At 37.3% G+C, this 1,062,747-nt stretch overlaps 9 protein-coding genes, 1 long non-coding RNA gene, 5 other non-coding genes and 4 pseudogenes across 23 annotated transcripts; 13 read left to right on the top strand and 6 right to left on the bottom strand.

Annotated features, from left to right (window-relative positions):
* Positions 1-25,297: 25,297 nt before the first annotated feature.
* On the bottom strand, positions 25,298-50,838 carry CRYZ (crystallin zeta). Its single transcript, XM_026497800.4, has 9 exons — positions 50,686-50,838; positions 45,735-45,851; positions 44,172-44,324; positions 40,224-40,387; positions 35,339-35,390; positions 31,459-31,608; positions 27,040-27,141; positions 26,842-26,937; positions 25,298-26,415 (listed from the first exon to the last, which is right to left on the bottom strand). Exons 2-9 carry the CDS (start codon positions 45,843-45,845, stop codon positions 26,251-26,253), a joined length of 993 nt encoding a protein of 330 aa, XP_026353585.1. The 5' UTR covers positions 45,846-45,851; positions 50,686-50,838; the 3' UTR covers positions 25,298-26,250.
* A 34-nt stretch (positions 50,839-50,872) lies between these two features.
* TYW3 (tRNA-yW synthesizing protein 3 homolog) lies at positions 50,873-66,784 on the top strand. Its single transcript, XM_026497801.4, has 6 exons — positions 50,873-51,122; positions 53,840-53,920; positions 55,591-55,689; positions 55,906-55,977; positions 59,182-59,315; positions 65,343-66,784. Exons 1-6 carry the CDS (start codon positions 50,949-50,951, stop codon positions 65,560-65,562), a joined length of 780 nt encoding a protein of 259 aa, XP_026353586.1. The 5' UTR covers positions 50,873-50,948; the 3' UTR covers positions 65,563-66,784.
* A 111,207-nt stretch (positions 66,785-177,991) lies between these two features.
* LOC113254248 (nuclear nucleic acid-binding protein C1D-like) lies at positions 177,992-178,631 on the top strand (annotated as a pseudogene).
* Positions 178,632-195,204: 16,573 nt separating this feature from the next.
* LOC113254247 (14-3-3 protein zeta/delta-like) lies at positions 195,205-196,239 on the top strand (annotated as a pseudogene).
* Positions 196,240-350,968: 154,729 nt separating this feature from the next.
* LHX8 (LIM homeobox 8) lies at positions 350,969-373,747 on the top strand. The gene is made up of 8 exons (XM_057310258.1): positions 350,969-351,049; positions 351,457-351,618; positions 355,458-355,579; positions 357,596-357,816; positions 358,319-358,422; positions 362,997-363,092; positions 369,034-369,217; positions 373,449-373,747. The coding sequence occupies exons 1-8, from the start codon at positions 350,975-350,977 to the stop codon at positions 373,523-373,525; spliced, it is 1,041 nt and encodes a 346-aa protein (XP_057166241.1). The 5' UTR covers positions 350,969-350,974; the 3' UTR covers positions 373,526-373,747.
* Positions 373,748-421,092: 47,345 nt separating this feature from the next.
* On the bottom strand, positions 421,093-795,783 carry SLC44A5 (solute carrier family 44 member 5). Of its 7 annotated transcripts, XM_048220289.2 has the most exons (25): positions 795,535-795,783; positions 746,361-746,505; positions 686,086-686,162; positions 588,138-588,173; positions 566,739-566,787; positions 525,109-525,182; positions 500,537-500,621; positions 475,031-475,115; positions 468,222-468,350; positions 467,329-467,389; positions 463,762-463,885; positions 462,311-462,394; positions 459,712-459,824; positions 451,939-452,070; positions 448,739-448,838; positions 446,547-446,639; positions 446,006-446,093; positions 445,025-445,287; positions 444,407-444,501; positions 431,826-431,929; positions 430,710-430,783; positions 430,026-430,096; positions 429,819-429,907; positions 428,437-428,521; positions 421,093-422,729 (listed from the first exon to the last, which is right to left on the bottom strand). In XM_048220289.2, exons 3-25 carry the CDS (start codon positions 686,096-686,098, stop codon positions 422,623-422,625), a joined length of 2,154 nt encoding a protein of 717 aa, XP_048076246.1. In that variant the 5' UTR covers positions 686,099-686,162; positions 746,361-746,505; positions 795,535-795,783; the 3' UTR covers positions 421,093-422,622. The 7 variants fall into 7 exon arrangements, with proteins under 7 accessions (XP_048076246.1, XP_057166537.1, XP_057166533.1 ...); XM_057310554.1 differs by lacking the exon at positions 588,138-588,173; XM_057310550.1 differs by lacking the exon at positions 686,086-686,162.
* Positions 670,545-670,648, top strand: LOC113254855 (U6 spliceosomal RNA). Its single transcript, XR_003315978.1, has one exon. It is a non-coding gene; the product is annotated as a U6 spliceosomal RNA (small nuclear RNA).
* On the top strand, positions 718,216-718,288 carry TRNAK-UUU (transfer RNA lysine (anticodon UUU)). The gene has a single exon. It is a non-coding gene; the product is annotated as a tRNA-Lys (tRNA).
* LOC130543442 (40S ribosomal protein S21-like) lies at positions 786,596-789,543 on the bottom strand (annotated as a pseudogene).
* On the top strand, positions 795,782-818,222 carry ACADM (acyl-CoA dehydrogenase medium chain). Its single transcript, XM_026497798.4, has 12 exons — positions 795,782-796,284; positions 799,469-799,556; positions 801,719-801,816; positions 801,945-802,014; positions 802,616-802,716; positions 803,469-803,549; positions 805,638-805,768; positions 808,165-808,273; positions 812,016-812,156; positions 812,720-812,815; positions 815,885-816,133; positions 817,398-818,222. The coding sequence occupies exons 1-12, from the start codon at positions 796,255-796,257 to the stop codon at positions 817,467-817,469; spliced, it is 1,266 nt and encodes a 421-aa protein (XP_026353583.1). The 5' UTR covers positions 795,782-796,254; the 3' UTR covers positions 817,470-818,222.
* Positions 818,223-828,405: 10,183 nt separating this feature from the next.
* Positions 828,406-836,971, top strand: RABGGTB (Rab geranylgeranyltransferase subunit beta). 3 transcript variants are annotated; one of them, XM_026497790.4, is made up of 9 exons: positions 828,406-828,506; positions 829,559-829,666; positions 830,763-830,960; positions 831,555-831,660; positions 832,502-832,554; positions 832,638-832,748; positions 833,651-833,776; positions 835,572-835,721; positions 836,101-836,970. In XM_026497790.4, exons 1-9 carry the CDS (start codon positions 828,438-828,440, stop codon positions 836,239-836,241), a joined length of 1,062 nt encoding a protein of 353 aa, XP_026353575.1. In that variant the 5' UTR covers positions 828,406-828,437; the 3' UTR covers positions 836,242-836,970. The 3 variants fall into 3 exon arrangements, with proteins under 3 accessions (XP_026353575.1, XP_044239664.1, XP_044239665.1); XM_044383729.3 differs by lacking the exon at positions 828,406-828,506 and adding an exon at positions 830,576-830,671 and having other exon boundaries at positions 829,560-829,666; positions 836,101-836,971; XM_044383730.3 differs by lacking the exons at positions 828,406-828,506; positions 829,559-829,666 and adding an exon at positions 829,674-829,811 and having other exon boundaries at positions 836,101-836,971.
* On the top strand, positions 829,284-829,362 carry LOC113254831 (small nucleolar RNA SNORD45). The gene has a single exon (XR_003315957.1). It is a non-coding gene; the product is annotated as a small nucleolar RNA SNORD45 (small nucleolar RNA).
* On the top strand, positions 829,972-830,055 carry LOC113254830 (small nucleolar RNA SNORD45). The gene has a single exon (XR_003315956.1). It is a non-coding gene; the product is annotated as a small nucleolar RNA SNORD45 (small nucleolar RNA).
* On the top strand, positions 831,112-831,183 carry LOC113254832 (small nucleolar RNA SNORD45). The gene has a single exon (XR_003315958.1). It is a non-coding gene; the product is annotated as a small nucleolar RNA SNORD45 (small nucleolar RNA).
* Positions 836,972-837,092: 121 nt separating the features above from the next.
* MSH4 (mutS homolog 4) lies at positions 837,093-955,677 on the top strand. Its single transcript, XM_057310549.1, has 21 exons — positions 837,093-838,825; positions 842,159-842,341; positions 847,703-847,863; positions 849,426-849,536; positions 852,464-852,579; positions 853,603-853,776; positions 858,539-858,711; positions 871,458-871,525; positions 884,435-884,509; positions 890,806-890,870; positions 892,015-892,184; positions 893,968-894,104; positions 895,109-895,212; positions 896,735-896,859; positions 898,958-899,158; positions 902,115-902,233; positions 903,600-903,728; positions 910,576-910,750; positions 912,100-912,188; positions 954,138-954,251; positions 955,551-955,677. The coding sequence occupies exons 1-20, from the start codon at positions 838,594-838,596 to the stop codon at positions 954,168-954,170; spliced, it is 2,640 nt and encodes an 879-aa protein (XP_057166532.1). The 5' UTR covers positions 837,093-838,593; the 3' UTR covers positions 954,171-954,251; positions 955,551-955,677.
* On the bottom strand, positions 905,974-908,142 carry LOC113254514 (endoplasmic reticulum membrane-associated RNA degradation protein-like; annotated as a pseudogene).
* On the bottom strand, positions 909,180-909,419 carry LOC113254516 (reactive oxygen species modulator 1-like). Its single transcript, XM_026497788.2, has one exon. The coding sequence runs from the start codon at positions 909,417-909,419 to the stop codon at positions 909,180-909,182; it is 240 nt and encodes a 79-aa protein (XP_026353573.1).
* On the bottom strand, positions 920,933-937,096 carry ASB17 (ankyrin repeat and SOCS box containing 17). Its single transcript, XM_026497787.1, has 3 exons — positions 936,696-937,096; positions 922,443-922,722; positions 920,933-921,139 (listed from the first exon to the last, which is right to left on the bottom strand). Exons 1-3 carry the CDS (start codon positions 937,094-937,096, stop codon positions 920,933-920,935), a joined length of 888 nt encoding a protein of 295 aa, XP_026353572.1.
* Positions 955,678-977,307: 21,630 nt separating the features above from the next.
* LOC113254246 (uncharacterized) lies at positions 977,308-1,062,090 on the top strand. Its single transcript, XR_003315726.3, has 6 exons — positions 977,308-977,440; positions 977,615-977,651; positions 987,238-988,702; positions 990,386-990,582; positions 1,001,661-1,001,809; positions 1,061,942-1,062,090. It is a non-coding gene; the product is annotated as an uncharacterized LOC113254246 (long non-coding RNA).
* Positions 1,062,091-1,062,747: the final 657 nt, after the last annotated feature.

The following is a 1,062,747-nucleotide window of genomic DNA, read 5'->3' as shown; positions in this document are numbered from 1 at the left end:
GACGTGGTGTCACCCAGGGCTACTTTCTTTTATCAACCCCATATAAAACCACAGTAAGTAAGGTAAGCACTTCAACAGGTCACAATCGTGCAGATGGCTCAGTTTCTAAGAGAGCTCCCTGATACCTTACAGCTTCCGGCATTAGCGTAGGTCACTCGAAGGTATAGCACTGAGGAGCTGGAGAATGAAAAACACCTGTACAAGGATTTAACTTCAAACCTGAATTGTTTTCCAGCCTTCCCTAATAAGCTTCCCTAATTAGCCTAATTCCAGTGAGACACTTAGTGAAGCATGGTGTTAGGGATAGGAAAGGCTGAGAGGGCATGTACGACAAATAGAGTGATGGACTTAAAGGGATATCCCTAATTCAGAGTTCTGAGTAACCCAGACAGGCAAGATGTCTCCAGATCCTTCTATCCCTATCTGTGAGTTGGACTGAGTCTGCAGACACATCAGTTGAATTGCAGTGAATGAACTTATTTGGTGGCCATGGGAAATCAGCGGTATTTTTTACACCCGAGGTCTCAAAGATGATCAGAACCCCTGTCTGCCCTCAAGCTTGAAGGCTATCGGCTCGATAGACATGTGAGCAGAGAATGGCAAAGTGCTAAGTGCTATGACGGAAGTATGCAGAAGTGCGGTAACGGTGCCTTCTGACTAATGCTCCTGCCCTATCCTCGTTCCCACCACTTCCAGTCATGTTCCCATGCTTTGTGATGCTGAATATCACTTCTCAGGAGTCACATTATTATTCGCTCTAGCCTGGACACCCTGATTCTTCCTCACCACCCTCTCCCAAGTCTTCTATACCAGGAGAGGGAAAAGATTGGCCTTGATGGAGTAGAGAAAAAAAAGAGAGAAACATAAAGCCTATTGGGGAGGCATAATCACAAAGAAATCTGCAAGAAAAATAAAGGATTTTCATTATTTTTCGTGTTTTCAAGTAATTATATTACTGATAAATACATTCTCCATCCCTACCCTAAAAAGTTTCTCTAGGGAAGTCAGAGAAAAACTCACGGAGGAGACGGTTCTTACGGTGAGCCTTAAAAGCTGTGTAGGAGTTGGCCAGGTGGATGGGGCCTGGGGAGAAGAGGTATGCCTTCCCCAAGCTAACACCTCCCCGCTTAAGCTTCTCGAGCCAACAGTGGACTCAGTCAGTGTCTACAGACCCTGTTCTCATTTCTGTAGCCCAAACATTAATGGAGGTTGTGACTTGGAATTGAAAATAGGAAGAGGATGAAAAGAAGAAAAGGTAGGAAGGTAATGGCTTCATCAAGGAAATGGGACTTGAACAGGGCTCAAGTGTGTCAAGACACAGCCGTGGGGTCACCTCCCCTTCTGACGAGTATTGTCTATAGGGATCATGCCACATATTCATACACAGTATTGTCTGCATGTGTGTCTTAATCTCCTGTGCCCCCAAACTAAGTTCCTGCTCTCTCCTTTAGTGCCAATCACATTGCCATGATTTTCAGAAATACTTCATACACATTTGTTGAATAAATGATATAAGAAGTGTAATCCACATTTTCCTGGACACTCCAGTTGGAGGAAAAGATGAGAAGAAGTTGACATACTAAGAGTCATAATCAATGATTTCCCGGCATGAGTGAATGTGTCAGATGTTAAGGAGCTCCCCATATCTATGCATTTGAAACCAAAGGCATGATTTGGGGACAGGAACCGAGCAGAGCCATGTCAATGGCCTGATGAAATGGAAGACTGGGTTTGGTTACTGTAGCATCGAAGCAGCTACAGATGACTGACACCACTGTCAAGAGAGCCGGGAGCATTATTGGAGGACACAGAACTCTACTTCGGCCTCACTTGGCCTAAGATCAGAGAATATCCACTGACGTTACTGTTATCAGGCTCAACGCTTAGTGCTTCACTCACTGAATCCTCGTAACTGTAAGGCAGGTGTTATTTTAATCCCTGTTTTACAGATGAGAAAGCTGAGGCTCAGAGAAGTTAAATACCAGCTGGCAAGTGTCCCAGCTGAGATTTAAATCCCATTCTCCGTGACTCCAGAACCCGCACTCTTAAACACTTTGCTCGATTCCTTCCCCCGTCCCAGAGGCAAGGAAGCATGACCACACAATGGGGAGGGCAATAACTATAAGGTCACTGATCCCAAAGGAAAACTGTTCTCAGTTGTACCAACTGTTCTTCCAACTTTCTCTAAGAATAGCAGCTCAATAACCTGACTGGCGAAAAGAAACCAAAGAGCAGGAATTTCATTTATTACCGCACATCTGTTTTCCGACAGAGCAAACAGAACATTCCAGATTCTCTAGCCTTTAAGAGCACCCATCTCTAAAAAACTTTACAGCTTCATTTGGTTTAAATGACAATGGACTTGGCTTTTCCGCGGAAGCAGTACGCACTGGTCTTCCAGAATGCCTGCGTCACAAACTGCTGACTGAATTATCTTGTCCTCCTCCCCTCTACAGCTAGAGGGAGAGGGGGAACTGTAACTCCTTGCACCGGGTCGTATAAACAAAGCTGCACTTTTTTTTTTTTTTTTTAAGATTTTATTTATTTATTTGACAGAGAGAGAGACAGCCAGTGAGAGAGGGAACACAAGCAGGGGGAGTGGGAGAGGAAGAAGCAGGCTCCCAGTGGAGGAGCCCAATGTGGGTCTCGATCCCAGAACCCCGGGATCACGCCCTGAGCCGAAGGCAGATGCTTAACGACTGCGCCGCCCAGGCGCCCCAAAGCTGCACTTCTTAAACTCAGGTTAGAAGTACATTCGCGGCTTTGAGCAGATGACTGGGACTGTTCACATGGGTGGTAGGTGATAGTCAAGGTCACAGAACAAATCATCTGAACGAGAGTAACTGTTTTAAAATAAAAACATAACTTTATTACTTACAAATTCATACTGTAACTCAGACTAAGAAAGTGCTACCTGATAGGGTCCTGAAGAAATATTGACTAGATAAAGATTTTTTTTTGGTAATTAATGTATTAGTTTCATGGAAATAAACACCCCTAAAGGAGTTTGAGTATGCTTTCACTAATGATTGCTCAAGCCAACAGTTTCTCCCTAAGAGTACAAAAGTAAAAAAAAAGGTTTCATCATTGTTGGAGTGATCACAAATTCTGAATTAATTAGACTTCCCTCTGGTGACAAAAGAAATGGAAGTATGGATGAAGCATCAAAGAACAGGCAAACAGGAAAGCCATTCTGGAGAGGGGGCTGGAGACAAAGATTATCCACCAGTTAACTGCAGGAAAACCCAATGCGGTGAAAAACAGCTCCTGAGCTGTAGAAATGCATTCGGAAAGAAACACTTGGTGATTCCTTGGGAGAGGTACAGTTTGGTAACACAGCCCCCACAGCTGCCCCAAGATCAGAATTGTGCGATTCCTCCCTTCCTTCAAGTTTCTTTCTTTCTTTTTTTTTTTAATAAGTTTTTCTCTCATTCAATAAAGGCCACTTCAGATTCCACATTTTGGTTGAGGAGGAGGAATCAGAACTGCAGGGTTGATTGTGGGCACCTGAGCAGGGCTGTCTCCACGGGGAGCTTTTATCCCTGAGCTACATGGCCAGTCGGGCAGGCATGCGGGAGAATGCTCTTTTGAGCCCAAGTTCCACAACGCTGGAAACAGAAGCACAAAATGTCATGGCCTTGTCCCTCTGATGTGCTCTATAGTCATACACAGCAACTGAGGCTATTGCCTCAGCTATAGGTCGACGGGTGGGGGGAGGGGAAGCAAAGTTGCTAACACTGGGGTCTGCCGTATGTAGGGAAGCATTAGCGAGCGGGGACAGGAAGTCAAGAGGAGGAAATGCAGCTTTACCGACTTAAAAGGCAAATAAATGACAAAGAAAGAGGCAAAGTCTTAAGTGGAAGGTACTACTTAGTTCCAGTTATCCATAATCACAAAAGGAGAAAACCCATAAACCCCCTTCAGTCTGCTCGGCATCATGCCTTTCACTTGGACTTGAATAGTCACACCTAGGTGATATTGCAAATTGTGAGAATTTTCTTTAGATGTACCAGTATGGCCATGTTATAAAGAACAGGTAAGAGGTTTCAGCTCCCCTATTTTGTCCATATTTAAGCCAGGGACCTGGCTTTGAATTGGGAATCTGTCACTGTGGAAGCTGTTCTTATTCACCAATGTCTGGTTCTTGTCCACTTCAGAATACAGGAGAGGCTGACATGTCTCCATCACCTTGAAGTTAGGCAGGACCACAGGACTTGTTCTGGCTAATGAAATGTGAGTGAAAAATGATGTGTCACTTCTGGGCAGAATATTTTAAGAGCTTGTGCCAGATTCTCTTTCTGCCCCTGGGCCCAGCAACCAGCAACCTTCCAGATGGTCTCAAGTGAGGACAGCATGGAGAAAAGCTACCCCCTCAAGCCCCAGGCGGGCAGGAACACAGATGAGCAACAAACCCTTGCTATTTAAAGCCACTGAGATCTGGGGGTTATTGGTTATCACAGCAAAGCCGGCCTGTATGATTAATAAGCTATATAATAGTTACGTGACTTTGGGAAATCTGCTGATAGTTGCTATTCCTCGGTTTTCTCATCAGAAAATGAGGGAGGCCTGGGATATGGTCAGTACTGAGAATATGGTAACTTGTTCATCCTCATAATAACCTACACTTCAAGAACTGCCTACACCGAGCCAGTCACTATCTTCTCTGCACATACATCCTCTCTCATCCTCAAACCAATCTTATAAGTTGGGTGTTACTGATCTTTTTATAAATCGTGAAACCAGGCCTCAAAGAGGTTTACTAGCTCAATGAGTGTTAACCAACTTGTAAGTGGAACCAGATCTTTCTGATCCAGAGCTCTTGCTTCCTCCCCTAAAAGTAGTTATTTCACTTCTAAATAAGTGAAAACTTATTAGTATATTAGTAATTAAGATAAACATCTTAGATGTAAAGAAACAAATAAGAAAGGAATAAACCATTTAGAGTTTAAAATCATCATTTTCTTCAATACACATAACATCTTTCCTGCTGAATGATTCGGTTTTAATGATCCCGGCTAAAGCCATACCTGGCAATTCCTAATCTGGGGTTCCCAACTCCTATGGGTTTATTAAGGTAATAATATGGGTTTGCAAGCTATTCTCGGGATTTCCACAGGTCTAGAAGAAATAATATATTTACAGTGGGCAAGAGGACCAAAGCTAAATAAAAATAAGTTTTCCCTTTTTTTTCTTTTTTATCAGAATTTATAATGGGTCATTTCATTGTGGTACATTTGTACATTGGTACAATCTATAATATGCTTTTGCCCATTTATGATGACCTACAAGGGCCACTATTGATGTTTATGAATCAATGAGAAAAAAAAGTAAAGAGAGCTAAAAAACGTTATGGTGTTAAGCCATAAACTCAAATCTTTGGATAATTTGGGAAAATAATTTCAAATAAAATATTTTTGTATTTATGACATTAATAAACTGCATTTTATATAGATTTCTGAATCTGTATCAATAAATATTTCTACCAGTACAAAGTGGGAAAAAAAAGTGTACAAGAAACTCTTGGTTATATAAAGGTTGTTAAATACTGCTACATCCCAAATTTTGAACTGTGGCCAGGACAAGCCCAAATTAACCCTTTTCTCTCTCTTTGCAACTTAGCTCCTAATAACCCAGGCTATCCTCTACAGTTCAGAGAGGTTCTGGGAAGCAGCACAGCAGAAACACAGATGACTTTTTAGTTAATTCAGTAAAAGAAAGAGCTGATGAATGAAGTAAAAGTGATTGAATCAAAGTAACCTTGTTACTTTGGGGGACATAGCACACCTCGAATTTTGGGGAGGATACATCTCAGAGGACTGGCAAGAGATTTTAGTAAAAAGCATGGGTCAAAATGAATGAGAAACCAGCAAAATGGCATTCTGTGGGCGTTCCTCCCTTTACCTCCCTCTGCTGGAAATCAACCAATCATTTTCAGACTAAATTAAAGGCACTCAGTTGTCCTCAGAGCAAGCTCAGTGGTCAAGGGTGTTTCAAAGAGACTTTTTGTTCACATTTCTGGAGGACAGTTATAGGCCTTGTCATCAAAGAAAATAAGAAACCCTTATAGTTGCAGCAGTAGTGACAATTTTAAAAGTTACTGGACACGTGCCATGTTCCAGGCTCTGTGCTAAAATACTTTAAATGTCATGTCTCATCTTATACTCAAATACTATTATTTCCCCCTTTTTACAGAGAAAATTTCTGAGAAGCAAAGGATTGAAGTAATTTGCCCAGAGTCACCTGCTTGTTAAGTGGAGGCACCTCCCTAGCAATGGCTCTCAGCCCCTGTGTTATACTGTCCCCTGCAGGGTGTCTGGAAATGATACAAACTGAGGGTGTCATCTTGGAGGCAGAAGGGAACCATCTATGGAGTACTTCCAGAGTGCTAACAATACATTCACATGACTTCATTAAATTCTCATAATTCGGGGGGGGGGGAGGTGAGGAGGTACCGTTACTCTCATGGCACAGATAAGAAAAACAAGGCTCAAAGAGATTAAGGGGTTCTCCAACAAAGAAGACAGTAAGATATAAACCAAGGCATTCTAAATCCACATTGAATGATCTGCCTCCGTAGCAAGCTGGTTCTGATTTAACCTCAAAAAATTATTTGCATATCTAAAATATCAAGATACCTAACTGAATTACAGTCCGCATGAGAAATACCTGGATGGTTGCTTGGAAACTCAATATAAGGCAATTTGGAGATCAAGGTGATCTCAAAACTAAAAAGATCAATGTGATACTGGTTTACACGCTCAGATGTGCAAGTTCTTCTATATTTTGCTTTGATAGGATCACATCTGGAACACTGAGCTTCCATGAGTCATAGCTCAAGATATATATCATTCCCTGCATTTTCCAAATTCAGAAGCGAAGTCAAAGCTCTCTGAGGTGCGCTCTGAAAGCCTTTCTCATCTGGTAAGGTAAGGCATTTGGTAAGGCATCTGGTAAGGCATTTCTCATATCCATGATAGGTAGTTGTGGGAACAGGGAGAAATCAACACACTTACAGCTCTCTCCAATGAAATCCTCACCACCAGCTTCTTCCTTCTTGCAGTGAATCGTCTTTCTTACACTCTGGTAGTAAGTGATGGGCTAATGCATACGTGCGTGTCCAGCCCTTCTCTCTGGGAAGCATCTAGAACTTTCATGCTGAGTCGCACAGGGTATACTTGCAGAACTCCAGGGTATACTGCTCACGTAGACCATGACGTGAATGGTGCCCCCTGCAGTTGTCCAACTTGGCAGCCCTACCGACACCTGCTGTTTTATTCTCTGCTTATGGAACCTCTGCTGAAACTAAGAGAGAAAAAGCCTGTTTCACTTACTCCTGGGTATTACAGTCAACATTTCAAAATAAAAGAGTTACATTTTTAAAAATGCAATTATCAGGAAACAACAGTTGTTGGCGAGGATGCGGAGAAAGGGGAACCCTCTTACGATGTTGGTGGGAATGCAAACTGGTGCAGCGACTCTGAGAAACAGTATGGAGGTTCCTCAAAAAGTTAAAAATAGAGCTACCCTACTAGCCAGCAATTGCACTACTAGGTATTTACCCAAAGGATACAAAAATACTGATTCAAAGGAGCACATGGATGGAGCTAGAGTGCGTTATGCTAAGTGAAGCAAGTTAGCCAGAGAAAGACAAATACCACATGATTTCACTCATATGTGGAATTTAAGAAATGAAACAGAAATGAACAGCAGAAACAGAAGGGGAAAGGAAAAAAACAAGAGAGGGAGGCAAACTGTAAGAGACTCTTAACTATAGAGATCAAACTGAGGGTCGCTGGAGGGGAGGTGGGCAGGGGGATGGACTAAATGGGTGATGGGGTAGTAAGGAGGGCACCTGTCGTGATGAGCATCAGGCACTGTATGTGATGAATCACTAAATTCTACTCTGAAATTAACACTGTATGTTAACTAACTAGAATTTAAATAAAAACTTGAAACATTAAAAAAATAAATTAAAAAGCTTAAATATTTGCAGAAGGTAAAAAAATAAAAATGCACTTTTCAAGTATAAGTTTATTAAAATGGGGAACACCCCATAAGTCATTTTATAGAAGAAATCATTGAAATAACTGGTGACATCTAAATTAAGCATGATACGAATATGGAAAGCATCAGCGCCATCAAATGTTTAAAAGAGCTTGATGCAGAAGAGAGAAGAGACTGAGAAGTTTCATGGGAGATAATTAGGGGAAATTGTAAGATGATTTTTGGCTCAGTAAAAGAACTTTCTAAAAGCAAGCAACAGAAACTCTATTCCAACAACCCTATGAGTAAGGGCATACTTTACACCCATGTTAATAGAGAATGTTTCCAAAAATGGAATGCGCAATGTTTGATGGTAGGCAGTTTCTTATCCTGAGAAATGAGCAAGAAGGGGAATCAAACGTCGTAGACGAGACCTTCACATAGAGTTATATTGAACTAAATGGATTACAAGGTTTCTTCTAGGATAGAGACTGTGACAATTCACTATGAAGCTCAACCAGTCCCGGAAGAAGGAAACCCCTTCACCCTCCCCCTGAAGGAGGCTGAGGCCTTATATAAGGTGCTTGATCCAACCCTTACCATGTGAAAATTTCAAATCTCCTGTCAGGTCTTGTGTAGCTAAGCAAATAGCCACAGAGAGTATATGGTACAGTAAAGGACCTGTTTTGTTTTTTATTCCTTCATGATCCAAGAACCACAATTTAAAAAGGGAGCGAGAATAGATATTAAAAAACCCCTAGCACTGCTCTGTATATTAATGAGTGCTGCCAATTCCACTGTGAAAGAGATGTTCAACCTAGAATGCTTTTGTTCCTCCTTATGGTTTTAAACCATGAGTCCAAAACTCAAAAAGAGAAAGAAAAGGGAGTGACAGGCCTGTGCAGATGAGACTGCATGGCAAGTCTAAGAGTCCAGTCTTACAAGGCAGCTGCTCCCGGACTCAGCTGCTCATTGCCTTCTAGAAATGCTTTCTAGAATTGCCATATCTGATTTTTCTAAAGAAGCTAAAAAGCCAGATGTTTTTTGGTGGAATTTCCTAATTTTCAGAACATTATCAGGCTGGACAAAACTTATCTGTGGGTAGAAATCTGCCCACTGGCTCCTAGCTTCTGGCTGCAGGAAGGCTGATCCTTCACCGAAAGGTGGTAGGAAGGCTGTGCTTGCATTTATGTCTCCACGTGAGCCAGCGGACATCGACTGCACAACTGAAGATAAAGAAAGTACGGACAACTATGCTGGTGGGAAGATCTAAGGGAGACTGGATGAAGCTTTCTGCCCCCGCATGAGGCTGCTCAGCAGGGCCTGAAGGGTGAGAGGCTGCCCCTCTCTGTCCTGCTGGAGTTCCTGGGTGTCCCTTTCTCGGCATCATCACAGACCTGGGAAGGCCACTGGATCCTCAGGCAACTCCAGCCCCAGTAGAAGGGAGAAGATTTTTCCCAAAGGGTAAACAAAAATTCTCAAAGCCAAAGAGGAAAGAGAGAGAGGCATTCTTAGAAAGGAGCAGAGATCTACGAAGTTCAGCAAAGACAGAGATGGGAAGACCACCTGAAGACCCTCATGAATGCTTTCAAGCCTCGGATTTTTCCCCTCAAACTGGGGGCAAGTCTTGTCGACTGTATACTTTTCTGTCTTTTCCTGACTAAGGTAGGAACCTTCAGTACACAGTGCATCTGACAGCAGCCCTGTTTTTAGATGCAAGCCCCGACAGCTTGTTCATACAGATTTTAGTTTTGATATAAGTTTGGTGAAACAACAGAGCATTAGAAGCACCAGAAAAAGTGACAGGCACAGAATGATTGTTTCACTGTGTGGGGCAGTGTGTTTAAAAAGAATAAATGGACAAAGAACAGAGTTTGAGATATGGTTGGATTGTAAAGGTGATGGGTGTAATATATAGATATCATAGCAATATATTTTATAATCATGTGTGTTTCCTAAAATTACAGACAAGTCACAGACAGGCAGCCTTTACAATTCTCTTAGGTGGAGAAGACATGTGATGAGGAACAGCAGGGTTTATACAGTGTGTTTTCCTTACTTAGCTAATGCCTGACACACTCTGCTGTTCAGAGAAATCCATCAAAGGGGAGAACAGCCACATGATGAAACGGCCGGCCGAATCAGGCCAGATGGCGCCCAGCCTGAACCACCCCTGCACACAAATGGGTGTCAGACAAGGTCACCAATAGGCCCTAAGCCATCCAGCTTTTCCTGCGCTGAGATGGTCAGTGATGCAACAAGAATGGTGAACACGTGGGTGAGGAAGTGCTGCTGAGCCTCCCCAGAGCTCTCTGGTCTCATCAGACGACTGGCCTCCACTAATGTCTTTGGGGGCAGGCCAGCCCTGAGTGACTGAGTGCTAATGACTGTGAACCGGAAGGTCATATACCGGAGGACGTAGACCCAGCTGTCAATCATTTCTCAAATGTGGCACCTCTGTACAGGCTGACAATTAGCCTGAATAAAGCTCAGGTGATGTTTTTAGTTGCCCCAGGCAAATCAGGCAAGCAACCAAAAATTACCATCGATGGCATGGAGTTAAAAGCCATATCCAATTCCCACTGCCTATGTAGTCCGCTCTCTAATGACAGGTCTTCTGCTCTGCTTTTCTGTGGTTCTTTGAGCAACCACCAGTAGTGCAGCTCATTATCGGAACAAGAAGTAACAACCCGTATTAATAAATCCAGCTTATTTGGGGGAACTTGACAGACAGGATTTTTGGAGATAAAGCATCTGATTACAGATAAAGACCAAAGTGCAAAGACTGCCCTGCTGTCCGGTCTCCTCGGTGGATGTGAAGTTTAGTTCATTACCATTGCCTCCTGGAAGAACATTAATTCCACTGTGCAGAAAACATCAAATAGCAACACTGGTAAACTTGTCAAGGAGTAGAGCTACTAATCAGCAATTGACATAATATTTGCCCTGCCTTTTAGTAACTGGCGATAGTTTCAGTTCAACAGTCACGGAAATAATGAAATTTTGCAGAAGTGAACAAGAAAATCTGTGGGAGTTATAATCCGTTGCATAGATTGCTAATATTCCAACAGTGTTTATGTGATACTGATCCAAACTCCTACGATTTTTTTAGGATGTAAGTTTAATTTCTTGCATTATTCGGTTTCTTTTAGCAGCAAATACCTCAAATATAACCTATTTATATAGGTTATAAAGGCTAAGGACAAATAAAAGGGTCGAGTTGAGGACACATACTGCTGTAGGGTTCGCTTTCTCCACCTTAAGCTGAGTAAGATCTTGGAATTTCCTTACTCTTTCACTATTTTATTTATTTTTTTGCTACTTCTTTTTTACCCAGGCTACATGATATTCATTAGAATAATAACCCTCTTGACTCCAGTGCATCCAAAAATACGTACAGGCAAGAAAACCTATTTTGCCTGTCCAAATCCAATTATTTCTGGAATGGAAATCACAAACTACTAAACAAGTTATAATTCTGTCCATGTATTGAAACCAATAACCTTAGAAATACAGATTGCTAATATTGTCAGGTATCGGGGCTAATCTTAATTTATTTGGTAAACATTTATTGAGAGCACATCCAGGGCAAGGTTATTCCTGCTGTATCAAAGTGCTATCTTCCAAAATTGGTTTTACCCTGTAATAGAAGAAACCTTTTCAGGAAAAACAGTCTCATCTATTCACCCGATAAGGTCTAAAAGGCATATGCATTCTTGATCTGATGGGACATTCTTTTACGTCTTTTTCCTTCAAAAGAAAGCTTCCACCAGGCATTTGTTGGCAAACACAGCTAGAGCTTTCTTAGAAGCACCAATTCTAACTCAGCACTACCACAACACCTGGAAGCCAAAAACTACCAGTTCTAATAAAACTCAGCCCTTGTGAAGATGCTTCAATGTTTAGGGACGGGTAACAATAGCCATGATTTCCCTACCTAAGGGATATTTCCTGGAACAGGGTGACAGGGCCAAGAAAGAAAGGGGACATGGGCAGGAGAGGGCTGTGGCTGCAGCTCCTTGACTGGGAGAGTCTCGCTCCACTGGAAGAAATCAAAGGCGTGTTTATGTGTGTGCCCAGCACTCACCTGCCACAGGGAAACGCTCAATACACGTTACCTTCACTTCTCTCCCGTAAGCCTGCTTTACGTTAATGTAGCATTTTAAAGAACACGAATTGTGTTCACAGGCGTTATCTTATTTGACACTCACAGTGGAGATAAGCTTTATGTTTGGAAACACGGGTGGCCTGAGAGGTCAGACCTACGGGGCCCTCGGTCACACGGCTAGTACATCTTACAACCCGGATCTGCCGATTCCAATGACTCTCTACCTCTCTTATTGCTCTGAGCTGCAAGTATTCAGTGACGTAGACTTGGGCACCTTCTATCTTATTTTTAAAAAAACCTCTCTTCACTTAACGTCTTCGTACCCTCAAGAGCATTTATCACGTCCTCACGTTTCCTCTCCTGTTCGCTTCTCCGGCTCCTCCGGTTCTGGGTGTAAAAGCGCTGCGTGTGTAATGTTCACGGATCCATGATTAAGAGTCCCTTACGCAGGATCTTGAGCTCTTCAAAGTTAGAGAAGCCCTACAAACAAGGCACATTTCATTCCGGGCCTTGTTTTTCCTTTCAGCACTTTTGCTCAAATACCGAACACAATTTGCGTTTTGCTTGAGATGGAAAGAAACAGTCGTGTAGCTGTAGCTATTATCGGGCCATTACCATCCCGAGGTGTTGATTTTGTGCTTCGCATTTTTCCTGTGTTCTTCCCTTGATGCCCTATCTTGAATTTTTATTTCACTCTCATCATTTTTTAAATTTGAAGTCTTCCCTTTTACTTTGGCAATTTCAGTTGGAACGCTGGGTTTGGAAAAAAACGTTCACAGAAAAACTGAAGGTTAAATCAGTTTTATTCTGTAAACAGTGCCTAAATTATCATCTCCTTCCCATAACAACCCAATTAATATGTTAGAGCAAAGCTGGAAAGCCAAAAACGGTGCTGAAAACGTAGAGTTAGTGTGACACCTTCTGGTGAGGAACGAACTGCATATCGTCAACAGCAGCAAAAAACGGATTCAGACAAGGGCCCTCCAGAGAGCTTTTATTCCAACAAACCCATCTTTTGTGAATACCTGGTGTTGCCCCAGGCTCTGCCACAGGTCCTGGGGCTACTGACGCGGGGGGGGGGGGGGGGGGGGTCCTGATTCTTACATTCAACAATCTAACCACCTCCTGGGGACGAAATCTCTCTTATCTTCACACCTATTTATAGAGATTACAATCAAGGATGTCAGCACTTCAGAGTGAGGTTGGGTGTTCCTGAAGATTCCAACCCACCCTCGTGGATCAAGGACGGCCTCACAGAGGCAGGGATGCTGAAGTCTTGAAGGCTGAGCAGTTTTTGTGAGGCAACAAGGTAGGAAGTGGGCATGCAGTGGAGACGGTGCCGCACATGGGAAAGGAAGGGGACAGCAGGTGTGCAAGGCTGAATGCGTGTTTCCTGAGCAGGGACCTGGAGAAGACAGCACAGAGAGAGCTGTGGCTAGAGACCACATGGGACCTCAACCCAAAAGGGCTTTGGAAGCTCAGCTTAAGGTGTGGGTTCGATGATCCCGGCTGCAGTTACCCACTGGAAGATGTAAGCATGACGTATGTGATAGGATCAGATTTTCCCACTAGAAAAATCAGCCTGGCTCCAGGGTGGAGGGAGGGAGGAAGACTAGTTAAAAGTTCTGGTCAAGTAGGAAGCTGTTAAAATTGAAGAGCACCTGAACTGGGCAGGGAATGTGGACGGGTGGAGTACAAAGTGTTTAGGTGAGGGCACCAGCCAGTAGGAGAGCACGTTTAAATGTGGACTCTGAAAAAAAGAGAAGGATTATGTTTTATGCTTATATGGCCCAAAATAAAAGGAATATTTCTTTTCCTTAAACAAAGAGAGAAAGCCTCACCTTTTAATGTAGATGTCTTCCTTCTCTTGGTATGTGGTCTTAGGAAAGAGTTAAAATATTTCTCAACATAGGAGAGGATAATTGCTCCACAATCCAAGCATGCAATTTTACAAACTACATTTGGAGACTTTCAAAAAATATTGATCGCACCTGAAAACATTTAATGAATGCAATTTGGAAACAAGGGCCCAGAGACACCAATTTGTATCAACAGTGCTTAAATACTCCCATAAAAACACACCCAGGGCCTTGGGAAATCTGGATCACTATAATGTGTTTTCAAAGGAAGGTTTGAAATTTTTAGATGAACAGCTATAATTATAAATTGAAATTAAATATAATGCCAAAGAGGCCATGATTTCCCTTGCTGTCAAAATAAATCTAAGGAATGCACTGTGTCCACTGACTATCAGACAAGGGCATATACTTACTCCCTGTATAAACTACATTCTGCTTTAGGTAGCAGAGCGTTTTTACTTCTGTATCCAAATGCTAATGGATACATTTTTTTCCATCTAACTCAGATTTCCATCTAAACACATCCACTGATCTGCAAGGCTCCCTGTTACCTTGCTGGTGTTAACCTCTGTTACCCTCCTACTTCCTCATTCCACCGCAGTCAGAGCACCTTGCTCTTCCTGAAACACACTCCAGATGTTCCTTCCTCAAGGCTTTTGCACCTGCTACTCCTTCTGCCCGGAAAGCTGTGTCCAGATATCTATCTGCCCCACTGACTCCCTCATTTCCTTTAGGTCCCTCGTTCAAATATCACCTTCCTAGGAAGGTTTCCCTGACCACACTACATAAAATAGCACCTGCTCTCAATATTCTCTTGCCCTTTACTCTGCATTAGTTCTCTGCATAGCTCTTATCATCACTCAACAGTCCATGTACTTAACCTGTTTATCATTGCCTCTCTCCACTAAAATCCAAATGCTATGAAACCACAGGCTGTCACTGACGTAGAAGCAGGCCGTGGAACAGTACCTGGTTCAGAGTAGGGGCTTAACAAATATGTTAAATGAATGATGTTTATTTGAAGTATTTATTAGGTTTTTAGTCAGATGGGCAAGCTAGAGGTTTCTAATCAATTTACCAACCACATACTACGTGGCAGGTACTGTTCTCTACCTTTCAAGAACAGAAGACCACCCATGGATCCCTGGATAAACAGAGCAGTGGGAGTCAGACAAGTCAGTTGATAATTATTGTCAATTATAGTTCAATAAAGCTGGAAAAAACCCACAAAACTGTAATCCATCCGTTCATTCAACATATATTTATTGAGTATTTAATGGAAGGGAGCTAGGTTTCTTTGCAGGCTTTTTATATGCCAGCATCATGCAAAGCACAGAAAGATGCATCTAATATATTTTTTAGAACGACCAGTAAGGTAACTATTATCCCTGATTTAGAACCATGAAACTTGAAGCTATGAAGGCCCAAGGTTGTCATACTAGTGAAAGAGGAAGACTAGACCAGGTCTAGGTCTGTCTAACTCTGTATTACTTATTCTGCTAAAGGAACTCAGAGAAAAGCCATCTAACCTATTAGTGGGGTCAGCACAGTCTTCCAAGTAGAAGTAATGTGTTAGAATTGGGCAAGAGTGGAGGGTAGGGCGTGCTAAGCTGGATGGATAGCATGACATTGTACTTTCCATAAAGAAGGAAACTTCTGGGCCTTTCTTTTTGTTAATAAAGTAGGTTAAATTTTGGCTCTCTGGATTACTGAAATATAATAAAAAATACAAACACACACATATACACCCCACTATGAACAATAGCAAAATCAATTTAATAGGTGATATAACTCAATCATGCAATGCAAATAATCAGCATGAAGAAATAATATAAACACAAGATAGAGGGAGATCTAGTATTCCAGATTTTAACAAAAGAGATGTGATTGCCTATAAACAACATTTTCCATTTATAGCATATAATTAAATAACTTACGTGGCAATTAAATTACATGCCAATTAAACAGAATTGCAAGCTTTAATAAAACAAGTTAAAAACAAGTGGAAGTTATTACTGAAGCACATCAATTGCTTTTTTCCTACTAAGTTGAACTGACATTTAAAAATTAATACTTACCTGTGTTATGTACTTTCTATATTTAAAATATAAGTTTAAGAATTAGGCTGTTAAAGGTTTTTAAGCTAAAATCAAGTAAGGTTTAGAGGGTTGGATGCTTGTTTCATTCAAATAAAATAATAAAGGTAAACAAACGTTTTAATTGATCGGTTTTACTTTTATTTTCTTTAAAATTCCATGTTTTTTTCCTCTTAACCATCCAAAGTGAGATTTTCTTTGAAGCAAGATGGCAGGTGCCAGAGCTGAGCTTTGACAGTGTATAAAGCTTATATCAAGTTGTACGGATCCAAATGTTAAATCTGCAATTTACAGTTAACGCACCAAGATGTTTACGTATCTCTGTGCGTTCTTCCGCGATACAGTTTAAACTTCAAATTAAATAGATATCCATAATATACATTATATATATATATCTGTGTGTGTGTGTGTGTGTGTGTGTGATATGTGGGACACAGCATTATTTGTAATAATACTTGATAAACAAGTATTATATCTGGGAGATGTGCTCCAGTCTTGTTTGTGGTTGCCCAGGGTTATGTTGCATAACTGGGACTTCACACGCCTCAAAGAGTTTAGATAAACACTGGCCAGGATTACTGGAAGTTAAATACACACACACACACACACACACACGCACACACATTCATATGTATGTGTGTGTATACATAAATGTATATGTGTATGTGTACGTGTGTGTGTGGTATGGAAAAGCAGGCACACAGAGCACTTGAACTCCTTTGTACCTGTCTCGAGAAAAAATATAAATAGTATACTAAACCTAAGTAAGGCTATTATAGTCAGGTTGTTTGAAGTACCATTTCCCCCTCCTCCTGTCTTTTTTCCCACTTCCCAATGTACTCAGGAAACAGAAAAACTGTAATGGATCAATTTAAAATATTTTATTTTCTAAAAGCCTTTTTTGCCTGTTTTAAGGTGCAGAACCCTTCTCCTTTGATAGGAGAGACAGGTAGTTATCTGAATCCAGTTTGAAAAGGTTATGTAAAAAGAAATTGTAATGAAAGGGATACTCTGCTTTCCAAATCCTCATTTTCTCTTAATCTATATGTAAGGTATATCCAAAATAGATACGTAAAGAAAAAAAATAAAAGTTGTCTTTATGGGAAAAATAAAAACGTTAAAAAAATATTCATAATCAATATAAATGGCACTATCAGTAGACCCTGATATAGCCAAGTTTACAGGTAGGAAAACCTAACCTGCCACTACAATCCTTCACACCTCAGACACTTGAATGTCTGTCCTCTACAGCATTGCGTTAGGTTTTAATTCCCCACCTCAACCTAAATTCAAGCAAAAAAGTTAAATCAAAAGATGAAAACATTCACTCCTCCTGATTAGCAACTTCTTATCACACTAAGCTTCAGCCACTCCACGTTCCTCCCCATCATGTGGTTTATAGCAATTTGCTTTCATTAATGGTTTGAGTGACATCTGATTCATTGCTGCTCCCACATTCTACCCACCTTCCAGAGGGAAAAATGCCTTGCTCATCTTCCAAATACTTCACCGGGGATATATAAAGATCATCTTATAATTAATCAAACGCTTAATTTCTGAGTGTATCTGCAGAAAGGGTAATAAATGGGGCATATATGGCATGGAGGAGTACAGGAAGAAAGTTCTGGGTTTGAAGGGCAAATGAGAGAATGCTCGGCCGCAAATGCTACATTTGACAGGCTAGAGCTTGGGTAGATGAAGTGAAGTGGTGCCTGTAAGGTTGGAAACTGGGGGCTGAGTACAGGTTTGATGCGGGGTTAGGCTTCGCTGAGTGATTCTGTACAAGGACGGTGGTTCCCACCAGTTCAGGGTATTCCAGTGACCACCTAGGCCTGGTGCAATGTGAGGCCTGCTTCAGGCGAAGGGCCTGAGCAACAAGGGATCAAATGAACGGAAGGACTGAATGCAGTCACAGAGCAGTATAATCAAAATTTTTACCAAAAGGACTTTAAACTACCTCTGATCACTTGAGAAAGGTGTGTTAACTTAAATGTCCCCAGTCCTCATCGTAAGGGGCTGGGGGTAAAGCAAATGAGGTCACAGTAATAGTAATAACACATATTCGATTATTTCAGTGAGTCTAATGTCTGGTCTAGGGCATCCAGCTCCCTGAAAACTCTTCCCCAATATTGCTGGGGGATCCAGAGCTGTCTAGACCATGGCTCTTTCTCTGGTCTTGTGGCTGCCACTTTTCTTCTGAGCACCCCTGTCCCCCAGTCAGCTTCTGACAGGCCTCTAGCAAAAATGGGCACAGAGCTAGGACCCACTGGTTGCAAATTCCCCATTCCTTGGTAAAACCTCAGAATTTTTACTTTACAAATGCATTCTGAATACACTGTCATGCAGAAGTTAAGGTACATTCCACAAATCAGTGCATAATAAATATTTATTAACTTAGTCAATAAATGTTTGCTAAGTTCCCTCCACCAGTGAGGCACAAAGACAGGTTTAGGAAATGAAAGACAGAGTCCCTTCACTCAACAAATACACACCACTCTAGTCAGGAAAGCAGGCAAATAAATAGTAAATTGCAACAGTGTGAGGTGTGCTTTTTTGTTTCTATGTTTGAGTGCTGTGTGTGTGTGTAACCCGTCTTCTTCTAAAAAGAATTTAATACCCTAAGCAGGGTGGCAAGCGTTCAGATTTATTCTAGGGGCGGAGAGGAAGGGTGCCTAACTCTGATTAGGGTGGTCAAGGAAGACTTTACTCTGGGGGGTTATCGTATTTAGTAGGGCCTGAAATTCCATGTGCTGTCTTCACACGTTTGAGACTCACGAGATCCTGAAGGCTTAGCTCTGAGCTCCCTACTCTTGGCATATATGCCCTCCCCCCCACCCCCCTCCCCCAGTGGGAAAGGCTCCCCCTGCCGCCCCCCCCCCCCCAGCTAGTTCCTCTGCCAGCTGGACTAGCTGCAACCCATTCTGTCCTCAACTTAATCCCACACATTAGGAGATTTTAATCAGACATTTCACAAAGATCACTCTGGTACTGTGTGGCCACTTTGAATGGCCCAATGGATTCAAAGTAGGGCAAGAATAAAGGATAAGCAGCCAGTAAGAATGCCATGACGGAGACCAAGCAGGAAGCAATGAGGGCCGAGACCCAGGCACTGACATCGAGTCAGGTTCTGTAGGTACACAGACTAGATGCCATTCAAGTTTGTGGCCAACAGGTTGCAGTACTGGGGATAACGGAGACGGAAGAATCGAAAATGACCGCTGGACTTGCGTATCCAGGTCCAAGCCGTCATCATTCACTGAGCTAGGGAAGAATTCAATTCTGGACATACCGACTCTGAGATGTTTGTGGAACATGCAAGCACTGTCCAGTGGACGGTCCATATATGGGCCTCAGAACAGGTGGAGAAAAAGGTTTGAGGATACAAAGGAGATATTGATGCCTGGGCTCTGATGCCAGTCAAGAGTAATGTACAGAGATAATGCTAAGTGAAATAAGTCAAACAGAGAAAGACAATTATCATATGGTTTCTCTCATCTATGGAACATAAGAACTAGGAAGATCGGTAGGGGAAGAAAGGGATAAAGAAAGGGGGGGTAATCAGAAGGGGGAATGAAGCATGAGAGACTATGGACTATGAGAAACAAACTGAGGGCTTCAGAGGGGAGGGGGGTGGGGGAATGGGATAGGCTGGTGATGGGTAGTAAGGAGGGCACGTATTGCATGGTGCACTGGGTGTTATACTCAACTAATGAATCACCGAACTTTACATCAGAAACCAGGGATGTACTGTATGGTGACTAACAAAATATAATAAAAAATATTATTATAAAAAAAAGAGTAATGTACAGAGAAAACAAGACCAAAAGTAAGGCATGCCGACATTTTAAAGGTGAGTGGAAGAAGAGAGGTTTACATAGGAAACTAAGAAGGGAGCAGGGGTATCAGGAGAACATTGTTTTTAGAAGTCAGGATAGGAAAGAATTTGAGGTGTTTACATGTGTAGGGAGAGGATGAAGCTCCAGGATTCGGGGAATACTTGATGGAGCAAAGCTCATGAAGAGCCCAGAGCCAAGCGACCCAGAGAAAACACAGAGGAATGAACGCTTAATAAGCAGGTGGTCATCACGTCCAATGAAACAGGAGATGAAGACAAAGGATTCAAATAAATTTGTAAGTATAAACAGCTTAGTGTTTTCTTCATTGTGAAATAAAAATTCCAGAGAAATTGCCTACCACTGGGTGGAACAAAGCTGGAAAACAGGGCTCCTCATTTAGTTAACCAGCAGGCTGACGATAAACAGGCAAAGAATTCTAGCAACTTCAGAGTTTTCATTTATGTGGAAATGTAGTTTGACAGACATAAAAAAGGAACATAATCTGAGAAGCACTTAGAAGTGATAGTGATAGGTCTATAAACAAGACTATGTGAAACCAGCTAATAAACTCAAACCTACTTTAGGATAAAAGGAACTGCAAGACATGTAAAAACCCAAATTACATGGATAAACTGTGAAACAGAATTGCAGTGTTAATTCCTAAGCAAAATAATATTTCGCCAAGTAATACATGGGTACAATTTTGTTAAAATGCATTTGTCACACCTACTAAAAGTGCTTTGATTACGAGTGATGCTTCCAATTGGATTTCAAATGTGATGCTGCAAATCAAAATAAACATCCAAGACACACTGATAAGCCAAGTTCATCTTGGGTTTTTTATTAACCGTAAGTTAGATACAAGGGTTCATTACCAGACATGTACAGAGCTTTAGCAGGATCAGATAGTTCTCATCTGAAGAATAATTTTTAAAACAAAATGGAGTATTTTCTGAAGACAATTTATTACTTCAAAAACAAGAACAAAACAAATCATTACGATCCACTTAGTACAAATTTAAACACATGCACTGCCATAATTTTTTACAGAGCATGTCATAAGAATAAATCATAAATTACCAACACAGATTAAAAACTAATTCTGAATATGCAGACATACAATTGCAGAAGATTCAAGATAAGATATATATATGTACTCTGAAACTTAATTAAGTCATTTATTTTTATTTTTGATATTAAACTCTTTAGATCCTAATATTATTTAAGGAAGCATGTCTTTTAAATAAAATTTTGCTGCCGATTCCCTAGAAATAACTTTTGCTAAAAAAATTTGAAAATGTTGAAAAAATGCAAGTGTTGGGGGAAATCTTTATAACTCTACTAAATCAAAACCTCTTGGTAAGTATTTAACAGGCATCTCTTGAAAGGCACAGGTAAACACAATGAAATAGAACTGGAATTATACGTATTTTGTATCTGCTTCTCAAAGTTAATATTCTTAATACTGTGCCCTGAACATCTTCCCATGTTAGTAGCTATGTATCTACATGATATCTAATAGCTACATCATGTTGCACTGTACAAATATATCAGCTTTTTAATCACTTCATTGATGAAAATCTGGGTTGTTTCCAATATTTTACTATGATTAGCTAGGCTGCACTGAAAGCAATCTTGACATACGCCTCCACAGACATGTCCATCCCATTAGGATAAATTGCTTCAGTGGAATTAATGTGTCAAAGGGGATCCACATTTCAAACTTAAAGACATTGTCTATCTGCTCACCAGAAGAGAAGCAATTGTATACTTCCACCAAAGTCCATGGGTGCCCATTTCTTGTATTACTAATGAGGGTGAACAACCCTTTCCCTAAGTTTGTTGGCTGTATGGATATACTCTTTTTTTTTAAAGATTTTATTTATTATTTGTCAGAATGAGAGAGCGAGCATAAGCAGGGGGAGCAGCAGGCAGAGGGAGAAGCAGGCTCCCCACTGAGCTGGGAGCCCGATGTGGGACTTGATCCCAGGACTCTGGGATCATGACCCAAGAGCTGAAGGCAGACACTTAACCAACTGAGCCACGCAGGTGCGCCTGTATGCATCCATTCTTGCATGGATTATCCACTCATTTTCACGTCTCTGGTGGGGTGTTTATCATTTACTAATTCTAAGAATTCTTTTAAGATTATTAATCTTTATCTGTTACTACAGATCTTTTTCTACTTTTCCTATTTTGCTCTTTCTTTGGGCTTCTGAGTATTGATATCAGGGGCTGTATACCTTTCAAGATTATAAAAAAAATATTCTACCATGTTTGTGTTTTATATAATTTATTATACTTAAAATTTTGAACCACCTCAAAGTCTATTGATATTATATGTGAAGTAAGATTCCAGCTTTATTTCTTTTTTACAAACGGGCAGCCAGGTCCCTTAATAATTAACTTTTTTCCCCACTTAAAAGCCATATTTATCCCCCCCACCAAAGTGAGAAACATTTCTAGACTCTCTTTTGTCCCATTGATCTTGGACTAATATTTCAATAACTCTAACTTGGGAAAAAAATTTTCATATCTGCTGAGACTCATTCCAACCCTTTTTTTTTCCCTTTCTGAATTGTCTGGCGGTTTGTCCATTTTTATCCCACAAAAAAAGCTTTAGAAATATTTTTTCAAGTTTCTAAAAAGTCCTATTGAGATTTTGGTATAAATTACTTTGAATTTCCGGAGTATGAGGGGAAAATCTGTACATGAACCTGACCAAGGAATCTTTGAGTACTCCATTATATCCCCCAGGAGTTTCGCAGTTCTTTTTAAGGGTCCTGCATGTTTCTTGTAAATTTGGTCACTTATATTTCACTGCTTTTTAAATTGGTAATAGTAGCACTTCTACTGTGAATAGATTGGTTTTCCATTTTATTTTCTAACTGATCAACAGGTTTATATTAATCTTTGTGTATTTCTTATGCAATTAGCTATCTTTCTAAACCCATTAGTCTTCCCATTTGTTCTCTTGAATTCTCCAGGTCTTGAATAATGTAACTGCAAATAATGATTCTTCTGTATACTCCCTTCCAACATCTGTGTGACTCTTAAAAATTTTAAAGGATATGTCTTATTACTAGTTTTCATTAATTTTGCATAGACCTAATAAAAACCATCAGTAAATAAACTTAGCTCTTTGGGGTAGTTCAGGAAAGTTTTAATTATTGCTTCTTTCATTTTTCTGTTTTCTTTGGGGTGGCACAGATATAATTCAAAAATTGTATTTTTCTTTCTTTTGTTTACTATATCTTAATTTTTTTTTGAGAGTGATCAAATTTATCCCTATGACCTATGAAGTTTTCAGTAGTGTCAGTTATGCTGATTTGTTCCTCCTATGGGAATTTGCTTGGGAGTTTTCTTTTATTTTTTTCATATTTCAGGATGCTCCCTTTTCATTCCTTCTCTTTATCTCAATTTCTTCCTTCTTTATGGCTAATAAAAATGAAAGTAATTATTTAAACACTTCTTTGTGCAAGACAGAGCACTAAGTACTTCACAGACTTTAACCTGCTTACTTTCTACAGACACCAAGGCAGATACCACTCCCATCGTGTGTGCGAGGAAACTGAAGCTCTGGATGACTAGGTAATTTGCCCAGGACTCTCCAGCTGGTCAGGAGGAGAGCCAGGATTTAAAGCCAGGCCTTCTGCCTCCATAACCCATGCTTTTAACAATCCTGTGAGGAGGTTTCACATGCCCTTGGGCCTCCTCCCTGTTCACAGGAGAGTTCAGTTCCTTCCAGATCTGTATCTGGAATGAGGTGGCCTCCTAAGGGCCTGGGTCAATTCCAGTGCCTGCTGGACTAAGGAGCATCTTCTGCTCCAATTCTTAGATAATGTGCTTAGATAATTGCTGCAGTCAGACAAATGTTCTTTGAACAAGTGTTAAACACTCTCACCATTTGCTACAATCTAGGGATCCTCTACCCTCCATCCACTTGCAAGACTTCTTTGTGGTGACTGTATACCCAGGGGTGCAAAGTGCCCCTCACTTCTGAATCTCACGTTGTACCAAAAATTGAAATCTGTAGTTTCTATCATGCAGGTGAAAGAAAGGGGCTGAGGAATATTGAGGGGGTGGGCACAGATCTCAATTCTAGCTAGCTCAGAGGATGTCCAGGCAACAGGGACTTGATTTTCTAGGTTGCCCTGCGTTAGTGATTGAGTTGGGGCTTTTTCTTAACTTCTCTCCAGCTAATTTGGATCAACTAATCAAATGATGGCACTGGAGTTAATTCCCAGTGGATTTTGGCACAGGGTTCCCTCTTCAGTTTGTAGTACTGTTACAATCTTTGTGGGTATTTTTGCATGAAGCTGGGAAAGGATAACCAGGGGTTGCCAACCTCTGGCACGTTTAACAAGTTTGACAAGCATTTGTATCACACAGTGGGTTTGGGATTTAGACTCACTCTTAAGAGCATACATAAGCTGTCCCCATCAACACCTAGCAGTCTGACTCTAGGCCAAAGTGAATCTAGATTCCTTTTTATGACATAACATTTCTGGGCTCTTTTCTTGGATGGAGGAAGTTCCCAAAATACGAGCTATTCCTAAAGCCCTATGGATTAGTAAAATTATCCTATGACAATTTTCAAATGATATATTTTTAAAAAGTCACTATGCTAAAAAATGGTAGTGTTGGAAAAAGAATTCAGGCTTGAGCTGAGGTGTCTTCCTGTCGGTGAGATGTAGCTGAGGAGGCAGAGAGAGCCAGGTCAAAGCGACCTGACTGGTTTTACTATTCTTGAGTGTTATCTTGCACAGAACAAATGCTCTTGACACTGTGGATTGTGGAAGCCGCTTGGCACGCATAGAATTTCTTGCCTCAGGAAAGCTAACCTGAAGACATTATAAAATGTTACCCCCCCCCTTTTTTTCCCTCTTCAGAAGCATGCATGTTATTTTGTACTTGCATGGCCGAAGCTACTCTGGATGGAGGCACCTAACAAATGCATCAAAAATACTGAATGTGTAATTGGAAATCCCAAGCTACACTAAGTGTCCCTCCTCTGTGTCCCTATGTCAGCTTCTTGTGATGACTGGTTTTATGTATGAACATAACAACACCGTGTTTTGTTTATGTATTTGCAAAGATCACCGGGTGACTTTAGGCAGATTATCCTCAGTAATGCAGGTGGGCCTCAATCAATGGGTTGAAAGCCTTCGGAATGAAAGCTGAGGTTTCCCAGAGAAAGAATTCTGCAATATAGAAACCCTGCTGGCCCACCCTATAGATTGAGGCTTATCAGCCCCCATAACTATGAGAAAATTCCTTAAATCTCTTTATACCTACATGTGTGTATGTGGGTGTATGTTTGTACATACACAGCGGCGATACGCATTCGAAGAAAGACAAGAACAAAAATAACAATCAAACTTGATTCCCTTGCACATAACACTGATCGCAAGATTTCTAAGCAATCATCCCTTTATTCAGTTTCGATGAGGACTTCCAGCACAGGACCCTGTTAGAAATTAGCCAGAGGAACTATGTGCAGGAGATGTAAGGCGCGGGCTACATAAAGACCAGACAGATACACACAGGTGTTATTTTCCTACAGGATTTACTGCAGGTGACCACGTAATGAAGACAAAACCAGATCACTCTTTATGTGTCAAATGTGTTTAGTAATTTAAATAAAAGCACAGGACTCCCACCACACAGATAATTCTAAATCTACTTCGAAAATCAAATCAATCAAGAAGCATCTACTGGGAGACTACGTACCTACCTATCATATTACACCAAAAGTAAGGCTGCTCTCTTCACAGAATAAGTACATGGATAATGAGTAATCAACCATCAACACAGATGTTCTAATATTTGGGGAAATAGTGGAAAACCATTTGTTAAAAAACAAATTTCTCTGGACACTGTTTATCTTGCCCTTGCAAGGGACTTGTAGATTCAGATGAGATTAGCTTAGAAAAGGGGCCATATTTAGTCCAGAAAATCTTTAGAGTCCAAAACAGTTCTGAGCTAATCAGATGCTAAAGAACCTTTACAAGGACAGGTGGGCTTAGAAATCACACAGCCTTATTTCGTATTAGTTTGCTTTAGTCAAAGGTATAGAATTAATGATCACGTACCAGGAATTTCTGTAATGCACCCAATGCCAAATGACTACTGACATTCTATTTCCTACTATGATGACTCCTTGATTGGAGGTGGGTGGGAGGCGTAAAGACTACTGTGAGCTATAGAATAAATTGTACTCCAGTGCCCAGATCTCTAAAGATAAATCTTGTTTTTTAATATAAGAAACTCACTGAATCACATGAATGCTGATTAAAGCAAAGGTAGTGTAGGTAAAACTGGGGCAGGAAACTTCTAATTGCAGAGGAAATACATGAAAGAATCAATCATTCTAAGAGAAGAATCATTTTCCCACTAGTCCCACTGTTATGGATGATATCTTTGTGAGCCTGGGCCACCTTCTCCAGTGAATACTGAGAACCTATTACAGGTCGCAACCAACCAACTTCCATTCCAGCTTGAATGGCCGCTGCAAATTGCTTAAATTCCTCCTAAGGGAAAGAAAAGGGTCTTTTTGTAGAACACATGACTTAATTTTCAGAAGCATTAAAAATTTTCAGATTCTAAGAGCACACAGTTCCTTACAAATACGCGGCTTTTGTCACTCGTCCAGAACTATGGAAAAAGCTGTTTTCTATAGAGTAACCATAAGGCCAATTTGTCTGAGGCAGTGTTGGTTTACAAAAAACCCACTGACCTGAAGTAAATACTAATAGTATGTCCTTTCTCTCTCAAAAGTGTCTTGCCTTGGAAAATAAATGACATCATCCCCCTAGTTATCTTGTAGTGACTAATCCTTAACATACCCATCCAGTCAGATAACTAAGTTTAACATCTCCTGGAACTTTTAGCCTGCCTGACTAGGCAAATTTTATCAACGTTTAAGTTATCAAAATCAGAGTCACTTCTTTTCCTACCTTAGTTGATGAATAGAGAGCAACTCCAATTATACTACATTCCTTTGGTATGGTGTCCCGGGGGTCTATTTCAATAGGACCTCTGCTGCCAACAACCTAGGATGAAAAACAACTTGACTGTAGTTATAGATTACTGCAAAACAGTATTAAATTATGGTATAAAGCTTCAAAGTGGTAAGAAGAAACCAAAATACTTACTATTACTCGTCCTCCATATGACAGAAGATTCAAATCATTACTAAGATTTACATTAGCCAACATTTCAATGATCACATCAATTCCTTTTTCACCAACAGATTTCTATGTAATAAAAAAGAATGCAGAGTAAGATAAGAAAACAAGTAAAAAAACTGTAAAACAGTTATCACAGTCCCATATATTACAGAAATGTGTTTCAAATGACATAAAATGCTACATTTTTAAGACTAATACTACAAATTTTTAAATGATCTAATTATACAGTGTTGATGTAATTCCAAGGTACCAGTTACAACATCTAAAGTGATAAAGATTTATACTAAATAAATTTCAAGTGCTTTGACTCAACTTGACTATAAAATACTTTTTCCTCAGTTGAAAATTTTCTGTCTTCAAAATGTATTTTCACAGAGACGCAAACAACAAATCCCAAATCCCAAAAAAGCTTCCACTTTTGTTTAAAAAACAAAAAACAAAAGAAGAAAATCATTGGCTGTTTGGTATTGCAGATTTTTTTTTTTTTTTTTTTTTGGACACTCAGTTTTGTCCCAGGTGGTTTACAGTCAGCTTGGCATACTACTTCTTTTCTTTTGGGTTTTCAGAGATGTTGGTTTGCAACATCCAAAACTGGCTCTTCTCTTAAATAATACCCATTTTATTTAACAACAACAAAAACGAACACCTGTGACAGGCATTGTTAAGTACTGGGAATTCAAAGATGGACACAGCGAGCTCAACACAAAGCTAAGCAGAAAGACGGAAACATACCTCAGTCAAAGCTGTGATGGGATGGGCTAGGGGCTGCGCTAGTGGAAACAAACTCTAGGTTATAGAGAAAAGCAAAGCTATAACTCTGATCACCTGTGATGATCAGAGGAAGTTCCACAGAGATGAGGACCCGGGCCCTGAGGAATGAACAAGAGCTCTTTAGGCAGAAAGAAAGGAAGAGCGGCCAGCAGAAGCTACACATGAGGCGGAAGAAAGAGAAAACAGAAGAGCTATGGAATGCGAGTCCGAGTCGGGATTAGAAAGTAGCCCAGTGGAGCTGAGGCATGTGTTTGGGAAGCTGGGGTCGGGGGGGAGTGGGAAGAGGTAGAGAGGCGACTGTCCACCGCTATGGACTGGGCACATGCATTGAATACCATGTTAAATATCTCAACTTTTGGGGGGCAGGTGTTCATTAACAAATTTTCACGCCAAACCCTGTTTTAGACACTGAAGGTGCAGCAAAGAACAAGAAAGACAAAAATTCCTACCCTCACGGAGCTTCCATTTTAGTTATTTCTGGAGATTTTTTTTTTTTTTAAGGATAAACAAATAACTTTGGAAACTGAAGACAGAAGGGGCTACTAGGTCAGTTATAGATAACAGACAAAGCTGGAGAAGATGAGACAAACTAAGTCACAGCAGAGATGAGAACAAAGAGGGAGACATATTTGAAAGGCATGTCAGAGTCGAAACTGACAGAGGGAGGTGACTGACCTGACGGGCAGGGAGAAGAGCAGTGATTAAAAGACACGAATAAAGAATGAAACGTGGGTCTGTCTCGGGTGAGCAGATGAGTGACCACATCCAGCAGGATGACGGCATGAAGCAAGGGAACACAGGCCAGGGACAGATCAGCAGGATGCGGGCACAGACCGAAGCCGTGGGCGTAGACGAGATTGACCAGGAGGAAGGTCTAGCACCAGGGAAGGTACGACCCAAGGGGAAAGCCTAAGGCACAGCAACCTTTAAGTAATATGAGGAGGCAGGGGAGTGAAAATGAAGTCAGAGAAGTAAGAAGAGAACCAGCTTCTAGGAGATGTGGTCAGGGTCAGCTGCTGCCCCAAAATCACACAGATAGCTAATTAGGAGCTCACCAGTGACCTCCCAGAAGCAAAATGCAGTGGACGCTGATGGGAGGTAAGGAAGTAAAAGGAGTGAGTACTCACTGCTTTTTCAAGAAGTGTGGTAGTAGAGGGGGTGACGGGTTTGATAAGCGGTTAAGGTAATGATTTGGAGAATGAGAGAGACTTAAGCAGAGGAGCTAGGAGAAGAGAAAGCAGCCACAAGACCTCAGGGTCTTAAAGTTAGATTTCTGGAAACAAAAACATATTCTTAAAACAACTGGCTGGGGCGCCTGGGTGGCATAGTGGTTAAGCGTCTGCCTTCGGCTCAGGGCGTGATCCCGGCGTTATGGGATCGAGCCCCACATCAGGCTCCTCCGCTATGAGCCTGCTTCTTCCTCTCCCACTCCCTCTGCTTGTGTTCCCTCTCTCGCTGGCTGTCTCTATCTCTGTCGAATAAATAAATAAAATCTTTAAAAAAATAAATAAATAAAACAACTAGCCATTTTTCATCTTTGTAAATACTTCCAGATGATGGTATCAGGAGTGAATATTCAATTAATTCTAGGTTTCCTAGACATACACAAAGGAGTAGCTTTATCAGTTTTTTGGCAAGATGATTAAGTGCTAATAAACTCACTCATATGTTCCTCAATTTGTAATGGCTGAGGTTACACAGTAATCAGTACCTGGAAAATCCTAAGTCCTTCTCAACATAAGCAAGTGATTTGAGGTTTAGCAAACTAATCAGTGTTTAATAAATTGCTACTACAGTACGAACAGAGAACTTCAGAATCTGCTTGAATTCTGCTCTAGCAAAGGAATATATGCAACAACTAACTAAAGCCTACCTCACTGCTCTGGAAGAGGTAACGATTATTCCTCCATGGCATCCAATTAACAAATAAACTGTCTTCCCTAGGCTAGACAGATCCAGTTTGTAATCTATAGGTACCTCACCTTCCACTGAAAAATTACACCAACAGAAATTACATTAAGAAAACCTTGTGGGGGGCGCCTGGGTGGCACAGCGGTTAAGTGTCTGCCTTCGGCTCAGGGCGTGATCCCGGCGTTATGGGATCGAGCCCCACATCAGGCTCCTCCGCTATGAGCCTGCTTCTTCCTCTCCCACTCCCCCTGCTTGTGTTCCCTCTTTCGCTGGCTGTCTCTATCTCTGTCGAATAAATAAATAAAATCTTTAAAAAAAAAAAAAAGAAAACCTCGTGGGTGTCAGAGGCAGGCGGTTGGAACTGGGTGAAATGGGTAAATATAGTCAAAAGGTACAAACTTCCAGTTATAAAAAAAATACGTCATGGGGATGAAAAGTACAGCATGGCGACCATAGTTAATAATACCGTATCATAGATCTAAAAGTTGCGGAGTAGATTAAAAGTTCTTATCAGAAGGAAAAAATTTTTGTAACTATGTATAGTGATGGATGTTAATGAGACTTATTGTGGTGATCATTTCACAATGTCTACCAATATCAAAAAGAGGTGGGGGCGCCTGGATGGTACAGTCGGTTAAATGTCTGACTCTTGTCAGCTCAGGTCATGATCTCAGGGTCATGAGATCGAGCCCCATGTCCGGCTCCATGCTCAGCATGTAGTCTGCTTGAGTTTCTCTGTCCCTCTCCCTCTGCCCCTCTCACTCCTCCGCCATACTCGCTCTACCTCTAAAATAAATAAATCCATCAACAGATGAATGGATAAAGAAAATGTGGTGTATATATATACAATGGAGTATTACTCAGCCATCAAAAAAAAGAAATCTTGCCATCTGCAACGACGTGGATAGAGATAGAGGGTATTATGCTAAGCAAAATAAGTCAGAGAAAGACAATTATCATATGATCTCACTCATATGTAGAATTTAAGAACAAAACAGAGGATCATAGCAGAAGAAAGGAAAAAATAAAACGACGAAACCAGAGAGGGAGACAAACCATAAGAGACTCTTAATCATAGGAAACAAACTGAGGGTTGCTGCAGGGGAGAGGGGTGGAGGGATGGGGTAACTGGGTGATGGACATTAAGGAGGGCAAGTGATGTAATGAGCACTGATACTTAAGTATTATATAAGACGGATGAATCACAAACCTATACCTCTGAAACCAATAACACATTATATGTTATTGAATTTAAATAATTAAAAAAAGCAAAAAGCAAAAAATAAATAAATCTAAAAAAAGAAGGAACACCTCAGGACTCCAAATACAAAGCTGTGACTTTAATTAAAATGTGACTACATTAAAGAGTATCAATTTTTATAGCTGTAGGACTCTGGAAAGGCTAGGTTTTATTTGATACATATAAATATATGTAATAAACTTAAGGTTCTTCTAGGTCCTACCCTATCCTTTAAGAATTTTGAGTCTAAATGAATAGCTAACTTTCATTGAACAGATGAGGGTAAAGTTCTGAAAATTAGACATCTCTGCTTTTCAATTTATTAAAACTGTAAAACCCACATAAGCATAAAAAAAAGAAGAAAACTTTAAGAGAGTGGTTGATAAGAAAAAAGAACTTACAAAAAAGTAAGTCTCCAAAGCAATAAAATCTACTTTTATAAAACTGTAGAATAATTTTACCTTAATTTTATCAATATAATTAAGTTCTCTGTGATTGAAGACTTCATGGGCTCCATTTTGCAAAACAAGGTTTTGTCCTTCCTCCGTACCAGCTGTGCCCAAAACCTTTAAGCCATAAGCTCTGGCAATCTGGCATGCCGCCAGTCCAACCTGAAAAACAGAATATAAACGCCTAGTTCTAGATTCTTTGCATCCCTGCAAATATTTATTAAATATATGTAATAAACTTAAGGTTCTTCTAGGTCCTACCCTATCCTTTAAGAATTTTGAGTCTAAATGAAGAAATAAGAACAATAACTTTCATTGAACATTTATAATGTGTCGAGTACCACACAAAATACTTTCTATGCATTGCTTTATTTTATCCTCACAATAAACCTAGGAGGTAGATATTATTATTGTCCATATTCCGTAGATGAGAAAACTGAAGCTTATAAAATACAAGTAACTTGCCCAGGTCACAGAGATGGGAACACAGCCAAATCACAGAGCTGGACCAATTCAGTCTGTAAAGCTTGAGCTTTTAACCACTGTATCAAAATGCTTACTTAGCATCTACTTTGAGCAGAAGGGAGAGGGTTTAAAGATATTCAAAACTTGCTCACTGATTTCATATTTTAACAGTATATATAAAATACTAAATGAAAAATGTGACACTATTTAGGCGGGATAGGTATATGAGCAAATTAATTCATTCACCTTTAGGATGACCATTTATTGAGTGTTTACTATGTGCTAGACATGGTACTTCATGTAGGAAACTTATATTCTGAGAAAGGGGGAAAATAATAAACACACAAACAAATTAAATGAATAAAGTAAGTTCTGAAAAGAAAAAGTGCTATGAAAAAAAACCCTAGCCTATTGGAGATAGGGAGAGGGACTAGTGAGGTCACCAAGAAAGGCCACTCTGAAGAGCTGAGACCTGAGCGAGTGAGGGGCGAGCCGTGTGAGGATCTGGAAAGGCTGCTGGAGAATGCTGTAGGTAGAATGGCCATGGCTCACCTGGCGACATGTGAATGAGCCTGGGGCATTCAGAGGACAGACAGAAGGTCAATGCGGCTTGAGGGCAGGGCACATGGGAGATGGTGCAATATGTGGGCAAAGGGGCGTGCAGGGCCTTGCAGGAGCTCACTCTGAAAATGCTGAGCTGTATCGCTCACTTAACTGAGCATGTGCGGCAATTAGCTGAATATGCACGTAGACTTGGGAGCGTCCAGAGTTGGAAATATAAATTTGAGATTCATCACTTTATAAATGGTATTTAAAGCCACAGATTACATGAAATCACTAGATCACTACATACACATGCTTAGGATAAAGGAGAAATAAAAGCATATAAGGAATATAGATAAAAGCAGTTATTGAAATTGCAATACTAGGAAATCTATGTTTGATCACATGCCACATGAATGGTACTGTAAGTGTCACATACATTCAGAGCAGGGCTTCTCAAACTTAGCCCTGACACTTGGGGCTGGACAATTCTATGTTGTGGGCGCTATCCTGTGCTTTGAAGGGTGTTTAGCAGCATGTCTGATATCTACCCACTAGACCCCAGAACCCCTCCACCTAGTGACAACCAAAAATGTCCCCAGACACTGCCCCAAATGTTCAAGGGGGAGGAGGGATGATGCCAAAACACCACTCATTGATAACCAATGATTTAGAGGAAGGTAAAATCATTATGGATTGGGAATGATAGAAAAGAATTAAAATGAAAAATGATAGAAACTGATTAAAATTGTAACAGAGTCACAGACTCCCAGGCCTGAAATAGACTTTAAAGATTGTATGGCATATGGGAGCGATGAGCCTGAACTCAGCTGGGTTTTGGCAGGGATTTGTTTGATTTAACCAAAACAAACAAACAAACGCCTGGGACTCACTGTCTCATGAGTCAGAGAGACATTCAATTCCAGGAAATACAATATACTCCATAATATAGCACTATTGATTTTTGCTACTTTAAATTGAAAAAAAAAAAAACAGGCCTCTAATAAAACTACATCTAAACTAAAGATTTAATGTAAGTATAGCTCCTTCTGCTCTACGTTAAAGAGGCACTTAATAGCTATTCCGAAGGTACTGTCTATGCTATTCTTGTCAACAATTATGCCGGCAACAGTGCTTCAATAGATTATATACCATTATGTGTCAACTATTTTTCTTCTATTTACTTTGCTGACACTAAAATAGGGCACTCCTCACCAACATATCTGGCTAACAGCTGTGTTCATAAATTCCACACCATTTTAAATACACAACATAATCCCAGAGGAATCTGAATTAAATGAGGACAGAAACTACAAACAGAAGCAAGACAAAACCCAGTGCTATTTCCCTCTGGTAGGGAAGGAAGGATCAGAAGCGCTTCACACACCAGGCCGCCAGCCTATCCCTGCCAGCCGAGGATTTAACAAACTCAGCCAGCTCAGAGCACAGTGTGGATTTTACCTTAAAAAAAGAAAAAGAAATTTAAAAAATCATGGTGAAGTGACTGGGCTTTTTACAAGAGGGTAAAGGGAATAGAGAGAGATTTTCTTTAAATTCTTCTCTCCCCTTCCTACTGAAACCTCTCCCTTTTATACAGAGCACCAGGTTAGCTCTCTGAAAGCCAAAGCAATTTAAATAAATGCAAGCTTGACAGATCCTTTAGTTATTTTGGGTTAAATTTAGTTTAACCCAAAAATAGCCTCTTTGGTGAAGCTAGCAATGGAATTTTTGACAAGGTATATCTGTCATATTTTCTCAAGCCCCAAAAAGACAGTCTCAGCCTTTTTAGTACAGACTCTGATCTGTGAAACCCTTCAGAAACGATCTGTCTGAGGTAGAGGGGAGGCGAAGTGCGGAACCTTGTGCTTCATCTATTTGAAGTAACGGAAACACAATGGGCCGAATGCTCTGTATTACCTGGCCACCTTTAGAGGTAAATTCACATTTTCAGGATGCCACTCATTATTCCAGGAACAATGTGCCATTTAATAGGCTACTTCTTTCAACTGCTGGGCGGAATACACGATGCTCTGAAAGGGTTAACCAGCTTCCTCAAGGTGAGCCATCTCGCCCCAGGCCCTGTATTTTAAAAATGTGAAATCTCATCTCCAAAATTTCTAAAGCCTCTACATGTAGGATAGAGGTCATGCGGATTTCTTGTTAAATTCCAACCTCCGAGCTCTAACTTTGCCTCTAAGCTCCTCAGAGGCAGATTGACAGCCGGTTTCTTGAAGAAGCTTCTGACAGCCCTGTGTTGGGTTATTTCACCGAAGGGCTTATATTAAAGTTCCCAGCACCCCCCCCACCCCCATTAGCATTTTAAGCCATGGGTTGTGGTGCTAAGGACACAGCTATACACTGTGCATCCCATGAATGCCATCAAAGCGCAGCAGGCAAGCCGTGGAAGGGAGATAGAAGGGTCTGAGAATTCAGTGCGGCTTTGCAGCGCTGTCTGGGGCAACACAGGTAAAGCTTTAATGAGCCTTCGTCTCCTTATCTAAGGGAATACGGAATTAATATTAACTTTAAAAAACTGTTTAAAATTCTAAATAAATACTCTTACGACATATGCTACTTGAAGGCAAAAACAAAGCCAGTTTATTTTGGTCCGCACCCGACACAAGTGGAACACCTAATACATGCATTTTTAATGGGGTGATCTGTTGAATTTATTATCCAAGAAATGCTAAACTAATGACAAGGCATCACCTTCACAAGATAGCATTTAAAGAAGATTTACTACAGAAAGGAATATATTTACTGAATACAAATACTGACTATATTTATTAACTTGGCTTTTAAAAATGACTGAAAAGAAATATAATGTGAAGCCCCCACACATAAGCTCCTTTAAACATAAACTTAAAAATAAAGCAATACTTACTCCTCCGCTAGCCCCATGAACCAGGACACTTTCTCCAGCCTTCACACGGGCACTGCAAAAGAAGGCAAGGTTCGTCACGTCACTCTGAAGGTAATGAAGCACGGTGTGTGTCATTCTTCTTCAGGAAATTCTACCCTGAGGGCAGCTAACACTTCCCCAAACAGGAAACTCATTCTGCTCTACAGCCCAAAATACTCTCCAAGCTTCACAGGATCAAAGGAGGGTTCTTCAGGACCACAGACAAAAGAAAACATGAAAGTCGTCTGTTCGTTCAACAAACGTTTAATGGGACCCTATTATGTGCCAGGCACAGTGCTGGATGCTGGTAGCACATCTGGGAGGCTACAGAATTTGGAGGTACGGGAAGCGAAACAGCTGGACCTAGAGAACTGGAGTCTCTCATTCCTTCCCAGGGAGAGTGTGTCAAAACAGGCTTATGATGGCCCAGTCTTGATTCTGTGACCCAGGGTAACGCCCAAGGAAACACAGAAGTTAGATGATTTAAGAACACGTTTCCTTCTCCATGCCTTTGAACATCAGGCCGCGCAGCCTCGAAGCCCCCATTTCAGAGGGCAGTGCTGAGTCCGCAGTGGTACGAGAGCAAAAAATACAGTCAATCCTGTCACAAAGGTTTCCCCGCCACACCAAAATATGTCTAGATTCTTCGGTGAGACGACATACTCTTTCTACTTCTGGTTCATCTGACTACTTTTCCATTATACTGAAAGTAAGGCATACGCAACAAGACAGACAGGAAATGCTTGATTATTCCAGATGGACAAGTGCTAATGTCCCAATCTGCAGCTCTTCTGTGATCCAGACCTGACTCTCAGGGAGGGTCTCTTACTTCCCAGAACAACAGGGGTGGACACACAGTACAGACATGATGTTCAATCTGGGAGTAAGAACACAAGGACCCAGACTCGTGCTCAAGGCTGTGTACCGACAGCGGACAAATGGCAATTATGAGCAGTAAATGAAGCTCCTTCCAATACTCGTGTGTAGAGATAAGAGGACCGAGGGCAGTGAGTTAAATGGAGAGTCTGAAATGATAAACTAAGGTAACTATTACCACAACACTTTGACATTTTAAAAAGTAAAATACAAATGTAAGGGAGTAGGATTACTAATGTCATACTACGGGGTATGAAATACTTTCCCCAATAACGGTTCTTTTGTTTTTTTTTTTAAAGATTTTTTATTTACTTATTCGACAGAGAGAGAGACAGGCAGCGAGAGAGGGAACACAAGCAGGGGAGTGGGAGAGGAAGAAGCAGGCTCACAGCGGAGGAGCCTGATGTGGGGCTCGATCCCACAATGCTGGGATCACGCCCTGAGCCGAAGGCAGACGCCTAACCGCTGTGCCACCCAGGCGCCCCCCAATAACGGTTCTTTTAAGAATCTTACAAACAACCCCTCGAACACTAAGAGCACATTCTCCTAAACCACTGGGCCTGGGGTGGGTGGTGAAAAATCAAGCCAATCCTCTCCCAGACCCCACTGCTCTGATCCTTCTACCCTTGCACAGAGTCATTGTGATGGTTAAATTTTATGTGTCGACTTGGCTGGGCCATGGGGCCAGGATTTGGTGAAACATTATTCTGGATGTCTCTGTGAAGGGCCTCATCCAATCAGTTGAAGGCCTTAAGAGAACAAAAACTACTTCTGGAGAAAAGAAGGGATTCTGCCAGTAGATTGGCTTTGAACTTGAACTACAACTCTTTCCTGGGTCTCCAGCCTGCCAGTTTACCCTATCAGACTTCAAACTCACCAAGCCTCCACAAATCAATCTCTCTCTCTCTCTCCCTGTACATATGTATGTATGTATGTATGTAATACGTACATAAGTACGTACACAGTCTCTTGTTCCGTTCCTCTGGACAACCCTGACTAATACAGTCATCTACCCCTGGGGCTCACGGCAGGGGCTCGAGCCTTGGCCTGGCCTTCCATGCTGCTGTTCCATACTTCTTCCCAATCACTGAAGATTAGTATCTGGCACACAGGCTTTCTCTTCCACCCCAAAGCTAGCCCTAATCTAAAATATTTCAATATTCCCTGGTTAGAAAACCTTGAATCACAACTCCTGAATTCTCCCTTTTAGCCACTCTCTCCCGAGGTGGAACCTGGTTACCACCCCCAACCACTCTCCTTGAGAAATGTCAGACCCTAATAACCAGTGCTATGACAGTAATCTCCTATCCTCATTCTGTAAGCCCATATTCTCTCAAAATTGTTCCTTCAACCTCCCACAGATTGCTGTCTCTGGATTGCTCAATTTCTGCCCACTTGTTGCTGCTGGCCCCGTTTCCTACACTAACCAGCCTAGACCCCATGGTAGGTTACCCCAGCTCCTCTCTCTTCCTCTTCTGTGCTCTCATTTCCTTCACGCTACTCCATTCTGCCACTAACACTCCAGCCCTGGATTAATGTAACATCTAACTGCCTTGATAATCTACCCAAATGGCAAAGTACTAAAAAAAATAATAATAAATAAATCACGTGACCATGCATTTTGGTGCCACTTCAGTTCTCTCAAAAGATCACTTTGCCTCCCATTTAAATTATGAAAGGTGAGGCAATCTCATACGTGTTCCTTCAACACTCCACCTCACTCTACCCACAAACTTCTTCATAGTTATACCATCTTTACCTCTCCTAGGTTTAGCAGATGAGCTGTCCTTTTGATATCTGAAGCCAGTCTCTCCACATATGTCCTAAGTCTTTCCATCCCGCCATTGCCACTCCATCCTCTCTTCTAAACCTTCCATTGCTCCCTCTGCTAGATCTTTTCCTCAGCTATAAACATATTCAACTCCCGTCCAACCTTTTGTCCCCACAAACTCCTCAAGTACTCTTCTACTCCCTCCTCCCTAACTACCCCATTCGAGGAACCAAATTCTACCTCCTTCCTCAGCCCACTCCAATCAAGCTTCTGCGTCACCACTCTACTGAAAGTGACCTGACTCAAGTTACCAATCGCCTCCTAATTGCTAAGCCCAACTGTTCTTTTTCTTTCCAAACACACCTCACTGCTGCATTTGACAGCTAGCTTCCCTTCTTAGAAGCAACATCAGCTACTGCCCCTAACACTGCCAACGCCAATGCAGTACTTACTCTGCACCAGACTCTGCACTGAGCTTCACAGGTACGACCTCACTGAATTCTCACCACACCCTAGGAAGGAGGTGCTATAAGCATTCACGTTTTTCAAACCAGTAAACTACAGCTGACACAGGGAAGTAACTGGACCATGGTTATACGGCTGGTAGTAGGAGACGACAGTACTGTAACCCAAGTCTTCCTGTCCTCAAAGACCATGAACTTAACAGGGGTTTAACAAACACCATGACCTCTAGATGCCCTTGGCCTTGACAAATGCTGCCTTTGGTCTCTTAGGACTCTGTCCCCTACCTCTGACTACACTCCTACATGGTGATGTTCTCTAACATTCTATTCTCGCTCCACTGTTCTTCACTCCCTGATGGCTTTTAGTCACTTTCATCCAGTCAACTCCCACGCCCAGGCTAATAGCCCCATGTTGACATCTTTAGCCTTTAGGCTTCAGATTCTTTCACCCAACAGGTTGCTGGTCTTCTCCATCATGATGCCTATCTTGGGTTCAACTCCAAAACTGGACTAAGCTTCCCTTTGAAACTTTTTCCTTCTTTTCTTTGTCACAGTTAAACGTTATCCAACCTAAAGAGCATAGAAGTCTCCATAAGTTTGTCTTCTCTCTCATTCTCCACATGCAAACAGTCACCAAACAGACCTGATTTTACCCTCTAATACCTGTCCTTCCCTTTCCGCTTTTCTACCATGGCCCTTGCTCTGGCCCTTAAGTATTTTGCCTAAAAGATACTCGTTTAAGATCTCTTTCTCCATTCCTGTCATCAAATCCATCATAGCTGATAGGTGATCTTAATAAAACACTCATATGACAGTATCACTCTGCTGAATAAAACATTTCATGACCCCAGTCCCTTAAGGAACAGTGTGAGAGCTCTATCATCTTGCTTTTTACAATCTGAAACCTACCTATTTCATGTGACAGCTAATATTTATTAAAGGATTACTATATTCCAACCTAATTCTATGCAACTCTTTGCCTTGAAATCCTCTATTCAACAAAACCAAATTGCTACAGCTCTCCTTAAATATCATGATTTTCCCCCCTCTGATACCAGGCTATTCCCATTGTCTAGAATTTCCTCTCCCCTTCCAGCTATCCCCCCCAGGATAACTCCCTCATTAAAATATAGATTCTCAGGGGGGCGCCTGGAGGGCTCAGTTGGTGGAGCATGTGACTCTTGATCTTGGGGTTGTAAGTTCAAGCCCCATGTTCGGTGCAGTCATTACTTAAAAATAAAACCTTTAAAAAAAAAATATACAGATATATAAATTCTCAGATCCCAGCCATGGAAACTGACCAGTGGGTCTAGGGCAGGGCCATACATGGTATTTTTGAATTGCAGCAATTAGTTTCTAGGGCTGGATAACAAGATTTTTGAACCATGACTTTAAAATAATCCAAGCCTTACATCTTGGCAGGAAGCCCTATCTCAGCACCACTGTTACATCCCTTATGATGCCATAAATCCCTACGTGCATCTACACCACTGTACTTTCCACATTATGCATCAATTATGATCATTCTTATGTCTGTCTCTCTTACTAGACTGTCAGAATCTTAAAGACAAAGACAGTGTTTTGCTCTTCTTTGTATCCCCAGTGATTAGAATAATCTTCCAAATTAGCACAGTTTCCGCTCTATAAATGCTTAATGGTAACTAAACAGTAACCCAGTATGAGAGACATGGACGCATGTTAGGAAGGCAGGCAATACTGGCTGTATGTATGACTGACCGACCGTGTGTGTCATTACCTGTGGAGCAGAGCTCGATAAGCAGTAAAGTACGGGATACCGATGGCAGCCCCTTGCTTAAAGTCCAGTTTTCCCGGCAGTGCGTAAACAGTGTGATCTGCTGCGAGAGCGTACTCAGCATAGCCCCCAGAGATGGTGCTCGTAGTGAAAACTCTGTCGCCTTTCTGGGGAAAGCAATCAATTGACAAATGCACCAGGGATTAAAAATGATGCCAAATGGGTATAATCCTATATAATGCAACTTTTATAACAACAAATGAGTATTTATATATTGTTTTCTACATCTTAGGGTCTCATAAAAATATCTTCAGCATACTGAACTTTTTTTTTTTTTAAAGATTTATTTATTTATTTATTTATTAGAGAGAGACAGCCAGAGAGAGAGGGAACACAAGCAGGGGAGAGGAAGAAGCAGGCTCCCAGAGGAGGAGCCTGATGTGGGGCTCGATCCCGGAACACTGGGATCACGCCCTGAGCCAAAGGCAGACGCTTAACGACTGCGCCACCCAGGCGCCCCAACATACTGAACGTTTTTAAATATTTTATTAATAGAAACCAAGAAGAAAACTTAAGGAAAATAGAAAAAAAAAAAAGGAAAGGAAAGAGAACCTCCAGAATGGTATAATGAGAAGACAACACACCTTTATTGAGAGAGCTTACTGTGCAAGACGCTGTATTAGGTGTCTAATGAGTATTGTCTAATTTGATCTTCTCAAGAGCCTATGAGGTAACTACATTTATTATCACCACTTTAGATTAATTCCACTACACAAATGAAGAAACTGAGGGACAAAGAAGTTCAATAATTTGCTCAGATTAAGCAGTTAGTAAATGGCAGTTAATACAACTATTTTTCTCTCCGAAATACTAGGAAGAAGAAACACATAATATGTAAGGTTTCTTGCACATGTCAAATACCTGTTCTAAATCCTTCCTCTAAGTTTCTTCACCCCTGCATTCTCTCCCTCATTTTTTATGCATACACCAAGAGCAGGTAACTATGCCTGGATCCTGACAGCAAGATGAACAGGGACAGGCTTCTTCACTTGTTACAGCACCAGAAACACAATAAACTCTCAGTAAACTCTGCTGGGTCCTTGCTAGTGAAAAGCAGATGCATGACTGAGGGTGAGGTAAGGCACGAAGCAAGAGTTAGAGCCTGCCTGATACGACCTGCACGCCAGGGAAGTCAGACTGTCTACTACGAACACCTGCCCGAACTCTTCTTTCTTGAAAAAAATGTAAATATTCCTTGGAATAAGCAAAACATTAAGGCAGTAACTCTCAGGATACTTAAATATGTCCTATAAAAATATCTAAAAAAAGTAATAGCACTATATGGTGGGACAGAAACTAAAAAGATTCAAAAGGCATCCAGCAGTCCAAGACAAGCATCACTGCTAAACAGTGCCACTCGCAAATGGTCAAATATGACTGTGTTAAGATTAGTCCAGTTTTTACAGCTTAAAAAGATGTTGCACAGATTGAAATATAATTCAAACATGTTCTAAGAATTCACTATGGAAAGCAGGACTTTCAGGTCTGTGATGGATATTAATAACAAAACAACTTCCCCCATCAAAAGCACCTTAAACTCTAGAAGAGAGAAAAGGAAAGGATAGGAATAACTACAATGCAAGAAAACATGACAAACCATCAAAGATAAGTACCAGGAAGAGAAAGGAATTATTGCTAAGTTGAAGGAATCAAAAATAGCTTCATTGAGAAGCTAATATTTAAGGTAGGTCTTGAGGCATTGGACAAGATTTTGAAAACTAGAACTGAGAAAAGTCGTTATGAGTGAAGGAGACAAAGCAAACAAAGGAAGAGTGGCAGGAATAATGCTGAGGAACCACTAGCATTTGTGCCCAATGATGAAGTAGTCTGATGTGTTGAAGGTAACAGTTTCAGAGATAAAATGAAAAGGAACTAAAAGCTGGAGGGTAAAAGTCCCCGCACCTATGCTTCTAAGTTTCAGTTGAATTCTGCCGAGCAGAAGAAGCAATATGAGCAAAGACAGAGAAGGAAGTGCATGCGGTATGCAGGAAGAACAGCATTACTAAAAAATGAACTACAGGGAGAGCAGGAACGGAGATGAGAATGGAAGGACAGTAGAAAAGAGCAGGAAAGCGTCTTCTCTCACCACATAAGCACTCTCAGCAACCCTCCGACAACTAATGTGACAATTAAACTATACAACAATCAATTACATTTTAGAAAACACCCCTTCTGGAGCAAGGATAGATTTGGGGAGGAAGGAGGGCAGGGTAAGTTAAGTACCCGTTACAGACACCCAGGTAAGGGACCAGGCAGAATAACCTGAACTCCAGGCAGTGGGCACAGAACGAGAGAGAAAACCATCCTAGCGAGGGAAAGCTGAGCGAGGGGGAGTGAAACCTCAGACGTCACCAAGACAGTCACATAAGAGAGGAGCAGATCTGATATGACAAAAGGTAAGCTCGGTTTTAGACACACTGAGTATGAGGTTACCAAGCGTTGACTATGTGGGTCCCACACAACTTTCTGTGATGATGTAAATGTTCTCTATCAGCACTGTCCGGTAGGGAAGTCACTAGAAACAGGGGGCCTAGTAAGCATCTGAAATGTTGCTGGTGTGACTGAGGAACTGACTTCTTTATTTTACTTCAAGTTAATATGAATTTTAAGTAGCCACACACGACTAGTGGCCACCTTATTAGACACACAGGTCCACAGCTATGTAGATAATTCTAAGCTGAAGGTATCACGTGATCACGGAAACCATGGGGGTGCATGAGAGCATCATGAAGAAGGCACAGAATACCAAAAGCAGAGGTCTAAAGAGGGTCTGAGAACACTGGCCAACATGGAAATTTGAGGCGCATTCTGAGAAAAAGAAGTTTGTAAAACAACGCCCAGGAGGAAGTGGGGAAGAGGACAGGAGAAAATGATGTCATAGAAGCTGAAGAAAAAAAATTTTTTTTAAGAAAAAGTAAGTGGCTGAGAGTGTCAAATGTCACCAAGAAGTCAAGAGAGATAATGACATAAAAGGGCCCATTAACTCCAGCAATAGAGAGGCCATTAGTGACATTAGCAAGAATCATTTCAGTGGAGCGATGGGGGCAGAAGCCAGACCGCCGGGGGCTGAGGAGAGCAGAGCTGTAGGAGTCTGACTGTCTTCCCGCGCAGAGGCTACGTTAATCTTCTGTCTCAGTCCAATTTTGGTAAATGTGCTGTCAAAGTGGAGCAGGTCAAGGAATTATGAGGAAAGATGCTAGAACATGAATACGCTATGTTTTAGATTTCTTTTGGCATATAAATAGCAAAAGCCCCGATCATAACATTTGCATTGACTCAATCACCTTGATCCGAGTCAGAGCTTTAAAAATGTATAGTTGACCTTGCGTTTTCATCTTTTACTTATTATTCAAAAGGATTGGCCTTCCCTTTATCTTATGAAACCAAATTTATAAAAGGAATTAAACATTATGTTGGCTTATGTATTACTGAGAGTTAGGAAAGAGTATAATTTCCTTGCCTATTTTCTGTTCTTACATATTTTTGCTACATCAAAAGGATCACAGTTGAAATCTGTGAGGATGTGAAGATACGGAATTTACCCAGTGCTTGTGCCCAACAATGGAAAGGAGGAAGGCCTCTAGATAAAAGGCAATCTCTTTTTTGAATAGAGGAGTCCCCCAAGTGGCAGAAATTGTGTAATGGGGCCTTTCATTTTCTTTTTAAGTTTTTATTTAAATTCCAGTTAGTTAACGGACAGTGTAATATTAGTTTCAGGTTTACAATGCAGTAATTCGACACATATGCAACAGCCAGTGTTCATCACAGCAAGGGCACTCCTATCTGTAACGGGGCCTTTTAAAGACTTAAATAACGACACATTTTAAAGCTATGTTACAATATTTTAAGAAAAATATTAAGCCAAAACGGAAATAATTTAAAATGTAATACCTTGAAAGTAGATACATTATCTCCAACAGCTTCTATTACCCCAGCCACATCTGATCCAGGAGTATAGGGGAGGGCTGGTTTTCTTCTGTAAGTACCAGAACGAATGTATGTTTCCACTGGATTTACACCACATGCGTGGACTTTGATCAGAACCTGCAGTGACAACGTATTTTAGTTCACAGAGAACATTTAGGCATTTATTCAGCATTATGCTAGGACTCTACTGATTATGGGAATTATAAAAATGGAAGGGAAAACCTCGCCTTAAACGGACTCACATTATAGTTTTGCAAACCAACATACACATAAAAAAGATAAGACAGAAAGGCTTATTACGTGCTATATTAAAAACATTTTAGGAAAACAGTAGCGGAAATACTTAAGAGGATGTGGGACACAAACCTGTATGTAATGCCTCCCCCTCCCGCTACATGGGAAGAGCATTACTTCTTGGCGCCTTAGGATTGAGCCTTTGCCAACAGAATGGGAACAGAAGTGATCAGAGCCACTTTCAGGGCCCACAAAGATGTTGCAGGCTATCCACACCGTGCCTCCACCCTTTCATAGATGTGACCTCAGAAGACAGAGGCGTTGAACGTGGCCGAGCCACACGATGGAAGAAGGCTGGGTCCATAAATCACTCTTAGAGAGTTACCCACAGATGTTTTAGAATTTTGGAATTTAGTGAATGAGAAAGAGTTTTCTATTGTTGAACCATTGAGATTTTGAGGTTACATCTACCACAGAAGCTAATTTTACCTTACATAATACATAATGATTACTTTTGCTGTTAGAGTCAAAGAAGGCCTTACAAAGAAAGTGGCATTTGAGCTAGGCCCTAAAAGAAGAAGAGATGCTCTTTCAGAATGGGAGAAAAGGATATTTCAGGTAGAAGGAATAGTCTGTGCAAAAACAGAAGGAATAAAAGGGCCTCTTGTGGAAACCATATAATACTGCTTGTTACAGCACAGACGATTGAGAAGGAGCAGTAAGAAATGAATCTCTAAAGTTAGGTTATGGCCAAATTGTAAAAACTCTCAGAAGGTTGAAGGTTCGTTAAGGAAATGAGACTTGGGAGTCATGGAAGGTGCAGTAATAAAAATACATAATTTTTAATGAGAAAGTATATTGTTAAAGTCACTGGAAATGATTAAACTCTTCATTTAAATTCTCTTAAATCATATATAGAAGGGCATGTATGCAGAAGAAAATGATTTTCCTACTGTGCACAAAATAGAAATCATGAAAGTTTGTAATAGAATAACTTGTTCAAAACAACTTATGACTCCATGCAGAAAAATTCAATTATTGCACTGCACAGACGAATGTCAAGCTCAAAAATGTTCTTATAGCAAGATATTTTTCGTTCTCATAGATCTACCTCACTGTTATAATTATGCTGGCTCTCTTTGTCAGAGCTCACATATATCATCAGTATAAACTTTGTCCTAATTCAGTGTCTCTACAAATTATTGTGAGTCTGCCTCTTTTGAACAGTAACCTGATGTCCTGGAGACTCACACTCAGTGTAATTATTATCTGTTTTTAGGTAATTATTTCCACCTGATGGTCTTTCGGAATTGGTACTGCAATATCTGAGTGGAGTGTCAGCACTTCTGGTCCACCAAATTGAAAAACTCGAATTGCTCTCATCAACTTCTGTCCAGTCGCCATGATGATCTAGACACCAAGAAAAAAAAAAAATACTGTCATATGGTATCTAGGCTGTATCACTATGCTTTTTCCCCTGGAGGGGGCAGATCAAACAATTTTTCAAACAACAATTTAAATCATGAGCTTACACAGATCTCATTTCATGTTTAAGGACCTTTCATCTTACAAATCCTTCAGCTACAAAGCAAAATACTTGATATTACTTCCTGCAGGGATTCAGTGTCCTTCCACAAGGGAATCAAACATGCAAACAAAAACATCTGGCTAGACATAGCATGATACAGTATCTTAGGTTTCTTTTTGTGAAAGCTTGTGCTGCCACATCTTAGAAATTTGTTAAGTTTTATTAACATCAGAGAAATAGACCTTCTGTTAGATTATGAAATATTTCATATATAGAAAGAAACATTAAGAAGATAATGAACACATTTACCTGCCACCCTGCTTTAATAAATCTTAACATTTTAAAAACCTAGAACATTACAGGTATCATTGAAGCTTTCTGTACCCACCCTCAAACCCATCCCTGGCCCACCCTTTTAAGAGGTGATTATTACCATAACTCAGTGCTCATCATTCCCAGGCACGATGTCTTACCACTACTTCACCCAACAATGTGTGCTATTGTGTTGCATATTCTCGAACTCTATTTAGATTGGATCATACTGTACTTAATTCTGCAACTTGCTTTTTCTTTTCAACATTAAGTTTTTGAGATTTATCAACGGTGAAACTCTTAGCTTTATGAAGTTCATTCATTTTAAGAAAGGAGGAAAATATTAAAAACTAAAAACACTGCTTTGTATGTCATCTTTTATAAATTACAAGGGTCATTTACAATTAATTGACTTTTCTGTCCTACCATTGTTGTTGTTGTTTTACCACTGTTATCGCTGAAATGAAAACTCAGAGTTAAAATAAACTCTAGGAAAAGATAAAGAACATTTGAATATAAAAATAGCTAATTATGGAAATGTTCCATACCTACAGTGATGTAACAAAACGGTTTTGGCTGTTATCTCCATAATTCTGCTTGTGGGTTATCACAATTTCTTGAAATTAACCACACCAAATAGTTAGCTAGACTCTTCCACCATCCAGAACATCCTTGCTAACTTCTGGAATAATCATATTCATCAACCATGAGTAGGAGAAAGATCAAAAAGAGTTGCAGAAACTAGGACTTGAGATGAAAGAATTCAGACTTTTACTATACTGAAGCTCAACACAGGGCTACTCAGAACAGAGCATGTGCGAACTATAAAATGGCACTCCAAGTACAGGGGGTAATCGAAAGCATTTTGACAGTGTTTTTAGTGGAAAGTTCCTGATATAATTAATCAAAAGTTGTATCATTTTAAAACCCTTTATTTTAAGCGATGCCATGTAGTACCTAGCACAGAGGAGAAAGTAAATTGTCCATTGCTAGAAGGTTGTTTAGCAATGACATGTCCTGAAGGGCAGACCTCAAATACAAGGGGCAGAAGCAGGCAGAAGACATAAACCTAAGGTCACTTAGAGCAGCTGGGCAGTCCGTGAGGGTGACAGCTGTGTGGCATGAGGACCAGGAAAAGGCAGTTACTCCATACCTACCAGCAGTCTCACTACTGAATTTCTATCTAACTCTTCACTTAGGCTGGGTATTTTTCTTAGACAATAAAGTGAAACTATAAAGACAATAAAACAGAAAAAAATGCAGCAACAACAACAACCACAACAAAACAAGGTTGCCCAGCTCAGACTTTTCCATTCTGGAAATAAGAACACAGCTTTCTTTTCCCTTTTTGTTGTCAGCACGTTGTTATGGAAAGAGTATGGGTTTTGGAATCTGATAGCTTTCAGTATGAATTCCAGCTCTATTATTTACTAGCCAGATGGCCTTGGGCAAGGCAGTCAACTTTGTTGAGCTTCTCCATCTGAAAACTGGGCTCCCACTCAGGGCTACAGTGCTAGAGACACAGCAAGCATCGAGCACTGAACCTGACGAACGTTTACTCCTATATATAGTAGGTACCATGATTCCTTCCCCCTCTCTTTTCTCCTTTCCAATTTCTTATTCATTAAAATACTCTTGATTCTATAATTCCATAATCACTTTTGATTTTATGTAACAATATTTACAGGATTCAGATTATAAAAACAAGACCTTGGGCTCAAAGAATTCAGTATGGAGAATCATTTAAACCAAACATTACTATCAAACTTTGGTTGTTATTCACTCAGCATGTATTTTTTTAACATTAACTGTAAGTGAGGTGCTGTGCCAACCCCAGAGAACACAAAGGGCAAAGAGTAATGCCCCAGCCCCTCTCCTAGCTCCTGTTCACTCCGTGCTCTCATTCCCCTACACAGCTACACACATCAGGTAAGATCTGTAGCTCCTTTTCCACTTTCTGCCTATTTGCTACTTATTTATTTCCTCCAAGCACTTGCATCTATCTTTTCACCAGCAGACAGCATTATTATCCTCAAAGAACTGTAGCAGTAAGACAAGCAAAATTACCCTGAAATAGGATCTGTCAAAATTATCTAACACATACACCCCCCCCCATATTTTGATATCCGCTAAGCTGGGAGAAAAGAACAAAGGAGGATTCTCATCCTTAATACTGGATTTAGAAGACCCTGCTGCCTTGCCTAGTACTACCATCTTATCCTACAGAGCGTGTGAGGAAAATGGGCATAATCTTGACAGCGCTGTCTTCTACTTTGCTTCTGTCCATCTCATTTCCCACTGAGCCTTTACCACTAGATCGATCAGGCTCCAGTCTGCACAAATGGTCTTTGAAAACCCCTTCAACTACCCACAAGATCATCATCTGCTTCATAATACATAATATATAAGGTGATATGTCAAAAGGAATAATAAAAAGAATAAAATAATACAACACACTAATAGTAATTATAATTCTTAAGCCCCTAATACCTTGATTTCTTCTAGAAAGCACATCTTTTATGTCCATTGGTATAATTATTTTCACAATAGGTAGAAAAGCAACCGTTTAATCGTATGCAGAAATGGAAATAAAATCGCCATCCATTTTATGGATGCGAAAACATTCCCAGAGGTCAAGAGACTCACCAGGGTCACACAGCAGCAGAGCTAGAACCCAAGCCCTCTATCTTAAATGTTGATCGGTGATTTTTTTCCCTTACTATACAATCCTTTTCATCTTACCCTTTGAAAGGTTGGCATAGAAGACCCTTAACTTCTTAAAAATATACCTTATAATGATGATAGTGAGAGAGGCTGAGCTAGAAATATGAAATTCAACTGAACTGCAGGTAGGATTACATATTTTATGATTAATGCATCTCCTCAGAGTGTGAAATTTTCCAAATGTCTGTAAGTTAGGAGGATCCAGTAGTGATACACAGGACATGACTCTATTAGGAAAACTAGTAATTTCCTTATCTGTAAAATGGGGCCAGTACTCCCAAGCACAGGATCCTTGGGAAGATTAACCGCAACACAGGGTGGGAGTGCTTCCCAGCATGGCCAGCATGCAATACCCTCTATTATTCAGGCTAAATCTTTGCCTGTCAGCAGGCCTGCCACCTTGCTAGTGTTTTTAAACAGATTTTTCTATTCGTCAAGTATAAACTTTAAATTAGAGGCCCTGGATTAATTTTTGGTTATACTTTTGACCTATAAAAAGTTGCCAAGCATACTTTGGAAATGTAGGAAATACAGAATTTAAAATTCCTTCTCAAACAGTGATCTTTTCTATGCTTTGTTTCAATCTGTTTGGTTTAAATAAAAACTAAAGGGATAGGGAAAATGTTAGAACTATATTTTAATATAGAATGAAGAAATCAAGTCACAAAGCCAAAGCAAGGGCACCTATGAGAGAAGAGCATAAATAAAATTAAATAAGAATTTCTGGAAAGACATAAAAAAAAAAACGTGGAAAGAGAATCATCATTACGAAATGTGCTGCTGTTGATCAAGAATGACTCCTGTAAGCCTTTTTTTTTAGCCTTAAGCCACAAATGGGGAAAAAAGAAAAAAAAAAAAAAACTAAAAGTAGCCTAAAAAAGTCTCTTCCTGGCTGTGTGACCTTGTCAGGTTATTTCCCTGGTCTGGACCTCAGTGCCCACTTCTGATAAAAGGGGGTGGTGGAGGAGTAGTTGAATAGATAATTCTAAACCCCTCCAGGTTCTTGGATGTAAAGATTGGATGGAATTAGGCCGGCAGCTCTCCACTGCTCAGGAAGAGCTCAGAGGGATTTGCTGCTGCTGACCAGACACACGGTGCGTGCCAGCGGCTTTAGTGGGAATCGCACAAACTTTCCACTAGCAGTCCAAACTTCAGCCTTTAAATCGTTCAATCATTAACGCATTCTCTGGTCGCTGAGATAAGCTTCGTCTTGGAACTAAGTGAACAGCTAACGTGTTTACGCAGTGTTTTGTAATTTTTTTTCCTTTGAAAATTATTCTAGGTGGGGGTCCCCGGGGTAGTTGTGGGGGGGGGGGGCGGTCAAAGAAACTAGGCCTTTCTCTCCAAAAGTAAGACAGCAACTCTGATGGCAGAGGCGACCTAAGACCGGGCGGGTGGAGCTCCGGAGCAGGCATGCCCCAGCCCAGGCTCGGCCAGCAGCCGAAACCCAGACCTCACTGGAGACCAGGCCTGGGAGCTCGCGGCGGGCAAGTGAAGTCCCTGCGTGATTTACGGATGAGGAATTAGCAGCCCCTAGAGGGAAAGGTCTGCGGCCACGAGCTCCTTTTTCAGATTCTCCAGGACCGAACGCGACCACAATCAAACGCAGCTGCTGTGTAGACAAGCGGCGGGGAGATCCGCTGCCTGAACAACTAAAGGGGACTTTTTAAAACCACTTACCCGGTTCTGGAGTGGAGAAGCAAAACCTGCAAGGGCTCACTCAGATTCCACAAAAAAGGGGACGGACCTGGGCCTCTTCTACATTTGCTGGCTCCGCCTCGCCTTCGCATTTCTCACCACCCTCAGGGGAGGGCACAACACACTCCCAAACGCGGAACTTAGAGGAAGTTTGGGCCTTTCCGGCCACCACCCGCTCCAAAATGGCTTCCCCCAGGGAAAGGCGAGGGCTAACGTCAAAGTATAGACTCTGAATTCTTCCTCGCATGGATCATACCGCAGAGTTCAGGAGATGGAAGGCGCAGTGTCTGAGCAAAGCGGACCTCAGCCGGAAGGGTAGTGTGGACGAGGATGTGGTAGAATTTGTGCAGCTCCTGAATGAGCGAGAACAGTACTTCACCACCAGTTCCTGCGCTGGGCGCATCATCCTCCTGGACGGGGTGAGGCCCTTTTGTTTCAGCGCTGGCCCTGTGGTGTGCAACACCAGGAGCCCTGTACCCACCCGGTGCAGCATCCCAATCCAGCCTGTGTTTGTCCTTCTGATGGGTGGTCTCGGCTTCTTTATGAAACTTAGAGGATGAATTAGACCAGTGCTTCTAAAACTTTAATGTGTCTATTAATCACCGGGTGCTCTTTTATAATACAAATTCTGATTCAGGAATTCTAGGATGGAGCTGATACCATGTATTTCTAACAAGCCCTCAAGTGATGGCGAAACTGCTGGTCTGAGAATACTCTTGAGTTGCAAGGATTAGAAAATTGGATTCTGAATACTAGGGGGATTTAAAGACTTCCCAGCAGGGCGAGGCAGCTTTTCTCTCCAATCGCCCTACGAAATCAACTACTTGACAGAATGTCTCCAGGGTTAGGGCGTTTACTGCCTCCTAGTGGCCCACTCCGTTATTACAGCTCTGGTAATTTTTACATTACGCTAAGTACAATAGAATGTGATGTACGGATTAGTCTGAGATAGTGGTCAAGCCCTCAGGCTTTGGAGTGATACTGCTTAGATTCTAAGCTAATTATGGGACTTACTGGCTATGTGATTTTAGGAGGGTTATCTAAACTCAGCCCCTCCCTGTTCCGTGAACTGAGGATAATAAGAGTATTGACTTCATAGGGATTTTGTATAGTAGAAATGGGATAATTTGGAACATTTAGCATCACGCCTGGCCCATATTAAGTGCGCTATAAAAGTTAGCTGCATGTCAATTTTAACATTAGGATTGGATTCAGAGCATGAAAGAGCACACTCATAAGCTCATTTTTTAGATTCCTCATTGACTGGTAATTTGCTGGTCCCCCAGGTTAGCAGGGCCTGCATATTTTTATATTGCCACCATTGCCTCCTGAGCAGTGACACTCTAGCTGGGCTTACTCTCTCTCTTCCCCCATTTCTACTGCCCTATTTTACCTGGATTTCTGCAGCGTTTTCCTAACAGATCACTGATCTACCATTCTCTCTACCCAAACCATGTTACATACTGTTAACAGGTTCACCCTCCTAAAGACAACTCTGCACATGTCACTCATCCATGCTGAAATCTTTTATTACACATTTTTCCAACATCAGAAAATCCAGACCCCTTCTCTAGTATTCCAACCCTTCTGCTGCTCCCATATTTTCTATTTCTCTTCATGTTTATCTCTTTACTAAAACAGAACTATTCTCTTTTTCATCTTATATTTACCTGCCTTTGTCTTTGTTCGTATTTGTTTTTCCTAAAATGTTTACCCCCATCTCTGTATATTTGAGACTCTCCAAACTCCCCTCTCCCATATGAACACAAACATACACACCCACTTATAAGTAATGACTGCTCCTTCTGAACTGCCTTAGGACTTTTTGAGAACCTCTTTTCATTTTATGTATATTATTTATTTTCATTTAGCCTTATTTCAGGAAGGATTTGCATCAACTTACAGAGAAACAATACAAGAAGAAAAACTAAAAGTGGAAAAATCTGAATGAAGGGAATATAGATCAGATGAAGCTAGAGATGGCATTAGTTCTCACACAGGCCCCTAGATTCTGTAAATTTGCTAGAGGTGAGGCACACCTTTGGCTCTAACATTTAGAGCAGCCAGCATAAGATCAGATAAATGTCACTGAGGTCATTCAATGAAAGCAAGCCAGTTATTTAGGACAGGCACAGCTCTTCCTCTTTCCAAAGCTAGACAGCCAAGTCTCCTGTGAATTCATTATAAAAATAGTTACTTTGTAGAAGTATAGTGATTTAAAAGTAAGTGTGGTTTCCTGCATCCTCTTTCCAGCCTCTTTGAGGGTAGGATCTGTTTATACCCAAAAAATCTAATAGAACTTTACAAATAAACATTTTTCCAGTTAATAAAGAAAATAAAACAAAACCCTGATGTTAAGTTACTAGCTTCTTAAAGCTTTGACCTTGCAGTCCTAGCTCTACCCTTTGGGACTGTATATAAAGTCTAATCCAGATGTTACAAATGCATTAGAGATGTAGAGATATTAGAAACTAGAGATGTATTATAAGGGTGTGAACAGCCCACCTGTCGGTGAAAAGTAATAGGTCCTGTGTGGGACTGGGACAGTGCTTTTTTACAAAGGGAATTCCAAGTTGTTTTGTTTGCTTGTATGCTTTCTTAATATTGTGCAAACCAAGGGGCACCTGGGTGGCTTAATAGGTTAAGCATCCGACTCTTGATTTCAGCTTAGGTCATGATCTCAGGGTTGTGGAGCCCGCTTTAGATTCTCTCTCCCTCTCCCTCTGCCCCCTCCACTACCACCCCCCATCACTTAGGCTTTCTCCCCTCTCTCTCTCCCTCAAAAAAACAATATTGTACAAGCCAAGTAAAACAACTAGAGTTCAACTCAGGGCTGCTAGCATAGAACCCCTTACAATAATCCCTTTTCTCCTGACAAAATCATGACCATATTTCAGAAAATATTAAGTTTTCATATCTTAATAAACAATTTGTTTTCTTTCTATCTCAAGTAATTTGGTTTCACTTCTGTTTTGGGTTAACTTTACCCAAAGCCTAGTGAATTGTTCTCAGCAAACTAAAATTAGCACTTGGGATTATTAATCTAAGAAAGCTTACAATTATGCTATGTAATGTACTTATTATTTGTCTAAATATTATATGATTAAATTAAATTATGTTTATTTTTTTATTTTAGGGTATAAATGGTTTTGAGGTTCAAAAGCAAAACCGTTGCTGGCTACTGGTTACACACAAACCTTGTGTAAAGGATGATGTGGTAAGTTTTTATATGTAAACTTAGAAATAAACTTGTAATTCACGGTCACATTAAATACATAAGAAAAGAATAGAACATTCAAGGTGGATTTATCTCCTTAGTTATAATGACTGAAGATTAGAAAGCCTGAGGAGAATTTATTACAGTGGCTTTTTTGATTTGGGAGCTAAAATTGTAAATATGAATATAAGCATTACTTATTGCTCAATGAAACACGTCCTCTTGGACATAGAGAGTTCATGGATATTAGACACATAGTAAATCGAAAACTTGAATTTCAGTTCTACCATTTGATAATTCTGTAACCTGCAATAAATTATACAAGGAAAACGGAGCTTGTTGAAAGGGATTAGTACTGTCTATATATTACCAGCATACTGATATAAATAAGTTATACATTATTTGTCTGGATTGCTTCTTGGAAATCTTCCTGTCTGTCCTGGATTATTTCGTTTCGGAAATCAAAATGTTTAGGTGAGTTCCTATAAGTTTGTATTAGTCAGGCACTTTACATTACTTGTTCAAGTGCTCAAATGTTGTCTTAGGGTACTCACTCATTCTTCATCTCCTTCTTTGGGTAGTGGTTCTTTCTGCATATTGGCCCTAATTCTCTTATGCTGCAGACAGTCTTTGTGGCAGGAAAAATAGCTGCCAGCAGCCCCAGCAGAAAAGGACTTCTTGCTAATATCCAGGTAATATTCCCAGAGGAGTCTGAGTCATCCTGCTTGGGTTAGATGTTCTCCCCCTGAGATCACTTACTTTTTCCAGTAGAATGGAATATTGTCCTTGATCAGACCTAGGCACTTGGCATCCCTGAGATTATGATAGCAGGAGTCATGAGTGATAGGGTCATGATTGACAGTCCCACCGAAATCAAATGGTGTGAAAAAGGGAGGATACTGCCCAACGATACTTGATGGACAGAAGTAACAACCACCGTGTATAAATTCTAGCACAGACATACATGCATCTCAAACTTCAATCTAGTAACAAAGCATTTAAACAGACCTTTCTTTTTTTAAAGATGTTTTATTTATTTTTGTGCGTGTGTATGCAAGCGAGAGAGAGAAGGGGGGGGAGAGAGAGTGCAAGCTTGCTAGTGGCGCGGAGGGGCAGAGGAAGAAGCAGACTCCCCACTGAGCAGGGAGCCCATCTGGGACTGGATCCCAGGCCCCAGGATTATGAGCTGAAGGCAGATGCTTAACTGACTGAGCCACCTAGGCGCCCTAAACAGAACTTTCATACCATATTCCTTTATTTGTTTTTTAAAGTATGCTCTATGCCCAGCATGGGGCTTGAACTCATGTCCTCAGAATCGAGAGTCACGTGCTCTATGGACTGAGCAAGCCAGACACCCACATACCATATTCCTTAATGAAAATCTGTTATGAGTTAAATAGAGTGGTAGTTTACTTTCCAAGGTAGGGCTGGAAAGAATGACAAAAGAGGTTTATGGGAGAATTAGAAATTAGGTCTTTTAAAAGAATAAGCAGATTAATCAGTTTTTGGAGAAAGAGGACCAAGAAAGCAGAGTGGAAAGTTATTGCAGAAAAAAGATGCTGGATGATTGTGAATGTTTCTGGGAAAAACTGAAGTTGTATATGGTAAAGAGTCACCAGAGAAAAGGATCATATATTGGTGTCTGATACTAACGTTTCTCCTTTATTTAGATGGCAGCTCTGAAGAAAGCAACTGGTGATGCCATTTTGAAATTTGAACCACTTGTTCTTCATGTGCAGTGTCGACAGTTGCTGGATGCACAGATTCTGGTAACATTTTATGATTATCCTTGAATTTATAGGTATATAGGTAGATTTAATTCTAAGCTTTAAATCTACCAAAAAATAATGTGATGTAAGTTCAGTTAACTAGTTTTTTAATTTAATTATAGATTTGGGGTTATATATGTTTCTACAATTTTTAGAGCTAACCAGTGTATTTGATTAGCCAGATTATCAGAATTTAACCAATTTATTTTTTTACAGCATTCAGTGGCAATAGATTCTGGTTTCAGGAACTCCGGCATCACCGTGGGAAAGAGAGGAAAGACTATGTTGGTAAGATAACTTTTGGCAAAAAGCAATTCTTTGGTCATGAAGTGATTCAAATTATTGAAAAACCTCATTAGAGGTTTTTAGTCTTTAGTCTTTAGTCTCTTCCTACTTAAATCTTGCCATTCTGTTGCTCAGAAATCTTCAGTACTTTACTCTTTCCTACAAAGCAAAGTCTAGATTTCTTAGATTAGTCTTTGAGCTCTTATTTTATAGTATCTTCCTCTACTTACTTTCAACTGGATTCTCTGCGCCCTCCTCGTCCTAAATAGTCAAAGCTCAGTTTCATCAGCACCATGATATAGTAGAGAGACTCACAGGCAGGGGGTCTCAAGTCCTCCGCACGGACACTGGCTGCACCACAGCTGTGCTGTGTGAACTTGGGCAAGCTCCTAATCCCTCAGGGTCTCAATTTTCTTGGCCATATCAGGGGTCCAGCAAACTACTGCCCTGGGACCAAATCCAGTCCACAGGAGGTCAGATCCCACTACTCCCACTTGATAAATTCCTGTCTCAGGTTGCTTTTGTGCTACAATGGCAAAACCGAGTAGTTAGGACAGATACTATATGGCCACAAAGTCAGAAATATTTATTATCTATCCTTTTACAGAAAAAGTTTGCCAGCCCTGGACTAGATGATCTTTAAAGCCCTTTCTAAGCCTCCATCCTCTCTCAGTGCTTTCCTGGCTAAGTCAACTCCTAGTGATTTTGCCCTGTTCTGATCTTCTATAGTATTTATTATTTGTAATGGTATGTATTCTTTGCTTTTGAACTATTTCAGGTTTTCTTCCATTTTAGCTTCCTAGACTTTCCTATTTTCTATCTATTTTTCACAAATTGCCCATTTCCCAGATAGAGATGGCTTACAAAAGAAGACACCTATAAAGAAAAATGCCTAAATAGAAAGTCAAAGCCCACCATATTGGTTTGTGTCCCTGTCTCCTTCCCATACACTCCATCTGGTAGCCCAAGCAAGAACAGAACTGTTCATTCACTTTCCATTCCTTTGTCTTCCATATTCAGTTAGTTATAAGTCCTATCACATCTGCCTCTAATTTCATATGCCCAACTCCACCTTTCCAAGCCCTCTGTCACTGTCCCTACTTAAGCCATCATGATCCCCAGTTTTTGCAATGGCTTCATGACTTATCTTCCTGCTATCCATCTTCTTCAGTCCCCCCAAGCCAATACTATCAGAATCCCCCTTTTAAAAAAGTCAGAGTCTCCATATATTTCCCCTGGTAGTCAAGGCTGTACCCATTTCCCTTATTTAAGTTTCCATTTACCTTATTTAAGTTCCCTTCCTGCTAGCATACTTCAGCTCTAGCCAGATAGAAAACTATTAGCTGTTTCCCAAATGTATCATGCTGTTTCATGTCTCCATGACTATAGATAAGTCGTTCTCTTGCTGGAATGTCCCCTGCCTCCATTTTTACATCTGGTGAAATTGCACTTATCCTTAAAATCCTAACTCAAATGCTACCTTTCCCATAAAGCCGAGGCCTCAGTCTCAATTAGTTGTTCCTCTTCTCTGTTTCCTTAGCACTATGTGTGTCTGTGTCTGTGTACATGCATGGACACGTTCGCACATATGTGTGTGTCTCTCCTGGCATAGCACCTATGTTGTCTTGTCATTCTTTGTTCACTTGTTTATTTCCTGCTTTAAAGCATGAGCTCTTAAAGGCAAGGATCATATTATATTTATTCTGTGTCTTCCCACCTTTCATGGGGCCTAGAACACTGTGGACGCTCAGTAAAAGCTCACCGAAAGAATTTTTATTTCTCATACTAGTTTTTGTTGCTGTTCTTAACCAATTTCCACTGTTTGGATTGACTTGGAACACACTGACTGTTTCATCAAGAGGTTTACTAAGATTGGCAACCCTAAAGCATGGAGAAAGCAGCCACTTTGTGAGACAGAACACGATGGTTTATTCTCATAATCGCACTCTGCTCAAGCAGCACTAAGAACCTCTTCCACATCCAGTCCATTTTGATTTTCCCTTGAAGCTTCTGTTGAGATTTCATTTATTTTTTTTCTTTAAATAGTATATTAAAGCTTTCTAAGCTTTAGTGAGACTGAAACTGTTAAAGTGATTGGATTTTTGGATATTATCTGCTTTTCTGAAAGACAATGTGTAGAATGAGTTTCTTAAGAAATAACTTCATGTGATGGGAAAATCTGTTTAATCTCCTTCGATTTCAGTTGTGTTTAGCTGAAGTATATAAAAGCATAAACTTAAATCCTGTAGTGGAACCAAACTGTGTTTATTATTTTTTTTTTTTTAAAGGTTTCCATTTATTTCTAGTAGTTCTAATTCTTTTTTTTTTTTTTTTATGATTTTTTATTATATTATGTTAGTCACCATACAGTACATCCCCGGTTTCTGATGTAAGGCTCGATGATTCATTAGTTGTGTATAACACCCAGTGCACCATGCAATACGTGCCCTCCTTACTACCCATCACCGGTCTATCCCATTCCCCCACCCCCCTCCCCTCTGAAGTCCTCAGTTTGTTTCTCATAGTCCATAGTCTCTCATGTTTCATTCCCCCTTCTGATTACCCCCCCTTTCTTTATCCCTTTCTTCCCCTACTGATCATCCTAGTTCTTATGTTCCATAGATGAGAGAAATCATATGATAGTTGTCTTTCTCTGCTTGACTTATTTCACTTAGCATTATCTCCTCCAGTGCTGTCCATGTTGTAGCAAATGTTGAGAACTCGTTCTTTCTGATAGCTGAGTAATATTCCATTGTATATATGGACCACAACTTCTTAATCCAGTCATCTGTTGAAGGGCATCTCGGCTCCTTCCACGATTTAGCTATTGTGGACATTGCTGCTATGAACATTGGGGTGCATATGGCCCTTCTCTTCACTACGTCTGTATCTTTGGGGTAAATACCCAGTAGTGCAATGGCTGGATCATAGGGTAGCTCAATTTTTAACTTTTTAAGGGACCTCCACACTGTTTTCCAGAGTGGCTGTACCAACTTGCATTCCCACCAACAATGTAGGAGGGATCCCCTTTCTCCACATCCTCTCCAACAATTGTTGTTTCTTGCCTTGTCTATTTTTGCCACTCTAACTGGCGTAAGGTGGGAACCAAACTGTGTTTAAACACGGCCCTGACTGGGACTTTTCTTTACTTATCTTCAGTGTCCCTAGTACATAAGTTGTCATATCTAAATTGGTTGTTCCTTGTAGGCTGTCCGGAGCACACATGGCTTAGAAGTCCCATTAAGCAATAAGGGAAAACTGATGGTGACCGAGGAATATATTGACTTCCTGTTAAAGATAGCAAATCAGAAAATGGAAGAAAACAAGAAGAGAATTGAAAGGTATATTAATTGGATATTTCTGTGCCATTCTTTATGTCTAGGTCATCTTTGAAAATACTTCATCTTCAGTTTATACTCCCAACTGCTTTTCTATTTGTAGTCTTATCACAGATTATAAAAACATGATCAAAGTAATAGATGAGAGTAGCCCAGACAGTAAAGGGAACTAAATGGAGTGTAAAGGGGAAGCTCCATGGAGGATAGTGGGACGTGACTGCCAGCTACAGGCGTAAAGGGAGAGAAACATCATCCCTCAGGTGAGAGAGCCCAACAGCAATGGGGACCATAACTGATCAAGTTGAAGGCAGCCAGGGGAGAGGTACATACTGCCCCCTGGATGTGATCTATTGGAGATTATCTAGAATTTCCTTTTGAGGAAAGCAACCTGGTTAATTTTAGCCTAATACATATTTTACATATGTGGCTGGTTCTTACGGATTAGATCTAGAATTGCCATAATTGTCCCAGGAGGAAGGATCATGACTATCAGTTCACATCTTTATACTTTCTCTTCTTAAATTTTACCTCCTGGTGAATAAAATTCTTTCTTTTCAACTTTTTCATAAAAATAGAGTTTTTGACATAATGAAGTGACTATGATGCCATCTTTCTTCTATGAAAGGAATGCCGGTGATCTGCCGTCAGCAAGATGTACGCTTCTGAGTTCGTCAAGGAGCGATGGCCAACTTGTTGTCATTTATGGTGTCCTTTCCCCTTCTCCCCACCTCCTTGGCTACCTCACAACGAGTCACTCACTGCCTAAATAATTCTTAAATCATTCTTCTCTCCCCATGTGTACTTTCACTTTCTTATTCAATACCAGTGCAATAGCCTTGTTAGCTAGTCTCATAGTAAAATGTTTCTAGTGTGTCTCTCCCAAGCCATTCTTTACGTCACCATCAGAATCCTGTCTGTAAGTGCAAAGGAATCCTTTTGTTTAGCTTGCCTGCTTAAGGTTCTTTAATACCTACAATTTTTTGGAAGTAGCTAAGGCTGTAAGTGCCAGTGTAGCAGTGTACGACGGTGGAAAGAGGTAGAATTTGGCTCCAGAGGCAGAACTGAATTTGAATCCAGGTTCCACCACAACTTACTCAACGTTCTTGACTTCATTTTTCTTCTATCTTACGTGGGAGAAATACCTGTCTTAAAGAACAGTTTTAGTATAAATAGCATCTATATAAGGACTGGCCCGATCCCTGTCATGTCATGGATTCTCAGGGTAGGTAGCTCTTTTCCTTCTTCATTGACACATAGAAAATAAACCTATGATCACATCATTATAAACTATCCAGGCTTTCTTAACCAGGACTCCTCACTTGCACCACAGAATTCACAAACTTATTCAAGTGACTGTTTCTCAGTTCTTGCAACAATGGTATATATCTTGCATTCTAGATACATTGGAGAGAAGTTAACTCATTACAAACAGTGGATGTCTTAGGGCATTGGAGTTTAATTTGCTAGTAGAACCCTGGTTGAAAAAAGCTGAGGGGTTACCTGGCTACCAGGTGCTCTGAGCAAACATTCTAAACGAAGTGATCATTTCAACTAAGTACTGAGGAGCACCCAGCCACTTCACCAGACTACAGAGTTTGTACTCCATGTAGGTACTTATTGGTACCATTCCACAAGTTTACTACCGGTTCTTAGATTGTATTCTAGTGAGGCTCTTTGCTAAAATGTAGGAAGTAACAAATCAGTTTCTCTGTTTCCTTACTTGAATTTCAACAAGATTATAAATATAGCCCAAGAGCAACTAACTATACACCTGGTGAAGTTAATTGAGCCACGTTCACCAACTATAAAATCAAATTATACTTTAAATCCATTGACTCAAAAATATGTTTTGAGATTATAGTATGCATGCTGCTTTCAAGAGAGCCATGCTCATCGTATAAAATCAGTGAAAAATTAAAGAAGGGTAAAAAGTGTCTTAAGATACTGATTAGAAGATTACTTGTGAATTCAGAAAGGGGAACAAATTAGAGAGCTCCTTTGGGAACAGCTCTACATTCAACCAAATGCAGAGAAAAAGTTACCCTTCTTATGCGGAAAAGTGAAAAAAATAATAAATACTGGAGGTGTTAAGTTCTGCAATCAGACTTTGAGTGCTAAAATTGGTTTGTCATAGGACCAAAGTTTCACCATTCAAATAACTATAGGAGAATTTTTAAAGTCATCCTAAACTGAAACTTTGTACCCATTAAACAATAAATCCCCATTCCCCAGACTCCCAGCCTCTGGTAACTACTATTCTGTTTTCTATTACTATGAATTTGACTATTCTAGGTCCCTCACATAAGTGGAATCATAATACTTGTCCTTTTGTGTCTGGCTTATTTCACTCAGTGTACGGTCTTCAGAGTGTATCCGTGTTGTAGCATGTATCACAATCTCATTCCTTTTTAAGGCTAAATAATATTCCACTGTATGTATATGCCACATTTTATTTATCCATTCACTCATCAATGGACGTTTGGGATTTTTCCATCTTTAAGCTATGCTGCTATGCTGCTTTGAATACATACGTACAAATGTCTGAGTCCTGCATTCACTTCTTTTGGGTGTATACCCAGAAATAGAATTGCTACATCATATGGTAGTTCCATGTTTCATTCTTTGAAGGACTGCCATGCTGTTTTCCACAGGCTCCGTGACATACCTGTTTTTTAATAAAAATGCTAGAGTTTAACCAAGTTAAAATATAAATACATGTCTATGCAAATAGGCTTCTTTGTTATTTGCGAATAATGGAAGCCTAAATGGGAATGAAATTGTGGCTGGATTTCATTAATTTTACATTCCTATTTTGGAAGTTTTAGAAATATCAGCTCTTTATTGCAAGTGGTCCTCTAACTGACCTGAAAAACAAGAATTCATTTTCCTAGAGCTGGTCTGAAAAGTTCTGTCGTGAAGAGAGCTAAGTGCAAGTTGCCCCGTGGCATGATAGTCTTGACTGCAGAAGTAGAGAACCGTAAGACAATTTGATTTTCTTTGAGGGTGGGGAAGACAGTTGCCTGCGCATACATTTCCCTATTCTGAGTTCTTTTTGTTGCCTGTGAGAGCTGAGAAAATTGCACTTTGGGAATTGGGCTTCAGAGTGCTGTGTAAAGGGGCACCGTATAAGGGGAGAGCATGTAATTGCAAAACAAATTTCTGACTTACTGAGAAAGATAGTTTCCCAAAGAACTTTTTAAAAATTCCCTTTAAAAAGGAAAAGGAAAAAGTATTTGAAGTATTTATTCTTGGCTTTCAGACAACGGGGTCTTTGTTCCATTTTACCATTGTTTTTGGTACCCCGAGGATGTAGCTTTGAATTCTTAGGTTTTTAATGGAAGATTAAAGTAAAGCACCTGCACCTGTTCCTCTTTAATTACTTTTTTTATGTGATTGACAAGATATTTTACACAAGCTATGAATTCTCTGTGACCGTAAAAGAGCAATTTAATCTTATCTTTAATTTTCTAGGAATAAAGTATAATCCAGAAAAAAGACTTGGTGACCTGAGTCTAAAGTTCAGGGTTGGGTGGAGAATGGTAGAAAATGGAGTTGCACATCATGGATAGCCTCTTATGATCAGATAGGGTGATCACACCACTTTTTGGCATAAAGTTTTAGACTTATGTTTTAGATAAAAGGAGTCATTCTATTGGGTCATTTTGTTAAGCTATTCTAAATAGGCAGTGTGGAAGATGAAAGGAAAACCAGTCATGGAAGTCACCCGGGATGATGGTAAGACCTGGAGAGAAAGATGTGCCAAGTATAGAAGTTTTCATGAATGTAGGAGACTGAACAAAATATCGGTAGACGGCATGAGGGGCAGATGAAGGTGTTTAGTCTCGTGAAGTATTGGTGAGCCAGCTCAATTCGGACCTCGTCCCAACGCTGTGTTAGGTGGGATATAGAAAGAATAAGCATCTCCACTTGAGAGGAGTACAGAGCAGACAGTGTCTTTGTGGGGGAACCAGGTTTCAATGAAGTAAGGATATAAGGAAGCATTAAATTAAAAGGTTGTTACCACAGAACAGGGTCTAAAAAATTATACATCAGTATTTTTCAAAGTCTTTTGCTGTACCTCCTACTGTACTATTTTTCCTTGTACTGTACCTCCTTTTTGAGATTTATTCACCAAAGAAATATCTATTGAGTGTCTATTATTTGCCAAAGATGGTGCTGGGTATCAGGGTATCCATAACTGGTGAGTACATAAATTCTTGAAATATGGACAGGATATGTTGTAATCATGTTAGGTACATATTCGACTTGTGTGGAATATTTGGAAACAGGTGAGTATCTTGGGCTTTTTAGGGCAGTTTTAGAGCCTTTACAAGTAGAACTTAGCCTGTTCATTGAATTAAAGAAGAAAATTGATCCAAATAGCAATCTATTCCATAGGTGTCAAAAATTCCCTGCCACACTTTGCCATTATAATAGAACATAAAAGCGTGATGAGATCCCCACAGTGGTGAGGGAGTTCTCAACTTCCAGATGACTCTGCTTGGGGACCTAAGATAACACATCCATATTCACCTTTTTGTTTAGTGGTTATTTGTTCACTTATTTTTACCAAATGACTCAGCATTGTATTGCATGCTAGGAATGTAACAGAAAACAAGATAGATGGGGTCCTTGGTCTCATAGAGTTTATATTCTACATAAATGGTAATACTGAAAACGTACTTTGTGCCAGGCGCTGTGCTAGGTACTTACATGTATCTCCTGTAACCTTCTGACAACCCAGCTCGGTACAGGATAATGTCCAGTTTTGTAAATGAGGAAACCGAGACCCAGTAAGGCTGGAATTAGCCTACCTTTAGCTTTCCCAGTGGAATGCGCTTGAAGCACATGCAAGACACCATGCCACCTCGCTGCCTTCCCACACGTGCTGAAGGCTACTGTGTCAGGCAGAGGATTGTATTAGGTGTAAACATGGGATTAGAAAAGACATAAAGTCCAATTTTTGGGGAACTAACAGTTTATTGTACAAGATTAACACTAAAACTAAAACAGAAAAATGAGGAAAGAAAAAGAGTAATTTACATTTAAAAAATCAAGATAGCTGATAAACACCTGAAAAACAATTTCACTTGCAAACAAAAAATGATAATTAAAATAATAAGATACCATTGTCACTTTTCAAAGTTATTTTTAATGGTAATATTCAATGTATGGGTGAAGTGGTCTTTCAAGTACTGCTATTAGAAGCATATTTTTTTGAACATCCATTCTGGAAAACAGGTAGTATTTATCAAGAGCTTTATAATGTTTATCCCCTTTAACCAGGTAATTACATTTCTAGCGGTCTGTCCTAAATAAATAGCTAGAAACTCAGATCACTTTATTTTTAAAAATGTTTGTCACACGTTGTTTGTATTAGGGAAAGTTTGAAAATAAATTAAGGCCAACCTAGATGACATAATGTTGTACGACCATTAAAAAGTGTTATTTTGTAGTTTATTTAATGATATAGAAAATGTTTTCAATATATATTAAATTTGAGAAAACAATGTAAAACTATAATAATTCTGTAAAAGACAGTAGGTCTATGGGTACATAAATAAATACATTAATTTGGAATACATTAATAAACTGGAAAGAAAAAAAATGTTGAGAGGTTATTTCTAGGTAGTTCTGTAGAGGTAGTGTATTTTTAACCTCATATATTTGCCAAATTCTCTAAAGTGAGATTTTATTACATTTATGATTTTTTATAAAGAAAAATAATTTCTCTTCTGGTTTTTACCTTTTTTGTTTGACTCCTACATCTGAAATAGAAATTGAGGTAGAATACAAGTTGTCAAGAGGTATTTCCAACCCAGTTTTCAGGAGTGTTCTTGAAGAACCGAAAACACACTTCCTAATTAAGTGATCATATAAAAGCAAGAAGCATATTATTTCTCTGCTTCATTTTATATTTTAAGGTTAATATGGAACATTATCAAATGTATAGAATTTATAAGTTCTAGATGTATTTCAGCCATTCTGTTTGAGAACACAGATACAACAGTAGTACTTATTTCTTTACAGGTTTTACAACTGCCTACAGCGTGCTTTGGAAAAAGAAACTATTACTAACTTACATCCCAAAGAGAAAATCAAAGACAAAAATAATTCATCATATACTCGTAAGAAGAAAAGAAACCCAGAAGAAGCACATGGCAAATGTCTTACTGAAGAAAATGATAAAGAGTGTGAAAATGATGATGACCCAGGAATCAGTGTTAGTATCTTCCCTGAAGATTACTAAGATTGTGTCTTGGTAGAATAATGTTTCTAATAGATATCACAAAGCTGCTCTTTACAAGAGTATTTTAGTTTCTTGAGTGTATGAGCCATTCACAAAAGCAAGATTTATTCTTTCTCTATATTTTAGAGAAATCCTTAGCTTTTCAAAATAGCTGTGTATAATATTTGCTCATTAAATACCATCTGTTTTAGTCACATAGAGATTAAAATTGCAAAAATAAAATAGACTTTTTAACGCCTCTCTTTTTTGAGTTTCAATTTCTACTTCTGCAAAACAGAATTATAATATTCTTTCAAGAGAACCTTAACATTGGGAATATTTGAGTAAAAATCATCACATTTTCCTTTTTTTTTTACTTTGAAATCTCCAGCCTTTATAAGGGGATGAGTTTGCTTCTTGTCGCCGTGGAGTCCAGTAACAAGCCCTTCCCTTTCTTTTGACTTTGTGGAGAAAACAACTGCTACGCTTTTTATTCAGGACAAAATACCTGAACCCTCTTTTCTCATTATTTCTCACAAACCAGAGCTTGCCACTGGCATGGTCTCTGCCACACAGGTGGGCGTGGTTTTTCACTAAACCTGGTCAGAAATGATAACTTAAGACCTAGGAATCTTTATAGAATCTTTATATACTATTTTGGAAAGTTTCAAGGAATCAAAAGACTTGGGTCTGAGTTCTGACTGCTGCACAGAAATTGGGGAGGTCCTTGAACAAATCATTGTTTCCAAGGCTTTCCAATTCCTCTTCTGCATAATAGTTCTGACACCCGCTGTGTTTACATGACAGGAGTGCTGACAGCATCACGTTAAATAAAAATGAGAAAGTTATTAATAGACTTTTGCATATGTGTTCCTATTTATTTCTCATTTGTTTTCATTATAAAATGATGCTTTCATACTGTATTTTCAGAAAGTATCAAATCATAAAAGTTATACTTAAAGAGAAATTATTAGTCCTAGAACTAATAAATGCTAGGATAAAATTACCAGAATGTCAAGAAAAAAATTTTACAAGATTGTAAACATTGAGTTGTGATTATGGCATTTCCTAATATTTTTATAATTTGTCAAAGTTTTATTGTAAATTATGTATAGATTTGCATCCCAGATGCTTGCCTTCTGACATGTCATTTTGCACTCTCATTTTAAAAACAGATGGACTTCAAAAACATCTATTATCCTGTAAATAAATTCATCAGGCATGATGTCCAAGGAGTTTTAAAGTTCTTGAGATTTTTCTTCACTCCCTTTTTCTATCATATCTCCAAACTTCTCTCTTTTAGGCCTTTATTTTTTTTTAATGATTTTTTATTATATTATGTTAGTCACCATACAGTACATCCCCGGTTTCCGATGTAAAGCTCAATGATTCATTAGTTGCGTATAACACCCAGTGTCTTTTAGGCCTTTAAAATGAGATTCTAATACTTACTTTTCTAATTTCTTTTAGCATCCCCGCAACCCTTAGGAAGTCTTCCAACACAGTCTTCTCCTTCATTATTCCAGAAAGAAGCTCTTTTGAGTCCTCAATCCCCTTGCCACCAGCAGCATTTGGTGCTGTTAATCACCTTGCACCTATGAGCATCCCAAATGCTTTCTTCTAAATTGCCCTGATTATGGCGAATCCTTCTCAAATCTTTTTCTCTCGAAACTTTTAACCCTTTTCAATATTCATTGTACCTTAGAATCACTTTAGAACTTTGGAAAAATACAGAAAGGATCTGAGACTCCAGGGAGGGGCAGTAAGCATGTGTATTTTTTTTTTTTTAAAGCTACCAAATTGTTCTCTAATTGTAAACCAAAGGGCAAAAACGTGTAGGCATTCCCATATTTCTGTCTTTGGTTTTCTTGGTATTTCTCTCTTCATCCCAGCCATCTCATCCATTCCAGCAGCTCTGACCTCTGAGATAATAACTCCTGACTCCTGCCCTGACCTGCCTGTCTGCTAAGCTCCAGCCAACTGCGGGGCTTCTCCAGTACAGTTGTTAATTTCTAAGGTCTCTTGTTACACTGTTTCCTGGTTCCTCCGCTGGAGAGAGCAGGCTTTTACTGGGACCTCTTTTTTTTTGGTCTGAGCCCACTGACATTTCTGGTTCCCACTTTTCCAGTTCCCAGTCCGAGATACGTAAGGTAAGAAGAAACCCCAGAGAACTTACCACTGTGTTGTTCTTTAGGTCCTGAGATGCCTAGCCGGTCCACCTTCCCCTCTTCACCTTTCAGTCTTCTTATGTTTGCTTTATTTATAATGCCCAAAGTTTTTAGTTGCACTTAGTGGAAGGAATGGGAAAAAGCATATCTACTCCATCTTCCAGAATCCGAAGTCTAATGTATTTTTAAAATTATTGGTAACATCACATTGTCAGAATATTGTTGACACCTTTGGAACCTATCCCAATAGCCACGGTTCCCTTTATTTGGGGCTGTGCCTCATCTCCCAGCTCCAATGCTGTGCTGCTCCTGCTTTAGGCTTCTTGAGCCTCTCCACTCTAAGCGAAAGAAAAGGCTGGAAGTCTGTTTCCTACCCACCTCCCACCCTGCTGCCACATACACACCCACTGTCTTGTAGCCAATAATGACAAGTGCAGAGCTTCAAAGGCAACTCTGTTGCCCAGACATTGGATAAACTTGGACATGCAATTGCCATTTAAGCTCCCAGCAGTGTCAGGCTGAGGCTGGGACGTCACCTGAATCCTATCATGTTTTTCCCATTTCCTTACCCGTTTCTCCTGGGAGTGCCTGCTTAATAAATCCCTTGCACTAGAATGGTGTCTTCTGTAAGAACCTAACCTAAGACAGGTATTGAGATTACTTCAGATCTATTTTTTTAAGTGATGACATACATTTAATATAAAGAGTTGATGTTTTACGATGTTAGACATTATATCATTGGTAGTGATTAAAACTTATGATGTAAACATGATGCAAATAAACTTATGATGTTAAGTACATAGTTTTAAAACTTATTTTGGGGGAGTATCTGACCAACAATTTTTGAAGATCACTTCTTTTTAAAAAAATTGTTTTATTTATTTGAGAAAGAGAGAGTGAGCAGGAGGAAGGGCAGGGGCGGAGGGAGAGGAAAGAATCTTAAGCAGACTCTGCGCTCAGCAGGGCAGGGCTGGATCTCACCACCCTGAGACTGTGACCTGAGCTGAAACCAAGAGTCAGACGCTTAACCCACTGAGCCACCCACGTGCCCCAAGGATCACTTCTAGAACACAGACTGGAGACAGGAATAATTGATTCTAGGTGAGGGAGCATTAGAAATCGAATTCAGGAGGATGCCATTTTGTTTAGGTCCTAAAGGTCAAGAAACAAGTTCACTTGGCTGAAAAAAATCCAAGAAAAACTCTTGAGACAGAAAGAATGTGTAATGTAATTGAGGCACTAAAGAGCATTGTATATTCAGTGATGGTGAATATTCCAGAAAGGCTGAAATGCAATATTCGGTGTGAAATGAGTCAAGTTGGTTGAAGCCCAATTGTGAAGGGCTTCTCAGTCCACCACGGACACAGACCAGTGCTGCCTAAACATGACTATGTGTCCGAAATGCCAGCCTAGCAGTGGCTTTGCGGGGCTGCTATTTATTTATTTATTTATTTATTTATTTATTTATTTTTAAGATTTTATTTATTTATTTGACAGAGATAGAGACAGCCAGCTAGAGAGGGAACACAAGCAGGGGGAGTGGGAGAGGAAAAAGCAGGCTCATAGCAGAGGAGCCTGATGTGGGGCTCGATCCCGGAACGCCGGGATCACGCCCTGAGCCGAAGGCAGGCGCTTAACCGCTGTGCCACCCAGGCGCCCCCGGGGCTGCTTTTTAGAACACGCACTCCCAGACTTTACTTGAGACCTTTCAAACCAGAATCATCAATCTGGAGTCCAGGAATCTATTTTTTAAACCCATGTAAGTGATCGTGATAAAATCAGCCCAACACTTTCAGAATCCACTGGTAACAGACTTAATCCTAAAGGTATTGGAGAGAAATTAAAGATTTTTTTAATGAAAAAAAGTAACATGATCAGATGTTGCAATGTACCTATGTCACAGATTTTATGTGGATACATTGTAGGAGGGTAAGCAGGAAGTTCCAATATATTAATTAAGTCACCATCCTTATCCTTAGGTATAAAGCCAGGAAGAATGACAGTATGTTCAGCTGTGCCTTTGAACTCTGTTCAACTCCAGGAGGGGGCATTCCCCACAGATGACACTATGAAGAGCACCCCTTAAAGGTGTGCAGTGCACATTCTTATCTACTAACATTATATAGCAGTCCTGCCAAAGGGGAATTTGGACAGGCAAGAAGTCTTATAGTCTCAGAATGTCTGGAACATTTCTTCTAATTTAATGAATAAAATGTGGAAATACCTGCCAGCAGGTAGATGAAAAAAGAAGAGAAACAATTAAAAAATAAGCCCTAAAATAAGATCTGTAGGAAAAAGGGGGGTGCGGGGGGAGAAACGGGGAGAGGGATCTTGCGGTAGAATAACTCTGCATTCTGTTGTTAAAAAATATCTCTAAAGAACTCATAATCCATTGGTTTTCATAATCCTTCACTCATTTAAACTGAGCCCATAGGGACTTATGTATCCAAAAATTTTATAAACTGAGTAGATATCTAGAATCAGGAAGAGAGCAGCTGCCTCCTAATCCCTTTATCGAAGGTAACAGAACAATCCTGGACCTCTTAGATTAGTAGAGAGCGTCCAGGTGCTGCCCATAAGCCCAAAAGGACATTGAATCCCACTCACTCCTTAACATGGTGTATTATTTTATATTCAATTCACATGCCCGATCAAGAATATTAATAACTGCCGCCGGGAAATTAGTAATAATTTAATATGCAAGATAACCTATTGAGAATTACCTTGTGGTTTGTCTTCATTGTTATTGATCCAACCAAAACAAAGAGAATTCTTTCTCGTCCACCAGGATGGAGGCAGGCATTTATTTCTAAGGCCTGGATTCATTTCTCCTCATCCTCTACAAGTGAACCAACCTTTTGTTCTAAAAGAGAAAAAAAAATTGTTAAGTTTACTGAGAAATAGGAAGGGAATTTTAAAAACATGCTTTTGTTTTTAATATTCTGGGCCAGAGGTCATAAGCTAGTGATGCAAGTATGGCCAAACAGATGTGTTTTGGCCTACACAGAATATATTTTTTCCTCATTGAGCCAATATTTTAAAATACGATGAGGTTTTTAAAGTACATCTCTAGTTTTTCTTAAAAAATTGGAAGATCTGACTCTACTGGGCCAGTGACAACACCTAGCAGACGCAAGGGCTGGCTGCCCAAGGCTTTCTGCTCACCGCAGTTGCAGCGCCTCCTGCTGGCTCCCTTACTCACCAGCTGCAATCTTTCCCACTGGTGCTTGTCCCTGTGGGCACCAGCATTGGTAATCCCTGGTTAGAACTTCAGGGAGAATTAACCTGCATAATGATGTTAGTTATGATATTACACAATAAACAAGAGATCGGAGCAGGACTGGCTACACAATTTGCAGAAGACAGTGCAAAAATTAAGAGGGAAAGAGGAAATCTTGTTGAAAAATATTCAATGACAAAATGGCAACTACAGAGCATAAAGTCAAGCGAAGGTACTTCCAAGCATGGGGTCCCATGCAGTTGCACAGGTTGGACACCCATGAGGCTGCCCTGGATCGAGGGTGTTTCTGGAGTTGAAGAGGGCAATGAGTGTCAGGGTGTTTATCCCGCCTCTCCCCATTAGGAAAGGGGCAGAATGCTACAGATTGTGGGATGGGCCCGCTGGAGGTGCCCGCTTTCACACAACAGCCTTAAGGTGGTGGGACCACATTAGCCATTTGGGAGCATACCAGGACTGAATACTCATCACTGATGTTTTGAAAGGCAAGGCAAAGGGCTCAGTGACTAAACTCAGATCAAGTGAAACGGAGCCTTTTCCAGAGCCACCTGATTTCAAAGGCAAAGGTGGTGAGGAGCACCATGTTCTGAAAATAAAGGCTTTCCCCATTTTGACAGGAGTTGTGGAAACTCATGGGTGAGGTGCTGAAGAACCTTGAGAACTGGCTGCTGTCATGCTTCTGTGAATACCACCCCCCCAACTGCTTGAATCTGGTTGGGGGAGGGGGAGTAAATCTAACACTACTGTTTAGGCTGTGTAATAAGGAACAGCAATTTCGTTAGGATTTTTGGCCTTTAAAAATGGGCTCTGACCCTCAAGCCTCTCTTTTCCCTACTCTACCATGCTGCCCTCAACATGCAGGTTTCTCTTAGTGCAAAAAACTGTAATACCCACAAATGCTTATGTTCTTAAACTCAACCATTTAATGTACTGGGTTTTTATGCATTCGGTTCTTGCTTAGAATTTATCTCTCAGCCCTTTTTCTTTTTGCCTTTAAAACAATTTGGTTTAAACTTTAATTTTAACTCTGCACATGTACTTATTTATTTTAATAATTACTTTTAATCAATTTATTTTAATAAATTTTATTTCTTTGGAGCAGTTTTGGGTTTACAGAAAAACGAAGAAAGTACAGGGGTGCCTGGGTGACTCAGTTAAGGGACCGACTCTTGGTTTCATCATCTTGGTTGATGATCTCAGGGCTGTGAGATTGAGCCCCTGGTCAGGCTCTGCACTCAGTGTGGATTCTGCTTAGATATTCTCTTCCTCTGCCCCTTCCTCCCTCATGCTTGCATATGCGCACGCTCTCTCTCTCTCAAATAAATAAATCTTTAAAAATTAAAAAAGAAGAAAGTACGGAGAGTTCCCATACACTCCCCTCACCCCTGGCCACCCCACTTCAGTTTCCCATTTATAAAATCTTACATTTGGGTGGTGCTTTTATTACAAGTGATGTGCCAATACTGATGCGGTATTATTAACTAGACTCCATAGTTATGCCGCTCCTCATTGCTAGTCTCTCCTTTTGAAACTGAGTCATATACCGGGCCTGCTTTATCTATCCATTCTCCATATCTTTCCGTCCACCCGCCCCTCCGTCTCCTTAGATTTCTGCACTTTATTCCATGTCATTTATTCAGATTCTCTGCCCGCAAACTCATTCTCATTTCAGCTCTGTCTGATCTGTCTAGCTGGCCTGCTGAGTTTTACATTTCAAAGACTGTATTTTATTTCTAGAAATTCTGTTTGGTTCATTTTCAAGTCAGTGGCATATTATTCAAAGGTTCCAAAAGTTTATTTCCTTTTCCATACACCCTTTCCCAGATATTTCTGTCAAATGTATTAGCACAAACTTCTCATACATTTGTATAGCATAGAAATGACCTGCTTTCTTTAGCTATGCCAATGATGATTAAAAAGAAACTCCTTCTTCTAAATATAAGTCTTGCAAGAGGAAAGTGAAATCCTTCTCAATGGCCAATTGTTTACCTGCCCTTCATATGTGTATCCAACAATTGCACAATAGTTACTTGACAACTATGTAAGGAGTGCCTAACTATGTGTCAGTCACATAGAGACAAGACAAAGCCGCTACCTGGCAGAGCTTTCCACCTCATAACATTATGAAAGACTGTGTCGTGGACGCCTTCACACGGCTGCCTAAGCTCTTCTGTGCTAGGTTCTACTCATCAATCCAAGCCCAGTTCAAACGTGGCCTCTTCCCAGAAGTTTCCTGACAGCCCATTTCAGAATTAACTCCTTCCATCTCTGCTTTCCCATAGCACTTTCTGATGGTTATACTTACATAGCACTTTGTTTACAACTCTAGAATCATAGATATGAAGGAGTAGCTTGACATTTGTTAATTGCACACATATACATCCACCAGCATCACCCTATTAAACTTTGACGACTTGAGGAAGAAAGGTGTATTTCTATCATTTTTCTCTCTCCGATGCCTTGCCTATTGTTGGTTTCTTTTTTTTTTTTTTTTAAAGATTTTATTTATTTATTCGACAGAGATAGAGACAGCCAGCGAGAGAGGGAACACAAGCAGGGGGAGTGGGAGAGGAAGAAGCAGGCTCCCAGCGGAGGAGCCTGATGTGGCGCTCGATCCCAGAATGCCGGGATCACACCCTGAGCCGAAGGCAGGCGCTTAACCGCTGTGCCACCCAGGAGCCCCTATTGTTGGTTTCTAACAAGCACTTTCCTTTTTTTTTTTTTAAGATTTTATTTGAATAAGATTTATTGAATCTTATTGAATAAGAATTGTAGACTATATACTTAGGTTATATAAATTTCAGATTTCCTGATTTTTCTATTTATGTTGATATTATGTGAGACTGTCCTTGTTCTAAGGAAATATGCATTGAAGTATTTAAGGATAATAAAGCATGGATTATTATCCATAATAAAGGATAATAAATATCCTAAAAGTATTTAAGGATAAATAAGGCATTTAAGGATAATAAATACCATGCTTTATTGAAGATAAATAATATTATCTTCACCTAACCTTTGAATAGTTCAGAAAAACTGTTTATATTTATTCAAATTTCATCAATTGTCTCAATGATATGCTTTTTAGTCATTTGTTTTTCTGACCCAGGATCCAACTCAAGAACTTAAATTGCATTTAGTTTCTATATTTCTTTAGACTCTTTTAATCATTAATAATCAGTTATCAAGTCTTTATCCTTCATAACATTCACATGTTTGAGAAATACATGAAGAGGGTTTTTAAAAATAGCTATCAGTTTATATTTTTCTCATATTTATTCACGATTAGATTCAGGTTATGCATTTTTGGCAAGAAAACTACACAATGAGGAGTTCTTGTCAGTGTATAATTTTAGGAGGCCTGTGACTTCAGGTTCTCTTATTGGTGACATTAACTTTATCATTTGGTTAATGTGGTATCTACCAACTTTCTCCGTTCTTAAGGTAATATTTTTTCCTTTTATATTTAATTAGAAATTTGTAGGATGCTATAAGAGTGTGTAAACAACCTGTTCATCAAACTTTCACACGTCGTTTTAGCATGATTCTTGTTTGAATCAGTTATTACCATGATGACTGCAAAAGCGTAATTTGTCATTCCTTTATTCCTTCTACATTTACTAGCTGATATTCTTCTTCAAGAGAAAGTTTCCCCTTCACTGTGTGTGTGTGATCTCTCTCTCTCTCTGATCGATATGGATTCAAATATTTTTATTTTAGTCAATGGATTACAATCTGTTGCTATCATTCTTTATTGTCCCAGATGTGAACAATGGGAGTCACTTCAAGTCAGCTCCGGGGCTCTTTTCACATGTTTCCATCAGGTTTTAAGTATTTCCTTATTATTTTTCACAAGAAGATGTTCCAGGTTCATTGTATGCTGCCCCCAGCCATAGAATCAGCTGAAAAGCCCCAGTTCCTTGGCATTTAGAAATTACGTTCTGAACACTAGGTGTGCTCATGACAGCAAGTTTTAAAAAAAAAAAGCACACATATAATTATGGAATGATTCATCAGTGTATAATAATCAGTTGGTAAGTGATCATTATTCAAAGGCTGGATCTTGTAGTTTACATCATCCATGAGATGTATTGACAGAAATGACATCTCAAACTGTCTACTAAGTTTATTTCCCTGTAATGTAGCGGCAGGAATGTTCACAATACTACACAGAAATGTTGTCTCGTTATATTCATTTAATGAATTCTTTTGTTTCTCAGTTTTTCATGACTTACTATGTGCCTCTACCTATTTTCCAGGGTATGGTGAGCCTTAAATAAACTATTTTTAATTCCTCGCATAAAAAAGCACTGTGCAGAAATCAAGAAATTCTGGCTAATTTCATTTCACTTAACAATTGCCAATAACTCAAACCTCCTGTTAATCTTGTGGCTAATGTGTACTGATGCTTTGAAATGAGGCAAAAGAGAATTAGTAAGTCCCTTGAACTAGCCAGGGTTTTCCACAGCAACAGGCATATTGTCAAATTGAAGTTTAATTCGTTAGTTCTATAAAGGGGAGGGTAAAGAAAGAAAAAGAAACAGACCACCCAAACACACTGTCTAGCGTTTTTACAAGTAGCCACCAGGTGGCAGAACACTACACACAGTGGACAACAGCCGCTTGGGGCTCCTTTAAAACTGAAACGGGGAGCGTGGGCTTTGGTTTGTTTCCTTTTCTTTATAAAACCAATTCCAGAATATTTTGATGTTTTTATTTTTTAAGAAAAAATAACATAAAAAATAACTCTGCCACTTATTCTTCTAAAAATGAAATCATGTAATGCCAAATGATATTTGGCATTTTAATAATAAGAGCTATGTTCTCAGAAGTTTCCACCTTTGCTGTTCTGTATGCCATTAAAATTATGTCTACAGCATAATATGAAAGAAATATTGGGAACAAGTTTTACTTCAAATTTTTAGTCTGCTTGAATCTAAAATCTACATGGTTAGAATTGTAAGACCATCTTCATAACTTTAAATATTTTTCACACACACATAAATATATGTGTAAAGAATGGATAATCAACATCACTTGGTACAAATTCAAAAGATGAATCTATATATTTATAGATGACTCTATATACGCCTCAAAGGAAATTGCTGTGTCTCTCTGTATATTTGTATTAAATCTACAGATATCCTCGAGAAAGAGCGAGTAATTATAATTGCATTTATTTGGATTATAGATTTCCATGTCAATTTTTTTTTCTTAAGTCTTTTTAATGTTACTATTCCTCATGAGGTCCTGTCTATTCTTTATGTTAAATGTAAGTTCAACACTTAGACAGCAATTAGTTACAAAATTTAAATATACAATCACCAAGTCTATAAATAATCCATTGCTATTGGTTTAAAAGAATCATTGTAAAATGGAGGTTCATTGATTCCTGATGACTTACTCTAGACAACACACTCTAGATCTTGTACAACCGTTTACAAGTTTTTTTGATCCCTTTTGTTTTGAGGGGCTTTTGTGACACTTAATTTTCTCTGTGATTGCATAGGTAAAATGTAAATAGTACACTTTCAATTTAGAATGTAGTGCAGAGGGTTTCGAAATACAGCATAACTGGGTAGTTAGGACTGTAACTGTGGTTTGGTGGTAAAAAGTAGAAATAGAATCTGAAGGTAAAGCCCAGTAAGAAATAGTGTTCTTAACTCAAAGATAAAGACAATCAAGTGCTGAGAAGTCTTCAGCGATTTGTCCCCTTCCTAGTGCTATTGTTCAGAGTAGTCTCAGCAATGTCTGCTTTAACCCTGTGATCTCTAGTTTACACTTCGTATTTGAAAAAACAAAGGAGCATTTTTCTTAAATATTGCATTTGCATTTTCACTTACAAACTTCTGGAGGTACTTGGCATGTGTTCTTCTGTGAACTTACATTTTTGCTTTCTTGCCTGGATCTCTTTTTTGGATGCTACACTTAACTATTTCCCCAGACTTCTCTATACTCCACTCTAAGCGAATCAATCCTCGAAGTGGGAAAATACTATTTGAGGGGACACTCTTTCACTCAAGGAGTGAAGAATAGTTCTTTAAAAGGGTTACGTTTTATCAGCCATTTCTATAGTCACTTCTTTTTTTCTGTCTTTCCATATTTTTAAAATTGTAAAGCTACACATGATGCTTTAACTCTTGGTTGGTCGGTCAGTGGACTGCTGCCCTGTTGAAGTCGAGCAGCCTAAATATAGAAATGAGCATATAGCTTGCATCAGTTCCAGTATCATGCCTTGTTTCTATGGAAAAGACACGATTCAACTTAATGACATAATCTGTCGTTCTCTAAGACAGGGCTTCCAACAGGGCCAAACAATTCTAAAGCGAGTTTGTCTCTTTTTTAAAGAGGGCTAATCAGAAGGGATTTGTGATATTGAAATCACTAAGAGGTAATTATAAATGATTTTGTGCAATTCAGAAATGAAAAATTCCTCCCCAAAGCCCGAAATCTTTGAGTCTACTTTGTTTTAAAATAATGGAAGTTTGTTTCTTCACTTACCTGTCACGCTGGTGTTGTGCATGGATTTCTTAATGCCAAACATGAAAATATGTTCCTATAAAGAAAGATGAATGGATTCCAAGTGACAATAAGCAATGACATGTAATATACTTCTGGAAGCCGAAATTTTCACAATGATGAAAGACACGGGAATTTATTCCATGAAAATAATATTAACGATGGGTTTCAACACTGTTATTTTTCATTGTTTCTTTACAATCAGAGAAGAAAAACATTTTCCAGAAAACTTTACATAGTCTGTTGACATGCACATCAAATTTTGCTATTAAAGTAGAAACTAGTAATTACATTTTTAAAAATGACACGCTGGTAATTATATATTTTAAATATGAATCCTGATGTTTAATTAGGTCATATGACTGTAATATCAGCTTGCATTAGCAGCAGATTATCAAATCCTAGCAATTCATCCCATAGGGAAATACAAGAAGAAAAGGCTGCTATAATTGTGAGATTTAAATAGAATAAACCATAATGCAGCACAATATTCTTTAAATATTTTAATGTTTACTAATGTTATTGAGTAATGAAGTTTATCATCATGGCATATTCTTTGTAGATAATTACTATGGTAGCAATAAGCACATAGGAAGAAACTTCGTGTTTTTTTTCCTCCAAGAAAGCTTTCCAATTAAGCTCAGAGCCGAATTCAAAACATATATTTGAAAATGGTTTTATATATTTTTAATATGCATATGTATGTGGTATTAATTTTTTCTGAAATTAATTACATTGTGCTTGGATGTTAGGTTTAACAATTTTTATTTTTTAACCTATATCGTAAATCTGTATTTTATTAGCTCTTACTTTCACTTTTTTTTCTAATTGTCATTGATAAATAATGCAGTGCAGATAAACCCATTTTGAACAGAAGTATCTATCATTTACAATCAATAGTTTCTAAAACGCTTAACCATATGCCTATATTTTATATAATGTTTCATTTGCATTTATTACAATAAATGCAGGGTTTTTATTGATTTTTGTTCTAATCCCTGCTTGCTTCTCTGAACCACATTGACTGGTATTTACTAGTTTCATTTCTTTGCCACAAACACAAAAATCATAGGAAAGGTTAGTCATTCATTATCGAATCTTAATACAACCCTCTTTCGGTTGTGTTTTTCTTAGGAAAGAGATATCTTTACTACGTACATGTTGCACTTGGGAACTGTGGGAACTGTGTTCCTTAATGTTATATTTTCCCTCCAAAATTTGCTCTTCAAGATATAAAAATGAACTGTTAAGTGGCTACCACAAAATTCATTTGTGCAGGTTTAATGAAACAAGTGCTCTTAAATGCTTAGACATTTTAGCATCTCCTTATAATGTGTCTAATGATTTACACAGCTAAAGCAACTTGAGTACTTTTCCATTTAGCCCATAAAAGCTAGGATTTCCCATATATTGGTAACTTTACTATGCAAGAAGCCTGCCTTGAAATTGTTCCACACATTGTCCTATATGATGCTACCAGAATTTTTATTAAAAAGTCTTGCCTTTTTTTCTCCTTGTAGGTACCTCTGCTCTAATTCATAGCTATAAACATGCATTTCCTAATGAGATAAAAGGTCTTTTCTGAATGACAAAAATCTAAAACTGCTTCAGTGGATCTGAGGATAAGATATTCTTTATGGGCAAGAGGAAAGAGATTACCTTTATCGCACACTTTGTGTCTTTGTGTTGACTAAAGCAACACAATTGTTACTATTCCAGGCAGTGACAAAATGTGTGTGCTAAATTACTGTGTGCATAACATTATTTGGTGCTTATGATTCACCCTAAAGAATCTATTTCCTAACACTAGGGGTCATTTTAGCTTGTGTTAATATTCTAAAATATTAGTTTTAATAAAACAGAAGGTTAGGAATATGACACTTCCTAGAAGAGTGTTATCCTTGAAAAACATTTTCCTGGGCTCAGATCCTTAAGTTTTTCTCTTACTGGGACTGTGAATAGATTCTGTTACTTTATCTAACTTTAAAACTATAAAACAAAAGTATGCTTTGAGTTTCTTATCTAAAGTTCATTTTTGTTAATTCTTCAAAAATATTCAGGCTACATTGAGGGCATGGTGCTTCATCTTATGATTTTGCCTAAGGTCACTACTTTAAATTTTGTCAACTTTTGGGTTTGCTAGTCCTTTTCTTTAAGCTTTTACATTCTGATCCTACTCAGCTACAGTGAAAGTCATACTTATTTTTCACTAATTTTCAAACATCTATGAAGTATAGCAAATGCATCCATTTGAACAGGGTTTTTCCTTCCCATAACAAAATGAATACTTCCCATTATAATATCTGATTTCCCACTCTTAAAAGTTTTTAAATTCCAAGCTCCTTCCTAAAAATACTTTGCTTTTGTCTCTAGGACTTAATAATATCAATTCATTTCTTTTTTTAAAAAATCACTTTCCGGTCATGGTGGTGAACATGAGAGATGACAGGAAATTTTTTTTTCAGAGTAGCATTATATATTTTAGAATGTGCTATAGATTATGTAATATGAATTACGATCCTGTTTATATTGAATGGAGTGGGTAATTGCAAGCTATAAATCATTTCTGGGTATCTGAAAAATTTAGCCTTCTTGCTCTAGTTACACACATAAATAAAGATAGTTATATTTGTTTTTCTAAATCCAATTTTTAGATCTGCTTAAAATCTGTTGTGCTTCAAACAGCATAGCATATTATGTTTAACATTTTCAATTTAAAATAAAAATATTTCCTTTGGGATATATTTTCTATCCCTAGTATTTGCTAGACATATGAAAAATACCAAAAGAAAGTTATTTTTCCACTGAAAATGAATAAATAATAAAAAATGTTCTTTATGCTTACGTTAATTCAAATGACAGGGAGTTCTAGTCTTTCTAACTTAGATTCAGAATTACCGCCTGGTTTTCCGGACATGTCAGTTGCCTCGTGTATAGTTACAACTGCAGAGACCTACAGTCCGCCCACAGAATTCTGTTGGTTGCCCACCTGAAGAGAGAAATGAAAGAACAATACTTTGTGTTGGTTCTGCTACTCATTGTCGATTCTATTGTGGGCAACTGGTCTTAATTTGGGAAATAAAAGAGAATGAAATATATTTTCAATAGGTGACATTTTAATCTTCTCATACCCAAGGACAAAAGGGTTCTAAACTACAGAGAAGTTTCATTACAAGGTTCATGGAAAGAGGTGAAACATGCAGAAACAGTGGTATTGCTCACAAAAGCATATTCTCTTACAAAAATCAACGATGTCTATACTAGATGAGGCTAACATGTCCTGTTCCTAAAAAAAGCCCCACATAACTTAAAGCCATTTGGAAGAATGGATATAATGCAAAAGGTGTGATGGTGGGAGTAAGGATATCCAGGTTTTAATTTAATTTGTCATTTACTAGCTGTGTGACCTTCAGGAAGTTACTACCCTTACCTGGTATGTGTTTCCTCATTTGAATAATAATTAAGAGGCTGAATAGGATGGTCTCCACTATCTATTCAATATACCCTCTGTCCTAGACTCTTATCAACAAATTTTCTATTGCAGAAAGCAGCATGATCCTGACCTCTTTCATACAATATTACATTAGATATGTATGATATGTACGCTCAGCTGCTTTGTGAAGAGACTATTATATACACACACATATGTATGTGAGTGTTTTGCTCAGTAGAAAATAATTGCATTAATCTCCAAACTAGTACCTATGCTGTATATATAGATATATCTATATATATCTACATATATATATATTTCATTCTAATGTAGAAATACAAACATAAGAATGTACAAGATGACTCTATGCATTACTGTACTTTTAGTAACAGAAACCTTGCCTGAACCAAGTCCACCAACACTGCAATACTAAAGGAAAAACTCAGTGGAGCATTTAACAGTATTATTTTTTTATGAAGTCAAATTCTTCAAAAGGTCAAAATCCCTTCTAAAACAGTGATACTCAAGGCGATTCACTCAAATGTATTTGGGAATACTATAGGTAAATGCGTACAGAAGAACTGACATCTCCACTTCCACCCTTTTTCTTTGGAGACCCATAACTTTGACCATATTAAAATATGTAGCATGGCATAAAATATCCCCATTAAAAAAAATATTTCCAATATATATTCGTTGCTATTCTAGCATGGAAGCAATGGGATTTGATGTCATAAAAATGGTAGCCCGTAAGAGAAACACGTTACAAAAGCAACTCCTTTCTCCCCATCTCCCCTCCCCCTGAAATAATAACAATTTGCTAAATTGTTGGGAAGTTGTTATAATTCCTTTTCCAAATTATTACTCGCCCTTTAGATTAGAAATGAGGCCAGGGTTAGCAATCAGCTATAAATGGTAGGATTTTTCAAGTAAGAAGCACTTGTCTGATTGTGAAGTGGAGGCCATTACTGCCTTGATTGGGCCTTTTTTTTTTTTTTTCAGTTCGCTTGATTTGTGGTTGAGAGCGCATATTCACTCCTGTACTGCGAGCAATCAGAGCCTCTCCTCTCTCATTTTTGCTCAGCGATTTAGGGTCCACTACTTTGGCACAGCTGCCACCTTTTAGCCTCCATCATGCAGAATATATACTTTTAAAAAGGTGGGGGGGGGAGTGGAGGATGGGAGCAGGTAACTCACGTACATTTGGCTTCTTAATGTGCCTATTTTATATTTTCAGAGAAAACTTTTTCACTCAAAATAACAATCATGTTGGAACTTGGACCTCTACACTTCATAAATAAGTTTGGACAGAGACCTGAAGTTTGTGAGAGCATACTTCTCATTTCTTTATTTATCCCACCAGAAAAAAACAGGTGTAGGGGTACAAGCTGACACTAAGGCATTTAGCTTTATTTCGCACTAGCGTAGTCTTTGTTCTCTGGGAAATGATATAGAAACAAGAACTTTCTTCTTTGCCTTTGTTCTGGAAGGCACTTCACAAGTATTTCACCAAATTTAAGGTCTATAGGAAGATGCTATTAAAAGCTCTTGAAATTGGAATCCTGTTTTGTCAGGTTTAAAATTACTTAATACATCCTCTAATTTAAGACAATCTCTTCTTGTTGTCAACAGTCAGGAAATAGTTTTGTCAGGAGTTAAGTTCAGTGCACCTTTCTCCTTGAAACTCATTAGAGGATCCCTGGAAGAAACTGGAATTTCAAAGTTGGAATTAGCTGATCATTTTGGGCACCTTCCTGGATCCTGTCAGTCATCATCAAATAACAAGCCCATGTAAGAGCACATGTCCTATCACCCTGTTCTGCTCCTGGTTCCCCAAACCAAATGCCCAGATAACTCCCATAAAATAAATACAAAACTTGCATTTTTCTAAATACACTGACCAAGCTGGGTCTTAATAAACATGTACAATGAAGTGAAGCCCACCAAAATTAAGAATACCATCTGGTAAGTGGTCGTTTCCCTCAAGATCTGGGTCAGAACTCATAATAATTTTTTTCATCAGCTTTATTGAGATATAATTTATCAACCATAAAATTCACTCACTTTAATGTACAATTCAATGAATTTTTGTGAATTTATAGAATCTGATTTTAGAATGTTGTCACCATCCTAAAAGGAAACGTTGTGTCTGTTTACAATCACCCTCAATTTCACTCCCAGCCCCATGCAACCAATAATCTACTTTTCGTCTCTAAATGTTTGCCCTTTTTGGGGGCATTTCATAGAGATAGAACTTGTGCTCTTTTATGTCAGTCTCTTTCACTGAGATGTTTTAAGATTTAGAGGTCCATCCACGTTGTAGGGTGTTATCCCTTCTTTGATGAATAGTATTCTATTATGTAGATACACTACATTTTAACTATCCATTCATCTCATGAGAGATAATTGAGCTGTTTTGACTTTTTGGATGTTATTACTGATGCTGCTACAAAAGTGTGTACAAGTTTGTACATGGATATATGTTTTCAATTTTTGTGAGTTGGAGTAGAATTACTGAGCCAGATGGTAAATCTATGATTAACTTAAGAAACTGCCAAACTGTTTTGCAAAATCACTGTATCAGTTTACATTCCCACCAGCAATGTATGAGTTCCAACTTCACCACATTCTTGCCAACACTTGTTACTGTCTGTCTTTTTTATTATAGCCATTCTAGTGGGTGAAAAATTGGTCTCACTGTGGTTTTGACTTGTATTTCCCTAATGACTAATGATGATGATGACAGTCTTTTCATGTGCTTATAGCGATTTGCATATCTTTTGGGAGAAATGTCTATTCAAATCCTTTGCCCATTTTTTAATTAGGCTGTTTTCTATTTATCGACCCATAAGAGTTGTTTATGTATTCTGAATACAAATGCTTTATTGGATATATGATTTGCAAATATTTTCTTCCAGTCTGTGGGTTGACTTTTTATTTTCTTGATAGCATCTTTGAAACCCAAAAGTTTTTAATTTTGAGCAAATTTCTTTTGAACTCTCTTTAAAAAAAAAAAAGATTCTATTTATTTGACAGAGAGAGAGAGCACAAGCAGGGGGAGCAGTAGGCAGAGAAAGAGAGGGAGAAGCCGGCTCCCCCGATGAGCAGGGACCCCAAGAGGGGCTCCATCCCAGAACCCTGGGATCATGACCTGAGCCGAAGGCAGTCACTTAACCAACTGAGCCACGCAGGTGCCCCTCTTTTGAACTCTTAAGGGAACACAGTGTTCCATCAGTTCTGAATATAATTGCTTAAAGAGTCAGAGGAAAAGGGAAATAAAAGGTTAAAAACAAAATCCTTAATTATACTTGGGTCAGTGTAAGGAAAAGAAGACATGGCTTGCTAATCCATTTTATTTTAAAATAATCTGAAACTTTTCACTTTAAAAGAACAGGTTTGTGTGTGTGTTTGTTGTTTTTAAAACCCTTCATTGCTAACTTTATGTGGGTCATTTGAATCTTTTCTTACCTAGGGTCACAGAAATTAAAAATTCAACCCTGCGCAGGTCACAAATGAGTGGGTTTGAACAATGCACATATAAAAATGAACCTGAAGCCACAAACTCGACTCTTCGTGCTTCTACCTCTGAGTAAATAAAAGAAGAAAACTCAGGATGCAAAATCAGGATGCAAGAACATTCAGGCAGGAGACCCTGAACTCTGTGCTCTCAGGCTCACTGCATTCCTTTATTTTTGAACTGTCTTCTTCTCAGGTACACCCACAGTGGTGATTAGTGGCCACGGCAGCTTTATAACCCCGCTAAATGCCAAGTTTCCCAGACAAATTTGGGACGTGGATAAAACTTTTGGCAACAAATGTATCTGATTAGAAGTTCCTATGGGAGAGAGATAAAAAAGGAAATAAAAGAAACTTGCCTGTGAGGCGTACCCAGAACGTGCTTGTAATACACATGGCTTATCTTTAGTGTGGCAAAGGTGCACATACCGTGCTTTTAGCAGTGGAAGTGGCAAGCATTTTAATACTTTTCAGGGCCTACAATTTAAAAGTACCCAGCAGCAAATGCTTTAGAAAATCAAATACTAATCAACTGTTAATAGGCCTGCTTTGCAAGTTCAGATTTTTATCTGGCATTTGTTATGTGTGATAAACAAGATACACTCCAAATGCAGTTTGGTTGCCCCTAGATGTGTCACTTTTTCCCCCACCTTTGTACTGGTATGGATTTGGCCATAAATACTCAAAAAGTGCATACACTTGTACAAATATTGAGGAGTACCCTTATTTGACTTTATAGTAAACTTTAGAGTGTTTTTTAAAACTCAAACTCTGGATACATGCAACTAAGAATTCAGTAACTACCATTGTTACATTTTATCTAATAGATGGAAGAGTTGTTGCAAATATAGGGTTAAAAATCACACAAGGTCAGGCATCTAGGTGGCTCAGTCTGTTGAGTGTCTTGACTCTGATTTTGGCTCAGTTTATGATCTCAGGGTCGTGAGATCAGGCCCTGAATGGGGCTCCGTGCTCAGCGTGGAATCTGCTGGAGATTTTTTCTCTCTCTCTCCCCCTCCCCCTCCCCCTGCTTCTGTACACACTCTCTCTAAAATAAATAAATAAATAAAATCTAAAAAAAAAAATTGCATATGGTTCAAGGCTTAAATATTTCCAGGAGATTCCACTGCACGTAAGTAGAGGGAAGTCATTTTCTGTATTATCTTTAGACTCAGTACTATATGTCACCTCTATTACCTTTTTTTTTTTTTTTTTTTGGTATTACCTTTTTAAAAAGTGGCTTTCCATTGAGCCTCTGCTAATAATGTAACTGAGTCTTAGGGACACAGTTAATCCATTTTTGGATTGACTATTTAGCCATTATTAATCCATTTTTGACAGGGTTGCATACTTGTTCAAATCAGTATGCTGAAACCTGAACTGAAGGCTGGCTAAGTCAAAACTACTGACGGTAATCAACCTAGTGGAGTTGAAAGGCAGTGCTAATAAATTAATTAAGGTAGAAAAGATCTATTAAGTATAGGCAAGTTTCACCAGAAATAAAAACAGGTGAGCTGAGAATAAGACATTGTCTAGATAAATGTCAGGTAACTAAAACAGCTCCTAGTAGCTTTTATAAAATGAAAACAGAAAAGGCATAGCCTCACACAATAAGCTGTGCTCTGGGAAAAAAAGAATGCCAAACAAAAGGAGAGAAAGACTGTTGATTTCTCCCAAGAACAAATGGAAATGTTAGTAGAACACCTGTGGTTTAGATCAATAGGACTTATACTAAAACAAGGTGAATATTCTTTGAACTCTTAAGTAAATGTGTTATATCAACTGAGCAACTTTATATGCAGAAGGAAATAAGCTTCTTTCCCTGTCATGAAAGTTCTGGAAGAAAGGAAATTGATTTGTTATAATTTATCAAAACCTGAGTTCAAGCAGGCCTCATCAATCTCTTTTATAGCTTGCATAATATTAACAGTAATCATCCGGGTATCATTGCTTTTTGCCTCCATGTGTTCTGCAAGACCTCAGAGCCCTGCAAAGTCCTCAGTACATGCTCTTGGGAGTCCCCAAAATATACTGTATTTTTATGCATAAACTGAGTGAGTGATCTTGAGATGTTTGCTGTTCTGTTCCCATGGGGTGTTAGCACATTCGATGACCTTCACTGCTGCTTCTATTAGGCATCATAGCGTACCAAACATCACTATTTCTCCTTCTCCTTCTTTCTAACTTAATCCCTCTCTGCATGGGGATTGTTTGGGCATAAATCTAAGTGCCAAGCACAATACATACAGTACTGAGATTTGCTCCTCTATCCTAGTTGTGGCTCTATTTAATAGTTTCTATGCCTTTGCTTACATTTCTCATCTCTTCATGCATGTTTTTTACCTTTTCCATGAGATCCTTTAGTATTTGTATAATTGTTTTGTAAAGTTCTGGTGGGATAATTCCAACAGCTGGCTCATTTCTGAGTCTGCTTCTACTGACTGCTTCCTCTCTTAAGCACATTTTCTTGCTTTTGTATCTTATAAAATTCTATTTTATTCCAGATATTTTTTTTTTTTACTAAAAGAATAATAGAAAATAAATAATATTTTCCTGCCAAAATGCTTGAGTGGGGATGGGGTGCTGAGTGATTCTGAGCTGTGGTCGAGGTAGATCTGGTCTTTTTTGCAGCATCAGTTTGATTCAATTCACAACTGGCTTTAAAAGTTTTCAGGATGGGATTGAGATTTTTCCATCATTAGGAGATAGGCTCTGAGCGCTGTTGAGACTCCTGAGATCTCTTTATGCCTTACAACAATGCCTTCAGCTTTCTGAACTATGGGAGCTCTCTCTCTGCCTACAGCAAGGATGTCAGATTTTGGAATTGTTTGGAAGTTTTCTTTGTTCTCTGGTCCTGCTTCAGGATTTATGCACCTGAAATCTCTCTCCTCCCTCTTGCCCTGCTGCCAACTTCAAAGGATAGCTGCTTATACTCTCTGAAGGTCCAGAATGCCTTGGAAAGTTTTCTCTCGGCTCTCTTGCCTCACTCATCAAAACCTAACTGAAATTGTTGAATGCCTTGCATGGGTCTCTTCAGTGCTCCTGCCCTATTCCTTGTTCTCCACTGGCTGCCTGCCTTGCACGCTCCCAGCTCTCCTGCTCTGCCCTCAGGCTTTGGCACACTGCCCCCAGCACTGCCTGAAGACCTCAGAGAAGGGGAGGTGTGTGGATTCTGATTTTGTCTGAGGGTGTGGCTCCATGTAATTCCAACCTGTGATATCTGCCTATTTGTAGCCATTAAAAGTTCTTTAAAAGTTTGTTTTCTCCTTCTCCTTATCTCTGGTAAATTCTTCCTCCCCCCTGCTTTCCAAAAGGCATGAGACCAGCCATGTGTCTCTTCTCTTCTATGAAGGCATGTCATTTTCTGGAATATGGTTAATTTGGGTTTCTTTGTATTCTCAGCTCCACAGTGGTTTCTAAATCTTACCCAGTTTGTTTCTGGTAATTAGGTAGAGAGCAATGGTTTCTCACAACCTTTTATATCCAAACCAGCGATCTCCCCCCCTTGGTTTTCAGAGAACAAAAAAATGCTTTATTTTCATATTTAATAGGTTTATATAATATTCACTTAAGTTAGGTCATTGCTATAACTATATAGTTGCCATGATCAGTTTGAAGACGAAACTAAATCTGAGTAAACACAGTAGTTAACCGGTAGAAAGAGAAATGCAGGAGCACTATTAGCTTCAAGTACTTACGACATGGGCATCTGCAAATAAGTTTTAAACTGGGTTGTGGAGAACTCTCAAACAGCCAAAACAAAACAAAAAGAACAAAACTGTAACAAATTTGACTCTGTAGAATACTGACATAAAAGTAGTGCTTTAAATAAATGAAAACTCTCCATCAGGAATGCTAATTATGTATAGTACTCAAACTAGCAAACAAAGTATAAAATCTTTACTGGTTCAACTCAAATGTTAGTTTATACTGCAAACATGTTTATACTTTCTATATTGCTCAGTCGTTCTATTTGGCTTCTCTACTATTAGGAAATTGATTATCCATATGTTGGATTGTCTTTCTCTGTCTTGCATACCTATTAATTAGGTATGTAATTGCTTTAGTCTCTTTTTTATCTGTATTTTTTATCATCTTAAATAATTCTGTTATGTTAGCAATGTAATTTTCAGCAATTATTATTCTATTCATAGTCCTTTATAGTTACCCATTGATTTCACAATAATGTTTTAATTATCACTTTCTTTCTTTAGGTAATGAATGACTCTCTTTTTGCCCTTATTCTTTAAGTTCATGACAAAATCACTTAATCTCATGACACACACACATTGATATATACACAAATACACACGTGTATATTCTGATGCTTGTCAAATTTGTATCTCTAGCTCAGACCACTTCCATATGCAACTGCTTAGTTGACTTGACAACTCTACTTCAATGTCTAATAGGTGTCTCAAACATGTCCAAAACTTAGCTTCTTATCTTTCCCACACACCTACCTAAAACTACTCTCCTATAATCCTCCCTAACTCAACTATTGGCAATTCCATATTCTCAGTTCTTCACACCAAAAGAACTTGGGATTATCCTTGACTGCATTGCTTCTCTCATACATCCAATCTTGTAGGCTCTACCTTCAAATTATATCCAAAATTTAATCATCTTTCAGGCTACCATCTACCATCTTGATCCTGATCTATCTATCTATCATCCGTCTCTCCAGTTATATTTGACCATTAGCTCTTTCCTGAGACCTTATCAAATTCCTTCCATAGAGATTACTTGGAGAGGGGATTTGCCATTCCTGTGTGAGAGACACCCTCAAGCTTTGGCTGATTACGGTTTAGTTACTGAAATGGTCTTTAAACAGGGTAGGAGGGGTGTCTGGGTGGTTCAGTCGTTAATTGTCTGCCTTTGGCTCAGGGCATGATCCCAGGATCCTGGGATTGAGCCTGCATCTGGCTCCCTGCTCTGCTGGGAGCCTGCTTGTTCCTCTCCCACTCCCTCTCCTGTGTTCCCTCTCTCGCTGGCTGTCTCTCTCTCTGTCAAATAAATAAATAAAATCTTTAAAAAACAAAAACAAAAACAGGGTAGGAGGGTGGTTGTTTGGGAACCAAGGCTTTTCAGAATGCAGTTCGTATTCACAGTTTCTAGATTTTGAAATTTACTGACCATTATATTTGGTTGTATGGTGGATTTTTTTTTCCCTTAAGGGACACATTTCTCTGGTACAGCTTTAACCTACTACCCTAAACTTGTAATCTTCCTTTGCTACACACTTTGCGTGTACTATCCTTTGAAACTTCACAGCAACCTTGTGAAATAAATAGCATTATTCTCTTTTATGAATGTAAAATTAGGCTTAGAGAAGACCCAGTACTCAAAGTTAGCTCTTCTGATCCTAAACAAGAGGGTTTTTTGCTTTTGCCATTTCTCCATACTGCATGCATGTCTAAAACATCCTTTAGAGGACCAGCTGTCTTCAATGTAGTAAGATACCTGATACACAAGCTGTAGATCCCAATAATCCTTTGTTGGTCAGAAAGGGGAGAGTATGTTCCTCAGTATGGGGGTGGGTCTGAGAAAGATGACTCTTTGAGCATGTTAAAAGTTTGGTTCAGACAGAGGGTGAGATGAGGTGGAGATTGGGGGGGGGGGGGGGATGATATCCCAGTGTAACATCTTGTCATTCCTAGAGAAAAAAAAATGAGATTGTCAGAAATATGGTAGAATATAAAATTTGATACTGTATGAAATCAATAATGTATATTGAGAACCATCACTTCAGATTAAAAATGGTGCCTTGAATATACACATTTGGATTCAATTCTTCCCTGAAACCTATTGAGTTGTTTGTTTTTAAATAGACAAATTGCAAAGACAGAGAGAATGGGAAAGAAGGCAGCAACAGCAACTTCAGAAGCTAGAAAACATGCTGATGAGTGGTAACTGACCTTGCAGATTTGAGAAAACAGCCCCTTAAGTTATCGGTGGGAAAAGCTGAGAAGCAACTTGATTTATGCCCAGGAAACCTGAAGAGTCTCAGGAACTGGTTAGCACCCCTACCTCTGGAAGTGGGGATGAAGGTGGGGCTAGAATTGGGGGACATAACTGAAAGCGGTGAGTTTGTCAGATTCCCCTCCTGCCCTCCAGTCAGCTGAAGGACTTGAGGTTTATTCTCAGAACAGGGGGACACCAAGTACAGTTCAGGGATCCGGTGTATATTTACTCAATCTTGAGGTCTCTAAGCTTCTCCCATCTCTCAGCACCCCAAATGTGTACAGCTAAACATATGCCCTCCACACACATGATTGAAAGAGTCTTTTCTGGAACTGATCAGGGCAAGAAAATAGATCCCAAAATGCTAACAGTGGAAGGGGCATGAAAGCACCCAGTGAGATCATCTTACAGAGAAGAATCAGTAGCCAAATCCCACCCACACTCACAGAACAGTCACTCAGCTTTTTAATTCCATACTCTTAAATACAAGTCAATAGTTAATGATCATTAGATCTTGGAGGCAGGCACCTAATCTGGAAGAGTGAGACCCCAAAAAACAAATAAAAGAAACTTAGAAAAACCAAAGCTATGCAGGAAGGAGAAATATTGAAAAATATAACAATTGTTAAAATTCTTTGAGGTAAAAGGAGATAATATATCCATAATACATGCACAGAATTCTGTAAAAAGGAGAAGGAATATTCAAAGAAAAAAGGCCCTTGGATATTAAAAAATATGATGGAGCCTTAAAAAAAACTTTCTGCAATCATATTTTAATTTAAAAAATGCAAAAAATTAAATTTTAATTTTAATTAGAAATTAATGTAATATAATTTTTAAAAACTTCAATCATATGCGTAATAGCCAAGGCCTCTTTTTATTCTTTGAATGTCTTTTCCCTTTTTATAGAGTTCTGTACATTTGTTATTTGGAAAATATCATGGGTATTTTCTATTTGTCCTTCCACTTCCATTTTCTCTTGCCATTTATAGTGGACAGACCCTAGGTTGACCACCATCCAGTGCTTCACACTGTATAATCCCCAGCTTTGAGTGTGAGCAGGTTGTTGACCTGCTTCTAACAAATAGAATACGGCAAAGGTGATGGGATGCTACTCCCATGATTAGAATACATCATATGGCAAGGATGATGGGCTGACACTTCCTTGAGTAAGTTAAGTAATATGGTAAAGGTAATAAGATGTCACTCCTATGTTAACTCGATAATTCGATGTCACATTATGATATAAACATACATATATATCTTCATCTTGCTAGCATGCACTAGAGAGACTCTCCTGCTGACCTTGAAGAAATCAGCTTCCATGCTGTGAATTGCCTATGGAAAGATTGACACAACAAGGAATTGCAGGTAGCCTCTTGGACCAGAGAGGCTTACACCAGCCAACGCCAGCAAAAAGCCAGATCCTTCTGTCATACAGTCGCAAAGAAATTTGGCCAACAAACCTGAAAGCCCAGAAGTGAATTCTTCCCTAGTCAAGCCTCCACACCAACACCTTTATTGTAGCCTGCTGAGATCCTGAGGCAGAGAATCCCGCAGAGAATCAGCCTGACGCCTGAGCCACAGAAACTGTGAGATAATAGATAGGTATTGTTTTAAGCCATTGAGGTTTGGTAACTTTCAAGTTATTTTCAAGTTACCTCAGCATTAGAAAACTAAGGAAGTTTTACAGACCCGCCTCAGTGTTTAAGATGCTGGTCTCTGTGAACAACTGCCTGAGTTCCAGATTCAGTTCTACCACTTACTTGAACAAGTTACTGAACCTCTTTGTTCCTCAGTTCCATCCTGTATAAAATGGGGATAATAATAGTACTTTTCTCAGTGAATATCTTTAAAGATTAAATGAAGAAATATATGTAAAGCACTAGAATAGTGCCTAGCACATAATAAGAACTATGTGTTTGCTATTATAATAATTACAATGATCAACTAATAAATATAAATAAGTAATACAAATTAACATGAAATAATAAAATGAAAGTAAATAAACATAATTAAATAGTTGTGATAAATAACACAAAATAAAAAATAATTAATGCATTGCTATCATTATATCAATTAGGATGGATGAGGTTATGTAGTAAAAACAAAAATCTCTAAATCTGAATGACTATAAACACAAATATTTATTTCTTGCTCACATTAAATGTCCACCGCTGACAGCAGCAGTCTCTGTTTGCTGTATTCTCATAGACCCAGGCTAATGGAGCAGCTACCACTTTCAATGTTGCCAGGCACTGTATCAGTGAATAAAGCTCTGGAGAGTCTCACCTTCATAATTAAATGCTCCAGCCTGGAAGTGACACACCCTATTTCTGCTTACAACTCATTGGCTCCATCCATCTTCTAAAGGAACCCAACACATGCAATCCTATCATGCATTCAAAAGTGGAGAAAAAAGAAATGTTTGGCAAAAAGGCTACCACTTTTGTTATTGTCAGTGTTTGACTCTTTATGAACGTGTTTTGATATATAAAAACTAAATTTAAGAAAGAAAATAATGTGCCATCTAGACTCAAAAAGGGTTATAATTATTGTTGTCCAAAGGTTGGTTCAGAAATTGGACTCCTCTAAGCCTCATTTGGATAGAAGTTATTGGAAAACAAATCACTGACTTTCAACATATTTCAAATACACAAGATACCTTTGCATCTTAGTACTACAGACATTTTACTAAATAGACATGTTCTTTTAGAAAATTAACCTATTGCAATTCTACTTGTTCTGCTGCACACTCAAAAGCATAGATTTTTATTTCCTCAAGTTAGAGACGACAACCAGGAAAACTCCAAGGGCCATCATGTGGAAAGCTTCATCACTGCACCTGGTTGAGCTCCCCAAACTGTATAGTCATACCCTATTTCCAGAGCTTGACAACTGCTCCTCCTGCTCCAAGAAACGAGGCCTATAAACAAGGCACATACTGGCTTGAGGGAGATCCTCAGAGGCCAGGAGCAGAGCAAAGTAAGCCGAATTCATTGCACTTTTGTTGTCTTCTGTGACTAACATTGGACCTTCACAACGTGATTTTCTGAGAAAAAGCTATGTCCCTACTTTACACTGTATACTTAAATAATTCCAGACTAAATAACTCTTAAAACATATAAATAGATGAATATATATAAATAGATGATCATCAGGTGGTAAAAGCTTTTCTAAACTTGACTGTAAATAAAATAAACACATTTGACAATGTAAAAAAACTGAAAGACAAATCATAATTGAGAAGGTTTTGTTTCCTAAGAATAATGAAAACGTAGAAAAGGATACTACCACAGAAAACAAGCAAAGAAAGGAAAATTTCCAAAAGAAGAAATACAAATGAGTAATATGATGTATAATCTACTTAAAATTAAAATGAAAATTAAAATGATATTTTGTTTGGACTCTTTGCTAAAAGATAAAACGGTTTATAATAATCATCATCTGTGAGCTTATGGAAAATGGGCACTAACGTTTGTTGAGTAATGCAACTTGGTTCAACTTTTCCAGAAGATAATTTTCAATATGCTTCAAAGAACCTAAAATTATTCTTCAGCTTGGCAATTGTATTTCTATAAATTTCCACATGGAAATAACCAGAAGTGAATTGAAAACAACCTAGAAGACTCCAGGCGGAAGACTAACCTCCTTCAGGGCTCGGAGCCTAAAGTTAGTCCAACAGTGGTCCTTTGGCAGTCTTCATCCTTCAGTCTTTCTTTTAGTCAAAATGAGTGATAAGCCAGACCCTGAAGTGAAGAAGTCTGACAGATCGAAACTGAAGAAAACTAAAACTGAAGACAAAAAGTAATTTTCCCTCAAAGGAAACTATCCAGCAGAAGAAAGTGTGTTCAAACACTATAAAATGGGAATCTTCCCTCAAGAGCAAATTTCAGCATTGCCTGAGTATTTTGGTTTTTGACTTGTTTTTTGTAAACCTATGTGTTTGTAGAGATTTTAGGCACCTTCTGTTGCTTTCTCACCCATACTTCCTGGTTAGGAGGTCAGAAGGAGCCAATGTTCCCTTATGTTCATTTTTAAACTTTCCTTTGGTGCATAAACTCCACCTGGCAAATACTGTCAGTAATTTCACCCTTGATGAGTTTTGTGTGAGAAGTCCTTTAACCCCCTATAGGATAAGCCACTTAAAAAAAGGGGGGGGGGTGCCTGGGTGGCTCAGTTGTTAAGCGTCTGCCTTCGGCTCAGGGTGTGATCCCAGAGTCCTGGGATCGAGCCCCACATCAGGCTTCTCTGCTGGGAGCCTGCTTCTTCCTCTCCCACTCCCCCTGCCCGTGTTCCCTCTCTTGCTGGCTGTCTCTCTCTCTGTCAAATAAATAAAAAAAATCTTAAAAAAAAAAAAAAAAGCCCCAATGTGGGCCTTGAACTCATGACCTGGATATCAAGAGTCCCATGTTCCACCCACGGAGCCAGCCAGGTGCACCTAGGTAAGATAAGCCACTTTCTACAGTGGGGGCCACAATTGCTCCATAATCATCATGAAGTGCCATGTGTTTGCACCTTCCCACAGTTAATTTTCATTTCTACTGTAGCAATAAAATAATAAATATAATTTTAAAAAAGAAAACAACCTAAATATTCTCAAGTAAGAGACTGGTAAAATAAATTGCTATAAACCAAATAATGAAACACTAGCAGACATTTTACATTATTTACTAACAAAAACATCAACTGAAATGAGAAAATTATCATGCTCATTGTTAAGTGAAAAAGGAAAACTAAAATATTAAGAATGGTATGATTGGCTTAACTAAATAATAAATAATAAAATAATATTTAAATATATACACAATATATACATGTGTATGTATATACTATATATATATATAATAATAAACATATATAAATATAGGAACAAAAGCTGGAAAGCTATAAACCAAGGTTACCAATGGTAATACATCTCTAGATGAGGAACTATGAAGTGACTTTTGTTCTCTTCTTTTAACTTAAAAACTTGTATTTATATTGAAATAGTCTTAGATTTACAGAAAAGGTATAGGTGCTGTGCAAAAATATTTTATTTCCTGGACCATTTAAGAGTTACTTGCCAACATGTTGCCCAAATACCCAGGAATACTTTAGTGTGTATTTCCTACGAATGAGAACATTCTTTTTTTTTTTTATAAAAATTTTTTATTATGTTTTGTTAGTATTCTTATACATAGCTACAATAAAACTATCAAAATCATGAAAATAACATTGATGCTAACATCTAATCCTCAACCCCATTCAATTTCCACTAAATGTCTCCAAAATGCATACTATAGCAAAATAAATCTAGTTCAGAATCACATGTTGCATTTAATTCTCATGTCCCGTTAGTCTCCTTTGTTCTGCAATAGTTTTTTGGTCTTATCTTGACTTTCACGATCTTCACACTTTTAAAGTTTATAAGCCAGTGATTTTGTAGAGTGTCTCTCTATTAGTTTTTGTCTGGTATTCCCTCATGATTATATTCTGGCTAAGCATCAGTGGCAGGAATATCAAAAAGTGATTGTGTGTTCTCCTCATTGCATCACTATCAGGTAGCTCATTATTTTGTTTTGCCAGCATTACAAAGGTGTTCATTCTAATCATTTCATTAAATTTGTGTCGCTCAGGTTTGATCAATGTAAAGTTACTCTTTCCTTATTTGTAATTAAGAAGTACCTTTTTAAAAAAAGATTTTGTTTATTTATTTGACAGAGAGAGCCAGAGAGCACAAGCTGGGGTGGGGTGGGGGGGATGGCAGGGGGAGAGGGAGAAGCAGGCTCCCCTGTTGAGCAGGGATCCCGACATGGGGCTCCATTCCAGGACCCTAGGATCATGGCCTGAGCCCAAGGCAGACACTTAACCAACTGAGCCACCCAGGCGCCCTTAAGAAGTACTTTTATAGGGAGATACTTTGGGACTATGTAAACATCCTTCAATTTTTTAATCTATATCACTAAGGATTCATGGTTTCCTATTTTATTTTAACCATTAATAATATTTATTTGGGTGTTTAGTTTATCTCCTATTTGAGCAGTAGAACCTAATTCATGCTGGTTTCTGTGTGTGTTTTGGCATGCTCCCACGATTCACTGAGTACTTCTTTGATTTCTGTCACAATGTGCTCTGAGCTCATCTCTTATTTTCTTTGCCGCAGTCCTGGAATCAGTCATTTCTCCAAGAAGCCCTGGTTCTGGGGCACCTGGGTGGTTCAGCCGTTGGGTGTCTGCCTTCGGCTCAGGTCGTGATCCCAGGGTCCTGGAATCGAGCCCTGCATCTGGCTCCCTGCTCGGCGGGAAGCCTTCTTCTCCCTCTCACACTCTCCTTGCTTGTGTTCCCTCTCTCACTGTCTCTGTCAAATAGATAGATAGATAGATAGATAGATAGATAGATAGAGAGATAGAGAGATAGATAGATAAAAGAAGCCCTGGTTCCTTTTAATGGAGAACGGTACGTAAAAGCCAAGATCTTGGAGGTAGATGGGCTCCTTGTTACTGGTATGTCATTGTTCTCCAGCCCTCTCAGTGTACAGAGCTGCAGAAGACATGTACCTGCATCTATATCTACTAGTAGATCTATCTATAGTTATTGAAATCTATGAGTGTTATATAATACGAACCTAGAAAAGAATTCTGAGAGGGTGAGACAATGGAAAACTTTGTAGAGATCAAGCAAAAGAGTTTGGATTTTATAATAGCTAGTGGATGTTTACTAATTTAAAAATGGGACATGAGGAAGACTAATCCAGCAGTGATTCAGGGGATGAAAAAATGAACTTAAAGCTAAGAGCTAAGAAGTGTTTGCTAGGGCCTAATTAGAATAGAAATTAGATAATAGAAACAATTAGGTCTAATACAGATGAAGGAGGACGAGTCAGTGGGACTGTATCAGCAACATACAAGGAAAACATATGGTGGGGAGAAGGGTAAGGGAGAGGAGGAAAGGAAAGACAGTAAGATACAGAGATGGCTAGGGAGTGGGGTGGGATTTTGTTAGATTCATTTACATAATGAATCTCCAAAAATATTCCCTCGACAGGCTGTAGCCACTCATGCTGAAATTTTAAAAATACTTGAGCTTAAACTGAACATCACACTTTTTGTATCAAGGAAATGAAGCGGAATAGATTTGCCTAAGACTACATTAATTTACTACATTAATTTAAAAGCCTCAAAAGCTAAAGAAGGGAACACCTGAAGGTTTGGCAAGAAATGTATTTAACAAGGTATTGACGTAATAATGAACAAGTTGGTCTCTTGCTACATTATTTCCTAGGGATCTAGGAGCATTAGCCAGCCTTAACATCTCGATACTCTTCCCATTGTTTTTCCAACTTCATATGTTTGTAGACTTCGAAGCTCTTTGGCATCACTGGTCCAGGATTCTAGCTTGTTGGTGAGAATTGCTCAAGATAAAAAGTTTGTCATTTACCTTTTCAGAACTATTCTGAAAACTGTCACAAAATTCTCAATGATCCCAAAATTGGGCGAGGAATTTTTGGCTTATTAAAATAAATCTGTTGTAACAATGGCATGATTTGGTTTTTAATGTCAGCAAAAACATTAGTTGTGGATCCCAAGCAAAAATTATCATAATGTGGTGACATAACACTTTGAAAAAATAAATTGTTTGTTCTTTCTTTGCTATGGTTATCCCCTATCCCACCTGGAAGAGTATGGCCCTATGATGTAATCTATACCATGGAATCAATTGTCAAAATAGAACTATAACATGACAAAATCTTTTTAATACTTAAGAACAGTGAGCCCAGGTGTGAGAGAGAAAGTGTCAGAAGTAGCAGCAGAAGTGTTTTTTATCCTCTCCTGTTTCTAGTATTGGCTCCACTCCCTTCTTTAGGACAGGACATCTTTTCTTATTCCTGCTCTATTACAGGCATGGAGCACAGGGCCCAGCAATTGTAGCTGCTAAACAATGAACAAATATGTGACCTCAGGTAAGTCATTTACCCTATCTGGATCTATTCTCAAGTTTCTAAGTAACATTCTTACTTTAATTTGCTGGTCTTATAAAATGAATTTGGGAGTGTTCCATCCTTTTTAATTTTTTGGAGGAGTTTGAGAAGGATTGGTGTTAATTCTTTTTTAAGTGTTTGGTAAAATTCACCAGTGAAGCCATCTGGTCCTGGGCTTTTCTTCATGGAGAGATTTTTAGTTACTGGTTTAATATCCTTACTAGTAATTAGTCCATTCAGATTTTCTATTTCTTCCTTAGTCAGTATTGATAAGTTGTATGTTTCTAGGAATTTTTCCATTTTTTCTATGTTGTCCAGTTTCTTAGCCTATAGTTGTTCATAGCAGCTTATGATCTTTCGAATTTCTGTGCTACCAGTTGTAATGTCTCCTTTTTCATTTATAATTTTGTTGATTTGGGTCTTTTCTCTTTTTTTCCTGGTTAGTCTAGCTTTAAGTTTGTCAAATTTTATCTTTTCAAGTAACTAATTCTTAGTTTGGTTAATCCTTCTATTGTTTTTCTGTTCTTTATTTCATTTATATCTATTCTAATCTTCTTCTTCTTCTTCTTCTTCTTCTTCTTCTTCTTCTTCTTCTTCTTCTTCTTCTTCTTTTCCATCATGAACTTTGGGCTCAGTTTGTTCTTCTCTTCCTAGTTCCTTAAGGTGTAGAGTAAGGTTGTTTATTTGGGATCCTTTTTCCCTCTCAAGCTAGGTGTTTATTGCTACAAACTTCCTCTTTTGCTGTATCCCATAACTTCTAGTATATTGTGTTTCCATTTTCATTCAACTCAAGGAACTTTTCTATTTCCCCGCTAATTTATTTTTTGATCCATTAGTTGTTCAGAAGAGTGTTGTTTTATTTCCATGTGTTTGTGAATTTTCCAGTTTCCCTCTCTTGTTGTTGATTTATTTTATGCCATTGTGTTCAGAGAAGATATTTGGTGTGATTTCAATATTCTTGAATGCTAAGACTTGTTTTGTGACCTAATGTATTCTATTCTAGAAAATGTTCCACATGCATCTGAGAAGAATGTGTATTCTGCCATTGTTGGATAGAATCTTCTGCATGTATCTGTTAAATACATCTGGTCTATAGCATTATTCAAATTCACTGTTCTCTTCTGATTCTCTGTCTGGATATTTTTCCATTGTTGAGAGTGTGGTATTATAGTCCTCAACTCTTATTGTATTACTATTTATTTCTCTTTTTAGTTCTGTTAGTTTTTGCTCTTTATATTTAGGTGCTCCAATGTTGGATGCAAAAATATTTACAAGTGTTATAAATTTTTGATGTATTGACCTCTTTATTATTATATAATGATCTTTTTGTTTCTTTTTACTATTTTTAGCTTAATGTCTGTTTTGTCTGATGTAAGTGTAGCTACTTCTGCTTTTTTTGGGGGGGGAGTATTATTTCCATCCCTTGACTCATAATCTATGTGTGATTTTTAAGGCTAAAGTGAGTCTCTTATAGACAGCTTATTGTTGGATCTTTTTTTTTTTTTATCCATTCAACCATTCTGTGTCTTTTTATTGGAGAATTTAATGTTTATGTTTAAAATAATTATTGATAGGGAAAGATTTACTCTTACCATTTTGTTAACTGTTGTCTGGTTGTTCTGTCAATTTCTTGCTCCTTGTTTCTTATCCTGTTGTCTTTTTTTGCGTTTTGATGTCTTTTGGTAACAGTATGCTTTGCTTTCTTTATCATGTTCTCTTGTGCAATTACGACATGATTGTCCCTTATGGTTACCCTTACATAAAATATCTTAAACTTATAATACCTTGTTTTAAACTGGTAACAACTTAACTTCAATAAAATTCATATACTTAACACTTTTACCTCTTCTCCTCCTCACATTTTAAGTTACTGCTATTACAATTTACATGTTTTTTATATTGTATAATAACAGATTATTGTAGTTATGGTTATTTTCACTATCTTTTTAAAATTTTTTCAAATTAAAGCTGTAAGTGGATTATGTACTACATTACCATATCACAGAATCTAATATATACTTACCATTATCAGTGAGATTTACACTTTTTATGTTTTTATCATATTAGTGCTCTTTAACTTCTACTTAAAAAACTCTCTTTAGCATTTCTTGTAAGGCAGATCTGGTGGAAATGAACTCACTCAGCTTTTGCTTTTTGGGGAGAAAGTCTTTACCTCTCCTTTGTTTCTGAAGGACAGCTTCACTGGATATAGAATTCTTGGTTGCCAATTATTTTCTTTCAAAATTTTGAATGCATCATCCCATTCTCTCCTGGCCTGAAAAGTTTCTGTTGAGAAATCTGCAGTTGCCTTATGGTGGTTCCCTTGTACATAACTTTTCTTCTCTCTTGCTGCTCTTAAAATTCTGTTTTTGACTTTGACAGTTTAATTATAATGTGTCTTACTATAGTCCTGTTTTGGATCCTCTTGAATCATGGATCTGGATGTCCATTTTTCTCCCAGGTTCAGGAAGTTTTCAGCCATTATCTTTTAAAATATACTTTCTGTCCCTTTCTAGTTCTCTTTTGCTTCTGGAATCTTCATAATGTGAATATTGTTTCTTTTCATTGTGTGTCATACTTCCTATAGGCTTTCTCCACTCTTTATCATTTTTTTTCTTTTTACTCCCCTGACTGGGTAATTTCCAAGGTCTTACCCTCCAGGTCACTGATTATTTCTTCTGCATGGTTAAGTCTACTTTTGAAACTATTTATTGAATTCTTTAGTTCACTTATTGTATTTTTCAACTCTCAGATTTGGTTGTGTTTTTTTTTAATGTTTGCAATTCCCTTGTCAAACTTCTCATTTTGTTCACACAGCATTTTCCTAATTTTGTTTAGTTGTATATCTGTGTTTTCTTGTAGTTCACTAAACTTCCTTAAGATGGTTACTCTGCATTCTTTGTCAGACAGTTCATAGATCTCTGTTTCTTTAGGGGCAGTTATTGGAGCTTTATTTTTTTCCTTTGGTGGTGTCATATTTACCTGATTTTTCATGATCCTTGATTCCTTACATTGGTATCTGCATGTTTGAGTAATTGGGCTCCTCTTTAGACTTTACAGATTTGCTTTGGCAGAGACAGTTCTTCAGTCAGCTCCGTTTGGGTTTCTGGATGTATCTGCTAGTAATGTCCTTGGGCAAGTGGAGCCTGATATTGTTTCTTTGGGGTGAGGCAACTGGTCAAGCTCTGAGGACAGGGATGCAGATGGTGGTGCCACTGGCTGAGAATAGTTGGATAGGACTACTGGCTTGCTTCCCTACCAAAGTGAGGTTGTAGGATGGGTTCTGCAGTTGCCTAGATTCTGTGGTCAGTTTTACTAGGTTGTCAGGACTCGGTATTATATTCAGTAGCAGATGTAGCTATGAATTAGCTTCCCTGCCAACTAGGACAGCCAGGATGGGACTCAGAACCTGCACAGTTCATTGTTTGGGGACCCAAATCAGGCCACAGTGTGTACTGAATTCCCTGGTCAGGTGAGACCACCAATTTTGCTCCACAGATGGGGGAAGCCACAGGCTGTGCTTTCTTTTTAAGTGCTACTATATGTAGAGCTGTTGACTGGTCTATGCAGCTTTCCATGTGCTCTGGTTAGGTTCCCTGGTCAGACAGGCTGAAGGCTGTATTCAACAATAAACAGGGCCATGAATCAGATTCCCCGTTTGAGTACAATGGAAGAAGCAGCTCTAAAGCCAATAAGCTCTTTTTGCCTCCACTCAAGTCTACCTCCACCTCAAGTTCCCTAACTGAAAAGGGACACTAACTGCTCTGCAAACCATCAGCTCTGCCCACCCAACTCATGGCTCAAGTGTCACTGAGTCACACTGCTTATGCAGTCAGATAGGGCTAGAAGACACTTTCCACAGTGAGTGGGGTTGTGATTCTGCTTCTTGCCTGGGTGGGGGCAAACTGGTCTCTTAAGTTGGCAGAACTCCTCATTTGAGGATCCAAATCAGGCAGATCTGCATCCCACTGAATTTCCTGGTCAGAATGCATCCCCAGCTGGGTTTTGCAGATGAACTAAACTACTGGTTGGGAATACTACTTGGGCTCTGCCAGTATGAACTCAATCTGCCAAGATCTGTATGCTTGCTGTTGTAAGCCCTTCCTCTCGTCTCTGTCACAGTCAGATTCCCAGTGGTTGACCAGGAAGATTCCCTTGCAATCCCCATGGTTGGGGATCAGAATAGGGGCTCTTAGAAAGTGACCCACAATGCTGGGGTGGGGGGCATGGTGCTGGTTGTCCTCTCTGTGTTCTTCTTTCCCACTGAAGGAACCCAAGGCTCAAGGGAGACCTGTCCATATGTTGCTGCAATAGTCTTGGGGAGGGGTAAAGTGGTCAACAATAGCTGCTTCTTTTACTCTTCTAATGCAGTCTGTCTTGGTCTCTGAAGCAGGGGGGTTCCTCAGCCTCATCCCTGTGTTCTAGAATTCTCTCAGTGGTGTCTTGTTTTTGAATAGTTTTTAGCTGCTCTTCATGAAAGGGGGAGCAAAGTCAGGAATGACCTATGTAGCCATCTCCCTCTCATTTTAATTTGATACAAAGAGATAAAATGTGCTGTATCAATATTAAGTCAAGAGTGACGTTGACTTAATGTGCTGAATAGAAAATGGTATTGTGATATCCTGAGATTTCTCTGCACATTTCTTCTTTTACATAGAAAAATACGGACCCTTGGCTATCTGGAGGAAACAGAATCAAAATGTATAAAATTCTGGAAGCAAATCTTTTTCTCTAATTTAGAGAAAGAATGATGCTCAGGTCCCAAGATAATCCCAGACCCAACATTCTTCTGGATGGAGGAAAGATGAAGGACACAAAAGGAGAAGGGTTGAAACATTCAGTTTTATGTGACAGAAGAGGCCATTAAAATTCTTCAGAAAAGGTAGGGGCAAGAATGCTAATGAACTGGCTCAGACGCTTGCTTTGATGCTTAAGTATAACAAGGAAGAGAGCCCAAGTTACCCTATTCCCAGCCCTGTGCTACAACTCCTTGTCGCTTATTATACATATTTCCTTTTTAATAAAGTCTAATTCAAGTGTCTATGTCAGATGGGGATGATTTGGAAACATTTTAGGGACCTGAGGCTTATCAAAGTACTTAAATGGCCATGGAATGATTAAAAGGAATGTGTGTGTTCAAATACAAATGAAGAATGATTTGAAGGTTGGGCACAAGGGATAGCAGATGGTAACTATTAATTATTAGCCAATTACGAAGGCTTCAGTCCAGTAAGAAAGAAGGTATTCTATGTCTGACTCATCATCATCTACCCCTTGTAATGCTTTGATTTCTCATAAGAACAGTAAAGGAAGACATTTCCTCCCTCTGTTGATACCAAGAGATCTCTCTGATGTTCAAAAGAGTCAAATTGTGTGGTCATTGATAGAATAATATCACATTAAATTCCTGTACATACGTATCAAGGGCTCAATAGACAAAAAAAGTCAGAGACATTATTACTAATGCATAGTTCTTGAGAAATTATTTGGTATTTCTTATTCCTAATTAATTCAGTTCTACAAGACTGAGCTGGGCACATGGGAATCTAAGACCCCTCCCCCAGCCTTGAATACATTTAGGTAGCACATAATAAGCATGCAGTCAGTTTGTGCCCTAGTCAAGAGCTTTTAATAAATCCCTACAAGCATTTCAGATCTGAAGCCAGCAAGGGTGTGTGTGGGGTAAGGCTAGACATGAGTTGAGCCCAACTTTATGAATGAAGTGCCTACATGTCATTAATGTTTCAATAGGTCTCCTAACAGGGGTAATTGGGCCTCCAGGGAGCTTCTCCAAGCCTCCAAGTTCAATCTGCCAATGGTGAGGATGCTCAGGCCTTGAAGGTAAGCGGAACCATTCCCGTTTTACCCTGAACTCAAGGGTCAAACAGGCCTAAGGGAAATAGTTTGGAACTGTCATCTAACATTATCACCGACATACACTGTGTTTCCAAGCAGCCTGCAAAGGGAGCCAGCGGCGTGCGTGCCTGCCCCGAGCTGCAGGGTGGTAGCATGTCACATGTCTGCTAACAGAAGGGGATAACCATCCCAGTACAAACTTGACATATATAAATTGATTACATAAGTGGGCAGTGGTGGTCCTTTCAAGTACACTCCTTTTGTTTGAGCTTTACAGTAAAATTACCAGCAGCAGTTTACAATTAAGGGGAATAATAATAACTGAATATGCTTTCATCTGCACATACAATTACAATGAACTGCATGCCTTAATAGGATTGTGAAAAATCTGCGTTTGACCCATACAAAAAAGTAAACATTCTTGTTCTGGATACTATATCATTATCACAACAAAGAGAAACTCCTGAAATCTGATGATTTAAACATCTGGAGAATGTTAATCACTTCAAAATGACGGATGTTTTTTATTTCAGCTTTTGACAGACACACTCCTTTCATAGATAGATGATTATTTACATAAATTACATCATCAATGTGAAAAAAATCAGAATAACTTCAAAGGACATAATGCTTAATTAAAAAGAGACTTGTATTTCTATTTTTCTCCCTTTCTCTGTTTTTCCTTTAAAGGAGGAGTAAAATATCCACTTACTTGGAAAAGCCACCAGATCCTTCGTAGGTAAATAAAAAAGAAATTGTCTTTTTGAACTGCTTCATGTAGAAGGCAATCACCTTTGAGAATAAATTACTCTGTTTTTAGTGCCCTGAAACCTATTAATTGCTTCGAGTCCACTTCTAACTTCTAAAGTTTCCCCTTTCGTAAAAATGACAATCTGGAGTTAACTCCAGTACTCCAGTGGATGAAACCAAACAGATTCAACCTCAAGCTGAGTCTGAGACTCACCCTCATTTTCCATTCAGACTCCCCATTTAGCCTTAGTAGATGGAGGGAAATAAAGTGCTTTCAAAGCAATTCAGCTCTGAAGCATTTTATTGCTGATTGGGGTTGGGTGGGGGAGAGATAAAATCCTCGAGCAGCCCAGGGAGAACGTTTGAAAGTCTCCTCTTGAGAGAGCAGCCCGGCCGTAGGGGCTGCGGTCCCTCAGGGCGGGCCTCTGACTTGCGGCGTGCTGCCTGATGCTGGTGGGTAGAGCTGGTGCAATTTGGCTGATCCACTACAATTTCCTCCTACACTCGGAGCTGATCTGCAGGCTGACCTTAGACAATTTGTCTTCTTTCAGGGAGAAATGTCACCCGAAAGGAAGCTATTAAGTCAAGAAGGTAATTCTCTCAGAACAGTCCACTGTATAAACAGAACTTGACCTCAGGTAATTTATTGCTGGTCCCTAACAAAGAGACCTAAGATATAGGCCTGATATAGTTGAGATCTGAATCTGTCAATAAAAAGGGCAAGCCAGAACCTCAGACGGTTTCTTGTGAGTGGCCGTATTTAGAGTATAAGCCACATTAATATATTCTTCAAATAAGAATTAGAGTGGCATTTGGTCGTTTAGAATGAAAAGTTTGTTTCATTAACAAATCCGAAGTTTGTGCTTGAGCAGTCAAGCCACTGATTGTCTTGTTCTTTAATATATTCTCAATCATTCGTTTGTTAGGCTAACATCTAAACATGATATAAAGGTTGTATTTTCTTAAAAACACTGAGTTGGATTCAGCGCTCAAGATCCAGGTATGCCCCAGATGGCTAAGGCATTGATTTCCTGTTTTCATAGAGAGTGGAAAATGAAAAGCTAAATTTTTTTTTTTTTTTGAAAAGCTAAATTTCTTAATTGAGTGGAATGAATCGTGTCACTTGGTGTCTGAGAGAACAATGGGTGACAGACAGCATCTCATGGTTTAGGAACTGAGAAGGTGGGACTACTGAGCTGTCTCTTGACAATACATCATGGACCATCTTTAGTGGAGAGTGGAGAGGCTTTTGAAAAAAGTGGGAAGAAAGGAAGAGGAGAAGAACAAGGGAAGGAGGGGAAACAAAAATATCAGGAGAAGTGGTTAACTCACTTTAAAACTCCCTGCTTTGTGGTTACTAAGGTGAAATTTTCCATTTCCGATGCCCAAAAGAGATCTTCTGCCTTTTCTATTTCAACAGTAAATACCAGCACCTTAATTAATAGTTTATTTTATGCCTCCCTCTCTAAGGTCCATATTTTCCATGCTGACATCAAGTTTCATCAGGGAAAACCTTCCCTACCTCCAGCACACCATCCAAGTACCTTCTTCCCTGAGTACCTCTCTCCTTCTTCAGTCTCATCCAATTCACCAGCCAGCTCCTCCAGGGTCTGTAGCCTGGAGACCACCCACAGCCTACAAGTGGAGAAGTGCTAAAAACCTGTCAGCCACAGCTGACACAGGGGCCATCAGGTTAGATTCTAATGCTGTGAAAAATTTTCTGAAAATTTTCCACAGAGTATTGCTTGGTGTTGACATTTTAGGTCTAAGAATAGCAGCTTATACTTTGCTTCTTGACTGGCACTAACTTCCAAAACGATGGGTACAAAATTCTGAAACTCCCTGGAATCTCCATTTGTCCAGTCTATAAAATGGAGCTAATGCCACTGCTGAATTCCCTGGACTAATTTCAGTGCTTCCCTTGAATGCATGAAGTGCTTTGAGATCCTCATGGGAAAATTCTAAAGGAGGAATTGGAAAGTATAATGATGTTTTTTTAAATTGAAAGTGACAACCAGCATTTAGTGGGGGAGTCAGAAGATAGAATTGAGGCAGGAAGCCTTATATTCATTACAACAGATGGTTTAGTTTTCACTGAATGATGAGGAAGAAGCTGAGTGAATGAACAGCGGTATGTCCTTAAAAGACTGAGCAGCCATCCAATTACCCAGGAACAATCTAACAGTGACTAAAGACTTGGACTGGTCTGTATTATGCAAAATGAAGCATCCCTACTGGGTTTGACTTTAGCTGGTTGAAGTCATAGGCACAGTGTTCCACTACTAAATAACACTGGTATAATTATCACTGGCATGGCTTTAAAAAATAAGATTTCATTCAAATTCCTAGCACAAAAATAAGTCACATAGCAAATCTGTAATAAATGCTTGTTGAAAAAAATAGGGAATGATTTTCAGTTCAAGGAATTGCTTTCTTTCGCTGCTTTGTCTTTCTTTTAACTCTTGAACACCTCTGCTTTTTTTTCCCTTTTAAAAAAATTATCTAACATTCCATATGAAACACAAAACATGCAGAAAAGTACAGAATGCAATATAACAGACCTATTTTTTTTGCCACCAAGATTTAGCAGACATTAGCATTTTTCAATATGCCTTTGATCTCTCTCTCTCTTTATAGACATGCAATGTTATATAGATATATCTTCACCCTTTCATTTGCATCCTTCCTCAGAGGTAAAAACTTATCTGAAATTGTTTTGCATCACTTTTGTGCATATGTTTGTACTTTTACTATATAAGTGTGTGGCCCGAACACTATGTACTACTATTTCATTGAACTATTTTCATACATGTCATTATGTTGTATTTATCCTTTTGCAACCTTCCAATTCACACGTTTTTAAGATTTATTCATATTGATACATGTAGATTTAGTTCATTCATGTAACAGTAATATAGCATTCCTTCATGTATACCTAACGCATTCCACTTCTAAGGGATCAGTTCAAGTTCAGTAACTGTTGGCTGGCCTCATTTAATAGGATGGCAGGTTGTTTTTTTCCCTAATTGAGAATTTTTATTAGCATACATATACGTATGAGAGTTCATAGAAAAATGTGACTCCTGATGGCAGGTTTTTGTTTATTTTTAACTATTACAAACAACACTGAAATGAACTTTTTTGTACATGGAGCCTTGAGGGGAAATCTAGAAGTCAAATTGCTAGATCCTATAGAATGATCATCTTTGTCCTTACCTGGTATTGCCAAATTGTACATTACCATGCTTCTAGCAGTTTACATTGCCGTCAGCAATAAGAATTCTTTCTTTACATCATCACTAACCCTTGGTGTCATCTCACTAATTAATTTTTGTCAATTTAATGGTTGTGAAATTATGTCTCATTGAGGTTTTAATTTTAATTTCCCTGATTACTAATGATATTAAGAATATTTTTATCAACTCTTTACACTCTTTCTTCTGTGAGTTGTCTGTTTATATCCTTTACCCATTTCCTTTTGGCGTGTGTGTCTTTTTCTTCTTACTGGTTTTTAAGATACAGTTTGCAAAATATGTCCCTGTCAGTCTTTTTGCTTTATTTGTGATGTCTTTTTCATGAAAATGGCTTTCACATTTACAGTGCTCAAACTTACCGATCTTTTCTTTTATGGCTTTTGCTTTTAGTATCCTGCTAAAGAAATGCTTTAAAATGCGATAAAGGTATTTTCTAATTATTCTCGAATATTTTTTTTAAAAAAAGATCTATCTTCTCCTTTCATATTATTTTAAAAATTTATTTGTGCATAAAAATCGAATGTGGGAATCTATTTATAGCTTCCCCCTGTGCCAAGTATCAAATAATTTATCCCTTACCCTATTATTTGCAAGTCGTCTTTCTAACAGAAAGCCTAAAGCTTCCATGAAAAGCTGAAGGCCTAAGCTTCTAAATATACATGATTTTTTTTTTCTAGGTTTCTCTCCTGATAGACCTATACCAATACCATACTGTCTGATATAATGTAACTTAAAATTCAATATGTGGTGTAGTAGGCAGAAAAATGCCTTCCCAAAGATGTTCACATCCTAATCCTTGGAACCTATGAATACGTTACTTTGCATGGCAAAGGAACTTGGCAGATGTGATTAAGTGAAAGCCCTTGATATGGAGAGGTTATTCTGGATTATCTAGATGGGCCCAATCTAATGCCCAGTCCTTAAAAGGGGAGAACATTTCCCAGCTGAGATCAGAGTGAGAGAAAGATCCGACTATAGGAGAAGGGGAAGGCACAATAAACATTCTTGACTTTGAAGATGGAGGAAGAAGGCCATGAGCCAGGAATGCCAGCAGTCTCCAGAATCTGGAAAAGGCAAGGAAATTACTCCTCTAGAGCCTCCAGACATGAATACAGCCCTGCTGACACTTTAATTTTAGCCTAGTGAGACCTGTGTTGGTTCTAATCTACAGAAATGTAAGAAAATAAATACATACACATAATATGTAATATATAATATATAATATTTTATATCTGTCTATATGTATATCTGTATCTATATGTATAGATATCCTTTGCTACTGTTTCTTTGGAGCACTCTAACACACATGCTATATTTCTGTAATTATTTGGGTCATCTTTTCTAATGTTTCTCCATATAGATCCTTCGTTTACATCTTTGATTAGATTTAGTCTTGATTGCCATATAGGCTTATTGATATCATAAACAGTAGCTTTTTATTTCATTTTATAGTTTGATGTTTGAGTATAGTTATTACATAAGTGAATTTTGAATATGATCTTATTTTCGGCAATATAACTGAGCTCTGCTATGGCTGGGAATACTCTGTCACTTCTCTTGGATGTTCTACACAGACTACCACATTAGCAAAACTTAACCATTTTATTTCTGCTTTCCAATCTCTGTGTGCTACTTCTCAATGTTACAAAGTGTTGGTAGTGTGTATTTGTGAAAGTAGGCTGAATGATACAATAAGTGTAACATTTCAGTGGCCACATAGAGAAAGAGAGCATTTACAAGGTTGTATGGAAGATTTCTTTATAGCTCAGGTCTTGAGGTGATGAACATCACTTATTTCCACATTTCATTACCGAGAATTCATTCACATGAGTCTACCTAACTGCAAAGGAGACTGAGAGATATGAGCTGTGGTCCCAAGAAGAAAGATAAATAGCAGTTGTTAGTGGTATCCCAGTCTTCTTGGGTATCTGTTTGGAATGAGAACTGCTGGGCCAAAGCAATGTTTTTATACTTTGATATTATTTTAATGCTTTATTTTTGCATACAATATGATATGGGGATATGGATACAACTTCAAGTTGGCCTCAGAAACTTTATAACAATAATTAGGATTCATTTAAAAAATTAATCTAACTCCAAAACTGCTATCTTCTATGAAGTTACAGCAACAGCCTAGTATTTCTTCTATCTAGAAACAGACTTTTAAGGGAGAACATTGCTCAGGGGCTGATAAGGAGGTCATCACTAGGGAAAAAAAAAAAACAAAAAAACTGTACCACCTTCCACATTCCATTGGAGACATCTGTATATTTATTAAATCAAATGACAATAAAAATGGTGGAGAAGAAAAGTCATGAAAGAACACAGTGAAAGTCTGGGTGAAGAGGAGAATGTCTTACTGGTCACAGACATGGTAGAGGTAAGAGTGTCGGGATGCCTATGAAGTAAACAAAGGCCACCGGCTTTCTCTAGCTCCTACTGCAAGAAATTCCTCTTTCTTTTCCAACAGATGCCTCTCTGATTCTCATCCAACTCCACTGAAAGTCATCACATAAATACACAGTCTTATTTATATGAAATGTTAGTACCGAGAAGAAGAGCTCTCTCTCATTGTTTTCACTTGTGCTCTTTAAGCCCTCACTTAGGCATTTCCAAGAAAGCCTCCATACTGTTGGGCAACTAGGCACTAAGTTCTTTGTGATGGGCCTCAAACACTGTTAGGCTGTAGATTTAACAAAGGAATGCTGGGCTTATAACAAGGAAGAGTTCTAGTTTCAACTTATTCTATAGAAGAATATAAACCAGGTGTGATGATGTATTTAGAGATCAAGCATCCAGATTAGAGAGAGTTAGTTGATTAGTTACCTAGGTAACAAGTTATTAACAACAGGAAAAGTAGTGACCTGATGGTTTGTATGTGACCAAATTTAGGTTACCAACCAGGACAACTGTCTACAGCCCCTATTTCAAGTTTTTCAGGTCTTCCCTGTTATTTGAGCTCTGTGGGTTAGTCAGATTAGGAAATCTACAAAAACACCAGATGGGGGTAATTTTGTCATCCTATGGCAAAGCGCTGCAGCAAAACATCTTTCTCTGAGAAAAACTGTGGTTTAGCCAACACATTGCTAGCTGAAATTCCTACCTGTGAGAAAGGGTAGCAAATTTGCTAACTAGAATTGCAAAGAAGGTAGAAACAAAGTGAGAACTGATTCTGAAGGCTAATTTAAAAATTAGGCTGTGGGGACACCTGGGTGGCTCAGTCAGTTAAGTGGCCAGCTCTTTAATATCAGCTGGTTATGATCTCAGGGTCCTGGGATTGAGCCCCATGCCGGGCTCCACACTTAGTCTACTTGAGATTCTCTCTCCCTCTGCCCTCCACCCACTCATTCTCTCTCTCCCCCTAAAATAGATAAATGAGTCTTTAAAAAAATTTAAAAATAAATAAATAAGTAAGTAAGTAAATAAATAAATAAATAGCAGGCTATGCTAATATTCACCCTAAAATATACTTAGACCCTCCTCACATTTTTTGATTTGTCTCTGTGTAACTGTGTACCTCTTTTCCCTTTTTGCTTTCAAGTCTGCTTCCATCTTGTATTCTTATATTTCTCTCATTTTCCCCAATATTTACCTTTTCCCTCTTTTTTCTTCCTCTCCCACTCTTTCTTAACTTCTTTACCTTCTCTTTTCTCCTCCCACCTCCCACTTTCCACCTCCCACCTCCTACCTTTTTGTCATCTCCTCATAAGTAATGACTAATAAGTGGGCCTTTATCACAGGAGTAAATATATTTTTATTATTGGCCATTAATGTTAAAGACAATTCTGTTTCTTATTTCTTGGTCTTAATACAACATTCAAATTCACTGAATGTTCCAAATACAAATTCAAATTACCTGACCTCATCTGAACACTCAGTTTAGAGTGGGACCGAGTCCTCTCCATTTTTACCAAATGCCTGCAGGTGGTTCTGTGGGTGTTTTATAGATTACACTTAGTGAAATCCTGCTTTCACTCATCTTTCACTGCTCTCAATACTACCTCCCATGCTGCCATTTGAAAACCTCTGCTCTTCTTCTTAAATTCCAATGTCCTCTATTTACAGATAACCTTGCATATTACTTTACAGAGAACAAGGTAATAAGGTGAATTTTTTCAGTTTTCATCTTTTGACAATCACTAAGAATGTGTCTTTTTTCCTGAATTTGTGCAACCCTTCTTCTATCAAGGCTGACAGTGTTCCCTGCAATTCCATTGTTCAGAAGACAAGTCCCTCCATTATTCTTTCTCTTTACCTTTCTCTCTCCCCCTTTCCTCTTTTGCTCTCTCCCTTCCTCCTCTCACCCTCTCTCTGCCCTAATAATTCCTTAACTTTTTTTGTCCTGTTATTTTTACTACTACTGATATAAAGATTTATCTCTTTTACATACTTCTTGAGGATAGGGTGCACATAATCATCTTTGCATTCCTACAAAGCACCTAGTTCTATCTTTCAACAAGTATTTATTGAACAAATGATTACTTGTTCTTTTCCCTAAAACAAAACAAAATTGAATTGGTCACTTTGTCCTCATGCATATTCCTCAACTAAGTGTTTTTCTGAAACGTGGAAGTGACAGTTCCCAGCCTTGTACTAAGGAATAGCTATTCAGAAACCAGTAACATTCAGAAAATATAATAAACTTTTTATTCATAATGGCAATTAAATCTGAAAATATTTAGAAATAACTTTCTCAAGTGTGTTATTTATAGGTAGGAAACCACATTTACTGAAACAAAATGAAACTTTGAATAAATGGAAAGACATATTTATCTCTCTGGCAATTGAAGAATGAATATTGTAACAACGTCACCTTTTCTGAAATTGCTTTATATTTTTCTGGCCCATTAAACACCCAATCCAGAATATGACAATACTTTTGATTTCTTGGCCACAGGGATGGGGCAGTTTCAGAAGCTGTCATGTGGTATTTGTCACTATGCTATCCCTTATCCCACAGGCCAAGGAACCGAGGAATCCATGGGAGGGTTCTGACAATTACTAAGTATGTATATTTCAATTATACACTTGAGACCTGGAGAGCTGGCCACTGGGTTTGTGAACACAGACAGGAGAACCACTGTGAGCAAGACCAAGATTAGGATTCTATTTAATACCGGACCCCCAATGGCTCTAATGGGAGGGGCTATGGCTATACTTCCTTTATGTCAACTTGTACAATTGTGTCAAATAATCTCTCAATGTTTCAGTACTCCCCTCTCCCCAGTGTATAGTCACCTAAGGGAAGGACCTGAGTCCCTTTGGAGAAGGATAAGGGAAATCATTACCATAAACAGCTGCTGTTCTAATTCCACCCATTTTGCTTCTGATGGTTACATGCTACCATTTTGCCTCTATTACCTCAGAATTCCTTTATCCCCATTGCTATTAGGAAGCCTAATTGTGGAACAGCCCTGGACTCCAGAGGAAGCCACCATTGATCTCAATGATCCTAATGCCTCCTTCACCAGCATATTCCTCACTGCTTTGACAGAGTGTCTTCTGGATAAACATAGTTGACTGGTCCTCTAGCTGCTCACCTCTTTGAGCCTTTTAATCCCTTCTTCCATCTCCCTTTTCCCCCAAGTTTTCAACAGCCATTCTAGAAGCATAGTAGTGCTGTCTTCTGGGGTCCTTGTCAGGACATTAAATCCTATGGACTGGGAAAATGCTCTTCTACAGATAAACTCCTTTCTCCAATTTTATATTCTATCTCCTTGATACAGCATTCACAGGATCCATCCCATGTATACTTTCTTGGCTTTTATATGAAAACTGTCCCTTCAGAGAGCGTAACCTAGGGCAAGGCAGCTCTCTTTGGTAGAGGGCAATTTTAGCATCCATGGATGATTCTTGACAGAAACAATTAGCATTATGATTGCTGAAAGGATGTTTTCCACTTCCTTCATTCCTTTAGTTTGTACATCTCTAACACCCCAATAAAACAGAATAGAGAAAATAATGACAAGTACCATTTGAAAGAGAAAATATAAATGATCCCCAAAATGAAAAACATAATTACCTCTCTAATGATCAAATAAATGTGAATTATGACAAAATACAATATTACAAAGTAGTTTTATTTTTGTTTTGTTTTCTTGGTTAGTACCATACTCATTTTCTCATTTTTGGTAAGGATGCACTAAAATATGAATTCTCATTTCCTTGTACGAAAGGAGTGTAAACTTGCACAATTTAACTCTGTGTATCAAGAAACAGGTAATTTCTTCTCTAAAAACACTCAATAATTCTTTTTGCCTCATTTTAACAGTTTTCTTAGTATCATGTCATCTGTCTTAGTCAGCCCAGGCTGCCATAAAAAAATGTCATAGACTAGGTTGCTTAAACGATAGTAATTTTTTCCCCTCACAGTTGTGGAGGCTGGAAAGTCCAAAATCAGGATGCCAGTATGGTTGATCTCTGATGAGGGCTCTCTTCTGGGCTTACAGATGGCTGCCTTCTTTCTATATCCTCATATGGCAGGAGTGGGGAAAAGAAGGGTGCGGTAGGGGTAGGAGGGGGAGGAAGAAGGAGGGAGATGGATGAGAGGGATGGAGGAGAGAGAGAGAAAGGTCTGTTTCTCCTCTTATAAGGCTACATTCCTATCTGATTAGGGCCACACTGTTATGTCCTCATTTAACTTTAAATAATTTCTAAAGATCCTACCCCAGATCCAGCCACATTGGGAATTAAAGCTGTCTATAGCATCATCTCTTAAAATAATTGTCTTTAAATATCTTCAAAACATATGTCCATTTCATCTCTTCTCTTCATTTCCTCTGTTAATGTCCTTTTCTAAGCCAGCATCATCTATCAACTGGATTCCTACAGAAGCTCTCTAACAGATCTTTCTACTTCTATTCTAGCCTCGCAGCATTCTATTCTCACTGAAATTCTTTTTAATACTGTAAATAAGTAATGGTGCATTAGTGAATAAATAAATAAATGAACAACCTTAAGAGTTAGATAGGACTGATATTAATGTATACCTATTTGACAGATAAGTAAATAAAAGCACCAATCTTCATCTCAGGTTTTATACAACATTGTCTTCTTCCAAAGAAAATAGAAACAGCTTACATTACTGAGCTCTTACCAAATGCTAAGCATCCTTCTAAGCACAAAGCATATATTGTATCATTAATCCTCCCAATACTCCTATGAGGTAGGTACTATTATTTTCCTCATTTACTGATGAGGGATCTGTACAACTGAGTAACTAAGAAACTTACCCAAACTTACAAAGCTAGTAAAGAGTGGATCAGAATGTGATCTGATTTAGGAGCCTATACGCTTAAATACTACATTAAATCTATTAAGTTAATTAATAAAGGTAAACCACTTAATACAGTGTCTGGTACATAAGTGCTATGTTAACTGGATATTAGTATTATTATGTTGCTTTGTGGTGAAATGCTTGTTTAAATATTTGCCCATGTTTATTGGTTCTACCAGTTTGTGGTTTGCCTTTTTGTTTCTTAGTGAGGTTTTTCAAAGAGCAAACGTTTTACATTCTGATGAAGTACAATTTATCACATTTTTTCTTTTACGTTTTACATTTCTTTGTCTTATCTAATAAACTTTGCAATGCCAGAGCACAAAGATTTTCTATTTTATTCTAGAAATTCTAGAGATTTAAATCAATACTCATATTTTCCCTTGAAGTTATTGAGTCAATCCAGCACCATTTACTGAAAAGTTTTTCCTTTCTTCCATTGAATTGCCTTGGCTCCTTTGTGGAAAATCAGTTGACTATATTTACATTGATCTATTTCTAGACTTCTCTCTATTCAATTGATCTATAAGTCTTTCTTTCTGATAATACCAAACTGTCCTTATTAACGCAGTCTCTTACGGTATGTCTGCACTATTCAAAACAGTAGCCACTAATCTAGCTATTTAAATTTAATTAAAATAGAATGAAATTAGAATTTCAGTTTTTTAGGTTCCAAGGGCACATTTGAAATGCTTAATAGCCACATGTAACTAATGACTATTACATAGTGCAGTACACAATTATAGAGCATGCCAACTGTCATAGAAAATTTTATTAATTTTCTTGAAAGTCTTGAAATTCAATAGAAGTTTTTTTCTTTTGAAAATTGCTTTGGTTGACAATTTTATATACCTGTAACAATTGTAAATACCTATGCACCAAACACGGGAGCACCTAAATACATAAAGCAACTATTAACAAACATAAAGGAAGAAATTAGCGATAATACAATAACAGCAGGGGATTTAACACTCTGCCTGCATCAATGGATAGATCATCCAGAGAGGAAAGCACAAGGAAACAGTGGCTTTGAATGACTTATTAGACCAAATGGCCCTAACAGATATGTTCAGGACACTCCAGCCCAAAACAGCAGATTACACATTATTTTCAAATGTACATGGGACTTTCTCCAGGATAGATTTCATGTTAGGCCACAAAATAAGTCTCAGTAAATTAAAGAAGATTGAATTCATATCATGCATCTTTTCCAATCACAACATTACAAAACTAGAAATCAATCATAAGAAAAAATCTGTAAAGAACACAAATATATGGAGGCTAAATAACATGCTATTAAACAATGAATGAGTCAACCAAGAAATCAAAGAAGAAGTTAAAAAATATGTGGAAACAAATGAAAATGAAAACACAATGGACCAAAATCTTTGGGATGAAGCAAAAGCTGTTCTAAGAGGGAAGTTTATAGCAATACAGGCCCACCTCAAGAAATAAGAAAAATCTCAAACAACCTAACCTTACATCTAAAGGACCTAGAAAAAGAATAACAAAGCCCAGAAACAGTAGAAGGAAGGAAATAATAAAGAATAGAGTAGAAATAAACAAAATAGAAACAAACAAGCAAACAAAAACAATAGGACAGATCAATGAAACCAGGAGCTGGTTCTTTGAAAAGATCAACAAAATTGATAAACCTTTAGCCAGATTCATCAAGAAAAAAAGAGAGGGGACTCAAATAAATAAAATCAGAAATGAAGGAGGAGAAATAACAGCCAACACCACAGAAAATACAAAGAATTATAAGAGAATATAATTAAAAATTATATGCCAACAAATTAGACAACATAGAAGAAATGGATAAATTTCTAGAAACATATAACCTTCCAAAACTGAAGCAGGAAGAAATAATAAAATTTGAACAGACCAATTATTAGCAGTAGAATTGAATCAATAACGAAAAAGCACCCTACAAACAAAAAGTTCACAAGTGAATTTACCAAACATTTAAAGAAGAGTTAATACCCATTCTTCTCAAACTATTCCAGAAAAGGGAAGACAAAGGCAGGCTTCCAAATTCATTCCACAAGGCCAGAATTACTCTGATACCAAAAACAGATAAACAAAGACACTACAAAAAAAGAAAACTACAGGCCAATATCACTGATGAACATACATGCAAAAATCCTCAACAAAGTGGGGCACCTGGGTAGCTCAGTTGGTTAAGTGTCTGGCTCTTGATTTTGGCTCAGGTCGTGATCTCAGGATCCTGGGATCAAGCCCAGTGTTGAACTCCGTGTTCAGCAGGGAGTCTGCTTGAGGATTCTTCCTCCCTCTCCCTCTTGTGTTCTCTCTCAAATAAATAAATAAATCATTTTTTAAAGACTTTATTTATTTATTTGACAGAGATACAGAGATACATGAGTAGAGGGAGGGGCAGAGGAGGGATAAGCAGACTCCCCGCTGAATAGGGAGCCCATCGCAGGACTGGATCCCAGGAGCCCAAGATCATGATCTGAGCCGATGTCAGACACATAACCGACTGAGCCATGCAGTCACCCCAAATAAATAAATCTTCAAAAAAAAAAAAAAATCCTTAACAAAGTATTAGCAAGCAGAATCCAATAGTACATTAAAAATATCATTCAACATAGTCAAGTGGCATTTATTCTAGGGATGCAGGGGTGGTTCAATATTTACAAATGAATCAAAATCACATAAATAACAGAAAATATAAAAACCATATGATCGTCTCAAAAAAATGCTTTGGTTATTCTAGGGTCTTTGTACTTTCATATGAATTTTAGAATCAGTCGGTTGCTACAACAAAGCTACTAGAATTTGGTTTAGGATTGTTTTGAGTTTATTGATCAATTTTGGCAGATCTGCAAGGCTATTGAGTCTTCCAATTCACAAATATATCTCTCCATTTATATAGGTCTTCTTTAACTTCTCCCAGTGTGTTTTGTTGATTTTAGTATATAGGACTTGAACATCTTTTGTTAGATTTGTTACTTGATATATTGTTTTTTGGCATGATTGTAAACAAAAGTTTTAATATTTTATTTCCAATTGTTTGCTGTTAGTATATAAGAATTCATTTAAAAAATTTATGTATGTATGTATGTATGTATGTATGTATCTAAATGAGATGATGGATATTAACTAAACTTACCGGGGGTAATAACTTCACAATATATGTAAGCCAAGTCAACATGCTGTACACTTTACATTTGAACAGTACTACATGTCAATTATATCTCAATAAAGCTGGAAGAAAAAGAAAACATTTTTTGTTGTTTTGAAGTATAATTGACATACAATGTTACATTAGTTTCAAGTGTATGACATAGTGATTCGTTAACTCTATATGTATGCTATGCTCACCCTAAGTGTAGCCACCATCTGTCACCATACAATGCTATTACAATACCACTGACAACATTCGCTATTTGTATCTTTCATCCCCATTACTTATTATTACATATATTTATATGCTTATTTTATAAGCTTTTTATTTTTGCATGTCAATCTACTATCCTTTGAATTTGTTAAATTCATCTATAAGTTCTTAACTGCTCTATAGATTTCCTAGTATTTTCTACATAAATAGCCTATCAACTGTAAATAAGGAGAGTTTTATGCTTTCCTTTCTGTGCTTTATGTCTTGTAAGTCTTTTCCCTGCCTTGTTACAAATCTGATGCCTCTAGTACAATGTGGAATAGAAGTGTGGAAACTGGGTATCCTTGTTTGTTCTCAATTTCAGGGAGGAATGCCCTTTAAGGTAGTTTAAGGAAGTTCCTTACTTTCCTATTTTGCTAAGGGTTTTTACCATGAATGAGTGTTGATGCTTTTTCTGAAAATCTTGAAGTAATCATGTGGGCTTTTTCTCCTCTATTCTGTTGAAGTGATTAATTACACTGATTGATTGTTACACATAAAACCAACATTGAGTACCTTCTGAGATAATCCTACTTGATCACAGTGTATTGTCTTTTTAAAATATTGCTGAATTTGTTTTTGCTAATGTTTTGTTAAAAATTTTTACATCTTACTATTGAAAAATATTGGCCTATAACTTCCAGCTTTTTGTAATATCTTGTCAAGTTATGGTATTATGCTGACCTCATGAATGAGTTGGGTAGTGATCCTCCATCCTCTATTTCCTGAAAACACTGTGCAAGATGAGACTGGACTCATTACTTTATCTTTACAAACCTTAAATGTTTGCTAGAGTTCACCAGTTAAACAATATTAGGCCAGAATTTTCTTTTGGGGAAAGGTTTTGATAATAAGTTCATTTGGTTAAATACATAAAAGTCCATTCAAATTTCTCTATTTTTTCCTTGTGTCAATATTAGTAAGTTGATTATTCAGGAAAATATTTTATAAATTAACAAATTTGTTGCAAGAGGTTATTCATATATTCACATATTATCTTTTTAATGTCTTCAGGATTTATGGTAGTAATTTCTTTTTCATTCCTGATATTGGTAAATTACGTTCTCTTTTATCTTGGTCATGCTACGTAGAGATTTGTCAATTTTGTTGATCTTTACAAAGAATCACCTTTTGGGTCTGTTAATTTTTTCTATGCTCTGCTTTCATTTTGTTGATTATTTTTCTTTATTACTTCCTTCACTCTGCTCTTTGGGTTTACTCTGTTGATTTTCATCTGGCTTCTTATAGGGAACAATAAGTCATCAATTTTAAATCTTCTTTTTAAATATAAGCATTTAAAGTGATGTTTTCCTCTAAATACTGCTTTGGCTGCATCCAACAAATTTTAATATGTTGTATTTTCTGTTGTCATTCAGTGCAAAGCATATTGTAATTTCTCTTATGACTCTTTTTTGACTCATGAATTATTGAGAAACGTGGTTTATTTTCAACATATTTGGTGTTTTCCTAGATTCTTCTTCTTCTTATTATTATTTATAAATACTTGATTTATGGTCAGAGAATACAGTGTATGTAATTTCGATGCGTAAACTTTAGTGAGGCTTGTTTATGGCACAACATATCATTTATCTTGCATTTATCACAGGCACTTGAGAAGGATGTGTATTCTGCAGTTGTTGGATGTAGTATTCTATAAATATCAATTAGTTTGTTTCTGATTGTGTGGTTCACATCTTCTGTATCTTTACTGATATATCTTTCTTCGTGGTTTACACTTCCCTGATGGCTAAATGTATTGGTTCTTTTCATGTACTTATTGGTTAGGTACAGTCACTTTGGAAAACAGTGTGGAGGTCCCTCAAAAAGTTAAAAATAGAGCTACCCTGTAACCCAGCAATTGCACTACTGGGTATTTACCCCAAAGATACAGACATAGTGAAAAGAAAGGCCGTATGCACCCCAATGTGCATAGCAGCATTGTCCACAATAGCTAAACTGTGGAAAGAGACGGGATGCCCTTCAACAGATGAATGGATTAAGAAGATGTGGTCCATATATACAATGGAATATTACTCAGCCATCAGAAAGAACAATTACCCAACATTTGCAGCAACATGGACAGGACTGGAGGAGATTATGCTAAGTGAAATAAGTCAAGCAGAGAAAGACAATTATCATATGGTTTCACTCATTTGTGGAACATAAGAAGTAGTAGGGAGATCGGTAGGAGAAGGAAGGGAAGAATGAAGGGGTGGTAAACAGAAGGGGGAATGAACTACGACAGACTATGGACTCTGGGAAACAAACTGAGGGCTTCGGGGGGGGGATGGGCTAGCTCAGTGATGGGTATTAAGGAGGGCACGTATTGCATGGAGCACTGGGTGTTATACACAAACAAGGATTCATGGAACACTATGTCAAAAACAAATGATGTGGGGCGCCTGGGTGGCATAGCGGTTAAGTGTCTGCCTTCGGCTCAGGGCGTGATCCTGGCGTTATGGGATCGAGCCCCATATCAGGCTCCTCCACTATGAGCCTGCTTCTTCCTCTCCCACTCCCCCTGCTTGTGTTCCCTCTCTCGCTGGCTGTCTCTATCTCTGTCGAATAAATAAATAAAAATCTTAAAAACAAAAAAAAACAAATCGTGTACTATATGGTGACTAACAAAACATAATAAAAAATTAAAAAAAATAATTTTTAAATGTATGATATGAGTAAGGATTGAGGTTCTATTATTTTCCCATATACAGATTAAACTTCTCCAGCACACCGTGTTGCAAAGACTTTTCTTTCTTCGTTGAATTACACTGGCAACATGTAGAACATCAACTGATTTTATTTGGGGGTCTGGTTCTGGGTTATCCATTCTGTGCTCTTGATCTATGTTTTTTTCCTTAGGCCAATACCACACTGTTTTGAGTTGTAGCTTTACAGTATGTCTTAAGAGCAGATACTGTACATGTATCTAACTATATTCTTATTTGGTAATATTTTACATATTCTAGGTTCCTTGCATTTCTATATAGATTTAAAAAAGAAGTTTGTCAACTTCTATCAAAAACACTTGCTAGGATTTTGACTGAGATTGTGTTTAATCTATAGATGAATCTGGGGAGAAGTGACACCAATATTGAGTTCTCTAATTTACAAACAAGGTACATATTTAAATTGGCTTAGGTCTTCAATTCCATTATTATTCACTAGTTTTATTTTATAGGATTTGTACTATTTTATTAGATATAGCTCTTTATGTTTCTTATGTTTATGCTATTGTAAATGGCACTTTTTCATATTTCAATTTTAAATTCCAGGTTTTTAATCCTTGTGTATGGGAATACAATTGGTTTCTGTACGTTGACTTTGTATCCTATGGCCTTATGAAACTCATTCATAAGTTCTAGTAGCTTTTCTTTAGGTTTCTTAGGATTTTCTGTGTACCCAATCATGGTGCCTACAATAGACAGCTTTATTTCTTTCTTTCCAATCTGCATGCCTTTCCTTTCTTTTACTTGTCTTAACATACTGAGTAGGAACTCTAGTACTATGCTGAATACAACCCTGGAGGAAAGCATTCAGTCTTTCACTCTTAAGTATGATATTACCTGTAGGTATTCCATAAATACACTTTGTCAAAGTCAGAGAGTTCCTTTCTGTTTCTAGTTTGAGGAGAGCTATATTTTTTGTTTGTTTGTTTGGTTGGTTTGGTTTTTTAAGATTTTATTTATTTATTTATTTATTTATTTATTTATTTATTTATTTTTTATTTGAGAGCAAGAACACAAACGGAGCGGAGGGGCAGAGGGAGAGGGAGAACTGACTCCCCGCTTAGCAGGGAGCCCGATGCAGGGCCTGATATCAGGACTCTGAGATCACGACCTGAGCCTAAAGCAGATGCTTAACTGACTAAGCCACACAGGCACCCCCTTTTTGTTGTTAAATCAGTCATGGAAATTGGATTTTGTCAAGTGCTTTTTCTTTATTTATTAAAACTATTTTTTTTTCTTTTTAAATTCAGCTAATAGGATGAATTATATGGATTGATTTTTAAATGTTAAGCCACCTAATCATGATATAGTATTTTTTATGTATTAGTTTTTAATTTGCTTATATTTATTAAGGATTTTTGAGTCTTTGTTCACAAGAGATTATGCTTTATACTGTTCACACCTTTGCCTCCTTTCAGATTCAAGGTAATACAGGCTTCCTAAAATGAGTCAGGAAATATTCACTCCTCTTTGGTTTTCTAAGAGTTTGTGTAAGATTGGTATTACTTCTTCCTTAAATTTTTGATAGTGGGGTATTGTTTTAACAGATGTCAGAAACCAATGTAATGAAATACATACTACATAAACATGTAAATGAAAAATAACATTCCAATTATATAATACAAAGTATAGATCTTATATCTTTTAATGTAGTAAAATAATTTTTATTCTCATCAGATATTTTCTGAGATCAGAATACAACTTGTTCCAATTTCTCCTATAATTAGAGGAGGCCATTCCACTAATAGGAGATACTCTTAAAAAATTACAGAAAGAGGAAGAGAAGGAAAATCAACAGACCGCATTTACTATTCCGTGGCCCTATATACATAAACAGTTATTTTTATGTGCCATTCATACCACATTCAGGTGTGAAAGGGAAGGATATTTCAGTGAAATTGTCCTAACTCCACCTCCCCCATCATGCCTCCTATTTCAAATATATCAAGACTATATAAACAGAAAGATTATCATCTGTCAAAATTAATAATGAAAGCAGAACCAGGGATGCAAAAAAGGATGAACATATGATCAATATTTCTTATAGGTGATTCTTTTTCTATTTTATGCAGAAAATGAAGAAGTGTACAGAGCAATTAAGGAGGTTATATATTTGGGGTCATTATTCAAAGAAAGAAATTTTTATTATTCTAGTTTATTACAATAATTTCTCTGTCATAACTTAATACTTCTTTTGTTAATTTTTTAAATTAAGTATTGAACTTCTAACAAATTATGTCCAAATAACTAAGGCTGCCATTAATAGAGAATGAGTGCTGGGATAATGTGCTCTTGAAGAATATTTTATAATTCCATCCCAAAAGAACACTGGCTATTATTATTAGTAGTTTTATTTCCTTCCCTTCCTAATATCTACAAGTAAATAAAAATTTCTTGCAGGTTTTTTTTGGGGGGGGGGAGCGAATAGTGAGGCAGAGATGTAACTTTTATAAAAAAGGAAATGGCAGAACAATAAACCCAACTTCAAAATTTCCTGTCAATGTTGAGGCTTCCAGTAGGCTTCATATATTTGCTGGAAAGAAACTGACATGCTAGTTTTCAGAGCCTTAGAGCTGGCAAAGTGCTCAGATGGCAAATTTCGTGTAGAAAACTTACATCTAATTTCTGCCTGGTGTCCTGCCTCCAGGATACATTGGAGCCATACAACATTATAACACAAATGTCATGCAAATAGTTAGGCCAGCAGCTCTGGGAAACAAATCCTGTCTTATAAAACAGTACACCCTGTATGCTTTGATTGTCATTCATTAACATGGTTTCCAGTGAGAGTGACATTTCCATCTGATGCAGAGCTGAAAGCAGATCCTACATGAAATCCCCTTCCCGTTCTGCACCTGGTTTCCCCTCCCCCCATCCCTGCCAGCCCCTCCACAGTGAAGGGCAGTCCAGGCCTGGTTCCTGTCACTAGCCAGGCTACAGCCTCAAATCCCAGGTCTGTGTTCTGGTTTCCCTCTGGGTCTTACTAGAAGTTTATCGACGAAACACAGGCTCCTCATAATCTGTTTGAAAAGCCCACTGCGTTCAACAGGAAGATATGATCATCCTATAGTGGTGAAGACCGTTCTGTGTGTTGTCATTGTGGAGAAAATGTTCTACAAGTGTGTGTATGGAGAGAAGAGGAATTGGGGAGGTGGGATGTTTTCACTCTACCAGTGAAACAACCTCATCTCTGCCAAAAACCTAAGATCCGGTCCCCTTTGGGGAACTCTCTCTCTAGGTTTTACTTTGGAAACCATCTGCTCTGTCCGTGAGTATTGGCTCCCCAGGGAAATTCAGGCCTCTCAAAGTTTTGGCCTCACGTCTGGGGGAATTCCATACCCAAGCCAGCCAAGACTTGGCTTGTCCTTCTAGGAGAGAAGATTTTGTGGATCTAGCATTTGCATGTGCTTATCCTTTGGGCCAAAAATTATCCAGAGATGTAACTGAGCTTTCTAATTATGCAAATAAATACCAAATATTCTTTTTTTTCTCATGCACTCTCTCTTTTTATTCAAAGAAAGTCATTATCATAGTGTGAATAGTTCCTCAATTTGTTTCAGTTCTGCTAATTACCACATAACCTGGGACAAGTTGTAGATGAAATCTAGATACTGAATGGGCTGAATTCAATAGGATATGAGCAAAAAAAACAACAACAAACCAAATGAAATGACTTTTTCTTGTTCATTGCTCTCTTCAAACTTATTCTGTGGGCTATATCTTGGCAGAAACTTTCCAGTATACTCAGATAATGCAAGTCATTTTTATGCATAATCAGAGTCTCCTCACAGGACTAAAAATGTCATAATCACTGCTCGTTATTCTTATTACTACAACCAGACCTTATCCTACCCTGCTACCTCAGCTTGCTATTGCTCTAGGCCTGGAACAATCGTGGGAAGAAATCTTAGCTTTTCTCTTTACTGTATTTTTCTCCTCCTTTCACTATTTTTAGGACTTCTCTGGGTCCATCAGGGTTCGAGGTGGAAAGTAAGAACAGGTAAGCCAAAGGAAAGATCTTACTTCACTGGCATGGATGTAATCTGTGATGCAACTCTCCGAGTGTGGCAATGTGCCAAAACTGATTCTTCTTCTAATGGGACCTTTCTGTGTGTTCCTCAATGATATCCCCAATGGATCTCTCCAACTGCAACTTCCTTGATGCTTACTTGTTGCTTGTTGCTTGCTGGCTGCTTAAAATTCTTCCCTCAGCCTCTGAACATGTGACAGTCTTCACTTTCACTGGGCTCACATCTCCATCCATGCATTTCTGTTAGGTGGAACGTGGAATTGGAGCTATCAAAGTAGCTCCATATTGCCTCACTCCCATGTGGCCTGTATCTGATCCACAGGAAAAATTCATCCATCCTTGTCCTATCATGATGTTGGTGGAAGAGTTTTTTATTCCCAAGGTAGTCTTCTTTCACTCCGCTCTACTGTATTGGGCCAATCTACCTCCAGTTTCTCTTGCCATCCCTATGCGTCCAGACTGCATGATACTAGGTCAATCCTAGGTCGATCCCACCAAGTAATTCCCTTGAAGCCCTCTTTCTTATTTAGATTAACAGGGAGGAAAAAGTAACCCTCTTACTCCATAGGAGTGGAAATCCAAAACATGCCAACAGCTATCTCCAGAGTAATCCTCTTTCCCAGCCATTTCAGCTTCAACTCTTTATATCTTCAAGGTGGATGATGGCTCAAGATCTGAAAATCAGATCCATATAACTCCAAATCTTGTGCTCTGAATAAGCAGGTAATATATATTACATCATTAAAGATTAATAGAACTCTATAGCTCTCAGAATGGAAATTACAATTGATGGGGAACATAGCCTTATGATTAGATTCAAGTTAGGCATTTTTGGCAGGTAGGCCACAGAAGTAATACTGTATCCTTCTCATTGCATCACCTCAGGAGGCAAATGATGTCTATTTTCCCTACTATTGTGGAGGTTAACTTTGAGTCCTAAGTAATGTGGGCCAGGTTTCTTCACTATACAGTTTTATTTCTTCATCATAATTAATAAATTTCATGTGGGAGATATTCTGAAACTATGTAAATATCCAATTTCTTGTCAAACTTCACTCGCTAATTTCAGAATCTATTGACGATTCTTGCCTAAAACCATTATTTCTGTATTAGTTGCCAAATAATGATAAATTCATATGTTTTTAATAAATTAGTATATAAAGTAAAGAAGTGACAATATAAGGGGAAAAAAGGAGAAACTGAAAAAAAAATACCAGGAATATTTTAAAAAGAACCAAAGAGAATGACCAGAAATGGAAGACAGCATCATTAAAATTAACAAGTTAATGGATGTATTAAATACGTATTAAATACATATTAAATACAGCTGAAAAGAGAATTAACATGGACCTATGAATTTATTCAGAATCCACTCCATTGAGCTAAAGAGATGGAAAATTTAAAAGCAGAATAAGGAGACTTGAAGGGTAGAATGAGAAGTTACCATTTAAGTTTAGCAGATGTTTCAGAAGGAAAAAAATGTAATTTTCAAACAGACAGTGGGTGAGAATTTTCTAAAATGAGGTGAATCCTCAGATTTAGAAAATGTAAGAAGTAAAATAAATAAAATTAAACCCACACTAGATAGACCTTAGAGAAATTCAGGACATAAAAAACTAAAAGAAATTTAAAGGAAATAAACTCTTAAAAAGGGATGGATTGGCTACAAATATTGAAAATTCAACTGACAGCAGACTTATAGGCAACAACAGAAATCAGAAGACAATGGAATAGTATTTTCCACCTGAGAGAAAATTACTGTCAACATAGAATTCTATATCTACTAAACAACCATTTAAATAAGAAGTTATGTTATATAAAGTATTTAAGTAAGAAGTGAAGTTATATAAAGACTTTAAGACAAAAAATATTACAGATTTTACTGTTTATAATTTCTCCTTTAAAAAATCTTTAAGTCTATGGAAGGCAGAATTCTAAGATGGTGCCATGATACTCTCCCTGTTGTACCTTCTACTAGTTATTCAATCAAACAATAATCTAGGAACTGCTGTGAAAAGATTTTGCTGATATATTGACCTTCCAAAATCAGTTCATCTTAAAATAGGGGGATTAGTGCATAAGTCATTTAAATCTGGGCCCAGCGGGCAGAGACAGAGGAAGTCAGAGAGAGTCAAAGTATTTGAGGGTATATAGAGAAGGCCACGTGGTAAGGGACTGTGGACAGCTTCAAGAGGCTGAGAGTGACCCCTGGTCAACATTTACCAATAGAGTTGGAATCTAAGTCCTGTAACCATGAAGAACTGAAATCCAACAATATAATGAATGACCTTAGAAGCAGATTCTTTCCTAGAGCCTCCAGAAAATAGTGCAGCCCTGATTTCAACCTTGTAACAAATAGAACAGACGTCCAAACTTTGACTTATATCTGGACTCCTAATCTACTGAAATAGATAATGTATGTTGTTTTATTTTATTTTTTTTAAGATTTTATTTATTTGAGAGAGAGAGAGAGAGATAGAGAGAGAGAGAGAGCATGAGCAGGAGGGAGAGGGAGAAGCAGGTTCCCCACTGAGCAGGGACCCCAACGTGGGGCTTGATCCCAGGATCCCAGGATCATGACCTGAGGCAAAGGGAGACGTTTAACTGACTGAGCCACGTGGGCGCCCCTGTATGTTTTTTTAAACCACTAAGTTCATAGTAATCTGTTACACTTCCATGGAATAACAATCAGTATATTTTAAGAAGATGGAAACTCAAGATATAAAAAGCAGTAACTCTAAACAAGCCCTGACTGTGTTAAGAAATATAATAGTGAAATGGAACCATAAAAAGAGGTTGGAAATAAAATATTAGCAAAAATTATATTTGAAACAAAAAAATGATCAGTCAAAAGCTGGAACTTGGTTTTGGAAGAGGCCAGAGACACCAGTTAACTTCAGATTATGTAAAGTCAGGTACTCGTGTTAAAAATATAAAGCAGCCACTAAAAATCATAAATAGAATATATAACTTTTCTTTCTGCTGCATTCTAGGTAATTTCTTTCATTTATTTTTCACACTACACATTCTCTCTTTAGCTGAGTCTAATCTGCTTTTTATCCTTAAAGACGTTTATTTTGTCTTGTTCACATTTTTTCTTTGCACCATCTAATGTATTTACCAAAGAAAGATGTAGGGTGTGTTTACTATTACTCTATCATGATGTTTAATAAAGAAAACTATGGATACAGAGAAAATCACAAATAAATCAACTGCCATAATTCACCACTATTACCATTACTATATCCATGTGTTGGCATACATATATGTTTAATATGTTTATATATATTTATACACACACACACAGACACACACACATACCCTTAAATAGATATAGAAGTATTACTTTTGTTAGGTAGTATAGTGTACTAGTTAAAAACATACACTTTGAAGTCACAGAGACTTGAGTTCAAGTTCACGTCACCATTTATAAGCTATGTGTACTTGGCTAAATTATTTAACCTTCTGAGCCTCAATTTCTTTATCTGATATATGAAGAGGATGATAATAATACTTTCCTCAGAATGGTCACTAACTATTAAATTTCAATGACTATTTTTAATTCCTAAAGTGTCCTTTTTCAAATAATCTTGTTCTTATAGTGACTTGTAATTTCATAAAAATCCCTATTTCCTTATTTTGTCTCTTTAATCATTTTAAATATATTTATTTTATAGGGTCTTTTGGGTAGTTCTGACTTCTCAGGTTTTTGTGCTACAAATTCTTCTTTTTGTTGTGTTATTTCTCTACCCTCTAATGGATAGTTTCTTTGTATAGTCTGCATTTTTTTTTTCATGAGTAGATTTTAGGTCCTTTTTCTAGGTACTAGATGCTAGGTACTCCTGGTGCATGGCTTCATGGGCTCACGTGAGTATCATTATGGCTACTGTTCACTTTTTTTTTCTTTTTTAAAGATTTTATTTTTTTATTTGACACAGAGAGAGAGTGCACAAGTAGGGGGAGCTGCAGAGGGAGAGGGAGAAGCAGACTCCCCACTGAGCAAGGAGACTGGCTTGATCCCAAGACCCTGGGATCATGACCTGAGCTGAAGGCAGATGCTTAACTGACTGAGCCACCAAGATGCTCCTACTGTTCACTCTTAATTCCAGCATATGTAGGGGTTTTTTTTTTTTTTTCTTGCTTGCTTGGCTGTATATTTAAGTTATTTTATCCTTCACTTCTATGTGTTTGTGTTATCAAAACTATAGGCAGTCATCTCCATTAGTAAAATTTTAGAAATGGCTACCAAAATTAGGAAAAAATTTAGAGTAGACACTTAACTTTGCAACACTCTCATGATATCATGTAAGCACCAATTGTTTCTATCAAAGTGAAAGGCTAGCCTCGATTCACAAACATGCTAAGTGATCAGTTCCCCTTTCCTGAATCAAAAGCGTACATGTCACTATACTAGCTAAGCAATGCGTTCTCATTTATCATAGGAGCTGCAGGGAATAATAAGGAAGGGACTCAAGATGTTTGTAGAGGGCGGGAGAGAAAGTATAGAGCACGAGCCGACTATCATTATAGAGTTCTGACTAAATCAAGAACTTGTGGGTAAATGTGCCTTTGAGCTTTAACATATGACATATTTCCCCTGACTCTTCCCCAGAGAGCAATACTTAGTGAGCTGCTAAGGGAAATGATCAAAAGTATTAGAATCATTTTGTGACAACATGCAACTTTACAAGATACTTTTGTACTAGAAATGTGTACTAGTGTAATAACTGTATTACATTCTGTACTAAAGAACGACGCAACTGTTGACCAATAACAAAGCTTTCTATGATGTAGAAACAAAAAAAGTAATATAATCCACATGTACTGGACAGTTGTAATATTACAATGCAGACAAATTACTAAAAATCTTAAATCATGAATCTGAAAATTAGAGTGCAATTCAAACAGACATTTCAGGTTTACCCTGAGCCTGAAATAGTCCCTAATGGTGGTATTTTGTTCTCCAGTTTGCAAACACGCCTCATCGCATCATTACCGCATGCACATTTCAAGTTAGAAGCCCTTATCTGGAGCACAAAAATTACACTGAAGACTTTAGACAATGAATCCCAGACATCCCAGAAAGACCTTTTCTTAGGCAACATTAACATTAGACGCAATTACATAGAATCTAATTTACTTTCTAGCAAGATTGGGAAATGATCTGGCTTGGTGGAAAACTTGGCTGTTATCAGGCATACTACACTTAGTTTTATTCCCCTAAAGGGCCTTGCCAGGAGGTCAAATAGGAACAGAACGCATTTTTTACCAACATGTTAAGAGATCACTTTTTCCTCCCCTCCTGGTCTGCCAAGATTCAAACCCTAACTAATACTGGCACATTACTTAACCTCTCTATGCCTGTTTCCTCACCTAAAAATGCGAATATTACCTGTGTCATGTGCTGACTATGAGGATTCTATGAGCTAAACTATAGTTTGCTATGATCATTATACTATGATGTATATCATAGTATCATTTTATCATTTTAGAGCCTCTAGAAAATATTAAGATGATAATGGTAATAATGAAAAATTACAAGAGAGTTTCTATGAGATGCATCTATTGGGTACTTACATAGTGTCAGGCAATTTATATTCATTATATCTTGTTTTCCTAATAATACTCTAGAGGAAGTACTTTGATCTCCATTTTACATATGATGAAGGAGTGGTTCAGAGAAATTAAAGAACTTAACTCTGAGCACACAGCCAGCATGTTGATTTGAAATGAAATCCTTCTGTCACCAAAAGGCTTATGCTCTTTCTACTATTTCTACGGATCCAAGGACGACACAAACTGAATATGGAAAGGATCCTGGCCACTTCTACTGCCCTGAAAGGAAAGCAAGTCTAATTGCTTTGGAGCAGGGAACCTACATATAGCTATTTATTGGAAAGGGGACTGGAAGGAGTCTCTGCTCTGTCCCTGGCAGGCTGTGTGGTTTCTGTAGTCATCTTACCTCCTTGATCCTCATGTCCTCACCGGTGGAAAGGGGAAGTTGGACTAGACTAGTGTACCTATCCATTTCATTTCTCTGACTCTCAGTTTCCTTGTTTATGAAACAGGAATATAAGCTTGGCTGCCCAGGGAAATTTGGGAGATAAAAGTGATTTTTAAAGTGTTTTCTAGTTATCCACTGCTGCAGAAAACACACCAAAAACAATTACTTCAAACCATAACCACTAATTATTTTGATAATGAATCTGGGTTTTGATAAGACCCAGTCAGACAATTTTTTCCTCAGGGTCTGTCATGGAGTTGAAGTCAGACAGTGACCAGGGCTTCGCTCACCTCTACAGCGTCTTCACTCACAGTGCCTGGGCTGGAATGAATCCAACATCTGGTGAGTGGAGGAGATGGGGCTGTTTCTTTCTTTCCATATGTCATCACTCCATGTAGGTGCTCCACAAGGCAGCCTTGGGATAGCCGGGTTTCCTACTTGGGAGCTTAAGCTCCAACAGTTAGTATCCTAAGAAAACGACCTGGGAGCTTAAGCTCCAATGGTTAGTTTCCTAAGAAAAATTAACAGAAGAGGCACAGGCGTGTCTAACCTAAACCCCAAAGTTACATAGCATCACTTCTGCTGCATTGTATTCATTAAGCAGTTACCAAGTCCTCCCCAGGTTCCGAGGAGGGGACACAGGCTCCACCTCTTCATAGAAAGAGTGTCAAGGAATTGCAGACATCTTTTAAAACCACCACAAATTGCTATAAAGCATAGGTATTGTTATTACTAATTTTAACCAGCTGCAGCTCATTCTCTCAGGGGATTATTAACAGCAAATGTAAAACATTTCATATCGAGCGCATTCTAAAGCTGCCTTCTCCAAATGTGAAATTGTTGTGTTCTCAGGAAACATCCACCAACTTTTATATCAGCCAAAGTAAAACACAACCTGGAAAGAAAATTCTCATAAAAATACTACTAAGTGTGATGCTATTTCAAGCCAAGTGCATTTTTTAAAGCCCATCTGCTTAAAAAAGATTATTTTCTATTTTTTCCTGTCTGTTAACATGGATAATAGAGAAGTGATTGTAATAAGCATATTGGGGCATTTGGTAACTTTTGCAAATGTTAGCAGTACTTTGATCTATGCTAAGTGATATAGGCCTTTTAGCTAGGAGGTATGCAGCCTGTGGAGCAAGAAAGGTGTTGTCTGGTTTCTCCTAAGCTAACAGAGTCTTAGAAGGATAGCAGTCCCATCACTCGTTAAAGATGAAGTCCTGCTGAGAAGTCTGAATGACTCACTCAGGCTTTCAGGGAGTTATCTGTTTATCCAATACTGAAATCCAGGTCTTTTAACTATTTCAGTGTTCATTCTATTATTATGCAGTTTCTCAAGATCACTGCGAAGCTTGTGTGATTTTCTACTTGGGTATGAAATGCGTTGAGAAATTGCATAGCTCTGAATAGTGATTAATTAATAAATGCTAGGCCGATTAAGCCCATTCCTATCAAACTGACATACCTTTTCAATAGTGGCAAGTTCTTATATCTGAGAAGTAAATAAATCAATAAATATCCCCCAATTTCTTTCATTCACTACTATAATTTCCTTTATCCTAATTCATAAATTTATCTAAACCCTTCCTGAATCTATAGTTGACTCTTAAAAACATAGGGGTAAGGGGTGTCCACTCCCCACATCATTGAAAATCTGTGTATAACTTTCGATTCCCCCACAACTTAATTACTAATAGCTAATGTTGGCCGGAAGACTTGCCAATAACATAAGCTGTCCATTAATAGGTATTTTGTATGGTATATGTATTATATACTAGATTTTATAGTAAAGTGAGCTAGAGAGAAAAGGAAATGTTAAAAAAATCATAAGGAAGAGAAAATACATTTACAGTACTGTAGGTATTGAAAAAAATACATTGTTTGGGCGTCAACTGTATTTATTTTTTAAGCTTGTATAAATTCTAGGGACAATCACTAATTCTAGGACTCCATGTTCTTTAACTTAAACTATTTAAAGCTACAAGCGTACCTATAAAGTTTCTGATGGCTGACTCAGCTTCTCTCTCTCTCTAATCCATAGAGATAATATAAAAAGGTATAAGTTTCTAAATTAGAGATTCTGTGTTCTTAATTATTTTTTCAATCCATTCCAACTACAAATTTTCTTTTTACATACATCCTGTACAGAAATGTATTTTCTTTCACGTTCTACTTTTGTATACATCACGATGCATATAGAGACAGCACTACATTGCACAGGTATCACTCTTCTCCCTTCTCCCTTTCCATGCTCCATCATGTAGCCCAAACACTGTTTTACAATCCTTCTCAACACAGTGCCCTAAGTATCCACTATTAGGTGACTAGAACAAGCCCATAACGTGAAGCCCCTTTGAGACTTCTGTATTGATACTATAGAATGGCCTTGTGCTAATAGCCTCAGTCTTTGAGTCTCTGATAAAATAACAGTAAAGCAATTAAAAAAAAATACAACAGAATAATACTACAAGGATGGAGAGAAATGGTACAAAAGCCATGAACAGCTGAAACTTGTTAATAAAATTTTTGGAAAACATAAAATAGAGACGTGGTATCTGAGTATGCAGAGTAGGTGAAGTGATAGCCTAGAGTACACAGAGACAGACAGACAGTGAGAAAGCAAGTCCGTGTTCCTCCAGAACACTGGAGAGGCTCATGACTTGGGACTTGGAGCTGAAGATAAAGGGTACTGATTTAAATTCTGTGTATGATGTCTTTAACCTTCTATACCCCCATGGCACAGAACTCCCAGAAGCTAACCATTGCTCTTCTTATTCCCTTATTTTCCTTTTGTGAAATTTCAGAACACCAAGAATAAAGATCCTGAACACTTCCAGAGATAAACAAAAGAAAACTATAAACGATATGGAAAGAAACTGGCATCAGAATTCTCATCAGCAGCAACAGATACCAGAAGATATTAGATAATGCCTTTAAAAGTATATATCCAAATACAACTCAAGTCCAAAAGAACCAACACAACAAGGGGCATCTGGGTGGCTCAATCAGTTAAGCGTCTGCCTTCAGATCAGGTTATGATCCCAGGGTCCTGGGATCAAGCCCAGCATCAGGCTCCTTGTTCAGCAAGGAGTCTGCTTCTCCCTCACCTTCTCCCTCTGCTCCTTCCCCTCCCCCTGCTTGTGCATGCTCTCTTTCTCTCTTTCTCTCTCTCTCTCTCAAATAAATAAATAAAATCTTAAAAAAACCCAACACAACAAAATCATAAAACAAGAGAAGAAAAATTACTCTCAACCTAGAATTCTTTACCCGAATACATCAAGTGCTAGATTAAAATAAAACACTTGAAATTAGAAGTTCAAACTATGTACTTGCCACATACCTTATCTTAAGAAGATATAATGTTCAGTTAAGTTGCAGGATACAAAACCAATAAACAAAACTCAGTTGTGTTTCTATATGCTAACAACAAACTATCAGAAAGAGGAATTTAAAAATACCATTTACAATTGCATCAAAAAGAATTAAATACCAAGGAACAAATTTAACCAAGGAGGTGCACTGTGTACTGAAAACCATAAGACATTGATAAGAGAAATTGAGTATACAAATAAATAGAAAAATATTCTGTACTCATGGACTAGAAGAATTGATATTGTTAAAATTCCCTACTACCCAAAGCAATCCACAGATTCAATGCAATCCCTATCAAAATTCCAATGGCATTTTTCACGGAAATTTTAAAAATCCTAAAATTTGGGGCACCTGGGTGGCTCAGTCAGTTACGCATCTGCCTTTGGCTCAGGTCATGATCCTGGGGTCCTGGGATCGAGTCCCACATCAGGATCCCTGCTCGGTGGGGAGCCTGCTTTTTCCTCTGCCCTCCGCCTGCTCTGCCTGCCACTCCCCCTGCTTGTGCTCTCTCTCTCTGAAATGAATAAATAAAATCCTTAAAAAATAAAAAAATTAATAAAAAAAATGAAAATCCTAAAATTTGTATGGAATCACAAAAGACCCTGCACAGCCGAACTAACCTTTAGAACAAAACTGGAACAAAATGCTTCCTGATTTTAGACTGTATTACAAATCTGTAGTAATTAAAGCAGTATGGTATTGGCAGGGAAACAGGCACATAGATCAATGAAACAATAGAAAGACCATAAATGGGTCAGGCAGTCAAGTGTCCAACTCTTGATTTCACATCAGGTCATGATCTCAGGGTCTTGGAATAGAGCTGCACATCAGGTTCCTTGCTCAGCGGGGAGTCTGCTTCTCCCTCTCCCTCTGTCTCCTCCCCCCTGCTTGTGCTCTGTTTTTATCTGTCTCTCTCTCAAATAAATAAATAAAATCTTTTAAAAGATAAATAAATAAATAAATTGTCCTGGGAAAACTGGACAGCCACAGGCAAAAGAATGAAACCGGGCCACTATCTTACACTCTATACAAAAATCAACTCAAAAGAGATTTAATATTTGAACATAAAACCTTAAACCATAAAATGCTAGAAGAAAACATAAGCAATAAGCTCCTTGACACAGGTTTTAGTGATAAATTTTTGGCTATGACACCAAAGGCAAAGGCAAGAAAACCAAAATTAAATAAGTGGGACTACATCAAACCAAAAAGCTGTTGCACAGCAAAGGAAATCATCAACAAAATGAAAAGACAGCCTATAGAATGGGAGAAAATATTTGAAATAATAATCTGATATGAGGTTAATATCCTAAATATATAAAGAACTCATACAACTCAGTTACAAAAATAAAAACAAAAAACAAACAAAAAAACCGCACCAAACAATCTGATTAAAAATCGGCTAGAAGAACTGAATAGACCTTCTTCCACAGAAGATATACAAATGGCCAACAGATACACTAATCATTAGAGAAATGCAAATCAAAACCAGAAAATAAGATATCTACCACTCACACCTGTTAGGGTGGCTATTATTAAAAGGAAAAAAAGAAATGTTGGCAAGGATGTGCAGAAAAGAGAACTCTTGTACACTGGTGGGAATGTAAACTGATGCAGCCACTTTGGGAAACAGTATGGAGATTCCTCAAGAAATTAAAAATAGAACTACCATATGACCCAGGAATCCCACTTCTGGGTACTTATCTGAAGGAAATGAAAACAGAATATTGAAGAGATGTCTGCATTCCCAGCTTCACTGTAGCATTATTCACTACAACAAAGATAAAAACCTTTGCCTCCATCCTCCACATTAATAAACTTGATTAGCTCTTGGGCTCCAGATCATTCTGATGAATGAGGATTTCCACAGTTATGCAGAGGACTGGAAGAAACATGGATTTCATCTGGATATTGCAGAGCATTAAGTTTGATAAGGAAATAAAGGTATATAAAAGTATCTGAGAAGTCTGTCTTTTGCTATTTTGGCAATTCTATCCCAGGTGTGATCAAAAGAATCAAAATAGGATCTGTCCATACAGGGTAATTCTCTAAGTATGGCAAATCCAACAATTCACAATGAGGTAGAGAAATGAAAAGTGAAAAATTATTCATATAACCCAACAAATCTCACCAAAAAGAAAAAAAAAAATCCCCCACCAAACACCTTTTCTAGAGCAAAGAATGGGGTTTGCACTACATTCATTAAACCAGACTATCTTGCCACGCTCATTAAACCACCTAGGTTATTCTTCATTTCTCAGTGTTGAATATATAATATGTAGCGTGTGATAAGGTAATATGAGTAGAAAAGGCTTCATTCCAAGTTTTCGAAACTCTGATATCTTTTGTGGAAAGAACTAAGCAAATCATGCTCTCTTCTGTGCAGGGCAGAGGGAATAGTGGCCCTCACTCCTCATCATGTGCTGAAGGCTGAAATTAATCACTTCTTAGATCTACAAAGCTTGTCCAGCACTCAGACAGCCTTGCCCTGCACATATATGCACTTAATAAATATTTCTGGATGATGTTTAAAGCTCCTAAAATAAAGTGCTAAATAACAACAATCATAGACCTTGGCAGCATGCCCTATTAGCACATCTTCAACTGTTACATGAGGAGCGCTAAGCGAAAATTAGCTCATGGGGCCCCTCTAACTACTCTGCTAAAAATAAGCTTCATCATCTCTCATTTCAATGTTTATGAGGTCACAAGCATCTCACACACTCCATCCAAGTGCTGGTCATGTCGATTCCTTTGAGCTCAGGAAGTTGGCATCTAAAATAAAATGCCAATATTTAGATCCTAATGAATTCCAGGAAATATATTAGGTTTTCCCTTCAAGACTGAAAAACACATGGAGCTTTCAGCTTTTTATGCAAAAATCCAAGTATAAATCAATATAGTAGGAAGTGTTTAGCAATGATTTTCTCTTCTGATTTTTTTAAATCGCTTGCTGGCTACCTGCTTGAAGCCTTAGAATGGAGCCTTGTGTTTGATGGAGGTTTAACACACATTTGTTGCTATTGCTATAAATGCCAGACAGACCCCATAAGCAAAAAATTAGAAAGGATCTAAGACATGCCCATCTCCTAATATAGTTTTGAGAGTTAACAGAAGTAAAATGAGTACACAGTATAACACATTATAAAGTTCAAAATATTAGCTGCTAGTACTATGACCTGTCATATCTCCAAAACACTCATCTCTCTCTTTTTTTTTAAAGATTTTATTTATTTGTGTGACAGAGAGACAGCCAGCGAGAGAGGGAACACAGCAGGCGAGTGAGAGAGGAAGAAGCAGGCTCCCAGCAGAGGAGCCCAACGCGGGACTCGATCCCAGAACGCCGGGATCACGCCCTGAGCCGAAGGCAGACGCTTTTAACGACTGCACAACCCAGGCGCCCCAAAACACTCATCTCTTAATGATACCTTTGCAGTATTTTGGTTTCTCAAAACATTTTTTTTTCTCGCGAGTAAGTCATTTAACTTTCTCCAAGTAGGACATTTTAGCTTCCCTCCAATGTCTAAATGACCACGCCTGAATTAAACTTCCTTCCCTTTTTTCTTAGAACATGCCTCCACTGTAGGGATGGCTTGGAATATCAGCCCTCAGCAACCCCAGGCAAATGCTAACCTGATTCCTTGGATGATAAGTAGACATCACTGGCACATCAGAACTCATATATGGTCACATGTCAGCATTAAGTTCAGTGGTTTGATGCCAAAGGCTTCCCAGAAAGGGAGTTAGAGTGTCTCATCTGACTCATTCCAACCATGTCACCTTCTTTCGTTAAAGTGTCCTAAGGACTTCAGTACCTTCTTTTCCATTATTAATGACCCATGATTCATCAGTCTCCAAGACCTGTTACTAAATCAATCTGAATTAAGTTAGATGCCCTTAGTTAACAGAGGTCCCGTAGGTCCAGAGCTGGTTTGAGAAAAAGTAAAATATCAATTCCACATTCTTATAAATATTCAGGTTCACATATTTTCATCTACAGTTCATCTTGTTAATGTCAGCCTTCATAATTTATTGACCACGTAAAAATATTTTAGCATGGAAAGTGGAGAAAATGAGTGAGAATAAATCATTCAGTGCTCTTCCACAAGCCACAGTCCAGTCCAGAAGACCTTCATTTTTAATTTTGCAGTCAAGTGCCATTTGGGACAAATTGGTTAACAGTTCATCATGGGAGCAATTCCAGAGCTCATTCATTTAGACTCTAAGGACTTTTCAGCATCACTAGAGGCAGCCAGCACATAGCTGGTGACCTCAGGAAGAACACAATACTTGGAGATTTAGAAAAACTACAATATATGCTTCAGTCCTTAAAATTCATCATCTAATTTCCTCTATCTCCTTTCCACTGGGTAAGAAACATCTGTCAACACATGTGCCATTGGTCTGTTATTCTTCCTAATGTGGTTATTGAGTTTGACTCTCTACACCCCGACAGAGAGGAAAGACATTCTGACACATAGGCAGGCACATGGGGTAATGTAAAATATGCACAGGTTAAACAATCACTTACCCCTTCCCCCCATCCCTATGACTCTACCTAGAGGGAAAACTATGCCCTGTTTTAAATAGCACTACCCTTTCCCATAATCCTGTATACTAGGAATTTACATTATAAAAGTTCGCTTTATTATTTTTTCTTCCTAACAGAACAACATATGTTACGCTTACATTTGAAAGCAATCTCGGAAAATAGGCCTGCATGTGAATGCAATTGGCTGCTAGTTCACGTTTCCCTTCGACAAAACTGTGAGCAAAACACATGTTTTTCCATCTAAGTTAGAAGATGGAAAATGATGCATTGTTTTTTAGGCTTTTGTGGCATGCACTTTAAAATCAATGCATATTTCTTCATGCACATTTTCACAAATGTCAATGCTGATACATCCATCAGATCTGATGTGTTCAATCCTTTCAGCACCTGGAGAACTTGCACTCTTGAAAATATTTTTTCCTCTTAACTTTTCAATTTGCTCCTGAGAATTGTAATTCTTTTTGGCGAGTGATTAGTGAGAAACAGAATCCTCCATCTTCGTGTCCTACAAAGGTGTAAGACCATTCTTACATGCTCGCTCTTAATTTCAGGTACGTCAAAGAACGACTGTTTCGCTCACTGGTACACAAAATAATCTCACCAGGTCCTCACAAAACTCAAGAAAAAACTGAAGCTAACTTGCCACTAACATGTTATAGGTGACCCCAGATAATGTGGTACAAGCAGGAATGACCCAATCACAAATACATTGCAAATAAACCAGAAGCGATCATTATTTAGTCAGAAAAGTACTCTTTTCCCGTTGTGGTTAGTAAAAAAAAGAAAGGCTTTTTCTAAAATTCCATTTTTTTTAAAATAAAATTTAGCTAGAAGAGGGAAATTGTAGGCCCTCATTTTAGCTATACACATTTTAGAATAAGGTTACCGCGAAGCCAATCAGACACTGATTGGAAAGGAGAGAAAAAAAGGACATGCCCCACGAGTAAAGTAATCTATTCAATATTAGGAATGGCAGGATGCCAACAATAGATGTGTATAGAGTGACTTCCCCCGATTTATGAAGAAGGGATAGAGGTAAGCAGGCCGTATACTATTTGCTGTACGTAAGATGTGTGGAGTTTTATCTTTACTTTTTTCAAGTACATGATTGATTTTGAAACAGGATGGGCAGAAAAGCTATCCACTGAGCTGAGAACATAAAGAAAGTTGGAACATTTTATTCACTTACTCAATATCTGAGTAATTTAAGAAGCAGTGGCTCTTAAAATCAAGAGCAAAATTTTATTTGGTAATATGCTGTCAGAATCAATGTGCCTTTATTCAGCTCTTTCTGCATATCATTTCTCATGCCTTTGACTAAGACCAAATGTAGCATTTGTAAGTTAAATGGCATTATACACATTAGCAAGTGACTTAGCTTAGAGAGATAGGTATTATCTTGAGGCCACAGCATCAGGGTGAAGTCTCTTGACCTAAAAATATATGAAAATTTGTTCCTTCTCTACTTCAGATTAAAGGATGAATGTGCTTTCTTTTAACCACAAAATAGTATAATGCATGTAAAATAGGTAAATAAGTTAAACTTTATTTTAAAATCTATTATAACTAAAAGGAGCACTGACATAATTAAGTCTCAGTAGTGAACAGAAATAAGTAGGTTGCATAAATATAAATATTTACTCCAATGAGCAGCTTGGTCATCAGCATTTACTCCAGAGTTTTCAGAGCATGAAGTAAAATGAAGTTGGTGGTAAACTAGCATTTCAAATGATAAAGTTAATGTTAATCCTTTTTTGAGCATAAATGTAGAGACTACAAATTTCAAATAAGATCAAGTATCTTTCTTTAACAATCCCCACAGGGGTTCTTTCAGCTTGAAAAATGTGTAACAAAAACAAAAAGATTAATTCAAATGACTTGAATCCTTGCTACAGAGTGAGGAATATACAGTTCACCAACATTTAACTGAAGTATAAACAATCACAATAAATTATAAATCACACACAGGCACACATTTGGTGTACCTATCGATCAATCCTCACTAGCAATTGGTGAGGCTCCAAGTCTGGGGTGACGGTACATTCTAATTCTGTGTCTAGGAATGCTTCATTGTCCTAATGCCCTTGTTATTTTCAGAAGAGTCATGGTTTATATAACATACTTTAGAGCTACATTATCTAAGACCCAGGTGGTTGATACAGTGTCTCTTAGTAGGACTTCTCTTATTTTCTTGTTTTCTATATGTCTTGTCTCCAGCTGGGCCATAAAAGTCTGGCCCTCCGGAGTAGCAATGTTAATATACTCAATATTAATATACTCAATACACTCAACTTTAATATACTCAATAAAGAGAATGAGAATTTCTCTGTGTATAATTGCTTGAAGCCCAATCCTTCAAAAAGTCTTTATTCTTTTCCGACAAAGAGCTCACCAAGTACACGTCTTATGCTCTTACTATTTCTGTTACTAATTGCTATCACTTAGATGTGTGTAACCTAATTTCTTCCAGATGTGAAAACCTCTGCAATGCCTTGAAGCTTCCATGATTTGGGACTGCATTTACCTGCCTGCAGACTCTCCACCATCACTCAAGATATCTTTCCTCTATTTGTGCTTTTGTTTGCAATTGTACCCCATTCCAGGGCATCAGTAGCTATATAATTATATATTGTTAAAACTGAACATGAAGGGTACAGTACAAAGCTACCCATCTAGGATAAATTGCTGCATAGATGAGGCCTTTGCTATTTACTTCCTCCTGGGCATGGTGGGTTAGTTATACCTGGGTGTCAGAGAAGATATTTGGAGGCTGAAATAATCCTTTGGACACCATGATTAAGATTTTTGGGTAGAAGGAATCAATTTGAGGGCCTCAGACCCAATTCTTGGAAATGGACCCATTCAGGGACACGAAGTATGTTCGTATACAATCCTGAGTGGTGTCTTTCATACAAAATGTACCCATCCAGCCTCTGGAAACTCCTCAGTAGAGCCCTAAAATCTAGAGTTAGGATGGCCCTCTAATCACTGTAAAGAGGGAGGTTTCCCTGGCCGAGAAGATCCAGGTGGTGGAAATACCAGGAGTCATCGTGATAAAGGCAGCAGCAAGAAGTGAAGTCTTGATGACAAATGCCATCAGCAAAGCTGACAGCAATAGCACCTGAGGCATCAGAGCTGGTCATTTCTGACAGGCTCTGACAGCAGCAACAGCTGCTACAGAATGCAGTAGCCAGGGGTGGATAGAATGGAGACTCCACTAGCAAGAGTAGCCAGAAATCATCAACTTTCACTGGTGATGGGAAGATGGCAGGGGATGGAGAGTTAGGAGGATAGAGTGTGGAGTTAAAAACCAGTGTGTCAGATCCCTATACTCTGTGGTCACCAAGCATGGTGTGACCTATAGAAATAAGGATAATTGGGATAATGATCAGTTACCTATTTCACTTACAGCTCTTAGGCAGAGACAAGCTTTCGGACACTCACAGTAGCAAGGACTCCCTGCACATGGTAGCCAAGAGAATCATATGTTTCTATCTCATGATGGTTAAGCAACAACTGAAGGAAAAAATAACATCTGTTGAAAGCCTTCCCATAATTATGTAATTTAATCCTTACACCAACACTGCAAGTTCTGTAATCACAAAACCCATTTTATAGATGACTAAAATGGGTCTCGGAAAGATTTAAATGATTTGCCCAAATACATGCAAATAAGGACATAGCTGAGATGTGAACACAGACCTGACTAACTTCAAAGCCAATGCTCTTTCCATTAGACTCTGCTGCCTCCGTGGGAACCTGAGACAAACAATGGAAACAATCACCACAGACACCCAGCCCTACTCCCAGCCAGTCTACCTCCCGCCCCCTGCAGAGGGAAGCAGATGTGGAGCAAAATATCCATGGGCTCTGAAAACTTCCATTTCTGAAGCTGAAATCCAAATGCTGAGAAGTTGCTGACACTGCTGCTGCTCCCTGCCAAGTCCCTTGCTCTGAGGGCAGTTTGGTGTAAAGAATGTTGATAATCACTGTAAACGGAGGAGTATGACTCTCAACCCGGGACATGAGGGTAGTGCATAGTTTTGGCAGCAGCATCTAGACTGTGGTACTGGGAGGTACACGCTTTTCACATAGAAAATAAAAAATAAAAATAAACAGATTGTCTGGAACTTTTCCAGCAGCCCCCCATCTGACCCCCAGGGCTTATAACCCAGTGTTCTGTCCCAAATATGGTTTTCCCTGTTAAATGCTTGCAGACACCAGGTGAGGTATTCGTTGCATGGGTAGATAGTGATTATATCCCGAGAGTACTGGTGGGACACCACGAATGATGGGATTTGGGTTGTTGCGAATCCAAAGAGGGAAACGAGGTTCTTTCTGAGGCAAACAGCACCAGCAGTTTCACATGGAAGATGGATGTCCCAAAAAGAGCTAGCCTTTCGTGGAAAGGAAGATATGGTGGAAAGTCTCGCTGATGTCTAACAACGAAGGAGAATTTGGAAGAATCATGAGCATGGGGAGAGGGTCAATTTCACTCTCTAGTTGACCAATAATTCTTTTAGATATTTGAATTGGCATCACAGTGGTTTTCTCTAATGTCAACACGAACAAAGACTGATTTGTCCTTAAAATGTCATTACATTGAAACTACAGAGAATATTCCTAACAAGTGGGAATCCATTTCTCATATATATATTTTTGCATCTTTTCATAGTTGAGTCTGTGAAAACAGAAAATATTTCCATGTTGGCACTCACCTGTATGGAGCATCTATTCCTTTCTGTTCTCTATGCTGGGCTTTAAATGTATTATCTCAGTTACTTTTCATAAAATACATGCGAAGTATTTTACAGGTCATAGTCGACATATATTGAGCATCTACTCTGCATCACTATGCTATTTATATGTATTATTTAACCTAATCCTCCATAAAGTACACGTGATTTTCTCCATTTTATAGACAGCAATAGAAATTATAAGGAAGAAGTCTAGATATAATAATAACTTAGGGGCGCCTGGGTGACACAGTCAGTTGAGTGTCGTAGTCTTGGTTTCGGCTCAGGTCATGAACTCAGGATTTCGGGATCAGGCCCTGCATCAGGCTCCAGGTTCAGTGCAGAGTCTGCTTAAGACTTTTTCTCCTTCTCCCTCTGCCTCTCCAACCTGCACTTGCTCTCTCTCTCTCTCTCTAAAATAAATAAATAAATCTTTAAAAATAATAATAATAACTTAAAAATTACTCTATGACTGGCATTGTTCTAAATACTTCTGCGTTAAATTACTCTGTGAAATAAGTACTATTATTACACCCATTTCACACTTAAAGCATTTGGCTGAGAGAGTTTAAATAATTTGCCCCAAATTATGCAGCCACTGAGGCTTAAAATCCAGTCTGTTGGATTTCAATGTCCATCATTTTAACCTCTGCATAATATTTCCCCACCACTTAGTAAGGTGAGACTCAAGAGAAGTTCAATATCCTACATCAGATCATACATTTATAAAGAATAGACTGAGCCAGGTCCCAGGGTTGTATATGTTTGTTTTTGTTTTTTTACTTCAAAGCCCATATTTTTCCACTTCATCACCAGGCTGCCTTTGTAAATAGTATTTCTTTGGCAGTGAGATTCTACCACAAGGCCCACAACATAAACTCTTAATTATTAACACCCATTGAGTTCTTTTTGTGAGACATTCCTGGACGTGAAGACTTTGCCTGTTAGGCACACTGAAAGGTTGAAGACGGTACTTCAAAGTTAAACAATGAAACTGTGAAAAGGATTACAAACAGTGAAAATAAAGTCAACACTTCTGGCTTAGGCAAAGATAATATAGCTTGAAATAATTCCCTCTCTCTCTCTTTTTTTAAATCTAAAATTCACTGACAGGATATGAAAACAAAATCTGGTTATCCCTAAGAAACAGTATTTTCTAAGTCAGCTCTACATTTGAGCAGCCAAATATTTGATCCATCCTAAAGTAAATTTTCAAATGATTTATTCCAGGTATGTATTCCTAATGATGGCAAAATGAGTGATCTGTTCTTGCACGTATTAATATGCTCATATTCATAGGCCTGGGATAGATCCAGAAAAATATATCCATTTGTATTAAAACATTTGTAAATGGGACTTTTAAACCAAAGTAGGCAACATACTGTATCACTTACACATTTTGTTTTGGCATGAATCCACAAGTCATCTTTTATTAGGGGAAGCTTATTCCAAAGTTTTATTGATTATTTACATCTCTTAAAACTGATGAGAAAATTTTCAATGTAATTTATATACCTTTATCATTTTCCTTTCAATCCTTCCATATTATTATCTGTGATGAGCTGCAGTTAGATGTAAGAGTAATTTCATACAGCATACATAAGCCGTGCCCTCACCCTATTGTGAAACAGATACAACACCAAACCTCCAAATAAACGGAGTTTTATTTTATTTTAAAGATTTTTTTATTTATTTGTCAGAGAGAGAGCAAGGACAAGCAGTGGGAGCAGGGTCCCCCCTGAGTAAGGAGCCCTGTGGGACTCAATCCCAGGACCCTGGAGTCATGACCTGAGCCAAAGGCAGACACTTAACCGACTGAGCCACCCAGGTGTCCCCTAGGTTTTATTTTAAATGAAGGCAGTCTTACTAACTCTTAATTCAATCTAGGCCAGAGCCAAATGTGAAATATAATTTTATAGATGGATTTCTTCAGAACCATACTTTCTCATCACACTACCTGTAATTGACATTGGGATAGCTCAGAGGGGGAAAAACCACACTGTGAGAGAATGAATCCCATCTATATCTGTATCTGAATATCCTGTATACTTCTTACCTGCTGTATCACTCTTAATCCATTTCCCAAGGACTTACGGGCAACCACTTACCCAGGATTATCTAGGGTGAACAAATTAAAATATTTTAGTCATGCGTGCAACTAACACACACTGCACTGTATTGTAATTATATGTGTACATATACTTATATTCCTTATTAAATTTTAAGACCTTGAAAGGTAGAGGTCAACATCCTAAGCAACTTTGCATCTTACACGGTACCTAGTGCAGTGCTTTGTACACAGTTGGTCTTCAAATGCATGTTAAATTACTGGATGGTATTCATTATTTGGAATTGGATTTGACTGGATATAATAAAATTCTAAAATTAACAGTGGCCTAAAAAAAAATAAAAAATAAAAAAATAAAAAATAAAAATAACAATGACCGGAAGGAGATAGATGCATATATCTTTTTCATGTTATAAAGAGTACATAGGTAGGCAGTCCAAGAATACTATAGTAGCTCTGCAGTGTCGTTTTCCTTTGTCTTGGTCCTTTATCATTTACAGTGCATTGCCTCAAGACCTGGAGTGGTTGCCTGAACTCCAACCATCATATCTGTTTTCCAGGAAGCAGAAAGAAAGAAGGGAGAAAAGAATATCATGACCTCCTTTTTAAGGAGGCTTCCAAGTATTCCTGTACCACACTTTCATTTAGATCTTCCTGAACAGAACTTCGTTATATAACCACACCTAACTACCAGGAAGGCTGGCAAATGTAGCCCAATAGCTAGCTGTATTAGTGTCTCAAGTAAGTTTTTTTTTTTAAGATTTTATTTACTTATTTGAAAGAGAGAGAGAGAGAGAGAATGAGCACAAGCAGGGGGAGGAGCAGAGGGAGAGGGAGAAGCAAGTTCACCCGCTGAGCAGGCAGCCAGATGCAGGGCTCGATCCTGGAACTCCAGGATCATGACTTGAGCCGAAGGCAGACACTTAACTGACTGAGCCACCCAGGTGCCCTAGTGCCTCAAATAAGTTTAATTGATATATTAATGAAATGACTAAGATGGACTCTTAAGGAAGACATATATCAGTATGTCACAAGTACCCACCCAAGAAGAACAAAACCATTTCTAATGGAATATAATATTGAGATTTGGAATATGTTCTCAATATTTATATGAAAACCTCTTTCAGTTTATTGTCTTTCAGCACCAACTTATTAACCACACACTATATGACAAGCTCTCTTCTTAGCACTAGAGAGTCTTCGTTTGAGGAATTTAAAATTAGAATAGTCAAAAAATTTTCTATTGACTTTGACAGAAACCCTATTCAAATTAATGTCTGTTGACATTTTAAAAATCTATCTACCATCTATTTATCCATTCATCTAATTTATCTATATACCTCCCTATTTACTTATCTTTAAAGCAAAGAAGGGAACAGTTCCTCAGTCAAATATGCTTATGAGCTATTGAGACAAGCAAGAATGGATCACTTATTGTGCCATTTTTATGAATTTATGCTTACATACCTGGAATAAACCACTTGAAAATTTAATTCAGGATGGATAAAATATTTGGGCATTCAGTTGTGTTGTTCACTTAGAAAATAGTATTTCTTAAAGAAAACAAGATTTCATTTTCATTTCCTAGATAGAGGTAAGTAGGTAGGTAGGTAGATTGATAAGCACAGATTTTTTTAAAAAAATAGCATGCATGCGTATTATGTAAGCATAGTTCTAAGTTCTTGGTTTAAACTCACAACAACACTATCAAATAGGTAACTACTATTCTTACTTTATAACTGGGGAATTAAGAACAAAAAGATTAGTAAATAATGAACTTGACGTCAAATTCAGATAGGCTGGCTCCAGAGTTCTCCTTTGTAATAATATGCTATTCCACTTCTTGGAATGAATACCTTCTAAGCAACATACAGTTAAAGAAAAAACAATCATCAAAATAATTCTAAATATAAAATAAAATGTAAACAAAGCCTATTATCACCTTTTATATATTACCTTTTTACACATTTTTTATTAACTTGCTTCTTTTAGGCAACTATGAATGCTTGCCCAATCCTAGATTTTACTTGTTTTGATTAATCATAATTATTATTAACTTTGTGATGCTCAGATTGACTGGTGGTAGGCCCCCATTTGGCTCCTTTATATTTTTAACACTGCTTTCCGAATCATTGCACATACACTTGGTTTTTGACAAGAGGATATTCTAGACCCATCCTGAATTTTCCAACCTTTCCGTTAAATGAAATAGGAACTTGATGGCTAGAGCTTAAGCAGCCATCTTTTGCCATGAAATATAAACTGATCTTGAGGATAGGGGAAGAACAAACTAGAAATCTTAGTGTCGTTAGCAGCTACCAAACAAGTCTTAGTCTGCTTTCCATTAGACTTAATTTATTTGAAGAAAGAGAGACATTGACCTTGTTTATGCACTCTTATTCTGATTTTCCACGATTTGCAGCTTTATCTAATTCTGTTACACTGGGGCCAGAGCAGTTGGAACTCACAGTACAAATGTGGCTGCTAAGACCTGGCCCTTCTTCAGGGCTGATGGTTAGGAGCAAGTACCAGAGAAGGGGTTTTGGATGAATCCTTTGTTTCTAAAAATCTACTATGTAAAATGATGTACCCTGAAGTGTCTTATCTTGATCAAGCATCAACTAGGTTATTATCCAGGATTAAGTATATGTCAGGATAGTTCCAAGGCAAGATTTAGAAACTACTCTGATTGTTGCATGTTGTGTTCCTATTCTGGCACATATATCACATATATATATATATATATATATATATATATATATATATATATATCACATCTATCTATCTATATATTACATACATGCACCATATATATATATACACATATATATACGTATATATATACATATACATATATATATATGTATATATATACATGTATATGTATATACGTATATATATGTATATATATGTATATATATGTATATATATATGTACATGTATATGTATATACGTATATATATGTATATATATATATATATATAATAGGCAATAGACCAAGAGTTGGCTAGTTTACACTACTACTGATAGTCATTTGCTTATTCAATCATTAATTCACCAAAAATGTGTTTAGTGACTATGGTGCACCAAGCACCATTCTAAGGATGCAGCAGTAAGTATAACAGATAAAAAATTCCTGCTCTCATGGGCTTGAATTATAGTGGAAGGAGACAGAAACTATTTAATCAAAATAAGTAAAATGTATACATGTCAGAAGGTGATAAGTACAAAGAGAAAAATAATAAAGAAGGGAAGGAGAATAGGGAGTGTCAGGTGGGTGACAATTTCAGATGGCTCGAGGAGAGAGGCCTCACTAAGAAAATGGCATTTGAAGGAAGCAGGTGAAGTAGCAAGTCATTTGAAATTTGTATTAGAGCATTGTAGGTAGAGAGAAGAGCAAGTCCCCAAGTCCTTTTGGCTGCTAGGCTGTGAATAGACTAGGCACAGGGCAAGAAACACAGAGAATAGTTAATTCAGGAGAGAGGTGATGGTGGCTGGAACAGGGTGGTAACACTGTAAGTAATGAAGAGTAGCCAAATTCTGGATACCTTTCACAGACGGTACTGACAGAATTTGCTCTGAGGGGTTGGATGCAATTTATGAGTGAAAGAGAGAAATTGAGAATGACTTCAAGGTTTTTGGCCTGGACAAAACCTGGTGATATTATTTACTGAGATGGTAAAGACTTTATGAGAAAAAGGCACTGGGAAGAAGATCCCAGTGTCAGGGAAATATAGAAAATTTTCAACTTTTCTGTTGATATTGTAATTTTTTTTCTGAAGCCAACAGTCAAGTTGACCACTTAGACCCCTTCACTGTGTCCATCCTTTAGGGGGCCCTGACTTGGCCCTCCCCTGGCCATACCCCTCTTCACAGGTAAGACTTTCAAGGAACTAAGAGGATGTGTCACTCAGCCTCTTCTAGATCATTCTCCATGTAGGATTTTGGGATTCCCCATCAAATGCCTCAATCCCACTTCCACAGTCTACGTAGATGTCCATTTTCCAAGAGTGGGCCAGACTATCAAAGCATATGCACTTTTAGGCCAAATGGCTGAATGTGAGTAGGAGAGGTTGTAGCTAGAGCTTGGGGTGAGGTGCCCACTCTAGAGGGGACCCTGAGAAGTAGGGTCAGGACTGCATTGCTCTACATGACATCATAACTTTCTCTTTTGTAGTAACAGGCATGGATTTATTTTTTCAGATGAGACTTTAAAAGGAGTACTCTCTGAACATGCTCCCACAGCCCTGAGCTCGGTGTTGACAATCTGTGCCACGCGTGTTGAAAAACTGCCGACCGTCTCTATTCTCAGTTTCTACACCTGTAAAATGGGGCAAACACCTCAAAGGCTGCTGTGAGGAAAAAGTGAACAAGTGAAATGTAAAGTAAATAAGAGAAATGCTAAGCATACTGCCTCACAGATAACAAGCATTTGAATGATTGTTGTTCTTTTCTGTCAAAAGAATATCTTACATTTCCATGCACTCTTAAATTCTTGAAAAATATACGTGAGGGCAGCGGTAATGGAAGAATTTATTTAAGTGTTTTTCTAATGCCCACTGAATTTTCTTTTGCTTGAAATCATGGGACAACATTTAGATGCAGATTAGTAACTCCTGTGCTCTGTTTCAGGAGCTAGTGCTGTGCTTACTTCTTGAGTCAAATACAGAATTCCCATTAGTGTTGATGGTAATTACTCCTGCAGAACAAAGCATGATGAGTGGAGCCCCTGCTGAGGAATTACTTTAATGACTGTGAACTTTAAGAAAAAAAACTTAAGAAAGCTACACATGATGACAACCTCAGGGCCTGAACTCCTGCTGCCTCCCAAACTACTATTTTCAATTGGTGGTTCTGAGTAGGTCACTTCTGGGGCATGTTGTTCTTATGACCAAATAGTGAGAAGCATGTTATAGACAAAGTGCTTTGAATTTGTAGCTCAACGTATGATGGCTGAGAGTGGTAGAGGCTCATCACCTACCATAAAAAGTCCCAGCTATCAACTCAAAAGTCAATCTATATTATCATGTAGTATTAGTGATAGTGGTAGCAGTAGTAGTAGAAACTGTATTAACAGCATCCACCTATATTATTATCATCACTATAAATTTCTGATCACCAGCCTAAACTGGGGCCTCAACTCTACTTAGCATTTTTGGTATGATCTTACTGTTTCTGCTGTGATTTCATTCTCCTGCTCACAGTAAAAGTATTTCTATCTTTTATAACTTTTACACTCTTCATACCTTTTGTTGAACCACGTGGGGAAACAGACCATACAGGTATACAAACAAATTCCCAATACATTAAGTTAAATTATACTAAATAAAACTGCCAAAATTAAAAATAGAGTTACCATATTATCCACCAATTCTACTTCTGGGTGTGTGTCCAAAAGAATTGGAAGCAGAGTCTTGTATTTGCACAGTCATGTTCATAGCAACACCATTCACAATAGTCAACAGGTGGAAGAAACCCAAATGTCAGTCAGTAGGTAAACAGATAAACAAAATGTGGTATATACATACAATGGAATATTATTCAGCCTTCAAAAGGAGGGAATCCTTCATATGCTACAACATGGATAAACCTTGATGACATTATGCTAGGTGAAATAAGCCAGTACAAAAAGACAGATACTGTGTAATTACACTTATATGAGATCTAAAGTAGTCCAATTCATAGAAACAGAAAGTCTAATGGTGGGTAAAAGGGACAGGTGGAGGGGGGAGGAGAGTTGTTTAATTGCTAGAGAGCTTTATGTAAGCCAGATGAAAGAGTTCTGGAGATGTATTTCATAACAATGTAAATATCGTTGATACTATTCAATTATATACTTAAAAATGGTGACGATGGTAGATTTTATATATGTTTTTACCACAATAAAAAAAAAAAACTCTGAAAAACAAATAAGCAACACACATACACACACACACAAACAAACAAAAAAACCTCCACCTTTTTGTGTTGTGTTATAGTTGTTCAACAAATATGCTCATGTGCTTATTGTATACCATACCCTGTGCAGGTTCAAAATTTTGGCAGTGTGTTTTGCCTTCCTCTCTGAAAGTACAGTGTTCCTATGAAATCTTTTATAAGCTGAAATAGGGTAAAGAGTATCCCTGGTTTTCCAAAAGTGCGTTTTACCACTTTACTTTTATGAAAGACCTACATTAATTAGTATAGTAACGGCTCTTTTCGTAAAACCAAGAATTCTCTTCGAATTACTTTTGGTACTGATGTAAGTCTTTCATGAAAGCAGAGTAGCTTAAGGAAAACCTTTGAAAAGCAAGGGATATCTGTATTTATTTGGAAATCAATATTAGGGAGTTGAGAGTGTGGCAGTATAATAAAATTTAGAAATGTAGCAACATAATTCTGGGTATTTATCCCCTAAAAAATATTATGTGAATATTATGAGATGCTCTCTATTCCTGGGGAAATCTGGTGCTGATTTCTTCCCCTTTCCTTTATGCCCACCCTCAGTTTCAACACCTTTCTTGATTCTACAAGGCCAAAGCTTCTATAAGAAGCACCAATTTTTTATATAACAAGAGGGATTTTAAATCGCCTCTCAGGCATTCCTTGGCCTAAGATCACCTGGACAATTTCTATAAGGAAAAACCAGTTTGGTGTTTACCTATGTACAAGAGCAGTTGTGTTCCTGAAAAATTGCTTTAAATGCAAAATTTTGAGTAGCAAAGTTATTTTCTCGCTTATATTTAAAAATTGGAAAATTGTTTTTCTAGAAAACGTATTCATCCCAAGACATAAGTAGTGTTCTAATTACGTCAACATAGGCAGTTTTTCAAGAATGCTTCTACTCAGTTGGCGGAGCTCTTCACAGAAAGGCACAAACTTAGAAATTCTATCAGCAAATTTGTTGGAAAAGTCATAGGATGACTGGCAAAATTCCTGGCAGACCTAAAAAGTTACCAGTGAAGTCAGAGACTCAAAATTTCTTAACTTGGACTTCAAATAACCTCACCAACTTGTGTGTGTATGTGTGTGTATGTGTATGTGTGTGTGTGTGTGTGTGTGTGTGTTTAATTGCTGTTGTTTTCTTTTTTTCTTTCTTTTTTCTACTCCCAACCCCAGTACCAAGATATCACGGATCTGGGTTGGCAAACATTTTCTTAATAGGCCAGAGAGTAAATATTTTTAGGCTTTTCAGCACATACAGTCTCTGTTGCAACTATTAAATTCTGCCACTGTAGCACTAAACCAGCCATAAACAATAAGTAAATAAATGAACATGGTTGTGTTCCAATAAAACTTTATTTACAAAAACAGGTGTCAGGCTGGATTTGGCCTGTAAGCTATAGTTTGCTCACCCCTGTTTTCCGTCGTGGTCAGGAAGGTGGATTTTATTCTAATGGCAGTGAAAGCCATTGTGTAGTTTTAAAATAGAGAATGAATATGATCTTATTTACCCTTTAAAAATATCACTTTGGCTACTGAACAGAGAATGGATGGAAGAGAGTGGCAAGAATGGAAACAGGAGTTCAGGCAATATATAAGGTAGCTTGAACAGAAGTGGTGGCAGTGAAAGTGAAGTGTAATTGAGTTCAGGGGAGAGACCAGGGTTGATAATAAAATTTTGGAGTCAGCAGCATATTAATGGTATTTAAAGCATCCAGTTTCTATCACAAATAGTTAACTCTGTCATTGTAGCTCAAAAGTAGCCATAGACAATATATAGATGAGTGAATGTGGCTGAGTCCCAATAAAACTTTATTTATAAAAACAGGTGGCTGGTATTCTGGCTATAGTTTGCCAACCTCTAACTTAAAATATTAATCCTCGTTCTTCTCTTTTCTAGACTTCCTTTTATATGATCCTTCCTCTTGTTAGTCAAGTTAGTTATAACAATGAAAATTGTTATAAATGGGATGCAAAGAAAAAGAAACTGACAATATTTTTTATCTGCCAAAATGGGTTCTTGAGAATTAAAACAGAAGTTTCAAAGGGAGAAAAGCAAAGAGTTTATGCCACAATGCCAGAAATAGGAAGAGAATAGAAAAAGAGCCAGATAAGCCCACATATACCTTTTTCATCTTCCTTTTACCCTTACTCCTCAAGGAAATAGATGATAATCACTGCCACTGAGGACATTAGGGAATTGGAGATGTGTTATCACCTTGGTCAGGAGGCTGGAAATAATAAACAAGGATAAACACAAGGAGAAGACAAGAGTGAGCATTAGAAGGCTCTGAGTATAGCCCAGGGCCAGTGCCAAGGAGACCAACAAAATCTGTGCTAATATCTACAGACCATGAATCACCATTTGTGGGAGCACCATTACCTACTCATTTCATATCTGTAGGGTAAAGGACTTATGTTGACAGCTTTGGTATATTATTTGACATATTATTATTATTTACTAGGACATTTACCCATTTATAGCCTTTGCTGAGCCCTATCTGCTTCATGTGGATATTCCCTTTCTTCAACAGCCAAACACTCTTAAATTGTCATCTGTCAAAATAGACAGTGGGATCCTTGTCACTTGGTAAGGGGCTAATGATATAAGGAAAGTCTTAATGGATGGTTTGGGAGAAAACTGGAACTGTTGAGACCCACTTCTATTATATAAAACTATCCCAAATATATTCCAAATATATCCTCCAAATTTAGTAAAATAAATCTTAAAAAAAAATTTTTTTTTTGAGTGAAGTAGTACCTGACAAAGATTCAATTATGTCCCATAGATCGCCAGAATTTCAAGTTTGGATAAGGAAATACTCTTAACCAGTTGTGTGATCCACAATTGCTGATTTAGGGATTCAGTTTTCTTAAACCTTCAATGTATTTAATTTTCTGGTTGTTTAAAATGTCTTTACTATTTGCCTGAATCAGATTCTACTAGTTAGCATATTCATTTATTTATTTATTTATGATTTCTTTATTTTAGAGAGAGAGAGCATGAGCAGGGTGAAGGGCAGAGGGAGAGAGAGAATCTCAGGCATACTCCCTGCTGAACGTGAAGCCCAACTCAGGGCTCAGTCTCACGACCCTGAGATCATGACCTGAGCTAAAACCAAGAGTTGGATGCTCAACTGACTAAGCCACCCAGGCACCCCACTAGTTAGCATTTTAATTTACACAATTAATTATTATCATTTAGACATCCTGCAAAATTTTTTATTCTATGTCAACCATCTGTGATGGCACCTTGGGAGCACTATTAGTCACAGAATGATGAGATTATGGGAGCTGCAAGAGGATGGAAACTCATCTGTTCCAACGTCCACATCTTACAGGTGAGGATACTGAGGCCCCAGTGAATGAAGTAGCATATCAAACATCACATGTATGGAATAGAGACTAGGATTAAAGGTTTTTCTGACACTAGTTCATATTCTTTCCAAGATTCTATGTCACTGGTGATGTCATTTACTGCAAAAGTCTCCTGTAAAGATTGAAATACGTCTTAATAATTATTTGAGATTTCCTAGGTGTAGGAACCCCCACTTTCAACACAAAATAATTTTGCTAAATAAATATAATCAGTGACCAACTGTGACATTCAACCAACCTATTCAGATGTTGCCAAAGACAATATAACTCAACATCCTTTTTCTTCGCGGTCAGGTCCCTTGAACTGATTTAAGAAAAAACTGAGCCCCATTTAAACTGACCTTAGTAAAAAGAGATTTATTATGAAGAATCAACCATATTCTCAAAACCCTGGGGAAAGAAACTCAGCTCACACTTTATCAAGAACTCTCTAGAATGCCATGGTTTCTCACCTCTTCCATTGATCATACCTGCCTCCATTCTTCTGTTCTGTTTTTGTTGTTGTTTGTTTGTTTGTTTTAATTAAGTGGGTGTCCTCAGGACTTGCTCTTCAATATATACAGTACAAAAATTGCTGCAGAGAAATAGCAGCCTTGGTCCCCAAGTCCACATCCCTTATAGGTAAAGTACCTCTTCTAAAAAAATTTGTGGGAGCATAATAAGTTATTGAAATTTCCAATGCAACTGAGTGTAAAAATAATACTCACTGTGAAAATTCCCTATATAGGTATAAAACTAGAATTTTTTAAATGCTTCCACATTCTCTTATGTTTACCCCACCTTAATCCCATAGAGGAGGCAGCCAATTGTCATTAATCTCATTTTACAGCTGGAAAAACAAACTCAGAGACTTTCAGTCTCTTACCCAAGCAGCAAAGTCAGATCTTGAATCCAGTTTTCTTGGCTTCTAGACCATTTGCCCTCTCAATACCCACTTCCAAAGTCACTGGCTATGAAAGGAAGAAATAGTGGTGATACCATGGAGATAATGACAGGCCAAAGATGGGTGAACTGAGTAGCCACCTGACTATTTTAAATCTTGATTTAGAATTCTGTCATTCTGTAAGCTGATTATTATTCTTGGACCCAACGGTACCCTTCTTTTTTCCTGCTCTTCCATGTGACTACGCCAAATTATTTAAATCTGTGTTTTCAAATTTTGCTTAATGTTTAACTTCCTGTAGTCTGACTCCTCTTCTGATAGTGAACCAGAAGTGACCTGAAATACTGGCAGAAAATAATGTGGATGATGATAATAATGGCAATAACAACCCAAGGCCAGGCATCTATAGGATTTGAGTTTCTTCTGAAACTGAAGAACAGCACACATACACAAAAAAATGTGAAGGCAAATGTTAAATATCTGCCACTAGATTAAAGAATTCCATATTCAGTGATTGGTATGAAGTCTGAGGAACTAACTCCATGTGTTAAAACAGAGCGGAAAACATGAGTACAAAGGTATTACGCAAACAAAGCACAGCATTTCCATGTGTATGAGTTTAACCGGGTCTGGCTGCAGTAAGCTCTGGGGCACCTTCCCTAACACAGACAAGGGCATCTGCGATTTGTATCTAAAACATTTTGCATGGTTAGATCATTGTTTACATAAATGTAAGGTGGTAGTTTCCGGTAGGGTATCCTGAGTGAGAATCTGCTAGCGAAGAAAATATGGGCACAAATTTTAAATGTTTCCAAGACATATATAAATAAACACAAGGTTAATATAGGATGATAGCATCAGGCTACGACAAGGAAAGCAGATCACATCTCCATGGAAAGTTTGTTCCACCTAGAAGTGTGCCATCTGAGAACACCAGGGATCAAATCTCGAGGAATCAAGTTTACATTCTAAACTTAAAACAGAAAAATCTATTCCTATGGCTCATATACCCAGCCCAAAAGAAAACTGTCTGTAGCATTTTTATTCCAGTGGAAACTATGACTGATCCTGCTCGCTAAAATGTTCATCTACATACCTTTAATTGACCACTATAAAATGGATGTGTGCTTTGTGCTCCTTATAAAATGACTACAGTCTTGAGTGATGTCAATTACTACACAATACACAAGAAGAAAACAAAGTAATGTCTCCTTGTATGTGAAGAACACTCTTACAGCAACTGCTAAACTTCCTTTCATTTAAAACTTCCTCTTTCACTCCGCAGTATACATAACTCTTCCCGCTCCTGATCACTATTTCACCAAGTCTCTGTTCTCCCAATTCACCTCTCCCCAGGCTGACGCACTAGACTATAAGACTAGTGGGAAACAATGGATGAAACAACCAATCCAAGCTATGGGGATATAGGAAAATTGGTGGCCAACAGAAATCCAGTCCTTGAACCCTGAAATTCAAGGTTTAGAATTTGAAAAGAAACTGGAAGAAAGTAGTGAATCCTATGGAAGAAAACAGTGAATTGTGCAGGTGAGTGGCAATGAAAATAAGCATGGTCCTGTCCCTCCTTTACCATAAAGATCTCTGCAGGGCGTGACCAAATCACTTAATTTCTTTTTGAAAGCCAGTTTTGTCATTTGCAAAAATACAGATGGTCCCTGACTCACGATGTTTCAACTTTGGATTTTTCAACTTTGTCATGGTGCAAAAGTGATATGCATTCAGTAGAAACTGTACTTTGAATTCTGAGTTTTGATCTTTCCCCAGGCTAGTGATGTGGTACAATTCTGTCCCGCAGTGCTGGGCAGGGGTAGTGAGCCCCAGCTCCCAGTCAGCCATGTGGTCACCAAGGTAAAGGATTGATACATTGACAAGCATTCTGTGTCTCACTTTCAGTATTCAATAAATTATATGACATATTCAACACTTTATAATAGGCTTTGTGTTAGATGACTTTGCCTAAATGTAGGCTAAGTGTACTGAGCATGTTTAAGGTAGGCTAGGCTAAGCTATGATGTTCAGTAGATTAGGTGTATTAAATGCATTTCTGATTTACAATATTTTCAACTTACAGTGGGGTTATGAGGACATAACCCCATCGTAAGTAACGGAGGATCTATGCTTAACCCTGCCTAGTTCAAAGCGGTGTTGAAGGAATAAGTGTAAAAGTTACTTAGGAATTTATTTTGCCCTATAAAGCACTACATAAATATGAATGTAAATATAAAGGGATCATAATAAATTTTTACTGATGGGACGCCTGGGTGGCTCAGATGGTTAAGTGTCTGCCTTTGGCTCAGGTCATGATCCCAGGGTCCTGGGATCGAGTCCTAAAAGGGCTCCTTGTTCAGCGAGGAGCCTGTGGCTCCCCCTGTTTGTGCTCTCTCTCTCACTCTGACAAATAAATTAAATGTTAAAAAAAATTTGCTGTTGTTTATGCCTCTTTTCTGAATCTCACGTTTTTATTCTAACTTCTCATTAACATTGTTTCTTCTTTCTTTAGTCTGCATTTAACTCTAAAATGTGAAGGATTTTCCTTGCAGTTCATACAGAGTTGAAAGACCACTTGGCCTTACATAGTACTTCAACTCCCAGAAGTGGTGAGTTCTGCTCATGCTGGCAAGCACAGTGTCAGATCTCTGCACCAGGGGCAGGTTGAGCCTGTCTTTCACCATGTCTAGCTCATGTGCCCAGTCAAGGATAGGTAGAGTATTTTAAGCCCCTTTTCTTCTGGGTTTAGTTGGTGCTCAAAACCAACTAAAACTCCCCTGGTACTACATAAAGTACAGTTAAATCTGGAAAAAAGTGGAAATAATTATGGTTTTTGGGGTCACTTTAAAAATACAAGCATCTTTTCTATTATTTTCCTTTTCTTTTAAATAACCCAGAAGTAATGAGACTTCCCAGGGATTAACTTGCTCATCTGACCAAATCTGGCTCAACATCCTGACAATGTCTGGTTAAAAGATGTGACTACCACAAATATAGCTTCTCATCCCCTACACCATGTTTTACTCATTACCTGGCAAAGGTACAAGCCAAAATTCTTGTAAACCTCCTGATTTCCCGCTCATAATTTGGGGATGTAAACCATGGCCGAGAAACCACATGAAGCACCATTAAATGAACCTAAATAAATGATATCTCTGCAAATGAATCACTGCTTACCCAAATTCCATGCACTGCAGAGAGACAGGAATGGTCAATAAATACCAGATTCCCAATAACCACAATGCACAGACTTGATCTCAGGGACAACTCCATCCCAACTGCATATAAAGAGGAAAAAATATCCACCATTCCTGGTCACAGCTTGAAGTGTGCTGCCTTCATGGGTCTGTGAGACAACTGCCTTACGTACAGGATAAATTAGAAAAACTGAGTTGGATCATTCAAATGGATGCTGATTTTAGATACAACAAAGAAGAAAAGATTTTAAGGACTGAGGACTGCTTTGAAAAAATGCACAAAAAGCAACTTAAATTGTGCAACTTTTGCATGGTCACAATGAGGCTATTTTCTTGGCAAGGTTTATAAGATTACTCTTTATTCTTAAAACAAATGTTTCTGGAGTTCTTATTGTGTTTCAGGGGCTAGGCTACATGCTGGGGACATAACAATCAACAAGATATATTGCCTACTGTTATGGGCCAAATCCAATCCACTGCCTGTTTTTCATAAATAAAGTTGTATTAGAACACAATTATTTGATCACTTGTTGTCTACGGCTGGTTTGCTATGGCTATGCCACAATGCCAGCATCAAGTCGTTGTGACAGAAACTGTATGGCACGCAGAGCCTAAAATATTTACTATGTGTTCCTATATAGAAAATGTTTGTCAAGCCCTGGTGTGGAGGGAGAAATGGAAAAAAAATACAGGAAATTATAATACTGTTCACTAAGAGCTATGATATGGGAATTTTGCAGTTCCAAATCAGGATCTAAAGAATCAGGGAGGACTGAGGAGGTAACATTTAAACCAAGACCTAAAAATGAGCAAGTAGCTAACCAGTTGATGGGTAGAGAAAGTATCCCAAAGGAAGGTCACATGCAATGACCAGGAGGCAAAAGCGAGCATGTCTCATTCAGAGAACTGAAAGTATACTCTGTCAACTTGGCTGGAACAAGGAGAGTAAAGGGAGGAGGGAGGGAAATGATGTCAAAGAGAGAATCAGGACCCAGATCATAAATGTTCCTCTCTATCAGCCTAAAAAGTTTTGAAATTATTCTGAGGGTTTAAACTGTGAGAGGAAATAATCAAGCCATATAAATCTGTATACATTGGTATTTATGCAAGATTTATAAGTCTCCTTTCTGACATAGTCACCAGGAAAACAAAAACAATGAACTTGGAAATTGAGATTCATCAGGAAATGCTAACATTCAAATTAATCCATCCCTTCAACTGCTACCAACCCATGGCTCTGGGATTAAGTGGCTGTGTACAGTATAATACAGGCATACTTTGCTGTATGACACTTCACAGATATAGCACTTTTTACAAATTGAAGGTTTGTGGCAACTCTATATTGAGCAAGTCCATTGGCACCATTTTTCCAACAGCATTTCGTCACTTCGTGTCTCTGTACCACATTTTGATAATTCTGGCCATATTTCAAACTTTTAGATTCATTATGCTGAATCTATGATGAGTGATCTTTGATGTTACTATTGTAACTGTTTTAGGGAACCATGAACTGTACCCAGATAAGACAGCAAATTTATCGATAAGTGCTGTGTGTGTTCTGAATGCCCCAAATGCTGTTTATGTTCTGAATGCCCCACGGACTGGCTGTCCCCTGTCTCTCCTTCTCTCCTCTGACTTCCCTATCCCTGAAACACAACAATATTGAAATTAGGCCAACTAATAAAACTACAATGGCCTCCAAGTGTTCAAGTGAAAGCGTTGCACATCTCTCACTTTAAATCAAAAGCTAGAAATGATTAAGCTTAGCGAAGAAGGCACGTCAAACCTAAGATAGGCTGAAAGCTAGGCCTCTTACACCAAACAGTTAGCCAAGTTGTGAATGCAAAGGAAAAGTTCTTGAAAGAAATTTCAAGTGCTACCCCTGAACACATGAATGATAAGAAAGTAAAACAGCTTCATTGCTGATGTGGAGAAAGTTGTAGTGGTCTGGATAGAAGATCAGCATTCCCTTAAGCCAAAGCCTAAACCAGAGGAGGGCCCTAACTCTCTTCAAGTTATGAAGGCTGAGAGAGGTGAGGAAGCAGCAGAAGAAAAGTCTGAAGCTAGCAGAGTTTGGTTTATGAGGTTTAAGGAAAGAAATCATTCCCATAACATAAAAGTGCAAGGGGAGGAAGCAAGTTCTACAGGAGAAGCTATAGCAAGTTACCCAGAAGATCTAGCTAAGATAATTAATGAAGGCAGCTACACTAAACTACAGATTTTCAGTGGAGACAAAACTGTCTTATATTAGATGTCATTTAGTACTTTCATAGCTAAAGAGGAGAAGTCAGGCTTCAAAGCTTCAAGGGACAGGCTGACTATCTCATTACAGGTTAATGAACCTGGTGACTTTAAGTCATTTACCATTCTGAAAATCCCACAGCCCTTAAGAATTATGCTAAATCTACTCTGTCCATGCTCTGTAAATGGAACAATAAAGCCTGGATGACAGTGCATCTGTTTACAACATGGTTTACTGAATATTTTAAGCCCACTGTTGAGACCTATTGCTCAGAAAAAAAAGATTCCTTTTAAAATATGACTGCTGATTGACAATACAATTGGTCACCCAAGAACTCTGATGATGATGTACAATGAGGTTAGTACTTTTCCCATGCCTGCTAACGGAACATCCATTCTGCAGCCAAAGGATCAAGGAATAACTTTGATTTGTACGTCTTATTATTTAAGAAATATATCATAAGGCTATAGCTGCCATAAATAGTGATTTCTCTGATGGATCTGTGAAAGTCAGTTGAAAATCTTCTGGAAAGGATTCATCACTCTAGATGTCATTAAAAACAGTTGTGATTCATGAAAAGAGGTCAAAATAGCAACATTTACAGGAGTTTGGAAGAAGTTGATTCCAATCTTCATGGATGACTTTGAGGGGTTAAGACTTCAATAGAGGAAGTAACTACAGATGTGGCAGAAATAGCAAGAGAACTAGGATTAGAAGTGGACCCTGAATATATGACTGAACTGTTTCAATCTCATGATAAAACTTTCATGGAGAAGTAGCTCCTTATGGATAAGCAAAGAAAGTGATTTCTTAAGATGGAATCTACTCCTAGTGAAGATCCTATGAAGATTGTTGAAATGACAAGAAAGGATTTAGAATGTTACATAAATTTAGTTGATAAAACAGTGACAGGGTTTGAGAGTACTTACTTCAATTTTAAAAGAAGTTTCATTGGGGTAAAATGGTATGAAACAGCATTGTATGCTATGGAGAAATTGTTCATGAAAAGAAGAGTCAATCAATGTCGCAAACTTCATCATTGTCTGATTTTAAGAAATTGCCACAGTCACCCCAACCTTCAGCAACCACAACCTGATCAGTCAGTAGCCATAACATTGAGGCCAAATGCTAGAAGCATCAGCAAAAAGATTATGACTTGCTAAAACCTAAGATGATGGTTAGCATTTTATAGCAAATAAAGTATTTTTAAAAGATTTTATTTATTTGAGAGAGAGAGCAGGAGTGGGGAGAGAGAACCAGACTTCCTGCTGAGCAGGGAGGCCGACTCGAGAGTCCATCCCAGGACCCTGAGATCATGACCCGAGCCGAAATCAAGAGCCAGATGCTTAACCAACTAAGCCACACAGGAGCTCCAAGCATAAAGTATTTTTAAATTAAGGTATGTATATTGTTATTTTAGACACAATGCTATTGTACACTTACTAGACTATGCTATACTGTAAACATAACTTTAATATGCGCTGGGAAACCAAAAACTTCATTTGACTTGATTTTTTGCAATATTAACTATTGAGGCAGTCTGGGACAAAACCCACAATATCTCTGAGATATGCATGTACTACAAGTTCTTATAACACTTAGGTCAGTGCCTCACTCCAATTTGTGCTGACATTACAACCAAGGCACATCTGAAAAGATGGTCAGTGATGGTGCTGAAGAGGAAGCCAATCTTCCCTGCCTAAAAACTGAGGACAACTGAAGCAATTTAGGTCTGATTTCTGCCTTTCCTATAAAATGACTGTATTAATCAACCATAGTTTTCACTCTATCTCATTGGCTGCTCTCAGTCTTACTTCCTTGTTCTTCCTCTCCTCTTAGACTTCTTCACCTTGGCATGCCCCAGCACTCAATCTTTAGACCTAGTCTCTAACACCAGCTCATTTAGCGAATGAATACAGTCTGATTGCTTGAAATACCATCCATTAGCTAGTGATGCTCAAAAGTATCTTTAGCACAGGCTTTTCTCCTGAACTTCAGTCTTGGGTACCCTCCTGCCTATTTGACAACCCCATTTGGATGTCCAGAAGACATCACACACTCAATATGTCCCTCACCAAACTTCTTCCTCTCAAAATTACTCAGCCTGTAGCCATTTCCAACTTACTTGACAGTAACTACATTATTTCCACTCTCCAGCTCAAACATGTAGAATTCATCCTTGTGCTCTCTTTTTCTCACACCCCTCTTGCAATCTGTGAGGAAATCCTCTTGGTCCTGACATCAAAATATACACAAAATTTAATCTTTCTCAACACCTCCATTGTGGCCACTCACTAGCACTACCTCCTACTTGAACTACTGAAATAGCTTCTAAACTGCTTTGCCTGATTCTATCCTTTTCCCTTCAAATCTATTCTCAATGTAGGAGTCAGAGAGATTCATTTAAAATATAAGTCAAGTTTTGTCATTCTTCTGCTTATAACCTTGTATTGACCTCCCATCTTACTCAAATGGTTGTGCTCTCCCTCCCTCCCCCATTCACCATTACTTTTCCAGTCTCAACTCCTACTACTCTCCCTCTCACTCACTGCATTGTAGACCTACTTTTCTCCTTGTCGTTTCTTAAATATACCAGTGATATACCAGGGATGTTCTTGGCTTAGGATTTTTGTACTGGCTGTTTGCTCTACCTGGGATGCTATCCCCCCAGATAGGCACATGGCCAATTACTTCACCAACTGTAGTAGATTGTATTATTGACCTCAATTCTTCATCCTTCCCTACATCCACACTCTTGCCTCATGATGAGTTCAGTGTGTTTCTCTGTCCCTTGACTTTAGACCTGGTCATTTGACTTCCTTTTGCTAATGGTATATGGGCAGAAACAACGGTAGGTCAGATTTTAGCCTAGCCCTGAAGAGGTCTGCTCCCTTGAATTTTTATCGCCATGAAAAGTCTTTCCCCTACCAGGTAGAACTACACAGGTTATTCCCTAGAGTAAATATACATGGAACAGAACTGCTTCAGCCAATCTACAGACCATTAACCAACAATAAATTATTGCTATTTTAAACCAGGGATTGGCAAACTTTTTCTGTAAAGGGTCAGATAGTAAATATTTGAGGCTTTATGATCCATATAGTCTCTATTATCTTAACGACACCATTGTAGCTTGAAAGCAGCCACAGACAATATGCAAATGAACATGAAACATGTCTGTGTTCCAACAGAATTTACAGAAACAGGCAATGGTGAATTAGGATTTGAACTGGGTCTCTCTTACTGTCCACTGTATCACTATAATATCATTTAATTTTATTTAGGTCAGGTGTCTGGAGAAACCCGTGATATTTTGTTTAAGAAGTAAAAACAACAATGACCAATAAATATGGTTGGTAAAATACACATCAAGCTAGTTTAACTGTTACTTCATTTTTTTTTTTTTTTGCCTGACAATAATGTAGGATCACTCAACCCCTTGTTCCTTTATGTCTTGTATATGATTATTAATTTTGCCAAATTATCCTTAATTGAATTAGGTCTTTTTGGCTTGTTTCATACCCATGTTCCTGACTCAATCTATGCTTGCCTTGAAGCTATTAGACCAAACATCCCTAAATTAATCCAACATATGTAAACTCTAGCTGGTATTTGGACTTTCTTGGCCTGCTACTCCACTTGATTTTGCATTTGAATTACCTCAGCATGTACTCAATCATTGCCAGTACTCAAGAGTCCCATTCCTCTCTAACGCCCATTTTTTGCGCTTGTCAGCCTTAGACCATATGCAATGCATTATCAATATCTCAATTTTTGAATGTTCACTTTCACGAGATAGAATTAGAACACTGCCAGTCACTATTAGTTTCCATCCCCTTCCCATTTGCAGTAAACTAAAAAACTTTAACCTTCAGCTTCCAGGAAACACAATTTTGGGGTCACTTTTCTATTCCTTGTAGGAGGTTAGGTAGACCTAACAGAAGCCTGAATATACCATTCATACTTGGAGGCTATCAGTGTTCTTCAATGAAAGCCTATTCTATGGAGGCAGGTAGATCTGCCTTTAGATACTGGTTTCACCATTAAATAGGTGTGTACATTTGGCCAAGTTACTTAATGTCCTCAGCTTCTTTATCTCCATAATGTTTTAACAAAACTCACTTCATAGGGGTATTTTTTTTCCCTGCATTTTCTACTTTAATTTACTTTCAGGAAAGTTGATGACACCTCTACACCCATTATTGCAGGGAGGGACATGTGGTGAGGGTGAAAACAGAAAGATCTTATAAGGATGACTGGTTTTTGCTTTAAGAAAAAAACAACTTCTAAGGAAAGGGGTTCATGAGCATAGTTAGAATATCTTGAAAATACATGAAAGCAAAATGGTTTTCAGCATAAAATATAAGGATTCCCATGTGCTAGGGAAGGAGAAATAAGGAAAAAGTCTCTGAATCTCAAAGCTAAACAGGATGTATATCCTGCTTCTGGCAGTACCACTGAGATTTGGCAAGATTCCAAAATATTACATATGCCTAGTATGTCAGGTTCATGAAGGATTATAATGAGAAAAAAATCTAGGCAGGTAGCTCAGGGTCAGATTTTGCCACCTTAGAGAGTTTACACTTTAACGGAGAGTGACACGTTTTAAGATGAGGTGAGACTTCATTCAAGAGCTATTTTAGGAAGATTAATCTGAGGGAAGTCAGAATTGAATGAGAGAGAAAACTGAAGGAGAGAGAAATTGGTGGCAGAGAGATTAGAGGGAGAGATAGGAATCAGGGTTTATTGTAATAGCCGGAGCCTGAGGTGATAAAATCTTAAACTTGTATTGTTTGAACCTCCCAATTCTTGGACTTTAAAGGCTGGGTGTAGAAAGCACGTTGGCCAAGATTTCAAGATGCTCTTGGCCTTGCCAGACACAATTACAGCCACCTGTGAGCTAAGCTGGAGCTTGAAACACAAAAGTGCTCAGAATCCCATTTAACCTGGCCTCTCTATGCTAGGAATATTACGGGATGGACCTTTTGTCTTCTCTTCAGCAATTCACTTAGTATAACCTCAGGTCTGAGAGGTAGGAAATTGGATGCTACTGAAAAGGGCTACTGAGAGAAGACTGAGTAGCTCACTGATTGTAATGGCTCCAAAATCAGGCTTGCTGCACTCTTAAAGTCAAAGAGAGTATGTGTATGGTGTTTTCTTTTACACAGCACTCCAGAATCTTCTTACCTATTTGAAAGATCATTATTGCCATTTAAAATACAAATTGGACTTGCGTCGGCATTAAACAACATATAGCACTAAGCTTTGACAGATGCCAGTTAGGCTTAGAGAAGCTTTTCACTGTTATTGGAGCTGTTTTCTCTTCCCAATAAGAAAGTCAGAATTTCCCTGGTTATAGTAAAGCATTAACAGTAATACTACCTACTGAATCTGCCTAAACATTTAGTAACTGTTGAATATAGAAATAAATATCACCTGATCTGTTATCCGGTAACTATAGAAAGCAGTGCTGACCTAAAGATTATTTACCTAATCTCTATTTTACCTTGGAATAAAATCTATAGATAGGATTATAGTTGAACAATTTTTACTTAAGGAATAAAGGAAAAGAGAATCACATCTTTTGAGAGACTACTATGTTCCAAATACTTTACTAGGTCTTTGGCATACATTATTTCATTCAAATCTTATAACAACCCTATAAGCTAAATATTGCTAGTTCATTTTACAAATGAAAAAATAGAGCCTCAGAGAAGTAAGATCACATGACAAAAATAAAGCACATAAAAAATGTATAGAGGCTGGGATTCTACTCCAAGTTTGTCTCTCGAATTTTAGAAAAGAAAGTGGATTTCTAATTTCCAAATGTAATATACAAGAATTACTGATTAGCATTAAAAGAAGAAAGGAAGAAAGGCACTTCAACATGCAAGGTACGTTATATCTGCTATATCATTAATATTAGTCCCATGGTATAGGTGTAGAAATCAAAGAGCTGGAACTGAGCTCTGTAACTGCCAAACTCCTGCCATCCCACCCTGCATAGAATCATGGAATGCTGGAATAAAATTTTATCTTATCTCATCCAACATCTTCGTTGACCAGATGAGTGACTAGAGGCCAATATAACCTATTGTGATTTGTCCAAAAGCAAACAAGTTCTCAGTAATCAAGAGTTGTGTCTGCTTCTGAGGTTCTTACTGAAGCACCAAGACCCATTGTTATCCTAAATTATGAGGACTGTCACTCAAGGTCTATCTTTGTTGAACTTTCACTAAGGGTTCTGTCATCTTCAGGATTCCTCCTTTGCTACTCCGAATGCTTGTCTTTCACTACATCTTTCTTCTCAACCTCTCTAGAACAATGATCCCTAATTTCAGGTTTTTAATACTGTTTTGTTAAAACTGCTCCTGTTCCATTCTTCTCCATTTCTGTGCATCCATGTGCCTCCATCTACCTGGTTGCTCATGATAGAAAATGGAAGCCATTCTCTTTCTATCTCATCGGCTCATCCAATTCATCCCATGGTCAATATATACTGCCTTCAGAATTATGTCCCACTTCATTTTGTCTCCACTGACTGCCATTAATCTGCTCCAAATCACCATTGTCTCTCACCTAGCCCTATGTAGTAATCTTCTAATGGATATCCCCCATTGAAAAACCCCATCTCTACTTTTGTTCCTTTGTAATCTATTCTCCGCACAACCAGAAGTCAGAGAATCTTCTAAAAATACAAATCATATATATATTTTTAGATCTCTTTAAAACCCTTCAATGACTTCCAGTGTACTTACTATCAAATTTTAAAACTATAACATGGCCCTCAGGTGCTTGTACCATCGACCTGAGTCTACCTCTTGGTTTTGCCCTGTTCCACTCACTCCTTCTATCACTAATTCTTCAGACATACTGGCAAGCTCTTGTTTCTCAAGACACCTTCAGCTCATCCTTCCAGTATGTGACCAGTTCAATTGTAATTTCTAGAGAAGCTTTTCCTGTTCTCTCAAACTAAACTAGGCATTCCTTTAATTTTCAATTGTAGAAATCTATTTTTCTTCTATTGCACTTATCTCAATTTCTAAATACCTGCTTATTTTTGTGGTTAGTTGTTTACTGTTTTTCTTGCGTCTAAACTGTAAAGACTGTAAAGGCAGGAGCTAGGTCTATTTTGTTTTCTGCTAAATCCTTTCTCTGCCTTATCAAAGTGACTTATGCATAGTAGAAACTCATGAAAATTTGGTGAAAAGATGAATGCCTAAACACTCAAGAATGACCCAAACACTTTAAGTTTGTATTGGGATTCTCTCAAAATAAATTTATTTAAATGGATTTACTTTAATTTAAAAAAAAGTCAAAGTTTTTACACTGCTCTTGATAGTGGCAGGGCGAGAATGAAAGAAGTATTAAAAACACACAAGTATAGATAGAAATTAACAGATTATATATGCCTCAAATGTTAGGGAATTAACATTAAATATGTTTTGCTTCCTGAAAGGTATTTAATGAATGACCACTCTGTCTGCTTGGTCCAAGTTCAGTTTCTTTTAAAATAATGAAAAGTAAGAAAGATCTGGCCTTAATCAATTTTTCCCCCAATCTTACTATTCTCTGATTAAACTTCATCCTGGAGATGATAAAATATCCACAAAGTGAAAAAGGATTCCTGGCTTACATGAATAAGGGCAGATGTAGTAACCTAGTCAGAACAAAGGATATATGTATATACACAACAAGATGTGACATCGGACTGGTTTTATATACATAAAACAGAATGTACTGATTCATCAAAGGTATCTGACAAAGAAATACATGACAGCAAAGAAATTAGAAGTTCTGGTCAAGTATTTACTGACTGACAGACCTCATAGTTCAGTTGTGTGCTGATGGAATATCCCTGACAAAATTGCCCAACAAATTTTTTTCTGCTACTCTTCTGTCAATGAACCACTAATACTGAGCACAGTAAACAGGAAACCATGAAATTCAGGTAATTCAAGAAAAATCACATACATACATATATATATATATATATATATATATATATATATATATATATATATATATATATATATATATATATCAATGCTACTGACACAAAAAGAATAGTCCTTAACATCTTAAATTACACACATATTCTTCATGTACTTTTCCCTCTATAGACATAGCCACTATAATGTATATTATAGAAATTCGACTCAAAGAATACAACTAAATCAACACTTAGAGCTAATTTCACTATACTTTTGACAGCTTTCTAAGTAAAAGACTAGTTCTCAATCAAGTCTCCTACTTAACTTCTCCAGTTCTTTTATGGAATGAGGCAGAGTAGAAGTATTTAAATAAATAAAATAACCTGCTAACTTTATATTGTTTTATGAATGTTATAAATGGGGTCTCCACTAAAATGCATAAATCATTCTCCCTTGTGAGTCTCAACCAGGCTTCTGTTTACCAGATGGAAGTAAAAAGTGACAGTATATGCAACATGTGCTCCAAATCCTGCTGTCAAGACTTTCAAAAAATGATATGTCTCTAAACATCCCACCATAGTCCAGATGTGTTGGGCCTGATCTTAAAAAAGTAAAATAAAATAAAATAAAACAGCCACAGGTACAGGCAGGAATCTGTTCCAGCTTCTTTAAGAAAAATGCTTGGCACTTCTTAATAATAGTTAAAATAAAAGGTCATACAGAGCACAGCTAGAGAACATCAGGGCCTGCCCTATGCTTGAAAACGGCTGGTCATTCTAAGCTTCAATCATTGTGCCCTGGAAGTTAGGTTAAAGAAAAAGTACATTCATTAAGTTACAGGAAACCTCCCGGCCAGCAGAGGGCAAGATCAAGAAAATCAGAGAGATTGCCTTTACATTAATCATTAACAAAGCACTTTGATACACTTTCTGCTATGGTTTGAATGTTTGAATGTTTCCCCCCCCAAAATTCATAGCTGGAAACTGAACCCTCAAAGTGCTGGTATTAGGAGGTGGGGTCTTTGGGAGGCTGCACCCTTATGAATGGGATTTAGTGCTCTCATAATAAAAGAGGATCAAAGAATTCCCTGGCCCTTTCTCCCAATTCAGAATACAATAAGAAGTGTGTGCCTGGAAGAGGGCTCTCGCCTGACGGTGCTGGCACTCTGGTCTGGGACTTCCAGCCTTCAGAACCACGAGAAGCAAATTTCTGTTGTTTATAAGCCACCTAGTCTGTAGCACTTTCTTATAGCAGCCTCAACAGACTAAGACACTTTCTTCAATCTAATTCTTACTGCAACTCTATGATAGAGGTATGACTGTTCCATTTTGCATGAGGAAAATAAGACCTTAAAAACTTACACGATTTGCCCAATATCATCAATGCTGTTAACTGATAGAGTTGGCTTTTGCATACGGTTCTTCATACACAAATAGTGCTTTTCCCACAATATCACCAGCAAGTTCTCTCTACTAAGCTTAAACTCCTAAGGGGTGTTTGAATCTTGCCTTTGTTCACACAGATTGCATTTCTTAGTTCAGATCAAGTTCAAGCATCTCTGTTAAAACTATACAGCAGTGTGAGTGTGAGTGGTGGACAGCATGGTGCCTGATAACTAATTGAATTGTCCTTTGTAGCGTCTCCAGCCCTGAGACTCTGCCACAATGGGAATATGGCCTTGAATGAATGAATGTTATCTCCTGAACCCCTTCAGGCAGATGCAATTTTTACTTTTGTTGAATTCTCTTTTTTTTTCTTTGACTCTCCTAGTCCTGTTCTCTTATTGCTCTTTCATTATTAAAATCTGACCTGTTTTCTTAAGAGACAACACAAGAGAAAATAAAACGAAAACCCACATTTTAGCTAATAGTGACCCACATTATTTTATTTTATTCTAATGTCACAGTCTTTATTTCAATCTGTCCTTTAGGAGTCAGATACAGTCTCAGATCTGTCACAAAACCTTTTCCCAGAACTCTGATCTTCCAAGGATTAAGGAAAAAAAAAAAACCCCATCTCTGCCTAAAGGGATGGTATCAATTGAGCATAACACCATTGCGCAAGAGAAAATATTCTTTTCTCATTACCTCTTCTAACATGTTTTGCATTATATACCATTGTGTTTATGTATTATTAAGGAATTTTTCCAAAGCTTAAAATAAAGGAAAAAGAGACGACATATTCTTTCAACGTCATGTTGCAGCGTTGTCTAGCAGGTCCCCCAACGATTATTTGGCCAAAGGTGCTGTAGCATCATTTGACTGTGGGTCAAGTGGCTAAATACCAAAGTTTCATGTTACTTTGCAGATTTTTTTTCCATTCTGTAACTGGAAGTTTGCACCTCTTAATCCCCATCACCTATTTTGCACCTCTTAATCCCCCTCCCCTCTGGCCACCACCAGTTTGTTCTTTGTATTTATGATTCTGTTTCTGTTTATTTGTTTTGTTTTTTATATTCCACATATAAGTGAAATAATATGGAATTTGTCTTTCTCTGCCTGACTTATTTCACTTAGCATAATACCCTTTGGGTTCACCGGTGTGGTCATAAATGGCAAGATTTTATTCTTTTTTATGGCTGAGTAATATTGCATTACACACACACACACACACACACACACACACACCACATTTTCCTCACCCATTCATCTATTAATGGATACTTAAGTTGCTTCCATATCTTGACTTTTGTAAATAATGCTGCAATAAATGTAGGGATGTACTTATCTTTTCAAATTAATGTTTTCATTTTCCATAGGTAAATACCCAGTAGTGGAATTACTGGATCATATGGTACTCCTATTTTTAATTTTCTGAGGAACCTCCATACTGTTTTTCACAATGGTTGCACCAATTTACATTCTCATTTTCTCTGACACAGGACCAAAGAGTAGCAGAAGGGGAGTGAATATCCATAAGCAAGGTGCTCTTTGTTACTATGGGTTCATATAACATGGACTATTCATTCAAATATTCACTCAATAAATACTTATTTATTGAGCATCTACAAAGTGTCAAGTCCTTTGTTGACTGGGAGATGATAAGCAATCAGTGGTAAAATGGTAAATCAGGCACAGATTCTATTCTTAAGGAAATTATACTCATGAATAAAAATCACTTCAGAGCATCTCCTACTCTATGTGCCTTGAGGACATCTCATTATGTCTCATTATGCCCTTTATCCCTGTTTAGCTAAATCACCACAAGAAACTCAAGACTCCTAATTCATCCTGTATCCCCCAGACTTTCAATACTTTTGGCTTTGTTAATTTTTGTATCTGGCTCTATTTCATGCCTTTACCCAGCTCTGGAGAGATTTGTCCTATCAAATGTCAAAACATACACAAAGTAACAGTAATTAAGAATTGCAGTATACAAAAAAAAAAAAAAAAAAAAAAGAATTGTAGTATAATTCAAGTTAGAAAAACATTAGAAAAATTGATCAATAAAAAGTGCAGAAGCAAATCCACACGCCCATGAAAAGAGATATATTATATAGATGCCCTTGTAGATACATCATTAAGGTAGTTATTAATATTATTCAATAAATATGTCTTTATTTTCCTTCTAGGTACATGAAAGAATTGCAGTTTCCCCCACTCTTTGATGATGGGTGTGAACTTGTGACTTACGATGGTAAAAAAAAATGTGAGTATAAGTATGTCACTTCTTGAAAAAGCTTCAAAAAGCAGTCACTAATTTGTCTTTCTCTTTCTCTTTCAAAGTAATTCTAGAAGCTTATGTCAAAACAGAGCCTCCATGAGCATGGGGACCTGAGTGGCAATGATGAGCAGAGTCCATGTTGATTTGTCCCATACACATAACATGAACTGAGAAATAGACTATGACCATGTTATGTCACAGGAATTTTTGGGTTGTTTGTTATAACAACATAACTGAGTTTACCTAACTGATGCAGTGGGGACAAGATGAATTGTTTAATAACTTATTCTTGGTCAAGTGAGTATTCATATAGGAAAAAAAACGAAGTGTGTTCCTTACCCCACAGCATACACAAAAATCAATTCCATATGAATAAAAAATTTAAGTTAAAAGCTTTAAAACTTACAACAAAAATGTAAGATGACGTATTTATGACATCAGACTTGGAATTATATCTTAAACCAAACACAAAAAGTCTTAGCCATAAAAAAAACATTGGTAAATTTGACATTAAAATACATGTTATAGATATAACACCAAAATCCTGATGCATAAAAGAAAAAATAATAAATTGGACTTCATCTAAGTTAAAAACTACTTTATGAAAGAGAATAAAGACAAGCCATAGACTGGGAGAAAACATTTGCAAATCATCCACCTGATAAAGGACTTGTATCCACAACATATAAATAACTCTCAAAATTCAATTATAAGAAAACACAGAGTGGGAATGCATTATTTATAGTAGCCAAGATATGGAAGCAATCTAAGTGTTCATCAATAGATGAATGGATAAAGAAGATGTGATATACTTTATCTAATATATACATAATGGAACATTACTCAGTTGTGAAAAAGAATGAGATCTTGCCATTTGTGACAGCATGAATGGACCAAGAGGATATTATGCTAAGTGAAATGAGTCAGACAGAGAAAGACAAATTCCGTATGATTTCACTTATATGTGGAATCTAAAAAAACAAAACAAATGGACAAAAAAAAAGCAGAAACAGACCCATAAATACAGAAAACAAACTGGCGGCTGCCGGAGTGGAAGGGGGTAAGGGACAGTAAAAATGGGTGAAGGGGAGTGGGAGATACAGGTTTCCAGTCATGGAATGAATAAGTTACAGGGATGAAAGGTACAACATAGTGAATATAATCAATGGTATTGTAACAGCATTATATGGTGATAGATGGTAGCTACAATTGTGGTGAGCATAGCATAACGTATAGAGTTGTCCAATCACTATGTTGTACACTTGAAAAGAATGTAACATTGTGTATCAACCATACATCAATAAATAAATAAATAAATAAATAAATAAATAAATAAATAAATAAAATAAGGAAACAACACAACTCAATTTTTTAAATGGGCAAAGATTTTTTAAAAGATTTTATCTATTTGAGAGAGAGAGAGTGAGCAAAAGAAAGAGCACACGTGGGTGGTGGGGGGAGCAGAAGAGGGAGAAGCAGACTTCCCACTGAGCAGGGAGCCTGATGTGAGGCTTGATTCCAGGCCCCGGGGATCATAACCTGAGCTGAAGGCAGACCCTTAAGTGACTGAGCCAGCCAGGCACCCCTAAATGGGCAAAGATTTAAATTGACACTTCACCAAAGAAGATATATAGATTGCAAATAAGCTATGAAAAAGTGCTCAGCATTAATTATGATTAGTAGCAGTTTTTGTTATTACAAATTAAAACTAAATTGAGATGCCATTACACACTGTTACAATAGATAAAATAAAATAAAAACTCAGATTATACTAAGTGTTGGCAAGAATATGGGACAACTAGAACTCTCATACAATACCAGTGAGAATCTAAAATGGTATTATCAGTTTGACAGTTTGTCAGTCTTATGAAGTTAAACATATCAACCATGTGATTCAGTCATTCTATTATTAGGTATCTAACCCAAGAAAAATGAAAGCATATGTACACACAAACACCTGTACATGAATGTTAATAGCAGCTTTATTTGTAAGTGGTAAAATCTGGAAACAGTACAAATGCATCAGTATGCAAACAAATAAATAAACTGGTATATTGGTATAGAACACCACTCAGTAATAAAAAGAACAATTATTAATATGTATAATATGGTTGAGTCTCAAAATAATTATGCTGAGTGAAAGAAACCTAGAATTCTATCCCCTAAAACAGAGTATGTACTTTTTATTTCATTTATACAAAACTCTAGAAAATGCAAACTAATCTATAAAGGCAGAAAATAGATAGAAGTGGTTGCCTGGAAGTGGAAGGTGAGTGAAGGGATAGGAAGGGGAATTACAAAGTTACAAGAGGAAACATTTGGGGGTAATTAATTGTCTTAGTTGTGGAAATGTTTTGTAGGAATACATAAGTCAAAATGTATCAAATTGGGTATCTAAGTATGGGTTGTTTTCTTTATGTCAATTATACATCCACACAGGTTTTAAAAAATTAAATTATAAAGAAAGCCAGAGTCTGTCTTTGCTTGCATGTTCCTTGATACTGATAATCTAGTTCTTCCTCTGTCTGCAGAGCCACATGGCCCATGCTACTCCTGATTGCTCACCTGCTCTGGACACCATCCTCCTAATCAACTGCTACAAGGTATGTACTGATAGGGAGTCTCAATCCTTGAAAGAGTGAAGAGTGAAGCCGGAGGCCCTTGTCAGTGTTCTCCTGGATAACATCCCCAAGAGGTAAACCTTCTCATGTCAAACACACACCATACAACAGTTAGCTCAGGGTAAATCTGACTTGATGCTCCTGGAGATTTCAGGCTTCAATGAATAACTGAAATCAGAAAGTGCTGAGGATCCAAGATAGAATCCTTTGGTGGCATGGTATGAGATGCCCCTCTGCCAAGGCACTCCTGACCTGGCAGAAGGAAAACACCTGTAAACCAAAAGAATGCATATACTTTAGTGTCCATATGATGAGGCAAAACTATGGATGAAGTGAAACAGATCATAAATCTCAAAAAGTTGTAAAATATTCATCTCAGATATTGAAGCCAATGTTGCTAAAGCCAAGACAAAGTTTAGGGCAATCCTGAAAATTGTGGGCAACCCTTTGGTTCTGCCCTGGGGTAGTGGTCCTACCTACACTGTTTCCTGTCCCTGCCTCCAGTATATGTTATTAACAGACTTGAAGAAGGGATGTTGGAAGAAAGATCTCCCTGAGTGCTACAGAAAATTCCTTTTGGAGAGGAAAGAAAACAAAACTGACCTTCAAAATGATGGTGCGTGAAGGGGTAAAGCAACCTTTCTCTAATGAAAAGTTGAGAATTAACTATAACACATTTTAGGAAGTTTCTTTCATGCTGTAACTGGTGAGGAAAATAATTTATCTAGTTCCACCTCTTTCTCCCCGAAAATAATACAAGCAGCAAGACAAGGGAGAAGATATCTTTAACAACTATGATCAACAAAGGAATAAGAATTATTATATATTTAAAACAGAATCTTTCAACAATAAGAAGACACAAAACCTAATAGGTAAATGGGCCGAATACATAAACATGCATCTCATACAGAGGAAATAAAACTGGCAAATAAGTATGTAGTAAAAAGCTTAATCTCATTAGTAATTTTGGAAACTAAATTAAGACAACAATAAGATGTCATTTTATACCTACTAGATTGGCAAAACAAAACAAAACAAAAGCAAAAAACAAACAAGAAGTCTGACAATACCATATAGGTGAAGATAGGAAATAACAGGAACTTTTCCATATTATTAGCTAGAGTGTATTGATTTAATCACTTTGGAAAACAATTTGGAATTTTCTTAAGTTTGACATGAGCAATTTCACTTCTAAGTGCATTCTCTAGAGAACCCCTTGCATCTGTCTGCCAGCATTGATTCCAACAGAAAAAAAAAAAACCACAAAATAATCCGCAGCAGAATAGGATGATACATATTCCTACAATGGAACAGTATGTAACAGTGAAAATAAATGAACTATATCCTCAACAACATAGATTCACTTTAGAAACCAAACTTTAGATTTTTAGGACTAGCAAGTCCAAAAGACTTAGTATGAAGTTACCTTATAAAGTTGAAAAGTTATGTAAAACTAAAAAAATATGTAATAAAACAATTTTTTAAAGCAAGGAGAAGATGATCCAGGATGCTGGTTCTCTCAGGGAGTGGGGAGGGACAAGAGAAAGGAAGAGCAAAGCGTGATTCTGTAGCATGGGCAAAGTCTAGTTCTTAAGCAGGGTAGTATATTTACAGATGCTCATTTTTAGCATTTTAGTATGAATAAAATGCAAAAATTAGATAGGAGAAAATATTTTTAAAAAGCAATAGCTGAGAATTTTCCATAACATAAAAAAAATTTCTCAGATTAAAAAATGTACTTTCCAGAGACAGGAGTAGAAGACCCGTAAATTGGTCATAATGGCAAGTAAAGAAATTAATGAAGACTATCCAATAGAAATTCATGAGTATTGGGGTGCCTGGGTGGCTCAGTTGGTTAAGTGGCTGACTCTTGGTTTCAGCTCAGGTCATGGTCTCAGGGTCCTGGAATCAAGCCTTGTGTCAGGCTCTGCACTCAGCAGGGAGTTTGTTCAAGGATTCCCTCTCCCTCTCCCTCTGCCCCTCCTCCTGCTAAGGCTCTCCCTCTCTCTCAAATAAATAAATCTTTAAAAGAATTCATGAGTATTTATCAACATTTGAGAATTCTGTTGGTGCTATGGATGAGATGCTGAAGACCATGATGTAGGTTTCTAGAAATGAGTTGTTGCAGAAGTTTCATTTCTTTGAACAAGCAAAAGTTGATTTAGTTTCTGCTTACACATTAAATTCAATGCTTTGGGTTTATTTGGCAACTCAGGGAGTTAATCCTCAGGAACATCCAGTAAAGCAGGAATTGGAAAGAATCAGAGTGTACATGAACAGAGGCAAGGAAATAACACACAAGAAAAAGGCTGGCAAGCTGGCCAGAGGGGCAGCTTCAAGATTTGTAAAAAATGCCCTTTGGGAACCAAAACCTAAAAATGCATCCAAAGTTGCCAATAAACGAAAAAGTAAACATTAAAAAAATGCACTCTCCAAAAGTAATGCAGTATAAAAGTAAAAATAAATAAGTAAATACACACACATATGAAACTTGTAATTTTTTAGAAGCTTCCAAACAGAAAAGACAAATTTTCTAAAAGACACTCTTCAGGCGAAAGATGAAAGATGTGGGGGCACCTGGCTTCCTCAGTCAGCAAAGCACACGACTCTTGACTGCGGGTTGTTAGTTCAAGCCCATGCTGGGCATGGGGCCCACTTAAAAAAAATTTAAAAATTTAAAAATTTTATTTATTTATTTTTTAAAGATTTTATTTTATTTATTTGACAGAGAGAGACAGCCAGCAAGAGAGGGAACACAAGCAGGGGGAGTGGGAGAGGAAGAAGCAGGCTCCCAGCGGAGGAGCCTGATGTGGGGCTCGATCCCAGAACGCTGGGATCACGCCCTGAGCCGAAGGCAGATGCTTAACGACTGCGCCACCCAGGCGCCCCAAAATTTAAAAATTTTAAAAAAAGATGAAAGATGAGACATACAGGAAAGAATGAAAAATAAAGTAGTAAATACAAAGTAACTTTGCTATATAAAGCAATAATTATAATAGCATGTGGACATTTTAAAAATTGAAAATTCACCACACTAATAAACTACAACAGCAGCAAATAAGTTGAGAGTGAGATACTGAAGTTAAAGTGTCTTAAGGCCCTCAGCTCTCTAGGAGAATAATAAAAATACTGACTTTAAACACTGATTAGTTAAGAAATCATGTAATAACTTCCATGGTAACCACTAAAAGACTAGACACACTGTGTATAGGTTCTAAACTAACCAAAGGAAATACAAATTGAATTTTTAAAAATTTAATCTAAAAGACAGCAAGAAAAGAGAAAAAAAGAAACAAGAGAAGCAAATGCTGTTTACAAAAGATCTCTCTAAAATATGGAGGCACAGAAAAATTGGAAGTAAAAGTATGAAAGTATGCCATGGCAACATTCATGAATAGAAAGCTGGTATAGCTATATTACTATCAGTTAAATAGGCTTTAACTTAAAAGCCTTCCCACGGTATAAAGAAAGCTATGTAACAATTCTCAATTCTTATATACTGAACATAGCCTCAGAATAAATAAGGGGGAAAATGTGACAGAACAAAAGAAAGAACTTCATAATCATAGTGGGAGACTGTAAAACGATTTTTTCAATTATTGAAAGAATAAGCAGACAAAAAATTAGTAAAGATACAGATTTCAACAAAATAATTAGTAAAAGTGACCTAAGGGGCAAATATTGGATACTGCACAAAAGAAGTGTAAAATATACATTTTTTCCAAACATTTGCAGAAATTAACCATTTAATGGCATATAAGACATATCTCAGGTCATTTCAAAGGAATGAAATTATATAGACTGTGTAAGTAAACACAAATAAAATTTTTAAGAAGTAGAAAAAAAAACTATGTTTAGAAATTAAGGTACTTCTAAATAATGCATTATTAAAAGAAAGAATTATAAACATAAGAAAATACTTTGTATTGAGCAGTAATAAAAGTACTGGATGCCAAAATGTGTGAGATGCAGCTAATTAAATACATATATGTATCAATATGAAGTATTGATAGTTAATGAGCCAAGCATGTATTATAAGAAGTCTGAAAGATTCATCAGTATTCTGGTGCCACTATAATCCACTGTTCACTATAATACACTGTTTGAAGATACCAAAAATATAGTTACCTATTCCCTTTCAGGGAACATTTGGGATTTTTCAAGCTTTTTCTGTTATTATGTAGCTACAGACTTTACTATAAATATTTCTGCAGTGAAAGCTTGAGTTTCTCTTGGGTAAATATTTAAGAAAAGAATTGTTGAAATGTTGAGTTTATGAACAACTGAAGTTGTTATAATAATTTATATTCCAATGATGAGTAAAAGATATTCCACATCCTCTTCAACACTTAGGTTATTTGACTTGTTAGTATTTGCTGTTCAAGTGAACGTGAAATGGTATCTCACTGGGGCTTTGAATTGCAATTTCCTATCACTGCTGAGGTTTGAATACCTCTTCAAGTGTTTATCAGCCACGGTTTCTCCTGTTCATGGTTTCTATTCATTCTTCTATTGAGTGGTTTATCCTTTCCTTACAGTTCTGTTTTTTTTAAGATTTTATTTATTTATTTATTTATTTATTTATTTATTTATTTATTTGAGAGAGCGATCAAGAGCATAAGCAGGGGGAGGGGCAGAGGGAGAAGGAGAGGTAGGCTCCCCTCTGGGCAGGGAGCCCAACACGGGGCTCAATCCCGGGATCCTGAAATCATGACCTGAGCCGAAGGCAGATGGTTAACCGACTGAGTGACCCAGGCTCCCTTAGCTCTTTTATATTCTTGAGTTATAGTTGCTATAAATACTGCCTAGTTTATACCATGTATTTTTTAATATTGTGGTAAATTACACATAACAACTATTTTTAAGCATACAATTCAGTAGCATTACATATATTCACACAGTTGTGCCAGCATCACCACTATTCATCTCCAAGACTTTTTCATTATCTCAAATTGAAATTCTGAACTCATTAAACAGTAACTCCTCATGCTCTCCTCCCCTCTGCTTCTCCTAACCACTATTCTCCTTTCTGTCACTATGAATTTGCCTATAAATTTATCTCATATGAGTGGAATCACATAATGTTTTTGACTACCTTTTTTCACTTACCATGTTTTCAAGGCTCATCCACAGTGTACAGTAATATACCATTGTATGTACAGACCACATTTTGTTTATCCATTCATCTGCTGATGGCCATTTGGGTTGTTTTCCCCCTTTTAGCTATCTTGAATAATGCTGCTATAAACATTGGCATACAAATATCTGTTCAAGTCCCTACTTTCTGTAATATTTTTTTACCATATTAAAAGTTTCTTTGATGAAAAGAGATACTAATTTTATATAGTCTTAATAAAAATCATTCCCTACACCAAGATCAAGAAGGTATTCTCCCATGTTTTCTTTCCACAGTAATAAGAATGAAGTAATGCAATATTGGTTATAAGTACAAGAATATTATATATGATATAATATCTTTTATACAATTAAAAGAAATTTAAATGAAAATATTCTTTTAAAGGAATACATATGTGTGTTAAAACAATATCTTGAAACATTAAATAAATTATTAAAAACAAGACACAGGGGAGTAGCTTGAGAGGGGATGGGGCAGAGAGATGGATTAGAATAGAAAGACACAGAAAGGTACATGTTAAAGGGATTGGCATGACCTCGTAAGATAATTGAAAAAAAAATCTAAAAAAAAGTTGGAATTAATTAGCGTTTACAAGGTTAGTAAATTTAAAAAAATCCATAAACAAAAATCAGTTAGGTTTTATACTGGCAACAAAGTTAGAGAATGATATTTATAATAAATACCACTTAGCACGATACAAAAATATGACATACATAGGAAGATGTGCAAGACCTTTACATAAAAATTACAAACTTTACTGAAAAACAATAAAAAGACTCTAAATAAGTGGAAAGACATACTGTGGTCATGGATTAGAAAAACAAATTATTTTAAAGATGTCAGTTCTCTCCCAATTGATCCATAGACTCAAAGCAATCTTAGTCAAAATCTTAGACTGTGTGTGTGTGTGTGTGCACGTGTGCACGTGAATGCACAAATGCAGGACTAGAATAACATATTCAATAGTGTATGGAAATTCATAGGACCAACAATAGTCAAGATCTACCAAAAATGAAAATGTATTATAAAGCTATAAGTAAGACTGTATAGGATTATTGCTTAAGGAGTTAATTATATGTTAAGAGATGATACAAAAAATACAAGCTATTCAACTTCTGTCTTATTTCTATATGCTCTTTAATGTATCTTGATTTTTCATACGGCATTCAGCTATTTTCCTGTTCAATAATGATTAAACAAGTAAGACAAAAAGTGTTGATATCGGATATCAATTTAAAAGGAAGTTATGCTGTAGGACTCTGTCCCTGTGCTTTTTACATTTAATATTCTTTATAAAAAACATGAAATAATGAAAGTCTTAGGTTTCAAAATTATCTCAATAATTATTTTCTTTAAATTTGCATGTACTATGCATTTTATAAAACACATTTTGTAGACATTATTATATTTAATCTTCATAGCGAACCTATGAAACAGAGAATTTAATTTTGGGTGGAATAAGTTGGAACCCATTATTGCCTAAAGCCAACAGGATTTAAAGGCCTGAATTAATTTTATTTTATTTATTTATTTTTAAATACTTTATTAATCTATTTGATGGGGAAAGAGAGAGAAGAACACAAGCAGAGGAGTGGCAGGCAGAGGGAGAAGCAGGCTCCCTGCTGAGCTGGGAGCCCATTGTGGGGCTAGATCCCAGGACCCCGGGATTATGACCTGAGCTGAAGGCAGACACTTAACCAACTGAGCCACCCAGGCACCCAGGCCTGAATTAATTTTAAAAAATGACTTATGAAAATATGGATGGAGGGGATCTAGTTTAATGGCAGTTTTTAAATGGAGTTGTAAAGGAGTCTTAATATGAGAAAAGATAATACTAAACAGAACCAAAAATGTTTTAGTCTGTTTAATAGTAGCAAAATATAATTTCAAGGGAAGTGATGGCAAGTTGTACTCTGCATTGGTCAGATAATACTAGGAATCTGTGTTCAGTTCTAGGTACCATATTTTGAACAACATTAATAAACTAGAGAACATCTGCTGAGGAAAGACCAAGACAATTAAAAAATTAGAACTGTCATGAGAGCAATGGTTGAGATTTGCCTGGAACATGAAAGCTCTCATCAAATATTTTAAAAAGCATCCTGTAAAAAAAAAAAAAGAATTATTTAAAGTTGGCTCAGAGAATAGATATATGGCCAACAGATGAAAATTATAGGAGTGCATATTTCAACTAAGTATAGGAAGAACTTTTCTAATCATTCAAAATGTTCTACATAACCTCAAGGTTTGGTGTTGTGCAGATTAAATTCCAGCTAAGTGCTGATTTTTTGTTCTTATTTATTGAGGCATACATAATCTGCATAGAATCTGCATCGATCTTAGTGGGGTTTTTCAAAAAAAATTTTAAAGATTTATTTATTTATTTTAGAGGGGGGGAGGGGCAGAGGGAGAGGGAGAGAGTGTCTTAATGGCACACTCTGCACAGAGCGCAGAGCCCCAATGCAGGGCTCAACCCCACTACCCTGAGTTCACAACCTGGGCCAAAATCAAGAGTAGGGTGCTTAACCAACTGTGCTACCCAGTTAACCAACTGTGCCACCCAGGTGCCCCTTTTTAAAAATTTTTATGTAGGTAAACCACCATCCAGATCAAGACAGAGTACATTTTCCAGAACCCCAGAGATAAGAGCTATGTGGTCACGGAGTTTACAATCTAGAGAAGACAAACATTAGATAAGAACAATATAGTGTGACAATGGGGAAGTTCTGAAGCTGCTCTAAGAGCATCTAATGGGGAATGGAGCCTGATCTAGGGGTAAGGGAAGATATCTCAAGGATATGACATTTAAATTGACTAGAGATGAAGAGAAGTTAACCTGAAAAAGGATGAGTTTGTTGGGGAACTTTCTGTAAGGGGTACAGTATGTGCAAAGTTCTACCCTTCAAAAAGCAAAAGAGAGCATGGAGTATTCAAGAAACAGAGACAACTATGAAGGGAAACAATAAAAATTCAGATAAGCAAGCACCAAGCAACTGCATTATTTTCCTTTAGCTGATCCAAAATAACTTCTACCATCTTCATATAATATTGATGAGAAATAAACCAACTGACTTGAACAAACAAACAAAAAATATGGTAATTTTTCTCCTCTTGTCTGAGGTTCCCAGAGCCTTCTGTTTAGGCCAAAGGTCCCTTTCCTAAGCCTGGTCCTCTTAATTTCAGCCCAGGCTTCCTGTGTTTTATTTCTTACATTTTGTGGTCTTCTTACATCTCCTGATCTTTCCAGTTGCTTATTATATAAATGTTTCTCTTGGGATTCAGTATATTTTAAGGCAAAAGACTTGACTCTTACCTCCTCAAGGATGAGAAAAAAAATGAAAGAAGCAACTAATACTTTGTTAGGAAATATCTTTATGGAATAAAAATTACTAAATTATATCATGTGTCCCAATCTAGAAAAAAAGTCTCATTATAGTGCTACTAACTATAAAGCAAAAAAAGTCCTTATTAAGAAAAATATTAATAATTACTATAAATTAAAACATCAAAAGTTTGGGGTAGTCTTTTCAATTATGTCCATGCTTTTTGTGGCATGCCCTGATTATAATTTTCTGTGAATTGTAATAATATCTAAATTCATTGAAAGCTTACTCTATTCTAAGATCTTTACATGTATTTATTTATGTAATTCTTGCAACAACATATGAGGTAGCTACTATTATTATGACCATTTAACAGAAGAGGAAATTACCCAGAGTCACATAGCTAGTAAGAAACAGAGTCTAACCCAGGCAATCTGGCTTCAGATCCTTCAGCCCTAAAAGAGTGCTTGTTAATGATGATGATGAAAAAATTTAACTGTAAGAAATACATGGTTGGCAGAGATTCTCCTATACGTCATTGAGGCCACTCACAAAGTACTGGTAGAGTGCCATATATCTTTTCTTTCGCCTAAATAAGTCCCATGAAGAATTACTAGAAAAGGTAAAAGTCTAAATCCCCTTTCTCAACAAACCTGTATTTCTCAACATAGAAGAATGGTATTTGGAAAATATCATGGAGCCCCTTAGGAGCTGTGGCAAGAGGAGACTTACTGTTCTTATAGCCATGAGCAATCTTAAAGAGTAAGGTTGGTCATAAGATTTCTACCTCTGTTTTTGCTAACTTGCTTCCTTTTAATTGGTTCCATCTCTCTCCTCAACTCCTCCCCTACCCAACCCTGGGTGCCCAGTGTGCTTGACTGCCTCCCTCTTCACCTTGACCTAAAGCACCTTTTCAACCTCTCCCAACACTGATCCACTAGCCTGCCAAACTATCCCGTGTATTAACTAGTGAGCCAGTAGTCTGTTCTAGCCTTGCTGTAATGCAATAATAAAAACATTAGATTTGGAGTCAGAGGTTTCCACCTGCCATTAGCCATGACCCTAAGCAAGTTATATAATTTCTCTTAGCCTCAGTTCCTCATTGCTAATAGGAAAATGACAGTGGCCCACAAAATTATCTCTAAAGAACTTTGTAAATTATAAAGTATTGGGGGAAATACTAAATTATTGACATGTGAATCAAAAACTCTCTAAGGGAGTTTTATTTCTAGATATACTGTCTAAACTCATAGGGTGAATTTTTATGATAATGTCAGGTGATGCAGGTAACTCATACAGGGGTTAATTTGGGAGCTGAGAGGATCTTTCTGTGTCCTTTGAACAAACATCAAAAGCAGGTGTCTTGTCTTCCCACATAACTCCATATAGTACTCAGGTGCACAATTTAAAGTATATATATCTCCCATAATGAACATTTATCCTCCAGTCTATTAGCAGGGTGAATTATTGGGACATGCAAAGGACTAGGCTATTCGTGACTGCTTTGGTTTTGTACTATCCTAACCAGACCCCTGAATAGTAAATTGTTCTGCATGCACATCCTAATGAGCACCAAGCTTCAAAGAGGTCCCACAGACATTTCAGCAAGAGGCCTTCATTCGGTACAAACTCCAGATTACTGCTGGAAGGCTGTTTTGTGTTTTTGAATGGCTGGAAAATATACTACCTTTTAAAACTGTAATTAACTATTGTTTTCTTAAGCATAAGTCATTGAATTTGGTCATATGCCACCTCTGGATTTGTTGATATAAATTTGTATGTGGGAATATTAATAGCAAAATATAATCTACAATCCTTGTCCACACAAATTGCAGTAAATTACAGTTCACCAAATTGCTGTACTAAGAGGAAAACAGAAATGGTTGTGGATTTCATAAAGCAAACATAGTATTCCAAAAATAATTACAGAGTTGTCACCTTAAAATTTCCAGTTGTTCCTCAAAAGTGATCAGTATTAAGTAAAGACACTTTCATCCATGTTAGATTTCATTGACTTTACAGTTACCAATCCTTCCCCTTCTCCATCTATTTTTTGGTATTTATTTTAGAAAAGTTGGTCCTTTTTCTTTGTTTTTCTGAGGAGAAAAAGGTAATGTATAAAAAAGAATACAAAAACATTTACACGGATACACAAATTTCATTTGCAAAAAATTACATGCCACGGATGTTATGTGACTTATTATCTAATATTGTAATTCATTAACTATAGAGAATTTGCTGTATTTTAAAAGCCTAGAAAGCAAAGTCAGTTTTTTATTTGTTTTATTTTGCTTTTGAAGTAAAGCTCTTTAGAGCAAACTGAAGTTATTAGGAAACAGGCCTTTGCAGCTTCCACTGTCCTATGCAAACTTTGGTTTTAAATAAATTACTCCATGTATATATAAAGCATATGTAAATGCTCACATAATCACAAGTTTCTTATATATTAAGTTTATATTTGAAAAAAAAAGAAACACATCCACTTCTCAACATAAAACTAAAAAAAACAACTTTAAAATCTATGTTTAGTCCTGAATAACAATGAAAAAAAAGATGACTGAGGAGATCTTGGAACCCAACAAGTACACAAACATGGAAATTAAGAATTGTCCTCTAAAATAAAATTGTAATCAAAATGTTTATCAATAAAAGTCTACAGGTCTCTATGTTTTAATGACTTTCAGAGCTCAGAAGTGATTCAAGTTTGATTCCAAATCTTTTATAACCATTTCATACCATTATACAACCAAAATAAAAGTTCACCAAAAGCTGATGAATCCTATAGTATAAGCGATTGTTTTACGTAAGATCAACTCAGAGGGGAAAAGTCACAAGGGGTTGATTTTTAATGCTAATTTTGATTTCTAATGCTTACAATAAATTAAGTCAACCACTTTCTAAGTTCCGGACTGCCACACATGATCTAAACTGCTCTGTGGGGATAAAACACTTTAGAAGCTTATAATTCCTACAGAGTGTTTTGATTATTTTATACAAACTAAACTCAAACAGCAAAAAATTTCACAAGGGAAATTGTTGTGTGGTTTAAGGCCACATAATCTGGTTTCAACCCTTGTCTTTGCCTTGAGTTAAAGGCATACTCATTAACTTGAAACAATAAACTCAAACCTTAACATTTCTGGAAAGAATTCAATTCAGGACTTTGGCAGTATCAATGGCAAATATTACACACAGGCTCAACGTGATCTTATACAGATATACAGGACATGTAGATAATGTAGGCAATGCCAAAGTTGTAAATGAGCAACAGATATATTACATATAATTGCCTTATATGTGGGCATTGTCCCTTCACACACACGCAAAATTTTCTAGCTTTCTCATACTGAATTAGAAGCTGAGGTTATAATTTAAGTATTTATTTAGAGAGGAAATGCAGAATGGAACTGGAGTGGTATTAATTATATATCACATTAGAAAAGCTGATCAATAATAAATTTGAAAAAGAAAGAAAAGTTTGGGCCACGCAAAAATAGACTAAAAAAATAACTACCCACTTAGGGTTTATAGTCAAAAAGGAATGACATATGCTAAGTAAGCAACGTCCTAACACCTTAGCTAAATGTGATGGAATTGGATTAGGCATTAACACAGAGAAAAGAGAAAAAATGGATATTTTAAATGGGTAATAGGGTTTTTTTTCTTGTTTCTTTTTTTCTTTTTAACTCTTCGTGAGTTAAATTTAGGTGGAAGAAGTAACAGGATGCAGCACATTAAAAAGAGAAGGAAACATTGTAGGAATAAGTAGAGAAAAAAAGAAAAGACCTAGAAGGCAGAGAAGCTCAAGAAGGAAGAATTATGTACACATGTCAGAACAGTCTATATCTTAGCACATATTTCACTATGAAGTGTCTAAAACAATCAGATAGTTTAACTCACTCAAACATAAAATAAGACTCTGAACAGGCAAGAAAATAATGGAATGTGGTGGTTCCAATCAATTTTTCAAAGTCATAACTCTCCCACACTAGCTATACATTTGCCTTTGTAACAGCAAGGTTGGAAATCACCAATTCATATGGAACTAGCCACCACATATTTTTTGAAGAATTGTCCTATATATTCACCCTTTGTTTTAAAAGTTGGAGTACTATAACAAAGTAAAGCCATGACAAAGAAAATTCCATTTAATTAAAAATAGGTTTGCCGAAGAGAAGACCATCATCACTCTATCTTCCCAAATTTTACAGACTATTTTCAAAATTTTACTGGAGTGTAAACAAAATATCCACTGCTGCCTCTACCCTCCACCATGCTAGCCCCAACCCCAACACTATGAACTTTGAGAATATTTGCAGAGTAAGCTCTATCTATATTATCCAAATATGGTATACCTTATACCACATATGTACCATACGTTGCACTATCTATTCAAAGCCTTCTACCTTCTACTTCTGTACTATAGTTTCATTTACTTACTCATTTAGTTAATCAGGATTTACTGAGTTCTAGACACTGGCACTGTCCTATGTATTATGTTCCAGACACTGGCACTATAATTAAAACATTCATGAAATCCGATCTTGAGGAATCAAAAGCCTAGCAGGGTATTTCGACAAGTTTCAATATAATATGGTAAGTGCTAGGATAAGGGAAGTGCATATTATTATAGGAACACATAAGAGAAATACCCAAATGTTGTGGTATAAGACAGAGAATCAAGATAGGCTTCCTGAAAGCTGAAACCTAGAGGCTCAGCTCCACCTATGTAGAAGACAAGTGAAAGTTAATTTCTAACTTATTTCCTATACCTTTGTAAAATCTTATGTTACTAAAAGACTTTTCACATATTCCTTTTGCTTAATTAAATCTTTTCATGGTACATTCTGCTTTAAACCCTTGCTATTCTGGTCATTATCTCAATGCTCTTTATCCATCTAAAAAAGTTTACCATTGTCCTTTGTCTTTTTAATTTAATTAATTTATTTATTTATTTACTTACTTACTTAATTTTTGAAGGAAAATTATTTATTTATTTGAGAGAGAGACAGAGAAAGAGAGTGAGTGAGCTGGGAAGAGGAGCAGAGGAAGAGAAAGAATCAAAAGCAGTTTCCACCCCAGCATGGAGCCTGACTCAGGGCTTGATCTCATGATCCTAAGATAATGACCCGAGCCAAAATCAAGACTAAGTTGCTTAATGTACTGAGTCACCCAGGCACCCCCTTTTGCCTTTTTTAAAAAGTAATATCTAACATTTATTAAATGCTTACTGAGGGCTGGGCACTCATTCTATGTATTTTAACCTTTTTATCTCAATAATCTTCTTGACAACTTTATGAGACAGATAATATTACTGTCTTCATTTCACAAATGAGAAGACTGAGGCTTAGGGCATTTTAGTAATTTACTCATGGTCAGCTAGCCAGTCAGTTGTAGAGCCACAACTTCTATCTGGGTCTCATTTGAATCCTTGGCCTGCATTCTTGGCCGCTATCATCTACTGCCTTCTTCTCTTTTACTACTTCAAAGCCCAAGTTAATCCCATCTCCACTGCGCATCTCCTTTCTGCAGAAGTTGAAGTGGAATACTTCCAGGCACAGGAAGAAAATAACACTTTTCAACCAAAACAAAGTGAAAGAGCCCTACACTAGCATCACCCTCCTACCAAAACCAGACAAAAATATAAGAAAACTAAAAATACAGACCAATAGAATTAATAAGATTGATAAACCTCTGACCAGACTTATCAAAAAGAAAAAAGACCCAAAAACATAAAATCATGAATGAAAGAGGAGAGATCAAAACCAACACCGAAGAAATACAAACAATTATAAGAACATTTTATGAGCAACTATATGCCAACAAATTAGGCAATCTGGAAGAAATGGATGAATTCTTAGAGATGTATAAACTACCAAAACTGAAACAGGAAGAAACAGAAAACCTGAACAGACCCATAACCAGCAAGGAAACTGAAGCCCTAATATTGCTAGAACTCATAGAGCAGTTCAGCAAAGTGGCAGGATATAAAATCAATGCACAGAAATCAGTTGCATTTCTATACACTAACAATCAGACAGAAGAAAGAGAAATTAAGGAGTTGATCCCATTTACAACTGCACCAAACCCCATAAGATACCTAGGAATAAACCTAACCAAAGAGGCAAAGGATCTGTACTCAGAAAACTATAGAACACTCATGGAAGAAATTGAGGAAGACACAAAGAAATGGAAAAATGTTCCATGCTCATGGACTGGAAGGACAAATATTGTTAAACTATCTATGATCCCTAGAGTGATCTATACATTCAATGCAATCCCTATCAAAGTACAGTCCACTTTTTTCACAGAACTGGAACAAATAATTCTAAAATTTGTATGGAACCAGAAAAGACCTCGAAAAGCCAAAGGAATGATGAAAAAGGAAAACCAAAGCTGGTGGCATCAGAATCCCAGACTTCAAGCTATATTACACAAAGCTGTGATCATCAAGACAGCATGGTACTGGCACAAAAACAGACACACAGATCAATGGAACTGAATAGAGAGCCCAGAAATGGACCCTGAACTCTATGGTCAACTAATTTTCAACAAAACAAGAAAGAATATCTATAGGAAAAAAGACAGTCCCTTCAACAAATGGTATTGGGAAAATCAGACAACCATATGCAAAATAATGAAACTGGACCACTTCCTTACACCATACACAAAAATAGACTCAAGATGGATGAACGATATAAATGTGAGACAGGAATCCATTAAAATCCTATAGGAGAACACAGGTAGCAGCCTCTAAGACCTCGGCCACAGCAACTTCTTGCTAGACACGTCTCCAAAGGCAAGGGAAACAAAGGCAAAAATGAACTATTGGGACTTCATCAAGATAAAAAGCTTTAACACAGCAAAGGAAACAGTCAACAAAGCCAAAAGATAATCTACAGAATGGGAGAAGATATTTGCAAATGTCTCATCAGAGAAAGGGCTAGTATCCAAAACCTATAAAGAACTTATCAAACTCAACATCCAAAGAACAAATAATCTAATCAAGAAATGTGCAGAAGACAGGAACAGACATTTCTCCAAAGAAGGCATACAAATGGCCAACAGACATATGAAAAAATACTCAACATCACTTGGCATTCGGGAAATACAAATCAAAACCACAATGAGATACCACCTCACACGGGTCAGAATGGCTAAAATTAACATGTCAGGAAATCACAGATGTTGGCAAGGATGTGGAGAAAGGGGAACCCTCTTACATTGTTGGTGAGAATGCAAGCTGGTGCAGCCACTCTGGAAAACAGTATAGAGGTTCCTCAAAAGGTTGAAAGTAGAGCTACCCTATGACCCAGCAATTGCACTACTAGGTATTTAACGCAAAGATACAAATGTAGTGATCCAAAGGAGCACCTGCACCCCAATGTTTATAGCAGCAATGTCCACAATAGCCAAATTATGGAAAGAGCCCAGATGTCCATCGACAGATGAATGAATAAAGAAGATGTGGTATGTATATATACAATGTAATACTACAGCCATCAAAAAAAAAAAAAAAAAGAAAGAAATCTAGCCATTTGTAATGACATGGATGGAACTAGAGGGTATTATGCTAAGTTTAATAAGTCAATCAGAGAAAGACAGTTATCATATGATCTCACTCATATGTGGAATTGAAACAAAACAGAGGATCATAGGGGAAGAGAGGAAAAAATAAAACAAGATGAAATCAGAGAGGGAGACAAACCATAAGAGACTCTTAATCATAAAAAACAAACTGAGGGTTGCTGGAGGGAAGGGGTATGGGGGGATAGTACAACTAGGTGGTGGGCAGTAAGAAGGGCATGTGATGTAATGAGCACTGGGTACTATATAAGACTGATGAATCTCTGAACTCTATCTCTGAAACTAATAATACACTATATGGTAATCAATTGAATTTAAATAAAAAATAATAGAAAAAAATACAGACCAATATCTCCCATGCAGATAGATGCAAAAATCCTCCAATAATGTATAAAAAGAACTATATACCATGACCAAGTGGGATTTATTCTAGGCATGTAAGATTGGTTCAACATTCAAAAATTCATGTTAATACATTACCTTAACAGGCTAAGGAAGAAAAATCACATGCTCATATCTCATATGATTGTAGATGCAAACAAAACAAAACAAAACAAAACAAAACCTCTCAGCAAACTCGAGAGGGAAACTTCCTCAATTTGATAAAGAACATCTACAAAAAAAACCTCCTGCTAACATAATGCCTAATGGTGAAAAATTAGAAGCTTTCCCACTAAGACTAAGAACAGGGCAAGGATGTTCCCTCTCACCGTTGCTTTTCAACAGTACTGGAAATAATGGAAGTCCTAGCTAATGTAATTAGAGAAGAAAAAAAAAGGCATACAGATTAAGAAGAAAGAAATAAAACTGTCTTTTTTTACAGATGACATGACGGTCAGTGTGGAAAATTCCAAAGGATCAATAAAAAACTCCTGGAACTAATAAGTGATTACAACAAGGTGGCAAGATAGAAAGTTAACATACAAAAGTCATTTACTCTCCTATATACTAGCCGTGAGCAATTGGAATTTGAAATTAAAAACACTATATCATTAGCAGTTCCCAAAATGAAATACTTAGGTATAAATCTAACAAAATACATATAAAATATATATAAGGAAAATTACAAAGCTGTGATGAAATAAATCAAAGAACTAAAAATTGGATAGATATTCCATATTCATGGATAGGAAGACTCAATATTGTCACAATGTCAATTCTTCCTAAATTGATAAATAGATTAAATGCAATTCCAATAAAAATCCCAGCAAATTATTTTATAAATATCTGACTTATGACATCAAATAACCAACACAATATTGAAGGAGAAGAACAAATTCAGAGGACTGACACTGTCCAAGTTTGAGACTTACTATAAAGTTACTATAATTAGTGAAAAATAGGCAAACAAACCAGCAGAACAGAATAGAAAGCCCAGAAATACACCCTCACAAATATAGTCAACTGATCTTTGACAAAGGAGCAAATGCACAAAACAAAATGCAGCAAAAATTCTCTTTTTAACACTTGGTGCTGGAACAACTGGACAACCACATGCAAAAAATGAATCTATACACAGACCTTGCATTCTTCGAAAAAATTAACTCAAAATGGCTGATAGATTTACATGTAAAATGCAAAACTATAAAACTTCTAGAAGATAACATAGGAAAAAATCTAGATGACCTTGGGTTTGCTGATGACTTTTTAGATAAATCCCAAAGGCCAGATCCGTGAGAGAAATAATTGATGAACTAGACTTCATTAAAATTAAAAACTTCTGCTCTCTGAGAGACACTGTTAGGAAAATGAAAAGACAAGGCACAGAATGGGAAAAAATATTTGTAAACAATATGTCTGATAATGAACTGATACACAAATATAGAAAAAATTCTTAAAACTCAACAAGAAGTAAAAAAACCTATATAAAAATGGGATCTTAATAGAAACCATACCAAAGAACAAAAACAGATGCCAAATAAGCATATGAAAAGATAGTCTACATCATATGTCATCAGAGAAATGCAAATTAAAACAACAATGAGGTATTACTACACACCCATAGAACGGCCAAAACCTGAAACCCTGACAAAAGCAAATGCTGGTGAGGACGTGGAGCAATAGGAATTGTCATTCATTGCTGGTGGGAATGCAAAATGGAACAGCCACTTTGGAAGACAGTTTGGTAGTTTCTTTTAAAATTAAACATACTCTCTTACCATATATTCCATCAATGTGCTCCTTGCTATTTACCCAAATGAGTTGAAAACTTTGTACACACAAAAGCCTTCACACAGCTATTTATAGATGTTTTATTCACAACTGCCACAATTTGAAAGCAACCAAAATGTCCTTCAGTGGGTGAATGGATAAATGAATTGGTAAATCCATACAATGGGATATTATTCAACAGTGAAAAGAAATGAGCTAAGCCCTGAAAAGACATGGAAGAATCTTAAATGTATACTCTAAGTGGAAGAGCCAATCAGATACATACTGTATGATTCCAATTATATGACATTCTGGAAAAGGCAAAAATATGGAGATTACAAACATCAGTGTTTGCCAGAGGTTGGGGGGTAGAGGGTAGAATAGGCAGAGCACAGGGGATTTTTAGGGCAGTGCAAGTATTCTGTATGATACTACAGTGGTGGATACATGTCACTGTACACTTGTTAAAACCTGAAAATGTACAACTCAAGAGTGAACTCTAGTGTAAACTATGGACTTCGGGTGATAATGATGTGTCAGTGTAGATTACCAATGATAGCAAACCCACCACTCTGCTGAGTGTTGGGGAAGCTGTGAATGTGTGGGGGAAGGGGACACATGAAAACTCTGTACTTTCTGCTTAATTTTGCTGTGAACCTAAAACTACTCTAAAAAATTAAGTCTATTTTTTAAAGGTATAAACTCCTGAGAGTCTCAGCCTCATCGCTACTGCTCAGAGAATGCCAAGCCCCCATCCATCCAGCACCCTCCCCTCCAAAACAGAACATCCAGTCATGGGTAGAAAGGAGCTGGTGCAGAAGGCCAAACTGGCTGAGCGCGCTGAGCGTTATGATTACATGGCAGCCTGCATGAAGTCTGTAACTGAGCAAAAAGCTGAATTATTCAATGAGGAGAGGAATCTTCTCTCATTTGCTTATAAAAATGTTGTAGGAGCCCATAGGTCTTCTTGGAGATTTGTCTCAGGAATTTAGCAAAAGATGGAAGGTGATGAGAAAAAACAAAAGATGGCTTGAGAATACAGAGAGAAAATTGAGACCAAGCCAAAAGATGTCTGCAATGACGTACGGTCTCTTTTGGGAAGTTTTTGATCCCCAGTGCTTCACAGGTGAGCAAAGTCATCTATTTGAAAATGAATGGAGATGACTACTGTTACTTGGCCGGGGTTTCTGCTGGTGATGATAAGAAGGACATTATGGACCAGTCACCACAGCGATACCAAGAAACTCCTGAAGTCAGCAAAAAGGAAATGCAACCAATACATCCTATCAGGTTGGGTCTGGCCCTTAACTTCTCTGTGTTCTATTATAAGATTCTGAACTCCCTGAAGAAAGCCTGCTCTCTTGCAAAGACACCTTTTGATAAAGCCATTGCTGAACTTGATACATTAAGTGAAGAGTCATACCAAGACAGCCCTTTTGTAGTGTCTGGGTGGCTCAGTCGGTTAAGCAGCTGACTTTGGCTCAGGTCATGATCTTGGGGTCCTGGGCTCCATCCCTGTATCAGGCTCCCCACTCAGCAAGGAGTCTGTTGTCCCTCTCCCTCTGCCCCTCCCCCCACTTGTGCACGCGCGCATGCTCTCTCTCTCTCTCAAATAAATAAATATCTTTTAAAAAAAAGAAAAAGACAACACACTAATAATGCAATTACTCAGAGACAATGTGACATTGTGCACATCAGATACCCAAGGAGATGGAGTTGAACTGAAACAAGAGAAGGAGGGGAAAATTATCTGGCTTTCCAACTTTTGTATTCCTCATTCTAAAATTTACACGGTGGACCATTTGTCATTCATGCTGTCCCACAAATAGTTTTTTGTGTACGATTTATGACAGGTTTATGTTACTTCTTTTTGAATTCCTATTCTTCTCATGAGAAGAGATCTGTCTTGAGATCTTTCTTTTTATGTTTAATATTAGGGAAGTAGAGCTAGCTAACATTTAGGGAGTTACCTGTTTTCATCTTGGGGTGGCCAATATGGGGATGTGGAACTTTTATACTAGTTATAAATGTTTGGCATAGTAATTGTGGCTTCACAAAGGCCAGAGTTGAAACTGGTCCCATGTCTAAGCAGAGAAAACTGCCTACATATTGGTTTGTCCTGGTGGGGAATAAAAGGAATAACTGGTTGCAGACACAGGTACAGTTATTGTGGATATTATAAGTCTGGAGCACTTACAAGGCTGCAGTAGAAATGGGTATCCTGTGGATATTACAGGTTGAACCACGTGTATCTGTGGAATACTCACTCTCAATGTGCACACCTTTGACTACAGTTGCAGAAGTGTTCCTTTCATTGTGACCCAATTTCCTCTGGATAAGGGCAGAAATGGTTCATAATCCATTATTTGTAAAGTTCCCTGCTGTTTGCTTTCATTATTTTTGCAACACTCATTTTAACGTACAAGTAAAAATGCAGTAAAGATGAATTGCTTGATACCCATTACTTTATGTTTATTAAGCACAACAGCAAAACAAAAATCCCATCGATTTAACTTTTTTTTGGTTCTTTTTGTTTTTTGCTTTTGTGATTTTTTTTTTTGATACTTGCCTAACATGCATGTAGTATAAATATAGTTAACAGGGAAATAACTGGAGATGATGACTAGCTTTGTTTAATGTCTTACAAAATTTTCATGAACAAGCCAAGCATAATTGTAGAGTGCATGTATTAAGTTCATGTAAGTTGAATAAAGGCTCGTGAATGGAATTTTCAACTACTTGCTCTATAGTTTTTTATGTAAATTAGTCCTTTGGTTCTGAAACTTCTCTAAAAGAAATTGTACATTTTTAGAAATTTATTCCTTATTCTCTCTTGGCAGCTAATGGGCTCTTATCAAGTTTAAATACAAAGTTATTGTAATAACAACAACAACAACAAGGTATAAACTTCTCAGGACAAAGAGAACAGGAAAGTTTTGAAAGATAGAAAAAAGATGAAACAAATAGCAACTGGCTCAGTAAGTCAGAGAAAGTTAAAGCCCAACTACCTAGAAAGGGAAATGCCAATGAAAAACCAACACATTTGTTCTACTAAACTCTAGAAAGATTCAGGAATTAGAGGTACTAGGTGACTTTGAAGACTAAAGGGTGAGATAGGGTGAACACAAGAGGATTGATTTTTGAGTCTGTAATGGGAGCATTCAGAGTTTAGATGTCCTCTCCCAGCCTACATCCTCTGCCACCAAGAAAAAATAAGACATTACTGTAGGTGGAGATTGACTCAGAAAGGCTCCAGTTTGGGGAACATTATGAGAAAAACATGCAATCCAGGATATAGGAAGTCTAAAACAAAAGAAAGTATCACCAGGATAGGGATGAAGACAGATCTCAAGAAAACTATGGTATAGTTGATTTAGAAAGCAGTCAGTTGTATTGGATTGGGAAAATGGAGAATTCAGGAGAGATGTTTTTAAGGGAAAAAAGTGGAACTTATCTATTACCTGTGAGGTTTGACAATAACAAGAGGAGCTTCAGTGCTTGGAAAGAAAGCTTGGGCTGAATGAGCAACACGTGCAAAGAAAACTAAGCAAAAATAAACAACATGATAGCTGCCTCCAGGAGAAACAGTGAGTTGTTTTATTAAATGCAACAGATTATTATATGTGGATCAACTGTGATCAAATTTATACAGTCCTAATAATTAAATATAAAATTATGTAACCAATAAATTAGGAGAACGAAAGTAGGAAAAATTTTAGTCACAAAGTATAATAAAGTTAAAGCCTGAATTCCATAGTAAAAATCAATAGCTAATATATAAAGTCAATATATTGAGAAATTAAATCAATATAAATATCTAAATCAATATGATGGAGGTGCCTGGGTGGCACAGTAGGTTAAACATCTGCCTTCAGCTCAGGTCATGATCCCAGGATCCTGGGACTGAGCCCCATGTCAGGCTCCCTGCTCAGCTGGGAGCCGGCTTCTCCCTCTCCCTTTGCTCCTACCCCCTGTTCATGTGCTCTCTCTCTCAAATACATAAAATCTTTAAAAAATAAATCAATATGGTAAATATCAAAATCAATATAATATCTAAAATTGAAAAATAAAAAATTTACAGGATATATGCTATTTGGATAAATAGTTCTTAATACAATTCCTGAAAAAGGAGCTCACAAATACAAAATACAAAATGAAAACCAAAAAAGCAGCAAAAAGAGTAAAATTGCCTCTAAGGAGCAGGAACTGGGGAGCAAAAGATACTGAAAACAAGGAAGGAATGCTCTTTTTCATCATAAATCAGGTAACCATATATCCCATTTTTCTCAGAAATGTCCTGTTTTATTCCTGTTTTCCCAGTGTCCTATCCAGTTAGCAAGCCTTTTTCATTTTCTAAAGTGCGTGACAAATTAAATGTTCAACCTAATTACAAGATTTATAGAATTACTTTACTTCTAAACTATACACATTTATTACTATTATAAATAAAAAATTTTAAGTGCGGCTTTGAGTTGAAGTTGAAATAAGTAGGTTTATGTACTATTTATGCCTCCTAATACTTGATGATTAGTGGCTAGTTCTGTAACCTCTCTGTGCCTTCTTTTGTATCGCATCTACAAAGTAAGGATTATAAAAATTACCATCACATAGATTTGTTATAAAGATTGAATAGGCCACTTTGCACAGTGTTTTGCACTTACCTGATGCTCAATAAACATATTATTGTGTTAAATGTCTATGAAATTTGAGTTGATTCAGAATGAATCTATTTCCTCATAGTGGATTCTCATCTAGGCCTTGAATGTTATAATTGAAAATTAGTGAAAAGTTTAAAGTTACATTCCTTTTTCTTAAATCAATGGAACATATTGAATAGGCTGTCTGCATGATTGTTTGAAGAAAAGACCAAATTTGGAACTTTTGATTACAAAGTAAAGAGCCAATAAAACTACAGCCATTTAGTTCATGTTTTTTTAAATCTTCAGATCATAATTGGAAAAATAAATACGTCGCTTGTTTTCAGATCATAATTTTCCCTATATATTTGTCTATTAATTTTCATTTACTACTTGGGAGTACTTTTTGGACAAATAACTGTGTATAATCACAGACGTCTAGCTATTTTGGAAGTCTGGCTGACTTTCCACATGCTATGGGATCCTGGGAATACAGCACCATAAGGGATCTACAGTCTATGAGGTAATCAGACATGTAAACAGTCTCAAGAAAATCCATCTAAATGCCCTAGGCAATGTTTCCAACATTATTTCATGAGCCTCCTATCAAGAGCTAGCACTTTTTTATAGGTCAAATGAAGATTAAATAGGTCATTTTTGTAACGTTGGTTAGAGGACTTTTGTAACATCACCCAATATCCTTATGGTTATTTCAATAAATTGCTTAATTTAAAGATAATGTTTAATTAAGCTGCTCCTGTGCTTTAAACCTTACATTCTAATTTTTTATGTTCCAGTTTCCCAAATTTTATTCATTTGAAGTCTCACTTCCCCATAGTCTTTTGCAGGAATTCCAGTTTATACAAATCTCCCTTCCTTGAACTCAACTACCATTTTAATAGTTGGGGATTTTTTTTTTTTTTTGGTTGTATAATAGATTCTTTCAAACTTTTTCCAGTTTTATTGAAGCACAACTTACAAATAAAGTTGTAATATAACTGAAGTATACAACGTAATGATTTGATATATGTATATATTAGGAAACAACTTTCACAATCAAGTTAATTAACACATGCACCATTTCACATAGTTACCTTTTTTTTTTTGGTACAATTTTTTTTTCTTTTTTTTTAAGATTTATTTATTCATTTGAGAGAGAGAGAGAGCGAGCACGGGGCAGGGAGGGTCAAAGGGAGAGAGAGAGAGAAACTTCAGCAGACTCTGTGCTCAATGCTAACTGAAGCAGGGCTTGATCTCATGACCCTGAGATCATAACCTGAGCAGAAACCAAGAGCTGGACGCTTAACAGACTGTGCCAACCAGATGCTCCTTGGTACAAATTCTTAAGATCTATTCTCTTTTAGCAGATTTCAATGATACAAAAAGTATTATTAAATACAGTCACTACACTATCAATTGGATCCTCAGGACTTATTCATCTTATAACTGCAAGTTTGTGCCCTTTTACCAACCTCTCCCTAGTTCCCCCACCCTTCAGCCCCTGGCAACCCCAATTCTTATCCCCTGTTTCTTCAAGTTTGACTTTTTTTTTAGGTTCTACATATAAGTGACACCATGCAATATTTCTCTTGTTATAATATAATATATATAATAAACATAAATATATAGTATACATAATATAATAAACAATATTTGGTTTATTTCACTTAGCATATAATGCCCTTCAGATTCAACCATATCCCAAATGGCAGTGTTCTTTTTAGAGCCTGAATAATAACCCATTGTGACACATACACAGCACACTGACAATTTTTTTATTCTGACTTCAGTCTTTCTTTAAAAGTTTTATATATATGATTTTAATTTTAATTTTAATCTAATGTCAGTGGCCTTGTGTTCATAGCATAAACATAAAATAATGCAACTTTATTTTTGAACAAGCATTCAAAAACTTAATACTCACAGATGAAAGTTATGTTCTTTAGTCATGTTGGGATTCAGTCCCTGTTCAATATTGTTGCCATTTTTAGTACTATACAACCTATAATACATTCTTTTGTATAGTGACAGTAATAATGAATTTTCTTTCTCTGAAGATGAAATTTATTTTGCAAATCAGCAGTTATTTGTCACTGAATCTAGCACCAAAGCAAATAAGTAGAGTAGTATTCAGACTGTCTTATAACTTAAATAGTTTTGAATATAATTCCTGAAATAGGAGCTCCTCAATTTTTTTAAATGTAGTAAGCTTAAGTCTACTATTGTTTTTGACATTGTCGTAGTCCTTACTTATTTTTATATATCATTTTAGGATTGTTTATTTGGTTTTAGTCTCGTATCCCCCCCTACACTTCTCAGTATTATGTAAAATGAAGACACATGATGGGCACTCAACCAATGTCTATAATATTGAAACTTCTCTGCCCTTCGTTCTGCAGGAGGCAACCAGCAATCAGAAAGAGACATAATAAAAACCACCTGGGCAACTCCAACCAACTCAGAGCCCCCAGACTGAAATTAGTGGTTCCATTTCCATCAAAAAATTCTGTTTGTTTCTTTTCTTCCATTTTTAGAAGCAAAGACACCCATTCAAATACCTGGGGAAAAAAAATTCTAGACAGGTCTGGGTTTCCAGTTCCAGAAAACTAAGATAGAGCTGCTGGAATATTACGCCCAAATTCTCTTGGCTTTACCTCCTATACAAATAAATCCATCCACTGCTGTGCTTGGCGAGGTGACAAAAACAGCTGCAGGGGAGGCAAAACCTCTCATGGCACAGGCTCTGGGCCGATTTCCTTCGTTAAGGACTCTCATCTTTCTAGCACGTGGGCCCTCTCGGCTGACAGGACAAAGCAAGGCAGCAGTGGGTGGAAGGAGAGGAGAGTCAGGCTCACTGACCCTTGATTGAGCTTGGCTTCCTGGCTTCCAGCTGTCCCCAACTTCTGTAAGATGCTAACCTTTTCTACTCTTGCCCCAGAGATTCCTGTGGAATGGTAGAGTTCCTGAGCCACAGTCCTACAGATGAGAAGAGATGTTACAGGCTCAAATAACTCAGAGATGGGGGGGGGGGGAGGGAGGAAGAGAAGGGAAAGAGAAGAAAAAGAGGTCAAGAAAAATGAAAAGAAAAAGAATCAGATAAAAGAGGCTATAAAGGACAGATCTGAGATCAGGTAACTAGAAATGAGGTAGGTGTGTGTGTGTGTGTGTATGTGTGTGTGTGTGTGTGTGTGTGTGTGTGTGTGTGTGTGTGTTTTAATTGGGAAAATGTCTGAAAATTCTGGAGAATTCTGCCAGTCACAAGAAGATTTTTCCAACCATCTTTTATTCTCAGCTACTCTCAGGGTAATGTGTCCACACCTGTGCCTACATTAGGGCTTAAGAGCACAGACTTTGGAGCCAGATTTCCCTAGATCTACTATTTCCCAGACTTATGACAATTATTTAATACCTCTGTTTATAAGTTTCCTCCTCTGTAAAATGGGGATGCTTACAGTGCCTACCAAATAGATTATGAAAACTAAAAAGATTAATACAGGTGTTTTCTGCAGTATATGACATATAGTGCACACTCAAATTTCCTTTTGACTGTACCAATGAATAGCTTCTGACCATTAAGTCACTTGGTGGAGGCGACCCTACTCACCAGGCATATTCATTTGTTTATACATATTCATTATAAGTATTTATTTATAAGTATTGCTCACTTTTGCTATCTTGAAATACCTGGGTTTACCTCTTTATCTCAACCTATCTTTAAGCACTATCAGTTTCACAAATACTTACTGAACCTCCTCCATGTAACCATTCCTGATCTCACCTGTGAACTCTTACAACATTTAACATCTGTAAGTTTGACACTTAGTGGTTCACATACCAGCATAACATACACAGTATCTTTCGTAAAGCAGCGACAGTTCACTGGTAATAGCTACTGATTAGCTTCTCACAGCTTGCCTTGTATTAGGAAGGGAAAAAGAGAATGGTCAAAGAATATATGTAGTGACTCCACGCCAAAGTATTTCTTATGTCTTTGTCCAATGCAAATTATACAGGTCTCCAGTGCTGAAAGACCCTCCCTTTTTTGAGAATCTCTTGAGGTATGAATGAACTCTCTGAATGGTGGTGGGAAAAGGACTAAGTGATCTGGTACAAGTTGCTGAGGAAGGCAGAAATATCCAGAATAACTCAACTGTATCCTTAGTCTGTAATTATAACTTAAAAGATGTCACCAAATGGGCTTTGAAGTCAGAACAGGGGTTCTTCCTTGGCCTTCTATTTACTAGCTGCACAATTCTGGAAAATTTATGAAGCTATATATATACTTTCCTCACCTGTAAAGTTAGGGTAACAATATCTTCTTCATAAGGTAGCTGTGACTTTTGAAGAACTTACTACGGTGCCTGGTCAAGTATGCATTCTACAAATGTCATTTCCTCTTTCCAAGGGTCAGTCGAGGCAGAAAACACCAAACCATTCTTGAACCAAGTTATGTCAACTATTCTATAGTTAGTTTTTCACAGTGTGTCTTTGTAAATTCAAAGAGCCACAAAAGTCACATTAGTCATAGCTGTGACTAAATTAGATAATATTCTGAAGGATCATGGTCCCAAGAGCATATTATCTCAGCAGGCAGAATTAAAAATCACACCCACAATAGGTTGGAGGAATAAAAGAAATAGGTCACAAATAGCTTTATTTTCTCTTTTTAAGCTGTTGTCATAGTTTGTTTGCTTACTTGATTTTTAGTTGTTTGCCAAGCCTTCAATGAGTTTGGTCAATTTTCATCTGTTCCTTTTTGCTGTAAGTGTGTCTTAAGTATAATGGAAGAGAAATTAAAAATTTGAAGTTCTAAAACATATTTTTCTAATGGGAGGTTCTTTCTGAGCTGGAATTTATTTCTCACGTCATTTATTGCAAGACACTTGTGAACTAGAGAAACACAAGAAACTCTTTAAATACAGTGTTAATGTTTCCTGTGGAAATACTATTCATTATAACTTTCTGTTAGAAAGCTAATACTTTATCATCCAAAATGAGGGTGGTATATGCATGGTCTTTTCCATCTGTAGATGGACTAAGTTAATACTTGTGGTCAAACTTAGAGAAAACTGTGTTTAATAAAACTAGTAAGTTTCAAGATATGTGAAAGTCAGTGCATGGCCAGCACAGCCCTGTAATCAGACTGACAAGTATGAACCCTATAGCCAGAGTGGTCAATGCGAGCAAAATAAAATGGTTAAATGATTGAGACTGCGGCCAGGCAAAGGTCCCTTAGAAGCGACCTGTGATCTATGCTTACGGGGTATGTATCTGAAAAAGATACAACCTTGACAGTGGAAGGGAATGAAAAGGGATCTATAAACATAATGCATAAATGTGTGGATACTGAGACAAATGAAAGAAGCATAGTAAATGTGGGCCAGAAACAAGAGCAGCCACACAAGTGCTGCAGGAACAGAAAAGACTCAGAGAAGTGTTGGCCCTATAAGAAGAGAACTTTCACTCACCCATTCATTCATTCATTCATTCATTCACCAAATATGTATTGAGCACCACCCTTGTGTTAATGTAAATAAGGCTACAGAGATGAAAAGACAATCCCTCAATGATGTACTATATGGTGACTAACATAACAATAAAAAATAAAAAAAGAAAAAAGAAAAGACAATCCTTGCCTACAGTGAGGAGAGAAACACATCTAGTGTGGATTAGAAGGAAGGAACCCTAGTCTGCCTAGGCTAACGTTGTATTTTTACAGACACTAGATGTCTAAGGAGTTTTCTTGGCAGACAATAGAGAGGTGGGCTCTAGCAAGAAAGAACAATATGTTCACAGTTTCAAAAATGTAAAAACGTCATCGATTTGAGGAGAACTTAAGTTGGTACATAATGGCTAGAATATGATAGTCAGAGGAGTTATAGTAGATATTAAGGCTAGACTGAAACATAAGGGCTATAATCTGAAGAGCCTTAAAGGCCAAGCAGAGAAGTTTAGGTTTTATTCTATAGGTATTGAGGAACAATTAAAATTTTCAAGCAGAGGAGCAATAAGATCAGATTTTTATGGTAGAAATGTCATTCTGGTAGAAGTGGACATAAAAAAAGAACAAGGAGGCCAACAAGGAGGTTATAACAATAGTAGAGGGATGCTAGGTATACAAATGTTGAGTTGAACCCAATAAAAAGTAGAGGGATGAGGATGAAAAAGATAGATTTTAGGCAACAGATGATAGTGTATATGTGTAAAGGAGAGTGAAGGATCTACAAAAAAGTCCACATTTTAGGCATGGGCGAATGGTGGCAGCTGGGGCTGTTCCCCAAAGTAGGAAATACTGGAGAAAATGCAGGTTTCAGGAAAGGCAATGTACAAGTTTAATTTTCAATACACTGTATTTACATGCTTTTGTGACAACTAAGTGGAAAGGGCATATAATTAGGTCTATGCAAAAATAAATCTATAAGCCCCCTATATGATACAGAGAGGGGTGAGAATTGAAGGGAACCAGATAATGAAGATACTAAGGATTGAAAAGAGGATAGAAATAGATTTATCTATACAAAGTCAGAGTTCTTACTAAAAATGAAACAAAACAAAATGAACAAACAAAAACAAAATTCACTAAATGCACTCTGACTAGATAACACTGACGGGGGACTTTATAGGTTATTAGGTGAAGGATGCTCAAGGCTGAAGAACAAAGCCTGCCAGTTTCTCCATCAAACTCAACCACCACATGGAACTTGACTCTACTGCAATCACTGGTACCACCATTGCCAGTGCTACTCATGCCTCCGAAACACAACCCTACAAATACTAGAAAATCGTCACCACTCCTGCTCCTACCACTTCACCAGCAAAACTGGAAACTTCATTTACAGCATTTTCACCAAAGAGCCTAAATCAAAGGTAACAAGCGCAAGGGAAACTTGGAATTTGAGTTGTGACATATCCCTCGGGGAAGAGGGAAAAAAGGGGCTCAATCTGGACCAAAACGAACAATAGAATAAATGCTTCAGAGACAGAACAAAGGGATTGCATCTCCAAGACTAGAAAGCGATTTTTAACTCTATGGAGAGGAATTAGTGAATATAACAATAAAAACAATCTATTCAATCTATTCAATTTGATTCAATCTAATCAAATCTATTATTAGTTTAGCAACTATTACATGCCACACACTGTATATACACTACTTCTAAACTTCATAATAACCCTCTATGGCAGGTATTACTATCTCCATGTTATAAACGACAAAACAAGAATCCAGATGTGAAATAACCAGTCTCACAGAGCAAGTACAGGAGTTCAAGGCTTGAGTGCAAGTCAGCCTAATTCCTTACCCTCCCCATGCTCTTCTTTCAAATGCTATCAACATACAATACCTATAGTTAGGTAAGCATTTCTCTATGAGTAGTATAATAAATTTATTTATACTTTAACCATTAATTTTTGTTTTTTTTTTCTGAATAATTGCTTTGATTCTAAAAACCACAGTCAATGACATCTGTCTCAGGTACTGCTGTAAAAATGTCTAAGCCCAAGTGAATGCTAATGAACAAGAAGTCAACAAATGTTACCCTGGCTACAGGGTACAGAATGTTACACAGGTGACTCTAGACATGGAGGAACATGGAGATTTGGCCTAGGAAGGCTATGGATGTACATCCTGCAATAAATGGGAACACTGGATCAGGCCATCATCCCACCCTTTCGTTCTCCTACAACAAAGAAGGTTTTTTAATATAGGGAAGTGTTGAATACATGGTTTTTTAATACATGGAAGTGTTGAAACACTATGTTATACACCCAAATCTAATATAACACTGTATGTTAACTACCCTGGAATTAAAATTAAAAAAAATAAAAGCATACCAGAGTAATATATTTAAAAGGTAAATTGGATCATGTGACTCCCTACTTAAATCCCTTCCATTGCTTTTTTAAAAAGAATCCAAACTCCTTGCCACAGTGAAAAAGGCCCTGCATGATCTGGCTCCTGCTGACCTCCCTAACCTCTTCTGGTATCCCACCATGCTTTAGCTATATAGGTCTCCTTCTGATTTCTCAAATGCAGCAGGCCCTTCCCCACTCTAGGCTTTTATACTTATTGTCCCCCCGCTTAGAGTGCTCTTATCCACTTCTCAGCATGGCTGCCTTTTTCTTAGCCTTTGGGATTCATCTCAGATGCTGCCTGCTCAAAAAGCCCTTTCCTTATCACCTTATCCCTAATGATCTACTCCGTGTCCCTTAGACATTTCTTACACTCTCCATCACTTAGACATTTCAGCAATACCTGGATGTTTCTCCTGCAGTACATATCTCAATAGATTTATTTGTGTGTTTATCCATTTATCGTCTGTCTCACCAAGTAGAACATGGATCCATGAGGACAGGGATATCATGTGTTTCTACTGCTGTATCCTCAGTATGCCTGGCAGGTAGCTGTTACTCAATAAAGTTTAACTCATGGAATAAATGAAGCAGTGGTGGAATAGGATCAGTGTGGCCTGTGCCATCCACCCTTCCTTAAAGTTTTATAGCTTTTTCTTTAAAGATTTTATTTATTCATTTGACAGAGTCAGAGAGAGAGGGAACACAAGCAGGGGGAGTGGGAGAGGGAGAAGGAGGCTTCCTGCCGAAGCGGGGCTCGATCCCAAGGTCCTGGGATCATGACCTGAGCCGAAGGCAGACATTTAATGACTGAGCCACCCAGGCGCCCGAGTTTTATAGCTTTTTATTCCATGTCACAGCTTGTTGTCCTAGTCATATATAACAAATTCTCTTATAGATCTTGGTCGGTTTTTAAGCCCAGCTTTTCCAATCAACAAGAACATCTGTACCTGGTTTGACTCCCTTTTCTTCAAGGCTTTCACCTCAAAAGCTACTGAGTCCCTATGCCATCCTCAGTTGTTCAGAGAATTGGAAGCTTATTCTATGGCCCATCCTTTATGCCAGCTAGAATGTAATGCAATCTGTGATGTGATCTCTTACTTCAAGGTGGCTATTGTTAGTCATTAGCAAAGCAGTAAGTCTTACCCAAAGTCATGGCATACGTGGCCTTGGTGCCAGAAATATGTCTCAGGAATACTGAGGAATGATTTTAGAGGCTCCTGAAAGCCATAGATTTGGGAGTACCTTGTTTATTTATTCTGAATAAATTCGTTCCTTAGGATATGAAATTATCTAACAATGAAAATAAAGATTTATTCATATAGGTAAGGATTTTTTTTTCAATAGCTGGGCAAGGAAATTCCATTTCCTAAGTCCCACTCCCTTAAAAATTAACCACTGTGCCCACAATACCAGCTGTGAAAATTCCTATCAGGTAATTATAGCTTTAAAAACAAAAACAAAAACAAAAACAAAAACAAAAAACCTCAAATGTGATGAGAGAGTGGCTAAACAGTGCAGAGCAGAGATTGGCGAGTGTTTGAGCATTCTTGTGCATGTGCTTAAAGGCACTAGGGACCTTGCTTTTCATGTAGTATAAAGCTTATTTCCAAAATAATTTCTTTAATTGTACTTCTACGTGAAGGGATAAATTCTATTTGATAAATGATCTTCTTGTGCAAAAATCCCGGGATAGGTATTCAATATCGTATAACACTCACTCTCACTCTCATGGCACGCACTCTTTCCAAAATAGACTAAAACAGTATTTGAAGGAAACACTTCCTCATCATGGCTAAGAGTGATTTTAAAATGGCTATCAGACAACTGAAATCTCTCCTTTCCAAAGAAACTCAGGTTTTCTGCATTAATCTATATGATAAACACTAAAAGTTAATGAGAGGCTACATGTTCTTCAAATACATACAATCCACATTTTTACTGAAGTATGTTTGTAGTGGATAACAAGTGTTATATATTTTACTGTTAAAATATACAAAAATGATTTCCAGTGCTGTCACTCCAAAACATTCCTGTCCTTAGTCTAGCTTCTGTGAAAACCCAACATATACCTCGTCTAAAAACTAAAAAATCCCCTAAGGCCTTTTGTTCCTCAACCCCCACATGTCCCCAATCATTTACTGACCCCTTAATCTTCCAAATGCAGTTGCAATTCTGAGCAGAGTGTGTGTGTGTGTGTGTGTGTGTGTGTGTGTGTGTGTGTGTGTGTGTGGTGTCTGGCTGGATAATGATGAGCTAAGCTTAATTACATCATTAGGCAGGAGGCTGCAGATCTCCTGCTGCCTTAAGGGACTGATTGGAATTTTAAAATATTATTTTCACTTAGTGGAATCTAAATTAAATAAATAAGTTCCATTAAAAAGAATGGTGGTATATTTGCTGTTGATTTTTGTCCATTTACAATTGTGCTAGAGGCTGAGGTGCCCAGAGGGGTATACAGTCATCTTCTTGCAAACTCCTAATTACACCATTTAAAATATAACTGACAAGACTTTTTCTGTTGTACCAGAATATACTTATTTTTTTAAAGTATCTTCCTTTTTTTGCACCTCTAATATAGTTCCCTAACAACTATTCTATATCTCTCAAATTATTGTTTAATGTAAGTCATTACTGTATGATGAATAAGCTTATGTTTTTTTACATTTTTATATATTTATTTCATGGTGCCATTTATAGCTCCACCCAGCCAACCACTGCAATATGAGGAACAGAGACCTAATTTCTTTGCTCTGAGTTACTCCTACCTAAGCTATGAGGAAGGTGAAAAGATAGGAGAACTTAGAAATCTGATTTTTGGTCCTGAAAAGCCGAAAGCATAAGTTCCCTTAGCACTCCTATTCAGAGCCAGGCTACTTCTCCTTCATGTAAGCAAGGTTATAAGATTGTCTCTATCCTTCCTAATTAAAGACCTGAGAAACATGAATTTTAGGTTACTCAGAGTCAGGGTCGGGTTTTGAGGCACCACAGGCCACCCAAGGAAAATCCAGCTGCATCGCATTTGAAGCTGTCCTATCATAGTCTGGAAAAAATGTTCCAATCTTAAAAATATGTCTAGACCACTTTATTTCACTCCTGTGTGACTCTTAGGTGAAGTGGGAGGTGGGGTGGGGGTTGATGGGTAGGATGAGGGTGGCAAATGGGCATTCTACATGAAAAGTCTTTTCTAAAAAGAACCCATCAGGAAGCTGATTTACAGTAAAAAAACTGACATTACAGATCCTGTGTGTAAGCCCTTCATCAGTCTGCGGTAGGGAGTTTCAGGCACTGCCTACAAATAAAGAGCACGCAAACTGTCCTCCTGTATCTCATAGACTCAAGGCATGGCTCCAGGCATGTCAGGGGCTGAACGTCTTTACAATGGCCTCACTTCCTGTAGGCATGCCCCTCCTTTCCAATCCCTGTGCTCCTCTGATCCTCAGATCTTTAGATTCTACTGTGCAGCGTTTGCCTGGGTCTGGTCTCCACAGCAAAACCACCCCCAATTTAGGATACAGCCATTCTAGAACTATGATCTCTTAGGAAAACTTAACTGCATTCATTTGTGACCCTACTTAGATAAATTTTTAACATTTCTGTTTAGGGGCAAAAATGGGTCTTAGCTAAAAATACTTTAGGATCTTGGATTTTTGTGGAATAGGGCCTCCAAGGTTATTTTACAGATGATAAAGCCAAATTCCCAGAGAAATTGTCTAATTTCCCCAAGGTCACACAGCTACTTAATAATTTAGCTGGGACTAACACCTCTGTTTGTCAATTTCTGATCCACTGTTTTTAATCCATGGCACCAAGCTGCTTAATGTTTCAGCCTTCTAAAGAAATCTTATCATCTAGACAGCTTTTCTAATTCCTTGACCAAATGAATAAGTGAGATGGGAGATTTAGGCTCTGATACACACTCTTAAGAGATAATATAACCAACCCTCTGAGAATTGTCTTTCTTAAACAAATCTTCACACCCCACAGCTTACTTAAATGAATTGGTTTGCCTTCCTGCTCATTTGTGGCTGGCAATGACATCCCTTAATCACAGGAAAGGAGGGACTGCAGGAGTTTCTTCTAGAAATACTGGCAAAAGTCACTCCCCTGAAAAGAAGGAAAGAAACACTGACTCTGGTCTTTGGTTAAGTGGGTCCCTTAATGGAGGAGGTAGGGACTGCCTAGATATCCCATTAACACACAAGAGTGTGCATGAGTGCGGGAGGGTGTCATTAGGGTAAATGAACGGGGTTTGGGGATTAATGCTGTTAACACTGCTGCCTGCTGATAGTAAGAGAAGGCAATCTCAACCTGTTAAACAGCCTACCACCTGGGAAGTTGAACTGCCCACAGTCAGCAGAGACCGGCATGGCATCAAGAATGAGTTTCAAAAAAAATTCTGAGCCACAGGGATAAAGAAAGGGATGTAGAGAGATTTTAAAGGAAGAAAGAAAAGATGGGAAAACCAACAGAATTAACATGTTAAGCTATTTTATGAGATTTAGGAGTAATGTGGTGTGATTGATTTGGTCCTAAAGAAAGTTTTGGGTGCAGATGTGAAGTATTTTGGCTTTTCTATTTCTATTATATGATTTTCTAAGGTCAACCCCTTGTTTAGGGGTTTTAAGTAATTTTTAATTAGCAATTAATTCCAAAATATCTTTGTACTACCACTCTTATGAATATATTCATAAAATATACTTGTGGCTTCCCAACAAGATAATATACCAGGAGAGTGTGAGGTCCTTTCCCCAAAATCAACCCTGGAGAAACTGCAGAGCCAAACAGGGGTCAGAGCAAGTATTATAAAAACAATAAGGAAACTCCCAGGGAGAAAGCTATAGAAACTAGTGTATAGGGTTGCAGCAGCCTGGGGCAAAGGCTACTGTGTCACTGCATTAAGGACTGGTTTAGGGAGAGTTTTAAAACCGTTCTTATCTTTGGATCGTCATCATCTGCCCCGTCACCAAAGAATCCACAACAACAGTTCAGGTCACTGCCATGGGGTAATATAAGGGCAAGATAAAAGTCCTGCTGGAGTGAAACTATATTCCCACCAACCAGTCCCATGCCACGAATCACTCCTACTTCTCCCCTGTCTAAACTCCCTAAGGGGATTGTCCCTGCCCAGGAATATAAAGCAGATGCATGGTGGAGTACCAGTTAACCAAAATGATCTGTGAAAATAAATCCTAATATAATAGTGATTATAATAAATTTAAGTGGGTTTGATACTACTTGAAAGACAAGAGATTCTCATACTAGTTTTTAAATTAAAAAAAATTTAATAACGTGCTGTTTATCAGAAGTACCATTTAAACAAAATGACACATAAAGGATGGCAAAAAGTAATCTGGAAATTGTTCAAAATTCCAAAGAAAACTGGAATTGCACTCTTAACATCCAACAAGATAAAAGTTCATGGGGAAAAAAAATCATAACAAAGAGAATAATTATACCTTGATATTGGAATGATAGAGCAAGAAGATTTAGTCATCATGAACATAAATGCACCTAACAGTATAGGTAGATAGCACTGGGGGGTAAAATAGGTAAATCAAAAATTGTAGCTGAAGACTTTAACACACACCTCCTAAAACTGGTCGATCAAAAAAAAAAAAAAAAAAAAGATTAACTCCTTGCTTCTTAATCAGATTGCAATAAAACTAGAAGTTAATAAAATTTTCAATCCCATTTGTCTTAAATTTACAAGATATATACTAAATAGCCTGTGGAAATCATAAGAGAGATGACAAAGTATTTAGAATTGAACAATGAAATTCATACTATATGTCAAAATTTGTGGGGCACACCTGAAGCAGTATTTATGGAGAAATCTGTAATTCTGAATACACTTATTAGGGCACAAGAAAGATTGAAGAAAAATACAGCTAAGCAAGAAGATGAAAAAAAGAAAGAACATGTCCTCCAAAAGGAAAGAAATAATTTTCTAAAAAGTAGCAGCAGAATTCAACTAAATAGAAAATTTAAAAGAAAATAGAGTGGATTGGTGCCTGGGTGGCTCAATTGGTTAAGTGTCTGCCTTCGGCTCAGGTCATGATCCCAGGGTCCTGAGATCGAGTCCCCACATCAGGCTGTCTGCTCAATGAGGAGTCTGCTTCTCCCTCTCCCTCTGCCCCTCCCCCCTGCTTACACACACTCTCTCTCAAATAAATAAATAAAATCTTTCAACAAAATGGATAAGCATCTGAAGAAATATAAAATGCAAAAGTATATACAAGAAGAAATAGAAAATGTGAATACACAAATTGGTATTAAAGAAATGTAAGTGGTGAGCAAAGACTTTCCAAAAAAGTCTCAGGCCCATGTTTACAGTTGAGTTCTACCAAACTTGCAAAGATTAAAGTTACTCCTGTAAATAGAAAGGGAAAGAAGACTGATCAGTTCATTTTATGAGGCCAGTACAATCTTTATTCAAAAACTGGGTAAGAATAATATAAGAAAAGAAAATTATATATCATTCCACTTTTAAGTATGGATGGAAAAATTCAAAATAAAGTATTAATTCATGAATCCAACATAGTATTATTTAAGTGAAGCATTATCAGGTAGAGTTTACTCCAAGAATGCAGTGATGCTTAACAGAAAAAAAAAATCTATCAGTGATATACATAAACCACGTTAATAGACTAAAAAATACAATAATGGATTTTTAAACAAAAAAAAAAATGAAGGTTCAACACCTTGAAAAAGGAATTAGCAGAAACTTCCTTAACTAGGTAAAGGTTATGTACACAAACCCTTCAACTTTCAACACATTCCCTTGAAGTTCAGAAAAAAGACCAAAATACCTATTGTCTCTGCTACTGTTTAACATAGTACAGTAAAGTATTCAAAGGGAAGAGATAAAACTCTCACTATTTGAAGATTTTCTATATAGGAATAACAACAAAATGAACATATAGATGATACTCTTGAGGGATTTCAGCAAAGTGGCCAGATTTAAACTCAATCTACACAAAATCAATAGCATTTCTCTATATCAGCAATAAGCATCTAGAAAATATAATAAAATGAAGATACCATAAAAGTAATAAAATCTATAAAATTTATATGCATTAAAAAATATCCAAGATTTTCAGAGATAAATTTAGACTCTATTGAAAACCATTAAAAATAGAGAGATAATTCTATACACTTGGAAGAGATAATAGTTTAAGGATCCAGTTCTCTTTCATGGTAATTCAGAAATTCAGTACAACTCCAGTCAAAATTCTAAGTAGATTTTTTAAGGCAAAACATTTTAAAATTGGTTTCAAGGAATAAAAATCTTTAATTAGTTTAAGGCAACTGTGAAAAATTAGAGTAAATTAAAAAAAACAGTATGATACAGTATGGGACAAATAGACCAATGGAATATAATAGAAAACTCAAGACAGACACAGAAAGACTCAAGACAGAACGTTATACATGATAAAGTTGAGCCTACAAATTGTGGTTATAAAAATGCATAGATCAGAATTTCTATTGCAGAAACATAGCTGATTGATGATCCCAGATGCTCTCCCTCTGCATCCACAACCACATTCATACCAAGGCCACTTCCTGCAGGGTGTTCCCAGCCAATGACTGAGCACATGGGGGTATTAATTCCCACAAGATGTGATACTCCTAGGACAGACAACTTTGGTTTGAGGATTCCTCACTGGCCTGGCCAAAACTTTCTTAGAACTGCACTGTAGTTTGAGATTCTTCCTATCCAATCCACCTTCTGTCCTTCTCTCCTTCACAGGTGTCAGATGTATAGGAGTGGTCTTTTAGGCACCTCCTATATCCTTCACAGGTGTTTCCCCCAATTAATCTCTTGCGTGTCTAAATCCATTTTGACATCTGCTTATAGGATGACCTGAGTAACATACAAAAAAATGATGAAAAGATAGATTGTTGCATAGACATTATTGGGAAAATTGCCTCCAATATTAAGAAAAATATAATTGCATCCCTCTCTCATACCATAATTGCAGGTGAATTCCAGATAGATCTAAAATTGTATAAGAAACATATAACTAAAAAGTAAAAGAAGATAGTCATCCAGTGGTAGATTACTTAAACAAAACTCCAAAAGCACAAATAAGGCAAAAGTAATAATCTGAGAATATTGAAAGTTAGGATTTCTGTTCAGTGAAGGCCAACGTGGTATGATGGACTGCTGTCTCCCAAATTCACTCTATCACTACACGTAACAGAATTCCTTAATTTTTGGTGGGAGCATGGTCACCTAGGTAAAAGATTACATTGCTTAGCCTTCCTTATATCTAAATATGGCCCTGTGACTGCTTTCTAGCCAATGAAATGTGATCAAACTTCCAACAAATGCGTGTGGCATCTATGTCATGCCCTTAAAACAAAGGGACTTACTACACTCTTACCCTTTTTGTCTCCTTCACAATGGCTGACAAGAACCACCTTGCTGAGAAAGGCAATACCCTTGAAATGGTGGAATAGTAAGACAGAAGGATCACCTCCTCCAAACTGCTACTTGAGAGAGAAATAAACCTTTCTTGTTTGAACCATTGTTAATATGGTGCTCTATCACAGATGCCAAAGTTACCTCCTAATTAATATAAACACCATGAACAAATTAGTGGACAGAGGACAAATTGGGAAAATACATTGGCAATGTTTAAAATCAAAGAGGTATTTTAACTAAGATATATAAAAAAAAAAACTTCATTCAACTAAGCAAGCAAAAAATGAAAATCAGAAGTGTTCAAAGCTATTAACATGCACTAAGGGGACACTCAAAACACTAAAAAGTATATTAGGAGATAATAAATCTTATTAGTAAATAGAGAAATTAAAATTAAAATAATTACATCACTTACACTCATCAAATTGGCCAATATTGAGCAATGCCAAGGATTACGGATATAGGTAAATAATATAAGGATATAGAGATATTCCTGCACTCTTGGTAGGAATGTAAATACACCCATTCTGAAAAGCAGTTTGATAGAGGTTAGTTAAATTAGATATATACACATGTCCTTTGGTTCAGCAACCTTGCTCCTAGGTAGGTAATCAACAAATCCTTATGCAGATCCAGAAAAAAATACATAAAGGACCGGTTCATTACAGGCATTTCTGGTGGTAGAGAAATGGAGATATTGTAGCTCTCCTAAAGCCAAGAGGAACAAGGCATATCTAATACATACAGCACATAGATACTAAAAGCAGAGTGCTGAGTAAAACAAGGAAGAAACAATGAGAGTTATAGCACTAAATAAAAATGGAGGAAAATAAAAATAATCTAAATAACACACATTTATAATAAATAGATAATAAAATAAATATATATTTTATAAACACACACACACAACAAACCACATTAGAATGGATAAGGAATAAGGTTGAAGAGGAAAATAAATAAATAATATGAGAGAGTATTGGCATAGACTGGTGACAGAGCAATGGTATAGACTGGTGATGACAGTGTACCATGAACTAATATAACTAACTCGTAGTCTTCTACAATCTAAGTACCAAAAAACAATAATAAAACAATATAAAATGTATACAAATATTTTGCTACAAAATTAAGTCTGCCTTTCTTTATTACGCATATTATTGCTACCTTTGTATACTCTTCGAAGTATTTTTCTAATATAATAAGCAATCCTGTGAATCTTGTGAAAATTAATTTTCACAGGTATATAATTTAGGAAGTTGACCAGAGTAGGAATATGTGGGATATAGAAGAAGGAACTTTAAATGTTATCCACGTTACTCTGAAAATTTGAGTTATTCTAATACTAGGTCCTGGTATTATCTTCCTTCATTATCTTAGGCTCAGTAATACAAATCTTTGTTTCTAGTGAACCTCTCCCTATTCATAATTATCAAGTCAAAAAAGAAATGGAAATGAGGTTGGGAGAAGAATGAGAAGAGAACCGGAAGAGATAAAAAAAATATATGACTAGTGAAATAAGTATCTGGTTCTTCCATTCAATGTAGATTCCTTCGTGTTCAGGGTTGGGAGAATGAAAGTAAAGAACTGAGTGCAGAGCTTGATCTTTCCATCAATGAGACACCCAACCATTTAACAGAATCCCTTTATGTTCTATCACCTTAGCCAGCTAACTCTTCTGCTCTGTAAATTCTCAATGGCTCCAAGCCAAAATTGGTTGACTTCCTCCATGTTCAACAGTACTATTGCTACTTGTACTTATTTCCTATCAGAAATGAGTCCACAGTTGTATTTTCAAAAATAGATTTGGCCTTATTTGCATTTCACTTTGTTAATTCCTTACTCCAAAAAACTGAGCTTTGGCCTGTTAACAGGACACCCTCTAGGGGATCTGTGTTCTCCTACAGTGAAAATCAGTTCTCCTATAGTGAAAAGTGTTCTATCTGCCATCTTGTAAAAAGAAATTAACTAACGCATGCTTCAGGTGAGCAAGCACTAATGTTCACTCTACTACAGCAAATGTAAAAAGTAAACAACTACGACAACAACAACAACAACAACAAATGTTTAGGGAAAGAAGGTCAAGGCCACAGTGTGATATAAAGGTCTAGTATATTTTCTTTAATAAAATATATCCTACATCCAGGACCAGCTTCATGGATCTGCAACTCATGCAATCTCATAGGGTCTCATGCTCAGAAGGGCCCTGCTTGGGTTTAATATTCTGTGCTTAGGTTTAAAGCTCTGGGGTAGCTGTCTTAAAATTCTCCCAGCTCTGGCCCTCCACCACTGCCACCCTCTGTCTGGGGTACAGTTTGAGTTGGCTGAGGGAGGTCACATCCCCCTTGTCCAATCACCCTCCCTGCTCCTTTGCATGGAGTTAGGTTCAGGATGGGTCTGGATCAAGTGTGCACTTGCTGAGTCTTGGGCTGGCAGAGAGGCAGTGCCTTTAGTGGGTGACTCCGTGGGATCTCTTTCCCAATCCCACAGAAGTATCAAGGAGGCCTGGTGCTGGACCCCAACTGCAATAAATTGGGCAGCAGCAAGTCTGTGTGAGGGGGAGATTGGCTTTCCTGCCCCTGGCTGGGGCCCCGCATTTTCATTTTGCCCCCACATTTTGCCATTTTCCCTGGGTGCTGCAACTTACATAGCCAGCTCTGCCTTAATCTTTCCAGGATCAGTACTGAAAAGAAACCTTCCTGCTGGGAAAAAGCAGCTTACCAAGTAATATGACCCTGTTCCTCTGCATCTGACCTGGGTGAGGGTCTCTCACGTGGGGTCCTGGTGTCACCATCACACTGGCCTCTGGGGTGCACTTCTCACTTAACTACTCTGCAGATTCAAGTAATCCTCTTTATGCCACTTTATGCAGCTGAACCAAGCCAGAAATTTCAGATAGTATTTATTAAATAGTAAAGAAAACAAGAAGGAAAATAAACACATGGCATACAAGGAATAGAAATAACTCATCTGACAGAATAAAGAATGTGGTCACAGTAGAACAGACTTACTCTTAGGAAGCTAATGACTCAACCATCCCAGTCCTTTCTACTCCCTTTACCTCCCAAACTTTCCCTTTAAATAGTTTTTACATCTTTCAGACAGTCTTCGTTTCCTTTTAGAGAGACCTACCTCTTCCCTGGCTGACTAATACCAGGAATTAAGTCATACTTGAAAGGAAATGCTACCTTCTCCACAAAAAAGAAAAAAAAAAAAGTAGGCCTACCAGAATGGCCAAATCTTAATAAAATATATAAAATTATTTCATTCCTATGCTGGGAAATAAGTGATATAGTAGCAGGGACATCTTTTTCTTTTTCTTTCTTTCTTTTTTTTTTTGAGATTATTTATTTATCTATTTATTTGACAGAGAAAGACAGCCAGCAAGAGAGGGAACACAAGCAGGTGGAGTGGGAGAGGAAGAAGCAGGCTTCCCAGCAGAACACGGAGCCTGATGCGGGGCTAAATCCTAGGACCTTGGTATCACACCCTGGGCTGAAGGCAGATGCTTAACGACTGAGCCACCCAGGCGCCCCAGGGGACATAGTTTTCCAATGTTGAAAATGTTAGGACATTTTTTTTTTTTCACTTTAAATCTTTTCTATTCAAACACTGATGTGTTCTATAGGTTTCACTAAAAAAGTAACATGGATTATTAGTGGTGATGGAAAGAAAGTAACACGTTTAAGCTTCTCTCTAGAACTCTGACATTCACTGTTTCTAAAAGTTTCATCCTATTGTTTTAATTTCTGATTATTTTTTTTTCTAAAATGTATGACATAATTGTAAGAGCATTTGATGATTTGTTTTCTTTTGGGTGTCACAGCTTGCTAATTTCCACCCCCATATTTCTTCCTCATGTAATTGGTTGACTTACAGCTCTCATAGATTTTTTTGTACCAGTTTAGAGAATAAAAGAAAAGTTCTGCTGACTAATTTCTAAATTCTCTTAAGCTAGCAGATGCTTAACTTTTGGATCTCACGGGATACTTTTAAAATGAAAGTGAAACCCATAAATGATTGCCAATTTTTTTTGTTTTATCAAGTAAAGATCTTTAAAAGTAAAACATACTAACCGTATTATTTCATAAAAGAAAGAACATTTTGATTCTAAAGAAAGTCCTTTACCTGAACAAACTGAGCAATGAGCTCACTATATTCTCTTTTCTCCGCGGAACACTTAAGAAGAACATCAAGATCATTACCCGGTAACCTCCTGAATTAGAGGTTGGCTAAATTTTAAAATCCTTAATAAATATTTCCCTGCAAATTTTTCAACTATTTTGAGTATTTCTATGAGTTTTATGAACTTTTATGTATGACAATATATTGAGATTCAACAGTATGCACTCTGTGGCTTTTCAAAGTCACCCTAAATTTAAAAACCTTTGAAGCAAGCATTTCATCATGCTTTTTTTTATGACTAAGAAAACTAAAGAGAAACCATTGCAAAGTGCCATTGTCTTCTCTTGAATTGCTCTTTACACCCGAACTTCCATTTATAAAACAACAGAATGCCACATATACCATGGGTTATTTTTAACACCAAGGACGTTACTTTATAACTGATAGCCTGTAGGCCTACATTAGTAGTCTTGTCACTTGATATCAATATAAACATCTTTACTCTTACAAAGCTCTCTTCTGTATCTACTTCCTCTTGGAAAACACGCTTTAGATGCATTCACATAGATAAAAATGTGTTAGGAATTTAAAAAATTCTGACGAAGATCTTTGCTTAATAAATGTTGCATTCCTACATGTAGTTTAAGCATGGCTGTTTAGAATGTTTTCATTACCTGCACAGAAAGCAGAACACTATATAGAATTAATAAACTCGAACTTGACCCTCACCCTTCGTTGCATAATAATCAATGTAAGGATGTTATAAGGAAGTATTTATTATACTAAAACAAAGGACATTCTTCTGATAGCTGTTGGGTCTAAAATGTAACATTTGACTTTCAAAGCAAGTAAATCAGCAGAGCTCCAAATAGGGGGACTCAACCAACAAAGGATCATAAAGTTAAAAAGTCTCTGTTAATCAATGACAAATTTAGTACTTGTTGCTACAATTACAAAGATAATAGTTCCTTTATGTCAGTGCCTTTGGTTTTGCAGCTGTAAAATAGCTTTGAAATTCAGCATTTCAAGGAATAGAAATTAATAGGAGGTCATTTCTACCAGAGAAATTTTAGGGGCCCATCCTCTCTAATCATCATTAAAAACTAAATCCGTAGGAGAAGAGGCACTTTACTGATTGTCAAGTGGAAGCTATTATTCATTTGATGAAGCTCTTGGCACCGTGCCATTGATTCTGCACTACAGCCTGCTGCTTGTTCTCCTTCATCTCGTGCAATCAGAGTTGTTTCTGCCTGCCAGGAGCTATTTATAGAGTTGGGGGGGGGGGCAGAAAAGCTGATATGTTCTCCGTCTTGAAAAACAACTTTCAAACTTTATAAGTACAAATCTGTTTTTCTTGTCATCAGACTGTCTGCTTTTTCCGTCAATGCAGAAGATAAGGAAGCTGACTTCAAGACAACTGCCCTTCCTAATAATGACTATGAATTTGGTGGAGTCACAGGCTACAATCACACTGCGTCTGACTCCCCTGGATTAATAGTCCTCAAAATTACATATACTGTCATATGTCTATAGTGTAATTTTCTCATTTCTAGACTTCTAAGTCCATTCCAGTTCTGTATCTTAAAATATTCTAAGAGATACTCCCTGCTTTCTTATACATATTAAAAGCAAATATACCTTGCAAAAAAAAAAAAAATCCAAAAAACACTAAAAAGAAAAACTTCAAAATATAAGTATAGGAAAATATTTGGAGGGCTCAATTATTTAGGAGTTGGTTCAACAATTCACTGTTGGTGAAATTGTTTTTCTTACAATTCCAAAAGAAGTTGGATTTTCATAAATTTTACTTAAAAGATTGGTCATCCCAAGACAATAAAAATCTTTATGTTAAAAATTATCCACGTGATATGAACATGGCATTCTCAAATTTATCTGCAACTCTTAATGTCTTGAGTTGCAGCTGTGAACATATTTCAAAACCCAAACTATTCAGAATCTTTATTTTTGGAAAAATTTCAGACTTTATCTCAGTACTTGCAAAATCCACTTAAAATGTTTTATCCTCTAAAATAATAGAGAAAATAAAAATAAAATAATAGCATATATTTAAAATCTTAAGGATAGCAAGAGCAATACTTCTGGTTGCTAGAATTTAATATAATGGAAAGGAATTCTATTTGTTGGAATACAAAACAACAAAACCAAAACCTGAGCCTTAAAAAAAAAAGAAAGAAAAAAGGAAATAAAATCATATGGCTGTGAATCGCCTGCTGTAATTTTTTTTGAGAATTTTACTTCATGATCCAATCAAATGTTGTTTTAATAAAGTGCAGTTTTTTAAAAGTAACCATAGAGCTAGAGCATTGCCAATGAATGTTTGGTCATAAATAGAACATCAAAATACAACCATAATCATTTGAAAATACAATAAAGGTCAGCTAAAATAGTTACTTAACAGAACAACTTGAGTTAGCAGAGTGGAAAAAAGACCATGGATTCGTTTGTTTTGTTTTGCTTTAATTTCATAGAGGACCTACTTTTCAGCACAGCTTTTGGACTGTGGTATTTTCAGAGCCCTGGCTTGCAGCAGAAACCAGAAAGGTATACTTACTAGGGAGTCTATAGTATCTTTTCTCCTGAAAGCTACATGCCTTACCACCAAGACATTTACCTAGAAGAAGTTAAGATTAGATGAAATGCTCTGTTTCAGACAAAAGCTATAGAATACGAAGTGAAATTAAGTATCATGGATCCAGGTATTTTAGAAAGTCAAGTAAGAAAATTAAAAGTCTATTTGGTTCTGAATTGCCCAGAATAACTCTGCATAGTCTGACCTTCTAGATAATTCAGATTTTCCTCCCCTTCACTTTTAGCTTTCACAACTTTCTTCATATGGTTTTTCATTCCGAACAGTGAAAAAATTGAGGCATTTGTAGAATAGTATTTTGAAATCTCTGCCATTAATTCAACAGATTACCACTGGGCTCAGAAAGATAGGTTTGTGTAGCTTATCCCCATCTTAAACATTCACTAGTTAACTCAACAAATATTTATTGAGTACCTATTACATGCTGGCACCATCCCAGTTGTCAAGATACATTGAGGAATGAGAAACATGCCAAGTTCCTATCTTTGTTTAATTTGTATTCCAATGGAGCTTCAGCGAAAACAAAACAGAGATCAACATCAAAAAACATCTTTCTTTCATGAACATAGTCTTATATTTCTCAAAATTGCACAACATTAAATTGAAGGGCAGCAACTTCCTAAGTTACAATTTCAATGCTTGAGCACTGACCATATATGCCAGATACTGTGTTGAACACTTGTTCGTGCATTATCCCATTTAATTAGTGCCTATCAATCTTAATCTTCAAAAACATCCCCATAATACAGATAAATGCATACTTGGAAAGGTTAGGTAACTTATTAAGTTTACACAGATAAAAAGTGGCAAATTAAACATAGGTCTCTTCCAACTATAAAAACAGTAATTTCAGACAAGTCTACTGAGGACTTGGTAGCATTCATTCATTATTCATTTGGCATTTATTCAACAAATATTAAGAGTGTCTCATATGTGTCAGGCACTGTTTTAAATACATGGGATATATTAATGAGCCAAAGAGGCAAAGATCCTTGCCTTTGGGGAGCTTAAATCTCTGTGAGAGGAGACAGACAATAAAAATAAACATAATAAATAAGGAAATACATAATAAATTAGGTTAACATCAATTCATTGGAAAAAATAGAAAGTCTAACATTTTTCCTAACAATTTGAACTCTTAAGTTAGAGGAAATGCTACAGCCTAACAGTGTTGAAGAACTGACTTCATACTGGGGAAAATGACACCTGTTTGCCACCACTGTAGAGAGTTGAATTTGTTGTAAGTCTTTGTGATTTTGGTCATGAGATGCTTGGAAATAAAGGGCAGAGCAGGGCATCAGTAATTGCCCATCTGGAGTACAACAAACACACGTAAATCACTGGAAAATCACGTGCGGTTTGATGACATTTATCCACTTTGGTTTCCACTGACTGGTATGCCAAACCCCAGACACCAAAATGACTAAGGTTGGGGAATAAATACCCATCATTAAATTTCCAGTGGTTTAATAATTATCCCTCTTCCTGGGGACATGATTAAACCTCACACAGCAGCAAAACAAGAAACTAAGTTGCTGGGCATCAGAAGTGAAGAGAAAGTAAATGAGAAAAAGAAAGAGAGTGAGAGTAACAAGGGAAATGAGAGAAGAAAGGGGGAGAGGAAGAGAGAGCACAGAAGGGAAAAATCTCTTTGGTGGTTACTCTCAACCATCCTTGGGCTTAAGACAACCACCCACAGGCACTAAACAAGTGATTAAGCTGCAATCTGGATGTGTACCTCAGTCTCATAATTCCAGGGGATGGGGCAATTTGCTCCAGTGGGAGCAGAAAGTACAGTAACACAGGAAATGTAATCCCACCCAAGGCCATGCTTTTCTTCTAGCGGGATGGCTGAGCAAGATCCCTCGAACACAGAAATGGTGAGTCTTCTCTCTTTTGGGAGTACTAACTGGCTTTGGTCAATATCGCTTTCTTAAGAGGGAAAAAATGGAATCTTTCTTTTAATAACATGTTAAGTGGTCCCAGAGTTATAACTGACCTAAACCTTAGTCAAAATTCCTTGTAATGGCTGAAAAACCCAGCATACCTTCCTATCCATGGAGTTTCCAGGCGCAGCCTAAGAAAAAATTCCCAATTACTGACTGGAACTAAGGGAAGTAAATTGGCTACAAGATGATGATAAATCCCATTTGAGATATAATACCTAGGATTATATGTTAACTGAGATCAAAGTCAATATTCCTTAAGTAGTTTCCTTCCTAATTTTTCCTATTTATGAACTGAAAATATTCTAGCAGGCCAGCTCCAGAAACCGTGTCTATATTACTCACCTCGTATCTCCTGTACCTGTACAGTACTTAGTAAATAATAGCACTCAATAAACATTTTGACCAAAAAAAAAACCAAAACGAATGAATGTATTGATGAATGTATTATAAATACATGTATTAATATATTAATATTATTAAATAATATTAATGTATTATTATTTTTGATAAATGAATGTATTAATATTATTTTTTAATTGAAGTATAATTGACACACAATGTTACATTAGTTTCAGGTGTACAACAGTCATTTGATGACTCTATACATTATGCTATGCTCACAAGTGTAGCTACCATCTGTTACCATATAATGTTGTTACAATACCGTTGACTATCTTCCCTATGCTATACCTTTCATCCCTGTGAATTATTCATTCCATGACTGAAAGCCTGTACCTCCCACTCCCTTTCACCTTTTGCCCATCCTCCACCCCTCTCCCCTCTGGCAGCCATCAGTTTGTTCTCCATATTTATGGGTCTGCTTCTGCTTTTTTTGGTTTATTCATTTGTTTTTTTTTTTTTAGATTCCACATATAAGTGAAGTTATATGAATATTTGTCTTTCTCTGTCTGGTTTATTTCACTTAGCATAATATCCTCTAGGTTCATCCATATTGTTGTAAACGGCAAGACCTCATTCCTTTTTATGGCTAAGTAATATTCCATTGTATATTTAGGTACCACTTCTTCTTTATCCATTCGTCTATCAATGGACACTTGGGTTGCTTCCATAGTATAGCTATTGTAAATAATGCTGCAGTAAACACAGGAGTGTTTACACAAATATCTTTTCTAATTAAAGTTTTTTATTTCTCTGAGTAAGTATCCAGTAGTACAATTACTTTTCTTTTTTCTTTTTTTTTTTTTTTTTTAGGAATCCTCAAACTGTTTTCCACAATGGCTGCACCAAGATACATCCCCACCAAGAATGCACAAGGTTTCCTTTTTTTGCACATCCTTGCCAGCACTTGTTATTTCTTGTCTTTTTGATACTAGCCATTCTGACTGGTGTGAGGTGGTATCTCATTGTGGTTTTGATTTGCATTTCTCTAATGATTAGTGATGTTGAGCATCTTCTCCTGTGTCTGCTGGCCATCTGTATGTCTTCTTTGGAAAAAAGTCTATTTGTTCTTCAGTTTTGAGTTATATAAGTTCTTGATATAGTTTGGCTATTAACCCCTTATGAGACAAATCACTTAAAATATCTTCTTCCATTCAGTAGGCAGCCTTGTCATTTTGTTGATCATTGCCTTTGCTGTGCAGAAGATTTTTGTTTTGGCATAGTCCCAATAGTTTGATTTTGCTTTTGTTCCTATTTTTCTATCTTACAAGAACATGGTAGCAATTTATATAAAATTACTGGGTTCCCTGACTTAATTAGGTACCCTACAAAGTACAAAATTACTCTTAAAAATTATTATACTTGTATGCTTCATTATTTACTTTTATATATTATTTTATTTTATCTTATTAAACCAAAATACCAAATTACTCTCTGGCTGACATATGACAGGAAGGAAAAGTAACTAATATTTAGTAAGGATTCATTGAGATTGACCTGTGCAACATGTCTTTATTTGCATTGTCTCATGTATTTCTTATGGCAGTCTGATAAATTAGACATTATTAATCTCCTTTAGCAGTGAAAGAAGTATAGACTTAGAAATGTCAATTAATTTGCCTAAGGTCATACAACCAGTAAGCAGCAGAATGCAGATTCAAACCTAGGCCCTTTGACTTGAAAGTCTATGCTCCTTCTTTCTATTATATCAAACTGCCAAAAGAAAACATACTCAGGGGCGCCTGGGTGGCATAGCGGTTGAGCGTCTGCCTTCAGCTCAGGGCGTGATCCTGGCGTTGTGGGATCGAGCCCCACATCAGGCTCCTCCACTATGAGCCTGCTTCTTCCTCTCCCACTCCCCCTGCTTGTGTTCCCTCTCTCGCTGGCTGTCTCTATCTCTGTCAAATAAATAAAATATTAAAAAAAAAAAAAAGAAAACATACTCAAACTGCAAAAGCAAGCATCTATCTGTCAAAAGATAAAGAACATTCTCTTCAAGCTTGGGGTGTGCCCATACTAGCATGGGTGTGTTTTCATTATGATAAACAATTTTTTAAATAAAGATTTTACTTATTTATTTGTCAGGGAGAGAGAGAGAGAGCACAAGCAGGGGGAATAGCAGGCAGAGGGAGAATCAAGATCCCCACTGAGGAGGGAGCCTGACGCAAGACTCAATCCCAGGACCCTGGGATCATGACCTGAGCCAAAGGCAGTTGCTTAACCAATTGAGCCACTCAGGTGCCCCTATAAACAATTTCAATAAAGGAGAAAAGTGTCAATTGAGTCCAAACACCAAAATATCTTTTATTTAGAGATTTTATGTTACAATCATAGGTTAAGAAGTTATTCTTCTTTTTAAGGAGTTATTTCATTAAAAAATATTTATCTCCCTCATGTGTTCTAGCTTGATTTACCCTTAGTCAGATCAATCAGGAAAAATGTAATTCAAAGAAAGTCACAGATGGAAGCAAAAAACACAGAAGAGAATTGGGAGAGACCTGAGCATCCCAATAAATTCACTGATGTCCACCAGGAAAGACATGAAAAGCAAACCTTTCTTGATGGATACCAGTTTCCTGGAAGGGGGCAATTATGCTCTTCTCTTCCAGAAAGTTACTTAGAAAAGCCAGCATGACCTCTGCATAAGTCTCCTGTGAATAAGCTCTGGAAGACATCCATGAAGTGCAATCCTATATAAAGCTGAACAATCCTATGGCAATTAGATTGATAGTGAATTTGGTCTTAGGGGAAAGTGTCATACACCAGTAAGTGAAGTAAACAATGCTGGTGTCTTAACCACTCATATTACCTGTACATGTACACTGCACGCACCACTGAATTAATAATTACCAGAGTTCAAAACTAAGGACTTCAGTCTGCATATGTCTGTGTATCTCTCGAAAAGAGAAAAACAATCCTTAGGGAGGAAAAATGGCTCATTTTTCAACTGACTTAATATGGAAAACTCCCTGCAGTAAACATGTGTTGAGTTAAATAGGAAATCATTCAGCAAAATTTATAAAGAAAAAACAGTTCCAGAAACTTCTGGCAGCCTCAAATTCAAAGTACTCTGATTATCTAATCAAAGTTTCAGCACTGAGTATTGGAAATCCCTATAAGTGAGACTGTCAAAAGCAGATATTAGGCCATAAACATGAATAATCAGAATCATAGCCTACCAAAAATTGGCTTATGTTTTCATGTATTATACTAGTACCTCAGTCTGCCCTCACCCTAAAATAGAGTTTGTAACAGGTAATTCCTGTATAAAAGAGGATATAAACAGCATCAGTTTTATGCATAAGAACTGATTATGCATATCCTTATCTTGAAGGCTAGCAAAAGGTTCACATGTCCCCAAAATGTATCATCCTTTCTCACACACTATTGGTCTCAAACTAAGAAATTCACCATTAATGACACTTCTTTGGACTAGAACATAACATGTTAATTATCCATACACAAACATACCCTTTCCTTTAAGAGTAGAGTTTGAAGGAATAGATGGAAATGAGGTTTATTTTATAGGGGAAAGAGAACAATTTGGAACATCTATGGAAAAAAACCAGACCACTAAATGCCAATAAGCAAAGGTGCCAGAAGATATGACAATAGAAAGTTAGAGTGAAGGTAAATTTTTCTAACATAATAACATAATTCCTCTAGCTCACCTTACTCAGGAAGATTAAATAATGTATGCAGAGCTCTCTGAACTCCTTGAAAAAGAAGCACAGACATACGGAGAATAATTATAGCTGCATTTTCTAGTGCCTAAACAAGTCTTGGCTGAATGCCCCATTAGGTCATGCATATCATCAGACTACCATTAAGTAAGCCAAAAGAAAAACTCCTACATGCTAGTCAGGGAGCCAAAGAGTGAAATGCAGCCTTCAACAGCTCTGATTCCAACTAGAATTCAACTTGGGCTCCAAGTATAAGAATCTGGTTTACATATTTTTAATGGGCATCTTTCAGATACTTAAGGAAGAAAGAAATTAATAAATTCTCCCCAAACCTTATCCCTAACATGTAAGGAATGAAAACTGCCACCTGTCTAGGATTTGAGTTTCATAGGCATGTTCACTACATCAAAGCATCAAGGGACAGGCTTTGAGTAAAGGCAGACAAGATCAAGAGACTTGCATATTTTAAATAAGACACAAAAATTACAACATAAAAAAAGATCAGAACCCCTCTTTATTCATCCAGAAATCTGAGGGCCCTTACTGGGTTAGGCTTAAATTTACTATATGTCCTAGAAAAGGTACCCTGTTTAAAAGGAAGTTTAAGGGGGAACAAATGTATTTCATGGGGTTTTATAAATTAATGAAAGTATTCTGCAAGGTGCTTTGAGATTCAGAGATTAAAGAAAACTGTGAAGCAATATAAAGCATTCACTTTCCCCAATGCTGTGAGAATATGAGTAGCTTTTCTCAGCTGTTGTCAAAGAATTTTTCCATATTTATTCTTTCCCGATGCTATCTATACCAGTAGCTATACCAACAGCAATAACATCTTATATTTAATTAAGATTTAAAAATTGAAAAGGAACACTAAATATGGCATCTTTTTTTGATTCTTAGATATATTCTGGAGACAGTTATTTTTATCTCAATTTTACAGATAAAGCAACTAAGTTTAAAAAAGAAATTAGTGATTTACTCAAGGCTACACAAGAGCTAAGTAGTAGAACTGATTGTTAAATCCATGTCTTTCGACTCCAAATCCATGACATCTCCTCCCACCAAGCTAGATTTTCCTACCAGCTAATGATATAGACAACTCTTTTTTTTTCCACTGCTAATTTCGCAAAGAAGACCTTCTAGTCAGACCTGTTAAAATAGTTAATCTTATTATTAAGGCAATATTATGTTAATTTATATCACTGAGTATAGCGAGGGTGCAAACTACAACTCTTTTACATGACCCACTCTAAACAAATAGACTGGAGACTTCAAATTGTTCTTGGATCAACCTAAATGTGGCCATCTTGCTGATACAAGGGGATTTCTTTATTATGGACCTTAACTTGTGAAACTGAGTCTCCTAAGTGTTGATGCAATCCACATGTAGTGTTATGAAAGTCTGCCTGAGCCATGCCCCAGGGGCAGGTGGTTCGTTTGATCTTTATAGTTGTAAAGCAAACATTTGGTAATCAGACTAAAAAACTACCCTAGAGAAAAACAGGAAGGCATTTGTACAATGACATGAAATTCTTCTTTTTCTGCCTAAATCTCATTCTGCCTGCAGTAAAAGAATCTGAAGAAGAAACCTAGGAGAATAGAAAGAGCTTTAGAAGCAATTTTTCGAGTGGTTCTGGCAATAGCAATAAAAATAGAGGTAAAGGAAAAAATCAAGAGTAGCTCTTTTTTGACATTGCTTATTACAGAAAGGCTACATAATAGTGTACTTCAGTTAGACTTTGCTGGGTAACAAACCACCCCTAAACTTAATGGCTTAAAAATTTTTTTATTACTTTTCTCTATTTTTAGGTGGTTCCTATTCTGACCTCACCTGCACTTATTCATGTGCTGTATTCACCTACAGCATCAGCCATAGTCCAGGTGGGGAAAGACTCCATCTGTTGATAAGAGAAGTCACACTGCAAAAGTTTATGGACACAGGGAGGCATAATTCTTTAGGATCCATTATGACCCTAATCAATTACTCTGGGGTCTTTAATCCCAGTTGTACACAGTATCATCTGGAATATTTTTAAACAAATACAACTGACTAGGTCTCCTAGAAATTCTGATTTAAGTGGTTGGAGGTAAAGCCCGGTCACCAGCATTTCTTAAAACCTTTCCAGGTGATTAAAATTTAGCAAGATTTAAGAACGACTATTTTGGGGGCATCTGGGTGGCTCAGTCTATTAAACATCTGACTCTTGGTTTCAGCTCAGGTCATGATATCATGGGTCGTAAGATCGAGCCCTTCATAGGGCTTCACACTCTGCATGGAATCGGCTTGAGATTCTCTTCCTCTGTCCCTCCCCCAACTCACACGCACGTGTGCACTCTCTCTCATTTAAATAAATTTAAAAATCTTTCAAAAAAAGACTTTCTATTCCTATGATTGAATTATAGTAGTTGCAGAATGAGTAAGTGAGAGTACTTTGTAATAAGAATTTCATACTAAGGTAAATGATAGGGGTAATATAAAATAGAAAACAAAAATAGAAGACAAAAAAGTATTGGATCACAGTCAATAACAGAACCAGAACAAAGACACTAACTCAGTAGAAACTAGCTATGGGTTTTTCATCAATACCCTAATGAAGGGAGATTGGTAATTAACAGCAGAAAAAAAAAAAACCTTGATGAACTATTTAACTGTTTTGTATCTGTAATTTGTTGTATACATATTTATAAATATGCTTAACTATTTAAAACTCAGTACACAGTTTACTCATTGGTATTGTTTTAGTCTTCCCCAATTGACTCTTTGCATTTTTCTTCTAACACACTGCTTCTCAACACAAATTGAAGCTAGAATGGTTTTAAAGAATGATGCCCAAACCCGAGTATTCTGATTTAATTGTCCTGGAACAGGTCCAGGCATCAGATACCCAGGTGATTATAAGATGAAACCAAGCTTGAGAACTATTTCTCTAAGATTTATTTATTTATTTATTTATTTATTTATTTATTTATTTATTTAAATAAGATGTCATTTTAAACAAAACTTTACAAGTATTGTTAAGGAGAGTTTGGCATTAACTCTGAAGCAACCAGTCAATACATTAGTCTCCCTTAGGGTTGAAATTAATTCTCTGAGGGCAAGACCTACATCTTGTTCAACTCTGTATACAATCAACAGCATGGTACATGTGTGGTATAAGACATGGACTCGTAACTCTCTTACAGAATGAGCACCCCAACCTACTGTTGTGTGAATTTGGGTGAGAGCTAAATACACTATAGTTTCTAGGAACATCAAATACCTTGAATTCATTAAAAAAATATAAATACACAGTGGAAAAGCACTGTATATATATTCATTGTATTAATACCAGGCCATTGAAAAGATTTTTTAATGCAACTGGCAGTTATATCTAGGGTAAGCTAGTAACTAGAAAACCTCATATTGTTTTAATATCCCCAAGGATTATCTGAAATAGTCCTCTCTATCAGAGACAGAACTTAAAACAGAGCCAATTAACAGTCAATATTCTTACATTCCAGAGCCTCTAATACAGTAGATTGGCATCCCCAGAGACAACAGACTTGGCACCTCTACTTAATAGTGGACAATTATCTTTTAAACTTCTGATACTCCTATCTCCAATCCTTGCTCTTCACTCCCCACTCTGTTCCTGCATTTATCCAACTTCTAAATCTTCCTAGCTTAACCCTCTTTCCTGACTAAACATTTTGCCTTTGGAGTTTGACTTTTCTAGTTTCAACCCTCCATCCTCTCTAGAACACAACTTAGACTGTCTCTGACTTTTCTTATTCTTACCCAATACCAAAAAATCATGTCAGCGGAGCTTCAGCCATGGGCTATCATCCATGATGTTCCACTGGCCTATGCCACATGTAGGCTTCTCTCTCCTTCCCAATCCACATGCTTTCAGGTCAACCACACACTGGGACTGGCCCTCATTCTACTGGTTGGATGTCAAGAGTCTTCAGGATATGTGGACTGAGGGGACTTCAGAAATCAGAGATCATAAACTAATATTGGGCCCTATCTTAGAGGGAAAAAAATTATATAAATATGAGAAATGCTGGGTTTAGCAAAATCAAATAGATTTCTTTAGTATAAGTCTTCATAAAGCTTTTATGTACACTCTATTTCTAGCACTGGTAACTTGAAAAATTCTGATAATTCTCACTAACCATCCCAAATTTAGAGACAAGTAAATTGAGATGAGATGATACCACTCCTCTCTCTCTCTTTCTGTCTCTCTCACTCTCTCTCTCTTTTTTTTTCAAGATTCATTTATTTATTTAAGTAATCTCTATAACCATGTGGGGCTCAAACTCATGACCCCAAGACCAAGAGTCACATGCTGTACTAAGCCAGCCGGGCACCTCTCTTCTCTCTCTTCTGATTAGCTTGGAAGAAAGGCACGGAGAGGGATGGATTAGAGACTGGTGAAATCAGAGAAATTTTTAGGGCTATCTATTAGAAACAAAGGCTCTGGAGCTCGACACTGAATTAAGAGAGTTACTTAAAGCCCTAAGATATCTCCTCACCATGGGAATGGGATAGGTTCATAATAAGGTAAAGTGAATTTTGATACAGTATAGTTTACAATGTCTCAGGAGAGTAAAGCTCAGATTATTACAGTAAAACTTCATACAATTTTGTCTCACTTCTACCAATTCCAAACACAACCCCATACTCTTAAGCTACAGAAAAGTAGATGGAATACAAATTTCCCATCCCCAAAATTTAGCTTAGAGGGAATGATGAACCAAATCAAGGGAAATTCATCATATTATATCAAAGCAAATAGAATGTCTGGAAAAGTCATACCTATGTTAAACATAAACAACATTTTAGGGAGGAAAATGGTATAGCAACTATAGATACTATAGAAATAAAACTGGATAATAATAAGGGTGTACAAAATGGGATTCACTAGCCTGTTCTGAACAAAAATGTAAATAATGGAAAAAATTCATTATGAATGCATTGTCTAGAAGAGCATAATAAAAAGATTAAATTTAATAAAGTAAGCTCTTCATCAACCTAAAAATGAAGCAAATACAATGATCAACAAAAAGATATACCTAGTAGTTACTGAATTTCAAAAATAAAGAAAAAATTCTTCAGGAGTTCCCTGCAGGGGAGAAAAAAGTCACATTGGCTTCAGGTTTCCCCAAAACAATGATTTCCAAAAGCTGTTGGAGTAATATCTCTAACGTTTTGAGAGAAACAAAGTATGATCCAAAAATATTGTATCCAGCTAAGATATCTTTCAAAAATTCAAAAAGATAAATATTTTGAAAATGAAAAGCTCAGAGAATACAGCATCCATGAACTATTTTTTTAAAAGAAAACAAAAAATCTAGATCATTAGGATAGAAATATTAGAAAAAATATGTAAATAAATACACAGACTAACTAAATAAATAGAAATATTTATTTGAAGTTGAGGGGGCAATAACATACAGTTGTGCAGAATTTTCACAGCCCAAATTCAGGGAGCACCATTCATATTATAAATTGAACAACTGAATGTGGTGGCTCTAGAGTTTCAACTTAGATTTTCTTTCATGAAAATCAAGTAAGACCAAAGTAAATTATCTTATTTATAAAAACATGATATTTATGACCATTTTATTTACCAAATTATTTCCATCTGTCTGGCTATCTATGCCTTTATCAATAAATATGCATAAGATCTATCCTTATGTTCACCACTCTTAAAGATTATTATTAAAGAATAGTTGGATTTAACTATTCAATAATGATTAATTTAATCACCTATAGATATGTAGCAATTTACAAGTAATATTTGGTAGTAAGAAGAAATGATGTGATTGTCCTAGTCCTGGATTTCATAACATATCCTTTTTATTTTATAACATATCCTGATTATTTGTCATCCATTTTACCCTTTTAATATTCCATTCTGTCCACATCTGTCTTAATCCTGGGAATAACCCAGCCTAGATAGGTGTTCTGAAGACATCAAGTCCCACACATCTAATTCTTTTTTCTGGATTTAATTTCCCTCTGAGAGAGCCTGGAAGGATCGTCCCTATATACCATATGATCCTACCACCATGGCCACATCTTGTTAGAGAAGAATGGACACCAGTTCCAAGACCAGTGCTTTGCTCAGCCACAAGTAAATGAAGAATAAATAGAGACTATATAATTAGTGATAGGACTTGAATTAGACAATCAGGGCCAGGACAGTCATATTGGACCATATAAAAAATTAATAAGAGAAAAACTTGGTTGCTACAAAGAGGAAATAATTAATTAAACACACTTAGAGAAGCAAATAGAAGTATATGCCATTGCTCTAGAATTAAAGATTCCACCTTCAATTTGGGGGAAAGAAAATAAAAGGAATAGATAAGGATTTAGAAAATAGATGAGGACTTAAGAAAAGGCAGCAAGGGGCCTCATTTTGGCCTTAGCCTCAGCCAGGTGCCCCAGCTTGGTTCAACCTGTATTTAGGGGTACATAGTACTTACAGAGAAATCAATATATTCATACTTTATTCCTCACTGAAGTGTTATTAACTCTGTATAATTCCTTTGGAGAGAAGAATAAATAAGCAATAGGCTTCAGGTAACTGAATCCTTTAATAAGAAATAGCCATGGCCCCTGACATTTAGGGGGTCTAAAAATTGGTATGCACAAAATTAAAGCCTTCCTAAATTAAAAAAAAAAAAAAAAACAAGGGGTGCCTGGGTGGCACAGCGGTTAAGCGTCTGCCTTCGGCTCAGGGCGTGATCCCAGCGTTATGGGATCGAGCCCCACATCAGGCTCCTCTGCTATGAGCCTGCTTCTTCCTCTCCCACTCCCCCTGCTTGTGTTCCCTCTCTCGCTGGCTGTCTCTGTCTCTGTCAAATAAATAAATAAAATCTTTAAAAAAAAAAACAAACTATGGTATAAGAAAGAGGAAAAGGGGTGCCTGGATGGCTCAGTCAGTTAAGCGTCTGCCTTCGGCTCAGGTGTGACCCCAGGGTTCTGGGATCCAGCCCCCATCAGGCTCCCTGCTCAGAGGGGAGTCTGCTTCTCCTTCTGTCCCTCCTCCTGCTTGTGCTCTCTCTCTCTCACTCACTTACTCTCTCTCAAATAAATAAACAAAATCTTAAAAAAAAAAAAAGAGGAAAAGTGTAAACTGCATTTTCCCCCTATGTAAACTGAGAAACCACAAAAAAGAAAAAAAAGAGAGAGAGAATATGTGCACACAGAGATAAAAAGAATACCTCTACCAATGTTAAGACATATGAAAGCAGGCTGTTTTTCATTTCTTGTTACTAAATGTTCCTAGAATTACCTGCTATATCCTCACAACAACTCTCCTTTACTTGGGCTAGCTTGAATGGGTTTGTTTCTTTACAAACAAAAGAGTTTTGTTTGGACAAGTAAAGCATCAATCAAGAAAGTCTATTGTGGGGGCGCCTGGGTGGCACAGCGGTTAAGCGTCTGCCTTCGGCTCAGGGCGTGATCCTGGTGTTCCGGGATCGAGCCCCGCATCAGGCTCCTCTGCTATGAGCCTGCTTCTTCCTCTCCCACTCCCCCTGCTTGTGTTCCCTCTCTCGCTGGCTGTCTCTCTCTCTGTCGAATAAATAAATAAATAAAATCTTTAAAAAAAAAAAAAAAAGAAAGTCTATTGTGGTGTTTGGGTTCTAAAAAGGCCTGTGATAATTAGGATTACTACTAAAGGCAGTGAGGAATAAGTAAAACAGAGACGTGAATCCAAGCCAAAGATTTTAGGAAGTGTGAAGATTAAACCAGGAAAAACAAGATGAGTAGACAAGATTCAAGTGCAAGGACAGGCCTAAATATGAGAGGGAGTTAAAGAGCAGGACTGGGACTAGGCAGAACTGAGTTATATTTATAGCAACAGCTGACCAGGCTGCTTAGGTCAACCTTACTGCCAAGAACAGCTAGAAAAGAGGGAAACAATTTTTAATATCCATTAGAGAAGAGACATCCAGTTTCTAGTTTCAAATGTAAGGAGTGTGGAACTTACCACTCTGTCCTAACAACAATAAAGGCTGAATGGACTGAAAAATCAACAACTTCTTGGATCCCCACAGAGGGGAAAACACAGAACAAACTCTTGTCCCAAGACTGAAGAGACAGGCAAATACAGGTAATCACAGTTTACCAGAGCAGAACTCACAAGCAGAAACTGCCTCAGGAACCAGTATTAGGGTAAGAAACCTGAACTGTAATTGATGAACTATTGAAGGCTAACTATAGACAGCTCTGAGAGTTAAAAACCCAGGGGGACGCAGTCATAGGAGGGCCCCCACAATATTGTGAGATTTACCTCCAAGAGTTCAACCAGATTCCCACAGTAAATATTAGAAAAATTCCCTTGGGTTCTGGCAGGGGAAGGGGAAAAGGAACCGTTTTGGAATACACCAGAGTCCTTCGTTCTCAACAAGGCCTGCCCTCTGGAAACTAGTTAAGCAGAGCCTCACCTGATGGGGTATTATCAGAGCCTAAATGACCTGGGAGAAGGGAAATACCCAACTCCAACTTATTGTAATCATCCTGTCTTACCTAAAGGGGAAGAAAAAAGCAGAAGCATGTGGTGTTCACAGTCCAGAAGCACAGAATCACTGAAAAATTGAGACTTAATCATAAAACTGTAGAATGCTTCTCTCCCCCCACACCTCACCACTAAATTACTAACGGCCTATTTATAAAAGTTCCTTTTACCCGATACATGTCTGGCTACCCGAAAGAAATTAAAGGCCTATCAAAGGGCAGAAGACAGAGTTGCAAGAGACAGAGCAAGCATCAGAGCCAGACATGGCAGGATGCAGGAATTATCGGGCTGAGAATTTAAGCAACTATGATTAATATGCTAAAGGCTCTAATGTATAAAGTAGAGAGCATGCAAAAACAGATGGGCAATATAAACAGAGAAATAGAAATTCTAAGAAAGAACCAAAAAGAAATGCTAGACACCAAAAACACTATAACAAAAATGGAGAAGAACTCTGATGGGCTTATTAGTATACTGGACAGAGCTGAGGAAAGAATCTCTGAGCTTGAGGATGTATCATAGAAACCTCCAAAACCAAAAATCAAACAGAACAAAGACTGGAAAAAAAATAACAGAATATCCAGGGACTATGGGACTACAAAAAAGGTAAAATATTCATATAATGGAAAAACCGGGAGAAGAAATACAGAAAGAAACAGAAGAAATAACTGCAATAATAATAACTGAGAATTTCTCCAAATTAATATCAGAAACCAATATATTCAGGAAGCCCAGAGAATACCAAGCAGGATAAATGTAAAAACAAAACAAAATAAAAAAACTACACCTAGGAATATAATTTTCAAACTATACAAAACCAAAGAAAAAAAAATCCTTAAATTAGCCAGAGGAAAATAAACAATAAACACCTTACCTACAGCAGAACAAAGATAAAAATAATATCCAACCTCTCAGAAACCAAGTAAGAAGAAAGTAGAGTGGAATATTTAAAGTGTGGAGAGGAAACAAAAAAAACCCACCAGCCTAGAAATCTTCACTCTCTGAATTTATCCTTCAAAATGAAGGAGAAATAAAGGCTTTCTCAGACAGACAGAAATTGAGGAAATCTGTCACCAGTCGACCTGCCTTTCAAGAAATGTTAAAAGAAGTTCTTTAGAAAGAAGGAAAATAATATAGATCAGACACTAAGATCTACATAAAGAAAGGAAGAACATTAGAAAAGGATTGATAAGTGAAGATAAAAGAAAAACTTACTTCTCTTATTCTTAATTGATCTGACAAATGAGTTTGTTCAAAATAATAATAGCAACAGTGTATTTGATTATGTGTGCATACACACACACGCACATTAAGATATACATGTAAATATATTTATATCCTAAGATAGATATAGGTATAGATATATGCAATGATACAAATGGCAGGAGGGAGAAATTAGGATTCTTTTGTTAATAAGGTACTCACACTACCCACTAAGTGGTACACTGTTATTCAAAAATATCATTGCATTAGTCATTAATATATATTGCAAACTCTAGGGCAACCACTAAAAAAGGTTAAAAAAATAAAAGAAGTGATATGCTAAGAAATATGATAACTGATATACTAAGAAGAGAAAATGGAATCACTTTAAATTCTCAATTAAATATCAGTTAGACAGTATTAGAGACCAAGGCAGTGAGGATTTGTGGGACAATATCAAGAAGAAGAGCGAAGCCAAGAAAACGGAGCACAAATATGAGAGCTGCTTATTCTCTGAGGTGAATATTAATATCAAACAGCAGCACAGTGGCTGAAAGGCTAAGAAGCTGAGCAAAGATTTCAGCAGTTTCATGACTCACATGGCCAAGTAATAGTTCAAGGACTTTCAAAGAAGCGCAGCCCTATTAAAACACCTCTAGCGTTTGGTTAGGAATCTGAAGGGCCACATGGTAAAGAGTAAGAAGTAGATCAGTCCTCAAAAAAAGCCCAGCTTTGAATCATTTCAGTTTTTGCTGGATTATGGTGATCTTCCCAGAACTTGATTGTCTGTCAGAAGTAAAATTAAACTGTATCTGGAAGAAGATATCATCTAGAGATTAAACTATGTTTGTAATTTTTCATGCACAAACAAACAGAAAATAGAAACATACCCATAGGATATGTAGATACTGATATGTTAGATACATGCTATAAAATCACTATGATTAATATGTTCAAGTAATTTACTAATATGGTGGAGAATTCCATGAGATAAATGGAAATTATGAAAAAAGAATCAAAAAATTCTAGAACAAAAATTAAGCATTGGAAAACTTGGTGATGGGCTTCAACATAGCTGAAGAGAGTTTCAGTGAATGACATAACATGGCATAAGAAAAAAATCCAGTCTGAAACACTGAGGGGAAAAAAAGAGACATGAAATACAGTATAAAAATCTAATATACCTGTGACTGGAACCTCAGAAGAAGAGAAAGGGAGAGAATGGGAGCAAGTGAGAGAAGAGAAAGGGAAGAGATAAAAGCAATATTTCTAGACATAATGTTCAAGAATTTTTTTGAAATTGATTGAAGATATCAAGTTACTGATCAAGAAGCAATCCAAAATCTATTCAGAATAAAGAAAACCACATCCAAGTCTATCTTACTAAAAACCAAACATTAGAAGAAAATCTTAAAGGCAAATGAGAAAAAAAAAATGTTATTACTTTAAACAGCAACCATAAGACTTAAAATAGAACTTTTAAATGGAAATAATGTTCAGTTGTTTGTGTTTTCTTGTAATTCACTGGATTTCTTTAAGAGGAATATTCTGAACTCTCCGTTAGACAGTTCATATATCTCCATTTCTTTAGGGTCTGTCATCAAAACTGTATTAGATTACTTTGTTGATATCACCTTTCTTCAGTTATTCATGATCCTTGTAGCCGGAGGCCACAGGAGCCAGCCTGGAGTCTAAGTCTGTGGGGCATGCTGCTGGGGCTTGCCACAAGACTGGGGCCACAACAACTGGCTGGGTGCGAGGGTGAGGAGCTCACAATAGCTAGTTTGGAGTGTAGGTCCATGGGGGCCAGCCTGGCACTGGAGTGGGCTGGAAGCCTGGAGCCATGAGAGCTGCCTATGACTACAGGAGGCAGTCATGCATTGGTGTGGACCAATGCTGTTAGGCACTTACTTCACTCTCCAATCCCCCATGGAGAGGTCATTCCTCTCCACACTGGGCTGCCCAGGCTTGGGGGAAGTGTGATGGGGTAATAAGAAACTGTCTTTTCTACCTTCTTCAATGCATCTTGTCTTACTTCTATATTCCATCCAGCTTCTGTTAACCCTCACCTGGAATCATTAGCTCTTGTGAAGGTGTTTTCATGCCTGGAGAGTTATTCAAATTGATGTTTCTGGTAGGGGAAGAGCTCTAGAAACTCCTACACCATCATCTTGCTGATGTCACTCTCAATGACTAAATAATTTAAGAAGAACTAGGACTCAATTCTAGAGAAAGTGGCTCACTGAAACCCAATGAGGAAGTTAGAATCTCCAGCCTCCTGGCTAGGATTTAAGGTTAGACTTCGTATTCCATGAAAGAAGAAGCAAAGGGAAAGTTGGTAGAATATCCAATTACCAGAGCCCTAGCAAGGGTCAATTAAGCAGACTAGTCATAAGTGATGGAGGTTATGGAAGAGACTTCTAATGCATTAATCACTCTCCATGTCCTTACATAACTGTAAAAAAAAGGCTAGAATAATCTCTTTTCAGGTCCTATTAGTAAGTGGACAGAGAGACTCTAAATCTCATTGGACTGTGAACAGCCTGCAAATGACGTACCTAATTATAGACCATGGGTGGAAGTAGGGCAGGCAGGTCCTGACCAAAGTAGTATTTCTTCTGGGCTAAGTGCTACCTGGAAGACTTTCTCCTCAGAACTTGAAATTCTTTTTTTCTAAGGTGGTTTCTTGCCTCTTATTTTCAAGTTTTTCTTAACCACCTCATCCCCAGCTGAGCTCTCTTCTTTTTAACCACTTCATGTCCACAACTTATAGGCTACAGAATTTGTCTGTGTTAAGGCTGAGAAAGGAGGAAAAAAGAGAGCTGAACAGGCTGTAAGCATAAGAATACAGAGTCCAGAGAGAAACACAGATTAATTAGCAATCAGAATTGGATAGAAAGGAAGTGACCACAAGGGGATGAGGTGGTGGAAAGCTTGACTATGGAAAGGTGACAGATACTGGAGATATAAGTGCATATCATAAGCTCTAAGAATTTAGCAACTGGTGGTTTATTTTGGAAGAATGATCAAGAAAAGGAAAGAATGTGAAAATCGTCTGGACTTATACCAGTAAGTCTAATAAGAATCAAGAACTTTCACATACTATTTAGGAATCCATGGTTATGTGGTTAGAGAAATCTTAAAATGCTACATGTCAGTCATGTGAAATTTTGGATAATTTTTTCCTGTGGGTAGGGAATTTAAGTTCAAGCTGAACTTTTGTGAGGAGAAATTGGCTGGAATTCTTTACCCTGCAGCCAAGAGAGGAACTTCAAATATGCTACTCAGTGATATATTTGTGAAAAATATGAATCTAAGGAATTTTAGCCTATCATCATATGCTGAAGTCACAGATAGAGCTTAGCTTGAACAAAAAGGTAAGATTTTGTGTTTTACAACCTCTCACTTCTTGTATGTCTGTACCCTATCTCCCATTACATTTCTTCTCTATCCTGGAGACCCAGGCATTTCATACTTCAGTTCAAAGCTGAATTTTATAAAGGCCTGGATTCCTTTCCAAGTGTCTTATAAACTTAGGTTCTTATCTCTGCTTTTCAGGTGAAAAAGAATGCTCAGAGTAGTTAGTGACTAGCAGAAGAAAATACAGATTAAAGTTGTAGAGCTAATTTCTCAGTATTTTGACTTCTTTCCATCTTTGGTGAATCCATTATTTTGTTTATTTATTTCTTTAACAAATATTTACAGAGAGCATTCTATGCACAAAACACCTAACTTTTACACAAAATGTCATAACTTTTCATCTATACTTTTCACTTAATCTCCACCGTAACTCTCTAAGACAGGTAAGTTATTAACCCCATTTTACAGATGACATGGTTAAGGTTCAAAGAGGCCAAGTAATATGTCTTAGTTTACCAGGTTTATTAAGTGTCAGTGCTATGACTTCCATACAAAGTTCAGTGAATTTCCCCTTAAATAGTGCTAATGACATAAAGATGCTAAAAGAATATTTTTCCTACCTTCACAAATTTTATCTAGTTGAAAACGAATAACAGAATAAAGAACAACATAAAAATATAGTTACTACAAAACAGTGTATTAAGTGCCAACTAAACTACGTAGGCATTAAGTGCCAAAGATTCATAGAAGGATCACTGATAACAGGAATCCTGGAAAGCTTCACTGAGGTGGCCTTGAAAGTTTAAGAGGATTTTAGGACTCTGCAGAAATCTTCTCAGGCCACTTCAGGTCCCCTTCCACAGGGAACCAGCAAGAATCTTGCTAGTCCTATGAGCCCCGCCCCTGAACTCTCCTGTGGACTCACCTACCCCTCTAATACGCCCTTGGTGGAGCCCATCTAAAGCAGTACCACAAACCTGGCAGTGTGCCACAAGCTGTAACAGTGGCCAGCACAACTCCAAAGTGACTCCTGCCCTAAGAAGAGAGGAAGATAACCACAAGCACCAGTCTGACTATAGCCCGTACAGCATGCTGGGGGTAGACTTAGGATCTGAATGCAGGCCCTGCTCACCAACAAAAGCTTCTCAGGGGACAATATAGGGAAAATGCCCTGAAATTCCATGGTACTGCATTTTCATCAAATGCCTGTCTGATTCAACTCGAGCCCAAGGTGGCACCAGACTGGCCTACAAACCAAACCCTGCCCACAATAGGTAAAGAGAGCCATTGCAGACAACTGGACAGAAGCCAAACATGGCTCAGCCACAATAGTAGGACGTACCCAACACATATAGGAGACACCCCTGAAACACCAGGTTCTGGTGTATAGGGGACATCACATTGCAGGGCACAACAGGACCTCTTCTTCATAAGGCCATTACTTCTAAGAGCAACAGACATAGCTGACTTTCCTAATACATAGAAACAGACACAGAGAGTTACACAAAATGAGGAGACAGAAGAACTTGCTCCAAACAAAAGAATGAGACAAAATCACAGCAAGAGAGCTAACTGTAACAGAGATGAGAAATATATATTCCTGATAGAGAATTTAAACTAATGGTCATAAAAATACTTACTGGACTTGAGAAAAGACTAGAGAACTTCAGGGAGACCCTTAACAAAGAGACATAAAACATAAAAAAGAACCAGAGATGAAGAACTTAATAGCCAAAATTAAAAATACACTAGAGGGAATAAATAGTAGCCTAGAGGAGGGACACCTGGATGGCTCAGTCAGTTAAGCATCTGACTCTTGATTTCAGCTCAGGTCATGGTCTCATCATGAGATCAGGCTCATGCTCAGGCTCCATGCTTAGGAGGGAATCTACTTGAGATTCTCTCCCTCTGCCTCCACCCCACTCTCTTTCTCTCTCCCTCTCCCTCTAAAATAAATAAATAAAATTTTTTAAAAAATAGTAGACAAGAGGAAGCAAAAGAATGGATCAGTAATCTGGAACACAGAGTAATGGAAAGCAATCAAGGTGCAAATAATAAACAATGAAAATAGACTAAGGGAACTCAGTGACACCATCAAGCATAATAACATTTGCATATCAGGATCCCAGAAAGAGAAGAGAGAGAAAAAAGCACAGAAATTTTATTTGAAGAAAGAATAGCTAAAAACTTCCTGAATCTGGAGAAGAAAACAGAAATCTAGATCCAGGAGACACAAAGAGCCCTCAACAAAATCAACTCAAGGAGGTCCACACCAAGACACATAGTAATCAAAATGGCAAAAAAATAGTGATAAAGAAAGAATTTTAAAGGCTACAAGAGAAAGAAAGACACTTATATACCAGGGAAAGCCCATAAGGTTATCAGCTGATTGTTCAGCAGAGCCTCTGCAGGCCAGAAGAGAGTGGCATGATATATTCAATAGGATGAAAGAAAAAAACCTGCAACCAAAAATACCTATCTAGCAAGGGTATCATTCAGAATAGAAGGAGAGAGAGTTTCCCAGACAAACAAACGTTAAAGAACCACTAAATCAGCTGTACAAGAAATGTTAAAGGGGACTCTTTGAGTGGAAAGGAAAGACCATAAGTAGGAGTAAGAAAAGTAGGAAGCACAAAGCAGTAAAGTATATCTATAAACATCAGTCAAGGGATCCACACAATAAAAGGATGTATATAAAAAAAAACCAACAACAATCATATACCTAAAATGTGGGGAGGAGAGGAGTAAAGCATGGGTTCAAACTTAAGTGACCATCAGCTTAATATAGACTGCTATATGCATAACACATTATATACCTAGTAGTATATACCTAAAGGTAACCATACATATACAAAAAAGTTAAAACATGAAAAAAATAAAGAAAATGGAATCCAAGTGTATCCCTAAAGAAAGCCAACAAACCATAAAAGAAGAGAGCAAAAGAAGAAAGGAACAGAGAAGAACTACAAAAACAAACATAAAACAAGTGACAAAATGGCAATAATTACATACCTATCAATATTTACTTTGAATGTAAATGGACTAAATGCTCCAATCAAAAACATAGGGTAATGGAATGGATAAAAAAGGAAGATCCATTTATATACTTCCCACAAAAGACTCATTCCAGACCTAAAGACACAAGCAGATTGAAAGAGAAGGCATGGAAAAGTAGTCATCAGGCAAATGGAAATGAAAAGAAAGCCAGGGTATCAATACATGTATTATCAAAATAGACTTTCTGAGAGACTGTAAGCTAGAGACAAAGAAGGACACTATATAATCATAAAGGGAACAATTTAATAAGAAGATATAACAATTGTAAATATTTATACACCTGACATGGGAGCACCCAAATACATAAAGCAGCTAATAACAAACATACAGAAAAGAATCACTACTAATACAATAATAGTAGGGGACTTTAATACCCCAGTTACATCAATGAATAGATCATTCAAACAGAAAATCAGCAAGGAGGGGCGCCTGGGTGGCACAGCGGTTAAGCATCTGCCTTTGGCTCAGGGAGTGATCCCAGCGTTCTGGGTTCGAGCCCCACATCAGGCTCCTCTGCTATGAGCCTGCTTCTTCCTCTCCCACTCCCCCTGCTTGTGTTCCCTCTCTCGCTGGCTGTCTCTATCTCTGTTAAATAAATAAATAAAATCTTTAAAAAAAAAAAAAAAGAAAATCAGCAAGGAAACAGTGGCTTTGAATGATACATTAGACTAGATGGATCTAACAGATTTATTCAGAATGAATAAAAAACCTTAAACCAGCAGAATACATGTTCTTCTCAAGTACACATGAAACATTCTCCAGAATGGATCACATATTAGACCACAAAATAAGTCTCAACAAACTCAAAAAGATTGCAGTCATGCCATGCATCTATTCTAACCACAACACTACGAAACTGAAAATAAACCAAGAAAAAATCTGGAAAGAACACAAATACATAGAAGTTAGATAACACAACCCAACAAATGGGTCAACCAAGAAACCAAAGAGGAAATAAAAAAATACACAAAGACAACTGAAAATGAAAACACAATGGTCCAAAATCTTTGGGATACAGCAAAAGCTGTTCTAAGAGGCACATTTATAGCAATACAGGCCTACCTCCAGAAGTGAGAAAAACATCAAATAAACAACCTAAGCTTATATCTATAGGAACTAGAAAAAGAAAAACAAAGCTTAAAATAAGAAGGAAATAATAAAGATTAGATCAGAAATAAACAAAATAGAAACTAAAAACAAAACCAAAAACCAAAAAACAATAGAACAGATCAGTGAAACCAGGAGCTGGTTCTTTGAAAAGATCAACAAAATGGACTCATTTTGGACTTAGCCAGACTCATCCAAAAAAAGTGAGGGAACTCAAGAAAAATCACAAATGAAAGAGAAGAAATAACAACTGACATCACAGAAATACAAAGGATTATAAGAGAATATTATGAAAAATTATACTCCAATAAATTGGACAGCCAAAAAGATATGGATAAGTTCCTAGAAACATATAACCTCCCAAAACCAAATCAAGAAGAAATAGAAATTTTGAACAGACCAATTACCAGCAAGGAAAATGAATCAATAATCAAAAAACTCCCCAAAACCAAAAGTCCAGAAGCAGAGAGCTTCAGAGGTGAATTCTGGCAAACATTTAAAGAAGATTTAATACCTATTCTTCTCAAACTGTTCCAAAAAATAGAAGATGAAGGAAAGTTTCCAAATTCATTCTATGAAGCTAGCATTACCTGATACCAAAACAGATAAAGACACTACAAAAAGAGAGAGAGAGAGAGAGAGAGAGAGTACTACTGGCCAATATCTCTAAGGAACATATAGATGCAAGTATCCTCAACAAAATATTAGCAAATCAAATCCAACAATAAATTAAAAAACTCATTCACCATGATCAAGTAGAACTTATTCCCGGGATGCAAGGGTGGTTCAATATTTGCAAATCAATCAATGTGATACACCACATTGAGATAAAAGATCAAAACCATATCATCGTTTCAGTAGATACAGAAAAAGCATTTAACAAAGTACAACATGCACTCATGATAAAAATCCTCACTAACATAGGTTTAAAGGAAACATACCTCAACATAACAAACTCCTAGACTATGGAATTCATATAGAATATATGAAAAACCCACAGCTAACATCATACTCAATGGTAAAAAACTGAGAGCTTTTCCCCTAATATCAGGAACAAGACAAGGATGTCCACTCAGCACTTTTATTGAACATAGTATTAGAAGTCCTAGCCACAGCAACAAACAAGAAAAAGAAAAAAAAAAAACATTTGAATTGGTAAACTTTCACTATTTGCAGATGACATGATAGTATATATAGAAAACCCTAAAGACTCCACCAAAAAACGAGTAGAACTAATAAATGAATTCCATAGGTGACAGGATACACAATCAATATACAAAATCTGCTGCATTTCTATACAGTGAAGTAGCAGAAAAAGAAATTAAGAGAACAATCCCATTTTAAATTACATCAAAAATAATAAAATGCCTAGGAATAAACCTAACCAAGGAAATGAAAAACCTGTAGGGGAAGAAAAAGAAAGAAAAGATGAAGAGGACTTGGATAGAAAAGGACAAAGAACTTTCCTGGAATAGTGGATGATATGAATATTAGCAAGGAGGTAGAAATATGCATAACACGTTAAAGGACAGTAAATAGAGTATTAACACAATAGTTGCCATTTATTGAAAGGTAACATTGTTTAGTGATTCAACGTATGGCCTCCAAAGACAGACTTCCTGGGTTTGAAATACACTACCACTTATTAGCTGTTAACATGGTAAGTTAATTAATTTCCCTATATCTTAGTGATCTCTTCTCTAAAATTAAGATAATGATATTACCTATTTTGGAGGCTTGTAACAAGGATCAAATGAGCTTACAAAGTGTTTAGAACACTGTCTAAACACTATGTAAGATGTTGAATTAGCTAAGTGAAGTAATAAAAGTATTGTAAATATACTGTTCTCCAGGCACTGTACTAAGCACATTATGCTATTTCATTTAATCTTCATCATCTTATAAGGTATATATTATTATCTCTGTGTTATTGGTGAGAAAAATAGAACTAAGATAGTTAAATTTTTTAGGATCACACGTCTGGTAGTTTTTAAAGCTAGGATTCAAGCACAAATACAAAGCCTGTGCTCTTAACCACTAAACTATACTTTCTGAGTTTAGGAAGCAGTGGGAAAATAAAGAAAAGCAGGGTGAGGCCAAATTATGGAAACCTTGAAATCATCAGGCTAAAACAATTAAATCATATACTATAGGCAGTGAGAAGCTGCTGAAGGTTTTTGGGCAGTGGTGTGTTTTAGAAAAATTTATTTGACCACAGAATTCTGGGTGGATTAGAAATCTCTGGGCCATAGGAGCATCAAGTAGACACAAATATATCTCACGTGAACCTGCAGAAAGTAGGTCAATTTTTCTTGTTCTTCAAACTCATCCTTAGAGATTCATCCATATATGAACCCTATTTGATCTCTAAACTATAATCAATAATAGCTTCAGCACCAAATAATGAAAGAAAAGTTGGGACTTCTATTGGCTGATTCCCAAATCCACCCAAACCCAACAATAGTGTTCCATTCTACTGCCTAAATGTAGGTGCAGACATTCATGTATATCCATAGTCTCTTTGTAATCTACAACTGAAAGGAATTTAACAACTAGAAAATGAATCACATGTGTAATGCCTCTTGATTTAAGAGCCCAATTCAACCCCCCAGATGCTATTCCCAACTATAAAGCATTGCTGGAGAAAATCACAAAGCCAGGGGTGCTGCTACTACAAATTCATGATCTTCAACCTTCGCTGAGCCTGAAATACTGCCAGGCAGCCTTAGTCAGACATCTCTCCTATTCCCCTCAGTGGCTATTCCAAACTTTCACCACTCTTAAGCCTTTTACACCTCTCCCCCATACTACCATCACCAGCACCTTCTATTCCACACACACGCTCAACAGATGATTTTTTCTGTATTTTACTGAGAAAATAAATTTAAATGCAATCATGTAGGAATTCCTCAGTTCCTCACTTGCCACCACCATGAATTTGTCTGTAAACCCACTTATTTCTATGTCTTTCCCTCCTAGATCAGTAAAATGTGTCCTTCCCTGTGTCCAGAGCTAACTGTTTCATCTGTACTCTGGATTCCCTGACAACTCGTCGATATCATTCTGCCAACCTGTTCCTCTCATTTCTAAATGTTCAACCTCCCTTCTCTACTGGTTCTTCTCCTTTAGCACATTCCCACAAGCAGCTCTATTATTTAAAATTCTCTTTTAATCCATGTCCTCCCTCACCAAACCCTCCTTCTCTTTGTCCTTTCAAAGTCAGGCTACTTGAAAAAGGAACTATGAGTTCTTTCCTCTCTTCATCCACTCTTCTGATGTTTCTTGGACCACATGTTCATAGAATAGGATTAGTCATAACCTTTGGTTCATGACACACTCATTACTGCTTCTTGCACGGTCCACTTTTAATAATTTAGTTGGTCAGACTACCTGTTCTCTTCCCTTCTCTATACTGCTTCACACTTTCCCTTACAGGTTTTTTCTGAAGAAGAGCATTCCCTTAAAGAAACTCATGACCTGAAACATCACCGAAAACACAGCTCCTAGGAAACCTGACTGAAGACACTAAGGATCATAGATCAGAAAGATTAAAAAGAGCCTGAAGTGCCAGTGAAATCATGGAACTATCACACTAGTCCTGAACTACTTTACTCTGGACTCTTGTTACTTAAAAAAAGAACTATTTGGTTAAGTTCCTGTAGCTGAGTTTGTTAGACTTGCACTTGAGAATAGTCCCTAAATGATCCACTCCTAAACCTAGCTTCTCCAGTCCAGATCATTGTCCAAATTCCAGATACACACATCTACATACTTTAGTAACCTCTCCACTTAGTACCTAAATCCCAACCTGCCCAAAACTGGACTTCTAAATTTCTCCCAAAATAGATACTTCTTTCTGTATCTCAAACAGTGAATGTCACCTCTAACTGTTCATTTACCCCAAACAAAATTCTGAATGACAAACAGAGCCCTGCATCCCCTACCAATCTTTTCACACCTCTCCATTATCATGTTCCCCTGTACCACTGCCCCAGATTGATTTAGTCACTGAGTCCAGTCCCGTGGATTCCCTCTCTTAAATATATCTCAAATATATTCTTTTCTCACCATTCTTACCGCCAATGCCATTGCCTTACCTCAGGTCTTCAGCATTTTGCTCTCTGATAATAGCTTCCTACCTGGTCTACTTGTTTCCTATCTTGATGATTTCCAATTTATTACTTACCCACACTTCCAGCAGACAGACTTTGTTTTTGCAAGAGGCAAAAAATATTTTCCTGTCTCCTCACAAGTAGTTTTCATGGTAGAATAGGATACATTTAAAATGGTTGTTCCCTGAAAGAGAAAAAAAAAAACAAAAGGATAAAAGTAACTAAGTTCTACATCTGGTTTTACACAATAAAGATTAAGGAAATGTGCAGGATAAGAAGAGAATCCATACATTAAGCTAATTCAGCAGATGCAGACACTTTGAACCAGAAAGGGCTATGAAATCCGACAACCCCCTTCTCTTCCCTGGTCTTCAACCAAATCTATAGAGACTGAGAAGCACAGTTGTGGTTTGAACTTCAAGCAAACTTCATTTTACCCTCAAATGTCCTTGTACCTCGCTGACTGCCGAATTACTGCCCAAATCTGGTATCATTCCTCTTCTTAGAATTTTTCAATGATTTTCTACTACCATCAAGAAAAATGTGAACTTCAAAGTCAAGTCTTGTGATCTGGCTGTATTAAACTACCCAGAGTTTGCGACACCAAACTATCCAAGTGACTATTTTCATGCTTCCATGCCTTTTTGCATGCTGTTCCCTCTCCCTGTCACACCATTTTGTTCTAACCTTTCCTCTTTACTGGTAAGATCTATTTACCCTAGATGATGCAGTTCAAGCCTTTCCTAACCTACTAAGTCTAAATACCCTACAGCTGGACTTCAATATCACTCTAGGTGAACTTTTGTTGAAGCATTTCTAAAACTATATAGTAATAATGATGAATTCCTTAGGGGCAGAGACTATAACTCTGTAACCCCAGAATGAATCTGGGCCTCATACATAGTAAGAACCCCCTCTCAAAGTGTGTTTAGTGTGATATTTTGTTGTTTTGTTGTTGCCGTTGCCACCATTAACTAAGAACTTACTATTTTTAGGTTCTGTAATAGGAGATATATGTGCATTTTTAAAATCCTCCTCAAACCCTATGAATTATGTACTATTATTAATCTCTGTTTTATAGATGAGGGAAGTGCTCACATAGAGCTTTAGTGATATATCCAAGTTCACGCAGCTAGTGACTAAGCATGTGATAGCAATCTACATCTCTATTAACAATAAGCATTTGCAAATGCTTGAGGTAGAAATGGCTATATGAGAACACATACATGTAAGCTAAAAACTATGCTCATTCATTTATTCAACAAATATTTAATGAGGAAAGAGGGGTAGGAGCTGGAAAGTCATGCAACTATACTTCAGTTTCTCTAAGCAAGTGTCTTAACCTTTTAAAACAAATTCACAAAATAAGTAAAATTATTAAACTCCTTTTCCCCTCTAACATCCGTTTGATGTCTTTCTTACTTCCCCCCTCCTTCCTTTTTCTTTTTCTTTCTTCCTTTCTTTCTTTCTTTCTTTCTTTCTTTCTTTCTTTCTTTCTTTCTTTCTTTCTTTCTTCTTTTCTTCTTCTTTGCAGGGTGTATCGCCTAATTTCCTTTGGACTACCACGATTTTACCCAGTCTCTGGGCATACAGGTGAAAGATAATGCACATATCTCAACTGATGTTCTGCATAGTTTTTTTGGAAATGAGATAATCTTGTTTATTTAAAAAATATAAGATGCTTGATCAAGAAAAGGATGAAAAAGGGAAAAATACAAAAAGAATTCATCATGCATGAAATATTTGAAAAAAATAAGTAACCATGTTAGTTTACTAACAAAGAGAGCTAGAATAAATTAAAACCGAAAATAATTGTACCAAAATAAAAACCAGGTAAAATTGAAGCTTCAGGACCCTAAATCCACTACTAAAAATAGCCCGACACCAACTGAAATGGATGTCCAGTCCAAATATACGGCAAGAAGTAGGTGTATTCAAATAGCATTTAGTCTAAAGCTGAGTGTTCATTTGCCAGGCAGACAGGCCATTAAAAAACTGTGGTTTTGGGTGTTTTCGACTGAACCTGAATTTTCAGATGTATAAATTAGTTTACCTCCTTGGAAAGACATGATTTCCTGTTTTCAGGAGAAATGCAGGCTTCTAAAAGCTTATTTAAAAGGTTCAAAAGGCTACTTAGGCATCAAATAACTATTAAAAACAATATTTTGACTATTTAAGTGTAAACGAATCAGAAACATATGGATTAAATTTCCCTTAAATTGCACATGCTCCAAACTGAAGAGTATAAGCATGGGTGAAACCTGTTTTGGATTTCAGTGAGCCCAAAACATTTGAAAAATCATCTGAGATGTTCAGTGAACTCAAGAGTACAGCTGGATTCACCCATCCCTAATTCATCCCTAACCTATGCTTCTGGTCTTAATATAAGGAAAGGTGTAAGTACACAAGTAGCTTACAGGTAAAATGTCTATATCTAAATTTAGAGGTGATTAAAAAAGATCTTTATAAATCTTTTAAAATCCTGTGTTTTAAAAGAAAGTCTTCCACTTTTAAAGAAAATCTAAACTAGTCTTTAGACTCTTCGTATAATTTTCTTTTGAGTCTCTTCCTAATTAATGACAATTTATATGAGTCTAGGATTGAGAATTAAAAAAACAAAAATTTTTTGAGCTTCCACTATGTGCCAAGCACTGTGCTTGGTATTTTTACACACATTATTTCTTTATTCAATCCGCAAACCAGTTTCAGTGGCTTATGCACAAAGACAACGCATCTGTATTTCACTCAGTTTTATATTCTTCATCTTGATAAGTCAGCCTGTTTACAATAAACAGCCTGAGTCTAATAAGTCAACTAAAAAAATACTATATTTTCTCATCGAATTAAACTGATAATATTAAGAATTAAAGTCCTTAGCTACCAGATGAACTGCATAAAATTAGGAGGCAGCAGAAAAAGTGATTAAGAGCACATGTTTTTGGATAAAAAATTACTTTGTCTTTTTGTACCTTCTTTGTATAACGGGTAATAAAACCTACCTTATAACATCATTGTGAATATAAAGTACGAAGTTGTATGTAATAGGCCTGAGAGTAAAGAGTGCTCAATAAATATTACTAAGAAATATATGTATACTGTTGTATGTGCTCAAAACTTCTTTTCTCCACCAACCAGTCAGGTCCAGATTGTGACTGCCTAGAACCATTACCAAAATGAATCACTCTGATCTCTCTCCAGACTCTCTGTGATAAACACGTCACCATTCACCCAGTAGATAATGAATGGTCCCCATACATCCTGAAGAGGGTGCTTGGAAGCACCTCTGTCATGAGTTACAACTCTTCACAACATGGGTGGACTTAGAGGGTAGTGTGCTATGTGAAATAAGTCAGACAGCAAAAGATAAATACCATATGATTTCACTTATATGTGGAGTCTAAAAAACAAAACAAACAAACAAGCAAACAGAAATAGACTCACAAATACAGAGGACAAACTGGTGGTTGCCAGAAGGGAGGGGGTTGGAAGGATGGGTGAAATAGGTGAAGGGGATAAAGAGGTACTAACTTCTAGTTATAAAATAAATAAGTCACAAGAGTGAAAACACAGTACAGGGAATATAGTTGATAACACTGTGATAACTCTGTATGGTTGCAGATATAACTAAACTTATTGTGGTACATAATTGTTGAATCACTGTGTTATACACCTGAAATGAATACAATATTATATGTGAACTATACATCAATAAAAAGTGAAAAGTAAAACAAAACAAAAAAACAAATGAGTTACAGCTCTCCACCTCATAGTGCCCTGTAAAATGCCATGCCAGCTACTTGAGGATTGAGACTATCCCCACACTTATCAGAAGTTACCTGTGTCAAATAGCATGAACTGCCATGACCCAGCCCCTGCTAACTGAGGTGTATCACACCGTTACAGGAAACTCCCTTTCCCCATCAAAATCCAGGGGCTCCTCTACCATTAGTTCAGGGAGTTTACTGGGCTCCAAGAAGTCATAGTTCTTTCTTGGGTATACCTCAGCTCCAGCACTCTGGCAACCACTCTGTCACCACTGGAGAAGCTAGCACAACCCAACGTGCAGGCTCATTCAGTGTAGCTCCAATGTTCAGATACACTACCTTTGCGAAAGAGAAGATATATTGACAGTCCCCTTCCCACCCACCGCTCATGCTTTCTTATCTGCGGGTCATGCCCCTGCCTCCCTATGACTTCAATTTTTGCTCAGAGAAATGGAAATGGGGTGGCTAGGAAGAGTTCCCAGAACCATACCACAGTTCCACATAGGAAAAATGACCATAAGACATTTTTCTTTGACTGTTCCCCCCACCTCCTTGCATGCTTTTTCCCCTCCTTGGGAAAAGTCTGATTTGCCACTATGGCAGCCTATAAGGTTTTCAAAAAGTCTCTGTGAAGATTTTAAACTTCTGAGTTATATCAAACTTTGTCAGATTTGCTGGTTATTCAACTTTCCATTGTCTGTCAGCAGTGAAAACCTGACCAGAAGAGGTGTTCTGGCCAGCAGGGATCTATGAGTCACTTATCTCCATGAGGTTTTAATGAGCTGCATTAAGTCAAGCACTCTGACAAATCTGTACATAAAGTAATTGGTTTTAAATGCTCTGTGAGAGGCTGCACATGGAGCAAAGGTACTGAATGTTGTGTACTCACCACAGGTAAGAATTTTAAGAGGCAACCTAATGGCTTAAGAGCCTTCTAATTCTCATTAGGTCTCTCTTTGGTTGGGTTGCTCTTTGTTTTAAGTGTACAGGACCAAGAACTAGCTTCAGACCATAGCTAAAGTGAAAGTGATTGGTACTTAATCGAGGGCTCACCTTTCAGCTATGTGAGAGAGAGAAGGGAAATAATGGGAAAGTACAGTAATCCTCCCTTATCTGTGGTTTTGTTTTCCATGGTTTCAGTTATTCATGGCCAACTGTAGTCCAGAAGCAAATGACTCTCCTTCTGACATATCACCAGAAGGTTAATAGTAGTCTAAAGCTACATCATAACGCCTACATAATTCACCTCATTTCATCTCATCACATAGGCATTTTATCATCTCACATCTTCATCATCATAAGAAGGGTGAGTACAGTACATTAAGATATTGTGGAGAGAAACTACATTCACATAACTTTTATTACAATATATTCTTACAATTGCTCTATTTTATTATTAGCATTGCCATTAATCTCTTACCATGCCTAATTTATAAATTAAACTTTGTCATAGTTATGTATGCATAGGAAAAAAAACAATATATATAGTGTTCAGTGCCATCCATAGTTTCAAGCATTCACTGGGGGTCTTGGAATGTATCATTTGGAGATAAAGGGACTACTGTATACTCTTCCTTATTGCACCTCCAGTGATATTCCATTTTAGTTCATCTGCCAAAGGTGGGGATAAAGCTGGCAAAGTAGAATTTTGGGTGCTGCTTGAGCTTCCATGCCCCTTTATCCACAATGTTGTCACTCATGCCAGTTTGGGACAAAGCTGCAGGGTCGTTGGCAATACTAGGTTACCAAGGAAGGAAAAATTCATTACTGGAGATGCTGGCCTGCTAATAGAAGGTAACTGAGTGAAGACATAGGTCAAGGTCATGCAACATTAGGCATAAGACTGTCAGTACCAGGGGTACATTTGTCAGACTTAGCATTGCAGAAAGGTATCTCAGCAGGAATTTACACTGATGTCCTAGTGTGTTGTAACTGTGATCCAAGGAATTCTATCCATATTGGAGAGGTCTCCAGCCAATGGAGGTGGGGACTATGGGCTTGTTTCCAGGGGCACAATTCTAGCCATCAAGGAGACAAATGAGATTTTCAGAACACTGCAACAGTCTGAGTTCAGGGGGGATGTTAGATCTCTAGGAGACCTGACTGGAATACTAGGAAGGATAACCACACAGGCTACCAAGTAGGAGATGAAAGCTCCCAGACTCCTCTTTTCCCCATATTTCCCCCTCTTGTCACTGGCCCTAATATCTCACTCAAATGCCCAAGTCAGAAACCTAGGCACTATGCATGATACTTCCCTCTCCCATCTCTTCATATCCAAATCAAACACCAACCCTTTGTTCCACATTCTTAATGTCTTTTGTCACTTCTCTCTATCCCCACTGTCATTACCTTAGTTCAGGATACCATCATCTTTCCTCTAGATTACTATAGTAGCCTCCTAACTATTCTTCTTGCCTTCCTACCAATTCCCATTTCCTACCACTACATCCCTTCTACTCATGCTCTGGCCGTCCCTAATTACTTGCAGCTCCTTACATGTGCCATGCTCTCTCTGGTTTCTAAGCTTTGTATGTCTTCATTTGGCGAAGTCTTACACTTCCATTTCTCAAAGAGGATTCCCAATTCTCCAGGACTGGGCTCAGTGCCCCACCCCCATGGTACTACAGAACCCTATAAAAAGGGCTATGAATACCGTATCACAGCGCCTCTTTTCTTGCTTTGGTCTTTTTGATCACCTTTGTACTCCAGCTTTTAGTGCATTACCTAACACACAATATGCAATCAATGAATCTTTAATTAGTGGACTGGATTCTGTAACTTGGGGGCTACATTCATCACATACCTGATTGTGAATCTAAATGATATTATAAAAAAGAATTAGACAAAATATTAAAAATAGAACTACCATATGATCCAGCAATCCCTCTTCTATACATATAATATATATTATATATATTACATTCATATAATATATATTATATACATATAATTATATATATTTTTATATATCATTTATATATATATCCCAAGGAAATTAAATCACTACCTTGGAGCTCTCTGCACCCCATGTTCACTGCAGCATTATTCACTATAGCCGAGACATGAAAACAACCTGTGTCCATTGACATATGAATAGATAAGAAAAATGTGGTGTGTATGCAATGGAATATGATTTATCCATAAAAAAGAAGGGAATCCTACCTTTTGCAACAACACAGATGGCCTTTGAAGGCATTACACTAAGTAAAATAAGTCAGAAAAAGATAAATACTTCATGATATCACTTATATGTGAAATCTTAAAAAGTCAAACCCATAGAAATAAAACAGCATGATGGTTGCCAGGGGTTAGGGGTTGGGGAAAATGAGATGTTGGTCAAAGGGTATAAACTTTCATTTATAAGATAAACAAATTCTGGTCATATAAAGTACAACATGGTGACTATAGCTAACAATATAGTATTACATACTTGAAAGTTGCTAAGAGAGTAGATCTTAAATGTTCTCACCACACACACAAGAATAATTATATGAGGTGACAGATATATTAATTAATCTTATGTGGTGATCATTTCACAATATATACATGTATCAAATCATCATGTTGTATACCTTAAAGTTACATAACGTTAAACATCAATTATATCTCAATAAAACTGGGGGGGGAATTTAAAAATTTCAAACAGACATCTAAGGAACATACTAAATCCCAGGAATTGCAGCTATGTCTCCAGATTCTGAATCTGAGGAGTGTGACTATACCTAATGAAGACATTAATCTTCTATTAATTTTGGTAGAGGGGCTACATGAGTAGTTCATTGATCCGAGAATGGACAACTAAAGAAGCAAAGAAAAAAGCAAAATAAAACCAAACCACCAGGCAGAGGTAAAAATACCTCCACATCTAAAAAAGAGCTCCTTTAACTTCCTTTGGTGACAGGAAATAGTAATTTTTCAGGAAAATCCTCCTATTAGTCATTCTAACACTGAGTCTAGACCAGTATTTGCTCCAAGCTGATCATAAATTCTCTTTGCATTCCCACCTCCATACATAAATCTCACCTATCCCAAATTGAGGCTACCCCAGACACAAGGAAAACCAACACCCAACCTTGATAACAAGTATTAAGATGTTATTTTGCTAAAATGAAAGCAAACATTTCTTGCACATACCCCCTTTTGTATAGAAAGTTGAACAAGTTGAAATAAAACAGCAATTTTAAATGATAATGTGGAAAAAAAGGCAAGGATCAGGGCACAATAATGTTGCATCTAAGATTGGTCAGAAAGTAAGGCTTCCTAATTCTGTCTTCATTAGTTAGCTAATCAAAATACTTTCTCTCGATGCACTTGATACTCTCACACATTGAGATTTGCCAAAATCTGCTAATCATGGTCAATTTCATGTACTCTCTGTAAAGCCTGGGCAGTTATCCTGTATGGGTGCACAGGTTGCTCACCAGATAAAAAGGCCCACCTAAAACAATGACTAGAGTCTGAAATCAAGCCTGAACTCTGCTCAACAAGCTTTGTGCCCTCACTTGGGGCTTGTATCACCAAGAGGACAGGATACATTTTCCTAATCCATACAAAAGTACTATATGGGTAGTAGGGATCTTGCTTGAAAGGGTTAAGACTCAGCATTGTCACAGCTCTCAAGTAACCCTAGAAGATCAAACTTCTGAATTATATGTTCCAGAGATCCCAAAGGCCTTCATCAATCTCAGGATATACCATTCTGCCCTCTAATCATCATGACTTTGAGCCTGAACCATTAAATGAATCCACTCAACTTCTGCCCATCAGGACTTCTGCTTATAGTAGAAACTGCCAGACCTTTAAACCATGCAGAACAAACAAAGGCTATAAAAGTCAGCTTGAGGCTAGGGAGTAAGCAAAATCCAGCCTTCTGTTTATATTTCAGACCTGCTTGATTCCAAGTGCTTTGAGCACACTTGTGTCTTTGGCTGGTAGTACAATATGTCAACTTTCTTGGAACCCCATCTTTCCTGGGACTCAGCCCCCTAGACATCAGTCTTCTGACTGACTTCCTGGATAGGGTTTAGGCCCCTGGCTCTGCCTTTCCAATCCTACTCTCCTCTGAGGCTGACCACCCTTTCCACTAGTGATGAATGAGATCCCAGGCCCAGAATTCAGCCCAATATAGATATTGATATGGCCCAAGTGATGAGGTTAACAATATGGTATATTTCATGGGCTCCAAAATACCAAACTGCACAAAAGTGGGAGTTTTCCACATATTATTTCTTTGTCTTCCTTCACTACTCATCATAAATATCTCATCCGGTAAGACCAAAATGTCTCATCTTATCTTTATCTTTATCGGCAACAATAAAAAAACAACAAATGTCCACTCTGGTGAAGACCACAGAGCTAAATTCTAGAGCATAAAATTTTATGAAACCCAGACCATATTCTTGAATGCTGCCCATCAATACCATATTGTGTCTCAGAATAGCTCTTATCAGTGGAAAGTTCTGGTCATAACCAGGATGCCAGAGGAACTGCAGGAGGACAGCAAGATTGAGAAAGCAAGGGTAGGGTTCCTGGTACCTGTTGAGAGCAGGATAGCAGACTTAATTCTTTAGGCCCTAGTTTTTCTGAAGGCTGGCTCTGTTGCTGAATCCTCTTCTTCCCTTAGTATACCTCATCTAAAATCAACCTAATCTCTTCCTTACTGTCCGCAGTCTTCCCTCTCCCACATCTCTCTGTATTCTCCTCTAAATGCCACATTTGGTCTCTATGCATGCCTTTAAACTGACCCTTTTTTAACCACAACTCTCTTCCTTAAGACCCAGAACGATTTATTTTATTCAGGATCAGGCTCTAAAGTCTCTACAAGCTTTTCTGGGACCCTTTAACAAACCAAGAGTTTTCTAGAGATGATGACCAAAACTCACTGAATTCTTATTACAAGTATAGGCTTGCACTACTCTGGTGGGGCCCAGGAAGGTCTGAGTTTTCTGCCACTACAGCCCTGCTGTCCTTCCAGACAAACCTAGGCTGACACTGGTTGATGTGTCTCTGGAAACCAAAATCCACACTGACATGACTTACTTTTCTTGACGTCACTATTTTTGGCTGTGATCTCCATGTCAATATCATTCCTCTTCCCCTCCTGTGATTCTGTTGGTCTCATAACTCAGTTACAGGTTTTGTCATCTAAGGGAGGAGGATGAGGAAGGTAGAAATAGCTTTACAATAAAGTTGGTGCTGTGGACAGCAAAGTGAAGGAAGGGAAAAAACCTGGGTCTTTGATGACTTTTTTTTTATTATTGTGGTAAAATACACGTAACAAAAAAATTGGCCATTTTAACCATTCTTTTTTTTTAATTGGTATAGGGTCTTTATTTTTTAAAAAGATTTTATTTATTTACTTATTTGTCAGAGAGAGAGGGAGAGAGAGAGCACAAGAAGGGGGAGCAGCAAGCAGAGGGAGAGGGAGAAGCAGGCTCCTCACTGAGCAGGGAGCCCGATGAGGGACTCGATCCCAGGACCCCGGGATCATGACCTGAGCCAAAGGCAGACACCCAACTGACTGAGCCACCCAGGCACCCCAGGCACTTAACCATTCTTAAGTGTACAATTCAGTGGCATTAATTATATTCATGATGTTGTGCCACCATCACCACTATCTATTTCCAAAACTTTTTCATCACCCAAACAGGGACTTTGTAACCATTCAGCAATAGCTCCCATTCCCCAGTCTCCCCTGGCCCTGTGACCTCTAATCTACTTTCTGTCTTGATAAATTTGCCTATTCCAGATATTTCAAATAAGTAGAATCACATAATATTTGTTCTATTGTGTCTGGTTTATTTCACTTGGCATAATGTTTTCAAGGTTGAAGGTTTGTGAAGTATGGCACCCATTATCAACAGTGTACTCATGATTCAGTTCATATTTTGTGTATATGGTTATAAATTTTACACAGCATTTATCTTATTGCTTAATATAAATCCATTTGATTTGAATAAACACGCACAACTTATTTTATTGCATTTGGCTTTATTGCATTTCACAGATAATGCATTTTTTACAAATTGAAAGTTGGTGGCAACCCTGTGTCAAGCAAGTCTATTGGCACCATTTTTCTAACAGCATTTGCTCACTTTCTGTCTCTGTGTCACATTTTGATAATTCTCACAATATTTTAAACTTCTTCATTTTTATTATGTTTGAATTGCTGCAGTCTCATGATAAAACTTTAATGAATGAGGAGTTGCTTCTTATGGATGAGCAAAGAAAGTGGTTTCTTGAGATGAAATCTATTGAAGATTCTGTGAAGATTATTGAAATGACAACAAAGGATTCAGAATATTACATAAACTTAGTTGACAGAACAGTGGCGAGGTTTGGGAGGATTGATTCCAATTTTGAAAGAAGTTCTACTGTAGGTAAAAGGCTATCAAACAGCATCAAAGGCCAGAGAGAAATCATTTGTAAAAGACAATCAATGTGGCAAACTTCATTGTTGTCTTATTTCAGGAAATTGCTGCAGCCACCCCAACCTTCAGGAACCACACCCCGGTCAGTCAGCAACCATCAACACTGAGGCAAGACCTTCCACCAGCAAAAAGATTATGACTCACTGAAAACTCAGATGATAGTTAGCATTTTTTAACAATAAAGTATTTTCTAATTCAGGTATATACATATTTTTTAGACAATGCTATTGCACATTTAATGAACTATAATATAGTAAAAACAATTTTTGTATGCACTTGGAAACCAAAAAAATCATTTGACTCACTCCATTGCAACACTTGCTTTATTGTGGTGGTCTGGAACTGAATCAGCATTATCTCCAAGGTACATCTGCAATGAAGGGTAGTATGTGTATGTGGTGTGTGCAGACTTTAGTTCCATGAACCTTGGGAAACTGGTTCTACAAATGTCATAGAGAGAGAGACCTAAATGTATAGCCTTCTTTTTTTGCAAAGTGATGCTATTCCTCTTATTTATAAAATGACTGGCTTCAGTGTTATGCAGACCTATTTGCAGATCAATTTCAGAAAAGAATAAAAATATTGTGAAAATTTCAGTTTCATAAATATTTATATTAAAAACTTCAGAATTTTGTTCCTTTTTATTGCTGAATAGTATTCCATTCCAAATATACAATATTTGTTTATCCATTCATCTGTTGTTGAACACTTGGATTATTTGCACCTTTTGGCTATTGCTAATAATGTTGCAATGAATACTGACATACAAAGTATCTGAGTCCCTGTTTTCTACTCTTCTGGTTATATACTTAGGAGTAAAATTGCTGGCTACGGTAATTCTGTCAAGCTTTTGGAGGAACTGCCAAACTCTTTCACAGGGGCTGCATTTTAGATTCCCCTGGCAACACAAGAAGATTCCAATTCCTCTACATCCTTGCCAATATTAGCTATTTTTTTAAAGAAGTATATTACTATAGTCCTCCCAGGAGATACAAAGTTGTATTTCACTGTAGATTTGTAGTTTGGGTGTGCATTTCCCTAATTCCGAATGATGCTGGTATTTCCCTAATTTCTAATGATGTTGAGCATTTTTTCATGTACTTATTGGTCATTTGTATTTCTTCTTTGGAGAAATGTCCATTCAAGTCCTTGCTCATATTTTAATTAAGTTGTTTGCGTTGTTAAGTTGTAGTAGCTCTTTATATATTCTGGATATAGACTTTTATCACAGATATGATTTACAAATATTTTGTAGATTTTCTTTTCACTTTCTTAACAATGTCCTTTGACATACAAAAGTTTTTAATTTTGTTGTGGTCCAGTTTACCTATTTTTTCCTCTTATTATTCTTGCTTTTGGTGTCATACCTAAGAATCTATTGCCAAATCCAAGGTCACGAAGCATGCTCCTATGTTTTCTTCTAAAAGTTTTATGGCATCAACTCTTACGTTTAGGTTGTTGACCCAATTTAAGTTAATTTTTGTATATGTTGTGAGGTAGAGATCCAACTCATTCCTCCGCATGTGGAAATCCAGTTGTTCTAGCGTCTCTGTTGAAGAGAAAATGCTTTCTTTATTGAATGGACTTGGTACTCATGTCAAAAATCAAGAGGGCATGAATATATGGGTTTGCTTATGTAATCTCAGCTCCATTCTATTGGTCTATATGTCTATCTTCATGACTTTTTGAGTTGCTTGATTACAGAAGGTTACTTCATTATCTATTGCTGCTATAACAAATTATTACAAATTTGGTGGCTTAAACAAAAACAAATTTATTATCTTAAAGCTCTAGAGGACAGAGTTCCACAGTGGGTTTCACTGACATAAAACCAAGGTTCCAGCAAGGCTACATTTTTTTCTGGCAACTCTAGGAAAGAATCCATTTCCTTATCGTTTCAAGATTCTAGAAGCCACCCACATTCCTTAGCTTATGGCCTTCTTCCATCTTCAGAGACAGCAGTGGTAGGTTGAGTCCTTCTTACATTGAATCACTCTGACTTTTGCTTCATCATCACGTTTCTGTCTCTGTCTCTGACCCCTCTTTTGCCTACCTCTTTTACTCTTGTGATTATATCAGACCCACTCAAACAACCCAAGATAATCACCCTATTTTAAGTTCAGTTGATTAGCAAATTAAATTTCCCTTGACATGTAATATATTCACCAGTTTCAGGAATTAGGACATGGACACAGTTAGGGAACTATTGTACTGCCTTCCACAGCCATTTTAGTTCTGGACTCGTAGTCATTTGATACAATAAATTTCCCTATAGTTAAAGCCTATATAATTTGAGGCTGGGCCTGATGTACTCACTGGAGTCTCCCTATCACCACTCACCACAGTGCCTGGAATATAGTATATGATTACTATACTATTGAAAATATATTTATTGATGCTAAATATATTTATTGGGGCGCCTGGGTGGCAGAGCGGTTAGGCGTCTGCCTTCGGCTCAGGGCATGATCCCAGCGTTATGGGATCGAGGCCCACATCAGGCTCCTCCGCTGTGAGCCTGCTTCTTCCTCTCCCACTCCCCCTGCCTGTGTTCCTTCTCTCGCTGGCTGTCTCTATCTCTGTCGAATAAATAAATAAAATCTTTAAAATATATATATATATATATATATATTTATTGATATATTTAGCGCCCAGATCATTTGTGCCAGTGATTTTCAAACTACGGCCCGTAGAATTCTAAAGTTTCATTCCTGTGCTTTAGGAATCACTTGAGGTGGGAAGGAGAAACTGCTGAGGAAGGAGTTGAACCTTGCTTCAATCTAAGCAGTTTGCCTTTGTCTATTTCATATTTTGAGGTTCTATATAAAATTATATTTATAAGAAGTCTACTGATACAGGAAGTTAAAAAAGAAAACACTGGGATTAGGTCATTGACAATACAGCACAATTCCAAAATGTTTGCTTCATGAAGATGTTGATTTTATAAGATAAGCTGAACCAGCTGTCTAGGTGAGTTACCCTTGTAGAGAGAAGGACGTGCTTCACGTGGTGCCCAGCTGAAACTGGGCTGAGTAGAACTGGAGCATGAGACAGTCTCTTTACAACTCAGCATTCTAAATATAGTTTCCTGTTCAATCCCCAAATATTTTCTTCCAATTAAGCAATTCCCTTGGCCCTATAATTTCAGAAAACTCCTTGGAATTCAGTTGGAAATGAAGAACTGCCTTTTCCAAGCTACTGAGAAAAGAAAAGCAATAGTGAGCATGATTAAGTGCTTACTCACTCTGTGCCAAGCACCATGCTAAACCATTTACACACATTATTCCTCATGTGTATGCAATCTTTGCCATAATTCTGCAAAGTACACAGTATCTCCATTTTACTGATAATAAAACTAGGACAGATAAATATTAATCTGCCCAAGGCCATAAAACTTGGTAGGAGATCTTTTAATATTTCCCTCATACACTGGACTCAAAGACACCCATAAGAATAGGGGTCCTTTTTCCTTGCTGTCCTTAAATGACCCTTTCATTTACACAATGTCCAGGGCATTCACAGAGATTTCAGATGTAGAGTTATGTTTAAGTGAAAAGTAAGCTATATGCAGTGGGAAATCTGCCTAAGACCACACCTTCACTAAGACACAAATTTCTGGTTGATTTAGGAATAACTAGGAAGTTATCTGTTGAAATCTCCACAAGAAGTTTAATATGCTTCCTGAGTGAAGCACAGTAAGCAGTTGAGTAGAGGCCATTTAGCAAAGATTAACAGCCTACTCTGAAGGCAGCCAAACTTGGGTTTGGGTTTGAACCATGGCTTCAACTGACTGCATGCCTGTGCGCAATTCTTCACTCTGGTAAGCTTATGTGTTCTCATACTTTAAATGGGGGTGGTAATAGAGGCATGGAGAGGATTAAGCAAAATAATGACAATTGGAGTATTTGAAATAGTCCCAGTTATAAAGTAAACAGTAAATACTGGCTTTACGAAGCTTTTGGATATGAATTTTACATATCGGTTTTCATGTAGTAGCAATAATAATTAGCAGCAATGATAATGAATCAGTAAAATAACAATAATAACTGCTCCCTCCCTTCCCTGATGGTCTATTTTTCCCTCTACAGGAATGGTCCTGCCAACATCAAATCTGCTGTAATACATGTCATCATAAAAAACAACTCTCCTGTGTATCACATTTCCCTCTAGCTATCACCCAATTGTTATGCTCCCAATAAAACAAAAATTTTCCAAATCATGTTGATACTCACTGTCTGTACTTCCTTTTCTTCTATTCTCTTTCAAAACCACAGTAATAAGGTTTTCTTTCCAACACCTCTTTGAAAACCTCTTTTGTCAAGATCACCAATGACCTCCTCATTGCCGAATCCAATCCTTATCTTATTTGTCCTCTAAGCAGCATGTGACACAGATGATCACTTCTTCCTTTTTGAATCATTTTCTGCACTTGGCAACCATACCAGCACTGTGTTTCTTCTATTCTCTCAGTTCTTCTTTTCAGTCTTCTCTTCTGGTATCTTCCAGAATTCTTTTACTAGAATGCCCTTGGCATCAGGTCTCTCTGTCCTTTAGCTAACCCCACTTTCCAGTGATCTTATCCTGTTCCATGCTTTAAATATCATATATAGGCTAAAAGCTTTTAACTGTATCTCTCTAACTGCAGGCTCTCCTTTGAATTCCAGATTTGTATTCTAATTGCCCATTGGACATTTCCATTTGGATGCCTAATAGGTATCTCGCATATAACATTTCCCAATCTGAACTCTATTTTCCTATTTCTACTCTCCACCTCCACCCTTCCTTAACTCTATAAATGGCAACTCCATTTTTTTTTTTTTCAGTTGCTCAGGTCAAAAACTTTTTTGACAGCCTCCCCCCATGATTCTCAGCCACACCCAATCCAAGCAAGTCCTATTACCTCTACCTCCAATCTGACCCCAGTCTAATAATTTATCCTAAAATCTAAAAACAATCAGAGTGTTCCTTATTTTAAAATTTACACAGGGTAGTGTCACTCCTTTGCTTGAACATCCTATAATGGCTCCCATCTCATTCAGAATAAAATCCAAAGTTCTTACTATGGTCTACAAGGCCCTTCATGATGTTATCCCTATTATTCTGATTTCATCTTCCAGTATTTTCCTTCTGTCTCACTCCACTCTAGCCAAACAGAACCCCTTAGCATTCTTGAATATTCCAAAGCTTTGCACTAACTTTTCTTTCTACTTGAATCGTTCTTCCCACTTATTTCTATGTACCTTGTTCCTTCATTTACTTGTCTGTTCAAATGTCACCTTATCAGAGAAACCTTGAAATAGTCATCCCATCTCTATCACTCTCTATTCCTTGCCTTGCCTCATTTTTCTTCATAGCAGTCATCACTACTTAGAATATAAAATTTTTTTAATATGTGTCTTCCTCATTGTAATATAATTTTCGTAAGTCCATGGACTTTGTCTTTATTATTCATTGCTATAGCCTAAATGCATAGAACAGTACACAGCACATTGTAGAAACATTCCTAAATATTTATTGAATTAACAAATCATTTGTTAAGGCCCTACTATGTAACCATTATCTTAGTCAATCCTTACAACCCCCTGGGGTTAAATGCTTGGGTGCTATGTCAGAATGTCACAAGTCTGATGTTCTACTAGTTGTATCAAATTGGACAAGTTACTTTGCCTCCCTAAACCTGTTTCCTCATCTGTATAATAGGAAATAATATCCATTTCAAGGTATATTGTGAAGATTTAAAGGAATAATATGTGAAGAGTTTTGCATAATGCCTAAAAGATGTCTAATATTAATATAGGTAAGAAAAGTAAGAAACAGAAAGGTTAAAATCTACATATGTTATAAAATCCACAGACAGATTATAAAAATAGAGGGCTGGATAAGGAATCTAGAGCTCTGATGCTGGAAAATTTGTGTTTATTTTACTGTTCTTGAAACTAAATCTAGACAAACAGTTTTCCCCTTTCCATTTGTTGCTAAATCTAAAGAGCAAAGTGAAGCCTTTGGGTTTTTTGGGGGGGTTTTTTTGTGTTTTTTTTTTGTTTTTTAAAGATTTTATTTATTTATTTATTTGACAGAGATAGAGACAGCCAGCAAGAGAGGGAACACAAGCAGGGGGAGTGGGAGAGGAAGAAGCAGGCTCATAGCGGAGGAGCCTGACATGGGGCTCGATCCCATAACGCCGGGATCACGCCCCGAGCCAAAGGCAGACACTTAACCGCTGTGCCACCCAGGCGCCCCCAAAGTGAAGCCTTTGTTTTCAAGTTTTATGAGATCCTGCTGAGGTGTCCTGTTTTCTGTAATAAGTATTAACATTTTTCTATTTTTATTTATTCACACAACAAACATGAATCAGAATTTATAATCTACTTGGGAACATAAGCCACATGTTTTGATGACAAGGAAATTAGGAGAACTGAGGGAGTGCTAAGGAAATTCAGGGTAAGAGGCATACCTTTATTTCTTTGTAGGTGAGGACTCTCCTATTCCTTCCCTCACTCCCAATCCATAGGTCAGTTTCTTTGTAAACTCCTTGCTATGTAAACACAATACATGAGACATACATACATACTTTTCTCCTAAGTGTTAAGGATTCCTGTTTAAGTCCTAATATCAATTTCTTGAAACAAAAATGCACAGATAATTTTTGGGGGAGTTAACCAAAGTGTTTTCTATTCCTCTCATCTGGTTTGCACACATAAATGGTGCCTCTGGGTACATCATAAAAAGAGTTTTAATTAAGAGCAAACACACTTGGGTTTTACTTATCTTGGGTCCACTAATCAGATTCAAGATAAAGAGTTCCTTGCAGGGAGAGGGCTGTGGGGCAGATACTTGTTTTTCCCAAAACTTTCTGTCTACTTCTGCAGTTATATTAAAAAAAAAAAAAACCACATATATTCTGTAGGATTATTTACGACCTCTGGAGACAATGAACACGCAGCATTAGTGTGCATGGATACTGTCATGTGTTAAAAGAAACACACGTGCAGTGGGCCTGTAACTACAGAATTCTGAGGTTGAATTTCAGGGTTTATTGGGGTAAGGGAGTGATTCATAGGGATGTTGATATTTTAGCATTTTCTATTCAACATGGGAATTTAGAGATTATCCTAGGAGAAATGAAGGGGAAAGCTATATGTCTCAACTCTTATTTTTAATGAGGATGAATTTGCAGGGATGTCAAAAATTGGATAGTCTATCTGCCAAATCTCTGTTTTACATATGCACTTTTTTTTTTTTTTTTGCCATCTTATTCATGTCAAAAGGTATTGCCAAGAATCATTCCTGTCATGGTGTTTTGTGCCAGCACCGTCCGAATAAGAAGCTGTTCAATGTGAGAAAGAACTGGCTTCAGAGGCACAGATGCTGTATTAGTGTTGGAAGTATTCCTGTGTGGAAGCTTCTCCCCTTCACACTGAATAAAACTGTATGATATTTACCACCATTTAATCCAGAGACACCCCTCCCTCCTTCTACTTATAGTAACTGCACTGTGTTGTTGTTTTTTTTAACTACATCTGGACTGCAAATACAAAAAATGCATCAGCTGCAAGTAGAGTTGTGACAATAAGACAAAATTCTTGCCATTACTGCTTTCACTCAAAGCCCTGAAACTCTTGCTTATGATTCTATCTCCTAAAGTGAAACCCCTCAGCAAACCTCTCTAAGCCTCAGCATCCACACTGGAAAATTAGAAATTATAATACCCTCCACTCACAGAAAAAAGTTGCCAAGACTTAAAATTATAACCTTCATATGCCATTTAGCACACACAGCACAGGAGACATAAACAATAAATGCTATTGGAAGGGAAGTAGGGTGCAGAGTTTTGTCAGCAAACACACCTAATTTCTATCCTGCTCTACTACTTATAAACTGTGTAACCTTAACCTTAAACTGGCCGACATAATTTCTCTGAGCCTCAGTTTCTCAGAATGAATCAGAATGATATATTACCTATCTCATAGACGTGGGATAATGAAATGTGATAATACATCTAAAGTGCTTACCACAGTGCCGACACATTCTAAATGCTCTGTACATTAGCCATTATTATTAATTCATTACTTCTTGAATGTTTGGATAAATAACATATTTTAGCATACTTTCAGTAAAATCTTTGTGAAATAAGTGCATTCATAAAGACTGATATGGGACCTTCTATATATAAGTAGAGAATTATACAGCTCTAAAAAAGAGTAAATTATAGAGTACTCCTAAATTGATTAGATCATTTTAAAATCTTTCAGTCTGGATATATCCATCCTTGCATAGAGGTATACATACATTCCTGGTCCAAGTCCTATTGAGAAGTCCATAGGCTTTCTGAGCTTCCAGCTGTGTCTTCCCCTGGAACAAGCTAGATATCCAAAGGACAAGTAGCTCTTATCTGGCCCTCTGGAGTCTCGGCCTCAGCTAAACTGATCTCCTAAATCAGTTCTTTTGGCTCCTTGCTCAACAGCTCTTTGGATCCCAAATTTCATGAACTTAATCTCCTGCTAGAGCTAGGCTTTTGGTCTCTAGTTCTCCTGGAATCCAGAGTCATTTTGTCTTATATACATGCTTGTTTTCCTATTTCCAGTTAACTCTGAATAAAAAACTACAGACACACAAAAACTATCCATCATTCAATACAAATACACAGAGACACTCCCACCAAAAAGACCTAATGAATGCAGTCAAAGCAATGAGAAGTCAGTCACTGAAAATGCAGTTGGAATCACAAACCTTTCAGCACCAACAGGGTTTTATGGTTGTTCCCATGTTCAGTGAAGGATGTGACATTCTGAAATTTAAATAAATTAAATATATATATATATATATATATATGTTTTTGCATACACTACCACATGAAAATCAATCCAGAAATATTTAAGTTCTAAAAAAAAGAAATATTTAACTTCTAAAAATTTTTTAAAAGACATTTGGTTCGTTAATTCACTTTTTCAAAAAATGTATAGAAAAGTAAGAACACTGGATAACATTTATTGAGCATTTTCTGTGTCAGATACTGTTCTAAGCACTGAATAATGATAATCATAATAGGAAGTTAATAATCACAAGATCTCCTCCACCTTACTAAATAAACTGAAGCACGGAGGGGTTAAATAATTTGGCCAAAGTTCCAATGGCTAGTAAGTGATAAAACCAGGTACTTACCATGTGCAAGGCACTTTGCCAGAGGCAGAGCATACAAAAGTAATAATATCTAGTCTCTGCTTTCACGAAGTTTATGTTCAAGTGAAAAAGTCAGACAAAAAGAGTAGACAAAATAATTTCAAATAAGCACTATAAAGGGAATAGAAAGTAGGACTATGCTATGTTATGAACTGAATGGAGTCTCTCCAAAATTCCTATATTGGAATTCCCTAGTACCTCCAAATGTGACTGCATTTGGAGATGGGGCATTTAAAGAGATCTCTAAGACTAAATGAGGTCATATCATTGGGGCCCTAATCCAACATGACTGGTGTTGTTATGAGAAGAGAGGTTGGGATACAATCAGACATAGGGAAAAGAGTACGTGGAGACATCTGAAGAAGACAGCCATCTACAAACCAAGGAAAGAGGACTTCAAAAGAATCCTACCCTGCTGACACCTTGATCTCAGACTTCCAGCCTCCAGAACTGTGAGAAAATAAATTTCTGTTGTTTAAGTCACCCAGTCTGGGGTCCCTTTGCTATAGGAGCCTTAGAAAATAATATAGCAATCAAAGAAGGCCTCTCTCTGAAGTGAGAATATTTAAAATTAGGATTCGCAGAATAGAAGAAAGTCCCAGACAAAGGAAAAAGAGCAGAGGCCTTCAGGGGAGAATTAAACACTTTGAACATTCTTCTGGTCTCAGAAGTCATCATAGCCACTTCATTAAGTGATTACTCACAAAACACTTTATAATTTGGGAAGTGTTTTACAGCATTATTCTCAATTAATCATCATAACAGTCATAGGAGGCAGATATTAATAGATTCATTTTGCAGATGGAAACTAAGGCACCAGAGATGCCAAGTGACTAGAACTTGCACCTAGTTCCTTTGATGTCAAAACCAATATTCTTTTCATTATACTGAGGTTTCCTCTTAACCAAGACCATTCCAATTTTGTATAAAAGGCTCTAGTAATCGTAAGGCCATATCTCACAGGGAAAGACGGATTAAGAGTTGAGAAATTATAAACAGGGTAGAGTTCTTCTTCATCTCTTCATGTTTCGCATCCCAACCCCCACACCCTCTTCTTATTGTCCTCAATAATGATGGTGTTATATTATGGGTTTTATTGGTTTTTAAAATCTGTTTTCATGAATAAGATATTTTAATTGCTTTAATTGCCCCCTTCACTTAGACTGGGTAGACCCATGAATTCTCTTCAAAATGGCTTTGAGTTTAACTGTAGCCTTTGCAAAATGGAACCTCAACAACTACCTACAGTGCCTGCCAGCAGGACATGGGGAAGTAGTGCAGGCAAGGGAGATTTCCATATAACACATGTGTTCTAAGTACAAAATTACAATAATTAGAGATGGCAAAGACTGAGAAGTCTATCTCCAGGAAGGTCAATGAAAGATTATAAAAATGTTTAGTCTAGGCTGGTCCCATTCTCTTAATGGTACATGAAGTGAGCAAACCATATATGCTTTCTCTAGCAGACTATTACATGATCTAATCAAATGTAGTTTTAACATATTTGTACAATGTCATGACCCATAACTCTATCATATTTCACAATTAGTTTTTCCCACTGAAGCTTGTGGGAATCAGAAAGTATAAACAAAACACACTGATTATCTATTAAAAGTTATTCAATAAATATTTTTGAGGATCTATTTTGGAGAAGGCCCTCCATTGGTACTGTGAAGGTCATAAAAATAGTTAAGATTAAGACAAGCTCGCAAAATGAATGTAAAACTCTAACAGAAAGATGTCATCCTTACTTATACCTATAATTCAAAGGCGGAATTTGTAAATGGTAGAGGAAGCATTGAGAAGGGAAAGAGGAATTCACATCTAATTGTGAACATTAGGGAGCCCTTTATGGAAGAGAAAGTATTTAAACTGGGCCTTGAAAGGTGGTTGGGATTTCAACTGGTACAGATGATAAAGGGCCAACTTTCAGGTAAAGGGAAAAAAACACGAGCAGAAATAAGAAAAAGCAAAGCCAGGGGCACCTGGGTGGCTCAGTCAGTTAAGCATCGGTCTTTTAATTTCAGCTCGGGTCATGATTTCAGAGGTGTGGAGCCTGCCTAACATTCTCTCTCTCCTTCTCCCTTTCTCTTTCTCCCCACCTCCAAAAAAAAAAAAAAAAAAAAAAAAAAAAGCAAAGCCATGTCAGGGGATAATTTGATGAGAGTTGGTGTATGGGAATGATTATTTGTAAACAATATAGAGACAGCACAGGCGTTTAAGTAAGGGGGGATCTAACAGTGAATGCCTACCATGTACCAGGCCACAATCTGGACTATTACATATGAGAGTTTATACTTCAGCCCCCAAACCCAAACACAACACACTAATGTGGAGAAACCGAGGCTTAGGGGATTCAAACAGAGTCAGCAATGGGAATGACATGAATAGAACTGTGCTCCAGATGATGAGTCTTACAACCATTTAGGAAGAATACCTATTTATTATCAGAAACAAGGAAGTGAAGAAAAGATGATTTAGGATCAGGATAATGACATCCTGACTTTGAAATAAGTAAAAGACAGGTAAGTAGAGATTTCCAAATAGTAATTTTAAACTTAAGTATGGAACTGATTTGAGAGGTCAGAGCTAGATATAGATTTGAAATTCAATCTTACAGAGACAATAGTTTAAGTCATGGAAAGCGCAAGATAGCAAAAGGAAAAATTAAAGATGATGGAAGACACAACCTTGGGAAACACACTACTGGGGGCAAGAGGAAGAAGGCATGCCAGTGAAGCAGAGAAAAATGGAAAAATGAAAGAAATACTAAGGTGGAGAATAGCAAAGCTCAAATTCTCATCATATAATAATCATAAATCTCTCCACAAAATTGGAGATGAAGATGAAAGGGATGAAGGAAGAGGAAAGGAGAGTAAAGAGGCTTGAGAAAAACACAGAAGATTTTGAAAGGTGTGGGAAATGGAACAGGGAGTCAATCTGACAGGAATGAAAATATTGCCAAAAGCAGCAATGAGTTCCAGCTAATGTTAAAGCAAGGATTTGTGGTGGAGTCAAGAGAGGGGATACCGGGACTTTGTCTAGGAATACGGATAGCCTATGAACAAAAACAAGTCATGAAATAACAAGAAGTCAAGGGGAAAGGAAAATAGATGGTTGTAGAACCCATCGTGGAGCCCAGAATGAAAAGAGAGACAAGTAAATTCTGCTTTTTCCCTTTGTCTCTGACACTCCCAATTGTGGCTGAAATGATTTTTTTAAATGCAAAGATCAATGACATTCAAACTTTAAATATTCAAAATAAGCCTCTGAACCAACTTTGTTTCCTTTGGGAAAACAGGTACATCAGCCATACTAAAGGAAATAAAATATCTATACCGTTCAACAGTGTTGAATTTGACCAAATTACCCCTTGTGATTATCAAATTCTGACTTCATATAAGGCCTAGTGGCCTTCACATTTTTCTGTATGGAAGGCGGCATGATCAGGTAGAAAGAACTCAAGTTTGGAGTCAGAGAGATTCATAAGGAGATTCTTTGCATTATCATTTACTAGTAATGTAACATGAGGAAGTTATGTTTCCACTGTGAGTTCATTTACTTAGAGATAGGATTTAAAGGTGCACTCACTAGATATATACAAACTGAACAAATATGTACTCCAATGATATTGATTAAGTGCCTTTAATATGCCAGATTTATGTAAGAAACTGGGATTTAAAAAGATGAATAAGACATCAAAGAACAATTCTACATACAAGGAACTAGCAGTCTACAGAACAGGTATTTAAATAAATACAATGCAGTAACAATAAAAATATGCAGAAGATGCAGATGAAATATAGAGGTGGGAATGAATATCTATTTTAAAAGGTGTGCAGGAGGGCAGGTGTTTAGGAAAACTTACTGGAGAAAGTGACAGCTGGCATTTCCAAGTACTCCATAGATAAATGTTCCCTCCTCCTTGTATACAAATTTATAGATAGGCCTTGAAAACCTAAAGACCATTACTTCCAAAAGATTATTTTGTGTTGCTTGAAAGCTGATCATAATCTTCATGTGTTTTTCTCCTCTTTAATCTCCTCTAGACTCCTGGAATTTAATTTAATTTTATTTTTATTTTATTTTTTTTTAAGATTTTATTTATTCATTTGACAGAGATAGAGACAGCCAGCGAGAGAGGGAACACAAGCAGGGGGAGTGGGAGAGGAAGAAGCAGGCTTCCAGTGGAGGAGCCTGATGTGGGGCTCGATCCCAGAACTCCTGGATCACGCCCTGAGCCAAAGGCAGATGCTTAACGACTGAGCTACCCAGGCGCCCCTAGACTCCTGGAATTTTAAAGATGGAAAGGGCCATAGAGATCCCAATCCAAATCTCTAATTTTATAGGTGAGAAAACCAGAGCCCAGAGAGCTCCAGTGACATATTTGTCCATAATTACACAGGCGGCAGGGCTGAGCCCAAACTAAGATCTCTCTTGTTTCCACTTCATAAACCCAGAATCAAGTGCAAAAAAAATCTCTTTAGAAATGTTTTTGACACCAAATGATAATTATCTTTGGAGTAGTGATAGCACTGCTTCTCTCCCTCCTAAGGGTTGCCAGGCCTTTCTTTTACTAAAATCTTGTTATTGTCCACTCCCAATGATATCTCATCTACTCTGAACTCCTTCTTTCCTCTGTCAATTATCCCTCAGTTTTCTAAGGGATTAGGTTAAATAATACCAATAGGAAATGATGCATTATCAATCTTCGTTAATACTGATGATAACTACTGTCTTCAGATTATGTTCCCTTTTTTTCATAAATCCTAAACATGTTCTAGGCAGTACAGCAAATGGCACAAATAATACCTTGACCTGTAACTGACATGACATAAGGAGCAATGGAAGCATTTTCCGTGCAACATTCATATATTTTTAAAGCATAGGAAAGTGCTGAAGCCACTTAGATTTTGAAGCCTGACACATGGGGAAAAGAGACTGTTTCCGTCAATCATTTGATATCTGAGATACCTATCTCATTAAAATCCAGGCTTCTTTGATGATCCTATTCACTGAGTGAAAACATACCCATGGTACTCTTAGGGAATTAATATGAACCAAGAATGTTTTTCATTTGGTCTTTAAACTTTGCTTTCTAGATATGCAAAATATCTTCCTTAAAGTCTTCTTACTTTTGTCATCTTCTTCAAGCACAGTCTTTAATGAAAATAGAAAAAGGCTTATTCTGATTTTGCAAAGAGATATGAGGGAATCAGGTAAAAGAATTCTAGAATTTTAATTAAGTTAAATAAAGTGTGTGTTTTTTTACGTATTTGAATGACTGACGTTTTTGTTTTTGAACCTGGCCAACACTGGTTTTGATAGTCTGCAAAGATCCAATTTTCTAGATATTTGCCAACTCCACAATTCACTTTATGTAATAAATATTTACCTAAAATCACACATATAAGTCTTCTGAATTTGCATGACATATGTATTTTTGAACAGTGTAGATTCATGATTGAAAAAAAAAAAAGAAGAAACCACTTGTGCTCACATTGGTCAACAGCTCTCCTTCCATCTTTCTATAAGAAAGGCCTGAAAACTTGAACATCCACTTTATACTTATCTCAAGAATTATTTTAGAATAACTACTTACAAACCCCCTAGTACAAGGAATATACAAATTTATATATTTCCAAAAGGGATGGGAAGGATCAGAAAATGATCTTGCTATCCTCTTGCATGTTTGTAAATGTTCTTTCCTAACTGCATATGTCAAACAGTATTCAAAGCATTATAATAAAGTGCTCCTTTACCTATTTTATACGGAATGATAGTTGCTTACCGTATCCTAATTGTTTCCAAACATCCCACCAGTTTGCCATCCAGTAATTCACTAAAAAGAATTAATGGAGAAGAAAAAATCTGGTGCTCAGTTACTTAAAACACAAGCCACGTTATCAAGAATGATGAAAGATGGCTAAGAGAAAGTAAGACATGCAAATGTCCTCTATTAGTACAAAAGAAAAAGAATGCATATTTCCTCAATAAGGGGGACAGTCAGCTACACTCAGTACTGTCTAATTCAGGGCTATCTGAACTTTTTGGTCCTTTTTCCTACTCTCATCCCACTTCTGGAAAAGAATCTATTCATAGTGGAGGATAAAGGTTACTGAATAAGACTATTATAGAAAGTATATAATTTAGAGTCATTATATCCTACATCTGTATAATTTCTATAACTGTTTAGTATAAATAATAGAAAACACTTCAGTATGTTGGCTCTGTGTGTTTCCCCATTATACCATTTGTAAGTTACAATCATTCATTTTTAGCCTAAACTTTTCTTTGTACATGGTATTAAAAGCCACAGTCAAGTTAGATTGTTGGGATATACTTTATGCAAGGGTCATCTAGAAGATTAAGTACACAAACACAACCAACCCTCAGAAGCTAACTCATGTAATTATTACTTTTCTAGCTTCCATAACTTGTGACTGGCATGCTATTTCTTATCTCAAAATTCTGCTAAAATCACTTGTTTAGCAACAAGAAAATCTAACAGATGTTTTAAGTTCTGCAAGCGTACTGTTCACATTCCTATTCCTCAAAGACAGATCTACAGCCAATGAAATTTAAATACACTGTAAAAAGCCTAGCAATGTGGAATGTGATTTGTCACCATTACATTCCATATGACAGGCAAGCTGACTGCATGGTGAATTTTGCATCAGCCAAGCAAGAGACTAATTGAGAGAATACATCAAGTTTTAAAAGTCTACTACAAATGCATATGTTTGTCAGTCATATTCTAAGTGGAGCTTAACTCAGAGAGAATGACATGGCTATTAGGCTTTATTGGGCTGGATTACATAATGCAAAGAGAGCTGGATCTACAGCCAAAATAACTGAGTTTGAGTCCCTCACCATTGATGTGCTGTGTGGCCTAAAGTAAAACTTAACTCTTAACCTCTCTGTATCCTAATTCTTCATCTGTTTTTTTTTAATTATCAAATGAAACTAACTTACAAATAAAATAAGGTAGGTGGAGAGCACTTGGAAAATTTGGACACTCCATATACACACAGATAATTGCTATTGTTATTATCCAGACATTTCAAGAAAAGGATTCTTGGCTTGTGTTGTAGCTATTGGCTACATACATATTTATAGACAATTCAATAATTTGCTCATTTGGGATTTGGAGTTTGAATCATCTGAATAATGACAGACTTTCACTCTTCTAAGACCAGTCTGTACAACACAAAACAGCATGGAGCATTTGTGCATGGGAACCTCTAGATAGCCAAACTCAAGCCAAGCTAGAAAATCTCACTGTCAAGTAGCAATGACTCTGAAAGTTTAAGTTCTTTGATCATTGCTTCAAATATCCCATTAGTTTAAGAAACCTGGCCATAATTGTTCTGGTAATTCTCATCCTGATTCATTTATTACTGGGAAACTTGGCTATTGTCTTAGTCCACGCAAGCTGCTATAGCAAAATGCCACAGACTAAGTGGATTATAAACAATAAAAACTTATTTCTCTATAGTTCTGGAGACTGGAAGTCCAAGATCAGGGTGCCAGCATGGTTAGGTTCTGGTAAAAGAACTCTTCTGGGTTGCATATTACTGACTTCTCTCTGTATCCTCACATGGTGGAAGAGGCTAGAGAGTTCTGTGGGGTCTCTTCTTATAGCCCCATTCATGAGGGCTCCACCCTCAAGACCTAATCACTTCACAAAGTCCCTACTTCCTAATACCATCACAGTGAGTATTAGGATTTCAATGTATGAAATTTGGGGAGACACAAACATTTAGACCACAACACTTTCCAAATAAATTGTAGTCCTAATGAAAAGAAAAAAACTGAATGTCAAAATTTATAAAAATTGAGTAACTTAGAACAAGAGACATAGCTAAAGATGCTGTCCCCTCTTCTTCCTATTCCTAATATCATCTGCTAGCCAATTTTTCCAAAACTCAGTGTCTGGTCGTATTCCACCATCCAACTACCCAGCAGAGAAAACACCTGCTATGGTTTTACAAATACAATACAAAGGAAAATTAAGAGGTTGTAACTAGCCAGAATATCTTATTAGAAACAGAAAACATTTTGATATCCCAGGAGGTACTTCAGTGTTCTTCACTGCTGAATAAACCACAGTAATAGCCCCATATTATTAGTTATATATATATTTATATATATATATAAATATATATATATTTATATATATAATATATATATTTATATATATAATATATATATATATATATATATATATATATATATAAAAATACTGGTAGGTCTTCAGTGGAAGCTCCATATATGATTAAAACCCCAAGAGAAGTATGAGGCCTCAAGCCCAGTGTAATATCAAAGTACTGCTCCAAATTCTAGAATGCTAGAAGTAAGCTAACTGGCTTCTCACACAAAGCTAAAAAAAGAAGGTTACAACCTCTTCTAGAACAGCAAGCATTCTGCTTCTTCTGTTTGCCTCCTTACACCTAATCTGGAGGTATATTACAAATTTACTAAATGGCTATTGCTCTGGCCTGAATGTTTGTGTCCCCCCAACATTCACATGGTAGAATCCTAATGCCCAATGTGATGATGTTATGAGGTGTGGCCTTGGGAGGTGATAAGGTAATGAGTGCATAGCCCTTATAAAGGGATTAGTGTTCTTATAAAAGAGAACCCAGAGAGCTCTCTAGCCCCTTCCACCATGTGAAGATATATGAGAAGTCTGCAACCCAGAGAGGAGCTCCCATTGACTATGCTGGCACCCAGATCTCAAACTTCCAGCCTCCTGAACACAAGATAAATTTCTGTTTTTTATATATGATATTTTGTTACAGCAGCTGAAGTGAACTAAGATAGTTATTGTTTGACTAAAGGTTATAGTAAACAAGATTTCTATACATATTAGAATTAACGTCATCTGAAATGGAGTATTCTTTTTTTAAAATTTTTTTATTAGTATGTTCAATTAGCCAGCATATAGTACATCATTGGTTTTTGAGGTAGTGTTCAACAATTCATTAGTTGTGTATAACACCCAGTGTTCACCACTACAAGTGCCCTCCTTAATACCCATCACCCGATTACCCCATCCCTCCACCATCCTCCCTTCTGTAACCCTCAGTTTGTTTCCCAGAGTCCAGAGTCTCTTGTGTTTTGTCTCCCTTTCTGATTTCTTCCCATTCAGTTTTCCCTCCCTCCCCCTATGGTCCTCCACACTATTCCTTATGTTACACTTATGAGTGAAACCATATGACAATTGTCTTTCTCTGCTTGACTTACTTCACTTAGCATAATCCCCTCCAGTTCCATCCATGTCAATGCAGATGGTGGGTATTCCTCCTCTTGATGGCTGAGTAATATTCCATTGTGTATATGAACCACATCTTCTTTATCCACTCATCTGTTAAAGGGCATCTCAGCTCCTTCCACAGTTTGGCTATTGTGGACATTGCTGCTATGAACATTGGGGTGCAGGTGCCCCTTTTTTCACTACATCTGTATCTTTGGAGTAAATACCTATTAGTGTAATTGCGGGTCATAGGGAAGCTCTACTTTTAAGGCCTCGGGGAATCTCAAAACTGTTTTCCAGAGTGGCTGTAACAGTTTGCATTCCCACCAACAGTGTAAGAGGGTTTCCCTTCCTCCACATCCTCGCCAACACTTGTTTCCTGTCTTGTTAATTTTGCCATGGAATGGAGTATTCTGATTAATCAACAGCTTGGACACAAAGTGAGATGTATCTCATATAGTTAACACCATTTGTCAAATATTAGAATATGTTAGAACTTTCCAGAACAAATTGAATTTTTATTTGCCAGATACTATGTTAAACCCTTTATATGCATTAACTAGCTTAAACCTTTTTACAACCTGTGAGAAAGATACTACTATCCCTGTTTACAGATGAGAGAACTAGTCAATAACACTTGTAGGTATTGAAACTGGGATTCAAATCCAGATTGGCCTAACTCTGCAGCTGATAATTCTATTATACTACAACCTCCTGCTTTTATGAACCAATGTCTTTGAACACCAATTACTATTTCAATGTCTTGAAATGCACAGCAGAAAAACACCTGAAATTGACCTGAGGGAGTACACTTTACTGTTCCAGAGTCTGTCCCCAGAGTTCAAAGGCTGGTGCAACACCCACAGGAAAAATCTCTGGTTAAATCTGGCTAAATGAGGCAAAGTCTGAAGCACCTGACAAGGCTGCAATCCAGAAAAATGTTGATCCAATAACCTGCCTAACAGTCTATAGCAGCTAATCTTCCAGCAGGATTAGCAGACTGCAACTCTGATGTGAAGCAGCTGTGTAAGGTTGCTTCTGGGTAGCCAGATTTCTATTATCTCCCTTTTATGGAGGGCAGCAGTAAACCGCCCCATGCTCTAAGGTCAACAGCAGTCCTCAAAGATATTTCTAGCCACTTCCAGGCCAACTGGCTGGGGACACATGACTAAGAGCTCAAACTAAGCAACTTGAACACAGGCTTAAGAGCTAGAATTTGTTGCTAAAAGAATGCACATCCACCAGATTTCCAAAACAGATGTGTAAGCACAAGACCATAATACAAGGATTGTTTCCCTCTGTTCTGCATGGTGGCCAGGCAGAAGAGCATGGTTGCCAACAACAAGCCAGCTACCACAGGTGGAACGTCCAGTTACTCTAATCTGAAGAAATATTTCAGAACATTTCTTTCACTGTTTGGTCCCTTTCCATTAGTTATTTAGAAGCTGCTTGGCTAAATCTTCATGGATGCCTTAAAGAAAATGTTATTAATACCTTCATCCATGATAAACTGAACATGACCTTAAAATCTCTGAGTGTGATTTACCTTTCAAGTGGAAGGAAAAATAAGGACATCAACAGGATAAAAAATTTAATTCAAAATACCACTCTTTAAAATGTTAAGTACAGCTACATGATATCAATGCTCTCATTAACGAAGAGAATATAAGTTTGTTTGTTTCAAGAATATCAGTGTGTACATACATATAATAAGAAATAAAATTTGCATTCTTAAAATTTTTATTTATTTGTGAGAGAGAGAGAGCACAAGCAGGGGGAGCAGCAGGCAGTGGGAGAAGCAGGCTCCCTGCTGAGCAAGGAGCCGGATGCAGGACTCAAATTCAGATCATGACCTGAGCTGAAGGCAGACGCTTAACCAGCTGAGCCACCCAGGCATCCCTTTTTTTACTTTCTTGAGCTTGGAAAATATGTTTCAATTCAGTTCTCCAAGCTATGTAAGTTAACTTTATTTCTTTAAAATGAATAAAAACATCATATGTACATAAATATTTTTATATGGCTCCCAGAGTACAGCATTTTTACCTAAAAAATTTAAATATGATTGCATTTAACACAATAATTTCAAGCTGAGAAATCTGTGATTATAAACATCACTAAAAAAAATCATAATTTTCTCAGGGAAAATAAACAACTTAGTTATAACCATTCCAACACAAAATCCAGAAAAATATATTTACCTTGATTTTTAAAAATTGATTGTTTAAAATATAAACTCCCTATAAAACATTTCTCATTCTTTCATCCAGTATACTGTTATGTAAAAGGCATATATGTGGCATTTTAATTCTCTTTATCCAAAAATCACTATAATTATTCTACCCAATACAAATACTCTCAGCCTACAAATTCCTCTTACTTTCATCTTTACATTTAAATCTCAAAAATAACTTAATATGACATTCTGTGTTCCAGAATGTCTGCTTTCCCTCTAACTGGTTAGCTTAACAAAGCAGCTCCAATTCTCATAATTTCTCATAGTGGTACTGAATAAAGGATCAGCAAAGGTGAAGAATATACACTCACGGTGCCAAAAATGTCTCCACCAAGAAAGTCCCTCAAGATTAATTTAGTCTGCCTCCACATTCCAAACTCTTCCATTTTCTCATTCTCTGTGAGGTAGAAATGAGCAGAATGTAGTCACTGCACATGTCTCCACAGGGAGACTTCCTGGGTACCAGGTTTGCTACTTACTAGCTGAGTGACCTTGGACAAGTTGCTTGACCTTTCCAACTTCAGTTTCCTCTGCTGCAAAATAGGGCTATCAAAAGTACCAACAACATAAAGTTTTTGTGAACATCAAATAAAATAATGCAAGTTAAGCACTTAATAAAATTGCTGACTAGTAAATAGTGACAACACTTGGATTTTATTATCTCTATAAGATGGCCCAGGTGGGTTAAGCAAGGCATATTTACATTAGTGAGAACTAAAGCAGTTCTCACAAGTTCTAACGTTTCTAATGACATACAGTAAGTACTCTTGAATAATGTCATACAAATATGAATTCAAAATAAAATTCTCTGCTCACAAGAAGACAATCTGATGTTCAGATCCACAAACTTTAAAAGCATTTCTGGAAAAAAATGATGTGAGGCAAATGGAGCTAGGAATCCTCAGGGGGGTGCATTTTTCCATTAGTCTTGGTAAAACTTAACAGAAAATAATGCAAAAGCAAGCACTTCTGGAATGGTGAGGAAAGACCTCAGAAAATCCACTCCCCTGTAAAAGAAATGCAAATACTGGCAACAATTGCCAAAATCAACTTTTTCAGAACTCTGGATATTAACCAAAGTCTTGTAACAATTCGAAGAGAGTTAATTTTTTTAAAAAGACAAAACTGGATTTCCTTGACTGTTAACCCAACTGAACAGAGATGTGAGTGGCCACATATAATAAATAAAACAGATTTTAGAGAATTCTTTCCAGAAAGTCACTTAGCAAACAGAGATAACAATAACCAACAGCAACAACAAGTCCTGGAGAGGAGAGAATCTGATCTCAAGAGTTGTCAGATTGTATCATTTAAAATATCTAGTACTGAGGAAAAAAAATTATGAGATATACAAAGAAAGAAAGTATGGCCCATATAAACGGGAAAAAAGCAATCAATAGGAATTATGCCTGAGGAAGTTTAGATATTGGACTTACTGAAAAAAGACTTTTAAAAAACAATCATAAATATGTTCAAGGATCTAAAAGAATGGTGCCTAAAGAATTAAATAAAACTATGAGAACAATCCCTTACAAGTAGAGAATATCAGCAAAGAGATAGAAATGATTAAAAAGAAGCAAATAGAAATTCTGGAGTTTAAAAATATAATAACTGAAATTAAAAAATCCATTAAAGGGTCTCCGTAGAAGACCAAGCATACTAGTCACAGAAAGAATCAGCAAACTTAAAGACAAGTCAATTGAGATTATCCAGTCTGAAGAACAGAAAGAAAAAGAATGAGGAAAAATGCACAGAACCTCAGAAACATATAGGACATCATCAAGCATACCAAGATATGTATAATGTGAGGAGAAACAGAAAGCAACAGAAAGAATATTTGAAGAAAAAGTGGCCGAACTTCCCAATTTGATAAAAAACATTCATCTAAACAACCAAGAAGTTCAATGAAGTCCAATAAAATAAACTCAAGGAGATCGGGGCCTAAACACACCATGGTCAAAATGTTGAAAACTGGAAAAAAAAAAAAAAGGAGAGAGAGACTATTCAAAGCAACAAGAAAAAAAACAACTCATCATATCCAAGGGATTCTCAATAAAATTAACAGCTGACTTCTCATCAGTAACTATGTAGCCCAGGAGGGGACATATACAAGGACATATATAAGAAGGACATATACAAAGTACTGAAACAAAAGGAAAGGAATGCCAACCCAAAATTCTATAAATACCAAAGCTATCATTCAAAATGCAGAAGAAATTAAGACACACCAGATTAAGAAAAAAAAATATATTTTGTCACCAGCCCTACAAGAAATAGTAAAAAGAGTCTTTTGGGCTAAAATAAACGCATGCTAAACAGTAACTCAGATGTACACAAAGAAATAAAGTACACTAGTAAAGGCTAACTACATAGGTATATATAAAAGACCATAAAAATATATGTTTGTAACTCTCTCCTCATCTTATTCAAAGGACAACTGTATTAAGCGATAGTTATGTGCTGATGAGCTTATGTATAAAAATGCAATCTGTATGATAAATAGCACAAAGGAGCAGGAGGGAATGGAGCACTATTGGAACAAAGTTTTTGTATACTACTAAAATTAACTTGGTGTTAGTCTGAACTAGATTGTTCTACGTTAAAATGAGAATTATAATTTCCAGGGCAACAACTATGACAATAACTCAAAAATATATAAATAAAAGAAACAAGTAAATTAAATTGGAATACTAAAAAAAAAAATCTATTTAACACAAAAGAAGGTACAAATAAAAAAAATAGAGAAATAAAAGAGGACACAAAACAGAGAGCACAAATAGCAAAATGTCAGGCATAAATACTATTGTAGCATAAATTACATTAAATACATGTAATTGAATTAAACACTCCCATCAAAAGGCAGAGATCAGCATAATGGTTTTAAAAAAAATCCAAATACATGCTGCTTAGAAGACACATTCTTTAAATTTACAGACACAAATAAATTGCACCTATAATGACTGAAAATTATATAACATGCAAACAGTAACCAAAATAAAACTAGAGTGACTAAACCAAGATCAGACAAAACAAACTTTAAGATAAAAATGGGATAAACTCTACTTGCTGATTTTTAACAAAGAAATCCTCATAAATGCATCAAAAAAACTATGGAACTAAAAAGAAATTTCAGTAAGTTATTAAGTACGTGATCAATATATAAAAATCCTTAATTTCTAACAGTAAGCAATAAAAAGTCCAAACATGAAATTCAGAAAACAATTCCATTTACAATAGCATCAAAAAGAATTAAATACTTAAGAATAGATTTAATAAGAGAAGTGCAAGACTTGTATACTGAAAACTATTAAACACCGCTGAAAGAAATCAAAGAAAATCTTAAGAAATGGAAAATCATCCATGTTCATGGATCTGAGGATTTAATATTATGATGGCAATATTTGGTAAATTGATCTATAAGCTGATCTACCTATCAAATCCCCAGCTGCTTTTTTGCAGAAATTAGCAGACCCATCCTAAAATTTATATGGAAATGCAAGGGACCGAAAATAGCCCAAACAATCTTAAATAAGAACCAAGTTAGAGAATTTATACTTCTTAATTTCAAAACTTACTACAAAGCTATAGAAACTGAGACAGCATGGTACTGGCAAAAGAACAGACAATAGATTAATAAAATAGAATTGAGAGTTAAGAAATAAACCCAGACTTTATGGTCAACTGATGTTCGACAAGGGAGCCAAGACTATTCAGTGGGGGGAAAGAATGGTCTTTTCAACAAATGGTGCTGGGTCAACTGGCAATCCAGATACAAAAGAATAAAGTTGAACTCCTATCACATGCCATATACAAAAATTAACTGGAAGTGCCTGGATGGCTTAGTGGGTTAAGTGTCTGCCTTCGGCTCAGGTCATGATCTCAGGGTTCTGGGATGAAGTCCCACATCGGGTTCTGTGCTCAGCGGGGATCCTGCTTCTGCCTCTCCTGCTCCCCCTGCTTGTGCTTGCCCTCTCTCTGTGTCAAATAAATAAATAAATAAATAAATAAATAAATAAATTCTTTAAAAAAATTAACTGAAGATGGATTATAGACCTAAATGTATGATCTAAAACTATAAAATCCTTAGAAGAAAATTTAGAAGTATTTCTTCATGACTTTATGTTAGGCAATGGTTTAAGAAAAAATACATAAATTAGAAAAAACAAATCAAACACTTTTCTCTAAAGGACACTACCAAGCAAACAGTCCACAGACTGGAAGAAAATATTTGCAAAGCGTATATCTGATAAGGGACTTGTACCAAGAATATATAAAGAACTCTTACAAATCAATATAAACAACCCAAGTGAAAAAAATGGACAAAGGATTTAAATAAACATTTTTTTCAAGAAGACATGCAAATGGCAAAAAAAAAACACATGACAAGATGCTCAACATAATTTCTGTCATTAGGGAAATGAATGTCAAAACCATGAAAAACATTGCACACCAACTAGAATGGCTAGTATAAAAACTGAAAAAGACATACTAGTGTTTAGAAGGACTATAGAGAAATTGAAACCCTTGTGCATTGCTGGTGAGATTATAAAACAGTCCCGCCTCTTTGGAAAACAGCTTGACAGTTGCTCAAGATGTTAAACATAGAGTTACTATATGGCCCAACAATTCCAGTCCTAGGAATATATCCAAGAGAAGTAAAAATATATGTCCACACAAACACTTGCACATAAATGTTCATAGTAATAATATTCATAATAACCAAAATACCGAAACAAGCCAAACGGCCATCAGTTGATAAAAGGACAAACAAAATTTGATATATCCATACAGTGGAATATTACTCAGCAATAAAAACAAATGAGTACATGTTATAATGCATGCTACCACATGCATGCTACAATATGAAATATGCATTCTACAACATGGATGAACTTTGAAAACACTATGCCAAGTGAAAGAAGCCAGTAATAAAGACCACATATTTTATAATCCATGTATATGAAATATCCAGAATAGGTAAATCCATAAAGACAGAAGTAGATTACTGGTTGCCAGAGGCTGGAGGAGGGATATGAAAAATGACTGCTAATGGATGCTGGTTTCTTTTCAGACTGATGAAAATATTCTAAAATTTGATGGTGGTAATGGTTGTACAACTTTGTGAATATACTAAAAACCACTGGATTGTACAATTTAAGAGTGTGAATTTTATAGGATATAAATTTTACAGGATATAAATTATATATATAAAGCTTAATAACACTATTATAAAAATAATACAATGAAGAAATGTAGCTGTCATAATAATTTCTTTAAAAACCGAATAGGCACAATAAGATATCACCTCACACCTATTAAAATGGCTATTATCAAAAAGACAAGAAATAACAAGTGCTGGAGAAGATGTGGAGAAAAGGGAATCCTTGTGCATTACTGGTGGGAATGTAAATTGGTGCAACCACTATGGAAACAGTTGGAACCTTCCTCAGCAAATTAAAAACAGAACCACCATATAATCTAGCAATTCCACTTCTGGGTTTTTATCTGAAGAAAGTAAAAACACTAACTCAAAAAGATACATGCACCCCTACGTTCACTGCAGGATTATTAATAATAGCCAAGACATGAAAACAACCTGTATCCAGTGATGGATGAATGAATAAAGAAAATGTGGTAGAAAAAATATATATATATATACACACACACACACATATATAGACAGATATCTATATCTATTTATATCTGTGTATAAAAAAGTGTGTGTATGCATGTTAGGCAATGGTTTCCTTATGAGAAAAAATAGATAAATTAGTCATATACAAATAAACACTTTTCTTCAAAGGACACTACCAGGAATAAAAATATAGCCTATATAATATATATAATGGGATATTATTCAGCCATACAAAAGAATGAAATCTAGCCATTTGCACCAACATGCATGGACCTTGAGGACATTGTGCTAAGTGAAGTAAGTCAAAGAAAGACAAATACTGTATGATCTTACTTACGTGCAGGATTTAAAAACATACCAAGCTCATAGATGCTGGGAAAAGATTGGTGGTTGCTAGAGATGGGAGGTAGGGATGGGAAAGATGGGTAAAGGGGGTCAAAAGATACAAACTTTACTGGGGCACCTGGGTCGCTCAGTTAGTTAAGCGTCTGCCTTTGGCTCAGGTTATGATCCCAGAATCCTGGAATCAAGTCCCTCATCGGGCTCCCTACTTGGCAGGAAGACTGCTTCTCCCTCTGCCACTCCCCTTGCTTGTGTTCCCTCTCTTGCTGTCTTTCTCTGTCAAATAAATAAAAAACATCTTTAAAAAAAAAAAAGATACAAACTTACAGTTATAAAATAAATAAGTCATAGGGATGTAATGTATAGTGTGGTGACCATAGTTAATAATATTGTATTGTATATGTGAAAGTTGCCAAGAGAATAGATCTTAAAAGTTCTCATCACAAGAAAAAAATTTTCACCATAGATGGTGATATGTTAACTAAACTTACTGTGGTGATAATTTTACAATGTATACAAATATGGAATTATTATGTTGTACACTTGAAATTATGTTATATATCAATTATATCCCAGTTTTTAAAAAAAAAAAAGTGAATAGAGTGTGGTTTGCCTTTGAAAGCGTGAATAGATGCCACAGTTTGTTTTCATTCTTGGCCCTCTTTGACAAATAGACCTATGTAAGTCAGGTCCTAACTTGACAAAAACAAGCAGAGAGAAGGAAAGTAGGAGGGTTGCACTTGAACGAACCGCCAAAAGCATCTCCAGCCAAAATCTCAATCATTAGGAGCACTCAACAGATTCAGAAAACAATTTCTGGATCCATCCAAAAACCTGGAACTGTCATGAGAAAAATTTATCCCCTTTACCTTTTCCTAAGAGAAGTTCTGAATGCAAGAAAACCAGATTGTTCCATACCAGAAGAGGTAAACAGACTGTCCTAAAAAACAAGATTGAAAGTAGCTCTAAAAACAGATCCAGGTTGTCCGGAAAGGTTTAGTGCTTCTGCTTACTTCAAAAATCTCCTTAGCATCCATTTTCCGATTTGAACTTATTGGACCCTCTTTTCTTAGCTCTGTTAGTGTGTGACTAACACAGCTGTGTGACTAGCAGAAGTCTTTCAACCTCTCTGGACCTCAATTTCTTCATACCTAAAATAAGGATACACAAGGTCTGGTCTGCCTGTGAAACCAGGTGGTTTAAAATTAAAAGACAATATATGGGAAATAACTCTATAAATTATTAAATTCCACATAAAACAAAGTAACTAATACGAGCAGTAGAATTAGGCTGTAGCTAAGGTATCTTGTGAAATTCTGCACTTTGCTTTAGCGAACAAAGAGGAGAAGAGGAAGGAAATTTTGCTAATCCTGAAAGAAACAGTAATAGAGGATAGAGAAGAAGGCAGCAAGGAAGCTCCTTATGGAATTATTACCACTAAACACTGATGTAAAAATTTTCCCCCTGAGATTCAAAAGTCCTATTCTTCCATTCCAAAAGTCAGGATGTTTAATTGTACATCTCTGAACTCCTTTATATTACTAGGGAGGATATAAATCTAAAATATTAATAATTGTTTGATTTAGAATTTCTAAATCTATGTTTTCATAGATTATCCAGTCAGCCAAAATGGACTTCATAGTCCTTTAGACTCCTACATGTATCATGAACCTGTGACTCCTCATTTTACAGTGAGATGTTCTAAGAAGGAGAAGGCCATGGTTGAAGGAACTAGATGACGAGAGGAGACAGGGAAATGTGATCATAATTTGCTCTCCAACCTTGGGTGAATCACATAATCTCTTTGTTTGAGTGGCATTACTTGTATGACAGTAGCAATTCTATCTGCCTTATCTGCCTCACAAAGTTAGGGTAAAAGCCATGTGAGATTTTATGTGAAAATAAGTTCTTTAGAAGAGGCAAATAATTAGGAAAATGCTATGAACTAGTATTGTATGGTTTTTAAGTAAGTGAATGAGTGAATGAATGAATGAAATGGCAAATATCAAACATCACTCTGTATAAGTTCTACCCATGCATTCTTTCCAGGGCAATACAAAATACGGTATCTTCCACATGATAGCTTTTTATTAATTTGCTGTTCAGACTTTTATTAAGACATGCAAGATATGTTCCTTTATAGAAAATGGAAACAATGAGCTTTGAGAGAAAAGTACCCCAGTGAGCTGGAATTTCAGACGTGCCACTGTGTGACTTTGAATCAATAACAGAATGTCCGTCACGGTTACCTCTACTGAAAAGTGGAAGGAATACCACCCATTTTGCAAGACTGTTGTTGCATCCTAAAGGAGATACTACATATAAAATTGCCTACTAGAGCACTGTAGCTATAGAACAGTTCACTAAAAGTGGTTCTTATTATTATTTAAAGCATGTTTTTCCATTTCCTCCAACTCAAGAATTCTTAATCTAGATTCCATGAACCATGAACCTTTTGCAATTTCATACAAAATTTTACATATATATATATACAGTGTATATTCTTCCAGGAGAAAGCTCATAGCTTTCATCAAATTCTAAAAACGGTAAAAACAGTTACTACAATGTAACCCTTCAAAATGGCGATATCCAGCATAGAACACAATATTGTGAAAGGTGACCTACCAGTGGGTAAGGCTGATGTTGTTATCTCTCTTGGTACCACTCCCTCCCACACTCATATAATGCTAATCAATTATTAAACTATTTTCCATCGAGCACCAAAGCAGATTCACAATTCTCAAAAAATAGCCCTAGGCAGATACTACCATTATAACAGAAGAATCTCTAAAGGTGAAATTAACCTGATATCTGATCTGGAATCCACCTAGACTTTTCTCTTCTTTTCTTTCATTTAGTTCATTTTGGGCTTATGGTCATCTAAAACCCTTGTGTCTTTATAAGGAATTGCCATGCCTTATAGCCCCCCCAAACTTGTCCTTCATCCTATTACTTGGTATTAACTTTTTAAACACTTATTAAAATGTCAAAGTTGGCTTGAGTCTTTTGAGATCTTGTTAAATGATAATATAGTTATCATTCACTTAACTATTCATCCAACAAATATTTACAGGAATAACTACTGTGTGCCATTACTCACTGTGTCACTCTTAGCCAGCTCTTCCAGCTTTAAGTCATACATAAATTTTATTTATATGCCTCCAAGTCATTGATAAAAATAATATTAAAATAAAATATTTATTGTAATCAGTATGTAGGTGTGAGGCAAGACACCCACAAAATTTCTAATTCAGGTTACTTACTCAATGTAGAATTAATAGAAATAAATATGTAATGGTTGGCTTCCAGTTACCAATTTATTGCCTCTCAGCTCCAAATCCACCCTCCACTGTCTGCTCTGCAACCTGTAAATATTTCTCCTTTCTCAGGTGGCGCAGTTTAAACTTTGTCAGCAGAAGACACTAAAGGAGTTTCTGTATCTGGTTCCAGTGTACTTCTCTTGGAAGGGTCTGCAGTGTGCAGCGTGAGCAGCCACTGTAGCATCCAGAGACTGGTACCATGGGACACATCCCCATGAATGGCTTCCTTCAGCGCCCTCTAAGGTGACTTCCACAGTGCTTAGCTCCTGAAGGACATGAGGCTCAGCAGTACCTGGAGCCAACAGCACTTGGCACCACCTATAATGGCAACCTCCTAGGTACCTCCTTGGATGGCTTTGCAATGATTTCTAAAGTATGAGACATCTCTTTGGAAGGCTTTCTTTGGCATCTTTTGGGAAGCTCTGCAGTAGGTTCTGGGGTGCACCACCTCTCCACAGATAGCCTTCTCCAACAACCAGAAAGCATATCCTCAGTGTGAACTGCTGGCACTGTACCTTGGCAAACTCCTCCATTACCCAGTGAACTGCACCCTTTCTAATAAGATCTGGATCTCAGCCCAGAGTGGTGGGGGGGGGGGGGCTCTTCGTTGATGTTCTACCGCAGTCTTAGAGGTAGTAGCTATTCCCTAAGCCTGCTGTTCCAGTGTCTTTAGAGTTCTCTTTACTGAATTCTAGTCATTACTCCAACTGCGTTAGAATTATTAATTCCTTATGTGAAATGTCCCCTGTTCACCATGTGGTTTTGGTCTCCCGACTGGACCCTGCCTGATATATAAGTGAAATCACAATTGGTCCAGGAGATAGACCTACACAGATGAAACTTAAAAAAAAAAAAAAAAATCTCACACAGCTCATAATGAACAGGCACAATATTTGGTGGGTTACCTTGGGTTCTGAAGGTAATACGTCCCATATCTGGGTGTGATTTTCTAACACAGTCACCAAATAACCCATAAGGTTGCAAACTGGAGTAGGTCCCTTAACACTTCTGGGCTGGTGCAAACTTTTCAACCATCACATATTTATTTCTATTAATTCTATATTGAGGAAATAACCTGAATTAGAAATTTAAGCCACTTGGGCTTTTTGACTCCACGTATCCAATGGTATTTGAAGTATCTACGTTAGATATACGCATATTTTATTATTCCTCATGACTCTGAGTCAGAAATTTACAGGGCATAACTGGAAAGGCTCATTTCTGTTCCACTTTATGTCTGTTGGGGCTGGCATGTCCAAGATGGCTTCTTCATATATATTATCTGGTGCCTCAGCTAGAATGATTCAAACAGACTGAGAGTAGATAGAATGACTCAAGTGAGATTATTCGTCTGGGGCCATGGTTCTCACAGTCACCTAAGGTAATCACTTTTCTTCCATATAGTCTCAGGACCTCTTCTTCCCATGAGACGTTTCCAATAGGGCAGCTAAAGTTCTTATGTAGCAACTCGAGGCTCCCAAATATTTAAAACTAGGGACTGCCAAATCTTCTTAATGACTAAACTTGGAAGTCTTAGACTGCTAACCCACACTATAGTCTTCAAAGCAATCTTTAAGCCAATCTATAGTCAAAAGTGTGAATACCAGATGGCCTGGTCCATTGCTGACCAACAATGTAACAGACTACTAACTCAACCTCTGTGCCCTGATGATTCCTCTTCCTCCCACAAGTAAAATACACTCACTCACTTCCATTACTTCCAAAATCTCACCCCTTACAGAATTGGGCTCTAATTTGAAGTCCAGGATCTTATCACTTAAATCAGGTCCAGGTGTAAACAGGGATCTTCACTACAATTCTTTCAATCTGAAGACCTAGGAACTTAAAAAAAAAAATTATCTTCTTTTGCATACATGTATATACTTCCTTGTATAACTGTATACACCCATATACGAGAGAGAGAGAGAGAGAGAGAGAGAGAGAGAGAGAGAGAGAGGGAGAGATAAGACGACCACCATAGACACTCTAATTCAAAAAGGAGGATAAAAATGAGAGGTATAAGACTTTCAGTTTCCAAGTCCACATGTCAGGGTCTTAGAAGTAGCCACTCCATCCTAATAAGAAGTAAAAGCTCAACATACTAAAAATTCAAAAACTCTTTTTTAATCCCTGGGAGAGGGAAGACCCAGGGAAATCTGCTGCCCCAAGACTAGAGACATAGATAAGCTAATACAGGAAGGCACAGCTTATCAAAGCAGAGACTCACAAACAGAAACCACTACAGGAACCAGTGCCAGGGTAGGAAAACCTGAACTGTAATTGATTAATTCCTGGATGCTCACTGCAGACAACTGTGAGAAGTAAAAACTCCAGGGGGACCCCATCATAGAGGTGGCCTCACAATATTATAAGATTTTCCTCCAGGAAATATCAGAAAAAAGTTCCCTCAGGCTTTCAGCAAGGGGAGGGAAAAGGAACCATTCTGAAATGTATCAGAGTAGTCTTTTCTTCTCAACAAGGCCTGCCCTCAGTGGAAACTAGTTAACCAGAGCTTAACTGACCTGGGAGAAAGGAAATACCCAACTCCTATCAGCTCTAGCCCTTCATGTAGAAGGGAAATACCCAACTGCAACCCACTCTACCATCCTGCCCTTCTTCAGTGGGGGAAAACAAAAACAGAATTATGCATGATGTTCACAGTCCAGAAGCACAGAATCACTAAAAAACTGAGACCTAACCATACGACTATAGAACTCTTCCCTCTCACCACACCTAACCACTGCATTACTAACGGCCTATTTACAGCAGTTCCTTTTACCTGATACATCATGTCTGACTATCCGGAAGAAATTACAAGGCCCAGCAAAAGGCAAAAGACACAGGTGCAAGAGACAGAGCAAGCATCAGAACCAGACATGGCAGGATGCAGGAATTATCAGGCTGGGAATTTAATCAATTATGATTAATATGCTAAAGGTTGTAATGTATAAAGTAGACAGCATGCAAAAACAGATGGGTAATATAAGCAGTGAAATGGAAATCCTGAGAACCAAAAAGAAATGCCAGAGATTTAAAAAAAAAAAAGACTATAACAGAAATGAAGAATGCTTCTAATGGGCTTATTAGTAAACTGGACAGGGCTGAGGAAAGAATCTCTGACCTTGTGGATGTATTATAGAAACCTCCAGGGGCGCCTGGGTGGCACAGTCGTTAAGCGTCTGCCTTCGGCTCAGGGCATGGTCCCGGCGTTCTGGGATCAAGCCCCACATCAGGCTCCTCCACTGGGAGCCTGCTTCTTCCTCTCCCACTCCCCCTGCTTGTGTTCCCTCTCTCACTGGCTGTCTCTCTGTCAATTAAATAAATAAAATCTTTAAAAAAAAAAAAAAAGAAAAGAAACCTCCAAAACCAAAAATCAAAGAGAACGAAGACTGAAAAAAAACAGAACAGAATATCAAGGGACTATGGAACAACTACAAAAAAAGGTGTGACATACACGTAATGGAAATACCAGGAGAAGAAAGAGAGAAAGGAACAGAAGAAATATTTGAAATAATAATGACTGAGAATTTCCCCCAAATTAGTGTCAGACACCAAACCAGAGATCCAGGAAGCTCAGAGAAAACCAAGCAGGATAAATGCCAACAAAAACTAAACTTAGACATGTCATTTTCAAATTACTGAAATTCCAAAATAAAGAAAAAATCCTGGAAGAAGCCAGAGGAAAATAATATTTTACCTATAGAGGAACGAAGATAAGAATTACATCCAACTTCTCCTCAGAAACCACACAAACAAGTAAAGAACAGCATGAAATACTTAAAGTGTTGAAAGAAAAAAACCCACCAACCTACAATTATGTCTCCTGTGAAAGTATCCCTCAAAAGTGAAGGCAAAATAAAGGTTTTCTTAAACAGACAAAAATTGAGGGAATTTGTTGCCAGTAGTCCTGCCTTTTAAGAAATCGTAAAAGTTGGGGCGCCTGGCTGGCTCAGTCGTTAAGTGTCTGCCTTCAGCTCAGGGTGTGATCCCAGCGTTCTGGAATCGAGCCCCACATCAGGCTCCTCTGCTGGGAGCCTGCTTCTTCCTCTCCCACTCCCCCTGCTTGTGTTCCCTCTCTCGCTGCCTGTCTCTCTCTCTCTGTCAAATAAATAAAATCTTAAAAAAAAAAAAAAAGAAATGGTAAAAGTTCTTCAGAGAGACAGAAAATAATATAGATCAGAAACTCAGATCTACATAAACGAAGAGCATCAAAGAAGGAATAAGTGAAGGTAAACAAAAAACTTTTCTTTCTCTTACTCTGTATAATTGGTCTAACAGATAACAGTTCGTTCAAAATAACAATAGCAATAATGTATTTGTTAGATATGTTTATATATATATATATCTTCTGTATGTGTGTATGTGTGTTTATGTATATATGCTTTTGTATGCTTCTATATTAGTGAAATGAATGACGGCAATGAGACAAATGAGGGGAGGAAGGAATTAGGATTATTTTGTTGATAAAGTACTCAAAATGCTCAATTAAAACCACAAAAAGCAGAAAATGAGTGGAAGGCAAAAATAAGAATAAAAACAGGGGCAACAAGTAGAAAACAGTAATGAAAATGATAGATACTAATCCGATCCAATTACACTAATAATCACTTTGAAAGTGAAGTAAAATAAATCATTCTGAGAAAGACAAATACCATATGATTTTACTCATATGTGGAATTTAAGAAACAAAACAAATGAACAAAGAAAAAAGAAAAAGGCATACCAAAAAACAGACTCTTAACTATGGAGAAAACACGGATGGTTACCAGAGGGGAGGTGGGTGGGAGTGGGTGAAATAGGTGAAGGGGATTAAGAGCACACTTACCATGATGAGCGCTGAGTAATGTACAGAATTGTTGAGTCACTATATTGTACATCTGAAACTAATATAACACTGTATGTTAACTATATTGGAATTAAAACTTTTTTAAAAGGCCCAGATGCATACATACGGGTAATTAATTTATGACAGAGGCAACACTACAAACCAGTGGGAAAAGAATGAAGAAACAGCTATCCATATGAAAAAAGACAGGTTTTTTTAAAAAAAGCTTTCTTTCTTTCTTTCTTTCTTTCTTTCTTTCTTTCTTTCTTTCTTTCTTTCTTTCTTTCTTTCTTTCTTTCTTTCTTTCTTTCTTTCACAGAGAGAGAGAGCCAGGCAAGAGAGGGGAACACAAGCAGGGGGAGTGGGAGAGGAAGAAGCAGGCTCACAGCAGAGCAGGGAGCCCGATGCGGGGCTTGATCCCAGAACGCTACGATCATGCCCTGAGCCAAAGGCAGACGCTTAACGACTGAGCCACCCAGGTGCCCTAAGATAGATTTTTATGTATGCAACTTGCCACACAAATAAATTTTGGATGGACTAATATCTAAATATGAAAAATAAATATTATAAAAGCCTATAGAAGACTTTCTTCCAGGCAGAAAATGCTGTATCAGTCAGGGTTTCAATCAGAGAAGCATTAGGATACACACACACACACACACACACACACACACAAATATTTGTTACATAAATTTGGCTTTGGGTAATTGTGGAAGTCATGTAAATCTGCTATCTTCCCACGTGATGTTGGAGCGTTAAGCTGGAAGGGCAGAAGGCAACATAAACGTGAACTGGGAACAGAAAGAACAACCTGGAACTCAAAAGCATGAGCTGGAGCCAACTCGGAACAGGCTAAAATCTCTTTTATTTCGTGGTGCCTCTGACCTTGTTGGAAAACATGCCCTGCAGGAACCAGGGCTCTTCTTCACAGAGCTAAAACCCACACATCCGGCCAAGGTGTTAGAGAAGCTAAAGAAGGATCCAGGAAAACATATAGCAATTACAGCCTGACAGCTGCTTCCTGCCAATGAAGTGATCTATCAGATAAATGATAAAAATGTATGGGCTACAAAACTGTTGTTTAACTTCAGCCCTTTAAATCTCACAGAAGAATCTCTCTCTTGGCCTACCTAGCCACAGAAACATGCAGAAGGAAATTCTGGGAAGTATAGTTCAGCCTAGCAGAACTGACATATTAGAAAGCCACCACAATTAGGTAAGAATTTCCTATGACCACCAAAGAAGGGCATTAATCATATGAGAAAAGACAGATCAACATGAAAATTATAAGCTCCATATGTCAACAGATATAATAAACAAAATGAAAAGACAATCTTCATCCTGGTAAAAGAAATTTTAAATATTTTTAATGATAAAAATATTCATATTCAGAATATTTTAAAATTTCCTTCAAATCAGTAAGAAAAATGCAAGCAACCCAATAGATAAATAGACAATTCAGAAAAGGAAAATCTATAATGGACAATGTAAGGATGATGAATCTCACTAATAAATCAGAAAATAAAAATTAAATAACAATACTCTCCAGATGGGCAAAATGTAATAAATCTGAAAACACCAAGCATTAGTGATGATCGGGGAAAGTATAGTTCTTACAGATTGCTATTAAAGTACATAATGGTACAAGCAGTGTGAAGAGGTTGTAATTTAATGCTATGTAGTATATGTGAAGGCATATATACTAGAGAACACAGCAATTTCACTTCTAGTTTCTATAAAAGAAACTTGTGCATATATGCAAGAAGACATGAAAAGGGATGTTTATTGTACAACAAAAAGTGACATCAACCTAATTAGTCTCTCAGTTAGGGACAGAAAATAAATTGTGTTTATTCATACAATGAAATACTATTGTTAAATTAATTAAGCAAGGAGGCCATTAGTCTGAAGTGGCTTTAATACTTTAGCAACATACTAAGCAAACCAAAACCTAAGCCTGAAATGCCTTAAGGTTAAGAAATAAAAAAAGGGTAACCAATCACAAACACTCAAATAAAGCAACCACTTAAGCTATAGCCAGTCAAAAAATTTCCTTGCTTTGCTTCTGCCTTTTCTCTATAAAAGTCTTTGCCCTAGCACCTATTGGTGGAGAGTTCCTAACCACTCTGGCCTGATTCAAATCAATTTTTGCTTTAATAAATTCATAACAATTTTAATGTGCTTCAGTTTATCTTTTAACACTATATAGCAATCAAAATAAATTAACTGTAGCTAACTGGATAATTTTTTAAATAATATTAATAAAGTTTCAAAAGGGTATACAGAGCAGAATAATATAAAATTCTGGGTATGTATCAATAGCAGATATATGCATAATATCTGCATGTATGCATATATATTCTGGATACATACATATGTAGTGGAAAATATGCATAGAAATGATAAATTCCAACCTCAGAACAGTACTATAATTTCCTCTGGTGCAAGAGAGAAAAGAAAGTGCTAAGGAGAGGAGAACTTTCTGCCTGGTTCCCTCATTAAGTGAGTTAAATTTTTAATACGTGTTCATTTTTATATCTATAAGAATCATAACTTTAGGGGCGCCTGGGTGGCGCAGTCATTAAGCATCTGCCTTCAGCTCAGGGTGTGATCCTGGCGTTCTGGGATTGAGCCCCACATCAGGCTTCTCTGCTGGGAGCCTGCTTCTTCCTCTCCCACTCCCTCTGCTTGTGCTCCCTCTCTCGCGGGCTGTCTCTCTCTGTCAAATAAATAAATAAAATCTTAAAAAAAAAAAGAATCATAATTTTATTTTTGTTAATTATCTTTTAGGACATTGTAGAGGGGTATGTCAAAAGAGCAGGAGAAACAATTCCTTTAGGGCAAACTTCACTTACTGTAATATTTTACTTGATAGGAAGATTTCCTGCCCTGCTATTCCAAGGAATATTCTAGCAGTGTAGAAAGCTCAAGTGTCAAGTTCAAAGACTTTCTTTTTTAAATATATCAACATGAATGAAGGGGAGATATCTGAGCAGCAATCTGGAGAATAATCAAAATTAAAATTCAAAATCTTTTCTCTTGGCCACAGGGGCACTGTCCAGTTGATCCAAATACTAGTTATATAATATTCACAGGCACAACCTAAAAGCATGTTTTCTTTTCAAATTCTGAAATCTTAACAGCATTTGTTTTCTTTTAAGATTTTTGAAACCTTGGCTCATTTCTAGGAGGTTCCTTCCAGATCAGCTTTCGCTGTACAGCTTAGCATCCATTCACAGGATTTGGGGGGCAGGCTGTGTATAGCAGACTTTCCAACTGGGAAGGTTTATGTATGCCATCAAATACCTTCACCCTACACTCCCTACCCAAGCCACCTACTCCCAAGCCACCAGCCCCACCCCCACCACCAAATTCAAGAATCTTGTTTCTATACCAAGGGAATAACAAAGGCATGGGGTGTTTCTTTGGTTTCATACTAGTATGGCAGTATGACAAAGAACCCACTCCCATAAACATCGTTAACTAAGTCACAATTTTATTTAACACTGACCTAGCTGCTTAAGATAAGAGAGTAAAAGATACCTCAAAATAATTTTTAAAGAAATATATAAACGATGCTAGTCCCTGGGTCTCACAAAGTAGGTATCTAATTAAAGTTTTTTTAAGACTCCTCACACTCCCATCCCAAACCTACTTTGTAGAGTTACTTTTTAACTGCAGAGCTTTCACAGCGAATAGAAAAGAGAAAGGAAGAGAGGATTTGTAAATACACAACCACAAAAGTCTGAGCTCATCCTCAGTGACTCCTGGGCACACTCTTGGAGAGGGGCTGGGCCAATTAAGGTGATTGTGGAGGTCATAATCACTATGAGCTTGTTGGGAAGTTCTTGTGAATATTTGAATATCAATGCATGTAATATATGCAGAATGAATTTTCAGAAGCCAGACTACATTGTTTACATAGCACTAGAAATCTCCTCACTGCCTAGCTTGTGTGCACGCAGTTCTGAATTCAGAAACAAAAGGAACAGTTAAGATCATATTTAATGGGGTCCTAAAGGCAAATTTTCAATGTGAAGCAGTCATGATAAGAAAATTAGCAATTTGCTCTTGGTATAAGTAATATTTTTTGCTTTTAGATTCTCTTTATCTCCCCTTTCAGCTACTCATTCTCAGAGATCATTTGGCTTTTGAAGTTATTTATTGTTCTTTTTAAAACTAAACAAAATTAACTTGGTACCAGGAGTATCAGGTGCTTTCACATTTTATTCATTTCATGTTTTGGATGAGAAAATTGACCCAGAGAAGGTAAATCACAGGTTGGTCCAAGGTCACAAATGACAGGGGTAAGGTTTGAATTTACATATCCTGACTTGGTTTTGTCTGTCAGACAATTCCCTAAAGTAATTTTGTTGGAATATCTTCCGTATTCTCCTTTTAGAGGTATTTGTATTTGGAGACTCCTACGCATTGCAGTTTAGTATCTTTCCACGCCTACACACAGGCAGCTGCATATTGCTCCAAAATACATATCAAATTACCTTATTTCAAGATAAAATCATCTTATCTGAACTACTACAACAGATTTTTAACTAGTCTCCCTGTTTCACTTTTCCCTTCCCTTCATGGTTTTTTTCTTTACCTTAAATTGGATTCTGTAATGCTACTGGTAAATTCCTTCATAGATTTTCCACGGCACTGAAAATAAAATTCAAATTCGTGACCAAGACTTACGTGATTTGACTCCTGACCCCCTTCTGTATTACACCCTACTTTGTATTACTCCCACCAGCTATTTATACTGCAGTCATACTGCCCTTCTTTCTACTCAGTAAATCATTAAATCAACTCTGTCTCAGGGCCTTTGCACTAGCTGCTTCAATTTCTTGCCAATTCAAGTTTTAGGTCAAATGTCACCTCAAGGATGTCTTCCTCTCTACCAGAGTTCCTTATTCTAGTTTCTTCATGGTGCTTATTACTATGAAATCTCATTCATTTGTTGCTAATTTATTTTTTGTCCTCCCCTTTTAGAAATCTGTCTTCACTGTATCCCTTGCTGATGGGAAATTCAATAAATATCTGTTAAATACATGAATGTGTGAATAAATGAAATTAAGTTGTCAAGGCCCAACTGGTTAACATTGCACAAATAGTCATATCTATTGGTGGGGGATGGACATCAAGGAAGAGATTTTTATTTTTAACTAGGAGAGTGGCTTGTCAGAACCCTCTGAGAATCTGTTTATGCACAAAATTTTCACAGACAATTCTCTGAATTCTCTCATCCATGACTCCCTACAAGGCCATGGAACCCAAGTTTAGAACTCCTGTTTCAGTGTATTGTTCAAATACATTATCTTGACTTATATGATACGAACAATTTGACTTTTGTTTAATGCTCCCCACCCTCTTCCTTCAAGCTACACTGGATTATTTTTAGTTCTAGGCTCTTACTAGGATTGCACTTGCCTCTAGACTTTGCTCTCTATCTGGAATCATCTCCAAATCCCCAGCCCTCACTTTCATCTAACTTTCACTCATTTTAGATCACTACTTGATGTCATTTTCTCTGGGAAGTCCTCCCTGATCACTGTGTAGGAGTTGGGAGCCTTAAAGAGCTCCCACAGTTTATTCTGTACTTCTCTTATTGAAACACTTCCACAAACTACTATGATTGTCAGTTTACATTATGCATACCTACAAGTTCAGGGTATATGTCTGTTTTATTCACCATGGTATCAACAGCGCCCAGTATAATACCTCACATGATGAAGAGCCCAACTAATATCAGGGTTAAAATAAACTCATTTTTCTTGACCTCCTATTTATTTCTTATAAATGGTGGTTGTTTCATATCAGAAAATAGATGTTATTAACAATCACATTTTCTAGGACTTTCAAATTAGAGGTTCCAAATATGCTCACAAATTTTCTTTCTGACTTTAAGGAAAATCCTTTCAGAGACTAATACAGGCTGTGTCAAGGTTTAAATTGTGTCTTTCAAATGTTTTGAAATAAGAAAATAAAAGGTAGTAAAACAACTAGTATGTTTAGTTGCAATAGAACATAAGTTTCTCCACTATCACATTCATATTAATAGCAAATTTTCCTGCCTGTGGGATATCTATTGCCATTTAACAAAAACCTAAGAGGCTGTATAAATTACTCAGTCTGCCTCTAAACTCAACTAGCTTAAAGATTTTTTGTGTGAAAGTTGAAATAAAGCAATACTATAGCATGAATGTATACTGGATGAGGCCAATGATCCTAATGAATTAACAGTGTGATCAGAAGGTAGAACTAGCAAGGAATTTAGGGCCATAGTAAATGTTGGTACTAATCTCTACGTGGCTTCCTCTGTGTTTTCATAGCAGCAAAAACACTTTTAAAGGCAAAGGATTTTAATACTCCAACTAAGAAAAACTCCTAATAATACTACACTCTTCTAGCCCCATTCATCTCCAGACAGGCATAAATATACTCCCCTTTTCTCTTTCATATATCCATGGGGACCTCGACCAAATAGTGACTCACAATTCCCAATGCAAAAGTTCTAGTATTATGGAGGGGAACCATCATTTTGGAAAAACGTGTGTGATTCCTAAAACAACTCGTTTTTTAGTTTATATGAGAACCAGAGATGAAATATGAATATGAGCAAAATAAGCAAAATCACAATTCAGAGATATGGCTTGGAAAAACAAAATAAAAGGATGTGTTTACATAAATTATAAGCACTCCAGGGCTGGGATATTATTCTTTCTCCAGCACTGTCAACCATTTATATAGCATTGTGTACACTTGTGGCAATATAGAATGAATAATAATAATTAATACAGTATGTTTATCCTGAATCCCACAGACTTTTTCTTATCGGATTCTTGCAGCCTACTTTTTTTTTTTAAAGTCAATTCATAATTGACCATATGTATTTCTCAATCCTTGCCTGTTAGGCTTCTTTCTCTCTTATAAACCCACTAGTGATTATTTTGGACAAATATCTGCTATATCATTACTAGTAAGGCATGGACTTCAAAGAGTTCAACTTGGATAGTGTTGAAATGATTGGAATGTTGGCCAAGAGCTTTAACCTCAAAGGGGTGTGATTTCAGTGATTTCTGGTTTCAGAGGGCTCAGAAATAGAGAAAAGAAAATGGAGAATGGGGTAGGGGAGTAAGGAGAAAGAAAGGTTAGAGAAATTAATCATGAAGCCATACCAGTATTATTTAAAATACCAAGAGATCAAAATTCAAAGGTATCTATTTTGACCTTAGGCATGTATCTGTTGAAGGAATCAACAAATGAATGTGGAGAGTCCCTAACGAAACAGCTTTTTAGCTGGTTTCCTGACCGAAATCTTTTCCCCCCTTCAATCTATCCCACGCACTTCTGCCAGAATAATCTTCCAAAAGTATAGTTCTAGCAATAATCTTTCTTTAATTTTTAAAGAAAATCAAGCTAATCACTGCCTGTACAGTAACTCCTTGGCATGACCCTCAAAGTGCCAGGACGACTTTTCCAGCCTGATCTCCTTCCACTGCCCTCCATACATCCTACGTGCAATATTAATCCTCCCTGAGTTCCCACAAACACCCCCACTCCTCAGTAACCAGTGCCTTTGTTTCTGTTACTTTATAACACTCCTCCTAACTTTGTGAACCTAGAAAATTTAGCACTTAAGATGCAGAATAAACGTCACTACCTCCATGTTATCTTTCCTGACTCTCCTCTTATTAAGATAGTTGCTTCCTCCTTATCAACTCTTAGCCCACGTTACAAGCCACTAAGCACATTTGCATGTTATATGCTTTATGTGGTAGTCTCCTTCAATAGGCCAAATTTATGGGCAGAGATCATCTTTTTGAGCCCTGAGTAGAGTTGATCTGATTCAGCCCTGGGTCAAGCATAGCGTCTGACACATGGTAAGTACTCAGTAAATATTTGTTTAATAAAAACACGGAAATAAAATACGAAAATTATATTTTCTTAGCAGGTAATACAATGAAGTTTCTGGCAATGCAAAGTACTCACTGTCCTTAGCATTTGCCTTTAATCAGAATAGTAAACAAAAAATGTCTGGTAGAAACAATTAGCTTTATAGCAGGTGTTGGCTCAATCCCTCCACAAGCTCTATATAGCGGTTCCATTCTGGGTTTCATTTAGTTTGTGAAGCCCAGAAACGGACTGCCACCCCCACTGCAGCAGTAGGCATAAACAATACCAAGAGCTAAATCCAGCAGCCTCTAAGTGCACTTAAGTCTCATTCAAAGTCAAGGGAAATTATGCATACATGAGAAGTAGAAGGGGAGGGGAGGTAAGAAAGATGGCTTGCTGCTTCTTGGAAAACAGTCAGGAAAAAAAACCACAAAGGTTCAGTTCCTGAGAAAATTGTCACCTATTTGCTGTTGCTTTTTCATCTTCATAGGAATTTATTGGATTAGGAAAGACCTTTGCTACTTCACATTATCCCAAGCTCCCAGTTGCCTTTGCATTAGTTAATATCTGAGCTTCCTGGTTAATTGTGGCAGGCGAGCAGCAGGCTGCACAGATGTCAGATGTCATACTCTATCAGATGAAGAGGTTCCTGCCTCAGGCTGTTTATATATGACCTACCAGGATTTCCTGCTGCATGATGAAATAATTAGGGGGCCGCCATGCAGGGAATAATGTTGCAGCTAAGTTGTAACAGCATTACATTAAAAAATGAAAATGAAACATTTGTCCTTATCTGCATCAGAATCTTCCTAAGGTTTGCTGTGAACATGTTGTTCCTTATTTTTATAATATTCACATGGGTACTAATTTTAATGTTCACTGGAGAACACAATGAGTTTAGTAAGGCTTTCTTTAATGCTTGTACTGCAATTTGAGTCAAGAGTAAACAGAGTTGGGAGATGTCTTTTTTTGTGTTTTTCTAAATAAAGTTTGTCTTTTGCCTCTTATAACAAGCCAATTTTACAGACTTAACAAAGTCTGGATGATCTTTATAAGAAAATAGTAATATTTTCTAAATTGATTAATTCTTAAGTCTTACTAAATTCTAACTTCTGACTTTCTGACCCAGAGAATAAATGTACATCCTGTTTATAATGTAATATTTTAAAATATTTTTATCCATAAGAGTATATTATAAGACTATAAGCTCTTATCCACATACGGTTTCCATGAGTCAAGGGAATTATCACATATACAAAGATGATTCAAGATTAAGAACAAAAATTCTAGGGGCGCCTGGGTGGCTCGGTCAGTTAAGCATCTGACTCTTGATTTCAGCTCAGGTCATGATCTCGGGGTCATAAGATCGAGCCCCATGTCGGACTCTGTGCTCAGCAGGGTGTCTGCTTGAAATTCTCTCTCTCACTCTCCCTTTACCTCTCACCATACCTCCCCACCCCCACTCTCTTTCTCTAAAATAATAAATAAATAAACCTTTTTTTAAAAAGAAGAAAAATTCTAAGTGGCTTTGATTGTTAAAAGATTAGCAATGCTCTCCTGAATTCTAGCAACACAGCTAGATAAACAGGACCATTCAGACCAAGCTATATTAGCATATGTTCCACTAACATCCTATGCATCCCACCGCTTTAGTTCTTAACACCTTCCCTAATAAGATTGTTAATTCCTTGAAGGCTGTTTTCTTCATGCATTTTTTTATATCCTGTTCCTAATTCAGTACTTAACACAAGTAAGTACTCAGTAAAATTTTGTTAAACTGAATTATATTGTGTATAGTGAGAAATGGAGAACAAGGGATTAAGAAAAAGATAATGATCATGATGATTCCTCACCTGTCCATATTGTTTTTCTGTGTAGGCATGATATCATCATTCTTCTCCTCAACATTCCCCCTGCTGCAATCCTTCTAAAGAAGTTAATGATTCCGAGCTCCCTCATCTGAATAGTGGAATTCATACTATCTGCTTATACACAGAAATATAATTAATATCATAAAGTACTAAAGAAAATGAAAATCCATCTGACCATCATTGCTTAAAGATCATATACACCTGAAGGTGGCCCAGGTGGATTCATGGGGAACCCAGGGCACACAGTTTTAGAGCTGAAGGAAGGTTTCACCTCTAAAAGAAAAGGTTTAAGAAAAACAAGAGACCTCTGTGTGATGTACAAGAACAGCAAATAGTTTTCGTCCCACGTGTCAACTCTGATCCATTAATAATAGCTACCATGTAAAGAGGTGGCATCCAGGTTGTGTAAGAAAGTGCAGTCATTGACTAATTGTGTCTGCCTTGGCCTTGGAACAAGTGACAATGTAAGTACTAGCTATCTTTCATAGCAGCACCTCTTCTTATTAACCCAGAAGGTTGTGGTTATTTGGGGGGAAAACTGGGGAACAAAGAGACATTTGAACAAGGATCTTTGAAGCAAAGCAAATGTTCATTTAGGTACCACTATACCCAAGTGTTACCCTCTTTGTCTTGTTTAATAAACATTTATCAGGCATTTATTTGTCCAGTAATGTTCTCTAACCTCAAGGAATTAATGGCCACCTGTAGGAGGCAGACAAATAAATAGGAAATTTTAATGCTATGTGACTAATAACATAAAAGGCTACAAATAATGTTAAAGGAGTTCAAATTGAAATGGATAACCCCGGCTGAGTTGAGGGTAAGGATGGGGATGTCAGGAAATGTTTCCCAGAGGAAGGGATCATCTGAACAAGCCTTTAAGGATAAGTAACAATTAACCAGGCCAAAAAAGAAGGAAGAAGGAAGAAAAAGAGGAGGAGGGGTGGAGGAAGAGGTAATGGTCATAAAGGAAAGGCATTTGGGGCAGCACATACAATGACATTCAAGTAAATGTCCAATGTTGCACAGCATAGTTCAAGTTCAGGTAGAAGATGATTAGAGATAAAGCTGGAGAAGTAAAGAACAGTCAGAACTCAAAAGATTTTGTATGTCAAGCCAAAGAGACCGGAGAATTTTGGGCAGGACAGTGGCTTGCATCTCTTTCTTGGACTGTATCTACTATCCCTTTTTTACGTCTCTGTTCCCTCAATATATAAACATACCAATGTCTTTCCTCCTTGAAGAAGAAAGTCGCTCTTGACCCTATATTTCTGTGTCTTTTCCTCTATCTTTCCCTCTCTTCCAAACCAAGTAGCCAAGCTCCTGAAAATAAGAATCTATACTTTCGGTCTCCACTTCACATTTACTGCTAAAATCTACTGCAGTATGTCTCTTGTCCACCAGACTTCATGAGAAGTCTTCAATTAACTCTGTTGTCTCTTCTAATAGACCTGAGCTTTAAGTAGTGACATCTGACATGGCTTATGAGCCCTCCACTGAAGCTGTCTTTCTTAGCTTCCAGGACTCTGGACTCTCTTGTTTTCCCCCTTACCTCTCAGAACTCCTTGAGCCTCCATCATGAGCTCTGCTTCCTCTACACGGGCCAGATGTTGATAACCCCCAGAGCTTCAACCTGTTCCCTCTCTCAGTACAGACTGCTCTTTACTGAATTCCTTTCCATTCTTTAAGATCCAAAATGCCATCTCCTCTGTAAAGCCTGTTCCTGAAGGTCTTTGTCTACAACATTTATCACGTTTTGTACATATTGTATGTCAACCCCTCCCAGTAAACAGGAAGACTTTTGAGGGCAAAGGCCATACGTTATTCAGTTTATATCTATAGTGCCTGACTCTTGATATGTCTACAATCTTTCCTTTTTACAGGAAGGAAAGGAGAGTTAGTCAGTGGTAACTTTTGCGTAGAATTTTCATCTCTAAGACCTCTAAAGGGTAGTAACCCCTCATGCTACAAATGAGGAAAATGAGATTCAGAATGGCCGAGTAGTTGACCTAAAATTGCAGAGCTCATCAAGGACAGAATTTCAAAATTCTACTTTCTAGCTCTTTCACGGCTTGTCTGCTCCATTTAAAAAAAATATATATATATATATATATATATATATATTTGGGGGGGGAGGCAGAGGGAGAGGGAGAACCCCAAGCAGACTCCCTGCCTGATGCGGAGTTCGATCTCAAGACCCTGAGGTCGTGACCTGAGCCCAAATCAAGAGTCAGTTACTTAACCAACTGAGCCACCCAAGCACCCCTTGTCTGCTCCATTTTAAGTAAAACACACAAATGAACAGTTTGAGAATTAGGAAAAGAGTATGAACGTGACCGTTCTGAATTTATGAATGACAGAATCACAGAGGAAATGAGAACAATTACTTTGTGTAGACTGCGGTGGCTTTTGTTTCTCAGGAGTGTTAAAGCTGAGTAATATCCTACCCTGATACAAGTTTCTATAAGGAACATTCCCAGGAGCAGCAGAAGCCTCTGCGAAATGTGTTTAAAGCAGTCAGGAGATCCTCAGAAATGCAAATTGCCCTCTTGAAATAAGAAGGCACCTATAGTTTAGCCCTGATTGCCTCTGCAGGCCTCCAGGCGAGGGGAAAAAAATCCTCGAAGGAGGAGGCAGTCTAAGTAAACTGCACACATAGAGGAAAAATAAAAATGAAGCCAAACTCCAACAGGGCTTCCATTTATCATCTGCTAAGCAAGCAGGGCTTATAGAGCAAAAACCATTTAAGGTTCTGAATTCTTTATAACTTCACTTTCTGTGTTCCTTTTTGGTTTCCCCTATTTTCTCATAGATGTTGATAAATCTGAAATCTTTAATGTGTCCTGTAAGCCCTACCTCACCATCAATGAATGCATAGATGAGAACAATTAGAGATTTCCTTTAGTAATATAAAATACTTTATACCAAGAGAATATACTTACAGCAATGGGGGAACTAACAGCTTTCACTTTTTTCCTTCATTTAGACATGTCCTTGTTTAGATTTTTTGTTCCTAACTTGCTTCTGCAAGTTCTGTTCTTTTGCTTTGGAGGGAAATATGCTGATTTTTAAATTTTATTCCTAACTTAATTTCTTTTTGTAGGAAAAGGCTTAGTCACAAAGAGAAAAGAAAAAAAAAAGAAAGCATTAAAACTTTCAAAGTCTGAGTTTAAAACAATGAATCTTTCAGGAGAAAATAAACAAGGTGCCATTTTTTAAAAAATAATCTTCATCTAACCTGTTTTCCAGCTGAGAAATAAAAGACGTGGTATTTAAATTTGGAACTTTCTTCATCTCTTTATCCCATCTCCTTTTCATCTTTATAAACAGAAGAAAGTCTATAATTACTATACTAACAAAGAATACAGCTGAACTGTACACAGGTTAAACCATTCTAAATAAAGTCGAGAATAATAAATAATAGAATAGTCAAAGGAGCTAGCATAATAAACACACGAAGAGTAACACCACATCCTACAATGTAAGATGTCTCCCATTTCTATGTATTTTAAACTTTCAGAGTGGAAAGTGACCTTAAAAAGCATAAGCTAACAGTCTATTCTCATAGAAACTAGAGAGATCATAAAGTCCAGCTTCTTAGCTAACTTTAAAATTCCCATTAATAATAGTAATGACAATAATTGGTGATGGAGGCGATGGTGGTTGTGGTAGTATCAACAATTACCATTCATCAAATATTTACATGGTGTAAGGCACCAGGCTGAGTGCCATACCCACATTATCTCATTTAATCTGTATAACAATCCAGTCGAATGATTATTAGCTCCACTTTACATGGGAATATACAGGGACATTTCTGATTAGCGGTGAGCTAGCTTCTGCTGGAATATTTTTAGTGTTAGGAAGTTTATTACCCAATAAGACAGCCCTTTCTATTTTAAAACAGTTGTGGTTGAAAACTTTTCCTCATATGGAGCCCAAATTGCCTTCATGAAAGCTCCAGTCATTCATCTTAGTTCTATCTTATAGAAATAAATGAGTTCAATAGTTCTTCCAACTGACAACTCTTCAGATCTTTTAAAACTGCCATCATGAGGTCATTTCGGCTACCAACCTGTTCGGTGCCCCTGCAGCTAGAACTATCCCCAGAGCTACTCTAACCACCTGAGTCCTCACTTGAAAGCTCAGTTTTGAGCCAAATTATGAGACAAAACTAGCTAACAAGCAGAGGTGAGGTATAGAGAATGCCACAGCCCTTCCCCTTTATCGCAGCCAGTTAACCCTAACACTGCCCTTTCTCCAGTTTACCGCTCTGGGGCCTAGGACAAATCCGCTGCCTTAATTTCATTCTACTCTGAATCCTGGAGTGATTTCTAATAAGAAATGTAAGGCATTAGTCAACTCTACAGGGCAAATAATTTGAGGTATTACTCTTAAACTCTTTAAATAGTTTCTTGCAGGTGACGCTCACTGTATTTTAAAAGAACTGGAGGGCTTACTATTCTAAGCATTTTTCATATATTAACTCATTTAATCCTAGCAACCACCCTATGAGACAAGTACTGTTATTATCATCACCTTCATTGTGAGGAAACTGAGGCACAGAAAGACGTTAGCTACCTTACCCAAAGCCTTATGGTCCTGTGGGAGTTGGAACACAAATCCAGAAAATCAGATTTTAGTACTTTTAATCACTATGTTATGCTGTCTTGCAGTAGAGGCTAAACTCTTCCCAGGCTGGGATCTGGGAATTGTTTCCTGTAGTTTCCCATGTTTCCTATGTTTTAGCAATTTTCCAGAGAAAAGAGAAAGAGCAGCAAAGTGCTTTTCCTGGGCCTTACCACTTCCTCTTTTGTGAACTAATGCGTCTTTCTGCTTATAAGGGTGGCGCTGAGTGGGCTGGGAGCAAGGACACTGACTCAGCATTCAGCAATCAGGAATGCAGGCCGACCAACAAAAGACTCGGCAGGAACCACGCTTTCATGAGAAGTAGAAGAGGAGGGATGCCACAGCTTCCTGTGGTACTAAAGACACTAAAGACATAGTTTATAATATATACTACTGTGGCCACCACGGCCACAAGCAGCTAGGCTCCGAAATGAAAACCCATTGGCCAACTGTATCTGTATTTGGTTCAATCTGTATCTTTTTAGATCTGTCTCCTGTCAGTTGTAACCAGGAGATTAGGTCTGCTTTGCAAACTCATTGTTCTGGATCTGAACATTAAAAAAAAGCCAGTTTTGCTTGGAATGATGCCCACTTGAGTTCTATAGCCTTGTTCCAAGCCCAAAACTAGAGGGAGTAGAGTTGTATAAACTGGAGATATTTAACCTTATGGCCTTTCTTATCTCAACTGTGAGGATATGATATAAGAAGATAAACTCTGCCTTTCATATTCAACACAGATATGGAAATTGAAGAAAAGAAAAATGACTCTTTATAGGGATTTGTCTGTTCATTGTAGGCAAAAAAAAAAAGTAAATGAAAAATAAGACTATTTTTAAGGTATCTCTCCTTCTCTTTAAGTATAATTTTGTATCACACTCAAATGTCCCCACAATTATAATAACACAGTATAATAACAATCTATCTGTATAGTTAAAACTCAAAGAAAAAACTTAATCTACTTTGATCAACCTAATTATAACTGAATGACTGGTTCAGCTCTCTCAAGAGAAAGTTTATAGTGAGCTATCCCACATACAGGCAATTTTAGCATAAACCTTCTCTCAACTCAACAAAGCAGTGGAGATACTTATTTTAGAATGGAATGAATCTTCCAGATCTTGGCTCTGTTTTTCCTTCTTGGCTCCCTCCTAACTATTTGCAGCCTGTTGTTGGTTACTCTCCCCCCTTCACATCCTTTTCTCCACTCCCACTCAACTCTAACCCCAAAAATACAAATCTTTCTTATACATCAGTCTCCATTTGGCAAGCTAGATTACAGATTTAGGGGTTTTTTTTTCATGACTTGAAAAATCACTTATCAGTTATTTTTCTGTCCCTAGATCCCTATGCTGTGATAGGGAAAATAAGGAAACTTTATTCTTCCATTATCTTTTTAAAGAAAACCATGCCTAGTTATCCTACATGTGTATGTATGTACACACACACACGGCACACCCTAAATCCCACAATCTGCTCAAGTTTCAAATGGACAATGATTTATTTCTTGAACAATACAAATATATCTTCACTTTAAGAAGAGATATGGACAATTTAACCACATGTATCTTTGCTGCTGGTGAAAAGAAGATGAAGTATATTGAGAATTCAAGAACTTTCTCCATTTTTGTTATGTGATAATTCTTAGTCCCCAAACAGTGACTTTTTCTCCATACACATCTGTGTCCTAGCTCTGGCTACATATGTTCTTATATTTTTTTCATTCAATATATCATCTTCCCAAATAGTTTCTCATAACCTATTAGCACTTCTCCACAAATTTTAGCAGCCCACAGCCCACAGCCCACAAAATATTCCTAACCATCACAGTAGTTGGGTTTTTTACCCAGTGTATACAAGGCTTACTCATCAGCATTTCACCTTCTGGGAAACAGAAAATAGAACAATTTCTCTGACCTGTAGGATAGAATTACGTTTATGAAAACCTGTCAAGATAAATCCACCAGCTTTATGGGAAAAGGCACTTAGTAGTGGACAGTATCAATGTTCACCTTCCCAGCTTCTCCATTCTCTGGTATACGCAACTTTATTTGGAAATGGAGCTTGCTTTATTCAAAAATCCAGAAAAAGTTTCTGTCCCTTTTTCAAAGTAGAGAGATGTGCTGAAGGTCCTAACTGAGAAAACCATCATTTTGGCTACAAAATAATCTTGAGACAAAGCAGGGCATCTGCCTATAGCTGTACAACTGTGCACAACTGTGCCCAGCTAAAGGAGAAGTGGGGCTCAAATCCAGCTTTATTCAGCTGGACAAACCCTGTGTCCCCAGACTGTGACAGCTGAAAGGAGGCACTTTTTACTAATTTCTGCAAAGGTACTCTAGAGAAAAGACTCTATCTGCCTCATCTACGGCCATATCTTCAGCATTTAAAATAATGCATAGCAGATAAAAGCAACTTAATAACTATCTGAGGAATGAAGGGAGGGAAAGGAAAGAATTGTCTATGTGAAGTGCCAGTAAGTGCAAAACTCAAGCAAAGAATCTGAAATAAGTGCTCCTTTCTTTGGCTCTAGAAGGAAAGTCAGACAGAAAAGAAAAATGAACATCATACGTCGCTGTTATGTTCTTATTCACAGATCCAAAAAATCATGACAAACATAAATTGTATTGAGGTAAATTAAATTACAACCTAGTTTTTATCATCCTGACACATTTGCTAATCTAGCCAAATTTTTTTTATGCCAAGAGTATATAAGACTCTTCATTATTTAAAAAAATTGAGAACATATAACCTTACAAGCCTATAATGCATTTCATCAAAGGCACAACTGTATACTTTCCACCTGTAACCCAATACTGAAAGAAGTACCAAGACTTTTAAGTTGGGGAGGAAAATAAAACTTCTGCAAACCTATACCTACTGTATTAGTTTCCTGTGACTTTTGCAACACATTTTGCAAACTTAGTGGCTGAAACAACAGGAATTTATTCTCTCGTAGTTCTGGAGGTCAGAAGTCCAAATCCAGGTGTCAGAAGGCTGCACTGTCTCTGCAGGCTCTGCGGAGAAACCACTCCTCGCCTCTTGCAGCTTCTGGTGGCTGCTGGCATTCTCCAGTTTGCGGCTGCATCTCTCTCTCTGCTCTGCCTTCGCATTGCCTGTCCTCAGTGTGTGTCTTTTCCCTCTCTGTTTAATTCCCTTCTGCCTCTTACAAGGACATGTGATTGCATTCAGGGTCTACCCGATAATTCAGGATAAGCATTTCCTGTCAAGATAATTAATTTAATCACATCTTTCACCAAATAAGATAATATTCAAGAGTCTGAGAATTATGAAGTGAATATATCTTTTTCTGTCTGCCACACCAAATGTTATATTTTACTGTATATATTTTTTTACTGTATATATTTTTATATATATTTACTGTAAATACTGTATATATTTACTGAATATATCTTTGGTGAGTATATCTTTTTCTGTCTACCACACCAAATGTTATATTTTACTGTGATTATATTATCTGAGTAAATATTTACATTCATCCTAGTTTTCATGGTACTGGAAATAAATTACAATAGTTTTAGGGACTCTTGAAATAGCAAGGATTCCTTATCTAAGATATCAGAATTTCTCATCCAAAACCTGAGAGTCCAAATTCAATTACAATGCTTAAAGAATGTTTCACTTACATACCGGGAATCTCCTCTACACATTCTGAACTAAGACAACTTTGTACAATTCTGAAATATTTTCTTTATAGATGCTATCATAAATTGCTTTGTTACACAGTTATTGTTGAGCCAATGACTCCAAAATACTAGGCAAATACACAATTTGACAAGCCAGCCCTTGCTTTGTCAAATTCAGCTCACATCTCAGAAAATTTTTATGAGCTGAATCAACTAGTACTTTGCTATTGCTAAAACTGTGTGTTCAAATTAAAATTTTATCAAATAATGGTGATGGTAATAACTATCTACTCACTGTATTGACAACTATAGTATAATGCTTTCCAATGTTTAGAATAAAGTTAAATGAGAGATTAGGGAGGTGTTAGCTGTCCACAGATATTTTTAAAGGGCTTATCATGGAGCGCCTGGGTGGCTCAGTCACTTAAGCACCAGCTCTTGGTTTGGGCTCTGGTCATGATCTCAGGGTCCTGGAATCCAGCCCCACACGGGCTCCGTACTCAGCACAGGGTCTGCTTGAAATTCTCTCTCTCCCTTTCCCTCTGCCCTACCCCCTGACTCATGCTCACTCTAAATAACAAAATAAATCTTTTTTAAAAAATAAAAAAATGAAAGGGCTAATCACACCTGTATCTTTATACCTGAAAAGGTTATTGCTTGGTATTGTTTTCAGCGCACTAAAAGTTGAATAGGCTAGCTAAACTCAGAGGCTGATTCATAAAGCAACCCATTAATTTACAATGAGGAATATGTTTTTTCCAGTGACCATGGACACAGGTCTGTCTCTTACTCAGAGAAATTGATCTTGCAGGTCAAAATACCTGAAAGACTGACTTATTAACTGGAAAGTATCTCTGTAAGCCAGGAATCTGAGCAAATTGAGTTTGGAAGGATATTTTATCTAAACTATGGGTAACTTCAAACACACAGTAACAGTTTTTACAGATGGCTAATCTCTTGACAATTCTTACTTGCCTTACATTTAGAAAGTAGTCTTATTTTCAAGTTATAGGGGATCCTCACTTTGCTCCAATATACTGATGACACCTGAATTAGTTGGGCTGCAATCAAATAATGGAGTTGGGACTTTCTTATGCAAGAAATGGCAGCATTAACAATAGTTCCTCAATGACCAGAACAAGTAAGTAGATTCCACTGAAGGTTAACATCAAAGCTAAAATCACCTCACACAATAAATAGCTTCAATGTAAAGTAAATCTTTTATCTTTAACATTCATTCTGTCAGTTACTACAAGCTTAATAAAATGAGGCTAAACCTACCTATACAATAAACAGTTTTAATAAATTCCAGAAAGTACGCAGATGATGTAGTAAGAAGTCCTCATTCTGAACCAGACCTAAATCTAATGATTCCCATATGGAAAAAAGAGGTGTTGTTTTGTTTTGTTTGCAAGAAGAATTACCCAATTCTATGGCTGACTTTTATAAGAATAAGAATAAAGAGGCTATCCTTGTCATGGGGTCTTTTTTTTCAGTTCATAGGATTGTTTTTGCTCCACTTTCCTTTCCCACTGGACACAACATACTTTTCCTTTTCATGATTTAAAAAAATGCCTAAGGCATTAGAGTAGCGCTCGTTCAACGAAAGACACACATTGTCAAATGGCATAGGGATGGTTCACTAATTTGTTCACAAATTTTTTTTTCAAATTTTTGTTTAAATTCTAGTCAGTTAACATATAGGGTAATATTGGTTTCAGGAGTAGAATTTAGTGATTCATCACTTACATACAACACCCAGTGCTCATCAGAACAAGTGCCCATCTAGCCCACCCCCCCCACCTCTTATGGTTTGCTTCTCTTTTTTTTCCCCCCTTCCTCTCTGTTCATCTGCTTTCATAAAATATTCGAAGTGTTGGGATACATTTTAAAAAATAAAAAGTATTGGGGGTGCCTGAGTGGCTCAGTTGGTTAAGCGCTGACTCTTGGTTTCAGCTCAGGTCATGGTCTCAGGGTCATGGGACTGTGCCCCACTTAGGGCTTGGTGCTCAGTGCAGAGTCTGCCTGAGATTCTTCCCCCTTCCTCCTCCTCCCCCTCTGCTCCTTGTGAGCTCTCCCCCTCTCTAAAAATAAATAAGTAAAATCTTTAAAAATATATAAATAAATAAATAAAATAAAAGTATTATTTTCCACTGGTAAGGTAAACTTGCAATTTTAAGAAAGGAACAAATCCAGGATCTAGCAAAAAAGATATATATGCTGAATTGAGCCATATTCATTCATTCATTCATTCATTCATTCATTCATTCATTCTTCATTCAACAAATATTATGTGCTATGCAATTTCCCAGGTGCTAGGGATATAATGTGAGTAAAAATATATAAAAATATATAGCGCCTGCCTTCATGAAGTTTATAGTCTAGTTAAGGATTAAATTCAAATTCTATCAGCTTGAGTTTTATCTGTATTTCCAAGTCATATTTTGGGACTGCTTTTACAATAGCACAGTAAGGCAAAATGAAGTCCTAAAGAAGTAGATAGTGGCAATGAATACTTTCTGTGAATAGCCTGGATCTCAGTATATATGACATGGAGAAGGCAAGATGAAGGTAGATATTTAAGGACTGCTATGTAGAAGTAAAAGTAGATTAACTATTTGGTACTCTAAAGGCAGAAATAGATGGATTACAAAATGCTGTATTTTGACTCAACATAAAGAAAATTAAAAAACTAGAATTGCCCAACAACAAAAATATTCAAGTAAAAGGTAGACAGCTACTAAAAAACTGTAACATTATTGTATAGGATAGAAGACTATCTCACTGCCAAAGTATCTTTCAGTTTTAATGTGCTAGGCTTCCATTGATTCACTTTGTTTTTGTGGATGAATCAACAAAGGAAAATAGTTACTCAAAAATAATAACATTTTTTGTAATACCTGTATATTCCAGATTGACTATATTATAAATCCATTTCATCCACCAGAAAATACCTAAACTCTACCTCACTTTTGTGTAGATTCATACTATGTGCATTAACTCACTGTTAAAGCTTTTTAAAATGGCTTCAAGTTCCTTTTCATGCTCAGTTTTCTGCCTAAATTAATCTTCGATGGAGAATTTTTTTAACCCAAAGATGAATTTTTCTTAACATACTCTTTCACTAAAATACTAAAATCCAACTTAATTTCTTCACGCACCATTAAGCTATTCTTCATCATTCATGATTTTTAGTAAAAAACAGAATGTTTTCTTCCAAAAAGAATATAAACCTTGTTTTCCACAGCTACCCATACCCTTATGTCTCAAGATCTAAGGCTATATATCAATGAAACTTATTTTCATTCTATGGCAGTTTTGGTTCAATATTCTGTCAGATTCCATTATTGTCAACCTATTTCTAATGGTCACTTCTTTTCTTTTTTTAATATTTCATTTATTTGAGAGAGAGCGAGAACAAGTAGTGGGGAAGGGCAGAGGGAGAGAGAGAGAGAGACAAAGAAGCAGACTCCCTGCTGAGCAGGAAGCCAGATTCGGGGCTCAATCCCAGGACCTCAAGATCATGACCTGAGCTGAAGGCAGATCCTTAACCAACTGAGCCACCCAGGCACCCCTCTAATGGTCATTTCTATTATTCTATTAGAATTCAGCAAAGGTGATTTATATCATTAAACTGGAGTTGACCTGGATGATATTGAAGAAGTAATAGTATGTAACTTCTGATGCTAAGTCATAAAAAGCATTACAGCTTCCACTTTAGGTCCTTGGCTCATTAGCTGTGGGGAAAGCCAGTCATCATGTCCTGAGAACAGTTGACCAGCCCTGTAGAGAGGACCAGGAGGGGAGGAACTGAGTTCTCCTACCAATAAGTAGGACTAACTTGTCAGCCTTTTAAATAAGTCACCTGGGAAGTGAATACACCTTAGTAAAGTCTTCAGACATCTTAACTACAACCTCATGACAGAGCAGGAGCCAGAACCACCAAGCTAAGCTGCTTCTAAATTCTTGTTTGGGAATAATCATGGGGGATAATAAATGTTTATTGTTATTTATGTTTTGGGGTGATTTGTTTCATAGCAATAGATAGCTAATACACAACATAATCCATATCCCACATATATTTGTGCCATCATTAATACACAGAGGAACAAACATTGCTCACTTTGTAAAGTCTATTTTATGATTTTTTAAGTTTTTATTAAATTATCTTTTTGTTTTTATAAAGTCCAAATTTTGAAAATTAATTGCGTGAGGAAATAATTCAAGATGACTAAAATCAACATAATATGATCAAGAAACAATACTAGAAGAATTTCACATCAGAAATGAAGCGTAAATGGGTGGCTCGGTCAGTTAAGCATCTGACTCTTGATTTTGGCTCAGGTCCTGGTCTCAAGGTTGTGAGATCAAGCCCCACTTCAGACTGTGTGCTGGGCATGGGGCCTGCTTGGGATTCTCTCTCTTCCACATCCTGCCCCAATCTCTCTCTCTCTCCCTCTCTAAAAAGAAAGGAAGAAGGAAGAAGGAGGAAGGAAGGAAGGAAGGAAGGAAGGAAGGAAGGAAGGAAGGAAAGAAGGAAAGAAGGAAAGAAGGAAAGAAGGAAAGAAGGAAAGAAGGAAAGAAGGAAAGAAGAAGGGAGGGAGGGAGAGAAGGAGGGAGGGAAGGAGAAGGGAAGGGGGTAGGAAGGGGATGACTGGGTGGCTCACTTGGACTAAGCATAGGAGTTTATACTTTTTTTAAATTATGAAATGTTAGGAATTAAAAAGCTTAGAATAAAGTAATCATTAGAAATAGAACAATGGTGGCCACCATTTACTGAACTCCTGCATATATCATTTATCACTCTAGGCACTATAACTACATTATCTATGAATTTAATGAGGAAGATATTACTATAACCCTTGTCCCCTTTATATATAAAGAAACTGTTTAAGTGACTTTCCCAAAGTCATCCAGGTTGTTAGTGGTACAGCTGGGATTCCAGCTTAATCAGAGCTCTTTCCGTTTATGCTATTTAATACCTTCTTAATTTAAATAAACAACTCTCTCAAAAAGCAACCTATTTGATATAAACTACTATTTTAGACATATAAATCAATCTGACATTCTAAATTATTCTATTGGTTTTTCGGGCATATATAAATTGTCATCATCCTGAGACGTTTTCTACATTTCAGATAGATAATGACACAAACAACTTAGCTAAGTTCTTCTACCTGATATTTCTTGGTCATCATCAATACTGTTTGTTTTGCAACCATTCCTGTAAGACAAAAGGTATCAACTGAAATTTATTGATTGAATGCATAAATTCTATCTTCAGCTTTTTAGTAAATAGTATCAAATTAGAGTATCCCATAAATATTAGTGATTATTGTAATTACTTCAATTAAAAAATGCCAAAAGAACTAATGAGGTTTGGGGAGCTTTTTCAAGTCTAAAGGTTTTCAAACCTTAACTTCAAGCCTGTTACAAATATTTTTGAGTTGCATATTGCTGATATCTTTCTATCTCTATATTCAGAATTTTTTTACTAAAGCTATAGGACTCTTAAATGTATTCATTCTCCAAGTACACTTGAAATTCTCAGCCCATGTTTTCTTATTAGATTAAAACTATGACTTTTTTTAAACTTCTTTACATTATGATTTACATATTTTATTGACTGAATCTGAGGAATAGTGAGTTCAAGAGATAAACTTGCTAGAAATTACATTTAAAACTACTAAAAACAGCAGTGAGAGAGTAAATCCAAGAGATTTTTCCAGGTCATAGAATTGATTTGACCAAAATGTTGGAGGAAATCTATTCCTAGTGGTCCAATTAATAAAATAAATTTAAAGACTAATACTTGATATGTCAAGGGCAGGCGAGGGTAAAAAAAAAAAAAAAGAAAGAAAGAAAACTAGCCTAGAGGGATTGAGTCCTCTTCTTTTTCTAGCCCCCTTTAAGTTATTTCTGGGAGTCCATTACATCCCAGATTTTGTTTGAGTTTGTCTCAGCTTGCTTCATTCAGTATATCTCCAAGTCTTTCCTTGATAATAATTTTATTCCCCTGTCTGCCTTCTCTTGGCAACAGCTGACCTGGCTATAAGCCCAAAACATGGTAAATGACAAATCACTACCAGATGAATCTGCAAGTTTTACATAGAGTGCTTCCTCCAGGCTCAGAACACTTTGAGGCCCAATAAAATTACTGGAATGATTCAGAATCACAGTGAGATCCATTTTTTCGTGGAAATCCTCTAGTTCTGCTAGACAATAAAGCACTAATGAAGAGTCCCATTAATTTTCAAAATCAGAATATAGAAAATAAGTTATGACAGTCCAAGAAAAATTGTAATGGTGACTAGAAAGAAAGTTACTAAACAAATGATATCATGATGAATTATCAGCTTTTAAATTATTTTCCTAAGCAGTTGGTTTATATTTTTAAAAAATCACTGTAAAAAATTATGCATGATAATTTTTTATTGAAAGAGTAGAAACTGACTTCTCAAAAAAAGATCCCACAATCTGACCATTAAAATGTTTGACTATATATATGTTTTAAATATTTGTGATGATGCAGCATTGGTACATCATATGAGTTTTTAGTTTTTTAATTTATTTTTTCATGATACTACTTTTTAAAGTTTTACTTTTTAAGACTTCATCATTGGGTTTATGGATGAGTTTTTAAGGAAAATTTTTCTAGGATGTAATGAATTAAAAATAAACTAAAATAGAAAATTCAGTCTATAACTGAATCCACAATAAAACCTATGCATTTAAATCACAAAGTAACTCTTCTGGATATTTATAATATGTAATTTTTCATTTCTTAGGACTCTTAAGAATCTAACTTTCTCAGTCCCCAGCCATAAATTTCAGATTTAAAATTTTACTTTATCCCTCATGCTACAAAACTTGTTCTGAAAAATAGCGGGAAACCACCTCTTAAACATATGTGGTATAATTTGGGGGAAATGTTTATGACATATTGATGGTTATGTATACAAGTAAAAATGGCAAGATCTATCAAAACTGAACACCTATAAAATGGTTTGTAAGAGAACATTAAAAAAAAGTTATAAATCAATTTGTGGGTGTTTAAAACAATGCTTCCTTGCCTTGTGCCTCACAGATTTGATCTGTTCTCAGACTTGATGCTTACAATAGGTTTAGCCATTGGCAAATCTCAAGAAACCAAATAATGCCCTTCTCCCTGAGGTATCCTCATTAAATTTTGGTCTACTGGCAAGATCCTGCAATCAGAAGGCGTAGGTTTTAATCCTTTGCCTTTTACTAACTATGTACATTAAGAATGTTAGGAAGCAGAAGCCTCAGCTTTTGTACCTTGAAAAATGGGAATTTGGTAATGGCTACTTATGATTGCCTATTTAAGGATTATTTTTAGGAACAAAATTGAAGTGAGATTATATATAGGCAAAATGCTGTTTTAAACTATGCAGTACTCCATGTGATCAGGAGTACTATTCCTCGGAGTGTTCTCTCTGGCCTAGCAATATTTACGCTGCACCATCACTTCCGTTTTCATGCCCCTTTGATAGGAGTTAATCCAAAATATCATCCTCCTAAATATTGGAACTCAATTCAACTATGTGATCATAAGAGACCTAGAGCATTACCTGAGAAATGTAGGTGCTTTTCTTGGGGCTTTCTAAAATCCCTTTTCCCACCATGTTGTCTAACTTATTAGAAAGTTTCCCCATTGGAATTGAGGCAGAAGAACTGTAAAGCCCTACCCTCAAAAGACTTCTGCAAACTGACTACTTCCATATTTTCCCTGAAACTATAACTCAGACAAAGCAGATGTGAATTTAAAGTGAATAGACCTTTTTCCTGCAGCTGGAGGAACAAATGCAGGGGAGTTGCTGACTTAAAACAACAAAATGGGCATGTAAAGTGAAACACTGAAGTTTATCCTATTACCAGTAAAAGAAAAAATCTAGAATTACAATGCCACTCCAACTCTATCCCCATCTTCCTTAACCCTCTCAAACAGTACAGGCTGTGAGACTAACTCCTAAAAACTGTCATTTTTTTCTAGGTGAAAGTCTGAAAGAGTTTCAGGGTTTATTAAGATTATCATTTCTTTAATGTTGTACTTAAAATGTACAAACCAAAGAAGATGTTAAACACAGAAATATCAACCCCTTTTCCACGATCTACTATATCAATTGGAAGAAGTGGGTACATTACAGGGATGAGCATTTTTCCTAAAGTGACAATATTTTTTGAAACTTTGCCCAATGTACTAATATCAAGGGAATTTAAATATATTGTTTTATGGGGGCAATGTAAAAAGAATAAAGCTAAAACAATGCACACTTTTTAAATTAGTTAAGAAACTGGTTGAAGCATCCTTCTTTTCTGTCATTATTGATTATTAACAGGTTTAAACTGCAAATTTGTAATGAATGCTCTGTTCCTCAGAAAAACAAAACAAAAAAATTACTTTTGCATGACTGAGATAAACTCCCTTGGACCTTCCCAATTTGCAAAGTTCTCTTCCTAGCTTCTCCCTGTCTTCCTCCCTGGCTTGAAGCCATTGCCTGGGTACGGGCCACCCAACGCTGACACCGAATGAATTCCAGGCAAATTTCATAGGCCAGGCTGACTTTTCCTCCAGTACAGTGTACAAGAGTAAATCGTTATAATAACTAAAGCAGCATTGTCCACAGGCTCTGAGTGTTTAAGGTTGATGACCCTCCAAAATGAAATTTCAGTGAGCTAAAGATGGAAGTAAAAGAAACTTCAAAGGGTCACGTCTAGACGACACCTTCCTGTCTCAGGGAATTGCCTGCAACCTCCACTCAGATACAGATGAGAGAGAAGGAAAGCCTGTCAAACCTCATTGACCATAGGTAATGGTACAGGGTAATTTCTTCTGATAATGTCACCCAAAAAGGAAATCCTACAGACTAAACCGATTAAGACCTCAAGGGAAATATCATATGAACAAAATTGTTTTTTGTTTTTCGCTTTTGGGGGATTGTGGGGAGGCAAAGGGGGTTGTGGATGGGATTTTTAAATTGACTGGGGTCTTTTTACGTAGTTGGAAAGAAAACGGAACTAAATTTGAGAAAGAAATTATTGTGATATGTAACAACAAATACGTCTTTTACAAGTTCCCCCATTAGGTATTTATGAACTCTTAAATCTTTGGCTCTCCACAATCAGAAACCACGTGCTTTTTCTAAGACAGTTATTACTTTTAAAAGAAATAAAGTTGATTTTGGTAAGATGGGTAATTTAAATCTTACTGTGTGTTTCTGAAATGAGATAGGAAGATATGACTTGTGAATGAACTGGTTTTATGTGAATATATATTTAATATGAACACGTGTTTATAGTATACATGTATTCATCTACGAACAGAGTGACCAAAGAAATTAGTAGGAATATGGGACGCTGGGTGGCTCAGTCTGTTAAGTGTCTGCCTTTGGCTCAGGTCATACTGCCAGGGTCCTGGGATTGAGTCCTACATCAGACTCCTTGCTCAGCTAGGAGCCTGCTTCTCCCTCTGCCTCTGCTCCTCCCTGCTTATGCTCACTTTCTCTCTCTGACAAATAAATAAATAAAATATTTTAAAAAATAAGTAAGAACATTTAATTCTAGTATTTTCAAATTATTATGTCTTACATGAGTAGAGGTCTTAGCGTATTATGGTATTATGCATTTGTATGTGAAATTGATTTTTTAAAAGAAGACAAAAACTTTGTTTTAAATTATTTCATACTCTCCTTTTGTCCAAATTTCCCTTCTAAAAATAGTTGTGACTATCATATGTAGGTCTTATTTTACAGAGAAGTACAGTCTCCTGGGGGAGGTGTAGAGGTGGCTATTTCACTGTCCTAGGATAACACACGGATGGTACCTATTGCAGTGTCAAACTGAGTGAGAAGAAAGGTACACCAAAGCCTGTTTTCAAACAAGGCAGGATAGTGTGGGGCCCACCCTGGGGAACAGTTAGGAAGACAGACCCACCTGACTAACTACCATAGGTCGTAGCTAGCCACAGAGTCTGAAAAATGTAGATGATTCTCTGGAACTGTGATGTAGTGAGAAGCATGAAACCATACTGTCAGTCACATTTGCTAGCCTTTTTGATCTGGTTTTCTGCTTTTCTTTGAGTATGTTTTAGAACAATGTGATTCAGGTATCAACATTTTAATAGACCATCAGTTATTTGTTACTAATGAAATTACATGCTTAACCTCCTTAATTCAGGTTAAAAGAAGAGTTATTGCCACTGGTAAAAATCTGATTGGAAACTTCAAAGCTGTTATTATTTTTAAGTTACTACTTTTCTAGCTATTACTTAAGTTATAAGTAATATATGTTATTAACTAATTACTTTAAGGTTAACAAATTTTACCCAGGAGAAATCTCTTAAAAACTTGCTTATTAAAAATTCCTGTTTTCCTGACTGTAAAAAATAATTTGGGACACATTTTGAAAAAATTTGAAAAATGGAAAAACATTTGAAGAAGAAAATAAAAATCATTTGACACATTTTATTCTATTCTTTTTTTCTTTCCATAAATTATTTTGCATATGGTTGAGATCACACTTTATATACATTTTTAAACTTATCACATAATTTTTTCATTTGAAAATCTCTTCAGAAAAATTACTTTAATAACATACTATATTTTAATGATTCACCTATTTTTAATATCTTGCTTGTTCCAAATAGCATGCTCTTAAAAGCAACAAAAAAAGTTGCACTCCTTTTGCACAAATCTGCATACATATTTAAAATTATTTCTTCAGGATACATTTCTAGACAGACAGCTGAGGGAAAGGGTATGGATTATTTTTTTAAGGTCCCTCTTCCCTAATTCAAAAAATAAGATAATGCTCTTTGTCAGTAGTAACAAATAAAAAAGCAGTAGGAAAAAAATACCCATAACTTCCTCCTTGTGCAACCACATTCTTCCATATTTCCTTCCAGTCTTTTTTCTTTCATTTGAACATACTTGAAATTATTTTCTATATATACTTTTGTATCCAGCTCTTCTAATCAAATGTATCAGAAGTATTTTCATGTAGCATTAAAATCATTTACACTTATTATTAATGATTGCATTATGCTCCATCATTTGAGGGAAGCATGATTTACCTAACCACATCCCTGAGAATGTAGATTATTTACAATTTTTCTTTGTTATAAAAAAGGTCATGCCAAATACCTTTGAGTATAAACCTCAGTGAAAATTTTATATTATTTCCTTGCATAGATCATTTAAAAAGAAATACTGCCTTATAAACATTTTATAAAGCTTTTTTGCTACATATTGTTAAAAGCTGAACCAGTTTTTACTCCCAGCAAGGGTACAGATGACCTTCACCCTCACCAGCATTAGTATCTTTTATGATTTGCTAACCTGATTTGAGTAATGAATAATCTCATTACTCTATTATTTGTATGCTTTCAGAAACTATTGTGGTTGAAAAATCTTTTCATATGTTTCTTAGCCATTTGTAATTCCCCTTTTATAAAACAGTCATGCTTTTTGCCTATTTATTTATGAGATTTCATATTTATCTTATTGAGTTGTAGGAGCTCTTTAAGAACAAAGTTATCAATTCTTTGTCATATTTATTGCAAATTTATTTCATCCTGTTACAAAATTTATTGCTTAAATAATACACAAGACAATTTTATTTAACATGTCATAGTTTATATATAATACATAAAAATTCTCTGAAATATTTTAAATATTACTAAAATAATATTATGCAAATTATTCATGTGTATTCTTTTTTAAGAAAGGCTAACTTCCATTTATATGATTATCAACTCTAAATAATCAGCGTTTAATTAATAAGGCTTTTCTGAAAGTAAGTTAAGTGTACTACCTATCTTTTGTTACTTTAAAGACGAGGGATGATTACAAAATAAACGATAATTTACACGCTTGCTTGTTTGTTTTTCTACATAGGAAAGCTGGTGAATGTACAGAGATACTACCAAATCTGAACACTCCTACAGGGATTTCTTTTACAGATATTCCTTTACCTTTTCTTTCTTTCTTTCTTTCTTTCTTTCTTTCTTTCTTTCTTTCTTTTTCTTTCTTTATGTGGGAAACTTTAGACTTGGGTACATCAAATAAAACCAATTTCTGAGGGAAAAAATAAAAATCCGTAATACGAAAAAAGAAAAGGTTAATACTATCTGTTTAAGAGAACCCAGAGATTATATTCTTTTAATTGAAAAATTCTAGGTGTTCCATAATTGGCCTTTTGATACAAAATGACCTATTAAATTAGCAATTTGTGGTTCTCAGTGTTGAGGTCTGTAGGACAGCTAGGAAGGAGCATAAACGTATTTCCATAAGGTAAAAAACAATGTAGATATAGCATCAACTTCAGGTCCTCCACTGTATCCTTAATTATGAAAGAGGAAAATAAGCAAACAAGTTTTCACATAATGATTTTTTTTAAGTGGAGAAAAATCTAAACAAATTTGGCAAAGCTCTTCCTTTCATTACATTAATAGTAGGAAATAAATTTCACAAAAATACTATTTAATTCACTCAAGATTATAAAGAAAGTTATTTTAATCAAAAACATAGATATTAGGTCAATATAGGCATTTATCATGATTCAACAAAATTCTCAAGTAACAGATTGTTTTTCTAGCTTCACAAAGTCTTTTTGAATATCTTTACTTAATTGTATCATACATTTTGAAAACTATTTTGTAAATTCTAGAGAGCTAATCGAATTATTATTATGCTTCTTATTTTGATGTTTTGGGGGGTTTACCAAATTTTGAGTAAAAAAATTACATTTTAAAATCTACTTGGGAAAGGAGTTTGAATCATTCATTTTATAAGTAAAATATACTTATTTCATTTTATTAGGACCTAAGCTGGCCAATGAATGAGTTTAACCAAGCATACATATTAGAATGCATTAGGTAAAACCTTGCGAAAATAATCTAGATTATATTCAGAAATAAAGCAATTCCAAATTGATTTACATCCTTTTCCTAATTGGAAAAAAATACGATGCAAATTAAAGCTAATTCAGATATTCTCTATCAGTAATAAATTGGAGGAAGGGGAATGGTAAAAGGTCAGCACACATATAATCTAGTTTCAAGATATGGATCTCCCTAATTTCAAAAAAGATTGGAAAACATCCATGTTTTTCCCTCACAAATACGCTCATATATTAACATTTTACTGACTGAAAGCACAGCCATTTTTCTCATTAACAATGAAATCAATGATATGCATCTTAAGAATCTATACTTTTTCCATAGGATACAACAAAGGAAACAAACAACCTTTTACTATTTAAAATGCATCCCAGTCTGCATGTGAAATACTGTGTAGGTTTTTTTATTTGTATGTTTAATATTTTAATTTCACAATGAATATATATATATATTTATAGTTAGAAAAATAGTATTAATTTTTAATTAGCCCCAAAACATTTTTTTCTGATTTACTTTTGTGAATAAATAAAAAAAATGTTTCTTAACACAGCACTACATGTTTATATCTAATAGGGGAGAAAATGTTAGCAGTCCTAAAAATGAACCCATGAAGTCATCATATCTACTGTTATAATTAATCGAATCAAATAGTTAAGAAATAACAATCTGGCTCAAAATTACACTTTTTTTGAACAATTGCTATAACTAGGGATCCATGTATGGCTTTCTCTTCAAGCATATTTGAATTATCTAAGCACTTCATGATCATTGCTGTTCTTTCCTCCAAAGTAAGTCAAACATAAAACAAATCTACCCTGATTCACATACATACAAGAGCTTTGTGTCTAATGATTTGGATATCATGAAACTGCTGGAGTCATGCCTTTGACAAAACAGATGGAATGCAGCTAAGAAAATAAAAAGTAGTTTCCAACTCTGAATACACTGTTACTTTGTCTAAACATAACTCATTATTTCAAATTATAAATGTAAAAATATATCTAGTGTTGGCATACCTTATGAAATGCAAAAGAAAACAAAATAACCTAGGCTCTTCATTGCAGTGTCTTTGTAGTTTGATTGAACACATCAATTATTTCAAAATGCCTTTGTCAAGGTTTTTAAGTTTTTGTTTTTTTTTCCTTCACACTGGCTTTGAACATTTTGGAGCAGATTCATTTCTTATTTGTGGTCACACAGAAGAATTCATGTAAAAGTAATGCCTAAATTGTGACCCAAAATTTTAATGCCAAGATGTTGATAATGACCTATAATCTTCATTATTGAATATGTGTTATATTTTTGTTAACCAGATATAAATATAATTAACAAAGATTAAAAATATTATCTTTATAATTCCACCTACATTAAATATTTTGTAATCTTATACAACTTAATTATAATTATTTAAGTATATTAATTATGAAGAATGAAACTGCGTCTTCTAATAATTTTTTAAATATAAAGTAGTATTTTAATTTTTATTGTTACTTAAGAAAAGTTTAAATTTAAGAGCATTGTTTCCTTAACTGTTCAATGTTGCTTATCAGAAGAGAAATAAACTGCTATGATTTCTACTAAGTCTTTATTTCTTTTTATTTTTTATTTTTTGCAATTTCATTTTAGTAATGACTTCAACAGTCTATACACAAAATATCCAAAGAAATACATGACTATTTTTAAATGGTTGTTTTAATATCCTTTTTTCCTGAAAACATTTTACTATGCCAGCTCAGTAAAACGTTAGTCCTCAAGACCTAATACTGTATTTCCCTTCACTATAATAACAGTTTAACAGAGAATAAAGATGTTAAGAAAACAACAAAAAATACTAACGCCCCTTGCTATTTCATCTTGAATAATGGCTCACTTTCCAAATTCTTTATCAAAAATAAAGAATAAGAATGTACTTGGAACAAAGAGTCAATTAAAATCTACCTTATTTACACTGTAATTCTGATCAATTATTTTTATACTCATAGATAACAAAGTTAAGGTATTACTAATCAATCTTGTAAAAACACTTTAATATATTTCCTACAACGTTGTTGTTTTGAAAACCTTTTCCAAATAGAATATCAACCCTTCATTTGGGAAATTTAAATGAAATTTCAGTTATTCCTGCTATCATTTTAGTCATTCATAAATCTCTACCTAGCATTTCTCTTTGATAATTTAAGATGTTTTCTGAACAATATTATTTTAAACATTTTCTTGTTTTCCAAGGAGAAGAGAGAGAAAAAAAAAGGCCCTAAATGAGAGATGTTTTACTTGAAATTTAAATTTTGCTGAGACTTTGGGCTTAGTGCTCTCTTAAAAACAAAACAAAATAAAACAAGGCATAAAACAAACCAGCTACATTTACCAACAGATACAACAGCAAGGCAATCAAAATAAGTTATACTTCAGTATTAAGAGTGTTTTTTTATTTCCCCTTTCCAGCAGATGCCTAGAAGTCCTTTCTAAAGACAAAATGTTGATTAAACTATAATATCCTAGGTGGATCTAACAGTAGCATTGGCTGAAAGATATATAATGAGACTTTACCCATTACATTTTTATTGAACATAAAAGATACAAACTAGGTTCTTGTGAACATTTTAAATGCATTAGATAGCATATGTACATAAAAACTGCTAGATTTGTAATGAAGCATTTTCTTACACTTAAAGATTAACGAGGAAAAAATGAAAGGATACTAGAGCTCTAAACTAAAAAGATTAGCAGTGAACATGTTTAAAATTGCATGTACTATACATTAACAGCTTACTTTAAAGCCACCAATATTCTGGAAATATTACTAATTACTAATACATAGGCCTTTAGTCAATTACCTGTTGCCACTATGACTGCTGACCATCAGAGAGACTAAGAGGCTGCCAATTGGTAAACCTTACAGGAGCAAATAGTGAAAAGAACCTGAGCCTAAATAAATAAATAAATAAATAAATAAATAAAATGTGCCATATAAGTCCAGAAAAGTTCTCTACCCTAATTGTGTGCTCTAGAACTCAGTCCTCATACTAGAAAACTATAGACTTTTCCACTTAACCCAACCATTAAAGATTTTTCAAAAACCAGAGTTCAAGCCAAAAAGAGGCAAACACCTGAAAATAGAGGCATTTGTTATAAAGTTTCTTAAATGCATTTCCCCCGCAATTAAAATAATGAGAAAGGTCTAGATGAATGAATATATAATTGTTAGAAAGTTTCAACTATCAGAGCTGAAGCATAACTCATTCTAAATTTTTGGCTGGCAAATATCAGCAAAATATATTTACCTCCAGGATTTCATCATTTTCAAAAGTGCTCAAGTGAGTTTTTAATTTCCTCTTGGTTCTGTTTAGGGCAGATGTACATGTTAAGACACATGCACAAAAATAAGAGATTACTACGCTTTACTTTAAAACACAAATGTCCGTGACTTTTCTCTTTACAACACTAAAATTTATGAACACGTCAAAATTTATTTTAATATATCCTTTATTTCTTAAAAACTAGGAGAAAGGAACCAATGAGGAGTATTTGCCCCATGTAAATCCACAAACTGAGAAATATAAGCAAAACAAGTGAACTCAATAGAGAGAGGAGAGGCTCTATACCCCAAAGCAAACTCCCAAAAGCATTTTGGAAACAGTTTACAGTCCAGCAAAACAGAAAGACTAAATTCTTTATCAGACACTGAATTAACGACTGAGCTGCATACCCAACAGCTTAAAATTATTTTGTAAAGTAAAAAATGGTGCAATTGCTTACTTGATGAAAGTACTTTAGGAAGTACTTTCCTAAAACTGGAAGCTTCAGATGCATCATGATAAACAAGCCAGTTGGACTATTTATTTTTCTCCGATCTAAATGACTAGATGAGCTAGTAGCCAGAAATAATTGAAAGATGTGGAAAACCTCTTTGCAAAACAGCTTGGTAAACAGCATGTTTGTGCTGAAAGCGAGATAAGTAGTAAATACTTAAGATTAAGCATTCTGAGATTTACAACTGACTCTCAAACCAGCAACTTCTAAATAGTGTTTATTTGCCTTTGAGGTTTTTTTGGGGTTTTGTTTTGTTTTTGTTTTTGTTTTTTTAAATTCATCCTGCCCTGTAGACTATAAGGTTTTGATATTACTGTTCGTTCTTTAAACTACACTCATCAGCTCTATAGGGTCATGGCCTGTAGGAGGGAAGTAAAATTGCATTTTTTTCTCACTGCATTTCCACATTCTTCAGGATCTGACCATGAATTTATTCATTTATATAATAAATAGTTATTGAGTACCTACTAAAAGTGAGATAAATAAGAATAAGAAATAAGTAACAAGAATTATGTTTTAGTGGACTTTTTACCTTTAAAAAATCCACTAAGATTTAAACTCAAAAATTTGTAAGAGTGTTTATAGTTAAACTATTTATTATAACTTGGCTTTGTTTAAAAAAAAAGTAAAAAAAAAAAACTTGGCTTTGTTCTTAGTTCTTTTGCTTTTTAATTATTTGCTTTATTTACTTGGAGATATTGGAGAATTTTCCTGTCTACTTTCAGGGTTGAATTACATTTTAAATCCTTAAGCACTCAGACTTAGTAGTAACCTTGAAGAAGAAAAAGAAGTACTTTAAAATTTATTTTGAAAGATGTAACAAAATTCGTTTGGAGAGAAAAGATTGGAAGGACTATACTACTCTACATTAGAGAATAGGTTCCTAAGTATTTTCCTATTATCATCTATTCCCAGGTATGGGAAAAATTATTTGCAAATTGTTTAATGTCTTCATCAGCAACCTGACTGTAAGCATCAAGGGATCAGGAAGGACTATGCCTGTTTTGTTCATCAGTATGTCCCCAGTGTCTGTCACAGTGCTCGGCACCCAGCACGTACTCAATAAATATTTTGATAGAATATCTGCAGGCCGTTCTTACCGTTCTCCTGCTGCCAGAACCCAAGGTCTACTGCTGCTCTGCTCATCACTTAGGTTATCTATACTCTGTTTTTAAAAACAAGTTCTATCTATCTACTTCCCCTTGGGGGAAGAAGAACCTAAGTGCCACAGCTTTTTCCTTTCCCATAGAAGAGTTTTAGGCTTTACCTTCCTAAGAGCCTGGCTGTGAAGGGAAGACCAACAATCTGCACAAATCTGGGGGGAGAAATGTAGTTAACCCTTAGGTATGTAAGCTTCTAATTCAAGCAGAGTCTGAATGCATTTGCTATTCCACCAGGACTTCCCAATGAGTTTTCTCTTAATAGGAAGTCTTTTTGGACCTCATCTTATGAACTCTTTAGAAAGTCCCAAGTAGTTTCAAATCCTTAGGTTGCACACCAAGTACCAAAATCAAGTCATTTGAATTTAGATATGAATTCCAATAGAAACCACTATCAGACTTCTTTGTTTATGTTCCCTAAGTGCTAATGAGCCCTTATCACTGTGGCTCTTTTTATTTGCACTCAGAATATCCCTCATAATATATGCTTCTACAAATTCATAGGGTTACCTAAGAATTGTTTATTGCTATACATTTTTTTTGAAATCTCTGATACATTATCTCATTTGATCTTCCCAATGACCCTACAAGTTAGTCAAAGAAGTTATTATCTTCACTTTCTAAATAAAAAACAGGCATAGAAAGGTCACAAGGCTAGCAAGTAGTAGAGCTGTCTTTTAACTCCAAGTTCAGATTTTTTTAAAAGATGATCTAATGCAGGGATCCCAAACTAGCAATCTTCTTAAGTATCTTGACACTCAGTTTTTAAAATGAAAATTAATTTCTATGTGCCTAAGCAACGTTATGTCACAGGCCTACCACTCCTTTTCCACATTCATGTTACTACCCAGTCACTGAAGTTATTTGCATTGAGATCTCATCAAAAAGAACAGCCATTCATTTATTCAATGATCCATCCAATTGTCTTCACAGTACAGCCATTATTTGAAATACTAGGAATCTCAAGTTTCATAAGACATGATCACCGCCCTCAAAAATTTTCAAGCTAGTGAGGAACTCAGATAAGCCCACGTGGACAACTGGGTAGCAAACAGAGGAATGGACAAAGTGCCAGGCCAGCACAAAGATCAGGTATTTAAATCAGAATGTGGGGATCAGATCATGGAAGGTAATCACTGTATGGCTAGTATAAGTCTCCATTATCTCTCTCACTTAGGTTTTCAAGTGGCATTCCAGACTGCAACTTTTAAAATTTAAATTCTCAGTATTTATTAACATTCTGTCATATAGAATGAAAACTACAGACATAGCTTTAACCTAAAGCTAAAGTTCAAATCGTTACAGATTCTTGTTAAATTTTGGTAATGTTTTGGAGGAGAGCCCAAGGCTACAGTTCTACCATAGATACAGAAATTTTAAAAATAGATCTTCAAAATACAATGAAAAGACAGGTAAGAGACATGCCTTATTTCTGATCAATAAAGGAAATTATATTCAATATTGTTGCTAGCTTAAAGCCACCTTAAATGTTTCATCTAGCACTATGTATACCACTGTGTTCTAAGTACATATGATCTTATACCAAATTTAGGGAAGGTAAAAAGCCACATAACCAAAATTTACCTAAAAGGAACATATCCAGTTTTCTATGTATTATTACCTAATACTCGCTAAGCTCCTGGATACAGAAAAACTAAATTATATTTTTAAAACTATTTGTTGATTTGTTAAAAAGGGCTCTGGCCCAACCACAACATGAAAACTGTTTAGATTCCACATATCTTGGAATTTTTACCAAAAACCCTAATTCAGTCAAAGATTGTCATGTGATAGTTTTATATTCAAGTCTTTAAACTCTTAGCTTCAAGAATCAGTATGTATAGAGAGAGAGCTAAAAAATATGCTAACTGTTCTTTGCTATAGACCTTGAACCATTCTCAATGTATCATTTTGGATGCCCTTGGTTGAACCAAAAACACCTAATTCAAGATAAACCACAGGAGTAATATAGAGGCACAGATTAACACAGAAGCTGTTTCTCACTCATTTTCCGAGTTTTGCCCCCATCTCTCCTCCCTGTGTCAGTTTCATCCTTAGGCGTTTCCTTCATGGCCACAAAATGAATACATTTGCTATATGCTTCCTTGTTTATATCTACAGAAAATAGGGACACTCTACTAGTCTAAGGATCAAACAAAATTCCCAAGGATCATTTTGATCAATCTTGTTTCATTCATTCAACAAATATTTATTGATCACCTACTGTATGTCGGTTACTATTCTTGGTACTGGGAATATAGCAATGAACAAAACATATTCCCTATTTTCGTGAAGCTTAAGTTCCTGTAACCATCCCTGAATCAATCACAGTGAGGACTGGTTTACCCCCATTAGTTTGGCACTTGTGGACTTAGGGTTAGGATCAATCCTAATCAAACCACATGGCTACAACACAATGCTCCAAGGAACAGATGTTGGTAAGACAATTGCAATGTTCATCACTCAACCTGGTAATATTTGGCAATGGATATTAAAAATATTGAGATAAACTAATACACAATTCTGTATGAGTTGAAAAATACATATACAGAATTACTTTATATGGAAATAATCTATACCTTGAGGAGAATGGAAGTAATCTCCTGCAGTTGTGAAATGTGTTGCAAATCCCATCCCCAGGATGAGAATTCTGTTTTACCCAGTTACTACCAAGATGTCGGCCACCTAAAAGAAAACATTAGCCATGCTAGTGTTTTTACCACCATGATTAATGTCAGGAACTATATAGTAAAACTTTTTTAAAAAATGTGTATTTTTACGGGGGCGCCTGGCTGGCACAGCGGTTAAGCGTCTGCCTTCGGCTCAGGGCGTGATCCCGGAGTTATGGGATCGAGCCCCACATCAGGCTCCTCTGCTATGAGCCTGCTTCTTCCTCTCCCACTGCCCCTGCTTGTGGTCCCTCTCTCGCTGGCTGTCTCTCTCTCTGGCAAATAAATAAATAAAATCTTTTTAAAAAAATGTGTATTTTTAGTAAGTAAAATATCACCATGCTCCAGACCAAGCCTACAGTGTTCTAGTTCCCCCTTCAGTTTCTTCCATGGCCACAGTCTTCATCCTTGTCCTCCCCCTGAGGGGCCTGAAGAGAGGATGGCCAAATTCATTATAACCACCAAAAAAACCAACAAAAAAGTTAGTGTGTGACATGATGGGTAAGAAGTCTTCTTGAAATAAAGGACACAAAGAAGAATATGTTGAGCTTATTAGCAAGTGACCTATCAGATCATGTTACCAATTTTTAGCTCTGCCTCATCTGCATCATTAGCAGGGTTTACTTACAACAAACTCTAAGGCTGAATCACCAAAAATAAGATGTCAGAGCTATAACATCAGAAAAATCACATTCAGCTTTGCCTGTAGTGGACGTTCATGAAACAACCTAGCAACTGCCCAACTTGATGAATATGGTTACTCCAAGAAAAATCACCTCCAGTTGGGATGGAAATGCTTGAGAAGGCAGCATTTAAGCTAGGCTTTAAAGATTGAGGGAGGAGCACTGGGAGACGAAAGCCTGTTTGGGAATAATCTCATTTTGTAGATCTGGATTCATACTCTTGGCTGGAGTCAGCTAACTTTTCCTAAGATAATTCTGCCTAGCTTTGGAGAAGGAACTGCTGTTGGTTAGAGATCAGAGTTTAGTCTCAGTAAATAAACTATAATATGATGGTACTCTTAAACAGAGGTATAACCTGAAGAAAAGTTTCCCTCTGAAGGACAGTCATAACTAAGATTTCAAAGCTGTTTTGAGAAAAGCTCTTGAAAATCTGTGAACAGTAATTTACCATTAAAAACTAGAAAGATTTTCAATGATAAGTTAGTCTTATGACCCTTATGCCCCCCCCCCACCAAACTGGTGAAACTTGGCTCAGAAAGGTAAGTGATTTGCCCAAGGTCATCACACAGCTAAAAAATCAAAGGGGCTGAAAGTGAACTACAGGTCAGCAGACTGTAACTGTAAGAGCTTTCACTTCTGCTGGAGTGGAAGCAAGGGACTGAGGAAAATGGAAAGAATCAGAAATGAAATGTGTGACAAAACCCAGTAGGAATCAACTGATCACATAAACAGATCTGTGATTATGGTGAGGCAAAATAAGATGCAATATCCTCTAAAAGGAAAGCATAATACAGACTTACTCCAAAAACCATGATTAAACAGAAGACAATTAAAATGCAACGTCTCCTCAAGGGTAAAAGGCATTCAATTAATTCAATCAAATGATTGCTCCTTTCTCTCCTGATATTTTTCATCAATGTATATAAAAGAAGAAAATTATACTCTAAAATTATACTCTAAAAATTAATCTCTAAAAGTATTACAGAGTAATTAAATTTAACTTGGCTTTAATTCTTGTAAGTGCTAAAGAAACTTTAAATATCACTTTTTACTCTAAATTCCCAATAAATCTTTTTATAAACAAAACTTTTTTAAAAGTCTGCTAAACAGTTAATCCTCGTTTTGTTTGTGTGAAAAATAAACCCAGCCTTGTAGTTCTAAGATAATTAATTCTCAAAGTTAGCAAATATATGTTGGAAAGGATAGCAAATTGACTTAAATGATAGTCTTTGCAGAATCCTCCTTTCCTTTCCCAACTACCTATAAAAGTTTACAGTGATGAAAATATAAAATTATTTTGTAGGAGAGAGAGAAGTGGTAAGAGGAAAAGAACTATTTAAGAATTAAACAAAATAAAAAATTTCTAGCTCAATACAGTGCCCCACCACTATTCTTTCCACAAATTTTACAACAGACCCAAGAAATAATTGTGATGCAAGACTCAAAATAATTGAGATGTCTCAGGAACAAGAAGTTAATACAGTCTCCTTCCTATACCTGAAAAAGTACAGAAGATATAAGTTATCTCAGAAGCCATACAGCCTTCAGGGGATAGTTTACATTTGTTCCACACAAATGAAAGCCTTAAAAATGTTTTAAACATATACAAAGTGTTGTGATGGGATCATCTACTTTACCAATTCAGAGCCCAAGGAGTAGATAGAAATCATTATAGAATCGTAGGAATGATTTAATTATATTTTTGTCAGTCTCCTTAATAGGTTGGAAATTTTCTGAGAGCAAGGACCACCCATGTCTTTCTCTTCTTTATACCCCCAGCACTGGTACATTGTCGGTGTTTGATAAATTGAACTCACAAAGATGTATACAGTGTTCTTTCAATAATTATTGACATCCATTTTGAGATCATCTCCCTTTTATACTGCTGTAACTGCAGAAAAATTTTAAGGAAATATATCTAATTATTCTTCTAATCCCGGGTTTTATATGAGTATAACTATGAACTAAATATGTGTAGGAAAAGGCATCAGACCTTAAAGAAGCACATAGAAAATTGGTGATGCAAAACTCCAAATTGACTAAATCAGGTTTGTTATTTTATCCATTAAATAGTCTAAGCAGATTAACTGGAACCAGACATGTGAAGATTCATAAGGTTTGCTTTTTTCATAACATCAGTTATTAAAAACAAAATTTATAGGTTGCTTTTAGCGCATCTAACTTAATAGTTTAAGGAAAATACAGATCTTCATAAATAATTTTCTAGAAGTGTACATAGGCAGAAATGCTATAAGAATGGTGCCTTTTTCTACAACCAAGTGACAAAGTACTGAATTCCAGCAATCTTAACATAAATAATGCCAATTACTGATATCACCACAGATATATTTCATATGCAAATTACTGATATCACCACAGATATATTTTATATGCAAATTAAGTCCAAAACAAAGATTCGTTTTCCTAAAAAACCAACTAGAAAGAGACTATATACCTCTAAGCAGTTATCTAATAGGCATAACTTTAATCATAGCATCTGCAATAAAAGCAGTCTCTCCAGGTAACGACTGAAAGAATGTGACAACCTGTTTTGGGTAGATTTCAGTCAAAGAAACTTCTCTGTCAATTGAAGAATACTGATTTCCCAGAATGAATGTCAGAAGCTTATTAACACAAATGTCAAGACATATATTTCTGGGCTTATAACTAAAATACCATGTGAAACTATCTTTAAAGCTTTACACTAGGATATACACATTCAGTGTAAATAAAATAGGTAATGTATCAATAGAAACGTTACATTTTAGAAAAGATTTTGAAAACATGCAGCCAGTATTCACATTTTCAAGCCAATTCCAGTCTTGTAATTGTGCCATTATTAACTATATATGCTTAGCCAGCAAATATGATACTTGAATACTTTTTGAATTGTCACAAATAGCTCTACTTTCAAAGATTTCAGAAGTGGGTAACATTGCCTGTTAGCTTTTGATAATGCTGTGTAAAACCTGTATGAGTGGCCACAGGATAAAAAGAAAAAAACACTACTCTAGTTAGGCTCAATGATTGTTTATCTGCATGTGTCACACTTAATATATATTTGATACAGTCACATTACAATGTTATTCTACTTTATTATTTAAACCAGTTTACACCCTTGGTAATAGTGTCAAGAACACAAATTCCTAGATTTTATATATATATATATATATATATATACATACATATGTATGTATATATATATAGTGAAACATGTATATATATATATTTCAGAAATACATAAATCATCAAAACTATACATTAACTCTCAATAGCCACTGTGTCCAAATGTGTGTGTGTGTGTATGTGTGTATAGCAGTTGTTTATTTTGGTGATTATTTGATTTTAATTTAATAGTTTTGTTTCCAAATATTTTTGTTTTTAACTTCTTTACTATTTTAATATTGTTCTTCCTACCCAACATTTAGCTAAACTGCTGTTGACCTGCATAAATGTGTTTCTGATGTCTGTCAGCAAGTATAAAAGCATAATTTCATTAAAGTGCATTATATATGCTCAGGACTGAGAGAACATTATAAAATGAAGAAGTTTGGCTAAAGTTCAACTGGGCATCAAATAGCACTGGCAAGAATTTTCTTAAACAGATGGTGTAAAATCTTGCTAACACAATAGTGTGTGCTTAACACAGGAACGATATCAGAAACAGATGTGCCGCAAATGACCAAAGTACCAAACAGAAACAATAAACATGGATATATATTAAAAACGCTGCCCTTGCCAACTTAAAAAAAAAGAAAAAAGAAAAAAGAAAAGAAAAAGAAAAACAGTGAACAAATGCATTTCCTTGTCAAATAAGAAATGCTACCGATATTTTTCCACACCAAGGTTGGCACACACATACTTCTTGCTTTGGTTTTCCCTTATGCATTGATATTTTACCTACTGTCAGGGTGGCCAAAATTAAGAACATAATTTTATTAGACACATTAAAAAACCTAATCATATTAAAAGAAAATAAGAGAAATTTAGCAGATCTGTGGCTCCTAGCCATCATTTGAAACTGAAAATATTCTCATCAGTCCAGAAATCTCTCTCCTTCTCTCTCTCTCTTACACACACACACACACACACACACACCCCTTTTGGAAGAGTGTATACAAGTGCCTGGTCAGTTAAAATTATTTGTCCAAGCGTTACACAACAGTATTAAAAGTACTAAGGGCCAAGCAACCACGACTGGCACAGAAACTAAAGCCAAGTAGAAGAAACTCGAATCCCTGCACAGGCCTTCTGAGGCTGTAATCATTTCCCCACTGGGTTCAGGTCAGGCCTAGTGCCCCTAGGACCTGGAGAGCCAGGCCTGCCTGAGTAACCTCCGAGCCTGGAGGCAGGCTCGTCCACAAGGTGACCTGGAATCCGCAGCAGGTCTCGACCCCGATGCGGATCCCTGTGTCTCCCGCTCCAGCCTGCGTAACTGACTGGGCGTCCTCAGCCTGCCCACTTTACTGAACAGCTCAGACAAACGTTGTTCTGGCCTAGTCAGGCCTTGTCCCATTACTTTCTTTGTTGTTGGCTTGGGGTTTTGGTTTTACCTTTTCATTTCACAGCTTTCTGTGGGGGTACTAAGATGAGCACTCGGGGCTTTTGAAGGCTTGAGCAAGAGTTACCTACCTATTTACAGGCAGATACGGTGAGGGGAAGAAGGGCTTGGGCCTTGGGTCTCCTCCAGACGCTGACTTTCTCAGAAAAGTCCTAACATCCTCTGGAAGCCAGAACTGATTTCAGGAGACGAATGTTTCGCATTTGAAACCCAAGCCTCCGCCCTAGGGTCGCCCACGGTAAAGGGCGCGAGGAGGGCAGTGGGCAAACCCACCAGGGCGATGAGACTGCCTCGGAGGCTGGCCTGGGCCAGGCATTCTGGCGCTCAGAGCCGCGGCCACCCTCCGCCCCAGTTTGGATTAGTGAGGTGGGGGTTCACGTAGGGTCCCCGCCTGCCTTTCGGAGCAGAGCACGTTTCTGGGCGTTTGCCCCTGGCGGCGCGCTGCGCCCACACGCCGCGGCGCTTCCCGGAGTGCACCGCGCGCAGAGGACGCTCCCGGCCAGTCCCGGGCTGCAGGCGGCCTGGGACCGAGACCCAGGGGGCTGAAGGACCGGGTCCTGAACGCCGTGAGGACCTGCATGGGAAGGTCGCCTCCAAAGGCCGCCGCCGGCGGGAAGGGCCTCACCCCCACAGGAGGCAGCCTGCAGGCCTCCGCCTCAGGCCGGGGGGTTACCAAGGAAATACAACAATATTTATGACCAGCAGGCGATGAGAAAGTGTTTTCCCAGCACGCGATCTACCCCCATCCTCCGTCAACTTCTCATCCCTCTAGTCCGTTTTCCCCACGGGCTCCACACGTGCGTCTGAGCCTTACATAACTGACCACAGGCAGAGGTCAGGTTCCTCCAGCCGTGTCCCCCCCTCCCCCGCTCCTAAGAGAAATCCAGCTTCCAGAACTCCAGGAGAAAGGGAGGAGCCACACATCCAACCAGCCTGGAGTGAGGACTTCACTTTATACTCTGCAAGGCTCACACAATATCCTTTATATAAAGCACAATGGTTAAGACCTTGGAATAGGTTTGCATCCATACCCTGTCTCTAATTTGCCTGACAACTTGGCCCTTCTGTCTGAGCTTTGAGTTCCCCATCTGTGAATTGGGCATACGAATATATACCTCATAGAAAATTGTGAGGAATATACTTTACAACATATTTGAAATCTGGACGATGTGAAACAATAAATGGTATTTCTTATAAAAGGGTAGTACATGCATATACACATTCATCTCTAAAAATTCAAAGTCTTTTTAGGAAAAAAGATATCTCAGCTGCGAGGCGAGCAGTGCAAATAATCAGATGTTACGACTTCCTTTACTAACTGCTTTTTTCCCCCCACACTGACCTTTAAAAGACAGATTTACGTGGGCTGATGCGGATTTTTTTTTTTAATACCAGAGGTTTTCCCCACAATATCCCTAAAATTAATTATTGAGGCAGGGCAGAAGTATTCTGAAAGGACAACGAGGAGGAAACCTTGAAAAGAGACCACGTGTATTAAAAACCTCCAAGAAACTGCTGCCCATTGTGTCCAGTGACTTTGAAACTCAGTAACAAAGGCAAACTATAAAGCGCTGAGGCAGGTCAAGGCATTATTCCTGAAAGATGGTGCAACATGAAGGTGCCCTTTCTAAAAATGACCCTCTGAGTCCCTCCAGAGGAAGGGGTGGCTACTCAAAGGAAATTGGTAGGATTACACTCTTTTAAAATGATTTTTGACACATTGGTATACCTGTAGCAGCTGTGACTCAGTTGGCAAACTGTCTTGGTGTGTCTGGCAAGAGACTCAAGTCTTCAAGATAAAGCCCTAGCGTTTTCCTCCCTTAGAGTCCAGGTAAATTCAAGACCAAGGGGGACAGTGCAACCATCCCAGGTCTAGAGACCTCTTCCAGCTTTTTTCCAGGACTCCGGGCTAATTTCTGAGTCCTGGGGCTACTGTTCCTGCTCAGGACCTGTTCCTGCTTGAAACAGGGTAGCACTGGGGAGAGACTAGGCCAAGCCACTCAAGTACCCAAACACATGGTTATGACCTGGCACAGAGACTGGATCAGTCCTGTTTCAGACTCCACCTACAGCCCACACGTCTCCTCCATGTTCTTCTGCCTTGTTGCAGTCTGAAAACAGGCATGCATCTTCTTTCCAGGCCAGGGAAGTCTGAGAGCACCAGTATCTGGCTCCGCATGACCTCAGCTCCCATCCTGACTGTCCACCCAGGCCCCCTTCTGGTTCCATGGCAAGCCCAAACTTATGCTGACTTATGTCTGGCCAACACGCACAGCGTTTCCATGTGTGCAATCAGAATGGGTCCATGGAAGCTTACCCGGCCACTTTCACAATATTCAGAAGTTTGCACAAACTGACAGGAGTCGGGATGTCATGGAGACTTCTGAGGTCTAAGTCGTTCCAGCTCTGACTCCCAATAGCCTCCTTCTCTATAACTGAGGTTCAGACCTGGATGGTCTCTTAGGCACCCAGAGTAGTTTTCCAATTTAACTGAAAACATTGAGGTCTGAAGGACCCTCAAGTAGGGTCAAAATGAACCACCATGCCATAAGATCCAATGGAGGCTGCAAGTCCTTCACCCTAAAAGAAAAGTGAAGTTCAGGAATTCGCTTAATTTAAATTATCAGGATCTCCACCCCTTCCTTGCCTCACTCTTCTAAGGGACTAAAATATTTGAGTTCTGGACAAGAAAGTGCCAATGTGAAGAAGTAGCAAGCTTGAACTAAAAATACACAGAAAGGCTTGAAACCCTCCGTACCTGCCAGCACATACTTTCGTTCAAAAAGCCATATTTATTGCCCAGTGCCATGCACTGAACTAAGTTCCAGAGCCAGGAACAGCCCAAGGACCTGCCTCCAGGGTGCTTACAGCCTGCTGGAAGATCTGGTGGGGTCAACTTTATTCACCCATTTTGTGTCCAGGAAAACTATTTCCAAAGACTTCTCTGAAGTGGTGAGAGAGGGAGCGAGAGGGTGCATCGAGATGACCTGTGCACAGCCAGAGCCGTGCACCATGGCCTCTGCCAGACTCCATGCAGTGACCTGAACTGTGGTCCAAGCCAAAGGAAAGTTCCAGAAGCGAGTGCGGGCCTTTGCAATGCAGGCGATACAGAGAGCCATGTTCACATGTTTAATCCAGGCTTTGATCCACTCGTTGATGATTAGTCACTGGATTCTGTAATTTGCAAGAAGAGAGAGGTTTTACCACCAAGTTAAAGGCTCCGTGGGCTCCCTTTCCCGCTTTGGGCTGGTTTGACACTTCAAATCCCTATGCTATTTAACCTCCGCACAACGAGAGTGGAGGTAGAAAGGGGGCGCTCTTTCCCACTGGATACCAGCAGGGGAAAGCCTGAAGCTCGGCTGGAAGCCGGTGCCAGCAAGAGGCCTGTAGCTGGACCACCTGTGCTGAAGCTGCAACCCAGGTCAACTGGTCTACCTAAAGAACCATTTGAGATGGGTAAATGAATCCATTAACTGAAGGTGTCTGTTTTTTAACTCACCGCAAATAGGGCAACACGGGAATGGTTAAAAGGCAGCCTCAAGTCTGGCCTCTGGGTTTGAATTTCAACCCACTTCCCACTTTGGTGAAATGGCCACAGGCAAGTTACTGAAGTAGGGTTTTACACCTCAGCACCAGAGGGGCATTTGACAGGTAATAAGCAACAACTATGATTACTGCCACTTTCACAATATTCAGAAGTTTGCACAAACTGACAAGAGTCAGGGTGCCAAGCATTTAAATGTGCCAGATTAACCCCCAAATAAACTAGTGACAAAAGAGGAGGAAAAGGTTTCCATTGTGCCTCCTTGAAACAAACTGCCATGGTAGAATAGCTCCCAGCTTCGAGCTCTTCTCCAGTCTCTGCAGCTCTGGGAGGCTTATCTGGCACTGGCCACCGGATCTGTTGAATTCCCAGAAATAGCCAACTGGAAGCCAGGTCGGTGCTGAGGAGGAACATTGGCCTGTCCCCTTCAGCTAGGGAATGAGGCCTTTGGTGACGCCTTTTCATCTAGACCTCTCTTTGAGCAGCAAAGGAGGACGCAGGAGGAGCGTAAGATTGAGAATCTGCGCATCAGTGAACGCATTTCAACATCAGTGCTGTCATCTCCATTTTCTGGATGAAAAAACCGAGGTGTTAAGTTGTTAAATTGCTCTGAAATCCATTACAGGTTTGACTAATTTCAAATCTCATACTCTTACTCTAATAGCACGTTGCCTAGCTTCTTAAACCTTGAGTTCCCTCTAAGGCAGACAGGCAGTCAGGCTAGTAGGGAAGAAGGAAAGGAGGAAGGGAAAGGGGAAGGAGAAGAAGGAAAGGAAAACACTGCCAAAGTTACAAGAATCAGTCTCCTGAAGCGGAAATCCATATAAAAAGTTATTTAACTTTTTTTTAAAAAAATTATGTTTCAACATTATTCTGCAGACTTTTTTTTTTTTTAAAGCATCATTTTACAGGATACATCGGTAAAGCAACGACACATCATCGGTAAAGCAACGACGGGATGTGTCAGTGTTGCCGGGAAGATGTTACCGAGATTGTGGGCGGGACGACCCAGGTTTGCTTGGGGCACATTCACACCGGCTAATAACCCGAGCTGTGTGTTCCCTTATCAAAACCGGATTGAAGCCGGCGAATAGGAGGCTCACACAGCTCCCCGCCACCACCACCACCCCTCCCCACTCCACCCGACAAACACTCTCAGGCGCCCGTGTTTTTACACTCAAATCAAATTTGGCTTTTTTGCCTCCCTGGCCGGGTTTTAGTGCGCCTCTCAGGGATTCCTGCGGAAGAGAAGGGTGGAGGAGGGGAAGTCCGCGGGGCTAGAGTTTCCGTCCCCCTTCTAGATTAGTGAGCTCCACTATAGATCCGCCCTGTGAGCCTAGTAGGATGTGTAGAAAAACCCAGGGCGGGGGGAATTGGGGTTAAGGAACCGTCGGGTTTTGAGTTGTTTCCCAACCACCATCCACCTCCTAGTTCGGTTTTTACGGAGTTGTGTGGGCCGAGGTCTGCAGAAACAGGTTAGAATCAGGTTTCTCCTGGTCCTGCCGCGTTGCTTATTCGTAACGATAAAATGCATATAAAATTAGCAGCTCTAAACCACAAGTGTGCTTAAGGCGAAGATTGTGGGCTTGGAAATGTCACAATGGGTAGATAGTGTAGTGGACTTTCGCGCTTTGCGCAGTAGCATTTAGTCTGGAGCGTCCCAGACTGCGTCTTGACTAATTTCGGGCTCCATAGGGCTCCTAATTCTGTCATTCGTACTACCCGTCCTATCAGGCGAGAAACGCTTCCCCCTTCTCCTTTTGCAGAGGACTGGGCAAGTTTACTCGCGTTCTGGCGGGACAAGCGCACCCGCTGAAAAGAGACACCGAACCCACACGTACGGCTTTCTCGGGCGGGCGCAGAACGTGGTTTTCGGTTGTTGGGTCTCTAGAACCGCTGGAGACCGCTGGCCCCAACAGACGCGCACCACTGCAGCTAGCGCAACAGACGCCCGGCGGGGCGGCATAGGCCAGGCGGTGCCTGCGCGCCAGTGCGTTCCCGGCTGTCCCACGCCGAGCACGGTAGCCTCGCCCGGAAGTTTAGTGAGCCTCGGCTCGGCCCGCAGTGGGGCAAGAGACCGGGAGGTCCCAGGCGGAGGCCCTCGCCACCTTTGGGCGTCCTCCACTGGCGTGAATAAACACGCCCCTCCTTTTCCCTCAGAAACTGAGAAGGAGCCTGGGACCGGTAAGTCCCAAGGTGAGCGCGTTTCCCGCTGCGCTCTGAGGGGTGACGCGGGTTCTGAGCGGGCAAGTTGGCGGGAGAAAGCCTCTGGAAGCTATCTCCTTCAGTCTCTTTCCAAATTAGTATTAGTAATGGTTAGACGGGGTGGGCAAAAATCAAAGGACACACTCATAACCCTGAACCAAGTGTGACCTTCGCAGTTTCAGGGCGCTCTTGGCTGAGATTTTACCTTCATGCGTAAAGAGGCCGCCACAAGAATCAGCCAGAAGTTGCGCTTTTTTTTTTTTTTTTTTTTTTTTTTAATCCGCGCGGAGGTCTCCCCTGCCTCACCTTCCGACTGGGCTCTGGCCGGCCCCCGGCGCGGGGGTCGCTGGCTGGGGGGGGGGGGGGGGCGTAGCGGTGCCGCGGCTGGCTCTCACCCTGAGCCTGCGGCCCCAGCTGTCCTCGCCCAGGTCTCCACAGGTCTGACCCGAGCGGGTCCTCGAAGGCTCGTGAAAGGGCTGGGAGCCAGGGCGCGCGGATTCAGGAAGCGAGATTCCGGAGGTTACTTGAGTATTGCGGAAACTCCAGGTTAAGTTCCCTCAAACATGTGGTTACTCACCGCGAGGAGCTCAGAGGCAAAGGGTTCAATAGTCAAGTTGGCGGAGACTTTCCCTACTTAAAGTAATAATTTGCTAATTCGGATCTATTGCTTTTAAATATCGAGTTCCAGAGACCTTTGTCAATGCAGGCTTAATTTCATCCTACTGATGAAGGATGTTTATAAACGGCTCCTGTGGAGGAAGCCGAGTGTGAAAATATCAGTTTTATGCCTTTTGATAAGAATTACCGAGGTGGAAGGCTTATTAGGCGATTACAAATCTCGCAGCTGCTCGCAGCCCAATTAGGCAGCTCTTCGCGGTGAGTGGAAACTGGAGGGGTCAGAGCGGGTTGGTGTTCCCGCTCTCCGTCCCTGGACCTCCAATCAAGGCCTGGCCCCAGGGGACCCAGACCCCTTCCCTGACCTCCTCCGGCTTTAGGGAGACACACCCAGAGCCTCCTAACTTGCCAGGCCGCCCTCCCAAGTCTCTCTGGGTTTCTTCCTCGGGCCCTGCGAAGAGCCTTTGCAGTCCAGGGATGTTGGTTAGTCCCCTGGGTGGGCTTGCGGTCTTCGATTTTCATTTAAGGAAAGATGACCATCTAGAAATTTCAGGTTAGTAGGTAGGAATCGACCCGACGTGGGCGATTCCTCTCCCACCTGCAGAAACACAAGATGATGTTTTTTTGTATCTCCTCCTTCGACCAGAATTGGTTTCAATTGGAGTTTGGGCCAAAAACCCTTATTACAAAGACAAAAAGAGCCCTGATTTTTAGCACAGGAACCCAACTCTGCGAAGCAGCGGGTGGACTTTTCCTTTGCCCTAGCGGAGGAGGAGCGTGGGTAAGAGGTGTGACGCGAGCTCCAAGAAGCCGGGCCACGTTCAGGAGCAACCCCTCGGCCTGCTCGCCCCTGACAAAGGGTCAGGAGGTCCTTGGGCCCAGCACCAACGGGACGCTCAGCCCCGACACTCACAGCAAATACCTGCACAACCCCCTCCTCCCACCTGCGCACACGACCGCAGCCAAAGGCTTACAATGCAGAGGATACAGAAACAGACTCACCGCCGGGAGGCCTACAGAGCAAGGCTGTGTGCGCACAATCACACCCCGGGAAAAGGTCCGCGTCCGGCAGTGCGTCAGCAGTAAAGCGAACGCCAGACCAGTGTTTTAGTTCTGAGGTCTGACGACCATTCTTCTTCCCCATGCCCAGAAGCCTCTAAAAATGATCATTTCCTCCACTGATGCAGAGATAGGGGCTCTTAGATCAAGATTAGTATTTTGAAAACCTGATTGAGAGCCGAGCCGACTGATTAGCCGAGGGTGGGTGGAAAGACCGCATAAACGCCCGCGCCCCCGCCCTACTTTCCCAAAGCAGTTCCTGCGCTCTCCGGATCTCCAAATGACCCGAGCGATTAATTCTCCCGGAGAGTAGCTAAGCAGTACCCCAGATTATTTTGCAGACCCTAATGAATAGTAACTAAATCTCTGAACTGGATCCTTATTTTTAATTCCACTTTCAATCCTGCTCTCTATAAACACCCTGATAGGGCCAATGTTCTGACGATTCTTTCCATTCGGAAGAGCCATCTCAACACCGATGCTATTTCATGGAAAATGCATTATGTGAATTTCCCCCCAAATACTAATTTTTGCACTTGATGAAAAACACAAGACTTTCTGTTCTCCACGCACAGGTCAGCTTTTCGAGAAGTAGGTCCGCCCCAAGCCTTCAGCTGTGTAAGAGGGCACAGATCCCAGCGTCCCCTACCCCCCCACTTAATAAATTTAAGCGAGATCTCCCAGAAAGGACCGGAAGGGGGATGGCTAATATTAATGTGTGCGCAACTGCGCGAAAAAGAAAACAATGGCAATAGGAAAATGCTCTGGGGACCCTCGTGTTTATGGGAGAAAAATGTACTTGAGGGAAAACTAAATTTGCAGTCGTTGCTCGGTCCCAGACTGTTACACAGACTCACTTCATTACAGGAAAGGCTACCTATCTCTGCTCACCGCCCTTCCTCTAGTCTGCTGTTGACCTGTCTGGGCGAGAGCCCTTCGATCTTACTCTTCTAGACAAACGAGGCAAGGAGATAAGAATATATAAGATTATAGATAGATATGTAGATATATATATCCGTCTAATTGGAGCAACATCACATGATTTTACTAAAGGCCTTCAGGAAACAGACTCCCAGGTATTCTTAAATTGTGTTTTGCTTTGTTTCGTTTCTTTAAAAAAGGGAAAATTGGAAATAAAAATATTGTTAAATAGTCTCTTACTAAATTCCCCTTTACACACTAAATAAGGAAGTAAAATTTGCACCATAAAGAAGCTATTTAAGCAAACACACCCTCCAATCCTAATCAAAATTACGGTATTCTGAGAACACCGCCCCCCTCCACAAACCCGCAGCCAACATTTGAGGCAGGAACTGGCCCCTTCTAGGGCTTAAATTTTGTCTAGGACGAGATGAAAGAGTAATACTATTAGCAACATACTTTTTGTCTTTCTTGTAGCCTTGGTTTCAAATCTAGTCGCAAATCATAAGCTTTTGTGCTGCTCAGATGTTCCTTCTTTATCTTAATGAGAAAACTTTTCGCAAAGGGAGCGCGAATCGTTAGATAAGTCAGCCCCCAGGCTGCCAGGGAGCGGTCGAGTTCCTCGGCTAGACAGGAGAGTTGCGTGTTTCAGGAGAATGACTAAAAAGTTTAAGTCCCTCAGACCGCTGCTTCCCCTTCTGCTTGCTGCAGAAAGAGATGTAACCTGAATCTTTGTTTAGGTTTTGGTTGGGGAGCGAGAATTAAAAAGCCACGGCAAATGCAGAGAGCAGACTTTTTTTTTTTTTTAAGTCAAAAGTTAACAGGCCATTCCCAGTGTTTTTTTTTTTTTTTTTCACTCTTTAATACTAAATCTGGAGTAAGTTGGCTTGCTCTGATAAAGATCTTAACATGTACAGAAGGCGGGTTTTCCTTAAGGAGGTGAGGCTATTCCTCCAGGAGAGGACTCCCCCCGCACACACACCCCCTTCCCTCCCTTTATGTAAGGTTCCACCCTCTGGAAAACAAAACTTTTTTTTTTTCTTTTCCTGGAGGGACAGACCTCAGTGAAGTTGGGATAAGAATCTTAAGAACAGTTCACCAGAGTGGTAACGGCCACAGCGGCCTCTTTGGACGAAGACTTGCTTGTAGCATTCTCACTCTTCTCGGTGTCAGCTTTTATTAGTGCTTTGGGGCGGGGGAGGGGGGAAGATCGGCAGACACGGACGGCCGCTGACCCTCCGGAGTTGGTATGTGATAAGCAGCCCTAGCAGTGCCATGTATTGGAAAAGCGATCAGATGTTTGTGTGTAAACTAGAAGAAAAGGACGTGCCGGAGCTGGCAGTTCCCCCTGAGAAGGTGAGCGAGCCGACGCCTGGCCAGACCAGCTGAATTGCAGTTTCCTTGAAACGCGAGCTGTTTGGGCTCCTAAACGAGGTTCAGAAATTACCTGTAACGGCCTCATCTTCAGACCTGGCATTTTTTTTTTTTTATTACGTAGTAGCGTTAGTCAGTAATCATTGCCTCCCCTCCCCACAAGCTCACTTAACCTGAGGCATGGAGACTGTAATTTGGGAGACGAAGCCTCGAGCCTAAGGCGTTCTCGGGTACATGTGAGTCGTGCTTTTGTTCTTTTTGCCGTGGTGATCGTGGCGGTGGGGAAGAGCGAGTCGGGAGGTCCGGGCGGCTGTCGGGTGGGATCGGGGGCTTGGCTCCTGGTGTCCAGCAGCTCGCGGGCGCTTGCCGGCCCGGAGGCGGCGCCGCGGGCCCACCGCGGAACGGAGGGAGTGGTGGCTCCTGGAAGGCCTCGGGGGATTCCAGGGCCGGCCAGGAGGGCCATTTTACTTATAATACAAAAAAAAAAAAAAAAAAAAAAAAAAAAAAGGCAAAACCCAGGGCGAGCGAGTCACACCTTTCGTCGAGTAGATGGGGAAAACTGACAAGCGCTCACCTCACTCTGGAGGCAGGACCCGTTGGTGTCTCGCGTTTTAAGTTTGAAAATCTTCGGCAGCCTGTTTGAGCGCCTCAGAGGGACCCGCGTTGAGTACCGCTGACTTTGTCGAACGCTGGCGGGGAATACCCAGCTAACGCGGGACTTTTCTGCTTAAACCCTCTTTGTGTCTGAGAGGATGCGGCCTCTGAGCGGCGGCGCTGGGACCAGCTTAGAGAGCGCAGTGGAGGGTCCCCCTTTAGGGCCGGGCGGCGAGGGGGTCTCCGGGGTTTGGACGGTATCTCGCCTGGCGCAGCCAGAAGGAGGGAGCTGAAGAGTCAGAACCGCAGGTGTGGGCTGCTCGAGTTCGGCACTCCCTCCCCCCAAACTAGAGTTTTCGTAAACGAAGACAGAAAAAGCCTACAGAGGCTGCGTTTTCGTTTAAGAACAAAACTCCAGCAAAGGCTTGGAAACACTTGAGTAATGCGCGCTGTTGCTTTAAAACATTTTGACCGAGGTTGGGTGAGTTTTAATGGCACAAATTAAATTCAGCTGGATATTTTCCATTATTCGTCCCGCTTTTTGCGCTGGTTAAAAATAATCCTTTAGTAGCTCAAATGTTGACTTACTGAGCAATAAGTGGCAATTTACACCTTAAAGAAACGAGTGTAAATCACTCGCAGCTCTAATTGCTGTAAGTTTACGAAAGAGCTGCTAGCTTGGTTTAATCTGAAGCATTTTCATTCAAATTGTCATCGGAACAAACACCAGGCTTCTTAAATCCCGCTGTAATTAGCTTTCAAGTATCCTATTAAACCTCTTCACCTTTCGTGCTATCCAATTCAAAAAGCTCCCTTTTAAAAATATATATGTGTCTTGCTCTTTTAATTGAGGTTATTAAAGAAATCAAGTTTCTTCTCCCACCCCCTCCTCAATCCTCTTTTCTTCTCTCCCACTCCCCCCCTCCCCGCCCCTTGCACCCGCTTTAGCCTGGTGATCCCCGCTCCGCCGTGATTGACGTCTAGAAAGAAAATGCTTTGTGCTGGGATGATTGTTATTAACTTGTTACCCCCGGCAGGGGGGCGGGGAACCGACTTGCTCCGGTGAGCTCTAGGGACCCGCGCCCCCGAGAGCGCCGCAGCGCGCCGGTCGAGCCCTCAGCGCTGCGGTGGCCGACTTGCCCCGCGCTCCGGCAGCGCTGCCGCGGCTCGTGGCTGACAAGGGAGGCTGCGCTCCCGCCGTTTTGCCCGCGGCGCCGGGGCCCTGAAGCCTTGACGGCTGCACGCGCGGCCCGGCGCCCTGGGGGCCTTCATTAGCCCGCTCCGCGTGCCAGAAGCCGAGGCTCTGGGCTGAACGCGCCGGCTCTGAACTTCTACTCTCCGTTTTCCCCCATTTTCCCCTCCTCCCACCCCGCAGTGCCAGGGTCTCATGTCGGAGGAGTGCGGGCGGATTGCAGCCCTGGCGGCCGGGAGGACTCGGAAAGGCGCCGGGGAAGAGGGACTGGTGAGTGGGGAGGGACACAGCTATTGGCAAGACTGGACGTGTGGAGGCAGCCAAGGACGAAGCGCCGCTGTCCCCGAGCTCCTTCGTGGGCCCAGCTGGCCCCTCGGGGAGCGGGTAGAAGGAGGGCTGGGGCAGGGCGGGGTGGAAAGCTGAGCTGGCGAGACGGGCTGGGCAAGGCTGTAAGGGCTTCCAGGGTCCTTGAGGTCAGGGGTCCACAGCCCCAGTGGGTGCGTGGCGGGAGCTTGGACCGAGGGGGGGGGGGAGAGCCGGGAGCGAGACCTCACGAACTGGGGGGTGGCCCGGGGGAAAGGAGGGGAAGGGGTGAGGGAGCCCCGGTGGTTCTGTGGGATAAGGAGAGGAGGAGGGGTCTAGAACCGCGTGCGACTGCGCCTCACGGCTTCCTTCAGGTGAGCCCCGAGGGAGCGGGGGACGAGGACTCGTGCTCCTCCTCGGCCCCGCTGTCCCCGTCGTCCTCGCCCCGGTCCATGGCCTCGGGCTCTGTCTGCCCCCCTGGCAAGTGTGTGTGCAACAGCTGCGGTCTGGAGATCGTGGACAAGTACCTTCTCAAGGTAGGGTGGAGCCGAGAGGCCCAAGGGGAGCGGGGTTACCTTGGGAACTCTGGGAAAAGAGAAAAGTTTCCTCCCCCCTTTTTTCCTTTCAAGTTCTCGTGCAGGTTGTAGGCTTTCTCAGCAAATCAGCCCAGTCTAGGGCAAGTCGAAAGAGTGGGAGAAGAAGTCATAGAATCTCCCACGTTGCAAAACAGCTTGTGTATATGACACGTCTGGTCTAGAAGTGCCGATACCCCGGGGTGGTTGCACTAGAGTCAGCCACCGACTTGTAGAGGAGCAAAAGTGGGTTAATCCTTTAACTCCTTTTGAAACAGGGTCCTGCCTGATTATTTTTACCGAGCCTGGGTTATGGTCCCTCCACCCCCAATAACACCCCTACACCTGCCTTCTTCTAAGAGTTCCTGGTCAGTATATGTTGGCTGATTCCCCTTTGCAGTGTCTCCTTTGGTACGGACCACTGTAAAGTGCCTTAAAGGGTGTTTTCTGGACAGAATTTTTACGTAGTTCCACGTTAGTAACAGTCACTCGAGGCTTTTTCAAAGTAAGAGGTTGTGGGACCATTTACATGAAAACCATTTTCAGAACCTCCTTCCCCTTATTAATATTTGGAGGCCACCCAATGCTTTTTTAATGTCCCCTCCAGTTCTTGTGGAAAAAAAAATGGAAATCAATGTAAAGCTAGCCCCCCCCCCCCCAAAAGAAGGAAGGCAAGAGGGAAAGAAGGCAGGAAGGGAAGCTAAAAGAAAGAAGAAAGAGAGATGGATAGGTGGATCCTGGGATGAAGTGCTAGTTTGAGAATTGACTGTCTTAATTTGTTTCACTTCTCTCAAAATATTGTACGGGAATTTTGGAGTAGAAATTCTGGCAGGCCACAGTGAAACATGTCACTGAGTGCAGGGTCATGGTCCCATCTGTCTTAATCCTAATATCATGGGTTTTCAACTTCAACAGCTCTTTAAAACCACTATTTAAAATAATGATCTCTCCTACACTGAATTAATAGCAAACCAGTTCACTTTCTATTCCCTCTTCATCAGTCTCCCCCACCACCCCCTCCCCCCATTTTTTCAAAAGATTTAATTATGGAGAGTATGAGTTCAAAAAGCAAGTTATTGGGCTTCTTTAAATTTCTACCTCAATGTATAAAGCTGTTTAATCTGTAAAGTGGGAATAATACCCTATAGATACAACCCAGATAAAGCACCAAAAGAAGTTTTGGTGAAAAATTGAAAAGTAACTAAATTAATTTTAATTGAGGATTGAGTGTTACAGCTGGCAAATAATTAACATGGCTCTCTCTTTAAATCTACATTCTTAAGATACCCTTTTCACTGTTCTAGACCTGAACCTTTTTGGATATCTCAAAATCATCTTTTGGATCAAAACTAGTTTGTTATTTTCAATGAGCCCTTTCAATAATTAGCATAATCTTTAAGAATGTTTCTGAATGGGTCTATAAAGGCTTTTAACACTTCACACCAGCGAGGATTTAGAAAAAAAAAGGGCATTATAAAGTGACTCTTAACACACCTCTGAAATAGTTTCTAGTATTCACTTTTAGAATATATTTGTATATTATATTTACTTGTATTATATAAAATACCTAAGTTATCTGAGTAACTTACATAAAGCTTTTTGTTGTAGGACTGCAGTCCTCCCAGTGAAGTCTTCTATGTACCGTCTTATTCTATCGCTTTTTGTACATATTAGTATATTAGCTCTAACTAAAGTTTGACATTATATGAGTATATAAAAATTTTGAGTTTTTTTTTTCATTTGAGTACTTATTCTAAAAGAGAAGTTTAAATTCAATTTGAGACACTGGTGAAAAATAATTGTTAGACCTAGTAGAGTTTTTGAGTGTACAACTGCTTAATATAGAAAATATAGAAACCATTTAATATAGAAAAACACCATCTCATGAGGCAAGTAAAATGAAGTTAAAACCAGAAAGTAGGAGAGGAATTAGATGTGTCTTTTGCCTCCTCTAAAATTTCAGTGCCCTGTTGTTTGGATGGTTTTTCTGGCTTGGTCGCATATACATAGACAGATTGGATCGATAACAGCCATCAGGAAAGGTCTATATTCTCTAGAATTTTCTCTCTTTACCTTTCTTTCCTCCCTGGAAAAAAATGGAAGACAAATATATTTTTTCTTTTTTAAGTAAACTTTAAGGGAAGGTGGCAAACCAGGCATTAGGTTTGGTTTTAGGGAGTTAGAAGATAGCCATGACTGCTCTGAAGCCTGAATTTACACTTGCTTGGAGAGAGTGGAGAAAAAAAAAAAAGAGCCTGGATAAGATCAAAATGTAGAAGTCCCTAAACATTGGAATGCTAAAGGAAGCCTGTATTTTTAAATTTTAATTGGCCCATTTTAGGAAAAAATAGAAGGAAAATACATATTTATTTCTGGGTTGTATTAACCATTGTTAATATATTTTTATTCTGATTTCATGTTTGTTTGTTTGTTTCTTCCAAGTTTTCTTATGTAGTAAGCATGTAGTCCAAGACCAAAATTTAAAATTTTAAAAATTTCACCAAATTGATATTCTTCATTAATGCTTTGGAAAGAGGCCCATAACTGCAATTAGAAGCAAGTGAAACTTTTTCCTTCAGCTTCAAAGTACCTTTTATATTTTGTATCACAAACATTTTGAAAAAAAAATTTTGAACAGTAGTGCTAATCTGATAGAATCGTTGGACAGATAGGGCTTTTGCTACACTATTTCATAATAAAGACTATTTCACAATTTCCCCTTTTCACAGTTTCCTAATTACTATTTTAGATGTTAGATCCATTTGTAGGGTGTAACTGGTGTTTTTGCATCATTGCTGTTCTTTTACATGAAATGAAATTATGCTTAATTGGTTAAACATAAACTCAATTCTTGTGTCCATTTAACAAGAGCAAACGTTGGGAGCCTGTGTTATAAGCAAGTTCAATCCAATACACATCTTCATTCTTGAAGGCTGAAGTGGTGGTGCTTATAGTATTATGGCAACAGTTTAAGGTGAGGGTTATTATGATTTGTTCCCTGAGTTGACAATATTTCATGTGCCTATTTAGAAAATATAAAGTGTGATTTACTAGACACTATTTTATGCCTTACTACTTGGAGTATAAATGGCAAACAATGCTTGGCTGCCTTTTTAGAACCACTTATAATCAGATTAATTTTTTTCTCCATTAGCTAAATCATTAGGGTTTCAATAATTTACTCCTTAATTCTATTATTTAATGTTAGAAGGTAGCCAGGGTTTCTGCCATATCAATATTTAAATCTACTTTAGCAATTTCTGTTTGGTAAGGGAAATGGATTGCCTGGCTTCTTTATAAGGGTAAGTATCTTACAAAGCTGCTTTTTCACTTTCTTTCTCTCTCACTTCAACTACTGCACCATTTATAATTGGCCAAAAAATAGATTGAGAAGGTGTGTGGCTTGACTTCTTTAGCTACCAGTTTTCCTGCTGGGAAGAATTTCGTGAAAGAAAAAATAAAACAAGCCTGTATGTAGGACTTGAAAGTGACCAACATTTTCCGTGTTCATAGAAGTTCCATTTCAAAAAGAAAGAAAAGGACACGCCCTGAATTCTTCAAAGGAATAAACAATTTAACACACAATGTAAAATATGCTGTTGTGATTTTTCTGGTTGGGGTCTGAAAGAGAATATATCTAGACACATATTTGTGTAAATGACATCTTTTAGATAGAAACATTCAGAGCATGTGTTAAAATATTAAGGACAGTTTTTAAAATTGCTTAATGCACAAAACCAATGAATGATACTGTGAGTGTGGTATTAAAATTGTTTCTTATCCTGCCCCTTTTTCCTTTACAGGTGAATGACCTGTGCTGGCATGTTCGGTGTCTCTCCTGCAGTGTCTGCAGGACCTCGTTAGGAAGGCATACCAGCTGTTATATTAAAGACAAAGACATTTTCTGCAAACTTGATTATTTCAGGTATACTGTGGAACATTTTTTAGTAGACACTCCACGATAATACGGAAAGAGAATTTTGTAAACAAGCTTTCTTGTCCTGTTTTATGTATTGAAACCCAGCTTTTCTTATATAATGGATTTCAAAATGAGAATGCTTCACATTTTTGAGGTATCACTTATATCAAAACAAATAAAATAAGCATGTTTATGTGTTTTAGAAATTCAGTGTACAAAAACTAATTTAAGATAATTATTTCCTCTTTGGGAATGAAAGGTTTAGATATTAAAAACAGGGAAACTTCTCCTTGCTGTGCATAGGTAAAGTATAAAATATCAGATGACTTATTGTGACAAAGTCTGGTATTTGCAGGGGATGCTAAGATGAAATGAAATAATTATGGTGGGAAAAAATCAAGGTTTTGTTAAGTGTGTACCAGTTTACTATAGAATGATCCCTAGTTATACCTACAAAATGTCAGCAGTTTGGAGACTGTGATAAACCATATAATTTATAGAGTATTCCAGTTTCAGAAATATACCAAGTCTGATTATTCTATTTAAAAATTCTGTTTCTTTTTGTCTGTTCTTTGATCTTTGTTTTGTGAGATTGTATTTGCCTAAGATATTAAATGTAACATTTTTTCTGTGATCTCTTTATAAACTGTTTAAATGTACAGTTTCTTCAAAGATATAATTCAATTGTTAATGGATAGCTGTCTAGAAATTGAAATTATTTCTAAGCATGACTTTTTAAAGTTACCATATTTTTTCTTTATTTGCATTTCCAAATGAAGAAATATGTTCATCATGAAATTGGGAAATTAACACTATATAATGAAGTTTGTAGTACTAATTATGTTGTTTATACTCAGTTTCAAAAACTGGTTTCAGAGAGTTTAGTGATTGATTTGAATAAAATTGCTAATTAAAAGCACTTCATAAAACCCAAATCCTTTATTTTATAAAGTCACAGAATTTTATAATTACCAAAAACATATATTTCTCATTAGGTTTAGTCTCCATTTCCTCAAAAATCATAGCAATTTGTCTCCTCTTTGACTTAAGATATGCAAGTCTTAATTTTTTTAAGATAATTTAAAGCTTTTTGAAAGGTTTAGTTTCAGCAAGTTATTGAAAGTCTAGTTTTTCAGGATTTTTTTTATACTTCATATTATATTCTGAAATTTAGTTTTAGGATTCACTTTTTCAGATTAGCTTAAAACTGGCAATACCTCTAAAGATATGATGATGAATAGAAACAGACACATATCTAGTTGATGTGGATATGCAAGTCCATGACTGTGATTATGATAGGAGACATTGCAAAGAATGTCCTGTTACTCAGGTCAGGAGAAAAAAGAAATATTTACATCTGGCATTTTGTTACAATTAACGTGCATTTAATGTCCAGGTAGGTCTCTGAAAGTTTTAGATAATATTTCTCCCCCTCCTGTGACTAGCAATGCAATAGCTTTTTCACCAATGGAAACATATCTGAGTTTTCATTCCTCACTCTCAGAGTGAACAGTTTCTGTTCTACCCATTCTTTGATAATATCAATTTTAAATGTTTAAATATTTTAACTTAAAAAATCATATTTAAAACATTTTGAATTATCTCAATTTGTTTTTAAGGAGTCATTATATTTTCACTGTATGCTTTTGCACTTTTAGGTTTCAATCTGGAGTATATGTGTGTTTGTGTCTTGAATCTCTAATTCATAAAGGCGTTGATATTTGTTACAAAAGGGATATTGAAACTCATATTGCTTTTATTTTAAAAGAAAAAATCCAGTCTTCCTTTAAAGTAACAATGAGAAGTTTTTGTCTTATGAACAGATTTGAAGTATGGCTCTATCTCAAGTCTTGATTGCTTACCATATTGACTTTTAGAAAAATAATTGATTCCTGTTTCATTTTCAAAAGATTTAAATACTTAGGTTAATCCAATGAGTAATATAATATTTTAGTTTACTCAGGCTGATGAATATCTCACGAAATATTAAAATCTTCATCTCCTGCTCTTCTGTTTATGTAGAAGGTATGGAACTCGCTGCTCTCGTTGTGGGAGGCACATCCATTCTACTGACTGGGTCCGGAGGGCCAAGGGGAATGTCTATCACTTGGCGTGCTTTGCCTGCTTTTCTTGCAAAAGGCAGCTTTCCACCGGAGAGGAGTTTGCTTTGGTGGAAGAGAAAGTCCTCTGCAGAGTGCATTATGACTGTATGCTGGATAATTTAAAAAGAGAAGTGGAAAATGGTAAATATATACTTAAAATACTTTGGAGTCTTTTGGGACAGTGAATACAGGGAATAAAAATGATTTTTCCTAAGGTCATTTTAATGCATTATTTTGTGCAGTGTAATTGTGGTAAAACTCATTAAGCATTCTACTGTTAGTGATGATCTCCATGTGTTTATATGCAGGCAAAGCCATGGCATGTGTATTAGCCTGTACCATATTCTCAGGCAGCAGCCTTGAATTTAAGGTTCTGTTTTGCTTTTTGTAACCAGTTGTTTTCCTGTATTTGCCTTCTAAGGATGAACCTTAGATGTGTGATCTTCTAACTTTTTGCACTTTTGAGTAAATATTCAAGCCTGTATATTGTTTCCACAGAATGTTTCTAGTGTGTTTTAAAACTTAACTGACAGATTTGGACAATCTACAATTTCACATGAAGCCAAGAGATGCAGGAAACATTGCTTGATCAGTGGACCCGTTTGAGTTACCAACATGTATGCTGTTGTTTTTTAAAATGCAGGCAATGGGATTAGTGTTGAAGGCGCCCTCCTCACAGAGCAAGATGTTAATCATCCAAAACCAGCAAAAAGAGCTCGGACCAGCTTTACAGCAGATCAGCTCCAGGTAGACATGACAATGAATTTATGATTTTTTTGAAGTCAGTCCTGACCAAAACAAATAAACAACACAAACAACAAAAAAAAGCCAATTCCCCTGCCCCATCCCCAAAACGCCCCAGACAATTTCGTGCTGCCTAAAAACATTTCCATGTTTTCAAAAAGGTTTAGCCTGTGCTTTTAGTGAATGCTAACTTGGCGAATGTATGAACACATACTTATAGCCATGACCTGGTATGAACTAGTCATTCAAGCTTTGTTTCCCTGGGTTTTATTGGCATTAATGTCACAATGCAAACAAAATACTAATCGGTCCTGATTTCCTGATAAAGTCAGTTTAACCTGGGCATTTATTTACGTTACTACATATAGTGGGGATAGAAGACAAAATATTTTAAGACTATAAACAGAAAGAGATCTACAGTATATGGGCCTATGGGACACTAATGTGTTCACATTTTTAACAAATTACAATGAGCCTTTTATTGGCTAAGTTTGTATAATTTTCTGAATAGGAAAGACTTGAATATGCCTTACCATAAACAACAGGAATCTAGTTACTGACTCCACACCAAGTAAACTTTTTCTTGTTTTTAAAAGGGATAATGGGAGCTAATTCTATAGTTTGATGCTAAAGGTTATGTTCTCTGAAAAAGGAGAGATTATTTTCAGTTTAGTTGCCCTAAATATAATTGTTATATGTTCAATTCATGTCAATTGTCAAGAAAATAATTAAATAATTACTCCTTGCTTTATCTTTAAGTCTACACATATAATGATTCTTTCTGGCATTTTTTCAGATAAAGAAATCACGTTTTCTAAAAGATTAATGTGGATGAGGTATTTGTTTTATGTTAAGGTAAAGTAACATTTATTGAGCGCCTACCATGTACTACTGGGTGCTTTACACATAGGATGTATCTTAGCTCAAACTTTAAAGGACATTCATACAATATTAACAAATGAGTAAAAGTAATATTCTGAAAATCACGTATGGTATCTAAGACTTGCCAGTGTTTAAGATGAATACGGTAAAGGGGTTTCAAGAGAGAATTTTTACTTGGGGAATGATTAAGAAAGAAACCTTGATATGGTACAAATATTTCAAGAGAACTTAGATCACATAAAGTCCTAAATTAGGAGATATGAATACCTTTCGGAGACCTGGCAGCAAAATATGCAGTAGCTAAAGGATGTCTGAGTTAAAATAGAATTTCTAGTATAAATATATTGTTTACAAAATGGGCTGTTTCCATGAAGGACTGGCTATAATTTTAATAATTATAAGGCTGACAGTAAAAGTTTATATGAAATTAAAATTATTGAAATTATAATAGTGAAAGCTTGAAACAACTTTAGGTAGATATACAATTTCATATAGGAAGATAATTACAGGTACTAATTAAATAAAGAGGTAATAATATTTGTGATGGTTTTTGTGTATCAAATCCTATGCTAGGCATTTATCTACATTCTCTCCTTTAATTCTTAACAATAATTCCTTGATGTAGGTAGCCTCGTCCAAGAGGTGCAGGAACTCCCCTCAAGGCAGACAACAAGGGAATGGCCGAGAAGAGATTTGGAAACTTCCCCAATCCTCTGGTCTTTTCATTTTGCTTGGCCATCAGACTATGAGTGGAATAAAAGCTCCACTTAATGGCAGTAGCAGCTAAAACAAGAGTGAGATTCCAAATCTTGCAGATAGCTTTATAGTTTCAAATTGCAAACATCCATAAGCTATTCGCATCCTCATATGCATTATTATATGAAAATGTGATCTGAATCATAAGTTTTTAAAGATGTATATTGAAATCATAGGTTTTAGAAACGACCACAGAAAAAATGAAAATAGAAGTGATATGCCTTTAACGCATATACTCAGTTTTTCAGTATTTATTAGTATCTATCTTATACCAGGGATGGCTGAAACAAATGAGACACAATCTTTGTCCTCAAGTGGTTCTTTATACTCTAGGAATCTGGAAAACATAGCTGTCAGTTTTTTAAAAACTTAAATCATTATATTTTGCTAGAACCTCTAATAAATCAGGCAGTGTACCGTCATGGCCAAATTGTCCTTTCGGAAAACTGAGTATGTTCAAGCAGTGCTTGAATTCAGCAAAATAATAAAATATTATAGGTGATCAATAAGTCCAGGCTATTCATGAGTACTGCTTTGGACGAGGAGAGTTAAGATGGGAAGAATAAACAAGATAATTTCCCAAAATTATTTAGAAATTTACGGGAAGAAAAAATAGTTTAAGGCTCACAACAGAATAACATTTTGTGTTGGCAAGAAAATTTCAAATATTGTCCCATTTGTAGAAATGGTATTTAAGAAGTTCCTGCCAATATTGTGGTTTGCTTATTGTAGTTGGAAGCTCTTGCTCAATGATTATTAATATTAAACACGCCAAGGTTAGCACCTATTTTAATCTTTCAGATTGCCTTGCTCAGCTGCTACCATGCAGATACCTGTCATTTCTGGGATTTCCTGGCCTTAAAATGATGAGTGTCTACAAAGGCTCACTCTTTGACCATGTTTAAAAAAAAAAACTCAGAAAAGAAGTGGGGTGGTTTCAACATCATTAGTGACTGGAGAACAACGAAATTAAGTTGAAACTAAAAGGCTTTTTGTGTGTGTGTGAGATTAAACATTGATAAGCACGTCTTACGTTTCCTTCAGCATATACTGATTCTAAATCATCAGTGTTCATTTAAGGTTTTTTTTAAGTTTTATTCCTTGATGAGAAATTGCTTTATTAAGTATAACTTAGTTTCATTATTAAACTTGTGAATTTGAAATGCATTTGTGAAAGAGCATGCTGGTTTTTGTTTTATAAATTATCAATAATGGCCTAACAAGCAAATCCTTAATTATCTGTTTAGCTTTTCCTCTTGAAATATTAAAAAAGCAAAGATCATTAATTTGCTCATTCTTTTTTTTTCTTTGGGATATTACATGCTAAACTACATATGAACACAACTATTTGTACATGACAAATTTGAAGTAACACATTTGGAATAAGAAAGGAAGAATAAGGTGAACTGAGCAAAATTATAAACTTTTAGGCCACTTCTGCCTGTTTTTTAAAGTAAAAATACATGTGCCGTTTACAGTGAGTGTGTGAACAAACATGGTTGGACAGGAAGCCAGGAATACCTTATTCTAGAAGTCATTAATCAGAGAGAACTTAACTGAAAAAATTACATAATTTGTAAACTTCATAAGGTTTCCTGGAACAACATTGATCTTTCTTCTTCACAATATCTTGAACTTTTCCTCACATTGTCCGGGTTCATTGTGTTACAAACCCTTAAGTACATATTATGTGATAGGAAAGGATATTAGCTCCTGGGGATATGAAGAATAAGACATTCCCTTTGCCCTCAAAAAGCTTACTTTCTGCTATGGAGAGCTAGACTTGCCAGTGAATTATTTAGCTGCCTTGTGATGTGTGCTGTGGCAGAAGACTGTCTTGTATGAGGAACATAGTGGAGAATGCAATTAATTTTGCCAATGGAAAATGCTGCTGAGGCCAGTGGTGGCTTAAGGTCTTCAGGCGGATTTGTTATCCCCATCCCACACCCATAGACATGTACAATTATGTTGGATGACAAACTCCCCTCTCCCATTTTTTATAATACTTTTTAAAATATTTTATACTGCTTCCCTCAGTTGACTGACTTTTAAGTAATAAAATTCAAATATCCCTCTTGATTCCCATGATTTCCTCTTCAGTTAGAATCCAAAGCCTTTGGCTTGTGATTTATTCTGGTATTCCCTCCACTCTGTGCTTCTCCCTTTACCTCGTATTGTAATTATCAGCATGTCCATATCTTTGTCTCAAAAAGTTGAGACCAGGGACAATTTTTTCATGTATCACTGTCTCAAGGCACTTAGCACAGTGATTCTAATCCAAAGGTTCATATCAAATCACCTGAAAGCTTTTTCAGAATACAGATGTTTCGATCCCAGGAAATTCTTATTCACTGGGCTGATTGATATCTTTTTTAAGATCCCTGATTTTGTTTTGCATGGAGCAAGTGCTCAAAACAATTGATGTTGGATTATTACAACTAAATGGAATCCATGTGTTGCACTGTATACTATTTGCTGACTGATAAAATTGTAGTATGGGCCTATTTAGCTCAGCAGAGGTTGGAGGTAAATTTGATAGGATTTTTGTATTTTTAGAAGTTTTCTAATGCAAGAAATTTTTAACAAAATGGAAGAAATAGTAAATAGACATACTGTTTGTTCATTTCATTTGTGTGTAGAGGAATGGAAGAAGAGCAAAGGTGAGCTCATTTTTAGCAGCATAGTTGAGAGACAAGTTTTATGTTGAAATGGATTATTTTTTTTAAGATCTCAATGTAGTGACTTGTTTGTAAATTTATAACATACACTTTCTTTTCATTTGTACATATTCATCCATATTGATTTTCAAGTAATAAAATACAAGTATCTTATTTTCTTGAGCATGTCTTATCTCTCCTGTCATTGAAATGCAGAAGATTGAGTTTCTTATATTTAGCTGCTTACTACCTTTATTTTATTTTTTTTTTAAATAAAAACAGGTTATGCAAGCACAGTTTGCTCAGGACAACAACCCAGATGCACAGACCCTCCAGAAACTGGCAGAAAGGACAGGCTTGAGCAGACGTGTGATACAGGTGATTATTTTAAAGGTTAATCAGGAGATACTAAAAGGTCTATTCTAGGTCTTTATGAATGTGCATTGTGTGTGTGTGTGTCTGTCTGTGTGTGTGTAGAAATATCAAAGCATTCGCTTCCCATTTTAGGTCTCTACACTCTATATCAATTTTTTTTTTTAACCTGATAATTAGCCTGCTTGGGCTGGGCTATCAATTGTTAAATGACTTTGTGTACAAGTTACTTCATTCAGTGCTCACAGCAACCCTAAGATCCTCAAGCTAAAAAAGACAGCTGTGGTTCCAAGCTAGATCTGATTCTGAAAACAGTAATTTTTTCCCACTTTTCTGTGATTGTATATGTGAGTGTGTGTGTGAGTGTGTGTGTGTGTGTGTGTGTGTGTAGAGGGACTTGATGACCTTTGTTAAAGATCCAGGCAGAAGGAGTGGTGGGAACAAAGCTAGGGAAGGATAATTAGAGCAAATTCATTGAAATGTTAATTTTATATCTGCAAATTGTGAGAGATGAAATTGTTGGAGCTGAACTTATAGGGGCCTGTGAGTATAGAGTTCTGTCCTGAGCAGGTGAAAGCCATGTAGCTGGAGGCACTAGATGGCAAGAATTAGGGTTGAAAGAGGCTAGAATAGAGATATAAAGATTAGTTGGGATACCCAGCAAAGTAGTGATTTTTTTAAAAAGAGATTTAAATGGGATAGTGACCTAGGATTCACTGAGAAACATTTTATTACGTGCATGCTGGTGGCAGAGACACAAGAGAAGGACCTGGCCATATAATGGGGAAGGAGAGAGAAGTGAAGGATGACTCTTAAATTTGAAGTCAGAGTATCCACAGGAATAATGCTACTGACAGGAATATTCAAGTCAAAGAAAGGTGATTTAGTAATTGGGAGGGAGATGAATTTCCTTTTAGTTCTGCCAAACATGCAGCGATGGTGGCAGTTGGGCGTATAAACAGGTGTTTTAAAAGATGAACAGGACTCAAACAAAAAGATCCAATGCCATGAAATTAGTAAGATCCTTTAGAATGAGATCATAGACAGTAAAAAGAGAAAAATGGACTTTAGGGAGAGAGAAGGATAAGTGATGCTATTTGAAAGGGACATAGTAACGGCCGGGATCAAGGAATGAGTCTGGTAGAAAAGCATCATGGAAGCCAAAGGAATGTGTTCAAGCTGGAGCTGGCCAACTATGTCAAGATCTTATAGAGAAACCAGGGAAATGGAAAATAATTTTAAATTACATTCAAGTTTCAAAAAAGTTTGTGGAATTAATGCAAGTAACCATAACCAGCAAGGTGAAATTTAGTTGGTGAGAGGCGAGGTAAAATCCAACGTTGTATATATGTTTTATTTCTTAAATTGGGTGGCTGATATTTCTTAAATAGGGTGCTCATTCTTCAATTTATTATTAAGCCTGAGGTATTTAATAATTAAATTATCTATACAAAGAAGCTGATGGGACAAGACCTGATGGTACTGCAGTTTCTCTAAAGACTTAGATTCCCAGTAGATTTGGCTGATTCCAGTATAATGGGGATCTCTGAGGAGTTGGGTCATACGACCTCCGTGCTTTTCACATGTCCAGGGTATTGTGTTTATTTCAGAGTGCAAAATTTTAAAAAGAGGTCTAACAAGAAACCAATCTGAACAGACTGCTTCCTTTAGAGACAGGCTAATAAGGTCATGAAAGAACTAGAAATCATGTGCTAATATTAACAGCAATAGGAATATCTGTCTGGAGATGAGATGGTAAGGGAAGGAATAGTATAAACAGAGTAAGTATCTTTAAACATATGTGGAAGGCTGTCCTGCAGATAACAGAATCAGGTCTTTGCAAGGGAATGAAGGAAAAGGCAGATTTCACTCATGATGAAGAAATTTCTCAGCATAAGTCTACAAAAATGACATGGGCTGCCATTGGAGGTGGTAAGTTTCCTGAGCCTGGAAATGGAGCTTCTTTTGTTGTGATAGTACAGACTCAATGGGCTGAGGGTTCCTTCTAATCTAAGAGTCTATGCATTCAATGACAATGACTGCTCCAACCAAGTCAATTCATGACTAGTATGTTTTAGATTATTTTGAAGTTGGAAGTAAAGGAAAATGATGGATTTTCTGAGAGCTTTTCTTATTATGTGAATAAATAAGGACCCCAGACAATGTCACAAAATTTCCAAGTATTTAGGTCACCAGTAGTATGGGCAAGTTATCTTGATTCCAAGTACTGGAACTTGGAGAATATATTGTTGGATGGTGGTTTTTAATATGCGAGGATTGGATTTAAATATTTTTGATTGGATGGCAAAGGAAGGAGTACTAGCATGCAAATATATATATTATTTGTATATATACATATAGTCCTTCATGGTATTTTTGAAGAATCAATTGCTGTGATATCAGATAATAATCATAACCTCTTTGTCTAGTCTACTTCCTGGCATTGGGCACACTTTAGAAAAATTCTCTTACTAGGCCTTGACTCTAATGTGCAAACTAGGTTACCCAAATATTAGGTAGAAACAGTGGTCTGATACACAGAGACAATCTCGCCTTCACTAGCTAAATTTGGCTTAGTGAGAAATTGGTAACAGAGCAGATCATTGTCATAACTGAAATCACAAAATAAAGGTGGATGATTTTACTTTTCACGCTGCTTCCAGATACGGTCACTTTTCACATGCCCTTTCTGATAGGTGAATTACGAGTTGTGTATCTTACAGAAATAGGATAAAACATTGTTCTTTCTTCCTATCAGTGTCCTGGGAGTACATGTCCATATTAAGATTTATGTCATTTTTATTGCTGCACATCTTAAGCACGACACAATTTATTTTATTTCCAATTTTTCATTGTCCTAAAAATGCTGCAATGAATAACACTGTATGTACACCCTGCTCGCTTGTTCCTTAGTTTCCATATGATAAATTTCCAGAAGTGGGGTTGTTGAGTCAAAAGATAAAACGTTTTAAACGTTTTCAGGGCCTTTAGCTGATTAACTGATAGTACAAAAATGACCTTCCAGAAAGTTCGTACCAGTTTATTCTGCCAGGAGCTACATATGCAAGTACCCTTTCACCAACCCATGCAAATCCTGAATACTGTCATTCTTTTTACGTTCTTTCCAATTTTGGTAGAAAATCATTTTTGTTTATATTTCTTTGATTGTCAATGAACTTTAACATGTTTGCTTATTTTGTAATTTTAGAAATTGTATGTTTTTAGTCCTTTTTTCTATTGGGTGGTTCCTTTTCTCTCCATCTTACTGATTTTTATTCTATTTACCATGTTAAACTTATATAGTTCATCAGTTTCTTTTTCATTTATTTTCTTTGCATTGAACTTTTGTATATATATATTTTAAAGACTTTAGTTATTTTAGAGAGAGAGTGAGCATGAGTGGAGGGAGGAGCAGAAGGGAAGGGAGAAGGAAGGGGAAAGAATCTCAAGGAGACTTCTCCCTGAGTATGGGGCTCCACGTGGGGGTCGATCTCACAGCCCTGAGATCATGACCTGAGCCAAAATGAAGAGTCAGATGCTTAACTGACTTGAGCCACCCAGGCGCCCCAGAACTTTTATATTTTTATGTGTTCAAATCTCTCAATATTTTTTTCTTTTAGCTTTGGCCCTTTTTTTGCTTCTTCACCTAGAGAGTTTATCAATATTGACTCGTTTCCTTAAATGTTTATGGCTCTAATTATTTACACCTAATCTTTAATTTATCTGGAATTAACTTTTGGTTGTTAGTGAGGTAGGAATGTTACCATTTTTTTTTCTCAGAAATGATTAGCCAGGTTTCTCTACATCAGTATTACGCCATGCTTTCCCAATAATTTAAAATTCCGTCTTTTTTGTACGTAAAAGTCTGATATTTGGCTCTTCGGTCTTTCTTAGAGATCCATCTTATGGATTAGTCTTTTCTTTTTATGAATGTCTATATAGGCTGCTCTTACCTTATGTAGTTTACAATTTGTAACTCAAAAAATTTTAAAGTATGTTGCTCAAAAGAAATTTTAACTCTTCTCGGAGGTTTGTAAAACAGAAGAAATTTTAAGTCAGTGAGGAGGGTCAAAAGGACTTGTATTTGAATCTGAAGTTGGGTAGCCCCCATGCCAGAAGTTATTTTCTGATGTCTGGAATTGTCAACTATATTTTTCTGTGCAAGTTACATGACATTTTGTGTTTATAAACCCCTCTCTGCTGGATTACCTGTTGATGATCGTTCCAAGGAGCTATTTGAATCAGCATTAGGGTAGTGTTTTTGCTGACAAGTCATGCCTTTTTCATATTTCCAAAGTCTGGATTTTTTTTTTTAAACAACCAAGTAGTTTCCATCCAGTATATAATTTATTGGAGACATAAGATACTTTGGAGAAACTCTGGGAACCATAGTGCCATGTTCATTAGGTTATACGTAGCCCACTGGGGTGCCTGTCTTCTGGGTACTGTTGGGGAAAAGGCTGGTGGCAGTAGTTCTCTTTTACAAGTTGGAGAACATGTGAGTATATCTTCTTGACTGGGTGAGTGACAGTAGCGACACCTATTAAGGAGCCTGTGGAGAGAACTGTGACTGAAGACTTTGGGTTTGGTCTCTGTGTAAGTATCTAAGAGTCTAATACTCCAGAAATGGAGGAGAAGGCTGTGACTCTCTACTCCTTTTCCTTTATATAGGCCTCTGTCTTGTTCCTGAAACATTTCTTGGGTGCTACCTTTCAGCCACGTGCCCCGGGCTGCATACCCCATTACACGATCCCTTTTTGTTACTTTAGTTCTAACCCCTAGAGTTTATACTTTGCCAGCCCTCTACTTTTGAGTCCCAAGGGCAGGATGTGTCTTTGAAATCAGGTCAGCTTTTTTTGTACAAATTCTTTTGCAGATTCCCTCTGTTCTACATTATTCAGCCCTGATTCCCTTTTGCTATCAAGTAACTTCCTACCAGCCTTGAGCAGAGGCTTATGCCCCTGATCTCTCCCTGGACTTCTCCTCTGACACTAAAATGTTATCTTTATTTCCTTAAACTTTTTATTCCTTCACTTCTTTTTCTCCTCATGACAGACTTGTTTGGAGTGATAGCAAATAAGTGCTGTGATATTTTAATATTTTAATAGAGTAACACTCTGTAGTCAAGTTTTATCTAACAATAGGGAGTTAAAACACAGGCAGAATAATTACTGGGAGCATTCTGGGCAGCCTAGCCTCACTCACCCTGACCTGGATACAAAGCTATGCTTGCTTTAAATATGTTTCCTTTATATCTGTGATAAGAGTAGACAACAGGATGATTAGCTCTTTACATTTTGTGAACTGTTTTTACCAGTCGATGTTTATTCTGCTTAAGTATTACTCATTTTTTCTTATTGTAAGCCTGACTTTAACATACTTCTTAGGGAATAAGTCTATGTATTCACTAAGAGAAATTCAACTCAGCAGGTTAAAATGTGATTGGAATAACTGAATCAAGAGGTTTGTAGAAAGCTTTAAGTTCTCAGTAGGATTTTAGTCATTTGGAAGAGGATTTGCAATAAGTCCAGCAGGTGTCTAAGAATAAATTTAGTTGAGGTTTTTGTTGTTGTTGTTGTTGTTAAGTTCTGATTTAAAGAGCTTTTTTCCATTTTTCTTCTTGTCCCAAATGCCAGTAGTTAAAGCCAAGGAAACTTTTCTGGAATTCTTGAACTTCTTCCCACCCTTTTTATTTTGGAAGATGCTGGTGTAGTATAGAATTGGCTTTTAAGCGAATCACCAGATAGTTATTTGAGCAAAGAAAATGACCATTGATATTTGTGCAAATGTTTTTCTTCTGTCTACAGAACTGTTTTATAAGCTTGGTTAGATTTGTACCATGTCTATATGGTAGAGAGATTGAGGATTCATTTCTTTTTAAACTGAGTTGATAGTGTACTCAGAAGCTGACAGGTGACGTACCTACATTGCTTTTCTCCTCCCTCAGGTGTGGTTTCAGAATTGTCGAGCACGCCACAAGAAACACGTCAGTCCTAATCACTCCTCCTCTGCCCCAGTCACAGCGGTCCCGCCCTCCAGGCTGTCTCCACCCATGTTAGAAGAAATGGCTTATTCTGCCTATGTGCCCCAGGATGGGACGATGCTAACTGCGCTGCATAGTTACATGGATGGTAGGTATCCCAACCTTTAACAGCTGTTGCCCAAGCACAATAACTGATAACTGCTAATTTTAGCTGATTGATTGGATTCATATTTTGAAATATTACCTCAGTCGTAGCTGAAAAATTGTGCGTGGGGGGTGCAGTAGGGAGTAGAAATATCCAAACATTCTTATTTCTGTGACTACATTTTAAGGGACAAGTTTAACACCCACTTCACAGCTAAAATACAAATATTGATAATGACTGTTAGTGCTTGATTTTTTACTTAGGAAAACAACTTTTTTTTTCTTGGTTTTCACCTGATATTTAAATAATTTATTTTCCTATGGTCAGAGAAAGTATTCACACTCAGAGTTTTATTTTTTTTTAATTTAAATACAATTAATTAACATATAGTGTATTATTAGTTTCAGAGGTGGAGTTCAGTGATTCATTAGTCTTGTATAATACCCAGTGCTCATTACATCACGTGGCCTCCTAAATGCCTATCATCCTGTTACCCCATCCTTCCACCTCCAACCCCTGCAGCAACCCTCAGTTTGTTTCCCATAGTTAAAGAGTCTCTTATGGTTTATCTCCCTCTCTGATTTCGTCTTATTTTATTTTTCCCTCCCTTCCACTATGATCCTCTTTTTTTCCCCCTTAAATTCCACATATGAGTGAGATCATATGATAATTGTCTTTCTGATTGACTTATTTCACTTAGCATAATACCCTCTAGTTCCATCCATGTCATTGCAAATGGCACACTCAGTTTTAGATTGGAGTTAGTATACTGAGTTTTGTTAAAGAAACTTTTTTATTGAAGCAGAACATACATACAGAAAAGTGCACACATAACAAGTATCCAGCTTGATGAATTATTAAAGTGAACATATCCATGTAAATACTGACCAGATGAAGTAGTAGAACATAATTAACACCCCAGAAACCTCTCTTATGTTCCCTTCCAGTTATTATCCTCTTCCTCCAGAGTAACATAGCTTTGACTTCTAAAATCATGTTTTAGTTTTGCCTGTTTTTTGAGCTTTATATAAACTGAACCGTATGGAATGTATTCTTGTGTATCTCACTTCTTTCAACTACATTGTTTGTGAGATTCACTTGTATTTGTTGCAAGAATCAGTGATTTGTTTCATTGTTATACAGAATTCCACTGTGGGGCTATCCCACAATTTAACCATTTTATGGTGCCTCACCATTTGTGTTTGAGCATGTTTAGGCTTTTATGAATATGCTGCTGTGGACTTTATTGCACATGCCTTTTGATGTACATTAATTCACACTTCTGTTTGGTGTGTACCTGGGAGTGGAACTTAGGGTCATAGGCTACCCATACGCTCAATTTCAGCTGGTTCTGCCAGTTTGCCATAGTGGTTGAACCAGTTTACACTTGGCCCAGCACCATGTGAGAGTTCAAGGTGCTCTACATCCTTGCCAACACTTGGTATGGTGTGACTTCTTAATTTTAACCAATGTGATGGTTGGGTAGTGCTCATTATTTTAATTTGCTTTTCCCTCACGACTGATGAGATTGAGCATGTTTTCACTGGGCATTTGTATTTTTTTTTTTTTTGCGAAGAGCCTGTTCATGTCTTTCGTCTGTTGGTCTGTTGGCTGTTGGCCTGTCGTTTTGGTTTTTTTCCTTGATTTATCTTAGTTTTTACTATATTTTGAATATAAGAAAGTTTTTTTGATGATTATGTGTGTTGTAGATATCTCCTATTCAGTGGCTTGCCTTTTCTACTCTTAAGGGTATGTTTTGTTGAGCACAAGATCCTAATTTTAATGTAGTTCATCAGTTTTTTTTTTTTTTCCTTCATGGACAATGCTTTCTTTGTGACCTATTCAAGACATTGTTTCTCCTCAAAGATAGTGACATATTCCTCTTATCTTCTAGAAACTCATCTTACCTTTAACATTTAGATTTACAGTACATCTGGAGTTGAATTTCGTATGTGGTATGAGATAGGAGGCAAAGCTCTTTTGTTGTACTGATAAAAAAACCAATTTCCCAGCTGTTTTGTAGTGCCACATTTCTCATAAATCAACTGTTCATATAATGTAGGTGTTAATTTCTGTACACTCTAATGGACTATTTTCATTTATTTTGTATACCTAATTGTTTCAATTATGCAATTTTTACAATTCTTGATAGCCAGTAGAAAAAGTTGTCTTACTTTGTTGTAAGTTTGTATTGCCTATTCTTGACCCTTGCATTTCCATAAGCTTTACCAGCTTGTCAATTTCCACTGAAAAATAAATTGAAATTTTGATATAGTCTATTAGATCACATTGTAAGAAACTGCCATCTTACTAATATCACCTTCCATCCTATGAACTTTTTCTATTTATTTAGACCATCTTTAAATACTTTTTTATATTCTAGATTTTTTGGCTCAGTAATCTTGCACATCTAAAGTTCATTCATAAGTATTTGTTTTAATGCAGTTGTTAATGGTATTTCCTGTGTATGTGGAAATCTAGGTTGGCAGCTATTTTTTTTTTTTTTCCAGCCCTTTGAAGGTAAGATAACATTGGCTTCTGGCTTCCGTTGTTTCTATTGTTTAGAATATGGATAGTTACTCTGATGCTACTTATTGTTGAAATCAGCTCTTGGTCTTATTCTTGTTCTTTTGAAAGTAAATATTGTTTTATCCCATCTTTTCTCTTTCTGTTTGGTTTTCAGTTTTATTGTAATGATATGCTTCTTGAGTATGTAGTTTGATGTATTTCATCATGGAGAAGTCTCAGTTTTGTCTCTACAAATATTGTTTCTGCCCCTTATGAAAAAATTCCATACTTTCCAGCCTTTTGACCTTCCATGCTTTAGTCTGGGTATTTTCTTCTAACTTATCTCCAGGTCACTAAGTCTCTATCTAATATGGTGTAAAACTCACCCACTGAGTTCTTACTTTCGGTTATTTTATCTTCAGTTTTAGAATTTCCATTTCATTCTTTTATATAGTTTTCACTTTTATGCTGAAATCTTCTATTTTTGCCACTTAATTCCTTAATAAAATTATTCTTATATTAATTTTGGTTATACTAAAGTTTATATCTAATAACTCCAATATCTGGATCTTTGTTTTCAGTCAAGTCATGTCTTCTTATTTGCCTTTTTATTTTTTATTGCACTTCAGATGTTGGGTTGGGTATGAAAACCTAGAAAGAATTTGAAGCTCTGGATGGTCTCCACCAGAGAGGATTTGGTTTTGGCTCTGGCAGGAAGTTAGGCTAGGGTAAGATCAACTTAATCCAATTAGCATGAATCCTCATGAATGCTGGTATATTTCTGGGTCACTACTTGGATTTCGCCTTTTGGGATCCCAGACAAAGCTTGCGTTTTGTTGTGTTTTGTTTCTGTTGTTTTAAACCAGGCCTTCTCTTCAGTGGTCCCTGATCTTCTGTGTTTGTTCCCCATCTCCCAGCCAAAGTCAAACTCCTGAAAGTCTGCTCAAATTCTCAGCCTCTCAGACATCCCTTTTCTTTTAAAATTGTCACTAAATGTGGGGCGTAGATGGTGGAAAGTAGCCTCTTTTATTTCCATTCTCTTCTGGGATTGCTTTGCAACTTCTCATTGTCTTGGTATCTTTCAGATGCCTTCCAACAGATTTTTAAAAATTTTGGCCAGCTTTCCTAGTTGCTCTCAGAGGGAGGTTTGGTTTGAAGCATCATAGACCTTGCTGAGAATGGAAACTTCATTTTAAGTGTTGGTTAAATAAAAAAACAGGGCCTATACCATTGTTGCTATTATACTAGCATTAAAATTGTGTGTGTTCACATGAATGACTATTGTGTTGCCTGGGTTAAATGTGCTTTGATGTATGTTTAGGGAAGAGGCGGTTAAGCATTCATAAAGGAGAATGTGAGGGGGAGGTCATCCTATAGACACCTTTATATGGAAGCTAGCAGCATCTCTGCAGACAAAGCTTTTGTGTTTTCTAGCTGCAGGATAAAGTGCAGTGAATGGGGTATGGATGGAGGACATTAAAGTGTCAAAAGCTTGTGGCCCCAAAAAAGGTTTTGGGGTAAACTATTCCTGGACTCTCATTTAATACTGTACTCACTATGCTGAATAAGTTAATGCTTCTGCTGAGGTTAGTGGAATGAGTGTAGCTTGGTGCCCTCAGCTATAATGAATAATGAAAACGCATTGCCTTGGATTGTTTTTGTTTGTTTTTAAATCAGTTTTATTCACCCTACAAAACTGATCCACAAATTTCTTTCTATTTTATAGCTCATTCACCAACAACTCTTGGACTCCAGCCCTTGTTACCCCATTCAATGACACAACTGCCAATAAGTCATACCTAATTCCTTTTTTCAGGGATAGAAATGATTAAGGATATAATCTTGTCATTTATTATGTATAATTAACCATTGAAAAGATATTAATGTTAATTTTTTATTTAACACTCAAAGCATTTTCAACATCACTTTGCTAACCAGGTATGTATCTATAGTTGGCCTGCAAGACACTTTTATTGATTCTTCATTTTTTGTAAAATTTATGTTTACAAGAAGAATACAAATCAAAACTTTTTTTTGTATTGTCTGGAAATAGTTCACTCTAGTGTGTATCTGTTAATTTATTTGTCATCAAAAGAGCACTTTGCCTAAAAGAAAGGACTGACAAGTGTGCAAAATGTTTACAATCCTTTGTGAAATCGTAGTTTATCATTAGTTTGTATCTGTAAGTTATTGTTATAAATATTACCTGTATTTTTTTGTTATATATCAACTTTATACTTTGAGGCTTGTATCTGTGAATTTGCAACTGAAATTTATTTGGCCAATGTTTTCTGAATGAAATGAATAAAGCTTCTGTTGTAGCATGCCATGCAAACACATTATTGTGTTTGTGGTTGATGAATTATGGCTGTAAATAACACTATAGTTTAATAAGCCCACCACTCTAAGTTTATTAAACATTTTCCATTCTTGTGAAAGTTTCAACCGATTTGTCCTTTTTTGTGCGTGTTTTCAGCATTAAGTCGACGTTAGTCTCAAATATAACAACTCTTAATTTTAGAGAATCATTTTGTTTTGAGCTGTTTTGAGTACATTTTAGTAGGAAGCTTATTTGTAGATGACTGCACTTAACAAAAGAACACGTGAAAACATCTAATTTGGCAAATTATCCCTTTTAGTCTAGTTAATAAAATTAATGTGGAAGAAAAGACAGAGCATTTTTCAAAATGACCTTTTTGGGTATCCCGAATCAGAAATGAAATATGGGCCATGAGAATATATATCTTCAGGGGTGAAAAAGGAGAACTAAAGTATTTGGAGTTTATGAGCAATGTTTCTAGAGCAGACTCTTTACTTTTTCTTCCTAGTGAACACTCTTTAGGGATTGTGGTTCTGAGAGCTGAAATCTAAACCCCAGGACTTTATCCTATGTAGCAGTGGACGCTTGTCTTGGAATTACAAAAGTAAGTGGTGCCACCCTCACTCATTTTTGGATTTAAAGAACTTAATCAGTACTCACTTCTTGTTTTTCATATACCAGTAAGGAGAAAAAAAAAAAAAAAGAGGTAATGGAAAAAAAAATCCCAAGAATCTTAAGTTTAAGTCTTTGTTTAACTTAACAGATTCACATCTGGCTGAGGACTGGAAGTAATAGTGGAGTATTTGTAATTCTATTCTAGTAATCATAAATGCAACCAGAAAGCAATCACGTGGGTGTAAGTAACTCACTATCTGCCTCAACCCAGAGGCAGTAAGCCTAAGTTTCACTATGGGAGAAAGGAGGAAAAAAAGCTTATTTTCCTCTTCTTTTTAAACCTACTACTCCAGTTAGAGGTGTGTTTGTTTTGTTTTGGTTTTTGGATTTTTTTGGCCAAAAGCAAAGAATGAAGCCAATAGTCTACACTCTATCTGATCTTGTGCGATTGATGCTAATCTCCTTGGGTTTCTGTCTACCTGTCCCAGGCACAAAGTGGTGAGGTCAGCTTTACCTCTACCAGATGTCGAGGAAAACTCTTGTAGTCTAGCCAAGCTCTGCACTGTTAGCAGCTTATAGCATTTCCCAGCTGGATATAATTGGCATCATTTAGCTTGGGAGGTGCTTGATTGTGAGTGTTCTCCTCTCTTGTCATTTTCCTGTGCTCACCACCCTCTAACTGTTGAGAGAGTTTTTACAAACCACATCACTACACTTTTTAGTTCTGAAGATGAATGCCCAAAGTTGAAGTAAAACTTCCATAACAAAGAGGTTCAAAGCTGTCAAAGTAAATGAGATGTATGTATCCTGCATATAAAGTTAATATTAATAATGAAATGAGATAGATATGAAAGTACTAAAAAATTCCGTGTGATACAAACATAGGCCTATGTTTCCATTTCTATTGGTGGAAGTCATAGGTCTTAATTTTATAACCTTAACAAAGAATTGAAGTATTTCCATATTAGTAATAGAGTACACATGTAGGCACTGTACTTATTTGCTTGAAATTGGGGGTGATCAAACAACTTTTGTGAGGACTGGAGGGAGGCTTTTTATCATTGGATTAGCAAAGACCTGAGTAACAAATAGTTATCTCTTAGGGATTCAGAGATTCATAATCTGTGAGAGAGTAAGGATAAATTTTTGTTATGTAAGTCAATTGAATCACCAATTCAAACATTGAAACTGAAGTCATGCGAAATCAGTACCCTTAAGTGAATCTTGTTAGTTGGACAAGGTAGCATTAATATTTAGCAGTACTTTTATATTATGCAAATGTCTTTCTTAAAATCCCACATTATTGTAAATTATATCTGTTATAAGTATCTCATAATAAACATTATTAGAATCATAGTTCTTGCTTTTAAAAATTGTTATAGGAACTTGAATGCTGGTAGCTAGAGTATTTCTTGACTTGGTAAATTATGTATATGATTACTCTAGCAGCATTATGACACTAGGTAGTATCTTGGGACTTTGTTATGGCATGGACGACTTCACCTGTTAGTAAAAGAAATACTTCTACTTTATTATTAGGAGTCATTTGGATTGCAGCACACTAAGTACCAAAAGTATATTAGCCCAGGAAAAATTCTTTTTTATTTTTTTTTTTTAAGATTTTATTTATTTGACAGAGATAGAGACAGCCAGCGAGGGAGGGAACACAGGCAGGGGGAGTGGGAGAGGAAGAAGCAGCCTCCCAGTGGAGGAGCCTGATGTGGGGCTTGATCCCAGGACCCCGGGATCACGCCCTGAGCCGAAGGCAGATGCTTAACGACTGAGCCACCCAGGCACCCCTGCCCAGGAAAAATTCTTATTGACCCCCACCTCAGGAGGTAAAGGAACTGAAATTAGCACTATTTGATTTTTGCCCTTGTGAAATACAACTAAATTTTTAGAGACATAAATACATGTGAATTCAAAACAAGTTCAGGTACACTAGATAATGTCTGATAAACATCTGCTTGGATTCAGTCACATAGTAAATACTATTTTATAGCCTTCTTTTCCCCTTTAACATAATAATTATCTTTCTAAGTCAAATATTCACCTACAGTTTCATTTTAATTGATATATAGCACTACAATGCTAGGATTAAACAATTTATTAGATATGTAGATTGTTTCTAGTTGTTCATTATAATGAACATAATCCAACACCATGAGCACTTTGTCCTAAGTGTCTTAGATGTAAATTGTTAAGTATGTTAAGTATTTATGTTATGTTATGTTAGGTAATTATAGCTACCTCATGAAACAGGTTCTATTATTATCAGCTTTATTTTATAAATGTAGAAGTTAAAAAGTGATATATCTAGAATCTCAGTAAGAAATAACAAAACCAGGGTTTGAATCTTGCAGCTCAGTGATACCAGGTACCATATTCTTAACTTCTGTATTTTAAGCACTATTTTAAGTAATACCATGATGAGTGTCTCATAGCTACCTTTTTATTCACATTCGTATTTCCCAAGTATTAATTCTTAGAAGTGGAATGGATGTGCATGCACATTTTAAAGACTCTTGAAAATCATTAATTGTCCCCAAATGCTGCACTAATTTACATCTCCACCAGCAGTGTCTGAGGTATTTTCCAGAGCACTTGTCTCTCCTGCCTACCAGTGGAATTAATATCTTAATTATTTTTCCAATTTGAAAGAAAGATAATTTTTAAAGTCTTATATTTCATTTATTTCTTCATACGAAATTTTAATTTACATTTCAGAGAACTAGTTTCTTATAAAAGGGGTAAAGTTAAACACAAGCTACCACTTTTGTGACCTTTCTTCCTTTAGGTATTCTGCATACCTAGCTAAATGAACCTTCCATGGGATTTGTTCAGCTGAGGTTTCATTACTTGATACCAAATTTTTTACTTTAGTACTTGGCACTCTTTATACTATAATATTTTATTAGCTTTATTGATCATTACATTGGTACCTTCATTTACATGGTCCTTCACAACTTTCTAATGCTTTTCTGTACATCACGTCAAATGGGGACCTGAAATTTAAGGAACGTTAACATAATTAGGCCTTTGGTTTTAATATGCAAGAGTTCTCCAGAGCACCAGATTATTTTTATAAATCTGTAGATATCTCAGGAGAATAAATTTGTAAGAACTTTCCAGTTGTTTGGGTTTCATAAGCAACTCCAAAGAAGATAGACTTCCAGAGGCTCAGAGGATGTGAAGCCCCTTTCTAAATTGCCTCAACATTTACAATACGTACCAAGGATCTACCTAGACTCTGTAGCTGGTGGGGGCTGAGAGCAGAGTTTAGGGGTGGACAGTGTGGGTGGGTGTGGGTGTTGGGTGTGTGTGTGTTGAGGGGGGGAATATCACAACAAGAGAAAAGATGTTAAGAAATAAAGGATAGTGAGCCCTGGAAGGGACTTGCTTTCCATTGTATTCCAGTGTGTAATATGGTAAACACTAGATAAATACTGTTAATTGAATGAGGTTGAAAGGATAATAATCAGAATAATACACTTGAACATCCTAAGAAAACTTCAAATTCCAAAAGAGCTCTCTTAAATTCTCAAAATATCCCTCCTTTTTTCAGCAAATACCTTTTCTATACCTGTGGCATTTTACATATTTATATATCGCTTAGTATGAGATAAGGGACACCTGGATTTTAGCTCATTCTTTGACACCAATAAACTGTGTAAAAAGGATCCACTAACCTCAGTGGAAGCCGGTTTCCTCAACAGTAGAAGGAAGATTTTTATGAGGCAAAAGTGAGATGATGAATGAGAAACACATAGTAAAAACATGATCTATTAATTAAGAAGGGTGGAGCTAGTGGCAGGAGATCAGGCAAGGCCAGGCTGGGCTGTTGGAGCACCAGAAGTCTGGCAAGCACTGCCCTACCCCAGGCAACCCCAGGAGGAGAGTGCTTTATCCATTTCTTTAAATAAAGTCAGAGGTGGAGTATCTATGCTGGTAATGAGTTCCATGTTCTCTTATGAAGTTCTTCTATTATCCCAACCTCAGCACAAATGGAAAACATCTATTTGCTTCCCACATAAACTCACTTCTTAAAGAGTTTTTCAGACTAGTAGAGGTGTCACCTTCTGTAATTTAGGTGTAGAAAATCTCTGTGCAATTTAGACTGCAGAGGTGATTTGAATGTTTGCAAAAATATTTTTTAAAACCCAAAGGAGTTATGATGCTGTATTTGAAAATGGAAACCATTGTTACAGATTCAATTTCAAAATATTTATTTCCCGGAACCAGAGTGAAGTCTCTAGAGAACCACTACTAGTTATTAGCTCATTTCTTTCAGATGCACTGGGAATGAGTCTGCTACTTTGCCAGTATGGTTCTGAACCACAAAATTTCATCTTTGGTTGAAACTCCTCCAAACGAGACCATGTGCAATTCTCCTAGTTCATCATTTATCTTTCAGAACATGGCCAAGTGTATTTTATGACAACTGTAAAAACATGTCTCACGAGTCTTGGTGGGCAAAGCTAGCTTCATAGGCTCCTCAGAGCCTGGCACTTGCAGGAGATCAGTAATGGAAGGAAGGTGGGAGAGGGATCAAGAAAACTCTAACAAAGACATGAATCCCACCCTCTGGCAGGCTTGCCCTCCTGTTATGATGGAAGGAGGGAGGCTGTGGTGGAACTAAGTGAAGGCAGTCAGAGTCTACAGGGAACTCATGGGATCCAAGGAGCACATCGAGCTCACATGGGGCTGGGAACAAGGTGCCACGTACCGAAGAGGGCAGAGTCCAGGTAGTGTTGAGCTGACTCAGGAGCAGGCAGGCCATTTGGCTGCAAGATTTCTACTCTAAGAGCAGATTTTTGGCCTCTGTGAAACATGAGTTTATTCTGATCTGTCATAGACATGTCTGGAAACTGCATGGCTGTACCCAGGGCTACAAAAGCCGCATTACTGACAAAATCAAAACTGAAAAACTCTGAAGTCCTACAGTCTGAAGTCCTGATTTTGCCACACCCCACTGGTGTGATTGTAGGCAAATCATTGAACTGTGCCTCAGTTTTTTCGTAAGCAAAACAGAATAATAATAGCCCCGTTTCCAATTGGTTATTGTGAAGATGCAGTAATATAATGCCTAAAAGTGCTTAGTTAGATGTCGTGGGCATAGTAAAGCCTGAATATTATCTATTAATTATTATTCTTTGGTAATCTAACTTTTTACCACCAGTGGGGAAAAATGCCACCAACCTACACACTAGCTTTCACTCTCCCTTCCCCATCTCTCTTTTCTTGGCTAATAACTACTCATCGTCTGGGACTACCTCAGGCATCATCTCCTCCAGAAAGTCCTCCCTACCTGTTCCCCACCTCTACCCATCCCAGTGTGTGTCAGTTGTCCCCTTTGTGTTCCCTTCATTTCTTCAAAGAATATCTCTATATTTCACACATTTTTTTATAATTATCTTTTCTCAAGTTTGTTTCAAGACTAGACTTTGAGAAACATCAGAAGAAGGATTGTTCATTTTTGGGTCTCTAGAACCTAGCAGAGGACACCAACAGAGCACTCCACCAGGGCTGACTACCTCATGCCAGCCGGAAGGCAGGTTCCTGGGGGCAGCCTTTCCCCTGCTGGCTCCTCAGCCTGGGCTGCACCACGGCCCATGGAAGGTCTCCAACTCAGACGGACCTGTTTCTTGTTCTCTTCAGCTAAGCAAAACAGACAGTTGGGCCATTATCGAGTAATTCAGGCAAGAGAAGCAGCCAAAGCACATGTTTTTATCTGAGTTACCCAAATTGGCTGACTCCCCAGCCTGCAGTTACTAGGTAATTGCTCAATCTTCCACTTGGCTTTTGCTGTGTAAATGTGGCCACAGAGTCTTTTCATTTGTTGAGTGGCTCCTCCCATCCTAACTGAATACAGCTTAAAACATAAAATTTACCTTTCACCATGACCACGGTAGCTGTTCTAGGTTGTAGCTGACCTCCATTAATCTTCAAAGTAGGCTGACATGTTTGGTTTATGGGGTTGGTAATTGGTTTTTTAATCCGTGTTTTGGATAATCTGCTGTCAACTCTCCTTTTTTTTTTGGTACGAGGGGAGAAGATCCAGGGACATACAGGATATATACACATGCATACACACAAACACAAACAACTCAGTCATAAGCGTTACACACTGGAAACTGTCTATATTTTGGCCTCAGGTTTGGGAAATCCCATTCTCAGTAACCTGTGACCATGACTTGTTGTAGTCAGGGAAAGATCACAGGGTTGGGTTTCAGATAGTCAGAGCCTTGTTCTGAAACTGGCCTAGTCCAACCTTATTACCTGTGTGACCTTGGACATATCTATCATTTACCAATTCATTACATGCTGTTTGTTGTACACTTGAAATGTTTCTAGCATCTACCTACCTCCCTATATCTTTAACAGTGCAAGCCACCATCTCTCATCAGGGCTATTAAAATAGCTACACAATTATTTTCCTGGCTTCCACCTCTTCTCCCTTAAAATATGTTCACACAGATCTATTTGAAACCTAGGTTAATACATTTCTGTTCAAAATTCTCTCATGGCTTCCCTTCAGATTCAGAAGAAAATCCAACATCCTCCATGGCCTTGAAAGGCATTTATCACCAGGTGGCTGCCCCCAGTTCCAGCCCATTACTTTTTGACCTTGTCTTTTTCCCTTGTACCCACTCACTTAACTCCCTTGCTCTCTTGCTTCCAGCCACACTGGCCTCCTGGGCTTCAGACAAGTAGGCAGGATAAAATAGTGCTTCAAGATTAGAAGACACATTGGGTCTGCCACTTTGACTCTGTGACCCTAGAAAAGTTGCTTAGGCTTTTGGAGTCTGTTTTCTCTTCTATAAATGAGCATGCCACTACCCACATTGCAGGGCTGCACAATGAAGATTAAATAAACGAGAAAGGACAGATAAAGCAGTTAGCCCAGTATCTGGCATATTGTCAGCCCTGAAACAGGAACTGGTGGCTCCTGGAGTGAGAGGTGAGGCAGAGGGGAGAGGGTGCTCTGAAGCAGGAAAGCAACACTAGAGCTTTCTCTAAAACACTAAAAACAGAATAACACTCTCCCTTGTGACCAGGTCTTCAATTTCAAGCCCAATTTCTGCTGAAGTTCAGCCCAAGCTGCTTCTTTTGATGTTGTTATTAGAAACATTTACAGTCCTAACTATCAGTTAGCCATCTAAATGCACTGTTAATCTCCTCTGCACAGCCACCCTCCCAGCCCAGAACTCCTTGCTCTGGTCTAAAGGAAGCCAATCCTTCCAAGAATGTATTCCTCTGAAGCCTGATTGATCTTGATTGCCTTTCGTGGCCTCTCTCCAAGTTCTCCATATCTCTTCAGCTTTGGGTCCCATTCAGTACAGGCTTCACTAATGCTGAGGGGGAGCTTCCAGTCTTTGCCAGGGAAATTGGCTCATATTTCAGGCTTCATGGGGCTTCCTTGGTTTCACTGCTATGTGAACACTGGTAATCTGACACCTCTGCCAACTTCATTTTTGCTTTTTTCAACAGATACCCTAGGGCCACACTTTATTGCCAAAGAACTGGCCAGTGTTTGCTGTTCAGACTCTTACCTTAGTGCTAACATGTATCCACCCTAGCCCAATGTCTCCTGTCTGCTGAATAATTTTCTCTACTGAACTGTAAAGTCAAGACTTCAGTGCTCCAGGTCAAGGGTTCCTTTTGGACTATTGAGTGTAAGAGTAAGTGGATTTGAGACCAAGTGTCTTCTATAGCAGTTGGAGTTTTATTAAGCTAAATGAACAAATAATATAAAATTGTGTTTAATAGCCCAGGGAATTGAGTAAGTGCTATCTATTGGGCCTTAAAAATAGCACAGAATTACTCAGTTGGCCAGCAAATCAAGGAAAAATAAAAAGACAGCTTTCCTACAAAGTACCTTGACTGGCTTTTGAAACTTTCCCAAAATGACAATATTATCTAATCTTTCGGACCTGTGGATCTCAGGACTCAGAGAGCGCTTTAAATCATTGAAACATATGACCTATCTATGTCTTTACAAACAAATGACTAAAAAGGATAATAGGTTTTAGCTAGTGCTCTAATTCAGTGGTCTTCAAATTTAAGGTACTCAAGTGTCATCTGGAGATTGGGGCGCTGGGCGGGGTGTTAGAAATGGTGATACCCAGAGATCCTGATTTACCATATCTGGGATGGGGATCAGAAACCTCTGTGTCTTACAAACACCCTGAGGGATTCTACAGCAAATGGTCAGAGATCACACTTTTGAGAAACCCTGAGGCAGTAGGAGAGGATTTAAACAGTGAAATGATTCTGCCCTGTGCCAGTACTCATTCACACTGTTTGCCCTTCCTAAGCTGTTATTTACTTATCAAGAGTCTGCTGTAAACTGGGGTCTTAAAGTACCTTATGTTTACTCCTCACAACAATATCACAGAGTAAGTTATTCTCATTCCCACTTTACAGATGATACAACTGAGGTTCAGGATAACTAGAAATGTTCCTAATAAACTGGAATTTGAACCCAGGTCTTAGATTTTTTTTCCATTGCATATGTCACAGTAAAGGTTGACAAAAGTGAGACAGGTAGCCAGGGAACAAACCAACCAAGGCACATTCAGAGCTAAATCAACCGTGGGGGTTCAAAAAATTGTAGCAAACAACTGAGTCTATTTTGTTTACAACAAATATTCCTTTTGCTGATTTTTTTTTTAATTCCACGAAATTTTTGACCGAGATGCTATTTGGCATTACCCAGTTGCCAAAATGTGAGTCAGTCCTTTGGATGACTGCACTTGGTACCCTACATCCACATATTTTTAAATATTCAGACATTTTGGCTAGTCACAGAGATACTGGCTTGAGACTAGTTTTCTAATTTTCAGGTAGGAAATCTGAGTCACTGAGTGACCAAGAGATGGGGCCATTATTTATTTATTTACTTTCTGGGTACATTTTCTCTACCTGGTGTGCATGAATATAGCTACTTATTCCAAAAACGGTAAGGTCCCAATATACTCAGTGTTGTTGGAGGTCATTCCCATATGAGAATCCCTTTCCCAAAGAGGCTGACAGCTGGAGATAAAAGGAATCAGTGTTAACAGGCGTGTCTTCTATGTCTCAAGAAAAGTTTGCCCAAGCTGGAGTCGTAACAGGAATGGTTTGCTTTGCTTTTTAAAATTGTGCTATGCTTTTAAGACAGTGAAACTTGGTGTGAGCAGGAAGACGCTGTCTCGTCTCAGATTTCAGCTGATGCCTTTTAACATTTCTCTTTCCTTCCCTTCTTCTTTCCTCCAAAGAAAGAATGATAAGCAGGGTGACAAAGGCCATATTAGAGACTCAATGGCTAAGAGAGAAGGAGCATGGTGAATCTGAGGTTTTGCTGAGCAACTGAATAGAGTGGCTGCAGCTCCTACACTGAATGTGGAGTCAACATCTTGGCAGAATGATTGGTGGTTTTGTAGGTCAAGAGATCATGGACTGGAAACTTAAGGGATGCTCTGGTAAACTAATAGCATAGAGATTTGTACAGCAGCTGCTTGTCTCATCCCTGGACTTGCCAAAGCTTCCCCTATCTTTCATCTCTTGAAGCACCAGAATTCCTCTCTTGCAACAATACTTTAATTCCATTTTAATATCCTTATCCATCAAACAGTCTAATTTCATGACCCTATAGCACACAAAGTATACTGCATATCACAACTATTTGGACTGCTTCTTAGAGACATGTGGGACCATTACATTAGTCCTGAGATCTTCAGACAGTCACAATTGAATATAATTTGTGAATTATTTTACCCTTGTACGTCTGGACCCAACAACCATTGCTTAAACAGGAGATTTTAAAACAGAATAGGGATAATTTGTATGGAGCCACTGTTGAACTTGTCCATCCAAATCCTTTTAAATTTTTCTTTGACAAAACATAACTTCTAGTCATGGTGAAATGAGACTGGCTGGAAAAGAGGCTTACCTCTTGCCAATGTACAACTTCCCCAACCTTTTCTGCTTCATTTTATTTTCCATAACTCTGGGTATGAAACTCACGTCATTTCCCTTACCAGGGTATTCTGAGGCTCAGCAGGAATTTGGTTGGGACATATTTTCCTGAGCATCTGCCTGAATTCTCCTGCCTTGAATATTTTTTAATCCCCTTTCTTTTAGTCATGCTCAGAGACTCAGTGCCTTGCAGAATGCTGGAACAGTCTTTCGAGATCATCCCATCCAATACCCTCATTTTATTCTCTGAATCCAAATGCCCCTCCCTTCCAGTTTCTCTTTGGAAATGGAAACAAAAATAATCCAGTTCGGGGCCCCTGCCCGAATCTCCAAGGACCACCCTGGGCTCTGCTAAATGATTTGTTTGCCAGTGGTGTGTCTCTGTGGAATCACTGAGCTGCTCCCAAGTCTTCATGACACTACCTGTTTGTACCTTAAAATAACTCTTAGCCAGAAACCCTAACGTCGAACTCTGAATTTTGTCATTCTGACTCTTTTCAGCCCAGTCTCTTCCTTTTGAAGAAAGGCTCCATCATTGAGAGTTGATTATGAGTGTGTTCAGCCTGTTCTGGGAGGCTTTTGGGGAACCTCCATTTCCATGAGGGAAGGGAAGATCTCTAAGGAAAAAACAAGACTATATTACTACCTGACATTCAGTGAACATTTATTATGTGCCAGACACTGTGCCAAATGCTTACATGTGTTAACTTTCTTTAATCATCCCTATATCCCATGAGTTAGTTACTAGGATCCTTATTTCACATTTGAGGAAACTGAAGCATAGGTCATAAAGTTTGTAAGTAGCAGAGCCAGGCTTTAAATGCAGACAGTTTAACTCCAGATTTTATTTATTTATATATATATAAATTATATAGAGAACACTCGGCTACATGAATATATATATTTTTTTTAATTTTTTTTTTAGAGAGAGAGAGAACATGCATGTGAGTTAGTGGGGAGGGGCAAAGAGAGAATCTCAAGCAGGCTCTATGCCTGGTTCAGAGCCCAACACTGGGCTGGATCTCAGGACCTGAGATCATGACCTGAGCTGAAATCAAGAGTCGGCCACTCAACCAACTGAGCCACCCAGGTGCCCCCAGAATATATATTCTTTTTAAGGTTTTATTTATTTATTTATTAGAGACAGAACAGAAGCAGGGGGAGCAGCAGGCAGAGGGAAAGGGAGAAGCAGGCTCCCCACTGAGTAGGGAGCCTGATGCAGGACTCCATTCCAGGACTCTGAGATCATGACCTGAGCTGAAAGCAGACACTTAACCGACTAAGCTGCTCAGGCACCCCAGAATATATATATTTCAATTATGCTATCCTGCTTCCAAAATACTAAGATACAAACAAGAAATCATCTTAAGTTACCAACACAGGGAATTACAAAAGGACCTGATCTTTCAAGTATTCTAACGAAATAACTCTAAGACCTCCTTCTAATATCAACAAGGGTGTCTTTCTTCCTTCCTATTGTAGTAGCTTCTAGACTCCCAACTATAGTTCCTCAGTCTAAGAAGGTCTCTATATTGTTATGGTCCTGAAAAGAGAACACTTTTTGTTCTGTTGAAGACTCCCATTCTTCATATAGTATTATTGAAACATTGGTAGCCTAGAGATTTGGTTATGAATCCTCACCCCACAGCCAGGAAATCCTGGAGCCTGGTATAATCCCTGTCCACTGAAGAAGGGCGGTGACAAGAGGCGTGTTCTGTCCCTGGTGTAGCTGGGTGTAGGTACAGAGAAGAGGATACCTCTTTGCTGATTCCCCACCCTGGGTACTCTCACTTATAGAATCTCCTTACCCCCATAACCCCAAGTTCTCAAACATTTTATACCCTTGATTCTGTAACTACTCTATTTAACACACACACACACACACGCACGCACGCACACACACACACACACACACACAGTCTGCAGCCATTTTCCCCAAGATAGGTCTGCAAGGGCTTAGAGTCTGAACCAACTCCTTCCTCTAATTCTGTACTCTAGCCCTGAACTCCAGCCTCAAAATCCATCCTATTTCCTGTTTCAGGATTAGTGACATTTCCTCTAGAGAAATCCCCTCAACCCCACCCCAACAACTTTTTATTCAAGGTAGGACATGATAAAGTGTTACGAAGCAGGGTAGCAGAGGGAATATGTCTTCACTCCTGGTCTTTGTGAAAAGGCACTTTCTCTAAACACTGCCGGCTGATTGGCCCATCCTTCACACCTCCCAACTGAAACAGAGATACCAGATGAGTGAGGTTAGGAGGAATGCTGGGAATGCCCCCTTCATTCCTCTCTCACTTGGGGGCCATCTGCCCTTAGGGAATCGGCATTCTGCTCTGCTGATCTTACAACATGTGGTTTATGTGCACAGCAGCAACAGGCTTGGCCCCAGAGTTAGACAGATGAAGTCATTTGGTCACTGGCAGCCTTGGAAAGCTTTAGCCCCTGCTCCATGTGGGCTGCCCCATGCACTTTCTATAGGGAGTAGCAACATAGTTGTCATTCATTAAAAGCATCCCCAAGAGTTGTGCATTATCCCATCCAACCCTCAAAACATTCCTACAGAGAAAATACTCTTATGGTTTCCATATTAAAGATGAGGAAATTGGAGCTTAGATTGGTCAAATGATTTACTAAGGTCATACAGCTAGTGTCTTAGCCCAGGTCTTTTGAAGACAAAAATTAGACAAAACATAAGTGCCAACACTTTGGTTTAGGGGAGTGGGTATGCAATTCCAGGGGATCATAAATGAAGGAAAAGTGAGGCAGAAGAAGGGATAGCAAATTCAAAATGGTGCTTTACTATGAGCTTTTCTCTACAGCTGTCTACTAAGTCACATGGGCTTCTCTAAGGTGTCTAACCATCCATGTGGAGCCATTCTATCTCAGAACAACACATCTTTGAGAGGGAAAGTAACAGTTCTCTGTTGGCTCCTTCCTATCTCCAGTCTTTCTTTTTATCAGTATCTATCTCGGGTGACATTAATTTTCCTGCACTTGCAGTTTGTGTCACCTATTCCCTCTTGGCAACCTCATTGGGAAGACAGTCTCCATGAGTCCTGTCAGTTGGGCTTTGGTGCTGAAGTCATTGTGACTTCTGCCATGAAGGGCTTAATGTGGGCAGAGACCACATTAGGGAGTGACCTAGGCTACATGTGGCTGAGCTGCCAAAAAGATGTAGCGCTGAGCTAAAGATGAGTCTGATACAGGTAGTAAATGGCAGGGCAGAGTCGAACCCGGAGCAGCACTTTTCCAGATAGAGTTTAGACACTTATGTTATACTCCATGTTCAAAGAATAAAGAACTTCTCCCAAGGGGCGCCTGGGTGGCACAGCGGTTAAGCGTCTGCCTTCGGCTCAGGGCGTGATCCTGGCGTTACGGGATCGAGCCCCACATCAGGCTCCTCCGCTATGAGCCTGCTTCTTCCTCTCCCACTCCCCCTGCTTGTGTTCTCCCTCTCGCTGGCTGTCTCTATCTCTGTCAGATAAATAAATAAAATCTTTAAAAAAAAAAAAAAAAAAAAAACTTCTCCCAAGAAAAGCCAGTTCAGCACTGTGCTGGATACTGTAAGAAGTGCAAGATGGGCTCTCTATCAGTCATGGTCCTCCAGAGGAATGACCAATCAGATATATGCAAATATAGAAAGAGAACTTTATTTTAAGCAACTGGCACATGTGATTTTTGGGGCTGACAAGTCTGAAATATGTACAGGAGGCCAGAAGGCTGGAAATGAAAGTAAGAGTTGATGTTGCAGTCTGAGTCCGAAATCTATCTGTAGGGCAAGTCAGGCAGGCTGGAAACTCAGGCAAGGTTTCTATATTACAGTCTTGAGACCAAATTTCTTCCTCTCCAAGAAACCAGTTTTTGTTCTTAAGGCCTTGGAATGATTGGATGAGGCCCACCCCCATTTATTCAAGGTCTACCGATTAAATATTAATCACATGCAAAAATACTTTCACAGCAACATCTAAGCCAAACAACTGGGCCCTATAGCCTAGCCAAGTTGACATGTAAAATTAGCCATCACAGGATCCATTCTTCATTTGGAATTTATGGTATTGGGAATTACTCTTTGGGGACACTAAGCGATATGGGGAATTAGCAGACTAGAGGTGACTGCAATTTCCAAGTAGAATCTGTAACAGTTGTTAATTCTTTTATCATAAAGCTTCCTTCTAATGCCTTGGGGCTGGTCTGCAATCAAGTTGGGAAGGACATTTCTGGGCTACCAGTAATGAGGTTTGCTCAGGTTTCTGTTTAGGAACAGGTGCCCCGATGGGCTCTTTGTGCATGTACCCATGATAAAAGTCTCCAAGGAAACTCTCTGAGAAGTTTAAATCTCTCATTTAGGAAACAGGAGAAGGAAATGTTTTGAGAGGACATGCTGTCCCCTTGGCACAGGTATCACCAGGGCAAAGTCCTTCAAACTGATAATATAGTAGAGAATGGTTTCTGGGAACACAGCTCAGTGACTTCCCAGGCAGCTTTGAAAGGGCCATATAACTGCTTTCCTGAATACCAGCAATGATTATGACATCGTGTTAGGTACTCAACAGACAGGATTCAAAACATTTTACCAGATCGGTTTTTAACAGATGAGAAAGGTAAGATTTAGAGAATTCCAGTAACTCATCCAAGTTCCCCCAGCAAGTAAATGGCCTAACTAAAAAGAGGTCTTTTTCATTATAATTAGAATTGAAAACAGTTGATTAGCTGTGCTAGCTTAAGAGCAGAGTAAACTTGCCTGAACTTCTGTTTTGCTTAGAGTGGGCAAATAAGTGAATGAGTCGTCAGTCAAGATGTTTTTAGCAGGTAAGCCACCTTTTATTTGGCAGCATAACCCTCTTCCAATGGAATCTTACACAAAACCTCAATATATCAGAAATATAATAGTGAAGATGCTCCAGTTGATGCAAGGGTTAAGGAGCCAGAGCGGCATTTGAAACATTCCTCTTTTTTTCACCTGAGGCACTGCCATAAAACCATAAAACAAGGCCAAAATGAAGTTTGGAAAGTACCAACTGACCCCAGTCCCCAACTCAGCATGATAGCGTACTACATATCTAGAAAAGTCCTGTCTTTTTTTTATTAAGGTGTGAACATGGAACTCTTCTTACTTCAGTTTCTGTTGACGATAAACACCAAATTCCAAAGCGAATTGTGAGACAGACTGCTATGGCTGAGGAATTGCTGGAGGACTTGTCTGCAGCATATAGGGTATACCAGGGTCAAGTCCTTAGAAATTGGAAAGGATCTTGTGGAAGAAAGTCCAGAGAGTCTCCTCCTTACCATCATCTCAATTCAAGGGAAATGGGCTTCAGTGGTCCACTTGCCTCTTCCAGCTGGCAGGTGCAGGGTGTTAAAGTCCCTTCCTATTATTGTATTACTCTTGATCATTTCCTTTATATTTGTTATTAGCTGCTTTATGTATTTGGATGCAAAAATATTTACAATTGTTGTATCTTCTTGTTGGATTGTTCCCTTTGTGATTATATGGTGTGGTTCTTTATCTTTGTTAGTCTTTGTTAAAAAGTTTATTTTTCTGTGGTGTGAGTATTGCTACCTCAGCTTTTCACTTCTATTTGCATGATAAATGCATTTCCCTACCTTCCCTTTCAATGTACATAACATTTTAGGTCTGAAATGAGTCTCTTGTAGGCAGCCTATAGATGGGTCTTGCTTTTTTTCCTTTCCATTACCCTATGTCTTTTGATTGGCGCTCTTAGTCCATTTATATTCAAAGTAATTATTGATAGGTATGTCCTTATTGCCATTTTGTTACTTGTATCGTTTTTGTAGTTCTTCTCTGTTCCTTTCTTCTCTTGCTTTCTTTAATGGTTTGCTGGCTTTCTTTAGTGAAATACTTGGATTCCTTTCTCTTTATTTTTTACATATCTATTACTGGATTTTGATTTCTGGTTACCATTAGGTTTGGTATAGCAGTTTATACTAAGTTGACAGTAGTTTAAGTTTAAATTCATTCTTCCCTCTTCTCACTCCCACCATGTTTTATGTATATGGTGCCATATATGACGTCCTTTCATTTTGTGAATCTCTTGACTGATTTTTATAGATATACTTAATTTTACTGCTTTTATATTTCCTAATTTTCTTCCTCCTACTTACAGTCTTTCTTTTTGACTCAAGGAGTCCCATTTAATATTTCTTGTAGGTCTGGTTCAGTGACCATGAATTTATTAAACTTTGTCTGGATTCTTTTTATCTCTCCTATTCTGAATGATAGCCTTGCTGCATAGTGTATTCTTGGTTGCAGGGTGGGGTTTTTGTTTGTTTGTTTGTTGGTTGGTTTAGTTTTTTCTACAGCTCTTTGAATATATCATGGCAGTCCCTTTTGGCCTGCAAAGTTTCTGCTGAAAAATCAGTTGATAGGGTTCTGGGGTTCCCCTTGGTCTGTCTTCTTTTGCAACCTTTAAGATTCTTTCTTTATCACTATTTTTTGCCATTTTAATTACTATGTGTCTTGGTGTCGACCTCCTTGGGTTGATTTTGTTGGGGGATCTCTGTGCTTTCTAGATCTGAATTTCTCTTTCCTTCCCCAGATTTGGGAACTTTTCAGCTATTATTTCCTCAAATGAATTTTTTGCTCTCTTTTTTCTCTGTTTTCCTTCTGGGATCCTTGTAGTGCAAATGTTACTATGCTTGATAGTGTCACTGAGGTCCCCAAGTTTATTTTCATTTATTATTATTTTTTTCCTCTCTCATGTTCATCTTGATTGCTTTCCATCACTCTGTCCTCTAGGTCACTAATTCATTCTTCTGCTTCCTCTTGTCTACTATTTAGCCCATCTAGGGTATTTTTAATTTCACTTATTGATTTCTTCATCTCTAATTGGTTCTTTTTTAGGTTTTTTATCTCTTTGTTAAGGGTCTTACTGAGGTCCTCCACTCTTTCTCAAGTTCAGTGAGTATCTTTATGACCATTACTTTAAATCCTCTATCAAACATATTCCTTATCTCTATTTCATTTAGTTCTCTTGCTGTGATTTTGTCCTATTCTTTCATTTGGGACGTATTCCTCTGTCTCTTTATTTTGTTTAATTTTCTGTGTCTGTTTCTATGTGTTAGGAGAGTCAGCTACATCTCCTGTTCTTGAAAGTAGTGGCCTTATGAAGAAGAGGTCCTGTAGTGCCCTGCAGTGCACTGTCCCCTGTTTCTCAGAACTTGGCACCTCTGGGGTTTCTCCTATATGTATTGTGTGCACCCTGATGTTGTGGCTGAGCCACTTTTGCCTTTAGTCCAGGTATCTTCAGTGGTCTGTTGTGGGCAGTGCTTGGCCCTGTGTTGTTAGTAATCCAGCCCAGGGCAGCGTTGGGCTTGAGTTGAGTCAGATTTGCCAGAGATGCAGTAGCACTGAACTGTAGGAGACCATGGGGGTGGGGTGCACAATGCTAGCAGGGTCTGCACTAGCTGGGGGCACCTGAAGCTGTCAGGACAAGGTGGGCCTGTTAGGAGGTGGTGAATCTATAGAAGTGTGCAGGGGCAAGATGCATGGTGTTAGCAAGGTTTGCACAGGTTTGCACAGGTATGGGGCCTGGAGCTGAGGCCCAGCTAGAGGGAGCTTTGTCTGCAGGAGAATGCAAGGGCATGGCGCATTCTTAGCAAGTTAGGTACTGGGTATGGTGCTGCACAGGTGTCTGTGTGTTTATGCTAAGGGACAAGGGAGGGAAATGGTGCCCATCAACTCCTTTGTTCCTGGCTCTGAGATTAGTAAAAAAATCTTCCTCCCATATATTTCAGGTGTTTTTCAAACTACTGCTTCTATGCTGTATCTCCATAAGGCTGTTGTAATATCTTTTTAAGGGTGGGGACTTTATTTCCTTTTACCTTCCCAGCTCTCCCATGAGCCTGTTAATTTTAAGTTCTAGGTGTTAAGCCCCACTGATTTTAGGAACTCATGAAATTCGGCCCCTCTGATTTTCAAAGCCAAATGTTATGGGCATTTGTCTTCCTTGAGTGGATTCCCTGGTGTCAGAGTCAGTTTCTCTCCAGCTCTCCATGTCCACAGCATCTCTCTCTCCTGTGGGCAGTCCCATGGGTCCGTTTAGCTCAGGACACCAATCTCTGCCCTTCCTACCCACCTTGATGTGGTCTCTTCTCTATATTTAGCTGTGGAGAGTCTGTTCTGCTAGTCTTCACATATTTTTCTGTATTATTTATACCGTCGTGTGTGTTATCTAGTTGTACCTATGGGACAAGGTGAGCTTAGGGTCCTCCTACTCTGCCATCTTCCCTGGACCCCGTTATTTCTAATTACTTGTTTAGGCTGTGTTTTGTTTTGTTTTGTTTTTTATGTTATGTTAGCAACCATACAGTACATCATTTATTTTTGATGTAGTGTTCCATGATTCATTATTTGCATATAACACCCAGTGCTCATTGCAACACATGCCCTCCTTAATACCCATCACTGGGCTAACCCAGCCCCCCAACTACCCCCCTCTGAAACCCTCAGATAGTTTCCCAGAGTCCATAGTCTCTCATGGTTCATCTCCCCCTCTGATTTCCCCCCCTTCAGTCTTCCCTTCCTTCGCCTAATGTACTCTGTGCTATTCCTTATGTTCCACATATGAGTGAAACTATATGATAATTGACTTTCTCTGCTTGACTTATTTCACTTAGCATAACCCCCTCCAGTTCCATCTATGTCAATGCAAAGGGTGGGTATTCATCCTCTCTCATGGCTGAGTAATATTCCATTGTTTATATGAACCACATCTTCTTTATCCATTCATCTGTTGGGCATCTCAACTCCTTCCACAATTTGGCTATTGTGGACATTGCTGCTCTGAACATTGGGGTGCATATGCCCCTTCTTTTCACTACATCTGTATCTTTGGGGTAAATACACAGCACAATTGCTGGGTCATAGGGTAGCTCTATTTTTAAATTTTGGGGACCCTCCATACTGTTTTCCAAATTGGCTGTACTAACTTGCATTCCTGCTAATGATGTAAGAGGGTTCCCCTCTTTCTGCATCCTCATCAACATTTGTTATTTCCTGCCTTATTAATTTTTGCCATCCTAACTGGTGAAAGGTGGTATCTTAATGTGGTTTTGATTTTAATTTCCCTGATGGCTAATGATGTTGAACATTTTTTCATATGTTTGTTAGCCATTTGTATGTCTTCATTGGAAAAGTGTCTGTTCATACCTTCTGCCCATTTTTTGAGTTGATTATTGGTTTTTTGGGTGTTGAGTTTGAGAAGATCTTGGATACCACTCCTTTTATATATATATATATATATTGGATATATTGGATATATATACATATATATAATATTGGATATATATTGGATATATATACATATATATAATAATTTTTTATTATGTTATGTTAGTCACCATACAGTATATCCTTAGTTTTTGATGTAATGTTCCATGATTCATTATTTGCGTATAACACCCAGTGCACCATGCAATATGTGCCCTCCTTAATACCCATCACCGGCCTATCCCAGTCCCCCACCCCCTCCCCTCTGAAGCCCTCAGTTTGTTTCCCAGAGTTTATAGTCTCTCATGGTTCATTCCCCCTTCTGTTTACCCCCTCTTCATTCTTCCTTTCCTTCTCCTACTGATCTTCCTGCTATTTCTTATGTTCCATAAATGAGTGAAACCATATGATAATTGCCTTTCTCTGCTTGACTTATTTTGCTCAGCATTATCTCCTCCAGTCCCGTCCATGTTGCAGCAAATGTTGAGAAATCATTCTTTTTGATGGCTGAGTAATATTCCATTGTATATATGGACCACATCTTCTTAATCCAGTCATCTGTTGAAGGGCATCTCGGATCCTTCCACAATTTAGCTATTGTGGACAATGCTGCTGTGAACGTTGGGGTGCATATGGCCCTTCTCTTCACTACGTCTGTATCTTTGGGGTAAATACCCTGTAGCACAATTGCTGGATCATAGGGTAGCTCTATTTTTAACTTTTTAAGGGACCTTCACACTGTTTTCCAAAGTGGCTGTACCAACTTGCATTCCCACCAACAGTGTAAGAGGGATCCGCTTTCTCCACATCCTCTCCAACATTTGTTGTTTCTTGCCTTGTCCATTTTTGCCATTCTAACTGGCGTAAGGTGGTATCTTAGTGTGGTTTTGATTTGAATTTCCCTGATGGCTAATGATTTTGAACATTTTTTCATGTATCTGTAGCCATTTGTATGTCTTCATTGGAGAAGTGTCTGTTCCTATCTTCTGTCCATTTTTTGATTTGATTATTTGTTTCTTATGTATTGAGTTTGAGAAGTTCTTCATAGATCTTGGATACCAGTCCTTTATCTGAAGTGTCATTTACAAATATCTTCTCCCATTCTGTGGGTTGCCTCTTAGTTCTTTTGACTGTTTCCTTGGCTATGCAGAAACTTTTTATCTTGATGAAGTCCCAAATGTTCATTTTTGCCTTTGTTTCCCTTGCTTTTGGAGACGTGTCATGAAAAAAGTTGCTATGGCCGATGTCGAAGAGGTTACTGCCTATGTTCTCCTCTAGGATTTTGATGGATTCCTGTCTCACATTGAGGTCTTTCATCCATTTTGAGTTTATCTTTGTGTATGGTGTAAGAGAATGGTCCAGTTTCATTCTTCTGCATGTGGCTGTCCAATTTTCCCAACACCATTTATTGAAGAGACTGTCTTTTTTCCATTGGATATCCTTTCCTGATTTGTCAAAGATTAGTTGACCATAGAGTTGAGGGTACATTTCTGGAGACTCTATTCTGTTCCATTGATTTTTGTGTCTGTTTTGTGCCAATACCATGCTGTCTTGATAACCACAGCTTTGTAATACAGTATGAAATCAGGCAACGTGATGCCCCCAGCTTTGTTTTTCTTTTTCAACATTTCCTTGGAGATTCAGGGTCTTGTCTGGTTCCATACAAATTTTAGGATTTTTGTTCCAGCTCTTTGAAAAATGCCAATGGTATTTTAATAGGGATTGAATTGAAAGTGTAGATTGCTCTGAGCAGCATAGATATTTTAACAATGTTTATTCTTCCAATCTATGAGCATGGAATGTTTTTCCATCTTTTTGTGTCTTCCTCAATTTCTTTCATAAGTGTGCTGTAGTTTCTAGAGTACAATCCTTTACCTCTTTGGTTAGGTTTATTCCAAGGTATCTTATGGTTTTTGGTGCTGTTGTAAATGGAATCAATTCTCTAATTTCTCTTTCTACAGTTACATTGTTAGTGTATAGTAAAGCAACTGTGCATTGATTTTGTGTCCTGCCACATTGCTGAATTGCTGTATGGGTTCTAGTAATTTGGGGGTGGAGTCTTTTGGGTTTTCCACATAATGTATCATGTCATCTGTGAAGAGAGAGAGTTTGACTTCTTTGCCAATTTGAATACCTTTTATTTCTTTTTGTTGTCTGATTGCTGATGTTAGGACATCTATGTTAAACAATAGTGGTGAGAGTGGGCATTTCTGTTGTTTTCCTGATCTTAAGCTAAAAGCTTTCAGTTTTTCCCCATTGAGAATGATATTCACTGTGGGCTTTTCATAGATGGTTTTTATGAAATTGAGGAATGTTCCCTTTATCCCTACAGTCTGAAGAGTTTTAATCAGGAAAGGATGCTGTATTTTGTCAAATGCTTTTTCTGTATCAGTTGAGAGGATCATATATGGTTCTTGTCTTTTCTTTTATTAATGTGTTCTATCACACTGATTGATTTGCGAATGTTGAACCACCCTTGCATCCTAGGAATAAATCCCATCTGGTCGTGATGATATTCCTTTTAATGTACTGTTGGACCCTAATGGCTAGTATCTTGGTGAGAATTTTGCCATCCATGTTCATCAGGGATATTGCTATGTAATTCTCCTTTTTGGTGGGGTCTTTGTCTGGTTTTGGGATCAAGGCAATGTTGGCCTCATAGAACAAGTTTGGAAGTTTTCCTTCTGTTTCTATTTTTCAAAACAGCTTCAGAAGAATAGGTATTATTTCTTCTTTAAATGTTTGGTAGAATTCCCCTGGAAATCCATCTGGCGCTGGACTTTTGTTTTTTGGGAGGTTTTTGGTTATTGGTTCAATTTCGTTACTGGTTATTGGTCTATTTCAAATTGTCAGTTTCTTCCTCTTTCAGTCTTGGTAGTTCATAAGTTTCCAGGAAGGTATCCATTTCTTCCAGGTTGCTAATTTGTTGGCATATAGTTGCTGATAATAATTTCTAATGATTGTTTCTTTTTCCATGGTGTTAGTCATGATCTCTCCCCTTTCATTCGTAATTTTATGAATTCGGGTCCTTTCTCTTTTCTTTTGGAGAAGTCTGGCCAGAAGCTTATCAATCTTATTAATTCTTTCAAAGAACCAGCTTCTAGTTTCATTGATCTGCTATACTGTTTCTCTGGTTTCTATTTCATAGATCTCTGCTCTAATCTTTATTATTTCTCTTCTCCTGCTCGGTTTAGGTTTTATTTGCTGTTCTTTCTCCAGTTCCTTTAGGTATAATGTTAGCTTGTGCATTTGGGATTTTTCTACTTTTTTGAGTGAGGCTTGGATTTCCCCTTTAGGACTGCCTTTGCAGTATCCCATAGGTTTTGGACTGATGTGTTTTCATTCTCATTGGTTTCCGTGAATTGTTTAAGTTCTTCTTTAATTTCCTGGTTGACCTAAACATTCTTTAGCAGGATGGTCTTTAGCTTCCAAGTGTTTGAATTCCTTCTAAATTTTTCCTTGTGATAGAGCTCCAGTTCCAAAGTATTGTGATGTGAGAATATGCAGGGAATAATCTCAGTATTTTGGTATCAGTTGAGACCTGATTTGTGATGCAGTATATGGTCTATTCTGGAGAAAGTTCTGTGTGCTTTTGAGAAGAATGAGTGTTCTGTTGTTTTAGGGTGGAATGTTCTGTATATATCTGAAGTCCCTCTGGTCCAATGTGTCATTCAAGCTCTTGTTTCTTTGTTGATCTTCTGCTTAGATGATCTGTCTATTGCTGAAAGTGGAGTGTTGAGGTCTCCTACTATTAAAGTATTACTATCAATATGATTCTTTATTTTGGTTAACAGTTGACTTATGTAGTTGGCTGCTCCCATGTTGGGGGCATAGGTATTTACAATTGTTAGATCCTCTTGTTGGATAGACCCTTTAAGAATGATGTAGCATCCCTCTGTATCTCTTACTACAGTCTTTAGCTTAAAATCTAATTTGTCTGATGTGAGAATTGCTACCCCAACTTTCTTTTGAGGTCCGTTGGCAAGAAAACTGGTTCTCCATCCCTTCATTTTCGGTCTGGATGTATCTTTAGGTTCAAAATTATTCTCTTGCAGACAGCATATGGATGGGTCATGTCTTTTTATCCAGTCTGCAAACCTGTGCCATTCATGGGAGCATTTAGACCATTCACATTGAGAATGATTATTGAGAAATATGATTTTAATGCCACCCTGTTCCCTGTGAAGTCCCTGTTTCTATAGATTGTCTCTGTTTCTTTCTGGTCTATGTTACTCTTGGGGCCTTTCTCCTTTTATGGAACCCCTCTTAATATTTCTTGCAGGGCTCACTTGGTGGTCACAAATTCTTTCAGTTTCTGTCGGTCCTGGAAACTCCTTGTCTCTCCATCCATTCTGAATGACAGCCTTGCTGGATAAAGTATCCTTGGCTGCATGTTCTTCTCATTTAGTACCCTGAATATGTCTTGACAGCCCTTTCAGGCTTGCCAGGTCTCTGTGGACAGGTCTGACATTGTTCTGATGTTCTCCCTCCGTATGTAAGAAATCTCTTCCCCCTAGCTGCTTTCAGGATTGCTTCCTTGGTTCTAAGATTTGCAAGTTTCACTATTATATGTTGAGGCATTGATCTGTTCTCTCTGAACTTGGGAGGGGTCCTCTCTGCCTCTTGGACATGAATGCTTGTTTCCTTCCCCAGATTAGGGAAGTTCTCAGCTGTGATTTGCTCAGATATATTTTCCAGTCCTCTCTCCCTCTCTCCAGCCCCTCAGGGATCCCAATAATTCTGATACTGGAATGTTTTATGGCATCATTAATCTCTCTCAGTCTCATCTCTTGGGCTTTCAGGATTTTATCCCCGGCCTCCTTGGCATCCTTCTTTTCTATCATCTTATCTTCTAGCTCACTAATTCATTCTTCAGTCTTATTTACCTTGGCTGTCAGAGTTTCCAGTTTAGACTCAATCTCATTCATAGCATTTTTAAATTCGGTCTGATTAGATACCATTTCTGCCCTTAGAGATTCTGTATTGTTGCTAATATTTTTCTCAGGCCAGATATCGATTCCTAATTGCTACTCTGAAGTCTATCTCTGACATCTTGTTTATATCCATATCTATTAGATCTGTGGCAGAGGCCATAGTCTTTGGTTCTTTTCTTTTTTTGGGGTTCCTCCTCTTAGTCATTCTGTTGAGGTGACTGAAGGAATGTACAGAGTCCAAAGTATTAACCACAACCCAAGCAAGACGCATCTGTTTTATAGGGACCCTAGGGTTGTCATCCTCTTGTTCTTCCAACCTGTCTTCTGGGGGGGGGGGGGCCTCCCACACTGTTACTCAGACAACCCTGCTTGGGCAGAGTTGCCCTGCTCCCTGCACCGGGGCGGGGGGGAACTCAGGGAAAACTGGTTTTTTTGAGCTTTTGTTCTCTTGCACCTTTCCACGTCTCTTCCGTCTCTTCTGAGAGTCAGAGCAGAAATGACTGCACCCAAACCTATGACCCAGAGCAGAGAATCATAGTCCACTCTTCACTGAGCTCTCCAGGACACACAGTCTCTGTTTCTGTCTATGCTGCTAAAAACTGCAGCCTCCTTGGTGGTACAACCCACAACAACTCTCCCAGAGGTCGATCCCAGTGCCGGAGTGTCTCTGCCCTTTGTGCTTCTAAAACTGGGAGCTCCCCCCAGTTTGGGCGGGCACACCCGCAACTCCTGGATCCTGTTTGGGTGCTGCACTAAAGTCCTTTCCCCACCGCTATGGGTCTGTGAGTCTGTGCCTGGTCCCCAGTGTGGGATGCTTTTGCACTCCAGTGTTATATCACTTTCCTGGTGCCAGCTTATGGCAGCTCCCTATACCTTCTGTTTATCTTCCGATATCTGCCTGCAGAATCACATGTCCACCCTTCATACCTGGTGACTGCTGGAGATTTTCTGCTTGTAGAGATCCAGATATATATTTTTACATCTCAGGCTGATTTCGTGGGTATTCAGAATGGTTTGGTAGATATCCAGCTAAATTCAGGGGACCAGTTGAAATAGGGCCCCCTAATCCTCTGCCATTTTGCCTCTCCTCTCCCTGAGGCTGTGTTTTTTACTTTAAGTAGCTGTAGAACTCTTTTTTACCTAAAAGAGAACAGAAAAATCATGGAATTGCCCAAGTTTTCAACCAGGATAGAGAAAGACTACTCTCAAAGAGCAGGTTTAAAGAGATAGTGTGAGGTGAAAGTCAACTTTCATTTGTGTTTATGTCCCTACACTTTGCTTATCCAACTACTGGTTAAACTTATGTTCAGATGAATTATACACGTTGTGACTTCTTTGTATGGCTTCTAGCCCAGCCTCCAGGAATTCACAGACCAAGACTGTATATGACAGCTCTTAAAACATTTGATGGAAACTTGTCCTGTTTCTCCTCAACCCCTTGTCTCTCTGTTCCATTTCTCATGGACCTTAGCTTCACAGTTCCCTCTCCCCGGGGCTCCCTTTTCCGGAACTGCTGCCATCATTTGTCTTGCCTGTCATCCAAGTGGATCCCAGGCCTGGGTCCAGTACTGCATATGTGGAAGGTTGATTCTTCTTTGGTGACTGTGAGGAGAATTCTTAATGTTCTTCAGTGGAAGATCAACCCAGGTAAAATAACCTAGTCCCAATCATGAAGACTTCTGGGCTTTGCTTTCTCTTTCCTCCATCATCAAAATCAGTTCCCTAACCTCCATTCTGGAAACATCTGCTACAGTCTGGCACCAGTGACTGGGCCACAGCTTTTTCACTTTCAGTCCCACTATTAGACAGTTTTACCAGCCCCCCTTTCAACACACTTTGTGGGCATTGCCTGCTTTTAACCATCTTCTGAACCATTCCTCCGTCCTTCAAAGATGACTTTATGTTCCTCACTACTTATTTTGCATTGGCTTTGGCATCAGCACATATATTCCTGACATCTTGGTCTGTTCTTTAGAAAACCCTCTTACTATGCTTCAGCAGGGACTACCCCTTAGAAATGGTATCACATAGCATCTGCCATTGTAGACAACACTACTGTCATTTCCTAAGATATGTTTATGGTAAACAGCTGCCCCCTGCCTGCACAGGCACATCGGCACATCTGACAGGTAAATAGCATTATCAAAACATAAGAAGGCTGCTTCTTTTTTGGGATGAAGGAAAACAAAACACCAGTGAGTAAACAGAAAATTAGGATGCTTTCTTTCCCCTTGCTTCCTTGTATTTAATCAAACCATTTTCTAAAAACAAAGTTGCCATCGACATTTGGCTGATTTGAATGCAAGTTACTAGATCAGCCAAGGAAACCACTAGTTTATAAAAATACCATCATAAATATAACTCAAGCCTTTTGAAGAGAAAGGCACTAGCATCCTATTCTATTGATGTCACTATATTCAGCACATGCAGCTGTGGCTATTATGTAATGTATGGATTGCGTCTCAAAGGCAAGTTTTCAACATCAAGCTTGTCATACCTCAACCTTCCAGAGATTTTCAAATTTCACCAGAATTTATAGAGTAAATAGGTTGAGGTAGTAGTTTTATTTTTTCACTTGCACTCATGTAAGTCTGATTTGGTGTTAAATTCCAATATGGAACAAAAATATAAGTTAAAGGCTCTCTGGTGGTTAAAGCTTGTTTTTTTTTCCTCCCACCTGCTTTACCAAGAAACCCCACCTGACAGGTGTACCTTCTCCACTGAATGACCTGTTTGAAGGCCATCATTTATCCACTGATGCTAACAACATTAATGCTTAGAGCATTTCTATATGATACAGTCTCAAGATGAAAGTTTCTTAAAACCTTGAAGAATAAGTTATAATTTCCTCTGAGTCTATATGCAGTAGGGATTCCTAACTCAAAGTGGGCAATCCCTTCAATTGTGGGCATTGTGAATAATGTCAAGAAGTATCTCAAAACTCTCCTGCGAGAACTAAAAGTATAAATTAAAATAGAAAACTAAATGCCATTTGGACTTTCGCTGTCCTCTCCTCTTTTTCCCAAATAAGTTGTAGTTAATTCTAAAAAAAAATATAGAATCAAACTCCTTTTCCTTTCTCTCTACAGAGTAGCTCCTTTCTCCAGATTCCTCATCTATGTTAACTGGGCCAGTGTGCCTAACAGAGAAGACACTCAATAAATACTCCCTTGCTTGAACTGGATAACTTATCAAAAATTTGCAATATCATTGTATTTTTAAATTTATTAGATTTTACAGTTTTTATCTGGGCCTCATAACATCCTTTTTTAGAGCTCTGTATGTTGAGAAGAGAGAGATCTATTAACATTTAAGGACCCAGAGTTGCTTAGTAGCAGACCTGGAGTTAGAATTGTCATCTCCTAATTTGAATTCTTTGTTCTCTTTACCAGATTCCATTAATATTAAATACATAAAACTTTATATATTGTAACTTATTAACTCAAACAAGAAAACCCAAGAAATAAAAACACCCATATATTTTCTGATTATTTTAGTGTCATATTTAGTATCCCTTTGCTGAAACTAAATTCTCATCAGAGTAATATCAAAACTTAGTAGTGCTATAAAAATGATAATGCAAATTATATTAAGTCACTTCATTTAAAATGCATTCTACCAATCATAAAAAAAAAACACCCTCTCTAAAATTGATGATACGTATTTAGTTCTTCTCCCTCACCAGATTGTAAGCTCCACAAGGGGAAGGACCAAGATAATTTTTTTGTTCATCATTGTATTCCCAACATCTTGCTGTGCCTAACTAAAAATACTGATTTGAATGAGTATGAATATTGGCCATTTAATCAACTTATCAGTGGTATTTATTCATTCGTTTTTCATTCATTAACAAGTGGGTTCTTTGCTAGGACTCTGTTGAAACAAGGGTGAATAAGCCACGGCCCCTTACTCATGGAGTTCACAGCTCACAGGGGAAGACAGGTTTATAAATAGAGGTTTATTGTACATGATGGTTATCTCTAGAAGATGTTTGAGCTGAGCACAAATGAGAGAATGGCTAATTCCACCCTGAGGAATCAGAAATGCTTTTCAGAGAAAGATTTCTTGCAGCTAGGTCTTGGAGAATGAGAAGCAGGAGAGAGAAATGGATGGAGTATACCAAGATTCTTCAATAAAGAAATCTAAAGAAAAAATATTTTTTCTCAAGAACTTAAAAGTCAAGACTATTTAAGTAGACTTTCTGAGCCTTTGTTTTGTTTTGCCATTCAGAATCATACAGATTATTCTCCATTAATCAAATTCTTTTTTCCCCTATATTTTTTGGCTTCAGATACAAAGCTGAAAACAGATTGTTCCCCTTAGCCACATTCTCACGTGATGATTACTTTTCCCCAAATCTGGAAACTGTGATTTGAAGTGAGAGTCAAATTTGACTACATTTGTGTCCCTTATTTTGTTTTCACAGCATTGTTTTTTACATTATGAGATGTAAGCATCATTTCTCAGCTGGATGAGATTTATTTATCTTGCTCTAAATAACTAACTGCTCAAAGTAATAAAAGGAAAAAGCAAAAGTAAAAAAAGCAAAAGTAAAAAAAAAAAAAGCAAAATTAAAACAAATCATCAAAACACCATTCATATTAAGTAGTCCAAGAAATTTAAAGGTACACTTGGTAGAATCAATTATATTAGACCATAAAAGTGTTAATCTTGTTTATGTATATCTGTATATTCAGGAACTAGAAGTTCCTCTTAAAGAGAAACAAAACATTGCAATATTTAAAATGTCTTGAATAACAATCTTTATGGAAAGAAAAGCCACAAGTCTTATGCTAATAATAGTTTTATTATGTTATGGAGTATTAGCATGTTTGTTTAATATTTTGTTCCAAGAGTTGGAGTTAAAAAAAAAAAGAATTGATTATGCTGGTGGTTACATAACTCTACATTTGTTCAAATTCATAGAATCGTAGATTTAAAAGGTCAATTTTATTGTATATAAATTTAATTTTTTTAAATTAAGATGAGAGGGAGAAAGGGAAGATAATAGACTTTGTTTTATAATTTGGAGAAACTAAACTTTGGGTCCTTCTCCTGACACTGCTTCGGACTCTTTTCCAGAAGGCAAACACTTGGTACATTTCAAGCAGAATAATTAAAATCAATCACCCACACAGCCAGGCCAAGAATGAAGAGCAGAAAACTTGGGATTTGACAAGAAGGAAAGAGATCCAAGACAGGAAATTGACTTGGTCAGACGTGTGGAAAATCAAGGCAACCCACAAGGCCATTAATGAAGGTCCCCATAAGACAGTCTCTGCTTCTGCACCCCGCCCTCAGCCCAGGCTCTCTCTCCAGCTGAGAGGATTTATTTTGGGGAAGCTGTGCCAGCATCTTCCAAGGGAAACACAGTCGGAGCACGGTTACCAAACAGTGCTGCAAAGGAGGCACAGGTGGCACGCTGGAAGAATCTTCCTCAGGATCAAAAGAAGGAGCCAACCACAGCCAGTGCCCCTGGTCTCAATCTAAGGAAACTCAACTCCGCTGAACAGATATCTCAATTCCAAAGCTGAAGGAGGGAAAACCCAGTTAAGAAGGCTTTGTCCATGGAAAATAGAAGCAGTCCTGTTACCGAAGCACAATGAGAGGCAAACACATTAAGGTGGTCACCAGAAATGACCTAAAAATAATGGGACTGAAAAGCGTTAAAAAGGATATGGAAGTGGATTAACATCACTGGATAGAAGCCAGTGTTAGATCAGCACTGCACACGGATTAACCAAAGAGGATATAGACTAATGCATGACCCCAAGCCAAGCACTTCTGTTAGCCCAACAGCCTGTGGAGTCAGAACTGAGTGTTGCTGAAAGTTCTACAGTTTTACATGAAAAAGAGGAAAAACATATGATCACCTCCTAAGCTGTTGCATGTTTGAATCCTAGCTGCACCACTTACTGGTTGTGTGACCATGGATAGGTTATTTCATGTGTTTGTGCCTCAGATTCTCTATCTGTAATATGGGGGAGAATGTCAGTGCCTATTTCATGTAGTTGTTGTATTAAGTGAGTTAATATTTTATTTATATATATAAAGTCCCAGGCACATAGTAAGTGCTATATAATGCTAGTTAGTATGATTATCATATAATAAATATTTCAGATTAGAGTTGGTCTTCATATGCCAATACTAAGTATGCTCTGAAATAACCCGAAAACCTGACCAAAGTGTGAACCATACAAAGTGGCTAATTTACAAAATTCCTGACGTTTTCTTGCTGAGGTACTTGCTAAGACTTCTATTGATTCTCTTGGGATTTCTAGCCATATCTTCCTTGAAGCCAGTTTCAGCATTCCTAGTTCCCAACGCTGGTATTTTTAAAGTCACGGTGAAGTGGAAAACACCCTGGGTTGACAGTCAGGTGACAAGTATCTGGGTGAGGTGTTTTTCTGAGTCACTTGTCAAAATCACTTCCCCTTCCTGGGCCTACAACTCCTCCTGTTACAAGACAGGGTTGGACTAGATAACATCTGTGTTTCCTTTGAGTTGTGACATTTTCTTATTTTATTCCAACACTTCTGGTCACTTCGTGATCTAATGTGCTCCAAATACCTTCTGGGCATCTATACCTAGGTATTCCCTGCAGGCTCCTCCACCTCCATACGTGAAGGCAAAATTTCCCCTTTCCTATCACGCCATGAGCTCTGCATCCTTTCCTTCCTGAGATTCCTGAGAATGACCCCACCATTCTCTTGGTCCCAGTGCAAACCTTCAGATACCCTAGACGCTCCGCATTGCATCTCCACATCTCTTCTCTGTCTCCTCTGTCATCTTTGAGCAGCTACTTATGTTCAGTCTCCCCTCAGTCCTCCTTTGACCAGTTCTTCATATGTTTTAACGAACATGCCAATCACCTGGGGATCCTGTTCAAATACAGATTCTGATTCTGTAGGTCTGGGACAACACTTTCCACATTTCTAACAAACTCCAGGTGGTGCCAAAACTGCTGGTTACCTACCACACTCTTGGGAGCAAGGCGCTCTGTCTTCTAGTGAGAGCCCCAGAATCCAGATGTTTTCTTTTTTAATCTAATTTTCAGGTTAGTATTCCTAAACTTTGATCCTTTTCTTCCTGCTAAAATATTATGGCTTACATAATTGAATAGTAAATAAAATCTCTTCACAATAAAACCTCAACCTGTGCTTCGGCCTTAACTCCTACAATCGCCAGCCTACATTTAACCTAATTTATCTAACTAGCCTACATCTAATCGGACTAGTTGCTTGCAGGATGTGTTCTTCCCTTTCTCCCTTCATGCCTTGCTCAGGCTTTATAATTTGCTTAAGATGTCATCTTCTTCCTTCTATTTCTGTTACTCAAAATCTTGACACAAATACCACTCAGTCCACGAAACATTTCTGTTTCCTTGAATGTCACCCTCTCCTTTAAATATTCATGGTGCTTTGCTTACTTTCTTTATGATTCACATTCTGCTCTGTAATTTCTGTTTATGCATCTGCTACCTCTCCCATCAGACCCAGGGCTTCTTGAGGAGATGCTTCAAAGCAGGAAAGAACTGTTCAAAACAAATGAATGGAAGCACTCTGTCACTAATTATCTAAACTCATATAGGCTGAAAATATGAAACATTTTAAAAACTCTTAGATAGCTTCATACTGCATTGCACTGTTAGCCGTTACTGAGGGTGACTAGGACTTTTGGGGCATGCCTCCTACCTTTTATTCATTTACCCTGCGTTTCTGAGTGCTGTCTCTATGTAAGACCCCATCCTGAGAGGGCTGTGGCACGACCCAAAGAATAAGGCCAGCATCATGAAAGTCATCATTATCTGGCAGGAGGGACTGTAGGGGCCAGACACTGAGGCATTTCACCATGGGTTGCTTGGGCCCCTGCCTGAGGCAGAGTCCTGGGATGGGGCAGGGGGTGGTGGTGAGCAGTAAGTCTGATTCGTGACATAATTGTTATGTTCTGAAAGCCTATGACTCTGGAGATAGTATACTTACTAAACAGACACCATGAGGATTTGTGTAGAAATGTGCTTTCAATGTAATGCCGTCTCTGCATTTGATATCCTTCCTCCCCAGCAGTTATAGCCACCACCTGTGCTTTCATTATTCACTCCAGTGTCTCTGTCTGAGCCTGACACACTTAACTTTACAGTGTCTCAAGGGAAGGCAGGGAGTTTCTCTCACGGACTTAAGTCCTTCTATTCACTCATGGGTGATTCTTCTAAGAATTAAGTCTCATGGACACATGCATTGCCTGTGTGACGAAGAAGATCAGAAAGTGCTGTCACGGCGTCCTTAAAGCTTATTGAAGAGGCTAAGAGAAGGCTAGTTATTTTGTAATTTCTGCCTCTCTTGAGAAATCACATTGTTAAAAAAGCTTAAAATAGTGATCCCCAACCATTCCTCCTTATATTCTGGGAATTAGGGAATTTTAGAGCTTGAAGGTAGTTTCAAGATAGACCATCCTATTCCCTCATGTTTCCTCAGTGAGGAAACTGAGGCACGTGATCACACATTAACTTAGTGGCCAAGTGAGGCCTTAAACTTGTCTTCTGATACTAGGACTAAGTGGTTAAGCGGGAGAAAGAAAATGATATTTGTATCTATATTTATATGTATTTTATATTTATGTCTATACCTATATCTGTCTATCTATCATCTATCTATCATCTGTCATCTATCTATCATTGGTCTCTTCTGTGATATGTCAGGTACTGTGTGTTTGATGTTTTAGATACCTTATCATATTAATTTCAACAGTTTTATCCCAATTCCAAGAGGCTGGTGTCATCCCAACTTGACTGAGAAATCTGAATTTCAGAGTGGTGAAGTAACTAGTCCAAGAGTGAGTGTGCAGATGTTGTGCCATGCCTCCAAGCCCCTTCTCAAGGGAAGACTTTGCCTGGTAGCCAGCAGTAAGGGGCCCTGCCAGCTGGTGATATGAGAGGTAGATAAACAGTCTTTATCCTTAAATGATAAGGATGTCTTTATTCTACCTTTTGGGTTACTCTCTCTCTTTCTCTCTTCTGGTCCCTGAATCTTATTGCTCAGTCTTTGTGGACTCCGTGCCAAGGCACTTCCCCAGTCCTCATGCCTCCCGCCTGACACCCACTCTCTGAGATGGTATCTACTCCTGGGGCTTCAGTGGTTCCCTTGCCTCAAATACTTGTTATGCTATACTTCAAGCCCCTATAGTCATTCATCAACAATTGTCTGCTACGCCTGCCCCAACAGGGCACAAACCCATGTTCAAAATGTGGAATTCATTTTTCTCTCTCCGTATCCCTTTTGGAATTCCTATTTTCTTTTTATCTATAGCATCTTTCTTCATTATCTTATACCTATGCTCAATATCCTTCCAAAGACAATGCAAGTGCTACTTTTTCCATGAAGTCTTCTCCCATCTCATTCACTTATTAAAGAAACATCTAACGAGCAGCTATAAATGACAGGACCGGGAGAGAGTAGAGAACAAGACAGATGCAGTCTGTGCCCTCATCGAGCTTATAATCTAGTAGGGGCTACAAATAAGTACTTGTAATGACTGCTCTGGAGGGAAAGCATAGGGCAGGGACAGTTTAATATACTTTTAAATCTTCTACATTACTTCCATCCAGAAAGAGTTTAACTATCAAGTTGAACTTTTTTCAAAGCTGGGAAAGATCTTGTGGCAGGATCTATCCCCATGCATTTGCCGCGGGGTCCTGTGAAGACCATTGCCAGTACTCTGGGGTCTTTGAGGACTGGGACACCTCATGGATGCTTGATATTCAAGTGGTCAGTGCCAGGTGGGAAAAATTCTTGGAGCAGTTCTGCACAGATATAAGCACATCCTGGATCAAGCAGCTGCTTCTTCAGGAGCTTACTGGGTGGTACTGGCAGAAATTCCAATTCTCCGGAGCTTGAATGAAATACACATGGCACACTTTAATGCGAATTCAGCTAAAAGCTGGCTGGAGAACAAATGACAGCGAAATAGCTGGCGCTGCCATCGCTGTGAATCTTCCCTTTGAAGATCGTGTCAGTACTGTTCTTCCCTCCAAAATCACCATGTTCTAAACCTAATGAGGGTTTCCAGTGGCTTGGGGAGAGATAGCAGAGCATAATAGGAAACATTTTAGGTCGGCTCTTATTTCTGTTCTTAATCTTAAGGTAATTTTGGTATCTGGCTAAGCTTCTTATAGAGATTGTTTTAGTATTTCTGAGACACTAGCAATAGATGAGATGGACTCACATGCTCTTCTGTATGCCAGACACACACCATACCACTCTCTCAATACACACACATTTGCCCGTCTTGCACACGTGCAAGCACACACACTGCAGGCCCAGTGCTCTGAGGCAATCAAGGCCCATCAAGGGGCCTCCCTAGTTGTGGTTTATTTTCTGCTTTTAAGTTCCATTAAGTATCATTTGAGAGTACTATTTCATAATGGCCCACACTTGATAAAAACCAGCTCAAGAATAGTTTATATGCCCAAGACTAACATATGCAAAACAACAACAAGGACAATAGATTGTGTCACGAACAAATGAAAACTATTTAAAAAAGAAGTTCCAAATAGCAAAAATAAAACAACTTTGTTTTCCAAAAAAATTCAAATTAAAAATTCAAGAAATAATTTAATTTTAAAATTATAAATTAGGAAAATGTGGGAACATTCTTAACATTTAGTATGTTTTGTACCAAAGTTTTTGTTCCTTTGACATGTACTTTTTGGATTAGGAAACATTTTGTGCTCAGATATTCTCTGACCTCTTTCTATCATATAAATGCTAAATTAGCAGTCTAAAAATAAGGGTATTTTACTTCAGCAAGCCTTATTAAAAAGAACACGATTGTACAATTTCCAAAATCTTTTAGTAGTTTGATTTCTCTTGATGCCATGTTCCAACAACACACTGGTATTTAAGGTTCCATGTTATAGATGGCAAAATGATTTGCTTATTCATCAGTTCACATGGCGTATTGAAATAAACACTGCTAATTATTTAAATGACATGGCATAAAATGATTTTTGGCCACTCCTTTTTTTTTTTTAAATGGCCACAAAAGCTAATTAGGACCTGCCAAAAGAAAAGGAATATTTGCTTTTAAGCATGATTTCTTTTTTTTTTTTTTTAAAGATTTTATTTATTTATTTGACAGAGACAGCCAGCGAGAGAGGGAGCACAAGCAGGGGAAGTGGGAGAGGAAGAAGCAGGCTCCCAGCGGAGGAGCCTGATGGGGGGCTCAATCCCAGAACGCTGGGATCACACCCTGAGCCAAAGGCAGACGCTTAAAGACTGCGCCACCCAGGCGCCCCAAAGCATGATTTCTTTCTCAGCTGATTTTATTTAAGATTTGTGGGGCCATATTGTTCTGCCTCAGGAAAACTGAAGCCCTCAAAGAAGCCTGAAACAGTCCCTAAGAAAGGCTTAAAACCTGCAGTTTATTGAAGGCTTCCTGCCTAGGAACCCAATGTAGGGAAGCACAATGAAAGATCTTCCATAGATCTACAGAAACTCATGGAGCAACGTCTGCAGAGAAAAGCCACCAACCAGACATATGAAGTGTAGATCTATGGCCCCAATTTTGAAGGCCACAATTGCTCAGTTGTGCAACATTAAATTGAAATGTTACCGGTTTTCAGCATTACCTAAAGAACAAATAAAGTTTAAGAGACCATAGAAATGCCATCCAATTTGCCAACTTTGCAAACCTGGCTTAATGCTAGAATTTAGAATAAAAGAGGAAGGTGATAGTGACAAAGTATGAATCAGAAGAGCTGAAATCTCAGTGAAATTTCCCTCGGCTACTCAAAAAGGGTCTGCATTAGTGAGCCAAGAATTCAAGCTTTGTTAAGGACATCTCGTGTGGGATTTGGAATGAAGCTCCAGGAAAGGATTGAGAGCCACCCATGGACTAAGGACATTTACTCTGGCCTGGCTGTGGGGTTGGCGATGGGAAGAGGCCCCCGCTGCTATGATGCCCTTCACCAGCTTCTCAGAGAGGCTCAAATAAGCTGCCTGCTGGATAGAAGGGAGTGGTAAAGTCAAATAATCAAGGGCATGGAAAGTCCTCAGTCAGGAGAACATCATTAATGGCTACTAGGCAGGGGGTGTTTCTGTGTACCAGGCCCTCTCAATCACAGGCACAATGCACATGATGCCATTTTCAGCTAAGAAGGCTTCTGAGCAGGGGCGCCTGGGTGGCGCAGCGGTTAAGCGTCTGCCTTCAGCTCAGGGCGTGATCCCGGCGATCTGGGATCGAGCCCCACATCAGGCTCTTCCGCCATGAGCCTGCTTCTTCCTCTCCCACTCCCCCTGCTTGTGTTCCCTCTCTCGCTGGCTGTCTCTATCTCTGTCGAATAAATAAATAAAATCTTTAAAAAAAAAAAAAAAGCTTCTGAGCAGTTAAACACTGTTCATGGTCATGTAATAACAGGGTATCTTAGAATCAAAGCGTATCTGATTCTAAAGCCCATCCTAACAGCCTGTGCCCTACTCCTGGTCTCTGTCATTTGCCATCCCTGGTGCCCTCGTGCTCAGAACTCATTCCATGAACCTGATACTTTATAGCACAACCCAGGCTTCTAGTGGAAGTCTTTACTTTTATTCTTTCCTTTCCTCTCCCAACCCCGTTGCTTTTCAAAGACTTCAATTTCTTATAGGCAAGGAGAAATGAGATAGAGGGAGACAGTGAGTTGGAGTGAAGAGAAAAATACACCAGCTTATCATAATAACAAAACTTTGGCTAACATACAGGAGCAATGAGAAAAAGAGGCAGATGTTCTTTAATCCCTTAATCATAAATCATGTTGGGACATCATTCTTTTTCCTTTGTTTGCTTGAGCTAAAAACATCTATGTGATAGGTTTTATTTTGTTTCAGTGTTGTTTATCGGAAGATGAAAAATTTTATTATTAGCTACTGATTTGTTATTGAGCTTCTTTTTCAATAGATTTATGAATTGCATTCAGAAGGCACCCACTTTCTGTAATGTTGCCTTCTTGAATCCTATTAGAGCCTTTTAAAATCTATCCTTAACTTTTTTCTATTCTCTCCTTGGATACCAATGCTTTTCCTAACATCTTCCTTTCATTTCCTTTTCTGTACAGACACCATTGCAGCAGCACACATTCATCTGGCTGGAAAAATGTAGATTTCAAGGTTAACCTAACAATGAATCAAGTCTGGGCTCCCTTGAATTTACATGCAAAACGGAACATTTTTTCTTGATAAGCTTCTCCTGTCCCTTTTAAAATACAGTGATTTTTATTTTTATTTTTTTAAGATTTATTTATTTGAGAGAGAGAGCATGTGAGCAAGCACAAGCGGGGGTAAGGGGCAGAGGAAGAAGCAGACTCCTTGCTGAGCAGGGAGCCTGACTTGGGGCTCGATCCCAGGACCCCGGGTTCAGGGACTAAGCTGAAGGCAGACACTTAACTGACTGAGCCACCCAGGTCCCCCAAACACAGTGCTTTTTAATAGCAAAGGGTCAGAATATTAACATGCCCATATTTGCAAGCCTTCAGTAGAAGGGCATTTTACTTCGTTCACAAGATTGTTTTCTCCACTTACTTAAATTATTCCCAATCATATAGTAGATATAAAGGACTAGGAAAAAAGAAATAAGACATTAAAAAAAAAAAGGTAGTGACTTCAAATAGTAAAATTGAATTGATTGCTTTTTAAAATTTTTCATTATGTATAGTTAACATACAGTGTTATATTAGTTTCGGGTGTAAAATATAGTGATTCAACAATTCTATATATGACTTGGTGCTCACCATGATGCGTGTGCTCTTAGTCCCCTTCACCTATTTCATCCATCCCTCCACCTACCTCCCGTCTGGTAACCTCGGTTTGTTCTTCATTGCTTAGCGTCTGGTTTTTTGGTTTGTCTCTCTCTCTTTTTTTTCTCTTTAATTTCACATATGAGTGAAATTATATGGTATCTTTCTCTTATTTCACTGAGCAGTATATTGTGTATGGAATATTACTAGGCCATAAAAAGAATGAAATCTTGCCATTTGCAATGATATGCACAGATGTAGGCAGTATACTACTAAATGAAATAAGTAGACATATGCCACTTCTTTAACCACTCATCTATCAATTGTCACTTGAGCTGCTTCCATAATTTGGCTATTGTAAATAATGCTGCAACAAACATAGGGATGCATATATTTTTTTCAAATTAGTGTTTTTGTATTCTTTGGGTAAATACACAGTAGTGGAATTACTGGGTCACATGGTAATTCTATTTTAAGATTTTTTGAGGAATACTCCTTTCCACAGTGGCTGTACCAGTTTGCATTCCCATCAATAGTGCATGAGGGTTCCTGTTTCTCCACATCCTCATCAACACTTGTTTCTTGTGTTTTTGATTTTAGCCATTCTGACAGGTGAGGGGTAGCATCTCATTTTGGTTTTGATTTGCATTTCTCTGATACTGAGTGATACTGAGCATCTTTTCATGTGTCTGTTGGCCATCTGTATATTTTCTTTAGAGAAATGTCTGTTCATGTCTTCTGTCCATTTTTAAATTGGATTATTTTGAGTTGTGTAAGTTCTTTATATATTTTGGAGACTAACTCATCATTGGATATGTCATTTGCAAATATCTTCTCCCATTCATAGGTTGTCTTAGTTTTGTTGATTGCTTCCTTTGCTGGACAGAAACTTTTTATTTTGACATATTCCCAATAGTTTATTTTTGCTTTTATTTCCCTTGCCTCAGGAGGCATATCTAGAAAAATGTTGCTACGGCCAGTGTTAGAGATATTACAGCTTGTACTCTCTTCTAGCATTTTTATGGTTTTAGGTCTACATTTAATCCTTAATCCATTTTGAGTTTGTGTATGGTGTAAGCCAGTGGTCCAGTTTTATTCTTCTGCATGCAGCTGTCCAGCTTTTCCAACACCATTTGTTGAAGAGACTTTTTTTCCCATTGCATATTATTTTCTCCTTTGTCAAAGATTAATTGACCATAAAACTGTGGGTTTATTTCTGGACTTTCTATTCCATTGATCCATGGGTCTACTTCTGTGCCAGAACTATACCCTTTTGATTACTACAACTTTATAGTATATCTTGAATTCTAGAATTGTGATACCTCCAGTTTTGTTTTTCTTTTTCAAGATTTCTTTGGCTATTTGGGATCTTTTGTGGTTCCACACAAATTGTAGCATTGTTTGTTCAGTTCTGTGAAAAATGTTGTCGGGATTTTGACAGAGATTGCATTAAATCTGTAGATTGCTTTCTGTAGTATGGACATTTTAACATTTGTCCTTCTAATCCATGAGCATGGAATATCTTTTCACTTGTTTGTTTCTTCTTCCATTTCTTTCATCAGTGTATTATAGTTTTCAGAGTACAGGTCTTTACCTCCTTGGCTAAGTTTATTCCTAGATATTTTATTACTGTTGGTGCAATTGTAAATGGGATTGCTTTCTTAATATCGCTTTCTGTTGCTTCATTATTAGTATATAAAAATGGCACAGATTTCTTTACATTGATTTTTACCCTGAAACCTTGCTGAATTCATTTATCAATTCTAGAGTTTTTTGGTGAAATTTTTAGGGCTTTCTGTATATATTATTATGTTAGGTGCAAATAGTGTGAGTTTTACTTCTTCCCTACCAGTTTGGATGTCTTTTATTTCTTTTTGTTATCTGATTGCTGTGGCTAGGACTTCTAGTACTATGTTAAATAACAGTGGTAAGAGTGGACATCTCTGTCTTATTCATAACCTTAGGGGAAATCCTCTGAGTTTTTCAACATTGAGTATGATGTTAGCTGTGGGTTTTTCATAGATGTCCTTTATTATGTTGAGGTGTGTTCACTCTGTCCTACTTTGTTGAGAGTTTTTATCATGAATGGATTTCGTACTTTGTCAAATGCTTTTTCTGCATCTATTGAAACGATCATATGGTTTTTGTCCTTTTATTGATATGATGTCTCCCACTGATTGACTTGCGAATATTAAATCACCATTGCATCCCACAGCTAAATCCCACTTGATCATGGTGAATGATTGTTTTAATATATTGTTGGATTCGATTTGCTAATTTTTTTTTTTTTGAGAAATCTTGCACCTATGTTCATCAGAGATATTGACCTGTAGTCTTCTCTTTTTGTAGTGTCTTTATCAGGTTTTAGTATTAGGGTAATCTTGGCTTTAGAGAATGAATTAGGAAGTTTTCCTTCCTCTTCTATTTTTTGGAATAGTTTGATAAGAATAGGTATTAACTTTTCTTTACATGTTTGGTAGAATTCACCTGTGAGGCTGTCTGGCTCTGGACTTCTGTTTGCTGGTAGTTTTGTGATTATTGATTCAAATTCATTGCTGGTAAATTGATCTGTTCATATTTTCTGTTTTTACCTGATTCGATTTTGGGAGGTTATATATTTCTAGGACTTTATCCATTTCTTCTAGGTTGCCAATTTGTTGGCATGTATTTTTTCATAATACTCTCTTACAATCTTTTGTATTTCTGTGGTATCAATTGTTATTTCTCCCCTTTTGTTCATGATTTTATTTGAGTCCTCTTTTTGTTTTTGTATTAGTCTAGTTAAAACCTTATTGATTTTTGTTGATCTTTTCAAAGAAGCAGCTCCTCATTTCATTGATCTGTTTTATTGTTTTGTTTTTTAGTTTCTATTTTGTTCATTTTGGCTCTGATCTTTATTATTTCCTTCCTTCTGCTGGTTTTGGACTATTTTGGTCTTCTTTTTCTCATTCCTTTATGTGTGTTATTTGTACGTAGGTTATTTATTATATTCAGGTTATTTATTTGTGATTTTTCTTGCTTCTTGAGGTAGGCCTGTCATCCTAACAACTTCCTTCTTAGAACACCCTTCGCCGCATCCCAAAGATTTGGAACAGTTGTGTTTTCTTTCTTTCGTTTTTATTTTATTTTATTTATTTATTTGAGAGAGAGCACATGAGTGGAAAAAGAAGAAGAGAGAGAGAATATCCAAGCAGATTCCTGCTGAGCCCAAGCCTAATGTGGGGCTCAATCTCATGACCCGTGAGATCAGGACCTGAGCCAAAACCAAGAGTTGGACACTTAACCGATAGAGCCAGCCAGGTGCCCCAGGACTGTTGTGTCTTCATTTTCACTTGTCTCCATATATTTTTTTATTCCCTCTTTGTTTGACCCATTCGTTGTTTAGTAGCATTTTATTTAACCTCCTTGTGTTTGTGTTCCTTCCATATTTTTTCTTGTGGTTGATTTCTAGTTTCATAGTGTTGTAGTCAGAAAAGACACATGGCATGACTTTTATCTTTTTGAATTTTTTGAGACTTGTTTTGTGGCCTAACATGTGATCTCTTCTGGAGAATGTTCTCCATGAGCACTTGAGAAGAATGGGTACTCTGTTGTTTAGGATGCAGTGTTCTGAACATATCTGTTAGATCCATCTTAAATATTGTGTCACTCAAAGCCACTGTTTCCTTGCTGATTTTCTGTTTGGAATGATCTATCCATTGATGTAAATGGGGTGTTAAAGTCCCCTCTTATTATTGTATTACTATTGACCATTTCCTTTATGTTTGTTATTAGCTGCTTTATGTATTTGGGTGCTCCCATGTTGGGTGCATAAATATTTATAATTGTTATATCTTCTTGTTGGATTGCACCATTTATGATTATGTAGTGTCCTTCTTTGTTCCTTATTACCATCTTTGTTTTAAGTTTATTTTGTCCAATATAAATGTTGGTAACCCAGCTTTCTCTTACATTTTCACGATAAATGTTTTTCCATCCCTTCACTTTCAATCTATAAGTGTGTTAGGTCTGAAGCGAGTCTCTTGTAGGCAGCATATGGATGGATCTAGCTTTTTTATCCATTCTGTCACCCTATATCTTTTGATTGGAGTATTTAGTCCATTTACATTCAAAGTAATTATTAATATGTGTGTTTATTGCCTTTTTGTTACTTGTTTTATGGTTGTTTTTGTAGTTCCTCTCTGTTCCTTTCTTCTCTTGCTGTCTCCTCCCATGATCAGTTGGTTTTCTTTAGCAAAATACTTGGATTCCTTGCTCTTTATTTTTTGTATGTCTATACTATTTTTTGATTTGTGGTTACCATTCATTTTATATTTAACACCTTCTGAATACAGCAGTGTATATTAAGCTGATGGTCATTTCATTTTGAACTCATTCCTTACTCTTCTCCCCTCCATGTTTTGGATATTTGGTATCATATTTTACATCTTTTTGTGTTTCTCTTGACTGATTTTTACAGATGTACTTAATTTTTTTTTTTGCTTTTGTGCTTCATATTTTTCTTACTCTTACTTATGGCTTTTGTTTTCCACTTTCAGAGTCCCCTTAACATTTCTTTTAGGGATCATTTAGTGGTCATGAATGCCTTTCATTATGTTTGTCTGGGAAACTCTTTATCTCTCCTTCTATCCTGAATGATAGCCTTCTGCGTAGTGTATTCTTGGCTGCAGATTCTTCCCTTGCAGCACTTTGAATACATCATGGCACTCCCTTCTGGCCTGCAGTTCCTGCTAAAAAATCAGCTGATTGCCTTATGAGGTTTCCCTTGTATGTAACTGTTTTCTCTTACTGCTTTAAAAATTCTTTATCACTACTTTTTACCATTTTAATTACTATGTTTCTTGGTGTAGACCTCCTTGTGTTGATTTTGTTGGGTGCTCTCTGTGTCTTTTGGATCTGGATTTCTGTTTCCTTCTCCAGATTGGGGAATTTTTCAGCTATTATATCTTGAAATACATTTTCTGCCCCCTTTTCTCTCTCTTCTCTTTCGGGGTTTTGTATAATGCAAATGTTATTATGCTTGATAGTGTCACTGAGGTCCCTAAGTCTATTTTTATTTATTATTATTTTCTCTCTTTTCAGCTTGATTGCTTCCCATAACTCAGTCCTCTAGGTCACTGATCAATTCTGTTTCCTCTATTTTACTACATACTCCATTTATTGTATTGTTAATTTTACTTTTGAGTCTTCATCTCTGATTTGTTAATTTTTGTTTTCTCTTTATTAAGTGTCTCACTGGGGTCCTCCACTCTTTTCTCAAATCCAAGAAGTATCTTTGTGACCATTACTTTAAATTCTCTAGCAGGCATATTACTTACCTCCATTTTGTTTAGGTCTCTTGCTGTGATTTTGTCCTGTTCTTTTATCTGAGATATATTCTTCTGTCTCATTTTGTTTAGCTGTGTCTGTTTCCTTGTGTTAGGAAAATCAGCTATATCTCCTGCTCTTGAAAGTAGTGACCTGCAGTGCAATGTCACCCATTCCCAGAATCTGGTGCTTCAGAAGTATCTTGTGTGTTGTGTGCATCCTGCCGTCGTGGCTGAGCTGCATTTGCCTTTAGCCCAGTCATTTGCAATAGCTCCCTTTCCTTGTTGTGGGCAGGGTTTGGATCCTGTGTCATTAGTGGACCAGTCTGGAGCTGCCTTGGGCTTGAGTTGCATCAGACTAGTCATTTGCCAGAGATGTCGTAGCACTAAACTGCAGGGTGCTTTTCCTTGTTCTCCCCTGAGAAGCTGTTGTTGGTGGGGGGTCCACAGTCGGATCAGAAGTCTGCCCCCAGCCCCTTGCTAGGGCTGCAGTTGGAATGGTGGTTATTGTCCCCTGTCCCTGTGGCAGGAATCACTTTGATGTGCTTCTGATCTCTGTTGGGGTGCACACTGCCAGGCTTTAGCACTGCTTTAGATGGGCTTCAGCAAATGATGTAATGGAGGGGGCAGGTCTGCAGGAGAATGCAGGGGCAGAGTGCACAGTGTTAGCCAGGTTTGCACAGATCTGCTGTGGGAGGGGACCTGGAGCTGCTTTAGAAACTCCTGGCACAGGGCTAGAGGGGGCGACTCCACAGGAGAGTGTGGGAGCAGGGTGCATGGTGCCAGCAAGGTATATAGGTTTGCTATGGGAGGGGACCTGCAACTGTCAGACAAAACTCTTGCTGAGTTGGAGGAAGTGAATCCGCAGAAGTGTGCAGTGGTGGGGCACACTGTTAGTAAGCTAGGTAGTGTGTGGACACTATGCTTATTCCTGCAGGTGTCTGTGTATCTAGACTGGGAGTTGGGGAAGGGAAATGGCACCCTCCAGCAATTTTGTTCGCAACATCTCTCAAAGATCACCTGCCCCTCTAGCACATGTTCTGCGATTAGTCAGCAAATCTCCTTCCTGCATAGCCCAGACTTTTTCAAACTGCAGCATCTGTGCCGTATCTCTGTGGGCTATTTGTTGTGCTGTCTCTTTAAAGGTAGGGACTCAGATTCTTATTGCCCTTCTAGCTCTCCCAGAGGCCAGCCTGCTGATTTTTAAAGTTCCAGGTTTTAAGCTCCACTGACTGTAAGACTCACAAAATCTGCGGCTCTGGTTTTCAAAGCTGAATGTTATAGGGATTCCTCTTCCTTGTGCAGGTTCCCCATGCATGGTGTGCCTGGTGTGAAGGTCTACTCCTCTCCCCCTCTACACCCAGGGCTTCCCTCCCTCCTGCACACAGTTCTGTGGGTCTGTTTAGCTCCCAACCGCATCTCTACCCTCCCTACCCTCTTTGATGTGGCCTCTTCTCTACATTTAGTTGTAGAGAGTCTGTTCTGCCAGTCTTTGGGTTCTTTTCTGGGTTGTTTACACTGAGGTAGGTGTTATCTGGTTATATCCCTTGGAGGAGGTGAGCTTAGGATCTTCGTACTCTCACCTTCCCCAGAACTCTTGATTTGATTGCTTTCAAGTGTGTCACACAACAGTCCCCATTCTTCCCAGCACAGAAAACGTTAGAGAAGATATTTCCAAATACTGTGCTGTTTTAGCTACCTTTTATTCTTAGAAAGCTGTGGAGAAGTTGGTTAATTTGACCTGATAAATTTAAGAGGGTCCATGACCTTGACATTATCCTGATGTCCAAGACTTGTATAATGTGGTACTCAATTTTCATGAGTGAATCAATCACGTTTGTTTTAATGGGGGATAACTTTGTTTTCTGGGAGATGACAGACTCACTAAGGGCCAGAAGTAACTCAGGTCCTGAGAGACGTCTTCAATATCCATGTTAGTTCTAGTAGAAAAAACATGATATATGGAAAGTTACTTTGGAAAAGTAAATTATTCCTGCTATATTGGTAAGCTATTTCATCTGTGATTTATTGAATTGTAGTCTTATAATCGTATAGCTATATTTTAAAAACAAATATTTAAGGATAATATTTGCAAGAAACTGGGAAAAAAACGTCAAGACACCGTTTCATATACCATCGTCTGCAATAATAATTTTAGTTCAATTTTGTCCCATCTTATGCCAACAAAGACTAATTTATAAAGCATGTTCCCCAGTCCAGAACCAGATAATACTGGAGATAATTGTTGTGCCTGGTTAGAGTTTAAGAGCAATTTCCTGAGGCACCACTTGTAAAAGTGAAAGAACATACATTGGAATGAGTGCTGTTCAGCTGTACAGTAAAAGAAGAATACTGAATTGTTACACAGAGCCTGTTTTCCAATATTCAAATAATAACCGCATTATGCCTGGTGATTCCCCAGAACCTTTAATAGTGTAATTTTAGTGTATGGATTCACAAACTTTTTAAATTTTGTAGGCAACACAGAAAAATCTAATCATAGTCCAGTTTCAAACACTTTAGAAATAGGATTAGTGCTTTATCATCTAAAAGTAAGAGTTACTAAAATCTAAAGCAGAATTTAGATTTCTTCTGGAAACCAAACTATATTTTTATTTTAAATAAGAATCATTAATTGTATTAACATCCAATTAGATTTGGAACATTTTAAAAGAACACTGAAAACTGCAAGAATATTGTTTTATGTTTTCATTGAAAGAAATCTATTAAATTTTAAAGAAAAATTAATTTAGATTTAACATAATTCAATTAAAAAACAGATTCTTACACATTTGTTAAGGAAGAGCTCAATGTAAGAAAACTTTTAGCTTAAGATAAGCCAGTGATAGTGTTCACATTTTTCAAAGGTTCTCTAAATTCATTCCTGACTTTAAAATAATGAGATTTGCTTCTTCCAATGTTGGTAAAACCAAATGAGGGACTGAGCAAACCTTTGGTAAATTAAAACAAAAACCAACTAATTTGGGTTTTAAAAATCCATCTCTTATCCATTTAGTTTTGACTTATTTACTTCATATAAATTATCAGTTAAAATTATCAGTTTCAGTTATTTGACAATGTGCAGCTAGAGAAAAATGGAAATTTTTTAAGAGATATATCTAGATATTAAAAAAAAAAAAAACACCTTAGTTGATACAGAGAAGATTCTGTCAGCTTATGGTAGGTTTTAAAAACTAAAGCTTTTCTCCTTTTCTAGCTTAAAGAAATAAAAAGACAGTTTTTTTTATCTAAATCTTTATTAGAAGAAAAAAAACCAGATTTAAAATGATGAGTAACAACAAATTCATTAAATATTAAACATTTTAGTTATCAAAGATATTTAGACAATATGTTCCTAATATTTCTGCACAGCAGAAGCAGATTGATTATAGAGCTCAGACTATCATGTGCTCATGTGAGTTTGTTTTTGGCATAAAAGAATATCTAAAGTCACATTTAAACCAATGTGATCATGATTCTCAAAGCTTTCACAAATTATCCTATCTGACTGACATTCCCTAGGGGTGAATATTCTCACACTGAACAACAAACTGAATTCATTTTCTTTAAAGTTAGTAGTACTAGCAAAATTACTTAAAATTGAATTAGAAATTATGTTCCTCTTTATATTAGCACAATAGAAGTTAACATTATAAATAAACTGATTTCATATCAAAAGTTAAAAAATGAAATACATACAACACTTCTCGATGATCATAAACAATCATTTAAAACAGAAAGATTCAGTACATGACACCTGTGAGCACCCTTTCCAGGGGTAAATTTTCCCTTTGTAATTTCTCAAAGTGTCCCTTTCCAAACTGTAAAACACTGAGAAATGTAGTCTTATACCTATTTTCAAAGATCTACTATAGAAAAGATTAGATTTTTAAACTTCTTCCATTTAGTAAAAAAAATTAACAAGCATCCTTTCACTTTTTTTTTCTTGCGTGTAGTACACATTCATGAATGTCCACTAGGCGCAAGGGAAATTGTTTATGCTGCAAAATGTACTCTCTACAGTGAGGATATCAAACATACTGAAATGACAAGTGGTTTCCAACCAGTGAGCTAAGAGGAAAACAAATTCTTGAAGACTTGTTTCAATCACTAAACATTGCAGGTTTTTTTGTTTTTTTTGTTTTTTAAACAAGGTTTGTAAACTTGCCCACAAAAGCTGGGTAGTATTAAACAGCCAGTAAGGCACTTTGTCAGAGAGGACTAAGTAGTAAAGGCTGGATGATTGGCAATTTGTTTAATAGGAAACATTCTATACTTAAAGAGAACAAAATCTGGAGCAGGCAGTCCTTTTACCAATTTACTGTCAAACAGGAGTGGGGAAAACTTTAAAATTTTCTATTTCACTTTGTTGACCAATTTTCCCTGCAGAAGTCTTTTAGTTGTAATTTAAAAAATATATTAGGAGCTATCGATTTAAATAACGTTTCATTTTTCAATGTAATATTTAAAAGAATATGACCATATTCACTAGTGTTTTCAAAGCATCCTAGCCACTATATTTGAAAATGAATTCCAAAACAAAAGATCCTTAGTATAAAAATGTACCATGTTATTAACAATTCCCTTGCGACTTCTGATGGCTTCACATATTACAGTATAAGCTTTGGTATTAAACATGCAAATAAAAGCCAACAAGGTGGTGAATACAGTGTTCCGAACACAAAGCACTTTTGAAACGTGTGTTGTGCGGACACAGCAGATGAAGATTAGGTAACACACCGCTGCAGGATGACCACAGTTTGTACTTCTAATGCTTCTTAGTTTGCATACTTGGCTCGTTCAGAATCTTCAGCAGAGACTGACTCATGTAATAGGGCCTTTCAGCAGAGCCATCGTTTCTTTCTACATCTTCCACTAGGAGGAAGAACGGCACAGAGTAAATATCAAAGCAAAACTGTAAGAGAAGTAACGTCGCCATCTGCTGCACACTTGCTTTACAGCAGTTCAAAACTTTTTTTTTTTTTTTCTTTTTTAAAGAGCATAGTTTGGCATTATTGTAAACATACCTATGAGAAAACAAGCAGCCCTTGTCAATACATTAGTAGAGTATTATCTCATTCTGTGTACCGGGTCATATTCTGCCAATAGTGCATGCCTCTCAGATGCATGATTGAGGAAATAACTTTTACCTTCTTTCGGATAGCAAACTTACTAAAAACAAAACAAAACACAACCTCATCGGGTGTTTCCAAATTCACCTTTAAATTCCTGAAAAGTAGTATATACTCAATTCACTTTCTAAATTATTGTATTTGTTCAAAATTGCTTTTGTTTTGCCAATTTAGTTAGCATCGTTTTAAAAAATAAGATTTGTAAAATTTCAAAGTATTTCGAAGCCTTAAACTGCAAGTTTTGAGAAAGACTGTTTTGTAGTTACTTTAATCGCTTTGTAAGATAATAGCGTCTATTTTTTTCCCTCAAAAACAATGCTCATTTTTACTCTCTTCTACACAAAGAAGTAACGAGTGGGAAAAACTTTTTCTGACTAGAACTAAGTCCATAATATAGTTAAAACTTCTATACTTAGAGATTCTTCCTTTAAGTACTAAGGAAGTTATTTAAAAACACTGAACCAAATAGCATTTCTTTTCCTATGATTTTGTACCTGTGGGTTAGATCCTTAAAATCTAGCCAGCTATAGAATATGCCTCCATATAGTTCAGTGAACACTTTTCCTCTAGTGAATTTTTTGGTCTGATCACCGGTATAATGTTAAACACGTAATACATGGGCCCCTTTTAGTCTAAGAATCTAAAATACAGAAGAAGTTATGATTATTAGAAGTCTCCAAAGTAATCTTTGTCTTAATTTTCTGACTCCTGGAACAGCCAAGAATATAAGAATATAGGCAACCAGTTTCTTGCATGTTGATTTATATTTTATTCAAGTGATTTTCCAACTTTTATGTATCAGAATCAACTAGAGAACTTTATAATAATTCACAAGCTGCCCCACACCCAAATACAACATATCAGAATCTCTTAGGGAAGGGGACAGGTGTCTATTAGAAGTTCTCAGAGTGATTCTGATGCCTACAAAAAAAAAATTAGAACTGTGTTGTTTCATCAGTATGTATCATCATCCAACTACTCCTGGAGGGGATGTACTCCCTATCATTTTTTAACACTTAAGAGAGAGGTAACTGGGACACCTGGGGGCTCAGATGGCTAAGCCTTTCACTCTTGATTTTGGCTCAGGTCATGATCTCAGGGTTGTGAGATCCAGCCCTGTATTGGGCTCTGCGTTGGGTGTGGAACCTGTTTAAGATTCTTTTCCTCTCCCCCTTTCCTGCTGCTTGCATGTGCAAATGCACACTTGCTCTCTCTCTCTCAAAAAAAAAAAAAAAAAAAGAAAAGAAAGAAAGAAAAAAAAAGAGAGGTAACTATTTACTAGCTCTTGGTTTTGACCTCTGTATTGTTGGATAATAATAACCATCCAGAAAGATACATTATCACTCTTCTCTGAATTATACTTCAAGGAGAATGAGAGTGAAGAAGGCCCTTTGCCACGAGGTGAAGCCAAGTGACGCTTTTGACTATAACAATCTCAAGAAAATAAGCCAAGAACAAGACGGTGGCCATTATAAAAACCACTATTTTGTAGAATGAAGTCAAACAAGCTCTATAATCTAGAAAAACAGGTATGCTTGTGAAAGACAGAATCACTCTTCTGAAATAAATCCATTCCAATTTTCTGTATGGTGGGAATAGGAAAATAGGAATTTGTCTCTGAGTTAGAGACAAAAGGCATGAGTTATGTAGCCATTTCAGTTTTGTTCAGAATATTTTCACAGTGGCTAGAGGTTCGTATTATTGGAAATCATATCCCAAAACTCAGATTCAACTTTACTATGAATATAATTTCACTAAAACAAAGTGGGCTATGAGGTTCCCCAGTAATTTTTACCTAGCAGTGTTCTCCATGGAACTTGTATAACATTAACATCTCTGTTTGTTATGGTCTCGAATCACATACTGAAACAAAGGATACTTCCTAAGGAAACATTTATACAAGCTTAATCACAGTTGAGAAAGCTGTCCACTAGCTGGAGCAGCTGTGTAGCCATAGCACCATATTTACAAATGTAGTACCATATGCTGGTTAACTATAGCAATCTTTCTTATGGCTAATTGACTATACATTTATAGTACTTTCAAAAATTGCCTGAATATCCTTTACAAATATACATTTATAAAAAGAAAGGCGATCAAAGTGCTGCAATAGGGAACAGCACTCTGAGTTATAAAAGTCTCATTTAAAACACTTTTGGCTATAGGCTTTAAAAATATGTTTGCCGTTTACACCTTGCTCTTCAGCTGGGACCGCAGTCTATAAAGTATCCTAGTTTACAGAGGCTACTGGTACCTCAGGTGGTACCAGGTTCTGGCTTTTTAGGAATAAGCACAGAAATTTCACATTACTCAAAAGCATCATTTTCAAGTTACAAATGATCTAATTTACAAAAGTTCTATTTAAAAATGAATGTCACTGTTTGAGCTTTTCTACTCTTTCTGCTTCTGGGAAACTAGTTGCATCCTGTTCAGAGTTCCGTGCAGGGTAGGGGCTATGAAGTAGGGTTTTTCTGTGGATCCATCATTTCTTTCCAGATCTTCACCTGTATATGCAGCAGCCAAAGCAGGCAAAAGCAGCACGCGGCAGCAGAATTAAATGTATTTTTATAAATTGGAGAGTCAAACAGGGAAAAATCAGAGAAATTAGTGTTAGAAAGTCAAATATAAGACAGTTAGTACCGTTAAATTGCTGATGCTGGACAAAGTAAGAAACTTCAAACTCTGCCAGGAGGCACTGAAACTTCCTAAATCCCACCAATGCCCAAAGAGGTTTATTTTGATAGTTTAAAGGTTAATAAGGTCTGTCATGTCCTTTCAAAACTATGATCTCTAAATCTGTGACTCTTCATTTCAGAAAGGTAAAACACCACATCTTCTGAGATGAAGCCGAATAAAAAGTCTGTGATAAATGTAGAACAATAATTTAATTTGAGTTCAGAGTCCACACCCATAACATTACAGATGAGAAAACGGAGACCCAGGTATGTGAAATGATTCTCCTGAAGTCAAAAGCTCTGGGGCAATCAGAATGAGGTGAGGACACAGCCTCTTGACATGTCATTCGGCTCTTGTCCTACTTAACTATAAGGCATCCTGGCTTAATCTCCTCAGGTTGCATTAGAAAACTAGTGGCAGTGTTTTCTGACTTCATGTAATACGTGCAGTTACCTTCCTGCTTTGCCTCGGCTAATAAGAAAATGGTGGAGTGTTCACTGTGCACACACCTCTCGGGTGATACGGGGAAAGCACCAGAACGATGCTGAGGAGCAAGAAGCTGGCACAGAATTAAGCTTCCTAAAGATAGAATTCACAGCAGATAATATCTTTCAATAAGCATTCAAGTACAACTGAACTCTGTGTTTTCACTAGCGTATTAAAAAAGATTTTGTTATTCATAGCCTTTATTATGACAAAGGTAAGAAATATTATATAAAAACATAGGAATCATAGATTTATGGAATACATCTAAATTATTTTTCATACTTTTTTGGGAATGGTTGGATTATTGATTTAGATTTTTACATTAGCCCTCACAGTGACCTTCCTCAGACAAAAAGCTAAGGAGAGAATATGCTGGACACTGAACATTTTTGTTCTTTCTTCCTTAACCATATTTCTATATCATATATAGTATATCTATACTGTTATTACCCTTGAAGCATTATTAGGAAGCCTGGTATGGATCACATTAATAATCATCTGCAACACTACTTTTTTCTCATACTGGGACCAGAATTCTCATTGCCTTGTAATATTAAAAATATGCCATGTTTCTATAAATGCAGTGTTTGCAAATGGTTTGCATTTTTAAAAACATCAGTTGTCTGGCAGCCAAGAGAATAGGTATAAAAAGATATACATATGTATGTATAAAGGTATAGTTCCACACAATCAGAATTTGGCTTACAGCACCATTTAAGAAGAATGTTTTCTGAAGTAAGATGTTGCGCATAGTAAAAGTTGGGGAGGGAGGAGAAATATAATTTGGTATCCCTTGTTCTTTATTCTCAAAGACAAGAGTCTCCAGAAGGAAACTACTCATGTTCTACACACAATGTATTGAATAAAGCTGGAATTACACCTGGTTTTCAAGAAGTTGGCAATTATTAATATAAGAGGGTAGAAAACATTTCTTACTGCTCAAATTTAAAATCCACTGTCAATTTAAAAATCCATAAGATTTTCCTGAAGCTTCCAAAGACTGGAAGCTAGTAGCTTCCATGCATTTCCTGAGATACACCTTGAGAAACATTTTCAGTTATAAGAATGAGGAAGATCCTAAAGGGGCCTCCCACTATTGCTATGATTAGCGTCTGAGATGAAAAAAGAGATCTTTGAATATTTGAGACCTCTGTTTCAGGCACTATCATATTTCTATGCACCTTCCTCCATCTCCAACATGAGCTGAAGTTTGTTCATGTGGCATTTTGTGGATGGCTTTTCCTAATAAACCACTGACAGTGGCATTAGAAGGTAATTAAACATTTCTGTTCCATTTATAGCCAGAGAGAGAGCTAACTCATACGCACAGTTCTCCTGATTTCTGAATTGTCCAGTTATTGAAAATAATTTTTAAATGTTAAGAAAAAAAAAGTCAAACCACTTTCTAGTTTGTTTCCTTGAATATGTCTCCTGACCCCAGTGTAAAGTTGGTGCTGTGAGTTATGCCAAAAAATAAACTGTTAATTTTATACAAGTGGATCACTCAGTAATGCCCTGTCATAGAATGTTTTCTCTGCTTCTCTTAAGAGCAATGTACCAGAGAAATAATCTCTTGGAGGGTACAGCTGGAAGGCTAACAATTTGTTCTTTCATCTGCTGAGCCTACTTTCTCTAGACTGAAGGTAAGGGCAGGTCAAGCTCCTAGGGCACTAGCTTCTCCAAGGCTTTTAAGATGAGCTACTAATAGAAAACCTATCCATTAGGAGTTACACATGCCACATAGAGGCACAGCAAATAAGTCAGTGATGGAAGCTCTTAAGAAGTATTTTAACTCTACGCATCACAATTGATGGAGCTGTTTCCTAGACATTCTCCTCAATGAATCTAGTGTGAATTGGCCCTATGTGTCTGAAACCATTGCCAGCTTGGCTTTATCAGAACTATAAAGGCTCTCCTCAAAGAGTTCCTGAAGTCCAGTCTCAAAGCCCAGTTTCGTCCTCAGTTCTGTTAATGATTAGATTCTGTGTGCTTTATTATTAAAATTTGAAAATACTAAGAAATGAAAAAATAGTTTCATGCTAACACCATGCCAGGGAGCCTGACGGTCATTTCAGTAGCTGACTCTCCTGTGTTTTGCAAACTCCATTCTCTCAGCTGTTAAGGTTTAAAGAGCATCTACTAAACATGAGTCTCTTTCCTAATAAACACTATTTGGCAGTTGCAGCCAGGCCATAGCAAATCCACAAGCCAGCTAAGGACATGGGTCTTAACCTTCTTATCTTTTAGTTACTCTCCAAACGGGGAAAACACATATACTGAAAACTTACAGAAGCAGATGAAAATTGTATCAATGCACATTGCATAGACGCTGAAGAACCCATGTGCAACTAGGTAAGATCCAATAATGACTGTCTGTAAATGAGTAAAGAACAAAAGAAAATGTCATTAACTTGTCCAGAAGAACAATAATGCAGCTTTAAATGAAAGTCATGATGAGAAACGTACCCTTAGAAAAGATTTCAATATAGAGACCAAAAAAATCCAGTGATAACACTTTTGGGTGCTTTGTACTGGGATTTAAATGTATTATATTACCTGCCAATTTTCTTACCACTATCCCCAATGCATACCAAAAATATCCCAGATTTAGGATTCTATACACTGAGGCAGGAAAGCACGGGAGTTAACATCACACACTGCCTAGGCTTGAGTCACATGTTAGGCACTCACTCAACACGTTACTTAATCTCACTGTGCCTCCTGCCTCCTATAAAAAATTACTGGTGGGCAAGAGGAGAATGTGAATAATAATAGTATTTATCACATATGGATTGAATGAGTTAATTAAATCCTATAGATACTGCAGGGCTCCTACCAGGTCCTCTCCAGCTGCTACATCTATCCTCCCCTTGTTGGGAATGTAGGCTGCTGGTGACTGAGCGGCTTCCCTCACTAGGAATCGCCCTTGTCGCAGGGAACCACCTCCCCCAAGGATGCACTCCCATCCAGGGGGCAACCCCTGGCCAACGGCTGCCTGATGCAGCATACAGAGGCCTAATTCTGCCTTCAGAACTTCCTGTCAATATGTCTGAGGCCTCCACTATAACTGCAGCTTTTTCCTTTGCCCATGCCTGCCCTCCTCACTTCCTTGTTACAAGGGTATCTCAGGAGAACTATTCTAATAAACCTTCTGCATGCAATCCTGTCTCAGAGGTTGTTTCTAAGGAATCCAATCTAAAGCAGAATAAGGCTTGGCACAAAGTAGGACCAATGATGTTAGCTATTATTATTTTCTTATTCCTTTTATTTTATTCTCTGATAAATCAGTCAATATTACCCAGTTGCTATGAATGAATTGTGTCCTTTCAAAATGCATTTGTTGAAACCTAATCCCCAATGTGATGAATCTGGAGGTGAGGTTCAGGGGAGGTAATTAGGTCATGAGGGTGGAGCCCTCATGAATGGGATTAGTGCCCTTAAAGGAGGAGACAGGAGAGATGATGAGCTCTCTCCACCAAGTTAGGATACAGTGAGAAGGGGTCCCTTTGAAAACCAGGAAGAGAGCTCTCACCAGGAACTGAATCTGTGGGCACCTTGCTCTTGGACTTCTCAGCCTTCAGAACTGTGAGGAATAAATTCTTGTTTAAGCCACCCAATCTATGATATTTTTGTTATAGTAGGCTGAACTGACCAAGACACCAACTCTTACCAGCAAAGGTATCCAGTAGTAATTTAAAGATGTTGGTCCTTCTATCATTGTTGGCAATCTGTGTGTGAAGAGTAGGAAGGCCAGCACACCTACGTTGGAAAGACAGAACATGTGTATTATGTATTTACAAAGGAATATAGTTTTTTTGTAGCAAAGAAGTTTTTCCAAGTACCTTCTAAACTTATTATGTTTATTATTATTACTTACCTATACATCCAGCAACTAGAATTTTCCCCAGGATTAGTACAAAGTCTGTAACTTTATCCATAACTGCAACTCTGAGAATCAGAAAAAAGTAAGTATAATTTTGTGTTTAAATTACATTTGTCACTTGAAATTTATAAAAGTAAATAATTCATGAGCTCATTATGATGTGTCTTCCCTGGAAATTTTATTTGGCCTTTGTTAAATGCAGGAAATGAAGGTAGACCCCAGGAATGAAGTTCTGATTTATTTCTGATGAAGTGAACAGAAGATGGCATTGTGGGGCTATCAGGCTCTATTAGTTATGTCAGCCTCTGTTTCAAAGTTTAAGACACCCTGAATTTTGAGGAGGTTTCATTTCTTCCCTGCTTTTGCTCACTCAGACTCTGTCAATTTGTGGAGGGGGGAAATGGTAAGAGACATGCTGTTTGTGTGGAGAATTTCTTGAGCAGAAGGGATAATTAAAATCAATAAAATGCCAGTGAGTGTGAAGATGTAGACAGATGATGGAAGCAACATTCTAAGATATAAAAAGACATGGTGTGAGAGAGAAGATTTAAATCTATCCAATTGAAAGATAATATTCATGTCTGATAAGGCTACCATCAATTTAAATCACAACATGTGAAGTATGTGGTGCTCAAGGTTCACCAAATTGTCTTTTGCAAATTCAACCTGATTACTTACTTTAAAACATTTCTCATCAGCAGATTGAAAGCATCTCTTGCTGACCTGCAGAAGTTTTTGCCATATATTGCAATCTGAGGGAAAGAGTTGTTAATATTCTGGAGTCAGTAACATACCCTAACAAGACCAATAGACAATCCAATGACAGGAAAATGAATTAATTCTCTTATCACCCAAACAGCTATTGTCATTCCTCTTTCCATCATTTGGGTATGTGGGAGACCCGGGAACTGTATATTCTCAACTCTGCACAGCTGTCAGGGGCGTTGACAATAAGGTGTGCTTCAGATGCTATATGCCTGTAAACTCCGTGGGAATTCACACAGAGGGAGATCTTTTTCTCAAATCCCAGGATATGGCTTCTGTCTTTGAAGTGTTTTGGTTAGGGTCTGTTGTGAATGGGATAAATGTTGCAGCATTCACATTAAAAATCATTCTCAGGAAACCAGCACCTTTCAATACATTGATTTGCTGATTAAAAGGCTCAGTATGGTATTCTCATTGGAGGTAAATTAATGACTATTTAAATCTTCATGACTATTTGAATCACCCCTGCAGACTCTGTGTCATGGTGAAAACAAGCAAGTATCTTAAGGCTGTAGTTACTAAATTTTAGAAGAGTTATGTTTTTAGAACCCCTACTTTAAAAAAATCTCCATATTCCCCATAGGAAATAAGTAACACATTCAGTTAGGCCTTGTCAATTCCCACACATTTCAACATAAGATTTATAAAAAGAAACAGACCATTCCCTAGAAATATGTAAATCCCAGAAAGATATTTTTCTCACAGAGTGAAATGTAGACTAACCTCTCCTTCTACCAAACTATATCAAAGACACACAAAATCTTTTCAATCTAGCATATTTAAAAATTTCTAAGGTAAATAATATTTTCCCTCTTTAAAAAGATATTAACAGTAATAATGAAGTACAGTTAAGATATTATCTCAACCAGGAAAGCATAGCCCTGAATCATGCATGGGATTCACAAATCCTTATATCAACATGGTGATAAATTCAAATGCATGATGTAAAAATTGTTAGAGATGGAAATGGACACATGGGGTTTGGGTTTGCAAAGAAGAAATTTAGTAAATAAAAAATAATCTACTTACCATAACATAGGCATTTCTGTTAAAAAACTTTACCATTTTTTCCACACACCAGAAACAGCATTTCAGGCAGCATTGTAGAAATTTAGAAATGTTGTTCTGGGCCTCTATGAAAATGAAATATTCAAATCTATTAGTGATTTGTAACTAAACTCTATGATAAAAAAAATAGATCTTTTTTTTTAATTTTGGTAAAATATACAGTTACCGTTTTAACCATTTTAAGTGTACAATTCAATTATGTACAATACTGTACAATTCAATTCATTAAGTGCATTCACAGTGTTGTGCAACCATCATCACTATCCATTTCTAGAACTTTTCATCATCTCAAATAGAAACTCTGTACCTATTAAACAATAACTTCTCATTCTCCTCTTCCCCAAGCCCACGGTAACTTTTATTGTAGTTTGTATGAATATGCCTCTTCTGGACACCTCCTTTAAGTGAAATGATACAATATTAATCCTTTTGTGTCTTGTGTATTTCACTTAACAAAGTTTTCAAGTTTCATCATCTCATTCCTTTTTAGAACTGAAAAACATTCCATCATGCATATATAAATATATATATATATCACATTTTGATGATCCTTTTATCTGTTCATGGAAATTGGGGTTATTCAACCTTTTAGCTACAATGAATAATGCTAATGTGAATACTTGAAAGTATCTGAGTCCCTGTTTTCAATTCTTTTGAGTATATATCTATAGAAGTGAAATTGCTGGATCATATGGCAATCCTATTTTTAATTTTCTGAAGAATCACCATAATGTTCTCCATAATGGCTATACCACTTTACATTCCCACCAACAATACACAGAGGTTCCCAGTTTATCCTCATCCTACAGATACTTGTTATTTTTCATTTTTTAAAGTAGTAGCCATTATAATGGATGTGAAATGGTAACCTTATTACAATTTTGATTTGAATTTCCTTAATGAATACTACTGAGTATCTTTCCATGTGCTTATTCACCATTTGTGTATCTTCTTTGGAGCAATGTATATGCCAGTCCTTTGTAGAAGGGACCAAGGTGGTGACATAGGAGGCCCCTGAACTTCCCCCCTTCCACAGATGCACCTAAAGTACTGCTACAAATGGAACAATTTCCTCTGTGAAAAAAACAGAAACTAGCTGAGTGACTCCTACCACATCAGGCAACTAAAAAAATAACCACAGTGAAATGGGTAGGAAAGGATGAGACAAACATATTGTAAACCTCATTTCTGGCACAGAACCATACTATAAGGAAGATAGCCTCAACTCTCAGCCTCTTTCTGAGAAGTAAAGCATTTGTACAGTACATATAGGATTCCAGCTTTTAAGGCTCCCACCCAAGGGACAGGACCCCAAAATCTGTACCTCTGAAAGCCGGTGGAGTTTATAACCACAAGTCCTACAGCACTACAGAAAACAAAGCTAGTTCTTTACATGCTAGCACTCACTGTGGCTGTCCTCCCCAGGGCTTAGCACAGAGAAAACAGGGGAAAAATGTCCATTTTCCAGTCTTTTCCTGGAAGGGTCTGGACTACATAACAACCCACTGCCTAAGGGTCTGGCTTATAATTTGTAGGTGCTAGCTGCAATCCTTCATGGAATTGTCCAGGGGAGCTAGTGGGCACTTCTACTACTTTCTCCCTCTAGCTAACTCCAATTATATAATTAGGCCACAAACATCTGTTTGGAAGATTTTAAACATACCTACTGCCCTAGTTTTTGCAGCTGTTGCCCAAGGGATGATCCACACCTTCCCCAGCTCTGACAGCTAATGGGTTGTACTGAAAAGTCCCATGGGACTATAATGAACAAATAAGCAGTTTATAAATGGTTCAGGGGCACCCTCCTACAATCCCAGTATAGATGTACACCCTGGCTCAGTTCAGAAGGAATAGGCAAGAATACCCACTTTCCAGTTTCTCTGTGAAGAGGCTTAACTACATATTTTCCCACCTGCTGGCTGAGGGTCTGGCTTCTAATCAGCTTGCATATAGGTTCTGACTGTGATCCTTCTCTTTGGAACACTGGTAGGTCTTGACACATTGTGGACCATTAAGAATAACTGGTGGCTAGGACAATCACAAATACTTGAGAGACCAGAAGCTTGAGCTGGGCTGATTGATGAAATTCATCTCCTGTATGAGATCAGTCTGTCAACACCGGGAGAAGTGACTTGTTTTATCTAATACAACGAATCCACCATAGAGAGTCAAGAAAAAATGGAGAAAGAGGGGAATATGTTCCAAACAAAAAACCAAGATAAATCTCCAGAAACTGATATTTCAGAAGTAAGTGGTCTACCGGATAGAGTTTGAAATAATGGCCATAAAGATGTTCATCAAGGTCAGGGGAACAATGCATGAACATTGAGAATTTTAACAAAGGGACAGAAAATATAAAAAAGCATTAAACAGAATTCATAGAACCAAAGAATATGGTAACAGACTTAGAGAATTCAATAGAGAGTTTTAATAGCAGACCAGATCAAGCAGAGGAAGGGATCAACAAACTCAAAGACAGAGCAGTGGAATTCATCCAATTAGAGAAGCAAAAGGGAAAAAGAATGGAAAGAGTGATGGATTTACTGGACACCATCAAGCAGACCAAAATGGAGATCCCAGAAGGAGAAGAGAGAAAGAGAGAAAAGGACAGAAAGCTTACTCGAAGAAATAATGGCTAAAGACTTTCCTAATCTAGAGAAACAAATGGACATTCAGATCCAGAAAGTCTAAAGAATCCCAAAAAAGATGAATCTGAAGAGAACCACGCTGAAACACATACAATTAAATTTTCAAAAGTTGAAAAGCAGTTAAAGGTAGCAGGAGAAAAGTGACTTTTAACTTTTTCAGGGTAAAAAAAAAGTCACAGAAAAGTGACTTTTTCAGCAGAAATTTTATAGGCCAGAATAGAGTGTAATGATATATTCAAAGTGATGAAAGAAAAAAATTGCCAAGCAAGAAACTCTATGGGGCAAAGTTGTCCTTAAAAATTGAAGGATAAAGTTTTCCAGACAAATAAAAGCTGAAGAATTCATCCTCACTAGACAGACTTACAAGAAATGTTAAAGAGAGTTTTTTAAGCTGAAACAAAAGGATGCTAATTGGTAACATGAAAATACGTGGAAGTATAAAATTCACTGGTAAAAGGTAAATATATAGTTAAATTCAGAATACTCTAAAAATAATGGTAGCAGGTAAATCACAATTCTAGTATAAAGATTAAAATATAAAGTGTTAAAGATAACTATAATGACAATAAGTTGTTAATGGATACACAATGTAAAAAGATGTAAATTGTGTCATCAAAAATGTAGCATAAATGTGGGGAAGTGTAAAAATGTAGAGCTTTTGTACACATTTGAAATTAAGTTACCAGCTTAAAATAGATTGATATAACTGTAAGATATTTTGTGTAAGATATAAAACAGCCAGAAAACAATTAACAAAATGGCAATACTAAGTCCATAAGTGTAATATAAATGAACTAAATTCTCCAATCAAAAGACACAGAGTGGCTGAGTGTATTAGAAAAGAAGCAGCAGCAGCAGCTCTCAACTATAAGCTATCTATAAGTCTCACTTTACCTGTAAAAACACATATAGAATGAAAGTGAAGGTTTGGAAAAAGATTTTTCATGCAAATGGAAACCAAAGTGGGAATAGTTATACTTATATCAGACAAGATAGACTTTAAGCCAAAAACTGTAACATTAAGGTCATTATACTGTGATAAAGGGGTCTATTCATCAAAAGAATATAAAAATTGTAAATATTTATGTACCCAACATTGGAACACCTAAATATACAAAGCAAATATAAACAGATATGAAGGGAGAAACATACAGCAATATAATAGTAGAGGATTTCAATACCCCACTTTCAACAATAGATCATCCAGATAGAAGATCAAAACGAAGTACTGGACTTAAACTATACAGTGACCAGACAGATTGGACATTTACAATACAGTCCTTCCAAACATAGCAGAATACACATTCTTCTCAAGCGCATATGGAACACTGTCCAGGATAGATCATATGCTAGATCACAAAACAGTTCTTAATAAATGTAAGAAGACTGAAATCATATCAAGCATCTTTTACAACCACAATGGTATGAAACTAGACATCAATTACAGGAAGAAAATTGGAAAATTCACTAGTGTGTGGAAATTATACATCATGCTATTGAACAACCAATGAGCCAAAGAGGAAATCAAAAAGGAAATCAAAGAGTATCTTGAGACAAAACTCAACACAACATGCCAACATATGGAATGCAGCAAAGTAGTTCTAAGAAGGAAGTTCATATCAATGAAGATCTATATTAAGAAAAACAAAAGATATCAATCTGACTTTACACCTTAAGGAAGTAGAAAAAGAAGAACAAACTAAGCACAAAATTAGTGGAAGGAAAGATATGGCAAAACTCAGAGTGGAAGTGAAAGAAACAGAGATTAAGAAGACCACAGGAAACATCAGTGGAACTAACAGTTTTTTTTTTTTTTGAAAAGATAAACAAAATTAATAAACCTTTAGCTAGACTAAGGAGCAAAGAAATAAATACAGAAATGAAAGAGAAGATATTACAATCAATACCTCAGAAATACAAAGGATCATAAGAAACTACTATGAACAACTGTACACAAATTAGATAACCTAGAATAAATGGATAAATTCCTACAGACATACAACCTACCAAGACTGAATTATGCTGAAATAGAAAATCTGTAAAGATCAATTACTAGTAAGGATTTTGAATCAATAATCAAAAACTTCCCAACAAACAAAAGGCTACAACCAGATGGCTTTACTGGTAAATCCTATCAAACATTTAAAGAATTAATACCAATCCTTCTCAAACTCTTCTAAAAAACAGAGGAGGAGAAACATTTCCAAATTCATTTTACAAGGCGAGCATCACCCTGATAACCAAAGCAAGAAAAGGACACTACACAAAGAGAAAATTATAGGCCAATATCCCTAATGAACATAAATGCAAAAATCCTCAACAAAGTATTAGCAAACTGAATTCAGCAGTACAGTAAAAGGATCATACACCAAGATCAAGTGGATTTATCCAAGAGATGCAAGGATGGTTCAATATACGCAAATTAGTAAATAGGATGTACCACATTAACAAAATGAAGGATCAAAATCATGGTCATCTTGGTAGATGCAGAAAATTTACTTGACAAAATTCAACCTCCTTTCATGATAAAAAAATCTCTCAATAAATTGATTATAGAATGCCTTAACATAATAAAAGCCACATATGACAAGGCCACAACTAACATGATACTCACTGGTAAAAAGCTGAAAGCTTTTCCTCTAAAATCAGGAATAAGACAAGGATGTCAACTCCTGCCATTTTTATTCAACATAGTACTAGAAGTCCTAGTCGGAGCAATTAGGCAAGAAAAACAAAATAAAAGGGATTAAAACTGGAAAAGAAGAAGTAAAATTGTCTTTGCAGATCACGATATTATTTATAGAAAACCCTACAGTGCACCAAAAACAAAACAAACAAACAAAAAACTCCAACCTATTAGAACTAATAAATGAATTCAGTGAAGTTGCAGGAAAGAAAATCAATGTACAAACTCAGCTGCATTTCTGTATATTAACTAACTAATGAAAAGAGAAATTAAGAAAACAATCCCATTTACAATTGCATCAAAAACAAGAAAATACCTAGAAAGAAAATTAACTAAGGTGGGGAATTACTTGTGCATTGAAAACTGTAAGCCATTGATAAAATAAAGACAAGTAAATGAAAAATATCCTATGATCATGGTTTGGAAAAATTAATATTGTTAAATGTCCATAATACCCAAAGCAATTTACAAAATCAATGTAATTCCTATCAAAATTCCAATGGTATTTTTCACAGAAATAGAAAAAACAGCCCTAAAATTTGTTTGGAACCACAAAAGACTCTGAATAGCCAAAGCAATTGTGAAAAGAATAAAGCTGAAGGCATTACATTTCCTGATTTCAAACTATTACAAAGCATGGTAATCAAAATACTATAGCATTGGGAAAGAAAAGACACATAGATGAATGGAACAGAATAGAGAACCCAGAAATACACCCATGTATATATGGTCAATTAATTTTCAAAAAAGAAGTCAAGAATATACAATGGAGAAAGGTTAGTCTCTTGAATTCAATGGTTCTGGGGAAACAATGCCCGCATGCAAATGCATAAAATTGGACTCTTACATCACACAAAACAATTCAAAATGGATTAAATATTTGAATGGAGACCTGAAACCATAAAACTCCTAGAAGAAAACACAGGGGCAAGCTCTTTGACATTCTTCTTGGCAATGATTATTTGGAACTGATGCCAAAAGCAAGGGCAATAAAAGCAAAAATAAACAAGTGAGACTGCATCAAATTAAAAAGCTTCTGCACAGCAAAGGAAACCATCAACAAAATGAAAAGGCAACCTATGGAATGGGAGAAGATATTTGCAAGCAATGTATGTGATGATGAGTTAATATCCAAAATGTACAAGGAACTCATAGAATTCAATAGGAACAACACCAATAACCCAATTAAAAAAAATGGGTAAAGGACCTGAAAAGACATTTTTCCAAAGAAGACATACAGATGGCCAATAAGTACACGAAATTGTGCTCAACATTACTACTCATCAGAGAAATGCAAATCAAAACCACAATGAGGTAGAGGATAGGATGTCTATTATCCAAAGACAAAAGATAAGGATGTGCAGGTGAAGATGTGGAGAAAAGGGAACTCTTGTATACTGTTGGTGAGAATGTAAATTGGTGCGTTCACTATGGAAAACAGTATGGAAATTCCTCAAAAATTTAAAAATAGAACTACCATATGATCCAGAAATTCCACTTTTGCATATATTTCCAAAGAAAATGAAATCACTATCTCAAACAGATATCTGTACTCCTATGTTCACTGCAGCATCATTTACGATATCAAATGTATGAAAACGTGTCATTCAATGGAACAATGGGTAAAGAAAATGTGGTATAGATACACAATGGAACATTATTCAACTTTTAAAAAGAAGGAAATACTGCTTTTGCAACAACACAGATGAACTTGAAGAGCATGATACTAAGCAAAATAAGCCAGATAGAGAAAGACAAATACACATGATATCACTTACATGCAGCATTTTAAAAAATATTGAACTCATAGAAAGAGCAGAATGGTGGTCACTACAGTCTGGGGGAGGGTAGGGGAAATAGGAGAGGCTTGTAAAATGGTATCCATTTTAAGTATAAGATGAGTAAGGTCTTTTGATCCAATGTGTAACGGTGATTATAGTGATAATACTACATTGTATAATTTAAATTTGCTTATAGAGAACTTAAGCTATTCTCATAGAAGGAAGGAAGGGAGGGAAAGAAAGAAAAGAGGAAAAGAGAAATATATGAGGTAATGAACATGTTTATTACCTTGAATGGGGGACTCCTTTCACAATGTATGTGTATATCAAAAAACATGTTGTACACTTGAAATATATTACAGTTTTGTCAATTATACCTCAATAAAGCTGAAAAATTTTTCCATAATTTAAAAAATCCTTTGTTCATGTTGAATCATATTGTTTATTGTTGAGTTGTGGAGGCTCTTTTTTAAATTTAAATTCAATTATCCAACATATAGTACTTCATTGGTTTGGTTTTTTTTTTTTTACCATAAAATGTTGTGCTATTTTTTTATTATAATATTTTTTATTATGTTGCAGTGCTCAGTGATTCATTAGTTGTGTATAATACCTAGTGTTCACAACATGTGCCCTCCTTAATACCCATCACCCGGTTACCCCATTCCCCCCACCTTCTGTAACCCTCAGCTTGTTTCCTGGAGTCCAGAGTGTCTCATGTTTTGTCTCCCTCTCTGATTTCTTCCCATTCAGTTTTCCTTCCCTTCCCCTGTGATTTTCTCTGGTATTTCTTATATTCCACCTATGAGTGAAACCATACGATAATTGTCTTTCTCTGACTGACTCACCTGACTCAGCATAATACCCTGGAGTTCTGTTCATGTCGATGTAAATGGTAGGTATTCATCCTGATGGCTGAGTAATATTCCATTGTATATATGAACCACATCATCTTTATCAATTCATCTATTGAAGGGCATCTGGGCTCCACCCACAGTTTGGCTATTGTGGACATTGCTTCTATGAACATTGGGGTGCAGGTACCCCTTCTTTTCACTACATCTGTATCTTTAGAGTAAATACCCAGTAGAGCAGCTGCCAGGTTGTAGAGTAGCTCTATTTTTAACTTCTTGAGGAACCTTCATACTGTTTTCCAGAGTGGCTGCACCAGCTTGCATTCCCAACAGTGTAAGAGGGTTACCCTTTCTCTGCATCCTCAGCAACATTTGTTGTTTCCTGTCTTGTTAATTTTAGCCATCCTAACTGGTATAAGGTGGTATCTCATTATGGTTTTGATTTGTACTTCCCTGATGACAAGTGATGTGGAGCATTTTCTCATTTATCTGCCAGCCATCCATTGGAGAAGTGTCTGTTCAAGTCTTCTGCCCATTTCTTGACTAAATTATTTGCTTTTTGGGTGTTGAGTTTGATAAATTCTTTATAGATCTTGGATACCAGTCCTTTATCTAATATGTCATTTGCAAATATCTTCTCCCATTCTGTAGGTTGCCTTTTAGCATTGTTAACTGTTTCCTTTGCTATGCAGAAGCTTTTTATCTTGATGAAGTCCCAAAAGTTCATTTTTGCCTTTGTTTCCCTTGCCTTTGGAGAGGTGTTTTGCAAGAAGTTGCTGCAGCCAAGGTTGAAGAACTTACTGCCTATGTTCTCCTCTAGGATTTTGATGGATTCCTATCTCAAATTTAGGTCTTTCATCCATTTTGAGTTTACCTTGTGTATGGTGTAAGAGAATAGTCGTTTCATTCTTTTGCATGTGGCTGTCCAATTTTCCCAACACCATTTATTGAAGAGACTGTCTTTTTCACATTGGATATTCTTTCCCAATTTGCCAAAGATTAGTTGACCATAGAGTTGAGGGTCCGTTTCTGGGCTCTCTACTCTGTTCCAATAATCTATGTGTCTGTTTTTGTGCCAGTACCATGCTGTCTTGATCACAGCTTTGTAATATAGCTTGATGTCCAGGATTGTGATGCCACTAGCTTTGGTTTTCTTTTCCAAGATTGCTTTGGCTATTTGGGGTCTTTGTGGTTCCATACAAATTTTAGGATTGGTTGTTCCAGCTCTTTGAAAAATGTTGATGGTATTTTGATAGGGATTGCACTGAATCTGTAGATTGCTCTGGGCAGCATAGACATTTTAATAATGTTTATTCTTCCAATCCATGAGCATAGAATGTTTTTCCATTTCTTTGTGTCTTCCTCAATTTCTTTCATAAGTGTTCTGGAGTTTTTAGAGTACAGATCCTTTACCTCTTTGGTTAGGTTTATCTCTTTATCTCTCCTTCCATTCTGAATGACAGCCTTGCTGGAAAAAGAATTCTTGGTTGCATGTTCTTCTCATTTAGTACCCTGAATATATAGTGCCAGCCCTTTCTGGCCTGCCAGGTTTCTGTGGATAGGCCTGATGTTAATCTGATGTTCCTTTCTCTGTAGATAAGGAACCCCCTTGTCTCAAGCTGGTCTCAGGATTCTCTCTTTTTCTCTAAAATCTGCAAGCTTCACTATTATATGTCAGGGTGTTTATCTATTTTTATTGATTTTGGGAGGGGTCCTCTCTGCCTCTTGGACATGAACACTTGTTTCTTTCCTCAGATCAGGGAGGTCTCAGCTATGATTTGCTCAAATATATTTCTGGCTCGCTCTCTCTCTCTTCCCCCTCAGGCACACCAATAATTCTGACATTTGTTCATTTCAAAGCATCATTAATTCTTGAGGTGTTTCTTCATGGGCTCTGAGTTGTCTTTCTCAGACTACTCTTTCTCTGTTCCTTTCTATAAGCCTGCCTTCTAGATCACTTACTCTCTCTTCTGCCTCATTCACCCTAGCTGTTAGAGCATCCAACTTAGACTGCATCTCAGTTATAGCATTTTTAAGTTTGGCCTGATTAGATCTCACTTCTACACTTAGAGATTCTCTACTGTCTTTTATGCTTTTTTTCTAGCCTGATTATTAACTTTATAATTGCTGTGTGTTAGAAGACACTACCTCCCAAAACTGCAAAGAAAGGAAAACTTATCTATATACAAAAATAAAATTGAATAGTGAAAAAAAGGACTAAAATGAAGCATATATCTATTAAATGTATATGTAAAAACTAAGTTAAAAAGCAATTTAAAAACATAAGTTGGTTAAATAAACTAGTTGAAATGGGGAAAAGGTAAAAAAAAACAAAAAAAAAGAAGAAGAAGAAGAAATGGAAAATTTTAGACTGAAAGATAACCAAATCGTGAGAATAAACCTCAAGCTCAATATACTATTTTCCCCTGGTGCTGGAATTTTAGTCCTGTGGGATCGGTGAACCTAGTTTGCACCTGTTCTTCCAGATTATTTTCTAGGGGAGGGGCCTGCTGTGCTGCTTCTCAGGTCTTTGCCTGGTTGGAGTTGCACCTCCCCTTGCCAGAGGGCTGGGCTCAGTTGAAGCTGGTCCTCTGTGTGGCTTTTGTTCCCTGGAGGCTTTCTGCACCTCTTTAGAGGATCAAAATAAAAATGGCCGTACCAATCCCCAGCCCCAGAGCTGAAAGATCGCAGTCCCCCCTCTTCAATAAACCCTCTGGGTCAAATAGTCTTCACTTTTGTTTGTGCCAGTCTCCACAGTCTCCTCCAGTGCGGGGGCCCACTGTAATCCTTCAGTGGGTGGCCAAGGGACCTGTGTCGCTGCCTCTGTGTGCCCAGGGACTGAGAGTGGTTGTGGGCTCGTGCGCATACCATGCTCCACTGCTCTCGGGACTGCTGGGTGTTACCTTAGTGTCCTTTCCAGGGCCACTGCCCTGAGAGCTGTTGCTCAGTCGTGGGCGCACCCTTTCGCCTTTCCTGGGGTATGGCAAATGGCCGTGTGTTCCAATCCTTTTCAGGGTGCTCAGGCAGAGCGGTCACCCGACCAGCTCAGCTCATGGTTTATGGCAACATGGGCTGAGAGTCCCTTCTGGGCTCACCGACCATAATAAATTTCCCCGCTCCACTGCTTGGGCACCCCCATTCTTTCTGTGTCTCCTGGGATCCTGAGACCACAATGACCCACCCAGAATTCTGCTCTTTCCATCCCCTGTACCCCTTTAAGAAGGGGATGTCTCTCACTGGGGCAGATTTCTAAGGGTTCCAATCTTGCGCTCCAGTGTTATATCTCATTTTCCAGTAGCTAGCTTATGGAAGCTCCCTCCCCCTCCGTTTATCTTCCGACATCTCCCCACAGATTCACGTCTCTGCACCTCCTACCTTGCAAAAAAAAAAAAAACCCAGTTCCTTTTCTACTTGTAGAGTTCCAGATATATTTTCTTACATCTCAGGCTGAATTCATGGGTGTTCAGAATGGTTTGATAGACATTCAGCTAAATTCAAGGGACCAGATGAAATAAGGTCCCCTATTTTTCTACCATCTTGCCACCGTGGAAGCTCTTTATATATTCTGAATATTAGTTGCTTATCTGGTAGATGACTTGCAAATATTTTTTCCTATTCTATGGGTTGTCTTTTCAGTCTCTTAGTAGTGTCCTTTGATGCACAAACTTTGTGTGTGTGTGTGTGTGTGTATGAAGTCTATTTAATCTTTTTTCTTTTGTTATCCGTGCTAAGAAATCTTCATCAAATACAACATCCATGAAGATTTCCTCTTTTGCTTTCTTCTAAGAGTTTTACTTTTATTTTAGCTTTTAAGTATTTGATCCATTTTGAATTAATTTTTCTTTATTGTGTAAGGGTCCAATTTCATTCTTTTGCAGGTAGATATTCATTTTTCTAGTAATGTTAGTTGAAAAAACTGTCCTTTCCCCATTGAATGGCCTTATATGTGAGGGTTAATTTTGGGGCGTCTATTCTAGTCCAGGTCTACGTGTCTGTCCTTACGCTAGCACCACACTGTTTTGATTACTGTAGCTTTATATTAAGTTTTAAAATCAGGTAACTGGGAATGTTCAACTTAGTTGTTCTGTTTGAAGACTGTTTTGGCAATTAATAATAAAATGCATTCAAAATAGAGTTTGTCAACTATATGTGTTATGTGTAAAGATTTATGCTGATGACACCCATTTATATTTTAAGCCTGTCTCATCCTGAGCTTCAGACTTAAACTGCCAGACGTCTCCACCATGCTTCTCAATATTAATACGCCAAAAACATGGTTTTTCATCTCTTCTTTGAAATTTGCTTCCGCCGGTTTCTACATCTTAGTAAATGGAATCACACACTTTTTCTTTTTTTCACCACTGCTTCTCTTTCCATCCTCTCCTGTCCCATATCCTATCTCTCAGCAAGTCCTGTTGGCTTTTCCTTCCAAACATATTCCCAATCTGACCACCTCCATCCTTATTATCCTAGTCCAACTTGTAGTCATCACATTTCCCTTAACTCCTTGCCCCAATCCATTCTCTTTACGGAAGTGAGGAAGTCTGAGAAAAGATGAATTCTGGAGTCTTACCTTTAAGACGGCGGTCCAAGTATTCTAGGACGAATTTAAACATTTGAACTAATGCAAGAATTAAAGATCCAAATGCTAGGGATCCTGTGTGATATCTGGGCAAAGATAAAATGAGAATCAACATTAAAATATCGTTGCTACTAACTAAAAGGATGCTAAACAATTTTAATAGGTAGAAAGGATCTGCAGAAAGACGGGAAAGAGTTTATTACACTTTCTTATTCAGGTTGAGAAAGGTCTTCTTAGAGGATTTTAAATGATACACATCTATATTGCCCTTCATCTACAAAAATGATACCAGTAGCTTGTCATCATAAAATAAAATGTTTGGGCTAAGCAATGGGAGACAGAGCCAAGTTAAGTCTTAATTTTTATTTTGGTGCCCTCCCCTACTACTTATCTTCAGCAACCTATGGCTTTTAGAAGGATGTTGGCCTCGATAGGGATTGTAAACCTGTGGCTATAAAACCAGACATAGCCAATGGACATCCATGAATCTTAAATCATACCTTGACCTCATTTGTACTTTGCCACTTGAATTATATAAGCATAAGACTGAATTATAAGCACGCTAAACATAACTGGGAAGATAGATGTAGGATTCAACATGGAACTTACCGTATGGCTCGTCCAAATGCAGTAAAAAGTGGATACGGTGGGATGTCATCAGGTTTTTTCAAGGCCCAGTAATAAGAAGCAAAGGCACCAGCAAGGGCACACTGACCCAGGGCAATGACAAAGTTTATAAGCCAGAGAAAGACAAACAGATTGAACATCTGGAAGGTAGGGACATACTGATGGTACAGGCTCTTTCCACCATAGAAAGCAAAGTTACACTGAGCCCCAGGGCAAGCTTTGGCAATTTCAGTTGTATTAAAAATCTGCACTCAGAAAAAAAAAAAATACAGATAATATAGTATGAAATGCCATTCCAAGATAACCATTCCTGCCTTCTCTTCTTGTGAAACCCCCCAACTGCATGTCCTACTCTTTTCCCATTAACTTCTGTTTGTCCTATTTTCTTTTTTTGAATATGTAGGGTTTTTTTTTTTTTTTTTAAAGATTTGAGAATGAGCGAGCATGAGAGAGAGCATGAGCACAAGTGCAGAGAAAGGCAGAGGGAGAGGAAGAAGCAGACTCCCCGCTAAGCAGGAAGCCCGACAAGAGGCTCCATCCCAAGACCCTGGAATCATGACCTGTGTCAAAGGCAGATGCTTAATCCACCGAGCCACCCAGGTGCCTCTGTTATTCCTATATTCTATCCCATCACTTTATATTCCTTAATGAGTGCTGTAAAGTATTTCATTTTCTATCATATGTTTACCACTCTACACCCACTAAAATTTCACATTAATGTTGTTGACCATTCCTGCTTCTTGGGCATATGACAGAACAAATGGGCTCAGGAAATAATAGTGCTTTCTCTCTATTCTGCCCACCATTTCAGTGCTCACTTGTTAACACCTGATCCACCATTCCCTTCTTAACAGTGATCCCCGTTAAGGTCTCTATTTCTGAATGATTTTTACAACTGCTAGGTGAAATTTAGTAGAGTTCTGTATTGAAGTAAGTAAAAGAGAGAGAGTTGCTTTGACTTACCTCTGGGTCACAGGTTGTATTTTCATGTTTACATTTCCCTTCTGGGGATATGACTTTGTATACAGGTACCCCTGATGTAGCCAAGTAACTGGGTTAACCTGTTAAGGATAAACTATTTGCTGGTAGATGGAAAGTAAATGGACAAGAAAATAATACAAATAACTCAAAAGTCTACAGAGAGATTAACTTCAAAAAACTTCAAATCTTTTAATAATTCATACATTTTTTCAGACCTGAAATAATATAACATGGGTCAGCTATACTGAGTGGCCCCTTAACAGAATACAAAGGAATTTTCTTAAATTATTGCCAAGAAGTAGTATTGTGAAGACAAAATAAAATCTACCATATGACCTACCTGGGGGGGGGGGGAATTCAATCAGTAGACAAAGTTTCTTAGAGCTTAGCAAAAAAACAGAAAAACAGAAAACCTTTAGAATGTTCCTAGTCTTCCTAGGATGGAAAGCACTGGACACAAACTCCTGGTTCTTGAATAGTAGGGTGGACCTGAGGTTTAAAGATGTCAATTACCAAAGGATACATTGCTGTCACTGCCCAGTAGGCAATACATATGGAGAGGAAAATGAAAGTTAAAACTGGATAAATTAATGTAGTAGGGAGGTATCCAATAGCTCTGAAATAAAGCAAATAGTTGAAATTCAAAACGATTCAGAGATACAATCTCTCAATTAAATCTTTATCTGTTAAAACTAGAAATAAGCTTTAGACTTAATCCATTCTAAGAATGGTAGTAATAACCATTGACTCTTTTTTTGCTGATTATTCTGGCATTTTCTTTAAAATTTTTGAATTTTTCAATTGGTTTTTAAGTTTTACTTAAATGTTATTTGTTTTTAGTAATTAGAGGCCTTCTTTTAATGTTCATATTTGATTCCTGTCAAAAGTTCCCCAAAGCTCCCCCAAGGTTCTGTATGACTCAAAGATTTGATACCCTAAACCTTCTCCTCTTTGGTTATTTCTGTATGATTCATAAAGATTTGCTACATTATAATCATAGTTCTTCCTTTTGTTTAGAGTCTTACTCTCAAAATTGGAGCGGACCTTGAGATCATATGATCAAATGTGAGAATCCCTTCCTAATTCAGGAATCCCTTCTATACTATCTTTTAAATACGTCCATTAGTTCTGGTGACCATATAGAGCGATAAAAACTTACTTTGTATGACAGCGCTTATTCTATTAACAACCAAAATATTAGAAAGTTCTTCCTTATCTGCTAGCCTGTTACTCATATACATTACATTTTGGAGAAGAAATGATCATCTTTTCCATATAGCAGCCCTTCAAGGAACTCCTTATTCTTTTATACTCCAGTATAATCACTCCTTTAATATTTCCTCATTAAGTCATGGTGTGTGAAATGTTCACCATCCCAGTTGCCCTGTTACTACTTTTGAATAATCTTTTCAGCATATGACACTGGCAACCCAATACTGTTTGATATAGCCACTGAGAACTATAATGGAACTATTTCCACTTCTAATGCAATGCCCTGGCATATCTTAGATGCCTTTTGCATTTGTTACCTCGTTCACCTCACTATTTGAGCTAAGTTCTCTCCTTTCTCCAAATACTGCTATTAAGTGAATCATTGAACATCTCTATGTTTACCCTGTATTCTCACACCAATTTATTCCAGCTGCTACTTTCCCTTGAAAAAAATTATCAACCTGTCACAGTTGGACTGGCCCTTTCACACACACACACACACACACACACACACACACACACACACACACTAGTGGGGCAAGTTAGAGTGAACTGTACAATATCATATTATTTAAGAAATAAACCCAGCAAATCTGGAGTTTTCAGTGGCTAATGATAGGGTTTCAGTTATGGGAAGGAGAGAGAGTTAACAAAAACTGCTTGTTAACTGTTTAAACCATTAGATTCAAGTGGCACTCTTACTATTATAGATGACAATTTTGTTAAAATAATCCTTACAGACTATTTAAAATAATTTGGTCTTTGGTCGTTAATAACTTAGTTTTTCATCATTCTAAATAGAATGCATGGTCTGTTGGCTTTATAGTAATGCTTTTCTTGTCTCTTCCATGCATTATTCAAAAGTTTAAAGTATTATCCTCAAGTGACCTTTGGAATAGTTTAGAAACTGTAGGTATTATTATCTCCCAGCATGAATTTTAGTGTTTATTTTATAGCCTTTTTTTTTAACAAAAATGGCTCTGGGTATAAAGTGTTCTGAATTAAGAGCTGTAGATAGAAAATGTATAGTCTGGTGCTCCTAGGATCAATTATTCTGTCTATTAGCAAATTTTGCCACTCGTATAGAAATGGCAATAGCACATAATTGACTTTATAGAATTATGGTGATTTAAAGTTTTGCAAATGATCTCAACCATCAATATTAACGTATGATTCAGCAGGGGAATAATACAATATATAATACAAGTTACTTTCATATAGCAATTTTCACTTACTTTCACACATTATTCTAACATACATTTGGTGTTCAAAAAGTGCTAATACATACACCACACAGGTTTGAACCTTAGTTCACACTATGATAATTGAGGTTTGGGGACACTGAAGGATTTGTTAGCATGACCTTTCTAATAAGTGCCAAAGTCTGAACTTCAGTCTTAACAAGTCTTAAAGGGGAAGTCATCTGGGGGCATCTATACAATAGGCAGTGACCGATTTGAGTGACTGATATACATTATGGGAGTTTCTCCATCAGGGCCTTACTTGCTCCCTTCCTTCAGCAGGGCAACAGAGATGCGGATTCGTTCCCTGAGGAAGATCAGCATGAGGATGATAAACACTTCAAGAAGGCAGAGTATTATCACTTGAAACAGGAAAAAAAAAATTAGTGTATGATACAAATCAACCCAAAAAAACAAACTTTCTCTCAAAAGTTTAGGACTGAGTTTCATGATTTTTCTCTGCCAATTCTGACACTCCATAATTCAAGCAGTACTACCTCTCCCAAAATGCTAATCTTAGAAATTCACTTTCAAAACCTCCAAGAAATGCTAAGAAATCTAGATTAAAACATTTAGCTAGAGTTTGAGCAACTCAATTGGTCAGGCTTCATTTTATCTACACAAATATTTCACACCATTTGTAGAAATGAGAGAAGGAAGGACTGCTGTAGGCAGCTCTATTTTAGATATTTTCACGTTCACTTCTTTGAGTAAGAGAATCATTACAGAAGACACTTTTTGAACTGTTCACCCTGTTCACAATCCCTCTTCATTAAGTGACCTTGCTGACTGGCAGGGCAGGCTCTTGGCTGCCACATTTTTATTTTGTGACTCTACCCACCGTGGCTACCATTGATGGAATCAGGATGTAAACCCAGCGCCAGTTGTCTAATAAAAGTCTCAGGATTAGAGCTAAGGGAGTCTATTTCAGTTTTGAATGGAAGGTTATGAACTTCATGAACTTCAAGTTATACAGGCTTAATGAACTGTGTCACCTTTATGTGAAATAAGTGAATTTGCAAAGACAGAATAAAGTGTATGTGTATTGAAGACACAGAGCAGAGAGGCAGTTTTGAGTTCTTTTGGCTTTCTGTTTCCTGGATCCGAGTACACTTGAAAGTCCAAGGGCTTTTCTGCTTTTTTGAGTTTGGTGAGACACTTCTATATTCTTATAATAAGTACCAATGCCTTACCCCCAGCTTGTTCCAATTTGCTTTTCTTTTTGGCTACCGTCAATTAGTTTCTTTTTACTTTAAGCCAAATGGTCCTAATTACTATATTTTCTCAATTCCAAGACACATCTTTAATTTAGTAATAACTTTTCAGGAAAAATAAAATCCTTCATTAAACATCTTTTCATTGATTATAAGATGCATTCCTGACTTCAGAGATGCTAAAAAGTGAAAAGTTTCAGTTTTAAAATTAAGGAAATATAGTACTGCTAATCATAGAATCTGAAATTATAGAAGAAACTTAATGGAAATTTAAATTCCCACCTGTGAAAGAATCTGTTCTATTTCATCCTTCGCTAGACAGTTATTCTGCTCATGTCTGAGCAGTTTGAGTGGTAGGGCACTCATTATCTCATTCAGTTGTTACACCACTAAGATTCTGATGTCACAGCACACATCATCAGTTAACACCTCCTAGTAGAATCAGTTAACCCAGAGATGTGAGAGGATCTAAGTATCATCTTGCCACCTCGTCTTCTTTTAGTAACTTATGTATGTATGTTGTCCTGCATATTTGATTCTCTTAAAACAATAAACTGAGTCCAAAATTACGGGGTATGGCCATATTAAGCTAAAATCATTATCTTTGGACAAACCTAAGAATACGAGATATACCAAGAATCACTTTATATTCTGAGATTGCATTGATAAACAGCATTGCATATGAAACGTATACCTTCACAAAAGTGCATATCCAAAATGATTAGAGAAATTTTATTGTCTTTTGAATTTATGTATTATATTCCTTTCTTGTGTTTGAATAAGAGCTAACAATGGAAATCTATTTTTTGAGACCCTGTAGAGAAGTTGGTATGACTCTTACTTTTCAGAGGAGGAGACTGGGATAACTAATAGCAGAAATGAGAACAGAACCATCTCATAACAAATCCGAGACTCATAAAAATGATAGTTTGTGTATATTTAACTCTGCTTATTTTCAGTGTTTCCATCAATGAGTATAATTTCACATGTTGCCCTTCTCTCTGATACCTAGAATTGTGTCCAAACACAGAGCAAGTAATCAATTAATGTCCAATAAATGGGTTGTGAAAGTGGGGGTTCATTTGGGGAGAGACTGGTATTGCTAGACTTGAAAATAAAAGCAAACTCTATATTTTCCTCAAAGGACATCCCTTAAATTCTCCAGTGGCGGATTCTGATCATGTCAATAATTTTTGTGTTGAAAGCCCTTAAGAGACAGCAGTGGAATGACCACAGAACCTGTAATTAAGAGCCCCTTGAGAATAAAACTAGAGGTTTCGATACATAATGGATGAGATTCATCATCTTTAGACATGATAGATGATTGCAAGTGGATTGGTGAGAAGGTATGGAATCACTCAAATTCAGGAAAAGTGATGAGGATACAAAGTCCCAAGATGCGTGATAGAAACAACTAAAATGGCACACTGGTTACATAACATGAACCTGTCCTTGAAAGCCTGAAGACTTCTGGGGGAAGTGGCAAAAACAAGTTTTCACATTTATGGAGATGGGACCCATACCTGGACCCATGATGCCCCCATCAAGATAATGCTCACCCCTGAGGCTATCTCTGGGATTCTTACCAGGCCTCCTCGAACATGCCTTGTTTGGCTCTCTAACTTAAACAATCTGAAGAATTTTTTTTTAAACAACATGTAGTTAGAGATTATTTTTAAATCTTGATTAAAGAACATGAAATGAAAGGAATATTATAATAAAACCATTTTAGGAATATGAAATTAAAGCATCTCTGAAATCATCTTGCTATAAAAATTTTGTTAATATTACCCTTAACTAATAACCGGAATAAACACTTCAAAAATGTAAATTTATTTTATTACTCATTATTCCAATTCCTGTAATAGTTTAGAAGTCTTGTTATGAAAAAACTTGGTCATTCTTTTTCTGTTTTTAAAACAATTTTGAAAAATCAAACTTTTTTTCCTTTTAAAACACCTTTCTTGGATATCAAGGTAATGGCTATAAACATCCACATCCAAACCATTTTAAGGTGAATGCAAATAGCATGACATCATTGTAAAGTACTATTTTCTTAGATTATATAATAAATTCCCCTCAATGACTTCGCCATTTACTGTAGCTATTAAGATTATAGACGTATTTACTTTAATGACATTAGTGATAAGTGTATCTAACAGGTTATACCAACCCAAGATTTCCTTTAGACAAAGATTCTCTTTCATTATTATTACTTTAAAAAAAACAGTTTTTAAAATCCACTCACTAAATGCGAACCATGTTTGTTTCAGTTGGAAGTACATGCTTATATCAGTCTGAATCCCGATGTCATATATAGTTAAGTGAGAATTTGGCCGTCCCTGAAGATTGCTATGTTCCTGGTAACAGTGCCATATTCCTTGAAAAGAAAAGAAAAACAGACTAATATAAAATGCTATTTCCTGAAATATATGCTATACACTTATACATATCTACATGAAATTGAACAGCATGGTCATTTCTACAAAGGCAAGATTCCTGTTTACATAGTAAACATTTTATATGGATCTAATATTCTAAATGTACTATATATTCAAAACAAATGCTATCAATATTTGCCTGGCTGACTATGACAACATCTAGCTTTAAATGTCCTTTTGACTAGAAACAACCTCAGTGTCCATCAACAGGGTTAAATAAATTATGATATATTTGTACAGTAGAATACTAGCTTTTCATATAAAGAGAAAGTACACTGATATTCAATGATCACTAAGCTATTTTGTTAAGTGAAAAAAGCAAGGTACAAAATGACATAAAAAGTATGCTGTAATTCACATAATAAGAATAATCTATATATATTTTTTCTTATATACACATAAAGTATCTCTGGAAGGATACACAGCAATGTATTTTTTACTTCCAGGGAAGGAAACTTAACCGACCAAGGAATAGAACAAGAAGGAAATTTCACTGTATAGACGTTATACCTTTTAAAATCTGAAGCACAATATACAGTCAATGTAAAAAGCAAATTTGTAAAAATCATTTAAGTTGAAAAAATGCTTTTGAATTAAAAAAATGTTTTTGGTAAAGTCATGTCTTCATGGAATTACCTAATGCATGTTCTTATCAAAGACTGTGTCCTGCTAAAGTAAATACGGACTAACTAGATTTCCCTAGGACACTACATTTCAGACTGTATAATGAATTTTTTAAAAAGATTAATTTATGAGAGAGAGAGAAAGAGGGAGAGGGAGAACAAGTTGGGGGAGGGACAGAGGGACCGAGAGAATCCCAAGCAGACTCCCTCCTGAAGGAGAGCCTGATGCAGGGCTCAATCTCACGACCCTGAGACCAAGAGTCGGATGCTTAACTGACTGAGCCACCCAGGTGCCCATCAGACTGCATAGTGACTTTTCACATGATCTAGACAAAGTGAGAGTAAAGAAAAAAAAAAACAAAAATTAAGGAGTTTATTTTTATGACCAATGAGTCTGCAAATGAGAATAATGAGAAAAACTGCTTTTTAAACCCCAACTATAAACTAACAGGTTTTTTCCCTAGAAAAAGATAAGAGAGTGAGGTCCATGGAGAAAGGCAAGACTAGATTAGAAGGGACATTTGTTTCTCAAAGAGATATAAGACAAATCTCTTTCAGGCCCTGCTTTTTCAGCATACTTTTTAAAATGCTTTTGGGAGGCACCTGGGTGGCTCAGTCAGTTAAGTGGCCAAGTCTTGATTTCGGCTCAGGTCATGATCTCAGGGTCCTGGGATAGAGCCCATATTGGGCTCTGTGCTCTGCGGGGAGTTTGCTTGAGGATTCTCTCTCTCCTCGTCCCTCTGCCCCTCCTATCACTCACTCTCTAAAATAAATACATCTTTAAAACAAAAATGCTTTTGGAATATTTGATACATACAAAATTATATGTAATAACAGATTTAAGTTTTAAAACATATAGTCAAATCAACACATATGGATGCATCACCTAGTTTAAGATTTTATGATCTTAAGTTTGCTCTAATTAAGCAAAATAAATTTTTTTCTTTTTATCATACCTCCCTGCCTCTGTTCACCAAAGAATAATTATTCTGAATTTTGTGCCTATGATTTTCTTATTTTAACAGAAAGATTTGTTGAAATCTCCCCTAAGGGAGAGTTATAACTCATACAAGTTTTTTAAATGATTTATCCTTATAATTTTATGAATTTTGAGTCTATTTTATTAGATGTATATAATCTATTTTATTAGATTCATATATGTTTAGAATTGGTATACCTTTTAAGCAAATTAAATCCCTTCTAGCTCTAATAATGCTTTTTATATTAAAGTCTGTTTTGTCTGATTAACATAGCAACTGCAGCTTTCTTTTGGTTAATGATTTTAAATAAATTTATATCCCCTTCACCAATTTCTTCCACCCACCCCCCCAACCTCTCACCTCTGACAACTACTCATCTGTTCTCTGTATCTATGAGCTTAGTTTTTAAATTTTATATTCTTAATTTTTAATTGAAATATAGTTGACATACAATATAATATTAGCACAACAGTGATTTGACAATTCTATACATTACAAAACACTCAAGGGAAAGTATAGTTACCATCTGTCATTGTATATAGTTATTACAAAATTATTGATTATATTTCTTATGCTGTACTTTGCATCCCCATGACTTGTTTTGTAACTGGAAGTTTGTACCTCTTAATCTCTTTCACCTATTTCACCCAGCTCCCCCACTCCCCGCCCCTCTGGAAACCACCAATTTGTTCTTTATATTTATGGGTCTGTTTCTGTGCTTGTTTGTTTTTTAGATTCCACACATAAGTAAAATCATATGGTATTTTTCTTTGTCTGACTTACTTCATTTAGGATAATACTCTAGAGATTCATGTCACAAATGGCAAGGTTTCATTCTTTTAAATCCATTTGTTAAATCAATTTCTTTATCTATTCATCCATTGATGGTTGTTTCCATATCTTGGCTATTGTAAATAATACTACGATGAACACGGGAGTGCATATACCTTTTTGAGTTGGTGTTTTCATTTTCTTCAGGTAAATACCCAAAAGTGGACTTGTTGAATCAGATGGTATTTCTATTTTTAAGTTTTTGAGGAACTTCCATACTGTTTTCCATCGTGGCTGAACCAATTTACATTCCTGCCAATTGTGCACAGGGGTTCATTTTTCTCTACATCCTTGCCAACACTTAATTCTTGTCTTTTTGATAATAGGTATTTTAACAGGTATGAGGTGCTATCATATTGTGGTTTTGATTTGCATTTCCTTGATGAATAGTGATGTTGAGTACCTTTCATCTAACTGTTGGCCATCTATAGGTTTTCTTTGAGAAAATGTCTGTTCAGATTTTCTGCCCATTTTTAAGTTGGGTTGTTTGATTTTTTTTAATTTTACCTTTTTTCTACTAAGTTGTGTGAATTCTTTATATTAGCTCATCAGATACGTGATTTGCAAATATTTTTTCCCATCCAATAGGTTGTCTTTTCATTTTGTTGAGGGATTTCCTTGCTGTTGAGAAGCTTTGTAGATTATGTAGCTCCACTTATTTAGTTTTGCTTTTATTGCTTGTGATTTGTAGGTCATATTAAAAGAAATCATTGCCAAGAACTGTATGAAGGAGCTTACTGCCTCTGTTTTCTTCTAGGAGTTTTATGGCTTCAGGTCTTACATTCAAGTATTTAATCCATACACTATGCTGTAAGATAGTGGTCCAGTTTCATTCTTTCTCATGTGCCTCTCCAGTTTTCCCAACACAACTTATTGAAGAGACTGTCCTTTCCATTGTTTATCTTGGCTCCTTTGTCATAAATTGATATATGAATGGGTTTATTTTTGGGCTCTCTATTCCATTCCATTGATCAATGTGTCTGTTTTTATGCCAGTGCCATACTGTTTTAATTACTATAGCTTTGTAATATAGTTTGAAATCAGGGCATGTGATACCTCCAGTTTTGTTCTCCTTTCTCAAGATTGCTTTGGCTTTTTGGTTTTGTTTTGTGGTTTTTTTTTTTTTTTTTTTTTTTTTTTTTTTTTTTTTTTTTTTGTGGTTCCATACAAATTTTAGGATTTTCTGTTCTACTTATTTTAAAAGTGCAATTTGAATTTTGATAGGGATTGCACTGAATCTGTAGATTACTTTGGGTAGTATACAGATTTTAATAATATTTATTCTCCTAATCCATGAGCACAGCATATCTTTCCATTTATTTGTGTCTTCTCCAATCTCTTTTATTAGTGTTTTATAGTTTTCAACACATAGGACTTTCACCTCCTTTGTTAAATTTATTCCTAGTTATTTTATTCTTCTGATGCAACCGTAAATGTTATTATAAATGGATAGACCACCCAGACAGAAAATCAGTTAGGAAACATCAGCCTTAAACAACACATTAGACCAGGTGAACTTAACAGATGTATATAAAACATTCCATCCAAAACCAACATAATACATATTCTTCTCAAGTGCACATGGAGTATTTTCAAGGACAGATCATATGTTAGGCCACAAAACAAGTCTTAATAAATTTAAGAGAAATGAAATCATATTGAGTATCTTCTTTGACCACAATAGATGAAACTAGAAATTAATTACATATGGAAAACTGGAAAATTCACAAATATGTGGAGATTAAACAACATGTTACTGAGCAACCAATAGGTCAAAGAAGAAATCAAAAGGGAAATAATACCTTGAGACAAATGAAAATGAAAATATACCAAAATTTGAGGTACACAGTATAAGCAGTTCAAGAGGGAAGTTCATAAGGACACAGGTTTACCTCAAGAAACAAGAAAAGTCTCAAACAACCTAACTTTATACCTCCCTTGAGGTATAAAGAAAAGAACAAATGAAAGCCAAAGTTAGAAGGAAGGAAATTACAAAGATTAGAACAGAAATAAATGAGATAGAGACTAAAAAGACAATATAGAAGATCAATGAGACTAAGAGCTGGTTCTTTGAAAAGACAAAAAAAACGGACAAGTGTTTAGCTAGACTCACCAAGAAAGAGAAGACTCAAAATCAGAAGTGAAAGATGAGAGGTCACAACTGATACTACAGAAATACAAAGGATAAGAGACTATAGTCAATCCTTAAACAACAGGGGTTTTGGGCTGCCCACCCCAACGCAGTCAAAAACCCATATATAAATTTTGACTCCCCAAAATTTTAACTATTTATAGCCAACTGTTGACCGGAAGCCTTACTGATACCTCAAGCAGTTAACACTTAACAATAACGCTTACTACTTAGTATGCTATATGTATTATGTATTCTTATAAAAAAGTAAGCTACAGAAAAGAAAATATTAAGAACATAAGAAAAATAAAATTTACAGTACTGTATTTAATTTTTAAAAATCTGCATATAAGTGGACATATGCAGTTCAAACCCATGGTGTTCAAGGTTCAACTATACCATGCCAACAAATTCAACAACTTATAAGAAATGGATAAATTCCGAGAAAGATACAACCTACCAAGACTGAATCATGATAAAACAGAATATCTGAACAGACCAATTACTAGTAAGAAGATTGAATCAGTAATCAAAAATCTCCCAACAAACAAAAGGCCAGGACCAGAAAGCTTCACTGGAGAAGTCTACCAAAATTCAAAGAATTAATACCATCCTTCTCAAGCTCTTCCAAAAAAACAGAAGTGGAGGGAACATTTCCGAACTCATTCTACAAGGCCAGCATTGCCCTGATACCAAAATCAGATAAAGAAACCACAAGAAAAGAGAACTACAGTCCAATACCCACGATGAACATAGATGTACAAATCCTCAACAAAATATTAGCAAACTGAATTCAACAGTACATTAAAAATATCATACACCATGGGATTTATTCCAGGGATGCAAGATGGTTCAGCATCCACAAATCAATAAACGTGATACATCACATTAATGAAATGAAAGATAAAAATCATATAATAATCTCAAGAGATGCAGGACAAGCATTTGAGAAAATTCAACATCCATTCCTGTGTTAACAACTACAACTGAGACTTTTTACTGAACAATTACTAGGTGCTAGGTAGCTTTCAAAGGTCTTTATGTACATTATTTAAAAAAATATTCATAGAATCCTATTGTATAGTTGAAGAAACTATTAGACTGCGTGCTTGCAGAGGATCACACAGTAATATGCAATGAATCTGTGTCTTTTCAATCTCCAAATCCATGCATGTAACCCCACTTTTCTATGATCTCTCCTATATAAATCTTAACTTGTTCTTGTCAATAAGAATTGTTCCACTGATGTTCAAGGCCACTTGCCCACAAACAGCCTGGCTGTTTCTCTGCTCAGTGTGTCGTTTGCCCTAGTAACTAAGCTGCTATTAGTAGGAAATGATTGGTCTTCCATGATATGGAGGAAGTCAGTTGTCCAAGATAGTAGCAGAGGTCAGTTATACAGTGTTATAATTCTCAATCTAACTGGACATTTCCCCAGCCAATGAATGGCTTTAAGCTGATTTGCCACACCATTAACCGCTGAGTTAGCACTACCTAGAGAGTCAACAGGGAGCTGAAATTGGTTTTTTCACCTGTATTTGTGATATATTGACCATCTCTCTCCCTCTTGCCACTGTCAAACTTGCACTATAGCCAATCTCACATTTTTTTTGCTCCTTATGACAAGTCACTGAAATCAATAGCAGACTTTACTGTCTTTCCCTTCTTGATGACAATAAGAGAGTGACTGAATCACATGCCCAGGCTCGATAGTAGTAAAGGGCAGAGTTTATTTCAAGCTCCAAGCAGAAACATACACAAAAGACTTTTAAACAAAAAGCTTTCTTGGGAGTCTTCGATTAAGCAGTAGCAGCTCTTATGTTCCCCCACCAGACTGACCCAACCTTTTCACATGCAGCTGCACAGAAGGAGCCAGTAAGGAGACCCTGAAGAGACCTGAAACTGTCTAGAAACCTATTGAGGATAACAAGGGGGATAGTAACAATAAACCAACACATATTGAGTGTTTATTGTTTTTCAGATACTGTTCTAAGAGCTTTATACTCATTGTCTCAGTTAATCCTCACAATCTTGTGAGATGGGGATATATACCATTACTGTGCTGATGTTATGGATAAGGAAACTGGGTCTTCTAATCATTAGGAAGCATTTCCAAAGTGCCTCAGTTACATGTTACGGAGCTGGGATTAGAGTTCAGGCTAACTCAGAACCTGGGGATTCAACTGCATCCTTACGCTGATATATGTGTAAAGCTCTTCTTCAAAGGGTGACAATAATAGGAAATTGCTATTTTTGGTGTCTGCTACCATAAAACTGCATTGTCAATCCAAATAGTACTGAAGGGGAAATTACTCTGGAATAGAAACCTCACAAACATTCAAATATTGGCCCCTATGTTTATTAGCACTCTGAAGGAAGCTGCCATAAATGCTATACTGTTCCTTGAGAGAAACTTTAGTTCCTTTTTTGGTGCTCGCACTGTATCTGTACTGCTTTTGAGGGAACTGGGTTACTGGTTAGATTTCAACCTGGATATAAAGTAACTCTCCACCCAAAGAGTGTAATTCAGAATACTTGCCGCTAGAGGGTGATGCCTCATTATGGAGTACTGGTCAGTTATAAGAAAGTGTGACAGGACCTGGATTAAAATTACTAAATTGAAAGAGAAAAATAGATCACACTTCTGTAACTATACAGATCCAGCCTTTGATCAGACAGAAAAGTTAAAGGAATAAAATAAGTTTTCTGAAATGTTTTTCATTAACCTAAATGGTGTTCTTTTTACCTCCTTCTTAATAACCATGAGGCATGGGAGCAAAGGTCAGTAAGGAAAGAGGGTAGAACATTTGGATAGCACTTTTTCTTCAAGAAAAAGAAGATAAAAGTTGGAGAAATAATATATGCAAAATTAAATAATTTTTCTCAATTTAACACTTTGGGGGGGGAGTAAATAAATTCACCGCAAGTTAAACGGTTTCGGGTAATTGATAATGGCAACTGAAAAGAAAAGGACTATTTTTATATTTAGTAATTTTAAAGAAGGGCAATACCTACCATAACCTATAATTCCAATCACACCCACCATGAAGACCCAGAAGAGGACTCCGGCTATGAACCTCAGGAGTATCACAAACATCCAACTAAGGAGCATGGCGACAGTCAGGCCACTGGAGGAAAGAGCATACAACACACGCAGGGGTCAAGTGTGTTAAACGTAACATAAAGTGAACAGCAAGACAACATTTTCTATTCAAAATAATTCTCAGATTATTTTATTTTAGCTGGCTATAGAAATATTGATAATATTAAAAAGTACAAACAATAGTTCCTATTAAGGCTTTCATATGAAAGATCAGGACCATTGGGAACTTCATACCTGAGTCAGTATTTGTGTACCTGGGTAAACAGAAGGCCGGTAGCAACTACTGTTCAAAGAAAAACACAATTCTTCCAATCTACAATTTTGGCCTATCTGCCACAGTTGCCATGCCATATTTTTTTTCCCTCCACGTGTCTAAGTGATAAATTATTAAACATATCCATGATATTAACAGAAGGAAACCTTATACAACAGAACTATCTAGAAGTAAGTGAGCAGTCTTAGGGCAGAAAAGAAAAATAATTGCCCCACATAGTTCCTGAATCCATGATTTTGTAGTCATTATTATGGTCTAATTACCTTTAATAATTTGTGCTGTCTGACATCACCAGACATCTATTTCAGGTCCTCAGTGATCTGTGGGCCATTGTATGGAGCCATGATACAGCTTCTGTATCTCCTGGGCCATATGACTTTATCAAGCAATCAGCAGCATGACTGTTTTTTTTTGTTGTTGTTTTAATTTTTTCCTGGAGTTTGACTGAGATACTAGAGAGACTTCTCCCCCCAGCCCATATATCCAGGTTAAATCCATATTGAATTCTTCTAGGTAATTTCATTAAACAGAATTCATTAAGATTAGAAATTTAGACACTTCCATTAAGAAATGATACCTCCAATGCTCTAAGTTTCCAAACAGAAACATTGCCTGGTATATTTACTAAGTTTATAGTCTCTAAGTATTATCTTTTTTTAAAAAAAATCTTAATTGCTGTCAATGGATAGATGACAGCATTGTATGAAAGTAACTTTTTTTTTTTTAAGATTTTATTTATTTGACAGAGATAGAGACAGCCAACGAGAGAGGGAACACAAGCAGGGGGAGTGGGAGAGGAAGAAGCAGGCTCATAGCAGAAGAGCCTGATGCGGGGCTCGATCCCAGAACACTGGGATCACGCCCTGAGCCGAAGGCAGACGCTTAACTGCTGTGCCACCCAGGTGCCCCAAGAGTAACTTCTAAGGTCACATTCTTGCAGAGCCTATGCTTTCAACTCCAGAAGCCATTCCCTACTAAAATCACAGACACTTTAATGCTTAAATATTCAATATGGTTGAAGGATTATTCTATGGCACAGTCCAAGAGGAATATTCAAAAAGGTCAGAGGGAAGAAAAGAAATACAGCTGTTCATTCTCTGTGTTTTTAATTCCTGCATAAAATTCTAACTGAATAAACTAAGTCACAGCATATTAGTCTTGGCTTTATATTTATGGGATAGATGGAGAACAGAAGAGTCGAAAATAAAGAGAGTGTTTATATTCTAGTGGTGTGAGTGGTGCCAGGGTGGAGAGGGTTTCATTGTGTGTTGGGAGTGAGGTAAACAGGAAGGTCTATCATAATGTATACTTTTTCAAATAATAGCTTAAACGCCAAAATAAAGAAGAAATGTGCAAGTTATCTAATGATATTTGAGTTTGACAATAGAGGAACCAGTTTGACTACTGTCAGGTGTAGACTACAATCTCTGGTGTGGAGAGAGATCCTGAAATACTGATATGCACTGAAAATAATTATTGTGTTTAAGACAAAGCATCGAAATGAGTAAAATCTCAAAAAACACTATTTAGTTTTACAGCTCTACAAACTAGTCACTGGTATTTTACACACAAAATAATTTTGACTTTATTAAGCATCATACAGTTGAATATATCTATCTTGTTCCCCTAGTGGTTTTATTACTGTTCCTTGAACCCACATTTTCTATGCATCTTCTATGTTTCAAGGACCACACTAGGAGTTACAAAAATAGAGATGAGTTAGACATAGTTACCATGGCAAAGAATTCATGGTTTATCAGAGAAAAAGAGCCAGGTGAATAACATATAAAACTCTAGGTGCTATATAGATGATAGGTCTGTGTGTGTATATACAGGTGTATTAGTGTGTGTGTGTGTGTGTGCGTGTGTGCACGTGTGTATACACATGTGGGTAGGAGGAACACAGAGGGAAAAAGTAATTATATCTGGAGAAGTCAAGAAAGTCTTCATAAATTACACAAAAGCTGATTTTATTCTTATTTTTTTTAAGACTTTATTTATTTGAGAGAAAGAGAGAGAGAGCACAAGGCAGGGGGGCAGAGGGAAAGGGAGAAGAAGGCTCCCCACTGAGCAGGGAGCCTGATGCAGGCTGGATCCCAGGACCCCTGGGATCACAACCTGAGCTGAAGGCAGAGGCTTAACCAACTGAGCCACCCAGGCGCCTTGAATGGGCAATTTGAAGAAAGTGTTCTACAAGGATAAAATGGGGCTGGAGAAGAAATAACGTTTGCACTTACATGAGAATCCAATACCAAGTTGTTGCATAGTCTTCAAATACTTTCATTCCAATTGCCCTTGCATCAAGGATTTTATTGACACGACTGAATTCAAAGAAGGAAAAATCAATTATTTTAACTACCACTAAACAGAAATGTTCTTGTTATGATAAAAGGGGTTTTGCAAGCTGCTGTTCAAAACATATTTTTAGAAACCATTTATCAAGAGTCACTCTTTCCCCAGCCACAACAACATGTGAGATGTCACTCTGGTAGACTACCAAGGCGGCTATAGCTACACACACAGAGAACGTGGCTTTCAAGAATGGTGAACAGATCCCTTTTCAATGAATGTGACATGTCCTCAATATTGCAGAAATCTCACTGTAAGAAATGAATTTAAATAAGATCAGTTTTTAGCTTACAAAAATCCATAGAGTCAAGAAAGAACATCATCCTTAATTCCCTTTTCTAATCCTCTGACAGCTGGGTAGCAGGAAGGCACCACGGGGCACATACAGAACAGTGCAGGAATCACTAGTGTCCAGTTTGGTGAATTATCAAAGTGAGGGCACTATGTAGCTACAGCACTGTTGTCCCTTTCCCCATGTGCCCCAGTTACGACAGCCCCTCCTCCCCAAGGTAACCACAATCCTGACTTTTGTGATAATAATTTCCTAGTTTTTTCAGGTTTACCACTTACATATGCATCACAGGCTAATTTAATTTAGTTGTGCTTGGTTTTGAATTTTTCTAGCAATGGAACTGCACTTGTACTATTATTCTGTAGTTTCACATAGCTTTATATTTGTGAAATCCATCCATGTTGTTATTATATTTTAAATATGCAGGACCTGTAGTATTCTCCTTGGACTGCTAAACTCAAGGAAGAGAAAAACGTTATTAGAATGTCTTTATGTTTCACTTTTAATTCAACAGCTGAGCTACACAACGATACTCTGTGTTTGTTCACACATGTGAGCGTACCCATCCACATCATGATGTGTACACCGAGAGAGAGTAAATGGACTTCACTATAGTTAGTACGCAGAAACTGATACGGTCCTGAGACAGCATTACCATGCTTGTCTCACCTTTCTTAAGGCCTTCTTCCCTTTAAGACATCTGGCAGTTTCATTTTTTTTTTGAATGGTGATTTAAAAAGCATCTTTTTATTGTGTTCATTCAACAATTAAGGTCTTTCAGTATGTTTACTGAGATCCCATTTCTATACCTGTTGATAATGAAAGTTTTAACCATTTTAAAAGAACATCATTGCACTTTCTAATTCACTTTGGTTTCTCCTTTACCTGTTTCTCTTCACAAACACACACCAAGTTCTTCAATCCACGGTGACATGTATATTTCATAACAGTGCATAATTCTTCCTCTATAACTCTCAACCTAATGAAGCTTTAGTTTGTGTACAGTAATAGGATGCATCCAAACTGAAAATAAGAATGTAAACATACTTTGCAGCTGTCCTGAGTTCTATAGCATTTCTTGTCTTTCCATTTCCATCTTCAAATGTTGTCTTATTTCCTACTGTCAAAGTGCCATTTTTAGTAGTGAAGTCAGGGAAACATCTCTGGAGAACTGTAAAAAATAAAAATAAAATTATGGTAATCATTTTTCTACTTCTTCCTATGTGATATTCTCCCTTTCTTAAGCTTTTTATTTATAATAAAATTCTTGCTAGACAATGTATAAACATATTGCTCAACATAGATAATTGCCCATTACTTGATGGTTAGAAGATTTTCTGATGGTTCTAAGACAGATGTAGAAAGCAAGTATGATCACAATCTGAAGCTATACTCTGAACTTGTTGATTATTTTACACTTAGGTATATTCATCAAGTAGCCAGTAAGTAAGATGCACAGCACAGATTTTAAAAGAGTAACACTGATAACATATCTCACGTGGTAAAAACATTTTAATAAAAAGGCTACATTTACTTGTATGACTGAGTTTACTTTCTTTTTTTAAGATTTTATTTATTTATTTGAAGGTGAGAGAGGAGAGAGGGAGGGCATATGAGCAGTGAGGAGGGGCAGAAAAATGGGAGAAGCAAACTCCCAGCTGAGCAGGGAGCCTGATGCGGGTCTCCATCCCAGGACTCAGGGATCACGACCTAAGCTGAAGGCAGACACTTAACCGACTGAGCCACCAGGAGCCCTGAATTTACTTTCGAAAAACAAAAAATCTTAGATACTCTTTGAGTGAAACCTTGAAAACTGGAAATTAGTGAATAATTCCTTGAAAAATAAGAACAAGCTCAAAGTTCAGGCTACTAAGAGAACTGAATTTTTATTTGTGAAGTCTTAATAATTTGTCTCCCTTCCAGCATTCTCATTTACCTGGTTTTTTGGAGGGGCTGGAAATTGAAATTCTCAAGTTATCAAACGGCCCACATTTTGTAGACTAGTATAATTTCTCAGAAGAGTTACCTCACTGTTCAATCTTCTACGCACTTATTTTGATTAAATAGAATCCTTGTCTCTTCACAAATCTGTATTACTAAAAGTATTTTAAAACCCCAATTTTAAATCAAGAGGGAAGAGAAATCAGAAGTGGATCATTTTTATATTTTTTCTTATAAGAAGCATCACAGATTGCATGGGTTTTCAGGGAATTTAAACTTGAGAATATTAAACCAGTTGATATAGGGAAAGAAGAAATAGGTCTTTACCAAGCCTTTCCTTTTTGGGCTTAAAATGATCTCCTGTCTACCTACCTCCATCCTCTGTAGCACTTAAAATATGGCTGGTTCCTCCAGTATCTTCCTCATCTTTTTCCGGTTCTTCCCTGGCAAATTTGACAAAGTCGTCTCTACCAGCTGCTTCTATTCCCTTCAATCCAATCACATGCTGCTCCCAACACTCCAAGGAAACTGTCTCCCAGTGATCCCAATAATCTTCTAACAGCCAAAACCTCCAAGTATCGTTTAGTCCATCCTGCTTGAACCCATTACCTAGCACAGTGTTTGGTACATGGAACTCAGTAAATATTTGCTGTTAATTGAGTTAACTTTTCTGAGTCTTTGACATGGTGGACAACCCCTCCCTTTTGAAACTCTCTTCCTTTGGCTTACATGCCCAGGTTCTCTCCTACCCTCCCTTTAGCTTTCCTGTGCGTTCTTTCCCTTGCCACTTCTTAAGGACTGTTTCCACCTACAGAGTCCTCCAACCTTGTTCTGGGCAATTTCATCCAATCAGTTAGTTCCAATGACTAAATATGTTCATTATATATTTGGAAAGTAGAGAAAAGAAGGAAGATACAAAACAATACATAGTCCTATCACCCACAATGAACTCTAACATTTTAGATAAATTACCTTCTAGTCTTTCTTCTACAAGAAATTTTTTGAGCATCATAACCATAAAATAAACGCAGGGTTTTCCCTCGTTTCTTTCTTTTAATATTACTTATTTCCTTTGGTAAACAATTTAATAAGTGAATTTTATTAGCTGAATACTAGTCCATTAAGTAGTAAACTTAATCACCTAATGGGGGAATGAATACAAGTTGATTGTTATGTTTACCGTAATGTCTCCTTTACTATACTGTGAGGGACTGTGCCTTATTCATTTTTGTATCCCCAGTGTACGTTTTTTATTGTGTGATTTAACCAAAGTATACTGGTAAGGGCAGGGATGTCTTATATTCTTATGCCTATTATATCTTCAGTGACTAAGGAATCATTTTTATCTTTTTGTAACATTGCTCTTGGCTGTTGACATTGGTTGCCCAGGGCTTCCTGGCAAAATGCAGTTACTTGCAAGATGTACATCTTTACTTCAGGGTCCTCAATGACCCAAAGAAAAGGGAGAGAGGCACGTAAGGCATTGTGTTTCGTGGTAGCTACTTCAATGGTACCCGACTTTCTACTCAAATAGAAAATGGTATCCGGCTTTCTACTCCAATAGAAAAAAGAAGAAAGAAGAGAGAAAATGCCCACAGTCTTGCCATCTCCAAAACATCCATACTATTTTGGCATATTTCTTTGCAATATTTTTCTTTGAATAGCTTTTTTTGTTTAATTTATACATGCTGGTCAATATAATGCATATAGCTTTTTATTTAACATTATACTATCTAATACTTCTATTTAATATTCTAAAATATTTCATTTAGTGAATACATCATAATTTATTTAAGCACTTTCTTGCTCTTGGACATGAGAGTGTTTCTTTTTCCTTTCTTTTTTTCTTTCTTTTTGGTTCTTCTGAATAGCATTGTGATGGGCATATTTATGTAAAGTTATTTCTCTGGAGTTAGGATTAAATTTGTAGGAATGGGAAATTAGTGATTATTTCATTTTCTTTTTTAAAAAGTTAAAGTTTATGGGGTGCCTGGGTGGCACAGTGGTTAAGTGTCTGCCTTCGGCTCAGGGTGTCATCCCGGCGTTGTGGGATCGAGCCCCACATCAGGCTCCTCCGCTATGAGCCTGCTTCTTCCTCTCCCACTCCCCCTGCTTGTGTTCCCTCTCTCGCTGGCTGTCTCTATCCTGTCGAATAAATAAATAGAATCTTTAAAAAAAAAAAAAAAGTTAAAGTTTATGTAAACTTTAAGTAAAATTTATAACTCTTAAAAATATAAAATACTGATTCCTTTAAGAGATACATAAGTATTTCAAATTATAAGACAAGTTTATGTCCCACCATCATGCCCCAGGCAACTTCTGAACAAACTCTTTGGCTGAATTCAGGGGTAAGTGTGCAAGATTATGTCTGTGTGTGCTTACGTGTGCTCATAGAGCACCAAATAATCAATCTGGGCTTTTAAAATCAATCTTTAATCTTTTCTGTGCATCTTGATGCAGCAAAAGCTCAAAACTAACAGAGCTCCAGTGGAAATATCTTTGGCTGAAGTCAGGAGAATGGGCTTTAGCTTTGGCTTCCTCTTAATTAACTCTGGGACACTGGGCCAGTCGTTCAACTCTTCTTAGCTTCAATTTTGTCAATAGTGAAATAAGAGAACTGAATTAAGTAACTTCTTATGATTATACGTTCTAAGATAAGTAATAACCACTTACATGGTTTGCTTGGAAAAATTGCTGTTGGACAATCATCATCCAGTAAGACTTGTGCGAGAGTCTAAAATTGAAGGAAGAGTATGTTAACATTTCAACAAAGTTCAAACAACTTCTACTCTCAGTATAAAAATTGTGTCCTTTGAAAATCTAAATCCATAATTATCCCATTATTTCATATTACTGCCCTAATAAGAGTGATTTTAAGATTATCCCACACACTTATTTGACAAATGCTCTAAAATATCCTAACTGTAATTCAATCAAATCAACAATAAAACCAGACCCAATGAAGCCAAGACACACCTTTGAAAGTGTGTATCTATGTCTTAGTCACATTCTGAATCTCTAATTCTTCAAAATTTTTTTTTTGTGGAAAAATAGCATCTTCTCTTAGAAACCATTAATACTTTTTAACATAATGGGGCTTTAGAGTTCCTTTATAAGTCTCAAACCTAGGTAGGGTTTGAGGATTTTTAAAAAATGAATAATTATCAAGTTGGGTTTGGAAGTAAAATTCTACTTGTTACTAAGTAGCCATGGATTTTCACCTTCACATTAATGAAATGGTAACATTAATAAAATGAAATGATATTAGCTCCTAGATCTTGATATTAAAAAAATTCAGCCAAGAAGAGAATTTGTTGGTTTCAGGGAATAGTTAAAGCTAACTTACCAGACTTAAGAGCCTTGCAAAACACCTGAAGTCTATACAATGATGTGCTATAAATGGTGCATGTAAGTTTGTATGCACCTGTGCGTTTGCGTTTTAATGGAATAACACACAATCATTTCCTAGATGATTTGGGAGCTTGTCCATTACAAATGCTCACATTACACTTGAGATTGAAACAAAAGTTAAATTATTCTCTAGTTTTAAGCTTAAACACACATACCTTTGCAGGCTTAACAAAAGGGGATTTGCAGAACTGACTGTAGTATGTCCAATAGTGTTTGTTTGTTCTGTACGCAAACTGTATTTCCATGTAGGTTAAAAATTTTTCTGGGCACTTGGAGACACAGATCTATGAAGAAAAGGAAAACACAGTGGTGGGGACTCAACTGAGTTGAACAAACCAAGGAACTAGCTGTAAGATTAGACTTTTAAGTTATCTACCACTATAAAGAGCAAAGCACCATTTTCCATCTAAGAAACATCAATTTTCTAATGTAAAAAATAAAATTTCATGTACTAGTTATCAATCTCTACTCCTTGCCCTTTGATAATGATTTGTGTTAAGACAAGAAGATGTTGTACAATGACAAACTTGTTTTTAACTTCTGATTTTGAGATAATTGTAGATCTATTTGCAGCTGTGAGAAATAACGTATTCCCCCCAGTTTTATCCAATGGTAATAACTTGCACAATCACAGAACAACATCACAACAAAAAATTGATATTGTTACCATCCACTAACCTTGGTTAGCATTCGCCAGTCTTCCATACACTCATTTATGTATGTGTGTGCATGCACGCATGTACAGGTCTATGCAATTTTAGCATGTGTAGATTCATGTGATCACTACCTCAGGACAGTGATGGATTTTTAATAAATTATTTCCTTATTAGTTCCTGAGTTAGTAGATGAGAGTATAATGCAAGATTAATTTTTGCAAGATTAATTTTGCCCACGTAGTTTATGTATTTTCAGGACTAGAATCTTGCTTCCTTTCTGATATATGAATAAAATGATCATTAAAAATGCTCTAAATATTGATAATTTATGCCACTAATAACTATTAGTGCCAGTGAATTCTCAACAATTCTCAAAATATAATTGGGGATTTATTACTATAAGAAACTAACAAAATTGGGGCTATTTGTGGCAGTCAATCATTATTATCATCTTTTACCAACAACACCCGCCAAACGTGGACAGAGAGGTCACCAATAGTATTATTTTACATTAATGACCTGAGGGGGCCTATTAATGCCAAACCAGATCACTGTGCTAGTAGTCCACAGAGCCACTGTGGAGTGACTGAATTCCAATGAGGAACTGCGCAGAGAGAAAGCAGGATCTGAGAAGATACACTCTATTGGTTTTGTTTTTGTTTGTAATTAAAAACAAAAACAAAGATCCTGTTAAGCCATGAGAGTTGCAGTCCTTATGCATTCTCTCCCCCACCTTCACTTCCTCTTTACGAAAGCCTTCTCAGCTCTGACTTGCTCCATCTCCCTTCTGTACTTTGTTAACTTCTCACTGGCCAGATTCTAGCTCAATCCATTGGCAGCTAGGTGAAAACACCGCCACTGAGCTGACATCTCTTTCCTATTCTTTGGGTCATGCTTACACTGTACACAAAAATATTTGGCGTCAACTCCACAGTTAAGGTAGCAGGTGGATAACTAAAAGGATACGTCAAATCTCACAGTTAATACTGCTTTGTAGGAGCATCAGCAGCAGCCCAATTTCTTCTAGAAGTTCTGACAAGGCAAACAACCTGTCTCCACATTCACGCCTCTATATGTATTTTCTCTTTGTCAGTTTCTCATATAACATAGGCATTCTCTCTCTCTCTCTCTCTCTCTCTCTCTCTCTCACACACACACACACACACACACACACACACGCCTCTAGAGGAAATACTGAAATTTCACAGGTATCTTTCTACAAAAGCCAAAGAACTGTTTAGGGACATTCAAAGTCCCCAACATGCTCACATTTTTTAAAAGAAGGCTAAGGTTATCATCAATGCAAATGTCAAAATTTCACTCTGATTTGAGCTAAGCTGATTGAGTAAACCTTTAACATATTGGAAGATATTTTACATTTAGACTTTGGCAGTTATATGGCTTTGAAAGATAACTTCACTAGTTCCCCTCTTGGGTGCATTTAAATGGATTTATAAAACGAATACTGAAAGTACTAATGCTCTCACAGGCCTTAAATGACAGTAGGAACTACTGAGTTGGGACCACAATTTCTGTATTCCTAAATACACACACATACAATGTATACTACATATTAAAAGTGCTGTGTATGCAGCATATACAAGAAAGTAATTAAAATGGCAAAAAGTGGTTTGTGAAAGAGAAGCACATCAAATTTCATTCCAGACACAAATGAGCTGTTAAAATACAATATAGCAACTGCTCTTTACTCTCTCCCTCTATCAGACCAATTTGTTCATTTCAAATACGATGCTGATTAGTAGCAATCAACATATAATTAGCGAGAAATGAAGGTCACATTGAGGTAGGATATCCTAATTGATCACAGTCTGTCCTTTAAATGCTTGTGACACATGTCTGGACTATGCTGGCAGTTAACAAAAAACATAATGCATAAAAATATGGCTTGGATCAGTAGATACATTAGTATGCCTGGCAACTTAAAAGCAAGTCTCCATTACTGGCAGCTAAAATATATTCTGACTCATTTCTGATTCTTTATGTAACCACAAAGGGGGAGCTTTGAGTGTAGTTCTTCATCATTATTTTTATGTCTTCAATTCATACAGCTTTAACATTTAATATAAATCAGAATTTGGTGAGTAGAAGGGCTATACTGTAGGTTAAAACACTACATTTGCTATGAGAAAAGCATAATCTAGTAAGTAATCTATGGTGTACTTTACATAAATGTAAATAACATGTACATGGGTACATAAAAAACATGATGTACAAAGATATTTTTGTTTCATCATGGGAATGATGCATTTGTACAGTGGAAAATTTCCTAGCCTGGGAGTAGGAAGATATTAATTCACTCATTTATTCCTTCAACAAATACTTATTGATTACCTACTCTGAGCCTGTTCTAGGCACTGGAAACACAGTAGTGAATACAACAGATAAAAACCCTTGCCCTTAAGCTGTTTACTTTCTAGTAGAGGAGAGAGGGATAACAACAAATAAGTAAAATTGTTTGTTATAAGATGGTAATAAGTGCTATGGAGAAAAATAAGGCTAGAAACAAGGCTAGAGGCTAAAAGGTAGCTGAGTAGGATTCCAGTTTTAAATGGGTAATCAAGGAAGGCCTCCCTAAAAAGGTAACATTTGAGGAAACATGTGAAGACTATTGATCAAGCCATAGTCATTTGGAGAAAGAGCACTCTAGGAAGAGAGAATTGCAAAGACTGGGCTCTGAGGCAGGGGCACTCCTAGATCCTTCACAGAAACAGATGGGTAATATAACCCGAGTGCAGTGAGCAGAGAGAGAATAACAGCACATGTAGTCAAAGTTGGACAGTGAAGGATCCTGTAAGGCCATTGTTAAGACTTTGCTTTTAGGGGCGCCTGGGTGGCGCAGTCATTAAGCGTCTGCCTTCGGCTCAGGGCGTGATCCCGGCATTATGGGATCGAGCCCCACATCAGGCTCCTCCGCTATGAGCCTGCTTCTTCCTCTCCCACTCCCCCTGCTTGTGTTCCCTCTCTCGCTGGCTGTCTCTATCTCTGTCAAATAAATAAATGAAATCTTAAAAAAAAAAAAAAAGACTTTGCTTTTAATCTCAGTAACTTGGAAGCTATGGGGGAAGGGCTGAACAAAGGAGAAACATAAATGTGACATATTTAATAGGATCATACTGGCTGCTGGGTAGAAAAGAGCCTGTAAGTGGAAGAAATTAGGGCAAGGATAGAGTCAGAGAGACCAGTCAGAGGTCATTGAACTAATCTAGAAAAGAGACGATGGTTTTTTGAAAAAAAGGAAGAGATGGTGAAAAGTAGTTTGGTCCAGGTATATTTTGAATGGAGACCAGAGGAATTAGCTGAAGATTCACACATGAATGCAAGAGAAAAAGAGGACTGAAGGATGATTCCATGGTATTTGGAGCTGGCTTTAACTGAAAGAGGGAAGACCGCTAGGTTGGAGAATAATTTAAAGGATGAAGTCAGAGGTTAGGAATTGAGTTTTGGAGATGTTAAATTTGAGATGTTAACTAAATATCCACGTAGAGACATTGCATAGGTGTTTGGTTATCAAGATCAGGAGTGCAGGGAGCAGACCTATCTGGAGATATACATTAGGGAGGGCAGCATGTAGATCATGTTGAAACCATAAGACTAGATGAGATCACCAAAAGAGTAACTGTAGATTTTGAAAAGAACTAAACTTGGTGATGGGAGGGAATGCCAACATTTACAAGATGTTGGAAAGATGAAGAAAAACCAGCAAAGGAGACTAACAAGGAATAGTGAGAGAGTTGGGAGGAAACATAGAAGAATGTTGTGTCTTAGAAGCCAAGAAAGTGTTTTAAGGAGGAGGGCTTGAATAAACAGTGCTGTTAGATCAAATAAATGTTGACATAAGAATTGGCCATTGGTTTAATAATATGGAGGTCAATGGTATCATTTGGAGAAAACTGGAATAGGAGTAAAAGCCTGAATGAGAAGAGAGGATTTAGACACATTGAATATAGACTATTCTATTGAGGACTTCTGCAAAAAAGAGGTACAGAGATATGGAGCAGTACCTGGAGGGTGGGGTGTGTGGGATCAAGGAGAAAATTTTTTGAGATAGAAGAAATAACAGCATGTTTGTATACTGATGGGGATGATATAGTAAAGAGGGAAAAAATGGTAAAACAAACAAACAAACAAAAAAAAAACCCAGAAAATTCCTGGAATGATGTGCTTGAGTGCATGAGAGATTGGAATGCCCAAATGGATGGGCTGACCTTCGGAGCACAGGCAGTTCGTCCACATTATAACCAGGAAAGGCTGAACAAATATATGAACATAAATGGTGACAGGTAGGCAAAAGGATGTTACTGTAGGAGCTTTTAAAAGTTGTCTTCTGAATGCTTATACTTTCTCAGTGAAATAGAAAGCAAAGTCAGAGGATGACAAAGAGATTGGGAAGGAGTTCTTAGAGGTTTAAGAGGAAAAGGTGTGAAACTGTTTTCTAGAAGGTTAGGCTAGTAAAGAGACAAGGATTTTGTAGCGTGGCTGTGGGACAGCACTAAGGGCCCACTGAGATTAGTGGTTCTGAATCGAAAGAACTATTATATATGTTTTCTTCAACAACTCACAGCTGCCTGAGTTCAGGCATGGAAGAGACAGAGAGTTGCACTTAGCTAGGGATGAAGTTTTGCCAGGGAAGTATACCTATGTGGGATTGGGCAAAGGAATTGAGGGTTCATATAAGGGAGTGAATTTAAAGAAGTGTCATGAAATCTAAGTCAGACAGAGAGGGAAATGAAAACATGAGGGAACTGAGGGATACTGTGAAGGGGTTAACATTAGGGGTTTGTAGGTCCTGGTGAGGTGGAATGATTGTAATTGGAATGTTAGAGGGATTGAGATCGTCAGACATTGGGATGCTTGAAATTGAGATTACGAAGGGTGGTAATTACTGGTATGACAAGGACAAGGATTTGATCTTGGGAGTGGGTGGCTGTGGTAGAAAACAAAGTCTTATGGTAGACGTAGTCACAGAACTAAGATGCCGATATCTCAAGTTGGCTTATTCTCAGCAGGAAGTAAGGTCTTTGAGACAGATGAGGAAGAGAGCAAGCAAGCAGATTTACAAACTAGATCAGAGAAGATCTTTGAGTGTGGTTTACTAGAATATGGAACAAAGAGGAAGCAAATAAGTTAGAAGCCTATTACATTTTTGAGGCAGTTGTGCTGCCGAAGAATTCATGACCTAATCTGAAAAGGTCTTTGACATTAAAATAATCTTTGAGGTGCTAAATCTGCAGCACAGAAAGGGAGCTTCAAAGTTCTATGGCCCTCAGAAGAGCCTAGATCTCCAGTGTTCAGCAATGATGTGGTCTGAGGCTAGCAGACAGGAAATAACCTCCCAGGTGGCTGAGTAAAGGCCCATAGGATGAAACAGGGAATACAATCCAGGTCAAATAAGAATGTTTTCCAGTGCCACAAGAAACCACTGTGCCTTTATCACTCCTCCCTTTCTGAACTGGAGTTTGTATTCTAATAGTCCTAGCCTCATTACCATTGTGCATTCAATATAAAGACCTGATGAGAGAGGATGTATCACCCAAAGATCCTTGGACTTTGGGTTAACGATAGCACTACATGGGATGCTGGGTTGTCCCCCTTGGGAAGAAGGGTATTCTGGAGGACAGAGGGATAGACTATGGAAGATCCAACTAACTGCCCATTGAAGTCTATGCCTTATCCCACAATGGCACTGCTTTAGTCCTTCCTTCTTGCATCTAGGTGTGAACATATAAAAATAATAGGCATGTTGTATCAGTAGAAATGTAATGTGTGAACACTTCTAATCCAAGGCTTTTTAAGAGAAGAGATATTTATTCATCTTCTGTTTCCTTCTGGCAGGTGGATGCAGATGATGAGAAGGACTTAAGGCAGAGCCACCAGATGAAAGGAGCCTGGAGAAGAGTTGTCCACTGAGCACAAACGCCAGCCTTATACTGTTACGTGACCAGAAATAAACTTTATTGTGTTAAGTCACTGAAAACCTCGAGTTTATAGTTATAGTAGCTAGCTTTGCTCTTCCTAATACTGATCTTGAGAAAAATACCATTTCTCGGGGCAGCAGTTTGTTCATTTTATAAAAATAGGTGGTTCAACAAAATCACTAAGATTCTTTAGTGATGCTACAATGATTAATCCCCCTTCATTTCGATTGTATGTGAACAAACATGAGCTCATGCTTATGTCTTCCCACCTTCCATAAATTCATCATTAACTGTACACACACAGAATTCAAATGGAATTGCTGATTCTTTTATCCAAGAATGTTCAAGATTGCAAGGCATTTTTTGCCTTACCTGTGTGGTAGGGCACTGTAGGTTCACCACCACAGAGGGACTGGTACAGCTGAACAAGTTAAAGTAAAACAATACGGTCTTGTTCCTGTTAAGAAAACAACATGTTTTTAGTGACTGTGGAAATATTCCATATCATTTCAGACCTGTAAACTTTTAATATAATGACTTCATTTTCCCTAGACACCTACAATATAGCCCCAACTCCCTTTTAAGCTGCCTAACATTCAAAGCTCCTTTTTGTAACAGTAAAAACTTGAAATAATCAAATTGTCCATCAACAACAGATTGGTTAAAGAATTTTACGTCCACAAAGACAACTATATTACCATTGAAAATAGTGTTGAAGAAAATGTTTAATGGATGGATAAATTCACAATACATTAATTTTAGGAAGGTTATTAAAAAGTATTAAAATATAATTAGATTTTAATTTTTCAAAAACAGGGAAAACATACACAAAACAAATTAATATATATGAATGGTGGGATATATGTTTAGTTAATTTTTGTACCTTTATGGATTTTCTAAAATAAATTCATCACTTTGGTTAACTAAAAAAAGATAAATTGAGTGATATTTTCTGCTTGAAATTGTGGTCAGTAGCATAGTAATGAGGCAGGGTGATATTCACCATCACTAGCATTGAGTGGAGTATTACTCTGCCATTTAGCAATCCATGATTCTCTTTTGAATCTCGATTTCATCTGTACAATGGGGAGAATACCAGCCCTACTACTTAACAGTGGTGTTGGGAGGACATAAGAGAATATGTAGTGAACTCAAGACAAGTGGCTGTCCAACTTCAATATGTATCTCTAAAATTTGAGAGTGTTTGTTGAAAATCGTGATTCTTGATGACTCCTCTACGCTTGAGAGTCCAAATCTCAGGCCACAGGGCCTAGGAATTCACATTTTCCCCCTGTTATCCCCAATAGATTGATTTTTGTATTTATTTTTATATAAATTCAATTAGCCAACATATAGTTCATCATTAGTTTCAGATATAGAGTTCAATAATTCATCAGGTACGTGTAACACCCAGTGCTCATCAGATCACGCGGCCTCCTTAATGCCTATCACCAAGTTACCCCATCCCCCCACTCTCCTTCCCTCCAACAACCCTCAGTTTGTTTCCTATAGTTAAGAGTCTCTCAAGGTTTTTCTCCCTCTCTGATGACTTCCCATTCAGTTTTCCCTCCCTTCCCCTATGATCCTCTATGCTGTTTCTCATATTCCACATGAGTGAAACCATATAATTGTCTTTCTCTGACTTATTTCACTCAGCATAACACCCTCCAGTTCCATCCATGTCATGTAAATGGTAAGTATTCATCCTTTCTTATGGCTGAGTAATAATCCATAGTATGTGTGTGTGTGTGTGTGTGTGTGTGTGTGTGTGTGTGTGTATGTGTGTGTGTATATATATATGTGTAAATATATATATGTGTGTATATATATATATGTGTGTGTAAATATATATGTGTGTATATATGTGTAAATATATATGTGTGTGTAAATATATATATGTGTGTGTGTATATGTGTGTGTGTATATATATATGTGTAAATATATATATGTGTGTGTGTGTGTATATATATGTGTAAATATATATATGTGTGTATATATTCATTCATTAATAGGATACACTATTATATATAGTGTATCTTCTTTATCTGTCAATGGACATCTCAGCTCTTTCCATAGTTTGGCTATTGTGGACATTGCTGCTATAAACATTGGGGTGAACGTGCCCCTTCAGATTACTACATTTGTACCCTTGTGCTTAATACCTAGTAGTGGGATTGCTGGGTCTAGGGTAGGTCTATTTTTAACTTCTTGAGGAACTTCCATACTGTTTTCCAGACTGACTATACCAGCATGCATTCACACCAACAGTGTAAGAAGGTACCCCCCTTTCTCTGCATTCTAGCCAACATTTGTTGTTTCCTGACTTAATTTTAGCCATTTGACTGTGACCCAGTATGTGTGAGGTGGTATCTCATTGTGGTTTTGATTTCCCTGATGCCAAGTGACGTTGAGCATTTTTTCATGTGTCTCTTGGCCATTTGTATGTCTTCTTTGGAGACATGTCTGTTCAGTCTTCTGCCCATTTCTTGATGGATTATTTGTTCTTTGGGTGTTGAGTTTGATAAGTTCTTTATAGATCTTGGATACTAGCCCTTATCTACTATGTCATTTGCAAAAATATGTATTAGTTAATATTAATGTAGTGTATCACACTGATTTGCAGATGTTGAATCACCCTTGCAGCCCAGGGATAAATCCCACTTTGGTCATGGTGAATAATCCTTTTAATGTACTGTTAGATCCTATTGGCTAATATCTTGGTGAGAATTTTTACACCCATATTCATCAGGGGCTTTGGTCTGTAATTTTCCTTTTTGATGGGATCTTTGTCTGGTTTTGAGATCAAAGTAATGCTGGCCTCATAGAGTTTGGAAGTTGTCCTTCCATTTCTGTTTTTTGAAACAGCTTCAGAAGAATAGGTATTAATTCTTCTTTGAACGTTTGGTAGAATTTCCCCAGAAAGCCTTCCGGTCCTGGACTTTTGTTTTTTGGGAGATTTTTTATTAAGTCTTCAATTTCCTTGCTGGTTATGTTTCTGTTCAGGTTTTCTGTTTCTTCCTGTTTCAGTTTTGGTACTTTATACGTCTCTAAGAATGCATCTATTTCTTCCAGATTGCCTAATTTGTTGGTATACAGATGCTCATAATATGTTCTTATAATTGCCTGTGTTTTTTTGGTGTTTGTCATGATCTCTCCTCTTTCATTCATGATTTTATTAATTTGGGTTTTTTTTCTTTTTGATAAGTCTTAATTTGGGTCTTTTTTCTTTTTGATAAGTCTGGCTAGGGGTTTATCGATCTTATTAATTCTTTCAAAAAACCAGCTTCTAGTTCTGTTCATCTGTTCTACTGTTCTTTTGGTTTCAGTTTGATTGATTTCTGCTCTAAACTTCATTATTTATCATCTCCTGCTTGGGTTAGGCTCTATTTGCTATTCTTTATCCAGCTCCTTTAGGTGTAAGGTTAGCTTGTGTATTTGAGACTTTTCTAATTTCTTGAGAAAGGATGTATTGCTATGTACTTTCATCTTAGGGCTGCCTTTGCTGCATCCCAAGAGTTTTGAACAGTTGTGTTCTCATTTTCATTTATTCCCACGAATTTTTAAAATTCCTCTTTAATTTCCTGGTTGACCCATTCATTCTTTAATAGGATACACTTTAACCTCCAAGTATTTGAGTTCCTTCCAAATTTCCTCTTGTGATTGAGTTCAAGTTTCAAAGCCCTGTGGTCAGAAAACATGCAGGGAATAATCTCAATCTTTTGGTATCAGTTGCGACCTGATTTGTGACCCAGTATGTGATCTATTCTAGAGAAAGTTCCATGTGCACTCAAGAAGAATATGTATTCTGTTGCTTTAGAATGGAATGTTCTGTATATACCTGTGAAGTCCGTTTCTTTTTTTTTTATTTTATTTTATTTTTTTTAATAATGATTTTTTATTATATTATGTTAGTCACCATACAGTACATCCCCAGTTTTCGATGTAAGGCTCGATGATTCATTAGTTGTGTATAACACCCAGTGCACCATGCAATATGTGCCCTCCTTACTACCCATCACCGGTCTATCCCATTCCCCCACCCCCCTCCCCTCTGTAGCCCTCAGTTTGTTTCTCATAGTCCATAGTCTCTCATGTTTCATTCCCCCTTCTGATTACCCCCCCTTTCTTTATCCCTTTCTTCCCCTACTGATCATTCTAGTTCTTATGTTCCATAGATGAGAGAAATCATATGATAGTTGTCTTTCTCTGCTTGACTTATTTCACTAAGCATTATCTCCTCCAGTGCCGTCCATGTTGTAGCAAATGTTGAGAACTCATTCTTTCTGATTGCTGAGTAATATTCCATTGTATATATGGACCACAACTTCTTAATCCAGTCATCTGTTGCAGGGCATCTCGGCTCCTTCCACGATTTAGCTATTGTGGACATTGCTGCTATGAACATTGGGGTGCATATGGCCCTTCTCTTCACTACGTCTGTATCTTTGGGGTAAACACCCAGTAGTGCAATGGCTGGATCATAGGGTAGCTCAATTTTTAACTTTTTAAGGGACCTCCACACGGTTTTCCAGAGTGGCTGTACCAACTTGCATTCCCACCAACAATGTAGGAGGGATCCCCTTTCTCCACATCCTCTCCAACAATTGTTGTTTCTTGCCTTGTCTATTTTTGCCATTCTAACTGGCGTAAGGTGGTATCTCAGTGTGGTTTTGATTTGAATTTCCTTGATGGCTAATGATTTTGAACATTTTTTCATGTGTCTGTTAGCCATTTGTATGTCTTCATTGGAAAAGTGTCTGTTCATATCTTCTGCCCATTTTTTGATTTGTTTATTTGTTTCTCGTGTATTGAGTTTGAGAAGTTCTTTGTAGATCTTGGATACCAGTCCTTTATCTGTAGTGTCATTTGCAAATATCTTCTCCCATTCCGTGGGCTGCCTCTTAGTTTTTCTGACTGTTTCCTTGGATGTGCAGAAACTTTTAATCTTGATGAAGTCCCATAAATTCATTTTATCTTTTGTTTCTCTTGCCTTTGGGTATGTGTCATGAAAAAGGTTGCTTTGGCCGATGTCATAGAGGTTGCTGCCTATGTTCTCCTCTAGAATTTTGATGGATTCCTGTCTCACATCGAGGTCTTTCATCCATTTGGAGTTTATTTTTGTGTATGGTGTGAGATAGTGGTCAAGTTTCATTCTCTTGCATGTAGCTGTCCAATTTTCCCAGCACCATTTATTGAAGAAACTGTCTTTTTCCCACCGGATGTTTTTTCCTGCTTTATCAAATATTAGTTGCCCAAAGAGCTGAGGGTCCATTTCTGGGCTCTCTATTCTGTTCCATTGGTCTATGTGTCTGTTTTTGTGCCAGTACCATGCTGTCTTTGTGATCACAGCTTTGTAGTACAGCTCAAAATCCGGCATTGTGATGCCCCCAGCTTTGTTTTTCCTTTTCAACAGTTCCTTGGAGATTCGGGGTCTTTTCTGGTTCCATACAAATTTAAGGACTATTTGTTCCAGTTCTTTGAAAAACGTTCTCGGTATTTTGATCGGGATAGCATTGAAAGTGTAGATTGCTCTGGGTAGCATGGACATTTTAACTATGTTAATTCTTCCGATCCATGAGCATGGAATATCTTTCCATCTTTTTATGTCTTCCTCAATGTCTTTTAAGAGTGATTTATAGTTTCTAGAATAAAGGTCCTTTACGTTTCTGGTTAATTCCAAGGTAACGTATGGTTTTTGGTGCTATTGTAAATGGGATGGATTCCCTGATTTCTCTTTCTTCGTTCTCGTTATTCGTGTACAGAAATGCAACTGATTTCTGAGCATTGATTTTGTATCCCGCCACGTTACTGAATTGCTCTATAACTTCTAATAGTTTGGGAGTGGCTTCTTTTGGGTTTTCCATATAGAGTATCATGTCGTCTGCGAAGAGAGACATTTTGACTTCTTCTTTGCCGATTTGAATACCTTTGATCCCTTTTTGTTGTCTGATTGCTGTTGCAAGGACTTCTAGTACTATGTTGAATAATAGTGGCGAGAGTGGGCATCCTTGTCGTGTTCCTGATCTTAAGGGAAAGGCTTCCAGCTTTTCCCCATTGAGAATAATATTTGCAGTAGGCTTTTCATAGATGGCTTTTATGAGATTGAGAAATGTACCTTCTATTCCTACACTCTGAAGGGTTTTAATCAGGAAAGGATGCTGTATTTTGTCAAATGCTTTTTCGGCATCGATTGAGAGGATCATATGGTTCTTGAGTCTTTTCTTGTTGATATGATGTATCACGCTGATTGATTTGCGAATATTGAACCACGCTTGCATCCCAGGTATGAATCCCACTTGATCGTGGTGGATAATCCTTTTAATGAACTGTTGGATTCTATTAGCAAGTATCTTGTTGAGGATTTTGGCATCCATATTCATTAGGGAAATCGGTCTGTAATTCTCCTTTTTGAGGGGGTCTTTGCCTGGTTTGGGGATCAAGGTAATATTGGCCTCATAGAATGAGTTTGGTAGCTTTCCTTCTGTTTCTATTTTTTGAAATAGCTTTAGGAGAATAGGTATTATTTCTTCTTTGAATGTTTGGTAGAATTCCCCAGGAAAACCGTCCGGGCCTGGAGTTTTGTTATTTGGAAGGTTGTTTATCACTGACTCAATTTCTTCATAATTAATTGGCCTGTTTAAGAAATCAATTTCTTCCTTTTTCAATCTTGGTAGTTTATAGGTTTCCAGGAAGGATTCCATCTCTTCCAGATTGCTTAGTTTATTGGCATATAGCTGTTGATAAAAATTTCTAATAATCCTTCCAATTTCAATGGTGTTCGTCGTGACCTCTCCTTTTTCATTCATAATTTTAATAATCTGGGTCCTTTCTCTTTTCTTTTGGATAAGTCTTGCCAGTGGTCTGTCAATTTTATTGATTCTCTCCAAGAACCAGCTTCTAGTCCTGTTGATCTGCTCTACTGTACTTCTGGTTTCTGCTTGATTGATTTCAGCTTTAATTTTGGTCAACTGCTTCCTTGTGCGTGGATTAGGCCTGTCCCTCTGTTGCTGTTCCAGCTTCTTGAGGTGAGAATATAAAAACTGCATTTTAGATTTTTCTATTCTTTTGAGTGAGGCTTGGATGGCTATGTATTTCCCCCTTAGGACTGCCTTTGCAGTATCCCATAGGTTTTGGACTGTTGTATTTTCATTCTCATTGGTCTCCATAAATTGTTTAATTTGATTTTTGATTTCCTGGTTTATCGAGTCATTCCTGAGCAGGATGGTTCTTAGTCTCCAAGTGTTTGAGTTTCTTCCAAATTTTTCCGTGTGGTTGAGTTCCAATTTCAGAGCGTTGTGGTCTGAGAATATGCAGGGGATAATTTCAATCTTTTGGTATTGGCTGAGACCTGTTTTGTGTCCCAGAACATGGTCTATTCTTGAAAATGTTCCATGGGCATTAGAATAGAATGAGTATTCTTTGGTTCTGGGGTGTAGTGTTCTATATATATCTAAGAGGTCCAACTCGTCGAGTATGGCATTCAAAGCCTTTGATTCTTTGCTTAGTTTTTGCCAGGGTGTTCTGTCTATTTCTGAGAGTGGAGTGTTGAGGTCCCCTACTATTAATGTATTTTTATCTATATGTCTCTTTATTCTGGTTAAGAGTTGGCTTGTGTATCTTGCTGCTCCCCTGTTGGGGGCATATATATTTATAATTGTCATATCCACTTGTTGAATACTTCCTTTAAGAATAATATAGTGCCCTTCTGACTTCAGAGGGGAGGGGGGTGGGGGAATGGGTAGGCCGGTGATGGGTAGTAAGGAGGGCACGTATTGCATGGTGCACTGGGTGTTATACACAACTAATGAATCATCGAGCCTTACATCGGAAACCGGGGATGTACTGTATGGTGACTAACATAATATAATAAAAAATCATTAAAAAAAAATAATAATATAGTGCCCTTCTGCATCTCTAACTATAGTCTGTAGTTTAAAATCCAATTTATCTGATATGAGAATTGCTACCCCAGCTTTCTTTTGAGGTCCATTTGCGTGAAAGATGGTACTCCATCCCCTTACTCTCAGTCTGAATGCATCTTTGGGTTCGAAATGAGTCTCTTGTAGACAGCAAATGGATGGGTCATTTCTTTTTATCCAATCTGCAACCCTGTGGCATTAAAAGCAAGAATTTAAACCATTAATGTTCAGGCTGAGTACTGAGAGATATGCTTTTAATTCTGCCATGTTGTCAGTAAAGTCTTTGTTTGTATTGGCTGTGACTTTCTGTTTTGTATCACTCTTGGGGCCTTTTTACTTTTATAGAACCCCCCGTAATACCTCCTGTAGGGCTGGTTTCGTGGTTACGAAATTGGCTAGTGACTGTCGATTCTGAAATGTCTTTATTTCTCCATCAATTCTGAATGACAGCCTTGCTGGATAAAGGATCCTTGGCTGCATGTTTTTCTCTGAAAGAGCTTTAAAAATGCTCCCCCAACCCTTTCTCTCATTCCAGGTCTGTGTAGACAGGTCTGACGTAATTCTGATGCCTTTGCCTTGGTACGTGAGAAATTTCTTTGCCCTGGCCGCTTTCAATACTGTATCCTTGGATCTCATATTTGCGAATTGTACTATGACGTGACGTGGTGTAGGTCTGTCATGGTTGAGCTTGGGAGGGGTCCTCTCTGCCTCTTGGACACGAATTTTTGTTTCCCTTGCTAGATTAGGGAAGTTTTCAGCTACAATTTGTTCAAATATCTCTTCTAGGCCTCTGTTTTTCTCCACCCCCTCGGGGATGCCGATGATTCTAACATTGGATCGTTTCGTTGAGTCAGTAATCTCCCGTAGCCAACATTCGTGGGCGTGGATTTTTTTAAGACCATCTTCTATTTTTATTTTTTCCTCTATTAACCCATCCTCCAATTCACTAACCCTTTCCTCCGCTTCCGTGACCCTGGCCGTCAGAGCCTCTAGTTTTGCCTGCATTTGGCTCATAGAATTTTTAATTTCTGTCAAATTCGCTCTCGTTTCCGCCCTTAGGGATTCTATATTCTCAGTAATATTTTCCTGAATACTTTTTTCAAGTCTACTCATTATTTTGACAGTCCATCTGTTTCTGTGTATCGTCTTTGTTCCTTTCTGGTCAATGTTACTTTTGGGCTCTCTCTTCGCTTACAAGATCCCCTTTAATATTTCTTGCAGGGCTGGTTTAATGATCACAAATTCTTTTAGTTTCTGTTTGTCCTAGAAGCTCTTTATCTCTCCTTCCATTCTGAATGACAGCCTTGCTGGATAAAGTATTCTTGGCTTCATGTTTTTCTCATTTAGTACCCTGAATATGTCATGTCAGCTCTTTCTGGCCTGCCAGATCTCTGTGGATAGGTCTTCTGCCAATCTAATGTTCCTACCTTTGTAGGTTAAGGATCTCTTATCTCAAGATGCTTTCAGGATTTTCTCTTTATCTCTGAAATTTGCAAGCTGCATTATTATATGTTGGGGTGTTGATCTATATTGATTGATTTTGAGGGAGATTCTCTGTGCCTCCTGGACTTGAATGCCTATTTCCTTCCCCAGACTAGGGATGTTCTCAGCTATAATTTGCTCAAAAAAAATCAAAAACAAAAACAAATAAACAAACAAACAAAAAAAACTACTGCCCCTCTCTTTCTTCTTCCTCTGGAACCCCAATAATTCTAATCTTGTTTTGCTTTATATTATCACTGATCCCTCGAATCCTCCCCTCATGGTCCAGTAATTGTTTCTCTCTCTTTTGCTCAGTTTCTTTATTCTCCGTAATTTTGTCTTCTATATCACTTATTTTCTCTTCTGCCTCATCTATCCTAGCAGTAAGAGCCTCCATTGTTGATTGCAGCTCAGCAATAACCTTTTTGATTTCAATCTGATTAGGTCTTAGTTTTTTTATTTCTCCAAAAGGGATTCTCTTGTGTCTTCTATGCTTTTTTAAGCCCAGCTAGTATCTTTATAATCATTGTTCTTAATTCTAGCTCTGACATTTTACCAATATCCATATTTATTAAGTCTCTCACAGTGATTACTACCTCTTGTTCTTTTTTGCTGGGAATTTTCCTTTCTGTCATTTTGTCCAGAGAAGAATAGATGAACAAGAGAATAAAAAAGAAATTAAAAAAAATATCAACCACAACCCCAGCAAAATATACACTAGGCAAATCAGAGGAGATCAGAAACCAAAAAAGAAAAAAAGGGGAGGGCAAGAGAGAATATAATCAAACAGGTAGACAGAACAGGGTGATACACTTGGTTCTGGGTATATTTTTGTCTGTTAGAAAACACTTGATCCCAAAATTGTAAAGAAAGAAAAACATATATATATACAAAAATAAAACTGAATACAGTGAAAGGAAACCAAAAATGAAGAATATACCTATCAAATATAAATGTAAAAATGAAAATTAAAAAAAGACTTAAAGAGTTGATAAAAGAAGCTAGTTAAAAAGGAAAAAAAGAAAAAAGTTAAAATTGAAAGACTAAAGAATCATGAGAAAAAAACCTCAAATTCTATATACTATTTTCCCCTAGTGCAGAAGTTCTTCAGTTCTGTGTGACCCATAAACTTGGTATTTGCCTGATGTTCCTGCTGATCTTCTGTGGGAGGAGCCTGCTGTGCTGATTCTTAGGTGTCTTTGCCTGGGCAGACTTGCACCACCTCTTGCCAGGGGGCCTGGCTCAGTGTAAGCTGTTTCTGGTTGCTCTAAGTGGCTTCTGTTCCCTGAAGGATTTTCATGCCACTTTAGAGGATGAAAAAAAATAAAAACAAAAATGGTGGCACCCTGATCTCCAGCCCCGGAGCTGAATGATTGTGGCCCCCACTCTTCAGTGCACCCTCAGGGAGAAGTAGGCAATCACTTTTGTGTGCGCCAAACTCCACAGAATCCTGCAGTACACACCCTCGCCCATCCTCCCAGGGGAGGGTGGGGGGTTCTCCCCATGGCCCCACTGCTTTCTGGGCCCTTGCTCCAGGAGCTGTTGCTCAATCCTGTGTGTACCCACACAGCTCCTCCCACTGGAAAGAGTAGGGTCTCGCAGTGGTTTTGCTGCTTGCTGGGCCCCTGCCTGGTGAGCAGCCACCTGACTGTGCTGCAGTTTGAGCTTTATGGCAACACCTAGCGGAGAGGCCCCTGTGGGGCTCGCTAACTGTAGCTGGCTTTCCCATTCCAATGCTTGGGAACTCTGCTGCACTCAGGCACCCCTGTTCTTTCTGAGAACCTGAGGATCCTGAGATCACACTGTCCTACCTAACTTTCTGCCCCACTTCACCACCTGAACACCTCTTTAGGCAGAGATGTCACTCATTCGAAAAGACTTCTAAAAGTTCCGATTTTATGCTCTGCTGCTATATCACTTTCCAGTTGCCGGTTCACAGAGTCTCCCTCTCCCTGCAGTTTATCTTCCAATGTAACGCCTCTGATTCACTTCTCTGCACCTCCACGCTTCTTCTTGCAGAAAGTGGCCAATTTTCTATTTGTAGAATTGCAGCCATTCTTTTCTTAGATCTCAGGTTGAGTTTGCAGGTGTTCAGAATGATTTGATAGATATCTAGCTGAATTCAAGGGACCAGATGAAACAAGGGCCCCCTACTCCTCTGCCATCTTCCCTCCACTTCCTCCCCAGAAGATTTAAATACAGGTCATTTATAAACCACACCTTGAGAAAATACAGCCCTAAATATTCAAGCATTTGTTAAGTCCCCAATTAATGTGACTACATATATAGCAGAATGTATAATAGACTGTTGACTCAATCACCAAGTAGGATCCAAATGTAAAAATAAAGCAAGCTCTCCACAAAAAAAAAAAAAAAAAAAAAAAAAAAAATGCTGGCTAGATTCTTGCATCATTTCTACCCTCTTCCAGACCATGAATGGGTGAATTTTTTTCCCAATTCCAAATTGCAGAGGGTTCTGAAAGAATTTCTCATAAAGACTGAGGGTACCTATAGGAAGGGCGGACCAGCATTTCATTTTCAATTGTACATCTCTTCTGTGGCAGACTTATTCATTGACCTTCTGTGCCCATTTTAGAAGTGAGAAATGAAACTCAAAGAGACCACAGAAGGTTAGAAAAGCCAATGGCACAGAAAGAGTGGAGCCCTGAAGCAGCCTCTTATGGGAGGATATAGAATCAAGTAAATGGGCTTGTACTTCCCTGGTGATACCTCATCTGACACCAAGAGACTGGAGGTGAGTCACCAGGGATGGAGCTGAAGGGGTTTGGAGGGGGCAAGCCAAAGCTGATCTCTCAAATCAAAGGACTACTTAATAAGGACTTCCCCCAGAGAATCTCTTTTTGTACACCATGAGAGAGCCAACTTTTGGATGCTTACCCCCAAAGAGGGTGTTGATGCCTAGTTAATCATGTCTTAGCTGCAGGAGCAACAACCACATGGGACTAGGGCAGTGGCCAGGCACTCCTCCTCCTTCCATCCCGCACACCACAAAGAAAGAGCCAGAACCAAAAGAGAGGGAAGAGAAGGGTAACAACACAACCAGGCACTCTCTTCCTCTCTCAGTAACCTTGCAGAGTTCAAACTTGAGCTGGGGGATTGGAAGAAATGAGATTCAAATTTTAAATTGGACTACACAAAACTCTATAACAATAGAAAGGGTCTGGAAAAATACAGAATCTACCTGAGATGTTAGTGAGAAGAAGACAGACTTGCAAGAACTTTGTTAAAGGCAATGATATGGGGGAAAAAAAAAAACATTTCATGTTTGTAATCCTATCAAGTTCAGATGGCTCAAGAATATGGCCATGAACTTATATACAGTATGCACACAGGTATTTCACAATTCCGCAAGAGCCAACTTTGCTCTTTCACCACTCAAACAGCCCTATCATCTACACAGTCTTGCAGTACATGTGATTTGAATTTGTACCTATGTAAATGAATAAATTATTTCATGTCATGAATCACTGGAGTTCCTTGGGAGTAGTTAAAACTGTGAATGGTAAATCACTAAGTGTCAAGAGTCCCCCATAGCTAAAATTGATTTATAAACTGCAAAATGCTACATAAACTCAAGTTATTCACCAGATTATGCTATTGTCAAGGGTAAGGTTTATACCTTTTTCACCTTTATATCCCACTTTTCCAACACTTATCCTAGTACTTGGCCCATTCTAGATATTTATTAAATGTTGCAGAATGAATGAGAACAATTTCAGAGTAAGTTGTTGTTTAATCTTAGAATCCTCCTTAGTTTCCCAGTACAAATCTATAATCACTCAATCGCAGTCTGTCTGATATCCTTAAACTTCAGTGAACCTCATGGGGCACCCTGGTAGCTCAGTCGGTTAAGTGTCCGACTCTTGATTTCGGCTCAGTGTCACAACTTAGGGTTCTGGGATAGAACCCCACATTGGGTTTCATGCTCTCCCTCTGCACTTTCCCCCACACATGTACTCTTTCTCTAAAACAAATAAATCTTAAACAAGAACAAACTTCAATGAACCTTAAATTCCTCAGGTACAGCATTGGTGGTGATGGTTGCAACTGAGCAATTCTGTGGGAGTGACTGAGGGAGTAACTATTTAACTTAAACTGTATTTCCATCAAGAAACAACAAAGTAAAATCAACTGCAAACTACTAGTTCAAAACGATGTACCATGCACTTAAGCCTTTCCTCCTCTTCCCTAAGACTCATCGAAATAAAAGAATAGAAGTAGAAAAAGGAGTATACCTCACCACACCATCTAAGGGTGAAAAGACAGGATCTGTTCACAACTGTATGAGAGTTCAACAATTTCTGGAAGCTGGAATGCATGTGAGAATATGTTGAGTGATGAATGTACCACAGAGGGGTAGGGAAAGGGTGAGATACAACTTGCCTGTTAGAAATCATGAGATGCTGGATTCAGAGTTGAAAGTGAAACATGTGGCTGAACAGAAGATTAAATGAAGGTTTACGTACAGAGCTACAGTACACACCTCTTTTTCCCATACCCCAGCACTTGGGATTCCAATGTCCAAGAAAAACATGCAAAACTGAGGCCTCCTTTGTGGAATGAACCTTCTGGGATTAGCAAAGGCTTTTATGGAATTTGGTGCCCCGGCTTACAAGCCTTCATATTGGGCATTTTGCAAGCACATGTCTGACAGCCAGCTTCCCATCAGTTCATGCGGTAGTGAAATCTGACAGCAAACGTGGCCTCATCACACTACACAGGGCAGAGGTCTCACAGGAAAACCGACCTACAAACATAGTTGTGGGACAAATTCATACAAGTGACTTAGTTCAGTCTTTAATAATAATGGGTAATCAAGTAAAATCAGGAATGTAAGGAAGAATCAGAATATGAAAAGAAAGACTAAAGTAAACAAAAACCGATGCTGGATGAAACACAATAATTTAGGGCATAGGATGGACCTTTAAAAAATATCCAGTATTTTCAAAATAATTCAAGCAGACTGTCCATAAAATAGAAATACTATAACATTACAAAGGAATAATAAGAGGGTAAGAGGGCTTTTAAAGATGAAAAATATGAAGAAGATAGAAGAGTAGGAGGACCCTAAGCTCACCTCATCCCATGGATACAACTAGATAACACCCACATCAGTATAAATAACCCAGAAAATGACCCAAAGACTGACAGAACAGATTCTCCGCAGCTAAACATAGAGAAGAGGCCACGTTGAAGAGGGTAGGAAGGGCAGAGGCACAGACAGGAGTTAAACAGACCCACAGGATTGTCCCCAGGAGGGACAATGCAAGTACAGAGAGGGAAAAGAAACACACCCTCACACCAGGCACACCACACATGGAGAACCTGCATGGGGAAAATAAACCCCCATAACATTTGGCTTCGAAAACCAGAGGGGCCGAATTGTGAGTCTTTACAATCACCGGGGCTTAGTGCCTAGAACTTTAAAAGTCAGTAGGATGGACTCTAGAAGAGCTGGGAGAGCCTGGAGGACAGGAGGATACCAAGTCCCCACCCTTAAAAAGATAGTGCAAGAAACAGCCCCACTAAGATACAGCATAGAGGCAGCAGTTTGAAAAACACCTGGCTTGTAGAGGATGGAGATTTGTTTACTATCTGAGAATGAAGGCTGGAGGGGCAGGGATTTGGGGGAGATATCTCCAAGAACAAAAGAGCTGACAAGTGTCATTTCCCCCCCACCCTGCCCCCCAGCTTAGACACAGGAACACCTGTGGGGACCAACACAGTGCCAACACTTGATATCTCACTTGCTAACACTGTACCCTGCCCCCGCATTCTCCAATAGACATGGCCCTCCATAGACAAGCCTCCATTATAGGCCCCTCCCAAGCAGACCTGAGCAGAGCTTCCTGACCTAGGGCACCTCACCCCTGTGTTCTCCTGCGGACCTGCCCCCTCTAATACAACCCTGGAGAGGCCATCCAAAGTACTACCATGAGCCTGGCAGTGCACAAGCAGCACTGAGAGAGGCCAGCACAACTCCAGAGTGACTCCTGCCCAGGGGACACAGCAGATCGAATTTGGCCACAAAGGTGGGCTGGGGACAAACAATCCTGCAGTTCAATGCTACTGCATCTCTGGCAAACATTTAGTCTGACTCAACTCAAGTGCAAGGTGGCTGCAGATTGTCCACTAACATAGGGAACAAATGCTGCCCACAAGGAAAGAGAGCCATTGCATACAACTGGACTATTGGTAAATACAACTCAGCCACCACAGCAGGGCACACACAACATACATAAGAGACATTCCTAAAGTGCCAGGTTCTGGTAAACAGGGAACATTGCACTGCAGGACACTGCAGGACCTCCTCTTTATAAGGCCATTAGTTTCAAGAGCAGGAAGTGTAGCTGATTTTCCTAACACATAAAAACAGACACAGATTTACAAAATGAGGAGACAGAGGACTTTGTTCCAAATAAAAGAACAAAATTACAGAAAGAGCACTAAATGTAATGAAGTAATATATATACCTGATAGAGAATTTAAAGCAATGGTCACAAAAAAACTCAGTGGACTTGAGAAAAGAGTGGAGGACCTCAATGAGACCCTTAACAGACAGAAAACACGAAAAAGAACCAATCGGAGATGAAGAAATAATAACGAAAATTAAAAATACACTAAATGGAATAAATAGTGGACTAGAGGAAGCAGAGAAACAGATTAATGATCTGGAGGACAGAATAATGGAAACCAATCAACCTGAACAGGAGAGAGAAAAAAATAATACAAAATGAGAATAGACTTAGGGGGTGCCTGGGTGGCTCAGTTTGTTAAGCGACTGCCTTCGCCTCAGGTCATGATCCTAGAGTCCTAGGATCGGGTCCCGCATCGGGTTCCCTGCTTGGCGGGGAGTCTGCTTCTCCCTCTGACCCTCCCCTCTTGTGCTCTCTCACTCTCAAATAAATAAAATCTTCAATAAAATAAAATAAAATTAAAAAAGAAGATAGACTTAGGGACCTCAGTGACACCATCAAGTGCTTGCATTCACATTGTACAGATCCTAGAAAGAGAAGAGAGAAAAAAGGGAGTAGAAAACTTATTTGAAGAAATAATAGGTGAAAACTTCCCAAATCTGGGGAAGGAAACAGAAATCCAGATCCAAGACGCACAGAGAACCCCCAACAAAATCAACCCAGGAAGATCCACACCAAGACACATAGTAATTAAAATGGCAAAAAGCAGTGATAAGGAGAGAATTTTAAAAGCAGCAAAAGAAAACAGGTGATTACGAGGGAAATCCCGTAAGGCTATCAGCTGATTTTTCAGCAGAAATTCTGTAGGCCTGAAGAGGGTGGCATGATATATTCAAAATACTGAAAGAAAAAAACCTGCAACCAAGAATACTCTATCCAGCAAGGCAAACATTCAGAATAGAAGGAGAGATAAAGAATTTCCCAAACAAAAATTAAAGGAATTCATGACCACTAAACCAGCCCTACAAAAAATATTAAAGGGGACTCTTTGAGTGTTTAGGAAAGACAAACAATCCTGTTTACTGGACCACTTTCCTACACCATATACAAAAATAAAAATGGATTAAAGACCTAAATGTGAGACAGGAAACCATCAAACTCCTCTTTGATGATGACCTCTGACATCAGTTGTAGCAGCTTTTTACTAGACACATCACCGGAGGCAAGGGAAACAAAAGCAAAAATCAACTTTATCAGTCCCAAAAATGGGACTTTATCAAGATAAAAAGCTTCTGCACAGTGAAGGAAACAATCAACAACGACTATAAGGCAATCTATGGAATGGGGGAAGATATTAGCAAATGACATATCTGATAAAGTGTTGGTATCCAAAAATCTAAAAAGAACTTATCAAACTCAACACTCAGAAAATAAGTAACCCAATTAAAAAAAGGGCTGAAGACACAAATAGACATTTTTCCAAAGAAGACTTCCAGATGGCCAACAGACACATGAAAAGATGCTCAACATCACTGATTATCAGAAAAATGCAAATCAGAACTACAGTGAGATATCACCTCAGACCTGTCAGAATGGCTAAAAATAACAATACAGGAAATAACAGGTGTTAGCAAGAATGTGGAGAAAAGGGGAACCCTCTTCACTGTTGGTGGGAATACACTCTGGTGCAGTCACTCTGGAAAAGACTATGGAGGTCCCTCCAAAAGTTAAAAATAGAGCTAGTCTATGTCCCAGCAATTGTACTACTAGGTATTCACCCAAAAGATGCAAAAATACTCATTTGAAGGGATTCATGCACCCTGATGTTTATAGCAGCATTATCAACAATAGCCAAGTTATGGAAAGAGCCCAAATGTCCATCAACTGATGAATGGATAAAGAATATTTGGGGTGTGTGTATACATACACACACACACACACACACACACACACACACACACAGGAATATTACTCAGCCATTAAAAATAATGAAATCTTGCCATTTGCAACAAAGTGGATGAAACTAGAGAGTATTATCCTAAGTGAAATAATTCAGTAAGAGAAAGAAAAACACTGTATGAGTTCACTCCTACGTGGAATTTAAGAAACAAAACATATGAACATAAAGGGAAAAAGAGAGATAACCCATAAAACAGACTCTTAACTATAGAGAACAAACTGAGGGTTGCTGGAGAGGAGGTTGGGTGGGGTGGACGGGTTAAATGGGCACTGGTTGTGAGCAGAATTGAGTATTATAGGAAGTGATGAATCACCAAATTCTATACCTGAAACTAACATTACATTGTATGTTAACCAACTGGAATTTAAATAAAAATGTGAAACTAAAAAAAAAAAAAAAATGAATCCAGGAAGTCCAAGGTATGAATAACAGAATTCCAAAGAGACAATCAATAAATGGGAAGAATGAAAACAGCAAAGAAATAACTGAAGAAAATTTTCCAGGGCTAATAAGAATCCTAGTTTTTTCAAAATTAAAGGACTCAGGACTGAACAAAAAGAATTTAAGAAGAGAAAAAGACCTGAGGTGCCTGGGTGGCTCAGTCGTTAAGGGTCTGCCTTCGGCTCAGGTCATGATCCTGGGGTCCTGAGATCGAGCCCCACATCAAGCTCCCTGCTCAGGGGGAAGCCTGCTTCTCCCCCTCCCACTCCCCCTGCTTGTGTTCCCTCTCTCGTTGTGTCTCTCTGTCAAATAAAATCTTTATTTAAAAAAAAAAAAAAGGAGAAGAAGAGAAAAAGACCTATGTCTCATTGTGAGATTTCAAAACACTAAGAATAAAGAAATGATTTTAAATGCCTTTTCCAAAAGAAAAAAAGTCACTGCAAAGTATGTGAATCAGACTGACATTAGCCACACTGGATGCCAAAAACATTGAAATAATGGCTTCAAATTCCTGACAAAAAATGTCTTTCAAGGTACACATCTATCAGTAGGCCATCAATCAACTATAAAGAGAGAGAAGAAAAGTATTTCTAGGGACTCAGGAAATTACTTGCTGTGCTTCCTTTTCTTAGGAAAATCATTGAGAATGTTCTCCATCAAAACAAGGGTGTCAGCAAGGAAAACAAATTGGCAAACAGGAAACAGTACATGGGACATGCACATACTTTAAAAAGTGTCTGTTGTTTATCTGAAATTAAAATTTAAGTGGGCATTCTGTGTTTTTGTTTGCTAAATTGGACAACTCTGGAATCAGGATCCAATCTAATGGGGTAGACAAGTCCCAAAATTAAAGCTATGCAGTAGATCTAAAATTTACCCAGTCCTGAGTGAAACAAAAGGACAAAGGCTCAGAGAAAAGGGCCTCTGAAAAAAATGGGGTGATTAGGTAGAAAAACTTGTGGTCCTGATAAAGGCTATTCACAAAAAACTTAGCATAATACCTTCTAAGTCCATCCATGTTGTTGCAAATGGCAAGATTTCATTCTTTTTTATGGCTAATGTTCCATTATGCTTATATGCCACAAAACAAGTGAACAAATGAATACAATAACAAAAGAGAAACAGAATCATAAATAGAATAAACTGGTGGTTGCCGGAGGGGCAGGGGCAGAGAGACAGGCAAAATAGGTGGATGCGGATTAAAAGGTAGTCACTTCCAATTATAAAATCAATAGGTCACAGGGATGAGAAGGACAACATAGGGAATATAGTCAATAATAATGCAATAACTTTCTGTGATGACAGATGGTAACTACCCCTGACATGGCGAGCATATTGAAATGTATGTATACAGTTGTTCAATTACTATGTTGTACACCTGAAACATTGTAAATCAACATTATATATAATTACATACTACATTACATATGAGGTGATATTAAAAGTCAACTACAGGCCAATTAAAAAAACGTTTAAAGAAAAAAACCTTGTTGGCAAACAAAATATAATTAAAATGTTAATGCCCTATGTTGAAGCAAACTAAAATGTGGGATGATACTAAGCCATAATAAAGCATAAGATTTGACACTGATATCAGTGACCTAGAAGACATGAAAATGGAATGCCCTGGGATTGAATAAAGTTTACAAAGCTATAACAAAGTAAAAGTTTGTTTCCAACTTCTAGAATCAAACTACGAGTAGAACATGAAAGGTTCTGTTAAAGTTTCGGAACTGAACTTCGTAACACATTTGATTATGTAAGAGGTAAGTACAGAAAGTGGAAGGAGAAATGAAAAGAAAGAGGGAGAGAAGGGTAGCAGGAAAATATCCTCCTTTAAATGGAGAGGAGTCAAAACACTGACAGAAGTTAATGGAACAAGAAGTAGAGGTGTTAGTATACCATTTAAAGTCATAGGAATAACTGTATGAAAATCTAAAGGTAATAATTATTCTAACTGCAAACAAGGGAGGAGGAGGGGATCAGGCAAAGAGATCATGTAAAGGAGTTAAATCTTCATTTTTCATAGCAGGCTGGCAATGGATACTTTTTTTTAATGGATACTTTCTAACATTAATAAAGCACAAAAGAATAAGCCTATTACTTAAAGTATGAAAAAAACCACCAGAGAATTAAGGCCAGTGTTACAGACTGAATGTTTGTGGCCACCTGCAAATTCGTATGTTGAAATCCTAACCCTCAATGTGGAACTTTTGGGAGGTTATTGGGTGTTGCGGGTGAAGCCCCCATGAACAGGACTAGTGCTCTTATAAGAGACCCCAGAGAGCTCTCTAGCCCCTTCTTCCATTTGAAGATGCAGAGTGAGGACTGCTGCACACCGGGGAACAGGCCCTCACCAAGAGCCTGACCACACTGGCACCCTGATCTTGGACTTCCAGTCCCCAGAACTGTAAGAAATGAATTTCTGTCATTCACAAGCCCCCCAGTCTATGTATTCTGTTATAGCAAGCTGAACTTTATACTAAGAGAACCAGTGAGAGAAGAGAGGGTCTCTGTGGAATGAAATTGTCAGTAAGGAGTCCTAGGATAGAAGACCATTGCTTTTATTGTCTTCATAAGCTCTTCACTAATGTTTGGTATACTTTCATGTGTACATATTATATCGATATAGATTTTAAAAATTAAGTCAAGTAGTACATCTAGGCTTGTAGTGTGTTCAAACAAATTCGTGAGACCTCCTTGCTGTTTTATGAGAGGTTCTTCAGTAAACTGAAGACAAGTTTTCTTGCTTGACTTAGATGCGAAATTGATACAAAACTTAAGTGGAAGAATTTTGTCCTCTTAATCTTACCTGTTTCTCTAACTGAATCTTAAACCAGGGACAGGTATTTTCGTCTAATTTGTAACTGTGCTGCATCAATGTTCAAAACACCCCTATAAGCTGAAGTTTTCGTAGTAGCCAGAAGGTGGCATCAAAATCAATGGAGTGGAAATCCAAAGACCAGGACCATACTCAAGTATCAGGAATAACTTCCCTGAAACTCTTTGGGCAAAGAAAGTTACATCAACAGAGCACTCCGTTTTCCTTTGAGGTCTCTGTTTTATCCGGTGCTTCTCCTAGTGTCCTTTCGGTTAGGCATAGATAAACAAAGCATAAAACGGCCAAACTCTACATCCCAAATATTATCACACCATCTCTAAACACGACATTTAAACTTAGCTGTAAGGAAGGTCTTTGTGAATTGAGAATCTAAGGGCTGCTGTTAAGTAGATCATGACAGTAACAAATACAAATACTCTGTTACAATGTAACAACTATTTCCTAGACTGTATTGTTTGGGGGGCTAAATTAATTACACATCCTGACATAGATGCATTTCATTTTAAAACAGAAGTTTGTGTGTGTGTGTGTGTGTGTTTTAATTAATGATATTTTTACCAGTTTATGTTAAAGATTTTTAGGACTGATAAACATGCACCATTTTACCATAGGACTATACTGTAATTTATTTAATTAATTTCTATTGATAGCCATGTAGGCTGTTTCCATCTTATTACTATTTCATAGTACCCGTATCACTATAACATTAGGGAATTTTATGCAAATTTCCACTAGATAAGTTTCTAGGAGGAAAACTGCTGAATCAGAAAGAATATACAAATTTCCTAAGTATTTTGTAGAAGCCACTTTTAGACAACAGGCTCGAGCAGTGGAAACTTAATCAAGGCAGAAACTCCCAAAGTGACCCTGGCTGAATGAATACAGACAGGCCCATCAGGGGACCCACCTCAAAAGATCCATAGCTTAGAGGTAACCCATGGGCTACTTACCACCAGGCAGTTACCAAAACAGGGGACGTTCGCATGTTGCCATACCTCCTCACCTCTCCCCTTTAAAAACAGCCCCCACTCACGACCTCCTTGCAGATCACCTCTCCTCTACTGTCTGGCCTGCAGCTCCCATGACGTGTATTCAATAAACTTCTATCTCTTTTGTTCCATCTCAGGTGAATTCTTGTCACTGCCTGCGCCACTGGCTTTTACCCAATAGTTGTCCCACATTTGGGGGCTCCCCATCTAATCAGGAGAGACACCACATTTGATACCACAGTTTCAATAAATATTATATTTCATTACCACAGTAGAAAATGAGATGCTTTTCCCCCCCCCACTCTGATCAACAGTATAAAATTTTAATGTTTTTAATTTGACAACCTAATAAGCAAAAAAAAATGTATTAATTTGCATTTCTTTAACTATGGTTGAACAGTGCCTTGTATTATTGTTGGCCATTATGTTATTTTCTGTTTATGACTTTTGCCAACTTTGATACTGAATTATTCTTTTCCTCTTTGATTTTGTAACAGCAGTTCATATAATAAAGCTATTGACCCATTGTCAGATACATAAGTTGGAAATATTTTTTTCTGGATTGCCACTTATCTTTTAACTTTGTATACAGTGAGTTAAGTAGTAACATAGTAGCAATATATTTTCAAATAAAGACTTCTTTACCCCATAATTCTAAAAATATACCTCTGTTCTTTCATCTGCTATTTCTTATTGAATATTTTATATATAAAATCTTCAGTGTTTGGTATTCATTTTGGTGTAAGGTAGGAGATAAATATCTAATTTTATTTTATATTCATGAATAGCATTTCAGTTAATTCAGTACCATTCAATAATTCATCTTTTTGCTACTGATTCAAAATCCACCTTTATCACATTCCAAATTTATATTTATAATTGTATTTACTTCTTTCTGCCCATTTCTATGATAGTAGAAATCACTGTTTAAGTGATTGAAATCTGACATTCTAATATTTTCACTTACTATTAAAAACTCTAACCATCATTAAACTTTCTTGTTAAATTTTCAAATTAATATACATTTATTATAGGAATTAAAACAATTGAGAAGCTTAAAAATATAAACTTTTTATATATTACATAATTATTACATGATAATTATGGTATCAGAAATCAGTGGGGAAAAGAGCATATTATTCAACCAACTATTCTGAGATAATTGCATGGGCAGTTGGAAAAAAATTTGATTCCTACTTCAGTCCATATACAAAAAAGAAATTCCAACTAGATTAGAAATTTAAATATAAAAAAGGGAACCATAAATATATTAGAGAAATACAGGTGGATATTATTTTCAAGAGTAGGAAAGCAATTATAATCATGACACAAAATCCAGTAACTACAAAGGAAAATCAACAGAATCACCTCTTGCAAGTATAAACATAATTTTTAATGGCTCCATTATATTAGAGGCATCATAATTTACCATCATCCACATATTGTTGGATATCTGTATAGTTTCCAATATATTGTTATTATAAATAATACATTAATGAACATGTCTGTTACCCTAGGATTACCTCTGAATGATCTTGTACTGAGATTTGTAGTATCCCATTTTTGCCGGAAATAAGTAGGTCATTGGCTTAGGTCTAGAAAACTTACTGTTATAAAGGTCCTTTTAAAAATAGCCTATTTTAAGAACTAGAGATTTAGACATTTGTAGGATTTTTTTTACACCACCTGCTGCTTTCTTTGTCCTTCATAGTATAAAAGTTTTGTTGGCAATGTCTAGGATTTTCTGAGTTACTGAGGTTAAAATAAGAATTACCACTCTAGATGAGGATTTAGTCCAGTCTCCAATGGGCAACAAGGACCTTTTGTAGGAATCCACTCGACTATCATAAACTCAATCTGATTATGATTAAGGATTTGATTCTCATCCACCCCACTGCCCAAATTTCTAGTTTCTCTTGATCATCTGTAATAACTCTACTCTGTGAATTTTATTAACCCTTTCCTGAATCTATTTTTTTAGATTTGTATCTCTTGGAATAATAAGCTCGAAAGTTATGGGTGGGCAACATACTGAACACAACAAATGTTCATACAAAAACATACACACAAAAAAGTTCTGAGCCTTGTTTTTTTGTTGTTTTTGGTAGTAGTGAAGGCTGCTGTTTTTGTTTTTTCCCCATTCAATGCCAACTTTTATAGAAACTGAACTGGTTATGGAGAACCAGGAGATCTAGTAAAAACCCAGGTATTGCCAGAAAAGAAATGGACCAGTGAGAAAGGAGAGTAAATTTTCTAAAAATGTGAAATTTATGTTTTTGTTTTAAGGTAAAGAAATAAGAAAAACTTGCCTTCAGAAATTGGAAATTTTTGTTATGATTAACATTAGAATGGAATTTGATAGAACATTCTCCCTTGTTTGTTTCAGCTAGTCAGAGCCATTGTCTGTAGCAACCAAGTAGCCTTAAAAAGCCTACCCCTCACTGAAGATTTCTGGGTGGCACACACTTTCAAAAGTGAAGTGATTTGTCAGTAGGCACTGTGGCAAAAATAATTCTAACTGCAATGTTTAGCTACTCAGAACTCAGCCTTCCAAAAGCCCCTTTCATAAGGCATTTTAAAACATGGCTTCTGATAAAATCACTCGTCCAATTCATCCACTATAATTATACTTTTACTAAGCAGAGTCTTCATGCATTCTAATAAGATGATGCATAACAATGACAACTTGTCCTAAGTCATATAGTATGAAATTTCCCAACTGCTTATACACGGTCTCTAGGAAGATCAGGAGGGACCTCCTTTTTGAATTTCAATCTTCTTATGAAGCCTAGTAGGATTAATGTAAAAATGATTTTGTCACCAGCTAGACCCCGAGACCTGGCCATTATAGCTGACCTGCTTGGACCCACCAACATTTGTCCCACATTTTCCTTAAGCTCTTCTTCCCAAATTATCTTTTTTTTTTTAATTATGTTATGTTAGACACCATACAGTACATCATTAGTTTTTGATGTAGTGTCCCATGATTCATTGTTTGCTTATAACACCCAGTGCTCCATGCAACATGTGCCCTCCTTAATACCCATCACCAGCCTACCCCAATCCCCCACCTCCCTCCCCTCTGAAGCTCTCAGTTTGTTTCCCAGAGTGCATAGTCTCTCATGGTTCATTCCCCCTTCTGTTTACCCTCCCTTCATTCTTCCCTTCCTTCTCCTACCGATCTCCCTGCTATTTCTTATGCTCCATAAATGAGTACCCAACTTATCTCTTAACTCAGGAAAAGGACCTTAGGGCATAACATCCCATGATGGAACCTGAAACTACCCCTCAAGCAATAATGACTGCCTGAGGAAGAGCTCCAGTGGCCCAGACCACCAAACCAGTTTGAGCTAAACCCTCGACTCACTTCTGCACAGATGGACCACAGAGTCACCTCTGGAATGACCAACAATTAGCTTACCTCATCTAATACTAAAATCTCCGCCCAAGATGGAGCACAAGCCTCATTTACATACCATACTATATATATCTATAGGCATGTTTCTTTAAGGTACATGCATGACCTTATACCTACCTGTGCATACAATGACAAGGCTTTCATATGTAAATATGCATTCTAACCTTAAATAAAAGGAACTCATTCACCCTTGCTCAGAGAGTCACAACTTCAGAAGTTATTTCCTGTGATCAACTTATTTGGTGTAAATAAAGTTTCCTTTTGTGACAACTCACCTGGTGTAGTCCTACCTGTGACTCACCAAGGAGCAAACTCATGCTGATTCAGTTACAGTTTCTAGGTTCCAGCTTAGACAGTAAAATTAGACAAAGGAAAGGTGGCCATACTCACTCATTGGGGGTGCCCTTCTGGCCACAAAAGTGGCCCTTGCTGTCTGTAGGGTAGGCCACTCTCCGGGGGTCTCCATGTACCCAGGCTGCAGGAACAAGAAAGGACAAAAACTCTATCAGCACCAGCTGACTAAAAGCAGTCTGATTTGAGAAATTAGAATGCACCACTGCAACGCACTAACCTCTCCCCTCAGTCACAGGAGATTATTGATTTTCTTCAAAGAGTAATTTCTTAATGAAAAGTGAAATAAAATATGGATGAATCAGTCAGAAAACACATTTCTCTTAATCTCTCAGGACTCATCTGGGTTGTAGCCAAAACCTGAGGTAATGCACTTAGAAAATGACATTTATTAGAATGTGAATTAGAGGGCACACTACAAATGCTTGGTTGGCTAGAAGTCACTTTTTTCCTAGGGCTTAAAACTAAATGACTTCATAGCAGAGCTAATAAATTTACGGTAAATATTATGATGTAATTCTTTTGGGTTATACATAAGTGAAAACCACTTAAAAATTCAACCGAATGAAAGTGTAATACCCAATGCACATTGACTTGTTCTTTATGACCTCATGTGCCATTATGAAAGCAAACATCAGCAACTTTAGTGGCAATATATAATAAAGATCTGCTGGACATTTTGTTGGATAATCTCAAAGCTTAGTATAAATATCAAGTGTTCTCAAACTTCACGAAAACTGGACTTGATTCTGTTTTCTCAGAAGATGCTGGGCTTTACCTCATATAAACTCATCACCTTTATTTTCCAAGAATTATAAACTTGACTGACAGCTAGAATATAGAATAACATAAAATAACATGCATTAGCTAAATAATACCCCCTATTCTAACTGAATGTTTCTAACTTTTTCAGTTTGATTAATATAGTTGCCAAAAATCTAGAAAACACATTGGCCATCTGATAACACTTGCCTCTGCATATGGAAAACGTATCTCTTTGTCCCTTGCTTCCTTTAACAGTTGCCCAGCTATCTCCTTACCCATATTTATTGGATCTGAAGTTCATGTAATAATTCAATCACCCTTACGTACATGGTCTGTGAGACTCAGGAAGATAAAAAGAAATCAATTCTGAATGAGAATTTAAATATGGAATAGAAATTTTTCTCAATAATTTTTCTCATCCATCCAAGTCTTTCCTTTTAGTATCTAAGTACCCAGAAAAGTCTCCTTTGTCTCATAATTTCTTCTATGTCACAGAGGCCAAATAGGTTTCATTTTCTAATACAGTCTTATAAAATCTGACTCATTCAGCAGTCCTCTGCTATCTTATCTTCTTATATTTTTTTCCCAGAATAAAGATAGTGGACTATAAAGAAAGCATTAAAATGCCATCTAACTGTTCAGTGGACAATGTCTCTGGATACTATTTTATTATATTCTACTTTTGTGAAAAAGGGGTCACATTTTGGCTAAAACTAAGAGATCCACTTTTACCTGTTTCCTGCAATATTTTTCTTTTACCCTGAAATATTTTATTCCTTTTCCATACAAATACTGACTCAGAAATGGCACATAAAGAAGCATTTAGATTGCTAGGTTGGCTTCTTACTATATTTATGACCCTGAACAAGTCATTTAATTATTTTAGTTTTGGCTTTCTAATTTGTTACTACAAAATGGGTATAAAAATACCAAACCCCGTAAGAATTTTGAGAATATGAAAGAAGATAATAAAGTAGAATGCCATGCAACATGGACTTGGTAATGTTAGTTCCTTTCTTATTTAGGTTTCCCCAACACAAAACCCCGAGACAAGGACTTTGCTATGGGTAGGGTGATTTGGGAGATAATTCTAGGAAGCTTAAGTGGGAATGAAGACAGGGAAGGAAGCAAAGTCAACAAAAGGCATGTTAACAAGTGGGATACCGCTGGTGATACAGGGGTGACTCCATCCTTTTGGGAACCTTTTGAGAAACCATACAGAACATGCTCATGGGGGGGCATGGTGAAACAGTCTACCATAGCTACAAGCAAACCCAGAAGGACTGAGGAGATGTGGGGTAGGACATTAGTAGAATCTGCTATAGTGTTCTTTCCCTTTTTATCAATTAACCAAAGAATTTACTAAGAGACCAGTATGTGTCCTGTAGTAGAAGTCAACACCAGTATAGTTTATATCAGACTTCTCAAAGAAAACATGAAAAGGAGACAACAAAATTTGCAGAAGCAGGCACCTGAGTTAGCTCAGCTGGGTAAGAGCCTGACTCAAATTCTGCTCAGGTCATGATCTAGGGTAGGGAGATTGAACCTCAAGTCGGGCTCTACGCTCAACAGGGAGTCTGCTTGAGATTTTCTCTCTCCCCTCTCCTTTTGCCACTCCTCACACCCATGCACACTCGTGCACTTTCTCTCAAATAAATAAATAAAATCTTTAAAGTTTACAGAAGCCATAGGGAAGAGGCGAGACCTGGCAATACTGAAAAATGACTAGAACTTGGACCAGGTGGCCAGGAGCAGGGATGAAAGTACAGAATGAGGAAATAGTATAATAGAGCTTCAAGGTATTAATTACTCACAGTGTGTCAAGTTCTATGCTAAATGCATTGCATCCATTGTCTCATTTGAGTCTCACAATAATTCTATAAGGTAGATATTATTTTTACCCAAAATTTATAGGTTCACAAAAAAACTGAGCTGCAGTTAAGAAATGATGGGAAGGGCAAATGGAGAGGGAGAGAGAGAATCCTAAGCAGGCTCCGTGCCCAGTGTCGGAGCCCAATTGCACAACCCCAAGATCGTGACCTGAGCCAAAAACAAGAGTCAGACGCTTAACCTGCTGAGCCACCCAGACGCCCCTCAGAATTTTATTTACTTCTCAGGGTCACAGTTTTTCAGCCGCATAAACAAGGCTTGAACTTAGGCTTGTTGCCGTCTAAGGCTCAAGTGTTAACCACGGGGCTCAAAAGCTGTCATGCTGCCGCTAGAGGATAAATTAGGAAGAGCTTGTCGCAGTGGGAAATAACATGGGTATCAGCTGCACGAGGGTCAGCAGGATGTTGGACACATATGGTAGGAAAGGAGAGGACACAGGTAATTGTGGAATCTTTGTCATTTGAAAAGAAAAACTTTACACTTGGCAGGAGAGGACAAGTATCTGGCTGGGAGGGATCTGATGCCTGGGGACAGAGGAGAAAGAGCCAAAGATTTAACTGGCAAGGGAAGAATGCTCTTCCTTGGTTCCGTAGTTCTAAAGCGCGGCAGGTGGCTGCGATTACGAAGCTGCCGCCCCACCTCTCTATGCAGTCTCTGGCCCAGAAGCTGTGTTGCAGATCACCCGTGCTTGAGCTGGAACGTCAAATCTTTGAGCTAAGAGTTGCAAGGGCTAGTCCAACCCAGTCACCTCAGTCAAGGATACCTAGTTTTTAATCTTCTCCATCAAGTCACCGTCTTGCCACACCTCCACTGGAGGAATTTGATGGGGGGGGGGAGGAAATGGAGATGTGCAGCAACAGTGTTTTGTCTGTTAATAAACTAAGAGACTGCTCACATTTTACGCCCTTTCTTGGAATTTCTCTGTTCATGGCACTTCTAGGAATGTGCTGTCCAATATGGTGGCCACCAGCCGCTCGTGTTCACTGAACACTTAAATGTGGCTTGCCTGAACTGAGACATGTTGTAAGTACAAAATACACAACAGATTTTAAAGACAGTATGCAGGAAAAAAGAATATAGAAATTTCAATAATTTTTATATTGATCATATCTAAAATAATATAGTTAAATAAAATATATTATTAAAATTAATTTCACTTGTCTCTTTTTATTCTCTTAACTATGGCTACTGGAAAACTTGGCATTACAAGTGACTCACATTTTGTTGCTCCTGGATAGATCTGCTCAAAAATACTTCCCCACAAATGTCAAGGACTTGTCATATTAGGTGATTAATAGTGCCATAACATCACAGATTTGTCAGGGCGTCTGGGTGGCTCATTTGGCTGTGTCCAACTCTGATTTCAGCTCAGGTTATGACCTTGGGGTCGTGAGCTTGAACCCTGCGTCAGGCTCCATGCTTGGCGGGGAGCCTGCTTGAGATTCTCTCTTTCCCTCTCTTTCTACCTCTCCCCCCACTTCTCTCTCTAAAAAATAAACTAATTTTAAAAATCTTTAAAAAAAATAGTGCCTTAATTTCACAGATTTGTAGGTCAGTCCTTCTCCAACCATATCATACCCAATCCATCTTCTTTTTTTTTTTTTTTAAGATTTTATTTATTTATTCGACAGAGATAGAGACAGCCAGCGATAGAGGGAACACAAGCAGGGGGAGTGGGAGAGGAAGAAGCAGACTCATAGCAGAAGAGCCTGATGTGGGGCTCGATCCCAGAACGCTGGGATCACGCCCTGAGCCGAAGGCAGACGCTTAACCGCTGTGCCACCCAGGTGCCCCAATCCATCTTCTTTATAATAAACATTTTGCCATGCTCCTTTTATAATCTTGAAATAATACAGATAACATGACTCACTCATGTACATAATTTCTTTTAAAATATCAATAACATGTCCTCATGTAATGTAAATGAGAAAATAGTTTATAATTAAATAGTGTGCATATTAATATACAAATGCTCACAAGAGACTAAACCAAAAGACAGTGAATTAAGCCAGGTGCATGCACCTATAGATAGAATCACTGAATATAACAGGTATAACTGCAAGAAGATGTAGGTATATTGTGTCGGAGATTTAAATAACACAAGTGTGTTGTCAACAATATGATTTTCCTAAGCGAAGAAATTTTAGTGAATTCTAACAAAAAAGTACACTTTTTCTTCAAATTCCCTTGGTATTCATTGAAACCATGCAAAAATAACATTTGTAATTTTAAAACAGAAGTTCTAGATTCAAATACTTAAAAATGAGTTGTCACCTACATGAATGCGACATGGGAAAGTCAGGTAGGAAGTGAGACAATTCTTGGTTGTATAGAACTGTCCCAGATATTGCAAAATATCTACCTTTCCTGGCTCCCATCCACTAAATGCCAGTAGTACTCCCCCTCAAACACTATAACAATCAAAAAGTCAACTCAAACTTTTTGAATGACCCCCCTGGCAGTGGTACTGCTTCACTTGAGATCCATTGGTTTATATGTTCATTCACATTCTCAAAAAATCTCCAAAAAATACATACATACATATATATGTATATCCCAGATTATCTTTTTTGCTTCCCGATTTTATGGGGGGTGAACATGCTATCATGGAGTTCTTTCTTATAATTTAATACCATTTACTTTTATTCAGCTGATCACCATCTATGATGACTTTCAAATATGTCCATAAATTATTTGACGTTTTTCCTTCTACAGGTGGTGCATAATTCCCCATCTCTTCAGTGTGGACTAGACTTAGTGACTTGCTTCTAATGAATAGAATGTGGCGGAAATTACATTTGGGTGACTTTCAAAAGTAGGTCATAAAAGGCATTACAGCTTCAATCTTTGCTCTCCTTTAGATCACTAGCTCTAGGGCTTGAGATAGTCCCATAGAAAAGCCCACATGATTGTCAGCAGTTGGTGAGAACTGAAGCTTCCTGCCAACATTTATGTAAGTGAGCCATCTTGAAGGCTCCTCCACCTTAGCCAAGCCTTCAGCTGACTGTAGCCTTGGCTTAAATCTTGACTGCAACCTCAAGACGCCATGAACTTGGAGCCAGAGCCAACATCTGGCTAAGCTGTTCCCAACTCTTGACCACAGAAACTGTGAAATAAGAAACACTCTTTGCTTCATGTTGTCAATTTTTGAAATAATTTGCTATTTAATGAACTAATTATTATACAGCTTTTAAAAATATTTTATATACTTGAAGGATTCAGTTAAATCATTTTTATCTTCTCCAATCTAAATATTCATAATAATTAAATCCTCTTTTCTATTTTATTTGTTTTGTTATTTTTTTTAACTCATAGCTGCAATTGCTAGGATTTTAGTAACTTTTGTTTCTTTACTATATGATTTAATACATGGAGTCCTTAACTTGATTTAGATATTCCCTAGGGCCTAACCAATTATACAGTATCTGATACCTATTAACCTTAATTCTTAAAAGTTAACATAAAAAGCTTTAAAATGCCAGACTAGAATATGATCAAACTCCCATTCGCTCATTCATTCATATGAATTATCAATTATCATATTTCTATCCATTTAGTCATTCATTCATTGGGCCTTACTTATTGTGGTAGGCTGATAAATATTCTTAGAATACAGAGATGAACATATTCATATTTAGTATAATATTATTTCATAATTAATACATTCTCCCTAAGGAAACTGTATTTCATCCTGATTGGTCAGTGTAGAGAGAGGATTGCTTCTGAAGAATGATAACGAATTCTCTTTAGCTTAACTAAGTCATGAGCTTAATTTTAATTGTTCTTCAAGTTATAGTCTTTACTAAAATCAAAGTGGCCTCTGCCACCTTGGATGCAGCAGCTGATCTAACAAAAACTTTCCACCTTTCCCAATAAGTAAAAAACACCAAGGGAATTTGTTCCCACCTGGCAGAGAATATTGCATCCTCACTATCTTCCTTCAAGGCTATATGACTTCTTAGCTCTTTGCCACAATTTAGTCTGCAGAGTTTTGATAATATCCTTACTCCACAGGATACCATGCAAATTCCTTACATTTGATGGCACCCTGAAGATAATATCTGGAGAATATTGGAAAGTATGTAATCTCGATGCCTTTGAAAGTCTTATGTATGCTAACAGATGGGAAATAAATCTCAGGAAAATGCAAGAGTCTTATAATAGAGACCTGAGGAGTCCAGTAGAGATATCTCCTCCAAAGTGAAAGATAAGTGGCTGCACCTTGCATTCTCTGTTAAGAAAGAGGCACAACTCTAATCACCTATAAGATTTGAGTAAAGCCCAGAGAAATAAAATGCTTTTCAAGATAATCCAGGCTACCGTATAAGTAGATCTGCCAGTAGGTATGGCATAATGTACTCAGAACAGGATGCTGTAGAGGACCTATGGAAAATGTCTTTTAGAGAATCACAGTTGGAGGTCCCTAGGGTTTTGGAGAAAACTCATGTGTTTTCAAGCAAATAACTGTTCTTTTGAGAAGTTGCTCCTGGACCCTGAATGATCACTCAGGGACATAAGAAGCCCATCAAAAACTAGATGTTATCTGATCCATCAAGCCTAAAGTTAGCTGTGCCCAACAGCATTCCATTATTGAGTAGGAGTAGTATATTCATACAGTGCTTGAGAAGGTCATGAAGACACAAGAAAGTTACATAAAATACCGCTTACAATAGTGTGCTGACTCCTGAGGCGCTGTCTTAACATGGACCTATGACTCATGAAAGAGGCCTTATGATAGTTGACTGGGAAAAAAAATTAAACTAGATTTATAGATGGCTGAGGAGGCTCTGTCGGCACTGATCAGGGGAAATGTTCCTGGCTATCTACTTCGACTGGAAGAGATGACCTGAATCGTTTATTTATTCATAAACAGAAGCCAACGATTTGGCCACATTATCATGGAATTGAAAATAAAAACATTAGACAATCAGTAGCAAGGAAGTTTGAGAAATAACTAGAAGGACTGAACTCAAAATGGACCTAGAATATGAAGATGTTGATGTTTCATATGGTTACTTAGTAAAGACCCTTTTTAAATGGTAAGACACATATTTAATGATTTTGTGAAAAAGTAATCATGAAACAGGGATGAAGAGTATGTGGGGATTTTGATAACATGGAGTTTTACCCAAAAGGCTGACTTGGCTCCTAACAATACTTACGTGACGAATTTGCCAGCAGCGGATGACCAACCCTGAACCAGCATGCCTTATGAACAGCTGACCACCCTATGGAAGATCCATTTAAAGTACTACTTGGGAAGCAATACCTTGCAAGGTGGGGTTGGGTTTTTGTTTTTGTTTTAAGAATATGGCAGGATCCTGGCAGGAAATACATGTTATACTCACACAGAAAAATTGTAGAGAGTTTAGTAAATATTTATAAAGATACAGGTAGAGTTATGGGAAATAAGAGCTGATGCAAAACCTAGAGGCTATTAACAATTGGGAGCCATTTTCACCTCTATGACTGAAGTGGCAAAAGGGGGAAGAGGTTACCCAAATCCAGAAAGAGAAGCCAAATGGAAAAGCTGACTGACAAGACTTGAAGCCTTAGGGAGAGAGGTATAGCTAACCTGAGGTGACTTGCCAGGAAGAGAGCCAGAAGAATACATTTCAGAAACTTCTTCTCCTACCTTCCAATCTATTATTGATACCTCCCCACTGGCCAAACCATATCGGAAGCTGCAGGACAAGAGAACCTATTGATGTAATCCTTTGGGTTATATGCTAGTTTCTCAGGGGACAGAGCAGGGTGAAGAGCAGGTAGAGAAGGAACCCAGAGGGGAAAAAGAAAAACACTCAGCCTGTATTCTGAACAAGTAACCAGTCTACCCAAGGGTGGAACTTTAGGTATATTCAGCAAGACATTTAGAACTTCATTAAAAACAAAAGAGTAAACAAAATAACTAGAGGTATAAGATTTCAGATTCTCTTTTATCAGAATTTACTGCCACACAGGGCAACAACAGAAAAGAGCAGAAAGACACACATTCTAAATTTCAGAGTCTGAAATGCAAGGGGTGACTGTAGGAGGTATAAGGGGGGAAATGCATATTTGAGAAAGATTTGTTAAAAAAAATAGACAAAGAATGGAAAGAAAATAGAAAAACAACCAAATATCCAAGAAACTAAATTAACCTTTTCACATCTTTGTTTTATTAGCAAGACTGACTCTATGCTGTTTAATATACTTTTTCTAGTTATTCTAGATAATGTTGGTCTATCACATTCATAACCTGTTTAAAGGTTTTGATTCACACTGGAAAATAAGGGTGGTTTTTTTTTATGGTAAAGAAGTAGGTGGAAATAATAAGGACAGAAATTTATTCATTTTTTTCTTTATTCATTCTACAAATATTTTTTGAGTGCCTACTATGTGTCAGCACTATACCAGACCCTGGGTATAGAAAGGTCCTTGCTCTCTGAGCCTAGAGTCTATTGGGCGAAAGAGATCTTCATGAATAAATGGCACAAACATGAAATTTCAATTCTGACAAGCACTGCAAGGGAGGAAAAATGGTACAAAGAGAGGGATTCGTAGAAGACAATGACCAAATGAGAGATCAGGGATGAGGTCTTTGTAGAGGTACTGTAGGAGTGGAGACCTGGAAAATGAATGGAGGCACAAAGAGGCTTCCATTAGATCAGCACATGGACAGAGGCCCTGTGAGGGGTTGGGCATGATGGGTACTGGAAAGGAAAAAGCAGTGTGGTGCATACACAGGCTGACTCATGGTTCCAGATGCGGTGGACAGGCAGTATCTTCAGTTATTTTCTAAAACGAACTAGAGAGAGATGGTTTTAGCATAATATGGTCGCAGTGCCAGCCTGCGATCACAGCAGAGGCTGTTCTCTTCCTATTCAAATTTTCCTTGAAAAATTCAAGGTCACACACAGTCAGTGTCACTCATCTTGGTGTTTGCTTATTTGTAGCGCCATAATTGGCAACACCCCCCCTGCTTTATATGAAGGAAGAGCTCTCATCATTCCTGAAAATTGGTGTAATTTATTACATCTGAAAATGCTACATGTAATATTCATTAATACCTACTAATAAATACATCTTTTTTGAAAGATCCATGAAATCATTTGAGGTCTTCCTGGCCAAAAAATCCTAAAGAATGAGATACTGTCTGACATAGTGATTGTCCTATAGAGTAAATAAAACTAACTGAAGAAAAAAAACCAAGCCTATATTAATAGGTGTCTATTAGCATAAAGACTGTGCTCCTCTCTTTAGTGTGTACTTAATAGAGGCTAATTTTGCAAACAAACATTGAATACAAACAATGGCACTGCAGTGAAGGGAACACACACTCAGTCCCACAGGGGTAAGACCGAAGCTGTTAGATTATTCATGGTTTTTGCTTGCAAAAGAATGCCTGCTTTCCACTTACTCCTCTGACACTTGCTGTTTTAAGCCCAACTCTGTGTGTGTGAAATTAGGAGGGGAAGAGAAGGAGAGAGAGAAAAGCATTAGGAGAATCTCATGGGGTTCTAGTCTGCTCCCTGTCTTAGCAACCTTTATTACTTAAAGAATCCTTATCTTCTTCATTAAATAAAAGTTGCTATAGTATGGTGGTTAAGAGCACAGGCTCTAGAATTAAACTGTCTGGGTTGTACTGGTGAATAAAACTAAATGACAAAGTGACACCGCAATTGATATAAATCTAGATCAATCACCTATTCCCCTTAATTTTCTCACTGTTTTAGAAATAACTTTGAAAGACCACTTTAAGCAAAATTGGTGCATTTGTGTGTGTGTGTGTGTGTGTGTGTGTGTGTGTGTGTGTGTGTGGTGCATGTAAGAGAAAGTTATTTGTAAAACATTCCTATTTGGGTAATTCATAGCAGATAAGCAAAGACTGGTAAGAGATGGGTAAAAACTTTATTCAGGCAAATTATCCTTTCACTCCTATCAAGGAAATGCACGTTACTGAGGTACCAGGAGCAAGCATTATTATCTAGTATTATCTCTCATTTTCAACAGTTGCAAAGCACGTGCCTGTTGTGCTCTCGGGTTGAGTCAGAAGTTGCAGCCATTAAAAAGCCCTCTGTCAAGGAGAAAATGTGATTAGACCAACTGCTTGCACTGACACTTAAAAATTAACTGCAAATCTGTTTGGGGCAGCTAAGGCATTCCCTAAACACTTGCTGGTTGGGAATGTTGGCTTTCAAATCATTATTTTGTATCCCTTAAAGGTACATTTTAACTGTTTTAATATGTGAGAAACAGGCCTGCCAAATTGTGCTTATGGCTTTTTAACACAAGCAATTTACAAACGCAATGAAGCAGATAATAGGACACATGATACCGAATTCGAAAATCTGTGTTGATGACACTTCTGCTGTAGAAACATTTTTGGAAGCAGTCCTATATCCAGTTGCCCGGATAAGAAAAATGTTGTTTATCATTTCACCGGTGGCCTCCTCCACCCAATGGTGAGCTTAGGGTCATGTCCTTGAGCACAAATCAGTCTCTCTCATGCTAACAATATTCTACTTGAAAAGATCTAGAATGCATGCATTCAGCAAAATAGAACAGAAAAAAACATCTCCCTCAACACTAAAAAAATCTGTTCAAGTAACAGTTAAAACTAAATGCTATCTTTCTTAAAATGAAGACTTCCAAAACAAGAGGAAGTGTAGGTATCTAGATTAATTTATAAATGTTACATATTTGTAAAGAATGAAAAAGGACATTTAATACTGGTTTTGATTATAAAAGTAACAAAATTTCATTAATAAAAGCTTACTTGACTTCTAGGAAAAAGAATGGGGAGGACCGTAAGCTCACCTTGTCCCATGGATACAACTAGATAACATCCACATCAGTGTAAACATCCAGAAAACAACCCAAAGACCGGAAAAATAGACTCTCCACAGCTGCATATAGAAAAGAGAACACATCCAGAGTATAGGAAGGGTGGAAATGCAGTTGGGTACCGTCACTGGGAGAGAGAGATGCCACAGGCATAGGGTGGGGAAAGAAACAGAACCTTGCATTCCAGACCAGGGGCCTGCCCTTGGAATACAAACACCCATAATATTTGGCTTTGAAAATCAAAGGGGTCTAACTTTGCAAGTTCTTATAATCATGGGACTTAAAACCTAGCTTTAAAATCAGCACCTTGGCTCTAGGAAAGCTGAAGGGCCCCAAAACAGAGTTCCCGCCCTTAAAGAGACAGCACAACAAACAGCCTCACTCAGATACAACGTAGAATCAGCATTTTTTTTTTAAGATTTTTATTTTTAAGTAATCTCTACACCCAACATGGGGCTTGAACTCAGAACATGGAGATCAAGCTGCATGCTCTACCAACTGAGCCAGCCAGGTGCCCCTAGAAGCAAGACTTTTAAAAATGCCTGGGGTATAGGGTTTGGAGACATAGTCACTAATCTCAGAGCATGTGCTAGAGGGGCAGGGATCTTCAGGAGACTTCAAGAACAAAGAGCTGGCCAGATGCCATTTCCCTCCTCCACTCCCAAACTAGATACACAGACACCTGCAGGAACAAGTGCAGCCTGAACACGTTCCACCTAGCTTGATAACAGTGTGCCCGCCCCGTGGGCTCCTGTAGATCTCCCCCTCCATCCCCAACAGCCTCAGCAGAAATTCTCCCAGGCAGCTGCAGGCCCACTCCCAAAGTAGACCAGTGAGGACGCTGCTGACACCAAATGCTCTGCCCCCGCATTCGCCTGTGGACCTGTGCTTTCCAATACACCCTTGGCCAGAGAACATCCAAGGCAGTGCCACAAACCTAGCAGTGTGCAAGCAGCCCTGACAGAGGCCGGTACAACTCCAAAGTGACTCCTAACCCAGGAAGAGGGGAAGATAACCACGTGCACCAGACTGAATGGGGCCCCAGTAGGGGGCTGGGGGCAGACACCTGATCTGACTGCAGTCCCACCCACCAATAAAAACTTCTCAGGGGATGCGACCAGGAAAGCATGCTGCATTTGCTGTTACCTCAGCTCTAGCAAACACCTGGTCTAACTCAACTCAAGCACAAGGTGGTCCCAGAATGGCCCATTAACACAGGTACCAAATGCTGCCCACAACAAAAAGCCACTGCAGACAAGTAGCCCAAAGGCAAATGCAGTCACAGTAATAGGGTGCATGCAACACACATAGGAGACACCCCTGAAGCACCAGGCTCTGGTGAACAGGGAACATCACACTGCAAGGCACTATAGGACCGCTTCTTCATAACGCAATGGCTTTCAAGAGCAGGAGACGTAGCTGACTTTCCTAACACATAGAAACAGACACAGAAAGTTACACAAAATGAGGAGACAGTGGAACTTGTCCCAAATAGAACAACAGGACAAAAATCACAGCCAGAGAGCTAAATGTAATGGAGTGAATTAATATATACGCCTGATAGAGAGTTTAAAGTAATGGTCACAAAAATACTCAATGGACTTGAGAAAAGACCTCAGTGAGACCCTCAACAAAGAGACAAAAAGAACCAATCAGAGATGAAGAAACAATAGCTAAAATTAAAAATATACTAGATGGAATAAATAGTAGACTAGAGGAACAGGAGAAAGAGAAAAAAAAATACAAAATGAAAATAGACTTAGGGAACTCAGTGACACCATCAAGCATACTAACATTTACATTCTATAGATCCCAGAAAGAGAAGAGAGAAAAAAGGGGGCAGAAAATTTGAGGAATAGGTGAAAATTTCCCAAATCTTGGGGCTAAAGCAGAAATCCAGATGCAAGAGGCAGAGAAGCCCCAACAAAATCAACCCAAGTGGGTCCACACCAGGACACATAGTAATTAAAATGGCAAAACAACAACAACAACAAAAAAGTAGTGAAAGAATTTTAAAGGTTGAAAGAGAAAAAAAAGACAATTACATATTAGGGGAACCCCAGAAGCCTATTAGCTGATTTTTTCAGCAGAAATTTTGCAGGCCAGAAGAGAGCGCCATGATATATTCAAAATGCTGAAAGAAAAAGACCTGCAACCAACAATACTCTATCCAGCAAAGCTGTCATTCAAAATAGAAGGAGAGATAAAGAGTTTCCCAGACAAACAAAAGTTAAAGGAATTCATGACCACTAAACCAGACCCACAAGAAATGTTAAAGGGGACTCTTTGAATGGAAAGGAAAGACCATAAAAGTAGGAGAAAGTGTAGAAAAGTAGGAAGCACAAAAGCAGTAAAATTAAGTATACCTATAAAAATCAGTCAAAGGATTCACAAAATTAGAGAATATAAAGTATGACATCATACACCTAAAATGTAGGGGCAGGGTAAAGGAGTAAAGAACTGATTCAAAATTAATCCATCAACTTAATAGGGACTACTATATGCATAAGATGAGCCTAATGGCAACCATAAATAAAAACCTGCAATAAAGAAGCAAAAAACAAACAGGAATCCAAGTATATCACCAAAACAGCAAATAAACCATGAAAGAGAGTAAGAGAAGAAAGGAACAGAGAAGAACTACAAAAACAGCCATAAAGCAGGCAGCAAAATGGCAATAAGTACATACTTAATTATTTTGAATGTAAATGGACTAAATGCTCTAATCAAGAGACATAGGGTGACAAAATGGATAAAAAAGCAAGACCCATTTATATGCTGCCTACAACTCATTTCACACATGCAGATTAAAAGTTAAGAGATAAGAAGCACTGAATATGCAAATAGAAGTGAAAAGAAAGCTGGGGTAGCAATACTTATATTGGACCAAATAGACTTTAAAACAAAGACTGTAACAGGAGACAAAGAAGGACAGTATATAATCATAAAGGTAACAATCCAACACAAAGATATAGCAATTGTAAATATTTATGCACCCAATATGGGAGCACTGAAACACATAGAGCAGCTAATAACAAAGAAAATGATCAATAGTAATACAATAGTAGGGGTTTTAACACCCCAATTATATCAATGGATAGATCATCCAAACAGAAAATCAGCAAGGAAACAGTGGCTTTGAATGACACCCTGGACCAGACGGTTGGATCTAAACCATGTATCAGAACAGTCCATCCTAAAACAGCAGACTACACATTCTTTTCAAGTGCAGGTGGAACATTCTCCAGAATAGATCACATATTAGGCCACAAAACAATTCCCAACAAATTCAAAAAGATGGAAGCCATAACATGCTTTTTCCAACAGCAATGCTGTGGAACTAGAAGTCAGCCACAATAAAAAAGCTAGAAAGAATACAAATTCAGAGAGGATAAATAACATGCTACTAAACAATGAATGGGTCAACCAAGAAATCAATGAGGTCATCAAACAATATATGGAGATGAATGAAGATGAAAACACAATGGTTCAAAATCTTTGCGATGCAGCAAAAGCCATTCTAGGAGACAAGTTTATAGCAATACAGGCCTACCTCCAGAAGAAAGAAAGAAAAATCTCAAACAACCTAACCTTACATCTAAAAGAGCTAGAAAAAGAAAAAGAAAAAGAAAAAGAAAAAGAAAAAGAAAAAGAAAGCCGCAAGCCAGAAGGAAATAAAGATAAGATCAGAAATAAGTAAATAAACAAAATAGAAACTGAAACAAAACAAAAACCCCAGAACAAATCTTGAAACCAGGAGCTGGTTCTTCGAAAGATCAATAAAATGGATAAACCTTTACCCAGACTCATCCAAAGTGGGGGGAGGAAGGGAGGACTTAAAAATAATCAGAAATGAAAGAGAAATAACCAATCCCACAGAAATACAAAAGATTATATTACGAAAAATTATATATCAACAGATTGGACAACCTAGAAGAAAAGGATAAATTCCTAGAAACATATAAAACTAAATCAGGAAGAAATAGAACATCTAAATAGACTGATTACCAGCAATGAAATTGAATCAGTAATCAAAAAAGTCCCAATAAACAAAAGTCCAAGACCAGATGGCTTCAGTGAATTCTACCAAACATTTAAAGAAGAGGCAATACTTATTCTTCTCAAACCATTTCAAAAAACAGAAGAGGAAGGAAAGCTTCCAAATTCATTCTGAGACCAGATTTACCCTGATACAAAACCAGATAAAGACACTCCAATGAGAACTACTAGCCAGTATTTCTGAGGAACATAGATGCAAAATCCTCAACAAATATTAGCAAACTGAATTCAAGAATACATTTAAAAAGGCATTCACCATGATCAAAGAGGATTTGTTGGGGCGCCTGGGTGGCTCAGTCGGTTAAGCATCTGCCTTCAGCTCAGGTCATGATCCCAGGGTCCTGGAATTGAGCCTTGTTATCAGGCTCCCTGCTCAACGGGAAGTCTGCTTCTTCCTCTCCCTCTGCCCTTCCGCTCTGCTCATGCTCTCTCATGCTCTCTCAAATAAATAAGACATAAAAAAAAAAAAAAATAGAGGATTTGTTCCTGGGATGCAGTGTGGTTCACAGTTGTAAATCAATCAACATGATATATAAATCACATCAAGGAAAGATAAAACCCATATGATCATTTCAATAGATGCAGAAAAAGATGTGACATATACAACACCCATTCATGTAAAAATCTTCAAAGAAGTAGGTTTAGGGGGGGAACATACCTTAACATAATAAAGGCCATAAATGAAAAACCCACAGCTAACATCATACTCAATGCTGAAAAACAGAAAGCTTTTCCCCTAAGATCAGGAACAAGACAAGGATGTCCACTCACCACTTTTATTCAACACAGTACTAGAAATCCTAGCACAGAAATCAGACAAGAAATAAAAGGCATCCAAAATGGTAAGGAAGAAGTAAAACTTTCACTATTTGCAGATAATAGGATACTTTAAATAGAGCAAACCATGAAGACTCCACCAAAAACTACTAGAACTGATTAATGAATTTAGTAAGGTCAGAGGTTACAAAATCAATATAGAAATATGTTGCATTTCTATACACAAATAATGAAGTAAAGAGAAATTAAAAGAACAATCCCATTTACAATTTCACCAACAATAAAATACCTAGGAATAAGCTTAACCAAGCAGGTGAAAGACCTATACTCTGAAAACTATAAAATACTGAGGAAAGAAATTGAAGACAGTACAAACAAATGGAAATCTATTTCATGTTCATGGACTGGAACAATAAATATTGCTAAAAAGTCTATACTACCCTAAACAATCTACAGATTTAATGCAATCCCTACAAAACTACCAAGAGCATTTTTTATAGAACTAGAACAAACAATCCTAAGATTTGTATGGAACCACAAAAGACCCCCAATAGCCAAAGCAATCTTGAAAAAGAACAAAAAAGCTGGAGGTAACACAACCCCAGATTTCAAGATACACTACAAAGCTGTAGCATCAAAACAGTATGAGACTAGCATGAAAATAAGCACATAGATCAATGAAACAGAATAGAGCACCTGAAATAAACCCATGATTACATGGTCAAATCTTTGATAAAGGAGGCAAGAATATGCAATGAGAAGAGTCTCTTCAACAAGTAGCTTGGAAAGACTGGTCAGTCATATGCAAAAGAATGAAACTGGACCACTTTCTTACACCACACACAAAACTAAACTCAAAATGGATTAAGGACCTAAATGTGAAATCTGAAACTGTAAAAATCCTAGAAGAGAGAACAAGCAGTAGTTTCCTTGACATTGGCCATAGCAACATTGTCCTAGATAAGGGGAAAAAAAAGCAAAAAACAAATAAAAAACCAAAAAAAAAAAAAAAAAACAACTATTGGGACTTTGTCAAAATAAAAAGCTTCTGCACAGCAAAGGGAACAATCAACAAAACTAAAAGGCAATCTACTGAATGGGAGAAGATATTTGCAAATGACATATCCAATAAAGGGTTAGTATCCAAAGTACATGAAGATCTCGTACAACTCATCACCCCCAAAAAACAATCCAATTAAAAAAATGAGAAGACATGAACAGACTTTTCCCCAAGGAAGATGTACAGATGCCTACAGACACATGAAAGGATGCTGAACATAGCTAATCATCAGGAAAAATGCAAATCAAACCCACAATGAGACATCGCCTCACACCTGTCAGAATGGCTAAAATCAAAAACATAAGAAACAACAAGTTTCTTGGCCAGGATGTGGAGAAACAAGAACCCTCATGCACCGTTGGTGGGAATGCAAACTGGTGCAGTCACTGTGGAAAACAGTATGGAGGTTCCTCAAAAAATTAAAAATAGAACTACCCCATGATCCAGCAATTCCACTACTGGGTATTTACCCAAAGAATATGAAAACACTAGTTTGAAAAGATAATATGTATCCCTATGTTTACTGCAGCATTATTTCCAATAGCCAAATCATGGAAGCAGCCTAATTATCCATGAATGAATGGATAAGGTGGGGTGTGTGCGTGTGTGTGCACGCACGCACCCGCACGTGCACACACAAAATGGAATACTACTCAGCCATAATAAATAATGAAATGTTGCCATTTGTAACAATATGAGTGTAGAAAGGAGACTGCTAAGTGAAATAAGTCAGTCAGAGAAAGACAAATATGATTTCCCTCACATGTGGAATTTAAGAAAACATAAAAAAATAAAAAATAGACAAACCAAGAAATAGACAACTATAGAGAACAAACATGGTTACCAAGGGGGAGGTGGGAGGGAGGATGGGTGAAATAAGTGAGGGGGATTAAGGGGACACTTACAATGAGCACTGAGTCATGCATAGAACTGTTGAACCACTATATTGTACACCCAAAACTAATATAACACTGTATGTTAACTATACTGGAATTAAAATTTGAAAAAGAAAAACTTTTTTTAAATTATTATGGTCAGTTAGCCACTGTATAGTACATCATTAGTTTTTGATGTCGTGTTCAATGATTCATTAGTTATGAATAACACCCAGTGCACATCACAACACGAAAAACTTTAAAAAAAAAAAAAAAGAAAAATCTTACTAGAACAATTTTAAAAATAAAGGAACAAGAACTCTTTAAATTTCTTACTTTTTTATTGGAAGAAATAGTTTTTCTTTGCTAAAACGAGGTTTCCAAGCTGTGCTCTGATAGGAAGGCACGTTTTAGTTTCAAACTAAAAGCATAGTAGGATGTCCCATCAGAGCCACTGTCCATCACCAGTTTTCCCCTACCGTGAACAATAAGATCATACCATCAAGATCACAAAGTATAACAAGATGCTTGGTGAGGCATAACTTATCTTTTATATTATATTTATTAGTAAGATAAACTGTTCACTATTTCTGTGTATAGACAGAATCAAAGTCACCTTGGAATTATCTTTGCTCTTCAGATGGTCACCTGAGTGATCTCTCTGTTATAAAAACATGGTTTCTCCTTTTTTTGTACTCCTTGGGATGGGGAAGATCAATTTTCTTTATGAGAAACGGACAAGAACTCAAACTTTGCTGAGATTTCAATTTAGTACAGGTAAGAATGACCCTGAATTAGGTCTTAAGGCCAAAAGGAATACAGATACTCCAAAAGGGAACTTGCCATGAAGGCAGTGACTGAGCTGGTCCCCTAGGCTGAATACCAGGGCCTAAGAGTAGGGGCTGCAATCAGACCCTAGTAGTGCTTTGGGGAGAAATGGCTGAGCACTGCATAAAGACTTAAAAGCTATGTTTTGGATCCTAGTGTAGGAAACCACTGCAGTAGTGGAAGGATCCAGATGAGCAATTAACTAAAGGATATCAAATGACAGCAGCCGAATGTTAGACTATAAGGTCTCTCTTTCCACCTAGACACCAGAAGTAAGACTTCACTCTCCTTGGCATTTGGGGGCAGCTCAAGTCAGGGAAGAAAACAATATGCTGGATTTCCTGAAGCAATGAATAGAAAAGTACACATATGACCATATTATTATCCCACACCAGAAATGATGGAGTCAAGTTTGACTACATTTAATTATTAATTTAGCTCCTTTGTTTATTCTCTACCTCATTCTATGAGGGATTTAAGACAGCATTATGCAAAGCCTCCTCCTTTCTGTACTTGGTACTTTCAGTCTACTGAAAAGTGCAGTGGCTCCATGATGGCCTTCCATTAATCCTCTGCCACTGATCTGTAAATCACTTGCACATCAAGGCCCTTAACTAGTCTTATTTGGCTTAGTTCATTTCTCTACTGAAGAAGCTTCACCAGCTTGGGATTCCATACCCCTCAGCAGAAAGAAGGGCAAAGAGTCACAGCCATGTGTTAAAACAACCTTAGTCCAGCCTCTGGCCACACATTTTTACATTTCTGCCACAATCAAATGTTTATACCCTCCCAAGATCCACAGAAGCCTCATCCAATTAAAGCATCAGGCTCAGGTTCAAAGTCTGGATCTCATCACCGAAGTCAGGGCCAGGTGTGGATGAGGCTTTTCAGGGTTGGTTCCTCTCCTAAGCATGATCTTTAGCTAGATCGCTGAATTCATCACGCACATTTCCTACTTCCCACATTACCATCTGCAGCAGTGTTGCCGAACTGTCACCGCTATGTAGCAAAGTGACCCTCTCTTCTGTTTCTAATTGCATTTTTCTCACTTTCTTTCAAACTCTAACAGTTTCCTCCAAACCCATTGGGCTTCTGAACATGCTCTGGTTTAAAAACCAATGGCTGTGGGGCGCCTGGGTGGCACAGCGGTTAAGCGTCTGCCTTCGGCTCAGGGCGTGACCCTGGCGTTATGGGATCGAGCCCCACATCAGGCTCCTCTGCTGTGAGCCTGCTTCTTCCTCTCCCACTCCCCCTGCTTGTGTTCCCTCTCTCGCTGGCTGTCTCTATCTCTGTCAAATAAATAAATGAAATCTTAAAAAAAAACCAAAAAACCAATGGCTGCGTTTCAGGTTTTGTTAAGCAGCATCCTGCTTCCAGGTACAAAATTTGTTCTCCTTATCTATTTTTACACCTCCAAACCCACTGGCTTAATACAACCATTTTATTTTGCTAGTAATTTTGGCAGTCAGAAATCTGGGGAAGGCTCAGCTGGGGCCCATGCAGTCCCGTGTTGACAAAGGCTTCAATCATCTGAAAACCCTATGAAGCGGATAGTAAATACTATTCCTAGGAGCTCAGCTGAGCCTGAGGATCAGGACCCCTACACACGGCTTCTCCACACGGTCTGGGCCCCTCACAGCACGGTGAGAGTTCTCAGGGTTTATTGCATCATTTTACTTTTGTATGAATGTCCTATCATCTCAACTAATAGGAATAATTATTCCTAAGACTGAAAAGCAAAACCAAAAACAAACTTTGGACCCTAATTCCAAGTGCTTCATATGTAAATATAACTATGAACTGACACGCTCAACTGGAAATACATTTGAAAAGAAAAATATGGCAAATGCCATATGATTTCATTCATATGTAGAATTTAAGAAGCAAAACAAACAGGAAATATGAAGAGACAAATCAAAATACAGACACCTATTGAGAAATTGAGGGTGGGGGGATGGGTGAAATAGGTGAAAGGGATTAAGAAGAGTACACTTATGAGCACTGAGTAATGTACAGAATTGTTGAATCATATTGTATACCTGAAATTCATTCAACACTGTATTTAACTATACTGGAATTAAAATTCTTTTAAAAAGAAGAAATAAAGAAATATAAAAATTTATTAAATGCTAAAATTGTGCTATTGTATAATGTTAGCACAAGGATAACAAAGGACGATTTGCATAATAAATATTCCTATTCATTTTTCTAGTTAGTACAATAATTGGATAGCAACCATCAGTGAAGTGGACAAAAGAGAGCTATTATCATAAACGTTAGTTTGATCTTTCAAGGAGATGTGATTACCTTCCACCCAGACTCCACTTTACTCACTTGAACAGAGGTTCTGCTTTTCATTAGCCGAATGTCAAGTGCCTTTGTTGCATCCCAGTGATACCCTAGCTGGCCACATTCCACATAAACGGCATAGAACAGGTTTTTTTCCTCAGCAGAATTTGCAAGAAACATGGCTCTTTCATGGTAAAACTTCTTACGAAAAGAAATGGACAAAAGATACACCTTAGAAGGTCCTGATCTGACAAAATGGCAAAAAATGCCAAACTACGATGAACCTTAAAAATAAAACTGCCAGTTGTTTCACCAGCAAAAATGGGTTTAACTCGGAATAACAGAGCAAGCTACAACAAAACTGCGCAAAGGAGATGAGCACGGGTTTATAAGGCGGGAGAAAGGAAGCTGAGAGGGCTATTATAAACAAAAAGTCAATTGGAGTAACCTGGAATTTGAAGTATAGTGGTTTCTCATTGGCTGAGTTAATGATTGTCTCTCATTGGTCATTGGCTGGGCTGTTGCTGGGGAAGAGAACTTTTCTTCCTCCTTCTGGGATAGTAAAGTAGCCGCAAAAGTAGTATTGACCTTGTTGAGTCACTATATTGTACATCTGAAACTAAAATAACACTGTATGTTAACTATACTGGAATTAAAATTTGAAAATAAAAACAATTATACTTTGTTTGATAAGTAAATAAATAAATATGTAAATAAATAAAGTAGTATTGACTTGGGGGTACGTCTCTTCCTGTTAGATTTGCAATCAATGAGGAGTGGCAGGTGGGAGAGCCACTTTAAACAAGGTTTCCTTTTACTGATTTTCACACTCACTACTTATAACACATCAGTGAAACTGAGTTAGCCTCATCTTTCATCAGGTGAAGGTATCTATTCTTTCATGTCAAAAAATTTTTCACACTCCTAGTAACCTCGGCTAATCGTTTCTCTTCATTCTTTTTTTAATCCAACATAGGACATAACTGAAGAGTTAAGATTATCTTAGACTAGACTATTTGTAGTTCAGGAATGAGAGACGTGTGTGTGTGTGTGTGTGTGTGTGTGTGTGTGTGTGTGTGTATAAAGTAAATTTTATGAGTCATTCATTTTAATCAGTGGCATCAGGATTAATTTGGAAGAATCACTAAATCCAATATTGAACACAGTTTTTCGGTGAGGAACACTTATCCTTCAATTTCTTTATGTGAATTAAGGTATCTATAAACCGAATCTGGAGATCTTAAACAAAGAGGCAAAGTTCTTATCTTGCTCCAGAGGCAATGATGGGGTGTACTCCCATTACTTTTCTCTACTGTGTCAACAGAAGACAGAGTGGGAGTGGCTTTCCCAGCTCTGTGTAAGGACAGGACACATTTCTCTGTGGATTACAAGACACTGACTCTGAGAAATGGAGAAGACTTATTTGTCATACATGCCATAAGATCTCCTGACAGAAAGATTCCAGGCACAGTATGAGATCCTCATGAAGTTCCTGTGTACATTCAAACTTTAATAACCAAAATTATGGGTTACCATAGAAACAATATAGTAAATTACATTTAAAAGCAATTAAAATTCAGAACAACTAGATTACACAAGGACAGCAAATGAAATACTGCCTAGCAGTATTATGTACCATTACTGGTGTACCTGGATATCACTTCATTTACTCCTCATAGCAGCCCTGCACAGTGGTGTTTCTATACTTCACAGATGAGAAAACTGAGCTTAACAAACTAGCACTAATTATATTTAATTAATATAATAATATTAATTAAACTGAGCTTAACAAACTGAGGAAACCCTGGGTCAACTTGACTCCAAGTCTTCTTTGTCTTATGCAACCAATTATAATTCTCTGACAAAAAGTAAAAACAACTGAAAAAAAAAAATTAGAGACAAGAAAGATGTGTCCCAAAGTTAGAGAAGCTAAAATTCTTTTAATTGCATAAGAAAATTAATGTTATTATAATATTCAACATATAGACTCTTATTGTGCTACAACTGCCTTAATGTTGAGAAGTTAAAATGCTTGGAGAAATACCAAGGGAATCTTTGGAAGGTCTTAGAGAACATTATTTAGTGTTGTGCTTTATTCTCCTTTATTCTTCCCTCCCTACTTTTCTTCCTGCCTTACTTTTTTTAATTCTCCAATTCTGTATAGTTTTTGCATGGTATTACTGAGATGATCTTTTGAAAATTACTTTCAGCTGCTATTCTCAAAGTATTTCTCTTATTGGGAGATAAAACTGAGGAACATTTTCCACTGTTCCTCTGGTAGGCACCGCCTTCTTTCTGCTTATGCATTCTGTCCACACTAACTCCAGCACATTCATTTCTGGTACTAGAATTACTCAAGTTTTCTAGCCCCTGCTCTCATAATAATATATTAAAGTTTCCTAAGTCAGTATCTCAGGGACAGGACTTCAGTCTCAGAGGGAAAAAGTGATACATTCACATGCAATTCTGAAAGCTTTTTACAGAAAATATTCACAATCCCTTGGTAGATTTTAAAACATGTAAATAATTTGTGTATTTTTCCTCTTTATTTTCATCTTTTTAGAAAAATCTTTAACCTAACAGTAAATAACAGAATAACTCTTCCTGGTTGATAAAGACAATAAGACTTCTTAAACATCAATGAATTAGATGGTGAAATTCTTAATAATTGTTCCTTCCTTTTAATTTGCTTATAAAAAGAAAACTTTATGTATTACCTCGACTAATCTGGACCATCATGCATACTAGTAAATAGAAACGTGAACATAATTAGCTGCCTAACAGAATTTCACAAGTAAAAATGATTAAAAAGAAACCATGTTTTGGGGTGTTTTTAAAGATTTCATTTATCTATTTGAGAGAGCACAGGGAAAAGGAGAAGCAAGCTCCCTGCTGAGCGGGGACTTGATCGCAGAACCCTGGGATCATGATCCGGGCTGAAGGCAGCTGCTTAACCGACTGAGCCACCCAGGCGCCCCAAAACCATAAGCTTTTTTCTTCCTTCTTTATAATTGGATGTACGTAAGTAATTTGGGCTTGCCTTTGAATGAGCTACTTTGTGTTTATTATGCTTTGAGTCTGCTCCCAGTGAGTACCTGTGAGGCACATTTGCTCCAGAAAAGACAATAATCAATAATAACAAGGCTTTGGGAAGAAAATGATTAATATTAAAAATGTGGCATTGATTTAGGTATTATTCCAGTAGCAAATTTTACCTCTCTTCTATACCTGTATTTACTCACCCACAAGTCCTAAAAGAATGTAGGCAATGATGAACAGTATGAAGATGATGCAGCAGAGGACATCAGTACAACTCCTAGAGACAAGAGGAATACAGAATTAAAGGGGGTCCCAAACGCCATCTTACCTCGTAAACAAATACAGGAAAGGGGAAAAACGGTAACAGTCATATGCCACTTTATACCCAATAATTCCAAAAGATATATCAGATGTATTTCTGCAATCAAAGACTTTGGCAGCAATGGAATGGCCATAGTTCCAGGATTAAAGAAGCTCCCTCAGAATTCTTAGCATTTATTCTCTCTTGGTTCTTTATTTGTATGGTTTCTAGAGATGAGTCCAGCAACATCAAGCAAATATTTTTTTCTTTGAAATTGTAATTTAAGTTATTTGAAATTATGATTTTCCTCATTGTGCCTCCCCACTGCATGGTATAGTAAAAAAAAAAAAAAAAAGCCATTTTCCATTTCTCCCTCTCCACATTCTCTTTCTACAAGCACATTTATAGGGTACTACTTAGTGGGGCAGCTGTATGATTTGGTCAGTTAAGCATCTGACTCTTGATTTCGGCTCAGGCCATGACTTCGGGATTGTGAGATCAAGCCCCAGGCTGGGCATGGAACCTGCTTAAGATTCTCTCTCTCCCACTCCCTCTGCCCCTCCCCTACCTCTCTCCTTCTCTTAAAAAAAAAAAAAAAAAGGTACTATTTATTAAGTAAAGGATTGACTGCATAAACTTTCTATGGGGACTGGATTTGCAACTATACTCACAATAGTATAGTGCATTAAAAAATGAAATGACTCAAATTTAATTTTATCAGCCATTCCATAAACTAGATATTGTCAAACTAGGTTCAGAGAAAAACTGGCTTGATAGAGACTCAGTGATTTGCCAAGGATCACAAATCAAGCTGAGGTCCAGCAGCAATACTCAAGGCTTCCAACTAATGTATTTCCTAGTCCTAATATTATATCTCGTTCAGCTTGTAAGTGGTCTGGAAGGCCAAAACTATACCTCAAAAGTGAAAAACAATCCAACCATTCTCTATTTGAAACTTAATGAAATATTTATTAGTAAAGAAAAAAGATCAAACTATTTGAGAGGATTAAAATTTGCACATGAGAACTTTCATAGCAAAAACTTGCTCTTGAGAGCATAAGGATATATGCTCTGTTTTAGTGCAGCCTGGTTCAAGTTACACACTATTTTTTGTGATGGTGGAAGTAATAATAATGAATAATAACTGTATAGTAAACGGACACGGTAATACTTTCCATTGATAAAGCCCAGCTATACCTTTACTTCTTTCACATGCCTTGTGAGTTTCTTTTTTTTTTTTTTTAAGATTTCATTTATTTATTTGACAGAGAGAGAGACAGCTAGTGAGAGAGGGAACACAAGCAGGGGGAGTGGGAGAGGAAGAAGCAGGCTCCCAGCAGAGGAGCCCAATGTGGGGCTCGATCCCAGAACACCAGGATCACGCCCTGAGCTGAAGGCAGACGCTTAACGACTGAGCCACCCAGGCGCCCCAAGTTTCTTAAGAATACTTTTAGGTTTTTAGGGGTAGTAAGGTGAGTTGACTTATTTAAGGTCCATGAGACAGAGGTAGAGAGAGGGTAAAGTAGAACAAATAATTAGATCTCCAATGCCTAACCCTTTCATTTAGTAGTTATTCTAGTATTATTTGAATATTCTGTAATGCCTCAAATTGGCCATGTCTAAAATTTCACACACATACCTATTACTCTACCCGACAATCAGAAGTGAACCTTTCATAGAGAAAATTAATCATGCTCAACCCACAAACTATCATTTGCTTAAATCCAATTTCGATTCAGGAATTTTAAATTTCACTTGGATTTAAGAACTATGAGAATGATAATAAAAACAGAAGAAAACAGGTGCTTTAGATTTCTTTGGTTGACAGTCACTGAAAAGCAAAAACCTGCCAGGAGGTGAGGAGAGTATCTGGTTCACATGCATTCTGACACACCCTACTCAAGATCACGTTCTCATCCTATCAGAGAGGTTGTTAAATTGAGAGCAGTAGTTAAATAGGGTGAAATCTAATAAATGCCTGCAGGTAAGGAATTAAAGGAGAGAAAACTAGAACACTGGTGTGCCTTAATTAGAAATCCTGAAGTTGTTAAAGCCCTTGTGTTTAATCAAAACCATCAAGAAGAGGAAGATGAGGTGTGACCAGAAGCGCCAGTCAGATTGGCCAGCATCCTAGAATTACATACTTATGTTTATACCTATATATTTACATTATATATAATTATATACTATAATTCTTATTTATAATAATCTAATATCACATAGTGTTATAATGTTATGTATTTATAACTTTATATAGCAAGCACAGGGAGAGGTAAACAGGTACTAGCAATGATTGAAAGAAACTTACCAATCTCAAAGGACAGGACACAAGGAAAGTAGCAGAGCCCAGAAGGAAACTTTTTAAAAACTAAAACCCACACTCCACTTCTCGGCTACTGGCCCTGATGAATAAGCATCAGCTGGAGTTTTGGTTCCATATATGGGGTTTTACACTATGGTTTCTCTCTCTCTCTCTCTCTCTCTCTCTCTCTGGTGCCAAGGACCGGCTACAGCACCTGGCACTACTCCATGCCCACACAACCATCCCCCCAGCAGTCTCTCACCATAGTGGGATAGCATTTCTCAATAATTCACACTTTGATGTGTGTGGGGATTCTATTCTGGGACCAGGCAGGATAATGTATTCAAGTCTGCTTTTCTGGCACACTGCTCTGGAGGAATAGTAGACCATACCCCCTGGCCAGACCAGTGAATTTTCTCCTGCCTAAAGCAAAGGGGTGGAAGATCAGTAAACTGGTTGTCATTTGATACAAGTAAGGAAGGTGACTTTATGTTATATCTTTTCTGGTCCATACAATTTTCTGGTCTGTGTGCAGTGCAAACCAGTGCTGTGGTCCCCACTGGGTAGTGGCCCAGATTCTCTTTATTCATCTTTATAGCCAGGCGGGAAGTGGCTTCACATGAGAGTTACGGAATAAAGTACGGTTACCATCTCCCCAGGGAAAGGGCCTGGCCTTGATGCAGAGATGGGGGTAGGGAACTTGGGTCTCTCATGCTCCCCATGGTGCAACCTCAGGAACATGTTCGGCATGCTCACTTGCACGCCGAGGAGCACGAGAAGTAGGTGAGGGCCTTCCACATGCGAGTTGAGCCCTCCTTCTCGTGGGTGCCACTTGACTGCCCCAGCTGTGCCCCCAGACCAACCTAGCAGCCCTGAAACCAGCAAGTCAGCTACCCCTTCCTTTTTCGACCTGGATCTCTTTGTTATTTCAGGAACTCCCTCTTAAAAACAGGGGGCGCAGTGGCTGGGTGGTACAATGGGTTCAGGGTGGGACTCTTGGTTTCGGCTAAGGTCATGAGATCTAGCCAGTAGGGGCTCTGTACTCTAGTGCAGAGATTTTTCTCTCCCTCTGCCCCTCCCCGTTCACACACCTGCACGCGCGCGCACTCTCTCTCTCTCTCTCTATATATATAATAAATCTTAAAAAAAAAAAAAAAAGAAGTGATGCCTGAGTGGCTCAGTTGGCTGAGCATCTGACTCTTAGTTTCGGCTCAGGTCATGATCTCAGGGTTAAGAGATACAGCCCCACAGGCTCCACACTCAATAGGACTCTGCTTGAAATTCTTTCCCTCTTCCTCTGCACCCACGTGCCCACCATTTATTTAAAAATAAATCTTTTTAAAAATGGGGGGCTGTGTGTGTGTGTGTGTGTGCTTTCAGGTAATTACAATTACCTGTTATTTTTTCCCCATTAATTCATCTGTTTGTCTTCCTTTCCTCAAACATATTCCCACCAGAAAGAAAAAATTACCATTAGGAAACCATTGGAAAATTGAATTTGGACAAAATATCGAATATAGATTGGGCACCATTTTGTGAGTCAGGAACAAAGCCGAAGCTTAATTCAAATTTTTACAACTTGTAGCATCTTATTTTTTCCTTCTTCTGGATTTCAAGGCATCTGTCACAATTCTAAGTATACTGTGGGAAATAAGTTATTTTTATTTTTCTTCAAGTTTTTATTTAAATTTCAGTTAGTTAATATATAGAGTTTCAGATGTAGAATTTTGTGGTTCATTACTTACATACAAAAACTCAGTGCTCATCACAAGTGCCCTCCTTAATACCCATAGCCCTTTTAACTCATTCCACCAGCCCCCTCCCCTCCAGTAACCCTGTTTGTTCTCTATAGTTAAGAGTCTGTTTTCTGATTTGCCTCTCTCTTTTCCCCTCTATGTTCATCTGTTTTGTTTTTTAAATTCCACATAAGGGTGAAATCTTATGGTATTTGTCTTTCTCTGACTGACTTATTTCACTTAGCATAATACCCTGTAGTTCCATCCACCTCATTGCAAATGGCAAGATTTCATTCTTTTTTATGGTCGAGTAAAAAAAAAATATATATATATATATATGTGTGCGTGTGTATATATATATATATACATATATACATACATATATACACACGCACACATATATACCACTTCTTCTTTATCCATTCATCAGTTGAGGAGCATTTGGGCTCTTTCCATAATTTGGCTATTGTTGATAATGCTGCTATAAACATCGAGGTGCATGTATCCCTTAAAATATGTATTTTTGTATCCTTTCAGTAAATACATAGTAGTGTAATTGCTGGGACATAGACTAGTCCTATTTTTAATTTTTTGAGGAACCTCAAACTGTTTTGTTTTTAGAGAAAGAGAGAGAAAGAGCATGTGTGAGCAGGGATGGGGGCAGAGGGAGAGGGAGAGAGAGACTCTTAAGCAGGCTCCATGCCCAGCACAGAGTCCCATGTGGGGCTTGATCTGACAACCTTGAGATTATGTCCCAAGCTGAAATCAAGAGTCAGATGCTTAACCGACTGAACTACCCAGGTGTCCCTACATGTAAACTTTGTTTAAACTAAAATTCCATCCTTCAAATCAGTTCAAATATCACTTCCTTCATGAAGTTTTGAACTAGGAGAGATCCCTTTAATCTTTGTAGACTTATAGACATTTTGTTTGTACATCCTCAAGGCAACTATCTTCCATTTATTATAACTTAGACCAGGGGTTTAGACTAGCTCAAATCTGGCCTACTGCCTGTTTTATATAGCTTGTGAATTAAGAATGTTTTTTACAATTTTAATGGTTTAAAAAATCAAAAAATATTCTGTGCCATACAAATTATATGAAATTCAAATTTCAGTTTCCATAAATAAAGATTGTTGGAAAATAGCCATACTCATTCACATATATATTTTCTAAGGCTACTTTTGTGCTACAATGTCTGAGTTGAATAGTTGCAGTAGAAACCATCTGGCCCACACAACCTAAAATATTTACTACCCGGACCTTTATAGAAATTTTGACCTAGACCCTAAAGTCCTCTGTGGTAGCATTTGGTACAGAGCCTTGCATGCTACAGTCATACAATTCCATGAATGATCAGTAAGACACACGTCTTACTGCTGACAGACTAATGTATCATAAGCAGGCTCTTATGAAATTAAAAGTGCTGTGTTTCAAACTGCAGGGTTTTGTGGGAGGAGGAGCCCTATATAGAGAATATGTTGTCTAGGAATTCAACTTTGTGGTCAAGCTTAAGCTTATGACCTGAGCATTACTATCTCCACTAAAATAAATCAATCTCTCTCTCCTTCTCCCTTTCCGCCTCTCTCTCCCTCCCTCCTCTACCCCACACAACCCCATGAGATTAATTCAGGAGGTCATAAGAGAGTTTTGTTTGTTAAATGCATATTTCCGTTCCACACTAGTTCTTATTCTCCAACAACTGTCATTCTGCTTCCTTTTCAGGGACAGTTTCATACCTTCATTCAGAAACTGATTAATTTACTGGTTTTCTTTCTTTGTAGCAGATGAAATTCCAGTGATATCAACATTTCTGAAAGGTCATTAATATCAAGCATTAGAGCGAGAATGAAAGTCCTAAAAGTCATTATTCTCTGACAGATCATCCATTTGTGTTTAATGAGTCAGTTTAGGGACTGTCTGCTGCTTATAATTCCAGTCGGATGATCACCTCCCATGCTTAAGTTCTTAGTGTCACCTGGATACATCTGTCTACAACATGGCTGCATCTATAACTTACAGTTTAGAAGCATTGCTCCTCTGCGGTTCTGCTGGCACCTGCACGATGCCATTAAAGTCATCTGTTACCTCTCAGATTCTCCCTGCAGAAGTCTGTTCCAGGAAATAGAATGACTGCTTCACTTCCTAGAGGCTTCATTACAGGACAATGCACTTTGGGGCCACCCTCCAAGCTTCACTGAGATACACTTGGCGACTATGGAGTGTGGCTTGAATTGGACAGATCATCTGAATTAATGCTAATAAGTCAGCAAACTCAAAATTTGGGGCTATTTTAGGGTAAAGTTTTATGTAAGTTAAATATGTTTTAGCTTCATTCCTCCACTCTTCAGTATTAGTGGAAAATTTGGTAATTTTGTGAGAAACATTCTCTAAGAGCTTGTGTTTGAGGGGGTTAATTATATCATTTCCACTTGCACTTACCATTTCTACATGGATAATAAGAGGTTAAAAAAGTATCTTGAAGAATTCCACTTTTCTGGAATCAGAAACTTAACAGGAAGCTCCAAATGAGTTTTTAATTACATCAACTTGTTTTTTCAGGTGTTCAATCTTAGTGCAAGCTTTTCAAATCCAAAAAACTTTAAGTATGACTTGAAGTTAACATCTACCTTAAAATATAATTCCAGCATACAATCATTAAGGAGTGTTAGTTTCGTGAGATTATTTTCTAGCACATTTTAAACTTGCTAAAAAATAAAATATACCAAATTATTTGATATCCTAAGAAATTATAGGATGATGATAATGTCTTTCAAATTTGTTAGATCATATAAGATGATATTTGGATCTAAAAAGCTTCTCTATCCTCTATGGTTAATCTTTTCTTCTATCCCATTTGCATTTGGGTTTCCATTGCCTTTTTCTCAATTTCCATTGAGAGAGTTGCTTTAACTGGATGTGGTTTATATTTTCTACTTGTAAAGGGAAAATAAAACCTCATTTTCTTATACAGAGAAGTTAAGCAATGCCTATATAAATGTCTCATTGGTTTAAAATTGGACAAGGTCAGACATAATTGGTCTATGTTATTCATCATCTTCGTAAAACTTGCATAATATTCAAGAATCTGTCAGTAGGTGGAAACCACTCAATAAATTGCTAGTAGGGTGAGAGCCAGATCATAGTCATTGCCTATATTCCATGTGGCATTATGGATACAACGTATGACATAGAAGAGGTGCTATGAGATCCAGCTTAGAACAAACAGTTTTGGAACATGAGTCCAAAGTTATCAACTAATTTTAGGGGGAATCCATATCAGTTTAGAATGCTCTTTAATCTTCTTGGAATAGGTTAGAGTCCCTTCTACATAGGAATACAGAGTAGGTGCTCAATGTATTTGCTGAAACAATGAACATTTTCATGACTGGGATGGCTACTGAAATTCAGCTATTAAAATTTATTTAAAGCTTCATACCTTCTAATAATTACATGATAAATAGCTAATGTTTTTAATAACTAAAGGCATGAACATTAAATAGAGAAGATTACTATCTGTCACCAAAACTTCTAATAATAAAAATCATTGCTTACTGATGATAGGAGACTTAGAAAATTGTATGCCCTTTGAGCTAATTTCTTTTTTAGTAATTTATACCATGAAACACATATAGGAGAAGTAAGGATTTGTAAGGATTTAAAACACTGCACTCCTTATAATAAAGAAAAGCGGGGAATAATTTTTAGAACAATAATTATATGAAAACACATTCATAATATAGTCAGTAAAAAGTAGATTATAGAACATGTTAGTATGGTTGTAAGTGTTTATAAAATGTATGTAAATGCTTAACAAGACAAAAATATGAAAAAAAATTAGTGGTCATTATCTCTGGGGGGTACAGTTTTGTGTGATTCTGTTTTTCCTCTTTTGCCTTATTTGTTTTTTTCAAAACTTCCACAATGGACACCAATTGCATTTGTAATAGAGACACAAACTACATTTGACAACTACAAATAGATTGTTGGCTTATCTCATTATACTAATTTCTTTCTGAGCCCCTCGAAATATGTTTAAAAATTGATCTTCTGCTTTCACTTTTTTCTTTATCATTATTGATTAAAATTCAAAACACGCACCTTTTTGTTGTAGTCTTTAAACAAAAATTGCTACTAAAAGTGTGTGAGGGGATGAGGGATTGTTTTCTGATTAATCTTTCTTAATGCTCAAACATTCATAAGTGGGAATGGAATTGAAAATATGCATCCATAAATGCCTCATTAAAACATCTTACAAATCACAACTTCGTCAACCAGTGAACATAATAATCTCATGAGCTTTCTAAGATACAGACCCCTAGTTTTTGTTTGAAGCATGGCATAAAATGAAAACAGAGTTGGCCTTTAAACTTTCATTAATCAAGTCTTTATGATTTGATGTTATGTCTATCTTTTGTCATTTCCCCTATGTATAGTTAGCAAAGCTGAATAATAAAAACACCTCTATTAATTATCTTAAGATGATATTTATTCAGTGGTGATCTTAGAACTTTGCCTCTGCTTAGAATGTTTATTACTTCCACACTAACCTTTAACAGAGTGTCCTATGATCATCCTAGTGCTTTCAGAACATGAAATAAAACCTCAGTTTAGAAATTAATTTAGCAAGTCAATCACCTCAGTCGTAAAACATTTTTATACTTATAATTGTTTCAGTGTCCATTAGGTAAAGGAGTAAAATTAAAATAATTTTAGTTAAGACTACACAAGGAACTGGGAATAGTAGATGCCTTAAGAAGGAGAACAGTGTCTGGGAAGAAACAAGGGAGACCTACTTTTCACATTTGTTCTTTTGTAACTTTTAAAGTGTATATCAAACACAAATCAAAAACCTAATTAAAATAATTAAATTTTAAAACAAAATCATTTGAGTATGAATTTGGTATTATTTTAGAATAGAAATAACCTGAGAAATAATGTCTACTATTAACCATTAAAATGAATGGGGGGAGAGAAATAAACTTAATAGAAATTAAACTAAAAACTGTATCACTATAAAGTCATTAGGAATATACTCCAGCTAAAATCCTTTATTGGGATTATAGATCTACCCACCATCTTGATTGAGAGATTAAATTTTGGCCATTAATGATTTAAATCACACACATAGAAAACAAGGTTTCTTCATTATAAAATTTTTTACTTGTTTGTTTTGGAAATTATTTCAGTTTTAAGAGGATAACAATAAATGTAACATGACAAATTTGGCTTGAGTAATTTTGGACATTATAGCTGCATGCCATTGGTAAATTTTAACTGTGAAGTGGGAGGTCTCTATCAGTTTTAGGAAAAAAAATTAACAGATTTGTGAGATGATAGAATAAGAAATACAGAGTTTTCATGACACAGCCATAGAAAAGAAACACAGGCATTCAACACATGTCTATTGAATGAATGAGTAAAGATCTACCTGAACATTAGACATTAATACATTGTAGGCATTTTCAAAAATGTATAAAAATGCTGTGTCCCCCTGTTCTCAGCTTGTTCAGCAAAATGGGCAATTCCAACCATTTGTCTAGAGCCTGAAGTGGTATATAAATTGTTCATTCTTTTCTGCAAAAATCTAATACATTTCATTCTACAAGTTGTGTATACTATAGCAAAACATTACTAGGAAGAATAGGGTCATAGTTATTAATTTTAAACAGGACTTAACCTTTTTAGGGTGTTTAAGATAAAACAATATTTTCTAAATAATTATTGAAGTTATTAAATGCAGTCTCTGTGTAATCTTGTTTAAATTTGAGCCTAAGTGTATCAGTTAAGAATGTGTTCAGTTGCAAATAACAGAAAATTTATACTAGAAACCATGGTTTGATTCCAAGGAATTTATTTGTTTCACACAACAAGAAATCCCGCAGTTGGCAGTCCTGAGCTGGTATGATGTGTCATTCACTGATGCCATTAGAGACCTAACTCATTTCATCTTTCTACCCCTTCATCCTTAGCTTGTAGACATTTAGCTTCGTGCTGTACCTCATGTCACAAGTTGACTGCTGCACTGAAGATACCTCAATCTATTCGATAAGACTTTGTCTTTTTATGTAGAAAAGAAGGTCCTTCCTGACTTCCCTTTTGGCTTCTTGGCCAGAATTGTGTCTCATGGCCATTCCTGCCTGGAAGGTGGTAGGGAAAATTGAGTGTCTAGCTTTTTAGCTTCTGTAATAGAGGAAGCAAGAGAGAAGATGATTTGGAGTGGATGTTCAGGGAGACAGATTACAGAATATACCACAGCTACTAGTGAGATTTATTTAAATAACCATAAAAAATAATAAGATTTCCCCATTCTAATAATTTGTAGTCAACTCAAATGGATTATGCTAAAGAATGTGTGTTTTTCTCCACAAGTATTATTAAATATTATACATATTTTATATGGTTGACAAAGAAAAACTGGATATTGTATATTCTCACAGAATTTAAGTCAAACCAAGATTAATTTTGTAGCAAAGTATACTCTAGAGCTGATATTAATAACAAAATAGCAAGTTGTTAGATCTTATCTCTGAATAATTTTATATTTCATATTTCATAATTAATTCTTGACATTCATGTTCAATGGAATGGAGTTTGAAATTTAAATCCAGTTACAGTAAACATATACAAATGCAGTCCTAAGCCAAAAATTAAAATAAAAACCTTCCTTAAGTTAATATACGTCACATACTATGCCAGTAAGTCTCTTTTATTTCAACATAAGATATTCAGAGTAGCATCTTAATAGTAAGTCTGGGAGTCATTAGGTAATCTTATACTTAACTTTGTCCAAGAATGTTCCCAGTTTTCTTACAACAAAGCACTAAAATGCATCATACATAATGGGTTTTAGTTCCTATTACAATCCTCTTTCCTGGCATTTTGAAATGTAAGTTCATGGAGGACCCATATTTTCCAAGGCTTCCCTAAATATAAGTCCTTCCTCCTTAGGGTTTCACAAACCTCCCTAGCAATTTTTTTTCAATGGCTATTTGTTAAGTGTCTATTATTTGCTACTATGTTGAGATGTGTATATGCATGTGAGCATGTGTGTCTGTGTGTGTGTGTGTGTGAGAGAGAGAGAGAGGGAGAGAGAGAGAGAGAGAGAGGGAGAGGGGCAGGACGGAGATGAAGGGAAGCCAAGACTGTTAGGGGGGAGGAGATATAAAGCAGAAAAATAATATGATCCTACTCTCAAATAGTCTAATTTCATGATTTAAAAATAAAAGATTAATGTACCTAAAAGATTAACATTAGAAAATACGCACAGTTTAAAATGTAGAGGTAAAAATAACTACTATGGGTAGAAAGGATCTAGACGGTTAGAGTGGAAAAAACTCAGTGTGGCTTAGAGTATGTGAGACACTTTAATCACAAAAGATGGGTTAAGGTTTTGATTTACGGAGATTTTTGACTGGTGGAGAAGAGAGGTCTCTTCTAGGCAAAAAACAAGTACAGGAGCAAAGATGTCAAATTAAGAACGGCTGACAGGATTAAGAAAACCAGACTGGCTGATATTCTCATTGGTAGAAATTACAAAACAGACTACATTGTATCAGGGAACCAAAAAATAGACTCATTCTTTTACTTATGTAAAAGTAAAACAAAACAGAACAAAACATACTATAGCTCTCTTAGAAGAAAACATAAGGGAAAATCTCCTGGCATTGCTCTATAGCAATTTATAGCTATTATATATATTTTTAGCAATATATATATATATATATATATATATATATATATATATATACATATATATATAATATGATAGCTATATATATATGTACATGTATAACTACATATATATATAGCAATTTATAGCTATTATATATATTTTTAGCATTATATATATATAATATGATAGCTATATATATATGTACATGTATAACTACATATATATATATATATATATATATATATATATATATATATATAGTGCCAAAAGCATAGGCAACAAATAAGTGGGACTACATCAAATTAAAAAGCTGCTGCACAGCAATAGAAATCACCAACTAAAGGCAACTTACAGAATGGGAGAAAACATTTGCAAATCATGTATCTGATAAGGGATTAATATTCAAATAAAGGGTTTAATATTCAAAATATATAATATTCGAAATATATAAAAAATTCAACACAACTCAATAGCAGCAAGCAACTTGATTAAAAAATTAGCAGAGGATAAATATATATCTCACATACATACATACATCAATGGAACACCATTCAGCCAACAGAAAGAAGGAAATCCTGCCATTTGCAACAACATACATGGAACTTGAAGGCATTATGCTAAGTGCAGTAAGTCAGAGAAAGACACATACTGTATGATATCACTTATGTGTGGAATCTAAAAAAGCCAAACTTGTGGAAACCAAGTAGAATGGTGGGGAAATGGGGAGATATAGGTCAAAGAGTACAAACTTGCAGTTAGAAGATGAATGCACAGTGTAGTGATTATAGTCAACAATAATGTATTACATACTTCCAAGTAGCTAGGAAACTAGGAAACTAGTCTTAAATGTTCTCACCACAAAAAAATAAAATAAAAATAAAAATAAAGTAGATGAAGAAGAAATGGTTATTATGTGATGGGATGGAGGTGTTAGCTAACACTACAGTGGTAATCAATTTGCAAGACATGCGTATCAAACGAACACACTGCACATCTTAACTTACACAATGGTATATGTCAATTACATCTCAGTAAAGCTGGGCGGGTGAAATAAAGAGGCGGTGGGGGCTGGGTTTGAGGCAGAGGAAAAAACAAATGCAAAGGCCTCGAGAACAGGTGAGACTAGGGTTGTCCTGGGAGCTGACAGACAGTATGAACACAACATAGAGGAGAAAGGGATATGGCAGTAGGTGAGGAGGTTGGTACAACGGAATGACTGAGTAGTCCTCAGTTTGGACTTGTCTATCAGGGGAATCCAGGTACAATATTTTATACATCAAAGGACTTGACAGCTCAGAGCTCATTTTGAGATATATTATTTCATTTGGATCATTACAACAACTCTATCAAGTTGATATGAGAGCTGCCCTAACACATCATTTTATAAATTAGGTAACTACAGACTGCAATTTCAGTTCATTTTCTACTGAAAATTCTTGAATAGGAGAGTAATATACCAAAAGCAGTATTTTAGTTAGATTTATTTGGCACCAGGATGAAGAATGAACTGGGATGAAGGGGCGAGTGCAGAAGGATGAGAATTAGGGAAATGAGGGCTGAGCTAGGAGGTAGCAGGACAGAAGAGGATGAGACCAGAGCCCATTCTGCTTCGTCAGCATCACCAGCCTTGTATGCATGTCTGTTTTCCTGGGTCATCAGGATATTGTGAAGATAAATGCCACAGCATGGAGACAGTTTACAACTCCACAAAGATGCCTCATGGGCAGGAATAGATGTGAGTGGATTTCTCCCTAATGGTTTTTAACACAGAGAGAGAAAGGGAAGCTCACAAATCTTTCAACACCATCTTCTATTTATCTCTCCTACGGTCTTCAGAGCACTCTGTTTGACTTTTTTATTAGATCAACTTGATAAAAATATTTTTTGTCTGAGCTTTTGGATATCAAAGATCTTATTTTTCAGTTTTCTGTTGTGAATGTGGTTAGCTGACATCTGTCTTTTTCTTTTCTGTAATGGACATAAAGAGTTGCTCTTCCGTTGGTTTTAGTCCCCAAGGGCCGCATCAAAAGAGAGCTGACCCTGAACGCTCCTGGACGTAGACTGTCCATTACTAACAATACATGTGACAAGTTATTGAATTGTGTTGTTTCTAGCTCTTGTAAACTGCATATAAGTGGGCAAAGACAGGGGAAAGGACAGGAAGGAAAAGAGAAAAGTGACATCTGAGGGCAAGACAAAACCAAGAGGGAAATAAGCTGAAAAGAGATTTAAGGGGGGAAAAAAAAGAGAAAAAAGTAGAGCTCCTGATGAAAATCAGACGAACTAAGGTAAAGGCTGAGAAGGAAAAACCAAAAGAGAAGAAATCAGAGAAACAAGATCAAGAAAAATGCAGAGAAGAGACTAATATGGCATAAGAAAAAAAATGTAGAGAGGCCGTGCATAAGGAAGCTTCCTGAAATCTGTTTGGGTTTGGAGAAGATCTAAAAAGCAGGTCCACACATCCAATTATATGAGTAGTATTTTATATGTATGCAAAAGAAAATAATGAAGTGGATCATGGTTATTAAATTACCTGTAATTTAATTTCTCTACTTCTACTTTATAGTTTAAGTGATTCTAACAGTCAAATAATAAAGGTTGTACACTAGAGCAAAGTTCAAGGGCATGTGTTCTTTGTATCCAGTGTTCCCCTCCTCAAAACATTTATAGCTAATTCCTTTCTGATACAACTCTCATGTGTCGATGACCAAAAAGCCAATCAACAGACCTGCATTTCTGTCTCTCCCATTAATTCGCTTGGAGAATCTTCGTATCTGTGCAGCCTGGTCCCAGAAGGGTCGCTAATTAATGCTGGGTAACAGGAAACATGCCAGCATCTTCTTTCATACTTTGGTGTAAAAACTATGTGCATTCCATAGTAGTTTATTATTAAAGCTGGAGTATTTGTAGACTTTCCCCCTTACTTCATCTTTGTTACTTTTAGCCAAATGTGCCCAAGTGGGTGGAGATCAACCTCTCTTTAGATTTTAATTGACTCTAGGGTTGTGGTATCAAAAACAACCACAGCTTAGATACTGTCTAAAGTCTTAAGAAAGCCAAAATGAAATATGCTGGGTACAGAAAGAACTTAAGTTTAATTTAATACATGCAAGTATTTGGTAGGGTAACTGGGACTCCTAGAACTCTCTTGTCATGGAATCATCACATAACTGAGCCATCCCCGACTCTTGATGAACACTACTGTTGAGCTCACTGGTAACTTTTCAGAATTTTAATGCATCAAATTTGATCTTAAATTTAGACAAGCAAATTAATATGCGTGTTTCATCTTAGTTTATGTTCACCAAGAGTTTTCGCAGAAGAATAAAGTCTTAATTTTTAGTAGCTGAATTACAGCTTTTAGTAATTCTTCTCTGCCTCACTTGCTGTAAACAGAAGGGGAAGATACTCAAAAAATAATCACTTCTCAGTCTGGGTTTTCTCCTTGAGGTAAAGATCGCCTTGAGGATCCTAGTCTGGGAATTTACGCTCTATCTAAAGTTAACACCTGGTGAGTCTCTTAGCACCCATTTACTTTAGCTTTGAGTACCAAGTTATTATTTCTTTTTTTAAAGATTTATTTATTTACTTATTTATTTGGGAGAGAGAAACAGCATGAGTGTTATTATTTCTATCAACAACAGAGAGTAGAGGGTTGGAAACAGAATTATGCAACATGTGCAAAGCATGTAGGACTCCCCATAGAAAAAGATGAGTTAGGAGTGTGTGCCCATGAATGTATGTTTAGGAAAGCACATGAAGGGGCACCTTGATGGCTGAGTCAGTTAAGCATCTGCCTTTAGCTCAGGTCATGATCCCAGGGTGCTGGGATCGAGCCCCATGTTGGGCTCCCTGCTCAGTGGGGAACTTGTTTCTCCCTCTGCCCTTCTCCCTGCTCGTGCTCTCTCTCTCTCTTACCTGCTCTCTCTCTCAAATAAATAAATAAAATCTTTTTTAAAAAATAGGAAAGCACATGGAGAAGCAGAAAACTGAAACTTTGACATAGATTGAACTATAAATCATTACCACCATTATATATAAATCCATATGCAAAAGTTTAAATTAATAAAGATTTAAGGCTGGAAAGAGTTTGTACCAGTCTAAAAAATATCTTCATTTTTTTTAACATCTAAGGTCTGAAACCTCCCAATAATATTTAATATTGGTTCTCATTTTACTAGGCAGAACATCACAATACATGATTACTTTCAGTGTACTGACAAACATGAATTTCCCAGGAAATCACAATTATTAACTACTCCATCCTTGAAATCCTCTTACCTGATCTTCCAGAAAAACTCTCTCACATGCATACTTCTTTCATCTCTTAGGCTCCTTCTCAGTCTTCATGGACTGTTCTTTCTCTGCCTGCATCTTAATGTCGGCGTAATCTCAAGATTCTGATCCACCTCACCTTCCAACTCTACCTGATAATCTAAGGTGATCTCATCTATATCTACGTGGTTTCCAAAACTTCATCCATGAACAGCCCTAACCTTTCTCCTGAACACCAAGCCCTTACTTTTAAATTGAAATGTCCAAAATTGAACTCACTATCTATTGCTCTCAGAGGTCCAAAATTTTTCTTTCTTTTCATTGTCTATTTCTATCACCCACTCTTAACCCCCAAATCGTACCATTCTTGACTCCTCCCTCATCCTCCACATCAAGTTGATGACAAGTCCTACTGATTCTCCATCCTATAATGTTCTGCTTCATTTTCTCCAATCTCACTGCCAGTGGCTAGGTTGGGGCCTCGTCATCTCCTATCAGGACTGATACCACAGCCTCCAAATAGCATCTTGCTCTCTCTGACCTATCATACACACTTTATAAAACACAGAACCTGACATATAAATCCATTGGTCAAAACCTTTAAGATTCTCAACTGCTTACAAAATAAAACCCAAACTTCTTAGTCTGGCCCTTACTAAGCTGCTCAAAATTACTTTCTATCTTCTATCCACTCTCGCAAATAACCTATGCTCTCTCAAATCTTAGTGGCTTTGTATTTGGTTGAACCATATGAAATAGCTGATATTTAACTGGTTTTGACCTTAAAAATGGTAATTTCATATGGCTCAACTAATAATGTTTTTTCTCTGCCTCGAACGCCCTTTCACCCTTACCTGTCAAAACATCAAGAACCAGCTCAAATGTCACCTCTTCTGGGAAGTAATTATTGGTCACACTAAGTTAAAGAGCAGACCCCTCTTCTATGCCCCCTTAACACGTTGTCATACCTCTGCCACAGCACTGTGTTTAATTTGTACATACTTGTCTCTGCCACTAGAATATGGGAAACTTAAGGGTAGAAACTGGGACTTCATTATATCTATATCATTACTTCCAGAACAATATCTAACAGTAGTTAATAAATATTTGTTGAATGATTGAATGAATGAATGAATGAATGAATGAATGAATTTGTTATACAAAAAAGCTGGTAATATCTGGTTAAAAATGAGAGGCAAGATAGTGATTTTATATATTGTAGAATGCTTCTTTCCTCTTTTTATATCACATTCCCCTTTTTGCTTCTTAGTGGACAATGTATTTGTTCTTACCAGATGGATTTAATGTCACTATGAAATTAGTGATGATACAAAACCAGACCACATGGTCACAATGAGCCCTGTTATATGTATGTAATCCACAGGAAAGCAGACATACATGGTTCAACCAGCAAAACTCCAGGAGGCAGCAAGCAGACTTAGGCAGCAGCTTACAATGTGAATACGATTCTTAAGCAATTCTAAGAGTGTTTCTGGTAACATTCAAACAAAAGTTGTTTTCTACTCACCAAAAGCTACAGAGATCAATAAAAGCCCTCCCTGACAATGCATGAAGGACATTCATAGGCTTTGCAAGATGTACAGGAGGCATTTTATAGCAGACATTTTTGCAGAGCCTATTTGCATTGAAAGAAGGTACACTTTCAGCATTTTACAAATCTGTCAATTAGTGATTAAGAAAAGAAAATCCCGATAACAATGGAAATAGAAAAACTGAAGTCTATACTTTAAAGACTGTACTGCATATATGACTACAATATTAGATCTTCTCAGACCATAGACTATTCTATATTCAAAAAGTATGATTTTAGACTGAGAGCCTATGAATGCTCCAATTTTTCAATCATCTCCAACAACAAGAAGGTGGCTACTTAGCTCGGACTGATCTATGAATAGACAAGATGTACAGGACAAAAGCAGATCAGTGCAAGACCCAGGAAAGGCCAACACTACAGCCAGATTGAGACTAAGGAAGGACTTAACGGGGACTAGGACAGAGACCCTTCCCCAGACAGTTTTCCCACATATTAATGAAACAGAATTGGGAATTAATACCAGAATCAGAGTGCTCTGATGCCTATGTATAGCTTGCTGCTGAAGCTGATAAGATTTGTTGAAAAATTATACACAGCAAATTCCTTAGTTGGGTTCAGATATGCATGCTCAATTAACATTTCTGTGGTTATAAAATTTCTTTCACACATAACTAAGGATAGATTCTTAAACAAAGGAGGTGCAAACATCATTTAAAAACACTATCTTAGTTGAGTACTAACTCTGATGTTTACGTATATTGTGTTCAATAAAAGAGAGTTGATAGTCAAAATTAAAAAAAATAATAAAAGCACTATCCTGGTAGGCAGAGTGAACATCCTATGCATCTTCGCTCAGGCTGGTATGACAAAATATCATAGATGGGGTGGCTTAAATAACAGACATTTATTTTTCACAGTTCTAGAGGTTGGGAAGTCTGGGTTCACAATGCCTGTATGGTCAGATTCTGGTGAGAGCTCTCTTCTGACTTACAGTTGACTGCCAACTTGTATCCTCCTATCGCCATATGGCAGAGAGAAAGTGCTGGCTTTCTCATTTCTTCTTATAAGGGCACTAATTCCATCATACAGACCCCACATTCATAACCTCCTCAGCACCTCATTACCTCCAAAGTCCCTACCTCCAAATACCACTGGGGGACTAGGGCTTTAACATATGCATTTGGGGGGACATAAACATTCAGTCCATAACATCAGGTAACATCTCCTACAGTGTGGTATCAGTGTAGAACCTAGTCCAGATTGGGTATGCCATCTATTTTTTTAATACATTAAAACCCCTCTCTAAAAATAGAGTTGAAGGAGATCATTTAAATTTTCAAAGAAACCATCATAGAAACCAAAAGTAAACGTAATGCTTAAACATTCAACTTTTGTGAGTATATATTTAATTTCAAGCAAATGAGCTTGTCTGTTTTATCCCAAATCACAGATAAATAAGTTATATAAAGTGGAATTTTATGACATGTACATATGGGTTTCATATACTGACTTGAGGTTTCATGTCCTTGAATCTTAGGATACATAAAACCCTGGAAGAGACAGAAGAATACCAGATACAAATGCCAGCTTGATCCACGTTGTCTTCTGGCTTTCAGTGCAGAAGCATCATCCTTGGCTGGCTCTTTAATATTCTACTCTAAGCTTCATTTTTGGTCCAGAGCTTTTGGCCAGCATCAGTCTTTGTGGCTCCCCTGTTACATGGTCTCCTTGGTATTCTTGGCAGCTGTCTTATATGGAGAGGTGAGCATGAGAATAAAGTGAAGGGCAAAGCCAGCTTCCTATTCTTCAGAGCCAGTATTCAAAGGTAATCTAGCATTCTTCATTCCAAATATCCAGTCCAAATCTCACATGCAACACACATCTCCCTATTCCATATTTCCAAGGCCTTTCTGGATCTGCAAATCTTCAGAGATGTGTGCTTAGTTAACAAAAGCACCTCGAGATTATCAAATAAGAAGGCCCCACAAAATTCTAGCCAAGCTGACATTTAGATGTTAGGCTGGTAAACAGTACATTATGTTGATTTTTATTTAGCTCCATATGATTCTGTAGAGACTTCTGTGTGCTTTGGGATACATTAATATTTGTATAAAAGAGAAATATAATCTTTCCTTCCCCTCTCCACCCCAAAACCCCAGGCAAATACATCCTCTCTGAATATATGAGCAGCAGACAAGAAATAGCATTTGTCCTACATGCCATATCAATTCAGATGATAGAAAAATTTATAAATATAATTGGTGGCTCATAGTTTTTTTGGAATTTGTTATAAAGCATTTTTAATTTGGTTTTCATGCAGCATGGACCTCAATCTACTCTTTCTCAGAGGTAGTACTAAAAGGTGAAAAAAAATTCTTAGCTCTATTAAAATATGTTTATTATTGGTTTATTTAAGTCATTACCAATTCTTCTGAAAGCAGTAAAGGAAAAGGATCTTAGGTCCAAGACCCAGGATCTGCCCTTTATTCTCCAGAACTTTATTCTGTAGACCCCCAAAGAGGTAAGTCTACCAGGGCATTCCTGCCTCCCTGCTATCATCCTCCTGCAAGGAGAGACAAAGATGTTTCTGTTCAATTCTAGTAACAGGTTCAGTGTGGACTGTCTTGGGTCATGAATGTCCTAGCTTTCTTAGGTTAGCATGGATCGTATTGGGAACACAACATAAAATGATTACATATTATAAGAAGATAGACTAGGTAACATAATAATATATCCTAGACAAGGGAAGAAGATACACTTTAATAAAGGAAACAAATGATAAAATAAATGACTTAAATTTAGAATACACTGTAAAGTTCTCTAATTTCATTGTCCCAGTAAGTTTGTTAAATGCTTGGCTTTTGTGCCTGGGTTAGAAAACCTGTTATCCTTCACTGCCCAAATCTCCCTCCCTGCCTCATTTTTACTGATCCTTTTCAAAGATTTTAGACCCTTTTAGCATATAGAAGGGCCTATATATGTAATTACTTAAAAAAGAAAATGAAAGGTAATATTTGTAATTCAAATATGCTGGAAAGTCAAGAATGTATGGCATCTAAGTCTCAAGTGGAATAGGGTTTACATAAAAGCTTATACTTAAATTTAGTAAAAGTTACCGACCAGCAGCCTCAAAAAGAAATATATCTTTGAAAACAGTAATAGAGAATGCCATCAAGCTATATCTGACCAGGAAAAAAAAACAAACCCTAAGAGCAATCAAAGAAATTCGTAGGAAGAAAAAGGAACAATAAAAGATAAGGGAATTCTTCAAACAAAACCTATAAATGAAAGATATTTTAAAAGCATGATTTTATAACTCATCTGCCCTGTAGCAAATATCAAAATTATGTGAAAAGTCTTTAGAGACTGAATACAACATGACATTAATTTGTATGGAAAGAAATACCAACCTTTTGTGCTCTCAGAGACTTAACATAGCCCAAGAAAAAGACACAAAAATGTACATAGCCTTTCTTGTAAGTCGAGGGAGGTTAAATCCATTCTATATGCCTAAGGATATAAATTCATCTTTAAGCTATAGCCTAAAGGGCTGAATATTAATAGTCGCCACCATTCCCTAATGGGAGCAATATTTTGAATGACAAATAGATATTCATTAAATAGTACGGATCATTTAATTATATGTGTGTCTTCCTAACTGCTTAATATTAGAGAGGTATGTGACCTAAATAATGGTTTTGGTTAGGTGACCTTGTTCTTAAGGTTCTCTTTCTGTCCAATTACCAAGCAAGCTTTTCAAATGCACTTGGAGATTTAATTCACAAATCCCTTAAGAGCCTTCTGGTAAAAGGCTGGGGCAGCACAAGTAAGCTAGTGATACATGACCTTGTTTCAGAAAATCAGGCTGGGATTCTAAGTGAGTATGCTTATTTGTCATTGTTGCATTGCTACCAAAGACAAAAAGCAAAGAAATATGAGTTTTCTATCATAAATATATAGGAGAAAATGCAAATTGGAATTTAGTATCATATTACAATAAGAGGTTTATTTTCATCTTTATAAAATCAGTAAAAGCATTTATTTCTCAGAAATTTCTATCTATATATAATTACAGATATCTCAATTTTAATAAAGCAAGCGAACTTGCCTTTTTTATTCGTATTTTGTCTCTAGTGAATATATGCTCCATTCTCAAGTTTATGGTTTTCCATTTCATCATCTTAAGAACTAACAAATCCTATCTTTCTAAAAATACTAATTTGATAATTGGATTATTTGAAGGGAAAAGGCCAGAGACAATACTATATAACTAATATTACAGCCCCAAATGTATGACAAGTTCCTTCCCAGTGAGAAGATTAAAATTGAGGAGGGGCAGGTGCGCCTGGGTGGCTTAGTTAATTAAACCTCTGACTCTTGGTTTCAGCTCCGGTCATGATCTCAGGGTCATGAGATGGAGCCCCACATCAGGCTCCGGGCTCAGCATGGAGCCTGCTTGTCCCTCTCCCTCTGTTCCTCCCATTGCATTCTCTCTCATAAATAAACAAAAGCTTTAAAAAAATAATAATAAACAGATAAGTAATAAAAACAGGGGGAGGGATCAATCAAAATATAATGAAGTAGATAAAATAATTAAAGATCCATTTATGTATTTGATTTAAAAGTTTATTTACACATGTATATGTAAAATCATACATTAAATAAATATAAATGATATATTAACTTGGTATTAGTAAGTTTTTCTTTTAAAATTTCACCAAAAAATTATTTAATTCATCTTCAACATCCACATCTTTGTCATCACTAGATTTCTTAGTCATACAGTCTAGTTGCCCAGACCACACATCACCTTCACGAACTCTAAGATGCCCGGGATACAGTTTTTCAATCTATTGGTGATACTTCCACAGGAAATTTAATTCCAGATTTTCCATTTGTGGTCTCCACAATGGAATACTACTTTAAAAACTGATCTTTAATAGAGTGTTTTTACAATAACATCCAATATTTCTTACGGCCAGAAGTAATAAATCTATATTACTCGTCCACTCTCTTTAAAATCTCATTTCATCAGCTGATCTCTAGCACAATCCCAAAGTAGCTCTCTGTTACTCACTAGTGTGTCTTCCCCAAATATTACTTAATTCTTCTAAATAAAGTAATTGAGAAATCACTCAGTAATTGGGAGATAGTCTTAAGACTCCAGAAGAACTCAGCAACAAGGAAAAACTAGAAATTTGGAGTGTTTTTGAGGAAAATCTGGATTGAGAACCATCTTCCTAGTCTGATTAATTGCTTCAATAAAGCATAATATGTTGCAGCCATGAGCAACCCTCTGAAGTAAACTGCAGCTATTGCAGGAAAAAAATTCTCCTTACTGGCCAGTACAGAATGTCTGTTAGGTTGAGTTGCAGTCTTCTTCATAGTTTCTTTGCAAAGCAACAGACTCTTTAACTCCTAGTGAGGTCCTGATCCATATATCCTGTTTTTATTAGGGCCCTGTTTGTAGGATCTTGAAGACCAAGGCTATTTAGAGAAGCACGATGAAAGACTGACTTTTGATGCCAGTTAGCCCTACCACTTTTTCAATATAGCAGCTTTGCCACTAATGAGTTGTGTGCTTTGCTCTCCCCAACTCTCAGCTCCTAATTTGTAAATGGTAGTTAGGAATAAAAACCTTGTGGAGTTGTCCTGAGATTAAACTGTCCTCGGGATCAAGTGTCTGATACATAGCCATTGTGAGGAAGGAATCACCTTATATTTGAGTTCTAACAGATTCCAACAAACTTACTGTGCATGCACTATATGCCAGGCAACGTACTTGGTACTGAAGATACAAAAGTGAACAGGCAGACCCATGGCTTACTCATGTAGTGCTCATACTTTTAGAAAAGAGATCTAATCAAATTATCCCACAAATAAATACATAAGAGCCCAGTGACAAGCTGGGCTCTTAACCCCATCTACCCCAAGGGTATCCTCAGCATTTTAATCACATCCATCAAAATGGATCCGGCTCTCCAATGAAGTTGAGGAATAGAAGTTTGCTGAAGAGGTCATGGTGGGGAAGGTAAGAGGACACATACTGTATGCCATATGTCAGAAACATGAAAATATTCTCCAATAGGCATTTTTGTTCTCCAAAATCTCCTCCCCTCTGCCACCCAGTTTAAATTCCTTCCTCTTCCTCCATCCATTGCATAGATAGGATTTTCCTCTCACTCTCAGCTTGCTTCTCCACTCACCAAAAAAGAAAAACAAACAAGAGGCTGCCATGAAATGAAAAGTGACAGACTTACCAAAAAATGATCTCAGAAAAATACAGAGAAAAGAACTCTAGACTCATAACCTGGAGACCTGGGATCAAGCCCCACCTTTACCATCAAGTCATCAGGTAATCTTGGTTAATCAAGCCTTTCCATTTCTCCAGGCTTTTGTTTCCCACCCCAAAACAGAATGCTGAACCAAATAAACTCTCAAGTTGTTTTAAAAGTAAATGGATAATAATGATTCTGTTTCAACAAAAGTATTAAATGATACTATATGTTTTAAATTCTATAGTTGAATTCAATGGATAATTAAATTCTATATTTGAATTCAATGGATAAATATCCATTAAAAATGGATAGTTGAATTCAATTGGCTAATTCTTCCTGCTCTTACTCTCCTGCTTAACCTATTAACATCTATATGTTTATCTGTAAGATTAGTCTTTCCACAAAATCAGCTAAGTTTAGGGGCTCCTGGGTGGCTCCATCGGTTAAGCATCTGACTCTTGATAGCAGCTCGGGTCATGATCTCAGGGTCGTGAGATTGAGCCTCATGTAGGGCTCCACACTTAGCAGGGGGTCTGCTTGGGATTCTCTCTCTCCTCCCTCTGCCCCTCCCCTGGCTCATGTGCCTGCCCCCCTCCCTGCTCCTGCTCTCTATAAATAAATAAATAAATAGATAGATAGATAAATAAATAAATAAGTAAATAAAGTCTTTTTAAAAAATCAGCTAATTTTATTTGGGGTAAAAAAAATGACTATTGAATCATTCAGCATGCTAGTATTTCAAAGCAACCAGCCAAAAACTGCCATTAGCATTGTCTATTTCTCATGTCAGGCTAAGAAGAACGAAATTTACTGATGTTTTCCTAACCCAAGCTTCCCTACTGTGCAAAATGAATAGTTAAGCAGAACATTAGCAGAACAGTTTCATTTGTAACGCTAGCAGTGAAGACTTCTCACCACTGTGACACAGAAGGATGCACACTTAAAGACAATACATTTATTTAGTGGATATGAACGTCTTTTGACTAGAAAAAGAAATAACAATCATCTGCAGTACTTTAAATAGAAAACATCTGTTTTTCTTCACATACTTCATATACTTTGAATTTCCTGATTAGTTGTTACATGAGAACTGTATTTCTGAAAGACGTAATGAGGCAGTTTAAAGATGAGTCTTAAATGATCTTCAAAGCAATGTGAAGAAAAATGCTCATGCTCTGAGTAAGGATATTTGGAGCAGACCCAAACGCTCCGTAATATGAACAAATACAAAATAATTCTTTTAACTATTTGCACTTAAGTCAAAAGTTCTATTAAATATTGCAAGCAAAGGAGGGTGATATAAATGAGTAGAGCATGGTGCTATATGAATGGAGCTACAGGTCTGTAGTCTTACAGCATGGCGACAAAATCTAGATGCTATGAAAGCAGTTTGTGCTTGACTAAGCCAAACATGAAGATTTTCAAAGCAATGACATGAAGTGTCTTTGTGAGCATTACACAAATGTGTGCGTACATAACCGAGTAGGTTCAAGAAGGCTATCTATGCAAACACGTCTATGGGTAATTACTCCAAGCTGAAGGGTGTGTATTTATTTTAGCCACATCAGCCTTTCCTCAGCAATTTGTAACACAAAATGGGGAGGATCATCTATTTTTCTCATAAAAGTTTATATAAGATGCATTGTATAAATATTTGCAGGTGACTTCTTTGTTTTATTTTTCACCCATAATTCTTTTCCTGCTCCATAGCAAGCAAACAAACAAACGAAAAAAGCAGTTATCATTGGGAAACAAGTATTTCAAATCAAATGCCAAAGGATAACAACAAAGAAACAAAAATATGGAATTTATGGACAGTAAAGGGTAAGGGCCTCACACTTTTTAAAAATCAGGCAAACATGTATTGAGCACCTATTATATACCAGACTCTATACTAGGGAATAAGGATCCAGAGAGAAAAGGAAAGCTTCAAGGAACTCACAATCTATTCATGGATAAAAACAGATAAAAAAGCAAACAAAAAACCTTCAATATGATCAGGGTCACAAATGGAGTATGTATAATGTATAAAAGATTTAGAGAACACAGACAAAAGAGCAATTGATTCTGCCAGGGAGGAACTAGGGCTACTAGTTAGACAAGAAATATGTGGATTTTACCTTTATATGTGAGTAGAAGACAAAGAAGGTATTGAGAACATTATTTCTTCAAACTGTATGGATAATAATAAAATTTTAAGAATCTAATACATTTCCTTCAAGACCTCTCTTCAAACTCCTATGACTTCTCTGTATGTACTGATGAATTGATTTCCGAGATGTAATGTTAGGTTAAAAACAATAGAGAAAAAAAAAAACATAGAAAACTATTATGTCATGCCATTATTCTTTATATAAAGAAAGGGGTATACAAGATATATATGTATATATATGTATATAGGTATATACATACAAATATATACTTTTACATGCATACATTTATTCGAAAGGCTACACAAGTCATTGATAGTGCTTGCTGTCTCTGAGGCAGGATTCTGAGGTGCTAGGGACTCTATGCTTTTTTTGTACTGTTTGAAATGTTTATGCACATGTATTACCTACTTCAATAAATGAATAAACTCCTTAAAACAAAACACTTTCTATGGCTGTTCCAACTAAGAAAAAACATATTCTTATTTTACTCTGCATATTCGCAGGCATATAAAACTATTCAGCATGGGTCATACCAGCTTCTGATTTTTAAGGGAATTAAAACTGGACTCTCAAACCATAAGATTGTATCCAAAGGGCTCCTCACATGTTAGCACACTCAGGCAACAAAAGTTAGAAATATTAAGAGAAAATACTGTGCTCCTTGTTAGAGAGGCTGAGATTTTATCTACTCAATATCAAGACAATTAGTCAGTATGACCATTCCAATGAAAAAAGGCCAGTTCAAAGAGGGTACAAGTCAAATAAATTTCAATAGTTGGGCCGAGCTCCTCATGCAAACTGGACTTCGGGATAGCTACTAGAGATGAAGCCCTATTTTCAGGATAGTATTCCAAATGCTGAATGAAGACTTTTTGCCTTTACAGATTTATTTTTTTAACTTGGAATACTTCATCCTTTTTTTTTCCCCAAAATACTCATCCAACCCATCTTTCCAGGCTCAGTTCAAAATCTCTCTTGTACATTAAATCTATCTTTATCACTTGACTGAGCTCTTTCTTTTATAACTGGAAATTCTATTGCCCTTACAATCATCATCATGGTTTAGCACTTAACAACTGGCTTAAGTTTATATGTGTTAGTTTTCACTACCCCATGGAATTGTAAGTGATGCAGACAGCATATCAGGTTAGGGAAGTAGACATGGTCTACTAATCCAAAACAGATCACAAAGTCAATAAACAGCACACCAAAACTATAATAACGTAGTTTAGGGAACCATGAATATTAAATCAATTTATAAATTTCACACAAATATTATGCACACATATCAAAGTCAGAGTTTTAGGGAAGAAGGTGATGGCAATGGGATGGGAAATGAAACCTCTTCCAGAAAAGAAGAGATGGAGTTTTATTCTCTATTTTATTGGACAAAACTAAATTAAATTATGGATAATGCATATGGAGGAGGTGGCTTATGTGGTTGTAGCTTTGCTTTCCTAAATCTGAAAAAAACAAGTTGTGATATCAAATGCACAAATGTAAACTAACAGTACCTTCCACACTTCTTCTATACTTATTGCAGAGTACAAGGGGGACCTATAAAATGTAAATGCACATTACAATGGAATGTTTTTAGGAGGGAAACATGGAGAATACGGCACATGGAGACCATCAACTCTAGTGTGAATTATTTTACTTTAAATTTTGAGCAAACAATAATTTTCTTTCAATTTTCAGCATTGAGACTTTTTTTTTTTTTTAAGATTTTATTTATTTATTTAACAGAGAGAGAGACAGCCATCGAGAGAGGGAACACAGGCAGGGGAAGTGGGTGAGGGAGAAGCAGGCTCCCAGCAGAGGAGCCTGATGTGGGGCTGGATCCCAGGACCCTGGGATCACGCCCTGAGCCGAAGGCAGATGCTTAACGACTGAGCCACCCAGGCGCCCTGAGCCTTTTTTTTTTTTTTTACATGTCTGACAAAAAGCATCCTATGAAGAATAGATGACAAATTACCAAAAAACATAAGATAAATAATAATTTACAGGGCCACAACTTTACCAATGTGAAGGAATTAATTCTTGAAGACATTTCACTAAATAAATAGGAGACTTCCAGCTTGAAATAAATACATAATGATCTGAATTCAAAAGTCGGGAGCACATAAAGTGATATCTATACTTGTAAATCATGAAACACAATGACATCTTGGATAAATTTTCAACAAGTAACTTAAATCAAAATGACAATATGACATGTGCTGGGAAGTTTTAGTCTAATTTTATCATGTCCCGACTTTGAAAATACACAGCTGTGAGGTTTGTTGTCACTTTGTCCAATTGGGTTTATAAGGTTAGCAATAAAAAGCTGTTGTTTTGTTTTGTTTTTTTCTCTAAGAGGCTATATATAGGATTTGGACAAACTCATATTAAGTGAAGGGTCATGCCTGAGTGATGGTTTCATTACCAAAATAGAAAGGCATTTCAAGTAATGCTTAACTGACATTTCATATGCTATTTATTTACTAACTCCTTACTTAACTAACCAAGCAAAATAATCATCTAAAAAAACTAATGCACAATTTGGGAAAGATTTAAATTAAATGCCAATACCTAGATAAAGTTTGATATACTTCTTCACTAATTTTTCCTCACAGATCTAACTGGAAAATAACCTTCATATCAAACACTTGCGTAGTCATTACATTAAGAAAAGCAATTAAGGTCACCTGCTATTGAGTGGAGAAAATGCTACTAGGCCTTGCTTTTCTGCCTCCTGATATGCTCTTTCTACTCCTGGGTCTTCTGTGGTTCGATTAAAACTTAGTAACCTGGCTCCACACTGCTTGTGTCTGAATGACTTAGAAATTCCATAATGAGATGCTGTTACTAGGATTGCCTCCAGAGGCTTCATTTCACATTATCCAGCTCAGTCACAGAATGAGTGCCACAGCCCTGGGCCCAAGCCCTTGGAAGCTGCTTGCGGCCTTCACCCCTACTGGCTTCTCAACTGTGACCACTCACCGGTCTCCTGCTCCAACTGGACACAAAGTACTTCTAATTTTTAACAGAAAAATAGTTTCTCTCCCCATTGTCCTGCCGAAAGAATTCAGACTTACAGTATTATAATGGTTGAGAACAACAACATTTGCAGCAACATGGACGAGACTGGAGGAGATTATGCTAAGTGAAATAAGTCAAGCAGAGAAAGACAATTATCATATGGTTTCACTCATTTATGGAATATAAGAAATAGGAAGATCGGTAGGAGAAGGAAGGGAAGAATGAATGGGGGGTAAACAGAAGGGGGAATGAACCATGACAGACTGTGGACTCTGGGAAACAAACTGAGGGCTTCAGAGGGGAAGGGGATGGGGGATTGGGATAGGCCGGTGATGGGTATTAAGGAGGGCCCATATTGCATGGTGCACTGTGTGTTATATGCAAGTAATGAATCATGGAACATTGCATCAAGAACTGAGGATGTACTGTATGGTGACTAATATAACAAAATAATTATTATTTTTTTAATGTTTTTTATTATATTATGTTAGTCACCATACAGTACATCCCTGGTTTCTGATGTAAAGTTTGATGATTCATTAGTTGCGTATAACACCCAGTGCACCATGCAATATGTGTCCTCCCCACCACCCATCACCAGCCTATCCCATTCCCCACCCCCCTCCCCTCTGAAGCCCTCAGTTTGTTTCTCAGAGTCCATAGTCTCTCATGCTTCATTCCCCCTTCTGATTACCCCCCTTTCTTTATCCCTTTCTTCCCCTACCGATCTTCCTAGTTCTTATGTTCCATAGATGAGAGAAATCATATGATAATAAATATTATTTAAAAAAATGGTTGAGAACAAATGAAAAACAAATCCATTCAGTTGCAAAACAGCCTGAATACAACAATATTTGAAGAATAGTAAATTCTTCTGACACAGGTATATGGTAATATGGTGTATGGTATACAGGTGTATAGTAATAAAAACAAGCATTAGCTTCTCCAAGAAAAGAAGCTATGGGTCTATGAGAAACATTTTAGTTGTAATCATAGTAAAGGTGAAAAGTCAAATGTCTGTGGTGAATGAAACATCAAGGATATTATTATCCAAGAATAAGAGACCAGATGAAAATGGACACAATATATAGTCTATCTCCGTCCCCCCACACACGAGTTCATTAAGCAGCCGTGTTCTATGGCAACTCTTACTTCTAAGAGGTGCTGTTGCCCTAGCTTCACTATTTGGGGTTCTCTCCTGAAAGCGGAGCATTACACAATCACATAGTCCTACATAACTCCCTTAACAAATCCCTAAAGGAAAAAGAGTCCTACATCCTCATCATGCCCTTTAAACTTCTCCATAATCCCAAATATGCTTCTCAGTTTCACTCCCAAGGTGTGTTTTGCCCTAGTCTTTGTTCCAGTCCCTCTGGAACATGGAACACATGTCCCCATGGAACACACCATGCACTCACATTCTGTGGTCCCCTTGGAGATGCACCACCCGGGTTCCCTTCAAGAAGGACTTAACTGTCTGACTGCAGCAAGTGTGGCCATAAATAGCCTCTACATGCCAGAACCTTCACAGTCCGCCTCAGCCACTTCACACCAGGTCATGCCCTCCCAGGACAGCTAACAAACCAGGAACTGAGCCAAGTGGGCTCATAAAGATGTAGCCATTTCAGAGTTACTCCAGACTCCTGGGAGGGACAGTACTCACTCTGGAGCTCCTTACTGGGTGGGCTGAGGCTTTGTGGTAGCAGTTTGACATCTCCCTCTGTTCAATCCCACTTCCTTCTCCTTCTTTTCACTGGTGTTGATCCCTAATAAAGAGCTTGCACCTGAAATTCCAGCTCACCATCTGCTTCTGGAGAACCCAATCGGCAACATAGGCCTCCATGTGTCTGATTCTGTTCTGCATTCTCTATCAAAATCATTCTTCTCTTCCAAGGTCCAGCTCAAAGGATCCCTTCAAGAAACACTTCTTCATCCTTCCAAATGGGAATAATTATTCATTTCACTCATTTTACTCTATCCCCCTGAATTATGCCTGTATCTCTGTGTATCAAGGCAGTAACTTTTTATATTAAAGTTGGTAGTTTCAATTTTAAGTTTATTGAGAGCATAGTCTATGTCTTATTCATTTCTGTATGCCCATGGTGCATAACAGATAAGAGTTATGAATGAAAGAAAAGACTAATGCATGATCTGGAATCTACCTAAACCTCTTATTTTTTCCTTCTCCATTATAACTTAAAAAAAAAATGCTGCCAGTAGTTCATCTCCAATATTTCATACATATGCCTAGCCCCCTTTATTTTTCAGCTATGTAATATATATAGCCCCTGCTTTCCACACTAGCTAAGCACATCTGCCTGGTACAGAACATGCTTATCATGTGTTTAAGACATCACATAAAAGAAGCCTCTTTTAATTGCATGATCCTTTGCTCAAAATATTATTCAAGACCTTCTTAGTATGTGAAGTACCCCAAGGTACTGCCATCCAATTCCCTCTACCTCAGGATCTTCCTTTTTGTTTTTAAGATTTTATTTATTTTTTTTGAGAGAGAGAGTGAGAGGGGGGAGGGGCAGAAGGAGAGGGTGAGAATCTCAAGCTGACTCCACAATGAGAATGGAGCTTGATGCAAGGCTCAATCTCACAACCCTGAGATCATGACCTGAGCCAAAACCAAGAGTCGGTCACTTACCCTACTGAGATACCCAGGTGTACCAAGGATCTTCTTGTTCACATAATTTAGGTATCTAATATGTGTCTAAAAATCATTATGCTCCATTAGAACAGTGGCCAAATTTTGGGTTCCCTTAAATCTTTGTAAGACTAGAATAATAAACTCTATGTGGGAAATTCAAAATACATGTATTCTGGCCTAATAATATATCATGTTCATCTCTTCACTTTCCAAAATGATTACTTCATACGTTCTCCTCTCAATCCTCATACACATGGGCCTGCTACCACCTCTACTGCCACCACCACCCCATCCCTGTCTAATGACCTCATAATTCATTGAGAAATGAAAAGCAAGAAATAAAAATATCCCTCTTTTCATCATCAAAACTATTGACACCTAATTCCCTGCTTACCATCTTGCAGTATGGATTAGGAATCTCTTTTCCTACAAAAGGCCACTCTCTGATCATGTTCTAGATTCCATCTTCAGGACTTTGTTTCTATAATTTCCCCTTTCTCTTGTGTCATCAATGCCCTGGATCATCTCCAGCACTACACACTGCCATGTTCTAGGATCTTCTATCTTTAGAAAACTCTGCTTTGATACCAGATTCTCCTCATCCTTCAATAAAACTTATTGGAAGAGTTGTCTCTAGTGGCCCCCTCCAGGTTTTCATCTGATATTCTCTAATTAACTCTCCCCAATCAGACTTAAGTGTCCACTACATCACTGAGATGGAGTAGATGAGGTCACTAATGACTTTTGTATTGCCAAATCCAATGGTTACTTCTTAGTTTTTATCTTGCTTGATCTCCCAAAGCAATCAACACAGTTGATTCACATCCATCCATCCATCCATCCGTCTCTTCTTGTAACACTACTTTTAGCTTCTAAAAAGTTGCATTCTTCATGCTTTTCTGCTAACCCATAGGTGCTTTTTCTGTCTCCTTTGCTGGCTCCTCCACCTCTGCTTGACCCTCAAATGTGGTCAAGTTCAGAATTTGTCCTTAGGTCTCTTCTTCACCCTCCTACATGATCTCATCCAGACACTTGGCTTTAAATATTATCTCCCTGCCAATGACCCCCCAGCTCTCAATATCCAGCCCTCACTTTATTCTTCACTGAGCTCCAGACTCATATATAGCTTCACTGCGAGAATATCTATTATTCTGCAACTCAAACTTAACATAGCTAAAACAGAAGTCCTACAATACAAACTTGCTCCTCCCCTAATATTTTCATTCTTCGTATAGAGGGTCATCATCCACTTAGTTGTTCAAGTTAAAAATCTAGCAGTTATCCTCGACTCCTTTCTTTCCCTCATCTCTCACACCAATAAGTACTGTCACCTCTACTACCAAAAAATATATTGAATCTATTCACATCTATCCATCCTCCCTACCACCACCCTAGTCCAAGTCACTGACTCCTTCATTTAGATGACTGCAAAGGCTTCCTATTGATCTTCTTGCTGCTGCTTTTGGACTCTTAAAAGCCATTCTCCACACAGCAGTAAAAATGAGTTTTAAGAACATGTATTAGATTAATTCATTCCCCTAAAACCCTCCAATGTCTTTCCATCACACTTATACACACAGGCTGTAATGGGCTTGCAAGAATCACCTACCAACCCATCCCCAACCCCATCCCCCTTCCATCATACTGCACTCACACCAGCCTTCATTCTGCTCTTTGAACATACTAAGCTTATTCCTGCTTTAAAGACTTTATGTTTTGCTATTCCTCTGTCTGAAGTGCCATGTCCTCAATCTTTGTATGGCTAGTTCCTCCTTACCATTCAAGTCTCATTTCAATTGTCAGCTCTATAAAGAGGTCTACGGTGGCCACAGTTTAAATTAGAGCCCACCCCCATCCTCAGCTACGCATTATCACATCATCCTATTTTGTTTTCTTCTTCATAGTTTTCACTTTGTGATGTTGTCATGTTCATGTCTCAGGTGTTGTCTGCCCTGTCTCTTCCCTCTTCCAAAAGACAGGTGCCTTGTCTATCTTGCTCATAACTATATCTTTAATGCCTAGAGGATACTGGACAAATAACAGATGACCAATAGATATTTGTTGAATGAAAACAAATGAATACTAATCTTTGGAAAAGCAACCACATAAGACATCCACAGCTAAGAGGTCCTTTGTTCTCTTCCACAGCTTGTACTTCCTACATTGAACCATAACGTTTTTTCAGTTGTCTGTTTCTTCTATTATCTAATTCTTTGAGGACAAGGACATCCTATCTTTATATTATCACCAACTACATAACAGAGTTAGATGTATTATAAATATATTTGTTCAAGGAGTAAAGAAAACAAGGCTGGGGAGGAAGCAGAGTGACATAGAACCTACGGATAAACACAAGGGTGAATCACAAAAGGCTGAATAATGGCCATAGCACTATTATATTTGAGGCAAAACAGGCACCATATATAAGTAAAGCCATACTTACAGGTTTGAACTCTAGGACTTTAAAGTCATATTTAAAGTTCTTGCTGAGAAGCTATCCAAACTCTGTACCATTTTCAGATGACATTGGTGTGTTATGGGGGTTCAAATTCCTAAATGCAACTCTCAGCTAATAGGAAAACAGCACCTGAGTTCTCTGAACTATTCACATTACTAGGGATTGTGGAATACACCTCAGACCAATTTTCAATTCAATTAGTTTTTATGAAGTGTCCACAGAGGGCATGACACTGTATGCAGCGCAGATCCAAGTATACTACGTCAAGACAGGTCAAAGATTTATAGGTCCCATCGTAAAAAGTTCAGTTTATTTTGTTTATCTCATTCATTTTATGTTAGAGCAAAGCCATTAAAATGTTATGACCATTTGCTTGACCTGTGGTCCAAGTCTGAAAAAATAAAGTCCAAATTGTTACAATTGGCATCCTATGATAAAGGTCATATATTATCTTCTCAGGACATGGAGATGGAATTTGTTTATTTTATTTATTTTTTAATAGAAAAGCTCACCTGAAAGATCAGATTAAAAGAATCTTAAGATTTATAAGCACAGCCATGAAAGAAATAACCCCATTCTTTATAAACAGAGGTGCCATCCAAGGAGTAGATGCTCTAGCTAGTGGCATATTGAGGGGGGGGAAAGCCAGCCCTCACCATTAATTACTCACATATACACTGAATGCAAATCTCTGTCCTTCAATGGAATTATAAGCCAGACGACAAAATAATACATGAGTACAAAAGTTAAAAAGCAATCATAAGTAGAATGTACTGAATATCATTCACAGCAAAAGCTGAGGATTTCAGTGGCGGGAAGGTTCTCTGAGACTGGGGTCAGAAGGGGTGGATCCTGAGAAGGACCATTAAGCAAGGAAGACTACCACTTTAACAGTAAGGTGCTTCCCCAAAACTTGACAGAATAGAAAATAATGCTGCTTTCTGAGGGTTAAACTATAAATCAACACATAATTAAAGCAGAGAGGTACACAGTCACGTCAAGGATACTATAAGCCTCCCAGTCCAGCAAGCCTGGTTTAAACTTATTGACTTTATTAACATATATAAAGAGAATTGCAAATAATGATCAAACAGCTCTGCCCTTCCAAGCACTCTCCAGGTTAGGGCACCAAATCAAACTCATGTGAGGATCCCACTCATAGATAGACACCATAGGCAGCTAGCACCTGATGCCATTAGACATTCTACTCATACAATTCCCTGGTTCAAACTATACATTCATCAAGCAACCTTTTAATAATTAGGTTTCTCATGTAGTTTGCTTAAAGGGAGCAATGTGCTGGTCAGGCCAACATGAACACCAGGTCTGCTCAGCAATTAAATTTCTTAATGTAAATTACTGCATTGGTATTCTGGTTTTATACGTCAGTCTCCTGTGAGCTTTGTTAGTGCCAGTCATCATCCCTGAGTTGCTGTAATTCTAGGACACTGACATAATAAATTTTCAGACCCTGCAGAAGTATACAGGACTGGTTTGGTTTTTAACAGAAAGTTCATTCAAGGGTTTAGAAACCCCAGAGAGAGAGAGAGAGAGACAGAGAGACAGAGCAGGGGGAGGAAGGGTAGTTTAGGCAGATATAGTAAGACAAATTTGTGTAGGGATTTGAATATAATATTAAGGCATGGGAGTTAATGTTCAGCAGTGGGTACTCACTGGTGAAATTGGAGTAGGGGATGCCACATGATCAAAACTGTTACTACTTAGCAGAACTCATGGCTTAATTGAAGAATTAGCCAAGCAAACAACTAATCACAACACAGTATTATAAGCACACAGAGTATTCTGAGTGCGCCAAAGAAAGTACCTACAGTTTACTCTAGGGATGATCAGGGAGTATTTCTCAGAAGAGAAAACTTGCAATTCTTTTTTTTTAAGGTTTTATTTTTTATTTTTATTTATTTTTTTAAGATTTTATTTATTTCTTTGACAAGGAGAGAGAGAGAGAGCTCAAGCAGGGGGAGAGGAGAGGGAGAAGCAGGTTCCCTGCTGAATAGGCAGCCCAATGTGGGGCTCGAACCCAGGACCCTGGGACCATGACCTGAGCCGAAGGCAGATGCTTAACTGACTGAGGCACCCAGGCACCCTCCCTTACAGTTTTTTATTACACTTTAATATTCTTTCAAATTTTCCTCTTTATTTACATACTTTTTTAGTTAAAAGAAATATATCAATATTTCAAAAAGCCTTGGAAGTTTATTTCTGACTTTCTACAAAATATTCCTACCTGGATATGCCACAGGAATCCCAAACTCATTTCAAAATCTAAACTGATGGTTTTCTCTGCCCTTCATAACCATCCTGCTACTCCTCATGCATTCCCTTCTTTGGCGATCATACCCACAGTCCACCTGACTATCAGGCACAGCCATGCTAAATTCTCTTTTCTACCCCCAACATACAGTCAGTCCGAAAGCCTTAAAGATTTTGCCTTTTCGTTACCTCTTAAACTTCTCGCCCAGGGCCACTGCCTTAGTCTTTAATCATTTCTCAGCTAGATTACTGAAATATTTTTCTAAATGGTACCCTGCCTTCATTCCAACTAGCTTCTATCCTTTCCAGCACATCTTCAGTTTTAAAGCTAGGTTGATAGTTCATTTAGTCATCCAACAAATACAGGTGTCAGGGACTTTCTAAACCCAGGGGATAGAATGATGAACAAGGCAGACAACGTTCTTGCTTTTCATTGACCTGATACTCTAGACAGGGCATTAATTATGTAAGCAAAGAAATGACCAAAGCAGATTTTCAGTAGTGATAAATATTATAAAATAAATACAATTAAATGATGTGGCAATGAGTGACTATGTTAACTAACTGGAATTTAAATAAAAAGTTGAAACTACTAAAAAAAAAAAAGAGAGAGTGACTGGGGACTGGGTTGTCATTAAGGCCTCTTGGGCAATGGCGGTTAGGAGCAGGATAAGAAGGAGCCAGCCATATAAAGGTCTGGGGGCAAAACATTTCAGGCAGAGGAATAACAAACACAAAGTCTCCAAGATGGATGTAAGTTTAGAATGTTCAAAAATTGGGAAGAAAGCAAGTGTAGCTACAATGAGAGGATAAAGAGAGAAAGAGTGGTAGAGGATAGGTCAGTAAATTACACAAAGGGCACTCACGTAAGGCCCAGTAAGTTTGAGTTTTAATCAAAGTGCTATGGGAAGCTATTGAAAATGTAAATTAAAGAGCTGCATAATTTCATCTATGATTTGAAAGTTCACTCAGGGTCTTGTGTGGGTAATGGATTTAAGAAAAGCAGGAGTGTAAGAAGGAAGACCATTCTGAGTCCAGGGCAGAAAAGTAGAGGCAGGATGTACAGAGCCATGGATGAAGGTGGTAGTGGAAAGATGGCGAAGAAGTTGGCTTGGTGATATATTGTGGAGCGAAAGCAATAAGACTTCCTAGTGGAGTGAATGTGGGAGATGAGAAAAAAAATAAGAAACCCAGGAACTGTAACCTGATGGATATTGGTGTCATTTTCTGAGATGGAGAAGACTGAAGAGAGAGGTTTTAGAACTTTGGGGTGAGAGTAGGGATCAAGAGCTCGGTTGGGCCACATTAAGTGAGAATAAATATTCAGAATTCAAAGAGACATGTCAAGTAGGAGGCTAAATCGAGAAATATGGAGATCAATGGAAGAGTCATTGGTAACAATACAAGCTTGAGAGTGATTGACATACAGATAATACTTAAAGTTATTGGCTTAGTCTAAAAGTAGACTAGAGACAGAGAAGAGTAGAAGGCCAAGGACCAAGTCCTGTGGCATTTGAACATTTAGAGATCAAGCAAAGATTGAGGAAACTGAAAAGTAGAGGCCAATGAGGTAATAGAAACTTCAGGTGTGCATGAGGTCAAAAAAGCCAAGAGAAGAGTGTTTCAAAAAGTAGAGAGTGGTCACCTTTGTCAAAAGTTGCTGCGAAACCAAAGACACCACCCACTGCACTTGGAAAGATGGAAATCATTGGTAACCTTCTCAAAATCAGTATGAGGAGAGTGCTAGAGAATAAATCTCTACTGGAGAGAATGTGAGGGAAGAGAGGAAGTTACAAGCCATTTTGACTTGTAAAATAGTTCGAAATAAAAAGCCTATATCCATAGCACTCCCTTTGAAAACTTTTAAATAGTCTCCAAATGTGAAAGGAAATGGAAGGAAATAAATGATGTTATAATTGGTATAACAAAGAAAGCACACCAGCTATTTCAACAAGTAGCCAATATGAGAACTGCATAAATTTAAGAGACAGCATTGTATTCTCACAATAACTTGAGATGTCTACTTGATAATGGCACTGTAGAATTCACAAGAGGGCAGCAGTGCGGTACTTTCTATGTGTATCACTTAGGCTAGAAGCTGGACTCTTCCTTCCGTGCTTTGGCATTAAGAGTTGAATTAGTCACGAAACTTCAAGGTTGGAAAGGACTTAGAGGTCATTTAATCCAACTTCTTTGTGTGAATGTATCCCCTCTACCACATCCCTAATAAACACTGCTTCTTTCTCTTCTTGAACCCTTTTCGTGATAGTGGATTTTCCACGTCCTCCCAATGCTTCAGGTAGAAATAAATGCAGCTTATTACATTTCAGACAGATTTTCTGCCCTTTATAATAATAATAGTTATTTTCAGCATTGTGAAACCTACCAATTTGATTAGTATGAGTCACATGTCCTTCAATTGTTTTGTGTATAAAGGAAAAAAGGCAATTACGGAACATGTAGGCCTTTTTATTTCTATTTACATGTCTACTTACATGCTGCCTCTTTCCAGGAAAAAATCCTAATTGAAATGACTTAAAACACCTGGGTGCAATATTTATTAAAATAGAAACAGAAATTCAAACTCCCGAAAAGAAATTCTTGACTCAAAGGCTAATGTAGCCGCTGGCATTGAAATTAAATTTATCAGTGGGCTTTCTAGAATTCAGAACAAAAGGAGAAATACAGTGGATTACACAGTTCTCCTTATCTAACAGAAGAAAGTGTATTAATTCTCCATTAAATGAAAAAATTTTCTTAGTTCTAAATTACAAGAGGAATTTCTCATGTAGCATCTTACGAAAGAGCCTTATTTCTTTGTTTTCCGTTTGCATTCATTTTCACTACCATTTCATTTTTACCAAGCTCACAGTCTCAATCCAGTGTTTAAAAAAACTTTCAAAAAAATCTGTTGAATATAGGGGACAAAGCCTGAGCACTGGATAACTACTTTTCAAAAGGGATTGGAAAAACACCTTAAACTATCAAAATCACCCTTGGCGGGGGATCAATATTTTGTAGCATTGATTCTCATAGGTCCAATTCTTAGTAGATGGGAACAAATGAGAAACTGAGTTACTATCTCCTATGGCACTCTATTATTCCTTCATCTCTCCTAGAAATAACTATCTACAGCTGGGTGATCACTGGGTACAAATATGATATCCTTATGAGCTGAGAGAGGTGTACAGAACGTGGTCAACTGAGAAGCAGAGAATGCTGGAAGGATTGGCCTGAATATCTGATAATAATTTGGATCTTTCAGAAGGGAAGTGATATCTGTAAGCAAAAGGTATTATTAAAGCTGGTCCTGCTGCTAGAGGTAATGTGAAGAATTTGGGCTTTCTCATTTGCTCATTAAACACTCCAATTATTTTCCCAGGAAGGGCATTATAGAAAAGTTACAAATGGGTCAACTGTGTCTTCCTATAGTTAAGCCCCCTTTACAATACTTTCCCCTGTTCTTGGATTGAAGAGTGGGGGAGGTATGCCCACATAATGACCATTTCACCTTTGAAGGCCTCTGTGGTGCTGAAGACCTCACAAAAGGCCCTCAGCGAAAATAAATTACTTTCCTCATAGTGATTATCACAGTTGGTTAGACTTTACCTGGACTACCTGCTTCCATCATTAAACTCTAAATAACTAAAGACAGATCTCAACTCCTTCCCCACACCTAAAGCCAGCCAAGCATAACTCTGCTTTCTTCTCTCTGGCTAGAAAAGTAACACCTTGGGGCGCCTGGGTGGCACAGCGGTTAAGCTTTTGCCTTCGGCTCAGGGCGTGATCCCGGCGTTGTGGGATCGAGCCCCACATCAAGCTCCTCCGCTATGAGCCTGTTTCTTCCTCTCCCACTCCCCCTGCTTGTGTTCCCTCTCTCGCTGGCTGTCTCTATCTCTGTCAAATAAATAAATAAAATCTTAAAAAAAAAAAAAAGAAAAGAAAAGTAACACCTTTAATCTGTATTTTGTTCGTCCAAATGTGCAGAACATTATATTATTATTATTACTATTATTACTGCTACTACCACTACTATTGTTGAACCTGTATTGTATCTAGAGGTCCCTTAAGGCCCATAAACTAGATTCAATTCTCACAAATTAGTTATTGTAAAATCAATGCAGGTGCAGTAAAAGTAACCTACATACTGAATGAGGCTGATTGTATACTGGACAACAGAATGTATGTATGGTGTTGCCACAGGAAGAATGAGAGATTTCAGACTTAATCTAAAGAAGGCATTGGTTCACCTTCAAAAAAGAAACCCCAAACGAACGACTTGGCTTTTTACAGAATTAGAATAAACGAAACACATATTTGTTTAAAGCTGGGATATTGTAGGCACATAACAGTAAATGCTAATGTGCATGCTGATGGTTGGCAAGAGCAAACAAGCATGCTGATCATTATTTCATCTAGCAGTTTATTATGACATACAAATGCCAGAAATCAGAGTCAAAGCTAAGCAAAACCCAGCTACCAACAGCATAATTTTCTCCTCATTTTTGCCTATTCTACCCTGCAAACCCCTTTCTGATTAGCAGGCAGCCTGGGAATAGAGGGTAAAAGTTACAATAAAAGAGGCCTGTGAATTACTGGATAGGTTTTAAAAGCCATACAACTTTGGGGGAGAAGCACCAGTTGAGACAAGTACGTATTTCCCTAGAGCAGTCTAAAATATCTGAAAGCTTACACGATGCAATGGTGAATGGTTGTCTCTAAGAAAGCTTTCTGCTTTTGGATGCTGAGTAGCACGAATACCTGGTGTGGAAGAAGTTGGCATAGCAACTCTGCATTTGCAATGGTGAATCACAGAGTAAACAGGTGCACAAAACAACTACTCAAATGTGTTTGCTTCTCTACAAAGTGGTTACATCTTGTAGAACATTTTTAGGCCTTTCTTTTTGAGAAATACAAACTCCTTGGTCTAATAATTTAAGGCATTTCATTTGCTGAATAGGAGAGGATATTTGTGAGTCATGGAAAGATTTATTCTCTGTATTTTCTCTATATAAATAAGGTGACATTTAGGCTAAAAATAAGTCACTCCCCCTTCATAGCAGATACAATTCTCCATTGACCAGAAAATGGTACCAAAAGTAAGCTTTCTGTGTTCATTAAAAAATATATTTCCAAGAAAAGAATTGCTTACCTTTTGGCAACAGGCCCCTTGAAATTCGGATCAAATGTCCTTGGATAACCTGCATTTAAAACAAAGAACTTTTTAAGCATATATGCCAAGTGGCAGATAAATACATATAAAATAAGAAAAATCTGCATCTTGGCCACTGCCCAGTGCAATGTTGAATTCATTCTTTGGTCCAGGGAAACATCAGTTATGCCTTGGCTATATCTGCCAATCCTTTCCCTCTCTCCAATAAGAAGCAAGACTGGGAAGAGTTAAGGACCATATTCTATGCATACCGTACATGTATCTCCCACTCTTCTGTGTGGCAACATTATAGATTCCATCCAGGGTAGCAAAACTTGGAGCTCTTCTGGTCTGCAAAGCCGTTCTACCACCTGCATCACCAAGTATTGCTGAGTGCTCATGAAGTGCACAGTATAATAGAGATCCCTGCTTATCTGGTTCTCCTTTTTCTCTCAGATTAGGCTTTCCTTCAAGAAGTTGGAATATTTTTTGGTCTCTGCCACATTGTCTCTATGGTATATACAAGTCATTGTTACGTTATAGAAATATTATTTTTAATTGATTTTAATTAAATTTTTAAAGATCCTATTGGCAGGCTTCATGCCATCTGGGGAGATGATTGTGATATATTACCCCTGTTTTTAAACAGGACAAAGTACACACAGAATGGCCTTTTCCCACAACATGTACTGTGTAATCAGACCTAAGACCAAGTTCTGTAAAATCATTTCTGATCAGTGATCTGTATTTTGCAATCCCAAAAACTGGATGCTTCTCCCCCAACCTAAGCATTCTCACCACTTCCTCTAGGGATTTGTCCCTGTGAGAAGGCCTAGTCCGGAAATTAAAGAGCTTTTCAAAAGGGACTAACAAAAAAACCCCATGTGTCAGCAACCTGACTCTGCCTGTATATGGGGACATGAGTTCTGAGGACTCACAGGCCTCTTTAGTGTAATCACAGGCTAAGAACAAAACAACAGGAAGGTAAGGACACACACAGAACAGAAATCTAAGAGCCAGTCCATCAGTGAATATTCATAATGCATCTATGATATGCCGAGAGCTCCAAGGGCACAGAAGACATGGTCTTCTTGGAGACCTTAACAATTGGTGAGACAAGATCAATATTTGATTCGTTCAACAAATACTTCCTGAGAATCTTTATTTACCAGGCCCTGTCTTGTAACATATGAACACTGAATATACCATATAAAACAATTAATCAAGAACTAAATTGTGGGGTTATATGCCTTAAGTATTACAAGAGTTCTGAGAAAGTGGTTTCATCAAGGACTAGAACAGCCAAGAGGGTCTCATTCAAGAAGTGAGCGTTTTGTGAAAGATTAGAATAAAACAAGAGGAAAAGAGAAACATTTTGGGTGGATGAAACCAGAATTCTGTCAAATTCAGTAACTATTTATTGATCACCTGTTATGTGTTCTGCATTGAAAGATGCATTGCAAGGGATATAAGATTTACTGAAACAGTCTCTGTCTTCAACAAGCTAACGAACTGATAAGCAGGGAGAGAAATAAGAAAAGTACAAAAATTACTACAATACAAAGCAGAACATGATATCATAAGAGGAGTACAAAGAAAGTATTACGAGAGTTCCAGGGAAGGAAAGGTCACTTTCAGTTGAGATTAGTAAGGAAGGGTTCCTAGAGCAACAACATTTCGGGATGGACAGGTGAAGTTTAGACCTGTAGCAATGAATGAAGTCACAGAGGTAGAGATGATTAGCATGGTTGTGGGGTTGGTGAAAAACTCAGTCTGATTGGAGTAATGGATAATGGGATAAGAGGAGGGGAAAATAAAGCTGAATAGATACTGTAGGATCAGACTACAGGAAGCCTAAAAAATTAGGATGGAATTTATTTTATACATCCTAGGCCACAGGGAGCCATAGAAGGATTTTGAACAAAGATATGACATGGTAAAAGCGGTGCTTAAGGAAGAGCAATGGAGCAGCAGTATACAAGTTGTATGGCAAAATGCAAAGTCAAGGAGATCAGCTTAGGAGTCTGTTGTAATAATAGAGGTTAAGTAATGGGAGTCACTGCCCAAGTGGTGGTGGAAGTGATGGAAAGAGAGATTCAAGATTCATCACAGAGCAGTAGAGTGGCATAAAGGTTAGGAGCAATTGTTTCACCTCTGAGTCTTGGTTTCCATATTTGTAAATGGAGATAACAACAGTACCAATGCCATAAAGTTATGAGGATTCAATGAATCAGTACCTGTAAAAGTGCTTAGAACAGTATCTGGCACTTAGTAAGTGCCCAGTGAATATTCATTATTTCAATGTAATTACATGAAAAAAGTAAACAGATCTTGATGAATAACTGGGGTGTAAGAGAGAGAAGTTAAAGCTGGCTCCAAATCAAGTGACTACAGACCTAGAACCCATAATTCTCAATCAGTTTTAGTCTTTTGCCTAGGCTTAAGGAAAGACTGATGCTACTGAAACAGTTTGAGAACATTAGTAGATGGAAGAAATTATAAAGGGTTACAAGAAAAAGAACATGAGGTTGATTATGAAGTGACATCTGATGGTAAGTCCATCATTCAACCAGAGTTAAGAAACTGGAGTCTTGGGTCAAGTCTTGATATAAATATGTGGAAGTCACAAAGTTTATATCATGAAGTGATAAACTCCATAAAGAAGAACTTTAGGATCTATCAGTTACAATGTTATATAACATCAAGAACAACAGCATTTAACATGTTTTTAGCATTAAATCCCAAGTGCTATACCAAGTGGTTCATTTGCATTGTTTTGCTTGCTTTGATACAATAGCCTTATTATGTAGGTGGATTTAAATCATTATTAGCCTCGCTTTACATATTAAAAAAACAAGGCATAGAGAGGCTAAGAACGTGCCCCACCTGGGATCCCCGCTCTATCTAGTCTTATTGTGGCAGAACAGATCCCACTGGCCATACCCTACGATACCAACACTGGTTTCTACTCCAAGGGGAAGTGTGTTATATATTTCCTGTTTGAGAAAGTCTGTATATACTTCAGTGTTGAGTTCTCTTATACACCGTCAACTTCTCTTTTTGTGACTGCTTGTCTGACTGACCAACTGGGAACTGACCTTCTCATAATTAAGGGTAAAATGTAAAATTAAACAGTTATAGGAACAGAAACAGAAAAGTGATATTCAGGAAAGCTAAAAAAATTCCAAAAAAGAGGGAAGATTGTAAATTCCACAGAAAAATGATTACTAAATGAATGCTTATTTGTATCTGGGACTGCTATAAGTACTTTGCACATAAGTCTGCCATTTTGCACAATTCCACAGAGAACACAATGTGAATTGTACCCCCTTGCACCGTACAATTCAATACCCCAAAGATATTTAGTATGCTATTTAATGCTCCATAATTCTGTGAGGCGTGCCATTGTTATTTCATTTTACAAATGAGAAGTTGAGGTACAGAGGGTGAGCTAATTTGACCTAATCCTTCAACTAATGAGAGATGGAGGTGGGATTAGAAGGCACATGGTCTGACCCCAAAGCCTATGTTGAGCCACTTGGCAGGAAGTTGTTCATTGGTGATCTCAAAGAAATTCCACAGATGAGTGGGGAGAGGAGGCAGATGAAAAGGGATTAGCAATTTACATTGATCTTTAATTATTCACTTTTTACATTAAAGATAGGCAAAACTGCTTTAAAAGTATCTAGGCTGGAGGGGCATCTAGCTGGCTCAGTCAGGAGAGCATGTGACTCAATCTCAGGGGTCATGAGTTCGAGCCCCACGTTGGGTGAAGAGATTACTTTAAAAAAGAAAAGTATCTAGGCTGGCTTTCAATTTTGGTGTGATTTGTACCTTACAAACTGAAAAAGTGGATCACGGTGTAAACGAAATGCTATTGTCAAACCTGTCTGAAAAGCTGACACTTTCTGATTGTAAATCCTGGCTGCCTTATATTGCAGTTGAAAATATACTAACACCACAGTCAAATGATAAGATTTAGCTGATTCCATATAGTAATGACAGCTGGAAAGTGATGACTTCAGCCTGTCCCATGTGCTGGCAGAATTTGTATTGTCATGCAAATTTTTTATTTCCTGAAATCAATACAGGCCCTTGCTTTTTCAGAGGCCCTCACATGCTCTAATTGCATCTCTGGAATAAATAGACCGAAAGGCCAGCTAAGTGAAAAGAGCCACAATGCTGAACTATCACATGGCTTAGCTAGCTGAATAGAATTCATTTTTCTAATTTACAGAAAAAATAATTATAATTAGGTAATCATTTTAAGAACTTCTTAAGTTCATGTGATTTTCGGATCACCAAAATTATTATGACAACAGAATCAGTAAAAAAATATTCATTATAGAAGTTACACACTTGTTATTATAGGTAACAATTTGTATTGCGCTTACACAATGCAATTTTTGTTACTAGAAATCATTCATGAGGATTAAGGAAAATAGTCCCGGTAATTAATTCAACTCATGGGTGCAGATTTCACATGACTCTGTTGAATGCAAATGGTAAGATAAAGCAGACAGACATGTTTGGAAAGACTCTTTTCTTTAAAAGCAGTCTGTTTCTCAGAGAAAAATGGCAATATAACTACCACTGATCAGTTATAAATTCCAAAAATCTGAGACCTTTAATTTTATTCCTTGAGGTATATTCTTTAGAGAATGTAATGTAGTTTAGACAGCAAAAAGGGAACTCTAAGGTGGGGAAAAGTACACTTAGAACTGTTATGAATGACCAAGTCAGATAGCTTTCCAAAAAGCAAGAAAAAATGGTATACTACAAAATTAAGTCTTGCGTTAATATTCAACAACAGCTACCAGAAAATTGTGAATAATCAAATACTTGTTTTACATTTGATTTTTACAAACATGTCTATGGTTCTGTCTATAAATGAAGGCCTGCCACTTCATCCAGGGAAAGGAGTCCCTTTCCTCCAGTTCTCAACAAAGGATAAGGAGTCATGTTCTTTGCCATTTCTTACAGGAAGATGTTCCTACTTTTCAGCCCAGTACACACGGCCTCTCACAAACAGGCCCATCTCACCAGCCTCATCTCCTACCATCCCTCACTTCAAACTTGATCTTCTAGCAATTCTGTACTGGTATGATTCCAGCCCAAATCAGGTGTTTTGCAGAATGCCCTTTGAACAATATGCCTTTCCCCTCTTTGTTCTGTTGACAATGGCTAAAGAAGTCCTACAGTTCTGACAAATTCCCCATTCATCCTCTAGGAGAAGGACAAGGACCAAAACATTCTACTGGCTACTGTGCCAGTGGGTGGGGCCCACTTTGACTACAGACCAATGCTGAGAACTTTTAAATAACCCCATTCCAAAGTAGCTAATTCCATTCATCTCTGAGACATACGTACTTCTATTATTTGCATTGTTGCACTTGGTACACTATGCCTTAAGGCATGTGCTGAGGTAGACAGATGCCCACATCTGAATCTCCCAAATTTGTTAATATTTTACTTTCCATGGCAAAAGGGACTTTGTGGGTATGATTAAGTTGATAACTGTGAGATGGGGAGATTCTCCTGGATTATCTGGTTGAGCCCAATATAATTACAACAGTCCATACACGGGGAAGAAGGAGACAAAAACATCAAAGAAGGAGATGTGACTATGGAAACAAGGTCAGAGTGATATGACAGAAGAAAAACTCAACTGGTCATTGTTGGCTTTGAAGAAGGTGGGAGTCACGAGCCAAGCAATGTGGCAGCCTCTAGAAGCTGGAAAAAGTAAGAAAATGGATTCTTCCCTAGAGCCTCTAGAAAGAAATGCAGCTGGACTTATCTTTTCATTTTAGAAACCTATATTGAAACACTGAAACCTATATGGACATCTGACCTCCAGAATTATAAGATAACAAATTTGTGTGATCATAAGCCACTACATTTGTGGTAATCATTACAGCAGCAAGAGGAAGCTAATATACATGACTGTTTCTCCTACTGGATTAATAGCTCCTTTAGGGTGGACACAAGGTCTTGGTTATTATTCTAATGCTATTACCTATTTTTCTGTCTCATATATACATATAAAACAGGCACTCAATAGATGTTTCTGGAGTAAATTTTTATTAAATTTCAATGTAATTTTGAATTTATCTTTAATTTAGGTTATAAAAATAATAGGAGATCAATCTTGACAATTACCAGCTAATCATTGTAGATAGAGCTCAACCTGAATTAAAGGCAAATTAATAGATTCCTAGAATTGCACTGATGTGAAAAATTACTCTCTCTCTTAACTCAGCATCCAATTTGTAATGTCAAGACCAGTAGGAGTTAACAAAGGAAGTAATGGAGACAGCATCCCATACTGGTGAATAAAAATTGGGCATCAAATTTCTTGGTATCAAATGTCATCTCTGCATCTACAAACTGTATGATCTTGGGAAAATTACTGTTTTTCTCTGTGAACTTCCATTTTGTCATCTATTAAATGATAGTAGCAAAAAAAAATTCAATAACAAAAGAAGGAAACAATTTCTGCCTTTGGGATGATCATCAGAAGCAGTAAAATATATGTAAATTACCCTCAAAACCAAAGTAGATCAGTGTAGAATCAATGCAACCCAACTTAAGTTGAATTGTCACCCTGACTATAAGCGACACCAACAATTCTAGAAAGGTTTTCATGACTAAGCTAGATGTGACATTTTGGAATAACTTTTTGGAGAAGAGGAATTTTGAGGATGCTTAGAGGGGAGAATGTGCCATGTGGGAAAGCTGGAAAAGCACATGCTCAGCAAAGAGCTATTCCTGGAAGAGGAAACATGAGAGCAGTTAGAAGAATGACACACATCATCCGGAGTTGGAGCAGGATTTACAAAGCCCCTCAAGTCTTCTGAGAAAGTAATACAATTGACATGTGTTTGTGTATCTGTATGATGCAGAAGAAATAGGAAAGTTAAGGCAGAGGGACTGACAAAAAATTGGCTGTCATATTTCAGAGTAAGATGGTAGGTGCCTGACTGAGACTGCAGCAGTGAGAGAGGATGAGGCAATTCCAAAAGCATTACAGAGGAATACATTTGGTGGGGGTGAAGGAAAGGGCAGGGTGCCATGCTTCATCACCTAATGACGGCAATGCCTCATGCAGAAAATGATGTGCAGAAACTCATCTAGGGCAGAAACATGACCCCACACTGGACATGGCAAGATTAATGAAAATGCAAATGAGACTTCTTCAGCACTGATTCATGCCAAACAATACTGTGGTACCATGACCTTACGATGGTTGTTTTTCTCCCAGTCTGAGTAACTTCCTAAACACGGAATGATAAATCGCCATATGTTACATCAAGAATGTCAAATCTCCTGCTTTAATAAAAGGTTTTCTAATCACGGGGTTGATTTCTAAATAGTTTGCATCATCTTTTGAAATAATTCACCCTATATGAACACAAGTCATTAACATTCAGTTAAAATGTCAACCTTAGAAGTATTATCTAAAAGAAACAACCTCCACTTCCACTGAACAGGCAAAAGAAAACATTCATAAAGCACTCAGGCTGCTTCTTCATAGACTGATTTTATAGGCAATGCTGAAAGATGCACGTTTAGGGGGGCATTGGAAATGCACTTCTGAAAAAATGATTTTTCTTGACTACTGTGACAAAGCAGTGAATTTGTGCTATAGAACAGCCATGAATTATTGGATAATCACATATCTTCTCAGAATAAATAAAATTCTGAATCAATATTGATTTAAAAAGAGAGTCTGGAAGCAAACAAGAACATGAATTGAGTTTGAAGGTTATCAGCTTGGGGTTTCTAATATTTCTTTCTAGCCATATTTGTATTTATTGCCCAACATGGGGCACTCAAAAAAAAAAAAAGCAATGACATACTCTAATTGCACTGGAACAATTCCCTATTTTCTTCCAGTATCATAGGTTATGCATTTCATTATAACACAAGACCCTATTTCCTTGCCTCCCCCAAAATATAACAATTTCACAATCAGAGATAGGAAATGAAGAGTATATTTACTTGCCCTGAATATAAAAATAAGTGACTTCATCTTGCCTTTCCATCTGCAGAATTCAAGCAGTAACACAGTAAATGAATAAAGGTTTTTTTTTTTTCCTTTATTTTTTTATAAATGAATAAAGTTTGGGGGAAATGATAGTTTTCATCATTATACAGATACAAAAGTGAACTTTTGTAAAGAAGGAGATAATCTTTTAAAGTTATAGTTGAGTAAAAGACTTTCTGTTGAACTTAAAAATAAATACTACTAGAGAAAAATAGCAAGCATTTATCAATTTATCACAAATGCATAAAGCAGCTTGCTAGCTAGTGATAACATCTCTCCTACTTCTTCCTATTGTTCACAGGTTATTGATGAGAATAAAATTAAACTGTGCATCAACTCTGACTTTTGCCACAACTCAACAAGTTGGAAGATAATGTTATCACTGGAAAAACATCCCTATTCCTGGGCCTCACTGTAGGGAAGAAAACACGCTTTAGTGAGTACTTTCTACACGCAAGGCATCATGACCCAACAAAAAAAAACTACAGGTGGAATACACTATTAGAATCTGTGTTAGATGAATGCCTCTACTTACAGGATAATTGGGAGAAAATTGTGGTTAACTATGGTCTTTCACCAACGGGTCAGACTAGTCACTTAGAATGACAAACAGGGGAAGAGCAGGCAACAGGGATTACACACAACCTACTGGATGACCCACCCTAAACTGTTCTGTGCATTCAGAGAGGAGAAAGAGAAAGAGCGATTAAGATTCTTCTTTCTCAAGGCTGGGATGGGGGGAGTGGGTGTGTGCTACAGAACAAGATAATCACTTGGAATGGATGCCTGGGGACTTACCTCACTTCCTCCTATAGTCAGTCTGGTCTTCTTGGATTGAGTCAAAGATAAAATAGCCTGGATTTTATATTTGTAAATTCTATAAAGCATCTGTGAGGCAGAAATGCTCATGAATATTTTTTCCTCACAAAATGGATTTTCCACAAAGAGACTGCACATATTGTGAGTTCGTTGTCAAAAGAAAACTTTGGTCTTACTTCTTTTACATTCTATATAGATTTGGAGGTGGGAGTGAAAGACTAGGGAAGGAAAATCTAGCACTCAAGACAAGGGTTTGCCTCATAATCCGCCATGATGGTAGTAATACAAAACTGTGAAGATAAATCTGTAAGTAAAAGTTTACTTGTCAGCTCTAATTTCAAAAGTATGAGAGGTTCAACTCTCTCCATCCTCATAAAAACAACTACAAATTCTGGATATAAAGCTTAAAGAATATCTTCTAAAGCACACTGGAAAGCTGACAAAGCACTGAAGAAATACCAGGCCAAAATCTAAGTGAAAGTAGGAACATGGTAAGGTAATTATATGTCCATTAATATGACCATTTTTGCTGGTTATATGAAATACCATGCCTGTGCTAGAGGGAAGAATTAAACTAAGAAGCCTGTTGGGGCGCCTGGGTGGCACAGCGGTTAAGCATCTGCCTTCGGCTCAGGGCGTGATCCCGGCGTTATGGGATCGAGCCCCACATCAGGCTCTTCCGCTATGAGCCTGCTTCTTCCTCTCCCACTCCCCCTGCTTGTGTACCCTCTCTCGCTGGCTGTCTCTATCTCTGGCAAATAAATAAATAAAATCTTAAAAAAAAAAAAAACTAAGAAGCCTGTTAGGAAAGAGGAGTGAGTAGGCAGATTGGGGCTGTGAGCTCAGTCTGAAATGGAGAAATCACTTCAGTTTCCCTGGTGCACGTGGTTGCCACCCAACAAGTGGAGGGGCTGAACAGAGTTTTACCAAATACTTTAAATTTCATGCTCTATCTGTCTAGGGGCAGCAAGGATAGGTAAATGGGAAATCACAGGTTCACCCCATTTCCTAAGGGAGAGAATCAAGTTTCTTTTAATCGAGAAAAAGTCTTTTGAAAAGTAGAAAACTATATGCAGTTTGTCAGATCTTTATTGTGCTTATTTGCACAACTCTCTATGCCTGTTTTCTCATCTATAAAATGGAAACATAGAACGAACTTCAAAGAGTCCTTGGGTAGATTGAGTAAATTAACATAAGTAAAACAATTTAGAATGTATACAACAAATAATAAGTGCCATATACACAAATATTTTGTTATTGTTGTCATATCATCACACTCAAAGACCAGATAGCTTAACAATCAGCCTTCCTGATTCAAGAAAAATAAAAAATAAGAAACATTTGGGGAATAAAATGAATTCCATTCCAGAATAATCAATTTCATCTGGTTTATTTTCTTTCAAGATTTTATTTAAATTCGGGTTAGTTCACATATAATGTAGTATTAGTTTCAGGGGTAGAATTTAGTGATTCATCAGTTGCATATAACATCCAGTGCTCATTATATCAAGTGCCCTCCTTAATGCCCACCCAATTATCCCATCCCCCCACCTGCTCCCCTCCAGCCACACCCAGTTTTTTTTCCTATATTTAAGAGTCTCTTATGGTTTGCCTCCCTCTCTGTCTTTATCTTATTTTATTTATCCTTCCCTTCCCCTGTGATCATTTATTTTGCTTCTTAAATTCCACATATGAGTGAAATCATGTGGTATTTGTCCTTCTCTGACTGACTTATTTCACTTAACATAATACCCTCTAGTTCCATCCACATCACTGCAAATGGCAAGATTTCATTCTTTTTGATGATTAAGTAATATTCCATTGTATATATATACCACATCTTCTTTATTCACTCATCAGTAGATGGAAATTTGAGTTCTCTCCATTGTTTGGCTATTGTGAATAGTGCTGCTATAAATACTGGGGTGCAGGTGCCCCTTCGAATCACTATTTTTGTATTCTTTGGAAAAATACCTAGTAGTGCAATTACTGGGTCTTAGGGTAGTTTTATTTTTAATGTTTTGAGGAACCTCTATGCTGTTCTCCAGAGTGACTGTACCAGTTTGCATTCCCATCAACAGTGTAAGAGGGTTCCCCTTTCTCTGCATCCTGTTTCCTAAGTTGTTAATTTTAGCCATTCTGACAGGTGTGAGGTGGAATCTCATTGTGGTTTTGATTTGTATTTCCCTGATGATGAGTGATGTTGAGCATTTTTTCATGTGTCTGTTAGCCATCTGTATGTCTTCATTAGAGAAATGTCTGTTCATGCCTTCTGCCCATTTCCTAACTGGATTTTTTATATTTGGGGTGTTGAGTTTGATAAGTTCTTTATAGATTTTGGATACCAGCCCTTTATCGGATATGTCATTTGCAAATATCATTTCTCATTCTGGGTTACCTTTTAGTTTTGTTGATTGTTTCCTTCATTGTGCAGAAGCTTTTTATGTTGATGAAGTCTCAATAGTTCATTTATGCTTTTGTTTCCCTTGCCTCTGGAGATGTGTCTAGTAAGAAGTTGCTGCAGCCAAGCTCAAAGAGGTAGGATTTTGATGTATTCCTGTCTCACATGTAGGTCTTTTGAATTTATTTTTGTGTATGCTATAAGAAAGTAATCCACTTTCATTCATCTACATATTGCTGGCCAATTTTCCCAACACCACTTGTTGAAGAGATGGTCTTTTTTCCATTGGATATTCTTTCTTGCTTTGTGGAAGATTAGTTGACCATATAGTTGTGGTTCCATTTCTGGGTTCTCCATTCTGTTCCATTGATCTATGTGTCTGTTTTTGTGCCTGTACCATACTGTCTTGATATAGCTTCATAATACAGCATGGAGTCCAGAATTGTGATGCGTCCAGGTTTGCTTTCCTTTTTTCAAGATTACTTTGGCTATTTGGGGTCTTTTCTGGTTTCATACAAATTTTAGAATTGCTTGTTCTAGCTCTGTGAAAAATGCTGGTGGTATTTTGATAGGGATTGCATTAAATGGGTAGATTGCTCTGGGTAGTATAGACATTTTAACAATATTTGTTCTTCCAACCCATGAGCATGGAATGTTTTTCCATTTCTTTGTCTCTTCCTCAATTTCTTTCATAAGAATTCTATAGTTTTCAGAATATATATTTTTTACCTCTTTGGTTAGGTTTATCTCTAGGTATCCTATGGTTTTGGTGCAATTGTAAATGGGATTGATTCCTTAATTTCTCTTTCTGCTGCTTCATTATTGTTGTATAGAAATGCAACAGTTTTCTGTACATTGATTTTTTATCTTGCAACTTTGCTGAATTTCTGTATCAGTTCTAGGAACTTTTTAGTGGAGTCTTTTGGGTTTTCTACATAGAGTATCATGTCATTTGCAAAGAGTGAAAGTTTGACTTCTTCCTTGACAATCTGGATGCTTTTTATTTCTTTTTGTTGTCTGATTGCTGAGGCTAGGACTTTCAGTACTATGTTGAACAACAGCGGTCAGAGTGGACATCCCTGTCTTGTTCCTGACCTTAGGGGAAATGTTCTTAGCTTTTTCCCATTAAGGATGATATCAGCTGTGGGTCTTTCATATATGGCCTTTATGATGTTGAAGTATGTTCCTCTTATCCCTACTCTTTTGAGGGTTTTATCAAGAAACGATGCTGTATTTTGTCAAATGCTTTTTCTGCATCTATTGAAAAGATCATATGGTTCTTATATTTTCTTTTATTAATGTGGTGTATCACGTTGATTTATTTGGGTGTATCGAACCACCCCTGCAGCCCAAGAATAAATCCCACTTGGTTGTGGTGAATAATTCTTTTAATGTACTTTTGGATTCAATTTGCTAGTATCTTGTTAAGAATTTTTGGAATCATGTTCATCAGGAATTTTGGCCTATAATTCTCCTTTATAGTGGGGTCTTTGTCTGATTTTGGAATCAGGGTAATGCTGGCCTCATGGAATGAGTTTGGAAGTTTTCCGTCCATGTCTATTTTTTGGAACAGTTTGAGAAGAATAGGTATTAACTCTTCTTTAAATGTCTGGTAAAATTCCCCTGGGAAGCCAACTGGCCCTGGACTCTTGTTTGTTGGGAGATTTTTGATTACTGATTCAGTTTCTTTCCTAGTTATGGGTCCATTCAGATTTTTTATTTCTTCCTGCCTCAGTTTTGATAGTTTATGTTTCTAGGAATTTATCCATTTCTTCCAGATTGCCTAATTTGTTGGTAAAAAATCGATCATAATATTTTTTTATATTGTGTTTCTGCAGTGTTGGTTGTAATCTCTCCTCTTTCATTCATGATTTAATTCATTTGGGTCCTTTCTGTTTTCTTTTTGATAAATCTGGCTGGGGGTTATCAATTTTGTTAATTCTTTTGAAGAACCAGCTCTTAGTTTTGTTGATCAATTTTACTGTGTTTTTTTTTTTAATTCTGTATCATTTATTTCTGCTCTAATCTTTATTATTTCCTTTCTCCTGCTGGATTTGGGCTTTATTTGCTGTTCTTTTTCCAGCTTCTTTATGTTTAAGAGTAGTTTGTGTATTTAAGACTTTTCTTGCTTCTTGAAAAGGGTCTGTATTGTTACATATTTTCCTCTTAAGACCACTTTTGCTGCATCCCAAAGCTTTTGGACTGTCATGTTTTCATTTTCATTTGCTCTCATGTATTTTTTTATTTCTTCTTTAATTTCCTGGTTAACCCATTCATTCTTTAATAGGATGTTCTTTAACTTCCATGTATTTGTGGTCTCTCCAAATTTTTTCTTGTGGTTGACTTCAAGTTTCACAGTATTGTGGTCTGAAAATGTGCATGGCATGATCTCAATCTTTCTGTACCTGCTGAGGCCTAATTTGTGACCCACTATGTGATCTATTCTGACGAATGTTCCATGTACACTTGAAAAGAATGTTTTTCTTCTGCTGCTTTAGGATGAAATTCTCCGAATATATCTGTGAAGTCCATAGGGTCCAGTGTGTTATTCAAAGCCCTTGTTTCCTTGTTGATCTTTTACTTAGATGATCTGTCCATTGCTGTGAGTAGGTGTTAAAGTCCTCTACTATTACTGGATTATTATCTTTAATTTTGCTATTAATTGATTTATATATTTAACTGCTCCCAATATAGGGGCATAGATATTTACAATTGTTAGATCCTCATGTTGGATAGACCTTTTTCTTATTATATAGTGCCCTTCTTCATTTCTTATTACAGTCTTTGGTTTAAAATATAGTTTGTCTGGTATAAGTATGCCTACTCTAGCTTTCTTTTGATGTCCATTAGCATGATAAAATTTTCTCTACCCCCTCACTTTCAACCTAGAGGTGTCTTTGAGTCTAAAATGAGTCTCTTGTAAGCAGCATATCGATGGGTCTTGGGTTTTTATCCATTCTGATACCCTATGTCTTTTGATTGGAGCATTTAGTCCATTTACATTCCAAGTAATTATTGAAAGATATGAATTTAGTGCCATTGTAATACCTGTAAAATTGCTGTTCCTATAGATTCTCTCTGTTCCTTTCTAGTCTTTGTTGCTTTTGGTCTCTCTTTCCACTCAAAGGTCCCCTATAATATTTCTTGCAAAGCTGGTTTAGTTTTCACAAATTCCTTTAATTTTTGCTTGTCTTGGAAAGTCTTTATCTCTCCTTCTATTCTGAATGACAGCCTTGCTAGATAAAGTATTCTTGGCTGCATATTTTTCCCATTTAGCACGTTGAATATCCCTTTCCACTCCTTTCTGGAGGGAAGGCACTTTCCTCCTTGCTTGAAGTGGGACGTGTCTGGACATTTAACTGGCCTTCTGAGGACAGGTCTGCTGCTAACCTTATGTGTTTACCCTTGTAGGTGAAGTACCTTTCGTCCCTAGCTGCTTTCAGAATTCTCTCTTTATCTTTGTATTTTGTGAGTTTCACTATGATATGTCATGGTGTTGACCTGTTTTTGTTGATTTTGAGGGGAGTTCTCTGTGCTTCCTGGACTTGAATGTCTGTTTCCTTCCCCAGATTAGGGAAGTTCTCAGCTAAAATTTGTTCAAATAAGCCTTCTGCCCCTTTTTCCTGCTCTTCTTCTTCTGGGATTCTTATGATACGGATATTATTTTGCTTTATGGAATTTCTGAGTTCACTACATCTACAGTCATGATCTAATAGTTTTCTTTCCCTCTTCTTTCCAGCTTCGTTATTTTATCTTCTGTATCACTTGTCCTATCCTCTGCTTCTTCAGTCATCATTGTGATTATATCTAGTCAGTTTTGCATCTCTTATAGCATTTTTTAATTTTAGCCTGACTATTTTTAGGTCCTTTATCTCTGCAACAAAGGTTTCTCTGATGTCCTCTATGCTTTTTTTCTTTTTTAAAAAAGATCTATTTATTTATTTGTGAGAGAGAGAGAGAGAGAGAGAGAGAGAGAGTGGGGGGAGGGGCAGAGGGAGAGGGGAGAATCTCAAGCAGACTCCCCATTGCGCCTGATGCAGGGCCTAATCCCACAACCCATGAATCACGACCTGAGCCGAAACCAAGAGTCAATCGACTAAGCTACCCAGGAACCCCAACTTCTATGTTTTTTCAAGCCCAGCAGTAGTCTTAAGACTGTTGTTCTAAATTCTTATTCAGATATATTGCTTTTATCTGTTTTGAGCAAGTCCCTGCTGTGATTTCTTCTTGAACTTTCTTTTGGGGAGAGTTCCTCCATCTTGTCATTTTGGCTAAGGTTTTGACTTTTGTGTGTTATGAAAGCTTGTTATGTTTCCTGCACTTGAGAGTAATGGTAAATTAAAAAGGGGTCATACACTGTCCAGGACCTGGCACTTCAGGAAGTGTCTCTGGTGTATGCTGTGTGCACTCTGCTGTTGCGTTTTGGCGGCTCTTTCCCACTGGTCAGTCCTCTGCAGGTTTCCTCCTTGCTTGCAGTGGGACATGTCTGGACATTTAACTAGGTGTGTTTTGCTTTATTGTTGAAATATGACCAGAAAAAAAAAAAAAAGAAAGAAAGAAAAGAAAAAGCCTGATCCAAAATTGGGAGAGAGAGAGAAAAGGAAAAGGAATGGAAAAAAGAAAAAAAAAAAAAAAACCCAAAGCTACAATTAAAAAAATATAAGCCTGATTCCAAAGAAAAAGAAAGGGAAAAAAAAGAAAAGAAAAGGAAAGAAAAGAAAAGAAAAGAAAACCTGATCCAAAAAAAGAGAAAAGGAAATGAAAAAATTAGCTAAAAAAAACCCCCCACAAAAACCTAGAAGCCTGATTCCAAAGGGAAGAAGAAGAAGGAAGAGGAGGAGGAAAAGAAGAAAATTACAGCTTTGTCCCATTTCTATCAGAACTGCAGGTCAGGCTTTGAAGCACTGTATGACCAGTAGACTTGGTGTATGTGGTGTGCTCCCTGTGCTGGTCTTCTCAGGGGGAAAGGCCCCCTGTGCCGGCTCAGAGTCAGTTCTGCCTGGTAAATATGCACTTCCCAGACACAGGGTTTGGTGTAAGTAGCTCCCACATCCACCGGGGGTCACTATGCTGTTCTCTGAAGTCCTACCGTGTTGATGGTGAGGGGCAAATGGAGCCACTTGACTCTCAGCCATGGACAGAAGATCTCATACTCCCTGCTGTTCAGGAAGACCCCACAGAAAAGCAAGGGCCATCAGCATTCCTGGCACCACAGCTCTCTTGTGTTTTATCTTCGGACCGTGGCTGGGGTTCAAAACTCCAAATCTTAAAGGACTGAGCACCACCTGGATCCACTCCTTCTTCTGGAATAGAGCCTCCCCACCATGCTCTGTCTAGTGTCCTTTGTCCCAGAAAAACAGTCCCATGCCTGCTCAGTGCACAGAATGTATGTTGTAGCACCGGGAAAAGCATCAAACAAGTTATCCACCTTGTGCGGGCACCTCTGTCTGCTGCCCATGAAACTCTGTTTGCTGGTGCCTGCAGGGTCTTTAGTCCTTCAAGACACAATAGGGAACGTTCTCTCCCAGTGCAACCCAGAAGATCTCTACACCACTTTGTGCACTCTCCAGCTGGCACCCTCCTTCTCCCCAGGAGCACGAGCCACAGCTCTGCTCCACTGAAAGTCACACACTTCCAAAACCTGTGATACTCAGAGGATCCCCTCGCTCACCAGTCTGTGGTGCAGAAAGGTTTTCTTGTGCAGACCCAACACCGTACTCTCTCAACCCCTTTCTCTTTCTCTCTCTTTTGTCTCCCTGCAGAAAGGGTTCCCTCCCCTCTGCAGCATGGAAGTTTTTCTCTCCCCCAGTTCACTTCCATGCACCTCACACCTGTCATGCTGCCTCCCTCAAATCGTGGAGATCCTTCCTCCAAAACTCATAATGATTTCCTGGGTGTTCCCAGTGATCTGACCTCAATATAGCTGTGTTTGAGGAATGAGGAAAGCCCACGGTCCCCCTACTTCTCTGCCATCTTAACTCTCCCCTATGTTGTACCCCAACTTTATCTGTTTTTAATAATTTTGAGGAGTAGGCAGGCAAAATCCAAACCATTTCAAGAATTATTAATGAGAGATATACACACCGCAGCTACTTAAAGTTAACTATCGAAACTAAAATGAAGGGAGTCCTATTTAACAGTGTAAGGAGACCGTATATTTTAATCATTCCTTCTTCTAAAGGCTCTTGTTCACACAGATAAAGAATAGCTGATTGCAATATTTTGTGCCAAGAGGCAGCCAATGCTATCCAGAAAGAGAAATAAGAGCTTCAAGGTAAGGAAAGAGCTCTTTCCCAGGGAATGAGAAGTCAACTTTACATAACATGTTTTGCCAAAAAGGAAATGTGTCCTTTTCCCTTAAATTTACATTTGCTGCCCTCAAGATCTCTCTAGGCTCTCTGGAATTTCTATTCAGAGTCAAACCTATTTTAGCAGTAATTTTCAATTGTTATAGCTCTAGCTAACACTGATGGTCTAAGAGAAAAAATAAGGAGCAATTAAGATTATAGAAGAGTATTTTAACCCTGGCATTTTGACCCTGAGGACACCTAACACAAAACACAATCTGACCCAAGTAAAATTAGATTAAGTAAAAATTATAATGACAAAAGAAAGCTAGCAATGCTAAGAAAATATATAGTGAACATTTTTTTCTTTTTTAATAAAAATAGTTTGAAGAATCACATATTATTAACAACAAAAACTGCAAAAATTGACCTTAGAAGAAATTAAACTTTTAGAGAAATGACTAACAAAAAATAAAATTGGCAACTAACTAAAACTTATGGTAAAAATTGACCAAAAACTGATAAAGAATCATATCATCTTGTAAAAATTTGATGTGGAAAAACAAAAATATTTAATGAAGTTGAGGAAACTTAATGTAGATAAAAACATAATCAATGAATCAAATCTTTATTTTAAAATTGATACAGAAAATATGGAGTCTAATTAAAATAAGCTTAGTAGAATAAAAAAAGGATAAAACCATAAATAGTTTAACACTGTTACACAAAAAATTAAGTAATCAAATTAACTAAGAGAATTTACTCTCCCCCACCAAGTGAAAGAATTGTTTACTGACCCAAATTCATAAATGTTGATATAAATCTTATTTAAATGTTGGTGTACAGAAACCGTCAAAATAACCTCAGGTTTAAATTGGGTCAACATGTCAGAAGCAAATTACAGGGGTCAAAAAGGCAAGGTCAAAATAGCCAATATCCAAAATAATGCGCTGTCCACTGGGCTAATATAATATTTGCTTTTATGATTCCTACATTTATGTACTAAGAATTCTAACACTGACTAAATTGGTACATTAAATAAAGTGTGATTAGAGGAAAAGAGTAATATTAACTCATTAGTATTTGTGCTTCAAAAATTTAAAAGGCAGTTGATTATTTGCTCAGTTCACTACTTGATTTTGAGAACAGAAATGTAGTTATAAACAGATTCTTCTGTAGAGAATGGGCTTATGTTAAAGAAAGCGTATCTGTGTTTAGAGCAATAGCTAAAGCATAAAAACCAGTGAGGAGGCTACTGTAAGTATGTAATGACAAAGGACAATTGTTTGAACCAAGTGATGCAGTGGAGATGGTAAGACTAGAGGACTAGGGATGGAAGATAGGTAGACAGCAGATTTGGTAGGACGTGAAGCTGAATTAACGAGTCTGGAGCAAGATAGAGCAATTGGGGCCAGCCATATAAATTTAGGAGTAAGCAGCATGTTTATGGTCTTTAAAACTGTGGGACAAGATGAAATCACCTAGAAGAATACAAAAAGAGAAAATGTACCTTGGGGATTCTCCAACATTCAGACTCTAAATGTTAGAGATTGGGCAGAGGAAGAGAAAACATTAGAGAGAAAGGAGGAAAACCAGGAGAGTGTGGTATCATGGAAGACAATATAGCAAAAAAGAGAGTGGCTACATGGGCTGAAGGAGAATAAGGTAAGAAAGAGAATAATTCTCTACTGCAGGAGCAAGATATATGTTCTCAGAAATGTGGCTAAGGAGGTGTTTCCCAGATGTAGTGTAGTTACAATTCCAGTTGGTGTAGGGTAATAAGAGGATAGGCGGGAACAAAGTGGAGTCAGTGCCTAAAGACAACTCTAATGAGGAGTTTCTACGAGAAAAAGCAAAGAAATAGAGTGGTATGTGAAAGATGATAAGAGCGTCAATGGAGGCTTCACCAGTTTTTTTCACAGGTATGTTTAACATATTTAGGTATGTTTATATGTAGGTGGGAATGGTGGAAGAGGAATAGGGGATAATTTCATAGCAGGGTCCTCGAGGAGCTACTAGCCACAGAGAAGACAAGGATTCCCCTTCCCTGTGAAAGCAGAGGACGTGGAGCCCATGGGATAAAGTCACCAGCTTCTCTGGGTCTCAGCTTCTTTGGAACAGGAGGCTGCTGAAGAAGGTTTTCTATGGGCTAACCTCAACACTACTCAAATTCTCCCAAGCTCACCTACATTATTAAACACAGTTAAGCTTTCTTTAACATAAGACTCTTAAAAAGAAGTGTAAATGTTGAGTGAATGGGTCAAAGAGAAAAGACAAAAATGGCATCCAATTCATCTGCCATGCCTATTCACCCATTCAACCCCAGTTCCTGGGTGTCACACTCTCAGGATCTGGAGGTGTTTCCTCAAATATAGCTGCACTTTCAGGTGATGCAAAACCAACAGTTCCTCCTGGGCCATGGTTCAGCAGTGAGTCCCCCTAGATATATCTTCTCTGGGAGGATGGAAATTGCAAAGGGTCTCAAGGCAATATTCTACATTGGAGTTTTTCCCTTTCTTTGAAAATTCCTATTCATCCTAGCAGAATCAGTGCTCTGTGGTCCCTCTCTCCTTAGTCTATTAAATCAGAAGTGGAGACTTATTCTTCTTTGGCTCATTTATGTCATGAATCTTGTCAGAAAGATGATGATTTTATTATAGCTCTAATTACTTTATCCTCATTAAGACAAGGTTTATGAATGAAAATATAACTGATCATACTGAGCAGTAAAATATCATTTTGAATCATGATACATTTTGAGTTAAAATAACTCACTAACAGAGATCTGATAGCCCAAAAGACTTGGCATCTATTTTTTCCAAAATAGGGGGAAAAAATATCTGCTGATACATTTTCCCTCCCTAAGGTTAGAAAATCACAAATGGAAATTTACAAAATAGCTTCTACAAGTGATTATATTACCTATCTTTCCATCTTATAGGATCATATGTGATCAAATTAAATCTGTGCGATGGAACTTTAAAGACCATAAAATGCTATTATATGTGTAAGAACAAACCTTAGAATATCTACCTAGGTACAATGAAACCTAACAAGCTTCAATAAAGAGGCTTTGAGAACAGAGATAGGAAAATGCATACATGATAACCCTTTCAGTTGAGGATTTGGGATCCAGGTACTGTTGGAAGTCACAGCAGAAAAGTACTTATTTGTGTATCTCAGGGGCAATGAGAGCACATCGGGGAAGAACAACTCTTGAAACCAGTGCTGCTCAAACTTTCAATTGCACATGAATGACTTGAGGATCTTGTGAAAATGCAGATTCTGATTCTGTAAGACTGGTGCAGGGCCTGACATTCTGCCTTTCTAGAAGAGCTCCCAGGCAATACCCCTGATGTTGGTCCACAGACCATACTTTGAGTAGCAAGACTCAACTCTAAGGGGCTAGCTGAGGAGTGAGCCAGGTGTCACAAAAAGAGGACTGGGTAAGATTTAGTGTCATGAAACAGCCAAGAAGCTCGACAATAGAGATCTTTATCAGAAAGAGAAATTTAAATAACACATGAGTTAAGGTCATAAGCTGAGATTCAAGGATGGGAAGAAAGCAAGATGTATGGGGTGGCCTGGGTTAATGAAGCATCAGCAGCTATATGACGTTCTTCCTAAAGGATTTTTTTTTTTTTATAACTCTAAAGAGAGGAAATCCCTTTAGGAGGAAGAAATCAGCCACTTGAAAGAAGGACCAAACAAGCCATGAGCAATTAGTCTTTATCAACCAAATATTTAGGTGTTCCTAGATTTTGAAAGAATCATGTATTTCTTAAATGACTGTCATGAAGAATTCTTAGACTAACTTATCACTTAACACTCAGACTATGACTTACCATAGGTCTTGTCCTCTAAGAAAGTGTCTGGTAGTTCTAGGAAAAAACATAAAGGGCAAACAAATCTTTATTTGTAGGAACTGGTGATTCTGAAGCTCTACACCCATCTCTCTCTGACATAAAAATTCTAGTTCTTAGACTTTAACACACAGAGTAATAGAAGGTCAGTCAGACGAGCTGAACAGATACTTAATACCCAAAGTCACTAATCACGGGCATTTAATCTTAGGAAGTCCAAAAAAAGTTGCACGAAAGTACTGGAGGTAAAAGGTTTGGGGTGGGAGAATAAAGCTGTTACCGCTTCCATTTTCATCCATGCCCTGTACAAGGTGACACGCACAGTCTCAGAAAATTCAGCACCAAGAAATAAGGTGCTTTGTTTACTTTCACTTTATGTTTCTGCTTTGACCTCAGAAGATGCATGAGTCATGAAAAACTTAACATGCATTAAATACTCTCAATTACATGCAGAATAGCCAGTAAGACTAGAGAAAAAGGATGTAACCCGAATTCTGCAGCCACACTTGAACCACATTACATGTGACCTTTTGCTTTAACGGTAGCTTGCACATGATAACTATTAATGTAGCCTATTCAATTTGGAAGATACAGTTTATGGGGTTTTGGGGGGAAGAGGGAGAAGGGGGGTGGATATGGCAAGTTCCATAATGAACAATGATAGCACACTAAGGTTTTACTCTTCAAATAATCCCATACATATGTGAAACCAAAACATTAATACTTTCTTTTCTTTTAATGTTTTTTTATTATATTATGTTAGTTACCATACAGTGCATCCCTGGTTTTTGATGTAAAGTTCAATGATTCATTAGTTGCATATAACACCCAATGCACCACGCAATACGTGCCCTCCTTACTACCCATCACCAGCCTATCCCATTCCCCCAGCCCCCTCCCCTCTGAAGCCCTCAGTTTGTTTCTCAGAGTCCATAGTTTCTCATGCTTCATTCCCCCTTCTGATTAGCCCCCCTTTCTTTATCCCTTTCTTCCCCTACTGATCTTCCTAGTTCTTATGTTCCATAGATGAAACTATATGATAATTGTCTTTCTCTGCTTGACTTATTTCACTTAGCATTATCTCCTCCAGTGCCGTCCATGTTGCTACAAATGTTGAGAACTCATTCTTTTTGATAGCTGAGTAATATTCTATTGTATATATGGACCACATCTTCTTAATCCAATCATCTGTTGAAGGGCATCTTCGCTCCTTCCACGATTTAGCTATTGTGGACAATGCTGCTACGAACATTGGGATGCATATGGCCCTTCTCTTCACTATGTCTGTATCTTTGGGGTAAATACCCAGTAGTGCAATGGCTGGATCATAGGGTAGCTCAATTTTTAACTTTTTAAGGGACCTCCACACTGTTTTCCAGAGTGGCTGTACCAACTTGCATTCCCACCAACAATGTAGGAAGGATCCCCTTTTTCCACATCCTCTCCAGCAATTTTTGTTTCTTGCCTTGTCAATTTTTGCCATTCTAACTGGCATAAGGTGGTATCTTAGTGTGGTTTTGATTTGAATTTCCCTGATGGCTAATGATTTTGAACACCTTTTCATGTGTCTATTAGCCATTTCTATGTCTTCATTGGAAAAGTGTCTGTTCATATCTTCTGCCCATTTTATGATTTATTTGTTTCTCGCATATTGTGTTTGAGAAGTTCTTTATAGATCTTGAATACCAGTTTTTTATCTGTAGTATCATTTGCAAATATATTCTCCCATTCCATGGGCTGCCTCTTAGTTTTTTTGACTGTTTCCTTGGCTGTGCAAAAACTTTTTATCTTGATGAAGTCCCACAAGTTCATTTTTTCTTTTGTTTCTCTTGCCTTTGGAGATGTGTCATGAAAAAGGTTGCTGTGGCCGATGTCGTAAAGGTTGCTGCCTATGTTCTCCTCTAGGATTTTGATGGATTCCTGTCTCACATTGAGGTCTTTCATCCATTTGGAGTTTATCTTTGTGTATGGTGTGAGAGAGTGGTCAGGTTTCATTCTTTTGCATGTAGCTGTCCAATTTTCCCAGCACCATTTATTGAAGAGACTGTCTTCTTTCCACCGGATGTTTTTTCCTGCTTTATCAAAGATTAGTTGCCCAAAGAGCCGAGGGTCCATTTCTGGGTTCTCTATTCTGTTCCATTGGTCTATGTATCTGTTTTTGTGCCAGTACCATGCTGTCTTGGTGATCACAGCTTTGTAGTACAGCTTGAAACCCAGCAATGTGATGCCTCCAGCTTTGTTTTTCCTTTTCAACAGTTCCTTGGTGATTCGGGGCCTTTTCTGGTTCCGCACAAATTTAAGGACTATTTGTTCCAGCTCTTTGAAAAATGTCATTGGTATTTTGATCGGGATAGCATTGAAAGTGTAGATTGCTCTGGGTAGCATGGACATTTTAACTATGTTATTCTTCCGATCCATGAGCATGGAATATCTTTCCATCTTTTTGTGTCTTCTTCAATGTCTTTCAAAAGTGATTTGTAGTTTTTAGAATATAGGTCCTTTACGTCTCTGGTTAAGTTAATTCCAAGGTAACATATGATTTTTGGTGCTATTGTAAACGGAATTGATTCCCTAATTTCTCTTTCTTCAGTCTCATTGTTCGTGTATAGAAATGCAACTGATTTCTGAGCATTGATTTTGTATCCCGCCACATTACTGAATTGCTCTATAACTCCTAATAGTTTGGGAGTGGCTTCTTTTGGGTTTTCCATATAGAGTATCATGTCATCTGTGAAGAGAGACAGTTTGACTTCTTCTTTGCCAATTTGGATACCTTTTATCCCTTTTTGTTGTCTGATTGCTGTTGCAAGGACTTCTAGTACTATGTTGAATAATAATGGCGAGAGTGGGCATCCTTGTCGTGTTCCTGATCTTAAGGGAAAGGCTTCCAGCTTTTCCCCATTGAGAATGATATTTGCTGTAGGCTTTTCATAGATGGTTTTTATGAGATTGAGGAATGTACCCTCTATCCCTACACTCTGAAGGGTTTTAATCAGGAAAGGATGCTGTATTTTGTCAAATGCTTTTTCTGCATCTATTGAGAGAATCATATGATTTTTGGCTTTTTCCTTCTGGATAAAATCTATGACACTTATCGATTTGCGAATGTTGAACCACCCTTGCATCCCAGGGATGAATCCCACTTGGTCATGATGGATAATCCTTTTAATGTACTGTTGGATTCTATTAGCCAGGATCTTGTTGAGAATTTTGGCATCCATATTCATTAGGGAAATTGGTCTGTAATTCTCCTTTTTGATGGGGTCTTTGCCTGGTTTGGGGATCAAGGTAATATTGGCCTCATAGAATGAGTTTGGTAGCTTTCCTTCTGTTTCCATTTTTTGAAATAGCTTTAGGAGAATAGGTATTATTTCTTCTTTGAATGTTTGGTAGAATTCCCCAGGAAAACCGTCCAGTCCTGGAGTTTTGTTTTTTGGAAGGTTTTTTTAATCACTGTTTCAATCTCTGCATAATTAATTGGCCTGTTTAAAAAATCAATTTCTTCCTGTTTCAGTCTTGGTAGCTTATAGGTTTCCAGGAAGGCCTCCATCTCTTCCAGATTGCTTAATTTATTGGCATAAAGCTGTCGATAAAAGTTTCTAATAATCCTTCCAATTTCATTGGTGTTGGTTGTGACCTCTCTCTTTTCATTCATAATTTTATTAATTTGGGTCCTTTATTCTTTTGGATAAGTCTTGCCAGCGGTCTGTCAATTTTATTGATTCTCTCAATGAACCAGCTTCTAGTTCTGTTGATCTGCTCTACTGTGCTCCTGGTTTCCAATTCGTTGATTTCTGCTCTAATCTTGATCAACTGCTTTCTCGTGCGCGGATTAGGCCTGTCCCTCTGTTGCTGTTCCAGCTTCTTGAGGTGAGAATATAAGAACTGCATTTTGGATTTTTCTATTCTTTTGAGTGAGGCTTAGATGGCTATGTATTTTCCCCTTAGGACTGCCTTTGCAGTATCCCATAGGTTTTGGACTGATGTATTTTCATTCTCGTTGGTCTCCAAAACATTAATACTTTCTATGAACACTCCATTCTCTAGTACTTTATCACGCTTGTGAAGCCATTTAAAAAGAATTCCCACTATAGAGCCAATGGGCAGAAATTACAACACTTGGTCTAAGCATTGATGCTTCTCATCGATGTAACAATAGTAAATCATGGAGAGTCAGAGTTGGGGTAAAGACTCTAGGGAAAATGAGCATTTGTAAACTGTGTTCACTTGGGAAAGATAATGATAATTAAAATAGCAACCGATTTTTGAATACTTACTATGCACCAGGTGTCATGCTTCACTTACATATTTTTTTTAATATTCACAACATCTCTTGCTGTAGTCTAATAATCAATTCTCCTCTAAAAATGAAAAGTTGAGGTTCCCAGAGGCAATGTGAACTTTAGGGTCTAATCTTTGCTTAGAGTCACCACCCTGCTAGTAAGCAATGGATCTGAAATTCAAACAGGTTTATGTAGCTCCCATGTCCACTCATAACCAAGCACAACTTCCAGCCTCTGATACTAACAAATGTATCACAAAAATAAAGATAATTCATAAAGTATTTAGGACACTCCCCGCAACCCAACCACACCCCCTTTAAAATAGCAATTCTGGACCAGATTCATTAGAATGATAAGCATTATCTGATTTCCCAGCTTTTGCCTCATGGGCATATAGGTTTCAGAGTTAACATTTGAGAAGCCAAATAAAGCTTCCCAAATGCGGTAAGAATGGCCGTCCCTCACTGGTTTCATTAGACTTAAAAGCATGTATGTTCAGGCTGAGTACTTGAGAGAGAAAATAACATGTCAAAATCCAATATCAACTGTTTCATTCCTATTCCTGGGCCCTAAGAAACTAGACTTGCCTTTCATATGCCAAAAATAAAAAAACAATAAAATTTGAGGTTTGTAGTCTTATTTTAAAATCACATCACAGTGGTTTTTGTAAACGGCCCATGAGTGTACTGCTCTAATCAAATGCTAGCTCATGCAATAAGGGCCTAGCCTCTGCCTCAAGCTCCGTACTCTGATCTTCCCCAACTCCTCCAGTTATATATACTAATGAACTCCATCTGTAGGCTCAGGCCCATTGGAACCTGTGCTGGGTAGGGCAGGAAGCACATCAGTAAGCTCAGCCCCAGCAGATGAAGGAGAAGGGAACTGGCTACCCACTGTAATATAGGTGCTTTACAGACACCATTAAATCCTCAGCAACTATACACCGTAAGTGTGATTATTCCCATTTTACAGATAAGGAATATGGAAAATCAGAGTGTTTAAAGTACCACGTTTGTATAGTCTTATTGTTTAAAACAAAACAAAGCAAAGCAAACAAACGACTAACATAACATAATAAAAAAAATTATTATTAAAAAAAAAAAGCAAACAAACAAAGCAGGACCTAGGTGCTCGTCTCCCATTACCCAGACTGAATATCATACAATATAATTTTGACTCCTTCCTCGAATTTGCATAATGAGTTAAAATATCCAAGTTCTCACTCTCTCTCTCTCTCTCTTTCTCTCTCTCTCTCTCAGTGTGATCAGTTCATAAGATGGTTGAGCCAGCTTTCTATATAACCTTATGTCTTTTTCAAAAGCTGTGAGAAAGTTGTGAAAACATTCATATATCATGCAGACTGCCTTATGGTGTATACAAACACTAAAGCCAAACTATTTTGACCCTGGTAATTGCTGGGAAGACTGGAATCTCCAATGTGGTGAGCTCCTGGATATGCATGCTGCCCACTTCTGTCTAGTGCTGTAGCATCAGTATATAGTTGGAGATGGGAGCAATTGGACTATACTTCCCAGTCTGATGGCTGTGTCTTTTACCACCTTCATTCCCCTGTCTTTCTTGCTTGAAAGGTGCTTAAGGGGATAAAGATGAAGATTGGTTGGAGATAGGGATAGAGGAGGGAGTAGCAATGAGTGGAGCCAGGTTGGAAATTGGTGAGAGTCATGTTCTTGCTGTGTCTGGAACCTTAAAAAGAACTAGGGCGCCTGGGTGGCTCAGTCGGATGAAGGTCACCTCTTGATTTCATCTCACATCATGATCTCAGGGTCATGGGATACAGCCCTGCATTGGGCTCTGTGCTCAGCAGGGAGTCTACTGCAGATTCTCTCTCTCCCTCTCCCTTTACCTCTCCCTGCCCCTGCTTGCACTCTCTCTCTTTCTCTCAAACAAATAAACCTTAAAAAGAAGGGGGGGGGAAGAGAAGGAGGAAAAGGAGGAGAAGGAGGAGGAGAAGGAGAAGAAGAAGAAGAAGAAGAAGAAGAAGAAGAGGAAGAAGAAAGAAGGAAGAAGAAGAAGAAGAAGAAGAAGAAGAAGAAGAAGAAGAAGAAGAAGAAGAAGAAAGACCCTAGTCCTACATTCAAGCTCAGCATCACTAACAATGAAGCAACTGATATTATGTTTCTCCTGATGTGATATAATGGAGATCATTACAGCATATCTAGAACGTATTCTGGTCCAAAAATGTTTAACAGGAATCCACCAATTATTTAGGTTTAAAACCTAAGCTACACTTTATAGGATATATAGGAAATAAAGAAACAATGTAAATGATACCCCTGGGAAGGAACCAAACAAATCCAGAAACTGAGATACTCTGCAGAACAACTGGAATGACATGTCAATATTAGGAGAAAAAGGGACCTTGCTAATTAAAAGATTAGAGACTTAAGTGATGTAACCACCAGATACAAGGTTTGGCCCTGGATTAGATCCTGATTTGGACAAAATGCTATAAAGACATTTATGGGGCACAACTGGAGAAATCTGAATATAGAATGAATATTAGATAAAATTAACATTTGTTGAACTGGAAAAATGGAAACTGTTTGACGAAAGAAAGCAGGTAGCAAACAACATGTAAAGCAAATTCTTATAAAAAAATATAGATCTGGAAGGAAATAGGAGAAAGGTTGTATATATGGTTGATTGTATATGTGATTATATCTGTGGTACTTTATTTAGTTTAATTTTACTTTGCTATATTTTCTAACTCTACAATGTCCACTAAACTGCTTTTATAGTAATAAAAATATTTTAATTTAAAAAAGAATTAGGTATTAAAATGGAAGTGCATGGTCCCTCCCACAGAGTCGATTATTTAATACTCATAATACACATCTAGTCAGTAGATAATCAGGAACAAAACCCAAAGGCTGACATTTTTCAGTATGACCTTAACTTCCGTCTACCCCCTGGGTTTCAAGTACTAGGAAAGTATCCCAGCATTCATGCAGCCTTAGCATTTCTGCTAGTATCCTGTGCTTACCCATCAAATGTGTGTGGGGCCCATCAGATGGAGAACCTGGGCTTCTGCCTTAGATTCTTAGCCCAAGGCTGCATTTCTTTTCCTGAGCTCACCTGGCTGGCTTTGGCCCTGAGGTCCTGCCTTACTCCTGCCAGCCCCAAAGACTGGATCCTGTTCTCAGTACTCCAACTCTTTGGCTTGGATAGGTCTGAATATAAAAAATGCTTAGAGTCACAATGCTGCCATTTATCTGAATTTCCAACACCTTCTGGTGGCTGGAACCTTCACTGCTGAGTCCTGCCTGCCAACCTCTGGGGCTATTGCCTACTTAGACGGCACCTGAACTTGTCATGCTCAGTATACTGCAAAGAACCACGTGGCTGGCCATGTAGAGTCAGCCACTCTAGCTGACATCATTTCTCCCTCTGTCCTGGCTTCACTAATCCCAGCTACAGAGACCTGGCAGTCTGCAAACCCAAGACAGATGTGATACTAAGCCTGCAGCATCTGAGAAAGAGCCAGACTTGTTGAAAGGGAGAGCTAGAACCAGGGTGTGTGCACAACTATGTCCATAGGGTCATTATTTCCTCCCTCCCCTAATTTAGTCATTCGTTTCACAAGGATTTATTGACCTCTTCCTTGCTATCAAATACTGTGCTAGGCACTGAGAATACATGGGTGACTAAAAGAATCCCTGCCCTCATGGAGTTGTTTGTAATACATCAGGATGAGAGACTTTAAGCAAATAAGCACACCAATAGTTATTCACTTCCAACAGATGTGATAGGCGCTATGAAGGAGAAGTGTTAACGTATGAGGACAAGAAAAAAATTTAAAGGATGAGTAACAGTTGGCATGATGGTCGGCAGTCTTGGCAAAGGATACAGGATGGGCAAAGACCCTAAGATAGGAAGGAGCTTAGGCTACTCTGAGGAACAGAATCAAAGCCAGCAAGCCTGGAAGACACTGAGTGAGAGGCTGTGACGTGAGGTGGGGCTAGAGAAGCAGGAAGGGAGGCAAATGGATACACTTGACTGCCATATAAAAGGGCCAGATTATGCCCCACTTAGATGCCCTTGTAGAAATGCTTGAGCACCTGAGGTCTGAGTTGGACCTGAAGCCGCTGAGTATCATCTGTAACCTTTTATGTTCTTCAAAAGAACTGCAGTTGTCTAAATAGATAACAATATTCTGGGTATCATGGTCAAGGACTGGAAACAAAATAAAAATCATTATCCTATTCATGAGTAACCTTTTTTGCAGTTCTAGTAGCCACAAAGAGAACTGTAGTGGAGCAAGGGAAGGCCCAGGGAAAGTCAAGAGAGAAAGGACCTGAAAATGTGGTCCAGCACCTTTCACAAAAGATGACGGTGCTGAAGAGGGTGCAGGCCTGGGGGTCCCAGGCGCCCCTCACAGGGACAGCCTTGGCAGGACAGGTAACGCTGAACAGGTGCAGGCTGGGTGTAAAATGACCGAGGTCTATGAAATCAGAAGCAACACAAGGTTACAGAGAAGAGGAAATCGAACACTTTTAGTAATTAGAAATGGTGTCGGGGCGCCTGGGTGGCACAGCGGTTAAGCGTCTGCCTTCGGCTCAGGGCGTGATCCCGGCGTTATGGGATCGAGCCCCACATCAGGCTCCTCCGCTATGAGCCTGCTTCTTCCTCTCCCACTCCCCCTGCTTGTGTTCCCTCTCTCGCTGGCTGTCTCTCTCTCTGTCGAATAAATAAATAAAAAATCTAAAAAAAAAAAAGAAATGGTGTATGTTTTTATGGAATGTAGAAAGTTTGAAAACTCATAGCCTGAAAAAAATACATTTCAGACCAATGAGATCAAGTTCTGCTTTCTGCTTGGCCACGGCTCAGTCAGAGAAACCCTCAGTCCCTCTGTGGCCTGTGTCCCTTTTGCTGTGTCTGTCTCCTCATCTGTAAAATGGGACAAAGTGTCATCATGGGGCTGTTGTAAGAAATAAATGACATGATACAGAAATGCTCACTACAGTGTCTGTCACTTAACAGTCCGTGAATGTTAATACCTTTTCTTATAGAAACGGGAGCTCTGAAAGATGCTGGCCCATGAAAATAAAATAGGTAGTAAGTTGTGATTAATAAAGAAGAACTTATTTTCTAAATCACTGATATTTCTTAAAATAACCTGAACTATGAAGAAAATTTATGTACCTCAAAATGCACCCAATTGTATCCCTTCCAAAACCACAATATTTCAGTAGATGATCATTGATATTTATATATGGCAGGAGTCTCACAACACTCTTTTAAAAATCACGACCCAGACAATTTTGGCCCAAGGCTGTTTCAGTGTTTATCCACTTGATTGTCAAGGGCTTTTACCACTATGATAGACATCCTCCTCCACATACATACACATATTTTCCAGGATTCTTGAACTTACGTTTTTTCACCTGTTCCTCCCTTTTGATCTTCTCCTCAATTAACTCATCCTTGTTCCAGATATTCAGATATAACCTGTCCTACTTTTAAATTCTCTCTTAACAGATGTCTTGAGTGCTATAGTGTAAATTAGTGTAATGTGCTACATATTTTAGAATAAAACTGAATACTTTATCCATATTTGTACTAACTACATTTTTAAAGACCCAAAGAAAAGAAATTTGAAGCACAAATTCCTTGCAGAAGTTGTGGTATTCAAGTGGTGTATGGCAGACAAAGGGAAGTAAAGAATAGGTTTGAAAATAATTGTGCCATTTCTGAGTTCATCATACAATCACCTGCTATACCTATTTATAAGTCATGTCACATTTCCCAACATATACAACTGTCTCTTTTCATTTGTGATTTTTTTAAAAAAAGCCAATCCTTCTGTGCCCCAAGAAAGACCAAGTTCATTGAATAAAAAAGATCCATATCATATCATGTCAAGCAATGTCATCCTAAATATATCCATGCCTCTAGGATTCATCTCCTTTGTCCAGATCAACACCATCCTTTGAATGAGGAAAGGTGCAATCTCTTTCCATATCAGGTGAGAAAAGAAAAAATAAAAATTAAGTAGAAGACAGAATCTAACAGCTGCATATAGAAACACAAACTTGAGGGGTGCCTGGGTGGCTCAGTTGGTTAAGGGTTTGACTCTTGATTTCAGCTCAGGTCATGATCTGGTTGTGAGATCGAGGCCTACATGGGGCTCCATGGTCGGGGCAGGGTCTGCTTGAGATTCTCTCTCTCCTCTCCCCCTGCCCCTCCCCCTGTTTGTGTGCTCTCTGTCTCAAATAAATAAATAAATAAATAAATAAATAAATAAATAAAATCTTTAAAAAAAACCCACAAACTTGAAAATCTCAAGTTTGTGGAAAATTAACATCATTGATTTTACAAATTTTTGCACTGTGTTTTGGGAGAGGGAGGTTGTAGAAGTGGTGCTGGTAATATTTATGTACTATTTTAAAATAAAATAGTTTTGTATTGTTATTATTCATTCAACCAAATTTCTTGAGCACCTGCTCTGTGCTAATAGTGTAGCACTAGGGCCACAAAGAAATAGCAAGACCCTGTCTCTGTCTTTGAATAGTTTATGCTCCAGTGAAGATGAGAATTTTACTATATCCCTTGAGGCAATGACAATAAGATACGGGGAATTTAGGTATTTGAAGTATAGAGTCTGGAAGTTAGCAACTTTGCGGATTCAAATTGGACTATTGGCATAATGGTGTAACCCATGTTTGAATGTCAGCATAGTCAATGCCAGAATTGTATTCAGGTCCATGAAACTAGAAAGCTGATTAGATAAAGAAATGGCATTCAACAAACCAACTCATTCCATTCCATTACCTTAAGCATCTTTAGAGAGGAAGGGGGGGTTCTCGAGAGCAACGACGCAGAGTTAAATTTGCCCCATGAAGCAGGTTAAGCAAATTTGTCTGGTACCAAAATACTAGTCAATTCCCCAACCTTCGAGAGACATCTGAAGGTTGGTCTACAGATCGCTTGACATAGACTCATCTGCCTTTGGAGAATATCCAATAATGCTTCCCCTTGTAAAGGTCAGAAGTAAAAACAAGAGCTATACTCCAGTCCAGGTAATGGACAAAGAAGAAACAGAGCCACACTCCAGTCCAGATAATGGACAAAGAAATAAGCATAAGCTACCAAGGATGTGATGTATTGAATATAGGAAAAGATTAAATAGTCACAAAAAAGAATGTGAGTGGTTCTTCCTTTGACAGTCATTGACCCATAACAGAATCCAATCACCACACACAGAGGGAACAGAACCATGATCCTCAATGAGAAACAAGAAAACTCTGGTATGACTGGTATGGGGGAAAGGAGGGGAGAAGGAGGAAAATACAGTCAAAGAAATACAGAGAGATCATTATATATGCACAGATAATACTCTTAATAGGAGTTTTTCGGAATATTTTTCCATCTTTATTCTAAACAGCTGTCACACCACAATGCTATATTTCATTGTTGTTGTTGCCATGGGGTTTAGAATGTGTGCCAAAATACAATTGTTAGTTCAGTGTAGCCCATATCCTTAGATGGAAATATTCTTTGTTGGATGACAATTCACTATGATTTGTGAATTTTGCAAGATTTTTCATCTCAAACTCCAAATGAGTTCAGAATGACAGTTTTTAGCCTACCTTCAGTATTTAATTAACTCGAGCAAATTTTATTCACTAGGATTTGATGAGGGGAAAAAAACAGAAAGAAAATGTAACATTTTGTAATACTGTTCAAACACAGAGACGTGGCATTTTCTATGCAATAACATCGTAGTTTTATTTTACTTGACTGTAAGTTAAGTGTAAAGAATCTGTCCTTTTATGTTTGTATCTCCCATGCATAGCACAGTGCCAGGCACATCTAATATTCAACATATATCGAATGAATAAATAAAAGAATCAATTTCAGTTAGTGGGAGGGAAGGGTGCATGAGTTCTGTTACCACATAGAATAAGGAGAACCAATTTGTAACACAGCTGCTTCCATAACTACATCCTGGGCCCATTTCAAATATTTCAATCACAGTGCTCTATACCTTAAGCCTAGACATGCCTCAGAATCCTTCTCAACACAATACTCCAGGCAGGAACACTCCACTAAATCAAAGTTAGCTTTTAGAGTGAGATCTATTCCTATCGCTGCAATAAAGGTCTCCATCAGCCAAGCCATAAGAAGGAAAGATTTTTCCAAATTTTCTCCTCTGGTATCAACATACATATTAACAATTCCAATAATTGTCATATCCATGAACATATATACTTTAGAATATGTTATTCTGTCTTCTTTCTCTCTTACAAGTTACTATGCACACCCATAAGTCTTGAGCAGACCACAGACCCAGCACAAGGCAGCTTTTGTTGATATACTTGTTGTAAGTAAAATAAATGTGTGCACTTAGACTATTATGATATTTATAAAATTTGACATTGATTTTTCTGTTATCTGAGATCTTACCTATTTATTTAATGTGTCTAGATCACCATGGAATCACTAGTACCTGAGGCATATGAGGTGCTTAATAGATATTTATTGATCAACTGGATAATAAAATTTTCAGGTCCTACGACCTCGTTTCTCCCTACTGTAAACATTTACCATGCTGAGCATGGGTATCTGGGACAGTTTCTGCCTATCCTGACCCTCACAGAATAGACCACAATAAAATGTGCTATCCACAAATTACAAATTTTACTCTAGCCAGGTCTCTGGGTTACTGTGGCATAAGTTCAGTGGTACATTTTTTAGGAATCCCTTTTCCACTAGTACGGTGGCAGGTTGATTGTGAGAATACCCTGTTGCCCCATGCTAAAAAAAACCAAAAACAAAAACAAAAAAACCCAAACAATAAAAACCATATAGCTAGGAATAAACAGAGTCCCAGGCACCCTACAGGAGCTGGAAGCTATGCTCTCCTTAGCTTCCTACCTTATGTGGCCCGTCTTACTTTTCTTTCTTTATCTGTTGTCTTAGTGTCTTCTTTGTGCTCAATTTCTCATGCTCTCCATTTTGAATATGGATAATGAAGCTCCATAATCAGAAGGGAGCCCTGATTCTTTCCCCTTTTTTCCACCAGGTTCTTTTCTGCTGGGACTAGATCTTGATTCATTACCCCCTCACCCTCCTGTCTTTTAACTAAAACTTGAGTTATCAAAAACATCCTGTGCTAAACATGTCCATGCTTTGCCGAATTGTCCTTGAACCCACTTCTCTCTTTTCTAAATCAGATTCACATTGACCAATGACCTGGTCAAGATCAGGTTTGAAACAAACAAAACAAAAGTTTGGGCTCTTTGTTTTAGATTGCCTTTTCCTCTCTGTGAAGGCAGGATTACACTAGCAAACCTTTCAAAGGATCTCTTAATCCAAAAATATTTACTGAGTACCTACTTTATTCAAAACTGTCCAGGCGCCAGAGCTAACAATAAGATAGACAGAGGCTTGGCTCTCATGAAGCTTACACTCTGGTACGTGAAGTACGTAACCCTCAATTTACCGTTAACCATCAAGTTACAACTGTGTTGAGGTGCCATAAAGAAGAGGTCTGAGGTGCTATAAAAGCATAAAACAAGAAAACCTGACTTTGCTTTGAGAGTCAAGAAAAGCTTAGTTAGGTGTTGAAAGACAGGCAGGAGTTAAATAGGCCATAGTTTAGGAGAACGAGTGTTCAAGGCAGACGGAACAGCACCTATGAAGCCTATGAGAAAGAAAAGAGCAGGCACGTTAGAGGACCTGGTAAAAGTCTAGCGTAATTGGAAAGAAGAAAAAAAGTGAAAGAAAAAGAGAAGGCTGAAATAATAGGTGGAAGGCTTTATGTGGGGTCTTGTAGGCTAGAATTTTTATCTTTACTCCAACATCAGTGGGAAGCCATTGAAGAGTCATAGGTAGTGGAATAATGTGTATTTTTCAAAGATTAGTCTGGCTGCCATGTGGAGAAAAGAAGGAAGGGAAATAAGAATGATGCAAGGAGACCAGTCAGGGGAATGGAGCAGTATTCTAGATGAAACATGATTGCAGCCCAGTCAAGAAAATGCCAGTGGAGCCGCAGAGACATAGACTGACATAAAAGGTATTTGATTTGTAAAAGTGATAGAATTTGGCCAGAGTTATGAGAAGGGGGAAAGATGGTTGTACCAGACACTAGGCTAGGACACAATAGGCAGACTGGTGATGAATTTTTTTCTGGACTTATGTTAGATTGCTAAGTAGAGGTATTATGTTGACATTGGATATATGAGGCTGCAGCCCAGAGGAAACACTGGAATTAAAAATGTGCATTTGACAGAGATGCTGTGGGCAAGGGGAAGAAACACTTAAGGAAAGAGTCCCAAGAGGACAGAAGCAAGCCAAGGCTAATCTAAAGCCGAGACAGAAAACATGGGTAGAGGGCGATGAACCCACAAGGGAGACAAAGAGATACCAGAAAAATTTTTCTTTAGTTTCCAAAGTTTCTATAATTAGAATGTCTCATAATAACCAAAGCAATAGTCATTATTTGGAAGTGAGAAAATGAACTAGGATATTCATGGCAGATCATCTGTGTTATACAGTTAAAACCATAGGATTATAGCAACTAACAGTAATAAGCACAAAAAGCACAAAAAATACCACAAAGTGGCATTTCCCTTTGCTTTTCCCTCACACCCGTCTTCTTGTGGCACTTAAAATACAGTAGAGGAGCTGTGACATTTAGGTATCTTCTTGGAATTGACATTTTCCTAATAATGATCCCTATTCCTATCCCATGCCCCCCAAAGTGTAGAACTCACTATTACTCAGCTTGTACAACCATCCATCAACAAATACCTGTTGAGTGTCTGCTATGTTCCAGACCCTAAAATACAAGGTCATACAAAACAGCCACAGACCTTTCCCTCTTGGAGCTCATAATCCACCAGGTAGATGACAATTAAATATAAGCACACAAATAAAAATATAACTACAAATTACGTTCAGCGCTGTGGAGGGAATCTACAGGGTGCTATGATACAATGTAAGAAGGAATCCTAATTTTTTTTTGCACACATGGGTGATGAAGGATCAGGGAAAGAATCACTCTGAATAAGTGGCATTGAAGCTTATGTACAAAAGATGAGTAAGACGTACCCAAGAAATGATTGAGGGAAGCATGCCAGGCAGAGGCATGAGCATGCATGGTGGATCTGAGGAATAAAAAGATTTAACTAGTATCATTGGAGGGTTTGAGGGGAGGAAAGAGTAGTAGAGTACACCTACAAAGGACAGAAGGGTCCAGATTACACAGAGCCTCTAAACCAAGGAAAGGATTCAGGATTTTTTTCTAATTGCAATATACTTTTCCAGGAGATTCATATTTATATTTTGAAGTGATCAATTATTTTTTAAAAACCTATGAATTGATTAAAAATAAAGCAGGGGAAATTTTGCTTCTGACCTTGAAGGATTAAATACTAAGGATATTGCATTCCCACCATAAATAACTAGAATAGAAAGATAAAAATAAAACAATAGATTTCAGAGCATGGGCCTGCAATCTCTGAGGGAAGGGAAACAAACCAGGTGAGTCTTCCAGTTGCCCCAGATTGTTATCTGGAAGCATGTCCAGGCCACAGCTCAGAGAAGGAAACCTAGCCCGAGTTCAGTGATTTCCCAAAAGATCAGAGTTTGAAAAGGCAGAGATGCCTAACATTTTTAGGTAATATATCAAGAATATCACAATGTCAAGCAGTCTGATACTTATGTAATTAGAATTCCAGAAAGAGGGAGAGGGGCAGAAAAATATTTGAAGAAATAATGGATGAGATTTTTCCAAATTTAATGAAGACTATAAACCCAGAGAGCCAAGAATCTCAATAAACCACAAGCAGAATAAACACGAAGAAAGCCACACCAGAGAACATCACATTCAGATGAACAAAAAAGAGCAAAATAGAAAATAAAATCTTAAAAGCAGTGAGAGAAAGACAACATATGTACAGAAGAAGAAAGAATGAATGACAGCGGACTTTTTATCAGAGATCTAAGAAAATGAATGACATCTTTAAAGTGCCAAGGTGGGGGGGAAGTACTGTTGGCATGAAAGAAAAAAATGTTTCAAACATGGAGATGAAATAACAACTTTTTTCAAACAAGCAAAAGGTGAGAGAATTCATTGCCAAAAGATCTGTATATTAGGTTAAAGGAAGTTCTTTAGGCAGAAGGAAAATGATACCAGGTAAAAAGTTGAATCTATTTGAAGGAATGAAGAACAGCAGAAATGCTAAATATAAAGTAAACATAAAATAATTTTCCTCATTTTTTAAAAATCTTTTAAATTGGTAATAGACTGTTTATAGCAAAATAATAGCAGTGTATTTTGGGGTTTATAACACAAGGAATTTAAATGAGCAACATTAATCAGACCAAGGACAGGGGGGAGGGTGATGGAAGCATATAGGTGTAAGATTCTTATACTGTACAGGGAGTGGCATAATATTATTTAAAGGTATACTGTTGTAAGTTAAAGATGTGTACTGTAAACCCTAGTGCAACCACTAAGAAATAAAACAAAGAAGGATAGCTATTAAATCATTGGTGGAGATAAAATGGAATAACGTGAAATAATCAAAAGAAGAAAAGTAAAGAGGGAAGAAGGAACACCGAACAGATGGGACAAATAAAAACAAATAGCAAGATATTGCATTAAAAACCAGCCCTATTGATAGTTAGACTAAAAGTAAATTGTCTAAATACTTCAATTAAAAGACAGAGGCTGTCAATTTAGATAAATAAAAAGCACAAGACTCAACTACCTGTTGTCCAAAGAAACACAAATCCCAGGTGTGACTATTTTTTCAATACAGGTTCCTCAAATTCTTAGGCTTTGAGTGCTCTGAGTAAACCCTAGGTCTTTAGATTATTGTGGTGTGTATAGTTTTCTTCACTCAATCAAGGAAAATGCTTTTTTGTTGATAAATTAACATAATAATAACCATATCTTGATAGCTATATAGACTGGTTTGTAAAGGAATCTACAAAATGCAAGCATATCTGACACTAAAATTCCTCATGCTTAGCTTTCATCTATCATTTTTCATCAAGTGAAAAAGAGTTTAGAGCCCATAGCTGCAGTATTGCTTTCACAATACTGGCACTTAGAAGTTTCTTCCCTGACTTGCATGTTATGAGCCATACTTGATAATGGCTATAGAGTAAGTTCATGCATTTCACAAAAATGAAAATAGCAAGCATTTAGACTTCTAAGAAATTATCTTTTTGGAATTTACTATAATTTTACTGTTTCAGACAGGCAATTGCTTTATTTTACTCACAGGACTATTCTCAAATATAGTATGGTCCATTTCAAATATTGTCCTTATAAAACACAACAGTTACTAACCATGAAATAGTTTTTTACATGGTAACCATATGCTGTTAGTATAAAAAATACCTACGTATTAGAAAATCATTCTACATAATTTTAATTAGCATAGAGAGAATGTAGTATATACAACCTATCTAGGACTTGTGACCCTGCAAGTGCTTAACATGGCCACCATTTTTAAGACATTCTATTTGGCCCAAGGACTGTAAACTTGAGGAGGAAGTAACAGAACTGCTTCTTATTCTACGTGAAGAAGAATAAAGACTGGCTAGAGATTTTGTGCATATGTGCCAAAAATTATTGGATGACAGACTAGTTATTCTTCTCATTTTAATTTTTCTTTCAACAGGAAGGGATTGCCAATGACCCACTGCACTGCAGTGTGCTGGACTTCATTTTGCTGACTGCATGGAAACATTGTTTCAGAATTGTACTCAAGAGTGCCCTTGTGATCTGAGAAATTTACGAAGGCTCTCCTCTTCTTTCATTAAGACCACCATTTTGCATATAGCTCTTGAAGGGCCAATTACCAGTTATTTTATATATGTCATTAGTTCATTGCTGTGTTGCTAAGGGGGATCAAAACATAATAGGAGAAAGGGAAACATGTAGCTGGAAAGAAGCTTTGGTTATGCAAACTCTGTCTATAACTCATAAAATCTCGTGGGATAAGAAGTTGAAAATTTTATTTGCCAGAAACCCTCTTCAAAAGAACACTGCTATTTCTTTGGGGAAAAGCACTCTGGTGAGTGATTTGAGTTGTGGAGCACAGATCGAGGATTATCAGTGGAACTGCTATCTGTGTGACAAGGAGAGGGATTAGGGGAGAAAGATGTGATCATACAACGTGGCCACACTGTAGCAGCTCCTCAGGTATTCAGTACAATTACTAAACTCAGGAAATATTTGGTGAAAGAGAACTCTGTGTGTGTGTGTGTGTGTGTGTGTGAGAGAGAGAGAGAGAGAGAGAGAGAGAGAGGGAGGAATAAGAGACTGGGCTGTTGTTTTTTTTTTAAGATTATTTATTTATTTATTTGACAGAGGTAGACAGCCAGCGAGACAGGGAACACAAGCAGGGGGAGCGGGAGAGGAAGAAGGAGGCTCCCAGCAGAGGAGCCCGTCCCAGAAGGCCGGGATCACGCCCTGAGCCGAAGGCAGATGCCTAACGACTGCGCTACTCAGGCACCCGAGACTGGGTTTTTTACCAGAGTGATGTGATAGAAAGTTTGGACAGCATGTGAGGAAAAGTAAGTGCCGTTTCTGGAGTAAATACTGCTAGGAACCAATGCTTCCAAGTAAGAGGGACCCAACAGATCTTCTAAGAGCTGTGCTTCGTGTATCAGGGTTAGTTAGGGACACAAGTCAACCCTTCACTAAGCTGCCAGCTCAGTGAAGGCCAGGAGAGAGTCTTATCCTTGTCCTTATGTAGCTGCCCGGAGTGCGCAGCACGGTCTTGCACTTAGCAGGCTGTTAGTGATAAGCCGTGCAACAAACAAATGAAAACCGTGGTCTTATGACAAACTAACTTTGTCTTACCTAAAAGTATTTGTAAAGATAAAAACTTAAAAAATAAGATTTAGTTTAGGCAAATAATCAGTATCCCCAACTAACTGATACCACACACAACAGTAGTGATTAGAGATGCTTTGGCTGGGAGAAATATCAGTGTCACCATCAGATAATGGTAAAGTTGGAAATAGAAACTTCAAGTGTGAACCAGCTTCATGTGTTAAGATGCTATTAGAAGACCTGGCAGTTGTATAACACCTTGAGGGTGAGGGACACCTTATTTGTTCCATTTGCCAGCAAGGGCTACGTGAATCTCTCCACGAAGCAAGGTGATTAAATGGCCAGACTGAAATTTGGGTCTACATTTGGACTGTAGGTCTAGTGCTCTTTCTACTACCCGTAGCTGCTTTCTAGTCTAGACCCAGACTAAATAGAAACCAGCCCTCTTCCATTCCTGCTGCTTTTATGTGCTTTAAAAAAAAAAAAAAAAAAAAAAGTAAAGTCTTCCTTCCATTTTCTCTGTTCCAAAAATTCTCAAAGCTCAAGCTACTTCCATTCATTGACACTAAAACCTGATTCTCAAATGCATCTTTTGTAAGAATTGGGAAAAAGGCATTCTCTGGGGTGGGCTGCATTATTCCAACTGTCTGAAAGAGAGCAGAAAGCTACAGTACTCTCTGTGGGATGAACACCGACAGCCATTTCTCACACACATAGCAATTTCATATGTACACCATATAACCATGCTCACAATCTGCTTAGTAAGGTCAAGCTTCCTCAGCAAACAATGAAACATGAACAGCTTCTGCTGCAGTTTCCTCCAGCGACTAGAATTAAATTAGATAGTTGTCTGCTTGTTACATGGATCTTCTACCAACTCAGCTGGAGCCAAAAGTAGCATTGATCTAACACAGAGCAAGGAAGCTAATATCTTTGAACAATTGCTTGACCGTTGGTTATTATATAAAAATGTGTATTTTTAATAATTCACTTCTAATCTTAAATTCCTAATGAGAGTTTGTGAGTTAGGAATTTTAAGAAATAAAGCTCTTGCATCATGTTTTGCTACGTTACTAACATTCAGTTCAAGAAAGAAGCAGCATGGAAGTTCAATGTTTGCTGTGTTAATATGCTCCTGGCTCTGTTTGTCCTGCCCTCTTTAGGATATTGCTACTGGCTCCATGCTCCCTGCTCCCAAGAAAGACTTATCTGTTTACTAGCCATCAAAGCAAATTTACAGTGCTGAGTGACACCATTAGAAAGCTTGGGACTGGCCTTGCTGAGCAGACACGGACACACTTGCAGATCCGTTAAGCTGAAATTTTGCCAAGAACCTATTAACCAATCCTAATGAACTGCTGTTTTCCATTTAAAACACCATTAGTTTCCTATGGTTTGTTGCTCAGGGTGGAAGCTGCAGAGACACCATCAAGTGGTTAGAAAAGGGGTTGCTTTGCTGGAAGCCCATATGTCTGTGGAGAACTCGAATTTGGCTTTGCTATGTGTCACTTTCTTTCCACTTCTGGAAATAACCAGGCATTCCAAATCTTTAAGACCACCTCCCAGAATACAGAAGGATTTTTTTTTTTTAAACACATCTCCTCGCTTAAAGGTTCTGGATCATTTATTTTGCTGTCTGCTGTGCAGAGGCTTGCTTTGTTTCTGAAGAGTATTCAACCGTATAGAACCAACAACTCTAGTCTATACCTCTACATGAATAGATTAACAAAGAGGCCCCCTCAGTGTTTCTGAAGGTCTTCCCTGAGGTAGTTTTAAATATTTGATACATTATCATACTTTTTTTAGAGAGAGAAAGAGCATGCACACTCAAGGGGGAGGGACAGAGGGAGAGGGAAAGAGAGAATCTTAAGCAGGCTCCACGCTGAGTGTGAAGCCCACACAAGACCCAATTTCACAACCCTGAGATCATGACCTGAGCCGAAATCAAGAGTCCAATGCTTAATCGACTGAGCCACCCAGGCACACCCATTATCATACGTTTTAATAGCAAAGCCCTTAGTAGTAACAAAAATCTGAGTTTTATTGATAGTGAAAATAATGCATAAGTAGAAAAAAAGCTTCTTATTTTGTGAGGGTTGCTTTCAGTTTAAACATCTAAGAAGAGATGAAATATTAAGATGTCAAGAAAGTTGCTTTGTTGTTTTATTTCAAATAATACATTCTCTGCATCAATTGTATCTCAATATAGTTCTTTTCTTATAAAGAAGATGCAGAATGAAAAATTTAGTGAGCCAATTACATCCTCAACACAGCAGGTAACAAAAACATTTATGAACAATTCCTTTAAAAAGTATAAGCAACACAAGAAATAGTAAATACATTTCTAGAACAACAGGAACTATTTCGTGGTAGGAAGCATTGAAAACAATAGCACTAGGACACCTGGGTGGCTCAGTAGGTTAAGTGTCTGCCTTTGGCTCATGATCCCAGGGTCCTAAAATCGAGCCCCCATCAGCATCCCTGCTCATGCTCTCTCTTGTTATCTCTGTCACTATCTCTGTCTCTCCCTCTCTCTCAAATAAATAAATTATTTAAAAGTAAATAAGTAACAATAAAAACAATAGCATTGTTCCACTGAGTTTGTTTTTTTATATCACTTTCAGCTTCCTTTCCAGGTTGTTAAAAATTTATGTTTATTATCTTGTAGCACTTTCAACACAACCTGTCCAAAAATCGAGACAAGATAGTAAAACTAACCAAGTGTATTCTCCACGTGGAGGGTGGAAGCAAAAAGGAGACAGAGCATTGTGCCCGTGCCACCCACCCTAGGCCCACATCTCCCTGCGGCTGCCGGCACAGCATTCGGCACGGGTTCTGGATGTCAGTAAGCATTTGGTGGTTGATTGATCGAATAGTAGAAGACTTGTGGATAGTAAAGAACTTCGTAAACTGGAACAATTACAATCAGAGAGAAAGGGCAAACTAACTGTGGGAGAGTGGCAGATGGTCGATAAAGCTGTAGAGACCTGGAGTCTGAAAATTTGCAGAAGCATTACATTTTGAAGCAACACTGTCAGCAACCAAGGGGCGGAGGCCTAGAGGAAGGGACAGAGGCTGCACCGATGATTCTCTTGTCAGGAACCCCCACGCTGTCAAGGACATAGGCCAATTTAATTAAGAAACTTGTTTGAGGTCTACAAAGTTTGTCCTGATCTTTCTCCTAGAGAGTGAAGACCATGGGTAGTAGCAGCCCCTGTCTGGATTCCTCCAAGAATCAGAGCACTGTATTCTGAATTGTTTGAACATGCCATGCTATTGGCCCTCGTCCACCTTGGACCTCATGGTTCTACCAACCCTGCAGAACATTAGCAGCAGCGTGGATAGAAAATACCAGGACAAGGCTACCCAAGGACAGGTCTCATTGCTTGCACCCTTCCTTCCGTTTTCTGTTTCCTTCGGTGAGTTTCCCCATGCTCTCACCTCTATTTGACCTTATTAATCTCTAAGAAATAGCCCTTGACTGTTCACAAGAAAGGAAAGTGTCTGAGGGAGTTGATTGGTTTTATTGGCCAGGGATGCCCAGACGCTTAACTTCCTCCTGAGTCCACCTCCGCAGAAAGAATAAATGCTCTAAGATGAATGATAAAGGATTGTGAGATTCAGATGCTCTAAGCAGGGCTACACTGAGGAGGACAGAAGCCAGGTAGGTTCTTTCTGGTAAGCTTTAGAAGTCAAGCTAAACTGAAGGAGGATGTGTAGTAAATTTAGGGCGGGAAAATCTGACTCCAAAAGTCACCCATGTGTGGACTGGTGATTTTGCTTTCCTTTTTCTTAAATTTTTCTCTTATATATTTATTTAACTTTTTTCTTTTACTTACGTTTCATTGTTGTGTTAAAGTTCATTGAAACGCAGCACAAAAAAACAGAGGCTGTTGGTGAAAAGACGAGTTTGAATGCTAGGTCTGCCCATTACTTCTCTAATCCCCAATTTCTTCATACTGAAAGTGATCCAAGGCTTGCTTGGCAAGGTTGTGATAAAGACTGGAAATAAGGCATGAAAAATGCTTGGTATATAATAGGCAGTCAAAAATGGTAGCATGTTACTATCTATTTGGGGGGGTGGGGTCCTAACCTTAAGTCAGAAGAGCTAATGAAAAAGATTAGTTTTTTAGAGCTAGCAAGGTCCAAAAATGTGGTATTGAGGAAAGGGCTGACCTAGTTTACCAATCTCGCCGTTTCTCTCTCTCTCTCTCTCTCTCTCTTTCTCAGACTGGCTACGGTTGGCCCTTATTAGGAACCTCTTTCTCATTATGGTGACCACATACCAAAAAAAATGCCTTTCTTAGCTACAATATCTGGAATATTTCTCACATATAAGTCCCTTCTCTATTCTCAATTCTATCAACTTCTTTTAGGGTCTTAATATCTCTGTCCTGGATTATATGATTTTTTAAGTAATTTTTCTGCCTCTGGTTTCTTTTTCTGTTAATTCTATATATTATTGCTAGATTGATTTTCCTAAATTGCAGCCCGATTTCTGTCACTCTCTCTGCTCAAAAACCCTTAATAGTTCCCTAGTACCTGTGAACTAAAACTCAAGCTTCCCAGTGAATAATTCAAACACATCCATAATCTAGGCCTGACCACTCTTTCCTGCTTTATCTCTATGGTCATCAGTCAAACAACTTGTTCCCTCAATACAACCACACTATCTCTTTTCTCGTCTTTCCCCCATGTGAAATGTCTGTCCTCCATCTCTGTATGTATATTTTTCAGTTCAGATGCCCTTTTTCCTCGAAGTCTTTCCTTGTCTGTTTTTATGAACTGTCTCTCCATCCTCTGAATTTACATACCACCTCCTCACCCCTTCCTGACTCAATCTGAGCAAAGGACAGGCAGGGTCTACATCTTTTTTTGTTTTTGTAATTTTCCCAGTGCCTAGAATAAGGCTTCACATGTTACAGGAAATCAATAACTATTTTTAACTACATAAGTAAACAAGCAAATTAAAAGTCTTTCGGAGGCAAGTCTCTATGAAAGAAAATGACAAAATAGACAAGAGAACAAGGATACATTTTCCTGATTAATCATATAAAATAATATTGCAGAAAGTTAGACCCAACCAGTAATAGTGAACATTTGTCTTTTCCTTTTTTCTTACTGGCTACTCAGCATCTGAACTCCCATTCTGGGTTTGGAGAAGGCCCCACGTAGGAGGAAGACTCTACTGCCCACTACAAAACTGAAAAGGAGACTCACTTTTCCAGTCTTTCTAGCAACTAGAGTGTGGCACCTGACCTAGGCCTGGCCCAACAGTTAAAGCCACTTGGGACTCTGAAAGTGGAGCTGAGGGCACAGAAAAGCAGGGATGGGGAGAATCTATCCTGGTCGTGCTAAGGTCAGTGGCAATGCAGAGTTTCCATGTGCAGCCATGGCATCTCTGCCAGTAAGACAAACGGCAGCATCTAGTGTTCGTGCCCTCACAGGCCTGGTGCTCATGATACTGGCAGTGTTTCTGGGAGCCCAGCTCCACTTCATTCTATCTCTTTTCTAGGGTTGGTTCGTCAGCATTCCCAGCAGCTCTCTCAGCTACACAGATTCCTTTCAAGAAATCTATTTCCCACTTAAGTCAACCAGGGTATCAGGTCCTGCTGCTTGTCACCCCTTGCCCTTGACTGATGCACCAGGCTTGCCAAGTTGTTGGGGGACCTTCTACACCACAGCCAGATTCTCTCTGCTATGTTTGCACCCTCATTATTTCTCATCGTTAAAAGTTAACAGCCCTACATGCTATCTACATTAATTTTTAGGCAACCATGTTTTAAAGTCAGATTGCATGTTGATCTCTATAAATAACCTATCATTTATTTCTCCTAAAGAAATCAGTCTAAATTAGAGCTTGCCATCAGGATACCAGCCATGCATTGAAATTTCAAAGTATACCAGAATCATAAAATGCCTCCTATAATAAGTGCTCTCAGGATTGGGCTACTTCTACTTTTTGTAGACTTCCAAAATACTACCAGTAGTTTGATTTTACTCCTCTGATATACCTATAAACTCAGAGTTTTCCTAACAAATGTGTCATTAATTAATCATGTCTCAGGGAAACTACATAATTTATAGATAATCCAGATATAGGACATGGCTTTGTGGTTAAGAGCATGGACTCTCTTGCCTGGGGGTCAAATCCCAGGCTGCAGTGGAATCTTGGACAAATTACCATTAAAGCCCTTATGCTTCAGTTTTCTCTTCTTTAAAATGGGAATAACAAGGAGTTGTTGTGAGGATTAAATGAGATATGGTACTCACAAAATGATGAAAACAGTACCTGATGCAGTAAACACCACTGAAATGTATGCTTTTGTTATATTCTGGAAATGTGTCTGTACAGGAAAACTATTAGAATGCATGACAGTCATTTGTGCTATTCATCAAGTAAAATTCTCTTTCCTTAGCGCATGGCATTCCCTCCCTCCCTATGCTTGGGTGGAGCCATGTTTCTATCTCTGGCCAATGAACAAGTAGAGTAAATTAGAGTGTTTAAATGGCAGCATGAGATTCTCCAGAGCACTCTTTTCCCTCTGCCATGGCAGCTAGGAATGTTTGACTCGGTGGAGACTAAGGAACTGAGTAATTAACATGAGCACAGCCACCCTGCTGCCCTGAGATGGATATGTTTACATGAGCACAAGATAAACCTTTGTTGTTTTAAGACACTGGCCTTTTGGGGAGTGCTTATTATATAGCATAACTTTGACTCCCCTGTGTAATGTAGAAAGAAAGGCAATTATCTGGATATTTCAATTAAATATTATTCTCTATTCCAGTGAGTGACATCCTTAGGAATACACCTTGAGTGGCATATTACCAGTAAAGAATAAGTTAGGATGCTGCCTAGCTCAATGATGTCCCCAAATATCTGCCTTGTCTCAGCCTTTCCTTTGGGTTCTGAAATTTCATCCTGAAGATATTTTGGAAATAATTCTCAAGTTGTCTCTTAAAATAAGCATAAAACCCTGGGGTAAGAAACACATAATCACCAGATCTTTATGCACTCAAGTAAATGCATTTATCCAATCCATTTCCGGGAAGAATCAGGGCAGCATCAGTTATTTTGGGGATAAACTTGGAAGGTCTTTCTGATATGTAAGTCAGAAAAGAATTATGTATATGGGAGAAAAGCATGGAAACTATTTAATTATGGAAATAGTTATCTAAGATCCATGCTCGCTTTATATTAAGACAGACCCAACCAACTGCTCGGGCTACTGTAAGTACAGCTTCAGTGACCTGCTTAAGGCTACTTGGTAAGTTATTGTGAAGTTCACATCTGACTCCCGGTTTAAGACTTTACCCACCATATCCTGCCGTTACTTTGTCAGTTCTAACGCAAGGGGTCAAGATGGTTGAAGAGAAAGAGGCAACAAAACAGACACATAGGAAAGAGAAGAAATGAGGACAAGAGAGGTGGAGAGTAAATCCCTTCCTGATCTCGAGTCTCATTCGTTTCAATAGGTTACACCAGAGAGCCCTGTATCCCTCCTTTAGTACAGGCAGGCTTAGGTTGATTTCTTTCACCTACCATCTTTTACCTACCTAACTCACTTATGTGCTTCATTACTAAATCCACCACTTACTAGCTATTAGAATCGAGGCAATTTTACCTAACATCTTTGTGCCTGAGGTTTCTTCTCTGTAACATGATAATAGGAGTTACTGTTAGAATTAAATAAAACAATGAATGCCAAGCATTTAGCCCTGTGCCTAGCATGCAGCATGCATGCGATAAATGTTAGCTGCTATCATTATGTTCATCATCTCATTTTCAACTATAATGGGGTCTTTTTGCCAGAGCACCCCACAGTACTGACTGCATTGTCTCTAAAAGTGCATGAAAATTAGTCATAGAATTTCCAAGTCAAGGAGAACAAGTCTCTGTGCTTTTTATAATTCTGTTGGAATGCCAAGGTAACATATCAGTTACTCACCTAAGCTGCTGCTAGATTTTTAGATCTTCCAACCAGTTAACCTCCTTCTCTTCTCTGAAAACCAAAGACTGGACATAAACTGGGCCCACTGCAGAGGAGCACCTTACCATGTTTCCAATGAGTCTAGAAACCCTGGGTTGTTTTTCTCTCTGCATAAACTGTATCATTACATAGTTATAAGCTATTTGTGTCCTGCAAATCCTCTCAGATGTCCTAGTACCTACATCTCTATGATTTCCAAGTGCAAGATGAAATGAAATGCATGTTTTTCCACATCTTTTCTTTTTTCATTCTAAAACTCACCTCCAGTCAAAGCCACTTTCTCAATGCCCAATCTTCCTTAAAAAACAAACTGACCTATGTAGTCTCTATCCTTCAGAATCTTAGCCCCAGATTATAAGATTTGGTTATAGCTGGAGGAAAAACCCAGAAATATAGTGACCTCAGGTGAAAACAAGAAAATTAAAAGTCATCAGTTTTCTATTATGGGCAATCACCCTGTTTACACCATCCCTATTTACGCATTATCCTTGTTAGCAATTCAAGGACAGTAACTATATCATATTAATCTCTGTATCTCAGAATTAAGCACAGTGCATGATATACTAGTTGGAACTCAGGAAATGTTTGCTTACCCAAATTAAACTTTAAGAGTGTAAAATGTGATTCGATCAGATATTCTCATTGTGGAAGTTGTTAGTCCATGTAACTTTGGAAGCTAAATTAGCTTATCCAAGAGGGTACTAAATAGCATAATAAACTAAACCTGACAGGCATTCCCAGTGCAAGAACCAATTTATAATGATTTATTTAGGAAAAAATAAATGACAGCTGTCACACACTACTTTACCACCTGTGCAACTCTGCCATCTCAGTGTCTGATCAGACTTGGCTTACAATTATAAGAGTATGGAAGCATAGAATTGTCAAGAATCTGAGAGATTATCTACCCAACACCTACCTCAGTTTAAAGATAACAGAACTAAAGTCCTGAGCAATAAATAATTGGCCTCAGGCACAAAGCTAGTTAGTGCCAGTGATTAAGACTCAGTTTTCCTTTCTTCCCACAATGTCCAGTAGTTTACAGAATACACATTTAATAGATGGTCACTAAGGACATTATTTTGCATGTAGTCTAAGCAGTAGTTCAACTCTGGTTGAATGATAGAATTTTCTCTGTAGCTTTTAAAGAGATGGATGCCTGGGCCATCTCCTTAGAGATTCTGATAGTAAAGCTGGGGCTTGGTGACAGTTGCATTCACTGCCGATTTCAGCAATAACTATTTCTAATATTGCAAATTAACCACTTCTAATATAATATCCTAAATTGTTGGTGGTGGTGGTGTTGGTGTTGTTCTTAGGGGGTGGTTCTCATCAGAGGAATATGTTCTAACAAACCAAAGAGAGTCCAGATTCAGTAGACCTAGATCTTAACGGTCACAAACTAGCTTCATGTTAAAACTATGTCCAAAAGAAAAGACAGGGCAGTAGATGATTACATCTTTCTTGAGCAAAGGAGGGATATGGTGTCCAAGCACTGATGCATTCTAAGTACTTACTGAGTACCTACTATATGCTAGTACTGCACTAGGTACTAAGGTTACAACTGTGGAAATAGACAAGGTCATGGCCCTCATGGAACATACTGTTTTGTGGAACCCTCTGATATAAAGTGTCTATAAGAATTGTCAAGTGAGCAATTCTCAGCAAAGTCTCATACAAAGACAGGATCCTAAATTGTATGATGTGAAGAGAAATGCATGCATTTCCCTACTGATAACTGTTAGTGTCTGGGAATTGTGAGAGATGATAGCACTTTGGAGAGGGCTGACTTTATTGTGTGTGCAAAGAAACTTAAACTTGAAGGTCAAGTTCCCAGATTTTAAAGTATGAAGTCCTGAATCTTGTTAAAAATGCAACTTTGCAGACACCGTTCCCAGAGAGTCTGATACAATAGGTTGAGATGGAGCCGTTGCTTGAATCTGCCTTTTTTTAACCAGCACATCAGGAAATCTCAGACAGGTGGTGAGAAACTCTGCCGCAGATGATGTAAGCTGTCTCAAGAGCTACACATTTTAGAAAGATCACTGGTCTTGAGTTCAGGCCTCTAGACCCCTGCCAGATTTAGCTCCCTCTCTACTGTCCCCCACCACTTCTCTTGTAACTCTTGTCCAAGCACAGAATTCCATTCAAACACCCTGAACTCATGCCAGCTGCAGCAGCAGCCACAATAACAAAAATTAAATGAATTCTTACCAGTGATTACAAAGTGGCTTGTCTATACTATGAAGTCAAGTCAGGAGAGAATTGGGGTATAACTGGACAATTCCATAGGAAAAAAATTCAGACCTATTTCACTGAATGGAAAAATCCAGTGAAAAGAGTTGACCCAACTACCATAGCTACATACTGGCTTAAATAAAAAGTATTGCAGTTGAATACATTAGTTCCTATCAAGGAAGAAACAAAGCAAATACTTGGAAAGCCAATGAAGCCATTAAAAATTCTGGTCACTTCTATAAAACCTCAATGGTGTTTTGTTTTGTTTTTCCCCCTCAAGCTATCATGATTACTACCCAAACCAGTGAACTGTGTTTCTAACCATTAGAAAATCAGCAGCCTACGGTGGCATACTGTGTGTGGGATTGATCGGGTTACAATATTTTAAATGAATGTGAGGTACCAAGTCATTATTTCAATATTGTTTAAAAATTAATTAGAACTTTTCAGAATGGTTTCAGAATGTCAAGGTTTAATTAACATATTTATTTAATAGATCCTTAATGTGACCTTCTTTGCAGAAAGCCTGTAGATTTTTTTAGCATTTAATAGTCTAGTGGGGAAGAGGAAGAGTGGGTTTTTGTTTTTATTGGAGAGCTGAAATACACTGTCTTTTTATCATGTTAGTAACTCTTTGTGTTGCAGGTAAAGCATTATTAATTCATGCCCAATGAGAAATATAGAAGACTTTTGATGATGTAGCAAACACTGAACAATAAAAACCGCCATCTGAAGGGAAGGGGAGGAACAGATCAGTCCTTTACATGAAAAGATAGAATTTAAGTAATTGGTCAAAATTATAGCTTATTTCCTAATACTCAAAAAGAAATGCCTGTTTTAAATTTCATTCCTTTTTGGGGGAGGAGTTATTTTAAAATGTAGAATTTTTAAAGCATTTCTGCCTTCGTTTTATTCTTGCCTATGTGTAGACAGTTGCCATTTAGGATATGTGAATGTCAAGCCAGTTCTTGTCAATAATGAAAACAGAATTCCCTCTTAACCCCTCCCCATTCATTTTAGTGAACAGTTTTTATAATGCATTAAACATTAAACCAACGTTAAGTTTTCTTGTCGATTCTGATCTCTCTTCGGTTGCTCTACACTCTCAGAATCCATTTCCCATGCTGCTTGGCAAACCTTCCTAAGATGATTCTTTATTAAACAACACCTTAGCAGCAAAAGCAGGTTTGATGCAAAGTGAACTGAAGTGAGAATATTCTCTATAACAAACCCAGCATCTTTTCTCCCACAATAATAGCGTCTCAGTTAATCTCCTGCAGACACTTTCTGCAGCTCACACGGGGGAAATAGTCACCCCTGCCTCAAAATGTAAACAAAGAAAAGCTCTTTAGGCTCTTCCTCTGTAAGACTATTATATGCACCAAACACTCTCCTGTGTTGATGAACAAAAACATAGTTCCTAAAGCTCTCAAAAATGTTTAAATATTATGTATATCATCACACATTCAGACGCTGACACTGCTATTATTTCACATGACCACCAATTGACTCCAATAGGAGTCATTTCCAGAGAATGGCTGTTATTATCTACATAGCAGTCAATGACTGCTTGGAAGACACTGTTTCCGTGTGGCTGCACTACTGGAAATTACACCCAGCTCCACCTTGTAATAGTGTCTTAAATAACCAGGTGGAGTCCCTACAACACTGTGTCCCTAGTAATATTTCAAATGGTGTTCAGAGAGCTCTGTTCACCTGATAAAAGTGAAGATCCAGCCCAAAGAAAAATACTATTATTATGCCATTTTGCAAACATCATCACAAACAATAACATGCAGCAAAGAAATCAATTGTTAGTGTAGATTGAAACTGAGAGCTCTGACTGTGGAGCTTTGGTTCAACCTCACCCTTTTTCCCACCCACCTGAACATTCCCTAGGCCACAGTAAACCACTATACCTAGGAGCTCATCCTCTCCTACCTGTTAGCATCTTGGCTCTGTTATTTCTTCTTCATCTTTTAGCCTCCATCTCTCCCTCTGCACTGCTTCCTTTCCCTCTACTAGAGACTTTTCCCATTAAAAAAATAATCTTTCTTTGACCCTGATTTTCCCTTTAAATGACTATCCCACCTCCCCCCTTACCCTCACTTCACAAATGAGAGGCAAATGCTCAATAAATATTTATGGATTAAACGAGTGAAAAGAAATCTATTTCCCTATGGCTTCATCTCACATTTACTCCTCATTCCATTGCAATCTAATGAAACTACTGAGCCCACTCCTCTACTAAAACCAGTCTCCAGAGATAGCCGATAATTTTCTAATTTAAAAAATCCATGAGCTCTCCTTGCCCTTCATTCTACTTGACCTCTACTCACATTGCTAACCAACCTCTATTATTACTATTCCCTTTCTCAAGTTTCCTAACAATATCATAAGATTCCCCATCCTTACATTACCAATCCTCCCAAACTCGTTGGTGACCCATTTTTCTAACCCTTTCCTCTGCTTACTATATGCTCTTCCAACAGGATTTCTCAACCACTGACCCAAATTCAACTACCTTCTCTGTCAGCATCTTTCAAACTTATAATTCTGGTTCTCATTTTTCTTCTATCTCTCAGACTCTCACCTTTCTAAATTCTTTTTGTACCTCTCTTCACAGATGTCATGTTGGCATCTCAAACTTAGTAGACCCAAAACAGAACTCAATCTGCCCGCCCTCCCATTCTTTAGCCTCTTTTCTTCTGTGTTCCCACCTTAATGAATAGAAGAACCATCCTCCTCGTTGCATAGGTAGAAACTTTTGAGTTTTTTTGAGGCTGCCATCTCCCTTACCTGCAACTTCACTCACCTTCAAGTCCTGTTGATGCTGTCTCTGAAATGTCTCTTGATTCTTCTCCATACTTTCCATTCCCGTTGCAACTGTCTTACTTCAAATTTTTATAATCTTTCAACTAGACCATTACAGAAGCCTATTAAGTGATCTCTCTGCCACCAGTCTCATCCTTCTCCAACTCATTTCTTCCTAGTAATAGACTAAGCTCTCCGAGAGTAGGAATGTCTTTGTCACCTTTGTATTTTCCGGCACAAGCATTCAATACATATTTTTGGAACTGAACTCTCACTGCCAACAATTATCCTAATCTAAAACACAAATCTGATCCTGTAGATTCACTGCTCCCAAATCTTCAGTGACTCTTGCTACAGAAAAAACAAAAACTCAGTGTGACATTCCGAGTCCTCTGTGACTTGCTCTGAACCTACTGCTTTATCTGATCTCCAACTGTATATCTCCTATCACTTGCCACTCCAGCCACACATACCATAACACTATATACTCTTTCTACTTATTCCTAGAATCCACTCTTTATTAACTCCTTCTATTGTTTGGGATACCCGTTTTCTTTTCTTTTTTTTTTTCTTTTGGATTTATTTACTTATTTTAGAGAGACAGAATGTGAGAGTGAATCGGGGGAGAGGCAGAGGGAGAGACTCCTTGAGGCAGGCTCCCCACTGACCAGGGAGCCCGATGCTGGGATCCATCGCATGGCCCATGAGATCATGACCTGAACCCAAACCAAAAGCAGGACACTCAACGGACTGAGCCACCCAGGCGGCCCAGGGATATCTGTTTTCTATCTCTGCCTATCGAAATCCTACTCAAATTTTAAGGTCGAACTAAAATTCCACCTCTTCAATAACATTTTCTCCAATTCTTCCCAAAAGAAATAATTGTTCCCCACTCTGTGTACCCTAGCACTCTGTACTTCTTTCTGGCACACAGTGAACTACATCCTCCATCACAGGCGGGGACATGAAAGTTTCCTCAGCCAGACTGAAGCACGCTCCTCAAGGTCATCACGAATCCCCCACTACACTTATGCCAGTGCGTCACAACAGTAATAACGTCCAAAGTGCAGAAGGGCCTCTGGGAAATCACAGCAATGATAAAGTAGGGTTGCACAAAAACACCAAAATGATTAGCATTGTTTCTAATGCCAGCTGCTATTAATAGGTGGGCAAGTACTTTTGTGAAGTTCCTGAAATTTTTTCAGAATCATTGCTAGGGAACAGTAATTTTTTTTCTTACCCCTCTACTTCTGAGGGAAGAACATCCAAAGAATATCACCTTCCTTGTTAAAAGATTGTCTTAGCTAACAGGAAAGATAAATTGTGTATGAGTGTAGTGGCTTTTGATTCATGCATGTTTCTTTAAGATTTATTTATTTTAGAGATAGAGCGAGAGTGGGCTCGTGGAGGGGAGGGGCAGAGGGAGAAAGAGAGAGAATCCCAAGCACACTCTGCACTGAGCACAGAGCCCTTCATGGGGCTCTATCTCATGACCCTGAGATCATAACCTGAGCCGAAACCAAGAGTCCAACTGACTGTGCCACCCAGGTGCCCCACTGTATGTTTCTTTTGATTTATTGTTAGCACTATATTTTCCTTTGAATTACTGAACTGTGTGCCACAGTGATCCTGAGTAGGATTAGCCTCCAGAGTGGGGCACTGTTGAAGACCCACTTATCTATCTTCTTATTTGCTTTAATACAAAAGATGCATATCAGGAATCAAGCAATTCAAAGCCTAGCTATTCAACGGGTTATGTTAAGGGATGTTAAAGTTGTCATTCAAGTGCTACTAAGAGATGAAGAGAAATGAGAACTGATCACTGGATTCAGAAATCTGGAGCTCAGTGATAATCTTGATGAGTTTGGTTTTACTGAAAGGATGGGAAAGAACGCCTGATTGGAGTGGCTTCAAGACACAATGATGGCTTCCACAGAATGGTAAACCAGATTTTCTAAAAGAGCCTTTTTCCTACAAACCAAGTAAATCATGAATAATACATACTGTTTTTAAGAACTGCTGGGTTTGCACGAACTAAGAAAAATATCCAAGCATCTCTACCGCCACAACTGAAAATTAAAACAAAAAACCCCAGAGCTGAAACCTAAGTAGGCAGCACTGTACAATACCAAATAAGAGGAGGAAATGGGATAAGTGGAATGCAAACAAATGCAGATACCATCATTACTAACTAAGACTAAGCCATGGGTTAGCTGCAAGACAGAGCACCCTAGCCTCAAACCCCTACATCATCCAAATGCCTCAAAGGGACTTAAGTGGTCCCAGGTTGAGAGTACCCTGGGCCCTGAGCAGAAGCAAATGTCAATCTTTTCTGGAGAAAAGCACCCCAATTTAGGCCTGCAGTACTCCCACTAGTTAAGATCAAACAAATATGAACTTACAATTAAATAAAGTTAAATTAAAAATTAAATTAAAAAATCACCAAACACATAAGCAAGAACCAACCAAAAGAATAAACAATAGCTTTAGACTCTTCAAAGACTTCAGATATTGAAACTAATAGTTAAAAACACAAGGGGAAAAATTGTATGTGAAAAAAAAAAGACATAATAGATGAAAGCATAAAATAAGCAGGCAGTAAGAGCTAATAAAAATGACCAAGCAGATTGAAAAATTAACTAACAAAACTTTTAGAAAGTAAAAACATTATTGTTGATATTGAAAACTCAAATGGATGAATAACAACATTTTAACAAAACTGAAGAAAGGACCAGTAACTAGAAGACAGACATGAATAGATTATCTAGAATGCCGCACAGAAAAGGTAAGATGTATAATAGTAAAGAGATATAAGAGAAATGAAAGATAGAATACAAAGATCAAACAACCCTCTATTCAAAGGCCAGAAGGAAAGAATGAGAGAATGGAGGAAAGACAACGCTGGAAGGAGTAATGACATAGAATATTCCAAAATTGACAAAAAACATCAATCCACAGGTATAGGAGGCACAATGTCTACCCCACAGGTGAAAGAAACACATCCATGCCAAATTACACTAAAGTGAAAACTGAAGACGTGAAAACAAGGAGACAATCTAAGGCCAGTCAGAAAGAACACAGATGTTACTAAAACTTGACGGCCATCTTCTTAACAGAAAAATGGAAGCCAAGAAGAGAGGAAGGAAAATGTATTTTAAAAAGCACTGAAAAAAACATTCAATATAGATTATTCATCTACTCATTCATTTATATTTATTGAGCAGCCACTGTGTCAGGAACAGACAAAAATCACTGCCTTCATGGAATTTACATTGTAGTAGTGGGGACAGATAATAACTTAATTAAATATGTTAGGTGATACGGAGAAAAATAAAGCAGAAAAGAAGATGGTAGTACCAAGGGAAGGGAGAGTTTGTAATTTTTAATATGGTGGTCTGGGAAGGTATCACTGAAAAAATGATACTGAGACAAAGACCTGAGGACGTGGGAGTGGGGGGAGCTAAGTGGATGGCTATGAAGAAAGTGTTAAAGCAAGAAATGGCAAGTTGAAAGGCATGTGGCAGCTCCAAGGCATGTTTAAGGAACAGCAAGAATGTCAACGTGGCTACAGCAGTGGAAGTGAGTGGGAATGGTAGGAAATGAGGTTGGAGAGACAGCAGAGCTAGGGGAAAGACAATACATGGACCCTTCCAGATGACTGTTAGAACTAGGGCTTTTACTCCACATCAAATGGGAAGCTCGTAAAGAGTTTTGAACAGAGCCATCTCATGATCTGATTTGCATTTTGAAAAGATGGCTTGAGTCAAAACAGATTATAGGAAGGCAAAGGGAGAATCAGGAAAACCCAGCTGGGAAGCTACTGCAATAATCAAGGTGAAAGAGCACGGTGCCATGTACAAAGGTAGTAGCAATGAAAATGGTGAGAAGTGGTCAGATCTGAAGTGTCAAAAAAGATTTGTTGTGGTTTTGAAGTGGTTTATAACATAGAGGAGTTGTAGATGGACAACTGGAAGGATGCAGTTGACATTTACTCTAAAGAGGAAAACTGTGACCAGAGCAGGCTTGGAGGGAAGACCAGGAGCTCAGTTTGGAACATGTTAAGTTTGAAATGTGTATTACTCACATGGAGATGTCGGAGGATACAGGAGTGTGGAATTCATTTTTAAGGTTTGAACTGGAGACATAAATTTGGGAGTCAGCAGTAAATAAACAGGGCCAAATGAAGACGTTTTCAGATAAATGACATCTGAGCTTACTAGCAATAGTCCTTCATTAAAGGAATTTCAGGAAGCAAGGAAATAATTCCTGAAGAAAATTCTGAGATTTAAGAAGAAATAGTAGGCAGTGATACTGGGAAATTTTCCTATAAACAAACATCATCAATATAAAATAGTGATAATGATAATAATACATAATCTCTGGGGTTCAAAATTTAAAATGGCAAAGCTAAAATTCCGGACGATAGCATATATGACATAAGCAGGTTAATTAGAATACAAATGTAGGATCCTTGAACTGTTGAAGAGGGAATTAAGATCTTAAATTATTTTAGATTAAGTGTCTGTGGCAACATTTCAAGGGTAAGTAGAAGGACAGAAATAGAGTATGCTTCAAACCAGTATAGCAAGTTTTCTCAGAGAGTGCAAGTGGTATTTTGTATGGGACAATTGCTCACTGTACAGAACTGTCCTGCCCATTTCAAGATACTCAGCATCCTCGAACTCTGCCTTCTAAATACGAGAATCACCCAGTCCAGTCCCTGTGACAACAACAACAACAACAACAAGCACCTCCATATATTTAAATAAGAAGGGTGCTATATCAGCCTTACACGAAAACCACTGAAGTTCATGGAGAAAACAAGCAAATTAATTTAAAAGTTTAGCCACACACCAAAATAAAAGGCAAGAGAAAAAAGAGGAGGAAAAAGGAACGGATAAAGAGCACAAAGAAGGAAAAACAAGTCCAAATATATATTTAATCATGATAAATGTAATTGAACTAAATTTGCCAGTTACAATGTTATTTGGATATGTTTTTATTATCCATTTTACAATGACACTGTTTATAAGAGACATACCTAAACTTAAGAACATAGAAAGATTGAAAATTTTAAATCTTAGTATTACCCAAAAGAAAGTTAGGTTAGTTTTATAATTACATATGTTAGAAGATACATATATTATTAGAAAATATATATCAGAAGATTTCAATGTGCTTCAGTTATTGCTTGGTCAAGCACACAAAAACCACAAAATAAGCTATATGTGATTTGAACAACTCAATTAATGAATTTGAATATATATATAGTTGTAGATGTATATGTTTTTATTATATATACAATGCATGTATATATTTGTACATGTATATATGTGTGTATGTGTGTGTGTGTGTATATACTCCTACCCTTAACAATTGAAGAACACCTTCTTTTTGCAATCATCATAATCCAGCTAATTTCTTTACTGAGTGATTATTATGTGCCAAGGTTTAATATAGGTACTTGATGAGTATTACTGAATTCATTTAATCTTCATAAAACTAAGGTCTATAAGAGATAGGTCTATAAGAGATATGTCTATATGAGATAGGTCTATAAGTGCAAAGCTGAGATGTGACCCTCTGTAATCCCATTCTAGTGTCTGTTGTTAACCATCACAAAATATTCTCCAATGAAACATTTGCAAAACGTAATCACTTATAAAGCCATAATGCAAATTTCTACAAATTTAACAGATCGATCATACAGTGGCTAAAGAAAAAAATTACTCACAGCAATTGTTAAAGAAGGTAAGGAAGACTTGATTCAAGGCTACTGCAGCGGAGTTGTGCAGTAGAGAGGTTGGGCTCACTCCCTAACAAAGATGCTCTCCTTGATCAAGATCCTCTGAGACCTCTTCTCCATCACGCCCACATGTTGGGCTCTGCCCTTGGCCCACTTGGTCCAGTTTTAGCAAGAATACTGCTGGGTCAATTTAGCAAGAACCCCCCACCCCAATATCTGATCACCTTAGCCTGCCTTCAGCAAGAATCCTGTCAAGTTGGTTCAGTCAGGATCCCCCTTACTTCTTACTAATGCATCCACTGATCCCTGCCCTGCTCCTTGTCTATAAATCCCCACTAGTCCCTGTCTGTATTCAGAGTTGAGTCCAGTCTCTGTCCCTTATTGCAAAAGCCCATTGCAGTTTGTCCCCTTCTTGAATAAAGTCTTCCTTACTGTCTTTAATAAGTTTTAAATAATTATTTTCTTTAACACAGTTCGCATTCTCCTAATACAGTGCAACTCAGAAGTTAACATCATATAACAGGAAAAGATAGTTTTAAATCTCATAAGTTTGGGTATTTAAGCATACATGTATAATCCCACACATTTTAAATAATTCATGAATCAAAAAAATCATAATAAAAAATTTTAAAACTTGGCTCTGATTAATAAAATTTGCATAATGGAAGTTGTGGGCATTATGAAAATAATACTTTGATGGAAACATTAAGTTTGCCATTGACTATAAATCAATAGTAGTGCAATCTTAGCAATTTCCTATGGTTTAATCTAAATCTGTAGCCTCAAATCCTTAAATGAGAAAAAAAGAAAAGCTAAAAATTAATAGGTAAAGCCTCCTACTGAAAAAAATCAGAAAACAACAGAAAAACTCCAAGAAAATAAAAGTAAATGAAGATAAAATCTTAAATAAACAGAAAAAAAATCTGCCTCTGAAAAGACTAAAAGAATTAAGAGAACTCTAGTTGATATGATTAAGGAAAAGGAAACACAAATAAATAATACTCAGTTTGAAAGGGATGTATAATTACATATATAAGGTAGGTTTGAAAGATAATAAAATAGTATGAATAATTTTATGACAATATTTGAAAACTTACACAAAATATGTCAATTCACAGAAAAATGTAACTCACCCAAACTGATTTAATAGGAAGCTAGAAGAGTAACTATTAAAGTATTTAAATGACTAATCAAAGATCCATATTTTTAAAAAGACACATTATTTGTAAAAAAAAAATTTTTTTTTTAATCTGAGAGAGAGAGAGCATGAGTGGGGCGGTGGGGAGGGGCAGAGGGACAGAATTTCAAGCAGACTGCACTGAGCACTGAGCCTAATGCAGGGCTCCATCCCAGGACCTGAGATCATGACTTGAGCTGAAATCAAGAGTCAGTCCTCAGAGCCACTCAGGTTCCCCAAGACTCACATTATTTTACAGGCAAGTTCTACCAAAGTTTTGAGGAACACATTTCAATATCCAAAAGTTTCCAAAGAGCAAAATATTAGAAAATACTCCTAAATTCCATGTATGACCTAGCATAACCTAGTATAATCTTGATTCCAAAAGCACACAAAGTCAATTTGTAAAAAAAAAAAAAAAAAAAAAACTTTATTTTTTCTCTATCACACACATAGATACAAAAATTTCAAATTAAATATTTATAAAATAAATCTACAAATGCAGAAAAAAAGACTGTGATGAGGAATGAAAGGATGGTTAAAAATAGAAAAATTTAAGAGCGCCTGGGTGGCTTAGTCAGTTAAGCATCTGCCTTCAGCTCAGGTCATGATCCTGGGTCCTGGGATCAAGCCCCACGTTGGGCTCCCCGCTCAGCACAGAGACTGCTTCTCCCTCTGTCCCCTGCTCACGCCCTTACTTGCTCTGTCTCTCTCAAATGAAAAAATAAAAAATCTTTTAAAAAAATAGAAAAATTTATAAATGAGATTTCTACAATAAGCAATTAAAGGAGAAAATCATAGGATCATCTGAATAAATTCTGTAAAAAGAACAAAAACAAACATGAATTCATAATTTTTAAAAATTTTAGCAAACAAGGAATAAAAGTCAATTTTCTTAATTCAATAATAGCTATCTACCAAAAAATCTACAGCAAACTCACCCTTAATGATAAAACCTTAGAAGCATTCCCTTTAAAATAAAGAACAATGGTGTCCATTATCATTGCTTATATTGAACACTTACTGACATCCTAACCAGCAGAGCAAATACAAAAAGGAAATAAAGGCTATGATTACTGGAAAAGAAAAAACAAAATTGTATATATTTTCAGATGATGATATTGTCTGTTTAGAAAACAAAGAGAATCTATAGATAAATGATTATAATCAATAAGAAAGTTTAGCATAGTAACTGAACCTGTGATCATTCCATAAATATCAACTGCATTTCTACATACAAGCAACAGTTAGAAAATGTTAATATAGGGGCGCCTGGATGGCACAGCAGTTAAGTGCCTGCCTTCGGCTCAGGGCGTGATCCCGGCGTTCTGGGATCGAGACCCACATCAGGCTCCTCTGCTATGAGCCTGCTTCTTCCTCTCCCGCTCCCCCTGCTTGTGTTCCCTCTCTCGCTGGCTGTTTCTACCTCTGTCAAATAAATAAATAAAATCTTTAAAAAAATGTTAATATAAAAAGATAACGCTTGTATAGGCAAAGATAAGACATTGGGAAGCCCTAAGTTAATAAAAACATATAATTTCATGGATAAAGAGACTCAATATCATAAAGATGGCAATTCTCCCCTAATTTTATCAAAAAATCCAATACAATTTCAATAAGACTTTGGAAGGATTGTGAAACATATGAAAGAGCATGAAGCCCAAGAATATCTCTCATATCTAGAAAGAATAAGTGGAAATTTGTGCTATCATATGTTAAGACATTATAAAGCTATAGAAATTAAGTATGTTTGTTGCAGCTAGTTAAGCATCTGCCTTCAGCCTCAGGTCATGATCCTGGCGTCCTGGGATCAAGCCCTGCATCAGGCTCCCTGCTCCGTGGGGAGCCTGCTTCTTCCTCTCCCACTCCCCCTGCTTGTGCTCCCTCTCTCACTGGCTGTCTCTATCTTGTTAAATAAATAAATAAAATCTTTAAAATAAATAAATAAATAAATATATTCACAAAATGTAAACGCAGCTTTTGGGGCTTTAAACATCTGCTCTGAAAATAAAACTTTTACAAACATACAGTCATGGGCAAAATGAAACCTTTCTTCCAAGACCTTTTTTTTATGAAACTGAAAGGTCTCAAACACAAATAATGGTCTCCTCCCAAACCCAGTATGCAGCTTTAACTAATTCACATGTGATGCTGTCAATTATGAGCCTTTATATAGCTGCAGGGCACTCGCAGAGTCCTTTGGACTGCTTTGGATACAATTGGTCAATGGGCCTAAAACTCTACATTCAAGATTTCAGTTCTAACAAGATCTAGATATTGAAATATCCAGAAGATCTGTTGGTTTTATTACTATTTTATTGCCAATGTGCTCACAATAGGAACAACCTCATGTGAACATTTGGTAGCTCTTTGCCCTGTTTATCTTTTCTGCCCTAGAAATGCAAGACAGATGAGAAACTGCTTATATTCAACTACCTCCTATTGGATCATTTGTTCAGTTTTAGCCAGGAATTTGAATGGTTTTTCCATGCCTACATAACTCATTATCTACTTCAAAATCAGTTGGACATCCTTAGAAAATTGCCCAAAATATGGAAAGAGTTCTACAGATATTTATCACCACATCATTAATAATAGAGGGGGAAGAAAACTAAAGCGACCCAGTGCCCAAGAATAAGGGAATGATTACATAAAGGCTAATATATTGATTAAATAAAATATAACACACCATTTAAAAGGATGGTTACACAGATTACATAGCTACATACCAATGCTGCTGGCATGACAAGTCTTCACATAAACCAAAAGAAGTCTATTGTCATACATTCATTGAATCCATAGTTAACAGAGCACATTACTACTAAATATCATGTTTGAAAATAATTTTTATATTGTTCCCTGACAGTCTTCACCTGCACCCTTCTCTCCATAAGGTAGTATTATTTAGGCCACCACTTTCCACATATTATCTTACTGAATCCTCCAAAAACCCAAAGAGGTAAATCATATTCATAGTTCACTAGAGTCATTATTATTATTAATAGTATTGTGAGTGGTTTATCCCAAGACATTAGGGATATTTAATTGCCTTTGGGGGATCCCATTCCTACAAGTCAACCAGTTACCAAGTTTTAATTGCTAAGTGACTAAATACCTCCTTTCCTAGCAAAAGAAAACAAAAGTCTTCATTATTTAGACACTGGCTAGACCAGCACTGTAGAATAGAAATATAACACAAGGCATACATGTAAGCCATGTATGTCATTTTCAGTTTTCTATGGCTGCATTTAAAAAGTAAAAAGAAACAAATGAAATTAATTTTAATAGTATCTTTCATTAAGCCTGATATACCCCAAATATCATTAGTTATAATCAACGTCAAAATTATTAGAATCAACATAAAAATTATTCATGAAGTATTTTAAAATATTTTTTACTAAGATTTTGAAGTCTAGCCTGCGTTTTACATTTATAGCTCATCTCAATTCATATTAGCCATATTTCAGGTGCTCAGTAGCTACCTAGCTCAGTGGCTGGGAGCTACTGTCTTGGATAATGCCGATGGAAGAGTGAGTGATTGCTGAGAGAATGTTGAAAATACTTGTGTAAGATAAATTATGACATAATAAGCATGGTTTTTTAACACTATGTGCCTGCCATTTAAGACAATAAAATTATGCAATTCAGAAGTAGATTTTATTACCATCCTTAGCTGAAAGCTTTTTTTTTTTTTCTTTTTCCTTTTGGTATATCATTCTGAAACCAGTATGTGTACAACTTAGTGAAAAAACACTAGCAAATGTTATGGAGCATAATAGAATAAAAATATTGTGTCATTGGAGTAAGATGCCCTGGTTATGAGACAAATGAAAAGTAGTCAATGTATCTTGCCTCTCATAATGAAAAATTGCTGTTCAGAGGGAGGAGGCCTTCAGGGATGACTTGCATATTTCCTAAGCATGAAAAACTTTCTTTAGAGGCAAGTACTTATCACCACTACTTCACTTAATCACATTGGAGGTATTCCCACAGTTTAGGTGTTTTTGCAAGAGCAACAAAGGAATAACCCTGGAAAGATAAAAGCTTTTGATAAAAACCAACACCAAGAAACTCCTGAATGAGGTCCAGAAGTGAAACTAAAACCTCCATTTTTTTCAAAACCCCAGGTTTATACTTTACAACTCTCATTTAAAAAAAAAATGTGTGTGTGTGTGTATAATACACACACACACACACACACACACACACACACACACACATATATATATATCCATCCAAAGATGGGAGAGAAAACAGTGACTGTATAGTTGGTATCCCCTTAGAAATGTTCCTTACTTGCTGCCATAACTAAAATTAAGCCTCCAAGTTGAAATAATCCTTCCACAAAAGCTAGTTTATAAGACCTCTTCTGGATAGTCCAGTGAGGACAACCACAGTGAAGTAAATAGGCATCTAAACTATCACATAGTGTGATGACTGGCAAAACATGGAAGGTGGGGTGGAGGCACATCCCTGGGGCCGTAACTGGAGGGGAAGGGTGTGTGTGATTGGGGTTCAGCTTCCTGGACAGAGTGAAGCCTAAGCTAAAGCTATACCATGGGTAGGTGTTAGCCTGGTGAAAGGAATGTAAAGAAGAGGAAACGGTGTTCCAAGGCCAGGGGTGGGAGAGGGATGGCATGTCAGAACAGTGAGAGAAGTATGGGTGGGGCAGGCACAGATAGAGAAATAAAGGTAAAGGATGAAGTAAGAGTAAACTTGTAAACGAAGAGCACGGGCTTCATCTTCAAAACAGTGGAGAGCTCCTAAAGTCTTTTGAGTAACTGTTTCTGCTTTGACCTCCTCCCTTCTTGGGGCTTCTAGCTCCCTAATTCCTTAGAAACCCTAGCACTACTAAAGCATTTTACAAGAGGTTCAGGGGAAAAGGCAAAACTAAGCACAATGCTTCAACTGCAACAGAGAAAGGAAAAAGAAAAAAAAAAAGAAAGCGCAATCAAATTCATTCACTGAACTTGGAAAGTTAGTATCTTCTCAGTGATTCCTATAAGATCTATTTTTCCCCCTTTTTAATGGCCTGGTTGTGGTTTCTTTGGAGTTTCATAAAATTAATGGCTTGTAACATTTCATTACAGGGCAAGGCTAAAGGCACCTTTCTCATCGTTGCTTGAATCTCTGCCTTAAATGGGATCCCCAGGATAGAAATTTTTCCGAAAGAGGGACTGTCATTCTATTTGACACCTTCCTTTCAACAAGGGAAAGTTATTTCAAATCCCTCTCTAGATCTAATACATGCAGAAACACACACACACTGAACTACATCAGAACAAGGACAAAAGAAAGGGAGGAAAAAGGGAGGGAGGACTGGCATAGGTAGCTTTCAGAATCACCGCCTCTACCTGACCATATCCTTTGTCCCCCAGTGACGGCCCGGAGAACACAATCTCTCAATCAAGCAATCATCCTCTTGAGAGGATACAGACACAGCTAATGTCTCTTTTTCAGATATCAGTTTTTTTGGTTTTCCTTTTCTAATTTGTTCAAGTTGTTTCCTCTCTCTGGCATTCCACTACCCTCTATTTCTTATGAATTTTCTTCTGCTGTCTTAGACAGGCAGCTTTTTCTTAGCTCAGTAGCTCAGTCTCTAAACCCTTAGAGTCATTGCTTAAGGTCACTTATTCTTACTCTATTCACAGGGAAGATTAAAAAAAAAAAGCTGCTTAACATCCTCTGTCCAAAAATTTTGCACATTCTTAAGAATCATAACCAAGGAACCACTAAGGCTTTTTTTCTCTGTTCTGTATTTGTAATGCCACCTCCTAATCATTCTTATTTTCCAGCCCTTGATCTGTTTTGTGGCGTGTCCTGGAGAGTCCGCTCAGATTCTTCACACCCCCACGAAGCAGACTGGGAGAGATTAGACACCACATTCGAGGAGAGCAATGGCTACTCGGGACAATAGGCAGAGCACGTATCCCTGGGTTTAAAAAATAGTGAAATCTAACATAATGCCAAAGGGAACTGAATCACGAGCCTCACGGGTATTTATTCTTCATACGCCCATGCCACTGGGAATAGAGCTCTCAAAACAAGACCAAAGAGCAAAACTAGAATAAAGAGTCTTTGTGGCAAAATTACGGTACTTTTAGGGTGAGCCATGCAGGAGAATATGTGCTCAGCACCTGTCTCTAGTACATTTCTGGCTCAGTCATGAGTATCAACTTAATTCATTCTTCTGAGAAGAAAGCCAAGACATTTTTAAATGCAGAGCTGTTTAGACTTGGTACTCATTCTGCAAAGTTAATAACATTTTTGAGGGTTCATTAATCTCAACAAGGCTGAAAAAAATACATTTTCATGTTCTTACTCTCCAACTATCATCTCTTTTTTCCAACTATCATCTTCACAGTATATTTTTACATAAATAATTGGTTATGGCTCAAATTAAAATAACTTTGACAAATTATCAGGCAGGGTAAGGGTTTTTGAGCCTGCGCTGGGACGTGAGATATCAGCACTCCTGGGTGCCTCAGGACCATGTGTTATCTTATGATAACATTCAACTCACTTTTTTCTAGGCTCATAAAATACAAGTTTTTCATCTAACAGCTGAAATGGCTGTGTTCTGTTTAGATAATATTCCCTCACTGAAAGGTTACTCTCGATTAAAGTATAAATGTGGTGTGTATGAGGACTAGGATTCGTGTCCCTGGCAACCCGGGTGTCCTCAAAAGCATTTCAATCCTGTCCTCATCTTGCAATCCCTATAACGCTTCGCAGACCACAGTGTCCTCTATATTAAAATCCTTCTCCTTATAGATTAACAAGTGGCAAGCCTTCATTCCTACACATATTACAATCTTTCTTTGTGGCATGCACTAAAGACCTCTGGTGTGATGAATTGTCATCTCCTCAACCTCAAAGGTAACTGGCTATAAAATTGTTTTATGTTCCTAGTATTCCTAGTCCTCAGGTAAAAATACTAGTTGTAATTCAATGTCGGCAATGTGGTATTATTCATAAAGCATTCAAACTGTACTTTCCAGTTTTAGAATGCCATCAGAACTTCCCGAATGAATTACAGTTGAGCATTCAGCTGGGTGTCCTTTTTTCTGCCTGAAAATTACTCACAAGCATTTCCCAACATCTCCAGGGACTACAGGGAAGTTCCAAACCGAGCAGCGCTTTGCGTAATCCTTCAAAAACTTCTTCATGGACATGGGGGAGAGGGTCTTGTTCTGTGCTATTCTTTGCTAACAACACTTACCTATATGCCCCGATCAAAATCCATCTGCACATATATGCTTCATTAATCTCTCTTCCTTGGTTTGGAAACATCTCTATGTTTACTTTCAAGAGATGATAATTGTGCAGATGACTATATTCAGCTTCTCTGATTCGAACACATCACCAACAACTTGTTTTATAAGCTCTTTCTGTTGGTCTTAGCCTTATTTTTTTCTCACAGGCTTCCCATAATTTTATAAATTACCTTCCTTTTTAACAAGATGATCTTTTTTCTTTATAGTAGCCCTTTCAGACTTTTTCCAACGACAATATGTCCAAACCAGCTGTCAGTGGAATATTTAGTATGAGGTAATGTAACCAATCTTCTAAGTACAAGGTCTATGGCTCTGCTATGTGGCTGTGTCATAGAAAATCGGAGAGGCCAAATACTTCAGTCCGTAAAACATGACCTTATTTTATGCTTATATCTCAGACTCTAAGTCTTTTCTTTAGACTTGTTTTGTTTCTTCAAAATTATATGCTAATAAAAATGTGAGCAGTTTTGCTGCCTTGTTGAATATTTAACACTCCTTCATTAAATCAGTTCAGTCAATAGCAGATTTTATTCTAGGATCCAGGGGGAGAAAAATGGCAACAATCTGATAAAAAAAAGGCAAAAGCCTCTCACAATATTTATTTTTATTTCATCATACATTCTGCACCTACCATTTCCAACGCACTCATTGTCTATAGTAAATTTGTCCAGTCTAGACCTACTAGATTCATTCGGTATTGTATTGTTAAATAAAATCATTTAACACTGCATAATAAAGCTAAGTTAAATGTGCCCCAGGATAATTATCTTTATATATATTTATAGTCACCTATTAGAACACATAATTTCAATCTTATAATACTAATCCTTTCAAATAGACACCTTAATACTAATATTCACCTCTGACTTTAACGTTTCCTGGTTTGGTAATTAGCAAACTGGAGTTATTGTCATTCATAAAATTAAGATATAGACCACTGACTAATCTTGATAGTAAGACACTTAAGTGTAAATTTTGACTACTATGTTTTGTCTTGTTATTGCCAATTAGGAGGCCAAGTTAATTAATTGTTTGCTTTCTTGGGTTTAGGATTATGTGGCTGAAGCACATTTTCCAAATGACAATACAAGAGAGAACCATAATCAATGGAATTTTATACCCTGAATTTCTCTCACTTAAATACATCAAATTCATGATCTTAGTGTGTTTTTTAAAACAACAACAACCACCCAGAAACTTCTGCCTTGTACTGACCTTATGGTAAACAATATAAGTGTTCCTTTCATATAATTTGGTTTATAAGGCACCCCTTGGTTAACTGGACTTTTCAAATACTTCTGAATTCTTCCCTAGTGCTTCTCTACTAAGAAGGTCCTACTACGACCTCCGGTAAGAGATCTCCAGCAATTCAACTGCTTGCATGAAATAACAAATGGTATTAAACGAAAACGCTGTGCACCACCCCTGAATTATTTACATGTCAGCAGGAAACTAAATGAGGAGTCTAAATTCTTTGTCCTTTCCTACTTGCCCTCTGTGTCATTTATGAAAGAACCCCTCATAAGGCAAAATAACATCAATAGTGATGATTTTACGCCTCATCTCTTAAATATTCACACCTCAGCAAGAAGCCAAATGAAGAGAGTGGCCTTTATGTCCTCTGTCTAGGTGTCCTTCCAGGATCATTTGAGGGATCCTTTCAAAAGACAAATAACAATCACAATAGCAAATTTATCTCAGAAGAGGGAAAGGCACGATGAGGAAGATATCAAATAGAGATTCCCATAGATGAGCTTTGCAATTACCTGTCACTTTGCTCCTCCTCTTGGGAAGAACCACCCCTCCAACAGCAAGGAAATCTGTTTAAATTCCTCTGAACAAATAACATTTCACTGGCTACTCAGAAAGATCTATTTTCTTCCAATGATATTTTATGATTACTGGTCCATCCAGAATTGCACACCACCGTTCCTCCTCCTAAGAGATCTCTGGTATCCTATTGTCATTTCACCAGCTTTCTTTCATTACTGTTTCCATTTTTGCCCTAATATCTCTTCCTCACTAAGGACACTCAGCCATCTCTAAACTTTTCAGAGAATAGGGAAACATTAGAGGCTTAGGAATCGGGGCTCAGAACATATCGGCTCTAATCAGAGAGGCAATACAGCATATGCATTAAAAGTGAGGCTCGGAGAGGTTAAATACATTGATCCAAATCCCAGCTTTACCACTTACTAGCTGTGTGAGGGTGAGGGGCTCATTTAACCTGCTAGGGCTTCTTTTTCTCATTGACAGACAAAACATACCTCAACAGGGAGTTATCAGGATTAACAAGGTAATACGTGAAAAGCATTTCAAATCATACTCAGTAGCCTAAGTGTAGAATGCGTGTTAGTTATTATTGTTAGTCCCTATATACATACACTGTGCTAATGGCAACAATCTCTCATGTTTCCATTTCCTTGTCTGAAAAATGAAAAGACTAGATTGAACTATTTCTGAAATTCCTTTTGGTCCTTAATATTTGGTGTAGATATCAAGAGTTTGAGTCTAATACAATTTCTTTTCTTTAAAACTCTAAAACTTTAATAGCAATCTTCTCTTTAACTTGAATAGTGGATGAAAACGGGAGATCATTAAATAAACCTATGGCATAGTCCCTGCCTTTAAGAACCATAAAATCTTTTGTTTTAAAGCATAAGGACAAGTTTCATTTTTCCCTTTCAGGTATATTTCCTTTTCTTCCTATATTACTTCACCAGATTTTCAGGGAAATCCGACACACTAAAAAAAATCATTTACAGAATAAATGGTACGATATAAAGTAATATAAAGTCACATGAATTTGTTAAGTTTAGCAGCTAGATAAACTTGAAAATTGAATAACTAACATTCATGGGAAAATATAATCAACTACAATTTCATTCACGTTCAACTAATATTTACTGAACATCTACTATTTGCTGGGCATAATAATAAATTAGGAAAGCTCCTAATGTAACCATTTAGAAAAGAGTAAAGGAGAGATGGGATGAATGGCTTGTCACCTCAGGACAGAGGGAAAACTGTGCCGGCCACCCCACCTGAGAGAAAGAGTAATGTGTGGTCCCAGAGGCAGATTACTCAATCTGAAATTACGATGTATAGAGGGTCCGTAAGTGTGATTAAAAAGTTAGCAAGCTTTGATATCAAAATCAGCATGTCCTTTATAACTACTGCTACTATTATTATTATCAACATCCTTAACCTCAAAAGAAGGTTAAAGACATCTTGTTCCCTAAACTCACAAATTATCTACTAGCATATGGGATAATTTATGTATTAAAATGTCCTCACAAATTGAAAAAAGATGAAACAGATATTCTCTACCTAGGGTTTAGAAAATATGAAAAGAAACATACGAATGCAGACATAAGTATGATCTTGGAATCAAAAGTTGATAAAATGTTAAGGAGATTAAATTCCCTCTCTATTTTAAGAGGGAAGAAAATTTTTAAATATTCTTTATTTAGAAACTCTAATGCACAAGTTTTTTATTTCAAATACATTTCAAAAAAGAATTATGTAAATACAAGTTAATTTTGTTACTATAAAAATAATAAATAATAAATGATGGTATTGGACCAGATTATCTCTAGGGAACCTTCTAATTGTAAAATTATATAAATTGCTTTATCTAGTAATAACATAGTAATATGAAAATGCTGGTACATTTTAAGGGGTGCCTGGGTGGCTCAGTCAGTTAAGCGTCCAACTCTTGATTTCAGCTCAGGTCATGATCTCAGGGTCGTGAGATTGAGCCCCACATGGGACTCAGTGCTCAGCACGGAGTCTGCTTGTCCGTCTCCCTCAGCTCCTCCTCCCACTCACGCTCTCTCTATCTCTAAAATACATACATACATACATACATACATACATACATATATAATCTTTTTTTTAAAAAGGGGGAAAATGCTGGTACATTTTCAAATACGCTATTTCCTCCACGAAGGAAATTTCAGAAGGCTCTACTCAAGACAGCAAATGAACTGACTGCTGCTAAGAGAATCTGAAAAAATTTGACGTATCTGTCCCTGATACAGACAAGAAAATTATTTCACACCTAAGTCAATCAAGTAAGCCTCCAGGATAATTTGTGCTTGAAAAAAATGCAGGATGGGCTTCTGTGTCTGTACATGTCTGTGCACATGCGTTTGTATAAGGTATGGTACTGAATAATCAGTTTGGGTTTGTTTGGGGGTTTTATTGATGAAAATAAACATGGCTTAATGAGGCTCAATTCCATAGAAATAAAGCCTATTTTTATGCTTTTCCTATCAATTTGCCAAAATTCAGAGGTTAAAAAAAAACACAAATGATTTATCTTTGAAGAAGGTAGCTTTTGACTTCAGAGTCGATCAGGCTTTTTGAAAAGCAGAAGCTTTTCAGCTGTCAAAAGAAACTGTCAGTTTTTGTTCAGCATCCTACTATTCTTGATGTATTACACATCAATAATATACAGAGGGAGGTCTCAGTTGTTTGTTGCTTTTATGCTTCCCAGATATAACATGGAAATGAGATGTTGGTTGAATTTAGGCCATGTGGAGACTTACTTCATTTACGGAGAAAAGGCAAAATAATTCCATAAATTTTGTGGTAGAAGTGTGCAGTGGCTGAAGTAGAACAAGTAGAATTCTGGAGATGTGGGTTCAGTTCCAGCCCTGATACCAGCCTCATGCATTCAGTCAAGTACTTATTAAACACCTACTATGTGTGTCTATCCCTTTGGAATCTACAGTCCCTGAGAGGTCAGAATAGAGGAGAGACAAAGATAAAATAAATCCACAATTATAAACTGTGACAAGTAAAATGAAGGAAGAGACAAGTTTAATGAGAACTAATAACAGAAAGAGGGACTTTGATGGAATAGTCAAAAAATGGCCTTTCAGAAGTGATGATACTTGGCTGCAACTTGAAGTATGAGAGTGGAAAACCATGCAAACCAGACAAAGAAAATAGCTCTGGGCAGAGGAAAATGCATGTGTAGTGGCCATGAAGCAAGATAAAGTTTTGTACTTTCAAAGAACCTGAAGAAGAAAAGTGTGAATCACACATACTGAGTAGAAAAGGATGTCCTAGGACTAGTAAATTATCCAGAGCCTCAAGGCATAATCCATATAAGCTACCTGCAGAGCTGATTCAGATCTCACTGGACTACGATCGCTTCCATGAGGTCCTTGGGGCAAGATACTCCATTGATTTTTGGCAAAGTCTAAAAAAAAGTAACAAAGTATGGAGCAATTTCTATCTGGATTTGGAAAGGACTGTTTAAATAATCTGGATTTTTAGAAAACCATTCTCATCTCTCATATTTAATCCTCCAGATTCATTCCTATTCAATTATGCATTAAGGTGTTGGCAGTACCCAGAAATACTTGAACTTTATCCTTTTCTTAGAATGAAATTACTTATTTCTCTAAGACAAATTCTGCCATGTGATAATGAGATGCATGTGACATTTCCCTGTAATTATAGGACTAATTTATATGTTCTATGGTGAAATGCTCTGATGACATATATACAGCTTGCTAAAAATGTGTATAATTAAGTTGAACATCAATGATAGCTGAGACCAATTCTAAAACTGTGATATTCTCCAATCCTGCTATTCTCCAATCCAAAGTGAAAGGAGCCTTCATTAGTGAAAATAAGCCCAAGATTTGTTCTGTGAATTTAGAGAGTAGATATAACAAACAATAAAAATTCATGTGTGTACGGAAGAGAAGGGTCAGAGAGCTTTAGTGAACTAAAAATAGAGATGCTCCAAATTTCTGCTCCATAACTCTTGCCTCACTGACGAAAGTGTGTTGACAACCAAAACAATTGGATGGAAAACCGAAACATCCTGCTGGCTCCCAGATGCTCTATCATCGATGGTGCACAGCGAATGACCGTGGCTATAGAATACAAGGCCTATAGCTAGGTTGTTTGTTTTTATTCAGGGATTCTTCAAGCTTAAGCCCTTGAAAAATCAGAAGCAGCATTAAAGTGGCAAGGAGAAGCATCAAACTGAGTGGTTTGTTTGTGCCAGCAGAGTCTGGGTCACATTGCCTTTTGTGATCAAGTGAATGAATGAATGAACTACACTGGCCAGGCGAGAAAACAAAAGATAACAAAACAATTTTTCAAAGAAGCTGACATAAAATAAGTAGATTTTAATATTCAAGAAAAGTTATTTAAGAACCAGTAACTTAAGTCACCAACTTTTTGAACAGCAAATTTGCTCACTTTTAATAAGCAAGGCAAATTATTTATAACTACTAAAGAAAGAATATTAATTCCTTACTCAGTTTCATTATGCACTAACCCATATGAAAAATTAAGGAAAGAACAAGATGCCACATAATTTATTACATGCTGAATCCCCCTTAGGGTATTTGATTTCTAATAAGGATACTAAAATTCACACCCATTAGAACCTCAACTCCGCATGAAAACATTACAGTGTAAAACGTTAAAAAAACAGAATAATAAAGAAGATTAATAAAACATCACAAAAAACAAACAGTGAGGCAACAATGCCTCCATTTAATATTTATCTAAATAATCTATTCTTTCTTTAAATCTATATAAAACCTATAATCGGCCTGATTCTCTCATATCTCAGCCAAAGGAGGAATGACTAATGCATTAGATATTTAAGAATATGAAAAATCATTATCATTTATAGTAATTACTAATTTAAGTAAACAGAATGTTACATTTAAACACTGATATTAATATATTTGTTCATTTAAAATTGGTTATGTCTTTAATGAAGGCATTTGGGGTATCTTTGTGAGAATTACATGATTTCTTGTATTTATCACCTCCGGTGGCTTCTTTTTTCTGGCCTTTCCATTAAAAACACATTGGGATAAAAACTTTTTTTAAGTTAGTAGGACTGGTCTCTCTATAGAAGTATTATTTACTATTTATGAAAAGACCATTTTTCTCCAAACTATTCCTTGTCACATCGCAGGTCAACATCTGAAGGATAATTATTGAGACCATTTACTCAGTTCTTGCTTTATTACCGCAGTCTTCATCTGATCTTGCCACTATTGCTCTTCAAAGAGAAAACAATTTGCAAGAGAGGCTTTAAAATAATGTTAGAGTTTTATTCTCTCCCAAAACTAAGTCGTGTGTCAACATGTTAGACAAACTTTTCTGCCTCTCAGATTCCATTGTTTTTTATCCACCCTTCAACACTCCTAACTATATCTGCTCCACTACTCTGGTATGTTCACAATAGGCAGAAGGTGGAGGTCAGAGAGATGGGATGGAACAGCATCTAATATTGAGATTTTAGAGGTATATTTTCAAAAGCAGCAAAGAAAGTGTTGTTACTGATGTAGCGATGTAGCTATCAGAAATCATACTGCAATAGTTTTAAATGTTCATGTCTGTTTTGGTGTGATGGAACCCTCATCTTGTCCAACAAAGGTAGCATGGGTTATAAATGGGGTGTAATATTATGGTAAGCTTCAAATTAAATGTTAAGAGTAATTTCTTTTAAGTGCAAATAACAGAAACAAAATGCTCATTCAAGTTTGCACTAGGAGCATAGAAAAGAAAGATTAATTTTACCTCAAGTGGTCAGGGAGAGGCATGTTCTAGGTGAGCATAGCCAACACCAAGGCTGATCAGCCTGGTATCCAATTCTCCTTTCTTTCCCATTGGAGAATCCTGGTTTTGTCCAGGATCCACCCTTCCCTCTTATACCTCAGAAGTAAATACTGTTAATCCAAGGCAATCATATTAATCCCATTTCCTTTTCTAGAGGTTGGTTTAGTCAGAGCAAATGAGCTATGCTGGGAAGTCAGCTAGGGCTTATAGGGAAGATTTTCCCACTCTGAAAAATAGACACATGGGAAAAGATGTATCCTTTTCAGCAGGTCATTGTGACTGGTGGTGATGCTATCTTGCAAACACAAAATAAATTTGCCTGATGTCAAAACTGATAAACTGAGAATCAAAGACTTTTAAAATGGAAAACACCTAGGTTCTCAATGATGTCAATAAGATTTGAACTAACCAACCCTGGAAATGGTAGGTCCCATAATAGATTTTCTTATTAATTCATGTGAGTTACGGATTTCCTGTTACTTTCAGTTGAAGGAAGAGTATGAATTTGATACATAGAAGGAGAAGAGCCATACAGGTATAAGAAACAAGATGCATAAAGTAAAAAAAAAAAAAAAAAAAAAAAAGGTGAGAAAGAACACCTCTATGGGATAAAACTGGATGAATAAGTATATTTTCTACTTTTTAGGGCACTTCCAGATTCTATGATGCTTTATCTCCGCCACCCACACACACACACACACAAATAACACACAGTTGTTCTCAGAAAATCTCTAGAGCTTAGGGTGCCACAGATCTTAACAAACTCATACACATGCATGCACACGCGCACACACACTGTGTGAATTAAGTTTTTAGTAACGTCACAGGGTCTCCAGGAAATGGGAAAAATCGTTGTTTATTTCTTTTTTTTTAAGATTTTATTTACCTATTTACTTGTTTATTTGAGAGAGAGGGAAAGAGTGCAAGCAGGGGGAGGAGCAGAAGGAGAAGGGAGAAGGACAAGCAGACTCCCAGTTGAGTGCAGAGCCCAATGCAGGGCTTGATCCCACCACCCCAAGATCATGACCTGAGCCAAAACCAAGAGTTGACGATGTTCAACCAACTGAGCCACCCAGGCGTCCCTAGTTGCTTATTTCTAAAGAAAAGTGCTTTTTTCTTAGAAAAAGAAACAGCTCTAATATGCTTTTTATGATGATGACAAGTGTATCAGAAGGTAGAATATGGGGTTTTCATTTCTTCTATTTTTTTTAATTTTACCATTTGTTTTATTTGGTGCTACCGTGAGAAGCACTGGAATTTATTTTAGTGACTTTATAGTATTAAAAAGTATCTTCAAATGGCCTGTAGCTGACTGAACGCTATGGGTATGTTCCCTGTTTTAATGAAAACAGAGATGTATCAGGCCTGCGGTTCATCTCTCCATGGAGACAACTTTTGGCCTGCTTTGCTCTTTTGCCGCATCCCTGAAGTATCACATCTTAAAACACAGTGAGGAGGTTGGTGTGCCAAGCCAAATTTTTTCCCCTTGAAATGCACATCATGTGTAACATTTCAAAGGTCATTCTCTAGACTTCGTGCTTTTAAATTACAACAACAGGAAAATGAAACGAAAGCATCTAGCCTGTCAAAACCTTAGTAGCATAACAAATGTTTTTTCAGGATGTACAGAAAGCTTTATTCAGGAAGGGATTTATGGAGTGTCCAATATTTGCCCAGTGGCTATCATAGTGCCTGGCACAAAGGAGCCACTCCGTAAGTATTATTTGAATGAATGAATAAATGAAGATCACAAAAATGAAAAGGAAACAATTTCTTACCAAAAAGAGATTAAAGCCTAATAAGGGAGAAATACACAGATATAACTATTAAGCAAAGCGATACATTCCATAAAGGAAACACAGCTAAGAAGACATATAAAGAAGTAATTAAATACACATAGTGAAGACAAAGGAAGGCTTAGTCATAAAAGCATATATTGATAGAACAGGATTAAAATTAAGGATGGGTCATGTTCCTAGTATGGAAAAGTAGAAAAACAGGGTGTAGTAACTACTGTTTTTATCTTCTCAGCACCCCTTCCCCCTTCGTTTGGTAAAAAATCCCACCTCCACTCTGCCTGACCATAGTGTCAGCCTATCAAACAGACTGGGTCCATCATGCTACCTATCCACTTGGGCACAGTATATTAGACAAAGGATGGGCAAATATCCAGAGTTGGGAGGATCAAAACCCTTCCCTACGGCGTATGTACATGGAGCTCACAAAGTAGTTCCCTTTGTCATACGATTGCAAAGCTCTTCATTTATAAGCCCTGAGGTGCCAAAGAGCATGACCTTATCATATGAAGAGGCCCATCTACAGCAGAAGAAAAAAATGCCAAATGCAGAGAAGTGGAAGGAGTGTTATAGAAGCATTTAGGTTCCTGATTTCGTACACATCCAGCTTCATCCTTGCCCTTTGCAATTACTTGAGCTAATAAATTCCTTTTTGTTTAAGCTAATTTGTGTTAGATTTCTGATTTTCAAAACTGAAAGAACAATAATATATAGAGACTACCAGAGGATCTCAGGCTTTTGGCTTTATCTGACGATTTTTCCCCCCAAATTAACCCTGGATAGCATTTAAACTTTACGTGTTCAAGCCAGCTGTCAAAAAGGACAAAGGTATATTTATATCCCAGTTAGTACATATGCACTATCAACATATATGCACTTCATACAAGCCTCAAAATACATTATGCAACAACTCATATAATTGTATGAATAAATGATAAATCAGTGACAAAGAGGAAAGCTGTCAGAGGGGAAAAAAAACCACATTAACCACAAAAGGAGAGCAATTCAATGAACAACAGAATCATTGATCGTGAGAAAGACCAAAACACAATGTAACAGCATCTTCAAAATCCTGAGGAAATATATGTATAAAGAAAAATAAAATACTGACATCTTCAGATATATAATGATTAATGGAGTATAAAGCAAACCATCCATTAAAAAAAATCACTTGAGGATATAATCTATCTAGAAAAAAAAAACACCGAGGAAAAGTGTGGTTCATAAGAAATAATGATAACCATAGAAATTTATTTTTGAGTGTTGCTAAATTATTACTGACTAACAAAAAAGTAGCTTACGTATATGTTTATAAAATGAAAAACCAGGGGCGCCTGCGTGGCTCAGTTGGTTGGGTCTTTGACTCTTGGTTTCGGCTCAGGTCATGATCACAGGGTGGTGAGATCAAGCCCAGCACCGGGCTCCCTGCTCAGCTGAGAGTCTGCCTGAGATCCTCTCATGAGCACTTTCTCTCAAATAAATAATAAAATAAATCTTTAAAAAGACGAAAAACTAAAATTCTAGACAACAAAAACTAGAGAGAAATATGAGAAGGAACTAATAAATGGCTACTTAAAAGAGCTAAGGTTCTTGTCATGTTTGGATTAGATAAGAATACAATCTAACTTTAAAACTGTTAGAAAAAAATCACGATGTTGGGGGCGTGTGAGTGGCTCAGTCAGTTGAGCCTCCAACTCTTGGTTTCAGCTCAGGTCATGATCTCATCAATGGTGAGATCAAGCCCTGCATTGGTCTTTGCGTTCAGCTGGGAGTCTGCTCTAAGAGTCTCTCCCTCTGCCCCTCCCTCAATGCACACATTAATGCTCTCTCTCTCTCTCTGTCTCTCTCAAATAAATAAATAAATTTCTTTAAAAAAAAGGAAAGAAAATGTCATGATTATGCATAAATTAAGACTTCTATTTCTGACAATGTGTCATAGCCTGAAAATATACCATTCATTCATTCAAACAATGTTTCTTAAAACCTAGTTTCAGGCCCATGGTTCTCAAAAGGTCACACATAATAAAACACTATACCACACATGCTCAGTGTCAGCTTTCTCTTTTCATACGTCTGGTCTTAAATATATATAAGTCAAGGAGCCAGCAATAAACTCTCATAATAAAACTACTGAAATAGCACCATATTACTAAAATTTGATGTTATTTAAGTCAATTTAATTATGATTTCCTCTTTCCTCTTTATAAGTTTGAACCTTATGCTGCGTTTTTAAGATATGCATAGGAAAATAGAGCATTCATTCTACTATCTTAAATCTCTATCATCTTTAAAATAATAACAGTTTTCAAGTTTGACGCTAACATTTGCACGCTGAATAGTTATTTTGACTTTAGTTTTAAAAATATTTTCTGTTTTAATAATACAGTAGAGCCGTACAATCAGTCTGTTTTTCTCAGCAAAGGGATTAAAGTGAGATATGGTCAGTGGTAGAAAGTACGTACTATTATTAAAATCATATTCTTTAAATCCGCAGGTGTGTAAATTTTCTATGAAATGAATTTAATCTAGTTACAAATATGGATTAATTTCAAGATGAGAGAACACATTTATAGTTCTGCAAATACACTTCCTCTCTCAAATGACAAAATTATACACAGTACTTTGTAAGTCAAATTTTTACTATCAGCAAATATAATCAAACAGGTTTGCCTAGTGTTTTGTATATTTGGCAATACATCTTATTCACTCAATTGAGACACAGGAGCTTTCAACTATAGGTAGGTAGGTTTTTACTGTTCTACCTCTCATTCTCTTATGTGATGACAGGAATATTTTTCAATACTTGTTCAGTTCATGTGAACATACTCAGTTCTTTGTCAAATGCATAGATTTAGCCAATGTAAATATACTTTAAAAATTATTATCCACTATGGAAGAGAATAGCTTTTCACCAAACCACTGCAACCTTCTCCCTGGGCACACAGCTATACCAGACTTTCCAACCTCCCTTGCAGTTAGATGTAGCCATGTGGCTTAGTTCTGCCTAATGTAATGTGAGCAAAAGTGATCGGCTCCCCTACTAGGCCCTCCCATAAAACCTTCCCATCTACTATCTGGCTGTCAATGCCCAAGTGATCTTGGAAGGTGTCTGTTAAAAGTGGAAAACCAATGAATACCAGGATGTTCAAATGACTGGTGTAGAGCACAGTCCCCCAACCCTGATTTCCATCACCCCCAACATACAAATATACCATTGTGGACCCACATTGTTATTATGTGGGCAAGAACTAAACTTCTACTGTGTTAAACCATGACAGTTCTAAGGTTTACCTGGTAGAGAAATTAGTCTATTATAATCAATACAGAAAATCATTCCTTCAAATCGGGTACTGTTGTAAGAAAAACCTAAAATTTATGCCATTGGTTTTGCGGCCAAGAAGTGGTTAATAAGGAATTAATGTCAGAGGCTGGAAAGATGGAGGTCCATGGTATACAGTAGCAAAACATTTGGTAAAACTATCCCCTACAAAAACCTGCAAGATAGATCATGTGCCCACTGACCCAATGGCTCCCCCAAGCCAGAGATTACCCTTCCCAGTCCCCTTGCAATTAAGCAGGGTCATATGGCTAGCTCTCACCACAACTAGAACAGAAGGGATCTTTGTCACCACTATTTCCCTGTTTATATCCTTTCTACCAGCAGAACTTGGAAACCATATATTTAAGATGGAGGATCCACCAAATGGGAGGCACCCAGGTGCCTGAGTCACTGCTTGGAAAACAGCCAACTCCACTAAGTTTAAGTATGGGTTTTTTAAACTTTTCATGAAAGAAAAATAAACTTCTATCATATTAGAACCATAACACAATTTTAGACTTGTCCCAACAGCTACCTTAACTGATAAAACAGTCTAAGCTCACTTGTAAAAATGAACCAAATCATTTCTGTCCATCAACACAATTATTGGTAAAGTCAGAGAAAAGTACCTTGGTGAAAGAACCTTGAAAACATCAAATTCAATAAGCATTTCATTTCAAAGTCAATATGCTAGGTACAAGGTTAAAAGCATGGTTAAGGAGTTCTGAGAACATAGTCTTAAATGCCAGCTCTACCATTTACTAGCTGTAGAGCCTAGAATAAACAGATTTATCATCTTGGAGCCTCCTTGTTCCCAAATATAAATGGAGAGAACCCACCCTACTTTGTAGAGTTGTTTCGACAATTATTGTAACATATACAACATGCTTAGGGCACAGTTGGGCCTTGAGGAAAGTGCCCAATTATTCTCTTTCCTCATCCTATACTAAGTTCAGGATATTAAGTGAACCTTAGAAAATTGGTAGTTTGTATTGGTATATTTAATTTAATTTAGTAAAAGTCTCCAATCACTGACTCCAGTGGAAATTAGAAAACACAATACAAGTTCAGAATAATAGGGTGAAAGAGAGACAAAGATCCAGTCTTTCTATCACATCTCAGCAAAAGTCTCTCGGGAAATTATTTCCCTCTTATCTCTTGATTTTTCTGACCCTCCTCAGTTGCATTTTCTTTTGTCAAGCGCTGAAAGCCTAAAAAGCAGTTAAAAATACATATAATAAATCAGATATTTCTTTGCAAGCTTAGATTTTGTTACTACATTCCCCTAACCAGAACAAAACTGAAGATACTAGCTCTTGCTCCTTTTTCAAGTTAGTCTTGAATTATTAGGATGAGCATTCTGATAGGCATAACAAATAATAATAACAATAGTTGAATGTTTGCTAAGCATTCTATAAAGTCCAAAGAACTTTCGCATCCATTTTCTCATTATAATGAAAGAAACATGATCAAGTAATACCTAGGAGAAGTAAAACCTTGCAGCCATGAATTTCATAAGCCAAGGAGAGATTATAGTGGTTTTGTTAGTCATCAGTAAGCTGCCACATCACTCCAAAAGATAGACAAAATAGTTTATATTCCAGGTTCTTACACAGGATATTCTTTTTGAATAGGTGTGCCTCTCTGATGAATTGTTATGTGAATTAAAACTTCAGGCATAGAGAAATGACAGATGTCAATGAATAATACCAAAGCCAAATGCCTAATAAAACAGCATTATATAGCAAAGTAATTACTTCTGTTGTTCTTTTTAAAAACATGCTTTCTCTCTAGGCACATATGTGCTAAAAATGGATATAACAACACCAAAACACACATACAAAGGTGATCATTCAAATATAAGGTGAACAAAATTACTAAAGATCTTTGTGATGAAACAATGCATAAGATAGAGTCAAGTCATAAAAGTAAGTATAAAAATCAATGCATGGTACCCAGTGAAGTGCCACCAATAGTTTTTATTAACAAAAGCAACAGAGGAAAAGCAGCAATTTTATGTACCAAATAAATGGCCAAATCCCACACTACACATGCACACACGCACATATGCAGGCAAACCCGTGGAGCTTCTCTGAGTACAGAGCTTCTTTTAATTAAGTGGCAGCTCTGTGCCTACTATGTCTTGCTTGCCTGCAGAGGGAGGCAAAAATTTAGTTCAATAACCCTAAGCAACACTGATCAAAGAACAGGAAAATATTTTTGCCTGTATATCTGACAGCATGTTTTTAGCCAGCAGCATTTTACTTTATCATTGCCTCATGGGAAGTCTGAACTCACATGAAATTAGTCAATTACAGTGCCAACCACCCTGTGCACCCTGAATTAATATTCATGAATGAAGAGGATAAAGATAAATTTCAAGAGCCATACTTTCTAAAATAGAAATTTTTTTGGCCTGTAAACTGACATACAAAGAATTACTCTTCTTTAGAAGTGGTTCAAATTGGGCTTTAGCATATATTTTTTTAACAAATCCAAGTGCTGTGATAGCATGAGCCTGGCACTAGAAGCTCAGGAGGGGAGCTCTAGTCTTTGCTTGGCCAGCAATTTGTTCTGTTCATCCTCAATCCATTCAACCTCTCCTGAGCCTTAATTTCCTTATCTGGCTCATAATCTTCTTGCCTATCTCACAGGGTTATTCTGAGAATTAAATGATATTAAAGTTAGAAGTGTTATATGAACAAAAGATATCACTGATTCTATGTTTTATTCAAAGTAACATTCACAGGCGGTGGTCCAAGATGGTGGCATAGGTAGACCCTAAACTCACCACCTCCCACAGACACAGCAAATCTACACCTACATCTAGAGCAATTCCTCTGGAAGAACGGAAGTTTGATTGAACAGCTTCTGCACAACAAAGAATACGGGGACCACACAGAGAAGGGTAGCAGAAACAGAGACATGGTAATGATGGGAACCCCACTCCTGATGCAACTACCTGAAGTAGGGAGGGATATTACCAAGGGACCTGCACACAGACTTGCCTACCCTGGAGCACAGCAAAACAAAATAAAACCAAATAAAATGAAACAGCAGTTTAAAGGGCAACTAGACTATAAGTGAAGGAAATCCATTTAATCACCCTGAAGTCTGCAAAATAGTGGGGGAACTGCTGGAACTTTCTCCATGGTCAGAGGCACCAGTAAACACCATTGTTTATGTACCACTCCACCTGGATAGCACAGATGGGAGCAGGGTTTTGGAGCTCTAGCTGGTCTGCTAGAGCCACCCTGGTAAGCCCCACACCCCAAGCCCACACCAGCTCTAGCCATCCTAAGGAGCCATCCCAGCATGGTAAACCCCAGAACTCCCGCTCCCTGACCAGCACTCAACCCAACCATGCTGCCAAGATTATCCCAGTGCAGTGTGCCCCAGGACGCACTGGCACATGCATGCTCTAGCTTCACCTGTCCCACCAGGGCAGCCCCAGTGAGGAACACCCCACGACCCCAGCCCTGTGCTCACTCCAGCTCCAGCTGGCCAGCCAAAGCCACCAGGTACAAATAGTCTGCATTGGGCACATTCCTACTTAAGGCCACTTCTTCAAGATAGGGATAGATAGCTGTTCTGCCTAATGCATTGACAAAAACTCAGACAAAATGAGGAGACAGAAGAATATGTTTCAAATGAAAGAATAAGATAAAACTCCAGAAAAAAAAAACTTAATGAAACAGAGATACGTAGTTTAAATGATAAATAGTTCAAAGTAGTGGTCATAAAGATGCTCACTGAACTTGGAAGAAGAATAAAGAAACACAGTGAGAACTTAAACAATGAGACAGAAAATATAATAACCAAACAGAAGCCATAGAGCTAAAGAATACAATAATTAAGCTGAAAAATACACTACAAGGAATCAACAGCAGATTAGATGATACAGAAAAATGGATCCGTGATCTGGAAGACAAAACAGTGGCAATTACCCAATTAGAACAGCAAGAAGAGGGGCGCCTGGGTGGCACAGTGGTTAAGCGTCTGCCTTCGGCTCAGGGCGTGATCCCGGCGTTATGGGATCGAGCTCCGCTAGAAGCCTGCTTCTTCCTCTCCCACTCTCCCTGCTTGTGTTCCCTCTCTCGCTGGCTGTCTCTATCTCTGTCGAATAAATAAATAAAATCTTAAAAAAAAAAAAACAGCAAGAAGAAAAAAACAAATATTTAAAAATAAGAATAGTTCAAGGGACCTCTGGGACAACATCAAACATACAAACATTTGCCTTATAAAGGTCCTAAAAACAGAAGAGAGAAATGGGCAGACAACTTACTTGAAGAAATAATGACTGAAACCTTTCTTAACCTGAGGAAGGGGACAGACATCCAGGTCCAGAAAACACAGAGAATCCTAAACAAGATGAACCCAAAGAGATCCACTCAAAGACATATTATAATTAAAATGTCAAAAGTCAAAGAGAAAATCTTAAAGGAAGAGGAAAAACAGATAGTTGCATACAAAAGAAACCCCATACGGCTATCAGCTAGTTTTTCAGCAGAAATGATGCAAGTCAGAAGAAAGTGGCAAGACATATTTAAAGGGCTAAAAGGGAAAACCTGAGACAAGCTATAGCTAAAGTTCATCACCACTAAACCAGCCTTACAAGAAATGCTAAAGGGTGAGGGGAGCCTGGGTGGCTCAGTCAGTTAAGTGGCCAACTCTTGGTTCCAGCTCAGGTTATGATCTCAGGGTCCTGGGATCAAGCCCCACATCATGCTCCACACTCGACAGGGAGTCTGCTTGAGGATTCTCTCTCTCCATCTCCCTTTGCTCCTCCCCCTGCTCACGCTCTCTCTCTTTAAAATAAATAAATCTTTAAAAAAAAAAAGAAAGAAAGAAATGCTAAAAGGTCTTTTTTAAATTGAAAAAAAGTCATAACTGAAATAAGAAAAATCTCACTGCATAAAGGAAAATATATAGTAAAGGCAGTAAATGAGCCACTTAAAAAGTTAGTATAAAAGACAAAAATAATAAAATCAACTATAACTACAATAAGAAGTTAAGGGATACACACAGAAAAAGATGTAAAATAAGACATCAAAAACATAAAACATGGAGGGGGACTGGTAAAAATATACTGCTTTTAGAATGCACTTACACTTAACCAATTATTAGCTTAAAATAGACTGATTATATATATGTGTATATGTCAATATATATGAGCCTGATAGTAACCACAAACGAAAAATTTACAATAGATACACAAAAAATAAAGAGAAAGGAACCCAAATACAACATTAAAGAAAACCATCTAACCACATGGAAGAGACCAATACAAGAAGGGAACAGAACTACGAAACAATCAGAAACCAATTAACACAACTGCAATAAGTACATACCTATCAGGCACCTGGGTGACTCAGTCGGTTAAGCGTCTGCCTTCAGTTCAGGTCATGATCCCAGGGCCCTGGGATCGAGTCCCACATTGGGCTTCCTTCTCCCTCTACTTTGCCCCCTGCTCATGATCTCTCTCTCTCTCTCTCTCAAATAAATAAATAAAATCTTAAAGAAAAAGTACATACCTATCAATAATTACTTTAAGTGTAAATGGACTAAATGTTGCAATAAATAAAAAACAAAGCCCATCTATATGCTTTCTATAAGAGGCACATTTCATATGTAAAGACAGACAGAGACTGAAAGTAAAGAAAGAAAAAGATATTCCATGAAAATGGAAACAAAAAAGGAAAAGAAACCCGATGTAACAATAATTATAGCAGACAAAGCAAATTTTAAAACACAGCCTGTAACAAAAGACAAAAAAGGACACTACATGATGATAAAGGGGTCAATCCAAAAAAAGGATATAACATTCTAAATATTTATGCTTTCAACATGGAGTATGCATATATATCAAACATTAACAGACATAAAGGGAGAAATTGACAGTAATACAATCATAGGAGACTTTAATACCCTATTTGCATCAATGGGTAGATCTTCCAAACAGAAAATTAATAAGGAAACATTAGCTTTAAACAATACATTAGACCAGACAGACTTACTAGATACATACTAATCACTTCATCCAAAAACTACAGAATGCATTCTTTTCAAGTGTACGTGGAACATTCTCCAGGATAGATAACATATTAGACCACAAAAACGCTTCAATAAATTCAAGAAGATTGAAATCTATCAGGCATTTTTTCCCAGACCACAGCAGTATGAAACTAGGAATGCAAACTGGTATAGCACTCTGGAAAACAGTATGAAGTTTCCTCAAAAAAATTAGAAATAGAACTATCATATGACTCAGCAATTCCACTTCTAGGTGTTTATCCAAAGAAAATGAAAACACCAATCCAAAGAGAAAATGTACCCCTAAGCTCAATGCAGCATTATTTTCAGTAACCAAGCTATGGAAGCAACCCAAGTATCCACTGATAGATGAATGGATAATGCAAGTGTGGTATATAAATGTGTATATAAATATATACAGTGGAATATTACTCAGCCATAAAAAGAAATTAAATCTTGCCATTTGTGACAACATGGATGGACTAGAGGACATCATGTTAAGTGAAATAAGTCAGATGGAGAAAGACAAATTTCATATGATTTCATTTAAATGTGGAATTTAAAAAACAAAAACAAAAACAGACTCATAGATGCAGGAAACTGTTGATTACTAGAATGAAGAGGGGTTGGAGGGCAGGCAAAATAAGTAAAGGGTATTAAAAGATACAAACTTCCAGTTATAAGATAAATAAGTCATGTAGATGAAATGTACAACATAGGAAATGTAGTCAATAATACTGTAATAACTTTGTATGGTGAGGGATGGTAACTAGATTTATCATGGGGATCATTTCATAATATACAGAAGTATTGAATCACTATGGTATATACCTGAAACTCATAGGACATTGTATGTCAAGTATACTTCAATAAATCTATATATGTAAAAATAAAAAAACAAGTGACACTCACAGCCAGAGGAATAGTTACAAAAACATATCAGCATTCCTGAGTAGTTTCACATTATCGCAACCCTTTCTCAACATCTCCTCTCAAATAATGTCAATTAATTTCTCTCCTTGGGGCGCCTGGGTGGCACAGTGGTTAAGCGTCTGCCTTCGGCTCAGGGCGTGATCCCAGCGTTATGGGATCGAGCCCCACATCAGGCTCCTCCGCTATGAGCCTGCTTCTTCCTCTCCCACTCCCCCTGCTTGTGTTCCCTCTCTCGCTGGCTGTCTCTATCCTGTCGAATAAAAAAAAAAAAATCTTTAAAAAAAATTCATTTCTCTCCTTAATAATGTTAATACATATTAATAATTTGTATTTGTGGACTCAAAATCTCAGTACCTGAATCACATTCTCTGAAAAAAGTGTATTAACCTTATGAACCTCTGACGTAATACATGTCTGTCCAAATTGTCCATTCGCAATAACAAGTTCTCACATGCTGACAGAATTATTGACCTGTCATAATATTTAGGTTGCAATGGAAGAAAGAGTATGTCTATGTAAACAGCCATAGGACTAGTAATAATGTTCAGCCAGTCTAATCTACCATGGGTCATGGCATAGCAGGATTCTGAGTGACCAAGGTAAGAGCTGGAAAAGGTCTCTAATGTGTCCACATCAGTAGGCTAGAGATGCAAAATCTGAGAGAATGTACAAACTTTAAAAAAAGAAAGAAGGTTTTTTTTTTTTAAATCCCAAATTTTGTTTCCAGAGTGTTAGATATTTTTTTTCCCGTATGCTGAAGGGAAAATTTTGGTTCCAATTCTTTTCATTTCTTATCTCCCAATGATTCATTTTTAATATTTCCATGAGCCAACAGAGCCATACAGAACATTTTTATGACCCTAAGATGACAAAGTGACTTCATGTATGTGTGTGCATGTGTGTAATAAAGTTGTCTTAAGATAAATTAATATATAAAATTTCCATTTCCCCCAAGTCTTATCTTGTTCTACAAATGGGTAATTCTCACTTTTACAATTTTAATCTTAGTCTATAAAAAATAGACAAATAATAACTGGTATTAGAAGTTAAAATAATAGTTACCTTTAGGGGAAGTGGTAGTGATTGGGAGGGGCCACTGAAGGGATTCTAAGGGGGCTGAAAATGCATATTTCTTGATGTTGGTGGTGATTACAAGAATGTAAGAATCGATATGTTTGCCAAGAAATTTACAGCTTTGACCAAGAAGGCTTTAAATGGGAAATGAAAGTGGTGAGGTAAAAATGCTCAGTTAAAACTGTAAAAATAGAATGGTTACTTTGGAGGACATGAATGATATTGGAAGAAGATTCGCAATAGAGGAAATATTCAATAATTTACATGAGAAATCCATTTATAAAGGAGAGGCAGGAATAAGAGTTATGATCTGAGATGTCTATACTCCAAAGCACAATGGGTAATAAATTTAAGATACTAACACAAGAAAGTAAATGCAACTTTATTTATAGAATCAGTAAATATCGAATGCTGATCACGTGCTAAGCTCTGGGTTACAGAGATGAAATACAGTGATGAGAACCTCATTGGCTGAGACCTACAGCCTAGTGGATGAAGAAGATTAGGAAGCTAGCAATTATAATATTTTAAATACTAATAGCGATACATATGTGGTTTTATTACATAAGAGATGAGGGACATCTAAATCAAAGCAGAGGGTTAGGGAAAGCTTATTAGAGTAGCTGGTCCTTAAATAAGAGGTTGGAAAAGCAGAAAGAGCAAGGGCATTCAAGACAAAGGAAATAATGTATTTCTCAAACTTGACAGGATAAACTTGCAGCTAGATTTCAGAGATGACAATGCATATTTCAGTGAAAAGAAACCTGGACTGGAAAAAAACCAATACTATGCATAGAATCTTGTAAGAGGATTAAAAGAGAAAGAAAGAGACCTGAGACTTCTCTGGGCATATACCACAGGCCACTTGACCATTTGAAGGATGTAAATGTCACAGTCCTGATACAGATGTTCTAAAGGCAAAAAGGGAATGAAAACAGATTTACTGAACATCTATATGTTGCTACTAGACATTGTGTTAAACACATTCACATATACCATCTCAAGATATGGTAATTATGGAGGGCTTCAAATAGCTATGCATTTCAAATTAGTCTATTTGCTAAAATCAGTGCATCTGATAAATTCTTGGTGTGCCTTGATAAGAATTCGTGTTTGAGGTATTAAAAGGAAGAATAAAGATACCTGCTCTCTGAACCCAATTTTGATCAAGATCAGAAAATTAGTGAAACAGAAGTGGTAAAAACATTGGGGAAAATCCAAAATGTTACCTTAAATCTGTTACAGTCAGGGACAGGAATGCTAAATGTAGCCAGACTTGCATTCTAAATATACTCAGACTTGTTATTGGATAGTACTTTCTAAACTTTTCAAGTATGAGGACTTCTTTTATAACATGGTAGTTAAATCAGTTAATTTTAAAAACACCTTTTAATTTAAAAAATGAAGACTTCATGCGTGGGCGGTGATTGAACAAGCATTGCTATGACAAAAGCAAATATGATTTTTTGCTTGAACATTTTTTCCCAAGAAAATAATTAGGAATACAAAATAACATAAATTTCAAGTACAGCAGAGTGTTTCCCGTTTGAACAAATGCTACCTACCTATAAAATCCACCTTACTATATTCGCAGTACAATCTCGCCATTATTTTTATAAAGTATTAACAAAGTGATGTGACTAATATGCACATTTATGAAACCCATTCCTGGAGAATGATATACAAGCTTGAATGCCTGCTCCTGCCAGCAAGAAGTGAACAATTTCTCACTTTGGAGAAGTGCATTACATCTTTGAGGCTAACCTAGGGTCATTTAGTAAATTATCTTTTCCAAGCACTAAATAGCTACCAGCTTCAAAGAGTTAATGAACCCCATAAAAAGCAAGTGATTTACTTCTTTCTTACCAGTAGGGTCAAGCCAGTCTATTCATTAATCCTCTCACCATTCAAGTGAGGCAGGGAAGAGACACATATTATAATCCCAATTACATGACTGGGACATTAAAGTCCAGAAGTGCTTACTGACTGGCACAAGGCCACAGAGAAGTTATGTGCCGAGGTGTGACAGGAACTCATAAGCCTCTGGGTCCAGTGCTAAGCTCACAATCTTGTTGATGTGCTGTGGCATGGCCTCAATAAATCTGAAAACATGCCCATGTAAATAAGCACAGCTCAAGTAGAAAACAAAACCCTTAAGATATGGATTTCTCTCTGAAAATGTAATCCTACTTAAAGGAATCATTTTATAAATGAATAATGAAAAATTGACTCAAAATTTATTTACAACCAGAAGATTTTAACATCTAAGATGACTGAATGCAGTTCAACAAATAGTACTAAAAACTGAAATCCCTTTCATATGACATTAAAAGAATTGAATTTACTTTGAACCTAGGGCCTCAAAGATGGCAATCTGCATCTGGACTTAAAGCAAGCATAATTAATGCAAGTTCAAGTAGAATGACTGACTATTCCTTCATTTCTGCAGATTATTGTATTGACTTTTTGAGCAATCCTGAATCCAATTTTTGGTTAGTGACTCAAATTGATTTAGATAAACATATTAACAGCTGAAACTTTTATCCAGCAATCATGCAATGATGATTTAGTGCCACACACTGTTCAGGTATGTGAACAGAACAACTTCACACCCTCATGAAGCTTATGATCTAATGGAAGAGACAATCAAATATGCACAGAAGTAGACATTACAGAAGGGGGTATATGCTATGTAGAAGTCTAGGGAGTATTGGGTTGTATAATGGGGGTAGTGCATAATTACCCATTGTAATGGGGTATAAGTGAAGGATAAAGCAGTTGGGTAAGATTCTTCTTTGTTTTTTTTTTTTATAATTTTTATTTTGTTATATTAGTCACCATACAGTACATCCCCACTTTTGATGCAATGTTCCATGATTCATTATTTGCATATAACACCCAATGCACCATGCAATATGTGCCCTCCTTACTACCCATCACCGGCCTATCCCAATCCCCCACCCCCCTCCCCTCTGAAGCCCTCAGTTTGTTTCCCAGAGTCCACAGTCTCTCATGGTTCATTCCCCCTTCTATTTACCGCCCCTTCATTTTTCCCTGAGAAAGTCTGAGTAAAGTTAACTAGCAAAGAGGGATGAGGAAGGAAATGGACATCCATGGGATCATATTCCATATTTATGTTTCCCTTATATATTTTATGCCAGAAAAATTTCACTTTGTGTTATTAAAAAAATAATATTTTCTATTAAAAGTATTTGGTAAATTTGTCTATCTTATTTTTATTATTAATTTACTTGGGGTGATTACAGTATTCAGAGTTCTTTTGTCCACTCTCTTACTTAATTCTATTTGATCCTCATACCAACTCTATCAATTAGGTAGATTAATAGGGTTAGGCTCATCTCACCTATGAGAACCTTGAGCCCAAGATAAAAGGATTTACTCATTGTCACATGCTTAGTCATCAGTGAAGCCAGAATTGAAATCTAGACCTTCTGACTCCGGACACAGTGCTGTTAGAGGAAGACTCAGATCTGAACCACACAAATAGCATTAAACAGAAGGAAGAAATTCTATAGTGACTTGTGTAGATGGCCATCATTTATAATTTTGATGCAAATCTCATCTTAGAGCTTGAATTAGATGAACTGGCACAACACATTTCTCAAATGTGCTTGCCAATATATGATTTTAATGGAGGAATCATGTTTACCAGAATCCAATCATTTGACTTCTCAAATTCAGATTATTGTTATATAATTTATTCATAGAACTCATAATCTAAGGATGCTGTAAAGTGCATCTTTGCCTGTAACTTTATCCATTTTTACTAGATAATGGGTGACATAAACCACTCTATAAAGCTTAAAAATAAAACATGCTGAGTTTATAGAAGAAATATAACAGAGTGCTATTAGTAAACTTAAAGCTTATCTTAAACAGCATATACAAACAAAAATATATGTCTCCTTGCATACGTCTAAAACAATTCTAGTTATATTAAAATTCCTAACGATTGCCAACTGATCTCTTGAAAATGAATGCTATTCAACAATACTGATCAGTAGTAACTGGAAATGCACAAGAAGGTCTGATCCAGCACACAAAGGGGAGCCTTTGAAGGGAAAATTGTACTTTTATTGCCTCTTCTCTTTATTGCATGATGAGTAGATTGAATCTTACTCTAATTTTTAAATCAAAAATATGTAAAGGGCCACTAATCTATCATTTTTCTATTCAGATTATACCTTGCCACTATTAAAATGAAAAAAATCTATTTAACCTGCTGGGGTTCTTGTTTACAGTCTTATATTTACAAGAACCCAATAGCCCTAGCTAAAACTTGATAATAGCTCTATACTTCTTTGAGTCCAACCTCTGAGCTCTACAAAGCTAACCCATATTCTTCTACACTGGTCTTTCACCCAACATGTTTCTGTCACACCAAGATCCTGAGGGTGACGACAACTATAAAAATGTGTTACATTTACAGGTGAGTTAATGCAGCCGCCCTGTGAAGGATCACATACTCTACATGTGCTGGAGGAAATGCTGACATAGTGTCCAAGTGAAAAATGAGACACAGGCATCAAATGAATGAGCTTCTTTTCTATTTGGACTCCTTCCCCTCCAACCTGAGATAATTGTTTTAATCTTTCTCCTTCACCAACAAAAATTTGGAACAGGATTATTTTTTAGTACTTAATTAGGTAATTAGTATTTCCAAACACACGTCGTCCGAAAACATACTGATTGCATCAACTACGTAATTTGTTTCAGACTCTGCAAAGGTAACGACAGACTTTTTATTTAAGTATTCAATTATGAATAAAGGTGAATTATTTTGACATAGTTACTCAAGGCCAGAGAATTACACTGATTTATGAGGACAAGCCCAGACCTTATGCCCAGTACTATTTGAGGGCACCTGTTATAACTGAAAAGAAAATATGATGTTTGGGTAGGAAAACTATTTTACCTTGTCTGAGTTATGCAAAGGTCTTTCAGGTATATGAGTCTTACAGATGGAAAGCAATTTATTAATAAAATTTATCATAAAACAGACATTAATAAATTCAGGAAACATGTTTTTCAATAACTGAAAGGGGCCTTAGAAATTATCCAGTCCAATCTTTCAATGTAATAGGGTCACTATGAAAAGCTCTTGGTTATTTCAAAAATTTTGTATCAATCCAAAATCTGAAATTTTGTGTCAATATGAAATATTACATAGCATACTACATACTATTCTTTTTATACATAAAATGTGAGTTCCTTATCTAAAGCATGAGTCCCATGGACAGTAAGCAACAGTTTGGCTGTGAACTAGTTAAATCAACATCTAAAACTGTTCATTTGTGTGGCATAAATATATGAATGATCTGATAGATGAGTGTGAGTTCTCCATTAGACTGTGACCAGGGCAGGTACCACGTATGCCTAGTTTCCGGCATCCAGCACAAGATACGGCGCGTAGTTGCCCCACAATAAGTTTTGTCAGACTGACTCTTTGACCCTTCTTTTTGCAAGCTAGGTTAAGACTTCTTGAATAACCTTTTTGTCACATGGAGTATTGAAGCATATCATGTGTGTGGAATTTTTTTTTGAAATTTTCAAAATCTATTTCGAAGTGGTTCTAAGAAGTTGCTTCTTAGAATTGTCTCTCCAATTGCAAGTCTCTAAAATAGTTCTGTTCATGGGAAGAATCGGGTGTGGCTCCATAAATACTCATATTTGGAGGACCAGCCTATTCTTAGAGATCTTCTTTGAAAACAATAAGGAATCTCTGGACTGAGCCAGGGAACATTTTTTTATTTAATAATAATTAATATATAAACTAATATAACACTGTATGTCACAAACTAATATAATGCTATATGTTAACTATACTGGAATTTAAAATAAGTGTTTAAAATAAATTTTTAAAAAATAACTAACATACAATATTATTTTTTAGTGTACCACATAGTAATTCCATATTTAAATATATTATGAAATGGTCACAACAATAAGTCTAGTTATTGCCTATCACCAAACAAAATTGTTAACAATATTATTGACTATATTCTCCATGGCTTATTTATTTTATAACTTCACCCATTTCATCCAACCCCTCCCCTCTAGCAACCATCAGTTTGTTCTCTGTATCTATAAATCTGGGGTTTTTTGTTTTGTTTGTTCATTTATTATGTTTTTTAGATTCACATATAAGTGAAATTATATTTGTCTTTCTCTAGCTGACTTATTTCACTTAGCACAGTACCCTCTAGGTCTACGTATGTTGTTGCAACTGACAAGACTTCATTCTTTTTATGGCTGAGTAATATACCATTGTGTATATGTGTAGGTCTATATATACATACACACATACACATACATATATACACAATCCATTTCTCTATATATGGACACGTAGGTTGCTTCCATATCTTGGCTACTGTAAATAAAGCTGCCATGAACATAAGAATGCATATGTCCTTTCAAATTAGTGTTTTTGTCTTCTTTGGTTAAATACTTAGGAGTGGAATTGCTGGGTCCTATGGTATTTCTACTTCTAATTTTTTTGAGGAACCTCCATATTGTTTTCCATAGTGGCTTTACCAGTTTACATTTCCACTAATATTGTACAAGGGTTCCCTATTCTCCACATCCTCGCCGATACTTCTTACTTCTTGTCTTTTGATAATAGCCATTCTGATAGGCGTGAGATGATATCTCACTGTGGTTTTGAATTGCATTTCCCTGATGGTTAGTGAAGCTGAGCAAATTTTCACATCCCTATTGGCCATCTGTATGTCTTCTTTGAAAAAATGTCTAGTCAGGTCTTCTGCTCATCTTTTAATTTGATCATTTTTTTTTTTGTGATTGAGCTGTATGAGTTTTTTATATATTTTGGATTTTGACCACATACCAGATTTATTATTTGCAAATATCTTCTCCCATTCTGTAGATTGCCTTTTTGTTTTGTTGATGGTTTCCTTCACCGTGCAAAAGCTTTCTAGTGTGACACAGTCTCAGCCAGGGAACTTCTTAATAGGAGAAACATATTAGGGAAATTTCCTTCTTCAGTTAGTCCCTTTCCTAAGTGAATCTGCATTTGGAGCTGCTGTTCCATTAGTGACTACAACAACTGTCCTGTCCCTTTCCTTTCCCTGAGTCTACACAGGATGTATGAGAAGCTGTTGCAGGGATTCAGAAGCACAAACGAGCAGAGCCAAGGTGAAATACATATTAAATACACAGAGAGGAAGGGGAAGAGAGAGGCAGCACAGAATACCAAAGCACAGTAGTATAAAAAGAAGCAGCTATACCACTGAGTGTAAAAGAGAACTCATGACCCAACAAAGTCAAGGAGGAATGGAGGTGGGACAAGTCGCTCAAGAAAACAAAAGAAGGAATGCAAAAGTGGGGAAGAAAATGGCAACACACAAAGAGGAGGGGGAAAGTAAGAGAGCAAAAAAGGAGATTTATGTTTGGATGACTTTCACCCCAGTGAGACATCTGACAATATGTCTGACCCACACACAAAAGAAATGATCTCAGATAAATAGAAGCCATGTCATACAAAACAAGATGGGGCACCCAAGAACACACTAAAACAAGGAGAACAAAAAATTAGGAAAGAAAAAATAAAAAGCAAGTAGATTCATAAATAAATATCAAAGAAAATGCTTTCCAAACGTCAATAATTGTGGAGTCACCATCTCTTCAAAAAGTTTATTTTCAACAATATCTGTTCCTGTCCCCAAGTTCCCCATAATCAGTTAAGTACCTACACTAAGTCTAGAAAGAGCTCTCAATCTGGAGTCCAGAAGAGCCATGAGAGCTCAGCCGTCATTTTGCCAACCCTTCTATTTTAATTCTCTGAGATTTCCCAAATATCATAAAGCAGTGACAGTGAGGTTATTAAAGCAAGGAGTGCTATAACTACCTTTTTATCTCCAGGACCCATAAATCCTAAGTCCTGATTCTAGAGACCTTTTAAAGCAAAAGGTAGAAGGCAGACATAATTGAATTAATTAGTAGTTCTTGGTTACAAATTCATATACTTTCACGTGTGAGCTTTTTGTCATTAAAAACCTCAGGATGAATGCCACTTGTGAGCAGCCTAAATTCCAGGAAATATTCCAATTTCTAATAAATTTGGTATATACATCCAGTAGAAAATTATGGAGCCCTTAAAAATAGCACTCTATGGGGTGCTTGGGTGTCTCAGTTGGTTAAGTGTCAGACTCTTGATTTCGGCTCAGGTCATGATCTCACGGTCATGAGATTGAGCCCTGTGTTGGGGAATCTGTGCTCAGTGGGGAGTCTGCTTGGGATTCTCTTTCTCCCTCTTCCTCTACCACTCCCCATCCCTTGAAATAAATAAATAAATCTTTTAACAAATAGCATTCTCAAAGAATATTTTTAAAAATGGGAAAATATTCATAATATAGTTTTAAGAAAAAATATGCTAAACTTTATATATCATATGATCCCAATTATTTAAAATACATATACATAGGCATATATTAAATAATTTCTTTAGAAAAACTAAATTAGGTCCACACTGTACAGTACAGCAGCCTACACTTCTCATTTGTAGCACTCACTACAATGGTTATGATTACCTATTCTTTTTTTTTTAAGATGTATTTATCTGAGAGAGAGAGAGTGGGGGGGGGTCAGTGGGAGAGGGAGAGAATCTCAAGCAGACTCCATGCTAATTACAGAGCCTGACTCAGGGCTTGATCCCAGACCCTGAAATCATGACCTGAGCTGAAACCAAGAGTCTCATGCTTAACCAGCCAAGCCACCTATTCTATCAACAACACTTAAGCTGCTTATCTTGTATACCTCAATATGTCCAGTGCCCAGCACTGTGATTGGTCCATATTATGAACTCAATAAATATTTCTTAAAGAAATTAAGGAATAAAATAACAAACAAATATACAGAGAAAGACTGGAAAGAAACATACAAAAAATGATTTAAAGTTGTTTTCTTAGGAGTTATTTGACAGAAGTTTTTTCTTCTTTAAAAAAATCATATGTTAAAAAAATTAGAAAACAATTATCTTCTATAACCACAAGAAGTTATTGGTAAAACATGTCAATCTCCAAAAAGCACATATTGTATGATTCTATTTATGTAAGATGTGCAGAACAGGCAAATCAATAAAAAAAAAAGACAGATTAGTGATTGCCTAGGGCTGGGGCATGGGGCGTGAAGGCTAAAGAGATTTCTTACTGGTGAGATGAAAATATTCCAAGATTAGATTATAGTGATGGTTAGACAATCCTGTAAATATGCTAAGACCACTGAGCTGCATACTCTACACAGAATTATATAAAATGAAAGTACATCTCAATAAAGCTGTTTAAGATATTCAGATATTTTAAATATTAGTAAAGATTATTTCAACACAAGATTTTTTTTTTTTAATTTGAACCTACAATCAGCCTTCAGGGCTGTAGCTCTGGATATATCCTTAAATTTTCTTTTTTTTTTTTTTTTCTCATCATATTTCAACAAAAGACAGTAGAGAACTTTAGAACAAAGTGTGAAAATAAGATATATTTCTTAGCTCATAAACTAGGTAGAAATTCTTCTGAATTTACTACATTATTATTTCTACCCTCCTCCCCAATGCACACACAAATTTTCCTATAATAAAACACAAGAAGCCCTATTTTATATTGGAAAATATGAAGTTTTTCACAAATAATAAACATGTGGATACTGAAGCTGTTGTTTTTTCTTACTTCCTTTAGTTAACATGACCCTCTTCTCCTAAAAATAATATGCCTTTATAATGTAATAATTCTCCAATCACTTAGCTCTGAGTTATCTAAATTCATCATAATGCCTTTTGTAAGATGGAAATTGTAGGTAGAGTTTTCTCTTAGGAAGTAAGACATTTCTTTGGACTGCTGAAACTCTCTGGCCACCTGCCAATTTCCTTCAGAGACTGGAGTGTGAAGTAATCTTCAAGTGACTGATGAAAATGCCAAAGACTGGGGGTCATGATGCATGAAGCCAGCAGGACTGCCACCATCCTGTGGGGGAGGGGGACGTGGAGGGAAGTGGGAGGAGACATCGAAATGGCTCAGCCACTGAAATCATAAAGATCAATTACTGCAACATACTAGGATGGACACTGAAAGCCATTTTTATCTACACTCCAAATTTTAACTTTAAATTCTATAAATTTAAATTCTTTAAATTTTATACTCTAATTTTCACTTCAAATTTCAACCTCTTAAGCTTCTTTATGTGATACCACATAAAGTCAATAAATTATGAGCACTTCGTTATATGATTATACTTAAGGGATAATAATACTGTCATGATGAAACACTTTCAAAATAGGAGTGAACAAATAAATTTCAAACTCACTTAAACTTGCTTAATTTAAGAATATTTTTAAACTTAAAATTCTGAAATTGTGCTGCTTTGGCTTTGATGCATGATAACCATGAGCTTCCTCTACTAAGAGATAGAGATAGATGGACGGATAGATGGATGAACGGATGGACGGGTAGATGGATAGATGGATGGATGGATGGATGGATGGATGGACAGGTGATAATAGAAAAAGGAAATGAGAAAAAGGGAGGGAGAAATAAAACACTGGGAATTTCAACTGGCTGCAATTGAAGACTATTTAGGACAGAAGGTAATTTGGGTCTGAAAGACTTATAAAATAAAATATTTAAGAGTTAGAAGTTAACTGGGGATGTACTGTATGGTGACTAATATAACAAAATAAATATTATTAAATAAAATAAAATAAAATAAATACTAAAAAAAAGAGTTAGAAGTTAAAATAGCACCATGATCTGAAAAGATATATGCACCCTTATTTTACTACAGCATTATTTCCAAAAGCCAAATTATGGAAGCAGCCTGAGTGTCCATAGGTAGATGAGTGGATAAGGAAGAAGTGATATATACATGAAATGGAAAGTTACTCAGCCATTAAGAAAGAATGAAATCTTGCCATTTGTAACAATATGGATGGATCTAGAGGGTATAATTTTAAGTGAAATAAGTCATCAGAGAAAGACAAATACCATGTGATTTCATTCATATTTAAGAAACAAAACAAACAAAGAAAAATAAAGAGACAACCAGAAAACTGACTCTTAACTATAGAGAACAACCTGGTGGTTACCAGAGGGGAGGTGAGTGGAGGGATGGGTGAAAAAGGTGAAGGGGATTAAGAGTACACTTATCATGATGAGCACCGAGTAATGTACAGAATTGTTGAATCACTGTATTGTACCCCTGAAACTAATATAACACTGTATGTTAACTACACTGGAATTAAAATTTTTAAAAAGTAACTAAGACATAAGTGCTTGATGTTATTCTTTTATTTCCAGAAAACAAAATATGGTAAGATTTTTTTTAATAGCACCATGATAACTAAAAGAGATCATTTCCCACTTTGTATTATGCTTTCATACATTGTGACCAATCTAAAAGAGGGAAGGGGGAGAGAGATAGAGCACACATGCTATTTTAAGCATATGCTGTTTTTCAAATATTCATCATTTACTGAAAAAGAAATCCTAACTCTGTCCTATTGAAGACAACACTGTCTTATGTTCAAGTTTGTTTGACAGGGAGAAGGGCCAAGGGTTTTAAAATTACAACTCAGCAATATATCCCCAAGCTGAATTGTCCTGACATAGGGTCACAGAGGTTGAAACACAATAATATCCAATCCATTAAGAGAAAGCTATCATAAATTCAAAATGTGATAGATGTATAGCAATAAACTCTGCTCAGCCTTAAACAAGGACACAAAAGAGGATAATAAAAACAGAGAGTAGGAGTAGCACCCAAATTTCAGACAACATGGTAAGCACACTCTGAAATGCTGCACTGAAGTTGGGGGAGGCAACAACATAATCATTCTTTTAACAACTATTCACAAATGGACTAGTTTAGAAAGCCAGCAAAACAAAACAAAACAAAACAAAACAAAAAAGTCTAAGAGCAGAGAAATCATGTAAGCTCTGGAACTATGTAAGCATTGGGGTGGATTGCAGACCACACTGATGTAGGCGTCAAGGATCCCCTGTCATTTCTAATTCTGTAAAACTGGGGAAAATCACAACTTCTCCATGTTTCATTTCTTCTTCTGAAATGTGGACATCTACAATAGCTAAATCGTGGAAGGAGCTGAGATGCCCTTCAACAGATGACTGGATTAAGAAGTTGTGGTCCATATATACAATGGAATATTACTCAGCTATCAGAAAGAATGAATTCTCGACATTTGCTGCAACATGGACGGCACTGGAGGAGATAATGCTAAGTGAAATAAGTCAAGCAGAGAAAGACAACTATCATATGATCTCTCTCATCTATGGAACATAAGAACTAGGATGATCGGTAGGGGAAGAAAGGGATAAAGAAAGGGGGGGTAATCAGAAGGGGGAATGAAACATGAGAGACTATGGACTATGAGAAACAAACTGAGGGCCTCAGAGGGGAGGGGGGTGGGGGAATGGGATAGACCAGTGATGGGTAGTAAGGAGGGCACGTATTGCATGGTGCACTGGGTGTTATACGCAACTAATGAATCATCGAGCTTTACATCGGAAACCGGGGATGTACTGTATGGTGACTAACATAATATAATAAAAAATCATTTAAAAAAATTGAAATATGGACATCTGCCTGACTTGCCTCTTGAGGCCGTGTTACAATGGTCAGAGTTAATATTTGTGAAAATGTTTTAAAAACCATAGAATACTATAAAGCCTAAAGTATCACACTTTGATGTTAAGAATAGGTTAAGAATAGATGAGAACTTCCTGTATTTCACATCCAGTCTCTTTTTTCTTTCCTGGGCTAGTATCTTCTAGGGGAAACGTGATTCTGTCATAGTGCCTCTCTGCTTTTTCTTTCAGGAAGAAACCTCCACAATCAGCAGTGTCCACTATTTAGAATAAGAGAAACCTAAATAAAACTAGCTTTAGTTCACCCATGCTTCCTGAAATGATCATAGTTTAGGATCTAAGTTGAGTTTAGCTGCTAAACTCCAGCCAAACCTTCTCCTGTGTTAGGAGAGAAGAGTCGGCCAGATTCCATCTACCATTCTCACCGTCCCTCAGACTTAATTGGCAGTAGTGGTGGAGGGACTCTGGCAAATATCTACGGATGATATTCTCCGCAGTCTGTCCTCACCCCACTCACTAGTCCTATGTTTGCGAGTTAAAACTTGTCCCCAAACAAGCCGGAACTAAGCCACATATGCAGTGTTCTATTCCCAGAGCCTGAAGGTGGCTTTCTTATTCTGAACAAACAGCTTTTGAAACAGAAGACAAGAAGAGGGATCGACATTACTTCCAGTGACTTAAATTGTGCTCCCTTCACTTGTCAACGCCCTGGAGTCTGACTCCTCTTCCCTTCTTCAATGTGTGAGTCACCAACAGTGAGGGAAAGCAGAGAGAGCAGCTTTGGAAAGTAGAAAGAGGGAAAGGTAATCAGTCCCCTTTGTTTGCTTCTCCTTTAAGCCCTGCACAGACCCATTAGCAGATGGTTATGATAACCCAATGTAAGTACGGGTGGAAACCAGTACATATTGAGCACCTACTGTGTACCAGGACCTAAACTGCATGTTTCGATACACTGATTTCACACAGCCAATCCCATTTACAGATGATAAAAATAAATAAGAATTGCCTTGGTAACAAACAGATCCCAAATGATTACCAAAAACTCACCAGAGAGAAAACACTTCTTTTCCCATTGTTTGCCTGTTTAGCAATAGTGAGTACATGATGGCAGTACTTACATGAGGCAGCAGGACACATGGATAAGACTGAAGACAGACAGACCTAGGTTCAAATTCCTATTCAACTGTTTTTGGTCGTGTCATCTTGAACAAGAAACTTTTACCATTTGCTATTCACAGTAGGCTAAATAAGCAATTCTTTGTCAAAAACTCACAGCTTAAGATAAATAAGCTAGATAAGGAGGATGTTGCTATAACTACTCTATACATTTATTATTTCTAAGCCAGTGGTTCTCAACTGAGAGCTATTCTGCCTCCCAGGGGACATCTGGCAATATCTAGAGATTTTACTGATTGTCACAACTCGGGTCGGCGGTGCCATTGGCAGGTAGTGGGTAAAGGACAAAGGTGCTACTACAATGCACAGACAGCCCTCTACAAAAAGAACCTTCTGGGCTAAAATGTTAATACTGCCAACGTTGATAAATCCTTCCCAAAGGGAAGGCAAAGCAGATAAATTTGTTGGGTCCAGTTTAACGGTACAGTGTTTTACTTATTTAACAGAAATACGAACAAGGCAATACTTAGAACCTTAAAAATATTCATACACTTTGATCCAGTCACTTCACTTTTAGAAATTTATCCTCATGAAATAATAAGAAATGCACTCGAAGATTTACACAAGAGTAAATAGATTAGAAAATTAAAAACAGCAAATGGTCAATTGCAGGTACAGTGATGATAGGGTGACTATATAATTTGTCTTCCAAACTGAGATGACTCCAGGAGTAAAAGGGGGTGCTTTAATAATTTTGCAAAGACAACAGTCATAAATAAGAACTGCTCTGGACAAACCAGGATATATGGCCCCCTGGTTGTAAGGGAATAAGGAAATAAAGTATGCCACATCCTAATTATGAAGTGGCACACAGCCAGCAAAAATACTTTAAAGAATATTTAACAGCATAGTAAAGTGATAATGATATAATACTAACTATAAAAGTCTGGATATAAAACTTATGTATCAAATTTTGTAATACATATACTTGTAGGCTTTGAAAGAAGAATGCAAAGAAACACACCAAATAGTTAACACTGGTTTACTAGCTGTTGAGATTACAGCTGGGTTTGTTTTTCTCTATATTCAAAGTTGCTATAATCATTTTTTTAAATTATGATGGTGTCCTTGCTTCTTTAGAGAGAAATACAAGTACCAGTTGATGAGGGAAACTTATTCTTCACAGAAGATGCCAGCTAATAAATATAGAAGAAATTATATATAAATCAGAAAATCACAACTTTTGCAATTCCTAATGATATAATTGTTTCAGGCAACGAGTATTGTTGGACACTAAGATCTTTATTTTTTTTTTTTTAAGATTTTACCCATTTGTTTGACAGAGAGACAGCCAGCGAGAGAGGGAACACAAGCAGGGGGAGTGGGAGAGGAAGAAGCAGGCTCCCAGCGGAGGAGCCCAATGCGGGGCTCGATTCCAGAATGCCGGGACCACGCCCCGAGCCGAAGGCAGACGCCCAACGACTGCGCCACCCAGGCGCCCCCGGACACTAAGATCTTTAAGTGAGTGCTCGCTTCGGCCGCACATATATTAAAACTGGAACGATACAGAGATTAGCACTACCTCTGCAGAAGGATGACACAAAAATTTGTGAAGCATTCCATATTTTTAAAAAAATAATAAAATAAAACAATATCTTTAGGTTATTGGTTGGTTATTCACAAAGTTTCAGGGTATTATCCCACAGAGTCCTTGCTAATTGTAAAGAGAAAAAAAAGCCTTCACAATGAAATGATCTGGTTATTATCATATTAACCAAATTATCAAACAACATAATTTTAGTGGAAACTCTGGCATTACATGCCTTTTGTAGTAACATAATATGAAATAAGGATATCTTCTGTGCAATATTCTTGCTAAAAAAATGTTTAGCTTCAATCTATTCAAGCTATTGGATCTACTTTGATTTTGCAGGAAATCCAGAGAATATAAGAACTAGGAAAACAACACTATATGGGAGAAATCAGATAAACGCAGAATGCGGGAACTTCCAAAAGACGACTGTCCTGCAATGTCTTCAAAAGTGAAAGTTATAAAGAAAGAGAGACTTCTAGATTAAAAGACACTGGAGAGACATAAAAGTCAAATATAATCTCTGAATCTTATTTGAATCCTGGCTTTTAAAGAAAGAGATCTAAAAAGCATTTGTTGGGGCACCTGGGTGGCTCAGTCGGTTAAGCATCTGCTTCAGCTCGGGTCATGATCCCAGCGTCCTGGGATGGAGCCTCGCGTCAGGTTCCCTGCTCAACGGGGATCCTGCTTCTCCCTCTCCCTCTGCCCTTCCCCCCACCCATGCTCTCTCTCTCTCTCAAATAAATAGATAAAATCTTTTAAAAAAATAAAAACCATTTCTGGACAATTGGAAAAATTTGAAAATAACTCGGTTATTTTCATTATATATATATATATTTAATTCTCTTCAATGTGTTGATAATACTGTGGTTATATAAAACATTTATGGTGAAGATCACAATGTCTGCAGCTTATTTTCAAGACATTCAGAAAAAAATAGACATACTTACAAATAGTGATATAAAGCAAATATGACAAAATGTGAACAATTGTTGAATCAAGGTAATGAATATACAAGTGTTCATATTGTATTATTCTTTCAACCTTTCTGGATATTTGGAAAATGATCAAATATAAAATTAAGGAAAAACTTGAAAGTTACAGAGGTCATATAATTACATTTAAAATAGCATAATTAGCAATCCCAGAGTTGACCATTGTCTTTCCAGGACCAGATACATAATAGTTGCATGGAATTGGAGAACCCACAAGCCCTCCTGAGGGCTCAGAATCCTCTGCATTGCTTCGGACCAGCTCTTCGTGTTCCACTGTCATTGAGTCCCTCAGTTCCTGTGATTTATTTCAGTTGCCTTCTGTTCACCCTCAGGTGCTACCACCTTCTCTACCTGCTCCATCTTTTGTGGTCCTTTTTCCCAAAGCATCATGGGAAGAGAGGATAAATTAATTAGGCACACCCATTCTTTGAATCCTGCCTTTAACATACAATTTTAAAAGAACAATTGCTCTCTCTTCGGAAAATTTCTGTCTCTGAGAATGCTGTGGACTGAATGCTCCTGTCCTCTCCAAATTTATATGTTGAAACCCTAATCTCCAAAGTGATGGTGTTTGGAGATGAAGCCTTTGAGAGGTAATTAGGTCATGAAAGTGAAGCCCTCATGATGGGGTTAGTCTGTGTGTCTATCTGTCTGTCTGCCTGCCTGTCTGCCTCTCTCTCTCTCTCTCTCTCTCACCCCCACACCACCCCCCCCCCGCCACACACACAAACACAAATAAAACTATAAGGCAAGAAGCCAAGAAACAGGCAAAACAGGCTTCTGTCAAAACTTGAACTTTCTAGGCTCCAGAACTGTGAGGAATAAATTTTGTTGTTTAAACCAACCAGTCTATGATATTTTTGTTATAGCAGCCCAAAGGGATTAAGACAAAGGATTTCCAGAGTGAGCAATTCCCATTCCTCCAATTCTACACTTCACACACACAATCACATAATGAGCACATTTTCCCTCCTCTCATCCCCCTCAAAAGTTTAAGAGGTTGGAAGCTCTTTGGCTAGGATTTCTGTATATCCTCTTGATGTTTTCCTTTGTTTTACCTGGTAAGGGACAGGTGTGTCATACTCTGACACATAGAAAGCCAAGGAAGCATTAAAAATGGCCTACATTGGGTGACTTGGGAACAAAATACACAAAAGTAACATACTTTTTTATAAAGGAGTTCTAAAGGCCTTGGACATCACTAATCCTAAAAGAAAGCATATCTGGTCCTATATGAGAATTCAAATTTCTCAATTTCTTTGCCACTTACTGGTTGGTAACATTTCCAAATTTTACTTCTTTCATTTTAAATTGATTTCTCTGTTTAGCACGACTGAGCTTTTTGAGAGTTCTGAGACAAAGAATTCATTTAATTTTACTTTTTAAAATCAACGTCTACAAGACCCTCTCAATGATTCACCCTTGCTATCCATTAGACACCTTTCCAGGCTGTTCACTGACCTGTTGTGTCCTGTGTAATACTGTTGCAATATTGTAGCACTTTTAGTTAGTCTTATATGAAATGTTTTTGTCACTTGCCACCTTTGGTCCTTCTGTCATTTTTAAACTCTGAACTTCACTCTGTAATTTCTCAGCTTCTGTTTTGTACTTGACATTTATTATATACTTTTTGTGCCCTTAATTACTTTTTGCACTTTGAGGTTGATCCATGTTGTTCTTTCCTAATTCTACCATATTGATTGCTGTACAGCAAACCTCTTCCCCTTCAAGAACAGTGTTTGTCTTTAAACTGTATTTTTTCTTTCCAGTGCTGAAAACCACGGAAATTTTTTCTACTTGTCCTTTTCAAGAAATCTCAGGCTATCCCTAGTTGTGGCAACTGAAATCTATTCACTAGAATCATAATTACTTTTTTCTCATCATTAACTCTGTACTCAAGTTTGAAAAAGAAACACAAAGAGAAAGGAAGGAAGGAAGGAAGGAAGGAAGGAAGGAAGGAAGGAAGGAAGGAAGGAAGGAAGGAAGGAAGGGAGGAAGGAAGGAAAGAAGAGAGAGAAAGGAGTCACAATGACAAAGGTGGAAAATACATGTCAAGAGCAGAAAAGACATTTACAGGAGAATATTCAGGAAGCAACAGACATAATAATTAACAAAGATAAAGAAAGAAGAAATAAGAATGTTTTCTTAAAGAATTATAAAACGGGAAATAGAAAGTTAAAAATAACGAACACTTTTCTTATAAAAGTAAGAATAAATAACTTTACTATCTAGTGTGCCAGATACAAAAGCACCAGCTATTAAGAATGCCATCATTTGTGAAATACAGGCTACCATCTTCTCGAATATAAACTTCTGCCACAGTCTCCCCATTGGTCTCATTCTCTCCAGTATTCTCTCCCTCTGGTCTATTCTCTAGAATGCCACCAGAATCATTGCCTTAAAATACATATCAAATTATTTCTCTGTTGGAAAACCTTTCAATGGCACTCTACTCCATCTATAATAAAGCCCAAATGTTTATAAAACCCTATCAGGACTCTGTTTACTTTTCAAACCTCATTTTTACCATTTCTCCTTTTGTATGGTCCAGATGAAACATTCTTTATGATCTTCCTCTGAGCTTTTGTATTTTTTTTTTTTTACCCTGCCCAGAATGCCAGAATGCTTCTTCCTGCCCAACTCCTTTTGGTCCATCCAATGCTTAGCCATCCTTCATGTAGATGCCTCTGCCTCTATGGTTCCTTAACTAAAAGCTAAGTATCCCCTTCTGTATACTACCACGGTTCCCTGTTATTTCTCCTATCGTGGCATATTACTGTGTTATATCATTTTGTTTACTTATCTGCATCACATGCTAGTCAGCAAGAAATGTGATGGCAACGGTAACATTTATCTTTTCCTTGCCCTGGCATTCTAGCACTTAGCACAGAACATGACACCTAGCGATACTTGATAAATACTTTATTGGATTGATGTTGTACAAATATTTAGGTGATAGGATTGTCCAGTAACCCAAGGCCTAATTTGAACCTCTATTTCCAATGCTTGTTGAAAATCTTTCTAGGATAAGTATTTGGCAACCTTCAGCATATATATTAAATAAAGATCATTAGTAAATTACCTTTGGCATGTGGGACAATTGCTGCCCCTATTATCTCTTTCCTACCACTGTAAGGGCTTGTAGTTGGTACAAGCCACTCGTGCTGTCCAAAATTCAGTAGCTGGTGTTCTCATAGCACCCATCCAGCCCTCTCCACCTGTTCAGAGGTTGTCACTCAGCTGCTACAATATCTCTTGTCCCACTCCACTGAAGAGGCAAAATTGCGTAGTAAACATCGTCTCCCACCATTGTTATCCTGCCAATAGGACAGATCAAGCATCTTAGCATTCCTTCCAAAGGCTGCCATTATGTAATGCCTCCATCTGCTTTTCTGTCTTAGTAAACCTAGTAAAATAAGAAAAACTGAATTTCTTTGGGATGACTTAGTAGCTTATAAAATCTCAGATCACTGTTCTAGTCATAGTGTTGTGGGAACTGTAGATTTTAGACACAGAGAAAAGTGGGTTGAAACTACACCAACATCCTCTAGAAGTTTCTGAAACCAAATTAATTCAATATATTCTGCTTGATTTTTCAAAAATTTTCTTCCTTTCTCTTTAAAAATTTTCCCAAAAGTGCAGGAAATTGTGTCAACTAAGGGTAAAATAAAGAGAAACCGAGTTGAATCAGGCTTAAAATGTTTACATATCCAGAGGTGTCTGGGTGGCTCAGTCAGTTAAGCATCCCACTCTTGATTTCAGCTCAGGTCGTGATCTCAGGGTTGTGAGATCGTGCGGTACGTTAGTTCCACACTGGGCGTGGAGTCTGCTTAAGATTCTCTCTCTTCCTCTCCCTCTGCCCCTCCCCCTCCCTCTCTAAAAAACAACAACAAAAAGGTTTACATAGCCAAATTTATCCATTAAAGTAACATCAAAATTTTAAGAGAAAAATTCCTAAGAAAAAGTATACTGATGTCATAAGTAGAAATAACAGTATGCAAGAAATGACATTTTTTAATGTCAGGAAAAGGAAACAAAAAGTAAAGCTTTTGAAAGGACAGATCCAAATCAAAAATGCTTTCCATTGGTTTATTAACAGAAATTAACAGAATTGGTTAATAACAAAATAAACAGAAAAAAATTAAAAGTGATATTGCTACTGCCCACAGTAAGGGTATCATTCAGAAAATATTTTCATTCCTTTTACCATGAATAGCAGCGAGTATACTGCTATCAAAAAAAGAAAGAAAACGAAAAAGTGAAGCATCATATCGAGGATATATAAAAGCAAAACAAAGCAGTATCCAAAATATAGGTAGTTTATTGGTGAGTGTGATTTAAAATCAAAAGCTTTCTGAGTTAAAAAATGTGGGATAATCAACATGTCAGTGCCATAATTTTCAAAAGAGGCATCAATGAAAATAAACTGTGAAAAACCAATTTTGAACAGTCCTAAATCTAAAATAACCTTCATTCTCAAATGTATCTGTTCATCTGCTTCTTTTTATTTTTGACTATAAATCTGCTGACAGATGTTGTGGCTCATAATTGCCAACCAAATTTCTTTCTATCTTCCTTGTTCACCCGGTAATCACTCACAGTCATACCCCCCTTATTTCACTGCTATCACAAACTAAACTTCAGTATGTTACCAGTGACCCTAACATTTTCCAGCGTCTCCTCCTCGTTTCCATCAGACACCGTAACTAGCAACTAACTCTTTAAAATTTTCCCCAGACCAGCACTGACAGAACCCACAAATCTATCCCATGACTCTGTCCAAATAGGCTTCAGTCAATCAAAGTGAGTCAGAAGTGAAAGCACATACCTGGACCACTAGTAGAAAGGTTGGGCATTTGGACAGATAAATAACGGATATTAAATTTAGGAAATGTAAGATCATAGCCTGCCCAGGAGCTAGAATAGCTTATGTCTGAGACCCTAAATATCACAAAGGGCATATTACGACTTTACTGAGAGGTGCTACACAAAGTAGTAACGTGGAAAGATGCCCCGCAAACTGGCAGCCACGATCAGTAAGTGTAGAAGCAGCTACTAGTTTTTTCTAGGAGACTCAGAAAGTACATTAGCATATTAAAAGATCAAAGAAGTCCGGCCATAAAGAAACTTGTTTAGCTTTGTTTAACCTGGTATTTGCTGAATCTTTTTGACCACTGAATACCTATTAAGATCCCAGAGAATCGGTAATGTCAAGGAATAAGCTAATGGAAAAGCTGACCCGACCAGCCATTCATATTTACTGCGTTTTTTTGATCCCCTAGGGCAACCCCATAAGTCCAGCATCGGTCATGGGATGTCCTAGAACAGTGCTTCTTAAACTTGTATGTGTACGCATCTCATTGGGGATCTTGTAAAAACGTACATTCGGTGGGGCTGGAGAGTATGCGTTGCTAACAAGGCTTCAGGTGATACTGACGCTGCTGGTCTCTACCACATGTTGAGTAGCAAGGCTCTACAGAACTACTGCGGAGAGAAGATCATCGTATCTGCAATCTCCATATCTTATCCTAATAACAAAGCGTCCTAAAATATTACTTTCAGGGTGCCTAGCTGGCTCAGTGAGTGGAGCCTGGGACTGTTGATCTCAGGGCTGTAAGTTTGAGCCCCACATTGGGTGTAGACATTACTTAAAGTCTTTATGGGGTGTCTGGGTGGCTCAGTTGGTTAAGCGTCCAACTTGTGATTTCAGATCAGGTCATGATCTCATGGGTCATGAGGTCAAACCTGGCGTCAGGCTCCACACTCAACAGGGAGTCTGCTTGAGATTCTCTCTCTCCCTCGCCCTCTTCCCCTCCCCTGCTATCTCCCCCCTCTCTCAATATAAATAAATAAATCTGTAAAAAATAAAATTTTTATAATAAATAAATAAATGAAATACCACTTTCAATATATATCACTTTGCTGGTCAAAAAATTTTAGTGGTCCCTCACTCCCTTCAACATTAGTAACTCAACAGTAGACATTTATTAAACCTTTACGGTGTGTTAAATAGATACAGAGCCCCTGACTTTATACAGTTGTACCAAGTAGGTGAGTAAGAAACAATGTGCAAAATGCTAGGAGCCAAAAAAGAAGGGAAGAGCTACTTTCTTGAGACCTCAGTTTCCTTATCTGTAAAATGAGGGTCAAACCAGACCAGTGGTATTTAATCCTCCATGTATATTGCAGTCACTGACATCATCCTACTACAGAGTCTCAGCCCAGATAAGCGATTCTAATGTGCAGCCAAGTTTGAGAACCACTGGACTAAATGATTCCTGAAGTACTGCCCAGATATCAGCATTACCTGGAAACTTGTTAGAATGAGAATTCTCAGGCCTCACCCCAGACCTACTGAGTCAGACTCTGGTGACTGGATAATGAAACCTGGGTTGTGGTTTTTTGTTTTTGTTTTTGTTTTTTTGCAGATTTATTTATTTATTTTTAGAGAGAGAGAGAGAGAGACAGAGAGAATAAGGGGAGGAGCAGAAGGAGAGAATCTTCAAGCAGACTCCTCACGGAGCAGGAGCCCAACACAGGGCTCGAGCTCACAACCCATGAGATCATGACCTGAGCTGAAACCAAGAGTCAGTCGCCTAACCAACTAAGCCACCCAGGCACCCCAGAAACCTGCTTTTAACCAGCTCTCCAGGTGATTCTGATACACTTTGAAAACCAGTGGATTAGACATTCAGTAAATTTCTCTCCAGCTCTAAAATAGTATCATTTTTGGACCTCAAATAGCCTTTTCAAGGACGTTTGTTATCAGGTCATACAGACTAACAGTATAAACTCTTCCCAGATTTAAATCCCAGCTCTTACACTTAATTGCTGTGCACTCTTAAGAAATTATTTTAGCTGTCTGTGTTTCAGGTTCTCATCTATAAAATGAGGATAATAATAGTGCCTATTCTCACAGAGTTGCTATGAAAATTAAATGATTTTGTGTATGTAACTCACTTAGCAGAATGCCTGAGGTATATTTCAGGTCGTTATTCAATCATCACTCTCTCAGTGAGGACTTCGTGGCCACTCTGTCCAAAATTGCAACCCACCCCTACCATTCCCTTCTGCCCCCCCAGTTTATTTTTCTCCTTTGCAATCATTACTAACATATAACATATTTTCATTTATTGCTTTGTTTATTATCCGTCTTCTTCCACTAGGATATAAGTTCTATAAAATCAAGGATTTTTGTCCATTTTGCTAAGAGCTGTATTCCCGGTGTCTGGTCAAGGTCTGGCACATTGGAAGTACTCCATTGGTGGGATAAAGGAATGAATGAATGTTAATGCTTATCAATATTAATATTATAGCAATCCAAATTTTTTTTATTGAAGCCCAATAGTTTATACTTCCTGTTTACTGTTCCAAATTGTGCTTATGTCTTATTACAAGTTTTAGTCAAATTCGGTCCCATAGCTAACAATGCCTTTTTATTCAACTTCTGCTCATTTTAGGCCCACTCAAGTTCTATTTCTTTAATATTCCCTGACAATTCTGATGACTAACTCTCTGAATGTCTACAGTGTTACTGTCCATACTATACAATTTAACACTTACCTTAATTAACTATCAATTGAATGAGTAACTTTACTGAAATTAAATTTACTTCAAGAGGCTGCATCCATCATGCAATAAAGCATTCATGAAAACTTAGAGAGGAAGGGGTCCTCAAAGGAATCACAGAAAAACTTACCATAATCAGCCATGTAGTCCTCAAATAACAAAAGCAGTACTCTATGTTTTTGTTGCCTTTAAGTACATCAGTCTCGTTTTGACTAGATGATCTCAAAGACCATGTCTCCTTGCTGTCAAATTTTCAAAATATTTTCAGGTATGGGGAGACCATTTTCTTGAAGTTAAAAATTAAGAATAAATCATGAAAGTCAAAATTGAAGCAGATAATGACCCAAGAAGTTGTTGAGTTCAGGAAATGCAAATTAGTGGCTTTCTTGCCCCCAGTCCTCCCGCCAGCTAGGTCTGGAAGAGGCCCACCATCATCCCCAAAGTGGCCCTCGAGACAGCCAATATCAATTGATCAGACCTAGCAGACAAGAGGACACCTATTTCCATCCTAACTTAGTCTAACCCTCTTGGTTCTAAAAGCAAAGAAAACTTATGCTAAGAAATTTAAAGTGACTTGTCCAGGTACATACAGGGTAGCTGACCAAGACCAGAACCAGCCTTCTGACTCCTCCCCAGGATTCTCCCCACTGCCCCTCCTCATTCATTTCTGAAATGCAGGATTTAAGTTTCTATCCTAAAGCAATCAAAACACAGACAGCAAACCTTTGACAGAGAGTTTTCATATTAACGCTCATGAATATAACATTGAAATGAAAAATGACAGTTTTAAGTCAAGTGATAGAGCTGGTTAGTCTGTTATTTTTCAGTTGGGTTTATTTACTTAAGCCTAGAATGTGTCATGACTGGAAATAGACAAAACAGATTATTTTAATTCTACTGTCCGAGAAAAAGAAAAGGGAAATAGTTTTCATTTAAGAACTGGGCTCAAATTCAGTCCCAAAATAACTTACACTACTGAATTGACTTTTTAAAGATGACATTTCTCTCATTAATGGCGATGCATTATTATAAGTATAGCTTAATCACTGAAATTTAAATTACAAGAAAAACGTATTTAAAGGAATATGAAAAAAGAGATAATGGAGAGAAACATCCATTTTAATATAAATAATGACCATTTCCTCATCACAGAAAATATGCTCACATTTCAGAATTATAATTTCCCAGATCCTCTCCCTAAAGCACAGTTTCCAAATATTGCAATCACCTTTGCAACTCAGTTGGGATGAAACTGACTTGTCAAACTTTACCTAGCCAATTGATAATTCTGTCTTGATTAACCTTCATTTTTACGTATACTATAATTGAAGCTGATTTTGGGGGAGAACGCATCATCTAACACAGTTAGAAATTGCCTCTGGCACTGTCTGCTTTACCCAAGGAAACCAGGATGACAACTGGAGTTCTGTTACTTTGCAGAGGTAATCCATTTTAGCAACTATGTTACTTAGTTGCAAGTATCAGCAGTTGGTCCCATAGCCTCTCCTTCCACTCTGAGAAAGTGAGTCCAACTCATATTTGAGGGCAGGATGAGAAAAGGAGCAAATATACAGAATATCTTCTCTTCAGCATGGACCCTGCCACCGCACCAGAGGGGGAGGAGTGTATGCTGAAACACACAGAGGAAGTCCAAGGCCTGTCCTGCCCCTGCTCCACAAAAAAAGGGCAGTCAGTTTGAGGGCTCTCCTTGGGTCTAGCTATACACAGGAACAATCCAAATGGGCCTCAGAGAAATCTAGACACAAATTGATGCTAAGAGCGCCCTGGAAAGCTGGAGTGATTTTCACCTCAACCCCCTTTGTCAACTGAGATCACTGGTGGTCCATGAATTTGGTCAAAACAAGAATGAAAACAAGAGCTCTGGTCAGACCCCATCACCATAGCCCACACATGGATCCTGAAGGCAAACAGGATAGCCAAAACAAATCGTGACTTCTAGAAACTAGAACAGTAGTTCCCCAGACGTGTTTGTGAAATACCAGAGCACTCTGCTTTCTGGCCTAGGCATTCCAAAAAATTCAGAAATCACTTCCCCTGCAGCACATTACTGAATTGTTTTTTTCAATCAACTCACTTACTCATCTGGAAAAGGGGACAAGTACCCCACCTAACTTAGAAGAAATTAGTTTCTAAGACATCATTCACAACATGGAAAACCCTTTAAAACACTATTTACATAATTAAAACCCAAATTCCTTGAAAACTTACTGTATGCTGGCTAATTCAACACAGTAAGCAGAGAATAAATTTGAGCTGGAAACACTTGCCTTGTTGTTAGTTTTGTCATTCCTAGCTGAGCCCTTGTTTTCTTTTTTATAAAATAATCATAATAAAATGTATTGCACAGCTTATTCTGAAGATTACATGGAAAACATTGGAAAAGGCATAAAAATGCCCGGCCCATGAAAGAAACTAAGTAAATAATTTTCTTCCCCCATTTCCTTTTTTCTTATAAAGAAGATATCCATGTTAAAATACTTTTGAATGTTGGGTATTATAATTTCAGTGAATAACTCTGCAGTCCTCTAGCTGAACAATTCAAATTGGTAGCATAATCTGGATCCCTTTTTCCAGAAATATATTGCAATTTTATTTTTCTTTCAGTCAATCCCACTATGCTGGAAGAGAAAGAAGGAGGATCTACCCCTATTCAGTTGAATAACAGCAATATTTTATGGCCTCTCTTCCATGGAGTCCTCTTCTTTTGTGTAAAGATTAACATGCACCTCTCAAAATATTTCTGCTACTCTGTCTTCCAGAGTCTGCTTGTGGGCCTCTGACATTACAAATAGAGCAAGGCAGTGTTAGGAGCAAATATGTATAGTCCTGCAAAAGAAATTAATAGAAAGAGGGGAAGCCAGGCATGTTTGATGCCTCTAAGAGAATAAGAAGTAACAGTCTCATGGCCAAGAACAACAGCAGGCTTGTCCATCTGTCCATCGTGAAATTGAGTATGCCTACTAGTTATCAACAGGAGGTGGCCATGTGGGCATCACACTAAAATAGAAATTCTGTCATTAGGAAGACAAGGTGAGGAGGGAAGAAAAGGATTAACTGTTTCAGAATCAATTTCTGGGTGAGCATGATGAATACAAAGAATTGCTGTGTGTTTCTTATTCACAGACTATGAAATTTTGATTCATTCTTTTATTCATTCATTAAAGATTTTCAGGGTGCTTTCTAGAAGCCAGACACTATGCTAGCCATTATGGAGCCAAAGAATAATTTCCTGGGGTGCTGGGCTGGCTCAGTTGGTAGAGCATGTGACTCTTGATTTGGGGGCCATGAATTTGAGCCCCACATGGGGTGTAAAATTTTTTTTTAATTAAAAAAGGAATAATTTCCTTCTTTTGGGAATTGTTTCATGAGCGAGACAGAGAAGTAAACAAAAAATTATAATACGGGAGGATGACAGCCAATGTGTATACAATATGCGGTGAGAGCCCAAAGAAAGAAGTCATTAACTATGCAAAAATATGCCAACTTTACAAAATCTGTGAGTCATCTTGGCATGGGGACGGGCTATGCTAATCTCTGTAATATTTCAGTGTTGTTATATGTGCTATAGAAGTGAGGTCAACCAGAGCAGTAGAATAGAAAATCTAAGACCAAACAGATGGGTCTTGATCAACTATGTTTGCCTTAGGGTGGAAGAAAACGTGTTATTGCCTTCACCTTCAATTATCGCAATCCTTTTTTCTTAAGAATGTGTATATGCTTAATTTTTATCTGATTCTTAATTTTACTAACTCTGTCTAAACACGTCCATTTCTATTTTCTCTAATATTTTTGAGAGTGTGACCACTGAACAACAGATAGATACAGAGACAGATATAGGTGTAGATGTAGGTCTAGATGCATCTGTCGGTGTAGACATATATGCAGAAATGGCATCTTGGCTTCTGGAAATACGAGTTACGATATAATTCTTAAATTTTACAATAAAACATTTTCTTTAAGGCAATTTCTAACAGAAGAGTGACTCTAAGGCATAGCATTTATTGGCATTTAGCAAAACTGAGATGTTAATAAAAATAAATCCTCAGTGTGCTGTAAGGTCTACTATAAAGGCTTCCTTTCAGTTGCAGACTTGAATAAGGAGTGAATTGAGGGACTCCCATTTAAGCTAATGTAGAAATACTGAGCAAACTGTCAGTTTAAAAATCTGATTTAAATGTTTGGGGCTTTGTTGCTAACGTGCACTTGGAAACATAAAATCCACATCAGTTTCACATCAGATGAAATTTATTATTCCTCTCTGAGGCAATTTTTGGTGCTGGATCATTTGCCCTTTGGTTATCTCTGGCATCGGCATTCCTCTATGTTGTCCCTGAAACCATGCACTGCCTACAGCTACATGCATAAAAATACTGGCACTCCCCTCCGTGACCCCTCCCCCAGTCACAGGAGCCAATGGCACATTCTGGAAATGCAGCATGAGGCATGAGCACCAGATACTAGCAACAGGCCTATCCAGAGTCCGGGTCCTCCTTGAAGAACCCACTCCGAAGAGTGACAGCCATCACTCTCCATGTCTCGTCCTGATATCCTGTCCTGGTGGCCACCAAAACTGAAATGCCCTATCCCCTGACAAACTCAAAAGGAAAAAGTCACATTGCTACTGATATACAACAATCTGACAAACACAAAAGTCTTAAATGTTATCTCTAATCTTGACTTCAGTCACCTAATTAGGCTGTGCGACATGCCAAAATTTCATTTGTACCTTACTTGTGTATCATGAAAACTACAGTGCTGTATAGAGATATTTGTTTAATGTTTTTATTCTGTCCATCTATCAATTCTGTATAAGTAATTCCTGGTCACTGTTCTCGATGTGCTTCTCTTATGACACCTAGCACAACTTCCCAGGTAATTTTGTTTACAGAATATTTTGTACTGATGGCGGTGGTGGTGGTGAGGCTGCAGCTTCTCTGCTCTACTCTGACAAGTATACAAGTATTATCTTCTGAATGGACAAGTTTTTGCCAGGATCTGTGCTATTTCCTATGACTTTGTTACAGATTTCTAATCATCATAGCTTTTTTTTTCATTTATTACATGTTAAAACTTCCCCCAAAATGGGATTAAAAAAATAAAAAGTAAATATCCTTACAGAGTGAGTTGAGTAATGACTCAAGCCCAAGGAGTTTGACTTATAAATGCTATAGAGAAAGTCATTTATTAATTTATAGTCTAAAGCCTGGAGGCAATTTGACATCAAATGGAGGCCAACAGAAGCATCGATTAGTGGAAGTGAAAAAAGCGGTTATTACAATGAATGAAATGGTTTCTTACTGACGGTGGAAGTTATGTTATCTCTTCTAGACTATCAGTAGCCAATATTGAGAGAAGAGAGATCAATATTAAATGAGCAACCAGGGAAAGGGCTAGGTAACACTCAACATACTCCAGATGTCCAGGAGCATACCAATCGTAGAGCTTCGAGAAATTATTTTCCTTAAAGCATTGTTAGACATGGTAGCAATGCTTTGCTCTTGGCTCACATAAACCAATCTACACTACAATGTAGCTGAAGTAAAATACAGCCCTAGTAATTCTATTTCAAACACACTCAACCATTCGTAACACATTTCTGCATTACAATTTGTGAACAATCGTAAAAACCACCATTTCTTCGGCATATACATACCACCTCTCAGGCCCTGTGCCAATTTAATCTCATACACCTTGGTCCGTGAGACAACTACTGTTATTCTCTTTTACAGATGAGCAAACAGGCCTAAAAGACTAAAGTCATCTGCCCCAGACCTGAGAATGTTAGTAACACTGTATATCAGCATAGAAGAAAATGTCCTGTGAGCTGGCTATTTCCCAGTTTTCATACTTGAGGTACAACTGTAATGCCCACTCACAGGACAGAATCTCTGGAGCACAACCCCAGGCACACGTTCATGGGAGCAGGGGTCCCTGTCGGTGGCCAGCCAGATAGTACAATGCATTTACAGCCTTCAGGAACCTATATAGATTTAGACACGTTCGTGGGCCCTTTCTAAGCATCTTGTTAGATCTTTAGATCCTATTTTTAATAACCCTTTTAATCTTTTCAAAATACTCAGCCAAAGATCAAAGCTGCGGCTTAGCTTTAAGCTACACATTGTAGATCTTCCATTTTAATTTGTACTCCGGCAACATTTTACTTTTTTTTTCATAGCTAGGAATAGATTTTCTTTCATGAAGGAATAAAATGTGCCCTTAAGGAAAACAGTATTCATTTTCAATAAACATTTACTAAATAACTACCTTTTCAAAAGTAAAAGGCTAGGCCTGAAGAGGGTAAAAGATAGATGAAACCTGGTCTGTGCCTGCCAGGGGCTTAAAACCTAATTATGGAGATAGAATTAGGAGGAATCGGGGTTAAAATCTGAAGTGGAGCCCAGTGGTCCCTCTCCAAGGAACAAGTGACAGCATGTTGCTTTTCTAAGGAGCAAGACCTAGCTGTGTCACAATATGAAAAGGGGGCTGATAATAACAATCCTCTAAAATAAAGGTTAAAGATTCCGGTTCTAGCAATAACTCTTAAGGTAGGGGGAACAATGCAGGAAAAAAGGAGCAGTTTCAGAAGTGACTTGAGGATGCTTGGGGGTGTGCTTTTACAAACTATATAGCCCAGGCTCCCGACACCTGCCCCAGAATCCCTGGGGCACTAGGACCCAGGCACAGAAGAGAGGGGGTCATGCATCTCAGAGGTCTTGAGATAGGAAAAGATGGAGAGCTGGAATGTCTAACACGCTGCAGTTTTTCAGGGGAAGCTCCTAACAACACCATAGTGTAGATTCATTTTTCTATTGTCCTTATTTAATATTGAACAAATAATATTTTACACAAAAGTCCCGAGCAAGAGGGACTTAATTGGAGCAGGTGATTACCTTCGTCACTCATTAAGAGGCTGTCTCTTCAGGAGGAGGCCTGAGTCACTCCAAAGTTGAGTTGCTTAGAAAGGAGTCTGTGATAAAAACAAGTATGAAGAGGATTATCTAAAGCAAATGGTTTTAACTTATTAAAAACCTACATTTGGGGAATGCTCTCACAACCATAATGTACACTCCCTAAAAACCTGGAGAATTAGCCTAATTCTCTAACACATAAAATGCCACAGGTAGGTACTCTCTTTGAAGGAAACTGTGTTCTCCTCTTTACTACTAAAATAAAATTCTCCCTGCCACAGCCTCCTAAATCTTGGTCCTTATTTTTATTATCTACTCTCACACTTCACATCCACCTGTAAGACGCATTCCTAACCAGTTGATTTCTCTATCCTGTCTTCCACTTTTATGGACCTTTTTTTCAGCATTCCCATTTATGTTTTTATGTTTAGCTACCATGCTGATCAACAAATTGGTTGTACTGGGTGGCATTTTTCTTTTGAGTTCTTCTTTCCCTAATTTTAGGCTAAGTATTTTTAATGATTATACAACACATAATTCATTGTGAAAATTACAAAAAAGCATTTTTTAATGAAATGGAAAAGCTAATTTTGCCAGGTAGAAATCACTACTAAAATTTGGTCATTTTTCCTATCTGTCTTTTTTCTATGTGTGTCTCTTAACTTTTTATTTTGAAATAATTTTAGACTTACAGGAAAGTTGCAAAAATAGTACAGACATTTCTGTGTACTCTTCACCCAGCTTCTCCTACTGTTAACATCTCGCATTATCCTATAGTATAATTATCAACATCTTCTATGCATATTTTGACAAGATCTATATACCATTTTTATCTAACATATGGTCATTTTTCTCCAATTGTCTCAATAATGTCCTTTACAGGATTTTTCTCTCATCCAGATCCAAGATCACACATTACATGTAGTTGGCATATCTTGTTAGTCCCCAGTTCTTCCCACTTTTCTTTTCATGACAATTTTCCGGGAGTACCAGAGTAGTTATTTTGAAGAATATGCCTTTGGGTCTGTCTAATCTGTTTCCACATGGTTAGATTCAGGTTATAAATTTGGATAAGAATACTACATAAGCCGTGTTTTAACTTTCTCAGTGCATCACATCAGGAATCAAATCTCAGTGTTTCTGTCACTGGTGATATTAATTTTGATCACCCAGTAAGGTGGTGTCAGTCAGGTTTCTTTTCTACAGACTACCATTTTTCACTTTGCAATTAATAAGTAATCTCTGCAGAGGTTTCTGATTACATATATCACATATATTATATATATGTAATATATATGTTATATATATAACGTTATATATATAGCATTCTATTATATATGCAGTTTATATTACATATATATATAACATTCTTCTTCAGACTTTTATCACCCATTGATTATTCTTCTGAGTCAATTGTTTGCACAGTCGTTCCAAAATAGTGATTTTTTTCTACTTCTATTATTCCTTCTATGTCTATTAGTTGATGTAACCATTCCTTTCTCTTAAAGTTCTCCTTGATTCATATTTGTATTCTTGTAAGTATGTCCAAATTCAAGACTTTTCAAGTTATTTTTAAATCTATTTTTAATGTCATCACATTTTTTTAAATTTTACATTCTCAGTCTTACATGTTAAGAAGCCCGGAACTGACATTTCATATTGCTCCATTTAACCCTTTTCCTACTTCATAAAACTTTGCTTGAAATTTCTAAGTCTTCCTTCAAACTTCTAATTATAATCCAAGACTAGCCCTGCCTCATGACAGTGCTACCTAATTAGTCCTGGAAAATGTCTAACTCCTATCCAAGAATCTCGCTAATATGTCTCTGGGTTTGTTCAAACTAATTCTCATTTTTATCACGTTTCATTCATCACACTGTGAAAAATAAGGAAGACTTAGCCCAATCCCATAATTTAAGGACCAGGAACTTTCTAGTCCACTAGTTCAATTTTGTGTTCGGACAAGAATCAAAATGTAATCATCAGAAAATGGATTGATTCAATAACCTCAGCGAAGAAAAATGCTTAGGATGTTAACTGTCTGAAATTCAATAATCTTTTAAAATGTTAACTATTAAGCAACTAAACAATTAAAAGTTCATTCATATTTCTATAATGTAATTTCGGGTTTGTCAAGCCCTGCCAAATTCCCCATCATTTGCATCCTTCCCCTCCCAAAAGCTATGGCTGCAATTTTAGTCCCAGCCTCGTTTCTAGAAGCAATCCTGATTTTAGACAAGTGAAATTTAGCTAGCCTCTCTAGAACTGACATCAAATTAAATATCCTCTTTTTTCTTAACTTTTACTTTACATTAAGAGGCTCGGCTCTTGATTCCTTGACCAAATTTCCCCATCTTGAACCAACGATTGTCCTTCCCTATCTGTTGACTTACCCCCTGCCTAGGTCTTTAAATATGAGTGTAACTGAAAATTCTCCATCATCTTGCTCTTCCTTCTTGTTGGTATAGCTCCGCCACTACATGTTGAATTACTCTCTCATTTCCCACCTGTGATCTTTCTCATTCATTCAACAAACACTTATGAAGTACCTCTTCCATGTCAAATATTTTGCTAAACACATGCGCAGATAGTAGTGCTTTAAAAAAGGGGGGGGGTATCCTTTAACTCCCAAGCTTAAGGAACTGTATTCCTCCGAGGGCAACAGCGAATGGGTTCACAAAGAAACAATAATATAATTACAATATAATATAATAATATAGCACTTAGCACAAGGTATGAATAGTATTAGGAAACAAATAGGAAATAATGGAGTTTAATCAGGGAAAGTGTCTCTGAAAAATTAACATTGAGGATGGAGATTTGAAGGATGAAAGAACCAGCCATGAAAGGCACTGGAAATAGCATTTCAGGCCAAACTGTAGCAAATGCGAATACCCTAAAAACTTAGGGAGTTGGAGGAGCCAAATGGAAGCCAGTGGGGCTGGAATATATTGAGGGAAAAGGAAAGATGCTTACATGAGAAAGGAGAGGCAGACCATGCAATCCCTTGTGGGCCATCGAAAGGAATTTAGATTATAATATAATTCTAATGAGAAGCTATTCAAGGCTTGTAAGTAGGAAAACCACATGGTTTTCATTTTTAAAAGATTACTCTGGCAAGTTGAAAACAGGCTTTCAAACAAAAAAATGTACACAAACATTCATAGCACCATTTCTCATAATAGCCAAAAGTGGAAGGAACCTAAATGTCCATCAACAGATGAATAAATAAACAATCTGTGATATATCCATACAAGGGAATATTATTCAGCCATAAAAAATGAAGTACCAATACATGCTACATCATGGATGAACCTTGAAAACATTATGCCGAGTCAAAGAAGCCAGACACAAAAGGTCACAAATGCACAATTCCATTTATATGAAATGTCTAGAATAGGCAAATTCATAGAAACAGAAAGTAGATCAGTGGTTTCCATAACTGCACTAGAGCAGTGACAATAGAGATGGTGGAAAGGGGAAAGACCCATTGCATATTTTGAAAGTAAAATTTACAGGATTTGCTGATGTCAGGAACCGAGGCAGAGAGAGGGAGAGAGGGAAGGCGGGAACAAGGGAGAGCAGGATCTAGAAGTATTCAGGAGCTTTAGACTTAGAGGATGAACATGTTTTAAGAAGAAATGAAGGACTCAGCTTTGGACTTATTAACCCTGAGATGTCCCCAACCCCATCTGGACTACCCTATGTTAAGAAATTTTTACTTTCTAGTTATTTAACTTTTCTAGACTTCAATTTCTTCATCTATAAAACAGGAATACTAATGCTATTTACCTTAAATGGTTGCTCTGAGAATTAAATTAGGTAATTGTTATAAAGTTCTTAGCACAACTTCTAACACATAATAAATCTTCAATCACTATTAAGAGATTACTGTTATTGTTATAATCTTTGTCCTGATTACTATACTTATTCCATATGCTCCCTCTCTGTTCCTCCTTCCAGCACCTGCAGAAGCTTGGCCCGCTCTGGTTTTGAACAATCTCAGACTCTCCCAATCTGCTCTGTCTTGCTGCAGCTGAGGCTACAACTGGCCATTTTTGGAGATATATTGAGAGAGGGATCTGACTGAAAATCATATTCAAATCCCTTAGCCAGGCAAGTACATTCCTATGGTGGAGAAGGCACACTGGGCTCAAATAACAGCATAACAATTTCCTTATTAAAAGCATCCAACTCATTTGCATCTAATTTTATACTTCCTTGGCATCTTCCTATCCTTAATTTTATTTTCCAAGTTTCCTTTCCCATGGGGAATAAAATGTGCTGAAAAACTGGCATGAGTATTCTAGACTACTTGACAGTTAATTTCCTCATAGGGACTTGTAAATTGATGTTCTGGTTTATAATCAGACTCTTGTAAGTTTAGCTAGAGGGAATCAATTTGCCTGGGCCTATTAACCTCTGGGTAACCACATAATAACCCAGTTTCTGAACCTGAAAGCTGTGTGTCAGACTCTGGGCAATGACAGTCACTATGACACGTACATTGTAACACCAGGCTGAAACAGCCATCCAGATTTAAGAATACAATATTTCACAGAGTGCTGGTAAATATTAAATGATTTAATATATATTAAAGTGCCTGGCACATGTTAGGCTCTCAATAAACGTTGGTTTATGTTTTATTTTTTATATGAAATATATTACATATTTTTATATGCAAACCATATGCAATCCAGTAGGGGGAAAAATCCAAGTTTGAAAAATTTCCAGATGAACTGAAATGAAACAAAGTTTTTTTTCCCACTTCATCCCAATCTATCCCTAAATCTCCCCCTTCTAATTTCCTTTTTCATGTTTTCTCATTTGTGTAACTACTTTTGCAACTGGCTGTTTTCATAATTTATCATTCGGTAATGCTTGGAGGCTTAATGCCAATAAAAGCAGTATCTGAAAATAATCTTATATATTCTGAGGAATAATTTACTCACAAGCTCTGTTACCTTGCACAAGTCAATTAGCCTATATATATGACTGTGTCTCATTAATTAGTAACTATGCCACGTCTCATATTCATAAACTATAGTTACTACTGAATCCTCAGCACTTAGCACAAAGTAGGTGTGATTGACATTTATGTTGATGACTGGATGGATGCTAAGACTATATTTTGTTCAAAAATCTGATAAATAAGCCCATTTTTTATAATAAAGAAGATGGAAATCAGGCACTAGTTATCCATAAAAGTTTAAAGTTCTTGTTTAAAGAAAAATTATTGACAAAAAAATCCATTGATTGATGGTAAAGAACAGACTCTCATGTAGGCTTTCTATGCGCCAACCTCAACACCATTATAATGGGTGAGTGAGCGAGGGAGTGGATTGATGCATCAGTCAATAAGCAAAATATTTTATACAAAATAAATAAAGAAGTAAACTTTAAAAATATACTTTTTAACGCATAAATTTCCTGACCAGGTTTTTTCATTTGGGTTTTTCCCCCAATCTCAGAATGCCCAGAAAACCTTGCTCACAATAGCTATCCCTCTGGAGTTTCTGTCACTTTTAGGAAATAATGACACAATTCAGTATTGATTATAATAACAGGATGTAAGAGGAGCTTCCAACTCTTCGATTTTGTAGTGGCATATTTACTTTCCAGAAGTTATCTTTAGCTCTCTAACTCACCTGTTCCACACTTGTGACTGTGAAGTAATTATAAATGATAACTTTCCCATCCCTTTCACCTTTGTTAATGAACAAGTTAAAGAATGTAGGAGATTTTTTAATTTAAATTCAATTAGCCAACATATAGTACATCATTAGTTTCTGACATAGTGTTCAATGATTCATCAATTGTGTATAACACTCAGTGTTCATCCCATCATGTGCCATCCGTAGTGCCTATCACCTGGTTACCCCATCTCCCCACTGACCTCCCCTCAGTTTTTCCCAGACTCAAGAGTCTGTCATGGTTTGTCTCCCTCTCTGATTTCTTCCTATTCAGCTTTCCCTCCCTTCCCCTATGATTTTCTGTGCTATTTTTTATATTCCATATATGCAATTGTCTTTCTCTGACTGACTTATTTCACTTAGCATAATACCCTCCAGTTCCAACCATGTCGATATAAATGGTAGGTATTCATTCTTTCTGCTGAGTAATATTCCATTGAATATATGTAGGGGATTTTTAAAAATTCAATTTAAATCTATTACTGCTGGTATACAGGGAAAAAAAACAAAACAGGACAACAGTTTGAAAATTAGCATACCAAGTCAAGAATGAGAAAACACACTTGCAGAAGAAGTTTTATCATCTTTTCTAATAAACCTCACATTTCCAGGAAAAGTATTAGAACTATATTTCCGTTTTCTTTCTTCTTTTTCCATAATCATTGTAGCCTAAGTGAAATCATATTTTCTAGACTTCAGTGCCCCTCAGTTAAATTTAGTTCAATTTAACAAACATTACTGACTACCTGCTGGGGACCAGCCACTATACCAGGTTCTTAGGAGTCAAAGATTAATAAGACATATTTTCTAACTCATGAAGTTCACAGCTTAATTAGTACATTGTTTTTTTGTTTTTCAAAGCCTCTGTTCCATTCTAATTTCAATCAGAATTGCTCTCCTTTTACCAGTTCTGTGTTTTGGGGGTTGATATAAGATATTATTGTTTTGATATGTATAAAAAGGTCACTGGTCTAGAGGAGGCAACAGACATTTAAATAAATACAATACAGTGTTCTACAAGTAATAATTGTATTTTCTCAGCCTGGGTCCCCCAGAATACAGAGCCTAAGACAAAGGAGTGTGATTTGGGAAATAAGAATTAGGAAAGAGGGAGTAAACCAGAGAACGAAGGACAGTCAAAAAAAGATTCATTATTGAGCTGACTAGCTACCCATACAGATGGCTGGATACTCAGTCTTATAGAACACCCTGATAACCTCCCAGGGGGGAAAAAAAGAAAGCAGGAAGCATTTATACATTTATACATTTATACTCTGCTCTTCACTAGCCAAGGGTGTTCCCCTAGGGCATTAACTCCCCATCACTCCTGAGATGCACATACATGAGTACTGAGCAAAATCCCAGAGGTGTCCCATGCTACCTCACCATCAAGTAAAGAATCCATGGGGGATGCTGGAGGAGGTGGGGGGAATCAGTGAGAGGTAAAACTGCAGAGGCAAGGCACTGTCAAACTGTTCCTGCATGAAGATGGACAGCATCTTCACAGAAATTGTCACTGCAGTCATGGGCTGGAATAAAAGAGCCAGGAAAATCTGAAAGGGTGCACAAGAAGCATCTGAACAAGTACACATAATACACAGAAGTAGAACAGAGTAGAGAATGATTAATTCTGCCTGGAAAGAGAGGGGCCAGGAAAAGTTTCACAGGCATACAATTCCTCAGAAAAATTCTTCCAATGGCAAAAGGGGATAGGTATTCCAAACAGAAGGAACAATATATATAAGACCTAGAGGTTTGAAATGGCAAGCTGTGTTTGAAGAACTGTAGAAAAAATCAGTATTCCTGGAGGTAAAGTGGCAGCAAAAGTCGTTAGAGATATGGACAAGGCCCAAAACATAATGGATTTGTTAAGAGTTTAAATTTTGTAACAGAAAAGAATGGACAGTCATTTGAGTGGTTTTAAATGAAAAAGTGAATTTGGGAGAGGGTATAAATGGAATAATAATAACATTTTATATTTGTGAAATGAGAAGTGGGATATGTGAAAAGGAAGTAGGAAATATGAAAAGGTAGAATATTGCCTTTAAATAGACTATGCCATGTTAAGGATACATACTGTAAGCCCTAAAACAAGCATTTAAAAAATAATAATAAGGGTGCCTGGGTGGTTGGTTAAATGTCTGACTCTTGATTTCAGCTCAGGTTGTGATCTCAGGGTCGTGAGATCAAGCCCCACACTGGGCCCTGCACTGGGGGTGGAGTCTGCTTAAGATTCTCTGTCTCCCTCTGCCCTTCCCCCCTTTAAAATAATAATAATAATAATAATAATAATAATAATAATAATAAAATGTATAGCTAAGAAGCCAATAGAGGAAATAAAGTGGGACACAAAAAAATATTCGATTAACCCAAAGAAGTCAAGAAAAGAAGAAAACACAAAAGAAACAGAATGGGAAAAAAAGCAATAGAGTATACTTAAACTTTATTATTTCCATAATTATAGTAAATGTAAATGGACTAAACATCCCCAATGAAAAGGACAAATCAGCACAATATGGTTGAACCTCACAAACATTATGCTGGGTGAAAGAAATGAACCAAAAGAGTGCATACTGAATAATTTAAATCATACGAAAGTTTAAATCAGACAAAAACATTTCATATTGATAGATATCAGATCAGTGGCTGCCTAGAACAAAGAGTTAGTGCAAGAGACTGAACATTTCAGTCAGTCTTACACAGTCAAAGGTACAAAAGCAAACCCTTTGAGGAGATGAAATGTTCTATATCAAATGGGTTGGTGGTTATATAGGTCTATACATTTTTCAAAGTCACTGATCTGTATACTTCGAATGGATGAGTATTATTGTACATAACTTACACTTAAACAAAGTAGATTTTTTAAAAAGTAGCAAACATCTCTCAAGTTTCTGACTTGAACGAATCAATAAAGGGTGATAATGGAGACAGTACAGGAGGAAGAAAAAGCTTGGGCTTCACTGAAGAAGGCTGCTTATATGGAATGCCAGTTTGCAGCTCCACCACTCACTATGCAAGAGGCTGGAAGAGCAAGGAGGAATAAGATACAGTTCCCCAATCCTGAAGGATAAGCACAAGCCTAATGGAGGGCATATGGAAACAACTTAGTTTAATATACTCTGAGATATGTTCCGCTAGAGTTATGAGCAAAGTATTGTGAGAAAGAAGCTTATTATATCAAAATAGTTAAAAATACTACAAATTTCCCATCAACAGGTGAAAACCAAATGTTTGTATATCCACACAATGGAATACTATTCAACAATTTTTTTAAAAAACTAACTATTGAACATGTAAAAACATGGATGAATTTCAAAATTACTATGTTGAATAAAAAGAAGTCAGACCCATCTTCCTTTAAAAAGATGACATATTGTAAGATTCCATTCATTTAAAACTCCAGAAAATGAAAACTAATCTTAGTGACAGGAAGCAGATGAGGGGTGGTCTTAGGGACAGGGGGATGGGAAGAGATGAAGAGATTACAAAGGGAAATGAAAAAGTCATTGCATATATTCATTATCTTTTTTTTTAAGATTTTATTTATTTATTTGATACAGAGAGACGGCCAGCGAGAGAGGGAACACAAGCAGGGGGAGTGGGAGAGGAAGAAGCAGGCTTCCAGTGGAGCAGGGAGCCTGATGCGGGGCTTGATCCCAGGACCTTGGGATCACGCCCTGAGCCGAAGGCAGATGCTTAACGACTGAGCCACCCAGGCGCCCCTGAATATATTCATCATCCTAATGGTGGTGAGGGTCTGAAACCTTTTCTGACCCCTCTCCTACCAGGCAGAATGAATCATGCTCTATCCTGTTCTACTTCTATGCATTATATTGGTTTTACAGGTAATACATATGTCAAAACTTCTCAAACTGACTACTTTAAATATGTGCAGTTTAGTCAATTATATCTCAACAAAACTATGATAAAAAAGTACTAAAAACAATCTTGGGAGAGGAGATAGATAAAATGTTATAGCTATACCAAGTAGCATATGTTCTGTATTTACAGCATAAATTTCTAGCACTAAATATAATGAAAAAAATATTCAAGTTGGAACAGTGATATTGACTAATGCTTATTGTTTACTCTGAGCCAAGCACTTTGCTATGTCTGTCACTTGATCCTCGTATCAATCCTATGAAGTAGATAGTATTAATATCCCCAAGTTATAAATGAGGAAACCAAAGGCACAGAATTAGAAATGTGTTCAACTGTGAGTAGCAGAAAAACCAACTTCAATGGCTTAGAAAAAAATGGTTGCTGCTATTACTAAAAACATATACAAACAAAAATACCAAGAGGGGGGTGCCTGGGTGGCTCAGTTGATTAAGTATCTGCCTTCGGCTCAGGTCATGATCTCAGGGTCCTGGGATGGAGCCCCGTGTCAGGCTCCCTGCTCTGCAGAGAGCCTGCTTCTCCCTCTCCCTCTGCTGTTCCCCTGCTTGTGTGTGCGCGCTCCTCTCTCTGTCAGATAAATAAATAAAATCTTTTTTAAAAATGCCAAGAGGGCTGTAGATAGGCAATGCAGGTTTGTTTTCGCTGCTAAGCAATGTAGCCAAAGATAAGAAGGCTCTCTGTCTTTCTGCTCCAGCAGGGGCAGCACACTAATTGTCTCAGAGTTACATAGGAGCTGCTGTGCTTTCAGGCATCACAGGACTCCAGGCAGAGAGAATGGAGAAAGAGTGACACCAGCTCAATCTCCTAGCTTTCCCAGCAGCCCCACCCAGCAACGTTTTGTTTATATACGATTGGCCAGAATTATGTCACTGGGCCACCCCTAACTGGAAGGCGGCTAGGAAGAAGAGGACTGTAGATGGAGGCCAGAGGAGCAAACCAGTAATTTCTGCCACAATTACTAACAGGTGGAGTCAGGATTTGATCTAGATTTATTTCCCAGACCTGAGCTATTAACCATGATGCTATATGAATAAAGTTTTCCATAAATTCTTCCAAAACGCATCTTAATATGCCAAACAAGGGGAAGAAATTTAGTCCTGAGAAACATGGACTTGATACAGTTTGAGTGTTACAGGGAACTTGTAGGTATTTAAGTGACAGACTACTTTCTTATCTTTTGGGAGAGCAAGCGTGATTAAGGAAAAAGCAGAAGAGAAAGGAAGGAGTGAATATGACAGGGGATTGGTGGAAAACGGTGATCTACAGCTTAACTTGACACATTTTCTATCCAATAGCTTTGCTTCTTTTTTTTTTTTTTTTAAGGTTTTGTTTATTTATTTGACAGAGAGGGAGAGAATACAAGCAGGGGGGAGATGGAGAGGGAGAAGAAGGCTCCCCACTGAGCAGGGAGCCCAATGTGGGGCTCAGTCGCAGGACCCTGGGATCATGACCTGACCTGAAGGCAGATGCTTACCCGACTGAGCCACCCAAGTGCCCCCAATAGCTTTGCATCTTGTGTTGCCCTGTGACACAGTACCAGTTCCTGAATGGTCTAGATCTAGAAAATTCTGTGATGTTCTGTCAGGGTAATTTTTACAAGTGTGGAAGTTCTACAAGTGTAATCTGGGTGTGAAGAGGCAAAATAGGCAGAACATCATATCTAAGAAAATGAATTTTTTTAATGAGGAAAGAGAAAAAGCATGGTTCACTTTTAGAAGGCTTAAATGTTTCCACAATGACTGAAATCCAAGCAACACTCTATTCATTCCTAACTATGATGTCAAGCCTGGGTACATTTATTGTGTACACTGTGTACCCAGTATTCTGCTCAATTAGAAGGGATGTCATCCATTTGCTCAAGAATTCAGTAGACATGAAAAGCATTTTTTCAAGTATGAAATATGAGTGAGTGTTGCTTCTTATGAATCTATTAATATATAATATTTGGTCAGTGAGTCAAACATTAAGAATTCACTTTTTCAGTCTAAATTATTAAAGCTTATATATTAGCTAACTCCAAAAACATACGGAAAAAATCAGCAAACATCTATTACTAAGCACCTACTATGAGTCATGCATGCATTGTGCTAGGTTCAGAAATAAAATAAAGCATAGTCCCTGCCCTCAAAAAAAAAAAAAAATCACAATCTAATAATGACAGTTTGATACATGCTATAGTAGGTGTATGTAACAGGCACAGCAAATGTCCCTCTAATTTTGATTTCTGTTGCCTTCACATTTTTCATTTTTGATATTTCTTTAGAAGTAACAACAGCAAGATAGCTGAGCAAGAACCTCAAGTAATAATAAGAGCACTATGGAGTTTACGCCTGAGAAACATGCTATCTAAAACTTCTAGCACCTGATAAAATGTAACACAAAATTTCAAATTACTTTGCCAAAGATCAAGTGCGCTGGTTACAGAGACATATCAGTTCTTTTCTGTTGGAGATTTCAGACTGCTGCCAAGAAACTAGCACAGAAATTACATTGTACTAAAACCAATAGAAGTGGGTATTCAAAATGGGCACAGTTCCCTGCCCTTTGTCATGTATGAGCATGGCAATTGCACATTGTTGATTCACTATTCCACTCAGAGAAAAGGAAACACTCATATATAAATGCTGCCTTAATACTGTTGGTTGGTTAGCCGCTTTTTAAAAAGAAAATAAATAAATAAATAAATAAATAAATAAATAAATAAAGATCATATTCAGAAAATCCCCAAAATAAAGATCATATTCAGAAAATCCCCAAGTTTTCATATAGAACTACAGGACATGAGCTGTATGTAATTTTCTTCTATTATGATCAACAATTTTGTGATATTTTTGATGTAGGTCTTGAGACCTCAATATTGAGTCACTATCATAAAACCAACACTATCTGATCTGAGAAACACATATTCACGTGGACTCAAACTCACCCAAAGGGAAGAATAGTGCAGAGTGATCTCAGTCACACATTTTCCTCCCAAAATCAACAAAAAAATAAAAGAGCTTCTCTTTCCGTCCTCCCCTCGTCCATCTCCTCATCTTCCTCCACCCTCTCCTTCTCCTCCTCTTTCTCCTTCTTCTTGTTCTTCTTCTTATACTATTATTACTTATTATAATTATTATTATTAAATAAAACTCATAATCTCACTGACAGAGATTCAAGATTCCCAAAGGGATCAAGGAGTCAGTATATAAATGTTAAGCGCTTACTGACCATCTGCCAGTTCAGGCAACAATACCGACCACGGGATAGATGTGTAGACACTGACTGGCTCACAAGAAGCCAGCTGTCTACTTTAAAGAAGTCTTACAAACACAACACCATGAGGAAATAAGACTGTATTCTTAAAGTGTTAAACTGAACTGTACAGAGTATTAGAAACCAGAATAAATAAATAACTCCTAATAAGTATTAATTGTCTGGCTCAAACAAGAGTAATTGGAAATAGTAATGGGCAGTCAAGGAAAATAAAGCAGAACTGGAATAGTGTTTTTAAATGACAGACAAAATATGAATCACAAAGGAGAACCACCATCTAAATGCCAGGAACCACATAAGCTAAAGCACAAGCTGGAAACACACACACAGGTTGCAGGAGTTGTCTGGGTCACAAAAAGATAGCACTGGCTTTCACGGTCAGTTGGCACCAAGCACTGGGTGTTGGACAGTTAAGTTAGGAGCACTGAGTATTCTATGGAGAAGTACGAATCTGATCTAATGAACAGGAGGAAGCAACTAGATGTTATAAAGATGAAATGAGTGGTCGAGATACAGATGAAGACACCTAGCAGAATAATAGTAAGTCTCAAGTTTGAGGGGAAGGCTGTAACCAAAATGCTAAAGCCTTGATGGGCATGAGAGAGTCACCAGTGTGCCAGTAAATTACAATTAACAGAAGAGTCAGGGAGTGATTTCCAGAAAGCATGCAACTCAAATGAGATTTCTGGGATCTATGATACACAGAGCATGAGAGAATGAGCAGCACCCGCTCCAGGAAGCTCCATGGGAAACTGTCCTTGTGGAAGAATTAGTTTCCTGAAACAGCAGGGAAATGGTAGAGGAAACATTCTGTGGAGTGAGGAATTGGAGAAGTTGGTCATGGGATCCAACGAAAATTAAATGAGTAACTTAGATAAAGTGCATGACACATAAATGATTTAATGACACATCCAGGGCCAGTGTTAAACCTCACCCTTACAATCTTACAAGGAAGGGAATCTTCTTAGTACTCATAAAAATACTACGTCATTGCATTCCCATCCATACTTCTACCAAGTGGCTTGATCAGGCCACTTCAAATCACAGTACTTTCACAAACATTTATCTCCTTATCACAAAACATCCTCTGAAATATAATGAAATTATTCATTATTATTTATGATGTAACTTCAGAAAAGTTGCCAATCCCTGTATTTACCCATGCTTAGCACTTTGTATAGTGCTTAGCATAAAGTAGATGCTTACTACACATTCAAATGCTTATTACATGAAATCAAAAGCACAAGCAAAAAAAGAAAAACTAGATAAATTAGATTTCATCTAATTTTTTTTGTTTTTTTAGAAAGCGAGAGCAAGAAGGAGGGGCAGGAGGAGAGGCAGACAATCATAAGCAGGCTCCAAGCCCAGCATGGAGCCCAGCGCAGGGCTCAGTCTCAGGACCCTGAGATCATGACCTGAGCCAAAATCAAGAGTTGTTGCTTAACCAACTGAGCCACCCAGCTGAGCTGCCCTTCAACTAAATTTAATTTTTTGCACTGCAAATGATACAATCAAGGAAGTGAAAGACATTGTAGGTCAACTATACTTCAATTAAAAAAAAAAGAAAGTGAAAAGATGACCCACAGAATGGGCAAAAATATTTGCAAATCTTATATCTGATAAAGGATTTGTATCCAGAATATATAAAGACCTTTACAACTCTACAATAAAAAGACAGCCCAATTTAAAAAATGGACAAATACTTGAATATTTATCCACGAAGATATACATATGGCCAATAAGCATATGAAATGATGTCCAACATTATTAGTAATTAGGGAAATGTAAATCAAAAACACAATGAGATATCACTTCACATCTTGGGTGGCTATAATAAAAAAAGACAATAACAAAAGCTAGTGAGGATATGGAGAAATTGGAACCCTTAGACATTGCTGATAAGAATGTAAAATGGGGAATGCCTGGCTGCCTCAGTCAGTAGAGCATGCAACTCTTGATCTCACGGTCATGAGTTCAAGCCCCACATTTTTTAAAAAAAAGAAGAAAGATTGTAAAATGGTGCAGCCATCTTAGAAAACATTTTGAAAGTCTTCAAAAAGGTAAATATATAGTTACCATATAACCCAGCAATTCCACTCCTAGTTACATTTTAGATATATACTTCAAGTGACCAAAACCTAAACCAGGTTGATAATTAGTTATGTACTCAATCCTATTTAGCTACACCAGTAAAAATGTTCTAATAGGGTTAAAAATCACCTCTGATTAAAACTATTTCAAGACCCCTGTACATCCGTCCACAGGCTAATTCAGTACTCTGCTAGCTATTTGATTGTGGCTTTTGGCAGCAAGCAAGACGTCAGTCTACATTTTCATGGATCATTTTTATCTAAAATCTTTTCTCTTCATGATCCAAACTTCCTAGAATCATGACCTGCTCTTTGTCACATGTGAAAAAGTGCAGAAATCAATTATGTGTAATTAGACATGGAGTGTCACAGTATACTATTAGTGCTTATTAGTAGTAAATTTCTTGACAATAGAAAAGGCAAAAATAGAAATCTTTTATTACAGTAAAGTTATGCTAGGGTAACTTATTCAAATTACTCTTACTGCACTTAATTTTTTTCCCAGCAGTATTCAGTGCAAATTGGCATACCTTACATGCATTTGTCATTTCATTTTATTGTCTTTCTTCTCCCAGGAGTATTTGTAAATAGTACAAGAACAGTGACTTTGGTATTTTTCACTACTATATCTTCAGCACCTATAACATCCAATACTTTAGGGGTCAATATTCCAATATTGTAGGTGATCAGTAAATATTTAATTAATTTATCACTTAGAAAGAAAAGCATTGAAAGAGTCCTATGATCCTTGGTTGAATAAAAATAAAAACAGAAAATCAAATGCTTTTAAATTTTAACTATTTTATGTCACAAAATCTCTCCAACTTCCTAAGGACCTCATCTTTACTGTGTCCAGAATAAAATTTGGCATTTTCAACACAGTGAACAAAAATGATTTGAGATTATCATTTACTGTCATACTATGGTTATTTTAAATTTATTGCTTATTATTGTTATAATTTACCATGAAGTGATGGCTGTAATCTGATTTGCATTGAAATAAGGGGAACAAGAAAATTTTATTTGCAGATACAGGTTACTTCTTAACAAGAACCTCATTAATGTAATATTTTTCATGATAACAAATACAACTTTAGGATCTTTAAATAAAATGTTGATTAATATCCTCCTTGTAAATGGTTGTATCAGACTCTAATATTTCCCAATTTTTATTATTTATATTTTCTTTCTCCTTTGCCCCACTTCCATTGTCACCCTTTTATAGAAAATGTTTTCAATTCTTAAACATAAAAATAAATCCAAAAAATACATCACCATTTTTGCATAATTGTTTTTTAAATTATTTTTATAAAACAGATTTTTAAAGTAATTGCTATAATTATAATTTTTGTCCTCCTAATCTTTATGAAAGTTTCCATTAATCTTTATCTTTCGCCAACTTAGGATCTGCATCCTCCCCCCAAACTATCTTTCTCTATCAAATAAGTGACACCACCCACTTTGCTTAGTTGTCTATTTTTTGCCCCTACACTTTGTTCTAGCTATCATGACATCAAAGTAGTCTTCAAGATGTGAGACAAGTCTTAGTCCACAGTTAAACACCATGAAGTTTTTCCAAATATAATTGTATCTTACTTTTACAATTTTTGTCTGTTTTGAGATTATTTAGTTTGGGTTCCTTTCAACTACTGAAACTTCTATTTGCTATTTTCTCCTCTTTGGTAGATAATAATTAGATTCCATGGAACTTAAGATATAGATTACATATATCTTAAGATCATTAGGATAGTGTAGTTTAGATATTTAGCATAGTATCGTTTTACATAAGAATATTTTAGGAGCATCTGACTCTTGATTTCAGCTCAGGTCATGATCTCAAGGTCGTGAGATGGAGCTCTGCACAGGGCTCTGTGTTCAGCGTGGCGTCTGCATGAGATTCTCTCTCCCTGTCCCTCTGCCCCTCCCCCATTCATGCACTCTCTTTCTCTCTCAATAAATAAAATCTTTAAAAAAAAGAAATTAAAAAAAAGAACATTTTATAAAAGTATGCAAATAAAAGAATCCTTGTTTTGGTAGGAAAATAAAAGGATTTTGGATGTAAATAAAGTTTCAAAGTAAAATCTCAGGTATGGTTTGTTGCAGATGTAAAACTAAGTTAAGCATTTACTGAGGTTAACAGTATGGGATCAATTGCCTTATCAACTCATTAACAATGAAGAAAACTATATGATGATGATAAGTGTAGATGAGTATTTTTTTTAAAAGAGTAAACATGGCACACTGGAACAAGAAAGGGCCTTATTCAGAAACCATTCTGTAAAAGAAGATTTTTATCTGTTCTATGTAGTCTGGACTCCAAAAGCTTGAATGAAATGTTCTACTGTCATTCCAGTTCAGAAACTATCTTTAATACTATTTAGAAATAATATTTTTCTATAATATTTTTAAAGAAGTAGAAACATACTTGAGATAATTTGTCTGTTTTCCTTTTTTTTTTTAAGATTTTATTTATTTATTTGACAGAGAGACAGCCAGCAAGAGAGGGAACACAGCAGAGGAGTGGGAGAGGAAGAAGCAGGCTCCCAGCGGAGGAGCCCGATGTGGGACTGGATCCCGGAACGCCGGGATCACGCCCTGAGCCGAAGGCAGACGCTTAAGGACTGCGCTACCCAGGCGCCCCCTATATAATATTTTAAATGATAGCCAAAGGATTAGTTAAGAACAGTTAAACAAATGCTTTAAGATGAATTGTGTCTATATGTTTAATTTACAGCATAATATCTATATATAGATATAAATATAGATATAAATAATTTAGAGCATGGTTTTATATATGGGTATGGAGGAATTTTAAAGTCTCCCCTAATAAGACAAGCCAGAGTCATGGTCTTGGTTTCAAATGTAAGAGAAATTGTTGTATTTCTGTGAACTCATCATCCTACACCATATAATAACTGAAAATAACATAACTGTTCCATTATATTATTTATCAAGGCATTTGACCATTTCAGTTTTCATACAGGTGTCTGAAAATTATACAAACAGCTTATGATTTCCAACTCTGTTTCAAACCAAATCATAAGAACTTTTCTTTGAAAAGTTTGATTGGAAATATTCAGATTAGTCATAGAGAACATAAGGCAAAAATCTGAATTATACTGCTTAAATTTAGAATCTGTACCCTATAGTATATGGAAGAAAAAAAAAAAAGACTGGTTTATACCCCTGTCTCTACATATTTAAATGGCATAAAGTTATATTTAAAGATTCTTGCCATCAAAGACATCAAAACATATTTTCATCTCACACAGCAGAATACTATCTAAATACATGCTGGCTTCTTGTTATAAGTTGTAATATGCCAGTCGACGATCTTGACCCAGGAGTAACACGGGAAGTACTGTAATCGACTCACCCTAGACCCAAAGAAGCACTGATGGCCTCTACAGGAAAATTAGACCTGTTTCTCCTCTGGGGAGAATTAATTTCAAATTAGGCATTCTAATTTTATGCTGAAGTGATCCACTGGGGTGGGGGGAAGAGCAAACCAGATTTACCAGCATCAATAAGCACTATTGGAAGCTTATCAGCTTGGCTATGAGGATTTCGTGGATCCTCACCTTCCTCTCATAATAACCCCAGCAGAATTTCTGTATCTGCAATTGACCTGGAATCATTAATTTTGAGAATGAGAGAATAAATGATTAGAAATTGTTTATAAATTGTTGCCCACTACAAACATTTATCTGAAATCTCTACTCCAGGTTAAATCTTAACGAGGTGACCTACCCATCAGCATCACTAAGCCGGCCAGTTTTCCCAGACCATAACTGGTGAAGAGCATCTTTCCATCTATTTCCACCTAAATAGTCTCACATTAAATTATGCCCAAAAAACAAGCATTCATATTATTGAAAGGATGCAAAACACTGATTAGTTCATCCTCAAAATGTTTAACAAGATCTCAGCAGGAGATTAAGGGAAGTCTAGAGAGAACAATCAAGCTCATGCTAAATAGGAAAATTCATCTAGTCTTACAAAATCGCCATTCATGTACAAAGTTACAACAGCAATAATTATGGCCAATGCTGTGCCTTCGTGTATGGGAACAAAACTCAGAACTAAAATTTACATCAGTGTTTCATAGGAACTGGGATCGTTCTGTAAATGGGTGCAACTTTATATTAATGTCTGCTATAACAAGGTCCAGCACTTTTCATATTAGAACTTGGCAGAACTATCCTTCCAGATGGTCATAGCCATTTGCATTTTTACTACCACATTTCTTTCTCCTTCACTCAAGGCGGTACAGTGGAAAGATGTCAGATCCAGGTTCAAGTCCTAGCTATGCATTTACTACTTTTGCAAATCATTTTACCTCTTTGACTCCCAGTTTCCTCCTCCATAAAATGAGGTAATGATTCCTACCTCCAGGAGCTATTATGAGAATAAAATAACATAATTTATCCAAAGTGCCTGGCACTTGAAAGCTACTAAATAAATATGAGACGCTTTCCCTACCTGGTATGGAGAGAGCTTTATAAGAAGTAAAGTAGCATTTGAGACACAGACTTTTGAAATTTTGCACAATTCAATTTTTCTTCCAAAACTTAATATCGAAGGTGCTATTTTTCACACTGATGCATTATTCAAATGTAAAAAAAGAAAAACACCGCTATCTTTAAATAGCATGCATTCTACTTCAGGCTATCTGTTCATGACAATGATCTGGGAACATTAATGCAGTAATGAGGCACTTCTGAAATCAGTGTTTGGGGCCTGTGAGAACCAGGAGAAAACAGAATGTCAGCAGAAGTTACTGAAACTCAGTGCTGGTGATTAGAACACAAACTCATACAAAATTAAAAGGGGCAGAAGTTATTCCAGTTATTCCTAGTTATATTAGGATAAAAACACATGCGGTAGTCACCTCGAGTCTACTTGTAACAACTAAAGTTCTTCTATGAGATTCAGAAATCATTTGATAGAATCAAATAATCAATAAAAATGTCTTTATTTTTCAAAGGCCTGAGGCCAAGTCTATGGAAAAAAGGTCAAAGCCAGGTATAGCTAAAGCAGTTTTTCTCAGTGTAATCTTAAACAGTCATACAAAATTGCACTGGTGCAAAGCCCTAACACCGGTGTGAAAATAAATCATGCTGCTAAAAGGTAAATATTTTACCATCTCTAACAACCTTTTTATTAAAACTTTTGTGAAAACATAGCTAGATTTTTAAAAAACAACTCAAAGATGCAGATACATGTGAATATGTAAATCATGTTATTAAGTTAGTTTGATACAATGCAGAACACAGCATAAAAGATTTCATTCAAAAAGTTGGACTGACAATGCATTTCTTTAATAAATCATATAAGATTTTAGCATGAACTTAAAGAAAAGGCCCTTACATGTTCTGAAAGTAACAAATAACAACAGTTAACATTTATTTAATAGTTAAGATATTATAGGTCCCTCACTTAATCTCAATGATTCTATGGTGTAGGTATTATTAATAACCATAGTCTACTGTTGAGAGGATTTAGACAAAAAGAGGTTAATTAACCTGTCCAAAATCATATAATTCTAAGTGAAAGATCTGGATTTCAATGTCTCACTCCAGAATCCACACTTCAGCTACTGTTATGTTGTCCTGTCTCTACCTCATATTTTCATTGGCCAAGTACTGGATGGGAATATTGAATGGAAGCAAAGGTGGCTACTCAAATCTACATGGTCTCTTCTTTCAGGTTCCTTAGCCTAATGATTAAATGAACTTGGAAGTGGACAAGTTCAGGCAGAGTCACACAACTTCTGCAAGTATTCAGGTATCCCTGGTTCCTTCAGGGTGTTGCACTTTTTTTCAAAACTAAATATGAAACAGAAAAGATGCTACCTTCTTAAGCACAGCTCTACACCATATATATCACAACATTAGAAGTTTCCCAGAAGATGTACATCCTGCTCTAGTATTAGAACCTTTCTCATAGCGTGTGACTCTTAATCTTAGGGTTGTGAGTTCAAGCCCCTTGTTGTGCTTGGAGCCTACTTCAAAAAAAAAATAAAAATAAAAAAAGAACCTTTCTTATAATTTGCTAAGCAGAAATATCTGACAGTAACTAAGCAGCAATATTCTATTACAGTATATTATAAGCAATGATATATTTGTTAAAAGAATAGGTGAAATCAGGGGTGCCTGGGTGGCTCAGTCGGTTGAGCATCAGACTCTTAATTTCTGCTTGGTCGTGATCTCAGAATCTTGGAATCAAGCCCCCCTAGGGGCTCTGTGATGAGTGGGGAATCTGCTTTTCTCTCTCCCTCCCCCTATACCCCTCCCCTTCTGCTCCTCCCCCGCCCATGCTCACTATCTATCTATCTAAAATAAATAAATGAATAAAATCTTCAAAAAAAATAGGTGAAATTGATAGCTAAATCATGGAAGGAGCCGAGATGCCCTTCAACAGATGACTGGATTAAGAAGATATGGTCCATATATACAATGGAATATTACTCAGCTATCAAAAAGAACGATTTCTCAACATTTGCTGCAACATGGATGGCACTGGAGGAGATAATGCTAAGTGAAAGAAGTCAAGCAGAGAAAGACAATTATCATATGGTTTCTCTCCTCTATGGAACATAAGAACTAGGAAGATCGGAGAAGAAAGGGATAAAGAAAGGGGGGGTAATCAGAAGGGGGAATGAAGCATGAGAGACTATGGATGCTGAGAAACAAACTGAGGGTTCAGAGGGGAGGGGGATGGGGGAATGGGATAGGCTGGTGATGGGTATTAAGGAGGGCACGTATTGCGTGGTGCACTGGGTGTTATATGCAACTAATGAATCATCGAACTTTACATAAAAAACCAGGGATGTACTGTATGGTGACTAACATAATATAATAAAAAAAAACATTAAAAAAATAATAATAAAATAAAATAAAATAAAATAAAATAAAATAAAATAAAATAAAAAAATAGGTGAAATTGAAAGAAAGGTGTTCTTAGTGTACCCAGGGGCTTTTGAGAAATTGTTTGTTCCAAAATCCTAAGAAAAGAGCAGAATTCCTATAGTGTAGTCTGCTTCCATGTTGTTGGATGTAAGAAGAAAGGAAAAGAATCTTCAGAGTAAATTACTGATAGGTCAAAAAGAAAACTAGAAGAGTGTGATAACACTTCTACCAGTTGCTAACAGAAAAAGTAGTGGGAGGTAACCTTGAAGGGACATTTGAACTAAAAGAAATGCTTACAGTTTAGGGTCTGAAAGAACATCTAATAGGCTAGAATAATTCCAAATGCAGCTTAATAAGGTTGGGGAAGGGTAGCAAAAGTGGGTTTGGGGATGATTTAAGCTTTCCCGCTTCTTTGAGATTGTTTTCTTTTTTTTTCTTATTTTCTTTTTTTAAAGATTTTATTTATTTATTTGACAGAGAGAGAGACAGCCAGCAAGAGAGGGAACACAAGCAGGGGGAGTGAGAGAGGAAGAAGCAGGCTCCCAGCCGATCAGGGAGCCTGACACGGGGCTCGATCCCAGGACTTTGGGATCACGCCCTGAGCCAAAGGTAGACGCTTAACGACAGCCACCCAGGCACCCCTCAGATTGTTTTCTGAATTAATTTTATTCCATACAGATATTCAAGGGATAAGGAAAATAGAATACAGGCTACTTATTATTGGTGGAGCGATTTCTCTGAAATAGTAGCTCATAACTTATTAACAGAGCTACCCTATAGCTGCAATAATGAGCACATCTTTTCAGCATATAATTAAATACATGTAGCTAGACAGGGTGTCCATTCCCACTAATAACACTAATTTATGGATTGATGCCTAAGAAATTGACATTGTGGGAAAGCAGTAGATTCTGTTTCGTACTTGTTCTCTGTACAGGCAGGCTTCACATGGATATCAGCAAAATAACTGTTGTGACTACAGCAGTAAATAAGTTTAAATAGAAACTCAAGTGTTCAATTTAAAGGCTCTAACAGTCTTTCACTTAAGCTCAAGACTTTATTATCAGTGAAGAATACATCACTTTCTATTTTTAAAAATTGTCCTCATTGAAACCCCTTTAGAGGACAGGTAACAACAACAAAAAAAGGTTTTTTGTTTTGTTTTGTTTTGTTTTTTTCAAAATAAACCCAAGCTTAACCTTCAGTTGCTTTATACACTTCCTCACCATCTCTTCTGGAGGGCATAAATGGTTAGAAATAGTGACAGGGTAAATGGAAAGTAAAGCAGAAAGAGTTCATGCCAACCAGCTCTCCAGCTCACCTTCTACATTCTAACTGGTCCAGATACAGGCCTTTCTCTCTTTTTTTTTCTTTTAAGATTTTATTTATTTATATGAGAGAGAGAGAGAGAGAATGCACACAAGCCAGGGGAGGAGCAGAGAAGCAGACTTCCCACTGAGCAAGAAGCCTGCCATGGAACTGGATCTCAGGAATCTAGGATCATGACCTGGACCAAAGACAGAGCCACTCAGGCGCCTGGCCTTTCTTTCTTTTGCTCTCTCTACTATCCTTACTGCTTTGAGAGATTCCCTAAGAGCTTGACCTCTTCCTTTGACTTTTTCCTTGCTTTCCCATTCTCCGTGCTTCTTTGTTCTTTTTCTCCCTCCGGCTTTCTCCTCCATATTTCTCAAATTAGCCCCTAGTTTCTAGTCACAGTCCCCCACGATGATGCACCCACCTGCAATAGCCTCTTCCTCGCCTCCATTCAATCTATGCCTCGCAAGAATAAAACATCCTGTATCACAATATTCTCCCTTAAAAGATATTTTTAATTTCCCTGCACAGACAAATCTGATGCCTCCCACTTGTTTCCCACATCATATCCAAACTCTTAATAATATAAATCATTTATCACCAACCTCCAGCAATATTCATATGAGCATCTCCCTACAATTTTAATTAATTACATATATGTTTACATACACATATGTGTGTGTGTTTATACGGATTCATGTTTGTTTTACATGATTTTGTCCTCTTCTAAAGACGGAAGATTTCTCTTGAGTCAGCCATTCCTCTTCACGTGCATCTGGAAGAGGATTTGTGTTCATTCTGTTTTCTCCCCTAGCAATGCCCAGTCCCATCATTGTCTTTTCTTCTCTTTCTTTTTTTTTTTTTTTGAGTAAAATCTCAAATCCCAGGATTTGAGTAATCCCAGTAAAATCCCAGGATTACCCCAACACAGGACTACAACTCATGACCCCAAGATCAAGGGTCACATGCTCTACCAACTGAGCCAGCCAGGTGCCCCCCCATCATTCTGTTTTCCTCTTTACCGAATTCAAATATCACCTCCCTCTAAAGTCATCTCTGATCACACATCTGCAAATAACTTCTCATGCCTGCTAAACCCCATGATATGTACATCTTAACCTCTCTTAACAACACTTAAAACATTCTGTGTGGATTATCTCCTCGGTAGAACACAAACTCCCTGTATGTAGAATTCATGTTGAATTTATTGTTTTACCCTCCATGAATAATGCCTGGTCCATAGTAAATGTTCAATATAATATTAGTTCATTGGATTCAGATTCAATATAAAAAATAGGTACTCAAAGTTATCTGCTCTTCTGAGATCTCATTAAAATTATAATAATCATTTAAAAAAACTAACCCACAGTATCTCCATCTGGGTTCCTCAGAAGCAGACTCTAAAAAAGGATTTGAATCAAGAATTTATGTGAGAGGTAATCCCAGGAAATTTAGGGAGAGGGAAAGTGAGTCATGGAATAGAGAAGAACCAACAAAGTGTTCATTATCAAGCAAGAGATTAGAACCTGTGTCTCAGTCCTGCTAGGCAACTCTGGAGCCAGTACAGAACATGCACCTTTGCTAAGCGAAATAAGTCAAGCAGAGAAAGACAATTACCATATGGTTTCACTCATTTATGGAAATAAGAAATAGCAGGAAGATCAGTAGGAGAAGGAAGGGAAGAATGAAGGGAGGGTAAACAGAAGGGGGAATGAACCACGAGAGACTATGGACTCTGGGAAACAAACTGAGGGTTCAGAGGGGAGGGGAGAGGAGTATTGGGATAGGCTGGTGATGGGTATTAAGTAGGGCACATATTGCATGGAGCCCTGGGTGTTATACAAAAATAATGAATCATGGAACACTACATCAAAAACTAAGGATGTACTGTATGGTGACTAACATAACATAATACAAAATTATTTTAAAAAAAAAAAAGAACATGCACCTCAGAGTTATCCCAGCAGTAGCAGGAGGGAGCTGTGGTATTTACTCATTAATTCTCGTTAGACATCCGTTGAGGGCTGATGGGAAAAGACACTCTCTGGCCCCTCCAGCCTGCCGCATGGCCAGGCAGAGAAAACTCCTATAGCCAGACAGAACCCTCTAAGAGTTGAAGGTGCTGGCAGTTGAAAATGGGATAGCTGCTGGGAAACTGGAAGTGAAGAGGGGATATAGGTACCAACAGCATCTACTATCCATAATAACAAAAAGAATGGTGAGGGAGCCATAAGTGGGCATGAATTTTCAACAGATTCTTGGAAGACAGAAAGCAGATGGAAGTCTAGTGACTGAGAAAAAACAGAGATCAGAATACACAGGGAGAAAGATTTAAGCTCAGAAAAGTGGGGAGGAAGGCTCAATCTGGAGCTCAATCTACTTTACGGAATCCCAGTCTCAGAATTGAACCCAAAGTTGAGAATGAAACATAGGGCTGAAAACAGGAATTAACTGCAAGTCTGTTTTGAGGGAGTGGCAGACTATAACTACCACCTGTTTTTGTATATCCAGCGAGCTAAGATAGTTTTTACATTTTTTAAGCATTGCTTTAGAAAAAAAAAAAAAAGACTATTTGACTGAAACTGTATGAAGTCCATAAAGTCTAAATATTATCATCAGGTCGTTACAGAAAACATTTACTGATCCTCAGTTTATAGAACAGTCAATAGACATACAAACCCTTCCCCCATCCCAGGAATTAAGACTGCCTGAAGTCAGTCACTTACCCTGCACAAAAAATCTGAACTGTCTTCTCTGATCATTTTAGCTCCTCAGTGCCCTTTCTCAAGAAGTTAACTTGAGGATGTAAGCCAGAAAGAAACATACTATCCAAGAAACAGAGAATGCTATTCAGGAGAGAAAGAAAGTCAGTCTCAGGACCACTGCTTTGGAAAGACTCTAGAGAAGAGCCAATACAGACTGGACCCAAGGGATGCAGTGTCCCAGGAGGAATGAAAAAGAGGGAACTGAATGGATTGAGAACTCTGAAAAAGATAAGGATATGACTAAGTCTATTGGTAGACGGTTTAAATAGTTCATTCCCTGGGATTTGAAACTGAGTGGCAGAGAAGTCCCAACATTAGACCCATAGAGAAGAAAGTGTAATACCAACACGCTATATATGACTCTGCAGTAAATATTTATCTGGGCATATTAATGAAAATGTTGTATATTGACTTGGAAGATTGGGAAGTGGAAGAAATTGGAGAATTAGAGTTACAGTGTGTTCATCTTATAAAGTGGGTAGTTAAAAGCACTGTCCACAGTTAATGGAATAAGAAATGAAGATTTAATTATGTTTTTCAGGTACCAAAGGTGATCTGTATGGAAACAGACTACTATTATTGTATGTACATAAAGAACAATGAGGAGGTAAAGAGCAGTTCAGTCCTAATCTAGCATACCAAGAAGGAAACAAAATTTGTAAAAATTAAATCTATCTATCTATCTATCTATCTATCTATCTATCTTTCTATCGGCACAATACCCAGCCACCCTCTTCCCAACCCCCAGAGGTGACTCGCTTTAAACAGTTTCTGTTTTGACTCTTCTAGTAATTACCACTGTACCTCTGAGACAGTGTAGCTTGTGTAAATTCTTCTGTATTGTTGGAATTTCTTTAACCACATAAATTTATTATTTCAATAAAATCTAATGTTTGTCAGTGTATGGAGAAATGACAATATTCCTCAGAGTGCTCCCCTCACAGGTAATGTAAAACTAATGTGCTTAAACGTTTCTGAGTCTCATTCTGACAACTGAAGGTAACGCAAGATGAGTGGCCCCACCCCAAACAAGCCCTACGGCCACAAAATGATGCGGGTTTATTTTGTGAAACAAACAGAGGCTGCCCTAATCAATATCATGTAAATTAGCACAAAACAAAACGAAATGGAGTGTAATTCAAGCAATGAAGCCAGGAAAAAGTTTCCTTCCGCTTCCTATGAGATTACTTGCTGCCTAGAGAAATATGCCTATGTTTTCACCATACTGAAGTTCAAATAGAGTGCTTGCATCTTCTACCTAGGTCCAGTATTTATGGTAAAGATATTATGCACCCCATGTACTGGTACACCCGAAGCATCAGCAAACATGGCCAATCTAGAGAATGTCAGCAAAAGTCTCAACTCATTTCAGTCTCAGCTGAATAAACTTCATGAGGCGGCATTTGGAAAAAGCTAACAAGCAAAGAAAGCAGAATACATCAAAACCAACACCCTGAATTGCACCTAGGAGTGAACAGCGGAACTAGAGGACAAGAACAATGTTCTCCCCGTGACTTATCCTAGTGAGAAATCAGGCTTCACTCATTTTCTGAGCTGCATTTTCAAAAGTTGTTCCAGATGGACTACACTGCAGCAAACTAATCTCAAGGAAGCCTGGACAGAAAATACACATTGATACTGTTTAGTAAGTGATGTAAACGGTGCCGCTTGGCTTTGATGTACCTCCTAATAGTAAGTTACTATCTGTGACTAAACTTGAGAACTTTTCTTCTTCTGTACAACCTGAAATGTATGCAGTTTTAAATAACAGATAAACAGGTAAATCTTGATGAAATATTGAAAATAATAAATATTCCTGATAATAAACTATGACCCAGCAGTGTTGATAAAGCAAACTGCTTAATAACGTAAGAGCAGAAACAAATCTGGCTCTTAGGCAAAACTGTGGAATAAGTAACCTTCAGTGACCCATCTCTACTGGAGCCCCTCACTCCTACAAACACCCCATAATCCAACACCTGCGCCCCTCAAGATCAGCCCAATGCTGTCACTACCTTATAAAACACATCTCACCTAGATGTGGCTCTGTCCTCTCCTAGAGCCAGGCATCAGCAGAAGCATTAAGACCATTTTGTAGGAATCTAAGTAATACAAGCAAATTACTTAAACAGTAAAAGATACAGAAGGAGGGGTGCCTGGGTGGCACAGTAGGTGAAGTATCTGACTCTTGGTTTCAGTTCAGGTAGGATCTCAGGGTTGTGAGATGGAGCCCACATCCGCTCCACGTTCAGTGCAGGGTCTGCTTGAGTTTCTCTCTCCCTCTCCCTCTGCTTTTCTCCCCTTCTCTAAAATAAATAAATCTTAAAAAAAAAAAAAAAAAGATACAGAAGGAGGATTGATTACGCTTTTATGAATATTTATATGCAACATGCCTGAGAACTAATAGGAGTCAAACACAAAATGCAGCACTACACATGACTTTGAGGTAATAAACAAGGACAATGAAGAACGAGGGAAGTCTTAGGGAAGGGGACTCAGAAAAGTGTAGTCCAGGAAAGAAGGATGCTATTATTCCCATTTTCTAGAGAAAATTTGTGACACATTAAATGCTTATTAATGTTTATACAAGAAGGAAATCCAAAAATCATATTCTTTTCCTAAAACTACTTCATTTCTGTACCCAACACATTTTCAATAATTAATCAAGCTTAACACCAAGCCATACATTGCTTCAATACAGTATAAGATTAAATTCCCTCAATAAATTACATTGTTTCACTAAGTGCTTCCAGCCACATGTATTTTTATTTGTAGGTATGAAATATAATGAGTTCAGACTTTAATGCTTTGGTTTAATCATGCAGGGACACAGCATACAATGCAGGAAAGAAAAAATTTAGCATTTTATAATATTGTACTTATTCTGATGGGACCAGATGCCAAGTGACAAATGATTCATATTATTGACTATGCACTACATTTGTATTGATTTGGTGAATGTATTGCTGAATAGTTAATGGCATGTCAGCCATTCATTTACAAATACATATTTCCAGGGATATTATGCCAAGATATAAAACATTTCCTAAGAGCTAGTACAAAACAGGCTGGGTCATAAGTAATTCTTTAAAAACTAAAATTTTTCAACTCCATAATTTTTGTACAAATAATATATAGTCCATATTAATGCTATCCTACTTAATACAGAGGGTATATATTAAAATTGTAGTAATTTGTTTTGCTGAATTATGCACAATGCAACACAGGTTATCTGGGTTGGGCTAGGCTTGTATGGAGAGATTAATTTACAAAAGGATACCTAAATAGCTGCCATGTGGTAAGTTGAACAATGATGAGCACACTGGGCCACATGGAACCATAAGGATATACTAGCCCTGAACAATGCCATTAGCTATGGACTTCTAGGAAATCAGAATGTTGGGTCAACCAACATTCAGGAAGTAATCAGGAACCACTGGAGCTTCTCTGAATCTAAGATACTGGAATGCTTGAGATTAAGAGGCAAGACACAAACAGTGACAGAAATAGAGTGATCAAAATAGGAACTATTGCCACAGTTATTTAAAGTTATGTAGTATGGAAAACTTTCCCACTCCAGCTAAACAGATATAGAGAACTAGCTCTCTGGGATAAAGGTGAAGAGTGATAGAGATAGACATAGACACAGACACAGACAGAGATAGAGCAAACCACTTAAGTTTTTATAAATGGTCCTTTAAAAAGAGCCATCTATACAGCCAGATGCCCTGGATCTCATGGGTGGTAGGACTTTTCCACGTATGATTTTATATAACTCGACATGACCATACTCATTTCTAAATTCCTCCAAAGTAGATACCTCAGTGTTTAAAATCAAGATCTGTGGTGTCAGACAGCCTGGGTTTGAATCCTACCCCTATTACTTTCTGAGTGAATAAAGAGAAATTAACCTTTCTAGATTGATACCTTGTCTGCAGAAAAGGGACAATAATACTAACTACCTCATAGGACTGTAGTAGTGAGGATTCATCTCTACTTGGATATCTAACAAGCATCTCAAATTGACTATATCCAACATGAATGCCTGATCTCCCCCTTCCAAACCTGCTATTTCCATAGTCTCCACATCTCCACCATAATTTTTTTTTTTCTATTGTGCAGGGCAAAAGCCTTGAGTCATAATTGATTCTTCTTTTCCTCTCAGACAGCACATTCTTATTGGCTCTACCTTCCAAACCATCTAGAATCCAGCCACTTCTCACTATACTCCACACTACAGAATTCCATTCCAAGAACCATAATCTCTGCTTAGGCTACAACAGCTTCCTAACTGACTTCCTCTTCTGATTTTTGCTCCCCACAGTCTATTCTCAACACAGCAGTCAGAGGAATCCTGTTAGAATGTAAGTCAGGTTGTGTCACTTCACTGCTCAAACCCTTCATATATCCCCCAAAATAAAAGGCCAAGCCAGGGAGCCCCTGGGGCCCAGTCGGTTGGGCGACTGACTCTTGGTTTCTGCTCAGGTTGTGATCTCAGAGTCATGGAATCTCAGAGCTTCGTGCTCAGTGCAGAGTCTGCCTACGTTTCTCTCTTCCCCTCCCTCTGCCCCTCTCCCCCCACTCTAAAATAAACAAATCCTTAAAAAATAATAAAATAGGGGGTGCCTGGGTGGCTCAGATGGTTGGGCATCTGCCTTGGCTCAGGTCATGATTCCAGGGTCCTGGAATCGAGCCCTGCATGGAGCTCCCTGCTCAGAGTGTGCCTGCTTCTCCCTCTCCTTCTACTGCTCCCCTTGCTGTGCTCTCTCGCTCTGTCAAATAAATAAATAAAATCAATCAATCAATCAATAAATAAATAAATAAATAAAATGAAACAAAAGCCTAAGTCTATATGGTCAGGTCCCTCATTTCTCCTTAACTTCATCTCCTGTTAGTCTCCTCCTTGCTTGCTCTGTTCCTGCTCCCTGGGCTTCTCTGATATACCAGGAATGAACGTGCAAAACTACTCCTACCTCTGGGCCTTTGCATCTGTTCCTGTTTCTTAGCCTTTCTTCTTCCAACTATCCAGATGTCTTTGGCACCTATTTCAGATCTTTGCTCAATTGTCATGGTCTTAATGAGGGCTTCCCTGACTAACCTTTTTAAAATTAAAGAACTCCCACATTCACTTACACACCGTTTCTTCCTCTCCTCCTTTTTTTTTTAACCAAAAAACTTATCACCATGTAACACGTGCTGTTTTACTTATTAATTTTAATTATTGTGTGTCTTCTCCCACTATAATACAAATTACCAGAGAGCAGAGGATTTTTTTTATTATCTAGTATATATCCCCCAGAGTCTAAACTAATACACATCAGAGACGATTCACGATAAGTATTTATTAAATAATTCAATTTAATAATTTAATAAGTACAAAATATTTAAAAATGTGTCTGATACATACTAGGTATATAATAAGTATTAGCTATTGTTTATTCAGTGTATTCATTTATGTAATAACTTCTAGTTTTTTAAGTCTCCTCAGTATATACTTTGATCATAGATTGTTTTAGCTTCAAAGCAGTTTATTATTCCTTAATGTTTTGGGGTTTTTTTGTTCTCAATATGCAATTAATCTAACATTAAAAAACTCATGATTATAAACGTTCAAAGACATTCCGTACAAGGATGATCGGTTAAAAACTAGTTTCTAATAGCCATTAAATACATATTTTATGCCCTTTAAACAGTCTCTAAATACATTTGACCTAAGTATATTTTAAGGAGAATTACAAAAATTCCTAGTGATATATAATTTGTATATATTTCTCTAATCATTTTCTATGATTTCTTAAAGGTTATGAGCTAAGTGAGTTTAAACAATTACTTAGAAGAATTTTACACAAGCTCTGAAATAAATTACAGAAAGAGCAAAGAAAACAATCTAGCATGCCATTATCTTCTTCTATCATTCTCTTTGCTTTTTTTAAATTCCATACAAAACAGGATCATAAGTCAAAAATATGAACAGTACTCAGGTGACTGTTTGGAATCCAACACTGCTAGAGTTCTTTTAATTAGCACCTCTCCATATCAATAGCACAATGATAGCAAATGTTCATGCTATTTATTCTGACTCACTATTAGAAAGCCTTGATTGTTTTGCATAACTCTGGTGGTATAGGCATTTTGTTGTAATATAATTTTTGCTAACTCAGTTACTAATTTATAATATATAGGTGCCTAGCTGGCTCAGTTGGTAGAGCATGTGACTTTTGATCTAAGGGTTGTGAGTTCAAGCCCCACATTGGGCATGGAGCCTTCTCACAAAAAAAAAAAAAAAAAAAAAAAGCCCTGACTTATAATATATACATAATAATCTTTAATTACCCAAGATTTTATGTATCAAATGCCTCATTCTCCTACCTAACCAATAAATACAAGTATATTGTACCATATACATTTTTACAAAGTAATTTAAGTTTCAAAAAAAATCCATGTTGCCAAATATAGCATTTGAAATATAAAAACATTAACATACAAAATCTACATGTGGACTAAAATGGTACATATTATCATAAATATTCTAATCAATAACAGTATTCTTGATTAAAAACTGGGATCTCTGAGCTTTAAATGCTCATTATAAACCAAAGAATTAAAATCTGCAGTTTAAATCCTGAAGGTAGGGATTTCAGTCAGGAAATGAAATGGACTCTGAATTATGACCATTAACTTACCAGGAAAGAGTTGGCTGTAATCAGGAATGTGTCACACTTGGGAAACTACAGAAAGTAACTCAGAATGAAGGGAAATGTCCTGACAAATCAGCTAGATTTGGCCAAAATATATAAATTTAAGTCAAGTCAGAAGATTTAGAATAAGAATAAATTCTAAGCCCAAGCAAAATACTTTAAAAAGATCGTCTTCACTCTTTTCCCTACACCAATATATTCCTCTTGATCAGGAATTCTAAATGGATGCCATTCTTTTCATTGACCCAATGAATTTAAGAGATGACTTTCTTACTAATTACACCTCTTGTCAAGAGTCATATATAATGGGTTAAGACCTTGGAATGTCTTTGAAATGACAGAAGATGAAAATAGTTTCCTCAATAGATAGGGTTTGGAGAAGCCAGAACAAATATATATAAAAGAACAAATCTAAAATGACTCTAGACATTCCTTTAACAAAGAGAAAATTTTGGGAAGCCAAAATTTAATTATCTACACTAATAAAGGTAGTCAGCCTATCTCAATCTGCCAAACAGGAGGGGGGAGAAAGAGGAATTCAGGGAAGAAACACAAAAGGCTAGCTTTTAAAATCTCAAATCAAGCTTCTGTATGTTAATATTTCAGCTTGTAAAGAGTGAGTATTGCATTTGGCGTGTTTATTTTTAACTGTTTGAAAATTGGAAACAATCTGGTGAGCAAGTCTCTAGGGTTGTACTCACATTACGTAAGCATCTATTGATAAGATGTTAAAAGCAGAGTCTTACTCAGGCACTTCCCAAAATAATAAACAACAACAAAAAACTACCTACAGCATAGAGTAAAAAGATTATATTTCTAGGGTCAAAAATGCAAATCTAAGTCCCAGATATACTATTTTTATAAGATGCAAAAAATAAAATGGCAAAATGCAAAGTTAAGCTTTAAAGAATATTTTTGGACAGTTGTAGGATTTATGAGCCTAGACAATAAGAAGCAAAATTTGCAGCATCCTGAACAATAAATTACCACCCTGTAAAACAGATAGGGTGCGCTTCTCACATGACTGCTCTAAAACTTGCAATTTGAGAGTCAGATGCAAGTTTTTGTGTTTTCTTACGTTGCCCCTCAACTTTTTGTCGTTTATAGTCATCTGTTCATGGAGAAGAAACAGGGTAAGCACTAGATAACCAGGCTTATTAGCAGAAAGGACCATGACACCCTACGAGTTATTCTGCTTAAGGATTTGTTGGGCCTAGAGAGAATAATGTGTTAGGATCAGTAACTTAGAATATTTCAGAGAGTATTTTTTTTTAATCAAAATCTAAAATTGCCTATGGGGAGAAAAGGTTTTTTCAGATACCTACTACCCATGATGGCTAGCTCTAAGTACATGTCAAAAAGTTAGAAATATCCTAAGGCAATGAAAGTTTTAAAAACAAATGATATTGTTCAATTTTGCCCATTTAAAACTCAGACAGGCCAGACCCTGAAGGCTGATGAAAACAGCCACATTCAACATATAATGACTCCAATGATTTAATTCTCTCATTACCTAAAGAGACCATTAGCATTAGTAGACAGAGGCTTAAAACAGAAATTGGAAGAGAACCTAGCACTTTACATTACAATATATGATCAAGTTTTTCAAAAACCAATGCTCATTGTCTAAAAACCGGTCATGAGATCTATCTGTTAAAATTGTTCCATGGTGTATCTTGGCTTTAAAGAAATGATGGAGCCAGGTAATGAACTGGCCTATATTCAAAAGACTTGAGTCATTTTGGACCACTGGCATAAAATAATAAAAATGCCAACTAGTTAATACCACTATTAGGACCAACAATTTAAAAGCTGCATTGTCAGCAATAAAGAATATAATTTCAGAATTTATAATGAAATCTCTCCTCTAATAACTCAAAAAAATGATGTATATGGGATGCAATCATATGGGAAAGGTAGACAGTATTCCAAAAAGAATATTTGAGCTCCACTTATAGCATATTTGGAGCTGACAAATTATTTTGGCACAACCCACAACCCATTAAAAAGTCACACACACACCCCAAAAGGCATAGATTTTTGAAGTTTGAGGGTATCATGGAAATGATCTAATTCAGCCTCTCATTTAAATGAAGTGTTCCTATACATTAATTTTCTAAATTGTTTATAATTCAGGAGGTAGAATCCTCTTCTATCTTTTTCCTTTCCTTACAAGTGTCTGTTAATGAAAGCAGGACCTTCCTTATCCATTTTTGCATGAACTAGATGCAGTAGCAATCAAGAAAGAGTTTCATTTTTCTCTGATCACTTCATCCAAACACTCTCTGTCAGGTCTCCCGTCCTCTACACTTGACAGCATCTCTTCTAGATATCTTTTCATAACAGTTTCGCTATCAGGTATTTTTAAAAAGATTGGTCTTGTCTAAATCAAAGCATTAATGTCATACAAGATTTGGAGCTTCTCCCTTCCCTCCAACTCAGAAATGACTCCTGGTGTGTGGGAAGAGAAGCAGTAGGAGGATAAGGAGGAGGGCTCTGTTCTGTTCTGTTATGCTCCTTTCTTCCTTCCTCACCCCACCCCCATCCTTGCCCCATTCATTTCTGGATCCTGGGAGATGCAACATCAAAAACCAAAGTCTTGTTTAGGGTTATCATTTGACTATCGAATGCACTCTGCGTGATTGTCTTCTAAATATCTCACAAGATGCATCTGTGGAGTTTTGGGAGATCCTCAACAAAGTTATATTGTTTACATGTTTCCTGCAACAGTGAACTCTTCAACTGACCTGTTTTATCCAGCCCCTCTCAGCTTTGCCACAGTACGCAGCCCTCTTTGATGGGGTTCACTTGGTTCACAGGAATTACAATGCTAGTGCAGTTTGAGGAATTGCAGACCCCTTCCTCCTGGCCCTGCAGTCAAGGGCTCTACTTAGTTTCCTATCTTTAGTCTTCTCCAGAGGAGAAGCAGAGAGCTGTTATGATCATACTTTGCTCCAAATTATGGGGGTCCACATGTCAGATTCTTTTAAGAAAATGCTCACAATCTCCTAAGGTAGAGGCATGGGAAAAGACCTCTAGTCTCTGCCATTTTGCAAACATCCAGCCAGAGCCTGAGATGGCCAATCCACCATTTCACAGATAACTCTAACTTTTTTTTTAAGATTTTATTCATTTATCTGACACACAGAGAGAGAGAGCACAAGCAAGGCGAAGTGGTAGAGGGAGAGGGAGAAGCAGGCTCCCGGCTGAGCAGGGAGCCCTGACATGGGACTCGATCCCAGGACCCTGGGATCATGACCTCAGCGGAAGGCAGATGCTTAACCAACTGGGCCAGCCAGGCGCCCCCACCCCCATAACTCTAACTTTTATAAGCAGTACTCTTGCACTCCCCAGCACTTGACTTGAGGATGAGGGAAACATCTCCCTTCCTTCCCTGTAAAAGAATAAAAGGAAATGCCATATTGTTTTCAAATCCTATGAATTCCCTTCAAAGGATCTTAAATGAATGTCTCTTCTAAATAGACCAGAGACAGATGACAGGATTAGTGATCTGACCCACTTTCAGTAATTCCTGTGGGGTTGTGTCTAGCACTTCTTCTTTGAAGTGTGGCGGTAACTGTCACCCAGTGTCCTAAGCTTTGAGTTCTCAAATATTTAAAACAACAGAACATCTTCCATTCTTTATGTTGTTATAGATGTAAAGTGATTTTTGAATAAAGCTTTGAGTTCTCAAATATTTAAAACAACAGAACATCTTCCATTCTTTATGTTGTTATAGATGTAAAGTGATTTTTGAATAAAACTCTTATAATGCTATGACGTATGATGCTATTGCCATCCAACTACCTCGAAAGGAGAAATCCAAAATAAGGGGCTGAAGGTCCTCACTCTAAATGGTTCTGTTTCTTTAGAAACCGTCCTTTTATTGAACTGTTTTATGATTCAACCCAGGTAGAAAGGGCATAAGGCAAAGGTAATTAAAAGGTCAATAGAAAGAATAGCACATTATCCTAACTGCACTCTTCCTGGTGTAAATAAACCCATCTGCTTCAATTGCTACACTGGCAAACTAGTCCAGGTACCATATCAACTAGAATATTAAATCCATACCATAATAAAATTGGCAAATGTATTCTGCACTAGCAATGAATTAGGACACTACCAGTATATCTATTAGCAAATTTAAAAAGCTACAGTCCTCATATTTAGAAGATGGATAATTCACAGACGTTTTCTTTAAGATTTGGGAAAATAAAATCCAAATATAGACACTATGTTACTTTTATTTTGTTTACAATTTCTAAGTAAACTTAATGATCAGGAAGATAAACTATCCTGTAACTGTCATGTAACTAACTTCCTTATTCTAGTTTTATACATAAAAATGCAATTAAGTAGAATTGGGGAAAAGCTGAAATCCAGAGGGGGAAAAGCTGAAATCCAGAGTCAGAAAATCTGGATTCACACTCTTGGCCCCGGGGATTTACTAACTGCGTAATTTTAGGCAAATCGCTTATACTCACTCAGTCTTGGTTTCCAATTTATAACAGCAATCATAACAACATTGGGATGCTTTGTCATGGAACTGTAAATCACTTTGCAAATATTAGCTTTCTCTCTCTTTAAAAAAATTTTTTTTCTGGTAGATTACATAAGAAGAATTTATTTGAATGATTAGGAGCACAGTCCTTGAAGTCAGTCTAAGCAATCGTTCAATGTCAGTAGGTATTTGCTGAGCAAATAATGTAATATTTGTTCAGCCTCATCCTATGTCAGAACCCTAGTCAAATTGTATATCATCTCCAAACCTCGATTTTCATGTATGTAAAATATACAAATAAGAATACCTACTTCAGTGATTCTCAATCACAATACAAATGAGAAACTCTAGTCTCTGACTCAGTGGGTATGAGGCAAGGTCTAGACAAATAGTACTTGTATGCTTCACAGGTATTTGGAAGCTAACCCAGAAGTGAGAGCCACTAAGTTTCTCAGAGCTATTGTGAAGATTAAATGAGATAATGTATAAAGATACTGAGCACGTGCATAATTCATATAAATATATAGATGATATCCTGCTTTTAAAAACACTATTTTATGCATATTTATAAAAAATACTTTATAGAACATATAGGAAATAATATGTGAATTATTATAGCAGTGGTTCTCAAATTTGACATGATTCTAGTGGGAAAAAGAGATTGCTGGGCCCTATCCCCAGAGCTTCCAATTCAGTAGGCTTGAGGTGGGGCCCAAGAATTTGCATTTCTAGCTAGTTCCCAGATGCCTCTGATGCTGCTGTTCCAGGTAATGATACTTTGAGAAAACACTGCATTAGAGAAACATCAGTCACATCCAAAAATTATGTACATATAAAGAAAACAAACAATAGACAGGAAATACACTATCGAAATTTTATAGTTTAGACATCAGCGAGGTTAATTTTGTTTGATGATTTGAAATATAGTCTTATACCATAACACCTTTCTCAACGAATCCTCAACTAACTCCCTAGGGTGAATGGGAAGGTCGCATCTCTGCAGTCCTATTGCAATTTGTATTAATTTGCCAAGTATCATTGCACTTAGCTTTGTATGGAAATGAACTGCTAAAGCATTACTTTTCCCCTTTAGTAGAAAGCAAGCTCCTTGGAGGTAGAGATCAAGTCGTACTTATCTATGTACACTCAGAGTCCAGCACAGTGCCTGCAGACATTCAATAAAATGTTTAACGAATGAATGGAAACTCAATTTGGAATAGAGTAATTTTGTGATTATGTTATTATAGTCTCATGGTAACTCCATGGGCAAGTCTAGAGGTATATAGACAACCATCTCCCTGTCATATCTCTTTCATTAGAGCAGAGGTTCTCAAAGGAGGTAAACTCTCCAACCACCCTCCTAAACAAAAATTTGGCCTTAAACCAAAGAAATAATATCAATAGCAACAATTTGCAAGCATGTAACAGTTTGTTTTACCAATAGATTTTGCAACCTGAGGGCTCAAAGTCACAAAGTTAGTCAGTGGTAGATTAGAAAAAAAATTGTCTCACCCTGAGCCAAACACTCTTGAAGACGTTCTTCTTTACTCTTGGTCACCTGGTCTACTATCTAATCCAAACCTCATCAGTAGTTGCTTCGCTTCTGGTAGCTTACTTTCTGCCCTGAGGCAAGATGGCCTGTGTCAGGAGAGCCCTTTCCTTCAGATGGTGTTTTGATAATTAACATATTTTTATGATTTTTTGTCTTCATTCAGTTATGTGGCTCAGCTCTTCTGTTCAGGCTAGGCTTGTTTTAAATATTAATTCAAATGCTGGTTAGACATACACTGCAACATAGCCTGATTGAAAGACAATGAAAGAGCATCCTTAATAGTCAAGAGCAAGAAAAACAAACAGCTGTGACCTTCCCCTTTTTCTTTTTTAAAAGTGCTCTGAATGTCATTCCAAAGACTCTGCTCCTGGAACAACCATCTGCAATCAACACAATCTCTTGGAGTTTTTACTGCCTCTGGCACTCGCAGGTTTGCCTGTTCTCACTCCCTTCCTTTTTTGCTACCTTGCTACAGAATACATGTTGACCATCAGGCATATGGCAGCATAATTGGATTTCAGGCAAGCTAGTGTGGGAAACTGAATGTAAACATAGTCAGATGTGGGAACAAACAGGGCAGAGGAAAGGGAGTATGAAAAAAAAGGCTGACACAGAAGCAAACTGGGGAGAGCACCTTTGCTTTAAGAAAAAGCTTGCCTTGACTATGATTCTAATTTTCTGTAGTTCTCCCATTTCCAGAAAAAAGGAACTAGGGGAAGGCAGGGAGGAAGAAAGGAAGGAGGGAGAGGGAAGCAGCAGAGAGAAATCAATGAAGGAGAAAAGGAAAAAGGGAAATGAAATGAGCATTTATTGAATTCGTATTACATGATGCTATACACTTTGCCATTTGTTATGTTCTCTTTTTTTTAAACAGTTTTTTTAAAGATTTTATTTATTTATTTGACAGAGAGAGAGGCAGCAAGAGAGGGAACACAAGCAGGGGGAGTGGGAGAGGAAGAAGCAGGCTCCCAGCAGAGGAGACCGATGAGGGGCTCGATCCCAGGACTCTGGGATCACGCCCTGAGCTAAAGGCAGAGGTTTAACGACTGAGCCACCTAGGCACCCCCATTTGTTATGTTCTTTAATCCTCACAATAGTCCTGTGAGGTAGGTATTATTGTCTTCATTTTTCACATAAGGAAAGTAAAGTTCAACAAGGTTAAGTTTAGCTCAAAATCCTATAGCTGGAATTTTAACACATATCTGTCTCACCGCAAAGCCAGAAAGAAAGAAAGCAGGTAGGATCTGAGAAATGTTTAAAATATTTTAAAAAACCATTTCCAGGGGCACCTGGGCGACACGGTTGAGTGTCAGACTCCTGGTTTCAGCTCAGGTCATGATCTCAGGGTCGTGGGATCAAACCCCAAATCAGGCTCCACGTTCAGCAGGGAGCCTGCCTGGAATTCTCTCTCCCTCTCCCTCTGCCCCCCTCAATCTCTCACTCTCAAATAAATAAATCTTAAAAAAGAAAGAAAGAAAGAAAGAAAGAAAGAAAGAAAGAAAAGAAAAGGAAAGAAAAATCATTTTGGGAACATGTGACCAGGCATAATAGGAAACTGAATTAAGATGTGGGATTGTTCTTTCTAAAATAAGATATCCGATCCCCATATGTACTCCATAATGTTTTTCTTATTAAAAAAATATTCATTTATTTCCTCAACAAATTATTGTGAAGCACTAAGTGTGAGTAAGACACTTTGCTAGTAGCCATCAAAGGTACACCTGTGAACAAGGCATGAAATTTATGGTCTAGCAGGGAAGAAAAATAAGCATACATACAATTAAAATGGTTTGATAAATGTTATAACAAGTGAAAGCCCAAGGAGGTATAGAAAGACTTAAAGCATGAGTAAGTAGAATTAAAGCACCTTTCTTCTACTTTCTTGTACTGTGTATATGTGTGTGCATGCACACACACGCACACACACACACACACACACACACACACACCACTCTAATTACAGGCTATAAATGAAAGACCTCTCTAGCTCCATCTGCCATGTCATCCATAGACAATAGAGCCAATTCCAGAGCACATGTTGAAAGCAACATTGAACTAAAAGTCATTTTAATCTAGACCTGTCCAAGTTCTGGCTGTGTAACTTGGGAAAGTAATTTCAACCTCTCTGAGCCTAAGTTTATTTATGCAAAAAGAAATTAAGCTAACCCATTTGTAAAATCTTCCATTTTTAACACATCCTGGGGTTTTAACTCTGATGACTTATAAATACATATCATAGCTTGCTAATCAGAAATTGGTGGAAAACTATCTTAAAACTTTAGACCTTAATATTGATGAGTATTTCAAGGTACATTATTTTTAAAATGTGCTGGACCCCAGTCACATGAATTTCACAATCAATATTAAAGAAGGTAAGAAAAACTGACATCACAAATGGAAATACATCAGCTTTTGAAAAATTGAAATGAAAAACGAAGTTCTAAAAGGGAAGAAAATACCATGTTTAAATATAGCACAAGAGTCTCTAAGTCAGATCCAAATGTCATTAGTGTCTTCAAATGAAAAGAAATGTTAAAAGAATTCTCCTCATTTGTATCATAATATCTGACTATCTACAGAGTAGAAAAATAATAAGACTAAAAGTTAGGAAAGCTGAACCTCAGTATTAATAATATTCCATTTGTAGGTCAACCTTTTTTAAAAGTGCCCATGTGTCAAATGTAAACTGACATTCAAAATTATAATGAAATCATCAAGTGATATGTGTAGATTGATAATAAGGAACACAAATTCTTTGGTAAAGGTGCTTTCATATCTTTAGATATGGGGAAAATAATATCTACAAATTTTCTCTGCCTCCTGAAGATTAATGAGTTAACACTAAAAAGGTTTTATACCTTGGAAGAACGCTAATTATGCAACAGAGGTAGGCGGGGCATATGGTACCTTTTTCTTTTAAATCATTTTAATAAGAAAAGGAAGATTAAAATCACAATGTTAAATAATAACAACCTGCATGTCAAGTTAGTTTTTCAAGAAATATATTTAGCTCCAGATTTTAGTGAAACATACAAGGTTAAACACAAATATATAAATTAATTTGATAATCCTTAAAATCATACTTGGTATTAAATAGCTGCAGTTTTTAATGAAACCGTTTTCAATAAATTACTTTTTGTTAACCAAGACTAACCCAAAATAAGAAAATAATTATACCAAAGGAAGAAAGGGAGGGAAGGAGAGAGGGAGGGAAGATGGAAGGGAGGGAGGGAAGAGAAAAAAATATTTCTCCAGGTATTTCAGAAATAATTCTAGAGTAATGAGATTTAAAGACTCCAAATGTGGAAAAGTCATTTATTAGAAACTAACTAAAGAGTGTTTCTAGGTGACAGTGATGTATCCTCTGGAAAAGACACTGCCTAAGGGCAGTCTTTCATGCCTTGTTCACCACCCTCGTCCCATTGTCTATATTTTTAAATCAGAATTTTCCTGTCTAAACATACCAGACTTCAGTGTTTCAAAAACATCTCAAAGGCCCTGACCCAGAAATTTTTTATTCCCTGTAGATCATGAAACCAACTTTTTCTGCAGTAAAAATCTTCAGATGAGTTAAACAGTTCCCTATTTGAAGTCTTCAAGAAGTAAAAACAGTAGGGGTGCCTGGGTGGTTCAGTCAGTTTCTCCCTTTGGCTCAGGTCCTAGGATCAAGCCCCTCATAGGGCTCCCTGCTCAGCCAAAGAGTCTGCTTCTCCCTCTCCTGCTACCCCTCCCCCTGCTCATGCTCTCTCTTTCCCTCAAATAAATAAATTAAAGAAGGAAGGAAGGAAGGAAGGAAGGAAGGAAGGAAGGAAGGAAGGAAGAAAGAAAGAAAGAAAGAAAGAAAGAAAGAAAGAAAGAAAGAAAGAAAGAAAGAAAGAAAGAAAGAAAGAAAAACAGGAACAGCTCCTGATTATCCAGAAATAGATTCACATTGTGGATTATTCAGACATGGTCTGGGGAACTCGTCCTGCTATGGGAAGAAGCAACACCTGCTCTGAGCTCTATCTATGGGTCTCAGTTTAGTGGCACATGGCACACATGAGTACTCTATTCCATTCACTGCAAAAGAACTACAACCTAAAATTCACTCATATATTCATTCAACTACTTATTATTGAACACTTACGGTTAGGCACCAAGATAAAGATTTAGTAGTCTCTACTTTAAGGCATTTACAGTTTAATTTCATTTTCATGTGAAAATATACTGTCAATAAAGGAAGAATAGGACAAAAAGAAAAATGAATATAAAAACCTTAGGAGTTCCAGTTAAAGGAAATGATTTAGCATCACTTTCTTCTGTACATTTTTTCTTAGAACTCAAGCTATTATTACATACCAGACCTTGGAATAACTTTCTAGCTAACTTTCTGATAATTTATAACATTATTAAAATACTGTTAGAATTTGGAACTAACATCAGATTTTGGTACTATCCAATCAGTACAATTTCCGAGATATATTAATAACAAACTCACTTTCCCTTTAACAGGCCACACTTAACTTTTAGGCTCAGATACTACTGGATCTCTTTAACCTAAAGAGATAGTTCAACACAGTAAACACACACACACATACACACACAGGGACAGATGTTTATTAAACCATTGTATTTGCAGAGAAAACCTAGAAAATTCAGTTAATTATGGTGTTTATGTTAAAACAATGCAACTGATTATCATTAAACCATTAAAATTATGAAGAATATAGAGAAATATGTATGTTTGATTTATGCAAAGATACAGTCATTTAGTATTTGTGACATGCCCAGAATTATACAGACATTTTGGATTATAGGATAAATACCACACAATCAGGACCCTCAAGGAGCTCCTAGCCTAGTAGTGGACATCTATAGAGGGCCCTAGAGAAGTGGATAGCAAATGGGCACATGCAAACCCAGGCAGTGTGAGGCAGCAGTCCTTTGTTGCAATCCAATAAAACACAAGTCCAAATCGGGGCATATGACAACCTACACAAATCCAGGTTTGATCCAAGAAAACTAAGTCAAGATACCAAAAGACTGAAAGCAGCCCTAGGAAAGAGCAGAAAGCTTTTAGACAACTGGCTTGGGAATAGGGTGCTGTTCTCTCAGGCACCAAGCACAGACTGGCTGGCCTGAAACTGCCTGATAGTGTCACTAGAACAGTGATTTATATACCTTTTGTGCCACCAGAACAGTGGGAGGCAGGGGTCAGCTATGATAGTGTCACCAGAACAGTGTCACCAGAACAGTGGGAGGCAGGGGTCAGCTATGGTGCTGGTGCCATTTGGACCCTGGGATGTTAAGGCACTGACTGATTTTGTCAGATTTTTTTGGTTCCTTTTGCTTCAGGGCAGTGGCAAAATTGAAGACCCACAGAAGGACTGAGAAAGGAGATGGACTCAACATTTTAAATCATCTAAGAGCACTAATAGAAGCATGTGCAAGTCTGGGAGCCCCAAAGAGGAAGCGCTTAACTGGGCCTGTAGGGTAGGGGGGCAGGGCCGGAGTGCCAGAAGGGAAGATGGGGAAAGTTTCATAGAGAAAGTAGGGACATTTGTGTTGAGGCTGGAAAGATAAAAAGGGACTTTCAGCATTACCAAAAAATCCAGTGTCACAAAGACCGAGAAGCATAAAAGAATGTGTGTAGTCCCCAGTGTCAGAATGGTAGGATCATTAACCTTAGGATAGATGTGAGAAGTGGTGGGAGATGAAACAGAAAAGGTAATCATCGGTCAGATCTTAGAGAGCTTTGTATGCCTTGTTGTGGAATTTTGATTTTTACACTGGGGTGGTAATGAAGAGCCATTATTGGATTTTAAGGATATAAAGTAGTCAGATTTGCCTTGTAGGAGTATCATATTTCCCATAGAGTGAAAAAATTAATTGGAGGTGATGTAAGTCTAATCCAAGAAAACCCGTTAGTGTATAGGTGGTTCAAGCCATACTAGAAATAATGAGTGCTCAGTTCCACCTCTGAATTAGAGAAAAGTAGATACTTAGGATTGATAGTAGTGACTGACTGGATCAGGGCAGAGCAGAGGCATGGGAAAAGAATCAAGGATAACTTCAGATTCTCAATTTGTGAAACCATGTGGATAAAGATGCCATAAAATAAAATAACAGCTACGGAGAACTATACATGAACAAAGACTAGATGCAAAAAGGGGGGGGGGGGTTAGAACAGTAGGATGATTTGTTTCCCAAAACCTTTTCAGTGTTCTATTATATGTACAAAATTGTTTGGGGCTACATCTAGGTTTAAACAAAAGCTCTGCAAATTACTAGTTTGTAATTGAGCAGATTAGTTAACTTCTATGGGTTTAGTCTCAGCCAATATTAATTTGTTTATAATTCCACTTGTTTCAAAGAAGATTTAAAATATTTTCTAGAGATACCTACCATTCAACAAAACGAAGTATATAAAGAGAGACAATGAGAAACAAAATAAATCCACAAGTGCGTGATTTACAAGTCTTGAGCAAAATCTCAGACTCAATTCTGAGCTTCCCAGCTGTCTGCCCATAGTGGGAGACACCATGAGTTCTGTTTATCCATAGTTAGCTAGTGACATTTCTGAGAAACTTCTCCATCAGGTTCTCATAACACAAATACTCTGTGAAATAGTGATCAGCACAAGAAATAACATCTGCGAACTTAATATGATGTCAAGTATCTCGATATCAGTCAGTGTTACATCAGCTAAGCACCAATCAGCAAAAGTACTTCTATTGGGGCCAAAATAGCACAAGCTGGGTAAGGTGCTATTTCAGGGTCTGGCTGATTTCAAGAAAAAGTTTTAGCATATCTAAAGGAATCAAAAGACTGCATGTTTATTCAGGAAATCCTTCATAAAGAGCTCTCCTATAAAGTTACTTAAGAACACAATCTCACCATCTTCCCCTCCCCACCGACTTGATTATTGAACCACTGGCCTAACAATGGCAATTCTCAAGATTTTTCTGCTTTGATACATTTAAAAAAAAAAAAAACCACTTTTCAGAAATACAAGATGAAGCATAAAACCCCTTTAAATAGGACCAACTGCAGGAAAGGAAGTCTAGACTCACAAAAATTCTAAACACTCAAAAGATATTTCAGTCCTTTTAATATAAGCAATTAGCTTTAAAATGTCCATAAGAATTCCTTAAAGACTTGCTTTAGTAAGTTGTTTCTAATTTATATGATTTCCTACCATTTAATGCTGCCCAAAACTTGAAATTGTGCTTCCCAAATAGGTTAAACAGGTTACAGGCCTTTCTTGACCCATATAAACTTGTGTATAATCTATTAATTTGCTTACTCTCCACCACGCCTAGGACATTAACTCGGAATCAGGCAGTGAGAATTTAGAGGTTAAAACATAAGGAGTCTTGATCTTAGAATTAGGCATGTGAAGCATATGTCCTTCTTTTGTCTCTGTGTTGTTTTTATAGATTACTAAATACAAGCTTAGTGTGTGAGAAGTGTGATAATTATTCAGTGCAGAGTTTCCATAAAGGTTTACAAAGTACACATTTCAATGTAAGATTTTCTTAGTGGTTAAGAACGACGAGGGAAGAGGTAGGTTTCAATACTATTCTTTATCACTTCAAGTCTGTCCTACCCCATTCAGCTAAGATGCGTTTGGACACATTTATTTATGACCAGAGATTTTTTTTTTAACAACATAATGGTTCTTCTTTAGTCACTGATACTCTTGCACTAGAGTAAAGGTGTTACATCAGCAGAATCAATGTCATTGCCATGGGAAAAGAATGTGATGACATTTTTGTGCAGCCAAACAAAAGAACTGTGAAGAAGAGGCTGAGAACAGTGACTGAGAAGAAAAAAGAGCTTAATTCAAACTGAAAAATACTGCTAATACTTGAATTTGTGAAGTATATATTTTTATAGTGTTTTTTTCATTTTATGACTTTTGATATTTTTTAACTAATACTTACAAAATGTACATGATCATAGGTTAACTTTAAGATAACCTTTTGAGTTTTTTGTAAGGCAAACCTGAAGGGATAATAAATTTTTAATAAAATTTTACTGTCAATTTCAAAATCTTTTTTTTTTTGTCTCTGGATTTGAACACTGAAACACAAACTAATGATCTACAAAATTTACACCAAAAAAACCCATCCTTTAAGATCTTAAAATGTACACATTTTAAATTGCTTCTTATAAAACTGAATTTTGGGAAAAAATTTTGCTCTGAATATGGCAATTCTTTTTTTTTAATTATTTTTATTTTATTATTTTTTGAATTCCAATCTAATTAACATATAGTGTTGTATTAGTTTTGTTCCTACAGGCAAATTGCTCAAGCTTTTAGGACCAGTCCTGACTTTGGTCAGTCTTCCTTCTATGATAAGGTTAGTAAGAGGGCAGCTCTCCGCTAAAGTCCTCGTGGCCAAAAGAAGCCACAGAAAAGTAGTCTGGGGGGCTACTCATCCTCTCACATTAAAGAGATATAGAGCCAGAGCTTAACAAAGCATTGTGTTCCTGATCCTTTCTTTCACAAAACATGCAGACAGATGCAGACCAGGAGTCAGCAATGTGAAATTGTGGTTCCTCGATTGAACCAGGGATTTTTCACTGTGACTTTAATGTTCCTCTAATATCACAAGCCCTAATGAGAAACCTAAGTTTATTAAAAAGCCGTACTATCCAATGGCAAACAAGAGACCAAAAGAGAAAGGAGGGGGCAAAGAGAAAGCAAAGCAAAGAAAGAAATGTTTTTATTTTGAACCCTAATTGTTAAAAAGTTGTGCCTCGTCTAAACAGAGAATGGGATAGGTAAAGCCAACTCTTTTGGATTCCTTTTTCAGAAGTAGCTTCCTAGCTTCTCTCTGGAAGAATGGGAAAATGATGGGGCTCATCAGAATTGCTCAACCTCAGCGCTACTGACAATTCAAACCAGATCATTCTTTGCTGTAGGGACTGTCCAGGGCATTACGGAATGTTCAGCAGCCTTACTGGTCTCTACCCTCTAGAGCCCAAGAGCACTACCCCAATTATGACACTGCAAGACTGCCTCCAGACACTGCAAAAGTGCCTCCAGTGAAGAACTATAGTATTTTTCAATTTTTCTTTAGTTCCTTTGAGCTTTCCTCCTGAGAGAATAGACTACTACAGCCAGAAACATGATGTCTGGTAAACCTTTCTCTCCTGGCAACTTTCTCCTATTGTGGCCTATTTTATTAAATATTTTGCCCAGAGGTCCATTTATATACCTCTTTTAATGCTATATTTAATATTTTTAAAGATACTTTATTTAAAGAAATAAAGATAAAACGAAACATAGTTCAGCTATAGAAAATCATTCTACACGAATTCTTCCTTATCTCCCCAGGGAACTGTCATAAAAAGCAGCCAAAATGTAAAATAGTAAAAGAGAGGTTAAAGACCACCTCAAAAAGCAAAGAGTAACACACCACAAGGAATGAAACCTATTATTTCTCCCATCTCAAAAAAATCAAATCCTCTTCTTTACTGCTTCTCCCACTTCCAGCCACAACACCTTTTCTTTGCTCCTTTTGCAACAACACTCTTCAAAGGAGTGAACTAAGCTGTCTCTAACCCTCCTCCCATCTCTCTTAACCTGATCCCTTCAGACCATCACTGCCACCACTACAATGAAAGCACCCCTGTCAGGGTTTGCAGTCATCTTCACATTAATCAGTCCAGTGGCCATTTCTAAGCCCTCATCTTCCTGCAGCATTCAACGCAGTTGATTATTCCTCTCTTCCTCCACACGCTTTCCCCCTTAGCTCCAGGACCCCACGGTCTCTTGATTTCCCCCTTACTCACTAGTTACTCTTCTTCAATCTCCTTTACTGGTTTCCTTCTCTTCTCCCCTTCTTTTTAATAACGCAGCAATCCTGGGCTCAGGGCATTTATCTCAATCTGCACTCACTTCCTAGTGAGTCATCCAGTCTGTGGTCTTAAATCCCACCTCTGTGCTGATGACTCCCAAATTGCCTCTCTCCCAGACTCCAGACTCATATATCCAACTTCCTACTTGTCACCTCCACTTGAATATCAAATAAAAGTTTCAAACCCAAATGCGTCTAAAAGTGAACTCCCAGTCCTTCCCGCTAAACTTGCCCCATCTACAATTTTCTAATACCATTGATGGCAACTCCATCCTATTAGTCACTCAGGCCAAAAACTGTGCAGTCATCCATGATGCCTATCTTTCTCTCACCCTACACACACTGTTCATTCAGAAAACCACATTAGCTTCACCTTCAAAATACATTCAGTGTCCTTCCATTTCTCATGTCCTTTACTGCTTTCACCCTAATGGATGCCACCAGAATCTCTCAACTGAAATACTGCAAACATCTCCTTACTGGTCTTCCAGTTTTTCTCCTTGCACCTATAGGATATTCTCAACGGAGCTGCCACAACAATTCTATTAAGATATAAGTCATGGGACATCTGGATGGCACAGTTGGTTGAGTGGCTGATTCTTGGTTTTAGCTCAGGTCGTGATCTTGGGGTCCTGAGATTGAGTCCCATTGTGTTGGCGGGCTCCCCACTGGGTGTGGAGCCTGCTTAAGATTCTTTCCCTCCCCCCGCCCCTCCCACTCCTGCTCATGCTCTCTAAAATAAATAAATAAATCTTAAAAAAATAAAATGTTAAGTCATATCATATTACTCTTCTCTTAAAAACCTGCAGCGGTGCCCATTTCATTCAAGGTTAAAGTCAAAGTCATTTATTTTACTTTATTAACAAGCTAGTGATTTTTTTAAAAGTAATCTCTATGCCCAATGTGGGGCTTGAACTCACAACCCCAAGATCAAGAGGGCTCCACTGACTGAACCAACCAGGCACCCCCAAGGTAAAGTCCTTTAAATTGTCTAAAGGGCCTAATGGAATCTGGTCCTCCCTCATCTTGCTGATCCCCTTTCCTATTTCTATTCTCCTTTCTAAATCCACTCAGCCTGCTCTCTGTTTATCAAACATTCCAGGTAGACTCCAATCTTCGGGTCTTTGCACTGGCTTTTCTCTCCTTCTGGAAGGTTATTCCCCTGCCACGAATAACTACTTAACCCTCTCCAATATTACCTTTCAATTAGGTCTTCCCTAAGCATCCTATTACTACCTACAGCTGACCCGTTCCATCATCCCCTTGCCAGTGTTCCAAATCCCCCTCACTGTGCTCTATTTTTTTTTTTACAACGCTTTTCAATTAATATCAACGATTTGTTTATTATGTTTATTATTCATTGTCTGTCTCTCCTATCTAGAATGGAAACCTCAAAAAGTCTCCATTTTCTTCTCTGGTAAGTCCCTCGGAATTACACCTAGTACAGAGTAAGTGTTCAGCTAATATTTGTCAAATGAATGAGTGAAATAAAGTGGACTGATATCCTACCCTGAAATAGAAGGGATGGCAGCCTTCTTTTTTTTTCTCTATCCTTTTTCTCACTTTCCTGGTTACACATCAAAGCACTAGTTGGGCTGGGAGGGAGAAGGGATTCTTTGGTAGGAAGGAGTAGATAAATATAACTGGAGAGGATTTTACCAGAAGATTTTAGGTTTTAAGGGACTTCTTGTCTTTTCAGTTTCAGCTGTGAAGTCTCGGGCTGTTTGGGGGATTTTAGGACTTCTATGTTCTCTTTACCACTCTGATATTTAATTCAGTGGGGCTTCTACTTGGAAGGTACCTTCTAAACTAAGAGAAACAAAGGGGCTAGGGATAAAGATAGAAAAAAAAAAAAAGGGAGAGGAAACAGGCTGCTAAAAGAAACTCCAGGAAAACAGGAAAAGAGAACTTTAGGTTTTCTGCCCAATTCACTGAAGTAGGAAAGAGGGCTAAAATTCAAGGCCAGTGCTGAGATTAGTAAGGAAGATTGTGAACTAGTGTTCTTTTTATTTCCAGGAGACTGCAAGTGGCAGATAGGGTTCAAGATAACTGTATAAATACGTAAATTAATCCCATTGTAGTGGAGGGTTTTTTTTAAAAAAATATTCTTCCCCAGTATCTCCCCTAATACTTATATAACTGATGGGGTCTCTATCTCCCAAGATAGAGATGCAAAAATAATAAATTAGAGATATATTCATTATCTAATGTTATGCAACAAATTATCCCAGAATTTAGTGGCCTAACACAACAGTAACTGTTCATTATCTCTCACAGTTCTTGTGATACAGGAATCTGGAACCAGCTTGGTTGGGCTGTTCTGGGTTAGGGTTTCTCATGAAGTTTAGTCAGATGTTGACTGAGGCAATGGACAACTGAAGGCTTAACTGGCCTGGAGGAGCTGTTTGCAAGGCAGTTCGCTCATACAACTGGCAAGCTGGTTCTTAGGAGGAGGCCTCAGCTCCTTCTCACGTGGGCCTCTCTAAAGGGATATTTGAATGTTTTCACAATACGGCACCTGGTTTTCCCCAAAGTAAGCAAAATAAGAGAGCAAAGGCTACAGAAGAGCAAGGCAGAATCTGCAATGCCTTTATGTAGCCTTCTACTATACTTTACTGGTCACACAGGTCAGCCCAGATTCGGTGCGAGAGGAGAAAATTTTAAGGTTGTGAATACCAGTAGACAAAAGACATTAAGGCCATCTTGAAGACTGGCTACCACAACAGTCAAATGGCTCGTCACACGAATAGCAAAATCATCTCAATTCATCTCAGAGTTGACTTGGATGCATCTTCTCCTACTTATACCACTCCAAAAAGTGTGATCATTTGTTCACCTTGTTTTGCCTCCCCATCTCTAGAGAGCCCTAAAACCATTATACAATATTACCTCAGCATCTGTGAGCACATTTTTTGTTAACGGATGTTTAATTTTAAAAGTGGATCGCCAACAATAAGGTTGTGACATTTCTTAGGAAGTATAAGAAGATATATCATCCTCTTGATTCAGCAGGAAAAAAACATGATGATCTACCTTTCTATGTTAGACTTGATGAACCTCAAGGGAAATGAACAGATATTAAAATATTGGATGTAGTCAAAGTAAAAAGAGTCACTGGAGTTGGTTAAGCCTCTATCCACTGTACACAATTTACTCTTAGACCTCAGGAAAGCACTTAATGTCTTTGTATCTCAATTTCCTCATATGTAAAATGCAAATAATATTCATTCACATGTATAAAGAGTGAAGTGTGAATATAAATTGGGAACTGAGCTCTATTTTGTATATGTAAATATATATAATGTATAAAGATGCAGATATAGATATAGATAGATATAGATCTGCACTTACACAGAATATGTTTTTACCAAGAGTAAACTTGGGGCACCTGGGTGGCGCAGTTGGTGAAGTGTCTGACTTGGGCTCAGCCTTGCATCAAGCTGCATGTTCAGCCCCACCTTGAGCCCCGCTTCCTCAGGCTCCACACTCAGTGGGGAGTTTGCTTCTCCCTCTCTCTCTCTCTGCCCCTCCCCCATCTCATGATCACAGGCTCGCTCTCTCTCTCTCTCCTCAAATAAATAAGTGAAAAATACTTTAAAAAAAAAGAATAAACTTGACCAAATTTAAAATGTATATATGCACACATGTATATATAATATATAATTGCATGTATACATGTACACACACACACACACACACACACATATATACACACAATCGAGATATAAATCTTGGCTTATATCGAATATGTATTTACAAATAATAACCTTGACCAAATTCCTTACAGACGTACACTATTCCTATGTGGCAGCATCACTCACCTCTATCATTCCTCTAGTAACTCTATGAGCACTGAGCATTCCTTCTAACTCTAACATACTATGACTCTCAATAGTATGAAAAAGAGCTGATGTCACAAACACATTGTGTTACAGTATCACTAAGGGCCAGATCCATTCTCAGTTACATAATCCCTGAGGTCCTACCAGCCTTGCTAGCCTCAAAATGGAGACTTGGAGTACAAAGAAAGAGAGGGAAGAGACTAAACAAAGCCCTGATGCGACAAAAATTCTTAGTATATTCTCAGTATTAATTCTTGGCAAAGAAGCAGACAGTTTGGAGGTGGAAGAAGGCAGTGGAGAGCTTTAAAATAATTATTATTTATATCTTCCCTAAATACCATAGCACTTTCTAGTCACAAATGCTTAGGGAGCAGAAAATCATCCAAAACACCCCATTCCCCCCTCCCCCTGCCAATATCTCCACGGGAAGATCAGAGATCCAAGAACATAGTTTCCCTGCTAACTAGCTGTCAAGCAGCTCCCTCCAACAAATGGCAGTTTTTATCATTAATTCTTTCATGCCGCTTTCATCTGTGAGGTCTGTAATCCATAAGAACAACCTAATAATGATTAAGTAAAATCAAAGTGATCTTTTAAAAGCCTGTATGCTTTTATTGTTATAAATGCTTCACAAGTAAAAGATCAGTCAAAAGCATAAAGGTACCCTGATTTCAACTTCCTTTGTGCTTGAATTAGAGTGTTTCTTTTGGAACACTGTCACATCAGGCTTCCGCTTCTCTTGGCAAAATCATGAATTGGCTGATGTTGTCTTAGAGGCTTTCCTATGTCCCCTTTCCCACCATCACTCTTCTTTCATGGACTCCTTTCCGTTACCTAGGAGTCCCTCCTGCTGCCTTCCGCATTCCGCCTACCGCACACTCACATTCCAGACTCTATAATTCTCCTTTCTAACATTACAGTATGTTTTTCCAAAGACTCAATTTCTTTGAGAGTCTTGCTAGGTGGCTAGCTAACCTGATAATCTTTACCACAATGTTGAATTAGTACTCATTCTCTTTAGAATTGTTTTTCAAGTAGAAATTTCTAGAAACTCTATCAACATCTCAGTCCAAAATATTATAGGTATATTTTGGTAAGCAGTAGGAGAGGACACTTGACTAAAACGAGGCCTTTTAGAAAAGTGAAGTCCGTTGTGTTGCTTTACATGGCCTAAGGAGTTGATATATGTGTAGGGTCTTTCCCAGAATAAGAGTCATTAACAGACATAAATTTTATCTGAGTGACCCATCTATATGGCACGGCAAACGTCTAATTACCAAACATCTGCTCTCCTTATTGCCCTGTGAAATGTATTTCTTTCCTCTGAAATTCCAGACCCCTAGCCCCTTCTCCTTAGTTCAGAATGACATATATTCCTCATTTTGCCCATCTTTGGAATTTCCATATCTATGTGGAGTCTCTCTATGTACACCTATTAAATTTGATTTTTTCCTGTTAATCTGTGTCATGTTAATTTGTTTCATTTGTTAAAGATTTTATTTTTAAGTAAACTCTGTACCCAACATGGGGCTTGAACCCACAACCTTGAGCTCAAGAGTCGCATGCTCCACCAACTGAGCCAGCCAGGCACCCCCATGTCAATTATTTCTTTGTCCTGCTAGAAGGACCTTTGAGGGAACAGGAATTCTTGCTGCCTGACATATGAAAGCTGTTCTCTCTGAAATCATCCTCAAGGACAAGAATGTAATACCAAACATCTAATGAGTATCTATCCAGTTGGCTTCCCACTGCACCTAAAATTAAACCTATTCTCCTGTTTAGGGTCAAAAAGATCTGGCCTCTCCGTACCTGTCTCTACCTCATACACTACACTCCAGCCAAAATGGCCTTCGTTTCATACTTGAACATGCCAAGCTGCAACATCATTTCTGCCTTAAGACCTGCATTGCTATGTTCCAGTTCTTGGCATGCAAATTAATCTTCATTTGGTTCTCACCTCAAACGCCACCTCTTCAGACAATCTAAAGTAATCCTACAATCACTTTCTAGCACATCATCCTATTTTCTTTTTTTCCACGGGTAAGTGTACTCTTTAATCCCCGTCACCTATCTCCTCTATCCCCCCATCCACCTTCGCTCTGATAACCATCAGCTTGTTCTCTATAGTTAAGAGTCTGTTTCTTGGTTTGTCTCTCTTTCTTTTTCTTTTCCTTTGCTTGTTGGTCCTATTTTACTTTCTTCATGGTATCATAACCGTGAAATTCTTTTGTTCGTGTGTGTTTGCCCTCTTCTCCTAGGCCCCCCACTAATGTACTTGCTGTTCATTGTCTATCATGCTCATCACTGTGTCCCTCATGTTTTGCACAGAACCTGATATGTGTTCAGTGATCAATAAATATGTGCTGAATGAATGCATGAAGATGAATCCAAGCGTAACTTAACCTTTAAATTTAAATAATTGAGAAATCCTGTACTAATATTGGAGGGGGGCAGTGGTTAATATCACCATAATTAATGTAACTAACCTGTGTGTATAAGACCTTTATTGAGCATGGACTACAGCATTTTTTCAATAAAACAGTATAAATATTGGATTGATAAATATTCCACTTGCCTTTTTGAAAAGCTGTCCTTTTGATGAGGTATCACAAATGAATGCCTGCATTCCTTGAGAAATACTGCCAACTCATCTTATTCTTCTGTCAGTGTTAAGAAACTACATTTGCCTTTGGCCAATTTCTAGCTGCTCGAGGTATGTAGTATCTATTGCTAGGACTTCAGAAGCCAATGAGCAACTTGCTTGTCACACACTCCAACAAATGATCTCTTCCCCTATGCAGTGTATCTAAGCAGAGAAGCAGCTCTCCTAAGATGATAACCAACACAGCATAGAATATTGTTAAACCTATGGTTTATTATCCTGCAAAGTTTACCCCAGCAGGCTGCCAAAAGAAAAAAAAAAAAAAAAAGCCTAGCAATTTAGCAATTTGGTTTTCTACCAGGCAGTCCCCATTTAGCTAGTTGTAGCTTAAAAGCAGATGTCTGAGAACAAGCAGTTCAGCAAGCCTGCAGTCAGATGCTTTTATAGAGCTTTTTTCTTAAAAGGAAAAATTGAGGCAGGTCAATGGATTACAACTTCCTGGGCTTGCTTTTGTTATCTATAAAGTATCACCACTAAACCTGCTTTGCTAAAGTGAAACTCCAAGGCTTAAAAAAGAAAAACAAGCATCTTTCTTTCTAAGAATTAAATAAACTGGTTTAAAAAAAAAAAAAAAGAAACTTAACATTAGTAGAGAGGGAGAAAACACCTACAAGTCAGTAAGAGCTAAATAACATACCTTTCCCTTTAAGGAAAACATGTAGCATAAGGAACCTTATTTTTAAAAAACTGCAAAGAAATTTCTTGAAACCACTCATTTTAGGAAAGCTTGATTATTGAGTCTTCCAGAGGAACTGTTAACACTTAAATGACAAAACTCTATTAATCACTATTCTTCAATTATTTCACTATCAAATTAAATGTAAGGAAATACACACATTCCTGTCCTGGCATCCAAAACAAAAATTTCTTGGTGTTTTTTTGGGGGTTGGGGAGACTAAAGAGGAGGTATCTTTTTCATCAAACCTCTAATACTAGTTTACTTCTCATTAATTTGGTCTCCTTTGTAGTGTGTGTGTGTGCGCATGTGTGTGTATGTGTGTGTGCACATGCGTGCTTCTGCCCAGGTTAATTTCAAGAGTAAGGTTGTCTCTAAGCATGTACTGTAAAACTGTGAAATTTTTTCCACTATTCACGGACCATTTACAATCTGCAAGGTTTGGGGTGGATATGAAATGTATTCCTGCCAATGGATACCCACATCAGCAGTGCTGAAAACCAGTCCTTCTGTTTTGCTCATTGGCCCATATGGTTCCATAAAAAAGGAGCTAAACAAAAGTGCAACTAATGCACCTTGTCAATCTGGGTTTAGAGTAATTATCTGATATTATGGTAAAGAAGCTGTAAATGAATACATTCTCTCATTCTTCAGTAGTCTACCACTATAAACATATACTAATTCATTGGAAGAGCAAAAAATCAGGTAATAAGGTCTTTTCTATTTTACAGGAACTATATTTTAAAGAAAACACATTGCAATAAAATTATATATGTATGTATATATGGATATATATGGATATGACATATATGTGTATATATATGTATATATGTGTATATATATATATGTGTGTGTGTGTGTATATATATATAAAAGACAGTTTGAAAAACAGAATACCGGTGTTTTGTAGTAACATCTTCCAAAAGATTAAGGATCATGATTTAAAACCCTTTCCAATAAGTGATTTGAGTACCCCAGAACAATTAACAAGCAAGCTGAAGCACCAAGATAAAGTTGTGTCCCCCTAGTGACCTCTAGAGTGGCGCTAAGCTCCCACAAGCAGGACTTGGGGGGGAAGCAAGAAGCATGTCAAAGCCGAGCGCGCTGCTGTAACCTCGTCGTTATATTCAATAATGTACCCGTTCCCATCTCAGAGGGGCAGCCCTATTTTATAAAACCCTAAGGCACATTAAGTCTCCGCCTCCTGGGCCAAGAGGCTCATTGGGTCGAAATCCAACTTCAAGCACTGTCCCTTCCTCCTCCCCAAGTTGCTGAGGTCCGGTCCCCCACCCCCAGGCGCACAACCATCCTCCGCATGAGCGGCATGGAGCTGACCTCCACCTCTCTGCAGTGCTGCAGACAATCTCACGGCCACTGCCGGTTGCCCAACGAGAGTGCGGGAGCGGGAGGGAGCCGGCGACCTGCGACCTCTACGAGTCCCCGCTTCAGGCGCCCGAGGCCGGTACACCAGCTCCCAGTGCGCAGCGCTCTGCGAGTCCTGGGGACGCACCCCTCCGCCCCCCGCCCCGCCAAGCCCGATGCTGCTGCCCACAAGGCTCCCTCCCGAGTGCCCTGGACCATCCCAGCAACAAGCTCTTCCCTGTCCTTTGTGTCATCGCTTCTCCTCCCCTGAACTTTCCAACTTTGGAACACCCGGTTCCAAAGGAGCAACAGGGGGGCCTGCCGGCCAGAGTCACTGTCCGCCTACCCAGGTCGGGAAGGGGGAAATAGCCTTGCAGGGACCCGACCGGTAGCAACTCCTCTTGACCGTTGGGCAAAAGGAGAGGCAGACAGCTACCACCTCCTCAGGATGGAGGTTGGGAAAATGAATGCAGAACTTGTCACCCTAGGGATGAAGGGGCGGTGGGAGGGGGGAGGTTGGGAGGAGGGAATAGGAGAGGCCAAGGAAAAAACTCACTCTCTCTGGCACACACACGCGCGCGCGCGCGCGCACACACACACACACACACACACACGCACACACATGCAGCCTGTTTCCTAAAAGGACGAGACGCTACGAGCCAGGAGTCTCTTTTCTCCCCCCTGCCCTCAGGGGGGAACGCGCAACAGATACCCAAGCTCTCGGAGTAGGAAAGGGGTGGGGTGAGAGAAAGAATCTCCAGGTTTCCCCAGGTTAGAAAAAGGGGACAAACTCCTGTCAGAGTCTCCCCGGAGGCAAAGGGAGGTTCAGCACTGCTGAGGTCCCTCCACCTCCCGGAGAAGGCAAACTCTTCCCCTGCAGGCAACCTTCCACCTGGCAGAGTGTAGACGTAAACAGGCAGGACCGAGGGGGCGGACCGCGGGTGGGAGGTGGGATGGGCCGAGGTGAGAACGGAGCGGAACTCACCCTTGATGCTGGGGGGCCCTCTCTTCTTGGCCATCTTCTGCCCCCGCCCCTCCCCCAGACCCCCCGCGCGTTTCCTCCGGCTGCCGCCCAGCTCGCGGAGCCCGCTCCGCGGTTTCCAGGCGAGCTCTCGCCTCGGCTCTCGGCTCAGCAAGCTCTTTGTTGCTGTGATGGCATCTGCGAGCGGCGGCGGCGGCCAGGCTGCGCGCTCGGCTCGGCTCGGCTCGGCTCTGCTGGCGCGGGCGCCGCCGCCCCTCCGCTCTCCGCCGCGCAGCGCTGCGAGCCTCGCGCTGGCGCTGCTGTGGCCGCTGTGGCTGCGGCGGCGACTGTTGATGCTGCTGTGCGGCTCCAGCTGCTGGAGGGGGCAGCGCAGGGTCCCCGGAGCGCCCGCCCAGAGTGACCTCCCCCTTGCCCACACCCCCCCTCCCCCACTCCCCCACCCCGGTGTCCCGTCTGAGCCGCCAGCTCCAATCCAACCAGTGACGGCGCAGTCATCTAGCAGCCGCTGCTGGGGAAGGCGGCGGTGGCGGCCGCGGGGGGCTGCTGGGGGAAGCTAGAAGCCCTCCGCTCTCTGGGGCCAGGAAGTGGAAAGCCAGGCAGTCCGACTCTGGTGAAGCCCTCATTCTGCCTGCCTGCTTTCCTCCAGGTCTCCGAAACCCCCGTCCCAGGCGGCAGGACGCGGTGGGGGGCGGGGGGGCCGGGGTGTGGGCGCGAAAGACACCGGTCTCCATAGGCCAACAAGAACTCTCGCCAACTGCAAGAGAACGAGCACGGGCCCTAGCGACCCGGCCCAGCCACCGACCTCCCCAAAAGCCTCCTCCTGGGCACCAATTCCGAATGAGCCCCGGGGCGCGCGAACGCCTCTGCCCCTCCAGAACCAAGAAGAGAAGAGGAAAACTGGAAGCCAGCGGAGAGGGGAAATTTAATTCCAGAGGCAGCCCACCCCCAGACACTTGGAAGAATGACCTAGTTCACGCCCTAAACCTCTTTATAACGAGGACTCAAGACAGTTCCCTTGGGGCTGTGGGAATAGAGGGAAGAAAGTTCAAGCTCTCAGATGTTGGAGGGACGGAGATGGATGGGTGGGGGTGGGGCGATTTTTTGGCCTCCGGTACAAATTTTGTCCCGGTGGCTGCATTCTTTCTCTCTGGGGGTTTGGAAAGTTTTCATTTTCCTGGAGGAGCTGTCCTGCTCTCTCGTGCTGATCAGAGAAGGAATCTTCCTAGTGTCCCAGGACTGCAAGGGCATACGAAAGTTTGAAAAACGTCTGAGAATGTAAAGGTAGTAACCAGGCTTTAAAAGAAGGGCAAAAGGGGTAGAGTGGTGAGGGGGTTACCAGTGTGGAAAAAGAATACAAAGTCTTTTTTTTTCCTTTGCAGGAGCTGTTTACCCTTAAACCTACTTAATAATTCACAGTGATCTTATTAACACTTCTCCTTCCCTTTCCCTCCCTACATTTCCAACCTAATCTGATTATCTAAATATCCAACGATTCCATTCAGTACCACTAGCCAGAAGTTGCCCCAGCATCAGTGGTGTGTGTAGCAGAAAGAACATTGGAGTCCAAACCCCTGGTTTTGAGTTCTGGCTCTGGAACTTCATGGCTCTGAAAACTTGCAGAAGTCCTTTATTCTTCTGTTTTGTGGTTTGTAAAATATCATCTCAAAGATTCCTTCCAGCTCTAATAAATGTCCTGAGATTTTTTGTATCGCAAAATCATAACACGTTTTTTGCACTCTTTTTGAATTTAACTTTACATCATGTATTATATTGAAGTAAGTAATCTGAAGAACATGTGAAATACCCAATCCCTCTCACAACAAAGGCATGCTCCGGATATAAAACACAAATTGCAAGCTTATTTTAATTAGCAAAATAGGCCCAGTCTCTGATTTAATTCAAAACTACTCTGTCAGGGTGCCTGGCTGTCTCACTCAGTAAAGCATGCCACCCTAGATGTCAAGGATGGTGTGTTTGAGTCCCACCTTGGGGATAGAGTTAACTTAAAAAAAAAAAAAAAAAAAACTACTTTGTCATCTCTTCAGACTCTTAAAGTGTGCAAATATTAGGCTTGTAAATATTCTTAGTCCACTTTATGTGTTCATATTTTATCACTAAGCACTTATTATTGCCTTCATTAGAATAATGTCTTATCATTTACTAATTATTTTTATATCCTGTATTTCATTTAATCCTGACCACACACCTGTGAGTTTAGATTGCAGGTCCCGTCTTCCATGTTTTGTAGGTAAGAAAATGAGATTCATGAAGGTTCACTGACTTGTACACAGCTTCCAGGACGTCGATGCAGCACTTCTAACTCAATACCAGGCTCTTCCCATGATACCGGCCTATGAAACAAAATATTTCTGCTTCAGACCAAGGAGAGGTTCCTTTTTTTCTATTTACTCCTTCCGTGGTGTCAATACTATTCTCTCAGCAGAGAGAACTCAAAAATTGAGTTGACAAATTATGTCTATTTTTTATATATATATGGATATAATTAACATGTTTTTACAATTGTAGCAACTCAAAGTGTTTTTCCATGCATGTTCTCAGTTGGAAATCACAACTATCACAGGAGAGCATCAAAAGAGGTTTATTCAGCCCCACTGAACAGATGAGGAAACAGACTCAGGGACTTTACAGTCACAACATCTTCCAGGACACGTGTTGCCTGACTAGCCCGCACTGCATATTTGTGTTGAACAGTTGCAAATAGAATGCCTTAAAACATGTGACACAAGCATGTATACTGTACTTGAGTGAAGGGTAGGGACTGTGCAACAGCCTCAGGTTACCTTGTAGGAATGGAAACCTAGAGATGTAAGGGTTTTAACTTTTCAATAGGAGTCAGGAATCCAGATTTCCAGTTAAAATATCTTTGTTGATGTTGGTTAACACATAAAACAAAGCAAAACATGGCAGGCCTAATGGGCCACATCTGCCAGTAATACTGCAGCCTACGGGCTGTGTCTCTGTGTCTGTTTTTACATCTCATCAATTGAGTTTTATCATCAGAGAGCAGAGATTGAACTGAATCCTTGGGTATAGTTCTGAATCTGATGGTATCTGCATGCCCTCCGAACTAGAGATGATCAAGATTTCGAGTTCAATCAATCATGATTTCTAAAGAGAGTTTTCCAGAGAATGGTGTTTCTTAAATTTCTGGCTGTTCTTGGAGCCACCAATGAGAATAAGTACAGTAAATCAAATAATTTTCAAGTTACATGTGATTCTGCCAGACACGAGGAAACCTACATATTTCATTTGATGATGATGATGATGACGTTGATGAAAAGGAGGACAAAATTGGCCTAATCTCTGTTTCCCTCATAGAAATGTTCTGAATGAATCCTTTCAAAAAATAGCCACAGCGCTAAAAGGTAACTTTAGTTAGGTGTAGTATAATCATTCTTCTTAGATCATTCTAGCCCTGTCAGGACTCCCTATAGAGTAAAAGACAATCGGAATAGAGGAATGGAATACATGTTCCTCATGTGAAAGTAGCAAGTGAGTTCAACAGGGAAAATGAACTTGTCATACATATTATACTAAAGACAAAAATGAAAATATAATTCATACTACACAAAGCATAATTGTCATTAATTGTATGTTATTGCAATTGCAGTAAAAAGGTTGAAAAATATAACCATCAGAAGAATGTTTCTTGCTGAAATATTCTATATTGAATGCCTAACTATAAATTAACTATTACAGTTTAGGGGAAATGAAAAGGGAAAACAAAAGCCCCAATGATTTTAATCACGTTAATACCAAATGATGTCAAAAGAATCCGAACTTGCTCCACTTTTGAACAAAACATCTTGTATTTTTTAAATCAACATGCAAAAAGAAAAAAGAATACTCACCTTAGCTGAGGTTTTAAGGGAACCTACAATTCTGTGACTAGAACTAAAAAAAGGTAAAAAACAAAACAAATGAATGAACAAAAAACCGGTGGGAAGAGAGTAGGAGAGTCAATAAGTAAATTAAAAAAAAAAAAATCCTGAGCAATTTCATGCTCAAAATCCACTATATGAAGGAGTGGGGATACTGAGTCTGTCTTCCTACCCTTTCCCGCATACCACAATGGATGCATAAAGCCTTAAACAACTCTTCTTCCCTTTATCTCTGGTAACCAGGCTTACATGGATTCATTATAATAAAATTTCACCTGAATTTAAATGGAGGGTCCCTGGAGTGAGGGCTTATATAATCTTTGTCTCTTTATTCTAATTCTCCCATTGATGACCCTGACCACAAGAAATGTATTTTGACTTACATATTTTTGAATTGCACAGAAAGACATGAAATTCAGAGACATCAGTTAGGGGGCTTAAATGTAAATTCTAGGTTTCTTAGGAAAACCTTCACAAAAAGATTCCTTAACACCACTAATTTCAGAGCAAACCTCTCCTACAGAGATAGCTGACTTACCCATGACACTATTATCACTACTAGCAATTGAAAATTTGCTGAATCTGTGTGGAAGAAAATTTTATTTAATTTTGCTAAGCTCATTTTACTGTCGCCTAACCTCTAGAACCATGCCCCTCTAAAATGAAGTTAACAGGGAGCATTTTTGCACCCACAATGAGACGTTTGCTTATTATAATTCAATCCCACAGAAACCCAAAAGAAACAAAACATTTGGGAGGGCCAAGAAACCCTAAAGTTAGGTCTTTGCTCAAATTACCCAGAAATTCCTCCGAGAGAAGTGCAACAGATCTGGCCTAAATACGGTGGAGTATGGACGCAAGGATAGTCAGATATTACGTAGAGATAGTCTGCTATGTATGATACACAGCTAAACCATCAAGATTTTATGGAATATACATAAACAATTAAAATAGTTTTGATACTCCAGTTGGCCTACTCAAGGACAGAATGTTCAACCTGACCTCTTCTAGTTTCTAATTAATCTATTTACCCCTAAAATATTCTAAAACTGCAGTAACTCCCTCCATGGTAATTCCTGTTTATTACATTGTTCTTTTTTTCAGCCTACCAGTTGCCTACCAGCTGATTTGCTCATGTGGTAGTAGTATGTGAGTGAGTAGTTCACATGTGAAATAAATGGCATATAAAAATAATTGTTTTTGCAATATTTTTGTCAATGGGCCAAATTGTGTTTCCCATCCTTTTCTCTTTTCTATTTATTCTATTCAATACTTATTTGACAAATATGTATTGAGTAATACCATGTGCTAGTCACTATTCTAGGTGATGGTTTATACAATGAAGAAGTAAAACAACATGGTCCATACATGCATGGTATTCACAATTTTATAGGAGAGACAAAATTAACTTGTAAATTACTTATGGAAACAGCATGTCCAAAGGCCCCCAGGAGAAAATTCAGGATTAGAGTAGTGGTTTTCAAATTCCAAAGTGATCAGGCATGTCATCAATTAAATTTTTTTTGCTCACACAACTCCAACTATATTTATTTGGTTATATTTACATTGTGTGTACTAGCATATTACCATTTTATGTGCATTATAAAATATACACAAAAAGTTGAAAGTTTTAAAGTATAAGGTTTTTAAAAATGGACTATCTTGAACACCTCCAGAAACTAAGACCAATGTGGCTGCAGTTTACTATGTGATGATTTTAAGCAGGGAAAATCTGGTCTAGTTTACATTTTAAAGTACCACTCTGATTACTGTATGAGTAATTGGAATAAGCCTAAAAATATAGTTTTAGGGTTGGGTGAGAGTTAAATTTGCACGCTAAGACTCAGGTGTGCTCTGGAGCCCATCTATGCATAGAAGCAATGCACTCCATAGCAATAAACACAACTAGCACCAAGATCTTGGTTTCTAAATACTACTGTCCACTAAAAAGAGAAAATGATCCTTTGAGAAATGACTCCAGGTCTGTAGCATCCAAAGTACTAGGTCAACCTGGAACATGTTGACATGCCAGAAAGCAAGGAAATGCTCAAAGACTAATGAGATCATACCAAGAGGACAAAGGAGCCAGCTTGAAGTGGTTGCCTACCGATCAAATATATGAAAATTTGAACCCCACAGATGTCTGGATCGCTCAGTTGGTTAAGCGTCTGCCTTGGCCTCAAGTCATGATCCCAGTATCCTGGGATCAAGTCCCACATCAGGCTCCTTGCTCAGCGGGGAGCCTCCTTCTCCCTCTGCCTGCTGCTCCCCCTGCTTGTGCTCTCTTTCTCTCTCTGACAAATAAATAAATAAAATATTAAAAAAAAAGAAAATTTGAACCTCAAAAAAAAAAATGATGATAACAGATTATAATACATAGAATAAAATGAAACAAAATTTATGAATCCAAAGTGAAATTCAAAAGAGAAAGAGAAAACTTGAGCTATTTCCTTTTTTTTAAAGAATTGAGCTAGTAAGTATGGAAGAAATGATAGAATTAGAAAATCATCATTTGGCAATGTCCAATATAATAGCTAAGGATCATCAACAGATGCTAAAGCTTTTGCGTAAACGGTTGTTAGAAACATGATATTCATATGGTCTCAAAATATTATTCCATATATTAGTTATTAATTGAAAAGGGGAAAATGTATCTGTATAATGGAAAGTTTGTGTGGTCACCACCTTAATCAACTAAATAATCAAATTTACCATCAGCAATAGTTGAACAATGTGTCATTTGCCTTGTAGTGAGACTCAGTAAGTATGCAATTGTCACCTACGTAGTTTTCTTATCAAAAATATTTAACCTAGAACTATGGGGCACCTGGCTGGGTCAGTCAGAAGTTGGAGCCCCACGATGGAGTTGGAGCCGCACATTGAGAGTAGAGATTAATGTAAATAAATAAATAGATAAATAAATAAATAAACTTTAAAAAATATACTTAACCTAAAACTAATCATGAGGAAACAACTTAAATAAATCCAAAGTGTGCAATTCTATGATACTGGGCTGGACTTTTTTTTTTAATGTTCAGTTAGCCACTGTATAGTACATCATTAGTTTTTGACGAAGTCTTCAATGATTCATTACTTATGTAAAACACCCAGTGCTCATCACAAAACATCCAGTCCTCAATACCCATCTCCCTGTTACCCCCTCCCCACACCCTCCTCCCCTCTGAAACCCTCTGTTTGTTTCCTGGGGTCCATAGTCTTCCATGGTTCATCTCCCTCTCTAGTTTCTCCCCCTTTAGGTTTCCCTCTCTTCCCCTACAGTCCTTCATATGTGGACTTTTATTTTTTTTTAAATCAATATCATGAAAATGTAGACAAAGAATTATTCTATAGACTAAAGATGTATAAATACCAAATGCAATGGATGAACTTCAGCTAGATCTTAGACCAGGGTGGGGAAGGTAAATCACTTATAAAAGACATTTTAGACAACTGGGAAAAGTTAAATATGGACTGTTTGTTAGATATTACAGAATTTATTGAACTTTCTTACATGTAGTGGTAGTATTATTGTTGTATGGAAAAATGTCCTTATTCTTAGGAGATGGATACTGAAGTATTGAGTTGAACATACAAAAATGACTAAACAAGCAATTTCACAAGGTTAAACATAATATTAAAACATGAATGCCATGATGTCTACAACTTGCTTTCAACGGTTAGGCAAAAAAAATTAATAGATGATATATAAGTAGGTAGCTAGCTATCTAAATAAGACAATCAAATAAGGCAAAATGTTAAAAATTGGTGAATGTTGGTGAAAAACAGGAATGTTCATTGTAAAAATCTTTCCGCTTTTTTATTGGTTTGAAAATTTTCAAAATACAAAGTTGAAAATGGAGGAAAAAAGTGAAAAACTCAGGCTTTCCCAATTAAAGGTTTATTTGGGAGGCACCTGGCTGGCTCGGTCAGTGGAGCATGTGACTCTTGATCTCAGGGTTGTGACTTTGAGCCCCATGTTGGGTGTAGAGATTACTTAAAAATCTTAAAAACAAAACAAAGCAAAACAAAAAAACATCTTATTTAGGATAAATTCAGTCTCTTATAGAGGACTAATGCTCAATTTTTCAAGGTTTTTTCCCCCCTCTCATCTTTTGAGATCTGGGCACAGAAGTTTATAATATTTTAGTGATAACACACTGGGTTGTTGTCTGATCTACATGTTGTCCTCTCCAGGTATGCATATGATGTCTGGCTGATGCATAGCTCACCTCACCTGGGCTCTGGGCATTGGGCTATATGTTCACTCTGACCCCTGCTAAAGAGACCAAGAGTCTGATCTCTTGGCATAGGCAATGCATGGTGATTGTTGTCAAGAAACTCAGCCATCTCCTCCTGCAGCCCAGGCTGTCTACACTGATTTTCACTGCTGGTGATGCTGCTGATCATCTGAGACTTCTCAATATCCTCCATCTGGACCTCAACTCGGAGTTGCCTACTCATAGTTACCACTGTGATATTATTTGAACAGAGACCTCTACTGAGATCTCCTCTGCTGTGACTTTCTGGCAAATATATTAATGCTTATTTCTAAATTACCCTTTATATCTCCTCAGAATTGCTCAAGAACCTTTAGATTTTTTCTGTAACGTGCACCAGCTATAAGAAAGCAGCTACTCTTCTGCCTAACATACCATGCCATTTTTTGTTTCTGTAGCTACCCATGTTAGCAAAGGGCTTCTCTCTGAGGCTTCTAACCTCTCCACCAGCGATGCTCCCCAGTTTCCCCCAAAACTATCAAACCACTGAGTTCCACTGTGAGTAAAGGACACTGTCTCATCTCTTGCTGGTTTGTCTCTCACACACACCCCTTAACTCTTCCTCTAGTACTTTCTACTTTTCATATGGTGGGACTTCCTTGGATAGTATCTTCCTTCCTTTCTCCATAATTGCTTATTATAAAACTCTATTTTCAAATAACTAAACTTTCCTCTTGGTTTGCAAAGGGACACTTTTGGAATTCAGATGCCTCTTTTACCTTTCAAAAAGTCTGGATTTCAAGACATTGCTTCACAAGGGACTTGAGAAAGTTGGCTTTGAGGTTCAAAACTAAGCAAAGAGTCCTTTTCTCTACATGGGTTATCCTTCCCAGAAGCAATGAACTTCACAGATTCACTGTGTAAGGAGCCACGGGGCAAATGGTTTACAAAGAATTAAATACGCATTGGTTTCCTAGATCAAAAACATTATCCTTATTAGGGTTACCAAAGGACATTAAATAGGGATTGCGGAACCTGGCTGGCTTATTAGTAGAGCATGCTACTCTTGATTTTAGGGTTCTGAGTTTGAACCCAGTGTAGACAAGAAAGAAAGAAAGAAAGAAAGAAAGAAAGAAAGAAAGAAAGAAAGAAAGAAAGAAAGAACAAAATACATTGATTTGACAAATGTGGGTTCTAATTACAACTTGTCTACTGATATGATTCGTGACTTTGGATGACTAACATGATAAAAAAAAAAAAAAGCAGTAACAATTACTGATCTTCTGTTATCATGGCCAGTGATGCTGGGTCTTTCACTTATTTTCAGTACTCCTGTCCCAGTCCCCCAGTAACTACTCTAAGTCTTCACCATTACCCTCTAGTCTCTGGCCCCAAACTTTTTATGTGAGAAAGCATGAACTCTTAGAGTTTAAACTGCTGATGTGCTTTCTGACATATACTGTCACTTTCCTAACTGATACAGGTGGGAAGGGGAAAAAAGAGAGGAGAGAGGGGGTGGCAAACCATAAGAAACTCTTAAGGATAGAAAACAAACCTTTTCTCTGTTATTAGCAACCCCACTATTGATTTGTTTCCTTTTCTTTTCTAGTGGAAGCTTAATTGGTCTCTCTGCCTCCATTGTTTCACTTCTCCGATCCATGTTCACATTCACAGATGCCCTTGGTCATCTTCTTATTACAGACAGCAAAGCACATTACTCTTCTCGTCAGAAAGTTCATACAACAGAGGCACAAGCTCCTTATGTCATGCAAAGTTTTCCACTGTTTGGCCTCTGCTTACCTTACCAGCTTCCCTTCTTCTAACTTTTGCCCTTAACACGCTATGTTCTAGTCAAACTAGACTCATCACAATTCCTTAAATATGTCAGGTATGTTGATATTTTCATTTTTGTTCACATTGCTCCTTCTACAGATTTTTTTTTCACTTTCCATCTCCACCTGTTAAAGTCTGATTCAAAGTCTTAAAGGCCTGGAATACATGATATTCACTGCAGTCTTCTGCTAAGAAGTAGTTACTCCTTTTGTACATTACATAGCATGTTGTTTGTGTCTTTATCATTAATATTTATTTTATTTACCTTATATCTTAGTAAATTCTGTGGATGTCTATCTCCTTATTGACCAGATGGTTGACATTTTTGTCTTAGCCATTATAATGGGACCTTAGCTCCTAATTTACAGATAAGTAGCTCTTTGGCTAGAGCACTTATGGATGGTACTGAAAGATAGGGTAGTTTGGGATTAGGTCAGGGAGCCCCTGAATGTCAAGTTATGAAGAAGAAAGGACATTAGTATACAATAGGCATTTAATGAATTCCTTTTAATTAAGAGTGGTTAATAATGCAAATATCTTCCTTTTCATTCCAGAGATTCTAACAAGTTTGCCCATCTACATAGGGAAGGGCATTTTTTTTTCTTCTTTAGAATGTCATTCATTCATTCTGTTTTTCTTGAGGTCTGCTATGCTGAATCAGAATGGTGAGAGTGGGCATTCTTGTCTTATTCCTGATCTTAGAGGAAAAGCTTTCATCTTTCATCACTGGGTATGATGTGAGCTGTGGGCTTGTCATACATGGCATTTATTATGTTAAGGGATATTTCTTCTATGCCAAATTTGTTGAGAGTTTTTATCATGCAATTATGTTGTATTCTGTCAAATTTTTTTCAGCATCTATTGAGAAGATTTTTATCTTCCATTCTATTAATGTGGTATATTACATTTATTGATTTGCATGTGTTGAACCATCCTTGCATCCCAGGGATAAATCTCACTTGATCGTGGTGTATGATCTTTTTAATGTGTTGTTGAATTTGGGTTGATCATATTTCATTGAGAATCTCATAGAGATATTGGCCTATAGTTTTCTTTTCTTATAGTATCTTTATATGGTTTCGGTATCAAGGGTAATTCTTGCCTCCCAAAAAGAGTTTGGGAGTGTTTTCTCCTCTTCATCTTTTGGAAGAGCTTGAGGTTGGCATCAGTTCTTTAAATATTTGGTAGAATTCACCAGTAAAGCCTTCTGCTCCTGGGCTTTTCTGCATTGGGAGGTTTTTGATTACTGATTCAATCTTCTTACTTGCTATTTGTTCAGATTTTCTATTTCTTCATGATTCAGTCTTAGTAGATTGTATGTTTCTAGTAATGTATCCATTTCTTCTAGATTATCCAATTTGTTGGCATATAATTATTTGTAGTAGTCTTTTCTGATGCTATGTAGTTCTGTAGTATCAGTTACAGTATCTCCTCTTTCATTTCTGAGTTTGAGTCTTCTCTTCTTATTCAGCTAAGCAATTTTGTATATCTTTTAACACTGTATTTTTAAGTAATCTCTACACCCAACATGGGGCTCGAACTCACAACCCCAAAATCAAAAGTCACCTGTTCTACTGACTGAGTCATCCATGTGCCTTTTTATTTTCAAAAAACTAGCTCTTAGTTTCATTGATCTTTCGTTTTGTTGTTGTTGTTGTTGTTGTTTTGGTCTCTATTTAATTTACTTCCACTCTGATCTCTGTTATTTTCTTCCTTCTGCTAAGTTTAAGCTTAGTTTGTCCTTCCTTTTCTAGTTCCTGGAGGTATAAAGTTATATTGTTTATTGGAGATCTTTCTATTTTGTTAACATATGCAGTTATAACTACGAACTTTCCTTTCAAAACTGCCCTTGCATTGTCTATAGGTTTAGGTGTGTTGTGTTTCCATTTTCATTTGTTTCAAGTTTTTTTTTTTTTTTAATATCTTCTGGGACCCATTGGTTGTTCAAGAGTGTGTTGTTTAGTCTTCACATGCTTGTAGATTTTCCAACTCTCCCTTGTTCATTTCTACTTTCATACTATTGTGGTTGAAAAAGATACTTGGTATGATTTCAATCTTCTTAAATTTGCAAAGACTTGTTTCATAGCTTATCATATGGTTTATCCTGGAGAATGTTCTCTGTGTACTTGAGAAAACTGTATTCTGCTGCTGTTGGATGAAATGTTCTCTATATGTCTGTTAGGTCCATTTGGTCTAATATATGGTTGAAATCAATGTTCACTTGCTGATTTTGTCTGGATGATCTATCCATTGATGAAAGTAGGATACTGAACTCCCTCCTTATTATTGTATTGTTGTCCATTTCTCCCTTCAGATCTGTTAGTATTAGCTTAATATATCCCGGTGCTCCAATGTCAGATTGTATATATTTACCATTGTTATATCTTTTTGATGAACTGACCCCTTAACATTGTATAATGATCTTCTTTCTCTCTTGTTATTATTTTTGGCCTAAAGTCTATTTTGTCTGATATAAATATAGCTACTCCCACTTTCTTTTGATTCCACTTGCCTGAAATATCTTTTTCCGTCCCTTTATTTTGAGCCTCTGTCCTCAAATCTGAAGTGACTCTCTTATAGGTTGTATTCAGCTGGTCTTGTTCTTTTTATCTGTCCAGCCAGTCTCTGCCTTTTAATTGGTGAATTCAATCCATTTACACTTATTTATTTATGATTATTAATTATTGATACTCAAGGACTTACTAATACCATCTAATTAATTGCTTTCTAGTTGTTTTATATTTTAATTATTTCTCTTCCCTCTCTTTCTTCATATCATTGAGAATTATAATTTTCTGTGGTGGAAAACTCCCCTCTCTTTACCTTTTGTTAATCTACTATAGGTTTTTGCATTGTGGTTACCATGAAGCTTACATCATAAAACATCTTATAGATAAATGAGTTCATTTTAAGCCAACAGCAACTTAACTTTGATTGTATATGAAGGCTCCAGCCCTTAACTCCCCTCTTTTATGTTTTTGATGTCACAATTTACATCTTTTTATATCATACATTTGTTAAATTGTGGTGGCTATAGTTATTTTAATAATCATTTGTTTAACATTTATACTAGGGTTAAATGGTTAACACATTCTCATACAGAATTAGGGTTTCTAAGTCTGACTGCATATTTACCTTTTCAGTGTGTTGTATATTTTCATATGTTTTCATGTTACTCATCAGCATCTTTTCATTTCTGCTTAAAGAACTCCTTACAGCATTTCTTGCAAAGCAGGTCTAGTGGTAATGAACTCTCTCAGTGTTTTGTTTGTTTGTTGTTTTTTCCTGAAGAAGTTTTTATTTCTCCTTCATATCTGAAGAATAACTTTGCCAAATAGAGTATTCTTGGCTGCAAATTTTTTTCTTTTAAACCTTTTGAACATATTCCATCCTCTTCTGGCCTATAGGGTTTCTGCTGAAAAATCCACTGATACCCTAATGGGAATTCTTTGTAAGTTACAATCTTTTTTTTCTCTTGTTGCTTTTAGATCCTCTCTTTGTCTTTGATTTTGACAGTTTCAACATACTGTGTCTTGGAGAAAGTCATTTTACATTAAGGTAATGGAGTGATCTATTAACTTAGTGAACGGATATGTCCAAATCTCTCCCCTGGTTTGGACAATTCTCAGCTATTATTTCTTTAAATAGACTCTCTGCCCATTCCCCTCTTTTCGCCTTCTGGAACTCCAGTTACTCTACTATGTGTACATTTAAAGGTGTCCAATAGATCATGTAGGCTATCTTCACTCTTTCCTTTTTTTTTTTTCTTTGTTCTGTTCTGACTGGATTATTTCAAAGTTCTTATCCTTTAGATCACTGTTTCTATCATCTGTTTGATCTATTCTGCTGTAGATGCTCTCTATTGCATTTCTCATTTCATTCACTGAATTTTTCAGTTCCAGAATTTCTATTTGGTTCTTTTTTATGATTTCTATCTCTTTGCTAGATTTTTCATTTTGTTCATGAATTATTTTCCTGATTTCATTTAATTGACTTTCTTCATTTTCTTGTATCTCATTGAGTTTCCTCAAAACAACTATTTTGAAGTCTTTATCAGCCAAATTGCAACATTTCATGCCTTTGAATCTAGAAATTGTAGGATTATTGTTATCTTTTGGTGATGACTTGTTTCCTTGATTCCTCATGCTCCTCGGAGTTTTGCATTGCTATTTCAGCATTTGAACAGCAGACACCTCCTCAAATCTTTACTTATTATTTTCTGATGGCAGATTTTTTTTGTTGGTTCACCTTATATCTGGTAATTTCTCCAGCCTTGTATGGATACACCTGTTCCACACTTCTTGCTCCATCTTGTGGCATAATTATTAAGATTATATGTTTTACCTGGTTCTTACAACTCACCGGGCTAACTACTGGAAACTTCTCTTTTGTTTTCCAGAAGGTGAAGCTATAGATCAAATTTGTGGTTTTTCCCTGGCACATGGACACTGGCTTATTTTCTGAAAACAACTCTGTTTATGGGAGCTTGGTCCCATGCTGCACTCAGGAGCAGGCACAAAGTGCTGGCTGTGGATTTGGCACTCAGAGCACTGGAGATGCATGTGGGCCAGTGGGAGTATCCTCAGGTAAGGTTTCATGGATAGGTAAGCCTCATGGATAGGCTTTCTGCTGGAGTCCTGGAGGCAGTCAGCAGAAACTGCATTCCTTTAATGCCCTTTTGATATTCTTACCTGTCTCTTTCCTGATCTCTCTTCCCCCATTATGGAGGCCCTGCCTCAATACTCTGGGTGCTGCAGGAAAGAAATGGGCTTCTCCAGCAGTGTCCTGCACAGCTGAAGTAGCTGAACACAAATTCATTGCTCTCCTTCCCCCCTAGATCCTCCAGGGTAGGTCACTGTTGCTGGCTAGTTCAGCCCTACACTGTGTTGCCCTGGGGGAGGGGTGACACTGGCAAAGTTACTCTTACCCTTTCTAATGCATCTGATTTTGTATTCTTTTTTGTTTGATTGGAATGCTAGAATCTTTCCTTGGGAAGGCTGAACTTCCATAAAGTCTCTCTTGTCCATGGGTATCTCCCAAGTCAGGATTCTCCTGATTTTCCTCAACCAGGGGAGAGAGTGGCTATGACCAGTTTACAAGGTCCTGCTGGTTCCACAGACCATACCAAGATCTGTTTGCCCATTACCTGATGCACAGGTGGGCAAGACTCCTCCTGGGTACCTTGGTATACAGTGCTAGATCCCACTTTTACACAGGTACTTTTGTTCATGGATGAATGCCGAATTAGTGATTTAAGTGGGGAGAAGGCAGAAAGGAGAGATATATTATGATGCTGGCATCACTCCCCTGCTTCTGAGTGTTTATTATGAACTGGAAGGGAACTGATAGTCCACCCAACTAAATTTCCCCAGTTTAAACACAAGGAACCTGAGGCCCAGCAAATTGAAATGATTTGGTGTAGGTTTTATACAACAGTATATGGCAAAAAAAAAAAAAAAAAAAAAAGACTAGAAGCTAATCTAGTCTAACCCAAAGGGTTAGCCTCCTAACCCAAAGCTTTCCAATGTTAATACAAAATTCTTACACATTTGAGTATGTGATAGATGAACTGATGGCACTTTAGAAACATATGAGGAAAAGGGCCCTGATTACCAAATTCAAAATTCTAAAATATGAAAGAGGTTCCTCTTTATCTCAGGTCCTCATTACTTTTATATCTGATTTTATAAAACCTTCCTAACTTAGTTCATTGCTTTCATAGTTCCCTCTCTGAAAATTCATATCTCTCTCAGACCTCATGCCAGCTCCCAAACCTAAAATGAATGTTTCATTTCATTAGCCACCTTTTTAAAAATCCTGACTGTTCTCCATTGATTATAGAATAGAATATTGATTACAGGATAAAAGACAGGTCTAGATTCAAATCATGACTCATCTCTGCCACTTTCTTTGATAAGCTGTGTTTCAAGCAAATCAAACATTATGACCTTTAATTTCTACAACTAGTAAATGAGAATAAGAGAGCTCAAGGCTTAGGGGCTCCTGGCTGGCTCAGTCGGAGGAGCACTGAACTCTTGATCTCAGGGTCATGAGTTAAAGCTCCATGTTGGGTATAAAGATTACCAAAAAGATTTAAAAAAAAAATTTTTTTTAAGAGAGTTCAAGGTTTGGATATTAGATTTCAACCAAATCTAAAAATCTCCCTTCTTCACATAACCTAATTATATGAATGGCAAATGGGGAAAAAATTTTAAAGCAGCAAAAACATATCAACAGCAATCAAAGAAGGAGAAAGGTTGTGTCATAACCTTAAAAAATTGGTGGCTATCAAGCAAGGAAAGACACAGGAGCTTCCAAGAATTTCCCAAACAATGTTCAGAGCAGTATGGCGAGGCTCTTAACATCACCCTCCAAAGCAGCACTGTGTAGCGAAGACGCACAAGCACAATCCTGAAAACTCTAAAGCACGCGCCGACAGCCTGCACCACAACATGGGAAGAGAGATGCGGATGAGATATGGGTAGCTCTTGGAAGAGAAGGAATTTTGCCTGGGAAGAGAAGTCCCATCCCAACTACCTCAGAAAGTCCCATCCCTTCCTCAGAAAAGGGAGCTATTGAGACCTTCTATTTTAGGATCTTCCAGCTGTGAGAAAAATGGACAGGATAGCAGAACGATCATAAACATCCAGAGTTAATTATCTCCAACAATAAATAGTGATTTGGCAGAAAGGAAGAAAAAAGAATAATTAGGACAAGAGTCTCTGAGGAAAAGAAAGTAGAGAAGAAGCATGCTTAATGCCTGAAAGGAAGTAACCTACACACGTATTATTGATACAGGGGCAAAAAAAGTATTATTTATGTTTTCCCCAGGAAGAAAGAGCCAGGGTTGGGAGGAAGAGAAATTGCTGTTGGGGAGAAATAGGTGAATACAGAAAGGGAAAATTGGTGACATTGAAGTAGAGAACCCAATAAACAAAAGTTTAGATTACTTGCTCTAAAGGAAGCAAAGAACCCAGGGCTTGATGATCATTAGAGGGTATAATCCAAAGCTCAGTGATATTTCTTAGTGTGATGAAGGCAAAACTCAACAAATGGACTGAGTTTAGCACAACACATTTAATAAACCCAAGCAAATAGAGCCACAGGTCCTCCAACTTAAGCTGTATACAGCCACAGTTGAACTCTTCCCTTCTCCCTGAACTTAAGGTAATAGAAATGCAAGTAGAATTCACCCAAACTATAGCAGAGCAAATAGAAGGTGTAAACAATGCTGCTCATGTGCAATAAGAAAAAGATTAAAAAGGTACAACTTTGCAAATACATATCAGCAAAAATAAATGTGAGAAAGGAGAATACAGATAAAGACACCATTCTAAAAGTTAGCAGAGCCCCCCCACACACACACACAAACACAAACACAAAATCCTGCAAGTGCTTCATGATATGGATGTTAAAGAGAACATAAAATCCGTTTTTAAAAAATAAGATGTAAAGCACTATTAAAGAAAAAAGGGGGGAATGCAACACTAAGAAAACAAAGAATCATACAGAACTATTATAGAACTAAAAAAAATTAGAAAGCACAGAAACAGCTCTATCAAATATAATTTCAAACTGCAAACACATTCAAATTTAAATCCTCTATCCCCTAACCTATGTGGGATAATGGGTCAAAATTAACTTCTCTCTCCTTCTGGTTGTGTCTCTCCAATTTGCCAATCACTGTTTCTGATATCTGGGGTGTAGGACGGTAGGTGTTGAGCAAATGGGGCAGTTTTTCAGATTCCATTATAATCCACCCCCCAGGGACCTCTAGGTGACCATGTACAAGTGGTGACTCTATAAGGTATCTTTGTGGCTCCCTCATGAATATCCTGTGGTTGCCTAGTCTGCCTCTTTTCTGTCTGGCTCCTAGATTTCTGGGACCCACCGTCTGTTCATGTCCCTCAGTGAGCACACTTGGTTAGAATCATTTCCTCAAAAACATGCACCTTTATCCTTCCATGGGAGGAAGTACAGCCCAGTCCCGAAGCACCTGTGTGTTTTGCCACAAGACAGGGTAATTCCAGCCACCATCTCACCTCTACAATATTTACTGGTGAGACCTTCAAGTCCCTAGAGACAAGCATAAAGCTTTACAAGTGGCTCCCTAGAAAAGCTTTCCCTTGACTTGAGAGGAGGGGGCATCTACCATATTCTGCCTTTTAGTAGTAGTAGTAGTAATAGTAGTAGTAGTAGTAGTAGTAGTAGTAGGGGCTATTTGTCAGGTTCAAGTTCAAGGACAGATGAAAAGGTAACTGGACCTCTATACAATGTTGCTTTTACTTCTTTTTATTCCCAAAGCAGTAAATAAACTGCCATTGGTAAAAATAAAATAAGAAGAGGTCAGTGGAGGCAGCTCCCCATGCTTCATGTACATTCCATAGAAGCACATCTGAAGTTCAGTGAAATTGGCAGCCTGCCAATTTTCCAGGTCAAAGAAGGATATGGACTCACTGTCCTTCACATTGGTTACATCAATACACAGAAATAACTTAGAACACCAACAGAAGGCTATAATTCTGCTAGGCAAGGAGCCATATTCTCCAGGCTCTGAAATTCTTGCTGTGTCCACACTGAGGCAATCTCCTCTTCTCTGAGGAAGCTGTGTGGTACCTAGGAGTTTCGATTTATGTTTATTTAGGGGATTGCTACCATAGAGGAACACGCCTTCCTCCTTCCACATCAGTGGGGGGTAGTACGGTGAGTGAAATGCCAATACTCTGTCACCTCCTCTCTAAAGAAATCTCTTTCTCTTCAACTTCAGCTTCCTATATAGCTGGAGATGAGTGAACAGCTAAAGCAGTCAGAACTACTTTAGGACCATGAACTTAGAAAGTTCCATGTGATTGATCTGGTAACTCTCTTTAGAATGAGGAGCATGTATCATTTTGTTGTTAGATTTTGGGGACTCCAATACAGAATCGTTATTCGTCTACCATATCCTGACTTATGTTATAACTTCTGGGGTATTTGTGACTTCCTTCAGGCAGAAACTGTGTCACGCGTCTTTATTTTTTCTGCAGTGCCTGAGATGGCACCCTCTTACTCAAGACAGTTCATAAATGCTTGGGAAATTGAATTTAATTTTAAAGAAAAACCAACTTTCCCCTTCCTTTATACCTATGCACATACTACCCCTTCTCACCCTCTTTAGTACTGGAACAAGCTACCTTTTCCATGAAATTCGCCCATTCCATTTCAGCCCCATTAATTTCTCCTTGTCTCTGAACTCCTCCAAAGCTTTGTTAATATGCTGTTTTATATCACTATTTAAATTGTTATTTATCTTGCCACTTCGGTAAGACCCTGAACTCTTGAAGAATATAGGCCATCTTGCACTTACTTCTTTAGAGAAGTTCTTAGCATTCAATAAATACTGATATGAATACCCTGTTAAGTCAGATAAAAATCATCTCTCCTACACATATTTGAGAAGGAACAATTCCATTTCTTTTGCTTGTGTTTTATATTGCACTGAACTAATGAAATTCAGACAAGTATCACCATAGCATGTTAGAGCAAGAGGTCTTCAGAGATTACTAATTCTGCACGGTTTACCCCATTTTAATGTAGCAGTGCATTATGAATGCTGCCTCCCTTCACCCTCTGCTGACCATTCTAATAACTGCATCTTCTTGAATCTCATTTCAGAATGGATACCATCTCTCCAAGTCCCTAAAATTGACTAAAGCCAGTTTTTTAATGCACCAAATATGGTATATTTACTCCAGGAAAATTGAAATTCTATTACCCATAGGTAATATTCATTTAGGTACGTGGGTTCTGGAGCCAGAATGTCTGTGTTCCTAAGCCAATTCTCCCACTTTGTAGCTTAGACAACATCTCTGCTACCCAGATTTCTGATCTGAAAATGAGAATAATAAGAATGATGACCTTATAAGGTTGTTGTCAGCCTAAATGAATTAATGCCTGCAAAATACTTAGAATAGCATTTGGGAAATAGCAAGTCCTCATTATTCATGGTTTGGTGGTGGTGGTAGTTGTATTTAATAACTTTCATACCAATGACAAGATTTTTTATTTGGTTCTTTCTAGTAGACTAACCTCCTAGAAAAGACTGCTCTATTTATCTTTAAATCCCTAGCACTGTACACAGTTCTTGGCACATAACAATCACTCAGCAAAAGTTTATTAAATGCAATTCATAAATAATATGGTTATTAAGAATACAAGCTCTGGATTCAGACTACTTCAGTTCAAATTTTGGCCCTGCCATTTACTAGCTAACTTAACTTGGACTTCACTTTCCTGTACCATTATCATCTACATAAAACGATGGTGATTACAACCACTACTTCACAAGATTGTCGAAAGAATTAAATTATTATATACCTGGAAAACACAATAAGACCTCGCACATAGTAAACAATCAATATATGTTAAATTATATTATTTGTAAGGATTTCCCAAAGCAATGTTTATAAAGTGATGTAAGTAGGCATGCAAGAGCATCTGACAGACCCGAGTTTGAATCCCACTGTAGGCAGGATGCAGCAATGCAAGAGCACCTGGCTCCTGGGGGCCCAAGCAGACCAGCTTCAGCCACTTGCTACTGGCAAAATCCAAAGGCAGAAAGACAAGTGGTGGTGAAATGAGAAAGGAATTTATTTCAGTGAGTCCAACACTGAGAAGACAGCAGACTAGCATCTCAAAGACTGTCTCCAAAATGATGAAAATACTTCCAGGTTTATATAAGGAAAATGTGGGACATGCAGGTAGGCAGTGAAAGATTGATCACTGCTTAGGAATCAAGCACGGAAGTTGCTGGCTTAGCACAGTCCTTATTGCTTGAGTGGGTATTTCCGTTCCCATCACGGGATGGTTTGCCTCAGGGTCTTCCACACAAGCCAAGAGACAAGCTGGAGAGAACCCAACTTAAAAGTTTGAGGTCAAAAATGAGGCAGCTGAAGTCCTCTTTCAAAGCCCCACTGTCAAAACACAATTTCATTTCTGTATAAGGAAAACGGACCACGTCATTTCTTCTGTAGCTACTTCCTGCTGACCAGGGATGACTAGGGATTTTGCAGTGGAAGTTTGACAGAGTGGGAGAATTTTGTTTCTGGTGTTCCCACTGCAGAGAACAGTAAGAGCACCTCCAAGCTAGTCGAAATACTATGGGCTCCTGTTTGACACGTAGAGAAAGTCAAACAACCAAAGAGAAGGAGAACAAGAAATACAAGGATGCTTAGCAAAGTATATTTACATTTGAAAGGAATCAAATTTAGCCAACAGCCAAAAGGGTCTAGAGCTAGGGCATCCGTAGCAGTGACGTGTTTGTTTCAATCTTTCATGGCTTCAGTTAACATTTTTTTAATAATTTGGAACATAATATGTAACATTCTGGGTTTTGTTTGTTTTTTTTTAAGATTTTATTCTTAAGTAATCTCTACACCCAACACGAGGCTTGAACTTACAACCCTGAGATTAAGCCTTGCATGCTCCACCAACTAAGCCAGCCAGACACCCTGCAATATTCTATTTTAATGGGAGCACAGGGCCCTCCTTGGCCTTGTCAAGATATCAAAGGCCATTCAGTTTTGAAAGACCACCTTTTGAATTTGTGTAGTCTTACCACTTAGTGGGGATATTAACAGGACCCCATGGGCATATGATTATTTGAACAACTGAACAGAGGTTGGCCTTGAATATGGTAACAGCAGCTCAAGGAAGAACTCATGCTTCCCCCCACCCCCCATGTGGTTCTTCAAGTATTTTTTTTTACAAGTTTTTATTAAAATTCCAGTTAGCTAACATACAGTGTGATTAGTTTCAGGTGTAGAATTTAGTGATTCATCACTTACATACAACAACCAGTGCTCATCACAAGTGCCCTCATCACTCATTTAGCCCTTCCCCCACCCACCTCCCATCTGGTAACCATCAGTTTGTTCTGTATGGTTAAGAGTCTATCTATGGTTTACCTCTCTTTTTTATTCCCCCATGTTCCTCTGTTTTATTTCTTAAATTCCACATATGATTGATATCATATGGTATTTGGCTTTCTCAGACTGACTTATTTTGCTTAGCATAACGCTCTCTAGCTCCATCCACATCCTAGTAAGTGGCAAGATTTCATCCTTTTTGATGGTTGCGTAATATTCCTGTGTGTGTGTGTGTGTGTGTGTGTGTGTGTGTGTGTGTGTGTACCACCTCTTTAGCTATTCATCAAGTGATAGACATTTGGGCTCTTTCCATAATTTGGCTATTGTTTATAATGCTGCTATAAATATTGGGGTGCCCTTTCCCTGCATCCCCGCCAACATCTGTTGTCTCTTGCATTGTTGGAAAGATAAAAATCCCATAGCAAAGCGATGAAACAGGGAAACTGGAGGAACCTTATGAAGGACTGCTTCTTTTGGTCCTTTTCCTTCCTCTATTCCTGTTAGGACCTACACTTGGCCTTACACATGCCTTATACTATGTCCTCCTTGTAAAGGTCAAGGAATTAATGATTTCTTCAGAGTCTTCCAACACAATAGAGTAACATCTTAGGAGTGACCAAGCAAGGTTGTAATGTATGTTTTCCAGACCACTGATTCAGGAAGACCCCTGACTCCAGAGCATAAGTGACTTAGGGAGGATATCTAAATACTCGCTTTTGTTTTAACCAGTTCCTGGATGTCTGAGGAGACATGTACACTAGACCACAATCCTCAATAAAAACCCCAAACCCTGAGGAAAGAAGAGGCTGACTCTTCTTTCCTTTCTGAGTCTCCCAGACATTTTGTCTGTATCTGCACCCTCTCTGTATCTTCAATAAACTCTGCTCTCACTCACTCCCAGATTGTGTTTGATTTCTATCCTGCGCAAGGCCAAGGACCCTCTTGGCTGGTCCTGCAGGACTCCCTCTGAGCCCTTGGATCCAGCCAGCCTACTATCACTGATGTTACTATTCATTAGAAATATGGTCTTGAACATGTTATGTTACCTCTAACCCTTAAGCTCTGATCTAGAATTCAGATAATACTACTTCCTTTCCTAAATCTATTGTAAGGATTAAGTGGAGTGTATACAATGATTAACACTATCCCTGAGGTGTTGTAATCATTTAACAAATGGTCAGCATTGTTTTGCTGATGTAGTTCTTGTTTTTATGATTAATATCTTTCCCACTATGGAATTTTAAATCTAGATAAGAAATTAAGAAATACATAAATAACTATAATGCAAAGTAAAAGTCACAGAAATTAAAAGTTAACAAATGATTTGGTAATTTATAAGAAGAGATCAATGTGGGCTGCAGTGATAGTTCCTAAAAGAGATAACATTTCCAAAGGGAAAATAGGAAACAGGTAGATATCCCAGGCAAAAAGGAGTATGACACAAGGAAAGGTGAACAAAAGTACAAAAGCAGGAAGCATAAAGCTTATTTGGGCAATAGAGAAAGAGAGGCACAATTGGTAGATCTATTATGAAGTTATTCACCAAACTATTGAGTGTTTGTAATGTTCTAATCTAGACCTGCATAGTCTAACAGGGTGGTCGCTAGCCATATGTGCTGTTAAGTTCTTGAAATATGGTTATTGCGACTAAGAAGCACAATTTTTAATTTACTATAATTTTAATTAATTTAAAATTAAAAACTGAAGGGGCATCTGGCTGGCCCAGTCAGTAGAGCATGACACTCTTGATCTTGGGGGTTGTACGTTTGAGCCCTATGTTGGGTATAGAGATTACTTAAAAATAAAATCTTAATAAAAAATTAAAAGCTCAAGCATTCCATATGAGCCAGCAATTCCACTCCTAGATCTATACCCCGAAAGACTGAAGACAAGAACTCAGACACTTGTATACAAATGTTTGTTACAGCATTACTCTCAATAGCTAAAGGGTAAAAGCAAGCCAAGTATACTTGGAATGTGTTTATTTCAATATTTTATCAACAAATGAATAGATATTGTCAGGGAGCAAGAATGCTTCATACCCTTAACAGGAAGCAAGAACTCTTGTGCCCTTCAAGGTCCTTCCAGCTGGACTAAGAATCAAATCAACATGAGACAATAAACAGGAGAAAATCAAATTTAATAGGCATACACACGGGGACGCCACAGAGACATGGAAATTCCAAAGTCAGGCAAAATGAGGTATATATGGCACTCTGAACTAAGGAGAAGGGGGTAGGGGTCTGGGATTTCAGAGAGCAGGAATGCATTTCACAGGATGATAAAAAGAGCAGATGTTTGGTAATTAGATGTTTGTCCTACCATACAGATGGATCACTCAGATAAAATCTATCTCTGTTAATAACCCTTATTCTGGGAAAGACCCCTAATTTAGATTCTTTTGTGTGGTTAAGGGAGGCACAAAAGTTTCTTTTGAGACTGCAGGGTTTCAAATGCCTTCAGCTCAAATTAATCCACATGCCAAAGTGGCACATTGTAGGGTTGGGGTCTGTTCTGAACCCCTTCAGTATCAACAAATGAATAAACAAAATGTGATATATACATGCAATGACATATAAATCAACTATAAAAAGAAATGGTTCTGATACAACATGAAAAGATTAGGCTAAGTGAAATAAGCCAGACACAAAGGGAAAATATTTGAGGATTCCACCTATATGAAATATAAAAAATAGGCAAATTCATCAAGACTGAAAGTAGACTAGGGTTGCCCAGAGCTAAAGTGAATAATGAATGAGGAGTTACTGCTTAATAGGTACAGAGTTTCTGTGTGGATGAAGAAAAAGTTTGGATATAGAGAGGGGTATGGTTATACAACATTGTAAATGTAATCAATGCCATTGAACTGCACCCCTAAAATGGTTAAAACAGCAAATGTTATGTATATATTTTTTATTACATTAAAAAATTAAACAGTGTAAAATATTTTTCTGTTAAACATATTTTCATTGTTTTGGTAGCTCTACATTTCACTTTAACTGTCACAGTGTATAAGATGTTATTATAAGCAGAAAAGGCTAGGGGTCCTAAACAAAAAGACAAGGCATAGCTTTCTTGACATAAGAAAAGTCTTTTTTAGGCCCTTGGCCATCTTGTGATCTATGCCTGACCTGCACTACCTGCACAAAGCACATTTCTTGCAAAATTTCCTGGGGTATGTTGAAACTGCAGAAGAATAGACCCCAGTAGATAATGATTTTAAGGTAACAAAAAAATGTAAGAACAAACAGTCGCTATCGGGCCAGGAGACAGCCTAATCATATCACGGATGATAAATCAGTGGTAAAACTCCCAGCACCAATTCAAAAGTAGAGATATTGTGTTATCATTGCAGGATCTAAACCCCTTTGAGCACTTGATACTAGACCAACTAGAGCCAGAGAACTGATGATGCTGACCCTTACTGTCCTGTGACTTTGACCTGGAATTAGTCACTTACAGATGACTTTTGCCCCAATTCCATGCTGTATTCCCCATTGCACAAACCCCTTCAGAATACGTATGCATCCTTACCTTAAAGCTTCCCTAATTTTGTTGTTGGAGAGACATTGCTTTGGGAAAGATCCCTGGTGTTCTCCTTTACTTGTAGCAAGTAAAACCCTTCCTTTTCCTATTCTTTGCCTTGGTTGTGTCTTTTACCTTGACACCAACCAAAAGGCGAACCCAAGTTCTGGTAACACTCTCAACTGTTTAAAAAAAAAATTTAATAAAATCAAACCACATTTGACATCAATCAAATGTCCAACAAATATTGTGTTAATAACTTATAACAGGATCTGAGTTTTTAACTTTGGCCAGTCATAAACTGGATTGGATTTTTGCAAACACAAATGAAATTTATATACAAAGATAATAAAAGAATAATTATTTCAGTCATGAAAATTAGATTGGAAAGTTTTAAGGAAAAGATTAAAAATGAAAATGGTATTTTACAAAAAGTGGAAGATCTTCAATTAAGACACCAAACAATTGGCTCTAGAATACAAGACCTCTCAAACAATATCCAAGACCAGTAAGTTCAAATACTGAAAAATTATAAACTTTTTTTTTTGCTTTAGATTAGTCATACAAAATGAGACACTGTCACAACTGTATATCCATGCAAAAGAATGAAGCTGGATCCCTATCTCGCACCACACACAAAAGTAATTTAAGATGGATCATAGACTTAAATGTAAGACATAAAAATATAAAACTCTTAAAAGAAAACATAAGAGTAAATTTTTATAACTGTGGATTAGGCCAAGCGTTCTTAGATATGATGATAAACGCACAAGCAACAAAAGAAAAACAGACAAATCAGACTTAAGCAAAATTAAAAACTTCTTTGCTCAAAAGACACCATCACAAAAAAGAAAAAAATAACCCACAGAAAGGGAGAAAATATTTGTAAATAATATATCTAACGAGGGACTTACAACATATGAAGAACTCTTACAATTCAATAATAAAAAGATAAATAGCCAAATTTTAAAATGGGCAAAGGCCCTAAGTGGCCATTTCTTTAAAGAACACATACAAATGATCAATGCGCACATGAAAAGATGCTTGACATCTTTAGTTACCAGGGAAACACAAATCTGAACCACAATGAAATATCATTTCACATCCCCTAGACCAGTAATCATCAAAAGGACAGTAACAAGTATTGGGGAGGATGTAGAGAAATTAGACCCTTCATACATTGCCGGTGGGAATGTGAAATGATGCAGCTTCTTTGGAAAACAATTTGAGAGCTCCTCAGATGTTAAACATAGTCACCACATGACCCCACAATTCCAGTCCTAGGTATATCTCCAAGAGAAATTAACATATGCATTCATATAAAAATATGTACATTGATGTTTATAACAGCATTATTCCTAATAGCTAAAAAGAAACAATCCAAGTTTCCATCAACTGGTAAGTATAAATAAAATGTGGTACATAGCTATATACTAGAATATTCAACCATAAAAAGGAATGAAGTACTGATACATGCAACAACACGGATAAGCCTTGAAAACATGATATTAACTGGAAGAAGACAGTCACAAAAGACCGCATGTTCTATTATTTCATTTATATGAAATGAACAGATTAGGCAAAATCTATAGAAAAAGTTAGATGAATGGCTGCCAGGGCCTGGGAGGAGTGGGAATGTGGAGTGACTGCTAATGAGTATGGAGTTTCTTTTTGGGATGACGAAATGCTCGACATTTCATCAATTAGACAATTGTGATGGTTGCACAATTCTGTAAATATACTAAAAACCATTACATTGTGCATTTTAAAAGTGTGTATTTGAAGGTACATGCATTATATCTCAATAAAGTCATAAAGGAAAAGAAAGAGAGAAGGGGAGGAAAAGAAAGGGGATGGAAGAGAGGAAGGTGGTATAGAGAAGAGAGTAAAGAAGATGAGAAAATGAGAAGAACAGGACCTGCACATATGGGTTTTCCCCTCAATAAGAAATAAAGAGTAAAGGGAAGGATAGAGAGAGATTTGAACACAGTCTCAGAATTAAAGACAATACATCATTGGAAAAAAGGGGGGGGATTAAACAGATCATCGCCGTGGATTATAAATTGAATCTTAAATTTTTGGAGAGATGAAAGTAAAATACTACAATTCCTCCTATTGAATAATTTTATTACCATATGATGATTTCTATTATATAGCTGTGTAGAGATTGAGCCATGTAGGGCCCTAGCCTTTTATCGAGTTTATATTATAAAAGAGGATTGTCCAAAGAGCACACAGGTGAAAATACTTGATTTGACAAGCAGTTTTGGGAATTTCACCAATGGTGACATCTGAGCTGCCTCTCACAGGATGAGTAATAATCAGAGGTGATCCAACAGGCAGAGTATTGTATGTAGAGGGATCAGTTCATGGAGAGGCATGTTGATATGAAAGAGCGTGGCATAGAAGAGAAATATGAGGGAGAGGTGCAGAGAAGTCTCAAGGGGTTGGTTAGGAAGTAAATGTTCTTTTATATTATGGAATGAAGTTTTAAATTTATCCTATAAATAACAAGGCAGGGTAGGTGTAATTAATACTGGGGAGCTCTGCCCAGATTTCCTCTTCCCGGCCCATGCACCCATTCCCACACTGTACGATTCTAGCTCCTGCTCCTCTTTTAAAATTGCCTTAGCTGGGGGGAACTGCCTCACCCAATGACAGGCTCTCGCAGGGATATACATTCAAATCTTTTGCCTCAATTTGGGGTAACTCTGAAGGGCCATCCCAGCTCCAGAGTAGAATTGGCTGAGGCTTCAGTTCCAACCACACTGAGTCAGCTTCTTCTGCCCAACACTATCTTCCTTACTTCCTTAGAAGTGTAACTCCTATGCATGCTCCCCAATAAACAGTCTGCATACAATTCCCCATCTCCAGAGAGCCCAATCCAAGATATGGTGTATATTATGTGACATCAACAATTAAAAGGCAACAAAGAGAAACCAACCAGGAAAGGAGACTTAAGAATATCAGTGTAAGAGAGAATGGAGAACAAGAAAAGAATAATAATATCAAAGTCAATGGAAAATCAATTTAAAAGGAAAGAGTGGTCACCAGTGTTGAGTGCCATTGAAAATAAAATAAGGACTTATCAATCAGGCTTTTTACCTTCTCAATTGCCTTTCAATTTTTGAAGATTTTATTTATTTATTTATTTATTTATTTATTTATTTATTTATGAGAGCACAACCATGCGAGAGTAAGAGCACGGCGAGGGGTTGAGGGAGAGGGAAAAGCAAACTCCCCCTGAGAACCAAGCCCAATGAGCCCCAATGCGGGGCTCCATCTCCAGATTCTGAGATCACGACCTGACCTGAAATCAAGAGTTGGGTGCCCAACCAACTGAGACAACCAGGCACTGCCCCCCCCCCTTTCAATTTTTCGATTGATTTTTAGATTAGATTTTTACAGATAAGTCTTGATCATTTTTTTCTCCTATGAAGTTATAATATAAATAAGTTTGCTCCTATAGTTATTACAAATGAGAAATTAAAATTGATCATAAAGACAATTGAAGAACTGACTTAAGAATTTAGGAAAAAGAATTATATTAAGAAAGTGTAAAGCAAATGAATGGGATCTTAATGTTTGGCATAGAATAAGCACTATGTGTATTAGCTTTATTTTTATTTGTGTTTCCTAACAGTGTGTTCATCTTAGCACATTTTCCACTTGACAGCATCATTTGATGTTTTAAAGCTGGGAAAAATGTGAACAGATGGATTAGAATTATATATGAAAAACATTTCTCTTGATTTTCTTTTATTCATCAATTCACTTGACATGTATAGTGATTTTGAAAAATGATTCTAAAGTCAGAATGTCTGGATCTAAAACCCAGTACTGGCACTTACTAATTGTGTAGCTAGGAACATATTATACTAATTTCTCTGAATCTCAGTTTCTTCGCCTATAAAATTGGAATACTAAGAGTATGTATTTTATAGGACTGTTGTGAAGAATTCCTTACTTACATGTGAAAGAAATTCTGAACAGTGTCTGGCACATAGTAAGAGCTCAATGAATATTTGTTAGAATTATTATTTATAAAGCTAATGAACTTCAACTATGAATGCCAGGTACTCTCTTAGGTTCTGGCAGTATAAAATTAAATAAATCATAGTGCTTACTTATAAGGAAATGAATATCTAGATGGAAAATAGATATGTAAATAATCATGATAATACAGAGTACTAAGTACTAATAAAGATAAGGAAAACTTGCTTTGAGATACAAACAAAAAGGGAATTTAGGGCATGATAAGGTGTTTCATTTTGTTTTTTTAAATTTTATTTTTAAGTAATCTCTACTCTCAATGTGGGGTTCCAAGCTCCAACCCTGCGATCAGGAGTTGCATGCTCTACCAACTGAGCCAGCGAGGTGCTCCATGATAAGGCATTTGAACTTGATTTATAAGGGACTAGGAAACTTGGAAGGTTTCAAGAAAGGAAGCAGAATTTCTAGACCTATGTTTGAGAGAGAAAACTCTAGAAGCAATGTAGAGAATACATTAAAGAAGACATGAATTTTGTGATTATTGTAGCACAGCAGGCAAGAGAGGCTTACAGACCTAAACCAACACAGAGGAAATAGGAATGGAGAAGAAACGTGCTGGAGAGCACAACCAGTGAACCCACCTAATGACTGTTAGATGAGGCTATAAGGGAGAAGTGTGAATCAACGAGGATGACAAGGTCTCTAGGTTTGGATGATATCCCAGATAATCATACTATTAATAAACAGGAGTATAGAAAGAAAAACACGCTTAGGGGGGAAGTTTCTGTGGTACTCACAGGTGTTCATCGAGGTGCTTATGATATACCTAGGTAAGTATTTGAAGTACAAATCCAGAGATCAGAAGACCATTATGTATTTAAGATTTATCAATAGTGGGGTGTCTGGGTGGCTCAGTCAGCTAACTCAGCTCAGTCAGCTAAGCATCTGCCTTCAGCTCAGGGTCCTGGGATCAATCCCCGCATCAGGCTCCCTGCTCAGTGGAGAGCCTGCTTCTCCCTCTCCTCTGCCCTGCACTGCCTCCCCCTGCCAGCTTGTGCTATCTTAAATAAGTAAATAAGTGAATAAATAAAACCTTTAAAAAAAGATTTACCAGTAGTATCTAAAATTGAGGGAACAGATGAGACTGATCAAAAAAAAAGAGAGAATTTTGTGGGGAAATTTGTAAGAATTAAAATACAACAAGGTACACAGGCATGCCTTTAAATGGACAAGCCATTAGATCCTCTTGAATTAGTTTTTTCCAAAAAGACATTAGAACAGTGTTGGCATTTTTATTCAAGGCATAGTGAATTACCTTTCTTCCATTATCTAGTACCACAGTGGTATACTTATAATTCAGCCTACATATTTCATATAGTCTTGCCAAATTATTGTACACACTCCTGACCTCCCTTTTATAATGTTTCTCACAATTATATAATAATCGTTAATATGTAGCAATTATTCTAGTAACTCACTTTACTATTACAACATCTCTATGATGTAAATATGATTAAAAAATGAAAAGGTTTTAAAGACTATGACACCATATTTATTATCTTCTTTCATCATAATATTAGAGGTCAATAGTTATAATTAAAGCAATTATTATGTGACAGGTATAATGACTATGATATCCACCATTGTTTCAAAACCACACAAGTGAAGCACAGAAGTACCTGTGATTAAAACATAGCAAGTGGGCTCTAGTTCTAATCATTATTTTATAAGCTTTAAGAGTATTTGATGAGGAAGAAAGCACTGAAGTGGGTTCCTGAGAACTATAAAACTTTTAACCAAAATTCACTCTATCAACTTACCAATCAAACATGCATAGAATATTGACATTGTGAAGATACTCACTAGACAGATGAATACAGTGGAGTCACATCAACAGCCTGACCTCAGAACACAACCACCTCAACCTTTATGTCCATGATATTTCTAATCTTTGTCTTTATAATGACAAACAAGCCATTATAATGTAATGTAAGCTATAATATGTATATAGAGTCTTAATATGAAAATGAGATGAAATAAACCCCGCAGACAGCAGGAAAACTTCAGAATTCTGCCCTGTGGATTTACGATGCAGGAAATGGAGGCTTAACTAAGGTGGAAAAGCTGAAGAAAGATCTAAACTCTTTTACACAGAGATAGCGATCAAACGTACTCCACAGCTGAAATCATAATTTTTCTCAGATAACCCATAAGTAACTGAATTTGCTTTCCCTAATATTAATCTTGCTATCCTGCTCCTGGGCAAATTGTTCTTCTTTGGCTCGGTGTTAGCCAATTAACTTGTCCAAGGACAGCAAAGAAGATTCATTGATCTACTGCTAGTCTATGGTTCTTGTTTTAATAAATTGCCTTATTTTTCTTCCAATGACATCCAGTCTATGGTTGATTATCTCTCTCATATCTAAGTAAACTCAGCTGTTTGCTTTGCTTGCTTGTTTGTTGGTGTGTTTTCCAGCTGTTTTTAAGCCAACTAAATGACTCTAAGCTATCAGAAGCCTACTGAGTCATCAGAAGCACGCAGCCTAAGCAAGCACCTCATCCAGATCCCGCAAGTCCTATCTTCTTTTCTCACTTCTCCTGTGAGTGTTATTGTTCAGGGATCAAACTTGTTGGCTCTTGCATGCCTGAACCTGGGTGTTGCCAAATCTGATTTTTGTCCACAAAAATTGCTGTTAAAATAATGCTGAGTAGTTGTTTTCATGGAGGTCTCACAGGTGTTAGGAGACTGGGGAATTTGGTTGTTCTTTATGTGTCTTGTTTGCTTGTCTGTCTTAGAAATTCTGGTATCTCCTGATATCTGTTTGCTACCAGATTATGAGGTAATATAGTCAAACTTGGCTGGTCTGAACCTTGGAGTTGAAAAACTGCCCCTGTGACATCCTACCTCCCTGATTCGTTAACTCTTCCAACTACTGCCAGAACTTCATGTTGTTTGTCTTATGCTCTATATTTTCTTTTGTCAGTTCTTTGTAGGTCTTTGTATTGAAAGAAAGAGAAAAGCCCTTTCCTTTCTTTGGAAAAGAAAGACATGTAAATTATCTGTTACTGTGTAACAAACCACACAAAACGTAGTGGATTGAAACAATTTATTATTTCTCCACATTTTTGTTGAGGTTCTTCTGCTGATCTCACCAAGGCACACTCATGCAGTTGCAATCATCTGTGACTTCACTGGGGCTGGATAGTCTAAGACAACTTCTCAGTCATGTCTGGGGTCTCAGCAGGGACTGGACTCCTAGGCCAGCTGGGCCTTTCTCCACGTGTTTCATGCTGGCTTCTTCACACTGTGGCAGTAGCGTTCAGAAAGGGTAAGACTCAACGCACAAATGCTTATCAAACCACTGCTTGTGTGGATTTGCTGATATCTATCAGGAACAAGTCACACAGCCAAGTCCAGTGTCAATGTGGAACAGATACATAAGACATACACAGAAGTGTGATACAGAAGGGTAAGACAAGGAAATGAGTCTTTTATAACACTCTGCTTATATTGGCAGCTCTTTTTGTAGCTGGACTGATTCCCTCTCGTTATCTCCCTTTCTCTTTCGGGAACCTTCTCAAGATTGGTTGGTGATAGAGATCTATCACCTGTGCACACTATAGGGATATTCAGTACAAAAAGAGTGATCTTCAAAGGTAAGAGAACACGGAAAAATTAAAACTGGTTTTGTACAGCTTGTAAAATAGAGCTGGGCTTCTAAAATAGCTTTGCTTGGTGTGCATTTCAATTTTGTGAACAAGCTTGAATGTCATTGGAATGAGAATGACTGCTTCTGGCTTCTCTGGGGCGTTGTGACAATCTGAGAACTCAAGGATTCAACATTCATGGCTTTTGTTTTATTTTGTTTTGTTTCCTTCCTCTTGGAAAAGAAATAAGAAAGTCCCATGGAAATATACACGAATGAGCCAAGTAAAGATGTGAGGGAGAGCTTTCTGTAAACTATAATGAGGTGTTACAAAATCCTACAGAACTTATAAGTTGACCCTGTCCAGAAAGTTCTCTCCAAAAAGCACATCATAAAATATGAGGAAAAGCAACCTTACATTCTTCCAGAGTTCCCTCCCTTGCTCAGGGGTTTATAAGATTCGTCTACTAAATATGAAATATTTTCTAAACAAATGGCACATTTTTGTCTATTTCTCAAGAAAATTTTACAATGTAATTATAAAGTCTTAAATTTAAAGGAACTCCTGTTCTCGTCGACTTATAAAGACTAATAAGACATTCAATAACCTTTAGAAAGCAGATGAATGCTTTCAGTGTGCTGACAATTTATAAAAGCCTCAGAGGCTTGTTGATACTTTGTTAACACAATGACAGAGAAGAAAACAGTATAAAGTAGAGAAGGAAGAGGAGAAGGAGTTGCTTAACTGTAAATTAAATTCATGGTCTTGGTTACAAAGTTTTAAGAAAAGGGCCAGAGAAATACCAGTGGTTATCAGGTTAGAAAACAGTGGGGAGAAAATTATTTAAAAAAACAATACTTTTAAACAAATGTTTTAAACTTTAGATAGTCATATAAATACAGGGGAAATTATATAAGGATAAGTTTTGGTTATATTTCTATCAAGATGAATCCTTGAGCAAATTAATGGGCTTGATAATTGGGGTTTAAAAATAGTTATACTTTCTCCCTGATTTTAATATAGTGTAAAACATGTTAGCATAATATTATTTTCTCATGGAAAGCCTAATTAATTATAACTTTCTTGATTTCCTATACTGATCTTTTACTGCCATTAAATGTATAAAGTTACAAACATATAAAAATTATGGTTCAACTATCTTTTGAAAGATTCACCCTTATAAACTTCAGACAACCACAAATCATACAGTCCTAGTAGCTTTGCTCATACTACCTATAAAAATTTTTAAATATCGTAGTTCTCTGAAGAATTAGACTGTGTTTAAGTTCAACCTCAAACAAGATTTCCAAAATCCCTGAGAACATAGACTAGTGTATAAATTAATTTAATTAAGTTAAAATAATCTTAGACTACCTGGACAATTCCTAAGTAGATCTAAATTCATAAAATACAGAAAACAAAAACAAGCAAACGTAGTTTTATCATACATGTGTCTATCTCTTATTTGTATACATTCTATATCGATCATTAGTTCATAGTTTAAAAGAGATATGCAAATAACTTTAGGTCCTGCTACTATACATGGTCATGTTTGCACTTATACTTCACAAATATAAAAGAGATGTAGAAAGGTACTCATAGAATATAAGCAACTTTCACTGGAGTCCTATCAGGGCGAAATGCTGGTCTATGATAGATCATTCTCAGTTACCTATCTCCTAGTTCTTCTGTGAGAATTCCAAAGTTAATTGCTTTGGTTAAAGATGTAGCTAAAATGGGTGATATACTCATTACAAAGAAATATGAATATAAAGAGGATGAACGTGTTTTATCCATTTGTTTATCAAGGGAACTGTTGAAATTGTATTAAGTTGATGAATTAATGTAGCATATATAATATCTTACATATTAATAAGGCAAGTATATTTTAAAGCTGAAGTTAAAAGTTTTAAATTTGTCATTTAACCATATGTGTATTTAAGTATGTTTCAAAAATGTACATCTCAAGGTAATAAATTATTAAACAAAAAAAATTTTTTAAGATTTTATTTATTTATTTGAGAAAGACAAGTGAGCAAGAGAGAGAGCACAAGCCAGGGGGTGGAGAGGCAGAGGGAGAAGCAGGTTCCTTGCCGTGGAGGAAGCCTGACTTGAGGCTCAATCCCAGGACCCTGGGATCACGACCTGAGCCTAAGGCAGAAGCTTAACCGACTGAGCCACCAGGTGCCCCTAAATAAAATTATTTTTTAAAGTGTTAATAATTCAGATACTTGGTCTCTGACTATATTTTCTGGGTTTTTTCTCCATCTTTACTCAGCTATAATTGGCATACATTATTGTGTAAGTTTAAGGTATGCAACATGTTGATTTGGTAAACATATATTGCAAAATGAGTACTACCATAGTGTTAGCTAACACCTCCATCATGTCAAATAATACAAATTTCTTTTTGTGGTGAGAACATTTAAGATCTCCTCTCTTAGCAACTTTCAAGTGTATAATAAAGTATTCTAACTCTAATCACCAGGTTATACATTAGATCCTCAGATCTTATTCATGTTATACCTGGAAATTATACGCTTTAACCAACATCTCCCATTTCCTCCAACCGCCAGGCCCTGGAAACAGTGTAGTCTCTGTTTCTGTGAGTTCACCTTTTTTTAGATCGCATATGTAAGTGATATCATGCAATATGTATCTTTCTCTGACTGACTTCATTTAGAATAATACCTTCAAGTTCCTTCTCTATTGTTACAAATGGTAGGATTTCCTTCTTTTTCATGGCTAAAAAAATATATGAATACATCTTTTATATCCATTCACCTGTTGACCGGTACTTAAGTTGTTTCGACATCTTGGCTATTGTGAATAACACTGTGATGAACATGGGAGTACAGACATCTGCTTGAGATCCTGTTTTCATTAAATTGAACATATACCCAGAAGTGGGATTACTGGTTCATATGGTAGTCTTATTCTTAATTTTTTGAAAGAACTCCATACTGTTTCCCATAGTGGCTGCACCAATTTACAATCTTACCAATAGTGCACAAGGTTTCCCTTTTCTTCACAACACTTAACTTTTGTCTTTGCAGGAAGGCCATTCTAACAGGTTTGAGGTGACACGTCATTGTGGTTTTGATCTGCATTTCCCTGATGATTAGTGATGTTTGGCACTTTTTCATGTACCCGCCGGGCATTTGTGTGACTTCTTTGGGAAAATATTTTTTCAGTTCTTCTGTCCATTTTTTAATCAAAATGTTTTTTTTATTGAGTTGTAGAAGTTCTTTATATATTTTGGATATTAACCCCTTATCAGTTTTATGATTTCTAGATATTTTCTCCCATTCCATAGGTTGCCTCTTCATTTTGTTTTCCTTCACTGCATAGCAGCTTTTTTAGTTTGATGTAGTAACACTATTTTTGCTTTTGTTGCCTTAGCTTTGGGTGTCAAATCCAAAGACCAATGTTAAGGAGCTTCCATCTATGTTTTGTTCTAGGAATTTTATGGTTTCAGGTCTTATGTTCAAATATTAATCCATTTTCTGTTTATTTTTGTATATGGTGTAAGACAGGGCTCCTGTTTCATTCTTTTATATGTGACTATCCAGTTTCCCAAACACATTTGTTGAAGAGACTATCTTTTCCCCATAGTATATTTTCTTTTGTTGTAAATTAATTGACCATATAAGCATGGGCTTATTTCCAGGCTCTTCATTCTGTTCCATTGATTGATGTGTCTGTTTTTATGCCAAGGCCATATTGTTTTATTATAGCTTTTGTAATATATTTGAAATCAGGAAGTATGATACCTCCAGCTTTGACCTTCTTTCTTAAGATTGCTTTGGCTATTCAGTCTTTCATGGTGCCACACAAATTTGAGTATTGTTTATTTTTGTGGAAAAATTCCTCTGGAATTTTAATAGGGATTGTGTTGAATCTACAAATCACTTTGCATTGTACAGACATGCTATTTTACATTGTACATCATGCTATTTTAATATTAATTTTCCAGTACAGGATCACAGAATTATTGTTCCATTTATTTGTGTCTTCTTCAGTTTCTTTCATCAATGTCTCATAGTTTTCATTGGATAAACCTTTTGCTTCCTTGGTTAAATTTATTCCTAATATTTTAGTCTTTTTGATGCTTTGTAAATGGGGTTATTTTCTTAATTTCTCTTTCCAATAGATCGTTGTTAGTGTATAAAAACACAACTGATTTCCATGTATTGATTTTGTATCCTGAATCTTTACTGAATTCTGGTAGAATTTTTAAGATTTTCTATATATAATTGTATCAGGAAAACTTGGTTCAGTTTACTTTCACACAAAACACACTTCTAATCACAAATATATATATTATATATATATAGTCTAGTTAAAGGTTTGTCAATTTTTATTATCTTTTCAAAAAAAGAACAGCTCTTGGGAGTCCCGGGTGGCTCAGTCGGTTAAATGTCTGCCTTCAGCTCAGGTCACGATCCCAGGGTCCTGGGATGGAGTTCTCTATTGGGCTTCTTGCTCAGCAGGGAGTCTGCTTCTCCCTCTGCCTGCCACTCTTCCTGCTTGTGTTCTCTCTCTCTCTCTGACAAATAAATGAAATCTTTAAAAAAAACAAAATAAAAAAAAAGGAACAGCTCTTAATTTCATTGATCTTTTCTATTATCTTTTTTGTCTCTATTTATTTCTACTCTGTCTTTGCTATTTCTTTCCTTCTACCAATTTAGGCTTAGTTTTTTCTTTTCTACACCTTGAGGTATAAAGCTAGGTTGTTTATTTGAACTCTTTCTTTTGCCTTAATGAGGCATTTATTGCCATGAACTTCTCTTAACAACTGCTTTTGCTACATCCCCTAATTTTGGTATGTTCCGTTTGCACTGTCATCTGTCTCAGTATATTTCTGGGGATTTCTCTTTTGATTTATTCTTTGATCCATTGGTTGTTCAGTAGCATGTGGTTTGATCTCTACATACTCATGAATTTTCCAGGTTTTTCTTATAACTGATTTCTAGCTTCATACCACTGAATTTGGAAAAAATGCTTGATTTGATTTCAATCTTCTTAAATTTATTGAGACTTCTTTTGTGACCCAATATATAATCCACCCTGGAGAATGTTCCATGTGCACTTGAGAAGAATGTATATTCTGTTGCTGTTGAATGGAATATTCTGTAAAAGTCTGTTAAGTCCACCTGATCTAACATGTAATTCAAGACCTATGTTTTCATTGATATGCTGTCTGGATGATCTATCCATTGTTGAAAGTGGGATACTGAATCCTCCTACTATTGTTATACTGCTATTTCTCCATTCAGATCTGTTTTGCTTTATATTTTTAAGTGCTCCTATGTTGTGTGCTTAATTATTTACAAATTTTATATCCTCCTGATGAATTGACCCATATACCATATAAAATGACCTTTTTTGTCTCTTGTCTGATATAAGTATAGCTACCCCTGCTTTCTTTTGGTTTCCATTAACATGGAATATCTTTTTCCATTCTTTCAATTTCAGTCTATGTGTGTTCTTAAAGGTGAAATTTGTCTTATTTTTTTAATCCATCAGCCACTGAATTGGAGAATTTCATCCATTTACATTTAAAATAATTGACAGATATAGATTTTTTTCCAAACTTTCCTATTTACCCTTCTATAGATGAAAGGACATCTAACTTTCAATGAAGAAAAGACCAATATAGAAGTATAAGGTCTTAAACACAATCTTTTTCTTTAAAGATTTATTTGTTTGAGAGAGAGAAAGAGAGAGAGAGAGACAGCACCAGCAGGCGCAGCAGAGGGAGAGAGAGAGAGAGAGAATCCCAAGCAAACCCATGCTAAGTGCAGAGCCCAACACGGGGCTCGATCCCAGGACCCTGAGATCATGACCTGAGCTGAAACCAGGAGTCAGACCCTTAACCAACTGTGCCACCCAGGGGCCCCTTAAACATAATCTTTTAAATTAAATTTCCTATCCAATTTGTTCCTGTTTTCTCGAGTGTTTGCACACTGGCAGGTAAAATACTGTCAATCAGGTGATGCTTCCTTAAATTTCATTTCTACTGGGGCACCTGGGTGGCTCAGTCAGTTGAGCATCCAACTCTTGATTTCGGCTCACATCATTATTTCAGGGTTGTGAGATGGAGCCCCGAATCCTGCTCTGTGCTCAGCGGGGAGTCTGCTTAAGATTCTCTCTCTCCTCTCCCTCTGCCCCTCCCCCGCTCTCTCCCTCAAATAAATAAATAAAATCTTTTTAAAATGTTCATTTCTAGGGCACCTGAGTGGCTCAGTTGGTTAAAGTGTCTGCCTTTGGCTCATGTCATGATCCCAGGGTCCTGGGATCGAGCCCCGAGTCGGGCTCCCTGCTCAGTGGGGAGCCTGTTTCTCCCGCTCCCTCTCTGTTCCCCCTGCTTGTGTGCACATGCTGTCTCTCACTCGCTCTCAAATAAAATCTTTAAAATAAATAAATCAATAAATTTTTCATTTCTATTGATGTCCCAGTCCTTAATCTTGACCCAGTCTCCTTTCTGAATCCACAAGCTTGGTAGTTGGATTCCCTATACCTTAGGGCACTGTATTGATTACCTGCTTATGGTCTATTCTCTCTACATCTAGTTTCCCATCTGGCTTTTCATATACACTCCAACAAACTTTGCTACAAGACCTGCTACTCTGTCTCCTGGGGCAGCCCCTAGAGTTTCTCACTTTTAACTGGAGAGCCTCATCCAATGTAGGACAAAAATGAGATCCTATGTCAAACCATCACGTTGCCCCAACATAGGAGGTGATGGCTGAGATAGATAGAATCCCTAGAAGCCAATATTTGGGAAATCTTGTCAATCTGAATAATGAAAGTTTCTCTCTCTTGCTTTCAGAATCCCGATGTCATTATAAATCCTCCCATTATATTTCCTACACCCCCAAAACATACACACACACCCTTTTGCTGACACTCAGCCTTAACTGCTTGAGCAATTTCTTCACTGTCTTGAGAACAGGAATAGAATCTCAAATATACCAGGAACTTTCCTAACCTCCCTACAAATCACCTCACCTTCCACCTTCATAGATGAGCAAAAGGGTCTATGCTGTACCTCAGTAAAGAGTAGAAGCTACAGATCTCTTTATTGAAGGTTAAACTATCAGGAGAAAAAAAAAAAAACAACAGCAAACCTATATAAAAATGTACAGCAAGAAATGAGAGCAATGTTCTGATGACTAAGAAAGAAGAGGATAAAATTTCACACAACTAATTTTTGTGCCAAAAGCAAAAGAAAATCTTAGAAAATATTTACTTTGTGTTCTCAAGAATATTTAGAGGACACTAGATTAAACAAGAGTAATTGGATAAGAAGATGCCAGGGCAATCAAGTTTCTGTTAACCCATAGAGTATGTTTAGCAAATTACAAAAAAAAAAAAAAAAAAAAAGTGTCCCTTCCTTCCCTGCACCAGGTTGCAGATCTTAACTAGCAGAACCTAGACTCAATTTTAGCTTCCAGACCCACCTTTAGTTAGAGGCATTTTTGCAAAGAAAAATTTTTGCACTGGGATGGCAACCAATGGTATTTGGAGGTGGGGCCTTTGGGAGATAATTAGATTTAGATGAGGTCCTGGGACCCCCATAATGGGATTAGTGTCCTTATAAGAAGAGGAGAAAAGGGGGCACCTGGGTAGCTCAGTTGGTTAAGCATCTGATTCTTTTTTTTTTTTTTTTTTGAGATTTTATTTATTTATTTGACAGAGATAGAGACAGCCAGCAAGAGAGGGAACACAAACAGGGGGAGTGGGAGAGGAAGAAGCAGGCTCATAGCAGAGGAGCCTGATGTGGGGCTCGATCCCAGAACGCTGCGATCACGCCCTGAGCCCAAGGCAGACGCTTAACCGCTGTGCCACCCAGGCGCCCCAAGCGTCTGATTCTTGATTTCAGTTCAGGTCATGATCTCAGGGCTGTGGGTTAGAGCCCTGACTTGGGCTCCACACTCAGGGCATCTGCATGAGATTCTCTCCCACTCCTTCTCCCTCTCCCTCTGCCCCTTGCCCTACATGCACTTTCTCTCTTTCTCAAAAAAAATAAATAAATAAATAAATCTTAAAAAAAAAAAAAAAAAAAGAGGAGAGAAGATGATGCTGGGACATAACAAGAAGGTGGTTGTCTGCAAGGGAGGAGGTGTTACCAAAATCCAACCATGCTGACACCCTGATCTCAAACTTCCTAGCCTCCAGAACTATGAGAAAATAAATGTCTTATTTAAGCCACTCAATCTGTGGTATTTTGTTATAGTAGCCTAACTTAAAACAGTTTATAGCCATCTAGTTGGGGATTAGAACTGGTCTCTAGTTTTCTGAGGGAACAAACTCTGAGGGGATGGTCAAACACTAGGGATTCAAGCAAAAGTAAGAAATTCAGCTCCAGGGACAGAGGAGGACACGTTAGATAGGATTTCTACCCATACACAATGAAAGCAATTAGGAGGTCATACTTCAATGCCATCCTCTAGACATTCAGAGACAAGGTATAGACAGATTATCTTTAGCCTCCACAATCAGGCAAAGGGTTAACTCCAAATATATCTCTAGGCTTTGTTCTCATTTTTTTTTTAAAAAGGATTTTATTTATTATTATTTATTTATCTGAGAGAGAAAGAGAGCAAGCATGAGGGGCGGAGGAGCAGAGGGAAAGGGAGAAGCAGACTCCCCGCTGAGCAGGGAGCCTGATGTGGGGCTCAATTCCAGGACCCTGGAATCATGACCTGAGCTGAGAGCAGTCACTTAACTGACTGAGCCACTCAGGTGTCCTCCATGTGCACTTTAATACAAAAATTTATTTTCTCTATTTGTTGTACACTAACGTATATATGATCATACATGCTAATTTTGTTGTTAATCTATTTTATTCATGATTTTCTGATTTAGCTACTAATTTCTAATGGTGTAGGGGCACCTGGGTGGCTCAGAGCTGACTTAAGTGGCTGATTCTTGGTTTCAGGTCAGGGCACAATCTCAGGGTCGTGAGATGGAACCCTGCATTGGGTGCCACACTCAGCAGGAAGTCTGCTGGAGATTCTCTTTCCCTCCCTCGCTTCCTCTCCCCCCACTCTCTTGCATGTGCTCTAAAATAAACAAATTTTTTTTAAAAATTACTAATGGGGACACCTGGGTGGCTCAGTCATTAAGCATCTGCCTTCAGCTCAGGTCATGATCCCAGGTTCCTGGGACTGAGTCCCACATCACGCTCCTTGCTCAGCAGGGAGCCTGCTTCTCCCTCTGCCTGCTGCTCCCCCTGCTTGTGCTCTCTGACAAATAAATAAATAAAATCATTTAAAAAAATTTCTAATGGTGGTATGTTAAAATTTCCTAGTGAGATTATAGATTTGTCAGCTTTCCAATATATCTATTATTTTTGCCCCTTATGGGTGTAGGTTCTGTTGTTAACTACATACAAGTATTTTCCATCTCTTTATTTTTATTCCTTCTGTATGGTTTTGTCTTATGTATATCTCTTGCAAGTAACAAATCTGATAATCTTTCAGAAGATGATTTCATGATTAGTGATATATTTATCTCATTTCTGTCATATTATCTTCATGTCCTGTTTACCAATCTTTTCTCTTTTTCTGTTCCTTTTTCCTCTCTTCTATTGGATTGATAAAATACCTTGTTTCTTTTTCTTCCTAACTGCCAGTTGCTGCCCACAGCTTCTAATACATGTGGAATGTTTCTCAATTGGCAAGCTTCTCTCTATATCTCAGTTACAGCTTTTCTGGAGGATGGCAGCTTACATCTTTATGGTGCCTCCTGGGATCCCTTAAATAAATTTTATGTCTGCTACCAATTGTATATGTTCAGGCAGACTATTCCAGACATACTTTCAAATTTTGGTGAGAATCTGACCAGTTTTTTTCACATCATGTGGTAACAGAAAACTGATCACATTTTTAATATGTATATATAGAAAATAATGTTTATAATAATGGAACCTTTCTAAACATAGCCAATGAAAAACCAATAAAAGGTTCTTTCCGCCTTAACTTGATAATCATCTACAATGTTATTATGAAAGCCCTAACCTCTTGCCATTGTTCTGAAACCTGAAAAATACTACATGTAAGGGGTTTCCAAATATATGCCTGGAGAACAGAACAGAAATATCAAAAGAAAGATATTACTCCAATGGAAAAATATCAAAAGGCTGGACAGATTGATTAATACACACAGAAATCTAATATAATCATTAATCAAAACATGCACATTAAAACCAGCTACAAATTTTCACCTATTAATTTGTCAAAGACTAAAAATAAGTAAGACTGGGAAAAAATTGCTAATTTAGTAACAAATTATTTGACATGTGGTTGGCACATAGTAATTATTTAATAGATGTTTGCTATTATTACTCTCAATAATATTATATTTGTTTCTGACAAGGCTAGGCTAGTGGGAATGTAAACTGATAAAACATTATATATATATGAAATTATATCAAAATTCTTAAAAATGTTTATTAGTCCCTTTGACCTGGGAAGTACATGAATTCCAGTAATATATACTAAGGAAATAATTAGACAAATACACAGAGATGCCAGTTTAAAATGGCTATTATGCCAGTGCTTATAAAAATAAAAATATTAATCTACATGTCCAACAATACGAAATTGGAAAATTAAGTTATATTTATGGAAACATTAAAATGATGACAATTATATATTCATATAAAAATATTCATTTTTAAATGCAGATACAAAATTATTTATGTAGGAAAATCCAACTTTGTAAAAAGATTATGAATATAAATGTGTTCTATGCACAGAGAAAAATCTAAAGGCCATATACCAAAATATTAACTTTAACCATTGCTTATTTTCTTCTTTATGCATACCTTTATTTGTGAGATATTTAAATAGTGAGTACTTATAATCAGATGAATCATTCTTATTTCGAATATAAGTCAGTTAAGACCTTGTCAAAACAACTGACCATCGTGCCAGTCCACTATCTTCCTTGTTCCTTGTACTTTGCCTATGCCTGCCTAAACTTGCCTTTGTTAATCTTTGATCTTGAGGCTTTCTTGCACTATGATTCTGACATACTAGTAACTCAATCACTTACAGCCCTAATCTCAGAGTTTTAACTTTGAACCCATGAGACTTTCCTGGTTACAGTCAATGACTCTTCATCTCTATAACTAAATATACATAGCTTTCTGGCAAGTAAAACTGATTCTCAGTTGAAGACTGGTTATACTTTTACAATTGCTGTGTCAGCTACATCCAATTAACTCACTGATAATCCCCTTGACAGGTAATCTCCTTGACAAGTGTTGACCTTCTATAACAACTCAGCTCAGCTGTGGACTCTATAGGCCCTATGTTCCAAACTAAAGGCAATATTCCACCTACAACCAGCTGGCCTTGCTCTAGTTTCCTCCCCAGGAGGCTGCTGGTAACACTTTGGATCCTAGCTCCTTAAACTAGATAAAATATCAGATAAACAGTAAATGCTGAGATTTTGACTATTGAAAATCTATTTTAATAAATAAATTTTGGGGGGCACCTAGGTTGCTCAGTCGATTAAACGTCTCCCTCAACTCAGGTCATGATCCCGGGGTCCTGGGATTGAGCCCCACATTGGGCTCCCTGCAGTGGGAGCCTGCTTCTCTCTATCCTCTGCCACTCCCCCTGCTTATGCTCTCTATATCAAATAATAAAATCTTTTTTAAAATTAATTAATTGATTTTTTAAAAATATATAATATTTAGAAAGATTAGACTTATGGGAACTACCTGTTGAATCATATGTTGAATTACAGATTCAAAATATTCACACAGCAAAGAATTATCACAAACCTTCTGGAGGTAGGATAGTTGGCAGGTTAGTTAACGCTTTATTTTATTCCAGGTATTTCTTTCTTTCCTCTTGATACAATTTTTCTTCTTGATTTCTACATAATTCTAGAAAAGTATGTCTCGTCTGTTTCTAAATTTATTGACATAAAACTCTTTTGGGGAGGGGGTGGGTTACTACTTATTTATGACAACTATCCCACAGCCGTGATCCTCTCCACTCAGAAGTTCTTTGAAATGATCCCACGGGCCTTAGTCAATCAGAGGATGGAGTCATTTGACTCACCCATCCTGCAAATGGCCCCACAGATAGCGGAGGTTTCTGACATTGAGCCTGCCTGTCACCTTGTCAACCTCAGCCACATTCATCTGGATGCATGCATGGCCCTTGGTGCCAATGATGCGGTTGCTGGAGGAGCATTTCCAGGCCAGGAACAGGTGCAGGAGCTCATGGGCGTCATTCTGCATGTCACGAGGGTGCACCTGCTACCACTCACCCAGAAAAGAGGCATAAAACTCTTTATAGCATTTGCCTGTGATATTTTAAAATTTCCACTAAAAATTTTTTTAAATCTCCCTAAATCATACTATCTCTTATAATTTATAAAACTGTTTAAACATTTCTTATCTGTATCAGCCTTGCTAGAGGCATGTCTATTTTATTACTTTTTTCAAGAATCAGCTTTTATCGATTCTACCGCTTATTTTCTACTACATTAATGTCTGCTTTTGCACATAAATGTTTACAGCAGCTTTATTTATAACAGCCCCAGATTGGAAACAATGTAAATGTCTATCAACAAATTGTGCTATACCCAATGGAATACTACTCAGCAAAAAAGGCACAAACCAGTGATACTCTAAATATGAATGAATCTCAAAATTGTGGTAAATGAAAGAAGTCAGCCAGGAAAGAATACATACTGTATGATTCCATTTATATGAAATTCAAAAATAATATAAATAATATAAACTGAGGTACAGTGTCAGAAAACAGATCAGTGGTTGCCTGGAAACAGGAATAAAGAGAAGGATGGATTACAAAGGGGCATGAGGAAACTTTGGAGTGATGAAAATGTTAAATTAATCGTGTGATGGTTTCATAGGTATATAAATATGTCAAAACTCATCAAATCGTATAATTTAAATGTGAGTTAATTGTACATCAATTTACTTTAATAAAGCTGCTAAATAAGAGCTCCAATATATAGAAACAGATGAGTTTATATAATAAGAATACAAGTAGGTACAATTTAGCTTGATTAGCATAGCTCTCTGGAAAAAGAGAAATGGTTTCTGCTTTTTCTGGTTACAAGGACCTATAAGACCTGCTCAACCGGGGTTGAGCCTGTGTGGCTCATTCGTTAAACGTCTGCCTTTGGCTCAGGTCATGATCCCAGCGTTCTGGGATCGAGCCCCGCATTGAGCCCCACATCAGCTCCCCACTCATCAGGAAGACTGCTTCTCTCTCTCCCACTACCCCTGCTTGTGTTCCCTCTTTCACTGTCTCTGTCAAATAAATAAATAAAATCTTAAAAAAAAAAAAAAAAAAAAAGACCTGCTCAACTGATTTTAAGCTTTCCTGGACAGATACAACTGGACTTTATGGAACTTGGACAAGGCACCTAAGCACAATAGGACCTAATGACAACTGAACTGGAAGGCAGGTCCTGGAAAGAACTAATCATCTCCATTTGAAGATGTGAGGGTTTGCTTCTTTTTAAAAGATTATTTATTTGAGAGACAGAAAGCACAAGAAGGGGGAAGGAACAGAATGAGAGGCACAGAGAAAGTCAAGTGGATTCCAAGCTTAGTCTGACGATGCTAGGCTTGACCTCATGACCTTGAGATCATGACCTGAACCAAAACCAAGAGTCAGGCACTTTAACCGACTGTGCCACCCAGGCGCCCCGAAGATGTGAGGCTTTCATCTGCCTCCCTTTCGTGGTAATTCCATTTTCCTCTACCCACTGGCTTCCAATGCTCATAGTTTCTGTTCTTCTATAACTTCTAACTTGCATAACTTTGAACATAATGAGCTGTTTAATTGGTGGGTTGACAGTTGCCCCACTACCAACAGATACCTCTTGCACTTTCTTTGATTCAAATTCCCAAGACAGGCAACCTGACTAGCTAAATTCATCTTTTTGTCACGCCACTGGTAAATTGCTGATCAGCTCATGAACTGACTTCCCTTATGTCAGACTGCCCATCCTTTAGTCCAAACAGCTGTGGTCAAGAGGCAGGAAGGTTCACATAGATCAGGACACAACTCCTTTGAAACCACAAACTGTAGGCAGAGCAGATTTCCACAAAAGGGTATGAGAGAAGCCAGTGCTTGACGTCTCTAGTAGACTAATTTCATGCTGAAATTAGCTCACAAGCCAGGTACCTATATGCAGCCCTTGTTGATAATCACTTTATGCGTGATCACCTTTTATGACCATGCTACTCTGACTTCTGGCCTAAGTAAGAATTCTATTATTACTGCTGCTCAGGCTGAGGTAGTTTCAGCTTCTTTTTAGAATCTGTCAAGGATAGTCCTCTCCCTCTGGCTCTGGACTGTGCTCTCTCTACTCCTTGGTTTCTAAAGGACCTTTCCCTGTGAAGGTAACATTTACTAAGCACTATGCACCTAATCTGATCTCATAAGCATTCTCTTCATCCTTTTATCAGTTCCTAGGACCCAGGAAATCCTGTCCCTAACATGCTCCTCTCTGTTTTCTGGCTTAAAGACTGGTTTTACCTTTCAGTGAAACATAGTTCCTTTACCTATTGTGGTCCAAACTAGAATCTGAATTTACACTCTGCTCTTATTTGGGAAAAACTGATCGTTTGAAGTTCCTGAGCCAGCAAGTTAAAAAAACAAAAACGAACACAACCCCCCCCCCCTCCACGAATACACAGATTAATCCTTCACGTGTAAAAGAGGTCTTCAGAAGAAAAATTCACCATAAAGATTAGTTCCTGGGATCTAAGCCAAACAGCTACATCTAGTGTTTAAAGTGGGATCAACAATTTTTAAGTAAGATCTTTGCTCTAAAAACAAAAGTGTCACGGAAAGAGAAACTGGTTTTTCAAAGTCAAGATTAGCAAAGCCTTAAGTGACTCCCAGAAGCCTGATAGAGGTACTAATGTAAGTTCCTTTTCTAGGGGCACCTGGGTAGCTCAGTCAGTTGAGCGTCCAACTCCTGATCTAGGATTAGGTCATGATCTCAGGGTCATGAGGTCGGCCTCGGTGCTGGGCATGGACCCGCTTAAGATTCTCCCCCACTAGAAGGAAGGGAAAAATGAAGGGGGAAAATCAGACGGGGAGATGAACCATGAGAGACTATGGACTCCGGGAAACAAACTGAGGGTTTCAGAGGGGAGGAGGGAGGGGAATGGGTTAGCCCGGTGATGGGTATTAAGGAGGTCATGTACTGCATGGGGCACTGGGTGTTATAAGCAAACAATGAATCATGGAACACTACATCAAAAACTAATGATGTACTGTATGGTGACTAAGATAACTTTAAAAAAAAAAAGACTCACCCCCTCTGACCCTCCTCCCCCCTTAAAAAAAAATCCCTTTTCTATTAAATAATTTTTCCTACTAATATAATGCAGTATGTGTGGCTTTATTACTATTTCTAGAAAAACAGAGTAAGAGTTCTATTTGAAAAAGGCAAGAGAAAAAAAATCAGGTACCCAAAAGCTTAATGGTGTTGTTTCCCACCAAACACATTAGATTATTACAGTTCTATCATCATTTTTTCTTATTTAACTGAGAGAGAGAAAAAATATAAATACTACCGAGAGTTTTGCACTTGGCTCAAAGTCACTTTATCTCAAACTTTGGTCATAACTCTTAATAATTTATTTTTTTAAGTAACCTCTACCCTCAACGTGGGGCTTGAACTCATGACCCCAAGATCAAGAGTTGCACGCTCTATCAACTGAGCCAGCCAGATGACCCAGGTTTTACTAATTTCAGTACCCATACAGATGATCCTTCCATTAAGTTGGCCTCTTAGTTCTTTGACTTCTTTTCCTACAATAACTTTGTTCTCTGTTCTGTTTCAACTACTTATTTCCATGATGATAACCTAGACCTTGTCTTTGTGACTGTACTCCTCTACCTGACAACCCTCAATCTTTTCAGCTCATTCTCTCCAATGTTTCATTTTCATTAATTTTTCAAACCTACTAGGCATGCCAATCCATCGAACCCACCCCTCCGCACTGGCCCTCATCCCCTCACATCCTAATTTCCAGAAACTCTGAAGAAAGAGGAGTCTGTACTATCAATTTTTCACTTTCCTCAAATTTCCAACACTTCCTCACTCTCTACCGATAACTTCTCCCTATTTGATCAAGAAACAAAAACAACCTGAAGAAAACCTCCAACTACTCCCTCCATCACATCTACCACACTATCAGCATCTGAACGCATATTCTTACTTTACCTGTGCGAGGATTTTCTCCTCAGAAATGTATGCATACATAGCAAATTTTCATTTAACGCCAAAGGATTTTCACATCTATCTAAAGCTTATTCAAGGGTCCCAGGTTAAGAACCACATAACCACTGGGGTTAAGAATGACCTCTCTTTATGTCATATTCCCATCAGTTAGGGGGAGATGGCAAGGGATGAAGTAACACCGGGAAGCTATTTGAATTATTTCACCTAAAAATATAGTAAAAGTTTTGTGGAACAGAATCCAACTAAAAAAGTGTTCATTGAGAGCTGATTCCATGTTTACCATGGAGCAAAATTTAGAAATACTGTTTGACATGATATCATCCTATACATTACTTAACTGCAAAGGGAAAAATATACCTTTACAACAGAACTGCCTGTTACTACCTTAATCAAACAATCAAACTTACCAGTAACAGTGAGATAAACCTGACATTACACAGTATGACCTAATAAGTAGTCCTGCAAAATACGTTTAATGTAAACTACTCAAGCCTCCAGGAACTTGCAGTTTATAGGAGATACGAGGTTTAGAAGCAAAAATGAATACAATCAGACAACTTAGAAATACGGGATTCTTCAGGACAACTGGCTTTGTTTCTTTAAAAATATCAAAATTATTGGGGGGAGGTATTAGTAAAGAGATTAGATTAAAATTTTATGGTTAAAAGAGACCAAAGAAAGTTAAAACCCACTGCAATACGTAATTATTGATAGGATCCTGGTTCAAAAACAAACTACATACAAAAGGCATTTAGAGGACTACTGGGGAGATCTAAATATTGACTGGATATTAAATGATATTAGAGAATAATAGTTCATTTTCTTAGGTGTGATAAAAGTTTTGTAGTTATATAGGACAACGTCCTCACAGGAGATGTACAGCTAACATACTAGGAAGTGAAGTATCTTACGGTTTCAACTTAGGGCTCTGACAAAAATAAAATGACACCAAACACACACACACATAAGTAAGACAATAATAATTCTTTCCCTATGTTCATCTGTTTTGTTTCTTAAATTCCATATGAGTGGACAATAACAATTTTTAAATCTATGTGATGGGCATAAGGGTGATTTTGTATTTTTTGTTCATCTTCCTTGTTGTTTAAAACGTTCAGAATAAAATTGAAAAAATTAGGGGTGCATTAGTCAAATCCTACACATCTTTTTTTTTTCCCACTAAATCCTACCCATCTTTAACAGTCCACTTTGTGTTTTACTTCAAGCCCTCTTAGAAGGCTTTCTTAATGACTCCAGGACAAACTATGTTCTCTCTGTTCCGAATTTGCCTGGTACTTCGACTTTGAATTTGGCACATAATTAACATTCTGCCTTATGCCCAGTCTCAATAAATACATCATAAATCCCCAGAGGACAAAGTGGAAGGTTCCTGTAGGAAACTACAATAACAGGATATAGGAATGAAAAAGCTAAATTAGAACGAGATCATGGCCGGCCTTTACCAGGCAAAAAAGATTATTTAGCAAGTTAACAAGATGTAGTGGTGACTGATGAGAGCCTAAACTAGCATGGTAGGGATAAAAATGAAAAATCCTAGTTCCACCTGGGTGGCGCACTGGATTAAGGTTAAGCGTCTGCCTTAGGCTGGGGTCATGATCCCACATCCGCGGATCAAGCCCCACACCCCGCTCCCCGCCAGGCAGGGAGCCAGCTTCCCCCACTCCCTCTGCCGGGGCTCCCCCTGCTTGTGCTCTCTCTGTCAAAAAAAATAAATAAAATCTTTAAAAAAACAAGAAAAAAAAAAGAAAAGAAAGAAAAGTCCTGGGAATTATGGGGAACATTACATTCCCCTTGCTCTGGGGCTCTTACTAGCTTTCACAAAATGCTATCCAAACCTGCACAGCTCTATAAATCCCGCCAGCGCTGTTAATGTTACAACTTCCGTCTCTGAACTCAGGGTCTAACTGGAAGAGTGACTTTAAGTAGAATTCTTCAGGCGAACATTCACTTGCGACATTCATTCGCTGAATCAGGAGCTTTAGATAGGTTCATCTTATTTCCAAGGACACTGCACAACCACACACGTGGGAAGTAATAGCCTTGGGAGTATTAGAAAAGGTCAACTTTACCTAAGAGATTGAATTCTCCTGTTTTCTGAAGTACAGCACATCCTTTGGTCTTCGAACCAGAGTCTAATAGTAAAGCGTACTTTGGTTACTTAAAGCAGAAACGATGTGGGTCTGACCGGTTTTCCGGACAGCTGTCAAGGCGGCGGGCAAGGGAGGTTATCTCTCCGCCAGCCGTTGGCGCACACCGCGCAGAGGTCCCTCGCCGCGCCCTCTCACCCAGATTCCCAGCTGGCCCCGCGCCGCCCGCTCCCCCGCCCGCGGCGCCTGCCCGCCCTCTGGCTCCAGCCACGGAACGCGAATCTGGGACCCCTCTCTGCACGGCCCTCCACTGCCTTCGAGAAGTCGCGTCGTGTAAACTCAGGGCTCGAGGGAAACGAAGCCTTTTCGTGGATCACCCCTCCTCGGGACCCCTTAGGCCCCAGATCGTTAGAGACCCCTCCCCCACCTGCCCAAGGTCGTTCGAACGCTGCCGAAAAGGCCTCTCACTACATCGCGCACGCACGACCTTCCCACCATCCTTTTCCCCTTCCTCCCCCTTTCGGTGCAAACGGCTCGCTTTCCTTCTCCAGCCCCATCCACGCTGTGGGTGGGACCAGGGTATTGGCGCGACCAGGGTGTGGGCGGGGCCGGACGGGTCTCGCGCCTAGCGCCAAGGAGGACCCTGGCAGTATCGGCGCGACGCTGTGAATTAGAGACTGAGTATCCGGACCGCGAGTCAACATGGCTGCGGTGTTTAGGCGTAGCTGTGGGGTGAGAGAGAGCAAGGCTCGGTGGGGGTGGGAAATGAAGGTTGTGGTGTTTGGAGGGGGTGGGAGGGAGGATAGCATGGGATGAAAATAGGTGCTGTCCTGGGGTGGGGTGGGGGGACCCCCCCCCCGTATCAATATAGGCGGCAGTCACTTTGAGAATGCCCTTTTTTTTTCCCCTCCCTCTGGCCCGGGAACTTTCCAAATATTTCCCCCAGAAATCTCACCCTTTCCCGAACGTGAAACTGACTCTGAATTGGGCGGAGATCTCAGAACGAGCGAAGTCCTTGTTTTTGCAGTATGTTTTTGAGAAAACTACTGGCTTTATATCTCCAGCCCAGGAAGAAATCGTAAAGTAAATTTCATCGTGCAATTGATACGTGCTAGAAAGTGTAGATTTCAGACATTATCTTGGGTGCCTGCAAAATTACCAGGAAAAGGAAAATGAAGCTGCTGCTTCTTGGGATACTTAATATGTATAATAAACGCTTTTGATTTTGGTCTGTGGAGGAGAACGCTTATGTTCCGTACATTACAAAGCAAAAAGAAGAACCTACCGCAGAATTTTGCTCGAAGTTTGTCTATACTAGTCTTGTGGCTCACAGATTCTAACTTGCCTCGCTTAGATGCTCTTTATCTTAACACAAGACTGCCATTTAAATGTCATTTATAATTGAGTTAAGAAATTAATGTTCTTGGCCAAAAAGAGTAGAAGTTTTAGAATTTATAAGAATTCTAATGGATTCTTGCCCAATATTTATTATTGATACACAAGTTAAGGGGCCCTGAACGCAGAAATTGGGGATTTTAAAGATGTTGAATTTTAACTCTGACACCAGGGGGAAAAAAAAAAAAGACTCGATTTCCAAATCTCTCCAAGGATAAATGTAGAAGAACCTGATCCAGAAAACTTAACATCTCTGTATCTCTTCTTTGACACTCCCATAAAATGTAAGATTCTTTTATTCCTAAGAAATACACAAAAGCGTTTGATTGTAGTTGTGCTATTATTGCAGAATTGAGGCTTGATTGAAGACGCTGTCTTTTGGAGATTTGGAATCGGCTTGTTCTGGGCAGAGAGCCCAAAGTAAAAAAAATAAATATTTATATGGCATTATGCCTCCAAGACTCTTATTTTAATCATCTCGACAAATTATCCAGTAGGAAAAGCCTCATTTTCTAGATTTGAAAAGAAGCTACAGTAAGTTTGTAATTGGCCCAAGGTCTTAAAAATACTTGTGGAGTCTAGACTTAAATTAAACCATTCTAAGTCCAAATAATCTATTTCTATATTTCGTATCTACCAAGCCACCTCTCTAAATGGCTAACATTATATATCATTAGCAGATATATGGGGATTGTTCCTGGGCTGTAGCTACTTTTGTATTTTGTTTTATATAACATTTTCCTGAAAAATATGTGAACTTTTTATAAATTATTTTAAATCCACTAATAATTCCCTATTTAAAGTCTCGGCAGACTATTTTACCTGTTTTGTGAGGTCTGATTTTTGTGCACTGGTGTCTAAACACAGATTTAGAAGAGCCAAGATTTTTGGTCTGATTTTTGTGGGATGTTTTTCTTTATTGAATGTAATGACCAATTAGGAGACTGAAATTGAGAGAGCAGTGTAACAAGGTGGTTGATAGTATGGCTTCTCTATAGTAAATGTTAGAATTAGAATCCTGGTTCCACTACCTAATATCAGAGTGTCTTCGGCCAATTTTACTTGAACTTTCTGAGCCTCAGTTTCTTCATATGCAAAATAGGAATAAAAATAGTGTCTTAATCCTAGGCTTGACTTGGAGATTCAGTGAATTAATATGTGGAATGTGACTGTAAACCAGTATAGGTTTGGTCTATGATGACTGAACAATAAGGATTAGAGAAACCATGTTTTACTTCCAAAATAAATGTAATGGAAATTGCAAAGAAAATATGAATTTTCATACTCTGGTTATTTTTTTCACAATTGTATAAAGTGTTATTTTGAAAGAGCTATTTGAGATATTTGACAATCTTTATTGTCACTTTAAATGTAGGTGATTCTCTGTATAAGCTGAAGTTGTCATCTACAAAATGGACAGTTTCTTTTTATGGTTTTCAAAAAACATAAGTTTGGTTCTTGGTCTTCTGGTATATTGTTCAGTTTCTTTTCTTAAGAATATTAGAATTGCATAGGGATATTTCCGTCAAATCCTTTGAAGTATGAACTGTGATTTTGTTTTCCTCAAACATTGGAAGGAGTTACAGTATGGTTTCCATTAATTTTAGTAAATGCAAATGGTTACTTTTGCGTACATTAAATTGTCATGAGTATAACAGTAGATTGCAAAAGAACAATATATATCTGATACTTTTTTATATATCTTTTTGAAGAAACAGGAGTATATTGCAGATAATAAGAAATGTAGCATAGCAATTGTTTAGAACAGGGTTGGCAAACTTTTTCGTAAAAGGACGGTAAATATTTTCAGCTTTGTGAACCACATGGTTTCTGGCAACTGTACAACTCTGCTGGAAAAGCAACAATAGACAATATGGTGTTCCAATGAAATTTTATTTACAAAACTGGTGCCTGCCATAGTGTGCTGACCACTGTCTTAGAATGTTCTAAGAAAGCCTATAGACAACAGCCCAAAATATAGAACATAGTTTTAGGCTAATTTGTTTTGTTAAATAAAGTGAGGTATCATAGAAAAGAGAATCCTACAAGGGGAAGATTCCCAGAGGCATACCTGTGAGAGTGACAGGGACAGAGTATCAAAGTTAATAGACTAGGAAACTCTTGAACACAGTACTATACCGTCCTATTTTTGCCCCCACCCCAACTTCTCAATCACGAATGTCCTAAAGGTTGTAGGTGAGATTTCCAGAATAGAAGTCCTAAGTGTGGTACTACCCCCGACTATTGTTTGTCTTGGAGACACTCTACTTGAGTAATACAAATACTGCTGATTAGTGTTATTTTCATTGCTTTAAAAAAAATTTCTTTCGTAGTAAGTGTTCACACATCTAGTACTTGGCTTATTTAATATAGTAATTGTTGAAGGCATTTAAGTAATGACTTAAAAACCTATGCTCTTGAGTAAAGTCAAACAAGTTGCTGTACTCACTTATAATTGCCAGTATTCTCTTATTTGATGTTTAATTTATCAAATTTATTTTAATAAAATTGTCCTTTACAGGTCCTAAAAAGTCTTTCTCGTTTTAACTGGAGATCGCAACATACAAAAGCTGCCCTACAGCATGAACCAAGATTGGGATTTAATTTTGGTATATTTTTTGTTCTTTTGACTTTAAACATATTTGTTATATATATATATACATTTATATTGCACTGTGTATGTATTTGTCTGGAATATATTTATAAATCATCTGTCAATGAATAGAACCAATTACCATCCACAGATTTCCAGTCACACCCATTCTTCCTGATCTTTTTTATTTCTGCATAATATCCTATGTAGAGATCTGTGTTAGCAGCAGACATAAATATCTGTGCCCTTTTTACTAAGTATGTAATCCTAAAATAAATAACAAATTTACTGATACGTACAGTCTTCAAGTTAGAAATTTGAGTGCAGGGGCGCCTGGGGGGCTCAGTCGTTAAGCATCTGCCTTCGGCTCAGGGTGTGATCCCGGCGTTCTGGGATCGAGCCCCACATCAGGCTCCTCCACTGGGAGCCTGCTTCTTCCTCTCCCACTCCGCCTGCTTGTCTCTCTCTCACTGGCTGTCTCTGTGTCAAATAAATAAATAAAATCTTAAAAAAAAAAAATTTGAGTGCAAAAAATACGTTTTGAACACTTAGATACACCTGCTAATAAGCCAAAGCCTGTTTTGACCCTAAAATATCAGAACTGCAGTTTTGGTACTAATGGATAGGGTTTAAAGTCCTGGGATGAAGGAGTCATGTGGTATTGGAAGGAAAAGGAATAAGATCTCCCTTCCTCTTTGCTCTCTAAAATGAGATCCTGAGCAAAAAAAAATAAAATAATAATCCCTATTTTTAGCATCTGTTGCCTCCTAAAATGCTTCTTGCTTCAAAATTATTACCTTTCCTTTAGTTAAAAATCCATTTTCTCTGGTTTCTTGGTCTCAGAAAATAGTTACAAGGCAGGTCAGATAATTAACTCATACCCAGATACAAATGACAAACTAAAAGCTCTCTAGGGTTATCATTTTTGTTTTTTTATCTTATTTTTTAAGATTGTTAGCTTCTTTACAGTTTTTTAAAGAGAATTAAATGGAAAATTTCAGGCCATGTGAGGATAACAGCTTAGGGCATTGGATTTTTTCTTATTGTGTTATTAACATAGGTTAGATATAATTGCTATTTAGTTTCAGTTTGTCACATACAGATTCATATTTAGTACTAGGAAACCAGCCGGAGAAATCTGGTGGTTTGTTGAGTAACAGGATGAGATAGATACAGGTGTTGAGGAGGGAGGTTGTAAAGCTTAAGTAAAGGACTAGGGATAACATCTGTGAGCAGTTGTATCTGGCTCTTTTAAAGTGGAGATAACTTTTACGTTTTATTTCTCACATCCCTATACAAATGATTATTACAGTCTTGAGTATGCTTGCTCATTCTTATCTCTGCTTTTGTTCTTATTGTTCTTACCCAAAATACCCTGTATCTCTTTTAAATCTTACCTGTCCTTTGATGTTGGACGTGACCACATTAAAACCCTATGATAGTGTGGATTTGAAAACAATCCAAGTGATCTGCACCTGTCCTCCGTCAGCCACCGTATTCATTTCATTAGTTTTATAACAACAGCACCTCGTATTTTATGTAATAGAATTAGAGTTTAACTTTCTTTTTAACTGTTTAACTTTTTTAACTTTTTTTTTTAACTGTTAACTTTTGAGAAACCCTCCCACCACTTTTACCAGTTGCTTTGTGCTAATTTATAACCTTAAATTAGCTGAGTTTAAAGGAAGAGTAAAATTGTAGTATTGGTATTCTTATATGATATTTGGTAATAAGTTTTATTGGTTTATGGTCACTTGGCATGTCTCATCTCCCTAGGTAGACCGCTTCTTGAGATCAGGGAGTGTCTTATATTTAGTTTCATTTCAGTATTACTAAACATTTGATAAATCTCCTTAGGAGCTAATAACAAGTAAAAGCAATTTTTTTTTTACTCTCACCAATTGGAAGAGAAAAACAAGTTTATGTCTGTTACTCATTTGTAAAAGCTAGAAATCTTACCTACCTCCTTTGGTACTTGTATTGACATAAGTTTATTTATATTGTACAGTGAAATCTTGCCTAGTCCAAAAGTGTATGGTGGTCTTTGTGGTTTATTTTTGGACTTTCTGGTTAATCAAAAGTTAAAGACTCCATTATAAGTTTCACGTACTGATTTCATAGGACTTTTTCCTCAGCTCATTATCTTGGTTTAATGTTTTCTAAATGACTTTCTCTTAGAGCTCACTGAACAGCAGAAAGAGTTTCAAGCTACTGCTCGTAAATTTGCCAGGGAAGAAATAATCCCAGTTGCCGCAGAATATGATAAAACTGGCGAGGTAGGTATATGCATTTTAAGGGGAAAAATTTTTTTTACATATTTTATAAGATTATATAATTGAACTATGTAGATTTTAATATAATTGGTTTTTCTTTTTCATTTTTTTTACTTTTTCTTTCCTTTTAGTACCCTGTCCCCCTAATTAAAAGAGCATGGGAACTTGGTTTAATGAATACACACATTCCAGAGAATTGTGGTAAGCTTTTTTAATATTTTTTAATCCTTGCAGTGTATATGAACGAGGAAAATGGTAAAACCCTACTCAGTCATTCTTTCAAATATTAACTACCATTTTTATAAGTCATTTATGATAAAGGGCTTTCTACCTTTATCTTTCTGTTCAGACTTCAGCGTTTGCCTATTTTTAGAAGCCTTGTATTAACACTTGGAGGCATTTTTCCTTTAAAGCTTGTTTCAACCTTAACTTCATCCTTGATGTTAATTTCTCTTTAGAGTTAGTCAGTTTGTTACATTTTGATTCTACCTTGACTTTACATTTTGTCAAGACTTTTTGTGTGTGAGATTGTCACTCCTTCAGGTGAAAGAGTCAAAGTTTCAGCACAGTTAAATCAAAAATTTTTACAAAATCAAGTTGAAACAGGAAGACAGGTCCAGATTACAAATAGAAAATTTTTTGAAATATTTAAAACTTATTTTAGAGAAGTATAATTTATTACTGTATTAACCAGAACCCAGAACACTTTTTTAGTTTCTTGTTAATTAAAATAGTTCACCTTTATTTCTAATGAGATATACTACATATTATAATGGGATCTTAAAACATTTCAATACTATAGGAGGTCTTGGACTTGGAACTTTTGATGCTTGTTTAATTACTGAAGAATTGGCTTATGGATGTACGGGGGTTCAGACTGCTATTGAAGCAAATTCTTTGGGGGTAAGTTTCTTAGAAAATCAATTGCCTAAGTGAGCCATTAATGAGACAGTACTGCTCGGTTAGGTTAGTTGGTGCAACACAATTTTCTTTAAAAAGAACACAAAAGGGGCGCCTGGGTGGCTCAGTCGGTTAAGTGTCTGCCTTCAGCTCCGGTCATGATCTCCCTCTGCCTGCTTAATGCTCTCTCTCTCTCTGTCAAATAAATAAAATCTTTTAAAAATAAATAAAAGGAACACAAGATTCTACAGTGAAGCTTAGAGTTCTTATTGCCTAAGTTGATCATTCTGTTCCCGTTGTCTCTAGTAATTGGAGTCCTTGCTGTCCTTGTAGGGAAACTGTATACTTTGGCTGCTACTTCAGTGGCAGTTCTTAGATAAGGGCAAGGCCAAAAACTAGCATTCAGCAGAGAAGGATCAGGATGGCTGCGGGCAGTGCTGAATTTAGTGAGCAATTCTTAAGAGGCCTGATCATATATACATCATCATTTGTCCAAAATTTAATTCTTTGTGCATGTTACTACAGTGGATGTTTACATATTGCCAACAAGTCCTATATAACTTAATTTTTGAAAATACTGGATTCCCAGATTTATTTCCTCATGGTTTTAGCTCTCTTAAAGGAAGAATAAAGGCCAATTCTTTGGACTTACCCCTTGGGAGAAAGTAGTTCTCTTGTTTTGAATTATAGTATCTCTGAATTTACATACCTAATAAAAATATCTTGCTTTTTCCAATGTCACTTTTCTTTGGTAGCAAATGCCTCTTCTTATTGCTGGAAATGACCAACAACAAAAGAAGTATTTGGGGAGGCTGACTGAGGAGCCATTGATGTGTGTGAGTATGTGCAGCTGCTGCTTGGGAACAAGGGTGCTCTCTCTTCTTTCAGTGCAAATGTGTACACTGGGCTATAACACATGAAGACAAAAGTTAGCAACATATTTAGGTATCATGGTGTTTCTGGGGTACCAGACAAATGTCATAATCTCCTAGCTTATTTCCGAGGAAGAAATATTTGCTATTTAATGGAGCACTCTGCAGTTTAAGACCTGAGTGATTGTGTCAGGAAGTTCAGATTGAATGTATGACAGTAGGTGTTTGAACTGGTAGTCTTTTGAACTAATAAGAAATTAATGTGACTGAAAAGTTATCATTCTATTTGTTGAATGAATGACTTGGGAAGAATAGTTAACAGATTTTATTTAATTCCCTGAGCACTACTCAACAAATATTTAAATTGGATTTTAAAAAGATAGTTATAGGGGCCCCCTCCTGGCTCATTCAGTAGAGCAAGTGACTCTTGATCTCTGGATCAAGAGTTCAAGCCCCACATTGGGCATGGAGCCTACTTAAAAAAAAATATATATATATACACATACACACACACATACTGAGGATCTATTCTGAAAGTGTTTTTACATAAGGATTTTGACTTCTTTTGTTTATCAGTTGAAAAGATTTTAAGTTAGGGTGTGATTGTGATACCAAAATACAGTAAATTGTTACTAGTTTTGAACTAATTGTGAAAATTGGTCTGAAAGAGTAGAAAGTAATAGTTAAAAATCAAGGTTTCTTATTTCAGGTACCTAAATTTTAAACAAACTGCTTAATAAAAACATTTATACAGATTTCTTAGTTAATTGGTCACTTTTCAACAAATGAGTTTAGTAGGCTAATTCTCAATATTGTCTAAGAATGTGTGACACATTTAGATTGTTTTCCTGTAGCATATATAATACCTAGAAATAGGTTAAAAAATTTTAGCGTAGAGATGCTTAGGAGAACCAACCTTAATCAACTGATAAGAATATTTATAATTATTGCTTAAAAATAGGTATTTCCAAGATAAAAGCCTTTAAAACGTTCAGGTATTTTAAACATTTTTTGTCTGTTTGTTATCAATACCTTCAGTGTATATAAAAAAAAATGTACTGTAGTCCCTAAGTTATTCTAACTTCTGAATTAATAAAAGCTTACTACATATTTTCCCCCTTCTAATGCATAATAGCAGTAAATGTACCCAAAATAGGAAGTCAGGAATAAAAATGAGAATAGTCAATTCCCTTACATGCACGGAATTTACCTGTTATGGAACTCTGCTACTTTGGAATTACAAATGCTGGGTAACCCTGCATTTATCTCAGTATCATTTGCATATGTTATTCTGCCTGGAATACACATTCCTTCTTTATCCCCAAAGAATTGCTTCTTCTTTTTGAGACTTGATATGAGCATCACCTTTAGGAAGCTTTTCCTGACACCCTAAAGCTAATCTAGTTTCACAAGACCGTTGTGTATGACTTTAGTACTTAGATATGTAATTACAATATAGTTAGTACTCATCTCCACTTTTGTGGAAATCTTGAAGATAGGATGTCTTTTATCTCTGGTTTTTCCGTCTCCTGGTTTATAACCTGGTACGTAGTAAATACTAAATAAACATTTGAATGAATGATTATGTGTGAATGAATTTAACTTGGTTGAAGATATCTAACATTTTAATTGATACGGTTTATTGATATCCTACATCTGGTTTTAAATTATATATTAAATGTTTCTACATTTGAGTAGCTTATTTGATTCTCTGAGAACATTCTATTTTTAAGCATTTAAAAATATTTAGAATACTGGCTTAAAAAATAAAATATACTCCTGGTTCTAAACATTCATAATTTAGGGGTGCCTGGGTGGCGCAGTCGTTAAGCGTCTGCCTTCGGCTCAGGGCGTGATCCCAGCATTCCGGGATCGAGCCCCACATCAGGCTCCTCCGCTGGAAGCCTGCTTCTTCCTCTCCCACTCCCCCTGCTTGTGTTCCCTCTCTCACTGGCTGTCTCTCTCTCTGTCAAATAAATAAAATTTTAAAAATAAAATAAACATTCATAAAATTAAAATTTAAATTATTTTTATTGTTTCCATATACTTAAGGCTTACTGTGTAACAGAACCTGTAGCTGGCTCTGATGTAGCTGGTATAAAGACCAAAGCAGAAAGGAAAGGAGATGAGTATATTATTAATGGTCAGAAGATGTGGATAACCAATGGAGGAAAAGCTAATTGGTATGTTGTTTAAAACATCTCTGTATATTGCTTGTTAATTACTTCATATCAGAATCTTCCTTCTCTCCTTTATTATTAAAACACCACAATTAAGGTAAGTTTTAGGGGTGCCTGGGGTGGCTCAGTGGGTTAAGCACCTGCCTCCAGCTCAGGTCATGATCCCAGGATCCTGGTATCGAGCCCCACGTCAGGCTCCCTGGGCAGCGGGGAGCCTGCTGCTCCCTCTCTCATTCCCCCTGCTTATGCACTGGATCTTGTGTGGTCTCTGTCAAATAAATAAATAAAATCTTAAAAAAAAAAAAAGATAAGGTAAGTTTTATTCATAGAACTAGAATGTCCATAAAAGATCATAAAGAGTTCAGTTATTTTTAAAAACTATTTTTAAGCCCTGAATTATTTCTTCAAATTAACTCTTGAGAAGTTTAATTTGTAAAAGAAAATAAAACAAAAACACCTGCTCTGGTTGAATGTGAATCCTTCTACTTGGCTTACTGTCTCCACTGTCTATACCCTATACTAGCATCTCCTTGGAACTGTTCCCTGAAAACTGAGGAAAAAGGAAAACCATTGGTATAGGACACTTCCCTGATTCTGAACAACAGGCAAAGACAGTCTTGAAACTCAGATTATCTTTTAGAGAAGACAGAATATTACTTTAGTAGAATCTAAAGGTCCAAACATAATGACATCAAGTTCAACAAAGGATCATAAAATGACTTGCATAAATATAAAATGTTGAAGAACTTATTTATACCATTATTTGTGTAACGGTAAAAAAGAAGAAGAAAGTAAAATGTATACCTCTAGATTCAGTAGGAATCAACAGTGTGATGTACTGTCTTTAAGAAGGTAATGTAATTTCTTACTGAAATGATAGAAGTATAACTCAAACGAGGGAAGAAGTGGTAATAGTTCTGCAGAACACATTTTAAGACATGCATTGATGAAATGGAATAAATTCAGAAGCAAGTAAGTATCCTTCATTAGAAAGAGTCTAGAAAACATGTCCTGTGAAGAGTAAAGGAATTAAGTTTGGTTATTTTGGAAGTTTTGAAATAATGTTCCGCAGGAACAAGAGCGGGCTTGTACATTTGCTTCTGGAAGCCAGTTTAGAATTAATGGGTCAGAGTTAGAAAAGTGTAGACTATAGCTCAACATAAGAACAAGCTTTCCAACAACAGTGCTGTCCAATGTGTGTTGAGTTGTCATGGGAAATAATGTATTTATCCATCACTGCAAGTGTATAGAGACTTCCTAGGACAAGGATTCTCTGGTGATTGGAATAATGAACTAAATGGGCTGTCCCTCCTTGTCTGCAAAAGTTCCAATTCAATATATATGTGTGCTCTGCAGTGCGGTTTTCTGGCAGGTAAAGCATTATTCCTGGGATTGAGCCTACCAGGAAATTATTTGTTTATTTTAAACACACCTATCAACCCCTTTATGACTATCCAGTATTAAGGAGGGCTAGATCGTTATCTTTAAGTCAGTCATCATAATATCAGAAAGTAATAGAAAAATGAAGAAACTATTAAAATTTAGCAAGTTGAGAGAAATCTAACAGTGCAATTAGAAGTTTTCATAATTTTAAGAACTCATTAAGTATAACTCCCATGTAGTAAAACAAATAAGGTAATATATGAAACTAGAAAACAATTTTTACTATTTTTTACTATTATCAAGTGAAATTGTAGAGTGAATGATAATTTATTTGTGTTAAGCCTAGAAAATAATTTATTGTTTAAGGAATTTTTAAAAAATTCTCCTGTATCAGGCTATTGAGAACATGGGTTACAGTTCAGTGTTTTTGCATGCCTCCTGTTTCATTTTAAAATCTATCTGGGAAAAGTTCTGGAGAGAAAAACCTAGCAAATATTCATAGTAATTCAACTATAACAAAAAACACTGATTTTGCTGCAAAAAGAGGACAATAGGCAGAATATAGGGGTCGTTATCTCATATATTATTCCTTTCACAGGCAGCCCTATTTGTTGTCCTTTTCCAGATAGATTGTTCTTTAAAGAATCATAGGTTTGGGAAAGAAAAAAATGCCATTTCCAATATGGCACGTACTTTTCTTTTTATATTGTATAATTTTGATATGAGGAATTTTTACTTACAACTCAGACTCCTAAAAAAAAATTTAAATACCAGGTTAGTTAAGAAGTAGACCTGGGTTAAAATATTAGTTCTGCCACATCATAAGAATGGGACTTGGGCAACCTTTTGAGCCTCAGATTCTTTATTTCCTCATCTGGAAAATGGGAGAGTAATAATTCTCAGGATTCTTGCAACAACAGGATTGTTGGGAGGGTTAAATGAGATAGCCATCACCACGTGTTATCTGTTGATGTCATTATCTTTGTCATCATATCTATATTATATATATATATTAGGTATTTCTTATTGGCTCGTTCTGATCCGGATCCAAAGGCTCCTGCTAATAGAGCCTTTACTGGATTTATTGTGGAAGCAGATACCCCAGGAGTGCAGATTGGAAGAAAGGTAAAGTGTATATTTATCAGTGATTAAGTCCTCAAATACTATTTTAACTATAAATTTCAAAATTACTACTTCAGTTTCCTTTATTGAAAACATTTTCTTTGTAGTAAGTTGCAGTAAAAATAAAGCTTTTTTTTTCCTTTTTTCTTTCTTTTAAGTTTTTATTTTAATTCCAGTTATCATACAGTGTTATATTAGTTTCAGGTGTGCATTATAGCATTCAACACTTCCATACATCGCACTGTGCTCATCAAGACAGGTGCACTCCTGAATCCCCATCACCTATTTAACCCATCCCTAAAAATAAAGCTATGTTTTGATATTAGGTGAAATAGTCTATTTGTTACAGCTAAATTTTAAGTTGAGAATAATCCTTTTGATTCATTATTTGAAAAAGTGGTTGTTCATGGTGCCAGTCTGTAAAGAATGCTAATAAACAGCTGTGAGGGATAATGAAGCAGAAATCAAGCTGTCATTTATGTGTCCTGCCCAATAATAAAGTCTTAGATATTTCAGAAGACTTTCCCACTCTTTTTCCTTCCTCACAGCAGCCTGTTAGGTAGGATAACTGGCGTTATGCCCATTGTATTGATTAAAACAATACCCCAGATCATATAACAACAGTAAGAGAAAAATCCATGCCTGAGGAAAGTATGGGAATGGTAAAGAACCTTGAATGTGGGAAGGGGAGAAATTTTATTTAAATAAGAAAAGGTAACATATTTGAGAATGGTGGTAAAGTGAATGTGTGGAAATAATTTAGCACTAGCATTTAAAGAGAAGAGTTTAAAATTTAGCAAATCAAAGAAAGAATAAATGAAGTCATTAAAGTCATTTTAGTGAGATCTAAGGAAATAGGATTAAGATTATAACTTTGAGACTAGGAAGAGGAGATTCAATTTTAGAACCGTAAAACTCTTCTTTGCAAAATGAATTTGTAAAAAAGAAAACCTATTAATGACCAAATGATGTCTATATTGAAGGGAAAGGAGAAATTATGGAAGTCTATTAATAGTTAACAAAGGTTACATGAATAAATTTTCTTCCTCCCAGATGGGGAATGGGACAGATTATCTGGCGAGATGTGAGATACTAGACTACGGGTGGCATAACCTGACCTGGAAAGGCTAATGTGGATTGACCAACTTGCAAAGTTCTACACCAGTCATGTGTATTCATATAATCCTGTTTTATTAAAAGCCATCGGAATCCCTCTGTTGTATTCAAGCCTCACTTAATTTCACTATAGTGAAATTATAGTAAGGTGGTTGTATATAACAAAATAAAAGTTGTAAGAATGGATGTGCTTCTTCCAAGCAAATGATTTGTTTTTATTTATGTTCTATTCATGTTTCCTTTTTAGGGATGGTTGCTGGAAAACTTAAGGCTAGATTTATGGCCATCTCTGAAAAGTATAAAGGACCTAACAGCTTATACTGGTTTTAGGAGTAGACCCACTTGTGATTTTATGTTATTTCTAGTCTCTTTTTTCCCAATTTTCTCACTTAAAAAATATCTCTAATTCAATAAATACTTATTACTAAGTTCATCCTATATACTAGGCAGTATTCTGGTATTGGGGATGTCATATAGATCAATACAGACAAAAATCCCTGCCCTTGGGAGCTTACTTTCTAGTGAGAGACACAGGTAATTATATTGTATATATTTAAACCTCCTTAAATCTTTTTTTTTTGAAATATATGGGCATTTTTTAAATTTGTGAAATTTGATGTTTTTAAAAATGTTTTGTGTTTTAGAAATCTGGCTTGAGAGGAGTACAGGAAGCATTTTGGTTTAAATGTTTTACGTCATGATCTCAGGGTCCTGGGATTGAGCCCAACCAGCTCTGCACTCAGCTGGGAGTCTGCTTGGGATTCTCTCTCTGCCTCTACCTCCCCCCCCCCCCCCCACTCGCAGGAGCACAGGCTCGTGCTCTCTCTCTCTTTAAAATCTTTTTTAAAAAATGTTCTGGTATTTGGAGTGAGTCTGGGAAACAGCCTAGAGTAAACCATTTTTGTAAACAGTGTTTTCTCATTATATTGAGTGAGGGTCTAAGGCACTAGAGTTTATTGACTTATAGAGATGTTGGTTTCTTTCTTGGTAAAACTATATATTATTTTTACTATTTCTTCAAGCCTAGAAGCAGACTATTACGATGAAGGCAAGCAAGTGAAAGAGTTTGTTTACAACTCTGACCTCCCATTTCCTCTGCTTCTCACACTGCTGATTAAAAACGAGATTAAAATTTTTTTTCCTTAAGGAGAAGAATCACCATATCTGCACTTCCTTTCAAATAATTCAGCAAATAATGCTAATAGTTACACACACAAAACACAGAAATAAAGCAAATGTGACAAAATGATAATTGGTGAATTGAAGTAAAGGGTACATAGGTATTTGTTATAATACCCTTATAGCTCTTCCGTTGGTTTGAAAATTTTCAAAATAAAAAGTTGAGGGAATATAGCTACTTTGGCAGTTTCTTATAAAATTAAATGTGCACTTACCACATACCCAGCACTCCTAGGTATTTATCCAAGAGTAATGAAAATAAAGGCCTATACATAAACATTTATAGCAACTTTATATAATTTCTAAAAACTGGAGTGAGAAGGGAATGTCTATCTGTGGTGAACAGATAATGGATAAATGGTACCTCCCCATAGTAAATACTACTCAGCAGTAAAAGAAATAAATTACTGAGCAGCAGCACTATACCTGGATCTTAAAAGCACTCTGCTAAGTGAAAAGTTAGACACAGAAGGCACTTATTACTTGTTACTATCATTCTACTTAACATGACATTCTGGAAAAGGAAAAACTATATGGACAAAAGTCAGATCAGTGGTTGCTTCAGGTTAGGAGTAAAGTAAAGGAATTGACTTAAAAGGGGCACAAGGGAGTTTTTGGGGGTGCTGAAATATTCTGTATCTTGGTTGTGGTAGTGGTTCCACACATATATTTGTCAAAACTGTTAGATTTATATGTAAAGAGGGTTAATTTTTCTGTATGTAAATTCCACTTCAGTAAACCTGATTTTAAGAAAGAGTTGGTACATTACTTTGCTAGCTCCATTAAGCTAAATTAAGCATCCTAAATCAGAATATGTTTGCTAAATGCTTTTCCTGACATTCATGGTAAAAAAGATAGCCTTCCAACATAAAATCTGTCTTTGTAGTGTAATATATATATATATATGTAGACCTTTAGACTACTGTTGGTTTCAAAGTTTGTGAAACATTGTTTTAGACTAGGCGTCTAAAACAAACTTGTTTTGTAAAGATCCAGTTTATAACTATTTTAGATTTTGAGGGCCACAGATTTCTGTCCCTAACTGCTCAGTTATGCTATTGTAGCAAGAAAGTAGCCATAGATGATATGTATACAAATAGGTATTGACTCTAGTCCAACAGAGCTTTCTTTACAAAACAGGTATTAGAAGCCATCATTTGTTGACCCCTGTTTTAGATAATTGCAGGAAACCTAGGGGCACCTGGGTGGCTCACTCGTTAAGCATCTGCCTTCAGCTCAGGGCGTGATCCCAGTGTTCTGGGATCGAGCCCCACATCAGGCTCCTCCGCTATGAGCCTGCTTCTTCCTCTCCCACTCCCCCTGCTTGTGTTCCCTCTCTCGCTGCCTGTCTCTCTCTCTGTCAAATAAATAAATAAAATCTTAAAAAAAAAAAAAAAAACTTCATGCTAGCTCAAAAATGTTCCTTAATATATATTGTTTTCCTTATTAGGAATTAAATATGGGTCAGCGATGTTCAGATACAAGAGGAATTACCTTTGAGGATGTGAGAGTGCCTAAAGAAAATGTTTTAATTGGTGAGGGAGCTGGTTTCAAAATTGCAATGGGAGCTTTTGATAAAACCAGACCTCCAGTAAGTAATATCAATGACTTGACAATCTTTAAAGGATCTTTTATTTATTACGTTGAGTAGTTTTATTTTAATGTGGTATATTTTGTATATATTTCTTTTTTTTTTTGGTGTGTATTTCCTTTTTAATATCTACTTTTATTAAGGATGGAGAGATACTGTCATTTTTCTTTATTTTTTAGAATTCTTCAACTGTCTTGCTGCCTGTTACAGAAATTATTTTAGCAAATACAAAATTACAGAGAGGCAGTCCATACTTAATCATTCCTGCTGATATGTTCTCATTTCCTCTTCCCTTACTCATTAGGAATATTTCCCCTAAGAAGCTTTCCCTTGTTAAACAGAAGGAATGACTTTCTAGGCTATGATCCTCTGCCTCACAAATGCCTTTATTTCATAAAAAATATAAATTGAAATGCTTGTTATTCCCCAACTTTTTGTTGCCTGAAGGTAATAGGTCATCTTCTCTTTGTATAATTCTTAACTTGGAATTTTAGGCAAATAGTCATTGAACTGTGTTTTAAAGACAACATGAACTTATGCTTTGTAAAATGTTAAAATACTAGGTAGCAGCGGGTGCTGTGGGACTAGCACAAAGAGCTTTGGATGAAGCTACCAAGTATGCCTTGGAGAGGAAAACTTTTGGAAAGCTACTTGTAGAGGTAATTTTAATACTGTACTTGCTGTGTTCAGATTACACTCAGATTAAAATCCAGAGTCTTTACAGTGGACTTCTGTCAGCCACGCTGGCCTTTTGTGGTTGTCTTTACCTTTACTCTTCTCCCCCAAATATCCACTTCCTCATTCATTTCACTAATGAATCTACCTTCATAATCCAATCTAAAATAATACCTCCCAACACTCTATATAACTAATCCCACTTGGGTTTTTTTTCCATAGTTCTTACTACCACTCAACGTTATATCATGTATGTGTTTGTTTATTATAAGTCTCTCCTTACTCTCTCATTTGAATGTAAGTGCCATACAGGCTATGAATTTCTGTTTTGGTAACCCTTATACTCCTAGCACTTAGAATACATTTCCACTATGAACTTCTATTTCATCCATTCAATGAACAGTAAATGAACACCTACCATATTAAAATACTAATAATTGGATACTTTCTCTGTTCCAAGCACTGTTCTAGGGATTTTACATGTATTAACTCATTTAATCTTCATATTACTGTGGAGTGGGAACTCTTAGTCCCATTTATTGCATGTAAAACATTAGTTCCGCCTAATATATAATGAAACCAAGATTTGAACCCAGATAGTCACTTAAAAAGTCTGTCCTTTTGCACACGACATGTACTATTTCCAAGAACAGCAAAGAAGTTTGGCATAGCCTCTTACTGGGGAACCTTTAACCTTACTTTGGAGATAGGATATCTTAAGACAAATATTAAGAAATAATATAGAGCCATATAAGATCAAGTCCCTAAGTGAGAGCTTACAGACAGGGTTAGAGAAACCAAAAGGAGAAGCTGTCATGGGTGGGCCAGAGACATTACAGGGATTCTGAGCTGTGTTTAGCACAGGATTTCTCAAAAGCATGGGCTAAAAAGAAACTGAATGAGACTCGGGATTTTTTCATCAAAATCTCACGGGAGAAGCATGAACATCTTACACCAGGTTGCCAAAGCTGTGGTGATGTGAGTGCTTCTATTTATTGCCAGTGGGACTATAATTCACTGTAACTTTTGTGAACCACATTTTGGCACTATATATCAAAAGTGGTTATTCTACACCTGTTTTTCATATGCATATTTCAGGTTTACTCCCATATGTGTAGTATGACATATCAATAACTTAATTCATTTCAGCATTGTGTAGAAACAGCCAAATATAGGAACAACCAAAATGTGGATCATCCACTCAGTGGAATATTTTGCAGCTATAAAAAAAGTATAAAGAAGTTCTTCATGTATTACTATAGAAAGCACTCAGATTTATTGATAAGCAAAGCAAAATGAAGAATCGTCAACATGGTAGGCCAGCATATGTGGAAAAAAGGGAGAGACTATAGATGTATTTCTTTATATGTGTATGTAATATCTCTGAGAAGATGAAAAGCAGTTAACCTGGTTACCTCCAGGAAGGGGAATTAAATGGAGTTGGGACAGCAGGGATGATAGAAGGAGGAAAGTTTGAACTTCAAACTGGTGGAAGTATTACCTATTCAAAAAATAGAGTAAAAACAAAAAACAAAACAACTTGAAAGAATCATTGGCTTAGAAGAATGGGTACAATCAGAAATAAAGGAGCATATTACTCTCCTTGTTCCATGTAGGAATTATTTATATTGGTTAATAATTGCCCCCTCTTAAGATATAATTACCCCATGATGTACTAACATAACGTAAAAAATTATTATAAAAAAAAGACATAATTACCCTGCTACTCTCAAGCAACTTGTCACATTCTAAAGTAGTGTGTGTTTTTTTTAAGTACAGTAAATATATGAAATTGAACATCTCAGTTTTTTGTTTTATGTGGCCTTTGGTGCATATTAGTCTGTACACAGTCATAACTTACGTGGTTTTTATAAGCTCTTAGTCTTCAGAACCCGTTTTGATGTTGCCTATGATACAAAGCATCTTTTTAATAATATTGTTTCTAAATGTCTAAAAACCTTCTTTTAATGTGTATTATTTTAAAGCATATGTTCCATTCCGAGTTCATTGTAGAATAATTTATGTGATACAGCGTAAGTAAAATAAGGTAATAAAACTGCTCCATAATCCCATTGTCCAGAAATAATTAGAGTGACCATTTTGCTCTGTATTCTTTTTTTCCATGAATATATTTTTCCAAAGCTGTAACCATACTATATATTTGAAATGTTCACTTACCAATACATGGTGAATGTATTTCTATCCTATAATATTTTGGCTGTACAACTGATAGAAGACTTACTGTCTTTTATTGAAGGTGTTTGTCTTATGTCTCCTCTTTGTTTAAGAACTTCTAGAGGGAGGATACGAAGCATTTTTTGTCTGTCCTTGTCATGGTGCTTACTTTCCTCTGTCAGCATCTGATACAGTATCACATTATTTTTCACTGTATCTGTCTATAATAATTTTCTTTATAAAGTCGCAGCAGGAGTGTCTGGCTAGCTTAGTCGGTAGAGCATGTAACTCTTGATCTTGCGGTTGTGAGTTCGGGCCCCACGTTGGGTGTAGAGTTTACTTAAAAATACATACATACATTTAAAAAAAAAAAAAAGTTCCCAGCAGATACCCAGGAGGATACATGTAGTTTTTATGGTATTTTTGCCAAAAATGCATAACTTCATTCCAGCTCTGAAAAAACATCACACAAACCTGAATTGAAAGACATTCTACAAAAAAAAATAACCACTCAGTGTTCTTCGGCAGCGCCAAGGTCGTAAAAGACTAGGAGAAACTGAAGAATCTAACAGCCTGGGGAACATTAAGAAGAAATAACAGTTGAAATCTTGGATGGGATCTTTGAACAGAAAAAGGACGTTAGTGGAAAACTTGGCCAAATTTGAATAAAGTTTATAGTTTCATTGATAATACTATAGTAATGTTAATGTCCTATTCTTGGTCAGTATACTGTGGTTATGTAATATGTGAACATTGGAGGAAGCAGAGTGTAACTTTTTAAGTCTAAAATTAGTTTTAAAGTTCAAAGAAAAGTTATAGGAGAAAAACTTTTAAATAGTTAATAGATAATCCTTAAACTTTTTTCTTTTTAATTCTAGCACCAAGGAATATCATTTTTGCTGGCTGAAATGGCAATGAAAGTTGAACTAGCTAGATTGAGTTACCAGAGAGCTGCTTGGGAGGTTGATTCTGGTCGCCGAAATACCTACTATGCCTCTATAGCAAAGGCATTTGCTGCAGATATTGCAAATCAGTTAGCTACTGATGCTGTGCAGATTTTTGGAGGCAACGGATTTAATACAGAATATCCTGTAGAAAAACTAATGAGGGATGCTAAGATCTATCAGGTAAGGTTAAAAATGATTTTTGTTGTTTTTTAGGTAAAAGAATATTCATAGATGACAGATTTCTAATTATTTAGGGATTTTATGCCATCAGGAATAATAAACTGTCATAGGGGTGCCTGGGTGGCTCAGTTAAGTGTCCGACTCTGATTTTAGCTCAGGTTATGATCTCAGGGTCATGGGATCGAGCCCCGTATTGGGCTTCACACAGGGCATGGAGTCTACTTGAGATTCTCTCTCTTCCTCCCCCTCTGCCCCTCCCCACCCCCTGCTCATGTGTTCTCTCTAAATAAATAAATAAAATCTTAAAAATAATAGCAAACTATCATATATTGCTGTAAACCAAAGTTTGTAAAACTAATTAACACAGAAGAATGTTACCTTTAAGTATATGCCTTAAGAGAGCACAGGCTAACAAACTAAATGGCACAGACATGTACCTATATGTCTGGATCAGCCATATTTGAGTCTTAACATCCTAGCTAATTGTAATCCACCCTTTGCTCTCCTAAAAGTATACATATCATTTAAAATAAATTATTAAAAATATAAAATAAATAAGAACAAAAATAAATTATTTTATTATTTATTTTTTTATTTTATTTTGAATCTTGCTTAATATAAAGTATATTTGTTTTGTTATGTTAACCACTTAAAGTATTAATTAATTAAAACCATATTTGGGAGTAAAACAACATGAAGAGACAGTGATAAAGTGGTACTAACCATTTGATAGAAGTTCATCTGAGAAGATGAACTATATATAACAAATTGCTAGGGTTAGAGGTTTAAACTGGAAGTAAGGACTGCTACTAGGAATGTCTAAGTTAAAACCAAATCCTTCGAGCATCTTTTTCTTTAGCAACTCTGTTCCTTAGTCAGCAAGAGAGAAAATCAGGTGTAAAAGTAAAAATGGAAAATGACTGAAGGTTACAACTAGCTAAAAACAGTTCAGAAAAGTTGGACGAATATTTTTGCAACATTAAACTTTAGATTTCCCAAACTTTTTGAAATGTTGATATCCTTTGATTTTTTGAGACTTCCAAAATTTTGGTAAATGACTTTTTATAATTTAATCTTTAGAGAATTGTATTTTCATGGTTTCACAAAATTAGGTTTTGGAATCTCTATAGATTATAGACCCTATATGTGGTTTGATTCAATTTGGTATTACAATTGAGCTCATAATACTGTCCAAAATATTGAGTAAGTTGAAGTATTTATGTACTGAAGATATTTCACCTACATATATTCTTTTTTCTTGCAGATTTATGAAGGTACAGCACAAATTCAAAGACTTATTATAGCCCGTGAACACATTGGCAGGTATAAAAATTAAAGAGCTAGCTATAGAAACATGATTAATTGTTGAGTGATTAGAACACGATCTACTGTTTTAAGCTCCAAAGAAGAGAAAGAGCTTTAAGATTTTTTCTGGTAAAACTTTAAAATAAGTACTCTTACAAAAACCCATGCAGCTGATTCTAATACTAGTTTTCCACTTTTGTTTAACTTTATGACTTGCTTTCACTCAAAAAGATTAGGTTTCATTAAAATGATGTGCTATCTCTAGTACTACTGTACTTGAATTACATTAACCTAGAAAAGTACATTTGTTTTGTTAACCACTTAAAGTAACAGAAGTTCTTTGGATTCCGGTATTTTTCCACTGACATTTTTGAAAAGTGGGCTTATAAAAGTAGTCAGAATGTTCCAAAATTTACATTGAGAAAGCATTACAGGATTTGGATGCCATCAAATAACTTGCTAGTGTCTTTATAGACTTAATGGTATTTATTATATTGAGGGAATTCATTTTGTTACAATTTGGAAAGCATTTGTTTTCAGTTTTGTACAATAATACTCAAAAATTTGATGTTCATATTCTCTCACCATACAATGACCAGAAGTTATTGAAAATCTTGTTTAACTCAATCTACGTTTCACTTGCCTTATTTAGAAATAAATCAATAAAATTTGCCTTAAAATGTTTTTATATGAGTCCTGGTATCTGGGTAGGCTTTGGTCTATTGTATACAATCTCATTTCACGTGCATACATTATAAAAAGAAATAAAATCGTTGAGTGCCTATTAGTATATCTGTTTGTATTCTTTCCAGGAAGTTTGATTACTTCATGTAATAGTGTATGCTTAATTTATTTACTATGATGAAAAAAAGTCATGTTCTGATTTTGAACTGTATAAAGTTATCTTCTCATTTTTCACTAGATGATATTGTTAGACATCTCAAAATATATAAATATGATAGTGTAAGAAACAAAGTTTGTGAATTTAATATTTCTTTGTAATCTTAAATATCAAATACTGCCAAAATATGTTCTACTAAATGGTGTTTCTGACACCATTTGGATTCTGACACCGAGTGAGCAGCATCTGGTTCAAACCTATTCTTACTGTAACTCCAGATAGTTAGCATCAGATTCCACAGGTTTAAGGGCTCAGTCCCACCACACAGAACTCACTTCAGGTACCAGTCACAAGTCCTGGCTATCCACATTTCTGTCTAATTTAGCTACAAATTTGGGTGTTTCCATGAGCCCACTCTTAGATTCAGTATTTTTCAAGTATGGTGCACAGAACTCAGGAAAAACACTTGACATACTTTACTGGTTTATTATAAAGTCTACAACTGAGGAACAGCCAAATGAAACAGATAGATGTACAGGGGAAGGTGGTATAGGGGAAGACACAGAGCTTTCGTACCTGCTCTTAATGCATCACCCTCCTAATGCCTCAGTGTGTTCCCCAGCCTGGAAACTCCTGAATCTCTTATTCAAGAGTTTTTATGCAGAATCTTCAGCCCTTATCTCCTCAGAGGTCAAGTGTGGGGCTAAAATTTCCTACCTGTGTTAGTGGGCTAGGGCTGCCATAATAAAATGTTGCAGGGTCGGTGGCTAAACAGCAGTTTAGTTTCTTACAGTTCTGGAGGCTCGAAGTCTAAGATTAAGGTGCTATCTAGGTTGGTTTCTGGTGAGCTCTTTTCCTGGCTTGTAAAGTGCCACCTTCTTACTGTGTTCTCACGTGGCCTCTTGTCTGCACATGCATGGTGAGAGAGAAAGCTCTGGTGTTTTTCTCTTCGTATAAGGACACCAGTCAACACCCAAAAAACAAATAATCCAATTAAGAAATGGGCAGAAGACATGATAGATATTTCTCCAAAGAAGACATCCAAATGACTTAACAGACATGAAAAGATTCTCAACATCACTAATTATCAGGGAGATGCAAATCAAAACCATGGAGATACCACTGCACACCTGTCAGAATGGCTAAAATTAACAACACAGGAAACAGCGGATGTTGGCAAGGATGCAGAGAAAGGGGAACCAGCCCTCTTATACTGTTGGTAGGAATGCAAACTGGTGCAGCCACTGTGGACGACAGTATGTAGTTTCCTCAAAAAGTTAAAAATAGAACTTCCCTACAATCCAGCAATTACATTACTAGGTATTTACCCAAGGATACAAAAATAGAGATTCGAAGGGCTACGTTCACCCTGATGTTTATAGCAGCATTATCAACAATAGCCAAACTATGGAGAGCCCAAGTGTCCATCGACATGAATGGATAAAGATGTGGTATATATATACAATGTAATATTACTCAGCCATTAAAAAAGAATGAAACCTTGCCATTTGCAAGGATGTGGATGGAACTAGAGTGTATTATGCCAAGCAAAATAAGTCAGAGAAAGACAAATACCATACAATTTCACTCATATGTGGAATTTAAGAAACAAAACAGATGAACATATGGGAAGGAAAAAAAAAGATAATGGGAAGCACACCGTAAGAGACTCTTAAGGATAGAGAACAAACTGAGGGTTGATGGAGGTGGGTGGGGGATGAGTGAAATGGGTGATGGATATTAAGAAGGGCATTTGTTATGATGAACACTGGGTGTTGTACATAGTGATGAATCACTAAATTCTACTGAAACCAATATTATATGATATGTTAACTAATTAGAATTTATATAAAAATTTGAAAAGAAAAAAATTAAGAGTATTACACAGAAATTACAAGTTAAACAGAATATTTTCCAAATGCAGATTTGAACTTCCAATACATAACTCCAAAAATTTACCTACGAATTCTAAACATAAGGCTTCTAGACATATACATGTATTCCAAAGTCATATGATGATGAAAATAATTATTAAAGTACCCTTGATTATAAGTATTAAGCAATTTTGTAACTATCAAATAAGACTTTTTAGTCGCAAAGAACACAAATGAACTTAAGCTACTTTATGAAAAAAGTGAACAAATGTCTTTTGAGTGTATTGAAGTGCGTCATGGATCCTAAGGGCAGGAATGGAGTCAGTTTTAGGAAGTGTCTAGGACCCAAATAGTCTTTAGAAATCCATGAAATACTGTTTTTCTACCTTTCAACTCTACTTCTCACTGGCATGTTTCATTTTTTCTCGTTCTGTAGCCTAGCTTTCTCTGCTTCTTTGATCCAATGATAGAATAAGACTTAATATTTATGTATTTGATTTCTCGTGACTTACATAACTGGCTAGGGCCATTATGGACAGCATGGGGAGAGTCCTAGACTACAAACATGATTCTTAGTTGCCTACATCTGTGAATTGATGGTTGTAACATAGCTGGTATGTTTCCGGCAAATTTAATGACTATTTAAGGAATGTGCCATAGTCACCAATTTGCATAAAAAGGTAGAGATCATTCCAAGACTCCTCTGGATTTAAAAACTGGCTGTTTATATGGCCTCTGGAATGATGTCCATTAATTTGAATGCATTACCCATGATCAAATACTACAAAAGGTCTTTGGAGACCGAAGATTAAATCCTACAGGAAGCACTTAAAAAAAAAAAAAAAAAAGTGTTGAAGATTTCATTTAACTCACTAATGAATGAGGGAACTAATAGGATGTTAAAACTGATATAAGGGAGAATTTGAAGAACAGATATATAGGCAATCAAATACTTAAAAGAATTTGCTAATAGATATAAAACTTTAATAACTCATAGGGCAAAAAAATCTACAGGGGTCATCTTTTCCTTGGAGCAAAATTCAACTGTACTTCATTGTTCATTTGCATTACTATCCATTTTCTATAATTTAACTTTTAAGTTTACAGAGTTGTAAAACAGCCTAGCCAATAGAAAGACAATCACAGGTATATACCCCTTCAGGTAATACCCTCAGGGTCCATTAGATAATACCTAGCCCTCCACTGAAAGAACACTCAGTCATTCCTTTTATTCATTTCTGTGTTTTTGACAATGTTTCTTGACAGCCTCTTCCTTGTGATCGTAAATAACCTGCCAAGATTACTCTTGATACAAAAAGACAGGTTTCATTATGTTTGGCCAGATTATTGCCACAGTGTTAATTAACCATATAAGCCTCTTTGAATTTACTCTGCAAATCCAGAGACATACTGTGCTGAACAATTACCAAAACTGCAGGATTAACTTCTGTCTGAAAGTTTTCATAAGAACACTCAAATTAGACTTTTAAAAGCCTCTACAGACACCTGTGTGGCTCAGTAGGTTAAGCATCTGACTCTTGGTTTCAGCTCAGGTCATGATTGCATGGATAGTCTCTCCCTTTGCCCCTTTCCCTGCTCTCACTCTCTCTTCAATCAATCAATCAATCAATCAATCAATCTTTAAAAAATTAAAAAAAAAAGCCTCTCTAATTTGCTATCTCAAGGCTATGGAACCAAGCCCAAGAAACTCTGTACCAGAGTTCTCTAGTAGTACCTAAGAATTTGGGTGAATTTCTCTCCTCAGCATCTCCAAAATTTTCTACAGTTCCTGGCTTGCTAAAAAGGGCACTTCCTTACCACCTGTAAGACTGGAACCCTGTACCATTCCAGTTTTACTGGGACAGCATCTAAAGCAGTGACTCAATATACACAACTTGTTTTCTTAATGTACTTTTCAAACCTGATTACATGAGAATTATTCTCAAATATGACACTCCAGGAATAGCCTTGGGTACACAATCAATTTGTTTAATTATATCCTGGTAAACAGGAGTACAGATTCATTTTGAATATTGCCATAAAGTGTAAGGAGACTCAGAAAATGCTTCTCAATTCTAGGGACTCAGTGAGTACCAGACACCAATTTCCAGTTTACAAAAACACAGTCCACTAAATTGAGGAGAGCCTAAGAATTAAAAAGGGCTTCCTCATATATCCATAGAAACAGAACATTATAACTGCATGAACAATATTCCAAATAAGTAACTATGATTAAGTTCCCCTCATTGGCTCATTCAGTTCTCTGTAATTTTTCTGCTGGATTTTGAGTCAGTAAACTGCTTTCAAGAAGCCTCTCCTTCCAGACTAAAGAGTCCTAGAAATCCTGACTCAGTCTAATGGTATGCTGTGAAATTTGTCTAAGCTATGTCCACTTGGAAGTCTGTACCCAAAAGACTATTCTTGAAAGTATCTACAATAGTTTAAAGTACCTGATACTTTCCATGAGGCTTTGAGACTGTCCCTGAACGTGCAAACTTTGGCCTACAGCTTATAAGAGAGCCTTCAAGCTAGCATCAGAGAAAAACAGAAACGATCTGTAAATGACTGTCCTAGCTCAGGCTGCTGTAACAAAGCAATAGACTGGATTAAACCACCAACTTTGCTTTCTCAAAATTCTGGAGGCTGGAAAGTCCAATATCAAAGCACCTGCCCACTTCTGTGTTATAGACTGTTAACTTCTTATATCCTCCCATGGCAGAAATAGGGTCAGAGAGCCCTCTGGGGTCCCTTTTTACAGGGCATTAATCCCATCCATGAGGACTCCACTTTAATGTGACTTAATTACCTCCCCAAACCCTCACTTCCTAATACCATCACACTGGGGACTAAGATTTCAACATTAAAAATTTGGGGGGGGACAGAAATATTCACTCCATTGCAATGACTAAGACTGAAGGTTATAGGTAATTACTATATCCAATAATAGAATGAAAGTAAAAAAAATCTCTGTGAAAACACAGTGCATAACTGTTTCACAAGAATTTAACAATTATTTCCCCTGGGGGAAACAACAGTGGCAAATCTCCATGTCCTTTTCATAAAGTACACAATTTTGGCCATGTTTATGTTAATAACATTTTAACTAAACAAATTTAAGCTAAAGAAGGCTGAGTTGATTTATTTACCAACTTTTCCTATAAAGCTCACACAATAGTGTTGATAATTAAGAAATACGGAGCACATAAAGTAAACTTAATTATTTCTAATATCTTTTTATTTTTTAATTTTTTAAAAGATTTTATTTATTTGACAGAGAGAGAGAGAGAGACAGCACAAGCAGCCACTAGTGGCAGAGGGAGAGGGAGAAGCAGGCTCCCCACTGAGCAGGGAGCCTGATGCAGGGTTCGATCCCGATGCAGGGCTTGATCCCAGGATCCCACGGTCTTGGGGTCATGACCTGAGCCTAAGGTGGACACTTAACCAACTGAGCCACCCAGGTGCCCCTAATACCTTTCTTTTTATAAAGTGAAAGAATAGATTCCTCCATCCTGGTCCTCCCTCCCGCAGGAAATTTCACAGATACATTTAGGTGTAAAATAGATCCTGAAATTTTTATTTTTCTTTGTTCAAGATTTGACCTTGGGAAGGCAAAATTAAAAGAGATGTCAGAGATAATTTGATCATTTGATTAAGATAGGATTATAGGTGCCTGAAAAAGAAGGCTTGGTTATCTATTTAATTAAAGGGACAATACATAAAAATGAATACAGAAGAATGTACTGTAGCATGATTATAAGAACTTAAGACATTTCTCAAATGAGGAATGTTTGCTCCTTTTTCTTTTTAATAATTAAAGATATGATAAAGTCAACATATAGAGCATAGAAGATTTATTCTGGTAAGACAAAATCTCTGCTATCTAAGCAGAAGGTAAAGACGAACCTTTTACTTTCGGGATTGGTGAATGAGCCAAGGAAGCAAGCCCGTTAAAACAGAATGAACTTTGCCAAAATTGTAGCATAGCCCAGTATCTTTTCAGACTCTGGGATTACACACCAAGACAGACAAAATCCACTTCCCTCAAATTTTGTCTTTCACAATGCCGTTCCATATTCTAGAACAAACTGATAATTTGAAACATACTATTATTTTCTCTTGAAAAATAAAAACACGTACATAGTTGTATTTCTCTGTCATTATTGCAGGCGCCCCAAAGTTCATGAATATTAACACAATTTTATACAGCTGTACCTGTCCTTTTATACCTTAAAGTGGCAAAAAGAACCATTTATTAACTTAACTCAAAGATATCACTTAATCCATAGCATATTGAAATAAGAACCAAAAGTATATTATGCTCAGTAATCAAGGTTTTAATATTCTATCCAAGAAACAATCTAGGCTTGCCATGATTATTAATTAAGTAACTCAAACTAATTAAATTTCCTAAAGTTCTTGAAAATTATCTTTAATCTGACACAATTGAAAACATACGTATTGTTGGAAAAGAATGTTTGTTAGAATTATGATTCAATTTAGTGGAAGCCAAATTTTATTTTAATGTACAGAGCTTTAAGAAAGAAAATTAATTGGCCATATTTTTATTAGATTGTAATAACCAAGTAATAGTGCGTGAAATCACATATCACAAAAATATAAACCGTATATATAACTGAGCTGTCTCAGAAGATTTTAATGATAGTGTATATTTATACCATGTCATAGACCCAATTACCAAGAGAAAAACACAAGTGAACAACAGGGAAATGGCAATTCACTATGAAACAGAGTAAATTATAATGTATTCTGAACAAATATCAACTCTTACTGGAAATAAAGATACTGTTTTGTACCTAAAAGAAGCAGTCGACTCTTGATTTCGGTTCAGGTCATGATCTCAGGGTCCTGAGATTGAGCCCCAAGTTGGCTCTGAGCTCAGCATGGATTCTACTTGTCCCTCTCCCTCTGCTCCTCCTCCTGCTTCTCTCAAATAAATAAATAAATAAATAAAATCTTAAAAAATAAATGGCTTCAGAATTCTATTCCTTCTATACCCACATCTTACCTATCCAGTTCCTTTTGATACTACTTAGTTAGGAAGGCATACAATCCTAAGACTGTAGACAAGATTTCATTTGCTTGAATGGAATAAAAAAATGGAAGAGTAGAGATATCAGAAATGTCATACAATGTATAGAAAGTAATATCCTTTTACAAGTGGGATATGGGGCATGGAACATATAATATTGTGCTTCTACATTTGATATTTCAGAATGACTCAGTTATTATATTTCATTGATTCCAAAATGCACATTTTTTCATATTTAACATCTCAAAAATCTGGATAAGGTTTAGGTTGATAGCCATTGGCTGTTTTTTTCCACATTTGTTATCTTTTCAATTGGGATGTATCTTATAATCAATGGCATCTTAGGTAAAATATGGTATTGTTTGTCCTGGATATGCTATTCCATGACATAAAGATGTTAGACTAGAAACAGCTTAGATGCCAAATGCTAAGGAAACTATGTTCATAGTCACAATATGGGCTTTGAACAAAATTGTAGGTAAAGAAAAACTTTTTTCATTCACAGAATATGTAATGGTGAACAAAGCAGACACAGCTACAGCTCCCATAAAGCTCAGTGACTACAGCAGCATTGTCCAACAGAAATATAATATGATCTATCTCATGTAATCACAAATTTTCTATTAGTCAAAATTAAAAAAAGTAAAAAGAGGGACACCTGGCTGGCTTGGTTGGTAAAGCATGACACTCTTGATCTCAGTGTTGTGAGTTTGAGCCCCACGTTAGGTGTAGAGGTTACTTTAAAAAAGGTAAAGAAAAAGAGGGGAAAAGTAAAAAGCAATAGATGAAATTAACGTTAAGAATATAGTTTTATTTATCCCTATATGGCCAAATATTATTTCAACAATCAATACTTTTTAAATTGTTAATGAGATATTATAGTTTATTTTTCCCACTAAGTCTTTGAAATAGGGTGTGTGTTTTATACTTTGCAACACATCTCAGTTTAGATTGGCCGTTATCGGAAGTGTCCCATTTAGCTATATTACACAGCACACAGCACAGGTCTAGAGGCAGAGATGAACTTTTTACTTTTTTTAATATTTATTTTAGAGAAAGAGAGAGTGTGAGGAAGGCGGAGGGAAAGGAAAAGAGGGAGAGAGAGATAGAGGGTGAGCACAAGTGGGGGGAGGGAGGGAGAGAATCCTCAAGCAGACTCCCCGCTAAGTATTGAGCCCAACGGGGCTTGATCCAGGACCTGGAGACTATGACCAGAGCTGAAACCAAGAGCCAGATGCCCAATCGACTGAGTCACCTAGGTGCACCAAGGTGAACTTCTTTTTTTAATTAATACTGTTTTTTTTGGTTTGTTTTTGTAGCTACTTTTCCTTGGATGGGGGGATATTTTTATTTTTTGAAGAGGTAAAATTTACCAAATTTCAAAAGTACCAAGGTATTCAGTGAAAAATAAGCCTTCCTTTAATCCTGTCCCCAGCCAACCTCCTCCTGTAGGCAACTGCTTTTAGTAATTCTGTGCATTTGCAAATATATCCATATATTTTTCTTCTTTGTTTTCCACACAAATAGTAGCACACTATACACAGCTTGGCACTTTCTGTTTTTGTTTTCACTTAATATATTTTGGAGATTTTTCCATAGCAATGTATGCAGAGCTTCCTCATTCCCTTTCACAGCTGCATAACGAATACAATATAGTTTAACTTTTTAATGGTAATTAAGATATTTGTAATCTTTTGTTATTATAAAGTTGCACTATGAATATTCATGCACATAAGTCACTTCATACTCAAAGGACTGTATTTGTAGGATAAATACATAGAAACAGAATTGCTGAACGTAATTATAAGAATTGCTAGAACATATGCTTCCTATACAGATTTCCATTTTGCTCACCATTGTACCCCTAGAACCTAGAATAATATTTGGCACATTCTAGAGTTTCACTATGTATTTGTTGAATGAATTTATAAAGTAGGAAGTGAGGCTTGTTTTTCATTCTTTCAGCAGTTACTGACTCAATCTGAATGGTACTTTTTGGATCTGATGCTTGTATTATTACTACTTTGAGCATTGCTTTTCCTAGAAGTCCTCTCTCCCTTGGTTTTCCTCCCTCTACCACATCACTCCCCCATCTGATTTAGAGGCAAAACAAAGCTGGGGAAATTACATTATATTTAGGACAGAGGGTTTTTTTTGTTTTTTTATTTTAAGACTTTATTTGAGAGAGAGAGAGAGCGCGCGCACACACACAAGCAGGGGGAGGACAAAAGGAGAGGGACAAGCGGACTCCCAGCTTAGCTCGGCTCAGCGCAGAGCCTGACAGGGACCTCAAGGCAGGGCTTCATCCCAGGACCCTGAGATCCTGACCTGAGCCAAAGTCAGAGACTTAACCCGCTGAGACCCCCAGGCATTTAGCGCAGACTTTTTAAGACAAAAAGTATTAGGGCTAGAGACAGTCATCACTTAATGGTAAAAGGATCAACTCACCAGAAACAGATACCAAACTTACATGCATTTAATAAAGTAGCCTCACACTATAAACGGGAATATCAACGGAATTACAGGGAGAAAAAAATGAAATCTATCATCATAACAGATTCAACACTCTTAATTATTGATAGCCCATATATGTCAGTGTGTCAGGAACACTTCTCCAAATCGTTACTGAATGTAATAATACATTGTAAGGGTATGGGGTGACAGTATTTTCTAATGGGTGCTCAAAATACTTAAGTATGAAAGACCTAAGGAAGCACAAATGAAAATAGCTGTAATAACAGCCCTAGCAAATCTGAATTTCACGGAACGCTTGTGAAAAGAACATGGATGTTTCTTCTTCAAAAGTAATTGACAAAACTTCCAGCTAGTAGCACTTGCTGAGGAAGTGAAGGGAGTGAGAGAGTCACATCCAGAACCGAGAAGGCAAACAGGAAGGAAATGTGAACATTTTATTAACATTCACTCAAAAACATTTATTGAACACTTCCTACATGCAAGAATTCTACTAATTACCATCCACTTCAGATCTTCAAAGAGCCTCAAGAACAAATCACTTTTTAAAAATAATTCAGATATTTACATATTACTTAAAAATTTTAGACAAATCAAGGTCATTACAGGACGAGAAAATGGGCGCCAGAAAATTTAGGCTCAGGCAGCGAGGACAGCTATGAACAGTCGGCGGGGTCCTAGGACAGCCAAGCGGCTGCTCCTTCCTACAGGCGGGACTGTGGTCAGCTATGCCTGTGCTAGGAAGGGACCTGGGGGGAGCTTATGCGCAGGCGCGTGCCGCCTAACTCTGCCGAGGAACGAACCAAAGTTCTCTTTTCGGTCTCAGACATGGTGAGTGAGGTGGTTCTTTGCTGTGGCTGCCCGGGTGGCGTCTAGGTCGAGTAATACTGGGCAGCTCAGTCACCCTAATTGCTTAACAAGTCATTGGAGAACGGTTGGGTTAAGACACCGGCTTTGGAAGGTTTCTTTAGGCTCAGAGAGGGTGAAGAATTACTCAGCGTTTTCTGCAGACTTCGGGAGCGCACGTATGGCTTCTGATTTTATCTAGGCTTTCTCCTAAGAGGCAGGCCTCAAGATTCAACGGCCCGATTTCTTCATTCCTCAAAAAAGCCGGGCCAGTCGGTGGTTCTTTTTTCCTTTCTACATTTTATGGCTGAAAATCTGTAATGTCATTACTGGTATGGTCTTTGAAGATGCAGTGTATTTTAAGTGGGATCTGATGGAAATTCTCAATTCTTTTCGGTAATCGTCATGGCCTACTTACAGTGAGTTTAATGCTGTCTCGATTACAATAAGAAATGCGGAAACTAGAGCAGCATCCATTTCCTGAGGGCTTGCTGCAAATGAGGAAACTAAGACTAAAGCTGGAGAAGATGAGGCTAGAGGAACTTACTGATAAATAACCTAGGATTAATAAAATTTCGTTAAAGAATTTTACTGCAAAGTATGCGCTAGCTATATTTTATATATAAATATTTAATATTTTTATTTTAATGCTTCAGCTTTCTGCTGCATGTAAACTAAGTTCTGAATTGGCAAGATTGGCTGTTCTGTGGTGTTTATTTAAGTGAAAGATAAGCAACATCAGATGAGGGTAATAATTTTTCGGGTCAATGATGAGCTGGCATGTATTCTGAATCTGAAGTTGATTATTACTACTTTAGCTCTAGAATTACTCTGAGACCTGAAAAATACCCGAATCTTTACAAGGGCTTTAGTGCTTAAGTTCTTTCTGGTTAAGATACTTAGCAGTTTTTATATAGAAAATTTCTGTGTGGCAAGATGGAATGAGAGTGTAAAGTTCAGATGAATATTGAATATACACTGGGGTCAAGCATTAAAAAATGAACAGTTACGAAGTCACTGCTTTTTTATTTTGAAAGGGCACACCGCAGAAGGATGTTACTATCAAGTCAGATGCACCTGACACGCTATTGTTAGAGAAGCATGCAGATTATATTGCGTCCTATGGCTCAAAGAAAGATGATTATGTATGTATGATTTCATGTTGAAAGTTTGTTTTATTTTGAAGAAATGAGACTGTTATGCGTAAACAGTAAGTAGGTCAGTATTTGTGGCCCATTAAAAATGGTAACTCTTGCATGCCAAGGACTGAAGATCTCTCCATGAAGTGCAGTGAGTGTACCTTTTGCTATCTTAGGTTGAGGTCTATCAGAATTAACCGTAGTTCTCAGAGGCTTTGACAGACCAAATAGATTCCCCATCTGCCTGGATTTTTAAGAGGTTTGAGGTACAGAAGGAATGTGTATTTTTGTACTTGAGGTATTATTTTCAAGGTCAGTGATGTGTTGGCATGTATTACCTGAATTTATGGCCGATGTGTAGTAACACTTTAGCTCTAGAATTACGCTGAGACCTTGAAAAGGTTTTACCTTAAGTTTCAAACCTTGAAGAATAGTTTTCCTCTCTGGGACAATCTTAGAAAAAAGTAATGAAACTGGAAGTAAATATTTTTCCCTGTAGTGTCCAAACAACTGAATTAATTTACCATCTTGGGAAACATCTAGTATTGATGAATTTCCCTAAGACTACTCACCTGATTTAGAACCTTAACATGTAATGCATTGGTGACTAGCATAAATTTATTTCTTACTAGTCTCTGTACCAGTTTTTATGTCTCTTTGATTAGCCACTGTTAGCTGTTTTATCTTTAGCATGCCTTGGCCATTTTGGTTTTCAAGTAGTTGTACCACTTAACTAATAGGGAGTAGATAGGCTTTGTACACAGTCCGTATATTAATAGAATGGATGTCTGAATAAGTATGTAGGTACTCTGAAAGAAATACTCTGTCCCCAAGCTTAAAAAAAAGTTGGTATATTTTTGACTTAACCTTGTGGTTGGCTCTAAGGAGAGATTAAAGTCCTATTTGTATTGTTAGTCACAGATGAGGTTATCATATGCATCTCGGATACTACCCCCTCCCGAGCCACAAATTTGAAATAGATACTGACGTTAGGATCAATTGAATTAAACAGTAAGTGTGGCTAGTTAGTTCTGTGTGTTCTATCACTTTAATAACCCTGCATCAATTCAAACTGGCACATTAAAATAATTGTGTATTTTAGGAGTACTGTATGTCTGAGTATTTGAGAATGAGTGGTATCTATTGGGGTCTGACTGTAATGGATCTCATGGGACAACTACATCGGATGAATAGAGAAGAAATTCTGACATTTATTAAGTCGTGTCAGCACGAGTGTGGTGGAATAAGTGCTAGTATCGGACATGACCCTCATCTTTTGTACACTCTAAGTGCTGTTCAGGTAAATACTTAATAATTATTTAACAATCTTGGTAGTGTATTCTCTTACCTGAGAATGGAGAAAGTGAATTGGGTATTAAGAACATGACAAACTTGGTATCTATGTCAAAAAAGTTTTCCTAATCGTTTCAAAAAAAGTGTGTTTTCTACAAGGTCTATGATGTGATGGCATGTATTAGCTGAATCCAAAATTGATGTAAATTGTAAAATTACACTGAGACCTTGAATGGTAAAGTGTTTATTTTCAGTATATGTAAATAACTTGAAAAACACCAAGTAGGGTAAATGTTTTAATTTTGGAAATAGTGAAGATTCACAATTACGGCTTTAAAGTCTACTTTTGTATATGTAAGCTAATATATTTAAAAGTTTCGGAATGCTAAGTTACAATTTATATGTAGGAAATAAATTCTTTACTACGTTACTGGTTTGGGTTTGTTGATAATGCCTGTGGCATAGTAGAAGATAGCGAAAAGGTCACAATATGCATAGACAAAAGGACATGGTTGCTTGACAATTTAAAAGGTAGTTGAGGAAGAACATCATTAGAGCAAACTTAGTGTTGAAGTATTTACTTGTTTTGTTTTTGTTACAGATTCTTACTCTTTATGATAGTATTAATGTTATCGATGTAGATAAAGTTGTGGAATATGTTCAGAGTCTACAAAAAGAAGATGGTTCTTTTGCTGGAGATATTTGGGGTAATGTCCATCTAATCCATGCTACCCAAAATACCAATATTAAAATCTCTGTTTTGTGTATATTGTAGTGATAAGGTTTGTTGAAAGTTTTTAAGTACAATAAATTGGAGGCTTTGCTAATAATTATAAGGAGATTTTTAAGTTTTTGATCTTTTCAGGTCCCACTAAGCAGCTGGTCTTAACTGAAGTTAACTGGTCTGCTGGAAGTTCCAGCATGCACTGTGCTAGTTATATCGAACTGGATATACTGGAACAGAGGGGGCCAGACTAAAATTTGAGGTAGGTGAAATTTTTTCCCCCAGTATTTGGTGGCTTTGTAAAGTTTTTTTTTTTTTTTTAAATAAACTATTTACTGGAGAGGGAGAAATATTCAAAAAACTTTACAAACTTACTGGATATTTGAGTGGAGGGAGGGAATAGTACTATACTTGATAAATGTAGATAATCTTTGCTTTAGGGCTGAATACAGTGCAGGCCGGAGAGACCAGCTGCTTCATGGGATGTGAAAATCTACTTTTATATAATAGGGTAAGTTTATTGTCATTATTAGAAATTGAATAGTCCTTTTGGTACTGTGTTACCTTCCCTTTCTGGGTGATCTAAGCAACGTAAGATAATTTTGCTGTATTTTTGACAAAACAACTATCTAGTTCTTGGATTCCTTAGAAGTGATTTTACTTCACATTCAGCTTTCCTGGTGATTTAAAAGTAAATGTTAAGCTTGAACTCATGGAAATTTAAACATGGTAGTTGTACAGTTTGTTTTTAGTTAACTGGTAATTATATATTAGGGTCAGATGCCTCTGGTAACAGTTTTGTTTAGATTTCCTTTTTCTTTTAGGAGAAATTGATACAAGATTCTCTTTTTGTGCGGTGGCAACCTTGGCCCTGTTGGTAAGTTTTAAATATTGTATTGGAATAATTAAGTGCTCATGATGATTCTGGAATTCAATAGGCTTATTTTTTTCTGTTTGTAGGGGAAGCTAGATGCTATTAATGTGGAAAAGGCAATCGAATTTGTTTTATCGTGTATGAACTTTGATGGTGGATTTGGTTGCAGGCCAGGTTCTGAATCCCATGCTGGGCAGGTAATTTATTAATGCAGATTAAAATAACGTCAGTTTGTCAGTTTTGAAGGGATAAGTGTAATAAACTGGGAAAATATATTAATAGTAGTTTCAGTGCCTGTTACATATGACTGAAGTTAATTTAAATGTAATGTGGAATGTTACATAAGAATTGCTTAAATGCAGATAAAGGCATTTTTACAGCAGTTTTATATACATTCCTTGTTGGTGGAAGCCCCTGGCCGAGGCAAGCATAAGTAGGTTTGTTACCGTGAAAGATACATTTTTATTTTCCATTATTCCCCCCACACACACACATGAAGTTTTATTTTTTTAAGTAATCTTTATACCCAGTGTGGGGCTCAAACTCACAACCCCAGGATCAGGAGTTGGATATTCTTCCAATTGACCCCTATTTTCCATTAGTTTTTAAGTAGTTGGAAACATTCCTTTCCCTACCTATCCTGAACACCTATTTGCTTGTGCCAGAGAGGCAAATTGTATTTGTAAGTAGTATTTGTACTGTTGTACATTGTATCCGTAAATAGTTGTCCAATAAAATTTGCTTTTAGAGCCACCTGGCTGGCTCTTTTGGTAGAGCATAAGACTCTTGATCTTGGGGTTGTGAGTTTGAGCCCCATGTTGGGTGTAGAGATTACTTAAAAATAAAATTTTTTAGAAAAATTTTTGCTTTTAGCCATGAACAAATGTTGATAATAGTATTTCATTGCAGAATTGGATCCCAGAATTAGTATGTTTGGATTTGTTCAGATATTTATGTGATATTTACATGTTTGCAATTCTGACTTGTTAATAGAAAGCAAGTTTTTAGACATAAAATGGTGTTTTAATTGAGTAGTTTTTATCACTACATTACTGTTGAAAAATTATTATACACATGTACTTTATGTCTGTAATTTTAGATCTATTGTTGCACAGGATTTCTGGCTATTACTAGCCAGTTGCATCAAGTAAATTCTGATTTACTCGGTTGGTGGCTTTGTGAACGACAGTTACCATCAGGTGGACTCAATGGAAGGCCAGAGAAGGTATTGTTTCGTAAGATATACTGTGTTCTAATAGCTTTATAACTACTATAGCTTCTTGTAAATTGATAATGTGCTATTATCCCTTCCGCCGTTGCAATTTTTCAGTTGTACTTCCTAAAAAAAATGCTCTTGGCAAAAGTAAAACAACTGGAGTGAAGATACTTATTAATTATGGTATCCATTTAAAAGGCTCTTGAGGAAAAGATGTGTATGCTACCTTCTGATGATCTTTTTATGACAAACCTGTCTTCTGGTCTTCCCTGTCCTGAAGTGCATTCTGGAGTTACCTGAAGGAAAACAAAAAAATGACAAATATCTTAGCTTTGAAATGTATTTGTATTCAGACATAGTATGTATTCTTAAAGCGTCTTTTTCCCTATCCTGAAGTTCTCGTATTTTTCAGGCATTGAAATGAAGCTATTTCCTTAAACTTTTAGTTCTAGACCTATGCCAGGGAAAATCAGTCCTGCATTAAAAGCTTTCTTTATATCTGGGACCCGAAGAGTACTGTTAATGAACACGTGTATCTTGTACAGAAATTTCCGAGTCTGATTATGGGTGTGAAAGGACAATTAATTTGTCAAATCAATGATTTTTAAAAATTATGTTACAAAATTTTTATTTAAAATCTTTATTAATTTTTTTAAGAAAAACCCAATTTTTGACAGATTGATTTGGAGAAAAGGGAATCAAATTTTCCTTTGCATGTCCACAGTTCTCATTAGGTCTCACACATTATGTTCTAAATTGTGACTGTAAGGGCCAGGTAGTAAATATTTTCAGTTCTGTAGAATATATAGTCTTGTTTGCAAGTACATAACTACCCTAAAGAGCAGATGGTGCCATAGACCATAAAAAACCAGTGGGCATGGCAGTGTTTCAGTAAAATAACAGTGGTTACATTTGAATTTCATATGATTTTCCTATCACAAGACTATGTTTTTTGTTTTCCTGGTTTTTGGGGGGTTGATTTGTTTTTTTAAGACTGTGTATTTTAAAAGACAGTTTACACATAGAAAAACTTATTTGGTTGTAGTGTAGTCTAGGTTTGACTCAGGGGCTGTAGCTTGCTGGATCCTTGACAGAAAATATGATAGGGCGTGGTGGTGCTTTTGTCTGAGTCATTCTATTTTTGTCTTAGCTTTGCTTGGTCAATGAGTAAGTTGGGTAGGGAAATACCCACAGGTGGTTTCTAGCTAGTTATAGTCCAATGAAAAACCTGCGCAACTTTGACAGTTAGAAAATGGGTCAGGGTTGGGATTGCCAGGAATCTGCACTTAGAGTGTAGGACAGTTTTTTATGTGCCTGTGAATCACCAAGTGATGTTGTTGAAATGGTTCTTCAGTCGAAGATGAGATATTCTGCATTCTTTAAACCCAGATGACCCATGTTTTGAGGAGCCAGGCTTTTTAGGTTGTTTTAAGCAAGTATATACCTACCTGGACAGCACTTGTTGAAAATGCTCTACCTAGGGAAATAGAACATACATCACCATGGATTTCATGAGCGTTAACCACCAGCTTCTTGGATAAGGGGCGTTCATTGCAGATAAAATAAAAGTACAGGGATAGTTGTCACTGAGTACCTAAACTCTGAAACATTTAGCATAGGTATCTGTGGATTGAAATGTTTGGTCTTTATGCCAGTGATTATCTTTAATTCTAAGCAATTGTATTTGTGGATTTTAGCATCTCTTAACTGCATGTCGGTCTATCCCTTAATCTCCACCACCCCATGTTTGGACTAGAGAATAAAATTGTGGCAACTGCTTGTGTTTTTTTTTTTTCCCTGCTAGTTACCAGATGTATGCTATTCATGGTGGGTGTTGGCTTCCCTAAAGATAATTGGAAGACTTCATTGGATTGATGGAGAGAAACTTCGAAGTTTCATTTTAGCATGTCAAGATGAAGAAACAGGAGGATTCGCAGACCGACCAGGAGATATGGCAAGTATATTTCTAACCTGTTAATGTAATTCATTGCTTTGAGTTACTTTTATGGCATTGCCAGGCTTAGAAATGGATGATTTTCAAAGTGTTGCTTTTAAAGCAGGATACTTTTTTGGTGATTTTTATTTGAGAATATATGAAGACTATAGAACACATTTACAGAAATTTGTATCACTTAATTGTCAGAAAAATAGTGTATGGTAAAAGGTCCTATGTTAAAAAACCCCACAATTTGAAGCCATCATTTTTATTTTAGAAAACTAAGCATTTATTCAAGTAAAGAAAATAACAGTGGAATCCAATATAACTTGTTCAGAGGTAGGGTTTTAGAAGTTTTCATTTTTGTAATGCTCTATAATTCTTATTTTTTAAATAGGTAGATCCTTTTCATACTTTATTTGGAATTGCTGGATTGTCACTTTTGGGAGAAGAACAGATTAAACCTGTTAGTCCTGTTTTTTGCATGCCTGAAGAAGTACTTCGGAGAGTGAATGTTCAGCCTGAGCTAGTGAGCTAGACATTGATGGAGACGTGAGACATTGCTTAGTATAGTTTTGCCATCTTAACATTTCTGTAAAATGCTTATCAAACTTAAAAATGACTACTGTGTTACTATTTTGTATATGAATTGTATTAATTTTAATAAATTATGTAATTATACATAATGTAAAATAAAGATCTTTATCTTCAGCTTTAGATTTTCTTCCGCAATGCTATTATTCTGAGTACGCTATTTTGTTTCTGCTTCGTTGTATTTATTTGTATGTTTCCTTAACAGCAAACGCAATTTAAGGAACTATTGAGTTAAAGAAGTCTTGTGTTCTACTTGTTTTTCCCATGTGCTTCTTTCATGTTATATAATAATGGCTAATGTAAATTGGTCTCTATCAGTGAGAATGTTAACTGATGAAAATTGATAAATCCATCCATATATGAATTAAAAGATGCACCAGAATAAATGGCTGTTGAAATTTGGGACTGTTTCGTAAGTTTATGGTTACTCTGAATTGATGACAGTAATTTAGGTAAATGACGCATTTCACTGTCTTAGAATAGGACTGCATTCTGGACTACATTCTTATTTTTTAAACATTTTTATGTCAGAATGCCAGCCATGTACCCAAGGAATTGTTGGCCTTTAAAGGAAATAAAGCTGATAGTTTCCAGAAAGTTTTTTGTAACTGTTTCCCAAAAGACTAAAATGAACACAAGTATTCCTGGGACTTTTAGATTCTTGATAAAAATAAAGTATTTCGGTGAACATTTTTCTTGAAATGGAAGTTGAAATTTTCTCAAACATGTTGGCAATACTCTAGTAGTTTTTTTTTTTTTTTTAAGATTTTATTTATTTATTTGACAGAGATAGAGACAGCCAGCGAGAGAGGGAACACAAGCAGGGGGAGTGGGAGAGGAAAAAGCAGGCTCATAGCGGGGAGCCTGATGTGGGGCTTGATCCCATAACACTGGGATCACGCCCTGAGCCGAAGGCAAACACTTAACTGCTGTGCCAGCCAGGTGCCCCAATACTCTAGTAGTTTTAAGAATGATGATTAGTGGGGCTCTTGGCTGGCTCAGTTGGTAGAGCATGTCACTCTTGATCTTAGGGTGGTCAGTTCAAGCCCCACAGTGGGCGTAGAGTTTACTCAAGAATGAGTAGTTTACTCAAGAATGGTTCACTTAAACATCATTCACCAATGCGGATTTTAACATCTCGAAAAAGAGCAGATTCTTGAAATTTATACCATTCTTTTGACAGTTCACTAAAGAGTTCAGGCTGAATTGTCACTATTTTTCTGAAAGTTTGGGATTGGTTGGAACATAATCTTATTAAAATGGTATCGCTGAAAGTATTTGAAGGAATTTTGAGGATTCCAGTCATTGCATATGGGTGAACTGTGCTGTTAGACACCTGACATATTGAGGTAATTTAGCAATTGCATGAATTCAGTTTTGTTTTATTGAACTATGGTTGACACAGTGTTGCATTAGTTTCAGGTGTACAACATAGTGATTTCACAAGTCTGTTAAATTATGCTCAGTAATGTTTGAGTATCTTCCAATAGCGGTATCCAGAGTATTTTCTCAATCCTAGTTTCTCTGTGAAGTTGGTACTATTTCTATATTCAAGAAAATAGGCACAGAATTTAATTTCATGGAGGTCATTTGTTGCAAAGCTAGAGTTTGGATTTGTATAGTCTGTTCTTAACTAATTTGGACCTGCGGTACAAGAAATTGGGAACTGTCCAAGAGAGAGCTCATCCATTCTTGACCTAGTTCTTAGGGTACTGTGCAAACTGTCATGTGCTTAATGGATGAATATTATCTCGTGATAATGACAACAGCCTTGTGGATATTTAAGCTGTAGGAGGTTAATGTCTCCTGTGTTTCTCCATAAGAGCAATGTTAGGTGGGCTGAACGCTGAAATTTGTTTACACCATCATAGGCATTCGGTGTCCAGTGATGGACAGTTTGTAAATTTAAAAAGCTCAGTGTATTTGGGGGTGTGGGAAATGTTCAAAAGCACCAAACACCTTTAGTAAAATATAGTGCTGTGAGTATAATGGGGCTACCAAATTAGATGGTCATTGATAGGCTCTGAAGAATTCCGTTCAGAGGATCTATGCAGATTGAGGAGAGCTGCACTTCAGATTAAGCTCTTAGGTGAAAGGTGGCGGGTGAAAGAACTGGGCACCGGTGGGAGAAAGGACTCAGGCGTGGACGGGCGAAGTTGGGGCTCGCTGCGCCTGCGCACTGGGACTCCGTGCGACTGCGCGCGGTGCTCGGGCCTTTTTCTGCGACGCTTCTGTACTTGGCTCCGTGAAGGGGCGCTCAGCAATCTCAGACTTCTGCCTGGGAAGATTTGTGAGAATGCTGAGGCCTGAGGTCTCGTCAGTCTTGCCTTCTGTTGCTGCGGCTTCCCCCGCATTGGGAGAGCCTCGGTCTCAGGGTCCTCGCTATAATTTCGGACTCCAGGAGACTCCTCAGAGCCGCTCTTCAGCGCAGGCCTCTGCGTCCACTCCTGGCACGTCTGGAGCCGCCGGCGACCGGAGCAGCAGCCCAAGTCTGCCTGGCCACCCGCCTCGTGCCCGGCCAGCCCCAGGCAAGGAGTGGTTGAGTGGATTCACCGGTCAGCTAGAGGTCGGCCGCTCCCGGGGGTTTTGAGGAGCTAGCGGTGGCGGGTGGTTACCTCAGAAGTTTCAGTTGTGATATGGTTGAGAGGATGAGAGTGGGGTGCTCTAGGAATTTGATGGGTCCGAGTGAGTGAAAGGCTGGACTCTTCAAATTGTTTATTACAAGGCGGCGTTGGTAAATGGCTCAGTTCTGTGGAAGGCTGCAGTAACATCCGGTGTACTGCCCCTCTTCCTCCCTCCCAAAAGTATGACAAATGGCAGAATTTGTGCAGGAGTTTGGCGATAGGAGTGGTTCCTCTTGGCTCCTGAACTAGGATGGGATGAAAATAGATTAAATTGAGCATTTCATCTAATTCAGTTGGATAATATGTTAAGACATACATAAAAATGTATGTCTTTCAATTCGAGTTCAACCCTTTTATTTCATATTTGGACAACTCTCTCTTCATGGAAAAACTACCTCTTCTTTTACACACCATTGCAGCACAATAGTAAGGTAACATGCCAAATCCAGTGGTCACTTTTTAGTTCACCTGTGTTTAATGTTCTTGACCAGTCTTCTCTTGAACTCTTAATTTGGTTTCCCTAATTCTACTCTCCCCTGTTTTTATCCTGTCTTTCAGAGAACTGCTTTGCTCACCTTTATCAGTTCCCAAATTATGGTTTGTCCTTAGAGTTTTGGGATTTTTTTTTCTAGGCCACTTCTTGGATGTGATTATCACTGCTCAGATCTCCCCTATGCTCCAGATTCCTATTTCAGACTGTCTTCTGAAGTTTCTAGTGGGAGACCAATGGACACCTCAGACTAACTATATGATTAATTGAATTCATCTCTCTACAGTTCCTTGACCTGTTTCTTTTACTTAACTCAATCACTGGATTGTCTTAATCTTAAACCTGTAAGACTTCAACAGTTTCCTCACTCACAACATCCAAACAGTTAATAAGTCCTGTCTTTATCTTTTAAATAATTCTTTTCCTTTCTGTCTCTGTGCCATTATAGGCTCTCATTATTTTATGTGTGAACTATTGCATCAAACTCTGGCTTTGATGACTGGGTAAATGGTAGTACTATTTCTTGATAAAGTGAGTTTTGTAGGAGAAGCAACTTTTAGAAGGAAAATGAGTTCTGTATGGACATGTTAAATGTGAACAACCTCTAGGATCTCCCTATGGTCACACTGAGGCAATTGAATATATGGATCTTGGATTAAGAAGAGAAATTTAGGGAGATTCAGATTTGAAGGTTACCAGTATATTTGGGGCCAGAGGGGAGAAGATAAAGAAGATACAGCAAAATAGAGGTCAAGGAAATTGGAGGGCAACTAAGACAAGTGAGTAAGTTTCCAGAACGAGCTTAGAGTCTAAAAATAGCCTGAGGACAAGAAACAGCCCTCTCTGTCTCTAGCTCCTGGTAACCACTCCCTTCCTTAGTTCCTTTAAGTCTACATAGTGGAGCACACAGGTTCTATACACTTCTTTATGATGATATCCTATACCTTATCCACGCCTTTGCAAGTATTTATCAAACTTCTCAAAGTATTCTAGTTTGAATGTGTCATCAAATCCTACTGGTACCTGTGTAAAGGAGTCTGATTATATCCTGTGGTGGGTGTGGGGAGACACTGAGGAACTGTGAGAAAGGAGATACGTGATGAAATTTCTTTTTCAGAAAGATCACTAGTGATGATGCATGGATTAGAGAGGCATAATACTAGAGGCATAAGGAGAATAATTAAGAGACTTGCAGAAGGTCTGAAGAAGATGTGGGCTTAAAATAGGCTAATAGGAGTAGAGATAGAAATTTTAGTAGTTTTAAAAAAATTTTTTTTACTAGACTTACTGATCAGGTGTTAAGATTGATGAAAGGGGAATTAAGAGTGATTCCTGAGTTTATGACTTGAGTGACAAGGTACAAGATGTTATAGTTGGCCACAAGTGGTAATAAATAAGTTTTGAGGGAAACATAATGAGCATATTTTTGAACATTTAAAAGTTCTGGAAAGATATCTAAAAGTTTATATCCAAAAGGTAGTTTCATTTAGGGACCTAGAGCCACACTGATAGAACTTTCTGTGATGATAGAAATATTTCATATCTGTGCTAATATGGTAGCCAACAGCCAAATGTGGCTTTTGAGCGTTTAAAATGTAGCTAGTGTGGCGAACAGAATTTTTAATTTTAATTATATTTTTATATTTAAATAGTCACATGTGTTCAGCAGCTACTATATTGAACAATGGAGGAATAGACCTAAAAATGGTTCTTGCATTTTTAAAGGGCTGAAAAGTAAAAGAATATTTTGTGATATGTGAAAATTATGTGAAATTCAGATTTCAGTGTCTGGAAGTAAAGTTTTATTGAAACATAGCCATGCTCATTCATTTACTATTGTCTATGGCAGCTTTCCCAATATGGTGTCTGAGTTGAGTAATTATGACAGACGGTATGGCCCACAAAGCCTAAAATATGTACCATCTGGCCCTTTATTTTAAAAGTTCGCCAAATTGCTTTACAGTTTAAGAGAAGTTAGGGCTGTATATGAAGGTTGAGGGTTATAGATAACTAGAAATAGATATTAATAGAGACCAATATAATAGATGAGATGCCCAGAGACGATGTATAATGCTAATTTGTGAGAAAAGGTAAAAAAATGTGGAACCTTGGGAAGCCAACAGTTAAGAGGCAGACAGAGGAAAAAGAAACTGGCAAAGTAAACTAAAAGCAAGTGGTTTAAGGAGAATCAGAGTTGTCATGGAAGTGAAGGGGAATAGGAGAAAAGAGCCCCAATATATATTTTTAGGAACTTTTATGTGCCAGGACACTAAGCTAGGCTGTTCATATATATTCTTTCTAATTTTATGGCAATTCTGTTAAGTAGGTATTATATCAATAAGAAAGTGCCCGAACAGGGAAATGAATCCAAGTGGATCTAAAACTCTTTTTATACTACTTGCATGGAAGAAAGGAGTGTCAATGAAGTTAAATCAAATGAGGAAAAGAAGTCTTGTAATTGCTATACAAAGTAAACATATATGGTATATTTGAAGATTAGAAGGTAATTTATAATTTTACCAAGAGTAGTATCCACTTGTAGAAGCATATTAGCAAGCACTTTTCCTTATATTTTAGCACAAGAATATTCATCAATAATGCCATTAAATTTGTCATAATTTGCTGTATTTTTAAAGGTTATCAGATAAAGTTTTATAGAAAGTGAACGTGATATAAATTATAGTGATTAAAATATCATTGCTTAATTCTGAATCTGTAAGAACTGATATTTAATTTTTTGAATTTAGGTTCATACTTTGGAAACAAAAAATCTAATGCAGAAAACACATTTGCATCAAATTTTACTTTTGGTACAAGCTCATCTTCTGCACGAGGTAATAATTATCCTCAAATACTGAAAACTCCATTGTCTGCTGGAAATCCCCAAAGATCAGGTTATAAAAGTTGGACACCACAAATGGAATATTCAGGTAAAATGAAAATGAGTGGAATGTTGACCTAGATGACTTTGAAGTTAAGTTCATTTGAAGTTATTTGTAACTGATACAGATTACTGAAAGAAAAATACTTCAGTTTATCCATATCCATAATCTGAGGTTAAGTTAATGCTACATAGTTTCTGATATTATTTGTTAATAAATGCAGGTCTGCATTATTTTAACTATTCTGACAAAAAAATAAAAGAAAGAGAAAACTCTCCCTTTTATACATGATGTTTATTTAAATCTGGAAGTTGGTCCTAATAGTACTATTATGCAGGGTTTTTTTCTTTTTTTTATACTTAAATTTTAGTTTTTATCTAAATCTAGATTTTCTTGAGGGGAAAATGGATGAAATAGTTCTTCATGTGTAAGTATTCTCTAAGGTACATGCAGTGGAATTTCTTGGATACAGGATATGTGAATATATGCATTTACAAGATAATAAATTGTTTTTCTAAGTGCGTCTGCTAGTGTACACTATTACTAGCAACATATGAGAGTTCTTGTTGATGTGCATCCTCTCCAACAGTTGGTATTGACAGACTTCTTAATATTTACCAGTCTAGCAGTTGTAAGATACTAACTGTAGTCTGAATTCGCATTTTCCTGGTTATTAATGAGGTTGATTACCTTTTGTGTGCTTTTTGACCATATAGCTTTCATTTTTTTGTGAAATGACTGTTCATGTGTTTTACCTATTTTTCTTTAGGTTTATTTTTCTGGATTTGTAGAAATTCTTTTTTCTGAATATATATTAATATATATTCAGAGTATATATTCTTTCGATGAGTACATATATTGTGTATATCTTCTCTAGGTTTGTGGCTTGCCTTCCTCCTTTTTTTAATGATGTTCTTTGATGAACAGAAGTTCTAGTTTTATACATTTTTCGTAAATGTTCTGTTAACACTTTTTTTTAAAACTTTTACAGTTGTGTTTTATATATGTCTATTTGGTCTTTTTCTTTCTTTCCTTTCTTTTTCTTTTCTTTTCTTTTCTTTTCTTTTCTTTTCTTTTCTCTTCTTTTCTTTCTTTTCTTTCTTTTTTAATAAACTAGGCCCATTGTGGGTCTTAAACTCGTGACCCTGAGATTAAGAGTCACATGCTCTACCCACTGAGCCAACCAGGTGCCCTATTAGGTCATTTCTTTGTGTTGTTTAAGTCTGTATCACTAAAGATTTTTTTGTAGAGGCATATTAAAAACTCCTGTTGTGATTGTGGACTTGTGTATTTCTCTAGTAGTTCTTCTAATCTTTTGTTTTACATGTTTTGAAGCTATTTTAGTAGGAGCCTAAAAATTTAACATTGTTATGTTGTAGTATGAAATGACTCTCTTCATCTCTAAATAAACTTTTTGCTTTAAAGTTTGTCTGCTATTAATATAGCAATTCCTTTTCTTTAGGTTAGTGTTTATATGATATATATTTTTAAAATTTTTGATTTCCAAACTTTTACCCTCAGGGCTTTGTACATGGTATTTCCTATGCTTAGGAACACTTTCTTCCCCTCTTCATACAGTCAACTCTTATTTATTCCTCAAGTCTAAGCTTAAATGTTACACCTTTCAGAAAGCTTTCTGTAATCCTATTAAGTCTAGGTTGAGTTTCTCTGCTATGTGCTCCCATTTCACTTTTCATTTTACTAATAATATTGGTATTTTAATTGTCTTTCTTCTCTGCTGCACTGTAAACTCCATGAAGGCAGAGACTGTAGCAGTCTGGATTTAATTTGAGGATAGATTATAATGAGGATAGATTATATAATGATTTAAACAAGGGATATTTAATATAAAGAATTATTAAACTGTGATAAAAGAGTCACTGTAGGATATAAGAAAACTCTGTAAGGTATTCTAGAACTGAAGGGGGAGGCCCAAGAGGTCATACTTGGAAGCAGGCTCTTTTCGGGACTCATCTCCAAGGCTGGGGTATAGATTTCCTTGGGGAAAGTGAAGTTGAACCTACTAAATGGCAGAGGCTGCAGGTTTGCCAGGCAGGGATTGGTCCACTGTCCGCCTGGGAAGTGGTGCTATATGGGGCATTTAATATTGACCTCTGCTGTTGGCAGGTTAGGTTCTCAGAGTGTGGTTGACCAGGTCTTCCTTGGTAAGAAGAGGTTCATGATATTGAGCCCATGCATATCCTTGTCACCATGGCTGCTTTGTTCATAGGTCTACTAAAGAAGCACTGGGGTGGCTGGGAAAAGAGGCTAGTTGACATCCGCAGAGTGTATCATTTTGTCTATTAAGAGTCCCCTCTATGGTAGTTGTCCTTTAGCGGGCATTCACATGAGACACAAATATTTTCAAAGTTTATGCCCATTTAAAGAGGTCCATCTGCATACTTTCTCCCCAGCTTTCCTTGTTATTATCTTCCAATCCCGTTTCTTCCAAGTCCCTGACTGTCTGGCTGGACAATTACCAACTGCTTCTGAATGAGTCTAAATCTGTACTTCTGGTACAGTACGACCTCATTCCAGACATGCTAGATAACCAAAGGTACTGCTCAAAGTTCTGCTCAACAGAAGATCAAAGTGAACAAAACAGCTAAAAAAATTAGAATAAAATAGTAATGCATATCAAATATCTCAGTGAAAGAGGAGTTTCATAGCAGGAAAAGCAATGGAAGAAATTATGAAGGAAAAAGATTGTCTATACAAAAGCAGAAATCTTCGAGATATCAGATCAAGATTGGTAGCAACTATAAATCATTTTTATTGATTTAAAAATTTTTCATAAACAGATGGAAAACATTAAACTTAGTAAAAACTGTATAAAAAGACATGAACATCTCAAAAGAAAATCTAGAAAACAAATAGATATGTTAAATTCTGTTTAATTTTGATAGTAGTTTTCAAAAATACGAATTTAAGTGTCAGTACATTAAATTAGGACCACAGGGGAAGGGAGGGAAAACTGGGAAGAAATCAGAGAGGGAGACAAACCATGAGAGACTCTGGACTCAGGGAACCAAACAGAGGATTATAGAAGGGAGGGGGGTAGGGGGTTGGGGTAACCGGGTGATGGGTCTTAAGGAGGGCATGTGTGGTGATGAGCACTGGGTGTTACATGCAACTAATGAATCATTGAACATAATAATAAGAAAATAACTTAAAAATAACTTAAAAATAAAATTAAAAAAGAAATTAAAAAAAGAAAAAATAATTAGTAATAATATAATACATTTCGGAAGTTAGTAATGGTAAAGACACAGTAAAATTGGTTTTTCCTCATATACTACTGATGGAATAAAAAATTGGGAAGAAAAGAATTGATACAGGGGCACCTGGCTGGCTCAATCAGTAGAGCATGTGTCTTTTAATCTCAGGGTTGTGGGTTTGAGTCCCACGTTGGATATAGAGATTACTTAAATAAACTTTAAAAAAAATTGGTACAATTCTGAAAGAAATTTGGCAATACATATGAGATCCCTAACAAATGGTGGTTTTCCTTTGTTCCAGTAATTGATTTCTAAGGATCTACTTTAAGGAAATAACAGACCCACAAAAAAGCTTTAGGCACTAGAATGTTCATTATATTATTACTTACAACAGAGATAACAGTATAAGCGTTCTTTAAGAAGTTTAAGGGAGTTATCTTCTGAGTGTACTGAATTTCCACTGGAACTTGGTATTTATTTTCCAATTAAAAGTAGGAAGGTCGTATTTTATTGCAGAATTTAAACTGCCTTCATAGATGTAATATAAACTCAATCCTAATATATAAATAAGAGGGCTTTCAGGGCAAAGAGAGTTTGGAGATCTAGACATAATACATTTTAAATGAACTCTTAAATTGACTACTAAGATTACATAATTGTTTAATTTTGTAGGTATTATAATAGAAGAGTAGAAAAAAGTGAATCTAGGTCAGGGAGGGAAAAGAGAGGAAATGGATTCTATTGAAAGATTGACAAGAGAATCAAAAATAAGTTTGCTTTTCGACAATAAAACTTTAGATATTTTTAGCCTGACTTTTTTTTCATCCGTGAATAATGCCTCATCTTTAAATAATTTCATATACTTTACAAAAAACACCCCTTTTATATTATTGCATTTAATTCTTATAACAACTTTGTGAAAAATTTGGTATTTCCACTTTCAAGATGAATAAATGGTACCTTAATAAAGGTTAAACAACTTACCTGAATATTCATTGTTTATAAGGCACAGATCTCAAAATCAGTAATAATATGTAAAGGTTAGGAGCACCAGATCTGGAGTCGGGCTGCCTGTGTACAAATTCTGACTTTACTAGTTCCATCCATGCATGCTTCAGTCCCCTTGTAGGTAAATGGAGTAAATAATGATCTCTATTTAATAGAATTGTGACAATTAAATGAGTTAATTCAAATAAAGAATTTAGAACATTCTTGGCACATTACTAAAGTACCCAACATTACACATATAGTTACATATAATTGGAGTTTATAGTTATATAATATTTTACTCTTTTTTTAAACATTTTATTTATTTATTCATTTTTATTTATTTATTCATAAGAGAACAGGTAGCCATGGAGCAGGGAGCTGGATGCAGGAATCAATCCCAGGATTCCAGGATCAGAACCTGAGCCAAAGGCAGATGCTTAACCCACTGAGCCACCCAGGCGTCCCTATAATATTTTATTCTTTGTAAAATGCATTCATATATATAATCCCATTTGATCGTGTCATACCAGCTCTTGAGTTAGGCAGGGCAGTTATTACATTTTGTGATTTTTGATTATTTATTATGAAGTAATTTGCTCAAATTCATGTAGCTTTTAGATGATAAAGTAGGATAAATAATGTAGGTTTTCTCATCCCAAATTCAGTGTTCCTTCATAACTCCATTCCAATAAAATGCAAAATAGGACAATGTATAAATTATTTCTAATTTTGAAGTTAAGTTTTGGCAAAATACTTTGAGAATTAACATTTTTATTTGATCTGGATATGAAAAGTTGTTTTTTGATGAGTAAAAAAAGATTATTTCCTTGGCTATTAAAAGCCATGTCCTAAACTTGGTGCTTTGAAATTTTATTAGAAAGAACACAGGGGAAGGGAGGGAAAACTGAATGGGAAGAAATCAGAGAGGGAGACAAACCATGAGAGACTCTGGACTCCGGGAAACAAACTGAGGGGTGTGAAGGGGAGGGGTGTTAGGGGGATGGGATGACAGGGTGACGGGTATTAAGGAGGGCACCTGTTGTGATGAGCATGGGGTGTTATATGGAACTAATGAATCATTGAACACTGCATCAAAAACTAATGATGTACTTACTATATGTTGGCTAACTGAACCAAAAAAAAAAAGTGGGAACATACCATTATTAATGTTTATGCATTTTCTTTTAAAAAAATTTAACAGCTACATCATCATCTGCAGTTTCAACACACTCCCCATCCGTTATTGTAGCTGTTGTAGAAGGTAGAGGACTTGCCAGAGGTGAAATAGGAATGGCAAGTATTGATTTAAAAAGCCCACAAATTATATTATCTCAGTTTGCAGACAATACAACATATGCAAAGGTAAGTATTTATGCTCTTAAAAAATGGTTGACCTAGTGAGCACTATGTAGATTTTCAAGTCACTGCTTTCCTAATTAGTTTACTTTTTCGTGGAATAAAGGTTATTCACAATTGCATTAATATAGGCTACTCTGAATTAAAATTGTTTTACATCTGATTTTAATTTTTTTAATGTATTTTGTCCTAAAAATAATGTGTTTTGCTGTTATATGAAAATTTCAGATTACTGTCAATTTCTAAAATTAACCTCTTCAAATTAATAGTTCCTGGACTCATTCCAAAGATTATATATTAATAATGCTATTGCCAAAGGATTGTTTCCACTGAACAGTATTTGAATTTTATTTTACAGAGTACAGGGAAACTGGTCTTTTAGGTCAGTCATAGTTTAGCCTGTTCTTGCTTTCACTTCCTATCACTTATCATTGATTTGGGCCCCTGGCCTATTGTAATGGAAATTTCTGTCACTTACCAGGTAGAAGTAATCTGCTTCTAATCTCTATACTCTAAAAAGTTATTTGTTCCAATTTCTATTATTAAATATACATATGCTATGTTATTTTTAGCATTTTATTGTTCTTTTTTCCTTTTCCTAATTCCTCTTTATGGTTTCTCAGTATATAGGTTTCCTTTTCCTACCTAATAATTAGTTTTTTAGCATAGCTAACAACCTGCATGATACTAGTACTGCATGTGACTTTATCTCCGGGTATTTCACATTTTTATGCAATTTAAAAAAATAGGACAAAGCTTTTTTAAAAACAGCAACGTTTGGCAAATTGATTAAGAATTTCTGTGTCTGGGGGTGCTGGGTGGCTTAGTTGTTAAAGCGTCTGCCTTCAGCTCAGGTCATGATCCCAGGACCCTAGGATTGGCTCAGGTCATGATCCCAGGACCCTGGGATCGAGCCCTACATAGGGCTCCCTGCTCAGCGGGGTGTCTGCTTCTCCTCCTTCTGCCCCTCTCCCTCACTCGTGTTCGCGCTCTCTCTCTCAAATAAAGAAAATCTTAAAAAAAAAAAAAAGAATTTCTGTGTCTGGGATAGTTCTAAGAAATGCACCTATATTATGAAAAGAATAAGTTGTAAAACATGTGTTTCTCATCTGTGTTTCTATACTGTTCAACTTGTAATCTGTACCAGTTGGTCATATTGATTGAATCACCATAGTTACACTTTTGAATGTGTTTATGTTTTTTATGGAGATGGATAAAATACCAAATAGAAGAATTTATTTTAAAACATCTCATTTTAGGAATATATATCTGCAGTTCAAATTAATTTTTGAGCTTAGAGCTGTTACAAATTATTGTGAGGTAAAATAGAGCCTATGTTTATGGTATTTTATATATATGATATATATTTATATATACATATAGAATATATGTTTAATATATCACTGTTAGAAATATATTTTAATTGACATATATAATTAGAACCGTTGTAATTTTGTGTATCTGTGAATTAATTTTAAGTACTTATCTCTCAGAAAAAGCTGCTACTTGTTTGGTTTTAGGGAATCCTAAGCTTACATTTAAGAAATTATGTATTCAAATGATTTTAGGTGATCACTAAACTCAAAATTTTATCACCTTTGGAAATAATAATGTCAAATACTGCTTGTGTTGTGGGGAATTCAACTAAGTTGTTTACTTTGATCACAGAAAATTTCAAGGTAAGTGATTTTTATTCTCAATAGTAACATTCAAATCTTACCTTATTTAAAATCCATTCTATAATAGCATTCTGGAGAACAATAATTTGAACAACTTTATATTTACCCTAACGTACTCACTAAATACAAGTCCTAATCTAATGGACAATTAATATATAAAATAAAAATGACAGGGTATCCAATTATTTGATTTGGCACCCTTGATCTACCTTAAACAAAAGGGAAACTGTTACAGATAATAAGGAGGCTTCTCAGAGTATACAGGAGGCAGACCCTTAGAGAAAACAGATTTCCTTAGGTATAGCTGTGTGGAAACTAGTTATTGTGCTGCCAGACAAGTTGAAATTGAAGTTCTCGTTCTAGGGGATAGCACTATCAGTAAGTACTTTTTCTTTAGAGAGCTTGATCTGTATTACAGAATTGTTGTATCTTCCCCTGGTAGCATGTACTCTTCACAGTTAGCCTATACTCTAAGCCTCCATATGTGGGACTGTGGAAGGTTAAGTGTTCTGGAACTTTATCTAACGAATGCTCTCCCTGTAAGAGAGAGCTTTTCCAACATGCACTTCTTTCCTCTAGAAAATGTTTTGTGGAATGGGGGCTGTAGTTCCAAACCATGTAGGCTGCATTGCAGTTGGAATAACTCCAGAGGAGTGCAACTTATTTTCAGAATATACCATACTTTGTTATGTTTATAGCCTTATCTTTAACACATTTGGTATCAAGCTGAGATTTAGAATCCAATGAGTTCTTTATTTTTCTTAATATATTCAGCATCTGCAATTATATAAGATTTCTTGTCGTGCTCTTAGACATCCTGCATAGCTCAGCTGTCTTTGACTTATTGCTAAAAATAAGTCAATCTGTTGTTTCTATTATACAAGTCTCTTTATCTGTTACCTCTTTTACTCATTACTTCAAACTTCTTTTTTTTTTTTTTAAGATTTTATTTATTTGTCAGAGAGAGAGAGAGAGCAGAAGCAGAGGGAGCAGCAGGCACAACAGGCAGAGGGAGAAGCGGGTTCCTCATTGAGCAAGGAGCCTGATGCGGGACTCGATCCTAGGACTCTGAGATCATGACCTGAGCCGAAGGCAGTTGCTTAACCAACTGAGCCACCCAGGCATCCCCATTACTTCAAACTTCTTTTCATCACCTTTATTTATGTATACTTTTTCAACTTTTGGTATTTTGCTCTGCTTAAGCATTCTAAGTCTTTGGGTTGTAACAGTAATTCAATTTAAACTAGCTTAAGTAACACACACACACACACACACACACAGAAATTTATTGGCTTATGTAACTGAGAAGCCAAATGGTTGGATAAATCTTATCCCTACTCTCATCCCCACCACCTTTTTTTTTTTTTTAATTGTAGGTAGGTTACTTCTATGAGGTTTAAGATAATTATGATGGTTACAGATTGATGTGATCTCAGCTTATCTAATTCAGAGAAAAAATATGTTCTTTCGTTCAGTGTCCATATATAAATTCCAGGGAAGGACCCCAGTGGGTCCTGCTTTGTTCATATTCCCACATGTTAGGCTAATCACTATTTCTCAGGGTAGAAGCACTATGATTCATCCCTGGTCATTTGCTTTCTGTGGGGCAGAGAGCTCTGTAATTGACAGTTACCAAAACCACATGGAATGTAAAATAGAGGAGTCCTTCAAAGGCAAAAACAGTGTATATTCACTACACTTGAGATGTAGGGCAGTATGGCATAGTGCTTAAGAATAGAGGAGTGAGACTGTGCTTGTTTCAGATCTTGACTCTAAGTGATCTTGTGCAAGTTAAGTTACTTAAGTTTTTTTTTTTTTTTGTCAGTAAAATAAGGACAATAATCTACCTCCTAGAGAATTGGTATTTTATATAACTTAATTAGAGACATGACCTCATTGATTAAGGTTACTTTGGGGCAAAGTCCTAAAGGAAGTGAGAGACATAGTCATAGAAGTATTTAGGGTAGAAGTATTATAAGCAGAGGAGAAAAAAACAATATTATTATTACCACACTTACCATAAAAAAAACCAAAAAACAAAAAACCTTTCATTAAAAGAGAAGCACGATGAAGTGAAAGGACTCTAGCAAGAGAAATCTAAATTCAAGTCTCAGCTCTGGCACATATCAAATGCATGTTGGAAAAGCAACTTGACTTTTTAGAATTTTACTTGTAATAAAATTGTAGTTAAAACAAGACTTAACTCATAGAGTTATTGTGAAGATTAACTGAGATAAAACAATCTTGGTGCATAACAAATTCCCCACTTCCTCATGAGGTTTTTTTCTTTTTTTCTTCTGTTTTACAGCTCTTTCATAGTCCATTGTTATTATCTTTTCTTAGATATTGTTTTTATTCAGAGTAGATAAACCTTTTACTCTACAACTTCATGCTTTTTTTCTCACTTTTTTTTTCACTCTTTTAAGAAAGTTCCATTATCTCCTTTTCTTCTAAGTAAATTCACCTCATGTATATAGTATCTCATAGATTTGGTAGCTGGAATTGATGTTTTCTTCCTCTGCAGCTAATACATTGTAAAGATCTACTCTATCTCAATTATGGCAGAATATGTAACACCAAATGTAAAACCTGGGTGGTGAGTTGCTGTAGAATAAAATTAGTAGAAGGCAGAGACTCTCATGTTTATTTTTTATTATTGTACCTACCACATTCAGTTAAATGTCATGTGAATATGGTCTAATAAGAGCTATAGACTGCTGTAATTGACTTAGCAAAACAGATAATTATTCTCTTCGTAAATCACTAAGAAAATATTCTGTTTAACTCTGGAAAATAATGAATAACAAAAAATAAACTTTATGTGACATTGAAGCCACCTACCTACATACCTGCATGTGTTTAAGAAAGCATTTTTGGGCAACTGCATGAAGCTTAAAATTTATTTTGAAATTAAAACTTCTTTTCAGAATGTTAATTTTACTACTGTCCAAAGGAAATACTTCAATGAAACAAAAGGACTAGAGTACATTGAACAGTTATGCGTAACAGAATTCAGCACTGTCCTAATGGAGGTTCAGTCCAAGTAAGTTATAACTTAAGGAAAGTAATAACTCTGTAGTGTGAGTTCCATGGGGGCAAGGTCTTTTGTCTGTTTTGTTCTCTGCTGTATCCCTAGAAAAGTGCCTGGCTTATAATACACACTCAGTAATTACTGAAATAGTAAAATAGTTAACTGAAATTTATATACAAGGCATATTTTGCTAACTTAATTTATATATAATTTTCCCAAATTGGTCATCATCTGTTGCCATTATGGTTGCTGCTCACTTTACTTTGGGGTGAATTGCTCAAGTAGCTATAGTAACCTAGAAATGTGAGACACAGGGCTGTAGTCCTGTTATTTCATACATGGACTCCTAAAAGATTCAGCTAGGTCAGGGAATGATATTTTTAGAAATGATATATTTTTTAAAAGATTTTAGTTATTTATTTGACACAGAGAGAGAGAGCGAGCACAAGCAGGGACAGCAGCAGGCAGAGGGAGAGGGAGAAGCAGACTCCCTGCTGATCCCAGAACGTTGAGATCATGACCTGAGCTGAAGGCAGATGCTTAAGGGACTGAGCCACCCAGGCACCCTAGAAAGGATATTTTTTAGAACATACTAAATAGATACTTTCTTTGAGCTAGATTGGACTAGTTGTTTATTTGGTTAATCACAGTGACCAAGCTCACCAAGATCGTAACATATTTTTCTATGCATAGGAACCTCCTAACTCTCTCAGACCTTTTCGACATGAGTGGAATTCTTAGAATGGTACATTGACTAAATTACCATTGAATATTGTCTTCCAACATGTGATTTATTAGAGTACTTAAGTGTCAGACTTCAGAAAATTGTCTGTTTCTATCAACTTTTATGTTTTAGAGATTATTTAGCTAGTTTTCAAAATAAAGAGCACTGGTGTGCTTTTTCCCTTTGAATTTAAGCAATGTTATACAAATATTTATGATTTTCCTAATAATGAGGTGAAATAAATGTTTTCTTTTATAGCAATACTTTTTATTCTAAAGATTTATAGCAATGTATCATTGGTCACCTTTCAGGTATTACTGCCTTGCAGCTGTTGCAGCTTTATTAAAATATGTTGAATTTATTCAAAATTCAGTTTATGCACCAAAATCGCTGAAGATTTGTTTCCAGGGTAGTGAACAGACAGCCATGATAGATTCATCATCAGCCCAAAACCTTGAATTACTAATTAATAATCAGGACTGTAGGTAAGATCATCCAATTTTTTTCTTACAAAATGTATCAGTGTATTTTATTATATCCTATTTCTCTATGAATAATTATAGTTCTTTAAATTGCTTGATGTAGAAATATTGAATAAACATACCTTTAATCATTGTACCCTTTTTGCTGAGCTGCTCAGATGTTTCACAAACGTTAAATTTTAAAAAGATATTTGTATGAAACAACAAAAAACAAACAATCCATTTCAAAACTAGGCAAAGAACTTGAATGGACATTTCTGCAAAGAAGTTATACAAATGGCCAGTAAGCACAGTCATTATGGAAATGCAAATCAAAACCACAATTACTACTTCACACTCATTAAGATGGTTATTATCAAATAAGTAGAAAATAAGGTTGACAAAGATGTGGAGAAATTGGAAACCTGGTACATTTACCACGAGAATGTAAAATGGTACAGTCATTTTTGGAAGCAGTATGGTGATTCCTCAAGAAAGTTAAACATGGAATTACCATATGACTCAGCATTCCACTTCTAGGTGTATATACCAAAAAGAATTGAAAGCAGAGACTCAAAGAGATACTTGCACACAAGTGTTCACAGCAACATTATTCACAGTAGCCAAAAGGTGTATATAAACCAAATGTCCATCAATGAGTGACTGACTAGATAAACAAAATAAGGTATATACATAATGTACAATGGAATATCATTCAGCCTTAAAAAATGAGTGAAATTCTGATATATGCCACAAGATGTATGAACCTTGAAAACATTGTATAAGTGAAATAAACCAAACACAAAAGGAAAAATATTTTATAATTCCACTTAGATACCTAGACTAGACAAATTCATAGAGACAGAAGTTAGATAAAAATTATCAGGTACTTGAAACAGTAGGGAATGGGTAGTTACTATTTGGTGGATTCAGAGTTTCTGCTTGGGATGATGAAAAAGTCTGGAAATGGGTAATGGCAGTGGTTGTACAATATTGCAGGTGTATCCAACAACACTGAATTGTATGCTTAAAATGATTAAAATGGTAAAATTTATGTTATGTGTGTTTTACCACAATAAAAAGAAGATATTATATCCAGATTATGACAAAATTAGAATAACCAGCTTTAAAAGCATCAAGTACAGGAAATTTAAGGGGCTCTGTAATTATTTGAGAAGGTAAAAATAGTTGAATGAACTTGATCTATGGTGTATGACTGGTTTGCTGGTTTTATTGGTTTATTATTAACTTTAGTTAGAATACCAGGAATATTGATGGTGAGCATGAGAGAGAGAGAGAGATAGGGAGAGGCACAGACACACACACAATGTTTATAGATTTCATAGTGGGATACTTAAACTAGAATTAACACATTAATAGAAAATAATGTAATCAACATGGTGATGGTGAGGCAGGAATGCATTAATACAGGGTTGGTTTGGGACAAAGAATTAATGAGCCATGGGTTTTTTGTTTTGTTTTGTTTTTTTAAGATTTCGTTTATTTGACAGAGAGCACAAGCAGGGGGAGCAGCAGGCAGAGGGAAAGGGAGAAGCAGGCTCCTCACTGAGCAGGCAGCCCAATGTGGGGCTCCATCCCAGGACCCTGGGATCATGATCTGGGCCAAAGGCAGACGCTTAACGACGGAGTCACCAGGCGCCGCAAGCCATGGTTTTTCTCCTTGAGGAATTACAGTCTAGAGGAGGAAACACATAGACAGTATTATTAACATGTACTAAGTATGGTGGTAAAATTTGCATAAAAATGATGGGATCATAGCAGAGAGAGAGTTAATTGGGCTTAGGTTAAGGGTAAAAGGGAAGTAATTAGGAGAGGCTTTCTAGGGGAGATAATACCTGAGGTAAGTCTTGAAATATAAATAGAAGTTATCCAGATGAAGTAGAAAAGGTGGTAAGACAGTAAAAAACCACGTCTTGAAAGTATGATTTTCATTATAACAATATGGTATGTGCAAGGAAACTAAAGCTATTTAGTATTACTGATTGGTAAAGTGCAAGTTCGGAGTAAGGAAGCTTAGAGTAGTTAAATAATTAGCTTTTGGTAATTAAATATAACATTAGACATCAATGAAAGGGATAAACTTAAAATGATTATGATTTTTAGTATTAAAAGAGTATTGAAGGGAATAAAGAGTACTTTAGACAATTGAAACCTTAAGTGCTCAGTGCAAATTTAGAGCCATAGTTGTTTAAATATCTCTATTACTGTGTATATTCTTATCTTGGGTTCAGTTTCCATTATGTGAAATTGCCAGACATTATTTGCTGTTGCAAACTTAGAAACATAGGCTGTCTAATTTTGTTAATTACGTATACTCTGATCATCAAGAGCAGTTTATCTAGGTACTGTTGATACTACTTTTAGTAAGAGTAGTACTGTATTTAATACCTTTAGTTATCCATCAGGATAGTGGCCTCGGTTCCTTTGCAGTTCCATTGACTAATGATGGTCTAAAATCATTAAAGAATTTATAGTTAATTGTAGCTATTATTCCTTTTCAGCTTAGTGAATAAGTAATATTTTTTCTTCTTGCTACTTAAAAGTATTAAAATAATATCTGGAAAAATTACTCTGTCATTTACTTTCTATGTTATAATAACATAGAGTAACATAGAGTCAATAACCAAGGCTGGTAATTACTACAAAGTGTTTTATACTTTGTCACATTTCATAGTTCATCATTATTTATCATTATCATTGTCAAACATTGCTTGAGGTCCTGCTGTATATTACATGATAGGATATTTGACCTCTAGGAGTTCATATTATAGTTGAAGAGGAGAAATTGAGAAGTCTTTTTACAGACTTGAACCAAAGAATATCAGGTTAAAAGATGGATATTCTACTTGCTGAACTATCTGAATAGCTCTAATGCTTCTGTAGACTTGTCACCTGTTCAGAGCAGTTTCACCCTTTAATTTCTATAGCAAATGGCAGGTTTGGTTTGCTGCTCACTTCCTTGGTTCCTATAGAAGCCCAGTTCTCAAAAAGTAAATGCCTGTGATGACCCCACCCCCACCCCTGGCCAGGACTTGATTTGAGTAGTTCTCTAAAAATTTGTTTAAATTGATATACTGGGGCACCTGGCTGGCTCAGTTGGTAGAGCATATGACTCTTGGTCTCAAGGTTGTGAGTTCGAGCCCTACACTGGGGATAAAGTTTACTTTAAAAAAATTAATATACTAGAAATCTGCTAGTCTGGTGACTAAGTTAAGAGTCATTCTTGTTTTCTACCCTCTCTCAACCCAGATTCAGTCCACTAGTAAATCCCTTTGACTCAATCTTTGGAATACATACCAATTCTGGATCATATCTTACCATTTCCAAGGCTATAACCCTAACCATTGCCTCCATCATTTTGGCCTGAACTACTATAATAGCTCCTGACTTGTTTCTCTGCCTTCTTTTTACCCTCCTACACTTAGTCTATTCTTGATTTAGTGGGCAGACTGTGATCCTTTAAACTTGAAATCAGATGTTGGAAGTCTGCTGCTGAAAATCTTCCAGTGGCTCCCATTACATTTAAAATAGAGTCCAGGGGCGCCTGAGTGGCTCAGTCGTTAAACGTCTGCCTTCGGCTCAGGTCATGATCCCAGTGTTCTGGGATCGAGCCGCGCATCGGGCTCCCTGCTCGGCGGGAAGCCTGCTTCTCGCTCTCCCACTCCCCCTGCTTGTGTTCCCTCTCTTACTGCCTCTCACTGTCTGTCAAATAAATAAATAAAAATCTTTAAAAATAAAAATAAAATAAAATGGAGTCCAGACTCTTTACTATGGCCCACAAGGACTTCTTTGTCCTGGCCTCCCTCAGCTTCTTCATCTCCCTCCATTTTCTTTCATTTGCAAAGTTCACCAACCTTGATCTTTTTGGTTCTAGATCCAAAAAGGCTTCCTGAGCTTAAATTACTGTTCTACTTGGCCCTTTTTAACTGATAACTCTTTTCTTGTTATTTAATTATTAGGAAACCTTGGACAAGTTAGTTAATTTCTTTGCACTTCAGTTCCTTCCCTTGTAAAATGTGGTTACATATAGCATCTACTTCATACTATGATTATTAGAATTAAATAAGTTAATATATGTAAAGTGCTTAGAATATTGCCTGGCATATACTTAGTGTTCATTTCTCACCACCACTGTCAATATCATCTGCATCCCATCATCATCTTTGCATGGATAACTTTTGAATTCAACTATGCACATATAGGTCTCTCTCAACCAACTTAACTAAAGCAGCCCTCCTGGTCATTCTTTATGCAGTCCTGTTCTGTTTGTTTTTAACACTTTCTGTACCTGAAATTATTTTCTTTCTCTTTTATTTGCAATTCTCTAACTTCTTAATTAGAACAAAGTGATTATATTAAATACTCATTTTTATCAATGTGAAAGCTCTTTTCCCCTGTAAAGGATATATTACTGATATCTTGCTATTATTGATGGAATACCATGGACTAGAACATTTTTATTAGTCTGAATATTCTAGCTGACCTATGAAAAAAGTCATTAAATACAAGAAGATATTGTCTACCCCTTGTTAATTAAAGCATTGCTCATTGATAGCATACTTGGGATCTTATTAAAAAATATATTCTCAGGCCTCATCTCAGACTTACTTATCTCAGACTTAGAATTCTCTGTGTGATTTGTATGCACATTAAAGTTTGAGAATCACTACTGTAGATTATAGGATTATTTAGAAAGTTAAATGGTAACTTTTTTGGATTTTCCCTTGTATACTTAATGAAATTTTCCTAATTTGTGTTTTCAAAGGAATAATCACACACTCTTTGGTGTTCTAAATTATACTAAGACTCCTGGAGGGAGTAGAAGACTTCGTTCTAATATATTAGAACCTCTAGTTGATATTGAAACCATTAACATGAGATTAGATTGTGTTCAAGAACTACTTCAAGATGAGGAACTCTTTTTTGGACTTCAGTCAGGTAAATGAATATCATCTAATTTTATGAATACAAATTATTAAAAAAATACATTGTCTTTTTATAAAAATACTGGTCATATGGGATTAAGGCTCATCCTAATAACATTATCTTAACTTGATTACATCTGTAAAGGTCTAATTTCCAATAAGATCACAGATACCAGGGTTTAGGACTTCAAAATATCTTTCTGGGGGGCACAATTTAATCCTCATAGCATAAGGTAAGAGAATTGCCAGGGATGAAAAAAGATGGCAGAGGAGTAGGAGACCCTATTTCAGCCAGTCCCCTGAATTGAGCTGTATATCTACCAGACCATTCTGAACACCCACGAAATCAGCCTGAGATGTAAAAAGACACATCTGGATCTCTACAAACAGAATATCTCCGGTAGTTGGTCTCGAGGTATGAATCAGGAAGCCATGATTCTGCAGTCAGATATCAGAAGATAAACGGAAGAGGGAGGGAGCCTCCATGAACTTACACTGGGAAGGCAAAAACCTCCCGCTCTGGGGACGGGGCACACACTTGCAGACCACTAGCCGTGGGGAAAGGATTTTAGGACAGTCCCCCAATACTGAAACCTGGAGCTATGGGGGCACGTGGGCAAACCAGGGGCAGCTGGTGGTTTTAGAAGCACAAAGGGCAGAGACATGCCCGGCCCTGGGAGTGAGGACTGGGAGAGCTGCTGTGGGACGCACAACCCAGGACGCTGTGGGTTTTTAGCAGTGCAGACAGAAATGGAGACAGTGTGGCCTGGAGAGCTCAGTGGAAAGCCGATTGCGATCTCTCTGTTCTGAGACAGAGGTTTGGGTACAGGCACTTCTGCTCTGACTCTCGGAAGAGACAAGGAAAGCCACCAGAGAACAAAAGCCCCAAAAAACCGGTTTTCACTGAGCCCATCCCCTGCCCAAACAGGGTTGCTTGAATAACAGTGTGGCAGGCCCCTCCCCCAGAAGACAGGCTGGAAGAACAAGAGGCCAACAACCCTAAGGTCCATATAAAACAGGTGCATCTTGCTTGGGTTGTGGTCAATAATTTGGACTCCGTACATTCCCTCAACCACCCCTCAACAGAATGACTAAGAGGAGGAACCCCCAATAAAGGAAAGAATCAGAGACTGTGGCCTCTGCCACAGAACTAATGGATATGGATATAACCAAGATATCAGAGATAGACTTCAGAGTAACAATTATCAAGGCAATATCTAGGCTTGAGAAAAATATTAACGACAATATAGAATCTCTAAGAGCAGAAATGAGATCCAATCAGGCCAAACTTAAAAATGCTATGAATGAAATGCAGTCTAAACTGGATGCCCTGACTGCCAGGGTAGACGAGGCAGAAGAACGAATTAGTGAGTTAGAGGATAAGATGATAGAAAAGAAGGAAAACAAGGTAGCATGGGAAAAACAAGTTAGAAGCCTAGTCTCAAACTGAGAGAGATTAGTGACTCAATGAAACATTCCAGTATCAGAATTATTGGGATCCCCAAGGGGGTGGAGAAAGATATCTAGAAGATATATTTGAGCAAATTGTAGCTAAGAACTTCCCTAATCTGGGGAAGGGAACAAGCATTTGTGTCCAAGAGGCAGAGAGGACCCCTCGCAAGATCAATGAGAATAGACTGACACTAGATATAGAATAGTACAATTTGCAAATCTTAGATCTAACGAGATGATTTTGCAAGCAGCGAGGGGGAAGGGATTTCTTACATACAGAGGGAGGAACATCAGAATGAGGTCAGACCTGTCCACAGAGACCTGGCAAGCCAGAAAGGGCTGGCAAGACATACGCAGGGTACTAAATGAGAAGAGCATGCAGCCAAGGATACTTTATCCAGCAAGGCTGTCATACAGAATGGATGGAGAGACAAGGAGCTTCCAAGACGGGCAGAAACTGAAAGAATATGTGACCACCAAGCCAGCCCTACAAGAAATATTAAGGGGGGTTCTATAAAAGGAGAAAGACTGCAAGAGTGATATAGAACAGAAATTTACGGAGACAATCTATAGAAACAAGGACTTCACAGGCAACATGATGATGTTAAAATCATATCTTTCAATAATCACTCTTAACATGAATGGCCTAAATGCTCCCATAAAACACCACAGGGTTGCAGATTGGATAAAAAGACATGACCCATCCACATGCTGTCTACAAGAGACTCATTTTGAACCTAAAGATACATCCAGACTGAAAGTGAAGGGATGGAGAACCATTTTTCATGCCAACAGACCTCAAAAGAAAGCTGGGGTAGCAATTCTCATATCAGACAAATTAGATTTTAAGCTAAAGACTGTAGTTAGAGATACAGAAGGATGCTATATTATTCTTAAAGGATGTATCCAACAAGAGGATATGGCAATTATAAATATCTATGCCCCCAGCATGGGAGCAGCCAATTACATAAGCCAACTGTTAGCCAAAATAAAGAGACATATTGATAATAATACGTTAATAGTAGGGGACCTCAACACTCCACTCTCAGCAATAGACAGATCATCTAAGCAGAAAATCAACAAAGAAACAAGAGCTTTGAATGACACACTGGACCAGATGGACCTCATAGATATATACAGAACATTCCACCGTAAAACAACAGAATACTCATTCTTCTCAAATGCACATGGAACTTTCTCCAGAATAGACCACATACTGGGTCACAAATAAGATCTCAACAGATACCAAAGATTGAGATTATTCCCTGCATATTCTCACACCACAATGCTTTGAAACTGGAACTCAATCACAAGAAAAAATTTGGAAGAAATTCAAACACTTGGAAGCTAAAGACCATCCTGCTTAAGAATGTTTGGGCCAACCAGGAAATCAAAGAAGAACTCAAACAATTTATGGAAAGCAATGAGAATGAAAACACATCAGTCCAAAATCTATGGTATACTGCAAAGGCGGTCCTAAGGGGGGGAAATACATAGCTATCCAAGCCTCTCTCAAAAAAATAGAGAAATCTAGAATACACAATCTATATTTCCACCTTAAAGAATTGGAGAGGGACAACAAAGAAGGCCTAAGCCACACATGAGAAAAGAAATAATTAAGATTAGAGCAGAGATCAATGAATTAGAAACCAGAAATACAGTAGAGCAGATCAACCAAACTAGAAGCTGGTTCTTTAAAAAAAGTAATAAGATCAATAAACCACTGGCCAGACTTACCCAAAGAAAAGAGGAAGTTCCCAAATTAATAAAATTACAAATGAAAGGGGAGAGATCATGACTAACACCCAGGAAATAGAAACAATTATTATATATCATATGTATATTGTATATGATATATTATAGAATATATAGAATATTATATATTATGTATTATATATTATAGAATATATAGAATATAGAACATATTCTAGAATAATATTATATTTCTATATTATGGAATAATATAGAAATTATTATCAACTACTATATGCCAATAAATTAAGCAACCTGAAAGAAATGGATGCCTTCCTGGAAACCTATAAACTACCAAGACAGAAACAGGAAGAAATTGACAACCTGAATAGACCAATAACCAGTAAGGAGATTGAAGCAGTGATCAAAAACCTCCCAAAAAACAAGAGTCTAGGGCTTGATGGATTCCCTGGGGAATTCTACCAAACATTCAAAGAAGAAATAATACCTATTCTCCTGAAGCTGTTTCAAAAAGTAGAAACAGAAGGAAAACTTCCAAACTCATTCTATGAGTCCAGCATTACCTTGATCCCCAAACCAGGCAAAGACCCCATCAAAAAGGAGAATTACAGACCAATATCCTTGATGAATATGGATGCCAAAATTCTCAACAAGATCCTAGCTAATAGGATCCAACAGTACATTAAAAGGATTATCCATCACAACCAGGTAGGATTCATCCCTGGGATGCAAGCGTGGTTCAACATTTGCAAATCAATCAGTGTGATAGAACACATTAATAAGAGAAGAGACAAGAACCATGTGGTCCTCTCAATTGATGCAGAAAAAGCATTTGACAAAATACAGCATTCTTTCCTGATTAAAACTCTGCAAAGTGTAGGGATAGAGGGTACATTCCTCAATTTCATAAAAACCCACAATTTCTATGAAAAGCCCACAAGGAATATCATTCCCAATGGGGAAAAGCTGAGAGCCTTTCCCTTAAGATCAGGAGCACGAAAGGATACCCACTTTTGCCAATATTGTTCAACCTAGTACTAGAAGTCCTACCAACAGCAATCAGACAACAGAAAGAAATAAAAAGTATTCACATTGGAAAAGAAGAAGTTAAACTCTCTTTTCACAGGTGACATGATACTTTATGTGGAAAACCCAAAAGACTCCACCCCAAATTACTAGAACTCATAGAACAATTCAGTAACAAAATCAATGCAGAGAAATCAGTTGCTCTCCTATATACGAACAATATAACCCTAGAAAGAGAAATTAGGGAATTGATTCCATTTATAATAGCACTAAAAACCATAAAATACCTTGGAATAAACCCAACCAAAGAGGTAAAGGATATATACTCTAGAAACTACAGAACACTTATGAAAGAAATTGAAGAAGACACACAAAGATGGAAAAACATTCCATGCTCATGGATTGGAAGAATAAACATTGTTAAAATGTCTATGCTACCCAGAGCAATCTATACTTACAATGCCATCCTGATAAAAATACCAATGCCATTTTTCAAAATGCTGGAACAAACAATCCTGAAATTCGTGTGGAACCAGAAAAGACCCCGAATCACCAAGGAAATGTTGGAAAAGAAAAAGCTGGGAGCATCACAATGCCTCACTTCAAGCTATATTACAAAGCTGTGATCACCAAGACACTATGGTACTGGCACAAAAACAGACACATAGATCAATGGAACAGAATAGAGAGCCCAGATATGGACCCTCAACTGTATGGTCGACTAATCTTCGATGAAGCAGGAAAAGACATCCAATAGAAAAAAGACAGTCTCTTCAATAAATGGTGCTGGGAAGATTGGACAGCTACATGCAAAAGAATGAATCTTGACCACTCTCTCACACCATACACAAAAATAAACTCCAAATGGATGAAAGACCTCGATGTGAGACAGGAATCCATCAAAATCCTAGAGGAGAACATAGGCAGCAACCTCTTTGACATCGGCCACAGCAACTTTTTTCATGACACATCTCCAAAGGCAAGGGAAACAAAAGAAAAAATGAACTTGTGGGACTTCATCAAGATAAAAAGTTTTTGCACAGCCAAGGAAACAGTAAAAAAAAACTAAGAGGCAGCCCATGGAATGGGAGAAGATATTTGCAAATGACACTACAGATAAAAGATTAGTATCCAAGATCTACAAAGAACTTCTCAAACTCAATACACGTGAAACAAATAATCAAATCAAAAAATGGGCAGAAGATATGAATGGACACTTTTCCAATGAAGACATACAAATGGCTAACAGACACATGAAAAGATGTTCAAAATCATTAGCCATCAGGGAAATTCAAATCAAAACCACACTGAGATACCACCTTACGCCAGTTAGAATGGCAAAAATTGACAAGGCAGGAAACAACAGTTATTGGAGAGGATGTGTAGAAAGGGGATCCCTCTTACACTGTTGGTGGGAATGCAAGTTGGTACAGCTGCTTTGGAAAACAGTGTGGAGGTCCCTTAAAAAGTTAAAAATTGAGCTACCCTATGATCCAGCAATTGCACTACTGGGTATTTACCCCATCGATACAAACGTAGTGAAGAGAAGGGCCATATGCACCCCAATGTTCATAGCAGCTTTGTCCACAATAGCTAAATTGTGGAAGGAGCCGAGATGTCCTTCAACAGATGACTGGATTAAGAAGATGTAGTCCATATGTACAATGGAATATTACTCAGCCATCAGAAAGAACGATTACACAACATTTGCAGCAACATGGACGGGACTGGAGGAGATTATGCTAAGTGAAATAAGTCAAGCAGAGAAAGACAATTATATGGTTTCACTCACTTATGGAACATAAGAAATAGGAAGATTGGTAGGAGAAGGAAGGGAAGAATGAGGGGGGTAAACAGAAGGAGAATGAACCATGAGAGACTATGGACTCTGGGAAACAGACTGAGGGCTTCAGAGGGGAGGGGGCTGGGGGATTGGGATAGGACAGTGATGGGTATTAAGGAGGGCACATATTGCATGGTGCACTGGGTGTTATATGCAAATAATGAATCATGGAACATTGCATCAAAAACTGGGGATGTACTGTATGGTGACTAATATAACAAATAAAAAATAAAAAAACAAAAGGACTAGTATCCAAAATCTTTAAAGAACTTATCAAACTCAACACCCAAAAACCAAAAAATCCAGTCAAGAAGTGGGCAGAAGACATGAACAGACATTTCTCCAAAGAAGACATCCAAATGGCCAACAACAGACACATGAAAAAATGTTCAACATCTCTTATCATCAGGGAAATACAAATCAAAACCACAATGAGATAAAACCTTGTTCTTTTTATATTGGTTTGGTGAAAACCCTGAATATAACTTGAAGTCCAGAATTCTATAGGATCAGTTGAAGTTACCTTCCATAGGACTTTGCCTGAGATTATTTTTCCCTTCCCTGTCCTTCTCTCTTTTCCTGTTTTGTCTTGGAAGCATGTTTTTAAAAAATTATTTAAATTTTAATGAACATACAGTGCAGATTGATTTCAGGAGTAGAATTCAGTGATTCATCACTTACATACAACACCCAGTGCTCATCACAAGTGCCCTCTTTAATACCCATCACCTATCTAGCCCATCCCCCCACCTCCCTCCCTCCAACAACCCTCAGTTTTTCTCTATTGTTAAGAATCTCTTGGGTGCTTGGGTGGCTCAGTCGGTTAAGTGTCTTGGCTCAGGTCTTGATCTCGGGGTCATGGGATGGAGCCCTGCGTCATGGTCCCTGCTCATCACTCCCTGCTTCTCCCTCTCCCTCTGCTGCTCCACCACCTCCCCTGCCCTCACTTCTGCTCTGTCTGTCTCTCAAATAAATAAATAAAATCTGTAAAAGAATCTCTTATGGTTGGTTTCCCTCTCTCTCTTTCCCCCCTCCCATATGTTCATCTATTTTGTTTCTTAAATTTGGAAGCACAGTTTTGTTTTGTTTTTTTCCCCTAAGTAGGCTCCACATCCTGTGGATCCCAGTGCAGGGCTTGAACTTACGACCCTGAGATCAAGACCTGAGCTGAGATCAAGAGTTGGACGCTTAACCAACTGAGCCACCCAGATACACCTGGAACCACATTCTTAATAAATCACTTGGACATCAGTCCTCATGTCAGGATCTGCTTCTGAAGAACCAGTCTAAGACAGTCACCTACACGTTCATTGTTGTTAAATTTAATGGACACATATTAGTTCTCTTATTTGAACTCCAACTTATGTGATACTGCTAAATATCTCTTCTTATTGAATTACTGCCTTTCTTTGTTTTTGCAATTATACAATCTCCTGATTTTCTTCCTACTTCTTTGGAGTTTCCTTCTTTTTTAGCTCTGAAACTCATTTCTTTAAAAAGTTTACATGACAGGAAACAACAAATGTTGGCGAGGATGTGGAGAAAGGGGAACCCTCTTACACTCTTGGTGGGAATGCAAGCTGGTACAGCCACTCTGGAAAACAGTATGGAGGTTCCTCAAAACGTTAAAAATAGAGCTACCCTATGACCCAGCAATTGTACTACTAGGTATTTACCCCAAAGATACAGATGTAGTGAAAAGAAGGGGCACATGCACCCCAATGTTCATAGCAGCAATGTCCACAATAGCTAAACTGGAAGGAGCTGAGATGCCCTTCAACAGATGAATGGATAAAGATGTGGTCTGTATATACAATGGAACATTACTCAGCCATCAGAAAGGATGATTAACAAACATTTGCATCAACATGGATGGAACTGGAGGAGATTATGCTAAGTGAAATAAGTCAAGCAGGGAAAGTCAATTGTCATATGGTTTCACTTATTTGTGGAACATAATAACGCAGAGGACCATAGGGGGAGGGAGGGAAAACTGAATGGGAAAAAATCAGAGAGGGAGACAAACCATGAGACTCTGGACTCTGGAAAACAAACTGAGGGTTACAGAAGGGAGAGGGGGTTGGGGGGATGGGGAACAGGGTGATGGGTATTAAGGAGGGTACGTGTTGTAATGAGCACTGGGTGTTATACACAACTAATGAATCACTGAACACTAACTACATCAAAAACTAATGATGTACTATGTGTTGGCTAATTGAACATAAAAAAAAAAGGTTATATGAATATCCAGTCAGAACCCACTGGTTATTTCCCTTGAAATGTTATCTATATGGATTTCCAAATAGACCTCAGGACCATATACTATCTTGGAATGTCCTCAGAAAGCCCTGTCATTGATCAGGTAACAGACTAAAAACATCAGAGTCCTTTCTTTCTAATGGAAAAGGGAAAGACTTCTGAGTCTTTTTTTTTTTTTTTCTGAGTCTTCTTTATAGGTTTCTATTCCTTTGCTCATTCCGTAAAAGCTAAGCCTCTTCAGGGATACATCCTCAGTTGTCTTTTTACCCTGTATCTTCTTATATGACTTACCTTTCTGGTTTTATAATTATTACTCGCATATAACTTCCTAATCTACATATCATACCCAGGTATCTCTACAGACCTTTAGCCCCATCTATCTTATTGCCTACTGAACACTTATTAGATGTTCCTCAATCATTTCAAATTCAGTGTGCCCAAACTGTGCTATTTTCCCTTTTAAGTCAGTCTTCCTGACTTCAGTGAAGAGCTCTATAGCCAACCTCTTTACCAAGTCAGATACCTGGAAGTCATTCTTTTTTTTTTTTTTTTAATTTTTAAAAAGATTTTATTTATTTGACAAAGAGAGAGAACACAAGCAGGGGGAGTGGCAGGCAGAGGCAGAGGGAGAAGCAGGCTCTCAGCTGAGCAGGGAGCCTGACGTGGGATTCAATCCCAGGACCCTGAGATCATGACCTGAGCCAAAGGCAGGAGCTTAACCGACTGAGCCACCCGTGCACCCCCCTGAAAGTCATTCTTAACACTTCTCTTTCCTGAAATCAGTCATCAAATTCTGCAGAGTCCTTTCTATATATCTCTCGAATGTGTTGCTTCTATTCCCCGTGCTGCTGTGCTGCCATTTAACCACATTTTGATGTACTGCAACAACCTCCTGTTTGATCTCCCTCCTCCAGTCTTTTTTTAAATAGTGTCTTCTCTATGCTACAGCCTGAATGATCTTTTGAAAATATAATTCTGAGCATGTAACTCTGTATTCATTTCTTATTGTTGATATAACAAATTACCACAAATTTAGTGGCACAACATGAATTTATTATCTTAAAGTTCTGGAAGTCAGAAATCAGTTTTATTGGGCTAAAATCAGTATGTTAGCAGTCCACATTCCTTCTGGAGTCTATGGACAAATCTGTTTCCTTGCCTTTTCCAGTTTCTAGAGGCTGTGTAGATGGGTAGATGGCTCGTGGGCCTTTCTCCATCTTCAAAGCCAGCCATATAGTATCTTTCCTCCTTTCTGACCTCTGCTTCTGTTCTTGTATCTTCTCTTTCTCAATGATCTTTCTACAACCCTGTTCTAAGGACTCTTGTGATTACTTGGGGACCAAAAATAATCCAGAATAATCTCTCCATTTCAAGATGCTTAACTTAATTCCATCTTCAAAGTTTCTTTTACCAGGTAACATATTTGCACATTCCAGGAATTAGGAGGTAGACCTCTTTGGGGGCTACCACTTATGTACTTGCATCAAATTCTTCAACCTCTTCTCATTACCTTTCGGATAAAATCCAGACTTTTCTATATGACTCTTTCCTTGTCATCTCCTACTGCATCTCTTGCTACTCCTCACTTTCCATTCTGCCTTTTAATATAATTGAACTTCTTTTAGTTACTTGAACAGATTTTCTCTTATGTTTTGGTCTTTGTACTCTGTACTATTTGCCTAGACTCTTTTTCCTTCCCTGTGACCCCTCCTCCCAAGCACTCCTTAGCTAACTACAGTTCATCCTTTACCATTCCAGTTTATATATCACTTATGCGAGAAGCCTCTCTGACTCCCCAAGTCTGTTTAGGCACCTTTCCTACATGTTTCCTGTAGTACCTTGTTATGGTACTTAATCTTACTGGATTGTGAGTGCATGCTTTGTTGGAGGATTCCTGTACAAGGCTAGGATATAACAGCTATTCATATTTGATAAACTATTGATTTATCGTTGAACCTCTTGAAAATTGTATTCTGTTGTTCCCAAAATTATGTTTTATAAGATGTGATATTAATGAAAAACTTGAATTTTCTTTGAAACTTTGATATATTTTGTTTTATAGTTTCTTATAACTGGAAGCCTTAAGTTTGCATCTACAAATGTTAAACACTTCTATGTTTTTATATCTTGACAGTTTATAATTTATCTTAACATGCAGTGAAGTAGGGAAGCAGGAACAGAGCAAGGTGGGAAGGTAATTTTTATAGCTTATTAAAATAGGAAAATCTGAATCTCATTAAAACAACAACAACCTAGGGGCACCTGGGTGGTTCGGTCAGTTAAGCATCTGACTCTTGGTTTTGGCTCAGGTCATAATCTCATGGGTCTTGAGATGGAGCCCCATGTTGGGCTTGGAGCTCAATGGAGAGTTTACTTCTCTCTCCCTCTCCCTTTGCCCCTCCCCCTGCTTGTGTGCATTCTCTCTCTCTCTCTCTCGCTCTGTCTCTCTGGAATAAATCTTTAACAACAACAAAACAAAAAATAACAACCTAGTACTTACTTTATTGTAGGCATTCTATAGGTATTGGCGATAAAAAGATGAGGAAGATTAAGTTGTAAGCTTCTGTCCTCAAGGATCTTCCACTCATGTTAGAGAAACAGAATTCTAAGTAAACAATTTTGATACAGTGCAATCAATGCAATAATAATTGAGTATTTTATGGGAACACAGAGGAGTGAGCTGGAATAAAGGCAGAATACAGGGTCCATAAATAATATTTCAGTTCTTTTTTTTTTTAACATTTATTTATTATTTAGGAAATCTCTACACTCAATGTGGGGCTTGAACTCATGACCCCAAGATCAAGAGACGCATGCTCTGCCAACTGAGGCAGCTGGGTGCCCTGATAATATTTCAGTTCTATATTAAGGGAATGGGTAGGATTTACAACAGGAGAATCCTAAAAATGATATTCAAGACAAAGGGAACATGCCTTTGCAAGGTGCACTGATGCACATAGTGCGACAACAATATTTTTTTGGATGTAGTGGCTGGGATAAATATCTGATATGAGTGCCATTGGCTGTGATGTTGAGCAGTCATTGCTTTCTAGGCAACACTTGTTTTTCTGGGAAGTTGGGGAAGATAGAGTTAACATAAGCTTCTGCAGTTGTATTTAATGTTGATATGAAAGAGCTTGCTGTATTTAAGGCATGGCCAGTAGTTACTTATGACCTGAAGCCTTGAGGAATGGCAGAAAATGAGGATTGGGGCTAGCTTGTGAAGGGCTTTTGTATAATGGTAAGAAATTTGGTATTTTATCTGCAAGCAATAGGGAGCTGATGATTTTAAATCAGGAGAGTAATATGATCAAACCCTTATTTTAGATACATAATTTTGGTTGTTATGATAGACTTAGGGAAAGGAAGAAGAGACCAAAAAAGAAAGGCCAATCTATATGAGGGCTTAAGAGAGTCTGGTTAGTGGAATCACATGTAAAATGTCATAATAGTATTATGTCTTATTGAACAGTATAATATTAGTATTACTCAGTCTATTTACTGTGATTTTTTAAAGCATAGTTTTAACATAGCTAATTACTATAGAAGCAGCAAATTAGAAAGGGACAGAGTTCTAGAGGTAGGCAAACTGAAAAATACCACAAGATACTTGGCAGTTTGAACAGGAAGAAAGTGACATAAAATTTTTGTCTTTTGGGTTTTTTTTTAAAGTATAGCAGGTTGGATCCATGTTGTGAAAATATCAGTAAGTCTACACAAAAGCTTTGAGGTCACACATTTCAGTGGCGATAATAGTCACGAGTTATTAAGAAACAGTTACCATAGTTTACTGTATTTTAAGTATGAGGAAATGAGTTCATCCTTAAAAGGTCTGTTAAATGGCAAGATTAAGAAAACTGGAGATATTTAAAAGGGATAGATTACAATAATCTATGAATTTATTTTTATAGAATACTTTAAGCTGAAACATGAGTTGAGAAGAACAAAAGAACAGTTTTGAGCTGTAGTGTGTGCAAGGTACTTAACACATAATATCTCACTTATTCCTCACAACAACCCTAGGAGGTAGATGTTACTGTCCACATTTAAAAAATGAAAACAACCAAAGTTCAGAGAAGATAGGTAAATTCTGGTAGGTTACATGCTTAGGGGTTGAACTGGGTTTTTAAACTAATCTTACATATCAGGAAGAAAAGTTACAGATCAAAAAGGTGGGAAGAAAATTATAACAACATCTAAAAGCCAGAGAAGTATAGTTTTTAGAAGGAAAGGGTAATCAACAGTGTCAGATTTTGAAGACAGATTATAACTAATAAAATTAAGAAAAGACCATTAGAATTTATTGTTTTATTCCTGACATATGTAAGATAGATAAAGACGATTAAAACAAGTAATGTTTGTAGGTAAAACTGTTCTATTATTTGAGCATAATACTTTACATAAACATAATGTATATTTTGAACTGTAAAACAAGGTTTAAATGTACATGTTTTTGTTTGTTTCAGTTATATCAAGATTTCTTGATACAGAGCAGCTTCTTTCTGTTTTAGTCCAAATTCCAAAGCAAGACACGGTATGTATACATATATTATGTGCTATATTATTATACTTTATATAATTTGTCTTAATGTAATATAGCAATTGGAAAATATAAAAATATTTTTAAAAAGTACTTCATTATTAATATCTGGAACATTTTCATGCCTTTTAAAGGAAACATTTTTTCCCAATTTCCTATTCTATGTTATAGTAAAAATTGAAAGTTTCTTAGTTGAGGAATTGGCATATTTTCATTAATCAAATATTTACTTTAAAAGTTTGTAATCTTTTTAAAACTTAGGCTATAATATTTGCTTAATAAATAAATAGATAAAAGTTATGTTAGATCCAAAGATTATGGGTGATTCTTAAAGGTGAACATTATGTGAAGTTTGATTAACCTTCAAATATGCTTAAACTTTAAGATGAAACAATGTCTTTGGATATTTTTCAAAATTAAATACTTTGTGCTTATAGGCGCATCCTATAAAGAAAGTGATAGATGGTTTTTATTCTTTAAGGTGAATTAAAAATTATTTACTTTAATTAAATACATGCATGTTTTTGCTCATATGGTTAAAAAGGAAAAGAGTTTTGTACATCAGTAGAGTTTGATTTAAAATTTGATTACTTTGCAAATCCTTTGAAATCTAACTAATCTTTGTTTCAGAAGTCTTTCTTTATTGCAGAGATAACACTCTTTAGGTTCATTTATAATAAAAACATCATCCAATGGATGGAAAAGCTCTGGCTGTTGGATAGGCACAGAACTAGAGTTTTCTTAAATAATTGAAATACCTTATAATAATTCAATATATACAAGTGGGAAGTAGCCAAGAATAACTGATGTCTGGAACAAAATTAGTTACGTTCGTAACATGAGTTTGAAAGTATTCCCTCCTCTTTAACTTTCTAGTACAGTTTCTGTAGAACTGATGTTATTTCTACCTTAAATATTTGGTACAATTCACAAGTGAAGCCCTTAGAAACTGGTATTTTTTTTCTAGGAAGGTTTTTGACTATAAATTCAACTTATTAAACAGATATGGTGCTATTCAGATTACCTGTTTCTTGTTGAATGAGCTTTGGTAGAAAATTTGTCTTTCAAAGAATTTATCATTTCACCCAACTTGCTGAATTTATTAGCATTACATTGTTCATAATGACCTCCTTATTATCCTTTTTATATTTGTAAAGTTTGCATTGATATACCTCTCTTATTCTTGATGTTGTTAATTGAATATTATCTTTTTTTTTTTCTTAGTCATTCTGGCTAGACGTTATCAATTTTATTGGTGTTTTCAAGAAACCAATTTTTGACTTAATTGATTTCATCTTTTTTTTTCTTGTTCTCTATTTCGTGGATTTCTGCTTTTATTAGTCTTTTTTTTTTTTGAGCGAATATTTGTTTGCTTGTTTTCTTCCAAGTTTTTATTTCAATTTTAGTTAGTTAATATACAGTGTAATATTAGTTTCAGGGGTGCAGTATAATGATTCAACACCTCTAGATAACACCCGGTGCTCATCACAAGTGCACTCCTTAATCCCCATCACCCATTTAACCCATCCCCCACCAACCTCCCCTCCAGTAATCCTCAGTTCTCTATAGTTAAGAGTCTGTTGTACGGTTTGCTTCTTTCTTTCTTTCTCTTTTTTTCTTTCTTCTGCTTACTCTGTGCTTAGTTTACCCTTCTTTCTCAGGATTCTGAAGGTAGAAGCTGAGATGATGGATTTGAGACCTTTTTTTTTTCTAATAAAGTCATTTAGTGCTATAAATTTCCCTCTGAGTAATGCTTTAGCTATATTTCACAATTTTTAAAAAAGATTTTATTTATTTGAGAGTGAGTAAGTGAAAGAGAGAAAGAGAGAGAGAGCACAAATGGGGAGAGGGAGAAGCAGACTCCTACTGAGCAGGGAGCCCGATGTGGGGCTCAGTCCCATGACCCTGGGATCATGACCTGAGCCAAAGGCAGACGCTTAACTGACTGAGCCACCCAGGTGCCCCTATATGTCACAGTTTTTGATATGTTGTGTTTTTTATTCAAAAAAGTTAAAAATACCTTCTAATTTCCTTTTAATTTCTTCTTTGACATGGGTTATTTAGAAGTGTGTTATTTAGTTTCCAGTACTTGGGAATTTTCCAGATATATTTCTGTTAAAGATCTCTAATTTAATTCCATTGTGGTCAAGGACATATATTGTCTGATATGGATCCTTTGAGCTTTACTGACTCTTGTTTTTATGGCCCAGAATATGATCTATCTTGGAAATGTTCCATGTATACTTGAAAACAATGTATATTTTACTGTTGTTGGATGAAATTTTCCATGAATGTCAGTTAGTTCAAGTTGATTGATAGTATTTTTCAAGTCTTTTTATTTCTTTTAAGATTTATTTATTTATTTAATTTTTTTAAAAGACTTATTTATTTAGTTTAGAGAGGGGAGCAGAAAGAGAGTGCATGAGTTGGGGGAGAGGGAGTGAAGCAGACTCCCTACTGAGCACAGAGCCTGATGAGGGGCTCAGTTCCATAACCCCAAGATCATGACCTGAGCTGAAATCAAGAGTTGGTCACTTAACCAACTGAGCCACCCAGGAGCCCCTATTTATTTATTTTAGATAGAGAGAGAGCAAGAGAGTACAAATGGGGGGAGGGGCAGAAGGAGAGGGAGAGAGAATCTCAAGGAGACTTCCTTCTGAGCGCAGAGCCTGTTGTGGGGCTCAATCTGATGACCCTGAGATCATGACCCAAGCCAAAATCAAGAATTGGACGCTCAACTGGCCTACCCACGCAGATACCCCACCTTTTCCAAATTTTAATTGGGTTGTCTTTTTAGTACTGAGTGGTGAGAATTCTTTACGTATTCTAGATACAGTCCCTTATTTTGGATATATGATTTGCAGATATTTTCTGTCATTCTTTAGGTTGTTTTTTTATTTTCTTGTTGATATCCTTTGACATTATGTGTTAATTTCCTGGCAGGAAGATGAATATTTAGCTCTCTTTCTTCTCTTCTCCCATAAACACGGACATTTTCTTACTTCTAGTCACCCAGTAGGGTTACAACATAGTTTTAGTTAGATCAAAATTATTGTAATTATTCATGCTACAGAGTTGAGCTTGCACAACTTTTTGTGTGTTTGTTCCCTGGAATTAATAACTGTTTTTCTGTTTGTATGGTTTACTGTGTGTTTTCACTAATTCAGGCGTAGATATTTCTACCAATTATCTAAATATGCTGTCAGTATATTTATTCACCCACAGATAATCAAATTCAACCTCTTGAAGATGTCTCCGCCATAAGCTTCTGACCTGTTCCAATCTGGACTGGTTGCCTCTCTTTGTTTAGCATACAGCTGTGACCCCAGGTTTCTCTTCAGCATTTTTCTTTGTCTCTCTTATGTTGGATCTCTTATTTTTTGTGTCCCTAGTCATCTTCTGTTTTGACTTACTCTCTCCTTTTTGTGGAGCACATTTTCTAGTTACTTTCTGAGAAGGAGTAAGACTGCATTTCTGAAATGTTTTATTATTCTCTCATAATTGATTGATAGCTTAGCTGAAAATAGAATTCTGGTCAGGAAAGAATTTTCCTTTAGAATTTGGGAGGCACTTCTCCACTGTCTTGTAGCTTTTAATGTTCCTCTGGAGAAGTTGAAACCATTGAGATTTCCAGAATTTTAGATACGTCTGACTTCTCCCCTTCCATTCTCTGGAAGCATGTAAGATCTTTTGGTTTCAACCTTTTAAAAAAGTGAAAATAAAAATTAATTAAAAATCTCAAAACTTCAGAAAACTTTTTAATTTTAAGAATAAGTTGCCAACCTGATGCTCTGTCACTCCCAAATACATTACTATTTCTTACAAACAAGTATATTCTTCTATTCAACCACAATAAACCTTCAAAGTAAGGAAATTAACAATGATAATACCAATTAATCCTCATATCCTATGCAAGCTTTGCCAGTTGTGCCAATAGTCCTTTATAGCAAAAGGATTCAATTGAGAATCAAGCATTACCTTTAGTTTTTGTGTCTATTTAGTCTTCAGTCATGACCTTGACATTTGAAAAGTATAGGTCTGTGTATTTTCTTTCAGTATGGGTTTATCTCATGTTTTTCCTCATCATTATATGCTGGTAATATATCTTTCGTAGGGATATCACATGAGACAGTGTTTTTATTACATCTTATCAGATGGCTCATGATTTTGATTTGCCCCATTATGATGGTAACTTTGTGCCCTTGATTAAAGTCAGGTTCTCTAAGCTTCTCCACTGTAAAATTACTATTTTCCTTATGTAATAATAAGTATTCTCTGGGGAGGTAGTTTGAGACCATGTAAATAATACTATTTCTTATCAAATTTTCATTTTATTTGTTTAATCTCTATGGACTCCTGGTTTCATATTTTATTCAGTTGGTTTTAATCCTTTTCTATCAACATTTATTTTGATTCTCAAATTATTTCAGATTTGACCAGCACAAACCCCTTTTAATTGGTCTTTCAGTCCTTTGGAAATACACCCATCATTCCTTGAGAACTTTATCACTTTCTGGCTCAGGAAAATGAACCAGGCTTTCCTTGTACTTTCTCTGCCTAGCCTTTGAGTCAGCCATTTCTCCCAGGAGCCCTGGTTCATTTTAATGGCATATGGTATTTAGAAATCAAGATCTGGGCACTGGGCACACTCTTTACTGTTGTAGTGTCACTGCTTCCAGGCCTTCTCATGGCTAAGGAATAAGTATATGTATATGAGTAAATGGGTAAATACATACATATTTATCTCCATATTTATATTTAATTATATTTTATATATTTTTATATACATCTGTGCAGTTGAAAACTACGAGTCTCCACCAGCACCTTCAATTTCAGTTCAACATCCCAGGGTTCATATCAGTGTTCTTACCTTCAATTTTAGTATCTCCCTTCTCTGACAATGAGATACCTGGCTCTCAGTATCCTTAATTTATTAGCATATTTGACCCATCCTCCCCACCATGTGACCAGTCTCTGACTACTGCCACTCTCTATCTTATGCAGATGTCATCCTCACTCTTGCCCATGCTCCAGCATTCCCTGCTAAACCATCTTCCTGTCCTCACTTGTCTCAGTCTCTGATACTCTGCATTAGAGTGCCCTCCTACACAGAGACTTTCCTTAGCCTACATGGGGTCTAAAACCTTGTCTCCCAGGCTGCGTTGTCTCCCCTTGCCTGGATACCCTCTTGACCTTGTTTAGGTTCATATAATCTGTGCTGAGAAGCCCTCCTTCCTTATGGTGCCTTCCTTATCCTTCTGTGTTGTACCACCTCTCCATTCTCACCCTGTTCTGGTTTTGCTTCTCTCATACCAGTGATGCTCTCTTCTTCCAATTTGGGCCCTGATAACTAATATTAATCAGTGTTCATATTAAAATAAAATTATTTCTGAATATGTAGGAAGTGTTCATTTTACTTCTGGATATGCTTTTGCTAATGTGTGTCATTAACCTTTCTTTTTTACTTTGTACTTGTTTAGTAGTCTTTTTGGAGCCATTAAATGTTTTAGGACTTTGAATGCTCGATTATGAATATAAACATAAAGAACACTACAGTTAGCCTTTATGATCTTTTGCCAAATTCCACTGCCTTGACTGATATTTTCAAATGAAAATTATCTTAAATAACTTGAACAGTTTTATTTATGAATGACATGTTCTACACAGAAAAATGCAGCACACTATAGGAATAGGACATGGCCACTCTGTACCGATAATTAGTATGTGTAATAATTCCCTATTGCTTCTTTTTTTTTTTAAGATTTTATTTATTTATTTGACAGAGAGAGAGACAGCCAGTGAGAGAGGGAACACAAGCAGGGGGAGTGGGAGAGGAAGAAGCAGGTTCCCAGTGGAGCAGGGAGCCCGAAGCGGGGCTCAATCCCAGGACCCTGGGATCACACCCTGAGCCGAAGGCAGACGCTTAACAACTGAGCCACCTAGGCACCCTTTCCCTATTGCTTCTGAAACAAAATACTATACACTGTGTGGCTTAAGACAAGATAGATATATTGTCTCACCGTTCTGGATGCTAGAAGTCTGAAATCAAGATTTGATAGGGCCATGTTTCCTCTGAAACCTTTAGGGGCGTTCTTTCTTGCTTCTTCCTAGCTTTTGGTGGTTTGTTGGCAGTCTTTAGTGTTCCTTGGCTTGCTGCTGCATAACATGCATTCTCCCTGTGTGTCTCTGTCTTCACGTGGCTATCTTTTACATGACACTAGGCATATTGAATTAGGAGTCTACCCTACTACGATATGGTATCATCTTAACTAACTGTCTCTACAATGACCCTATTTGCAAATAAGATCACATTTTGAAGTACTGAGTGTTTAGACTTCAACAAATATTTTTGGGGGGATATAGTTCAACCCTTAACAGTATGTTAAGACTTTGTTTCACTTTTATTATAGGAAAGAATCATGAGATTATACTTGAGAGCAGATTCTTTGTTGTCAACTCGTGTAATGTTTAGTATTACATAGTCATACAGCTTCATAATTTATGTCACTAGCTATAAGAATTAGTAACATACATATTTTTGCATTAGACTTTTTCTGGTTATATTGAAACAAAACAGTTTGGCCAACCTACCTCTCTCAGAAATATCTGTGATTAGCCAGTTTCTGTAATTACTTTGGCTCTCAGACTTTAGAAAAGTTATCTGATCCAGATTTAAGATAATTCTATAAGCTGAGAATCTGGAATCCTTTTTTCCTGTCCAGAAAAGGCAATCTATAGCTAGTTCCATAAGGTTTTTAAGGATCAGTCATAACTGATCCATAGCTGGTAGTTTGTTAACTTCCTATCCTTTTTAGTTTTGGAAGGACTATTACATTACATGGCTGTAAATACCTTCCTAGTTAGCACATCTGTCCTTTGTGAAGGCTTTTAAAATACTTTTCAAATTTACTAACTTTTGAGGAACCCTAAGCAATATATTGACTTCATACATGATTCATGAATTTCAAAATTCCCTATACTGTTTCTTAGTTGCTGTTTTCTTAACCATCTGGAGATATACATTAAATTAGGCCCTTTCCTCATTCGATATAAACATGTATCTCTTAATTAAACACAATATTTAGTAAATTAGACTTGTGCTGGTTAAATTGCATGATTTGCCAAACTTTTGAATGAACTAAATGTTCTGTTGGCTGAATTATATGATTTTCTTAAACTTCTAAATGAACTAAATTTTCCCTGAAAATTTCCAGTGTGGAGTTGTTTGACTAGGATAAGTTCTTATACTTTCTTCTTAAAAATATTGATTTTAGGAAATGTTTTTTTCTAGATCATAAATATTCTCTGAGAATAAAACTTAAATTTCTTATTTTGATTAACCTGAATGTCTTTTCTTTCTGTATAATATTTATAACCTTACTTTTAATATATTGTATTAAGAATATTTGTGTTTTCTATTATGAACATTCAAAATACTTCCTTCAACATTTGAAAATTTTGATATTAAACAGGTTTTTCTGGGGCATCTGCCTGGCTCAGTCAGAGCATACCACTCTTGATCTCAGGGTTATGAGTTCAAGCCCCACATTGGGCATAGAGCTCACCTAATTAAAAAAAAAAAAAAAGACTACTTAAACCCTTTTAAAACAAAACACAAAAACAAGTTTTTCTCAGTATTACCCAAATTTCTTTGCTTTATTTTTTAAAAAGATTTATTTATTTTAGAGAGAGAGGGAGAGAGAGTACACATGCAAGTGGGGAGGGGCAGAGGGAGAGAATCTTCAAGCAGATGACTACCTGCTGAACTGGAGCCCACCATGGGGCTCGGTCTCACCACTCATGAAATCGTGACCTGAATCGAAACCAAGAGTTGGTCACTCAAACAGCTGAGCTACCCAGGTGCCCCTCTTTGCTTTATTTTGAATAACTTTTCATTTTTTCCCCATTGATTTCAGACTGCCATGTAGAGTATCTAGTACATGGCTTTTTCTTTAATTCATTTAACAAGTTATTTTACTAAGCATTGCAACAAGTGGTAAGGATATGGTAAGAAAGAAGTCTTTAATCCAAAGGAATTTATAATCCAATGTGAGATTTGGGTAAAAAAAAAAAAAAAAAGCAATTACAGCATAGTATTGTCAGAAACTCCAAGGGATCTTATATTCTACCCTAATTGCAAGCTATCAAGTTAGCCTGCCAATTTCATAGATGTGGATAGAAGACACAAGACTCCTGGGTCAGAGAGACAGGACTTTAGTATTTAGAACAAGCAATAGCTAGAATATTAACATTTTCTTAGACTGATTCCCCAAACTCCATTTCCCACAGTGTGGTGTGAAGAGGACCAGGTGAAATCTTGCACATGTAGTGTGTTGTAGGAGAGAATTGCAGAGCTTAGGAAACTTGAATCTTTTACATTGGACAATAAGTATGTTTGCCTACTGTCCTGAAGGGAGATGCCGTCTTAATCTTCCAAAATTGTAAGCATACTCGCCATTTGCTCTAGGAGATACCATATTTTCCAAGGCTAGTCATTATACAAACATCTTTGAAAAGACTGTCCAGAACAAAGGCAGTCCGTGCCTCTGCTCAGAAGATGTGCATAAATGCAAAAGACCAATAGAGAATTGCCTCCCAAATTGCTTGGAAGAAGCAAGTTGCAGAGATTCTGTATTAGTTGTCTGTTGCTGCATAACAAAGAACCATGACCATAGCAGCTTAAAACTGCACATATTTATTATCTCACAGTTCCCATGAGTCAGGAGTCTGTGAACATTCTAACTTGATTCTCTGCTTAGGATCTCTCAAGGTGCAGTTAAAATGTTATCCAGGGCTGAATACTCATGTGGAGTACTCAGCTAGGAAAGGATCTGCCTCCCCACTCGTGGTTTTGGCAACATTTAGTTTCTTGCAACTGTAGAATTTGTGGCAGCTTATTTCTTCAAAGATGGCAAGGTATAGAGAGATTGGAGAGGGATACAGAGAAGGAACAAATAGGGAGGAAATCACCAGTGATGTAAGAGGGTAAGTGAGTACCTATATACTTGTAGCAAGACAGCTCCTTTACAGCAGAATTTCTCAACCTAGGCATGATTGACCTTCGGGCTGGATAATTCTTTCACTGGCCTCTGTATTCTAGGATTTTTAGCAGCAACCTTGGCTTCTACCCACTAGATGCCAATAAAATTTCCCCAGTTATAACCAAAAATGTCTTCAGGTGTTGCCAAAGTGAACATCCATGTAATGACCACTCAGGTAAAGAAATAGGTGTTTCCAATAGTTTAGATACTCCTCTTTTGCTCCTTTCTGTTCATGATTCTTTACCTCCCTCCAAAAAGAAACTACTTTTTTATAATGGTGTTCTTGTTTTTCTTTCTAATCTAGTTTTACCTGTTCTTTTTAAAATTTAACATATAAGGAATCATTCATGTGCGTTTTTTTATTTTAATTTTTATTTTTTAAAAAACATTTTATTTATTTGTCAGAGAGAGAGAGAGAAACAGAGAGCATGAGTGCACAAACACGGGGGAGTGGCAAGCAGAGGGGGAAGCAGGCTCCCCACTGAGCAAGGAGCCCGATGCAGCACTTGATCTCAGGACCCTGGGATCATGACCTGAGCTGAAGGCAGCCACTTAACCAACTGAGCCACTCAGGTGTCCCTCACGTGTATTTTTTTATATGGCTTCGTCTCACCAACATTGTTTGTGAGATTTAATTATATTGTTGCATTTAGCTGTAGCTCATTTGTTTCTATTGGTATATAATATTTACTGTATGAATATGCCATTATTCATTTCACTGTTAGACTTTTGAGTTGTTGACAGTGCATATGTTTTTATTGGACATGTAGTTAGGAGTGGAATTTCCCAGTCATGAGGAATGCATATCTTCAACTTGAATAGATAATGACAAAATATTTGTGAGAATGTTTTTCAAAATTATCATTACAATTTATACTCCCATCAGCAGTGTATGAGAATTCCCATTACTCTTCCTCCAAACCTAATATCAGTTTTAAAATTTTAGCCATGGTAAAATTTTTGTGAGCTTATGGTATTTCACTGTGGTCTTAATTTTGCATTTTTCTGTTAATGAGTTTGAAATCCTTTCAAATGTATATTGACTATTTGAATACCTTCTTTTGTGAAAGTCTCATTCTACTCTCTTGCCCGGTTTTCTATTGGGTTATCTTCTTTTTTGATTTGTAGAAATTTTTGTAACTCCTTGATTTGTAGAGCTTTTTATGACTTCTTTATGGTTCTGTGTGTTGCACATATCTTTTCCCACTTCGTAGTTGGATTTTTTACTCAGTATTGTGGAGCAGATGTTGTTGCTGTACCACCCGCATCCCTTGGCATTCACTTTTGTACAGGGAAGGCTTCTTACTGCAAGCAGTTGAAACTCTCTGCCTGAGGACTTTATCTAGCCACATGAGGAACTGGAGGGTAATCAGGAAGTGACTGCCCAGCAATAGGTCTTAACCAATACCAAACTGGAGTCGGTTAATAAATACACCATTTTCCTTACCTCTGGAGATAGCTTCTGAAGTTTACTCTACACCATCTCTGAGAGGTCTCCAGCAGGAATGAGCTATAGGACCAAGCAGCGATACCCTGATAATCAGTGTATCCTGTATTGCTGCCCTTTCCTATTCTCTTGCCTGTACTTCCTGGAATTACTTTTCAAATAAATTATGTGTCTTCAAATTCTAATTTCTCCGAGTTGACTTTTGGAGAACCTGTCCTAGGTCAGTGGTGCCTTTCGATGAATAGAAATTCTTTTTTTTATGATTTGGTATTTGTATGTATTGCAAAATGATCACCACAGTAAGTCTAGTGAACATCCATCCCCATACATACTTAATTTTTTTCCCCTAGTGATTGAGGACTTTTAAAATCTACTCTCTTAGCAACTTTCTAATATGCAATACGGTATTATTAACTGTACTCACCATGCTGTCCATTGCATCCTCATGACATATTTATTTTATAACTCAAGGTTTGACCTCCTTCTTCCATTTGACCCACCCCCCACCCCCTGCTTCTGGCAGCCCCCATTTGTTCTCTGTATCTATGAGTTTGGTTTTTTGTTCTTAGATTCTATATATAAGTGAGATCCTCATTGTCTTTCTCTGACTTATTAGAAATTCTTAATTTAAATGTAGCCTAGTTTATGTTTTTTCTTTTATAGTGGTTGTTGTATCCTGCATAAGAAGTCTTTACCTACCCCAATGTCTTGATTGTATCCTTGGGATTTTAATTTATGGAAACGACTAAGTGATGACATGGAGAGGCTGAGGCCATTAAAAGATTTTTCTTACTTACAACATCTGAGAGGAGAGATCATGCCACGCAGGGTCGCATGGTCAGGAGCCAGAAGGAGTGAGGGGAAAACATCACAAAAGCCTTCATTATCACAGTAAGGGTAGTTGTTAGGTGGAAATGTCCCCTACTGCGTAGGAAGCAAAACACAGATGTTGGAGTTTGTAGTTGCAGGGTTTGTAATATGATAATCTGTGCACCCACAAAAGTTAGACCATGGGAGAGACATAAACAACTTTGGCCATTAGTTTGGCTCTGTGATTAATGTATGTCAGATCATTAATTATCAAATTTATAAAAGTTGGTTAGAACACTCAGGGTAGTGAAGATACTCTTCTTTGTTATATTCCACATGTTTTATTGTTTTACTTCTTGTATTTAGACCTATAATCCATATGGAATTGATATTTGTATGTGGTATGAAGAAGGGGCCACATTTCCTTTTTTTCATACAGATTCATAATCTTGCTAACATCATTTATAGAAAAAACTTTATAGAAAAAACTCCCTATTACTCTATAGTCAACCTTTGTCATAAATGAAATATTTGGGTTAAATCATATGTGTGAGTCTGTTTCTAGACTCCTTATTCTGTTCTATTGGTTGCTCTGTCTGTCCTTGTGCTGATACTACAGTTTCTTAATTACTCTAGCTTTATTATAGGTGGATATTCATTAGAGTTAGTCCTTCTACCTTGTTCTTCTTCAAGGGTAAATTGGTATTTTTGTAAGATGTTCTCCTTTGGTAATAGGGATGATAGTTGTCTTCTGTTTGGTGAATATTATTAATTTTTAATCTTCCAGTTTCAGAGATCCATTGTAAGAGAGCCTGCAGTAACTTGTTTTGGGGCTAACAACATTCATTTTGGTATTTCTTCTAAATTGGCTCATATAATCACCAAACAGTCCATGTATTATGCAATAGGGATATAGGTCAGGAGACTTCAAAAAGAAAGAACACTGTATCAAGTACGTTATATCATAATGTATCTCCTAAAACTCCTTGTCAGTATTGGTAAATTGCCCATTCACAAAATATTCTTCATTTCCCAAGTTTTAATACCACTTTTTGGTTCTAGACATAATACAGTTTAATTTTAAAAAGTTCATTTATAAAATTTTGAATGTTAATGTTGCTTTATTTTGAAAAACTATAATTAATTTGGATGACTGGAATTATGAAAATTGTTTTACTTGCACAAACAGGAACCAATGAGGGAAATTTGTGTCATTCTGTAACTACCTGGGAGGTTCAGATTCAGCTTTTCAAATATCATCTTTCACAAATACCTTTGTGCCTTTTTCAATTAATGTTAGTCTCTTAGTACTGCTCAGGATTGAACTGTATCTCCTATCACTACTGTAGATTAAGCTGGACCCGAGGGGCTGAAGTAGAAATGGAAATTGGACAGAATGAGGTGAACTCTTCTCATTGTCAGACTCTCAGGAAACTAGTGCACTAGGCTTATTATGATGGGTCAGTAATTGTAACTATTGTCTATGCTGGCATACTGGGTAGATTGATAAATAAAAATGTATGAATATGGTAAGTGTAGAATGTTCAAGAGAAAATCCATTCTTGTATGTTTATGGTATCCACATTTGGGTCTTTATTTTAATAGGTTAATGCAGCTGAATCAAAGATAACAAATTTAATATACCTAAAACATACCTTGGAACTTGTGGATCCTTTAAAGGTAATTTATATGGGTGCACATTGTACAAAACATGTCTAGCATTAATTTTTTAAAAACTTTTTGTTTCAGAAAATTTTAAATTTAGATAAAGTGACAAGAATAATATAATGAACTCCCAAATTCTCTGTATACACACAGCACACACTACGTATTATATCCTTAATATTACTCTTACTGAACTATTTGAAAATTGCAATACCTAAATACTAACGTGTGTGTATGCTAAGAACAAAGGTGTTCTTTTACATAACCACAATATAATTTAAAAATTTTAAGATATTTAACATTGATCCAATACTATTATGTGTAGTCCATACTCAAAATTTTCTGATTGTTTTACTAATGTTTTTTATGGATTTTTTTTCCTTGATACAGGGTCCAGTCCAGGACCATGAATTGTATTTAAAGTCATTCTTTAAAAATATTTTATTTATTTTTTTGAGAGATAAGAGTGAGCAAGAGAGAACATATGCAGGGGGAGGGGCAAAGGGAGAGGGAGAAGCAGACTCCCTGCTGAGCAGGAAGTTGGACGTGGGACTCAATCCCAGGACCCTGGGATCATGACCTGAGCGGAAAGCAGATGTTTAACTGACTGAGCCACCCTGGCACCCCTAATGTCATGTTTCCTTATACTGCTTTTCAACTTGAAGTTTCTCATCCATTCTTTGTCTTTCACGATATTAACATTTTGAAGAGTGTCTGTTGTTTTATAGAACATTCCTCAATTTGTGTGGTTATTTTCTCATGATTAACTTCAGCTGATATATATTTAGCAGTGATACTCTACGAGCAATATTGTACCTTTCTCAGTACATCACATCAGGAGACACATGATGTCATTTGCCATTCTGATGATATTAACTTTGATCAATTTCTTCACTGTAAAGTTACCAGGTAATCTGTGGAGAGATACTTTGAGACTATGTAAATATCCTGTTCCTCATTAAACTTTCAGTCAGTGATTTAAGTATTCATTGATGATTTTTACCTGAAATATCTCTGATGTGATTTTCTAATATATTTTTAAATACTCTACTGTGCAAAACCTTTTTTAAACATTTATTTGTTTAAGTAATCTCTATACCCAACATGGGCTCCAACTTACAACCCTAAGATCAAGAGTCCCATGCTCTGCTGACTGAGTCAGCCAGGAACCCCTGTGCAAAACATTTTTAAAACTTAAGGTGACAAGGAAGAACTGCTTTTTTAAAAGGAAAAGGTAATGAAAAATCTGGAAGAATTTTGTTATAGAGTTCATTCTAATAAATATATATGATGAAAGAAATTTGGCAAAAGATGTAAAAAATGTCATCTTTCTTAGAATGAAAGAGGTATAATAAATCATGCCCCCAAATTGATAGATTTGATAAAATACAAATTTCAAGCTTTGATATGTCAGAGGCAAAGTAAAGGCCAAAGAAAGGAAAAATTTATAGCATTTGACAGATAAAATATTAATTTCTGTCATAAAATTCATATAATTTCATAAGAGAATATTGGAATACCAATAGAAATATGGAAAATGCCCCCAAAATGGAAATCAAAGAGGTTAATAAATAGTACCAAAAATGTTCAACCTTATTACTCAAAGAAATACAACTTAAAGTCTTTTTTTTATATATAAAAGAAGCAAAGTTCCCCCCCGCCCAAGGGATGCAACTTACTGCTAATGAGAGAACAGTGAGACAGACAACTTCATAGACAGCTGGTAGGAGTACAAATTGCACGTACTTCACAGGGAAGTTTTACAACATCTATCTTTTGATGGTGTTATACTACTTTATCCTACTAGAAATATGTCCAAAAGAACTCTTAAGAAATACTGACCAAGATTTATGCCCAGATTTGGTCATTATTGCAGTGTTATTTATATTAGTGAGAAATTCTAAGTAGTATAGACCTCTAATAAATAGGGGAAGAGACTGTTAGTTTTCTTGAGGGTAAAATATTATGACTTATTAAAAATTTATACCATTAAAAGTTTCTTTTTTTCCCGACTTTATTTTTTTAGTTTATTTGACAGAGAGAGACAGCGAGAGAGGGAACACAAGCAAGGGGAGTGTGAGAGGGAGAAGCAGGCTTCCCGCCGAGCGGGGAGCCCGATGCCCCCATGCGGGGCTCGATCCCAAGACCCTGGGATCATGACCTGAGCCAAAGGCAGATGCTTGACGGCTGAGCCACCCAGGTGCCCCTACCGTTAAAAGTTTCTAATGCTTGTGATATAGTATTAAGTAGGAGAGAAAAGGAATATACAATGATAAAAAATTTTTTTTGATTTGAGGAAATGACAAAAAATATATCATAATATTTAGATAATTTATTTGGTAATAAACCATAGAAATGATCCCTGAAAGTATAGTAGTTTTTTCTTATTATAAATTTTTAGAATATAAAATCCTTTTTTTTTTTTTAAAGATTTTATTTATTTATTTGAGACAGCCAGCGAGAGAGGGAACACAAGCAGGGGGAGTGGGGGAGGAAGAAGCAGGCTCCTAGCAGAGGAGCCTGATGTGGGGCTCGATTCCAGAACGCTGGGATCATGCCCTGAGCCGAAGGCAGACGCTTAATGACTGTGCCACCCAGGCACCCCTAAAATCCTTTATTTTAAGTAAAGTAAATCCTTTAAGTAAAGGAAGAAACTATAGATACTTCAAGTTTTCACTTAGGGTAAAAAACATTTGATCAGAATTAATAAAGATATAATCATATTATTGGTGATTAAAATAAAGAGAACTGAAACATGAAAATGAGATTATTTTCATACACAAATGAAGCATCACTCCCACGGATGACTCAGGTAATTAGTCACATCTTTTAAAAAAACATACTTGGGAAAACTCACATTTTTTCCCCCTGAGAATTCTTACATATGAAATATTTTTCTTCATTTAGTAGTATTACTAACTTTAGAATCTGCTGGCTGAATTGTCATTTCTAAGATGTCATCAACATTATGTTCAAATAAATTTTGAGATGATCAGTAATTTTTAAGAAAAAACTTATGGGAGTATAAACTAAAGAATGAATTTATGATCTTTTCTGCTTCTAAATAAATTAAAAAATTTAAAAAGCAAAAAAAAGATAATTTATTTGGAAGGGTGGTAGAATTATAAGCAATTTGAATGTTTTTCTTATGCTTTTATGAATTTTGTAGTTTTTATTAGTATTTATTTTCTATTTATAAGCAAAAAAATATTATTGCCATTGCCTCATAGCAAACTAAAATAGCAGATAAAAGTCAGGTCAACTGTATATATGAAAAACCCACAGTGAATATCATTCACAGGGAAAAACTGAGAGCTTTTCCCTTAAGGTCAGCAACGTGACAGGGATGTCTACTCTCATTACTATTGTTCAATATGGTCCTGGAAGTCCTAGCCTCAGCTAGGACAACAGAAAGAAGTAACAGGCATCCAAATCAGCAAAGAAGAAGTCAAATTTTTACTCTTTGCAGATGACATGATACTCTATGTTGAAAACCCAGGAGACTCCACCCAAAAATTACTAGAACTCATACAGGAATTCAGCAATGTGGCAGGATATAAAATCAATGCACAGAAGTCAGCTGCATTTCTATACACTAATAATGAGTCAGAAGAAAGAGAAATCAAGGAACTGATCCCATTTACAATTGTACCAAAAACCATAAGATACTTAGGGATAAACCTAACCAAAGAGGTAAAGGATCTGTATTCTGAAAACTATAGAACACTTATGAAAGAAATTGAAGACACAAAGAAATGGAAAAACATTCCACATTCATGGATTGGAAGAACAAATATTGTTGAAATGTCTGTGCTACCCAAAGTAATCTATACATTCAGTGCAATCCCTATCAAAATACTATCAACATTTTTCACAGAGCTGGAACAAATAATCCTAAAATTTGTATGTAACCAAAAAGGCCCCAAATAGCCAAAGGCGTGTTGAAAAAGAAAACCAAAGCTGGTAGCATTATATTTCTGGACTTTAAGCTGTATTACAAAACCGTAATCATCAAGACAGTATGGAACTGGCACAAAAACAGACACATACATCAGTAGAACAGACTAGAGAACATAAACGTGGACCCTCAATTTTATGGTTAACTAATCTTCGACAAAGCAGGAAAGAATATCCAATGGAGAAAAGACAGGCTCTTCAAAAATGGTGTTGGGAAAATTGGACAGCTACATGCAAAACAATGAAACTGGACTGCTTTCTCACACCATACACAAAAATAAACTCAAAATGGATGAAAGACCTAAGTGTGAGATAGGAATCCATCAAAATCCTAGGGGAGAACACAGGCAGCAGTCTCTTTGACTTTGGCTGCAGCAACCTCTTGCCTCAAAGGCAAGGAAAACAAAGGCAAAAATGAAGTATTGGGACTTCATCAAGACAAAACCTTTTTTTAAAAAATTTTTTATTATGCTATGTTAGTCACCATATAGTACATCATTAGTTTTTGATGTAGTGTTCCATGATTCATTGTTTGCATATAACACCCAGTACTCCATGCAATACGTGCCCTCCTTAATACCCATCACCGGCCTAGCCCAGTCCCCCACTCCCCTCCCCTCTGAAGCCCTCGGTTTGTTTCCCATAGTCCATAGTCTCTTGTGGTTCATTCCCCCTTCTGTTTACCCCCTTTCATTCTTCCCTTCCTTCTACCGATCTCCCTGCTATTCCTTATGTTCTGTAAATGAGTGAAACCATATGATAATTGTCTTTCTCTGCTAAGACAAAAACTTTTGCACAGCAAAGGAAACAGTCAACAGAACTAAAAGACAACTATGGAATGGGAGAAGATATTTGCAAATGATGTATTGGATAAAGGGCTAGTATCCAAGATCTATAAAGAACTTAACAAACTCAACACCCAAAACTCAAATAATCCAGTCAGAAAATGGGCAAAAGACATGAACAGACATCTCCAAAGGAGACATACAAATGGCCAACACACATGAAAAAATGCTCCACATCACTTGGCATCAGGGAAATACAAATCAAAACCACAATGACATATCACCTCACACCAGTTAGAATGGCTAAAATTAACAACACGGGAAACAACAGATGTTGGCGAGGATGCAGAGAAAGGGGAACCCTCTTACGCTGTTGGTGGGAATGCAAGCTGGTGCAGCCACTCTGGAAAAGAGTATGGAGGTCCCTCAAAAAGTTAAAAATAGAGCTACCCTATGAGCTACCAACAATTGTACTAGTAGGTATTTTTCCAAAGGATACAAACATAGTGATTCGAAGGGGCACATGCACCCTGATGTTTATAGCAGCAATGTTCACAATAACCAAACTATGGAAAGAGCCCAGATGTCCATTGACAGATGAATGGTTAAAGAAGGTGTGGTATATATCTACAATGGAATAATACTTAGCCATCGAAATGAATGAAATCTTGCCATTTGCAACCATGTGGATGGAATTAGAGGGTATTACACTAAGTGAAATAAGTCAGAGAAGGACAAATATCATATAATTTCACTCATATGTGGAATTTAAGAAACAAAACAGATGAGCATAGGGGAAGGGAAGGAAAAATAAAGGAGAGCGAAGCAAACCATAGGAGACTCTTAACTATAGGAAACAAACCGAGGGTTACTGGAGGGGAGGTGGGAGGAAGGGATAAATTGGGTGATGGGCATTAAGGAGGGCACTTGATGTAATGAGCACTGAGCTGTTACATGCACATGAAGAATCACTAAACTCTACCTCTGAAACTAATAATACACTGTATATTAATTGATTTTAAGTAAATGAAAAAAAATTTTTAGTTAAAAAAAGTCAGGTTAACTGTGTTTTCCTCTTGTTTCTATTTATTCAAATAGTGACCACTCATAGTTTCCATTAAGCAAAATTAAACTTCTACTTTTGCCATATAAAAATGGAGAAATTATTCTATTTATAAATATGTGAAGCACTTTTTTAGTTTAATGCATATTTAAAACCCAAATTTTGGAATGATAGGTAGAGTACTCTAAATGTACAATGATAGCTATTTAAGTACCTACCTTTAATAAGTAGTTGAATGCTAACAATTAGGTGAGAGACAAGAAAAATTAAAGTCATAATAGTGAAGCAGTGGATGCCCTTTATTAGTCAGGTGCTTTTTATCTGGAAAATGGGAAAGGTACCATCTGTCCTCACCTGCATACCTAAAATATCTTTTATGAGTATACAAATGAGAAGGTGAAGCAAGAAAACCCTTGGTAAACTGTGAAGTATTAAATGTAAAATACCATGTTTGAATATTGTTATAATTTATTATTTTTAACTAGCTTTATTTTATTTTTTAACAGATTGCTTTGAGGAACTGTAGCACACCTTTATTAAGAGCTTACTGTGGTTCCTTGGAAGATGAGAGGTCTTTGTCATTCAACTGTTAATAAAATATCTGTGCTAATTATTCCTTTCTTCCTGATCATAAATGATTTTAAGGACTCTAACTGTAATCAATAGAACAATTACTTGACCTCTGGTTAACAACCTTTAAACTATTCATCAAAGCCCTAATTATATATTACATCTTATAAGTACCCATAAATAGGGTAACAGCACATTGAGTTTTTGTGTTAATAGGCAATTAGAATAGTATTAAAAATTGAAATCATACACAATTTTAATATTTCTTTTTTTAGCCATTTCCCATGGAAAGACTTGTAAATATAAAAGTACATATTTCTCTTTTGTAAATCATAAAGGGCCTAATGTAACAAAAAATAGTAGGTATAAATATTGAATAAGAGATCTAAGTACAGTTTAATTTTAATATTGTTTTTGGCAATGGCCCTTTGATTCGTGACCAAAAAGACTTGTGATGCTTAAGAACTGTTATTTTATTGATTCAGGATTCACATCTTTTGTGAGCCACAAATTGAGGTTAGTGATAAAACAGAATTACAAATAAAATACAGAACAGAATAAAACAGAAGGTTAGGAAAATAGGTGTTACCAGACTTTTGGTTTGCATGATCACTGTACTTAATTACTGATTATTGTGAGGTTTCTGTTACACTGTCTTACAATGTGTTTGGTTTATCTGGCCCCACCTGAAGGCAAGGACCATACATTTAATCCTTCTTTGGATCTGTGCACCTAATACAGTGATCATACGTGGTATAAGTAAATGTTGATTGAGTCAGTGAACATGAAACCAGAATTTTTATAATAGTTCTTCAGGGATATATTTTATACTCATAGACACAGAGCGTATAATTTGGGAGATCTTTTTATTAGCAGTTATAGAATTGTTCTTGGTGGCTTCATGTTACTCTAAGAGACTAGTCCTGATTGACAAAATATTTTAAAATTGTTATAGTTACAGTTCTAATTTATGTAATATATACATATAGCTAAATTATTTATTTTCAAAATAATTTTCAGTAGATTTCAAGAAAATATTGTTATATTTAAAATTATATTATTCTAAGAAAATATATCATTAACTGTGACTCAAATTACAAATTAAAATAATTGTTTGCCTTATTGCCTATAATGTTCTATTTTAGGTTTGGAATTATACTTGAAAAGATTAAGACTATAATTAATGATGACGCAAGATACATGAAAGGATGCCTGAACATGCGGACTCAGAAGTGCTATGCAGTGAGATCCAACATAAATGAATTTCTTGACATAGCTAGAAGAACATATACAGAGATTGTAGATGACATAGCAGGTAATTTAATTGCTTCAGTGTGTTTTTCTGTTTTTTTTTTAATTAAAACCTTTTTAGAAATGCGCTTTTCTGCTGGTGATAACTAGCCGTGCATATTTTTAATTAAATTTTTGTTACCAAAAGAGATAAGGTTAACACATACTGTCATTTAAAAATATATTAAAATATTTTAAAAATAAATATCTCCAAGTGTTACAATGTGTTTGTTTTTTTCTCCAAACTTAAACATAGAGTTTCTTCAAACTTAGAGTTACCTGAAGACCAGGAGATGTTTGTTTACCTTCATATAACATTGTGTATAAATTAGATGAAAAATGCAGGGTATCAGTACTAAGTGATTTCAGAGGAAGAGATATATTTGTCGAGAAGAGGTAGCATTTGAGCAAGTACAGTAATTCATTCAACAAATTTATGGAGTTTCTTGTAAACATAGACACTGCTTTGGGTACTAGGAGTATATAGTGAACAAGACAAAGTTCCCATCCTCATGGAGCTTGTGTTATAGTAGTGAAGACAGGCAAGAAAGAAATGCGTGTGTGTGTGTGTGTGTGTGTGTTTATATGTATGGATAGGTAGGTAGATAGATGTGTGTATCAACCACTTGATCATATAATATCACATGGGTATAAGATATATGGTGAAAAATATAGCAGGTTATAGGGGTCAGAGAGTGATTGGGTGAGGAAGCATAGTGGATGGGAATGTTTTCAGTAGATACAATAGCCTAGAAAGGAACTCCACATACTCGCAGTGGTACAAACTGAAGCACAAAGGTTAAGGAAACCTCAAGGGATGAAGAGGGAAATTGGTTAGGATGCAATAGGGCATTCCCTGACAGAATTTGTAAGAGGTAAGATTGGAAATGTAGAGTGGGGACAAAAATACAGTCTTTGAAGGCTGGGAGTTTGGATTTTCCTCTAAGAGAATGCAGAGGCACTGAGACAGTTTTGCTCTGTGGAGTGAAATTGATCATGAAGATTGGTTGAATGAATTTGAGTAGAGCAATGGAGACAGGGAAACCATTTTAAACTACTACAAGTTAAAGCATTTGAGTGATAGCAATGTATACGAGAAGAGAGATGCAAAGGTTGAAGGAAGAATTGATGAGTTAATAACTGAGTAGTTATGGCCATGGTAAAGGGAAATGTAGCTATTGGTGCTAATTGAAATTTCTAGCCTGAGAGTGGTGATATCACTGAGAGAAGCAGGAAAATTGTTGGAGGAACTATTTTGAGGAATAAAGATGTTAATTTTCACAAGTAATGTTCAAAGTATTAATGACCATCAAGTTAAAAATAAAAACTCAAAACTCTGGGGTAAGTTTGAAGTTGATAGGAAAAATTGGATTTTTTAGGTATTTGTTGTATCACCATTTTCTTTTTGGAATATTTTGTTTTGCAAAATATGTTTTGTAGAGAGAATTTCTTATGGTGAACTAATGGTTATAATTATATGATTATTCACTTTTCAAAAAAATTGAATGAATAACAAATGAAAACTAATATTCTAATAGAGTATAAAGTAGTCTTAGTTTAGTTTAATTTTTACAATTTTTTACTTTCAAACCACCTATCAAAATGACTATCTTTTTACTACGAATTTTTTTCTTAAATGAATACTTGACCACAATATGTGTTAGACATTAAAAATCTTTATAGTTTAAAAGAGTAGCAAGACCTTCCTATTTATATATAAAATAACAACAACAAAAAATGTAATTTTTTTTAAACAGAGTAATTTTCTCATTAAAATTCTTTTTGTTTTTCTTGTTTCTGGTCACTAGGAATGATATCACAACTTGCAGAAAAATACAGTCTTCCTTTAAGAACAAGTTTTAGCTCTGCTCGAGGATTTTTCATCCAGATGACTACAGATTGTATAGCCCTACCCAATAATCAACTTCCTTCAGAATTTATTAAGGTTCATTTTATAGTTTTGGTTTGGAAATTATTATTTCTGAATTACATTTTATAGTTTTTCAGACATTCCTTGAATTTTACATGCCAAATTTCTGAATGTTCTGTATATTGCTTTCCTACTCTCGTCAACCCACCTAACAGTTATACTAATCTAAGAGTGAGGTAGAAACTTTTTGTTTTTTTATTTTTTTATTCTTTTATTTTTTTGGAGAAACACCAAACAGTGCATAACACAGTTCTGGAAGCTTGGTATGTGTAAAAAGAAGGAAATGAAAGGGAAAAAAAGTCCAAAAGTTATTTTTGATAAAAGGAATTTGGTAAATACTGTACCATCTCCTGTTTTAGGTAGTTCTCAATGCACATTTGCCTATTAAAGGTTTAAAAATCCTGAAATAAAGAAATCTGCTAACTTTTTTAAAACCCAATATTGCCAAACCTTTGGACTAGGGAAATATTTTTTCCTAAATACATGTTAACGTCTCCATGATATACCAGTTTGGGAAAGTCTACCCCACTCTTAATTTTGCTTTCTCTGCTCTCAGGGGTACCTTTCGACAAAAACAAACCATTTAACTTTTAGGGTCTGACTACGCACTGTATTACCAGGTAATGGGGGATGGAAAAAGAAAAGAATCGGTTAAGACATAGTAATAGGATTGGAAATTGAGTGAGGTTCAGATATGGGACAAGGGCTACCATGGGTCAGAGATGGAGTGATACTGATATCTGTCATGCATATTACTGGGTAATGAGATGTACTGTCTGATATTTCTACAGAGCTATTTTAAGACCTGTTCAAATAGTTGTGCCAGAATACTGTAGGTTAACTTTAAGTTAAATGCTTTAACTGTTCTTTTTTACAGACATTGAGACTTTATTTGTGATGCTTTATCTACAAAATTAATTAACCTAAATATCTATAGTGTTTAAATCTGTATCTTTTATTTTATAGGAGTGTACACAATCTTGACATTTTGTTAATTTTGTTTGTTAATTTCTGGGCAGATATCTAAAGTGAAAAGTTCTTATACCTTTACATCAGCAGACTTAATTAAAATGAATGAAAGATGTCAAGAATCTTTGAGAGAAATCTACCACATGACTTATATGTAAGCACATTTGAAATTTTTGAATATTAAATTAAATTGGTTCAGTTTGAAGCATTATACTAAATTTCATTAATTGGCTTTCTATCTGATTGCAGAAAATTGTAAAATTATGGATGTTAGCAAAGAAAGAACATTTCCTGAAAGAACAATTAAAGCTTTTAAAGTCTGTCATTGTGATTGGGATCGCTCAGCTTCACAGAAGATTCAGGGCAAATCTAATTGCAAAAACAAAAACAAAAAAACATCATTATACCTGATACTTCTGTAGTATGCATTTCACCATGATGTAGAATTTGGCACATCATGGGCTTATCTTGGGCTTCATTCAGTTTATTTTTTTCTTATGGTATGTAAGCCCTCAACTTCTCATGGCATGTATCTCATTACAATAGTGCCAGTCTTCTGCTGTTTGTGAAACAGTAACATTACAGCTGGAAATAAGAAATACATCATTCATGGGGAGGGTGAGGGGGGCCCGGCAAAAAAAAAAAAAAAAAAGATCATTCATAATCGATGAACTGAGATGATAAAGACAAATGTTGGACTTTCAAAACAATTTCAGGGCATAGACCACAGAGATTATGAGATATAATAGGTTTGGGAAACATATGTCTCCTTGTAAGGGAAAAACCAAGACCTTGAGCTAGGATCAAGAGTCAGATGCTTAACCAGCTGAGCCACCCAGGTGCCCCTTAAGATTTTATTTTTAAGTAATCTCTACACCCAACGGGGGGGCTTGAACTCACAACCCAGAGACCAAGAGTCACATGTTCTACCAACTGAGCCAACCAAGTGCTCCAAGGAAAACCTTTTATATTATGTCACAGTGTAATACCTCTGCTACATAAAAGCTTAAATAATTATGTTGTTAGGGTGTGTGTGTGTGAGAGAGAGAGAGAGATAAAGAGAGAGAGAGAATACAGTAACTTTTGTGTTGAATTTAACATTGGCAAAAACCACAAAATTATTAGCAGATGGGATCTGTTGAAGTATAGTGAGGTCTTGTTTGACCTATAAAAGGATTTTATTAATGAAAATAAATTTTATTAGTATTTAATAAAAGCAATAATTTCAAAAACATGGTGTTAACATACCAGAAGATGCATTCTTGCTACAAGTTCCTTGAACTCAAGGAACTTCAATTTCCTAATCTCTAAAATGAGGCAAAAGAACAGTAGACTTTACCTGTACAATATAACAGAACTGTGAATGTTATTTTACCTCAGCAATGAATTTGATGTTGTTTTTACAATTATATTGTATGTCCCTTTTTAAAAGCATTGCCTGGGGCGCCTGGGTGGCACAGCGGTTAAGCGTCTGCCTTCGGCTCAGGGCGTGATCCCGGCGTTATGGGATCAAGCCCCACATCAGGCTCCTCTGCTGTGAGCCTGCTTCTTCCTCTCCCACTCCCCCTGCTTGTGTTCCCTCTCTCGCTGGCTGTCTCTCTCTGTCAAATAAATAAATAAAATCTTTAAAAAAAAAAATTAAAAGCATTGCCTAACTTCCAAACATATACTTTCAGGATAGTGTGCAAACTGCTTAGTGAGATTTATGAACATATTCATTGCTTATATAAACTGTCTGACACTGTGTCAATGCTGGATATGCTACTGTCATTTGCTCATGCCTGCACTCTTTCTGACTATGGTAAGTTACTTTCTTTGGAATAAATATGTTGCATACTGAAATTTGTATTCCATCCAAGCAATTTTATATAACAATTATGAATGCTTTACATTTTTTTACCTGAAATATGGTCTCTTGCCTATGGTTTTAGACTAAGACTTGAAATAGAAAAAGTAAAATTACTCTTAAAATTTATTTTAAAAGTCAGAAAATTGTTTACCGAGAAATTGACAAATGAGAAAGAAAATACTGCAGGAAACTTTAAAGGTTTCCCAAATAGGAAGGACTGAAAAGCTGCCTCCTTGGTGGAAATGACAATAACCCAAATTGATGAAGTTCAAATCTGGAGACTCATTAGAAGCAGTGTGACAGAAGCAGATGAGAGAAATGAATCTCCAAAGTGAACATTTTCTAAACTAGCTCCTTAGATGTGACCATCTCAAGATCAGGGATTATATCATGTATTTTTGTATCCTAAGTCTTTTGCAACCCAAAGTCTTAAATATAAATGTTAAGTAATTTTCTAATATTAAGTGAAGTGAATACTTCAGATTAACCCCTTGAAGTTTCTTCTCCAACTTATCAGTAATAACCATACTCCTATATACAAATTTATGGAACTAGTATGTGGTAATTAAGGTTGAATAATTGTGGGCTTAATGTCATTAATAACATTGAAATTTCTAGTTAAAATCACCAGTAACATTTCCCAAATACTATGTAAATTTATTTTTTTGATGGGAAATAAGTATTTTACGAAGATTTTTTTCATATTTTTATATTTATTATGGAAATGTTAACTCTTTCAATTGGTATTTTATAAGCCAAAAGCTTTCAATCTTTTAGATCTCCTTTGGGATCAAAACCTTACCTTAGGGATCAACTATTTTAATAGTTTTCTTAGCTATTAAGATAATTGATGTTGCTCCATTTTAATTTGAGATGTATCATCCTGAAACTCCAAACCTTTAAATACTGACTTTTTGTGTTAAAAGTACTTTTTTTTTTTTAAAGATTTTATTTATTTATGTGACAGAGAGACAGCCAGCGAGAGAGGGAACACAGCAGGGGGAGTGGGAGAGGAAGAAGCAGGCTCCCAGCGGAGGAGCCTGATGTGGGACTCGATCCCGGAATGCCAGGATCACTCCCCGAGCTGAAGGCAGACGCTTTAACGACTGCGCTACCCAGGCGCCCCCTAAAAGTACTTTTAAAGTAGTTTAGAAATTATTTTCTAACCAACCTGTCTTTTATGATGAATGCTTTTGAGTTTATCCATATGTTTCCTCTAGGGGCATGTAGGATTTTAGTGTTTACTTGTCCCCATGCCCTGTCTTCCTCCCTTTACCTTGGAAGATATTCATAGAGATCTGATCATTATTTGTTTCTATAAATTAACTAATATATTTTGTGTCTGATTTGTTTATCATCTGGGTATTCTTTTTAGACAAAATTTCTTTAAGTTTCTGGACATAAAATTATGTTTATATTTGGTTCTAATGTATATCCATATGTCACTTGAAAAGCTAAGTATGCCAAATTTGAAATAAAGCTTAAGGTGGGAATTAAGTAAATGTGAAATTTTGTAGTACTGGTAATTGTTATTTTAAAAGTATTATCGGGGTGCCTGGGTGGCTCAGTTGTTAAGCGTCCGACTCTTGCTTTTGGCTCAGACCAAGATCTTAGGGTCATGAGATTGAGCCCCATGTTGGGCTCCACACTGAGTGGGGAGTCTGCTTGAGATTCTCTTTATCCCTCTACCCCTCCCCCCACCTCACACTCTCCCTCCTCCTCTCAAAAAAAAAAAAAAAAAAGCATTACCAATGGCTGGTTGACTCTTTTTAATCTATATAAATCTGAAAATGCTACAGACTGTTTTGGAGCTCAGGACAAATGACAAAGAACTAAATCCTAGAGTTCCCTGAAAGTGAATAAAAGTTGTGATGGTGATTAGAATGCATCAGTTACAATCTAGAGGGATTTTGGTAGGGATTTAAGATAACATAATACCTTAATGCTTTGTCCCAAATTGACCCTAGTAAAATCACACATGCACACCACACAGACCATTAAACTTAAATATATTAATCTTACAAAACCATTCTTTCTTTTTCTCTTTTAGTTCGGCCAGAATTTACTGATACTTTAGCAATCAAACAGGGGTGGCATCCCATTCTTGAAAAAATATCTGTGGAAAAACCTATTGCCAACAATACCTATATTACAGAAGGAAGTAATTTTTTGATCATAACTGGGCCTAATATGAGTGGGAAATCCACATATTTAAAACAGATTGCTCTTTGTCAGATTATGGCCCAGATTGGTAAGTTACGGCTTTACCTCATACTTAGCAATTCTGCTCCCCATTTAAAATGTTTTGTGCCGAGTATTTTAGATCCAGGTGCCTAATTAACCCCAAAACAGTTTGGAGTAGGTTTTCTTACCTAAAAGTATAATAGTGTCTGTTATGTAGATCATAACTTTTACTATTTGGTATTAATTAAGCTCCATCCAATTTGGATTGCATTGTAGTAAAAATTTTGTAGGATGTAACAGAAATAAAAACTACCTTACTATAGCTATTAAAGTTGTATCAATTATTACTAAACTGAATCATATCATTATTCTGATTCAAAACCAAACTTTGTTGTGAGAAAAAGTGAAATAAGTAGGATAAGCTGCCACCTTTAATAACTTATGTAAGATTTTCCCCAAATTATAACATTGGGGAAAGAAACATCTTTTACTTAATTTAAGGGCTACCAGTAACTCAGGCACAGCACTTGATACAGTAACACATTATGTGTGCATATATACGCACATAAATAGCTCTCATTGGCCCAACAATGTCATGTTATTTCTTGGTGTAGAGGCACAACTTAGCTCTGAAAACTAGGTTTCCTTGGGAACTCCATGAATCAGAAATGAGATGATTTGCCCTAATGCAGTAGTTCTCAACCAGGGATGATATTGTTCCCTCCCCCACTCCACTCCTGGCCCCCAAATTTGGCAATGTCTGGAGACATTTTTGGTTGTCACACCCGAGGGGAGTGTAGAGTCCAGAGATGTTGCTGAATATCCTGCAATGCACAAGACATTCCTCCCTCCCCCTGACACATGTAAGGAAGGTTATCCAGCCCAAGATGTTAGTCGTGTGGTGGTTGAGAAACCCTGGCCTAATACAATAAATTGAAGGGAAATACAGCAGTAATAATATTGGTGATACAGTGCAGATTTACCCTTACTACTGGGAAACAAAATCAGAAGTGAATGGGTGAAGAATAAATATTTTATTGGGTTTATAGTTGTATTAGAATGAAAAGGACATCTTAGCTAATTTCCCTCCTTTTATAAAGAAACTGATTCATGTGTGATAATAATCTTATTTCTTTTTTGAATAGTTACGAGGAGCTCTATCCTTCAAAAAAAACAGGCTGTGCAATTGTTGGACATCTGTAATTGTTAGAAGATTCATTATGCTGACTTGAAATCTGACTTTCTGTAACTTTTACTCATTAGTCCTAATTCTTCTATGCATCACAGAATAACCTAATCTCTTTTGATAATAGCCCCTCAAATATTAGAAGAAAATTATTCTACCTGTCACTCCTTTTAAACCTCTAAAATACCTTAAAGTATATATAGTATCTGATATAATCTGATCATAAAGAAACCAGTAGAATTTGAAAGGCATGGAAATTAAGAACATAGGCTTTGGAGCTAGACCTAGCTTGTCTAGTTACTAGCTCTGTGATCTTAGGCAAATTACTTAACTTCCTTGGTTTTCTTCTCTGTAAATGAAAATTATAATAGTACCTAATTGTTGTAAAGATTAAGTGAGATAATGTATATAAAGGGTATGCGAAAGAAGGAGACTATCCAGGCAAAGGTAAGAACATATTCTAAAGAAAGAAACAAACAAAAAACAAAAAAACCAGTATGATGTGCCCAAAGAAGTACAAGAAGTCTGGATTCCTTCGTAGAGCAAACAGTGGCTGTGAGCCCAGAGAGTGGGCAAGAGCCAGATCATGAAGGGCCTTAGGTACTTCACTGAAGAGATTAAACTTTATCCAGAAATCTGTAGGGAGCTATTGAAATTTAAGTAAGAGAATCATATGGTTGGAGTTGCCTTTCACATAGGTTATTCTGGCTGATGTTGTTAGAGGAGAGCCAGACGGGAAGCAAAATATCAGTGGGGGGCTTCTGTAATAATTTTTAGATTTAAAAGTATCGGAGAGCCTTTTTGGTGGAGGTGGATACAAATGAACTAAAGAGAAAGTACGAACATATACCATATATGCTATATCCTGTCGTTGGTACTTTCACATTTATTTTCCCATTTAATCCTTTCAGAAATCCTGTGAGAAAGTTGTATTTAAGAGACTTGCTTTTGAGGAGCGATCATTATAATTACTATTGTTATTATTGTTACTTTTATTTTTATTAGTATTATCCTGACTTTTGCTTTCTTTTCCTGCTAGTCCTTTTTCCTTGGAGATTGATACTGTTCTTTATCCTTATCTTGGTTTTAAACACTGGAATAATCAAGGGTTTGTTTCTTCACTCCCATTATTTCACCATTTTGTTCTGTATGCCTTATACTTTTCCCATTCAACTATTTGTATATTTTTATCCTCCTATGATTTTAGAATGCCTTTTATGTCCCATTCTGTATAGAGGTAGTTGCATTAATCAGATTGATTTGCTTTCAAAAGGTGAATATTTTAGACTATTTAGCATGATAACTTCTCAGGCAGAAAAAGTCTCAGGGATGAAAACTCACCTTTTAAAAAAATTAAATATTTTGCTTTCATTCTAATTCTGGGTATTTCTATACATTTCTAAGAACAGATATTTCCTAATATATCTTTCTGTAACAGTTTTATCAACCTTGAGCTTCATAACCATCTCCTTCAAATTTTCCTATTTTGAATTTTTTTAATCTAACTATATTATTTAACATTTTTGTGAAGTTTATAATAAATCTTTCTAATGTACTTGAATTTATGCTGTCTTATTTGAACTTCCAGGTAACTTTGTACAATAGTTAAGGCAAGTATTTCCATTTATATGTGAGAAAGATGAGACTAATTGCTGCCCAAGGATATATGATAAGTGACAGAGCTGGGGCCATGTTGTCTAACTGTATATCCAGTGATCTTTCCACCACATAATCCTTAGCTAGGCTAATAAATAATCTGAGTTGGTGAAAAGTACAAAATATTAGTACTTATATTTTATAAAAGCACTTCGATTTACATTGACCTTATATTTTACAGGATCATATGTTCCAGCAGAATATTCTTCCTTTAGAATTGCTGAACAGATTTTTACAAGAATCAGTACTGATGATGATATTGAAACAAATTCATCAACATTCATGAAGGAAATGAAAGAGGTACCCAAACTAAAGTTTCCTTATGGTCAATTATAACGTAAGAAAGTATTCTTATACTAAAACATGCAGATGTGCTTATATTCCTCTACAAGAGCCAGAGGGCAGTCAAAGACAACTTCTAATTTCTGTCTTATGTGGAAATGGAAGAGAAAGTTTTATTGAAAAATTCAGTTTTAAGGAAAAAGCTAGTATTATTGAACAAAAAAACATGCTTTCATGTTTTTATATGGGATGCATAAAGAAAGACTTTCAGAAACCAATGACCTGTTCAGGACCATTTTGCATTGTATCTATTGTTCCTATTAGGTTTGATTTTAAAATAATAAATCACCGTATTAGAATGCTTTTAAAAATCATCCTCTTGTGTGCCCCTTTAGAATTTTTACTTTCTATAACAAAGTATGTGTCATCACCTTTTTCTGATCTGAGCAAATATCAAGTAGACTTGAAGGGCTAAATGTATTTAGTATAGCTCTTGGGCTATCTTCAGTGTAGGTAAATTAATGGATCACTGTAGAGTTGGATAACTTTTTGTAGATGGGGGGAGAATAGTTATTATTTGTGCTACTGTATATGACTTTTACATAATTATTTAGTATGTATTGAGTATCTGTGGGAGAATATAGCAATGTACTAGGTGCTCGAGGTGTATTTTTAAATGGTCCCAGCTCTCAAGAAGCTTAGTCCTATAAAAAGGTAAAAGGCCATGAAATTTACTATTGTGTCAGAACATAATGTGGGTGTAATTATAATTTTTGAGAAAGAGGTTTATACTCTTCAGTGGAGAAAGAGCATTTCTGTCAATTAGAGTCTTGGTCTTTGTTGAGCATGGATTTACATTTATTTGTTTAAATAGGAATCAATGGACTTGGATACTTTTCCCTCAATTTTTCTATCTATACTGGCTACCTAGATGTTAAAATAAACTTGAGAAAGAGTTTTGAATATTTTATGACAACTGATTAGTCATTTGTGGAGAAGAAAATGACCATCTTTGTGCATTATTTAAACATTTAATTCATTGCTAAGTTTTATTTCACTGTATCTAAAACATTAATATTTTAGATAATATTTATTCTTTGTTGTTTCATACAGATATGCATGTGTCTGTTTATATACATATTAGCTATTCTATCGAAATTATTAGTCATGAGATTTTTTTTATAATAATATTTTTTTATTGTATTATGTTAGTCACCATACAGTACATCCCTGTTTTTTGTGTTAGTTTCTCTATTCAGCTGGCTATCTTTATAAAAATACGTTTTGGATGAACTAATAAAGAGACTGGATTTTTCCTCATTTTTTAAAATGGTAGTGACAGCTGTTTGGTTACAATGAATAATATTAAAATTATATTTTTCAGATAGCTTACATTCTACATAATGCTAATAACAAATCACTTATATTAATTGATGAACTTGGCAGAGGTACTAATACAGAAGAAGGTATTGGCATTTGTTATGCTGTTTGTGAATATCTGCTGAGCTTAAAGGTATTCTTCTCTATTTCTTTTAAGTGTATTAATTTTGAGTCTTTTTTTTTTAAGATTTATTTATTTGAGAGAGAGAGAGAGAGCAAGAGAGAGAGCTCACATACTCGTGAGCAGGAGGAGGGGCAGAGGGAAAAGGAGAGGGAGAGAGAAATCTCCTGTAGACTCCCCCCAGAGCACAGAACTAATATATGGGGCTTAATCTCACAACTGTGAGATCATGACCTGAGTGGAAACCAAGAGTCCAATGCTAAACTAACTGAACCACCCAGGCACCCCTTGATGTATCCTTTATATATTTATCATGATTGGATTTTACAAGCACCTACAAATAGCTCTTTAAACAATTTTAGGTAATAAAAGCATACCATAGCATTTATTGTTTTGTTAGTTCATTTCTGATGGAAGCAGGAACAGCTAGGATGATACTCCTGATGTAGACAAGGAAAGGAGGAAATAAAAAAATACAAATAATATCAAAACTAGTCACTTGGCTTTAATTTAATCAAATTAAAAGGCAAAACATGAAAGCATTTCAATAATTGTCTCCATGGATAATAACATTGACTATGATGTCACAACATGAAATGAAAAACTAGGCATCTGAGGTCACTTAATGGAAAATTATTTTACTTACCCAACTAAGATTTCATTCCTTTAAATAAAACAGGTTTTCACAAATCAAGTAAAACAGACTATGATTTTTGTTATATTATTAAGCTAATTTGTAAAATATCTTTTTAGGTGATCACTCAAAATATATACAGGTATGAAAGAACTTAAAAATACTTTTCCATATTTAAAGTACCTTGAAATATCCTTAAGATGATGTTCTTTACCTTAAATGACAGTCCATAATGATTAATTACAAAGGAAGAGAAAAATCTTATTTTTGTGATAGGTAGGTGATAAATCAAAAGTAATGTTAAGAGATAACATTAATCTTTGTAATATTGAATCTATGTCAGTTGATCAGAATTTCTCATAAAAATAAGATACATGTATTACTTGTTAGGATTAAAAGCTAATTAGTATCTCTGTTGGTTAATTTTGTATGTCAGCCTCACTGGACTACAGAGTACTGGACATTTGGTCAAGCAGTATTTTGGGTGTATATATGAGGGTTTCTGGATGAGATTTGTATTTGAACTGGTAGACTAAGTAAAGCAAATTGCCCTCCCTAGTGTGGCTGGGTCCCATCCAATCAGTTTTTTTGTTTTGTTTTTTTGCATGGGCTTGGTAAATATCAATTCTTTTATTTCCTCTGTTCCATTCCAGTTCCAATATAAGGAGGGTTAAGAGTAGTTAATCCTATAAATCATCATTTAAATTAGAGTCCAAGGGAGGCACTGCAAAAGAACATGTCCCCGGAGTAGAAACACGACATGTGAGAATGTCTACACTTGCATGAGAGAAGTCTGCATCACAGGGGCAGAAGCTCAGTTTTCTGTTTTTACCCAGGAGTTTTGTTTAAAAGGGGGTAGTGGTAGTATTGAGCTGGCAAAGGGATGGATGGAATGTGCTAGAATGTCTGTAATCCCACAGCACCACCCCTTCCCTTTGAGGTCTCCTTGGCACTGTTCTCTGATGGCAGAGAAGCCAGAAACACACATGGTGAATGTTCTTCCTTGGAGGGCTGAGGGCTAGAACCTGTCAGGGAGGTTTGGAAGGTGAAGAAGGGGCCATAATTCACTGTGTGCAGCCTAGTGCGTACATAGACCTGGGGTCCAGGACAGTCTCAGTGGGGTTCCTGAGAGCTGCTAGCTTCGCTGCTGCCACCTGAGACAGATGTCAGGGGTTTCCCAGATGTTCCAGACAATTGCAATGGCCCAGTGAACTCTTTAGAATCACAAACTTCAGCTCTCCAAGCTGGACTGGGGCAGCTGCACCCCTGACCCTCACTCCTCCAGCTCTCCCTGGTCCCATACAAAACCCTCCATATCCAGACACATGTTAGGGCTCCTGCTTTCCTGGCTACACACTGACCAGCAAACCTGCTGCCTGGCACCATGTCTGCCCACCATACCTTCCAGGAGCTGTTCCTCTTCAACTCTGCCAATCTTATTCTCAGCTCCAGGGATGATGCCAAACTGATCCAAGCTGTCTCTCTGTGCCCCAATGGTGGCTCAGGAGTGGATGCCTACCCAGCCTGGCCAGTGAATACAGGAGGCAGGGTCCTGGCTGCAGTGACAGTTCTCAAGAGCTTTCTGGGTGACATCTTGGTGAAGAGTTGCCCCTCCTCTGGACACTATGTCATGGTAGAGGGACCAGACTGCTGTGGCCACTTGGTTTCAGGATGGGACCCAGCCTGAGGTTCACACAAACTCCGGAACAGCAAATCAGAAGGCTGCAGAGAAACAGAACTTGATCCTTGGTCAAACAGACCTTTGTAAGCCACCAGGTTCTCCATGTACTGCAAGAATAACTTAAAGAACTTTAAATACTCATAAGAATTTTTTCCATGAACCACATGAATGTTGACCAATTCCAGTGCAATCAGTGATAAAATTGGGTAAAGCACAGGAGACAGAAGCTTAATACTACTTTCTTTGCCTGGAGGACAACCTTCTTTCTACCTACTGCTGTGTCTCAACTCCATGGAGGCAACAACCTGGCTGGACATGCGGGTGCAGTGTGTGCTGATGTTTTGAAGCATGATGAGTACTTCCAGAATGGTTCTGGGACAGAACAGAGTTAGGATGGGGGTGCCATAGAGTTCACAGATTACTTGGGACCACTTCTCAGCAGGAAGACTGTCCAGGTCACCAACAACACAGTGATTCTCAGGCATGTGATAATGGTGCTCATACAGGATTTTTGTGATTAAAAGCTGTAGGCATTTGTTTCAGAATTACTTCTAATCTGGCTACTTCCTCAGCTTCTCCAGGCAAAGGCAGGAGCGGCCAAATCCTTATGATGCTCTTCTCACAGCTCAGCAGGTTTTTTTTTAAGCTGAGAAACTGGATGGAAGAGAAGACTGTACCCTTCTGCAAGACCAATCAATGATTTTATCACTGCTTTTTCCTTAAACATTGATAACAGATCTTCATCAACGAATCTGAGTAAAAGTACAATGAAAAATGCAAGGGACTGGTTTGTTACTTCTTTTGGAAATTTGGATAAGTTGATTTCCCCATGGCTTAAATGATCTCCTATGGGGACTGTCCTGCTGGTTCAGGAAATCCCAAAGAAATTCTATTGCAGGCTTTCCAAGGAAAAGAGGAATTTGATTGATTTTTACCATCATTCAAGTGTTTTGCCAATATTTCCTCACAGGTGGTATAAAGAGCTGTTGACTCAGCAGTCAGAAGTCTTTGTGGACATTTGTTAATGGCAAAACTCTCCTAAGTCCTGTCTCCAGCTGTGTCAATAACAACATGGCAAACTATGTGACTTGAACTTGATTAATGCAACTTCTCAGTGTGGGAACATGACTTGTAATATAACAGTGTATTTCTTCATCACGTCTTCTAACACTGAAAGTACCTCAGAAGCAACATCAGGGAAAACAGCCAAATCCTCAAGGTTTGAGGAAGAGCTATGAAAGGCCGGTATGCCAATGCAAATTTAGTTTGTTGCAAGTAACTCTTCAGCAGCTGACCCAATCCTGCTGTCAACAGTATCATCATTGAACAATAGTTTGGAGGAATTTCTTGAGGGGACACAAACCCGTGCCATAAGATTTTATGTAGATTGAGTCCACATGGAGATCCAATGAAGACTTTTAGTACGTCTGCCACATACTAGCAAGCTCCTTAGATGCAAGCAGATCTCTTAAAAGAAAGGGGCTTTCCTGGGGTACCTGGGTCAGTTGAGCATCTGACTTGATTTTGGCTCAGGTCATGATCTTAAGGTTCTGGGATAGAGACCCACATGGGGCTCTGCACTCAGGGCAGAATCTGCTTGGGATTCTCTCCCTCTCCCTCTGCCTCTACTCCCCTCCTCCCCATGCCCCATTGCACACCCTCTCTCTCTTAAAAAAAAAAAAATAAAAGGGGCATTCCTTCCCATTCAGTAAAAATATATCACCCGATGCCTGTTCTAGACATGCTGTCAGTTTCATTAAGCTAAAAGAAATAGCAGGAGATTGAAGGTTTTCCAAGGCATCACATATTTCAGGAAATAACTGCAAAAGCTGTCCACTGCAGCCATGGTATATATTGAATTTCAAACTGCCCCTTGGTCAGAGATAACAAATGTGAGTGGACAGCCTCACACACAGGGTCCAGCAGCCTCACGCTGCCCTGGTAATCCAGACTCTGGGCTGATTCTGTAATAAATCACACAGTCTGTGATTGTCTTCCAGCATACTTCACCCCTCTGAGTTACAGTGCCATTGATATCGGAGTTTTCTCTGACTTCAAACCCGAGTTTACAGATCATATCATCAGACTGAGGGAGAAAGACAAGTGATAATAGGATCCTCTGTTGGCATACTATGTATTTAGGAATTTCAGCCTGGGACCTGGGGGGTAAGGCAACTGGCCCCTGAAACAATCTGGGGGTGGGTACAGCACCAAGGAGAGCGGGGGCAAGTGGTGTGTCTTTGGGGTCAGGGTCAGGTGCCTATCTTTTCTATTTGCCCACTAGCGGCTGGTAAGGCTGACCTGCTTCTGCAGTGACGCAGTCACAATGGAGACCCAGGAATGGTGGCCTAGAGCCCACATCAGGGCTTGCCTTCCAGTCCACGGCCAGGGCTGCCCTGCCGGAAGGGTGTGGCCAATGCTGCACCTCCTGAAGCCCTTACCGTAGTGGGCCTGAGAACACCAGGAGCGTGCTTATGTGTGCATAGGTACCCTGGCTCCCATCTGCTCTACCTCCATGACTTTCAGCTCCTCCCGTCCAATTAGTTTTGAGTGGGGCCCAGTTGAATACCTGAATAGAACAAAAAGGCTGACCCTCCTGGGAGTGAGAGGGTTACTTCCTGTCTGACTGCCTTCAATCTAGAATCATTCTTCCTGCCTTTGGACTAGAATTGAAACATCAGCTCTTTCTGGATCTTGAGCCTGCCAGCATTTGGGCTGGAACTATACCATTTGCTCTCCTGGTTCTCAGGCCTTTAGACTCAGACTGGAACTACAGCATCAGCTCTCTGAGTCTCCAACTTGCTGATTACAGACCTGGGGATTCTTCAGTCTCCATAATCATATGAGCCAATTCCTAATAGTAAATCAATCTCTCTCTCTCTTTCTCTACTCACACACACATACACCCATTCTGTTTCTCTGGAGAAGCCTGACTATTACAGATTTTGGTATTGAGAATGGTTCTAGAGCAACAGAATTTTAAGGATGAGTTTTCTGAATCGGTTCTGGGGTTCTGGAATTCACTCTTTAATCTGATTAGATTTATTTTATTTTATTTTTATTATTTAACTCAAAGACTTGTTTTATTATAGTACATGGGCTGGGACTGATGGGAAGGGGTAGATGTAGTGGGCAGCCATGACCCTAATTAGTATTGGATGCCCATCCTGATGGCCATGAATGTGCTAAAGATGACATCAGTCTGCATCATGATTTTTCTGATGCTACCCATCAGCTTCCAACCCCACATTCCAATTCTGAGACAGGAAAAAGTACCCAAGAGCACCTCAGCTGCCATGCACACTGCATAACCCATCATAAAGCCCATCTTCATGTGGTTGAAGCAGGTTGGCTGGGACTGTCTATAAGGCCCCACAGCCACTGGCATCCTCTTAGCGTTTCAGGTGCTGGCATTATGGTGTCCCCACCTCACCTCTAATCTGATGAGATTTAAAGATAATAATGATTCTATTTCTAGTAGTAAAGAGTAATAGGTTGGTTTGATAAATTTTGAGGACGTTAATGTTATTATGAACATGGTTCTTAGGTCTAAATAGTTTACTGGATTTCTAAATATTTTTCTGTTGCTTTATAAATTTGGTTTTATACCCCTTTTGATTATTGAGTAAGTAGTTGAATTTTTTCATTTTTCTGTCCTATACCTCTTGCCACCCCCCTTACATGGCTGATGCCATATGCCAACCCAGATATTTTCTTTTTAATGTCTTAACATTTTATTTTTCTACTAATCACATATTTACAGTTTTTCCTGCTTATATCTTAAAACATAACCAATTATTCAAATCTCTATCTAGTTTAGTAACGCGGGACTGGAAACCATGTACTGGTCATAAATCACTTGAACCATCTGCATCAATATCACCTAAAATACTTCTGGAAAATGGGGTTTCCTGGGATTCCACATTACAACTACTGATTGAAAATTTTGGGGGGATAAGTACCAAGAATTTGCATCTTTAACAAGCTCCCCAGGGGATTACTAAAGTTTGAGAATCATTGTCTTAAGCATTATTCTTCATCTTTTCTTTCTTTCCTTTAAGTACCTAACCCAAACACAATGGAAATCTAAAAACCAAAAAACTTTGCAATTTCAAATACCTAAGACAATCCATTGATTCCACTTTCCAAAAAACAGTTATATGGAGGGAAGCTACTTTTAAAGTACAGTTTTTTTAAAAGTTGAGAGAATTGTTATGATTTTGTTTGTAGATTACTTTTCTAATAAATGATTACTTCACTTAACAGCTTTATTTCTGGTAAACCTCATCTTTTGAATATCTTCAGATATTTTTTTAGGATTTTATTTTTAAATTTGTTCTCTTTCCTGTAATGTAACATACATGTGATATGTAAACATAATAAACATGTTTCTTTCATTGAATATAAATTTGCAAAACATTTTGAAATGAATTGACCATTACTAGTTTCAGTCCTACACCTCTGCCAACCTACTTGGAAAATCAAACAAAAATTTTTTTCTAGTTCATTTAAAAAATACTGACATTCATTTTTATATATTCTAGGCATTTACACTATTTGCTACACATTTCCTGGAACTATGTCATATAGAGGTCCTGTATCCTAATGTAGAAAACATGCATTTTGAAGTTCAGCATGTAAAGAACACTTCGAGAAATAAAGAAGCAATCTTGTGTACCTACAAACTTTGTAAGGGACTCACAGAAGAAAAAAACTATGGTATTGCATATGAAAATTATATCTATATAATATCTGTTTAAACACTACATATTCTCATAATTCTTCTTCCTTTTACTTAGCTGTCAGTCTAAGCAACTTTTCCTGTCATTCTTTTGAGTGCTTATGCTCTAAGACTGTATTTTCTGTGTCAAGCTCACATTTTATGTGTATTAAGCTATATTAATCAGTACTATGTAGAATTACAACACATGAAAGTCCTAGAAGTATTAGTTTCTATTCTTAGAAAAATGCAATTTAGGTTATATTTGCAAGTTATAAGTGAATTGAAAATTGTATATTTCTTACACATTTTTTCAGTAACATCTTTTTTCTTCAGATGCAGGGAACTTGATAACCTAAAGTGTTAAAAGGGAATGTATTATCAAACCATATGATACTTGTAAACTTGATTAGATATTTTCTATCTAAATCATTATGTGACATGTAAAATCTCATGGATACAGAAAAATTTTCATTGACCTATACATATAAAAGTTCCTAAAATTATTTTAGCTATGAATGTGACCTTTGAGGGAAAAGCATCTTTGTTTTGCTATTTGAAATGAGAAATCAACTGCATAACTTAATTTGTATCAGATATTTAATTTTTATAAGCTTTACTTTCATCTATTAAATGGGGATAATTTTCCATATATGTAGGCTTATGAAGATTAAATGAATTATCAAATATGAATTGTTCAACATAGTGCCTAGCAATTAGTAACTTCTCAATAAATGTGTTAGTGTTGTTTCTATTGCCTCTAAAGTAGTATATACAATAAACTATTAGCACACAGTAGAAAGCCTATGTGGCATTTATACAATAAAATTAGGCTCAGAGAACATGAGAATACTACATAGTACTTTGAATTTGCATGAAGAATAGTCATCTATAGTTATATCTTGTGAGAAATCCCTCTCTCAGTGATCTGCTAGACAGATGAACATTTAGCTTTAGGATTATCTCTGTGACTAGGGTTATCTCTCCTCCCTTGCAAAGCTCATATCCTTTGACCTTCTGTTAACCAACTGCATTTGTAGTTGGAATTTCATTATTAATCAGTTTTCTAGTTACCCTTTTTCTTTTCCCTATCATGTTTTCCTGACTGTCTCAGAGGTGTGTTGAGAGGTAATTGATACTCTGATTTGTCATATGTCTTGGACAACTAATTAAATCTTTTAATTGGTAAATTGTCATCCAGAACTTTAGAAAATTTAATTTTGAGAATTGCTAAGTTGTTCAGAAATGCCTGTAGAATGGAAGTTTAAATCTGTGAAGAAAAGATTATTACTGCTTAAAATAAATACCTGCCGTAACAAGGTTGAAGCCCCATTGTATATAATTTTAGGATTAAAAGCTGCAGAAGTGTCATCACTCCCACCATCAATTGTCTTGGATGCCAAAGAAATCACAACTCAAATTACCAGACAAATTTTGGTAAGAAACTTTTTAGCAGTAAGAATTGGTTTTCCAATTCAAGAAAATATTTTTAGTTTACATTTTTATAATGGTGTTGTGTCGCATATATAATAATGTTAATAATTAAAACATTTATTTATTTATTTTTATTTTTATTTTGTTATATTAGTCACCATACAGTACATCCCAGTTTTTGATGCAATGTTCCATGATTCACTATTTGCGTATAACACCCAGTGCACCATGCAGTATGTGCCCTCCTTAATACCCATCACCAGCCTGTCCCAATCCCCCAGCCCCCTCCCCTCTGAAGCCCTCAGTTTGTTTCCCAGAGTCCACAGTCTCTCATGGTTCATTCCCCCTTCTGTTTACCCCCCCTTCCTTCTTCCCTTCCTTCTCCTACCGATCTTCCTATTTCTTATGTTCCATAAATGAGTGAAACCATACGATAATTGTCTTTCTCTGCTTGACTTATTTCACTTAGCATAATCTCCTCCAGGCCCGTCCATGTTGCTGCAAATGTTGTGTAATCATTCTTTCTGATGGCTGAGTAATATTCCATTGTATATATGGATCGCATCTTCTTAGCTATTGTGGACAATGCTGCTATGAACATTGGGATGCATATGGCCCTTCTCTTCACTATGTCTGTATCTTTGGGGTAAATACCCAGTAGTGCAATGGCTGGGTCATAGGGTAGCTCTATTTTTCACTTTTTGAGGGACCTCCGCACTGTTTTCCAAAGTGGCTGTACCAACTTGCATTCCCACCAACAGTGTAAGAGGGTTCCCCTTTCTCCACATCCTCTCCAACATTTGTTGTTTCTTGCCTTGTCCATTATGCCATTCTAACTGGCGTAAGGTGGTATCTCAATGTAGTTTTGATTTGAATTTCCCTGATGGCTAATGATTTTGAACATTTTTTCATGTGTCTGTTAGCCATTTGTATGTCTTCATTGGAAAAGTGTCTGTTCATATCTTCTGCCCATTTTATGATTTGATTTTTGTTTCACGTGTATCGAGTTTGAGAAGTTCTTTATAGATCTTGGATGCCAGTCTTTTATCTGTAGTGTCATTTGCAAATATCTTCTCCCATTCTGTGGGTTGCCTCTTTGTTTTGTTGACTGTTTTCTTTGCTGTGCAGAAACTTTTTATCTTGATGAAGTCCCACAAGTTCATTTTTTCTTTTGTTTCTCTTGCCTTTGGAGTTGTGTCATGAAAGAAGTTGCTATGGCCGATGTCAAAGAGGTTACAGCCTATGTTCTCCTCTAGGATTTTGATGGATTCCTGTCTCACATTGAGGTCTTTCATCCATTTGGAGTTTATCTTTGTGTATGGTGTGAGAGAGTGGTCAAGTTTCATTCTTTTGCATGTAGCTGTCCAATTTTCCCAGCACCATTTATTGAAGAGACTGTCTTTTTTCCACTGGATGTTTTTTCCTGCTTTGTCAAAGATTAGTTGACCATAGAGCCAAGGGTCCATTTCTGGGTTCTCTATTCTGTTCCATTTGTCTATGTGTCTGTTTTTGTGCCAGTACCATGCTGTCTTGGTGATCACAGCTTTGTAGTATAGCTTGAAATCAGGCAACATGATGCCCATTTTGAATCATTCTTAATCTTCTCTCATTAGGACTATGCAGTAGTTTCTCTCTGTTTTTCAATCCATCCTACATACTTCTACCAGATTGTCTCCTAAGCATCACTTTTATCATGTTTCCCTGTTCAGAAACTTTTGGTTGTTTCTTACCAAATTAAAGTGAAACCCCTTAGCCTAGTGTTAAATGTTTTCTATGATTATTTCTCAAAATATAGTCTTAGAATTACCTACATTAGAATCACCCATTATACCAGGGAGCATCCTAGATTTTTGAAGATTTCCTGTGGCTTGGGAATTTATATTTTTAACGAGTCTTTAAATGATTCTTAAACACACTGAAGTTTGTTTACTGCTGCTTTATTACCTCCCTTTATTTACTACCCCAAACTTAGATAACATTTCTCAGTTTAACTATAACCTACATTTGTGCCACATTGAATTACTTGTCATTTTGTCATTTTAACCTGTGTACCAGAATTTCTAATGTGTCTGCTCTAGCTGTTTCTCCCATTCACAATGCCCTTACCTCAATTTTTCTATCCATCAAGAGTCATTCCAAATATTTCATCCTACTTAAGCTTTTCTTGACCTGAGCTGGAAATGAGTTCTCCTTCCTCTGAGAATTTTAAATCTCTCTCATGAGACTTATCATAATTACCTAAATCAATTGCTTATGAATATTTCTCTTTCACTATAATAATATTTCTCTTTCATTGAGCCTCTTGAGTTCCATTGTGATGTCAGGTAGACATTTTTGTAACCTCCTATAGACATACACAGGGTTTGGGGCCTGGAATATGGATGATAATAGATATTCCGTGTTTGTTATTTCGATAATAAATTGATAGTTGATCATTCAGTGTATCAAATAGATAGATGCGTGAACATATGATAATCTTACTTTACCTCATGGAGTTGAATTCATTTTTCTTACAGTGAAAGAAGAAAAAATATCTTGAATTGCTTTGTACTGAGAAAGAGTTGGAGGGATTTTATTTCCCTTAGTAAGGGGAAACTCACTAACTTTACATTAACAGTTAAGATTGAAAATGCTAATTCTTCTTCTAGCTCAGTAAATGAGGTGGATGAAGAATTTTCCAGGTGTATTCACATCCCTGAAGTACTATTCAAAGACTGAATATCTAAAGGCCTTTTAAAGTATTAGAAAATTCCTGTTTTAAACCTTATTTCTTGGACATCCTAACAATAGTTTGTTAAGAATTGGCATAATTTCAAGTAGCTATTTATGACACTTATTTTCAAAATGTAATTTACCCCTCAGGCAATGTATTTTCTTAGACTCTGGCAGTTTCTATATATGAAATCTCTTGAGGGACAAACAATTTACTGTTGACGCATTCTGTCTACCAGTTTATCTATTAGGGAATTAAAGTAGGAGATAGCAGAGTAGTACTCCTGGGTGACATTTAAAATGAATACTGCATAGCAATGAGCAGTTATGTTGAGTGAGAAATTTGACCTATTTAGCAGATTTTTTTCATTGAAAAGTGATTTTCAAGAATATAAGAATCTGTCATAAAGTAGTAAATACTCATGAAAAATTTTATTCTTTCAAAACAATATTTCTTTATTTTTTCTGGTGTATTCTTTACTAGTTGAATGGAATTAACTTACCCAAAGGAATTAGTTACCTTTGCATTCTATATTTCTATGAAAGGAAAGAGAAAATTGCCAAAATTTTAAAGCAGAGTTATAGTAAGCATATTTTAATTTTTATCTATATTTTTTCAATAACAGCAAAACCAAAGGAGTACCCCTGAGATGGAAAGACAGAGAGCTGTGTACCATCTAGCTACTAGGCTTGTTCAAACTGCTCGAAACTCTCAATTGGATCCAGACAGTTTACGAATGTATTTAAGTAATCTCAAAAAGAAGTATGAAACAGATTTTTCCAGGGCTGAACAAGTTTCAGGAAAGACTGAAGAATAATAACAATTCACATCATGTACTAATAAAATAATGTATTTTAATATGGGGAAACTAGAATTCATTTTTCCTAAGAGCAAAAGAAAATATTTGCTAAATTTTATATCTTAATGGAAAATTACATTATACTAACCTCAGAATTATCATCTATATATTATATATAAGAAAATATTTGTTATAGATTAACATATGAAAACCATTGAAACGACTGTTTTTTATGTTAGAAAAATGTCAGCGTAACATTACAGTTTTTTCTCATTTATGAAAATTCATGTTATTAAATCTTAAGTGTATTTATACTTACAAGTTATGGTTTAAAATGTTATTGTAAATACCTTAGTTTTTGAAAAAAACTGTTTTTTTTTCCAGTCTGGAAATTTATGTGAGTTCTTTAACATTCTTTTCTGAAGCAATAAGACCCTATGGCTCAATAATTGCTTAATTAGTACCCCCAAATTCCAACATTGGATGCTTATGGAGTGTGTTAGAATGATATTGGAAATTTTAAAGTTTTTTTTTTTGACATTGAGTATAGTTCTAAAGTGTTAAAATAAACAAATAGATATTTTGTTTTTGTTTTTTTTTTATAATAATATTTTTATTATGTTATTCACCATACAGTACATCCCTGGTTTTTGATGTAAAGTTCGATGATTCATTAGTTGCGTATAACACCCAGTGCACCATGCAATATGTGCCCTCCTTACTACCCATCACCAGCCTATCTCATTCCCCCACTCCCCTCCCCTCTGAAGCCCTCAAGTTTCAGGTAGGAGAAGAAAGGGATAAAGAAAGGGGGGGGGTAATCAGAAGGGGGAATGAAGCATGAGAGACTATGGACTCTGAAAAACAAATAGATATTTTGTAATGCAGAGAATGTTTTTGGAAGGGGGAGTTGCCATCACCCATCCTTTCATTTTTCCAAATATCAGGCATTCCATTTTCTACTCACCAACCTCTTCCAAGTTTCATTTTTGGCCATCTTTTTTAGGTGAGTAACCAAAGCAGCAGAAAGGTAATATTGATTCATTTGCCTCAGGGAGGATTTTATAGAACTGTTTTTCCATAGGCATGTGGCTTACACCATCATTTCAGAGTTTACCTGAAGGTCATTCTTGTTTCATAAATGGACAAAAAAAAGGAAGACAATCAGTTGGTCAGTAACTGTAAAGAGCAGGGCTGTTGTCTTCTCAAATACCTTATTTCTATAATTCCATTTCACTAGATGACTGACTTACATAATCTCAGCACAAAGGCCCAAGATGGAGAAGTTATTCTTTTCTCGGACAATTAAGTATCTGAAACTCAGGGTATACATTCAATAAGCTGCAGAATTGATAGTAATTTGGCCAAAAAGATATATTCATAGACTGGTTAGGGCCCTATTTTTTGTTAATGCATGCGTATTTTATAAAATCTAATATTTTTTTACTTTATTAAATTCTAAGTAGTAGTCAGATATATTGAAAAAGTTATAATTTGAATGACATACATACTTTTTGAAATGTAAATGTAAATTAGTATTAGTATTTTAATTTGATACATGTTAAACATCCCATTAGACTACTTATATTCCCTATTGTCATGTTTTAGAAAGAGAGTACCACAATATTTGAATTTGACCATTAGCCATGTTTTAATTCACAGTCTTTGAAATGAATTATATTTTATGGAGTCATTCCTAAAAGCAGTTAGATAATTTAGGTTTGCGGCAAATTTCTAAAAGGCACTGAGGATGAAAAGGGTGTGGCAGATTGGGAAGAAAAAGGAAGAATGGGAGTATGTAGAGGGAGAAAAACAGGCAAACAGAGATAAGTGCAAAGTTTTAAATATGCAGAATATCATTTCCTTAAATATATTAATTTCCCTTTAGATTTAACCCTAATATTAGATTCCACCAGACTTTTAAGAAATCTTTCATGATTTAGATCTTTTGTGCAGGAACTATAGCCAACTGATTAATCCCTTTTATTTAAGGTTTAGAATACTGAAGTAAAAATAGGTTTATATCTTCTTAAAATTAAATTATTTTTTCTTCAATTGTTTTGTGTGTAGCTGAAACACAAAAAAGCAAATTAAATGAAGATATAATTATTATGTTATGGCACTATAGAAATGAATACTAGAGAGACAATTCATTCTTTAATTTTAAGGTCTGTTTGCTCTTCTCTTCAGTACCTTTTGCTTTGCCTTTCTCTAAAATTATAGATCATTATCTCATAATCCAACCTTTTAAGATAAATGTTCATAATGTTGTAGCAAACTCCTTTAGTTTCCACCTCAAAGCCATTCTTTTAGTCTGTTCCACCTTTCTCTTCACATAAAGTAGTCTTTTTCAAGTTTAGGCTTAAGATACATGGGAGTAGAAGAAGAAGGCAGTTTATACTCGTGCTTAGGAAGTAGTGCTTTTGTTTATTTTAAAGTTTGCATACAGTAAAATTAACTCTTTTTTTGATGTTAAATTTTATGAATTTAGCACATTTATAGATTCATGGAACCACTGTGACAATCAGTTTCTTCACCAAATACCAAACAGTTCCTTTACCTTCACATCATTCCCTTAGTACTGTCCCTTTGTTGTCAAATCCTTCCCTGACCCCTAACTTAAACCCAGCAATCACTGGAAATTAAGCATTCCATCCCTATAGTTTTGTTTTTTCCATAATGTCCAACAAATGGAATCATATAGCACAGAATCTTTTGAAACTGGCTTCTTTTACTCAGCATAATACTTTGTAGAGTTTGTCCAACTTGTTGTGTCCTTTTATTGCTGACTAGTATTTCATTGTTTGTATGTACCATAGTTTACCCATACACTCACTGACAGACAATTGGGTTTCCAGTTTTTGGTGATTATGAATGAAGCTGTTATAAATATTCTTGCATAGATTTTTGTGTGAGTGTTGTTTTAATTTACCTAGGTTAAATAAGAGTGGAATGGCTCTGTCATCTTGTAAGTATATGTTTAACTTCATAAGAATTCGCCAAGCTTTTCTGAAGTGGCTCTTACATTTTGCATTCCCATCAGCCATGGATGAAAATGTCCCACATGTTCTCTAGCACTTGGTATTATCAGGTTTTTTTTAAATTTTAGCCATTATAATAAGTATGTTGTGAGTAATGCATTTTTAAATTTTAAAGCTATTCTACTAATTCTTTAGCAAGCAAAAGCTATTCTGATTTTTTTAACCAAGTTATATTACTATCTCATATGCTAGTGTTAAAAAATGTTCAAATGTTAATAAATTGTGTGTAGTATGAACTTCCATATATACAAATGTTGAGTAACTATGTTGTATACCTGAAACTAATATAATGTTTTATGTCAATTATACCTCAATTTAAAAAAAAAACCAAACTGTGAAGGGCCTGAGATTTTTACCTTACTTGCAAACTAGCAGTTTAGCTTACCACAGTTTCATGTGTGCTGTCGGAAGACAAAAGATTCTTGGGTCAGAAACAAAAAACTTTGTTGCTTTGGCACATCAAGCAGCACGAGCTTCATGTTTTGTGTTGGTTTTAGGTGTCCCAATCCTCTAAGGTATGGAGTGCTCCAGTTAGATATGTAACTATAGCTGAGGAACCCCAAGCTAGGGAAACCCTTTTATAATGAGCTTCTAGCAAATCTGCTTGACCTTTTTTTCCAGAAGAAGACATTACCTTTATTATACTAGATCCTGAACAAACCTGCCTCTGCTCAGAGGGAGATACTATCTCTGTCTTCCAAGGCTGTTCATTATACAAACATCCTTAAAAAGGTAGTCAAATATAAGAGAGTTCTTGCCTCTGCTCAAAAGACATGCAAAAATGTAAGAGATGTGTGGAAAATTGTCTCCCAGTTCTCTTCTGTGTATTGCAGCAGTTTGACCACCTTGTTATATAGAGAAAAGTCTAATACCCTACATACTCAAAAAGAAAAGACCTAAAAAATTTCACTGGAATAAATTTTATTTTTTTAAGATAATAAATTTCTTTGTAACTAAACATACAGATTTAATTAATATTTTCATTTTGATGTTATGTTGGATCAGAACTATTCTTTGCTTTCTTTGTATCAAAATCCATATAGTTTGGGGGTGGGTGAAATGAGTAAAGGTAGTAAACAGGTACAAATTTCCAGTTATAAAATAAGTTCTGGGGATGTAATGTACAGCATGGTGACTATAGTTAATTATACTGTGTTGCATGTTTGAAAGTGGCTGAGAGTACATTTTAAGTGTTCTCATCACAAGAAAAAAGATTATAACTATGTGTGATGATGGATGTTAACTTGACTTATTACAGTGATCATCTTGCAATATATACATATATTGAATCGTGTTATATACCAGAAAGTAATATAATATTATATATCAATTATATCTTAATTTAAAAAGTACTATTTATTTGGTATTTAGAAGTATCACACACCAAAACACTGAAGTTCCATATTGTTATTTGGGGCTAATTATTTCCAAACATTATCTATTTCTGTCCTCTTACTACTGACCCCCACCCTTTAGTTGACTAATTCTTCACCTTGTATTATTTGTGACTTTGGCTTCTCAAGGAAGGGATCATATCTTAATTTCCTTGACTATTCCTCACCACCAAGCACAATGTTTTATTTGCAAAAGAACTCAAATACTTGTTAATAGGAATACACAGTAGAAAATAATATTAACCTAGCTTAGAACATATAAATAATAGGGGCTTCAGAACATTAATATGACCAAAATTTCCACAGGTAACAATAATGCTCTAACACAAAACAACTTTTAAGAGCAGATTAAAAAGGTAAATCTAAAATATAACAAAAATCATATAATTTGTTCCATTGTATAGAAAGGTAATGGGCAAAGTCATATTGATTTAAAATTGATTCATTTAGGGTGTCATGTGAAATTATATATTTTTTTTTTAAGATTTATTTATTTATTTGAGAGAGCGAGAGAGAGCATGAGCAGGAGGGCCAGAGAGAGAGAGGGAGAGAGAATGTCAAGCGGACTCCCACTGAGCATGCAGCCTGATGAGGAGCTCAATCACATGACCCTGAGATCACAACCTGAGCTGAAACCAAGAGTCGGACACTTAACCAACTGTGCCACCCAAGCACCCCTGAAATTATATTTTCTAATGAAATATTCAATGCAATAAAAATTTGCATGAAGTTAATCATTTATTAACTTCTAAACCATACAATGGTGAGTATCCTTAAAGAACTCAGGACAAAGATGTGTATTAACTTTCTAAATTCAGGTAGTTCTGTAGACGAACTGGTATTAAAAGTGAAAATATTCCATTTGGGAGCATATTGTTGGTCAGCAGTTGAGCCCTGATGGTTATTCTGCAAAGATGTAATAGTTCACATGGATCTTTGTATCTTGTTGAAGGAATATAGTCCGGCCAATCAGAAATAATTGGACGTCTTCCTAAACTTAGCTGCGTCTGAAGGAAGTGGAAACATTTTAATTTTATAATATTAATCACTGGTTAGTCCAAATAATTAGCATTTTTATTTTGCATTTAAATTCAGAAAATAAATCTTAAATTTACATAACCCTTATAGTATTTTTTACAAAGCTTTTTTACCTGAGGCAAGTATTTTTATTCCCCTTTTATTCTGACAATGATATATAAAATTTAAATAATATGTCTAAGGACACAAAACATTATTTCTTACAGCTATGAATCTGTATATGTTTTTCATTATAGATCACACACTTTGTTTTATCAGCCACTCCTTCCAGAGTAGTGTTGTCAACTTGGCTATACACCAGAATTATCCAGGGGACTTTAAAATATACAAATGCTGAGGTTTTATTCCAGAAATTTTGATTCAGTTCATCTGAGGTTAGGTACAGACCACAAAAACCTTAAAAATCTCCCCAGGTGATTCCAAACATTGTAGAATAAAATTTCATATTGCTAAACCATGAGAAGTCTTAATAGGAGACCTGTCTATATGAAAAGAAAAATTTTTAGGTTTTAGTTAAGGTACCCCTTTTAAAGATTTAATTCTAGAAGCTAGGTGTTAAGTTGATTTAAGAATAAAAGACACTGCTGTATTACAGAGCTGTTTCTCCAATAGAACCTATAATCTATAGACTATATGGTGCTTTTGCTTAAATGATATATAACTTTTTATTATTTATTCAATACTCAGCTACTCAAAGAATATCTGGTATATGTTTAGCACCTTAGCACCAAGCATTTAGCTCATTGCTTGGGATCATTGCTTGGGTATGCAAAATAGTCTCTGCTCACATAACTGAGGGATAGATATTTTCAATTGCACAAGTATTTTAAGCCTTTATATTTTTATTTCTTGGCATGTGATTGTATCTGTGAGGAGAAATGTAACTCATTTTAAAATATTCTACTGTAAAGAATTGTGTTAAATTTTTAGTTTATGGTGTTCTTAAGACATAAAAATCCTAATAAACATTGGTTATTGTGTAATTAGAATATAATAATAACGTACATCTACTTAGTAACTACTAAAATAAACTATAACTTTTAAAATGATTTATTTAGAAGGCAAAATTATGAAATAAAGGCTAATAAAGGACTAATGTTCAAGATAATTTAGATTATACCTATTTTTAATTTGTAAGCCTACACTCAATTATTAATTTTTCACTGGATATATAATTCATAGATTAAAAATCAAATTCATTCTTGTCACACAGTTTTATCTTAAACTTGATCAATATTTGAGCCCAAACCCAAAGAACAATATTTTGCTTACCTCTATTTCCCTGACTGAAATGGTAGAAAGCACTCTGGAACATAGCACTAAGCATGTTTTGGCATCTTCCTGGATGTCTACCAATTCATGATCAACCATTATTCTCACTCTTGAGGGGTAGAGCAATATTGTTATCACAATGTTGATGGGGGTTTTTTCTCTTTCTAAGATTCCATATTGCAGGAGTATTTTCAAGATGTTAGATTGTCTTGTCTGAGCTACATAGAGTAGAGGTGTGATCCCACTTAGTGGGCTTGGACAGTATACTGGTGTGAAAGTTCTGTGAATCAAACAAACAAAAGTTTCACTGAATACAGAATTAAGAATTGTGGTAAACACTTTGTCTTAATAGTAATGGGAGAATAATAGTATTATCTTAAATGTCTTAAATGACTTTTAATGTAGCTTTACCTTTGTATATATCTTAAAAAGTTTTCTATTCTATGAATCTAGACCAAACTGAAAGTTAAAAAATAAGAAAATTCCTATTATACCTTTAAACTTTGCACTTGTAAAAACAAACAAACAAAAAGACTTAAATATATGGAAAGTTTACTTTTAGTAATAGTAATTTTTTCTCACTGGACAAATCCTATTGTTATCAGAACCAGTATTATATAAAAAAAATCTAAAAAAAAAAAAGAAAAGGTAAAGGGCTCTTTTTAATTTCAGTTCATTAATAGAATAAAGTTATGTGACCATTTTGATACCTTTTTGATTGTTTTCTTCTTGGTCAGTCATGAATTGGAGATTAGATGAAAAAGGAATAATTGCAACTCCCTTAATTTTGTTTTTTTTAAACTTTAATAAGATTAGAATTGGTATTTGTAGGTTTGAGCAATGAAAAAAATTTTTTTCTTATTTTATGTAGTCCTTGCAATTGAAATAGATATTTAGGTTTGCTAATGAACTGGTCTCTCTATGTAGATAGGACATGGTATAACCAACCACTGGGGATTTTATATTATAAAGCCTTGATTTGGCCAAATAATAATGGCTTTTAGGACTAAGGAAAGGGAAATTTTATTCATGATCCTTTGTCTCTGGAATTCTCTTGATTGGCCTAATAAAACACTAGTATGTTTTGTAGAACAGCATACAAACTATAAATACTGGTTTTGGACAACTGTGCAGAACAAGGAAAGCATTCTTCAAAGAGAGGAATTTTAAGATTGCATATATTTAATTAATGATGGAGGCAACACTGTATAATGCTATAAACAATGGGGATTTAAGGATTCTAGATTCAAAGTTTGGTTTCCCCTGACTAGCTCTGTGATGTTGGGTTAGTCAGCCTCTTTGAGTCTTAGTTTCTTTATGCATTTATGTATTCATTTGTTCATTAATTAATTGAACACTTGCTTGTCCAGAGTGTTCTGAGTACTAGACACAGAGAGATGAAGGACACAGTCCTTTATATCAAGATGGTTATTATAGTGTAGTAGAGGAAATGGAAAAATAATTCAATAATACAATACAAAATGATAATTGCTATGATAGACATACGCTTGGTGTACTATAGAAGCACTGAGGAGAGGCATTTAACTCTTCCTGGAATAACCATTGTTTGTAGGTTACCCTGGAGCTAAGATTTGAAGGATTAGTAGGTGTTTATCAATAAAAGATTAGAAGTAATGTTTCATTTACAAGCATAAAGTAACATTGGAGGATTGTTATACCTGAACTACCTATAAAAAAAGAATGTTTTATATTAGATATGTTCTCTGTTGAAGTGTATTTAGAAGTCCCATGGGGCGCCTGGGTGGCGCAGTCGTTAAGCGTCTGCTTTCAGCTCAGGGCATGATCCCGGCATTGTGGGATCGAGCCCCACATCAGGCTCCACCGCTATGAGCCTGCTTCTTCCTCTCCCACTCCCCCTGCTTGTGTTCCCTCTCTTGCTGGCTGTCTCTATCTCTGTTAAATAAATAAAATAAAATAAAATAAAATAAAATAAAATAAAATAAAATAAAATAAAATAAAAAAGAAGTCCTAAAAACCTCCCCTGTAGTGATTACCTTGTCAGATGCTCCAAAGAGAACCGTTTGAAAATTACTAGAACAACTAGTTTATCTCCAAAGCTTCATCAAGTGTTGAAATGCCCAGATTTTGTGATTAAAAAAAAAAGTGTGGTGTAGTACAGAGTAGCATCTTAGAAATTAAGAAGTTGAGTTTTTGTTGTAATTCTGCCATTGTTACTATATATATCCTTCTTAGTTCTGTATATAAATATACACATTCTCTGTTAGAATCATCTCCAGATCAGTATTGTCCCAAACATCTCATCTTTTTCATATATACTTCCAATATATATCCCAAATTGAACTCCTAAACTCTCCTTCTGCATTCCCTGTCCCGCTTATAGGTATTCACTTCCCCAAAGCACCATTGCGCCCAAATTTTTCACAGTTCTCTGATTTGTGTATGTCCTTCCCCTCCCTCTTCAATTCTGGCAAGCCTTGCTCATCATATAAGACTCTATCTAATAAACTCTTTTGTAAAGACTTCTTTGATGACCTGAACTTTCTCTTCTCATGACACTTTGTACATTCCTCTGTTAAGCCCATATCATTTTGGACAACAAACACCTCTAATCTTTTATTTTCTCATCTTCAAAATAAATGCATGATCAAGATGTGCAATAAAAATTTGAGCTCCACAGGGCAATATAATCTGCTATTATATCCCTAAATGCCTAGAATAATGCTTAGCCCAGAGTAGACACTCAAGTATTTGTTGACTTTTTTTTACTATTCTCCAGAAAAAAACTATGTATGTAATTAAATTTATTTTGCAGCTTTTGCACCTAACTAGAATATTAGTGAAGTGCAATCATTTAAATTTTTCAAAGGCAATCTAATTTATTCTTCCTGCTCATTCTTTTTTTTTTTATCAGGTAGTTCTTTTTAATTGAAGTATAATTGATAAACATTATTTTAGTTTCAGGTGTACAACACAATGATTCAATATTTGTATACATTGTGAAGTTATTAATATAAGTCTAATTACCATCTGTCCGCATAAAAAGTTAGAAAAAAATTTTTTCTTGTGATGAGAACTTTCAAGATTTACTCTCAGCACCTTTCAAACATGCAGTAAAATATTATTGATTATAGTAATCATGCTGTATTTTACATTACCATGAGTTATTTATTTTACAACTGGAAGTTTGTACTTGTTGACCCCCTTACCCATTTGACTTACCCCAGACCCTCCTTCACTCTGACAACCATCTTTTCTCTATGTCTATGAGTTTTTTGTTTACTTGTTTGTTTTGTTTTTTAGATATAAGTCAAATCATGTTATTTGTCTTTCTCTGTCTGCCTTAACTTGTCTTTCTCTGTCTGCCTTAACAACATTCCATGTTGTCACGAATGACAAAGTTTCATTCTTTTTTCATGTTGGAGTCATATTCAGTATGTTGCCTTTTCATTTTGTTGATTGTTTTTTTCACTGTGCAGAAGCTTTTTAGTTTATTTTTCCTTTTGTTGTCATTGTCTTTGGAGTCAGATAATAAAAAATATTGCCAAGAACAATGTCAGGGAGCTTACTGCCTATGTTTTCTTCTAGGAGTTTTATTGTTTCTAGTCTTGCATTCATGCCTTTAATCAATTTTGAGTTAATTTTTGTATGTGGTATAAGATAATGGTCTAGTTTCATTCTTTTGCATCTGACCAGTTTTCCCAACATCATTTATTGAAGAGACTGTCCTTTCCCTGTTATATATTCTTGTCCTTTTTTCCCATAATATTAATTAACCATATATGCATGGGTTTATTTCTGGGCTCCCTATTTTGTTCCATTGATCCGTGTGTCTGTTTTTATGCCATACTGTTGTTATTACTATCTTTTTAATATAGTTTGAAATCTGGGAGCATGATGCCTCCAGCTTTGTTCTTTTTCAAGACTGCTTTCGTTATTCAACATCTTTTCTGTTTCAACAAAAATTTTAGGATTGTTCTAATTCTGTGAAAAATGCCATTCAAATTTTGATAGAGATTGCATTGAATCTGTAGATTGCTTTGGGTGATATGGACATTTTAATAATAGTGATTCTTTTAATCCATGAGCACAAAATATCTTTCCATTTATTTGTGTCTTCTTTACTTTCTTTCATCAATGTCTTATAGTTTTCAGAGTACAGATCTATCACCTCCTTGGTTAAATTTATTTCTAGGTATTTTATTCTTTTTGATGCAATTATAAATGAGATTGTTTTCTTAATTTATTTTGCTTATAGTTCATTGTTAGTATATAAAAACACAACAGATTTTTGTATATTGATTTTATACCCTGAAACTTTACTGAATTTATTTATTTTAACTATTTTGATGGAGTCTTTAGGGCTTTCTATATATAAAATTATGTCATCTATATATAGCGGCAGTTTTACTTTTTCCTTTCCATTTGGATGTATTTTATTTTAAAATTTATTTTGATTTATATTTTATTTGCCTAATTGCTCTGTCTAGGACTTCTAATACTATGTTGAATAAAAGTAGTGAGAGTGGGCATCCTTGTCTTGTTCCTAATCTTAAAGCAGTGGGTATAATGTTAGTTGTGGGTTTGTCATATATAGTATTTATGATGTTGAAGTACCTTGCATCTATACCCATCATGTTGATGGTTTTTATCATAAATGGATAATGACAAAATGAAATTTGTCAAATGCATCATCTTCATCTATTAAGATGATCATATAATTTTTATCCTTCATTTTTTAATGTGAATTATGGTGATCGATTTGCAGGGATTGAACCATCCTTACATCCCTATAATAAATCCTACTTGATCATGGTATATGATCCTTTTGATGTATTGCTGAATTTGGCTTGCTAATATTTTGTTGAGGATTTTTGCATCTATAATTATCAAGGATATTGGCCTATAATTTTATTTTATTTATTTTTTACAGTGTCCATGTCTGGTTTTGCCACTAGGGTAACTCTGGCCTTGTAAAATGAGTTTGGAAGTGTTCCCTCCTTTTCAGTTTTTGGAAGGGTTTGAGAAGGATAGGCATTAAATCTTCTTCGAATAATTGGTAGAACTCACCAGTGAAGCTGTCTGGTCCTGGACTTTTGTTTGTTGGGAAGTTTTTGATTACTGATTCAATCTCTTTACTAGTAATTGGTTTATTCAGACTGTATTTCTTCACAAATCAGTCTTGGAGGATTGTATGTTTCTGGGAACTTACCCATTTCTTTTAGGTTGTTGAATTTTTGGTGTATAATTGTTTATAATTGTCTCTAATGATCCTATTGTATTTCTTTGGTATCAGTTGTAATTTTTCTTTATTTTCTGATTTTTTTATTTGGACTCTTTTTCTTGATGAATCTGGCTAAAGGTTTGTCAGTTTTGTTTATCTTCTCAAAGAACCAGTTCTTAGTCTCATTGATATTTTCTGTTTTATTTTTAGCTTGTATTTCATTTATTTCTGCTCTGATCTTATTTCTTTCCTTCTACTAACTGAGCTTCATTTGTTTTTCTTTTTCTAGTTCCTTTTGGTGTACAATTAGTTTTTTTTTTCAGTATTTTAATTGCTTATTAATTAGAGAGGGGGAGAGGGAGCATAAGCAGGGGGAGGGGTGGAGGGAGAAGCAGACTTCTGGCTGAGCAGGGAGCCTAATGTGAGGCTCTATCCTGGGTCCCTGGGATCATGACCTGAGCCGAAGGCAGACACTTAACCAACTGAACCACCCCGGCACCCTAGTAATCTTCCCTATTAGAACTGCTTTTGCTGTATCTCATTGATTTTAGCAAATTGTATTTCTATTTTCATTTATTTCAAGGTATTTTTTTAATTTCTCCTTTCATTTCTTTGTTGACACATTGGTTGTTCAGTAGCACATTTTTTAATCTCCACATATTTATGATTTTTCCAGTGTTGTTCTTATAATTTATTTCTAGTGTCATACCATTGTGTTTGGAAAAGATACTTGATATGATTTCAGTCTTGGATTTATTGTGACTTGTTTTGTGGTCTAACATATAATCTATTCTGGAGAATATTCCATGTGCACTTGAGAAGAATGTATATTTTGCTGTTTTTGTATGCAGTGTTCTCTCTCTCCCTCTCTCTCTCTCTCTCTCCGTATATATATATATATAGTCCATCTGATCTAATGTATCAACTAAGGTTGATATTTTCTTATTAATTTTCTTCTTGAATGGTCAATCCATTGATATAGGTAGTATATTAAATCCCCTTTCTATTGTTTTATTGCTGTCAATTTCTCCCTTTAGGTCCGTTAATACTTGCTTTATATATTTAGATGCTTCTATGTTGGGTGCATAAATATTTACAAATGTTGTATCTTATTGTTGGATTGACCCTTTTATTTTTATATAATCCCATTTTTTTGTCTTTTATTACAGTCTTTATTTTAAAGTCTATTTTATCTGATATAACTACTCTAGCATTTTTTGGTGGGGAGAGTTTCCATTTGCATGCAACATCTTCTTCCATCCCTTCACTTTCAGTCTGTGTGTGCCCTTACATGCAAAGTAAGTTTCTTGTAGGCAGTAAGGTAGAGGGATAGTGCAAAGATGGTACCTACCTGTGCCAACACTAGCAAAGTAGAGGGAGAATGCTGAAAAGAAGTCCACTGGTGCCTTTATTCCTGGAAAGTCTCAACAGGCTCTGCCCTTCTGGCAGATACTTTAAGGTTAACAAATGAATCTCTTTCACATATGGTCTGGCACTTTTCAATCTGTCACTTTTGTCCGTGGTCCCAAAGTGAATGTGTCTGCTTGTGGATCCTCTAAGAGTGGAATCTCCATTTCCTACAGTGCTATTTCTCCTGAATGTAAGTCCTGTTGGTTTTAAAGCCAGGTGTTTTGGGGGCTCATCTCTCCAGTGCAGGGCCCAAGGGTTAGAGTGTCTGATGTGGGGCACAAACCCCTTGCTTCTCAGGGAGAAGCTCTGTATTTGTGAGATCCCTCTTGACTCCTCCTGTTTGTGGGTTGGCATGCCAAAGGTGGGGTTTTTGGCAAGACCATGGCTTTGCTTCCCCTACCCATCTAACATGGTCTGTTAATCTTTTTTTTTTTTTTTTTTTTTTTTTTTTTTTTTTTTGAGGTGGAGGGAGAGGAGCAAAGGAAGAGGGAGGGAGAGAATCATAAGCAGGCTCCAGGCCCAGCATGGAGCCCGATGCAGGGGGGCTCTATCTCACCTGAGATCATGACCTGAGCCAAATCAAAAGTTGGACACTTAACTGACTGAGCCACCCAGGTACCCCAATCTGTTAATCTTTTGCTCTGGAGGATCTGTTCAGCTAGTTTGGTTTTTTGTTTGCTTGTTTGTTTGGTTTTTAGGGGGAATTGTTACATATATAGATACAGATGTAGATTTGTTGTGTCCATTGGAGGAAATGAGTTTAGGATTCTCCTATACTATCATCTTGAGCCTCCTCTGATCTTGCTTACTCTTAAGATATTAGACTAAGACTATTGTTAAGTATAGGAATTCAGGAGACTTGGGGGACAAAGATACCACAACTGGTCCTTGGTAAGATTTGGAGAATTTAGTCAATTTTAAAATATTAAAATTGATATTACCTTTAGAAGTAATTTTGGACCAAAAATGTTGAAAACATAACTAAAACTCAAATAGGCTTAAAATGAGATTTAAAAGTCTAATCTGTACCCAAATGACATGATTAATCCTCATGTTTAAAGAGCATGTTACTGTAAACCAAAATTTGCTTAATCTGTACTGACAGTTAATTATAACAGTACTTATATGGATGGAATAAGGCAAGCACAGCAAGAATTAGTTTTTAAATGTAAAGTTAATGAGCTGAACCCTCTATATCTGAAAACCTGTCATATATGCTTATGAAATGGGGCATAATATTTCCATATAGACATGCAGAGAATGATTCAGTTTTGTAGCTATACTAATTATTTCTATTTTTTCTACTCCTTCTCTTTTAGTTTTAAGCCACCAAATTTAAGAGATGCTTCTCCATAATTTTATTTCTGATATTTAAGGCAGTTGACTTTCTTGGAACTGTGTTTTATCCTAACTTAGTAGGGCTGTTTTCTCCAAGTTATCCACCTACCTCTTTGGCTGTTCCTTTTCAACCATCTTTTACTGGTCTCTCTTTTTTTCTGTCCTTAACATCTAAGTAAAGAAGATTTGGCCTTTTGACTAATTTTCTTTTGACTTATTGCTCTCAGGCAATTTCATCCATGACTGTAATTTCAATTACTGTCTATTGATTTATTCAACAAATATTTATTGAATGCATACTGTATGCCAAGCACTGTTTTAGGTGTTTGGGATATGTGAGTGAACGTAACAAAGATGGCTGCTTGTATTGTAGTGAGGGAAAACAGCACAGAATGAACATACCAAAAAAAATTTTTTTTATAATATGTTAGAAGATTTGATAAGAAAAAAGAAAAAGTAGAGTGGTATAGGAAGTATGGAAGTGCTAGGGGGTTGTATGAGGGCATTTTCCAGTTTTAAATAGGATGATAGGAGAGGGCATTACTGAAAGGTGACATTTGAATAAAAAAGAAGAAGATGACGAAGTTAACTATTTAGATATTTAAGGATCCTAAGGCAGAAGTGTTCCTGGAGTGGTGAGGGAAGAGTAGGGGAGCCATTGTGACTGAGAGAGTGAAAAGAGTGAGGAGTAATAGGAAACAAGGACAGAGATAATGGGATGCCACATCATGTAGAGCCTCATAGATCACTGAAAGGACTTCCATCTTTTACTCAAAATGGAATGGAGGAACCATTGGAGATTTTGAATAGAAAAACAATGTGATCTTACCTCTGCTGAGAATTTGTTATGGGATAGGAGGAAGAAAATTACTTAGTACGAAGGAATAACAGTAGAGATGGTCAGATTCTGTATATTGTTTCAAGTTAGAACTAACAGATATCCAGACAGATAAGATGTGGAATGTAAGAGAAAGACACATCAAGGATGATGCTATCTAGCTGTCTGCTGTACCTGGATATCCCTTAGGTAATGCAAACTCTTATGTCCCAAACTAAATTTTTATGTCCTTGATAATAATCTTGATAGATTTGTGGCATGACCATTGTGGTAGGCTGGATAATGGCCTCTCAAATTGTCAAAAGGGATTTTGCAGATGTAATTAAGGTAAGGATCTTGAGATGGGAGATTATGCAGGTGGACCCAGTGTAATCACAGGGGCCCTTATAAGACGTGCCAGGAAGAAAAATAGAATCAGGGTCAGTAAAGAAGCTATGACTCTACAATGCTGTCTTTGAAGATGGAGGAAGAGGCCATGAACCAAGGAGTGCAGGAAGCCTCTAGAAGCTGGCAAGGAAACCCAGTCTCCTATAGAGCTTCTAGAAAGAACCAGCCCTGATGACCTCTTGATTTTAGCCCCGTAGCTTCACTTTGGACTTCTGACTTCCAAAACTAAAAAATAATACATTTGTATCATTTTAAGCCACTAAGTTTGTGGCAATTTGTTACAACAAAAGGAAACTAATACAACCATCAATGAGTCTTAAAATTTAGAAATTTGAAATTAACTCTTGTCTTTCTCTGATGCTCTGCTTCTAATCACTCGCTATGTTTTGTTATTCTATTTAATAATATCTCTTCTTTCCCCTGTTGCTATTTAGTTTAAGGTCTCGTTGTGTTTTACTTGGACAGTTGTGGTATCAAAGAATAGCCTGAAGTTGGAGAAGATGGTGGCAGAGTAGAATTAGTTCTTTCCCTAAAACTGTTATAGATACACAGGGAAGCTGAGTTAGCACAGAGTGCCTACTATGCAAATTCAGTTTCAAGGAACTTCTCCAGTCACCTACCTCTTTTCAATGATTGTTTCCCACAACCCTTTGTCTGTAGACGTTCTGGAGCTGACACTGTATCTGGAGTGTTTGAGCAGTCTATTGACTGGTCTCCCTGCCTCTAGTCCCAGCCTCTCTTCCTAGTCTAGTCTTCAAGTGGGAGCTGATGAATCTTTTCATACCACTAATCTGACCTTCACTGGTTAGGCATCACTCATGGTGTAAATTTCAAATTCCTTAACATGGCCTACAAAGTACTTTCGGCTTTCACTTCTAGGCTTCATCTTTCACTATTACCCGATTTCCTATCTTACTTTCTAGCAATTGCAGAATTATCTAGACAATTGTTATAGACAATTCTTATAATCACTGGATGCAACATGTTGTTTGTATCTCCTTTGGTTTTAATCATGCTGCCTCTGCCTAGATTATATTTCTTCAAGGGCTAAAGGAAGAGAAAACTTCCTTTCATCCTTTAAAAATCAATATAAGACATCCTCTCTTCTATAGAGCTTTCTCAGGTATCTGCTCCTTCCCAATAGTGTTAACTTCTTTCTCTGTTCTTTCTACCTGCACATGCTTCTATTTTTGCATTTATAGTATGATTATAATTGCAATGGTTCACTTACTAGTGTGTGAGCTCTCCAAAATCAGGAAATATGGCTATTTGGTTTTGTATTCCCCCCAAAATACCACACTGTTTGGCACTTAAGAAAATGCTTAATAAATGATTATTGTTATTTTAGCTGAATGGTATCATCTCTCTTTAACCACTTATGGTCTGTCATACAGTGGCGTTTAGATTACTATTGCAGGTTTGTTGTAAAAATGAACAAACTTAAGTTCCTTTCCCTCATTAGTTCCACCTCCTCCCCTCCAGAGACCTATTTCGACACTTCATTATTATAATGGGGAAAATTATCATATTGAAGTGTATCCGGGTAGTGTGACCAAAAAATGATGTTGCTATAAGAATAAAGAACAACAGATAGTAGGGAATTTAAGGTATTCACTCTGGGGACATAATAGCTGTGTTCAAATATTTGAGAGGTTTTTATTTAGGAGAGAAAATAAATAGACTTTGTTCTCCATAGCTCTGGGGGCAGAATTGGAGAAATGGAGACAGATTTTAGTGCATGATGAGTAAGAAGAATCTAATAAAGCTGCATAAAAATTCACTTTTTCTTTCAACAAAATCTTGATTGAGCTCTTGGAATATATCTACATAGTTCTAGGAACTGAGGATTCAATGTTGAGAAAGTAGTCAGGGTTTTTCCTCTCACAGAGCTTACTTTTAATGACAGTGGATAGTGAATAAACAAATCAATGAAAAAAAAAACCAACAGCAAATGAACATATAGTGATCGATGTTGTGCAGAGAATTTAAATAGTGTTATGATAGTGAGTGAGTGGTTTCTTTAGATAGTGAGACCAGAGAAGGCCTCTCTGAAGAGATGACATTTATACTGTGTTCCACCTGATAAAAAGGAATTAGTCATAGGAAGATCTGAGTGAGATTTCCAGGCAGAGGGAACAGTTATTATTATTTCATTATTTTTAAAATGTTGGTTTTTAAATTTGAGTATAGTTGACATACAATGTTACATTAGTTTCAGGTGTACAACCCAGTGACTCAATAAGTTTATACATTATGCTGTGCTCACAAGTGTAGCTACCATCTGTCACCATTCAATGTTGTTACAATATCATTAACTACATTCCCTGTGCTGTGCCTTTTATTCCTGTAACTTATTCATTCCATAACTGGAGGCTTCTATCTCCTATTCCCCTTCACTCATTTTGCCCATCTCCTTACCCCCTTTCCCTCCGGCAACCAACAGTTTGCTCTCTGTATTTATAGGTCTGTTTCTGCTTTTTTCTTTTTTCTTTTTTTTTTTTTAAAGATTTTATTTATTTATTTGACAGAGATAGAGACAGCCAGCGAGAGAGGGAACACAAGCGGGGGGAGCGGGAGAGGAAGAAGCAGGCTCATAGCGGAGGAGCCTGATGTGGGGCTCGATCCCGTAACGCCGGGATCACGCCCTGAGCCGAAGGCAGGCGCTTAACCGCTGTGCCACCCAGGCGCCCCTGTTTCTGCTTTTTTCTATTTATTCATTTGTTTTGCTCTTAAGATTCCACTAATGAATGAAATCATATGATATTTGTCTTTCTCAGTCTGACTTAATTTCACTTGGAAGTAACAGTCATTATAGGACCTTCAGGCAGAAACGAAAATTGAAGATGTTCAAGAAACAGAAAGGTCTGGGTGGCTGGGATATAGTGTTCAAGGGGGAGAATGACAGGAGATTGGATTTGGTTGATAAAGTGAGAGACCAAATCATGTAGGACTTTTAAAAAATGGGTATTGAGTTTGAATTTTATTTCACTTGTAGTGGGAAAGATTTGGAGGATTTTAAGCATGAGTGATATAACATATTTCACATTTTTATAAGGTTGTTCAGGCTTCTGAGTCATGAATAGATTAAAGGGTTGAGAGGGAAGAGTGGAAGATGAAAGACTCTTTGGCAGTCTATAGAAGTTGTGCAGGCAAGAGATGAATGTGGCTTCACCTGGGTTAGAAATGAAGGAAATGAAAAGTATAATTGGGATATGTTTTAGAGACATATCAAGAGGACTTACTAATGTGCTGATGCAAGAAAGAGAAGAACCAAGAATAAATCCTGGATTTCTGTCTTGTGCAAGAGGATAGAAAAAAAGGGACCATTGGTCAGGTAGGGAATTCAGGGGAAGGAGCAGGTTGACAGGGAGAGAGTGAATTAGATTAATATTGTTTTATTTCTGTTGAGTTTGAGATGCTTTGTGGAGATGTTGAGTAGACGACTTTATATAGAAGGAATCTGGAGCTCAGAGAAAAGGTCAGGGCTGGAGAGAAAGACTGGAGAGTCATTGGCATACACATAATATTTAAAGTCATGGGACTGGGTAAAATCTTTGAGGGAAACAGAAGAGGTATCGCTGGGAAACAGAGGGGTCCCTGGGCAAAGGAATGGTTTACCTCACAAAATAGTTAACTACTACTAGCGTTGTTCAAGCAGAGACCATAGAGCATCAGCCAGGGATGTTCAACATAGGATTGCTGACCAGGGTGGAAGTTTGCTAATGAATTCATAGATCCCATCCGAATCTAAATAAAATGCTATGATTCTGAAAGACCCAGATCATGTTGTGGTACATAGAATTGGCTAGTAATGTATTTTACCTTGTGGATATATTTAAATGAAAATTTCTCGATTTTGAAACAGTCGCTTAAGACAATTGTTAATGGCACTGCATCATATCCCACTGTGTGTTTCTCTTTGTTTCATTTTCCTTCCCCTCCTTTCAGTTTTCCCCTTTTGCGTCCCACTTAAAATTTTAAAAATTTATCTTCTCTCCCTCTGCTTTACTCCATTTTTCTTTTCCATGGGCCTGCCAGGACACACATAGGTGTTACTTAGCCCAGCTTGGGACACTATTGGGTACTATTTGGGGGTTCTATTTACTGATATTCCAGAATGCAGCTATTAGTTCACGTAGTTGGGTGATCATTAAGGAAAGCAATCTAGTGGTACTCCAATATCACAATGATACACAATCAAGAGAACAACTGCTTCAGGCAGAATCTAGATTGGTTTAGTCTTTAACTGATCTTGTCTGTCTTGTTTTTTTTACTGTATTCTTTCTCCTGTCATGGTGCCTAGCTAGTATAGTGCCTTATCCACAGTAAGGTGGTATATAAATAATTTGTTGAATGAGTGAACAAATGCACATTGGTTCTAATCAAACCAGTACCCAAAACTGTAGAGTGAGTTAGGAGTTACTGCAAACTAAGTAACATTACAATCTATATTATGGACTTTACAAAGAGGTCACATTGAATACTTTATTCTATAAGATCCTCAGTAGTATTCATTAGCTAGTTTGACATTTCAGACTATGTGAAAATTTGGTTCTATAACAGACTTAATCAGGTATTTGGCTTCATTGTGCTCAATCTTGGAGAATTTGGAGTTGAATTTATCAATGTTTAACATACAAAAAGGGAATTATTATGTTTAATAACTATTATTAAGTGAATATGTGTGAATATTCTGAATTATACCTTGAAAGTCATTTTATATACGTACTATAGATAAACATTATTGGTATTCTCAAGAAGAGATCATGGTATTACCCAAAATAATGTCTTTGTCTAGTTAGAGAAATCTAAGTTGGTGAACATGCCATTACCTTGACCACCAACATGTAAACTTTATAGAACGGAACCGCTAGAAATATATTGGTACATAATAATGTATGTATAAGGGAGCATTTATTGAATAAATAATGAAGGAGTGAACAAATGAATGAGCAATCAATTCAGGATTCCTTATCCATATATAGCCACTATGCGTATTCATTTTAGAAAAAAAGAAGTAATATAATCTCCTAATGAGAAATTTACTCCTTTTATGGTGAAAACATGAGATTATTACCTCCATATCAGTGCCAGGTTACAACTTCTGTCTTGAACATAGTCCTTTGTCTTCTTGAGAAGCAGTTCCACAAAGTCAGGATTACCTTTTCTGGCGAAAACCCAGTACAGAATTGTATTCACACATATTTCAGTAAATTCAAGATTAAAATTTAGTTCGAAACGGTATCCTGATTTTTCCACAAATGCAATATAATCTGAGAGTAGTATGTCAAACCCATCCAAGTCGACACACCTCAGAATTTTTGCCAGGGTTCTGTAAATCCTAGGTTCATAACAGTGATATCCCCACTGACCCAAAAACTGCAAGGATGGTCGTTTAACAATTTTGTCAATGAGATTGCAGAATATATTGCTTCTTGGACAAGAAGTCTTACGACATATTTTAGAAGATTTACTCATTGCTATTTATGGCAACAACATAGAAATAAAATCACAGGAAGTCATACTGTAATCCTTCAGTTACATATTTTGATAATGTGGTAGGCTTTACTCCATAGACAGGAAGTGCCCTTTAAACTGTAGCCAGAAAAAATATCATATGAAATATTACCATAAAGTACTGGGTGACATCACAATAGATGGTGATCTGTCATCAGCATAGGTCAGAAATTTGGGATATTATATGTAACTGGTGACATTTGAGAGAGACATATTGGACATAAATGGCATGCATAACAGCTAAGAGCTAATATTTTTAAGTCTAAAACTTCAGCTCAAGCAAGAATGTATTTTTGTGAAGTACTGAAAGCACAGTCTATACATTAGACAAAATAATATTAAAATCAGGTTGATGATTCCTTTTAGGCTGTCATGTTCTGCATGAGTACTGCATGTTCTCACTTAAACCTCTTCGGATATTTTCCCTACTTTATAGCTGAGGAGACTGAGACTTAAAAAGTTTATGACATCTGCCAAAAGGCATTGTATTCATTCTCAGAAAAGCTGCCATTCAATATTAAACAACATTTGGAAACTTTGCTTTAGAATTTAGAATTTTATAGGCCTTGTTCCTCTATAAATTAGGCAGAACATATACAGTTTGGACATCAAAGGTGTTTCAAGCTTGAGGTGGCATCCTTGCCCCCATAAAATAAAGGAGAAATATGGTTGTTTAGTAGTTTATGCTTCAGCCACCTTTCTGTTAAATTTGATAGCCTTAGGTGTATTTATTAGCAATTTTAAACGTACTTGAATGTTTTCCTTTTCCTTTTGAATATTTTTCTTGGAAGCACAGAAAATAACGTCTCTTTAGTAAAGGGAAATTATACTTTAGGATTACTATAAATTACTTCCACTAATAGTGACTTTAGTTCTCTATAAGCTCTAAACTCTCTTTTCCTGGGATAGCAGGAAAAAATAATAACTATTGTCATCTTTCTGAAAACCAGGAGTTTTGTTATTTTCTTCTACTTTCTTTCTCTTTTTATTTTCTCCACTTCAAAAAATGCATTTTTAATAGTTCCCTTTTCTTACATAAGGGTCGTAAAAATTGCAACATTATAGAACCAGTGAAAATTCTTCCTGAGATAATCATGTTAACAGTTTTATGTATAGTCTTTCAATCATTTTATGCTTATATATATAAATAGATATGTTAATATGTACTTTGTTCTTTTTATACAAATGGAATAAGATTATACATAACTGGTTTTATGAACTGCTTTATATTTATATAACAACATATCATAAGTACCTTTGTATGACCATTTATAATAATAGTTGACTCTTATGTATTACTTATTATGTACTGGGCACTCTTTTAAGTACTTTATCCATTAATGCCTTTAATCCTTATTAACAACTCCACTTCACAGATAAGGAAGTTGAGATGCAGAGCCTAAGTGACTTGCCCAAGATGATATGTCTAGTAAGTGGTAAAGTTGCCATTTGGACACAGGCAGGATGGTGCCAGACATTTTACCTCTACTCTCTCTGCTTCTCAAGAGACCTACCTTTCCATTGTTATGGCTAGTTTATGAATAGTAGTCATGAAACAAGAGCTCTACAATTATATTTCAAAAACAGAAAGACACAGTTAGTAGATTAGTCCTGCTTTTGGAAAAAAAGAAGTATCATTGAAGTAATAACAATGTATATCTTGGCATGTATAAATTTCACTAATTTTTCTCCATTTTTCTTTTAATTTTCTTTATGATTTGAATGTCAGTTAATACGTATTTTTTAATCAGAAAAAACAAGTCATTTTCACTTTGAATAAAATAACGAACATATTAAGTCAAATTATTACTGTATTATTTTGTTTTTTTAGTTTTAAAAAATAATAGCCACTAATAATAGTAAACATCAAAGACATATTCAGGAGACTATCTACTGATTAATAATAATAGCTAACGTATATTGAGTTCTTATGTACTTAGACTATACTAGACAAGTATAAATTTCACTAATTTTTCTCCATTTTTCTTTTAATTTTCTTTATGATTTGAATGTCAGTTAATACGTATTTTTTAATCAGAAAAAACAAGTCATTTTCACTTTGAATAAAATAACAAACATATTAAGTCAAATTATTACTGTATTATTTTATTTTGTTTTTTTAGTTTTAAAAAATAATAGCCACTAATAATAGTAAACATCAAAGACATATTCAGGAGACTATCTACTGATTAATAATAATAGCTAACGTATATTGAGTTCTTATGTACTTAGACTATACTAGACAAGTGCTTAATATGTATTTTCTCATTTAATTCTCTACTATTACATCCATTTCATGGTTGAGGAACCTGATATTTAAATTGGTTAAGAGACAGCTAGTGAGTAGCAGTGGTTTGAACCAAAGCTAAGCCCACAGTCTGTGTCCTTTGTCTCTGTGCTTGGCTGCCTTCAGTCTTCGGTATAACTGTAACATCTGTTCTTGAGTATAGCTTATACATCTCATGCTCATGGAAAGCCCTCAGTAAAATCATTAGAAGTCTAGTGACACTGAAATCATGTTCAACAGCTTTAATAAATGTTCTGACTTAAAGAAAAAGTTTCCATATATTACACACAGATAATTGAGAAATTGTGTTCAAATAAATAGCTTACTGTTCTTTTCAGTACTTAAGATTGAATAACCTAGGCATAGGTTGCATGTTTACCACTATGTGTTGTGAGTAAGCCAAAAGCTTCTGGATCCCAAATGCTGCCTAAAATTTATACTCAGTTGTCCTTCAGGTTAGATCATTTCAATCCTAGGCATTGTCTAAAAGGCTTACACTTGAAATGTTATTCCTCATTAACCTTTTAAGTAAGTTCATTTTTATTAGATGCCTAAACTCATAATCTGGCTGCACCCAGTATAACTACATTTTGTTAAAGGGAGAGCATATCAGGATAATCCTAGAGCAATGGTTTAAGGATTAGAAAAGTACAAAGGATGTGGAAGAACAGTAGCAAGAGATTGACAGGGAAAGTTACCAGGGACAAATTTGGCTTATTAAGCAGTTTCAGCAGAGATGAGTTCTATATGTAAGTCATAGATGAGGTAAGTTTTTGCATAACCTTGGCAAAATGTAAAGCAAACATCGGTAGGTAAGAATGGCCTTTTGGTGGATTCAGTAATAAATACAATTTCTACATAATTATATAAAATTATTGCTTGTAAAAATTCTAGCTACTCTATAAAGTTTATGTTAGCCCTTTTGCTAGGTTTTACCATTCATTTCTAATATTGATTTACATATTTAAAAGAAGATAGGATTGAGAGAAGAGGAATTTTCTGACTTCTAAGTATCGTTAGGAACCATGTGTATTTTCAAAGGCAGAATGAAAAGTACGTGTCTATATTATATAATGCCTTAAATGTATATTTAATAGCTCTGTGCCAGTTTTAAAGGGTATCTTAAAATACATGGCAAATTGAATTTTTACTCTTTTATTCATGAATTGAGACCCGCCAGAAACACTTAGACTTATAATTCTGGCTCCCTCAAACTTTGGGTTGCACAGAGCTATAGTTTGTCAGACATCTCTACCTCATGGCATCCACTCAAATTTTCCTCAATATTTAACTTAAATTTTTGAGGTAGACTATTTTAAGTCATAGATCTCTGGCCAACTTAATATACTACCACTTGGGACCATGTCTACCATTTAGGCTAGTCAGCTGTGGCTAGGGGAGGCAGACACCACAAAGTAATATTACAATGAAAACTTAAACATATATATATGGTTTATATCAAGCATATTAGAAATATGATTACTTACAGAATAATAAGCACGTATATGAAGTTATAGCCCTCTAAAAACCAAAGTCCAATGTTAAATTCCTCTGATTTATTAATTTGCTAATTTATTAATTTACTTAAATTTCATCATGGTACATGTTCTAGGATTATGAGGATCTGAGGGCTGCAAACAGATCCTTCTCTGTCATTCTTTTGTTTAGCTATGCAAAACTCTTCCAGATTGAAAATATCTAATAGAAGGTATCATCAAAGTACATTCAAAGCCAGACTTCAGTTTTCTGTGTGGAAATCACATGGTATGACTTGTATGAATATAAGTAAGGTTCTTAACTACTGTCCCCCCACCCTTCTGCAATAGAATATTATCTCTGCTGCCTCTGTGTCTTTTTGTTTCTCTTTTTCTCTGTCTCTTAGATATTCTGTTTCCAATTCTCTTGGGTAAATACCCAGAAGTGGGATTGACAGATCACATAGTAGTTCTATTTTTAATTTTTTGAGGAACTTCCATACTGTTTTCCATAACAGCTGTACCATTTTACATTCTCAGCATTACGCATGAGTTCTAATTTCTAATTTGTTCACATCATTGCCAGCATTTGTTGTTTTCTGTTGTTTCAGTGATGGCCATCTTAAAAGTTATGAGATGATATCTCTTTGTGGCTTTGTCTTACATTTTTCTGATGATTAAGGATGTCGACCATCTTTTTATATACCAATTGGCCAATTGTATGCCTTCGTTAGAGAAGTGTCTATTCAAGTCCTTTGCCCCATTATTAAATTGGGTTTTTGTTTTGTTTTGTTATTGTTGAGAGGGTACCTTATATATTTTGGATATTAACTCATCAAAGATGTGGTTTGCAGATATTTTTTCCATTCTGTAGGATGCTTTTTTACTTTGTTGATTTTTTTTCTTTGCTGCACAAAAGTTGTCAAACATGATGTAGTCCTCCTTTGTCTATATTTTTCTTTTCTTGGCTATGCTTTCAGTGTTGAATCCAAGAAATCATTGTCAAGACCAATGTCTTAAAGCTTTTTCTGTATACTTTCTATAGGAGTTTTACAGTTTTAGGTCTTAAATTTAAGTCTTTGATCTATTTTGAGTTGATTTTTGTGTATGGTGTAAGATAAGCGTCCCTTTTCTTTTTTGCATATGGATTCCCTGTTTTCCCAACACCATTTGTTGAAGACACTGTTCTTTCCCCATTGTGTATTCATGGCATTCTAATTGAAAATTATTAGACCATATTTGCATGGATTTATTTCTGGGCTCTCTACCCTGTTCCTTTGGTCTTTATGTCTGTCTTTATGCCAGTACCAAACTGTTTTGATTACTGTAGTGTTGTAATATAATTTGAAGTCAAGAAGTGTAAGGCTTTCAGCTTTGTTCTTCTTTCTCAAGATTGTTTTGGCTATTTAGCAACCTTTGTGGTTCCATATGAATTTTAGGATTTTTTTATTTCTGTAAATACTGGCATTGACATTTTGATAAGATTGCATTAAATGTGTAGATTATTTCTGGAAATATGGATATTTTAACAATGTTAGGCCTTTTAGTCCATGAACACAGGATGTCTTTCATTTATTTGTGTCATCTTTAATTTCTGTCAGCAGTGTCTTACAGTTTTCAATGTAAAAGTCTTTTCACCTCTTTGGTTGAGTTTACTCCTAAGTATTTTAATGGTATTGTAAATGGGATTGTTTTCTTTATTTCCTTTTCAGATTGCTCATTGTTAATATTTAGAAACACAGCTGATTTTTGTTTTTGGTATATCCTGCAACTTTACTGAATTTGTTTATTATTGCTAACATTTTTTTTTTGTAGAATCTTTAGGGTTTTTTACATATAAAATCATGTCATCTACAAACAGAGATAATCTTACTTCTTCATTTCCCATTTTGATGACTTTTATTTCTTTTTCTTTTCTAATTGTCCTAGCTAGGACTATAGTACTATGTTGAATGGTAGTGGTGAGGGGAGGTACTCTTGCCCTGTTACTGCTCTTAGAGGAAAAGCTTTCAGTTTTTTACCAGTAAGTATGATGCTAACTACATGGGCTTGTCATATGTGGCCTTTATTATGTTGAGATAGTTTCACTCTATTCCTAACTTGTTGGGTGTTTTTTTTTTTTAATCATGAAAGGATGTTGGATTTTATCAAATACTTTTATTTTCATCTATTGTGATAACTGTGTGGTCCCCCTCACTCTGTTGCATTAATGTGGTGAATCACATTGATTGATTCTTGTGTGTTGAACCATCCTTGCAACCCAGGAATAAATCCTACTGGGTCATGGTGTATAATTCTTCTAATGTGCTATTGGATTTAGTTTGTTGGTATTTTGTTGAGGATTTTGCATCTATATTCATAAGGGATATTAGCCCATAGTTCTATTTTCTTTGCCTGGATTTGGTATCACGGTAATGCCGGCTTCATAAAATGAGATTGGAAGTGTGCCCTCTGGGACAGACCAGACAGAAATCAGTCCCTGGGACAACCCCCAAAAAAGCCAGAATGTTGGGTATATTCTCCAACTTTTTCCGTAAGGGAGCAGAGCTCTGGAAAGTGGGTGCCATGTCTTTTTCTATTGGCTTCAATGTAGCTGGTTTCGTGCTTGCATGTGGTGTAGGAGCTTTTTAACAGGTTTCTGGATTTCTCACAAAAAAATTTATGTATTGTTAAGTCAGTGTCTCAGTGGGGAAAGAAGAATCTAATGCTTCCTATTCTACCATCTTGTTGATAGCACCTCTTACTTCTTTGCCTTATAACAAGCACTTACCATAATAAATCAGCATTTTAAAGAATACAAGCATGGAATTATGCAGATCTAGCATATAACCAATGGTAAGTTGAGAGCTGATATTTAAAAGAGAGAAAATTCTAAGGGACAAATTCATGATATATTTCCTAGGTTATTCTAACATTATGTTTGCATTCTTAAATTAGCAGGAATTAAAGTTTCCAGATCTTTTGTTAAGTTATTGTCATGTGGCTCATGTTGAACACGGACACTAAATAGTGTAATAAGCAGTTTTTAAAAAATTGAGATATAATTCATATGCCATAATATTCACTCTTTTAAAGTATAATGACAATGTTTTTGGCTAGAATTTTATGAAAATCCCCAAACTTTATATATATAAATTTATGTATATTATTATTAAAATATATGTATTTCTCATTTAGCTGAGATAGGCTAACTTATCCAAAACACAAGCATGAAGTGAAAAAAAGTTTTTTCAGTATCAAAGAAAAAAAAGAGCCCCTTATAAAGCTAATGCACTTTAAAATAGCCAAAGGCCAGATAACTTAGTATACATGACATTAAGGCTATTGACTTAAAAAATTGGTTACCTGGGAGGGAGTTACTATGGCGGAGGAGTAGGGGACCCCTTTTTCAGCCGGTCCCCTGAGTCGAGTTGGATAGGTACCAGACCAGCCTGAACATCCACGGAATCAGCCTGAGATGCAGGAAGATACATCTGGATCTACAAATGAATATCTCCAGCGCTGAGTACTGAGGTACGAAGCGGGGAGCCATGAAACCGCACACAGATATCGGAAGATAAATGGAAAGGGGAGGGAGCTGTCGCGTTAGGGCACCGGGAAGCGGTAGCCACCTGCACAGGGGAGCGGGCGGACTCGCGGACCAGCACCCGCGAGAGAGCAGACTGAGACTGTGAGCCGGGGAACATGCGCCACCAGACTGAAAACCGGAGCTCCAGTGTGCTCACTGGAACCAGACTGAGACTGGGAGCTCTGGGAGCACGCGGGGGTGGCTGGCGGCTGGCAGTGTTAGAAACACAAAGGACAGAGACAGGCCGGCCCTGGAAGTGAGGGCTGGGATGCCAGGTGTGGGGCGCACATCCCGGGACGCTGCAGGGTTGAGCAGCACCAACAGTAACGGAGTTAAAGTGGCCAGAACATCAGTGGAGAATGGTCCGCGATCCCTCTGTTCTGAGACAGAGGCTGAGATTTGACCACTGCTGCTCTGACTCTCAGAAGAGGCACAGCAAACCACCAGGGAAAGCCGCCAGAGAACAAAAGCCTGGAAATACCAGCTCACAGTGTGCCCATCCCCATCCCCCCTCGCAGGGGACACGGAGACTGTACCCAAACAGGGTTGCCTGAGTATCGGCGCGGCAGGCCCCACCCCCAGAAGGCAGGCTGAAAAATCAAGAAGCCCACATCCCTAAGATCCCTATAAAACAAGGGTGCACGGCCTGGGTCCTGGTCAATAATTTGGGCTCTGGACAACCCCGCACCCTCTCCTCATCAGAATGACGGAAGGAGAAACCCCCCCCAGCAAAGAAAAGACAATGAGTCTGTGGCCTCTGCCACAGAACTAATGGATATGGATATAACCAAATTATCAGAAATGGAATTCAGAGTAACAATGGTCAAGATGATGTGTAGACTTGAAAAAAGTATTAACAAAAATGTTAATGAGAATATAGAATCTCTAAGGGCGGAAATGAGAGCGAATCTGGCAGAAATTAAAAATTCTAGGAGCCAAATGCAGTCAAAACTAGAGGCTCTGACGGCCAGGGTGAATGAGGCAGAAGAATGTATCAGCAAATTGGAGGATGGGTTAGTAGAAGAAAAAGCTAAAATAGAATCTGGACTCAAAAAAATCCACGCTCAGGAATGTAGGTTACGGGAGATTATTGACTCAATGAAGCGTTCCAATGTCAGAATCATCAGCATCCCCAAGGGGGTGTAGAAAAACAGAGGTCTAGAAGAGATATTTGAACAAATTGTAGCTGAAAACTTCCCTAATCTAGCAAGGGAAACAAACATTTGTGTCTAAGAGGCAGACAGGACCCCTCCCAACCTCAACATGACAAACCTATACCACATCACGTCATAGTGCAATTCGCAAATATTAGATCCAAATACAGTATTGAAAGCAGCCAGGGCAAAGAAATTTCTCACGTACCAAGGCAAAGGAATCAGAATTACGTCAGACCTGTCTACACAGACCTGGAATGAGAGAAAGGCTCGAGGGGGCATTTTTAAAGCTCTTTCAGAGAAAAAAATGCAGCCAAGGATCCTTTATCTAGCAAGGCTGTCATTCAGAATGGATGGAGAAATAAAGACCTTCCAGAATCGCCAGTCATTGACCAATTTCATAACCACGAAATCAGCCCTACAGGAGATATTAAGGGGGGTTCTATAAAAGTAAAAAGGCCCCAAGAATGATACAGAACAGAAAGTCACAATTTATAGAAACAAAGATTTTACTGGCAACATGGCATCATTAAAATCATCTCAATAATCAGTCTCAATGTGAATGGCTTAAATGCTCCCATAAATGCCACAGGGTTACAGATTGGATAAAAAGAAATGACCCATCCATTTGCTGTCTACAAGAGACTCATTTCGAACCCAAAGATGCATTCAGACTGAGAGTAAGGGGATGGAGTACCATCTTTCACGCCAGTGGACCTCAAAAGAAGGCTGGGGTAGCAATTCTCATATCAGACAGGTTGGATTTTAAACTAAAGACTATAGTTAGAGACGCAGAAGGGCGCTGTATTATTCTTAAAGGATGTATCCAACAAGTGGATATGACAATTATAAATATATATGACCCCAACAGGGGAGCAGCAAGATACACAAGCCAACTCTTAACCACAATAAAGAGACATATAGATAAAAATACACTAATAGTAGGAGGCCTCAACACTCCAATATCAGCAATAAACAGATCACCTAAGCAAGAAATCAGCAAAGAAACAAGAGCTTTGAATGCCATACTCGACGAGTTGGACCTCATAGATATATATAGAACACTACACCCCAGAACCAAAGAATACTCATTCTATTCTAATGCACATGGAACATTCTCAAGAATAGACCATGTTCTGGGTCACAAAACAGGTCTCAACTGATACCAAAAGACTGAAATTATTCCCTGCATATTCTCAGACCACAACACTGTGAAATTGGAACTCAACCACAAGGAAAAATTTGGAAGAAACTCAAACACTTGGAGACTAAGAACTGTCCTGCTCAGGAATGACTTGATAAACCAGGAAATCAAAAATCAACTTAAACAATTTATGGAGACGAACGAGAATGAAAACACAATGGTCCAAAACCTATGGGATGCTGCAAAGGCAGTCCTAAGGGGGAAATACATAGCCATCCAAGCCTCACTCAAAAGATTAGAAAAATCTAAAAATGCAGTTTTTATATTCTCACCTCAAGAAGCTGGAACAGCAACAGAGGGACAGGCCTAATCCATGCACGAGGAAGCAGTTGACCAAGATTAGAGCAGAAATCAATGAATTAGAAACCAGGAGTACAGTAGAGCAGATCAACAGAACTAGAAGCTGGTTCTTTGAGAGAATCAATAAAATTGACAAACTGCTGGCAAGACTTATCCAAAAGAATAGAGAAAGGACCCGAATTAATAAAATTATGAATGAAAAGGGAGAGATCACAACCAACACCAATGAAATTGGAAAGATTATTAGAAACTTTTATCAACAGCTATATGCCAATAAATTAAGCAATCTGGAAGAGATGGAGGACTTCTTGGAAACCTATAAACTACCAAGACTGAAACAGGAAGAAATAGATTTTTTAAACAGGCCAATTAATTATGAAGAGATTGAGTCAGTGATAAACAACCTTCCAAATAACAAAACTCCAGGCCTAGATGGTTTTCCTGGGGAATTCTACGAAACATTCAAAGAAGAAATAATACCTATTCTCTTAAAGTTATTTCAAAAAATAGAAACAGAAGGAAAGCTACCAAACTCATTCTATGAGGCCAATATTACCTTGATCCCCAAACCAGTCAAAGACCTCATCAAAAAGGAGAATTACAGACCAATTTCCCTAATGAATATGGACGCCAAAATCCTCAACAAGATCCTGGCTAATCAAATCCAACAGTACATTGAAAGGATTATCCATCATGATCAAGTGGGATTCATCCCTGGGATGCAAGCGTGGTTCAACATTCACAAATCGATCAGCGTGATACATCATATCAACAAGAAAAGACTCAGGAACCATATGATCCTCTCAATTGATGCAGAAAAAGCATTTGACAAAATACAGCATCCTTTCCTGATTAAAACCCTTCAGAGTGTAGGGATAGAGGGTACATTCCTCAATCTCATAAAAACCATCTATGAAAAGCCTACAGCAAATATCATTCTCAATGAGGAAAAGCTGGAAGCCTTTCCCTTAAGATCAGGAACACGACAAGGATGCCCACTCTCGCCACTATTATTTAACATAGTACTAGAAGTCCTTGCAACAGCAATCAGACAACAAAAAGGGATAAAAGGTATCCAAATCGGCAAAGAAGAAGTCAAAATGTCTCTCTTCACAGATGACATGATACTCTATATGGAAAACCCAAAAGAATCCACGTGCAAACAATTAGAAGTTATAGAGTAATTCAGTAATGTGCCGGGATACAAAATCAATGCTCAGAAATCAGTTGCATTTCTATACACAAATAATGAGACTGAAGAAAGAGAAATTAGGGAATCCATCCCATTTACAATAGCACCAAAAACCATATGTTACCTTGGAATTAACTTAACCAGAGACGTAAAGGATCTCTATTCTAGAAACTATAAATCACTCTTGAAAGACATTGAGGAAGACACAAAAAGATGGAAAAATATTCCATGCTCATGGATCGGAAGAATTAACATAATTAAAATGTCCATTCTACCCAGAGCAATCTACACTTTCAATGCTATCCCGATCAAAATACCGATAACATTTTTCAAAGAACTGGAACAAATAGTCCTTAAATTTGTATGGAACCAGAAAAGGCCCCGAATCACCAAGGAACTGTTGAAAAGGAAAAACAAAGCTGGGGGCATCACAATGCCAGATTTCGAGCTGTACTACAAAGCTGTGATCACAAAGACAGCATGGTACTGGCACAAAAACAGACACATAGACCAATGGAACACAATAGAGAACCCAGAAATGGACCCTCTTTGGGCAACTAATCTTTGATAAAGCAAGAAAAAACATCTGGTGGAAAAAAGACAGTCTCTTCAATAAATGGTGCTGGGAAAATTGGACAGCTACATGCAAAAGAATGAAACTTGACCACTCTCTCACACCATACACAAAGATAAACTCCAAATGGATGAAAGACCTCAATGTGAGACAGGAATCCATCAAAATCCTAGAGGAGAACATAGGCAGCACCCTCTACAACATCGGCCAAAGCAACCTTTTCATGACACATCTCCAAAGGCAAGAGAAACAAAAGAAAAAATGAACTTGTGAGACTTCATCAAGATAAAAAGCTTCTGCACAGCCAAGGAAACGGTGAAAAAAACTAAGAGGCAGCCCAAGGAATGGGAGAATATATTTGCGAATGATGGTACAGATAAAAGACTGGTATCCGAGATCTACAAAGAACTTCTCAAACTCAATATGCAAGAAACAAACAAATCATAAAATGGGCAGAAGATATGAACAGACACTTTTCCAATGAAGACATACAAATGGCTAACAGACACATGAAAAAATGTTCAAAATCATTAGCCATCAGGGAAATTCAAATCAAAACTACATTGAGATACGACCTTATGCCAGTTAGAATGGCAAAAATAGACAAGGCAAGAAACAACAATTGCTGGAGAGGATGTGGAGAAAGGGGATCCCTCCTTTATTGTTGGTGGGAATGCAAGTTGGTACAGCCACTCTGGAAAACAGTGTGGAGGTCCCTTAAAAAGTTAAAAAGTGAGCTACCCTATGATCCAGCCATTGCACTACTGGGTATTTACCCCAAAGATACAGACATAGTGAAGAGAAGGGCCATATGCATCCCAATGTTCGTAGCAGCATTGTCCACAATAGCTAAATCGTGGAAGGATCCGAGATGCCCCTCAACAGATGACTGGATTAAGAAGATGTGGTCCATATATACAATGGAATATTACTCAGCTATCAGAAAGAATGAGTTCTCAATATTTGCTGCAACATGGACGACACTGGAGGAGATAATGCTAAGTGAAATAAGTCAAGCAGAGAAAGACAATTATCATATGATTTCTCTCATCTATGGAACATAAGAACTAGGAAGATCGGTAGGGGAAGAAAGGGATAAAGAAAGGGGGGGTAATCAGAAGGGGGAATGAAGCATGAGAGACTATGGACTCTGAGAAACAAACTGAGGGCTTCAGAGGGGAGGGGGGTGGGGGAATGGGATAGACTGGTGATGAGTATTAAGGAGGTCACGTATTGCATGGTGCACTGGGTGTTATACGCAACTAATCATCGAACTTTACATCAAAAACCAGGGATGTACTGTATGGTGACTAACATAATATAATAAAAAAAATTTTTTAAATAAAAAATGAAAAATAAAAAAAATAAAAAAATTGGTTACCTGCTTTCATGATTGGCATATTTCCCAAAATTGGATATTCTATTTAGGAGGTAGTAAGTAGGGCCAGACAAATATCAGTGGAAGGTTCTGCTTATACAGGTAGAGCTGATGTAAACAAGGCTCCAATTATTAGAGAGGTTGGGGTTGTTTATTGTGGAGGAAAACATAATTATATTATACCTTGAGGCTATTTTATATTGTATAATAATTGATACTGATATTTATGAATATAATTATTTCTTCATAGGCTCTTTTTGGCTAGCAGATATATATATAAAATTATTTGTTTTATACATTTATAACTGGTGTTGATTATAAAATTAGTCTCTATCATGATATGAAGGAAAATCACCTACAGTTCCACCACCTGGAGATAACTAAATGGCTTGAATAGAATAAGATATATATCTTTGTAAAAATTGGTATTATACTATATGTGTGTAGTGTAAGTGCCTGACAAGCTTTTTTTGAATGTAATATAAGTACCTGACATTAAGCTTTTGATTGCTGAGGCATCCTTTTCAAAGACCTCCATCTTGGGTGCAGCTGGGTAGCTCAGTTGTTTGAGTGTCTGACTCTTCGTTTTGGCTCAGATTATGATCTCATTGGTCCTGGGATGGAGCCCCACCTCAGGCTCCATGCTCACTGGGGAGTCTGCTTGAAGATTCTCTCTCACTGCCCTCCCCCACTCACTGTCTCTCAAATAAATAAATAAATAAATAAATAAATAAATAAATAAATCTTTAAAAAAAGACTTCCATCTTGAATAAACTTATTGCTAGCTATATGACACAGCTACTAGCTGAATAACTAGATAAAGAACAAGGCTGCCCTCACCCATGAAGTTTCCTTTTAGGAAGCCCTGGTTGACTTAGATAACTGACAGCTTGAGTGAACCCTTTTCACTTCCCATACCCTAATTCCTGCACTTCTGTTTAAAATTTGCCAATAAAGAGTAAACCTGTGAAACCCTAGGCACCTCACTCTTCACTCTAATAAAGGCAGAAACCCAGGTCCTTGCTTTTTCCTCTTCCCTATACCTAAGTCCCTCCTGTGTGACCCTGAGTTGCGCCAAGACTTGTGAGTAATAAGCCTTGTGTTTTCAAAGTTCCCTAATAGTTGTTGCTAAGGTGCATCTTAGAATCATAACAAGAGCCACAAACATGGGTCCAGCCACAATGTTGGCTGTGGTCAAGAAATCTATGTAGGGGCTTGCCGCAACTAGTACTGGCCCAGGTGAGTGCCCCAGGCATTCCTAGCCAATAGAACCACTATTGATATATTGAGACTGATATGAAACAGTGCAGTTTGTAAACTATCTTCTTTTTAAAAAAAAATTTTACAATTTTCCAACTTCTCTAGATTTTTTCCAGCAGCTAATTTATAACTACTGTGTTACGCATTTTTACTGAGGATCTATAATGATTTATTTAATAAATCCCCTATTGTTTGACACTTATGTAGTTTCCAATTGCTAATAACTATAAACGGTGTTGTAGCGCATGCACTTTTATTTAGCTATTTGTATTCTCTCTGATAACTTCTTTAGGATCAGTTCCTAGTAGAATTGCTGTCCTAGAATAGCTATAATTTTAAAGTTATCCATTGCTCTTGTATGAGTTTCCTGTTGCTGCTGTAACAGATTATTGCCACAAACTTGGTTTAAATAACAAAAATGTATTGTCTTCTAGTTCTGGAGGTCAGAAGTTCTAATTTCAAGGTGTCAGCAGGGCTGCATTCCTATTGGAGGCTTAGGGAAGACTTTCCTTGCCTTTTCTAACTTCTAGAAGACACCTGGATTCTTTGATTTATGACCTCTTTTTCTATCTTCAAAGCTGTAGTGTAGCATCTTCAAATTCCTTGATCTCTGCTTCCTCCTTCATCTTATCTCCTTCTCTGATTTTGACCTCACTACCTCCATCTTTTCCTTAGGATCCTTGTGATTACATTGAGCCTACATGGTTAATCCAGGATAATCTCAAAATCACCAATTTAATCATACCTCTCAAATCCCCTTTTAACATAAAAAGTAACATATTCACAGGTTCCAGAGATTAAGATGTAGATATTTTGCGGGCCATTATTCTGTCTACCGAAGTCTTCAAAAAAGTTTTACCAATTTTTAAAAAAAATTTCACAATAGCTAAATCGTGGAAGGAGCTGAGATGCCCTTCAACAGATGACTGGATTAAGAAGATGTGGTCCATATATACAATGGAATATTACTCAGCCATCAAAAAGAATGATTTCTCAACATTTGCTGCAACATGAATGGGACTGGAGGAGATAATGCTAAGCGAAATAAGTCAAGCAGAGAAAGACAATTATCATATGGTTTCACTCATTTATGGAACATAAGAAGTAGGAAGATCGGTAGGAGAAGAAAGGGAAGAAGAAAGGGGGAGTAAACAGAAGGTGGAATGAACCATGAAAGACTATGGACTCTGGGAAACAAACTGAGGGCTTCAGAGGGGAGGGGAGTGGGGGAATGGGATAGGCTGGTGATGGGTATTAAGGAGGGCATGTATTGCATGGTGCACTGGGTGTTATGCGCAACTAATGAATCATCGAACTTTACATCAAAAACCAGGAATGTACTGTATGGTGACTAACATAATGTAATAAAAAATTATTTAAAAAATTTCAGTATAGTTAACATACATTGCTGTATTAGTTTCTTTGCCTAGTTTAAGACTTCTCTTTCCTATTTTTTCATTATTTTTTTTAATTTCATTTTTTAAAAATTTTAATCCCGGTATAGTTAATACAGTGTTACATTAGTTTCAGGTGTACAATATAGTGATTCAGCAATTCCATATATTACTCAGTGCTCATCCAGATAAGTGTACTCTTAATCCCCTTCACCTATTTCACCTATCCTTCCACCCACCTCCCCTCTGGTAACTATTTGTTTGTTCTCTATAATTAAGAGTCCGTTTTTGGTTTGTCTTTTTTTTTTCCCTGTTGTTCATTTGTTTTGTTTATTAAATTCCATGTATGAGTGAAATTATATGGTATTTGTCTTTTTCCAACTGGTTTATTTCACTTAGCATTATACTCTCTAGCTCCATCAATGTTGTTGCAAATGGCAAGATTTCATTCTTTTTTATGGCTGAATAACATTCCATTGTATATATATATATATCTATCTTTATCCATTCATCTGTTGATAGACACTTGGTTAAGTGTCCATCTCTTTTTTTTTTTTTTAATTGATAGATGCTTGGGCTGCTTCCATTATTTGGCTTTTGGGAATAGTGCTGCAATTAACATAAGGGTGCATATATCTTTTCAAATTAGTGTTTTTATATTCTTTGGGTAAATACCCAGTAGCACAATTACTGGATCATAGAGTAGTTCTATTTTTAACTTTTTGAGGAACATCCATACCGTGTTCCAGAGTGTCTGTACCAGTTTGCATTCCCACCAACAGTACACAAGTGTTCCTTTTTCTCCACATACTCACTAACGCTTGTTTGGTTTTTTTTCTGTGTGTGTTTTTGATTTTAAACATTCTGACAGGTGTGAGGTGATATCTCATTGTGGTTTCGATTTGCATTTCCCTAATGAGGACTGATGTTGAGTAGCTTTTCATATGTCCGTTGGCCATCTACATGTCTTCCTTGGAGAAATGTCTTTTTATGTCTTCTGCCCATTTTTTAATTGGATTATTTGTGTTTTGGTTTGAGTTATATAAATTCTGTATAGATTTTGGATACTTACCCTTTATCAGATGTCATTTGCAAATATCTTCTCCCATTCAGTAGGTTGCCTTTTAGTCATTGATTTTTTCCTTTGCTGTACAGAAGCTTTTTATTTTGATGTAGTCCCAATAGTTTATTTTTGCTTTTGTATCCCTTACCTCAGGAGACATGTCTAGAAAAATGTTGCTACTGCTGATGTCACAGAAATTACTGCCTGTGCTGTCTTCTAGGAGTTCTTTGGTTTCAGGATTTTGATGGATTCCTGTCTCACAGTCAGGTATTTAATCCATTTTGAGTTTATATTTGTGTATGGTATGAGAAAGCCATACAGTTTCATTGTTTTGCATGTAGCTGTCCAATTTTCCCAATACCATTTGTTGACAAGACTATCTTTCCCCATTGTGTATTCTTGCCTCCTTTGTCAAAGATTAATTGGCCATACAATTGCGGATTTATTTCTGGTCTCTCTGTTCTGTCTTTTGATCTATGTGTCTGTTTTTGTGCAAGTACCATACTGTTTTGGTCACTACAGCTTTGTAATACATCTTTAAATCTGAAATTGTGATGCCTCCAGTTTTGTTCTTCTTTTCCAGGCTTGTTTTGACTATGAGGGTCTTTTATGGTTCCATGCAAATTTTAGGATTGAGTGTTCTAGTTCTGTGAAAAATGCTCTTGATTTTGCATACTTATTTTGTAATCAGATATTTTACTAGACTCTTACTAGTTTTAATCTTTTCTTTGTTCAGGTTCTTGTCTTCCATTTTTAGTTGGATAACAGCATCATATGAAAATAAAAATAAATTTGGCTGTGTACAATAGCTATATGTCATATTTTGGTTTTCTCACCTATTTATTGTACTGGCTTGAAGTTTCAAGTCAGTGTTTAGTAATTTTCACTACTGGACTTCCTTGCTTTGCTACTGACTTTAAAGAAACTGTCTTCAGTGTATCAATAAGGACATTTTTATGCTCCAAACATACTCATCTCCTTTAGTTTCCTTTTTCTGCCACAGGGCATTTTCATAAGCTATTTCCTCAACCTGGAATGATACCTGCCTCTTCATCTCACCTAAATAATACTAATTACTTAGAACTCTCAGTTTAACCATTATTCAGAGAGATTTCCTTGACACGCATATGGGTAGATCATGGCACTGTTTCCTTCTGAATCTTGAAGCTTAAGAATTCTCCTTTCTAGTACTACTTCTGGTAGGCACTACCAGTTGGTTGAGACATGACTGATAAAACCATTCTATGTTACCCTCTCCTCTTGCTCTGTTTTACTATAAAGTATAACCCTATATAACTATAACTAGTCAATGAAATTTTTTTTGAGGTTTATGTTTTTTGTTTTTTGCTTTTATTTTTTATGAGGAACACATGCTAGATTTGGATCAAATGTCCTTTCCTGTGCATCTATTGATCTCATCATATGGTTTTTCTCTTTTGGCCTATTGATACTATATTACTGTATTTCTTAAATTTTCTACCCTCTTTAAATTCCTGAGATAAACCCTACTTGGTCAGGGTATTTATTTATTTATTTATTTATTTATTTATTTATTTATTTTTACAGAGGAGGGACTGGCAGAGGCAGAGAGAGAATCCTAAGCAAGCTTCACTCCCAGCATGGAGACCCAACCCCGAGATCATGACTTGAGCTGAAATCAAGAGTTGGAAGCTTAACCGACCGAGCCACCCAGGTGCCCAAGCTACATTATTCTTTTAATATTCTCCTATAGTTGAGTTGACAAACTTCCATTTAGTATTTTTACTGCTATGTTGATAATTGAGATTGAATTGTTAAGATTTTTTTTTTTTTAGCATTGTGTTTGTTGTCTCTGGTTTATAAAGCTAGATTATGCCAGCTTTACAAAATTATATTTGTTCTTTGAATGTTTAAAGGAAATTTTGTAGAGATTATATTTGAAAAACTTGAAAAAATTTCCCCTGGCTATTGGGTTATTTTTCTTTGTATAACTTTTTTTTTTTTTTAAAGATTTTATTTATTTATTTGACAGAGAGAGAGACAGGCAGCGAGAGAAGGAACACAAGTAGGGGGAGTGGGAGAGGAAGAAGCAGGCTCCCAGTGGAGGAGCCTGATGGGGGGCTCGATTCCAGAACACTGGGATCACGCCCTGAGCTGAAGGCAGGCGCTTAACAACTGAGCCACCCAGCCGCCCCTGTGTAACTTTTTTTTAATCGTTTATATATTTCCAGGAAATTATTGATTTACATGAGATTTAAAAATATGGTTATATAGGCTCACATTTAGTGATCTCTGACAATTTATAAAATCATTTTAACATATGTTCTTTGCTTTTTCCATTCTTAATTTTGTGTATTTGCAGTTCTTTTTTATTTGTGGATTTAAATTTCTGGAAAATTGTATATTTTATTGTATTTTTTTTCTTAAGACTTTTTCCATTCATTTATTTACTTATGTACTCATTCAATACAAATGTTTCAAGCCCATATTATACTAAAACACTATACTGGGCCCTAAAATTCTGTGGTGAAATAGTCAGATATGGTCCTTTCCCTGATGAAGCTTATAATCTAGCAGTGAACAAGTAATCAAAGTTGTGATAAGCACTAGATTGTGTAGATATATACTTGAGAAAGAATTAACCCATATGGTTGTCAAGGAAACCTCTCTGAAGAAGTGTTGTTTAAATTGAGATCTCTAAAGACTTAATATTATTTAGGTGAAAAGAAGGGGCAGATGTCATTCCAGGTTGAAGAAACAGCTTAGGAAAATGCCCTAATGCAGAAAAAGAAAACTAAAAAAGACCAGTATGGTTGGACCGTAAAAAAAGAAGAAAGACCGTATGTTGTCTTTCACTAATATTTTGATTTCTGCTTTTATTAGTATTACTCCTTTACTGTAGTTGTTTTTAAAATAGTTTTCTGCCTACTAATTTTTCTTTCTTTTGTTACTATCTCTTTAGCTCAGTTTACTAAAAATATTTAAGCTTATACATTTTCCTTTGAGTATAATTTAGGCTGCAATCATAATTTTTAATTTGATGTATTCTTATTTTATTTGCTAAGTCTTTTCTATTTGTAGTCTTGATTTCTTATTGTATTAAGAAATAATTAGCAAATAATTTAAGGTAATATATGTATTACAAAGGATTTATGGTGAGAATATATTACTGGCCCAGCTTGGTAATATCTTGTGGGTATCTACCTGAATCTACATAAAGTAGGAGAGATCTTCTTTTTAAAACTGTTTTGTCTGTGATGGCTTTATTTTTTTTTTCATGATTTATACTTTTAGACCTCAAAATGCTTTTGTTGTTTCCCCCTTAGATAATCATTAACTACCAATCTTCATTGTTGCCAACTAAAATAATTACTGAACTAATTTTGTATCTCTATATTTGCATCACATTAATTCATATGTACACTGATATTATACCAAATAGTATCAATTATTGGATAAGTTTATACGTTTTTAGATTTATCAGAGAAAAACTGTCATTATATAAAGGTAACTCTAGCGGACTGTTATATATACATGAACCATTTTTGGTATCTTAAGTAATACGAAAATTCTTTTCCTTTTTCTACTGTGAATGAAAAGAGATGACTTCAGTGACTTTTCTATTATAATTCAGTGTGAAGCTAGCTTTAAGCTATGTTTAAATACAACTCAATGTGATGTGCCTGCCTGAGGCAACTGACATTTCGAATTGTGATTCTTTTCACCCCAAAAGCAAGAAGGTCTGCTCTTTACTGTAGCTGGAGCTATTTAAATGAAGTTAATTTAAGAGGTCAGAATCCAACTTGTGACTTCTCAGATTCTTTCATTTGCATTACAAATCATTTGAAAGAAATGAAGCAATTGACTAAAATATTGAAAAAAGACTAGAGTAAAACATTAATTTGAAATCACTTATATTTGAATATCTGATCATCTACACAGAGGGAATACAAGACATTGGACAAAATAATTTACAATGGAAATCAATAAGGTTTTATGGGGAAGATTAAATTACTCATTCGAGGAAACGTTTTAATCACTATCAGTACCTGAGAAGCAAGTACCAGTTACATGATGCCCAATTCATATTGTGAACAGTAACTCCTTGTTTTGCAAGACAGAGAGTAAAAGAAGTGAGTCTAGTGAGTCTTGGTCATTTGGTTTCAGCAATCATTCTGTTGGTCAGCATCACTGGTTAAATAGAGCCTTGAAACCATAGATTGCACATTACCCAATCTCAAGCAAATATAAAAATTCTTTAGCTAAACTTAGTTTCAAACCAAAATATTATATTTTGTTAAAATAATCTCCATGTTCACATGACCTTCTCCCCTCTGTGTCTATGTGGTTTTAAATTTTCATCATTTATAAGGACATCAGTCATTGAATTAAGGCCTCCATAATTCAGTATGACATCATTTTAACTTGATTGCAGTTATAAAGACCCTTTTTCCAAATAATGTCACATTCACAGGTACCAGACTTTAGAACTTGAACATGTATTTTTTAAGAACACAGCTCAACCCACAATAGAACCCATCCTTATCTTTTGTTTTTTCCTCCTTATAACCTTCCTGTTTCAGGATATTTCTCTCAAATTTGTCCTCTTTTTTCTTCTTAGTGACCTTGTCCAAGTATCATTTTCCTCTCATGTGTCTTTAAACTTGATCTCTTTTCTGGCTATCTCTCAGCATATAATCATATTCAAGTCTCCTTCATCTTAGAAGCAGAATAGATTATACCTATCTCAACCCTATATGTCTTTTTATCTTCTACCCCTTCTTTCTGCATCCCAGAGAGTGTGTCATATATATCCACTGAAATCTGGCTTCTGCCCTACCACTGAGACTGCTCTTGTCAAGATTTTTTAATGCTTCCTTTGTTCAGGCAGCTGAATCAATGGACATGTCTTAATTCTTCTATTACAAAACTTAATGCCTCATTAGATTTTTTTTTTATCAGTCCTGTCTTCTTCAAACCAACCCCTTCAAATCAAATCCCTTGATTTCTATGGTATTTCACCTTCCAGATGTTTCCTACTTCTCTACATGCTTAGACTTCCTGGAAGGTTTTCTTCCCTATTCTATAAATTTTGATGTCCCTGTAAGATTAATGGATCTTTTTCTCCTCAATCTAAAGACTTTTTTTGGCTGGTCTTATCTCTTTATATGCCTTCCACATCACCTGTATTGATACTGACCTCCCAGAATATGTGTCTCCAGCCCATATTTCTTTTCTGAATGCTAATCATATATATACAGCTGCCCATTGTAAATCACTTTCAGATGTCTCATGAGCACTTTGGATGCAACAAGTTGAAATTGCACTCACCAGTTCTTATTTCTGACCTTACTCCTTCTTCTATATTATTTTCTTTTTAGTGAGTAGCACTACCTAGTCAGTTACCCTATTGAGAAACCTTAGCATATCTATAAACTTTTCTATTCTCCTCACTCCTATATTCAGTTTTCCTCTATTATGTCTCCATAATCACTTCCAAATTAGACATTTTCCCCCCAACATCACTTGAACTGTTTTAGATTAGGCCTTTATAGTTTATTTTTGGATTCTTCGATTATTGCAACATATCCAATCCAAATCATTTTCCACGTGTTGACAGTTTGATTTTCTAAAATGCAATCTGATGGTAGTCCACTGAGAATCTTTTTGAGCCTCATCACAGCCTTCAAGATAAAGTCTCAAACTCTTATATGTCCTTTCTTAGACAATATCTCTCACTGTTTCATCCCTGCAAATTTCATCCATGTTGAAATACGTGCACCAGCTTGAATGTGCCACACTACTTCTTCTATATGGAAAATCTTCCCTCCTACTCTTCATCCACTAATTCCTCTTCTTCTCTTATGTCCTTTAAGGCAAAAAGTCTTCTCTGACCCTAAAAGCCTCCATATGATTTAAATTTGGTGGTCTTTGATGAGATTTTTATATACTCTCATAGAATCATGTGTTTGCCTCTATACAGGAACATAGATGAGATCTTATTTTTAAAAGTATCTCCAGAAATAAGCACAGTGTTTGTCATATAAAATCTACTCAGTTTTTTTTTTTGAAGTCATGGATATGGACAAGATTGAACTGAATATAGAGTAATATGAGGTGACAAAGATTGAATTCTTAAGGGAAGACAAACATTTAGGAGGTAGGCAGAGAAAGAATCTCTGTTATAGAGACCAAAAGGTTGTAAAATGTTCCCCAAAGAGAAAAAAACCAGGAGGTAATGGTAGTACTTGGTTGTACATGCCAATGTTTAGGACAGTGCTGAATTATGCCTGCTTCTCACTCCTGTCCAGTTTAGCAGTGTTTCAGATTTTTCATTTTTAATGGGGAATTGTTATGAATAGTTGCATTGAGATAAGCTGGGATGTGTTTGGAGAAGTAGTATGCCAAAGTATGCCACTCTGATACCTCTAAGAACAAAAGCACCTTTTTCTCCAGCTGCTGAGAGTGGTTAACAGACACCTTTCAACTGAATTCCTCTTTAAATGCTTAAAATACAAAATGTATTAAGTTAATTCCAAGACTTGTCCTCAGATATAACCACCTTGCCTCATCCAATGATTGATATATATGATTCCATATTGGGTACTACATCCAATGACTGATAAATGTAGAGGTCTGTCCTCTCCTAATTTTTGACATTCAAAAGAACAATCCCAATTCCAGAACTCCCCATGGGATCAGCCAGGACCTTTTTTGTGACTTCATTGTTTCTCAGCTCTTCCTCGGCCCAGTGGTATTTCTTCTACCTGTACCACATGTTTTGTTCCTAAGAACACATTCCTATAAACTTCCTGTGTACTTGGGGAACCTGGGTGGCTCAGTTGGTTAAGTGTCCAACTCTTGATCTGCTCAGGTTGTAGGATCGACCCTGTGTCAGGCTCTGCGCTAGGTGCAGAGTCTGCTTGTCCATCTCCCTCCCCCTGCTTGTGTGCGCTCTTTCTCTCTCTTTCTCTCTCTCAAATAAAATAATTAAATTTAAAAAAAACACACAACAACTTCCTATGTACCAGTGCTCATCTCCCTGTCTGCTTCATGAGTAAACTGATTAGTGGTAGTAGATCTCCACTTTTCACTTCCAGTTTCTGCCATGGTTTCATCTAGTAGTATATGGGATGTATGTGTAGTTAAAAGATTTCTCACTTTGACACACAGCAAAATCCAAAAGATGACCAGAGATAACTTGAGTCTGTATCTTGACCCTTTCCAAGTGCAACAAAATAGTACTTCCCTTTCCAAGACAACGTAATGGTGCTCACTGATAAAATGAAACATTTCAACACATGGTTAAATGTATTTCCTTGTAGCCTAGAAACAGGTAACTCTTTTTGGGCACTGGTGGTAGTAGCAGTATTCAGTGATAATGCCCCTGACAACACCTAGTGTTCCAGCCACTTGTGATGTCACTTGTGCTACAGCATGCAAGATATCCAAGGCCACTAGGGCACTGGTAGACAGAATTAGTTGATTGGGTATGCATGAAATATGTGCATTAAATAGAGGCTGAATAGTCTTGTTTTGGAACAGCAGGACATATTGAAAGCTCTTTCTACTATTGTTTTGTCATTTATTGTACAATGAAACTATAATTTGATTAACAATATTGTATTTTCTAATGCACTTTTTCAGCAGTAATGATCCCAGGTACATTCCTTATTTAATAACAAATTAAGCACAGAATTTCAATTTCTCAAAGAAATTGATGATGATCAGATTGTATTTTACACAAAATGTTTGTCAATATTACAAACCACATGGGGGCCATGTCTTGTCACTTGAGAACCAAGAGACACAAATCTGCTGAAGAAGCAGTATCATTTATTTCAAAAATTAGTAGGTATGTGAAGGAGACTATGTCCAAAGTTGATGGTTTTACACATGCACTTTCAGGATATGCATTTATGTATCACCCTAGAAAGCACGATTCTTTCATCTAGTTCGAAAAACAATTTTTCTAAAATAACTTATTTTTTATTCCATTTTATGTGTATGTATGAAAAGTGAAGTGAGAGTTTACTTTGTCAGTGAACAGTATTAGAGACTTATAAGTAAGAAACCATTAAGAAATGTGAATATATTGACTTCATTAGCAGAACTTCACAAAAAGTCAAATGTTGACAATTTTATATTAATGTCCTCATGATTTCAATGTAAGATTAATTTGAATGATGAATAATTTTCATCCAATTCATGGAATTAAAGCTTTTGGGAGTTTATAAGTCAACGTGAAATACTGCAAAAGTTACGATAAGGTCAATAGTAAAATTTCTCATTAAAAAGAAAATCATCAGGTTTATGATGATAATACAAAACAGATTTTATTAAGGAGTATAGCCTTTTGGTAAAAACAATGTTCTTAGTAAATTAAGAATCCTATGGAGTAGAAATATACTCGAATTTGTTGTGGAATACACATTATGCGCAATTGCATCCAAAGAAAACTCCAATATTCTGATAATCTAAATAGAAGCTTTGGTGTCAAAATGTAGACATACCTGTATACACAGGGCAAATAACTTACAGTTTTTGTGATGAAGCCCTGTGCCGAATTATAAAATATACTTCAGAAGGTATGCACTTTTTCTCTGGAGCCATCACCAATGAGATTTTAGAAATGCTCGAGGATTTAAAGAACTATTTTATAAATCAACCTAGGCCACCACAATGAAATTGGACTAATTTTAGAAATAGGTCTTCCAGGGGCACCTGGGTGGCTCAGTTGGTTAAGCATCCAACTCTTGATTTTGGCTCAGGGCATGATCTCAGGGTCATGATCTCAGGGTCATAGGATCGAGCCCCACATCAGGCTCTGTGCTCAGCATGGAGTCTGTTCTTCTCCCTCTGTTCCTCCCTCTGCTCGCACTCTCTCCTTCTCTCTGAAATAAATAAATAAATAAATAAATAAATAAATAAATAAATAAAATCTTAAAAAAAAAAGAAATAGGTCTTCCAATTTTTATTGCATTTATTCAAAATCAGTTTAAGATTATTTATTTATTTATTTATTTATTTATTTTAACATATAATGTATTATTTGTTTCAGAGGTATAGATCTGTGATTCATTAGTCAGTTTAAGATTTTAATGAAGCATTCAATGAATGGAGGACTCATCTCAAGTTTTTGAAGCTTTTAGAAAATTGCAATTATTCAATAAAAAATTGCACAATGGAAGATGTTGAACTTTACCTTCGCCAACAAAGGAAGGTACTGCACAATTAAACAAGGACAGGTCAGTGTATGAACTTTGATTTCCAAATTCTATAACTCCACTGTGTAAAATTCAATTTTTAGGAACTTGTAATTGGATAAATTTATGATGTCTGGAAACATTTATAAGGCAGTTTGCAGCATCTAAATTTCAGGAAACATTGAATCATTAGGTGACTTATTTGACAATTGTAATAGAAAGATACTCCGAGTGGTGGCAAAAAGATAGTGCTTGTGGAAATGTTTTGGCTGAAATGTGTATACACTTGTGATGGCCATGAGATGTGCCTGGCAGCACTCCTACCTCAGCCTAGGTCCTTTGCTCCTCTCTCTCCTTTGTTCAGCATTAGACTTCCATTGCCAGTTCTCCCAGTCTTTTCCAGATCCTTCCCCATTTCCTCTCACAGTAGACCCCTTTTTAAAAAAGATTTTATTATTTATTTGACACAGAGAGAGAAAGCACAAGCAGGGGAGTGGCAGGCAGAGGGAGAAGGATAAGCAGACACCCTGTGGGGCAGGGAGCTGGATGTGGGGCCCAATTCCATTACCCTGGGATCACGATCCTAGCCAAAGGCAGACACTTAACTGACTGAGCCACCCAGGCACTCCTATGGTTAAGAAATTTAAAGTGTTGAGACCTTTAGTCAACTTTTTATGTAAGCCAAAATATTAATTAAAAAACTATTCTAAGGATGCTAAAACACCTGATAAACTCAGGGCAAAAGCGAAGTATACTAATATACTAATGGAAGATATTGTCAATTCTATTTTTTAAAAATGAAATGTGTTATTCCCAGTTCTCTGAGAAGCAGACATCAATATGAAATTTGGAACGGGTTTTTTAAAATAATTTTTTAAAAGATTTATTTATATTAGAGAGAACACGAGCTGGGGGGAGGGCAGAGGAAGACCGAGAGAGAGAATCTTCAGGCAGACTCCCTGCTGAGTGATTGCAGAGCCCCATGTGGGAGCTGATCCCAGGACACTGAGATCATGACCTGAGCCGAAATCAAGAGTTGGTTGCTTAATTGACTGAGCCATCCAGGCACCCCCAAATATGGAAGGGTTTTATTTAGGCTATTGAGAGGGTGCCTTTGTTTGTTAACACTCTACCTGAGATCTATTCTCTTAATATATTTTAAAGTGCGCAATAGTGTATTTTTAACCAAAGATACTATGTTGTACAATAAATTTCTAGAACTTACTCATCTTGCATACAGAAACTTTATATTCATTGGAAAACAATTCCCTATTTTCTCCTCCCCCAAGCCCCTGGCAACTACCGTTCTATTCTGTTCCTATGAGTTTTTTTTTTTTCTGCTTTACAGTATTAAAGTTTTATTAACAGAGCTAAAAAAAAAAAAAAGCTTAAGAAAAAAGCTAAATTGCGTGTGTTCTTTGGAAAATTTTCTATTCAGATCCTCTGCCTATTTTCTAATTGGATTGTTTGTTTTGCTATTATTTTGGGGTTTTTTTGTTTTTTTTTATAATAATATTTTTTATTATATTATGTTCGTCACCATACAGTACATCCCTAGTTTTTGATGGAAAGTTCCATAATTCATTACTTGCATATAACACCCAGTGCACCATGCAATACGTGTCCACCTTAATACCCACCACTGGCCTATCCCAATCCCCCACCCCCTCCCTTCTGAAGCCCTCAGTTTGTTTCCCAGAGCCCATAGTCTCTCATGGTTCATTCCCCCTTCTGTTTACCACCCCCCTTTCTTCTTCCCTTTCTTCTACTGATCTTCCTACTTCTTATGTTCCATAAATGAGTGAAACCATATGATAATTGTCTTTCTCTGCTTGACTTATTTCGCTTAGCATTATCTCCTCCAGTCCCATTCATGTTGCAGCAAATGTTGAGAACTCATTCTTTTTGATGGCTGAGTAATATTCCATTGTATATATGGACCACATCTTCCTAATCCAGTCATCTGTTGAAGGGCATCTTGGCTCCTTCCACAATTTAGCTATTGTGGACAATGCTGCTATGAACATTGGGGTGCATATGGCTCTTCTCTTCACTACGTCTGTGTCTTTGGGGTAAATACCCAGTAGTGCTATTGCTGGATCGTAGGGTAGCTCAATTTTTAACTTTTTAAGGGACCTCCACACTGTTTTCCAGAGTGGCTGTACCAACTTGCATTCCCACCAACAATGTAAGAGGGATCCCCTTTCTCCACATCCTCTCCAACATTTGTTGTTTCTTGCCTTGTCCATTTTTGCCATTCTAACTGGCGTAAGGTGGTATCTTAGTGTGGTTTTGATTTGAATTTCCTTGATGGCTAATGATTTTGAACATTTTTTCATGTGTCTGTTAGCCATTTGTATATCTTCATTGGAAAAGTGTCTGTTCATATCTTCTCCCCATTTTTGGATTTGTTTATTTGTTTCTCGTGTATTGAGTTTGAGAAGTTCTTTGTAGATCTTGGATACCAGTCTTTTATCTGTAGTATCAATTGCAAATATCTTCTCCCATTTCATGGGCTGCCTCTTAGGTTTTTTGACTGTTTCCTTGGCTGTGCAGAAGCTTTTTATCTTGATGAAGTTCCACAAGTTCATTTTTTCTTTTGTTTCTCTTGCCTTTGGAGATGTGTCATGAAAAAAGTTGCTGTGGCTGATGTCAAAGAGGTTGTTGCTTATGTTCTCCTCTAGGATTTTGATGGATTCCTGTCTCACGGTGAGGTCTTTCATCCATTTGGAGTTTATCTTTGTGTATGGTGTGAGAGAGTGGTCAAGTTTCATTCTTTTGCATGTAGCTGTCCAATTTTCCCAGCACCATTTATTGAAGAGACTTTTTTCCACTGGATGTTTTTTTTCTGCTTTGTCAAAGATTAGTTGCCCAGATGAACCCAGTCCATTTCTGGGTTCTGTATTCTGTTCCATTGGTCTATGTGTCTGTTTTTGTGCCAGTACCATGCTGTCTTTGTGATCACAGCTTTATAGTGCAGCTTGAAATCTGGCAGTGTGATGCCCCCAGCTTTGTTTTTCCTTTTCAACAATTCCTTGGCGATTTGGGGCCTTTTATGATTCCACACAAATTTAAGGGCTGTTGGTTCCAGTTCTTTGATAAATGTCATGAGTTTGACTATTTTAGATACCCTATGTAAGTAGAATCATGCAGTATTTGTCCTTCTGTGACTGTCTTATTTCACTTAGTGTAATGTCCTCGAAGGTTCATCCATGTTGACACAAATGACAGGATTTCCTTCATTTTTTAACTGGAATAGTATTCTATTGTATGTATAGACCACATTTTCTTTATCTGTTCATTGTAGATGGGCATTTGGGTTGTTTCCATATCTTGGATACTGTGGATAATGTTGCAATAAATATGGGGGTGCAGATACCTCTTTGAAATCCTGATTTCAAGTCTTTTGAATATATACCCAGAAGTGGGATTGATGAATTAAAACCATAAGATGAGATATCACCTCATAACTATTAGGATGGCTATTATACAAATTTTAAAAAGTGTTGGCAAGGATGTGAGGAAATTGGAACACTTGGGGCCTGTTGGAATATAGATGGTGCAGTCACCATAGAAAGCAGTATGGATGTTCCTCAAACCATTAAAAATATAACTATATAGAGATTTTTGAACATTAAAAAATAAAAGCAGAACAATTATACTTGATACATATGAACACTTTTTAGAGGGGGAGGGGTCAAGGGAAAAGGAGAGAGAATCTTAAGCAGGCTCCATGCCTAGCACAGAGCCTGATGCAGAGCTTGATCTCACAACCCTAACATCATGACCTGAGCCAAAATCAAGAGCTGGACACTTTATCGACTGAGCCACCCAGATGCCCCCATATTAACATTTTCTTATAGTTTCTGAGACTTACCTGTTGCTGAAACTGTATCATTGATAAATGCTTAATCATAAATTTTTAATGCCTGTTCCTCAGTACCCTGAGAATTGGTAATTGTGGTTCAAAGGCCACTGCAAGGAGAAGTAGATACCAACCAGGGTATGTCTGGGGCCTGCTCCCTGTGATTTGAACTGAAGGAGCCCACTTCATGTGTTTTATATGTTAGTTTGTACGAACGTTTTTTTTTGCAAAATAAATTCTGTTAAAAATATTTGAAAACTATTGACCTAGAGTTCTTTTGAATTTTAAAGCAAAAACCCAGTGTCTAAAAATATTCTACAATTGATACTTTCAACTCTTTGTAAAGTAGGCTGTTTTTTGAAGTTTTTCCTCTTCTTACTCTAAATTAGTTTTATTATTTGGTTTTTGTACGTACCTAAATGAGGCGAGGGAGAGGGCTTCAAAATGGCTTTATAAAGGCAGAGACTTATAAAAATAATAATGTATATTTTAATATAGGAATGTAGTGATAATGAAAAGAAAATATGTACTCATGAAAATTAGTACACAGAGACTTATGGTGGTATTCTATTTGGGGAAGTGGCAATACTAGAAAGAACACAGACCTTTATGTTTTAAAATTCTGTCAAATTCTGACTGCCAAATAGTGTTTAAAATAAGAGATGACCTCTACATATAGAAATATTTAATCAAGAGAGGAAAATATAATCACAATTAGAGTTTTAAAGAGTGACAGGAACTAATATTGGATATTTCTTTTTTTTTTTGAAAGATTTTTATTTATTTATTCGACAGAGATAGAGACAGCCAGCGAGAGAGGGAACACAAGCAGGGGGAGTGGGAGAGGAAGAAGCAGGCTCATAGCGGAGGAGCCTGACGTGGGGCTCGATCCCATAACGCCAGGATCACGCCCTGAGCCGAAGGCAGACGCTTAACCGCTGTCCCACCCAGGCACCCCTGGATATTTCTTTTTAATGTGATTAATGGTGATTTTAATTTTTTTTATCATTTTTTTGTTCTCTAAATATTTTCCCAAGGTACATGCATTTCTTTTGTAATCAAGCAGACAAAACCAAAATAATTTTATTTTTAAATCAGTATTGTAACCTTTTAAAAGATTTTATTTGTTATTTATTTATTTCAAAAGAGAGAGAGGGAGAGAGAGAAGGAGAGGGGGGAGGGCAGAGAGAGAGGGAGAAGCAGGCTCCCCGCTGAGCAGAGAGCCTGACTTGCAGCTCCATCCCAGGATTCAGGGATCATGACCTGAGCTGAAGGCAGACACTTGACCACCTGAGCCACACCAATAACTTTTTTGTTATACTATGGTACCTAAACAAATAGAGCTGTGGTTGAAATGGTCAGCAGTGGTATCTAGGTCAGGTTAGGAAGGAGGAGAGGCCAGTAACAGTTTGGGCTGGGAGAAAATGAGACTAAATTTCTCCATATCCAAAGACTAGGTGGAGCAGGAATGAAGGAATGAAAGATCTGGCAGGATAGGAAGCCGTGATCAGAGAGTGCAATGTTAAAGTTCAATATATCTGAGGTAGAAAAGTTCTGTTGGAAGGCAAGAGTCTACACTAGAGTCTGGGGGTAGAGTTAAGGTTATTGCAGTTTAAGAGTCCAACAATTTTATGACAAGGGGAGTGGTAAGGAGGTCAACACATGATGGCAATGAAGAGGGCTGAAGAACATTGTAGTAGAATGGCTTAAATTTTAGATAAGAGTGATTTGTCACCTTTTATATATATGCATATATATGTAGGTCTCATTTTACTTATTTGTTTTATTTACCTAACAATTCATAGAAAAAGAAGTGTTGATAGGGATTGTACTTGATGTAAAGCTTTAAGGAAAATAAGGCTTTACTTTCTTGTTGCTTAATCAGTGATATTGATACATATTTTAAAACTTTTACCAAAAGGTATAGACAGTATATTAAAAAACAGGCTATGCACAAACACATATCAGCAGTGTGATTCCACCATTTCCTAAAGTGTTGTTGAATCTGAATTACATGAGCATAAAGATCTTTAGAGTCCATCTCTGTTATGAGGCAGGAACTTTTCATCAGATTTCATCAGACTGTGCCCCATGCATAAATCTTTTCTTTGTTCTAATTCCCTGCTAAGCAATCAATTTTCAGACTACTAATTCACCTTTCAAGTAGTCAATTCTGATATAATGCCTGGTTTGAAAATGTGAACTTGTTCCAACACAATTGATATATTAAGGAAAAAATTGAACTTAATGTGAATTATGAATTTCACATTAAGCTGTATGTGATATTATCCTTGAGAAACACTAGGTCCACTCTCTTGCCACCTTCTGGTCGCAGTTCACAACCCTTTCATGTGAAACATTTGCTCATCCCCTCCAGTAAATCCTGCCCCCAACCCCCACCACCAAAGTATTATGTCATTACAGCATCAGCTCGAAATCAGGAATCTTGCCAGCTAATCAGGTCTGGGTATAGAAGAGGCTCCTAGGGTGTGGTTCCTTGAGTACTTTTCCTTTGAAGACCTGCAAATTAATGGGATTTTTTTATCTGAACCATGCCCTCAACATGTACTGGGGAGCACAGGAAAACCCCTTTTAGATAAAGGAGGAAAACAGAAGGCACACAGCAGTTACTGGTCCATAGCAATTCTGAAACCCAGCCAGGTACATGTTGCCAGTTTTTTAAAATAAATCTCAGTCTTAATTCCTGGAAGGTTGTTTTGTTTTGTTTTTTTTTTTTTCATGACTCTTGGCTCTGTCCCTGGAGTTATGGCTCCACTCCTTCTGCCTTTTGAGTCATCCCTCCTTTTCCATAAGAACTTGTCTATGTTTGCAACATAGCCTGTTCCTGCCAATCTTATGTAGGGTTTTTTGAAGCATGGAGTTCAGGGATTGGTGGACTTTCACAGGTATAAATGCGCACCTGTGGCATCATCTGTATAAGTAGTTTGTAATAGTCCAAACGCTTGTTTTTATTTCTCACTGTCTCTTTCCCTTTCAATCAGAGCTGGTAAAATTGTTTAAAAAACATTGTGGGATTTTAGTGTATTAATTTATAATCCACTTCTTTAGATAAAAGAGATAAAAGCCACAAACACACTTATTTTGAGACAAGCCCTTCTCTACTTTGGGCTCCTCTGAGATGGTTATGGGAAAAGCCCTTAAGATATTTAGAAGCCTTTTCTCTGTCTGAAACATTCTATGAGATATGGTTTTAGGTTTTTCTGAGGTCTTAATAAAGGTCTTACAGCCCTACTCTGGATTTGACCTTAGCCTAGAAGCTATTAGGGATGACTGATAGTTTTATTTTCAAATCCAGTGAATCCTGGATCCTTTATATTTAACAGCTTATTATTTAACTCATTTATCTCCTTTCATATTGTATCATAGACAGTGAGAAGTCAGGTAGCACTTTTAATACTCTTCCTGGAAATCTCCTTAATTATATTATTAAATTCTCCATGTACATTTCCATGTATATTTGGTACATTTCTATGCTACCAAACTTTCTAATACTACATAAAAACATTTCCCTTTCATCCAGAACCTAGTAACATTTCCCTTACAATCCTTTGAGTACTTATTAAAGGCCTCTTTGAAACTCTTTAGTCTGCCACTAACACTCTCCTCAGAGCCATCCAGCTTTGTCTGGTCCCAAAGTCAGTGCCACATGTTTTAAGGCTTTGGTATGGATATCTCCACTTCCAGGCTTAAAATTTTGTTCTAGTTATCTTTTACTGCATAACAAATCTCCTCCAAACTTAATGGTATAAAACAACTATTTTATTATACTAATGGATCAATCAATGGTCATTTGGGCTATCTCCATAATTTGACTGTCGTAAATAATGTTGCTATAAACATAGGGGTCAAGTGGTTAAGGCATTGGACGTAAGATCACTGCTGTTTACATAGCAGATATTGTCTTTCTCTGCTTCTCAATATCTGGGACCTTCTTTGGTAAGGCTTAAAGCCTGAGGGTGTCTTGATGACTGGGGCATGGAGTCATCTTGAAGTGTCTTCAGTCATGCCTGTCATTTGACGGTGGCTGTTGCCTGGCAAACCTATGCAGGGTCTGTCCTTATGGCGTGGGCTCTTTCACAGCATGGTGGCCTCAGCCCTCTTATATGGTGGCCTGGGACTCCAAAGGTGAGTATCCTAACACAGTTGGCATTGCATGTCATGTTTATTATTTAGCTTTCAAAGTCAAACTGTTTCACTTTTCTTGTGTTAGCTGATCAAAGAAGTCACACAAAGATTTACCTGGGGTTACTGGGTGGCTCAGTCATTTAAGCATCCACCTTCGGCTCAGGTCATGATCTTGGGGTCCTGGGATCAAGCCCCCAGTGGCATCCAGCTCCCTGCTCAGTGGGGAGTCTGCTTCTCCCTCTACCCTCTGCCCCTCCCCCCCCCCGCTCATGCACACACTCTCTCTCTCTGTCCCAAATAATAAAATATTAAAAAAAAAAAAAAGATCTTCCTGAGTTTAAGGGAAAAGCGCATAGATTCCTCTCTTGATGGTAAAAGTTTTAAGAACAAATGGGATGTGTTATATTGTTATGTCCATCTGCAGGGAAGTAAAATCTGCCACACCGTGTCAACCTCAATGAGGAGCTGAACTACTGACAACCTGTTATTGACCCCTGAATATGGACTAAACAAAGTGATCTTTCACAAATGAACAAGACAGGTTTTGAAGGACATCCAAGGAAAATATTGATCGATCATCTTTTCACAAATTGATTGCCAATCTAAAGGATAGCCATAAGACTAGCTTCATGGGTGTGTAAACTGGGTAGTTCCACAGGGCTCCATGCTTAGAGTTTCCACACTTGCTTTAATTTTCTGTTGTTGCTATCTTGAAATTCTTAATTTTTAAACATTTTCTTTGTCTCACAAATTATTTTGTTAGTTCTGGACTTCCATCCATGAGTAATCAGGGCCAGCTTGGATTTTATTAGAGATGTATTAGGCCTACATCTCTACACATTCCCTGTCAAACACTGCCTTATACACTTAACAGAAGCAAGACAATCTAAGACAAAACAAAAACATATGAAAAAAGACCCTTGTACATATAGACACACACACACACACACACACTAAGCAGTGGAAAAATAAGCAGGTGATAACTGAAATATTAATCAAATGTGTATCTTTACAGCAAAAGGTCTAATTACTTTATTATAATGGCATTCTTTTAATTCCCTTATTTAAATCTGATTACAAATCCTAAAATGAGAAAAATTTGCATCAAGAGCTTAATGAGAGTAGAACTCAGATCATAGTAAACTTACCTGGCAGCAAATGGCAAAGCAGTTTGGGCACAAGGGGACCCAGTGAGTATTTCTGTTGGCCAATGGTCCCTTGGAATTCCACCAAGAGAGGGTCTTCAGAATGATCTTGAGGGAACCTTAAGTAATGTTAAATGATGAGGAGGTCATAATAAAATCTGAATAAAAAGAGAAAGCTGAATTTCTTGCTGGTCAGACGCAGTCACTCTGAATAGAGCAGACTGCTGATTTTATATAGGGCTTTTGGGGAAGCTTGGAGTTCAAGGATTGATGGACTTTCAGAAGTATAACTGAGTTGACATAATCTGTAGAAGCGTGGCTGCTTGGGTGAGATTGTTAGTTGCTTGGCCCTCCGAGACAGTTTATTGTAGTCTGTTCCTGACTAGGTGACTTTCCGAAGCAAGCTGATTGGTTGGTTTGCAAAAGCATTTTCACTGAGGCATATTGCCATTGATACACTGAAGAGGTTTAAACTGGTTCTGGTGGCTACTTATTACTTTCTGCCTGCCACCCCCTGACAATCTACTTAGCCATTTCCCCTAGGTCTAAGTCTATCTCCTACAAATTCTGAATTCTTCCAATTTCATTGGTAAGGTTTATCATTTGTAATTTGCCTCAAAGCTTTCATCTCTTTACACAAATGGATAGGCAGCCATCCTTGCATCAAATCCTAATCTACAATCTGATATAGTACAAAGGATCAAATTGTCAGATTAGACTCACGTGAATCAGAGATCTTGCCCAGTATCCAACTTTACTAATAATTTCAAGAATAGGCGATCAAGAAGCAGGTTTAAGACATGGAAGGTGGCTCCTGCTATGTGAGGTTACTTCACAAGACCTTATGGTGGGGCCAGAGAGTTGCATGTCTGCTGTAGGAAAAAAGCACCTGAGAGCCAACCTCAACTTCATGGTTTTTCTTCTTTAACTTATTAGCATGGAAAATATTTTATTAAATTCCTAATGATTGAACTATGTTTGCTTGGTGATGATATTTTAATATTTTTAAGTGTTTTGGATTTTTTTGAATTAAACAAAAAAATTTTTTTTACATATTTGAGAGAGAGAGAGAGAGAGAGAGAGAGTAGGAGAGGGGGAGGGGCAGAGGGAGAAACAGACTCCCAACCGAGCAGGGAGCCCAACTCAGGGCTCTATCCCAGGACCCTGGGGTCATGACCTGAGCTGAAGGCAGATGCTTAACTGAATGAGCCACCCAGGTACCACAAGTGTTTTGAATTTTTGAATTAAAAAATTATTCCTGGATTTATTTTATACTTGTCAGAGAATATGACTCATTTAGTTTTTGCTTTTTGAGATGTCTTTAGGTTATTTTATTGGCCAGTTTATAAGCAATATTCTATTGACTCTCTGCTTTGGTGATAAAATGTACTGTTTTAGATTCACAGTATTGTTATTTCTATTCTGTATTATCAATGTTATGTAACAGTTTTATTTTTATGTGTGTTCTCTAAATCATTAGTTCACTACTTTACTTTAGACTTTTTTATGCTTTACCATTATCTTTTCAATAGCTATTTAGACAATATATATTTAATTGGTTTTAATACCCTCCATGAGTCTTTTTATGTTTTCTCAATCTTGATTTCACTATTTTAATTTTCCTCTTAACCCCTAAAGTAAACTTTCAACTAACTATTTTTAGAAAGATGAGTTTAGGGGTATATGTTCCATATCTTTGTATAACTGGAACTGTCTTTCTCTTTGTACACAAACAATAGTTTTGTCGTGTATTGCATAATCTTCCTCTCTCAAAGTTGGGTGAATTGACGGTTGTCTTCTGACATTACTTTTAGGGATATATTTTAGATCACATTTTGTTTGTTTTTGTATTTCAGTTTCTAAATGCTTTAGGATTGCATTTTCACCCTTGAAAATTTTAACTGTCATTGAATCATGTCAGGATGGTTATTATTTCTCTGTGAATTTATTTCTGGTCTCTTGATGATGTTTATCATATGTCTCACTTTTTTCCTACAATCCTCTTTTGTTCTAGAATTTAAGAATCTTCTCAAGTGTGTCCTTCACTTCGTTGTTTATTCAGCCAGTATGTATTGAGTGCCAACTCTTTGTCAGTGTACTAAGCCTTGGGAATAAAATGAGTTAAACAGATATGATCCCTCTCTCTTGGATCTTCAATTTGGGTAGGGGAAGTATAGAGATGTGCAGAGAGAGTCCTTCCTTTACATCATCAAAGATGCCATGTCCTCATCATCAAAGATGATTTGCAGGGACACAAAAGTGGAATTGGGTCTAATTATTTTACAGTGTTTTGCTCATTCAAATTTTCTGCCTCTGGACACCAGCTGCATTTTGCTTTATGGAAATTCTTTCTGGATTCTAGCAGATCATATCACTGTCTTTTCATTATTATATCATGAAAAGTTGGTTTTGGGCAAATCCATTATCTCTAGCTATCACCCAGTGTACCTGTATGGTTATTGTTTCAATTGATCTTTTTCATCTCAATAATACAGTAAGAACTATGATTCGATTTGGCATATCAATTTGTCTTTATATCTGGGACTCAGTCACAATATGAGAGGCTACATCAGAGAACAGATTTCTGAGATAAGTGGGCAGTTTAAATATTTGCAGATCTATGACTATCCCTTCTGAGTGTTGGTTATAAAGCCTGTATATTATTTAAGCTTCTTGTTTTCTCTTTTTTGTTTCTCTGGGTCACCTTTAAAAATACCAATATTTACTGACTATGTAGGAAGCATCTAGCAGAGAGCATAAAATAAAATCAATAGGTTTGGATGCTTTCTTAAAGCTAATTTTGTTTTAAAAATAAAATATTTAGTCAAAAGTGTATTATAAGTACCTTCTTTTGTGAAATATCATTGAATTTTGTCAATTCTTGTCATTTCAGTCCATAAATGGGAATTGATCATATGTACGTATTTCTAACAATTGTCTTGTAAACAGATGGAGGAACAAAAACTTTCTCTCTCTCAAAACAAGCAAGCAAGTAAACAAAAATGCAAGCCAGAAACTAACAAATAAGCATATCCACAGTTCTTGTCAGCTCCCTGAGGAAATGAAAATGAGTTAGAATTTAATTGTGGTAGGCATTTTTTTTTTTTTTGTCTACTTAGGTTTGAGTAAGTCTATCATATTGTGGGTATGTATTCATGTACAAATGACCTTTTCCTCAGTATCGAAAAGAATTAAGTATCAGCTGTGGAGGGCGATAGAACAACAATAATGGACACAGACTATAAAAGTTTTAGGCTGTGGATTATTGTACATCTTTGTTCTTATTCCAGTGTTTCATTACATTTGTATTTTTCTGGGAGACAGCATGCAATTTTATAATTAAGAAGGACAAGATAGAATCCTTTGTGTTTTCTGCTGTGGTTTCTCAGTTGTGGTTTTAATTGTTGGACCAGTAGGAAAAAAGTCTTTTAACTTAATTCTAAAGGATTGAAAAGGCAGTGAGCAATACATGGATGCAATGAGATTGGGGCTGGGGATGCTTCTCACCAAGCGGAGAACTAATCAGCCCCCATACACCTTTCCAGCCAATGAATAAAACCCACTGGTAAAAGACAAACAAGCAGGAGCATTTCTTTCCTTATCTCCTATATGGTTAGTTATTTTTGTTTTCCCACATGCTAGGCATGATTTGTATATATAACATCTGTCTCTATTAGTGGAAAGAACTTAGTGTTGAGGATGAGAAAACCTGAGCATGGTCTGTGGTTAATTGAATGTACAGTTTTGTGCAAGTCGCTTGTAAATTCCCTGGACCTTAGTTTCTTCTGTAAAGTGAATTTGTTATACCACATACTTCTTAATTTCTTCTCCAGTTTATGTCTAAGTCATCTGGTATCTAGTCCACATACAAATTTCCCCAAGTCCTGAGATATGGGTTTAGAACTTTTAAAGAAATACAAATCCAGTAGAAATTCATACATTACATTTAATTATTTGTTCCTTTGAGCTTTGAAACCATTCTCCAACTCCAAGAATATTCCATATTCTGGATTTGTTGAATTGCTCATACTGAGATTTAACTTCTTTATCTTTAAATTTTGTACACTCTGACTTTATTAGATTCAGTATAAACATTCTGGACAAGTATTCTTTATATGTGATATTGAAACATGTTTTGCACCATACCAGAAGGTACATTATGTTGGATTATATGTTATGTCTTGAATTTCCTAAGTGTACATTCATACTATTAGTAGCTGCCAGGTAAGTCTTCTAATTATTTTCATTATTTTCTTGGGCCAAGTACTCTCAGTTTCTTATTAATATCTAAAATCTTGGGGTGCCTGGGTGGCTCAGTTAGTTGAGAGTTGGACTCTTGGTTTTGGCTTGGGTCATGATCTTGAGGTCCTGGGATCAGGCCCTGTATGGGGGCTCTGAGATTGGTGTATTAGCCCAGAGCCTGCTTCTTCCTCTCCCTCTGCTCCCCTCCACCCCCCGCCCCCCCCGCTCATGAGCTCTCTCTCTCTCAAATAAAGAAATAAATAAAATCTTTAAAAAAAAATAAAATCCTTAAGCTGGTAATCTCAAAACACCTTGCAGTTCCCCAGCAAGTCCCTTTCTGCTCCAACTAAATTTGTTTGATTTTTATCTTCTACATATGATCTTGTCATTCCCACCCTTTATCTTCCATATCCTATTGTCTTCCTCTGGAATCTGTATTACAATTTCCCCTGGTTTATGTTTATTACCCTTTATGATTTATCCCGCACCACGCAAGTCATTCTCTTATTAAGTTTTTTTTTTTTTTTTTTTTTTACTGATCACATATTTGATTTATGGCATATACTTTTGTAATTTTCAATACAGTGTTTTATTTTTTTTCCAACTGGAAATAATGGCTTTTCAATACAGGGATTATGTTGATTCAAAGTTATAGTCATTGAAAAGTTGAAAAAAGTTTTAAACATGTGACAAACTTGTAAACAAGAATAACTTTTTTTTCTTTTGTGTCCACAGCCATCATCTATTAGATGAGAATGTTTGTCAGCATAATAATGATGAATGAATGCCCAGCTTTTTGTAAAGTCAAAGAAACCACCCCATGAGACTAGGCTATTACTCAGCAGTGTTGGGAGTTTTCTCTTCTAATTTGAGGTAAGGTATGATTTTTATGTGGCCTATATTTCTGGAATTGGGCAGTTTGTTCCAGATGGAGCTTTTATGGCTATGGTTTGCTAGGATATATTGCTGTGCTTGCAGATCATTCATTCACTGATAAACTGAATTGACTTTCGCACGTATTTAACTCAGTTTTTCATTGTGATATAGCGGAAAAATACTGGATTTGGAGTCAGAAGAGTTAGATGTAAGTACTGGTTCTGCCACTTACCTTATGTGTGACCTTGAGCATATCCTTTAGCCTCTCTGAACTTTAATTGCCTTATCTGCAAATGAAAAAAAAATACTCTGCCCACTTCACAGGGTATTTATCTTGCAAAGGATAAATTAGATAATATGTGAAAATCCCATGTGACTTATAAAGCACCATCCAAATGTAAAGGATTATTTATATTTTTAAACTTATTAAAGAAATAAATAGCTTCTTTTAGGAAAAATTTTCTATCTTCTACCTAAAAATCATACTATATTTTTCTGTTTTTTTTTAACTAAGAAAGAAAGATATGATTAGGTTTTTTAAAAGCAATAATATTAGAAATGAGGAGAAAAAGAGAGATTTCATTTTTCTTTTAATTCTTTCCAGCCTTATATTTTGCTTATTTTTTCTGTTATCCTCATTTCTTCTATATTATAATATTATGTCCTTTTGGAGATATTCAATAGTATCTTGCTAATTTTTTTTATATTGATTTAATTCCTGGCTTCAAGGCTAGTCTTACCCAGTTGAACAAATCTCTCTAATCTTACATTCTTTGCTCTTTGTAACATTTTTTGCTGTAAATCATGTTCCATCTATCAATCAATCACGCAACCAATACTTACGACATAACTGCTATGTAAAAGTCACTGTTATTAACTTAAAATTTTAGAATGTGTAATATCTGTTTGGATTTCATTTATTCAGATAATAAACAATTTTTGTCACCTACTATATGCAAGGTATCATGGTCAAATAGAAATGGTTCCTATTCTCAAGAAATCTTCATATTATTCTGGGAGATGACATAGAAACAACTTCAACAATAAAATTGTAGGTATGGAGAGAAGAAATGAAGTATTTACAGAGAAGGGATCATTCATGAGTTGTCTCAAATGAAGGGAGATTATTTAGTGTAAAATGTGCTTTCAGTAACACAAGATTCTGATTTGTATTTAGGAATAGTATTAGGATAGTACTTTGGAATGAGATTTGTCTATTTCTGTGTAACAAATTACAATAGGTAGTGGAAGTCCATTTTTTCTCTTCTTCTACATTCTGTTGATTAGAAGTGAATCACTAGGGGTGCCTGGCTGGCTCAGTTGGGGGAGCATGTGACTTTTGATCTCAGGATCATGAGTTAGAGTCCCACATTGGGTATAGAGATTACTTAAATTAAAAAAATAAAAAAGAAAAAAGAAGTGAGTCACTAAGTCCAACCCACATACAAAGGGAGGGGAATCAGTCTCCATTTTTGGATGAGAGAAGTATTAAAGAGTTACAGACATGTTTTTAAGCCACTGCACTCTGCCCTCCGGCCAAAAATTGATTACATTCTTCCTACATGCAACATATACTCAGTCATTCCCAGATGCTCTCCACAAAGACTCATCCTTTATAGCATCAGCTTAGAGTCTAGGATTCCACCATCTATATTATATCCAGGTATAGATGAGGCTTCCCTGGTGTAGTTCCTTAAGTACATTTCCTCAAATATAGTTGTTCTTGACCTGAAGACCTATGAACCAAAGAGACAAGTTATTTGCCCCACAAATGCTGAACACACAATGATGGGGCAGGCATAGAATAAGTGCTATAAATACCCCCATTCTGAAAGACTGAAAACAGGAGGCTTAGAAGGAGGTCCATAGAAATTCCATATTCTAACAGAGCACTAGTTGGTAGCTCCTTGACTTGGGAATCAGGACCGGGGGCTCATTCTCCACACCTCTTGGCCTTCATCCTGGTCTCTTGGTTTCACCTTCTGAGTCATCTTCCCTTTTCTGTGAAAGGTAGCCTACACTTGTAGTTGAGTAGTCTTATAAGCCTGCTTTCTGCAAGAAGTTTGGGAACCCAAAGATCTCTCTCTTTTTTTTAAGATTTTATTTATTTATTCGACAGAGATAGAGACAGCCAACGAGAGAGGGAACACAAGCAGGGGGAGTGGGAGAGGAAGAAGCAGGCTCATAGCAGAGGAGCCTGACGTGGGGCTCGATCCCATAACGCCAGGATCACGCCCTGAGCTCAAGGCAGATGCTTAATGACTGTGCCACCCAGGCACCCCCCAAAGATCTCTTTTTATTTTGTACTATGTTGTTCCTTTCAGTCCATGGTGGTGGTATTCCTGCCATGTAATTCTCTTTAAAACTTGTGGGTCTCCTATGATTCTTGTTGAGGGTTCATCCTATTGACAGAAGCCACACCTCTGAATATTTTTGAGATATCCCTTTTTTACTTAGGCTTCTGCTGAGACTGCTGAGAGAACAGACCTCAAGCTTCCTAGAAGCCTTGTTTGTTAACTAAAGCATTCTCTGAAGCAGCTCCCTATATCTTTTTGAGGTTCAGTCAAAGGCTTTTTATAGCCACTCCCTCAGCTTCATCTTTACCAGTTTTTCTGATAGTGTCCTGGGTTTATTCTATACCTAGGTACGTTAATTTTAATACAGTTTGCCATCTGGAGAGATTGGAAATTTTCAAAACCAGCAAGTCCTGGTTCCTTTATGTTTAATAGTCTTTTTCTGAACTTATCTCTCTTCTCTCACAGTCAGGAAAAAAAAAAAAAAAAACAGGGACACCCTCAAAACTATTTCTGGAGATCACCTTAGTTGATCGTAGCACATTTTCTACTTTTCACATAACTAACTGCATGTTACAGTGTCTGTTAAACTTTCCACCACTACATAACAAGGATTCCCTGTCCTCCAGCCTCCAATAACATTTTTCTTCCTTTCCTTTAAGCCTTTACCAGTAGCCTCCTCAAAGTTCATCAAGATTCTGCTCATCCTGTCTTCAAAGTCCATTTGACTTCTTCCTGCTTCTTTGTTCCAAACCCTTTCCCACATTTTAGGTTATTATAGTACCATATCATTTCTAGTACTAAAATCACCATTAGTTATTTATTACTGTAAAACAAATTGCCCAATGTGTGCTAGCTTAAGACAAAAATAAGCATTTATTATTTCAAATTTCTGCAGGTCAGGGAGTGGCTTAGCTAGGCAGCTCTAGCTTAGGGTTTCTCAGAAGGCTGCAGTCAAGATGTTGACCAGAGCTGTATTCACATGAAGTCTTGACGGGCTGGAGAAGTTATTTTCACCTGTCTCACTCATGGAGCTGGTGACTTGATGCTGGTTGCTTTATTGGAGGCTTCCATTCCTTGCAATGTGAGCCACTCCACAGACTGCATGAGTGTCCTTGTGACATGATGTTCAGTCTCATCTAGGGTGGGCAATCTAGGAAAACAAGATGGAAGTGACAATGCCTTTTATGATTCAGAAATCACAAACTATTACTTCTGCCACATTCTCTTCATTACAAGCAATTCACTGTGTCCAATAGACAATCAAATGGAGGTGAATTTGGCTCCACCATTTGAAAGGAAGAATGTCAAAGAATTTGAAGACATGAAAACCACCACAATCTGAATCCTATTCTTGACCAGTTACTCCTGCAAAAAGACCCCCGCAAGGGAATACACACACAGAGAGAAATGATGATAGAAAAGAAAGGAAGGCAAAGATGGAGTTTGACCCCAAACCTCAATATATAGAGGAGAAATTTTAACTGAAGCTAGATGGGTCTGAATGACATAATACAAAAGCAGGCCAAAAAGCTCTTAGGTATCACTTCACTCTAAAACCTAACCTTTCCAGGGAGAGACAAGTGGAAGGAGCACCAGTGAGTAAAGAGAAAGGGAAGCAGGAAGAGCAGACAAAGATTTCCTTTAGTGCCTAGAGTTGTTTGCCTCAGGTTTTTCCAAATAGTGTGGTAGCTCCAGGGCTGCTTCTGTGTTGGAGAAAAAAATATGGAAAAAGAGAAAGAGAGATGATGGAGGAACCTTAGGGCAGCTGTAGAATTCTTATCATTCTAGACCTGTGAAAGAAAAGCCCCAACATACATATCCAATGATATTTAATTAGCACAGTGGCTCTAAAGTAGTGTAGTAACCAGCCTCCTCCCCCTCCGTCACTCCCCCCCCCCCCATTTTATGTGTCAATGCCCCACATGGCATAGATGGGGTTGGGGTGGGGAGAGAGAGGAGTACACTTAGGTGATTGCTTATACCTTAAAGATAAGGAGGTGAACCCCTTTCTGTTGGCTAATTTTGCTTCTCCCTTAGATGCTTAGTGCCATGAAAGTTGCTCATATCTGCAGATATCTCCCCCTGGGTGCGGTAGGAAGCAGGCTCCCCATCATCCATTGGTCTTAGTAGAGGTGTGTTCCCCTGGTGCAGCTTCAGGCCAGGGGAATCCCACTAGGAAAATGCTCCCATCTCACTTCAGCCCCCCTTCAGCAGAGTATATTACTTGCCCCCTTAGGTGTCTGGTTTCTGGCTAGGTAGGTGGCTGTCCTAGACAGAATGATGTTTCTCCTAACTCATCTCCAAATCCTTAGCTCCAAGAACCCAGGAAACCTTCTGTTTCTCCTTTTTGGAACCACAGAGAACTCTGAATGCTTTGCATCAGCTCTCAGCCATGCCAGGCAGAAAACAGACCCTTTCCCCATGACCTAGAATGATCCTCAAACCTGGACTGGTGGTTTTTCTGGGACTTCCAGCTTTTTCCAGGGTAAAAGAGGAAGTCAGATGGAACATCACCTTTACCACAATTTTCTTCACCATTAGGAAAAAGGTAAAATGGAGAAAAGACCAAGTATATAACTGTAATTCCTTCCCCAACTCTCTTTTTTCCCTCTCCCCATTTCTAGCTCTCTTTATATAGATGATAAAGGAAGTACTATTATCAAATAGTTTCTGCTAGAAGACCTCAAAATAGCAAATCATATGCTGGGTAGTGTAGTACTAACAGACTAGTGAACTTGAAAGATGAAGGAGGTGTCTTTTGTTCTTAGTGACAAAGTGTTACCAGAATATTTTACACCATCCTATGGGATTAATACAAATGAGTTATGTGACCCATCTAAATTCCTGTGCTTGACACTGAAGAACTGCCATACTCTGATTACATCTATCACATCTGTACTGTTCCTCCACCTCTTTGAATCATAAGAAACATCTGTTTGCTTACCACATACCATGCTGTTTTTATGCACTGGCATCTTTTCAGTGCTTTCCTTCTTCCTAAGACCCCTCTTCCTTCCTCTTCTCCTTTTCTGTCCATCACCATGACCATGCTGTTGCCTGTGTTATCCTTATATTCCAAGCTGAGTGGACCACTTCTTCCTCGTATCTTCAATACACTGTGGACTCCACATTGAATGGAACCTAGATGGTGATCTCCTTGAGGGTGGAGGGCACATCTCACTCACCTTTATATGCCTTGAGGGTGGAGGGCATATCTCACTCACCTTTATATGCCAGTGCCTGGCATAAAATAAGTGTGGAATACATAGTGAACTGAATTGAGTTTCTGAAGGAAACTTAACCATATCCAATTTGTTCATGGGTCTTGTGAGGACCCCTATATCTACTCTTCTGTTTTTTCTTAGAAGATTCATTTTGGGAACAGGTCATTTAAAACCACTTACATCATGTTCTGTCTGTATGCTCTGATTGCATACCTTTCACAATAATATTTTATAGACAGTAATTATCCTGTCACTCTTATAATATAGGTTAGTATCACTGTATTGATTGAATAGCTTATTTATTGAACTGCTATTTGTCTCAGACTCTCTTTCTTTCAGAAAAATTCAGCTTTAAAAGATAAAGGACCTAAAATATCTGTATATGAGCAAAGTCAAGAAAAAAGAGGTAGCTGGCTGCTAAATTCCTGACACTGTAATAAGCCAACTTTGATAGCATTGATTTAAGAACTAACCCAAGATAGATCTTAAAATCAGCCAATCTGTAGTTTCTTTAAAACAAATAATTCAACCAACAAAGGCACATGAAATGAATGATAAGCAACGATGATCAATGCTATCATATTCATTCTGTGTTTTGAGTCCAGGAGAATGGTCCTGGAATATTTTCTCTTCATAAAGAGGCTAAACCAATTTATGTAATATGACTATTATGAGAGAAGCAGTTGCATAGTGGTTTGTGCTACTATGTGCTGGGCACTGTATTTAGTAAATACTTAATTTCATTGCCGCATTTAGATCTTACTACCCTCTAGTATTAGGGTTCTCCAGAGAAACAGAAACAATAAGATATATACACATAAGGAATTAACTCACATGTTTATGGAGGCTGGCAAGTCCCAATATCTGCAGAGTGAGTTGGCAGGCTGAAGACCCAGGGGAGCTGATGTTTTGGTGTGAATCTGAAGGCAAGAAAGAAGCTGATGTCCCAGTTCAAAGACAGGCAGGCAGGAGGAATTCTTACTTGGGGGAGGGTCAGCTTTTTTCTTCTATGTAGGCTTTCAACTGGTTGGACAAAGCCTACCACGTTAGGGAGGGCAATCTGCTTTATTCAGTCTACTGATTAGAATGTTGATCTCATCCAAAAACAACCTCACAGACACACCCAGAATAATGTTTGACCAAATATCTGAGCACCTGTGGTCCAGTCAGGTTAACATATAAAACTAACCATCACACTTATGTAGTAGGTTCCATGACTATCCTGCTTTTTAAATGAGGCAAAAGAGAGAGGTGATGTAACTTCCTTGTCATACACAACTGATAAATGGCAGAGACTCAGACCCATTCTTTCTCAGCTTTATTATATCAATTACCCAGGTCTGACTGGCCCAAACATGGTATTTTAAAAAGAGGACAAGATTTGGAATTTACACAGACCTTGGTTTTTATGAGAATTAGTTTTTAAAAAATAAATATAAAAGTACCTATCTCTGTGCTTGGCATATAGATTCATTATGTATAACTAACAGTAGTAGTAGTAGTAGTAGTAGTAGTAGTAGTAGTAGTAGTAAAAGAATTATGATTATGAACAAACCTTTGTCCTCAGAATACTTGGTAGTGAAAATGCCAGAATGTACTTTAAATGAAGATATATTTGACCAATATTATTCTGTATTCTTTTCCTTGGTTTTGTGATATAAAGATAAAAAATTGTAAGTCACTAGATAGTTAATTTCTCCAACATATCCTCTTGCAAAAATAACATTACCTTTGGCAGAGATATACCTTATTCCTGCTGATGTCATTAGAAAATGGCAAGGTCAACCAAAATGAGAAATTGACAGCATCTCTGTCTTTCCAGTTTTTAATAAGTATTGTCAAAAGACATAATAATCAGATTTGAACTTGTTTGTCCTTGAAGTGCCTTTTTCTAAAAGGCCTCCTAGCAAATCTAATGTAAGATCAAAAGCAGCTGGGAAAAAGTAGAAATCACTTAAATGTACTTCTCTACTTTATTCTATGGGATAAAAATAAAATACTTATTCACTTTCAGTGACTCAGGCACTGGGGAATTTGCCTCCTTCTTTTCTTAGGGTATGGGGAATGTTGGTAAAGGGAGCTCTAAAAAAGTAATAAACCAGATTTTCTAATATGTAAATAAAATACAGTCTTCTAGGGAATAAATGTATTTGAAGACTTTGTCCCCCAGACTCCTCACCTCATTTCTAGGGCAAAACTCCAAGCAAAACTGAAATTAGTCATATTTTTTTCTTCTTTTTCTTCTGCCATGGGGCCTCCTATCTTCCATCCAAAATCCTCATGTTCTTTCCTCTCCACATTTTGTGTTCTCAGCAAAGGATGTGATAAATTCACAGCCATTAAGATACGATGACTTATAAGAATTTTTGTGCTCTTTTTACCCATCCCCTTTAGAATTTAACAAGCTTCATAACTTAAAAAGCTTTAATTTTAGGCATCAATGCGATTGAGGAGGTATTTACTACAATAAGAGGGACCTTGCTGGAGTTGCTGAAATCATAATATATAGAGAACGGCTCTCTCTGCTTTCCTAAATGTTAAGGGCAGCCTTGCTGTTTTCTCATCTTCTCTCTAATGTGGGCTCTAATTCCAGCCACACGGATCACAGTGCTAATCTCCCTTACCTGATTCCTACTAGTGCTCTCCTCATTCTGTCTCTGTACGATGTGTCAGTGTTGTTGTCTCCACTGAGAATGCCTTCTCCACCCTCTTGGGCAACCCCCTGACTTCACGTGAGCCCAGCTTAATCAAAATCCTCCATTCAAGGTATAAAGTTTGCCTGAGGAAATAAATCATCCTCTAAAGAAGCAACTATGAAAGAGTATGAGATAATATACAACTATTAGCCATTTGTGCATGTGCTGGTGATAGAGTCATGAGTAAACATCGTCCTGCCCCCAAGAAACTTACCTTCTTGTGAGGGACACAGATAAACAGAAAAGTAACACACAGTGAAGACGATGCAGTAGCAGCAACAGATACAGGGCATTATGGGAGCGGAAAGGAAGGTACCCAACTGCAAGGGTGCATTGTTGTCACCTGGGTAGCCCTGAGAAACTGCATCATAAACTGTGACACACAGTTGCCACACAATTTAGTTTTTCGAACTTTGCCAACTAACTACTACATTCTGGGGTGGGGGATGACTGGGGTAGTAGTGTAGTAGAACCAATGAAAACACACATCAAAAGGACTGTTTCCAGCGAAGGGCAGTGGTCAGACCATAAGCACTGTTAGATGCTAGTAGCTCTGTATGTCACTGTCTCACACTGAATGAAGGAAGGGGCTACTGAGTCACTTTCCTAATCACAGTTATCTGGCTTCCTTTCCCCTGGTATGGAAAAGTGCTCTCTGCAGATTCTCTCATGTCAGTGAGCCAGATCCCCTCAACCATAAAACATGCTGCATTTAGCACATATTTGCCTGTAGTAACAACCATATAAAGAGTTAAAATTCCTAAAGCAATGGGAGATTATAGAGAGCAGTGATTAAGAACCAGCCTGCTTAGGTTTGAGTCCAGGCTCTACAACTTCCTAATGGTTTGATGATGGGAAAGAGGCTTAAATTCTTGATGCCTCAGTTTCCTAGTCTATATAATGGGAATAATAATAATAGCATTACCTCATAGGACTGATAAGAGAATTAAATGAGATAGTAAGGTTAAAGTTCTTCACATTGCACTTGAAACCTAGAGTTTTAGTTACCTAGGGCTGCTGTAAGAAATCACCACAAACTGTCTGGCTTAAAACAACAGAAATTTATTCTATCAAATTCTGGAGGCTAGAAATCAAAAAATAATGTGTCCACAGTGCTATGCTCTCTCTGAATCATTCTTTGCCTTTTAGCATCTGATGGTTGCTGGCAACGCTTGGCTTGTAGACACATCACTTCAATCCCTGTCTCTACTATTACATGTTGTTCTCCTTGTGTGTCTCTCTGTGTCCTCACCTGGCCTTCTAATAAAGATACCAGTAATTGCATTTAGGGTTCACCTTAATCCAGTATGACCTCATCTTAATTTAACTACTTACATCTACAAAGACCCTATTTCCAAATAAAGCCACATTCACATGTTCCAAGTAGACATGAGTTTTGGGAGAATACTATGCAACCCAGAATACCTAGTAAGTGTGCAATAAATGTTAGTTAAAACACACTCACCCATTTTACCACACATACCCACAAACAAAACATATACTCACCTAAACACACAGATGGGATTCTGGGAAGATGCTGGTTTCAATATAGGCTTATTCTAACTCTTTGTTTTCAGCTCCAGTCTGTCTGTTTCTGAGCCAAGTGGTTGGGGGTTTTCCAGAAGAAGGCTCTGAAGATGGCATGCAGCTGTTGGGGAGAGAACTGGTGTAAGAATATCTTCCCTTTGGGTCAATCCCAGGGGAGAGTTGATAACAGGTTCCATAGATTCCCTGGATCTCAAGGAGTTGAGAAGTAGCCGAACAAATGGGCTGAATCTTCTTTATTCCAGAGAATGAACAAATGGGAGGAAATTGGGTACAGAGATGATGAATGGAGATTGACTGCCTGCCTTCTACACCCAAAAGAGCAGAGACCAGTGTGTCTTCTTCTATTTTCAGACCTTTGGCCATGTAAGGTGCCCCAGCAGCTGCATCTGAGCCCTACTAAGAAGGCAAAGGAAAATAAGGCACACCAGCTGCCCAGGTAGAGAGAAGTGTACTGAGCATGACTCTTGGAATCAACTGCTATTAAAATATAGCTGCTGGAGAAGATAAAGGATAACAGGAATAAAACAGTGAAAAGAACATTCAAAATATACAAGGAGAGCACAAAACAGACTGTCTGAAACTGAAACATGGCTTATAAATGAAAACATTCAGTAGATGAAAAAGAGCATTGTCCCAGTCAAGAGCTGTATATTGGTCTGAAAGATTAAATTTATCAGCACAGAGCAAACTTTCAAAGAGATGGAAATCATGATGGATAAGAGAACAGACTTTGAGGAAAGAGCTATGAAAAACCTAATATGGGAATTATAGGAATTCCAATTAAAGAAAAAGAAGCAGAGGGATGAAGGAGCAAAAGAAAGTCGTGACTATAGTTTGGAAGTGCATACCATGTTCCTGGAAAGACTGAAGAGGAAAAATGTATTTAGGCAGATCCTGATAAAAGCCCTAAATTCCAGGATAAAGAGAAATGTCACAATTCCAGAGGAAAGAGAAGGGTGGTTAGAAAGGCAAACAATCATACCGGCTTTGAACTTAAGCAGTATTTGAAGTGGTAGATAACTTAGAGAAAAGGACTAAAACCCAAAGATCCAAGGCAGAACCAAGATATAATTCATTCATCAGGCTGAAGGAAAGATATCTGTGGCTATGCCCCACTAAGGAAAATACATGAGAAAGAACACAAAGCAAGCAAAGGAACTGGAACAGAGACTTCAACATAAAAGAAGATGAAAGAGAAAGAAAAGTGTTTAGAAATAAGGAGGCTTAAGTGCAGATTCAAAAGATACTATAGATACAATAGAGAGAATACACTGTGCAATTTTTTGGCAATGCAGTAGTCCCTTCTTATCTGTGATTTCATCTTCTACAGTTTCAGTTGCCCCTGGTCAACCGTGGTCTAAAAGCAGATGATCCTCTTTCTGTCATTAGAAGGTCAGTAGTAGCCTAAGGCATTGTTACAATGCCTTTGTTAAGCTCCTCACTTCATCTCATCACGTAGGCATTTCAGCATCTCCCATCATCACAAGGAGAAGGGTGAGTACAGTACAATACGATAAGATATTTTGAGAGAAACACTGCATTCACATAACTTTTATTATAGTATATTGTAATTGTTCTATCTTATTAGTTACTGTTGTTAATCTCTTACTGTGTCTAATTTATAAGTTAAATTTATCATAAGTATGTGTGTATAAGGAAAAAAACCCATAGTATACATAGGGTTTGCTACTACCTGCAGTTTCAGGCATCCACTGGGGGTCTTGGAACATTTCCCCTGCAGATAAGGGGGAGATTACTGTAAATTTGAAAATCTAGTGAAAATAGGTGTTTTTCTAGTAAAATACAAAACCTCAAAGTTGGCATAAGAAGAACTAGAAAATTTAAATAGACCAATGTCGATAGCAGACATTGGAAATACGGCTAAAGATTACTATTTTGAAAAAAGGCAATGGAATCAGAAAGTTTCTCTGCTGAATTTCGGCTAACCTTTAAAGAATAATTCCAGAGTTTTTAAACTATTCCAGACATAGAAAAAGATAGAAAGTGCCCAAATTCACTTAATACTCATTTTATGAGTTCCACTTAACTTCGAGACGCAAGCCTAAAGAAAAAAAGTAAAAGTAGAGATAGATAAATAGAGAGACAGAGAGATAGATAGATAGAGACAGAGAGATTGACTGACATAGTCCCTCCTTGGTAGATGGATGGATGAATGGCCGGAGAGATAGATTTTATTTATACTTTCGGAAAAACAAGAAGATACTCATTACTCAGCTTATTAGCTTTTATTTTTATTTTTAACATAAATTAATTTAATGTAAATGTCAGACTCTTGCTTAAAAATCCTTCATTTGCTCTCCATTTAGTATGCTTTATAAAAATTAAGTACATTTTGGGGCGCCTGGGTAGCGCAGTCGTTAAGCGTCTGCCTTCGGCTCAGGGCGTGATCCCGGTGTTCCGGGATGGAGTCCCACATTGGGCTCCTCCGCTGGGAGCCTGCTTCTTCCTCTCCCACTCCCCCTGCTGTGTTCCCTCTCTCGCTGGCTGTCTCTCTGTCACATAAATAAATAAAATCTTTAAAAAAAATTAAGTACGTTTTGTGAAAAGATCATAGAACATCTACTTTTTTCTTTTTTTTTTTTTGAGGTTGGAATGATTTTTTTTTTAATTTAAATTCAAGTTAGCTAACATATAGTGTAGTACTGGTTTCAGGAGTAGAATTTAGTGATTCATCACTTACATATAACACCCAGTGCTTATGCAACAAGTGCCCTCCTTAATTCCCATCACTCATTTACCCTATCCCCTCACCCACCACCCCTCCAGCAACCCTCAGTTTGTTCCCTATAGTTAAGAGTCTCTTATGGTTTGCCTTTCTCTGTTTTTATCCTATTTCATTTTTCCTTCCCTTCCCCTATGTTCATCTGTTTCCTTTCTTAAATTCCACATATGAGTGAAATCACATGATACTTGTTTTCTCTGACTTATTTCACTAAGCATGATATACTCGAGTTCTGTCCATCATAGAACATCTATTTAATTTGGCAAGTCATTTGGTAGTTGTAGGAAGACAAGGTTTTGTGCCATGTTATATGTATTCAATTTATTTTTTTAAAAACACTTACTTGACGTTTACCTTGAACCACACTGTACTCAGTGCTTTACATTCATTAATGCATTCAGTCCCACAGTAATCCCCTTGCTTCTGTTTTAAAGACAAGGAAACTGAGGTTTGGAGAGAATGAACAGCTCACACAGGTCTGCAGAAGCGACAGACTCTTCAAGTCAGAATCTTACTGTTTATGTGTCTCATCTCTTGGGCCAGACCAGAAGGTCCTTCAGGAAGAGGCTATCTTATTTATTTTGTGTTCCACAAGGCACCATCATAGTTCTTCGAACATATCTAAGTGCAAGTAAGTATTTGTTCAAATTAATTGGCTGAGTGGCTCTTATTGTTTGTTTTAAGATAGGGAAAACGTGGGCATGTTTCAGTGTATCAAATATGGGCCAATGTAGTTACTGAAGATGCCACAGAAGAATGTATTAATGGATCGCAATCAATTAATAAGTTTATTGACTATCTTTTCCCATCTAGTAGATAGAAAGACAAAGTAGCACAGAGCTCACAGGAAAGCATAATCTTCTGAGAAAGATGGACAGCTTCTCCTCTAAGACCACAGGGGCAAATAGACAAGAAGAGTTGAAGCAAGACGGATATGCAGAGATAAACATAAACAAGAGGGGAGCTGAGGGCCTGCCCAATCTGTTATTAGAGCTCAGAGGAAACAATTGGGAAATATTTTCTAGACTGTCAGACCTTATCTTTGCAATTTAGTGAGAACAGCAACTGAAAAATCCACCTGCTGACATGGCTTTCATTTACAGTTGAGGTCTGGGGGCAGGAATTGGTTTGAATAAGGCCCTTGTTTTATTGAAGCAACTTAGTCGTTCCATATTGGAGTTCACTGGTAGGTCATATACTGATAAACCAGCCAGTTCCCCAAACTTTAAATAATTGCTGATCTAGAAATTGAAAAAGAAGTAGATTTGGAAATGGTCTGAAAACCAGCAGTGAGAAATACTCTGTGTCGGTTTTCAGATAAGCATGATTGTCTGTTAGCTCCTCCAGTCATTTAGTGAAGCTGGGTTCTTGCCCTACAAAGCTTTCTGTGCAGGGTCTTTGGAAAAGTGAGCTGAGAGTTCTGTATGGTTGAATGAGCTGAAGAGTAGAATGTCCATTGTCTACATGCCCCAAGACCATCCGCAATGTCCAGTTTTCCACTTGACCACACAGAAAATGTGTTGGCTATAAATTATTGCTTCAGTGTCAGCAGATAAAGTCATCACAGAGCATATTTCTTTTATCCTGGGTAGAGTTGTTTTTTTAATCTTTGCATAGTATATTTCTTAGGGTTTTTTTTTTTCAGTGAATGCTAGAACCTTGGAATTATAACATCCCTCCATTTAGCCTCTCCTTTTTTTTTAAAGAGCATTTCCAATTTCTTGCTGCATTTCATGAGAGTCCCAATATCCTAATCTAGTCACAGTACAATGATTTTCATTTATAAAATAAAATTGCACTCACAGCACCAAATTAAACTCTCTTTTTAAATGAAATTAGTGGTTAAAAAAATTAATCCTCCAAACAACAAAAATGTATATTTTCTATATGTGTAATAACTAACATGTATTTAACAAGTCAGTTTTTAGTGCCTATTTATGCATGGTAGTGCCTCCTACCATTCTACGAAGGAGGTGTTACTGTCTTTTCTATTTTAAAGGTAAGAATTGGGTACCAGAAAGAATAAGTGACTTGGCTATGATCAAATACCAGTAACTAGTGGAAATGGAACTCACGCCCATTTTTTCAGACTCTAAATCCTGTGTCTTGTCTTCAGAGGGCGACGTCTGTATTGATTCACTCACTGTTCATTTACTCATTCAACAAACATTTATGAACATTATGTTGGCTCTTGAAATACAAGGGTGAATAGGATATAGTCCCTGCTCTGGTGAAGTATACAGTCTAATGGGAGAAGATAGTCAAATAAATGGAAAGGAATAATACAGAATGATCTGTGCTCTTGTTAGGAAAAATACAGGAAGTAATGAAAGCCCCACTGGGGTCGGGGTGGGGGGGCAGTGATAGGGTGGTCAGAGAAAGCTTTCTGAAAGAGGTGATGTCTAAGGTAAGACAGAATAAATAAGTAGGAATTTGTGGTGGGGAATGGGGAACAACATTCTGATCTAAGGGAACAGCGTGTACAAAGGTCCTGAGTCAGGACAAATCATGGGTTGGAAGGTGAATATTAAATAGTGGTCTCTTTAGCCACTAGCTCAAACACTGAGTTTAAAGAGGTAAGGGAAACCTGAATAAGCTGGGTCTTGGAACTAAGGACAGTCTTGGAAGATTTCTAAGCTGTGAAGTAATGTGTTGTTTTATTACTTTAAAAATGTCACTCTGGGGCACCTGGGTGGCTCAGTTGTTAAGCGTCTGCCTTCGGCTCAGGTCATGATCCCAGGGTCCTGGGATCGAGCCCTGCATCGGGCTTTCTGCTCAGCAGGAAACCTGCTTCTCCCACTCCCACTCTGCCTGCTTGTGTTCCCTCTCTGTCTCTCTCTGTCAAATAAATAAATAAAATCTTTAAAAAAAAAAGTTACTCTGGCAGAAGTATGGAGAATGGCTGGGAGAGAAAGTAAGACTAGCTTAAGGAAGGACAATTAAGGGGTTATAATAATGAAAGAGGTGATAGGTGAGAGTGGCCTGAACTGCTGCCTGGTGGCCACTGTGGCAATTCCGTTTGGAGAATGGGGTAACTGTGGCATTTCCATTTGGAGAATGAAAGACAGGCCTGCTTAAGCACTCTCTAAGGCTAGCAAAGCAACCAAAGGACCCCAGGTACTTAAAACAATGACAACAACAGCTACAGGGCCCCCAGTTATGTAAATTCCACTCAGTCAGTAGGCCAGTTAACTTGCTCAGTCTTTGAATTGATTGACCCTCTCCAGATACACAGGAACTCACTCCTTGATGGTATTTCCCCTTCTTAGTTAAAAGCATGCTAGTGATACACAGTAGACATCATAGCCACTCTGACTGGTTTTATTTGATTGAGTTGTAGTTATCTGAGGATTAGACAGCTATTGATTCATGTCATGTTCTGTGCCTTGGATTCTCATCTAATCAAAACATTGCCAAAACATTGTCTCCTAAATGTGAGATTACTCACTGAGTAAATCATAATGTGATGCTTTCAGGCAAGCCATGCTTAGAAATGAAATTTAAGTAGGAGAAATTACAAAAGGAATAGGCAAACAATTGCTGTTTTGAAGATAATCATTTATACACTCCTGGTACTTGGCAGTGGGGTAGCAAGGTGGCAAATAGAAGGGAAATGCAAATTGGGAGAGTCTACTCCAGTAACTAGGCTATCTTTTGCTGGTCTTTACAGAGGATAAAATCTCACCCCTTTAACATGGAATGCAAGACCTTTCAGGATTGTTGCCCACTAGTCTGTTCAATCTCATTCTTCCCACACACATTTTCCTCTTCCTGGAACACTCTCTTCTTATTTACCTATTACAGGTCCTTGCTAAACATTACTTCCTTTCTGATGGCTTTTCTGCCTCCCGCCATCCCCACCCACCAAATTCTTTTCTTCCTCTGCATTCCCATTGTACCTTGTCTGCTCTTCCGTTATAGCATTAGCAAGTTATGGGTGTATATGCAGTCTCTCCTCATTTATTCACAGTTCCATATTTAGCAATTTTCCTACTTGCTAAAATGTATCTGCAATCTGCAAATCAATACTTGTGAACCTTTCATGGTCACCTGCGGGTACATTCACAGAAGCAAAAAATTTGAGCCACTCATCGTGAATGTTCCCAACTGAGGTCACACTAGCCATGCTTTGCCTTCTTGTTTCAGCTCTCATATTCTGAACAAGTGTCCTTTTGGTGGTATAATTTGTAATACATTTTCACATTTTTGTGCTTTTTGTTGGTGATTTTGTTGTTTAAAATGCCCCCCACCAAGCATAGTGCTGAAGTGTTGAGTAGTATAGCTAAGTGCAAGAAGACTGTGATGTGCCTTACAGAGAAAAACACATGTGTTGCATAAGCTTTGCTGAAGCTTGAGCCATGAATTCAACATTAATTAACCAACAGTGTATATCGAGTAAGTTGTCTTCAAACAGAAACACATATAAAACAAGGTTATGTATTTATCAGATGACAAAAATGGCAACCAGAGGCTTGCAGGAACTTAACCCTGTATTTCTTAGGAGCAGTGGCTCAGTATTCACTAGGTCAGGGTTTGTGGTGACTTCATAGAACATACTAATGTCAAATAATGGGAATCAACTATATTTGTTTAGGTGTTTGTAGAATTCCTTGAGAAATGAGACCATCACCTTTGTATACTTAATACCCAGAATGATAGCTAAAATTAAGAATATGGTTGGTTCTTAATATTCTTGACAATAGTACCAAAGGATATTTCAAATATAATTTCACTGGTAATTGAAATGGATTCTTCCTTATTCCAAGTCCACAAAGAATGCCTGCCCAAAGGCCAGATGATTATAATTTACTTTTAGTATTAGTTTGGGCATTAACTCCTAAGGAACTGTGAATGGTCTTAAAACATTTATTGACCTAAAGGGATTGTGGGACTACTGCATTGAAGTTATGTAACTCTAGGAAAAATCAGAGCATATTATGTGGCCTACTCAACAGAAATAAGGCTCCTTGAAATAAAATTTGCTAAAGCAGTGAGTTTCAGTGGTAGGGCCTAGGGATTTGGATTTGAAAAAGGACTCTAGTGGTTCTAATATAATGTGTTCACATGCCACGTTATGAGAAATACTGCTATTCTAGGAGTTTCTTACCTGGAAATTGTTCTCTTTGGGGATCCCTAAAGGGATCTTTAACTCAGTACATTTTGAAGATACAGGTTTTTGTTTTGTTTTGTTTTGTTTTGTTTTGTTTTGCTTTGCTTTGCTTTGGCAAACGAGTGGCTCCCTAAACTGTATATCTTTTACTGTCTACGTGCATTTACAATAAACTCTACTCTATTTCACCTCTTCTTCACTAAGGAGCAGGTGCTCATCAGTGTGCTAATGAAGAATTCGGATTCATTTTAGGCTCTCTTCTAGGTTCATTTTAGGCTGCTTTTCTCACACATAGTCCAGTCTGAGCTGGGATACAAACTTAAGTTTCAGGGCTCTCATAATGCCAAGTTTTAGGGTACTATCAGAGTAGGCTGTGGTAACAGACAAACTTCAAACTCTGTGTTTAGAATAACCAAGTTTTCCCTTTTTTCCCCCTAATACTATACATCTAACTTGTGTTGGCAGGGACAGTGTTCTCAATGGTCATCCAGGGGCCCAGGCCCATGAAGGATTTATCATCTTCTAACATGCTTTTTCAACACAAGTTTTCAGGGTTTGCTCTGACAAGGGAAATAAGCATGGATGATCATGTACTGAATCTTAAACACATTCGCCCAGAAATGACACATCACTTTTGCTCCTGTCCCATTGGCAACACAAACCATTGGCTATACCTAACTTTGAGAGAGAGAGAGAGAGAGAGAGAGAGAGAGAGAGAGAGAGAGAGAGAAGTACAGTCCTCTAGTATTCCTAGAAGAAGAGGAGAAGACAAATATTGGGCAGTACTTATAATGCTTACCATAATCTGGCAATCAAGTATTAGGTTCACATTTTTTCCCTACATGCAGTCTGCTCCTATGCCCTGTTTCTTAGTCTGTTTGGGCTGCTGTAATAAAATACCAGGGATGGAGTAGCATATAAACAAGAGGTGTTTATTTCCCATAGTTCTGGAGGTTGGAAAGTCCAAGATCAAGATATCAGCAGATTTGGTGTCTTGTGAGAGTCCAATTCCTGGTTCAAAGATGGCACCTTTTTGCTGTGTCTTCACTTAGTAAGAAAAGGAACTTTCTTGAGTCTCTTTTATAAGGGCACTAATCCCATTCATGAGGGTTCTGCCCCTGTGACTTAATCATCTCCCAAAGACCCAACCTCCTAATACCATCATCCAGGGAGTTAGGATTTCAACATATGAACATTTAGATCATAACATTCTGCAAAAGAGAGAATCCCAGATCCCTATGAAACTCTGTGAACTAAAAAGACAAGTCATCTGCCTGTCCCCTTGTGCCCTCCCAGTAGAACAGGGACAGGATAACTTCAATAAACATTCACATTCTGTAAGAGGAAGAATGAGAGAGACACATGGCAGTAACTGGTTTGGAGCAATCCTGAAAACTCATTGGCATGTGCTGGTAAGGTATATTCCTAGACTGAGCTCCATTCTGATCCCCAGGAAAGTCTCTCAGTCCATCGATCTCCACAGCCCTTGACTTGGCCCACTAGGAGGCCCTTCCTTCTCTATTATCCTTGGTCCCATAACTGAAGTGGGCATTGGATGATGCTGCCATCTCAACATGGGCTTCAGGCTTTGCTGAGGTGGGAGAAGTAGAGAATTGCACTCTTGATCTTAAATGCTTCTGTCATTGGCCAAAATAGACCAAGATTAACTTAAATGGGTAGGGCCATGTAATCCATCCACATGTTCAGTAGAAGAGAAGAACCCGAATATATTGGTAGGCTTTGGTATTGTTTTACTGCACTAAATTTTGTTTCTGCTCTTGCTCAAAGTATGGTGTTCCAGCAAACGGACTAGGGTTTAAGGCTGTGCTTCTTAACTTTCCATGAGATGTTAGGGGAATTACTAACTTGTTTAATAAACCTGTTTTCTTATCCATAAAATGTAGATTACAAGAGTGCCTACTTCCCTGGGTGGTTCCAAGGATGCAAGTCCCTAACAAAGTGCCTAGCAGATAGTAAGTGCTTTTGAGTGTTAGCTGTAAAGTTTACTACCATCCTGATCACAATGTTCTGTACTGGATTGTGCTAGAAACTATACTATTTCCACAGAGTATGTATTCTCCATGGTGGGCGTCTGTAAACCCTCTGCTGGATTATCCTTGAATATGGCAGAATGATAGGAGATGTTAGAAGTCCTTTGATGGGCAGGGTTTCTTTCTGAGAGGCTTCATTTGTGTAGTACATGGCACTTGCTGTATAGCATCACTAAACATCTTCTTGGTATAGCAGTTAGGAAAATTCTGCTCATTTGCATCATGCCCAATATGGTGAGGGTCACAGATGCCTGCTAGGCCCCTGTATTTCATTGCTTCAGTCATTGTACACAAGAGGACAATACACAAAGATTTCTCAGAAATGGGTGAATTTTAGCAAATTCAGGAAAAATGAAAAGAAATCAATATATTAATGACAGTGTGAGGGAAAAATATTCTGTTATGGACATTGTTCTTTGGGATGCTGCTAATGACACCTCTTCCTTTACTATCCAGAAGCAAGGTTTCATAATAAAGAACAAAGAATCAGATGTCTGATTCCTTTGCATCACTGGAGAAACATCTGCTTTAGCTTGGGCTACTATAGCAAAAACACCACAAACGGCGTGGTTTAAGCAACAAACATTTATTTCTCATAGTTCTGGAGGCTGGAAGTCTGAGATCGGGGTGCCAGCATGGATGGGTTCTGGTGAGGGCCCATTTCCTGGTTTGCAGATGGTTGCCTTCCTGTAACATCTTCACATGGTGGCAAAAGAGGGCTCTACTCTCTTTATTCTCTTATAAGGGCACTAATCCCATCATGGGGATTCCATTCTCATGATCTCTTCTTTTTTTTTTTTTTTAAGATTTTATTTATTTGACAGAGATACAGTGAGAGAGGGAACACAAGCAGGCAGAGTGGGAGAGGGAGAAGCAGGCTTCCCGCTGAGCAGGATCCCAGGACCCTGGGATCATGACCTGAGCTGAAGGCAGACACTTAATGACTGAGCCACCCAGGCGCCCCTCATGATCTCTTCTAAACCTAATTCTTTCCCTAAGACTTAACCTCCAGATACCCTCACATTAGGGATTAAGGCTTCAACATATGGATTTTGAGGAGACACAAACATTCCATCCATAGAAATATATAACTGACTCCCACAAAACATTGGTGACATCCATGATGTACCAGGCATTATACTCATCACTGGTAATATAAAAATGTGTAAAATGTAGTTCTTGCCACAAGGAATACCAATCCAGTGGGGAAAAGATGGATGAGTAAGCTGAAAATTCCATATAACACGTTAAATATTCCACACAGAAGAACAAACAAAATGCAGTGGTTTCTCAAATGTGGGAATAACTTAGGTCTGTTTGGGATATTAAGATTTAGTTTAGTTGCCATGGCAAGTGGGCTGAACTGATCATCAAAAAAAGTTGGTATTTATTTACTGTGACCTATTTATATACCCAAATCATGTTCACTTTAGTATCTTTGGAATTAGGCCAATGAGATTTTTGGTTCCTGTCAGATTTGCCTTGGCTTTATTACATTTTTTAATAGTGGGGTGGCCTGTTACATTCCTTTTGTTTCACTTTTTCTCCTGGCCTTTGTTTGTAAAGAACTGTATAAAAAATAAAATGCTCTGTTGGTTTGTATATTGGCATCTGGGCATCCCTGATCAAAGACTATTCACAATTTCACATTTCTGGCATTTCTTCCTCAAGAACCTCAGAGACAGATTGGTTAATGTTGTCTTTCAATTTGTCTTTCTTTTCATTGGAAATGTAGAAATATATATTATTTTGGCATGCTGAATTTGACCTTTTCCAGACCAGTTGTTTCATCTGTCTGGGACAAAGGGAGTAAAACAGACTGTAAAAAGCAGGTCAGAGGGGAAGATTACTGATGAGAAAGAAAGCCTGACTCAGAAAGGAGGCGATGGCATTCACAGTGTTTTTAAAGTACTTAAGATATTGTACTCTCTCAAGAGAATCTGTCTTCAACAAGCAAAGAAGAATGTCAGGAAATTGTATAGCTCTTGAAAATAGCTCTCCATCAAAGAATGATAAGAGAGCTCTCTGAAAGCAGGAACCTTACAGAGGGGGGAACCTGGGTAATGCTGAGACTATCATCCAGCAAACTTTCTGAGACTTTGGCCATTATCTCAAAGTTGACAAAAGGTAGTTGAGTGGGGAATTAAAAACAAATGTGAGTTAGAGTCCAGCTGTCAGAAAATAAGACAAATCTGCCTCCAGTACCTAGTTAGACAAAAGCATAAACTAGGACTGGCCAGTCGTAGACAGACATGGCTGTGTGGGTTGTCTGGTGCACAGAGTGCCACATTAGAGAGGACAGTATCCACAACATAGACATCATAGATCTGTGTAGTTATTGTTTCTGAGTAAATGGCATTTAAGTGTCTTGTTTTAACAAATCCATGTAGAGGGACAGTTTTCTGATAGGTGGATAAAGCTGTCTTGAGAAAGGGGCTCCTTTTCTAATTTGGACACACTGTATGAGCTAGCAGCAGCTGCGTGCTCAGAAACAAATGAAATCAAACATACATATTCCTCAGTGTTCTTTGATGCTTGAGTCCACTCTGGCAGGATTGTGAGTCTGGATCTCATTCACTCATTTAAACAAGCAAACAAACAAAGAACTAATTGGACATCTGCCACATGCCAGCCACTGTTGTTGAGAACAAAAATATCTGCCCTCATGGCGTTTTCCCTCCAAAGTAAACTACAAACTGCGAACATCTGGGAGCTGGGAACAATAAAGGACAGGGAGTATTGGTGCAGAGGAACTTGATTAGACTTGAATCCTGTGTTTAATCCCAGTTCCAAATGGTGTGGCCTCAGGCAGTTTGACTCTCCTCACTTTATTGGCCTACAGAAAAGGTTAATAATACTTTACTCATTGAGTTTGTTGGAAAAATTAAAGATATTATATTTAAAAACTTATGGAGCTTATGACATAACAGGTATATGGTTGATGGCAGTAATAGTTATTATTATTGTAATTATTATCTAAGGATAATAGCATGGACAATCCAATCCTGAGTGTACCCCTGGATAGCAACCTCTGATGCTTGTAGTTGGCCTGACATGGAGGGAGGATGTTAGAATGGGAACTTTTACTTCCTGTAATCTGGATTCACTTCTCTTCCCCACTGTATAAAACTTGTTTTCTAAACCTCCCTAAAGAAGTCAATGTAATGAAAATAGACAGACTTCATGACCTATGTGGGAAATGGATGTTGAAATGAGATCATCCAAGATGGCAAGGTTATGCTTAGTTATGTTTCTACCTGTTTCCAGAGGGGCTGAAAGAGAGGTTGAGTTAGAGACCGTCACGGGTGGGTTCTGGGAGGCCAACTGAGAGATAGAGATTTGCAAGCAGGAATCTTATGGTGTGTGCTCCTGGAATCGGCACCTGCAGGAAGGGAAGAAGGCAGGATTGGGCAGAAAGGGAAATTAAACAATGATGTATTGAACCAGAGGCCTCAGTTGAATTTACAGGAGCTCTGGGGTTGGGGTCACTCTTCAAACTTGACTAGAATTGGACAATGAGAGCCAGGATTTCATTCCCTTCTCCTATCCTTGAACAGTCATTGCTTGTAGGCTGTCCTTGAGGAGGGAGGTGACCTTGAGTTAGGCTCTCTTCAGCAGAGTATGAGCCCCAATGAGGGACTCAGCCAAGAGCTTCAGCTGCCAACGCTCCCAGAGGTTAGGGAAACAAATGCCTCAATCCTGAAGGGGTGATCTGAGCAGCAGATGACATGACAGAGGTGAAGGTCACATCCAAGGCAAACCCATCCATAAAGAACCCTATGGACAATGGGTATTAAGGAGGGCACGTATTGCATGGAGCCCTGGATGTTATACGCAAACAATGAATCATGGAACACTACATCAAAAACTAATGATGTACTGTATGGTAACTAACATAACATAATAAAAAAATTAAAAAAAAAAAGAACCCTACAGACAGAGGCATTAGCTGTGCTTTCTGATCTTTTCTTCATTGTGGCACATCAAAAATAATAATAGTTTGTACTGCATTAAGATAAACAGATTGGACTGCTTGTGGCCAGAGGTGACAAGCTGAGGGACTCCAGCTGTGATTATGCCCACCTGATAGCCAGGGGCTCAAACAATTAGAGTTTTAGCAAGCTTATTCATATAACCTGAGCCTAAGCACAATGCTTGGGAGGTAGTGAATTAAGGGCATAAGTGTGGGTTTGGGGGGCGGTGCAAAGCTAATAGGAATCCTTTGGGAAAGGCACATGGTCACGGGTGCACGTAAGAAGAAAAGCACAAGTCTCCCTGTCACATTTGTGTAAGTTTCACTCTTCGAGGACCTTAATTGCTAGAAAATCAGAGGCAAGGCTCCAGCTAACAGTGTGTTCACTTTGAACCCTCCCTCCCTCAAATGGTTTTGAGACCCACAGAGACTCCCTGGGTTCAGAGATATGAATTTATTTTCTCTCTGGCCACATGTTACTTTGGAACCAGAATTCACTTCACGGTTATATAGCCTGATTGAGGTGCCCCTAAAATACGTTATTGATCTCTCTCTTTCCTTTTTTACCTAACCAGGAAGAGAAGAAAACCAGGAGAAAAAAATGTGTAGCTTCCATCTAGGATTCATTTCTCTGTGCTCCTCATCAGAACATGATAGAAGATGGAGAGTCATGATGTGGCCCATGGTCATTATCTGACTGCTGCCATCCATCACAGATTCACAGGTAAATGCCCTATTGACATTTCTATTATTAACCAACATATCACATGCCACAAACTGGGGTTACAGATGCCTTTCTTTTGTACCTCATAGTGTTGGTTCGTACAGCATATATATATTGAATGTTAAATTAGTTGCCAGCATTAAAAAAAATAGGAGATTTCTTAAAAAGTCAAAGGATCTGTGATGAGTGGGCTCTAGTTTGTTCCCACATAACAATTAGTTCAAGCTGAATTTGGGCTGTACCTTCATGAGATGGAGCATGTGCTCTAGTTTGCCTCAGTCCCCATCATGTCTTAGTGTCTCCCTATCCATTTGTTTTAATCATTTATGTTACCTACATACCCTATGGGTATGAGGTTTTACACTTGATTTGTGTAATTTCAGGGGGTCTTTTGGGATTCCTAAAAGGTATGAAGAAAAATGGTCAAAATTAGTCTTGGAGACAACAAAGTATTATAATTTATTTGGTATGATTTTTATTGATCAGCTAGTCTAGAGCATGGCCACTGTCATGGAAGCCTATAGATGTTGTGCATACTAGGGGAAAAGACTGCCAAGCAGCAGCTGCTGAAGGAAAATGGTTGTGAGAAGGTGTGGTAGGGTGACTCTAATGAAGGTCACTAGCAAAGGCAGGGGAAGGGCAGCTGCTGAAAAAGAAGGGTCAGAGAACTCAGGAGGTGAGTCAAAGGGTGGGTTCTAGGAATCCAGAACAAGAGGGAATAGAACTGGAAAGATACCTGCTGGAGATCAGAGGTTCTGCAACATCAGTCCTGTTTCCCTTGTGTGGCAGACTCAGCCCATGGTTTTTGAGAAGACATGGATTTCTTAAAATGTCTGTGCTACCCAAAGCAATCTACACATTTAATGCAATCCCTATCAAAATACCACCAGCACTTTTCACAGAGCTAGAACAAATAATCCTAAAATTTGTATGGAACCACAAAAGACCCTGAATAGCCAAATGAATCTTGAAAAAAGCAAAACTGGAGGCATCACAATTCTGGACTTCAAGCAATATTACAAGACTCTAATCATCAAGACAGTATGGTACTGGCACAGAAACAGACAGATAGATCAATGGAACAAAATAGAAAACCCAAAAATGGACCCACAACTATATGGTCAACTAATCTTTGACAAAGCAAGAAAGAACATACAATGGAAAAAAGAGACTCTTCAACAGATGGTGTTGGGAAAACTGGACAGCAACATGCAGAAGAATGAAACTGGACCACTTTCTTAGACCTTACACAAATTCAAAATGGATGAAAGACCTAAATGTGAGACAGGAGACCATCAAAATCCTACAGGAGAACACAATCAGTAACCTCTTTGACCTCAGCCACAACAACTTCTTATTAGACACATCACTGGAGGCAAGGGAAAAAAATGAACTACTGGGATTTTGTCAAGATAAAAAGCTTCTGCACAGTGAAGGAAACAATCAACAAAACTAAAAGGCAGCTTATGGAATGGGAGAAGATATTTGCAAATGACATACTGATAAATGTTAGTATCTAAAATCTATAAAGAGCTTCTCAAACTCAACACCCAAAAACCAAATAATCCGTTAAGAAATGGGCAGAAGACATGAACAGACATTTCTCCAAAGAAGACCTCGAGATGGCCAACAGACACATGAAAAGATGTTGAACATCACTCATCATCAGGGAAATACAAATCAAAACCATGGTGAAATACCACCTCACACCAGTCAGAATGGCTAAAATTAACAACAAAAGGAACAACAGATGCTGGCAAGGATATGGAGAAAGGGGAACCCTCTTTTACTGTTGATGGGAATGCAAACTGGTACAGCCACTCTGGAGAACAGTATGGAGATTCTTCAAAAAGCTAAAAATAGAACTACCCTATGTCCCAGCAATTGCACTACTAAGTATGTACCCAAAGTATACGAAAATACAAATTCAAAGGGCTACATGTACTCAATGTTTATAGAAGCATTATCAACAATAGTCAAACTATGGAAAGAGTCCAAATGTCCGATGACATCCACTCATCAACAGATGAGTGGATAAAGAAGAGGTGGTATATATATACGATGGAATACTACTCAGCCATCAAAAAGCATGCAATCTTGCCTTTCGCAACGATGTGACCAAAGCTAGAATGTATTATGCTGAGCAAAATAAGTCAGTCCAAGAAAGGCAAATACCATATGATTTAACTCCTATGTGGAATTTAAGAAACTAAACATGAACATATGGGAAGGGGCAAAAGTGAGAGAGAGAGAGAGAGAGAGAGAGAGAGAGAGAGAAACAAACCATAAGAGACACTTAACTATAGAGAACAAACTGAGGGTTGATGGAAGGAAGTGGGTGGGGGATGGGCTAAATGAGTGATGGGTATTAAGGAGGACACTTGTTATGGTGAGCACTAGGTGTTATATGTAAGTGATGAATCACTAAATTCTACTCTTGAAACCAATATTACACTGTATGTTAACTAACTAGAATTTAAATTTTAAAAAAGTGGGGGGAGACATGGATTTGGCCTCTGGCACAAGGGAATCACACAGCTAATAAAACACATTTGACTGACAACAGTCTTATTTGTTCCAGATAGTATGCTATTCCATCCTAATCCAGAATACTGATATGCTGACTTTTAACGACCATAGCAATATATTATTTATATAAACAGTGTAAACACAGAGAGCATTTAAATTTAAAATCAAGTAATATAGGTGATTGAGTAACCATTCTAGACCACCTACAAGTGGGATCATGGATCATAACAGCCTGTTCTCAATAGATATCCCATGGGATCATTGAAATCCATAGGATGCTTGCTGCCCTATTTCTCCTGCACAACTCCGTGCCTTCCACAAGCACAGTTTGAATTCATATATTAGATGGGAATCTGTGAAATTCATGATATTGGGTAGTTCTGCTTTTTTTAAAATTTAAATTCAATTATGGGTAGTTTTTCTTTCTACACAAGTCAGCAATTGCTGCAGAGATTAGATATGGAAGGAGTGGGTCCACCATGTTGGTTCTTTGACAAAGTTGTTATGGATAGCCTTGTCCTTTATATTAGATTTCTCAAGTCCCTTGTATAAAAATGGTCACACTGATAGTGCTTTATCCCCTCCTTCCACTCTGCTCCATTTCCCTCTTGCTCTCCCCTCACTACCCTACCTTCTTTCTCCTCCTGACAGTGTTCACCCTCTCTACCCTTCTCACTGTTATGCAGGGAAAACCCTCTTCCATTTCTCATTTCCTTGATTCCCGTACTTTGGCTGACAGACTGGCTAGTTTTTGTTTGCTGCTGGAATTCAGGGTTTCCTGCCATCCTGTGGCTCCCTCTTTCTGTTTTTATTCCTTTGATGGAAATGGCAGCTTTTTAAATTTTTGAGGAGTTGGTGGGGCAGACACTGAACTTCTCACCTCAACCTGAGGGCAGCTTAGCCTCCTTTCACATTTTTGGGGTATAGGGAGCTCCCTCTTTCCTGTGGTTTCTTCACCCTGCCTGGTTTTGGTGGCCTGTGACTGCACATTTGGAAGATTAGGTTAAGTCTACCAAATGTATGTTTTGAACGATCATTCTCAGTTAGAATGTGGACCGCAAGCCTGGTTCACCAACCACAGTGCCCTGTTGATGAGGGGTGAAGCCATGAGGTCTGTGAGAGGCCAGAATGTGGGCATCTGAAGAATGACTCCATCCAGCTGAAGAACATTCTTGTTTGCATAAGAATCTACAAAAGCAAGATAAAAATAACTTGAGAAGACTGGGCAGGATTGTGAAATTAAGATAGCAAGAATCTATACAGAATGAGAAAAAACTTTTGCTTTGAAGAAATTTTGTGGTCTTCCATTTGTGAGCTGAAAACGACCTTAATGAGAGTGAATAAGAGTAGCCTCTGATTCACAGGAATCAAGAGAAAGGAAGCTGTAATTGCTCCAAATGTAGACGTGTTGCTCAAATGAGCCCAAGCCTTCGCTGTCTGTGTATATAAATGAGCTTGTATTAATATTAATTCCCAGATTTCATCGGTTGCATGCCTAGCCTCCACAGTGCAAAGTCTTGTCCTACCTATTTGCCCCTCCCCTCTAGTGTAGAGGTGAGTCCCCAAGCCTTACATAGAACCAGGACCACTATTGCTCTTGGCAGCTACTTGCTGCTAGCCTTCCTGACCAAGTACTTCCAGGTTACTGAGATACTTTGCAAGCAACTAACTTTATGGAGGCTATGCCAGTGTTGATATGGACCCAGATCTTTCATCCTGGCCCCTGTTCTGCTTAGTCTTAAGTGTAGTAAGAGGGAGGCAACTTCTGTCCTCTGTGATGTGATTGTTGTGTGTGAGTGTGTGTGTGTGAGTGTGTGTTGGGATCTCAAAAAACAGAGTTGCTTGGATGCAAAATGTTACAGGGTTTCATGAAACAGCTCATGTACCAGCAATCTCCCCACGCAGGGGCCATGCTTCATTCAGACCCTCCCACCCTATTGCTTCATTGTGTGCCAGGCCAGACTTATTCCTAAAGGAGAAATTCCCTCTGAGGGACTTTGCTCTTCCCCTCACCACCTCCACTGCAACCCCATGCATGCCTAGGACTTACCACAGCCATGGACAGGTTCAAGGTTTTTTTCACAGACGCTCAGCTCTGTGAAAAACAGTAGGTACAAACATAAACTTGGAGGAACAACCTGACATATCTAGTTCCTATCTCAGTTTTGGCCTCGAACAAAAGGGCCATGGCCATCATGATTAGAGGCTTTGAGCAACTTAAGGCCCCTTCAGAGCATTCTTAACAAAAATGTCAATCTAGTTGTTCCTACCCTCATCCCTGTTTCACTCAAGCACCTGAGTTCCAGATAAAGCCTTTAAAGTCTGTTGTTTCCTAATTTTGTCTTATGACTATTTTGTCAGCTGGTCAAAATAAGGCACATTTACGAGAATAAGGTAGATTCACAGATTTTAGCCTATTGCTTACATTGTGTGGGTTAAAAAGACTAGCATGGAAAACAACCATCCTTTTTACTTGTGTCTGATAGAGAAATGCACTCAAATTTCCAAACGTATAAATCCTTTTTTTTTTTTTTTTGGAGCTTAAGACTTTGATAAGGAAACTACTTAAATCACTTCCAGCTAGTCTTCTAGAATGTACATGAAGAAAGAGAGTAAATATTCCCAAAGAATGACAATGAAATTGTGTTTTTCTTTCCAATATTTAATTTCTCTCTCTCTACCACCGGCTTACAAGTATCCTCCTTCCTTAAGAATAAAACAAAACAAAAAAGACTCTTGCCTTAATTCATTCAGGCTGCTATAACAGAATACCAGAGACTAGATGGCTTATAAATGGCAGACATTTGTTTCTCACAGTTCTGGGGCTGGGAAGTCCAAGATCAAGGCTCTGACAAATTTGTCATCTGGTGAGACCCACTTCTTGGTTCATAGATGGCTGTCTTCTCACTCTGTCCTCATGTGGCAGAAGGGAGTAGGGGCTCTCTGGGTTGCTTTTATAGGAGCAGTAATCCTATTCATGAGGGCTCTACCCTCATTACTAATCACCTCCCAAAGACCCCACCTCCTAATACCATCACTTTGGAGGCTAGGTTTCTACATAAGAATTTAAGGGTCATGAGCATTCAGTCCTTCGAGACTCTTGCCTGCCTTTAGCCATGATATTTTTGCAGTTGCAGCTCCCGTCCCACTTCCGTTACTGCTGAACTTCAACCCTCAGTGTTTCCACATCACTTCCTGCTCTCTCATCAACCTCCTGCAATCTGATTTAACCCTCACTGATCTGTTGAAACTGCTCTTTTAAAGATCAAAACGATCTAATTGTCAAATCCACAAATCACTTCTTATCCTCCTTGGCTCCTTGCAGCACTGCCAACATTGTGTCCTATTTAAAACTCCTCTTTTGATCTCCCTGATGTTGTGCTCTGCTGATTTTTTCCTTATATCTCTATCTCTGACCTTGTTTCCTTCTCTGGATATTTTCCTCCTTTTGTCCCCTAAGTACAGAGTTTTAAAAAATGAAATATTCCATGCATATGAAACAGCAAAAAAACAGTAATATAAAGAATACCCAGGCACCCACCACCCGGTCTAAGAAAGAAAATTACAGCTGTAACTGAAATCCCCTATGTGTGCCTTCTTGATTGTTTTCCCCTTCCCCCCCCCCAGAGATAACCAGTGTTCTGGACTTTGGGATTATCAGTGTCATGTATGCCTTATACTGTTACTAAAAATATTTGTTATGATACTTCCTTGTCCAGTTTAGCAGTGTGTGCTTGAGCAAGTCTAGGGAGGCACTGTTTACAAAGGTTGTGATAGAGAAAATGCTCCTTAAAATTGTGTAGTGTACAACCTACATGGAGAGATGCAGGGCCCTCACTGTTTTGCCTGTTTGGATTTTTTTTTTATATATAAATGGTATTATACTGAATGTATATATGCATGTAACTTGCTTCTTTCTCTGAACATCATTGCAAAACTGGGGAAGGAAATACAGTCTTCAAGACCACCCTCACTTTGTACACCTATTGAGACTTCTGGAGTTCCAGAGCTACTCTCACATTTGGTAATTTATTAAAAGATTCACTGAATACACTGAGAGCTGCTATTCTCACACTTATAGCTTACAAAAGGGAAGGACACAGATTAAAATCAGCCAAGGAAAGAAATGCATACAGCAGAGTCCAGGAAACTCCACACATGGAGCTTCCAGTCCTCTTCTCCCTGTGGAATCATGGATAGTATTACTTTCTAAGCAACAGTGTGTGACAGTATACATGAAGTATTGCCCACCTGGAGAGCTCACCCAAGCCTTGGAATCCGAGTTTTTATTAGAGCTCCATGATTGACTGCCCATATGGCTTACCTCTGGTCTGCAGATCCTCCAGAAGTCAAGTAAATACTGGGTAGCCCAAACCCCCACCATAAATCACCCTGTGATTTGGTCTGGTGACCAAAGCCCCCAAGCAAAGAAAAACATACCAGGTATGACATTCCAGGAGCCTCGAGTACGGCTGCCACTAGCCACGGGCAAAGGCCAGATGTGGCTTTGGGTAAGGTTAATTCGTCACTACATAAGTATGTTTGGGAAATTCATTCTTATTGTTGTAGGAAGCTGAAGTTTGCCTGTTTTCCTCTTAAAACATATTTGGGGTAGTTTCCAAGTTTTGGCTGTTAAAAACAGTGCTGTTATGAACATTTGAGTACATACATCCTGGTGTACATATGTAAGTTTCTTTTGGGTATGTATATATAACTAAGGAGGGGATTGCTGTGTTGTACGGTATATGCTTCTTCAGATTTCCAAGCAATGCCAAATTGTTTTCCAAAGTGGACATACCAGTTTATTTTCCCACCAAAAGTGTATGAAAGTTGCATCTACTCTATGACCTTACCACATTTGCTATTGTTGGATTTTTTTTTTTTAATTTTCTCGATGGGCATACTGTAGTGATATCTTATGGTTTTAATTGGAATTTTCCTGATTACTAGTGAGTTTGAGCTGCTTGTTTTTAAGAGAAAGAAAATAGTTTTATTATTGAATAAGATTAAACCAGAATGTGATGCATATCACAGATAATCCACTAAGAGACTGCAGAGAGAAGGAAATTTCACCCCTTTTATGTAGCTAAGGGAATACAACCCATTATATTCATACTTTCATGATAAAATTGCTAATTTTCTTGTGACGTTGTGACTGGAGGTAGGTTTTGCAATCTGGAGCCAGGTGACAGTTGACAGATTTACAAATGCCCCCAGGGGACAGTACTACACCCTTTGAAGTTCCCACCTTAGAATGATATCCTGGGTAAAGCATGAGCTCACCTGCAAGTCCACTAGAAACAGCAGGAGCTCTCCATCTGGTCCTGCTGACTTGCAGACCCGATTACAGTGAATTTGCACTGCAGTGCCTCATCATCTGTTCACACATGAGCTGCTTTCACAGTATTACTGGCCATTGTGTTTCTTTATCTAAGAATTGCTTGTTCATATTGTTTGCTCATTTTTCATTCAAGTTGTTTGCCTTTTTCCTTATTAATTTGTGTGAGTCTTTTACTATTATGGTATTATGGGCACTATACTTTTGTAGTTAATATGCATTGCAAGTACATTTGCCTAGTCTGTCTTTTTATTTTAGGTTTGTGATTTTTGTGTTCTGTGTGAGAATCACAAATTCCTGTGGCCAATATATTCTAAATTTTTTTAAGATTTGGTTTTTCAAATTCAAATTTTTAAACATCTAGAACTTATTTTTATTTATAACATGAGTTTGGAGTATTCCTCTGTGTGTGTGTGTGTGTGTGTGTGTGTGTGTTTGTGTACCACATTTTCCTTATCCATTTGTTAATAAGTGAACACTTAGGTTGCTTCCATGTCTTGGCTACTGTAAATAATGCTGCAATAAACATAGGGGTGCATATATTTTTTTCAAATTAGTGTTTTTGTTTTCTTTGGGTAAATACCCAGTAGTGGAGTTATTGGATCTATGGTATGTCTATTTTTAATTTTTTGAGGAACCTCCATAGTGTTTTCCACAATGGCTGCACCAGTTTGCATTCCTACCAACAAGAATTCCATTTTATTTACATCCTTGCCAACACTTGTTATTTCTTGTCTTTTTTATTTTAGACATCCTTGAATAAATCTTATTTGATCATGACATTATATTCATCTATATCTGTTTGCCTTTATAAATACACAAATGCATTGTTTTTTTAAAGATTTATTTATTTTAGAGAGAGAGAGCACAACTGAGAGGGGCAGAGGGAGAGGGAGAGAGCACCTCAAGTAGACTCTGTGCTCAGGTTGGAACCTGACACAGGGCTCAATCTCATGACCCTGAGATCACCACCTGAACCAAGTGTCTGATGCTTAACTAATTGTACCACCCAGGCACCCCCACACATACATTGTTAAGTACAATTTGCTAATACTATATTTAGAGTTTTCGGGTTTTTTTCATTCTCTTTTGATTTTCCTTTCTTTCTTTTTTTTTTTATTGTTGTTGTTTGTTTGGTTTTTTCCATATTCCAAAGAGAGATTGGCAGTGAGGGCATTCTGTCTTCCACTCTTGTATCTCTCATCAGATGAATCTCAGATCACTATTTCCAGCCCTGACATTTCTCCTGAGCTCCAGACCACACATAGTCACCTGAATAGTTCATTTGTACTTGCTCAAAAATCATCACTCCCTTAACCTAAAAATTACATTTTATTCCTACTCTTTATTATGTCCAATAGTTTCAGTGGTCTGTTAGTTTTGTCATGGGATATATCTTTACTCCATCTCTTTATTTCCACCTTGACTTTCATAATCCAGGTCCTAATTACTGCTTGCCTTAGTTTATTGTAAGAACTTTATTTTTTACTTTCTCATTAGTCTTTCTCCCTGTAGATTTGATTCCCCACTCCCATTCTCCCAGTCTAGTCTATAGGCTGTGCTAGGTAACCTTTAAATTTTTCATTTTATCAGTCTCCAGGGCCTGCTGTGGCTCTTGTTTATGTGATTGTCAAGTGCTTCCTCTTTTAGACTTGACATGTCTCTAGTCGCACTGCCCATCAGTCCCCTTCAGAACCTGTCCTCCAGCCATACTACTTGTCCCTAACATGTCCTGGCATTCCCAACCTCCGAACTTTTCCAACATTGTCCTTACAATGTCTCTGATTCAAAATCCTAAATCATTATAGCATATAGCTAGTGTTTACTGAGGACTGTTTATGTTGAAACTAATGAGCTAGCTGTTTGATATATATCTCATTTAGTATCACCACGTTCCTGTGATGGTAAAGATTTCTACATTTCCTGAATGCTTATATATTTTAGGCACTGTTCTAAGTATCATTTTGTTTAATCCTCACAACCACCCTATCAGATGAGTGCTGTTATCCTTACTTTACAAATGACCATATGAGATCGAGAGAGGTAAAGTAAGTTGCTCATGGCTATACGTCTAGTAAGTGGCAGATCCAAGACTTGAGCACAGGTGGTCAGTTTCTAGATACTCCATTCCTTGCCATTACAGGTGAGGGGACCAAGGCTGAGTGGTGGAATAACTTGTCCATCTGTGCCAGAGCTTTAGGTGCATTGGTTAATGACTATTTCTCTTACTCTCTTATTTCCTTTTCTAGACCTTCATTTCCCCAGCTCCTCCCGTATTTCATGTGAAGTCTAATTTCTTTATGAAATCCTTCATTCCAGTAATACAATACTCTGTTTTCTTAATTGAACCCTGACACACTCACAGTACTTTTCAGGTTACACATAATCTTCATAGACATGATCTCATTTACTCCAAAGCTTTCTTAGGATTTGAATTATTATTATTTTTTTCTTTATGAGTCTACCCAAACTAACCTTAAACCTCTCAAGAGTGAAGACGGTAAAGGATGAGAGAAAATGCTCTTTCTGTAGTGTCCTGAAAATTTTTAAGTAAGAAAATAGATACAAAATATTGGAGTCACAGTTCATGAGTCTGCCAGATAAAAGTCATTCTGAACTTCCAGATGCTTTTTCAAGAAGGTGGAGGTTTGCAAGTCTGGAGGACAGCTCCCGGAGAGCGAAAATAAATTCTGCCACTTTCCGGGGGAGTTTTATTTCCTCCATATGTTTATGCATTTTTCTTTTCCTTATGTCTGTGATTCATTGCTGGCTCAAGCCTCATCTGTGAGTGGCTCTGGGAAGATTGATGGCTGGGAGGGCTGCAGGAGTGGTGAGACCATTGCTGCCGTGATGTGACACAGTTCTTGGCATTTATACAAAGATGGAAAGTTCAGACAGCCACAGAGTAGTGGAAATAGCTCTGGGAACCCTAGCTTTTACCAGGAAATCATTTGACTTTCGGTGAGGCCAGGAGATCACACACACATAAAAGATTGGTAGCAGTTTTATAACAATTTCAGAATATGAGCAAACGCTTGTCTATGAGCAAAAGCTTACACTACCAATAGTGAGGATTTTAGCCCTTGATCACACTAAAGATCAGGATTTCTCCTGTTTCCTTTCACTTTCTTTCTGCTTTTATGCACCTGACTAAAAGGATTGGCTCTTCCATGGTATTAAACCTCCGGAGTTCTGCCTCACGTGCTGCTTCCCAGTATAGTGCACAAGTAATAGAAAGGAGAGGCTAACATCCCAAGCACTGGGCTCACTTGTTTTAGGGCATAGACTCAAAGGTACTATGTGAGTGGTTATGACGGGTGTTGCTGGTATCATGCAGATATGGGTTTTCTTCATTAAAGAAATGAGTGCCCACTATGTAGCAAGCATGATACTAAGTAAAAATTTGTATTTTTTTCAGCTTCTCCACATATTAGCGGTGTGACTTTGAGCAAATTACTTAATTTCCTTGAGCTTCGTTTCCTAATGAAAGTATAATGTCTACCTCATAAGGTAGTATAAGGTTTGAATGAAATGATTTCTGTAGAGCATTTAGCTAGGCCCAAGTGCCTACTAAAGTGCTTGCCATGTAACAGACAATCCCCTAATTAATGGCAAAACCAGAATTAATACCAAGGACACCTGACTTCTATTTGATGCTCTGCAGTAACCGTTTTTGTTTTCTAAAAAAGGTTATGTTACATTATTTACACTCATATATGACTTTTATATTCACTGTGGTAAAGCAGATACTTATATTGTGATGCCTCATCTGGTCTGAGCCTGACTCCCTGGTTCTATTCATTATATTCCAACTTTTGCATATCCTTCAAACTTCCTTCAATGGGATGCTTGTTAGTTGTGCCTGCTTGATGCGGACACCAGGTGGCGCCTGGTGTCAGATTTGGAGAAGCAGTTGTCAGGGAACTGGGGTCTGTGCCATCTAGGGAGGCTAATCCAGAAGGGAGAGGTTGTATGCTGGGTACACCAACCTTCAAGAAGTTTCTCCCTCCTATCATTTAGTAAGGAAAGGAATTCTTAATTTTTTTAAAAGTAAACTTCAATTTTACAATAAAATCCACTCCTAACTATGCCCTAATCATATCCAGCTACCAAGTAATGCAAAATTGATAACTTCTTGATGTTCATCCAGGGCCTTCACTGGGAACAGAATTTCTAAAAGGGTCCATTTCTGTGACAACAGAAGGAAACACAATATAAGCTCTGGTAAGAAAAGCAGTTACTCATAGGTGAGGAGACTTGGAAGGGCGTTGGATTGCAACTTTGAATAAGAAATGTTGCCATATTTTATAGAAGCCAAAATGCCATTGATTATAAGTCTCCCCATTGTTTTATTTGTACTCAGAAAGAAAAAACCTTGCCAATTGAATTAGAACATTGTGGGGCACCTGAGTGACTCTGTTGGGTAAGCATCTGACTCTTGGTTTCGGCTCAGGTCATGATCAATTCCTGAGACCGAGCCTGGAGCCAGGCTCTGTGCTCAGTGGGGAATCTGCTTAAAGATTTTCTCCCTCTTCCCCTGACCCTGCTCATGTGCATACATTCTCTCTAAATAAATAAGTAAATAAATAAATAAATCTTAAAAAAAATAAATGAATGAATTAGATTATTTATTCTAGGGGCTGACCTGATTTCAGAGATATTAAAATGTGAAAAACCGTTGTGTTTTTCATTCAATGAAATCAGGTAAATCTGAGGACAAGTTTCAGAACCAACTGACTCCTAGATGTCTTAGCCTCCCCCTCAATCCTTCTCTACCCTAGAACAATGAGAAGATGGGCTTACAAGCAGTCAAGGGTACTGGGCTTCCAGAAAAGTGGTTCTTGTCCTTAGTGAAACTAAATGCAAAATGGTCTATTCAGGTCTATTCAGGTAATACTAAAACACAAAATACCAAAGACTACATAGCTTATGAACAGCAGAAATTTATTTCTCACAGTTCTGGAAACTGGAAGTCTAAGTTCAGGGTACCAGCATGGTCAGATGAGTCCCCTCTTCCAGGCCACAGTCTTGTATTCTCATAGGACAGAAGGGACTAGGGAGCTCTGTTATAAGATCACTAATCCCATTCTTGAGGACTGCACCCTCATGACCTAATCACCTCCCAGTGGCCCTACCTACTAATACCATCACCTTCGGGGGTTAGGATTTCAACATATAAATGGGGAGGGCAGTGGGAACATAAATAATCAGACTATAGCAGGTCCCTTCCACTTTTCCTTGGAGAGCTAAATAAACCCATGTAGTTAATGGTGACTCACTGTAGCCTCTAGCACACTGTGGCTGTTTTGGGGCCAAATCCAGTACAATGCCTGTTTCTGTACAGCTTACAAGCTAAGAATTGTTTTTACAAATGAATATTTGAAATGAATATGATGGCAGAAAGCATTAACTATGACTGTAATTAAGTGAAATTACTGTCCAAAAAGTTTTCCTTCTTGTCATTAGATCTGTATTATTAAAAATTATATTAAATTATTATTATTATATGTTGAATTTAATCAATACTACATGATATTGCTACTTAGCCCACGAAGTCTAAAATATTTACTGTCTAGTCCTTTACAAAAATGTTTGCTGACCTCTGCTTAAACCAAAATGGAAATCATAGATTAATCTGTTCATTTCATTCATTAGCAGGAGTGCCAGGTTATCTGAACAGAAATTGGGCTGGATAAATCAACTTGTTGCAAATGGCCAAACCCAATTAATGGATACATATTAGGAATGTGATTGTTAAGTGAGATTTTTTTAAAGCACTAGAACATACACATATAAAATTAGTGCTAAAAGTAGACATCTAGAGAGCCTCTGATTATTCTACAACTGTCGGAGTGGTCTTTAGACCTAGTTTATGAAACATGCAATGGAACCTGTTATTCATTCCAACTAGTTTACATCTCTATTTATTACTTTTATTATTTTTAAAGATTTTATTTATTTATTTGACAGAGAGAGAGCGAGAGAGCATACAGGGGGAGCGGCAGAGAGAGAGGGAGAAGCAGGCTCCCTGCTGAGCAGGGCCTTGGGATCATGACCTGAGCCAAAGGCAGATGCTTAACCGACTGAGCCACCCAGGTGCCCCTACATCCCTATTTATGTAATTTTACCCAAAACACTGACCAGACTGATTTATTTCTTTCAGCAATTCTCTGTTTTGATTTCTTTCAAAACTATGTCTCTGCTTAAAACAAGGGGAGTTGTATATTCAAAGACCTCTGTAAATTCTCTTTTGTTAATTATCAGTTAGGGCCTTGATTTACTGTGGCTTTAGCTCAGATGATAATGTTCTTATTGGTCTCTGAGATTTTAGTTTTGGGAGTAGGCCACATCTATAAGACGTATTGATATGGTTACATTAAAATATGCAACTTTCTCAGGCAACTTTCAAAATAATATTTTATTATTTATGCTGTTAAGGATGCTTGTCTTAAGCTTTTTAAAAAATGAACTAGTATTAAGCAAGGTCTTTTGTTGAAAATGTTTATATTAATAGATAACAAAAGGCTTGGGGAATGGTGAAGAGTCAGGGTCAAACGAAAAGTGGGTTTCTGGTAGAGAGGTGCAGGGCTAGCCAGTCTTCTCATGTTTTGGGGAACATGACCGGGTGGATTATTTTGAAGCTGTCAAGTCTTTGGCCTTTCTTGGATTTTTTGGTATGGCAGTGCAAGCAAGATATAACCTGGCTGAAGTCCTTGCTATCTACTCTACCAGGATAGCAGGAGATCACCCTCAGCTTGCTTACACGGGAAGACGTATGTTGAAATAACATTTGTGATAAGTGAAGTCATGAGATCTTTTGTGCACTGGTCTTTTCTTTTGTCTTAGATGCATTCATATTAGGGTTTAAAACCTTACCACAAGCAGATTTCATGTCATAAGCCACCAAAGAGTTTTCTGTCAGGAAGTAATGCCGAGTGTTCTGTTTTGTGTTTGAATTGTATTAAAAATGTTCTGCATACAGAGCGGTCTGGAACTGATCATTCATTGAAGAATATTTTTTTACATATTTTAAATGTTTATTCCAAAGATTCAGCCCTGGCTTACTAGATAAAAGATTCCATATACTAATAAATTGAAAATATTTTAATTATTGCAAAATGAAGAGAGTTGAAAGGTTTTTTTGTGCAGATACTAGCCTGTCTTTTTTTTTTTTTTTAACCTGGGAAAGTCTTGAATGGCTTTGCTTTTCTACTTCTACATAGATGCTGTATGGTGCATATGGCAACAGTTCCTGACAGTGGGTACTGGCAAGTATAGATGTTAACGGGGGTTGCCCCTTAAAACATCCCTCTTCAATAATGTAAAGAAATATGCTTCTAATGCATTTGACACTTTTTAGGTAGGGTATTTATACAGAAATTGACACACAAAAGCTTCAGGTGACATCTTCAAATGTTAACAGCTATAGAAGAGAGAGGGCTAGAAGTGCAATCATGGTCATGATTGCCGACTTAAAATATAAGGATATAATTTATACTTTTATATGTGCCATAAACCATAGCACATTTAAACCTTTCCCCTAGTCTCATTGGGGAGGACAGAGAGCTTCATAGTGCTTTGCGTATCTTCCTTATTTATATTGTATGGGCCATAGAGCAGCTTTCTATTCAATATTCATGGCTATTATTGAAATATATATACATATATATGTATATATATGTGTGTGTATAATGTATTGGGTATCTAGAATCTACAGGCATGGTTCTAAATTCTTTTCGTGTTCTAATTCTTTTAACCCTCACAATAACCCTATGAGGTGTACATATCCTTTTCTTTCCAAAGAGACAGCTGCTAACACCTAGTCACATACAACCTAGTGCTAATAACCTCTTGATTAATTCCTGCCAGGTTTTATACTTTACTTTTGAACAGGGCCTTTGTAGGGAGGAATCCTTAGTATCATGAGAGGCTAGTGGGGGGTCACATGGCAGATGAACATTCTGGCGTTTCTGAAATGTCATGCTCTTCCCTGTCACATTGGCCATGCATAGTGGCACGAGTGGGTATTTCCTGGAAGACGTCACAAGGTCCTCAGCCATAGCAAAAGCACTTCCAGTCAAGTGTACTATTTTCTTTGGGTCTCCAGAATTTTCATCACATTGTTTATTACAGCAATAATGCTGGATGTGGGACATAAAGATTGCCTACTTTTGTAATATTTTTTATTGTTTGAATAAAGAAGGCTTTGGAAGTGCAAAGTGTTAGATTTCTGTGGTACATTACTATACATTTTACTTGGCTAGTGTCAGCCCTAACGTTTTATGTTTGGAAGTTAACTATTATTAGGGTGTCATTTACAATTTTCTAAAGGGTGAGAAATGGTCTTAATGGAGACCTCATCTGCAATCATGCCTATCAGGCAAAAAGCAATCTCATTCTTTGAGGTCTATTCACATATTTGAAAATTACATGGGTTGGCCTTATAAATCAATTTGGAGTGTCATTATTTGACTGTGACATGTATTGGATTTTTCAAAGGAAATATGCAATTTTTCTTCCTAAACTCATATTAAATCAACACCCCCAATCTAAGAGAGGAGAGAAACTGGGTGAACACCAAGCAACCACCAATTTAACAAACTAATGGTAAGAATGGAGGGGGGAAATGTAGACTCAGAAGCACTTTTTTCTAAATAGGTTTTTATTTAAATAAGCCAATCAAGTAGTTTGCCTTTAAAGGCCATGGTCATAAACATGGTTTAGTGTTCTGGAGAAATAACCATTTCTTTCTTTTATAAGTGAGTGCCACTACCTTTAAAGGAAGACTCTGGAAGTAAGCACTTCGATTATTATAAAAATGCTATGGTTATTAATTCAGCTGAATGCTTTTTAAAGTCCCTTTGCCTTTACATTTTAGACTTTTAGTTTTAGTTCTTCCCTCCAAAATTTACTTCATCCCCTTTTATGCCCTGCTCTCGGAAAGGTGAATGTTTCTCTTTTTCTAATTTTAATAAGTTCTTGCATTCTCAATAACAAAGTAATTGTTTATGAGTAAGAGGATGAAAAGATGCATTCCCCCCCTTCAGCATTCACTTCCTTTCCCATTCTTGAGGTTGTCAGTTCTGATGGAATCTTATTGTAAGTCAGCAAAATTTTTGGTTTCTCATCAAGGGGGGCCAAGCTACCAAAAATGCTGGTCTGCAGAATTTTGGATAATTCCTAAGAGAATTCTAAGGTAGTATTTTTGTCTCTATCTTAGAGGGGTGAATGCTCCTGGAAATAGCTGTCAGGATGTCGATCTTTGGAGCTTTAATACCTTAATTTTGTTGTCACTTTGTTTCCAGCTTTCTTCTGCATTATTTTTCCTGGACACAGTTATTCACCCTTCAGCCAAGAAACATTTAAGATAACAGTTGTTGTCAGGGAATCAACTTGTTTCCAGGAGGTTTTTTAAAGCATTTTGATTTCTTTTAACTATTCTAAATTGATGGGAAGTGAACGGTTTCCCTCCCTAATATACAACTTATTAAAATATTTTAAATTTGTCAGTAAGAATAAAGAAGGTTTGCCATCTGTGGTTTCTTAACTAGATCTGACTATTGCTTAGTTGAGAGAGATTACCGAGAAAAGTCTAAAGAAAGCCCAGTGCATTGTAGAAATTTGTTCACTTGACTGTCTTTCTGTTAGGTTATAAGCTACTTGAGGGCAAGAACTGTGTTTTATTCATCTTTGTATTCCCAGAGCTAGTGCAGAGCTTGACACTGACTGGACATTCAACACAAGAAAATGAATGAGTGCATGTTGAAAGAAGGTCCTGGGTCATTCTTCTAATTCTGAATAGGACTGCATCAAGCATGTCTAAGAGACATGGTTACACCGTATCTTATATTTAAGAGTAATTGGAAAAGAATAATCAGCAAAATCATATGTAACATGTAGAATATTTTACAGTGCACTTTAGAAAACATTTGTATCATTACATCTATCCTAATAATGAGGGGATAGTGGAACTGATCCCACTTGGGCATTGCATAGAGTAGGCACTCAAAAAAATAGTTGCTGAAACACACTAAACTATGACCAACTTCAAGTTACAGAGCAAGTTAACATTAGAATTTGGACTAAACCCCAAGTAAATATCATGTTAGCTTTCAGTGCATCTCTGACCTCACATAATAAGGTGAATACTTCTTCCACATACCTGTAAAATTTTTAAAGCTCACTAACAGCTTAATTTGGAGGAAGGTCAATATGACCTACTATAAAATCAAGAGAATGTGAAATTAACAAAAAAATGACTTTCACTTTTTTCACTTGGTTTCCAGGCCATGACGTTCTCTTGTTTTTACCTCAGTAGTTGAACTTTTTCAGTCTCCTTTGCTCAGTTGGTGTAGTCCAGGGCTCTGTCCATGATCTTATTTTCTTCTCTCTGTACATTCACTTTCATGGTGATCTCATCAATATGGCTCCTAAATTTATATCTCCTGTCCAGTTCTTCCCTTCAAGCTACAGACTTGAACAGCAAATTACCTACTTGATATCTCCACGTGGATGTGTCATGGACATCTTGAATTCCCCACATCCCAAACTAAGCTCCTGACCATCCTTCCCAAACTTGTACCACCCAAAGACTTCCCTATGTCATGGAAATTTCATCCTTTTAGTTGCTCAGCTCAAACACTGGGAGGCATCTTTGACTCCTCTTTATCTTTCCAAACTTAGGGACTTCATCTAATTTATTGTACAAACCAGGATACTTTCAGAATGAAAGGAAGTGCTATTACCAGTCATTCCCAGACAATAGGAGTAAACTGGGATTATCCATGGCAAAGCAGGTTTGTGATTCTCTATTCCTATGTTACATCTAACCCATCAAGAAATATAAGCTACACCTTTGGAATTGGTCTAAAATCTACCAATTTATTGCCACCACTACTTTCTATTTTCAAGCCACCATCATTATTTCTTCCCTGGATTATTACAATAACTTCCTAATTGGCTTCTGTTTCCACTATTCTCTTGTCCTGTCTAGCCCAGTCCCTGCAAGGTCCAGTATATCTAGGCCTTTGGGGTAGAGATTTCTCAGTGTTTCTGTCCCCTCTCTTCTTGGCAACTATGTTATACCCATGGTGTGTCTTGGATCGAAAAGAGTCCCTGCCTCTTCCCCAGTGACAGGAGACCTCAGTGGTGCAGCTGTGGAATTGTGGACTTGGGACTTTTGCTGCTTCTTACCCAGGAGTGGAGGGCTTTTTCCTTTCTACTCTTTCTCCAGTACCAATAGATAATTTGCTTGTGGCTTGGAGGCCAACAGAGTTTGCTGCCCATACCAGTGGCTTAAGGCTACTATTCCTTGTGGGAGAAGGGACCCAGGAAGGGATCCAGATTAGATTCTTTTGCCTTCAGAGGGAACCAATTTCTTTCTGCACATAGGCACTACTGAAGCTGACTCTCTCCAGTGAGAGTCTCATCCAGATAGGATGGCTATCTGCTCCCATTCTTCCTTGTGGTTCAGGAAGATGAGCTGCTAGAAATGCAAAGTCCTCTTGCATCTGAGATGCCCGGGCGTTCTTTCCTGTCACACCAGCCCACCTTTGGCCCTTAGCAACTTGTTAAGCTTTTAATTAATTTCTTCTTACTTAGTTGCATGGGGGCCAGTAACTCTTTCTCCCCTACTCTGCATAGGTAAGCCAGTCTGTGTGTCCCACTCTCCCTGAAGCAATTTGTCTCTACTTGGAGGTTAGGCAGCTTTGTTGCCCTACCACCGCAGCTCTCACTATCGGGTGGGAGCAGTCCTCTTCCTGGTTCTTTACATACTAGGTGGAAGCCGAATGTGGTTCTTATTGTCATGATGTACTTTTGATCAAAATTTTCTGGAACCCCTTTTTGAGAATTCCCTTCTATATTGAGTATCCCTGATTTTTAGCCAATTTCGCCTCTTTGAAAATGAATGTACTTTTTAAAAATAGTTCAAAGTAATTTAGAGTTAAGTTGGTAGTTAAATATGTAATCCTGTTGGTTACCATTGCCTTTAATAACCACAGACTCATGCAAGACAAGATTATATGCTAGTGACCAAGAACTGTGAGAAAGAATGACAGCCCACGTAGACTTACTTCCTCTGAGCATTGCTTTGATCCGATATTGAGTCAGCTGCCCTGGTAACTTTGAAGAAATATAGAGGCAGGAATAAAAGAAAAGTATTGGGTAAGTATCTTAGAGAGGGCAGTTCCAGCTCCACCTACCTTCATCCACATGAACACCCCCAAACATTTATAGATCAGGGATAACAATTTGGCTTAAGTTATTGGGAACATGCCTAGCTGCTTCTTTAGAGTGTAGAAAAAGTGAACTTCAATTTGAGGGCCATCTGTGCTACTTACAAGCCGTGTTACCTTCAGCAAGTCATTCTTCCATCTTGAGTTAGTTTTCCCATCTAAGAAAAAGAAAAACATACCATTCTCCCCATAGAATTGCTGTGAGGCTCTATCAAAATAATATACAGGAAGGGCTTTGTAAAGACCTCATCAAATGTTAGTTGTTACTAATGATATTTTATTATTTTGTTTGTGAGAGAGCTATTACTATCATAATTAATAACAATGATAAATGTTTACTGAGTACGTATTACATTGAGCTGTGAGGCTAATAAAATTATTTAAATGACTGCTCAATACTAAAAAGGATTTTTTCCTTTTTAAAGAAAGTATCAGCTTACCCTTCCTTGGATAGATCTAGATCACTAAAAATTTTTCTTTTACTCAAATATTCTTTGTAAATTTACTGCTACTACCATATAAGCTCTATATGAGACTTTTTATGCAGTTTTATGTGTTTTCTACATTGGGATTCCTTTTAGAACTTAAGGGATACCTTCATTTTTTGAGTGGTCTTAGAGAATAGAGTAATTTTATTTAGCTTTATATTATATGTATTAAATATTGTTTACCATAAAATTTATTTAATTTTATGTAGCTTTTATTATATATTGTTGAAATACATATTTCATATAATGAATTATTGAATATATATATTATTTTTACACATGTTGATTTTAAATGCCAAGGATTATCCTAAGCACTTTACATATGTAAATTAATTTAGTCTTCACAACAGCCCTTTGAGGTTGGTAGTAGTATTATTCTTATTTCACAGATGAGGAACCTGAGGTATAGAGAGGTTAAGTAATTTGTCTAGCTCCTATAGCCACTGCGTGGAGGACCTGGGCTTTACGGAAGGCTCCAGTCTCTGGGCTGCCAGCCAGTATGCCAGCTGCCGAGGGGCTTCTCTACAGAAGCCTGGGTTCTAGAGCAAGAGGTGACTGAATACCCAGAACGTCTCTTGGACTTCTAGTGGTAAGCAAGGACCCTTTTTCCCTCTCCTGTTTTTAGAATTGAAGTTAACAATAGCTCAAGCTCCAGGTGGCTGGTCTTGTACTTTTGTGTCCATTGCCAAACTGCTAAGTCGATGTTCCATAGAGGCGCAATAAATGAATAATAATAATAAAAAATCTTCCAGGCAAGTCTCTCCTAACCTCACCAGGCAGGTTTTGGCAATAAATCATTGTCACTTTTCTCTTCATGTCAGTCACCGGGGCTCAGATCCTTCCTGTGTTTCAGAACAGGTCTCTGTTAAGGCCAGAGGTGCAGATTCAACGGGGTCATGATGAAGTTCTTTCTTTTGATGTTAAGTGAGTAGGAAAATGGTCCAAAAGCAAATTTAGAAGCAGACTTCCAATCTCAAATTCTTATTATTGAGGGATATTTTAGATTTATAGAACATGGTAGAAGGTAGGTTATGCTTAGTAACAAAATACATCCAATTTTTTGTCTATTTTCTAAGTCAGCTTGAAAAACTATTGGCTTGCCCAATTTCAAGCCAACTCAGACATCTGTCACCAATAGATAAAACTGATGCTGTGCAACGATGCTGAGTGACGCTCCTATCTTCAGAATTTACTGTCTCTTCTTGGAAAATGCCTTAGTTCTTCTGCATGTGTCTTTTAATCCTCCTTTTGGCTAAGCTTTGCAAGTATAACTTCCTTCAGCTGATGGTGCAGAAACTTTGGTTATCTCATCTTTAACTAATTTGCCAGCAAACAGAATGATCCTGAAAGACTGTCATGATCTTGGATAGTAGCACTGGCTAAAAAAAAATTCTCTACAGCCCCTCATTAAGTCCTGAGGAGGCCCCCCCCCCTTTTTTTTCTGTTTTTGTTAATGATCTTTGATCTTGAAATAGGCAAGCAGCTACATTTGATGGAATTTGGCCTATTAAACTCCAAAGAGGGTCTGGATGACAAGCAAATGTTTCATGACTTCTTTCGGTTTGTGTCTTTCTGTAGTGCAAAGCCATCATTTAGGATCTCCCCTAGGGCTGTATCAGGGCTCACCCTGGACCCTGTACTTTACAATTGCTGTACATGAGATCTCACAGAGAGGTTCACATCACTGATTCAGTTAATGTTTAATAACACGGTCTAGTACTTGGTCACATGAGATGTTCACAGTGCCTTGAACAAATATTTGGATCAAGAAAATGCCAAAAAGCAATCCTGTAAAGTCTGTATTGTGAAGACCTGTGAGAATAAAATGTCTATAAAGAAGAGCTTCCCCCCCCACCCCTAGGGTGAAACTAGGGCCAGGAATATAAGTAAATATTTTCTCCCTTTTTCTGGGTAGAAGAAGATGTCGATTGTGTGCAACCTAAAAGAGAATTTTTATTGAAATTTAAACTAGCTGTCCTTAGCATTAGAAAAAGGACAGCAGGAGAACAGACAACTTATATAAAATTCCCTGCCATTTGAGGATGCGGATTGTTGATTTGGATTAGAGAGAACTGGTCATCTTTCACCAAAGGGGAGAGCAGCAAAGGCCTAAGTGAAACATTCCAGCAGACATGAAGGAAGTCTTTTCTGACTTGAAGCCCATTGAGAATCATGTTGCATTTGTTTGTTGATTTCTGTCGGAAGTATCTGTGTGTACCCAGGGAATGCTGAGGTGTGCCTGGAGTGGCAGCCTCCTATAAGAGGTTTCAGCCTCATCAGAGGATTACCCTTGGGATTCTTCTAGACCATCTAAGACATCCTAGGAAATACTTTTGGGTCCAGCTCTCCCACAGCATCCTCAGGGGCTCTAAAGTATTTGAATGAACCAAATAGAGCCACATGGCAAATTATCCAGTAAAGTACACATCTTTACAAACAAGATAACATGTGCTGTGAATTTCCATTTTTAAACTATGTCTGTGATAGGAGACAATGACAGCATCTTCAGCATCAAAGCGACAAAGTACATTAACCCCCTGGAGTCACTTTATGACCCCTCCAGATGCTGCATGTGTGATGAAGACCCTGCAGCCAGAAGGATGAGGAATCTAACGCTCCTACCTATCAGGGTCACTACAGGAGCTGGCCAGCCTCAGTGCATTAATTAATGCCTTCTTTTATACAGTCATAGGGTTGAATGAAGATACAATCTCTCTTTTCTGAAGCAAGAGACCAGAGAGTATCTTCTCAGATATGGCCAAGTAAAGAGGGTTTTGTTGGAGACAAATGGCGAATCCAGACAAACTGCTACAAGTAAAACAAAGAAGCTGGAGGGCAGGTTATAGATCTGCAATATGGGTGCTCATCAAACACAAGTTATTTTGCTTTGCAGAGCTTGACAGAATTACAGCTAGATAGCCAGGTTAACTATAAAAGAAACCCTGAACTGTTGTAAGACAACAGAATCCCTAGTTTGTTGTGCACACCGTATTTCTCACCCCAATTTCACTCTCTTCATTTTACTCTGGCCATGAAGGTTGGGGAGCTGACCCTCCAGTCAGGGTGAGCATATCCTCCTTTCCACATTTACTGGTTCAGTGTTAGGTAGGTCTAATTCAGGACAGTGAGACTCAAAGAATTTTCCAGAGGCTTCTGGCAAAGAATATTCTCACTCTTGCGGCAGCTTCAGGACATGACTATCCCTCCTACTAGATGTGAACAAAAAAGCATGCCATGTGCATTGCTACCAGCAACCATCCTGTGTCCATGAGGGGAACCAGCCTTAGGAGGAAGCCCACTCTGTGGACAGGAGAGAAGTAACATGGAAAAAGAAGCTAAGTCCTTGATAACATCAGGATTCCTGGATAAACCAGTAGTTTGGACAGGGATCAGGAGAAATTATGGCTCTCCCCGACTAAGCCAACAATCAAGGGATGGCCACTCAGTGTGCAAAATTTTTAAATTGCAACGTGTGAGATTAGAGAGAACAGTAGTACACTGGACAAATCGCCCATCATATAAACATGATCTAGTGTTCATTCACAAAGAGTGTTTGGTTATAATTAATTTCTGATGTGACAGGATTTGTAGGTCAGGACCGTGACCCCATTGGGATGGAACTGATGATGGCATAGCAGTGTATGAGGTCTGGTGAGATATTACTAGTTTTTAAACATCCTCGTCAACAGGACATGGCAATAAAAATCAAAATTGTGACTGGCTTGGGGATATTTGGATGCAATATGGAAAATCTGTACAGGGGCATCTGGGTGGCTCAGTCGGTTAAGCATTTGCCTTCGGCTTAGGTAGTGATTCTGGGGTCCTGGGATGGAGCCCCGCATCGGGCTCCTGCTCAGTGGGGAGCCTGCTTCTCCCTCTCCCTCTGCCGCTCCCCCTGCTTGTTCTCTTTCATGCTCTCTCTATCTCAAATAAATGAAATCTTTAAAAAAATAAAAGAAAATCCGTACAAAATGGCATAAGGCAGATTCACCAAAAGCTCTCCATTGTAGAATAGCATTTTGACACTAGAGTCATTTCATCTGTTCTGAGGTGAATGATACCAAAAGGCCGTCTAATATTTAGGGTTAACATGGATTTATGTGCTATTTCAGGCTTTATTGCAAAAACTTCTATTCTTTTCAAACACTAGGGAATCTCAGTAAGAGTTATGCCCTTTGTTATTTCTCTTTCTCTCCTTCTCCCTCCCTCTCCTACCTTGTCTCCCTCCCTCTCTCTCTCTTTCTCTTTTCCCTCTCTTCCTCTGACTCTGGGTCCCTCACTTTGTTAATCTTTCAAATCCTTGTTTCTCATTCTAGCAACAGTGTGGAGGTGGGCAATGTGTATGACATATTTAATTTTCATTTCTTTTTACGTTTGTTGGAATTTTCACAGCACATTGATCTGACGCTTTATCTAGGCTCTTGGAAAATGTTGATTGGATCTTGTGGGTTTTCCTGATACCAGATCAGAGCTTGTGAAATTTAATGATGTTTTTTGTCTCCAAGTTAAAAATCGTTTAGGCTAAGTGTCTGGGGCTTAAAGGCCTAAAACCCTCCTCAGCAGCAGGGGTCCCAAATAGTCACTGCTCATCACGTTCTTTTCTTCTTCTTTGTTTGATAACAATTAGCTTCCTTACTTTGCGTCTGTTGCCTATTGAAACAACTAACTCTTGGTACCAGGAATGAGCCAATGATCCTCTGGTTGTTTTAAGGTAAAAGCCTTGAATGGTTACAGCTAGGACTGTACAAAGGGAAAAGATTATTTTGCAAAGCCCAAACAAGATAAAATTGAAATCAGTGTTGCTAGACATTTTTAGTTATTCCCTGCATCACAAAGATTTCTTTGAATCTCCCAGTCGTAATTAGTCATTTTCTCCTCTGTACTTCTCTCCCATCACCTAACCCGGACCTCTTGTCTAAGATTAATACCATTCTGACTTATAATATAGGCTTGAGGCTGTGTTTTATTCATCTCTGTATCCTGGTACCTGGTATAGGCTAAGTAGATAGCACATGCTGATTTAATACATAGCTACAAGGATATGGGGCCTTTATATCTCACTTATCTAACAAGTATTTATTGAGCATCTACTCAGTACTAAGCATTATTTTAGGCATTGGATATACCGTGATGAGTAGGATAGTCAAAGTCCGTGCCTTCATGGTTTCACTCTACTGGGAGAGAATGACAATACACAAAGAATATATAATATAATGTTAGGAAGTGAAATGCTAACAAAAAAAGAAGAATAAGGGGATAAAGAGAAGGGGGCGGGTTGGGGTGGTGCACAATTTTAAGAGAACTCAGAGCAGATAATGAAGGGGTAAATAAAGCCACACAGATATCTGAAAGAACACTCCAAGCACAGCGAACAACCTGGAAAAAGGTCCTGAGACGAGAATAAACCAGGTTCATCCCAGGAATCGCAAGAAAGCCAATTGGACCAGTGAGGAATGGTTGCAGAGGGGGTTGGGATTGGCAGGACCAGATCACATGGGATCTTGTAGGCCAGCAAAGGTTTCTTTTTTTTTTTTTTTTTAAAGATTTTATTTATTTATTCGACAGAGATAGAGACAGCCAGCGAGAGAAGGAACACAAGCAGGGGGAGTTGGAGAGGAAGAAGCAGGCTCATAGCGGAGGAGCCTGATGTGGGGCTCGATCCCATAACACTGGGACCACGCCCTGAGCCGAAGGCAGACGCCCAACCGCTGTGCCACCCAGGCGCCCCAGCAAAGGTTTCTTCTGGGTGTGATGGGAAGCCAATGAAAGATGGGGCTAGGGGGAGATATGATCAGATTGTATTTTTAAAAGGTCATCCTGGTGGCAGTATGCGGAAGAGATTCTGGTGGGGTACAAGTGGATACAATTAAACACATTTGGAGAAAATCTCTCCAATAAAAGTGGATGAGATTATAGGTGATGAGGGTAGTGAGCTGTGATTAGATTCCCAACATAGTTTGGAGTTCAAACTATCAGGATTTATTTTGACCTATTAAAACACTCCCACAAAGTGTGTACATTATGGAAGTTACTCTAAAATGAAGACTGAGGGCGCCTGGGTGGCTAAGTCAGTTAAGCATCTGCCTTTGGCTCAGGTCACAATCGCAGGGTCCTGGGATGGAGTCCAACATAGGCTCCCTGCTCATCAGGGAGTCTGCTTCTCCCTCTTCTTCTGCCGATCCCCCCTCCCCCCTGCTCACGCGCACGCGCTCTCTCTCTCTCTCTTTCAAATAAATAAAATCTTTAAAAAAATAAAATAAAATAAGATGAAGACTGATACTTGTCTGCCCAGACTGTAATCCAGCACAGTGATTCTCAAATGTTTTGGTCTCTAAACTCTTTATACTCTTAAGAATTATTGAGGACCCCAAAGAGCTATTGTGTTTATGTGGATTAATCTATTGATAAGTATTTATTTGCTGATTCATTTTAAAACAATAATAATAAACCTAAACCTAATAGACCCATTACATGTTAACAGAAATAACCTATATTTTTGTGAAAACTAACTATATTCTACACACACAAATTAGTGAGAATAATGGCATTGCTTTACATTCTTGCAAGTTTTTTAAATGCCACGTAACAAGACCACTGGATTCTCATATCTGTGTCTGCATTCAGTGAGTCTATAGTGATTTCAAACATTAGGTAGCTTCTGGAAAACTTCACTGTACTCTTGTAGGAGAATGAGCATAGAAAAGGCCAACAACATCTTAGTATTATCATTTTACAAAAAAATTCGGACCTCAGACTCCCTGAAAGTATTTCTTTTATCTCCAGGGTTCCTTAGACTTTATTTTGAGAACTGTTAATCTAAAGGAAAATCATCTTGGTGGTAAGATTACAACTCTGTCTAAAAGAGATATTTGCATCAATCTCATGAGTTAGATGGTGAAACCATTGTGACACTCCTTTATTGCCTGTAATTACCAGCATTGGAAATACATAGAAAGCCAGACCACAATTTAAAGATTGATTTAAGTTGGGGGTTCAAAACCTTTTAAATTCTGATAATATTAATATAGTTAAGCATGAAAAGCAAAGAATCAGACAGAGGAGAGCAAAGCAAGGGAGAAAAAAGAAGAAGAAATGGTCATAGACCAATGAGAAGAAAGAGATGACGAAAGAGAATAGGGTATATGTGGTGGGAGTGAGAGATTAATGATAAGAATTGCCTTTGGAGGGGCGCCTGAGTGGCTCGGTTGGCTGGGCGTCTGCCTTCAGCTTGGGTCGTGGTCTCAGGGTCCTGGGGTCGAGCCCCACATTGGGCTCCCTGTTCAGTGGAGAGTCTGCTTCTCCCTCTCCTCCCTGCTCTTGTTCTCTCTCAAATAAAATAAATAAAGTCTTTTTTAAAAACCTTAAAAAAAAAAAAAAGAATTGCCTTTAGATGGCTCAGTGGCTCCAGACATCTATTACTCATTCTGATCCAATAAGTCAACAGTGGTTTGCTTTGGCAACGAGTTCCAGATTGTGTGCCCTGAGATCTTCCCCACAAAGGGGGGCCAAAGGAGGAGACACCCACATGGCTAAAACCATACGCTGCTCTAACATTACTCCACAGGGAACCAAAACCACCTCCACCTAAGCTTTTCCAACTCAGACACTAACACTTCATTTCTCCAAGTGAGACGCTAGTTTTAATGCCGTAACCTTCATAAAATCCACTGTAGGTGAGCACGACTGAAGGGTAAAATGACCCATTGCCTCATTCACCTGAATCAGAAAGGGAATGCAGTCTGGCAACCCTACACGTGAGGGAAGACTGGGAAACTTTATCCACTTCCAAACGGAGCATCAGGCAAAGAACAGTTTTTCCTTCCAGAAAATACAGTCAATCAGTAAATGACACTCAAAACCAAAACTAATGTCCAAAATTAACGTCCAACTTCTGCCAAAAGAAGCCACAGGAATTCACAGCATCATTACGTGGCCTTGAACTTCAAGGTGATGTGAAGAACACTAGAACAGGTTTTAAGGCCAGGCTCAAGTTTCCAAAGAAGTTCTACTGAGACACACTCAGCCTCACAGAACAGAGACCCGGCTACTGCTAAAAGTAACGTGGCTTGAAACATTGGTGCTCAGTGAAAGGTGCCCCAAGGCTGTAGAGACCTGTATATTATTCCTCTGGAGGGCCTGGGCCTTAGTATTCTGCCCTGTATCTGATACCACTGAGAAAGGTTACTTATGTCTATCAAGACTGGTAGAAAGAAAGTCTAAATTCCTACCTGTTTGCTGCTAGAATGGGTGCACCCAACCATGGGTTATCAGGGTTGGGTCATAGGGAATTAGGTTTTTATTATCTGAAAAAACTTTCTCTATTTTTCTCTTCTTGAAAATGCAAATGAGAATGGCATGGATGTCTCTGAACTTTGAAGAGCAGGTTATGGTATGGGGCAGGACTCAGGGCAGGCAGAGAGGACAAAGAGAGATCATTCTGAAGAGCAAGGTATGAAGCCACGGGGTTGAGAAGGCTAGCACTCATTTACAACAGCTTGTTGTTTGGCACTGAAGTCATTTACTTTGTTATAGGAGTTAACAGATACAGATTGGTCTCTCGGAAAAATGTACGTTTGAGGCATTCCTGAGATTCTCGTAATTGTTGTCACTTCATTTTATTTGTAGTTCTAGTTTAGCACAAAGTAGAACCTGGACTGTCTCTGTGTGAAGACTTCATGTCAACGTGGTCATCAGGTAAAATTCTGTTCTGTTGTGAAAGAGGCAGACTGGAAGTCATTAGTCACTGCTGATGTTTTATCACTTCTTTCTGATTCACTTTAGCAGAATCAGAGCCATGAATAGAACAGACTGCCAAGGCCACTTACAGGCACACTCATAACGTGCAAAGAGATTCTCTTTGGGTTATTCCTCCTCAAAGGCAGTGGGTGTTGCAGGGAGAGTAAAAAGAGTTAATATTGTAGGCTTTGCCATCAGAGAGCTCCATGCTTGAATTCCATTTATTCACTTAGTTTTTTTCATTTATTCAATTATTGATTCAACCAATATTTATTGACTGCCTATATTTTTGGGACTCTGTTCAAAGCCTCAGGGTGCACTGAGTGGGGAAAAAGCAAACATGGGTGCCCACCTTCCCGTTGGAAAGGCAGCCACTATCATCCAGGTAACAAGCCGAAGGCTCACTCAGCCTTATGCTGAGCGAGTTGTGAAGATACTACCTCTAGGCTGTAAGTCTCCTCTCCTATGATTACTCCATGGGGATGGGCTGGGGCTCTGTAAACTCTTTCTCCTTTGCTAGCTGGCTTCCTATTAAGAGTCGGCTAATAGATACCATAGAGGGAGGCTGAAAGGATGGAGGAAGGGGCTTTCTCCTCCCTTGTTTTCTTGCTGTTCCTCTCAGTATCACTCTAGTAATGGCCTTCATCTGACAGCTGCAGTTGGTTCTGGTCTCCAGTCTCTTTTGGCATTCTCGGAACCAGCATCTGGGCATGTTCTCAGAATATTAATAGCAGCTGGATTGTGCCCCTCCTCAGAGGTGTGAGCCTCAGCTCTGTGGGACTCTTACTCTGAGTTTCTGGGCTCTGGTAATTCCAGCCTCTTCCCTGGATAGCAGCTGCTCCTGCTGGGGAATACCAGAGTTACCTTTTACCCATTCAGCCCCTTGCCATTTGGGAAAACAATTCCCTGTAACAAGTTCCATGTTAAAATGCCTCTTGTGGTATTTGTTTTGAGTGGACTCTGACATACACAAACCATATACCAGTTTATCTTAAGATAGTTAAGATTTACAACAAAGTTGCTGGGGAATATTAATTGGTTATGGAGTACACCATCTTGGCATATTCACCATCTTAATGAAAAATAGCAAGTAAGTGCTTTCATTTGGTTGATTATTTTTCATGATTTTAAAGAGGGGGAGGTACAAATGTTCATGTTTACTTTGACAGATCAACATTCCATCTTTATGAAAATGAAACATCTATCAGGAGTAGCTTTTCTTAAACATTTGTTTAGATTTACAGGAGAAATAATTTCATGACCTTTTACCAAAAAATAATTGAATATTGTAAATCCATGTTCTTCTCTCTTTCTTCCCTTTCTTTTCTTTTTTCTTTCTTTTTCTTTCTTTCTTTTTCTTTCTTTCCTTTCTTTCTTCTCTCTTTCTTTTCTTTCTTTCTTTCTTTCTTTCTTTCTTTCTTTCTTTCTTTCTTTCTTTCTAAAGATCGTATTTATTCATTTGACACAGAGAGAGAGAGAGAACAAGCAAGGGGAGCTGCAGGCAGAGGGAGAGGGAGAAACAGGCTCCCCGCTGAGCAGGGACACCCCCCCCCCCAACATGGGGCTCAATCCCAGGACTCTGGGATCGTAACCTGAGCCAAAAGGCAGACACTTAACTGACTGAGCCACCCAGATGTTCCATCTTCCTTCCTTCCTTCCTTCCTTCCTTCCTTCCTTCCTTCCTTCCTTCCTTCCTTCCTTCCTTCCTTTTTGGACTTGGGAACAAGACTTCTAAGTGTAATTCTTTAATCTCTTTTCTGCAAATTTATTTTATTTCTATCACCTCCTTATACAATATGGATTACTTTAACCAGAATATTTGTGGATTCTGTTGTAAAGAATATGCTTAACAACAGTCATCGATACAGCCATATCCATCTTTAAGCCCTGTCCGTACTACTTCTTGATGTTCGTTTCTAAGTATAAAATAAAATGTTCTTCAAATGCAATCTAGCAAAGCAAGTTGGTTAGAAAACCAACTCCACTTATAAAAGATCAATGTTTCCTCTCGGATATTGATAATGCTGTTCTAATTCTGTCAGATTCATAATTATAAATTTGACAATCTTTATGAAATGAAAATAGTTATCTATATATGAATATCAAGTAGCTATCTCTCTATTTGTCTTGCCCTTTTAAAGTTGCTTTGATATTTTGTTTTGTTTTGTTTTAGAGAGGGAGAGGGAGAGAGAGAGAGAGGGAGAGAATCCCAAGCAGGCTCCGTACCCAGAGCAGAGCCCAACTGAGGGCTCCATCTCATAACCCTGAGATCATGACTTGAGCCAAAATCAAGAGTCAGATGCTCAGCCAACTGAGCCCCCCAGGTACCTTGCTTTGATACGTTTTAATAAATGAAAGTTTATCAAGGATATAGGTCTTTCTTCACAGTCAATGGGAAAAAAGCCTAAAATATACAAGTTTCAGTTTCACCTAATTTTATTTTTATTTTGACTTTTTAAAATTTGAGTATAATTGACACACAATGTTAGTTTCAGGTATAAAGCTTAATAATTTGACAAGTGTATACTTTATGTTATGTTCACCACAAGTATGGCTACCACCTGTCCTATTACATTGCTATTACAGTATCAGTGACTATATTTCTTATGCTGTGCCTTTTATTACCATGACTTGTTCATTCCATAACTGAAAGCTTGTATCTCCTTCTCCCCTTCACTCATTTTGCCCATCCCCCCATTCCCCTCCCTTCTGACAACTATCAGTTTCTTCTCTGTATTTACAGGTCTGATTCTGGTTTTTGTTTATTCATTTGTTTGCTTGCTTGTTTCTTAGATTCCACTTATGAGTGGAAGCATATGGTATTTGTCTTTCCTGGTCTGACTTATTTCACTTAGCATAATACCCTCTAGGTCTATCCCATGTTGTCTCAAATGGAAAAATCTTATCCTTTTTTATGGCTGTGTAATATTCTATTATATGTATACACATTGCATTTTCCTTATCCACTGATCTATTGATGGACACTTAGGTTGCTTCCATATCTTGCAATTGTAAATAATACTGCAATAAACATAGGGATGCATATATATATTTTTTAATAAGTGTTTTCGTTTTCTTTGGGTAAATACCCAGTAGTGGTATTTTTGGATCCTATGGTATTTCTATTTTTAATTTTTTGAGGGACCTCCATACTGTTTTCCACAGTTGGCTATACCAATTTACATTCCTATCAACAACTCATGAAGTTTCCTTTTTCTCCACATCGCTGCCAACACCTGCTGGTTTTTGTGTTGTTGATTTTAGCCATTCTGACAGTTGTGAGGTGGTATGTCATTGTGGTTTTGATATTCATTTCCCTGACAATTAAAATGTTAAACATCTTTTCATGTGTCTGTTTGCCATCTGTATGTCTTCTTTGGAAAAATGTCTATTTAGGTCTTCTGTCCATTTTTTAATCAGATTGATTGTTTTTTGGTGTCGAGTTGTATTAGTTCTTTATGTATTTTGCATATTAACTCCTTATTGGATATATCATTTGTAAATATTATCTCCCATTCAGGTTGTCTTTTTGTTTTGTTAATGGTTTCCTTTGTTGTGCAGAAGCTTTTTATTTTGATGTAGTCCCAATGGTTTATTTTTGCTTTTGTTTCCCTTGCTTTAGGAGACATATCTAGAACAATGTTGCTACGCTGATGTCAGAGAAATTACTGCTTGTGTTCTCTTCTAGGAATATTATGGTTTCCTGTCTCACATTTAGGTCTTTAATCCATTTTGAATGTATTTTTGTGTATGGTGTAGGAAAGTGGTCCCGTTTCATTCTTTTGCATATTGCTGTCCAGTTTTCCCAACACCATTTGTTGAAGAGACTATCTTTTCCCCTTGTATATTCTTGCCTTCTTTGTTGTAGATTAATTAACCATAATCATGGGTTTATTTCTGCGTTCTCTATTCTGTTCTATTGATCTATGTGTCTGTTTTTGTACCAGTACCATACTGCTTTGATTACTACAGCTTTGTAGTAGATCTTGAAATCTGGTATCGCTGTTTTACCTAATTTTAAATCCACAAATGAGGTCCGTCTAAGTGAAAGATTCTAATGAGTTTAATTAATAATTGGTCACTTGGTAAGTCTCTGTAAAGCTCTTACAGTTAGCTTGAGTTCCCAGAAAGTAAGAAGTGAATGATCTAATGATTTGATAACATACTCTTTCACAAGTCAGATTATTTCCAATTCCTTGATATCAATAAAATAGAAGAGGACTCCTTTGAATTTTGGCATTCAATTCAGGAGGTCAAAAATTGAATAACATGTTATAATAGAACTCTGTACATTTCCATAGGATTCCTCAGCACTTAGATGTGTTAAATATATATATATTGGTGCCTTAGTGGCTCAGGTGGTTAAGCATCTGCCTTCAGCTCAGGTCATGATCTCAGAGTCCTGGAATCAAGCCCCACATCAGGCTCCCAGCTCAGGAGGGAATCTGTTTCTCCCTCTCCCTGTGCCTCTCACCCTGCTTGTGCTCTCTCTGTCTCTCTCTCTCTCAAATGAGTAAATAAAAAATCTTTAGGGGTGCCTGGGTGGCACAGCGGTTAAGCGTCTGCCTTCGGCTCAGGGCGTGATCCTGGCGTGATGGGATCGAGCCCCACATCAGGCTCTTCTGCTGGGAGCCTGCTTCTTCCTCTCCCACTCCCCCTGCTTGTGCTCCCTCTCTCGCTGGCTGTCTCTATCTCTGTTGAATAAATAAATAAAATCTTAAAAAAAAAAATCTTTAATATATATATGTATATGTATGTGTGTGTGTATATATATATATATATGTATATATATGGATACCCCTAATCCTTCATATATATATATAGTAAAGGGGTATCTAGTTTTTATACTTATTTTGGGGACACATGAGCAAGAAAATTTGAAGACTACTGGCATACAGAGACCAACAAATAGCCAGTTTAAAATAGTAGTAATTCAGGGTTTTTAATGGTGATTGCTGCCTCTGCATCAATGCAGAGATCATGCATTCAACAGCAGGGCATCTCTTATAGGATTTGCTGGTGTTCTTGGGCATAGGACACCATTTTTTAAGGGTGGCTCATGCATAATCATGAAAACAACTGGAAGATTTTTTGGGTATTTTTCTTACACATGCATTAAAGAACAATTTTTAGGACTAAAATATTACCTAGCATTCTGTTTTTAATACCATATACACTATTTCTCAGGCATGTCTCGTGGATCATCACCTATTTTAGTCTAACTCATTAGCTTGTACTTTGTACCTTGTACTTTGCTCCATGTGTAGAAGGTAGCTAATAAATGTTGTTGAATTTAATTAAAATTAAATAAGATAAAGGCCAATCAGTCCTTTATGTTTTAAAAAGATGGGCCTTCAATGTCAAAAAATAAATTTAACTCTAGAAAGGTGAACTGGTGCTTCATTCCATAACTACTACAGTTTATATTACATCTCCAGTGCAATGTTTGGCTGGCCAAGGTGGAAACACTGGCTACCTGTCACTTTTCTATTCCCACATTGAAAGGCTACAGATGCTTAGTTCTGAATGGGACTTTACAAGTTTGCAGGGTTTGTACCATTGCTGAAGTTCATGCCTCAAGATGCAGCCTCTAGACGTAACTACAGATTGTAAAAACCATGATTATTCTGGGAAGATAAAAAGCTCTTTGCAATGCACACAGCTGTGGAAAAAAAAACAAAATTAATCTTTCAAATGTTATTGAAATGTAAATGTCTGCATATCCTCAACTGAGTCTGAGCATTCACAAACTTGTGTTCAGGCACCAGGGGTACCCAGAACATTTAAAAAGCACAATTGAAAAAAAAATTAAAAGCACAATTGCAACTCTAAAAGACAAAAGCAAAAATGCAAGTGGTTTCATCCTCTGTTTGCAAATGTGCTTAGCTCAGGTTCTGTCAGATCCTTGTTCACAGAATCCGACTGGAGTCATTCTGTTTAAATAAGTTGTCAGTATCCGCGGTCTTATTTTCTACCAAGAAGTGACTGTATCCTTGAAACTGCTGTTATACAAGATTTTCTCCATTTCCTACCTCCAGCCTCACATACTTTTGCCCTAAAATTGATTCCAAACAGCAGCCAGAAAACATATTCAGGGAAAGTGTAGTCTGTGCCAACCCAACCTTTGTCAAAAGTAAGCAATCTCTTTGCTCCTTCAATTCTACATGGCCATCCCATTAATAGCCTGCTGTCAGTGCTAGTGTGCTTTTCATTTACACTTTTACAAGGTTGGTAATTCTCTTAGTTGCACTCTCACCAACTGGGGGCTCACCAGGGCTTGGATACATGTATAGGTGTCTTTTAGTTTTGGACCCAGAGTCAATACTTTTTATTTTCCTAAAACAGCCAAGAAGGGAGTCATAAGGTAGAACAAGAGTAAGGAACACTGTACTGAGGTATTTTGCAAGAATGATAAGCCTGGAGTCAAAACTCTGGATTTGTCTCTGCCTTTTTATGTGCTGTCTGGAAACGGTTTTCTTAAAAGTGTCAGGGTGAACACATTCACTTCCCCGATATAGTTGAAAGTAGGGTTTAATAAATAGCCTGAATCTACTTTGAGTTCCTGTACCACCTGAGCATTCAGTAACCTCTATTTTGAGTAACACATTTTGGCAGACATGTTTGTTAATGGTGGCCTTGTTAGAAGACCATAAAAGGGCAACATTTCCAGCCCCAAGAGGATAAAAGAGAATTCAGTATTTTTACAGATTTTTACAGGGGTTAGGGCTCTGGCCCCTGCACAGTTGAAAATCTGTGTATAACTTTTGACTTCCTCAAAACTTAACTACTAATATAGCCTACTATATATATATATATATATATATATATATATATATATATATACACACACACTAATATACAGTGTTATATTAGACTAATAGCCTACTGATTACCAAAAGCCTTACTGATAATATAGTAAATTAGCACGTATTTTGTATGTTACATATATTATGTGCTGTATTCTTATAATAAAGTAAGCTAAGGAAAAGAAAATGTTATTAAGAAAATCATAAAGAAGGTACATTTACAGTACTGTATTTATCAAGAAAAAAATCCATATATTAGTGGAACTGTGTAGTTCAAACTTGTGTTGTTCAAGGGTCAACTGTATATTAATTGTTTTGGATTTATATGTATTTGAAGGTAGAAGAAATCCTCCCTCAATTCACATGACCTCTTGGTGTCATCTATAGGTATCTCTCCCACTAAATGTTGTATTAGCCAAATCAGAGCATTCATATACATCCTCAGTAAGAATGGATTTTAAACTCAGAAAATCAGAACTGTTAACAAGTCTGTTTGTAATGCTTCAAAGTGATGGAACTTCTCAGAAAGACTGAGCCAGTTTGGTCTTGTTTGGGGAGGGGAGGTCGGAGGCACTGAATACCCCCTCTTCAGGTGACTGTTGAATAGCTGGGTGATGTATCCCTGAGGGTCCTGGCACAGTGGCCTGTGGCCCCATCAGGACAATCAATCATGATGGCAGACCCTTGATGCTCACTATCTTGACCACGTTGGAGCACCAAGGAGCACACAGTCTAAGCTGCTCATCCACTGTGATGAGTACTGAGGTGTTTGAGACTTCTCAGGAAAAAGATATATTATGGGCATTGATCGCTGCATCGGTGAAGAGGAGCATGTGGCTACACAGGTCAGAATAGTTAATAGCCTGCTCTTTTAAGAGGGGAAGGGATAATAAATTAGAGAGCGCTTAATATTGGCACACCAGTGGTGGTGTGAGAATTGATAGGTCTAAGGGTGAGGGAAAATTTTGTGCCACCACAAACAAACCCCTAAACCTGAAGCTCTCTTTACAGAATGCTGAATTCCCTTAGGTCCTGGCTGAACCCTGACTCTCCTGCTCGGTGCAGGTCTGCCCCTCCAGCCCTGCTCAGTGAGCCTCCTATTCTCCCACACTGTGCACACCACGGCTGGAAGGTTGGGTATGTGTTTGTGTTTCCCAGGCACCCCACTACCACTTCACACATGCATGCCTCAACCCTTGTATAAAATGCATACTTTTGGGAGGTTGACACAACCAAGCTGTACCACAGTGTACTAGCAACTGTTGTTTATGGAGCCCAAATGTCATTCTGACTAATTCACAGAAGCCTCTAGCTTTCATTATCACTCTCCATGCATGCCAACACCTGCTGTAATCATAGGATATTTCAGAACCTTGGAGGATAGATGAATCAGCCCCCATTGGGAGCCTTACAATTTCCCTGGATCTTCTCAACTCATTCCATTTCAACTACCCAGGTAGAAACCTGTGAATTCTCCTTGACTCCTTCCTCCCTACATCAAACCCCACCTAATTACCTCTTGATTGCTTACAACCATGCCCTAGTTCAGGATTTTTTTTTTAAATTTTTTTTCAGGATTTTAATTAAATGTTTCTCCACCTCCTATCATCTTTGTCCAGTCCCTTTTTTTAACATAGCTACCAGTGTGATGTATTTTACTCATATATAGTTATGTCAATTATTTATTTAAATACTCTAGTTGCATTTATTACTAATTTTCTCCAGGATGAAGTTCAAGATCCTTACCTCCATCATCAGCTTCCTGTTTTATCTTTCCAGTCTCACCTCTCCATGTTCACCACTTTCTGCCTGGGACTTTTTGAGCAACAACATTGAATAGCTTGTGGCTCCCTGTACACACTGTTGTCTTGCTTCCATGCTTTTGCTGATGTTCTTCCCTGTACTTGGACTATTCTTCCATTCTCTCCATTGCTGAACTTCCATTTACCCTCCAAGACCTCCTCTGTGATATTCATTAGGAAGCTTTCTCCCACCCCGTGAGTGAGATGCTTTTCCTCCCACACTACCCTGGGTATTTCTCCAACATTGTATTATTCATTACTTTCTGTTCATTCACTAGCTGGAAATGTCTGCTTATGTTTTTCTCTCCCCATCTAGATTATGAGTTTCTTGAAGTCTTGAAAGTTGTCTTATTCATATTTCTGTTTCAATACTTCACACAAAGTGATTATAAGTGTAAAATAAGGATAAAAATAGTGGCAATGTATTGACAGTCTCTCATGCACAAGGCATTTAGTATATATCTGATCTCATTTAATCCTCACCACAACTCTTAAGACATAGTTGTTATTATTATGCCCATTTTACAATGAATAAACTGAGAGTCAGAAGGATGGGATACCTGGACCCAGGTCACCTGGCAAATGAGCAGCAGAATTAGGACTTGAATCTCTATTGGACAACTCCAGAACACACGTTCTCTTCACCACAACCACAAGATGAAGGTCATCCTGGAAGGGCGCTCTGCTTTCTGAATCATAATGAGATGGAAAAGAATGAGAGCCGCTGATATGAAAGTTAGTACTGACTGGCCACCACACCCCAGGGCAAGTACAGAATTTCATCACTGCCTGCATTCTTGCGTCCTTTACCCAGGACATTACTGTCGCTGTCGACACTCAAAAATTGACCAGATTGACTGACTGTAAAACATAACTTATCATAGAGCAAAGAATGGCATAAAGAACATGCCTCTCAGGGTTTGGTTATGTGGGGAAGGCATTACTGTAAAGGAGCAACTACGCTTCACTTAGCTTTATTATTTCCCCCATGATTTGTGGATTTACTTATATGAGACATTCTTAAATGCACATAAATTAAAGTTATCAGTGTAATTAAATAGTTACAAATTTGATTTTGAAAAGAATAAAAATATATGGATCAAGACTGTTCCAGAAAAATGGAGAAAATATGAGCATTCTATGTTAAAAATCATCACAGTACAGTTCCAGTAAGTATTGCATAGGTGGAATCTATGCATATTTCAAAACAAAATTTCTGTGACTTCAATTAGCATCTGTCATTATGACAGCTGCAAACCGTTCCCAAAGCTTCTCCTCTTTATGTGGGGCCTAAGCCATCCCATTAGTCAGCATCAAGTCAAAATCCCTCTCCATGATACCGGCAAATGGATTTCATTTAATGGAGGAAATTCAACAAATATTTACTGAACATCTGTTGCAAGATCTGAGCTAGGCATGGATACAAAGATAATACATTTCTCCCTTAAGACTCTTCTAAAACAGTTGCAGATTAAAAGTTAAATCAGAATTCAAGGTGCTATGTCAAAAGTAGTGGCACAGACAGTGGATATTAGAGACTCCCCTATCCTGCTTTATATTTCCTCATAGCACTATTTCCTGGAGTCATAATAGATAAGTATAAATATAAATGTATGTGCGCATCTGGGGGGGAGGGGTGGTCATCCTGTTGTTCCCCACTAGAATTTTAAGCTCATTAAGGATGGGGACTCAGGTATCTTGCTCATTTTTTTACCCACAGCACCTACAACCATGCTTGACACATAGTAAGTGCTCAATAAATATTTGTTGAATGAATGAATAAATGAATTTGGAGAAGAGAGAAATTAAGCAGAGGTGATTAAAGAACAGAGGGCATTTGATTTAGTTGTGGAAGAATGATGATCTGCATAGAAGCAGGGAGACATTTCAGGAGCGAGATGTAACCACAGCTAAGACTTGGGGGTGATAATGTGCTGGGAGTAGGCTTCCCTTGCCTGGTATGTTTCTTATTGTCAATTATTTAGCCGTAATATTGGTTGGGGCCAGGTTAACCAAGTAGGTAAGGAATTTCCTCAGGTGCATAGGCTTTAGAACTACTTGAGAGACTGAGTCTCTCATGTCAAAGCCTTTTCTGTTCCCCCAAGTTTGTGGCAGTCTGTCTGTGCTTGTCATCACAGGTTTGTTACATCTACCTGGGATTGCATGTTCATTGTCTTGCCTATAGCAAATGGCTAACAAGGCCTGCGTTGAGTAGACTGTCAGCACTGACAGTCTTAAATGTTACACTCCACTGAAAATGACACTTCTCTAACTATATATTTTGCAGAAAAATCCTTCAGAGCAAGAACACTGGCTCTTTCAGTGTGTTTTAATTCTTATAATCTCCCCACCCCACACTGTAAGATTCATCTATCTTGATTTTGCTCCGGAAGCACCCACAAAGATTGATAATCTGCGATTCGGAGTTCAAAACCCTAGCACAGCCCTTATCAATCCTCCAGATATGCCTGAATAAAGACTCTCAGAAGTGCGTCAGGCTGAGTGACTTTGTCGTTGAGGTCATCCTCAGCGGGATTAAGCTGGAAAGCCTAACTTTGGGTGATCCAAGTATCTCTTGTATCTCAACTTGGAACATATGTAGAAATGATAAAATTATTAATTTGCTGAATTTTTTTACATTATTCGTTGCCCTTGGAGTTTTATCAAATCTGATTTTTGCCTCACCTTCTTCCCCAAGTTTTAAAAACGAAATGGCAGGAAGTTTTTATATTTTACTTACAAAGATAAAATTAAAAATTCCCAATATATATTAGGGTTTTGGTTACTTTTTTTAACAGTCCCATTTGTTTAAATGGAATTCTCTAAACTATTCCCTTACATAAAACAGATCAGGAGATGATTGTTCTTGTTAGAGAAGGGGGCCCAGAGCGCCCCCTGCTGGTCTCCTGCTTTTCTTCTTCCCCATCCCCCACCCCACCTCCAAGGCAAGCACCTTTCTTGAGCTCCGTTGAACACAACTTGGTAACTCCTGAATTAAAGTGATACAAATGAATATTTAACTGGACCATCATAAAGACAGCCACTCATCCAGGGCTCTCTCTGTAGGATAGTTACCCCAACTGTACGCTCGTTCTCAAATGAATTATGCCATGGATAACATGCTTATTCTTTTGGAAAATTCTCCCTCAGTGTGCTGAGAATTTAAGGAGGGAAAGTATAGTCTGCATTATGTTCTAACTAAACAGAGGATCCTAGTGGATAAATGCATAAATGACTATTGTGAAAAATGTTTCTTTCTTCACAACAATCACCTGCAAAATTCTTTAGGTTTTGCCTGAATTCTCCACATTACAGTCAATCAGTAAAAATTCACTGAGTCCACAAAATAGTTGATGGAGTTACAAAATAGTGACATTGGCACTTGGATTGCCACCGGGAGCTCTATGCTTTATATCCTTTATTAATCTTCAAAACCCCCGATGGTTAGTGGTATTACTCCTACTCTTATTACACATGGTGTAATAGGAGGCTATTGTGAGGGGACAGGTCATGTCACAGGCATGGGATAGGATTGGATTTAGTCTTGGCTCGTACACTTTGATCCTCTCCAAGGGTCACGCTCCTTGTTTGTCACCTACATTTGAAAAGTAGCCAGTGTTGCATGATATTAATTATATTTGGAATAATAAACCCACATGTAAAAATAATGGTGCAAGGTACGCATAAGAATTTACCAAGGCAGTATGTAAGTAATTAAATTTGGCAAAGGGCAACCTCTGTGTCACAGGGGGTGCATAGATTGCAGAGGTGTACAAGATGACTCCTTGGGTGGGGAGAAGAAAATATTAGAATATATTTGAAATTTTATGGCATTTTACAGTTTTCTTACTTTGTGTATTTTATGTACACGTGATGCTTTGCAGCACCACAAGTACATAATTTATGAGTCTAGATATGTACGTGTATTGAAGTGTGTTCTGGAAAGATCTTACTAATGGGATGTGAGAAGTACTTCATATGGCTCTCACTGCAGAAAAGTAATTTTGTCATTTTATTGTTCAGTAATTCAGATGAATTCAGATCCAAAGAGAGAGGCATAGGGACACATGAAGGCTTTGGCACCAAGAGTCCTGGGTCTAGATCCCAGCTTGACCATTTATCCCTCTGGTCACCAAGGGCAGGTTTACAACTCTGAATATCAGTTTCCTCATTTGTGAAAAAGGGATAATTATCCCCATTATTTTAAATGAGGTAATTTATTTAAAGTACATACTAGAGTGTTTGGCACTGATATAGTATCTATCATCACTTGTAAAATCCATTATTCAAGTTGTCATCCAATTTGTCACATTTTTAGCTGTGTCAATAGAACATGGATACATTAAAAACGTAAATAGAGTCTAGTCCCTTGGGCTAGAAAGAGATGGGTTTTCTTGTCCTTTTCGACTCTTGGACCATAAAGTCTATATCCTGCACTTATTAATCTGTGTACTGAGGGAGGAGGACCTTTGATTCTTGTCTTCATGGGCTCAGCTCTACTCAGCCATGTTTGGATTAATGCATGTCCACGTTCACATTACAGGATTCATTAAGAAAAGAAAAGTCAGCTCACACTATGTGGTTAAGGATAATGGAAATTTGCTTATTAGAAGTCTTCCAGAGAGAAAATTTCTTAATTACTTGCTTTCGATTAAAACGAAGGTAAATAGAAGCAATTCTGAAGCGAGACTTCTGATTGTATTTTCCTGAACATAGTGTGGGAGTCTGACAATTAGGAAGCAATTTTCTGCAGTTCTCTTACATTTGTCTGAGTCTCAGACAGTTCGCAATCGAATTATTAAACAGGGGAGTCACCTCACATACTTTTTAGAAGAAGGTGGTACATAAGTATGGAGTTTACCAAGGAAAAAATGCATCAGCTCAGCCTAATTCTTTTAAAGGGGTAAATAGGCCAGTTAGTCAAGGGACTGCTATTGACATAATGTACCTGATTTCAAAAAAGTATTTGCAGGGTATATTGTGGCAACTCTACAGTCAACCTGGGAAATGTGACCAGGTACCTAGGATTGTAGCCCAACGCATACAGGTCTGGAAATGATTAGGTAATAGTGCCTTGGTTGATTGTTTCCAGGGAGATGGCTAATGATGTAACATTTTTGCACAAGAGGAGAATTTATTTTTAGTTTGAACTATAAGAGGAAAGTAATTCTTTTGATTTTAGTATGTTAAATGCTCCTCAAATTACTATGTGTTTCAGTAAACACTGATTGCTTCAGCAAGAAAGCAGACATATAGACAACGCAGACAAAAAAAGATCCAGGGGCGCCTGGGTGGCTCAGTTGGTTGAATGTCCAACTCTTGGTTTCAGTTCATGTCATGCTTTCAGGGTCGTGAGATAAAGCCCTGTGTGGAGCCCTGTGACCAGCTCCCTGCTGGGTGGAGAGTCTGCTTGGGATTCTCTCTCTCCCTCTGCCTCTCCACCCTCCCCACCCCCAGTGTGTGCTCGCTTTCTCTTTCTCTCTCAAATAAGTAAATAAATCTTTTTTTTTTAAAGATTTTTTATTTATTTATTCGACAGAGATAGAGACAGCCAGCGAGAGAGGGAATACAAGCAGGGGGAGTGGGAGAGGAAGAAGCGGGCTCATAGCAGAGAAGCCTGATGCGGGCTCGATCCCATAAAGCCGGGATCACGCCCTGAGCCGAAGGCAGACGCTTAACCGCTGTGCCACCCAGGCGCCCCTCAAATAAGTAAATAAATCTTAAGAAAAGAGATTCAAAGCTGCATCATCATGCAAGCATTTTGTTTACAAGTAAAGCAGAGGATCAGATTCTTCCATAGCTATCAAATTATAAGAAATGGTTACCATGGTCAAGGACGTGAGCAGGCTAGTACCGTTTTTCTAATTAGTAGGGAAGGTCTCCAAGAGTGGTGTGCTGGTAAATAGATATCATAGATGTAAATAACCTCAAGGCCATAGATAATAGTAAAATGTAGTAAGATTAGGAAGTGACAAGTATTGAGTATTTATTGCCTTTAAAAATCTTTTTAAATTTTTAAACTTTTTATTTTGACATAATTTTAGATTTACAGAAGCGTTGCAAGGTAGTATAGAAAATTCCTATGTATCTTTCACCCAGCTTCCTCTCATATTAGCACATCATAGAACCATGGCACATTTATCAAAACTAAGAAATGAACATTGATGGAAATATACAGATTAGATCTGGATTTTACCAGTTTTTCCACTGATGTCCTTTTTCTGTCCAGGATCCCACAAGATACCACATTGCATTTAGTTGTCATGTTTCCTTAGTCTCCTCTGATCTGTGACAATTTGACAATTTCTCAGGCGTTCCTTGTTTCTTTGCTCCCCCTCCCCATGGTCTTTGTTTTTAATATAATTTATTTAATTGTAAGTTTATTTTTGAGTCAGCTGTAGGTTCACAACTTATCAAAGTACAGTACCCGAAGGGATATCCCCACAAGGATTTATCATTGGTCTTTGCTCTTCAGTGGTTTTATTAATACCTTGGAAAAGACTATTGCTGCCATGCAAATCATACTGGCAGATGATAGAAATCTGGTAGTCTAACAGGTATGTTGGGGTAATAGTCACAACCACAGGGTATCAACCGACATTTATGTGCCAAAAACCACCTCCATAAATGTGTCTAGGGTGACGTGATTTAACAGAAGTTCATACTAAGCACATGGTTAGGGCTTTTGGGTAACCCATGTTCCTTTTGTGGATAGAATGGGACCCTAAGGTCTAGCAGGAAGTAACTTGGAGGGGCATGATCCCTACTGGATGTAAGGAAGATGTGGCTATTTCCAGGGACATATTCATCCAAAATCAGGTAACTTGTCTAAAATGGGATGTGATATGGGATGCCTGGGTGGCTCAGTCGGTTAAAAGGCTGCTTTTGGCTCAGGTCATGATCCCAGGGTCCTGGGATTGAGTCCCACATCGGGCTCCCTGCGCAGCAGGGACCCTGCTTCTCCCTCTTCCTCTGCCTGCTACTCCCCCCTGCTTGTGCTCTCTCTCTCTCTGTTAGATAAACAAACAAAATCTCTAAAAAAAAATTTTTTTAAATAAAATGGGATGTGATAAAAGTGATATAATTTTCTGGCACCTGGGTGGTTCAGTCGGTTAAGCGTTGCCTTCGGCTCAGGTCATAATCTTGGGGTCCTGGGATCAAGTCCCACATCAGGCTCCCTGCTTAGTGGAGAGTCTGCTTCTCCCTCTACCGCCTGCCCCTGCTCATGATTTCCTCTCTCTCTCTCTCTCTCTCTCACTCTCTTTCAAATAAATAAAATCTTTTTTAAAAAAGTGATACAATTTTCAAGGGAGAGTCTAGAATCACAAGTAGTGCTGCGTAGAGATGTGGGAAGATGAGACCAGGCAGAAAGCCCAGTCCACAATCAGGTAACCACAGAGGCCTTGTGTAAGAGTCCTGTTCCTTTCCAAGACCAAGGGTGTGCCCTGAGGGTGAAAATGTACACAGGGTATAGATGATTGCAAGTACAATCTGAGTCGGTGGTGTGATTTGACTGTCAGAAGCCTATTCAGCTTGCTCTGTATCCATAGAAATACAGGGTCCAGCTCAAATGAGCTAATAGTCTCACTCATGTCTACATTGATCAGCCAAATATTATGGTCAATTCTGGGTATTGAAACCCTGGGCATTTTAAAGGGAGGGAAGCCTGAGTGGTCAGAGAACTTCAAGCAATACCCAATGAGGAACATATGAAAAATTAGAGGCATGGTTAAGAGACGATGTAGGGGAATTAAGATTATCATTTCCGAATACCTCAAAGGCTCTCTGTCATGCAGAAGCACAATTAGACTTGGTTAAATGGGTGGGCATTACAGAAAGACAAATTTTAGCTCAACATACAGAAGAGCTTTTAATTACTAGAACTCTCTAAAAATGGAGTAAGTGACATCAGGCAGAAGCACTCAAGTAGAAGCATAAAAAATACTCGGGAGAAGTGTTGTCTAGAAGATTAAGTCTGCTCTGCTAGGACGTGTTTCTAAATGTGACTTAGCTCACTCAGTTGGCCACTAGCAGAATGCTATCAGTATGACATGGACATTGTGTTGGGTCATTGATGGTTCTCGTCAGCGCTTTGCCATTTTGCACCATCAAGCAAGGTGGCAAAGTACCTTGACACCTGCCCTCAGACTGCAGAACACAGCAAGACCCGGACAAGTGCAGTGCAGTGTCCAAGATAAACACGCTCCAGCTCCTTCTTGGCTCAGTTCGACCATGTATTCCAAACTTAGAAGGGTGTGTTGAGCAGTTTTTCCCAATCTTTGTGATTTTTTCCCCCATTAAACCAAAATCTACCTCCCTTTTTTTTAAGATTAAGTCTTGTATTTACTACACCATTTTTGGAGGAATTAACATTTTAAAAAACTATGTTAGTGTTACTGTATTGTTACTATTTTTGTTAATACCCCAGTTTTCAAGTTGCGTGTGTTTTTAGTGGTCTGTCCCTATGTCTGTTTTGCCCAAGGACTTGAGAATATTTAGGGTGTAATGTGGAAGAATAAATGGTGAGAGAACAGAATTGTCTCTATTAGATGAGGAATTGGATTCATAGCAGAGGTTCCCATCCTGACTGCACACCCTAATCACTTAGGGAGCCTTATAAACTTTAAATTCCTATGACCCATCTCATGGTCTCTCAGTAGAGGCACATAGAACCATGTGTTTTTAACAAGCTCTTTGCAGCTAGCAAGGAACCATCTCGAGGAGCTGTGATTTGAAATCACTAGATCGATGGCCTCTTAGCTCTGCAATTCTAGGATGCCACTGCTTCCCCTGCCATCTATTAGGAAGAGGCACATGCAATCCTTGGACTAGTGAAGCAATAAAATACGAATTACAATGTTGGCATGGACAGCTGCCCCTACTGCCGTGAACTTTAGGTATCCAGCATGGTGTATATGTTAGAACCCTGGGAATTTTGTAAGATAAGCATCTCTGCTTCAAATCACAAAAGTTTTCATTTCTTGAGGTTAAGCTCTCAAGAACATTGTATTTTTTGGGCCATTTTAAAGGTGAGCTTATCTTTCAGCCAGACAGAAATTTGTACAGATAAGGAATGTTATGAGCCCAGAATGCAAATTAGGAATAGGATGTCAATTTGTGACTTTTCATTGCAGTGAACTCCCCACTGGCACAGGACATTTTGACGTTATCGAAAATCTTTACTTGTGAGAGCTGTTATGAGAATAGGAAGGGTGGACCGGGTCAGCAGGGAGGTGTGTTGCTGCAGCTGGTCATGGGCCTGGGACTTGCGCAAGTCCATTTTATGACCATTAATTTCAATGTCTTGTTTATAAAATTTACTTCAAAGGTCATTGCAATCTTGTCTTCCCCCTTCAGTAACCGTAAAGTCCGTGGTGACTGCTTAACAGACAATTTCAAGCAGGCAAATCTTGAACTTTTCCCACTAAACAGGGATCTAACTTTCTAGAAAGTTATCTATAGCAGTGAAATGTTTTCTCAGTCTTGTACTAAAGCGTAAATAGGCAGCTGAGCTACAGGCCGACTGCTGTCGAATCTTGATAAGAGAAATGCCAGGAGGTTTGAAGAAGAAGAATAAGGAAAACCTGATATAAAGCTGTGCTTCAGTACTCCCAGCAAATTATGGGATATTTATAACCCGTCCCGGGTTGTCTCATGTGCAGGCAGGCTTACTACAGCAGAACAGAGATTACGCCCTCCCTTGCGTACTTCAGATGTCTGGCAAAACAAATTTAAAACAGGAACCTTAACTCACAAATCAAAGATGAAAAAATATTCTTTTTAAACATTTCCTTGAAATGGCTAGGACCGTTCAACAGCTGCCCTCAACTGCCAATGAATTAGAAATTCATTAGAACAGCAAGTGATACATTGTGTAGCCAAGAGTACTGTACTTTCCAGCTACTGGCTTGAGTCCTCACCATTTACTTTGACTTCCCAGCCTTGTGGTCTTTACGACAAAGAGTCAAACCAGAATTGCGTTTTCCAGTCCTTTTCTAGACAAACGAAATACTTTTGTGTGTAAAAAATCATACTTTCTGGGGGCATCTGGGTGGCTCAGTCGCTTGGGCATCTGCCTTTGGCTCAGGTCATGATCCCAGGGTCCTGGGACTGAGCCTCACATCAGGCTCCTTGCACAGCCAGGAGCCTGCTTCTCCCTCTCCTTCTGCCTGCCACTTTGCCTGCTTGTGCTATCTCTCTCTCTGTCAATTAAATAAATAAAATCTTTTTTAAAAAAATCATATTTTCTGGGATGCATTTGTGTAGGTAAGAGAGAGGGCTGAAGATTTATCCAGATAATTCTAAATAATAACAATGATGGGGGAAGGAAAAGGGAGTGAAAGCCAGTTGCTAGTGGAAACCAGAATCCCTGCTGCCCTCCACCCCAGCAACGGAGTGAGATAAATACAGAATTTTTACCGAACCCCAAATTCTCTTAAGTGGGTAAGACTGAATTGAAACTTTCAGAAGTCTCTAGGCTACTTTTTGAATGGGAGACTCTAATCAGGAAAAATCAAATGAATGATTTCACAGAAAAGTCACTGAAAATATGAGCAAGAAATAAGAGGAGAGGAAGAATTGAGGGGAGAAATGGAAGAATAAAAAAGGACAAGAATGGAAAGAGGGGAGAGTTTCTATGATACGTTGTGTACAGCACCATCTTCGAAACATCATTAGAAAATGACTCCTCCTTTTCCAGGAAATTAAATATTAAAACATTTGTTAGTTCTTTTTCTACTCTATTGTGAGTTCCTTTTCATATGATTCATTTTTTTCCAGAGTATTACCACATACCTAGCACATAGTAGCTGCTCAATTAATTGCAGGAGGGGGAGGTGGCAGGGTAAGATGAGCTTTTTGAATTTTGAATTTAACTAATTTAATTTTTTTGAATAACTGTTTTATTCACATGTGTTATGGACTGAATTGTATCTACCTAAAATCCATATCTTGAAGCCCTAGCCCCCAATGTGAATGTATTGGGGATAGGGCCTCTAAGGAGATAATTAAGGTAAATTGAGGTCATGAGGGCAGGGCCCCCATCCAAATGACGCATGTCCTTATAAGAAGAGGGAGAGATGCCACGAGTGCATGCACAAAGACAAAAGGCTATGTGAGGATGCAGCCAGAAGGCAGCCATCTGCAAGCCAGGAAAAGAGGTCTCACCAGAAACCAATGCTTTTGGCACCTTGATCTTGGTCTTCTAGCTTCCAGAACTGTGAGAAAACAAATTCCTGTCCTTTAAGCCACCTAGTCTATAGTTTTCTGTAAGGCAGACTCAAAAGACTAATACAACATGTTTCAACGATTTGTGAAAGAAAGTAAGTAAAGGAAACCTCATTTAAAACTGAGTCAGGAAATCCTGAAGGGGGAGCTCTCACACACGAGCTACTCACTGCAGGCTGCATTGTCAACAAAAGAAGGAATGTAACAAGGGAGGACATTTTTCACGTAGGAATTTCATCTCTTGCTCTTAATAGGAAGGATGATCCCTCCCTGCCCCCGCAACAATGCTCTAATCACCGCTTGCAGCCAATGGGAAACCACCACAACCTGGGACTCCTGCTATTCTCCACAGAACTTTTGTTTATAACAACCCTCTCCAATTTCCTCCTCAAACCTAATAAAAGCTGACCTTCCCTTTATGTTCTTGGACTCACCCATGGTTCACCATAGCTTGCATGTCCTGAATTGCAATTCTCTGCTATTCTTGAGTAAATTCATTTTGCTAGTAAAATAACGGTCTATTTTATTTTTTTAGATTGACAGATTAAGGGCGCCTGAGTGGCTTAGTCAGTAGAGCATGCAATGGTTGAGCTCGGGGTTGAGAGTTTGAGTCCCATGTTGGGTGTAGAGATTATTAAAAAAAAAAAAAAAAAAAAAGATTAAAAATAAAATGAAAAGTTTCCTTATTACCCTTGTCTCTTTCTCAAATAATGCACCCTTCCCTGCCTGGAAGTCAGTAGGCAGAGTGCTGGTGAACAATATTCTTGTAGACTCATACTAATAAGTCTATTAGCAATGCGATGAAAACTAATGGGCTGTAGCACAGAGATGGTCTTAGACCACAAAGCATATAGGGCTTTGAACCCCTGCCCTCTTTTCCTCTTACCTTGGGATAACTTTCAATTTTTATCTTTATTTTTAAAAATAGATTTTTAAAAATTCCCTCTGCCAGGTTATCAGCAACTATTGTAATTACAAATATGCTACCACCAGCACCTGTTCCACTTGTAGCTGATTACCAACTCTGTTAAATTGTTTATAAAATAGGAGTCAGTGAGATCTAAGCAAGAGCCGAGCTTTTTTATATGAGGAAAGCACACAGGCTTTGATCCCTCATTTGCATTTTCAGAAGTCTTATTTCTTCGTTTTCCAGTTTCTAGCTTTATTTTGGTACTTGAGGTTGCTGGACAAGTAATTTCCAGGTAGCATTTTGTATTTGTAACTGACCAGTCCTCCTCTATGATTTCATGGTTTCAAATTTACTGGCTTTGCCAGGAGATGGCATTGGTTTGCCCAAGAGCTTAGAGTTAATGGCCTCATGTTGCTTGCCTTAGAGAGTGCCACACATGTCCACTTCTCAACCTATCAGTTCTGTATGGCTCCCATGTGCTTTGATGTCTTTTCCTGATGGTTATTACAGAAAGCTAGTTGGAGCAATATATTAACAATTAATCAAGGAGCCCCTTAACTTAGGTGGGAGCCTTCCATCATTAGACATGTATGTGATGGTCTCTTGAAAGGTTCATGATGGGCAGAATTTGGCTGAAGTGTAGACTTTGAAAGCCCCCTACCCGCTGCCTGGCAAGTCTTGTCACTTTTATAGATCACAGCAGACAGTAGAAAACTGTTTCTTACTACTCCCTCCTAGTCTAGAAAGGGAGCAGCAACTTTCTTGCTCCTTAGTTTAAACTTAACCATGCAACCAAATATGACTGTTTCCTCATTCTTAGTCTGATTAAGAGAACCAGCCAGGCCTGCATGTACCCTTAGTTCTTGAGACACACAAGTTCAGAGTCTGACAGGCCTGAATTCAAATCTGAATTCCAGCACTTACTGGCAAAATGACTGTATTCAAGTTTCTTAATGTCTCCAAGCCTCATTTTCCTCATATGTAAAATAGGAATACTACTAGTAGCTACCTCATAGGGTTGGTATGAAGGTTAAATGAGATGGTGTCTGTGTAGAACTTCTTATAGTGCCTTGAGTATAGTAAGCACTCAGCAGCGCTGCTTCATTAACCCCTTGGTGTCCAGTGCCTAGCACAGATTCACCAGAGGTGAGCAACTTTTTGGCCTGAAGACCAATTTAGGATATATTCAATATTTATGAGCTACTTTAAAAGTGGAAATTTAAAACACATTTAGGTCTCTTGGAAAGAATGCATACCCATACAAATTAAATTGCCTACTTTATTTAAAACAAGAGTGTCAGAAAATAGCACTGCTTATTACCTACAAACATGTTGCTGTCATGATACAACTCTTTAATCTTTCATCCTGAAATTAGCTCATGGTTCAAAAGGGCTCTTAGAACATGGATCGTTCAACTTGGAAACACAGCTAGTAGGCTAACAGATAATTTGACTGACTGGGCCCATCCATATCTTGTCATCATCAATAAATCAACAGGTAGCACATGAAACCATATTCCACACATTCAAGATCAATGCTTCAACTCTCGTTCTCTTCTCACAACATAAAATCTTTTGCTTAGCAAGACCCACATCCTCCTTTTGAAAGTGAGTCTGTAAGAAATTTTTTAAATGGTGATCTAATGGCGATATTTAAAAAATATTTTATTTACATATTTGAGAGAAAGAGAGAGAGTGAGCACAGGGGGGAGTGGGAGAGGAAGAAGCAGGCTGCCCACTGAGCAAGGAGATCGACATGGGCCTCTATCCCAGGACCTGGGATCTTGACCTGAGCCGAAGGCAGAAGCTTAACCAACTGAGCCACCCAGGTGCCCCTCTAATGCAGATTTTTGAGACAGGGCTGGACCTGAGGATATGCATTATTAGGTCCCCAAATGATGCCAGTTAGAGAATCGTTGCCTTAAAATATACAGGAATTGGCTTTTCAAGCTTCTTTCTTAAGCTTTCTGTTTTTTCTTCTGTACATTTTCTAAACAAGAAGCCAGTATAGTGTTAATCTAGAACACCAATTTCAAACCCCAGGTGCCACCTGCTTCAGAGTCTCACTTTGGGATTGATTCCAAATATATGGAGTAAGGCTCAGATCATTCTGACTTTCTTCAGGAATCACTGTTCTGGAAATCCTGATTTCATCAGAGCTTTTGTGATTGCTAAATAGTCTTTCTGAATAGAAGGCAAATATTTTTCTTTTTTTCTTTGGTAATTCTTTTCTTCAAAAGTAAATTATTCTAGCGTGGTCTTAAAAGAATACCTGATCTCAAACTTTTATCTGATGGAGTACTCACATTCTGAAGGAAAATGAAACATCTGGAGCCTTCAAGACCAATCTAGAAGTTTTAATTTTGCAAAAATGTCTTAATGCTGTAGGATCTGGATAAACAAATCCCATTCCCTATGCTGAGTTAAATCAGACACCTGTCCTAGTGCAATAGTCCAGATTTGAAATAATCTTCAGCCCTGCTTCACCTCTATAACCAACAACCTTGAAGAAGCACATTTCACTTTGTCTCAGTAAAGCTGCTTTTTCCCCAGGGTAGGCCATTTTCCATGGCTATCACCTCAACTGACTCACTTACTCTCTAAGTTAAATGATTTGGCTTCTATGTAGCCAAAAGGGCTCAATTATCTTAAAAAAGTCATTGGTTTCTTATTAAGTATCTTTAATAGTCACATACATGAGGACAAAGCATACTTCTCTGAAGGTCATTGTGAAGATGGAACTCTTATAAAATTACTCAGGGTTCAATATTTAACTTCTCAGCAGGGATAAGTTTCCTTCCTGTAAGAGGAAAATACAATATTCAGTGAATGTTTATTGAGCCCAAGTCTTAGGTCTCAAGGAGGAAAGACAAATAAGGCTTAGGACTTCATGGAAGTCATGAGTAGAAAATAAACACTTATTTTAGTGACCGTGATATGACATGATAAGGGCCATACTAATAGGTGTTGAACAATGTGCTGTAAGAGACCACACAGGAAATTATTTACTCTGCCTGAGAGGTGAAAGCCATGGTGGAGGCTCAGGGGAAGCATCATACAGAAAGTGACAGCTGCATTTTGGTTGCAGATACTCTCCGATGATTGAAGGAGTCTTTTTTGTTTCACATGATAAGGGTGAGGGAAATTGGTGGGGAGAAAGGTCTACTTGTACATTTCCATCTTCTGTGGGGTATTTCACTTCTGGGATTTAAAAGTTGATACTTTAAAGTTTCATTTAAAATCAGTCTTATGGTTTTCAATTGGCAGTAATTTGAGCTGTCCCAAATGACTTTTTACACTTTGGTTACACATTCTGATGATGCCTCTGTAGCTACTGCAAATGGCTGAACCACTTGCCAAATTTTGAAAAGTAGGTCATTGATCCAAAGAGTGTGACATTGAATGCACACACAACCAAGAATTACAAATGCCATTTCAGTTCCAGATTCTTCATCTAAGACAATTTGCCAGAACCCTTTGCATAAATCAATAGTTAAGATTAGTTTTAAAGTTCCCCAGTGATCTAATGGTGCAACTTCTGTGGTTATTGACTATGTATAGGCATCCCTAATCTATACAGAGTCTCATCAAGGTGTCCAGTTAATATGCTTAGACCATTGTAAAACAAAACAAAACACAGGAATTTTCAGAGAAGGGTAAATTATTTCTAGAAGTGTTATTTCTTTCACTTTCTTTCTCCAAACAATTTTACTTACAGGAAAGAAACTTATTATACTGAATAATTACTCATAAACTCTATGAAGAATTCATCTATGTGCTCCATCAGGTCATTTATCTGGAGCATCTTGTGACAAAATAATTCTTCTGACTTTGCTCTGAATAATCTCTGTGAGTTCACTTAACACAGACATAATTCTCTTCCCATCTGACTGAGGAATGCCTTTAAACTCCTTTAATTACTCCAGGCCACATTCTTCCAGAATAGCACCAATGTATCTGTAACTGTTGCTTCCTTTAATGATTCTGGTTTGTCACAGTGGGTATATAACAATGACCACCTTTCATGGAGAGACCCACACTCACAGTGTTTATTACACACTATTAACAGGATCCTTAGGACAACCTTGTGATGTATATATCATTATTGCTTTATACAGGTGGTGTTGAAAACCACAGTGCAAGGGCGGTAAGCAAAGGTTACTAAACTAGTTTGTGGTAAACTTGGGATGTTAACTAGAGTCTTTGTTTTCCAAAGCCTATTTTAGTAAGACTCACAAAATAATGATTTGGTTTAGCTAAGTCCTTTGTTTAGTGAGAGAAACTACTTTAAATTTATTAAGTATATTAGTTAGAAGTATTTTGATTGCTAGGGACAAAACACCCAACTCAAGCTAGTCTAGTCAAAAATGGGACTTTATTGGTTCCATTGTCTGCAGGAGAGAACAGTGATGCTGGCACACTGGAGACAGGGACTCTTGCTCTCCCAGCTCTCTCTCTCCATCTCTTACCTTTTCTCTTTACACACCAGATAACAAATGCTGTTGAAGATATGGAGAAAAGGGAACCCTCATACATTGTTGGTGGGAATGTAAACTGGCACAGCCACTCTGAGAAACAGTATGGAAGTTCCTCAAGAAATAAAAGTAGAGAGGGAGGAGTCCAAGAGGGCAGAGAAGTAGGAGACCTAAATTTTGTCTTGTCCCAGTTATTCAGCTTGATAGCTAATCAATCAGTCTGAACACCTGAAAACTCAACCGGAGATCTAAGAAAAGAATAGCTACAACTCTACAAATAGAAAAGCGACCACTTTCTGCAAGAATGACAACATGAGAACAAGAGGCAGTACTGACTGCCAGGGACCTAATCGGTATGGACATAAGTAAGATGTAGGAACTAGAGTTCAGAATAATGATTATAAAGATACTAGCTGGGCTTGAAAAAAGCATAGAAGACACTAGAGAATCCCTTCCTAGAGAAATAAGAGAACTAAAATCTAAACTAGTCTAAGAGAATTAGTGATATAGAAGACCAAATTATGGAGAATGAAGAAGCCGAGAAAAAGAGAGATAAACAACTACTAGATCATGAGGGGAGAATTGGAGAGATAAATGATACCATAAAGTGAAACAATATTAGAATAGCTGGGATCCCAGAAGAAGAAGAAAGAGAGAGAGGGGCAGAAGGTATATTGGAGCAAATTATAGTGGAGAACTTCCCTAATACGGGGAGGGAAACAGGCATCAAAATCCAGGAGGCACAGAGAAACCCCCCTCAAAATCAATAATAATATGTCAACACCCCAACATACTATAGTGAAACTTACAAATCTCAGAGACAAAGAGAAAAATCCTGAAAACAGCTCAGGACAAGAGATCTGTAACCTACAAGGGTAGAAACATTAGACTGGCAGCAGACCTATCCACAGAGACCCAGCAGGCCAGAAAGGACTGGCATGATTTATTCAGGGTGCTAAATGAGAAAAATATGCAGCCAAGAATACTTTATCCAGCTAGATGTCATTCAAAATAGGAGTGATAAAAAGCTTCCAGGAGAAACAGAAACTAAAGGAATTTGTGATCACCAAACCATATCTGCAAAAAATATTAAAAGAGATCCTCTAAGCAAAGAGAGGGCCCAAAAGTAACACAGACCAAAAAGGAACACAGAATACATACAGTAACAGTCACTTTATAGGTAATACAAGGGCACTAAATTCATATCTTTCAATAATTACTCTGAATGTAAATGGGCTAAATGCCCTAATCAAAAGACACAGGGTATCAAATCAGGTAAAAAAGCAAGACCCATCAATATGCTGTCTGCAAGAGACTCATTTTGGACCCAAAGACACCTCCAGATTTAAAGTGAAGGGGTGGAAAACCATTTATCATGCTAATGGACATCAGAAGAAAGCTGAGGTGGCAATCCTTATATCAGACAAATTAGATTTTAAACCAAAGATTGTAATAACAGATGAGGAAGGACACTATATCATAATTAGAGGGTCTATCCAACAAGAAGATCTAACAATTGTAAATATTTATGCACCTAACATAGGAGCAGCCAATTATATAAGCCAACTAAAAACAAAATCAAAGAAACTCATCGATAATAATACAATAATAGTAGGGGACTTTAACACCCCCCTCACTGCAATGGACAAGTCATTCAAGCAGAAAATCAACAAGGAAATAAGGGCTTTGAATGACACACTGGACCAAATGTATTTGATGTACTTCACAGATACAGTCAGAACATTCAATCCTAAAGCAATGGAATACACATTATTCTCAAGTTCACATGGAACATTCTCCAGAATAGATCACATACTGGGTCACAAATCATGTCTCAACTGGTATGAAAAGATTGGGATTATTCCCTGCATGTTTTCAGACCACAGTGCTTTGAAACTTGAACTCAATTACAAGAAGAAAATTAACAACACAAGAAACAACAGGAGTTGGGGAGGATGCAGAGAAAGGGAAACCCTCTTATACTGTTGGTGGGAATGCAAGCTGGTGCAGTCACTGTGGAAGGGATGGTAGGTTCCTCAAAAGGTTGAAAGTAGAGCTATCCTATGACCCAGCAATTGCACTCCTGGGTATTTACCCCAAAGATACAAATGTAGTGATCCAAAGGGGCACCTGCACTCTAATGTTTATAGCAGCAATGTCCACAATAGCCAAACTATGGAAAGAGCCCAGATGCTCATCAACAGATGAATCGAAAAAGATGTGCTATATATATATGTATATTTACCATTTGCAATGACGTGAATGGAACTAGAGGGTATTATGGTAGCAAAATAAGTCAGTCTGAGAAAGACAATTGTATGAACTCACTGATATGTGGAATTTAAGAAACAAAACAGAAGATCATAGGGGAAGGGAAGAAAAAATAAAGGAAGATGAAACCAGAGAGGAAGACAAACCATAGGAGACTCTTAATCATAGGAAACAAACTGAGGGCTTCAGAGGGGAGGGGGGTGGGGGAATGGGATAGACTGGTGATGGGTAGTAAGGAAGGCACATATTGCATGGTGCACTGGGTGTTATACGCAACTAATGAATCATCGAACCTTGCATCAGAAACCAGGGATGTACTGTATGGTGACTAACATAATGTAATAAAAAAACATTAAATAAATAAATAAATAAATAAATAAAAGTAGAACTACCGTATGATCTAGCAATCTCGTTCCTGGATATATATCCAAATGAAACAAAACCATTGTCTTAAAGAGATATCTGGATTCCAGTTTTCATTGCAGCATTATTCACCGTAGCCAAGTAGGAAAACAACCTAAGTGTCTTTGGATGAATGGGTCAAGAAAATGTGGTATATGTGTACAGTGGAATATTATTCAACTAAAAAAAAAAAAAGGAAATTCCGTCTTTTGCAACAACATGGATAAAATGCCCTCCAGGAGGGCATTATGCTACGTGAAATAACCAACAGAGAAGTATAGATACTGTATGGTATCATTTATATGTGGAACCTAAAAAAAGAAAGTCAAACTCATAGAAACAGAGAGTAGGAAAGTGATTGCCAGGGACTGGGGAGAGGGGGAAAATAGAGAAGCTAGCAAAAAGGTACAAACTTTCAGTTTTAAGATGAATAGGCTCTGAGGATATAATGTAAGACATGGTGACTGTAGTTGACAATGCTAGACTGTATAACTGAAGTTTGCTAAGAGAGTAGAACTTAAATATTCTCATCAAGAAATAATAATTTTTAAAAAAGAGTAAGTTGAAGGTAATGGATGTGCTAAAAAAAAAAATGCAAAAAAATTTCTTTAAGGCAAACTTCCTCTACTTGGTAGGAAATAAAGCCTCCAGCTGCATCCCTGCCTGGTTTGGGTCACATGCCGACCTTCAGACTCAGCAAGTGTGTCCCCTCAAAATGGGGTTCTATCACACGCAGCCCTCATTAGAACTTCCACATGTGTGGAGTTAGGGAGAGAGAAGTTTCCAAAAAAGAAAAAAGCATTCCCAGAAGGAAGGTCTCCTGGTCCCCATACTGTGAGATCTCGATGAGATTACTAAATAGAAGGTTCTATACTAATTTTATAAGAGGACCTCTCCATAAAATTTTTTACTTCCATTTTCATAACATGAGAAGTGCATTTATCATACCACTATCTAAATCAGAATTTCTGATTTTCTTAGGCCTCAACCATATTTCCTTACTCTACATTGCACCTAGCATAATGCCTGGCACCCAGCAGATGTTCAAACACTATTTTTGAAAGTATAAGAACGTCTCACACATTTACCTTCATCCTACTGCTTCGCTTGTAAGAATAAAGCATTTGTCACTATTTCCCCTCTAAAACAATATATTAAAGTGGTATGAATTCTGTGGTTTTCTTGTGGAGACATCCTTACATGTAAAAAGCAAATTTATCCTGTCACTGAAATGCTCATCCACAACAGCCAAACCTAGTTCTAACCCTAGCTCTGCAGTTTGCTAAATGACATCAATTCTCCACACTGTGGATGACAAGGTGTGTGTGTAACTGGAATAAAAGCCAGGGCAGGGAGACTCACAGATAGAACTCTAATCCATCAAACAAAAGTAAGCAACAGCAATTCAAATCTTTATTGAAGACTCTTGGAAAATATAAAATGAACAAACATTTCTTCAAAAAAGACATACAAATGGCTAACACACACATGAAAAAATGCTCAACATCTCTTGGCATCAGGGAGATACAAATCCAACCACAATGAGATACCACCTCACACCGGTCAGAATGGCTAAAATGAAGAAGTCAGGAAAGAACAAATGTTTGTGAGGATGTGGAGAAAGGGGAGCCCTCCTACACTGTTGGTGGGAATGCAAACTGGTGCAGCCACTCTGGAAAACAGTATGGAGGTTCTTCAAAAATTTAAAAGTAGAACTACCATATGATCCAGCAATCGCACTACTAAGATTTACCCAAAGAATACAAAAATAGTGATTCAAAGGAGCATATGCACACCAGTGTTTATAGCAACAATGCCCACAATAGCCAAACTATGGAAAGAGCCCAGATGTCCATTTACTGATGAATGAATAAAGAAGATGTGCTATACATATACACTGGAATATTACTCAGCCATAAAGAGAATAAAATCTTGCCATTTGCAGTAACGTGAATGGAACTAGAAGGTATTATGCTAAGTAAGTCAGTCAGAGAAAGACAAATACCATACGATTTCACTCATATATAGAATTTAAGAAATAAAACAGATGAACATAGGGAAGGGAAGGAAAAATACAATAAGGTAAAAACAGAGAGAGAGGCAAACCATAAGAGACTTAACTATACGGAACAAACTGGGGGTTGCTGGAGGGGAAGTAAGTGAGAGGGTGGGGTAATTGGGTGGGCATTAAGGAGGGAACTTGGTATAATGAGCGCTGGATGTTATACGCAAGTGATGAATCACGAAATTCTACCCCTGAATCTAATAATGCAGTATATGTTAACTAAATTGAATTTGGATAAAATATTAAAATTAAAAAAAAGAAAAAATATATACGAGGTAATCTAATTTGTTACTCTGTACTTACAAAATTTTTGTCTGCATTTCTCTTGTTCTTAGTTAATTGAATATTATTTATTAAATGTCTCCTATGTGGCAGACATGCTTCTGCAGTGGACAATGTCCCAGTGCCCATACAGCCTGTATATCTCCCATACCCCTAAATCCCCACCATACCCCTTGCACTCAACCTCAAATTGACTGTCAAGTTTAGGCAGATGGGGCTCTTCACTTCCATGGCCTCTCATTGCCTTCTAAGGTCTTTTTTATCTCCTTGAATCCTGCACTTTTTTTTTTCTTCTTTCTAAAAACAATTGCCCTCATCTTCACATGCAAAATCTAGTGACCTCTAGGTAGCTCTTATCCTCCCTGGGAGCAGTGGTGATGTGAATGCGGGGGGAGAAAGAGCCGCGCTGCAAAGAAGGGCTTTTCTTTAGTAAATGGGGGCATGCATGGGGGACTGTAGGTGGTAGGGGAATGGAACAGACTGCAAACACCATAATAGATGCATTGTAGTATCTTTCTTTTAACTGCATGGCATGTTTTTTTTAAACTGTTTTTTCTGTGTTTCAGAGACTGAAGAAGGAGGAAGAAGAGGAGAAAAAAAGGAGGGAAGAAGATAATAGATAAAGGAATGAACTGCAGCTGAGGAATGGGCAGGAAAGAAGAGATTTCTAATTCTAGGCAACCTCTTTCTACCTGGTGACTTCTCTCTCATCTCGGTAAGTGCCTCGTATGCCAACCTTCCTCTCTCACAGGCCACAGTCATGAAGGCCCCACGTTGTACTTTTCTCTTACCTCAGAGACTTTAGTTTTGGAAATCTGTGTAGTGGGAGAAAAAAATGCAGAAAAATGGTTGACTGCAAAAGGAATCATAGGAATTAACCAGTAAAATGGCTTAAAATCATATTGCAGGCTTTGGAGTCATTGACATTCTCCTTTAATCTATCAGAGCCTGATCTAGTAACTTTTTTTTTTTAATTTTATTTATTTATTTGACAGAGAGAGACAGCGAGAGAGGGAACACAAGCAAGGGGAGTGTGAGAGGGATAGGTTGGCTTCCGCTGAGCAGGGAGCACGATGCATGGCTCAATCCCAGGACCCTGGGATCATGACCCTAGCCGAAGGCAGACGCTTAACAGCTGAGCCACCCAGGTGCCCCTGATCTAGTAACTTCATTTGGCTTTCTCTAACCAAGCATCTCTTCACCAAATATTCCAGAAGAAAGATGACTGACAGCTTTCAAGTAGCTAGTGTTCATGTATGTTGATGAAACCTACAGGCTTTATTTTTTTAAATATTTTATTTATTTATTTATTTATTTATTTATTTATTTATTTATTTATTTATTTATTTATGAGAGAGAGGGCACCTGTGCG

This window comes from Ursus arctos, unplaced genomic scaffold, assembly GCF_023065955.2.
Source record: "Ursus arctos isolate Adak ecotype North America unplaced genomic scaffold, UrsArc2.0 scaffold_12, whole genome shotgun sequence".
Lineage (NCBI taxonomy): Eukaryota > Metazoa > Chordata > Mammalia > Carnivora > Ursidae > Ursus > Ursus arctos.
Note: the sequence above shows the minus strand (reverse complement) of the source record. Positions and strands in the feature narration are given on the sequence as shown.

Excerpts from the sequence above, each read along its gene's own strand:
- CRYZ (XM_026497800.4), bottom strand. The coding sequence starts at position 45,845 with ATGGCGACTGGACAGAAGTTGATGAGAGCAATTCGAGTTTTTCAATTT. Across the intron at positions 44,325-45,734 it reads CAATTCCGAAAGACCATCAG|GTTCTGATCAAAGTCCACGC; the intron begins GTGGAAATAATT and ends TTGTCACTGCAG. Across the intron at positions 26,416-26,841 it reads CTCTCTATTCATCAACTAAG|GAGGAATTTAAGCAATTTGC; the intron begins GTAGGAAAAGAA and ends TCTTTCCCTTAG.
- TYW3 (XM_026497801.4), top strand. The coding sequence starts at position 50,949 with ATGGATCATACCGCAGAGTTCAGGAGATGGAAGGCGCAGTGTCTGAGC. Across the intron at positions 53,921-55,590 it reads CTTGTGTAAAGGATGATGTG|ATGGCAGCTCTGAAGAAAGC; the intron begins GTAAGTTTTTAT and ends TCCTTTATTTAG. Across the intron at positions 55,690-55,905 it reads TGCTGGATGCACAGATTCTG|CATTCAGTGGCAATAGATTC; the intron begins GTAACATTTTAT and ends ATTTTTTTACAG.
- LHX8 (XM_057310258.1), top strand. The coding sequence starts at position 350,975 with ATGTCGGAGGAGTGCGGGCGGATTGCAGCCCTGGCGGCCGGGAGGACT. Across the intron at positions 357,817-358,318 it reads AAAAAGAGAAGTGGAAAATG|GCAATGGGATTAGTGTTGAA; the intron begins GTAAATATATAC and ends TTTAAAATGCAG. Across the intron at positions 358,423-362,996 it reads TTACAGCAGATCAGCTCCAG|GTTATGCAAGCACAGTTTGC; the intron begins GTAGACATGACA and ends AAATAAAAACAG.
- SLC44A5 (XM_057310550.1), bottom strand. The coding sequence starts at position 746,421 with ATGAATCTCATTTTCTTACCTACAAAACATGGAAGACGGGACCTGCAA. Across the intron at positions 525,183-566,738 it reads AAGGGGCCTGTTGCCAAAAG|GAGTTGTACTGATGTCCTCT; the intron begins GTAAGCAATTCT and ends TCTTGTCTCTAG. Across the intron at positions 452,071-459,711 it reads GATTGGAATTATAGGTTATG|GAATATGGCACTGTTACCAG; the intron begins GTAGGTATTGCC and ends TTTCTTTTCAAG.
- ACADM (XM_026497798.4), top strand. The coding sequence starts at position 796,255 with ATGGCTGCGGTGTTTAGGCGTAGCTGTGGG. Across the intron at positions 812,816-815,884 it reads TTGGAAAGCTACTTGTAGAG|CACCAAGGAATATCATTTTT; the intron begins GTAATTTTAATA and ends TTTTAATTCTAG. Across the intron at positions 816,134-817,397 it reads GGGATGCTAAGATCTATCAG|ATTTATGAAGGTACAGCACA; the intron begins GTAAGGTTAAAA and ends TTTTTCTTGCAG.
- RABGGTB (XM_026497790.4), top strand. The coding sequence starts at position 828,438 with ATGCGCAGGCGCGTGCCGCCTAACTCTGCCGAGGAACGAACCAAAGTT. Across the intron at positions 832,749-833,650 it reads CTGAATCCCATGCTGGGCAG|ATCTATTGTTGCACAGGATT; the intron begins GTAATTTATTAA and ends CTGTAATTTTAG. Across the intron at positions 833,777-835,571 it reads TCAATGGAAGGCCAGAGAAG|TTACCAGATGTATGCTATTC; the intron begins GTATTGTTTCGT and ends TTTCCCTGCTAG.
- MSH4 (XM_057310549.1), top strand. The coding sequence starts at position 838,594 with ATGCTGAGGCCTGAGGTCTCGTCAGTCTTGCCTTCTGTTGCTGCGGCT. Across the intron at positions 849,537-852,463 it reads TGATCACAGAAAATTTCAAG|AATGTTAATTTTACTACTGT; the intron begins GTAAGTGATTTT and ends ACTTCTTTTCAG. Across the intron at positions 902,234-903,599 it reads TCATGAAGGAAATGAAAGAG|ATAGCTTACATTCTACATAA; the intron begins GTACCCAAACTA and ends TATATTTTTCAG.
- LOC113254516 (XM_026497788.2), bottom strand. The coding sequence starts at position 909,419 with ATGCCAGTGGCTGTGGGGCCTTATAGACAGTCCCAGCCAACCTGCTTC.
- ASB17 (XM_026497787.1), bottom strand. The coding sequence starts at position 937,096 with ATGAGTAAATCTTCTAAAATATGTCGTAAGACTTCTTGTCCAAGAAGC. Across the intron at positions 922,723-936,695 it reads AACCTGGCACTGATATGGAG|AACTTTCACACCAGTATACT; the intron begins GTAATAATCTCA and ends TTTGATTCACAG. Across the intron at positions 921,140-922,442 it reads TTTCAGTCAGGGAAATAGAG|ACGCAGCTAAGTTTAGGAAG; the intron begins GTAAGCAAAATA and ends CACTTCCTTCAG.